General features: G+C 40.8%; 1 protein-coding gene, 1 long non-coding RNA gene and 1 pseudogene across 25 annotated transcripts; 2 read left to right on the top strand and 1 right to left on the bottom strand.

Annotated features, from left to right (window-relative positions):
- Positions 1–162937: 162937 nt before the first annotated feature.
- Positions 162938–802148, top strand: MAGI1 (membrane associated guanylate kinase, WW and PDZ domain containing 1). Of its 23 annotated transcripts, none has more exons than XM_027523589.1 (25): positions 162938–163865; positions 538611–538727; positions 670462–670581; positions 684502–684708; positions 692641–692842; positions 701682–701764; positions 705679–705714; positions 711243–711300; positions 713110–713219; positions 715948–716040; positions 721744–721926; positions 722454–723074; positions 754877–754908; positions 765379–765595; positions 769187–769270; positions 772084–772175; positions 774479–774671; positions 777612–777905; positions 780919–781122; positions 789821–789914; positions 790054–790114; positions 791091–791234; positions 794347–794485; positions 796543–796631; positions 798546–798744. In XM_027523589.1, the coding sequence occupies exons 1-25, from the start codon at positions 163553–163555 to the stop codon at positions 798600–798602; spliced, it is 3843 nt and encodes a 1280-aa protein (XP_027379390.1). In that variant the 5' UTR covers positions 162938–163552; the 3' UTR covers positions 798603–798744. The 23 variants fall into 23 exon arrangements, with proteins under 23 accessions (XP_027379390.1, XP_027379389.1, XP_027379388.1 ...); XM_027523588.1 differs by having other exon boundaries at positions 705676–705714; positions 780922–781122; XM_027523587.1 differs by having other exon boundaries at positions 705676–705714.
- Positions 802149–875921: 73773 nt separating this feature from the next.
- Positions 875922–906097, bottom strand: LOC113880880. Of its 2 annotated transcripts, none has more exons than XR_003507862.1 (3): positions 905786–906097; positions 894940–895062; positions 875922–876584 (listed from the first exon to the last, which is right to left on the bottom strand). It is a non-coding gene; the product is annotated as an uncharacterized LOC113880880 (long non-coding RNA). The 2 variants fall into 2 exon arrangements; XR_003507860.1 differs by lacking the exon at positions 875922–876584 and adding an exon at positions 892967–893430 and having other exon boundaries at positions 905786–906096.
- Positions 906098–911668: 5571 nt separating this feature from the next.
- Positions 911669–911803, top strand: LOC113881027 (annotated as a pseudogene).
- Positions 911804–996245: the final 84442 nt, after the last annotated feature.

The following is a 996245-nucleotide window of genomic DNA, read 5'->3' as shown; positions in this document are numbered from 1 at the left end:
GTATTTATAAAAATAAGGAAGACATCAAAAACAATATATCAGAAAACAAATTAGGGGACTTTCCTGGTTGTCCAGTGCTTAAGATTCCATGCTCCCAATGCAGGGGGCCCAGGTTCAATCCCTGGTCAAGGAAGTAGATTCCACATGCCACGACTAAGAGCGATGCAGCCAAGTAAAAAAAACTTATATCCACATTAGGGGAAATAAAGGACATAATCTTTAACCAGAACTAGACCCAAGTTCTAAGTTCCTGTTACTGATCTTTATTGAAAGATAAAATAATAGAATCATTTTCAATACAAATATTCACATATCTTAACCCATATGCAAAGAAAATACAAAATGTAAAAATTCTGTTTTAAACGACAGTCTTCTTTTTGAGTGAAGTAAGTCAGAAAGAGAAGGAGAAATCTCATATGACATCCCTTATATGTAGAATCTGAAAAGAAATGATAAAAATGAAATTATAAAACAGAAAGATACTCACAGGCTTAGAGAATGAACTTAAGGTTTCCCAGAGGAAGGATGCGGGGAAGGAATAGTTATGCGGTTTGGGATGGACATGTACACACTGCTAAATTTAAAATGGATAACCAACAGGGACCTACACCTCTTTAGCTCGTAGAACTCTGCTCAACGTTATGTGGCAGCCTGGATGGGAGGGGAGTTTTGGGGAGAATAGATCCATGTATATATATGGCTGAGTCCCTTCCATGTTCACCTAAAACTGTCACAACATTGTTGATTGGGGTATACCCCAATACAAAATTAAAAGTTTAAAGAAAAAAAAGGACAGTCTTCTTTTAAGTAATAACAACAAGGTTATGCTTTCCATGTGGGTTTGTGTTTTCATTTCATATGAGTAAGGAAAAAAAAAAAAAAACAAGGCTGTCCTTTCAATAAATGGCTTTGAGACAGTTCAGTTCAGTCGCTCAGTCGTGTCCGACTCTTTGCGACCCCATGAATCACAGCACGCCAGGCCTCCCTGTCCATCACCAACTCCCACAGTTCACCCATACTCACGTCCATCGAGTCAGTGATGCCATCCAGCCATCTCATCCTCTGTCACCTGCTTCTCCTCCTGCCCCCAATCCCTCCCAGCAGCAGAGTCTTTTCCAGTGAGTCAACTCTTCGCATCAGGTGGCCAAAATACTGGAGTTTCAGCTTTAGCATCATTCCTTCCAAAGAAATCCTGGGGCTGATCTCCTTCAGAATGGACTGGTTGGATCTCCTTGCAGTCCAAGGGACTCTCAAGAGTCTTCTCCAACATCACAGTTCAAAAGCAACAATTCTTCGGCGTTCAGCCTTCTTCACAGTCTAACTCTCACATCCATACATGACCACAGGAAAAACCATAGCCTTGACTAGACGAACCTTTGTTGGCAAAGAAATGTCTCTGCTTTTGAATATGCTATCTAGGTTGGTCATAACTTTCCTTCCAAGGAGTAAGCGTCTTTTAATTTCATGGCTGCAGTCACCATCTGCAGTGATTTTGGAGCCCAAAAATATAAAGTCTGACACTGTTTCCACTGTTTCCCCATCTATTTCCCATGAAGTGATGGGACCGGATGCCATGATCTTCGTTTTCTGAATGTTGAGCTTTAAGCCCACTTTTTCACTGTCCTCTTTCACTTTCATCAAGAAGCTTTTTAGTTCCTCTTCAATTTCTGCCATAAGGGTGGTGTCATCTGCATATCTGAGGTTATTGATATTTCTCCCGGCAATCTTGATTCCAGCTTGTGCTTCTTCCAGCCCAGCGTTTCTCATGATGTACTCTGCATAGAAGTTAAATAAGCAGGGTGACAATACACAGCCTTGATAAACTCCTTTTCCTATTTGGAACCAGTCTGTTGTTCCATGTCCAGTTCTAACTGTTGCTTCCTGACCTGCATACAAATTTCTCAAGAGGCAGGTCAGGTGGTCTGGTATTCCCATCTCTTTCAGAATTTTCCACAGTTTATTGTGATCCACACAGTCAAAGTCTTTGTCATAGTCAATAAAACAGAAATATATGTTTTTCTGGAACTCTCTTGCTTTTTCCATGATCCAGCGGATGCTGGCAATTTGAGACAGTTAGATGACCCTTTAGATGAAAATTATGTTTCATCCCTGTCTCATAATTTACCTCCAAAACCAGTTCCAAATGGGTTTAAAATTCTCACTTGACATAATTTGACTATTAAACTACTAGAAGGAAAAGGTAAATATTTTAATATTCTTAAGGTAAATAAACAGGTTTATGCATGAGTTTTTTTAACTAGGAAAAAATATTTGCAACACATATGACAAGAATGAATTCTTAATACTAAATAGCTCCTGTAAATTAAAAAGGGACTTCCCTGGTGGTCCAATGGCTAAGACCCCAAGCTCCCAATGCAGGGAGCCTGGGTTGGATCTCTGGTCAGGGAACTAGATCCCATATGCCACAACTAAGACCCAGAGCAGCCAAATAAATATACATTAAAAAAGAAAGAAAGAAAAACACCAATATCAATAGAAAGAAATGGAGAAAGTCACAAAGGAAGAAAAATAAGTAGCTAATGAACATGTGAAAATATTTTAAATTCCTTAATAACATTGAAATGAAAATTAAAACAATACATTTTTTAAACTTATCAAATAGGCAAAGACTTTTCTAGAGTGTGTGTTTGTTTAGTCGCTGAGTTGTGTCTGACTCTTTGCAACCCCATAGACTGTAGCCCACCAGGCTCCTCTGTTCATGGGATTCTCCAGGCAAGAATCCTGGAGTGGGTTGCCATTTCCTTCACCAGGGATATTCAAGACACAGGGATCAAACCCTCAGCTCCTGCCACATATCCTGCATTGCAGGAAGATCCTTTTACCACTGAGCCACCAGCGAACCCCAAGATTTTTCTAAGGGGAGCATCAAAGCAACTTTTCTGGTGAGTGATATGGCAAGATATCAAAACCCTAAAAAATGTTTTCTATTCCTCAATTTTTCTACTTATTCCATTGTACTCTAAGGAACTATTTTTTTTAATCCATAGAAATATGACTATAAGGATACTCATTTCACAGTTTTCCAGAGCAAAAGAAGAATTTTTCTACAACCAAAAATGTTCATCATTGCATGATTGAGATAATGTGGTTATAGTATCCATATGTATCTGTTTAAAGCCATGATGTAGAAGAATCTTTAATGATACAGAAGGATGGTAAACATAAAAACAGTTGCACAGGGACCTACCTGGTGGTCCAGTGGCTAAGATTCCGAGCTCCCTATGCAGGGGACTCAGGTTCGATCCCAGGGGATCAGGGAACTAACTAATTTCCACGTGCCTCAGCTAGGTGTTCATGTGCCACAGCTAAGACCTGACGTAGCCAAATAAATAAGTAAACAAATAAAAATATTTTTTTAGAAACGTTGCACAAGAGCACTTGCATATGTTGGTTTCTCTCTTTATGCCCCAGCAAATCCACTCTCTATTTTCTCTTCTCTAATTTTCTGTCCTAGAGAGCCGACCCTTAGGAATTGCTCCCTAGTTTCCAATATGGTTTGGCCAATGAAAGTCATGGACAGATGTGAAGATTGCTGGAGAAAGAGGTCAGGGTAATTCGTCTGTGCTCCCTCCCTGCGCCCACCCGGATCCCTCCCATGGAACAGCTTCCGCTCTCAGGCTCCCTTTCCCCTGCAGGTCTAGGGAGCATGATGGCTTCCCACTGTTGTAAGCACTGGCTCCCTCTTTGTACCTTATTGATTTTCCAACATTGCCCAAGTTTCTCTTCAAAATCCCAGTTGGGTGCCTTCTGTTTGCTGCTAGAACTCTGACTGACAGAAGACACTCTAATCCAGTTTTTTGAAACATTTACATAGTAATTATCTATTGCTACAATAACAAACTACCCTAATAACTTGGCAGCTTAGAAACATGTCCCACCTAAGAGTTTTTGTGGGTCTAAAATCCGGAAGTGGCATAGCTAGGCCAGGCTGCCTCAGAGTTTCCCATTACGCTGCAGTCAGCCAGGGCTGCAACCCCATCTGACGGCTCAAATGGAGACCTTCTTCCAAACTCACTCATATGGTTGTTGCCAAGATTCAGTCCTGCAAAGAATGTTGGAGTGAGTGGCTCAATTCCTCGACGTCTGTCAACTGGAGGCCTCCCTCAGTTTCTTGCCACGGGGGCTTTACATATGGGAGCTTTCAACATAGCCCCTGGCTTCCATCAGAGAGAGAGCACCCGAGACAGAAGCCACAATCTTTTATAATCTAATTACACTCAAAGGGAGGGGATTATACAAGGGTAGGCTATAAGGCAGCGACAATCAATGGGGACAATCTTCCAGGCAATATATCAATATAATTTACAAATGCACAGAAAAAATCTGTATGACGACTGGTTATCTTTGGGTACATTAAAAATGATTTCTATTTTCTTCCGGCGTGACTGGCCATTTCTAATGAATAAACATTACTGCTGCAAATTGTTACCATCATTGATTGTTTCTGACCCTCCAGCCAACAGCCACTCACATGATATTGCTTAATTTCTTTGCCTTTTGCATGGGCCAATTTATATAAACCTGCCTAGATTTCACCAAGCATGAATCAATTATCTCCCATTATTGGATTTTGTTTAGTATTTGACCCAAGAAGAAGCTCTAGCTATGTTTCTAAAACACACATTAAAATAATCAGGGTGAAATTTGCTCAGCTAATTTTTACATTTCTCTGACAAAGATCTCCACTTCGTTGGATGTGGGGAAAAAAAAGTTGTTCAGTCGTGTCCGACCCTTTGTGACCCTATGGACTATACAGTCCGTGGAATGCTCCAGGCCAGAATACTGGGAATGGGTAGCCTTTCCCTTCTCCGGGGGATCTTCCCAACCCAGGGATCAAACCCAGGTCTCCCGCATTGCAGGAGGATTCTTTACCAGCTGAGCCACAAATTATCCTAAAACCTTGTGCCTTGTGCATCTACTGCCCATCAATTTGGCAAGCCTGTCACACTGAAATACAACAAGGAAGTGCCTTTGCTGTAATTGCTCTCCTCTGTTCAAGTGGCAAGTGATAATTATGTCACCTGTGTGATCCCTGACACAGATGACAACAGCAGGTGATTTTTCTCAGCCACTCACTACTGAAATTCAAGGACAAATTGAGCTTTTTTTTTCTTTCTCTCTGCAGTAGAGGAAATAATGGGAATACAGAAATGAGGTCCATAATCTTCCCATTTTAGGAATTTAAAACAAAAATGTCCACCATTAAACCACAATCTTCTGGCTAATCACAAATAAGAACTTTATTAGTCTTCAAATTAATTCCATCAGCAAGTGCTAACCACATTGGTGTCCATAACAGACTTTCTTCTTTCTAAACATCTGATCTTCCCAACTTCATTTTTTATCATGGTGTTCCTTGATTCTTACAATCTGCTAGGCTAAGAAGCCTGCCTCTTGTCCAATTTCTTAATTATCCCTGATGCCTAAACCATTGCCTAATTCTTTAGAGGACTTCTTCCTCTCCTTTCTGCAAAACGACTTGGTTTAAGCCTTCATAAATCAAAACTTAATGACCGAAAAGATCATAAAGACCTTCTCCCAATTCCATATCCCCATTTCCAGTTCATCTGGACAACTATGCAAGAGTAAAGGAAAAAAAAAAAAAAGAACCATCTTATCCCAGGCCTTATGTAGATGACTGATTTCCCTATCAATTTTCTCAGTTAATTTATGCTGCCGACACCTGTGACTTAGGTATTAAAATCAAGTCTGGGCTCCTGGTTTTTGAAAGGAAAACAGTAAAACCCAAAAGGAAGTCATTGACACTTTGAAGGACAGTTTGGCAGTTTCTTACAAATCCAAATGTAGTCTTAACATATAATCTGCGAATTGTGTTCCATGGTATTTATTTCGTGTATTTCAAATCAGTCAAAAACTTATGTCCATTCAAAAATCTGCAGATGGATGTTTGTAGCAGCTTTATTCATAACTGCCAAAACTTGGAAGTAACCAAGATGCCATTCAGTAAGTAAATGGATAAATAAACTGTGGTCTACCCAGATAATAGAATGGTATTCAGTGTTGAAGAAAAATGAGCTATCAAGCTGTGAAAAGACATGCTGGAACCTTAAACACGTGCTACCGTTTGAGAGACGTCAATCTGAAAATGGATTGATATATATATCAATGATGATATATACTGGATGATTTCCAACATTCTGGAAAAAGGCAAATCGAGACTCTTCTATGTGATGCTATAATGGTGGATATATGTCATTATGACTTGTCAAAACTGATAGAATGTACACTACTGAGTGATTCACCTAATGTAAAGTATGGATTTGGATGATAATAAAGTTTCAATGTAGACTTATCAGCTGTAACAAACACACGCCTCTCACGAGGGATGTTGATAGTGGGGGCAGCCGTGGGGTGTGGGCGGACAGGAACCAGGGAGCATATGGGAACTCCCCAGTGAGTACTGCAGATGGAGCACTCTCTGCTCAGCTTTGCTGTAATCTAAAACCGCTCTAAAAGATAAATTATATAGTAATAATTTTGTAAAAGGTAGTCATTGTACTATACCCTGAGATTCCCACTGAAAACAAACTTCAGTCAAATTCTATCCTCCTTCTACAGGGGTTGCAGCTTCCCTGGTGGCTCAGAGGATAAAGCGGCTGCCTGCAATGCGGGAGACCAGGGTTCGATCCGTGGGTTGGGAAGATCCCTTGGAGAAGGAAATGGCAACCCAGTCCAGTATTCTTGCCTGGACAATCCCATGGACAGAGGAGCCTGGTGGCCTACAGTCCACCGGGTTGCAAAGAGTCAGACTCCACTCGACTTCACGTCCACTTTCACTTTCTACAGGGGTTGGGATTAGCAAGGAAGGAGAGAAGGGAGGGATGGGAGAGAGGGAGGAAAGGGGGAAGGAAGCAAAGAGAGTGCAAAGAAAAAAGGGGATATAAAACTATATATGAAAAGAAAAATATGTTGTCTCTGCTCCATGGGCTGGAGATGCTTTTTCTCCACCCCAAAAGTTCATTGACACATGAATAAACAAAATGTGGTGCATACATACAGTGAAACCGCGTATGTATGCTCATTCACTAAGTCTTGACCGACTCTTTCACAACCCCATGGCCTGTAGCCCACCAGGCAAGAATACTAAAGTGGGTTGCCATTTCCTTCTCCAGGGGATCTTCCCAACCCAGGGATCAAACTCACGTCTCCTTCATTGATAGGCAGATTCTTTACCACTGAGCCACCTGGGAAGCCCATTTGCTTATTACCTTAGGTCAAACAAACAGCAGTCCTCCATTCAAAAGGACATGACCTTTTACTCTGGGTTACCAGCATGAGTCCTAAATGAACACTTTAGGCTTCGTGCTACACACTGAATAATCGTCTCCTTCCATCCCCAGGTGAACCAATTAGAGCTCAAAAAATCACTTTTAAAAGGTGACTTAATAGCTTTGTCATGTCTCAGGTCTAATGTTACTGACATTGCAAAATGGCCTCTGTTCCCCCAAATAATCACAAGAGAGCGTTGTGTCACTTAGGTGCAAGTCCCATGTACTCTTAATTTTTAGTTCCTCTTGCAGGTTTTATTCCTCAACAGACATTCCTCAACAGCAGCTGAAGCTACTGCTTCAAGCTCGTGGCCTGCCAGGCACCTTTCTCTGCTCTTGATCCCCCGGGGAAGTTGATCTTCTCCACACCTTCTGCCTCAGGGCTTGTGCACAAACTCAACCCCTACTTCCACACCTTTCCTTCTTACTTGACCTTTACTGACGGCTCAGCTTACTGTGGTTTCCTGACGCGTTGTCTTCTGTCACATCGCCCTCATCGTACTATATTTCTCCTGTAGCTTTTCCCCCGCACTTATCATAATTTGTAATTCTATGTTTGTATGCTCATATGTCTCCACCATTAGATTATAGAAGACATGAGTGGGGACTTCTCTCTCAGTCCAGAGATTAAGAATCTGCCTTGCAGTGCAAGAGATGCGGGTTCCATCCCTGGTCAGGGAACTAAGATCTCACATGCCATGGAGCAACTAAGCCTGCGCAGGACAACTAAGACCCGATGCAGCGTAATATATAAATAAGAATAAAATCCGTGAAGACAAGGTCCACGTCTATCAAGTTCACCACTGTACTCAGCACCAGACACATAGGAGGAGTTCAGTTGTTGGAAGAATGAAGGACAGACAGGAGAGAGGAAAGGAGGAAGGGAATGAAGGAGACCATAAGAAACAGATGCATCTTCAGGCATGTCGCAAAGCTGATGTGCATTGGGAAGATTCATGGGGAAGCCAAGACTTCTGGAGACCAATTCTAGAGGGTCTGTAATGCTATGTGAATCTTCAGGTGTCCTTTGCTCCAGAAAACTATTCCTCCTCTATGTCTGAGGGTTGGAAAGCAAAGGATGTCAATTCAGAGCATGTGGTCCTGACAAAGGAGCATATGTAATCCATACAGCAATCCCTAGCCTAATTTCCCTGATCCCTTCCCCTCCCAGAGTTCACTGTCATTGGCCTGCCATGGTATTCATTCAAAAAATGAGCTCTCCGGACTTCCCTGGTGGTTCAGTGGCTAAGACTCCGAGCTCCCAGTGCAAGGGGCCTGGGTTTGATCCTGGTCAGGGAACTAGATCCCACATGCTGCAACTAAAAAAGATATTGCATGCCATAACTAAGACCCACTGCAGCCAAAATAAATAATTTTTTTTTACAAAAAGAAATGAAACAAGCTCTTTCAGTAGCACAAGTGAATCCAACCAGTGCCATGAGAAACCAGTTGTGCTGTGACCTGGTTGGAAATATAGAATGGCCATTTCACAAAAGCAGGTAATCATCTCTCTTTTTAAAAGTCATTGAGATGATCGATGAGATTGTGTTGCTTGCAGATATTAAACATGAAGACTAAAGAAGAATCTAGATTTTATCTTAGTAAATCCAGAGAAAAATATCATTAAAAATAATCTTCAAAAAAGCTAGAATACAGTTGGCAAATCCCTCAGAAACAAAGTGATTTTTCTGTAGTGTTTTAATTATAAAGTCTTTTCCCATGCAATATATGGTTTACTCTCGGCAAGTACTCAGCGAGTACTCAACCTACACAAGTACTCACAGTATGCTTACTTTATGCTTGCATATAATGAATTTTCTAAAAAGTTTTAATTGAATTTGTTACAATATTGATTCTGTTTTATGTTTTGGTTTTTTGGCTGTGAGGCATGCAGGATCTTAGCTCTCCGACCAGGGATTAAGCCTGCATCCCTTGCATTGGAAGGTGAAGTCTTAACCACTGGACCACCAGGGAAGTCCCTACAATGAATTTTTAAATCATGAAAAATAGGCAGAACTACTGTTGTGCTGATAAACTGTTTCAACAATTGATCAATAGTAATCAGTTCAGTTCAGTTCAGTCTCTCAGTCATGTCCGACTCTTTGCGACCCCATGAGCATGCCAGGCCTCCCTGTCCATCAGCAACTCCCGGAGTCCACCCAAATCCACGTCCACTGTGTCAGTGATGCCATCCAACCATCTCATCCTCTATTGTCCCCTTCTTCTCCTGCCCTCAATCTTTCCCAGCATCAGGGTCTTTTCAAATGAGTCAGCTCTCCACATCAGGTGGCCAAAGTATTGGAGTTTCAGCTTCAACATCAGTCTCTCCAATGAACACCCAGGACTGATTTCCTTTAGGATGGACTGGTTGGATCTCCTTGCAGTCCATAATAGTGAAGAAGAAAAGTTAAAATTTTTACATAACCTCCTGCCCTTTCTGCCTCTGTAACTCAGCTTGCTCTTTGCAAAGTCTAGATCATATAGGTCTCAGAAAGTGGGGACTCACAATACTAGGAACTGGAGCTTATCTCATTCACTCTTGTCCTACTCTTTGCAATCGCCCTAGCCCCTACAAACCCGCAAACCCGCTTAATCATGCCTGTCTGTGTATAAAAACTCTGTAACCCCTTTGCGGCTCAGAGGTTGGCATGTTAACTCCTCTGGGCCTGCCGGCATAATAAACCTGAGTTCTCCAATTCTCCAAGTGTGGTGCTTGGTTTCCCAAGTACTGGTTTCTGCAATAATAGTAGATGATTATATCATACTGTCTTTCTTCTCTACTTGTATTTCTTCTCAGCTTCTAAAATAGTCCTCTAAAAGAAAGCTTAGATGGACAAGAAAATTGGGACAGTACTTATGATCAAGATTTAAAATTATAGCAAGACATATATTTCTAAAATGTGTATTATGTGCCTATCTTCTTTTCTAAATATTTTACAATTAATGATGAGACTCATTTGTAATTTTTTTAAAGGTTGATTTTAACTATGTATTTCTTTTAAATGAAAGTTTATATTGTTGTTGTTTAGTGGCTCAGTCATATCTGACTGCGACTCTGTGCACAGGATTTCCCAGGCAAGAATACTGGAGTGAGTTGCCATTTCCTTCTCCAGGGGATCTTCCCAACCCAGGGATCGAAACTGTGGCTCCTGCCAGGTCTCCTTCATTGCAAGTGGATTCTTTTAACTGCTGGGTCACCGGTGAAGCCCAAAGCCCATGAAAGTTTGTAGCATTTGTCAATTGCTTTAGGTAGGAATTTGAAGATGAGGGCCAAGTTTCATATGCATTGTATTCTTATTCATCAAAGAATCATGCAAAATATTGCAAGTGAATCATGCACAATATTGCATCGGGCCCTGGGCTGAACCAAGATCTGCCTTTGAAACCACTTCAGAGTGTGTCTTCTTGTAGTTCTGTCTCATTGGAAATGACAAACTAAGATACACATGGAAGGTTTTATCTGCCTTGTTTGCTGTGAAACATCTAATTGTTGGGACAATACCGGACTAGAATGGTCTAAAGGATTGGTAGAAAACTGAGACTGCAAACTCTCGGAGCTAATGTAACACACCTATACCTTGTACGCATGGCAGCTATGCCTGTCCATGTAGGTGAGGAAGGCCAGAGGACTGGGAATTTGAATAGCAGCTGGGTCCCTCAGTGAGGTGCAGATGCTGTGTGTGTGGTCTATATCCATCTAAAAAGCTAAGAAAAGATGCTGTTAGGCAAAGGTTTCTGGATCTCCAGAGTCTGACAGCCATTTAGAATCTGTAACTACCACTGGGCTGATACAATCATATTAACTGAAGTCCCTTTTTTCCTGAAATGTCTTCTGTCTGATGCTTTACAAAAATTTATTCACTCTTGCAAAAATAATATCTACCCTTCAGACTTTTTTTAATATAAAAGAAACTGTGTGGGGACTTCCCTGATTTAGTGGCTGACTCCACACTCCCAAAGCAGAGGGCTCAAGTTCGATCCCTGGTCAGGGAACTAGAACCCACGTGCTGTAACTAAGAGTTCAGAAGCTGCAACTAAAAATCCTGCATGCCACAACAACGATCAGGTGGGGTGGTGCAACTGAAACCTGGTGCAGCTAAATAAATACATACATACATAAATAAAGAGAAACTGAGTGCACAGCTTTGCAGGTTGTGTGCCGCATGGCTCCAAGAGGAGACAATCACAGAGTAGTTCTCGTGAACGTTTCACACAGTGCTCATTCATTGCACAGCTCTGGGAGACAAACATTACATTTCATTCCGTGTAACTGGCAAGCCTCGGAGCGGTAGTGCACAGCCTACCCAGCCTTACATGGCAGCCCTCGATCTACCTCAGTTTGATGTTTGTTAGTTCTAAAACTGGACCTGCCTTGGAGTAGAGAAAGTGAGGATTTTGCACTAAATGATACTGCTGCTTGGCCCCATATCTCTTTGGTTCGCCAGCAGTTGTAAACAGTCCCTGGCACAGTGACAACATCTCAACTCAGCAATCAGTGTCTCTTGTCCTCTATCTGAATGCTCTCCTGCTCCAAGAGCTTGGCGGGCACCATCAAGAAGTGTAGGTAAATCAGTGCTCCACCCTTCACTCTAACAGGGACATTTTGTACATGTTCTACATCATTTCTCAGAGGTTCCCCAGGATAACTGAGCCCTAGTAGCCCCTAGCCCTAACCGGCTATTTTATGCACACTTTGTCACTTTTTCCCCTTTCCTGTCTCACTTTTTCCACTTCCTCGTTTGTGCTTCCAGGAAGTGTCTCCCCCCAGAAACTACCTGCATCCAAGTCTTTGTCTTAGGGTCTGTTGTAGAAGAAACTGAAATTGAGACAGATGTCCTTAGGAACAGATGACCTTAGTTGGTTCTGTAACCTGAGTGCTGGTCTGGGGCAAAATGCTTATTGGATGAATGAATGAATAATTCTCACACAGGGCAATGGACTGACTCTACTCATCAGGAAGGTGCAAAGTGACAACAAATTAAGCAATGAGTTTTCAGGCCTCAAACTGCATCTGTGACAACGTAACGGGAAACTCAGCTGCCCATCACAGAGCCAACAAAGCGTGCTGCATTCCAGATGAAAATGACTGCTCCTTGAGCAAGCACTGACATAGTTCACCTTGTAATTTTGAGTGGGGAGAAGTATAAGACCCTTTGTATTTATGCTATAGAGGATCTTTCTCCACCTCTCAGATTCTCTTCAAGCTCTTAGTAAAATAGCTGCAGACACCCCTAGTCTGATCTGGGACACAAAGCCTTGAGATAATCTAGCTTTGGAAAAATGACAAGTGCATCTGCTTTCTAACCAGAGAAAGATATAAGACTCTGGGGATGAGGAATTATAAATCCATTTCTTTGTTCTTTAAAATCACTGCTTTATCTTTGAGCCTCAACAATGCTTTTTTTCTCCCTCTCTAATTCAGGAAGGAATACATGTGCAAAGAGTGTGAAATTAACAGAATGCATGCACAATCTTAATAAATAAACATGAAAACCTTTTCGTTGCACATCACTAGCTTCATTCAATTAGTATCATGTTAAAACACTGTTGCATTGCACAACCTTTTGATTTGTGGAAAAACTAAATAAAACAAACAAAAAGCTAGTGAATTAAAAAAAAGCCTAAAACTCTTCTATTTCCACCAGAGTACTCAGCCAAACATGGAAGCAGCAAAATCTGTCTTCCAGAATTCTCATTTCCATCTCAGAACCCCTTTAGTCCTCCTGGTTAATACACTTCTCCCATCCAGTACCACAGTCTTCCTCTTTGCAGTCACCTAACTGTCCAGAATGTTAGCTGATACCTAAGGCAAGGAGAGTGGTTTAACACATTCATGGCAAACATATTACAAAAATCCTCACTTTGCCTCGTTTTGTACATGCAGACATTGCTAATCTATTGCTGAAACAACATCACTCAGCTCAACGAATTGCTGCCAGCAGACAGCAGCTATTAATAAGAATTGGTACCAGAAAGTCACTCCTTCAACTAATCTTTACAGAACTCCAACTACGTTCCAGTCACTATTCTTACTCAAGGAATGAAAATGAAAATGAAAGAGCAGTGTCCTTGATGACATGATAGAGTGGTGAACACAACAGACAGTATGTGCCTGTCTGTTGAGTATGAGGCATCAGCATTTTAACAAGTGCTTTTGAAAACAGAAAACTCTGAATATCCAAAAGAGTGAACCTACAGGAGTAAATGTTATGGGTGCTTTCGGCTGCATACACCATCCTGACACTTTCATTAAAGCTTCCAGCTATATGACAAGCAATTCTAGTACTGTATCATTAGGTCAATTATCTCATATTGATTACAAATTCAGACACAAAGGAAGGAGGTACATAAACTGAGTGGAGTATCCCTTTTTTTCAGTTCTTCCCAACACTCTGCATGAGCACTATTTGCAGAGATGGTGATTGACAGGGAGGCCTGGCGTGCTGCACTTCATGGGATCGCAAAGAGCCGGACACGACTGAGCGACTGAACTGAAGTGAACTGAACTGAAACTATGCATGAGGATACAAAGATGACTAAGTTCCATTCTCTGCCATTGTACTGCTCACAGTGTCACAGGGGTTATGAGGACATCTTTACATTGTTTCTGACCTCCCCACCCTTGTAGCTTACTTGACATTCAACCTGGCTCTGACTCTAACTATACCCAGATCTTGACTCTGATGCTCACCCTAACCATCATACTACCTTCACCCTGGACCTGACCCTCACCCTACCTTGACTCTGATAATGACCCTGACCCTGATTATATACACCTTCACACTTGTGTCACACTGATACTAAATCTGACTCTGATCCTCACCCTGACTCTCCCCTAAACAGTGACCTTGCATTCCCACCTTTTCCTTGATCTTAATCCTCACCTTGTTTCTGAAGCTGAACTCAACTTTACCCCAGATTTGACCCTTATGTGGCCTCCCTCTGTTCCTGATTCCCACAGTGAACCCAAGAGTAACCTTGATCTCCACCTGCCCTCAACATCCTGACACTGACCTAACAGCACACTCGCCCTCAACCTGATTCTGATTTCTACTTTCACTCTGACTATAAACCCTTCATTGGTCATGACTCTTAGGTTGACCTTAACACACATTTTGACCCTGATTCTGAGCCTGATCCTTTCTGTGACCCGAAGCTCACACTCACCGTGACAGTGACCCTGAACCTCACCGTCAAGCCTGTCTGTGATCCTCTTCTTGACACAAAACTTGGTCCTGACCCTCATTATTAACCTCACTGTGACCTGAAACCTACCCTCATCCTGAGCCTGACAGCCTCTGTCATCATGAACCACTTAAACAATACCTTGACCCTTTCCAGAGCCTGATACTGACCCTCATTCTTATTATGACCTGTGCTCTGATGTGAGCCTTGCCTTCATCAGGAGGAATTTAAATATAAAATCTTGTACAATTATACTCTGGTTTTATCAAGATTCCTTGTAACTCAAGATAAGAATGTATTTTTGAAAACTATGTATATACACTTTTGAAGTTTTGAATTCATACTGCATGCTTTCAAATATGCTGTTTTGATTTGTGTTAAGATAGTCTACTTCAAAGTAAGAAAGTGCAGTTGAGAAGAACGTGTGGTCCTCATTGATTTGCCTCAGAGAATAGGCTCAGTTTTGTTAATTCTAACAGTCATTAAGAATTTTCTTTAGATATGAAGGTTTTCTTTTCCTTCAGCTAAATAAAAGTAAGTTTTTCTTTTTTGGTAGCATCAAGACCATCATCTTTATTAGAGATGAAACTTTGATTCTGAGCTTGATTTCTTCTTTACACCTTGTCTGAACACATATATACAGTTTTCAACTATGTTTGCTTTAACTTACAAAAAGAAGTTATTGTTGGAAACAATTCATAAATACGAGCTCTTTCACATACACAACTTGAGTTCAGTTCAGTTCAGTTCAGTCGCTCAGTCGTGTCCGACTCTTTGCGACCCCATGAATCCCAGCATGCCAGGCCTCCCTGTCCATCACCAACTCCCGGAGTTCACCCAGACTCACGTCCATCGAGTCAGTGATGCCATCCAGCCATCTCATCCTCTGTCGTCCCCTTCTCCTCCTGCCCCCAATCCCTCCCAGCAGCAGAGTCTTTTCCAATGAGTCAACTCTTCGCATCAGGTGGCCAAAGTACCGGAGTTTCAGCTTTGGCATCATTCCTTCCAAAGAAATCCCAGGGCTGATCTCCTTCAGAATGGACTGGTTGGATCTCCCGCAGTCCAAGGAACTCTCAAGAGTCTTCTCCAACACAACAGTTGAAAAGCATCAATTCTTCAGCACTCAGCCTTCTTCACAGTCCAACTCTCACATCCATACATGACCACAGGAAAAACCATAGCCTTGACTAGACGGACCTTTGTTGGCAAAGTAATGTCTCTGCTTTTGAATATGCTGTCTAGGTTAGGCAAGCCTTAAGCTTGAAGCTTGTTCAAACTTATAGGAAGAAAAAGCAGTTGAGATGAAATGCATTTGAGTTTTTTTGTTTTTTCCTCACATAAATCTTGCATATGTCTCAGTTTAGGCAAACAAGAAACAGTATTGAGAACAATTCATATTGGTGCAAATCAGCTCAGCCTCACACAATCCTTTCATAAGAAAGTCCTTATTTCTCCTTAGAGTAAACCGAGATAAACGTAAGGACAGCAAAACAGATTCATTTCAAAGGTACACGCTTCCCTGAAGAAAAAAAATATATAAAACATTGTTTATAAACCATAATGACCCCATATTAACTGACTCCATATTTCTTAAATTATCAGTGAGTTAAAATATGCACAAACTTTTGGGTGATAATACATATATATTTGTATTTGTCTTACCAAAATGTTTAATTAATATGAGATAATGCTGACACCAAAAAATTACCGGGATGGCTTTTAACTTTCTGTCCTCTAGGTGTCACTTATGACTACAGAAAAAGAAAGAAAAGAATGATTACTTCAATTAAAAATAATAATTAATGTAGTTGATTGAGAGATTCTATTCGATTTTCTATGTGTTTATTTTAAAAAGTTGCTGCAGTTCATTCACATAATAAATGTAATATGATCTATATATTGCTTTATTTAGTAAACTGGCAATTACATTACATTTTAGGGCTGTAAGTATAAAGTTTAAATTACTACCTAATTATGAGTTTGTGTATCCACAAAAATACTGGATTATAGAACTGGCCCCGTTTTCTAGCAACAGCCAGTCTACAGCAAAGCCTTCACTTCCCTGGGCCTTCCCCAAATCACCCAATAAAAGACCAAATTCTGTAAGAGTTGTTTGTACCAGTCTTCTACTGAGACGCCCTGTGGCACACCAGAGCTGTGCATTCTCCCTCCATGCAACCAGTAATAAGCCCAGGTTATTCAACAGCTATGTTCCCAGGAGTCACTGATTCAAGGGCACTGACAAATCAAATGCACGCATGGGCTCAGGCCTTGTGGGTCAGCCTGCGTAGAGTTAGAATACCTTTTTTCTTGTTTTCCTTAACATTCAAAAATGTTAAAATAATAGAAAATAAAGACTATTTTCAGAAAAAAAGCTGGATGGTTTTAAACTTTCTACCCTCTGGGTATCTTTAATATTTAAAGAAGAAAATAGGAGTTGCTTACTTTAATTAAAGATACTAAATAATTAACAGTATTAACTAATTGATGCTAATTTATATAAATTTCAATAGAAACTATACGAGGTATAACGATTTCACAGACTTACAGACCTACATATAGGGTAATTAAAGCTATTGCCAGAAACTTGAAATTATCTCCTATTTATATGTTTGCATATATGTGTGTGCTTGAATTCATACAAATAAATGTATATCAATAGACCCTTTACTAAAATGCATTACATAAATAATGTTAAGAAATAAATTTGAATTTAAGATTTTCGTGTAAAATTACTTTAATTCGGGATAAACAGAGGTTCCTTTTGTCACCAAATTATTGTTAATTCTCAATGCTTTATGCACACTCTTCAACTATTCTGTTGAGATTCCCTTGCATAGCCCTGACCTAATTTGACTTGTTAATGGTAAAAAAAAAAAAAAATGCCATCGCAAACTTGAATCCTTGCCTAAAATATGGACCACAGACCTGCAGGTGGAGACACCCAGCGCGTGCCGTTGAAGCGAGCCCGCTGGCCTTCCCAGCGCAAGCGCACTTTCTCGAAAGAACAGGTAGTCACAATCTGATATTTATCTGAGCCTCGACCCTGCCTGCTGTGTCGTTCTTCCTTTTGAGGAAAGAGGAAGATGCAACAGATCTCCCTGTAAACCCTTATCCTTGCCGCTAACGGGCACTCCAGGGGCTGCGTAAGGGTTCCCTCGAGCTGGAATTTGCAAAGACCCAAGGGACAGAGGAACCTGGTGGGCTGCAGTGCATGGGGTCACAAAGAGTTGGACACGACTAAGTGACTCACACACACACACACACACACAAGGGTTTTTGAAACCTTAGTTAATTTCAGTTCTAAAATTCCTTTAGTCTTCTGGGTTGTTTGTGACTTGTAAGTGATAAGGACAGTGGAGTTTCTGTGTAAAAGCACTTAATCGCAGTGATAGTGAAATGAGTATCTCAGTCATTAAAGGAGTAAGTGGGAATTTCCCTGGTGGGAAAACAAAACCCACCCCCCGACCCCCGCTCCACCCCAAGTTTGGGCATAACTCTCCAGCAAGGAAAAGCTTAGATGCACTCTGACAGTAAATATACAATGTAAGCAACAAATTCCTAATTTACTTCAAAAAGTATTTGTATGAAGTCCATTCGGAAGTATTTAAAGGACCCTGGGGCTCTTGGTTCCTGTTCTGGATCCACCCACCTTGACAGTTTAAAGGTTGTATGATTGGCAAGTAAGACTTGTTTTGGAAACATCCCTGGTGTCTACTTGTAAAATTAGGCCACTGGTGTTGATCTGATACTGTTGCAGGTTTATCTTTGCTTCCTAGGCAACGTTATGAAGTACTGTTGTACAACTCCCTTCTGCAGTTGTTTATGGAGAAGGCAATGGCACCCCACTCCAGTACTCTTGCCTGGAAAATCCCATGGATGGAGGAGCCTGGAAGGCTGCAGTCCACGGGGTCGCTGAGGGTCGGACATGACAGCAACTTCACTTTCACTTGTCACTTTCATGCATTGGAGAAGGAAATAGCAACCCACTCCAGTGTTCTTGCCGGAGAATCCCAGGGACAGGGGAGCCTGGTGGGCTGCCGTCTATGGGGTCGCACAGAGTCGGACACGACTGAAGCGACTTAGCAGCAGCAGCAGCAGTAATTGTTTTGGCATAATCAGCCATCCAGAAATGTAATGAACATCTTAAGTTGAATTAGGGACGTGTTTCTGACATTTTTTGAATTTCTCAAAGATTTCTCTTGTCTGCATGATTATAAGAGTATTTATCTAGGTAAAAAAAAATTTTTTTAACATAGTAACGGTCTGCTGAAGCATTGCTATGAGATTATAAGTCTTATTCTTTGACCTTTTATTTTTCATTACAGCTATTTTCTTAGGTACTAACAAAGTACCTAAAAGTTCTTTAATGTGTTGTCCACTTTATTTAGATTTTCAAGGTTAGAAAAAACTTTTTTTTTTATATTTATTTAATTAATTTGTTTGGCTGCATTGGTTCTTAGCTTCAGCATGTGGAATGTTTGATCTTCACTGTGGAATCTTTTTGTTATGGCATGCAGGATCCTTTAGTCCCAACATGCAGAATCTTTGGTTGCAGAATGCAGTTATTTGTTCCCTGACCAGGGATTGAACCTGGGCCCCCTGCATTGGGACCAAGGAGTCCTAGCCACTGGACCACCAGGGAAATCCCAGAAACACCTTTGTTTCTAAGTAACTCTGAATTTGTGAGCTACCTCAAGAGCATATTTGTATAAATATTTGCACTTTTATTTTTTGAGAGCAGGCAATCACGAATGAGGACAATTATGCTAGTCACCTGAGCTCATTTATTTGTGGAAGCTGTCTGTCTAAAGGATGACTTAACTTTGTTAAAAAGGATGCTTTTTAACTTTCAACAAATTGGGTCAAGGCTATCCAAGGGGCTTGCCGAGAAAGTGGTTGAAGAGTATGCAAAAAACATAAGCGTTAATAATTAACCAACAGTTAACATTTGGTGACAAAAAGGAACTTCTGTTGATCTGGGCATAAAGTAATCATTTTACAGAAAAGTCTCAAATTTTAATATTATTCTTTGGGTACTTCACTTGTGTGACAAATTGTAGCAAAAGATCCATACCTATTCCGTATGCACCAAGACGTGTGCCTCTGTGTGCTCGGTCACTCGGTTGTGTCTGACTCTTTGCAACCCCTATGGACTGTAGCCTGCCAGGCTCCTCTGTCCATGACTTTTCTAGTCAAGAATATTGGAGTGAGTTGCCATTTCCTCCTTCAGGGGATCTTCCCAACCCAGGGATCAAACCCGCATCTCCGGGGTCTCCTGCTTTGGCAGGCAGATTCTTTACCCCTGAACCACCTGAGAAGCTCAAGAGATAAATAGATATAAAACATATGAGTAGATAATTTAAAGTTTTAAACTTTAAACTATAATTGTCAGTATACTAAATAAAATATCATCTTAAATTTATTATGTGAATGAAGTGCACAACTTTTAAAAATAAACAGAAAATCGCTTCTTATGCGTACACCTGTATCTCTGCAGTTCAGTAGCTGTCCACACCAAGTACTTTCTTTAAATAATCCTTCCTTTCTTTTCTCTCTAGACATAAGGGACACCTAAAGGACAGAAAGTTAAAAACCATGTAGGTAACTTTTTATAAGCATTTATGTCATATTAATTAAAGGCTCTGAGAAGGCATATACAAATAAAAATGTATTATTCATCAAAATATTTGCATATTTTTTAATCCATGGACATTTTAAGAATAAAGGATTAATTAAAAATTACTTAGTAAACAGTAAATTTTTATCTTTTTGTCTTTTTAATAAGAATGTGCCTTTTCAAGTGTTATGCTGTACTTATATTTATCTTGCTTTCCTCTGAAAAGCAATACAGAGTTATCTTTGAAAAGAATGTCTGAAACTGAGCTTGTTTATACAAATACGGACTCTTTTCCCTACTGCTGCTTAGACTCTTCCTCATTGGCTCTAAGGGTGTGCCTTTGAGACGAACATCCACACTTGTGTTCATCTTAGTTTACTCTGAGAAGCACCAAGGAGTTTATTTTTCGAGAAATACCTGAGACTGAGCTTTTTTTCCATTAATATGAATTTTTTTCCATTCTCCTTTCCGTTTGCCTACGCACAAACATATGTAAAATTTATATAAGCAAAAAACCCTCAGAAACTCACCCTCATCTTCACTGCATTTTCTTCCTGTGAGTTAGAACAAGATAAGAGGACTGTAACCCATATTTATGAAAATAAGTTCATATTTACACACTGTTCTCTATAGTAACTTCTTATTGTGAGTTAAGGCATGTATCACTGAAAATCACATTTGTGTGAAGAAACTAGCAGTACAGAAATCAGATGTTAATCTCTAAAGAAAATTCTTATTGAGAAATCAATGAGAACCACACATTCTCAAAAGTAGACCCTATTAACACGTCAAAGCAGGACATTTGAAAACATACAATACAAATGTAAGAAAGTTCAGAACTATACAAAGTTCTCAAAAGTATGTTCTTGTTGCTAGTTGTAAGAAATCTAGGTGAAATTAGTATGAGAGTATACAAGATTTCATGTTCAGACCCAACTTGGTGATGGTAGGTAATTGTTAGGGTCAGAACCATTCTGAAAAGCATTATGAGAGTCAGAGTCACATTGAGGGTCAGGCAGGGTGAGGTTAGGGGTCAAAGTCACAATGACAGTGAGCTTTAGGATCATGACGAAGGTCAGGATAGGTGTTAGGATCTGGGTCAGGGTATACATTGAGGTCAGGATCAGTGAGGGAGTTACTGTCAGGGTGACAGAAGAGAAGGTCTGGTACAAGTTCAGAGTGACGGTGGGTGTACATTTCAGAGTCAGTGTCAGGGTGAGGGTCAGGTTGAGGATCAGTGATCACCATCAAGGTCAGGCTAAGGGTCCTAATAAGTGTTAGGGTAAATATGTGAATGAATTTCAGGGTCAAGGTGGAAGTGATGATGAAACGCAGAGTAATTGTCCTTCTTCATACGAGGGACAGGATGAAGATTTGCTCAGGTGGAGATTCCAGTCAGGTTCACTGTCAGTGTGAGGAAAAAGTCAAGGTATGATCAGGATTAGGGTCATGTTGAGGATCAAAAAGGTGACAAAAAAAGTCAGGGTCAACTTCAGGGTGAGAGTAAGCAAGGGTCAAGGTCAGGGTGCTAATCAAGTTCAGAACGATGAACAGGGTCAAGATCACCCAAGAGTAATACTGGGGGCTTAAGGAAGTCAGATAGAGTCAGGGTGACGTCAAGGTCAGAGTCAGTTTGAGGTAAATAAGGTAAATATGGGCATTAGGGTCAGAGTGAGGATCAAGTTGATGAAGCAGAGGTTCTGTGTATTTAGGGTCAAGTTTATCGAAATGGTGAGAATAAGGATGAAGTTCAGGGAGAGGGTCAGGGTCAGAGAGTCAGAGAAAGGGTTAAGTTCAAGCCACATTCAGAGAGAGGTAGATGGTCAGAGTAAAGGTTCATTGATGGTTCTGGTCAGAGTCAGCATGAGGGATATGTTAAAAGTCAGCGTAAAGCGTAGAATCAGGTCAAATCCAGTTTCTGGGTCGGTGTGAGAGTAGAGCCTGCATCAAGATCAGGGAAAAGGTTTTCAAAACAGGGTGATGATGCGGGTCCAGTTAAAGGCAGGGACAAGTTGAGAATCAATTCACGTAAGGCTCCGGGGTGGGAAAGTCAGGGGCAATGTGAAGGCTGACCTTAGAGTCAATTCCACTGAGAATGAGGGTCACAGTGAGGGTCAGGTTGAAGGTCAGTGTCAGGTCAAATCTGGGGACAAGGTCACTGTGGGGCTTGGGACTAGGGTCATTATTTATGCACAGAAAGCCGATAGCTACTTCATGATCCTCCACATTTTTACTGTCCAGTCCACCATGTCGGGTCTTTGGAAAGACCTACCTGAAAATCCGTGGCCTCTTAGGGCACATCTAGAACGGCAAGAAGTATCCGCAACCTCCATTGCAAAAGCTTCCATCACGCCCCTTGAGCCAGTGCCCTGGATGAGTCCTAGCCTCCTCCAGGCGTATTTTAATTCTCTGTCAAAGAATTAGAGCACGGCTGCTTGGAGGTTCCCTAGCTTTTCACCCACACTCCCCTCCCTGCAAGCGCTGGTGAGGCCCCGAAACCACTGGCCCTCCAGCCAGAGACTTCTCTCTGGGTCTTAGTTGCCTCACCTGTAAAATAAGGAATTGGATGGTCTTTTCAGACTCCACGCGATCCTTTCAGGTGCCGACTCCTAACTTTCAGGCCCTGCTTCTCTTCTGAAGACTGGAGAATAATGTCTCCCAGCTTTTAAAACTCCCATCCCACGCAGCCCAAAATACAGGGTGATTGTCTCACCTCACAATTCAGAGCCTACCTCCTACACAGTTTCAGGGGTCAAGGAGATTCGGCCGAGCTGTGATTTCTATAGTTTGTGTTGTGAGAATAAGAGAGATTTTTGACGTTTCCCCAAACATGAACATCATAATGTGAGATCTGCTTTTACAAGCAACACCGCATCCCTCACTCCCTTAGAAGAGCCCAGCGAGCTCTCTCAGGCTGTCATTTTCAGCTCTCTTTTCAGCTCTCTTTTGGGAATCTCTGTTCTCAAATCACTGAAAGATATTGATTATCTGCTCTACCACTGCCGTGTTCTCCTTCTTTTTGTCCTGATTGCCACTGTTTGCTGTCAGTTTTCAGATAAGAAAAGAGAGTGCTGTTGAGGCTCTATTTATAATATGTCCTTGAAGACTGAGTGCCGACTTCTTTGAGCTAAAAACTGGCAGGTTAGCAGCAAAGACTCAAGGTGGAGGGTGGTCCTCAGGCAGGTGTGTGTGCACGCACACACACACAGCACACACTTAGCCTCCAGGTCAAAATGAATAAAGAGAAAAGAAATATAGATTCAGGGAAAGAGGGGAAATGCCAGAAGCATAATAGAAACTCCATACAAGTTTGGTGAAAAAAAGACCAGAAAAGAGAGAATGAGAGAGGAAGGGAAGAATTCAGAGAGATAGCAAATTTAGTTCAGAAAGCATGAAACTTGACATCAGGGGACTTACATTCGAAGCCTTTAGATTAGATTTGTTAGGCAATCGAGCTTGGGAAAGTTTCTTGGCTTCTCTGAACTTGGGTATCCTCTTCCCTCAAGTGGGTGTAATGTTTCCTTTCCAACGAATCTTAGATCAGATCAGATCAGATCAGATCAGTCGCTCAGTCGTGTCCAACTCTTTGCGACCCCATGAATCGCAGCACGCCAGGCCTCCCTGTCCATCACCAACTCCCACAGTTCACCCAGACTCACGTCCATCGAGTCAGTGATGCCATCCCACCATCTCATCCTCTGTCATCCCCTTCTCCTCCTGCCCCCAATCCCTCCCAGCATCAGAGTCTTTTCCAATGAGTCAACTCTTCACTTGAGGTGGCCAAAGTACTGGAGTTTCAGCTTTAGCATCATTCCTTCCAAAGAAATCCCAGGGCTGATCTCCTTCAGAATGGACTGGTTGGATCTCTTTGCAGTCCAAGGGACTCTCAAGAGTCTTCTCCAACACCACAGTTCAAAAGCATCAATTCTTCGGATGGCTATAAAAACCAAATGTAATCATAGTTATGGAAGCTCTTTGTAAACTCAAAATATTGGGGGGAAAAAAAAGCAAAAAACCTGAAAATACACAAGGCTCCCACCCTCCTTGACAGAGCTGCGATTTAGTAGAGCAAATTTAGTAGCAGCCTTTATGACTTGCTCTGCATACATTAAAGCATCTAACCTCACAACCATCTTGCAGGTATAAAGTACTACTATTCCTCTTCGGCAGATGAGGAGCCGCCAGCCATACAGAGAAACGGTCTTTTGGTGGAGGTCACGCCCTTAGGGAGCCATTAACTAGGATTTGAACAAGACCCTAGTGCAGCAGCCACTTCCCTTAACCACAGGGCTGCCTCTCAGACCCTAACATGCATCCTGAGCTGTTTAACATCCCCTTACGTGCGCTTAGTCACTCAGTCGTTCTCTGTGTGACCCATGGACTGTAGCCTACCAGGCTCCTCTGTCCCTGGGGATTCTCCAGGCAAGAATACCGGAGTGTGTGGGGTCATGCCCTCCTCCAGAGGATCTTCCCAACCCAGGGATCGAACTCAGGTCTCCTGCATTGCAGGTGGATTCTTTACCATCTGAGCCACCAGGGAAGCCCTTAACATCCCCATTGAGAAGAAATCCATCTTCCAGTGTTAATTGACATTGACACTGTGTGAATTAGGGAGGGCCGCCACAACAGAACACCACAGGCCAGGTGGCTTCCACAATAGCAGTGTATTCTCTCACGGTTCTGGGGCTGGAACTCCAAGAGTGAGGCGCCAATGCGGCTGGTTTCTGGTGGGAGCTGTCTTCCTGGCTTGCAGATGGCTGCCTTGTGTCTGGGTCTGCACGTGGCCTTTTCTCTGAGTTTGTGGAGAGACTGGGATCTGTGGTGTCTCTTCCTTTCTTCCAAGGACACCAGTCCCATAGGGTTAGGGACCCACCCTATGACCTCATTCAGTATCAGTTACCTTGCTGCTGCTACTGCTGCTAAGTCGCTTCAGTTGTGTCCGACTCTGTGCGACCCCATAGACGGCAGCGCACCAGGCTCCCCCATCCCTGGGATTCTCCAGACAAGAACACTGGATTGGGTTGCCATTTCCTTCTCCAGTGCATGAAAGTGAAAAGTGAAAGTGAAGTCGCTCAGTCATGTCTAACTCTTCACGATCCCATGGACTGCAGCCCACCAGGCTCCTCCATCCATGGGATTTTCCAGGCAAGAGTACTGGAGTGGGGTGCCATTGCCTTCTCAGTTACCTTACTAAAGGTCTTATCTCCAAATACTGTCACATTAATGGGAAAGGGTCAGGATTTCAACATACGAATTGGGGGAGGACGTAATTCAGTCCACACTAGACACATACTCCAAAAAATAAATAAATACTCTGTCAACTTTTTCTCCCCAAGGAGGAAATTTTTTAATCCCATCAGCTCAACAGCAGCCACTGCAGTATAATTCTTGAGCTCTGAGTCCTGCTCAGATAACTCCCATAATGACAAGCAGCTCTGCTGTCAAAGGAATGAAGCGGGTTTCGTGAAAAATACTTAAAACATTCCAGCTCGCTCCCTCCCTCCTCTCCAGAGCATTCCGCAGAAGTGAAAGGTCTGTCCCTTGTTCCCCTCTTGCCAGGAGTTCCTATTTATAGTTTCTGGCACTGACGCGTCAGAAGAAGTCAAGAGTTTTCACATCACTTCCAAGGCTTTACAGCATGCCGCCCCTTCCCTATCCCCCAGGCCATTATAAATTATTATTCCTTGTTCCCACAGGGTAGGAGCTGGGGGGAGAAGGGAAACAGAGAGGTTTGCAGTATGCAAAGCTACAAGTTCTTTTAAAAAGCAAAGCAAAACAAAACCTAGAGGAAAAGGCATTCTGCTTTGTATCTCTGTAGTGCTTTCTGTTGGCTGGCGGTGGTTTAGTCAAGTTGTGTCTGACTCTTGCTACCTCATGGACTATGAGTCCCATGGAGCCCTGCCAGGCTCCTCTGCCCATGGGATTTCCCAGGCAAGAATACTAGATTTCTATTTAGGTCTCTTCAGAACCAAGCCCTCCCCATCTGTTCCTTAAAACGTAGAGAAAAATTTCCTGTGGACTTCATCCTTGAATCCTACTTCAGAGAGATGCTGATGCATTCGAGGGGAGAGAGACAAAGGCCAGAAAGGTTTGTTGCCTGGAGGCCAGAAGCCATTAAAGCGTTTTACAACTCATCTCCCCACTTGTGCCTGCACTTGATAAATTACCAGTATCCATCTATCTAACAGGATCAGACTTCAGAATTTGTGAGCCATATGCTCACGTCATTGCTTTGTGCAAATAGAGACTCTAAATATGCAACAACCTGGCACATTTCATGCGTATTTGTCAAAATGTTCTCTTGTCTCCCAACACGTATTAATATATTAATAAAAAATAATACTGAATAATTCCAAGTGGCAGCTGTGCACATGATTCCAAACTGGAAGTTCAGTTTGCACATTTAATGAAAGTTATTTTTAATCATTTGAAGGGAAAAAAAATAGCCCAGCAACCAGAAGTCCTTATAGAAGATAGAATGAAGCTCATATGTTTACAGTTTTTATAGATGGCTGCAGTCCATGGGGTCGAAAAAAGCCAGACATGACTGAGCGACAGAACAGCAACAGAGGAAGGATAGAAATGTGGCTGAACTAGATTTATCCCCAGTAAAAATTCTGGATTGGGGGATCAGCTATGCGGGGCAATAGCAAACACTTTACTTTGGGAGCCTTATCCAGGTGACAGGGAAATCGATCACACCCCATCTTTACCCCCATAATGCTAATCTCACAAGATTCTGGAGAAGAAATTGATACATTTTTAAAAATTTGTCTGTTACCTATGCTTCCCCCTTGGTTACCATAGTCAACAACAGAAGCTTTGGGCTTCTAAAGAAAGCAAGAAAGTTGCATTTCAAGGCAACAAATAATAAGTTAGAAAAAAAAATCTGGAGGAAAATATATGGAATTGAGACTACAGGTTGTAGCTTTGAGCTGAATTTATGTAGGTCATTTTAAATCTTTTTTAAAGTTTGAATTCACTGACTTACTAGGAAACATGTAATACTGCTTTAACTTTCTAATCAGGGAACATTTTAAAGTACATATTATGAGAAAATATAATAAATGCCTGCATACTTTGCAACCAAAATGAACAAATGTTAATATTCTGTCCACTTCAAATCTTTTCTTTAAAATACATAACAAAAGTTACAGATTAAGTTGAAATCCTCTCTGGAGCCCTTGCAAGCTCCATTTTCCTGTTTACTTCCCCAGAGGTGGCCACCACTGTGAATTAAGAATGCATCCTTCAGCCATAAGCACAGGTAGCCCATCAATTACATATGATATTGTATGTCCTTTGACAATTGTATACACATCTTACTGTATCATTCTTCAACTTAATTTTGCGTTATTATACGCATACTTGGGCTTCTCTGGTGGCTAAGTGGTAAAGAATCCACCTGCAATGGAGGAGCCACAGGAGACTTGGGTACAGTCCCCGGATTGGGAAGATCCCCTGGAGCAGGGCATGGCAACCCACTCCAGTATTCTTGCATGGAAAATTCCATGGACAGAGGGGCCTGGCAGACTATAGTCCATAGGGTTGCAAAGAGTCGGACACGACTGTAGTGGCTTAGCAAGCAAGCACATGCATTCTTAGGGCTTCTCTGGTGGCTCAGACGGTAAAGAATCTGCCTGCAGTGCAGGAGACCCAGTATCAGTCTCTGGGTCAGGAAGATGCCCTGGAGAAGGGCATGGCAACCCACTCCAGTATTCTTGCCTGGAAAATTCCATGGACAGAGGAGCCTGGAGAGTTACAGTCCATGGGGTAGCAAAGAGTTGGACACAACTGAGCAACTAACACTTCCACTTTCATGCATTCTTGAAGGCATTCCTCCTAATGCTTGATGACATTTTTTTAAATGTTTAATAAAATTTTTTAACAATTTACATTTTTACTTTAATTTGCAGGAGGAGACATTTCATAAGCTCAATAAGTCTAAGTAATTGGGAGACACCTATATAGTTCCAGCACTTCACAGAATATTATCAGAGAACGGCACTCCCTCAATGATTTACTTTGGGAACCTCTAAGACAAAGATTTTGGGGCAATTAATCTCTTGAGAGTCCCTTAGACTGCAAGGAGATCCAACCAGTCCATTCTGAAGGAGATCAGCCCTGGGATTTCTTTGGAGGGAATGATGCTAAAGCTGAAACTCCAGTACTTTGGCCACCTGATGCGAAGAGTTAACTCATTGGAAAAGACTCTGATGCTGGGAGGGATTGGGGGCAGGAGAAGAAGGGGACGACAGAGGATGAGATGGCTGGATGGCATCACTGACTCCATGGACGTGAGTCTGGATGAACTCCGGGAGTTGGTGATGGACAGGGAGGCCTGGCGTGCTGCGATTCATGGGGTCGCAAAGAGTCGGACACAACTGAGCGACTGAACTGAACTGAACTGAATCTATTGAGAGAGTCCCAGGAAGCAAATGAATGAGAAAGTGTGGGATAAGAACATCAGTACCAATGAATATGACTGAAACTGCTTTGGGTGGGGCCACAGAACCTCAATACCACCAGGACCTCTTGTAAACACACGAAACACTGCCCAGGATTATCAGTCTAAAGGCGTGGCGGATGAGAAATTCAACCCTAAGTTCCTCTTCTCCACTGGTTGACGATGGGTTCCAGGGCATTAACTTCCCCCAAACTTCAGGGCTGCACCTTCCATGGATGGCGGGGGCATCAGGAAACACCCCAAAGGAGAATAAGACAGAAGCCCACCAGGATGCAGCCAGCCAAGGTGGAGCTGAGCTCACCCTGAATTGCTAGACCTTCTGAACCCCGACCTCCAGCCGCAAAAGCTAGAACACAGCTAGTGGCAGATCTTTTTGCCTTACAACTGAATCTGATTTCTCCACACAGAGTCGGCTTTGTCTGTCTTTAAACAATTAGAGAAGCATCTTACTGTGTCATTCTGCACCTTATTTTTGCATCCTCATTAGGCTTTCTTGAGGGCTTTCCTTCTATGTTACTTGCTCTGGCATTTTAAACATAGTTATTACATTTTAACAATTTACATATTTAAAATGTAATTAGCAGGAGAAGACAGTACATCACCTTAGTAAAGTCAAAGTAACTGAGAAACCCCCTCTATTACTTTGAAGTGAGCCTACTTGGAGAGAGTGGGCTGCTCCCGCAAATTCAACAAATATCAGGAAAATCAAATTTTTTAAGTCTAAAGAGCTGTCTCAAGTAGAAAATTCCACACAAGGGGTCACCATCTTTGAAGTCACCCATCTCCTATAGCCCAAAAGACAACCAAAGAAATAAATCAATTCTGTTTAGTTCACTCATTTTACCACTTTCTCTCCCAGAAGTAGAATAAGAGAGCAGCTGTCCAACAGTGTGAGAAAGCCAACAACATCTTCCTCTTAGGCCTGTACTTGACTAAAGTTAAAGGGAATGAGCCACAGCGGTTCATAAAACTCCAGCACAGGGACTATCCTGGTCGTCCAGTGGATAAGAATCTGCATGCCGATGCAGCGGACACGGGTTCAGTCCCTAGTCGGGGAAGATTCCAAATGCAGTGGAGCAACTAAGCCCCGCGTGCCACAACTGACCATGCGCACCTAGAGCCTGTGCTCTGCAACAGGAGAAGCCCCTGCAATGAGAAGCCCACAGACTGCAACGAAAACCCAGCCCAGCCAAAAGTAATAAATAAATGAGTGAACTAACTACTTAAAAAAAAAACCTTCCAGCACATAATAAATGCTCAGTAAACATACTGTGAACCGTTGACCCCACTTTGTACCTAAAATGCCAACTTTACTTAGCATGATTCTTGAAGGAAGGACAAGTCCATACCCTGAGGGTTTCATACACCATCTGGGTCACCCAGCGATCTCACTGATCCCCATCTCCTGGACAATCACAGGACGGACAGAAGATGGGTACCTCAGAGACATACAGGGGACCATTGCATCTGTTCTATGTGGGGGCAAAACGTAGCATGTGGATTCTATCTGAGGTGGAGGGGACAAGAGATGCTTGCCAGGAAGGGTAGGAGCTTGAAGTGTGTTAATCGCTCAGTTGTGTCCAACTCTTTGTGCCCCCATGGACTGTAGCCCTCCAGGTTCCTCTGTCCATGGGATTCTCCAAGCAAGAATACTGGGGTAGGTTGCCATGTCCTTCTCCAGGGGATCTTCCTGATCCAGAGACTGAAGCCAGATCTCCAGCATTGCAGGTGGATTCTTTACCATCTGAGCCACAAGGGAAGTCCTTGGTAGCTCAAAGCAGGAGAGCTGCTCACCAGGAAGTGTTGTGAATTTTTACTGAAAACAAGTTTCACTGGGGGTCCACTGTGATTCTCCTTTTGTCATTTATTCTAGTGGTTTTGGGAATAGTTGCTCTGTTCAGAGCCTCCTTGTTACTTATCATTATCACTAAGATTGCCGAAACCTAATCTACTGTGTTCAAGCCTGCTATGTCAGCACTTCCAAAATTCTGCAGGCTAGAGATCACATCATCTGATGTTCACTGTGGTACCCAGGGAACCGTCCATTCACTCAGTCAACAGGGCCCATCCTTCGATTAAACCTGCCAAGCTCCCAATGCCAAAGGGAAGCTGAGGATGACAGTAATTGACCGGATGACCCCCACCATCACCTCGCTTTTGCCAAAGTGTGATTCTTACATTAATTGCTTGATGACTGGAGAGAGACTTTATTCTTAGAATTATAAAATTATAAGACTAGAAAGAGATCTAAGAAGGTCATTTATCTCCAGGACAATGAGCTCAGTTATGTGGTACAAAAAGATGTAAAGAACAGACTGTTGGACTCTGTGGGAGAAGGCGAGGGTGGGATGATTTGAGAGAACAGCATTGAAACATGTATATTAACATATGTGAAATAGATTTCCAGTCCAGGTTCGATGCATGAGGCAGGGTGCTCAGGGCTGGTGCACTGGGATGACCCAGAGGGATGGGATGGAGAGGGTCAGGGTGGGGGACACACGTACACCCGTGGCTGATTCATGTGAATGTATGGCAAAACCACCTCAATATTGTAAAGTAATTAGCATCCAATTAAAACTTTAAAAAATAATAATAATTTTAAAAAAACAATAAAAAAATAAAAATTGAAAAAACCAGAAAGATATGAGACACCTCTTCCTTTCCACGCGTAGTGGATGGGGGTTGGGGAGGGGAGAGATTTGTTACCCTCCCTGCCCTCATCCTTCCCAGGTGGCGCAGTAGTAAAGAGCCAGGAGATTCAAGAGATGCAAGTTTGATCCCTAGGTTGGGAAGATCCCCTGGAGAAGGAAATGGTAACCCACTCCAGTATTCTTGCCTGGGAAATTTCATGGACAGAGGAGCCTGGCGGGCGATAGTCCGTGGCGTTGCAGAGTCCGACACAACTGAGCGCACGAGCATTGCTCTCGCTCTGTCTTACCAGCTTTCACGCCTTCCCCAACAAAAGCAACCAAAAATGAAGTCCTCAGCAGATCCTACAGATTCTGAAGTGTCCCTTAGGATCAAAGGATGATGCAGTTGAGGGGATGGGTGAAATGGGCGAGGGGGGGGTAGGAGGTACAAACTTAGAGCGATAAGTAAGTCACAGGGACGTGATGGACAACACAGGGAGCAAAGTTAAAAACGTTGCAGGAACTCTGGATGGTGATTGATGGCAACTAGACATAGTAATCATTTCATAATGTGTGAAGATATAAAAGCATTGTGGTATACACCTGAAACTAACATAATATTGTGTGTCAATTATAATTCAGTTAGAAAAAGGACAGGGACTTCCCCGATGGTTCAGGGGTTAAGACTGTGTGTTTCCACTATAGGAGGTGTAGGATCGATCCCTGGTCAGGGAACTAAAATCCCACAGGCTTCACGGCACAGACAGAAAAAAGAAAAAGGACAGTGTAAGCTGTCCTTTGACACCTGTCTTCAATGACCATTTATTTTGTTGGCTAGATATAAGGTGATGTTAGACTTGGAAATTGTGAATTTAAGTATACACAGACGCCTGAGAGCTTCTAAATTCCCACCCTCTGCTTTTGGCTGATATTTTTTCCTTAACAGTCTCAATTTTCCGGCAACATCCTGTAGCTGCAAATAGGTTTCAGAAGATTTGATTTCTTATTTAATCAATAAGGCTCAAATCTACTTTTGATTTACTGAGCTCCAAGGCATCCTCTGAATTTGTATTAGAGCAGCCTGCAACAGGCACAAGGACTGTCATTTGTAAACAATGCCACCATTCACCAGCTCTCTCTGTGTTTCCCTCTTCCGGCTGTAACAGCGTTCGTCATTTCCAATTTTGGGGGTTTTTATGGTTATAAACACCTCAGTCGGAGAAGGCAATGGCACCCCACTCCAGTACTCTTGCCTGGAAAATCCCATGGACAGAGGAGCCTGGCAGTCTGCAGTCCATGGGGTCTCGAAGAGTCGGACACAACTGGGCGACTTCACTTTCAGTTTTCACTTTCTTGCATTGGAGAAGGAAATGGCAACCCACTCCAGTGTTCTTGCCTGGAGAATCCCAGGGACGGGGGAGCCTGGTGGGCTGCCGTCTCTGGGATCGCACAGAGTCGGACACGACTGAAGCAACTTAGCAGCAGCAGCAACACATCAATACTTTTCTCAGGTTTGATGGAAGATGCCAGAATATTTGCTCCAGTTTTTCTCTCTTTCTTGAAGAACTCTATGTAAGCATAGACAGCTTTTCTAAACCATTAGGTGGAGGTGTAATACTCGTATACCACAAAGTAAAAACAGGATAAAACACTCCCTTTGACACGGCACCTCCTTAACGATGGGGAAAAAAAAAAATCCCGGTGTGGGTTTTCAAAGATTCCGTTTATCTAAACACCATATTCAAGCCAAAGATCAAGTGCACTTAGATATTCTAATGACTAAAGAAAATTTGCCTTTTTTTAACTTCATAGTGGTTGCCATTTTGCCAAGTGCTTTCCTTCGACACTGTGCCCTGTAATCTCACAGGTTAATTATTTAATCCTCAAAATGACCATAAGGGCCACATATATTTATTGCCATATTGTAGATGAAGAAACTGACGCTTAGAAGTCAGGTGTTCAGATAAACTGTATGCTCAGTGTACCAACTGTGTTTCATTCAACACAGAAACACAACTTACTTTCTGGATTAACTAAACCAATGCAACTTACTTTTGGAATTAACTAAAGTGGGAAGCCAGGTAAACTGAAATGGACCCTCTGAACCTGTAAAGCTTCGAGTGCTATGCTCTGCATAGCAATAGTTGGTGACTTTTCATAATGCATTTTCATATGTCTGACATCATTTCATTTTAGTTTTCATTTAGAAATAATGATGAATATTAATAAGTGCTCAAGGCACTGTCTTTTCTTATGAGAGCCTTATCACACGAGTGGGAGAGCGTCTAAAAGTTTGGTTCAAAATGGAAATGTGGATATAAACGCTGAAGTGCTGAGATGTGGGGATTCTGGGCTGCATAACTTAACTACAAGTCTGCAAACTGCTCCCTAGCCCTGATGAGTTTGGGGCGACTGTACTTTCCAGGGAGAGTCGTTTGTCGGCCATAACTTTATACAGAAGAGGAAAATAACTCAAATTTGGTTGAATACTGAACAATGGCATCCTATCTGTTTTCTGCTGCTTGTTATGTCAAAGACAAAGAAAGGCAGAAAACCACCTGGGCTGGGACAGCGGCAGCCTCAGGAGAAACCAAACCTGTTCAAACCTTGACCTTGGATTTCTACCCCCAAATCTGTGACAGTAAAGAACTTTGCTTTTGAACAAAAATGTCCACCAACAGATCAACGCACAAAGAAGTCGTGCTACACATATACAATGAACTATTACTCAGCCATAAAAAAGAAGAATGAAATAAAGTCATCGGCAGCAACATGTGGACACCGAGAATGATCATACACTAAATGAAGTAATTCAGGCAGAGAGGGACAAAGAGCCAATCACCTCACTTAAAAGTACAATGGGAAAAACAGATACAGCAGTTCATTTTGTAAAGAATAAATTTACAAAAAAGGAAACACACAAAGTTAAACCACCAACATAGGATTACACACTGGAAAGGTTAAGGAAAAAGAACACATTAGAAGGTCTGGATTCGCATGTACACAGAAATATAAAAGTAATAGGAATTCACGAGCAATTGACTTCAGACAAGAAAATCTACTCCACCTCCAGCTCTAACTGCTATGGGAAAATAATCAGAAAACTACTAGATGCACTGTGATATATGTATAAATGAAATTATTGGCCGTACATAGAAAAAGCACACCATTGAAAACCAATTATTTTCACGTCAAAACAAATATCAAGTTTCAAAAAAAAAATAATACAGGAATGGGAGGTATATTGGTTTCAGTCCTCGGGGACCTGGGCTGGAGACAGATCCCTGGACCCAGAGCAGCCTTGACTCCCAAGACTGGACTGGGCTGAATACAGGGTGCCAGGGGACAAGGGACTAGCAAAAGGAGCACAAATTTAAACAGAGAGCATTGAGGCCTGTGAACGGGACGTCAAACTACAGATCCTGGCAGTCTCTGCTGCTGCTGCCGCTGCTGCTAAGTCGCTTCAGTCGTGTCCGACTCTGTGCGACCCCATAGACGGCAGCCCACCAGGCTCCCCCGTCCCTGGGATTCTCCAGGCAAGAACACTGGAGTGGGTTGCCATTTCCTTCTCCAATGCAAGAAAGTGAAAACTGAAAGTGAAGACGCTCAGTCGTGTCCGACTCTTCACAACCCCATGGACTGCAGCCCACCAGGCTCCTCCATCCATGGGATTTTCCAGGCAAGAGTACTGGAGTGGGGTGCCCTTGCCTTCTCCTAGTGCACCCAAAAGACAGCGGGGCTTCTGGGCAGAGAGCTCCTTGAAAACTCCCCTGGCCTCCGAGACTCTCAGTCCCGGGCGTCCCCGCTGCAGCCTGTGTCTCCCGAGACTTCGGGCCCGTTCTGAAATTACCCTGAGCATCACTGTTTGGGCAGGACTTGGGAATCTTCCGGGGAGGTGGGGGGAAAGGTGCAGGGGAAGGAGAACAAATGTCAAAAGACACGAGCCTTGGCACAGGCTTCCCACTCGAACCCGGGAACGCAGCTCTCTGTAGAGATCCAGTTAGCCTAGGAGCCCCAGTAGCGTATGAGACAGTGCTGCCGCCTTGTGGACATTTCTGGTAACAGCAAGAGAAAAAACGGTGCTTTAGGGACACTTCCGGAGAAGGCAATGGCACCCCCACTCCAGTACTCTTGCCTGGAAAATCCCGTGGATGGAGGAGCCTGGTGGGTTGCAGTCCATGGGGTTGCGAAGAGTCGGACACGACTGAGCGTCTTCACTTTCACTTTTCACTTTCATGCATTGGAGAAGGAAATGGCAACCCACTCCAGTGTTCTTGCCTGGAGAATCCCAGAGTCAGGGGAGCCTGGTGGGCTGCCGTCAGTGGGGTCGCACAGAGTCGAACACGACTGAAGCGACTTAGCAGCAGCAGCAGCAGGGGCACTTCCGATGCACAAAGCCTGAAGAGCTGAAAAGGATACCTGACTTCAGGTAACTGTCCAGGGCAGATAGTTGAAACAAACTCAACAGAGCCCATCTTCAAGAATCCAATCTCAAGAGTTCAACTTAATAAAAGTTGTTTGTTTGTTTGTTTGTTTGTTTTTGAAAGCCCTTGTAAGGCTGATCCACGTCCCTAAATGTCAGAAAAATGAAAATGGAAATTGCAATGAGGCAACCCTCAGAACCACAGTCATCAAAAAATTAATAAGTTCTGTTTCAGGAAGAACGGATATATGGGAATGAACAACTGAGCCTCTGGCTCTTCACCTTATACTGTCACATTCACGCTAATCAGCTGCTCTCCACAGTAAAGTAAAAAGTTAAAAGAAAAAAAAAAAGGGCATTGGGGTACAAAGAGTAAATTCACAAGAGGGCATGGAGAACAGAACCGTACTACACTTCTTGGGAACCGTGTAATTGGCAACAGGACAGAGGACAGTATGGAGTTTCCTTAAAAAATGGAACATTGAGATGCCACGTGACTGGTCCTTTTCGTTCCAGGCCTCTTCCTAGAGAAAGCCGGGACGTGGGGATGACACAAGCACTCCAGCATTCACTGCAGCATTATTCACATTTAGCAAAAAGCGAAGCACCTACAAGTCCCAGGGAAGATGGATGGATCAAGAAGCTGTTTCGTATACCTAGAACAATATGCCTCAGCCATAGAAAATAGAGAGCTAAAGTCATTTCCAGAAGCATGGGCGGACGTGAGATGATTACACTGAGTGAAGACGGACTCCCGGAGGATGACAAGATTTCTGTGACACCCTGATGGGGGGAACATGAACAGCTATACAAATGAACTGGTTTTAAAAGGAAAAACCGACTCAGAGACTTGGAAATGAGATTTCTGGTTACCAAAGAAGAACGGTGGGGTTCAGGCAGGTTTCAATACAGAGCGTGGTTTGAACATCAACGCAGTAATAGAGGCAATATAAATTATCCACAAGAAGCTAAGGCTTAACTCAGTGAGCTCTACTCAACACTCTGTAATACCGCAGACGGAAAAAGAATCCAAAGAATACACGTTGACATCTCTATAACTGAATCAGGATACCGAACACCCAAGACAACACCACTTTGTTCATCAACTCTACCCCAGTAGGCAATGATATCTAAATAAAACAGAGAAGAAAAACTCAGAAACAAATGGTTTCCAAAGTTGGGATTTACTTCTGGGGTGAGGGGTTATGGTGAGGAAAGAACCCCTTGGGGTTTTTTTTTCCCCCTTTGGCTGCCTGGCAAATGGGATTCTAGTTCCCCCAAGAATTGATCCAGTTGCTGGATCAAATAGAAGCATGGAGTTTTCACCACTGGGCCACCAAGGAAGTCCCCTTGGGTACTTGTTCTAACACGTAACACTTGAATTTGCAACCCGGGAACGGAACTTTCCATAAAGCTCTTGTCTGAGTAACCAGAACTGGGTATGAAGAAATCCTGCCACCTTGTGGCCATTTCCCATAACAACAACCTTAAAACCGGGGCTTAGGGACACTTCGTGGTAACAAAGACCTTCCCTTGGTAGGCTCAGACGGTTAAGAATCTGCCTGCAATGCAGGAGACCCAGTTCGATTCCAGGGTCAGGAAGATCCCTTGGAGAAGGGTATGGCAATCTACTTCAGTATTCTTGCCTGGAGAATCCCATGGACAGAGGAGCCTGGCGGGCTACAGTCCATGGGGTTGCAAGAGAGTCGGACACAACTGAGCGACCAACACTTTCACTTCACAAGACCTGGGGGACTGTAAATGACCCCTGCCCTCAAGAAAGGTCCTGTGTGGTAGGGAATCAGAAAAGAATGTAAAACACACAGCCTGCGAAAAAGTCGATTTCAAGACGTAATTTTACTCACACTGTTTAAAAATAAAACACATGACATGATGCTCAACATTCGTAATTATTAGAGAGATGCAAATCAGAACTACAACGAGGTATCACCTTGCACCAGTCACAGTGGTCATTCTCAGAAATTCTACAAATAAAAGTAGCTGGAGAGGGTATGGAGAAAAGGGAGCCCTCCTAAGCTGCTGGTGGGAATGGAAACCGACAATCTCTGTAAAGAACAGTATGGCAGTTCCATAGAAAACTTGAAAGAACATTATCAGGTGATCTGACAGCTCCACCCCTGGGGTTTATCCAGAGAAAGCCAGTATTCAAAAAGACCCTCAACCCCAATGTCCATTGCAGCAGTTATTTACAAAAGACAAGACATGGAAGCAATGAAAATGTTCACAGACAGATGAACGGGTCAAGAACATGTGGTATATACGATGGAATACTACTCAGCCATTATAAAAGAATGAAATAATGCCATCTGCAGCAGCACGAATGGGCCCAGAGATTATCATACTAAGTGAAGTGAGTAGAAAGAGAAGGATGAATACTGTAAGATACCACTGATATGTGGGATCTAAAATATGACCCAAATAAACTTATCTATAAAACAGAAACAGACTCATAGGCATAGACAAGAGTTTTGTGGTTGCCTAGAGGGAGGGATGGATTGGGAATTTGGGGTTGGCAGATATAAACTATTAAATATCGAATGGAAAAACAGCAAGGTCCTACTGTATAGCACTATACAGGGAACTATATTCAATATCCTATAATAAACCATAACGGAAAAATACGAAAAGAATATACATACATATCTGAATCACTTTGTGGTATAGCAGAAATTAACACAATGTTGTAAATCAACTATACTTCAATAAAATAAATTAAATGGGTCTATATATATCTCTCTCTGTCTCTATACTTCTTGTTTAAAGCCATCCATCATGGAGGACTTTGTTAGGATAACCCTAACACATGCATACGGAGCCACTGACCAGTCTTGCCTGAACTTGATTTGCTAGAATTTTCAGTTTTCTGAGCCTGTGTGTGTGTGTGTATATATATATACACATATTTTTTACTTAATCCAATATGATTGAGTTTCTAACACTTGCTACTTAAGATTCCTCACACATACTCCACTGAACTCTTAGAGCATTGGTGGTGGGAGGCCTACAGAGAATAGGATGGTGTTGGACTAAAACTGTGTCAACTAGGCATGGTTGAAGAAGCTGGGGATATTTAATCAGCAGAATGACAGTGCAGGAAGGGAGTAAAGGAGGAGTGAGGCTATTTTACATGATCTCCAGGAGAGCAGGACCTTTTCCTGAGAGGCTCCGTGCTGTATCGCCAGTGCTTGCCACAAAGGAGTTGCTCTATAAATATGTGATGAACAAATGCCATGAAAATGGCAGAGGACTTAGTTGCAAGTAATAGCACATGTTTAACAACAATAAGGTGGGGCAGGGTTTATTAAAAGGCTACTGAATAAACCAAATAATTTCTGGGATGACTAGAGAATCTGATCAGAGGAAGCACACTGGGTCATAATCAAAATCATGCTACCAGGCACTTCCTGGTGGTCCAGTGGTTAAGAATCCACCTGCCACTGCAGGGGACACTGGTTGGATCCCTGGTCCAGGAAGACCCCACATGCCACGGAGCAACTATTGAGCCTGTGCCCCAGAGTCCATGAGCCACAACTACTGAACCCATGTACCGGGAGCCTGTGGCTCTGCAGTAAGAGAAGCCACTGCAATGAGAAGCCTGTGCTTTTTTGCATCCAGCTAATATTCTTTGAGTGTCTACCCTGCATCTGGCATAGTTTCTAGAAGCTGGTGATACAGATGTGAACAAGGCGAACAGGCCTGTGTCCTTGGGGAACTGAAATTCTAGGGGCAAGATTATAATAAATACAAAAAGCAAGATACAGAACGAGATGAGATACAGTAACCAAGAGTGACTAATAGGTGGCTGTTTTCATGGGTTGGGCAGGGTAGGTCCTTAGGAGTCTTTTGTGTTGATACCTAAATGGTAAGCCCAATGTTTAAAGAACTAAAAATTGTACTCCAAGGCAGAGGAAATACAAAGTGCAAAGGGTCTGTCTAGGTAATGTATGTTGTCTTAGAGGAATAGAGATGGGATCAGTGTAGGTGGCATATAGTAAATTAACACTGGATTTGAGGCCCCAGTAACTCAATAGTGCAATAAGCTTAGTTTCTGATCACTTCGTAACTATTTAATAGGCTTTTAGAAATAGACTCTGTGTGTACTAATGACAATTTAGGAAACCTAAAAGTCCTTGTAAAAATTCAAGAAAGGGCCAGCATTTTTAAAAATTATTAATTGCCATTTTAGGAAGACCTGTGGGCTATAGATCAATTTTTAGAAATTACTTGACCTACATGGGTTCTGAAGGGCTCCAAACCACCTCTATCAGTTGGAAGCTCTAATTCACCAAATTTTTAGATTCCACTGCAGCCCCTACTTTCACTTCAACCGTCGACTCTTCAACATCTCTAAATTATACTCCAAAATGTCCTACTTTTAGAGAAAAACACAAAGTCCCATGTTTCCAGCAGAGATATTTCAAGTTTGGAGGAAAAAATAAGACTAATTATGGTTCCGACTTGAAGTCAAGGCTCCAAAAGGACTCCCTAAAAATGCTTTAGAAATGCAAGCTTTTGTAAAGAGCTCCCCACTCCAAAAGAGAGAGAAGTTAATTTGAGAGAACATCTGCAAAAGTTTTTCCCTCCTTCAGAATTTCAGGAATGTCACTGTAATAGATTCATCTTAGTGCAGATAAAATCAAAGGCAGTGAATGTTGGAGTGTTCTATCATCCAAAATGGCAGCCATTTCACTGCAATTTAAGCAAAACATTAAGGGAGCAATGGTTTCCTTAAGGTTCTTGTTATGCAAAAAGCTGTTTGCACTTAACTCTGAGCAGCGAGGCATTTTTAACCCATACGGAAAGAAGACAGAGCTCTGTCAGGTTATTATGTAGTTCATTGAGAAATTCAATAAATGAAACACATTAGCCTAATATCAAAGGAGGGAAAATTGAACATTTTCTCCACCATCAGGGCAACACGACTGCAGGACTGTGTTGAAGGAATCACGTTTATTGTGCACTTAAGGACACCTGGAGAGATTAAAGGATCAGCTCCAGAGAACATTATGGCAGTTTTTACACTTTCTGCTGGACAAAAGGTTTTCAGATATTTTTCTTGTCCTCATAATAACTCTTAGAGTTTGCAGGCTAGTAAGGATTCTTTAGGTTGCAGATGAAAGACACATGTCTTAAGCATGCTTAAGCATAAGAGGGAATGTATTAGCATATATGTGTGTGTTAGTTGCTCAATCGTGTCTGACTCCTTGCAACCCCATAGACTATAGCCCGCAAAGCACCTCTGTCCATGGAATTCTCCAGGCAAGAATACTGAAATGGGTTCCATTCCCTTCTCCAGGGGATCTTCCTGACCCAGGGATTGAACCTGGGTCTCCTGCTTTGATTCAGATTCTGTACATCTGAGCTACCCGGAAGCCAATTGGCATATATAAAATGTATTATGTTCAGGTCTGGCTGGGTCCAGAGGTCAAACAACCTCTCTCCCTCCCTCTCTTTCATTCTCTCTTAACCCTTCCCTCATGTATCTTGGTTTCATTTTTCTTGAACACATTAGTGTGATCTTCTTCTGTTGCAGATGGCTTCCTACAAGCAGCTAAAGCTTATGTCATCCTTGTAGATCGTACCTCCACATGAAGCAGAAATCAGATCATGTGGGGAGATTCTAACGGGCCCTGCCTCAGTCATGTACCCATCCCTTGAGCCAACCTCTGTGAACACTGGAGCAGTTTGTCACCGTTAGCTGGGCTCACGTGTATGGTTACTATGGTGACCAGACAGTAAATGTGATTGACAGTCCAGCTACAGCCACATGGAATTAGGGCTGGGGGTACTATTTCTGCAATGGAAGGAGGCATGCTAAGCTGATAAAGGCTACAGATAGGCAGAGCCAATATCGTTAGTTCCATTTTGCCAATATACAAATTTTAACAGTGGACTTGCCCAAATTAAAACATGTCTGTTAATCATGACCTCGTTAACCTTCATTCCATAAGACAGATGAGGTTTAAAGTGTATGGTAACACAGATAAGTTAAACCAACATGGAAGAAAAAGTTCAAGATTCTGCTGAGAGTCAGTCTTATGTAGGAAGATGTATATAGTCTGTTTATGAAGGAGGAAGGAGGAAACACAGTAAAGAGAGTTATTTGAGTCCTTGTCACTTCCCCTCTAGACTGCAGACTTTTTTGAGGAAAGAGTCTGTGACTTCCCCCCTTTCCCCCATGTAGGTCTTGGCAAATAATCGCAAGCAGCAGTAAATGTGTGCCGAATAAACAGAAATAAATTAGCACCTTTCCTTGTCCTCTTTTCCTTGGTAAATTGATGTGAGTTCACTATATCAACCTCAGCACTATGTCCATCTGATAGACAAAGCTGACCTTCTACACTAGCAGGAACTGAAGGCGTTGACAGGGATCTAAGAGCAGTACAAAGAAGCTGGAAGCATGAATTTGCAGATTAGAGCTGAGTTTTAAATAGCCTATGATTCAATTCCTCCAATTTTACATATCAGAGAATGGATGCCAGAAAATGCATATCAAGCCCCAAGTTGCCTGTGGAGGGAAGTGGCAGAGGTGCACAGGCTACTGTCCTTGGTTCTGAACCATTGCTTTTCCTAATGGTGGACACTTGTATGCCAGTCCAACCTCTCCTGGTCCTATGGGTGCTTTTGTATTTCTATCTTTGAGATAAATGGGGAAAAAAGATAAGTTATTTACTGCCTCAGAGAAAATAACTGAGACTTGTATCACAATATATAGGTTATTCTACAAGCATTTGATAGTTCTCTCATTTTTTTTTCTGACAACTATACCCTCTTCTTCCAAGATGTGCTTATGTCATCCCAAGAAGTGAGTCAGTTTGCCTCAAAGTTCACAAATGAAGCAGAGATCCCAGGCTTCCTGAGTCCTAGTCTGTTGGGTTTCTACCCACCTCTCCCTATTACACCTTACTGTCTTACTAATATTTGAAAATTCCATTTCCAAAGTCTTAAGACTAAGGCTTGTGTAAACTAATCACCCCAAAACTAAGGGACTTAATCAATATGTATTGTCTTACGGTTCCTGTGGGTCAGGAATTCGGAAGCTGCTAGCTGAGTTCTGGCTCAGGATCTCTCATGAGGTTAAGATATGAATCAGAGCTGCAGGCAAGCCGAAGGGTGTCTGGGTCTGGAGGAGCTGCTTCCAGGGACATTCATCCACATGGCTGACAAGTTGGAGCTGGTCGTGGGTGGGAAGCCTCAGCTCCTCTCTTTGTGGGCCTCTCAACAGTTCCTTACATTGTTCTCACAACAAGGCAACTACTTTCCCCCAGAACGGGCACTTCAAGAGAATGAGGGAAAGGCAGCAGTGTCTTTTAGGACCTAGCCTCTAAAGACATATGCCGTCACTTCCATTAGTCAAAAAAACCAACCTAATACAAGCAGATAAATACTAGGAAGCAGGGATCATTGGGGCTCATCTAATGGCAAGAGCCTCTTTTATGCATTCTTATCACAGCACTTCTCCTGATGTGTTGTAATTACCTTTTATTTGCACACCCTTCTGTAGCATACACAGCTGTCTGCTTACCAAGAGTCTTTATTCCCATTCTCCTTGATAATAGAACGCTGCTTTTGTTCAGGTATTAGAAAGCAATTTTTCCAGGTATTAGCAAACTATGACCCATTGAGCTAAAGATAGTTTCAACAGTTATAAAAATTAAAAGAAGAATGAGCAACACAGACCGTATATTGCACTCAAAGCCTAGAATATTTTCTGTATGATCCTTTACAGAAAAAGTTTGCTAATTCCTGATGGTAATCTCATTCCCAACTTTCCCTGAAGGGTTTAAGGACAGGTAGGGGTCCCAATTCTAGTCTGAGGAATAAAGAGAAAGCCTACTGGGCTTGGGGAGCTTTTGGAAAGATTTTTTTCTTCTTCATAAGAAAGAAATGATATCACTAAAGGAGATCCCATATACTTTTCATCTATCCTGCTTTTGGGGTTGTTTTGCAGTCAGCAAAAACAAGACCGGTAGCTGACTGTGGCTCAGATCATGAACTCCTTATTGCCAAATTCAGACTTAAATTGAAGAAAGTGGGGAAAACCACTAGACCATTCAGGTATGACATAAATCAAATCCCTTATGTTTATACAGTGAAAGTGAGAAATAGATTCAAGGGACTAGATCTGATAGATAGAGTGCCTGATGAACTATGGACGGAGGTTCCTGACATTGTACAGGAGACGGAATCAAGACCATCCCCGAGAAAAAGAAATGCAAAAAACCAAAATGGCTGTCTGAGGAGGCCTTACAAATAGCTGTGAAAAGAAGAGAAGTGAAAAGCAAAGGAGAAAAGTAGAGATATAAGCATCTGAATGCAGACTTCCTAAGAATAGCAAGGAGAGATAAAGCCTTTCTCTGCGATCAATGCAAAGAAATAGAGAAAAACAATAGAATAAGAAAGACTAGAGATCTCTTCAAGAAAATCAGAGATACCGAGGGAACATTTCATGCAAAGATGGGCTCGATAAAGGACAGAAATGCTATGGACCTAACAGAAGCAGAAGATATTAAGAAGAGGTGGCAAGAATACACAGAAGAACTATACAAAAATGATCTTCATGACTCAGATAATCACGATGGAGTGATCACTCACCAGAGCCAGACATCCTGGAATGTGAAGTCAAGTGGGTCTTAGGAAGTATCACTACAAACAAAGCTACTGGAGGTGATGGAATTCCAGTTGAGCTATTTCAATTCCTAAAAGATGATGCTGTGAAAGTGCTGCACTCAGTATGTCAGGAAGTTTGGAAAACTCAGCAGTGGCCACAGGACTGGAAAAGGTCAGTTTTCATTCCAATCCCAAAGAAAGGCAATGCCAAAGAATGCTCAAACTACCGTGAAATGACACTCATCTCACAGGCTAGTAAAGTAATGCTCAAAATTCTCCAAGCCCGGCTTCAGCAATACATGAACCGTGAACTTCCAGATGTCCAAGCTGGTTTTAGAAAAGGCAGAGGAACCAGAGATCAGATTGCCAACATCCTCTGGATCATGGAAAAAGCAAGAGAGTTCCAGAAAAACATTTACTTCTGCTTTATTGACTATGCCAAAGCCTTTGACTGTGTGGATCGCAGTAAACTGTGGAAAATTCTGAAAGAGATGGGAATACCAGACCACCTGACCTGCCTCTTGAGAAACCTGTATGCAGGTCAGGAAGCAACAGTTAGAACTGGACATGGAACAACAGACTGGTTCCAAATAAGAAAAGGAGTACATCAACGCTGTATACTTTCACCCTGCTTATTTAACTTATATACAGAGTACATCATGAGAAATGCTGGGCTGGATGAAGCACAAGCTGGAATCAAGATTGCTGGGAGAAATATCAATAACCTCAGATATGCAGATGACACCACCCTTATGGCAGAAAGTGAAGAAGAACTAAAGAGCCTCTTGATGAAAGTGAAAGAAGAGAGTGAAAAAGTTGGCTTCAAGCTCAACATTCAGAAAATGAAGATCATGGCATCCAGTCCCATCACTTCATGGCAAATAGATGGGGAAACAGTGGAAACAGTGGCTGACTTTATTTTTTGGGGCTCCAAAATCACTGCAGATGGTGATTGTAGCCATGAAATTAAAAGACATGTACTCCTTGGAAGGAAAGTTATGACCAACCTAGACAGCATATTAAAAAGCAGAGACATTACTTTGTCAACAAAGTTCCGTCTAGTCAAGGCTATGGTTTTTCCAGTGGTCATGTATGGATGTGAGAGTTGGACTATAAAGAAAGCTGAGCACTGAAGAATTGATGCTTTTGAATTGTGGTGTTGGAGAAGACTCTTGAGAGTCCCTTGGACTGCAAGGAGATCCAACCAGTCCATCCTAAAGGAAATCAGTCCTGGTGTTCATTGGAAGGACAGATGCTGAAGCTGAAACTCCAGTATTTTGGCCACTTGATGTGAAGAGCTGACTCATTTGAAAAGACCCTGATGTTGGGAAAGATTGAAGGCAGGAGGAGAAGGGGACAACAGAGGATGAGATGGTTAGATGTCATCACCAACTCGATGGACATGAGTCTGAGTGAACTCTGGGAGTTGGTAATGGACAGGGAGGCCTGGCATGCTGAGGTTCATGGGGTCCCAAAGAGTTGGATACGACTGAGTGACTGAACTGAGTGACTGACTGTGAGAATGGTGCTGTGGCAGCCACTTTGTAAATATGAAAGGAAAGCCAAGAATATTCTGGAGAAGTTGACTCACACCTGACATTGTTGAGTTGCTTAGTTAACCAATCCTAAAACAACCTATTTCCATATTTTTGTTACATGAGAAAATTTAAACTATCTTTAAGCCAGTCCTTGGGATCGTGTTACTGGCGGCTTAAATCACACCAAATTATATATACCTTCCTCTAGACAGTGAATTTTTAGAGGGTAAAAATGCATGCTTATCACCGCCGCCGCCGCCACCAAGTCGCTTCAGTCGTGTCCGACTCTGTGCGACCCCACGGACTACAGCCTACCAGGCTTCTCCGTCCATGGGATTCTCCAGGCAAGAACACTGGAGTGGGTTGCCATTTCCTTCTCCAATGCATGAAAGTGAAGTCACTCAGTCGTGTTTGACTCTTAGGGACCCCATGGACTGCAGCCTACCAGGCTCCTGCGTCCATGGGATTTGCCAGACAAGAGTACTGGAGTGGGGTGCCATTGGCTTCTGCCATGCTTATCACAAAATCTTTTATTTCTACAATAAGGCCTGGCATAAAGTCTAAAGTATCAGTTGTATAAATCACGGTTTCTCCACCTCAGCATGACTGACTCTGGGGACAGATAATTCTTTGTTGCAGAGGCTGTCATGTGGATTGTAGGATGCCTAGCAGCATCCCTGGCCACCACCCCACTAGATTTTTACTTTTTTTTTTATTTTGACAGCACCACTCAATATACAGGATCTTAGTTCCCCTACCAGGGATTGAACCCAAGACCCTTGCAGTAGAAGCACAGGGTCTTAACCACTGGTCCACCAAGGAAGTCTCTCTACCTACTAAATCTTACAAACAGCCCTTCCCTTATATTGTGACCAAAAAAATGTTCCCAGACGTTTCCACATGCCCCCTGGGGAACAAAATCACTCCTGGTTGAGAATTACTGGTATTGTGGAATGATTCCTAGGATATTCGTTTCTAGTGTACGTGATGTATTATGCAAAACTTTAGATCAAGTGTGGGGTTCGGCAGAGAGGCCTTCAAGACAATGGGTACATTGAGAGAGGGTGATGGAACCATAAAAACAAAGGAAGAGGAGGGAGGTGGGCACAGTGGAAATCCTGGCTGTTCCTCAGGCTGGAGAGGGTACAGAGATAACCACTCCCATCTCCTCTTCTCATGCTTTTTTTTGTTGTTGTGTGGAAGTTATTGGGCATGATGACAAAGTTTCTTGGTCTGGGTCTTGGACAAAATGGTCCTGGGGACCACAAAATTTCTGATGATGAAGATGAAAAGAAAGAAATGTAATCTTGCTAACAGTACCCAGGCTTTAGGGAGGCCATGGCCCTTTGAGGCCAAGGTTTTGATAAAGGATGGGGTAGTGGGGTGGGGGGAGATTAAGTAGCACCCAGGACTTCCCTGGTGGTACACTGGATAATAATCCACCTGCCAATGCAAGGGAGATGGTTCGATCCCTGGTCCAGGAAGATTCCACATGCCTCTGAGCACCTAAAGGCTGTGCTCCACAACTACTGAGCCCAGGTGCTGCAAGTACTGAAGCTCGAGCACTCTATGGCCTGTGCTCCACACAAGAGAAGCCACTGCAGCGAGACGCCTATGCACGGCAACTGGAGAGTAGCCCACAGGCAGCAATGATGACCCAGTGCAACCAAAAATAAATAAATAAACCAATCAATTAAAAAATAAAGGAGGTAGCACCTAAAAGTGGTTGAGAAAACATAACTCAGCAATGAGAAAAATCATTGTATCAAGAGTGGTTCCCAGCAATATGCCTATCTCTTTTGAAAACACAACAGAAAAGCTTCCAACAAACTGTTTTCTGTCAAACGCTGGCCCCTGACAGATTGTGGCATATGGAGTGTGGTTTGTCTCTTAAGTCATTGGGGTTTTCTCATTCAACATCACCAAATGGCGGCTGTAATTATGGCAGTCAATGCTTCTCAAATGACAGCTTTCTTTCTCCCTTAAAAGGGTGAATGTTTTTAACAAGGCTGTGGAGTAGACCACAAAGAAATATGTGCTGCAGGGCTTTTTGGAAGGGCGGCTAGAGAATGCAGTTGATCACTCAGAAAGGAAGCTGGTTTCCTAGAAAGAGCCTTGGGTGAAGAGTGAGAGAGCAGAGTTCCAACCTGGATCGCGTCTCCGCCTCACAGGCCAGCTTGGTGACCTTGGCTGACAGGTCCCTCTGTCTCTCTGAGCCACGGTTTTCTCAGCTGTGACTTTGGAGGACTGAACAAAAACATCTTCATGAAAGAGCTTCTTTAACTGCACCTACATAAGCAAGGAGGATTATTCCTCTTATTACCTCCACAAATTGTATTCTACGAAAGGTGCGGGAGTTCTTCCCAGGTGGCACTTGTGGTAAAGAACCCAACGGCTGTGCAGGAGCCACAGGAGGCACAGGTTCAGTTCCTGGGTCAGGAAGATCCCTAGAGGAGGGTATGGCAATCCACTTTGGTATTCTTGCCTGGAGAATGCCATGGACAGAGGACCCTGGCCAGCTATGGGGCATGTGGTTGCAAAGAGTTGGACATGACTGAAGCAACTTGGCATGTGTGAAAGGTGAACAGCCTCCTGACTGCTTGTGCAAAGTCTTGCTACGTAAACATGCACTCTTGAGCAGCCTCTAGATACTACATTAATATAAATCTGGTGTTCAGCCTTTTGCTTAAAATCCTTCCCTGTACCTCATTGTCCCAATGTTACCTTGGATGGCTGGGCATAGTCTAGCCTTTCTTATGCTCCAGCCCCAAATCTTATTGCTTTCCATGTTACTTCTAGGCTCTAGCTACCCCAAAGGACATGCAGTTTCCTGCAGCTGCCATTTCCTCTAACTTGCCTTGATAAATAGATATATGCGTACCTTTGGCACAGAATGGTCTCCCTCTACCCAGTCCTTCACCTGACTGAATCCTACTTTTGGTTCAAGTCCCAGTTTAAAAGCCCCTTCTTCTGTGTTATGGGCTGAATTGTGTCAGCCCTCAAGTTCATGTGCTGAAGCCCTAACCCCCAGTATTCTGAATGTGAGTATGTAGAGATAGAGCCTTTTGGTGGTTCTGGGTGTTCATTGGAAGGACTGATGTTGAGGCTAAAACTCCAATACTTTGGCCACCTCATGCAAAGAGTTGACTCATTGGAAAAGACTCTGATGCTGGGAGGGATTGGGGGCAGGAGGAGAAGGGGACGACAGAGGATGAGATGGCCGGATGGCATCACCGACTCGATGGACGTGAGTTTGAGTGAACTCCGGGAGTTGGTGATGGACAGGGAGGCCTGGCGTGCTGCGATTCATGGGGTCGCAAAGAGTCAGACACGACTGAGTGACTGAACTGAACTGAACTGAAGGTGAAATGAGGTCTTATGGGTGTACCTGATCCAGTATGACTGGTGTTCTTATGAGAAGAGATTAGGACACAGATATACACAGAGGAAAGACCAGGTGAAGATGGCTGTCCAAAAGCCAGGGAGTGAGGCCTTGGGAGAAATCAGCCCTGCCCACATCCTGACTTTGGACTTCCAGCCTCTAGAACTGTGAGGAAATAAATTTCAGTTGTTTAAGCCACCTAGTCTAGGGTACTTCATTGTGCAGCCCAAGCAAACTAATATACCCTAGGAAGTCTTCCATGAATTCCAGAAGACCAGCTATGACCTTCTGTCGCCATCCTTTATTTTTCTTTTCCAAACACTTATCATATTGAAATGTTCTGTCTCCTTAGTGTCTGAGTGTGTGGGCGTTGATGGCCTTGAGTTGTGGGCCTTGAGGGGTGGATGACTGAAAGTCTTGAAATCGGGGATTATGTATCTTATGTATTATCAAGACCTCCCTGAATGCCTGCAGGCATATAGAAGGCATGCAATGCAGTATGTTTCCATAGATGAATGGATGGGTATGAATGGAAAACATCATGTCAGTTATCCAGTAATTTAGGTAAACAAAACCTCTCTCACTTAAGAAAAGACAGATTCGGAGCGGCATTTCCCAGTTCTTCTTCCCTTCCCTTCGCTCAGTCGTGTCCGACTTTTTGCGACCCCATGGACAGTAACCTACCAGGCTCCGCCATCCATGGGATTTTCCAGGCAAGAATACTGGAGTGGGCTGCCATTTCCTTCTCCAGGGGATCTTCCCAACCCAGGGATCAAACCCGGGTCTCCTGCATTGCAGACAGACGCTTTACCGTCTGAGCCAATAGTTTACCTAAATTCAGTAATTTCTAATCAAATTATCTATACCTCACTAGATCTATGAAGGTACACATTTCAAATGTTCCCCAAATTTGGCCTGAGAATCATGAATAGTCAAAGAAAATTTTCTGGTGGGTTTTCCATTATTTATCTATTTATCTAGGTTCTGTGTCTCACCATGTCTGTTTCACTCACATTCCCCATAAGAGTAAGAGTAAGTGACGATGGGAGGAGAAGATGAAAGAGAGAAGAGTTTCTTGGTGCATTTGCTGCTGCTGCTGCTGCTAAGTCACTTCAGTTGTGTCTGACTCTGTGCGACCCCATAGACGGCAGCCCACCAGGCTCCTCCATCCCTGGGATTCTCCAGGTAAGAACACTGGAGTGGGTTGCCATTTCCTTCTCCAATGCATGCATGCATGCTGTCGCTTCAGTCGTGTCCGATTCTGTGCGACCCATGGACAGCAGCCCACCAGGCTCCTCTGTCCACGGAATTCTCTAGGCAAGAGTACTGGAGTGGGTTGCCACTTCCTTCTCCACTTGGTGCATTTAGGGATCCACAATCTGGAAGCATCTTAATATCTCCTGTGTGCTCAGTCACTCAGTTGTGTCTGACTCTTTGTGATCCCATGGACTAGCCCACCAGGCTCCTCTGTCCATGGGATTTCCCAGGACAGAATACTGGAATGGGTAGTGATTTCCTTCTCCAGGGGATCTTCCTGACCCAGGGATGGAACCCACATCTGTTGCATCTCCTGAACTTGCAGGTGGATTCGTTACCCACTGAGCCACCTCAGCAGCCCTAATACCTCCTGCTGCACCTCAAATCCACGTATGCTGATTCCATAGGAAAGCAATTGGCCTCCACTTTCTATGTAACCACCAATCATAGCTCAAAATGATAAGAGTTTAAAGGAATAAATACAAGACTGGAGAAATTCTTTAGAAAATAAAATCCTATTTTGCACTTTCAGTAATTAAAATCACCCAATAATACCCAGACAAGATCCGCTTTCTTGATATTTGGATAATGAACAACTGAAAGCCAAGACAGCCAGAGGGAGCAATTAGGGAGAAAAAGAAAATTAAGAACTTGCCAATACATTCTATCTGTCAACTTCATCAGTGAAGTGTTCCCTTTAATTGCTATTGATTTTCATAATAGTTTATTAACCCAATATGTTAATTTAAGTTTGTCACAGGCTATACATGTAGAATAATGCATTTTTTTGGTCTTGTTGTGGGGGGAGGGGGGCTAGTGTAATGGGAATAAATTTATCCCCCTTACACTTTTGTGTCTGATTTTTAAAAATTGTTTTGCTTGGGCAGAACTTTATTTTATTTTGGGCAGAACTGACCCAAATGGATCAGTCATCCTGACAGTGTTTTGGTTTCCAGCATTAGCTTCTGAAGTACTCTATTTACTCGTTGGCTTTGGAGAGTGGTGGTGGTAGAGAAATGGGAGACAGACTGATTTGACAAATTAAGTCAATAAAACCATCTTATAACTTTCATTATTAATGTCTTATGAATGCAGCCTAGGACTTGTGTAGAACTGAGAGAATCCCTGTCAGAACTCATTTGTTTTGCCACTGAAGACACTTTGTAAACCTCATGAGTTAAAAAATGCGGCTTCATGAACTTCCTTGGTGGCAGAGTGGATTAGAATCTGCTGCCAGTGCAGGGGACATGGGTTTGATGCCTGGTCTGGGAAGATCCCACATGCTGCTGGAGCCGCTAAGCCCAGGCACCGCAACTACTGAGCCTGTGCTCCTAGAGCCCGCGCTCTGTAACAAGAGAAGCCACCACGATGAGAAGTCGTGCACTGCAGCAAAGAGTACCCCTGCTCACCCCAACTAGAGAGAGCCTAAGTGCAGCGAGAAAGACCCAGCACAACCAAAAATAAATTTAAAATAAATTTATTTTTAAAAAATGGGCCTTCACGATACCTGCTTCATCCTACCTTCTCAAGTGGGCACAGGGCCCACATCAGATCGTGGAAGGGCTTCTTAAAGGTAAGAACACAAAAAGAAAAGATGTTACAGGCTTCCTTGTTTACCGGAAAGTATCTTTAACCTCCAAACACTGAAGGACATAGCAGACTCTCAGAGCAAACGCCTGGAACCAGAAGCTTGCAAGATTTACCAATCTTGGCTAATAAAATAGAAATTAAACCCCGATTACTACAGAAGGGAAATCAGATTAATGGGGTGGTACCTTATCTGAATAATAATTATGAATTAGGAGATTCCATTACAAGGCCCAGGCAGGGCATGCTTTATTGGTTCATCAATAAGGCATGCATTCTAATGGACTGGCATAAAACATGCTCTGAGGATCTTCCCGCTCGATACCAGAAACTCAAAATAATTTACATGGTACAAAATCGCTTTTCTTCCAATCTGTAAAACACTCATGAGAAATACTGGGCTTTGTAGAAATATGAGGATTTAAAAGGTCACGGATGCTTCCATCTTTCCTTCCTTCAGTAGGATCACAGCTACTGTGCTTATACTTGTCAGGCCTAGAATTCCCTAAAAGGCAAAAAGCGACCGTGGATTTGCACAAGGGTCTTTGAGGTAGGGCCATGGGATGTGATCATGGTAGTTGTTAGCCTATGGGTTAAAGATTCATTCCCAGATCGGGCTGACACTTGCCCCCGAGCCCTTCCATGTGACAGTGCGTTCTCGCACCCAGGCCTCTTTGTGGAAGCCACTGCCCACCAGCTCATGTCCCTCAGCCACCTCCTTGTTGGCCCTCATTCCAGCATCAAAATGGGGACACAGTTCTCATCATATTGAACCCCATCCTTTGGGTCCCAAAGCATCCTGCTGGGGCACAGAGTATTATTACCAGGTGTTTCAGGAACTTCTTGAGCTCTTAACTATTTCCTCTCTTCCCTGAGACTCGAGATCAATTCATGAGACAAGGTTGTCTCTACCTTTCCCTTTTTCCCCTGCCTCTTCACATATAAAGAGATAACAAAAAACTACCTTATATAGTAATTGGTGAACAAAATACCTATAAGATACCAAAACACCCTATACCAACAAGAGAAACCTATAAAATACCTATAAAATACCAAAACACCCTATAACCAACAAGAGAAACAACAGCACTTAGGTTTGTACTTAAGGGAATTAAAAACAAGCATGCACAACACTTCTACGTACATGTTTCTTGGTGGCAATGTTATTCATAACAGCCAAAACGGAAAGCAACTCCAATGGCTATCAACTGATGAACAGACAAATAAAATGAATTACATCCACAAAATAGAACAGTATTAAGCTTTAAAAAGGAATGAAGTACAGATACGTGCTACAACACGGATGAACCTCAAACATATGTTAAGAGAAGGAAGCTGAACACAAAGACTGCATGCTGTCTGATTCCATTTATATGAAAAGTCCAGAACATGTAAAGTCAGAGAGACAGAAAGTCAGCAGGCAGTTGCCAGGAGCTAAGGGAAGAGGGGAATGGGGAGTGACTGTGGGTTGATTTCCTTAACTGTAAAATGGGGATTATAATTGTACCTCATAGTATAATTGTAGAAATTAATACATGTAGAGCTTTTAGAACATAGCTGTGAGACTTCATTTTAGAACAAGAAATATATGTTTGGTCTTCATCCCCATTTCTGGCACAGAGCTCCTAAAACCCTAAGTGATAAGTGTCAAAGGTGTCTTTTTTATGTTAACAAGGTGTGGGACTGAGTTCTTCACCTGTGGAACCTGGAGCTATCTCTCCTTAGAGACTGTCAGAATTGACTTGAACTGTAGGACACCCAGCTGACCGTGTAGAGTATCCTCTCTTACTCTGAAATTGTTGACCAGAATAGTTAATTGCTTCTTATAATTAAGTTTGCAGTAAATGTTATCTGTTGCTATTTCAAAGGATTCTGAGAGAATAGACTTGCCCATTGCTGCCTCCTTTCTGTGGAAGACTACTGGGAAAAGTCCAAGATGACTTGAAGTAAGATAAACAGATGAACGTCTCTCCCATGCACTCCCTCGGCTCCCCCGACCCTGCTGATGCCGGCACTAGGCAGGCCCCCAAAGAAAGCAAAGGTAGGTGGCTCTTCGAATATGGCTTGTCCTGAGCCATGGAGAGTTAGAGAAGGTGACTCCTGCACCTGGTTCTTCCTAAACCAGCCCAAACTCCATTCCTTGCCGCAGATTGTTCTTCATATCATGATAAGCACAGAGAGAATTGCAAGGAACATTCTGGACTCTACTCTTAAGTCCTTCTTCATAAATAGAACAACCAGATCCTGGCACTATTTTGGGCCATAATGACAGACTAAAACACTGTAAGTAGCCATTAAAAATAACCACCTCACTCCTTGCCCCATCGTCTTACATTATATTGCCAGTTCCTCCATGCACTTATCTGAAGTTATCCTGCTAGTGTTCACATTTGCTGTAATGTACAATTGTTGGTCTTGTAGAATGAGGGCTCCGGGAGGACAAAGTTCCTGACTGTCTTCCTTGTCGCTGCTGGATCCCAGCACCTGGAATAAAGACCAGAACATGGCAGGCATTTAGCGGCTATTTCTAAAATAATAAATGAATGGTCATTGCCCCAGCACTCAACACAGTGCCGACGTTCCAGACACAATAATCTCTCTCCAAAATCACCGTTCAGCCTCCATTCCCGCTCTGAGAGAACCAGTCAGCGTTTGCCCTCTGCACCTCTGCTTCTGGGGCCCCTCCATACTGGGGGTGGCTCAGAGGACCTCCCTCACCACACACACTGCCTCTGCCATCATGGCTGGTTAGACCTGGGCTAGATTCCTTCTCTAAGCTGAGACATTCCTAATTTTGTTCTGGAAAATTTGGGCTTGGCACTCAGAGATTCCGATGAATAAGAGTTGGTGCTTAAAATGTGAAGCTGGAGAGGTCTGGATCTCAAATATATTCAAAGCAGAAGGAGCTAGTATGAAGGTAAAGAGAATAAAACTCACTGGCACCCCACTCCAGTACTCTTGCCTGGAAAATCCCATGGACAGAGGAGCCTGGTGGGCTGCAGTCCATGGGGTTGCTGAGAGTTGGACCTGACTCAGTGACTTCACTTTCACTTTTCCCTTTCATGCATTGGAGAAGGAAATGGCAACCCACTCCAGTGTTCTGGACTGGAGAATCCCAGGGATGGGGGAGCCTGGTGGGCTGCCGTCTATGGGGTCGCACAGAATTGGCCACGACTGAAGTGACTTAGCAGCAGCAGCAGCAGCAGAGAGGAAGTGAAGAGATGGGAGAAGAGTGAGGAAGAGAGAGGGAGAGCTAGTCCGGGCAAGTGAACTCATTGACTGGAGCATGCTGGTTTCCAGTTTTTCATCTTGCGCCTCAAGACTCGGCTGTGCTTCTAGCCTTGGTTATTTCTTTCACTTTACATTAGTTTGACTGGGTTTCTGTTTCTTGCCCACAAAAAACTCCTGACCACTAAACCCTACATGTGGGAGGCATCCTCAAAACCTTTGTTGACTTGACTTCATTTTTCATATATTCGTTCATTTGTTCACTTACCCAACAAGTATTTATCAAGCTGGGCACTGACCTAGAAAATAGAGGAAAACAGATGTGCAGAAAGTTAGACACTGCCTCTGCCTTGGTGGAATTAGGGCAGGGAGACAGCATTCATCAAATAAAGACAAGAAGAGAAACAGTGAATGTTTGCATCGTATACTGTCTGGTATGTGCCAGGAATGTGTTGGGCTTAGGTCATCATCAGTATTAAGGGGACCAGCATCTGCTTACAATGGGGACCCACATACAGTTCTTTACCAACTAAAGAACCAAGCACTAATACACATTTTATCTGATTTGACCCTCAGACTGATCCCACATAATTGATTTTTAAAAGATGTCCATTTTATAGGCATGTTTATAAAACTGAGCCCCACCCACAAGGGTTAAGTGACTTATCCAAAGTCAGTGAGGCTGGTCAGAGGCAGAGCCTGGACTTAACTGCTGTCTTCTGTCTCCAAAGCCCAGTAGGGTTCTTTAGCAGCCATCCTGCAAAAAGCTGCCTCTACGAGGAGATGACAAGTGTGGCAGAACCATACACACTGCACAACCCTGAAGAAACATCGGGCAGAAGGTATCCAGGCAGGACTCTGCTCTGCTATTTTTAGGATAAATTCTGCTAAAACTATGCAAGCAGCAAAGGGAAGAGGCAGTTAGTTAGCTGTGGCTGCTGGAGCAGTGTGTCTATGCCCAGTGCTGGGTCTCTGACAGAGGCCCAGGATCCCCCACCTCAGGAGGCAGGATGGATGGCTGAAGTTCACGAGGCCTCCTATCTCTTCCCTAAATCTCCGGGCAGCCAGGGTCTGGTACCTGGGGGTTTCACATGCAGGCATCACAGTGAGATGATAAACACAGTCCTGGCCACAGAGCTTCTAGGAGGCTCAGACTAGGCTCACTGCAACTACATTAAAAGACTCAAATAAACTGGATGTTGCTGTGGTGGGGTTGGGGGTGGGGGTGGTATCTTGTTTTTCTTTCTGACTCATCTCTCAGCATTCTCAGAAAGGAGAGAATTTACCTCCTCAGAGCTATAAAAACGAATGTCAGTGAAACCTTCAGAACCTGCTTGATGCACTGGAACCCTGTCTTCAGGCAATCTTTCCTCCAAAGAAGACGAGAGCTGGGTTTTTATTTGATTTTACAAGGACAAGCAACATTCTGTTATTGTTTCTCAAGGTGTGCTCTGTGGAACACTGACATTCAAATCAACTTTATCAGAGTAAGTGTTCGGCTAACTGGACTCTCATTTCAGATTGGATGAATTAATTCTTCAGAGCATGGGACCCAGGACGTTTCATTTTAAACAAGTACTCTTCCTAATCCTTAAGTACAATAAAGCTTGAAAACAACCATTCTACACTATATGTTCCCCTACCAGGGTGGCAGAACACGCTGCAAACAAATGACTGGTTCTAACATCTTGGCCCTCTAGGTCAAATGTTCTCCACTTCCATACTATCAACACCTGGGCCAGGTAGTTATTTTTGCAGATGGGGGTTTATCCTCTACATTATAGAATGTTTAGCACCATCCTATTAGATACCTATAATGACTTCCCTCCAGTTGCGGCAACCAGAAACAGCTCCAAATGTCAATAGAATGTCAATGACCAATGACAAGTGTCCCCTGGGGACAGAACCCCCCCCTTTACACCCTACTGAGAAGCACTGTTGTAGATAAGTGGGTTCCAATCCTGGGTGAACATTGGAGTCACTCAAGGATCTTTGTCAAACTTGGATTATTGAACTTAACCCTAAGAAAGTCTTGTTTGTTTGAGTTGGGGTGGAAGCTAGGCACCATTAAGTTTTCCCAGATGATTCAATATGGCAGAGTTGAGAATCCCTGCTCTAGGGAGATGCTGGAGGCATGAGTCTACACGTATGTTTGTGACTTCATGGGAGCTATAAACACTCAAGTCACATTGATGGCATTATCTGAGCACCTGTGTATCATCAGGACCAGGCACCCAGATAGGATGACAAAAGCCACCTCTTTTGAAACTAACAAACACAGAGCTTCAGCCAAATACATTATAAATTCCTCCCATCTCACCCCACATATGACCTAAATCAGAATTTAAAACAGAACTTTTCTTGATGGCTAGGAAAACAGATACACTTTTTTCTACTGGACGGTAAAATATAGAGATATGACAGCTGAAAAAGCTGCAGTCATTTTGCTACTATCAAAGACGTGGACCAAATATGGAAAGGGTGCTCAGAGGAGGGCAGCACCAAAAGAATCACAGAGCAACAGAGCTATAGCCTTGATCCAATTGTACCTGAATTCCACCCTGCCAAGTTGTAATCAGTTACACGACAAGATAAACCATCTTTATTTTTTAAGTAAGCCAGCTTGAGTGGGTTTTCTGTTACCTGCAATCCAAAGCACTCTAATTGATATACCACTCCAGACCAGCATCCTCTTGCAATTATAGATGGTCCCCAAATTACAGTGGTTTGACTCACAATTTTCCAACTTTATGATGACGTGAAAGAAACACACATTCAGTACAAACTGTACCTTAATTTTGAATGTTGATCTTTTCCAGTCTAGCAATATGATATTGTCTTGAGATGCCAGACAGGGCAGCGAGTGTAGCTGCCAGTCAATCATCAATCACAAGGTAAACAACTGATACACTTAGAACCATTCTGTACTCTGAGAACCACTCTGTTTTTCACTCTCAGTATAGCATTCAATAAATTACATGAGATAGTCAAGCTGCTGCTGCTGCTAAGTTGCTTCAGTCGTGTCCAACTCTGTGCGACCCCACAGACGGCAGCCCACTGGGCTCCTCTGTCCCTGGGATTCTCCAGGCAAGAATACTGGAGTGGGGTGCCATTTCCTTCTCCAATGCATGAAAGTGAAAAGTGAAAGTGAAGTCACTTCAGTCGTGTCCGACTCTGTGCAACCCCATAGACAGCAGCCCACCAGGCTCCTCCGTCCATGGGATTTTCCAGGCAAGAGTACTGGAGTGGGTTGCCATTGCCTTCTCCGGAGATAGTCAAGACTTCATTATAAATTAGGGTTTGTGTTAGATGATCTTCCTCAACTTTAGGGTAATGTAGCTGGCACAGTGGTAAAGAATTTGCCTGCCAGCAAAAGGGATGCAAGAGATTCGGGTTTGAACCCTGGGTCAGAAAGATCCTCTGGAGTAGAAAACAGCAACCCATTCCAGTATTCTCACCTGGAAAATTCCATAGACAGGGGAGCTTGGTGGGCTACAGTCCAGGGAGTCACAAAGAGTCAAACATGACTGAGTGACTGAGCACACACACATACAGGGTAATGTAAGTGTTCTGAGCACTTTAAGGTAGGCTAGGCCATGGTAGAACCATGGTATTCAGCAAGTTAGATACATTAAATGCATTTCCAACGTATAATATTTTTCAGTTTTGATGGGCTTATCAGATATAAACTCATTATAAGTCAAGGAAGATCTATATAGTATATTGCTTAGAGCTAATGAAACGAAGTAATTTTTAAGGTAGGGCAAGAAAAGAACTTAACATAAAATTTTCTCTATCTTTTGAGCTCCTAACCCTCTCCCTTTAGTGTGCATTGTACCTTAACTAGATCCCCTAAGAAGACTCAGGAATGCCTACTAGTCAAAAAAAAAAAAGAAGAAGAAGAAGCAATTTCTTCCCCCAGCAAGGTAACACCCTTTAGGAGATGACATTCCTTTCTCAATTCTGTAAGGGGTTACAGTGACCCATTACTAGTTTTATTTTAATGTATAAAAATATACTAGTTTGTCTCAAAAACTTATATAAATGTGGTTTGACCTCTAATGGGTGGAACAGTCCTCAGAAGTTCCTGAACAACTGTCTCCTGGGTTATAATCCTCTGATTGGCCTGAATAAAATGTTCCATTTCTTTCTTAGATTGACTATCGATTAATTTTTTTTTAATCAACAAGCCTTGATGAAGAGTGGTCCTTGAACCAGCAGCCTCAACATCATCTAGGAACTTCTTAGAAATGCAGAATCACAGGCTCCTCTTCAGATCTAGTGAATCAGAAACTGTGCTGTAATAGAACCCTGAGGGACTCATATGAACATTAAAGTTTAAGAAACCTGGACTTAGGTAACTGGTCTCTTAAGCACTGAGCTAGATAATAGGGAGCCAAGGATAAGCAAAAAACAGACTTGGTTACTTGGTTCTATGACTTGGTTAAATGCCCTGTTTTATACTTGCCAACACTTCAACTCCATCAGTTCATCCATTCTTTCACTCATTCAACAAATATATATTTAGCACTACCTTTATGAGTTAAGGGCCTCCCTGGTGGCTCAGTCAGTAAAGAATCCACCCGCAATGCAGGAGTCTACCTGCAATGCAGGGACAAAAGTAGCAGAAACATTAAAAAGTGTGCTCAGAGAAGAGAGAAGAGGCATACTCTGCCCTTTAAGAAGCCCCTTGTGCATTTGAGAAAACAGATACCGAAATCACACAGATAAATGTTAACGTGCCAGTGGTACAAGTGCTACCCTGGAGAGGTCCTGTGGGGGTTCCTCCCATCCGGTTCCTCCGTGGGGGATATTTGATTTTATCTGAGTGGTCAGGCAAGACTGCCCTGAGGAGATCTGAAGGGCGAGTAGAGAAGAGTGGGACACATAAAGAGGAGAATATTTGAGGCACAAGGGAAGACAATGTGTAAGCTTTTCAAGCTGGAAAAAGCGAGTGAACACAACAGTTGCCAGGAGCAGGGAGCAGGGAGGGTCAGAACGAGATCAGGTAACCAAGGGTCAGCGTCTTTAACAATATAAAAACCACGTTAAGGATTCCTCCCTTAATCCTCATAAACTAACAGCCACTGATGCATTTTAATATTTATTTCACTTTGATAGGAATACTTAACATGAAATCTACCCTCTTACCACATTTTTACATGTACATTATTGTTGACTTTAGGCTGACAATGTTATACAGCATTTCTAGAGCTTATTTATCTTCCCTAACTGAAAGTTAATGCCTGTTGATGAGTATTTCCCTGTATCCCTCACTCCCAGCCCCTAGGAACCACCCTTCTTTGATTTTTAAATTTGACTATTTTACATATCTCAAATAAGCAGGGTCATGTAGTATTTGTCTTTCTGTAGCTGGCTTATTTCATTTAGCATAATATCCTTGAGGTTCATCCATGCTGTTGCATATTGCAGAGTTTTTTTTTTAATCAATAGTATTCCCCCATGTGTATATACCACATTGATTTTATTCATTCATCCGTCAATGGACTTTTAGGTTGCTTCCACACCTTGTCTATTGTGAATACTGCTGTTTTGAACATGGAAATGTTAATTTCTCTTTGAGATTCTGATTGCAGTTCTTTGGATCAGATACCCAGAGTTGGGATTGCCGGATCACATAGTAGCTCTCTCTATATATATTTTTTAACTTTTTTGAGGAATCTCTATATTGTTCTCCATAGTGGGTGCATCAGCTTACATTCTCACCAGCAGTGTGCAAGCCTTCCCACCCTGGCCACAACCTCCACCTCCTCGCCAACATTTGCTGGCTCTTTTGAAAACAGCCATCCTGGCAGGTGTGAGGTGAGACCTGATTATGGTTTTGATTTGCATTTCCCATGGCAACCCACTCCAGCGTTCTTGCCTGGAGAATCCCAGGGATGGCGGGGCCCGGTGGGCTGCCGTCTATGGGGTCGCACAGAGTCGGACACGACTGAAGTGACTTAGCAGCAGCAGCAGATAATTAGTGATGTTAAGCACTTGTTCATCTGCCTGTCAGTTGTCTGTCTGTCTTCTTTGCAGAAAAGTGTCTTCAAGTCCTTAGCCCATTTAATCAAGTTTTCAGTTATCTTGCTATTGAGTTGTAGGAGTTTCTAATACACTTGGACATCAGATTTGTGGTTTCCATGTATTTTATCCCATCCCATAGGATAGCATCACCATGCTGATTCCTTTGCTGAGCAGGAAGTCATTGACGTCTTTTAAATATAGTGCTTTCCCACGTAGCACAGTTTGTCAGCTGAGAGTGCACACAATCTGAGCCCTTGTCCCAACACCTTTCGTTTTTGTCTTCCCCCTCCTTGCCTTATCACCCAGCAGAGTAGACCAGCATGGCCCCTAGCGTGTTGACACCACACTTGTTATTTGGGGCTGACAGACAGAATGGAGCTGTGGATCAGGCTGACTTGAACCCAGTCTGCTTCTATATCTTCGTTGCTGTGAGGGCCACAATGACAGTGATTACAGGTGACAGCATCACAGCGTACTCAGCACTCCACCACACACCTGGGCACAAAGAAGGGCAGACTAGGGACTTCTCTGGCGGCCCACTGGTTAACATTCCGTGCATCCAAGGCAGGAGGTATGGGTTCCATCTCTGGTTGGGGAACTAATGTTTAATGGTGAAGCCAGAAAAAATAAGGACAGACTAAATAATCATTAGGTGAATGACGTAACCCAGGGAAGCTGCTGGGGGCTTCCTTAATCATCACCCCTAGTGACTGCTGGCATCAAGACTCCCTGGAGAGCTGGCTCTCTGTCTACTGAGGGAGGCGCCAGGTGGATGTACCAGTGGGGCACTCAGAAGGACCCCTGGCTTTGCAGAGGCAGCTCTGGAAGCCCAGGTCTATGGTCTAGGCCAGGAAGCCTTGAACTTGGGCCTGCTTGGTCAGGATGCATGTCCTGTCCCCAGGAGAACCTTCTTATGCAATGTTCTCCAGGTCTTCGCATGAGAGCCAGTCAGCCTGGTCCCCCACGGAGCGTGCCCGCACATGTGTGGTTTTGGAGCCCTGTGTAGAGCTGGTGTGCCGGGGATGTGTCTACTTCTGCAGCCAAGAGTGTCCTGAGCAGGATTGTCCTGAGTGTCCTGCTTTTGTAGACAGCTCTACGGTTTCAGAGGGCTCCCCAGGCGGCACTAGTGGTGAAGAGCCCCGTGCCAATGCAGAAGACATGAAAGATGTGGGTTTGATCTCTGGGTTGGGAAGATCCCCTGGAGAAGGGCATGGCAATCCACTCCAGTATTCTTGCCTGGAGAATCCCATGGACAGAGGAACCTGGCCAAGCTATAGTCCATGAGGTTACAAAGAGCCGGACATGACTGAAGTGACTTAACATAACATTGTTTAAAAAATGTGAAAATATAAAAAAGAAAAGAATCACACCTTATCTCACCCTTAGAGGTGATGATTACGTGCATTTTGGGATATACTCTTTCATAATTTATTTTTTGCAGGTAAATACATATGCACACAAGGCTGTGGTTCATGTGATTAGTTTGATTCAGTTCAGTTAAGCCGCTCAGTCATATCCGACTCTTTGCGACCCCATGGACTGCAGCACACCAGGCTTTCCTGTCCATCACCAACTCCCAGAGCTTGCTCAAACTCATGTCCATGGAGTCAGTGATGTCATCCAACCATCTCATCCTCTGTCGTCCCCTTCTCCTCCCGCCTTCATTCTTTCCCAGCATCAGGTTTTTTCCCATGAGTCAGTTCTTTGCATCACATGGCCAAAGTATTGGAGTTTCAGCTTCAGCATCAGTCCTTTCAATGAATATTCAGGACTGGTCTGCTTTTGGATGGACTGGTTGGACCTCCTTGCAGTCCAAGGGATTCTCAAGAGTCTTCTCCTTGCTTTTGGATCATCAAAAAAGCAAGAGAGTTCCAGAAAAACATCTACTTCTATTTTATTGACTATGCCTTTGACTGTGTGGATCACAACAAACTGTGGAAAATTCTTCAAGAGATGGGAATACCAGACCACCTGACCTGTCTCCTGAGAAATCTGTATGCAGGTCAAGAAGCAACAGTTAGAACTCGACATGGAACAACAGAATGGCTCCAAATTGGGGAAGGAGTACGTCAAGGCTGTATATTGTCACTGTGCTTATTTAACTTCTATGCAGAGTACATCATGAGAAACGCTGGGCTGGAAGAAGCTGGAATCAAGACTGCCGGGAGAAATAGCAATAACCTCAGATATGCAGATGACACCACCGTTATGGCAGAAAGTGAAGAGGAACTAAAGAGCCTCTTGATGAAGGTGAAAGAGGAGAGTGAAAAAGCTGGCCTAAAACTCAATATTCAAAAAACTAAGATCATGGCATCCAGTCCCATCACTTCATGGCAAATAGATGGGAAAACAATAGAAAGTGAGAGACTTTATTTTCTTGGGCTCCAAAATCACTGCAGAGACATTACTTTGCTGACAAAAGTCCATCTAGTCAAAGCTATGGTTTTTCCAGTGGTCATGTATAGATGTGAGAGTTGGACTATAAAGAAAGCTGAGCGCCAAAGAATTGATGCTTTTGAACTGTGGTGTTGGAGAAGACTCTTGAGAGTCCCTTGGACTGCAAGGAGATCCAACCAGTCCATCCTAAAGGAAATCAGTCCTGAATATTCATTGGAAGGACTGATGCTGAAGCTGAAACTCCAATACTTTGGCCACGTGACGCAAAGAACTGACTCATGGGAAAAAACCCTGATGTTGGGAAAGAATGAATGCAGGAGGAGAAGGGGACAACAGAGGATGAGATGGTTGGATGGCATCACCAACTCAATGGACATGAGTTTGAGCAAGCTCTAGGAGTTGGTGATGGACAGGAAAGCCTGGTGTGCTACAGTCCATGGGGTCAGAAAAGGTCGGAAATGACTGAGCGACTGAAGTGAATTGAACATATATACATATTTTTTAAAACAAAGGTGAAATTATTATTCAGTTTTTAAATTAAAAGTTCTCAGAAGTGAAAAGTACATAATAGTCTACCTTTCCTATTAAAACAAATCATAGGAAGTTAATGTTCTCAGATTAAATTTCAATCATACAAAAGATAACGTTATCTTTGCAGAACATTATTATTATTATTATTATTATTATTATTATTATTATTATAACGTCACCTTTTCCCAAAACAATTACAAAAAATATATTTTCAGAGTTCTGGTTTATAAAGAAGTGACTTAACTTTCAAATTTTACTCAGGCTGGGAAAAATAAACGTGGGGAATATTTTTTTACTTAGCTGGTTTTCAGTGAATTTCTTCTATGATCATAGAGGAGAAAGGGGAAAAAAAGAATTAAAATAAGATAGCACATTTTCTAGTTTCAATTTCCATCTGGAGAGGTTATATTTAGCTTAAAATGAGAATATAACATTTTCCCTAGGTACCTCACTTTCAAAGGAAAAAAAAAAAAACTGCCAAATGATGATGAGTATTAAAAAAAAAAAAGGTATGTGTTTCACGATCTGAATGGAATGCTGAGTCAGCAATGCCTGTCAAAAAGGCAAGGGAATTTGGAATTTTGTATATTACCAAGGACCATCTTATAACTGGATGCCCGGACATGGCTGAAACCACGCAGAACATTCTCACTGGTTGGTACTTCCACGGATGTACTGAATATGAAGTACACTTTGGAACCTGATATGGCCAGCAATGGGCTTCCCAAGCGGTTCAGTGGTAAAGAATCTGCCTGACAATGTAAGAGATGTAGGTGGCACAGGTTCAACCCTTGGGTTGGGAAGATCCCTGGAGGATGAAATGGCAACACACTCCAGTATCCTTGCCTGGAGAATCCCATGGACAGAGGAGCCTGATGGGCTACAGTCCATGGGGTTGTAACGAGTCAGATGTGACTCAGTATGTACCTAAGGACATGATCAGCAATGAGCTACATTATTTGTATACTTTACACCCCACCACCCAATTCATATGTTGAAATTCTATCCTTAGTGTGATACTATTAGTTGGGGGAGGAGGGACTTTGGGAAGGTAATTAGTTCCCAAAGATGGAGCCCTCATGAATGAGATTAGCGTCCCATTTATTAGATCCTTTATAAAAGGGACCTGAGACAGCTCTCTCATCATCTTTCCACCATGTGAGGATACAGTGAAAAATCCATCTTTCCACCTAGAAGAAGGATCTCACCAAACCCAACCATGCTGTCACCCTGTCCCTAGAATTCCAGCCTCCAGAACTATGAGAAATAAATATTTGTTGTTTAAGACATCCAGTCTGCGGTAGTTTGTTACAACCACTTCAAATGACTGAAGCAGTGTCCTTTAAAATGAATATGATCACATTTATCTGTCCAAGCATGATCTAAGATAACAAAGTGTTTATCTAACCAAAAAGAACTAGGAAATATTTATTCATGAAAATCCTGTGAAGTGTTTATAGGGCCACCTGATCGTTTCTGTGATCTGATATCTTCATTTTCTCCTCTTAGATGATACTCATTGCTGTTCTCTCTCAGTTTCTAGTACTAGCATGCTATGGGGAGACTTGGCGCATACAGGTTTCCCACCACGCCCCAGTCTCCAACTTTATTAGCTCAGTTTTTTAAACCACTGATTTTACAGTAATTCCTAAAATATTCCTTTTGGACTGCATCACCTCTCTGAGTCACCCATCCTGCCCTCATGGCTCCAGAAACTTCTTGGCTTGGGTGTAAACCCTACTTCTTGGGCCAGGGCTTCCCCAGTTGCAGAAAGAACTGCTAGGTCAGCCAGATGTCTGACTGTTTCACCTACTTAGCGCTTGTAAATGCTGTCTGGCATCATGTTCTCCACATTTTCCCAGTTTCCAGAACTTTATGAGTACTGAACTTTTGAAGGCATGCTGTGAGGGATGAAGGGACACAGAAGCCCTCAGCAATGATGGCAACGCAGCGTCCACTCCCGTGTCTGGGTGGTTCGTACGAGAGTGTGCACAGAAGTCACTCTGTGCTCTTGGCCTTAGTTCAGCCTCCTTCCCCCCACGACTCTGCACTTAGAGACTCCTCTTCTAGTCCATCCCAGGAGATGGTCTTTGACCCTGGTTGGCATTATGGTATGCTTCTTAACATTGACTTGCATCACATTCTCCACACACACCACATCCGGCCACCCCTCAGCTCAGCACTCCTACAGACAACCACAAATTCTCTGTGAAGCAGAGTACATTTTACACATGCAGTGAAATCTGACCCCCACCCCGGCCCCCGCCGAGAAGGACCTGGGGAGCAGCGGTGTGCCACGTTCTGTTCATTGAGAATGATGGGTCCAGAGTCTAAAGTTACCAAGCTTCACTGCCTTCACTCCAAAAACAGGTCCCAGTTTTTACTGAGTAGAATTGTAAAAACTCGGGGGCCCTCTTCCAGGAACGTATGATTAGAAATCATACTCCAACACATGCTGAAGTCACAGGCTCCAGCCACAGTGGCCTGAATCTGTTGTTTTGGTTCTTTAACTACACCAGGAGCATTTACGCCTTGGGGCCTTTGTTCAGTCTATTCCATCTGCTTGGCTGCTCTGCCCTTAGATGGAGATAAACTGTTTCCTTTTTATCATCCAGGTCTGAGCTTGAATATAACCTCAGAAAGGCCCTTCCCCACCACCTATACTAAGTAGCTCACACATTCCTGCTTGTTGCTGCTCATCAAGTATCCCCATTTCATGTACTTGTGGGTGCTTGGCAGCTGAAATGACCATACTTATGTTTTTGTTGTCAGGATCAGCTTCAGCATGAGTGACACGTAAGTTCTCTTGGAATCCCGTGTTTATTCGGGTTCTCCATGTGGTTTAATGCTCTGCTGTCACTGTCTTGGGATTCTAATTTTTTTTTTTTCCAAGAAGATCTTCATTTTCATTTTATACCACAAGTTATGCACCTCTCCAGCTTACTGTTTATTATCTCTTTGCTAGTAGGTACCCAGGAGAGCAGGGTATCTCCTAGGTTCAATATTGTGTTGTCAGTACTTAGGACATTACAGAGAATACTGTAGCTGCTCAATGAGTATTTGTTAAGTTAGATAGAGGATTATTATGTGACCCAGCAATTTCACTCCTAGGTATATACCCAAAAGAACTGAAAACAGATGTTCAAGCAAAAACTTGTATACCAATGTTATAGTGGCACTATAACTAAAAGGTGGAAACAACCCAAATTTCCATCAGCTGTTGAATGGATGAAGAAAATGTGCTATATCTGTAAAACAGAATATTATTTGACCAGGAAAAAGAGTGAAACACTGATATGTGCTCTGATATGGATGAATGTTTTCCATAGCAAAATATTATGCTGAATCAGTCAGTTCAGTCACTCAGTTGTGTCCCACTCTGCGACCCCATGAATCGAAGCACTCCAGGCCTCCCTGTCCATCACCAACTCCCGGAGTTCACTCAAACTCATGTCCATCAAGTCCGTGACGCCATCCAGCCATCTCATCCTCTGTCGTCCCCTTCTCCTCCTGCGCCAATGCTATGTCAAATCAAATACAAAAGATCACATATTTATAATTCTGTCTTGTGAAGTATCCAGAAACAGTTAATCTGTAGAAATAGGAAGTAGATTGATGGTTGCCAGAGGCTAGAGGAGGCAGGGGAGGAAGGAGAGATGGAGAATAACTGCTTGACGAGTATGGGGTTTTATTTTGGTATAACAAACATGGATGGAGTTGGATAGAAATGGTGGTTGTGAAGTGAAGCGAAGTGAAAGTTGCTCAGTCGTGTCTGACTCTTTGCGACCCCATGGACTATACAGTCCATGGAATTCTCCAGGCCAGAATACTGGAGTGGGTATCCTTTCCCTACTCCAGGGGATCTTCCCAACCCGGGGGTCGAAACCAGGTCTCCCGCATTGCAGGCAGATTCTTTACCAGCTGAGCCACAAGGGAAGCTGTTGTCGCACAAGCTTATTATGAATGTATATTACTAAATGCTGCACAATTGTTTCTTTTTAAAAGGTTAGTTTTGTTTTAACTGTGTATTGTTTTAATTTTACCTTGTTTTTTTTAAAAAAGAACACTGAAAAAAAAATAAGTATTTGTTGAAAGAATACATATTTATAGAACTTGTGACCAAACTCTTTCCAAAACCAAGTATAGCGTATTCTCAACTTAGCCTAGGGCTTCAGTAATTTCAGTCCGTGAAGATAAGGGCACATTCACACCTTTCTTTGAAAAAACATTTTACGTACTTGCTTCCGTCAAGTAACCTTGAGAGAAGGTTAAGGTTACGTCCAACATCAGACCTTGTTATCATTAAGATGCCAACTTTTTTCTACATTTTTTTTTTTTTGGTGGTTGTTTTGTTTGTTGGTCTTATGGTATCTTTATTTAAAAAAAAATTGTAAAAGAACTTTTTAGATAATTATAGATGCATATGCAGCTGTAAAAAATATTATACAGAGAGATCCTGTGTTCCTCCTCCCAATGGTAATATCTTTCAAAATTATAGAACAATATCACAACCAGGAAATTGATATTTATACAATCCATCCATCTCATTCAGATTCAGTGGTTTTATCTGTACTCATTTGTGTGTGTGTGTTCTGTCTCTAGACTGAAATGTAACAACAGTTCCTTTTAGTATTTCTATAGTCTGTCAACCAGTAAGACATTCCAGAGAGATTGTGGCACAACCAGAATAACCACAAGTAAATGACTCTGAGCACAAGTTAAAAGAAAGAAACATTTCCAAAGAAGTAACAGGGGCCTAGCAGTCTGGAACCTGTTAGGTCAGCCATGCCTTATTTACATTCAGTTGACCCTTTCAGCGCCAGGATTCTCAAAAGGGCTGGCACATATTTTGGTTAATTCAACAGACTGAGGGATGGGGTACTCTAAGATACTCTTCTTTCATTTGAGAAAATGGGAAATGTAAAAGCCAGCAAACATTGGTGGGAGCATAGAAAAGATGCCAGCAAGATTGTTTTTACCTGTTAAGAACACGTGTTATTTCGTCCTGGTAACAAACGTAACTTGGAACTCCGCAGGCAAATACATAGACTTGAGGACATTTCCCAGTGTTGATGTAGGCTCCATCCTGTGTATTAACTTAATTTATGTGAAGGTTCTAGTGAATGTTCCTTTCTACATTGCATTTGTTAAAGGGTCAGACATCTCTTTTGCCTTGTCAACATCCCTTCACCATCATCTGCTAATAGCATGTAGGTTTTCCCTTGAAGGGCCACTCACCTCCTCCCTGGTTTTGGTAGTGTTACGTACAAACACCTCACCTCTCTACTTGTTTTGGTAGTGCAACGTACAAACCCTGTTTTCTCCTGCTCTGCCCCTCTGTCACCTCCCCCACCCCTGCCCTGACACACACACACTCATGGCTCAGTGGAAGGACTCCATCAAAACATGTTTTTCTTCTGGACACAATGATTGGTTCAGAAAATGCACATATTCAAAACTGGTCAAAGAGATGTAATCCATGATCTTGCCCGATTATGGGCAATGATGAAGAATCTCTTTCCATTGGGTTTGAAGGTGTTAATACATGTGGAGACCGTCAGGGATGTCATGCTGGAAAGGAAGCCAACAGGGAAGGGAGCAGAACTGACAGCCTTATTGATGGTTCTAAGTGTCTAGAACCAGCTATATCTAAAGCTCTGAACTTCTTAGTTACATGAACTAATAAGATTGAAAAATTACATTTTGGGGTGTAGTTTAATTTTTGTTTTGGTTTGGTTTTTTGGTCACTTGCAACTCACTGAGTATGATCAAAGTACATAACATTCATTAGGCTAAGCTTGGAGCCATAAATCCTTAAGCTAATTTTAGTCTCTGTCCTCTCATCGTTCAACAATCCCCTTATCTTCTCATGTGTCTGCATTACTGCCTGCAATAATTTGCCTGACCCAGGCTTTGGTGCTTACTGCAAAAGAAGGAACTCAAGTAGCATGAATGAATGGCACTGGGAGTACATTAATTCTCCTGCCCCTACAATGCTGTCTTTTAAATAGGTTATGCATGCGTCATGCTGCAGCTGACCATCTGTACTGATTATTTAAGTTCTGTAATGAAATGGTCAGGTCTCTCATTGTTTATTTATGTGATGCAGACAGCCACTCTCTAAATCCTACTTCAATCTTCAGTCACTGTTTTGTAGGCTACGCGCTCTAATGACTGCAAAAGAAATGTTTGCTGCTTCAGATGGTGTTATTAAAAGAAAATTGTTCCCAAAGAAATTCTTATCTCCTGATGGGGGGAGCTAAATCACTATAAATTATGGAAAAGGAAATTGCAAATGTGTCTTGCTTTCTCTTTATTGGAGGCATTGTTTTATCACAACTGTCAAGGAGAGCGCACACCTATTTTGAAAGCTTTTTACAGCTTTGAATTAAGCCCAAATGGAGAAATAAGAGGCTGCACGATTAGAGCAGCTGACTGGAGTTGTGCTTTGCAAGGCAAAGGCAGGGTTTTACTTTCTTATTCACAAATGGCACCAGCGAGGGGGTGGGGCGGGGCAAGGCGGTGGAAAAGCCGAGAAAAGCAACAGCAAAATACAGTTAAGAAAAACAACCGAAGAGATCACCGGAGACCTGGCAGGAGGATAATAAGAATCTTGAAAAGGAAAGGGGAGACCTTTAGAATTGCATTACTCTGGGGAGGAGACGGGAGGGGGGTTGCGGATTCTCATTTGTTTCAATCGAATAAGCACAATCAGTCAATCCATCAGTGTTGCTGTAAACTTTGTCCTTATAAAAATTGCATAAAGGGTGGCTGTTCCTCGTCTGTCCATCACAGGCGATTTCAATGGACCCGGCTCAAAGCATTACGCAGCGAATGTGTTCGCGGAGGCCAGCAGAGGGAGCGCGAGATTAATGGGTGGGCTCCCAGCGTCACCAAGGCGACCGGCTCCTCGCTCAGGACTGCCCAATCCAGTTTGTGCAGGTGAAGCTGTCTCCATGGCTCCTTTCCTACCCACCACCCTGCATCTCCTCTTCCTGACCTGCCCCCGAAAACAGCCATGAGCTCCCTCCAAGCTGTCTGGGAACATTTCTACCCAAGGGTTCACAGGCTGACGTTCTCTCGGCAGATCCCACGATGAGCGCAAAAGCAAGGCCCTACTGCGGGGAAACATTAAAAATGGTGCTGAGGGAAAAGAATTCCGTAACACCAAGTAAAAGGCTGATGATCTAATGTTAAGTGAAGATAACTGGTTGCAAAACTGTGTATACAGTAGTAGCCTGGCGGGCTACAGTCCACAGAGTCGCAAAGAGCTGGACGAAACTGAGTGCACAGGAGCACTCACACATATACATTTTTTTTTTTTTTGAATTATAGAAACACTGAATTTTGACAAGTTAAGAATGATTGACTTTGATGCGTGATGTGTGTGTGTGTGTGTGTGTGTGTGTGTGTGTACAGGGAGGTGGAATTTGAGGGAGGCCTTTTTTATTTGCTTTATTGTCTTTTCGTATGTTTCAAATGTGTATTGTGGGCACAGCGTATACAATGTGTACACTGACCACATACAGCTTTGATAATTGTGGGGGAAATGAAAAACTGGAAATGCTTGTATGTATTTCATGTGTTCATATGGTATACTCTCTATAATAACACAGGGAATCATGTGACAACACCAAGTATCATCACAGAAAGAAAGAAGCAAACGAGGCTCTAATTAAGTCCTGTGTGCTAAGGACTGTGTGCGAAGCTGAAGGATTAAAAAGATAAGCTAGGTATACTCTGGGGAGCTTATAGTCACCTGTATCATCTTATTCCTTTGTCACAATGACTCTGGGAGGTAGATGGTAGTGTTCTCAGTTTGATGGCTAGGTTCCTAGAGGTGGTAATCGACCCAAGGCCACTTGCTTAATACACAGCTGACTGTTTTTCATCTGGATTTTCACCTCCAAAGACTCTTCTCCATCCTAAATTTGAGGCCTCGTAAAAGTCATTGGAAAAGACCCTGATGCTGAGAAAGATTGATGACAAAAGGAGAAGAGGGTGGCAGGGGATGAGACGGTTAGATAATTTCACCGATTCAATGGCCATGAATCTGAGCAATCTGGGAGATAACGAAGGACAGGAGAGCCTGGCATGCTGCAGTTCATGGGGTTGCAAAGAGATTCGATTTAGTGATTGAACAACAATAAGAGTCATGGTATTTGCCATCTCCTAGTTCATCACTTCATGGTAAATAGATGGGGAAACAATGGAAATAGTGGCTGACTTTATTTTTGGGGGTTCCAAAATCACTGCAGATGGTGACCACAGCTGTGAAATTAAAAGACACTTGCTCCTTGGAAGAAAAGCTATGACCAACCTAGACAGTATATTAAAAAGCAGAGACATTACTTTGCTGATAAAGGTCCACCTAATCAATGCTATGGTTTTTCCAGTGATCATGTATGGATGTGAGAGTTGGACTATAAAAAAAGTTGAGCACCAAAGAATTGATGCTTTTGAACTGTGGTGTTGGAGAAGACTCTTGAGAGTCCCTTGGACTGCAAGAAGATCAAACCAGTTAATCCTAAAGGAAATCAGTCCTGAATGTTCACTGGAAAGACTGATGCTGAAGCTGAAACTCCAATACTTTGGCCACCTGATGTGAAGAACTGACTCATTGGAAAAGACCCTGATGCTGGGAAAGACTGAAGGTAGGAGGCGAAGGGGACGACAGAGGATGAGATGGTTGGATGGCATTACTGACTCGATGGACATGAATTTGAGCAAGCTCTGGGAGTTGGTGACGGACAGGGAAGCCTGGTGTGCTGCAGTCCACGGGATCACAAAGAGTCAGACACAACTGAGCAACTGAACTGAACTGAGTTCATAACTGTTATTGCAACCTATTTTTGACAGCAATCTATTTTAAGAGAAGTTTTATACTACTAAGGCAAATTCAAAACAGAATAATTTTCCATAAATAAAAGATAACCATTAAATAAGCACGATAAAAACAAACAAAAATAATTAAGTACTGACCGTGCTGGGGAAGCTCTGAGGCTCTCTTTGTTGTAAGAGAGTAGCAAGAATGAGAGAGATGTGAAAGGCTCACAGCCACTACATTGAGGCTTTCTTCTCGAATAATCAGAAGACCTGAGCGAGAACTGAGAGGGAGTAGCCACGTATGCAATTTAATGCATACCTTAAATGAGACCAACCGAAGCTTTCAGAAATATGGTATCATTTGATGCAAAGCCAAGAAAAACATCCCCACCAAAGCAGAACAGAGAAACCTAGCAGTTAGAAAGACAAAGCTGAGGTGTGAGACTGTATAAATCAAATTTATTATGAATCTCAAGATTATGGGGTATCCTTTTTTTTTGATAACAAGTAATGACTTTGAATATCAGCATCAACTGGAACATAAAGCTAAAAGCAATCTTTTAATGCATAAAAATCTGTTTCTCAATAAGAAGGCAGTGCTAAGGGATAGAACAAAACAACAGTTTAGGAAGTGAGTGGACAGGATTCAAGTCCAGGTCGGCAGTTTATTGCCTGTATATAATACTCTGAGTTTCTGTGAGCCTAACTCTCTATCTATAAGCCTAGGGAGAATGATAAGAGGTTTTCTATGATTCAGTGGCCATTTGTATAATACCTTAGGTTAAAGGATAATTTTCACAAAAAGGTAAAGGCATGACTCTCCTATAATACGAAGGGTGAAGTGAAAATGGAAGTCACTCAGTAGTGTCTGACTCTTTGTGACCCCATGGACTATACAGTCCATGGAATTCTCCAGGCCAGAATACTGGAGTGGGTAGCCTTTCCCTTCTCCAGGGGATCTTCCCAACCCAGGGATTGAACCCAGGTCTCCTGCATTACAGGTGGATTCTTTACCAGCTGAGCCACAAGGAAAGGAATACCTTTTAAATATTTTATTTCTGTGACAACTCATTCAAAGAAGAAGTCAAAGAGAAGAGACATGTATAGATGGGAATGCTAAAATAAATTTACAAATGGATACAAAGCTGTCTTCTTCCACAACGAGAGGAAAATCAATAGACTGTTCACGGGACACTCTTTGCTTGTCTATGGACAAGAATTATCTGTATTACTAGAGTTTCCTCATCAAACTCTGAATTGTTCTGGTCAACTAAAATAGTTTTCAAGTTGAATTTTAGCTCAATGGACTTGTAAAATAGCTTAGTCACAGATAAAAATGTGTGTTCCTGTAGGGGTACAAGATCCCCAGAGGTATCAGTATTCTGCTGAAAGACTATCCAGTCATCTCTTTTTTAAAATTCCAAAGTCTTAAATATTTCCTTATGCTTATGTCAAGACCTGATGTGCAGAAGTTAACACCACTTTGAAAATAAATTTATAATACAAAATAGATGAAGTAGGGGGAAAAGTGTGCTCAGAAGCTCAGTGGTGTCTGACTTTTTGTGACCGCATAGACTGTAGCCCACCAGGCTCCTCAGTCCTGGAATTCTCCAGGCAAGAATACTAGAATAGGTTGCCATTTCCTTCTCCAGGGGATCTTCCTGACCCAGGGATGGAACCTAGATCTCCCGCATTGCAGGCAGATTCTCTAGTATCTGAGCCACCAGGGAGATGAGGTGGGAAACCTGGGGAGGGAATGGGAAGGGCTTCCCCGGGTGGCTCAGTGGTAAAGAATCTGCCTGCCAATGCAGTAGACAGAAGAGACGCAGGTTCGATCCCTGGGTCAGGAAGATCCCCTGGAGGAGGAAATGGCAGTATTCTTGCCTGGGAAATCCCATTTCAGAGGGGCCTGGTGGGCTATGGTCCATGGGGCTGCAAAGAGTTGGACACGACTAGGTGACTGAGCACATAGTAATCATCTAACTAATGGAAAAGATGGGACAGAAAAGGCCCTTTCCAATTCTCAAATTTTAGGGTCCCATCACCTAGCAGTTTATTTACATTTTACAAAAAGCTAAGTTTTAAAAAGGCTGGAAGTAAATTGAAAATCATCCTGACACAGCCACTGTGGAAAGAAATATGGAGGTTTATTCAAAAACTAAAAGTAGAACATTCCAGCAATTCCACTCCTAGAATATACCAAAACCCCCCAAAAACACTAATTTGAAAAGACACATGCAATATCATCAAATTCACTTAAAAAAATCAACTTGAAATAAAAATAATTGCTGAAATTAAAATGTAAGTCAAGAAAAAAGAACTGCTTATAGGAAAACAAAATTAAATAACTTTCAGTAAAAGGTGTTATATAATCCCAGACTTTTCCTTATTTAAGAAATACTGACAAAGAATGACACTATCAAAGATGAAAGGTGGCAGAAGCTCTAACTCAATGTTCTGATCAATACAGAAATATATGGTAAAACAATTTCCGAGACTTTCTTCAAAGTGACCAACATAATGATTTTAAACTCATTCTTTTGCAAAGTTCTCTAACACTGTTTCAATAACAAAGAGTATCATTTTTTAATACAGTCAAAAACGTAAACCAAGCTACATTTCCTAACCAAATTAATGTAGCTTGTGAGCATCCGAAAGTTGATTTCCTAATTTCACTAATTTCTTAATTTTACTGTGAACTCCAATTTCCCAGGAAGCTCTGTAAGTCTCTGAAATAGTTCACCCTGGCCCCTAAATGGACTGGTTCTTATGGTCAGTGCAGGGGCCGTTCCCAATGACAGATCCACAATCCAATAATTCTCTCTAAGCCTCTTAAACCACCCAAGCCTTCAAATAAATTTAGTGAACAAAGCAAAGGAGTTCAAGTGACATTTCCTTCTATTCACAAAAACTTCAACTTTTATGTTCAGTAATTAATGGCACTGTTTAACCAGGAACGACACTACAAAATGAGGGCAGTTGTTATTTACCATCACCGTGAAATAGAGTGTCAAAGGTTATCACAACAGGATATCTGTGTTTAAATGGAAAGAGATAAAGAGACAAAGTCAAGCTAGTTATGCCTGTTTTGTTTTCCAACTGGAGGGAAATCTGCTAAAATAGACTTCTGAATACCTACAGCTGCCATCTCAGCACCAATGGTAATTTTGATGTTCTAGCCCTTCTTTCCTTTCAATTGGGGGTGACCGAAATGAACATTAGAATACAGCAATTCTGAGTGCCTGCAATGTGAATTATTTTACTGGCATCTTCTCTTGATCCGGATGGAGTACGCATTTTCATTCTCATATTATAGAAGGAGGGTAGGTAGGTTCTAGAAGCAGTCTGGAAACACTGATAGTGAGCCTGTGCTGATGTTGGTTTGGGGAGTGCAGACATCCCCATGTCTTCACTTTAACCGTGAGAGATTGTGCTTTCTCACAGATTCCTCTGCCATCTTCTTATTAGGATTCATTAACAACTGTCATTTTGACCCTTCATCTTTATTTTTATTGAAAAAGGCACAGCTTTAGAGAAACACTCTTCCCTCTCCCTGAACTTATCCAGGAGAGATGTTGAAGCTTAGAGGTTTAGCTTGCATGTGCAGTCAGTAACCCACTGGATTCAAACCCACATCTGCTCAGTTCCTAAGCTGATGTTCTTTCTTCTTCATGCACTCTGTCCTCGTTGAATGTGTATTCATTTAAAAATTGCTTTTAGGAAATTCCCTGGTGGTCCAGTGGTTAGGATTCTGTGCTTCCAGCGCAGGGAGCATGGGTTCGATCCCTGGTTGAGGAACGAAGACCCCACAAGCTTCAGTTCGGCAAAAAAAAAAGAAAAAACATTGCCTTTACCTGTTCCGTGTAAAAAGAACTTAAACTTTGCAAGTAAAAGCAAAATAAGAAAGTAAAAATAACTCAAACTTCTATCCTACAATGTTTAATACATAAATATGGTGTTTTCCTGGTTTTTTAATGCATCTTAGGAAACTGGAATCATTCGGTAATTACATTATTTCATATCTTCCATATTTTTATTCAAGACATACTGCTGCTACTGCTGCTGCTGCTAAGTCGCTTCAGTTGTGTCCGACTCTGTGCCACCCCATAGATGGCAGCCCACCAGGCTTCCCCTGTCCCTGAGATTCTCCAGGCAAGAATACTGGAGTGGGTTGCCATTTCCTTCTCCAATGCATGAAAGTGAAAAGGGAAAGTGAAGTCGCTCAGTCATGTCTGACTCTGCGACCCCATGGACCGCAGCCTACCAGGCTCCTCCGCCCATGGGATTTTCCAGGCAAGAGTACTGGAGTGGGTGCCATCGCCTTCTCCTCAAGACATGCTAACATCATATTAATGTTTTTTAGAAAGTGGTTGCTAGTACTTGCAAGTAATTCCTTTGTATTCGTGGACCAGTTTCTTCAAACCATTCAAGAAACATTTAAAAATCATTTTGATTATCAAAATCTTTCATCATAAATCTTTATCCTATAAGTAGAATTATTACATCAACAAGCTATGGAATTCAGAAATTGAGAGCATAGGGTTTTGTTGTCAGCAGTTTCAAATACAACTGAATAAGCAGCAGGGACTTCCTCTAAATAGATTATTAGCAAAAAAAGTTGTAGGTGATAAAAACATGAAAAGGTCTGAATCATTATAACTCAGATTTTTCACAATTAAAAAGAAAAACCTTTCACTTAGGCAGCATTTACACAGTACCAAAACATCCAGATAAAGAATGAAAAACCATCTTGACGTGGCAGTTTTGTAGAAGTGCTGAATCATCTGGGCAATCTTGGTAACATCAGGGGTAAAAGAAAGCAACACACAGCACAACACTGCAACCAAAAAGTGAGATGCAAGGGAAAGCCTTTTAAACATCTGTATGCAAAGTATAGGACTTCCCAGCGGGCTCAGTGGTAAAAAATCTGTCTGCAATGCAGAAGACCCAGGTTCGATCCCTGGGTCAGGAAGATCCCCTGGAGAAGGGAATAGCTATCTATTCCAGTATTCTTGCCAGGAAAATCCCATAGACCGAGAAGCCTGGTAAGCTACTGTTCATGGGGTACAGAGTTGGACACGACTGTGCAACTGAGCACACACACACACACACACACAAAGCATAAAAAGTCACTGGTGAAGGTAACGGAAGGTAGTATATTATATCCATGTTACAGTCCCAGTGCTCACTGACATTGTTCCACCTTTCTCCTTAATGATTCTCTTGAAAGTGGACTTGGATGCACCTGAGGATTTGGGTCTAGGAAAGAGTTTTAGGAACCATACTTGTCAATTTGCACAAAGGTGCTATTATAGCATAAAAGGATTGGGAGAAAAAGAACTGGCAGCAGGAGACCATACATTAGCCCAGTCTCAAGAAAAAATAAATCCGATAGCATTTGAATTTGCAATTATGGTCAACAAACTTTCTAGATGCAAAAATAACATATCTGTTGCCATTTCCTTCTCCAGGGGATCTTCCCAACCCAGGGATTGAACCCAGGTCTCCTGCATTGCAGGCAGACACTTTACCCTCTGAGCCACCAGGGAAGCCCATCTTATAACACCTGAGCACCTGAGAACCTTTCTAAGGCTGTGTGTGAATCAGAACATAACACAGAGTTTCACCCAACACGGCAGCCTCTTGACGCTAAAACATCAAGCTCTCAAAATGCATCTTCTTTAATATTAACCTACATTCAAGAGGATATATGTACACATATAACTGATTCACTTTGCTGTATTGCAGAAACTAACACAACAGTGTAAAGTCACTATACCCCAATAAAATTTTTTTAAAAATTAGTACATTTACCAGATGGGCTCATGATTGAACAGAATGTCTCTAAAATTACTCCCTCTCTTATAAATTGCCTGCATCCAGTTTATTTTCTGGAAACATTTTTTTCTTGCATTTGCCTATACCAAGCTTTAAAAACAAAACAAAACAATGCCCTCTGACCCCTCCATCTCATGATCATTTACCATTATTTCCAGGAACAATATCACTTTTGCTCTGTGTGTCAGGGAGAAGAGAGGAGAGAATTTTAAAAAGCATCAAAAAGGAGAAAAGGACTCATCACAGCTTTGAAAGAATGTTTAGGAAAACTAAGGATGATTTATCCCACTTCTTGAAAGCTGGATTTTATAGAACTAGGCAGACATGGTTATACTGCTTCCTTGTCCTGGATTAAATTATAACCAACAAAGGATCAGTAAAATTGCAATTGATCTTGGCAAGATTGCTTGTTTCCTCCTTGAGAATTCAGCTGAAATGTCACCTCTTTGGACAGCTGCTTCCCTGACTTCTAGGTACAATGTAGCATCTGAGTCACTCTAATGTCTCCCCTTATTTTACTACTGCAGCTGTTTGGCATTGTTGGTTTCTGGCAAGTGGGTATGTATTTACCGATGGGTGTGTGTTTGCTTTCTGGTTTTCTGTTTGCCTTTACTACAGTGACAGGTCTGAGGGAGTATGGTTCTTAGAAGTCTCGGGGCAGCTGGCATTGCTAGCCGCTTACTCAAGGATGCCTTTAATTGTACTCTTTTCCCCAATTTTGTTTATGAAATAACACAGCTGACCAAAGAAAATGAAGTAAACAAAAAATGCTGTGTTTCTTAGTATTGCTGCTAGGTGGCCAAGAGATGGGTACGAAGAAGTAAGTGGAGATTGTGCGGGTAGAACTTTACAGGAAGAGACTGATCATAGGCTGAGGAGTCCTCTGGAACACACATTTTCCTTTGGCCGTTCCCCTGTTCCTGCCGGGAATGCAGACACTGACAGAGTTGAGGCAGCAAACTTGGGACCGCATGGAGAAGGCAGAAGCAGACAGGGTCCCTGGTGGCCCCTTGGAGCCACTGCACGAGCCCTGGACTGCCTTCGTCTAGACTTCTAATTATACGAGAAAAATAAAACCAACTCAGTTTAAGCCGTTGCTTCCGGTGTTTCTGCCTTCCAAAAGCCATTCCTAGCTACTATAAAGCGACGTTCCTAGTATTTAAACAGTGCCTGGTAGTTGACGGTCAACATTTTTGAGAGAGCATGAGGGCCGTTGAAGGCCATTCATAATCAGGTCCTAACGGGTATATGTTAGCATGTGTAGATGTCAATTAATCATATTTTTTCATCTCTTGGGGATTATAAGTCAACTGACATAGAGACACAGGACACTAATAGAGACTTTTTAAAATGACCTTTCATTCATTCATTTCATTCATAAATATTAAATCACTTTTCATTTTCGTTTAATATTTATTGAACATCTACTGTGTACCAGCCACCAGGCTAAGCATTGCAAGTAAAGCCACAAACACAACAGACCAAAATTCTGCCCTTGTGGTGCCTCTGTTAAATGGGGTGAGAAAGACAGTGAGCAAGATACATGTGTATGTTAGAAGTGGAGTGGCAATTTAAATACGGTGATCAGGTAAGGCCTCGCTGAAGAGTCATTTGAGCATAAACCTAAGAGGTTAAAACTCAGTCATCAAAGGGAAAAGCGTTCCAGGCAGAGCAAATGAGTGGGGCTGTCGTGGACATTTTCAGGGTCTTGCCCTTATGCCTCAGGCTTTATTAGTAGAGGGCCGGCCTGACGTCAAATTACCAGCATTTTTATCCTTTCTGCCTGTAGGCTTTCTCTGGGCGCTGGAGCCTTCTATGTTCACACAGGCAGATAGATGGACATACACGCACACGACTAGCTGGCAGTACTGCAATCAACAGCTGCCAGCGACAGGAGAGAGTTGGGGCATCACCTCCAGGCCCCGTGCCTCTCGGGAGGGCTGACCCTGCCGTGTCCGTTCCACACTGGCTCCCACACTTTGCCAGTGGAACTGAAATCAGTGGTCCACAGTGGCGGCTGCTTCAGTCACATTCCATATTAGGAGACTTTCCTTTCCAATCTCCCTTCCCAATGTCCTGTGGTATTTCCTTCACTTCCCCAGCTAAATAACTGACACTCAAATCCTTGTCTCTTGAGTCTGCTGCTGGGGGTGCGGGGGGACACAAACAGAAAGGCCCTGAGTGTGGGCACAGAAGGAGGCCTGGATTGTTGTATGGAAGGAGGCAGGGGAGTGACAGGAGAGAAACTCAGAGAACAAGACAAGATCACGCCACAAGGCCTGGAGGATGCTCAGATGTAGTAAAATGGGCTTCATGGGTGGCGCTAGTGGTTAAGAACCTGCCTGCCTATGCAGGAGACAGAAGAGATGCGAGTTCCATCACTGGGACATGAAGATCCCCTGGAGGAGGCCATGGCCACCAACTTTAGTATTCTTGCCTGGAGAATCCACACCCTGTAGGGTCACAGAGTCGGACACGACTGAAGTGACTTAGCACGCATAAGATGGGAAGCCATTGGAGTGTTTTATTTTTTGGCTGCACTTCACGACTTCTGGGATCTTAGTTCCCTGACCAGAGATAGAACTCACGCCCTCAGTAGTGAAAGTGTGAAGTCCTAACCCCTGGACTGCCAGGGAATTCCTGGGATGACAAGTTCTGACTGATACTTTAAATGTTTGCTCCAGCTGCTGTGTGGGGAACAAATTGTAGGAAGAGACCATATTAGAAACAGGGAGACTTAGCAGGAAATTATTACAACTAACACAGATAATAGATGATGAGAGTTTGGACCAGAGTGGAAGTTTTATCGTCATTAAAGTTGGAGGGAAGAATACTGCCAACACAGAGCCAAAATAATCTTCCTGTCTCTCCTCGTCTCGGATGAATTTATTCTCCGCGTAGAGCAGCTGGAAAACTGCAGACCTCCCAGCACCGGGCAGGTCAGCATTCAGTAAGCTCCACATCCCTGGGTTTGAGTCCTGGCTCCATCACTTGCTATCACTGCATACTGCACAAGTTACCCAATTTCTCCAGGGCTAAAGATATTACCTTCACAGCTGCTGTGAAGATCAAACTAAATGAGAGAATGTTTGAAAATTGCTGCAACTGCCTAGACCAATAAATTACAGTTTTAATATCATCATTCTAATTACCAGATTTCATCAAAATATAAGACACCATTATTGGTAAATGCATTGTTATTTATCTACCTCCAAGGAAAAGTAAGGATTTCCCAGGTGGTTTTAGTGATAAAGAACCTGCCTGGCAATGCAGGAGACATAAGAGATGCGGGTTCAATCCCTGGGTAGGGAAGATCCCCTGGAGAAGGGAATGGCAACCCACTCCAGTATTCTTGCCTGGAGATCCCATGGACAGAAGAGTCTGGAGGGCTACAGTCCATGGGGTCAACAGTCCAGGAGTCAGATATGACTGAAGTGACATAGCATGTAAGGAAAAGTAAAAATGCTGCCAAATGACAACACAAGGCTTTAATGACAATCCTGCATGATGCCTGAACAAGGTAACACCGGCTTCTCGATGCTTTAAAATTTCTTTCATCTATTTTGCGGAATTTGGCCATTTCTCCTTCCTTCAGCTCCATGACTTGACATGAGATGAGAAATACTTTTGCACATACCTGAGAAACAGCATGAACTCAAGTATGATTGGCAGTTTCGTCTCCTTGAGGGAATCTGTGTTCTTGGGTTTCTTCTACAAATATTTAGAAGAACTGAAGTAATCCTCCCTAGGTGAATGTTTGTATCAATCACATTATTTGTACCCTGCTACTCTGTTTCTGAATTCCCTTGGTGGCTCAGCAGTAAAGAATCCTCCTGCCAATGTAGAAGACGCAAGATCGATCCTTGGGTTGGGAAGATGCCCTGCAAAAGGAAACGGCAACCCACTCCAGTATTTTTGCCTGGAAAATCTCATGGATGGAAGAGCCTGGCGGGCTACAGTCCACGGGGCTGCAAAAAAATCAGATATGACTTAGTGACCACCACCAACAACTCTTGTTTCTGTATCCATGAAAACTGTGGATATAACTTTCCATTTTAATGCTGAATCATTATGTTCTCTTTTCTCAAGTTTATCAAACATCAGTTAAACCCAATGTGTGTAATTTTAACAATGTACAAAATGTCATCGATACAACAAAGATGAACAGACATGACCAAGTTAATTAACAGATCCACAGGTAAAAACACCTGCATCACGACCCAAAAGAAATGCATACACATGTGCACCAAAACTCATATACTAAAATATTCACAGTCACCCTCTTCCTAAGAGCCTCCAGATGGAAACTTCCCAAAGATCTATCAGTGGTGGAATGGATAACGTTCAGTGTGTGCATACTGCGAAATACACAGCAATCAATAAGAATGAATAACCACTGTCAGCAATGACAAATATCAATCTCACAGACATAAGGTGGGGAAAAAGAAGGCAGATACAAAATGTAATTTTATTTATATCAAGTTTAAGAATAAGCAAACCTCACCTATGAGGCTATCAGAAGACAAGAGAGTTACTTGTTGAGGGGAGTATGGGGACGGTGGATGGCTGGATTTAACCATGAGACGAGCATTCAGGGTGCTAGCAAAGCTCCGTTCCTGGAGCTAGGTGCTGACTTCCTGGGTATGAAGAGTTTATGAAAATGAAAACTCATTGAGCTCTACACTTAAGGAGTTGTGCGCTTTTCTGTGAGTATATTATAGACCAGAAAAGTTTAAAGTATTGAAGCTCTGGATCATTACATACACACACACATAGGTATGCGTATACAAAAGCAAAACTGATCTTTTTTGTATTAGGCTAAAAAAGTGGCACTTGAGTTAAGGATGACGTGTCTTGCCCTTTATCATAAAATTTTATGTGTGAAAACTTTATGCCAAGCAAAACAATAAACACTTAATTCATTCTTTGCCTCTTGCATGTCGTTGCCATCAGAAACAACATTTTATCGAGTAAGAAATCATTTCTTTTTATAATTTCTTTCAAGGTCAAGTCCCGCTAAGCCTGCTCTCACACCAAACACACATCCACATTAAGCACTGAAGTTTGCACCTCATTTGAAGTTTTGATCCAGTGCCAGGGACCTCTTGTGAGCATAAAATACTACAGGGACACAGCAGGACAAACAACCAGTTCTGCCTGGAGGAATCTGGAAAGCATTTCCCGAGAAGTATATGTAACAGGGCTTCTGCACAAGGATCCGTAGGTCACCAGGTCAAGGCTCAGTTATTAGATGAAATGAGAGTGATGAGCTGGAGGATGGGCCGTGCTCCGATGGGATTCTGGTTTCTTTGTATGTGAGTAAATTTGTCTCTTCTTATTTATGCTGCAATTTACCAAACGCCTGATCGCTCCTCCACCTTCTCTAACAGCCTTAGGGTCTGGGGAGGCTTCAGTCTTCTCTCCAAGACTGTCCATCCTGTCTTCCTGAAAAATACAGTGTCACTTATTTTTATCGGCTCTTACCTGCTCTGCTGTGAGAGTCAATTTACATCTCTCCTCAATGAATGTATTAGTTTATCCCCTAGCTAATACCATGGATAGACCTCCAGCTACCCCCACAAGGATCAGAAGAACTACTCAGCCCATATTCTGCACCCACAAAACCAGGAGATATAACAAAATGTTGGGTTTTAAAAAACTTTTTACTGGAGAATAGTTGATTTACAATGGTATGTTAGTTTCAGGTGTGCGGCAAAGTGAATCAGTTATATGTATATCTACTTGCCATTGTAGAGTATTGAGTAGAGTTCCCTGTGTTGTACAGTAGGTCTTTGTGAGTATTTGTTTATTTAATTTGGCAGCACCTGGTCTTAGTTTCAGCATGCGGCATCTTCAGTCTTCTTTGCAGCATGGGGGAACCTTTAATTGCGGCATGAGGGATCTAGTTCCATGACCAGGGATCGAACTCAGGCCCCTTGCTTTGGGGGCACACAGTCTTACCACTGGACCACCAGGGAAGTCCCAGTAGGTCTTTGTTGATTATCTATTTTATATATAGTAGTGTGCAATGTCAATGCCGATTTATCCCTCCCCCTCTTCCCCCCTGGTAATCACAAGAATGTTTTATGTATCTATAACTCTAAATGCTGGTGTTTTATGCCACTCTTTTGGTGAAGCTTGGTATACAGCAAGAGATGACTGGAGCAGTAATAACTGGATTCAGACGATGAATAATTTAAAGGAAATACACTGAATTTGGGGAAAGATTGAGAAACTTATTAGCCCAAATGAAGATAACAGAATAAGACAATAGAAATGAAACTTAGAGAACCACTGGGACAAACTTTCACGTTTTGGTGGTCTTGAAGCTCAGTCCTTGGCCTTCTGCTTTTCTCTAAATAAATACTCCCTGAATGATTTCTTTCAGTCCCATGACTCTAAACATCATCTATATGCCAATAACTCCCCAGTGATATCTCTGGCTCAGATCTTTCTCCTAAAGTCCAGACTCACTGTTTCAACTACCTACTCAGTTGCTTCTCTTGGATGTATATCTAATAGACATGTGGAAATTAACACAGCCAAACTCTACACTCAATCCTCCACTCCACCCCTGACTTGTTCCCTTTGCAGTCTTCCGTATCTCAGCAAATTTCCACTTCCTCTCTCCAGTCGCTCTGGCCAAAAACCTGGGATTCATCCTCGTCTGCAATCTTTGTCTCACTTTCTGTATCCTATCCACCAGGAAATCCTGTTGGCTCTACCATCAAAATGAATCTATGCTCTGTGCTCTTTTATGAGACAGTCAGGCATGGCCATAAGAACAGACACAGGAGTGGCTCAGGCAAACAAGTTTTAATATCCTTACAGACCCTGGAAACAGGAGGCAGAACAGGTCACCTAGGGCCATATGAGGGACACCAGGTTGGGTCAGGGAAAGGAAGACAGGAAGGAGGGGAAAATCTAGGTCAACCTTTACTGAAGTTTCTGCAGGAACTGCAAAGCAAGGCACAGCTGGGTGAATGGTTTAGGACTGGCTACTTGGAATAATTCTTTGGAACTTAAGCTCTCAGGGTGGTCTCTAGTTACCTGGTCCCTGGCTTCAGGATGATTAAGGCAGAGGAATGGGAAGCAGAGGTCAAGGAGAGGATGTCTATCTCTGAATTGGTTAGTCTGCAAACCAAAGGCATGCTGAGCCCCTTCCTATCTCTAAGAATAGCCTTGTGAGGGGCAGTCTTTTCCTAGCCAGAAAGGTGTGTGTTTTTTTTTAAGACGTCGAAACATCACAACATAAAGAAAATTTAAAAACATAAACAATGCAATCCAGAATCTGATCCCCTATAACACTTCTACAGACAATACCCTGGCCTAACTCATCATCTTCCCTCACCTGCATTAGTCCATGCTTGCAGCCGCTGGAGGACAGATAAAGGCGATCAGGCCAAGGCACCAGCAGTACCAATTGCAGGGACATCACACAGAGTTGCACTAATGACCCGTGTCATCTGGCTTTCCACGTTAGAGTGCTTCCAGCACAGACACATGCAGACACGTACTCATTCAATGAACGTATCATGAGCGCCTGCCCCATGCCATGCACTTTGCCAAGCACTGTGGACACAGTGGTGAGTAGGGCAGGCAAGTTTTGTAGAGCTCATAAATGCACCCCGTCTTGTTCCAGAGGAGGCAGTAACGAGCCTGAACTTGGCAGTGATCAGATTGATTCATTTGCTTTATTTAAGTATGACCAAGATTTAATTCAGATTCTTCCTTTATATATCCAATTGGTCTCCAATGGTGGGTCTTCCTACCTCAAAATATTTCAGGGACTCAGAGTGGATCTTAGCCTAGCCCACCATCTTTTCTTCTTCCTTCCTTTCTGATTACTTCTCCAGCTGATGTCACTCAGTGCCATGACTTTAAAATACACTTACTTATTTGTGGACCACCCTTGGTTAGAAAAAGAAAAAGAGGAAACACACTAAAGGAATTGCTTAATACTATGTTACTATGTACTGGCAGTAAAGGAGATTGCCAGCTCAGATTTCAGTCAGGACCACAATCTTAAAAGTACCCCTTGGTGAACTTAGAACAGAAATTATAAATTATAAAGCAAAGGCTCCACAAAGAACAAGAGGCCCAGAGTCTGAACCTGATTTCCTATCTTCTTCTATTACATATGGACATTTCCCATTGGAAGACTTTAAGAGTACAAATGTGCTCCCCACCCCACCATATTTAAAAACAGCATCTCCAGCCTAAGAAGCCTTTAGACTTCTGCATAGTAACAGAACCTCTAAACACCACTAAGGTGAGGGCCACTGTTCTCAGCCAAGGGCTATTTTGTTCCCAGGGGACATTTGGCAATATCTGGAGACATTTTTGGTTGCTGTGACAGCCAGAGGTTAGGTGCTAGAGGCATTTAGTAGGTAGAGGCCAAGCAGGCATCCTACAGGGCACAGGATAGTGCCTACAGCAAAGAATGATCCAGCTCCAAATCTCTAGAGTGCTGAGGCTAGTGATAAGTACCTTCCCTCCTTCCTCCTCACCCCGCCTCACTCCGTCCCTCTCTGCACCTCTCAGCCCTTCAACGATCAGCTAAATTCAATAGCTATGACTCTAGCAGCTTAGACCACCAGCCTTCACAGTCTGGGTCTCAGTTTCTGAGCAGTTAATACACACTGTCTCCAATAAAGCACACTTGCTGATGTGCATGCCCTTGGGTAATTCTCTACCCTTGAATCTAATTTAAATATATTGGCCATATGGGATGTGGGGATCTTAGTTCCCCAATCAGGAAATGAACCTGTGCCCCCTCCAGTGGAAGTGTGGAGTCTCAACCACCAGACCAGCAGGGAAGTCCCCTATCCGTGAATCTAAATGTCCCTGTGATTCACTGTCTCCAGTAGGTGCGTGCATACTCAGTCGCTTCAGCTGTGCCCGACTCTTTGCAACCCCATGGACCGTAGCCCACCTGGCTCCTCTGTCTGTGGGATTTTTCCAGGCAAATATACTGGAGTGAGTTGCCATGCCCTCCTCCCGGGTAACTTCCTAACACAATGATCGAACCTGTATCTACTGTGTCTCCTGCACTGTAGGCAGCTTCTTTGCACTGAGCCACTGGGGAAGCCCCATTGTCACCAGCAGAATGTGGCAAATGGGACACTATGCATGATATCAGCCTAAGCCTTGGGAAGGCCTGGGGGCATCTGCTTTTGTACTTGGGAATTCCTGAGGTGCCATGTAAGACATCCAGCTACCTGATTAGAGAGACCAAATGGACAGGCGACATGGAGATGGGGAGGGAGAGGCTCTGAGATGACATGTAAACAAAGAGCAGCCCAGTGTCCCAAGTGAGTCAAACTTACAGGCATTCCTGTCAAAAGAGACAAGCTCACTGAGCCCCCAGATAACTGTAGCCCCGGAGATGTCACTAGGAGCAGCAGAACTGCCTGGCTGAGCCCAGCCAGCTCACAGAATTGTAGGAGACAACAGAAAGGCCGTTGTGTGAAGCCTTTATGTTTGAAGGTACCCTGCTCTGCAATGATGCTGCTGCTAAGTCGTTTTAGTCATGTCCGACTCTGTGTGACCCCATAGACGGCAGCCCACCAGGCTCCCCCGTCCCTGGGATTCTCCAGGCAAGAACACTGGAGTGGGTTGCCATTTCCTCCTCAAATGCATGAAAATGAAAAGTGAAAGTGAAGTCGCTCAGTTGTGTCTGACTCTTAGCGACCCCATGGACTGCAGCCTACCAGGCTCCTCCGTCCACGGGATTTTCCAGGCAAGAGTACTGGAGTGGGTTGCCACTGCCTTCTCCACTCTGCAATGATAGACAGTTACAACTTTTTCCTTATCTTTAAGATGAGAAGAGGAGACAAGATCATGGTGTTTCAAATTCTTTTTAGTCTCAGATTCCTGATCTAAACAAAATCTTACCTGGAAGCACCATGTTTGTATATCTGTCAGGAACACCTTTTTGAATGCAAGTGAAACCCCTGGAGTAATAGGCACATTTGGCCTTGGAATACGGAATGAAGCAGGGCAAAGGCTAATAGAGTTTTGCCAAGAGAATGCACTGGTCATAGCAAACACCCTCTTCCAACAACACAAGAGAAGACTCTACACATGGACATCACCAGATGGTCAACACCGAAATCAGATTGATTATATACTTGTAGCCAAAGATGGAGAAGCTCTATACTGTCAGCAAAAATAAGACCGGGAGCTGACTGTGGCTCAGATCATGAATTCCTTATTGCCAAATTCAGACTTAAATTGAAGCAAGTGGGGAAAACCACTAGACCATTCAGGTATGACCTAAATCAAATCCCTTATGATTATACAGTGGAAGTGAGAAATAGATTTAAGGGACTAGATCTGATAGAGTGCCTGATGAACTATGGACGGAAGTTCGTGACACTGTACAGGAGACAGGGATCAAGACCATCCCCATGGAAAAGAAATGCAAAAAAGGAAAATGGCTGTCCGGGGAGGCCTTACAAATAGCTGTAAAAAGAAGAGAAGCAAAAAGCAAAGGAGAAAAGGAAAGATATAAGCATCTGAATACAGTTCCAAAGAATAGCAAGAGATAAGAAAGCCTTCCTCAGTGATCAATGCAAAGAAATAGAGGAAAACAGAAGAACGGGAAAGACTAGAGATCTCTTCAAGATAATTAGAGATACCAAGGGAACATTTCATGCAAAGATGGGCTCGATAAAGGATAGAAATGGTATGGACCTAACAGAAGCAGAAGATGTTAAGAAGAGGTGGCAAGAATACACAGAAGAACTGTACAAAAAAGATCTTCACGACCAAGATAATCATGATGGTGTGATCACTCACCTAGAGCCAGACATCCTGGAACGTGAAGTCAAGTGGGCCTTAGAAAGCATCACTATGAACAAAGCTAGTGGAGGTGATGGAATTCCAGTGGAGCTATTTCAAATCCTGAAAGATGATGATGTGAAAGTGCTGCACTCAATATGCCAGCAAATTTGGAAAACTCAGCAGTGGCCACAGGACTGGAAAAGGTCAGTTTTCATTCCAATCCCAAAGAAAGGCAATGCCAAAGAATGCTCAAACTACCACACAATTGCACTCATCTCACACGCTAGTAAAGTAATGCTCAAAATTTTCCAAACCAGGCTTCAGCAATACGTGAACTGTGAACTTCCAGATGTTCAAGCTGGTTTTAGAAAAGGCAGAGGAACCAGAGATCAAATTTCCAGCATCCGCTGGATCATGAAAAAGCAAGAGAGTTCCAGAAAAACATCTATTTCTGCTTTATTGACTATGCCAAAGCTTTTGACTGTGTGGATCACAATAAACTGTGGAAAATTCTTTAAGAGATGGGAATACCAGACCACCTGACCTATATGCAGACCTATATGCAGGTCAGGAAGCAGCAGTTAGAACTGGACATGGAACAACAGACTGGTTCCAAATAGGAAAAGGAGTATGTCAAGGCTATATATTATCACCCTGTTTATTTAACCTATATGCAGAGTACATCATGAGAAACGCTGGACTGGAAGAAGCACAAGCTGGAATCAAGATTGCAGGGAGAAATATCAATTACTTCAGATATGCAGATGACATCACCCTTATGGCAGAAAGTAAAGAGGAACTAAAAAGCCTCTTGATGAAAGTGAAAGAGGAAAGTGAAAAAGTTGGCTTAAAACTCAACATTCAGAAAACGAAGATCATGGCATCTGGTCCGATCACTTCACGGCAAATAGATGGGGAAACAGTGGAAACAGTGGCAGACTTTATTTTTCTGGGCTCCAAAATCACTGCAGATGGTGATTGCAGCCATGAAATTAAAAGACGCTTACTCCTTGGAAGGAAAGTTATGACCAACCTAGACAGCATATTCAAAAGCAGAGACATTACTTTGCCAACAAAGGTCCGTCTAGTCAAGGCTATGGTGTTTCCAGTAGTCATGTATCGATGTGAGAGTTGGACTGTGAAGAAAGCTGAGCCCCGAAGAATTGATGCTTTTGAACTGTGGTGTTGGAGAAGACTCTTGAGAGTCCCTTGGACTGCAAGGAGATCCAACCAGTCCTTTCTGAAGGAGATCAGTACTGGGTGTTCTTTGGAAGGAATGATGCTAAAGCTGAAATTCCAGTACCTTAGCCACCTCATTCGAAGAGTTGACTCATTGGAAAAGACTCATGCTGGGAGGGATTGGGGGCAGGAGGAAAGGGGGACGACAGAGGATGAGATGGCTGGATGGCATCACTGACTCGATGGACGTGAGTCTGAGTGAACTCCGGGAGTTGGTGAGGGACAGGGAGGCCTGGCATGCTGCGATTCATGGGGTCGCAAAGAGTCGGACACGACTGGGCAACTGAACTGAACTGAACTGAACGAAAGCCCAAATGAAGTAGCTTAGACAGTAAGGGGTTCCTTTCCTCACATGGCAAGAATTCTGGAGCCAGATGTTTGCTGGCATTGATTCAGTAACTCATTGATCAAATTCCATGTGTGCGATTCCAGGCTTTCCCATCATGCTTATGGACACATGGTGACAAGACTGCAAGTGGAGAAGCAGACACAATGCTGGCCATGAAGGGAGGCGGGGGAATAAAGGCAAGGTCAGAACCAGCCACACACGTCCCTACTACTAAGGAAATCAAAGTTTCCCCAAAGCTTCAGCATCACGGGCTTCTCATGTTTCCATGAGAAGCCATAGTTGGGTCACGTGTCAATCCATAGCTCCCAGCCAGACAGGGACTGAGGGACAGGATTGTTGTGAATGACTCTGATCAGACCCCACAGCTTGAAGTTGGGCCCACTGCCACTGCACAGAAAATCAGGGTGTAGGAAGGAAGTGGGGGAAGAGGACTGAGCAGTAAATAGCTAGCTTCTGAAACAGGGCAAAAAGCATAAAAATGGAGTTGATCCGTCTGGACTGGGGAGGAAGGGCATGAATTCCTGTCACTTCAGTCTCCCATCTATTACAATTTCCCCTTTACCACTGTGAGACTCCAAGGGGGCTTCCAAGAAGACCCCAGGACTCTAGAAATCTGACTGTAAAACTCACTTGATTATAACTTGTCGTTTATTTCAGCTTTAACTTTCTAGAATCTGTACAGTCAACTGATGTAACTTCTTAAGGTAGTAACTTCCATACTTTTTTTTTTTTTCTGAGTGGGATAAGCATCTTAAATTTTAATCATCTCAAGTGGTTAAGACTCTCCACTTTTCATAATATTTCATTCATCCATTCACTAACCAGGTCTTTTACAAAACCCTGGGATTTCTCCCATATGTGATGATAACAGGTTAAAAATATATTTTCAGGATCATTGTTTCAATGATCTTCACAGGTACTCTGTGAGGTAAGTATTATTATTTCTTTTTACAGGTGAGGGACAGAGATCCAGGAAGATGGGGAAATGAGTCAAAGTTGTTCATTGTTGGAAATGCCACCCTAATCATCTGACCCCTTGTCAAGTGCTCTTTGCACCTAGTAAGTACCATGATCTTTTCCAGAAGCTGGGGATGGAGTGGTGAACAGGGCAAGTGAAGGTCTTGCTCTCATACACCTTATGTGGAAGATGAGAAAGACATAAAATAAGCCAACTTGTAGGGCATTCCCTGGCCTTCTCTGGTGGCTCAGTGGTAAAAAATCTGCCTGCAAAGCACGAAACTCAGGATCCATCCCTGGGTTGGGAAGATCCCCTGGTGAAGGAAATGGCAATCTACTCCAGTATTTTTGCCTGGGAAATTCTATGGCCAGAGGAGCCTGGAGGGCTACAGTCCACGGGGTTGCAAAAGAGTCAGAGAGGACTTAGTGATTAAACAACAGCAACAAGGGAATTCCCTGGTAGTCCAGTGGTTAGGACTCTGCATTTCCATTGCAAAGAGCACGGGTTTGACCCTTAGTCAGGGAACTAAGATCCCATAAGCTGCACAGTGCAACCAAACAAAAAAGAAAAGTGAACTGGTAAGTGAATAAGCAGTTATTTCAGAGTCCAAAGGATTAAGGAAACAATAAAATGGGGTGAAGTGTTGAAAGAATATTGCTGGAATAAGCTGGATGGGCTTCTTTCAGTGCAGTGATGAGGAAAGCTACTCTGAAGAAGTGATCCTTGAGCTGAGAAAGTGCCAAGCATGAGAAAATCTGGGAGGAAGAGCTCCACGTCATTATGGAAAAGCTTACATATTTGAGGGGTTGTGAGGAGACCACTGTGGTTGGACTGGAGGGTGGAAGAGGCATTGAGTCAAGAGGAGTGGTCTGAGAGAAGCCAGCCCACTTATTGGTCCATGACTTCATAAAGTCTCGAAATTCATCGTCCCCATCATTCTCTTTACAAGACTCTGGTTTCACTTTTGTCTTCTTTGAGGGTCAAAAGCTAGAAAAGTCAGATCCATTGATGTTGATTCTGGAACCCAGTGGCTTTATAAGAGTAGGCTTAGAGGAGAAATGGTGAGAGAGAGCCTACAGGTGAATCTCCCTAATGCTGTTTCTTTTTTTTTTCTTTTCATTTGGAAGCTGGCATTCACCTGACCAGATGAATCATGGTCTTTGCAGCTAAGAACTGCTGAGTCAAGAAAAGACGATGCTTTGCTTTATGGAACGTATGCTGTATCTGTAATATATCTATTCTGAAGTGGAGGGGTGGGGTGCCACTGTGGTGGTATATACTCCAAAATATGAAGGGACAGCCCTAATGTCCTTAGTTCCCCAGCTGCAGAATTTATGGGATAAGCCCTTGGTATCTGTTAGAAACCAATCAACAGATTTTATAACTGCCAAATTACCCTAGACCAAGTGTAAACAAATTGATTAATGACATCCGCCGGCAATGAACAGTTTCACAGGATTATTGCCCTAACAAACTTTGTTCACATGAGATAGGAGTTTTTGTTTTTAAATAAGATAAAGAGTGGAATTTGAATGTTAGGTGAGGTCCTGTTGAGCCTGAGCATCAGGAAGCTTCAGTGGACAAGGAGAATCTTTCACTGCGCAGGGATGATTTGGCATCTTCACAGAGTTTCAACAATCCCCAAGTACTATTTATAAGGCTTCCTAACAAGACAATGGGAAATAAACTTGAGGTAACTACATTTGCCCTTTGACATGAGAGCTAAAGTGACTTTTAAAAGAAGCTTAACATAATGGTAATATAATCTGTAACCAATCAACAACTGACTGAGGCTGCAAGCACCACCCTTACGTGCTTCGTGATTTATGACAGTGGCCATTATCCCTTTAACAGAATGAAAGGCCACTAACAAAACCTCAAATATTAACAACAAGGATATGTCAGTGAATGGAATAAGAATGAATCATACCATAAAATAATGTCAATAATGACAACGATGATGACCATGATAAATTTTGCCATTTATTAAGAGCATATTATGTGCCAGGAACTTGGCATGTTTTATCTCAGTTCTTACAACATCCCTGTGAGGTAGGTACTAGTGTAATGACAGCTACTGTCATAATACTGCTGCTGCTGCTAAGTCACTTCAGTCGTGTCCGACTCTGTGTGACCCCATAGACAGCAGCCCACCAGGCTCCCCATCCCTGGGATTCTCCAGGCAAGAACACTGGAGTGGGTTGCCATTTCCTTCTCCAATGCATGAAAGTGAAAAGTGAAAGTGAAGTCGCTCAGTCGTGTCCGACTCTTAGCGACCCCATGGACTGCAGCCTACCAGGCTCCTCCATCCATGGGATTTTCCAGGCAAGAGTACTGGAATGGGTTGCCATTGCCTTCTCCTAGATGCTCATTAAACAGGAAATAAAACTAGTCTAAGAATTTGGTAACATGCACTGAGATACTTAATTCTAGGTGTTCTGATTCTACAGGAAGTGAACTTAACCACTAGGCATTCTGCCCCTTAAGCAGCGTTTGTGCCAATTAGATCAGATTTCTGTTTTTAAAGATCCTTTGAAAACAGGTGTTTCAAAACCCACTGAGCCTGTTTCTCCTCCGAGAGGGGGCTTTTAGTTATGTTTTGATTTGGCTGTATTTCTAAATTCACCGATTCACAGTAAACAAACATGTCGAGCTCAATCAAAGACAGCTTAAAATATATACTGGTTTGGTTGGCTAGCCATCCATGTTCTATGTCATTTGAAATGGTTGGTTTGCACACTTGCTTGTTTGCCAGGAAAAATTCCATGATGGAGTTGATTCCATGAAGGAGTTTAACCTTCTTAACACAACAAAGGTAGTCACACACAGATCTCCCTTTGGAAGGAAGGGAAGAGGAAAAAAAGGTGGAAGGACAGCCTCTCATCGCATCCTAATTGGTATCCATGAGGGGAGAAGAGCAAAGAGCAAATCATCCTTTAGGTTCCTGAGATGCCCAGCAAACACCATCCCTATGTCAGGAGAGTTACTGGCCGAAGATGAAGGGAGACTCCCCTCTCCCTACCAGCCTCTGATCAGTTAGTTTATTTTGTAAGGCAGCGAGCAACAGGTTCAGAACTCCAGGAGGCAGACTTCAGTTAGAATAGTTTTCCAAGAAGTTCCTTTTAGTGTCTACTCAAAATGACAGTAAATCATGTACTAAAACACACATTTCATAATTTTCTCAGATTTTAACTGCCCCCTTTTGTCTCCTGGTTAGTGCCTCATTCCTGTGTGGTCATTCTTCCACTTCATGGGCAGGGCACCTGCTTCCTGAGCAGTTGCCAGGGGTTGGGCGATACAATAGGAAGAGACGCAAATTAGTTCTCCATGAGGGTAGACTTTGACAGTTGGGAATGGGAAGAGGGAAGGAGAAGAATAGATAAGTCCCCTTCCTTTTCTCCTTCCATGAACTACTCCCAGGCACAATGCTTTCTTGCAACCCAGAGAAAAGCACAATGTGTAAAGCCTGAGGAGTGGTTCATGCATCTCTTCATGACTGACGGATAAAGCTAAGCATCACCCTGCTTCCCATCTTTCCTTGTCTGGCTACACTTTTTCCCTCACCATCACCTCCCTGGGTTTGAACATCCAAAATCAAAGTTTTAGTGCCGTACTCATGGCTTCACTGCGAGAGACCAAACTCTTGGATCTGGGTGTGGCTATTTGACTAAGTTCTTGCCAATGGGTTATGGGAAGTGGAATATACAAATTCTAGGTCTTGCCCTTAAAAACAATTTAGTAAACGCCTCCCTCCCGTCCTCTTTCTTTCTATCATCCCACTCGCCACTGGCAGGGAAGTAGCACTGATCTGAACAGTTTTGAGGCTACAAATCAGCGATAGCTGAGCTGCCTCGCCAGTTCTGGACCATTCATCACCGGGTCTGCACATGAGAGAGAGAAACTTTGGTCTTTAGAATGAAAATGCATTGGGTGCCTCTATCTTTCCTTGGGTTCTACTTTCTGAAGAACTCAAGCCAAGGCCAGTAATAATCAGGTATTATCTGTATTCCATTTGCCAGCTTTCTTCTGGTAAATATTTTCCCCTGAATTATACGAAACATCCGGGCTAAAACAAAGGTGCTACTCCCACTCAGGAGGTTAGATACATCTGAGAAGAAATGCTTCCATGCTCAAGCATCGCAGCTGTTAACTTGGACCCAGCTTTTCCCCTGTAGGGTGACCTTGTTTTATACCTGAAATGATTGACAGATGACATCCAAATGCAAGCATTGATCTCTGGACCACTGAAGAGTTGGTTTGCTTTATTCTCAAATATAAGTATGACAAAGATAGAAAGCACGCTCAAATTCTCATAATGTAGAGAAAGATAGAAAGACTCAAGAAGTTCCCAGGCTTCCATTCATGTCCCCAAGTAAAATCACTAAATTAATCCTTACAAATAAAATAGTCTGTGCCATAATCCTTAGTGCTCAACTCTGAACGTGAAGGAATGGTCACTGCAAGGCAAATAGCCGAGGTCTTGTCCTGCTGAGTCAGGGTCAACCAAGGGTCCTCTGACAAAATACCAAACCTAAGGACAATGTATCTGCAAGTAGACTAGAGGGATTTTGGAAATGAAACAGAAGGGAAAAAACGCCAAATATCTCTCCAAATATCAGCAATTCTACTTCTAGGAATTTACCTTAAGGAAATTACTCAGTATAGTAAGTGCTTTATGTTGTTGTTTAGTCACTAAGTCGTGTCTGACTCTTTGTGACCATATGGGCTGGGGCCTGCCATGGGATTCTCCAGGCAAGAATACTGGAGTGGGTTGCCATTCCCTACTCCAGAGGATCTTCCCCACCCAGGGATCAAACCCACATCTTTTATGTCTCCTGCATTACAGGTGGACTCTTTACTGCTGAGCCACTGGGGAGTGGCTACCAGATAGCCACTGGATAGTCAGGAATACCATAAAATGATATTTATGGCAGGATTGTGCATGTTAATATAATAATACAACCCCCTGCTGAATAGAAGTATATATTATTTTAGTATCTATCTATTAGTAGCATGGTTTTGCAAGTTCTGATATAGCTGCACAATATATTACTAGGTAGTCACTCAAAAAGATGATAAAGGTCTGTACTCACTGACATGAAAAAGAAGTTCATGAAAGATTTGAGTCTTAAAAGCATGTTGCTAAATACAGTAAGATGGTGGGCTTTCTTGGTGGCTGAGTGGTAACGAATCTGCCTGCCAATGCAGAGGATATAAGAGTTCGGTCATTGGTCATGGAAAATCCCACATAACTCGAAGCAAATAAGCCCGAGCATCACAACTATCGAGCCTGTGCTCTAGAGCCTGGGAGCCACAATTACGGCTGCAGCTACTGAAGCCCGCACACCCTAGAGCCCAGGCTCTGCAATAAGAGAGGCCACTGAGAAGCCTGAGCCCAGCAAGTAGAGAGAAGCCCCTGTTGGCCACAACTAGAGAAAAGCCCACAAAGCAATGAAGACCCACCACAGCCAAAAATAAATAAATAAATAAAATTTTTAAAAAGAAAATTAAAACAAATAGATACATGCAGTAAGACGGTGTCTAAATTCTAGAGCTGCTGCTGCTGCTGCTAAGTCGCTTCAGTTGTGTCCGACTCTGTGCGACCCCATAGATGGCAGCCCACCAGGCTCCCCTGTCCCTGGGATTCTCCAGGCAAGAACACTGGAGTGGGTTGCTATTTCCTTCTCCAATGCATGAAAGTGAAAAGGGAAAGTGAAGTCGCTCAGTCATGTCTGACTCTTAGCGACCCCATGGACCGCAGCCTACCAGGCTCCTCTGTCTATGGGATTTTCCAGGCAAGAGTACTGGAGTGGGGTGCCATTGCCTTCTCCGAATTCTAGAGCAGCAGTTCTTAAAGAGTGGTCCCAGGGCCAGCAGCATCAGCACCATTTGGGAAAATGCCCTATTTCAGACCTACTGACTCAGAAGCTCTTTAATGAATTAAGGCAAGCCTTTTTAATAGCTTTGTAGGTGATTCTAACACATGCTAAATATTGAAAATAATTAGCATCCCTTTGTTATTTTAATACAGCTTAATACCAGGGCTATTAGTTACAGTGTCCAGTAAAAAATACTCAGCCAAATGGTCTTAAACAATATGTAAATTTATTACTTCACATGAACTTGAATAGGGTAGGTTCTGAGACCTCTGTTTAAGGCTTCATCTCTGTTTCTTATGATTCTTTCACATACGTGCTTCATCTTCAGTCCTGGCAGTCAGGTGGCTGTCATAGTTCCATGTATCACACACCACATCCAGAGGCAAAATGGACAGTGTTTTCTGGAAGCTCCTTCTTAATAGTAAGGAAACTTTCCTAGGAGCTCCTGTTGCCCTCAGCAGACCTTTATTCCTTTCTCATTGACTAGACATGGTCACAAGCTTATTACTTAGTTAATTACTGGGGAAAGTAATAGGAAAACCAGGATTAACTTAGTAATGATTTGCCCCTGAGCTGGTCATCAGTTCACCTCTCCTGAAATATGGCCACTGAACAAAGTTGAGGTCCTGCTAGTAAGGAGGAAAAGGGGAAATGAATTTTGAGTTGAACAACAAACTGTATTCTACCCTAGGTCTGCATTAATAACTGCTTTTTCATATTTATTGGGCCAAATAGTTCATTCAGAAAAATCCAAATGAACTTGTGGGCCAGCACCATACTTTTCTACAAAACTAGAACGGGTTACCATTTACTTCTCCAGGGAATATTCCAGACTCAGGAGTTGAACCCCCGTCTTGTGCACTGCAGGCAGATTCCCTGCTGCTGAGCCACCAGGGAAGCCCCATCCACCACTCATGTGAGTTAACTTGTCAGGTGTGATGAAAAATGGGGTCTGCTGTGTGTTTTTATTTTTTATTTCTAGGATCTTCCTTGCTTTGGAAATGGCTCCTCAAGCTCCAAAAAAAGGATTTATATCATGCAAGGTTTTCCTTTTTTCTTTCTTTTCCTTTAAGACAACTTAAAAGACTAACAGTATCACAAGCTCTGTGGTTGTGGGGCAACTGGAAACCACATACATAGTTGGTAGGAGTATAAATTAGTACAAACACTTTGAAAAAAACAGTCTTATTCTTTGACCTAGCAACTTCATTCCTAGAAATCCCAAAGATATGTGTGTATAAACATGCATAAGAATATTCATAGAAGCTTTCAAACTGGAAACAACTTATATGTCTATCAACTAAGAAATGGATGAGACAATTGTGGTACAAGGCATACAATGCAATACTACATAGCAATGAAAATAAACAAGCTCCTGATACTAACAACTTCTGTGAATGCATCTCACAGATTTAAGATTTAATGAAAGAAATAAGACTCAAAGTAATACACACTGTATAGTTGTATACGAAGATTGAAAGCAGGCAAAATTAATCTAAGTGATGGAGTCAGAATAGTTTTTACTCATGCTAGAAAAGAAAAACTTCAAGTGTGGTCTTGGTCTATCAAATAAATAGCCTTTAAAATTAAAACAGTGTTGTATTTGCAAATGAAGACGCACTGACCTGTGCAATAGGAAGCCTCAAATTGACTCAAGGATATACAAGAATCTAGCATACGATAAAGGTGGCATCTCAAATCACACAAAGGACTATTCTTCAACCATAAAAAAGAAGGAAAAAACGCCATTTGTAGCAACATGGATAGACCCTAGAAATTATACTAAGTAAGTCAGAGAAAGACAAATATGTGATATTACTCATATGCGAAATCTAATTTTTAAAAAAATGATCAAATGAACTTACTTACAAAATAGACTCACAGATTTTGAAAACAAATTTATAGTTACGAGAGGGGAAATGTAGAGGAGGGGAGGGAGGGATAAACTAGGAGTTTGGGATTAACATAAACATGATACCTGTGTGCATGCTCAATGGTGTCTGACTCTGCAACCCCATGGACTGTAGCCCACCAGGCTCCTCTGTCCATACCATTTCCTACTCCAGGGGATCTTCCTGACCCAGGATTGAACCCAAGTCTCTTACGTCTCCTGGATTGGCAAGTGGATTCTTTATCACTGAGCCACCTGGAAAGCCCATAAACATTGTACTATATATAAAATAGACAACCAACAAGGACCTACTATATAGCACAGGGAACACTACTTAATATTCTGTGATAACCTATATGATCAAAAAGAATCTGAAAAAGAATGAATATGTGTATAACTGAATCACTTGGCTGTACACCCGAAACTGAGACAATGTAAATCAACTCTACTCCAATAAAATTTTTTAAAAAGCAGATAATAAAAGGTCATGTTTAAAGGACACAGGAGGCAACAAGAAGGGACTTCCAATGGCCTAAATCTACCCAATGGACAATCTGAGAAAGAAATACTGATAGTAATGAATTATAATGCATAGAATAAAAGAAATCTCCATGAGTACAGACTAATATTAATAAATAATTAAGTGAAGAAATAAATGTAGGAGAAGGGACAGTTCTTCCTTACAGGAGAGTTTCAATTCATAAGTAGGAAAGGAATGGTAAAAATAGAAAAACACCGGTTTGGCAAATAATGGATGCTAAAATTAGTCAGTAAATGCCTGATGAGTAATAAGGTATTTGCATGGTCTCAAAATATCTCCCAAGATAATTATTAATTAGAAAGGGGGGAAATATCTTTACATTTGAGAACTCTGGGAGCTATTACCTTCATCGTGTGATCAAAGCTAATGTCAACAATATCGAGATGTTATCATATGTCTCCAGTTAGAAAGCACTAAGCCACGCACATCATTTCTGAAGCATTCTTGCCAAAATCACATAACCTGAATGTAATCTGGGGAAACATCACACGGACTAAATTGAGGGACATTCTGCAAAATAGTGGAATGGTCTCTTAAAATGTCATGAAAGACAGGAAAGCCAGAGAAACTGTCCCAGATTGGGATAGACTAAAGGGAGAAGAAACCAGGATACAATGTGTGACCCTGGCTTGAATCCTGGATCAGAAAAAGAACTCTAGTGGAATAATTGAGATAAGGTCTGTAGAAGAGTTAGCAGTATTGTATCAATGTTACAATGTTCTCTGGGTTTTGAGGATTGTCAATGATTAAGAAATATGTCACCACTGGGGAAAAGTGGGTGATGGGTAGACAGAAATTCTTTGTCCTACTTTTGCAACTTTTTGTTTTTGGTAAAGATGAGATTATTTCATAATGCAATGTTACAAAAAAACAAAGGAATATTGTTCCCTTCCTGAGAAGTATCGACTAGGAGGGATATAAGGAAAGCTGGGGTATAGATATTCTCTGTCTTGATGCTGGTTGGGGGTACATGGGTGCATACATATTTAAATTTCCCTGTACATTATGCTCAAGATTTATGCATTTTGCTGTAGGCATGTTGTTCCTCAATTTTTAAAAAGTTTTTAAAAAAGGGATCAAATCAACTTAAAGTACAAAGTATGAGCAAGCTCAGCAATGCTCAACCCTGCATTAGGCTGGGCTCTTAATCTTTAAAGTATTAGTCGCTCAGTCATGTCTGACTCTTTGGCTTATAGCCTGCCAGGCTCCTCTGTTGATGGAATTCTCCAAGTAAGAATACTGGAGTGAGTAGCCATTCCCTTCTCCAGGGGATCTTCCCGACCCAGGGATCAAACCTGGGTCTCTCGCATTGCAGGCAGATTCTTTACCGTCTGAGCCACTATGAAAGTTCAGACATGTACTATTTATCGTCATGGTGCTCTCAATGACTATGGCAAATCCCAGAGAGACATCACATGTTAAATTCACAGCCCAATTCAGGTTTTCATAGGTGCTTGTAATTGGCAGAGATTATGTGACATGGTTTTTATTTCACCAATTTTTCACGACAAAACATTGAAGGAGATTTCAGGACCCACTTCCAGCCTTTTTAAAGATAAGGAAACCAGGTCTCAGAGAAACAAGAAGACATTGACCACTCAGGCAGAAACTGGCAAAGCCAGTCTTTAAAAGCCAGATCCATCTAAGTCTTAGGTGTTTCCTGTTATTCCATACTGCCTTAAACAGGAAGATTTTTTATTTGCATGTTAAATGGATGAATTCCAAGACATTTTATAGCTCTTAGCACCTGAATTATGGTCATGATTTTAGCTGCAGTCTAACCCCCACCTCCCCCACACACAGACAAAATAGCTAATTTAATAAGGGTTTGGACACTTGACACTTGATAAAGAAATGTGACTTCAAATGTTTAAGAAAGAAATTTTTCCAGTTTAGCTTTTTATCAGTTTGATTTATTTTCTCCTTTTGCTAACTTTCAGACTTCACTTCATTAACTTTCCCTTGAATTTAAGTTGAATGCCTATCACTATTTATAATAAAATGAAAGAACAAATTAAGACAGGCTCATCATCAAGTCAATGAACAAAGACTAAGTGCAGTAATGCCTTCTCACAGTGCTTCTTTGTATCTCTTTGCCACACATATTAAAGACAGGTCTGCTGCTGCTGCTGCTAAGTTGCTTCAGTCGTGTCCGACTCTGTGCGACCCCATAGATGGCAGCCCACCAGGCTCCCCCGTCCCTGGGATTCTCCAGGCAAGAATACTGGAGGGGGTTGCCATTTCCTTCTCCAAAGACAGGTCTGCTGCACCTCAAATACCTCTTATTCCCATGAGTCCAAGAAATCCTGAAATCATCTCTATCTAATCCACAGAATTCAGCAGGCCCCTCTGTGAGTAAAATAGGCATGCTAAGTTGCTTCAGTAGTGTCCAGTTCTTTGCGACCCTATGGACTGTAGCCCACCAGGCTCCTCTGTCCATGGGAGTCTCCAGGCAAGAATACTGGAGTGAGTTGCCATGCCCTCCTCCAGGAGATCTTCCCCACCCAGGGATCGAACCTGCGTCTCTTATGTCTCCTGCATTGGCAGACGGGTTCTTTACCACTAGTGCCATCTAGGAAGCCCTCTGTGGATAATACAACCAGTGTTTGAGACTGAAAGAAAGTGTTAGTCACTCAGTGGTGTCCGACTGCTTTTGACCCCATGAACTGTAGCCCACCAGGCTCCTCAGTCCATGGAATTCTCCAGGCAAGGATACTGGAGAGAATAGCCATTTCCATCTCCAGGGGATCTTCCAGACCCAGGGAATGAACCTGGGTCTCCGCATTGTAGGCAGACTCTTTACTGACTGAGCCACCAGGGAAGAGCCCTTCAAATCTGAGATACCTGGGTCAAGTCCTCACTGTTTTTTCAGTGATATGACCTTGGGAAAGTTATTGAACTTCCCTGAAGTCCAGTTTTCTGATCATTAAGATGAGATTGACTGCTACCAATACTACCACTCATAGTCCTTGAATTTGGAGTAGGTGGAGGAGGTCAAACATGTAAAACACTTTGCATATCCTTCAGGACAAAATCATTGTTAACTATTATTATTTTCTGGCACGAACGCAAGCTGACAGATATTCTGTTCACGGTTCAAGCGTTCACTCTTGTTATTTGCGTTGATTACTTACTATGCACAAATCACTCTGAAAGACACAAAGATGAATCCTTTCAGCATGTCAAAGCTGAAATAATTTAACTCTGGAATACATTCTAAAGACAAGGAATGGGCATCTACAACATGCCAGCCATTGTATTAGGTACGGGACAAACAGTGGCAAATAAAGTCCCCAAACTCCTAAAGCTTGTATTCTATTGGGAGGAAACAGGCAATAAACAAAAAGATGAAAGATGATTGTAGCTTGTGCTGAAAGTAAAGCAAGTTCATGTGACACGGTGTGTACCTCAGGGGGTCACCGGGTGACTGTGCAAAGCCTCTTCTAACCCTTCCAGCCCCGACCTGACCTTTCTGATTGCTTAAATGCCCACAGAGCCAGAGCATCCCATGTGGGGCTGGACAACAGTGCAGAGACAGGGGACCCAGACAGAAGGAGCCTCCATCCTGGGTGCCCGGCTGCCCCTGCTGCTCTTCTCTGAGCTCCTGGGAGTCTGTGTTTTTGTCACTCGCAGCCAAAACAATGACTTCCTCTTGGCTGAGGATGTTTCTGCTTCCCATTTTATCAAATACATAAATCTGGAAGAAACTCATAATTTGATTCACAAAAGTAGAGAGAAGGACAGACTATAAACCAGTGACAATTTAGACTTATTTTGTACAATTTTTGTTTTTTTTTTTTAGTATTTACTGAGTACTAAAGAGCTTGGTGGAGAAGGCAATGGCACCCCACTCCAGTACTCTTGCCTGGAAAATCCCATGGACAGAGGAGCCTGGTAGGCTACAGTCTATGGGGTCACAAAGAGTCAGACATGACTGAGCGACTTCACTTTTCAAAGAGCTTCCCAAGTGACTCAGTGAGTAAAGAATATGCCTGAAATGCAGGAGACACAGGTTTGATCTCTCGGTCAGGAAGATCCCCTGGAGAAGGGTATGGCAACCCACTCCAGTATTCTTGCCTGGAGAATCCCATGGACAGAGGAAGCCTGGCAGGCTACTCATAGGGTCGCAAAGATTTGGACATGACTGAGGCAACTGAGCATGCATGCACTGAGTACTAATTTGTGAAGCTTCATTCATATTCACGTGTGAACATCACAGTAACTTTACTGATTATCTACATCAATCCTTATTTGAAAGATCCAAGCAAACACAATCCCCATAGTCAAGCACTTACACAGGTGACTGAGGCAAGAGTTAAATCCAGGTGTGAACTAGAGTCAAGGCCAAAATTTGACCTCCTCCCTTTGCCCTCTCCAAGGTCAGCCAGGAAAGGAGAGAAAGTAAACTGAGAAGATAGAGGCACGTGACAGAAGGGGGAAAATGAAGAATTGGTTTTAGACTCATCTCCAGAGTCCTCTTGATGGTTCAGATCAGTTCAGTTCAGTTCAGTCGCTCAGTCGTGTCCAACTCTTTGCGACTCCATGACTCGCAGCACGCCAGGCCTCCCTGTCCATCACCAACTACCGGAGTTCACTCAGACTCATGTCCATCACGTCAGTGTTGCCATCCAGCCATTTCATCCTCTGTCATCCCCTTCTCCTCCTGCCCCCAATGCCTCCCAGCAGCAGAGTCTTTTCCAATGAGTCAACTCTTCTCATGAGGTGGCCAAAGTACTGGAGTTTCAGCTTTAGCATCATTCCCTCCAAAGAAATCCCAGAGCTGATCTCCTTCAGAATGGAAGGGTTGGATCTCCTTGCAGTCCAAGGGACTCTCAAGAGTCTTCTCCAACATCACAGTTCAAAAGTATCAATTGTTCGGCACTCAGCCTTCTTCACAGTCCACCTCTCACATCCATACATGACCACAGGAAAAACCATAGCCTTGACTAGACGAACCTTTGTTGGCAAAGTAATGTCTCTGCTTTTGAATATGCTATCTAGGTTGGTCATAACTTTCCTTCCGAGGAGTAAGCGTCTTTTAATTTCATGGCTGCAGTCACCATCTGCAGTGATTTTGGGGCCCCCCAAAATAAAGTCTGCCACTGTTTCCACTGTTTCCCCATTTTTTTGCCATGAAGTGATGGGACCAGAAGCCATGATCTTCGTTTTCTGAATGTTGAGTTTTAAGCCAACTTTTTCACTCTCCACTTTCACTTTCACCAAGAGGCTTTTTAGTTCCTCTTCACTTTCTACCATAAGGGTGGTGTCATCTGCATATCTGAGGTTATTGATATTTCTCCCGGCAGTCTTGATTCCAGCTTGTGTTTCTTCCAGTCCAGCGTTTCTCATGATGTACTCTGCATATAAGTTAAATAAGCAGGGTGACAATATACAGCCTTGACGTACTCCTTTTCCTATTTGGAACCAGTCTGTTGTTCCATGTCCAGTTCTAACTGTTGCTTCCTGACCTGCATACAAATTTCTCAAGAGGCAGGTCAGGTGCTCTGGTATTCCCATCTCTTAAAGAAGTTTCCACAGTTTATTGTGATCCACACAGTCAAAGGCTTTGGCATAGTTAATAAAGCAGAAATAGATGTTTTTCTGGAACTCTCTTGCTTTTTCCATGATCCAGTGGATGTTGGCAATTTGATCTCTGGTTCCTCTGCATTTTCTAAAACCAGCTTGAACATCAGGAAGTTCATGGTTCACATATTGCTGAAGCCTGGCTTGGAGAATTTTGAGCATTACTTTACTAGCGTGTGAGATGAGTGCAATTGTGCGGTAGTTTGAGCATTCTTTGGCATTGCCTTTCTTTGGGATTGGAATGAAAACTGACCTTTTCCAGTCCTGTGGCCACTGCTGAGCCTTCCAAATTTGCTGGCATATTGAGTGCAACACTTTCACATCAACATCTTTCAGGATTTGAAATAGCTCCACTGGAATTCCATCACCTCCACTAGCTTTGTTTGTAGTGATGCTTTCTAAGGCACACTTGACTTCACATTCCAGGATGTCTGGCTCTATATGAGTGATCACACCATCGTGATTATCTGGGTCGTGAAGATCTTTTTTGTACAGTTCTTCTGTGTATTTTTGCCACCTCTTCTTAATATGTTCTGCTTCTGTTAGGTCCATACAATTTCTGTCCTTTATCGAGACCATCTTTGCATGAAATGTTCCTTTGGTATCTCTAATTTTCTTGAAGAGATCTCTAGTCTTTCCCATTCTGTTGTTTTCCTCTATTTCTTTGCATTGATTGCTGAGGAAGGCTTTCTTAGCTCTTCTGCTATTCTTAGGAACTCTGCATTCAGATGTTTATATCTTTCCTTTTCTCCTTTGCTTTTCGCTTCGCTTCTTTTCACAGCTATTTGTAAGGCCTCCCCAGACACCCATTTTGCTTTTTTGAATTTCTTTTCCATGGGGATGGTCTTGATCCCTGTCTCCTGCACAATGTCATGAACCTCCATCCATAGTTCATCAGGCACTCTATCTATCAGATCTAGGCCCTTAAATCTATTTCTCACTTCCACTGTATAATCATAAGGGATTTGATTTAGGTCATACCTAAATGGTCTAGTGGTTTTCCCTACTTTCTTCAATTTAAGTCTGAATTTGGTAATAAGGAGTTCATGATCTGAGCCCCAGTCAGCTCCTGGTCTTGTTTTTGTTGACTGTATAGAGCTTCTCCATCTTTGGCTGCAAAGAATATAATCAATCTGATTTCAGTGTTGACCATCTGGTGATGTCCATGTATACAGTCTTCTCTTGTGTTGTTGGAAGAGGGTGTTTGCTATGATGGTATCCAGTACTAATTGCGGCAATCACGACTGAGGCCATCACACATTTACAAATTTTTATAACTTGAAGGTACTGCCCAGAGTAAGATTTCCCATGCAGGAGAAGAGAGTCCTCAGACTCTGCTTTTTGGCAAGCTTAGGTATGGCTCTCAGACCCAACCCTACTCATTGCCTGTTTTGTTTCGTTTTGTTTTTAATAAAGTTTTATTGATGTAGAGCCACTCTTGTTCATTCAGGTGTTGGTTTTGGCTGTGACTGCTTTCATACCTCAAGTGACAGAGGTGAGAGGTTGTAACAGAGCCATTAAAGCCTTAAATATCCTCTACTCAATACTCTATAATGACCTGTGTGGAAAAGAATTTAAAACAGAGTGGCTATATGCCTATGTATAACTGATTCTCTTTGCTATAGAACAGAAAGTAACACAACATTGTAAATTACCTATACACTCCAATAAAAATTAAGTTTTAAAAAGCCTTAATATTGACAATCTGTCTTTTGTAAAATAAAATAAATAAGCAAACAGAAGTGAAGTGAAAGTGAAGTCGCTCAATCATGTCCGACTCTTTGCAACCCCATGGACTGTAGCCTACCAGGCTCCTCCGTCCATGAGATTTTCCAGGCAAGAATACTGGAGTGGGGTGCCATTGCCTTCTCCACGGGACCTCCCCCACTCAGGGATTGAAACCGGGTCTCCCGCATTGTAGGCAGACGCTTTACTGTCTGAGCCACAGGGAAGTAAACCTCAGTTAAATAGAATCAGGAGACCAGAAGGGGGAGCCCTCATGCCCTAGGAAGAAAGACTTTTCTTTCCTGGCAAGGACTCAGCCAATGAACAGTCATGGAGCCTTTGTTTACTCTAGCCCTCCCAACTTCCTTTTCCCCTCTATAAAAGCAGTTTCCTTCCCTGGATGTGCAAGGCTTGCTGGAGTTGCAGATTCAAATTGCAATTCTCTACTTATCCCAAATAAATGACCCCCACCTTTTTTTTTTTTTTTTTTGCTGGAGAAATATCCAGCGGTCTACTTATTTCAGGTCAACACCCTTTACAGAAAAGTTTACCAACCTTTGCTCTCTGATGTGGCTACAGTTCAAAGATCTTCGTATTTATACCACACCAGTTCCGTTGTAACATCAAGCTGAAGCCTTGGGACCAAACACTAAAAATCTGTTTCCATGGATTTTTCCACTGCTGAACACATGCATTCAGGGATAATGCTGGACCTCTGTATCATAATGAAAACTTTAATTAAATGCTCAGCAATGCAAAACCCATTCAGACTCCCACTCTTTCGTGTGTGTGACCAGTCTGTACACCAGGAGACACCCCCGAACCTTGTTAACACATGCCCTTGTGCACGCCAGCTACCTCGACAAAAAAACGTGACAATAATCTTAATTAAGTTTAAATCCACTGGATTCATATTCTATCCAGTCACAATAAATGAATGTGAAAGAAAATGAAGAAAGTCGCCTTAGGGAAGATGACTTTTAGAACACGGTTGGGAAATAGAGGGAAAATGGGCATTCTGGCTGTCTTTTTGAACTGACAGAAAACTGTACTGATTACATTATTCAGCAAGTAATGAAATGTTCCTACACACTTATTCTCAGAGGGGAGAACCTGGGGTTTTAATCAGTTGGTAATGCACTTCCCTCAAATCTTGCAGATTTGTCAAATGCTGTAAATGAACCACAGTTTTCTCTCTTTTCGTCTCTGGGGCCCAGCTCTAGTTTTTCAATCAGCACAGGCAACTTTAAGCAGACAGGACAGCTGGGAAGGGAAACAACCCTTCCCAAGAAGGCTGAGCTCCACGTGCTGGCCCCAGCTGTGTGTGAAGGGCTGCTGACCCCACCGATCCCTCAGGTTTTTCTGAAGCCTCCTTTAAGGCGGCAGAGGCAGAAGGAGCTGCAATATTTAAAAATTTTCTGGTCTTCTAATGGGAAAGCACTCTTGGTAGGTAAAGCCTGGTTTCTATGCTCGGTTCACAGCGACCACACAACGTGCTTTGATGCCTGACTCGGCTTGATCCTTTTCCTGTCTAATTTCAGCCACTTGTCATTTCTGTTTCCTCTTGGCTTCAAATGCATCGTGGCAATCCTTTCCTGAGGGCGGGGGTGGGGGGCTGTACCATCAATCTTCCTGCGGATTATTCACTGGTTGGATTATAGGACGCATGTTTCTAATCCCAGCTGGGCTTCCACATGCCACCCAGCACGATCTCAGCCAAACCCTTCTCTGCCATCTTACATGCTGGGGAAAGGAGAGCCAGTTCGAATTAGTTAATTCTGGTCTCTGCCTAAGAGAAACAGTACTACCAGAGGATTAAGAGAAAAGGCTTTTGCAGGGAGATGAACTTGGATCTGAGCATCGGTTTTGCCTCTTCCTGGCTGTGTGGCCTGCGGTTAGTGTCTTAACTGTTCTGAATCTGTTTTCTCATTTTAAAATGGGGTGGCAATACCCAACTCCCAAGCTTGTTATGAGGATTAATTGAGTACATGTATAAAAAGGACTTAGATCCTTAAAATAAATGTTCACGAATAAGAGTAAATCCACCTAGAAACTGTGAAGGAGAAAAATATCAGCAAAGCAATAGAAATATGACTGGAACACTGACAGGTCACAGAAAAATAAATATAAATGGCTCTCACACATTTGAAAAGATGTTTGACCACCTCACTTATAATAGGAAAACTGCAAGTCAAAACTGCATAAGGATATCATTTTTCACCTATCAAGTTGGCAAAAATTCAATTCGAAAGTTTTACCCAGTACATTCTGTAATAAATAGTGGAATTGGGCATTTTCACACATTGCTGGCAAGAGTGAAAAATGGCCCACAACCCTTTGGGGAGCTTATTGGCAATCACTATTGAAGTTATGAATGCATTTACTTTTTAACTCAGCAATTTCACTCCTGGGATTTTTTTTTTTTTTTTTTAACAGCTCTACTTAAACCAACGTGAAGTAAAGTGACAGATAAACCTCATTATTGATTGTAAGATTGTGAGCATGTGTGAGCAAGTGGCTGCAAATACCCAAGTGTCCATCTAAAGAGGAGTGGATAAATAATCCATGGTACTTCCATACAGTATCACGTGGCTGAGCAAAGGATGATGCAATTCTCCATGCCCTGTGGAAATATCTCAGGGAAACTATTAAGTGAGAGAGGAAGGATGTAGAGTAGTATATATAGCATTTCTATGTAAACAGGGGACGAATAAGACTATGTTTATATTTGCTTATATCTGGAGAAATACAAACACCAGAAGGTTATACAAGAAATTAATGAGTGGGTACATATAGGAGGCTGAAGGTGGAAAATTAGGTAGGTGGAGTCAGGAGATAGAATAAGACTTCTTTTGACTGCAATATATTTTTAAGTTGTGTGAATATATGACCAACTCCAATAATACAATCAAAATAAAGAAAATAATTAACATCTTCTAAAATGAATACAGACTTCCCAACTCAGATCCATATTTGACTTCTCTGTCATTTTGAAAACCCTAATGGTCCTGTGCAAGGTTGTACGCAGCGCCCATAAAACAGGTAGCCAGGTATGTCTCTTACTCTCAATCAGAGAGTTTAAGGCATACTTTTTCCTGAACAAATGAATAAATGAATGAGCTTGCTGCTTTCAACTGCAGAGAGAATGATCATTAGCTGACTCTGTCAGAAACTGTCAAAGAACCAAGGAATGGCATGAAAACAATGAAGTTTTCATTTTTCAAATGGAAAGTAGAAAGCAGACCACTGAAGGAAGAGCTTAATGACCTTAGATAGAAAAAAGAAAACTATAAATGTATTCCTTCTCTGAACCTGATGGAAGGCTTTAGTCCAGCTTCCTTTTGGAGGATTTCCATTTGAAATTGAAACCCCAACGCGACAGCGGTGCTGTCTCTACAGGCCAGGAAAGCAGCACTCACCTACCCGGTCGTGTTAAACCTGGAGAGAGACTTGTTAGGTCAAAGAGGATGTTCCTCCACAGAACTTTCAACTTTTTCCTCATCATCAATCCTCCAGGAAAAATGGAGGGGAAGATCAGCTCAGACAGATGACCAGTAAAGTGACTTCTACGCCAAGAAGCCAGTAAAAATTTGTTCACCCATGATTTTCCTTCCTGGATCCACAATAATTTATACAAAAATGCCATCTCCTTACCGCAGGGTGCCTGATTTATAAGATGGGGCATCTGTTTCATATCAAGGGCCTCTGAATGGAACAACACTCCACGTTCTAACAAAACAGAGAACTCATTTCATAAATCACTTTCAACCTATCAGATATCTCACACTGAACTTCTTTTAAATCCAGGCACATTTTTCTTTGCCTCAGAGCTTGCCCTACATGTTGCTATTGAGAACACAAAAACACTTGAAGCTTTGAAAAGACTCCAGCAGAGCAATAGCAAACCTAGTTATCGGTCTATTTCTTTCGTTTGAGCTTAGAAGAAGAACCTGTTATAAATGTTTTCAGGAAGAAATATTTTTAAAAAGTTACTGTCCTCAGGGAGCCCAGAGAGTCCAGGAATTTGCAAACAAATGGAACTTATTTTGTCACTTCCTGTTCCTTTGCCCAGAGCAGACATTACTAATTGATCGACTACTTTCCACTGAGCTTGCTTGAAGTCCTGCTGTCCTTCTCAGGCCCCAAATGCCAGGAAACCTCTGTTAGGGAGCAGCAGTTAACATGCAGGGTGAAATAGTCCAATTCCATCACTTTAAACAAAAAAAACTTTTTAAATTTATTGTTGGCTGTGTGGGTCTTCGTTTCTGCACAGGCTTTTCTCTAGTTGTGGCAAGTGGGGGCTACACTCTAGCTGCAGTTCGAGGGCTTCTCCTTGCCGTGGCTTCTCTTGTTGTGGAGCACAGGCTCTAGGGCACTTGGACTTCAGTGGCTGCAGCACATGCGTTCAGTGGTGGTGGTTCCCAGGCCCTAAGAGCACAGGCTCAGTAGTTGTGGCGCTTGGGCTTAGTTGCTCCGAGGCAAGTAGGATCCTCCCAGATGGGAGCTCAACCCTTGTCTCATACATTTGCAGGCAGACTCTACCTCTGTGCCTCCAGCAAAGCTCCTGATCACTTTCAAGATAATAGAACTGAACCCCAGAAGAGGAAAGAAATTTTGCTACAGTCACATTGTGAATCAGTGATGCATCTGACACATAACCCTGAGTACTGAGCCCCAGAGATCGCCTTTATCTGCACCAGCACATGACTTAAATTCAGAAGATCAAGTAGAATTTTGGTGTATGTGCAATGGGGAAGCAGTGTGGGTTTTGTTTTTCAACAGAGCTTTCTTCAGAAGAAGTCCTTTTACACCAAACCGATCCCAATTAGCCATGCTTTTCAGATAAAGAGTTTACTAATCATTCTAATACAAATGATTCAGAAGCTCCTGGAAGCCTGCTGCTCTAAATATTATTTTGTTTTAGCAATAATCGTCTTTTACCATCAAATATGCTTCCTCCTCAATGCAGAAGAGATAATTGTTATTAAACAGGAAATTACTTTTCATTTGGGCTAACACAAAGGACATTCTTCATCACAGTTACGCAAAGACGTGGTGAATCTGCTATGCTAAGTCACTTCAGTCGTGTCCGACTCTGTGCAACCCCATAGACGGCAGCCCACCAGGCTCCCCCGTCCCTGGGATTCTCCAGGCAAGAACACTGGAGTGGGCTGCCATTTCCTTCTCCAATGCAGGAAAGTGAAAAGTGAAAGTGAAGTCTCTCAGTCGTGTCCGACTCTTAGAGACCTCATGGATTGCAGCCTACCAGGCTCCTCCATCCATGGGATTTTCCAAGCAAGAGTACTGGAGTGGGGTGCCATTGCCTTCTCCGGGTAAATCTGCAGTGGCTCTTTAATCAATTGATTACAGAGTTTATTAAATCTCAAGTGGGTTTTTTGTTTTGTTTTGTTTTGCTTCACTGAAATTTCTTAGAATTACAGAATGTCAGAGCCAGAGGGGACTTTACATTTCATCTGATGAGACAACTAGGAGAAAGCAGAAGGAGAGTCCTAGACATGACTTGCCCAGGGTAGCACAGTGAGGGCCCGGGTATCACAATTCCAAGCTCCCTTTAACCCAGCATCTCACAGGTCTGAGATCAAAACGAGCAATTCCCCATGTAGCAGACAATGCAAAACATACTGAATTCTCTGATCAAGCTTCTGAAATTGTAATGTGTGTATAAATCCCTTGGTGATCTTGTTAGAATTATAGATTCCTCCTATGTAGGTCTGGGATAAAGCCTGAAATTCTGTAGTTCTGACAGGTCCCAGGGGACACTGATGCTGCTGATCCCTGGACCAGTCCTCTGTTTAGTCAAAGATAGCCATCTCAATAGAGAAACTTGACTTAATTCCAAATTTATAAGTCACATATAACTATTGGGTCAATCAGATTATCTCAGGTTGTAAAAACTGAATTACAGTTTACATAGTAATGAAGGTTTATGTGAGAAACTGGTTAATTAAATGAATTGAACTTGATAAGAGTTCCTTGATAAGGAAACAAATCAATTTCCCCCATTGCCATCTTCAGATCTTCTCTACTGTGTTTGTCTCCTCTACCCCAGGTCAATATCTAGGCCAGATTCCATGGCTTGTTCGGGAACATCTGAGATTAACAATCTCATTTTCAGGTATTAGAATGTCCAATGTAATGTAAACTTCAGTTTCTCATCCATTCCAGCATTTTTTCCCAAGTAGCTCAGACCTGACCCTACATGGGAGAGCAAAATGCTTTGATGCTTCTCTCCTTGTTGTGCCTCCAATTTTAGCCACTTTTGGGTACTTCTGGATCACAAAGAGCTGAGGCTGGGAGAAAGGGAAGAGCTTATGGTCTTTACTGAACTTCAAATATGGTCCTGTCAATCCCTTCTTCGAACCTTTCCATTGTACTCCAGTAGGTGACATTTGCCTTTTTAAAAATACTCTTGACAACTATTATATGTATAATCTATGGACCTTAAATCCATAGAGGTGTATATTTGTGGACTAAAGCATGTTTCTGAATACAGATGGTTTTAAAGGTCTAATAAAATGGTGCTAATTCTACTAGCATAATGGTTGGCTAAAATGGCATTGAATATTTCTTCTACTTCCATTAATTATAGCAATTGAGCACCTACTAATTTCTAGGCACTCCTTGAAGACTTAAAATCCTAAAATTGCTATGAATTAATGATAAAAATACTATTAGAATTCTAGTAAGTGACATTTTTTTTCTCCCCATGAAAAATGAATCATACAGAACCTTAAGCTCCTGGTACATTCACACAGTAAAATATCTATCAATGTATTTCTATAGAAAGACATCTATGATAGATTTAGTGAAAAAAATGTTTATAGAAGAGACTATACATAGTATGTATGTGTAATTACAGTTTACAAGGGTATAAACCATCATGTTAACAAAAATGATGATTCAGTTTGTGGGAGAGCTTTTATTTTCTAATTTATTCTTTCCTGTACTAACTTTTTTCTTTTTTACTGTAATCCATTTACAAACAGAAAAAAACATTATTAAGAACTAAATCTCCAGTTTTTCCCTTTCCAGGTATCTTTTGTGAGACTCTGTAATACGTTAAATTAGCCTACCCAATGGAAATAAATATATACGAGCTACAGATAAAATTTTATTCTGTTGACTAAAAAAGATGTACAACTTGAGAGTTGTGAGTTAAGTTTTATTTGTGGCAAAGTGAGAACTGCAGCCCGGGAGGCTGCATCTCAGATAGCCCTGAGAGTGCTCTAAAGTGGCAGTGGGGGGAAAGTCAATGTATATAAGGTTTTGGTGAAGGAGAGGTTCATGAAGCACTCATTTTACAAAAGGTTTTTGTTAGTCATGAAGATCTGATGTTACCTTGAAGGGATTTAGTGCTTCTCTAGATATGAGGAGATGCAAGGATTGAGATAATAAAATCTGTCCCTAAAAACATCCAACTATCTAAAGACCTGTCCCACGAGATTCCCTGGAGCACAGAGTGCCTCTCTCCATCCTGAACTCCCTCAGGGGTTGTTGAAGGTCAACAGCTACATCAGCATGGGTTTCAATTCCCGTAGAGGCAGATGGCAAGAGCCTTTGTGTTCAGCCATGGGCAGTGCTCTTGGTAAGTGCCACTTTGTAGTTGACATAGTAATAAAATATTTTACTTAATCTACTATATCGAAAAGATTGTCATTTTAATATATAATCAATATAATGCCATTGATATATTCTTTTTTTTCCTAAGCCTTTGAAATTCTCTGTATTTTACATAGGACATCTCAGTATGGCTAGAGTCTTGCTGTATAGAACAGAGTGGTTTTAGATGGGCATATGCCCTAATTCTCCATAACAATAGGGTAGCCAGTTCTGTTATTGGTAACTTTCCGCTTTTTTTTTTTTAATTTAAACTGATCATTAAAAAAAAAACCAAAGCAAAATAAAACAAAGACCTGCTCAAGAGTTAATGGTGTTTATTTTTAGAAGGAGAGTCTTTAATTTACAGGTTGTTTATGTTAAAATTCTATTGTTAAAATATTATTATTACATATTATATCAGTAATATTCATTTATTTCAACTTCCCTGGTGGCTCAGACCATAAAGAATCCACCTGCAATGCAGGAGACCCGGGTTCAGTCCCTGGGTTGGGAAGATGCCCTGGAGGAGGGCATGGAAACCCACTCCAGTATTCTTGCTTGGAGAATCCCAGGGATGGAGGAGCCTGGTGGGCTACAGTCCATGGGTTCACAAAGAGTCAGACACGACTGAGCAACTAACACTTTCACTTTCAATATATATTTATTTAAATAGAAAGGAAAATATGGGGACTTGCGCTGCGGCCCAGTGGTTAAACCTCTATGTTTCCACTGCAGAGGGCCTGGGTTCAATCCCTAGCCGGATAATGAAGTTCTCACATGCTGCTGGGTGCAGCCAAAAAGAAAAAAAAATATAAGAAAGGAAAATATGTATAACAGGTTTTAAAATTTTTATTAGAGTATAGTTATGTATCAGTTTAAAAGAGAGTTGGTGCTGGGTTATTTGTTTGAAGAAACTGCTGCTGTCAGGAATGCCTTTCCCTGCACTAACACACCTTGGGTGAAACCTCTCATCCTTGTCTCTACTTTCATTCTCTATTGTTGACAGGCAGAGTCAAAGCCAAAATCTTCACGAGCTACAATTTTTGCTAAGCCCTGGAGGAAGGAAGGGCAGGGAGATAGCAAGAAAAGGCCACACTTAGCAGAGATCACTCAACTGCACCATGAGAGAAGGACTGAAACTATCTTCAAGCTTCTCTGAATAATCGAAGTGACATTGCAAAGGTCTGATTCCTTCTAAAGAGTAATCCTGTTCTCTTTTTTGCAGTAACACCAATCCCATGGGGATATTTTCATTGCCTGATCATGAACAAAAGAGAATGGCTACAGTGTATCCAGGTAGGCCTGGGTTTGTATGTCTCTGGGCTTCCTCAACTGTAGACATCATAATATATAACTTACTTCATAAGACTGTACCATAATTTGATGACTCTTTCATAACATTATCTTGCTATTCTGTAACAATATACAAAATACAGGGACTTCCTTGGCAGCCCAGTGGTTAAGAATTTGTCTTCCAATGCAGGGGATGTGGGTGCAAGTCCTGGTCAAGGAACTAGGATCCCACATGCTGCAGGGCAACTAAGTCCACCCACTGCAACAAAAGATGCCACGATGAAGATCCCACGTGCCACAACTAAGACCCAACAGAACCAAAATAAATAAATAAAATAAAATTTTAAAACACATATACAAAATACAAATAGAAAAGTGCATATATCCTAAGTATAAAGCACAATGAATCGTCACAACTTAACAATATACTGCTGTAGGAAATTCTCTGGAGATCCAGTGGTTAGGATTTGGTGCTTTCACTGCTGAGGCCCAGGTTCAATTCCTGGTTGGGGAACTAAGATCTTGCAAGCCTCAAAGCACAACCTACATATATATGAGTGAGTGAGTGAAAGTCGCTCAGTCATGTCCAACTCTTTGTGACCCCATGAACTATACAGTCCACGGAATTCTCCAGGCCAGCATATTTTTAGCCGTTCCCTTCTCCAGGGGATGTTCCCAACCCAGGGATCAAACCCAGGTCTCTTACACTGCAGGTAGCATCTTTACCAGCTGAGCCATCAGGGGAGCCCAAGAATACTGAAGTGGGTAGCCTGTCCCTTCTCCAGTGGATCTTCCTGATCCAGGAATCAAACCGGGGTCTCCTGCATTGGAGGCAGATTCTTTACCAACTGAGCTACCAGGGAAGCCTATATATACATACATACACACACACACACACATAGAAGTGTAACCATCACTTTGATCAGAAAACAGAATACTTTCAGTGGCCCAGTAGCTCTTTCCAGTCTCTATGATCTATGTTAATTTTCTTTTGCTATGTAAAAATCCAGTTTAGTGCCTTAAAACAAGATACATTGATTACCTCAGCTTCCACAGGGCAGGAGTCGGGGTGTGGCTTGGCTAGATCCTCTGCTCAGGTCAGAGGTGAGAATCAAGGTGTCACACAATGCTTGGGTCTTATTTGTGACCTGAGCTCATTCATGTTGTTGTTGGAACTCAGTTTCTTATGGCTCAATAACTGAGGTCCCCTCTTTCTTGCTAGTTGCTGGCAGGATACCAGTCTCAGCTCCTACAGGTTGCCCACAGTTCTTGCCATGTGGCTTTCATCCAGTTAACCCTGTTGCTTTCTTTCAGTCTAGCAGTAGCTGATCTCTCTAATTTCTATCTCTGACCTTTAAATGCTCTTTCAAGAGCTCACCTGGTTAGTTCAAGCTACCCAGGTCAATCTCCTGGGTGATTAAGATCTTAGTCACAGGAATTATATCCCATCAAATCACAGGTTCCACTGTATTAAAGTGGCAGAGGTTATGCTAGGGAGTAATACTACTGGTATGGATCATGTGGCTGCCTTGGAATTCTCCTACCACACCCTTCTCTAAGGGTAGCTGCTCCCTGACATATATATAACACAGGAGTTTTACCTATTTTTGATCTTTATAAAAATGGAATCATACAGTATGCCTCTTGTGTCTTGTTTCCTGGATTCAACATTACAGTTGTGAAATACACTCATCCTTCTATATGTAATTGTAGATGGTTCATTTGCATTGCTGCGAGTGTGAATATAACACAATTTACTTACTCATTTAAAAGTTGATGGGTATTTGGGTACTTCTTCTTTTGGGGCTATTACTAACATTGCTCCTATGCATATTCTAGAAGATATCTTTTGGTAAGCACTTGTACACATCTGTGTTGGATATATTTTTACTAAGGAGTGGAATTGCTGGGTCATAGGGTATGCATGTGTTCAGCTTGGGAGAGAGTGCTAGTTTTCTAACGTGGCTTTACCAAGCTGTATACCCACCAACAATGTTAGAATATTCCATAAGCCTGTTTTGAAGAATGTAAAATATGATCATGATAAAGAACACAGGACAGGATCTGGGATATATTAATAGTAATAACTAAATAATAGTATTCCCAGTGGAAATTAATTAATGCCAGGTGTTATCTTCTGTTACACTATTTTTTGAGATATGTGTGTCCTGCTTATTGATGTACCCCTAGTGCCAAGCCAAAATGTATTAAATAACCTAAGGAACATATCTGTGTAGAGTAGTTTCCTGATCAGAAACAACTTCTTTAGATTTGCATTTACTTTCCTTTTCCTTGGTCCCTGCATCAAGGCACACAATAAGAAGATACTGAATCTCCATTGGTCAGATCTGAAAGTTGTACAGGACTCACTGAGAAGGTAGTTTCTTCAAACTACAAGCCAGCCAGCAAAATAAAGGACCACGGTGATTTTGCATACAGCATCTATCTCTAGAACAAAACTACTCAGATTGTGTCTTGCAGGACAAGATTTAAAGAAAGATAGCTCAGTTGGTGGGATCACTAAACGAAAAGAAATGTTTTGCTTTAAAACCTAGCCTAGGGACTTCCCTGGTGGTCCAGTGGTTAAGAATCCGCCTAGCAACGCAGAGGACAGGGGTTCCATCCCCCATCTGAGAGCTAAGGTCCTACATGCCAAGAGGGCCCTAAGCCACAACTAGAGAAATCTTGTGGGCCTCAGTGAAGAGTCCATACCTGGAAATAAAGACTCAGGGCAGCCAAAAAACGAAAAACAGAGCTTAGGGAAAGATTTTATCTCCCTTTGCACGGGATTAAGGGCTTCCCTGGTGGCTCAGATGGTAAAGCATGTGCTTGTAATGCGGGAGACCCAGGTTCGATCCCTGGGTCGGGAAGATCCCTGGGAGAAGGAAATGGCAACCCACTCCAGTATTCTGGCCTGGAGAATTCCATGGATTGAGGAGCCTGGTAGGCTACAGTCCATGGGGTCGCAAAGAGTTGGACACGACTGAGTGACTTCATTTCACTTCGCTTTGCAGCTTTGCTTGCATGGGATTAAGACTTGAAAGAGGACACTTAGCAGTAAAGAAATGCTAATCTTCTGTACTGGGTTACCTTTTTATCCAAGGGCTCAAGCATACCAGCTCCTCCTAATTGTTTGTTTGTCCTTACTCTACTCCTAATAGTCTTCTAAGGCTGCAATTGCATGCCTTAGAAGGCCAAGTCAAGTTAAAGGGAGTAGTATCAGTAATAACCAGCTCTGGAACACCAGCCTTGAAATTAAAGTTCTTGCCTAGACCAAAAACTCTTCAGAAATTGGTCTGACTTTAATTAGTGGTCACTTCGCTCCTCTAAACTTCTAATTCCTCATTTGTAAAATAGGGCAAATAAAGGCAACAACTTTAAATCACTGATTCAAGAAAGATTTCATTTCCATTATATGCTAGATTCTGCTTCAGGCAATGAATACGTTTATCAAATGGTAATCATAAATCAGCTACTGTTTAATAATTAATAGTAATAATAATTAAATAATTATTTGCAAATCAACTATCAACTTGGTGAAAATGTATCTGAAAAATGTGGAGTCTTATGTGCTGTGTGCTTAGTTGCTTCAGTCATGTCCAGCTCTTTGTGACCCCATAGACTCTAGCCCACCGCCTCCTCTGCCCATGGGATTCTCCAGGCAAGAATATTGGAGTGGGTTACCATTCTCTTCTCCAGGAGATCTTCCTGACCCAGGGATCAAACCTGCATCTCCTGGGTCTCCTGCATTGGCAGAAGGGTTCTTTACCACCAGCGCCACTTGGGAAGCCCATGGAGTCTTGGGCTGGCTTAATTATTATCAACAATTATTTGCATACCAACTCTTCACTGGGTGGGAAAGTATCTGAAACATCTAGAGTCTGAGGCTGGCTTCCTAACCCACCTAACCCCAAACTTACACCCACCCACAAAAATAAATCATATGCCCACTGACGACCACAGTTAAATCCAACTCCTCAAGCCTGTATCCTCCAATTATTGTGAACCAGGAATGACAACTGGGTTTATTGTCAGCCTAAGAGCTTCATAATTAAAAAAGGGAAATTTGCCACGTTTTAAAATCATAGAAAAATTGGGGGATTATCTGCCCCACATTTCCCCTCCCATGGGCTAAGAAGATTAGGGGGCAGATCATGAGATGGGTCTGAAGGCAGACAGATTCTCATTCTCCTCTATTTTCTTACCTTCCCCACCTTCTGTCCCCTCCTGAGTGCCATCCCCACCTCCTAGAACAGTACAAGAAACTACCAGTGAGAAAACGTTTCCAGAGTGTCTTTTTCTTTCCTATTAGAGAAGAGTTCAAATTTGCTTATGGCCTTATTCATATGATTAAAGAGTAAATACTAAATTAACATTGAAAGAAGAACAAAACCACAGGAAGAGAATGGTACTAAACAGAATATTCATCTCTGGAGGGACTTCCCTGGTGGTCCAGTGGCTGGGACTCCCGGCGCTTCCACTGCAGGGGGCATGGGTTCTATCCTAGCTGGGGAACTAGGATCCCAAATGCAGTGGGAAGTGGCCAAAAAATAAAAATAGAAATTGAAGCAAAAAAAAATAAAATTCCATGATAAATAACAACAAAAAATAATCTCTGGAGCCAAAATTCTTAGGTTCAAATCCTGGCCACTTCATTTTAAGGCTGCCAGATAAAATACATGGCAGCCAGTTAAGTTTAATTCTTAGATAAACACCAAATGCCCATTTAGCAAAAATACAGAGATATTTGCATTTACACAGTGGCGCTAGTGGTAAAGAACTCACTTGCCAATACAGGAGATACAAGAGACGTGGGTTCAAATCTGGCCCAGGAAGATCCCCTGGAGGAGGGCACGGCAACCCACTCCGGTATTCTTGCCTGGAGCAATCTCATGGACAGAGGAGCCTGGAAGGCTACAGTCCATAGCGTTGAAAAGAGTCGGATGGGACTGGAGGTGACTTACACGCACACACACACTAAAAAATTATTTGTTGTTTGTCTGAAATTCAAATTGAACTAAGTGTCCTGTATTTTTATTTGCAAAACCTGGTCCTTCTACTCTGTTTACTGTTTTTGTGACCTGATGCAGGTTCCACAAATTCTCTATGCTTCAGCTTTCTCATCTGTAAAATGGATGAGAAATGGGTGTAGTAAAAGCACATTCTTCACAGAACAGTTGCAGAAGTTATTTTCCTTGTTCAATAAATATGTGTTTTTCTTCCTTCCAGAAACACGGGTAGGGCAGTACTTTCTTGCTCTCTTCAAATTAGGTGAGGCCTACAATCTGCTTTCAGTTCAGTTCAGTTCAGTTCAGTCGCTCAGTCCTGTCCGACTCTTTGCAACCCCATGAATCGCAGCACGCCAGGCCTCCCTGTCCATCACCAACTCCCGGAGTTCACTCAAACTCATGTCCATCGAGTCAGTGATGCCATCCAGCCATCTCATCCTCTGTTGTCCCCTTCTCCTCCTGCCCCCAATCCCTCCCAGCATCAGAGTCTTTTCCAATGAGTCAACTCTTCGCATGACGTGGCCAAAGTACTGGAGTTTCAGCTTTAGCATCATTCCCTCCAAAGAACACCCAGGGCTAATCTCCTTTAGAATGCACTGGTTGGATCTCCTTGCAGTCCAAGGGACTCTCAAGAGTCTTCTCCAACACCACAGTTCAAAAGCATCAGTTCTTCGGCGCTCAGCTTTCTTCACAGTCCAACTCTCACATCCATACATGACTACTGGAAAAACCACAGCCTTGACTAGATGGGCCTTTGTTGACAAAGTAATGTCTCTGCTTTTCAATATGCTATCTGCTAAGTCACTTCAGTCGTGTCCGACTCTGTGTGACCCCATAGACGGCAGCCCACCAGGCTCCCCCGTCCCTGGGATTCTCTGGGCAAGAACACTGGAGTGGGTTGCCATTTCCTTCTCCAATGTGTGAAAGTGAAAAGTGAAAATGAAGTCACTCAGTCGTGTCCGACTCTTAGCGACCCCATGGACTGCAGCCCACCAGGCTCCTCCGTGCGTGGGATTTCCCAGGCAAGAGTACTGGAGTGGGGTGCCATTGCTTCGGGTTACATGTGCTTTAATTTGCTTCCTGGGGGTCCCAGAGGCTGCTCTCCAGGCGGAGGCGCTAGGCTCGGCTCTCCTGCAGCGGGCCCCCCACGACAGCCCTGCAGACCCTCGGGAAGGGCCGTGTCCTCCTCCAGGCCGCCTGTGCCCTCCATGAACTCCTCGTAGGTGATATTCTCTGCAAACGGCCGCGGCCCGAGCAGCTCCACCATGTCGGCCCGCTCCAGCACCTCCTTCTCCAGCAGCCGCCTGCCCACCTTGTCCACCTGCTCGCGGCAGCGCGTGAGCAGGTCCAGGGTGCGCGCATGCGCGGAGCCGATGAGCCGCTGCACCTCCTTGTCTGTGAGCTGGGCCGTGGCTTCACTGAACGGCTTCTCCACCAGCGCCTCTCCTGGCCGCAGGAGATCGAAGGACACCTGGCCCAGTTTCTCGCTCATCCCGAACTGCACGATCTGGGCATAGGCACTCTGGGTGACCTTCCTCAGGTCGTCCTGGGCACCCGTGGTGACCCGCCCGAAGAACAGCTGCTCAGCCACGTGGCCGCCCAGCATGGCACACATGCGGTCAAAGAGCTGCTCCCGTGTGTACAGGTAGTGCTCCCTGGGCAGGCACTGGGCATGTTATCTAGGTTGGTCATAACTTTCCTTCCAAGGAGTAAGCGTCTTTTAATTTCATGGCTGCAGTCACCATCTGCAGTGATTTTGGAGACCCCCAAAATAAAGTCTGACACTGTTTCCACTGTTTCCCCATCTATTTCCCATGAAGTGGTTGCTGCTGCTGCTGCTGCTACTAAGTTGCTTCAGTCGTGTCCAACTCTGTGCAACCCCATAGACGGCAGCTCACCAGGCTCCCCCATCCCTGGGATTCTCCAGGCAAGAACACAATCTGCTTTAGCCAATGAGAAGTGAGCAGAAGGAAGGTATTACTTTGAGCAGAAGTCTTAAGTACTGCTGCACAATTTACCACCCTCTGTTTCCTAGTCAGAGGGGCCTGCAATTTTCCAGGTGCAGCCAAGGTAGACAGAGGATGATGTGGAGAGGAGCCTCCCACTTATACCCACAAGGACCCAGAAAAACTTAAGTGTGAAGGAGAAATGAACATATACAGTTTTTATTTTATGGAAGTATAGTTGGGAAAGGTCAGTTTTAATTCCAGGCCCAAAGAAGGACAATGCCAAAGAATGTTCAGACTACCACACAATTGCATTCATTTCACATGTTAGCAAGATAATGCTCAAAGTCCTTCAAGCTAGGTTTCAACAGTATGTGAACCGAAGACTTCCAGATGTACAAGCTGGATTTAGAAAAGGCAGAGAAACCAGAGATCAAATTGTCAACATCCGTTGGATCACAGAAAAACCAAGAGAACTCCAGAAAAAATTCTACTTCTGCTTCATTGACTACACTAAAGCTTTTACTGTGTGGATTACAACTAATTGTGGAAAATTCTTCAAGAGATGGGAATACCAGATCACCTTATCTGCCTTCTGAGAAATCTGTGTACAGGTCAAGAAGCAACCGTTAGAATCGGACATGGAACAATGGATTTTTTCCAAATTGGGAAAGGAGTACGTCAAGGTTGGATATCGTCAGCTTGCTTATTTAACTTATGTGCAGAGTACATCATGAGAAATGCCGGATTGGCTGGAGCACAAACTGGAATCAAGATTGCTGGGAGAAATATCAATAACCTCAGATAGGCAGATGATACCACCCTTATAACAGAAAGCAAAGAGGAACTAAAGAGCCTCTTGATGAAGTTGAAAGAGGAGAGTGAAAAATCTGGGTAAAACTCAACATTTAGAAAACTAAGATCATGGCATCTGGTCCCATTACTTCATGGCAAGTAGATGGGGAAAAAATGAAAGTAGTGACAGACTTCATTTTCTTGGGCTCCAAAATCACTGCAGACATTGACTGTAGCCATGAAATTAAAAGATCTTGCTCCATGAAAGAAAAGTTTTGACAAGCCTAAGGCAATGGCACCCCACTCCAGCACTCTTGCCTGGAAAATCCCATGGACGGAGGAGCCTGGTGGGCTGCAGTCCATGGGGTCACAAAGAGTCGGACACGACTGAGCGACTTCCCTTTCACTTTTCACTTTCCTGCATTGGAGAAGGAAATGGCAACCTACTCCAGTGTTCTTGCCTGGAGAATCCCAGGGACGATGAAGCCTGGTGGGCTGCCATCTATGGGGTCGCACAGAGTCAGACACGACTGAAGTGACTTAGCAGCAGTAGCAGTAGCAGTAGCAGACAGTGTATTAAAAAGCAGAGACATCACTTTGCCAACAAAAGTCCATCTAGTCAAAGCTACAGTTTTTCCAGTAGTCATGTACAGATGTGAGAGTTGGACCATAAAGAAGCCTGAGCACCAAACAATTGATGCTTTCAAACTGTGATTCTGGAGAAGACTCTTGAGAGTCCCTTGGACAGCAAAGAGATTAAACCAGTCAATCCTAAAGGAAATCGATTATTCATTGGAAGGACTGATGCTGAAGCTGAAGCTCCAATACTTAGGCCACTTGATGGGAAGATCAGATAATTGAAAGAGACCCTGATCCTGGGAAAGATTGAAGGCAGGAGGAGAAGGGGACAGAGCATGAGATGGTTAGATGACATCACCGACTCAATGGACAAGAGTTTGAGCAAACTCAAGGAGATAGTGAAGGACAGGGAGGGCTGGTGTGCTGCAGTCCATGGGGTCAAAAAGTGTCAGACAGGATAGTGACTGAACAACAACAATAGTTGATTTACAATGTTGTGTTAATTTCTACTGTACAGCAAAGTGATTCACATATATATATATATGTATACATATTCTTTTAAAAATTATTTTCTATTATGGTTTATTCCAAGATACTGAATACAGTTTCCTATTCTATATAGTAGGACCTTGTTGCTTCAGATTTGCATCTGATAACCCACACTTGCAATCCATCCCTCCTTTGCCTCCCCTCCCACTTGTCAATTGCAAGTCTGTTCTCTATGTCTGTGAATCTGTTTCTGTTTGGTAGATAGGTTCATTTGTGTCTGTGTTTAGATTCCACGTATTTGTGTCATATGTTTAAATTCCGCACATAAGTGACATCATATGGTATTTGTTTTTCTCTTTCTGACTATTTCACTCCACTATTATTTCTCTTTAGGTTCACCCATGTTGTTGCAAATGGCATTATTTCATTCTTTCTTAGAGCTGAGTAATATTCCATTGTATATGTAAACAACATCTTCTTCAACCATTTATCTGTTGATTGACATTTAGGTTGTTTTGAAGTCTTGACTACTGTGAACAGTGCTTATATGAACATTGGGGTGCATTTTTCTTTTTGATTTGTAGGAGTTTGAGTAAACTCCGAGAGTTGGTGATGGGCAGGGAGGCCTGGCGTGCTGCAGTCCATGGGGTCACAAAGAGTTGGACACAAGTGAGTGAACTGAACTATTCAGATTTACATCCAGGAGTGGAATCACTAGATCATATGGCAACTCTATTTTAATGTTCTGAGGAGCCTCCATACTATTCTCCACAATGGCTGTACCACTTTACATTCTCATCAACAGTAAAGGAGGGTTCTTTTTTTTTTCAAACTGTCTGGAACTTTTGTTATTTGTAAACATTTTAATCATGGTCATCCTGACAAGGGTGAGGTGGTACCTCACTGTAGTTTTGTAAACACCTGTAGTTTTAAACACTGAAATGTGAGAGCTGTTCCTTAGCATCTCTGAACCCACCCTGACAGAGTCCATAGGAAGACTGCATGACATAGCAGTTAGCACTGGGAACATGAATGATATATAGCAACACTATGTAGGTAATTTGACTGTGCGGATCACAATAAACTGTGGAAAATTCTGAAAGAGGTTGGAATACCAGAACACCTGACCTGCCTCTTGAGAAACCTGTATGCAGGTCAGGAAGCAACAGTTAGAACTGGACATGGAACAACAGACTGGTTCCAAATAGGAAAAGGAGTATGTTGAGGTTGTATATTGTCACTGTGCTTATTTAACTTATATGAAGAGTACATCATGAGAAACATTGGGCTGAAAGAAGCACAAGCTGGAATCAAGATTGCTGGGAGAAATTTCAGTAGCCTCAGATATGCAGATGACACCACCCTTATGGCAGAAAGTGAAGAAGAACTAAAGGGCCTCTTGATGAAAGTGAAAGAGGAGAGTGAAAAAGTTGGCTCAAAGCTCAACATTCAGAAAACTAAGATCATGGCATCCAGTCCCATCACTTCGTGGCAAATAGGTGGGGAAACAGGAAATAGTGGCTGACTTTATTTTTTGGGGCTTCAGAATCACTGCAGATGGTGACTGCAGCCATGAAATTAAAAGACGCTTACTCCTTGGAAGGAAAGTTATGACCAACCTAGACAGCATATTAAAAAGCAGAGACATTACTTTGTCAACAAAGGTCTGTCTAGTCAAGCCTATGGTTTTCCCAGTAGTCACGTATGGATGTTAGATTTGGACTATAAAGAAAGCTAAGCACCGAAGAATTGATGCTTTTAACTGTGGTGTTGGAGAAGACTCTTGAGAGTCCCTTGGGCTGCAAGGAGATCCAACTAGTCCATCCTAAAGGAGATCAGTCCTGGATGTTCATTGGAAGGACTGATGTTGAAGCTGAAACTCCAATATTTTGGCCACCTGATGCAAAGAGCTGACTCATTTGAAAAGATCCTAATGCTGGGAAAGATTGAGGGCAGGAGGAAAAGGGGACAACAGAGGATCAGATAGTTGGATGGCGTCACCAACTCAATGGACATGAGTTTGGGTAGACTCTGGGAATCGGTGATGGACTGGGATGCCTGGTGTGCTGTGGTTCCGACACGACTGAGTGACTGAAGTGAACTGAACTGATGTAAGTAATTATTAGTTTAAAAAAAAGTGTGCAACACTCTTTCAGTACTAAACAGGGGTTGAGATAGGCCTTGATTGCTGTCCCAGTTTTGGTAATAAACATGTATTGTCCAATTTTCTGTCTCCAGGCCAAAGAAATCTAATCTACCCCTTCCCCACAGTGTTTGGTAATAAGCTCTGTAAAGTCAGCAGCATTGAGCTCAGGAAGTTTCTTTAATCATTAGACAGAATTTTCATGTCGAAAGCACTCCTGATATAGGTCCACTCAAATTGCAGCATCGGTTCTAACTGAACGGCGGACTGGATCGCAGATGACCCGGGCTGAGCAATCTGCGGAAGCCAACCATGTGCACAGTAATTCAGAGAGGGCAGAGCCGCAGGATCCAGGGGAGAAATCATGGGCAGTTAATGAGAATCAGATGCAGTGTAACTCCGACCGCAGCGCTCGTCCTGATCTCTGGGCACAGAGAATTACATCCATAAACAGACCAGACTTGATTTTATACAGCACTTTCATCCCCCAAAGAATTCCAAAAGCGTTCCAAAAGAATGCTCTGGTTGCTGGTAGCTCAGTGATGGGGAAGACAAACAGGGAAATTGTTGTGTTCACAACCCAGGCTCTGAACCTTTGTTAGAATCTCTGCCCTCCAGAATAGGCTAGCTTGGGAGACCAGGAACCCTTTCCTGTTATGAAAAACATACTCCCCCTGTCCCTTTCAAATATAAACATGCTTATAAAAGAAAGCCAAGCGTGCATTCAAGAGGCTTTCAAACTCTAAGAACCATAGTAGAAGCACATAGTTCATATCAGATTCAATGATTCACTATATTGATTTCTATGTATACTTGGATATATACATATTTTTAAATATACAACTTAAACGGAACTTCACTAAATACTACTTACTCTTCTCTTCTAACATGTGGTGTATTCTGATGTTATCTATTCTATTTCATTTATAAAATGCTGACCACTCTCCATAAGTTAATACTGTTATTGTTTAGTCACTAAGTTCCATCCAACTCTTTGTAAACCCATGTAGTGTAGCCCTCCAGTCTTCTCTGTCCATGTGATTTCCCAGGCAAGAAAACTGGAGTGGGTTGCTATTTCCTTCTCTGGGGGATCTTTCTGACCCAGGGATCAAACCAGCGTGTCCTGAATTAGCAGATGGATTCTTTACCCACTAGCCTCCTGGGAAGCCCAAGTTGATGTTACAATCCACATATATGCAGGATCTTACATTTTGAAATTTGTTTCACTAAAAGATAGTGAAAGAGAGTGGAGGACTCTAACGTCACAGCCCTTTAGTTACACCACAACAGACAACCCTGGGACAGTTACTTCACCTTTTTAGGTCACAAACTTTCTGGGATTCTTTCTGGTTTAACTTGCAGAAATTTTTATGTATGGCACTTATGTAGAAAGTGAAAGTGAAAGTTGCTCAGTTGTGTCCGACTTTTTGCAACCCCATGGACTTACAGTCCATGGAATTCCCCAGGCCAGAATACTGGAGTGGGTGGCTTTTCCCTTCTCCAGGGGATTTTCCCAACCCAGAGATCAAACCCAGGTCTCCCACATTGCAGGCGGTATCTTTACCAGCTGAGTCACAAGAGAAGCTGAACCTAAATTCATATGCTGAGACTTTTCCCCAAATTCCTTTGTTGATTCAGAGTTGGGTTTAAGGTATGGAGAAAGTCCACTTTCTTTTAGTACTAAACACAGTTTGGGGCGGCCCCTGAATCAGAATGGTGAGCTTTTGTCGTCGTCGTTGTTGTTTTTCTACTGCAGGTAACAAAATCCTCCCTGTATCCAAACACACACAAAGGAAATTACTGGTTCAAATAGTAGACTAGTCTAGAAGCTATAGATTTTAGCACAGATGGACACTGTCTTCCCTCATCTCTGGGTTCTACTTCTCTCTCTCAGCTATTATTTTGTCCTGTTATAGATAGGATTGCTCCTTGAAACTAGTGAAGATATTTGTTTGTCAACACCTCTAGACTTAAATTCTTCCAGCCTAATAATCCAAAGGAAAGAGGGCACCTCTTTCCTGACTGTTTAAGCAAAGTTCTAGACTTCTCATCAGCCCAGCTTAGGAGGTCACATTCCCATTCTTGAACCCAATACTGTGGCCAGGTATATGCACTGTTCCAAATGGTCACGTCTGGACCGCGTGTCTACCCCCAGGGCACAGTGATGGTCTCAGAACAAGCAAAGTATGTGAACTTGAGAATCTCACACAGGAAAATGAATGGGCCATATCCAGAAGTCAGGGACACGAATTGTAAGTAGATGATGAAAAAGCAAAGGCCGTTACTGACCTCTGTGCAGATGTCCAGATATAACTCCAGTTTCTGCTTCCTATTCAGTCTTAAAGTACAGAGACAAAGCTGGCATTCTATCACTCCACTTGAAGAGTACTTTTCTCATCAAGAGAAATCCTGACATTTTCTCTCTCCAATCACTTTGAGAAGTTAGAAGCTGTGGCAAGGGATTCTCTTAGCTTTCAAATGGAAAACTTAATGTGCCATGAACTTCTGGTCATAAGCTAAGAAGTAAAAACTCTCTTTGGGCCTTTTAGAAATCAGCTCTCCAACTTTATGGCCATGGTTTGTAGTGTACTAATTACCTCCCTGGTTGTACAGCAGCTGCCTTCGCAAACAGAGTTGAAACCTGCAGGTCACCTTGGATTAACCAATGTATTGTGTGCACAACTGCCAGGGCCCAGAATATGTGCTCTGTCTTGAACAGAAAAGCACACGAAGAGGGAACACACACAGGCACACAAAACAACTTTGGCTAAATCTGACAAACAGGAAGAAAGCATATTGGAGAAAGATGGCTTGGGTATGATTATTTTCCTGCATTTTGCTAAACACCATTTATCTTCTGGGAAGAAGTACAAACAGAGCTGTGGCTTTCAGACTGTGCAAATATTATTGCTATGCATGCGAAGAGATTAACTCACTGAAACATAGAAAAACACAGACTCTAAGGAGTAGTACAGATTCTTTCTTTTGACTTGCGCCTTTCTCTTGTCAGATTATCATGGCCAGCATTTTGGTTTTTTGTTGGCTTGCCTTTTTAGGGTGTTTGTTCCTTGCTTTAGTTTGGGGTTTTTCTCTCTTTCTTCTTCTTTTTTAAATGATTTCTCACAGAGTAGTTCAAAACAAACTGAGAAAATGCAACCTTACTGTGATGTAGGCTCATTTATCACCTTCAAGAAATTGACAGTTTTTCTTCGATAACACTATTTTGCCTTGGGTTTAAGATGCAAAATACAATAGTTATTACTTTATAGGTATCCCATCAGGAATAAAGAAACTGGTGTTTTACCCACTGCCTAGAACACTGTCCCCTCCTTTTTCCTTGGCTGTTTCTTTTTTCATTTTCATATCTTTGCTTAAATGTCAGGACTTAGTTTCTTAAAAATTAAACATACTCAAAAGTAAACAAAATTACCACAACAACTGAGCAATTCTATTTTTAGGCATGTGCCCAAGAGAAATGAAAACATCTGCACAAAAACTTGTGCATGATTGTTCGTAGTGACATTATTCTTAAGAGCCCCAAACTGGGAAACATCCAAAGATTTGTCAACTGGCAAATGGATAAAATGGATAAACAAAAATGATATATCCACAGATCGAAATATTATTTAGCTGCAAAAAGTACTGATATATGCTACAACACTGATTAACCGAAAAACCTTTATGCTAAATAAAAGCAGTCAATACAAAAGATCACATATTGTGTGATTCCCCTTGTATGAAATCTCCAGAAAAAAGAAAATCTATAGGAAGTACTCAACAGATTGCTTGTGACTAGAGATAGAAACAGAAATTAACTGTACATGGGAATGAGGGAGCTTATAGGGGTGATGAGAATGTTATAAATATTGTATTTTGATGATAGTTATACAACTCAGTCAATTGAATGAAAATCACCAAATTATACAACAAAAAAATTTTAATAATAATAAAGCCAGGCCTTTTTTAGCCTGAGATTAAATAAAATGCCCTTGCTGTACCTTCCCTTGGCTCCTGCTTTAGATAGCCTCATTCCATGTGAAAGTACCTGGATTTGGTCTCAGATACACATGGATTCTATTCTCAACTGTGCTATTTACTGGTTTGATCTTGGACAAATCACTTCCCCTCCTTAAGATTTCAGGGTGCAGGTCTGTTTGTATTGAATTATTTGTCATAGCATCAGAATGTTTTTGTGTTTGTATCCTTTCTACCTAACTAGACCATGCACTTAGGGCCTGTTCTTCTGTCTCTCTTGTACTATGCCTGGTGACACAGCTGACATCTCTGGGCAGTGCAGTGTGGTGGGTAAAACCTCTGCAACCAGGGTGCTTGCATTTAATGACCCACTCCCTAGCTGTGTGACCGTGGCCAAGGTATTGAACCACACTGATTCACTATTCTTAAATGTTGGTTTTTTTGGTGTGTATATGTGTGTGAGTTATTAAAGTCTTCTGAAAATTAAATGAGATGATACAAATTACATGAGGTGAAGCATGCTGACACATATACAGTGATCAGAACAGTGCCTGGGGGCCCATTAGAAGTGCTACGTGCTAGGTATAATCTGTATACTCCATATCTGGACAGATACAAATAACACACATCTGCTTGGCTTTTCACTTCCCACAAGTGTTTGGATCCACTCTCGAAATGCATCACCACCAACCAGCCTTGGTAACACTCTTCAACAGAAAATGCTCACCTAGACCTCTGAACAGCCTGGGTGTTTATGGTTCTCCTTTAATCCTCCGCCTCAGTTCCTCATCAAAGTAGGTTGTCCTTTAGTAAAAACTTAACAAATGCTTTTGTACTTGGATTTTGTACTAGCAAATTCCATTAATTTGAAGAATTGTGCACTTAGCATAGTAATTGAATGCTCACTGAGTATTGGAATTCTAGGAGGTGGAGACTGAAATACTTGTCCTTGAGAAGTTTGAGATCAGCATCAGAGATTCCCAAACTCCCTGGGTATCAGTGACCTCGAGAAACAGTAGGTGATAAAGTGTGGCAGGAGGAAGGAAGGATTAAAAAATCACTCCTCTACCCCATCACCTCCAGAAAGTTACATCTAACTAAAACAATTTTTTAAGTAATGTAATATCTGCAGAAGACCATCTTTAGAAAACCTTGCTATTTTCATTGATCAGTAACATGCAATCAATGTAAACATAACATGTTTGCTATGCAAACACAGTCTCAGTTAAGTCCCCTATGAGATTGTTCCTCAAAACGAACTTCTGACTTACCCCTATGTTGAAATTTTGGAATTGTCATCCAAGTATAAAGTTTTGTTTGCTCATTTACTTATTTAAACCAGTATTCTGGTGGATTTAAAAAATACAGATCCACTGGACTTTCTGACTCAGAATCTCTAGAGGTAGAACCCAGGCATCTGTCCTGTTAACTGTCCCCCAGGGTTCAGTTAACAGATCTGTGTTGGGGAACCACTGCTCACAGGTGGCAGAAAGGGAGGATGGGTTATACTAAAGACAGGGAGACCAGTGAGGAGGTGAGAAGTGAGGAAAAGGTGAGCAAGGCAAGGATGTGGGGGGCTTAGCCCCTCAAGATGTCCATGTCCTCATCCCTCATCTGACATGGCAAAGGACTTTGCAGATGTGATTAGGGACCTTGAGAGAGGGAGGTTATCTGGATGAGTTCTTAGTGTTATCACAGTATCCTTGTAAGACGAAAGGAGAGGGAGATTCAGTTGTACAAGAGGAAGAAGTCTTTGGATGGGTGACCATAGATGCAGGGAGAGGAAAACTGTTGTTCTTGTTGGAAGCAGCCATTAGGCTTGATCAACACTGGTGTTAATCCACGTATAATTTACAGTTGGGCCTCCATGTCTATGCTTCTTCTGCAGCCATTGATTCAACCAACAGAGGACCATGTACTGCTATATTATTTACTATTGAGAAATATCCCCATATAAGTAGAAACATGCAGTTCAAACCTGTGTTGTTCAAGGGTCAACTGTACAGAAATATGTAGGAATGAAGCCACTAAGAGCTGGCAATTGTTAGATTATGCAAGGTTTAAAAACAGAGCGAGAAGGAAGAATCAAAAAAGAGTCAAGATTTCTAATTGTTGATGGATGAATTGATTCCTGACCCCCTCAAAAAAATAAACCCCCAAAACAAAAAAGGAGGTTATAAAAAAAAAAATAGTGTTTGGGCTTTTACTCAGGGAAGGTACAGGTGAAGATGGCCAACAGATAGCTGGATATACAGGTTTAAGATTTGGGTTCTATCATCTGCAAAAGGGAAAGCTGAAATATAATCAATGTCTGCTGGTTGCGAGGACTAAAGGAGACAATGTATGTGGAAGTCTGGTGTGTGAAGGTATTCAACACACCAGAGGAAATACCTCCACCACAGCAGAGTTCCATGATCTGGGGTCTGTTTCCAGGCAAAGGAGGCCATGAGACTTTGTCCCTTATCCCCACGGTCACCCCATTAGTCTATTTGGCAGAATGCAAAATGCTAACTGGAGTGGTCATTAAAATAGTCACTAACATCAGCTAAGGTTTAAATGCCTGGTGAAAGGTACCTCTGTTGACCCCAGAGGAAGACGCAGGCTAATGCAGCCAGTCAATATTTCTTAATTGAGTAAAGCTTCATTAATTGGGGCACAGAAAGGCTCAACTCTTAACAGAGTTTATGTTTTCCTTCTTTTTAAAGAAAAGGGAAGCAAATGAAGAGTTTAACAAGATTTCCAGAGGGAATATTTAAACACCTTACAAAAGCAAACTGCTTTTAATCACCTTCAAACACTTGAGAAGCACCATTGGCCGTCCAGCTGATTTCTGAATGGCAAATCATTTCTAATTCTTTATTAAGCAAGTACTCGAGGGAAGATGAAGGAATAATTTTATAACCTGGTTCTATTTCTTGGAAATAGTGAAACTGTTTCCTTTAAAATATGTCACCATTCTGACCTCCACTCATTCTAATTGGCTTTCCTCTAACAAGGAGTAGGGGCGTCCCTGGTGGCTCAAATGGTAAAGAATCTGCCTGCAGTGCAGGAGATGTGGGTTCAATCCCTGGGTTGGGAAGATTCCCTGGAGAAGATTTAGTGAAAGCTATGGTTTTTCCAGTAGTCATGTACAGATGTGAGAGTTGGCCCATAAAGAAGGCTGAGAGTGAAGAATTAATGCTTTTGAGTTTTGGTGTTGGAGAAGACTCTTGAGAGTCCTTTGGACTGCAAGGAGATCAAACCAATCAATCCTAAAGGAAATCAACCCTGAATATTCATTGGAAGGACTGATGCTGAAGAGGAAGCTCCAATACTTTGGCCACCTGATGGGAAGAGCTGACTCATTTGAAAAAACCCTGATGCTGGGAGAGATTGAAGGTGGGAGGAGAAGGGGATGACAGAGGATGAGATGGTTGGATGGCATCATTGATTCAGTGGACATGAGTTTGTGCATACTCCAGGAGATGTTGAAAGAAAGGGAGGCCTGGCATGCTGTAGTCCATGGGGTCACAAACAGTCGAACATGACTGAGTGACTGAACAACAAAAACAAGGAGTCAGATAAATGAGAGTTTCATAGATCTTCTCCAGAGCGCCTTCTCCACCACCTGTCTTAGCCATGTATTTTGAGGTTCCTGGACTCAATTCCAGTGTATGAGTGTGTGTATAGGGTTAGGGCTCCTTCCCATATCAACAAGCAATTCTCAGGACACCAGGTGGCGTCCTATGATTCAACTCAATTCTGACACTGCACACCCAGAGATAGCGTCAGGTTCCAGAGTCAGGGTTCAGTCCCACAGGAGTGCCCCATCTGCTCTCTGCTGTCCCACTTCAGTTATCTCCTGTGCTTGTGACCAGCTGGCTAGAGACTGGAGGTTCTGATGATTCTAATTCATGATGCCAAATGCAAGTCCAGGTTATCAGCTGTGCATCTGACCAACTAGCTATAGACTGAAGGTTCCCACAGCCTCCTCCCTTAATTTGCTGGAGCAGCTCGTAGAACTCAGAAACATTTATTTACTAGGTTACTGGTTTATTATAAATGGATTTAAAGTTAAAAGGATTTAACTCTAATAATAGCCAGATGGAAGTCAATAGCCCAAAATCAAAAAAATTCAATTAAAAAATAGGTTCAGTTCAGTTCAGTTGCTCAGTCATGTCTAACTCTTTGCGACCCCATAACTGCAGCACACCAGGCCTCCCTGTCCATCACCAACTCCTGGAGTTTACCCAGACTCATGTCCATTGAGTCGGTGATGCCATCCAGCCATCTCATCCTCTGTCGTCCCCTTCTCCTCCTGCCCTCAATCTTTCCCAGCATCAGGGTCTTTTCAAATGAGTCAGTTCTTCGCGTCAGGTGGCCAAAGTATTGGAGTTTCAGCTTCAACATCAGTCCTTCCAATGAACACCCAGGACTGATCTCCTTTAGGATGGACTGGTTGGATCTCCTTGCAGTCCAAGGGACTCTCAAGAGTCTTCTCCAACACCACAGTTCAAAAGCAGCAATTCTTCAGTGCTTAGCTTTCTTTATAGTCCAACTCTCATATCTGTACATGACCACTGGAAAAACCATAGCCTTGACTAGATGGACCTTTGTTGGCAAAGTAATGTCTCTGCTTTTCGATATGCTGTCTAGGTCATAACTTTCCTTCCAAGGAGTAAGCATCTTTCAATTTCAGATATGCTGAATAGATATTTTTCCAAAGAAGACTTACAAATAGCCAATAGGTGTACTCAAAGATACTCCATGTCACTAATCATAAGGGATATGCAAATCAAAACCACAATGAGATGTCCCCTCACACCTGTAAGTAGGCCTATTATCAAAAGACAAGAAATAGCAAGTGTTGGCAAGGATGTGGAGAAGTACTGGAGAGAATGTATATTAGTATAGCCACTATGGAAAACAGTGGGCTTTCCAGGTAGCCTAGCTGCTAAAGAATCCACTTGTAATTCAGGAGACCTCAGTTCGATTCCTGGATCAGGAAAATCCACTGGAGAAGGGATAGGCTACCCACTCGAGTATTCTTGGGCTTCCCTGGTAGCTCAGATGGTAAAGAATCAGCCTGCAATGCAGGAGACCTGGTTTCGATCCCTGAGCTGGGAAGATCCCCTGGAGAAGGGAATGGCTATCCACTCCAGTATTCTGGCCTGGAGCATTTAATGGACACAGGAGCCTGGCAGGCTACAGTCCATGGGATTGCAAAGAGTCAGACACAACTGAGTGACTTCCACACACATGGAAAACAACATGGGGGTTGCTCAAAAAATTAAAAATGCAGCCGTAATGTGATCCAGAAATTCTACTTCTGGATATTTATCTAAAGACCTCAAAAACACTAATTTGAAAAGAAAAATATGAGCCTCCATGTTTTGCACACACAGACACACACACATACAGTGGAACATTATTCCGCCATAAAAGAGAATTAAATCTGGCCATTTGCAACAACGTAAATGGACTTTGAGGGTATTACGCTAAGTGAATACTACATGATCTTACTTACATGGGGAATCTAAAAACAAAAAACCAAGATGATAGATATAGAGAAGAGCTGATTGGTGGTTGCCAGATGTGGCAGGTGAAGGATGGGAGGAACAGGTTAAAAGAAAGAAAAAATTAATTAAAAAAAGGTTTTTTTTTTTTTCGTCCCAGCTCCCATCATCTTCTACCTGGACTCCTGCAACAGTTCTTCCTCTAGCTTGTTGAATCTACTCAACAGTCTTCTAATTTCCCCAGTGACAAGTGCCAGTGAGATCTACCCAAAACAAAGTGTAGTCTCTGGAGTCAGACTGAATGGGATCATTAACCCTGGGACTTTTGCTCCTGCATAGTGTTTCCTAACCTCATTGTCTTCATCTGCAAAACTGATAGCAGTCACTGCCTCTGAGGTTTCAGGTGAGGATTAGGTGAAGGTGAAGGGCTTTCCTTGGCACCTACAAATAACAACTGCTAAGTAAATCTAGGTTCCATGACTGTGACCACTTGGCCTGTCCACCAGCCAACCAGTTTAGACAATCTCACCCCAGTTATTACAAACTAGCACGTGTTTATTCTGCAATAGTCATTTATCAGTTTATGAAGTAAAGTGCAAAAGGAGGTTTATGCCTTGTTTTTTTTTCCCCATAATTTTTGAGAAGCATAATTAGGAGAATATGCATATAACTTAAATGAAACCAATCATGCTTATGAACGGTCTAAGTCATGGATATAAAAGGAGCATTTAAAATATGAGTAGATGGATTGTTTCATTATTCTTTCTTTAAAGTGAATACAATTCCTTTCATATGCCTAACAGACTCTTCCCACAACTTATCTCCTGTAGCTCCCAGTAAAAAGATCAAAAACATCTTTAAAGAAATTAAAAAAACAACTCTGAGTGAGCCATTAAATATTCAGAAGGGCACTTAATCTATGAAGAAAGAATGCAATCCGTAGCTGACCGGAGATAAACAAAGAAAAATTAGAAAATAATGCTACTCTGAAATCTTCATTGTAATTCTCTCTAGACACAAATAATGTGTTTTCTATCAGGTGATTCCTTTTTTCTTAGGAGCTGTTCTAATTGCTTAAAATTTGCTCTGAGTTGGGTAATTCAAAGTGTCTCACCATCATATTTTGTGGAAAAGCTCATTATCTTAATGTGAAGGAAGCTTTCTCTAAAATGATGAAAAGAATATATTTAAATGAAATGCCATTTTATTCTTTTTAAAGGACTTAGGGCTGCAGTTTGTACTTTAAGAGGCTCTAAAGACCGAAGACATTACAATGGCTACTCTCCACACCCAACCTCGTATTTCAAAATAAAAACAACTCTAAAATAAGTGGGGGAAAAGGCCAAAGTTCTACTTTTCCCACAAGGACTACATTGTTGATTTCCTTCAAATAGCATATACTTAAATTCTTCAAATTTTTTCTTGGTGAAGTTACCTGATCGGCTTAATTTGCCTAGTACAGACTCAGCGTAGTACGGACCCACAGGACTCGAACTATTTGCTAATTAAATAATAGTATAGAGCTCTTTGCAATTAACCCATCACTTGTACATAAACAGTACCTCAGCAAAGCACTACTGATTTCCTTAAGTAAACTAAATGGGCACCCTTACACTGTTTATTTTTAAAACTTGTTTAGCATGTTCAGACAGCAGAGAATATTTCAAAAACTCCACAGGTTTCAGTTTATCAGAATTTGAGTTAATGAGTTTTTGGTAGGTAGCCTAACATGTGGAGAGAAGGAATGAACAAAGAAGAGAAGAAAATTATGTACAATGGCTGTTAAAGATAACAGAACACAATCTTTTCAGTGGATTTTAAGCATTTGGGGAGTAAACAAAATATTCTTTTGTAGGAATATGCTTGACACCTGCTGGGAAACCCATTTTCCCGGGAAGGTGAAGGCTTTCAATACCTGCTCAATTACTTTGTGCCTTGTCACTTGTTAGGCGACTGAAATTTTAAAGAAAAAGATGGTACTAGTTAACACCTCATTGCTGCAGGAGTCATTCATTCAGCAAGCAAACTTTTTATTGAGTCTATTCAGTATCAACCTATGATCTTAGATAATTAGGATGAAATTACCAACAAGACTCATATATAACCCTCGTCACACAGAACATACATGTTTGGAGAGGGGAAGAAAGCTACCCTTGAGGACATTTATTTCCTAGTAACCATGTGCCAGGCACTCCTTTAGCACATTACATGTGAATGCATTTTTATGAATTTCACTGATAGGACTGAATTAGAAGCTATGCAATTCCTGTCTCTCCTTGCAGTTACCATCAAAAGTTGTTCAGCAGGAATAAATTAATGGTTAGGATTAATACACACACATTACTTTACATACACATATATCTATTATCTGTGTATATATACATAATAGATAACCAAACAAGATCTACTGTATAGCACAGGGAACTATACTTAATATTTTGTGATAACCTATAAGGGAAAAGAATTTGAAAAAGTATATATATATGTAAAACGGAATCACATGTATTTATATATATAACAATCACAGTATGGTGTGTGTATATATATATATATATGCATGAATGTTAAGTTGCTTCAGTCATGTCCAACTCTTTGCAACCCTATGGATTGTAGCCTGCCACCCTCCTCTGTCCATGGAATTCTCCAGGCAGTAATACTGGAGTGGGTTGCCATTTCTGCCTCCAGGATATATATATATACACACATACACATATACGTTAGATATAAACATGTATGTATAGGTTATATATATAATGCATATATGTTATATATATAACCTATACATATATGTTATATGTGTGTATATATGTGTATGTATGTATATATAACACTGAATCACAGTGTCATACATATGAAACTAACACAGAATTGTAAATCAACTATACTTCAATTTTTAAAAATTTGTTAGCTGAAAAATTAAAACCACCATCATTAAACCTAAATTTCTCCAAAAATTTTTTCTATGTAATATATTTAAAAAGGGACCTATGTTCTTCAAAAATGTCACTGTTATGGAAAAAAAAAAAACGTGAAGAATTGATCAAAATTAAAGGAGACATAGTAACAGAATGTAATAAGCAATCTTGGTCTGAATCCTGTACTGTAGAAGAAAAATACAATAAAGATCCTTATTGGATCAGTCAGCAAAATTGGAATTTTGTTCCAAAAACAGTAGATTGAATAGAAATATTGATTAATGTTTAATTACCTGAAGTGGGTAACTATAGTGCGGTTATGTAAGAGAATGTTCTTATTCTTAGGAAGACACAGTAAAGAACTTAAGGTGGTATAATGAATGCAACATAACTGCAGATGGTTTGGGAAAAATATTCTATATATGACAAATGACAAAGTAAATAGGGCAAGACATTAACAATTGGTGAATCTAGGTGAAGGGCATTATGGAGTGTTTTTATACTATCTTGGTAATTTTTTTTTCTTGATGCTTGTAATTCCTTGCAAATAGAAGTTTAAAAATACTGTAAATCTAAAACGTAGGCTCCCTAATAACACAAAGGTAGGGATGAAAATTCCAAGTACATACTCTCTGCAGCTGGGGATCATTAAGAATGATGTCCTGTTGTGACCAGATATTAAAAGTCTGATCTACCATGGTGAATTTCTATGGATCTGGGCAATAAAATGGAACATTCTCCCAGCCTAGGATTTTATTATCATTCCTCTAAGGATGTATTCTTGGTTAGATATTCTTTATTTTGGCTCCAGATCACCTACAACTTCAGGATGTGTTTTGAAGTCAATTCATCTCCAAGGCCTTCCAAATATTGAAAATGTCATTAAAATATGAGGTAGAACTGAGCAGACTTTTGCGTTAAAATTCTCCCAACCTATTCCCATTTCCACTCATCACTGTGTGTGTGTGAGTGTGTGTGTGTGCGTGCGTGCACATCCACACGCACTCCATCATGTCCCACTCTTTGTGTTCCTTTGGACTGTAGCCTGCCAGGCTCCTCTGTCCGTGGAATTTTCCAGACAAGAATAAGAGAGTTGGTTGCCATTTCCTTCTCCAGGGGATCTTCCCAACCCAGGGATTGAACCTACGTCTCTTGTCTCCCGCACTGGCAGGTGGGTTCTTTACCAGCTGAGCCACTAGGGAAGCCCTGAGCCACCAGGGATGCCCACTGCGGAAGTTTTACTGAAATCTGAAATCCCTAAGTAGCTTAGTCTCTTGATAGCTCAAATATAACTTTTTGCCCTGATTTAAAGTTTTCTTTAACAATGTGATTTATGCGCTAACTTAGACATTTCTCAGGAGATGAGGGATTCAAAGAGCAGCCATGACTTGGGACCCAGGGAAGGAATAATTTTATGGAGGCTCAGTTATAATGGGGAAAATAATTCTTACCTCAGAGGGGATGATGTAAGAGATAATTGTCGTTTGCAAAATGCCTCAAGGTCTTGAGATAAAAGGGGTCATTTTGGTGTATCAGGCTGTCATTTTTATTATGTGCTTTCTTATTTTTCTTTTACAGATTATGGAGCAAAATCGTTTTAAATGAATTCAAAGCGGTTGCCTTACTTCACCGATTAAACCACCTACTTGCCCTTGGTCACGGGCAGAGTTCTTATCAATGGAATGAAGAATAAAGTAATTCCTAGCTTTGTTGCTTCTCCTTTTAATTTCACTGGCTTTCTAAATGAGCTACTTTATTTTCAATATATTATTCCACTTTAATTACTTCCATATTATTCTTCTAGTTTAAATTATACAAATGACGCTTGCCTTAGCACATTAATGGTAAGTGTACAGCCAGGGAAATTCAATTTCACCGTCTTAGTCTAATTGGGCTGCTCTAACAAAGCATCATAGACTGTGTGGCTTCTAAACAACAGAAATGTGTTTCTCACAGTCTTGGAGACTGGCAGTCTGAGACAAGGGTGCCAGTATGGTTGGGTTCTGACGAGCGTCCTCTTCCGGCTTGTAGATTGCCCTCTTCTCCTAGTGCCTTCACATGGAGGAAAGTGGACACAGGAGTACTCTAACCTCTTTTCATAAGGGCACTAATCGGTGGCTCAGACAGTAAAGGATCTGCCTGCAATGCAGGAGACCTGGGTTTGATCCTTGGGTTGGGAAGATCCCCTGGAGAAGACGACAACTACCGGTTCCAGTATTCTTGCCTGGAGAATTCCAGGGACAGAGGAGCCTAGCAGGCTATAGTCCATGGAGACACGAAGAGTCAGACAGGACTGAGCGACTTTCACTTTACTTCAATCCCATTTACCAAAGCTTCATCACATGACCTAATGACTTCCACCTCCAAATTCCATCACATTAGGAGTTAGAATTAGGGGTGGGGAACACAAACATTGAGTCCATAGCATCCACCAATATTTACTGAACACCTGTCATGTGTTAGGCACTGAGAGAAAACCGGTGGACCCACTTGCTGAGTTTATGAAGCTTGGAGTTTAGTGGTGCAGAAGCACAAGGAATAATCATAAAATAAATAGTCCATTTTAAGGTTTGACAAAAGACATAACCAGAGGCTTGATACTATTAGGATAGAGCCTGGTATAAACTTCTAATAGATCTTCCTAGTTCTGTTTGTAATAAATGTGATTGCAGATGTCCTCAGAGGTAAGACATTTTAATAACACACTAATTTGTCAGGAACAGTGTATCTAGGTCAAAGGAAGAGCTCAGTCTCAATTGTTAGTGATGATTTTGGTTTTCTCTGAGTTTTAATATTTTTGAGGATATGATGGAACATTGCAACTGTAGAAAAAAATTGCAGACACTGAGCCAAAACTGGTTCTTATATAATTGACTGTAAGCATCAAGAGGAAATTAAACATTTTTAAAAAGAAAAATACAAAATAAACAACACTGCAGTAATGAACTTAGGGACAAAATATTTATGAGTCATTGCAGTTCCCTAGTGGAACATCTAGTTATCATTTATTGAATGCTTTCTCTTTATACAGAGTAAGGACTCAAAAAATGATACCTATTACTGTGTTCTATTTTGGAGGCTCATATTGTGGTAAGGACTCACTCAGATTAGCTCAAATAATGTGGAGATGTCAAAAGGACCTGAAAATACAGGCAATCAGCAATTTCAGTTCTGTGGTAAATGATCTCACAGGGACCTAGAAAATGAAATGTTCTATCTAGTCTAAGAGTAAGAAGAGGACCCATCTTACTTTAAAGAGATTTGAATGCATGGAATATTTCTGTAGAGTGAAAGTGAAAGTGAAGTCGCTCAGTTGTGTCCGACTCTTTGCAACCCCGTGGATGTAGCCCAAACCAGGCTCCTCTGTCCATGGGATTCTCCAGGCAAGAATACTGGAGTGGGTTGCCATTTCCTTCTCCAGGGGATCTTCCCAACACAGGGATCAAACCTATGTCTCCCACATTGCAGGCAGACGCTTTAACCTCTGAGCCACCAGGGAAGCCCTTCTGTAGAGTAGTGGTTCTCAAAGTTTGGTCCTTGGATCCACAGTATCAGCATCAACTAGGAATTTGTTAGCAATGCAAATTCTTGGTGCCTGAGACCCACTGTATCAGGAATTCGGATTTGGAACTAGTATCTCTATTTTAATAGGCCCTCCAGGCAAGGAGAGAAGATTGTTTCTAGATTTCCATCACCTTTACCATCCGGGATAATTGGGACATCAATCACCAATTAAACAGAAGTCTCAATTTAAACAATAAATGGAATTATGGACTGACCTAATTTACAGATATAGAAGCTGGGACTCTCTGCCCAAGTTTGAGGAAAACTGCCCTAGACCAGACCTGCCCTGGTTAAGTCTGGCTAGTCACTGGGTATGAAAACCTTGGCTACAGGATTTCATGACTTGACTATATGACTCAGCCTCTTCTCTCTTTTGGGTTTTGCTTCCTTAGCTAACACTTGTTTTATTTTCTCAGTATCTCAATTTGAGAGGGTCTGATTAGTGCCATATTGTAACAAATACTCCTATTGGACAGAGCTCTGGAGCCAGGCCAGCCTATCAGTCATCAATCAGCTTATAAAGTGGCTGTCTTAGGGTCCCATGCTCACTCCTGGTCCAGTCAGCCAAGGCCAGAGAGCTGGGCCTATAGGGAAGCCCCTGTAGGTGGGGCTACTGATGCATAATGAATGGCTTGGAACTGTTTATAGAAGTATTCTATGGAAGGCTCTTCATCAAAAGGGACTATTGGTCCTTTACTTTTATCACCTAGAAATATTGAATGACCTAGCATAGACATGACTTCTGATACAGGTCCAAAAATGAATTGGCTTGTACTGAAATAACTGTGAAGCTGTTATAATAAAGTCCCTTAAATACTAATGTGTCTAAATAACTACAGATGACTGGACATTCATCGGACCTACCACGTTTTTCTTCAATGAAGGTCCTTGAGGTAAGGATCAGTACCCAAAATACTCCCTGGCACATAGTGAGTACTCAGTAACTATTTATTGAATAAATGAACGGATGGATGGGTGAGTGAGAAAAAGGAATTTATCTGGACCTACAGATTACCATACGAAGTGAAGTAACCAGAGAAAGACAAATATCATATGATATCACTTTTATATGAAATCTAAACAAATGATACAAAGTCATTTACAAAATGGGAATAGACTCACAGACATATAAAACAAACTTAAGATAACCAAAAAGGATGCGATGGGGGAATAAACTGGGAGTAAGGGATTAACAGATACACACTATACATAAAGTAAACATTAAGGATTTACTGTACAGCACAGGGAACTATATTCAATATCTTGTAATAGCTTATAATGGACAAGAATCAAATAAAAATATATGTAATATAATATAGTATAATATAATTTAAAACTGAATCACTTTGCAGTATACCTGAAAATATCCTAATATTGTAAATCAATTATGCTTCAATTTTAAACTCTTTGTCAAAGGGAAGGGTTAACACACACAAACAAAAAAGCCAACAAAAACAAATTTTTGAATTCTTGTATTCAGAGTCTCAAATTTAAAACTTTTGATTCAATAGCCTGTATTTATACAGGCTGTTGTTGAGAACATTTTACATAGCTTTCAAACATAGGAGCATACACAACAACATTTGCTGTAGCTTTATGTAAAATAGCTAAAGGTTATAGTCTAAATGATTCTCTAAAGGACCTTGGTTAAATAAATCACAGAACCAAAACAGAATAGTTTGGAGCTGTTTCATAATTTTAAATGAATTTCTTCAGAAATGTGCAACAGGTATTTGCCACAATTGCTTCATTTCACTGATTAAACAAACAAACTAATTTATTCACCCTTGTTTGCAGGTAGCAGTGAAATAAAGAATGAAAAATTCCTAGCCGTGTTGTCATATTTAAGAAGCAGTTTTCCCATCAAAAAAAAACAAAACAAAACACAAATATGGTTGTTGGTTGCCCATCAACCACATTTCAATTGAAATAAAAAAATAAGGAAGCAGCTTAAATATTTTCTGATATGGAACAACCTCTGAAAAATATTTGTAAGCAAAAAAAGCAAGATGCTGACAGCATATATTAAGTTTGCCAAAAGATTCATTTGTGTTTTTCCATAATGTCTTACAGAAAAACTCAAACGAACTTTTAGGCCAACCCAATAGCACCATTTGTGTCAACTGAAAGGAAGATCTTTGTGCAGAATATCTTTAGAAGTATACTAAGAAGCCTGTAAAGGAATTAAGTGTTGCCTTTGAGGAGGAGAACTGAGGAAAATGGGATGGAGACACCCTCCTCACTGTCTATCCTTTCATACTGTTGCCATTTTTAAGAAAACACATGTATTCAAAATGTTATTAACATATTTAAGGTGTTAACACTTGGAAGATTTCACTTAAAAAAACTAAGAGAAAATAGATCTTGCAGCAATTACAGCTGCATTCTGATTTCCTATCAGATCAGATCAGATCAGTCGCTCAGTCGTGTCCAACTCTTTGCGACCCCATGAATCGCAGAACGCCAGGCCTCCCTGTCCATCACCAACTCCCGGAGTTCACTCAGACTCACGTCCATCGAGTCAGTGATGCCATCCAGCCATCTCATCCTCTGTCGTCCCCTTCTCCTCCTGCCCCCAATCCCTCCCAGCATCAGAGTCTTTTCCAATGAGTCAACTCTTTGCATGAGGTGGCCAAAGTACTGGAGTTTCAGCTTTAGCATCATTCCTTCCAAAGAAATCCCAGGGCTGATCTCCTTCAGAATGGACTGGTTGGATCTCCTTGCAGTCCAAGGGACTCTCAAGAGTCTTCTCCAACACCACAGTTCAAAAGCATCAGTTCTTAGGCGCTCAGCCTTCTTCACAGTCCAACTCTCACATCCATACATGACCACAGGAAAAACCATAGCCTTGACTAGACGAAACTTTGTTGGCAAAGTAATGTCTCTGCTTTTGAATATGCTGTCTAGGTTGGTCCTAACTTTCCTTCCAAGGAGTAAGCGTCTTTTAATTTCATGGCTGCAGTCACCATCTGTAGTGATTTTGGAGCCCAGAAAAATAAAGTCTGACACTGATTCCCTATACATACTACTATATTTGGCCAGCAAATCCAGAAGTTTCAGTTTGAGTAACGGAACATATAGACTTTGTGGAAGAGTCCAGAAACAGGGCCAGATTCAGTTGCTATCTGATTCATGTTATGGGGGCTCCGCTGCTCTTTCCACTCAGTTCTCTCATCTCTGGCCTCTGAATTAGCCCTGGCCTCGGGCTGGCTTCCCCTATCAGTGGCAAAAAAAAGTCACTGCTGTTGCAGGGGTTGGCAGCACCACCACACAGCCCAGCATTAGGGGAGCCTCTATCCCAGCATTCCAAGTGCAGTGCCCGAGGTTCATGCCTGGAACCAGCCTAGCTCACAGGTGCAGAGCCTGGCATCCGTGATTGTGGCCAGGTGAACCAAATGGGCCACACCTGGGTTCCCTGCTCCTACCCCTGGGACGACAGAATTCACTTCCGTGGTACCATGATGTAATGGGATGCATGCATGCTCAGTCATGTCTGACTCTTTTCAGCCCCCCCTGGACTGTAGCCCTGCCAGGCTCCTCTGTCTATGGAATTTTCCAGGTAAGAATGCTGGAATGGGTTGCCAGTCCCTTCTCCAGGGGATCTTCACCACCCAGGGATCCAACCCTCATGCCACCTGCTTTGGCAGGTAGGTTTTTTACCACTGAGTCGCCAGGGAAGCCTCCCTGGTACCACAGGTGGCCTCAAATGCAAGATGAGAATTGTTGGGAAGCAGGAACTGAAGAGTGGAGGCTGATAAGAAATATCAGAAATTCTCCCCTGAAAGTTGATTTCAAGTTTGGAAAAGGAGGGGTTGGCTAACTCTTTGCACTTTGTCCCAGACTCATGCTATACCCTTTTGTTTGTGTGTTTGTTTCCTCGCAGATGAAATGCCTTGGCAATTCATCTACTGGATGGGCAGTGGTATCTTAGATAACACCACACATTCTTGAAATAAAAGAACAATATTGTCTTCTCATCTGACAGTTTGATTCTTTAAGACTATGCAGTAAGCACCCATCGTAGACTAGAAGTGCACTATGGCTAAGTCAAGATGAGAATGTCATCTTGGTATGACAAAGGGAGAAAAGTGCCGCATGGACTCTTTCTCAGTGCGAGGGGATCTTCAGGGTCACAGTCAGCTTTTATCTATGATTTTGAAACAGAAGTCACAGCTTTGAATACTACCGAATTTGCTGTGCTGTTCTGAACCCAGAATCTGGCATAGTCTACTCAAAAAACTCTAGTTGCCTGTTACCACTGAGGCTTTCAGCTGGTTGTAAGACTGCTGGAGCTGTTAGCCAGTCAGCCAGCCAGTCCACAGATAAAACCCCTGCCCTTGGGACTTCTCAGCTTGTCCAATGGTTAAGAATCTGCCTTCCAATGCAGGGGACATGGGGCTCCATCCCTGGTTGGGGAACTAAGAGCCCACATGCTGCAGGGCAATTGAGCCCTCACACCACAGCTACAGAGCCTACATATGCTCTGAAACCAGCATGTACCACAACGGGAGAGAAGCCCATGCGTGTGCAGCTACTGTGCCCTTGAACTCTGGAGCCTGCGCTCCACAACAGATCCCGCGAGACTGGGGCTGGCGCACTGCAATTGGGAGCCATCTGCAGCCCTCTTACCTCAACGGAAAGATCCCATTTGACACAGGGATGATGCTGAGGGCTGCCTCCTTTCCCCTCAGTTCACCCTACTATTCCTAAGGGAACCCTGTGTTCAGATTTGATCAGGTATCTTTTCTATTTTTCTTTTGCAGGGGTGTGGGAAGGGGACATAGCAAACAGGCAGGATCTTCGTTTCTTGGCTGTGGCACTTTATTACTTTCTTTAAATATATGTATATAATTGAATTTGTTTATGTTATTTGGGGCTGTGCTGGTTCTTCGTTGCAGCTAAGGCTTTCTCTAGTTGCAGTGAGCAGGGGCTACTTCCTAGTTGTGGTTCGTGGTTGTGGTTCACGGTCTTCTCACCTCCGTGGCTTCTCTTGTGCGGAGGGCGGGCTTCCGGAGTCCTGGTGCAGGGGCTTAGTTGCGCTGAGGCTGGTGGAATCTTCCCGAACCGGGGATTCAACCCTTGTTTTCTGCATTGGCAGGTGAATTCTTAACCACTGGACCAGGGAAGTCCATTTCTTAAGATAACAATGACTCTTCCTTTCACAAATGATTTCTCTTTAGCATGCAATTTGATAGCATTACCCATAGTAGGACTTCTTTCAAATTACAGTCAACCATTTCCAACTCTGCTGCTCCTTTATCAACTAAGCTTATGTCATATTCTAAATCCTTTGTTGTCATTTCAATAATCTTTACAGCGTCTCCTCCAGGAGATGAAGGAAATAATGATCTCAAGAAACCATTTTCTTTGGTCGTCCACAAGAAGCAACTCCTCATTTGTTCATGTTTTATTCTGAGATTGCAGCAATTTAGCCACATCTTCAGGCTCCACTTCTAATTCTAGTTCTCTTGCTATTTCTACCATAGCTGTGGTTACTTTATTCACTGAAGTCTTGAAAGTTATATAGTTATATGTATATATGTATATATGAAAGTTATATGGGAGGGTTAGAATCGACTTCTTCCAAACTCCCGTTAATATTGACATTTTGACCTCTTCCTATGAATCTTGAATATTCTTAACAGCATCTAAAATGGTGAATCCTTTCCAGAAGGTTTTCAATTTCTTTTGCCTAGATTCATCAGAGGAATCACTGTCTGTAGAAGCTATAGCCTTAGGAAATATATTTCATAATAATAAGACTTGAAAGTAAATATGACTCCTTGATCCACAAGCTGCAGAATGGATAATGTTGCTAGCAGGCATGAAAACATTATCTCATTGTACATCTCTGTCAGAGTGGTTGGACGACAAGATTCACTGTCACTGAGCAGCCGTAATATTTATTTTTAAAAATAATTTATTTATTAAGTTTTGGCTGTGCTGGGTCTTCATTGCTGTGTGGTCTTTTCTCTACTTGTGATGGGGGGGGCTACTCTGTAGTTGTGGTGCGCAGACTTCTCATTGCTGTGGTTTGTCTTATTGGGGAGCGCAGGCTCTAGGGTGTGCGGGCTTCAGTAGTTACAGCACGTGGTCTCAGGAGTTGAGGTTTCTGGGCTCTAGAGCACAGGCTCAGTAGTTGTGGCACATGAATTTAATTGCTTCATGGCATGTGGGATCTTCCTGGACCAGGAATCAAACTCATGTCTCCTGCATTGGTGGGAGGATTCTTTACCACTGAGCCCCCAGAAAAGCCCAGTGAACAGTAATATTTTACAAGGAGATTTTTTTTTTTTTCCCCCTGAGGAGTAGTTCTCAACAGTGGGCTTAAAATATCCAGTTAACCATGTTGTAAACAGATGTGCTGTCTGTCATCCAGGTTTTGTTGTTCCATTGACAACGCATAAGCAGAGTAGATTAAGCATAATTCTTAAGGGCCCTAAAATTCTCAGAATGGTAAACGAGCATTGGCTTCAACTGCAAATGACCAGCAGCAATAACCCCTCACAAGAGAATCAGCCAATCCTTTGAAGTTTTGAAGCTAGGCATCAACTTCTCCACTCTGGCTACCTCTCTAGCTATGAAAGTCCTAGAGGACATCTTCTTTCAAAAGAACATTGTTTTATGTATATTGAAAATCTCAGGATAGTCACCTTCATAAATTATCTTAGCTAAATATTTTGTATACCTTGCTGCATCTTCTACGTCAGCACTTGCTGCTTCTGTTTGCACTTTTCTGTTACAGATATGGTTTCTTTCCTTAAGCCTCATGAACCAACCTCTGATAGCTTTAAATTCGTGTTCTACAGCTTGCTTACCTCTCTCAGTCTTCATAGAATAGAAGAGAGTTAGGAACTGGCTCTGGATTAGGCTTTGGCTTAAGGGAATGTTCTGGCTGGTTTGATCTTCTATCCAGACCACTAATATGTTCTCCATATCAGCAGTAAGGCTGCTTCACTTTCTTATCATTTCTGGGTTCACTGGAGCAGCACTTGTAATTTTCTCCAAGAACTTTTTCCCTCTGCGTTCACATCTTGACTAACTGGTGCAAGAGGCCTGACTTTTGGCCTGTCTAGGCTTTTGACATTCCTGCCTCACTAAGCTTCATCATTTCTAGTTTTTACTTAAAATTAGAGACATGAGACTCTTCCTTTCACTTGAAAACTTAGAGGCCATTTTAGGTTTATTAATTGGCCTAATGTCAATATCATTGCATCTCAGGGAATAGGACAGCAGGAGGAGAGGGGCCAAGACGGGGCCGGGGGAACGAGCTGTTTGTGGTGCAGTTGGAACACACACAGCATTTATCAGATGAGTTAACTATGTCCTTATACAAGCACAGTTTGTGGTGCTGGAAAACAATTACAATAGTAACATCAAAGATCACTGATCACACATCACCATAACAGATACAATGTTAATGAAAAAAATTGAAATACTGTAAGCATTACCAAAATGTGACACAGAGACCAGGAGTGAGCAAATGTTGATGGAAAAATGGAACCAGTAGATTTGCTTGAGGTGGGATTGCCACAAACCTTCAATTTATAAAAATATTAATACAATATCTGCGAAATGCAGGAAACTGAGGTATGCGTCAGTTAGACTTTGTTACATTTGTTGGTTAAGACTAGAATGTTTAAACAGGCACAGAAACTGTTAAACCTTTCCCTCCCCAAATACCCGTCAGACCCAGCTCCCTGCTCTTCACATAGTCACTCAGTTGGCAGTTTTGTTGGCCTGTAGTTTCTTGCCACAGAGGAGGCAATGGCACCCCACTCCAGTGCTCTTGGACGGAGGAGCCTGGTGGGCTGCAGTTCAGGGGGTCGCGAAGATTCGGACACGACTGAGCGACTTCACTTTCACTTTTCAGTTTCATGCGTTGGAGAAGGAAATGGCAACCCACTCCAGTGTTCTTGCCTGGAGAATCCCAGGGACAGGGGAGCCTGGTGGGCTGCTGTCTCTGGGGTCGCACAGAGTCGGACACGACTGAAGCGACTTAGCAGCAGCAGCAGCAGTTTCCTGCCAAGAATGGAGATCGAAAATCTCCCATAGAGCAATTAGCGTCAGGGTTGACCAACTAGAAGCCAAACCCTGCAGCTATTTTTCTCCCCACATTCCTTAACTCCCAGGAGAGCCCAAGAGGATGAGGAACAGGGGTTAGAGGGCAGGGTTCTAGAAGTTTCTTTTTCTTACTTTAGAAAGGCTGACTTGTGTGGCTGGAAGAATTGTGTACGGTGTAGAGCAGAGAGTGCTGTGTCTGAATCTTTGGGAGATGAATTTCCTCTACCTCTTTAAATTTGGCCTTTCAGTTATTAATGACACTAAAGGAGCTACATGGTTTCTTCCTGAGCTGTGTCAGGATTTGCTCCATAAATTACCTGGGAAGATGCCATATGCAAATTCACAAAGAAATAGCACTCTTGATATTCATGGTGACAGCTTAGTTATCCTCAAGGGGAAGGGAAGGAAACGTAGGTATCTTTTTTTTTTTTCCTAATAAAGCCTTTCCTATCAACTCCGATTCCATGACGATTCTTTTGTAGTAACAGTTGGAAGCAGCCTAGAAATTTTAGTAATAGCAATTTAGCCTAAATTTCAATATAACCTCACAAAATAGTTTTAAAGATCTGTTCGCGGGATACTTTTCCTGGGATGTAAAAAGTCACATATGGTGATAAAACTATGATTGTTATCTCCCCAAACCCAGATCACTTTCCTTTTAATGAAATTATCATTAGGAAGACTAGTAACACTCAATTCACATATATACAAAGGTGAACAAAAAAAAAGCATATATTAATCATCATTATTTTTAGGCTAGGTGACAACTTATATAAAAAGTATTTCATTATAACCAATAGCAATGACACACGGTTGACGAATGAGGACTCTGAGTCTCAGACAGGTTATAAAACTTGCCTAAGGATAACTAGTCATTATGTGAGAGCACTGGGCTTTGATTCTAGAGCTGCCAGTTTTGAAAGTCCATGCTCTAAATTAAGATGCTGTACTGAACGCTGGTATTTCATGTAATATTTACTTTTTTTCCTTTTTAAGTTGTATTGTATCTCCAAGCATATTCTGTTTCAGTATACTACCTTTTAAAAATGGTATCCCAGTGAGCTTTTAAATTGAGGTAGAATTCACTGAACATAAAGTTTGCTATTTTAAGCTTATTATTATTATTATTGACACATGGCTTTTGGGACCAGGGATTGAACCTGGGCCACTGCAATGAAAGCACCAAGCCCAACTACTGGACTGCAGGGAATTCCCTATCTTATCCATTTTAAAGTGTACAAGTCAGTAGCATTTAGTACATTCAAAGTACTGTGCAGCTATCACCATTATTTAGTTCCAGAACATTTTCATCATCCCAAAAGAAAATCCCATGATCATTACCTAGCACTCCTCCTTCTGCCTCCCCACAATTCTGATAACCCCCAATTTATTTCTTATCTCTATGGATTTGCCTGTTCTGGACGTTTCGTATAAATGGAATCACACATTATACGGTCTTTTGTATATGACTTCTTTCACTTAATATCATGTTTTCAGGGTTTTTTGCTTTATAGCATACGTCAGTCCTTTGTTCCTTTTTTACAGCTGAATACTATTCTACTGTATGGAAAGCTACATTTTCTTTAACATAATTTTTTGATGGATTTTTGGGTTATTCCCATCTTTGGCTATTATGACAATTGCCGCTATTAACATCCACATACAAGTTTTTTTTTGTACATCTGTGTTCAATCCTTTTGCATATATAGATATATACCTAGGAATTAAATTGCTGGGTGATATAGGAATTCAACATTTAGCTTATTGAAGAGCCATCAAACTGTTTTACAGTGTATGCATTATTTTATAGTTCCAGCAAAAATGCATAAGTGTTCTAATTTCTTTGCATCTGCATCAACACTTGTTATTTTCCATTAAAAGAAAAATTGTACCCATCCTAGTGGAGGTATAGTAGTATCTCATTGGGGTTTTCGTTTGCATTTCTCTAATGACTAATGAAATTAAACATTTTTCCATGTGCTTCATTGTGTTCTTAAAAAATATTTTAGAATAATTTTAGATTTATAGAACATTTGCAAAAAATATAACACAACATTTTAATAACAATTTCCATATCAAATGTACTGGAAGGCATTTCTTTGCCTCCTCTACTTCTTCCACCTTGAGTTTTTAACTTTTTGGTAGAGAAATATGTCATTGGAAAATACAGTTATTAATGATCGTTCTGATACATTATCTATTTTGGTTACAAAATTATAGGGGTAGGTAGTATTACAGTGATATTAGAAATTAATAAATGGAGGTACATAGCATAGAATTAAGAAGATCATCTGTCTTAGTCACACCAGATAATGGTCGTATCATCTTAGGCAATGTACTTAACCTCTTTGGACCTCAGTCCTTCCTTTTGTAAAACAGGAGTAGCATCTACCTCATAGTGTCCTTATGAGGGTTAATTGAGTAAAGATATTGAAAGCAATTACATAAAGTAGTTGGTGGTGGTGGTGGTGGTGGTGGTTTAATCACTAAGTCATTTTAGACTCTTGTGACTGTAGCCCACCAGGCTCCTCTGTCCATGGGATTTTCCAGGCAAGAATATTGCAATAGATTACCATTTCCTTTTCCAGGTGATCTTTCTGACCCAGGAATTGAACCTGAGTTTCCTGTATCTCCTTCACTGCAGGTGCGTTTCTTTACTGCTGAGCCACCAGGAAAGCCCACATGAAGTATTTAGCACTTAATAAATGAAGGATTTACCTTGTTTATTTGTTTGGTTGGTTGCTTTTTAAAGCAACAAGCAATCACCTAATTTATCTGTATTCTCATAGTTGGTCAGGGTCTATGGGATACCATCAATCTATCTCTGGATCATTCATACATGTATTCACTCATTCTTCGAATATACATTGGGTCCATATTATGTATGAAGCTATGGTCAAGAAGGTGAAAACATCAATAGTATTAAGAACCAAAAGTTTGGAAGCAGAGAAACCTAGGATTAAATCCTAATTACCACTTCCTAGGTGTATAACCCTGTGCGAGTGATATAGCCTCTGTTTTGTCATCTATTAAGTGTGACTACTAATATCCCCTGCCTCATAGAGTGAAAGAGAAAATGTTGGTCATTTAGTCATGTCCGACTCTTTGTGACTCCATGAGCTTGCCAGGCTCTCTATCCATGGAATTTTCCAGGCAATAATATTGGAGTGGGTTGCCATGCCCTTCTCCAGCGGATGTTCCCAACCCAGGAATTGAACCCAGGTCCCCCTCATAGCAGGCAGATTCTTTACCATTTGAGCTACCTGGGAAGCATCATTGAAAGCACTTACCAAAGCATCCTGCACACTGAGCACTCCCTCAAAATGTGTTAACCACTAAAGATTTAACAAGTCAATAAATGCAAAGGCTCAGAAGAGCACATGACATATTGTAAATGTGTCTCATTATAACTTGTTTGCTTTTTAACCACTGAAAAACATAAAACCTTTCTTAGCTTGTAGGTAGTACAGGGAAAGGTTAAGAAATATGGCTGTGGGCCATAACCCAAGGCATAGTACATCATATGCAGAAAGGATAAATATGGTTTCTTGAAATTTTTGTTTCAATCATATATATATGTGTGTGTTTATATGTTTATGTGCTGTTTCTTATTCTGAACAGCAATCAAAGAATTTGAAAACATTAATCTAGAGAACAGTCTCAGCTCTCTGGAGAGCAGTGTCAAAATACCAGCTTGCCTTAGCAGGTGGGTCACACAGCTTTACTAGTTTTAGGCTTTAGTGGTATCAATTCAAAGTATAAAGTCATACCAAGAGGATAGATTTAAATAAAATTAATAACTGAAAGGGAAGTTGGGTCTAGTTTAAAACAAAGTAGCCTAAGATTTAAGCAAATAAATAAATAAAAGAAAAAGAGAATTGCTATCTGTCTAGTTTTGCTCCCATCACTCAGCTGTGAGTGTTCCCAGGACTCTCAGGATTTTAGAGGAAAGGTCACAAGATCAAGGTCAAACATTTTAAAAATGCAGTTGCTGTGAGTTTGGAAACAGAAACATTCCCAAGCATATGCCAACTTGTGCATTCACTAAAGCAGGGGGCTAACTTAATAATTAAAACTGCAATGTCTTCCAACACTTAGCTTAATTCAGCAGTTCTCTGCTGCATGTAAAATCCTTGGGGTACCCAAACTTAGGCAAGCTGAATTTCTCAGCCAGAATTGTCAGGAATGTTCAGAATACAGGCACTCCAAATTTGGGAACTGACTTCCTAGGGGATGTTGCTCATAACTGTTCCTGGCTTGGCTAAGCCCCCCCTCACCTGGGCAACAGTCCATAAAAATGAGTTTAAAATTCTAGGAATGTGCTAAATCTGGAAAGTGAGTACCGCATCTTTGGGGGTCCTCGTTCATCTGGCTACAAGATTTTATAGGGAACAATTTTCCAAAGATAGTACAGTTCAAGGAGCAAGGCTGCTCAGATTCCAGATTGCTGAGTCACTTTCCAAAACTCCACCTAGTGTTTGCTGGATCACTTTGTGGCAAGACAGAGTTGTCCTTTATGGAAGCACATATTCACACTATATTCAACTGTAACCATCTGGGAACTCAGTGAATGGTTCCATAAAACATATCTTCAAGTATCATAACGTGATCATAAAACGACATTCTCTTTCACTTATTAAAATACTATTAAAATAAATTATAGGTGAAGGAGGCAAGAAGTTCTTCTAAAAATGGCACCTTTAATTTCTGAAGCCATGTTTGCAAATTATAATTTTCCTAAAGAGATGTCTACCAAGATGACCCTAGCTCCTTGTCACTGAACTTACCCAACACAGTTGAACTTGTATTTTTTTTTTTTTGTCTATGTATCCAATTAGGAGGTAACCTTCCTAGGCCAAAAAAAAACAAAACAAAGCCTAGTGGGTCTTTTAGTTCTATATCATCAGTGCCTAGTGCAAACTGACAAAATAAATATTTAATCAGCATTTGTTGAAGGAACAAATGAATGAAAACAATCTAACAACCTACCAACTGTCACAGATCATCTTAAAATATTTAACTTTCTCTTTTTTAGTTTAGCTTCAGAAAAACTTAGGACTCATTTCAGAATATTTGAAATTGATGTTATGTAAATAATTTAACAAACCATCTGTATTAAATAAGTATAACACTTGACTGGCTTCCTTTGTAAAGGGTACAATCCTGCACTACTGCCAGCTTCAGAGTTTATTCATAATAGCTACCAATGTGTGGGCCAACCACTGCAGCTTTGATTGAAATCAAACTCCCACTGTATTTGTATTCTTGGAACTCTTGGTTAACTGCGTTAAGAGGCAACCACCATAGGAGCTTGTAGAGAAAAGTACCTTAATGACCTTTCCCTGAGTCTCAAGTCTATACACACACTGCCAGGCTTGATCAGGTAGCCAATCATGTTTGTGCCTCGCTTGTGTTTATTCTCAAAGCCGGTGAAAAGTACACCAACTCCATCTATACTCTCCACAATTGACACTGAAAGCTTTAATACAGAATGAAATTTCTCGCATTGCTTTTCCCATCTGTTAGTGAAAATCTTTCTTTTGGGATTACTAAACGTAGATGCACGTGGTTGTCTTTCCTGGATTTTGGAAGAAGGTCAATCCATATGTAGTATGAGAGGATGAGGGCAACTAAGGAAAAAAGAACCAAGAGATGAGGGATAAAGCTGACAGCATTGCTTGAGCCTCTTAATCTAGGCTTGCTGAAAACTAGTTTCATCTCTAGTCTTGCCAGTTATAATGGATTAATACATTTCCTTTTATTCCTAAGTTAGTTCAACTAAGTTTCTGTCCCTGGCAACCAAAACATCCTAATACAAATAATTACTGTAGTCTCATGCAGAATCCTAAATGATCATGAATAGGGCATTGTTTTAATAAATTTTGGAACATTTAAAGAATGGAATATTATTGAGCTGGTAAAAGTGATAGATATAGGTTTATATTTAACAAATAGAAAATTGAGGATATATTGGTGAGTAATAAATTGGTGGCACAGTGGTAAAGAATTCACCGGCCAATGCAGGAGATGCAGATTTAGTCCCTGGGTCGGGAAGATCCCCTGGAGGAGGACATGGCAACCCACGTCAGTATTCTTGCCTGGGAAATCCCATGGACAGAGGAGCCTGATAGGCTACAGTTCATGGGGTCTCAAAGAGTTGGACACAACTGAGCAACTGAGCACACAAACACACACACAAATAAAAGGTATAAAGGATTATTTTATTCCATAAACTATAAATCCTAAATGAGGAGAGAGACAGCTAAAGAAAGTAGATTGTGTCAACGTGTGTATATTTGTATTGGCCAAAGTCCAGGAGGAGATAAACCCAAGTATAAAAGTAGGTAATACAATCTTGAATGATTTAATTCTGCCTTTTTATTTATCTATTTTTAAAGTTGTTCAGCAATAATTTATACTATGCAGTATTTTTAAAAATGCCCGTATTGCATCCTTGATTTCAATGTGTAATCTCCTCTTCTTTCATTCAGTTCTGCTTTAGTGCAATAAAAATTGTTAAATATATAATAAGACATACACAGAATGAACACCTTCACTAATCAAATTATTATTTAAGCATCTACCATGTTCCAATTACTGTATTTTCATAGAGTTGGTGGGAGATAAAATAGATACAAATATCTATTATGAAGAAAATTGCAAATATCCTGTTCATAAGGAAATTTACTGTCACCACGTATATTTTCAGTGGAATTATGCAGGATGATATACTTCAGTATAGCTGAATATTTGGGAAATTTTAGGAGAGATTTCCATAATAAATTCTTGGGTTTCTCTTGGTTCTTCACAGCCAATATTGAAATTTCAAATCTTCCAGTTACCAGTATTAATTTTTTCCCATGGAAGTGAACCAGAACATTAGCCAGGATTAAACTCTCTTCCTGGAGTTCTTCCTCTAGGATATGAAAATAATAGTTCACATGCGATTGCTTGGAAGATCACGAGAATTAACATTTTATTTTTTCTTCCCTAGCTGAAAGGACTAGAGGGGTACTGTGGTCAGAAAAAACCTGTCTGCCTCCCTGTGAGGAAACGAACATGTTATCAAGTGAATCATAAAAGTGCCTCCAGGAGGTGACTCAGAAAGTGGTCCTCACTATCTGTTTCCCTCTATCTGAAATAAGGGTTTTAACTTCCTTTGTTGATCTGCTCTAAATTACCAGTTTGGAGTCAGTTACCTTACTGAATATGAAGCATTTACCTTGATATCTATAATATATGCTTCTTGATGACATTCTTCAGAAACTAAAAGATAACCAATTTTTATGTCCTCTTTTGCCTCACAGTCAACCAACTTATCTCCTGTCTTCACATTTTCAAAAAAAGGAGGTAAGTTACCACTTTCGACTGCAGTAATGCTTTCTTTACTCACAACTAGAAACCTTTGAAAAGAAATGTCTTTGGAAGAAAGAAATGCACAGTTTTACATTTGTGGATTTTCTTCTTCCTTTGAGTGGAACTACCTATAGGAAAATAAGACCATCGTTTTTGCAGTTTATTATGTCACAGTTTACTTCTTAATCATGTTTATTAAGATTTTGTTGTTGAACTGCTTCTGCAGTAACAGTATATTGGCATATCACCTGTACCAGAGCCCACAGATCTCTAGACACTTCAGAAATGTTTGCAAATTAATCTCTCTACATTCCAGTAAATTATTTGATCTTCAGAGCCCACTGAAGGAGGACTGCAGATTGGATTCCAGAGTGGAACACTGTATTCTTTCAGTTTATAAGGAAGAGATGGGAGAGTGTCTTAACTGTCTTAACTGGTATGCATACACTATGTGGTGGATACTGGAGCCAAAATATGCTGGTACCCAAATATGCTAGATGGTGGATGGCCACATCCTACCCCTCCCATAGGGCTGTAGTTCTGAATGTGGGCTTTGGTTCGGGCCCCTGCGTTCACATCCTAGCTCTATCATTTCCAGGCTCTTGAGCAAATTTCTTTACTTAACTAGCTTTACTTTCCTCTAAAATCAAAGTCACTCATACAAAATCAAGGCCATACCTACCTCACACAATTGTTATAATGATTAAATAAAATAATGTACATAACTATCCTGGCACACATGGTAAACCTCAAAGTTAGGTATTTTATGGCATTATTTCCCCCACTAGAATGTATTGTCAAAGTCATAATGTAAGTGAGGGAAGCCAGAACACAGGGTTCTTCTTTATATATATTCAAGAAAAATCTACTTCAAGATAACTATAAACTCTTAAGAAAACAGTCTATAAATATCAGTTTTAGCCACCAAATCTAAATGGGTTTCATGTTTTTTTTTTTTATTTTTTACTTACTTAATTTTTTGGCCATGCCACAGGGAACTCATGCCCCCTGCAACAGAAATGTGTAGTCCTAACTAACCACTGAAAGGCCAGGGAATCTAAATGGGTTTCATGCTAAAGGTCACATACTACATAGTTTAAGGTCACACTTCACCCATGCATTCACACATTCATTCATCAAGTGTGTAAGTGCACACTCACCTCAAGGCATGGGTTTAGGTGCTGAGGATTCAAAGTTTGGATAGAATAAATATGATTTCTGCCCTGAAGCTCCTTCCAATCTGGGACACAGAAACTGAACCAGGAGAAATAGAACAAACAGAAAGGTTCAGAGGAGAGGCAGAGAGTTTGGGAACATCATAAACTTAATGTCTGGAAATTGGCAGTCTCAGCTGTTTTGAAAGCTCAAACTACTCCTTTTTAAATTCCTGGATTTTAATATGTCTCTGTATACCTCTCTCTACCCTGGTGTCTGTGCCCTCACTTTTCCCTTCTTTTTTGGGGAGGTTATTCCACACCTAGAATCTGAAGTAGGCAAAATTCCAAGTCCTTTCCTCTTCTCTGCTTCAGGGTCATGTGGAACCCTGGAGAGGGAAGATGGTGCTGCTGCCAGTGGAAGGAACTGCCGACCACTTGATCTTGTTTGGACTCCTCTAGGTAGGTGACCGCTGATTAGAGGCAAGTGGGAGAATTCCTGGCAAGTGGGCACCCACAGTTATAAAATATGGAGTGTGGGAGGTGGGAAGTATAGAAGGGCAAGCTTACCAATGATCTGTAGGGAAATCTGTGATTTCACTCTTAAGGTGGTATGCAAAAATGTGCATTTTGGGAAGAGGATTCACTCACCAAATACTTGAACATTAACAAGGTACCAGATACTGTTCTAAGAACTGGGACTACATCAGTAAACCAAACTGCCAAAATCCACTACCTTCCTGGAGTATATGCTGTCCAAGAAGATGTGGACATAGATTCTTACCCTAAAAGTGTCTGTGAGCTCAGGAATCAAGATGATAGACTGTGGTCCTCGGTGTTGTGTACTAGCACCATGCATGTAAAGGCAAGCTTAAACATCCAGAGGATAGAACCTATCCTTAAGATTCTGACTGGCTGGATCTTTATTTGGTTTTGGGACTGAAGCTTTTTAATTTCTCATTCATTTTGATCCAGTCAAGCTGGAGACAAATGGATATCTTCTGAGAAAAGAGGCTGAAGATGGTTTCCCTTACCAAGAAGAGCCATGGAAAACTGGCCACTTCCTTCTTTTACAAATACTAGAAGGCAATAGGATTTTTCAGTTTTGGATATCTCAAGAGAGAAGTAGCAACGTTCTTCTCTTATATTTATTGGCTTAGAAAAGTGCCCTATAAGCAGTGCTTTAAAATATTTAAATGTATGCCTATATATTTTAAGTTTTAGAGAGAAAAGGAGGAATTATCATGTAACTTGAAACCCCGAATGATTCCTATTTTCAAACTACTACTAGTAAGCTTTTTATTATATATCACTTTACAAGTGTCCTCCCCGTAATACTCCCCAAAATCTTGTCAGGTATTGTTACACTTACTTAAGAAACTCAGGCTCTGAGGGGTCCCAGCGCTTGGTCAAGATCACACGGACACTGGACCGGTGAGAACCTAAACCTCAGAGCCCGCCTCTCAACCCTGACCTCTGCGGCACCCCGTCCTTTCGGAGTCCTTTACACTCACTTCCCTTATTTAGCACTTGAAATCTCTCTTGTGACCCAAGATGGATAAATAAGTTATAAATCACTGAGGAAAAGAAAATGTTTAGGAGACTATCGCCCAGGCCGATTGGGGAGTATTTGGGGAGGGAAGCCTTGCCGGTGCAGGATATTCTTTTTGTCCGCAGCCCCCGAGCACGTTCCGAAACCTAGCAGGGACATTATTAGCTGGCTCTGCCCCCGCCCTCGGGCACCGCCCGAGGCAGAAGCAACTCCCGGCTGTGAATTCCGAGAGGTGGCTGCCGCGCCCACGCCCCCGCGGGCGCCAGGACTCGGGTGCAGATCCCTGACCCAGGAGTGATCCTTATCTCCTGGCCCCGGGGCGGGTCCAAAGGCTGCTTAGCTCAGCCAGGAACTTGAGTCCAGGACAGACGCCTGGTTCCAGAGGTCTCTAGCCGCAAGGGAGTTTTAAAGAGCTAGACCCTTTTCGGTTGAAGACCCCAAGCCCCTCTTGCTTTTTGGCTTCTTTCCCTCGCCTTATACTTTATCTGCGTCCAGAAAAGTTGGCCCTAAAGTTTAAGGATGCAGATAAATGTGTGTATACGTGTGTGAGCGTGTGACGGATCCCATTTGGGGGACCACCACAGCACCCCCCCCCCCCCCCTCCAGGGTCGCAGAGGCTGGAGCACACCCTGCTCCAAGACCAGAACCCGCCTGCACAGTGCAGGTTGGGGGGAAGCCGGGCAGGCGCACTCCTCTGGGTTGGGTTCAGGGTATTAGAGGGAATTGCGGCGGGGGGTGGGCTGGGTGACCGACAGCGTGGCCAGCCACTGGCCGAGGGCGGTAAGGAAGCTTAGGCCGGCGTGTGTGCGTGCGTGTGTGCGTGAGTGTGAGCGCAAGGGAGTGTGAGTCTCCCCAACCCCCACCTGTTTGAAATGGTTTTAAAATGCCCAAGCAGATTGCCTATGTTTTCAAAAGTTGCAGACAGTTGGAGTAAAACACTTGCTCGTCTCCCAGACCCCCGAAGGGCTATGCAGAGTCGTGAGCACTGAAATAAAAGTAGGAACGAGAAGGGCGTGTGAAGGGGGAGAAAAGTGGCTGATCCTGGAAGGGTCGGACTTAGGACCCAACGGGAAGCATATTGGAATCTCTCACTTCGGGAAGGCGGGGTGGGGCGGGCCGGCCGGCAGGCGGTCGCGGGGCGCATGCGCGCGCGTCTCCTCTTGCCGGCCGCTGCGCTCCGCGGCGCGGAATAGAATGAACTGTAACAAAACAAGCCGAGCCTTTGTATCTGCTTAAAGGGGACGCAGGCACTTCCCTCCTGTCCCCCCCCGCCCCCGCTCAGCTACCGCGTCTCCAGGGCTCCCAGCAACTGCCTGGAAGGGCTTCCCTCACCCTCAGAAACTGCCCGCCCGCGAGGAAAGGCGAACCAGACGGGAGGCAAAGAGGAGACACCGCATTTCTAAGAGGCAAGAAAGAAAGAAAGAAAGGAAGGAAAAAAAATAATCCAAGCGGCGCAGAGTGGACTCTGATCCCAGAGAGCACGGTCGGGCGCCGGAACGTGGACCGAGAAGCACCGGAATGCAAACAAAGCTCGCGGGCGCCTGTGCAGGGCTCGCGGGGAAGCCCAGAAAGTTTGTTTTATGATGGCTTGAGTGAGCGAGTGTGTGCAAGGGAGCGAGGCTGCCAAGTTTCTCTCTCCCGCTGCGTTGTTTGGGGGGGAGATGTCTCTCCCATGAACCAGCAGGGGCTTGGGGGCTTGTGCTGTGGGGGGCACCTGTCTCTCATTTTATCATTATTTTTTTGGCGGAGGTAGGAGGGGTGTAACTCATCATGTCGAAGGTGATCCAGAAGAAGAACCACTGGACTAGCAGGGTTCACGAATGCACCGTAAAGCGGGGACCCCAGGGAGAGCTGGGGGTGACGGTGCTGGGGGGCGCGGAGAACGGAGAGTTTCCGTATGTTGGAGCAGTGACGGCTACCGAAGCGGCGGGGCTTCCCGGTGGCGGCGAGGGCCCTCGGCTGGGCGAGGGCGAGTTGCTTCTGGAGGTGCAGGGGATCCGGGTGTCCGGCTTGCCCCGCTATGACGTACTGGGAGTCATCGACAGCTGCAAGGAGGCCGTCACCTTCAAAGCCGTCAGACAAGGTAAGTCGGGACGCGCCTCCTGGAGGCGCCCCCAGAAAAGGGAACCCGGCTGAGAAGCCTCCTCCCGCCCCCCTTTCGATTTCCCGCTTTTCTCCTGCGAACGCGGTATAGGGGCGATGTTGAGGCCGTGTGCCCAGTGATGGTGAAATACACCAAGTTGTTGAGAGGCTGTGGATTGTTTGCCCACCTGCGTTGGGAAGAGGGGCTTGGGTTAGCTCGGGGAAGCGCAGAGATTTTTCCCTGGCCCGGTTTGCTAACCTGTTGTCTCTGCCACCAAGTGCAGCAGTGGCTTGCCTGCACCGGGAGGAGAGTTGGGGAACTGAGGCAGGGGCAAAGTGGACGCTCTCCTGGTTCCCTGGGCGAGTGTTGCAGCGGGCGTAGCTACGGCGTTCTTTGATCTCTTAGCTGTTTTCAGACCTGGAGAATGGGTATGAAGGAGGTGAGGGTCTTTGATTGTTGGACCTCCTTAATCAGAAAATCAGCATCACCCCGTGACCGGCCAGGTGGGCTAGGGCATCACCACCTTTCAGTCCCAAAGCCTGCAGCCTGAAGATCTTGCATTCACCCCACAACTGGATGACTCATGTGTCTCTACCGTGTGGCCTGGCCCCAGACTTGTGGTTGGCGGTGGGGGGAGAGAATAGAGAGGGTATTTCAGCGCCATTCAAGCCCAAGTTTATACTACCACCAACATCACCACCATCCCCATCACTGCAACCATCGTTATCATCCCTGTGAAGATGATTATAGCTGCTATTTCTTGTCGCTTATTATGTGTCAGGTTCTGTGTAAAATGCTTTCCTTGCACTCTTTTGTTCTGATGCACAACAATTCTGAGAGCGAGTTTTTCTTATAAACCCCATGTTACGGATGAAGAAGGTGGGACTGACGTTGTTTCATTTACTGATGTTGGTTCAGTTACTTGCCCAAGGTCACACAGATACCAAGAGTGAGGGTTTGAAAATCCTTGTTGCAGAGCCTTAACCATCAAGGAGGAAGAGGTGGGGGATGAGTGTGGGAGACCTGAGGGGTGCACTTAAGAGAAGGGAGTGGAAGCAAATTCACCTCTCAGAAGCTTGGAGAGGAGTGATGACCCTTCTGATGGCTGCTGGCTAGGGGGAGTCCCTTGCGTCTTAGTTTGGTATAGGCTCAGGGCTGTCCCTGAGTAGAGAAGTAGAGAAGGAATGGATTCCGTTAAAGGGGTCCCTTGTATGATCAAACACCGTGATCCAGGTTCTTCCCTGCAAAAGCACCAGGTTGAGCCTTGGTGAAAAGTTCATACATGTGCCTGTGTGCTTGAAAGGGCAAGCAGCAGAGGAAAGGAGGGCTGGGCTGAGCTAGTCCTCTTTTGGAAACAGGCCTGTTCCAGATGATGTGGAGGAGGGGGACAGGGAGAAGAGACCGGCCTTTTGGTAGCTTTGGGAGCTGAGGGACTGACAGTTATGGAAATCTCCTTACATTTGTGTCCTCAGTATCTGATTGCACACCTCCTCCAAGAAGCCCCCAGGCATCCTGCCAGGATGAAGAAATCAGCCTTCTTCTGGATTCCCCTAAATGTGTGTCTTGTCAGTTTTTTACTTATTCTGAACTATGCGTTAGATCCCTTCCCTTCTTTCCATACAAGGTGATAAGCTCATTGAAAGGAGAGAATATGCCTCATTTACTGCATATCACCTCAGCTTTGCTTAAGGTCCAACACCTTGTCTCACCTGGAAATATGTCTCCCGAATCTCTGAACTGGCTGTTTTGTATTACATAAACTTATAAAGGGTGCAGAATAGTGCCTGACACATAATAAGTGCTCAATAAAGACTAGCTATTGTTACGTTTCAAGTGAAATTGGGGCAGTTATTTATTTCTGTGTCTAGCTTTTAAGTTTAGCTTTAAAAAAAAATGTGTTAGCACTTTATTAGATATTAGGTATAGAATGATAATAACCCAGTGTATTACCATTACTCCATTAAAACAGGTTCCACTTACTCCATATATCACCAAACATTTTGAGACATTTATGTGCTATGTACTGAGCTGGCAATGTTAGAGATAAAATGAAGTTTACAAAACAGTCCTCAATCTCTAGGAGCATCCAGTCTCAGGGAAGAAAATAATGCCTATGTACAAACAGGATCTTAAAGTGCAATATAAATGATACTTAAAAAAATGAGCATTGGCATTTAGGAAACTAGGAACTAACTTCCAGTTGTATGATCAGAGAAGGTTTCCTAGAGGACTTCGTTGTTGTTCAGTCTCTAAGTCATGTCTGACTTGGGTTTTTTTAGTGTCAGGAATCTGAATTATGAGGTTAACACCATAATTCAGGTTCCTGCATTACTAGGACTTGATACAACTGTAGAGAAAATACTGTCATAGCATTTGATGGGGTCGGCTGCAGGTCATCATGCAGGGGCATCTTGGAGACATGGCTGGTAGAGGATGGGCACGAGTTCCTGACTATCCTGGAGATTATGGGCGCAGGGAGCGTTTTACTAGTGTCTAATTGATCGATGGGAGCTCATTCTCAGTGTGTGAGATACTATAGGTGGCTGAGCCTCCCTCCACCAGTTACCAAACATTGGGATGCTTTGTCCCAATGCTGCATCATCGTGAAACTTTGGAAAGGTCAATCAGGTAACCCAAGTGTGTTTGGAATCAGAGGCCTCTGGGTTTGAAGGAAGCTAGTGTCTTCCCATCTTATTTCCTTTCACCCGGAATTATTCTGTGTGCTATGCAAGAATGCTCATAGAAAGTGTGTGTGCATGTGTGTGTATGCAAACCTACTTGTTCTTCTTATAGTGGAATAAAGTTATGGATGGGGACATTTGAATGGCCTGAAATCCACCGCAATGTGAAAGCTACTATTTCCTGTCATGATTACACAGGCGCAGGCAGCTCTTCTAACATCTTCATTACAGAAAGAAGGCACTGGAAAGCATTTCACCAGCCTTCTCTCTCTCTTTTTTTGGTAGCTTGAAACTTTTTATTTTGTATTGGGATATAGCCGACTTAACAGTGTTGTGGTAGTTTTAGGTAAACAGGGAAGGGACTCAGTCATACATATATATGTGTATCCATTCTCCCCAAACTCCCCTCCCATCCAGGCTTCACCATCACCAGCCTTCTCTTTCATATTGAGAATATGATTTAAATTATAGGACAAAATTGTTCTTCTTGTGTTTTTATTACTGTGTTTTAATCATATTAAATAGGCTCCTACTTGGTAAAGGAAAATAATGCTTTTGAGTTGTCTGCGCCTTAAACTAGCTACTCCCAGGGCCACGGGTCACTCTGGGTGCTGTCTGTATGGAAATGTCATGGTCCTCTTGTGGGAGAGAATTCTGCTCTATTTCACGGCAGCTCTCTGGAAAGTTGCACAGACTAAACTAGTCTGTTGTAAATGGTATATGAAATAGGACTGGTCTGTGAAAGAATCAAGCTAAATGGATCTACTTGGTTGGAGTTGGTTTATTTTAAATGAAGGATGACAGTTTTTTGTCATAAAAGTGCCTTAAGAAATTTACATATATATGCTATATAAAATAAATCACTTCATATATATAATAAGATATATATATACATGTACTATATATACTATAGGTTTATATTTACCTGTAGTAAAATGCACAGATCTTAAGTATATAGTTTGATGGGCTTTGACAAATGTATATGCTCATGTCTGCTTCACCCAGATCAAGATACAGAGCGTTTCCATTACCTCAGAAATTTCCCTCCTATACTTCTCCAGTCAGCTCCCTCCACCTCTTCCAGAGGCATTGACTCTTTGATTTCTCTCACTTTGGGTTAGTCTTGTCTATCATTGAAATTCATATCAATGAAATAATGCACAAAAGACACTCTTTTGTGTCTGGGTTTTTGCCCTCAACAAAATATTTTGGAGATTTCGTACTGTGTGTATCATGATTGTTTTGAATTGGGGAGTAGTATCACATTGCATACATATACCAGATTGTTTATATTTTTGTTTCTCAATGGACATTTGGACTGTTTTTTTCTTTCACCTATTATGAATAAAGCTGCTATAAATGTTCCAGTTCTGCCATATCTTTTCCAATCTTTGATCTTATCTATCTTTTGAACTTTATTCTAGTGTATGTTGAAAAAGGAGAAAAGTGAAGTATTTTTGAATGGTATATTCCAAATTAGGCACAGTGAGAGATTAACAAAAACTTGAGAAAACCGAACAAATTATAACACTGTATACTGTAATAAAAGGTATGTGAATGTGGTCTCTCAAGATCCCTTACTGTACAAATTTAATGCCTTTTCTATCTTATCAATATCAAAGCATTTATCATGCACTGCAGCTGCAACTTTGCAATTTTAAGTATGAAAGCAAAACTAGCATGTATTTCTTTTTTCCTTCTTTATGATTTTACAGATAGAAATTCATTCTTACTGTAGATCTTAGTATCCACAGCTTATGATTTTTTTTTGATTGTGCCATGTGGCATATGGGATCTTAGTTCCCAGATCAGGGATCAAAACCTTGCCTTCTGGGGTAGAAGTGCAGTCTTAACCAGGGAAGTCCCCACAGCATATGATTTTATTAAGTTGAGAACTTGTACCTTTTCACTTCAAGGAAGTACTTTATGGTTTCTCTTTGGCAGATCTGGACTACCAGCATCTCTCCTCTTGTGCTTTCTGGCCATTATTGATCACAGTAAGGGTCACTTGAATACAAGAACTGCTATACCTGGACAGTTGATTTGATAACGGGACTTCTAAGTGACTAATAGGCAGGATACCCTGGACAAAGGGATGATTCATGTCCTGGGCAGGACAGAGTGGGAAGGTGGGAACTTTCATCATGTTACTTGGTGCACAATTTAAAACGTGTGAATTGTGTATTTGTGGGATTTTCTGTTTAATATTTTCAGACTGGGGTTGACTGTAGGTAACTGAAATCACAGAAAGTGAAATAGCAGATAACGGGGAGCCATGATGATTAAGGAAACATTTCTGTAGGCTGTAACTAGTATTTTTTGAGCACTTGCTTCTAAAAGGCCTTGCCCTTGGCTGAGCTAGTGCTTTATGGGCATTTCTTTATTCCTCCCAACTGGACTTATGTGTCAGAGACTGAAGTCCAGAGGGTTTGGGTGGCTTTTCCAAGGGTCATACAAGTGGCTGAAGTGGAGCTGGAACTCAGCTGTGTTAGGTGGCAAAACCCATGCTTCCAGTTCTTGGATCAGTGAATTTCAAGTAGGGTCCCCAGACCAGTGGCATTGACATCACCAGGGAACCCGTTATATGTGCAGATTCCTGGCCCTTACCCCAGCCCTACAGATACCTAAACTCAGGAGTGTGCAGCCTGTGGGTGTTTTAAACAAGTCATCACGTGATTCTGATGCATGCTCAATTTTGAGCACCGCTGTCCTAGGATATAGAGTGACATTGAAAATATTGCATTGAACTTCCCTGGCAGTCTAGATGTTAAGACTCTGTGCTTCCAATGCAGAGGGCATGTGTTTGATCCCTGGTTGAGGAACTAAAATACCATATGCTGCACAGTGGGGCTGAAAAAAAGAAGAAGAAGAAAACAAATATGGCATCAAATGAAACAGATAATCGTGAACAAGCTAGGTGACTAGTGCTGTTATCTCCAGTATGTTACCTATTTGGACCTTTCTTTATACCTAAAATAAGTGGTTATGCCTCTTCAGTTCCTTTGCATTCATAAAATGCTAAGATTCCCTGAATAACCCAGACTCCAAAAGTTTAAAAGGGTGTGATTGTAGTTTCCCAAACTGGTAATATTATAGGTCACGCTTACATATTTTTGTAAGTGAATTTTGTGGTTTTGCAAATTACCCAGGAACCAAAACTGTCCCTCCACTTTTTTTTTTTACAGACAGAATGGAGACAATAAATAAGACACAATTTAAAAACCACAACACCACCACCAGACCCTTCCCCTCGCTGTAATGAGGGACTTAGGACCATTACACAATTGAATATAGTTCTTTGTGCTTTTTTGAGTTCTGTTTTGACATTGCGTGTTTATTTTGACCAATTGGAATGTATTACAACATTTTAACAAAATAATTCTGTTCGTGTTTTAAAACACAGTGCTTTATCTTGCTTGGTTTCCTGTGAATTCTGCTTTTGGGGTCTCTGGGCTTGCTTCCTCCCCCACCCCCCGACCCCACCCAAGATGGTCACAAGATTGACTTGTCTATTTAGTGTCTCTTCAGAAAGACCTCCTCATCTGGTGGTGTGCTCCTAAAGGCTTAACAACTGGCTCTGGTGGCAGGGAGACACTGATTTGTTGCATCACTGGAGTTGGAAAGAGATGGATGTAATTGGTTCTCCAGAGCCAGTCTGAGCTGGCCCCTGTGTTCACACTGATCCCCATATAAGAGAGCTCCCTATATGACATGCCGTCTCCCCATTTTGGTTTGTGTTTTCATAGCCTTGATATAATTTCACATTATCTTCTTTTGTTGCTTCTTTATTGTCTGTCTCTCTTCCCATTGGAATGTAAGGCTCATGAAAATAAGAAATTTGTCTCATGTGTTCATGCCTCTGTTTCCCTAAAATAGTACCTGGCAAGTCATCAGTTTGGTACAGTCGCCCCGTCGTGTCTGTTTGCAACCCCATGGACTGCAGCATGCCAGGCTTCCCTATCCCCAGCTCCCAGAGCTTGCTCAAAGTCATGTCCATTGAGCTGGTGATGCCATCCAACCATCTCATCCTCTCTTGTCCCCTTCTCTTCCTGCCTTCAATCTTTCCCAGCATCAGGGTCTTTTCCAGTGAGTCAGTTCTTCTCATCAGGTGGCCAAAGTATTCGAGCTTCAGCTTCAGCATCAGTCCTTCCAGTAATTATTCAGGACTAATTTCCTTTAGAATGGACTGGTTGGATCTCCTTGCAGTCCAGGGTACTCTCAAGAGTCTTTTCCAACACCACAGTTCAAAAGCATCCATTCTTCAGTGCTGAGCTTTCTTTATAGTCCAACTCTCACATCCATACGTGACTCCTGGAAAAACCATAGCTTTGACTAGGCAGACCTTTGTGGGCAAAGTAATGTTTCTTTTTTTCAGTATGCTGTCTAGGTTTGTCATAGCTCTACTTCCAAGGACCAACCGTCTTTTAATTTCATGGCTGCAGTCGCCATGTGCAGTGATTTTGGAGCCCAAGAAGATAAAGTCTGTCACTGTTTCCACAGGTGCTCGCTAGAATTTGTTGGCTGCATGAATGAATTTTCTCTTCCTGCTTCTTATTAGGATGGTGAATGTAGATCAGGCCATCTACAACATGTTTCCTCCTTTCCTCTCTATTCCTCTTTGATTTCTTCTCAGTTTGGATCCTAATATGTTCATTTTCTCATCACTAGGCATTCTGATCAGCTGGTTCTCTAATAATTTATACTGAGCTATAAATAAATAAATAACTGACAAGGCTTCATGAATTGTACTTAAGTATTTCTGCCTGTGGACTCTAGGTGGGGTTTAAGAGGTGAAATTTCAGCTGTTCATTCAACAGGATGACAAGGAACTGTCCTGTTTTCTGTTTATGTGGGACCTGGTCTATGTCAGCATCCAGAAGAATGACACTTTACCTCTGTCTTCTTGTAGCCTTGTCCCTGGGTGCAGTTTTTCCAGCCAAGAGCGAATTGGATCTTTGCTGCAGAAAGCAGCCTGATTTTTGTCCTCTCTTGCTCTTAAACTGAGCTTTGTGTTTATGTCTTCTTTTTTTTAACTTAAACTTTCAAAAATCAATCTGTTTTTGTTCTTGGTGCCAAAAGACCACTCTCTGAAGGATATATTTAGGTTTTACTGTGGAACATTCTACAGCTTTTACAAAAAATAATGCAAGGACAGTGAACCCAACATGTCCACTGTTTCTGGTGGCTACTCTTTGCCAATGGCCGTGTTATTTAAAAATCGAATAACTTGACCTTATGATGCTGTGGCATACAGTGGGCTCACTGCATTTGTTGGCATTCATTACCCAGCTAGTTTCGGATGGCAGAATTGATGATATCCACCAAGGGGAATTAAGTGGTTTATAAGGGAAAACATTCTGACATCTCCTTACCACAAGGGTTTACATGAAGGATGTTGCTTTATAAACGATGATTATTTAATGCAAAACACCAGTCTGTGATGTCAGTGGTCCCTTCCTTAAGTTTGTATATACGTGTAACAGAATATACTGATTTTTGTATACACTGTGAATAAAGGCTGTCAAATTCGTTAAGGGCTGACATTCATATCCTAAAAAAAGGAGGTTACTGCCTTCCTGCCTGTCTTTATGGAGCTCATATGTGAGATCTATAACCTTGAAAAATCCTTGGTAAACACTGGAGCTTTGCTCTACTGCGCTCCTGTGGATGTCAACATCCATGTAGTATGTCTGGGGAATTTGTTTTGGTGTTTTTCGCAGCTGAACCTGCATGGATGTCAAGCACAAGCAAGTAATGCTGACTTTCGCTTTATGGTATAGCAGCCTGTGGAGGGTCCAGTGTGTTCTAGATGTTATCCTTTCTGAAAGCATGTAGCAACCCGAGAAGATGTAATTTGAACAATGTCTCTTATGATTAAATAGTAATCTCTTTTTATAGCTAAATAATTAAAGAATGGATAATCTATAACACAGTTGTTTCTCTAGTCCTTCTCTCTCTGAGTAAAAACTGAAATGCTCCTGGTGACTCACAAGACCCTCCACCCGCCAACGATCTGGCCTGTAACTTGTCCTCTGTCTCCCCGGCCGTGGCCTGGTGGTCCCCACCTGGTCACCTGGGAGGCTTACTCCCTCATGAACTTCAAATCTTTCCCACTTGTCTTTGTCATTCCCAATCCTGTCCTCTGCTTTATTTTACTTTATAATATGTGAAGTATTTCAGAATGACTAATTTCCTTACTTTGTCTCTCTCAAATATAAGCTCCAAGAGGGTAGGGTTGTTGTAGATCTGTTTCCTGCTGGATCCCCAATACCAAGAATGGTGCCTAATGCATAGTAATTGCTCAAGTATTTCTTGAATGTCCACTGTCAACTTTAGAGTTAGAAGAATTCTCTCTGAGCTTGGTTGCCTCTGAAAATTCTGATATTTGAAAGTCTCTGAAAATGTAGGTACTTTATGATAAACTGCATTAAACTTGATTTAACTTTTGCTGTCTATAACTTGGGCTAAATAGAGCTTCACTGATTGATTTCAGAGTAACCTTGAAGACAGTGAGCCTTGTAGGCTGGTCTCAAATGGTCTTTATTTTAGGGATTTAGACCAGCACCGTGCTGAGTGTGCCAGATAACTTTGCACACTCTCTCACCCTTCAGTGGATGATGGTGGAGATGTTCCAGGCACCGTCAGTTGTGTGTATCGACTTTTCCTGTTCCATCTGCAGTGTGGTGAGAATGAGTTACGTAAGAGAATTACATCCTCCCGGCTAAGGTGTCAGCCCTGTTCTTACTGCCAGCGGAGGCATTAGTGTGTGACTTTAATGGGATGCAGTTATGTTTTCCACAATAAGGCTAATCTTTCAGTCCATTGTGAGGAGAGACTCGAAGCTCTCTTTATGGACAGTGGCATGGTGGTGCAATTAAAAGGCCATTATGCCCTGATTTAAGCCATGTTTCACAGTTATTGCCATATACAGTGTTAACAGGACTGTATGCATTTATCAATGTGTTGTAGATTGGCAGGTTTTGGACTCAGGCTGGCCTGGGTTAGAAGTCAGGCTTTTCAGTATAATACCTGCGTGACTTAGGGCAAGATACTCTTCCTCACTGTGCCAGGATTTCCCCTTCTGAAAATGGGGATAATAATACCTACTACCTGAGGCTGATGGAAGGATCAAATTAGGAGACTGAGGTAAACCACATGGCCCAGGGCCTGGCACGTGGTGAGTGCTCACGAAATACCGGCTTCTGTTATTGTTTGAATGTTCCCTGTTGGAAAGCACGTGCGGGAGAAGAAAGGATCTCTTGAGAGATAGCAATTGTGGTACACAGTTCCCTAGAGAGCTTTTCAAGTCTAGAAAAAGCCCTCATTTTTCTGCCTGATTCAGATGCCACTATTTAAAAAGGCTGAGACTGGATTAGTGCAGACAAGGAAGAAGGAAACCTCTGGATCTCTGCCTGAATTTCTTCCGTGTTGTCACTGGTGAAGAATTAATTCTAATGAGTGTCCTCAGGACCCTGGTTCAGGAAGGTGTAGGGAGGATGATCCTCTCCCAGTTTCCTGGGGGTCCTGGGTAGGGCAGTACCAGCAAAAGTGATCCTTAAGAGCTTGACCCTGAGGTCCTCTGGCCTTCGTGGCACCATACCTAGACTCCTGAATCAAGAAAGGCTGGAGAGGCAGTGGGACTTGGTGGTACAAGCTTTTGAAGTCAGCCTGTTTGGGTCTGACTCCAGCTGAAGAGCCATAGGCATGTTAACCTCCCAGAACGTCAGTTGTTCCAGTTGAAAATGAGAATAATGCCTACCTCATGGGGGTGGTTGTGAGGATTAAATGAGAAAACATATGCAACACAGTTTATCCTGTGCTTGGTGTGTATGGTATGTAGTCCTTACCGCCATACCTACCTAATAGCAGCCATGATAATTTTCAGTTCAGAAATGAAGACCCATCAACAAAGACCCAACAATCCATCCTCTGCAGAAGTGGTTTTTCAACTGAAGAGGATTTTGATCCCCAAGGGACATTTGGCCATGTCTGGAGATGTTGTTGGTTGTCTCAACTCTGCTGCTGCTGCTGCTGCTAAGTCACGACAGTCGTGTCTGACTCTGTGTGACCCCATAGATGGCAGCCCACCAGGTTCCCCCGTCCCTGGGATTCTCCAGGCAAGAACACTGGAGTGGGTTGCCATTTCCTTCTCCAATGCATGAAAGTGAAAAGTGAAAGTGAAGTCGCTCAGTTGTGTCCGACTCTTCGCGACCCCATGGACTGCAGCCTATCAGGCTCCTCCATCCATGGGATTTTCCAGGCAAGAGTACTGGAGTGGGGTGCCATTGCCTTCTCCGTGTCTCAACTTAGGATGGGGCAATGCTAAGTGGCATTTAGAGAGCAGAGCCCAGAGATGTGACCAAACATCCTACAGTGCAGAATACGTCCACCTGATGCGAAGAGCTGTCTCGTTGGAAAAGACCCTGATGCTGGGAGAGATTGAGGGCAGGAGGAGAAGTGGGTGACAGAGGATGAGATGGTTACATAGGGTCACCAACTCAGTGGACATGAATTTGAGCAAACTCCAGGAGATAGTGGAGGGCAGAGGAACCTGGCGTGCTTAGTGACTGGACAGCAACAACCATCGCAGAGAGATATCCAGCCCTAGAGGGCCCTGAGACTGAGTCCAGAAGCTCTTCTCTCAGGTGTAGTTTCATGGTTGAGATTGGGAATCTGAATTAGAAGCAGTAAACTGATCATCATAATTACTATATATTCATCTTCTGCCATGTCTCTGAGACCCCGGTTAGGGTTTTGCCTGGGTGGATGATGTCATTCTCATTTTAGCTATGAGAAAAGTAGCTTGAGAGCTCAGGTAATTTATCCTGGTCCCCAGGTAGCTTACTTATACTAGGTAGATTCCAGCTCAGATCTGCCTGGTTCCAAAATTCTCGTCCTAGGTTTTTCCACACTAGAAGTGTGTTGACCTCTGTTAAGCTGTACCATTGCTGTCTGAGACAGCAAACCATGCCCGGTGACCTCACCTATCCCCAAAAAGAGTCCCAGAATTAATAATAATAATCATAAAATGGATTTGCAAAGTGTTTATTGGGCAGAACACAGGGTGCTGCTACAAAGTTTCAAACAATTCTGCTTATTTGCCTTCTCTTTTCCCAGATCTCCATCACCAACACTGTTGATTATTTCCTCCTCTGTGCTCTGTCTTCCCGCATGCACATCATGATTTCAAGAGTCACAATAGTGTCTTGAACGCAGATTTGCTTGTCTGTCTCCTGCACTGGGTTATGTGCTTCTCACAGTCTTGAAGGCAGCATCCCTGTTTTATGTCTCTTTGTAATCTCTGCCCTCTCTAGGTTCTCAAGCAATCACCTTTGAATCGAAATCTTTTGAGGTAACGAGTAGGCATAACTTTTAAATAAATAAAAATTCTTGCCTAAGATCTCGTTGGCTCAAAAATCTGTGGCTTATTTTTAAAGCATATTAAATATACTTAGCCATATGTCTGACTTTTCCGTGATGATTTAAGATGGTTGTCTGCCAGTTGTCGTAGCATTTTGAACTGTCAGGAAAATATTGAATTAATTGTGTTGAAGGTCTTAGAGGGCCTTTATTCTGACCAGATGTGTGCAGCAGTGGAGCCTATTGCTTATGTAATGTGGCCACGGAAGGCATCACTTTGGCTTGATTTAAATAGAGTCAGTATTTTACCACCTGGATTCTTGGCTAAGCGTTGGAATTTACATCAGATAGGGAGAGCCTGTTCATTTCCTCCTCCAACTATCAGCCTGTTTAAGTCTGTGTGACTTGGTTAAGAATTCAAAACTCAAGATCAAGTTATTAAAAAATGACTTTCTCTGGTGTTGGAGCATGTAGTTTTTTTTCTTTTCCTCTTCCCAGAAAGCACAGGCATGTAGATTTTTTTGGTTTCTAATTTTTTAAAAACTCAAAGTTGTGATCTTGGATGACTGTCGATCACTCTCCATTGTTGTTCTGTGCTTCCATAGCTTATGGTTTTTTCATGGTGAAATTCAATTTGTTCCCTCATTTAAACAATGTGTACTATACAGAAAGATGTGACTGTATGAAAGGAAAATGTACCCACATTGCACATAATCCCGTCTCAGAGAAATACATGTGTTACTCTATTTTTACCCAGACATTTATATGTATATATAAACATATATAAATACACATACTTTTTTTTTTTGGTAGACTTTTTTGGGAGGGTCTTTTTCTTCTGAAAATTGAATAGTACTGCACATGTAGTTTTAGTGTGATTTTTCTTTGTGCCTAACGACATATCATAGACTTTTTTCTTACACTTATGTGTAGATCAACTTTACCATTTTGATGGCTGTGGAATCGGTTTTTAGTAGTGCTATAATATGTTAAATCGTGTTTTCAGAGTGAACATTTAGGTTGTTTTTAGTTCTTGTTTTATACAACACATTGCTGAATATCCTTATATATACATTTCAGTGAACTTCTTCAGCTATTTTCTTTGGATAGATGTCTAGAACTTCTTGTCTCACTTGAATTTTATCTTTTTAAAACTAATGCCTTGAAAAAACCATTCAGGCTGCTTATCAACTTAACTCCCTGCCACCTGGATGTGACAGTCCTGTATATTTCTTAACTTAGCTCAGTTAGAACAGATCCTACCTAGCACTGGAATTGTTCCTTTGCAATAGTCATCACAAACGCAGATAATGAGTGGATATTTTAAAGGGCATCAGGGAATGGTGGGGACTGGGGTAAATTGGAAGGAGCTGTTTTGTTCAAAGGGAGCAGTTGCCACTCAGCTTCAGCTGGTTGTTGACTTGTCAGGGCACTGCCCATCGTTGCCAGATTTTTTTAAGCTTTAAAGAGAAGTGCAGAATCTTTGATTGTTAAAAAAAAATGAACTTTGCCAATTTGAAAGTGTTAGTTCAAAAATTGTCTAAAGCATGGATAAACCAAGCAACACATCTGGGAGCCATATTTGGTCCTCAAGCAACAAGCTGCAGCCTCTGGTTGACCTGTTTGTCTCTCTCACTTGATGTCTCTCATACTGTTTCTTCAAGAACATTTATCACATTTCTTACTCATCTGTGTTTTCAGGGCCCAGAATAGCCACTGGCTCCCAGAGAGGGCCCACAAACGTGTGTTGAGGAGAGTAAGAAGTTCCAGAAGTGGTCAGGTTTGTCTCTTTAGACCATGTTAGTTTATTGGTCACTTGGCTGGTGACAGCTCTCCCATTCGAGTCACAAGGAGATGGGGAGAGGCTATATTTTGACAGCTGATCTTGAGTCTTGGACTATTTTATTTCAGGGTCCTGGTCTGCTGAGTCTTAGAACTGGGTGCAAAATAACATCTTGATGACATTTATGTGAGTATGTACTGGGAACAGTATATATTCTCTGCCCTGAGGTTATTGTACTCTAAAATGTGTAGTCTTCCAAATTAAAGAATGAATGACTTTTATGTGTATTTCTTAGGGAACTTCTAAATATGGCAGGAAAATCCCTAATAACATGTCTCGTTTGGCTATTCTACAGGTAAATCAGGACCCTGACCTTTAGTCCAAGAGCAGATGCTTTCAGAGCACGATTCACCTCTGTTCTCCAGGCCAGCATTATCTGGTAGAATTCTAGTTTTTTGAAAACCAGTGCAGCCCTTCTTGCTTTCCTGCCTGCATCATAGATCGTTTTGTGTTGCAGGATTCATGGTGGGCACCAGGCTTGCTGACCTAGGATGGGGAAGGGGACTTGTGTAAATCAGATTTGAAATTTAGGGAGTGCAGTTTTTCTGTCATGGAGCCAACCAAGGACGGGCCTCTGTAAAATGAAAACTGTAGAGTTGGCAGTGAGAACCCGGCATAGAGCTCAGATTGTGCCAGGTGTGGATGGGGACTGTGTTTCTATTCTCTTCTGCTCCCATTGCCTTCTTTCTCTCCATATCTGTATCATAGTGAGAACATTCCAAGAGACTGTCTAGGAATTCAGATTTTAGATAAGATATACTATATGTAATTCAGGACTTTGAGTGTGAGACAAAACTAAGGAGTGTTTTCAAGTGGAGACTGCTGTATGCTCTGATCCGCCTCCTTCAGTATGATCACCACTTTTGGGGCACCCATGATTCCCCCAAGTTAGGATGAAATTTGGCTTCTGTCCTACTTTAAAATGCCCAAGGATAAGATGGAGCAGGAAAGGCTTATATTCTGCAGTGTTTTAACTGTTTTTATTTTTTTTTTTAATTTTAATTTATTTGCTGCCCTCTGCCACATGCAGGATCTTCCCAGACCAGGGAATGAGCCTGTGCCCTCTGCAGTGGAGTCTTAACTACTGGACCACCAGGGAAGTCCTCTGCAGTGTTTTAGGCTGGACAGACATTGGTGAGCTTCCCGAGCTTTGGTATTTGGCAGAGAGAAGAGTCCAGCCATGAGGAATCATGCCACAGTGCAAAGTCACCGTTTAGTACCTACACAGGGTCTAGGAAGACTCTTTAGAAAGCACAAAGTGTTGTCTCAATATTGATGTATTGTACACATATCATGATTTGAAAAAGGAATGTCAGAGAGTTAGGATGCCCAGCAGAGGAAAACTCAGTGCAGCTCTTGGCTATTTCTGTCTCTGTCTGTGGGAAAATACTGCCATAAGGAAGAAAGGCCTAGGCTTTCTAAAGCAATGTGAATCTGTTTCTGAGACATTTTAGCTAAAAATGTAAGCTGAAGCTATTCTGCGTGAATTATCTCTGAGGAAGGCGATTGTTAGAAGACGGCGTTACTGGGGAAGATGATAGCTGGTTGTCACTGCTGGAATCTGTTTTGGTGGAAGGAGCCCGTCCATGGGGTTTGATAAAACATGATGAGTCACCCTATTGCCTGGATTCCTGAGGGAAGAAAGACATTCTGGAAGGGCTGTGGGGGAAATTGGAAGCCCTGGGTACCTGTTACCAGGCACTTGTAGTCACCTGGTGGCTGCCAGCAGCTTGCAGGCAGAGCTGCTTGGAGAAAATAATCAACTTCAGAAACAGGGGCCCGCAAATTAGGTTTTGGGTAAATGGAAAGTACATCAGAATTACCTGGGAGAGTTTGTGAGCTCTGGACATCTGCGGGCGAGTCCGTTGGTGCCGCTGACTCATGTCTCCCTGCCCAGTGGAATCCTGATAACCCCAATTCCAAAGAGTGGTTCATAAAACGGTCACCGATTCAGAATCATCCAGTGTTTATGAAACTCGGGGGTTACTCGGCCCCATCTCAGACCTGTGGAATCTAGAATCCTAGAGGGTGGACCCTGTGAATCCACACGTTTGTTTAAAAAAAAATTTTGGCTTGTTGTTGTAAGTTTAAAGCTTGAGACTCCAGGCCTTGAGACATCCTAGCCTTTTCAAATCCAGTTCCCTAATAAATGATGGTAGCAGACCCCACTCTACATTTAAATGAACATTGATTGGGGAATGGAGTCAAGAATAGAAATACTAATTGAGTTATTTGAGCTGCTGGTTCTTTTAGGGTGCACATACTGGCTGTGTGCAGATGCGTATGTGGAAGGTCATCTTTTTGCTTCAGGATCCTAGCATTAGCCTAGTAATTTAAGAGACCTCTTCCTCATCACCGTGCTTGCCTTTTTGTAAAATAGAAAGTAAACTCTGGAGAAGGAAAGTATTAATACAACCCAGTAGAGTTTTTTTTGCAGTGATGGAGATGTTCTTCACCTGTGCTGTCTGCTGTTTTATACACTAGCATAAGGAGATTGTGTACTTGTCATGCGGTGGCGTGGCTACCTCTCACCAGCCATGCTATGAAAAAGGTTTTTTTTCCTTTTTATTTACATAGCATTCAATTAAATTTAGCCATAAGTAGCCACGCTGCTGGAGAAGGAAATGGCAACCCACTCCAGTGTTCTTGCCTGGAGAATCCCATGGAAGGAGAAGCCTGGTGGGCTGCAGTCCATGAGGTTGCACAGAGTCGGACACGACTGAAGCGACTTGGCAGCAGCAGCAGCAGCCACGCTGGAGAAGGCAATGGCACCCCACTCTAGTACTCTTGCCTGGAAAATCCCATGGATAGAGGAGCCTGGAAGGCTGCAGTCCATGGGGTCGCTAAGAGTTGGATACGACTGAGTGACTTCACTTTCTCTTTTCACTTTCATGCATTGGAGAAGGAAATGGCAACCCACTCCAGTGTTCTTGCCTGGAGAATCCCATGGAAGGAGAAGCCTGGTGGGCTGCAGTCCATGGGGTTGCACAGAGTCGGACACGACTGAAGCGACTTGGCAGCAGCAGCAGCAGCCACGCTGGAGAAGGCAATGGCACCCCACTCTAGTACTCTTGCCTGGAAGGCTGCAGTCCATGGGGTCGCTAAGAGTTGGATACGACTGAGTGACTTCACTTTCTCTTTTCACTTTCATGCATTGGAGAAGGAAATGGCAACCCACTCCAGTGTTCTTGCCTGGAGAATCCCAGGGACGGGGGAGCCTGGTGGGCTGCTGTCTATGGGGTCGCACAGAGTCGGACACGACTGAAGTGACTTAGCAGTAGCAGCAGCCACGCGTGGCTAGAGTCTACCAGATTGAACAGCATGGGAGACGTTGCTATTACAAATGGTGAGGGCAGTCATATTTCTTTAGTGACACATTTATCTGTTCCAAGAAAAAGAGGCTGAAGTGACCCTTTGTGTTGATGTTTGTTAAGTGTGAAAGCCTGGGACAGGTAGATTTTAAGTGTCCTTTTGACCGTTTTATCAATATATTTACTGGTGGCACTTTTCTTGAAGAAGCTCGGTATGGCAGTGTGCTGCTTGTCTCAAATGGAGTGGTTTACATAGAACAGATAAATTCCATGAAGCTAGGGATGATGTTTTTCCTGTGGACTGCTCAGTCTCCAGCACCTAATATAACAGATGGTTGAATAAATTACTTCAATTTGAGTATTTTATGCAGGGAGGGAAACTCTTAAGTTACCTGGGAGTCGCATAAGCCATTTTATCACTTGATGCTTTTGGTTGCAAATCAAAGGAAAAAACAACTCAAATGGCTTAAACAGCAAAGAGGATTAACTGATATATGTAACCAAGGATTTCAGAATAAGAAGGGAGCTTCAGGTAGGGTTTGATCAGGGCATGGGCCATGTTTTTCTGATTTGCTTCGGAGCTGCCACTAGCCCATATGATGTCTTTGTTCAGAGTAGAAATTATATCTCTGCTGGGCAAACACATCCCTGCGTGGCGTGGAGAGCAGAGAATGGATTGGATTTCAGCCTATACTTACCAGCTGTAGGGACACAGCCTAGATACTGTAAAGGGTAGCCTTGATTCTCTCAGTGCTGTCTTCACAATGCTGGCTTGACCTTAGGATGGCTTCTCTTGTTTGCAGACAGGTGACCGTGGCAAAAGGGGTGACAGGCCTGCTTATTTATAGCCAGGGGGAGAGAGATGGAGAAGAATGCCACATACTGTGTGGCATTGAGTCCTTGAGGCTTAAGCAGATCATTGGCCACTTGCAGTAGGACTGAGTTTAGTCATCTGGGTCCTTGGTATTGTACCAAGATTTAGAAATCCTGGTCTAGACTCGTGTTACCTTCTCATAGAACCTTCCCCTCCTCCAGTCACTCACCACTGCATCACTCTACTTTTGCTTTTGCCCTCATTGCCATCTGAAATTAATCCCTTTATTATCTGTCCCACCAGAATGTGATTACCTTAAGGGCAGGAACTTGAATCATATACTTTGCTATTCGTCTTTTGGCTGCGCAGTGCAGCTTTCAGGATCTTAGTTCCCCAACCAGGGATCCAACCCAGGCCATGGCAGTGAAAGCACTAAGTCCTAAGCACTGGACCACCAGGGAATTCCCTGCTTTCTTATTCTTGTGGCCAGGCAGTTTCTGGCACTTGATAGCTGAGCAGAACAAACCAATGAATTGGTCCATTCATTCCATGGACCAGTGAATGAATGAAGCTGAATGGCTGCCTTCTCATGGTGGGTAGGTGCTTTCAGATATATGCATGGCTTAGGGAAGAGATGAAAATTATCCAGGAATTTTGATTGAGCAGTGCAGGAGAACTATGGAGACACACCATGGATTCCTGAAGGGCAGAGTGAGAGATGAGCAGACAAATTTTCAGTCTGCTGGCAAAGCTTGACAAGCATGGACTTGAAGAGAGAAATGGAATTAAGTAAGCAGAACAAGCATTGTGTTGTGCTGAGTGAGGTAACAGCCTGAGCACTCAAAATGCAAGGGATGTGAAGAAGGTCACCAGCCTCATTGGCTGTAGCGGGTATCGCTGGAATACATACAGAATCAGGCTATAGGGAACCATGAACTCTGTGAATCAAAAGAGCTAGGTGGTTACAGTGGGCTGCCCTGATTTCAGTTCCAGTCTACTCTTTACCTGCTGTATGGCCTTGGGCATGTGACTTCACTTCTCCGTGTCTCAGTTCCCTGTCTGTAAAATCCAGTGATAATTCTAGTTCCTGGCTGCAGGCCACATAGCTAGCTTCTTGCTTAAGAGTTTTGGAAATGCAGATTGGGTTCAAATGCTGGCTCTGAATACCCTGGTAGATGGGTGTAGGAGGGGGATGCCATCTTTAGGGAAAGATAGTGTGGCCAAATTCTGTTACCCAAGCATACCGTCTTTGGAGGAAAATAGTCTTCTTTTACGGCTCCCAAGTAGTGGTAACAGAAAGTTGCAAATATGAGAAGATGCCTCGGTTGCTCCTGTGTGTATTGTGTGTATGAGAAGTACAGCCAGCAATAATTAGGGACCCCATCTCTGACCAAGATAAGAGGGGGAAAGTTAAATGAATCCCAGATAAGAAAGCAATTGGCAGATTTTTAACTCCCACAGAGGAGTAAGGATGCTTGCTTCTCCTTTATTAAGTTGGCTCCTGGCATTCTCACGGTTCAACTCTAATGCCTTTCTCCTGCTTTATTGTATGAGATCGTAAGTCCATCTTTCTTGTCAGAGTCGGGAAGCCTTCTGGCCCTCACCTCCTCATAGTTTGTCCTGTTGTCTGCCTTTTGGACTTCACGTATGGGAGTGAAAACCCAGCAGAGAAAGCTAGTACCAGTGATGCCCTCAAGAGCAGAACTAGGTTTAGTGCTGGGCAGGTCAGGCTTTGCTCTGAGGGCTGCACAAGCCTGATCTTTAATTCTCAGCACAAGCTGTGAAGTGTGTGTGGTGGTGGAGGTTGTGGTTTCATCGCTTAGTCATGTCTGACTCTTTGCGACCCCATGGACTGTAGCTCGCCAGGCTCCTCTGTCGGTGGAATTTCCCAGGCAAGAATACTGGAGTGGGTTGTCATTTCTTTCTCCAGGGGATCTTCCTGACCCAGGGATTAAACCTGGATCTCCTGCATTGCAGGCAGATTCTTTACCACCAGGTTCAGAACCACCAGGGAAGCCCATATATCCCCTCCTATCACCATCTGATTCAGCCTCAACACAGAAGTCACATCTGAACAGAAGACCGCTGCTGCTGCTAAGTCACTTCAGTCGTGTCCGACTCTGTGTGACCTCATAGACAACAGCCCACCAGGCTCCGCCGTCCCTGGGATTCTCCAGGCAAGAACACTGGAGTGGGTTGTCATTTCCTTCTCCAATGCATGAAAGTGAAAAAGTGAAAGTGAAGTCGCTCAGTCGTGTCCGACTCTTAGCGACCCCATGGACTGCAGCCCACCAGGCTCCTCCATCCATGGGATTTTCCAGGCAAGAGTACTGGAATGGGGTGCCATTGCCTTCTCCAGAACAGCAGACAGGCCCTGCCTAAAACTGAAGTGTGTATACCATCCTCCCATATTTAATTAATTAAATTAATTATTTTAAAAACTTTTAATTTTGTTTTGATTAACAATGTTGTGGTAGTTTCAGGTGAACAGTGAAGGGACTGAGCCATACATAGGCATGTATCCGTTTTCCCTCATACTCCCCTCCCATCTAGGCTGCCATATAACACTGAACAGAGTTCCCTGTGCTATATAGTAGGTCTTTGTTGGTTATCCATTTAAAATATAGTAGTGTGTACATGCCCCCCCAAACTCCCTAACTATCTTTCTAGTTTAGAGGTTGAAGCATTGAGGCTTGAGAGGTCATTACAATCCTAGGGTTCTCCTCAGATTAAGTGCCAGCGATGGCATTTCTGCAGGCTTCCACCAGGATGCTGCATTACTGCCTTGTGGGATCAGCTTCAGATGGCACCACACCACTGTGTGAATTCAGGGTATGGGGACTTCTGGAGTGTAGTCTGGAGAAGGCGGGGAAGGCCGGAAGCCAGGCACCCTTTCTTGTGTTCGGGGAGTCTACAGTCCTTGTTCCTCTCTGGGGAAGGAAATGTCAGTGCCTGGGAGGTAGTTTGCAGTGAGTTTGCTTGGACCATCGCAGCTCAGAGCTTCTGTTTATCTGTCTGTACCCGTGCCCTGCGTAGATCCCGACCCAAGTGCCTGCCTTTCCCAGCACTTAGCACGACTCTCTTCTTACGGTTCCAGGCAATGGGACTTGCTCTTTATGGCCATAGCAAGGTTGTATTTGACTTTTTGAAAAATGGTGGTAAAGTATGTGTAACATGAAATTAATTTAACCATTTAAAAAATGTACAGTTCAGTGGCTTTAAGTACATTCACATTGTTGCGCAATCATTAGTCATCTGACTCCAGAACTCATCCATCTTCCCAAACTCGGTGTCCATTAAGATCTCAGTCCCCATTCTCCCCTCCCCTAGTGCCTGGCAGCTACTATTCTAGTCTCTGTCTCTATAACTCAGACAACTCCAGGTACCTCATATGAGTGAATCATACAGAGTTTGACCTTTTGTGTCTTGCTTCTTTCACTTAGCATATTGTGCTCAAGGCTCATCCAGGTTGTAGCATGTGTCAGAATTTCCTTTTAATGGCTGAGTAATATTCCATTGTATGGGTATACCACCATCGTGTATCCATTCTGCTGCCAATGGGCATTTGGATTTTTACCTTTTTCTATCTGATTTTTCCCACTGCCATCAGAAGCAGGTGCAGTTAGATTTTCTTGAGATCTTGGCTGCATCTGTTCTGCTTTTTCTTCTTTCTCATAGCTTTGCCTGACCTTCCCAGGTGTGTCAGGAACACCATTTGCTTGATGTCTCTGGCTCAGAGGATGGGGAATTTGTTGTCTGGGTTTGCCAGCTTTGCCATCAATACTTCCTCATCATCTCTTTGGCACTTAGAGGGGTATGTATATTGGTCACCAGGTTTTTTTTTTTTTAAGCTGTCCCTGGTCAACTAGACTTGGAGGCGTCAATCTTACCATCAACTTTGATTTGGCCAACACTTCTTCCTGAGTTTGAGGCCATAAGCTTAGAAGTGATACTCACCAACTTTGCATTTCAGCTCTGTGTGTGCACTCAGTCTCTTTAGTTGTGTCTGACTCTTTGTGACACTATGGACTGTAGCCCGCCAGGCTCCTCTGTCCATGGAATTCTGCAGACAAGAATACTGGAGTGGGTTGCCATGCCTTCCTCTAGGGGATCTTTCTGACACAGGGATCAAACCTGGGTCTCCTGCATCTCCTGTATTGCACATGGATTCTTTACCCACTGGGTTCAAATCCAGTCCCACTGCTTGACTGCTGTGTGACCTTTGATGCATGGTTTTACTTCTGTGACCTTGTATGGTTGCTGCAAGGATTAAAAGAAATGTTGCAATGAAGCTCTTATTGTGGAACACAGAGCATTGAATGAATGATATTATTATATTACATTTGTCAGCTTCTCTCTTTTGAATCTGATTACTTTTGATTTTAGGTTTATGGAAGCACTGAATTTACTGCATAATTGACTTAAAACACTTCTGTTTAACACTCTGCATTTTTATATTCTTCCTTGGCACTAACACCTCGTCTTAGATTTTATGGAGCTGAATTTGTTGGACCAAATTATATGGAGCAGATTTGATAGAGACACATTCTAAGTATACTCTCTTTATGTCTTTATGTTATTTTTCTTAGATCTCTCTCTTGAGGTCTGAATTTAGTCACCACTCTGGAAGCTACAAATGATTACAGAGCAATTAAATGATTCCTGAGTCTTTAGAATTCTAGAATGATTGGTATAAAGATAGGCATTTTCCAATAAACTTGAGGCAAGAGCAGTTACCTAGTTCGGTCAGTTATTCTTGCAAATGTTTATTCCAGCTGTGAATGGGATCACGAGGGAACCACTAGACATTTATTGCTTATTAAATGTTTTGTATACTTTTCTCTCATTTAATGCTTCTTAAAAGTACTAGTTAGAGCCTGACTGTGTGCTATGCTTTGCTGTCAGTGCTCTATATTATTTTATTTACTCCTCAAACAATTCTGTGGAGTGTCGGTACTATAATCCTTCCCATTTTATGGAAGAAAAAAATTGAGGCTCAGAGGAGTTAAAAGTATTCTCTGCCATTGCTGTTAATCTCAGAACTGGAATACAAAGTGAGTCCAGGGATGATGGATGCCCTTCTGAGCACTGGGAGGTGGTTGGCATCTTTACTTGTTGATAAAGAAATGGACCTCTCTGAGGATCAGCAGAGCCCATAGAGGTCTTTTTTTTTTTTTCTTTTTAATTTAAGTATAGTTGATTTACAGTGATGTGCTATTTACAGCTGTACAGCAAAGTGACTCATATATATATATATATATATATATACACACACACACACACACACACACACATACACATACATTCATTTTCATAATTGTTTTTCATCGTGGTTTATCATAGGATATTAAATATAGTTTCACCCATCCAGGTCTTTGATGCTGTGTCTTGAGCTGATTTTGATTTATTATAGCAATCTCCATTATGTACATTACATCTTCCATTTTTCCAGGTCCAGAAAAACCACTGATATATGACAAGGGCAGTTTGGACAAACCCTGCGAATGATGTAACAGATCAGCAAGGTGGTTGAAGGGAAAAAACTCTGTACTTCCCAACTATTCCATTTTACTCCTACTTTCAAATGATCCAGGACTCTGCTACTTTGTACTGCCAATACCTCAGTTTCTTTGTCTGTAGAAAGAGTACTATGCTATATTTGTGGATGTCAAGACATATTTCTAGAATTCAGTGAGGTTATTGTTTGCGTGTCTGCCGAGGTTGAGTGTCTATCCTGAGCACATGGCTTCTTTGCCCCTTAAGTGCTAGCAGTGGCTTTGGCTGTGCACTCCTCCCCGGTGGAGCTCCAAGTTGCTCATATGGTGCAAGTCTCATTTTGGAATTGTTCCCCAAGCTTCTGCAGTGCCCAGTCGTGTTTGCTGTCTTGAGGCCGCAGGCTGCAGCAGGGCTATATGAATATGTCTTGGGCTTGCAGAGTGCAGCGTGGGGCAGCTCCGGGACTGGCGGGACTGAAAGAACCCTCGGCTGAGCCTGGGTTCAGAGACCTGGCATTCTCCATCCACAGAACTGTTTCATCTGTCCCTGCTTTATATTTAAAATAAATATTTGGTTTCATTGAAAGGGAGAGCTGGTGATGGATAGGTGATTCAAGGTCAGGAATACCTGAGTGGTGATTCCACTAAGTAGCAGGTTCCCCCCCCCCGCCTGAAAATCGAGGCCCCATGCATATAAAGATATTTTATAATCCAGGAAAGAATTCATATGTAACTAAGGCAAGGAGGTCTTGGGACTCTGTTGATTTCCCTCTCAAGTGGGATTTTAGGTGCAGCGTGGGGTACAACATAGGGACACAGGGCCACTGTGTTAGGTACAGACTCTGGGGTCAGGCAGTGGAGAGTCTCAACCCACTCCAGTGTTCTTGCCTGGAGAATCCCAGGGATGGGGGAGCCTGGTGGGCTGCAGTCCATGGGGTCGCACAGAGTCGGACACGACTGAAGCGACTTGGCAGCAGCAGGCAGTGGTGAGTCTGAATGTCTGATTCGCCTGTGGCTTTGGGTGAGATTTGTAACCTCTTCAAGTCTTAGTTTTCTTACATGTAAAGTACCTACCTTATAGAATTATATGTGAGGATTAAGTTATGATAATGGATGAGAAATATTCATCAGAATGCCTTGTACTTTGTAAGTGCTCAATTCATGTGAAATACCATTGTTATTAGTATAATTTGAATCCATTGAGCAATAACATTAAAGGCTCCATTCAACAAACACATATATTATATGATTTCTATGTGCAATTGAATGTGCTAGATTCCAAAGGACTCACAGTCGAATGAAACTTAGCCCTCAAGGGTGTTCTCTCATTAAATAGTAATAAATTAAATTGTTAGCATTTCTTTCTGTTATCTTATATGTTAAGTATTTTCTATACATTTGCTCATATAATTTTCAAAATAAACCTTAGGGTAGTTACTATATAACATCCCCATTTTATGGATGCAGAAGCTGAGGCCTGGAAATTGGGTTAGGGCAGGTCTTTTGCCTGTGTGTGCCCATTGACTCTTGTCTTTGAGTTCCTGTGATTTAGTGGTGATTGTGGACTCTAATTCAGGTTATGGGAAAGGGGTTACAGTGGGGGGAATTAGCATGGTGGGCTTTCGTAGGAGGAAAAGATGATGTGAAGACGGTTTGTAGTTAGTCTGGCTCAGGACAGGTCTTATGGAGGTTGTATTTATTGTTGGTAGCATATTTAAAGAGATGGGTAGAATGTTATTCTAAGTGGAGGGAGCAACAGAGTAGAGGCCTGGTGGCAGGAAAATTCCATATACACTCATGGCCCAGATTGTCTGGAATTGAGGGAACATATAAGGAAATCATGGAATGAGTTAACATCCTTTTTTGTTTGTTTGTTTTGTTTTCAATTTGGCACAGTTGATCAGGGTATGAGGATAGAAATACCTTTGACATCTCATCTTGGATCATTTGGTCAAGGCTTCTCGGGCATGGTCTCTGACCCCTACCAAAAGGTCACTTACTGCCTATTCTTTTTTTCTCTCTCTAATTTTGTATACATTTGCTTTAAAAAAAGATCAGAAGATTGTTTACATTCTGTAGTGCTTTACAGTTTTCAGAAGTATCCCACACATGATTTCACATAATTCCATAATAACCTTTTTCATCTCCCTTACCCCTATATTGTCCCTCTCACCACTGGCAACCTATTTCTCTATATCTCTGAGTCTTCTTCATTTTTGTTTTATTTGCTAGTTTTATTTATTTATTTTTAGATTCCCCATATAACTGATGTGGGGCTTCCCAGGTGGCTCAGGGGGTAAAGAATCCACCTGCAGGGCAGGAGATGCGGATTCAATCCCTGGGTCAGAAAGTTCCCTTGGAAGAGAGCATGGCAACCCATTCCGGTATTCCTGCCTGGAGAGTCCCATGGACAGAGGTGCCTGGTGGGCTACAGTTCACAGGGTCGCAGAGTTGGACACGACTTAAGAGTGAGCATGCACGCACATAAGTGATATCATACAGTATTTGCCTTTCTCTGACTTACTTCACTTAACAGAATGCTATCCAAGTCCATCCATGTTATAAACAGCAAAATGTCATTCTTTTTTATGCCTGAGCAATATTCTATTGCATATTTCTGGCCCATCTTCTTTATCCATTTGTCTGTTGACGGACACCTAGATTACTTCGATACTGTGGCAGTTGTAAATAATGCTGCTATGAACACTGGGGTACATTAGCATGCTTCCTTTATCAGCTTGGCAGAAACTCAAAAACTGTCAAGGAACTGTCTTGATATGACCCGGGAAAGCATTTGGGGAGATCCCTTCAAAAATTGTAGCCTTTGATTTAGCATTTTCACCACCAGAAGCCTATTCTCTGGAAATACTGCTGCTACTGCTGCTGCTAAGTTGCTTCAGTCGTGTCCGACTCTGTGCGACCCCATAGACGACTCTGCCGTCCCTGGGATTCTCCAGGCAAGAACACTGGAGCGGGTTGCCATTTCCTTCTCCATTGCGTGAAAGTGAAAAGTGAAAGTGAAGTCACTCAGTTGCATCCAACTCGTAGTGACCCCATGGACTGCAGCCCACCAGGCTCCTCCGTCCATGGGGTTTTCTAGGCAAGAGTACTGGAGTGGGGTGCCATTGCCTTCTCCGCTCCGGAAATACACAAGCCCATAAAAGATGTGTTTAAGGTTATGTTCCCTGTAGCACTACTTGTAATGATGAAAATATGAAGTTGCCTTACATGTGTTTGAAAAATTATGGTACCTTATACAGTAGTATATTCTGCATTAACAACAACCAAAAAAATGAGGTGATCTCTGTTTTCTGACATGTAGACACATCATATGTTAAATTAAAAAAAAAAAAAACACCCCACAGGAGACAGCAGAATTTATAGGCTCATCCCATTAGTGTGACTCATTCACAGTTGACCTCATGGGTGCCTGTGTGTGTCCCTTAAAATTGTGAATGACAGGTAACTATGAGCCATGGCTACCGCTGAGTGGGATGGCATCTGTCACACTTTGCTGCAGAAATGCCTGGTCCACACCTGTTAACTCAGTGTGATTATTCTCATGCTCCCTTTCAGCCTTAAGTGCCCTGGTTGGGATGATGAATTACATGGTTACTTTACCTTCCTCTGAGGATTAGAATTGGGGCAAGAGGAAAGGGAAAGTGGATGTCACACACAGGACTTGGTATAGTTTATAACAGGCAAGTATTATTTTTATAAGGTAAACTGAGGATATGCTCCTAAGATATTATGCAGTGGTGTTCTGCGTAGCCACAATGTGAGGCCATTACTAAAGGATAAGTTACCTTTTTTTGGTTTTGTCTGATATCTGAGCATCTACTTTGTTCTGCTTAAATAAGTCTTGGGTCCACTCATTGAAGATACTCCTTTGTCTGAGAAAAGTGCTTATAAGGCTTCCAACTAACAGCCTTTTTCATTGATCTAGTGGGGGTTTTTGCATTTCCTTCTTTCATTTGGCTCCTAGGCCATTAAATTGAAATTCTCTTTTGGAAAAACAACACACCTTAAAAAAAAAATGTAAAAATTGTGGGCTTCCTCATCCCTGGGTTTCTCAAACATAAAAGACACAATAGGAGTCAGAATTATTAAATGAGCTAGATGTAAACTCTTGACCTAGAGTGGGCTTCAAAGTTGGCTGGGTTCCTCTTTTCTTTGCTTCCCAGTAAAATCATAGAGGAAATAGAGATGGGTGGGAAGTAGCTGCAGTTAAAAAACAGCAGTGATTCAGACTGCCCAGACATCATGGGCACCTTTGATGTGCTGAGCCATTTTCTCACATGCCATCTCATGTGTTCCTTACCAAAACTCTTCAAGAGTGTTATAGGCCCTGTTTTAAGCCTTTGGAGACCAAGGCTCAGAAAAGCGAAGTTCCTGGCCCAGGTACGTGGGATTCTACTTGGGTTCCTTTGGGGATTCTAGAGCTCCCTCCACGCCACTAGGATTTCCCCTCCTCAGCACTATAAACATTTTGTGCTGGATAATTATTTGAGTGCCACTTTCTTGAGTAACTTGACCAAGAAGATACATCTGTAAAGTAGATGTGTTTGGATTTGAGTTCACACACAAAAATTACTTTTTATCTTTTGGCTGTGCCACTCATGTGAGATCATAGTTCCCCGACCAGGAGTGGAACCAGAGTCCCTTGTGTTGGAAGCTCAGCTTCTTAACCACTGGACCGCCAGGGAAGTCCCCTGAATTCACATTTGACTGGTCCCCAAACCTATACTGAGACAGCTTGCAATGAGAGTTGCCACAGAAAAGAATACCCATGGCAGTCTGTTTCATTTTCCATGTGGCTTTATATCTGCTGAGTGTGGGGACCCCCTTGAGGTCTCTGAATTGGCTTTCTCTGACACTTTTGTTACAGGGGGTGAAAGGAAAGGTAAAATCATTTGTCCTAAACGAATCATCAGTTGGAAAAAACAAGTCTGAACTCTATGCCTCTATTATGTTCCTCAGCCAGGGGTGACTTCAAACACATTGGTGTCCCTCCAGTTCCTCTGGGAAGCACTTGACTCACCAGGTCCTTTACCATTAAAATCCGGTGGGGAGCACTTGGCTTCCTTTCAGAAAGCTCTCAAGTCCTGGTGCTTGGCTTACAGCTGACTGGCATTCTGCTTGCCCCTGATCGCACTAGTACAGGACCAAAGATATAAAAGATTTCTTCTCCACTTTTGTCGATGCCTGGAAATCCTGATTGGTGGTGGCCATGGTGTGCAAAAAATTGGAAAATAAAGGTAGTTCAGTTTATGGTTGAATGAACCCAGAGTTGGAGCAATTCCTCTAAATACCCCAAACAGGAAATTCCGAGGAAAAAGTTACATTTTACCAAAATTCAGTCCTGAGGGATTTTCAGGTCACTGCCTGCTGAGGACATTGCAGTCCAGCCAAGACAGAGAGGTATAGTGAGGTGCTCCCGGTAAGTATACTTCTCTTCAGCCTTTCTTACTGTTTTCTTTTTACCTTTTCTTTTTTTGGCCTTGCCATATGGCATGTGGGATCTTAGTTCCCCAACCAGGGATGGATCCCATCCCCCTTGCATTGGAAGTGCGGGGTCTTAACCACTGGACCACCAGGGGAGTCCCCAACCTTTCTTACTCTTCACCTGACTCAGAGGGTCAGATTCTTTTAGCAGCAGCTTCCTTCATCCAAGCTTGTCACTCACCTGGAATTTGGGTGCATCAGGTCTCATTGGGAATTGGTGAATCTCATGCTGATTGCTTCAAGGAGTGGGAGAGCCCTTAGTGGGAACTGCCACCCTACCACTTGGTGTGTGCCCATAGGGAGCCCTCAGGATCCATGAGCCTGCTTAGAGCCTGGGCTCACACTTGGCACATGAGCCGGCAGCTTGTCCTCTTTGTGCTTTGTTGTGCAGTGGGCTTAATAAAAGTGTCCACTTTGTAGAGCTGTTGTGGTGACTTAATGAAATAATAAATGAGAGATGAGGGCTTTACATTGTGTCTAAGTATTTGCTTCTTGGTAATGAAGATGATTTTTTAATAGAGAAGAGTTAATGTGTTCATGGAGACAGGTTGAGAACCACAGTGATGTGTAAAGTAAGACATCTTTTGTTGAACACATACTACATGCTAAGGGCATTGCTTAGGGCTTGTAGACTCTGTTTCTGCTTTGTTCAAACCAGTCAGACCCCTGTGATGTAGGGATTATTATGGCCTTGAGTAAATGAAGGCTCAGAGATGTCCAGCAGTAGAACCAGGTCTGAATTCAGACATTCCTAGAGTCTCAAGTACTACTTAACATCCCTCCAACATTACAGGAAGCCATTTAGGCTCATTGACTAGCTTAACTGTGTGTTTCTCTCGCTTTAGCGTTGGGGCGCTTCTTGTATACTCTTCTGTAGGTAAGGGGCTCACTTTGTGTTGTGGGGTGGGTGGCAGGCAAGGTAGAGCCAAGGTGCAAAAGGAGGGAAGGTAAATGGTACAAAGAGGATTGTCTGAGATCTGAGTCTTGCTTCCAGAGTGAAATCTCTGCAATCTGTCCACTTGTCTTTTACTCTCTTTTTTTCTCACCTTGGGGAGCCTACCTAAAACCTGCCAGAGACTTCCCTCTGTTCTTAGGATCAAATCTTTCATGGATCTACAGGAGCCCGTGTGATCTGCCCTCTGCCTCTCTTGCCAGTCTCATTTTGTACGTATTGTGCCAATATAGTTCCTTTAATGTGTGGTGTTCCTTCAGGCCACAGGGCTTTTGCATGTCTTTCCTCTCTACCCGAATGCCATACCTTCTCCTTACCTAGTTAATGTCTAAGTCATCCTGCAGATCTCAGTTCTATCATCAGTTTCTCTACGGAGCCATCCTTGACAGGGTCTGATCTCCTTATTTTCTACTTTCGTAAGACCACACATTTTCCTTTGAAAGCATTCATCACACTTTTTATGTTGTACCTTTATATGTATTTGTGGTTGTATGAGTCTTATCTTCCCTCCACCGCTCCCCCTCCCCCCGCCCAGTGCTCAACTCAGCTGCATGAGGGCCAGTGACTTTCTGTTTATTTGTTTATTGCCTGCTCTGCATCTTCATTGCTGCGAGGGGACTTTCTCTAGTTGTGACAACTGGGGGCCACTCTCCAGTTGCATTATGGTGGCTTCTTTTGTTCTGGAGCACTGACTCTAGGGCACAGGCTTCAGTATTTGCAGAACATGGGCTTTGTTGCCCTGTGGCATGGTAAATCTTCCTGGACTAGGGATCAAACCCATGTCCCCTGCATTGGCAGGGGCATTCTTAACCGCTGGACCACCAAGAAAGTCCCAGCATGCTGTTTTTTATATCAGTTTTATATATCTACACGCCCTGCCAGAGATGGTGCCTGCATTCCATGGGTCTTCACATTTTGGAGACTAACTGAAGGAAGAGATGAAGAGAAGATGGGTGGTTCTTCTGGGTTCACCAGATGGTGTAGAGCCCAGCAGAGTAAACTTGAATATGTATATGAATCATATGGGGATGTCAATTCTGACTCAGTGGCCCAGGTTGGGCAGCTCTAACAAGCTGCCAGGTGATGCTGATGCGTTGAATAGTAAGAATCTGTGCGGCCAGGTAAGATCCAGAGAGCAGGTGTGGCTGGTGTGCACACCCCTCCCCCATTTGTACCTTTCATTCTCTGTTGCTCCCGAGGAAAGTAGAACAGATACACTGACATGGTTTCCTCTTCTCCGTGGCTTGTCACATTTAGTTGTTCTCTGTTTTCCTTCTTGTGTGCAGTGTATTTTGTCTTTTGTGTCAAGCTCATCCGTATCATGTTCCAACTCCTGTGATGAATGGTCCTGAAGTATTTCCTCTGAAACAACACTGCGGCAACAACAGACCTTACCGAAGGTGGCTGCTTGGGATGCAGTTAAGGGATTTCTCCTCCATGTAGCAATGTTCTTTTCCTTGTACATTTATGGAGCTGAGTTTCTTTGTCCGCTTTCCTCCTCCTCGTCAGGCTTGGTCTGTGCCTAAGACATGTGGTGCCAGAGGACTTGGAGGCAACTCCTGGTGTCTTAGGCACTGATTAGGTTCTGAGTGTGTGACCCAACTTTTCTGCTTCTTGTTTTTCTTATTCTCTTGTTTGCAGCTTGATTTTTGCCTGTTAATTAATTATATAGGAAAAGAGGCAGTGACTTATTGGGAAAATGGGAATGCCACCGTGACCAGGGGGCTTAGAAGAGATAATCAGATAGAGCTGATAATAACCTGAAGGTCTACCAGGATGGGACTGGGGACTCACCCTCCTCTCCTGACCCTCAAATCCGGCCTCTGCCCTGTGCTCTGAGCTTGGTAGAACTCAAATACATTTTATAGGAACTTTGTGCTTTAGATAAAACTGTTGAACTAAAAACAAACCAAACCAAAATTTAAAAATGTATAATCCCATTCTCCCTTAATATTTATGTGTCTGTTTAGATGTTTTTATATCATACTCTTTAAACAGTATAATATGTGACATCATTGGAAACTTCCTTAAGTCCTGATACCATAGGATGGTTAGCGTTAAGCAAATAAAAAAGCTTTATTTGGCATTTGCTGAAAGTAAATCACTTTAGTTTGACTTAGGCATACACACATACATACATACATATACCCAAATATATGCATGACTGTAGTTACATATAAACCCGTATACATACATGTGTGCACACATTTGTGTTGCAAGTTAAAAAAAATTACTTGATTGACATTATGAGAAGTTTCTAAGACTTTAAAACTGCAACTAAAATCCATGGCACTTTTCTCTTTTAGGTTGGAATTCCTTTTATTTTACATTTAACCACTGGCAGTAATTTCTCAGTCTCTAGTGAGTTAATTTTTCTTTGTTGATATTATTTGCATAGTAGCAACACAGATGCCTCCTTTCCTGGTTGCTTGTCCTGCCTGGTGAATAGTTCATGCTGAGGAACAATAGATGAATCTGTATGATTTCTATTTGCCTACTGTGTTGCTTGGTAAATCACGTTCTTAGGCAGAACTGAGTTGTCAGTTTTCCAATTAAGCCTCAACTTATTATGATTTTTTTTTGGCCCTGCTGTGCAGTTTGTGGGATCTTAGTTCCCTAACTAGGGATCAAACCTGGGCCCCCCTGCAGTAGAAGCGCTGAGCCCTAACCACGGGACAATCAGGGAATTCTCTCTAAGCCTCTCTAAGCCTTTTTATCAGCTGTGTGGACCCCATGAAAATCCATAGGTCCTGGTGCAGCTTCTCCTTCAAGGAAAGTCTAGGGCCAACCGTAGAAGTGATTCTCATCTTACATCTCTTGAAGAACGTTCAGAGGAACTCAGGCAACACTTGCATCCTCTTGACAGTTTGTCTTCAGTCCCATTCTTGGTACCTGGTAGATGCCTTGACGGTCTCCTCATTGTACATTCTTTATTCTCTAGCAAGTCTCTCCCTGACATCCTGTTGCCCTTCTTCTTGGTCTCTTCCTCCCTCTCTTTTTCTTTATCCTTCAGCTGCTATCTTCTAATCTCCCTTTGCATTTTACTCCTCCACCCACACACAGTGATTGCCTCAGTATGTTGAATAAGACACAAGGAGATTTAGGAATGGAGTAAGTGCTAAGTGGAAAAGGCCAAAGTTTTCTTAGGAGGTGAGGGGAGGCAAAGAGGCTGTGGATATTGATTACTGAACAAGTATCAGTAGGGCAGTTACTTACATAATAAGTATCCTAACCTAATATCAGATAGCGATGATGGTCCTGGTCGGTGATGGTACTAGAAATCTGAAAGATGAGTCTGTGTGTGTGTGTGTGTGTGTGTATGTGTGCACGCGCATATGCACTTTCAGTTGTGTCCCACTCTTTGTGACCCTGTGGACTGTGGCTTGCCAGGCTTCTCTCTCCATGGGATTTCCCAGGCAAGAATACTGGAGGGGGTTGCCATTTCCTCCTCCAGGGGATCTTCCCGACCCAGGATCTAACCTGGGTTTCTTGTGTCTCCTGCATTGGCAGGCAGATTCTTTACCACTGTACCACCCAGGAAGCCCAAAGATGTGTTTGTTACATGCTTAAAGAGGAAGAGGCATGAATAGGTATTTTAGGTTTAAAAAGGGGAAAGTTGCTGAAAAACCATGGGATAGTGTCGATCATCTCTGCTCTGCCTCTCCTTCTTGCCATCTTAGAGAGCAGACTTGCTTTGAATGCTACATTATCGAAGACTGAAGTCTCCCTTGCAGTACATCCAAAGATCTGTAGGTCACATCAGCTCTGAATTAAACCTCACCCATGGCTTTGCATGTGGGGCTGCTTTATAAACAGCTGCTCTCTGTGTTCCATTACAAATTGAAAAAAAAAATCTATTTAACATGGTGAATTCATGGTTTCATAGATTTCGTCTCAATGTCATCTGAACTTTGGAATTGTAATTCAGCAGATGTTGTATTACTCTCGGACGTTTACATCATATGTCAATGGAATACAGAAGGAACCAAACTAATAAAACAGGGGAGGTACATATTGTATGTTGAGGACGCTTTTAATTGTTACCAGGGCCAGTGTTTGTAATCATGGCTTCAAAGGAAACTCAGTGGGCTTCTGTGGCTAAAAAGCCGTTCCTCTGGCTTTGGGCTGTGATCTTTTGCCTATCAAAGTGTTGGCTTTAAATTGACAATTGTCAAGGATACCTGAGATCCAGACTTTTGTACTTACCTTGGTCATGGGTTTCTTCTGTCAGGGGTCTGTCTGCATGGCAGACTGCATTTCCAAAGGTGGAGGCAAAACTCTGTCCCAATCCACAGGCTTATCTTATAACATGACTGTGACTCTTCTTCCATAGAGTAAGGAGGGGCTGTTTATATCTTCTCCTCTGGAACCTGGGCAGACCTTTGTGACCCTCTTGACCTACAGAGTATGATAAAAGTCATACTGTAACTTTTGAGGCAAGACCATAAAAATGCCATGTGTTTCTGCCTTACTCTTGGAACCCAGCCACCATGCTGTGAGGAAGCTCAAACTAACCCGTGCAGAGAGACCACATGGAGAGGCCATGTGTAGGTGTTCCAGCTAATGGCCAGTGTGAGCCTCCAGACATGTAAGTGAAGATGCCTTCAGACGTTCCAGTGCTTAGCTGTCAAGTCACCCCCAGCCAAAGCCCCAGACACTGTGGAGTCCAACTGTCTCCATTTTGCTCCATCTGAATTTCTGAATTCTAGAACCAGTGAGCCTAATAAAATGGTTATTTCGTACCACAGAGTTTGAGGGTGATTTGTTTCAGAGCATTAGTAATCAGAGAGAGAGGGAGTGAAACAAAAAGTGTTCCATTCAAGTGAATTTTGAGTGTTCTTCCCCCCCCCACATATGTATATTTATAACATGAAATAATTCAAAACCTCTTGAATTATTTAGCTTGCCTCCCAGGTATAAAGGAAGTAGCATTGTTAGCTCAAGAAAGAGTACAGGTAGATGCTGTGATGTACTCACCTTTTCTTGGTACTGTTCTGTTACTAAAACAAACTAACAAAAAGGTGAGAATGTACTCCAGGCAGTTACCAGGTTAGCCTTAAATTACCAGGTTAAGCCTTAAAAGCAATTGAGGTTTCTCTTTAATGTGAAATGTTTGAAAACTTTTGGTGTCCAGACATCCCATAGGATCTGCAGTTTTCTTGGTTTTGAGTTAATATCTTCCTATATAGCTCCCTGTCCATGATAACTTTTCTAAACCACATTTGACAAATATTTGGTGAAAGGCACTTTCTGGTAACGTGTGTCAAGGCTACAATGACCTTGGCAGTCACATGTCTGTTATCTTTATCTTTTGTATTTTTTTGGCCATACTGCTGAGCTTGGACATTATTAGTTTCTTGAGCAGGGCTCAAACCCATTCCCTCTGCAGTGGAAACGCGGTGTCCTAACCACTGGACCCTCTCTGTTATCTTTATCTTACAGAAGCTGATACCGAGAGAGAGATGACTTGGCTGGGGTCACACAGCCAGGATGTGGTAGAGCTTAGACTGGGGTTCTGGCCTCCTGGCTCTCAGGCCAGCACTATTCTTGGGACATCATGCTGTTTTCAGACAGAAATTGCCTAAAGGAGATTTTTAGAAAGTGTTACGCACTCAGTGTTGTCTGACTCTTTGTGACCCCATGGACTGTAGCCCGTCAGGCTCCTCTGTCCATGGAATTCTCCAGGCAAGAATACTGGAGTGAATTGCCATTTCCTTCTCCAGAAGGTGATTTTAGTGTCAATAAAAGCTGTTTGTATTCACAGGAGATGTCCTGAGGACTATTATGTTCCTTTTTTCCTGGTACATAAATAGGTAAATACATTTAAAAAATTTATCTGTCCATGAGTGATAGAAACAAATAATATGACAGGACATTTCCCCCTTTTCTGTAGTGGAGTAGTTTTCTCTCATGCCTACCCTCTTTTAACCTGAGGAGTCAACAAGCCAATTTACTTGCCGTTACACTGTGGCCAGACTGCCAGTGCACAGGGCCAATGCCAAAGAAAGGGGAGGGGAGGAAGGGAAGGGACGAAGAGTTTGAATGAGAGTTTATGGCACCGCCTGTCTGTGCCTCATCACTACATTATTAGGTACCAAAGTTATCATGTCTTCTTTTGTATGTTCATGGCGAACAGGTCTAAGTAGTTCAAGCAGAAGTTTTGCCTAATATTAATGAATATAGATCTAATACTGCCTGGATGGTGTGTGTATGTGTTTGTGTATATGTGTGTTTATTGTTAATTCCACCCCTGCATTAATTCTCCTGTTGGGTCAGTCATTAATTTACCTGCATAAGCTAATGGTCCTTCTTACGCCCATTGTACCTGGAAATATTAGAGGCCGGCTCTGAAATGTAGTGAATCAGAAGCACTGCTTGGGACATGCAAGTGTTAAGTAGTCCTCATTCGTTTTGGAGAAAACACGGATCATCTTTTCCTCTCTGAAATGTCTTAAAAATAGTCTCCAATTCTTGCCTAAGACCTATGTCCTTTCACATAAAGTAGGGGCGGTAGCGTTGTCTGCTGTATGATTGCATAAAAAGGAAACAAAATGTCAAGTGGTTAAAGTGGATAGGTAGGGAATTTTTTTATTATAGAGATGTTTTAAAATAGTGAGATCTCACTTCTGCAGCCAGACTTATTTTTTTTCTTTTCTGCAAATTGACCCTTTGTTTTGAAAAGTGCTAATTTAAAATGCTTTATTTATAAGCATTGATTAGAAGTTGATTGTAAGCATGATTATAAGTATGGTTATGGAAGTTAGTGTTTTTGTCTGAGGAAAATGAATGCCAGGGCCTTTACTGGCAAGAGATTTCCGTGTTGACCAGTTGTTTTTGTTTATAAGGCTCACTCCATGGAATTGAAGCAGCAAGCGTGTCAGGTGACTTCAGAGGGTCTGAAGTCTAGAGGCAGGAAGTAGTTTGTCAAAACTGAGCTTTCTGTTGGGAGGGATCAAGTATAGAAGCCGGGGAAATATCTGGACCTTGACAGTCATCACAGAGGATAGCTTTTTTTTGGCCACACTTCCCAGCACATCAGATTTTTGATTCCCATTCAGGGATTGAACCCTCACTCCCTGAATTTGGAGTGCAGTCTTAACCACTGGACTGCCAGGGAAGGCCCCAGGGTAGCTTTTCGTTTTATATACAGGAGAGCTTTCAACGTCCATCTCTTTCTAAGGGCTTTCATAGCTTGGCCTGTGGGCAAGCAGTTATTTCATTGAATTTGGCATAAATGTCCAAGATTTTCCATTGTTTTTCAGATTATTTGTGTTTTGATTAGGCAGACATATTGTTATGAACTGCAGAGGAAGCAAAGTCTGAAGGGCAAGTAGGAACAGTTTTTAAGGCCTCAGTCATGTACATTTCTGTATTGTATTGGAATGGAGTCCAATCAGTTATTTTCCTTGTTACTCAAACCCTCATTGAGGCTCAATTTTCCCTTCTGTAATATAGGGCTCATTATAGGAACTTCTTTTAGTAGTCATGAGGATTTAAGAGAGATCCTGCCTGTTAGGCCTTTATGACAATGCCTGGCACATAATAATCACAATTATTTTTAGATATTGTGCATGTTTTTTGGAGTATTCAATGTTTATTTCAAGATTTTCCTTTTAAAACCCCATTGGGGTGAATTCTTTCTTTTTTTAAATGTATTTTTTGAATTTAAAATTTTATAATTGAAGTATAGTTGATTTACAGTGTTGTGTTGGTTTCAGGTGTAGAGCAAAGTGATTCAGCAGAGTCATTCAGTTATGTATACATGTGTGCTCAGTCACTTCAGTCATGTACAGCTCTTTGCAATCCCATGGACTGTAGCCCATCAGGCTTGTCTGTCTATGGGATTTTCTCAGCAAGAGTATTGGAGCAGGTTGCCATGCCCTCCTCCAGGGGATCTCCTTGACCCAGGGAGCAAACCTGTGTCTTAGGGGCCTCCTCTGAACCCTTGTATTTGCTTCTTATTGAAATATTCAGTTATTGTCTGAAAACTTTTATATTTCTTCTGTTTGATAAGCAGGTACCTTAAAAAAAATTACATTTCTCCATTTCACCACCTCCAGTACCAGGACAAGGTATCTTCCTATTGTCTTAGTACATGCTGACTGCGGCTCTTGGAGCCTCAGTTTCCTTATTGCTCACTAGATCACTGGGGTGGTTAAATGAAATAATGTGTGTGAAACACTTTAGACAGGGTTTAGCCTGGCGTGGATTGTCACTGAGGTTGGTGGACTGAGAGTAAATAATTCCCACCCTTTCATAAACTCTGATAGAGAAGATTGAACCCATGATCCAGGGGATTGCATTCCTTAAGTGCCCACTCTGGGCCCAGCCTTTGTGCTAAGTGCTGACCACCCCGACATCAGCCCCCAGCTCTCCTGTCCCCCCAGGAAGCATAGGGCCTAAGCCAAGTTCTTAGCCCACCTGCTTACTTTTTGAGATACTACAGATTGCAATACCTTTCATCTTGTGTGGTGCCATTGGATAGTCTTCATTTTTAATCCCTACCATTACTTGGTAAATAACCGGAGTTGAATCATCAAAGTATGTGTATATAGGAAGTAGTTTTTGCCTTAATTATATATATATACACACACACACACATATATATATATGTATATATATATATATACACATTTTTTGTAAGCCTGTTTTCTTCAGTAAGAAAATTTAATTGGGATAGGAAGAAAGAGAAGGGAAATTATAGATTAAAACCACATACTATCTCTCAACCTGGTTTCCTGTGTCACAGAGTTCTTAAAAAAAACCTTTGGGGAGGGGGAATCTCAAGTTTTTTTCCTTGTTAAATGAGAACAAAACCTACTGGACTAGAGTTTGTTTTCTAAAGATATGGTTACGTAGGTTAACTAAAATGTCAAGTTTCTTAAAAGTTGGAATTATCTCACCTCTGTTGGTTTCATTGGCTATCTTGGGAACAGATAAGTTTCTCATTAGTTCGTAAGTGCAGCTGGGGAGCTCAGGCTTCTCATGACTGGGCTGTATTTGCAAAGCATGATGCAGTTAGTTCTCTGGATGGCAAAAAGATAATGGACCACTGGTATATCCTACTGTGGCTCTGTTAGGTGCTTCTCCCCTATTTTTTCACACTTGGAAGGGACGAAGGCATCGATAGATTATACCCATCTGCACGTACAAAATTTTAGTATTTCATATGCTTGGCACATTCAAATTAAACATATCAGTACCATAGCTGGGAAACATATTGGTCTCAGATTTTATTGGTCCTTCCCCCTTTCTGTCTGTCTATCCTCCACCCCACTGAAATTGTATTTATGATTGTATTACAGAGGGGTTCTTTCATAGCTGTTGCATTGAGTAGTGAAGGGTCAAAATGAAAAGATACTTAGAGATTGTAATGTGGCTTTACTCCCATTTCAATGTGATTCTAGTCTCTGCTAAGAAATGAAGTAATTGTAAATACAGTATGTAAGTGAACTGTAAAACTACTTCCATTTAGTGTTCAAGTAATGGAAATAGATCAACAATAACCCTACAAAGCTATATGCCTTAAAAGTTTACAGCCTCAATTTTATGAGCTTCAAGGCTTTCTGCACTAGACGAAAGGGATAGTACCCCATTAAAGTTGGTATCTTATGAGCCTGAAGCCTTCACCAGCATTTTAGGAAAGGAGGAGGTTAAAAAAAAAATTCATGGTTTCAGAGTATAATCTATAAATGGAAGAAGTAGTTATTATCTTTTGGTTCTGGTTAAATAAGAAAGACCAAACTGTTGGTCTCTTTGGTCCCAGTTTCTGAATATGTATTCTTTATTACACAAAGGAAGCAAAACCAGGCTTAAAACTTGATGTGTTTAGAACTGTCACAAATAGTGGAGTTTTAGAAGGGCTAAGTGGAATGAAATTTTTTTCTTTAGTTACTTTAGCAAACGTACATGGGAAAAAGTGAAAAAAACATATCGAGAGGCTGCTGTATTAGTCATCTATCGGTACAAAAATGGTGTGTAACAAATCACTCCAAACTCCTTGGTATTCAACAGTAAGTTTTTATTCTCACACTTCCACGTCTGCAGGTTGGCCAAGGAGCTCTTTTCTGCAAGTCTCTTTCTGGGGACCAGGCTGGTGGGGGCATTGGTAATTTAGGGCAGGTTCTCCTTGTGGTGCAAGAACCCAAGCTCCTAGAAGGCAAGCAGGTATACATGTAGACAGATAAGTCTCGTCTTGGAAGTGACATGACACTGTCATTTAGACACATATCCAAGGCATGTTAATGAAGTTTTTCTCCCACCTTGGTTATAGGAGAAGGAGGGAGAGATATTTGCCAGGAAAAATTTGAATCCATACCCACTACTATTTGCTGTACCTTGTAAGTTCAGAGTTACAGTGATGAACAAGACTGATAAAGTCCTTGCACTCAAGGATCATTTATTCTTGTTTCAGGGGAGCAGGGGTGGAGGGAAAAGATCGTAAACACAACAGGAAATACTGGGACAAGATAGTTTAGGTAGTGGGTGAGATGATGAGGTAGGACATACTGCCTGAGATATCATATATGTGTATTTTACTTTGTCATTTGTTTAGAGTTCTTTAAGGCTGATAGTTTTTTCTTCCTAGTGTGATATCGCTATAGTTTTATAGGTCTTGGCAAATCTGAACAGTGGTCTGTGGTCAACGTGGTGGAGGTTTTCGTGGTTTGGCTCTTGTATGAAGTTTCGCACATGCTGGTCAGAGGAAGTGAGGAAGTTTGTTGCCAGACCACGTCCATCAAGGCCGAGGTGTGCACTCACACACATTTTTAAGTCGTCCCTGGAGCAGAAACTATTCTCTTGAGAGTGTCAAGGGCTGGAGGCAACAGAATCTGCGGGATGTAATCTAAAGAACCATCTATATCCCAATTAAATTTCTGCCTTCACTAAGCATATTTGGAGCCAGCAGGCTGTTTCCTTTTCAGGAGTGAGAAGTTGAAAGTTGAACACCCAGCAAGGTGTGTCCTGGTGATGATGTCATTTGATACTGCGTGTGGCCACACATGAGTTGCTTAAGCAGCAGGCATGTCCTTTGGTGATTAAATCTTTAACCCTGGCTGACTGGGGCCCTCTCTCAGATTAGGGTGCTTATACTATCAGAAACACCCCAGAAAGAATGGTAGAAAGCTTCCTGAGTTCCCAGCCCCTCCCCTGACTGTCCCAGCTGTCAACACAAACTGGAGTGTCTCTTGCTTTACCTGGCAGAGAGCTCCTGGCTCAGAACAGGAAATGTGGGAGTTCTCCACCCAACCTTGACAGACAGGAGTGGAAAGGAGCAAAGCTAGAGGAAGTCTAACTTCATTTTTGGTTTTCAGACCGGCAGACTGGGAGGGTGACTTGAAGTTGGGGATTTTTTTTTTTCTTAGTTTTTCATTTATAGTTATCACTAAATATATTCCAATGATGGAAAATTACGGCTTTTCACTTGCCATTTGGCAGCTGTGCCTGTATCTCTTTTTTAGTTTTTGGTGTATATTTGAAATTCAGTTAGACTTGAATGGGATGGAATTAGACTTAAAAAGAATGAAGTGTCTCACTGCTAATGTAGGGTTAGGTGTGGTATAAAAAGGCGAGTTATAATAGTAGCTAGCAATTATTGAGAGTTTATTGGGTGCTGTGTCCTGAGCAAAGCACTTGACGTATCATTTTTTTTCCCTAACTTCCTAACATCTTTATGAGGTGGGTGTTATAATTATTCTCTTATTATAGATGAGGAAACTGAGGCTTAGAGAAGTGCAGTAGTGGCCCAAGGTTACTGAGCTCATGACTGGTGGGTCCTAGATTCTGATCCACACTTGTATGTCTAGGACGCAAATTCATAGAACTCTGGTTATTATTAGGAAGCAGATAAAGAGCCTTTTGAATTGTTGTACAAACTCTCGTTACGAAGAACCTATTGCCAGGGTTCACACAGCATGGACTTGGTACTTGGATGTTGAGTACTATGGAAACCAGTGCGCTTGAATAATTACAGATGGGAATAGAAGGACCCAGTGGAGCAGTGCTCTCTCAGCTGGAAGAGATTATGGGAGGTTGTTAAGTTGGTGTTTTAGGAATGCGCTTGCTATTCCTTCATTTCCCCTGCTCCCCTGACTATAGCTGGAGTAGGATTTGAATTCGTTGTTTGGGGCCTGGAGACACACTTCGAATCTGACCCCTTTCTCAAAAAAAAAAAAAAAAGCCTGTAAGGAGCCATCATTCCCTAATTGCCTACAGGGAAAATGGGAGAAAAGATTGTGTCCTCTTGTTTCCATCAGCTGTATGGTTAAAAAAAATATTTTCAATTTCCAGTTAACTTGAGCTTTCAGGGGGACCAAACCTGTCTGCCTCTTATTATTTCTCGACTTCCCTGTGTTGGGTCAACTCAAGCCACTTACCTCCTAAAGACTCATTGTAGTAATTGGCCAAACCCTCTGGACAGGCACTGTCGAGTAGAAAATTCATCCTGAGACCAGATTGCTTGTGTTATTTATGCTGCTGCTTATCTCGGCGCCTTTATGGAAATGTGTTTCTTGTTGTCTGCACCAGGGAGATGCCAAAGCTGTGTGACTCATCAGAGGGTCATGGACGGTGCCTTCCGTGTTTGTCTGAGGCCTGCAGTGTGTGAGCCAGGGGCAGTCAGCGAGGAACAATACAGTGTTCTCCCCTCCGAATCTTGTATGTTGGTGGGGAGGCTTCTGGTCCAAGACTCTGTGCTCCTCACTTTTAGCACCTGATTTCTTAACGCTCTGTAAGCATTTCTAACCATTCAACCGTTCTTGTTGGGACCCCCAACTCGTGGGTGTACAAGGCGTCTCAGAGACCTCAGCTCTATTAGATAAGATACCACTTTGAAAATAATGAAATGGTTGTTGAATTTGTTCTAAGCCCCTAAGTTTTGGTTAATTTGGTTTTAAAAAGGTAATTGAAACATACGTTCAGGAGATAGTTCAGTCTCTCAGGTGTGTCCGACTCTGCAACCACATGGACTGCAGCACGCCGGGCTTCCCTGTCCATCACCAGCTCCCAGAGTTTGCTCAAACTCATGTCTACATAGTTGGTGATGTCGTCCAATCATCTCATCCTCTGTCATCCCCTTCTCCTCCTGCCTTCAATCTTTCCCAGCATCAGGGTCTTTTCAAACGAGTCAGTTCTTTGCATCAGGTGGCCAAAATATTGGAGCTTCAGCTTTAGCATCAGTCCTTCCAATGAATATTCAGGATTGATCTCCTGTAGAATGGACTGGTTGGATCTCTTTTGCAGTCCAAGGGACTCTCAAGAGTCTTCTCCAACACCACAGTTCAAAAGCATCAATTCTTCAGTGCTCAGCTTTCTTTATGGTCCAACTCTCACATCCATACATCACTACTGGAAAAACCATAGCCTTGAGTAGACGGACCTTTGTTGGCAAAGTAATGTCTCTGCTTTTTAATATGCTGTCTAGGCTTGTCATAGCTTTTCTTCCAAGGAGTAAGCGTCTTTTAATTTCATGGCTGCAGTCACCTTCTGCAGTGATTTTGCAGCCTAAGAAAATAAAGTCTGTCACTGTTTCCATTGTTTCTGCATCTATTTTCCTTGAAGTGATGGGACCAGATGCCATGATCTTTGTTTTTTGAATGTTGAGTTTTAAGCCATCTTTTTCACTCTCCTCTTTCACTTCATCAAGAGGCTCTTTAGTTCTTCTTCGCTTTCTGCCATCAGGGTGGTTTCATCTGCATATTTGAGGTTCTTGGTATTTCTCGTGGCAATCTTGATTCCAGCTTGTGCTTCATCCAGCCCAAGCATTAAAAATATCCAGGAGATATTTAGTCAGCACTAAGTGTGGGTGCCTCACTGGGCTGGTCTCTGTACCTCCTGGAGCTTAGTGTATGTGTGCGTGCTAAGTTGCTTTGTTTGTGTCTGACTCTTTGCCACCCTATGGACCATACATTGCATGTAAGGATCCTCTGTCCTTGAGATTTCCCAGGGAAGAATATTGGAGTGAGTTGCCATGCTCTTCTCCAGGGGATCTTCCCAACCCAGGGATTGAACCCATGTCTCTTATGTCTCCTGTATTGGCAGGTGGTTTCTTTACCACCGGTGCCAACTTGGAAGCCATATTGTATGGATGGGAAGAAATAGATTTGATATAGTTTCCCAAGTTAAAAGTATTTTGAAAAGGGCAATGAGTTGCTCATGGGATGCTGAGTTCTAGAGGATTTTGTGTTGGAAGTGTTCCCTTTGGCTTACCATTTACCATTTTCTGTGTTTGTTGAATTGCCTTCAGGCTGTGGGTTGTTCTCTATTTTTCGTGAGATGGTAAACTTCTTGAGGGCAGGCATGGAGTTGATTCTCCTCTGAGGAGGTAGAGCAGGCTCGAGATGGAGAGCATGGATCTTGGAGTCAGGCGGGATGTTGTTCCTTGGTATTTATTAGCTGTGTTGTGAGAAGTTTACTTAACCACCTGAGATGGGTATGTGTGTGTGTGATCTCTCTCTCTCTTTTTTTTTTGTCTATGCCATGTGGCATGTGGGATCTTAGTTCCCTAACCACGGATCAAACTGCTACCCCCTGCAGTGGTGGTGCAGAGTTTTAACCACTGGGTAGCCAGGGAATTCCCTGTGATCTCTTAACTACAGATAATGTTAACCTCCTGGAGTTCAAAAACTGTAAGATGATGTAGCAGGTAGTCTGATAAGATCTGATAAGATGGCGTTTGAACTGCTGAAGGCATAGGCTTGTTTTGATCAAATGTCATTCAATTTGATTAAAAAAAAAAAGAGAGAGAAGCTACCAAGGATTGTTAAGGGTACAGTTGTGAACAAATTTCTGAGTTCGGTCTGTGGAACCTAGAACAGGCTTGGCACACAGTGCCTCGCCAGCATTTGTTGAATGAATGACTAATGTGTGAAGTCTGTTTGGATGGAAGTTATTCTTGGTCAGTAGGTGTTCAGTAAGGGCTTGCTGGTTTTTGTAATTGACTCTCAATTTCTACAGCAACCCAGCCTCTAGCTACCTCGACATTTGTTCCACCAACGCAGGGCCACACCCTGTGGAATAATGGGCCAAAAAACTGTCAGTTTGAAGTGTCATTGGGGAATCTGACATCAGATGAGTTGCTGGTAAAATCATGCAAAGCAAGCAGATTAGCTTTGTGTCATTATAACCAGCACCTTAAGGCCTGATCCAATGATTCTCCATTAAGTGGGGGAATTGTTTTAGACATTTTCTGCTTGGAACATCTGAAGATAAAGCTGAATGACAGTCAGACTCTTGGAAAGAAAAGGAAATTTGTGAGAATCTGATAAGGTTCTTCCCTTGTGCTAAGTACTGGATCTGGAAGGTGATGATGTTGTCTGGGTTTTTGCTACCTAAAATGTAGTCTTTGGACTGACTGGCTGCTTCAGCATCTCCTGAGAGCTTATTAAGTATGGAATCTCAGTCCCCTTCCCAGTCCTATGAGATGAGAATCTGCATTTGAACAGGATCCTCAGGTGATGCCTTGGCCCATTGAACGGGTGATGGGAGGAGAATTGGAGAGTTTTGGTTAAATGGGCCTGGTATTGAAGGGAAGGCAAAACTAAAAGTGCTGTATAAAGGCAGACAGGATACACTGTTAATTGACAGTTAACTTTGGTCACAATTAACTTTGGTCTGTTTTTGGCTCAGTACAAACAGCATTCAATCCATGTATTTTTATTACAGAGAATGGAGAATATCACTCAGGGATCTGAGGAAGGAGAGCAAAATACTTGTCCTAAATTACTTATGGGCTGAATGTCTGTGTCAGGACATTGGTGAGGTCCTGATTCCTTAACTCTATAACTGGCTTTTTTTTTTTAAAAGAAAGGGAAAGCAGGCTGACATATGCCTATTATATGTCAGTTAGTACACGACCCACCTTTTGTGCGTTGTTTCAGTTCATCATCTTACAGCTTCGGGAAGATGTGGAGGTTTGAGGAGATTAATTTGATTGTGAAAGTTAAAGTGAAGTTGCTCAGTTGTGTCTGACCCTTTGTGACCCCATGGATTGTAGCCTACCAAGCTCCTCTGTCCATGGGATTTTCCAGGCAAGGGTACTGGAGTGGGTTGCCATTTCCTTCTTGAGAGGATCTTCCTGACCCAGAGATCCAAGCCGGGTCTCCTGCACTGCAGGCAGACGCTTTGCCACCTGAGCTACCAGGAATTTGATTGCCCATGATCAAACTCTGCATCTCTCTGGCACGTAAACACGTCTGTGCCATCATCCTGCACACTTTTTTTCTCGTGGCTTTGGGATTTATTTTTTTTTTAAACTAAAATCAACATGACACTGGAAGGGTGAGGGTTTGATCCCTGGTTGAGGACAAAAGAAAAAAAAAAAAAAATCAACATGAAATTTAGGGAGGAATCTAAGCAAGAAAACCACGTCTTTGGTCAGTTAAAGTCTTAGTGTAGTAGTGGTTGGTAAATGTTTGAATTTTATTGCATCAGAAGCAGGCCAGGAGACAGCTAGGATGAGCTCATGTGAGCTATTTTTTTCAGTTTTCTGGGAACGAGAAAAAGTGATGTCTAGTTCTGCATTTCCAACACCTATGTCTCATAAATATACTGAAGCTGTAGAGACACACATATAATGCCATTGAAAGAGAACACTAAAACACATATCTGAAACAGAAGTCCTCAAATATGAGTCATTTGGAAACCACCTTCACAATTTCCCCCCTGTTTTTCTGTAACTATTAACCTGTTTTTCTGTAACTGAGTCACTTTTAAAGAATTAGATGTGTTTTAGGAGCAAGCTTTATATCAGTTTTCCGTGGAAACCCGCACTGTTTGCCATGAATGTAACCCATCTTAAATACAAGCTTCTGGGCCTGAGTCCCGCTGTCCATTCTTTAAAGAGTGACCTGGAGGAGTGGGGTGGGGGAGGGGAGCGAGGCCCAAGAAGGAGCTGTTATATGTGTAATTAGGGCTGATTTGCGCTGTTGTATGACGGAACCAACACAACAGTGTAAAGCAGAAAATGCGATTAATCAGTGTTAGATGGGAAAAACCCCATCTAGTTCTAAGCTCTGGCCTTCTGAGATCCAAAATTTGAAGAATTGAGAGAGAATTAGACAGGAGTAATTTTCTCAAAATGTGATTCACTCATTTCTGTGTCTGTCTACCATCGGAATTCTCCTCCTGTCTATTGGCACATATGACTGAAGATGAGTAAGTTTTCATGGTTGGAATTCTCTTCCTTGAGCCATCCCTGACCAAGTGGTTTGTAGACTTTAGGAACATTGTATTATACTGAGTTCATGCTCATCATTTACCCTGTGTGAGGAGGCAGACTGCCTCAAAGGAATATAGTGCCATGGCAGGAACTGAATTTGAAGAATGAAACTTGAAGCATGCGTGTGCCTGAGAATGGCTTGATAGCTATGCTCGGATGGTTTTAGAAACTTCAGCTAAATAAGGAGAGTCTCTTTTGCTCCAGGGCCGTTCTGTGGCAGGCTGCCATAGTAGGTGGCACCTTCCTCAAGGGACTTGTGGATCTTTCTAAGGCAGCTGGCCTGGGCATTTGGTTTAGATGTTGGTCTTCCATCAGCAACCTCCTTAATCTGTAATAACTTTTCCTTTTTCTGCCTGTGGTGGAATGCTTACTGAAACCCTCCCAGGTATTTATAGTACTTGGAGCAAGATAGAGAACTGAGAACTTGACTTCATTCTCCTGTACTTTGTCATGGTCCACTCTTGTTAACTCCTTCTGCCTCTTCCCGGCCACTTGCTGGTTCCTCATCCTGTGTCTACTTTCTCCTGTCTGCTTTCTCTCCATTCCCCTCCCCACCTCCATCTTTTATCATCAAAGATCTAGACTTGAACCATTCTTGAACCACCTTCATAATTTTTTTCTCTGTCTGTCTACCACCCGTACTATTTTTTACTTATATTTTTCTGTTGGTCAGAAACTTTTTACAAGATAGTCTGTTAAAGTCTGTAAAATCCTTGGTTTTATAGGATCACTAATGTTTTCCAAATATTCATAAAAATGAACATACAACTGTTAACACACAATGTGCCTGGTATGACAAAGTCATTTCACATACCATCCTGGCCCATGTATTTTGGGTACTGAGCTCTGACCTGTAGCAGCGGTTTTTCAGCTGAAGTACATTAGATTCATGTGGGAAGATATTTAAAAAAAAAAAAAAAAAACACAACAACCCAGCAAACTCCATGTCCCAAGCTTTATCAGTTAAATCAGAATTTCTGAGAATGGGTTACAAGTAGAACGTGTTTTTCTAAAAAGCGTCTGTGGTGAGTCTGTTGTGCAGCTGGAATTGAAAACCACTGAGCCTAGAATAGGGTCAAATAGTCTTACTATCTTTAGTCTCTACCTGTTTTAACTCATGTTTTATTTTATGTCTATGTTAATCTTCTCAACGCTGTGATTATCAAGGCTCACTGGTTGTATAGAAATAATTATAGTGCTTTGAATAGTATCTGCAGAGGGAACATTTTAGGTATAGTTTGGTGATACTGGAGTGAAAATGAGCAAACTTGGGTTCTAGGCTCAGGTCTGCCATGTTTTAACTTGAGGACTGTAGGTAAATGGCTGTATCTTTCTGAATTTTAGTTAAGTCAGTAGTCACATAGAGAGACTAATCCATAACCTGCATATCTCCCAACTCAGTAATGTTCAAACGAGAAAATGCATTCTTAACATGTGCCATCAGGATATATAATATAATTATGATTGATTCACGTTGGTATGACAGAAACCAACACAGCATTGTAAAGAAATTTTCCTTCAGTTAAAAAAAAAAATACCAAAAAAATGGGCCATCAAAAGTATTAAGGCTATCATGTCATGCAAGTATGATTAATTAGCAAGTCTGGGGAAAAATAAGAAATAGCATAGGAAGAGTATGAGGAGAGAATATTTCACATTAGTGGTGGATGATTTAAAAAAATGACTACTTGCTAATTATAATTATAGAACCTACCCTATATTTTTGCTCTCGGACTGTTCATAGTCCCCAAAATGGAACAGCTGGGCTCATCGTAGTGCTTGAAATGAACAGTGGCTGTTAATTACAACTAAAATAAAATATATATTTGGGTCTGAATTTGGTGTCTTGAAGTTAGACTCCCTTTCCTTGTATCTCATTGTGTTTACTTTGTTTTTACTGCAGTGGGTTAGCTCTGGATTTGCCCTCATTTGTGGTAGAGTCTTGGAAGTTGCGTGTTTCCACACTGGTGATAGAAGTCTTGCTTTGTTCCAGATGACAGCTCAGATGCAGGAGTGTGGGTGAAGAGAAACATCTACCTTCCCCATCTCCCAGGGGGCTTATGGGCGCTGTATGAATTCCTCCTCTTCCTAGGGACAGTTTCTAACATTATCAGGAACTCAATTATGCCTGATTTAACCTTCAACTCGAAAATTGCTGGCCTTCCTGGCTTCTGGGAGCCATAGGCTAAAGAAAAATTGGATCTTACAAACAAAAACGTTAAGTTTCAGGACAAGTGGACATCTGAGTGACTTGGAGAGGCTTCTGAATATTTCCATTACTTACTGATGTAGGTTTCTTTTTTGATTGGAATGTCCTAAGTCCCTATTAATAAGCTCTGAAAAGTTGAGAAGATTTTTGTTTTTCAAACTTTAAAAAAAAAGTATTCAGATAATAACTTACACCTGTTTTATATTTTCAGTGCATTTGCAGATCCCTGTTCTCATTTTAGCCTTATAACACACTATGAGGTAATCAGGAAAGGCATCAGCTTCGTTTGATAGAAGTAAATGGTGCTGGCAGTTAAAATCCAGCTTTAAGTAAGCTGGAGTCAGAAAGTAAGTGTTTTGAATTCTGGCTCCTATCACTTACAAGCTGTGTGACACTGGGCAAATTAGTTAGTTTCTCTGAGCCATATTATCATGGGCTGTAAGAATGTAGTACGTGGCTGTATGAAGAGTTAAAGGATAACACGTGGGAATCCTTGTGATTTAGCACAGAATTGCTGCTGCTGTTCAGTCGCTAAGTCGTGTCCGACACTTTGTGACCCCATGAAAGGCAGCACGCCCGTCTCCCTTGTCCTTCACCATCCCAGAGTTTGCTCAGACTTGTGTGTATTGTGTTGGTGATGCCATCCAACCGTTTTGTCTTAGTTAATAGCTAAGTTTCACAGTGGTTAAATGATGGGTATAGGTCAGAGAACTAGCTTGTACACAGAACTCCTGATGTTTGATACTGTGGGAAAGAGCACTGGCCTGAGAGTTTGAAAGTTTACTTACTAGTGCCAACCAGGCCATGGATCATCCATGTGCTCAAGAGCTTACCCTGTCCTATGTTCGTATTATTTACATTTATATAATTACAATTAAATGAATAGAAATCAAATAAAATAATACATTTAATTCCTTAGTTATACTAGCCTCATTTCAAGAACTCAGTAGCCATGTGTGGCTGGTGGCTCCTGTAATTGGATAGCTTAGCTGGACAACAGTGGTCCCCAACCTTTTTGGCACCACTGACCCGGTGTGGAGGAATGGTTTCAGGATGATTCAAGTGTGTTACACTTGACAGGAGGTGGAGCTCAGGCAGTAGTGTGAGAGATGGGGAGTGGCTGTAAATACAGATGAAGCTTTGCTTCCTTGCCCACCTCCTGCTGTGCAGCCTGGTTCCATGGAGCTGCCTATATCCTCTGTCCATGAGATTCCTACTATGCCACCTTGAGCCTCCCCCGACCCCACTGCACATAATCCCTGTACAGACTTGTAAATATTCTATGAGAAGTTTTATACACTAAGACTCAAAAGATGGTGTATATGTATTTTGCATGTAGAGGCAATGGCACCCCACTCCAGTACTCTTGCCTGGAAAATCCTATGGATGGAGGAGCCTGGAAGGCTGCAGTCCCTGGGGTCGCTGAGGGTCGGACATGACTAAGCGACTTCATTTCACTTTTCACTTTCATGCATTGGAGAAGGAAATGGCAACCCATTCCAGTGTTCTTGCCTGGAGAATCCCTGGGATGGGGGCGCCTGGTGGGCTGCCATCTGTGGGGTTGCAAAGAGTCGGACACGACTGAAGTGACTTAGCAGTAGCAGCAGCACTTACCCCTACTGTTGTAAGTGGGGACCTCTGGCTGCCTTCAGAGTTCAGATTAAAACAGCACTGCAGTGCAGCACCTTCTGACCTTGTAGGAGTGGACATCTTAATTATGTAACTTAAAATAGCAAAGCGATATTTTCCCTGCAGTGCTGTTTTGGCTGCAACTGGGTTTTATCTGAAGACAAGCTCCTTCAGTCTCTTGGCCTAGGCCCCCTGGGCATCTGACCTTTTCCTAGTGGCTCTGAAAAGAACCTAGTGATTTAGGGAGGGGATTTCTGTGAGCACTTCAGCCTGAGATTGGCTTGGGATTCAGTTCCCACCCTCTCCTTATCTCTGGGGCTAAACTTGGGCAGGCTCCCTGCTCCTTGTGTTGTGCTGGATATTCCTACACAAGGTGCAGCTTCCAGAATGAAGGCAGATCCCTGTTCTCATTTCCTCACTGTTGACATACTTCAGTCCCAGTCCTGGACAGAGGTTGGGAGACACTTGGGTACTTTCCACCGTGCATTCATAAAGGGAATAAGTGCCAAACAGGCTATAAAAATGATGGTATATTTTAAATATTTATGCCTAATAAATTTGTGCTTTTAATGCATACCTAATATGCCATGTGGAGTTACTGCCATTATTATATGGTTATGGTTTCATAAAAAATATTAATTACTAGTGTCTTAGAGGATGTGCGGTCTGATAATGGGGCTCATGTGTAAAGTTGTATTGACAGTGATGTAATTTCATTCCTGTCAGTAGATTATAGTCACGTATATCTAAACTCACTATGAGACAATGTTGCAAGACTGAATTTGAAGCTCCCTGTGACTAAGAGACCCTGGAACTAAGAGCTTGCAAAAGCCTTCATGATAGTTTTGGGACGGCACAGTCTAGCCTATAAAAATTTTAAAAAAGAAAAAGTTTTTTAACAGCAAGGAGCATGGCTTTTTTAATGCATGGGGTTTCTTAGAGAAGAAGAAAAATCCAGGCTACCTCATAAAGGAGAACTTGTTTGCTTTCTGACATAAATATTTGCTTCCTTTTCTTTATTATGTAGACTTACTTTATTTTTCTCCTCTTGCTTTCTGCTTCAATAGCTCCTGATTTATAGACTATTGTTTACTCGTGTTCCCCTTTGAAGTTGTGAAAATTAAATGAAGTTCTTTCATCCCAGTAATGCAGAGTACAGCGTGGTTCTCTGAGGTCTCTGTGAAGTGACTTTAAAACAACTGGTGAGCATGGCAACTGTAGGCTTTTCTGTCTTTTAAAATTTACTTACAGAATTTGGATTAAAAGAATTGGAATGAATGGGACTTCCCTGGCAGTCCAGTGGTTAAGACTCCATGCTTCCAGTGCAGGGGGCGTTGGCTCAATGCCTGGTCAGGGAATTAAGACCCTGCATACCAGTGCTGCATAGCCAAAAAAAGAAAAAAGAAAGAATTGGCACTGACAACGAGATTTAGATAGCATGATTTCAAATTTGAATGCTTTTTTCTAAGTACATTTTCTTTTTAGATAAATATTGTGTTTAAAAAAAAATCAAATTAAAGGGTTTGGTGGCCAGTCCTTTAAATAAATCATTTATCCGCCCCTCCCATATTCTTCTCTTCCTCCCAATTATCCTCTCATTATTCCCTCATGCCCTCATCTTTCCATCACTCAGCATTCCTAGAGTGGACAGAAACATTAGTTGGGAGCAGCTACTTTCTTGGGTAACTTTGCCAGGTTACTTAACCTTTCTGTGTCTCAGTTTTCCAGATTTGTAAAATAGGAATGGTGATATTACAGCCTCAGATGATAACTACCATAAGTACAGTATATAAATTAGTGGGAGGTTTAAATGAGTTAATGCATATAATGTACCTGGCACCCAGGAAGTACTAAGTACATTGTCATTAATATTACTTTTCTGATGTTATTATTAGTCATCATTATCATCATCCTTCAATTCACCTGCTCTCTCATTCATCCACTATGAGCTGAATGCCTTCTTAGAAGGGAGTATGTTAGTGGTTAATGGAAAAATGTGGTCTTGCATTCATGGATGCTTGAACTTAATATTTATTAAAAAAAAAAAAATTCTGTTTATACCAGGGTGGGAATGCTTAATGGAATTGTCGTGGCCAATCTGTATGTTTATATCTTCCCCCTTTTAAAATATATAAATATAATAGACCATTATGTATTTTCAAAAGATAATGCCATTTTATTCTCAGATTGGGACTTCTCTGGTGGCTCAGATGGTAAAGAATCTGCCTGCAATGCCGGAGACCAGAGTTTGATCCCTGGGTCAGGAAGATCCCCTGGAGAAGGGAATGGCTTTCCTCTCCAGTATTCTTGCCTGGAGAATTCCATGGACAGAGGAGCCTGCTGGGCTACAGTCCATGGGATTGCAAAGAGTTGGACATGATTGAGCACCTAACACTTTTTTTTTCAGATTAATATTGTGGAGAGGAGGGGAGATTTTACTTTTGTTTTTCTTTGGAGTAATTTGAAGTTCTACCTTAGTCCAGTTCTTTGTAGCAGCCCTTGCAACCCACTTTTGGTACTGATGGCAAGCACATTTCCTCAGTTATTAACTATGTATTGTGAGCCTTTTGTAAGGCTGTTAGCCTCTCGAGTTCCATGATGAATTAGATAGCCATTCTCTTACTCTGAGCATGTAACTAGAAGTATGCTGAGTATTGGATGGAGTTCCCAGAGTTTCAGGAACATGTGAGAGAAGTTGTTCTTTACACCAACTGTATAGGGAGTGGCAAGTCAAGGACTTGGCAGAAGATAGCATTTAAGCTGAGACCTCGTTCTTGACTTGAGTCTTTTCTGAGAAGGGCCAAAATGATCACAGTGGCCTATTCGGTAGCCTGATTATTTTTGTCATATTCAAGGATATTGTCAATGGCTGATTGGATCTAGTTGATAAGTCAGTATTTAGGCTCTTCCTCATTGCAAATGTATGTGATAAACAATTGGGAAAAGTTTGAAATGTCTATCTATCTGTCTTGATCTCATTGAAAAGTCTTTACATATCACATTCTGAAAAGTTCAATAGGATTGAAGGTTATGGAAGGGAGTACAGGACTAATAAACTGTATAAAGCAATGAATCCCATGCCTTTTCCCCCTGGTACTTTGAGAGGCTAAAATAAACTTCATTTCCAGTATTTGATTGTTTATTTACTAACCACCTTTTTGGAGGAAATGTCATATTGTCTCAGAACAATGGGGGTATGATTTCAGACAGTGATTTGGGATAGACCCAATTTGGCTCAAGTGTTTTGCATCTGTGAGTTCAGGTGAAAAGGCTAGTGGCACTGCCGAAAATCCAAGAGAGCTGAAAATGGAAAACTAAAACAAAATAGTGTCCGTTTTGAGTCTACACCATGTCTCAATTTAGAACCATTAGTCAAGAGGGATGTGTTACATGCTGCAGACTTCTGCCCTAGTTGATAGATTGCTGTCTTTCACTGGCTTTTGGATGATCAACTCAAGGGCAAGGGTTTAGGATCAGAGTAGCAAATGGGTTAAGTCTATGTGGTCATTGTTTCCCCAAGCCCATGACAGACACAGCTGATCAATTTTGGCACCTTCTCCCACCAAACGCAGTTGTGGTTGCAGTTATTCTCAGGTTATTAGAATTGGCACATGAAATGAAACTGTGTGTTATTCATAATAATATGACATGATTTTTTTCTACTGATGTGTCCTAGATTTTACCCATATTAAATTAACTTAGAAAAAAAAGATCAAATTATCTTAGAAGCAGAGTTAATATTTGCAGAGATCCTTAGGTTCAGATGAAGACATAGGTTCTATAAATACATTTACAACCTATCCTAATTTTATCCATGGATGAGTTGGGGTGTGCATCTGAATCAGGGCCAACCTCTACGCTCTACTAGTATAAGTGTGTAATTAAGGTAAAGGGTTTGGAACACGCCAGCTAGTCCTAAAATTAGCTCTTGCTTTGATGTTCCCCAGGTGCAAATGCATACATCTCAGATTCTTTCACCCTTGATTTCATTGTCTAAGGCATGTGCGTGGCCTTACCAAGGTTGCAGCAATTTGGTTCTGGCTCAGATTAAGTAACTGAGGTTGTTTTTCTCTTATGGTACATAAGACATATTTGAAGTATCCATTGGACTTGCAGAAGCTTATATGCTTGTTTGTCTAAATATTCTTTTAAGGAAAAGTCTTACGTTGCTTGTATTTAGCTTGTGATAGTCCAGCACAAGCTATTTCAAGTTATTTTTGGTCTGATACATTGAGGGTTATGTTGTATTCCTTGGTATCTTTTAAGTGGAGGTAGGCAGTGCAATGCAGGAGGGGGTTTGAAGCTTACTTGTCAAGAGATACCAGTACAGCTACACATTCCCTCTGGCTCCTTTAGGAGGGAAGCCCTTGGACTCCCTGCAACCTTGGGCAAGTTATGTAACTTGTCTTGAGTAAAATGGGGATCATAACAGTACCTGCCTCATAGGGTTGTTATGAGGATTAAATCAAATGACATAACAGAGATGAGTAAATCCACTGACCTTGGTTGCAAAATTTCTGGGGTGCCAAAAGCTCAATAATCAAGGTGCTGCCGCTACTGCTGCTAAGTCGCTTCAGTCGTGTCCGACTCTGTGTGACCCCATAGACGGCAGCCCACCAGGCTCCCCTGTCCCTGGGATTCTCCAGGCAAGAACACTGGAGTGGGTTGCCATTTCCTTCCCCAAATAATCAAGGTAAATAATAACAAATGCAATACTTTTAAATTTATGCAAACATTTATGACAAATACTAAAATTGAAAATAAATTCAGGATCTGACCCTGCACACGGTGCCCCAGCCTCATTCTCCCCGTCTGCATCTGGCCCTGATGGTTGTTCAGATGTGCTCTCACCCAGGACCAAGGACTCAGCAGCTCTTTCAGGAATGGTGATCTGCTGTACTGACCCACTTTGCAGGTCAGTTCGTTTTGAGTCATTAGCACATACTTTCAAGATGGACTCTCTAAAGCCAAGAGTGCAGCCAAATCCTGAAATATTGCTGAGCTGTTTATCATGAGAGACTGACTTTGCATCCTTGGTCTCATAGCCTGGTGCTAGAAACGTCTGGGGCTTCCCTTGTAGCTCAGTTGGTAAAGAATCTGCCTGCAATTCAGGCAGATTCCTGGGTTCGATTCCGGGGTTGGGAAGATCCCCTGGAGAAGGAAATGGCAACCCACTCCAGTATTCTTGCTTGGGAAATCCCATGGACAGAGGAGCCTGGCAGGCTACAGTCCATGGGGTTGAAAGAGTTGGATATGACTTAACTAAACCAGCACCAGAAGCACCTGAATGATGGAGTCCCCAGACACTGGAGTAATCAGTATGTCCTATTATTGCATAAAATATTCACTCATAAAGATCTCTTTAGGACCCCGTATCTTCAAGTGTATCAACGCAGCTGTTCTTTAGAGAGTTGAAGTGTAAGTTCCAGTTCCTACTGCTGACCTGGTTTCTAAAAACAAAATGAGGAACAGGGAGAGACAAGATTCCGGAAGAGTCTTCAATTGTTGCTCATATGTCTCTGAATATTTTATGTAGTAAAACAGAGATTCTGCCATTCAGTTCCCTAAAGTAAAGAGAGCTAAGAGTTCTATAAGCACGTCCCCAAAGAAGCTAATCAGGGTTCCTTGGGGTTACTGGGCTACACTGCTTTGAGGAAAAATAGCACAGCCCTGCAGAGTACAAATAGCTGAAACCACACATCCCAGCCAAGTGCCCTTGAAGGAAACCGTAGTTAACTGCTGGGAAGGGTTTGTTGGATGGCATTTTGATTAAGCATCAGGCTACTTACTTCCCAGCCCTGGGAATGTGATCTCTTGAAGATAGAAATACTGTAGTCCACAAAGGAGTTAGAGGAGCAGCAAGGGCTTGTAGGCTGAGGTTGTGCATTGTGTGATAAATTACCGTAAAAGAAAATTGGACTGGATTTTTAATGTTCAATTCTTATTTATTCAGAGATCCTGAGATCTCTGTAAGTTGACTGCGGCAAAAACAATAAACAACAAAACATGAAAACCCCCAAACCTGGCTGTGCTCTCTAAAACTCTTTTTTTCTGGAATTAAAAAAAAAAATGAGTGAGTTGAGTAGCTATTTAGGCCCACTGGATGAAGAAAGAGATGCTCTCTGGGTACTTAAAATTGTTGCTCTGTGATTGAAGAAATTTATAGCTGAGTCACCCGTATTATATTATTTCAGATTGTACCTGGCAACAAAGAAGCTGAGTGCACTGGTGGAGGCTGGCAGTATTTGGGGGGATGGGGTAGGAGATGAATTAGCTCCCTTCTTCTAACCCTTTTCTTTCCAGCATCCGGCAGTGAGTAGAACAGAGAAGGTCTCTGCTCTGACGGGAGGGCAGCAGGATGTGATAGTTAAGAGTATGAATTCTGGACCCACACACTTCTGGATTTGAATCCTAGTTTTATCCCTGAGTAGCTGTGTGTCCTGGGCAAAGTATTTAACCTCAGTGTGTTTGGTGTTCCCATTTGTGAAATGAGGATGAAAGTATTGATTAGTTGCCTTATGTGGTTGTTGAGAGAACTAAGGTACTTGGAACTATGCCTGGCAACCTAATGCATTTTATATCCAACATCAGCCTTAGTTTTTTATCAACTGCTGTTATTACAGAGCTTGTTGCCTTATGTGTACCCACATGCCAGGCACTAGACATGTTAATGAGTAAATGCAGGTAAAAATAACAGCTAATGATAAGAGAGAATGGGATATGCAATATTAGTTTGGTTGCGGAGAGCTGTTCTGAGAAGTTGATACTTGAGGCAGGACCTGGATTCTAAGGAGTCTCCCTCGTGATCATCTGGGGGAAGAAGGAGCAGCACCACCAAAGGCCCTGAGACAGAAAAGAACCTAGTGAGCTTGAGGAAGAGCTGCAAGACCAGTGTGACTCAAAGATGAGGTAGTGGCCATTTCACGTAGAGCTTTGTAGACCTTGGAGGTGAACTTGAGTAAGGGTATTTGTAAGGTGGGTGTCCAAATGAGCAGGGTCTTGACTTGGTTTTGGAAAAGCTACTCTGGAACCTGTACCTGAGTGTGCTCTTAGAATGAAGTAAGTGAAGTTGCACACAGGTTGAAGGTGACCATGACACTGGCAGTGATGTTGACAACCTTTGAAGCATGTCATTGGATGGAGGAGAGGTCCTCAAGGGTTAGAGTCTATGATGACCTCTGGTCTCCTTTCCAAGGCTGAGATGCTTAAAGCACAAATTAAATGGAAGGAAAGCCATGCTCTTTTATAAATAAGTATTGAACATCACTAAAGAGGGCCAAGGTTAACTGTTTTAATTGACATTTAGGTTTCCTGAAATTAGAATTTGAATGATTGCTGGAGTGGTTTCCGTTTCTTATTAACTTAAAATATTCAAACGATTTCTGCTTGAAAATACCTGAAAGAGATACCACAGAGAATGAAGGTGTTTTTTTGAAATGCCTTCTGCCTTTGTTGCTTCTGAACAAAGCAGGTATGAAAGTGTGATCTGAATTAGGGCAGGTAATAAAGCTTCTACCAATTTAGTATTACAACTTCTAATGCCTTTTCGTGGTTTAACTGCCCTTTAAACTAAGTGTGTTTTGATTGACTCATGTATGTAATTGAGTTTGCTTCAAAAGACTGACAGAATCAAATTCAAGAGTAATTAACTCTAGAATATGGTACCATCAATAAACTTAGTTGTGAGAAATGTCTTTTATATATATATATATTTTTTTAAAGCATTGAAGTATATAGTTAGTTGATTTTTGTGTTAGTTTCAGGTGTACAGCAAAGTGATTCAGTCATACATACATGCAAATACATGTGTGTTTATATTTGTATGTATATATTTTCCAGATTCTTTTCCATTATCGGTTATTACAAGGCACTGAATTTCGTTCCCTTTGTTGTATAACAGCAGTAGGTCTTTGTGGTTTAGCTGTTTTGTATATAGTCATGTATATCTGTTAATCTGATACTTCTAATTTATCCCTTCACCACCTTTCCCCTTTGGTTACCATACTTTATTTTCTATATGTGTGAGTCTGTTTCTGTTTTGCAAATAAGTTCATTTGTAACATTCTTTTTCAATTCCACATTTAAATAATATCATATGTTATTTGTCTTTCTCTCTCTGAGAGACCTGAAGAAAATTTTATCATTGCCTTGTGCATGGCCTATGTTTTAACCCCCCTTCTCACTTTGAAGAGCAATCATGAACAATAATTTCCATCATTTGAAGGTGTTGCTGATAATTTGCCTTACTTATGAATATCCTACTACTCAGCAGCTTTTACAGAATCATCTAGGGTCATATATGGGCTGAACTGGGAGGGGCAGCAAGGGGTTACAACCCACAGAAGAAGGACGATTGAGGTTACCAAATGCTTCTGGCTTTTTTAGCATTTGCAATAGAACTTTGATGTATGTGTGTGTGTGCGCGCTCAGTTGCTCAGTTGCATCTGAATCTTTGCAGCCCATGGACTGTAGCCCACGGGCTCCTCCGTCCATGGAAATTTTCCTGGCAAGAATACTGGAGTGGGCTGCCATGTCCTCCTCCAGGGGATCTTCCTGACCCAGGGACTGGACCCGCGTCTCTTGCATCAGCAGGTCGATTCTTTACCACTGTGCCACCTGGGAACTCTAGAATACTGATGAAATATTTGCAAAGGGCAGTTTTGAACATACCAGAAGAGGAAGCAGCCATAAAGACTGTCCTTTGGGAGAGAGACCATCTCCATCATTCAGCAGTAAAACTGAGTTCAGCCTGGTGTTTGTTTCTTCTTAATTCCAGATCCAGAGGGGGGAAAAAGATTTAAAGTACTTTGTATTAATGTATGCTGGCCACTGCCACCATCCTCTGGAAGCATTTAAAAAGAGGAAGAATGTGCCACATAAGGGTATGCAGGAGCTTGATCCAGTCACGGAAGAAGAGCTCAAAAACAAGAGTCAACATTGGTCAGTTATAACTTTATTTTAGTTCAAGTCTGAGTGATGTCTGATTACAGACAAAGAAATAGAGGGAAACAGGTGCAAAGCTTTCGGTGATGTAAAAACCATCTTCCAATTCAGACTTGGGTAATAAGGCATTCTAAAAAAGTGTTTCCTTCTATTTTATGCCTTACTTAAAATGTAACTTATTTATACAAGGGCTCAAAATGACAGCTCGTTTTGTGGTCTAGATTGTTTCTTCATTTATATCTAACCTGTGCTCCAGAAAGAGCGAGATGTGATTTTAGAGATTTGCCTTTTTGGCATTGATGTGTTTGCTAAGTTAAGTTTTGAATTTTTAGAGTGTAAACCACTATTGCCATGAGTTGGGAGTTAGACAGCAGGAGCACTTTGGTCATTTTTGGATCAGGAAGAAAATTAAAGTTGACATTGCTCATAGATGGTTACTTTGCTTTTATAAAACCAAAAAGGTATTTCCCTTTTTGGTTTTATAACATAATATGAATGCTTTGTGTAAGCTTTTGCTACTGTACAAAAAGAAATCTGCCTCTGATGCTGTGTTACTTTGTCAGCATCTGAGCTTGGCTCAGAGATTTAGAAGAGTTGATGATTTCAAACTTTACAGCCTTTAGAGTGGTCCTCCATGATTCCAGGTATTCACACCCTTGTGCAGGACTGGCCTGTGTGACCCCTAGCAGACTTGATGGTGCATCTTTATAGAAGCCTGCCTTCTTTCCTCAGCACTTTTTCTCTTTCCCTCTCTCTTGGGATCCCTCACTCTGGGGAAAAATCCATGTTGTGAGCAGCCGTGTGGAGAGGAACATGCAAACAGACATATGCATGAGCTTGGAAGAGTATCTCCAGACCCAGTCAAGCTGTAGATGACTGCAGTCCTATTAATGTTTTGACTCCACGACTGTGAGAGATCCTAACCCAGGACCACCCAACTGAGCCATTTCTGGTTTCCTGACCTGCAGAAACTGCGAGATAATAAAATTTTATTGTTTGAAGCCAGTGCATTTGGGGTAATTTGTTATACACAAAAAGAAAATAAATACAGTCTAGTAATATAAGATTGGTTAATTTATCCACTCATGCATCTACCCTTCCATTCATCCATCCATCTACCCTCCCCACCCATTCCACCTACTTTATCCATACATTCATCCATCTATCCAACTCTCTGCTTTCAACAAATATTTGAGGAATTACTCTTTCCTATGAACTATACTCAATGATTAGAAAGCTGAAGTGAATGCCACAATCAGTGTTCTCAAGGACTAAAAATATCTACTTTTCCCCATTAAATCAGAGTGGAATACTACCTTTCCACTTTCCTAGGATTAATTTTTTTAAAGGTAGAATTAAATATGACTTTAATAACTGAATAAATATTTAAAGGAAATTCTTGTTTTGTTCTCTGTCTTTCCTTTTTTATATTCTTTATGCTACTCAAAACAGGTAACAATAAACATTGCATGCTAAGTCAGTTCAGTCTGTTCCTACTCTGTGTGACCCCATAGACTGTAGCCTTCCAGGCTCCTATATCCATGGGATTTCCTAGGCAAGAATACTGAATGGGTTGCTCTTTCCTCCTCCAGGAGATCTTTCTGACCCAGGGATTGAACCTGAGTCTTTATGTCTCCTGCTTGGCAGGTGGATTCTTTTAGCGCCACCTGGGAAGCCCATAATAAACATTACTTTAAATCTTACTTGGTTTACATGATAAAAATGAATTTTAGATGAAATTAATGCAAAATATATGGCATCAGTATTTATAAGTTGTATATAATGCTTTGATTGAATTCTTGATATTCATTGTTTATAATTTTCCCCTGATTATATGAATGATTCCAAAAATAAAAAGTTACTAAGGAATTTCAGGAAGAAAATGTGATTTGAGCCAGATTAATGCATGGGTACATGCTCTGTCATGTCTGACTCTTTGAGACCCCATAGACTGTAGCCCACCATGCTCTTCTATCTATGGAATTCTCTAGACAAGAATACTGAAGTGGGTTGTCATTTCTTCCTCCAGAGCATGCCAGACTCGGGGATCAAACCCACGTTTCCTATGTCTCCCGCATTGACAGGTGGATTCTTTACCACTGAGCCACCTGGAAAGCCCCAATTAATACTTAATTGTAAATACTATTAATAATATTTATTGGGGTGCTTTCTCTATGCCAGATTCTGTGCTAAGCAGTTTATTTACATATTTTCTTTTAGTCCTCAAAAGGTATTATAATTATTATCCCTATTTTGTGGATATGAAACTAAGATTTAGAACAATTAATCAGCACAGAGTCCAAAAATTAGTAAGGGTTGGAGGTGATTTTCAAGCTCGGGTCTCAAGATCTTCGCTACTCTGTTCCACGTCGATGTATGTGCTTGTATACCGATACGCAGTGCCATACAAGATGTTTCAGGAGTTTGTAGTTTTTGCAGGGTACTCTCAGTTGTCCTGTTTTTTATGTGTAAACAGAGCCCTTAAAGCATGAGTTGGCCAAATTTGTATCAGAATATCCTGGGGGCTGTAATAGTCAGAACTGTAAATAGAGGTTTTGTATTAAGTCCTGTGCAGCCTAAAGGAACTCTTCCTTCGTAAAGATGCTGAAATTGGGGGAAAAAGGGAAAGAAACATAGATTACAGTTCTTATGAAAACTTACTTTATCTCATTAAATTTTGATCACTGTTAAGAGAGGAGGCCGAGATGAGTTGACTTATGCCTCCTGGAGGAGAACAAGTCCCCTTTCCTTTGGTCTTTAGAAAGCCGTGTTTGTCACCCACCTCGAGGGCAGTGCACTTGGGAAGGTGTTCCGAGATCAGGACTGGAATTAATTGGCCCTGGCTTTAACCCAAGCACCACTATTTACCAAGGGTATGACTTAAGTCAGAGGCCTAAGCATTTTTTAGCATATTTCCATATATAGAATTAGAATAATATTAGCATACTATTATGTTGTTCTGAGGATTGAGTAAATGCATATATATGTGTGTTTAATAAACGTTGACTATTAATAGTTTAATATAGGGTCGCTCTTCTTTTCCCTTTCTTCCTCTCTTCATCATCATCATCCTCATCATTAGCAATGATTTTACCAGGAATACCTGAGATTTTAGGCTGGCTAGAAACTTCAAATAAAAATTAAGGAACAAAATGGTTCCAGCCAAGTGAAGGTCATATGGTGCTGACTACCCAGGAGGTTACATAATAAAAACTGAGTTAAGAGGAATACTTTTAGTTAATTTACAATTTAAATAAAAGAAGAAATGTGTATGCATATGGCATACACATAGGGGAGTGGAACATTACTGCATCAGGAAATATTCAAAATTGCCAGCAAACCTCCCTCCCACCCAACTAAAAACCAAAAAACTTCTAAAAATAAAAATAGAAAAATAAATTTGTCAGCGAAATTTCATCTTTTGGTAAACATCTTTCTAAAGTATTTCTATTCTGTCTTTTTTTTTTTTAGCACTAATGTTTTGGATTTAAAACAATATGCTTTGGGTCACAAATTCCTCTTGTAATAGTTTTCTCCTTTCCACTCTTTTCTCTGCTGCGAGTGTGTGTTTCTCTTCCCTGCTGTCTTGTATCCCTGGTGGTTTTCCAAATAAGAAATGGATGCTGCTTTGCCATGTGACGTGACCGAATTTGGAACCTGCTAGAGGCTGTGAGGATGGAGGGGGTGGGTGTGAGAAAACTTTGTCTTCATGCATTCTCTCTTGTGCCCCAGGTCAGTCTTCTCCTAGGTGCTGTTCCTCTTATTATCCCTGGATCGAATCTTTTTCCATTTGCCCTTGGATTCTTCTTCTGCTCCTTCTTGTATTGGTGCAGTATGATTATTGAATATGCCCCAAGGGTGAGCTTGGGGCATAGAAGCATTAGAAGTTTGCCTCTTGGAGAAAAAAATCCAAACCATTCTTCCTCCTTTAGGCACTTAGTGCAGAGGTGAAGGGAGGCTGGAGCTCTTGAAAGCCCAGGGAAGCACATCAGGCAAGAAACAGAAAAACTTCCTCCCAGCAAGATGCAGGAAGGCATCTCTGTGTTGTGGACATGATGGAGCATTGGAGTTGGCTTCACCGATCTTTGTGGATGTTGACAGGGCTCCTGTGAGCCTTCCGATGGTTCAAGGTTTGGTTTCTTTGACTTGGATCAAAACATGCACTTGACTTGATGTGAATTTTATTTCCTCCATGGGTGAAGGGTCTCGGATAGTATAGTCTGTTGGCTGCCAGCTTGGAGTGACTACCAGGGACTGCTGAAAGGAGAAATTTTGAAAGGAGAGTGCTAAATGAAGCTTGTGCTTCAGGGAGCAGTGCAAATTAGATCCTTTCTGAATCAGATGGTCTTCTCGGATGATAATGCATTATGAGAGGTGCCAGAATTTGTTTTCTTCAGATTTAACACCATTTAAGACTATAAGCCACCGGCCCTTAAGAAATGAAGCACACTTCTACATTGGACTTACCTTCTGCAAAACTCTGAGGCCTAGTGGGCCTCCTAAATAATTCATAAAAGTTTATAGTTCAGGGCATTACATTTAAAATAACCTATACACATATAATTCTAGAATGCAACTCCTAAGATACTTGTGGCAGGTACTCATTGATGATTCTCTTGGTGGTAAAACCATGACCACTAAAACTCTTTGTATCAGATAGCTTTTGGTATAAACATACTGTGTAACAAACTGCTCACATATCCCATAGCCTGTAATAATAACATGTCTTTCTCTCAGTCACAGGTTGGTGAAATGGCTTTAAGGCAGGCTGTGGGTTAATAGATCTTGGCTTCAGAGTATGGGGTTGGGTTTGGATCTGTTCTGTTTATTTCCTCTTTCTTTGACTAGCAGCTACTCTGGCATTTTCTTCTGATGGTGCATCAATCGAGTGTGAAAAGGCAAACCAGACTGCAGAGTACATGGAAACCTCTGTGTCTTGTCATCCTGCCCAAAGCAGATCATGTGGTTAGATCCAACATTAATGGTACAGGGAAATATACTGTATCCATATCAGAGAAAAGAAAACTATAAATTTACAGGGGAAAAGGGCATGGATGTATAATTTTTATGCAGAGATAGCATGAAGAATCATGAGGCATGGTTTAGTCTACCATACTGTGTTAGGTTTTATAGGTCCAACCATCCATTCATCCATCCATCTGCCCTCCCTCCTTCTCTTTCTTTCTTTCTTTTTCTTTTGTGGTAAAATATACATAAATCCGGGCTTCCTGGGTAGCTCAACTTGTAAGAAATCTGCCTGCAATGCAGGAGACCCCAGTTCTATTCCTGGGTTGAAAAGTTCCCTGGAGAAGGGATAGGCTACCCACTCCTGTATTCTTGGGCTTCCCTGGTGGCTCAGCTGGTAAAGAATCTGCCTGCCATGCGGGAGACCTGGGTTCCATCCCTGGGTTGAGGAAATCCCCTGGAGGAGGGCATGGCAACCCACTTCAGTATTCTTGCCTGGAGAATCAGCATGGATAGAGGAGCCTGGTGGACTACAGTCCATGGGGTCACAAAGAGTCGGACACGACTGAGCGGCTAAGCACAGCACAACACGTACATAAATCCATAGTTCTTTATGTGGCATTAACTACATTCATGTTTTTGTGAAGCCATCACTATCACCCAGAACTTTTCATCTTCCCCAAGTGAAAGTCTGTGCCCATTAAACACCAACACCCCATTTCTTCTTTCCCCCAGCCCCTATCAACTTCCCTTCTATATAATGTCTCTATGAATTTGATAATTCTAGGAACCTCATGTAAGTAAAATCACCTAATATTTGTTATTTTGTGACTGGCTTATTTTACTTGGCATAATGTCTTCAAGATTCATTCATGTGGTAGCATGTGTCAAATTTTCCTTTCTTTTTCGGGCTGAATAATATACATATACCATATTTTGTTTATCTAATCATCTTTCAGTGGATACTTGGATTAATTTCATTTTTCTGATTCTTTCTCACTGATTTTCCATTTTTCCCTATGGCTGGAGTCATCTGGCTTTGCCTAATAATCCTTTCCACTCCAGACCCTGTGTTCATTCTTGTTCATTCATTTATTCATTAATTCAACAAATATTGAGCGCCAGTATGTGCCAGCAGTTTTCCTCAAGCACCCTAAAATTTCTCAATAGACAGAGTTGTGCTCTCCTTTTTGGTAGCCAGTAGTTACATGTGGCTATTTAAATATAAATCAAAGTGAAACAAAATTTTAAAATGTGTTTCTTCACTTGCAGTAGCTGCCTTTCAAAGGATTAATAGCCACATGTGGTTAGTGACTACTGTATTGAATGATGCAGATATAAAACAGCTCTCTCCTTCTGGAAACTTTCTTCTTCTAAACCACAGACCTGTCAAAGTCACCTTTTGAGTGCAAGATGGCCATATTTTATTTGTCTAGATCTGAGCAACCAGCTAGCCAATCAGAGCCCTTCCTCAGCATTTAGGAAAGTAAACTGAGCAAATAATTTAGGTTTCTCTAGATCAGTGGTAATTTTACCCACAGGAGGCATTTGGCAATGTTGGGCAAGAGTTTTGGTTGTCACAGCTGCAGGGAGAGGGAGGTGCTACTGGCATCTCATCTGGAGGGTGGAGGCCAGGGATGCTGATAAACCTCTTACAATGCACAGGGCGGTCCCTGCACCACAAAAGTATATGGCCCCAAATGCTAATGATTCCAAACTAGAGATATGTTCCTGCTCCTGGTGAACTGTTTACAGATGATAACCGATATCTGAGAGACATGGTTTCTGGTATGTAGAAGAGGTGGAGACCCCTGACCAGGATCCAGTTTCCTTGTTTCTGAGACCAGCCTCTTTCCTTTGTTGGGGTTCTGTATAGGACCTCAGTGTTATAAAACTTTCTTCTTTCACCTGAATTCTTTTGAGTTGGGTTTTTAGCCTTTTGCTGCATGTTCCTAATAAGGCAAGTTATTTAGTAGTTCCTTATCTTAATTCCACCCTGTGTAAACTGGCTCAGAGGGTAAAGCATCTGTCTGCAGTTGTATGAGACCTGGGTTCCATCCCTGGGTTGGGAAAATCCCCTGGAGGAGGGCAGAGCAACAACCCACTCCAGTATTCTTGCCTGGAGAATCCCATGGACAAAAGGAGCCTGGTGGGTTATAGTCCATGCGGTCGGAAAGAGTCGGACATGACCGAGCGACTAATACTCTCTTACTCTTATGTCTACACAGAGTAGGGATTCACTGCAGTAATTTTATGGAGATGTTTTAACTACATTCCAAAGGGAATATCTCATTCCCTATGAATGAAGTATTATTTTACATAAGCAAATCGTGGGACCTCATCATACTTTACTAGTGGCCTTTGGGTTGGTGATAATCTTTAGCCCTACTTGTCAAATCAAAGGGCATCAGTAAAATGCTTATTTAAGATTTTATCAACTCAGCAGGCAGTGGTGGCACCTGAGGATTTTCTGTCTTACATCACCTGTATGGACCGAAAGACCTGTATGTACTTAGTGAAAGTGTTAGACGCTCAGTTGTGTCTGACTCTTTGAGACCCCATGGACTGCAGCCCACTAAGCTCCTCTGGCAATGGGATTTTTGAGGCAAGAAGACTGCTTTATTCTCTTCTCCAGGGGATCTTCCTGACCTAGGATTTTTGAGGCAAGAAGACTGCTGTATTCTCTTCTCCAAGGGATCTTCCTGACCCAGGATTGAACCTGGGTCTCCTTCATTGCAGGTGTATTCTTTACCATCTGAGCCACCAGAGAAGCCCATATGTACTTTAAGGGGGACCTATTTTTTATGGACATGCTGCAAGGCAAGTAGGATCTTAATTCCCTGACTAGGGGTTGAACTCATGCTCCTTGCATTTAAAGTGCAGAGTCTTAACCACTGGACCACCAGGGATGTCCCAGGACCTGTGATTTTTGAAGAAGACTTGAATTTTAATCACTTGGAAACTGTATGAATTAACATGATTTCCCCAAATTGATAGCCCCTGAGATACTTTGATTTTATCCCTGAAAAAAATCCATGGCAGAACGTCCATGGAAGTGACACATTTTTGACCTGGATATTTTAATCAACAGCAGTTAATTAGACACATGCATACTTTTTTCCCATTTATCACTTTGCTGTACAGCAGAAATTAACACATTATAAATCTTTAATAAGAATATATAGAAAAATATATAGAAAAGAAAATTTACATAAATACATATACATGCATAGACTCGATGTAATTTTTTATGTTCTGTTCCTTATTGTTTTCACTTAATATTTACAACTTTGTCTCAGAGCTGTTTTTCCATCAGTAGTGAAACTGGCTTCATTCTTTTCAGTGACTTGGAGTTCGCCCTCCTGTCAGTGTTCCATACATAATTTATTGAACCAGTCTCCTGCTAATGTGCATTACAGTCCTCTCCAGCCTTTGGGTTTTATAAATGCTGCAATGAACAATACACTCTTGTATCTTAGTCTTTATGCATATATAATTATATTTGTAAAATAAAATCCCAGTAGTGGACATTCTGGTTCAAAAGGTAGGTACATTTTATGTTTCTGTGACATATTGCCAGTTTGCCTTTTAAAAAGATGCACCGTTTTCTACCTTAACCTGTTTATGGACGTGCCTAAAATTTCGTCCTTGTACTTCGTTATAGTCTTTACCACCCTGTTTCCCTCTCCCACTCTGCTTCCTGCCCCCAGACCCAGTCTAGAAGTTGAGAAGCCTTCAGTGAAAGGGTTTATGTTATTGAAGTCTGTAGAACACAACCTGCAGGAGCTTTCATGAAGGACACAGACCTGTCCCCTGTATGAGCCCTGCCCCGATTTCCTTCCCGGCGGGGTAGGCAATGCCGCCGGCCAGCGGCCCCCTTCCCCTTCGTTTGCTGGCTCAGCCTCATCGGTGTGAATCCCTTTCCTCACTCTTCTCTCTTCATTCCTTTGGGAAGCTTTTAAGAGCTGGTATTCGTCGCTAGCACCCCGAAAGTCCAAATCTGCTCACTTGTCCTGGGCGCGTGCCAGCACTTAAAGATGGGCATGGTTGGACCACTGCATTCTTTGCCCTTTCGGACGAAGATGTGTCTTGTTTTATGTACAGTGTCAAGAAACGATTTCCAGATGACTGCTTCGGCCTGGCATCTCCATTAACGCTTTCAGTGGGGAGATGGTTTCTCTAGTGAAGCTGGCAGAAGACCAAGCTTTTCATCCCCCCAGCTCCTCTGTTTCCCAGCCCTCCATCCCATTTGGGGTTACCTGTAACTTGATTCTGTGGCTTCTGGAATTTAATGGGGACACTTAAAGAAAAGGGGATTAAAAAAGTCCTTTCAACATGACATCATTGGCAAATCCTTTTTTTCAGTGTTCTTCCATTTTTGAGCAAGAAAACAACATCCTGGGCTCATCCTCACTCTCCTTCCAGTATTTTATTATGAGAAATTCTAAACATCTAGCAAAGTTATAAAAATTTTATAGCGAACACTCATATGTCTGCTAATAGATTTTGTCCTAAACATTTTACTATACTTGTATTATTATATCGCTGTCTCCCCATTCATCATTTGAGGCTTTATTAGTGATACCTCTGACATTTCAGAGGCATCATGGCATGAGTGTGGTTTGGAGTGTGAGCTGTGGGTTTGAATCCTGGCTCCTCTGTTTAAAGCCTGTGACCTTAGGTAAGTTACCAAACCTCTCTGTCGCCTCGGTGTTCTCATCTGCAAAATGGAAATAATAATAGTGCCTACTTCAGGGGGTTTGTGAGATTAAATGCATCAGTACATGTCTAGCATGTAGAACAGGACATAACATATCAGTCACTTAGTACATGCCATAAAGTAAGTGCTAAGTTAAGTTTGATTTCCTGGATTAAAAAAAGAAGCAATAAATTTCCTGGATTTTAAGGAGAAGCAACTGTGTACCTGATATTGGGTCAGACATTGTATGTACATTGCCTCATTTGAGCCTCAAAATAACCTTCAACAGGTTATCCTATTTGTGGATGAGCTAACTGAGGCCAGAAAGTGGCAGGGATTTAGTCACAAGTACATCCTACTCCAATGGTCATTATCTCCATGCTTTGTTCTTTCTTTTTTAATCACAAGATGGAGACATTGCTGGATTGTATAAGGTGGCAGAGATTTCTATGGCTAAGGAAAAAACTTTTCTTTGAATGCCAGAAGCAGGCACCAGCACTCAGGTTTTACCACTTTGGTTTGACCTTGAGCTGCTGAAGGTCAGTCTTGCAGAAGAAAGAACTTGCTGTTTTTTTGTGTCTTGTTAAAATTCTTTGCCTTCCTATTCACACTTCCAGTTCTGGGTCCTCCTGCTGCCTGGTGTGCTGATTGACCTTGTGGGTAGGAACTACCTTGAGGGTGTTTTGGAGTACCATTGTATGTCACCTGTTTAACATCTCAAATGCTAGCTTGCCTGCTAAGTGGCTTCAGTTGTGTCCAACTCTTTGCAACCCTATGGACTGTAGGTTTTTTAATCCAGGAGATCCTGGTCCATCAGGCTCCTTTGTCCATGGGATTCTCCAGGCAAGAACACTGGAGTGTGTTGCTATGCCCTCCTTCAGGGGATCTTCCCTACCCCAGGGATCAAAGCACTTGGTGTTAGTGGCAGGATCTGCCTGCCAATGCAAGAGACAAAAGAGAGGCAGGTTCCATCCCTCTGTTGGGAAGATCCCCTGGAGGAGAGGAAGTCTGCAGTAAGCGGTGTTATGCACACACCTCAGGTAGTAAAGACCAGATTGAAATAAAGCCCCTAGGCATTTTTTGTCTTCTCCCTGGAGTTCCTGCCTCCATTCAGATTCAATCTTTTCCCCTGTTCCTCTTAATTCTAGTTGCTAATATGTCTTTAATACCCTTTAACATTTGCTAATCTCCCTTTCTGTTGCTTAGGTAGAGCAACGGTAAAGAATCTGCCTGCCAGTGTTGGGAGACATACGTTCAGTCCCTGGGTCTGGAAGATTCCCCTGGGGTAGGAAATGGCAACTCACTTAAGTATTCTTGTCTGGAGAATCCCTTGGACGGATGAGCCTGGTGGGCTACAGTCCATGCCAAGAGTCTGACACGATTGAGCGTGCACACGTGCACAAATCTCCCTTTCTAGTTGAGAGGCCCTAGTTTTTAATGACATCATTTTGCCTTGCTTGTATTTGCTTTTGGAATTACCTTATTTTTATGGCAACTGATTCTATATGTCTGCTTATAGAAGTGATAAAGTTTCCATATAAGATATGTTTATTTACATAAATATAAGCTGGGTTTTTTTTGGAAAGTGAAGATGGAATAATAAAATGGTACTCAATTGTGACCAGATTTGTCAGAATGAGTATACAGATGATGGTGTTTAAAGAAATACTGACCAGTCCTCAAGGTTTTTTGTCCTGTCTCTTGACAGTAAATGCTTTGGGCAGAGTGAACATTTATCAGGAAGTTGCTTCTGTTTTGAAGATACTCAGTGGAAAATGCTCACCCTACATCTGTCTCTTGGCTGAGAAGACATGTGCAGTAGGTTTTGGCCTTTCTGGAAGTTTTCAGAGCAAGGCTAATTAAAATTATGCCTTGGAGCTCTGGGCAAGCACACTTGTTTTTATAAGACAACCCTTGGTATCATTGGTACCTAGAGTGGTTGAGTTGGATGCTGATGTTTTTAACTTCTCCTTGAATTTCTTTGCATTTCTTATGTGTCCGGACACCCAGGAAATGGTTACTATATGTCTTGTTATTCTTGGGGCGACTTCATAAGGCCAAGGGACATCAAAAAGGGTGTTCTCAGAGAGTGCCTGAAAGGGAGTCCAGGATAAGCCTCAGGATTGGCATGGTTCTCAGTGATTCTGTTCAGGAGGATAAATGTGTACCCCTGCTCTCAGAATCTGTCTGAGCTGGGTTAGTGCTAAATTATTGGATCATCCTTTGGAAAGGAGGGAAGGTAAGGACAGGATCTAACCTCAGAAATAGAAGCAGATGCTCACTGATAAGAACTTGTTCCAATTCATGGACCCTTGAGAAAGGTGCAAATGAAAAAGAGAGAAACCGATTGATTGATTGGGAGAGACCGAGAGATTTCTAGGTATATAAAGGAGAACTCCTTTTCTTTGCATCACTTGGTAAAAGGGGAAACCATGACTCATGCCATTGTTCTGTGAAGAGTTTTCTTTCCCTTTGATTCACTTGCTGACACAGGGATTGGGGGCCCATTCAGATTGTCTGGGTGATTTCAGATGAGCTCCCTCTACCCTTTGCTTTCTCCTTCTTCTTGGTACTGATTTTGACATTAGTACAGAAGTGACTTTCTCCCACAGGGGCTATGGTATCCACAGGTCCATGGTTTGGCTTCTCCTGAGTTCTGGTGGTCTTCACTTCCCCACGTAGCTGTGCACGTGTGCTAGGTTGCTTCAGTTGTGTACGACTCTTTGTGACCCCATGGACTGTAGCCCGCCAGGCTCCTCTGTCCACAGGATTTCCCAGGCAAGAATACTGGAGTGGGTTGCCATTTCTTCCTCCAGGGAGCTTCTTGACCCAGGGATCTATCCCAGTCTCTTGTGTCTCCTGCATTGTCAGGTGGGTTTTTTTTTTTTTTTTAAACCACTGGGGCCACCTGGGAAGATCCTGTGGAGCTGTGGTGATGGTGGTTTAGTTGCTAAGTTGTGTCTGACTCTTGCAACTCTGTGGACTATAGCCCACAAGGATTCTTCTCCAGGCAAGAATACTGGAGTGGGTTGCCATTTCTTCCTCCAGGGAGCTTCTTGACCCAGGGATCTATCCCAGTCTCTTGTGTCTCCTGCATTGTCAGGTGGGTTTTTTTTTTTTTTTTTTTTTTAACCACTGGGGCCACCTGGGAAGATCCTGTGGAGCTGTGATGATGGTGGTTTAGTTGCTAAGTTGTGTCTGACTCTTGCAACTCTGTGGACTATAGCCCACAAGGATTCTTCTCCAGGCAAGAATACTGGAGTGGGTTGCCATTTCTTTCTCCATGGAGCTGTAACTCTAAAGTAATTCTTGGGAGTCAGGTTTCCCGAAAGAGACTGGAAGGAGAGTGAAATTCATGGGCAGGGCAGTTACTGGGTTAATGGATTAAAAATATGTTTGTTTCTCATTCTACAGGATAGTGTCTTGTAGCTGCCTTGCAGGGGTATGATGTGATCTTAAAAGTGCTAGAAGTCGATTCTCTTTGTCTGAATCTCTATTCCCGGACTTGTGGACACAAGGGAAGGGAAGGGGAGGTGTGACAAATTGAGATAGTAGCATTGTCCTATATACAGAATAAAATAGATAGCTAGTAGGAAGCTACTGTATAACACCGGGAGCTCAGCCTTGTGCTCTGTGATGACCTAGAGGGGTGGGATGGAGTGTGTGTGTGTGAGGGAGTTTCAGAGGAAGGGGATATATGTATACATATAGCTGATTCATGTTGTTGTACAGAGAAACTAACAATAGTGTAAAGCAATTATACTCCAGTTAAAAAAAATTTTTTTTAATGGCATTAAAAGGACCAGTCCTGCCAGGACTCAGGAATCCCACCACCTTTCATTGGGAGCCTGGCTCAGCCACTTCCTAGTCTTCTTCTGGTCTCCGACAAGGTGCTTGAGATTTTTGAGCTTCATTGTCTAACATATGACTTTAGTCAACAGATTTCATTATATACCTACTGTGCACCAGAGACCATGTCAGCTCTTAAGATAAATGAGTGAAAAAGCAGGCAAAGCTTTCTGCCCTCACAGAATTTTTTTTCCCCTTCTCACTTAAGATTATTGTGAAATTTAAATAAATTAGTGCCTGTAAAAGGGTATAAGGCTCTTGTTAAAATTAGAAAATAACTGTTATCGAGAAGTGATGAGCTGCCCATTCTACACTGGGGTGTCATTATTTAACAATAGAATTATTGAAAAATGACTTCATTATTCTACACACAGTATTTTTTTAAAATTTGTTTTCTTTTAATGTTCTTTTTTCTTTTTTTTTTTTTTTTGCCTGTATGAGAGAAACCAAATTTCTTTGTCCCTGTGTCTTGACTTTTTAATCACTATTTTGATGTAACAAAGTCCATCTTTTTTTTTACATTAATTTTTATGGGAGTATAGTTGATTTACAGTATTGTGAAAATGTATCTTCTTAAACAACTCAGTAGGAAAGTGCATTTATTTGGTGTGTGTATGCACACGTTTGTGCATGTGTATAACTCTTGGAAAAACTTGAATACATTTGAATAATACAGTTGAGTAGTGTCTGTGAGGAAAAAAAATAAAACTGGGTATGCTTCCTTCTTATCTTGAACCTACTGATTATGAGAAAGGTAGTAGAAGAAAAAGAACCTGCTGTTGAATATTATTCCAAGTGGGTCATTGAAAAGTGTCCCAATTGGAAATAACCTCTTCCGAAAGACCTTAACTGATTTGCTCAGGTGGCTCCTAAGTGTTTAGTTCAAACCAAGCAACTTGATGTGAGCTTCTTTCTTCTTGGCACAATGGAATATTCATGATGTTTATCAGGGAGAAACTTCATTAAGGGAAGCCTGACAAGAAGGTCATGGGAAAGAGGAATGAGTCTGTTGCTACTGGAAAGCTTGATTTTTGAAACATGTAGAATTACATAAACAGATGTACTTCTGTATGATCTTTTTGGCTCCTGACTGTATTGAAAATGAGGATACTTATTCTTCGTAAAGTGTTTTTTGAGGCACAGTCTAGGTGCTAGGTCTTCCTTACTTCATTGTTAACTCCAAAGGAGCTCCATTAATATTATTGCTTTGTGGTAAGTTGAGTTGTATATTGAGGGTCCACCATGTGCTGTATATGGCTCAGGTAGCCCATCATGTGGGCCCTGTGGTCTGAACCACAAGGGGAGGGAGGCAACTGTTCCATCCATGGTGGAAGGACTAGATGGCCCTCTTGCAGATGGAATTTTGCCTCTTTGAGAATGCAGTGTGAGGTTCCCAGCATCTATTGGTAATACAAGGATTTCATGTTTTTTTTAGTAATATGGTGGGCATATGTATGTGAGTTTTTAGAATTGGTACTAGGACGGTCTTCCCAGGTGGTGCAGTGGTAAAGAATCTGTCTGCCAAGGCAGGAGATGTAAGAGATGTGGGTTTGATCCCTGAGTCAGGAAGATCCCCTGGAGTAGGAAATGACAACTCATTTCAGTATTCTTACCTGGAAGATTCCATGGACAGAGGAACCTGGCGGGCTGCAGTCCATTGGGTCCCAAAGAGTTGGACACAACCGAGTGACCGAGCACCCATGGTAACAGCAGAGCACGTATACAAAGGTATTTCAGCTGCAAAAGACGACCATACAGTTCGCACGTTATTTTTCAATGTACTTTTTTAGTTTTATATTTTTTCTCAATTTACATAAGGAATCTTCAAGACCCTAGTAATTTATTCAGTGCTGACAGTATACAGTTCATTTGCACACGTTCAGGAGCTTAAGCAACTCTCTCTTAGGAAGGGATGGGCTGAGTCACTCAGTGAATTCAAAGAGGTAAGGGGAAATGAATGCTGGGCAAGTAGCACTAAGATCAAGGTGACTTTTGTTTCTACAGATCTGTATTGAATAAGTTTCTGATTTGATCAAGAGTAGTTTTCTATCGTTTTCCTTCTGATGTATCTTAACACATGGGGATAGCCTTATGCAGGTTGCAAACAGCAGTAATCTTACCCTTCTTCATTCACAGAAGTCTGGTGTCAGGGAAGTTCAAAAGGTTATTCTGGAATTTCGTGTATTTCAAAGCAGAAAAGGAGCCTAACTTATCCATCTAGCCTATCAGCCTTTGCATGCCTGCTATGCCGACATATAGGGTGTACTCTGTGCTGAGAGTATGGAAAAGATGGATCAGTCCCTGTCTATCAACAGCTTAGAGCTTAGAGTCAAGGTACAGAAAGTCAGCAAGGGTTACAGGTTATTAACAAACAAGGAAGGAATGCATGTATCTAGAGCATGAAACTCATTTCTTACAATTTTTTCCCTCATGGCCATATAGGAGGAAGGATAAGGAAATTGTATGTAAACTAAGGTGGGGACATTTTAGGGGAGAAGTGAGAGAATGGATATGGGTGAAGAGTACCCAAAACCCACTGCCCGGCACAGTTCTGCTCCCCGGCAGTCTTGTGTATTAACATATGTATATGGGCACTGAGATCCACAATTCTAGCTTGAAACCTGGGAGATTTTCCCCTGTGGTTTCAGCATAAAAGATTGTAATTAGCTCATGATTAAGCACATTTTCACTGTTTTGGAGCCACTCCATAGGACAGGCCTTCTTTTTTGTTCAGCAACCGCAGGGACCAGTGACATCCTAGCCTTTTAGAATTGTTTGTACTTACTGGTTTGTTGGAAACCACTCTAAAGACTGCAGTCTGTCCACCCATCCCCCAACTCTCTTCTCCAGAGATGTCAAAACCCTCTTGTGGAATCTGTGAAATGTGAACTATGACTTGGTTATATGAGGTTCAGTGAAATAGCTGGAGGTTTTCCCAGCAGAAGGCTAAGCGGAATCGTCTAGACATCGCCTTCTCCTTATCTCGGCAAGCCTTTCTGGGAGCTTTTCCACATGGGGAATCTAGGCAGAAAGGAAAATGAACTTGACTGTCTAAAAACCCCTCTGACTTTTAGATCTCTCCTGAAACTTACCAGGCTGCAGTTTGTTGTTTTGAATAGAACAGGAAGATATTTGCCTTTGTTGTTATTACGAGAGAGATTTTTCATTTATCCATTAAGACTTTATCAAGCACCCACTGTGCACAGATATTTTGCCGTAAGCAATCAAAGATGGACAGAAAAGTGATGTTCTTTGCAGCAAATGAAATTAAGTAGATAAGGATATATGACAGTTTGAGTAAAGGGCTGATTGGAAAAGAATAACATTCTAAGGGTCTAGAAGATGAAAGGACCCACAGGGGAAGGGGAGGTCAGAGGAAGCTTGGAAGCAGCAAGCTTGAGGCAGGTCTGAAAAATATCTGAGAGTTAACCAAATGAAGGGACCAGACAAACAAACCACTTCAGAGTCCCAGGATCTGTATCTCTTGGAGGTACCATACCTTCAGGGGCTCTTGGAGAGTTTGAAAATTTTTTTAAAAAATGTGGTTTTATTTTTATTTAGTTATTTAATGACTGCACTAAGTTTTTGTTGCTGTACGCAGACTTTTTCTAGTTGCAGCAAGTGGCCGGGGGGCAGAGGGTGCTCCTCTCTAGTTTTGCTGGATGGTTTCTCCTTGCGGTGGCTTCTGCTGTTGCCAAGCAAGGCTCTAGGGCATGAGTTTCAGTAGTTGCTACGCATGGTTCTAGTGTACAGGGTCAGTGGTTATGGCCCATGGGCTTACTTGTTCCACAGTGTGTGGAATCTCCCCGGACCAGGGATCGAACCTGTGTCTTCTGCGTTGGTAGACGGATTCTTAACTGCTGGACCACCAGGGAAGTTCAAGTTTGAAATCTTATTTGTCCTTTGGCAGGTTGAGAAGCAGTGCAATTCTTTCTATACTGGCCAAGGGGCATAGTGAGTATTTTTCCTCACTAGGAGCATCAAGATTTTTTTTTAAAATCTCAGATATACGGGCCATATCATACTTAGCCCTGTTGTCTTATAGGATTGCTGAAGTAAGTCTGCCATGGTAAAGATGACATTTAAGACCAGGCTGGTCCTTTGTTTTCTCTTGGTAGCTGATGTTGAGAATGCTCAGTTTTTCCCCTGGCATAGAGGATTTTGTACCAAAATACCAAATGACTTCATCATTGCAATAGGAGAGTTATACTTTCGAACCCCTGGCACTGTGTGTGTGTGCGCATGCGTGTGTGCCCCTTCCTGAGATGGATCACTATTGTGTCTCTTTGATGCCACAATAAGCAGGTCTTTATTGAATACAAACATGGTTTACAATACTGCTGAGAAGATTTCTCTGTAGAGCTTTTCCTGTGTGTTAAGATCATTGAACTTGATTTAGAATGTCTTATACAGTACCTACCCCTGCCCTCCCAGTACAGATCTTAAAAACCTGGTTTATTTTTCAAGGTTTTATAAATTTCCTTACTTTGTTTGTTTGTTTGTTTTGGAGGGAAGGGAGAGGAAGGTCATCTGAAAGAGAGTCACATAAGTCTTAAGCGGACAGCGGATAAGTTTACCCCGAAGGCTGGATCTGAAATTAGAACTTGGCAATAACCAAGAAGCTCCTTCTTAGGACTTGCTTCCTTCTCCCCGAAAGTAAGCGCTGTCCTGACTTTGCTCCCCACTGATGAGTTGTGCTTGTTTTGGAACTCTGTATAAATGGATTCATTCAGTGTTGTGTTCTTTTGCTTTCATTTCCTCACCATTATCCTGAGGTTTGTCTGTGTATAGCTGTGGTTCATTCATTTTCATTTTGGTATGGTATTACAATGTGGAGACAGCAACGTTTACAGGCATGCTTTACTTTTGGTGACATTTATGTTGCTTGCAATTTGGGACTCCTTTGAATAATATTACTGTCAACTGTGACCATCGATGACCATCCATGTCTTGGTGCACATGCAAAGTACTTGCATGTCTCAGGGGTGAACCCTGGGATGCAATTGCAGGATTGGGGCATAGGATATGCATTTATCTAATTCTACTAGATAAGTTTAAATAGTGTTCCAAGGTGGTGGTGCCAGTCCACATTCCCACCAGCAGTATATGAATTTCTGTTGTTTAACATTCTCACCTACACTTGGTATTGCCATTCTTTTCATTTTAGACATAGAACAAGTATGCCTACTTTAAATTTTAAAAATTGGTCATTGTAGAGTCTAGGTGTTTTTGGTGAAAAGAATGAGATTTGGAGCCCAGAAACCTTGAATGAATTTCGCTTAAACCCTTGTTGAGGGACACTGAGGTACTGTCTGAGCCAATTTTCTTAAAGTTTGACCTCCAGAATCTCACAGACCAGGGTCCAAAAGCCAATGGCAAACTTTGTGAACCTACACCGTGGCTTGACCTCCATGAGCCTCAGTCTTCTCGCCTACAAAATGGGAATAATTTCGAATTCATCACAGCGCTGGTATGAAGAGTCTGTGGGTCAGTCCACCAAAGAGCATGTCATTCCTGGCCCATGGTCATTACAAAAAAGAAGCTATGAGATCGTTGTGAGTCACAGGAAGAAGTGGCTGCTGACTACAATGCTTTGGAACACTCCTGTATTTGTTTTAGTTTACCTATTTTTAGGGGAAACAAAGTTATTTCACTCGGCGCGTTGGACGTCAAAACCCAATATATCCTTTCTGGAACATCCTCGCTTGTTTGATGTTGGGTGGCTCTGTGCGTTGTTTTGAAGGATGGCGTGTTTATAGCTCCGCGGGACTATAAACACTCCTTGAGCCCAGGGCAGCTCTGAATTTGTTTGCAGTTGACACCAGGGCAGCAGAGAAGGAAATCATCTTCAGCTTGTGTTTTGACACAGAGGAGTTTTTGTTTTTCCTTTGTCAAGTCTCAGCATCCTCCACCGAAAACTAACAAAACATTCCAGCCCTGGTAAATATTGTGACGAGCAGCCCTGTGTGGTTGTTTTTTTCCTTTCCTTGCCATCACGGGTGAGCGAGGGTGGCATTTTGAAAGATCAGTCATTGTCATGCTGATATTTGAAGGACAACCAACTGTAGCAATTCCAGAGATGAAAAAGTGATAATAAAGAAAAATAGGAACCTTAAGGTAAATATTTCTTTCGAGGGAAACTGGGAGACTTCTCAAGGAGGAAAAAGCAGAGGATAGTTATGTGGGTTGTTTGCATTCCCTTCCCTAAGCGCCTGGATTTATCATGCTGCCTCTCTTGAGCCTTAGGAGAGATTTTTCCAAGAAAGTTGAGCTGTGGTTAATTGAGTCTCTTCCCTGTGAGCATGGCCTTCCTCTGCTCTATTTGCCTGGCTGGGGAAGATCAACTACAATTGGGGTGCAAGCCAGGCCAAGAGGGCAGGAGAAGAGTAGCCCCTTATCTCTCAGCCTCCAAGAGTTTGACTTGGTGGAATTTCATGTCATAAAGATTATTTTTATTAATTAAAAAAGTTTAATATACCCTATTTTTTTTAAACTTCCCCTATCATTTTCTTTTTTTTAAGAGAGAAATAAGTCAGTAAAGAAAAGCCAGACAAGAGACCAAAGAGACCTGCTGGGTTGTGAGTTGACACCACTGGTGTGCATCCCTCCACATGGTCTCTTATTAACTCCATGATGTAGAGCAAATTCTGTAATTTCTCTAAGCCTCTGTGCTTTCATCTCTGCATGGAGAAAGTAGTCCTACCTTTTGTTAGAAAGGTTGTGGCAAATGGGACAAATGTTACCAAATAACATGTGAGAATTGCAGTTACCTTAAGTACTTGGTATATATACGTTCATTAATTCTTACCACAACCGTGTGGGTTGTGGGCTCTAATCTACAGAGGAGGAAACTGAGGCAGAGAGTGTCTAAGTAACTTGACCAAGCATCACTCAGGTAAGAAGTAGCCGAGCTGGGATTTGCACAGGAGACAGTTTGGTTCCAGAGTTTATGTCTTTGTTACAATATTGCCAGTTTTCCACCATCCCTCCAACCAGGGTATCCCCATCCTTCACTCTTATCTAGAGATAGGCATTTCACAGGTTGGCATAACTCCTCCTATGTAATTTGAAGCAAGAAAGCAGATCCAAGAAACCGGGTCCGTGTTGCTTGTTCCCTGACACACTGTCATAAACATTTTTCCAGGTCAGTACCTATAGCTCTACCTGGGTCAAAATTTAACCGCCTTGGCGAGAGCTGGCCATTTTAGCCCAGCCTTGGCGGGGGCTGGCTGGCTTTCAGAGAAACCCAGTTCTAGCTGGCTTGTTGCCTAGGAACTGGCTTTCTTTCCCACAAAGTAGCTTCTGAGAAAAACTGTGGGAAACAAATGACTTCAGAGGTTTTGAGAAACAAAAGTGCAAACTCTAACAAATTTCATCTGGCCCCAAAATGTTATTACCCCAAATCTTGAAAATATTTTCTTATAGGATTATTCCCCTAAGGTTGTTAATCTGAGAACGGGCCAGGCCTATTAGGCCTGACTTTTTGCCCCCTGATATTGAAATCCTGTGTATTTGAGTGCCGGAGTGCGGGGGTCGAGGTAAAAATATTTCTCTGGAGGAAATGAAGTCATTTTATTTAATATTATAGTTACCACTGGGCCTCCATCATTTCAGCAAGGGGATGGCGGTTAACATAGCCAAGAAGAAGCTTTTGTATTAGTCCAAGAAATCTTTTAAAAGAGAGCAGTGGGTTTTCAGAGCCACAAATATTGATCGATTGTATCTGCCCTAAAGATTCTTGATGTAGTTAAATTTTACCTAAGAAGCCTTGTCTATCTAGATGAATGTTATTGTAACATTATCAGACTCTTTCTTTTAGTGGATGGCATTCAAAGCTTTTTACTTTAGTGTTACAGAGTGGCAGCGTGCTAAAATGTTTCTGTGTTGAGATTACTGTGTGTATTTTTGTGGGGCTGTTATCTGGCTCTGGGAGCCTAGCACAGCCTGGAGACAATTCTGCGTTTGTTCACAGAAGGCAAGAATGTGGCCCTTGTACACCTGCCTCCCTGGATACACCTGTAGGGCTGGTTTCTCTGGTGGAAGCTTATGGCTGAGCGCCTGACACAGGCGGAGTTCGTGTGGTCCTGGCAACAGTGTCAATAGTGACTGGACACCTAGGAACTAAGGTTTCTGGGTCATTCTCCTGCTAGTTCAGTCCCATGAGCATATGTGTAATCTCTCTTGAGCTGGTGTGGTGAAGTCGAAACTTGGCTTATCACAGGCCTCAGTTCTCCTGGAATGTATTTCAGATAAGAGTTGGAAGAAATGGCAGGCCTAGCATTCTCTGTGCTGAGATACAGAGGAGCTTATTTTTCATCACAGACAAAGAAAGGCATTTGGTTTAATTTTGAAACCTGGTTGTGAATAGGCTGCAAGGTATAAAGGTGGCCTTTATTATATACAGGTGGCCTTTCTTACCTCATCTAGCTTTACTTTTTCAACGAGTGATTAAGAAGCAAGAATGAAGATGGTAAAACAAAACAAAACAAAACCCTTAGCTCACTTTTAATGAGCAGTCTTGAGGTTCCATTGTTTGGTGTTGACCTCACCTTGAAGAATACAATAGGCAGCTGGTTTCTCTTGGAAGCCCAGCTGTGTGACCTTGGGAAAGTTATTTAACATCTCTCTGAGCCTCAGTTTTCTCATTTTTATTAGGGGATAATACTGATAATACTTAAGTCATAGGATTGTGTTAAGGATTTAGGAGTTATTACTTGGAGTCCTTAGAACAGTACCTCACAGACAATAGGTATAGGAGAAGTGTTTGTAAATTAAAATAAACTGGGAGATACTTTGTGCAATTATATTTAGTTGCTTAGTTGTGTCCGACTCTTTGTGACCCCCATGGACTGCAGCATGCCAGACTTCTCTGTCCATCACCAGCTCCTGGAGCTTGCTCAAACTCATGTCCATCGCATTGGTGATGCCATCCAACCATCTCATCCTGTCGTCCCCTTCTCCTGCCTTCAGTCTTTCCCAGCATCAGGGTCTTTTCCATTGAGTCAGTTCTCTGCATCAGGTGGCCAAAATACTGGAGCTTCAGCTTCAGCATCAGTCCTTCCAATGAATATTCAGGACTGATTTCCTTTGGGGTGACTGGTTGGATCTCCTTGCAGTCCAAGGTACTCTCAAGAGTCTTCTCTAACACCACAGATCAAAAGCATCCATTCTTTGGTGCTCAACTTTCTTTATAGTCCAATTCTTAAGTTCATATATGGCCCCTGGGAAAACCATAGCTTTGACTAGATGAACCTTTGTCGGTAAAGTAATGTTTCTGTTTTTTAATATGCTGTCTAGGTTGGTCAAAGCTTTTCTTCCAAGGAACACGCATCTTAATTTCATGGCTGCAGTCACCATCTGCAATGATTCTGGAGCCAAAAAAAAGTCTCTCACAGTTTCTATTGTTTCCGTATCTATTTGCTATGAAGTGATGGGACTGGATGCCATGATCTTCATTTTTTTTGAATGTTGAGTTTTAAGCCAACTTTTTCACTTTCCTCTTTTACTTTCATCAAGAGGCTCTTTAGTTCCTCTTGCTTTCTGCCATAAGGGTGGTGTCATCTCATATCTGAGGTTATTGATATTTGGTCCGAAATGCAGTAATTGGGTGTAATCTCAAAAATGACAGAATGATTTCTGTTTATTTCCATTCAGTATCAAACCATTCAGTATCACAGTAATCCAAGTCTATGCTCCAACTTCTAATGCCGAAGAAGCTAAAGTTGAACAGTTCTATGATGACCTATAAGACCTCCTAGAACCAACACCAAAAAAAGATGTCCTTTTCATCACAGGGGACTGGAATGCAAAAGTAGGAAGTCAAGAGATACCAGGAGTAACAGCTAAATTTGACCTTGGAGTACAAAATGAAGCAGGGCATGGGCTAACAGAGTTTTGCCAAGAGAATGCACTGGTCAGAGGAAACACCCTCCTCCAACAACACAAGAGATGACTCTACACATGGACATCACCAGGTAGTCAGTTATATTAAGTGCCACTGAAATTTCTGTGGTTTTTGTGGTTGCTGAATATTCTGACACACAGAAATTAATCATTAGGTCAAAAGACTATTTTTTGATACTATGCACTTAAAAATTTTTTTCTTTCCTTTTAAATATACATTCTTCAACAAGGTTCTCCTGTATAGGATAGGAAATTATATGCAGTATCCTGTGATATATTATAATAGAAAAGAATATGAAAAATATATGTGTATAACTGAGTCATTTGGCTGTACAGCAGAAAATAACACATTGTAAGTCAACTATACTTCAATAAAATTAAAATATATACATTCTGAACTGCTCTTCCTGTTCCCTTTGGAGAGCAAAAGTATCGGAAAAACACAAGTGCAAGCGTTTCCTTATAATATTGGTTTGGTTGTGGTCAAAAACAGGAATTGTGAGTCATGACCTCCAAATGAACAGGAATGAGCCAAGGTAAAATGACATCCTAGGGATAGGGGTCATTTTTGACAAACAGATTCAGGAATTCACCAGGTATTAAAACAGTCCTTTTAACCTGGAGTCCATGGATCCCCACGGGGATCTATGAGTAAATATTAAGGGGTTTATACATTTGGGTGGAGTAAAAAGTAAGTACATCCACATTTCCCCCCCTCACCCTGAACTGCACTTGAGCATTTCCTTCAATTATAAATGTAGGCAACAAACCTCAGCAGCATAAACAATACCCATAACTTTGCCATCAATAGAAATCTTGGAAAATTTAATATGGCATGACAGATTCATTTATGCTTATCTCTAGTAAGAAATTTTACTAGTCATTAGACTCATCACTATTTATTTATGGTTTTTCAGTTCTTTAATTATGAAAAGTACAATTAAAAAAAGAAAAGCACAATTATAAAATTATTTTTGAAGTGTTTGGGCAACAGTATTTTAGTATAATTGGTTTCATTTGTGAAACCAATTTATTTTATTGTATTCATTTAATAAAATAAACCACTCATTTTATTTATTTATAAGCATCATTCTTAGAAGGGTCCATAGGTTTTATCTGACTGCCAAAGTCCAGACACAGAAAAGGTTAAGAGGGAGTTTTAAAGCTGAAAGTTTAGGCTGATTTAAATCTGAAGAGTGGTGCTGTGCAATTAAATATAATGTGAACCACAAGTAGTTAAAAATTTTTAATAGCTACTTTAAAAGAATAAAATGAGTATATATAATTACTGTTAATAATACAGTTTTATTATTGTATAAATAAAGTTAATTTCAATTGGTAAATTAATTATAATAAGTTAATTTTAATGATACTCATTTTGACTGAGTCTATTCAGAATATTATCATTTCAACAAGTAGTCAATATTAAGTTACTAATGAGATTTTTACCTTTGTTTTCATACCGGTCTTTGAAATCAAGTGTATCTTTTACGTTTAGAGTACATCTCGGTTTAGATGCTATGATTTCATTGGAAATACTTGCTGTGTGTGTGTGTCTCCATACTTGAGTATATACGTTTAAAAGAATTTAGTTGGAAAAGTAGATTCAGGTGGTTTAAAATAAAATGAAAAGTTTTCCATTAACTGCACTATCTTTTTAAATCAGTGAAGATGAAATTAAAAATAAAGTTTCTCTGCCACACTCGCTCGCCTTATAGGTATGTAAGCAGTCCTGTGCGTGGCCTGTATTCATTCTGTTAGCCCATCTTGGGAGCCAGACTAGATATGAAGGCCTGGGCAAGGAGAAGCAGGAATAGGACTCCAGGGAGACTTCCTTAAGATAACATGCGCTCTTTTGCTACTTTGTTTAGTGAACCAAGTGCTTGTTTTGTCCTCTCCTTGAAGTCTCCCCAGCACTCTGTCTTCCAATAGACGCTCATCCTTCCTGTTCCCCACTAGACCTATACAGAATGCAGAACTCTGCCTGGAGCTTTGTGTATTACAGGGTAGACATTTCCATTCAAGTGTTGGCTTTTGAAGATCAGTGCGAGCTGGCATTTTGTAATTTCCATTCCAACTGGTAGAAGAGGGATTTACAAATTCTTGGAGAGGAGAGATTCTAATTATTTTCCTTGAGCAATCCTTTGGCATAATAAGGGAATTAATTTACATATGAATTTATAGTAGTTATATCTGTGTTTTGCAGGACTCAGTTTCATCATTTAGTCTTTTACTTTAGTCCTTACTTTTTGGATTCAAAGCCTATCTTCTTTGACTATCATTCACGAGGTTGGGCAGGTGCAAGCCTAGTGTTTTGGTTTTGTGCCCGTGAGTGTGTGTGTGTGTGTGTGTGTGTGTGTACTGAGATATAGTTGGTGTATAATATTATATGTTTCAGGTGTCCAACATAGTGATTCACAGTTTTTAAAGATTGTACTCCATTTATAGTTATTGCAAAATAATGGATATATTCCCTATGCTGTACAGTATATACTTTTAGCTTATTTTATACATAGTACTTTGTATCTCTTAATCCTCTGTCTTTATCCTGCCCCTTCTCCCCTCTCTCTTCTCACTGGTAACCACTAGTTCTCTATATCTTTAAGTCTGTTTCTTTTTTTGTTGTATTCACTCATTTTAGTTTTTAGATTCACATATAACTAATAACACAGAGTATGTATCCTGACCTGCTTATTTCACTAAGCATGAAACCCTCCAGGTCCATCCATGCTGTTGCAAAAGGCAAAATTTCATGCTTTTTTATGACTGAGTGGTATCCGAGCCTAGTGTTTTTCAGTCTTAGCAGGGCTGAGAGGAGATGTAAATCCATGTGGAGTTCCTTTACCAGGAAGGTTAAGTGAGGCTCCACATTTTCCACAATTGACTGCAGTTGTTCATGTCTTTCCCTTCCAGGAATGGATCTCTGAATTAAGCTAGGTAATTTCAGCCAAGACTAAGCTCTCCACAAGACTAAGCTCTCCACTTGGGCGGTCTAGCTCTATTTTTATATCCTAACGTGTGTGTCTAATTTTTGATCCTGAATGTGGCCTTTTCATTTCTTCTGCTTAAAATTGACAAGCTGTGAAAACATTATGAACCAATAGAGTAGCTAGTCCCAATCCGGTTTATTGTTTCCTAGACATAAAAGTTTAAACATTTGAGGTTTAGATGGATATGGAAGGCAGTCAGATGCTGTTGGTAAATGAATTCTATACTCCTGGGTGTATTTGGCTCTTTGACAGAATGTTGAACTCTTTGGGACCTTAGAAACCTAGAAGCATGTCCCACCCTTCAGCTGAACTCTGGGCCTGCATGTTGATTGTCATGGTGTTTCTAGGGCTTCTGAAAGAGAACCAAAGGCACATTTCCTGCTCTTGGGGACTTGGAGTCGTTAGTCTTGGTAAAACTAAGCTGTGAATTTGGATAAGCCTGAATGATGATTGAGACAGAAGGTACAATTGTCAGTGGATTCTGTTTTGTTTATTTAATCGCACACCTAACAGAAACTTAGGAATTTCCAGCTAAGCAGCAGTAATAACATCAGAAACAACAGTGGGCATTTACTGGTTCATTCAACAAGTGTTTAGTGGGTGCTTCCTGTGTGTCAAGCACTGTTCTAAAATATAGCTACCCACACAATGGATGCAGAGTTCTCTTGGGTTTATTGTGCAGATGTTGGGGACGTATCAGATGTGACACAGGCACACTTGTACTTTAACGAGTTGGGTGACTAAAAATTTATAGCTGAATGTTCCACTGCTATGGAAGTGTGCTCAGGAAGTGACAAATGCTTGGAAGAATATGGAGCAGTTAGTCTGCTGAGTGCATTTGAAGGAGTGACATTTGCCTTCTTTTCTCTTCACTTCTTCACTCTGCTCTTGTCATCTTTTTAGGTTGGTTACTGGGCAGTTGAAGGAGGCTGGGTGAGTCAGTTCAGTCCTTTTGCTTTGGGACATAAAAATTCAGCTGCATGGTTCCCAGTGTATCTCTGCAGTAGCTTCTTCATGCATTGCAGCATTTGTTTCTTAATAAATCTCTTGTGAGATTTTATGATGCTAAAATGAAAACAGGTTTTAAATTGTTCAAACAATTTGAAGCAGTTTAAATTTTAGATAATTTAAATAGTTGCTTAGACATTATACATTGGTATGAATGAAGTTTGAAATGCTTGAGTTGAAGAGGAATGTCTTTGCTTGTGATATTAAGGGATTTGTTTTACAAATCTATTGAATAAGCTGAGCCAGTATGAATTATATTCTTATCGTTTAAAGGAAAGATGTCCAAAGTTCAAACATGGGTTTTGAGGTTTTGAGTTAGTCCGACTGAACTTTCCAAGAATTTTCAACCTCTTGGGTTTAACACAAACTGAAGTTTAATGAGGCTTGCCCAGGTGACTTCTAATCCTGTTTCAAAGTTTACCATAGCTCTGCTTGAACACTTTGAATTTTATTACAATGAAAGGGAAAATTACTGAGCATTTTATTCAGGCTGCTGCAGTAGGGAAAACTTTCATTAATGAGGAAAGTCTCAAAGTAGAGAGAGAAAACTCGACATTTTATAGAACAAGAGAATCCCTGAGAGAGGGCCAAGGGAGGTGGGTCTCATCTCAGAATATTCCAGGTCTTGTCCTTTTGCCCTTAAAGAGGGAATTATTGAACTGGTCTTCTTTTCTTGGGCTTAAAGTTCCACACTGTCTTAGCCACACTGGGCAAAGTAGTTTTAAAAAGGTACCACTGGTAAAAGCTTCAATAGTTAATCAAAGATGTGCAGTTTATAATTAGTGTTATTTGATCACAATAATTTCATGATAGCTTGTCTCAGTGTAGTCTTTTGGTGATTTTAAGATATAAATACAGAATTTTTTTATATGGGCTTCTCTGGTGGATCAGCTGGTAAAGAATCCACCTGCAATGCAGGAGACCTTGGTTTGATCCCTGGGTTGGGAAGATCCCCTGGAGAAGGGAGTAGATACCCATTCCAGTATTCTGGCCTAGAGAATCCCATGGACTGTATAGTCCATGGGGTTGCAAAGAGTTGGACACGACTGAGCGACATTCATTTTTCACTTTCACAGGATTTTAAAATGCTTGCATATTATCTTAAGCCTGAATTTAGAGAAATGTTGTTTATTCTCCCCCTTGTCCCATTTTAGGTTGAGCATACATTTTTCTAGGTACTTAAGCCTTTGTGGGGTATAGTTGCATCTTGCAGTTATGTTTGGGAGTTTTACAAATTTCAATCCCAGCCTTAGTATGGATACAGGTATAAATATAAAAGGACAGAGGCTGACTCTCTTAGCATTTTGCTGGTCTGCTTTCAGAAACTGTTTACTGTGGCTTATAGATCTAATTCTCTTGTAACACTGGAATTCTGTTTCCTTTAGGGACTGCAGGAAGTGCAAGCTGGGAAATTATTTTACATAACAGTCAGGAGAAAATGTTATTTATTTATAAGCTACTCAGGGCCTGAAGGCCTTAGGGCACCAAACATAATGCCCTGTAGAAAGCAAACCAGTTTTCCTTGACATTTAGCTGTAAATTGAAATTAATTCATATAAAATACCTGAGATGAAACACTTTAGTAGTGGAATTTTGGGTACTGCTTGGCTTTCCTGGTTTTGTCATTTAACTTCAGAAGTATGCTGTATCAACTTATTAGTTGGATAAAATTCTCCAGCTATCCGCATTTTATTCTGTACTTTCTCTGTAGCTGAAAAAAATCTTTGTGTATTGAAAAATTTTATGTGTTTTGTTGCATGTGGATTTTATCTTTTTTGTTTTTGTTCCCTTTTGTCTGGCCCTGCTTCTTTTGAAAGGCACTGGAAAGGTGGTATACCCTGGATATGTGTGTGTGTGTGTGTGTGTGTGTGTGTGTGTGTGTGTGTGTGGTCAGGATACCATTTTTGGGAAATGGATAACTGCAAAACAGTCAGGCCTGCCTACTTGTGGGTGAATGACATAACCAGCAGCTTACTGAATGCCTTGCCAAGACAAATAGGACTGAGTTGTCCTCTTTGGTGGCTGATCCTGCCCAGGGTGAATTTCATACCCCCATTGAGTCTGTCTTTCTCTAACCTGGAGATGCTTTTGCTGAAATTTGGAACCAAAGGGGATGGGTGGAGGACCAGAAATAGAACCTAGTGAAGCTTTAATAGTTTAAATCAGGAAGTAAATGATAAAATGCAGAAAAGGGAGGGAGCAAATTCTAACTGCACTGAGTTCAGAGGTCAGCATCAGTAACCAGAAGGAGGAAGAGGAGGACTTGGAGCTTTGAAAGTCCTTTAACTGGGGCTTGTTGGCAAGAGAGCGGACATATTTTTTTGCTTCCTCTCTATCAGCATCCTTTCTGTTCTCCAGTGATTCTCCCATGGTCCCAGGGAGAGGGCATACACAGGACTGGCAGGAAAGGCTGGAGCCTCCTTTGTAGACCCTCTCCAGGTGGCTGCTAGCCCTTGTGGTCAGCCTACTCCACTCCTTCCCAGTCTCTACATCTGAGACCGACCCTTGGGTCAGCCCCAGACGGCTGCCTAATGGCTTTTTCCTCTAATGTAATAAATAAATTACAGCAGGGAAATTCTGGTTCCTGAATTATTTTTTCGAATTTATTTGAGGAATACTATATTACTTTAAAATAATTTTTAAAAAGTTATTACCACCTGAATGCTTGTTTCTCATGTGTGCTTTTCTCACTGATTGGATTTTAGCACCTCAAACTGGAATCACCATGTATTAGGTACCCACTGAGGTTTCACTGAAAGAATGTGTGGTCTACAGACCACCGCCTCAGAAGCTGCTGCGTGGTTGTTAGAAATGCAGATTCTCAGGCACAGCACAGGCCTCAAGAATCAGAATGTCTGGAGAGTGGCCAGAATATCTGCATCTTAAGATTGATTTCTCCAGCAGACTCCTGTTGAGAACTGATGCCCTAATACACCAGCTATCTTCAGTTTTTCCTGTTGTAACGTGAGGATGTTAGTTCCTGTTCTCCAGTCCAGACTGCCTGCCTCTCCACAGCAATATCATATAAGGAATATCCCCTGTGTAACAGATGAGTGCTGATATTATATAATTCATATTTACCCAGTTACACATTTTGGTGTTATCCAGCGAACCGACAAGTCTCTATATTGCCTAAACAATTCCCTGTTTTTACCTTACCCCCCCCCCCCCGCCCCCGCATTTTTCATTGTTTCTTGTTTTGTTTTTTGCCTTGCTTTTTCACTTTTCCATTTTAATACTCTGGCAGACTAGAATTTAATAAACATTCGATGAGTGAATCAATGAATGAATGAATGGGTATGTGAATGGCACACATACATGTGTGTGTGCGTGCACGCATACCCTGTTGCTCAGTAGTGTCTGACTCTCTGTGACCCCATGGACTCTAGCCAGCCAGACTCTTCTGTGGAATTTTCCAGGCAAGAATACTGGAGCGGGTTGTTATTTCCTCCTCCAGTGGATCTTCCAGACACAGGAATTGAATTCAGTCTCTGGCATCTCCTGCATTGGCCGGGGTGTTCTTTACCACTGGCGCTTCCTGGGAAGCCCTCTGTTATTCTTTAATGCTACAAAGAATAATTTAGGCATCAGTTCAGTTCAGTTCAGTTCAGTTGCTCAGTGATGTCCGACTCTTTGCGACCCCATGAATCACAGCACGCCATGCCTCCCTGTCCATCACCAACTCCCGGAGTTCACTCAGACTCACGTCCATTGAGTCAGTGATGCCATCCAGACATCTCATCCTCTGTCGTCCCCTTCTCCTGCTGCCCCCAATCCCTCCCAGCATCAGAATCTTTTTCCAATGAGTCAACTCTTTGCATGAGGTGGCCAAAGTACTGGAGTTTCAGCTTTAGCATCATTCCTTCCAAAGAAATCCCAGGGCTGATCTCCTTTAGAATGGACTGGTTGGATCTCCTTACAGTCCAAGGGACTCTCAAGAGTCTTCTCCAACACCACAGTTCAAAAGCATCAATTCTTCAGCACTTAGCCTTCTTCACAGTTCAACTCTGGTGAGCTAGTGGTTCTTTCTAGAAGTATCTTGTAGAGAGGAGATAGACTATCCAAAGGATTTTCTTCATGGTCTTAAAATGTTTTATTTATTTAAAAGACTGTATTAAAAAATTGCTAACTCTGTAAAGTAATAGATGTTAACTAAACTTACTATGGTAATCATTCAGAATATATATATATATATCAAATTATTATTGTTGTATATTGTAATACAACATTATATGTCAATTATATCTCATTTAAACTAGGAAAAGAAATGCCAACTCCTTCACGCTAAAACATTTATGTCTATATATTATATAATTATTATATTAATAATATACAATTAATATAATTATATGCACACACATACACACATATATATAGGCACCTAGTGTAGTGCTTGTACATAAACATTTGCTGGGTAGAATACTGCATAGATGGATGAATGAGCACCTTCCCCCAAAAAAAGACTTTGAAAGCTTTTAGCATCTATATAGCAGTTTTAATCTCATTTAATCTTACTTATACAAAAAAGATCTTCATGACCTAGATAACCACGATGGTGTGATCACTTATCTAGAGCCAGACATCCTGGAATGTGAAGTCAAGTGGGCCATAGAAAGCATCACTATGAACAAAGCTAGTGGAGGTGATGGAATTCCAGATGAGCTATTTCAAATCCTAAATGATGATGCTGTGAAAGTGCTGCACTCAATGTACCAGCAAATCTGGAAAACTCAACAGTGGCCACAGGACTGAGAAAGGTCAGTTTTCATTCCAATCCCAAGGAAAGGCAATGCCAAAGAATGCTCAAACTACCGCACAATTGCCTCATCTTAGATGCTAGCAAAATAATGCTCAAAATTCTCCAATCCAGGCTTCAACAGTACGTGAACCATGAACTTCCAGATGGTCAAACTGGATTTAGAAAAGGGAGAGGAACCAGAGATCAAATTGGTAACATTGGCTGGATCATGGAAAAAGCAAGAGAGTTCCAGAAAAACATCTACTTTTGCTTTATTGACTATGCCAAAGCCTTGGACTGTGTGGATCACAACAAGCTGTGGAAAATTCTTAAAGAGATGGAAATACCAGACTACCTCACCTGCCTCCTGAGAAATCTGTATGCAGGTCAAGAAGCAACAGTTAGTACTGGACATGGAACAACAGACTGGTTCCAAATTGGGAAAGTAGTACATCAAGGCTGTATATTGTCACCCTGCTTATTTAACTTCTATGCAGAGTACATCATGAGAAACGCTGGGCTGGAAGAAGCACAAACTGGAATCAAGATTGCAGGGAGAAAGATCAATAACCTCAGATATGCAGATGACACCACCCTTATGGCAGAAAGTGAAGAAGAACTAAAGAGCCTCTTGATGAAAGTGAAAGAGCAGAGTGAAAAAGGTGACTTGAAACTCAACATTCAGAAAACTAAGATCATGTCATCTGGTCCCTTCACTTCATGGCAAATAGATGGGGAATCAGTGGAAACAGTGAGAGACTGTTTCTTGGACTTCAAAATCCCTGCAGATGGTGAATGCAGTCATAAAATTAAAAAATGCTTGCTCCTTGGAAGAAAACCTATGACCAACCTAGACTGCATATTAAAAAGCAGAGATATTACTTTACCAACAAAGGTCTGTCTAGTCAAATCTATGGTTTTTCCAGTGGTCATGTATGGATGTGAGAGTTGGATTATAAAGAAAGCTGAGCGCTGAAGAATTAATGGTTTTGAACTGTGGTGTTGGAGAAGACTCTTGAGAGTTCCTTGGACTGCAAGGAGATCCAACCAGTCCACCCTAAAGGAAATCAGTCCTGAATATTCATTGGGGAGACTGATCCTAAAGCTGAAACTCCAATACTTTGGCCACCTGATGAGAAGAACCGACTAATTGGAAAAGACCCTGATGCTGGGAAAAATTGAAGAAGGGAGGAGAACGGGATAACAGAGGATGAGATTGTTGGATGGCCACCTGATGTCTATCACTGACTTGATAGACATGAGTTTGAGAAATTTCCAGGAGTTGATGATGGACAGGGAAGCCTGTCGTGCTGCAGTCCATGGGGTTGCAGAGTCGGATACGGCTGAGTGACGGAACTGAAGTGAACTGAATTTTACTTACTCAATTAGGACATTCCTTTATAAGGGAAGAGGAATTCAGGATCAGTTCAGTTCAGTTCAGTTGCTCAGTTGTGTCCGACTCTTTGCCACCCCATGAACTGCAGCACGCCAGGCCTCTCTGCCCATCACCAATTCCCGAAGTCCACCCAGACCCATGTCCATTGAGTCAGTGATGCCATCCAACCATCTCATCCTCTGTCATCCCCTTCTCCTCCTGACCTCAATCTTTCCCAGCATCAGAGTATTTTCTAATGAGTCAGCTCTTTGCCTCAGGTGGCCAAAGTATTGGAGTTTCAGCTTCAACATCTGTCCTTCCAGTGAACACCCAGGACTGATCTCCTTTAGGATGGACTGGTTGGATCTCCTTGCAGTCCAAGGGACTCTCAAGAGTCTTCTCCAACACCACAGTTCAAAAGCATCAATTCTTCGGCGCTCAGCCTTCTTCACAGTCCAACTCTCACATCCATACATGACCACAGGAAAAACCATAGCCTTGACTAGAAGAACCTTTGTTGGCAAAGTAATGTCTCTGCTTTTGAATGTGCTATCTAGGTTGGTCATAACTTTCCTTCCAAGGAGTAAGCGTCTTTTAATTTCATGGCTGCAGTCACCATCTGTAGTGATTTTGGAGCCCAGAAAAATAAAGTCTGCCACTGTTTCCACTGTTTCCCCACATATTTGCCATGAAGTGATGGGACTGGATGCCATGATCTTAGTTTTCTGAATGTTGAGCTTTAAGCCAGCTTTTTCACTCTCCACTTTCACTTTCATCAAGAGGCTTTTGAGTTCCTCTTCACTTTCTGCCATAAGGGTGGTGTCATCTGCATATCTGAGGTTATTGCTATTTCTCCTGGCAATCTTGATTCCAGCTTGTGTTTCCTCCAGCCCAGCGTTTCTCATGATGTACTCTGCATAGAAGTTAAATAAGCAGGGTGACAATATACAGCCTTGACGTACTCCTTTTCCTATTTGGAACCAGTCTGTTGTTCCATGTCCAGTTCTAACTGTTGCTTCCTGACGTGCATACAGGTTTCTCAAGAGGCAGGTCAGCCTCTTTCATATCTTTCAGAATTTTCCACAATTTGTTGTGATCTACACAGTCAAAGGCTTTGGGATAGTCAATAAAGCAGAAATAGATGTTTTTCTGGAATTCTCTTGCTTTTTCGATGATCCAGCGGATGTTAGCAATTTGATCTCTGGTTCCTCTGCCTTTTCTAAAACCAACTTGAACATCTGGAAGTTCACGGTTTATGTATTGCTGCAGCCTGGCTTGGAGAATTTTAAGCATTACTTTACTAGCGTGTGAGATGAGTGCAATTGTGCAGTAGTTTGAGCATTCTGTGGCATTGCCTTTCTTTGGCATTCAGGATCACTTGTCATTAACTCATCTTTAGAGACTGCAAAATGCTTAACAGAATTGAGTGAGAATTCCTAAGCACCTCCCTTCAGTTAGTCACAGGTTCAAGGCATTTGTAGGCTGCGTCACGAAGAATGCCTCTCTGAGGCTTTGTTTTCCTTCCATTTAAGAAATATGAGAATTAGCTATGATTCCTCAAGCTTTGTAGTACTACATTTTTTTACCATGGAAGAAAAAATATTCCCAGTCCATAAATAAATTTGAGGTCTTTTGAGTTCTACAGAATGAATCCATTTCTTAATTTAGAATTTCTTGGCTTGCATTGTGTTTGAGGTATATGACATAAACTGTTTCCCAAACTTATTTGACTACAGAACCCCTTCTTTAATGCCTGCTGGTCTTACCTCTCTACAGGGCACCTCTGGCACATATGGTCCTGAAGTGGTGTTTTCAAATGGTAGGACAAGGTTCATAAATGATGGTAGGGAAATTTATGTAGTAGGTTGCAATCAATTTACATGTAGGAATATGTATGTACATAGGATTAGTACATCACATATAGTGGGGTGTTGTTTTCTAGGAAAAATAATATGACTTTTCCCCCAAGGTGTGAGTGTGTCCTAAAAGTCAGAGATAGAAAGGGACACTTCAAAACAGTGCTCCTACCAGAAGAAAAACAAAAGAACACAAAAATAACAGCCAATTTAACATGAAGAATGCCAGCATATAAACATTAAAATATCATGTTCAAATAACCAGGCCACATTAACTTTATTTAGCAATCACTTACGTTGATTCCTATGTTGCAACACTATTGTGAACCTTTTATAAATATTAATTAATTTGATCCTCATAACAACCCCGTGCTATCATTATTCCGTTTTATGGATGAGAAAAGTGAGGTGCTTGCTAGCATTCTGTGTGATACAATGAACTGTAAAGTCAGAAAGTGGCAGTAATCATTTCTCCAGTATGTATTACTTTGACCTCTTGTTTAATAGTGGTCATTAAAAGCCAAAAAGAGAAGTCAACCATATAATATTGGAGTGGGTATCATGCCAAGTATTCTTTCTGGCCCCATAGTAATGAAGTTGAGGGACATAGCAAGTTATGCTCAGCTGCTGGAATGATCAACTGTCTGCTTGATAGCTCTTAAAATATGACAGCTGTCCAAAACATCGATGAAACTTCTTCAGATACTGTTTGCCAGCCATCCTTAGTAAGAAATATTTTTGTTTGATAATAAAGTGTTTCACTAATGTCAGGATTACTCCTCTTGTTGGTTTTGTATCTGTCTTCTCTGAAAGCAGGATAAAGCTTTGATGAAAGGAACGGTTCTCACAAACTCCACTGTGTACATAGTGGCATGCTGAGTTGGCCACAGGTGAAGAAGAAAACAGTGTTCAGGACATACTACCCCGAAGTATGACCCTTGGCATGTTGGATATTCTTTTTATTGAAGTATAGGGGTTGGAAAGATCTCCTGGAGGAGGGAATGGCTACCCACTCCAGTATCCTTGCCTAGAGAATTCCATGGACAGAGGATCCTGGCTGGCCACAGTCCCTAGGATCGCAAAAAGTCCGACATGACTGAGCGACTACCACTACTACTACTACTATAGTTGATTTACGCGGCTTCTCAGTTGGCTCTGTGGTAAAGAAATCGCCTGCTAGTGCAGGAGATGCGAGTTTTGATCCCTGGGTCGGAAAGATCCCCTGGAGAAGTAAATGGCAACCCACTCCAGTATGCTTGCCTGAGAAATCCCACAGACAGAGGATCCTGGTGGGCTACAGACTCAACAACAACAGCTGATTTACAGTGTTGTGTTAATTTCTACTATACAGCAAAGTGACTCAGGTTTTCACGCATATATATTCTTTTTCATATTGTTCTCCATTCTGGTTGATCACAGGATATTGAGTGTTGTTCCATGTTCTATATAGTAGGACATTTGTTGTTGGCATTTGACTGTTTTGAACTGAAGGAGTTTGAGAAGTGGCATTGGCATGAAGGGCTCTCTGACCGCCCCCTGAAGCAGGCTCATGACCTTTGTGTGCCCTGGAGGAAAGGAGCATCCTTGCTTCTCCTAAGACACCACATGTGTGCTCATTTGCTCAGTCATCTCTGGCTCTCTGTCAGCCTTTGGACTGTGTAGCCTGCCAGGCTCCTCTTTCCATGAGATTTTTCAGGCAAGAATACTGGAGTGGGTTGCCTTTTTCCTCCTCTCAGGGATCTTCCCAGCCTAGGAATCAAACCTGCATCTCCTGTACCTCCTGCATTGTAGACGGGTATTTACCCACTGAGCTGTTAAGACACCAGGAGAAATCTGAATTAAGAGGTTTTGCCAGGCTTCCCCCAGTTCACTACCCTTGCCTCACGTCCTTCTGCCCTGTCAGCTTTTTCATGACTTTGTGCTCTTCATCAAACAGTATAAAAAAATGCTCAGATACTACTTTGGTCTTCATTTCCTTATGAAGGCTTCTGTGTCATGTAAAACTTATATTAAATAAATCTGTGCTTCTCTCTTGTTAATCTGTCTGTTGATATAGAGTCCTGGCTGAGAATTGAGCAGGACAAAGCAAAAAAGACGTTTTCCCCCCTCCTCAACAAAGGAAACTGGCATTCTCTAAGAAAGTTAATATTTTTTCCTCGACTGCCCCAGAGCTGTTGAGAACTACTTTTTTATTTCTAAAGCAGTTATTTGATTCACTTAGGAGAGAAGCTAAACTCATGAGCCTTGTGACTTTATACTAGAGTTGTGGTTCTCATTTCAGTGATGTTAACCTAGCAGTGGTTCTCCACAGGGTTCATGGTGTCTCCCAGGAGACATTTGGCAATATCTGGACACAGTTTTGATTGTCACACCTGGGAGGGTGCTGTTGGCACCTAGAGGGTAGAGGCCAGGGATGCTGCTTAAACGTGCTGCAATGCACAGTATAGTTCCTCAGAGGAAAGAATTTACTAGCTGTGAGAGCAAACATTGCTACAGTTGAGAAAGCCTGCTTTGGAGAAATTAGATGCAGTTTAGTATTAGTGAACCATCTTGGGTTTAACTAAGGACAGTAGAATTCAACTCCTTTGCACCTTGATTATATTAATTTCTTTTTTTCCCTTCGCTACAGTTTCATATGCAGTTGCAGATTTTAGTTGGCAGGGAATAGAATCCTGCAGTGGTGAGGAGAGGTGAAAAACAATGGCAGTTGCCTGGAAAATCATAGTATTTATAGAGTTTCTCTAATTGTTGAACTTTGGAATAACAGGAGGTTGTTTGGGGTTTGGAATTTGTATGTTGGTAGAGATCTTCTGCTGAAATACATGCTACAAACAAACTAAATCATGATTAAAAATTTCAGGTTGTCCCTGTGTTAGGTAGTGTGACAACTGCTTTGCATATATTATTTTGCTTACTCATGATAGTCAATAAAATTTAAAATCTTACTCACTTTAATGATGAAAAAAGAATCTCAGTAGTAAAATAACTGGATCCCCTAATTCTTTCTTTAAGCATGATGCAAGGTCTTTGGCATCACGGACTTGATGGACATGAATTTGGGCAAGCTCCGGGTATCGGTGATGGACAGGGAAGCCTGGCGTGCTGCAGTTCACGGGGTCGCAAGGAGCCGGACACGACTGAGCGACTGAACTGAACTGAAAGTCTTTGAGTGGGCATTCCTAAGAGTTGCTTTCCTTGTGAGCTTTGCTTTGTTTGGGATAAAGAGAAGTTAGATGTAGAGAACTTCGTGAGTGTGACTCTGGTACTGTGAAACCTTTCCTCCCTGATGATCTCCTAGCCTACCTCCGGGTACTTGATTACCAGTAATGTGAAAGTTCTCTTACTAAGGGGCAAAAGGGTAGAACTGACAACAGGCAAGTTACAGCTTGTACTGCACTGATATTTCAAAATTCTTCTTTTTTTTAATTTCACTAAAAATTTGTCTTTCTCATTTTTTCTTCCTTTATCTGAGAAACTATAAATTGATCCAGAAACTAGGTAATATTTTGAGTGGCCATTTATCAAGTGGCCACAGTGTGCGTACTAATGTTCAAAGAATATGAGGAATGTCAGTTTTGCTTCCAAATCCTCATTAGCCCTGAACTACTTGATATCGTGACTGCTTCAGTCTTTTTACTCCCCAAATCAATCACCCTTTCCTTTCTTGTAGGGTCTGGGATGTGGATGATACATTCTAGGGAAGATCAGAGGGGCTAGTCTGAGTGATGGAGAAGTAGGAGTTGGTGTTTTATATGGCCCTTGTTACTCCTACTTAATAATTTAAATGGGCTCATCTTTGAACATCCACCATTGAAACATTTTCTCAGAAACTAGAAAATGAACCATCTTTAAGACCCTTTGACAGTGTTTCATTGCTATACTTTCACATTACTTAGTCTGTGAGTAATTCAAGATCAGTTGTCTACATTTAGCTGTTTGTAATTTGTTTAGAATTAGCATTGGTGATCCGTCTGGTTATTGATCCCCGCCACCAACCCAGTGTTTAAATATGAAATACTGTGAAATACAGATAGTAAAATGTAGTTTGTATATATTTTTAATAGTAAAGATTACACAGTTTGCTGTATATAGGTCTTTGTGCTGATAGTCATAAAATGTGGAAGCCTGCAGGACTTGAAAAAGGAAATTTAAAAAAACAGAGGAAATAAAAAGACTTCATGTCCAACTAGGGGGCCACCGTAAGTTCAAAAGAGAATATTTCATGGATGATCTGAGTGTTCTAGTTTCTGCGTAAACAGTCTACTTATTTTAAATTAATCTACATTAATTTAAAATATAAGTAGATTGATTTATGTTTTTCTCTTTAGCTGTATAATCAATCACAAAGGAATTACTAATGCTAGTGTTCACTCTATAAGCATAGGGTCTCCTAAATTAATGAGTTAAACAGGACAGGATGTAATAGCCTGAGAGTGTTCTTGCTGTTTACCTCCAATGGCTGCATCCTCTGTTCGTTTTTTTTTTTTTTTTTTTTTTAATGCCCCTCCCCCTGCTACAAAGGCTGAGCTCTGGCAGCCTACCACAATAAAATGATTTCAGTGATGTGGTCTCATTTCAGGAAATGTTTAATGAGTCTCAGGAAAACTATAAATAAATCTTATGTCACTGTTACACCAAAGAACAAGGACATCTTGAGGCCTGAGATAATTAGGATGTCCTACCTACGTACATTACAAGCACTCTGCATTTAAGGGGTGTGTGTTTGACACTTGTTTTAATTTATTCCATTCTGGGCTTTAAATTGTTTTGTCTAAATGCTGAAAGGGGAAAAATAACAAGTCTCCATGAATAATGGCTAGTAGTGAGGTTTTCCTTTTGAACAATGTCAAAGGAACAACATCTTAAGAATGTTGTTCAACAACATCCTTAAGAATGTTGTTCAACAACATCTTAAGAATGAAGGAGACATTCAGAGATTGTCCCTCCTGTCCCAGCCTCTATGTAGTGCTTGAATCACCTGGAGCAGGTAAGTGAGAGCAGAGCCTTTGTGTTGTACAGTTTCCCCCAAGTAACACTTCAGTTAACTAAGCTAAATTGGAAGATAGTGCATCTTTCCATGGATCAAGTTCTTTATTTCTCATGGTAGCTCTATTTTTATTTGTACCATGGATAATTGAAAAAACATTGGCAGTAGCTTGTAGATTGTCTTCCTTGTATGTATTTGAAGTTGAGCGCAAGGATGATCATATTGATATTTAATGTGAAATATATTCTCTTAAGGTAAATAAAATATCTGATAAAGACTTAAAAAAATATTCTTTTGAGGTCACGTGTGTGTGTGCTCTGTCGTGTCTGACTTTTTGTGGCCCCGTGGATTGTAGCCTTCCAGGCTCCTCTGTCCATGGAATTTTCTAGGCAAGAATACTGGACTGGGTTGCCATTTCCTACTTCAGGAGATCTTCCTGACCCAGGGATCAAAGTCATGTCTTTCGCATCTTCTACATTAGCGGGTGGATTCTTTACCACTGCACCACTTGGGAAGCCCCCTTAAGGTCTCAGGTGTGTAGTTAAATAGTTCATCCTTAGAAAAATGTTATTTTGGCCATATTCCTTTGATTCTGGCAATTGCTGTTAAAAAAACTAAATACATAAATAAAATTAAATAAAAAGTAAAGAGCTGCCATATTCTTTTTTCATTGAATTGATTGGGAGGCTTACTTCCCCTGTTTAAAACTCTTTCGGGCTAAAGTAATCATCAAACTGAAGAATGTCCTTTAGGGAAAATTCTTATTTAATTTTGATGTAATTTCATTATCTCTCTCTGTACCCTTCTTGGATTGAGAGGTCACCCTTTGCAATAGCACTCCTATTTATCAGAAGTGAAGTTGGGGGAAAAAAAAAAAAAAACAACGAAAATTTATGACTTAAAAGTTCTATTAAGCAGGTGAGGGATAGTGAGTCCTGGGTGGTGCTTATTTGAAGCAGTCCATACAGCAGACACTCATGCAGACAGGTAATTCACACTGCAGAGGCTGCCTGAAGCCAGGTGGTTAGCCCAACATCCGCAAGTTGACCAGCCCGGGGAGACAGCTCCAGAGACAGTCTCCCTCTCTCCCTGTAGGCAGTCAGGCCACCTTCAGGAAAAAGCTGACTTCTAAACAATTTCCTGGTGAGCCAGCTGGGGAAGGAGGGGATTTCCTTAGCTGAACACTGTGCCCTGCCATTCAAAACAGACAAAGCTGGGGAGCCTGGGAAATAGGAGGGAAAGGGCAAAGGAGATGTGACAGGGAGGGGCAGACTGAGGTCCACAAACTGGTTGAAAGCATTTTCAAGGTATTTGGCTGCCATCCTTTTGACAGCTCTTGGTGATCTCCAGCGGTCATAACTTGCTGTTGGAATTTAGATTCCAGAAAATAGGCCTTCTTCTCTTTTGCTAGTTTACTTCCCTGATGAGATTCTCTGCCTGGTATAAGCACACGGGTATCAATTTGCTTTTGGTCATCTGTACAAACTGGCTCTTCATTGGGATGAAAGATACCATCTATAGAGAAAGTTAGGGAGAGAATTGTTTTTTTTAAGCAGTTTGACTCAAATTTTGCTAAATTTTTGACCTGCAAGATAGATAAAATTTCTTTGCTGTATTTATGAGTTGGCACCATGGTGTGGTAAGCCTTTTGGTGTCTCTGATCACTACTTTCACTTCTGAGACCTTCTCTTTGTTCCCATATTTGCCATTTAAAGACAAGGCTTTTTGGAAAGCTCTTCTTCTGTGGCTAGTCTAACAGGTTAAAATGAACCCATCTCCCAGATAAAAAATAATGTATGTAACTATCTAAGAATTAATTTGTAGTCATCCTGCTGCAGATTGTAGACAATCTAATGAAACATGAATGAGCTCAGATTCTGCCCCTTTTTTGTTTTTGTTTTATGTTCTTTTGCATTTCATAATCCATTCTGTCTCTCCTTTAACTTTACAAGATTTTTCAGCTCCTGGAAATCTTGTTGGCCTGGGCACTGTGTCTATGGTACTCATAGATTATGTTACTATATTCTAAAAACCCATCCATGTCTTGCCATTGATTTCAGGATGAATTTCAAAGTCTTGTACCTGGTCCTGTACAATTTGGCTTCTTTCTATTTGCTAACAAAATCCCCAAAGCATAGTAACTTAAAAAAAAATAAAAAAAATAAGAATTTTTTATTTCTTATGATTTTTTGAGTTGACCAGATGGTAGTTGGGCTAATTTCACCTGGGTTCATGAGTCAGTTGGAGGGGTAACTGAGCTCTAGAAGGTCCAAGCTCATCTCCATCATGTGTTTGGTCTTTGGTTCTGGTTGTCTGCTGGGGCACCTTGCTTCTCTTCCAGGTGGTCCCTTTGCCTCCATTAGCCTAGACTGGTTTCCTTACCTGGTGGTTTTGGGACAGCATTCCAAAGGAGTGAAAGAGGATATGGCAAGGTCTCTTGGGGCCCAAACTAATAGAGATCACACAGTGTTACCTTCACCACATTTATTGGTCAAAGCACATCCCAGGCTGGCCAGAATTTAAAGGGTGAGGAAATACACTTCTCTTCTTGCTGGAACTTGCTGCACAGAATTTACTCTGCTAAACCATTCCTTTCTCGTTTTCCACTTGCCCCCTTTCATTGCACCTTTTAGTCTCTTACTTCTTTCAGTTCCTTAAATTCATCTTGTTTTCTAGCTTTTGGCCTTCAAACATGTATGTCTCTCCACCTGGAATATACTTTCTTGCCTAACTCTCTCCGCCCCCCCTGCCCCCCTCCCCCATTAATGTATACACACAGTTTAGTTTTTAATTTCATTATCCTTACTAGAGTTTAAAAAAAAAAAAAAAAAGTTTTTTTTTTTTTTTTTTTTACCTTTCCTGGTAAACTGGAAACTATCAGAGATCAGGACTGGTGTCTATCTTGTTCTTACTTTGTGTCTAGTACCCAGCACAGTGACTGGCTTATAATAGCTACCGTTAGATAAATACTTATGGAATCCCAAGATCAAATTGGTGTAGATTCGTTATTGTTGTTTGCTCACAAGATGATTTTGAAGTTCCCCTTGGAATACTACCTCCTAGCCACTCTAAAAGTTTTTTTTTCCCCCCTTCTCAGCCCAGCAATCTAGCATCAAGATGATAGCCCAGTTGAAGAGGTACTTGGTTGTGGAGTAATTAAGGTGGAACCTTTTTCTTGGATTTAATGAGTCATTAGAGCTGTTAAATCACTTGCTAGCCTCAAATGAGTGTTTGGAAGAAGTCCTACCTGTAATCCCTAAAATAGGTGGTTAAAAATGTGAAGTTAAGCTAAGCTTTTGTTTGTAAAGAGTGGAGAATGGCTTTCCAGTAGCTCAGCCACCCTATTAGTTCTTCCTTTTCTGAGTCTGTATTATACTTAGAATCAGTACACTCTAATTGCTCTCTAATTATGCCATGTGCAAATCTAAACCTCTCACCTAGAATCAACTTTTTGAAGGAATAGAAGTGTATTTCATACCTCATTTATTTTCTTCGCAGGGCATACTATCATAAATAATTAATAGACTCTGGCTCAGCCAAAACATCCTCCTTCTTTCTTCTTTTGCTCCAAGCATTAGATTTACTGTTAAGAGTTTCAGCGAATATGTTTTCTAATCTAGTCATTTGTGGTAGCTAGTCTCTAAGACAGCCCTCCCCCCTCCCCCCGACCTCAGCAGTTCTTACCTCCTTGTATTTATGTCCATGTATAGTCTCTTCCGGAGAAGGCATATTTCTTTTCCAGGTGGAACTTTTCAAACAAAGCTCTAAAAACAATAAAACAATGACATCTGCCATTCATTGAGCTTTTGTTTCATGCTAGGCCATATACTCGGAGAAGGCAATGGCACCCCACTCCAGTACTCTTGCCTGGAAAGTCCCATGGACGGAGGGGCCTGGTAGGCTGCAGTCCATGAGGTCACTAAGAGTCGGACATGACTGAGCGACTTCACTTTGACTTTTCACTTTCATGCATTGGAGAAGGAAATGGCAACCCACTCCAGTGTTCTTGCCTGGAGAATCCCAGGGACGGTGGAGCCTGGTGGGCTGCCGTCTCTGGGGTCGCACAGAGTCGGACACGACTGAAGCGACTTAGCAGCAGCATAGTCTCTTCCCATACCAAATTATACCGACATTTGAGCCGGTCCAGTATGGTGGAATAAAAGACATTGTGGCTTCTGGTATGCTTTTTTTGATCATTTGCTGTGAGGTAAGCCAGATGCCACTTTAGGATATGCAAGCAGCCTTTGAGAATTGTCCATGTGGTCAATTGGACTATGATGTGAGGAACCCAGGTCTCTTGCCAACAACCATATGAGTTAGCATCTTAGAAGCAGATCCTCTAGCCTCCACATGACTGGTCAAAATCCTGACTGCACAAACATGAGGGACTGAGCCAGAGCCACGTAGCTATTTCCAAATCCTGACCAACAGAAATAGTAAATATAGAGATAATTCATGACTCTTGTTATTTTAGGCTTGTTACATGTTGAGTAGTATGTTACATGGAAATAGAGAAGTATATATTGGCCATTTTGCATTCTCTCTGGATTCTAAGAAATAAATGTGGCCTTTGTCTGTGACAAGATTGACTGAGCTTTGCCCTGGAAAAGATACATATTACATAATATATCTATTTATTGGGAGAAACATAACTATAACTTTTCCTGGATACCCAGATTTCAGTGGAACATTGGGTTAGATGCTACCTAGAGACAGATGAGAAAATTGTGTCATCTTTCATATCATTCATACCTTATATGATTAAAACTTTGAAAAGATAGAAATGTTAAGTAAGTTAAGTCTGGTACAGGGTAGTATAGCAGAGTGCTTTATTTAAACTTACAAATTGGCTTTGGTTTAAAGTAACAGCATGAGCAGAAAGGAGATTTATTATATAGAAAGAGAAATGTTTCATGGAGCCCCAGGTTAAGGATGGAGGCAGGTCTCATAAAGGATCTAGAACTGGAGTAGAAAATTATAAGGACTCTTACTTCATCTCTTCTTGCTCTAGATATCTTTTTCTCCAGCTGGACTTTCTCTGATTTTCCATTTACGAGGTGCAATTTGGAACTACAGCTCCCTTTATTATGTGAGAGTTTTAGTCACACAGAGACTCCATTCAAGTTTCCCCCAAAGAGAGAATTTGATTGGTAGAGTCTCAGCCAGATGCCCATTCCTGAGCCAATCAGCCATTGCCCTAGGGGAGGAGCTGGAGTTGGGGGGCGGGACTATGGGACTGCTTGTAGCGTTTTCCTGTTGATGGTATAGGTATGTTGGGTGGGAGTTGGGTGGGGAGAGTAAGGATACTGTAGGGGGCGTTAGGTTCTAAAGGAGCCTGTGGGACAGACAGAAATCTCAGAGGTATTTGCTCAGATAAGAGAACCAGTTTTAGAAAACATGATGTATTATCTAAACTTTTGTGCTGCTTTGAGGCAGCACATTCTCAGCCTGTCGTTCTTTAAAATGGCAGTTGATGATAAAACCCTAAATATCATTTCCCTTCTCTCCCTTATTCCCACTTAGATCCTGGGTTATAAATGTTACTACCAAGAACTTTAGTGAGAATGTAGTTTATTACCCATGTTAAAGGTCAAAATCAGAGACTGGTATCAATAATGTACTTTTATGACACCTATGAGGAAAGTCAGTGTTCTTGGCCATTCCAAATCATCACTTGGAAATATACATTTGAAAGAGTGGGAGGAGTGAAAACAAACACCCTTCTTCTAGTCCATGTACACTTAAGCTTTGTCTGGGAATTTGGGCAAAATACATGTGGCAGTTCTGATGTTCTTAATTTGCCACATACATCTTAGAGTCAGGATGTCTGAAATACTTCCTCCTTGAACAATATAATGAAATAATTGGGATATGGCACTAGTTTCCAACAGGGCTTTCTCTGTGTTGTTTTAAACAGAATGGAAGAGAAAAATGAACAAGAAACTGACGTACTAGTCAGATTAAAAAGAGCAAGTCTGACGCATTCCTCGCTGAAAAAAATAGTTCACTGAACTCTTCTGAAATGTTTCTAAGCATTTGTGTCTTCACAAGTTTACTTTACTGCATTTTTTTTTCTATTCAAAAATGCTTGCATTCATCAATCTCTTGATTTATCTGTGGAATATTTGGCATTTCCCAGTTTCAGTGAAGTATTTGGAATAACGTATGTGATGGTAGGGCTTTCCTGGTGGCTCTGATGGTAAAGAATCTGCCTGCAATGCAGGAGACGAGGTTTGATCCCTGGATCAGGAAGATCCCTTGGAGATGGGAATGGCTACCCATTCCAGTATTCTTGCCCGGAGAATTCCATGGACAGAGGAGCCTGGTGGGCTACAGTCCAGTTCACAAAAGAGTCAGATATGACTTAGGAACTATTGTAATATTCCAATGGGAAGGGGGTATTTTAAAACACGTGTTTTAGTTAGTGTCATAAGGCTTTTCTTTAAGTGTACATATCCGCATACGCTAGGTATAATACTATTACAGTAAGCGGGAGCCCTTCCCAGGGCTCTAGAGATCCTGTGTAACACTCAGAAATGCACGTGCTGATAAAGCAAGACTTCTGTTGGGAAGGGGCGCCTGTGCAGAGAACAGTAAGGCAAGGGAATCCAGGAGAACTCCTCTGCAATGTGGCTCGAAGTCTCAGGTTTTGTAGTAATGGGGTTACTTTCTGGATGGTCATCTTGCTTGGCTCATGTCTGTCTTCTTGGTGGCACATGTGTCTCTCAGCCAAGATGAATCAGTGAAAAGGACTCTGGAAGGTTGGTCATCTCCTTCTTTTGGCCTCTTCCAAATTCTCATGGCTAGTGTTCTTTATTGGGACCTCCTGTTGTGGGACAGCTCAGGCAAGTAGTTATCACTTGCTTGGCCAAGTTGTGTGGTTCCCTAACAGTACAATGAAAAGTCAGTTGCAAGAAAATATAGGTGGGGATTTTCCCTGTGCCATACATAAAATTGGGTTCAAATCCTTTTTTAATGGTAGTATTTTTTGTGCCCTTGGGAATAATGCATAACTTGTTTCTTATCCTATAATACTGGAGAAGGAAATGGCAACCCACTCCAGTGTTCTTACCTGGAAAATCACATGGACAGAGGAGCTTGGCGAGGTACACACCCCATGGGGTTGCAAAGAGTCGGACACGACTAAGTGACTAACACACACATCCTGTAATATAACTTGAAAAGAAGTTGAGCAAACACAAGAATGCACGTCATCTTTTCGATAAATACTTGGAGAAGCTGAAGGCCGAGACATAATCGGAAGAACCTAATGCTTATTTTAGATACAATATACATTTTTGTTATTCAGAATTTGCTTTTAAAGAGTTTACACTGACATACTTTTAAGGGATTTACCCTGTAGGAAAGGTGTGAGGTCCCCACAGAACTAACTTCATTTAATTGCTTGCCCAAAGCCATGAAGGTATTATTACATCAAAGAATGAACTAGAACCCTGGATTTCTGACTGAGTACACCTCCCATGCTACATCCCCTCAGCTTCTCATCCTAAATAATTCCCCTGACTTGGTTTCTGGACCAGGCCTCCTGGTTTGTGGTTTATGGTACCTTATTTGTAAGGATTTGTTTTCATTTTTTACTTTATAACTTTGACAGCATGAAAGGATCTCAGTTAAAGAACAGGTGAAATTGTCCAGTATCTTACACAGATTGCATTACATTCTTGCTTTAAATATTTTGATTCCATTTCTTTGTAATGGTGGAGTTTTTGTCACCATTTTGTTACCACCAAGGGTGGAGAGGGTACTTGTGTAAATGAGTTTTGAATCAGAATGAGGAGAAAGGATGAATGAAGTAGAGATAGCTTTCAGGACAGAGGCGCTACAAAACAGGTTCATTGTCACAGGCTTTTTTCATTGAATGCTCTGCGCACTCATTATCATTGCATCTCTGAAAACTGCTAATTGCATCATTTTCAGGGTGTGGGGGGGTGGTGGTGGTGGGAGATGTCCTTTTCATTGTTTTGCCTGTAGGCTAGAATGGTAACACTGCAAGCTATTCCTTGTGAAACAGCTCATTGTAACTTTCTTATTTGGAAGGTAGGTTTTAAAAGGTGAAACTGCACCTTTTATATTTAAAGGAAGGCATTGGCTGCTTTTCTGTTGACATCAGGACCATGGAAATCAGATCTAATGTAATTTGACATGTATTACAGAATTTTAGAATCTTGAGGGAGAAGGAAGCATACAGCCAACTTATGCAGCATGCTTGCTCCTGTGGCAGTGTTGGAGGTGCGGAGATGGGGACAGTGGAGATTCCCGTGCGCACAGAGCTGAGTCAGTGGGAAAACAATGCATTGATTGCATTTCATGTACTTCTGACAAATGATGTCCATTTTCTGTTTAAACATGCTCCTGGGGCCACTTTGGAAAACTCTGTCACTGAAAGTTTGTCCTTAAGTTGCTCTTGCCCTGAATTCTGTCCTCAAATGTAATTAGTGGTATGCTGGTTAATGGTTATCAACCTGCTCAGGGCAGGGAGTGCTGATTTGTAGTGTTTGCCAGTTTCCACTGTGTAAATACTCACACTTTGGCCAATGTTAAGTCACTAATGAAAAGACACTGAGCACAGGATTGGGAAGAGTTGCACACAATTGGCTCCTTGATGTTAATATGAGTGGTTTCTGCCACCACTGAGCTCTATACACAGTAAATTATCATGGCTGTTAATATAATAACTGTAAATGAGAATGGATAACAGTTTATTGGGAACAAGAGTTTTAAAAGCTCTTTTACACACACACACACACACACACACACACACACACATTACCTTATTTGAGCACCATGATAACTGGGAAATAAGTGTTATTACTCACCTCATTTTAATATAGTCTCTATTCCCAAATACTTGGATTCTCAACTTCTTTATAGTTATCTCTGTGAAACTTGAGGTTATCCAAATATTTAGAGTGTAATTGCTTGTAAGTGGCAGATTCAAACCCATGTCTTTCTGATACCAGAATCTTCACAGAGAATCACTGTAAAATACAAAATTAAAAGCTGATTGCATTTCATCTAAGCATTTCCTTTCTGGTTGTATGCACCCACAATTCTAATAAAATAGCTCTTTCATTGATTGAGTTTACTGAGCACCTGTGTGTGTTAGTCATTGTTCTGGGCACTCCTGGTGCATCTGTTAACAAAACAGTAAATATCCTCCCCTTTATGGAGGGAGATAGACAACAGACTCATGTAAAAGCAAGCAATTTGCATGTTAGGAGGTGAAAATGCTGTGAAACAAAATAGAAGAGAACGAAGAGGATTTATGTATATTGGAGAGACTTGGGTTGCTGTTTTAAATATGGGGATAATATTCCGCACATGCCTTAATTTTCAGACCTTTCACGATTGCTCATTGCCTTTTCTCAAAAGGACATGCTGTGTTAAGTTGTGTGTCCTGAGCCCCAGGTGTCATAGTGCAAACTGGTCCCTAATAGGTTAAGAATGCAGCCTGAGAGGCCCTTCTGTCTCCATGGACCCAAGTCCCATTCTTGGCTGCTGTTGTCTTGCGGTCAGTGCAAGCCACAGGTCCCTAACCACAGGAATGCCTGCCAGCCATATTAGCTTTCCCTCATCAGATCGTTTTACCATTGACTGATGGAACCTACAGGCAGTACTTTTTATTTCTGTGGTTTCTCATTATGCAAAATAACTACAGGGGCAGCTTAATTTATTGGCAGATGAATTTGCGTTTGTGACATCTCTAGGTCTTAATGCTCCTTGAGGCAATGTTTTCCAAAGTGGGGAATCACTCATGAAAAGTGAGGGGATTGGCACTGACTGACGTTGAGTCTTAAAGAGAGTTGCTCCCCTTGTAGTTCACTGTTAGTGAGTGTGATGCAGTTGAGGATACAGTCTCATTTTGGTGCCAGTGAGTCTTTAATATCTTGTATCAGTTGGAAAGAGTTGGACACAACTGAGCAACTGAACAAAAACAACAATCAGTTGCTGATGTACCTTTTCTCAAAAGAGAAAGGAGACAGGGAGAAGAGGGTGTGTAGGAACTTTAGAGTCTCCTCAGATGACTGGTTTAGCTAGAAATGAACATTCCTTTAGTTACAATATATTGTATTTATTTATCTTTAGGGTTGTCTTATAGTAGATGATATTGATTTTCTTTCAAATTGAAACTGCTGCTGCTGCTGCGTCTGCTGCTAAGTTGCTTTAGTCGTGTCCGACTCTGTGCGACCCCATAGACGGCAGCCCACCAGGCTCTCCCGTCCCTGGAATTCTCCAGGCAAGAATACTGGAGTGGGTTGCCATTTCCTTCTCCAGTGCATGAAAGTGAAAAGTTAAAGTGAAGTTGCTCAGTCGTGTCCAACTCTTCGCTACCCCATGGACTGCAGCCTACCAGGCTCCTCCATCCATGGGATTTTCCAGGCAAGAGTACTGGACTGGGGTGCCATTGCCTTCTCCGCAAATTGAAACTATTCATGTTAAAATGTGTTTAAAGAAATTTGAAATAAATAGCAGATGGTTTTTAAGTTTGACACATGATGAAGGTAAATCTTCAAGTTCTTAAGTTTGGTTAATGTTTGAACTGAATGTTTGTCTAAACAATGCTGCAAGATCAGAAGTGGATACAAAGCTCTTTAAGAGGTCAGATCATAAAATAAGCAACACTTTAGAATCTAAGAACATTTCCTCATAATCATGGGTGTGTATAGCAGTCAGGAGTGTGAACCATAAGTCTCTTGACTTGAATTCCTCTCTTACTAGTTGTGTGATCTTGGGTAAGGTTCTTAATGCTTGGTGCATCCTCAGTGTGCTCATCTGAAAAATGGGGATAAAAGCCCTTATGTCAAAGGGTAGTAGTGAGGATTAAATGAGTTAAATACGTTAAAGACAGTTATGGCTATGTAAGTGTGAACTATTATAATTATTTTAAGAGAGTGATGTTCTTCATGGGAATTCTTCATGTTTATCAGTCTAACCCATACGTTCTAGTTCTTAAAGGAGTGTTACGTAGGGTTCTAGGTTATGTAAACAGAAAAAAGAATGAGCCACATTGTGTTACTATTATGAACAAAAGTTCTTATTGTTTTCCTCCCAGCTCCACTTTGGGAAATTATGTTTTCACTGGCCCTGGGTTGTTTATAATTGTCCTTGTTGAGTCAAGGTGGGCGTTTTTACACTAAGTCTGGGCAAGATGCCCTTTATTGTCATTTCATGTGACCTCTCAGCCAATTTCTGATGTATAAATAACACATAAAAACACCACCTGGATTGAGGCCTTTTATTACTTTGGAATTAAATTTCAACGGAAATATCAAGGACGATGCAATAGATGAGGAACTGGAAATTTAAAGGTGGCCTAAATATGGGTCTGCTTTTTCTTCTGCCATCTCGTGACTTCTGTTATAAATAAAATTTCCTTCTGGATTCCTGAATGAGCAGCTGCGTGTCCCATGGTGAGCTCTGTAGGACTTGAGCTCCCCTAGTGATAGAAAGTGTTTAACAGGTAGAAAAAAGGATCTGCTGGCCAGACAAGTTTGGGAAAGACTGGGACATGTAAAGCTCAATGGATTTATCTGCTCTTATGTTTGTTCACACGGTTTTATGCATGGAAACCCATCATGATGCTTTAAAAATGAAAACAGCAGTAACAGTTAACTTTTATTTAGCACTTACTATGTGCCAAATGTGGTTCTGAGCACTTCACGTGTATTACCTTGTAAATCTTCAGAGTGGCTCTAGGAGGTAATAATTATTCTCATTTCATATGTGAGGAAACTGAATGCTAGATTGGAGGATGTAGGATTTCTTAAATGTTATCTGACCAGAGACAAGTTTTTTGACTCACCTTATGTAATGAGAGCCGTGGGAAGCTTGGTCTACCGCTCTAAACACACTAATTCACATGTAGATAATTTTGGATGTCGGATGACCTTTTTCTGACCTCACGTTTCTAGGCCTTCTGGTTTCTGTGGAGGAAATGATGGCTTCTCTTAAAATCCCCATGTTATATAGATTTGTTTCCCAAAGATTTTCTTGCTTGCTTTGATGCTTTAAGTTCTGAAAGTGCAGGACTCATACATCTTAAAGTGACAGATTTAATTTTCCAACCTGACAGTCTCCTGGATGGAGAGAATAGATCCCTTTTCTGCAGACTGAAAAGGGATCTTCTTCATTTGAGCATTTTAGTAGCATCTCTTGAAGGTGAGAACTTGCTGTGTGGAAATGGAAGATAGCTTTGCATAGGGCTTGTGATCTTACTGGAGTCAAATGAAAGTACATCTGATTAATAAAGGGTTTATATCCTCCTGAAGTTAAAAGAATGAAAAAAAGCTATATTTTTCATCCTAGTTTTAAATGCACATCAGCTGGTAAAATGCCAAAATGGCATTTTGACAAATGGTCTTCACTTCAATTATTTATACATTTCCCTGAATTATTTCAATATTACACAAGTGATGAAATCATCTTGAGTAAATTACTGCCTCTGCTCCCATAGACAGTTGAGTCTAGTATGTACAGAATTCTTCCATTATTTCCCATCACTCTTAATATACAATCCAAATTTATTATTGCTACCTACAAGACCTAACTCCTGTCCTCTGCAGCTTCAGGGCTGATGCTAGTTTGAATCGCCTCTTTGTGGTAATGAGGAAATAATGCTCTTCTGGTCAGGCTCTACATATGGATAGGGCTACACATGTTCCTTGGCCATGTGCCCTTGTGCAGTGCACAGCCCGTACAGCTGCACATAACTGACCATCTCATAATGTATTGCCCGTAACATCTTTTATGTTTCCTCGGTAATTCTTATCTCACTTAAAATGACTGATTGAATGTCTCTCATTTTTGCTAGAGGGTAAACTCTCTGTAAACTGTGTCTGTATTTGTCATTTTTACCACTGTATTGTTAAGAACAAGCAAAACGCCAGGTACCCAGTATGCTTTTTATGATGTTTATTGTTTATGATGTTTATTGAAGGCAGGCTTGACAATTGCATCCATGGCTGGGGCCATGGATGTCTATGGAATGAATAGAGCAAGCATAGGTCTTACATGGAAGGATTAGAAATCTTTTGACTGAGGTGTATGAACCTGGGATTTAGAATCAAACTTGCTGGTATAGAACAATCAAGTTTTATCTAGGTACTTTTCAGCCCTTAGGGAGGCTATATTTTGCACATATCTTCTGTTGTGAATCTCTTATATTTGACATAACCAGATGTTCCTGCTATCAAGAAGCAATGGTGTGTTTTCTCATTATGTGCTGTGTTAACAGAGCTCATCTTAGGTGTATGTAGTAGTAATAGAGTTGGGCAGTACACAGCCCTTAGCATGCGGCTGTTGCTCTATGCCATTACAGCACAACTTCTTACCAGGCAACGGTTACCGTGAAACCCCTAACAGGAGACCACTGATGTGAGATGGTTAGAGGTCCCTGCTCAGCCATTGGTTGGTGACACAGTGGGCTCCTCCCCCAAGTGAGCAACTGTCAATTGTCAAAGAGCGACTGTTAGTGATCCTGCTCAGACATTGGTTGGTGCTGCAGTGGGCCCCTCCCCCAGGTGAGCACCTGTCAAGAGTGGCCGTTGGTGGCCTGTTCAGCCAGCAGTCAGTGGAGTGTTGGAGAACGAGGTAAGAGGTGGATCCCAGCCTTATCCCATGGCTCCTCGGTTCACCTGGCCTCGGGCTGGCACGTGAATTGGGGGCCCAGGGAACAGGCTGGGGCCTTTGTCCTGCAGGGCTTCAGAGCCCACATCAAGGCTGCCCACTAGCCAAGCCCGGGCCTTGAGGCAGCGGTGAACCTCTCTTCCCTTTCCCTCTTCCTCGACCCGATGGCAGTGGCTGTCTGCTGTTCTTTATTTGACTTTGTGCGTGTCATGTCGTGTATTAGATGCTCAATTTCAGTCGAAGGGCACCAGTGATAGTACTTGTGTCTTAGGAAGTTTTCAGCATTAAATGTGATAATGCAGATAGTGTAATACACAGCCAGTACAGGGTAAAGCATTTAATACTCTCTTCTTGTTCTTTTCTTTCGTATTTAACCTGAACCTAAAATTACTTTCTAAAAAGAATTTTTTTTGTTAACTTTTTCCAAATCAGTCCTGATTTTCTTCTTTGTTTCTCTGACTTTTGTTAGTAGGTTGCATACAGTTATTCTTTTTAACTCATTCTTCTACGATTTCAGGACAAAATGATCATTCCTTGGGGATCAGGGAAATGGAGAGTGCAGAGTGTATTACAAGAGAGGTAATGGTGTCTGTGTTGATTGGAGATTATTCTGATCTGGAGGTAGAGTTTTTAAGAAAGTTGTTAAGTTGAGGCTAAAATACATACTTAAAAAAAATTGTCTTTTAAAGTCAGTTTTTTTATGATTGCACATTGGCTTGAGCAGATATGTGATAAGGTTCTTTCAACTTGGTGAAACCATGTTAAATAATTTCTGCAGTGGGTTGAAATGGTAATAAAAAGTCAAAATCGTACGTTTGCACTTTTAGTGCAATTATCACTTTTTACTGAACGTATTTTGGCAGTGGAGTAGATTATAAGTATAAAATTGCAACCTAATTCTATTTTGTGCTTAGTGAATGTAAATATAATATAAATTAAAATCCATGTATAAATAATCACAAGGGATAATTTAACATTAATTTTCGTCTGAAATGTGAAATTGAATAAATGTTGTTAAGAGTCTTTTTGAGAAGTGGCAGAATGGGCTAAACTTAATTATACTGTATTGTTTAAAAAATATGTAAGTTCCAGGAGAGAATGAAGTTTATAAATATGGAGTGCCTTGAGATGATTGAATCTAAGAGAAGTTAGGTTTTCTTCTGACTCATGTATTATGGCTTAAAATGAGATGGTTCAGGATTAGAAATTCATGTGGTGTTTGCATGTGCCTGTCAGAATTTGATTGAAGATCCAATATGTTTTGTTCCACACAGCTTAAAACTGGAAGGAAAGTAATTTTAGAACAACTTGTTCTTGAATATTACCGTCTTTAATGACTATTAAGAGAGGCCTTAGAGAAAATGAGGGCAGAACTCGAGGAAATAATACAACAGAAAGGAAGTGGAGACCAACACTTTGAATAAGTGAACAACTGATATTTGTAAATGAACTTCCGTTTGTTTTCTGTGATGTGAACAGGACCATGGCCGTAACTGGTGACGTGTGAAGTGCCCTAAAACAAGATGTGGCCGCCTTGAAAGGTGGCTCGTTCATTGGCATCTGAGCTCTCCAAACCCACCCTGGGTCATTCTAAGCAGAAGCTGTGAATGGACTCAGACATTAGATGAGAAGTTGGGCCAGGTGACCACTTAGATTCCTGTCATTCTTGCATTTCCAGAAATTTTAAACTGAGGACCATTGGATACAATTGAAAAATTTAAAGGAGGCAACATGATTGAAGGTCTAGAATGTGTGTGTGTGTGCCTTTCTGTTTAACTGCTCTTGATTCTCCTAAATCTGTTCCCTTACTCAGCTTAAATGTCCTCCCTTTGGAGAGGCCATGGCTAGCTAGAGATTTGTTATTGTTTAGTCGGTAAGTCATGTCTCATTCTTAGTGACCCCGTGGATTGTAGCCCTCCAGGCTCCTCTGTCCATGGAATTTCCCAGGCAAGAATACTGGAGTGGGTTGCCATGTCTTTCTCCAGGAGATCTTCCCGACCCAGGGATTGAACCTGCGCCTCTTGTGTCTCCCTCATTGGCAGGCGACACTGCCTGTTGCAGGCAACACTGCAACACCAGGAAGGTCCTTGAAGGTCTAGAATATTTAGTTGAGAAGTAGACTTTTGATACACAAATGAGTATCTGGCTATTAATGATACATTAGAGTATCATTAATACTCTAATGGCTAAGAGTATGTATGAGCAAAATTTTCCAACAGTATTTAGTGTTCATTGTCAGCAAGGCCTCAAATGATGGAAAATTGCCTTTTTCTCACTTGGCACAATGTGAGAGGTGTAGAGGATGGAGGGAGGAGAATAAATATGAATGAGAATATATCCAAATTCCCTCTTGGATGCCTTCTCTTGTGTAAGCATTTTGGGGATTAAGAAATAGCAAATCTGTATAAAAACATTGAATTCTTATGTTGTATACCTGAAACTAGTATAATGTTATATATCAATTTTAACTCAAAGAGAAAAGAAATGGAAAGCTGTGTTGTTTTTACATATATAGTTTCAGAATGAGAAGTCAGCATTTTATCTTCTGGGTGGGAAAAAAAGAACTCCAAAACCAGTTATATTAATTCACTCTTCTCCAAAATAAATGGTGATGAAATTCTCTTGAGTAGGGTCATGAAAACTGATCTTCTCAAATCAATGCTTAGCTTATTTCCTGGTTCCACGTACTCTGAATCCCCAGTAGACATGCTGTTGTTGTCTGCCAGAATAATATAGGACTCAGATTTTATGCCCTTTTGGCTGGTGTTCATTTTGTAGTGGTTGTTCTATTTATTTTTATTTTTTGGAAAATGAGGATTATCATCTTTCCTTCAGAAAATCAGGTCTCTCTGGGTTTAACTGTTCAGCACTTTTTATAAGCATTTTCCATATGAGACATTTGTTTATGGGGATGGGGAGTAATCTGAAGTAAAGAAAAATATTTGAAATATTTCAGGCATAAATACCTTGATTTTCAATTCACCTGCCTAGCCCCTAAGCAGTAGGATGAAAACAATTTATTTATTGTAAATAGATCAGTTGAAGAATGTTGTGGAGCTAGATATTTCTATAGATTCTCAAAAGAATACATTGTACAGGTAAAAATTTCCTACTCTAGATTTTTAATCAAGATAAGCTAAGTAAAGAATGCATAGGGGAAAAAAGAGGTTATTATATGAAATCATGTGTATCAAACTTTTGAAAATTGTAAAGAACTGTAGAATATAAATTCTTTCATTCAATAAAAAATAGAAATTCTTATATTAAATATCACACTGTGATTAAACTCAGAGTAATTACAAAATACATTGGAAGCCCAGTTGCTGCCAACAGTCAAATGATACATAAACTATTTGAGGGGGAGAAGCATCTTAATTTTAAGTACTTTTTAATTGTAAGTGCAGAAGATCTGTATGAAGAAATAGGAATATTCCTATACAGTAAGTTGAATCTGGAAGATAAAAAAAGAATGCAGAAAATTAACCTGATATAATTAAGTCCCTGTTTAAACTACAGTTGTCCTGAGCATTTAATAAAAATGCTTAAAGATAACAATTTATTTGTTAGGATTCTGACCCTACCTCAGTATGTAGCTATTCTCTTTATAAAATTAACTCAGTCTCATTCTGACATTTTTCTGTGTAGCTTAAAAAAAATAGATTTTGTTTTTTAGAGCAGTTTTAAGTTCATAGCAAAACTGAGAGTAAAGTACAGAGATTTGCCCTATACCCTCTGTCCCGACATGCGCACAACCTTGTGTGTTATCAACATGCTTCACCAGAGTGATAACGTTTGTTATAATTGATGAACCTACACTGACACATTGTTATCACCCAAAGTTCATAGTTTCCATTAGGGCTACCTCTTGATATAATGTAGTCTGTTCAGTTCAGTTCAGTCCCTCAGTCCTGTCCCAATCTTTGCGACCCCATGAATCGCAGCACGCCAGGCCTCCCTGTCCATCACCAACTCCTGGAGTCTACTCAAACTCATGTCCATCGAGTCGGTGATGCTATCCAGCCATCTCATCCTCTGTCGTCCCCTTCTCTTCCTGCCCCCAATCCCTCCCAGCATCAGGGTCTTTTCCAATGAGTCAATCTTCGCATGAGGTGGCCAAAGTACTGGAGTTTCAGCTTTAGCATCATTCCCTCCAAAGAAATCCCAGGGCTGATCTTCAGAATGGACTGTTTGGATCTCCTTGCAGTCCAAGGGACTCTCAAGAGTCTTCTCCAACACCACAGTTCAAAAGCATCAATTCTTCGGCACTTAACTTTCTTCACAGTCCAACTCTAACATCCATACGTGACCACTGGAAAAACCATAGCCTTGACTAGACGGACCTTTGTTGGCAAAGTAACGTCTCATATGCTATCTAGGTTGGGCATAACTTTCCTTTCAAGGAGTAAGCGTCTTTTAATTTTATGGCTGCAGTCACCATCTGCAGTGATTTTGGAGCCCCCAAAAATAAAGTCTGACACTGTTTCCACTGTTTCCCCATCTATTTCCCATGAAGTGATGGGACCAGATGCCATGATGTTCATTTTCTGAATGTTGAGTTTTAAGCCAACTTTTTCACTCTCCTCTTTCACTTTCATCAAGAGGCTCTTTAGTTCTTCTTCACTTTCTGCCATAAGGGTCGTGTCACCTGCACCTGAGGTTATTGATATTTCTCCTGGCAATCTTGGTTCCAGTTTGTGATTCCTCCAGCCCAGCGTTTCTCATGATGTACTCTGCATACAAGTTAAATAAGCAGGGTGACGATATACAGCCTTGATGTACTCCTTTTCCTATTTGGAACCAGTCTGTTGTTCCATGTCCAGTTCTAACTGTTGCTTCCTGACCTGCCTACAGGTTTCTCAAGAGGCAGGTCAGGTGGTCTGGTATTCCCATCTTTTCAGAATTGTCCACAGTTTATTGTGATCCACACAGTCAAAGGCTTTGGCATAGTCAATAAAGTAGAAACAGATGTTTTTCTGGAACACTATTGCTTTTTCGATGATCCAGCGGATGTTGGCAATTTGATCTCTGGTTCCTCTGCCTTTTCTAAAACCAGCTTGAACATCTGGAAGTTCACGATTCACATATTGCTGAAGCCTGGCTTGGAGAATTTTGAGCATTACTTTACTAGCGTGTGAGATGAGTGCAATTGTGCGGTAGTTTGAGCATTCTTTGGCATTGCCTTTCTTTGGGATTGGAATGAAAACTGACCTTTTCCAGTCCTGTGGCCACTGCTGAGTTTTCCAAATTTGCTGGCATGTTGAGTGCAGCACTTTTACAGCATCATCTTGTAGTCTGTGGGTATCAACAAATGTTTAAAGACTTATATTCTTGGTTATGGTATCATACAGAGTATTTTCTCTGCCCTAAAAATTATCTGTGTTCCTCTAGTCATCCTTCCTGCTGCTCTAACCTCTGGCAACCACTGATCTTTATACTCTTTGAGTAACTTTGCAGTTTCCAGAATGTTATATAGGTGAAGTTGTATAGTATAGTCTTTTAAGATTGGTTTTTCATTTAGTCATATGCATGTAACATTCCTCCATGCCCTTTCATGTCTTCATGGCTCATTTCTTTTTAGTGCTGAAAAATATGGTCCAGGTTTACCACAGGTTATTTATCCATTCTCTTACTGAAGGACATCTTGGTTACTTCCAGATTTTTACAATTGTGAATAAAGCTGCTCTAAACATCTGTGCATAGGTTTTTCTGTGAATGTAAGGTTTTTACCTCCTGTGGGTGAATACCAAGAAGCACGACTGTGTGGTAGCACTGTTTAGTTTTGTAAGAAACCACCAAAATGGCTTCCAAAGTGGCTGTACCATTCTTTGTTCCCACCAGAATGAATGAGAGTTTCTGCTGCTTCTATATCCTTGTCAGCATTTGGTCTTGTCAGTTCTGAATTGTGGCCGGCCGTTCTAATAGATGTGGAAGTGGTATCTCTTTGTTTACCCTCTGAATTCAGTTCATTTCAGTTGCTCAGTCGTGTCCAACTCTTTGCGACCCCATGAATCTCAGCACGCCAGGCCTCCCTGTCCATCACCAACTCCCGGAGTTCACTCAGACTCATGTCCATCAAGTCAGTGATGCCAACCATCTCATCCTCTGTTGTCTGCTTTTCCTCCTGCCTTAATTTTTCCTAGCATCAGGGTCTTTTCCAGTGAGTCAGTTCTTCACATCAAGTGGCTGAAGTATTGGAGTTTCAGCTTCAGCATCAGTCCTTCCAATGAATATTCAGGACTGATTTCCTTTAGGATTGACTGGTTTGATCGGCTTTTACTTTATTATTATTATTTTTAAATTTTAAAGGTGACACTGTTACAGAAGACTAGACAAAAAAGCGAACCTTCTAGTCACTTCTGCTTAGAGTTAGTGGTCTGATGTATGCCTTTCTAGATACTTTATTTATGTGTGAAAAAGAGAAATATCCATAGGTAAATTTTAGTTAAAAACAGATTAGTGTAAACTTCTTTTTTCATAGTTCTTTGATATGTAAGAAACACCTGGCAGTCCAGATGAAATTTTTAAAAGTCAAAGGTACATTTTAACTAAGAAAACTAACTAAGTCACTTCGGTCGTGTCTGACTCTGTGTGACCCCATAGACGGCAGCCCACCAGGCTCCCCCGACCCTGGGATTCTCCAGGCAAGAACACTGGAGTGGGTTGCCATTTCCTTCTCCAATGCAGGAAAGTGAAAAGTGAAAGTGAAGTCGCTCAGTCGTGTCCAACTCTTAGCGACCCATGGACTGCAGCCTACCAGGCTCCTCCGTCTATAGGATTTTCCAGGCAAGAGTACTGGAGTGGGGTGCCATTGCCTTCTCCAAGGTACATTTTGGGGGCTATTAATATATTCATCAGGTGTATAATTTCAGAAGGTAAGAGGGTGTACGATGAAACCCCTAATCAATGTGGTTCCCCTCAGCTCCCTTGGTGGGTTCTCTTGGGTTAATGACAAGGTATGCGTAGGTGTATATTGTGAAACACAAATGGTAACTTTATAGTCATTTTACATCTAGCTTTTTAATTTTTTTTTAACACTGACAGTACACTTTAATTTAAAATAAATTAAAGCTTGATTTACTAAGCGCTGAGCCTCTTGCTTCATGGTTTCTTAATTATTTTTAGAATTAAGGAAATACAAATGAACTGAGATGTCCATAGGGAGGAAAGCCAGGAAGCAGAAAATACCATTAGTTACCTGATAGTCATCATTTTACCAAAGCTAAGAGACGGCAGTTTTCAGGAAAGCATATGGAATATGGCTCTTGATGGAGCTACGTGCCACTTGAAGGATACGTGTGGATAATCCACAGGGATGATTCACTATGGTGCAGCTGTAAACTTCTTTTAATTAGGTAGGAAGCACCTGGGTGTTATTACTTCATCATTTTTCCTCTTCCCAGTCCATTTTCTTCAGGGATTAAAAAAAGAAAAAAGCTCAACAAGTTAGAATTTAAATTTTTTGTAGGGGAAAGTGTTCAGTGTCCTAAAAAGGGGAATTATACTGATCATCTGCTGGAAGACGAGGTGAGAACAGTAACATTAATCCGTGTGAATTATAGAGGGAAAATGACTGTGTATATTGCAAAGTGTTTGACAGGGAGCTGTGTATTAGCATCCTATGTGTATTTGGATTTGCACTTCTGATTTGTGTTTAAAAATATTTAATAGAATTAATGCTAAATGTGTACAAACTACTGTTCAAGTTTGAATGGCACTAGTATTTTTTAATCTTCTCTGGGTTCTGAGCATTTCCATGAGGTGGCACTGGCATCTTTCCATGACTTCTGGAAAGTGACTGATGTTGGTCACAAGATAAGTAGCTTCTCCCAAGGGATTGATCAAGGTTGTTTACCTATGAAATTTACTGTGTCCTCCAGTGAATCATTCTGTACATCATGAGTAGTAGTAACTAACATATCAGTTCAGTTCAGTCACTCAGTTGTGTCCGACTCTTTGCAACCCCATGAATCGCAGCATGCCAAGCCTCCCTGTCCATCGCCAACTCCCAGAGTTCACTCAGACTCACGTCCATGGAGTCGGTGATGCCATCCAGCCATCTCATCCTCTGTCGTCCCCTGCTCTTCCTGCCCCCAATCCCTCCCAACATCAGAGTCTTTTCCAGTGAGTCAACTCTTCGCATGAGGTGGCCAAAGTACTGGAGTTTCAGCTTTAGCATCATTCCCTCCAAAGAAATCCCGGGGCTGATCTCCTTCAGAATGGACTGGTTGGATCTCCTTTCAGTCCAAGGGACTCTCAAGAGTCTTCTCCAACACCACAGTTCAAAAGCATCAATTCTTTGGCGTTCAGCTTTCTTCACAGTCCAACTCTCACATCCATACATGACCACTGGAAAAACCATAGCCTTGACTAGTTGGACTTTTGTTGGCAAAGTAATGTCTCTGCTTTTGAATATGCTATCTAGGTTGGTCATAACTTTCCTTCCAAGGAGGAAGCGTCTTTTAATTTCATGGCTGCAGTCACCATCTGTAGTGATTTTGGAGCCCAGAAAAATAAAGTCTGCCACTGTTTCCACTGTTTCCCCATTTATTTCCCATGAAGTGATGGGACTGGATGCCATGATCTTCGTTTTCTGAATGTTGAGTTTTAAGCCAACTTTTTCACTCTCCTCTTTCACGTTCATCAAGAGGGTTTTCAGTTCCTCTTCACTTTCTGCCATAAGGGTGGTGTCATCTGCATATCTGAGGTTATTGATATTTCTCCCCGCAATCTTGATTCCAACTTGTGCTTCTTCCAGCCCTGCATTTCTCATGATGTACTCTGCATATAAGTTAAATAAGCATGGTGACAATATACAGCCTTGACATACTCCTTTTCCTATTTGGAAACAGTCTGTTGTTCCATGTCCAGTTCTAACTGTACTTCCTGACCTGCATACAAATTTCTCAAGAGGCAGGTCAGGTGGTCTGGTGTTCCCATCTCTTTCAGAATTTTCCACAGTTTATTGTGATCCACACAGTCAAAGGCTTTGGCATAGTCAATAAAGTAGAAATAGATGTTTTTCTGGAACTCTCTTGCTTTTTCCATGATTCAGCGGATGTTGGCAGTTTGGTCTCTGGTTTCTCTGCCTTTTCTAAAACCAGCTTGAACAACTGGAAATTCACGGTTCACGTATTGCTGAAGCCTGGCTTGGAGAATTTTGAGCATTACTTTACTAGCGTGTGAGATGAGTGCAATTGTGTGGTAGTTTGAGCATTCTTTGGCAATGCCTTTCTTTGGGATTGGAATGAAAACTGACCTTTTCCAGTCCTGTGGCCACTGCTGAGTTTTCCAAATTTGCTGGCATATTGAGTGCAGCACTTTCACAGCATTATCTTTCAGGATTTGAAATAGCTCAACTGGAATTCCATCACCTCTACTAGCTTTGTTCGTAGTGATGCTCTCTAAGGCCCACTTCACTTCACATTCCAGGATCTGGCTGTAGATGAGTGATCACACCATCGTGATTATCTGGGTCGTGAAGATCTTTTTTGTACAGTTTTTCTGTGTATTCTTGCCACCTCTTCTTAATATCTTCTGCTTCTGTTAGGTCCATACCATTTCTGTCCTTTATCGAGCCCGTGTTTGCATTAAATGTTCCCTTAGTATCTCTAAATTTCTTGAAGAGATCTCTAGTCTTTCCCATTCTGTTGTTTTCCTCTATTTCTTTGATTTGATTGCTGAGGAAGGCTTTCTTATCTCTCCTTGCTATTCTTTGGAACTCTGCATTCGGATGCTTATATCTTTCCTTTTCTCCTTTGCTTCTTGCTTCTCTTCTTTTCACAGCTATTTGTAAGGCCTCCCCAGACAGCCATTTTGCTTTTTTGCATTTCTTTTCCATGGGGATGGTCTGATCCCTGTGTCCTGTACAGTGTCTCGAACCTCAGTCCATAGTTCATCAGGCACTCTATCTATCAGATCTAGGTCCTTAAATCTATTTCTCACTTCCACTGTATAATCATAAGGGATTTGATTTAGGTCATACCTGAATGGTCTAGTGGTTTTCCCTACTTTCTTCAATTTAAGTCTGAATTTGGCAATAAGGAGTTCATGATCTGAGCCACAGTCTGCTCCTGGTCTTGTTTTTGTTGACTGTATAGAGCTTCTCCATCTTTGGCTGCAAAAATATAATCAATCTGATTTCAGTGTTGACCATCTGGTGATATCCATGTGTAGAGTCTTCTCTTGTGTTGTTGGAAGAGGGTGTTTGCTATGACCAGTGCATTTTCTTGGCAAAACTCTATTAGTCTTTGCCCTGCTTCATATACTTCATAATAAAAATTAACTATTGTTTAATTGTGTGTGTAGGTCTGCAGTAAATAGATTGCCAGAAACTTCTCCAGCAAAAATATTTGGGATCAGCAGAGAATCAAAGTTTGATAGTCTGCAACCTTGGCAAGTCACCTGCAAGTTCCTTCTTTGGCAAGGGAAGGAGACCACTTTAGCAGAGAGGAAAAGGAAATTGGAGGAGGGCTATAGTAAACAGAGACCCTGGCTTTTCATTGGCTGAGTCCTTGCCAGTTTCTTCCTCCCATTGGGTTCTTCTATCATAGCAGGTATTGACCCAGCTGTATTTAATTGAAATTTCTTTTTATTAATATTCTTAACAAATGCCTGCTATCTGCTAAAAGTGTTACAAATGTATTCTTGTGTAATCTGTACTGCAGTACAGAGGGCTTGATATTATCATCTTTATTTTATAAATGAGCAGACTCAGGCTCAGAGAGGTGACATATATTGCCTGAAGTCACTCAAGAGTTGATTGTAAGGCATTCAACTCACTTGTACAGTGTTGAAAATCTGGTATGTTTGTATGTACACCTTGCAAATAGTCATCCACCATAAGCAAATGTATTTGACACATCTGGGTTGACACTCTATTCTCAACTTGGCAATTTGTGAGTTTAATGTGCTCATCAGGCATTTGCAGAGGAGTTGGGTCAAATCCTCTGAAGAATGGTGGGTCTCCAGAGGTCTCAAGCCAGAAGCCTGTAGGCTGAATGTGGACTGCGCCTGTTATGTTTTGTTTTGGAGAGGGGAGGAAGGGAGAAGCCAGTACTGTGTTTTAATTGAATGGAGCATGAAGGCCTTGAGGCTTATATGTGCTCTCAAGCTCCGCCTTAGTCCCCATAACTCTTATTTCCTTAGGCCCTGCCTGCTTCACTCATTAAGGTTATCTACATGGGCCCTGATAGCATCCACATTTGCAATTGCAGAAACCATTAAATCAGGAAGTATGCTTGTTAGGATGTGTTCATTTGTGGGTTCAGATTTATTTACATTACTCTCTATAAAACAATGGGTCGACTTCATTACCAATTTACCGTTAACATGTTTCACAGAAGGCCTTTGGTAGGTAGAATTTCCTGCCTAACTTCTGTCTGCTGACCTGTGGTAGAGTCAAATGTTGCATCCCCTGAAGACTGATGTTTGGTTGATTAGAATAATATACCCTGAGGTGAATTTTTTCGTAAGTCTAAATCTCTTGACTGAAAAAAAGGTGAAAGCAAGTTTGTTCATCATCATTAGGAGAGAAAGAAGAGTCTGATTTTTTTGTTTTCCTTTCCTTCCCTTTCTTCTTTCATTCCTTCCTTCCTCCCATCCTTCCTAATTGACTCTCCAGTTTTAGATGACTTGCATTTTGGCCCCATATGAATGTTTTCTAAGTTATTAATAATGTTCAAGGAACCTTAGTACTCCTTGAATAGTATGAAGGGAACTTGGGATACTGAGTCAGCGGTAGAACTCCCCTCCCATGCTGCTATTTATGTGCATTGCTATGTTTTGAAAAGAGGTCTGTTTCATGTATTTCCATCTTTATATATTTTCTACCATATTTTCAATGTGTCTCACATTAAATACTTCCCTGTAGGATGCTCAATACAAATGTTTGGGAAATGTTTTTCATTCCAGCATTTACTCAGGAACTTAAAGTGCGTACTCTATTAGAGTATGTGGGCAGTACCATATTTAAGGAATATGCTTAGTTTACCAGAGAACTCCCCTGGAACCCATGCTTTCTATACATCACCTCCTTGTCCTCCAAAACTGCACATACCTATCAGCTTTCTACAGAACATACATTGAGATCGCCTCTTAATAGAAGTTACCTAAAAAACATGAACCATGGTTTTTGTTGGTTTCTTTGGCTTTGTTTGGGCAGGGGGAGGGGGAGGGTGAGAGCATGATCCCAATTCCATTTCATTGGATTTATTTTGTCAAATTCAAGTTTGTCAAGTCTGAATAATTTTTAATGAAGCATTGAACTTCATAGCTTCGTTGCATTTTAAATGATTAGACTAAATAAAGCCTATGTCATTCTTCATGATGTCTGTGGGTGGATTGCTTGATGACATGGGAACTGCATTTCTTTCTGTTTTGGTGACTGGCAACTACTCTTATCCTGCAGTTTGTAACACATTGGACAAATCTGACCAGATGTCGACTCAGGTGGACCTGCTTTGCTTCTCCTGGTCATGTTTGTTAATATCTTGTCTTGGTCGTAAATCTTTCCTGAACAAAATACTTTCCTTTGATTCTTAAAATAATCCTGTGAGATTACTCTAGGAAACATATTTCCCCATTTTATTAAGGAAGCTAGTTCTAGAAAATCAAGTCACTTGCCCAGGGTCTCATGGTGAGTTAATTCAGTGACTTAGTCTTTCTAGCTGGAGAAGGAAATGGCAACCCACTCCAGTGTTCTTGCCTGGAGAATCCCAGGGATGGAGAAGCCTGGTAGGCTGCAGTCCATGGGGTCGCACAGAGTCGGACACGACTGAAGCGACTTAGCAGCAGCAGCAGTCTTTCTAGCTGTATGTCTGCATTCCCAAAACTAACCCTGCTTTGCGTATGACTTGAAAAAAATACCTTTGTGTTAACTTGATTTTTTTTTTAAGCCCAAAATGAGAATTCCTTACATTTTGGCACTTGTTTATTAGACAAAACAGGGAGTCCAAATAAAACCAGATGTGAGCTGTTTTTAACTGTGCCTGAATCCTAATGATCCATATGTAAATTACCACTTGTAGCTAATTTTTAATCCACTGATGGATTCTTCCCAGCTTCTCTCTTGGCTGTTCTGTCACCCTGTCCCTGCCTTGGTTTTGTCAGAGCTGCTTATAAAGCAACTCTAAAGTCTGTGGACATTACTTTGCCAACAAAGGTCCATCTAGTCAAAGCTATGGTTTTTCTAGTAGTCATGTATGGATGTGAGAGTTGGACTATAAAGAAAACTGAAGAATTGATGCTTTTGAACTGTGGTGTTGGAGAAAACTCCTGAAAGTCCCTTGGACTGCAAGGAGATCCAACCCGTCCATCCTAAAGGAGATCAGTCCTGAATATTCATTGGAAGAATTGATGCTGAAACTGAAACTCCAATACTTTGGCCACCTGTTGCAGAGCTGACTCATTTGAAAAGACCCTGACACTGGGAAAGATTGAAGGCGGGAGGAGAAGGAGACAACAGAGGATGAGGTGGCTGGATGGCATCACCGACTTGATGGACATGAGTCTGAGTGAACTCTGGGAGTTGGTGATGGTAGGGAGGCCTGGCGTGCTGCAGTCCCTGGGGTCGCAAAGAGTCGGACACGACTGAGCGACTGAACTGAACTGAACTGAAAGTCTGTGGACATGGCATGTGTGATTTAGGATGCTGACATTTTTCTTAAGAGAACAGCACTTTTTTTTTTTTCTGTTTAGATGAAATAATGGATTGTTTCATTTAACTCTGAATAGTTTTCAAGACAGGGCTTGTGGACATTCAGATTGGCAGAGTTTTTAAATGAGACCCAAGGGAAGATATGGGTTGGTCATCTGCAACCAGTTAACAAAATAAAAATCGCCAAGGTACAATTAGTTTCATACCCATTTCCTCCATCCCAGTCAAATGTTATCATTGGTAGTTGGGAATTGAGGTTTTTGAGGGTATACTTGGATTTAAATCCTGGCTTGTTTTTTCCAGAGCAGTGTATGTATAGTCTTCGGCAAGATAATCTCTTTTCAGCCTAGTATACTTGTCTGTTAAAGGGGATTGCGTCACCTATCCTGTGTAGATTAGGTGAAATAAGGTATGATGAGAGTAAACACCTAGGGATGGGTAGATAAAATAACTTTATCACCTTGGTAGCAAATTCATTGCTGGAAAATTACAAGTTAGTGGGCTATAAAATTATGGTTTTGTATTTGTTTGAGAAAGCAGAGTACATAAAAAAGTAAGAGTACAGGATAGGAGTCATAAAAACTTTGAGGAAGGAGGTTCATGGTGTTGGGATGTAACATTGAGGGTCTTGAAAATTATCTGTGATTGGGTTTTGGTACCAAGCTGTCAGAATGATCTTGTCAAGCATGTGGGCTTTGTGTGTTTTGGGTGCAAGCAGCAGATTATCTGCCCTGCATACACTTTAAGCAGAAGATGCATTTATTAAAAACCAACAGTAGAGACATGGAGGAAGTAGCCTATGGAGTCTGAGGGTCACCTGAAAAATGGAATCAGAGTGGTTAGAAACTGGACACCTCCAGGGTTGCTGGGTGAAGGAACTGATGCAACCATCTCTGTCAAATACCCCCTGTAGATTGATTGCCCCCTGGCCTTTTTTAGCCTTTTTCTTCTGGAACAAATGGTCCAGTTTGGGAAAGTGTCCACACAAAGTGCTTTGACTCTCATTCAACCAGAGCCAGTGAAGAAAGGATTTTGTCTTTTGAAAAAATTGCGTTACTCCTACCAGATGCAGGGGAAATGCATGTTGGGTCGCAAAATTTTACCATGTACGGAAGAGACCTGAAGGTAGAAATCAATCAGTGATGTTGCATAGGTGATGAACAGAGATTTGATGAGACCAAGGCCTTTGCATCAGGAAGATATTGGGAAGGAAAGCTGGAGCCATTGTAATATTTTGGTGAAGGTTGAAAGTCATGTCTTGTTTTTACAGCAAAATATTATAAGTAAATAGTTCTTATTTACTTATAATAATTCTTTACAAACCATCACTGACTCTTTCCTTAGATTAATTTCTAATTTTTCCTGGCTACCTCATACCTCCATCATTATAGTTTTTGGCATGTGCTGACCCAGCAACCACTTTAACATATAAATAAGAAAAACACTGACTAATGGTGACATGCTTTTTTGGTTGTTTTCAACTGTCTTATTTTCTAGGATATTTGATTTTCCTCTGGAATGTGTTTTTGACAGATTTGTATATTGTCAACACAGGATTTATCATCATTTTCTATATATCTGCTTTGAACTAACTGGTATAGTTAGCTCTCTGTATCCATGGGTTTTGCATCCATGGATTGAACCAACCACAGATTAAAAATATTTGAAAAATTTTTCCATAAATTTCCAAAAAGCAAAACTTTAATTTGCAGCACATTGGCAACTATTTACATAGCACTTACAATATGTTTTACAACTATTTATGTGATATTTACTTTGTATTAGGTATTATACCTCATGTAGAGATGATTTAAAATATGTGGGAGGATATGCACAGCTTATAAGCAAATAATGTACAATTTTATATAAGGGACCTGAACACCTGTGGAATTTGATTTCCATGGGGAATCCTGGAACCAGTTTCCCTGGCAGATATTAGAGGGATCACTGTATATTCTTTTCATGGGGATAAAAAAATCTCATAAATTTGACATTCCTAGCTCATGACATATCTAGCTCATAACAAAGATGCTCTTTAAGTCTTTAAATTAATAGCCCAAGCTACTTAAACTACTTATTATTTTGTATTCAGTTATTCAGTATAATGTTTTCTAAACAGACATATGGTTATGAACTAACATTGTATTGATATTATTTGTGTTTGCTTATATTTGGAATCCCCAAACCTCTGAAATAAAGCTGGCAGTAGCTACTTTGGGAAGATGTGGGCTGTAGAACATAATATTGACACTCGCACTTCATTGATGGTGTCAGTGTAGGAAGAGGGATTTTATACTTGTGATTATAACTTGAGAGTCGCCTCCTGGAGCTGGGAGGCACTGTAAGCAGAAAGCACCCTCTAAAAAGAATTCAAATATTGTTCTTGGAAGTAGTTTCACTTTTGAGTCCCAGTTGTGTATAGGGTTGGCACTGCAAAATGAATTAATTCCTCATAGCTGGGCGGAAATATTTTAAAACCATAAATGTACCATTTTTATTACTAAATTGATCTTCATCAGCATAACATGCTAGGGAATGAAAAGTCTTCTGAGTAGCAGGCCCACTGTGTTACAGATGGAAATGAGGGGACTGTGAATAGCCCTTATAGCTAATGACCAAGAAAATCCTCTGATGAGGTACATGGGAAGGTTGCCCTGCATTGGACAAATGTTGGAAAGACTGATCAGTGTTTTTTGGAGGGGCAGGTGGCCAGAGAATCCTGATCTACTTTATTTTGGACAGGTTAGTTAGTTTTTTCTTAGCTGATTGTTGTATCCTAACCTATTTCTTGGCAACCCACTAGAGTATTCTTGCCTGGAGTATCCCATGGACAAAGGAACCTGGTGGGCTACAGTCCATAGGGTTGCAAAGAGTTGGGCATGATGTAATCCTAGTAGGCCTCTTGGAGGAAGTGATGTTTGAGTTGCAATATTGAGCCAAGCTAGGCACATGGATATTGGGGAAAGAGAGTTCCCTGCAGAGAGAATGGCAAGTGTCAAGGGCCTCAGGCAGGAACAAGTCTGAATAAACCATTGGATGTTTGAGGAAGGAAGTGAGATGGAGAAGGAATAGTTAGAAACAGGTTCCAATGACATGACAGTGAAGTTTCCCAGGAGGATTAATGGTGACTAAATGAGGATTCTGGGTCAGGCAACATGAAAAGCCAGGTCTACTGAAGGCTTCTACCTGAAAAATGTCAAGCCTTTGATTGGCCAGTTCTGGAGAGCAGAGTCTTCCAGATTTTAAAACAATTTGTCCTTTTGCTTTTAACCCGATTCTTTGCTTTCATAATTCCTTATGTTTCAGTAGTGGAAGCTTGACTGATTGAGCTGTTATAAGATCCAGGACAGAGGTGGGAGTGGAAGCATTTTGCAGGTGGTAACCTTCAAAGTGTTTGGAACCGGAGACCTGGGTCTGAGTCTTAACTCTGTCACTGACAATCTATAGGACGCTGGGCAAATAACTTCATCTCACTAGGCCTCAGTCTGTGAAAAGATAGTGATATTCACCCACTAGAGTTTTCTGAAGGATCAATGGGTATAACATATATAGAATGTTTATTATTATTAACACATATGACATCATATTTGAAACCAAAGAGAGGTAAGCAGTAAGATTCTTAGGATTTAAAAACTCTAATTAAAGGGCTTTTAAGGCAGTAGCATGACTAAAACTAATGTTACTGTTGTAACTGAGCTATTTCTTTTTGAAAATCCTTAACCTGCACCAAGATGAGCTTATTCCAGTGGTTATTGTTTTAAGTAAATAAGAAGCAAGATTTTTCTCACTGAATGTATGGATCCATGCTAGATCCAATGGGCTTCCCAGGTGGCTCAGTGCTAAAGAATATGCCTACTAATACAGGAGACATGAGGTTGATCCCTGGGTCAGAAAGATCCCCTTGGATGAGGAAATGGCAACCCACTCCAGTATTCTTGCCTGAAAAGCCTCATGGACAAAGGAGCCTGGTGGGCCACAGTCCATAAGATCACAAAGAGTTGGACATGACTGACCATGCACACTAGATCCAATAGGGAGATCTCATTTTTCTCACCCAACTCAGATGCAGAAGTACATTCTTAATTTCTTTTTAAAACTTCTTGGGAAGACCATGGACTTTGTTTTAGATTTAGACTTTTAATTGTCTTTCCCTTGAGAGTTTAATGAAGGCATTGACTTTCATGGATACTGACGACAAGAAAGGTCTGGGAGCCTGGGGGCTGTTTCCCTCTAGGAAAAGATGTATACTCACTGTACACCTCCTCTCCCCGCATGGCACAGCTCTTGTGCTGCAATTAGCTGCTTGTCTTGGCTGTTCTTCATACTGGGCTGAAATCCTTCCTTGCTTCTGTGTGCCTGCATAATCCTAACCCTCTACAAGTCCCACCCCCAGTCTTTGAGCCACCTTAATCTCTCCAATCCTTTTATTAGACCATGAGTCTCCCTTTACTCTCTTAGTCCTGATTCAAGTCCTCCATTCTCTTTATGGTTAACTGCTATCGTTGTGAACATGTGCTTTCATGATAGCAGCATATTTTCAGGCAGAAGAATGACACACCTCTCCATTATTAGGTAATGCAAAACACATGTTCCAGTACAGAGATGTTAAAATAAAAAGTGAACAAATGCAAAGTTATTTTTTAAAAAAAGGAATACTTTAATTGTATATAAACCACCCCAGAGATTCCATTCTTTTAGCATTCTGAAAACTCTGGAGAATGCTTCCTTGTACCCAGAAACAGCACACACACAAAAATCTATCAGAGGACAAGTCTGTCTTGATCTTTATGGCACTGCCCTCTGGTTTAGATATATTATTTTTCCCTGCTGTGTAGTATAAGTTGAATGGTGTACAGTCCTCAACTGAATTGTTAGACTATATTTTCTCCCATTTCTGTACTCTTTGGGTAAGTGCCACTCTGAACATGGGTATTATAGACTCATGTTGCCTCATGTTGGGTGCAAATGGTGTTTTAATTCCTGGTGCACAATTATTGATACAATTCAACTTTTAGAGATGTAACAAGGGCCTTGAGATTGGATGACTTTAATGCCTCTTCCAATCCTGAGAATCTGCTTTCAGTCAAGTAGGGGAAATAGAAAATGAATCGCGGTTGGTCAATGTAGGTAACTCTGGCCTTCACCAACTCTCCTCACCTCATAGATTGTAGATCTATCAGCCATGAATGTGATGGTGTTTCTGCACTGTCTAGAATTAGTTTGAAAGGTGAGTACTGAATCAAAAAGTTATTACACAATCTAGATGATTTCCCCAAAGATGACATATTCTGTGTTCCAACCTAATTTGCTAGGTTTGAGTGTTTTCAAGGAATTTAAAATTTTTTGTGCCTGATTTCCAGCACATTGTAAACTGGGCCATTTGTAAAAGGTACTTAGGAATTTTGATTAAAGTAAACCAATTGGCAAGGAATAAAAACAAAAACCTTTCAGGAAGTATCTTTTCTTTCTTTTCAAGAAACTGGTCTTGAAGGTATGAGTGTGTGGGTGTGTGTACATACTCCTCTGTTCATTACCCTTAATAATGACATTTCGTAAGTGCTTTTTGTGTGTTCAGAATTTAATTCTCACCGCACCCTATGAAGTTTAGGCACTGCTGTTATCGCTGTTCTGTAGATGTAGAAACTTTACCCCAGAGAGGAGCGACTTGTCCAAGGTGGACAAGTTCCAACTAGGAACTGGCGGAGTCAGGATATAAACCAGGGTTGCATAGCTGGAGCTTTTATCTTCTGCTCTCCCACTGCATGAAGACTAAGAACTTCTGGCTGAGTGTGGACAAATTCCATGGCTCCTTTTTAAAGGGTTGGCCGTGTGCCTAATTTCAGCCATTTGATTGACACTCATGATCTCTTTTGTTCTCTTCCTTTGATCTTTCATTTTTGATTCTGTTAAAGCTCCTTAGGGCAATTTTAGTTTCCTGAGACTAATAATAATGTTGGAAGGTCAGTGCTAGTGTCCTGGTCTTGCTCTGAAGCTCCAGATGAAGGTGGTATCCTTGCCCTGGCATCTTCCTTGGGAGGGAGCATGATCAGTTTCCTGCACGCAGGTGTGAGCAGTCATTCTAGCAGCCCCGCCCCTTTCTCGGAGTTGCTGGGAGAGCCCTGATAGCCTGTCCCAAATTGGAATAAGGGGGAGGGAGCCGCAGGCTGGTACAGGTAAGGGAGCCCGAGCTCGTTCTGTTGTTTTACAGCTAAAACTCAGCCCTTCTGCTTGTGACTCCAGCAGGGCCGTGGGTGCTTTCTGCAGGAACGAATGACTCCATATGGGGGTTTATTTTTACACTTTCAAGGGGCTGGGGCTATCCCTGCCTCTGAAATCAGTTTTGGTGGGTGGCTGTCTTCCTGCATTGCTGGAATTTCAGTGTGAAGGAGCCATCTTGGCTCTTTTTATTTTCATTACACTCTTGGAAGCTGGGCTTCATGTTGAGGGCTGCCAGTCTGTGACTTCCCTCCTGGAGGGAGAGGCAGTGTTCCTGGGACCAGCTGTTTGGGAAGACAGAGCTCAGAGATGTGGGAAGTCCTTTCTCCTTCCACTTTGCTTGTGTGCCTCCCTTTCATTTGTGTAATGCTAACATCCCAACCTGTACAATTGTTTAGGAAGCAGAAGCAAATCCAGCTGTCTATTCCTTATTCTTACTGTATTAGAAGATATCATTGGTTTATAGCAGAGAATGCTCACAGAGGTTTTATTGTTACATTTTTTGATGTTTAGTATCATGGGGAAAAATTAAGTTATGTTTGTTCTTTTGCAGAAAACAGTCCTGGAAGGTTTTTGTTTGTTTGTTTGTTTGGTATGGTGAAAGGGGTGTATTTTAATAATAATGATTTTTTTTGAACCTGGCAGGTGTCTTCTGAAGCAGAATGAGCATGTTCTAGTAAAAGTGAAGACTATTGGAACTCTGTGGGATAGCAGGCATTTGGGGGATTTTTTAGCCATTCTTGGCTATTTCAGCCCAAGTGTGTGGAAATGAGAACAGTAGAATTAGTCTCTACAAAATTTGCCTTTTTCCCAGAATCTGGGGATTGGACAGAATCTTCCTGTAGCTTAAGCAGAAGTTATTTTTGTTTGTAGATAAATGATTTTCATCCTTCTGAAGCTTAGGAAAAATAGTTTTCGATAGAAACCCCCTCTTGTCACTGCAGTTCTTTCTTTTCCACAGCGGTAGCAAGTGGTGAATGAGAGAATGTTTCTAACTGAAATCACAAAACTTCATCTCAGCCAGCTTTCAATTGCATCCCCTGTGTAGGATTTGCCAGAGTTTCAAACAAGACTGTACAAGAAAGGAAAAGAATGTGGTATTCACAGATACTAAAACATTGTAAAAACAGCGCTGATATCTGTAGCCAGTGGGATCACTGTCTTTCCCCAGCCCTTACTCAGTGGATGAACAGAACTGCAGTTCATCTGCCTGCTCTGAGCTCTCCGGGCTCGGTCTTGGTTCTGCGTGGTGGATTCTTTTTCTGTTCAAGTGCCACCTTGGATCATTTGCCCTTCCCTTTCTCGCCTTTCTTATCTGTTGATTATTTTTGTTAATCTTTCATGTAAGGCTGAGTTGCAAGTAGTATAATGCTTTTTAGCAAAAGCAAAATGAAGGTATGTATTTGTAGGAAATAAGGTGCCTAAGAGATAAGGTAAGGCATGTAGTCAAGGTAAGGCATGAAGTCAAGCCTTTAAAATACCCCAGGACTTGGGGCTTTGAACCTTATTTGGTTTTGCTATAAGTATCTGCCCTTTCCCCCTTAATATGCTGTTGCTTTAGTCTTCTGTTTCATAAAAATAGACTCATCTCCCTTCCATACCAGAACGTGATTCCCTGCAGTTCCCAGCATACATTTCTAAACTCTCACTGGCTCAGCCAGACTGAGGTTGGAATCATGTAGTCCCTGTTGAGAATTCCAGGGAGAGGAGCTCTGATTGAGAGAGTTGGGTCCATAAGAGCCTTGATCCATAAACGGTGCAATGGCGTTCTATGCAGCTGTGGTAGCTGGAAGTGTGTCTGCTGAAACCAGTAAATAGGAGTATAACAATGCCTAGATAATTGGTGGCAGAGTATTTCCCAGGCTTCCCGGTGGTATACACCACAGTTGGACTTTATGCTTGTCCACTGGACCTTGTAGGACCTCTTGCTAATTCCCTCTCCATCCTAACTTCGGCTTTATCAGAACTTAAACACTGGTATTTATATGTGTGGTGTTGGACAGACAGATATGGCAAAGTAATTATGTCTAGAATATTATTATTATTTAGTGAGCATTTGAGTGTCTACTGTGTTACGCTTTGTTTCAAGTCTGGTATTAGACATTAATTACATGACTCATTGTATTTTTGTCCATATCTTTACTACCTCTTCCCGATTTTAACTGTTTTTTTCTGTCTGCTTGTCACGCATCATGTTGATTATAGTGAACAGCAAGTTATTTTGAGAGTTAGGTTGTGATGTTTGATATGTATCTTTTATGTTCTGGTGGTGGTTGTGATTTTAAATAGTTAATGAATTCAAAGATGCCCGATAAAGGCAAGATAAAATCTGTAAGAAACTGCATATGTTTTTGAAGGAAGCTGCATGTATCTTTGAAGAAATATCCATGGCATGAAGATTGGATATCTGCTGCCCATCACTTGTCCCAAAGACACTCAAAGAATAATTTACCAGTAGGCAAGAAAGCTCATTATATTCTGGGTCTAGGTAATTGAGGCTAGATGTGCATTTCCATGGGCTTAAGGCCATTTTAGTACTCTCACTTTGGACTTGACCAAGACTTCTGTTTTCTCTGGAAAAGGAATGCATCAGGGAGAGTTTGTTTTAATTTGCATTCCTTAATCCAATTTTAACTTTAATCCCCCTTTGCACATCTAATTCAAAATGTAAGCAAGTTACCTGAAGTATATTAGAAATTATATTAAAAATCTCTAGGGGTTTTTGGTGCATGTATGGAAAATTAACATCGATGCCAAGGTCCTTGCTCTAAATTAATTTTCCAGCATAAAAGTGAAAACAACTCATAAGTGTTCTATTCCCTGTCCTCTTATTTTATTTCTCTGGTATTGTTGTCTACAAAGGATTTTAGTCCAGTCATGGCACAGGGGTTGGTAGTTTTTGGCATGGGTGATATTTCCATTATCTGTCAGCACCTCTGAAAGGTTCTCTCTCTCTCTTTTTTATGAAGTTGACATTCCTTCTCTGCCTTCCTGTGATCTGTTTTCATTTCATGATAAGCCTGGTTTTTTTCAGATGAATGATCATGAAGGTACATGTTGTTAGTAAGAGTTATAGAGAGAAAATAGACCTGAGTAAGTGGGAATTTCCTGCCTCTGGTGACTGTTTTCATGGACCTGAATCCTCTTGGTGTAGATTTCACAGTGTGAATGCATTTTTTTACAGTGTATTGCTTTGTCATTGATTTCTGTTGTTTTTATTTGTTGCTCTAAGTCAGTTTTTTGAAGGACTTTGTATAATAAGCATTTCAAAATGGTAATAGAAACTTTTGCTGAAATGAATCATAGGAATGAATGAGCCATCAACTAACTTCTATTGTTTGTACTTGCCAAAATTTGAATTTCAGATTATATTTTTTGTTTGATATGTGTATGTGTGGGTAACTATACACACATACACATATAGATCCATAATACAAACAAATATGTATATTCAATTTTTACAAACAAATGACTACATTATATGTTGTGGCCACACTAAATTCTGCTATGTCACTACTTTTTCTTAAGGTATTAAAAAATAATACTTTTTCCTGCACCCCTTACCCCCACCCCATTTGTATTTAAAGTTTTCAGTGGAGTATCATTTGGTAAGACTCAGAATTTGATTCTTTATAATTAATGTTGGACTTCTGGGTGAAAATACCTAGCAAAAATAGATAAATTGAAAAAAGTTATTTTGAGCACTGATTCTATTGAAAGAATTATTAAACTTGTGGCATATCAAATGTTCTGGCTGGCATATTAAATGTTATCTCAAGCATTTATCTTAAGAATTGTACAGAGAAAAAACAGCTAATTATGAAATTATCTTGAGTTAAATATTTGGATTTGGGCTACAAGTTAATTTTAGGGGCAAATATCTCTTTGAGAACAATATGCCTTTAAAAATGCTCCATTTAAAGGCATAGAATGTGGGAAACTGCTTATATGATTTCCATTAACTTTCTGATGCAAAAGAATGCTCTGTGTTTGTTAGAGTAACATTAGAATAGATTTAAAAAAACCTTCCACCAATGTTATCCTTTTGTGATATGTTACTCTAGTATATTTGTATATAAAATTAAGATTTATATTGAAGTGTGTACAGGTTGCTACTTGAATTTTCACTTTGCAATAAATTGTGAATATTTTGTTCTGCCAAAAACATCCCCATATGATTTTTACACTGTCACTTTAAGGTTTACTCAGTATGCACCGTGCGTGTGTGTGTGTGTGTGTGTGTGTGTGTGTGTGTGTGTTGTCGCTTCAGTCCTGCTCGACTTTTTGCGACCCTGTGGACTGTAGCCCGCTAGGCTCCTATGACCATGGGATTCTCTAGGCAAGAATATTAGAGTGAGTTGTCATTTCCTTCTCCAGGGGATCTTCCCAATCCAAGGATCAAACTTGCATCTCCTGCATTGACAGGCAGGTTCTTTATCACTAGCACCACCTAGGAAACCCACACTGTGTGTGTGTGTGTGTGTGTGTGTGTGTGTGTGTGTGGTTTCCTTATTGTCAGACATCTTGGTTGTGTCCCCTTTTTCACATTTTAAACAACTCTGTGATAAAACATCTTTATACTTAAATCTTTGCCTGACCAATGATGTTTTTCCTGGAAGGGCTTTCCAGATACAGAATAGCTGAGTCCAAGGTGTTTATTGTTTACTGTTTCTAGCCCTTTTCTTTTTGATTCACATATAATAACCAAGTTTTCCGCTATTGATCACCTTCGCATTGTTGTGACTACTGCTGCTATTGTTGTTGTGATGATAATGATGGTGATTTCACATCCTGGTGGTTTCTGTTTTAACTAGGACTTCAGTTTTCTTCCTTGCCCAAGTATGTCTACTCATGCCTGAATTTGAGGTTTTGTAACATTTTACTTTTGGCCTCAGCCTGTAAGAGGGAAAATAACCACAGCTGGTAGAGATGTGATCTGTCTTGGACTTTCTCAGCCAGGCTGTTGGATGTTATTGATAGGATCCTTTTTGAGCATCCTTCAGCAGTGTGGCCCAGACGCAGTAAGAGTGAATCTGTAGTCCTCTCCTTGCTGGAGGAATGCTAGGAAGTGTTTCCATTGCAGAGCAATCAGGGTACCTCTTGGTGTCTAGGCAGCTAAGGAATGTTGAATAATTAATTGGTTTCCAGAGAGATGTTAATTTCTGTCATTGAATATTATTTTGGGCTTAATGGCAATTATAGTTTGATTATTGGAGAATCCAGTTAGAAGAGAAAAGCATTTAGAGGTAAGTATGTTGATGACATAAATATGCACTGTTTTCCAACATTAATATGGAGGTTGACTTGGTATAATTTTGGATGAGGCTTCTCCATCGAGATGGTTTATTTTGATGTGAGCCATTAACTATGCAATTGGCACTTTGAACTACAGTTAAAATATGTGATTCCCTTTGATAAAGCTCCAGGATAGGTAGATAGTCATTAATCATTTCAAAATTTATGGTGGGGGTTTGGAAAGAAAAATTGTGATTATTGTTTGAAGGCAGAGGTAGTGTCTCTGCTGTGCCTTGCATTCTGGAATGACGGACAGTAATTTTGAGAATTCTGGCCTCTGACTCTGGAGCATTAGTTTGATTCTGAACTCTTAAAATGTCATTGATTAAACTCAGACCAGGAAATACTGTGTGTATTTCACATATTGTATTCTTGGGTGGAGAGAAGAGGGATTGAAAAAACAATAATTTTTAAAACCAGGCATTCTATGCTTCCGTGATGTCTCAGTGGTAAAGAATTCGCTGCCAGTGCAGAAGACACGGGATTGATTCCTGATCTGGGAAAATCTCACATGCCATGGAGCAACCAAGCCCATGTGCCACAACTATTGAGCCTGTGCTCTGGAGCATGGGAACTGCCATGACTGAAGCCTGCACTCACTAGAGTCCTTGCTCCCCAACGAGAGAAGTCACTGCAATGAGAAACTCACACATTGCAACTAGAGAAAAGCCCCCACTTGCCGCAACTAGAGAAAAGCCCATGCAGCAGTGAAGACACAACAGAGCCAAAAAAAAAAAGATATAGTGATTAAATAAAATAAGGCATTTTGCTTATTACACTTGATATGAACCCATCACGGAACAAGTGCTGACCCTGCCCACTTGAAAGATGCATTTGTCACATTCATGCCTGGCATTTCCTCAACCCAATGATCCAGTGGAGGATGGATGGATTTATTGTCAGGTTATGCAAGACCATGTGCAGATTTTTAAGTCTCCCGCAAACATCCCAGACCCCTATAAAAGAGAAATCTTGAATTGTTTTAATAGATAACATGAAGTGTCTTCATTTCTGATCCTTGTTGTATCGTTCAGTCCTCTTTGGAAGCGTCACAGTAATGGGTGTGTGTTATCTTTGCCTCATGTGAGGGTGCTATGACAACAGTAAACATTCACATTACAGTTTTCATAAGGCAGTGACTGGGGATGATGCAGGCAGCCTTGGCTTGTAATAAAGATGTGTTGTGAAATTTCCCATGCCAGAAGAGTCACTCATTGCTGGGCTTGGCACTTTCATGGCTGTGGATGGTGATGACTAAGGATTCCTTTCTTGACTTGACCTCAGGTGAAGATGGTAGCTCACTGGGTTCTCTGTGTTGCCTGGGTCTGTCCTATGTAGGCTTCTCTGGATGGTGGCATAGCTGCCCTAGGTGGCTCCTGTTCTTCTCAAGGACTGTCTTTACAGAATGCTCTTGGTACTCCATTTCTCTTAACACTAATCTTAACCCAATTAAAAACAAGCTCTAGTATTCAACATGCTTGACAAGGCTAAAAATATAATAGGATTTTTACTTGCCACCTTTCCAAAATCTGATAATTCTATATTTGGATCATCTTTTAGCATAATTTTTATGAGATGCTTAGCTTTTTAAAAAATTTTTTTCAAAAACACAGGTATGCTACCTTTTGCCAAAGAATAGCACAATTTCAGTGGTGGTTTTACAAGTAATGGTAAATTGTATAGGTTTTGGAATCACCATAGCCTGTTTTAGCATCTTAATATAGTTTATTAGTTATGTCAACTTAGGAAGGTCACAGAGCCTTTCTGAAACTTAGTTTTTCAGTCTAGTTAGGAATCATAATACTCGTCCCTTGGGGATTATGGCACCAATTGCCTGTTGTGATAGCTCCCATTCGACTGGACACTGTTTCCATGGGGAGGAAGCAGGCAGTGGAGTCTATGTTGCTTCTCTTTTGAGTCAAGAGGAATTTGTGGTGATGATGGGAGTGGTGCTGTGAGAATTCCAAGACAGTGTCCTGAAAACAGAGCTATTTGCTGAGTTGTCTTGGGACATTTGCCTTTGGAATCCAGCCAGCAGGCTGTGAGGAACCTCAGGCAACCACTTGGAGGTGCTCCCACTGGTGTTGTAGTGGACAGCCCCACTTGAGCTAGGGGGATACTGCATGAGTTACCCCTTGCTGTTGAGTCACCCTCAGTCTTACCAGCGGAAGCTCCAGGAGTCAAGAAGCAGAGACAAGACATTTCCACTGTGCTATGTGTAAAACTCTGATGCACCACAACTGTAAAAGGTAATACATGTCTGGTTGTTGTCTGAAGTCATGATATTTTGGGGTGATTTGCCATGTGGCAGTAAGTAACCAGAACAAGTTAATTGCGAGATTCAAATGAAGCAGTCCTTCTTCTAGATTTGAATCCTGTCTCCACTTTGTATTTGTTTCTTTAAGTATAAATGGGACTCCCTCTAGACTTATCATGATATTTAGTGTTTTAATACTTGTGAGATGTCAAATAAATGATAGTTGTTATTTCCTATGAAACTATATTGTTGGAGTTTGAGAATGTGTGGAGGGATTTATGTTGATTGTTGTGATTTTTAAAGGAGTTACGTAAATGTTGTTTAAGCACTTTTAGGTAAGAAACCAGGGGGGCTTTTGGATATCAAAGTTTGAATGTAATTTTTGTGAAATGAAAAAAATCTTTTACTAATATCTGTCAAAACATTTATTTTACACATCTTGCTAAGATTGTACATGTCCAAGAACCTTTGGTTTCAGTGGGTAGAAAGAGGAATACATATTCCATTATAGAAGATCAGATGAAGAAAAGGGCAGCAGAAGGAAATCTTACTTTACTCGTGTTACATACCAAAAACTGTGCTACAGGCTTTTATTTACTGTGGCTTTCGTAGGTACTTTGAGGCAAATAATTGTAGAAGAATCTTACTAAATCTTTGCTGTCACTGAAATTGAGTTTGTTACTGTCCTTCTTTGTTGTGTTTTGGGGAAAGAGGAATTTGTTTAAAGTCACTGATAGTATTCAACTAAGGGTAGTCAAGAATAGTCATTACTATGGCTCATTGTGTTGCAGAGTAGCTGAGAAGACAGAGAATATGACTCTGGATTGAAAATGTTGAGCTCATTGCTAAGCCCAGAAGAGAAGGATTTGTGCTGATTCAAAATCTGTGGAAGCAGTGGGACCTTTCCAAGGACTCCCAGAAACAGAAAGGAGTTCTTGGCTTTTTCAGCTGATAGATCTCAGGTTGGATGATTGGTCTTTTTGCTTAGTTACTTCAGCCATTTCAGTCTGACCCAGGTCTGATTTAGTAACTCTCCCTGGCTATCAGACAGTATATTACCCAGGTTAATTGAAAGATCACTCTGGCTAAGGATGTGGTTTCTATTTTTTTAGAGTCTGTATTAAAAAAAAAAATTAGACACTTACTTAATATTAGTTATACTTTTAGGATCTGGTAGTTTTGGAAAGCTACTATGAATCTGGTAGTGCCTATTTATTATACATTGCATCTCTGTATTACCATATCTGTTACATATGTGTGTAATGGAAAATATTTAGTTTATATTATTTATTATACAGATAATATAGAGTACCAAACCTCTTGGAATAACTGTTTTCCATCTATCAGATTTTGTCACCTGAAGTTCATAGCAGCATTGGATTGAAATGTCTTGAACATCTGGGCAATCTTTATGCTTTCTCTTTCTTTTAGAATGGGAGAATTAAAGGCTTTTAGTTTTTTATAATCAATATTTTGTTTTTGAGAGTTTTTTTTAATTGTAAAGAATACTGTTTTAGCATTTTAAAATTTAATATCTGTGTGTGTATGTAAGACTGTAGTGAATCAATTTTCCAGTTTCAGGTTCACAATCTGAATCGTTATTATAAATTTTATCCCATTTATTACTTGAATACTTTGATTTTCTTAACTTCTGCCAGTAATAACTTGCAATAAACACCAACTTTTTTTTTTTACTTCTCAGCTTAGCCTCATAAGAGTTCATTTGGACCTTGAGAGTTATAATGAGTCTCTTAAAACTTTGGCTGACTGTATTAGACAGTCAACATGATGTATGCTCAACAGTTTTCCTTGATTCTGGCCATGAGGATGAAAGACAGTCCTTTTCTCCAGCTCTCTTTGAATACCCTTGGGCTTTTGTAAAGTTGTTTAGGTGAATTCTAGATGCTTAATATTTAATTCTAGATACTCTAATATTTGCTAACATTCAGTGTGTGTGATGTTACTCTCTTTGGTGTGTTACTCTGTTTGGTAGTGTAGCTGTGCTCTTACGTGAGAATAAGTACTTGGCAATGGATAGTATACCAGTGCCCAGGTTGGGTAACAGCAGCCTACCACACTCTCACAAGGTCTTGATAGCCTTCAGACACTGATCCATGTTCAAAGGTGTACTGATTTAACATTCAGATTGAAAATACTGTGCCTTAGATCCAGGGATGCCCTTTGATTGTTAGTTTATTAATATCTTAACCAGATATAGAATGTGTGTATTTCTGTTCCTTTAATTTTATGTGTTTCTTTTTTTTCCTGTTTACTGTATTAGTCTGAGATAAATTGTTATGTCCATTAAAGGAAAGAAGGTTTAAAAAATAGGTTTAAGTTTTGTGGTGTGCTGTATTTATTTTAATGTACAGTAGAACTTATATGAATGTATGGATTTACTTGATTGACTTCAGAAAGCTGTGGTTTTATTTGTAGATAGAAATTTCATTGCCTCCTCTTGCCTCTGCATTTTCTTTTTTAATGGGTGTAACTTACAGAGTTCTAATATATGCTTTATTTTTGAAGTTTTTGTATATTATTAAAGTAGTACACATTTATTATAAAAATTCTAATAAAACATAGATTTTTTTAGGAAGAAAACTACATTTTTTTCCTGTTACCTACCTCCTTCTTTCTCCAACCCAAATGTCCAGATCTATAGAGGTAAACCAATTTCACTTTTATTTATTCTGCACATATAAAGTATGTAGATAATCTTTAGAATTTAAAAAATTTAGATGATTTTTAAATAAGCTGCTGCTTTGCTGCTAAATCACTTCAGTTGTGTCTGACTCTGTGCGACCCCATAGATGTCAGCCCACCAGGCTCCCCCATCCATGGGATTATCCAGGCAAGGACACTGGAGTGGGTTGTCATTTCCTTCTCCAATGCATGAAAGTGAAGTTGCTCAGTTGTGTACAACTCTTAGCGACCCCATGGACTACAGCCTACCAGGCTTCTCCAACCATGGGATTTTCCAGGCAAGAGTACTGGAGTGGGTGCCATTTTTCTTGTTCGTTTAAATAAGCAGATATACTTATTTAATTCTTGTTTGAAAATCTGGCTTTCAACTTAGACTATCCTTAATATTTTATTATAGCTATACTTAGTATTTCACATGTTGGCTCAGAAGTCTTGTGTCCAAGGCTACTGACTAGATTAGTACTCTAATCTATTAGAAATCTATTAGAAATTAGATACTCTGTTTTCTTAAATGATTAAGAAGTCACAAGCGTTATGTACAGCTTCTCAACTATTTTTTGAAGAAGAGATATGTAAGATCAAGTTCGAGAAATCAAACAGCCAGTTCACTGCTTCCACTGGATTCTAAGAACAGGTTTCAGTCAGTTCAGTTCAGTTACTAAGTCATGTCTAACCCTTCGTGACCCTATGAACTGCTGCACACCAGGCTTCCCTGTCCATCACCAACTCCCAGAGCTTGCTCAAATTCGTGTCCATCGAGTCGGTGATGCCATGCAATCATCTCATCCTCTGTCGTCCCCTTCTCCTCCCGCCTTCAATCTTTGCCAGCATCAGAGTATTTTCCAATGAGTCAGTTCTTCGCATCATCTGGCCAAAGTATTGGAGCTTCAACTTCAGCACCAGTCCTTCCAGATCCTTAAAGGATCAATTTCCTTTAAGATCGACTCGTTTGATCTCCTGGCAGTCCAGGGGACTCTCAATGGTCTCCCAACACCACAGCTCAAAAATATCAGTTCTTTGGTGTTCAACTTTCTTAATGGTCCAACTCTCACATCAATATATGACTACTGGAAAGACCATAGCTTTGACTAGATGGGCCTTTGCTGGCAAAGTAATGTCTCTGCTTTTTCATATGCTGTCTAGGTTGGTCATAGCTTTTCTTCCAAGGAGCAAGCATCTTTAATTATTTCATGGCTGCAGTCACCATCTGCAGTGATTTTGGAGCCCAAGAAAATAAAGTCTGTCACTGTTCCCATTGTTTCTGCATCTATTTGCCATGAAGTGATGGGACTGGATGCCATGATCTTCATTTTCTGAATGTTGAGTTTTAAGACACCCTTTTCACTCTCCTCTTTAAATTTCATTAAGAGGCTCTTTAGTTACTATTTGCTTTCTGCCATAAGGGTGGTGACATCTGCATATCTGAGGTTATTGATACTTCTCTCAGCAATCTTGATTCCAGCTTGTGGTTCATCAGTCTGCCATTTTGCATGATGTACACTGAATATAAGTTAAATAAGCAGGGTGGCAGTATACAGCCTTGATGTACCCCTTTCTTAATTTGGAACTAGTCTAATCTTCCACGTACAGTTTTAACTCCTTGACATACGGGTTTCTCTGTATACAGAGAAAAATAAAATCTGCATACAGATTTCTCAGGAGGCAGGTAAGGTGGTCTGGCATTCTCATCTCTATAAGAATTTTCCACAGTATGTTGTGATCCACACAGTCAAAGGCTTTAGCACAGTTAATAAAGCAGATGTTTTTCTGAAACTCTCTTGATTTTTCAGTGATCCAGCGGATGTTGGCAGTTTGGTCTCTGATTCTTCTGCCCTTCCTAAATCCGACTTGAACATCTGGAAGTTCACAGTTCATGTACTGTTGAAGTCTAGCTTGGAGAATTTTGAGCGTTACTCTGCTAGCACGAGAGTTGAGTACAATTGTGTGGTAGTTTGAACATTCTTTTCCATTATCTTTCTTTGGGATTGGGATGAAAACTGACCTTTTCCAGTCCTGTGGCCACTGCTGAGTTGTCCAAATTTTCTGGCATATTGAGTGTAGCACTTTAAAAATATCATCTTTTACAGTTTGAAATAGCTCAACTAGAATTCCATCACCTCCACTAGTTTTGTTTGTAGTAATGCTTCTTAAGGCCCACTTGACTTTGCATTCCAGGATATCTGGCTCTAGGTGAGTGATGACACCATCGTGGTTATCTTGGTCATGAAGATCTCTTTTTATAGAGTTCTTCTGTGTATTCTTGCCACCTCTTCTTAATATCTTCTGCTTCTGTTAGGTCCATACTATTTCCGTCCTTTATTGTGTCCATCTTTGCATGAAATATTTCCTTGGTATCTCTAATTTTCTTGACGAGATCCTTAGTCTGTTACATTTTATTGTTTTCCTCTATTTCTTTGTATTGATCACTGAGGAAGGCTTTCTTATCTCTCTTTGCTATTCTTTGAAACTCTGCATTCAGATGGATATATCTTTCCTTTTCTCCTTTGCCTTTCTCTTCTCTCCTTTTCCCAGCTATTTGTAAGGCCTTCTCAGACAACCATTTTGCCTTTTTGCATTTCTTTTTCTTGGGAATGATCTTGATCATGGCCTCCTGTACAGTATCATGAACCTCCGTCCATAGTTCTTCAGGCACTTTGTCTGTCAGATCTAATCCCTTCGATCAATTTGTCACTTCCACTGTACAATTGTAAGGGATTTGGTTTAGGTCATGCCTGAATGGTCTAGCGGTTTTCCCTACTTTCTTCAATTTACATCTGAATTTGGCAAGAAGGAGCTCATGATCTGAGCACAGTAAGCTCCTGGTCTTGGTTTTGCTGAGTGTATATAGAGCTTCTTCATCTTTGGCTGCAAAGAATATAATAGTCTGATTTTGGTATTGACCATCTGGTGATTTCTATGTGTAGAACCGTCTATTGTATTGTTGGAAAAGGGTTTTTCCTATGACTTCAGTATTCTTGCCTTGAGAACCCCATGAACAATATGAAGAGTATGAGAAGACTAGGTTTAGTTAGATTATTAGCTGCACTTAGTCACTCTTGTCTGACTCTTTATGACCCCATGGATGGTAGCCTGCCAGACTCCTCTGTCCATGGGATGTCCCAGGCAAGAATACTGGAATGGGTTGCCATTTTTTTCTCCAGGAGATCTTCCCAACCCAAGATCAAACCTACATCTCCTGTGTCTCCTCTTCTCTTGCATTGTAGGTGGATTCTTTACCCACTGAGCCATTGTAGTTTGCACATGCTCTCAAATGATAGTGGTTTTAGTATCACAGAAGTTCATTTCTGTCTCATCTAATGGTCAAACCCTATAACAGTTCAGGGTTAATGTGGTGCTTCTGTGGGGTTGTGAAGTTGGGTTCATTTCATTTATTACTCTGCTGTTTGCAACATTTTGTTCTCCATAGCATTCCTGCTAGTGGTCAGGGGACCATGGGAGTGCAGGGCTCTGCTTTTTGTAGACATGTCTTAGAAATTACACACTCCACTTCTGCTCACATCTCATTAGCCAGACCTCATCATATGGTCATAAGCAGATGCAGTAGAGCACTTTAATCAGAGCAGCCATATGCTCAGCTCAGAAATTTGGAGCATGTGGGGAACAGGTATTTTAGAAGGCATCTCACAGTCTTTGTGATGAGTATAACTTTATCATTTTGTTTAAAAGGAATCTTGAGACATAAACATTTTTTTGAGATTAAGTGAAAAATCCCCTTGATGGTACCAAATATAAGTTAACCAAATAGTTTTCTCTTTTAAGTATTTTCCTTGTTATTAATCATTTATGTAGTTTGACTGTCAAAAAGTATTACATATAATTTTGCTGATAATGAAACCTTTTTGTTGTTTTTTTTGGTAGTTGCTAAGTTGTTTCTGACATTTGTGACCCCATGCAGTATAACCTGCCAGGCTTCTGTGTCCTTGGGACTTTCCAGGCAAGAAAATTGGAGTTGGTTGTCATTTCCTCTTCAGGGGCATCTTCCTGACCCACGGATCGAACTCATTTTCTCCTGCATCTTCTGCATTGACAGGCAGATTCTTTACCTTTGAGCTACTTGGGAAGTTCAATGAAACTTTACATATGAATATTCTCTACAGAATAAGTATAAAGCTAAAATTAGGAAACTATGTAAAAAATAGGGAGTTTTGGAGTATAATAGTTCATTTCTCAGTCTAACGGAAAGTTGGCTCGTTACATACATATATGCCTAATCTTTAAGAAAGCATACCACCTTATTCTTGTAGAGTTACTTTTACTTGAATTTATCAAACTTGTTTGCTATACTCAGAAAATATAGACAAATAAAACTGTAATACCTCTTCTCAGAGATTACTGCTGTACAACATTTGATTTTTAAATAGTATTATATATATGTGAATATATCTGTATATAGAAATATATACACATAATACCCACAATTACATAAGCATTTGACTCAGAGATGTTAACTGCGTCATAGCCTGAATTTTTCCCACGTGATCTATATTTGATAATGTAGGATGTTCACGCTTCTATTGTGTTGTTGGAAGAGGGTGTTTGTTGTGACCAGTGTGTTCTCTTGGCAAAACTCTGTTAGCCTTTGACCTGCTTCGTTTTGTACTCCAAGGCCAGCCTGATTTGCCTGTTACTCCAGGTGTCTCCTGACTTCCTACTTTTGCATTCCAGTCCCCTTTAATGAAAAGGGCATCATTTTGGGATGTTAGTTCTATAAGGTCTTGTAGGTCTTCATAGAACCGTTCAACTTCAGCTTTTCTAGCACTACTGATCAGGACATAGATGTGGATTACTGTGATATTGAATGGTTTGCTTTGGAAACGAACAGAGATCATTCTGTTGTTTTAGAGATTGCGTCCAAATACTGCATTTTGGACTCTTTTGTTAACTCCATTTCTTCTAAGGGATTCCTGCCCACAGTAGTAGATATAATGGTCATCTGAGTTAAATTCACCCATTCCAGCCCATTTTAGTTTGCTGATTCCTAAAATGTCGACGTTCACTCTTGCCAGCTCCTGTTTGACCACTTCCGATTTGCCTTGATTCATGGACATAACATTCCAGGTTCCTATGCAATATTGCTCTTTACAGCATCAGACATTGCTTCCAAAACCAGTCACATCCACAACTGGGTGTTGTTTTTGCTTTGGCTCCGTCTCTTCATTCTTTCTCGAGTTATTTCTCCATTGATCTACAGTAGTGTATGGGCACCTACTGACCCAGGGAGCTCATCTTTCAGTGTCCTTTTTGCCTTGTCATACTGTTCATGGGGTTCTCAAGGCAAGAACTCTGAAGTGGTTTGCCATTCCCTTCTCCAGTGGACCACATTTTGTCACAACTCTCCACCATGACCCATCCATCTTGGGTGGCCCTACACGCATGGGTCAAAGTTTTATTGAGTTAAACAAGGCTGTGGTCCATGTGATCAGTGTGGTTAGTTTTCTGTGATTGTGATTTTCATTCTACCTGCCCTCTGATGGAGAAGGATAAGAGGCTTATGGAAGCTTCCTGATGGGAGAGACTGACTGAGGAGAAAACTGGGTCCTATTCTGATGAGTGAGGCCTTGTTCAGGAAATCTTTAATCCAATTTTCTGTTGATTGGCTGGGCTGTGTTTTCTCCCTGTTGTTTGACCTGAGGCCAAAGTATGGTGGAGCTAATGTGGACATCACCAGATGGTCAATACTGAAATCAGATTGATTATATTCTTTGCAGCCAAAGATGGAGAAGCTCTATACAGTCAGCAGAAACAAGACTGGGAGCTGACTGTGGCTCAGATCATGAACTCCTTATTGCCAAATTCAGACTTAAACTGAAGAAAGTAGGGAAAACCACTAGACCTTTCAGGTATGACCTAAATCAAATCCCTTACGATTATACAGTGGAAGTAACAATAGATCGAAGGGATTAGATCTGACAGACAGAGTGCCTGAAGAACTATGGTCGGAGGTTCGTGACATTGTACAGGACACAGGTATCAAGACCATCCCCAAGAAAAAGAAATGCAAAAAGGCAAAATGGTTGTCTGAGGAGGCCTTACAAATAGCTGAGAAAAGAAGAGAAGTGAAAGGCAAAGGAAAAAAGGAAAGATACATCCAACTGAATGCAGAGTTCCAAAGAATAACAAGGAGAGACAAGAAAGCCTTCCTCAGTGATCAGTGCAAAGAAATACAGAAAAACAGTAGAATGGGAAAGACTAGAGACTCTTCAAGAAAATTAGAGATACCAAGGGAATACTTCATGCAAAGATGGGCTCGATTAAGGAGAGAAATGGTATGGACCTAACAGAAGCAGAAGATACTAAGAAGAGGTGGCAAGAATACACAGAAGATCTATAGAGAAAAGATCTTCACCACCCAGATAATCATGATAGTGTGATTGCTCATCTAGAGCCAGACATCCTGGAATGCGAAGTCAGGTGGGCCTTATGAAGCATCACTATGAACAAATCTAGTAGAGGTGATGGAATTCCAGTTGAGCTATTTCAAATCCTAAAAGATGATGCTGTGAAAATGCAGCACTCAATATGCCACCAAATTTGGAAAACTCAACAGTGGCCACAGGGCTGGAAAAGTTTAGTTTTCATTTCAATCTCAAAAAAGGATAATTTGAAAGAATGTTTAAACTACCGCACAGTTGCACTCATCTCACACACTAGGAAAGTAATGCTCAAAATTCTCCAATCGAGGCTTCAACAGTACGTGAACTGTGAACTTCCGGATGTTCAAGCTGGATGTAGAAAAGGCAGAGGAATCAGAAATTGAATTGCCAACATCCGCTGGATCATCAAAAAAGGAAGAGAGCTCCAGAAAAACATCTATTTCTGCTTTATTGACTGTGCCAAAGCCTTTGACTCTGTGAGTCACAACAAACTGTGGAAAATTCTTAAAGAGATGGAAATACCAGTCCATCTGACCTGCCTCTTGAGAAATCTGTATACCCGTCAAGGAACAACAAACTGATTCCAAATCGAGAAAGAAGTACATCAAGGCTGATATTATCACTCTGCTTATTTAACTTATATGCAGAACACATCATGTGAAATGCCGGGCTGATGAAGCATAAGCTGAATCACGATTGCCAGACTAAATATCAGTAACCTCAGATATGCAGATGTTACCACCCTTATGTCAGAAATCGAATAATAACTAAAGAGCCTCTTGATGAAAACGAAAAGGAGAGTGAAAAAGATGGCTTAAAACTCAACATTTAGAAAACTGAATCATGGCATCCTGTCCCATCACTTTTTGGGAAATAGAGGCTGAAGAAATGGAAACAGTGAAAGACTTTATTTTTCGGGGCTCCAAAATCACTGCAGATGGTGACTGCAGCTGTGAAATTAAAAGATGCTTGCTCCTTGGAAGGATAGCTATGACCAATCTAGACAGCATATTAAAAAGCAGAGACATTACTTTGCCAACAAACGTCCGTCTAGTCAAAGCTTTGATTTTTCCAGTAGTCATGTATAGATGTGAGAATTGGACCGTAAAGATAACCGAGTGCCAAAGAATTGATACTTTTGAGCTGTGGTGTTGGAGAAGACTCTGGAGAGTCCCTTGGACTGCCAGGAGGTCAAATCAGTTAATCCTAAAGGACATCAGTCCTGAGTAATCATTGGAAGGACTGATGTTGAAGCTGCAACTCCAATACTTTGGCCACCTGATGCGAAGAACTGACTCACTGGAGAAGACCCTGATGCTGGTAAAGATTGAAGGCATGAGGAGAAGGGGATGACAGAGGATAAGATGGTTGGATGGCATCACTGACCCGATGGACATGACTTTGAGTAAGCTCTGGGCATTGGTGATGGACAGGGAAGCCTGGTGTGCTGCAGTTCTTTGGGTTGCAGAGAGTTAAACATGACTGAGCGACTAAAGTGAACTTAACTGTCATTCATGCTACATGTAAAAACCATTTTGTACCACTATTAAGGTACCTATTTTATGGATATTTTAGAATCGATATAATGAGTTCCAATTTTGAATATTTAGGCTATGTCTGCACTTCTGCTGTTCTAAACAATACCATGATGAATATTTTTGTGTACATAATGTTGTATATTTTTCTGAATATTTACTTGAGACAGGTATTACATGCAGAACTGTTTGGTGATGGGATTTATACTTTTTTAAGGTTTTTGATAAATATCATGTTAATACAAATTTCCTTGTATCCTACTGAACGCTCGAGTTTTATCTTTCACTTAAATCTGTGATAATCTGATAATAAATATAGTTAATTGTTTTAGTAATTGGGAAATTGATTCTAGTTATTAAAATTTTTTTTTCTCCTTTGATTTTATCCCTCACTTGGAAATAGTGTCTCTTTGTATTCGAGGGGATTATTTTTATTCATGGTTTGCTTATGTTGTGTGTTTGTAGATGGTGGTATAATTGAGTTCTCCCTTTATTCTTCCACTCCATGTGGTACAATTTATCCTTTCTTATTGGTAATGAGTCTGCACTTGGATACCTCATGTTCTGTGCTTTCTGTCAATAGCTCCCTGTTGTATCTAAGGATAGGCAGCAATTGGTTGGCCATAGGGAATGGAGATTGGTAAGCTTTGTGTGGGCCTGCAATTCTTTTTGTTAGATTGTGAGTTTGGGAATCACATTAGTGGACCATCACTTTAGATCGCTTTAATATATCCATCTGTTGGTGAATTACCTCTATTTATCTTCCTCTTTTCATTCTTGTTCTTTTCCATAACTTGTTTTTCAATTAGAATCTTTGTGTCTTTCTTTCTTTTTTTAACCTACTGGAGTATGATTCTGAAAGAATTCCTGTCTTCTTTCTTTTTGGTAAACTTGGGGAATTTAAGACTGAAAAGCTTTTTTTTTCCCCCTAATGAACAAGAAATATAGTAGCTCTGGTAGTTTATTTGGGAGAGTCACAGTTTATTGAATGCCCGTAGGCAATTCACATATACATAAAGCTCAAGATAAACCATTGTAATTTTTGCAGTTTCCTCTTTCTTTCTTTCTCAGGGTAAGAGACAGGGAAAATAAGACCCTAGAGTAGGTTAGAAGAGTGGCTGTCCTGAAATACATCATTTGTCTCACAACTGGATATTCTGATGCCAGTGTTTAGAGTAACAATTTCTGTCAAAGAATATCTTTTGAAAACTGTCAATATTAGTAATTCAGTAATTCACACATTCCATCTTAACTGGGTGGTCTTCCAGCAGTAGAATCTTAGTGCAAATTGCCATTTTCAGTGGAACTCCACAAATATGTCTTTACTGTAATTGTTGCAGAGTTATTTATCTTAACAAGTATGAAGTTCTTTGCTATGATCCATCCTGCTTATAAACAAGATACTGTTTTTCATTCTTGAGAATTACATTTCAGAATTTTTTCGACTATTTTTTTTAGGCAAGTTTCTAGTGCAACTTCTGCATGCTTATGCTTTTTTAAATTGACTTTTAATTGGAAAATGATTGCTTTACAATGTTGTTGTTGCTTTCTGCCATGCTTCTGCTAAGTCACTTCAGTCATGTCCGACTCCATAGACAGCAGCCCACCAACAACATAAATCAGCCGTAAGTATACGTATGTCCTCTCCCTCTTGAACCTCCCTCCAATGCATATGTTTTTGAAACACTATTTCCAGCTTGTTTGGTTAACACAAAATCCAGCTTCAAAAACGATTGTATGATGAGGTACATCATAAAAAATTATTTCTTATGATTTTCACTGACTTTGGGGCTCTTTTTAATATATATGTTTTACTTGTGCTCTTCTCATGAGAGTCCCTTGTTATATTCGTACCCAGTCTTCCACTTTTTTAGTGTAGCTAGGCCCATGAAAAGACTGGCATTTTAAAGAAATTGGAGAGATCGGCAGTTGTGTAAGCTGCTACTGTGGGCTTCCTAACTGCACTTGAGATGACTTTGGGCATTTTCTTCACGGAGGTGATTGGCCCACATTTTCTTTGATCATTTTTTCCTCGTTCTTTTGCTTCCTTTTTCTCCCCTCCCCCCTTTTTTGCCCATTGGGGAACATCTCATTTAGTTTTAATGGTTTGGACAGCCAAAGTTCTCTGACTTCTGCTGGGAGAATATGTGACTTAAGCTAAACCCATAAGACCCTTCCAAAAGTTAAATACAGAACTGAGTGATGTGAAAACTTATTCACCCAGAGGTGAGAAGAGACCGTGGCCCCTGCTTCCTAGATCTTTAGAGTTATTTTGTTACCTGTTCTTCCTAAGGCTGTTTCTTCAGCCTTTTATTTTTTGGTCACATAATAAATTGCTTTTTTTCTTTTACATTAGCCAGAGTTGGTTTCTGTTGCTAACCAAAGAAGCCTATTTGAAATGTACAATGTACAATTGTACAAATGTACAATGAACAATTTCACAGTGGCTCAAGGGCAGCTAGTGCAGCAGCCGGGGAGCCTCCAAGGAGGGTATTTACCTAGCTGCCAGGAGCAAATTCACATTAGTTCATTTCACAGAACACCTGAGTTAGAATGAACACATATGAATTTATAAAAAGAAAGGCTGCTGTCAACGTGCAAGCTTAATATGACATTTTAATGCTTGCCTATTGGCAAGCCATGTGGAATTCAGGAATTTCCCAGATAGAAGACTGCTTGATGAATAGGGTAAGATAGTTGTATGATCCAGGATAGAAACCTGATTTCCTCTTGATAATGCTTGAACGGACTCTGTCAACCCATAGCCCTTTTCTCTGCTAGATTTCCAGAGTGTCCCATGCCTTTTTAACCACTGTCTCCTGTGAGGAAGAGAACTTTGAATTTCCTCTCCTACCCAGGTCACCTGCAAGGAAAGTTACAACTAATTTAGAAAGATGTGAAGAGCTGAGGTGCTCCACCATAAAATTGAGAGCACTTTCTTCTTTAAATTTATACTTTCTTAAGGCTAAGTCGTATCATTTTATAAAGCTACTCCAAATGTTAAGATGAGCTTAATACAGCTGCATTATGTTCTCAAGTTCCTGGGACTTAAACCATGCTACCTGGATTGGACTCTAAATGCTTCTGAATTCTTCAGTGTATGTTAGAGAAAACCTCATGTTCATGCTCTAATGTGGCCATTCACAGTTGCTGGCCCAGAGGAACAGCTTTAGTCTCTACCTCCTTCTTATCCTATTTTCCTCTCAAGATCTTGGAGGAAACTTGACAATAACACCTCTAGATTAGCGGCTGAAAAAGGACCCAGCCTTCCCAGAAAGATAGCTAGACTTGATTTCCCCAGATGTTTTATGTGTCCAAGACTAGAACGTCTTAGGACTGTTGCTGCCCCTGATGTTTATTTTTCTTTTCTGTCACCTTCCCTTCCCTAAGGATTGTTATAATAAGTTTACCTGGTTTCCCTGACTTTAATCTCATCCTTTTACTTAATTTTGTTGATGTCATCAGAATAACTTTTCCAAGAAATTACTTTGATCCTTCTGGTTTCCGTATGCTTTCTGTCTGTAGAGGGGCTGTATAGCACACTGGTCTGGAGCACAGGTTCTTGAGTTTAAATGCTTGGGCTGACTGATTCTTCTCTTGGGTAAATTACTTCCCCTCACAGTGGCATGATTTCTTCATCTGTAGAGTGGGGGATAGTTATAGTACTTAGTGACTATTGAGAGGATTAAATATGTTTGATATTAAATATCAAAATGGCCTTTGTTCTACTTTTTAAGGCTAAAGTTGATTACCGTTTCTTAATCACTGGTATATGCCATGTACTGTGCTAAATTTTGTTAATATGTTGTGAAATAGCTATCCTCCAAGGTAGTCTTCAGCTCCGTTTTTCATGTAGGAAAATGAGACTTGGAAAGGTTAGGGCCTGAAGTCAGATTACTTAGCTGGTGAGGTGGTAGAAGAAAAATTCAGAGCACGAACTGCCCTATCCACACTGTTGCTCTTGGTTCCTCTTGGAAACTGCACTGTATGAAGTTCTGACACACCTGGCCGTGGTCATCCAGCCAGTAGTGTGCCTGCTTGTGACTTTCAGTGTTGCATGCTCAAGAATTGTGCCATATATTATTTTTCTAATCAATGGAAATGCTCTAGCACAGATTTTTAAACTACTTAGGAAAAAAAAAAAGACATAATTTCTTAGAATAGAATTCCTCCATATCAAAAGACCAAACAATGTTTAAATACTTTAAAATAATTTGTAAAGTTGACTCTCTTATTGAATCATTTTAAAGCAGATTCAGTGGTACATCTTGGCAGTTCTCATAAAATTTCAGTGTATTTAGAAAAGAGGGTCATTCTGGATAATGATTTTGTAGATAGAGAATTGAAGACAGAAGGTTGTTTATTGACTTGCCAAAGGCCACCTGGTAAATTAACAACAAAACTTGCTTTACAACCGTGTTTTCCAGCTCCTTCTGTGCAGTTTTCTACCCTGAGACCATCTTGTCCTTTACAGCAAGAGAGTAATTTAAAATTTATATGTGATGCTTCCTGGGAAACCAAATCTGTTTGAAATTTATTTGGGAGGAATTGACACATCTGCCAGGCAACATCCGTGTGTGGATTTCAGTGATGAAGGACGAAGACATATAGGTGCCTAGAAATTGGTTATTAATATTTTTTAAGTGTTGGGATGTCTATAGTGTGCCGGTTATTTGTAATCTTGACTTCAGGCTTGATATGAATCTGCTGTTCCTTCCACCTGGGAGAATCCACACCATTTCTGTTTCTCATCCTTCTCAACACACCTATTCTTGTCATAGTCCTAGTTTAGGTATCAGTGTCAAACTCTTTCTCAGAAAATCCAACCCTTATTCACTGCTCTGATTCTTCCTCATCTGACCTCACTTCTGTTCTTCAAATTTCCCCCAATTCCCATTTCAGTTTCTTCCTCCCTTTTAGGGGCCAATGTGTCAGAACTTGACTTTGAATCATGCCTATGGATTCTCCTGCCCAAAACATATTGTCCTTGGTGAAATCATGGTCATCAGAATCTTCAGATTCAGTACATTCTACTACTGGCTACAAAACATCCAGTGTTCCAAAATAATAAGCACCTTCATTCACATGGAGAACCTCTCACAAGAATCATTTTTTTTTAACTTGTTACTTATCCCAGCCATTCCTAATCATGTAAACATAGGACACTTTTCTCCTGATCAGTACTACCCATCTGTATTATATAATTAATTCTGTAATATGATTCTTCATTTTTAAGAGTGAAGACTGCATGGCGACAGGTTCAGTTCCTGTCTTGGTCATTGATACATCCGCAGGGAAGTGTGTAACACAAAGGAGAAGCTTAGTAAATATTTGTTGTATAAATGCACATTTTGATGAGTGTGTGCAAATGGGCAGTGGTTGAGAGATTAAGGGTGAATGGGAGGGTAGCATGATGAATCTGGGCATCAAGGAGCTTCCAGTCCAGAGGAAGAGAAAAATGATGAATGATAAAATTCATTTACAGGATCACTGAACTGAGGGTTAATTGGCAGATCAAGGAAAGGGATGACTTGATAAGAGAATGAGAAGTAATTGGTCCTAATTGGGCTGAGGAAAGATAAGGTAGAGCTCACAAAGTAGATGAAATTTAATTTGGCCTTGAAAGATAAACTGATTTAGGAGGGTGGGAAGGGTTCGAAAGCATGACAAATTGCTGTTGTATTTACGCATCCCTGGATCCCTCGTATGATTTCTCTCCTGTCAGGATAGGAGACAGATCCTACGGTTGGGAATCAGGGAACCTGAGTTTGTTGCTGTTTATCGTGGGACCTTGCTCACTGCTCTGTATTTCAGTTTATTTGTAACAGAAAGGTATTACACATGAGGTTGAAGGACTCTTTCTCCTCTAGAATTCTAGGATGCCACTTTGTCCTCTGACTCACCTGAGAAATGTGCCTTTCTATTGTGACCTTTCTTTTCTGCACGTCATGGAAAATGTCAGTGAGGAATTAGGGTTGTGTCATGGTCCTCTTTGTGGCTTGCTGAGTGCGGACCTATTCTAGTGTTTCTCTGGTTTTGTTTTAATAGATGAGGTGTGCAGTTAGAGCACAGAGTGGGTAGTGGGATTACAACCTCTTGGGTTCTCCTTGGATCGCCCCAGGTCTCCAGGTCAGGGTTTTGTCAGGCTGAGTTGGGTCCACTTGACTTAGTGGAATACTGATGGTGAGCAACCCCATTGATACAGACTTGGTCATTCTCACTTCCTACATGTGGATTTGGAAATGCACGGCCTTTTGACCCATAGCTGCTGAAATTCCTTCTTGCACATGAGTTCCTGGGAGAGGTGTCAAGTTATGAAACAAGTGGAAGCAGGGGTCTGAAGAAAGGAATAAGGCTGGAGTTGAGCCCAAACTGCAAATATTTACAGGGTATCTGTGGCCTTTGCAGATCTAAAATTATCTTATGTTAATTATACTATAGTTTGAGAACATCGAATGTCCTGAGTGTGATTTTGTTTTCATATGAAATTACTACATTTCTACTCTTCTTCCATGGTAAATTGAGAAGTTTGTTCATTAGATAATCTTTGATACTTCTTAAGTTATAACATGCTATGAATTTTTTAATGAAGGTAGGTGTAAGAGTGAATAGGTAACAGAAAAACTGGGATAGGGGAAGCATCTCCTGTTTGTTAAAACATCATTACCCTGGCACTTCCCTGGCAGTCCCGTGATTAAGACTCTGCAGTTCCAATGCAGGAGGCATGGGTTTGATCCCTGGATCAGGAAGAAAGTAGTAATCTTGCATTTCTCTCTTCTTCACTTTTTGCCCTCGAGAATTTTGCTTTCTGGTGCAAAGAGAGGAATCAACAAAGATGAGCTTCCAGGTTGTGAAAACAATAGTGCCATCTGGTTAATTACCTTTTTTGCTGTGTGGATTTCTTCTGTATTTTCTGGGAAGGAAGTGTTCAATATATACACAATAAATTGTAGGAGTTGTGTGTCTGTGTATCTATGATTCAGTTTGATTTAATCCCTCGTTTATGATGGCAGGGATCTGTTTGTGAAATGATGAATTGCAAATGTTCATCTTTTTTCTTCATTTCTGAGATATTAATGAACTTTGCATGTAAGGCTTGCAAACTGTGAGATCCAGAGAAATAGATTAATCCTTTTGTAGAGGAAAACAGAAAATATTAATAATCAGATACCATTAATTTAGTGAGTCCTTAGTGTTTGCCTGCTAAGAGATTTCGAGATATCATTTATGCATTCAGCAAATATTTAATATCTGCTTAGTTTGTGCCCAGGTACTGTTATAAGGTATTGGCTGTTTACTGGTGAACATGACTCAGTCCCTGTCCTTATAGACATTAGGGTGAAGAAGAATTAAAATCAGATCCAGAGATGTTTCATTGTTCAAGAAAATGATGAAAATGTGGAAGATGAAAGTGATGTGACATTGTTGAGATGTGTCCTGGACCAAGAGTACTTTCCTAATCGTTAGTTCAGGAGTTACAACGATTTCGCCAACTTGTCTTTGATTTTCTCTATTGAAGAAAAATTAAGGCCATTTCCTCCCTGCTTAACCTGCTGAGATGGTTTAGTATGGACACCTCCCTGTGATCTGTGACTGTCAGCTGTTCTTCAAGTTCTCACTTGTGAGGTGTGTAATGCTTACTTTTATGGCACAAGCATTTGATCCTCCCACCCCGTCTGTTATAAAGATCCTTGTTAGGGTACCATTCTCCAGTATTTCTTGTCCATAATTGTCCCGCCAAAGCATAGCTCCCTTTCTGTGATACGACTTCCAGATCCCTGATGTTTTAGCTCATATGTAACCCTTGGATTCTCTGCTGACAGAAAAGGTGAGATATTGTATATACACACTTTAGTCCGCAGTGGCACGCAGAGGGTCACTGAGGACTGCTATGATGGTGATAAGCACTGTCAACACCACCCCTGCCCCTATTGTTAGTACTGTATGGGCTTGCTAGGGAATTTTAATTTTTCTTCTAAGTTTTTTCTTTTTTTTTTTAATCATATGGACAGGCCAACAGCTGATCTCATGTATCTGTTGCGGTTGATAAGGGGAAGGGTATAGGGGAGAGGAGGGACTGTGATAAAATGTGAGATCTGGGGCCCATCAGACCCACTTCTGCAACTTATCAGGTGTGTAATGTTAAGACAAGTTTTGTATGCCTTCTAAGCTGGTTTCCTTATCTGTAAAATGGGAATAATAATAACCATGAAATGATGTTGATTACTTATTATGAATCAGACATTTTACTCAGATGGTCTACTTCGAACCTTTTAAATAACTCCTCTTTGGGTTGTAGGAATCGTTATTATTTCCAATTTACATATGATTCTTAGCATGGAGAGATTAAGAGCTTTGTGGACACACAGCCAGCGTGAACTGGGGCTGGGATCGGAACACAGGCAGTCTGGTTGCTCAGGTTGCTGTAATACATGAGACTTTGTACATCACTTCCCTTGGTACATTGTCATGTTGATTCAAAGTGTAGTATCACGACCACAGACTGGGCTTTCAGCATCAAATAAAGCTTCTTCTTCCCTCATGGAGGTGGCCTTGACCGCTCTCTCAGTTCAGTTCAGTTGTTCAGTTGTGTCTGACCTTTGCGACCCCACGGACTGCAGTACGCCAGGCTTCCCTGTCCATCACCAACTCCTGGAGCTTGCTCAAACTCATGTTCATCAAGTCGGTGATGCCATCCGGTCATCCTCTGTCGTCCCTTTCTCCTCCTGCCTTCAGTCTTTCCCAGGTAAACTGCTCCCTACCCAGAACCCTTATTCCCAACTTGGAGTTCTTTCTGCCGGCTGCAGGTGGAGGTGGGTCTGATGTTCCAAATTCCTTAACGCAAAGGAAGAATGATTACTTATCCAGTGTTTAACTGTTCATCCTGGGACTTCCTGGTGAACTTAGTCACTTCTTTTCACTCTCTGCTTCCACTTCAATTTCTGGTTTGGCATCAGCATGTTGAGAAATGTTAGAGGAGCTTTGCAGCTAGCCTCTGGTGCCTCGATGAGCTTTTGCACCCACAACTAGGTGTCAGACCTGCCAGGTGGGCATACTTTTTGTTTACTGAGAAGCATTTCTTTCTTTCTTTCTTTTTTTTTTTCTTAAGGTGGCTTGATGGCATGGAAGTTACTCCAAAGTAAGATCTGTATTGACTTTGATCACTTCACCCCCAGCTGGAGGAGTTCTGGCCCCAGGGGCAGCTGAAACCAGCTCCGGTGGGGTCAATGATGAGGATTTGGGGGAAGAAACTCTCTAGTGCAAAAGTCAGTTCCCACCTTAGCACCTCTGTTCATCCCCCAACCTGTTGCCTACATCAACTGGAGGTGGCTTCTGGTCTGAGCTGGTCACCAAATCAATCCAGGCAGCTTTCCTTTTGGGCTGTGACAAGGAGCTGGGTTCTGGACTATTTGTAAACAGGTTGACAGCATCGAAACAGTGTAATATTTAAACCAAAACACAGAACATGCAGTCATGGTGGCAAGCCTGTCCCATCTCTGGTGTGATTTGTCCTTTACTTTTATTTTTTCCTTCTCATCTTGTGGTAAAGATGTACTCATTTGAAGACTGGAGAGAATGATTATTTTGTCTTTATTTGGATAATTAAAGGATGGATATACACTCTCACATCTAAGATTTTGATTTGCAATGTGAACCCTATGACCTGAGTATTTCATCCAACGCCAGAGTGGTTTGGCTATGGACCGTGGTTTGTTTTTGTTCTGTTTTTTTTGTAGGTGATTAGATTCTTCTTTAAAAAACAAAAACAAAAACAGTTTATTTATTTAAAAAATATTTTGGCTGCGTGGTATAGCATGTAGATCTTAGTTCTCTGAGCAGGAATTGAACCCACATCCCTTTCAGTGGAAGCTTGGAGTCTTAACCACTGGACCGCTAGGGAAGTCTCTGATCGGGTTCTTTTCTGATGCTCAAAAAGCTTCAGCACATAAGTTAACTGAAAATTCAGGTTTGTATATTTGGTGGGAAACACTTTCTCTGTCTTTTTCTTACCATACTCATTCTGTTCCTGAGAGCTAAGACACTTTCTCCCTGGTTGAGGCCCTGTTCACTGCAGTTGGATGCAAGCTGAGATCATCTCTAGGGAACCAGCCCTCATGGGTGGAAGTGGAGAAAAACACATTAAAATATCTCTGGGCTTTTGAGAGCTCCTCATTTTTATAAGGAGGCTGCCGATGTTTATGGCCCTGACTAATTACTGGTGTTACTCATCTCAGTTAAGCGTTAGAAGACAAGGAGTTGAACTGTGGAGGGTTTCATCTCTTCTGTGGAATGAATAAACTCATATTGGTGGTTATGTCAAAATGTCTTAAAGATGTTTTCTAAGACATCTCCAAGATAATTTTTTTATAAATTTCAGAGGGAAAAAGGCCCCGTAGGTTGGGCCACAGAGTGTGTTGATCGCAGCATGAATTTTGAATTGAGACCTCCTTTTGAATCTCAGCTCAAACTTGAAGAGGGATTTTGGGTTTAACTTAATTTTTATTTTAAAAAATTAATAAAGCAGTACACATAGATAATTTTAAGAAGCTCGAAGATTTATAACAATAACTTTAGAGTCCCCAACATCACTCCTCCCTACCCTTCAATGGGATCCCCCAGAGGGTACCATTTTTAACTGTAAGTTTTTCTTTTGAAATTTCCCTTTATATTTAGAACTCATATGTTTGTGTCTGTTTTGTAAAGTTTCAAATGTAGGTATCTTGTCTTGTTATGTCTTATTATCCCTTGAAAGGACCTTGAGGTTTGTTTTCTCACTCCATCTAAAAACGCAAAATTCTTCCTCTGCCCTCCTAAAATCTGCATAGTAGTATCAGTGTATCAGCATTTTTGGATGAGCATTCACAGTGAAGTCTTATAGTGTACTATAATTACGTGTTTTTTTATGGCACAAGTGCTTTGCTTTTTCTGTTGCTTGTTTTTCTTTGTATCCTAATTCTTCTTCAAACTCTCTACCAGAACTGAAAAATCCTCCCAACATGGTCAAACCAATCAAATTCTTCAGTTCCTTTAAAAATTTTCTTTGGAGTCCTGTCTCATGTTGTTTACTGTCTTTCTGCCCTAATCGTAACTGGGTGTTTTCTGTGTCTGTCCCATAGTGTCATCTTGGAATTTCTCTTCCTAAAGTCTTTGAAAGGGAAAGTGTCTTAACCCTTCTCAGCCATGGTTCTTCCATCTGTGAAATGGGGATAATATTATCTATCACAGGGAGTTATTGTGAGAACTTAATAAGCTGAGAGAACTGGAAGGCAGTGGCATGAAATAAAAACTTAATCAGTGTTAGTTACTGTTATTCGTGTTAAAGAAAAACTTTCTCCTCTTCTTTATCATGTTAAATTATGCTCACTAATCTGCAATGCATCTTTAAGAATCAGGTGTATTTTTATAGCTGGAAAAGACCTGAGATATAACCTTTCATTTTGCAGGGAGACCCAGAGTAGATAATGTGTCTTTAACAAGGTCATGGGTCTAGTCAGTACAGAGAAGTGGAGCCGTAAGTAGATCCCTGTATCTCTAACATTAGTTATAGTCATGTGTTCTTTCCATTTTCTCATGTAGCCCAGTAGCTTGCAGGGTTTTTAATTTTGTTTTTATTGTGTTATGTCTTAGCCACTTCTTCTTCCTTTGCCTAATTTCTTAATTTAAAACAAATAAGTTGTAGCTTTATTGAAATACAGTTTGAATATCAATCACTCACTTAAAGTTTGTAATTCAATAGTTTTAGCATATTTACAGAATTGTATGCCATTGCCAAAATCTGACTTAACATTTTCACCATCTCAAAAAGAAATCTTGGAATTTTGCTATTACTCCCCTGACCCTTAACCCTCAGTTCAGTTCTGTCGCTCAGTCGTTTCCGACTCTTTGCAATCCCATGAATTGCAGCACACCAGCCTCCCTGTCCATCACCAACTCCCAGAGTTCACTCAAACTCATGTCCATCGAGTCAGTGATGCCATCCAACCATCTCATCCTCTGTCGTCCCCTTCTCCTCCTGCCCCCAATCCCTCCCAGCATCAGAGTCTTTTCCAATGAGTCAACTCTTCACACGAGGTGGCCAAAGTATTGGAGTTTCAGCTTCAGCATCAGTCCTTCCAGTGATAACCCAGGACTGATCTCCTTTAGCAGTATTAAACACAAGTACTTCATCCAGGATTTTCTGGAGTAGTTCAAGAAGGAACAATGATTGTATGGAGTGAAGGACAAAGGAGAGTTGGCGGATCTCTTTCCATAATATTTAGCCTCATCTTCATGGCAAGTTTTTGAGTTTCTTTTCCAGCATTCACTAGAAACTTTGCGTGAGGGTAATGATAATGGTCCAGATCACGCCTTCCTGCCACTTCTTTCTGAAGTCTCATCCCTCAGTCTGGTCCCAGGTAAAAGTGCCTTCTTATTGTATTTTCTTCTGGCTCTACCTGCCATGTTTTGTGCTCTGTCGGCCTTACACCATGTTTCTGTTGCTTTCTAAGATCCTGCATTTGCCTCCTGGGAAGCACCCAGGGTTCCACAGATATTTTTGTTCCTCTTCCCGTCCATAATTCCCCCATTGTCTTCTCTCGGTGCTGTGCTCTTAGCTGGATGGCTCTGCGGTATTTCCGTAACCCCAGTACTGGAGCAAGTCACGTATTACAGAGGTGCAGGAAAGAAATGTTAACCTCCCTCCTTCCCCCTCCAAACTCACCCTTCCGTCAGCCCCACTCCAGCCAGCCAATGATGCCAGATTGATTAGCTTTTTGTACTTGTAGGAACATATAAAAGCCTTAAGACCATAGTCTGTCTTCCTTTCTTTACTAAAATGGTAGGGCCTCACTGTGCACACAGTCCAGTTTTCTCCTTCTCTCTCCTTTCCTCTTTCTTGTGATTTTTCCTCCTTCCCTCTCTCGCTCTCTCCTTTCTGCCTGCTTCCCTGCAGATCCATGCTCTCTCCTTTTCTGGCTCCTTTCCCCTTCATTTCCCCCTCTCGCCTTCCTAATTTGAGTTGCTTGCTTCGTTCAGTCATCGTGTAGGGACCAGGGGGTTTAAAGATGCCCTGAGACAAGGCCATCACTTTCTAGGAGACCAAGATCTTTTGAGGAGATCAGAATATGAATAGTTTATTGTTATAAAAGCTTTCTGTCTTTTGGACAGTCCTCCTTACACACTCAGAATGCAATTGAAGAACCATTGGCGACCCAAACTCCCTTCTCCAGTATTGAATTGACCTTGGGTCCTGAGAATTAAAAAAAAAATCATATCCCAGTGCTCAGGCAGCCTATTAAATTAAGTCCATTCCTATCCTTCCCATGTTTGTTTACATTATAGATATTTGTCAACATTATAGGCTTCTGTCTACAGTAGAAATAAACTCTCAGCATCGTTGGTAGAATAAATAGGTCTTTCTAAGAGGAATTGCGTTTAATGAAGAATGGCTTTCCCAACCTCAGAAGTAACTTGATCCATTGTAAGGGTAGCAATCAGTGATTCAATCTGTACAGCCAGCTATTGGAATGCAATGCAGATTTCATTTTCTGGGTTGAAGAATAGGGGAGATATATTGACACTTTATTACTCTGTGCCCAGTCTTATACTGCATGGTCCACACCTCTCACCCTCTCATTCTCACTCTCAGACATGAAATAGCCGGCAGTGGAATTGTTTAATTGCAGACAAGAAATGTGAGGTGCTAAACAGTAAGCATCTCTATTTCAGTTTAGCTCACTTAGAAGTATTCATTGGGTGCCTATTGTGTGCCAGGCTCTGTTGTAAGACACTTGGAATACAGCATTAAAAAACAAAGAGGCTCGCCCTTAGGCAGTGTACATTCTAAAAAGGGTAGGTAGGTAGGGTAGGATGGATACAAAAGTATGAGCATAATCAATTATAAAATTATAGAATACAGTAGAAGTTGGTAAGAACTGTGGGGGAAAATAAAGTAGAGCAAGGTAAGGGAATTGAAAGTGGTCAGGGTTTAGCAGATTATTGTAGTAAATGAAATAGTCAGGGTAGACTTCATGGAGAAGCCAAGAATTGAGTAAAATATGCAAAATATTACCTATTATCTCATTAAGAGTTGGAAAACTCATCTGCCAAGTCTTTGTGGAGCTGGGCAATGCAGGAATGGTTCATCCTGTTACCCATGCCCCTTAATGGCTTATAGTTTCTCTAGGGAGATCCATTAGCCCCAGGAAGTGACTGGGTGGCGGAAGGAATAGAGCAGACAGTTTTTCAGTGGAGTTCAGAGGATGTGAGACTGTATGTCGGTAGCACCTCCTGCAGGTAAATACTTAGCACATGTTATGTGGAGACTTTGTGACGGACTTCCAGAGATTTTGAGCCATTTTTCCGGAAGACTAGGAACCTCTCTGGGATTTTAAGTGATGGAGCTCTGTGTTCAGAGTCATATTGCCTTTTGAATGTGAGTTTTACCATTTGACAATGATGATTGTGTTCCTTCACCTCTTTCAGCTTTGCTTTCTTCCTCTGTAAAGGAAAATTGATACTTAGCTCAAAAGTTGTTGTAAAGCTGATATAAGTGTTATTGACAGTGTTTAGTATGGGCTCTGACACATTGTCACAGTGGTGATTATTCTTATCCATTCTCATCTGTAGAAACATCTACGGTTTTGTTTCAAGAAAGGAATCGTTGGCAAGATGGTTTAGATAACAATTAGTCTTGCAAGGCCCCTTGTCTAGGCCAGGTGAGAAGCCCAGAGTAGGGAGGCCCTGGCACTTCTCACTTCTGCTTCCTAACACGGGGCCAACTTTTCAGAACAGCATATGGACCAAAAGAACTCACGGGGATTTTTCTCAGCAGGTAGACTCGTAAACAAATGACAGGACAGAGAGAAGTGACTTGTGGAGTCTTGATAGATCAGCAGTTACAAGGAGTCACCCCTGGGACCACCATCTGTTCCCAGTCCTCCCCTGGCTGAGGTTAGCTTTACGTGGTAGCTGTTTTCTGTGCAGCCCATTCACATCCTTTAAGATGAGGTGGGTTCTCGGTTAGTGATACAGAAAGGAATTCTGGACCTTAGCTCTTGGGGAAATATTCTAGGCCTGCTTCATGTATTCAGAAAGCATTGCTGCCATCAGTGTGTCAGACACTGCACTAGGGGTTGTGTAACCAAAACTAGTGGAGGCACAGGCCCTGCTCTCAGGGGGCTTCTGACATAGTGGTTCTTTGGGGTGACCATGGGAGCGTGGGTGGATGATGGTTGGATGATGATAAACACTGGGTGTTTATTTTGGGCCAGGTAAGGGCTGATTCACACAAAGCACTTCTAGGTCTAAAGTCATTTATATGTCACAAAAGCCTTGGGGGAGATACTGTTGTTATCTCCAATTTACAGATGAGAAAACTGTGCTGGAGAATGGACACTTAAAATATCAGATTTCCCAGATGTCCGTGTTTTCAGCTTCTCCTTAAAAAGACCTGCAGATGGATGGACGTGGATGGGCTTGCATCCTGCTCAGTGACGGCCGGCAGCAATTGTGTGGCTGCTCATCCTGTTGGCTGGCTTGTCCTCACTGCTCCATAATCTCTCACCCTCTTCCCTGTGCTGACTACCTGACCTCCTCCACACTTGCTGAGCAACCCTGAGTTATGCTGTTATTCAAGTTTATTTGATTAATATGGCAGCACCTCAGTTGTGGAAAATGGTCAGCCTTAGAAAGAAGTGAAGTTCAGATGCCTGGGGAAGGAGAAGGGAACGGGGACAGAGGAAAGGTGTAGGAGGCAGTGCCCACGGTGGAAACGCTATCTTGCCTCTATATGCATATAATTGAGACACTGCCTCTCTTTAGTTCTAGAGCACATATTACATAGGTTATTCTGTCATAACCTGGCCTTGATGCTGAAACCTGACTTCTGTGCACTGTTGCAGGATTGATTTTCAGGGACAGAGTGTTGGGTGAAGTAGAAAAGAATAGCTTTAGTGCTTTGCCAGTCAGACCGGGATATAGTGGGCTAATGCCCTCAAAACTGTGTGTCCCAACCCAGGAGGATTGGGTGAGGAGTTTTATAGCAGTGGTTCAAGGGGAGTTGCTGATAGGGATTAAGGTATGTGAAGGGCCTGCACTCCTTTAATCTGGTTTCAGGTGGTCTCCTGATCAGCCTCTGTGGTTTTTCACGTTATCAGACTGTGGCCTTCTTCTCTGGAATGAAGAATGCTTCATCAAGTAGTTAGCATCTTCCATTCGTTGGGGGTTCTAGTTCTGTAGAAGAATTCAAAGATACTGTTCTGTGTATCCCTTGAAGAGGAAGCAGGATCCTGGCTCAAGGTTTCCATGCCCAGGAAACCCCCAGGGTCCTGCTCGGTTTCATTCTTTCTCAACTGGCTTTTCTGAACCCTTGTTTAGGTAGTCTTCCTTTTTGCTTTAGAGTTTTCTTTGTTCCCACCTTTTAAAAAAACCTGCATATCTCATTTTTAAAGAAAATACGGGAGAAAAACATAAAGAGGGTCAATATCAACAATCCCTCCCAAGCATATCTATGCTATTCATGTGTAGTATAACTTCAGTTTATATATGACTCATATAGTTTTATATCCTATGTAATATTTATATTTTAATAGAATAATATAAATGTTTAGTTTATATATATGTTATGTGTTTATGTTAACAAAATTTGAATCAATATATGTAATATTTTGAAAACAATTACAGTATTTTGAAGTTTGTTTTTCATGTAATAATACATCATGAACATCATTCCCTGTCAGCAGATGTACCTGTGATTTTTAAAGTATGCAAAGTGATCCTTGTTTCGATGTACTAAAGTTACTGCTTTGGATATTTCCATATTTGCATTTTGGCACACATCCTAGATCATTTTTTGGCTGCACCACACAGCATTCAGGGATCTTAGTTCCCCGACCAGGGATTGAACCTTGGCCACTGCCTTGGAAGCATGAAATCTTAACTAGTGGACTAACAGGGAAGTTTCCCTAGATTATTTGTTTGACAAATTTCCAGAAACAAATTGTACCTTCAAAGCGTGAAGAATATCAGTCTATGCTGTCTTAGTTTCCCCTACTTCTGATTTTTTAATTAGAACATTATCATATGTATACCTTCCATATACATAGTATATGTATGTGAGTATGCGTGCATGTATTGTATGTATAGGCATGGATGAGCATGTAGATATGTGTGTGTGCATATGTACATGTGTGTGTGTGTAGCAGTACTGTAGATGTCCTTATCTAAAGTGTTGAAGGGCAGAGCTGCTTTTGTATATCCTTATGATAATGGTAGATATTTACATATATTCCTTTATCCCTGCCAGCTTTCCCTACAAAAATCTTCATTTCCCTTATTATGCAGCCTCATGAAATCTCCATGTTGTGACTGAGGCTTGAGACTGAAGAGCAGAACAGTGACTAGGCAGAACTTTCCTATTAGTTCAGTATATCCAGTGAATCACCTCGAAAAGCTACCTGGGTCTCCACCACAGCCTGGAGGCAGGTAGCGGGGAAAGGGCGCCAGTGCTTCCCTCCTTCTGTAACTCATCCAGTGTCCATAGTGAGCCTGCTCAACCTGGGAAACTGAAAATGCAAAGTGCTGTTTTTTCCAGTTTGATGTGCAGCTGGCAACACAGTAGCAGGCCCGGTGGTCTCACTGCTCAGCTTGTGCCCTGGGCCCTGTTGTGGTGCCGTGGCTGATGGATGGCCTGGACCATCCACACTTGCTCATCACAGCTGCTGTTTTCTCAGTTGGCGAGCAAAGCAGGGAAGCAAGCCACCTCTTCCACCTGCTCACAGAAGTGGTCCATTCCATCCATTGCTCAGGAGGAAACTCGATTGGACTGGACCAGGAAAAAGAAAGAGAAAGGGCCTGGAATCTTCTGATCAGGATTATAATGCCCTACAGACATTTCATCTTGGGTAGAAAAGCCCATTTTTGGCATTTTGGTTAAAGATCTTCCATAGGTTCCTTACTGTGTGTGTGTGTGTGTGTGTGGTCAGGCGGATGTAAAATTTTTCTTTTGCAAAACAGGACTATGTTGAATATGCTCTTCTGTAACCTAAATTTTAAAATTTAGAAGTATATTATTTTTTCATGTCAGTATTCTGTTGAATATTCATTTATGTATTTATTTATTCACTAACTTTTAAAAATTACACGAAAGAACATGCTTTCCACCATCATTCAATATCATTGGGAGAGACAGATAATAGTCAAATAATTGTAGCAATGAATGTGAAGGAACTCTGAAGGAAAGTTACTTGGTGGGCATTTAGCAGAGAGGACCCAATCCCCAAGGAACTGTCACTGCAGTTGCCATCTGAGGTCTGCATCTATTTTTATAGCTGTGTAATAATTCCATTTATGGATATGTCATAGATTATATCGGAGAAGGCAATGGCAACCCACTCCAGTACTCTTGCCTGGAAAATCCCATGGATGGAGGGGCCTGGTGGGCTGCAGTCCATGGGGTAGCTAGGAGTTGGATACGACTGAGCGACTTCACTTTCACTTTTCACTTTCATGCATTGGGGAAGGAAATGGCAACCCACTCCAGTGTTCTTGCCTGGAGAATCCCAGGGATGGGGGAGCCTGGTGGGCTGCCGTCTATGGGGTCGCACAGAGTTGGACACGACTGAAGCGACTTAGCAGCAGCAGCAGCATAGATTATATAACATTGTTGGGCTTTTTTTTTTTTTCCAGCTTTATTGATGTATGTGGTGGCATTTAGATTATTCTGATTTTTCATCCATTGTGTTCATTTTTTATGGATGGATTAGAGCTTTGAGCTCTTGGTCTGGCAGTGGAATGAATTTGCATGTATTTACCAACATCCTTATCTGGCTTCTGATACTCAGTGGTCCAAGTTTCCAAAGCTGAGACTGGACTGTAGACAAAGGTAATAGACCTGCCAAGGAACTGCACAACGAAGTGGCCTCATTTGGTAACTGGACTATGCCCCTTTTCCTTTGTGCCTCTATGAATCTACTTGTGTAACATTTACCAGGGCCCTGCTCCTGCCAAAGAGTATGTTAAGGGTTGAGAACATGAAGTTGGGAAGCTCTTAGCCTCTTCCTTCAAGTACACCCAGTATATGTGATGATTTAGAGGCTGTTCACTCTATAGTATTATAAGGCAGCTTCATGTAGTAAAGGATTGAACCTAGTCTGTTCCATCTGTTCTGGAAGCCCGAGGACATGGTCACCAGCTCCACATGGGTGGCTCAGTGGAGGTTGTATATGAACTAATCCTTGAAGGCTGATTGGAATTTTGTCAGGTATTGAGGGATTTGGGCTTCTGATAGAAGGAACCCTAAGAGGAACAATATCAAGGATTACAGAGGCCTGGCAATACCTGGTACTTAATGGAAAGTAGTAGGTGTATCACTGGCGTTTTGGTGGGAAATGGGCTTGTAGAATATTTGGGGCTGGATTGGCAGAGACCTTGAATGCTGTGCTAGGAAGGTTACATCTCATTCTGTAGGTAGTGAGGAGAGAATCGTTTCATCATGATTATGTTGGGGAATATTAGCTGATTTAGCAGATTAACTCCAGAGCCTCTGTGACTTCACACCATAGAAATTAATTTCTCCTTCACATAATGTCCAAAAGCAGTGTTTGTAATTGACATGCAGCTCTCTTTCAAGTGCTGATTCAGGACCCCAGTCTTTTCCATTTCGGGGACTCTGCATCTTCAGTCTGTGGCTTCCATGTCATATCTGCAACAAGCTGGTGGAAGAAGAAAAAGCACAGAGCAGCCTGAAGTTTTTGTATGCCAAGTTTATAAATGGTGTCATGTCATATTTGTGCACATTTCATTGGTTATAACTAAGTTCCAAGGCACCCTCAAGCTGGACATGGGCTTGGGAGTGGAGCCTAGGTGCAAACGTTGCTGCATCGCTGTTTTAGTTGTGGTGGATTGAGTGTGATCTAGAGGAGAAGGAGCCCAAAGACAGGGAGGGCAAAGGGCTCAGCATGAAGGCATGAATAATTAAGGCTAACATTTTTTTGTTAGTAAATGTGAACAGATGTCACTGTAAGACTGGAGCTAAGTTACTTCATAAGCACCAACCCTGTGAGGCAGTTTGGAGAAGAAAATGGCAACCCACTCCAGTATTCTTCCCTGGAGAATCCCATGGGCACAAGAGCCTAGTGGGCTGCAGTCCATGGGGTCACAGCAAGTCAGACACGACTGAGCGACTAGCATGAGGTGGTCACTGTTGTTGCCCCCATTTTACAGAAGAAAAATCTCAGCCTGGGGATGGCTTGTTGAGAACTGGAAGAACCAGGGTTCAGAACGAGGCAGATCTTAGTCTAGCATCTGAGTTTTTAGTCTAGACTGACTCTTGCTGGGCTGTGCTGCCTTCCTAGAATGTAGGAGGAAGGGGAAGGTGAGCATTTGGACCAGGTGTGCACAGAGGTGGCCAGTGCCTCATGAGATGTGAGGATAAGAAAGAAGTCCAAGCTGAACAAGATGTCAGGCTTGGGGGCCCAGGGCTGCCCATTAGAAACAGGGCATGCTCTGTGTGACTCTGTGTGAGAGACCTTACCGGTTGTTCCAGATCCATCTCACAATGCCTGACCCTGTTGTTCGCACATGGACTGTACATGCCTGTTCACATCTTGACAAGTTGCCTTGTAAGTAGTTTTATTGGTTTTTATTGGTTGCTCTGTAGTAAGGGAAAGTTTGATGCACTTTTAGATGGGACAGTGGAGGCACAGTCCCTGTGACTCAGCCCTTGAGTCATTCTGATCTTCATTCTCTCAGGCTGCCTCTCCCCTCTGCCACCTTCCAGTCATCTTCAAGACCAAGGTCAGATGGCCTCTCCTTGGGAAGCTTTCTCTAACTTCCATAGTCAGAGGCAATTTTCTCTCTTTTCTGTTCACGCTTTGACGTTATCTCTCTTTATGTTTATTTTTTGTAATAATCTATTCTGGACTCTCTCCTTTGTGAGGATATTAATTAACATCCCCAGTTTCTGGGGTTTATATACAAATGGGGTTGCAGGGGGCATACTTTTTGTGGACATGAGGTTTGTTCTTTTCCTCTTATGAATATATAAAATGGAGGTTGCAACAGAAAATGTTTAGGGGCCAGGGAGGTGACATAAGAGTGACCCTCACCTGTCTGGGACAGTCAGTTGGTGGGGTGGTAGCTCAATGAGAGAGTGCACACGTGGTCTGTAAAACTGCTAGCTAAACTTAAGAACAAAGCAAAATATCGTTTTGGCAAACAAAATAGTTACATGAGATATGATCAGCCCTTTGGTTTTTTATTTGTGATCTCTGATAAAGAATATAGCTCTTTGGAGAAATCATAGAAAACAGGGATTATTAACATCAAGAGCATATAGCCAAGCCTACCTAGCCCCCTGCCCATCCCCCAAAGCTGAAAACTAGTGTGAGGAGACCTTGTTTTCTGTCACTCTTAAATTTGGCCTTGTGGTCACAGGGTATGCCATCAGCTGACCCGCTGACATCCTTTGAAATACTGCTGAAATCAAGACCTTCACTGAGACACGAGCTGCTGCTGCTGCTAAGTCACTTCAGTCGTGTCTGACTCTGTGTGACCCCATTGATGGCAGCCCACCAGGCTTCCCCGTCCCTGGGATTCTCCAGGCAAGAACACTGGAGTGGGTTGCCATTTCCCTCTTATTTGAATTCCGCATGTTACTTTGGAAGTAATGAGAAAACAAGGGAAGGTAATGAATGTTGTTTGTTATTTTGAAATGGCTCAAAAGCGTAATTTGTCATGTCAAACCCAGTTGAAATCTATGAAGGGCAGTCTCTTCTCAAAGGAGATGGTGGAAATGGAAGAAGAGGGAAAATTACTCACGATGAGTTTACTGTACACACATCCTGCTTTTCTCTCCTGAGGACGCCTTTCAGAGGCACCAGCTGCCTTGGTGGAGGGCAGCTCAAATCACAATCCCAGAGGGATGTTCTCTGTAGCATCTGACTGAGGATGCCATCACCATGGCAGATCCCCACAGGTCCTGTTAGAGATGTACCCAGAGATCCCTGTGACCTCCCACAAGGACGTCTTTCTTTTTGGAACCGGAGGGAAGGGAGCAGGGCACAACCTTTGAAAGATGACATAGCCCAAGGAGGCAACATAAGCTGATTAGAATCAGATGGGTCTAAGATGGCAGTCAACTTTGACTAGAACTTGATCCTCAGTATATACTCATCGTAACACATTAGAAAGCTAAATGACACACTCAGAGGTGCCATGACAGTTCAATGACTGACCATCAAGGACCAAAAGTGGGAGGTGGCCCAATTCCTGGAAATCTCTACCCCTTCCCCAAAATAGTGGGAATAATCCTCTCACTGATGGAGAAGGATAAGAGGCTTATGGAAGCTTTACTGAGGGGGAAACTGGATCTTTCCCAAATTGGGAAAGGAGTACATCAAGGCTGTATATTGTCACCCTGTTTTTTTAACTTATATGCAGAGTACATCATTAGAAATGCTTGACTGGATGAAGCACAAGCTGGAATCAAGATTGCTTGGAGAAATATCAATAACTTCATATATGCAGATGATACCACTCTTATGGCAGAAAGCAAAGTAGAACTAAAGAGCCTCTTGATTAAAGTGAAAGAGCAGAGTGAAAAAGTTGGCTTAAAACTCAACATTCAAATAACGAAGATCCTGGCATTTGGTCCCATCACTTCATGGCAAATAGATGGGGAAACAGTGGAAACAGAGACTTTATTTTCTTGGGTTCCAAAATCACTGCAGATGTTGACTGAAGCCATGAAATTAAAAGACAATTTTCCCTTGGAAGAAAAGCTATGACCAACCTAGACAGCATATTAAAAAGCAGAGACATTACTTTGCCGACAAAGGTCCATCTAGTCAAAGCTATGGTTTTTCCAGTAGTCATGTATGGATGTGAGAATTGGACAATAAAGAAGGCTGAGCTCTGAAGAAGGGATGCTTTTGAACTATGGTGTTGGAGAAGACTCTTGAGAGTCCTTTGGACAGCAAGGAGATCAAACTAGTTCATCCTAAAAGAAATCAGTCCTGAATATTCATTGGAAAGACTGATGCTGAAGCTGAAACTCCAGTACTTTGGCCACCTGATGCGAAGAACTGACTGGAAAACACCGTGATGCTGGGAAGGATAGAAGGCGGGAGGAGAAGGGGTGACAGAGGATGAAATGGTTGGATGGCATCACTGACTTGATGGACATGAGTTTGAGTAAGCTCCGGGAATGGACAAGGAAGCCTGGTGTGCTGCAGTCCATGGGGTTGCAAAAGTTGGACATGACTGAGTGACTGGACTGGACTGAGGTCCTGAAACCAGGTGTTGTGATCTCAGTTGACAGATTGTGGGTTTTGGCTAGGTTTGAGTCCCAACCAGATGTGTTCAAGTCCCAGAGTGGGTTTTGGCTGGGTCCGAGTCCCAATCTGAGGTGAACTGTTTCATTTTGAGTAGTGTGGAGGGAGGGAGGGGAAGCACCAGCTCTCTCACTGCCCATCTGTGAAGCTCTGGTTCATCCTTGATCCACTGTTTGTGTCCATTTTTGACGATGGCTCTGTTAGTATGCTTGTTTACAATTCTGGTATAAGGAAAAAAGAAAATCATATATTTAAAGCACATGCCACAGTAGTGGTGCTGAAATCTCAGCTTCTCTGTACATCAGTGCTAAACCAAATCTTGGAGACAGGATTTTGGGTGAAGCATAAGAGTAGCTTTATTGTTTTGTCAGATAAAGGGGGCCACAGCTGGCTAATACCCTCAAAAGCATGTGTCCCAACTTGGGGGAGATAGTGAGCAGTTTTATAGCAGTTCTTCAAAGAGGGCGTGATCAGCTTGTGGACATTCTTTTCATGGATTGGTGGTGAGGTAGGTAGCAGTCAACATCATTAACCTTCAGGTCCAACTGGTCTGGGGTCTGCATTCTTGTGGGCAGCATACCATCATTAATTGTTCCCTTCTCCTCCTTTCCTGCCCATGGTAAGAATTTTCTTGCTCTTTAAGTTTGAAGATTCTGCTTGTATTTATAGTTGATACAGAGGAACTTGGTGTTAGCTCATTCAGGAGTGAAGATGAGTTAACTTTGAATTACTAATGAAATCAGTGATAAAATGCAATTTGTTTTATTGCTATTGCAATTACATGTAGTTGGAGAGTATGTATTTTTCTAAAATAATTCTTGAAAATTGCAGTGTTGTTTTACCTCATGTAATCACACAGGTGGAGTTTCTTGCAGAAATGAGAAATACAGGTCCTCGGTGGGTTTTTTTTTTTTTGAGTGAGTCATTAAACATTTATTTTCAACTTTCTCAGTGTTTTTACAAAGCAAACTTTTAGGGTCATAATGCTACCCATGACCCCTTACTTCTTCCCAAAAGAGGGAGAAAGTCAGAATTGTAGCACATGAAGAGGTAAGGAGTAGAATGGAGTTAAAAGAATTTTAAGTTCCTCCTGGGAAAAAGCAATGATTTAGTGATCTCTTATTAGAATTTTGAAATCCTGCTTCTCATCTTTTCAAATTTATAAATAGCATTTCCCATCCAAACAGAGTCACAAATCCACAAGGTTAAAAATTTGTAGAGTTCACGGACCCACTGATGTATTGTCTCCACAACAACTGGCTTGTGTTGTGAGTATTAGGCATGGAACTTTCTTTTTGCTAATCACGCTGTTTTAGAAACATCCCTTCATGTTATGTCAATGTGGAGCAGAGACTTCTGAAGTCATCTGGAAGCTTCATTTTGTCGTGAATTTTTGTTCAATGCAATGATAACGTTTAAGATTATACCATTATTAAGGTATTAAACTTATTATTATAATTTTGCAGTTAATACTGTTGAAAACACTAGGTTTTTATGAATCTTTACTTAATAGTGTAAATGTTATATCGCTTGGTCAATGCATTCCTTCCCTCTTCCCGGTCGTGTATCCTTTTAAATGCCTAAGGGATGTTTTCAGGGTTTCCCTCCAGAAAGGATGAAATACAGGTAAAGCAGGACCCACCTGTGACTGTCCCATATATAGTCTGACAGACTATAGCACCATCTAACCAGCTTCCTAGGGCATAGCACTTTTCAGGATTTCAAGAAAGGCAGCATCTCAGGTGTGCACATTTTTAGCTTTTTAGGGAAGGGAAAGTAATATTATCTTTACCCTGCTGGTTTTAGCTGAGACACAACCCCCACCACCCTCTTAGTAATAAATGAAAGATTCAAAGGAGGAAAACAAATAGAGATTTAATAACATCTTTACCTCTTGTATACAGGAAATATACCTAGGAAAACTGAATAAAATTCCCTGAAATAACCCAAACCATATCTTAAATGCCATCTCCAGTAAAAGACAAAAGAAGATGTTAGGGATGAAATAGGGGCTAGTCAGTTATGGGAGATCCCTAGAAAACCACAGTCAACCAGAGTATGGTTAATATGCAGCTTTAAATCCTTTATTCTCTGTTGATAAGAATTTCTTATTCATGTTCCTCTTCCTGGGACAGACAGGAAGATACCCTTACAAATGGAAATTTCTCTTATCAAGTAAATGTCTCTTAGAAAAGGTAACTCTTACTCACTTTTCAGAGCTTCACCCTGTCGGCTGTTTCTTAAAAATGATCAGCCCTAAAACAGTGTTTTTGTCTGAGAGACATGACATATTTTGGGGTGGCAAATTCTGCTTCCCTTCAGGTTCTTCCTTTAGGGGAATACTGGGCAGAAGAGCCAAAAAAATCACAGCCTTGCTGATCAGCTCCTTGTAGCATATCCCTGAGGGGAAGAAGATCAGAGATGCTGAACTCCGAACTGTGTGATCTGGCAGGAAACTCGACCTCCGTCAGTTGGGTTCCAAGATCTCTGCTCTGGCCCGAGTAATGTGAGGCTTAACCTGTGTAAATTTACAGAATAGCCATGAAAACACTAATTTTCAATGATTCCTGGGTGATAATTACACAGTTTTCATCAATTTTAATGTTGTTAAAATGTGAAAAGTAGGACATAGCTGAAATCATAGATGACTTGGCTTCATTTTTGTGTTTTGCTGGTTTGTAAAATCTACAACAGTCTCAGACTTTGGGCAGGCCTCGTATGTTTCCTCCCTCCAGAAAACCACTTGCCAGTCCTCATAAAGACCAGTTCTGTTTCCTGTTCTGAATACCTCTGACCATGACTCTAGCAGCTGCCCCTAGGAAAAAGGCCAGCTCCTATGGAGAAATAAGGTCTGCCTTTCTGCCAGGTGTGCTTGTGTGTGTGTGCGGTGGCCATGAATCCCGCTAAGCACCATTACCTCTGTTTGAGCTGGCTGATTCCTGTCAAGTGAATAGGGCAGTTAGGTTATATTGGCTTTCATACGGTTCCTGCATTTTGAGGAGACTGGTTGACAGTTTTTCATATGTCACTCAATTAAGAAAAAAGGAAGTCTGGTGCAGTTTGAGGTCCACTTCCATTTGGCATCCTATAAACTTGAGCATGTATCAAGCCTCCCAGAGAAGAGAAGATCCTGTTCCTTCGTGTGCTGACTGCAGTCAAAATCATGTTCCCTTGCCAAGTTGATGATTAACCTCTCTCTATTGAACTGTGGTGTTGGAGAAGACTCTTGAGAGTCCCTTGGACTGCAAGGAGATCCAACCAGTCCATTCTGAAGGAGATCAGCTCTGGGATTTCTTTGGCAGGAATGATGCTAAAGCTGAAACTCCAGTACTTTGGCTACCTCATGCAAAGAGTTGACTCATTGGAAAAGACTCTGGTGCTGGGAGGGATTGGGGACAGGAGGAGAAGGGGACGACAGAGGATGAGATGGCTGGATGGCATCACTGACTCGATGGACGTGAGTCTGAGTGAATTCCGGGAGTTGGTGATGGACAGGGAGGCCTGGCGTGCTGCGATTCATGGGGTTGCAAAGAGTTGGACATGACTGAGCGACTGATCTGATCTGATTGAAAACTGCAAGGCGTTCAAACCAGTCAATCCTAAAGGAAACAAACCTGAATATTCATTGGAAGGATGGATGCTGAAGCTGAAGCTCCAATATTTTGGCCATCTGATGCGAAGAGCCAACTCATTAGTAGAAAAGACCCTGATGCTGGGAAAGATTGAAGGCAGGAGGAGAAGGGGACGACAGAAGACAAGATGGTTGGATGGCACCACTGACTTGATGGACATGAGTTTGAGCAAGCTCCGGGAGTTGGTGAAGGACAGGGAAACCTGGTGTGCTGCAGTCCATAGGGTTGCAAAGAGTGGGACACAACTGAGCAAAACTATTCCCTTTCTTGTCCTTTTCTTATTCCCTTCAGGATTGAGAAGTATCACAGAAAAGGGGAAGTGAAACCCAGCAGCACTCTGGAGCCTCCCCTCTCTCCTAGGCCTTCCTAGAGTTCCAAGAAGCAGATTGAAGCAGTTACTAATTAGGGAAGTGAGGCAGAAACTAACAAAAGCAGTGAAGCTAACAAAATCCTGGTAACTTAAACAATAATTCAGCAATAAAACAAAACCCTAATTCCTCCTTGAGGGATATACATATGTGACAATCTGTTGCATATCTTTGAGTTGTTCTGCAGAAACTAAGACCCCTGCCCAGGTGGAGGGTGCTGACTACATGCTGATAACCCAGACTGGTTGGAACCAGAATATTGATGATTAAGATTCCTGAAACATCACCTCGTTACCTCACCATGAACCAATCAGAATAAAGTCCACAGACTTCAACCATCACCCCAAATAAGCTGATCACTTAAAAAACGATTGTTGACATGAAGGTTTAGCTCATGATATCCTCCCTTATTCATCCGAAATATGTCAGAATAAATAGGAGCAAAGCTTGGTGTGTTCTCTTAGACTCATTGTTTTCTGTAGTGCTGCAGCATTTCTATTACGTGATGTGAAGGTGATCTTATCATTCTGCATGTTGGGATGTGTGGAAAGAAAACAGCATCAGGCAGCGTGCAGTTTGGACTGAATTGGATTGGGCATCAGAGTTCATTCACTTAGTGCTCTTGTAGATACTTTATTGGATACGACTTTAAGTGTTTGTCACCACCTGCCATTTGATTTTAATTTCTGTCACCTGGGACATTCTGTCCCTCTGGAGTCTTCAATTTTCCTTGCTTTTCTTCTTTCCCATTGAGAATTGCTAGTCTCCAAGCAGCCAAGAAAAGTGTAGTGTTCGAAACTTTTGATAGTAAGGCATTTGAGGGCTGGAGTGTGTGTTAAAAATATTATTAGCACAGGGTATGCATAGAAAAATGAGCTAAGATCTTGCTGCTGCCAGGAACTCACTTATCTGTATCTTAAACATGCACTCATAGGACTGTTCATATCACACAAGTAAGGTAATGCTCACAGTTTCCCCTGAGCTGTTCACTACATCCATGTTGTGTTGGGCTAGCTAGAGATTGTCATCAATATTAAGACACTTCCTTTTGAATCTTGGGTTACAAATCAACAGAGGATCTGGTGGTGTGCCTCAGAGTAGAGACCACAAATATTTTCTCATAGTTTACCATTTATTTAAAATATGGGTGTAAGGCATGTCTTCTGTACCGCCCCCTTGTAATGGACATGTGTGTGAACACACCTGTAGTGTTGGTTTTTACTTATTAGGTATGAGCGCCACACTTCTACCCACCATCCTAAATGTGTTTGATCACTGTTCTCCTCTTACTTTTCTGGGCAGGCTCAAACCTGATGCTGACCAGGGGCGGGAATTCCATCCCTGTCAGCCTGCTGTTCCCCTGACTGGGTGCTGTGTCACCTCATGGAAGCCACCAGGAGAAATGCCTTGGTCGGGATCTCTTCCTTGTGCTGGGGTGAAAAAGAGGGCAGTTGTAGGTAGTGCTGACCCACGGACACTTGATACATAGGCCAGTCGTAATCCCAGCTGGTAGAAGAATCGACTACTTGGCTTGGGCCCTTGTGCTCTTGAGCCCCCAGGTCGATTTATTCTCTTTTAAAACCTTAGAAACCTTCTCTATAGGATCTCAGCGTTTGGCCTTCATCCACATTGCTCTCAAATTCTTCCCCTTTTCCTCTTTCTCTTGTAGATCAAAACTCTGCAGCTTCTTCTTTCTTTTGATGCTTATGTTTTCATACTTTTTCACTTAAACTTTGTTTTTTTTTTTTTTTTAATTACTGAGTATAAACACATGATTTCTGCCAGCATAATATATTTTAGAAAATATTCCCGAACATATGTGGCCATGTCAGTATAGATATATATATAACTTCGCCTAACAGATTTCCCCCAACTTAAGTTTACAAATATACACCCCATCACTACTACCCAACAAAATCCAAATCAAGCAATAACATAATATTTATAAATCACTGAAGTGGGAGAAAATAAGATAAAGAAATTTACAAAAATAAATGAGATCACTTTCATACAGCTATTACTAGTATGCTTCTGTAAATATGATCATCTTTGATAGTTTTGCAAGGGTGGTAGTTTTATCTCTGACTGGAGATTTAGCTACTCATTTAGTGAAACATTGCAGAGTGAGCCCTTCCTGTGTGCCAGGCCTAGTTCTAGATGCCAGGCACACAGGACATCATTAACAAAGCAAAGTCCCGGCCTTCTAGTGGGGGTTGTTTGAAAATAAAGGAAGTGTGGTTGTGCCTTTGCGGGGTTCAAGGCCTCGCCTAGGTTCATGTAGCAAGTTAGGGAGGGTGTGAACGTTGCATCCTAGATGTTTCTACGTCAGCAGTTTTTCTTCTGTAGTCTTGTTTATCAGTTCTTTCCACCTGTGCACCTCTGTAAAAACAGAGCATGAAAACCTCAACTACTTTGACTGCTTGAGTTTTGTTTTTTCCTGAAAGTTCATCCAGAGTTTATGTAGTATTCTATTTTATATCTTTGTTTTCATATGATGTAATGTCCCTCCTTTTATCTTTACATTCCAGGAAGATGTTTCTTGTTTACTTGATGCTTCAAGGATGTCTTTTCTTTACTGCGTGGCCCAGCTTCCTGGTTTGTCCTGGATTGAGGGGACTCTTGGGATGTGTGACTTTCTTAACATAGAGACAGCGCTGGACCATCCTCCTGGTTTGCCTGGGACTGAGTGGTTTCCTGGGTCTGTGGGACTTCCAGTGCTTAAACTGGGCAGGTGTCAGGCAAAACGGTACTTGTTGGTCATCCTTGATTGCATACCGGAAGTGGGAGGGGACTACATTTATCTCAGTTTGTAGCACATCACAGACACGCTGGTACATACTCTTAGAACGTTCTACAAATAGTTACATTTAAATTAGCATTATTATTATTTTTTTAAATAGAGAAGGAAGTTTGGCTGCTGATATTCTATCTTGCTTCTTGTTGTTGTTCAATTGCTAAGTTGTGTCCTGTTCTTTGTGATCCCGTGGACACAGCACACCAGGCTTCTCTGCCCTTCACCATCTCCCAAAGCTTGCTCAAACTCATGTCTATTGAGTCAGTGATGCCATCCAACCATCTCATCCTCTGTTGTCCCCTTCTCCTCCTGCCTTCAATCTTTCCCAGCATCAGGGTCTTTTCTAATGAGTCAGCTGTTTGCATCAGATGACCAGAGTATTGGGGCTTCAGTTTCAGCATCAGCCCTTCCAATGAATATTCAGGGTTGATTTCCTTTAGGATTGACTGGTTTGATCATTATTTTTTAAGCAGAGAAACCGGGTATCTAAATAAGTTTGGCTGGTGATATTTTGTCTCACTTCTAATGTTAGTTATTTTGGAGAAAAATATGATACGGCCTTTAAACTATGATAGTGCATAATTGATAAATTGATTTTAGGTATGTATACATGTTTTGTACCTTGCTAGCCAAGTATCTTATTTATCTGTACTGCAGAGAAAGGCTCTACAGTCTATGTGTGTTTGTATTTGTGTGTATTTTCCTTCTTGTGCTGAGAATTTTCAATGAAGGGAAGAAAATGAACTTAAATTTATAAAGAGATAAATACAGTTTGTAGTAGTGGGGGAAGAATAGCAGCTGTGTCATTTAGTGTCGAGGCTTGGGTTGCTGGACCCTGACAGTCCTGAGTTTTACCCCTGCCCATGTCAGCAAGATGCTCTTGGTTGAGTTGCTTAAACTCTCTTAGAAGCTGACTCTGGAGGAAAGAGTTTATTTCTTTGGGATTAAATTTCTGTAGGTTTCCAAACACCAACATCAAATCTTTAGTGGAACCTGGAAAGAAGGAAAAAAAAAATGTTTATTGGTTTATATTTTAGTTCTGTTAAATCTCTTCTGTGTTAGGTGTGAAGAAAAAAATATACCTCCAGTATACCCTCTGAGAAGGCAATGGCACCCCACTCCAGTACTCTTGCCTGGAAAATCCCATGGATGGAGGAGCCTGGTAGGCTGCAGTCCATGGGGTCGCAAAGAATCGGGCATGACTGAGCGACTTCACTTTCACTTTCACTTTCACGCATTGGAGAAGGAAATGGCAACCCACTCCAGTGTTCTTGCCTGGAGAATCCCAGAGACGGGGGAGCCTGGTGGGCTGCCGTCTATGGGGTCGAGGACACGACTGAAGTGATGCAGCAGCAGCAGCAGCAGCAATACACCCTGGGAACACCATTTAACCATTTGTACGAGTTTGGCAAAAATGTGTATTTCTTACCAAACAATCAAATGACAACAAACACAACAACAAAAAATCAGTTATTCATTGACTACTTAGGGACATCTTAACTTTACTCTTTATAATTAACTTATAAAAGTGGTCTATCAGTTGGTATTGTCCAAAGTAACAGATGCAACCAATCCCCCAAATACCAGTGCTACCAAAAAAAAAACAACAACAACAACAACAAACACAAAAAAGAAAGAAAAAAGACTTGCTTTTTTCTCAGCGTACTTATGCATCAGTTGAGTCAATGAGTGGGGAGTGGTCCTTCCCACTGTAGTCACTCAGAGCCATGGAGAACTCACCCTTCCTGGGTGGTTTTGAATCTGGGGTTCAGAGTTTGGAGTGGACACAGTACAGTTGATTTCTACATACATCTGATGGGCTAGAACCAAACATATGCTCTCCTACCCACCTCTCACTTATAAAAGAGGAGACCGGGTAGTTAACCCTTTCATGTCTTCACTGGCAAAGGGCAAAAAATGGTGAACTGCTCTGATGTCCACCACATGTGGAAATCTCTATTTGAAGATGAGGGACAAGAGACTAAGAAAATTTAAGTAACTTGATCTAGAGCATCCTGCTTGCAGGTGATAGGACTCAGTGCAGATTTTTTTTTGGGGGGGAGGGTTCTGTTTATTTGGCCATGAAACTTCCCTATTAGCTCAGACAGTAAAGAATCTGCCTGCAGTGCAGGAGATGTAGGTTTGATCCCTGGGTCCGGAAGATCCCCTGGGGAAGGGAATGTCTACCCACTTAGTGTTCTTGCCTTGAGAGTTCCATGGATAGAAGAGCCTGGCGACCTACAGTCCATGGGGTCACACAGTCAGACATGACTAAGCGACCAACACTTATGTTTTCATTTGCCAACACCATATGGTATGTGGGATCTTAGTTCTTCCCCAGGAATTGAACCCACACCTCCTGCAGTGGAAGTTCAGAGTCTTAACCACTGGACCACCAGGGAAGTCCCTGTCTCTGTATAAATTATCATTTTTTCCCTTTATTGAAAACTCTCAGAAGAGAAGGAACACACACACAAATACAACGTAAGTTGAGTAACTCTACCAAAAAAGTAATTTTCTTTGTACAAATTATGCCCCAAGTTATTTTCAATGTATTTTAATTAAAATTTGCCTGTCGGCTCTTTGTAAGTGTTACTGTAAGCTGAGCACTAGTAGGTCTGTGGGACCAGGGGTAAATGTATTTAAGTGCTGAAGTAGATTCTCAGTTCATAGGACTTCAATGTGAGCATCTTATTAAGGTTGTTCAAGCCTAGCATGGGATATGAAACATTCTAGGTCACTTGACTTTGCTTCATCCACCTCTTTAATTCTCCCATATATTTCCCATTTGGTTTTCTAATGCTCGAGACCATTCAGGATAACACACAGTTCTCATGGTCACCATACTTTCAGTTACTTAGAGAGACAGAGTTGGACAGAGTGGATTTCTTCAGACTTGTGTCTCCTTATTGATGCTTAGTTTAAGTTTACCAAACATCTTTCCTATCCTTTAGGTAATTCTTACCCTCTGGTTATCTCTTTTGTGCTTCTACTGGGCAAAGGTATTTAGGACTTTAGAGCTATCAAAGGTGTACTGAACTTTTAACTATTTAGCTAATGTTTGAGCACTTGTGTGTCCAGTATAATTACACCTATACTTAGTAGATTTCCAGCCAAGGACAATTTCAACTTGACTGCAGTTAGTTAATAGGATTTAAAGATAGAACTCTTAAAACAAAACTGGAACTTCTCCATTTTCATGCACATATATTTGGATGAATCATCATTGTGGTCATCATGACAAAGCAAATCATAGTATAGCAGTGAGGACCATTAAAGACAGGTAAAACAGTATTTAAATCCCTAGTTCTGGGAAAAGTTTTTAATTCAGGCTGAGCCTCATTTTTCTTACCTGTAAAATGATGACATGGACAGTACCCAGTGGAGTCACATTATCAGAAGCACATTTACCTTAGAGGAAACTGTCTCCCCATCCTCAGCATGAATGAATGTTGTGGGTGGTTCCCCATGCTATATGGTTTCAGAAGTGCTCCAGCTGAGCCGGGCGTGAGTCTTTTCAACTCATGTATTTTGATAGAAGTTCTATATTTAAGAGAATGCTCTGGAGGTGAGTGTTTCCATGTAGATAAAAACTAAATTCGTTCAACACTTTAGTTAGAATTATGTGAATGAAATATAAAGATTGCCTTCTTTCTTCCGTGGATAACCCTGACAGAATATCTTCCAGGTCTTAGTTTCCTGGTTCGGTGGAATTTAGGTTTTAGAGGAGGAAGAAAGCCACCAGGTGGTGCCAGCCATTTTCTTATGCAGAAAGAAGACAACTCAGCTAAGGAATTTCATCCGGGATAACCTTAATAGTTTGGGATCTCTTAAGGCACTCAGCCATCTGCCTCAGATTTAATGTTATTAAGTACTTTGAAATTCTTGCGCTTTAAATCCCTATGGAGAAGACTGTGTCTCTGGCTTGTGATCTGTCATGCTATACTCTTAGCTGATTGGAGTTTTGTATTTACAAAGGAAAAGTAGTTGCCTGTAGTGATCAGCTGTTGCTTTTTTGCATAGCCATTTCATTATGCAGCAATGTTTAAGTACCTATTCTCAGGGTAGTAAAAATTTGGTTCAGCAAATTATTGTGTTAAAATCAGTACAAACAAATAATGCTTGGTATTTAGTAAGATAATTCTATCTGTAATCTGTAGGGAGAACAAATCAATGTTTCCCTCTTTTATTTTGGAAGGGGAAAAAAAGGCCCTGGAGGATGAAAAGATCAGATGATTGTATTAATTAACCCATCCATCCTTTCACATATTAAATTCTTCCTTCCGGAAGCGATGTGGTCTGCTGGCTGTAACCTCAGATCCTGAAGGCAGATTGCCTGGGTTTGAATCCTTGCTCCAGCATTTCCTAGCTGCCTTGGATAGAAGTCCCTTGACCTCTCAGTCTACAGTTATCCCATCTGTTTTGAGGGTAAGAGGACCTAGTTTGGGGTTGTTGTGAGCTACAAATATGAAACATTTCTTTTTAACAGAATAAATGCTCGAAAGACATTGGTGACCATGAATATTGGTACTTTGATCCCAGTTGCTACCTAGGATTATTACAAGGACTTTCAGGGATCCAGAGACCCCATCCCACTTTCACTGCTCTACTGTGCCATTGGTGGCAGAGTGTCATCTAACAACCCAGAACATCCAGAGCGTGATCCCCATTTTGCAGATGAGGAAATGTTGCTCAGAGTGGTTAAGTGACTTACGAGACCAAGCTGCATCCAGCGACTCAGTGTTGCTGTAGGTGTACAGTGCTGCACAGTCTAGGGTGAAGTTTACCTTTTCATCTGTTGTTCACTTGAAACTGTATTGTATCAGGGCTTGTTGCATCCTAGAATGACACCAGTGTTCAGTCAGCCCCTAGTCAGCTTTGGAGCTTCCTGTGAGCGTCTTGAAAATAACACTTTTACATGAACACTGCCTTCTGTTCCTGTTAGGATGAGGCTAGCAGTTGCTGCATTTATAGCTGCCTGATCTCCTGTGCCCTCGTTCTCTGTGTATGCCCGCAGCCCAAGTCAGTTTCTATGGGTTCAGAACTGGCCAAGTGAAGGGCTTAAGATTAGTACTTCTGATTTGTAGCTTTGATTCCCAAATTTTTCATAAGGAAGATTTATGTTTGTTTGTTTGTTTGTTTTAATCACAGCCTTCTACTTACTTTTTATCTTTTAATTCAATAAGGAGGGCAAAAGGATTGGATAGGTTTTGCATGTAATCTGTCTCTAGGCCATAAGGTCAGTAACATATTGGGTGATATCATGAATGATCTTGAAAGTAAGATAGCAAAGCTTACTCTTTGTAAAACACGGTGAGCTCTGAAGCTTGCTAGAAGGAAGGAAGGGTGGAATTATGGAGAAGCGTTTTGCTGTAGTCCAAATATTTCTTTCAGCAGGAAAAAAATATTAGGTTAAAAGTACACATGTATAAAATTCAAGGGAAAGAGAATGAAAAAGAGGCGAAAACAGGTGTGAATTTGTTTACTTGATTAAATAACCTTTTATACTTCCTCTCTTAGAAGAGTATAAATTGTGATGTTACAAATGCTGATATTATTTATTTGTTATCTCTTAAGAAACCCAGGAGGGAAAAATCAATTGCTTCCTCCTCTCTGGGAAGCAGCTCCATAACTCAGGGCTGTGACATCTGTTTTGATGTTAGGGAAATGGTAATAAAAATTTGATTGAGGCAAGACATTTCTGTGGGTGGTGGGGAAGGTATGGGGCAAGATCTAGAAAGGTAGAAATAATAAAACATTCTGCTGCTGATGTTTAAATACAGAGTTGTTTAAATACTAATTACCAGGATTGGCTTCCTTTATGTCTATATTATCACCCTAGATAATGATCCTGTTTTTGAAATGAGCCCCCGATGTCACTCAGGCGTTTTGAGTTGGCTCCCTTCAAGCCAGTTGTAATATGGATCGTTTGTTTTCCATATGTGAAAACCCTCTTCACCTCTTCCCTCACTCACTCCTGGATAATGTCTGGACACATTTTTGATGAACTTGGTGGTGGTGGGAGATGCTCCTGACAGAGGCGAAGAATGCTGCTAAACATCCCACAGTGCACAGCAAAGCCACAGCAGTAGAGAATTATCCAACCCCAAACGTCAACGGTGTGAGGGTCGCAGAGTCGGATACAACTGAGTGACTGAGCACGCACACAGCGCATAAGGAAGTGTGAGATTTGGGGTTATGCCTTTAAGTAACCAGAGAGCAATATCAGATAGGAGCAACATAGCAAAGACCATCATAGATTAGCATGCGGACAAAAACCACTCATATCTCTAAAGGAGAAAACAGTATAGCAAAAGAGAAGGAAAATGACAACATGTTTTGAGTTATTTTGTGCTTTACAGTCACCTGTGGTCTTTAGGCCACAGGTAAATGCTCATTGTTGCCAAGCAGCAGGAGCTTGGCTGGAGCTTGGGTGAGCAGCTGGTTGCAGGAGCTGCAGATTTCATACAAGCAAAGGATGAAGACCCTGCTAGTGTGGTATTCCCTTGTGGTGAGCTGGAGGAATAGAGACAAGGGTGGTCTGACTTTGCAGGTGTGTGCGTGTTGGAGAATGGGGCTGGAAGAAATCCAGGGGCCCTGTCTCACCTATGGGAGGTTGTTGCATTTCCCACCTCTTTCCGCTTCAGTGTTGTGCTCTGTCTTCTCTCAGCAGGCACTGCAGCTCGTGTTGACCCGAGGCTTGTTCAGCCAGCTGCTGCAGAAACACCAGACAGGTCCTGGGATGGAGGAGGCAGGAACAGGGAGGCACACATCTGCCTTGGAAACTACATTTGCCTGGGATTATTCCTAGTAGGAAGTGGTTCCCATATCCCACCTGTGCTGCCTTGGAGCTGAGATATCATGGTTGTTTCACAAGGAAACTGGTCTGATTCCATTTTCCTGTGTGTGTGTTTTTAAAGATTTCATTTTGTTCATCATTTTTTTTTATCAAAGTATAGTTAGTATATTAGTGATCTTAATTTTTTCTTTGTTGACATCCTCAACCTCTGTTGCATTTTAGAGATCCTTTAAGGAACTAGAAAAACTGCAAGAGCACTGCGCTATGCCTGCAGAATTAGATTAGTCTCTTGGTTACTTAGGGCTAATCAAGGTAACTATCAGTACCTAAGGTTGTTTACTGTCCTGATTGTAATCTCTAATGCAGAGTTTTCAGATTTTCCAATGAAAAAGTTATCCTTCTTTGGCTTTGTGATGTTGTGTATTGCTCCTTTTACCTCTTACACGGGGCTGGATTCCCTCACTTCAATCCTGGATCCCACAGCCTGCTCTAGGCAACACTGAGCTGGTAAACCAAAGGAATATGTACCCGACACTGCGTGGGTGATGTGGCAGAAGCCACCCAACTAGAGTGTCCTGATACTGGGCCCTCAGGGTGAGCAGCCTGGTTGTATGCAATGATGTGGACTTCAGTTTGCCTTTCTTCTCTTCTTCATGATACCAATTTCGTTATTAAAGCAGAAATAAGCAAGAAGCCTAATACAGTCTACAAGGGAAGAAAAAGCATGGTTGAACAGAAGGGCTGCATTTTGGTTTCAGGCCAAGGTGGGAGAGCCTATGTATGGTGCAGTGGGTGCTGAAATTGTAAATATAAATCATTAAATCTGCCAAATAATGGTCTATAAATACCTAGTGTAAAAGATGATTCTCATTTACATTTAAATAGTGTAGATTTCTTAGGTTTTACTATAAAAATGTAATATTAATGCAAATATTATTTGGCAGTGAAAGTAAATATACTACACAGAGTTATTAATTTGTTATACACAGTCATCTATTTTTAAATATTGGCTTATCATGAATGGTCTTTATCATACTTATGAGCCCGATTTGTTAAAGTGGCAAGAACTAGAGACAGGAAATGGAGATTCACGGAATTAGAAAATGCATTAGGTTTGGATTGAAAGTGAATCTTTTTTGTATTTGTTTGATATAAACTAGCTTCCTGGTACATTTGTCATTGCTATTAAGAGGCCCATCTAACACTTTTCTCTTCCTGTCAAACATACTGAACTAGTGAATTTTAGAAAAGTTATGACCAACCTAGATAGCATATTGAAAAGCAGAGATATTACTTTGCCAACAAAGGTCCATCTAGTCAAGGCTATGGTTTTTCCTGTGATCATGTATGGATGTGAGAGTTGGACTGTGAAGAAAGCTGAGCGCCAAAGAATTGATGCTTTTGAACTGTGGTGTTGGAGAAGACTCTTGAGAGTCCCTCAAGGACTCCAACCAGTCCATCCTAAAGGAAATCAGTTGTGAATATTCATTGGAAGGGCTGATGTTGAAGCTGAAACTCCAATACTTTAGCCACCTGATGCAAAGAGCTGACTCATTAGAAAAGACCCTGATGCTGGGAAAGATTGAAGGCAGGAGGAGAAGGGGACGACAGAGGATGAGATGGTTGGATGGCATCACCGACTCATTGGACATGAGTTTGTGTAAGCTCCAGGAACTCACTTCAATTAATATGAAATAGGCAGGCTCAATGTAAAAGGATGGAAAAGTGTATCATGGAAACAGTAATCAAAAGAAAGCAAAGGTGGCTATATTAATATCAGATAAGGTAGGCTTCATAGCAAATAAAATAACTACAGATAGAGAGAGACAGTTTATAATAAAAGGATCGTTCACCAAGTTGATATAGGAATTCTACATGTCTGTGCACCAAACAACAAAGCAGCCAACTATGTGAAGCAAAAACTTATAGATGAAAGGAAAAATAGACAAATCCATAGTTATGGTAGGAGACTTCAACACCTCTGTTTGAGCAATCGTGAGAACAAGTGAGAAGATGAGCAAAGATATTGAAGAATACAGCAGCACCATCACCCATCAGGCTGGCATTTATAGATCACTCCACCCATCAAAAGTAGAACATGCATTCAAGTACCCACAGACCATATACCAAGATGGGCTGTATCTTAAGCCATAAAACAAGCCTCACCAAGTTTGAATGAATTGAGATTGTCCTTTGACCACGATGGAATCAAAAGTAGAAATCAGTAAGGGAATGAGAGCTCCAGCTATTTGGGCTTTCTGTTTTGTTTCTCTAACATATTAAACCCATCCACACCACTTGAGGTCTCTGTCTAGATGTCTTTCCTCAGGTTTTCTGCCGACTTATTCATCTAAACTCTAAATTCATCACCATCTCAGAAACTTTGGTAGTTACCTTATCTAAAGAAAATTTGGGTTTCCCTGGTGGGTCAGTCAGTAAAGAATCTGCCTGCAATGAGGAGACCTGGGTTCCATCCCTGGATTGAGAAGATCCCCTGGAGGAGTACATGGCAGCCCACTCTAGTATTCTCCCCTGGAGAATCCCCATGGAGAGTGGAGCCTGACAGGCTACAGTCCTTGCAGTTGCAAAGAGTCTTACCTGACTGAGTGACTAAGCACACAAAGAAATTTTGCACAACATCGTCTGGCTACTATCTTCTTGACTTCACCACCCTCCATCAACTTTTGTATTAGTCTGCATTTTCTTAGTACCAGGTGGCTTAGTGGTAAAGAATTTGCCTGAAAAATCCCATGGACAGAGGAGCCTGATGGACCACAGTTCATAGGGTTGCAAAGAATTGGACACGACTGAACATGCATGCATGCACTTATTAATATCTGAAATTACCTTTTCTGCTGTTTACTTATTTATGAGCCAGTATTATACACAAGAATATTAGCTTCAGGAGACTTCCCTGGCAATCCAGTGGTTAAAACTCCATGCTTCCACTGCAAGGGTGTGGGTTTGTTCCCTAGTTGGAGAACTAAGATCATGTATGCTGCATGATGCAGCCAAATAAATATATGTGTAAGTTTCAGAAAAGTAGGGATTACACTTGCTGTATCACCAGTCCCAGCCTCTGGGGCAGTAAGTGCTGAGTAAGAATTTGTTGAATGGATTGTAGATTTCAATCACCTAGGTAGCCACATATACTAGTTATCCAAAGATACTCTCTCTGTCACAGAAAGCCACTAGGGGTCTTGTGAAAGTTAATAAATAAACTCTTTACTGCATGCAAATGAGACAAAGAGAACTAGCCTCTCTCTGTTTAGCTAACCTTTGGTTCATATATTTGTTTTCCCAGCTAAGGAAACTCTTAGGGGAGCTTGGGTTGAAATAGGAGAAATGCTTATAAGCATTCAGAAGCCTGCAGAGTTAACTTGTGGAACAAGGCTGGTGGTTCCCTGAAGCTGATTGTAATAATGAAGTAAAAATGGAATTTAAAAATTAATATTCTCTATTTTATAGAGCATTGCCAAGACTTGAAAATAGGTAAATGATTACCAAACAGCGGTTACCCTATCAAATAGATAGTTGAACATACACATGCATATTAAGTGAAAAATCATTGTCAAGTTTTTGTTCCTTCTATTTTGGAGTTGGACATGTGCTGTTGGGTAAATTGAAGAGATCATAGTGCATAGGTTTGGGAGTTTGATAGATCTAGGGACCCAGTCCTTGGTTTGTCACTGGTTTTTCTGGGAGATACTTGGAAAGTCATTTTACTCTTTCAAGACTTAGTTACCTCAACCACAAGAAGGGGAATGGCAAAAGCACCACTGTAGAGTTGCTGTATGTACTTTAATAAGAAAAAAAGATAATGCATTTTTAATTTGTTCCCTTGACACTGTCATATACTGGGTGAAAGTAGTGAAGTAGTAAGTAGAGGTCAAGTTATCTCCCTCCCTCTGTCCCCAACCACATAAAAATAATCAGACTTGCAAACTCAACAGTATCCTTGATGGTGTGTCATTTCCGTCAAAGTGGATGGAGACCTAGATGGTTATATTTGAGGCACATCCTTTTCTTGATTGACAGTCATGGTAGTGAATGTCAAGTACCACTTGTATGTCTGGGGTGGGGCTAGGCTGTTGAGGTACAGAAATGAACAAAAAATTAGGTCTTGGGAGAGAGATGGTCAGAAAAAAAGGACCAGCTACAAGGCATATAGTAATTGCTGGAACTGACGCTGTGGGCTGGGCTCTTTTGTACCGGAGACAAAGGAACATGCACCTTCCCTCAGCATTCTCCAAGGCTGAGTGACTCTTCAGCCGACAAAGGTAGAGGAATCAGGCGGAGTTTACTTGCAGAGCAGAGAGGTATGGAAGAACACACATTCAGAGATTTGCTAGCAGTCTGGCTATGAAGAATTGCCATAAACTTTTTAGTTTTGTGATTTCCCAATCCCTAGGAATTTTATTTTCAATAGGTTTAGTTTTATTACATGTACTGAAAATACACTGAAAGTCTTTCCCCATTGTTTAAAAAAAAAAAAAAAATATCTGTTTGCTTCTCCCTTGGCATAATTTTTTGAAGGCTTAACCAAATTATAAGGCATGAGGACCCTACAGAACCAGCTGCATTTGCAGGCACTGATGTGAGAGACATCAGTTCTGCCAATTAAATGTGGCAGATAGTGGATCTGCAGCGTGATTTATGCTGATGGCTGTGTGGTTGTTCCTTTTCTGTACACGATTAAACATTCCTCTGGACAGACGAGAGAGGTGCTCTCGAAAAGAGAGATGGTTGAGAACAACAGAGACCAAAAGGCATTCGGGAGTGATGACAAGAAAGTGGTAGAGACTTCTTGATAAATAACGGTATGAAGTCTCTCAAGAGAGTATGGGCACTATTACTGAAAGCAAGGTCCCCACAATTATTAGTCACCATTCACTAAGTCCAGGAGGGGATAAATGACATAAATTAGAATTCTGAGGATGTTCTCCTCACTGTAACCTTGTGTCTCACATTGTGGTGGCAGGATTCAGATTTGCCTTTTTCAATTTCATATATGCAGTGAAGACTGATTACCTGCCACCTTTCTTCCCTCCCTCTCTTCCTTTCTTTAAAGTCCTTGCCGTTCAAGTGGGGCATTTAATCTAAAAGTCCCATTCTTGCAAGTAGGTTGTCTTTAGTAGGTACTTTTAAAATTCTCTCTTGCAAAAAATATTTGTGGAATTCTGTTTTGTTTCATTTTGCTTTCCTGCCCAAATCTTAAGACTAGGAGTCATTTAGCCTGATTTTTTTTTTTTTTTTTTTGGTTCAGAAACTTGGCATTCTTTATTGTGGTTGCATGCCAACTGTCAGGAGTTAGAGGCCAGTCTTCAAGTCTATTTTATGGATTAAGCATTCTATTTTGTGTGCTTTGGAAGAAGAATGGCCAAGTCCAACAGTTTGGTCCCAATGAGATGCTCTCCCTTTTTTATTTTTCCACTCCACACACTCCATTCTTAAAATTATAAAGGAAGTGGAACTCACTAGCTTGGAATTTAATCTGAGCATTGTTTAGTTTTTATAAACAGGGATGCTACTTTGATTGTATAGGAATTTCTCCCCAGGTAGCCCTATTCTCTTCACAGTTAGAAAAGGAAGCTTTTAGCAAAGGAGAAGCTGAGGCTTGCTGGGAAATCCACACTTGCTTGAGGTTGCTCATCAAATCAGGGTTCAGAGCAATGGGCTGACTGACTCCTAGCTCAGTCTTAGACGGAACATCCTCAGAACCTGACGACAATAGGAACACTGCTATTCCACTTTGCACTTGTGAATTTAGAGTGCAGAATCAAATGAGAACCAACCTCATCATTTTACACGAGGGGGAAAATCTTGAGGCCCGATTATTTGTCTAAAGATGTACATCAGATTATTGGCAGAGTCTAAATGCCAGCCTTGTTGTCACTTTAAAAATTTCATATAACCATCCTAAAACCATCAAATGCTGCCTTCTCTGTGGTTTTACGCACTTGTTTGGTTCAATTTAATATTATAAATCTCTTCATTGGTTATCACCAGATGTCACATTTGGGATTTGTGATAAACCATGGAATTATTTTCATCTATTTATATGTTACTTACCCATAGTATTGAAGTAAGATTATATTCTAACCTTGATAAACTTTGGGCAAGTGTTCTGGTATTTGATTACATGGGCATATCTAATTATTTTTAATGGATTGTGCAACAACATACTGTCACGTCGAGTGAACTCTGGGAGTTGGTGATGGACAGGGAGGCCTGGTGTGCTGTGATTCATGGGGTTGCAAAGAGTCGGGCACGACTGAGCGACTGAACTGAACTGAACTGAACTGATAAATTATATTGGAACTTGATTGTGTTTGTCAAGTCAGCCTTGTATTATTTGAGGTTGGTTGCTGGATCTCATATTGATATAAAGTCTGCCTTTGGGAGTCTTGTGGACATAATGTCTACTGCTGGAAAATGAGTATAGCAGCATATTCTCCAAGTATTGGTTTTGTGTGATTTAATATTTAGAAATATAATTGAATCATTTTTCTGTTTTAAAACATTTTCTGTTTGTCTTAAGAACTTAGTTGAACCAAGTTATGGGTTGGTGAAAAACGGAAAGTGCCAACATGCTGCCACATGTATTTTTGGGGAAGTGATTTTTGTTAGGGGAGAGGATAGTCATTCTGTTTATAGTATCTTTCCCAGGTGTGGTTTTACCAGTGTATAAAATAACTTCAGGTGGATTTGTGATTATTAAAAAATTCCTTAAAATGTTAAGAGAATTAAAAATTCTTAGATAGTAAAAATATCTTAAGACTTATCCATAAGATAGAATTTGGAAATCCTGCGATGCCTCTAACAGAGGTACCCTCTGACACATATGTGCCAAGACTAATGGTGGTATTTAGCCCATGATGCTGGTTTTCATTTTATGGGTCTGAGCAGTGCTGGTGGCCAGGACCCAGAAGAATCTTTGCCCCTCTCTGTGTACCAAGCTTTGTATAAATAATTTTCTCCTTTGTGTATGGGATGCAGTTTTTCACCTGTGTGTAGATTCTGTTGTGGTTAATAAGATGCAAAGTCATTTACAAGCATTAATGAATCCAAACTAGATTTGGGGGATTATGTCAATATATACTTTACTAAAAGCATAACTATTCATGTAGGAGCCCATGCCATTTATTGCTTCTATAATAGCTCCTTATACTTGAAAAAAACTTGGAATTTCTGGTCAAAGTTAATTATCTTTGCTTTTGAGGATAATCTGGGTTGATTTAATATTTTTGGTAATAATCTTTCAGAGACTTTGCTGAACACCAACAGCTGTCTTTGGTATTGCAAATGTGGTTCTACAGCCGCTCTCACTTACTGAAGAACATTTGTAAACAATGTACTATGTAATTTGTTCCTTGTGATTTTAAAGACTGAAATCCTAGAAGATATTCTGTCTCACAAGGCTTCGTTTTGCCTGAGCTCATGTATTAGTTTTCTCTTGCTGCTATAACAAATTGTCATGAACCTAGTATCTTATGACAACACAAATTTATTTTATATTTCTGACACAGAATTTACTAGGCTAGTATCAAGGTGTTGGCAGGGCTGCATTCTTTTCTGGAGGCTCTTGGGAGAGATCTGTTTCCTTGATTGTTTGGGTTGTTGGCAAAATTCATTTCGTTGTCATTGTAGTAATGAGATCTCCATTTTCTTGCTGGCTGAGAGCCATTCTTAGCTTCTAAGGACCCTCCATTTTCACTAGCTGGTTACTATATAATCTTCCATCTTTAAGCCAGCAACAGTGGTTGTGTTCCTTTTGCTTTTGAAATCTGTCCTCCTCCTCCTATCCTATCTCTCTGACCAGGACTTGTTCTCAGTTCTTAAGGACTCATATGATTTATATTGCACCTACTGGATAATCCAGGATAGCCTTCACATCTAAAGGACCGTGTGTGTGTGTGCATGTGCTCAGTTGCACAGTTGTGTCTGACTTTTTGCAACCCCATGGACTGTAGTCTGCCAGACTCCTCTGTCCATGGGATTTCCCAGGCAAGAATGCCAGGGTGGGTTGCCATTTGCTACTCCAGGGGATCTTCCTGACCCAGAGATTGAACCCATATCTTTTGAATCTCCTACATTTCAGGCAGATTCTTCACTGCTGATCAACCAGGAAAGCCCCTAGAGGACCATACCTTTTCTTTATCCTCCCTGCCAAGTCCTTTAATGTAACATAACATAATATCTGGGCATTAGGATGTGGACATCCAACGGAATACTATCCTGCCTACATAGCCTAACATGACTTTAAAATTTGAAACCATGTTAGTTTGCTTAGATTTCTGCCTTCAGGATTTGGTGATCAGAGTATTAATCATTAACCATAGGGTAACATTGTAGTTCTTGCTCCCTTTCCTCTAGGCCCCATATTAAAGAGTCATTCAGAGAAATCTGGCCATATATCTAAGATTAGACTACCTCAGAGAATAGCAACAATGCAGAAGCTAGATTTAACTGTAGAGAAGTGGAGAGAAGTTTTGGTGGTGGAAAATCTTATTGCTGTGGGATGACCCTTCTTTCTCCTATCAAAGTTCAGCCCCAGAGTTAGCCTGTGATGCTGATGTTTGATGTTCACTCACCTTGTGATGGAACTTGATAAAGAAATAGTCCTCCTCTGGCCTTGAGATATGTTAAGATGTGCTGAGTTAAGACAGTGAAAAGTAGACCTAGAGGAGAACTTTCGGTTTCAAGTACAGATAGAAACATCCGAGACTCAGATCTTCCTTAAACTGATTTAAAATCCATCTCCTCTACACTGCCAGGAAAGCAGATGGGGTCTTGTCATTGCAGAGTGAAGCAGTGTTAATTAATATATTATGAAACTGACTCCAGTTGAACATGCACTTTATATGAATGAGTGGTTACGGATTCCTCTGAAAGGAGGTGCTCAGGGAATTTTTTGGATGGATATTAAGTCTCAGCATCATCATGATTGATGTAAAGATGCTATTTATTTTTACACATAACTTTTTATTGTACTGCAGGCAGTTGAAAGGACTTGATGGGATATAACTTACATACTACATAAATATGAGAGCTGTATTTCTCAGTACTGAAGTGATATCAGAGAAAGCTTATCTTTCTCTGTGATAATTATCTCAGTAATGTTACACAACTTCCTCCATGCTAATGTGCATAGCTGGGGAACTAGAAATTTAGTGTGTGGTGGAGGGAATGTAGGTGCATAGGGCTTGAAGAAAAGATGCACCCGAAAATGCTGTGGTTTGCCCCCTTCACTCAGGCATCCTGGGTCAAAAACATAGTAAAATTTAGATCCTGGCTTGCTTGGAGGTAGAAGGTTATAGTGCTCAAGATAAAGAGTTTTGGACAAGGGTGATTTGACTTCATAGTTAACCAACTTTGCTGTGTGTGACTTTGGTATTGTCTTATTTTACTGAGTACGATCTGGATGTTAGTCTCCAGAAGGGATTTTTGATCATTGAGAGACTTTTTCTTTTTAAGTAATATGTTGGTACTGTGCTTGGCATGAGATGAAATGATCAATAAATGGAAATAGTTGCTTTCTTCTTCCCTTGCACCCCCACTTGCTGTCTGACATTCCAGTTCATCATTAACTTTCTCAAGTTCTGCAGATCTCTTATGCTTCTGGTCATGGGTATTCCTGTTTTGCTGCTGTATCAGGGAAACTAGTGGAATATAGAAAGGAAAGGAAAGAGTTACCCAGTGATTAGTGGTGAAGATAACAGGAATTCTCTCTCTCTCTGTGTATGTGTGTGTGCGTGTGAGTGACCAGTATCCCTCTGGGGCTATGCAGTGTGGTAGTTCTCAAGATGGCATACATTTGTAGACCAAATCTCAGATTCCTGGTACTATGGAACAACCACTGAAGCTGTGAAAATGTAACTGTAAGATAAACGAAATATTTCTATGTAACATAGCTGATGAGAAGATCCCAGATCTCAATTTCTCAAAAAATTGTGCAGGTTAAAAGTATAAATAGCAACAAAACAAATGATAACATTGAATTGTAGGCCAAAGAATAAAATGATTATTCATGAGCCCACAATGAGCCCTTCACTCTTAGAAGGGGGAGCTAAATTTACCTCCTATGAAGTGTGGTGTGAACTCAGTAACTTGCTTTCAAAGAATATAAGGTAGGGAATGGAAAATAGTGACTTTACCATGGAGAAACCTGGTAGACACAACTTTACTAAGTGAATATGGTCAACATCACCATTGATAAATCAGCCATGCTAACATCATGTGCCCCTAATATGGTATGATTAGAAGCGTACCTCACCTGTTCGTATTTTTCCCACAAGTTTATAACCCTAGTCTAATGAGAAATACATCAAAGAGAAATGGAAGGTTGTTCTATAAAATACCAAATCAGTATTCTTCAGAAGTGTCAAAGTCATGAAGAAAAGGCAAGTCTGAAAAACTTGAAGAAAAGAAGGAAGTCCTTATTTTAGGAGCCTTATAATCATCTGATTACTCTGGATTGTGGAAATTGAACTCCCACGGGAGATGCTGTATCTCCTGAGATCTCTTTCCTGGAGTAGGATACAGGCGCTGGTGGTACAAATTCATATTAGATTCGAATAACTCAAGTAATGTGAGAAGAACCTGGAGGATGTTGCTAAGCACAGTGCTAGTAGGATGGATTAATTTCCTCTTATTCGTTTTTAAAGACTTTCTCATTCCTCTCACTAATGTTATCGTTTGCATTATGTTTGATAAAATGTTTAAAGGCATTGGAAAATACTCACATTTGAAATAGGAAATGGGTCATGTTTCTGCCTTCAAAACCTACTGCAGACGGTTTTGGAGAATCTTAGATTACTAGAGCATCCGAATGGCGAAACTGTTGATTTCTCAATACAATGATGTCTTTGTGGTAATTAGAAAGTTTAAAAAAAAATACGTGCTGGTATATGTCATGTTGGCCTGGTCTTCTGAGTTGGGCACAAAATTTTCCAAGTGTTGAATGCTATGGACCAGTGTATGCAGTGATAGGAGAGGTTCACTAAGAAAAGAATTCTTAATTATATGCTAGTTTTTTTTCAAAGTTTCATCAGACTATCTATTCTTAATTAGTCTGGAAGCAGGTAAAGGTGCATTTAGGCCAAAACAACTTCTCAGAATTTACAGGGAACTCTGATACCTAATTCATTTCAATATTTTTTAAAAAATAAATAAAATGAAAAGGAGAGAATACTCCCCTCTACTTCTTACCCCAGTCATCTTCACATACAGGTGGTTCATGATTCTAGCATTGAAATTTGTATACTTGGGCCAGTATCATAACACTAATTTCTTTTCATTTAAGTTTTATTGTAGTCCCCTGCCCAGTTTGAAATTATAGCCATTTATTCCAAAAACTTTGGAAAATTCAGAAAAGTTAGATAAACTAGAATTTACTCATACTCTTACCAGCCATTGATAGATAGTGTGTTTTACATATTTTTCCAGATTTTTCTCCCTTTGTTTGTGTATGTATATGTATTTATACATATGTAAGTTACTAAAATGGGATCCCATGTGAAAATACATATATATATATATATGTAGTTTTAAAATTACCTCTAATATATAATTGTAACTTTAAAATACTGTGGACACCTTTCTTTCTCCATAAATATATAGTTCAGCATTACTTTTCAAGGTGTTTTGGAATTCTTTTGTATAGTTTTGCCCTAATTTATTAAATCTGTCAAAAAAATTTTTTTTTAATTTTTAAAGTTTTGGCTCTGCTGGGTCTTGGTTGCTGTACAAGCTTTTCTCTACTTGTGGTGAGCAGGGACTATTTTCTAATTGTGGTGCATGGTCTTCTCAGTGTGCTGGCTTCCCTTGTGCTACACGGGCTCTGGGGTGCACGGTCTCCAGTAGTTGCGACACACGGGTCAGGAATTGCAGCTCTCGGGCTCCTGAGCACAGGCTCAATAGTTGTAGCACACAGGCTTAGTTGCTTTGAGGCATGTGGGATCTCCCCCGACCGGGGATCAAACCCATATCTCCTGCATTGGCAGGCAAATTCTTTACCACTGAGCCACCAGGGAAGCCCAAACCAGTCCCTTTTGGATGGCTATTTTGCTCTGTTGGTGTGCTGGAAAAGAAAAGACTGCTGACTGATTTGTAGCACTTGGTGATTTCCAAGGTGTAAACATAGCCACCGTGACTGATTTCAGCCTATTAACATGAATGTCACTGAACCTGCAATTGAAAAGAGATACTGCAAGCCAGCTTCAGCTACCTAGTGCTAGGGTTCAAAGTTTTATACAATTGATGTTAAGAACAGTTTTTTAAATAAAAATACTGTTTAAAAGCAAGGCCCTCAGGTAGAGAAAAGACAGTACCATTGGCCAAAATGGTTAATTGGTGAGCTATAAAGTATGTTGCTTCTCTTAGATTTCCCAAAACTAACCTCAGGCTTATGTTTTCAAAAATAATACATTAAAATGTCTTAAACCAAGATGCTCTTTACAAATGGTTCATTCATTGTCTGCTCTACTTTTTGAAGATAATTCTTTCTCCACTTTGTACTTCAAGGATCTTTTCCCTTAAGCTGCTTGTGTGTGCATGTTTGATTGTTTGAGGTAGGCAGTGCAGATCATGCTTCTCACAGGGAGCATTTGTAAATATTTAGTATCCATGTAATCTTTAAATATTTTTGAATATTGCCACAGATTCATTGTTGTGTGGCAGCAGAAGAGTTTATGATGGAAAGTAACATGGTGCTTTTCAGCAAGCAGATGTTTCCTGTAATTTACTGAGAGGTTAAATAATTGATAGGAAGAGAAAATCCACGGCTTCGAGCAATACTGGCTGCTTTCCTGACTAAAAACCCAAACCCTAGATGCTGCTATAGATTCGAAAGGTATTTAGGTGGCCACTTTCAGGAGGAAGTGGAGGGCTATTGTGTCTTGTTTCTTTGTTGGTGAGTCCATTAATGATGGAAAGAGGTTGAGTCGGCTGAGAGCAGTGGATGGATTTATTTTTGAAGATGGTGAAACTCATGCAAAATCCTTTCAACAACTCATTTGGCTTGTACATGCTGCTTTCTAAGGGTCTCCCTCACCATTCCTGTATATTTTAACAGCTCAAAGCTAGGGAATTAACTTTGGGCCTTCAAGACCTGCTGACCCCCTCCCTTGTTTGCCTTCATCCATGCAGTGGAGTATGGCTCATTTGCCTCATGCAGCAAGTGTACAAATAATACTTAAAACTTTGGAACTTGTGAAGTTCCAAAAAATTGGAACTTGGCCACCAAGGAGTTGGAGAGAAGTCCAGATGTGATGAGCAGCCAAGTCCTGTTATCTGCATTTCTGCAGCTCTGGCACTTGTTAGGTCTTTCAATCTTAGACTCCCCAAGGGCTTAGGAAAAGAACGGGATGGGGATTCTCAAAATCATGTGCAATTCCAAGTTAGCAGGGGTAGTGAGTAGATGTGGGTAACTTGGCCAAACAGCCTTTAATCCTCTTTTAATTAAAACAAGTTAATCTTCAGACTTTTCCTGGGAATAAACCTGATATGACAACCAGTAGCCATAGTCATTATTTTAGCTAGGTATTGTGATAGCCATTTTGTGTTTAATTCCAACAACTCTAGGAAGTAGAATTTTAAATATTCTCTGTTTTACCAGTGAGGACACTGAGGCAAAGAGAGTTTAAAGGATTCATCTAGTGTCCCACCATCTGGTCAGGGGCAAAGCCAAGATTTATACACGTGCTTAAATTCTAGAGCCTTCCTGTGCATTGCTGCCTCCCATGGTGACATTGGGGAGGGGGTGTGCCGGGCATGTGTCCATGCTTCAAAATGAAAGCCCCGTGAAAGGCTTATCATCCTCAGGATCTAGATCAGTACAGGTGCAGTAAATACCATTTTTCAAAAGAAAAAAAAATTAGATTCCTTTGGGTTGGACTTTTCTCACTGTTATTGCATTCTAGTAATCATGGAAATGATGTGCCAAGCTGTGAGTACTGAAGGAGAAGCCCCCTGGAAGCACAACAGAAGTGGTAGACGGGAGGGGATGCTGTTGACAACAGCGGTGCATACAGCGTATGGAAATAACAGTAGAAGAAGGCTGGGAAAGGTTTTATTCAGATTTATGTAGGCCTCACCAGTTGCCACTAGCCTTCGGACTAGTGGAGTGAGTAATGTGAACCAAATGAATAATATGAACTAGTGGGGATACCTCTACATTCATTTCTTTTTTTTCTCTCTTTTTTTTTTTGGTTGAAATGTAATTGATGTACAATATTATGTTAGTTTCAGCTGTACTGCATAATGATTTGACATTTCACACATTATGAAAAGATTACAGTAAGTCTAGTAACCATCTGTCTCCATATAGTTATTAAAATAGTTTTGACCATATTCGGTATGCTGTATTTGACATCCTTGTGGATAATTTATTTTATTGATACAGTTGGAGGTTTGTACCTCTTAGGGCTTCCCAGGCGGTGGTAGTGGTAAAGAATCTGTCTGCCAGTGCAGGAGACACGGGAGACACGGGTTTGATCCCTGGGTCGGGAATGGCAACCCACTCCAGTGTATTCTTGCCTGGGAAATCCCATGGACAGAGGAACCTGGTGGGATACAGTCTGTGGGGTTCCCAAAGAGTCAAACATGACTGAGCATGCATGCACCTTGTACCTCTTAATTCTCTTCACCTATTTTGCCCTCCCACCCTCTGCCTTCCCCACTTCTGGCAGCTACTCTTGTTCTCTGTATCTGTAAGTCTGTTTTCATTTTTTTTTTAATTACACATATAACTGAGATCATATGGTATTTGTCTTTCCCTTACTTTCCAGCATAGTACCCTCTAGATTTACCCATGTTGTTGCAAATCACAATATTTCTTTTCTTTAAAAAATCACTAAGTTTTATTCTTCTGTATGGGGTGTGTGTGTGTGTGTGTGTGTGTGTACCACATGTTCTTCATCCATCCATCTATATTGATGAACGCTTAGGTTGCGTCATACCTTCGCTATTGTAAATAATGCTGCTGTGAATATTATTATGCATATGTCTTTTGAATTAGTATTTAACCCTCTCTTTCATTTAACAAATATTTATTATGCTTTTTCTTCTTTTTTAATTACTGCAGTAAGGTTATTAAACATCCAACATTTTATATATATATATATATGATGCATATATATATATGCATGTAACATTGCATATGTATATGGAATGTTAAATGAAACAAAGTTTTTTCCTTGTATGAGAACTCTCCTATGATACACTCTCTTAACAACTTTTATATGTAACATACAACAATGTTAAGTATATTTGTCATGCTGTACATTACATCCATAATACCTATTAGGCTAAAAGGTTAAGGACCCTTGGTGCAGCTGTGTTTAAATCAGAGTTGAAGGCATACTTCTTGACTTAAATGGAAGAGATTGCTACTCTGTCACTGGGTTTCCCAGTTGGCGCTAGTGATAAAGAACCTGTCTGCCAATGCAGGGGACAAAAGAGACACAGGTTTGGTCTCTGGGTTGGGAAGATCCTCTGGAGAAGGAAATGACAATCTCCTGCAGTATTCTTGCCTGGAAAATTCCATGGACAAGAGTCGGACAGGACTGAGCAATTCAGCACGTAAGCGTGCACTCTGTCACTACCATTCTACCCGCTGGCCCCTCGAAATGGAGGATGATGTCACTGATGTAACTGGAGATGGGCTGTAAATAGCAAGAAAACCATGGAGAAATCTCAAATGCTAAAGAGCAGACTTCTAAACCTGTTCGCATTTGTGGTAAGAGCACCAGAGACTCATCTCCAGGGATCTCCCAGAAAATGGTAATTTTATGCGGTGCAAGCTGAAAGGCAGAAAAAAATATATGCTACAATAAATAACACTATTCAAGTATGGTGATTTTTTTTTTTTTTTCCTCTCACTTTGAAATACTTGCTTCTGTAGCAGTAAAGACTTGTTTCTCTTTGGGTACTAATTTTTGGGTATTCTAGAAAGTCAGCTTAAAGGTCACTTAGCTAATTTATAAATTGCTGGGATAATGCCTAGTATGGTCCAGTGGGATGCTTCTTGAGTGCAAATGCAGCATATTTGCTTGATATACAGGTATATAATTCTGCTCAACAATTTCTGGATGGATACGTTTATCCTTCAACTTTGGTTTTTATTGGTTTAATGCTGGGTGGACTGTATTATATTGGTAGAATCAACACTGTGTAAAAAAGAAATTACTTCAGTTCAGGGGAGATCTATGTCTTAACTGTGACCTGCTGCTATGCAGGTGTATCCATTGATCACTAGAATGACTGATGTGAAGGTGGTGGGAAGAAGATAGAGTACCTAAAATTTGGGGGAAGCTAATTTAGTAATTATGAAACAGCTTAAACTCCATATCCTTACCACCTATGGATGGTAAGCACATACCTTGTTAGTAAAGAATGATAGAAATATGTATTTGGGGCGTGAATAGGTAAATAGATAGGTTTTCCAGCATGAATTAAGTTGAATCAATGCTGTCAATTGATCTTGCATTGAATCCTGTTAAAACTGCCTTCTGAGAGACAGTCATCAGGAGTCTTATGTACATTGGCCTCCTCCACACTCCAGTTTCTTTTCTCCAAGGCTACCAGGATAATTGTCCTATAAAACTCAAATCTGGCACCTCCAGGCTGTTAAGGATAGAAGCTGAGACTCCTTAATGTGATGTATAAATCCTTCACTGGTTACCTCTGCTCATTCTCGGGCCATGTCTTGAACCCACTTTTTTCTTGAGCTTAGTGAGCATTGCCTTCTCCTTCATTCAGTGCCCTGCTCTCCACTGAACTGTTGTACATGTTAATTCTTTGGATAGTGATGCTCTTAACATCCCATATTCTCTGCTCCTCCATTGGTTCTGTTTTCCAACTTAGATCACATCTTCTGGAAGGCGTTTTCTCACTTCCATATGTGGGCTGGATCCACCCTTCTCGATGTTCTGACAGCATCCTGATTGTGCTCCTATTAGAGCACTTATCAGCTCTTTTTTATCCATAAATTTATGTTGTTCCATCAGACCATTAAACTTACCATGTTCATTGTCAGATTGCCAGTGTCTGATATGGCACTTGGCATATGGAGCCTCAATAAGTATTTTTTGAATTAGATATTGAAGATAGATGTGCAAACAAAAATAGTACAGTGAATACTTTGATAGGAAAATGTATAAGATATCCCATGGAGGATCAGTTAACCAACTTTTTTTCAGGCCAGGGTAGTGTTTGAATTATATGGAATATTGTCTTTAAAGAAAAAAAGGACTATAAGCTTTAAAACAAATTCTTTTTAAAAAGATAAAGTGAGATATATTCATATATTTCACTCGTCCTTTGCTGCAGCTAATGTGTTATGTCTTTGACTTTCACTGTGTAATTGGAAAGGAGCAATTAGTAGATATCATGGTCTCTTCAGTCCTGGGTGTACATTGGAAGGACTGATGTTGAAGCTGAAACTCCAATATTTTGGCCACCTGATGTGAAGAGCTGACTCATTTGAAATGACCCTGATGTTGGGAAAGATTGAAGACAGGAGGAGAAGGGGACAACAGATGATGAGGTAGTTAAATGGCATCACTGACTCAATGGACATGAGTTTGGGTAAACTCCGGGAGTTGTGATGACAGGGAGGCCTGGGATGCTGTGGTTCATGGAGTTGCAAAGAGTCGGACATGACTGAGCAACTGAACTGAACTGATGGTCTCTTGCATTGGAAATGACTGTTTTAGGCCATTATTATAGTCCAAATTTCTTTTAAGATTTGCTCTTCCTTTTTATTGGACCATTGTGTCTTGTATTACATTTGTATGTCATTTTCTTGGAAACAAAGGCAATCTCTTTCTTTTCATTGCTGTCATAAAAGGGGGGTTACAAAGGCCAGAATAGTAGTTGTTACTTAGATGATATAGAGTAGAATAGGAATGGTCCAAAGGAACTGTACCCGGAAAGCAGCTGATGATCTTGGATCTTGGATACATTCAACACATTTTCAGTGTTACTAATCCCTCTTCCTCTCTCTTTTCTAGCAGCTCTTAGTCGTTAGCCTGTCTTGATTTTGGAAATTGGACATTCAAATATATTATCAAGTTAATAAGAAGTGTATCAGGAAGTTTTTGGTGTTTATCTCCAGACAGTTTAATTTACCAGATGAAGTTCCTGGTTTTGTTTAGATTGGTATTATGCTCAGGTTTTGCACGACTGCATTATAAAGGTAAATACAGAGCCATAGAGGATGTTTCTTTTTGAAAGTCCCATTCAGAATATAGTAAATAGTTTTAAATAATTGAGGTATTCATATATATAATTAGTTAAACGTTAAGTTTTAAATTCAGATATAAAATATTTTAACATTTGATATGCAAAGTGCAAATAATCTGAGCTTTTGAAAAACCCTCTCACTTGATGGCAAAATTTAGGGAAATACACACATCTCTAGAATGACTACTGACATTTAGTCTTGTAGCCCAAATTAAGGAAAGTTAACACACAGGCATGTTTCTTATCAGAGAATTTTTAGAATTCTTATTGAAGTAGAAGTGAGGCTTTTTGGTAGACTGTGGATATTTTTTTGACTTTTCAGGTGGTTCAGTGGTAAAGAATCCACCTGCCAATGCAGAAGATTTGAGTTCCATCTCTGGGTTGGGAAGATTACCTGGAGGAGGAAATAGCAACACAGTCCAGTATTCTTGTGTGGAAAATCCCACGGACAGATGAGCCCATGGGCTACAGTCTACAGGGTTGCAAAGAGTTGAACACGACTTAGCGACTGAGCACATATATTTTTAGACTGTAACTTGTGTCTAAGCTTTTATATTCCTCAAGTGTTATTAGCTACAATATTCACGATATTAGATAAATGTATTTATATTTTCTACACTATTACTAATCAATCCATGGAATATGTGTGTGTGTGTGTGTGTATATATATATGTATATATACTTTAGTAGATGCCAAAGATATGAAGATGCAGTTTCTTCACATCCTTAACTGTCTTCATTTCTTTGCATTATCTGTATGATATGGTGTATATAACAGCCATGGCTTGCAGGTGGTACTTGCTTTATACAGAGCAAATAAAGAATGATTCTGAAGACTTGTGTCCTCAAAGCATATTTGGCTGGACATACTTTCTATGGCATTGATTTTTTTTTTTTCCTGTAAGGTACTCAGAGCATCTGAATTGTTAACAAAGCTCCATTTTGGGAAATTGGTCCTGATGGATATGAACAGTAAGGCCTTATCTACCTTGCCTTGTGGCTTACAGTCCATATCCCTCTTTTTAGCTGTTGCAAACCAAGGATGCTGAGATGCATTGAGGGACCTCTGGAGCTATGTTATCCATTATAGTAGCATCTATTCTCGATTAAATGAAAAATAATTGAAATTAAATGTTAAATTGACTTCTTCAGTCACTCTAGCCACTGTAGCTAGTAGCTACCATACTAGACAAGGCAGATTATAGATTATTTCGAACATGGACAACACTGTGCTAGAGTATTCTAAAACTTCGTTTGGTCACTTAGCTCCTTTTTATTAACATTTAATTTCCACGCTGCATCATTCCAGATGGTAGTTTGACCTGTACTCTCTGTGTAAATCACCTGTGGAAGTATATAAAAATTCTGATGTAGAAACTAATTGGAATCAGAATAGGGATCAAGGCCTGGGGCCTGGGCACCAGCATTAAAAAAAAAAAAAAAAATTCCCTGAGCCAGTCCAGTCAGCTGCTGACATTAAGAGCCACCATCTAGACAAAAAACATTTTGTTTTTTAATGGGACAAATCAGTGTCCTTTGTACTTGCTACCTCTGTCTTTTGTTAACCAGCCTCCTTTGGAACGTGGCTGGAGAGAAATGTAGATATAATGTTAGAGTTCGCATTTAGAGTCAAATGACCCTGGGTTGTTCTGCTTCTTTACTTGTTGCTTGACTTTTGGCCAGTTACTAAACCTGGCCAGACTAAGGTTTCGTAACTAAAATATAGATAATAATAGAATTTGCCTTGAAGCATATGAGGATTAAGATAAGGTATACAAAACACTCCTATATAAACTGCATATAATCACAGTTCCTGGCACAAAATCCCTTTATAAATATTAATATATCTTATAATAGAATATATTTTACAACATAAAATGGATTTTATAATTTAAAAATATAATATAAAATTCATGCTAAGATAATACTACAGGATTTATCTTCATGGGTTTTGCCTTTTCTGACAGGGAAATTTTAAGTATTTCCTTACTATATCTCATGGTAACTCAAGGTAAGAATTTAGGCATGCCTGTCAAGTGAGTAGGGAGATATTTTGCAACAGGAAGGTTCCTTTCTTTCTTTTAATAACAGACATTTATTTCTCACAAATGTACATGTTTGGAATCTCAGATCAAGGTCCCAGCATTTTTGGCTTTTAATGAGAACTCTTTTCCTGGCTTTTCCATAGGAAGGTTTCTGTAGAGTCTGCTGTACCTACTAGAAGTTGCTTGCTCAGCTTTTCTGGTTCACAACATAAAATTGCTGAGCAGGCTTGAATTTGAGTGTTCTTAGCAGGTGTTCGGAGAAGGCAATGGCACCCCACTCCAGTACTCTTGCCTGGAAAATCCTATGGACGGAGGAGCCTGGTAGGCTGCAGTCCATGGGGTCGCTGAGGGTCGGACACGACTGAGCGACTTCACTTTGACTTTTCACTTTCATGCATTGGAGAAGGAAATGGCAACCCACTCCAGTATTCTTGCCTGGAGAATCCCAGGGTCGGGGGAGCCTGGTGGGCTGCCGTCTCTGGGGTTGCACAGAGTCGGACACGACTGAAGCGACTTAGCAGCAGCAGCAGCAGGTGTTCTCTCTTGAGACTTGACTGGATTTGGTATTGCCTCCATGCTTAGAGCAGTCAGGGCTTCACTGGTGGATCAGATGGTAAAGAATCTGCCTGCAATGCAGGAGACCTGGGTTCATTCTATCCTGGGTTGAGAAGATTCCCTGGAGATGGGAATGGCTACCTACTCCAGTGTTTTTGCATGGAGAATTCCAGGGACAGAGGAGCTTGACTGGCTACAGTCAGTGGAGTTGCAAAGAGTCAGACATAACTGAGCAACTAACAATTTTCACTTTTTAGAGCAGTCAACAACCAGTTGGCGGCCCTGGTTTGGATTAGGCTGGACCAATTTATTCCCAGACATCAGGCCCAGACATGTCAGATTTTGAGGAAAGAAACTCCCTTCTAGTTCTCTGAGTCCTTGAGCCTTTCATGAGGTTACATGTAGAAGTGGTGATGGAGGAGCACATGTCAGCTCTGCTGTTCGCTATCGGCTCCTGGAACCCTTTAGACAAGGGACGCTCATTGCAGCAGCTGGCTGGGAATGTACCAGGTAGGACTTAGCAGTATATCAGTGGATCTATAGATTGAGTTTCCCAATGGATGATCTTGCAGCTTTCCCAAGTCAAAACTAAAATGCAGTTTAGTTTTATGAGCTTCATCCATCCTTTTCCTCTCTGTAGACACTAGTAATTTCTTTCAATAGGTATGTTTTCATAAGCTGCCTATTAAAATGCCAAGACTCTTAGCAGCTGGTTATATAAATGAACCATTCTATGAGTGAATTTTAAAATGATCAAATCAAATTACTATAGAAGTGAAACCTGAATTATCGCCGTTTCTCAAAGACATAAAAACACAACAGCCATACTTTTCTAGATAAAAAACTTTTGTAATGTTCTGTGATGCTCTGAGTGTTCTTTGAATTGTCCTTTGGCTGTGGGGGAAGGCAACCTGTTGAGTTGTTAGTGAGGATATGCAGTTGTTTTAAGAAAATGAAATGCTTGCTTTGTTAGCTGCAAATGTCCCTGCCCCTGCCAACGCCTGTACAGTTCAGATTGGAGTCCTTAAGGTGAGATTTTTGACTATGTAAAAGACATGGCTTTGAACTATCTATAATGTGAAACATGCCATTTTAAAAAGCTTTGTTATCCTTTGTTGGGGAGGGGCTTTGAAAAAAATTGCTTCTGTATTTGCTTTTGTTACTTATAAATGTATTCTCCATTATTCCAGTTATCCATAAAGTTATTATATTTTAATAGAACAGCCAATAGAATCGAAACGTATGCATTCAGTTCAGTTCAGTTCAGTCTCTCAGTCCTGTCTGACTCTTTGCGACTTCATGGACTGCAGCATGCCAGGGCTCCCTGTCCATCACCAACTCCCGGAGTTTACTCATACTCATGTCCATTGAGTCGGTGATGCAATCCAACCATCTCATCCTCTGTCATCCCCTTCTCTTCCCGCGTTCAGTCTTTCCCAGCATCAGGGTCTTTTCACATGAGTCAGTTCTTCGCATCAGGTGGCCAAAAGTACTGGAATTTCAGCTTCAGCATCAGTCCTTCCAATGAATATTCAGGAATGATTTCCTTTAGGATGGACTGGTTGGATCTCTTTGCAGTCCAAGGAACTCTCAAGAGTCTTCTCCAATACCACAGTTCAAAAGCATCAGTTCTTTGGCGCTCAGCTTTCTTTATAGTCCAGCTCTCACATCCATACATGACTACTGGAAAAACCACAGCCTTGACTAGACGTACCTTTGTTGGCATAGTAATGTCTCTGCTTTTTAGTATGCTGTCTAGGTTGGTCATAACTTTTCTCCTGAGGAGTAAGTGTCTTTTAATTTCATGGGTGCAGTCACCATCTGCAGTGATTTTGGAGCCCCCCAAAATAAAGTCTCTCAGTGTTTCCACTGTTTCCCCACCTATTTGCCATGAAGTAATGGGACCAGATGCCATAATCTTAGTTTTCTGAATGTTGAGCTTTAAGCCAACTTTTTCACTCTCCTCTTTCACTTTCATCAAGAGGCTCTTTAGTTCTTATTTGCTTTCTGCATAAGTTTGGTGTCATCTGCATATCTGAGGTTATCTATATTTCTTTTGGCAGTCTTGATTCCAGCTTGTGCTTCATCCAGTCCAGCATTTCTCATGATGTACTCTACATACAAGTTAAATAAGCAGGGTGACAGTATGCAACCTTGACATACTCCTTTCCCTATTTGGAACCAGTGTATTGTTCCATGTCCAGTTCTAACCATTGCTTCCTGACCTGCATACGATTTCTCAAGAGGCAGGTCAGGTGTTCTGGTATTCCATCTCTTTAAGAATTTTCCACAGTTTATTGTGATCCACACAGTCAAGCCTTTGGTATAGTCAATAAAGTAGAAATAGATGTTTTTCTGGAGCTCTGTTGCTTTTTTTAGGATCCAAAAGATGTTGACAATTTGATCTCTGGTTGCTCTGCCTTTTCTAAATCCAGCTGAAACATCTGGAATTTCGCGGTTCATATATTGTTCAAGCCTGGCTTGGAGAATTTTGAGCATTACTTTACTAGCGTATGAGATGAATGCCATTGTGCGGTAGTATGAGCGTTCTTTGGCATTGCCTTTGGGATTGGAATGAAAACCGACTTTGTCCAGTCCTGTGGCCACTGCTGAGTTTTCCAAATTTGCTGGCATACTGAGTGCAGCACTTTCACAGCATCATCTTTCAGGATTTGAAATAGCTCAACTGGAATTCCATCACCTCCACTAGCTTTGTTCATAGTGATGCTTCCTAAGGCCCACTTGACTTCACATTCCAGGATGTCTGGCTCTAGGTGAGTGATCATACCATTGTGAATATCTTGGTCATGAAGATCTTTTTTGTATAGATCTTCTATGTATTCTTGCTACCTCTTCTTAATATCTTCTGCTTCTGTTAAGTCCATACAATTTCTGTGCTTTAGTGAGCCCATCTTTGCATGAAATGTTCCATTGGTATCTCTGATTTTCTTGAAGAAATCTCTAGTCTTTCCCATTTTATTGTTTTCCTCTGTTTCTTTGCACTGATCACTGAGGAAGGCTTTCTTACCTCTCCTGGTATTCGTTGGAAGTCTGCATTCAAATGGGTGTATCTTTCCTTTCTTCCTTTGCTTTTCACTTCTCTTCTTTTCTAAGCTATTTGTAAGACCTCCTCAGACAGCCGTTTTGCTTTTTTGCATTTCTTTTTCTTGGGGATGGTCTTGATCCCTCTCTCCTGTACAATGTCAGAAACCTGTGTCCATAGATCTTCAGACACTCTGTCTATCAGATCTAATCCTTTGAATCTATTTGTCACTTCTACTGTATAATCGTAAGGGTTTATATTCGTTAGGCATTTTTACTGAAGATAGTTTGCATTCTATTAAAATTTCACAGAAATAAAATATCTTTCATTACCAGGAAAAGAAAAGACTTGATTTTATGGGTGCCTTCTAGAAGGACTGAGCTGCTGATGATTTTAATTGCTACATTAATGGAAAGTGAAGGTTGAACACTGGCTAAAGTAAACTTCTAAGCTTTAGGCTGACGTGTAGGAAAAGGGCTTCCATTGTGGATTCTTGTGTACCAGACACTGAGGCAAAAACTTTTCTATCATCTTAATTAAATTTCCTCACCATCTTAAAGATGAATTTTATCTTAATTGCCTTATGCAGATAAAGTTAAAGAGCATGTTAGAAGTACATTTATGTATTTTCTTTTAAAAGATGTAAGCCAATTTTAACTAGTCATTTTGTGTCATTAATTTTAAGTCATCTAGAATTCCTTTAAAACATAGCATGCCAAGTGTCATTGCTAAATCTTTTAATTATCCTGTAATTTTATTCAATCCTTGCTAGGAAAAGATGTTTTTACAGTTCTGGACCACAGCAAAAATGTGCCCCCATCTCACACATCCTACTGGGGAGCACTGGGTCAGAAACAGATAATTAATAATAGCAACAATAACAGCTATTAACATTCCTAAAATACCCACTTTGTGGCAGCTTTTATGTTGTACCTACACTGAGTCAGAAATACCATGAGAGTCCAACTTGGTGGGGCATTCTTATATTCCCTCTCTACTTAAAGAAATTATCATTTGTCTAGGAAAATATGTTTCCTGAAAACTATTTACATGGCTTGTCTTTGAGCTTCATAAAGCAAAAAAAACAAACAAACAGTTTCGTGCTGAATTAATTTAGAGATGGTGTGATTCGGAGTTTTTGTGGGAGTTTGCAGTAAAAGAAAAAGTTTCATATTCATAGCCTGTTGTATGCCTGTTCCCATGCATATGTATATAAATACATAAAAGGTTTTCATTTTCTTGGGGTATGTAAATATACATATTGGATTGTATTCAGTTAATTAGCTAGCAACATAAGTAGCTCAAGTAAAAGAAGAAAAAGAGGGTGTCTCTTATACCAGGGTGTTACATGGTGTTCACCGTCACACGTGAGCTGGTACTTGGGAATGAATGGGCTGTCTTCTGGACCTGAAAAACTACTAGGACATTGTCTGGCTCTCTTGCCTCTGCTTTTTAGTTTTTGCTGCATTCTGCTGAGCAGCTTTCTTATTGAAGAAAACATGAATAACCCCTAGCCACTTCTACAATTCCAGCCACCCACGGAGACTGGCTGGCTGGCTCTCATTCACAGTTCCAATTTCCCTGGAAAGTTAGATTCTGCTTTGCCAAGCCTGGGTCATGTGACTGCTTTTGGCCAATGAGTGCAGCCTGGATTCACTGTCCAAACATGGCTGCCTGGGGCTCCCTTGGAGATCTGGCAAGAAGCTTCCCAAGAAGATGATTGGCTTCTGGGCTTGGCAGACAATCCAAAAGATGTCCAATATAATAAGAAAAAAGCTACCCAGGATTCAGCCACTAATCTCGTAGACTCTAACCAGGAAATGTTAGCAACTGTAGTCTTCATTGTTTGTTCATGTCAGTACTGTCTGAATTATAAGACCAAGGAAAGTTATCATAACACAAAGATGTTCTATTAACATTGAGGGGCCAAGATGCAAAGAGTTTTTTCTGTGAAACGACATGCAGATAAATAATGAAGTATGTATGCCAACTTTTTGCTTTCTTGTGTACTTGCTTTGGTATTATAGAATATTTTCTATTGTTAACTTGCAGAAGCTAAAAGTCTATGATGAATCAAGCAAAAAATCATTCTTTCCTTCTTCCATATGTGTTATGGACTGAATGTTTCCATCCCCTCCAAATTCATATGTGGCAGCCCTACTTGCTAATGTGATGATATTGGAGGTAGTGTCTTTGGGAAGTAATTAGATTTTGGTGAGGTCATGACCTTGTAGCCCCCTTGTTGGGAATAATGTCCTTATAAGAAGATAAACAGACCAGAGTGCTCCATTTTGTCACCATGTGAGAAGAGAGTGAGAACGTGGCCCATCTGGAAGCTAGGAAAGAGCTCTCCCCAGGAACCAAATCAGTTGGCGCCTGAATCTTCCACTTCCAAATTTTATTAACTCTGAGAACAAAATTTCTGATGTGTAAGCCACCCAGTATTTTGTTATATTTCTAGCTGATTGGGGCAGTATGTAGCAATTCATTAAATTATTCATCAGTCTTTTGTTTAAAACCAATGGATTAATTATGCCAAAAAATATGTATTAAGTGTTTATACTAGGTCAGGAACTTACAAGGTAATGAAGATACTGCCAGAAGCCTTCCTGAAACATGTGGTCTTGCATGGGAGAATGGGGAGAGAGACTGAACGCGTACATACATAACAAAACAAGTGCAATATCGAAAGTATGTAGGTGCTTTGAAGCACAGAAATAGGTTGCTGAAAATGAGAGTCTGTGGAACTGAGGATGAAACAGGGCTGTTTCCATACCATTAATTTTAAGTCATGAAAAAGATGCATAGGCTTGAGACTGGAGGAAAGGGAAGAACTGGGCAAAGACTCCTCCAGATAGAGGGAAAGACAGTCTTTCGGCTGGGTCATAATGAGCTAGGCAGATCCGGTGTGCCTGATCCTGGGTCATGAAGGCCTGGTAGATGGTGAGTTTTTATTTTTTAACAAGTCTGCATGGTTTGTAGTCCTTTTTTGGAATATATGACGGATATGACAACAAGCAAATACATCTGGAATGAGAGGTCCAGGGAACTGTGGGGCCACAGTAAATGCAGCATCTAGATTTCTCAGGAGTGAGGAAAGAAAGTAGGGAAAACTTCTGACCATCCCAGGCTGAGTGAGGTGTGTCAGTGTAAGGTCTAGAGGCTAGATATTTTTGTTTCATCTCAAGGATCTGGACACATGGGGTGTCTTATCCCTACATTCAGAGGTGTGAGTTGAGAAAGTCGCTGAACAGGGAATGCCATTGAAACTGGAAGACAGATCTCAAGGTTGCCATTAAAAAAAAAAGAAAATCTTTATCTGCTCTTCCCTAAAATACCTTTAGCAGATATTTAATGAAATTACTAAGAAGGCAAACCCATCCTTCTGGTAGTAACATTATTTGTGAGTCATTCTGCAGTTTGATTAACTGCATCATTATGTGTTTTTTTACATATGTATGTTGTGTAAGTAGCAGAGGAATGAGATTTGAACTTGTATCGCCTGTATTTTGTGTAAATGTAGAAACCTATTTGTTGCCATATGTTGACACTGGTCTGTGCCCCTTTGGCTGACTGAGGAACACAAGATATCCAACAGAAGCCTGCCATCATCTTCCCTGTGACTAACCTCTTAGCATCACTGACAGACAGGGAACCTTTGCTGGATTTTCAGAAATTAGAGAAGGAAAATACCCATCTGTTCATTCAGTTCTCTCCAGGGAGCCAAATTGGAACTCATTTTCCATTTGTTGTTGTGGTTACTATTTTCTTGTCTGGAGTAGTTTCTGCCTTGTGTTTGTAATCAACACTCTAATGGAATTACTCATGTTTCATTTAACAGTCTGTTTTGAAATAACCTTTTGGAAGTATTACTTTTCTGGGTGAAGACGTTACTAGCCATGCACATCCTTTTAGGTGGATGGAGCAGAAACTGGATAAAGAGAGAGGCCTCCTGTGGGCTATCTTTGTGGCTTGTCTATCTCTGTGGCATGATTTGAAACCCATTCGGAAGAAAGGTCTTCTTGGTCTCCCCAGAAGTGTCACAGTATAACTGGATACCACCTCCCACCCTTTTCTCCCTGGAGCTTCCAGGCTCCAGGGCTGGGCATGTCACTAGGTCAACAGGTGAGAGTGTCCCCGTCTTCAGCTTCAGTTGGGTTTTCTGTCGTAACTGAAAGGGTTTTGTTTTTTTAATTGTTTGGGATTTTTGCGTTGTGGTAGAACTGAGCCACCATAGTGTCAGAACTAAGTGAACAGCCCAGTGCAAGGTGTTCCTGAAAGACCCCTAATGTAAGTTGTCCTTTCCTGCTCCATAGTTGTCGCTTCTCCGCCACCTTTAACGCCTCCAGTTGTCTGGCTTGTGTAAGCTCTCCTTTGCCTATTGCAAAAGAACTTAAGATGGATGACATCTGAGAACTGAATTTCTGTGATCCTGAAAAATTATATAAAATTCTTTAACCTACTTATTTCACTTCCCTTTGGAAACAGTTGTTGCTATATTCTAATGGCCTTACATGTAAATTTATCTTCCACATGTGAGCTGCTGAAGTGTCCAGAAACAAGCGTAGGATCCCAGTGTGGTCAATTATCCCAGCTTTTAGATCATCTCATCACTGCCTGTGATGGGAGGGCTCTGTGAAACCTCAAACAATGCTTTTTAACTGGTGTGTGTAGGTAGAATAGTCTCTCAGTTAATAACAATCCCTGGGCCCTTTTAAACCATAATCATGGCCTCAATTCTCCTGTGTTATTCCCAATATCCAAATATTTCTCTCAGATTAAATATCTGTACTGTAGATTATTTCCTCCTTGAGTGTTGCTCTCGTTTTCCCACCATAAATCTCCCTTTGTGTCTTTCCTCCCCTTTTGGATTATCCGCCAGACACATTGTTCATGGACCTCACATGTCCCAGCTGACCTTCAACTGTGAAGTTAATATCCTGGTAAAGGGAAATTTCACTTAGAAAAAAAACCCAAAATATCTGGTTCTACTTAAAATTGAAAAAGCCAATACCTAAATGGAGCCTGAGGTGGTCCAGAGGGACAGGATACCGGAACAGTCCCCAGTTTGTGAGGTGGTTGGATCATGAGTGAGTTCTGTTGGTCTTCTCAAGATCTCACCACAAAGTGGGACCCAAGGGGATTTCACCTGCATCGGTTACTGCCCATGGTATGTGTGCTGTTTATATTATTATTCTTTCTCAACCCATAAAATCATTGTATCCCTAGCAGTTGAAGCTCAGTTGTCAGAACAATCTCATTTTAAGTCTTGGCTCTATTCTGAAAGTCAGTTATGTGACCTTGAATTATTTATTCAAGTCTCTCCGGATGTAGTTTTTTTGTTTTCTTTTTTTTTCTTTTTGTTTTTACCTGTAACATAGGAATGCTGGTGTCTATCTTGAGGGGTTGCTCTGAGGATGATCAAGATGGTATGTAAAGCATATGTTATTAACAGGAGCCTCCCAGGAGTTTCCTGGCCAGTGATGCCCTGCTTCACCTGCCTCTCCACAAAGTCTGTTGTATTCTTTGGGTACCACACTATACATTCACCTCTCTTTGCAATAGCCTATTAGTGTTGCATTAAAAAACACACTCATGATTCTCCTTGGGGAGATGGCAGTATGTAGCATGGTGGTTAAACTTACTGATTTAGAAATTGAACCCTTGTCACCCCCTTAATAATTAGACTTTGAATAAGGCACTTAACTTTTTAAAACTTCAGTTCCTATATCTATAATATGTGGAAAATTGTAGTAACTATCTCATAGGGTTGTTTTATAGGATAAAGTATAGATAAAGTCCCTAGTACAATATCTGATGTAGAATACTAAGTTGAAATTGTTTTGATCTGCTATTATTACTGCTTTTTTACTATCTTCATCATCATCATTATCATCATCTGTGTCATTGTTGTTTCTTAGTGTTTCTCACCCAAGGGCTGTTTCAGCCCCCAGGAGATATCGGGAATGTCTGGAGATTTTTTTTTTTCGGTTGTTGTGACTTGGGTGTTGGCATCTAGTGGGCAGAAACTTGGTATGTGATTAAGCATCCTGCAATGCACAGTCGCCTATAAAAAATAATTGTCTAGTCCCAAGTGCCAAGAGTGTTGGGGTAAGAAACTGATGTAAATAAATTGTCCATAGCAGTCAGTGATGTCATCTGGAAATCTTTCTTCTGTTTTGATATTCTGGAATTACTGTGTCTCTTTTGCTAAGCCATCTGAAAAATGCTCTGTTTTGAAGCATGATGAATTCTTTGGAACTTTCTGCCTTGCTTGTATTCTGCGCCAAGCAGAGTCTGTGCCAGGCTGTGTCAAGGAGCTAATGGTGTGATCCTTCTCTGGGTTTCTACATTGCTAAGACAAATGTTTGTTTTTCAAACTTCTTGAAGGTTACAAATGGGACTTGAATGTCCTTGGAGTTGTCCCAGGGAGAGATGGAGAGTGGATTTTAGAGATTCCTTAAACAGTTTGTGCTAGATTCATGTTATCATTATTATCTTAAAGATTTAAGTTGTTTTTATGGACCTTCTTTAAGAAAATTTTGAGGCCTTCATGTTATCATTCCTGTGTGAAAGAAGGTATGAGGTATTTTGTCCTTAGCAAAATTTATTTAACAAAATATTTTACCTTCGAACATTCAAGTGATGGGTGGAATAAGGTTTCCAAAGGGAACAATTTTAAGATGAGAAGTTTGAAGGGACACATTGTGTCACCTCTGAATATTTCCTTAGTGTATCTTTTAGTTTTAGTCAACAAGCATATGAATAGAAAATTATTTAAGCATTGACTATTGAGAATAAAAGTAATTTTCAAATAGAAATGTTTAATGCATTCTTATTTGCAGAATACCCTTTATAATATCACATATGTAGTTTAGATCCCAACAGTGTTAAATTTTCACCTCCTAACAGAATGCTGTTAGATTCCTCATACTATTTTTGGTCTATATCACTGCTAGATTAGAGATATTTTCTCTAATACAAAAGAAAAAAAAATCAACTTGTTTAATCATTGTCTTATTCAAAACCTGTTTCACTTTCCAAGTAGCAGAAAACAAACAAAAAGTGGAGGAAGATGTTACTAAAAACATAAAAGGAGGACCTACTGAGGGGGTCTGTTGGGATTGTTTACAATGTTGTCTCTGTCTTTATCTGCTTGATGGTTTCGTGGAATTAGCCATCAGCAGAAGACATCTACGTACAGGCCAAAATTTGCTCCTCACGGCAGCTAGGCTGTGCTCTGCTTAGTAGTGTCCCACTCTCTGCGACCCCACGAACTGGAGCCTGTCAGGCTCCTCTGTCCATGGCGATTCTCCAGGCAAGAGCAGTGGAGTGTTTTGCCATGCCCTCCTCCAGGGGATCTTCCCAACCCATGGATTGAATCCAGGTGTCCTGCATTGCAGGCTGATTCTTTACCATTTGAGCCACCAGGGAAGCCCAAGAATACTGGAGTGGGTAGCCTAGCTCTTCTCCAGGGGATCTTCCTGACCCAGAAATCAACCCGGGGTCTCTTGAATTGCAGGCAGATTCTTTACTATCTGAGCTACCAGAGAAACCCAGCGAGTAAGCTAGCTGTCAACAAAATACAGACACTTAGGAGTGATCCTTTGAGGGGAGTCTTGGATAGTGGGCTGAAGTCACCAAGGAAGGAAAAATGATCAGCATTCAGTCCTTAAGACATGACCCTGGAGTTTCTTCAGGCACTTATTCTTTCAGCAAGCCATTTGATAAGTACATAATTCAGTGTTGGTTGTATGCCAGTCACTGTGTACTTGATGGGCTTTACAGGGACCAACAAAAGAAAGAGGATTCTTGCTTGAGTGTTGCCAGTTTGCTAATTCTCATTGATGTGAACAACTGCGGAGAGCCACTGGTTTCTCATCTCAACATGCAGTGTAGAGTTGGCTAGTCTTGTATGCTGAGGATGGCAAGGGCGAGGAAGGCTTAAAGTAGTTGCAAAGGACTGTTTACTTTTTCTAGGTATCTCTTAGTGTTAGTGTTAGTAACTCAGTCATGCCCGACTCTTTGCGACCCCATGGACTGCAGTCCACCAGGCTCCTCTGTCCGTGAGATTTTCCAGGCAAGGATACTGGAGTGGGTTGCCATTTCCTTCTCCAGGGGATCTTCCCAACCCAGGGATCGAACCCGGGTCTCCTGCACTGCAGGCAGATTCTTTACCGACTGAGCTACAAGGGAAGCTATCTCTTACATAATTATTTTACCCCCTCCCATTATGTTTAGTTTCATGACTAATTCATGAATACATGCAGGTAGTCAAAAATTAAAACACCAAAGATAAAGGAAAAATTACCTCCATCTCTTTCTCTTCCCTCCTTCCCTCAACCAAATAAAATTCAGAATTCTTCTGTCAGAAGAAGCCATTTTGTTCAGACCTCTTTTGAGACAGAGAGGTCTAGGAAGGAGGGAGAGAAGGAATGAGAAGTTTTGAGGGGCAAAATTTGTGTCTCAAGTTCTGTGAACAGTGTCTAGCACATAATAGGGTGTCAAATATCAGTGGAATGACTTGTTTTTAAGTGAATGCAGATACTTTGGGGATTAATAAAATACAAACTCTCTTGGTTTTTAAATGTTTTTAAAAACATGTTTGTTGGGGGTATAGTTGATTTACAAAGTTGTGTAAGTTTCACTTGTACATCAAAGTGAAACTGCCATACATGTACATATATCAACTCTTATTTTGATTCTTTTCCTATATCGGCCATTACAGGGTATTAACTAGAGTTCCCTGTGCTATAACAGTAGGTCCTTTTTAGTTATCAATTTTATATATAGCAACGTGTATGTGTCAATCCCAATCTTCCAATTTATTCTTCCTCCCTTGGTGAATTTCTTAATGGTTTTTAAAATATGTATTTTCTTAAGCAACATATTAATAACTGAATACTTAGTCATTCCACTGAAGTTTAAAACCTGTCTACATTGTTGGAAAAGTTGGAGCCACTGAGTTGGAGTGCTGGACAAGCAGTGGGTGGGCAAGTTGCTGGAAAGTGAGACAGGCTTCCAGGATGATGGTTCCTCAGATTTTTAGAGATCTTCCTCAGACCTTGATAATGTGAAACTTTTTTCAGGCCAAGTTTGTCTAAGATGGTAACTTCAGTGAAGTTACTCAAGTGAAGAGTTTTTTTCTACAGAGTTTGCAGTCATCTTGATGGAATCTAAAATCTAAGGGGTCTGTCATTTTTCTATAATGTTATGACTTTGCGTCTGATCTCAAGACATTGGTACTTTTATCAGTTCAGAGCTTCCAATTGTTTTTTCTTTTTTTTAAACCCATCCTTTGAATGTATAGGATTAGATCTGGAAATCCTCAAGCTGTTGATATTGACTCCATCAGTGTTTTTGTATAACTGGAAGCTAAACACCTGCTGTTTAGGAAATCTGTATTCCCTCCCCCTCCTGACTGTGGTTGTCTCTTGCCATTTCTACAATGAATATTCTCCTGGAATTTTTAGCACCATGGTGTGAGTCTAAAGAATGTTACCCAGAGTTGTTCTTTATCTCTCATTTTCATAAACATCTAACATAGAAACCAGTGTTGCTTGGCAGTTTGCAAAGAAACATAAGGTGACTGAGAAGGAGAGTTAAGTAAGAACTTGCAGAGAAAATTGCTTGTACTCACTCATTTCATCCCACCCTCTTGTCTCCAAGAAAAACTTAAAAACTATGTAACAAATAGCCTCATTCTAAGGCAAAGAAAGTATATATGCTGTGGAATTTCTGGTAGAATATAAGAATACTGAAGTGCTTGAAAACCATAGCAATGGACACATTTTTATTTTTTCAGTTTTTATTTCTCTTTCCCAGAAGTGCCAATTCTGCCAGTTTCTTGTATGGCAATTTTTTCTTGCTTATTTAAAAATATGTCTCATGGTGGGTGTTACCTCTTTCAGTGAATACATTTCACACATTTGAAGCAGTTCCTGGTTTGCTCACAGAGCTCCTGTTTTCTGGGCTGTCTGGTGGATGATCAGGAGGCTGTGATAGTGTTGAGTTGGTCTCACTGACCCTCATGTCTGGCCTTCTCTAAAGATCCCTCTATTTCCTCCTGGGGATAAGAGAGAAGTTCAGAATTACTAAAGGCTGGTCTTCAATTTTAAATAAACTAAGTAATGGACGGTTGACTGTATTTAACAGTTAATGCGTGTGCCACGCCGCCCCCCCCCCCCCCCCCATTTTAATCTACTTGTACATTTAACTTTTATGGGACCTTTAAATGAGAGTACCAAAAATTGATGAAGAAAAAGATGATAATGGTGGTGATGATGATGATTAGCGCTTACTAAAGGCTTGCTATCTGCCAGGTATTTTCCTAAATACTTTACATGCATTGAGTCATCTTTCTTCCTTAGAGCCCAGTATGGGGGCAACATTATTAAGATCTCCATTTCCAAAACAGAAAACAGAGGTTTTGGGAGATGAAGTAACATCCTTAAAGGTGGTTCAACTAGTAAATGCTTGACCTGGAATTATGTAGCCTGAATATTCATTCATGGTATCAAAAAAAATCTGGAAACACATTATAAGATTATTTTTGACCATTATGTTAGCTGTTTGTTCAAATAATATGCTCACTTTTTTAACTACTAGGCAGGCATCTTTTCAACTGAAGAACATTGAAACGTTCTTTGGGTCCACTTACTCATCTGGAAAAGAATGTACAAAATGCTACAGCATTTCCAAATATTTTTTTTAAACACGAATCAAAAGAATATACTTTAAAAAATATTTAAATATGGGTTTTATTATGCTTAGTCCTTTCAGATGCTTTGTGACCCTATGAACTGTAGCCTACCAGGCTCCTCTGTCCACAGGATTCTCCAGGCAAGAATACTGTAGTGGGTTGCCATTTCCTCCTCTAAGGGATCTTCCCAATCCAGGGATCGAATCCATGCCTCCTGCATCTCCTGCATTGCAAGCAGATTCTTTATGCTGAGCCGCACATTAAAACTACAGTTGTCTGATTTGTGAATCAGTCTTTAATATAGTTGTAGCATTTCTGTAAGTGTTTTAATTAAAAGAAACCTCAGTTCACAATGAGGTTCTCAGTGAAGATTGCTTTAGATCTTGGAACTATTTATTTTGATTGCAATCTTCCTGAGTGTTGAGCTTAACGAAACTCAAGGCATTCTTCTGAAGCCACAGTAGAGACATAAAAGCCGTAGCAGCTCTACACTCATCTTGATGGGAGTCCTACCACTGATGTCTTTCTTTGAAACCTAAAGGTGACGTCTTTAATGTTCAGAATGATGTCAGCTCTCTGGGCTCTGATGACTCCGTTTCCTGTGAGGAAGAAGGACATGGAAGGGTGGGGAGGTCATTGTTCAAAGCACCTGTGGCTGTGTTTTTAAAAGGAAGAATTGAAGGTATGTTTTAGCAATTCAGGCAAGTTAAATCCCTGTCAAGAGTTGTACTGCCCATATACGAACATTCCAGGTTTATCTAATCCAGGGATGTACTTACTCATAGCACTGTAATCATAACATACCTTCTAATGTGCTGAATCAAATTTGTATCTTTTTTCCCATGTCTCTATTTTGGACTCTTCTAAGTTCCTGATTATTAATATTGGTTAAAATGCTAAATTTATAGAAAATAGGTTTTTGTTGTTTTTCTACTTCAAATCTATTTCATCAGAAGAAGAAATTGAATTCTTATATCGCAGTAATTAAAAAGCTTTTCCAGAATAATACAGTTAGTCCTAGACTCTCTCAAGGCATCATGACTCCATTAGATGACTCCTTAGAAGCTTCTTCCCTGTTGACTGTGCTACAGTGTTTATCTGGCTCCACTTATTCTTTTGAAAACTTGAAAGACCATTGAAGCTGGGTAATGGCTTGTATTGTCCATGCTAATTACACTTGCTTTCTGTCTCAGAGAATGAGGCTTTTAATCATTTTTCCTTACAGTTAAAAAACTGCCAGCGGATAGTAATAACTCAAGATTCAACGTACAACAAGTAATCATGACTCCTGAGGCATAGCCAAAGTTTTCTAGATGAATAGCAAGTGCTCTTAAAAAAAAGAGAAGTATGATTAGATTCACTTTAAGATCACACCCTGAAAAGTTGAAGGGGAGAATGAAAAATTCTTGAAAATCTGTTGGTAATAGCTAGGGCAAGGATCTTCAAACTGTGGCCCTCAGACCAAATCTGCCCTGTGATCTGTTTTATAAGTAATGTATGTCCCCCCCCCCCCCCCACCCCCCCACCATGTGGCATGCAGGATCTTAGTTCCCTGACCAGGAATTGAACCCATGCTCCCTGCAGTGTGTAACCCCTGGACCAGAAGGGAAGTCCCTATAAGTAAAATTTTGATGGAACACAATCATTCTTATTCGTTTCTGTGTAGTCTAAGGCTGCTCTTCCAATACAACAGCAGACTTGAGAGGTTAGGGTAGAGAATGTATATCCTGCAGTGCATAAAATACTTACCAGTCCTTTCTTATACATATTAAGGTGAAAAGTGAAATTAGTCACTCAGTGGTGTCCAGTTCTTTGTGACCCCATGGGCTATAGCCCATGAGGCTCCTCTGTTCATGGAATTCTCCAGACAAGAATCCTGGAATGGCCAGAAAAATAAACAATCCAATAAAAAAAATGGGCCAAAGAACTAAACAGACATTTCTCCAAAAGAAGATATACAGATGGCTAACAAACACATGAAAAGATGCTCAACATCACTCATTATCAGAGAAATGCAAATCAAAACCACAATGAGGTACCATCTCACACCCGTCAGAATGGCTGCTATCCAAAAGTCTACAAACAATAAATGCTGGAGAGGGTGTGGAGAAAAGGGAACCCTCTTACACTGTTGGTGGGAATGCAAACTAGTACAGCCACTATGGAGAACAGTGTGGAGATTCCTTAAAAAACTGGAAATAGAACTGCCTTATGACCCAGCAATCCCACTGCTGGGCATACACACCGAGGAAACCAGAAGGGAAAGAGACACGTGTACCCCAATGTTCATCGCAGCACTGTTTCTAATAGCCAGGACATGGAAGCAACCTAGATGCCCATCAGCAGATGAATGGATAAGAAAGCTGTGGTACATATACACAATGGATTATTATTCAGCCATTAAAAAGAATACATTTGAATCAGTTCTAATGAGGTGGATGAAACTGGAGCCTATTATACAGAGTGAATAAGTCAGAAAGAAAAACACCAATACAGTATATTAACGCATATATATGGAATTTAGGACGATGCATTGCAGGCGGATGTTTTTACCATCTGAGCCACCTGTGAAGCCCTTTCACATACATAAGATATGCCAACCCCTTAGTTAGAGCATCAGAATCAGTGTAACTATTATTCATTAGGTTTAAGCTTTAAGTATTCAAACTGAATGAATAAAAATACCTTAATTCTGTTTCATGGAAAAGCTGAACTTACTAACAGCTTGCTTGCCCCACTTAGATGTCACGGTGCTCAGAGCCAATTCCTGTGAGAGGCGAATGCCCCAGTCCCTCCATGTTCTGTTTAGTAGTTGAACACCGAAGAGACAAGTGCAGGATGAGGGCCAGGTTGATGCAGGCAAGCCTGGGGACAGAAACGGTGGGGAAACCATGAAGTGAAAGTCTCCCCAAGGTGGCCTTTGCTTCCCCAGTAGGACTGAGCACTGTAGCGGCAGCTGAGGAAAAGAAAGGGTTGAGTTTTGAGAGTTGCCTATATATTCTGGGTCCTAGTCCAGTATCAGATACATGATTTGCAAATATTTCCTCCCAGTCTGTAGCTTGTCCTTCCGATGAGCAAAAGTTTTACATTTTATATCTCATTCACGGTTTCCCTTTCCATGGATGGTGCTGTTAGCCCTTCCAGATCTTCTGTCCATGGCTTTCCTCTCATCTTTTTACTGTTACTGTACCTCCTAGTTTGAGGATGTGGTCCAAGAAGGGGAAAACCTGGGACCCAACATGTATTTTTTATCGTGGATGTGCAGTAAATTCAAGATACTGTGGTTTCTATGTCCCAGGAGAAAAGAAGGGGATGCGTTTGCAGGCTCGCTGGAGTGCATTGTGAGGAGGAGGTTGGATAACTTCTCAGCCACTGGGAGCTTTAAGTATCATCTGGGTCCACAAGGTGCCAGCATCACATAGTGGAAAATAGACTTGTTTCTGTTTGTGTGGTATGGATGCAAAAATATATCCGTGTAATAATGTATTTATCGTTTCCATAACTAGAGTCTCTGTTGAGTATGGAGAAGACAAAGCAAGGAGAAGAACCAGGGGCACAGTGCTCTTGAAAGGCAGTTCTTCTGGACCAAACAGCTCAGATATCTGCTTCAGTTATTCTCTCTGAAATCATAATCTCTTCTAGATACCACTCCAGATTCTTAGGCTAACCACCTTGAAGTTAACTCAGTGGTTATTTTGATTCTCTAACTTGTCCATGGTCTCTTTTTGGATAAATACTTTGATATGCATAGCCCATGCCTCAGGGTGGGTTTTTTTTTGATACTCCTTTTCTGATCTGCTTTGTGTAATTTCTCAGTTCCATCTCATATCTATCATTCTGTGATTCTGTGATTCACAGTGGGAAACAATTGGTTTCTTTATCTCAGGCTCTATTGGTGAGAACTCTTTTCATTAGTACCATTGTATATAATTAACCAACTTATGTATCAATCATTTTATCCTTTACCAGGGCCAGTAATTTTATTAAAGATGATTGCAAATAGATTCATCCCATGTACAATCTGTCACAACTAAACTGGCTTTTTCCCTTCAGCAGAGCCCAGAGAACCTAAATGGTCTGAATCCAGTTGAATATGACCAAGCCCTGCCAGTAATTGCCACCTTGGCTTCATGGCTCTGCCTTCCAGATTCCCTTCTTTCTGAGGTTGGCTCCCCCAGAGACAGCCTTCAAAGGGTTTCTCAGCAAGAAAAGAAACCTATTCAGCTTAGCTGGTTGCCTGAACAAATCATTTGGATCAGAATTTAGCCTTATAATAAACCAATTTTTAAAACTCAGAGACAGTATTTCTCCTACATTGATGTGCTTTAGAGTAAATCACTGAGAGAGACTTAAAGTACAAATTCTAGGACTGCCTCAGAAGTTCTGATTTAAAAGAATGGAGTGGAGGTAAGAACACTATTTTGAAAAGATACTCACAGGCAGTCGTGTTGCTTGTGGTTCCACAAGCCATACTATTATACTATTATAAAGGCCTTAAAGAAACATCAAAGGGTAGGTTTGTGTGTGTAGGTATATATGTATATACATATACATATGTTTTTCTTTTTTATAAATTATGGTCCAGTGGTCTTATAGTTGTTCCTAATTCTTTAATATTGTATCTTGATTTTTACATGTTGGGTTTGTTTAGTGAAATTCAGTTCAGTTCAGTTCAGTCGCTCAGTCGTGTCCGACTCTGCGACCCCAATGAATCGCAGCACACCAGGCCTCCCTGTCCATCACCAACTCCCGGAGTTCACTCAAACTCACTTCCGTCAAGTTGGTGTTGCCATCCAGCCATCTCATCCTCTGTCGTCCCCTTTAATTACTTTGTAAGGTTTTTGGTTTGACCTCAAAGAAATTTAGAAGAGTCTAGAAAATATGGAGGAAAGGAAAAGTGCAGCTTCCAGACATGCAGCCCATTGTAGCCATGGCTCCCGTAGGATCTAGCCTAAATAAATTTTTTTTTTTTTGTGATTGGCTCCTCTTTACCTCCTTCATCCTTGTCAGCCTCTGTTCCATAGTTGGTTTCAACTATATTAAACCCTGTTATTTCTTGAACTTGCTAAGCTATTCTGCTCCCAAGTTTTTGTACAGGCTTTTTGTTTTCCTGCCTGGGCTATTTTTCTATTTATGTCAGTGGTTAGATTCTTCTCTTAAACTTCAGCTATATTATCACATCCAGATATAGTTCTTAGTAACCACCCAAAGTTAAATTAGGTGTTCAACCTCTGTGTTCCCACACCACCTGCCTACCCTGACATTCCTGTCTCTTTGGTTAGCACCGCTTTATATCTGTTCATCAGCTCTACTAGGCTCTGTGCTTCCAGAGGGCCAAAAGGGAATGTGACCTTTTTGGCCCTTTTTGCTGTTATGTCTCCAAGCACCTAATATAGCCCCGAGTTACATGGAATAATTTTTAGGTATATAAATGAATGACGTGTGAGAGTTAGTTTCCTTGTCGCTCAAGTACAATGTGTTTTGGCGTTCTATTTAAAGTTTCTGGGCTGCCTAGAACTGGCTAAACATAACATCTTTGTTTTGACAATACACTCTTCACTAAAAAATGGCAGAGGAAGACTTTTCAAGTTGAGTTTATCGTTTGGTGATCCAGTTTCTTGCAAAGTGTGTTGCTATGAAAGTGTTTGAGTGCCTGATGAATTCAAGGTACCTTAAAGATGACCAGTGTCTGTGTCTGCAGCAGCTCATCCTCTACCCATTTGTTAATCCCAAATGAAAAAGCAATCTAAAAAATCATGCCTAATTTTTATTGTAGTTGAGCCTAGGGGGTAATAGAATTTTTGCAACTACACCTGGCTTCTGGGTAGGAAGTAGGGCCAGTATTATTATTGCTTTAGATGCTATTCTGATGTCAAACTGTTTGAAATATGAGAGGGATGGATAGGAATATGATTTCTGATGAAATGTTTTGTGCTTGTGGTTTATTGAGAGGTGCATTGATTGAGGAACTTTAAATAGGAAGACCAGAGACAATGCATTGAGAGAGAGACGTCAGTCAGTATTAAAGGATTCCTTGGACAAAGAAATTATATTTAACACCACAGAATGTCTCTGAGAACTTGTTTGGGAGATACTTATTCGATGAAATGACTGTAATGTTTTATTCATTTTTGGTATGAATCAAGGGAAATATTTTGATCTTGCTTCCAAGGCATAGGTAAAACTTTTTTTTTCTTATAAATTTAAGAACTGTGGATTTCACTCAGTCATTCGTTTCTCTGATTCATTTAATGAATATTTATTGAGTGCCACTTATACCAGGCATTGTTCCGACGGAAATAAATAACAAAGAACTGGAGACCAAGTATTTATAACATGTTTCATTTCTTTTTTTTTTTGTTGTTTCATTTCTTGTAAGGATTTTTTATTTTATGCTAAATAAATAACTTTATATAATGTTATATAATGTACAGCTAGAAGGGAAAAAAAGAATGAGACACAATGTCATCCATAGTTTCTCTGAAGGAGGTTAATGTTAAACGTTTACTTTTTATCTGTGTTTAAGTCATGATTTTCTAAACCTGTCACCATCTCTGCTCACACTATTGGCTTAAATGTACTGGATGAAATATACTCTAGCATTAACTCCAACAAAATTTGGAGAAGGAGATCAAACTGGTAAATATTATCCAGGTGATGTAAAATTGGTCTTCCCCTGGTGGCTCAGATGGTAGAGAATCTGGCCGCAATGCGGGAGCCCTGGGTTCAATCCCTGGGTCGGGAACATCCCCGGAGGAGGGTATGGCAATCCAATGCAGTATTCTTGCGTGGAGAATCCCCATGGACAGAGGCTGGCGGGCTACAGTCCTTGGGGTCGCAAAGAGTCTGACGCAACTGAGCTACTAATGCTAAGCACAGTGTAGAATCTCCTGAGTCTGAAGCTATGAAGAAAGCGCCCTCTTGTGGCTGCCTGTGGTTTTAAATTGTTTTTCAAATTGCTTCCTTATTTAAAACTATGGAGCAGTTCATAAATACATATGGAGAACAGAATAGTATATTAATTATGTCTCAGTAAAGCTGTTTACAATGTAATTTAACTTCTGTACCCCATATGGTTTTTTTCCTCTTGTGTATATACCTAGGAATGGAATTGCTAGGTTATAGGGTAATTCCGTGTTTAACTTCTGAAAACTACAGGACAGTTTTTCAAAGTGACTGACAGGTCTTAATTTCTCCACATCCTCACCAAAACTTGTTATTATGCCTTTTTAATTTAAGCCACTCCAGGGAATGTGAAGTGGTGTTTCATTGTAGCTTTGATTCACAAGTCCTTAGTGAGTAATAATGTTGAGCATCTTACATGCTTAGTGGCCACTATGTATCTTCTTTGAAGAAATGAGTATTTAAATTCTTAGTGAAAGTCTTCTCAGTCGTTGCCAACTCTTTGCAACCCCATGGACGATACAGTCCATGGAATTCTCCAGGCCAGAATACTGTAATGGGTAGCCTTTCCCTTCTCCAGGGGATCTTCCCAACCCAGGGATTGAAACCAGGTCTCCTGCATTGCAGGTGGATTCTTCACCAGCTGAGCCACCAGGGAAGCCCTTAAATTCTTAAGCCAGTTTTTTAATTGGACTGTTTTTTTACTGTTGAGCTTCAGGTTTTTTTTCCATCTTATAGAAGATAATGGACCCTAATCACTATATGGTTTCCAAATATTTTCCCCATTCTTCAGGTGTCTCTTCCCTTTCTTAATGGCATTGTTTACAGCCCCTAATTTTACTTTTAATGTAGTCCATTCTGTCTGCTTTTTTCTTTCTTTGCTTATGCTTTTGGTCACACCTAAAAAACATATTTTGGTTAAAGGTCATGGAATTTACTTCTGTTTTCTTTTAAGAGTTTTAAAGTTTTAGCCCTTAAATTTCGGCTTATGATCCCTTAAATCAGTTTTTGCCAGCGGCCCAACTGTATTTGCCTCATAGGTTGTGAGAACTTAATGAGGTTGTATTTGCCTCACAGGTGGTGAGAACTTATACCTAGAACATAGCCAACACTCAGCCAATATTAATGGTTGCTATTGAACTTGAAAACAGATCAATTTTACTAAAATAGAATCCTCCACCTATTAAGATCGTACACTAAAACTATAATAAAAGTGAACTTCAATTACTCTGGAAGGCAGATATCGTGAGGAAAATAATACTAATAATAAACAACTGTTCATCTAACTTGTGATTTTTTTTCTTTTGATAAAAATAATCCATGTAATTCTTTTAAAAAGAGTTTATATTATTCTTTGTTTAAAGAGGTCTAGACAAAAGTTCAGTAATTACTCCCTGTATTAATTTCCTTTTTACTACTGTTAAAAATTAAACAAATTTATGACTTATTATACTTTTTTAGGTTAGAAATCTGACAAGGGTCTCATGGGGATAAAATCAGGTTATCTGCAGGGTTGTGTTCCATTCAAATCTCTAGGATTCCTTGACTTCTCAGTTCATTTTGGTTCAGTCACAGTCGTGTCCAACTCTTTGTGACCCCATGGACTGCAGCACGCCAGGCTTCCCTTTCCATCACCAACTCCTGGAGCCTACTCAAACTCATGTCCATCAAGTTGGTGTGATTGCAGAGTATTTCCCTTTGATAGCCATGAGTTTCTAGACATGGTACCTGTGAGAAACTGACATGCAAGGCATCTCATTCCAAGCTGTGTGAGATAGTCTGCCCAGGAGGATGCTCTTCTCACGTGTCTCTGTTTTTACAGAACCATTTGCAATGAGGGGCTCTCCAGTCATATGGTTCAGCCTCCCCCTGACCCTGTGAGGAAAGCTACCTCAACTGTGTTTTTGTAGCCTCAGAGGGAGAGGCAGAGTGATAGAGATTAATCAGAATTGACTTCAAACTGTTACCAGTTTGACAGCCTCATGGAGGCTGTTTTCATTATGGTTATTGCCAGTATGGCCCCCAAAGCTGTTATGATCCTATAACAGCATCTCAGTCATGAGATGAAACTGAATTATCTATAATATGACTTTAATGTCAAGTCAATTTCATTATATCCTTCTTTTTAGAAAAGCTGTAACTGTATATAATTTGTATAATAATTATTTTAATGAAACCGTTTCTATGAAACAAACTGTTTACTTAAAAAAATAAGACTCCATTCCCTGATCAGGGTTGATGAGGAAGTTAGGACAAAGAGAAAACCAAATGCTAGTAGCATCGAGAGAAACCCTTAGCTTAGTGCCTGGCACATGGATGTGCTCAGTGGATACTATGAACTAGCTTATGGAAGTGAAAGTGAAAATTGCTCATTCATGTCTGACTCTTTGCGACCCCATGGACTATACAGTCCGTGAAATTCTCCAGACCAGAATACCAGAAGGGAAAGCAGCCTTTCCCTTCTCCAAGGGATCTTCCCAACTCAGGGATCAAACCCAGGTCTCCTGCATTGCAGGTGGTTTCTCTACTAGTTGAGCAACAAGGGAAGCCCAATAATGCCGGAGTGGGTAGACTATCCCTTCTGCAGCGAATCTTCCTGACCCAAGAATCGAACCAGAATCTCCTACATTGCAGGTGGATTCTTTACCAACTGAGCTGTCAGGGAAGCCCGAATGAATTATCTTATGACGATGCACACCAGTATTTGTTTTTGAGGATTCTATTTGCAGGCGTTGTTCTCTTTTCCTTCCAAATTTTAAAAATATAAATACAGAAGTATTACAACATAAAAACTTAAAAGCACTGAAAAAATAAAATTCATCCATAAACAGAGCCCTGAAAAGGTATAAGTGGTGCTAATACCTCCTTCTGCCCTCAGTGAGCTAGATTTTTTTCCTCTTCTCTCATCAGCCCCCCTCTGTGGACCACTGTTAATAATTTGATACCCATCCTTCCTTAATTTTTTTAAGTTTTACACACAAATCCACATTTGCCCTTAAAACACACAGTGGGTTATTCATCTAATTGATCAAAATGGTGATTTATTTTAATGTTAGGATCATGTTGTTTTAGAAAAAAAAGAGGAACTTTAGTTCAACTGTTAACACTTTCTGACCTTGTGTAATCTTGAATATGAATATAAAAACTATTTGAAAATTAGCCTTCCCAGATTCTTCTTCATTTTAAAATTTCATTTACTTATTTGTGACTGCACTGGGTCTGCACCGCTGCTCACGGGCTCTTTTCTAGTTGTGGTGAGCAGGGGCTACTCTCTGTATTTGCCCTGTGAGGGCTTTTCATTGCAGGGGCCTCTTTTGTTGTGGATCATGAGTTCAGGTTCTAGGGCTAAGTCCTCTGTATCTGAGGCGGGTGGACTTGGTTGCTTAGTTTCATGTGGTATCTTCCCAGACTGGGGATCAAACTTGAACTTGCATCCCCTGCATTGGCAGGCACATTTTTAACTACTGGACCACCAGGGAAGTCCAAATGGTTTCAGATCTGCTTGTTCATCCTTTGGGGAAAGGGAAGTCGCTCAGTCGTGTCTGACCCTCTTCGACCCCATGGACTGTAGCCTACCAGGGTCCTCTGTCCATGGGATTTTCCAGGCAAGACTACCGGAGTGGGTTGCCACCTCCTTCTCCAGGGGATCCTCCCAACCCAGGGATTGAACCCGGGTCTCCTGCGTTGAGGGCAGACGCTTTACCATCTGAGCCACCAAACTGGATGAGAACAAATCAAATTAAATTTGTGGCTTTCTTATTTTCTGGAATTAAAATACCTTGAAATTAAAAGCACCTATGTTTAAATCAGTGCAGTTATTACTAATTTAACATTAATCAAAGAAAATCAACCTGTATAATCATAAATGGATGGATAAAGTTAGAAAGAAACTGTGTTCAGTAAATAACTATTACGTACATCTGTTGAAACAGTGTCCCTTTCGGTCAGCTTCTCATTTTAAAAATTATCAAGGTCTTCTCTCTCTCTTTTTTGGTCACGCCTTGGCATTTGGGATCTTGATTTCCCAATCAGGGAAGAATCCAGTGCCCCCTGCGGTGGAAGCTGGAGTCCTAACCACTGGACTGGGACTTCCAGGGAATTCCCGGGTCTTCTCTTTCTAAATTACAAGTCCAGTTTAAAAATATGTCAGTTGGGTGTTAGTAATTTAGCATTAAGTGTTGATTTAAAGTACTCTGTGTAAGTTTGCTGCTGCTGCTTCTAAGTCACTTCAGTCGTGTCTGACTCTGTGCGACCCCATAGACGGAAGCCCACCAGGCTCCCCTGTCCCTGGGATTCTCCAGGCAAGAACACTGGAGTGGGTTGCCATTTCCTTCTCCAGTGCATGAAAGTGAAAAGTGAAAGTGAAAGTTGCTCAGTCGTGTCCGACTCCTAGCGACCCCATGAACTGCAGCCATCAGGCTCCTCCATCCATGGGATTTGCCAGACAAGCGTACTGGAGTGGGGTGCCATTGACTTCTTCGGTGTAAGTTTGCTAGGGAGAGTATTTTTGCCATCCTGCTTACATGTTAGATGGCCATGGCCTTGAGTAAATCTTTCCTTTTTCCTGCTTCTTATTGTGACACATTAAGTTGACAGCATCATCTCACAAGGCACCACCTCTTTTTCAGGTTGTCAGAAGTGCTACATCTGTCATCCCACCCCCTTCTTAAATGCTGTGATTTGCGTGACAATTCAGATACCCATCACAAGTGATCTGTAACAGATCTAGCCAGTAAGAAGGTGGTTAGAATTACTTGCTACTGTCGTGGCTTAACAACATACTTGTTACTTTCAAAAGATGGGTCTTGGAGACCTTAAGATATCAAGATCTTTTTCTTTATGATGTGAGAAAAGTTCATTAGACTGTGACTTTACAAAAAGGCTTGTGTTCCCACGGGAGAACTATCCATTCAACTAGACCCATAAATCTTAAGTTGAATTTTTCTGGGAAGGGGCAGAGGCTATCCAATTAAGGGATAAATCTATCAAGTGACTATGTGGTTCCTGCCATTAGAAAGCAGATTTAACTTTGCCCTTGCAAAGTTTAATTTAAAATTTTTCCACAATTTCTTAGGCTGGAAAACACAGGCAGAGGAGACCTTATCACTAGGGTGAGGATGTATTATATCTGGAAAAAATTTTAAGTGTGAAAATGAATGTCATCTGAAAAAGCCTGCCCCTGACCTTCCTTACTTTGGGCTGAGTCCTTCCAGAAGCTAATTGAGAACCTTCTGTATCAACTTGAATCCAACCTCGGTCCATTTGTTGCCATCTACATGGAGAAGAGGGCCATGAACACGAATGCTGGCCAAGCCCAGGATGTGATGGATGAGGTCATATTGCCAGTAAGCTGAAGCAGAAACTTAATAGTGAAGAAAAAATGAGTATATTAAGTGGTTATTTGGAGAAGGCAATGGCACCCCACTCCAGTACTCTTGCCTGGAGAATCCCATGGACGGAGGGGCCTGGAAGGCTGCAGTCCATGGGGTCGCTGAGGGTCAGACACGACTGAGCGACTTCACTTTCACTTTTCATTTTCATGCACTGGAGAAGGAAATGGCAACCCACTCCAGTGTTCTTGCCTGGAGAATCCCAGGGACGGGGGAGCCTGGTGGGCTGCCGTCTATGGGGTCGCACATAGTCGGATAGGACTGAAGTGACTTAGCAGCAAGTGGTTTATTCCTGTGGAATTGTGGAGCATGACCAAGCACAAGCACAGTACAACTGTTTGGAGAGTCAAAGATTTTTACTTAATTGATTAATACAGGATTTCTTAACCTCTGCTCTATTGATGTTTGGACTGGATAATCCCTTACTGTGTATAGAAGGGCTGTTTGGGCTATTTTATGTATTGTTGTATATTTATCCACGTTGTTGGCCTCTACCTGTAGGCACCAGTAGTACCTCAGTCATCGTGACAACCATTAATGTCACTGGACAGTGACAGGGTCCCTGGGAGCATCGTCACCCCTGTAGAGAGCTTTTGGAAATCATTGCCATCTTTGGAAATTTGTTAATAATAAGACCATGAGCTGAGATGAAGAGTTGTCTTTATAAAAGTTACTAAATATAAAGATAAATTCTGATTATTTGGCTTTATTCATCTCTGTTTATTTTTCTGTTTATGAAATTTAAAAAGAGAAGGGCATGAAGTTGGGTGGATCTGAGTTTGAGTTCTGGTCATTTCTGGTCCTGTGTGGTCTTGGCAAGTGGCTTAACTGCTGTGTTTCCTCACCTGTGCAGGTGAAATGATGGTATTAATCTTCTTGGTATGCAGTGAGGAAGAAATTAGATCATATATGTGAAGGGCTGTATAGAGGGCCTGGAACGTGCTGGATATTCAGCAAATGTATCTCTTGTTCTCACCTACATTCCCCCCAAGTTTGTTTTTTTTTTTTTTTTTTTCTTTTCTTTTTAATGCTTTGTCTTTAATGAAGTTAGTGCTGTAAACTCTCTCGTTTGGCTCTTGTGGGACTTTTCAGAATATGGATCTAAAATTTCTTTGTATGCTGTAAGTTCTCATAAGTATGAGTAAATGATACACAACATATAAATTATTGTACAAGATCTGTTTAATCGTGATGTTGAAAAAATGAAAGGGAAAGTCACTCAGTGATGTCTGACTCTTTCTGAGCTCCTGGACCATACAGTCCTTGGAATTCTCCAGGCCAGAATACTAGAGTGGGTAGCTTTTCCCTTCTCCAGGGGATCTTCCCAACCCATATTACTAGGTCCTCAAATAGCACTCTTGTAGTGTAGCTGAAATGTATTGCTTGTTAACTTTGTGCCAGGGATCTTGCTAAATTCCTTACAATACTATTAATTTAATCTTCACAAAAACCCTATGAGACGGGAACACAAAAACTTACCATCTCCATATAGAGATTGTTTACACAGACGCCCATAGATTATATTAATACAGCACCCTGACCAAATAGGCAGGATTCAAAGCCAGCTGTGTGTATATGATCCTCATTTTTTAAGGAGACTGAACATATTTTTCATATTCATTTGATATTATACTAAGGATGGCCCCTTGAGTTTTAATAAACTAGTGATAGTGAACTTGGTGTTTATTTGCTTCTAGTTACTTTTCCCCCTTGACTTCTATTCTGCAATCCTCATCCTGTTCCAGTTACAAGCAGTAGCTAATTTAACCCTTTCATGACAACCCCCTGAGACAGATACTATTACTCTTTGTTTTCCAGATGAGGAAACCAAGGCACAGAGGCTAAGGGATTTACCTGAGGTCACATAGCTATTGAGCACAGTATCTGTGTATCTGCTTCTGAACTTAGAATAAGGATCCTCAAAGACTTAAAAATAGAACTACCCTATGATCTAGCAAATCCACTTCTAGGTATGTAACCAAAGGAAACAAAAAGATTAACTTGAAAAGATATCTGCACCCCCATATTCATAGCAGTGTTATTTACAATAGCCTAGACATGACAGCATGCCAAATGTCTACTGAAGGATGGATGAATGAAGAAATTGATATATATACATACGATGGAGTGTTATCCATAAGAAATGAGGAAAACCTGCCGTTTGCAGCAACATGGATGAAGCTTGACTGCATTATGTTAAATGAAATGTCAAATGGGAAGAGACAAATATGATCTCACTTATATGTGGAATCTAAAATAACCATCTAAAATAACCAACCAACCCCCGCCCGCGCCCCCGCCAAACTCGTAGAAAAGGAGAGTACATTTGTAGTTGTCGGAGGTTGGGGTGGAAAGAGGGAGAATTTGAGGAAGGTGGTCAACAAGCTTCTGGCTATAAGGTAAATAAGTACTAGGAATTTAACATATAACATGATGACAGAAGGTAACACTGCTGTGTAAGATGTAGAAAAAAATGTTACAGGTGTAAATCCTAAGAGTTCTCATCACAAAGAGAAAAAATTATTTTTGCTCTTTCTTTTCTTTTTATTCTGTCTATATGAGATGATGGATGCTAACTAATTGTGATTATTTCACAATATATATAAGCCAGACCATTATGCTATGTACCTTAAGCTTAAACAGTGATATATAATAGTTATGTCTTGTCAACTGAAAAAGATGCACGTTGTGAGAACTGTAGCACTTTTATTCGGGGACCTGACTGTAGCCTGGGAGACAGCCTCTCAGATAGCTCTGAGGAATCACTTCAAAGAGACAGGAGGAGATGCCAGTCTTTATACCGTTCTGGTGAAGGAGTACATGCAACCCAGCATACATCTCAGTTACTGTCTTTCAGGAGAAACAGATGGCTCAGGGAGTTTAGTGCTTGTCAAACTATGGAAAGATGCAAGAATCCAGATTCATAAAAAATGTTTTCCCCTGAAGTATTACTAAGGACCTGTTTTGCTTGTTTTTCCAGAGCAGAGAGTGCCTCACCCTGTTTTTCATCGTGAATTCCTTTCAGGGTGGACTGTAAGTCAGCAACTGCAGTGGCTAATAACTTAATCCTTGTAGAACTGGATGGCAGGCAACACTGTTTTTTAATCTCAAGAAAACTAGAAAAAACTTTAAACAATAGGAAATTTTGTTTTTATAAATTTGTAAATGTTACAAAGTTTTAAAATTTTTATTTGTGAATAGTTTTAGAATCAGGAATGTGTTTTAGTGTTCAGTGCTTGCTTTTGGTACACATTCTTTATTTTAAAAAATTATTTTATTGACATATAGTTGATTTGCAGTGTTGTATTAATTCCTGCTTTAAATTTTAGTGACTGGTTATACATATATATACATTTTTTTAATTCTCTTTTCCATTATGGTTTATCACAGACTACTGAACATAGTTCTCCGGGGGATACAGTAGGTCCTTGGTAGAAAGCTTCGTATCTTTCTGTGTATAATGGTTTGTGTCTGCTGATGCCAAATCCCCAGTCCTTCCCTCCCCTACCTTCCTTCCCTTATTAACCATAGTCTTTCTTTACGTCTGTGAATCTGTTTCTGTTTTGTGTTCGGTTCATTTGCGTCATATTTTATACTCTACAATAAAGGGATTCATATGGTGTTTGTCATTCTCTTTCTGACTTACTTTACTTAGTATGATAATCTCTAATTGCACCCATGTTGCTGCTTATGGCATTATTTCATTCTTTTTAATGGCTGAGTAATCTTCTGTTAGGGCTTCCTTGGTGGCTCAGTGGTGAAGAATGTACCTGCCAATGCAGGAGACGCAGGTGTGATCCCTGGGTCAGGAGCATCCACTGGAGCGGGAAATGGCAACTCACTCCAGTATTCTTGTCTGGGAAATCTCATGGACAGAGGAGCCTGTTGGTCTGCAGTCCATGGGGACACAACTTAGTGACTAAACAACACCAGCAAATTTTCCATCGTGTATATGCGTACCACATCTTCTTTGTTCATTCATCTGTTGATGGACATATATGTTGTTTTCCATGTCTTGACTGTTGTAAATAGTTCTGCTCTGAATATAGTGATGCATGTATCTTTTTGAATTATACTCTTGTCTGGATATATGCCCAAGAGTGGAATTGCTGGATCATCTGGTAGTTCTGTTCTTAGTTTTTTGAGGAATCTCTACGCTGTTCTCCATACTGGCTATACACATTTACATTTGCACTAACAGTGAAGATGGATTCCCTTTCCTCCACGTTTTGGTGCACATTCTTGATCTGTGCGTTCATTTGCCACCCAGCCTGTCAATCCACGGCCTCTCATTGAGCATCTGCTGTGTTCTTGGCACTGTGCGAGCCCTTGAAGCCCCTCAGGGCTGGAGGCAGATGTAAAATGAGGAGAAAATAAAGGCCTTGTTGGAATCAGTGATAGAAGCCACAAGTGGTGTTCAACCCAGAGATAATCTGGGTATGAATGAAGCAGCCAGTGATGGGAGTCAACAAGAGTAGCTGAAATGCAGAAAAGGTCTGATGGAAGAGATCAAATCACTCTTTGTTCATGAATGACACAAATGTCTTTCAGCTGTTCTAGGCTAGAAGCCCTGTGGATTCATGTTTTACATTAAATCTGTGGTTATTGGGGCGGGGAGGGGGAGCGGGTGTACCGTTTTTTGTTGCTGTCAGGATTTTTTTTTTTCATTATGATGCCTGAAAGCTGGCATTAATTATTGTAGCGGTGAGTCTGCCCAGAGATTTCTTGCAACTGCCAAGAAAACCAAATATTCGCAAAGTCAAAATCACCCCAGATGTGTTCTATTATAATTTAGAAATCAGCCTTTACAAAACTGATGTCCAATTTATCGTTTAATGTGTTTGACAAGGAGATCTTTGTGTATGTTTTAAAAAGCATTACCGTTTAAAAAATTATGTTTTCTGGGACTCAGAAACCTTAAAAATTCTTGGGAAGTATATCTTTCCTTCATTCACTTCATCTCTTTGGAAGTATATCTTTCATTCTTTCACTTCATCACTTTTTTTTTTTTTTTGATATTAATGTTCGTGTGCTGTTTTAAAAAGAAAAATTGAAAGGAGGATTTAATTAATGGAAGGTAAAACATTCCAAAGCCATAAAAAAACCCCAGCTGTCTAATGCCAGTAGTGTTTCATGCAGAAGGTAGTAAAGAATGCTTCATTAATTTCATTTATTCTTTCTGTACCACCTATGGAGAAGACAGAGGAATGAGTATTTATACCTCAAGGAACTGGTAAAAATTGCCAACTGGGTAGCAAGGGTGACCAAAAAAATGCATTCATGTAATATATTCACCTGTACTTTGAACACTTTGTAAGCTGGTGGTTTTTGTTTTCTTTCTTTTATAGAAGCCCATTTTCATTTCTTTATTTCATAAGTAATATTTGTTCATTGAACAGCAGTAAGAAAATGCTGTTAGAAAGCCCTATGGTTTTACCATTTTTTATAACCTTGGCTGATACTCCTGTGTCGATTAGTACAGATATTTTCTGTGTATGTCCGTCAGCACACAGTCTTTGTTGTTTAGTTGCTCAGTCGTGTCCGACTCTTGCTACCCCATGGATTGTAGCTTGCCAGGCTCCCCTGTCCATGGGATTTCCCAGGCAAGAATACTGGGGTGTATTGCCAGTTCCATCTCCAGGGGATCTTCCTGACCCAGGGACTAAGCCTGTGTCGCCTGCATTGCAGACAGATTCTTCACCACTGAGGCACCAGGGAAGCTATGCTTTCTTTGAAGAATAGATACTTTCAAATTGTGGTGCTGGAGAAGGCTCCTGAAGGTCCCCTGGACATCAAGGATATCAAACCAACCAGTCAGTCCTAAAGGAAATCAACCCTGAATAGTCATTGGAAGGATTGTTGCCAAAATAGAAGCTCTGATACTTTGGCCACTTGATGTGAAGAGCCAACTCATTGAAAAAGATCCTGGTGCTCGGAAAGATAGAAGTCAGGAGAAGGGGACGACAGAGGATGAGATGGTTAGATGGCATCACCGATTCAGTGGACATGAGTTTGAGCAAACTCCAAGAGATAGTGGAGGATGGAGGAGCCTGGGGTGTGGCAGTCCATGGGGTCACAAAGAGTAAGACGTGACTCAGCAGCTGAACAACAATGACAGCAGCTTTTACAATGTCTGTCATTTTCCCCCAAAGTAAGCAGCAGTGTTTTTGCAGAGTGGTGGGGGGAAAGGTGAAACTTTTTTATATAACATGATTTCAGAAAATTTAGAAAAATACATTTGAGATTAATGTGTATCTATATTGTGTTAATGTGAGTCTCCTGTATTTAAGAATATAATGATGATAAAATTGTAGCCAATCTTACTGACCTCTCTTTCTCAGTACCAGGCACTATGAACTTAATGTATATTGTTCTATCATATTTTCACGACTACCTTGTCATGACGGTAAAATTTTATCCTACATTTGTAGACAGATGAGGAAACCGAAGCTTAGAAAGGCTAGATAATTGGCTCATGTAGCTAATCAACTGCAGAGGCAGCAATCAACCCAGTCCTACCTGGTGCCAAACACATGACCTCTTAATATGGTCTCCCACTGGCCAAGGCCAGGAACGCCTTGCTAGGCACAGAACACCTGCTCATCTCCGTTTGGCTCTTTGTTTCAATTTCTTGACTGTCTTACTGTGATTTTAAGTTCCACATAGTTGTTCTTCAGCAAATGGGAAAGTATTGTGAGTGTGCTGTTTCTCTTAGCAGAATAGTTGAATATCAAGATGAAGAATGAGTACACAGCGCAGTCGTACGCTGTATGAACAGTAGCTTGACTGACTCTTGAGCTTTAGAGGACACCTGCCAGTGACGTTCTAAGGAAAATATGTGAGCACTTACTCTAAGTCCTTTTCTACCAAAACCTGGGTATTCAAAATAAGAAGGAACCTTTTGCTCCAAGAAGATTTTAAATGGAGGGCAAATTTGGCCTTTGGAAACTAATTATTCTAGAAGTGTTTGCAGGACAGAAGTTGTGCTCATTTCAAATGTATTTACAGTAAGTTTGTTGGGTGGGAAGAAAATCACAGGGAGATTTTAGAGGCAACAATAATATTATCTTGGTAATATCACTGATAAATGCCTTCTGTGCCTTTGATGGCAGCAGCATAGGTGATAACCACCGTTTCGTCCTGCTCAGGACTTCTGTGCTTGTCAAAAACAGCATTTTACTTCAGCTGGAATTATATTAATGTCATAAACAGAAATTCATAATAATGAAAATTTTCATTCAGTATTAGGATAAAACGGAGAAGGCAACGGCACCCCACTCCAGTACTCTTGCCTGGAGAATCCCATGGATGGAGGAGCCTGGTGGGCTGTAGTCCATGGGGTCGTTGGGAGTCGGACATGACTGAGAGACTTCCCTTTCACTTTTCACTTTCATTCATTGGAGAGGGAAATGGCAACCCATTCCAGTGTTCTTGCCTGGAGAATCCCAAGGATGGGGGAGCCTGGTGGGCTTCCGTCTCTGCGGTCGCACAGAGTCAGACATGACTGAAGCGACTTAGCAGCAGCAGCATTAGGATAAAATGTTATACTCTTTTGGTTTTCAACTTTTTTTTATTAGCTAGAGAATCTGAGGCAATGAAAACAAATATCCTGTGCCACTTAATTATTGAGTTGGTTTCATTTGGGATTCCGTAGTGTGTAATTTTTACAACAGAGCTATGAACCCTTTGGAATTTTCTCTCTTCCTGTGAATTCTTCCTCTTTGTTCGTTGTTCAGAATTATTCTAATTTGTAACTTGTTCAGCAACCACAAGTAATTCATATTAAATTGAAAGTACAATGGGATATAAAAATTCTAATCTTTGTATCTAATTACAAAAAATGTCATTAAAATTAATGACTTAAGTATAATTAAAGCATAGCCAGCCTAGTCAAGGAGATCTGAGGCCTGAGAAAAGCAAATTAGAACAGTTATATTTTCCTTCTGAATTGACCGTACTCTCCAGAAGGCAGTCTTGTGCACTTCTTAATCATAGAGGAAATTCAAAGGTGATTGTAACTTAGAATTCCAAGTCCTGTCTACCAGCACCACAGCCTGTGTAACTTTCTAAGCCAGTGTTTGACTTTGTACATTCAGAATGGTGTTTTCAGACCTGGTGTCAGAATATTATGAGTTCATCTGCCAGCAATCCTTACCCAAACCCCATCCTGTTAGGTCATTAGTCTTCAGAAGGCGTTGACTCGTGTTTTAATGTGTCAGTCCTTGGTCATTGTGATTCAGGGTCAGTGAGAACATGAGAGTTCGTGTTTTTTCTTTAACTTTGCATTTTATGGTGGTTAAAGTAGTAATAGCTAATATTAATGGAGAGCCACCATATTTGAAGAAGTCTGGTTATATCTCATTTTAATAGCCAGTTTTTTTTAAATTGCAGTATGTAATATGATAATTGTGATTTTATATTATACAGTTATGAAATTTTCCTTGTGGTTTATGACACTATCTCTTCTCTGCCACCTGAAAACACTGAGAACCACATTTAAGATTTATTTTTCCCACTTTCACATATTACCTGTGCTGATATTTGCCTAATAATAGGGCGCTAGTGGACTGCAAGGAGATCCAACCAGTCAGTCCTACAGGAAATCAATCCTGAATATTCATTGGAAGAACTGATGCTGAAGCTGAAACTCCAATACTTTGACTACTTGATGCGAAGAACTGACTGTTGGAGAAGACTGATACTGGGAAAGTTTGAAGGCAGGAGGAGAAGGGGACGACAGAGGATGAGATGGTTGGATGGCATCACCGACTTGATGGACATGAGTTTGAACAAGCTCTGGGAGTTGGTGAAGGACAGGGAAGCCTCGTGTGCTGCAGTCCATGGGGTCGCAGAGAGTCAGACATGGCTGAACGACTGAACTGAACTGAATTGAGTGGTTAAGAACCCACCTGCAAATGCAGGAGACATAAAAGATGTGGTTCGATCCCTCGATTGGGAAGAGCCCCTGGAGGAGGGCATGGCAACTCACTCCAGTATTGCCTGGAGAATCCCATGGACAGAGAAGCCTGGTGGGCTATAGTCCCTAGGTCGCAAACAGTCAGACATGACCGAAGCAACATCGACTTCCTTAAAAATTGGGGAAAAAAAATTACTAATGAAAGAAAACTCACCTGTATACGAACCGCTCATTTTTTGAATGCTTATTACTTATTAAAAAGCATCTTTCATAACCCTTTCCCACCCCTCTGTGCAAAGTGCACCACACTTTGAAAAACACTTGAGTCGAATAAGTGTCTTTTACCCATTTGAGCTGAGGCACACAGAGTGACTTGCTTCTGGGAAGGGCTAGTGTGTATGGTCAGAACAAGAACTGACCAGTGGAGTTTTGCCCAGCTCTGGTTCTTTTCACATCTGGCAAGATGAATGGCAGATTAACTTTACTAAGTGATGTCCTGTGGTATTGAAAAGGGTAGAGAAAAATGCATGTTAGCATTTTAAACACTAGTAATGGTGCTTGGCCAATTTTGATATAAGGACAGGAATGACAGTTTTCTAGGAGGCATCCTCTTTAGAACGGGGCCCAGATAGAGAATCCCAGCGAACAGTTGAATGGCCTGAAAGCTTTTGTCCCAGTGGATGCATTTCTGTAGGCAGAAAATTCAAATAAGCCTGTGGAAAACAGAGAGCAGTTAGCATTATGGTATATTTTCCTCTCTATCCCTCACTTGCCCTGTATCCTCAGTAATAAGGTACATGAGAGCTATATCATGTCAGGGACCCAAGATAGCAGTCTTCCAGATGGCATATAGATCTGCCAGTTGAGACTTTCAGTGGTGAATTTTGGACACGAACATCTTTGCGCAAGAACCCTGTTGGGTGCATTGACTTTCATTAGAAGTTGTGACAGCAGAAGCCGTCTCATTCATTATGTTTAAGTGACTTTATTGGAGAAGTGATGCAAGCTGGGCAAACTGTTCCCAAATACCCTTCACCCCTCCCAAAACCTGAACTTTAAGGGTCTTTTAACATCTTTCTGCTTCACTTTCCTTTGTGTCAAACAAGTACATGAAATTTATTGCACCAAGATTAAATGAGATGGATAATGAGATTAGGTAGTTGCTTACAGTGGTTCTGAAATGGTTTTTAAATTGTGCTTTTGTTTTCACAACAGTTTAGAGGTAAATAAGACACATTATCATCATCTGTGGGTCCATTCTAGAAAAATCAGATCGTGCTATTTTTTTTAAGACATTGTTATATAGAGATGGTAGCAACACTTTTAAAACAAGGTGCATATTTATTTCCTTGGTGTCCCGGGGTATGTGTTATCAGTGTCTGGATCTGGATCTTCTCCCCACAGAAGAACAGAGAATAGTGCTTTAGAATCCCCTTACAGCCCAGGGCTTCTTCAACTTTCTTTTACATACGAATCCCCTTGAATATCCTTAAAATACAGCTAGGACCTGGGGTGGTGCCTGTCACTGTGTATTTTTAATAAGCTTCCTGTGATGCTAATGGCCTTTGAGCAGTAAAACCGAGGAAGGGCAAGTGCAATGTGAGCCCATGTTTGTAAAAAGATTGTTGCAAGAAGGGGACTCCTTCCAGGGCCCAAGAGTGTGTTCTTGTCTAACACTGGGAAATGAATTGTTCGAGACACATGTGCTGACAAAGCAAGGGACTTTATTGGGAAGGGGCGCCTGGGTGGAGAGCAGCAGGGTAAGGGAACCAAGGAGAACTGCTCTGCCACGTGGCTTGCAGTCTCAGTTTTTACGGTAATGGGGTTAGTTTCCCGGTTGTCTCTGACCTATATTCTGACTCAAGGTCCTCCCTGGTGGCACACGCATCACTCAGCCAGGATGGCTTCCAGGGAGGAGGTTTCCAGGAGGTTGGTAGGACATGTGGACTTGTGTTTCCTCTCTCCTTACAACATGTCCTGAATTATTCCAGTTGGTGGTGGTGTGAGTTCCACGTTCCTTCCTAGGACCTCCTGTTGTAAAATAACTCGTGCAGACGGTTGCTGTCAGGTCTGGCCAGCGCGGTCAATTTTGGTCAGTGGTTCTCCTGAGAAGATCATGAAACAACCTTTAAATACACACATTGATTAGAATTATATACATTAAAATAACCATTTTGCCTTGCTTACTTGGATTCCTTTGTCATTAAAAAAAAGATTGATGACTTTTGAAGAATATTTTCCTGATTCTTTTCTTTGATGATAAAGCAGACAATGAGTTCAGACTTTGCAAAAAAATATTTTAAGTCACTGCTTCTTATTAAGGAGATGTTGACTTTAAAACTGAAGTACTTCGATTGAAGTTACCAAGATCTATTTGCTAGTTTTACATTTCCTGAATTCTTGCCACTGAGTTTGGGATAGGAAGGCTTACTCAGAATCCCAGCGGGCTGCAGTAAGGTGGCACTGGAAAAATTTACCTTGTCCCTGGGGCTTAAAGGGGAAAATATTATTCTCTATGTGGTGCGGTTTTTATGTAAGTAATGCCACCATAGAGTTGTCTAAAGCAGAGATACTAAAAATTAAATTTTAGGAAGGTTCACACGCACAGTCATGTGTGCTTTACCTTAACTGGAAAAAATGGGCCTTGACTGCTGCATTTCATCTTTGTCATTTATTTAATAGACGTGAATAAAGTCATTCCACCCCACAGCTGGCTCTATTATGTAAACCCCGCAGGAGTGATTAGTTTTTCAGAAACCATTCTAACTTTCTGCTCTTAGATTTCAGTAGTTTTTGTAAGCATGCGTGTGCACTTTAGTCAAGCAAAAATGATTAAAAAAACTTAATTGAGGCAAGTGACCTTTGTTTTACCAGTTCTTGAATTTGATATGGTAGAACCAATATCCTTAAAAAAATGTTTTTTTTTTTTTTTCCCTGCAGTTTGTTTAGAGGATTTCCATTAGGAAAAGGATGCTTGCCTTATTCTGTTGTCAGAGCTTCATCCTGGGATGTTCTGTCCTTCACAGAAGAGGATGGCTTTGTGCTTAATTAATTTTTTCCTTTTCTTTTTTCCTTTTAGCTGCCCTTGGTCTTTGTTGCTGTGCACGGGCGTTCTCTAGTTGTGGCATCAGGTGCCACCCTCTCGTTGTGGTGTGAGGGCTTCTTACTGCAGTGGCTTCTGCGAGCCTGGGCTCCAGGGCGCACAGGCTCAGCACTTGTGGCTCCCAGGCTCTGGAGTGCTAGCTCAGTAGCTGTGGTGCCTGGACTTGGTTGCCCCAAGGCATGTGGAATCTTCCTGTATCAGGGATCAAACCCTTGTCCCCTGCATTGGTAGGTAGATTATTAACCATACGACCAGCAGGAAAGTCTAGCTTTTGCTTTTTAAGTGCTATAAAAATATTCTCCAATTTAGGATGGTGGGGATTTTGGAAATGCGTTGAGGAAAGTCTTCATTAACCAAACAAAATTATGAGTGACTCAGAAAGAGAAAGCATATATATTTTTGGATCATACAGGGGTTAGGAAGGAACGTTAAAAGTGTGAATAGGTGATTATTGATAAGATGGAGAGGCAACAGTGTGAGGATCTGAGGAATTCTTACTGACCAAATGGAACCTCTGTGCTGGTTGATTTTGCATGCCATAGTTCTACCATTTCTGCTAGATAATCGAGACCAAGCACATAGAAGATAAAAAGAAACTGCAAGTCAAAGAGAGGCATATGACTTGCTCAGGATAGTGGTCTGCTATCAACCGTTAGGACAAGAACCAGGCATTTTCCCCCCACGCTGGTGTATTTTGTATTGCTCCATCACACTAATGGCTGTGGTGAAGGTGTTCCTTTCACTTCAGCAGACCGTGTTTCCCACTCTCGCCATTTTATTGAACTTGCCAATTTGTCTTTACAGGTGTCTTGAAGCTCTTGTCAGTAGCTGATGTCTCAGCTTTTTTTTTTTTTTTTTTTTAAGGGGGAAAAAAGCCTTTAGCATCTCTTCCCTAAATGTGTCCCTAAATGCTAAGAATGTTAGTATTTTTTTTTTATCTCCAGTAGGAAGATATTATGGTATCGTATCATTTCCAACTGTTTTGACATACAACCCCCCCACCTTGTTTTTGTTTTTTAGTGTATCCTATTAAACTCTTGTTTTGAGCTAATATAAGGAACATTTTTTCTTAGGTATATACCTCCCGTAGAATCCTTTTCAACCTGGTTTCAAATCTCTCTTACTTACATTTCCTTTGGGCAGAGTTTGGTTTGTGTCCCTCTTAAGGTGTGGCACCCAGGCTGAATTACAGTAACTTGGGTGTTTTGTCAGTACCATTGATCTCCACTTATCCATGGTTTCACATTCTGTGGTTTCATTTATCCCAGGTCTACTGCGGTCTGAGAACATTAAGTGGAAACTTCCAGAAATAAACAGTTCATAGGTTTTAAATCATGTACCCCTCTGAGCAGCACGGTGGAATCTGCTGACCTGCCCTAGGAGAGCATCATCCCTCTGTACGTCATGTCCACCTGGTAGTCACAGGAGCAGATCAGATCTACTGTATTCACAGTCCTTGTGTTCTAGTGGCCTTTATTTTACTTAATGACCCCAAACGGCAGGAGTAGTAGTAACACTGGCAGTTTAGGTTTGCCAGCGAGAAGTCCCAGAGTGCTTCCTTGAAGGGAGTCCATGAGAGTTCTTGACTTAATGAGGAAAGAAAAAACTGTGTGCAGAGGTTGCTGAGATCTCTGGTAAGATTGAATCTTCTATCCGTGAAATTGTGAAAAAGGAAAAAGACATCCATGCTAGTTTTGTTGTTGCATCTCAAAGTGCAAAAGGTGTGGCCACAGTGAGTGATAGCTACTTAGTTAAGATGGAAAAGGCATTAAATTTGGTATTGAATATGGTATTTTAAAAGACAGATAATATTCACATAACTCTCATTACATTATATTGTTATAGTTGTTCCATTTTCTTATTAATTATTTTAGTCTCTTACTGTGCCTACTTTGTATATTAAACTTTACCATGGGTATGTACATCTAGGGAAAAACATAGTATACATAGGGCTGGGTATTATGTCCAGTTTTAGGTATCCACTGGAGGGGGAGTCGTAGCACATATCCCCTAGCAATAAGCGGGAACTGTTATATTGCCTGCTAGAGCAGGATGCCTCCTTTTTTAATTTTTTATTGAAGCATAGTTGATTTACAATGTTGTGTGAATTTCTGTTATACCGCAAAGAGACTCGGTTATACGTGTGTGTGTGATTCTTTTTCATATTCTTTCCCATTATGGTTTATCACAGGATATTTAATACAGTTTCCCGTTGTTTATCTATTCCACATATACTAAATTGCATCTGCTAATCCCATAGTCCCAGTCTACCACCTACCCTCAACCGCAACTGTTCTCTAGGTCTGTGAGGACACCTCCCTTCTTCTAGATCATGTGCTACATTGAATACCACCAAAACTCATTAAAATCTCTACTTCTGAGCTGAAGCAGATTCTTCACACTTATACCAATTTTCTGAGCATTAATTTGTTAACTTGTGCTGTGCCTTGTAGAAAGAGCTGTGCTAAATCTGTGAAGCTTAATTAGTACTAAATATGTTAGGAAGGCAAATGCAAATAGCCATAGTTGTTAATTAAATAAGCAGGGAAATGTTAGGTGTAGTTCATTCCTACCTCTTTATCTCAGGTTAATAAGTAGCAAGAATAAAGCCACAGGTGGGACTGGTGTTTGGGATGGTCAAGTAATCAAGTTATTATTTAGTTAAGGGCAGCAAGTATTTTGGTTATATTAAGCAGAGTTATGTTCATATTAACAGGTTAGGCAGATTTTGAAGAAATGAGAATATTGTCCAGGAAAAATCATTACCTTGCTTAGAAACAAGTTTAAGAAGGACAGGAAATCTGAAAATGTTAACCCATGTGAAGATTGTCCATTGACTTGCTTACAGAAACAAAGGAATTGATTCCATAGGGAAGGAACCACTGGCATTCACCAGCTAGTGATAAATTCTCTACAAAATTAATTCCAAAATGCTGTATAAGCTCTGGTTGAATACTTCTAAAGGCTAGTGTCACACTTTTTTTTTTTTTAGTGTCACACTTTTTAAGGCAAGGTAACGATGGAGGAAAGGCACTATAGGCTAGTGAATTTGGGGTTAGGCTATGCTGAGCTTGATTCCTGACTTGTCCAGATCTCTAGTTGAATGACGTGGGTTTATTACTTAAATCCTTTAAAATTCAATTTTCTTTATTATGTAAGATAGAGTTAATCAGACACACTTTCTAAGATTGTTAAGAGCACTAATGAGACTCTTGTGTTTTACAGTTCTCAAATATTAGTACCTTTATAGTTGTCATTGCCATGACCAGTTATTGAAGGAGAACCAAATACTTGGCACTAAATAAAAATCGAGCCCCATATTAGCTATCTTGTTGTAGTTGGGTGGCTTTTACCTTTAGTATTAGCCCATTCCTAACACCAGTACTGTAAATGGGATTCATTGTGTTTGCTAGAGATTTTCATTCTATAGGAGCTGACTGCATGTATTATACTTTTAAAATAGAACAGATCAGTCAGAGATAGTGTTAATCACATAACATTAGCTTTTGAGTTCTGTAGGACTGAGGACACTATGGCAAGAGCCATCCATTGACCTCTAAGATGGAAAGTATGCACTGCATCCCCAGGGACATAGCCCCTTAGGAAAGCCAACCTCACTGTTTGGTTGACTTAATTTATTTCCTATGATTTCTTTGATGATTGAGTGTTCACTTTTCTGCCATAATCTTGGTTTAGTGTTGAAACTGCAAGGAGATAGTACACAGTGTGCTGCCAGGGTACTTTGAGTCAAATGAAAAAGACATGAAAGTGGACAAAACAGGAGTTGCTGTTCTTAAATGTCTGGCAGAAATCAGGAAACCCCAGGCATGAACTGTATCTGTTGTGTAGGCGCCACTAGTTCATGTCAGAAGTGAATGAATTTCCGAAATTCCATTCAAAAAGTCATGTTAATTGATACTTTTTTTCCCCACATCTTGTGCTTTTTGTAAAAAAGAAAACGGTAGATATAAATATATATATATCTCGATAATTCAGTATCATACCATTTTTGACATCTCTTTTTTTTTTTTGGCAGAGGAGGGGTTGAGTTCTGGAAATTCTGCTAACTGTATGAAGTATTTTGTTATAAAATGAAAGAGAAAACTTTTAAAATACCCTATTATAATTTTTTTTTTGAACAATCGGGGTTTTTTCTTTATTAAAAAATGTGTGTATAAGTAATAAAATACGGAATATACATACATTCCCAAAAAGGAGATTGTGTTGTTTTGTAACGATTAATATAGGGTTCTGCTTAAGAACATACACTTTGGGCTGACAGCCTGGATTGGATCCCTAGCTTTTGAACTTAGCAGTCACGTGATTGGGTGCTTTGTCTGTCTGTGTCTCAGTTGTCTGAAGTGGTTGAGAGGATTAAATGAGCTAATAGGTGGAAAATATCTGACAGACAGTGAGTGCTATGTAAATGTTGCTGTCATCCTTTGCATATATTACATCGTATGACTTGATCACAATTTTGTGACCCAGCCCTACTTGGGGGATAGATGATATTTTCATTTTTTGGTTTTACTCTGTTGCAGTGAATATCCTTGTATGTACACCAATGCCTGCATTTAGTAGACCATGTCCTGAAGGTGATAGAATGATGTATACATTTAAACCATATAGAAAATGCTGCTCTATTTCTTTTTCTAAGTGCAGACCAGAGTTTAAATCCTATCTCAAGCCACTTACTAGCTATATGACTGGTAAGTTATTCAGCCTCTAAGGACCTGTTTCCTCTTTGATAAAATAAGAGGAACCAATAGTATCTACTTCAATGCTGTTTATAAGGATTATATGGAAAAAGCATGTAAAACACTTAGGGAAGTGGTTGGGCCATTATAAACGCATCAGACATGATGTAACCAAAGGAACAAATAGAAACAGGATCATTATTGTTAATGATAGCATTCTTGCTTCCCCAGAGTCCTGTTCACGATTCTCCAGTAAATGAATAAATGAAGAATGAGTGGTTCACTACTTTCATGGGATTATTATAAAGTAGAATAATGATGGTGTCTGTCTGAGAGCTTGTGCATTTTTGCTTTTTTTTCTTCCCCTTCCTACTCTTTGTTACCTCACTGTCTATCTGCTCTGCAATACTGAGATTCCTAAAAGAGGCTAGGTTTTAGAGAATGAATAGGTGCTTTGAAAGTACCTCTGCTGCAAAGATCTCTTTTCCATCATCAGAGAGGTCTATACAAAATTTCTGATTTGGAGAAGAGCGAAATGGATTTTTAAGGAGGTGCCAATGGAACCCCTTCCCAGGATACGTTTGTGGTTTTTGTTGGAAAGGAAAGTGAAACCAGATGAGCTGCGATTGTTTACGGCTTGCCTGCCTGAAAGGACCTGGGCATTTGAAGTGGTTTTTACCTGTTGAAATGCAATTGTTCTGGAGTATGTGAATGCTGGATACAGAAGACTGAGTTACAGAAACAAGAAAGGAAAGTGCTTGCCCTCACTGCCCTCTGGCCTCCTGAAACATTGTGGGTTTCTTTCACCATCTGCTCTTGAGAGGCTTGGATCTCCAAGGGTTAACAGTCCTCGCTTTGTGTCCATTGAGTCCTGTATACAAACAGGATGGAAAATGCAACTTCATCTTGTCAGGGCCATTTTTCATTTCTCTCAGCAGCTGACTTGTTTTCACAGACACCTGGAAGCCCAGCAATCCTCCCCTTGGAGGGGAAATAAAACCGATCGCATTCCCTACTATGTGGTCCTGAGAGGCAAGACCCGTCAGGTTTACCTGCAGTCGTCACTAGCCTCTCTTTGCTGTGACTGCCATGAAATTGTGCATTCCAGGCTCATTCTTGGCTGGTTAATGAGGAGCAGGCTGGCTGACAGAATAAAGACTTCTTTTGCGGCTTTGTGCATTCAGTTTGTGGCTTGTTTGAAACAAAATTGTTCTCTCCTCTTAACCTTTCTGCCTTTGCCACTGTAGACAAGAGACAGACATAAAAGCGTTTGGAGAGGTTAGGAATGAAACCTCATGTAATTACTGTAGGAAAAGGCTTAACAACGTTGGGATTTGGTATTCTGTTGTAGTTCTTTACAGTCCTTACTTGACAAGATTACGCCTAGGACTATTGGAAATGCTTTATTCTTCATAGAAATGTCTATAATGGTTTTCTTAAATTGACTCTATTTGCCTTCTCTGGCTGTGTTGGTATCTCCAGTTACAGTCTTGAGTTGAATAATTATTCCTCTGAATTTGGTTGGTGATCATATGGTGAAGTTGTATAGGTTTATGATGCCTGAAGGCTGTTTTCCTCCAAATATCCCATCTTTTGCCTTCTACATCTCAGGGACACTCTGGGAATTGGACTTGCTTGATGAGAGTCAAGATTGAGGGTTTAAAATAACATATGTTATTTTACTTCATCTGCCATGTGGAAAGGCTTCATTTTTTCCTTCTTCAATATCTGCCTTTTTCAGGGATCCTTGATCGTGCCTTTAGGTCATCTGTCCGTATACACTAAATATGTTTAATGACAAGCAAGCTCACTGCACTCAAATACAGTTTCCCACCTACCTCAATCCCTTATGTCAAAGGTGTGTTTCCAGAAGCTTCCCTCTACAGGCCAGCTCAGACATGTAGTTTCTCTTCATGGTCTTGAGGTGAAGCTCGTGTGTTGAAATTTTAGGTTCATGAGAAATTTCTCAGCCTCAGTTTCACTGTTCCTCTTTTTTTTTCCCCTCGCCATGCCTCATGCATCATGCGAGATCATAGTTCCCTTATCAGGGATTGAGCCCGCACCCCATGCAGTGGAAGCCCGGAGTCCTAACCACTGGATCTCCAGGAAAGTCCCCACTGTTACTTTATTTTAAAACAGGGTGTCAGGTGGGTAAGGACTTAGACTTTGAAGCCTGACAGCCTGGGCTCCAATTTCAGCTCTGTTGCTTCCCAGCTGTGTGACCCTGAGCAAGTTTCTTAACCTCTCTGATGGCCAATTTCTTCCCTTTTCAAAGGGGATGGTAATAGTAACTACCTCATAGTACAGTGTTTGGCATGTAGTACACCATCATGAAATGTTTGCAATTGTTAATCAGTAGACATTCAAAATTGTGAGCCTGCTGTGAGCCTGGTCTTCCGGATGATGATGGTGTTGATGACAGTCATTGTGATGATAACAGAAAGCAACATCAGTAATGATGGTTAGCATTTATTCTGCATGTACTGTATGTTAAGAGTTCAACATGTGCTTTTTCATTTCAATCTCAAAGTAGTTCTATGAGGGAGAGGTACTGTTGTCATGTCCAAATTTGACAAGAAAGCTGAATTGTTACCAGTATTATGTAACTTTCTACTGATCAGAGCTAGAAAGTCGTAGAGCCAGGATTTGAATCTGGGTTGTATGATTTGAGTTGGGCTTGATTTTAATTTCAGTGCCACATCAGTCATGTTAAAATGAGCTTCATTTTGAGTCTGTTTGACCTATCCCTTTCAATAGGGAGATTAGATTCAGATCAGTTTTACTGGACAAAGATATTTATGATAGGTGCTGCTTATGGTGGCTTTCCTCTCCTTCCATTGGGTTGCTGGCTTAAATATTATTCTGCTATAATTACACACTTGATCTGGAGTCCCACTTCATGCAAAGAACAATAGCAGCTGTTTGTTCTTCAGAGAGCTTGTTCTGTGCCAAGTTCAGATTTTTTTCCAAGTGTTTCACGAGTGCCTTTCTTGGGTACAAGCTCCACATGATTAAAAGAAAAAAAACAGTGAGACAGACTGTCCAATATGTGGAATGTTTTGAGTATAATAAAATCAGCTGCTAGATCTTTAAAGACAATGAATACCTTTCTTTCCCTCTCTCCTCTTGGTTTTGTCAGTTTTAGTCTGCCCCAGTCTTGACTTGGGAAGGTGATTAGTTTAACAATGTGTGTCTCTCGTTTTCCTTTTTTTGGTGTGTGTGTGTGTGTTCCTCTCTGTGCTTCTTTGAGACACTCAACTAGAAGTCAGAGATTTATCTCCTAGAGGGTCAGTCAGTACACTCTTGAAGTCAGCAAGTGTCCTTTTTTTGGGTTTGAACCACTTAATTAGGCTCTAGGATTTCAGGTGCCTTTAAGCTGTGTGTAACACACTGAGATATCACAGAAATGGGCCTCTCATGTTATCTCTTCCTTGGAGAAGTTCCTGGCAAGAGAAGAAATACTCCTAAATGTCTCCCTGGAGCAGAATGTCTTTCAGTATTTTTCAGAGGAAATTAGGTGCTTCATTTAGTTAAAATTTAAGTGTGTCTTACTTTCTATATCAAAAGATGGAAATCTTAACTTTAAACCAGGGAAAGCAGAAATGAGTATTTTTTTCTTTTTAATTTCTTTAAGAATCCATTTTAGAGTTCCAGTTTAATGAATCAGACTGTAAAGAAGCTGGCAGAGAAACCTCAAACTGAAGTTGTTATTTGTCCCTACATCTTCTGAGAAGATGGTTTAAGTAACTAAGTGGTTATGGTTTTATTTATAGAAATTTAATTTACACTATATTTTAAAAAAATCAACTGGTTATATAGCTACAGTAGAGTCCGTTTGTTTTCATGTTCAGAAAATCTCTTTTCTGTAAATGCCCTCCAAAATGGTTATAAGTCAATGGTTATAAGTCACTTAATGGTTATAAGTCGCTTATTTATAAAAAAGAGTCCATATAGATAGTCAAATATAGTTTTTCTCCAGGTTTCTGGTTAAAAAAAATTAGCTAATGGAAATCTACATAATTTGGGAAAGGCTTTTGAATGATTTTATGAATTTTGCATTCAAAACTGTAATAACCTAAGGCTATGATATATTACAAGATTCTGAAGTATATTTTAAGTGTCTGAAAGTGAATTATTTCTTCACGGTTTTAGAGTTATTTTCTTGAACTGAAAGCTTTCAAACTTCGCCATCTATGTAAAAGTTTAAATATAAGTTCCAAAGGAATTCTATTTTTTATCAAGGTTCAGTTCAGTTCAGAGTACTCTGCACTGATAATAAGAATGTCTGCCATTAACCTCACACAGAATGTGTCACTTGGGAATATTACCATAATTTTCCATACATGTAGTTTATAAGAAAAAGACTGCCACCATAATTCACATTTGAGCATGTCCAGTGGGCAAAGGGCATATTTCAGGATGTCCAGATACCATGAAAGGCTTGTTGTTGTGGACACCTCTGCAAATAGCAGGTCCTGGAGGCTGGCGTGCACACATCATGTTTATAACTCTGTACTCACCCTGTCCAGTCCCAGAGCTGTGTTGCATTTAAAGAAGCATAGTCCCATGTGAATTTTGATCTTCACTCATGTTTTTACAAAGAACCCAGGTGGTACCTGTAAAGAATTTGCCTGCCAATGCTGGAGAGGTAAGAGATGCAGGTTTGACTCTGGGTGGGGAAGATCCCCTTCATGGCAACCCACTCCAGTATTCTTGCCTGGAGAATCCCATGGATGGAGGATTCTGGTGGCTTACAATCTGTGGGGTCGCAGAGAGTCAGAAACAACTGACGCAACTTCACGTGTACGCATGTTTTTACGAGGTATTGAAGGTTGTCCAAAACCACTGACTATATGACAGCTCTTACTGAAATTTTCTCGCGGCTCTTTTCTCTAGCTACTCAGTGCTTGAGAACTTGGCTTTCACTTACACCATCATGTACCACCATTCAGTTCCTTAGCTGTGCTGCAGAGAAATGTGTACAGTTTCTTCCTAACAGACTTTGTTTCCCCAGCGGTAGGCAGCCTCCATTCTAACTCTGATGTGGAAACTCATCAGATTGTCCCTTTCCTTTTCATCCAGTGGGGGTCAGGGAGGAAACCCAGTTGGGAAAGAGAAGAAGAAATCCAGGAATTCTCCTGTATTAATGTTTTCATCACCTGCATATTGTGTCGTTGTTCCCAGATTCAGAATATTTTTGGATATTCAGAATATTTTTAGATTCTTTCATTGTGAAAGTTTAAAGTATTTTAAAAATTTAAAGTGAGAGCTTATTCATAAGTGGAGAAGTAAAAATAGTAATGCTGTATGAATGTAACATGTAAGAGATCAGAAAGGACAGATTTTGAATTATCCAGGTTCAAAGGTGATTCATTATTTGTATTATAACATAATAATGCAGAAAGTTGCCTCCGGCGTAACAGTTTCCTCGAATGGGCACTATTTTAAATAAGTTGGCGCAGGGTTAATGAGATTTTATTTTAATAATTATGGTAACTTTGAAGAATAGCTGTTGCCTTAATTTTTTTCTAGACTTGATTGTGGTAAGTTAATTTCATTATTCACATGAGAAAATATTAAAGCATTATACTAACTTTCCTGTAGGTCATCAATATATATAGTCATATCCTTGGGTCTCATTTACATTTTTTAGAAGATATTTATTTTGTATGCTTATATGCCTACCATCCTCATGCTGAATTCCATCACATACGGTGTGGAAGAAATTAATTCTGATATTGCCCACGCTCTTTCCCTGCCTCGTCTACAACTCTGCACAAAATACTGATTTTTATTTCAAATAAACTCCCCTGTGTTTGTGTAAATGTCCTGCTCTTAGAGACTGCAGGTATAGGGCACAAGAATATGGGCTGCATCTGGTCAGAAATGACCATGAACCCAGACAAGTCAATTAAGTTTTCTAAGCCCTTTCCTTAATTGTCAAAAGAAGGTAACTACCTTCTTGGGTGAATTGTTTAAGCATTCATTTGAGAGAATATGTAAGTTGGTATAGCTACTGTGGAAAATGTTACAGAGGTTCGTCAAAAAATTAGAAATAGAACTACCATAGAATCTAACAATTCAAATATATCTCAAGGAAATGAAATCACTGTGTCAAAGAGATATTTGCATCCCCCTCCCCACCATGTTCAGAGAAAAGTATTATTTATAATAGCCAAGACACAGAAGCAACCTGTGTTTCCATCAGCAGATGACTGGAAGAAAAAAATGTGGTGTATGCATACACAATGAAATGCTGTTCAGTCATAAAAAGGAAACTGTGATTTGTAACAACAGAGATAGGCCTCGATGCTACCAGGAAAGATAAATATTATATGATCTCACTTATGTATGAGAACTCATAGAAGCAAAGTAAAAATTGGTGTTTTCCAAAAGCCAGGAGCGGGGATGGGGTGGGGTGGGAAATGGGTGAAAAAATTGAAATATTCTAAATATACTGTGTTTTGGGGGATAGTAGGTGTTGAACTGGCCCTTCTTCTACCCTCCTTTAATTGGAAGGTACTCAAATCTTTTAAACATGGAAAATAGCAATCAACTGATATGGATTTAACCTCTAAGATATAGATTTAACCTCTAATATTCAAATCAGTTGACTAGGAGTTTGCCATGTGTTTATCTGTAACTTGCATATTTGGTTTCAAATAATGAGAAGATAGAACTTAAAACCTAATAGGGCTTTTCCAAAGTTTTACTTCTTTTAGCTTCCTGGAGCTAACACTGCCTTTGGGGGGTAAAACTGGTTTATATAAAGCTGTTTTCCTTAAGGTATTTCCTTTCACAGTAGCACTGCTAAAAAGGTAGACTCAGCAATAAAAAAATTACATCATAAAATACAGTTAATAAAATGCTTGTCTTGGAAACCTGTGAAATAACTTACTTATTACTCTTGAAAAAATGATGAGGGTAAAAACCTGGGGACTAGAACAAGTGAGTAAGCATCAAATTGGTTGAACATGTTTTTGAGTGCCCATAATGTTAATAAGTCTTTGATAGATATTTTAAATAGTTAACTGTTTCATTTTGTTATTACCAATTAGCTGTTTATTTTTTTTTCCTTCTTGCAACTGTCACTTGAATAGAGACAAATTAATTTTTAATATGCCATTGTTTTTACATCAGATACTGGCATATTTGCTTGATTTACTGTTTGTGGTAATCATCAAAATTCTGTCTCTCATCAGTAACTAGGACATAACAGTTTTGCTTTTATGCCTTAAAATAATTGGTAAAAAGTTAGTTTTTCCAGCAGGAGCCATCATGTGTTAGATTTCAAGTGACTAGGAAGGAGAAGTAAGGTTTTCTAGGATAAATTTTGGAAAAACAATGAGAAAGATTTTGTGTGATTATAGCTAACGTTGAGGCAAACTAACTTGCTTCTTCTGTAAGACTTTGTGTCTATCAAAAATTGCCTGCATCCACATGGTCCGCTAACAGGATTGCGGCTGAAGGCAAGTCAAAGTAATTAGGTATCAAGGAGGGGAGAGTTATTATGATTTGTTAAAATGGAGCTAGGCAGGCCAAAAGTGGGATGAGGAACAAGGCCAAGAAGAAAGCTTAGAGGAGCCCAGCTGAAGTTTGGTCTAAGAGAAAGTCTTTGTCAACACACAGGGATACAGGAAGGTCTGTCCCCTTAGTCGCTTGGCTCTTTCTGGATGCTTAAAAATCACACCTCTGAGATTGCACTTATATCTTTACAAAATCATTTCTAAAATTTTATGGAGAGAAACCATTTTAGATTAAATATGTGATTCATTTTGACTTTAAATTTTCTTTATGAGCTGGGTTGCCATTTGTAAAGCACTTTCCTATACATTATTTCATTTATGCCTCACAAGAAACCTAAGTAGGCATCTTAAAGACAAAAATTAAAGCTTAAAGAGATTAAGTGACTTGGCTGACATCATACTAAAGTAAACTTCAAAACCTGAGGTTTGAATCTCGATCTTAAAAATATCTTTAAGTATCTTTAGAAACAGCTTTAAAGGTAAATACCTTTAAAAATTTCTTCTGTAAGGAATTCTGTATTTGCAAAAGACTGAACAGAACAAAGAAGGAAATTAAGAAAATTAGTGATCAAGTCTTTCAATTATTCTGTTTTCTTTTAAGCTGTAAAAATGTTACATGAACTTAATTGTCGAATTCGTATATATTTCAGTGAAGGAGAAAAATATGTTTAATATATAGGTGCATATACAAATTCACATGAACACATATTCTTGCAATACCTACCGTCCACATTTGCCTCAGTGATACTTACAAAGAACATTCTTCAGTGACATTTGGAAATCACTTTTGTCATTGGTGTCTTTTTCCTAAGGCTACTATTAAATGACACAATTGTCGTCTTGTCCTCTTGGTAAGAAGTATTGCTAGCGTCTAGGAAGTGTTTTTTAGAAAGCAGCTTATCAGAACTGTGTAGAACAGTGCCCTTTTCTCTAAAGGTTAGTGCGACATCATAATCTGAGACTGAAAAGAGACATCAAAGTAGACAAGGAGAGACACTGTTTGCTCTTTGAAGCTGACCCTGCCACACAGTGAAACCACTCTGGCCTGACTGATGCTGCAGACGTCTCATTCTTTCTCTCTCTGTGTTAATAACCCGTTGCCCAGCAGGGGGCAGGACAGTTTCTTTCTTTGTGAGAAGAGGGCAGCCGAAGGCTCCTTGTACTTCAGGGAGTCTCAGGGCTAAGGGCAGAAATGTAATTGGCACTTCCCTCCTCTTTTAAATGCAGACCTAGCTATCTGATTTTAAGCAAATATTTTATCCAGATAATTATAGCTTGTAACCATTAGGCACTTGCTCTCTGCCAGGCGCTGTGCACATGATGAATGTATTAGCTGGGTAAGTTCTCTTAAGATTTATGACATTATTTTTAATACCCGTTTTAAAGATGAATAAAGTGAGGTTCTGAGAGGTTAAATAGCTTGCCCACTGCAGCTTTTTTTGGAGGAGGGTTCAGGATTGGGAACACGTGTACACCCGTGGCGGATTCATGTTGATGTATGGCAAAACCAATACAATATTGTAAAGTAATTAGCCTCTAATTAAAATAAATAAATTTAACAACAACAAAAAAAAAACAAAAAATAAAAATAAAATTAAATAAAAAAAAAGCTGGCATTGAGTCGTTTGTAAGTCATTAGTTGATTTACAATATTAAGTGTTTCAGTTGTGTAACTTAGTGATTTGCAATTTTTAAGTTATACTCCATTTATAGTTATTATAAAACATGGGCTATATTCCCGGTGCAATACAGTGTATCTTGGTAGCGTATTTATTTATTTTGCCCATAGCACTTTCTTAATCCTCTGCCCTGTCTTGTTCCTCCTCCGTTCCCTCTCCCTACTGGCAACCTCTAGTTTGTTCTCTGTATCCCTGAGTTTGTTTCTTTTTTGTTATGTTCACTCTTACGTTTTGACTGCATCTTATATAAAGGAAGGTTCAGAGATTTTTTTATAAGCTGCTGCTTCTTTGGTAATTCATTTCAGTATCCAAAGACACCTCCTGTTGTAAAACTCTTTGACTACAAAAACTCCAAGTAGTATTTTATTTCTTACGTTCATTGAGGACAGTTCACTGAGGACAGTTGCGTATGTAACAACCCGTCCTTCAAGGTCTACTTCCTTTCCTCTGGGGCTTTCAGATTTCACTGTTTGTAAAATTCTTCGGGGGAGCTTGTGAAAACTTCGTATTCCTGTGACCTGAAGATTCCAATGAAATGAATCTGACTTGAGTCCTAAAGTGTGCTTTTTTTGTTGTTGTTGTTTTTTTACAAATATCTCTAGTGAGAAAGCACTAGGTTTGGAAAATTCTAATCTAAATAGCAAATTTTGAACTTAAGTCTGATTCTCATAGTCACTACATGACATTAAATAGGTTGTCTAAATGTATATAAACCAGTATTTGTGAAATAAATCTCAATTTAGAGGACCTATGTTGTGAGATCTTTTATAAAATTTGTGAGTTCATCTTCTTCATTCATCTCGTTTGTTAATGCCAGATTTTGTCTTAGAGGGAGATGCATCTCTACATGAGAAGCAGCATTAAAGATTTCTTTCCTACCTCTCTGCTTATAAATCCCAGCTCCTCAGTCACTTTTTAAAAAGCCTGTTCTCCCAACCCCTCTGTGACATGTGTACCTCCCTTTTGAACTCTCAGGTTTCACATATTTTCATCCCTGTCTCCATTAGCACACTTGGCAGAATTACAGGATGCTTCCTCGATGGTCCCCGACCATCATTTTACTGATTACCCACTCGTCTTGTTCTCCTGTTTGCCTGAGGGCTTTGATTTTTCTGATTTTAATTTATGGCATGTATCTAAGCTTTAGCAGCAACTGGACCCCATCCTGTTTTGCCTGCCCTTAACCAGAGCTTTGCCCTCCAGGAAGTTGGATTTTCCTCATTTGTGCTGTAGTCTTTCTGACCTGTCTTCCATTGCATCATTATTTTGACTTTAAATCCCACCCTCAAGGTTATGGAGCCTGGTGGAAAGAGGATGCTCTGTCTGTATCACCTGGACTTTGCCGGAGGAGGCTCAAACAAAGTATGTATTTTAGAATAAAGATTCCAGAACATGGCTGGAGGCCTTCCCTTTGTTTGCTTGGCCACGATTTGATTCTGTAATATCAGCTCTTTCTGAATATAACTTTCAACTTCACTCACATAATAAATGATAAGCCTGCAGCACAGTGTAATAGCTGATTTTGGTCTATGTTTTATGTATAACAGAATCAAATTCATCTTTATTTGTCCTGATGCTCAGTTACAAGGAGAACTCCAGTAATAGCAGTAACAACAGTTATTATGAATCACATTTTTCAGACACTTCCAGGGCTTCCTTTCATTTCACGTTCCTTACAATCTTGGCTACAGTTTGCTGGCCACCACCAAATGCTTTCCACTCCTCTGTGACCAAGTCTTAGATGCCTGTCAGCTCTTCCACTAGAGAGAATTGGCTGTTTGTGCTGTTTTCCTCTCTTTAATTTTGTGCATCCTGTCATTTGCAGAGTCCTGGGCTTCCCTGGTGGCTCAGATGGTAAAGAATCTGCCTGCAATTCAGGAGACCTGAGTTTGATCCCTGGGTCAGGAAGATCCCCTGAGGAAGGGATTCGCAACCCTCTCCAGGATTCTTGCCTAGAGAATTCCATGGACAGAGGAGCCTAATAGGCTACAGTCCATGGGGTCACAAAGAGTTGGACACCACTAAGCAACTAACACTTTTACTTCATTTTCATCAATGGTATTCCAAAGTATCTCTGTATCCATCTCCTTCTATCACTGTTCCTAACTGGCCAAGCTGACGACGCCAATCACGCCCACTGTCATCACTCCTCTGTCTTCTCCAGCATTTAGTTTAATCCCCTTTCCCAGAGTTGCTTTGGGATCCTGTGTTGCTTCTGCCTTTTGTACGTGTGTTCCCCCCAAGTTTCAACATGGTTGGACCTTTCATTTCCTCACCTGGCCAAATACTACTTGTTAACCAGACTTCAATTTTGACAACGTCTCCTCCAGAAAGATATGTTCTTCTTATTGTCCTTCCTTTGGGTGCCTATAGTATCCTTTCTTTATCTTTTAACATATATCAGACTCTATAATTCTGGTCTTTTTTTAAAAAAAAAATCAGTTCATCAACTTGATCACCAGGTCCTGGATGTCAGGTCTGACACACAGTTGGTGTTTAATAGGGGTCAGTTGAAAGAATTAATGGACAGCTGAACCTAGCCTGTCCTGTACTGAGTAGCAGCACAAAGCAGTAGCTATAAATTTACATCATCCTGTGTCTGAAAATTGCATATCTTTAATTGCCTTTCCCTAGCATCCTGTACTCTCTGGGGGTTACTGCTCGGTTTTTAAAAACCCTAACCCAGAAGAGAGCTCAAAGATCTAAAGGCTCACATCCTTCCCCTAGCTTTACGTTAAGCATGTCCAGAAGATTTGAACTTGAGAAGTGGAATGTCTGTACAGTCTTTGCCTAAGTTTCCTTCTCTTTGCCACAGGAGAAAGTGACTTTAGTCACTTTAGTCTATGATGACATTTTCAAGTTACCTGGTATATATTAAAACAAGAAAATCTTAATTCTTCTAATCTTGATAAGAACGGACCTGAAAAGTCTTAATAGCTAAATTCTGCTACTATGGTGCCTACAGCCATTGGTTGTAGCTTGATTGTCTCTGAGACTTTTTGTGTTCATAGTCCCTCTTAGCTGTCATTAGAGAGAGGAGGTGTTCTGTTTCAGGCAATCATGCTGGGAAGCATTTATCTTATCCATAGCATTCTTCAGAGTCACACCTTAGTTCTAGTCACCATCGCCTCTCATCCTGGTTGCCAAGCACTCCGTTTACAGGTTTCTCTGCCCACCTCCTTCAGTAGCTTCAATTCTTCTTTTTTATAGGTCAGTGGTTCTCAAACCATTTGATCTCAGCATTCTTAATCCCCCCTCTTTCTTTTGTAAGGAATAATTGATTTACAGTATTATTTTCAGGGGTACAACATAGTGATTCAGAATGTTTATAGATTATACTTCATTTATAGTTATAAAATATTGGCTACATTCTCTCTGCTGTACAATATGTCTATGTTGCTTGTCTACTGTATATATAATTGTTTCTGCTTATTAATCCTCCACCTCTATCTTGCCCTTTTCCACCTTTCCTCTCCCCACTGGTAACCTCTAACTTGTTCTCTGTCTGAGTCTGTTTCTTTTTTCTTATATTCATTCAGTTCATTTCACTGACTCAGTCATGTCTGACTCTTTGTGACCCCATGGACTTCAGCACACCAGGTTTCCCTGTCCTTCACCAACTCCTGGAGCTTGCTCACACTCATGTCCTTCAAGTTGGTGATGCCATCCAACCATCTCATCCCCTGTCATCCCTTTCTCTTGCCTTTAGTCTTTCCCAGCATCAGGATCTTTTCCAGTGAGTCACTTCTTCGCATCAGGTGGCCAAAGTATTAGAGCTTCAGCTTCAGCATTAATCCTTCCAATGAATATTCAGGACTGATTTCCTTTAGGATGGACTGGTTTGATCTCCTTGCAGTCCAAGGGGCTCTCAGGAGTCTTCTCCAACACCACAGTTCAAAAGCATCAATTCTGCGGCACTCAGCTTTCTTCACGGTCCAACTCTCATATCCACACGTGACTACTGGAAAAGCCATAGCTTTGACTAGATGGACTTTTGTCAACAAAGTAACGTGTCTGCTTTTTAATATGCTGTCTAGTTTGATCATATATTCATATATATGCTGTCTAGGTTGGCTTACATTCATTACTTTTATTTTTAAGGTTCCAAATATACATGATAACCTATAGTAACTATCTTTCTCTGACTTACTTCACTAAGTATAATATACTCTGGTTCCATCCATGTTGTTGCAAATGGCAACATTTCATTTTGATGGCTGAGTCATATTCCATGGAATGTGTGTGTGTGTGTAATGTCCTTGTCTATTCATCTGTTGTTGGACACGTAGGTTGTTTCCATATCTTGGCTACCATAAATACTGCTGTTGTGGACATTAGGTGCATGTGTCTTTCTGAATTATTGTTTTTGTTTTCTTCAGATCTTTCATATGGTAATTCTATATTTAGTTTTATGAAGAATCTTCGTACTTTTTTCCACAGTGGTTTCACCAATTTATGTTCCCACCAACAGCGTTCAAGGGTTCCTTTTTTTTTCCACATCCTTGGCAATATTTGTTATTTGTGTTTCTCTTGATGATAGCCATTCTGACAGATCTGAACTGATATATTATTGTGGTTTTGATTTGCATTTCTCTGATGATTAATGATGTTGAACATCTCTTCATATGCCTGTTGATCATCTGTGTGTCTTCTTTGGAAAAGATAGCTGTTTAGGTCTTCTGTCCGTGTTTTTAGTCATGTGGTTTGTTATTTTGATGCTGAGTTGTATGAACTGTGTATACACTTTGATTATTTACTCCTTCTCAGTCACATCGTTTACACATATTTTCTCCCATTCAGTAGTTTGTCTTTTTGTTTTGCCGGTGACATCCTTTGCTGTGCCAAAGCTTTTAAGTTTAATTAGGTCCTGTTTGTTTCTGTTTTCTTTGCCTTAGGAGACAGATATTTTTAAAAAAAAATAGCTGCAATTTATGTCAAAGAGCATTTTACTTTTTTTTTTTCTTCTAGGAGTTTTACAATTTCTGGTATTACATTTAGCTCTTTTATCCATTTTGAGTTTATTTTTTCATATTGGATATGAATCTCTCTCTTTTTAATAGACTTTAGTTTTTAGAGGAGCTTTGGGTTTACTGAAAAATGGCACAGAAAATGTATAGAGTTCCCACATACCCTTTTCCCTTTACCTCATAGTTTCTCTTATTAATAACTTCTTGCGTTGCTGCTGAACAGTCACTAAGTCATGTCCAACTCTGTATTTTTATACAGTTTTTCTGTAAACCCAAAGCTGCTTTAAAAATCTCTTGTGTTAGTGTGTATTTTTGTTAGCATCGATGAACCAATGTCAATATATTATTTAATCAAAGTCCATAGTTTGATTCACTGAGTGAATGGATGGATATTCAACTAGTGAACAGGTGAATTCAGGGATTAGATGGGATTTTGAGTGAGAGTGGAGGACTTATTTCATTATGTAATTATTGTGTCCTGGAAATGACTAACTGCCCCATTAATAATATAATTGCTGTCAACTCTGAGTTAAGTTTGATGCAATGGTTTCATATATTTGTGTTAGGAGCGCTTATCAAATATACGTTCTAGATGGAAACGTTTCCATCAAAACAGTCTTGAGTTGGTGGGAACAATGCACTTTGAATTAAGACTTCAGTATTCCCTTACCTTTGCCAGTCTTCCGTGAGAAGAAGAAATAATTGATTAAACATGTAGCTTAAATGACTAAGAAAGACATAAAATTATGCCAGTTGAATTTTAATATGTGTTATGTGTTTATGTTTTTCAGGTAAGGAATTATATTTCGTTCTGCCTGGTTTCCTAAGGAGCCTGACAGGTGCTGTCTTCTCGTGTTCATTTGTACCCTGCCAAGTCATGCAAAATGTGCTTGCCTGCAAAATTAGAGCCTCAGTTGTAAGTAAGATGCTCTGTGCTTTTGTCAGTGGGGTGAACCCGGAGGTAAGAGCTCTGCAAGACACTCTGCGTTGCATTTGCTCTCTCTTAGGCTGATGTCAGCGTGCCAGTCAGATTCATAACCTCTGATCGTAAGCTCCTCTCCCTACACCAATGTGTAGACCATCTGTCCTCATACCGTTCCTGCTATATTCTTCCTTCTTGGGGCGGCTTCCTTTTTCCCTTCTGCTTCATTGTTTATCATTCATTATTAAAACGCAAAGCCTGATGATTTCCTATATATAACAGTTCCACTGTAGTACAAAATTCAAATATGAAAATACAAATTTTAAAAAATTATCGGTTGTAGAGGAACCTCGAAAGCATTGTGGTACTTGAAAGAAGCCAGAGACAAAGGCAGCAATATTATATGATGCCATTTATATGAATTCTTTAGACAACTTCATAGAAACGGGGAGTGGACTAGAGGTTACCAGGGATGGGAGGAGGGAGGCAGAGAGTATGAAGTTATTGCTTAATAATTACAGAACTTTTATTTGAGTTGATGACTAAGGTTTTTTTCCCTCCCTGTGTTATTGAAATATAACTGAAAAAGTTTTGTAAATAAATAGTGATGATGGTTGTATACCTGTGAATGTAAGTAATGCTGCCCAATTACTCATTTAAAAATGGCTAAAATGACTAATATAGTGTGTGTATATTTTTATATACACACACAAATCTATATGTAATCACAGTTTTTAAAATGTGGAAAAATAAATCAACGATAATCCTACCCCTCTGAGATATCACTCAGGCACGTTTTTCTTACCTTTTACATTTTTAACAATTTTCTTGATAATGTTTCTTATTACTGAAGTTAAACTCATGTAGTATAGTAAATTCTACATCACTTCAGTATTTTTTCCATACCTTTGGAGCCTTCGCATCTATACTGTCAACTACATAAGATTTCATCCTAATCAGGGACATTGATCCAAGACCAAGTGCTGTTCATCCCATTCCTGGTCACGCGATCTGTCCGTTTTGTTCGTTCAGCATGCAGCTCTTGAGCACTCACCGTGTGCCAGTCATTCTTCTGGGCCCTCTGAACCCAGAGGGTTCATCTGACCTATGCAAACTACTTGTGTGGGATATATTTCGAGTGACACTGGGCTGAATGTTCTAGGATTCTGTCCCCTTCCTGGGGTCTGAGATTCTCTGATATAGGGCATTTAATTTTGACACTTTAAGTGCAGGTAACCTGGCCATGAACAAGCAATTATGAGCATTTTCCAAAGTAAGCTCTATTGGACATTCCCTGGTGGTCCAGTGGTTAGGACTCTGCAGTCTCATTGCTGAGGGCCGCGGTTCAATCCCTGGTCAGGGAACTAAAATCCCACAAGCATATGCTCCAGCCAAAAACCAAACAAACAAAACAAAGTCAGCTAGCTCTTCTTTCTTATTCAGTGGATGCTCGACAGACATGCTTTAGGCCTTTCCTCAAAACTGATTTGTAATATAATAGCTCACTTTCCTAGAATGCTAATGAAGGAGGGTGTAGTCTCATATTTTAAGAAGGAGAAGGACAGAGCTCGCACACAATAGTGGAGTCTTGGTGAATACGTGTCTATCTTAACGTGTAAATGAATTCTCCTCAGGCTTTCTTTTCTTCTATTAAAATGTATCCCATTCAAGATTAGAGAATCAACACAGGAAAAATGAATATATTTTAAAAATACGACAGGGACAGGGGAAAAATACACATTTTCACAAAAGCCTTAATGAAGTGCATTGAAGTGTTTTTTAGCATTTTTAAATACTGGTGGTAACTAGGTTTGCTTCAGAAACATTTATCTTGGTTGATTTATAAGTGAGATGGTGGAGTAAGAATAATTGGAGAAACTGTTTGGGATCTTCTGGACTATCTTATCATTGTGTATAACGGTACCAGGCGTATAGTAGGAACTTGATATGCAGCTAGATGAATGAGGGGATTTTTGAAAGGACAGAACTTTTTAACATTAGACCATGAATGTTATCACCACAGGGTCAAAGATATATTTTAACACATGATCTCAGGGAGATTGGAGAGGTGATCGTGGGATGGTATGACTCCTGTTTGTATTGTTATGAGCATCTGGCAGTAAGAACTCTGTGCTGATGCCTTTCTAGATAGAAAGCAGATAGCATTGCTTTTCCTAGAGACTGATAAAATAGGGCTTGTTTTACCCTACCTCCTATTATCCCCTTCAGAAGCTAAGTATCCTGTCTGTTTTCAGGCTTGTACGTGGGCAGATGTTTCAGAGTCTGTTTACAAACATTTCCCAGACATATTGTCGATCAGCAGGTTTCCTCAATTAACATGCAGCTTCTTCAGTCTGTTTTCTGTGTTCTGATTGTATGACAAATGCTATAGGGTTTTGTAGATGCAGGGACAGAGAAGTTTACCAACTCAGCAGAGTCCAGGGAAGCCTGATAAGGAGTCTGAGGGCGAAGTGTACAGCATGGAATTCATTAAAATTGCACAGGAAGCAGTTTGGTTGCAGTCTTGACTTGAGTAAGAACACGGCCAGTTGCTGCGTGCCTATCCTGCCGGGTCCCGGGCAGTGCACACACACATTCACTCACATGTGGTGTCTTATGGCATCCTCTGAAGAGTTTGGAAGAGAGACTGGAACCTTTATTTCACAGATGAGGACAGAGTGGCTCAGAGGCCATAGAATTGACCGCAGTTTGGACAAATTCTCAGTGCCCCCCAAGTCATACTCTGTTGTGTCAGGCTCCAAAGCCCTACCTGCTCGTATAAACAAGGAATTATTGAATGAGAAGCGTGTTCTGGGGTGTGTTGGATTTTTGTGAAAGGAAAAAGATATGGATGCATTGTCTCAAAACACGAGCACAGAGATTCTGAGAGTCATCTCTTAAATATGAGAGACAATGTAAAATTTTGACATGGTCCCTGATACCCTGTAAGTCATGAGTTCTATTGCTGCTGTTTTTGTTATTGATACAGAATAGCGGAAGACTGTGTAGACAGCCTCTGTTCTTGTACTTAATATGGTGGGCATGGTTTTGAGAAACACGGGTTGGAGTCAGGCTCTCCAGGTTCAGATCTCAGGGTTGTAATTTCCTGGATTGGTAACCCGTGGCCAGCTCATTAACGTGCCTAAGCGCTGCTCTTTGTCTTTGCACATTGGGGATAGTAATTGCACTAACCTCCTAGGATCCATTCAAGGATTAAATGTTAAAGTCATGTGCGAACTGTACCTTGTACATCTGGCACTCAGAAAATGTGATTAATGTTATTATCAGTCATTAGTGTCATTGTCAGTTGATCATTATAAAACCCTAAAAGGCACCCCCATTGGAAGCTGATCCATGGTATTTCCTAGCAGAAATGTGAATCTAGGTTGCTGATTTGATATGTGAGTGGTGTGTGTGTGTGTGTATTGAGTATACATTCTTATCAGATGCTTCAGCTGAACTAGCACAAGAGAACCAATTATAAGTCTCCTTGGAGGCAGTGGGGAGGATGGGTGCTCGTTTCATTGTAAACCTATGATTGAAAACACTTTGGGACTGGAGTGAGAAGATGTGGCCTGAAGCCATTGGCACAAAGTGGAAAGAAAGCTGGGAGCTTTGGAAAGCACTCTTGCTTACAGTGAGCCTTTTTATGTTAGAAAATTGTAAGAGGATACAGAATCTAATTTTAGGAGACCTAATGAGGCTGGTTTCACAGGCTAATGCTATGTGTGGTTGGGTGTGTGTATTCAGTCAGTGGAGAAGTGGAACCTCAATCTTGCCTTGTCACCCACTTCTGACCCATTTGCCAGAGGTAGCTGGCTGGAGTGATGCTGATGAAGTGGAATCTGATGGCCTCAATTTTTGAAGCCTTTCATTGATTCTAATTTGACAGGACTTACTTGGCTTTTGGTGACCTGGCCCTGGCCACCTGCTCATCGAAAGTCTTTATTTCCTGCTTGCAGCAGAGTTGGAAGGGCTGATAGTAGGTGGTGGCGGTTGGTCGTCAGTGAGAAGTGGCTGAAGCCCTTAGACCAAGCTTTCAGGCCCCACAGCTTACTAATGGCACTTGCCTGACATCTGTAGACACTTGCCTGGTGCTACAGACATTTGTCACCTGTGGACAAAGATGACTGTGGTGTCTTTAGTATAGGAATTTATCTCCCCATTGCTATGTTCCCATAAAACTTTCTTCTGCTTACCCTCATTGAGACATTTACACAATTGGAGCATTCCAGTGTCTACCATGTTAGATTCTGACTCAGGGCACACTTGGTGAATGAATAAATTCGTTCCAAAGATTGACTAGGGGGCTTCCCTGGTGGCTCAGACAGTAAAGCGTCTGTCTGCAATGCAGGAGACCCGGGTTTGATCCCTGGGCTGGGAAGATTCCCTGGAGAAGGAAACGGCAGCCCACTCCAGGATTCTTGCCTGGAAAATCCCGTGGACGGTGGAGCCTGGTAGGCTACTGTCCATGGGATCACAAAGAGTCAGACACGACTGAGTGAAGGGAAGAAGAAGAAGAAGAAGAAAGATTGACTGGTCTCTTACCTGAGACCAGTAGAAATTGCTTTTATCATTAATTTTGGGGCAGATCTCTGTCAAGCTAGACATCCATCCATCCATCCATCCACCCACCCACCCACCCATCTATTCCTTTTACTTTTATTTCTTAAATTTTAACAATTTAGAAGTCCTTCCAATTCAGTTGGTTCATTTATTTATTTATTTTGGCTGTGCAGTACGGCATTTGGAATCTTAGTTTCCCAACTGGGGATTGAACCCATGCCCCCTGCAGTGGAAGCACAGAGTCCTAACTTCTGGACTGCCAGAGAATTTCCCTCATCCCTCGTTTTAAAAAACTTGAAGTAGATAGTATTAATGTTCAGTTTTGGCAGGTGAGGATACAGGGATTTGTCATATTTGATGAACGTTGTTGTCTTTGAAATTAATAGTATTCCCTTAAACAAGGCCCCTGGAGCATTATTCATCTAAAAATAACCACTGTCAAATCCTAAATAAGTCTGCTGCTGTGTCTGGGAACTTTTCGTATGTGTTCGCGATCCACAGATAGAATTGAAAGACCCTTTGCAGTGAGACACATATAAAGCTATAGGTGAGTTAAATGATGGAAATAGAGAATGAGGGGTGGGTAGCCAACCATTTCCTCTCTGAATTCATTTTAACAAATATCCGTGTTGTTTCTGAAAAGGCTATGTCTGGGAATTTTAGGTGTTAGAGCTTCTTAGGTAAGATAGATAGCTTTGGATCTGGGTTTGGGCTATAGCTTGTGTACTCACTGGTGGGATGACCCTGAGTGGGCCATCTCATCTCCATGGGTGTCGTGAACCCTGACTATAGAGATAAGAATGGCAAGTCTCACAAAGACACCTTCAGAATTCATTGACACAGTGCCTGTTAAGTGCTTGGCGTAGTACCTGGCATGGTCTATACATTTAATGGATGGTGGCAGTTATCATTGTTAAACTGTTCATATTGAAATGCCTGATTTCTTCAGTTGTAAATGAGAATTAGCAGAGGAAAAAATCTTTGCTTGTGGAGCTCTTTGGTTACCATGTGTTGCATTTTGTTTGGTCTTTAATAGGCTGTTGATAATAATCACTATCTATGCTGCTCTGGGACCTGGGGGTTGCATTTCTACACAGTTTCCGCTGACTTTGATCCACAGCAAGAGTTATGTATACTCAATTTCAGTGCTATCTGAGCATGAGTGGAGTCTTCAGATTGCCTTCTCCACTGGCCCTCCTTAGTTGGATGAAAATCCCTGCAGAATTTGGACTTTAGGCCCTAAGATTTGAGGAGGTAACCTACTATCAGTTCAGTTGCTCAGTTGTGTTCGACTCTTTGCGACCCCATGAATCACAGCATGCCAGGCCTCCCTGTCTATCACCAACTCCCGGAGTTCACCCAGACTTAATGTCCATCGAGTCGGTGATGCCATCCAGCCATCTCATCCTCTGTCGTCCCCTTCTCCTCCTGCCCCCAATCCCTCCCAGCATCAGACTCTTTTCCAATGAGTCAACTCTTCGCACGAGGTGGCCAAAGTACTGGTGTTTCAGCTTTAGCATCATTCCTTCCAAAGAACATCCAGGGCTGATCTCCTTTAGAATGGACTGGTTGGATCTCCTTGCAGTCCAAGGGACTCTCAAGAGTCTTCTCCAACACCACAGTTCAAAAGCATCAATTCTTCGGCGCTCAGCCTTCTTCACAGTCCAACTCTCACATCCATACATGACCACAGGAAAAACCATAGCCTTGACTAGACGAACCTTTGTTGGCAAAGTAATGTCTCTGCTTTTGAATATGCTATCTAGGTTGGTCATAACTTTCCTTCCAAGGAGTAAGCGTCTTTTAATTTCATGGCTGCAGTCACCATCTGCAGTGATTTTGGAGCCCCAAAAAATAAAGTCTGACACTGTTTCCACTGTTTCCCCATCTATTTCCCATGAAGTGGTGGAACCGGATGCCATGATCTTCGTTTTCTGAATGTTGAGCTTTAAGCCAACTTTTTCACTCTCCTCTTTCACTTACATCAAGTTCCTCTTCACTTTCTGCCGTAAGGGTGGTGTCATCTGCATATCTGAGGTTATTGATATTTCTCCCGGCAATCTTGATTCCAGCTTGTGCTTCTTCCAGTCCAGCGTTTCTCATGATGTATTCTGCATAGAAGTTAAACAATCGGGGTGACAATATACAGCCTTGACGTATTCCTTTTCCTATTTGGAACCAGTCTGTTGTTCCATGTCCAGTTCTAACTGTTGCTTCCTGACCTGCATACAAATTTCTCAAGAGGCAGGTCAGGTGGTCTGGTATTCCCATCTCTTTCAGAATTTTCCACAGTTTATTGTGATCCACACAGTCAAAGGCTTCCTGATGTTCAAGCTGATTTTAGAAAAGGCAGAGGAACCAGAGATCAAATTGCCAACATCCGCTGGATCATGGAAAAAGCAAGAGAGTTCCAGAAAAACCCTTATTCTTACATTACCTCAATTATCACATCAGCATTTGTTAAAAAAAACCAAGTGATAAAAAGCATTTGATAAAAAAAAAACTTAAAAATTTGATATCAAAAACATTTGATTAAAAAAACAAACTTAAAAAAATCAGCCTTATCCAGGGGAGAAGGGAGCAGAGGGTGAGATGTATGGAGAGAGTAACGTGGAAACTTACATTATCATATGCAAAATAGATAGCCAATGGGAATTTCCTGTATGTCTCAGGAAACTCAAACAGAATCTCTGTATCAATCTAGCAGGGTGGGGTGGGGAGGAAGAAGGGAGGGAGGTTCAAAAGGGAGTGAATATATGTATACCTATGGCTGATTCATGTTGAAGTTTGACAGAAAACAACAAAATTCTGTAAAGCGGTTATCCTTCAATTTAAAAATAAGTAAATTTAAAAAAATAAGGGAAAAAACCTCAACATTCAAACAACGAACAAAAAATCAACCTTACTCACTTTTAAAATGAGAGACCTAAAACAATGCATTCTGCTTTCATTTATTTGTCTATTATTAGAACACTTGCAGGGAGCAATCAATACAGTGAAATTGTAAACGAAGCAGTCTGCATGACTCTCGTACATTCATTTTCATGGGAAAAATTAAGTGCTACGAATATAATACAATTCCAGTAGGGATTTGAAGCAGTGTTTGGAAATGAAATGACATCCATTGGTCTTTAAATGTAACTTTGCATCTCCTTCAGGAATAATTTGCTTTTAAATGATCAATAAAGATTTGGCGAGCTTTTTGAGTAACTTAACTGTATGTACAGGTTCAAACATTGTTTAATATATAGAGAGAGACTCTCATGTGAATCACAGTGGTCAGTAGGATAATTTTAGGGTCTGTTCTCTTGCTCTCTATCTCTTTCTCACTTACTCACTCTGTCTCTTGTCCAGAGCTGTTAATCCAGATATGATACTGGATTTAGGCTCCCTGGGAACTCCTGGTAAATGCATAAATATATTGAGAGATTGAATCTTTTTATTAAATTTTAGCAACTCTGCTTCCTTCAGAAATCTTCAAAGGTTATGTATCTGAGTGGAGAACAGTCACTAAGGAGATTTCAGTGCTGCTTGCTGAAATAGAGATTTGACTAATGATAGTAAAGGTTATATAGATAAGATAGTGTATTTAACCCTCAAATGAAAATGAGTTGGCACGTTGCCAGCTCATCCTCATTTGCTAAATCTTTTCTCATATGCCTTGGTCTGTCAGCTCTGGAGAAAATGGACTGAGAGTTTGTACTCATTTTTGAAAAGGATAAATGGAAGTGAGGAAGGGCCATTATGCTGATAGGAAGGGTAGATTGGAATTTAAATCAGACCGAAGATGAGGAAAGGTAACAGTAGGAGTTAAGGCTAGAAATTTTGTTTTAGCAGCCCTGCATTGCCCTTCCACGGGGGACAGCAACTGACAGCAGGGGTGCCTCGGCTTCCTGCAAACATGAAGGCTGTCCCGTTGCCTCCACTTCCTCCTTGGGGGATGACCTTCTGACTACCTGTCCTCTGAGCTTTTGGACTAAGCAGGCAGGGAAGAAATAGCCCAAACTGGGAGTGATTTATTTTTGTTTTAATATGCCATATAAAGCTACTTTGTTTCAAAATTAAGTTGAAAAACCCAAGAAAGGGACTAGCTGAAGATTTAAGCAGTCTTCAAATTACCACATCTGCTACATCTGTCCCTATTAACCAGATGGTTTTTTGATAGGCTGAATCTCATTGCAGGAGAGATGGATGAGTTTTCCTTGTCTGGTTTGTCTCTTGGTTTGTAGTTGCCATTGACAGATGATGTTACAGCAGAGATATCTGCCCTGGTGGGCAAATCCAATTTATTGTTGTGATTTCTTTTACCCAGTATATAGTGTTTTGTGGTAATTTAAACATCAGAATCATGGACATTTTATATATATATTTGGGGACTTTTCTGTAGGAAAAAATCAAGTTTTTTTGCAACCCTGGGCCCAGGAACGAAGTAGATCCTCACCCCTAGAAGGGGCATGAGTTTTCCAGTTTGTCACAGTACTCACCATTCCTTAAGTTTTTATACCCAGCTTATTTCTGATTTGCATTTCTAATCAATGAATTCTAGAATCACTGAGTCACCATAAAAAAGAATAAAATAATGCCATTTGCAGCAACATGGATGGAACCTAGATGTTATATTAAGTGAAGTAAACCAGACAAAGACAAATATATGATACTGCTTATTTGTGGAATCTTTTTTAAAAAAGAGAAACTATACAAATGCACTTACTTATAAAACAAAAATAGACCCACTGCATAGAAAACAAATTTATGGTTATCAAAAGGGAAGGGGATGAGGGATAAATTAGTAGGAGTATGGGATTAACAGGTACATACTATACTGAATAACTTATGCTTAAATGTTGATGTACAGTCAATCTATGACAAGATTTTTGCATGATTTCCTCAGGTAGTCAAAATGGAAAAACCTAAGTCTCAGAAGAGTTTTGAATGTTATATTGAAGAAATCCTCATTTTAAATCAATTTCACATTCTTGTTTTTAAGTTATCAGAAATAAATGAATAAAAAGTATGTAGTGATGTGAAAACTTTAGCAGTCTGGTCTTTTTTTTCCTGCTGTAATATTCAGCTCCTTTAGAAGGCAGTATAGAGCAGTTTAATGTTAGAGTCTGGGGCAGGGTCACCAGTTTGGAATAATTCTGAAACCTTCTATCTTTCTTGCATGTAAATTCTGGGAGTACAAGGAGTTCTTGGAGATGTGAGAAAAGGGATGAAAGTTAGATTTTCTGCTAGGTATTGTTTAGTATCATCCCTAGGAATCAAATAAGAAATGTGTATGTACAAAGTATTGGCAAGTTTTTGTGTCTTTTATTTTTTTGTGTGTGTCTTTTAAATCATTCTGGCCAAATATTGTCTTCATGTCTGTTTTGTTAGACTACTAAGTGCCAAAGAACTGGTCTGTAATCCTAGCACAGAGACAATGAAAAGAAAGCCAGAAGCTCTTCCTCTCTAGTTTCTGTTGTCTCAGATTTCTGGCCTCTATCTTTAGACTAAGACTGAATTCATTTTATTCCTGAACAGGTTGGCAAGAGCTATTTTGCTTAATTGATTTACATGGTTATTTTCTACTAGGAAGCAAAGTAATTTAAAGGGGAAATTTTCCACAGGACTTAGAATTGTTTAATTTGACATTTTATTATCATCTTTATACCATATCTGAACCCCAGATAATCACTTTAACAATATTACATCTGGTGGTTTCTAAAATTTGCAGACCCTGTGCTTAAAACTTAGCAAGAATAGAGACTGCATCTTACTTTCCAATCTTGGCGACTACTAACATTTAATGTTTATCTTAGTCCTTGATTCCTGGGGATACATGTACACAGTTTGCTTATTGGCTGAGTTTTAGGAAATACTGTTGACTGTTTAAAACACTAAAAATTGCTAATTTATGTGTAATAATGTAAATTTCTTTATATGCTACTGGAATTCAGTTTTAGCCAGACTGCAACCAAATGTTAAGGTTGGCTGTGCAATAGTGTTTTTAGCTATAACATAGAAATTACTTGTATATGTGCCTGACTTGGCAGAGAAACATCCTCATGTTTCCTTTGGAGCTCTATATTCTGACAACAGATTGCCTCCAAGTTTCACCTTTTCTTTATATACTACTTGTTATATCACTGGAGTATGTGTTGTACATTTAAAATGGACATTTCAATCACCTTCCAGGGATAGTGGATGAAATAACCTGTTGTATTTTTGTTACCCTTGGAGTTATCCGATCACTGTATTTGGAGGGGTGGGAAGATATTTCCAGAGACGATTTGATCCTGCTTCTTTGCAGAGGATATGGTAAAACTTGGTATGGAGATGACCATCTCTCTTATTAAGAACAATCCTCAGAAAATCCGAGGAGGAGAGTTAGATAATAACTCACCTGCTTTTATAGTTCTGACCCATTTCAGTTTCCCACAATATTCAGGCTTAACAGGAGATGGAAGATATACTATTATATTTTTTTCTTTAATGGCCATGTGTTTATGTGGTTTTTCATAGATCCCTCCATTCTGTGAAACACTTGTGGCATAAACAACTATTTTTGCCTAACTAGCACCTATCCCCTCAGTTTTGTTTGTAGTCAGCTTGGTCTCAAGCAAAGCAGGTTGACTCCAGTAATCCTTGATGAATTGTGATTGGTCTAAGCCAGTCTAGTCAGTCCATTCTGCTTCAGCAGTGATTGGTATAAAGATGTGCATTTGACTCAGTCCTAACCAATGAGGCTTAAGGGGAAGTGGGAGAGATTCCCTTCCTGAATAAAAATGACTCCCATGAAGGTAAATCCTTTTGCCCTTGTCTCTCTTGCTTTCTGCTTTAATAGAGGATATGTTGCTTGGAAAGGTAGCAGCCAACTTGAAAAATGAGGAGACAGGCTTGAAGAAGAAAACTCACATGCTGAGGATGGTAGACTAGAAAGGGAGAGCTGTGTCTTCATCAGCATTGTGGAATAGCTGAATCACTCCCAGGGACCACCTCTCTCCAGATTTCTAGGCAAAAAATAAACTGCTAATTATTGAAGCCACTGTTATTTAAGGATTCTCTTATTTGCACTCAAAAGTATTCCTAATTGATATACCATGTAAAGGTAACATGCAGTGGAGAAGTTCAGCAACTCAACTAGATGAAAAGACAGCAGTATATTTTATCTCAATCTGCTATTCTGTAAATATTATTTTCTTTTGGCCTGGAATGAAAGACAGATGTTGAGAAATGTAGACTCCCGGTATTTGTGGCCAAGTTTTAATTTTTAATTGAACATGAGGTCCCAAAGTATTTGGCAACAGAAAGAAAATAATCTAGCATTTCTTTTTTAATTAAATCATCCTGTACTACTGTATAACTGAAGATCAGAGCTAGCAGGGTTGCATGTCACGGTGATTTTAGTGTTGCTGTCTTTTATTGCAAACTACTTGTTTTAAAATCTAGTCCAGTCTGCTGCTTAGGCTATAGTACTGTATTTACAGTAGACTGACCCAGAGTTTGCCTCCAGAGACTCTGAGTATGACTGTATTCCTGAAACAGCTGAAGAGGTCAGGAGGTGGAGTTTACTTTCATTAGTGATAGGAGCCTCCAGGATGGGTTCCCAGGGAGGGCAGGCACAGGTCTACTCAAGGAACCTGGGCTTGTTGGGGAGTTGCTGTAATATGTAGATAGAGCAAGATTAGTAGTGTCTCTTCTGATTCAGCTTCATTTCTAAACCTAAAGAGCTGTAGGTTACTGCACTTAGAAATTCAGGTAAAACCAAATCTACAAGGGACCAGACGGAATATGTCTGTTGTTTATTAAGTATTGTGCAAAATGTTATACCTGGAATATTAAAATGCACTGATTGTGTGTGATTCAAACCAACCTCAATGTTTAGCTAGAATTACTGAGAATTTTCATCTAGGAAATATTTTGAAATAAATACATTTGTTTGCTAATATATAGATGTAAGAAACGTCAAAGTAGCCTATAAATGTAATAGTAATCTTTAAGTGGCCTGCATGAATGAGTAATTGAACAGTTTGTAATCAGTGCTTGGTTCAGTATAAATATATTTCTGTATAGTTTGTTCTCTTCAGATTGAATACCCTCCTCCCTGTAATAATTTGTTAATCCCTAATTTGTAGAACAGAATTTGAAAAAATTGGATAAAGCAGAATACTGATTCAGATTATCCAGGTCCAGATTTTCACAGAATCCCATTTAATAGGACCAGAATTAATCAGATTTTGTCATATGCCAAGGTTTTCTCTTTTAAATCTCAAGAGTTATTAAACATGGTAAGTTATCATTTTGTGAGGCAATGTCATGTGGGTATTGATTAAAAATCAAGGTAAAGCCTTACTATTTTTAAAAAATAATTGGCTTCAGTACACACTTGGGCTCTACTAGAGGAATAATGCTTATGTAGGTAAAAAAAAGTTTTATCCTTGAGTTCTTTCTCTTTTTTTCCCTTTCATTTACAATTCAAAAGAAGGTTGTTAAGAATAAATGATGCTGTAGACAAGCTAACATGAAAGCAAATTTTTTTATTTCTTTGTGTCACTTCTTTGGCATGACTGTATCTCCTCTGACAATAGTGCAGTGCCCCCGTGTGACAGAATATCTTAACTGGTCCTTCTTGCTGCTGCTGCTGCTGCTGCTAAGTCACTTCAGTTGTGTCCGACTCTGTGCGACCCTGTAGACGGCAGCCCACCAGTCTCCCCCGTCCCTGGGATTCTCCAGGCAAGAACACTGGAGTGGGTTGCCATTTCCTTCTCCAATGCATGAAAGTGAAAAGTGAAAGTGAAGTCTCTCAGTCTTGTCTGACTCTTAGCAACCCCATGGACTGCAGCTCACCAGGCTCCTCCACCCATGGGATTTTCCAGGCAAGAGTACTGGAGTGGGGTGCCATTGCCTTCTCCACTGGCCCTCCTTAGTTGGATGAAAATCCCTGCAGAATTTGGACTTTAGGCCCTAAGATTTGAGGAGGTAACCTACTATCAGTTCAGTTGCTCAGTCGTGTCCGACTCTTTGCGACCCCATGAATCGCAGCGCGCCAGGCCTCCCTGTCCATCACCAACTCCCGGAGTTCACTCAAAGTCATGTCCATCGAGTCGGTGATGCCATCCAGCCATCTCATCCTCTGTTGTCCCCTTCTCCTCCTGCCCCCAATCCCTCCCAGCATCAGAGTCTTTTCCAATGAGTCAACTCTTCGCATGAGGTGGCCAAAGTACTGGAGTTTCAGCTTTAGCATCATTCCTTCCAAAGAACATCCAGGGCTGATCTCCTTCAGAATGGACTGGTTGGATCTCCTTGCAGTCCAAGGGACTCTCAAGAGTCTTCTCCAACACCACAGTTCAAAAGCATCAATTCTTCGGCGCTCAGCTTATAATTATTCTATTTCATTTCTTTAGTTTTTCCTATCACTGTTTCCCACACAACAGCACCCAACTTTATTTTAAAGAAAAATTTATTTATTTACTGATTTTTGGCTGTGCTGGGTCTTTGTTAAGGCTTCCCTGGTGGCTCAGATGATAAAGAATCTGCCTGCCAGTGCAGGAGACACGGGTTCGATTGCTAGGTCTGGAAGATCCCCTGGAGAAGGAAATGGCAACCCACTCCAGTAGTCTTGCCTGGGAAACACCATGGACAGAGGAGGCTGGAGGGCTACAGTCTATGGATTTGCAAAGCGCTGGACACGGCTTAGCAACTCGACAACAACAGGGTGTTTGTTGCTGCTCAGGCTTTTCTCCAGTTGGAGTGAGCTGGGGCTGCTCTTCAGTTGAGGTGCTTGGGCTTCGCGTTGCAGGGGCGGAGCACGGGCTCTAGGGTGAGGGGCTTCAGTAGTTGAGGCTTGTGGGCTCGGTAGCTGCGGCTCATGGCCCTAGAACACAGGCTCAGGAGTTGTGGCGCACAGACTTAGTTGCTCTGCAGCTTGTGGAATCTTCTCAGATTAGGGATCAAAAGTGTGTCTCCTGCATTTGCAAGTGGATTCTTTACCAGGAAGCCACCAGGGATGCCCTAACAGCACCCATTTTTAATGACAGAAATCATGTTAGGGCTTTTACTGTTAAAAAGTGCTGAGTTCCTTTCCTTAGATGTGCATCCGGATTCTTTACCCTGGGTTCTGTGGTCGCATGTGATCTGTTCCCTTCCTTGGTCTACAGGCTCATCTTTTGCCACCTTCTCCCTCATAGGAAGTTTTCTAACTGCACTTACTGTCTTTACCCCAAACTCACTTCTGTCTCTAAGCACTTGCATCTGTTGTTTGTCTAGTAAGGGAAATCTCTTTTCAGATCTTTGCTTGACTGACTTACTCTCCTGGTTACAGACTCCAGTCCTGTGTCACCCCAATCTTTCTTGCTATGTCACATCACCCAGGTTGATGAGTCACGCTTTCAAGTCTGAATTTATTTTGTATATCAGTATTTCTATTGTCCGTCTCCCTTTCTGTGGATGGAAGTTCCATGTGGCCCACTGTAAGTATTTCTAAGGACCATGGGATCGCCCAGTGCCTAAGGCACATAGTAGGCACTCATTGATGCTCCTCAAATGGAGCAAAAGGAAGCAAACAATGTAAAAAATATACCTGGAATATTTTAGAAGTAAAATGGCAGAATTAATTGAGGCCATCGGAGAAGGCAATGGCACCCCACTCCAGTACTCTTGCCTGGAAAATCCCATGGGTGGAGGAGCCTGGTAGGCTGCAGTCCATGGGGTCGCAAAGAGTTGGACACAACTGAACGACTTCGCTTTCACTTTTCACGTTGGAGAAGGAAATGGCAACCCACTCCAGTACTCTTGCCTGGAAAAGCTCATGGATGGAGGAGCCTGGTAGGCTGCAGTCCATGGGGTTGCAAAGAGTCGGACACAACTGAACGACTTCGCTTTCACTTTTCACGTTGGAGAAGGAAATGGCAACCCACTCCAGTGTTCTTGCCTGGAGAATCCCAGGGAGGGGGAGCCTGGTGGGCTGCTGTCTCTGGGGTCACACAGAGTTGGACACGACTGAATCGACTTAGCAGCAGCAGCAGCAGCAGCAGCATCCAAATATATTCTTACTCTCTCCTTCCAGATCACATTCTGTCCTTTGTATCATAAAATGTCTACGTCATCAGGAACTCCATTTGGAATAATACCTCCTTTCTTTTTTTATTTATTTTAAAAACAATTCAGATGTAACTCAAATGCTTATTGAAGCCCCTTCATCCAGTCACAAGCTAAATACTCAGAGCAGCAGTTCTCACACTGTGTTCTGTTCTTAATCCAGATGAAACACCATTAAAACGTGAGTGCTGTCAAATAAGTTGGTGAAATCCAGCAGTATCGTATTCCTTTAGCATATTCCAATAGCATATCAAGGGTTTTTCAAAGTCTGTAGTAGAGAAACCCCTTATTCCTTTGTGTTACTATTCACTTAGTTAGTTAGTTAGTTAAGTTAAGTTACTTAGTTAGTTAAGTTACTACTTACTTAGCCATGGAGTGCCCATCCCAGTATATTTTGCTTTCTTCCAAACTCCTGTTAAGATTGTATGGAACTATAGCCTGTCCTTCTGCCTACAACCTTTGGCATATCATGGCTGAAATAGCCAGTGGTATTATTAGCATGACATTTCAGAGAGAATTTAGAGCTCTAATAAAATGCATATAGGATGAGTTCATCCTGGGGCTCTCATCTCCCCAAATCCCCACTGAGGCCCCCAGGGCTGAGGGTATCAATTTTCCTAGGAACCCTAGTTGAGAAGCTATGCTTTCTAGCACATTTATGAATGGAGTCCTAGATAACGTAGACTATGGCCTTTCAAATCACTATGTGTAGAAGATCACTGGAGAGAATCACGTTCTCTCCAGCTATTTCCTAGATGTCATCTGTGAAGTAAAAATGGCATCATTCAGAGATTTTTGGACTTTCTGAATGCTGCAGAAGTTTGGTTCCCCAACAAGAAAGTATGGTAGTACATGCCTGTGGTATAGTTGTTAAAGATTGGTAGAGTTTTAAAATCTACTTCCCAATCATAAGAAAATATACATTGCAATAGTTCTCCAATGTCAGAGACTCAGTGTCTTTACCAGATTGAATGGTTTAGCATCACACATACTAAATTTTCTCTTCTCCTAGACTCCCATTTTGGCATAATTTAATTCAAAAGCAAGGTTTCTTATTGTGAAATATTAAGCCAAGGTGTTTTATATAAAAAGTGTTGAATTATTTTATTCTCCGGGTGGCAGAGTTTAAATAAGATGAAAGTGTAAATCTAATCAACTACAAGACCATGTCTATTTTATGCTGTATAGATTCTTGAAAAAAGACTGATTCATATGCAACAGTAATTCATTTAATCTCAACAAGTCTTTGCATAATTTTATATTTCTTCACTCTACAGAGTCTGCCAAGAATTTGTTCATATAAATCTCTTTTCCCCTGCTAAATTGGCTTCAGAAAATATTTGAAAAGCAACCAGACTATTAACCCTTTAAATCATAGTTTCTTTCCCCCTTTTCTTTCCTTTTTTTTTTTTTTGCTAGTTAGATTATCTGAAACCAGGTTTTCTGAGAGGTTGAGTTTCCACGTTTTTCTTATTATGCACAGAATTTTCTAATATTGGAGCAGCCAGCTTGGAGTGTCTCAGCTAACCTCTAGATTTTTTGGTCTATGATTGGTTGAGGCTGGCTCCTTCCACTTTTTTAGTTGGCTGGAATCAAATGTGTTGCCAGTCATTCTGCAGTTATGGTGGAGTGTAGATGGAGGAGATCATAGTTCTTTTCTTTCAACCCCTTGGTGTCAATGAAGTCCCTCACGTTCCTTCTTTTTTGTGCTGTGGATCAAAAAGCAAGCCCACATGTTTAGTTTCCAGTCTTAGTTTCTGAATAGCGGTTGGAAATTAAAAGCATCTATTCATTGTGATCTTCAGAGATTTGGTAGAGTTTCTAAGTCCACTTCCCAACTGTAGGAAAATGTCCACCAGTTTTTGCATAGTTGGGGCAGTGGAAGGCTGTCTCATGATTGTCCTTCTGCCTCCTGGTGGGGAGAGTTAAACATGTAGCCAGATATATAATATCTGCTGCTGTTGTAAGAACATGGGGATATTTTAGTCATTTTTTTATCTATAGTGTGTGCTGAATGGTAATAGCCAACATTTGATGCCTGTTTCTCACTGTCTTTCTCAGATGGAAACACTGAGGCACACGCAGATTAGCTGATCGCTTTAAAGTCACTTGGTGATAGAGTCAGAATTCAAACCCAGGCTTCTTGGTCCCAGAGTCCATCTACTTCACCATTGTACTCCTGTGTCTGTTGAATGAGTTCATTATAAATGGAAGAGATAAAGAATAAAGCTTAAGGAATCTTGTTTGGATTTCTTCTGATCAGATTGAAAAATTGAGTACTCTTGACTCCAAACCTGGGCCTTTTGATTTTACAAGACTGTGGAGTTTTACACTGTGGTTCTCCTTAGTGCTGTGTTTTTCATTATGATCTTTCATTTAACATATATTTATTGAGCACTTAGCATGTGCCAGGCATTATCTGAGTTAATGCTGTTTCAGCAAAAAGTAAAACGGTGGAGAAACTACTTTCATGTAGCAGACATGCTACTGGGCAGTGCTGCCTATTTTTTTGAGCCAGGTTTGCAGTAAAATTTCCTGTCCAGAGACTTTGTAGTTATGGCCACACTCAGGTAATTCAGAACAGAGTCCTGTGCCTAAGGGACTTTCTTCTGGATGGCTGAAAGATAACTTGAGCAAGTCATTCTGGTAGGAACCTGAGAGATGAGACAGAATCACTTAGATATCTTCAGTATGGTGGCGATTTTTGTTGCTATGGTAACCACTTCTCTTAGCATCCCTCTCCACTGCTACATCATAATTTTGACAGGACAGTGTGAGTGAGTTTATGAACACACAAATGTGCTTTTTACAGAACCTGGTTGGGACAGAGGAAATCTGTAATACCTGTGTTGTCTTTATAAAGATCTTCAATGTTCAGGGTAATTAAACCTGTCTGTGCAGGCTTCTAATTGCCCCTGCCTCGCCTGGAATATCAGATTGCTTTGTTTGTAATGATAGTCTGCCTACAAGCAATGGGCTTTTTAAAATGTATATGTTCACAGGTACACCTAGCAGATTCTCACTTTTTCTAATCCAGAAAACATGCTAATTTTCACACAAAGCTGTCTGAAGCTCATGCTACATCTCAGTGAAGATGAAATACTTGAGGCTCTAATGAGGCCCTCCTCTGTGATTCAGATTTCATTGCTCTCACTTTAGCATAAGTTCTCCACAAAACTGTGATTATGATGTGCATTTTACATGTCAGAATGACTGACTTTATCATCTTTTGTTGTTGTTGTTGCTGGTTTCCTGAGATTAATGAGGGAGCACTACTTAAAGAGGAGTTGTGTGTTCAAGAGGCATAGGTGCCAGCCTGTTTTGAATGGTGGCACAAGTTACATCTGAGGAATCTAGTCACCATCCTGGGGAACCCTGTGAGCAGGAGAAAGGCCTTGGCAGAATGATTTAGGAAAATATAAAGAAGTCCTGAGACCTTGAGTAGTTTCCACAACCAGAGATACCAAGATAAGACTCTCTGCTCTTGTCTCTGCCATCTGGAGGGTCTCTGTTTCCTTCTTGAGCTACCTTGGGGTTGCGGGGGTGTCAGATCAAGACATTCTGTGTGAAAACCCCAGTAGTGAACTTTTGATGAGGTAGCTTCTTTTTTCTCCCATACACCCACCCATTTTCCTCACTACAGTGTATCCACAGTGACAGAGGGATTTCACTGCTGGCCATACCCCGTCCCCCTCCTAGGGCCATCATTTTCTCATTCATGTATTGACAGTGATGTCATAGGGGAATATGAATTCCTATGAAGCAGTGTTCAAAGTATTTGTTACTGATAGTATTTGTTCATCTGGGAGAAACAAAGTTACAAAATAGCACATAATGTTCCATTGTTTATTAAAAGTTATTTGTATAGTCAATATAGGGCTTCCCAGATGACTCATGATAAAGAATCCGCCTGCCAGGGCAGGAGATGAGGGGTTGGGAAGATCCTCTGGAGGAGGAAATGGTAATCCACTCCAGTATTCTTGCCTGGGAAATCTCATGGACAGAAGACCGTGAAGGGCTACAGTTGTTGGGGTCACAAAAGAGTCGGACACGAATGAGCACACCCACAACAACAATGGATATAGTCAATGTAGTTTAATACAGAAATCTGTACAGTAAATATGGTATAATATCCACACAATAAATGTAGTGTATTATCTATGCTTTACAAAAATGAAGTTGTATATAGTAATACATGAGGACTGTATGTGTGCATGCATGCTAAGTCGCTTCAGTCATGTCCAATTCTGCGACGCTGTGGACCGTAGCCCACCAGGGTCCTCAGTTGATGGGATTCTCTAGGCAAGAATACTGGAGTGGGTCGCCATGCCCTCCCTCAGAGGATCTTGCCAACCCAGGTATCAAACCCAGGTCTCCTGCGTTGGCAGGCGAGTTCTTTACCACTAGTGCCACTGGGAAGGCCATATGTACCGTGTATGTATGTATACATTCTGTGTCGTTCATATGTGTTTGTATAAAGGCACACATTTATGTACAGTTTGAACAAATCTAAAGCAGTATGTTTATACTGATTATCTTTGTGTGGACAGACTGCTGCTTGTAGATTTCTTGGTATTTGTGTCTCCTGGTGTTTTGCAATGAATATGTAATTTTTTGGTTCAGGTGTTATTTTTTGAAAGGGCATTTACTCTGTGTCCTTTTGTTTGTAGGGCTGTGTGCTGCTGGTTGGAAATTCTGGAAGACAGCTCGTAGGATGGGGTGAGGAGCAGAGAGAGGGCAGGGTGGAGTTGGCAAGGACTCTTAGTGAGTTTTGAAAGGAAGGAATGATGGAAGGGAATAAGGAAGGAAAGGAAGAAAAGAGAAATGAAGAAGGGAAAAGTACTGTGCTCTAGTTTGAAAGGAAGGGACACATCTGTAAAGGATGCTTAGTGATGCTTGACTTGGGAAGCACGAGTCCAAACAGGACAAATACATTGTTCATGGGAGATTCATATGCAAAAAGAGGAGCTTATTCCTCTTACTCTTATGTTGCCCTCCTTAGTGTTTTATCAACTTCTAGGTTCACATTCTCATGTTTGTATGTGACTCTTATAATAAGTTGACTTCATTTATGCTCAGAAATCTATATCATCCTTGATCACAGGCTACTTATGACTTTTTATAAGAGAGTTATGAAAAGGTAAGAAAATTTTAAGGCAGGGCACGTGACCAGTGCTTAACTAAAGTGAACCACTTATGCTTTGCAGATAAAAGAAGTGTGAGAGAAGAGGTCCATTTGAAAAGATAAAGCAAATACTCAGCATTGCCACGTTTGGGCTGGGGCACGAAGGTCATCTCCCTTTCTCCTGGCTGTTGCTGTTACTGATCAAAAATTCGTTCGTCTTTGTCTTGGTCTAGAAATGTGTGCTGTGAAGAGAGTTGCATCAAGTTCTGAGACTAATCCTCTTTTCATCATCTTAGGCAGTTAGGTGTTAGATCCAGCCACAGTGCTTCTGGCAGTTTTGTAGAGTTTACTTCTACTGTGAGAGTGCCCGGTCATAGCTTTCTTAAAAAGAAAGTCTTCTTGACCAAATCGTGTCATGTTAACCTGAGACAACACAGCCTGCCGGTTGTGTGTCGTTTTGACCCTTCAGAAACACTTTGATGGAGAGCTAGGGAGACAATTCAGAGCCCCAAGGAGAGATGTGGAGCCAACAGATTCCTGTTCATGGAAGATGTTGTTAGTGGTTATAGAACCCTCCAGAATCACTGTTGATCCACTCGATGAGACAGACTCTGCCTCAGCAGCAGACATTTAAGATTCTTACGTTGTTTCCTTCTGACGGTCATCTTCTGCCACTGCATAATGGTTTATGTGGGGCTGGAGCAGACTCAGCCCTTCTGGGCCTAGGGGAGGGCATGTAACTCAGCTTGGCCCATCAGAATAGTACTTCATCCTCATAGCCGCTGAGATTAATTTACGTTGTTGTTCAGTCACTCAGTCACGTCCGACTTTGCAACCCTGTGGACTGCAGTATGCCAGGCTTCTCTCTCCTTCATTGTCTCTCGGAGCTTGCTCAAACTCATGTCCTTTGAGTCAATGATGCCATTCAACCATCTCACCCTCTGTCGTCCCCTTCTCCTCCTACCCTCAATCTTTCCCAGCATCAGGGTCTTTTCCAATGAGTCAGCTCTTTGCATCAGGTGGCCAAAGTATTGGAGCTTCAGTTTCAGCATCAGTCCTTCCAATGATTCAGGATTGATTTCCTTTAATCCTGGTTTGATCTCCTTGCTGTCTCTCAAGAGTTTAGGAGTCGGGATAAATCAAGATGGGCCAATCAGAATCACCCGCAGGACTTTGCCAGACCCATCAAAGAAGGGATTTTGGGGGTTGAAAGCAGTGGGCTTGAAGCTGTGTGCAGCCACTTTGCTACCATGTGGGGAGATCTTACCTAAGAATAAAACTAAACAAAGCCAAGACATACAGAGAAATGTGTCAGTATAATGTTAGGACAGAGCACTGTTGATGTTTTGGGCTGGGTGATCTTTGTTGATGGGGGCTGTTTTACACCTCATAGGATGTTTGACCTCTACCCAGAGATGCCAATTGCACAGTCCCTGAACTTTAGGTTTGGTAACTGGACATGTTTCCAGGTTTTTCCAGATGTCCTCTGAAGGACAAAATTGCCTCTAGGTGAAAACTACTGGTTGAAGCAACAGGGTCTAATTGGGTTTGAAGAGAACGCGTGAACTTTTTGGTTGTTTGTACTGTATCAGTTTTCTGTTGCTGTTGTCTATATGACCCTGTTTCTGTCTTCGTATCTGTGACTAAAGCCAGAAAGTATTCTTCTCTTTTAAGGAGTCATATGATTAGATTGGCCCATCCAGGTAATCCAGAATAGCCTCCCCATCTTGGTCCTTAATTTTCTCTGCTAAGTCATTTTGCCATGTAAGGAGACGTATTCATAAGTTCCGGGAGTTGGGGTGGACATTTTTCTGCCTCCTGCGTGCATTGATTAATTTCTTTTTTTTTTTTAATTTCTTTTTTGCTTGAACTAGATTGACGTCAGTGACTACAGCCAAAAATTAACAATAAAATGTTTGAGATCTAGTATTGGAAACCTCTTTTTAATCATGGTACAGTTTATAAACTCAGTTTTTTTAAACTGCCAGCACCTAACACAAAGCCTGTTACACAGTGGGCCCTCCCTGTGGACTCAGTAAATGTGAGTTTATTCTTTCCATTCGTCTTGGGTGCCATGAAGAAGAGTTATTAGAAACTTTACCATGTGAATTGTTAGACAGGACTCTGGGAGAGAAAATGAAGAGAAAGGAAGTAAACATTCCCTGCAAAGAGAAGCAATTAAGTGATTTTAAAGAGCTGGGATTTCAGAGTCAGGTAGCAAAGAACGAATTGCAGTTCCCCACTGTTCCTACCACTCTGTGAAATAAGATAGTCAGTCTTCATGGTAGCCTAATTGCTGCTCTTCCTTACCTTCATTTTTTGTGCCTTTAAATCAACCTGGGTGGATAAGAATTTATTACTTTTATTTTCCTTCTCAGAGCAGTTTCTCAAACTGCTCAGACTCAGAGCAGTTTCTCAAACATATATTTATGTTCTCAGCTGTGTGTCCTGGAGTCTGTGAATTTTCTAACAGGGAGATTACACAAATCCCTTTGGAATTACCATTTACCAGCCTGGAGCACATCCGGTGGCCCTTTCAATGCCTTGCATGTCCTCAGAGACTCTCCTGGCTTCTCAGGTTGGTCCTGCCTCTGATGTCCTTCCTCACTCCACAAGAGATGCTGTCTGGTGCATCAGCCCCCAAGGTGACGCCCAGGGATGCCTTTCATTTCAAGCGATCCAAGGGAGCCTGACTGCTTTAGTAGAGCACGTGCCCTCTTGGAGGCTAATTTTTTGTTTTCAAAGGCCTCAGGGAACAGAGAGACCTGAATCTCACATCCCTTGACTTATGACAGGGAACTGGGAACTTTTTGAAAACTCCATTCTCATGAACTGCTTCCAGCACCTCTGGTTGTTCAAAGGACAGCTGATATGGGAGTGTCCTGGCCTTACCGTGCTCAATTTGTGAATCCCAAACAGAATGAATTTTACAACCTAAACTCTTCCTGATTTTTTACTTCAGCAGAAAGCCTTGGTTATAAAATGCAATGTTTTCCTATAATGAGTGTGCATAAATATTTCATTAATGCAATTATCTTTGACGTGAAATAATTCTGCAGCTTGGCTAGTGCCTGGGAGAAATGATCAACCTACTTCCTTCCCCTGAGTGATTTCTTTTTTAAATAAACAAAATGTGCGTCTGAAACGGCGTTTCATGTGTGTGCGTGTCTCTCTGTACCTGCCATTTCCTTCCCTGGAATTTGCATGTGACTTCTAAGAGGAAGTTGTAATGAGATAGGAAAGCAGTGGGTTTTTTTTTTTTTTTTTCTTTTGTTTTTGGCAGTCACAGTGAAATAGTCAATGGCTGGTCCAGTTGCAGTTTCCACACTCCTAGCAGTATCCTTATTTGAAAATGCATTTCAGATTCTGAGCTTTTGCCATGTATAATAAGAGGTAGTGAATTCAACTTACACCTTTGCACTTAAAAATAAAATGGCTTGGAGAGAAGAAAGAAAATACAATAATAAGAGTCTGGGAAAAGCTTCTGACCCTTCAAAAATAATAACTGCTGCCTGTCCATTTTTTACTTTTACTTGAGATAGAGGAAATTGTTACATACCATTTTTACCATCTGATACAAGTGATATGCCCTTTTGCTGATTAAAACTTACTTGTCTAAGCTCATTTTTCTTCCTAGATAGGTCTCCATTTGAGAGCAAATCTGTGTGCTTTATCTCATTTGCAAATTTGCCACCTTCTTTGTTTTTATGATTCTTTGGCGTTCCCTCTTTCCCTGTCTTTTTTCATAACTTCATCACTGTACTATATGCTGATTCTAAAGTTGTGTCTCTATAGGGTCTCTGGTCTTTCTGACTTGCTAGAGGAAGAAAAAAAAGCCATCGTTCATACAATAGTTCTCTAGTGATGAGGAATAAAAGAAACTGCCCTGCTTAGTGGTGGTGGGAAAAGAACTTGGAGGTGATTTAGACTGGGGCTGTGTGATGTGTGTATATTTTGTGATGATGGTATCTGAAAACCATCATTAAGAGAGCCTGCTGTGTCAGGGAGGAAGTGACTGAGGACTTATCTATAGAAAACTAAGTTAAAGGTGACTGGTGATTTTGGAAGGATGCTATCAGGATTGGAGATTCTACCCTGCATATGAACTAGAATGGCCTATTATGGTATCATGCATGCTTCCAGAAAACATAAGGCTCCTGGGCCAGATAAAGAACTTAATCAGTCACAGCACAATAGGCACCAGGAGCATCACGTATATATCAGCTCCCCCACATCTCACGCAGGCGATGTGAAGGGGCCTCAGGGAATACTGTGTGCACTGGGTTTGCTGCAAAGCCAAGGAATTGGGAGCTTGGGGGATCCATCTCTTTTATGCAAACCTGCTTTTTGCTCTGGAAGCAGACAAGACTTTTCCCCTCAAGATTGCTCTCTGCAGACAAAGACCTGTTGGTGGCCTTGGCAAAGAGTGGTCAGGACTTAGCATTCTTTGCTGGGACTCTCAGGGCTCATGGCCTGTGGTGAAATGCTACTCCCAAGGTACTTTGATGTGTCATATTAATCATACAACTAGCTGCCATTTACCGAGCATCATCGTGCTCCAATCACAGCATATGTACTCAGTGTAGTTTAATTTGCATCCCTGTGACAACTCCAGTGCAGTGTGTGACTGTTTGCTGCTGCTGCTGCTGCTGCTAAGTTGCTTCAGTTGTGTCCGACTCTGTGCGACCCTATAGACAGCAGCCCTCCAGGTTCCACCATCCTTGGGGTTCTCCAGGCAAGAACACTGGAGTGGGTTGCCATTTCCTTCTCTAATGCATGAAAGTGAAAAGTGAAAGCGAAGTTGCTTGGACTTGTCCGACTCTCACGACCCCATGGACTGTAGCCCACAAGGCTCCTCCACCCATGGGATTTTCCAGGCAAGAGTACTGGAGTGGGGTGCCATTGCATGCAAACTCACATGTAAAGAGTTGAAACAGCATTACCTGCACTAAGGTGAAACTGTTATTTTGTTTTAGCTTCTTATATGTCTCTTTCCTGGCTCTTATCACAACATGTCCTTTTGTTTAAATGTTTTTCTCTGTCTTCACTGCTAGAATGAAAGCACCTTAATGTCAAGGATTTCATCTCATTCACCTTTGTTTTCCCTGCAGCTAGATTATGTGCCTAGTGGTGTGTTAGGCATGAGGTAGATCTTTCTGGAGTATGTCTGTTTTGTATCCCAAGGGTTTTCTCAAAGCTACTGTGACCTAGTAGATACCTCAAATATTTGTTGAATGAATATATAAATGAGCAAATGGACTTGCCCAGCTACTTAGTAATGGAGTCAGGACTGGAAATGAGGTCTTTCTGACTCGGAGTTAATTATTATTAGTCTCTGCCCTTCTCAATTAGTGGTGGAAGCAGCCTGATGCACAACCATCCTTGGAGCTTACGGTTCTGTATCACTTGTTTTAGTAGTTCTAACAAGGTAGACAGTAAGTATAATTTTGGAAGTCAGTTACAAATGAGTTTCATTTGTTTTTATTTTTGGAATCTCTCTTACAGCTTCATAGGGAGAAAACAATGGGAGAAAGCAATAGGTGCCTCTCAGAATTTGAAACAACCATTTTTACTGAAGTATGAGCTTCTCCTTCCAGAGCTTTCTGTGAGTGATAGCATAGACGGCTTGCCCAAGAATGTTGAGCTTCTTCCTGGGCTGGTTTCCATGGTAATGGTTGCAGCTTTGGGCTGGGGCGCAGAGAGAGGAAGCAGCAGACAAGGTGATACTGCATCGTGAGGAATCCCAGATCCTTATGACCACAAATAGTACGGTCTGCAGCCAGTGACAGTGGGCAGAAACTGGCTCGTAATGTTCGAGGAATGGGTTCTGAAAAGCTGTTTTTGTCTTTGGAAGAGAGGTTTGCCTGTATTCAGGGTCAAGACTTAACAATAGGATTACTTTTCTAACTAAGATTTGCCTCAATACATAGTAAGTTGGAGATTTTACCTGTGAGGGAATAAAGGTAGAATGGTGCTCTTGTGGTAAGGTTCCCAGAGGCATCCCAAAGCACTATGGGCAAGATTTATAGGAATAAGTCAGAAAGAATTTCATGGAGAACATATTTAAAGAGTGCTGTTTGAGTAATCTCTTGCTGCATAACCTTTCCAAAGCAACACAGTTTAGCATAACAACTTTATATTATCTGCCCTGGTTTGGGGGGTTGCTCTTGTTCTGGTCTCTTGTGTGGTTGCAGTTCAGGTGGGAACTGCAGCTGTATTCATCCTGGGGGTTCCTAATTCATGTTCTGGCTGATGCTGGCTCATAGTTGGGACCTCCCCTTGAACTGTCAGCCAGCACATGTGCTGGTGGTCTCTCTACCTGGCCTGGTTTCATCACCCTGTGCTGACTGGGGTGCAGGAGTGCGTGTCCAGGAGAAAGGAACTGGAAGTCTCTTAAGCCCTCAGCCTGAAAACCGGCACAACATTGCTTCTGCCATATTCTGCATGGTCATGTTGTCTAAAAGCTCACATTAAAGGGAGGAGACATAGACCCTACCTGCCAATGGAAAGAGTGTGAAAAATGTTTAGGTTGTCTTTTAAGCCATCACAAGTGGCAGCTCTGCCCTCTTGCTATCCTTCTGAAGTTCGTAGACAAAACAGTACTAAGTAGTCTTCCCAGGTGTAGCAGTAGTAGTAAAAATCCTTCCTACTGTATAGGATCATAAGAGACCAGAGTTTGATCCCTGGGTCAGGAAGATGCCCTTCAGGAAGCAATGGGTACCTGCTCCAGTATTCTTGACTGGAGAATCCCATGGACAAAGGAGCCTGGTGGGCTACAGTCCACGGAGTCACAAAGAGTCGGACTCATCTAAAGCGACTGAGTACATAAGCACTCTTGAAATTTAAGGGGAGACATGATACTCAAAATCAAGGGTCTTCTAAACTTGCCCATTTTAAGCCCGTGTTTGTCCATTATGGACTTCCCTGACCACTCAGATGGTAAAGAATCTGCCTGCAATGCAGGAGACCCAGGTTCAGTCCCTGCATCAGGAAGATCCCCTAGAGAAGGGATTGGCTACGCACTCCAGTATTCTTGCCTGGAGAACCCCATGGACAGAGGAGCCCGGCGAGCTACAGTCCACGGAGTCACAGAGAGTTGGACACAACTGAGTAACGAACATTTTCGCTTTTTCACTTATGCCTAAACTGTCTCCTTCCTGTAGTATTTTGCTTTTCTAAATCAACTCTAAAGGATTGTGAAGTCTTAGGGAATAACTTCTTCAGTTCAGTTCAGTCACTCAGTCATGTCCAACTCTTTGCGAGCACATGGACTGCAGCACACTAGGCTTCCATGTCCGTCGCCAACTCCCAGAGCTTGCTCAAACTCATGTCCATTGAGGCGGTGATGCCATCCAACCATCTCATCCTCTGTCATCCCCTTCTCCTCCCACCTTCAATCTTTCGCAGCATCAGGGTCTTTTCCAATGAGTCAGTTCTTTGCATCACGTGGCCAAAGTATTGGAGTTTCAGCTTCAGCATCAGTCCTTCCAATGAATATTAGGTGATCTCCAAAAGAGTACTTTCAAAAGCCAAAAACTTAGACTTCTGTGTTCTTCTATGTTCACTCTTTTCTCCTTGAGTAGGCTTTTTGGAGGACATATGGCCATAAGGTCACTGATTTTGGAGACAGTTATTCCCCATAACTTACAGCATACCAGACACTTCTACGCATATCAAGCATTGTCTGATTTACACCAGTTATAGTTTGCATTTCAATTAATATAGAGGCTGGTGTCATATGTATATTACAGCTACTCATTTTCTTTTCAAATTGCTTGACAAAAGCATGTCTTGAGTTTTTAACCTGTTACATATGACACATAAAGTGAGCACTTTTATGTACTGATGGAGGTGACAGAATTGGATGTCAGCTTGCTTAAACACAACTCTAATGGATAAGAAACAGAAAGGAAGGTATTAAATGTATCCTGTCTTGCTGGAAGCTCGTGTTAGCAAAAATGTGCTGATATCCTTGCTTTGTCTATAGTTCACATCTTCATTTTCCCAAGCCTCAACTATGATGTTTCTAAAAGAGATTTAAATATTTTGTCCTCCAATCTGTTTTTTTTTTCCAGTAGATCTTAAAAGTGAAGGGAAACCTCAGAAGTATTAACAGAGGTGGTTGAATTGACTCACTTTAAAAGGCAAAGTCTTGGCAAAAGACACAGCCTCAAAGATGAATTTTCTCAAAACTTTTGAGGACTCTGTAATCCAGTGTGCTAAGCATTGGACTGGAAACAAAGAGATAGAGGGTTTTCATTTCTGATGTGTCACTAACCACGTCTACCTTGGAAATTGGTTTAAGAAAGGTGTCAGGCTGCATATCTTTCTTTCCTCCTCAACTCTTTTTATACTTGTAAAAAACTGAGTGATACTGATGTGAATATAGAGCGCATTTCCGTCACACAAAAGGGAACAGAGATCTCATATATATAACATATATGTGCATCCATCCATCTTTATTGGAAAATGGCTGACTAGTTTTAAACTTACTTTCTACCCTGCAGAAGCTGGGATGTGGGGTCTGTCCCATTTTCTGAGGTCTAGTTAAATTAGAACAATTTGTTAACTCTTTTGAAACCTCAGATTTCCCTCTCTGAGCCACAGAGCCAGTGTAGAATTGGGAGAATATAATAGGGTGAGAGTGGGAAATTACTCCGCTTCTTGGCTGGATTTCTCCTTTTATCAGCTACCTTAGCAGTAAGGGGGGTAATAAGGGGAATGCTAATTGATATGAACGCAAGTTCTCTGTAAGCTGTCAGAAGACGTGGAGTGTTATCTTTTGTCTGTTCTTTCTCCTTTTTCCTTCCTCTTCTTTTTCTTTCTTTTTGTTGATCATACCGTATGGCATGTGGGATCATAGTTCCCCGACCAGGAATTGAACTCACTCCTCCTCTGGTGGAAATGGGACAGCTTAACCACTGGACTGCCAGGAAATGCCCCCTCCATCTCTTCTTTCTTCTTTAGCCTTCTTCCCCACCCCCATGCATCAACTCTTCTCTCCTCCTGTCTTGTTTTCTCAATTTCTGTTCAGTTCAGTCGCTCAGTCGTGTCTGACTCTTTGCGACCCCATGAATCGCAGTTGGTTACTTTGGTCAATAAGTTGTATGTAGAAGTACGTCCAACTTCATGCTCTTTGATGATGAAATGCCATTTTAGTATGTGTACATTAATGCTCTATCTAATGATGCATAGCTCTTTGTACCTATTCAGTTGTATATTCTTCACACAGTCACAGCCTCAGGTGGGACTGGCATGGTCATCACTTGGGTTTTGACACACCTTCTAATTGTCAGTATTTTATTGATCACTTTTCCTCTGGTTCGACTATTGATGAAGTTTAAAGGCTTTATGGAGAAAGAAACTTGAGAGGGAAGTTTTGATACCCTTGACTGGCAAAATATCTTTTATCTCTGTGGCTTAGTAACTCTCTCTTCTCCACAGGTGCCTTTTCCTTCTTGATTGCATATTTTGATTATTTACAAAGTGCTTCCATGTGGCATAACATCAAACCTGAAGCATATGAGTCATGAAATATTTAATTTGTAAGTGTGAAATGTCAGGTTTAGTTTGAAAGTTATACCTTAGGAGCCTTGCTAATCAGCCCTGAAGAATGTTTCCTACATCTAAGGTTTGGTCAGACTTTGGGGATAGAAGTTCCTATACTGTTTACAGTAACTATGGCATACACATTCATGTTTGATCAATGAGCTGTCACCTCTCTAAGTTCTTTGCCAAGGCTTTAGTTTATCCTGCTGCCTCCTGAAAGAGTGGCTCATTGGAGATGATGGATGAAACCCACAGGTGGTTTTGGTATGGAAATTTTTTATGCCTCCCAAAGATGGAATTATAGGGCTGGATTTAAAGCAAATTGAGCATCCTAAATAAATGTCTTCAGTGTCTTCCTGCTGAAATGAGAATAAGGTGCAGAAACTTATTACCATGGCCAACCAAGCCCTGTGGTGTCTGGCCCCTCCCTGCTTTTTCAGTTCCATCCCATGCTACCCAGCCCTGTTTTCATTTGTCTGAAATCAACAGAAATGCCATAGTGCTGTCATAATTACTTTGTTTTAGAATCTTTGCATTTCCCTATCTTCTTTCTGAATCTCTCCCTTCTCCTCCCATGCGTGCTAGGTTGCTTCAATTGTGTCTGACCCTTTGCAACACTATGGACTGTAGCCTGCGAGGCTCCTCTGTCCTTGGGATTCTGCAGGCAGGAATACTGGAGTGGGTTGCCATGCCCTCCTCCAGGGGATCTCCCCTACCCAGGGATTGAACCCTGCTCTCTTGTGTCTCCTGTGTTGGCAGGCAGGTTCTTTACCACTACTACCACCTGGGAAGTCCTCCTCATCTTTTACCCCAGTCAGGAGCATCCTGGGTTTCCTCCCAACATCCCAAGCTTCCCTATGCCCTTTTTATTTGGCAGATTCTATTGTAAGTAAGTATAAGTGTTAGTCGCTCAGTCGTGCCCAGCTCTTTGCGACCCCATGGAGTGCAGCTCACCAGACTCTTCTGTCCATGAGATTTTCCAGGCAAGGATACTGGAGTGGGTTGCCATTTCCTTCTCCAGGGGATCTTTCCAACCCAGGGATCAAACCCGGGCCTCCACTGCAGGCAGATTCCTTACCGACTGAGCTACAAGGGAAGCCAATAGAAAAGCCAATAGAAAAGATTCTATTGCAGTGTTGTCTGTTTCCCAGCTCATTGAAACAGGGGACCTTGGCTCATTTTTAACCGTTTTCCCATGTGTTGGCTTGTGGTTCGTACCTAGGATATGCTCAATCTATACTTGTTGAACCAGTGAATGGAGTTAGAGAGGATGGGGGAAGAATTTGTTAACTCATGGACTTAGACTAAGTTTATGCTAAAAATCCAGTTCCTCCACAGAAATATACAGCAGGTAAGGAAATGATCTTTCTACTATAAGAGTTTTCCTTCATTAATAAAATTATCAGTACTAACTTCTTGTTTGATTCTGTAATGTGAGGACAGATGCTCTGAAACCTGAAGAATCTTGGAACTTTTGTTCTGTGGCATTGAACTTAAAGGTCAATAGTTATTTAATTTTAAAATTAACTTTTTCATATGGAAGTAATCTTTGAAATGGGATGAGTGAAGGTCTCATCATTGAGGGGAGTGTGAAGATGTCCAGGATCAATTATAATTCAGAGACTTATAGCCATAGATTTCAAGAATTGGGTGTATAATTAGTCTTTCTTCTCTTAAGGGTCTAGTTGGAATTTTAGTAAATTCCTAGAGAACCTCATAGATGGCCTTGGTTTGCCACTGAATGGTAACCACTTTCTAAAACTTCACAGGGCAGAAAAAATACTCAGTTAAGCTGATGCTGCTATTGCTAAGTCGCTTCAGTCGTGTCCGACTCTGTGTGACCCCATAGACGGCAGCCCACCAGGCTCCACCGCCCCTGGGATTCTCCAAGCAAGAACACTGGAGTGGGTTGCCATTTCCTTCTCCAATGCATGAAAGTGAAAAGTGAAAGTGAAGTTGCTCAGTCATATCCGACTCCCAGCGACTCCATGGACCGTAGCCCACCAGGCTCCTCTGTCCATGGGATTTTCCAGGCAAGAGTACTGGAGTGGAAGCTAACACACTCAAAATTTTTTTAATTAGCTAGAATAGCACTTTATTATCCAAATGTAAGCTTACAAAATTTCTCTTACTTCAAATGAACCTTGATACGAGCATATCTTGACTTATCATATCTTGACTTAACACCATGAAAATGAGAGTTTTTATAAAATTTTCCAAAATTCTTGGCATCAGTGTCCTATCTAGTATTTGTATGAAAGTAATATGTGATGAATTGTGACTGATCCTTCACATCAGCAAAATTCTCCAAAGATTCAGCCAGGCAGAGCCATTTTTAATTGATGGGAGATTTGGGAAAGCCACTAAGGAGTTTGTGCAGCAGTAGAAAGCCATATTTTGAGTCTAGAAGGAAAGTAGGGATTAATTGAAAGAGTAGGTAAATATGAGACATACCTCACAGGGCACATCTATTGCAGAATGGAATGAGATGGGGTCTTGTGCATGACTACGACAGAGGAGAAATATTTAGCTCATTAGATAGGTGCATGTCTGCATAGGGTTAGTGTTGATGCTATGTGTCATTAGAAAAAAAAAGAATCTAAAAAAAGTCAATCTTTACAAGTCAAGGCATTCAGTTCTCAGGAATTGATGAAAATAAATGTTGAAAAAGAAACTGATCTACAATAACATCCCTAAACTTAAAAATCCACTTCAACTCCATTGATTCTGTTGTAAAATGTGCAAGTTCTTGGTGCCAACTCAGATGAGGGGGATTAAAAAAAAAGCCACACATTCAGTTAAAAATAATCTGTCTGGACATAGATAATCGGAAACAGAGAATATCAAGGGCAGGAGAAATCTGGCAAGGGGTAATGTCCAAAAACTCTCAAGGCAGCATGTGGAGAGTGGGTAGCACAGGCGGTCTGACCTGAGCATCTCCCTGGGCAGCATAGATGTTCGGCCCTGGGCACACTGGCTGAGGCGAACCTGAGGCAGGTGCACATTTGGTAACAACCGTGTCAAAGAAAATTGGAAAGAGTTGAAGCTTGGGAGCAAGCTGCAAATGAAACTGTGTCTTTTGAGAAGAACAGCACTCTGTTCAAGGATGTTGCTAACTAAGACTGTGTTGCTGAACAAAAACATAAAAGCAATGAGGCAGAACACTAGACTGGCTGGACTTGCATGGTGTTGCTCAAGAAACGGTATTTTCCTAAGAGGATTGTAAAAAGAGAACAGTGGATTGATGATCTCCATCCTCTTTCACTCCTTCTCATCTCCTGTCCTGGGAGATCCTTCATTAACTGAGACACCTTAAAAGCTAAGTAAGCAATAAAGGGCTATTAGGTTGTACCTGCTTCCCTGTAAACCTTCCCTGCACTTAATTCTAGGCAAGTGAATTTCTTACAGCAACTGTAAGGCCATCATTGTCTAAGAAATCCCCAGCTAACACTGTCGTTTACAATTGCCAGGTTAATGGGAGGTTGGGTAGCATTTTATTGACAGTGTTCACTGCCATTTGTGCTGTAGAATTCATTTCCCTGAGGTTCATTTACCCAAGCAAATCAGTTCAGTGGCATCCTCCCTACAGGCATCCCCATCCATGAGAGGGAAAGACTGTGTATAGTCTTTTGTGTCATCTGAACCTGAAATGAACCTGCCACTTTCTATCAGCATGACCTTAGGCAAGTTTTGCACGTTATGAATTTGAGATGCCTGCAAGATATCCAAGTAGCCATGTCCAAGAGGCAGTTGGCCATATGGGAGAAGCTCAAGAGAAAGGTCCAGCCTGGAAGACTCATTAGCATTGAGAGAGTAATTGAAGACTTGAGCTCAGATTGAATTGCCTAAGGGCAACATGTCTAATGGAATGGGAAAGGGCACCAGGAGTGTATTTAAATTTTCTTGAGCAAGTTTTTATTGGGTCTTTATACTAATGAGCCAGAAAAGTTGTCCAGGGCAGTCTTGCTAGCATTTGAATAGATAATTGATTCACCAGTCTCTGGTCCTCACTTACACCTCATTCCTGGGTTCAGTGTATGCGCTCCTGGTGTTCATTACTCTAGTTAAGTTCACTCAGCCATTGGGGCAGCTGTCAGATGTGCTCATCTTCTGGTTGAGTAGCCATAAAACACATATAGCAGCAAAGGCTGAAAAGCCAGCCACCCTCTGCCCAAACAGTAGGGAAAAGTACATCACGCCTTGAAGCCCAAGTGAGGCAGATTGGCAAGTGCTGCATGGATCTCCTGAACTTGGAGGGTGCCCTGACTCCCTAGGCCCCTACCTCAGTGTTTCTGCTCCAGATTCTACTTGAAAGTGTTCTATGAAGGCAAATACCTTCCATTATCGTTAGCAGGGGGATAGCCCTGGCTCTCTGATGTCTAAGGAAGAAAGTTCCTCAGTGCCATATGTGGAGCTTAAGCTTTTAGGAGTGGAAATTTTAAAAGCGAGCTGCATATTTATTTATTTACTTGGCAAGCATGCATTAAAAGCCTCTGCGTTTGAGATACCCTATTGTCAATACAAAGTCTCTGCTTTTAAGGAATTCACATTCTAGAAGAGAGATACATAGATAAAATAAATGAAATAATTATAAGTGATTAATATTCTGGTAGAAAATAATTGAGTAATCTTCTTAGCTTCCCCAGTGGGTCAGCAGTAAAAATGTCCCTCTACAGTGCAGGAGACAGAGGTTTGATCCTGGGTTGGGAGGATCCCCTGGAAGAGGTCATGGCAACCCACTCCAGTAGTCTTGCCTGGGAAATCCCATGGACAGAGGAGCCTGCAGTTTGGACTGGTAGGTTACAGTCCATGGGATTGCAAAAGAGTTGGACACAACTTAGTGACTTAGTGACTAAACAACAAGAAATGTTTAGCCTAGGGATGGCCTCTTCAAAGAGTGGACATTTAAGCCGAGTCCTGAAGGACGCAAAGGGGATAGATTTAGGACAATCAAGGGCAGTTAAATAGTTACAAAGGCCATGCTGGAGAGGCTTTGGTAATTCTAGGCAGTGGGAGGTGTATGCATGTGTGAGATGTCTCCCAGGCTGGTGACCCTATGACAGACGACAGCAGTGACTCAGAGAGTAGTGGTGGCATTGAGCTTTCCTGGGTTTCCATTTGATTTCTCATTTCAAAGGCATTGGGTTCAACTGTGAAAAACTTTCTGCCTAATGAGTCCATCAAAGAGGTGGTTTGTTGTGTGCGTGTGTGGATTTTTAAAGAAGCAGGGTGGCAAGAGTCTGCCTGTAACGAGGCTGAGACCTTTGAAATTGACAGTTAAAAAATGTGTGTATACAAATTCTTCTAGACGTTTGGATTTAGTGCTGCCATTGTAGGAGACCAGTGAACGTAGGTACAGAATACCGATCAGAAACTTCCCTCAGATTTGTCATCTCCACTGCAGCAAATATTCCATACAGAGCACTGAGCTAAGAGGACAGTCACAGTTCCATTGTTTTTACTTGGATTTCCTGAGGGCCGCGTCCAGGGGAGGGCAGAGCACAAAAAAAAAAAAAAAAAAAAGGCAGGGAGGGAGGGGGAGGGACAGAGAGAGAGAGAGAGAGAGAGAGAGAGAGAGAGGTGGGAATATGTGCAGGCATTGTGGAGGAGAAGGCAATGGCACCCCATTCCAGTACTCTTGCCTGGAAAATTCCATGGACAGGAGAGCCTGGTGGGCTGCAGTCCATGGGGTCACTAAGAGTCGGACAAGACTGAGCGACTTCACTTTCACTTTTCACTTTCATGCACTGGAGAAGGAAATGGCAACCCACTCCAGTGTGCTTGCCTGGAGAATCCCAGGGATAGGGGAGCCTGGTGGGCTGCCATCTATGGGGTCGCACAGAGTCGGACACGACTGAAGTGACTTAGCAGCAGCAGCAGGCATTGTGGGGGATTTGCATGGGATTTACATAGCACTTGATAAGCTGAAATCTGGTCTCCGAAAATGTTCAAATTAAAATTTTATAACGGCTACCAATGTAGCCATTTCTTACTATTTCCCTCTCTATTTCATTCTTTCCCTCACATTGACTGTCTGTGATGCATGTATCTTTTTGTTAGAAATGTACAGCTGTGATTCAGAGAATCTAAGAAGGAAAAACGGGGAAAATCTGAGTCTGCCAGAGACCATTTCTTGGCAAATGAAGTTTGCATTCAAGTGCTTCAAGTCTAGTCACATCTTCCTCTGTCCTTTAGTGGAAGTGCCTTTATTTGGGAAGCTCAAGGAAGCCATATGTGTGATAGGGAAAAAAGGAAGTCTTGTGTAGAAAGCTACTTGGATTCCAGTTCAGGCTTTGGTCTTTGTGTTGTACAATTTTAGATAAGTTACTTTGTCTGTTGGGACCTCAGTTCCTTTGTTTGTAACTGAGGATAAATACAAATGTCCGAGGGCCATTGTGAAAATGAAACACCATGTACTATGAATGTAGCACTTAGTGTAAGGCTAGCAATTCTTATCGCTAACTTGTTTATATAAACTGTCCTCAAGCCATATCATGGGCATGGTTTTTGTCTCTGAAATTTGATAACACTGTTGTGGTGGCTGCAGAATGTCAACTGCAGTGATTTGGGGACCCCAACACTCTGTGTTCTCTAGAGGGAGTGACTTAAGCACTTTGGTTTTCTGAAGAGCCGTGCGCAGCTTATAAATACTCACATTTGCACTTAATATTTAATTAACACATGCACTGACTTCATTAGAAGCAATTAGAGAAACAACTTCAGGTAAAGACAATTTGTGAAATTTCTGGACATGGGGCCAATAGACACTCATGTTCTCAGTCCTTCGAGGATTTCTTACAGGACGTTTTGCAGTCATTTTTTAATTTGCTGATGCCTCAGAGAAGGCAATGGCAACCCACTCCAGTACTCTTGTCTGGAAAATCCCGTGGACAGAAGAGCCTGGTGCGCCTCAGTCCATGGAGTTGCTAAGAGTCAGACACGACTGACCGACTTCACTTTCACTTTTCACTTGCATGCATTGGAGAAGGAAATGGCAACCCACTCCAGTGTTCTTGCCTGGAGAATCCCAGGGACGGTGGAGCCTGGTGGGCTGCCGTCTATGGGGTTGCACAGAGTCGGACACGACTGAAGCGACTTAGCAGCAGCAGCTAATTATCAGAACTTCTACCTGAAACAGTCACAACAGTGGCATAAGGTTAGATGTGCTTGTTCCATTTTATTTTTAAGTAGATCTGGGGCAGATATGGAATATGAAGCTTGATTCTTAAAAATGCTGAAAACATTGACTCTATTTTGTACAACTTTTTGTGAAAATTACAATCCCATTAAGGTGATAAGATCAAGTTTGCTATTATTTAAGAGCTATCTTATTCACCTTATAAGGAATCATGTTTTTAATTTACAAGACAAAAGAGTAAAGTTTTGCCTAGTTAAAGTTTGAAAAAGTTCACATCCATTTGGGGGCAGCAGTTATGAAACTGGAATGTACACCAGAATCGTTTAGAAGCCTTGTTAAAGGGCCCCTATTTCTGGGTCTTTACCTTTAGAGTTTTTGATTCAGGGTATGTAGAGTCAGGCCCAAGACTTTGCATTTTGAGCTTGGAAGGAGGGGGCCTGATGCTGAGCTTAGGGACTGCATTTTGAGAATCACTGCTTTAGGGAAAACCCATATTGGGTTATGCAGGGGCCTTTCCCCATCTTGTTTCCTTGTTACATGTGTGTCATGGTTGGGTGCATTGCTTTTTGCTGAGAATGTGTGTTTATGTTTGACTTCTGTCTAGAATTTTTTCAAATTGGGAAATTGGATTTATGGTATTTGGTAGCAAGATATGAAATCCATATATGTTGCAGGAAAGGGGACCCCTTCCAGGACCCAAGAGTGAGCTCTTGTCTGACACTCGGAAGTGAATTGTCCGAGGAGACAACACGAGCTGACAAAGCAAGAGACTTTATTGGAAAGGGGCGCCTGGGTGGAGAGCAGTAAGGCGAGGAAACCCAGGAGAACTGCTCTGCCACGTAGCTTGCAGTCACAGTAATGGGTTTAGTTTCCAGGTTGTCTCTGACCAATCGTCATGCTTGGCCTATGGTTGTTCTGACTCAGGTCCTTCCTGGTGGCACGAGCCTCTCTCACCCAAGGTGGATTCCAGGAGGTTGGTAGGATATATTGTGGGCTGGCGTCTCCTCCCTCCTTTTGGCCCCTCCCAATTTTTCCAGTTAGTTTTTAGCACCAGCACCATGTTCCTTTTTCAGACCTCCTGTTGCGAGACCACTCATGCAAGCAGTGACCATTGTGCCTGGCCAAGGTGGGCAGTTTCAGTCAACAGTTCCCTAACGTATAGACAGGCTTTCATGGGTGAATAAGCTATTCTTTCAATGAAAATAGGCTTTAATCATTTTAATTATCAGTGGGAATTTATTTATTTATTATTCATTCATTCAGCATATATGTTTGGGGGACTCTCCTTATGTACCCAGTATTATTCTCAGCGTTCTGGATACTTCTTGAATAAGGAAGACAAAATCACTTTTCTAATGGAGTTTAGGCATTTAGGTGGCACATGGGAAGGGATGGAGGGAGCAAACAGACAATAAATGATGTCAAGTAAGAAATATCCTAAAGAAGAATAAAGCTAATGGGATTACAAAAAGTGGTGGTGAGGGAGGGCAATTTTACAAAGGGGAAAAGCCATTGAATACCAGACCACCTGACTTGCCTCTTGAGAAATATGTATGCAAGTCAGGAAGTAACAGCACCAGACATGGAACAACAGACTAGTTCCAAATAGGAAAAGGAGTCAAGGCTGTATATTGTCACCCTGCTTATTTAACTTATATGCAGAGTACATCATGAGAAACGCTGTGCTGGAATCAAGATTGCTGGGAGAAATATACCAGAAATAACCTCAGATATGCAGATGACACCACCCTATGGCAGAAAGTGAAGAAAAACTAAAGAGCCTCTTGATGAAAGTGAAAGAGGAGAGTGAAAAAGTTGGCTTAAAGCTCAGCATTCAGAAAACGAAGATCATGGCATCTGGTCCCATCACTTCATGGCAAATAGATGGGGACACAGTGGGAACAGTGGCTGACTTTATTTTTGGGGGGCTCCAAAATCACTGCAGATGGTGACTGCAGCCATGAAATTAAAAAGACACTTACCTCTTGGAAGGAAAGTTATGACCAACCTAGGCATATTAAAAAACAGAGACATTACTTTGCTAACAAAGGTCTGTCTAGTCAAGGCTATGGTTTTTCCAGTAGAATGTATGTATGTATGTATGTATGTGATGTATGGATGTGAGAGTTGGACTATAAAGAAAGCTGAATGCCAAGAATTGATGCTTTTGAACTGTGGTGTTGGAGAAGACTCTTGAGAGTCCCTTGGACTGCAAGGAAATCCAACCAGTCCATCCTAAAGGAAACCCAACCAGTCCATCCTAAAGGAAACCAGTCATGAATATTCCTTGGAAGAACTGATGCTGAAGCTGAAACTCCAGTACTTTGGCCACCTGATGTGAAGAACTGACTCATGGGAAAAGACCATGATGCTGGGAAAGATTGAAGGTGGGAGGAAAAGGGGATGACAGAGGATGAGATGGTTGGATGGTATCACTGACTCAATGGACATGAGTTTGGGTAAATTCTGGGAGCTGGTGATGAACAGGGAGGCCTGGCATGCTGCAGTCCATGGGGTCCCAAAGAGTCAGACATGACTGAGTGACTAAACTGAATTGAACTGAAAAGCCATTGAGATGGCTTCCAACATAACATGCTCAGAACAGAACTCTTGGTGTCTGCACATGAAATGAAGTCTCTTTCTCTCTCTCCCAACAGTTCACATAGCAAATGACTTTCCAGTGCTGTATCTATCCTTCAAAGAGGTCTGGACACCTGCTTCAGTGACATTCATTCATTAACACTATATACTGAGTGTTGTGAGGCAGACAATAAGAAGCCTATAAGTAGATGGACTTGACAATTTCAGATCATAAGTGCTTCAAAGAAGAACTTGATTGAGTCCTGAAAAATGAGGCTATTTACATAATAGGGGATGCAGAAGAGCAGCAGGTACAGGGTTCCATGGCAAGATGGACTGAAGGAGAATGTGTCTTGGGCACAGATCCTGTTTTTTCTTAGTTCACATGTATCCTTCTGGTCCATGCATCCTGTGATGGGGGTGATGGATGCCTGAGTCCGTTCTGGGCTTTCCCTTTAATATCCCCCACCATCCCACTCTCTTGCTCTCATTTCCATTTTGTCTTCCTTTCTGAAATTCTTTTATTTCTTATCCTCTTTTTTTTTCATTTTTCCATTACTTATGTTGATGAGGATTGTGTGGGGGACTCTATTAGGTGGATTTCACATGGCATTTATGTATTAATAAGCTTATTAGTTTGGGGACTTCCTTTCTTCTTTGCCTCCATAATTATTTTTTGTAATAAGTGCCTGTTTCATTTTCTATATTTTCCCTTGAGCCCAGGAGACCTTATATACAAAAGGTATTTCTCATCCTGTACCTTGATATAGTGTTTGCTCAAATATACACACAGAAAAAAAGTCATTCAACAGGAAAAATAAAACAAAAGGAAACCAGTTGTTTCATCTGTTCAGAGAGGCAGCCAGCCAGAGTAGTGAGTAGTAATTACAGTATTTTGTCATGGAAGTTTTTGGTTGTAAATAATAGATGTCTGTTTTTTGGCTTACTTTTGTCTTATTGCCCATTGGAGGGCCTTGCTTTGAAAAGTGCAGCTGAGGGCTTGCTTAGTCACGCGAGCGTGAGTTAGCAAGAAGTATGGGGCAGCTGCTCTTTGCTGTGTAAGAGTTTCCAGGTGTGGTTGGTGCAGAACTGAGGCTCAGCCAGAACCGACCGTGTTGTCAGAGTGTGTCTTGATTAAGGGACTCTACAGTGAGCCCTTTTTGCTCTCCAACCTTGAAGATGGCTCACTATGCTTTGGTATACTCATCTGTAAAATGGAGTTAATTGGGCCCACCTTATTGGGTTTCTGTGGGGATTAACTCACAATGGTGATGAGAAGAGTTCACATTTTGAGTGCTTGAAATCCACCAGGCAGATGCCAGAGCACTTTCCCACGTTTCTGTTGATCCTTGCAGTAGCTGCTGAGATCAGCACTGCTGCCCTCATGCCCCTCTTGGGGAAAGGACGGCATGGAAGGTTAGGTGAACCGCTCAAGGGCACCCAGGTTAGTGCAGTGCCTGATACACATGGAGCGTTTCTGGAAAGGAAATAGCTGCTGCTGCTGTTCTTTAGATTTAACAAAAGAGAGACATAGTTTGAATATATTACAGAGTATAAGAGATCTGATACCTAATATGTGTTGTTTTCTGTTTATGTGGTTGTCTGACTCCATTTCATAACACTAATTTTCATCTTTGTTTTTCTACTGATAAAAAATCAGTTTAAATCTTTTGTTTTTACCAATTTTTTTTCCTCCTCTAAATGCTCTGAATATGGACATCCTATCAGAACACAATATCTTTTGGTCCTCTTGGATCAAGCCTTCTTTGTGTCATCTAGGAAGACTCTTCTTGACTCCCCTTTGGGGATAGGGGAATAGACATTTTGTATAAGTCAATGAAGATCCTCCAGGAAATTATGACTGTGGGCATTCCTTCTACTTCTTCTAATTTTTAGCATCTTCAGAATCTCATTTGGCTTACTTGGAAACAGAGCCAATTTGTACACTACTTTTTATGTTTCTGGTGGGTTGGACACAAGAGTGTGAGGGCAGGAAAGACGAGTCTATATCTGAGCTCTGTTTATAAAAGTTGCCTGATCTTAGGAAAGTCTCTCAGTGTTTCAGCATCTCAGCCCTCATAACCCCAAATGGGGCTGGTAGGGATGATGACATGATGATGATGCTAGTGAACTGTCCATCTTGTAGGGTTACCTTAGTTAAATACAACTTTGTAGGTTAAGGCTGCTGTAGGCTTTTATTCCTCCTCTCAAATTATATATTCCATTCTCTGTGTGTTCTACTTTTCCCTCATCTTCTGTTTGCTTTACAATGTTCCTTCCTGCCTTCCGTACCCTTTCTTCCATTCTTTCCATCCTTCCATCTGTCCAATAGTCTATCCACTCACCCACCCACCCATTCTTACTTCCATACACCCATCCATCCATGCATCTGTCTATCCATCCATCATCTATCCATCTGTCTATTCATCTGTCCATCCAGCCAGCCATTCAGCTATCCCCCACCCCCTCTTCAACTTTGAGTTTCAGTTTTACCAAATGCCCCTTTGCACCTTGGGCCTACATCAGTGAACAAATTGTTGCCAGTTACAGTGCCGTGGCCACATAGATGTTAATCTATACCATGATCTTTAGATAATATGCTTTTCTTATCTTATTGTGTTTATTTTCTGTTCTCCCCTCCACCCACTAGATTTTTTACTTAATGCTCTAAGTGTAGCTGTATCCCCAGTGTCTAGAACAGTTCCTGGCATGGAGTGAATTCTCAACAAATACTTTTGAATAAACAAATGGATCCCTACTGAAACTTAACATTCAGGCAAGTTGAGATATAGATGAGCTTGCTTTTTCTAAAGATTTTTTTAAATTTTTTTAAGAGGTTTTGGTAGTTTCAGAATTGTTGTAGCAGAAGAGAACTATGAACAGTTTGCAAATGATGGCCTTTGTAGATTTGGGAGTTTCTTTAAAGTGTGTTGAAATTGATTTTCTGGGAGAAGAGAGAAATGCTGAGCTGATGTGATTCTGGCTTCCCACACCCAGCTTTAGTCAGACTGGTTTTGCTTTTCTCTGATTTATGTATCTGGCTTCTACTTAAGATCTGATTTGAAGAATGGTTTCCCCTACTGAAAAGTTTTATTTTAGATTAGAAAATTCTTCAAATGCAACACTGCCCTGGAAGTCTCCTGTTTTGGACACTTTCTGACCTCCTTCAGGCATTTTCCACATCAGAGCCAAGATGGTATTCTGAAGTATAAACCTGACCACCATGTCACTCCCTCAAAACACTACAATGGATTCATGTTAATAATAAAAGCAATATCTGCTGTTTATTAAGGCTTACTAAGTCCATTCTGAGTGTTTTCTGTGTATTGACTCATTGGATCCTGTGTACTATAGAGAGAGTCTTCTAAATCCCCATTTTGCAGATGAGAGAACCAGGTTTCAGAGATGTTAGAACTTGCCCAAGTGACACAGCTGGCAATTAAAATTAGAAGAGAGACAAAATAAAGATATTAAAAGTTCCTAAACTTTTTTTTTTTTTTGTTCCTAAACTTTTTTTGCCTGGACCCTTTCTGGCACTCTGGTAAAACCTATGGAAACTGTCTCAGCATATTATTTTTTAACTGTATAAATTAGTATTACAAAGGAAACAATTGCATTTAAATATAATGTGCAAAACATTTTAAATAAACTTGGAGCTTATGGATCATAGAAGTAATATATGAACTTCTTCAAATGTATTAAGTTACGAGATCCAGAGCTAGGCACAGTAACTCCATAATTTGTAAGTAGTGATAAATGTATATGAATTTCATGGTGTCTGCAAAACCCTAACAAGATAGGAAAATGGATTCTAATTTCTATTGCTGAGAAAGTGGCAGCTATTGCTATAATAGCATCATGATTTGTTGCCTACGCTCATAATAGAAGGAAATGCTGAATTTTAGTCAAAAGAGAATAAAGATAGAAATGTAATTTTTACCCATCCAAGTTCTGAGACCCTTGGAATATAATCTTAACAGTAGGTCCTTCCCTGTCTTGTACCCTACGGCTTGGCCTCTGGTTACCTTGCCAGACATGTATCTCCTTCCACATTAGCTTCCTCTTTGCTCCCAGTCACACTGCCGACTCTTGGTCCCTCATATGCCTCTCCATGAGACCTTCGCACATACTGGATCTCCTGCCTGGAATGTACACCCTCTCCTTTCTCACTCTGTTCTTTCCTCCCCATGTTGGTACAGTGTCTCTTCCCCAAGGAAAATCTCCTTAGTCTCCTCTCCAGGTCACAGAACCTCTATTGGAATCTCCATGCTCCCACTCAGAACTCCAGGTTGGGGATTCTTTTTGTGATCATTTGAGCAAAGTCTGCCTCTATATAGAGTTTAAGCTTTCTGAGTGTATTTGTTTGCTAACATCACCAAATATTGACTAGGTGGCTTCAGCAACAGAAATTTATTCCCTCACAATTCTGGAGGCTAGAAGTTGGTTTCCAGCAGGATTGGCTTCTTCTGAAGTTTCATTCCTTGCCTTATAGATGGCCACCGTCCTTCTGTGTTTTCACATGGTCTTGCCTCTGTGCATGTCTGTGTCCTAATTTCTTCTTCATATAAAGATACCCTTTGTATTGGATTAGGACCACTCTTATGACCTCATTTTAACTTAATCACCTTTTTTAGGACCTTATCTCCAAATACAGTCACATTCTGAGAATGCTGGGAGTTAGAACTTAAATGAATTTGACCTGCATGGAGATGGAGCACAGTTCAGCCAATAACACGAGTGAAGGGAGAAAGTGTGTTTCATTCGCCACACTTTCCCATCATCTAGCATCTAGCACCTAACCCAGAGTTGACCGATAAATATCTCATGGGCTTCCTTGGTAGCTCAGCTGATAAAGAATCGGCCTGCAATGCAGGAGACCCTGGTTCAATTCCTGGGTTGGCGAAGATCCCCTGGAGAAGGGATAGGCTACCCACTCCAGTATTCTTGGGCTTCCCTGGTGGCTCGAATGGTAAAGAACCAGCTTGCAGTGCTGGAGACCTGGGTTTGATCCCTGGGTTGGGAAGATCTGCTGGAGCAGGAAATGGTAACTCACCCCAGTATTCTTGCCTGGAGAATCCCCAGGGACAGAGGGAAGACTGGTGGGCTCCATGGAGTCACAAAGAGTGGGACATGACTAAGTGACTAACACACACACAAATATCTATTAATAGAATGAATATGGATACAAGTATAAATGAATGAAATATACTTTGTTGACTACTGAAACATTAAAAACATGCCTTTTTATCTCATGTTCTAACATTGAGCTTATTCTTTGGATTCTATTTTTCACTGTTCTGAAGTGAGTCCATCTGATCTAGGAATGTCCAAATCACATTAAATGGAAAATCTCATGTGCCTATACTTGTCTACTTGATTCAGCTCAAGTAGCGTTACTCATGTAATTAAATCACAGACTCAGAATATTTAAATTTCAATTCTGGGCTGATTAGTTATAACCTGAATGTTACTCTGTTCTGACATGCAGCACGTTGACTTTGGTTGTTAAATCGAATCGCTATGTGGTTGTAGAAAGCAGGGTGTTAGCTTCTATGAGAAACTAATTAGATTGGAATTGGTTGAAGCAGCTATTTTCTGGGATGATTGCAGTCCCTGTACGTATGCCTTTTTCTTTTTGCTCCCATGTAAGTACAGGTGGCCACAGCAGTCTCACATACAAAATTGAAAAATGTAACACAGTGCTGAGAGTATAACTTCTAGAAGTACATTATCATGTGATAGGCTGTGATAGTGGGATTTAAATTCTGTTGGATTTCAAAAATCAAGGTTCTTAGCATTTTTATCAATGTAGCAGCAAACTGGGAAGAATGAGCTGAGGGATGTACTTAACATGGGACTGGTGGGTTCTTTATTTTTTTTTTTAAGGTTTTGCATGTGTAAGTCACTTCAGTTGTGCCCGACTCTTTGTGATCCCGTGGACTGTAGCCCTCCAGGCTCCTCTGTCCATGGACTTCTCCAGGCAAGAATACTGGAGTGGGTTGCCATTCCCTTCTCCATGTGTAACATAGGCAAAAATATTTAAGTCAATAAATTTTTAAGGAATTTCCTATATTTTGATTCTTTCCACTGCCAGTCACTTTAGTTCTACCAAAGTCATGATCTTCTAGATAAGATAGGCCTTTCAAAAAGTTTTGTTCAATCCACAGCTGTCATTTTAGTCAGCCCACAGTTCTTGTAGTTGGACCTCTTTGATCTCCAGTGGAATACGGACACACTTCAAAATTCCCCATCTGTACTCTTTGGGATCCAATTTCCTCAAGCAGTTTACTGTAGGACCATGTTTAGGGTCAGAAGATGGATCTGCCTGAATTTGACACCCTCTAAAAGTATTAAGTTCATATCATATTCACTCCTAAGTTGTCACACCCTAGATAGTACACATTGTTGGGATATGCCAAGACCTTTGTAAAATCCAGATACTGTGTTTTCAAGATAAAAGGCTAAAAAAAGAAGCCATCTTTGTTTCATGTCAACATTAAAATTAGAGTACTCAATCAATACAGCTGATGATTTAAATGTAGCTGATGGGATCTTGAGTGTAGTGTTTTCCCTAATGTTCCTGCTGCTGCTTCTAAGTCACTTCAGTCGTGTCTGACTCTGTGTGACCCCATAGACAGCAGCCCACCAGCCTCCCCCATCCCTGGAATTCTCCAGGCAAGAACACTGGAGTGGGTTGCCATTTCCTTCTCCAGTGCATGCAAGTGAAAAGTGAAAATGAAGTCGCCCAGTCATGTCTGACTCTTAGCGACCCCATGGACTGCAGCCTACCAGGCTCCTCCATCCATGGGATTCTCCAGGCTGGAGTACTGGAATGGGGTGCCATTGCCTTCTCCAATGTTCCTGAGTACTGCTAAAAATAAATTAAAAATAAATAAATAAAAACATAATAATAAATGAAAGTTTTTTTGGTCAAAGAGCACAACCACTCTTAAAATGCTGATATTCGTTGTGACTTTCCAGGTCAGAAATACAGTGTGTACACTTGCACACATTCCCCCCCCCCCCTCCCCCGACTCTTTTTTTCTTAAGGGACTGGTATCCTGAGAAACATACTTTGAGGGTGGTCTCTGTAGACAGTCTGAAATTAGTTCACACATTTTGTTGCTTTGGGGATATTTCTTAGAATTTCATCTTTTACCATTTAAGATATCAGAATTATATGTTGGTATTTCACAGGCATCATTCTAAATATGTTTTTAATGCAGACCATTACAGTGGTTAAAGTGTAAGTTTTAAAACTATATTTAGCAATTAAAAAAAAAAAACTCCTCAAAGTTTCCTTGTTTATTGTTGCAAGTGTCAGAAAATCAACTCCAACTGGCTTTAACAAAAAATTGTGTGAAAGTGTCTGGACAGGGATTTTTAACTGCTAAAGAGTATGTCATCAGGATTCAGCCCAGTTCTGTCTGCAGAATTTTCTCTCCCTCTGCAGTCACTTGATCGTTAAGGAAGATCTTTTCCTGTCTAAGGAGAATGACTCTTGTAGGTCTGCTCACTTAGTGTGTGCAGTGGCTGTTTCCTTTCTTCCAACAGAGTCCTAGATTTAATTCTCATTGGTCTGGTTTGAGTCCTGTGACTCCCTGCCTCCTACTTCCTCCTAGTCCTGTGTGGGCAAAACTGGATTGTGTACCCTGTCTTATGCTGAGGGGTGGGGGCTACCCCATTAAAAGTCCATGCACAGAGCAAGGAAGAGGACGTGGGGTATGGATCCCTAGGGGAAAATGGAAGTACAGTGGCCCAAAGAAGCAGAAATGTATGCCTGGCAGGTGAACTGCCTTCAGGCTTGTGAATACCTCTTTTCCTGTAAATCCAATGAAAAAGATTTCAGTTAATTAAGTTTCTAGTTAGTTAAACTGCAGCTGATTAAGTTTGTTAGCTAACTAGGTACTGATGAAGTAAACAAATAGAAGAAATGTCACAGAAATAAAATCAACATATCCTGACAATTGATTCTGTGTGGGAAGCAAGTGAGAGGGAGGATTCAAGGATGACTTTATTCCAGATGAGATGACTGTTGACTATGAGGATTTCTTGTCTGTGAGCTTGACCACCTGGGGTACCATGTTTGTCCCATCTTGGTGTCACTGTAGCCTGGCATATAGTTAATTGTCAGTGACTTTTTTCACTGTTACAGGATTAGAGGATTGGGATTATTTATTTATTTATTTATTCTTGGTGAGAAGTCATGAGCTGAAATAAGGGAGCGTAGGGGAAAAAGCAGATTAAGGAGAAAAGATGCTGAGTGTGAATTTGGAAGTGAGACTCACTTGACCTATTAGTGGAACAGTGGCAGTTGGGAGCATGGAATCAGGTCCATTTGGTTGTATCCTGGGAAAATTCAATTTTAGCTGTAACTTCAGTTTAAAGCAAATTTTCCCTGGTAAAAGGGTAGGCATATTTCCTCATGAGATGCAGGAGGTGGGGTGCTGTATTAAGGAAAAAGACTATTCAAGGGAAGTATTTATGGGGCATTTTCTCTTAACTGCACTGATATGTTTCCCAGTGTTTCCATTTGTGAGTGGCAAATTGTGTTCCTGCCACGTTTTAGTAACATTAACATCTCACTGCCTCAATGAAGACAGTTTGGGGTACAAAAATTATAGTCAAGGAAAAATTCACATTTGTTTCTACTGTAGTCAGCTGAACTTCAACTCTTTTCCTAGGGCTAGAAAAATAATACTACAAACAGAGCTGGAAATGGGTAAATAGTTTCTTCAGTAGTTCTCAATGCTGAGACTCCCTATTTTATATTTAATAATAAATGTTTTAGTATTCCCTTTAGTTTCCAAAAATAAAACTAGTAGATAATATATTTTTAAATATGCCTGATTCTTCTCTCTCTGTTTATTATTTTTTGTTGAAGTATCATTGATTTATAATGTTTTGTTTCAAGTATATAGCAAAGTGCTTCAGTTATTACATTTATAAGATAATTGCATATGGTTCCCTGTGCTATAAAGTAGGTGATTGCTGTTTATCGATTTTATATATAGCACTGTGTATCTGTGAACCCCAAATTCTTAATTTAACTTTAATTCATCTCATTCTTTAAAATCATGTACTTAAGTAACCCTAGAAAATAAAAATGGAAGTAATTTATAACAAATGATACATGTTGCAGTATGTGAGTGATGCTTCAGCACAGGTTTTCTAGAGCATCACTTCTCTTGAGAATTTTCTAAAATGCATATTCTGATTCTGCGGCTCTGGTGTGGGGCCTGAGATTATTCATTTCTAACAACCTACAAGGAAATGCTGGTACCAATGAGTTTGATCCCCATTTTGGACAAGAAGACTCTGAAGGACATAATAAGATATCAGATGCTTGCGCGTATACACAAATTCTTTATGAATGCTGCAGCTATGAAACCCGCTGCTACAGATGCATTGAATGGGCTACTGTTGCTGTGGGTGATGCCATTTTTGAAATGGTAAACAATCCTTAGTAAAGTTCCTAGCAAAGCGGAATAGCAGTTTCTTCTCATTTTACACAATTTTACATGCTGAGCATATTAAGACTATAAAGCAAAAACAGAAACAAAAAATTATTATTTGCATTTTTGTGAACTGAAGGAGGTTTCTCTGTTTGGAGGCTTGGCATTTTGTTTCCTACCCGCTAGGGGAGCCCTGTATATTGGGCTGTATATTGTCACCCTGCTTATTTAACTTATATGCACAGTACATCATGAGAAATGCTGGGCTGGAAGAAGCACAAGTTGGAATCAAGATTGCCAGGAGAAATATCAATAACCTCAGATATGCAGATGATACCACCCTTATGGCAGAAAATGAAGAACAACTAAAGAGCCTCTTGATGAAAATGAAAGTGGAGAGTGAAAAAGTTGGCTTAAAGCTCAACATTTAGAAAACTAAGATCATGGCATCTGGTCCCATCACTTCATGGGAAATAGATGGGGAAACAGTGGAAACAGTGTCAGACTTTATTTTTCTGGGCTCCAAAATCACTGCAGATGATGATTGCAGCCACCATCTTAAATGGAATTAAATTAAATTAAATTTATTTTAATTAAAAGCATCTTAATTAAAAGATGCTTGCTCCTTGGAAGGAAAGTTATGACCAACCTAGACAGCATATTCAAAAGCAGAGGCATTACTTTTGCCAACAAAGGTCCATTTAGTCAAGGCTATGGTTTTTCCAGTAGTCATGTATGGATGTGAAAGTTGGACTATAAAGAAAGCTGAGTGCTGAAGAATTGATGCTTTTGAACTGAGGTGTTGGAGAAGACTCTTGAGAGTCCCTTGGACTGAAAGGAGATCCAACCAGTCCATCCTAAAGGAAATCAGTCCTGAATATTCACTGAGAGTACTGATGTTGAAGCTGAAACTCTAATACTTTGGCCACCTGCTGCAAAGAACTGACTCATTAGAAAAGACTGTGATGCTGGGAAAGATTGAAGGCATGAGGAGAAGGGGACGACAGAGGATGAGATGGTTGGATGGCATCACCGACTCAACAGACATGAGTTTGAGTAAACTCCGGGAGTTGGTGATGGACAGGGAGGCCTGACGTGCTGCAGTCCATGAGGTCGCAAAGAGTCGGACATGACTGAACGACTGAACTGAACTGAACTGAGGGCAGTCCCGAGTTATACACAATCCTGGGAGACACTCTACCCATCAGATCCCACTCCTGCCTCTCAATTGCTCCCTTTCCCTCTGGATTCAGAAAACACCCCGTAGAGTTCTAAGATGCTCCCTGGGAGCAAGTACCATCTGTTGAGGACTGATGAACCCAAAGACCAATAGACGGGAACAGGCCACAGGGACAGTCACACGTGTGCTGTCACTCCCTATAGTTTATTTAGGCACATTGTCCCATAATCCAGGCCGGTGGTTAATAGAGAGATGGAAGTCCTTGCACAGCGCATGACAGCTGAAGGGCACATTCTTTTCGGAGGTGTTTTCCCTGCTGTTCACTTTGTTACCCTGGTAATTGGGGGAAGTTGCTATGGCCGTATTTGCCGCTGACAGATTTGTTTTGCAGTGCGTTGTGAGAGGGTGTTAAATGCAGGCCTGTGAAGAAACTGACGCAACTGGAGATAATTTGGGGGGTGGGGTGGAAATAAGCAATTGTGACTTCCTGGTAAGCACAGACTGAATTGTTTTTCCAGCTTAGTTTTTACCTCTCCCCATGGCCCTGTATTTCCAGTGTCAGAGACCATGGGTATCCTCCTGACACAGAAAAGGAAAGAGCAGTTATTCAGGGTGATGTAATCCTCTGAAGTCCTACCTTTGTACCATACAGTTCTGCTGAGTCTTATTCCTTGGTTTTAATAGTTGTATTGCAAGAAAGATTTATTTTCAAGGAACCACCACTTCTGGATTCAACGTTACTGCCTCAAATAGGTTCTTACCTTAAAAAATCTTAACACCTTAATCCTCAGACAAGTTGCCTTCTCTCTCATTGTGCTGGGTAAGAAATATATACAATGAGGATGATTTTTTTCCTCCTTTTGATATCAAGCATTTTTAATACCATTGGAGTATAAGAACCATTGGATTATATACATTTTAGAGTATTTGAAAAATAAATTACAAATTTGAGAGAAAAATTAAACAGCAAGTAACCGTGTGCCTCATCTCACCATCAGAAATGACAGCTGCAGACTTAATCCTCTTTTAATATAAAAATAGTGTAGGCACATGTTCACATTTTAACAGAATCAGAATAGTTCCACTCATTTTGTATGCTAGTATTTTTATTTAGTGTTATAAAGTATGAATCTTAATGATGCTTCATATTAGCACTAATTTTTTATTAATAGAAAACTTAGAGATACTCATAGGTTTGCAGGCAGTTTCATGAGATAGATACCTTTGACACTTGGCCCAGTTTCATCCAATGGTTACATTTTGCAAAACTCAAGTCTAGAAACAGAAACACTGAGAACAGACCTGTGGTTGCCAAGGGGGAGGGGGTGGGGAGGGGTGGAGTGGAGATGGGGTTTAGCAGATGGAAACCATTATGTATAGAATGGATAAACCGCAAGGTCGTGCTGTACCTAGCAAGGGGAAATGTATTCAATATCTTGTGATAAGACAAAATGGAAAAAGGATAAAAAACGGATGTATATATGTGTATGTACATTTATGTACACATTATATACATATATATGTATAACTGAATCAGTTTGCTGTACTGCACAAATCAACTCAACATTGTAAATCAACTATATTTCAATTAAAAAAAAAGGAAAGGCTCGAGTGATTAGAGGGTTGGCAATTTCATACTGTGCCACTGACTTTCAGGGAGAAAGAAGTAGCTGGAGATGAACTCTATGAAAACTTTTGAACCACAAGATTTGGGGAACTTCCCTGTTAGTGAAAACATCAGCACGACACACTACCAGCGGGCATGGAAGCCCCCCCCACACACCCTCTTCTCTTTGGCTGTTCCTTAGTTGCATCTCTTTGTATTTAACCAGTAGCAGTAAGTAAAAACAAAAAAAACACCTCTAGTGTAATAGCCCACCACAGATATTGACACGGATACAGTCTACCAGTTTTGTTACAGTTTCTCTTGTTGTGCTTGTACTCATTCGTGTGGATACATGTACTGGGTTTTGTAAAGTTCAGTCACCTGCGTACGTTTGTGTGTCCACCGCCACAGTCAAATATGAACAGTTTTGACATCACAGCTAGCCCTCCTGTTTCCCTTTTACAGCCACACTCATCTCCCTCCTGGCTCCACTTCTAACCCCCGATAACCACTCCTCTGGCTCAATTTCTAAAATTTTGTCTTTTCAAAAATTTTGTTACTGCAATATTACATATTAACATTTTGCGGTGCCCATCCTAATTCTCTGGAGATTAATCCACATTGTTAGTATCAATATTCTGTTGCTTTTCAATTGCTGAGTAGTATATCATGATACATACACACATACTATATATATATACAATATATATGTGTGTCCATCAATATATTATTACATATATATATATTTAGATGTATGTATGTATACGTGTATAATTCTATGTATTCCACAGTTTGCTTAATCACTCACCTTTTGAAAGACACTTTGGCTGGATCCAGCTTTTAGCTGTGAGAAAGCTGCCGTGAACATTCATGTACAGTTTTTTTGTTTGGTTTCTTGTTTTGAATAAAAATTTTCATGTTTTTCCCCCCTGGAATAAACACACATGAGTGCAATTGCTGATAAAATGTTTAGTTTTATAAGAAACTGACCAACCATTGTCCAGACTTGTTGTATCATCCTCCCCAGCAGTATATGAGTATAATCCAGTTTTGTCACATCCTCACTAGCACATGCTGTTGTCATTGTTTTAATTTTATCTATTCTGATAGGTGTGAAATGATCTCATTGTAGTTTAAATTGGCATTTCCCTAGTGCCTTTTTATTGGTTCTTTATTACTGCTTATAAGGGCTTCCCTGGTTGCATAGTGGTAAAGAATCCTCCTGCCAATGCAGGAGACGTGGGTTCGATCCCTGGGTTGGGAAGATCCCCCGGAGAGGAAATACTTTTGAGATGGCAACCCACTCCAGTATACTTGCCTCAGAAATCCCATGGACAGAGGAGCCTGGCAGGCTACAGTCCATGGGGTCACAAGTTGGACACAACTGATCAGCTACACAATAGCAATAATGCCTAATAATGTTGAACATCTCTTCATGTGCTTGCCGTCTGCAGATCTTCAGTCAGATATCTATTCAGGCCTTTTGCTCATTTTTTTAAATTGGACTTTTTGTTTCTGATGTTGATGTTTGAGAGTTCTTTATATGTTATAGATACTAGTCACATATGTGATATGAAATATTTTCTCCCAGTCTGTAGGTTGTCTTTTTCTTTTTCTTCACTTGGGTTTTCATAGAGCAAAAGTTTTAAATTGATTAGGTTCAAATCATCAATTTTTTTGTTTTATGAATCAATATTTTGGTATCAAGTCTAATAATTATAGTAGCAAATAGCACTTGCTCTAGATCTAAAGATTTTTGCATTTATTCCCCTCTAAAAGTGTAAAAGTTTTACATCTTACATTTTAATCCTTGTTCCGTCCTGAGTAAAGTTTTGTGTGTGGTGTGAGATTATGTCAGTAGTCTTTTTTTTTTTTGCCAGTGAATATCTACTTGTTCTAGTACCATTTGTTAAAAGGACTAATCCTCTGTTTGAATGCTTTTTGTACCTTTGTCAGTCAGTCAGGCATGTTTGTGTAGGTCTATGTCTGGGTTCTAGATTATGTCCCATTGATTTTTGTGTTTTTCCTTCTGTCCTCATTACTGTAGCTCTGTAACAAACCTTAAATATTAGATAGAGTGATTCCTTCCACCTATTCTTTGTCAGGATTGTTGCAGCTCTTCTAGGGCTGCTTGTTGTGGGTGGGTCCTCTTTTCTGCTTTTGCATACCTGTCCTTGATGTTCATTTTCAACCCTGGACTCAGTGTTCTAATTTTCTCTCCAGAGATTATTTTGTTTTACCGAGGGAACATTTCCTTTTCCCAGGAAATCCTGTCTTTTATTTTTCCTTACTCAGTTTTCCAATTAAAATTGTAGATGTCAACGATTTTATTTATGTGTACCTAAACCTGCTGGACTTTTCAAGGACATTGCCGTATACTCATTCTGGCCTTTTTTTTGTTTTGTTTACCATCATCTACTTAGATACTTGGGTATCTAACTTCTTTCGATTTTGTTCAAGTTTATCTACGTGATTGGGAATGGGGATGAAGAGTGGAAATTAGCCACTGACATTCTCACAGTATTATGTTCAAAAGCAAGAGGGTTTTGCACTGGAATCTCGGTGAACCTGAGCATAAATATAAGTGCTCAGGGTCTGCCAGTGTTTATTTAAACAGAAAGTTTTTTGGCGTTATCTTCTTTGGAAAATGTTTCCAAACAATATGACAGCAAAATGATAGTGTAAATTGTAATGTCTGTCTCAGTTAGATTTATAAACATAGGAAGAGTCTTTTTCTGAAAAATGTTTGAGTTGTTCATTTAGAGTGAAAATGATATAACTCATATTATAAAATAAGGGCAGGATGAAATAATGATTTTTATCTTTGAAAGTCATAGGTCCTTTGTTACTTGGAAGGGAGTTGAAGGGAACAGCTTGTTTGGGGCAGATGGTTTTAGACTGTGATCTGTGAGTAAATCCCAGGTGTTTGGAAGAGAGAAGGAATACATTCAGGGAGAGATGATTTAGAATTATTCTTAGTTCATAAATAATGGAATGGGTGCTCTCAAGTGTCTCTGATCATGCTGTAGCCAATAAACCATGGAGTACCTAAGCTCTCTTCTCAAAGTTCCTGAGACACTTGTGCACAGAAGATGAATCAGAGTGCAAGCACGTAGAAGGCTTTGTCCCCATGCCCCACTGCAGACCTTGGTTAAGCACGTCTGGACCTACGGACCTGTGGGGAACACCTTTCCTGAGCTCTGTCAGGCAAACCAGGAATCAGTTCTTCGGCGCTCAGCTTTCTTTATGGTCCAGCTCTGATACCCATACATGACTACTGGAAAAACCATAGCTTTGATTAGATGGACCTTTGTTGGCAAAGTAATGTCTCTGCTTTTTAATATACTGTCTAGGTTGGTCATAGCTTTCCTTCCAATGAGTAAGCGTCTTTTAATTTCATGGCTGCAGTCACCGTCTGCAGTGATTTTGGAGCCCAAGAAAATAAAGTCTCTCACTGTTTCCATTTTTTTCCCCATCTATTTGCCTGAAGTGATGGGACTGTGATCTTCATTTTTTGAATGTTAAGTTTTAAGCCAACTTTTTCACTCTCCTCTTTCACTTTCATCAAGAGGCCCTTTAGTTCCTTTTTGCTTTCTGCCTTAAGGGTAATGTCATCTGCATATCTGAGGTTATTGAGATTTCTCTCAGCAGTCTTGAGTCTAGCTTGTGCTTCATCCAGCTTGACATTTCTCATGATGCATATAAGTTAAATAAGCAGGGTGACAATAAACAGCCTTGATGTATTTATTTCTTTCCCGATTTGAAACCAGTCCATTGTTACATGTCTGGTTCTAACTGTTGCTTCTTGACCTGCATACAGATTTCTCAGGAGGCAGGTAAAGTGGTCTGGTACTCCCATCTGTTTAAGAATTTTCCACAGTATGTTGTGATCCACACAATCTCAGGCTTTGGCATAGTCAATAAAGCAGAAGTAGTTGTTTTTCTGGAACTCTCTTGCTTTTTCTGTGATCCAAGGGATGTTGGCAATTTGATCTCTGGTTCCTCTGGCTTTTCTAAATCCAGCTTGAACATCTGTAAGTTCTCACGGTTCACGTACTGTTGAAGCCTCACTTGGAGAATTTTGAGCATTACTTTGCTAGCGTGTAAGATCAGTGCAGTTGTGTGGTAGTTTGAACATTCTTTGGCATGTCACGTGCTTGTGACAATTCTAATATATATCCCTGGTTGTCCCAGTATAATTAACTATTTAAAGTACTCCCTTTCACTCTGAAGAGGGTCCGTGTCTGGATGATATTACAGGCCCCATAGGCTTAGCACACTTAAGTCCTAAACAAATCTAAAGGAAAGTATTGATGACAGCACGAGGTGACCTCCCTTAAAGCCTGGAGGAGGCTGCCCGAGGCTTCTGTCCACTAATGTGCCCCGACTGAGATGAGTTAGGTACAGCTCATGGGAATCTAATGGAAATACTTGCAGATCTGTTCTACTTTTTCTCATGAAGGAATAGGAAGCATACAAAGAAAAAAGTATGAAATGTCAGGGCTTTTCCTATGCATGCCTTTCCACCTTTTCTACCCATGTTTCAAAGGGGGGAATCTTTGAGGTCAAGGGAGAAAAAGGTTCTGTCTCCTTCATCCCCCTTCATCAAGAGAAGAGTCAATGCCAGAGTATCAGCAGCATCTTGCCATACTCTTTCCTAGAGCCTTAACCATGTTACTGCCCAAGAGCCATGGAAACTTGGAAGATGGGCAAGATTCTGCAGCCCCATGCAGTCAGACTTCTGACTGGCAGAAAGCAACCCCCACCCAGTCATTGAAAACACCAGAATGACCTTTGCCCTCTCCGACCATGGCAGTCCTCTTACTGGATGGTAGAATGAAGGTGGGAGATATGAGGGGTTTTCTTAAAGCCACATCTGTCTCCTGCTCTTCATGAATAGTCCCCAGTTCTTATCATTATTTTGCCTCTAAGGAATGGGGTGACATGATGCAACTTTTCCACAAGGTAAGGGTAGCATCGGTGCCTCCAGTCTTCTTAGGTATAGCATGCTTAACAGTATTTTTTAAACACATAAGTAGTGATACCAACAATTTATATATCTCAAAAAGTCTCATCTTAGCAGGAAATGAAACTGGTATCTTAAACATTTCATTAGAAAGTATTTGTTACTATTAATGGCACTATCAGTAAGGAATGCATACAATATTTGACATTTGAGCAGTAAAATTCACACATTTCTCACTGAACTAAAGAAGATAGAGTAGAATGCAGATATGGGAGGACTACCTTTTTTGTGACTGTGCCTCTAATTCATACTAGTTTATGTGAAAAAGAGAAGAAAATAATTAGCAAACCTGAAGGCTTGATTGTTAAGTTCCTTGTTTCATTCTTTCTACCCTTTTGGGAAGTATACTGGAGTGTTTGAGGACCTCTGAGCAAGAGTGGGGACATTAAACAGCTACAGGCCTTACGTCATCTGTCCAGGTAACATGTAGAACCCTCTGAAGGCAGCACCCTCTGTAAGGTCTTGTGGGTTTGATTTATTCTCCTTTCTTTTTTTTTAAAATTATTTATTCAATTTTGACTGCACTGGGTCTTCATTGCTACACATAGGATTTCTCACTGTGGTGGCTTCTCTTGTGGAGCACACGCTCTAGCACACGGGCTCCAGTTGTTGTAGCACAGAGGCTCAGTAGTTCTGCTCATGGGCTCTAGAATGCAGGCTCATTAGTTGTGCTCTCGGGCTTAGTTGCTCTGAGACCTGTGGGATCTTCCCAGACCGGGGGTTGAACCCACTGTCCCTTGCATTGGGAGGCGGATCCTTATCCACTGCATCACCAGGGAAGTCTTCTCCTTTCTTTTTGATGGATTTTCTGATTAGTCCAGGGGAGGCTTTCATTAGGCCGTGGGAATGCTGTTAAGGAAACAGTAAGACTTATCCAAAAAATCCCCAGGGAAACATTGATCACAGTTCTTATCACCATAGATACCTGTACAGGGATGGTCCTAAAATGAAGTAATCACTGGCTCACTGTGTGTAATTCATGTATCAAACACAATGCAATTGCAGAATACTTGAGATAGTTGAGTATTTACGACATTCAGGTTTTTGAGCTGAAGGAGGTAGGCAGGTAAATGGCAAGCTCTTCCTGCAGAAATGGCACATGCAAGGGGAAAATTGATTTATTAGTCCAAAGATATGCTTAGCTGACGAGTAATTAAACAACATGATTGAGGAGGAAAAGCTAAGTAGGTAGAACATGGAAATAACAAAGAATTTTGTCACCATCTAGGCCATTATTCATGTTTGGAGATTAGATAGCTCTTAATTATTCATTTGGGTCTCCATGAGGATAGAGAACATCTATCTTTGAAGAAAAAAAGGATACGTTGAAATGAACAAGAGATTCACAAGATAAGTATGTGTGGAATTTTGTAGCTGTTCAGAAATCTGTTGAGTTTCGGAATAGGAGAGCCATGCTCCACTGATCGGAGAAGGCAATGGCACCCCACTCCAGTACTCTTGCCTGGAAAATCCCATGGATGGAGGAGCCTGGTAGGCTGCAGTCCATGGGGTCGGGAAGAGTCAGACGCGACTGAGCGACTTCACTTTCACTTTTCACTTTCATGCATTGGAGAAGGAAATGGCAACCCACTCTTGCCTGGAGAATCCCAGGGATGGGGGAGCCTGGTGGGCTGCCGTCTATGGGGTCGCACAGAGTTGGACACGACTTAGCAGCAGCAGCAGCAGCAGCTCCACTGCTGGACAGTATTGTTTGAAGGGCATTAGCACAACAAGCTGACAACAAGCACAGCACTGATAAGCAAAGGAATGAAAAGATGACTCTGAGGTTTTTGCATGAAAAAGGCAAGCTGTGTGTTAGTATCAGTGCAACCAAATCCAACTACACTTCCTTGAATCTTCAGAAAGTCTAAAAAGACAGAGTGGACATGATATAGCCTGGATTATCCATTCCTTCCATTTTTAGGACCAGAAAGTCTTCTGTGCATTTCCCTTAATCCCATTGTGCTGTTACTTGATCTGGTAGTAGTGCTCACATTTATTTTGTTGGCAAAGGGATTTGATTTAATTTTTGGTCTGCATGGTAGATACATAAAGAAAACACAAAAATACTGCCACTTAGTAGATTTTTCTTTTTTTAGGGAATGGAAACACAGCCTACCAATGGTTAATAGTGTTGCATTTTTGTCCTCACCTGTGGCACATGCCCTGGTATCTGTTCTTTAGTGTATTTCTTTGTGTTTTTGCATTAGGCAGAGGTGGGTCGCTTGGTATATGAAGAGTTTTACCTTTTGTCATGGATACAAAAGATCAAGCAGGAGAAGTTGCCACTGAGCTTTCATGGCAACTACAGAAAGCTGCAAGCTGTAGAAAGTATGGAGGCAATGAAAGTGCTCCTTTTCCTAAAGGATAAATCTGGATCCAAATTTGACTTTTTAAACTGCTTTCCTGTTTCCACAAACTGATGTGAATTCTTTTTCATTTTGTTAAGTACTCTTCTCGAATTCAACATCTTTCTTCCTGCTTGTGTCAGTTATTGGAACAACCCCCCATTGCTGTTTATGACACTACCAGACCTTGCTCATTTGTCACCAAGCCAGGTCATATATTCTTTGATGGTCATTACCCTTAACTCAGCTGGCACTGCTGGATGGCTTATGGCTATGGAAGGCTCTTTCTTACTCTTTATGCCTTCAACTTGCTGTATGGCCTGACCAGAGCTTCAGTGTACTCTTTTCCGAAGCTTATCTGATCTTGCTGGCGAATAGTAAATACCAAAGCAAGACAAAACCAAAAACTTAAGAAGGAAAACAAAATAAAATAGTAAAAATTTAAAAAGTCCATTAAATAGTTTTCTGCTTACCCTATTTAGCCTAGTCTCAACTCTATAAAGATCTTGTTTATGCTATAATATTAATGATCATAATTAATGATGATGATGGAATGCAGTCTCCTAGTTCATCTTAAACTACTCTGAATTGTTTATCTTCTTTCCTATTAAGAAGTTTTAAATTTGTAAAGTTCCCTCCCCTGCTCGTAATAAAATATCAGTGCATGGGAGACACTGAATTAATATTTGTTGAATTAAGTTAAAAACATCTGGTGAAATCCCTTTGAATAGCTCATTAGTAATGAAGTCTGGTAAGTTCCTGTATGAGCAGCAAACTGGGGTATGTCATTCTGTATTGTCAAACATGATATTGTCCCTCCAGAAAAACATTGTTGGTTTTGTGTGATTTCATTGACAAATTCAAAGGATGGGGTGACCATCTGTTTTCTATAGCTCCTGAGGAAAGAACAAAAAGACTGGGCTCTGAGCTGAGAAGAAGAAGAAGAGGGTAGATAAAAGGAAGAATTTTTTTTTTTCACTGTTCATGTTATATAACCATTGACTGGATTATCTAGGAACTCTGCCATCTTCTTCCCTAGAGTCTTCATAAAAAGGAATGTCCTCTTTGATGGAGATGATGGGCACAGTTTTTCCAGATGACCTCTCTGGGCTGATTCCAATTCTGTGGTTTCTGGTTCAAGTGTTTCCCCCTCTTATTCTCCAGATTTTTTTTTTTTAATTATAAGGGAGATTTGTTTGTTTAAAAATATATGAGATTTCAGAAACATATAACATAAAAAAAAATGCAGCCTCTGCTCCACTTTCTTTCCCCAGAACTAACCACTATTATTAATGGTTTATGCTATGCTAAGTCGCTTCAGTCGTGTCCGACTCTGTGTGACTCCAGAGATGGCAGCCCACCAGGCTCCCCCATTCCTGGGATTTTCCAGGCAAGAACACTGGAGTGGGTTGCCATTTCCTTCTCCAGTGCATGAAAGTGAAAAGTGAAAGTGAAGTCGCCCAGTCGTGTCCGATCCTCAGCGACCCCATGGACTGCAGCCCAGCAGGCTCCTCCATCCATGGGATTTTCCAGGCAAGAGTACTGGAGTGGGGTGCCATTGCCTTCTCCGTATTAATGGTTTAGTGCCTGTCTTTTTCTGCTTTTTACTTTAAATATAAAAACATATATACATGCATATATGACAAAACATGTCGTGACTTTTATAAAAGACGATTATAGTTTTTATTCTTTCTAATTTGCATATTTTCTTTCATTACTGTGTATGCACATTTCCTTCTTTTTAATGATTTTGTAGGATTTCAATATATATTTGTCATAATTCTGTAACTGCTCTCAAATAGATACATGTTGGGGTTGTTTCCAGAATTAAATATTGAATCCAATGCTGCAAATATCCTTGTACTTTACCAAAGCGTAATTTTTTGCTCAATTTTATCAGAGGCTTTCTTTATATTATATGCGCAGGTAATCATATGGTTTTTTTTCTCTAAATTATTGAATGTCTAGGGTATTAATGTTGAAGGGTTTCACAGGTGGTTCAGTGTTAAAGAATCTGCCTGCCAGTGCCGGAGACATGGGTTCAGTCCCTGGATTGGGGAGATCACCTGGAGAAGGAAATGACAACCCACTCCAGTATTCTTGTATTCCAGTATTGAGGAAAACCCCAAAGACAGAGGAGCCTGGTGGGCTATAGTCCATGCAGTCATGAAAGAGTCAGACGTGACTTAGCAACTAAACAACAAAACAAATTAATGTTGAAAGTTAATAAACAAGGTGAAAATTGTACAGACATTCCCTGACTTATCATGGTTTGACTTATGATTTTTTGGCAAAAGTGTTCTGAATCCAGTAGACACCATGCCTTGAAGTTTTATCTTTTCCTTGATTAGTGGCACATAGGGTGATCCTCTCCTGTGATGCTGGGCAGTGGCCGCCACTGCAGCTCCGCGTCGGCCATGTGAGCGCAAGGGTAAACAACCTTTAGGATTGCAACCGTTCAGTACCCAGACAGCCATTCTGTTTTCACTTTGAATGCAGTGGACAACAAGTTACATGGGATATCAAGACTGCATTATAAAACCTTCTTTGTGCTAGATGGTTGTGTCCAACCACAGGCCAAGTATTCTGAGCATATTTAAGGTATGCCGACTAAGCCATGATGTTTGCTACCATTTGGACTTAATGGTTGGAGAAGGTGATGGCACCCCACTCCAGTACTCTTGCCTGGAAAATCCCATGGACGGAGGAGCCTGGTAGGCTGCAGTCCATGGGGTTGCGAAGAGTCGGATAGGACTGAGCGACTTCACTTTAACTTTTCACTTTCACGCACTGGAGAAGGAAATGGCAACCCACTCCAGTGTTCTTGCCTGGAGAATCCCAGGGACGGGGAAGCCTGGGAGGCTGCCATCTATGGGGTCGCAAAGAGTCGGACATGACTGAAGCGACTTAGCAGCAGCAGACTTAATGGTATTTTCCACTTATGATGGGTTTGTCAGGACATAATCACATTGTAAGTCAGGAAGTTTTGTACAATACTGTCATGATTTTTTTTGAAAATCTGTCAGACCATTCCCACTTCTGCTCTAGTATTTCTCAGTGAGAACAGCTCAGCTAATTTTTCCTCTGAGGTTGAAATAGATCATTGTTTCTTTGAATGAATCTCATGAACTGACTGGCTTGTGTTAAAGAACCATCTTTTATCAAAGACAGTTGTTCTTGGTTTTGTTGCTATTGTTTTGTTTTGAGCTAAGTAATACAGTTTAAATTCCTAAGTCAGATGTGGATATGAGACTCTACCATTGTAATGAACTCTGCAATAGATCTTTCTGTTGTTTTTCCCTTTAGTTTTGGGGTCAAGCCCCACTTGGTTCATGGTGGATTTGCTTTTGTTTTTAATACACTGTTGAATTCACTGTGCTCTATTTGTGTGTGAGTTTGTATGAGCTTATCTCTTTATGTTTTTCATAGGTTCCTTAATGGGTAACCTTTGTACATGTTCTATCATGTACTGTTAGTACACTTTTTCAAGTAGTATTTTTCTGGCACCTTTAAAAATTTTTCTTGTGTTTAAGTTGCCATTTATGCTTTGGCAGAGATTACTTTGAGACTGATGACTGCAGCTTTCCAAACTGATTTATTCAAAGCAAGCATCTTCCTTCCTCCTTGAAGTTTGGAGGCCATGGGGGTTCCATTTTTAAGGCTGATACGTTGCTGTTTTAAATTATACCGAAAACTCTAAACATATGGAGCTTTTCATCTACCCTTCCATCACACAAGTTAATGAATGTCATGATTTTATTTTTATTTGGCCTCATGAATCTCAGTGCCCACATGATGTGATTAAGAGTGATGATATGGTGGAAGTTTTGTTAGGAAGATTAGAGAGCATCAGGTCAGAATGTTTCTCCCCCTCTAATTTCTGAGTCTTTTATCTTGTGAGATACAGCAGAGTCGGCTGCTTGCATCCTTGGGTACTGCACCCTTAGAATATCAATGGCGCTCTCCCCTCTTCTCTGTTGGGAACCTGATACAAAAGCAAAATTGGGAATGCACTTTACAGTGTCTGCAGGAAGTTTGAAGTTTATTTATTAACACTAAATGCATCTGTTGGGCTGCGGTGATGAGTTTAATCCTCTATTTTAATATTTGGTTTGCAACTGATTAATAGCTTGAAGCCTTCACTGTCATACAAATGTAGACTACTGATGTGACTGGGAAGTGTACCAGATTTTTAATTAGACAGCAAGTTGTGTGGTGGGCAGCTCTCAAACCACAGAACACCTGGATCTAGGTTGGAGTGGAAATAGTGACAAGGTGAAGGGGTGCATTGGAATTTTTTTTTTTCACAGTGACTAGAGAATGAACCTTGTCTAAAAACATAAAATCTGGGAAATAGCTGCTGTAGGAATGAGGGAAAGCTGAACCGTGTCAGTAGAAGAGATGAACATGACTGAGTATCTCTTTGCAAGCCCATGGACTGTAGCTCCCCAGGCTCTTCTGTCCATGGGATTCTTCAGGCAAGAATACTGGAGTGGGTTGCCATTTCCTCTTCCATGGAATTTTCCCCACCCAGGGATCGAATTCCCATTTCCTGCATCTCCTGCATTGGCAGGCGGATTCTTTACCACTGAGCTCCCTGGGAAGCTCAAAAGAGAGGGAGGGTATTCTTTAACTTGTGCACTAGTGTTCTCCTTGGAAGGAAAGTTATGACCAACCTAGATAGCATATTCAAAAGCAGAGACATTACTTTGCCAACAAAGGTTCATCTAGTCAAGGCTATGGTTTTTCCAGTGGTCATGAAGAAAGCTGAGCGCCGAAGAATTGATGCTTTTGAACTGTGGTGTTGGAGAAGACTCTTGAGAGTCCCTTGGACTGCAAGGAGATCCAACCAGTCCATCCTAAAGGAGGTCAGTCCTGGTGGAAGGACTAATGTTGAAGCTGAAACTACAATACTTTGGTCACCTGATGTGAAGAGCTGACTCATTTGAAAAGACCCTGATGCTGGGAAAGATTGAGGGCAGGAGGAGAAGGGGACGACAGAGGATGGGATGGTTGTATGGCATCACTGACTCAATGGACATGAGTTTGGGTAAATTCTGGGAGTTGGTGATGGACAGGGAGGCCTGACGTGCTGCGGTTCATAGGGTTGCAAAGAGTCAGACACGACTGTGCGACTGAACTGAACTGAACTGAAATCAATTAGCATTTCAACCTGAATATTTGGCGATAAAATATAAGAAGTTGAAGTGTAAGTAACCTTAAATATTTTTATGTGGACCAGGAGTGGATTACTCTGGTGCTGAACATAAAATTCTTACGAAATTTTAATATGAATATATAAAACATCAGGATATTTGAGGCAACTTTACCTCCAGGTCACTACAGGGAATTCATTCAATGTCCACATACGTAAGGGGTGCAGATATTGGGCAAAATGTTTAAGGACTTCTGTACCACACCATTAAGGATAGTATAAAGTTGCTCCTCCACATGCAAAATTTCAATTAAGGAACCTTGAACCAAAGTGAATAAAGAAACTGTGAACCAGAGTAAAAGTGCAACTCTACCAACCACCAACAGATGGCGGTAGTGGTCATTTAGTTGACACCCCTCTAGGCTTGAGCACAAGTATTTTTTAGCACTCATCTCTGTATAACCTATTGTATACATCAGTTTAGAAGCTTGTATAGAAGAAAGCAATTTTTGATACTTGTTTATGGCCTGGTGGCATGACACTTATGTTCAGTTGATTGCCTTCTGTAATTCCATACTTGCCAAGAAAGTTGAAATAGTTTCTTTCACACTTTAATATTGATAAGACCTGCCTTGATAGAGTGGCCTTGGTAGTATATATTTAAAGGAATGGATTTGAAACTACAGTTACAAGTCTGTTTTCTGTGAGATCAGTTTCTCGTAAGTTGATTTAGTGATATATGATCTTTTCTTAAGTGATAGCGTGCAATTAATTTCTGGGCAGAAGACTGTATCCTGATGTTTTAATTCAAGAAGTCTCTCCTTTCCTCTTGACCCCCTGCATATTCCCTTCTATTCAACATTCTTGCAGGAATTCTTTTCTTCCCCGTCCTATTTGAAGAATGAAAGAACGGTTATTCTCTCTTTCACTTTGGCCACTCCAGACACTTTCAAGTATAACCCCTTTCACTTCATTTCTACACATGGGCATATAAAGTAAAAGTGAGCTAAACTGATGTAGCATGCCGATTATGTACAAATTTTTACAAGCAAACAAATGTGTCTTCTTTTAACTCTGTTTGTATAATCCCTCAGCAGTTGTTTCCTTACGCTCCTAAAAGTGAGCTAAACTGATGTAACATGCCGATTATATACGAATTTTTACAAGCAAACAAACGTGGCTTCTTTTAACTCTGTTTGTATAATCCCATAGCAGTTGTTTCCTTACGCTCCTAACTAGTACATACAGATAGAGCAATGACAGTTTGAGGCTCTAAAGTACTTTTTTTCAGTCATGGAATGAATTTTGTTGAGTTGGGATAAAAACTGGGACTTTCAGACTAAAGCCTTCATGTTTATAGTGTAGATAATGTCCACTCTTTTTTTGCATTCTTTTACGTAAGTGACATGGACATATTTCATGAATCCAAAAGTGTGAGCACATTTCCCAGTGTTTCTTCAAATCGGAGATTTCTGGTGAATATAGTTCATGGCAATGCTGGTTTGGGGATGGTTTTTTCCAGGGATGCAGTAGATACTTTGCTTAATGCCAAGCGGCGTTTCTAATTTGAGATTAAATTTCACTTTCCCTCAAATGTGAAGTGGAAATTAGCCTTTTTCCAGCAGTGATTCCTTACCAGTTTTGTGTCTGCAGTGAATAGATTGTGTTTCTATTAAGAAATCTGTCTTTGGCCAGATTGTCTCATAGCTCCATGATGGAGTTGTTCAAACTTTTCTGTTTGGGGAATTTGACCCACTTTGTGCAGCATGGCTTAGAAATCGGGCTGGAGTGGAACACTGGTTGTCGGACGGTTTCACCAAGTGGATGGTTAACTGTGGAGAGGTCTCCACATCGTCTAGCTGTGTCTACTCAACTTACCAATAAGGGATTTGAGACTCTGAGAAGGCAAGTAGTTCCTCCAGATGCAACTAATGGGGCCAGGGACAAATGTCTCCTCCTCCTCTTAAGTTTCTCCTGAGCCATTTTGCTGGATCCCTAGCAATTGGAAGCTCTGGTAGGGCTTGGTGCCTGCAATTCTAATCTTATTTTTAAAAGCATCTAATTCATAGTCAGGTTGAGGAATTCCTCTACTCTGTTTCTCTTAATTTGCAACACTGCTGCTCAATAAGGGCAGTTTTGACTCACAGAGGTCATTTGGCAAGCTCATTGGAATGAGTTTTGTTCTTACCAGAGCCACTTTTAATTGTCACAAATGGAAATGGCTCCTGGTATCCAGTCGGTGGTGGCTAGAGATGCTGCTAAACACCTGTGATGCACAGCACGGAAGTATTGAGTCCTGTGTCCAAATTGAGAAACCTGATTACAGTAATTAATAGCACAGGGTCTCAAGTCTGCCAGACTCCAGATTGAATCTCACTAGCTCTGTGACCCTAGGCAAGTTACTTAATTCCTTGAAGCTTAGTTTTCCCATCTGTAAAATGGGGATACTTCACAACAGGGCACACTTAACAAAAACTTAGAAGCATGCATGGCTGGTAGCAAATTCTCAATAAACATTTGGTGTTATGACTAAATTATCATTACAGTGCATGATTTTTAGTTTTGATATAATATCGTTAAGACATGGCTGAAAACAGTGAATGAATGACCTTCAAAGGTGAAAACTTACAAAAAGCACTTTGGCACATTCTGGGGGCTTGATGCATGCTTGTTGATTTTTATTAAGTTAAAAATCTGAATGAGAGTGAAAGAGTGTGAGTGTGTGTGTGTGTGTGTGTGTGTGTGTGTGTGTGTTTGTGTGTGTGTGTGTGTGTGTGTATGTACCATCACTGTTTTTCTGTACGTATCTAGTAGGAATGATGAGCCCCCAGTATGCATAGCCTCAGGCTATACTGATCCATATCAACTGTGGAGGGAGCTGAGGTTTCTGGAGGAAGGACGGAAGACAGATAATGGTACTTAAAAGGACCCAGGGAAGGCGATGATCACTGACTACTTGGGGCCAGATTCCTGCTTGCTCTTCCTTTAATCCTATGAGAGAAGAGATTGAGTTTTACTTCTGGCATTTTCTTTGCAAACACTTTTAGCTAGGTGGTAAACTCTTTGTGGGCAAAGACCTTTGTTATGCCTCTTCTGTAGCCCATAATGACTAGGCCTGTGCACATACACACGTGTGTGTGTGTGTGTGTGTGTGTGTGTACATATGTAGATATAGATATAGATATAGATATGATGTTCTGGGAAATGTTTAACACTGACTGCTTTTTCAGAGGATGACAGATGTCATTGAATATGGAGTTGGAAAAGAATTTTACTCTGAGCCAGTACAAGTGAACTCTAGTACACAGCTATTAATACTCCTTGTGTGTGCCAGGTACTGTGCTAAGTATTATAAGTATATTAATTCATTTACATACTTATGTATATAAGTATATAACTTCATGTCAGCCCTTTTGAGGTAGATGTACTAGTAACATCCCCATTTTGCAGGTGAGAAAACTGAGCACAGAAAGGTTAAACAAAGAACCTAAGGTCACAAAGCCGGTAAATGTCAGAGTTGGGGTGGGGACCCAGGCAGCCTAGTTTCAGAGTGTGTGTCCTGCACCTCAGCATTATATTGTTATCACTCAGAAAACTCTAACAGGTCCAGAATTACTTCTGAAAGACACCCCTTCCTCCTGGCTGTCTCCTTTTCGCTCACATGCAGCCCTCCCTTCCGTCACCAGTGCCAAGCATACATCACGCTTCTCATGTAGGCATGTCTCTGATGGCTTCAGAAAGCATAATTAAGTTTTACCTTCTGGCTGCTTTTCTCGTAGGAGCTAGCCACTGTGGAATTCTGAAGAACCAAACTCTATTCTGCATAACATTTGTTCATCCTGTTTAAACCACCCTTTCATGTTCTCAAAAGACTCCAGTACTTGTCCATTTGGAATTGTCCCTCAAGGCCTAGCCCATTGCTTACTTCTTTATGGACTCTCTCCTGATGCCACCGAATTATTTACATAAAGGCCTTTTGAAAATGAACATATCTTAATTTGAAGACTTTCTCCTCTGTTCTTATTCAAGACAGAAGGAAGGCCATTTTCACTCCATGTGGACAAACAGGAAACTGTCAGTTTTCTTCTTTAAGAGCATTCTTTTGTCATGCTCGTCTCTCCCAGTGGGTTAGTTGTAGCTATTTGTAAAAGACTTAACTTGGATTGTATTGTCTGGTTTGGGATGGATGTTGTCATGGAGAAAAAAGAAGTGAAGCCCAATCTTTGTCTCCCACTAAGGACCCTTAACTGTGGCATGCCACCATGAGGCAAATGGTGCAGCCCTGGAATTTCTGAAGGGATCCAAAACTGTATAGAGAGGGATCTGTGATGAGTCCTTACATTTAGGAAAGGAGAGTGAGGAGTCACAGAGGACCCGTGAGAGCAGTGAAGGGCCCATTGGTGGCAGATGGTTTTATCTTTCTCTGTGGCCTCTGCCAGTAATATAGTCAAACAATATTTCTCAGTGTTGTTCCCTGGAGTTTATAGGTGCTTAAAAGAAGTCCCTCATCATCTAAGTCTGAGAACTGCTTTTTGAAACATGTTTCAGACATGTTTCATTCCCTTTAGGGAGTCTCTGAGCTTTCATTATATTTTATGTGATGGAATGTCTGCAAGGTTTACCTAGCAATTTTCCTAGTCTCACCTGCCATAGAATTCTTTCTTCTCGAATAATTTTATGGGATTTGTGTTCAGTAGAAGATCTTCTGGGGAATTTTGTATTGAAGATAAAAATTGTTTGACATTTGAGGATGACCATGAGATCCACACTGAGCAGGAGTCAGTCATTGAACTCTTAAGAAAATACATTTCCAAGTCATTCATAATCCTGTTAATGTCTCTGATGATTACTTAACGTTTTAAAATAATTCTGTTTATTTATTTTTGGCTGTGCTGGGTCTTGGTCACTGTACGGGCTTTTCTCTAGCCACCGGGGCTGCTCTCTAATTGTGGTGCACAGGCTTCTCACCATGATGGCTTCTCTTGGTGTGGAGCATGGACTCTAGCGGGCACGGACTTCAGCAGTTGTGGCTCCTTGAGCTTCGTTGCTCCATGGCATGTGGTATCTTCCTGGATTAGGGATCAGACCCGTGTCTCCTGCATTAGCAGGTGGACTCTTTACCAATGAGCCACCAGGGAAGCCCACTGTGATGATTTTTTAATGCTATTTGTCTATTGCTCTGATTATTAATGTAATAGTTCATGGTAAACAAAGGCACAAATGTGAAGTTTTCAAGAGGTGGGGAATTTAAATTTGCTGAGAGTGACCAGGAGTCGATGATGAACTCCTATTATATACTGATTAACATGAGTGACAGAAGAGATGATTGCATGGCATTACCAAGTCAATGGGCATGAGTTTGAGCAAACTCTGGGAGATAGTCAAGGATAAGGAAGCCTGGCGTACTGCAGTCCACAAGGTTGCAAATGGTCAGGCATGATTTGGTGACTGAACACCCTCACCACCATGGGTTAGTGTAACTGTGGTTAGTATAGAAAGCCTTCTGCCTCAGTGAGTACACTTTTGGCTGGAATTTTAGGTGGGGTTACTTTTTAAATAACCCCATGAAGGTGTTGGATTTTTTTTTTTTCCCCTCTGGTGGTTTTAGGTAAATTGTTGACTGGAAGCAAAGATATAATCCAGATAGTTTCACGACATCAGCTTGTATTTCTGGCTCCACACATTTAATTCAGGGTTATGCCAGATTCTGGGATGAATAGTTAAATTTTGTTAGGGAGCATAGTATGCCCCAGATATTCATAGACACAGGTCTGTGGATAAAGAACATTCAGATTTATGGATGCTTGTGCTGAAATTTTAATTCAGAGCACCAAGGTAAGCTTAGAAACGTGTGATTTCTATGGGTAGTCTAAGAGGAGTTGGTGCTTGTTATTTGCTGTACTTATGTTCTGTAGGGCTGCCAGAATGCTGAGTTTGCAAATACTGAGCTATTACTCCTAGGGTAAATACAGAATTAGGTTCCTGCAAGCTTTTGGTCACATTTTCGTCCGTTACTCAGTGCGTGTCTTTGTTTTATTTCTGTTTCTGTTTACGGACATTTTATGTAACATGTACTTCTAAAAATCATACATTCAGAATTTCTTTATAATGAAACAGGAAATAAGAAAGATTTAATATTTTCCTGACCCTGCATAATGTGACCATAAATTTCTTTGACTTTCAGTCTCACAGTGCTGTCTACTATGCTGTTTTTTAAAAAATCAGTTGTCATCTCAAGAGCTCACAAATGTAGCCACTTTTCTATTTTTTTTCCTGTAGCTTCATCATGTGCTATAAATGTTACTTTTAGCACTTTCTGGAGCAGCCTCATGTACAGATGGGCAAATTTTCTATTCCTTTTTCTGGGTGTACCTACTATTGAACTCATGGCACTATATAGCCTCTTAATATCTGAGACTGACTGGTTCCAGGACCCCTGCCCCAGGGATACAAAAATCTAAGGATTTTTATATAAAGTGGTTTAGTATTTGCGTATAACCTAGGCTCATCCTATATGTGTATTGTGAATCATCTCTGGATGATTATAATACTGGATACAATGTAAATGCCATGTAAATAGTTGCTGGTGCATAGGGAAATCAAGTTTTGCTTCTTGGAACTTCCTGGAAATTTTTTTTTAATCTTTTTGATCTGAGATTGATTAAATATGCAGATGATGAAAGCCACCTGTAGTTCATGCCTAAATGAAACTTATCTAATGCGTATTTTTTCTGTAAGGCACATCACAACCTTCTTGCACTTTGGGACACTAACAGCATTTTAGCAGTTTATTTGAGGGTTACTTTCAATAGAGAAATCACAACAAAAAGCACAAAAGTGTGAAAACATGGCACTTAATAGATCATGAGAAAAATGCTTGTTTACACTGTGAAACCTACAAAAAGAAGATAGAGCCTCACCTTCTTTAATCTCCTGTAATGTGATGTTGGTCAATGAAAAATTTTCACTGATTGTCATGTGTCTGTGAATTATTGGGAAAGTGCCTCAAATGTTGATTTAGGGGTTACATATAGGTGAATTCAGAAATACCTACTCCGTGGATAATCAGTATGAGGAACCACCTCTGGAGAAGAATTCAAAATCCCTCTTCTGACAGTTTGTGTCAGAGTGCCGTAACTTCAGACTCATTATTTAGTTTCTCTTATCCTCAGGTTATTTTTTGGTACAAAATGTGACAGTATCAGATGCTCTCTCATAGGCCGTCATGACCATTACTTGAGATAATGGTCAGAACAAGTTTGTATATGTGCATACTCCATAAATGTGAAACGTTCTGTGTTGGTGGCCGTTATGATCTTAGACTTGGAGTAAACTGGCCTACTTCATGCTAAAGGTTTAATTTAAGTATATCTGTTTACTTTCCCTTGCAAGCAGACTATAATAATTACAGTTGACTGTGTACAATGCTGGGATTAGGGAGAGTAACCTTCTGTGCCATTGAAAATCCATTTATAACTTTATAGTATTTGTGGTTCCACATCCACAGATTCAACCAGATTATGCAGTAATGTAGTAAATTACTGTAGAAAAAAAAATTTGTGTGTGAGTGGATCCACCCTGTTCACCCTGTGTTGTTCAAGGTTCATCTGTGCTTAAGAGGGCTGCAGTGTGCACTTTATCGACATACCATTGGTGACAGAATTTGGTTAGCTCTGAAGGCCAACAGAACAGTTACAGTCTGATGAAGCAGTATGAATGCAGTCTACCATTTTCCCAGTAGTCATAAATATCACTTAGTCAGCATTTACAGTATTTTTTCCCCGAGGTTTTAACATTTGGGGGTAAAGCCCCTTTCTCACCACTTAGCATATTATAGTTCCCGTCAACTATGATTATCATTCTTTTGCTTTCCACCAGTGGTTCACAGTGGAAGTGATTTTGCTTATCAGGGGCATTTGGCAGTGTCTGAAGATCTTTGTGGGTTGTCATAACTGGAGGTGCCACTGGCATCTAGTGGGTAGACGCCAGGGTTGCTGCTAAGTTTCTTACAGACACAGGACACCTAGCTGCCCACAGCAAAGAACTCTCTGGTTCAAAATGGCCATTGGGCCAAGGGAGAAAAACCCTGAATGAAACTGAAAGCTTCCTGAGCTCAGGCACTGACTTACTCACCCTCCTGAACTCTGGCACAGGAGTGGATACTCAGTGGGCCCTCAAGGGATACTTGTAGATTGAAGGAATTTACAAATGCACAGACCTTTGGTTTGGCATGTCCGCAGGTGGGCTTCATGACCTCTAATCTTAAGAGTTAATCTTTGACTTTTCTCCTCCTTTTTCATTTTATTATTTATAAAATTTCAACTGTGCCATATTTCAAACATACGGAAAAAAAAAACAGAAAATAGTATAAACAGAGCTCACAGTGTGGTCTGTGGAGTGGTGCCAGTCTGCAAACTGTTATCAGTCCAGAAGGAGGCCAGTAGAGAATGTGGGAGTAAGAGTTTAGGCATTTTGAGAGCAATTGGCCAATCCTGTGATGTTTCTGTTGAATATACAGTATTATCGGACTGCAGCAGGTTGGAAATTTAAAAGCCTGATTCTTCACTTCTGCTAGTTTGAGAAGTATAGATAACCAATGCTCAGATTCTGACTTTCTGACAATGCTCAGATTTCACAAATGTTGACAGTTTGGTATCTTTTTCTTTTTTTAAGTTGGCCAAGCCGCTTGTCTTTCAGGATCTTAGGCCCTTGAGCAGGGATCAAATCCATGCCCCCTGCTGTGGAAATGGGGAGTCCTAACCCCTGGATCGCCAGGGAATTCCTGACACTGCTATCTCAAGCTTGTATTTGTTATCTCCCTTTCAGCCTCACTCTGTCGCCTTTTCTCTGTTTGTTAAAGAGGTACAACATTGCTGACACTGAGCACCCAGTCCGTGCTTGGGCGCAGGTAGGGTGCCATTCTCTGGAACAGGTGTTGCAGCGCTCTGCTCAGCATGCTGCCTCTCCACTCCGCTCAGAACCCTGTCTTCGCCCACCCCAGCCCCATCCAGAACCACAGCGAGTCGACAGAACCAGCTGCTGGAAAAACAGTAAGCACATACGTACCATACTGACTTCTCAAACTTCCATTTAGGTCAGAGATTGGCAAGCTACTCCCATTTCATAAAAGTTTTATTGGAACACAGCCATATCCATGCATTGTCTGTGGCTGCTTGCACACTAACAAGCTGAATTGAGTGGTTGCTACAGAGTCTGTATGGTCTGCAAACTGTAAGATAATCAGTGTGGTCTTTTATAGAAAATGTTTGGTGATTCCTAATTTAGACAAGCACTTTTTCATGTAAAACCAGGCTAGGTGCTCATTTGCATATCTGATCTAAACAATTTGATTTCTCTTTGAACTAAATAGGTCCCACTTGTTATGATGGGGGTGAGAGAAAGTGGTTCCAGTCAAATGATGATTTTTATTTTTATTTTTTTCTCCTTTAATGCACCTTTTGGTTTGTTTTGATAAAGCTTCTATCCTGAATTTGTTAGTGGAGTTCTTGGTAATTCCTGTTTTTTCAGTATGTCCATGGTCTGCTCTTTTGGTGGTCATAATAAAGAGATAAAGATGAAACTATGGTTTTCCAGTAGTCATGTATGGATGTGAGAGTTGGACCATAAAGAAGGCTGAGGGCTGAAGAACTGATGCTTTTGAATTGTGGTGCCAGAGAAAATGATTGAGAGTGCCCTGGATAGCAAGATAAAACTAGTCCATCCTAAAGGAAATCAAGCCTGCATATTCATTGAAAGGACTGCTGCTAAAGCTGAAACTCCAATATTTTGGCCACCTGTTGCAAAGAGCTGACTCATTGGAAAACACCCTGATGCTGGGAAAGATTGAGGGCGGAAGAGGGCGACAGAAGATGAGATGGTTGGATGGCATCACCCATTCAGTGGACATGGAATGGAATGGAATGAACTCAATGGACATGAGTTTGAACAAATTCTGGGAGATCATGAAGGACAGGGAAGCCTGGCATGCTGTAGTCCATGGGGTCGCAGAGTCTGACGTGACTTAGTGACTGAACAACAATAACATAAGAAATAACATAGAAATAACAGGTGATGATTACTAGTACACAGTACCAGGGTATGTACTTTGTATGCCTTACATCATAGCATATATGCCCCTATTTTCATATGGGGAACCCAAGGCCCAGATATGAGACACCCAAGGTCTTCTAGCTTACAAGGAGCAGGACAGGGTTTCCAACACAAATATCTTGACCTGAGTCTAGGCATAACCCTTATACATCAGAGGCTTTTGTTTATTGATGTGTTGCTGTGGTTTCTGTTTTCCCCATATGTTTTAGAATGTTAATTTTCCAGCTCTTTTTCTGAAAAACCAAGATGTCATTTTAAATGGCTGTTTTCCACTGAATTTGTCCTTGTTTAATTATGAAAATGACTTGTGCATTTAATAAGATGCCACTTCCAAAACAACCTACAGGATTCATTTTGTTGACAGGAAATCATTTATTCTGTAATTTACATAGGATAATGGGGGTATGCTTTGACATTTGCTTTTCTCCCCACTCATTCTAGATTGAGACTAGGGATCTGAAACGGCTAGTTCTGCCCCCTGGGGAGAACATATACCCACAATTAATCTAGTTGCAAACCATCTGCTGAGCAAATGTCTAGAAGATAGACATTTGGGCTTTTCAAGTTTGTTTGTTTGTTTTTTTCTAGAGCTCTCAACTAATGTTAGAAAAGATAATTCTGTGTCCTGAAGGGTGCCTGATTTGCTCGGAAAATGAGTATTGGTGCTGGAATCCTGGGGTGTAGTTTAGTGTTTTGTCTGATATGCCTTTGAGGTGCCAGTTTGATGAGTGTGTTTTTATTTGAACTTGATGCTTTTCTGCCTACCACTTTTATTCCCAGAATTAACTTCTAGTAATAACTGGTCCTCTGGCACCGTGTAGTTGACTTCAATGTGTTGTAATAGCTTGCCATGGAAGACTGGACCCTGTGGCCTCCCATGGAGATGATGTTCCTTGTTAGTCTTGTTTCATTATAGCAAAATTTGTCTAATCTGAAAGTGAAAAGAATAATTAGAAGACAGATGTCAGGAAACTTTTTGACACCCCTGCTTTCTGTGATTTTAAGCCTAGTTTGAAGTAATCATGTGATAAGAGCAGAAATCTGGCGCATTTTCCTCTAATGAGATCTGGAAACTTTCAAAAGACAATAATGTCCTTTGTTCCCCATGAATGTGTAGATTTCAGAGTTGTCAAGGGGCAATCACTTTGTATAGCTAGACCACTCCCTCAAAGGTGGCTAAATATTGGTGTTTGAGTATTTATCTTAACCTTGCTTGAGTTTTTTAGAATGTAATGTCTGTGGCCCTACACAAGACCACGTCTCCCCCAGCATTTTGTACTTGACTATTGTTCCACTCATCACAATTCTGATTATTTATATAATTTCACATTTAATGTGTATTTCTACTGCTTGACTATGAACTCAGGGTGAAACCGTTGTCTGACAACTCTGCAGAGTGGGTGACATGGGATAATCACAGAGTGAATATTTGTGAAATGAATGAGTCAAATCAATAAAAGTTTTACCTCACCAAATATACTGGGTTCCTTTGGAGGCTGAAACCATGCCTTCTCTTTCTTGTATGTACGTAACAACAAAGCAAGAGGAGTCATTTTCTAAATAGCTGTTAAATTGGACAGCTGAGTGATTTCTGTGTGGCTGATTTATAATCTGTGACTATTTAGTATTGTTCTCGGCAGGCTATAAAGCACAGACTCAGTCTATCACATGGAGAGACCCAACCAAACTCTGGGAACCTGTTCTCTTCACCATCCACTCATTCGGAAATTCTAGGGATGAGAAAGGTAGCACTTGAGGCCAACATCACTGTGACACAGGGAGTGATTTGGTGCTGAATTTTTCCGGAAGCAGAATTGGCAGTTCTGGGATAATTGTGCATCATGGCATAGTGTTTATGAGCATGGACTTGGTAGTCAGACACACTATACTTCCTGTCTGGCGACATTGGGCAAATTATTTAATCTGGCTGAGCCTCACTTTCCTCTTGTATAGAGTAGAGTAAATACAGGACCTACCTGGTAGTTCCTTTTCATAGTGTTCATGGAAATGCCAGACTGGATGAAGCACAAGCTGGAATCAAGATTGCAGGGAGAAATATCAATAACGTCAGATATGCAGATAACACCACCCTTATGACAGAAAGTGAAGAGGAACTAAAGAACCTCTTGATGAAAGTGAAAGAGGAGGGTGAAAAAGCTGGCTTGAAACTCAGCATTCAAAAAACTTAAGATTATGGCATCTGGTCCCATCACTTCATGGCAAATAGATCATGGCAAATGAAAACAGTGAGAGACTTTATTTTTGGGGGCTCCAAAATCATTGCAGATGGTGACTGCAGCCATGAAATTAAAAGACGCTTGCTCCTTGGAAGAAAAGCCATGACCAACCTAGACAGCATATTAAAAAGCAGAGACATTAGTTTGTCAATGATGGTCCATCTAGTCAAAGCTATGGTTTCCCCAGTAGTCATGTATGGATGTGAGAGCTGGTCTATAAAGAAAGCTGAACCCTGAAGAACTGATGCTTTTGAACTGTGGTGTTGGAGAAGACTCTTGAGAGTCCCTTGGACTGCCAGGAGATCCAACCAGTCCATCCTAAAGGAAATCAGTCCTGAATGTTCATTGGAAGGACTGATGCTGAAGCTGAAGCTCCAATACTTTGGCCACCTGATTCGAAGAGCTGACTCCTTGGAAAAGACCTTGATGCCGGGAAAGATTGACGGCAGGAGGAGAAGGGGACGACAGAGGATGAGATGGTTGGATGGCATCACCAACGTGATGGACATGAGTTTGAATAGGCTTCGGGAGTCGGTGATGGACAGGGAAGCCTGGTGTGCTGCAGTCCATGGGGTTGCAAAGAGTCAGACACGACTGAGGGACTGAACTGACTGACTGACCTGGTGGTTGCTGAGATGAGGTGACTGTAGAGGACTGGCATGAAACACGTGAGGAGGGAGGCACCATCACTGATCCTTAAAAGAAGGAATTGTGGATATGCTGCTGCTAAGTCACTTCAGTCTTGTCCGACTCTGTGTGACCCCAGAGACGGCAGCCACCAGGCTCCCCCATCCCTGGGATTCTCCAGGCAAGAACACTGGAGTGGGTTGCCATTTCCTTCTCCAGTGCATGAAAGTGAAAAGTGAAAGTGAAGTCGCTTAGTCGTGTCCGACTCTTCTTGACCCCATGGACTGCAGCCTACCAGGCTCCTCCATCCATGGGATTTTCCAGGCAAAGTACTGGAGTGGGGTGCCATTGCCTTCTCCAATTGTGGATATAAGTTCTGGTTAATTCCTAGTATTTACTATCTTCATCCTTGTGTAGTTATATTATGGCACTGGGAAAGAAAACCCTCAAATTTAGACCCACTGTACTTTTGTACTTTGTATATATTTTATTTGGTTTTGGCATTGGACAGAAACTTAGGGTAGGAGCACAGAATGTTGCTTATGAGCTGATAACTCTTTTTTTCAAAGCTGGACTTATGAGAGAGAGAGCATGCGTGCACATGTGCGTGATGGTTGCCTTGTGGCCCACAACCTTGCTACTCAAAGTGTGATCCGTGCACCAGCAGCACTGGCATCACCTGTGAGTTTGTTAGAAATGCAGAACTTCATGGCTCACGTCAGTCCGGAGGAACCAGATCAACATTGTAACCAAATTCCTAGATAATTGAAAAAAAGGCGCATTAACATCTGAGAAGATACATCTGCTAGAGTTCCTTCATTTGGTCACTAGCAAATGGGGATCTTGGTGCTTATAGATGGCATTGGAGGACAGAAAAGTTAAAAATCGTTTTTTAAATTAAATGTTTAATTTAATTTAATTGTTAAAATAGCAGCATTTTCCTTGACCACTGAATTTTGACTCAATAACTAACTGGAGCTTTCATTTCTTTACTGACATATTGATATTTGGTTTGTCACATCCTTACGGAAAGTCAACAGTGATATTTATAGAGATCTGTGTAGTTCTCTGGAGTCCAAAAGAAAGATTTTGTAAGTGATTTTGAGTCAGAAAGACTATAATAAATAAATGTTAAGAAACCCTCACCTCATTCCACCTTTGCAATACAGATTGTTCTTTTTGGCATTCAATCTCTTTCCCCAAGGAACATAACAGTTAAGTCACTGATTTTCCCTAGTGTGACTTCCACATCATTTGAAAGTCCTCACATACTCATTGACGTTAAATCCCAAATTGCTTTCTGTGTACACACTTAATGCTTCACTGATAAATATATCAGATGTGATGCAAACATTTCACATGCATTATCTCAATTGACAAAGACCCGCACGGGAAGATACTGCTCCACTAGTTTGATAGATGAGGAAATTTCACTCAGAATATTGGTGACCTTCCCAGTAGCAGGTGGTCATTCAGTGGCAGAATCAAGATTTAAACGAAGATCTTAGTACTATCGCCTCTATCGGAGGTTTTTTCCAAGTTCGTTTGATTTTTATTGGGCTTTGCTCCAGACATGGGAGCAAGTGTCATTGCTATCATGTTTTGGCTGCACAAAGCTCAGGCTAATTAGGATGCATGCAGATAGAGGTTTTTATAGAAAGCAAAGTTTAACCAGACTGACCGTTGAAGCAGGTAGGAGGTAGGCAGGGGTGTTCAATTCCCCAATTGCTTGGGGGATCCTGCTTTGTGTTCCCTTTGACAGGGGAATTCATTTAGGAAATAACTGCAACTTTCTCCCTCAATAACTAGCTACATATGTCTATTGTACATATTAAATAGAGAGACTTTCCCCTACCTCTCTTAATTCAAAGGCATCTTTTCTGTTTGTTTTACCTGGGAGGCATTGCCACTACAGGCCCTGGAGGTGGATCTCAGCCCCACATTTGCTGTGCGCCTTCGGCAATGTACTTAGCCTGTCTGTGTTTCTGTTTCCTTCTCTTTAAATCGGAACTAACAGTAGTATTTACTTTTTAGAGATGTTGTGGCTTTGAAAGGGGTGTGTGTGTGTGTGTGTGTGTGTGTGTGCCCTAAACATGTGTGTGCATGTTCAGTCATGTCTGACTCTTTACCAACCCCATTGTAGCCCATGGACTAGCTAGCCCACCAGGCTCCTCTGCCCATGGAACTTTCCAGGCAAAAATACTGGAATGAGTTGAGATTTCCTCCTCCAGGGGATCTTCCCCACCCAGGGATTGAACCCATGTTCCTGCATTAACTGGTGGATTCTTTACCACTGTGCCACCTGGGAAGTCCCGGGAGGCTTATCAGGTTCTTAGCCCAATATTTGGCAGGTATTAGGCATTCCATAATATTAACTATTGATATCATTATCCTTAGCCTCTTTATCATCATGTTTGCTATTGTCTCTCTTTTTTGATACCTCCAGATATAGCCTATGTTTGGTGTGGAACACCGTAGATATTCTTCCATTTATTCCCTTTTTTTTTTATTTCTTTTTTTGTTAGATAGCCCTTCTTCATTTCCCCCATGGAATAAGAAGTTTGTACCAAAAGATTCCTTTATATTTTTACCTATGATGATTATCTTAAGTCCATTAGCCTCTTTTATATTCCGTAATATTTTATATTATGGAATGCATAATATAAATGATGAAATGCATATAATAACATATTATGAAATGCATAAGATTTAGAATTGAAAATTACTTAAAAGATGCATGTTATTCTGTGTTTAAGGATGGTTTGCCATATAGAATTTGATCTTCTTTGGATGTGAGATCTAGTTTGAAAATTGATACCAGACTTCACCTCATTTCTAATATTAAGCCTTCTGGGAGGCCAACTGGAAAAGAGAAAGAGAGTTAACATCATAGCAGTGTTATATGTAGTTTGAGATACAGTAAAATGCATCAGAGGCAAAGGGGCTTTGAGACGGATGCAAGTTTTCTTTTGATCAAGAATGAATTTTCTCAATATATGGCCTGGAATTTTTGTGGTGATATTGAGGTAAACTTTTTTTAAATTTAGCACTTCTGAAACTTCATTTCTCTTTTCCTGATGCAGACTTGATGAGATTGGAGGATTATGTTTTTATACTGAAATCTGGAATGGTTAGCAAGAAGACCCATGCGTGCATGCTCGGACAGTTCCAGTGTCTTTGGCACTAGAGCTTTCCAGGTTGTCAGTGAACTCAAGGTACAGTCCACCTTTGAGAAGAAACTAAACGATAAAAACCAAACAAATCCCCCAAACTTAGAAAGATGATTTCTTGCTAAACAGCATGACTTTTCGCAAGAGTGTGAAAGAGCCCTGGGAATTGGCTCTTACTAAGCTGTTTGAACTTGGGCAGCTTTCTCAACTTGTCTGTGCTTCCGTTTTTGTTTCCGAAAACAGAGATAATGATAGTTCCCATTTCGAAATGTGGTGAGGATTGAATTTAATAATGTATGTAAGCACTTACCACAGTCCTGCAATAAATTGCAGTCAGCTTGGTGATGGATGAGGATGATTCAGAATTCTCCTCTACATGTCAAAGTGAGCAACATGGAAAAACTCTTTGAGTTAACACATCTATAGGCATTGTACCATCAGTGGAATGAAAACCAGAAAAGCTCTTCATTTTCTCATGTGTGTTTTGCTAGAGTTTGGGTTCTATTTCCAAAGTCACAGTTGACTGTATAATAATCTGTACCATAACTCTGTGTGGCTGGATGTAGATTTTTTTCCCCCCTTTTAATTAGTGCATTGCTTTATATTTTCTAAAGCCTTCATGGGTTTTCGGTGAAGAGTTTTCCAGTGCCATCTGGGATTACAGGTGGTGAGATGCTGATTTTTCCCCCTCTCTTCTCTCTGTGTCTGTATTCCCAGTCATCATACTGTTAGAATGCCAGGGAGTTGAATGAGACCCCCCCGCTGGCCTTCATACTGGTAGGAAAATGCATTGTGTGTAATAAAGAGAGCTTATAAAGGCTCCTGTAATGATTGCAACTGTGCTAAGGCAAGAGACAATTTTCACTTTTTGAAATTGATCTGAAAGAAATGCAAGAGGCATTTTCATGTTGAAATTTAGGTTTTTTGACAGTTACAAAATACGTAGTTCACTCCACATGTACTTTATGCTTACCGTTTTGCATTTCTCAAACTACTGGACAATGAAGTCAGTGTAGTTTGTATTCTTATAAGTTGGGACCCTCAACACTCAGAAACTTGGAAAAAGAAATGCAGTAGACAGAAGGAGTCAGTGTGGAACGTGGTCCCTACACAAAGGTGCGTTTCTTGCCCTGACCAAAGTTCACACTGTTGCTTTGGGGCAAGAAGAGATAAAAGCAGGTAAAGTTAGGCAGATTGGCATGTCATCTTGCCCAGAATGAAAAGAGACATTCTTCAGGGCAAAAAGTAGGCAGTCACTGCCCATGTCACTAGCACAGAGAACAAGACTCAGCAGTGTGTGTTGAATTAAGCTGTGAATTTGAAGCTTTTTACTCTGCATGAAAGCGGCGAGGAAACCTTTTCACTGATCATTATCAGGCACTCATACTTCAAAACCACGCTTTTCCTTTTGCTTATATTCCCGGTGGGTCAGCGTTCCACAGCTTTCTCTGTACCTTTAACTGGTGCACTAGTGTTCTCCTGCCACCGTTTAACAATGTTACAGCACATTTCCCTGCCCTCGATTTTGTGTATCTTACTGTGTGTTTGTCAAAAAGCTTAGGGCTGAAGGAATTGAGGGGATAACTCTGGACACACCAGACCACAACAGTTTCTATTCTGTGCCCCGTTATCTGGGCACAGAGATCTGCAGCTTAGCAGAATAAGGGCAAGTGATAAATCTTTACATTCCAGAATAATTTGATGCTACCTTTGCCATCTGTTCTGTATCTTAGCAGATATATAAAGGCATACTTTTTTTTATTAATTAATTTTTTACTGAAGGATAATTGCTTTATAGAATTTTGTTTCCTATCAAAGCTCAACATGAAGCAAAGGCTTACTTCAAGTTACCTTTTAGAGTTTTTGTTTACTTTTCCTATTCTGTTATTGATAGTGGAAACCACATGAAAGTATGGAAAATCAAATGAATCATCTCTAATCTCAGCATCCAGAGATATTCCTGTTAACATATGGCTGTATTTCTTTCTGGTTCATTTGCCTTGCTTAGAACTCTCTCTGTAACAGCTTCCTCTACCCCATGGAAATATACCACGTGTGTGTATGTATATTTTGAACATAGCTGGGGTTGTGTTTTGTATTCCAGAATCACATTCTAAATAATGTTTATCACCAATTTAACTTCCCCAAACCTTCACCCCTGCCACATTTAAACTAATCTTGGCCTAACCCCCTCACTGTCTCAGGGAAAAGGAAGGCACAACAGAAATTCAAAGAAAAACTAAGGTTGGTTCTTGGCCTTTGAGCTTCCAAAAGCCCAGGTTCTGGCAGCTTAGTGGGATTTTTAGATATAATTTAGATTACCAGTAATTCTGGCTTTTTAAACTTTTAGTACCAGACTCAGCTTAAGGTCTGATTCCATTGCATGTGATACTGATTTTTTAATATATATATCCCTCCCCTGCACCCACATTGATGGACCAGATAATGTAGAAGCATAAGGATGTTTGGATTTCATTTAAGAACAGTGGGACACCCGTGAAGAAATACAAGCTGGAGAAAGGCGATCAGATTTGTGTGTTTGAAAAATTGTTTTATGTCCCATGGGAGAGGCCAAGACTAGAAGCTCAGTATTTGGTTAGGAGGTGTCTGTAGTAATTCAGCAGTGAAATGTATGATGGAAAGAAGTGGGCCTATTCAAGAGAGACACAGAGGTGGAATTGGGAGAACTTGGCAACTATTGTGGTATGGGGGATGTGGGAAATAGAAAGAGTCAAAGATGCCTTTCAGGTATAAGAAGGTGCCTTTTCCTGTTCACCAGGTTGTGAGTTGAGTGGAGATTTTCATTGGGAAAGAAATGGAAAAATAACATACAGAGTTGCTTACCTCTTTGAATGTATTTGTTAAACACTAGTGACCTCTGTGGATGAGTTAGTTCACCTTGTGCCCTTCTCCTAACTATTCAGTGTTCCTGGACTCCAGCAATTTAGGCTAATAGGCGGTCATATTTTGATGATAACTTTGGCCAGGACCGCAGTCTACTTGCCCATAGTTTTGGGCATAGTGACTGTTTCAGGTATGCCTCACAATAATTCTAGTCACTGGCTTCAGCCTTCAAAATATACATATATTCAGTCTCTAGAAAATCAGTGAGCAGTTGACACCACCATTATTTCAATCCCAGTAAAGCTGAGGCCTCTTCATGCATGGACTTGCATTGTGTGCCCTCTGCTAATACTTGATGATTCCTCAAATGCAGTCATAGGAGGTTGAATGGTGGCAGTCATTCTGTTGTGTTGGCAAACCACTAAGCCACAGAGGCCAAGAGAGAGTTCAGTTACATTTAGGATTCACTAGGCTACTCTGTTGCTTAAGCAGTGGTGCTCAGTCGAGGACAGTTAATTCCCCAGGAGAAATTTGGCAATGTCTAGAGATGTGTTTGGTTTTCACAACTGGCCACAAATGAGTTTTGGCATCTCGTGGGTAGATACCAGGGATGCTGCTGAACATCCCACAATACACAGCACAGCCCCCACAACAAAGAATTATCTCACCCTGGATGTCAGTAGTGCTAAGGGTAAAAGTCCTGAATTAAAGTAAAACTTTTATTTGTTCTAGTTGTTATGGCTCTCTTACTGTCTTTGAGTGACTGTGAATCACCCTTCCTTTTTGAAATCTTTAAAAAATGACCAGTGACTTCATATTTAAAAGTAAAAACCAATTTTCTTACAAGAGTGTTTATTTATCTACCCTTTGATAATCAGAGTTTAAAAATACTTAAGTAATGATTTCATAGCATGAGTGTGACTAGTATAGAAACAGTAATAAAGCTCCTTTAGTTTTCATTTTGGATGGCATGTGTATAAATAATTGTTGAAGTTTGAAAGTAGATATTGTTTTGTTCAGCCAGTGTAGCATTATCCCTTTAATTACAGTGTTTTTTTTTTCCCCCTTCAGTGTAATAGTTAAGGAATATAGGGTTTTAGATGTTTACATATAAATATTCCCAGAACATGTTTGAACTGGGTCACTACATACAGAGTTTATCTGAAATGTAGTCATTTTGAGATGAGGTGGGGAAAGTTGGCTTGTAGTAAAAAATCATTTGAAGAATTAACTTTGGGGTTAAGTTAAGCATATAGTTTTTTTCAACTGTGGGACACGGATTATCTCTTGGATCCTTTGAAAATCTGGTGGTGTTTTCTTGGTGCCATTTACAAGGATGACATGCTTGGGATTCTGCCTGCAGTGAGGAAAAAAAGGAAACAAAGAATTTAAAAGTTGACTCACTGAGAGCAGTCAGTTGCTTTCTTTGTCTGGTGCTGATGCCATGTGTCTGGAGGAGTGGGTTTAATGTACAGTCTCAGAGACCGTAATGTCCAGGCATACAGCTAGCCACCATCACAGTCAGGACATTGTGTATTTCTGGTGAGTGTTGGGCTCTCGCTGCCATATCTGCATCCTGAAGCCAGTGTAGATCCAAAGACTTTGGACCTGCAGGGAGTGTTACTCTACCGACAAGTTGGACCTTATGTCTAGGGCATATTTGAGCTGCTTTGGGTGTGCCTTCAAATGAGAGTCCTTTGGACCACTCTTTGTTCTTTTTGCAGGTAGTTAAACTGGCTAAAACCAAGCCAGGGCCCTTGCAGATCTGGTTGTTCATGAGCCTGGGTAACCTCAAGTATGTGGGGTTTCATTCTACCAGGCCGTCATGATCTTAGGAAAGCAGCAAGCCAGAAAGTAAAAAGTGTTGATCCTCATACATTGGCCCTGGCATCTTGTCATGTAACATATTAGCAGGATTATAAGTGTTAAGAACAAAGTGGGGGACTTGGTGGGGAAAGAGTCATAACCCCTCTGCCCCCAAACCGCTCTTTTTATGTTGTGCTCATTTCCTGCCAGGCACACACAAATTTCACTGGCATTAAGGAATTTCAGATGTGTCCCCTGCTTATTTTGCTTATGGGGATATAATACATACATTCCATGTTGGTACAAAGTCATCACTATGGTGAATTAAGAATTGTGTAGTAGGGAATTCCCTGGTGGTTCAGTGGTCAGGACTCTGTGCTTTCACTGCTAAAGGCCTGGGTTGATCTCTGGATGAGGAACTAAGATCCCATAAGCTGTGTGGTCTCCATCTTCCCAATCATGTAATAGTTCATATCAGTGCCCCTCAAACTTTATTTGCATGTTCATCACTTGGCAACATTTATTTTTTTGAATGTTTATTTGTATTTATTTATTTGCCCGCACCAGGTCTTAATTACGGCACGTAAGATCTTTCATTGCAGCATACAGAATCTTTTAGTTGTGGCGTGTAACTTCTCGGTTGCAGCCTGTGAACTCTTAGTTGATTTATGTGAGATCTCGTTCCGTGACTAGGGATCAAACCCAGGCCCCACTGCCTTGAACCTATTACCTGGTTCTTTAGGTAGAGAGAACAGACTTTTGTTGGACTCTTGTCATCTGCACCTATTGACATTTACTTGTTGTCAGCGTCTTCTGCTGCGATGCTGGGTTATATGGGACATAAAGAAAGAGAACTCATCTGCATGCTGAGATCTTTCCTGAGAGTCCTAAGAGGTGTGCCTCTGTTCACATTTCAGAGCCTTCTTGTCAGTTTCATAGATGACATTGGAGGTCTGCTGTTGTGATCCGTGGGAGGATGAGGGAAATGCACATCTGCATTATCGTCCCAGAAGAGGAGGTGTTACTCCTTTACTGTTTATAGACAGCAGATGTGACATTGACTTGGCTCTGTAAGCCAGAACATTTATTAATGAGAGCTGTCGAGTTGGCATGAGATGTTTGATAAAGGCATGGTTTTAAAGGAGATAATAATTCCCCAGAAAACTGGTTATATGCATTTATCCAGTTCTTGTCTTTCCAACCCTTGTAAGGCACCCTCACCTGGAGAGGCTCTATTGTAAGGGCAGAGATGATGAGAAGCTGAGAAATGAATAACCTACCCCACCATCTGGCCTGTTGCAGTTCCAAAAGTCACATGGCATAGCCAAGTTAGTTCTTCTTCTCTGTGTTTATTTGAGGTGCCAAATGCTAGATTTAAGCCAAGAACCGATTTTGAAAATATTTTTCTACTTCTGTTTTGTCAAACGTGTTCCTTGGCATATTATGTTAGGGCTTGTTCTGCTAAAGCTTAGCAGAGCCTTCTGTTTCTTCAAGCTGATTTGGCTTGCACAATTTAAACATTAGACCCTGGTTTTGGAACAGAATTCTTCTCTAGAGATAGCACGAAGTGTTTTAATTTCCAATCAGGTAATGCCTATCAAATGAAGGATGGAGCTTTTATTCTTTAATTGTTATTCTTTTGTATATGGGGCTTCTATTTTAGCTATTTTCTGCTCAAGCCTGTTTGACTACATTTTCTCTTCTCTTTCCATAATCTTTCTAATTATGGGGGGAAACGCAAATGTTAAGCTAGAATTCTTTTAACAAGAAAAAGAAGTGAAAGTGTAACTGCTTTACTTTCATAATTTGATTTTGCTTGAACTTTTAAGATACCAGTGTGACTTTAATATAAAGAAATAAAGACTACACATGAGGGTTTTGGGGAGTATACATGTCTAGGTATGATAGTACAGAAATACCTCAAGGAAAATTTTAATATACAGATGAGGAAAAGGTTTTCTGCTGGGGTTAAATATATGTAGTTGCTGATGAAAAAGCTTTAAAGCCTTTTCACTTATTCCCTGGGCGTCTTTTGGAGAGAGGGATGATTGTAGTAGCTTCTATATCTCTGACTAGTGGCAGAATAATATTTCATTAAAGGAAATTGATTGTTTGTGAGCACTGAACAGCTTGATTGAGAGCTGAGGGTGGCTGAAAGCATCACTTGGTGTTGGTACTTGAAGAAATGAAGTAGCCCATGGTTCAGTGTCAGCTTAAGTGTAGAATCCATCAACAGAATAATTACCAATTCACAGCAGTTACATTTGTGCTGTGTTTAATTTAGGGGAGACTTCTGTTTGTTCTTCCATCGTCTCTGTTTCTTCCTAAGTGTGTCGGTGCTTTCTTCAGCTCCAGAAGTCAGCCTGTACCACTTTTCAGACATCAGCATTACTGTGTTCATGTGGGAAAGCCCTGCATTTGTACTCGCAGTACACCCTGTCCCACCTTGTTCTTTGTCATTGATTGTAGCCCCTTTCCCACCTTTTCACTTGATATGTGTTCTTCAAACTAAATATATGTAACTTATTACTTTTCTCAGGAATTGGTCAGAAAGCCAAAGGAATGGCTGAGCTGCAGTGAGAGACATCAAAGTCCAAGTCACCCAGCGTCCCCAGAGCCTTTGAAATGAATTTTCTACCTGGCTAATTTGAGTTTTCTTCCCTAGTCAGAGCAGGCAGAAACCCAATTTAATTTCCCAGGGCCATGGCTCTAAGAGGTGTTAGATTTTGTTTGTTTGTTTGTTTTAAGCTCTCTTTCCTCTTGGTGTTCTTCACTCCACCCATCCCACCCTGCTCCTGGTTCAGAGTCTGATTTCACCTTTGAAGCTCAGGGCACTTCATCTTAGGAGATCCTACAGGATTCTCTCTACACAGAAGGTTCTGCATAGATATTCTCACAATTAGTGACTTCACTAAGTATCCAGAATCAGAGAAGTAGGCTAGGCTTAGAATGCTGACTGCACACTGCAATCCCTAGGGAAGATGAAAAACCAAAACAACCCACCACTGTCCAGTCTCTACTCATAGATTCTTATTTAGTTGCTCAGAGATGGGAGATTGGACACTGGTATTATTTCAGCTGTGCCCTAGTGATTCTAATGTTCATCAAGGTTCATAACCCTCCCTTCCAGGTAATATCCAGTTACCTCTTCCATTCTGAGTGAGCCTGGCTGGTTGCTTGTCATTAGGACATTCCAGGCCCCAAGGAGAGACCAGTTCCCTGCTTTTGCTGTTAGAGACATGTGAGGGAAGCCAGATGGACTCCATTCCTTCAGGTTCTTACGGTGACCCTAAATCATTATCACCTAATTTTCTTATTTAATATGGCTTATTCTAAAGCAGGAATTCTCAAATGTGGCTTGACATCTCCCTGGGGTGTAGGCTGGTCTCAAAAGGCGTCGCAAAATTTATTTAAGATCCCTTTAATTTCTAAAGAAAATTTTCTGTCTCCTGTGAACTGGTCTGAAATCAAGCAATGGAAAAGAGGGTGTCAGAGGTTCCCAAAGGCTGAGGTGTTGACATACTTCTGTTTGTTCCTCTGACAAATGTTAGACCCCCTTCTATGTTTTGGTACCTCTGGAGTGTCACCTGTGACTTGCTTGCCTCATAACAACAATCAGTAATTAGATTTATTGCCTCATTTGGTGACTTTGTTGCAGTTTTTAAAATGTCAGTTTAGAAGTCTTGTGAGTATGTCTGTGTATCAGTAATTTTTTTATTTATTGGTTTTTGGTTTGTTTTAGCATACTGGGTTTTTTTAATTGAAACATAGTTGATTTACAATGCTGTTTTAGTTGCAAGTGCATAGCCATGATTCAGTTATACATATATATATGAATCAGTTATATATATATATATATATGATTCTATTTTAGATTAATTTAGATTAACATTCTTTTTTAGATTCTTTCCCATTGTAGGTTATTACAAGATCTTGAGTAGAGTTCCCTGTGCTATTAAGAATTCGGCTGCTGTAACCTCTATGATGTGTAAATACTCAAATAACTTTGAACTGTCTGAACTCCTTAGCTAGCACTCTGCTTCCTCAAAGTGGGGGCAAACAAGCCAGAACAGGTTTACATGTAGCAGGGCCTGTTAAGAGTGACTGCTGAGCTGATGAGCCAAGAGAATGGTTTGTCACTTTTTCTGAGAGGCATAGCTGGATTAATTTTGCGAGAGGACACCCGAGGGAGGAGCCCTTGCTGGAATAGAAAGGAGAGATCAAGATAAGTATCAGATTGAGAGAGAACTCGGGGATTGTCAAATCTAGCCTTACAGGTATGTGAACCAAGCTGATTTATTAGGGATTTCAGCAAGATTCATTAAGTGCCTGTTAGAATACTGCATGTTGTGTTGGAACTACAAGAGGCAGTTAATGTATTTGGGTTCTGCAGAGAAACAGAACCAATAGGAAGTCTTTTCTATTTATGGATATTTATGATAAGAAATTGGGCTTCCCTTGTGGCTCAGCTGGGAAAGAATATGCCTGCAATGCAGGAGACCTTGGTTTGATCCCTGGGTTGGGAAGATCCCTTGGAGAAGGGAACAGCTATCCACTCCAATATTCTTGTCTGGAGAATTCCGTGATCTGTATAGTCCATGGGATCGCAAAGACACATGACTGAGCGACTTTCTTTACTTACTTTACCGTAAGAAATTGGTTTATGCAGTTATGTAGACTGACAAGCCCCAAGGTCTATAGTTGGTAAGCTGGAGGCCCAGAAATACTGATGGTATGAGTCTAGAGGCTTGTTGGGAGAGCTGATGGTGTAAGTTCTAGTCTGAAGGCTGCAGGCTTGTGACAAGGAGAGCTGATGTTTTGGTTTAGTATGAAATCTGGAAAGCTGATGTCTTAGCTTCAAGGTTGAGGCAGGAGCGCTTATTCATGGGCAAGTCAGCTTGCCCTCAACTGATTGGGTGAGGCCCACTTATATTAGAGATGGTGATCTGCTTTACTCAGTATATTAGTTGAAACATGAAAGTCATACAGTAGGATTCTCATAAGAAGCACGCTAAATAATACTTGACTAGATACATAGATATCTAGACACCTTGTGGTCCAGTCAGGCTGATGCATAAAGTCAGCCCTTACCCATGACTTTTCCAAAACATATGGCACAGATGTAGGTCTCAAATCAACATCTCCTGACCCTTGCTCAGAGTTCTGTCTGCTTCATGTTCCTATTTTATGACTCATCTGTAACAAATGAACAATGAAGACAAAAGTAGCCGTAAAAATCAATAAATGAGGCTTCATCAACCATCAAAACGTCCACTCATCAAAAGATATCCCTAACAAAGTGAATAGACGAGTCACAGACTAGGAGAAGGGGTCTGCAAAATTTATTTCTGACAAAGGATTGATATGCAGGATGTATAAGGAACTCTTAAAGTCAATATTAAGAAGATAAACTAATAAAAAGAAGTTAAACAATTTGAATAGAAATTTCACAAATGAATAGAAGATACTTCATATCCTTATCCATCAGGGTAATACAAATTAAAGTAATGAAGAAGCAATATAACACATATATGAAGAACATTGAAATAAATAGTAAAGTGAAACATGAATGCCAGATTTCCTGATAACTGGTGCTGGACTGAAGGGTGTTTGATACTCTGCACTGTCATTCATATTCCATACAAACCTAAAAGTCCTGTCTCTGCTCGCACACCTTTGGCCATAGGGTGTGCCATGGATGCACTATTTGTAAGTGTCGGTGTGTGAAAGCAGTCCAGTGACCGCATCCAAGCTTTAGTTAGTTTTCAGCCTAGTAATATGGAAAGCTTGACTTGTTTAACTTGTTTTATACATTTTGTCATAAGCATTAATCATTAAAAAAACTCTCCTTGAGGACAAACAACTCCACAAAAGGTACGTTTTAGAATATGATACTGATACTTCCAAGTCAAGGGGAGGGTAGCTAGGGGAGGGTAAATGCATGTTTTCATTTAATAATCTTGACCACCCTGTTGTATGTACTGTCATTATCCACGTTTTCCTAATAAGGAAACAGAGACCCAGAGTGATTAAGGAACTTGCCTAAGAACACAGAGGTAGCAAATGGCAAAGTCAGGATGGGAATGTAGTTCTGCTTAGTCCTTCTTTAGTCACTAGTGTTATTTTAAGTAGTGTTTTCATCCTTCATCCACTCATTTAATCATCGCTAGGTCTATGCCAATTTCTCCTCTAAGCTGAGAGGGTCTCAGCTCTCGTGTGAAACTATCATGGTGGTGGAGGACACATAATAAACAAGGTAAAGAAATATATTGATAAACCACCTCAGATGGCTCAGTGGGTAAAAAAATCATCACTTTAAGTGGCTCAGTGGTTGAAAAATTCACCTGCAGTGCAGGAGATACAGGAGACAAGGGTTCTATTCCCAGGTCAGGAAGAGCCGCTAGAGGAGGGCATGGCAACCTACTGCAGTATTCTTGCCTGGAGAATCCCTTGGACAGAGGAGCCTGGTGGGCTACAGTCCATAGGGTCACAAAGAGTTGGACATAACTGAAGCAACTGAGCAGTCATGCAAAGCCTGTGAACACAATAAACCAGAACGATGGGCTAGACACTGGTGGAGGGGCTTTCGGTTGAGAGCCTTGCCCGAGACTATCTCTGCTGCATCATTGTTAAGACTAGCACAAACCTCTGGTCTCAGCATTAAGCTCTGATTCCTCTTTCCCAGCATCCCTGCACTAGAAGACAGATATGTTTATGTAAGTATGTGCAGAGGAGATCTTAGCTGTTTGAAATCATCCCCAGTATGAGGGTTTTTCCCCCAGTATTCTTCTAATATGCTCTTAGATCTAAATGGAGAAAAGAAAGAAAGCTCAACAGGAATAACTGTTCCTGATTGCTCTTCATTTATCCGTCTCCCAGGGTGGTACTGCCTCACTGGGCTTGTTGCAGTGACTGGGGATCACTTCAGGCATTTATTTGGAAGCTGCCAAGAACCGGGCTGCTGAGGTTCAGAGAGTAAACCCACAACAAAGAATTTTCTTGTCCAAGATGCCAGTGGCACTCCTGTAAGAAACCCTTGGTGAATCGTGCCATGGGCTTAAGCTTGTATCTCTTAAAGTCTTGTGTATCAAGGGGGTGAGATTTGACCAGCTAGGTCTGAGTTCTTTCATCCGTGGATTTCCTTTAGGTCTTTCCCATTCTGTGACAAAGGCCAGGATTCTGACCAGATCCAGTTGATGATGTTCTGTGCTTTTCCTCTGGTTATCTGGATCCATGAGATGGCAAGACAGAGAATGGTTTATTGAGTCTGTTTTTCTTTACTTGTATATAAAATTTTAAATGCTGTAGCACTTTGGCTTGAAAGTCAGTGCTCTAGTTAAGAAAAAGATGACTATTAAGAGCCATGTTTTCATCTACAATTGGAGAGTTCGTCAGAGAGAAACCAGCTTGGCAGATGTGCTGGGGTTTCCTTACATAAATCACCTCCCACTGTCGGGGTGGGCATATGGCCAGTGAGTGTCCTAATTATTGAATGGCTTTTATAGCCCCATTATTTATAATCACTTTTGAATAACAGCTGAAAGATGGTGATGGAATGAAAATAGTAGTGTGAAAATGATAATCACTTATGGAATTACAGGAATTAGAAATATCTTGTGACCACCTATGAATTAAGAACTCTTTCTCCCAAATAATTTTTAGCCACATATACTGTGTATCATACTCTCTATAAATGAGAACTGTGATCAGTCCCTGTAAGAATTCTTACCTACTGGTTTCACGAAAGTAAAACAGCCCGAGAACCCTGCACATAGGCACATTCACATAGGTGCATTATGTACATTTTTTTAGAAATAAATTCTGTTTTGGAATATTTTAGATGCAAAAAGCTGCAAAGATAGTACAGAGCATTCTGGAATCTCCTTTACCTAATTTTCCCCAGTGCCAACATCTTGCATAGTCATGATACATCTGACCTAAGTTGCTTTTACCAGTGTCTATTTTCTGTCTATGTTGTGTTTAGTTGTCATGTCTTAAACTCCTCTAGTCTGTACAAGGTTCTTAATCTTTTCTTGTTTTTCCATGACCTTGACAGTTGCGATAAATACCAGTATATGTTTTCAACAAAAAGTTTCACCCTCCACTGCTGGATAAACACCTGGTTTAGAATCACAGAGATGAAAGGGGGAAAGTGTAGAGGTTTGGAGTTAGGATATCTGAGTTCTAGTCCTACCTCCATCTGATCCCTTCAGTACCTGAGAGTCTCACTTTCTTCATCTGTTTTGAAGTGGGAACAATATTACCATTCTCCCTGGGTTTTATGAGGTTTAAATGAGATAAAGTTCATGAAAGAGATTTATGATAAAGCATCAAACATATGATCGTCAAAGGGAAATTCTTGTTTATAATGTCTGAGTTTTTCTATCCTGCAGATCTGTATAGAGTGGAGATTGACACCAGTAACATTCCATTCCAGGAAACATTTAGTACATTTCTCAGAAGGCTCTTTAAATGTGTAAAATTGTTCTGCTTTGTAGAGGCCATGAGAATGGGTTATGTTTAAGCCATTGAGTTTTTTTATGAAAGCCCCACCAGTGCAGATCTGTGGCTCACCCTCCTACTCTTTTTCTAAGGCAGTTGTTTGTACACCAGAGCTACCTGTATACACACAGATGCACAGTCATGTAAAGCCTGGCAAGCTTAGGCAAACATCACGTTTTTGAGAGAGAGACAATCCTTGGAATGGGGTGGTGGCAAACTACAGCTTGCGGGCCAAGTCCAGGCTACTGTCTGCTTTTGTAATAAAGTTTTATTAGAACATAGCCAGGCACAATTGTTTACATCTTGTTTAGAGTTGATTTACTGGTAAAACAGACCTGAAGAGTTGGAACACAGACCTTACAGCCTACGAAGCCTAAAATATTTACTATCTGACCTTGCAGAAAAGTTTTGCCTGCATCTGCTGTAGAATCTTACTGATGCAAGATGTCTTTCTTTCCATTCTCACCTGTCTGGGACCATATACTTGTGATTCTCTTATTTGTTCTCAGTTCTGAAACATTTTTAAAGAGGAGTACTGTGCAAAGCATAGACTTATTAGGATGCTTTGCTCAGGGAAAATGGTCTCACCTTTTTCAGACCCATCAAATAATGTGTAGATATTGTTGGTGGGCTCTGTTCTCACAATCCAGCAGAAATTGGATTGGCATGTGCTAATGTAATCCTTGTTGTTCAGTCACTCAGTAGTGTCTGACTCTTTGCAATCCCGTGGCCTGCAGCATAACAGGCTTCTCTGTCCTTCACTATCCCCTGGAGTTTGCTCAAACTCACGTCCATTGAGCTGATGATGCCTTCCAGCAATTTCATCCTCTGCCGCCTCCTCCTCCTCCTGCCTTCAGTCTTTCCCAGCACCGTTTGTATGGCTTGGTGGCTTCCCTGGTGACTCAGACGGTAAAGCATCTGCCCACAATGCAGACCTGGGTTCAGTCCCTGGGTCAGGAAGATCCCCTGGAGAAGGAAATGACAATCCATTCCAGTACTGTTGCCTGGAAAATCCCATGGACGGAGGAGCCTGGTAGGCTACAGTCCGTGGGGTCCCAAAGAGTTGGAACACGACTGAGTGAATTCACTTTAACTTTATGCTTCTATGATATTTCCTTGTGTAGGTCAGAGGACCTGGAACTCTAGTCCTAGTCTGCTGTTGCTTGAATGATATCAGACCATATTAGAATATAGTTTACCACCTGCATTATCTATTCTTATCTGAGAATAAATTGGAGTGAGATTGGGACGGTAGGGGAACAGCTGTGTTAATTACTATGGATGTTCAAACTATGGAATGCCAATGGCATCTCAGTTTGTATTTGCCTTCAGAGCCATGTCCATCCAGTGTTCACTGTTAGCACTTGAGTCCTACAGGTTGGTTGAGCACAGTTCTGTTAGATCCTAATGTCTTTTTAAGAATTTAGTGTCTTCTTGAAGGACGCACACACACTATCGTCAGATTCCACTCGTGGTTCTGATTGTAGAGACATTTGACTTCAACTTTACATGAGGTCATGCAGCTGTTTATTGATTAGGGTTGGGCAGAAGCTCATATCAGCTATATAGTGTTGCCAGCAGGGGACCATTGTCTTTTCTGCTCTCAGTAAACCTTTTATTTATTCATTTTTCTGAGCAGGTGTTATTCTACTACCCTGTTTAACTAGAACGAATATAAGAAGCACAAAAGGCTGGAAATAATGAGAAAAATAGAGATGATGGAATTTGAACCTTGTTTTCTTTTCCATGCTTAATTCAGGTTTCTTCTCACTGTGGGATGAAATTTATCAAAAGATTGACCAGGAGAAAAAGAACCGAAAAAACAGGCAGGATAATAATAATAAAGCAGCTATCCTGAAGTGCTAGCAAAATGTTTCATGCTTGTCCATGTGGGGAGTTAAATGTAGATAGTAATTTCTGGAGCTTCATCAGCATACAGAAATCTATCCTGCAGCCTCTGTTTCACATCACAGACTCACCATGTATTTTTCTTTTCTGTTTTTTAAGTTCTGCAGAAACAAGATTGTAAGGATAGCAGTCTTTGTACCACTGGGGGAAAGGATTCAATCTCTGCTGGTCTAATGAGATACCACCTGCCTGGAGTCATGTGTGCTGTGCCTCTTATTATAAAGTGTTATTACTGGCTCACTAGTGGAGTGGCAGCATCTCTTGAGGTTTGCAAGAGATGGGAGAAATAGGGAAAAGCTCATTCTTAGAACCTAGTTCCCCAAGTTTTATTAAGGAACTTTGCTGGACTTAGACCTTTAATTTGAAGACTTTAGCATGTATAAAATCACTTGAAGCCTTGTTAAACCATAGATTGGTGAACCTGACTTTCAGAGATTTTAGTTCAGTAGGTCCTGAGTACAATGTAGTAATCTGAATTTCAGTAAGTTTCTGAGTAGAGCCGCTTAGGCTAATGTTAGAGATGATGAATATCCTGTACCCCAAGTATTACACAAGAATTGCTCACCTGGAATGCAGAACCAACGTCTGGACCAAGAGTTAGCCAAATGTGGCCCCTGGGCCGAATCTGCTGCCTACGTTTGTAAATAAGTTCTATTGGAAAACAACTTTTTTTACATATAATCTATGGCTGTTTTCATACTACAAAGGCAGAGCTGACCAGTTGGACTGAGTCCATGCATGCCCCCAAAGCTGAAAAATATGTGCTGTCTGGCTGTTGGCCCTTTACAGAAAAATTTTGCTGACCCCTGACCTAGACCAGTGCTTCCATGCCATTTGGGGGAAGGCGGCTTGGAAGTAATTCTGTAACTGGCACACTGAGTGTTACCAATTTCTGTATTTTTTAGACACAAGGGTTCTTTTGTTTTTATTTTTATTTTTTTACTTAAATACATATGATAATGGAATTCATTTGTTATTTCTCAACAAGCCATTCTCCAAATCAGTTTTCTCATTGGAACCAACAGTTTCTCAGAATTAAAGGAAACATAGTTTTAGTAGCCATGCTTCCTCTCTTAATACAGAGCTTTGAATTAGAATTATTTGAATTATTGGTGGAAACTTTTTTTATAATTGCATAATTTAAAGGAGAAAAATCATTCTCATATGGACTCTGTAATTGTCAGATGTGTGTTAGTTGCTCAGTCATGTCTGACTCTTAGTGACCCCATGGACTGCCCACCAGGCTCCTCTGTCCATGGAATTCTTCAGGCAAGAATACTGGAGTGGGTAGCCATTCTCTTCTCCAGGGGATCTTCCTGACCCAGGGATTGAACTCAGGTCTCCTACATTACAGGCAGATTCTTTACCTTGTGAGCCACCAGGGAAGCCCCCAGTTGTCAGATCAGTGATACTATATTTCCTTCAAAAACTGCTGTATGGAAGGCAGTTTGTCAATATGTTATCAAAAATCTTTAATGTTCATACTCATTGCTCTATTCATTCTACTTCCAGGAAATTTCAGCAAAAATTCATATTTAATGTTTTCCATTACAGCACTATTTATATTATTTTTTTTTAAGAAAAAAAAAACATCTAATTGACTGTTAATGTGAAGCTAATAATATTAAGGTGAACCCACACTGCTATTTTGGGACCATTTAAAATCAAGCTGGAAGGAAATGCCCTGGCTGTTCAGTGGTTGAGACTCCGTGTTTGTACTGCAGGGGGCATAGATTTGATCTCTGGTTGGGGAACTAAGATCCCACATGCCTTGTGATGTGGTAAAAATAAATGAAATCAAGCTGGATGAAGTGATGCTGATACAATCTTTTTGGAGAGGATTTTCTGTCAAGAACCTTAAACGTTTTTATACCTTTTGTACCAACATTTTCACTTAAGAATCATGAGAAAGTAATAAGAAATACAGATAGATTTTGTATAAGGAAGATAAGCACAGTGGAAACAATTTGTATGCTTAATAATTGGTAATGATTACATAGGTTGTGATAAATTGATAAGCTAAAGTACTATGTAAATTAAAAGTATATTTTGAGCTCTAATAGTATATTGGAAATGCTTATGAATTATTAGAATATTTGGGTATGAATCATGTATATCACACGATCTTACGCATCCCATGTTAAATAGGTACTCATGGAACTCTTAGTTCCACTCAGACCTGTTCATCACAGCCTAACTGAAGCTCAGACACCAAAGTCATTTTTGAGTCCTCTCTTGTATTTGGTATTTTCCTCCATCACATAGGTGAACTCTATCAGTTTCAGCTTTAAATTGCACCTCCTCTGTCCCCTCTGCCCTTCTATTTGGTCATTTCCTTAATCCAGGTCATCTCAGGTCTCGTTGGGTCAGCTTCATCCCATTTCCTTCCTGTACCCTTCACCCACTGCATGGCTGCAAGAGTCATCTCAAAATTTAGACCAGACCTTCCCACCTCCCTGACTAAAATCCCTTGAGTGGATTCCTACTGAGCTTGGAATGAAGTGCAGACTCTTATGGTCTGCAAGGTACAAAATTATCTGGTCCCTGCTTATCTTTGGAACCTCAATATGAGCCTAGGCCTTGTCTGAGCTTTATGCTGTTTCTCTAAATTTTTAACCTCTTTTCCGCTTCTGGAACTTTTACACATGCTGTCCCTCTGCCTACAGTGCTTTACCCCACACCGAGCAAAACTAACCAGCTTCTCGTCTTCCTTTTCATCTTACTATTATCTCAGACCCGAGGCCTGCTTTTTGCTTCCGGAAACGGGTGTGTCAGTCCTGACTCAGGAACTCAGTGTTTTCATGCCCTCTCTTCTGGGCCCACAGGGTATCTGGCTGAAGGCACTTAAGAAAGATTTGTTGAGTGAATCAACGAATCTGCTCCAATATTTAAGCATATTATAAGTATATATGTATATGCATACTCAGGGCATATAGTACTAAATGTTAATGGTGATGCAAATTAAATAACAGTTTATTTTTAAACTTTTGGCAGAAAACAACAAAATTCTGTAAAGCAGTTATCTTTCAATTAAAAATAAATAAACTTTCTTTGGGAAGTTTTGTATATTTTTTAAATCTTGTAATTAATTTATATTGCTTCTTTATTGTGGTAAAATATACATAATATAAAATATATCATTTTAACCATTTTTAAGTATACAGGTCTGTGGCATTAAGTACATTCACTTTGTTGTACAGCCATCAACACCATACATTTCCAGAATTTTTTTCGTCCTTCCCAGGTGAAACTCTGTACCCATTAAATATTAAATTTCACCAGTAACTTATTTTCACAATAAGAAAAACATTAGGAAAAATATGTTATGACAAAACAGATAGCGAACATATTTTTCGGACAAAGCTCATTTAAACATATATCAGATTGTAAGTCTGAGTGACTACAAAGCTAGTACATTTGTTCTTCACCTTATAATTTTGTATTAGAAAAGCCTATCCTGTATATAGTTCATATATACAGATGTATATATATATATAAAGGTGTGTGTGTGTATATATATATATATATATACACATACATACATCTAAAGAATATATATATTCTTTTCAAATTCTTTTCTGTTATAGTTTACTATAAGATATTGAATATAATTATTTGCGCTATACAGTGAGTTCTTATTGTTTATTTAGAATAGTGTGTATCTGTTAATCCAAACCTCTAAATTTATTACCCCTCCCTTTTCCTTTGGTAACCATAAGTTTGTTTTCTATGTCTATGAGCCTATTTCTGTTTTGTAAATAAGTTCATTTGTATCATTCTTTAGATTCCACATATAAGTGGTATCATATAGCATTTGCCTTTCTCAGTCTGACTTCACTTAATATAATATTCTCTAGGTCCATCCATTTTGTTGCAAATGACAGTATTTTATTCTTTTTTATGGCTGAGTAATATTTCAGGTTTTTTTTTTTTTTTTGAGTGTGTGTGCACATGCCTGCGTGTATACACACACATACACTGTATCTTCTTTAGTCATTGATCTACCGCTGGACACTTAGGTTGCTTCCATGACTTGGCTATTGTTAATATTTCTGCTATGAGCATAGGAGTTCACATATCTTTTTGAATTAGAGTTTTCACCTTTTCCAAGTATATGCCCAGAAGTGGGGTTGGTGGATCATATGGTAGCTTTATTTTTTGTTTTTTTAAGGAACCTCTATACTATTCTCTGTAGTGCTTGCACAGATTTACTTTTTCCCATCAACAATGTAGGAGAGTTTTCTTTTCTCCACATGCTCTTCAGCATTTATTAATTGTAGACTTTTTGATGGTGGCAGTTCTGGTTGATATAAGGTGATATCTCATTGTAGTTTTGATTTGCATTTCTCTAATAATTAGCAATGTTGAGCATATTTTCATGTGTCTCTTGGCTGTCTGTGTATCTTCTTTGGAAAAATATCTACCTAGGTCTTCTGTCCATTTTTTGATTGAGTATTTTTGGGTTTTTTTGTTGTTGGGCTGCGTGAGCTGTTTCTATATTTTGGAAATAAATCCGAAATAGGTTGCATCGTTTGTACATACTGAATATTTTCTCCCATTCCGTAGGTACTTTTGTTTATGTGGAAAACTAATTTCTTGACCGTGCAGATTTCTACTGACTAGCATTCCTGCTTAGAATCTATATTCTAGGAGATAGAGATCAGAGCAGAGTTCCCTCATAATCCCTCATAGAGACCAGAGCAGAAAATGATGCTCTGGTTGAGTTGGTAGAAAACTATCTAGCATGGGAGAGCAATAGTTGGAGAATAGCACAACGCAGTTATTTTGGGAATTGTTTCATGTTTAAATAATAATAGGCAAGGTTTGTAACATAAATACTTGATGAAGGAATCATACCCAGAATATATAAATAGCATCTTATCAAGAATAACAAGACAACCTATTAGGAAAATACACAAAGACTATGAACAGGCAAGTTACAGGAGAAGAAATGTTAAAAAGAAAAAAAGAAGGTCCAATTTCATTAATACATGGTTTGTAAATAAATTAGTGTAATGTATCAAATAAATTGATAAAATATCAATTCATCTTTATTAGATCAGGAAGATTTTTTAAAAAGATGGGTGGTTTGTATATGCTCAGTTATGTGTGACTCTTTGCCCTCCCATGGACTGTGTAGCCCACCAGGCTCCTCTGTCCATGGAATTTTCTAGGCAAGAATACTGGAGTGGGTTGCCATTTCCTACTCCAGGGGATCATCCTGACCCAGGGATTGAATCCTTGTCTCTTGCATCTCCTGCATTGGCAGGTGGATTCTTTACCATTGCACCACCTGGGAAACACCATGGACAGTGCAGAAAAGAGTTGCTGGTTAGTTTGAATGCCAGCGTACCAAATTGGCTCTTGGCTTGGGTCTAGGAAATTGCATTTCCAGAGGGTTCTCTCCATTCCCAGAACTAATAGCGGCTTATTGTGCTTTAACTGTTGATGCAAAAGATACATTTTATCCTTTCCTTCTGAGAGTTTGGAACTTGATTTTATGCCAGGCAGAGGCTGCCTACATGATTAGTTCCTAATACAAATTCTGGGCCCTTATGTGTAATGAGCTGCCTTGAGTGTCTAAAGGGCACATTTCACATTGTTGCCCTGGGAGTTAGAGTGACTTCACCGGGGAGGGGGCTCTCAGAAGCTTGTACCTGATTTCCTTTGGACTTTACTGCCCCTGGAACCTTTTCCCTTTGCTGCACTTGAGTTGTACCCTTTTTTCATAATGAAATATAGCTTTGAGTACAAGTATATTCTGAGTCATGTGAATCTTCCTAGCAAATCTTCGAATCTGGGACTAGTCCCAGGACCCTACATACACAAATAATGGCAAATGTTGGCCTAAGTGTGGGGAAATGGGACTTCCCAGCCTTTTGGTAGAAAAGCAAGTTGGCCCCAATGATTTTGAGAATTTAGAGATACCTAGGTAAGTTAGAAGGTGACTACATCTATTTCCAGGTTTAGATATTTTAAGAGTAAAAAAATACACAGTTTTGCTTTTTTTTTTAAAGTATTTTAATGACACTGCAGCATTGTTGAATTGTCAGCAACATTGGAAATAGCCTAATTATCTCTGAAGGAGAAATAAAATTACTGTATTTTAAAAATGGAATATTATACAGCATTTAAATAATTCAAAAGTACACTGATTGACATGGTTAAATTTCTGTCAAGTAATGGTAATCAAAAGAGCAGAGCTATATTGTTGTACATTTAAAACCACAGAATTCCAGATATATACATATGAAAATATGAAATAGTGGCTAATCCAAGACAGGGTCTAAAGTCCCCCTTTTGCTATTTAAATAATAAAATTATCTTAAAATTAGCTCTGAAACCTTTTGTTGGAAAAAGTTCTGTATGTTGCTGACCTGTGTTCTCTTTTCCATTTGCAAAACAAATCTTGAATTTCACAGAGAGCGAAGATGCTATGACAAACCCTTCCTCTAACAATTATTATTTCATTGGCTCACTGCCCTTGACAATTAGGAGAAGATTTATAGACATGTTCCCCTGAATAATTGGCAATTAATTTGAGATTAGATGCCCAAAAAGTACAGTATTTCTAATGTAATGCGAAGGTTGAGGCTTTTGGCTTATAAATGTCATGGAACACAGAGTAAATGTTAACTGGCAGCGAAGTTAACCTTGCCCTTTTGCACATCCGCAGTAGGGAGGAGTTTTAGTTTGATGATCATAAACTTTAGCTAGCTTGGCTAGTTTGATTGTAAAGCTCAAGTGTCAACAAAGAGTGTCTATGAATTAAGAATGCTTCCAGTCTCAGTGCCCCAGGTTCATCTTGATAGGTATTGAATATGATTCATAAGGATCTATGTGGGATAAAGGAACACTCTATCCTGAGTCTTCTTTGGATTTTTGTTTTGGACTCGTAAGGACCTATATGAAATAAAGAGATACTGAATCCCGAGTCTTCGGAATTGCTTTTGACTTAGGCAGTGGTACATTTGGATCCCATAACATCTTTACAGCTTACAGATCAAATGTTAGCTGTCAGTGTGTTTTTATTGCACAGAACTCTGGTCTCCTAGGGGAATATAAATACTAGGTTCTAGGCAATGGGGATTTTGCTGATAAACTTTTCCTTGTGGTCAAATTCAAGAACGTTTAGACCTAGAAGTAGAGTTGACCAGCATGACTATCACATGTCAGTAATTTACTAGTTGATTTTATTTTCTGAACAATTCCAGTGCAGTGCCAGTTCAGTTCAGTCCAGTCGCTCAATCGTGTCCAGTTCTTTGCGACCCCATGGGCTATAGCACACCAGGCAGGGGTCCATCACCAACTCCTGGAGCTTGCTTAAGCTCATGTCTTTCAAGTTGGTGGCACAGTGCCAGGAGTATATTAAATCTGTGCTAAATGTTAACCAGTTTACACATGTCCAGAAAATTTTAGTGCAGTAGAGTTTTATTAGAGTGCTGAATATTCATTGGAAGGACTGATGCTGAAGCTGAAACTCCAATACTTTGGCCACCCAATGTGAAGAACTGATTCTCTGGAAAAGACCCTAATGCTGGGAAAGATTGAAGGCAGGAGGAGAAGGGGATGACAGAGGATGAGATGGTTGGATGGCATCACCAACGCGATGGACATGAGTTTGAGTAGGCTCCGTGAGCTGGTGATGGACAGGAAAGCCTAGTGTGCTGCAGTCCATGGGGTCTCTAAGAGTCAGACACAGCTGAGCGACTGAACTAAACTGAGAGTTTTATTCCCTTCTGGAAACTCTAGAAGTAGCCTTTATTCCAGATTTCCCTGTGCCTGTATTTTGTTTCTGGCCGTGTAAGTCAAAAGTTTTATGTGCATTTTTTAAAAGCTCGTTTTAATTATAATTTCTTATATATCTAATTCATAGTTAGTGTTTTGTGTGTGTGTGTGTGTTTGGCCACTCTGTGTGGCTTTTTAGGATCTTGATTCCTTAACCAGTGATTGAACTGAGGGAGGCCCTTGGCAGCGAGAGCTTGGTGTCCTAAGCATTGGACCACCAGGGAATTTCCTCTGTGTATTTTTAAAAGGAATAGCAGTCCGTTTTTGGACTGATCTCAGCTCTTTCTTCACTTGCTTCAATGGTGGCCCACTCTAGTGATGATCTCCATCTTTTATTAAGTGCTTTCTCTTCGCCAAGTACTGTTTGAATCTCCTTTAATCTTTACAAGTCTTGTATTAGAGCTACTGTTACGTCAGTGCTCTGTTTTCATAAATGAGAAAAGTGAGGTTCAGAGAGTAAGCAAGGCACTTGGGTTCACCAGCTAATAAAGAGTAGAACCAGGATTCACACACAAACCTGTCTGTCTCAACCACCAAGATTTACTCCACTCTTCTTTCAGTTTCTCTCTTTAATGAGAAATTGAAAACTAAGCATTTAGAACAGTGCCTACCATATAGTCTTTCGATAATTATGTACAGTTTAAATTTTTGAAATTGATTTTATGATAGTACAATTTCTATACTATAAAATGTCTCCATTTAGATATACTATTCTGTAAGGTTTGATAAATGTGTAAACCTGTGTTATCACTAATACAATTGAGATATACTGCATTGGAATCCCTGCCGCCCGCCCCCCCACCCCCCCCCCAAGTTTCCTTTTGATTTCCCTGTTTAAAAAAGTTTTTGTCTTGATATCAGTGTTGGCTCTCAGGAAGTCATAAAAAATAGTTCAGACTTCTTGCTTATCCTTCACCCTGCCTCTTCCAGTGGTAGCATTCTTATGTAGCTATATAGTACAGTTGCAAAACCAGGAAATTACAGGTATACTCTATAGATTTTGTTCCCTGTGTGTTAATCTCTGCCTGTTCTCACTCCAGGTAACTGCTGAACTGTTGCTGTCATTGTAGGTAGGCCTGCTGTGAAGCTTTATATATAAATGGAATCAGATAATATGTTGTCTTTTGTGTCTGGCTTCTTTTGCTCAGCATAATGTATTTGAGATTCATCAATATTCGTGGTTTGTATCTTTTAATTGTTGTGTAGCATCCTGTTGTTTGAATATAATACAGTTCCCTTATCCATTCAGTGTTGATAATCATTTGGATTGTTTCCAATTTGGAGCTAGTATATAATGAATGAAGTTGCTGTGATGATTCATCTATAAGTTTTGTGTTTATATGTGTGTACTTGTTTTCACTTCTCTTGCATAAACAACAGTGGAATTGGGTCATTTGGTTAGTGAAGATTAGTTTATAAAATACTGTCAAGTTGTTTTCCCATTTTAGACGCCCACTAGCAGTATATTGCCTGGAAAATCCCATGGACAGAGGAGCCTGGTAGGCTATAGTCCATGGGGTCACAAAGAGTCAGACACAACTGAGCGACTTCACTTTCACTTTCACTTAGCAGTATATAGGAGTTCCTGTTGCTTCACAGTCTTGCTAAAACCTAATATTGATTTTTTCCATTGTGGCAGGTATGTAGCAGGATCTCACTATGACTTTAATTTGCCTTTCTCTAATAATTAGCGGTATTGAATATCTTTTCATATGCTTAATGCACAATTGTATATATTTTATAAACTATATATTCAGACCATTGTGGGGAGGTGGGAAATGTGTGTGTGTGTGTGTGTGTGTGTGTGTCTTCTTAATAAATATTTGATGAATAATTGAATGACCTGAGATAGAGCTATGCATTTTTCTTTTGGCCACTTGAAATCTTAGGTGTACTACAACTCAAATAAAGTAGTTCAAATTGAGTTTCATTAGTCTATTCTAAAATGATCAGCTATAGTAGGAAATCTGGTTTAGAATATGATACTAAAATAAAGATCAGTAATTCCTCTCCTAGGAATCATAGCATCTTCTTAACCATCAAACTTTCATGCTCATAACTTGCTCTTTTTGACTATGGGAAAATTATCTTCTGAAGACGTGAATTCTGTGGTTCACACGGATACTGCATTGTTTCTCTAATGCTAAAAATGCTCTTACTTAATTTTTATCTTGTCTAAAAACAGAAGGACAATCTTAGCCTTGTTATTTTTAGCTGTCACTGAAGCAGTTTTCTCCATTAAGAATAAGTGTTAGCTATGTTGATCTATAACCCATCTGCTGATCATGTAGACTATAATTTGTGTTTATAATTTTTTTAAAAAGTTTGGTTACCTTCTTCTTTCTGTGATACATTTTGTAATAATATATTTTTTAAGCTTTTGTTTAGGTCTGTTAACTGTAGAGAATTAAAAAGAAATAAACACATAGACCAGCCCAGATAACTATTGCTTAAGCAACACCAATTAAAAAAAAAAAAATGTGTTCAGTGATTATAAATCAACACAGAATAGTAAGATCTATATATCTCTTTCTGTCTGTATAATGAAGAGTGACGTATCCTCTTTTATTTCCCAAACTCAAGTCCTTCTTCCTAAAGGAGACTGTTGTTAAAACTTTTTGGTGGTTCCTTCCATTAATACATGTCTCTCCTTTTCTTTATTCTTCTCACATAAAAGGTCAGATGGTAGTTACCATTCCACATATTTTCCTGCAGTTCCAACACATGAAGATCTAGCTTTTGTAGAGTAGTTATTATGCAGATGATAGTTTTACTTAGTTGATTCCTAATGGTTGTTTCCAGGGTTTTTTTGTGATTATTTTTATTTATTCACTGCTACAAAAATGTTTCAGTGAACAATACTGGAGATTTGGGCAGACTTTTGCAAGTATAGTCATAGAGTAAATTTATTCCAGTTGAATCCCTAGTCAAAGAGCATTTTATAATTTGTCAGCTATTGATAGATTGTCCTCTGTAAGATTTCAGCCATCCACTTTCCATCTAATAATGTTTGCAAGTGTCTACAATACATATTTTAAATGTAATAGCTTCTTTTGAATTCTTTGTTGTTTGATTCTCCTAGCATTATGTGAATTGGGATCCCCAAATTAATACTGTTTCAGTGCTGTTTTATGTTTATTACATTCCTGCTTGCTTTTTCCCCTGCATAGGAAAACCAAAACTTAAGTCTTCCTGATGACAGAGGGTAGCAGACTAGAATGGCTTCTTGTGGCTTTCCTATACATGGCTCTCAGGCTGCTCAGTCCCTAGGAAACCTGATGTTTGATGCCTTCTGTTTTATATATTTCCTGTAGGAGGAAAGCTGAACAAAGACCTGCGACATTTTCTCAATCAGAGGTTCCAGAAAGGGTCGCCTGATCATGAGCTCCAGCAGACCATAAGAGATAACCTTTACCGCCATGCTGTGCCTTGTAAGTAACCAGTTTGGGACATCTTACTGCTGGTGGGCGTGTGAAAAGTTGAGGGAAGACAAACAATAGCTGGTTCTGGAGTACTTGGCAGTTTGCTCATTTAGTGACTCCCTAAGTGCAGGGAGTCCAAATTGACAGTGTGGGACTAGCAATCCAGTGGTTAAGACCCTGCGCTTCCAATGTAGGGGGTGTGAGTAGGGGGTGTGAGTTCTATCCCTAGTTAGGACACTAAGACTCCACATACTGCAAGGGGAGGCCCCAAAATGGCGAAACAATTTAAAAACAAGCAAAACAACTGACAGACAGAGTACCTAACCAGGTGAATTACTTAGTTTTTCAAGTTCTGGCTTGAATATGCCAGGCAAATTATTTATCCTTTGTAAGGGCATGTTTTCAAAGTAGTGAAAAAGACATCTCACTCTTACTAACTTCACAGAACTGTTAGAAAGTCAGAGGAGTGACATTTGTCATGTGTTTGTATCGTATGGGCACGGTGTAAGCCTCATAAATGTTAACCATTTTTGTTATGAGTGGAGAGGACCAGGTCAGAGGCCTTCAAACTGACCTCTGAGGATTTCAGTAGGTCTCTGGTGGCCCTCAACAAAGGGAATGCCTCAGTGAACTCTCTCTTCCCACCTTAATGAGATTCATAAATCATGATTTCATGTATGATTTCCTTTGAAGAAAGCCTCTGTGATTCCACAGATTAAAAATCCCAAAGTTCCAAACCTATTCAGTTCAGTTCAGTTCAGTTCAGTCTCTCAGTCGTGTCCGACTCTTTGCGATACCATGAATTGCAGCACGCCAGGCCTCCCTGTCCATCGCCAACTCCTGGAGTTCACTCAAACTCACGTCCATTGAGTCGATGATGCCATCCAGCCATCTCATCCTCTGTCGTCCCCTTCTCCCCCTGCCCCAAGTCCCTCCCAGCATCAGACTCTTTTCCAATGAGTCAACTCTTCGCATGAGGTGGCCAAAGTACTGGAGTTTCAGCTTTAGCATCATTCCTTCCAAAGAACACCCAGGACTGATCTCCTTTAGAATGGACTGGTTGGATCTCCTTGCAGTCCAAGGGACCTATTAGATAAGACCAAATCTGAGAAAGCAAGATAATAGAACATAGGGACTATGACATTGGGAATTTTGTGGTTAAGGGAAAGAAGGAAGGGAGGAGGGAATCAGCCTACCAGATCATGAGGTTTAACCATGCTCTATCAGTCTACATTCTCATCCAGCTCATTATGAGATGAGAATCCTGGGAAGATGTGTGATTATTTACCTTCATTCAAAATAGGAAGAGAAAAAGAAGAAAATAAGAAGAAAGAATGATTTTTATTTTATTACTTGGGAGTTTTCTTTTTTCCTGTTATCCAGTCCTTCAAAATTTTATAATTAAAAAAAATTTTTTTAATCACCTAAAAAAAAGGAGGACAAATTTGAAGTTCAAGGTACTCTGCCTATTATTCCAATTCATTTGCTATGGATGGTTTTTTTTAAAAGAAGTAATATTTTTCCAGTGATGTGCTTGAGTGCTAGTGTTTCCTCATACTACTGAAAATGATGAACAGAATTGATTTCAGGCATGCCGTGGTTCTGCAGGGACTTAGACTGGAAGCGTAGCTGGGGACCTTTGGCGATCAGATTTTAGAACAGACCCTGCCTTCCATTTCACCTATTCATAAAGCCAAGAGTAAGAGACTGAGTTGACTGCAAGTGACTTGGGCCAGTGCCCCAAAGTTGCCTCTTTCTGCTGAGTGGAAGAGCCACATTTATTTATTTTCAGAGCTGCATTTGACAGAGAAAATATGATCATGCATTAATGTGAATCTCTGGCCCCCAGTTCTTTTAATTTTGTATTATTAGTATTGAAAGCCATAATCCTAATAGTATCCTAACTGTTCCTTACACTTGGATTAATAATAATAATGATGATAATACCTATGGTTACTCACATGAATGGGCAGGGATTGCCTTTCTATTTTTATAGAAATAAAGAAAGAAATCAAGACAGGAAGGTAAGCCAATTAAAGTAAGGCCAAAGGTGACTAGGGTTTCAAGCCATTGTCCTACCTCTGATATACTGTCCCATTTTACACTTAGAATAGCAGCCCTTTGAGGTTGAGGTTTCCAGTACCCATTTTCCAGATGAGGAAACACAGAGCAATCAAGTAACTGTTACATGGCAGATCCAGGGTTTTGGGACTTGTAAGCCATCCAGGGCTATTTCTGTAGCTCGACCGTTGCTGCCTCCGAAGTTCTAGTAAGCAGGTTGGATGCAATTTTGCATAATTCAGTAATTGCAGAATCATGATTGTTCTCTGTGTAATTTTTCCCCTACTCAGATTCCAATTTAAGAAATGGGGAATGAAGCAAATGAGCACACCATTTCTTGACGCATCTGTGGTGTTACTATGGTTACATTTTGGCAAGATTTTCCATTTATTTTTTCCAGTGATTTATTGGACCTGACTGTGAGCTAAATGGCTTGATTTTAAGCTTATCACTCTGTAGGAATTGGGGCAAAAATGACCTCAGCCTTTTAAAAAACAGTGGAAAATAATATTTTGTCTTTGCTTATATAGAGCCATTGGTATTGATGTTTCATGTCTATGAAACCAATAAATCAGAAATTGAGAATGTGGAGAGAGATTTTTTTTTCACTAAAGAGAAAACAGGTAACATTTCATTTTATATTTCCTGCATAAAACAGGAAGGAAACTTGGAAGAGGTCTGTTTCTGAATCTGGCGCCGTGTGTGTGCCTTGGAACAGGGGTCCCGTGGGATTTGGTTATGGGTTTAGATGACTGGGGCCACACGTGTGTTTATTTTGGTTCTTTGGCCCATGTGACTGATAGAGCAGAGCTCAGTACCAAGCTGTCGTGCTCATGGGTGAGGAAGCCCTGGACCGAGTCACGGATCTTCCCAGTGATGTTGTTGACTGTGCCACAGGGAAATGAACTCCTGCAATCTATATTTTCCAGAACTTCCTGCTGCCGGTATTTCAGTACCTTTGGTCTTTTGAGAAGGGATGATCTCATGAGCAGGTGCTTGCGAGCTGGGGTAGACTTCCCTTTCTGTACATTTTAGGAGGCTCACATGTCACAAGAAATGAACAGATAAGGCTGTTTGTTCTCAAGTTTGTTTTAGTGTCACCATAGTGTAGTAGAACCTTCTGGGCACCATGATGGGTTTTGCCATTCAGAATTCCATTTTATCCTAGTTTTTTGGCAAAGACAGTGGAAGTTTTGCATCCGTATTTTCGGGTAAAAAAATGAAGTAACAAATGTAGTTTCCTCAAAATCATACCAGTTCTAATGCCGCATTACTCACTTCTCATCCAGAATTTACCCAGTTAAATTGTTCATTTAGTGCTATTTTTGCTATAGTCATTATTATTTTCTACTCCTCTTTTGTTTTGATTCAAAAACATTTTATTCCATAGTATGAAAAGGGTCATCATAGATAAAATTTAATTATATTATCATTGAAAATTATTCATTTCAGTTCATTTGCTCAGTTGTGTTTGACTCTTTGTGACCCCACAGACTGCAGCACACCAGGCTTTCCTGTCCATCACCAACTTCTAGAGCTTTCTTAAACTCATGTCCATGGAGTCGATGATGCCATCCAACCATCTCATCCTCTGTCATCCCCCTTCTCCTCCTGCCTTCAATCTTTCCTAGCATCACAGTCTTTTCTAATGAGTCAGTTTTTGACATCAGGTGGCTAAAGTATTGGAGCTTCAGCTTCAGCATCAGTCCTTCCAATGAGTATTCATGAGGAGTTCATGATCTGAGCCACAGTCAGCTCCCAGTCTTGTTTTTACTGACTGTATAGAGCTTCTCTATCTTTGGCTGCAAAGAATATAATCAGTCTGATTTTGGTATTGACCATTTGGTGATGTCCATGTGTAGAGTTGTCTCTTGTATTGTTGGAAGAGGGTATTTGCTATGACCAGTGTGTTCTCTTGGCAAAACTCTATTTGCCGTTGCCATGCTTCATTCTGTCCTCCAAGACCAAACTTCCCTGTTACACCAGATATTTCTTGACTTCCTACTTTTGCATTCCAGTCCCCTATGAGGAAAGGACATCTTTTTTGGGTGTTAGTTCTAGAAGGTCTTATAGGTCATCATAGAACCGTTCAACTTCAGCTTTGTCAGCGTTAGTGGTTGGGGCGTAGACTTGAATTGCTGTTATACTGAATGGCTTGCCTTGGAAATGAACAGAGATCATTCTGTCATTTTTCAGATTGCTCCCAAGCACTGCATTTCAGACTCTTGTTGAGTATAAGGGCTACTCCATTTGTTCTAAGGGATTCTTGCCCACAATGGTAGATAGAATGGTCATCTGAATTAAATTCACCCATTCCGGTCCATTTTAGTTCGCTGATTCCTAAAATGTCAATGTTCACTCTTAAAATGTCCTGTTTGACCACTTTCAATTTACCTTGATTCATGGACCTAACATTCCAGGTTTCTATGCAATATTGTTCTTTACAGTATTGGACTTTATTTCCATCACTAATCACATCCACAACTGGGCATGGTTTTCGCTTTGGTTCTGTTTCTTCATTCTTTCTGGAGTTATTTTTCCACTCTTCTCCAGTAGCATATTGGGCACCTACCGACCTGGGGAGTTCATCTTTCAGTATCATATATTTTTTTTGCCTTTTCATACTGAAAATTACTACCACCTCCCCCCCCACCCCAAATTACTGTGGAAAAAGAGAGAACTAGATGCAGAATGAGTCAGAAGCCTTGGTGTAAAATATGAGGGCTGTTCTATAACTGGTCAGCTTGGTCAGATAGCCTCTCTGAGTCTCTCTCTCTCTCTCTTTTTTTTTTTTTCTTAAATCTCTAGTAAAATGGAACTAGAAATATCTATCTCCAACATTGTCTCACCAAACACTGACAACAGCCCCAAGAGATGGATCCATTGGAGGAGACAGAGGCTCAGAGAGATTGCTTCGAATCACACAGTTAGCAAGAGCATGGACAGGGTTTAACCAATTCTCTAACTCCTGTACTGGGTATAATTGACAGTAATGTGATTAGAGAAACCTGTTTGCAGTTCAAGAAGCAACCATTAGAACTGGACATGGAACAATAAACTGGTTCAAAATTAGGAAAGAGGAGAAGGAAATGGCAACCCACTCCAGTATTCTTGCCTAGAGAATCCCATGGACGGAGGAGCCTGGTTGAGGGACACAGGAGCCCTCTATGTTTCCCCCTTTGCCTGACAAAGCAATAAAGCTATTCTTAAAAAAAAAAAAAATTTGGAAAGAGTATGTATGTCAAGGCTGTGTATTGTTACCCTGCTTATTTAACTTATATGCAGAGTACATCATGTGAAATGCTGGGCTGAATGAAGCACAAACTGGAATCCAGATTGCAGGGAGAAATATACATAATCCCCAATATGCAGATGATACCACCCTTATGGCTGGAAAGTGAAGAGGAACTAACTAAAGAGCCTTTGATGAGGGTGAAAGAGGAGAGTGAAAAAGCTGGCTTAAAACTCAACAATCAAAAAAATAAGATCATGGCATCTGGTCCTACCACTTCATCACTTCATGGCAAATAGATGGGGAAACAATGACACTGTTATTTTCTTGGGCTCCAAAAGCACTGCAGATAGTGACTGCAGCCTTGAAATTAAAAAACACTTGCTCCTTGTAAGAAAAGCTATGGCAAGCCAGAACAGCATATTAAAAATCAGAGGCATTAATTTACCAACAAATGTTTGTCTAGTCAGCGCCATGGTTTTTTTAATAGTCATGTATGGATGTGAGAGTTGGACTATAAAGAAAGCTGAGCCCTGAAGCATTGGTGCTTTTGAACTGTGGTGTTGGAGAAGACTGTTGAGAGTCTGTTGGACTGCAAGGAGTTCAAACCAGTCAACCCTAAAGGAAATCAATCCTGAATATTCATTGTAAGGACTGATCTGAAGCTGCAACTCCAATACTTTGGCCACCTGATGCGAAAAGCTGACTCATTAGAAAAGACCCTGATGCTGGGAAAGATTGAGGCCGGAGGAGAAGAGAATGACAGAGGACCTAATGGTTGGATGGAATCTCTGATTCAATGGACATGAGTTTGAGCAAGCTCCTGGAGATGGCGGTGAACAGGAAAGCCTGGCATGCTGCAGTCTATGGGGTCGCAAAGAGTCAGACACGACTGAGAGACTAAACAACAACGATGTGATTAGAGCAGTATACCATGGACCACTGAGATTGAAAGAAGAAAGAAAGAAAAACCTCACTGTTGAATTATAAATGTTTAAAATCATAGAGTTTTATGTCTTGGGGGTGGGAAGCTAGATAAGTCATTGTATCTAAGAAATAAGCGTCTTCTCTCTGATTTTCATGTATTTCACTGATGTGTAGTATTGAATTTTAATAACTGCTTAATGATTATTCAGCTTTTAAAAAATCACTGTAGGAATCTCTTGAGATATATCAGTGGTCTACTCATGGAAAACCACCTTAAGATAAATGGATCTTTTAAAAAAGAATTTTTAAAATTTTCAGCTGTCTTGGGTCTTCCTTGCTGCATGAGCTTGTCTCTAGTTGCAGTGAATGGGGGCTATTCTGTAGTTGCAATGAGCAGGCTTCATTGGTTTTATCTCAGTAATTGTGGTTCCCGGGCTCTAGAGCACAGGCTTAATGGTTGTGGTGCACAGGCTTAGTTGCTCCTCAGCATGTGGGCTCTTCCTGAACCAGGAATCCAATCCGCAGGCAGATTCTTTACCACTGAGCTCCAGGGGGATCCCCAATAAGTGGATTTCAAATGCATGTAAACATCATCAGTGTTGCTGACTTCTGTCATTCCTCAGAATCATCTGGTTAATATTTCTGTCTCCTGCCCCTCAAATCCTGCTTACATTCCCAATCCCCTTCCCCTAAATTCTTTAGTCATACAAACTTTGTCCATTTCTCAAATATGCCTGGTATCTTCTTATAACTGGGTATAAATTATTGTCTCTTTTCTCTCCATCTTTCCATCTAACCAGTTCATAAGCTTCTTGTAAGCTTTAGTCTAGATGCTGCTACCTCCAGAAAGGCCTCCGTAGATTGTGCCCACCACCTTCCTCACTGCTCCCCCAGCCCCGCCACCCCATTTGACCACGTACCCTGCCTGCTGTATATCTATCTGTTCTTTTAGAATCCTACTCTTCTGAGGCCAGCGACTGGATCTACCTCAGTGATCAGCCCACACCTGGCTGGCTGAGTTTCTGGAACATGGGATAAATATCTACTGATTGAAAGAACTGATGAAGAGATGGATAGAGACCCACTTTGTTTTTCTTGTTTTATTATTTTTTTTCTTCATTACTTAACATTTTGGGGAATCAGAAGAGCTACTCTTGCCATAAAACTCTCAGAATAAAGGGCAGCTCAGCGGCTTGAGCTCCGACTTGGCTGATGAAGACTCCACTGATTACATGACTGAGAATCTAAACCCAGAAAGTCCAGGCTCCTGGTGAGCTTGGAGCTGGAGTGCCCATTCACAGCCCCTCCTAATTACAGTCTAGATATCACTGCACTTCCTGCAATGATAGCCATTCTGCTTTATGACTTCTTATCTTAGCTGATGTGACAACATCTGAGATTCTTGTTTTGGAACGGCTGCTTTGCCCGTGAAGATAAATGCGTTACCTGACAGGGCTTGTCATTTACTCTACTGCTGCTGTCAAAACGAGATACAACTCATCTAGGAGTCTCAGGGCTCTGGAATGCCGAAGTCCACCCCTCCTGTTCCTTCTCCCTTCTCTGGGCTCAATAGAGATTGAACACCTCTTTCTTTTCAAGCAGAGGTCATTTGAAAGAGGAAAGGATAAGTTAGTTTTTTCTGTAGCTTAACATGTTGATCAAGGCTCTCCCTGATACTGAGATCATTGCAACCTGTAAGAGGCATTGATCATTGACTTAAAGGAGTTTACAAAGGAATTAAACATCTTTGATCTCTAAGATTATTTAAATCTAATGTGGTAAACATAGGTGATCCTGCTTTTTATTTGTAGTGGTGGTAGATTTTAATGGGCATGTTAGCATCTGCTAACCAACAGTTGATGTGTTTATTATTTTGAATGTGACTGTGATGTCAGGACCATAAGTTACCTTTGGTGTTATTCAAATGTGTTAGTTTCTCTTAAGCATAGCTGTTTCCAGTACTTCTTGCCTGGAACTAACTCATTTTTCATTTACAGCTGATGATACTAACTAGACCAGTTTATCAGCAAGAGGCCAGGATAAAGAACTGGGTATAGGAACTTTGCTTCTTTCTTGGACTGTACATCTCTGTGTTTAGGTTGTGTTTGACACAAGTAGAAGGCTTCGGATTTTCATTCATGATGTAGACAGTTCTGTAAGCAACCCCAGAACTAATTAGATGAAAGTCACTAGAAATGTTCTCACTGTGACTATTTCCCTTTTCCTCTTACCAGTTAGTGATGGCTGATATTGAAGGATCACTTTAGTCTTTACCAAGCCCAGCCTTGTTGCAAAACTCTGACTAGTAACAGTTATAACAGCTCTCCAAGTGCTCTCTTTTGTGCTCATACTGTGTCCCACAAGCCTTGCCATAATGCTGATACATAGGCTGTCTCTCACTCTGGGCTCAAAAAAAAAAAAAAAACAGTCTACTGAGGACCTGAACTGAAGCTCACTGCACTGGTAGACCCTCCCCCTTTTCTATTCAGTTGCAAATGTTTGTTGCCCACAATCAGATCAGTGTATGTCCTCATCCCTTCTCCATCACTTCCCCACTTTTTCTCTCCTCTTCCGTTCTACCCATCAGTCCTGTTTTTTACCATGTGCTCCTAGCTGGTCTGAGGTCTGGAGACTCCCATTACCCACTGGCCCATCCCTTACTGCCTATGCCTGTCCTTTCTTTCTTTCTCCATCAGATCTTACTTGTTCTACATTGGTTTCCCATGGGGCTGTCCAATAAGAAGCCAAGAATTATAATAAAGAAGTGAATGGTTCATATGATGGTACAGAGTTCTCTCTTACATAATACTTATATCTTACCACATATAAGTTTAAACTGATGCTTCTGTAAACATTCTATAAAATGGGATATTCTGGCAACAAGGGATGTACATAGGTAGGGATGAATTCTTAGGGTTTTGATTTGTTTTTGTACTTTTTCTAGGTTTAACACAGTATGGTATACACAGAAGATATTTTAAACATAGGCTTGTCTATGTCAAGGGGATTTCCCCCACTGCTGGCTATTTCACTTCTCAGACGTATGAATTTTCCCATTTCATCAAGTACAAGCTGAGAAGGTAAAGCAATAGTAGGCAAGGAGTTTTGTGCCAAATTAAAAGCTGGCTTAAAGCTCAACATTCAGAAAACTAAGATCATGGCATCTGGTCCCATCACTTTGTGGCAAATAGATGGGGAAACAGTGGAAACAGTGGCTGACTTTATTTTTTGGGCTCCAAAATCACTGCAGATGGTGATTGCAGCCATGAAATTAATATACGCTTACTTCTTGGAAGGAAAGTTATGACCAACCTAGATAGCTTATTAAAAAGCAGAGACATTACTTTGCCAACAAAGGTCCGTCTAGTCAAGGCTATGGTTTTTCCAGTGGTCATGTATGGATGTGAGGGTTGGACTATAAAGAAAGCTGAGCACTGAAGAATTGCTGCTTTTGAACTGTAGTGTTGGAGAAGACTCTTGAGAGTCCCTTGGACTGCAAGAAGTTCCAACCAGTCCATCCTAAAGGAGATCAGTCTTGGGTGTTCATTGGAAGGACTGATGTTGAAGCTGAAACTCCAATACTTTGGCCACCTGATGTGAAGAGCTGACTCATTGGAAAAGACCCTGATGCTGGGAAAGATTGACGGCAGGAGGAGAAGGGGACGACAGAGGATGAGATGGTTGGATGGCATCACCAACTTGATGGATATGTGTTTAGGTGAACTCTGGGAGTTGGTGATGGACAGGGAAGCCTGGCGTGCTGCGGTTCATGGTGTCGCAAAGAGTCGGACACGACTGAATGACTGAACTGATTAGGGAAAAAACAAAAACAAAAAACTTGTTTCTTAGGTGTAATCTAGATTTAGAGTTATCCCATCAGTAAGTTCATGAGAAAAACTTGGACATTCCTGATCTGGATGTTCTCTCTTCTTCTTGGGGCTAGATCTTCACATGTGCTGGGCTTTCTGCTATGCCGGACCAGAGAGGCTGGCAGGACCCTAACCAGTGCTGTTGACTTGGGTTCTTTGAGACTCCGTTTCCTCATTACCTGTGTTGATGTTTCTGAGGTACCTAAGCCCCCCGCAGTGATCATGGCAGTTCATAGATCCTCTATTTAAGGGTCCTCTTTGTATAAGTTTTTTGTTTTGTTTTGGTTATACCGTGTGGCTTGCAAGATCTCAGTTTCCCCACCAGGGATGGAACCTGGGCCATGATAGTGAAAGACCAGAATTCTAACCCCTGGGCCACCAGGGAAGTACCAAAGGTCCTCTGTGTAAAGCAGTCTTCTTTCTTCCAGACCCTTTTCCCTTTCCTTTCTAACATGACTCTTCAAGTTCAGCTGTTTTCCCTTTTGTCATTAGACTTTGGGCTTTATGTATATGGTTCTCTGTTTTATGATTTTTATAATTTTTTTTGCAGGGTGGGGGTGGAGAACAAGCTAAGTTTAAAGAAAAAAGATTCTCCAATGTTTGTTGAGTAACAACCCAATATTCAGTGTTAGGTAAGAACATAGTGGAGATTAATGATTGGCTCATTTAGCCTATAATAGGCACACTTGAAATAGCACATTCTCTGCATATCCCCAGCATCAGCTAGTTCCCTAATGTTCTTTCTTCTTTGTATTTATTATTATATGTTGTTAACTGTAATTGCCATTGCATATTTGGTGAGTGGATGGAGTCATATTGGAAAAAAAAATGAAAAACTATGAACTTAAAGGCTCATTACACTGGATTTGATTTATATGTGTCTGTTAATAGACTCATATAAACATGATTTGGCTGGTGTTCTTTATTCTAAGGTTCTCAGGAGTGTAGAACAAGGAAAAGCCATAGGAGTTTAGATTTAAGTTATTTACAGTTGATGGAATTTCTGATCTTCTTGTGAAAACATGTTAGACCAACCTTATTGCTTAATAATAACATCTGTCATTAATCGAGTATTTACCATTACGTACCAGGTACTGGGCCCAGTGATTTACAAGTTTTGTCTCTTTTATCCTTCACCAGACTCTGAAAGGCATGATGTTACCATCCCTGTGTTAGGAGCATGGAATGAGGAGCTTATAAGTGACTCGTTCAAGATGAGCAGTTTAATAATGATGGAACCCAGATTCAAATCCAGTACTAACCTCCCTTGAGAGGCCATGCTCTTGGTTTATATCTCTGGGTTCAGTCACCTTAAAGACCAGTTTTTAAATTAATGTATTGAGTTTAAAAGAGTCTTAATAACATATAGATTAGTCCTTGGCTGGATGTAGGATGCTAGCATATCTGTTTGGCAGCCATGTTAATTTATTTAATTGCTTTATAATTTTAGCTGACATTTTTCATCAAGATTTGTTGAAATTATAAAGCAATTTCCATAGAAACTTATGTAGGGACAGGGAAGTTTCACAGTATCCTTACCACTTAGTTATTTTAAGAATAGATCTGATGAAATTTTAGTAATTTTAGATTTAGGAAGAATCATTTAAGAGAATGACATACAATATATGTTTAAAGAAATCTTGTATCAAAAGTGTTTTATAAAACTATGTACAAATAAAATTTCTAGCTTCTCTAATGGATAATGGGCACTTATGATGAGATCCAAGTAAGAACACTTCACCAGTTATGCTATGTTAAGGTTACCTAAAGTCTCTATGAAATGAGCTACCCATAGTTTAAACAATAAGAAAATGTCACTTTTGTTTCATTCATGATAAGAATAAGGTAGACTTATGACCTGCTTGACATATTGCCTATTGCATTTAAATTTTAACCAAATATACATCTCTATTTTGGGAAAATACACTGTAATGTTTTTAGGGATATAGGGCCATGGTGAATGCAGCTTACTTTCACATGGCTACAAAACATTAGAAATGGTTAAAATTTTGTATTATACTTATTCTTACAAATTTCTATAAATATGCAATTATTTCCAAATAAAAGTATTTTTAAAACAGTTCAGTTCAGTCACTCATTTGTGTCCGACTCTTTGTGACCCCATAGACTGCAGCACACCAGGCTTTCCTGTCCATCACCAAGTCCCAGGGCCTACTGAAACTCATGTCCATCACGTTGGTGACGCCATCAACCGTCTCATCCTTTGTCATCCCCTTCTCCTCCCACCTTCATCTTTCCCAGCATCAGGGTCTTTTCCAAAAGTCAGTTCTTTGCATCAGGTGGCCAAAGTATTGGAGCTTCAGGTTCAGCATCAGTCCTTCCAATGAATATTCAGAACCGATTTCCTTTAGGATGGATCTCCTTGCAATCCAAGGGACTCTCAAGAATCTTCTCCAACACCACAGTTCAAAAGCATCAGTTTTTCGGTACTCAGCTTTCTTTATGGTCCAACTCTCACATCCATACACGGCTACTGGAAAAACCATAGCTTTGACTAGATGGACCTTTGTTGGCAAAGTAATGTCTCTGTTTTTTAATATGCTGTCTAGGTTTGTCATAGCTTTTCTTCCAAGGAGCAAGTGTCATGGTTTCATGGTTGCAGTCACCATCTGCAGTGATTTTGGAGCCCCCCAAAATAAAGTCTCTGTTTCCAGTGTTTCCCCATCTATTTACCCATACCAAAAGTTTTTTTAAAAAAACAACGAACGTAGTTTTTGGAAAAGGGGATTATATATTAGTGTTATATTTTTGTTTTTCCAGATTATTAATGTTTTTAACATAACATTGAGATGTTATGTACTAACATTGTTAGTACTTTGATAGATCTTATTTATTAAACTATAGCGGGACTAGCCTGAGACATTGTGCATATATTAAAACAAAAACCCTACACTTACGGAATACCAAATACATGCTAGGTGTTGTAGTTTTAGTTTCTCATTTAACCTTTGCGGAAAAACTGTGGGTATAAAGTAATTGTTATTGTAAATAACAATTTACGTAAATGAGTTTCCTCATTTACGGATGAGGAAACTGAGACTTGGTAAGGTTAATACTTTGTCTTAAAATTGTGGAGTCGAACTGCAACCGAGGCACTCGCCACGGATGCTAATGCTGCCAGTAGTAGCCACCACATTTTCTTCACTCAGACTGTGTATAGATTCATATACACAGAGTCAATATATTTAGGAAATAAGCTAGGAAGAATTCTTTTAAATGGATCCTAAGTATCTGCTAATGGCATTCTAGATTACTATGAGTATAATTATCATCATTAGAATTCTTACCATATATTGAGTGCTTGCAAGGTGCTAGGTTTTATATTATATTTGTGTAATAGCTCATTTAATCCTCACAGTAGCCTTGTATGTATATGTTATTACTCTCCACATTTAGGGAAACTGAGGAACAAGGTGATTGGATACCTTGCTGAAGATGTCATGGTGAAGGTAGAATGGTGTTGTCTTGTTCTAAAAGTTTCCTTCTTAGCCCGTGGCTCATATTGCCTGCTATTTATAAAACCTGGAGAACATTAGGAAAAAAAAAAGGAAAATAATCAGTAATTCAACATACTCCTTCCTTTTTTGGAGAACAGAGGAACTATTTTTTCAGACTCTTTTTTTGGTGGGGGAATGGGGGTATTAGGTCCATGACCAGGAATTGATCTCACTCCACAACAGTGAAAGTGTGGAGTCCTAATCACTGAACTGACAGGAAACTCCCTGTTTTTCAAGAAAATATGTCTTAGTCTTAGATTCGATCAAAGCTACCACATTATACAATTCCAGGGGGCACTATTCAGTTTATAATCTATGTAAATGGTGCCCTGGGTTGTGGGCAGCACCCTGACTGCCTGGCTTTATGTCCTGGCTGAGTTCCAGTAGTAGATACTCAGCTAGCCTGAAAGAGAACCAGTTGCCGTTCATTTGGGATGCATGCGTCTCATTCATGGTAAAACGGTACCTTACTCCTATGAGGGTAATACCCACCAGATACTTGAACACCAGAAGCCTAATCCAGTCCAATTACAAGATCTCTTCATCCTTAATTCTGCTAATTAAAGGTTTGAGACAGTACTGGAATTGAATCTTTTAGGGTAGAAGCTGATATTTCTTTCATTTATCCTGCCTTCATTCATTTGCTCTAACTATTCACACAGCCATTCTCCATTTATTTCATGTATCTGTCTATTCAGCAAGCATGTATTGAATACTACTGTGAGCAGGTCACCATGATAGACGCTCAACATTTAGGGGGGAAACTGGTTACCTTTCCTGCTTTCAGGGAGTTTATAGCATAGTGGGCAACCACTGTAACAGAGAGACAGCTGTAAGAGAGTGAAGTAAATCCCATGGTAGAGTAAGCCCAGGACTACATGACATACAAGGACAGACACCAAGCTCAGTCTTGAGACCAATGAATCGGTGTGACCAGGACGTGAAATAAATCCCCAAACTGAAGACATAAGGAAAAGGAGTGGAATACCTTTCCTAGGAAGAATCAGGAAATATCGACTCATGTAACCACGGGCAAGTGACTAACATCTCCGGGCTTAATTCCTCTTTAAAAAGGAGTATGTTTATTAGGGGTATAATTGACTCGTTAAGCATCTTAATATCCCAGGCCCAGTCTCAAGATAATGTAGTCCTTTGTACAGTGCTCTCTCCTGAGGACTCTTCAAGAATAGACTGCTTAGAGTTTTGTTTCTTCTGAAATGTTTAAAAGTAACAACAACAAAACCCAGTGCCACAGTAAAAGATAGGACGTGGTTTTAATGCTTGCATTTACTTAATCCTTTTAGCATACACATAACAATGCAGTATGATAGGGCCGTTCACTAACTCCAAGATGCATAAAACATTAACTCAAGGTATATTAAAGGCAGGAGAGTCTAGTAAAAGACTCCAAGTCCAAATACATTTCTTTTAGTGTATCTTTGTCACTGTAGACATAACTTTATTTGATGATAACAAAAGTCTAATTTTAAGGCCCTTTGTGAATAGTAGATGTGGGTTAAAGACCTTGCCCCTTTGCCTCCTTGGCAATCCCAGTAGATATAGGATGCTATGAGATGAGATAGGGGCATCCCTGATAGCTCAGTTGGTAAAGAGACTAGTGGTGTTATCTCGCCTCTGCTTCCAAAGAGGCATCCCTCCCCTCCTTAGGGGCCCTCACCCTCCTTACAGAGAAAACTTTATTGAAAGCCATCTGGCTCTAAAGAGGTACATTTTTTCCCTCTATTGTCAAATGGTCAGTCCTTAGAAACTGCTGAACTACTTGTAAGGCAGAGAACGCCCACAGACTGTCAAAGGAGGGAGACAGTCCACTGCCTGCCTTCCCCTCACCCAGGTGTGACAGAGCCCTGTGTAAGCAGCCTCTGAAAATTCCTGAGTCAGTTGGGACAGGAGGAGATAAGGGGGTCTTGCAGTGCAAGAGACTATGGTTTGACTCTTGTGTCGGGAAGATCCGCTGGAGAAGGAGTAGACCACCCACTCCAGTATTCTTGGGCTTCCCTTGTGGTTCAGCGGGTAGAGAATCCACCTGCAATGCGGGAGACCTGGGTTTGATCCATGGGTTGGGAAGATCTCCCAGAGAAGGGAAAAGCTACCCACTCCAGTATTCTGGCCTGAAGAATTCCAAGGACCGCATAGTCCATGGAGTCACAAAGAGTGGGACACAACTGAGCGACTTTCTAAAACCAGTTTGAACATCTGGAAGTTCACGGTTCACGTATTGCTGAAGCCTGGCTTGGAGAATTTTGAGCATTACTTTACTAGCATGTGAGATGAGTGCAATTGTGCGGTAGTTTGAGCATTCTTTGGCATTGCCTTTCTTTGGGATTCGAATGAAAACTGACCTTTTCCAGTCCTGTGGCCACTGCTGAGTTTTCCAAATTTGCTGGCATATTGAGGGCAGCACTTTCACAGCATCATCTTTCAGGATTTGAAATAGCTCCACTGGAATTCCATCACCTCCACTAGCTTTGTTTGTAGTGAAGCTTTCTAAGGCCCACTTGACTTCACATTCCAGGATGTCTGGCTCTAGGTCAGTGATCACACCATCGTGATTATCTGGGTCGTGAAGATCTTTTTTGTACAGTTCTTCTGTGTATTCTTGCCACCTCTTAATATGTTCTGTTTCTGTTAGGTCCATACCATTTCTGTCCTTTATCGAGCCCATCTTTCCATGAAATGTCCCCAGGTATCTCTGATTTTCTTGAAGAGATCTCTAGTCTTCCCCATTCTGTTGTTTTCCTCTATTTCTTTGCACTGATCGCTGAGGAAGGCTTTCTTATCTCTCCTTGCTATTCTTTGAAACTCTGCATTCAGATGCTTATATCTTTCCTTTTCTCCTTTGCTTTTCGCTTCTCTTCTTTTCACAGCTATTTGTAAGGCCTCCCCAGCCATTTTGCTTTTTTGCATTTCTTTTCCATGGGGATGGTCTTGATCCCTGTCTCCTGTACAGTGTCAGGAACCTCTGTCCATAGTTCATCAGGCACTCTGTCTATCAGATCTAGTCCCTTAAATCTATTTCTCACTTCCACTGTATAATCATAAGGGATTTGATTTAGGTCATACCTGAATGGTCTAGTGGTTTTCCCCACTTTCTTCAATTTAAGTCTGAATTTGGCAATAAGGAGTTCATGATCTGAGCCACAGTCAGCTCCTGGTCTTGTTTTTGCTCCATCTTTGGCTCCAAAGAATATAACCAGTCTGATTTCAGAGGAACCAGAGATCAAATTGCCAACATCTGCTGGATCATGGAAAAAGCAAGAGAGTTCCAGAAAAACATCTATTTCTGCTTTATTGACTATGCCAAAGCCTTTGACTGTGTGGATCACAGTAAACTGTGGAAAATTCTGAAAGAGATGGGAATACCAGACCATCTGACCTGCCTCTTGAGAAACCTATATGCAGGTCAGGAAGCAACAGTTAGAACTGGACAGGAAACAACTGAGTGGTTCCAAATAGGAAAAGGAATACGTCAAGGCTGTATATTGTCACCCTGCTTATTTAAATTATATGCAGAGTACATCATGAGAAATGCTGGGCTTGAAGAAGCATCCTATAAAACCATCCTATAAAAGAAACATCCTATAAAACCATCAGATGCACTGAAATTTGGCCTAAAATCTGATGGTTTGGTGCATGACTGTAAATAAGTCTGAGGATCTACATGTTTTTGCCCTAGTGAATAGAAGTTTGTGACTAATAGAGGTTCTGTTGAATTTCAAGTTTGCTGCTTAATGGGGTCCTCCCATGCAGGCCACCTGCTAGAAGGTAGGCATTCAGCTTCCTCCATTACACTGGAATCAGACACCCCGTGCAAATCCACCATCATCTGGGATCCTTTGGAAGAATTTCGTACCTTCCGACTGTAGATGTGGATGATTTGCAGAAGCAAACTGTTCGGTTCAGTTCAGTTCAGTCGCTCAGTCGTGTCCGACTCTTTGCGACCCCATGAATCGCAGTACGCCAGGCCTCCCTGTCCATCACCAACTCCTGGAGTTCACTCAGACTCACGTCCATCGAGTCGTGATGCCATCCAGCCATCTCATCCTCTGTCGTCCCCTTCTCCTCCTGCCCCCAATCCCTCCCAGCATCAGAGTCTTTTCCAGTGAGTCAACTCTTCGCATGAGGTGGCCAAAGTACTGGAGTTTCAGCTTTAGCATCATTCCTTCCAAAGAAATCCCAGGGCTGATCTCCTTCAGAATGGACTGGTTGGATCTCCTTGCAGTCCAAGGGACTCTCAAGAGTCTTCTCCAACACCACAGTTCAAAAGCATCAATTCTTCGGTGCTCAGCTTTCTTCACAGTCCAACTCTCACATCCATACATGACCACAGGAAGAAACCATAGCCTTGACTAGACGGACATTTGTTGGCAAATAAATGTCTCTGCTTTTGAATATGCTATCTAGGTTAGTCATAACTTTCCTTCCAAGGAGTAAGCGTCTTTTAATTTCATGGCTGCAATCACCATCTGCAGTGATTTTGGAGCCCCAAAAAATAAAGTCAGCCACTGTTTCCACTGTTTCCCATCTACTTCTAATGAAGTGATGGGACCGGATATCATGATCTTTGTTTTCTGAATGTTGAGCTTTAAGCCAACTTTTTCACTCTCCTCTTTCACTTTCATCAAGAGGCTTTTTAGTTGCTCTTCACTTTCTGCCATAAGGGTGGTGCCATCTGCATATCTGAGGTTATTGATATTTCTCCTGGCAATCTTGATTCCAGCTTGTGCTTCTTCCAGCCCAGGGTTTCTCATGATGTACTCTGCATAGAAGTTAAATAAGCAGGGTGACAATATACAGCCTTGACATACTCCTTTTCCTGTTTGGAACCAGTCTGTTGTTCCATGTCCAGTTCTAACTGTTGCTTCCTGACCTGCATACAGATTTCTCAAGAGGCAGGTCAGGTGGTCTGGTATTCCCATCTCTTTCAGAATTTTCCACAGTTTATTGTGATCCACACAGTCAAAGTTGTCTGGGGAGGCCTTACAAATAGCTGTGAAAAGAAGAGAAGCCAAAAGCAAAGGAGAAAAGGAAAGATATAAGCATCTGAATGCAGAGTTCCAAAGAATAGCAAGAAGAGATAAGAAAGCAAGCTATTAGATACAACTAAAAAAATGATATCTTTAGAGAACATGGAGCAGTTAAAAAAAATAATTTGATATAATACTTGCTGTTGTGTTCTGAATTCATGTCGTATACTTCAGGGGCCTGGCCTGCCATGACCTGTCAGCCTTCTTTCTCCTTTCCTCTGTTCTTTCCTTCCTTCCATTGTCCTTCCCACCCTCCATTTCCTACCCCCTCTTTCTTTTCTTTCCTTCTACCACAAACTGTCTTATTTCTTCCCCTTGTTCCAATCTCTGGCAGTAGAGCAGTCCATAGCCATTATTGGAGCTATGTGTACATGGGTTCTAACAGAGACCCTAAAAAAAAAGTTAAGGTAGAAAACAAATAAAACATCTATAATAAATTATATAAATCCTAAATTCATAGCTCGCTGAATTTTTGTGCACATTCACGTTCATACCCCCACCCCCATGTCTATGCAACCATTATGCAGATCAACATGGAGAGCACTGAGCGTTCCAGCAGGTCCCTCATGTCTCCTCTGATGATTGTGACTTAAGTGCCCTGGATTGTTTGGTCTGTTGTTGACTTTCATAGAAACAGAATCATACAATGTGTATTATTTTGTTCTAACTCCTTTTTCTTCCTTATTGTTTGCTTTTAACAGCAGCAGTAGTTTGGGTTTTTGTTGTTTTTGTGCTGAGTCTTGCATTGTGTGACTATACCACCATCTTTATCCATTTTTCTGTTGATTTAAACTGTCTCCCAGTTTTAGCTTACTTACTGCTGGGAACACTCTTATGTAAGGGGATGTGTGTACTCATTTCACACCCAGAATTGTTGGCATATGTGTAGGCATATGCAGCCATAAGCAGTTCCCTGTAACAGAGATCGTCACACAGTTTCCAAAGTGATTGTTCCGATTTGCACCAGTACTTCCATGCATGAGAGCTCCAGTTGCTCCTCATCCTCGCTGACATTTCCTATTGTCAGTCTTTTAGATTTTTCATCCTCCTGGTAGATGTGCCATGGTATTTCATTATCATTTGAATTTTCATTTTTTTTAAAAATATATAATGATATTAAGCACATTTTCAAATGTTTATTGTCTACTTGGGGACCTTCTTTTGTGAAATACAATTGAAATCCTTTCCCATTTTTCTTTTTAATTGGGTAGTTTGTCTTTTTATTGCTGATTGGTAGAAGAAGCTGGGTTTTAAACCCTGACTCTGCTGCTTATTAGATGTGCTTGGAAAGGTTGCCTCACCTTTTTGAGTTTCATCTATAGGATCGGGCCAGTAACACCTATTTTATAGGTTGAGGTGAGAGTGACTTGAAGAATTGTATGTCAATTTCTAGTAATATACATTAGTATGCCTGTGTTTCCAAGCACAGAAAAGGCATGGGTGACTTATACCTAAACTGAAAAAAAGTCTGTTCTGCTATCAGGTGAACAGCCTATTGAGATATTTTAAATACCTTTCTTTTTCTTTCCCAATATTCTCTTCTGTTTTTTATACTTACATAACAAAAGGGAAGACAGTGCCCATGTGCATAATACACTATAGGCCAAAGTGACTTATCTCCTACAAAAGAACACTGGAAGTTGTATCTGTTCTCCTAAGAAGTCTGTGCTTGCAACTGGGACAAGTGAGAACCAAGAGAGTTTCTGAAAAGGAGAGAATAAGATAAAATGCAGATGTAGGACCCAATTAAAGAAATCTGCCTGCCCCGGGTAGTGGTGGGAAGCATGTCTTTTATTTCCTTTTTCTTCCTAGTCAGCCAGTTTCTTGAGACTTTGCTTTCTCATTTGCAAAATAGGAATAACAATACTTTTCTTAAAGGGTGATTCAGGTGGCCTGGAGCCATCTTGATCTCCTGTAAGCACTTCACATCTGGACAATGCGGGGATGGTTCATGGGCTTGGTGATTGTGCTGGCCATGATGGGGATAGTGGTGATGGTATTAAAGATACTGAAGGGACGACTTATGTTAGCAGACTTGTTTACAGCCCACGTGAAAGGCTGTTTTGGGGCAGACAATAGCAGTTTCAGGAAGTAGGTGGGAAGGCTAGAAAAGAGCAAAGAATCCTCTGTTCTGAGAGGAATTAGCATAGGTTGCCCATTTGTACACCAGATTTGTGTGTGTTGAAGATGACCTGGGCATCCCAAACCATATTACAGTGATAGATTATTTATTCCTAAAAATATCAAAATCAGAATATCCTAATGGTATAGGCAGTTATTGAAACTCGCCTTGAATACCTGTGTCAACATTGAGCAGACCTTATTTCAAGGGAACTTCCTGGAAAATCAGTCCTCTTCAGTTTTCAGGATGCTGAAGAGGCACAGGGTTGTGACTGCTTAGTCAACATGAGCTTCGGTTGTGGATGGAACTGGTTTGACTCACCACCCCTCCACTCTGTGGGTCTGTGATCTCAGATAAATTACTTGCCTGAGATTTCCTAGTTTATAAAATTGGGACAGTAGTATCATCCCAATAGAACTGTGGTGAGAGTTATGTGACATAAGACATAAGAAGCACCAAGAGAGGTCCTGGCAAGTAATAGTTGCTCAAACTGCAGAAATATATTCATGTATCTGATGAGTAGATGTGCATGCTTTATTTCTATGACAACTGTTTAGTGAGCAGAGTGGAGTGGTGCAGAGGAGGACGAAAGGGTCTTTTGATGTAACTACTCTGCTGTACAAGAGGACTTGCTAGACCTCATCTCTGGGTTGTGGACAAAAATGGGCTTTCTTTTTTTAAAAAAAAAAAAAAAAAAAAGGCTTTCTTGCAAGGTTTGGTCTCTATAATTCTTCCACTATAATGTTTGATGTTAGAGCAATTACCATTGAGAAAAGTCTACCGTATAACTCACCTACTATCGAGGAGGCCATGTTGGACAATTTATACATAAGGCCCACTGATAGGTACTTTCAAATGCTGCATAGTGTAAGCTTAATTTATTTTCTCCTCCTCATTAACTCTGATCTGCTGAAAGCCCTTCAGCAGACTCTAAAGGTAGGATAGGCACCCTGCAAAGGACTAGTTGGCCTCCAAGGGCTAGTTTTTCTTTTATTGCCAGCTCTTGGGCTCTCCATCTCTGAGTCATTGCATATCTGCAAGAAGATAAGCACTCCCTGCAGTGGTGCATGGTCCCCAAGAAGCACAGTTGTCTTCCACAACAGACTCTCTGCAAAGTATCGAATCTGTATTTCATGCCCCCTTTACTCATTCACTGTGACAGATTTATTCAGAAGCCTTTTTGGCTGGTATATGAATGTAGTGAAAGGTTCTAACATGCACATGGTGAATATACTCTTGGGAGTCCTAATTTGTATCCTGAAGGCAGCAGGAGTCAAAAGACACAAAGATGATACTGTAGGTTCAATGTAAGTTTCGCAGTTTAAAGGAGGGAGAGATGTGGTCTTGTAAAGCAGGTCATTTGTAGAGAAATCTGGTCATAAAAATGTAAAGAGTCAGTTTTGACACCATCCTTTGTGCAGTTAAAGTCTGAAGTTCCTGAAACTTTGATCTTTGATAGCACCATTGCAGGATCCTTCTCCTATTAATTATCTTAAATTGTGTATTTTCATTGCATGAGCCATTTTCTTGTGTAATAGCTGGAAGCCTGATTTTTTTTTTTTTTTTTTTTTTTTGCATTTTTTTGGAAAACCTGTAAAAAATCTCGTTTGAGTCCCATCCAAGAATATGATCATCTTTCACACCTTGAAGAGAAGTAATGCTAGAATTATGCCACTTTAATGTAAATGTTCAATGTCTATCCTATTTCCATTTCTTGTTGAAATTTACAGCCATAAGAATTCTATATATTTCCCCTTTGCTATTTGGCTCCTCCGTTGACTAACAAAAGCCAGAAAATTGTCAGTGGAGTTTTTGCTTCATAAAGGGTCTCTTCCTCACACTTCCGTGGAAATTTGAGTTAAATATCCAGCTGGAAAATACCATCTCAAGTTGATCTATATATTTTTTAATGCTGGAAATCCAAGTTTATTATAAGGAAAATACCCATTTCTTTGGGTACGTAAATACTCAAAGCTAAGTGATATGTCATTTGTCTTTGACATATGAAAGTTGTTATCTTTCATCCATAAGTCATGAAAAAACATGAACAATATAAACTCCAGTATCACTCTTATAAGTTGATCTTATATTCAGGCCCCTTGGTCACTTTAAAAAGCATCAGATATAATGAGATGCTTCTGATTTCCTTCCTAACCAATGCTGTTTTCCTTAATAACCAAAATATTTGTTATTTCTTATAATTAATGTCCATATCTGATTAAATATCATTTTCCAAACCGAACTTGGCTACAGAATCTAAACAACACAGATTAAATTATCATCATTTGAAGAATATTTTTCATTTTTATCAGCATCTCACTTGGTTAGGTAGCACCATTATTTCTTGATTCTCAGACAGTAAGAAATCAATATTTTTTTCTGTGATTGGCTGTTGTCGAACACAGATGTAGATGTTTATTGTGGTAGTTTTCTTTTTTTCTGGAAAGCTGTTAATTCAAAGATGTATTTTATAATTAATGATATCTTAGAACTAAGAAAATTTTGGTATTATAAAAATTACCAGGCTACTGCTTTAACGTTCTGGTCAGGCTTGCAAATCCAGCATTCAGAGACTATTTATTTAGTTCCTTAGGGATTTTTGCCTGCAATTAGAATACATTGCCATAAGGTGGCAATAATGGTACCCTCTTATCTACCCTCCATGTTCCAGTCAGAGAGACAGAAAATTTAGTCTCCAGTGAACACTTTAATTTTTTTTCACTTCAAATTCCTTTTCCTATTATGTAAGTGATGCATCTCAATTTTTTCATTAAAACAAAAGCATCACAATGACTGTCAGCATCCTCTGTGACCATCCCACCCTCATGCTGTTTTCTTTTGTTTTCCCCAAAGGCAACCACAGATCACCATTTAGAATTGTCCTCTGGGATAGTTTCCTAATCATTCATAAATATATATACAAATCCACAGAAAATGGATAATACATAGTTGTGTGTGTGTGTTGATTACCATAAAGGGTACCACATTCTTCTTTGAAAGTCTTTATAAAATCTGCCCATAAAGCATCCTGGCCTGGGACATGTTTTTTCCCTTATAAATGCTAGGAAAAGGGAACAAGGAGATAATTCTTTAACATCATTTCATTTTAGTTAAAGCCATTGTTCTACTTAGGATTCCTATTGCTTCTTGAGGTAGTTCCATTAATTTATTGCCCTGGAAAATGATCTGTTCCTACTAGATTTTGAAATTAAACTGGTATAAAGCTGTACATGGTATTCTCTTACACATGAAAATAAATCTCTTTTATCTATTTTTAATGCCACCTCTTTTGTGCTAAAGTTGATTTTTTTTTTTTTTTGAGTGTGTGTCATTTCTCCTCCCCACTCCATACCCATCCATGGTCATAATTGCCAAAGGCTTTTCAGTTTTATTAATCCTATAATAAAACAGCTTTTTTTTTTTTTTCCTCTTGATTTTTTTTCTTTGTTGCCTCCAGTTACCTATCTATATTTCCACCTTAATTTCATTATTCCTTCTTTCTACATTTTTAGAACAACTTTATGGAAATATAATTCACATACTATGTAGTTTACCCGCTTTTCAAAAATTCAGTGTTTTTTAGTATATTCACAAGGTTGTGAGGGTATCACCATAATCAAATTTTAGGGTGTTTTAATCTTCCCCACACGGAATCCTTGACTAATTAACAGTTATGCCCCATTTCCTCCCAAATCCCAAAGCTTTAGGTAACTATAATACTTGTCTATTCTCCGTCTATAAATTTGCCTGCTCTTGGACATTTCATATCAATGTCTTCCATAGTGCAGCATTTTGTGTCTAGTTTCTTTAACTTAGCACAATGTTTTCAAGGTTCATCCAAGTTGCAGCATCTATCAGTACTTAATTCCTTTTTATTGCTGAGTAATATCCCATTGTACGGATACACCACATTTATGAATTCATTTGTTAGTTGATGGACCTTTGGTTTATTTCCTCTTTGGGTTGTTATGAATAATGTTGCTAGCAACATTCAATTAAAAGTTTTATGTAGAAGTAGTTTTAATTTCTCTTGGCCATAGATCTAGGAATAGAGTTGCTGAGTTTTCAATGATAGCCACCCAAGTGAGTTTGAAGTGGTATCTCGTCTTGGTTTTGACTGACATTTCCCTAATGACTAATGATGTTGTACTTCTAACATGCTTATTGGCCACCTGTGTTTTGTCTTTGGAGAAATATCTAAGTACTTTCTCTTTTTTTAATTGGGCTATTTGTCTTTATTGTTAAGTTGGAGGGATTCTTTGTACAGTCTAGATGCAAGTCTCTTATCAGGTATATGATTCACAACTATCCTCTTCCATTTTGTGGATTGTCATTAAAAAAAAAAATGTTGGACTATAGTTGATTTATAATGTTGTGTTAGTTTCAGATATGCAGCAGAGTGAATCTGTTATACGTGTACATATATCCTCCATAGATTGTCATTTCACATTATTGGTAATATTGTTCTTAGCACAAAACTTAGATTTTGATGTAGTATAACCTACCTATTTTTTCTTTTGTGACTTGTGCTTTTGTTGTCATTATCTAATGCAAATTTACTCCTGTGTTTTCTTCTAAGAGCAGTATAGTTTTAGGTCTTACACTTAGGCCTGTGATTCATTTTGAGTTACTTTTCATGTACAGTATGAGGTGGGTTTCCAACTTGATTCATTTGTATGTGGATATTCAATTGTCTCAACTCAAATTTTCTTTGGCTTCTTTTAAAAATTCATTTCATTTTTATTTTATAGCTTCATGAGTATAAAGCATAAGACATTAATTTTCTGTCTCTCTTGTTCTCTAATAAATGCATTTAAAGCTATAATTTCCTTCTATTTAGGAATCTAGGTACATCCCACAGATTTTATTGTTATTATTGATAATTTTTCTTCTTTTTCTATTAATTTTTTTCTGTTTTTGTTGCATTTTACTCCACAAAGGTAGCCTGTATTATTAATGTCACATAAAAAAATCAATATAATTTTATCCAAAGTATATTTCTGTTAAAAAATAAAGTTTTTTTCAACTCTATCATGTACTACTTATTACATGCAAATGCTGTGTACTTGGTATGTGCTAATACATATTTATGGGAAGACATATGTAGAGCAACCTAAATGTTAGAAGTGATTGATGTCACAGTAATAACACTTACTAAGTACTTTTCTCTGCCCCAGCCACTCATATAAGTGCCTTGCCCAGTATGTACTCAGTCTTTGTAACAATCCTGTGAGGCAGGAATGCTTTATTCCCACTTTATAGGTGAGAAAGTGAAGGTGTAGCAAGGTGATGTCTCTTACCCAATGATTCATACCAAGAGAGAGCCAGAGGTGGGTTTTCAACCCAGCTAGTCTGGCCCCAAATGCCACTCTGATAATTACTACATTCTATCGCCTCCTAAGTGGTCACTTTCCCACATTTAATTGGTCTGATTTATAATTATTTCTGTAATTGCTTTGAACACAGTCAGTGGAGGAAATTCTTGGCCCTTTTCTTTCCGTTGTTAGTTAAATATTGTCATAAAGGCATATCTACATTTCGCTATAACTCTGAACTGTGCTGTGGAGACACTGCATAGCTCACCCTTAAGTTTCAGAAGTTAGACATCCAGGAAGAAAGGCTAGTTCAGGACCTACTGGTTTTCATTTGTGTGTGTGTGTGACAAAAAGAAACTCAGAAGAAATGCAGTGAAGCATCTCTCCTGGCTTATGCTGGAGACCACACAAGCTCAGAGAGCCAGTTTTTGAGATCAAGTGTGTACTCTGATAAAAACCAAGTAGATTTTCATGGAATCTTTTCCTTGTGCTTCATTAGACATAGAGAAACCTGGTTTTTGGAGCTCTGATTGAAAATAATTTGTTATTGTTAGGGACATTTCCAAACCAAATGAGGGCTATTTTTCTCCCCCTATTGAAGATTGGAAAGCTACATCCTTGAATACTTATTGAATAAAAGTTCCCTTCTTTCTTTCATAAGGAGAATGGCTTTTGTATTTTTGTTCCCATCAGTGCAGTCTCTAAGCAGATTCCTTGCAAAAGAGCAATTTAATTTGTACTGCACAATCATTTTCTTGTGGAAAACTAATAATACACAAATTCCATTTTTCAGCATTGGGTTGTAGCTAAAGGCTTTTAAAAGTTTTGTGTAGAATCTTCTTTCCTTTTTGTTTCTTCTTTTTTGATGATGATCAAGAGGGGAAATGATGTAAATGTTCACATGTTTTATGTACATGATTGATAAAGAAACCATCCCCTTAAGTTTTTATTGTTTCTTGCAAACCAAAAATGTAATCTAATACTCCTCATTCACCTCTCAAGGCCTTTCCAGCTTCCTCAAAGTAGATGTGAGTCAAGAATGAAGCAGATGAAACTGCTTTTTCTTCCAGGGTATCTGTTTCTGACCAGGTGACATCCAGGGTGCTGCTGTGTACCTTTTGCTAAGCCTGGGGAGCTGTCCCAGTTTGTAGGTGTCCACAGAAGCAGAGGATGGAGGTTTTCATGTTGTGAGGACTCTTTACATAGAGATAAAGTCATAATAATCGTAGGTGACATTTAGTGAGCACCGTTTTTTTGTGTGGTGAACTGTGCCAGGCACTTGGTATATATTATCCAACAAGTAGATAGTTTTAGTACCTTTTACATGTGGAGAAAAACAGATGCAGACCTAGCAAGTAAGTTACCCTCTGCCCCACAGCAGAAAGCTAGAGAGAATAGGGAGAACCCAATGAGTGTGACTCTAGAGTTGAGGGTTTTGACCATCATGAATGACTAGAAGGACAAGGAGCTTTAGCAGTGCTGTCCGTCCACATCCCGGTTAGTCAGGGAGAAGATAGCAAGATGGATGTGCACACAGACTGTTTACTGGGTAGCAAATATCGAAGGAACACATTTTGTTTTCTCATCTGGTGCGAAATGCAACTGACGCTGCCTTCAAGGGTGAATTCTTTATTACCCTGTGATTTGAATGTCTCTGCTGCCCTCTCACCTTTCCCTCCATCATCCTGCTTTACCATCACATGAAATCTGGTCTTCTGTCCATGTTGAATATAGGTTCTGCATTGTCCTTGTCCACCCTAACCCCCAGGAATAGACATGTCCCTTGCTTCCTCCCTCCCTTTTCTTATATTCTTGTCACTTGTCCCCCTGAAATATTTCTCCTGCCCCCTTATCTCCTCCTGTCCCAACTGACTCAGGAATTTTCAGAGGCTGCTTACACAGGGCTCTGTCACACCTGGGTGAGGGGAAGGCAGGCAGTGGACTGTCTCCCTCCTTTGACAGTCTGTGGGCGTTCTCTGCCTTACAAGTGGTTTCAGCAGTTTCTAAGGACTGACCATTTGACAATAGAGGGAAAAAATGTACCTCTTTAGAGCCAGATGGCTTTCAATAAAGTTTTCTCGGTAAGGAGGGTGAGGGCCCCTAAGGAGGGGAGGGATGCCTCTTTGGAAGCAGAGGCGAGATAACACCACTAGTCTCTTAGGTTTAAAGAGTGGATTTGAATGACACAGAGATAAGCCCTAAAGAAACAGCTTGATTCTGAGCCCACTTCTGCTCTGAGTTCTTGAAGTGGCTGTTCCTTGAAAGTAGATTTCACAAATTAATATGCTAAGCTTCTCCATCCACCTCTAACTCCAGGGAAAACTATTATTTCAAACATCAGAGTTATTATCTTTGAAGTTCCCTCCAGAGTTGGGGACAAGGCAGAAGGACAGAAATGAGTCCCACCTGAAAGTGCTTGGAAGCCGGCTGCCCCTTCCTCTTGGGAAGTCAGGGTTGCATCCTTAGCCAAGAGAATCACCACCTCCCCCCGTCTTTCCTTCCCCCAGCCTTCTGCGTCTTGCAAATGGAGCAGCCTTATATCCCGCCTTTCCTTGGCCAGGGTCTCCCCCAGGACCTCACGGCGACGGGGACCTGACACGCCTGGCGGGAGAGAGAGGCCGTGCCTGCTTCGCTTGGCTCTTGGCTTCCGCCCTCTCCGCAGGTGCGGCCCTAATCCCCCTGGCCTAGATATCCGGCAGCCTCTAGGAACCCGGGCTCTGTGATGTAATGCTCTTTTTTCACACTCCCGGCTTAAATACAGATGGAAATTGTTGTCATGTGTTAGAAATGTCGCCTGTAATATAAAAGGCGCAAGCTTGGGCATCTTCGTTTCCTTCTCGCACCGTCAGCTGCTCCTGCCGCCAGCGCCTGCTTCCCTCGCAAAACCTCTCCATGGTCAGGTGGCCGAGGCGCCCCCAGCTCGCCTAGGAAGGGGTTCGGATCCCACCCCACCCCCTCAACCCCCGCCTCTCTTTACAGCCGCTGCAGAGCCGAGGACCAGCGTGGTGGGAGGCTCTTTCTGGCTCACAAAGGGAAGGATTAATCTTGGCGATTGGGCTGGGGTTTGCAGGCAAGTACAAGAGGTCCACGATCGCCCGCTCTTCGCCCCCGCCGCCCCCTGCCCACCTCTGGATTCGAACGCTCCGCTGCGGGAGGAAGCCTGGGCACAGGCAGTCGTCGGCAGAGGCGCACCGTCGCCCGAGGTTTGCGCTTGGGTTGTGGGAACATCCATGGAGGTGAAGATGCCCTGTGTGGTGTGTGGACCAGGGAGGAGGGGCGGGGAGAAACCGGGCCAGCTTGGGAGGGCCAGATGGCTGCGGCTGCGTTCTAATTCACCGGACAGGCCCGTTTGGCCCGGCAGGGCGGGCGGGAGGGGGTGGGGGGAGAAAAAAAAAATCAGGGGTCAGTGGGTAGGGAGAGGCCGGGCTCTGGAGCAGATGCCTGGCGAACAATGGGGCTTTTGAAGGGGATGCTGGAGGAAGTGTGGCGCGCGCTTTGTATCGCCTCCTCCGCATTGCAGGTTGGAATCGGGCAGCTAAATTTTAATGAAGTGCATTCCAAAGTGTGCTCGTCAGCCTGGGCTTTCGAGAGAGGGGCTCGGCTGAATGGGAACCGGCGGTGGGAGGGGGAAGGGGGCGCCGAAATGAGTTCCTGATGGATGGTAAAGGAGGAGATGAAAGCCTGCTCAGTGTGGAGGGCAGGGGAAGGGACGGGGGAAAAATCAATAGGTCCCCGTGCATATTAATAGGCTCCAGCAGGTGTTGGGAAATGTATGTTACTGCATTGTTCCGGCGCCCAGGCTGGGGTAGGCGGGGAAGAGGGTGAGCTACTTCGCCCGGGCACTGGTGGGCAAATGTCTTTGCACTTTGGAGGGCTTTGCAAGCTCCCGGGGAAATGAAAGGAGGAAAGAGCTGCCATCCCTTCCTCCCGTTTTACCCATTTTTAAAAGTAAGAGAGTACCTGCAGGTGCAGGCGGCTTTTTAAGTTTCCTGGAAATTAACATGTGTGTATCAGAGCACTGTCTTATCTAGGTAAGATATGGATGTCTGTGGGCAACCAGAAAATAGCAATCAGAATCTAGAGTCTCTGGCTTGCTGAGTGCTTGGGAGCTGAAAGGCTCTTCTCGCTGTCTGGTTCTTCTAAGTGAGTGGGCCAAGCAAGGAAGGCTGGGAGGGTTTTAGAGAGGCATGAAGGCTGGCCCTTCCCCTTCCCAAGTCGTGAGTCTGTCTGACCTGAGTGCCAGGCAACAGTGGAGTGTGCATGGAAGCTGTCATGTCGTGGTGTTGAAACACAGACTTTTGCCTGGAACACAAAGGGAATGGATTTGTGCCTGAGCCAAATTATTTGAGGGTATGTGTAGCATATTTATAAGGATTAGGAGGTATGTAGTGTCCTTTTCTCTTTCCTAGAGTTTACCGAGCTCGTGCTTTGTCAGTTGAGAATCATTGAGGAGGCTACTTACTCATGAGCGTGTGCTGACCAAAAAAGCCTTGCTGGTTTTTGTTGTGGTCTGTTTGTTTGTTTTACTATTCATCTTGAATAATTCTTCAGTGCTTTCAAAACGTTCAGACATGTTTGTTGGGGGAGCCAGTAAAACTGGAAGCTTTTGCATGAGGTCATCGTGACTTTTTCATTTTAAAAATACTTGAGAGTGGGTATGTATACAACGCAGATGAATCCATGTATATGAACTCGGTAACCCCAATAATAACATACTGTCTTTCTGGTTCTGGGAAAATACATTTCTTTAGTTGAGAAAAAGCTTGTCTTGTATCACCTGTAAGGCTATTACCTTCTAAAAATTGGTGTTTTTGATAACTTTGCAAGCGCTCAAGTATTGATTGGATATGCCTGTGGGTTCTTTTCTTGATTTAACTTGCACTGGAACTTGTCAACAAGATGCAGCTCATCAGTTGCCCATGAATTTTAGTGCTGTTGAAAGCTTTAGCAGATTAATGGTATCAACAGGGTCTTGATTCCTCCATTTCTCAACTGAGCAAACAGAAGCAGTCTGCCCTGGCCTCCCAGTGTCTTTCCTTTTACGTTTTGGAGAAGGGGATGGGCCAGAGGGAAAAGCTCCCTGCTGAGGACACTGGTCTCTACTCCTGAAGCCCACCTCACTACTCCTGGACCTCACCAAATGAAATACTGAATGTATAGGTTTGCATCCCTATGTAGTTTTTTTCGTAGGCTATATTTCTGTGGCAGCATTATAAAAAAAACAAGTTTGGGTTTTGGTATTTGAATTTGCTGTGCATGTAATAAAGATATGTGGGATCAGTTTTTTGTTCTTTTCACTTACTATAGCTCCTGAATGGATCTGTATTTCCTTTAGACTTGAGTCTTACCTGCTGGTTTGTGCTGAGCAAAAACATGGAGAGTTGTGTTTATCTTGACACCTCCCACAGGGGAGTCCAGAGCCTCACTACCTTTTAAGTTAACTGTGGTCAGAGGAGCAGTTTGTGATGGAGCCTCTGGTGTGTTTCCTAGAGCTACCAATCATGGAACTTGGGTTCTCTGAAAACTTGCAGGTAACAATTTCATTAACAGAAAGGACCACCTCAAACCAGTATATTTTTTCCGACAGCAGGACTGTTTTTGTAGTCAACAGCTGTAGCTCTTTGACATGCATAAGTGTGAAAACAGAAACGGTGCCCGTACATTAAAGGCACCACAGAAGCCATGACAATAGCTGATGTTACTAAGACTCATGTAGCAGAGGCTTCTGATGAGACACTCCTTCTCTCCCCCTTGTTTCCATTCTCTCATAGCATCTGGATGTGGGTAGAGGAGAGGAAAAAGAGGAGAGAGAGAGAGAGAATGAGACTCCCATATTCACAGAGGAGCCAATCTCCATGATTACGTGATACCAGTGATAGAAAAATTAAACTGTAATTTCTGTTTGATCCTCTGTTGTGTCACTTAAAGCAGGTGATGTAATACCAACAGAGATTGCTGATTTACTGATCCCAAGAAGTACATAGATCCATGATGCTGGCTGATTATAGAGTTGCTGTAGGGAAAAGAATTTGGGAGACACCTATAACTAAAAGTAAAAGAATTTCTAAAAGGAGAAGTAAACACAGAGATGATAGTGTTAGAAAGAGGGAAATCACAGGAATCCCTCAGCTCCCTCAAATACACAGCAAGTGTTTTTTTTTCCCCGTGTAACTATAATTTCATGGCAAAATCCAGTTAGTTTGGTGATCACCATTTTCATATTATGTTTGCTTCTTCTTTTTAAAATTGTTTTTATGTTGATAATCAGACCCCAAATATTTGACTGTAAGCACATCCCTTGCAGTCATACTGACACCCTCTGGCACCAGAAAAACTGTCAGAAAAAATTTGAGAATTCTGGTGGGAAGAAGAGAGAGCAGTGCCAACCATTAATTCAGTAACTCTTCTGATGGCTGTGTCTGACAGCCGGTCGGCTCTGGGTGACTTTTAGAGCATTATAAACACTAAGTGCAGAGATCTTGCTGGCTTGTTGGGTCTTGATGACAATTTTCGGCCCCTGGGGATCTCTGGCACAACTGATCAATTTAGGATGCTCACAGCCAGGAAAATTATGCCCAAACAGTACCTCTGAAAGAGTGTGGTATGCCGTTTTCACTGATAAACCTACTTGATATGTGGTGCCATGGTGATAAAAATTGCCACACTGAACCCATTCACTTCCCCATAGTCTATTGAGTTGATGACTGAATGTGATCTAGATACCTGTTTTTGTTTTTTGTTGATGCAGTTCTGGAGCTGCTGTTAATGATTTTTATTCTTTGTTCCAATGAGGTTGACATCCGTTAAAGTTTGAATCGACTATCAGACTTAACAGAATGGTAGAAATATTGCCTAGTATTTACTAAGATGTTTGAGAAGATTGTAAGCATGAGAGTAGAAGAGGTCTTAGAAACGAATTAATAGGCTGAAAGTTCTTGAATGAAAAGATTTTGAATGTGTTGACATTTACGTTTACCTAACCTGAAAGGACAGCAAAAAAGCATAGTGCACATAACTCTGCTTTGTGAGGCTCAGCATTTTTGTCCCTGGAGGGTTTTGCTATTCCTTTTTCTGTGTATGAGTTCTAAGCCCAACACTTAACCTATCACATGTGTTCAACAAGCAGTTGAATGAGTGGTTGCATCGAGAACGTAGACCAGTCACTGTGAAAAAGTTTGAGTTATTTCCTGGAGTGGAATTACTCAGCAAAACAGCAAAAAGCACAATTTTATCAAATGTTGTTTTAAAAATAGAAAAAGGAAACAACACTTTTTATCAAATTTAAAAACATTATTCTTTCCCACAAGCCAGTTTTTCCTGTTGTTCTATTGGAAATTTAAAAATCGTTTAGGTTTCTACTAATTGGTTAATTGATCTTAAATGCTCAGCTATTCTCTTTATTAGAGAGTCTCCTTTTTCCATGACCTGTCCCACTGTAGTTGACCTTGGGTCTGAATTATTGCACTGGGTATTCTTCGTTGCCGCCATGAATATTAGATCAGTGGGAATCTACACATTTGACAATTACCATATGAAGTAACTTGCCTATGAGACAATAAATGCCATAATTTTCAAGTTGTGGAGCAGTGCCAAAGAGAGTTGCTCTAAAAATACACAATGATTGTGAGAGAGACCTGAAAGGGAGCAAAAATGTCTAAAACGTTTTAACTCCTTATTTGGAGGCTTAATACTCTAGTTTATGGAGGCCTTTGATATTTCTTTTTGAACTGTTTCATTCATTGCTTATATTTTTACCTGGAGGTGGTCTCATATTAGAACCAATTTACTTTATAAATATTTAAGAGCCTACTATGTGCCAGACACTTCCTGAGTATTAGCACAGTGACCAAATCAGACAGTTTCCCTGCCCTCCTCGAGCTTGTATTAGAATCTGTATTAATTTAGTCCTAATAAGATCAGGGAATAGGGAATAAGGTTGAAATGATTAGTTAAAATGAAATCTTTCAGCTGTGAGAAGCTTGTTCCTAAAAATGTCTGTGGTTGGTAAAACTGAGGTTTGCTTGATTCCTTGTACAATGAAACAATGCAGTATAAAATTACACAGGAGCCTTCTTTCTCTCCTCAACTTCACTCCTCAAAAATAACTTATTTTAAAATATGTCTTTCAAATATAAAAACTATAGAAATTTGGTTTCCCTCCTTTTTTGCTTTAATATTTATACACACAACTTCTTTTCTTTTTTTTTTTAATTTCAAAGTAAATGGTTCAGTTCAGTTCAGTTCAGTCGCTCAGTCGTGTCCGACTCTTTGCGACACCATGAACCGCAGCACGCCAGGCCTCCCTGTCCATCACCAACTCCCGGAGTTCACCCAGACTCATGTCCATCGAGTCAGTGATGCCGTCCAGCCATCTCATCCTCTGTCGTCCCCTTCTCCTCCTGCCCCCAATCCCTCCCAGCATCAGAGTCTTTTCCAATGAGTCAACTCTTCACATGAGATGGCCAAAGTAATGGAGTTTCAGCTTTAGCATCATTCCTTCCAAAGAAATCCCAGGGCTGATCTCCTTCAGAATGGACTGGTTGGATCTCCTTGCAGTCCAAGGGACTCTCAAGAGTCTTCTCCAACACCACAGTTCAAAAGCATCAATTCTTCGGTGCTCAGCTTTCTTCACAGTCCAACTCTCACATCCATACATGACCACTGGAAAAACCATAGCCTTGACTAGATGGACCTTTGTTGGCAAAGTCATGTCTCTGCTTCTGGATATGCTATCTAGGTTGGTCATAACTTTCCTTCCAAGGAGTAAGCGTCTTTTAATTTCATGGCTGCAGTCACCATCTGCAGTGATTTTGGAGCCCCCAAAAATAGTCTGACACTGTTTCCACTGTTTCCCCATCTATTTCCCATGAAGTGATGGGACCGGATGCCATGATCTTCATTTTCTGAATGTTGAGTTTTAAGCCAACTTTTTCACTCTCCTCTTTCACCTTCATCAAGAGGCTTTTTAGTTCCTCTTCACTTTCTGCCATAAGGGTGGTGTCATCTGCATATCTGAGGTTATTGATATTTCTCCCGGCAATCTTGATTCCAGCTTGTCTGTTTAGTCGATAACAACTTTTTTCCCGTAGCTGAAATTGATATCTTAATATGATAAAGTAAGTATTCATACATAGTTCTTGGTAACGACTGTGGTATCCAAAGCATGACTTGAGGATTGGCATAATCTATTTAAATATTACCTGGGTAAAGAGATTTTAGATTGTTTCTGTTTGTCTTTTTTTTTTTTTTTTCAGTATTGCTAATAGTGCTGTGATAACTATCTTTGCATACTAGTAACTTGGCTTTTATTATTGTCGTTATGACTGGCCAACCTTCCACATCAGTACCTGTATGCTTACTTCATTCTTTCTAATAACTGGAACCCATATTTATCAGATGACTATTTGCTAGGGCTGGTTCATTTTCTTCTCACAAAATCATTAAGATTTTCATTCAGCAAATACTTATTAAACAACCTTCATGTGCTAGAAACTGTTCTAGGTGCTTGGGATATTATTGATCAAAAGAGATAAAGATTCTTCTTGGGGGTTTATGTTCTAGTCAGGGAAACAGACAATAAACAGTTAATGTACTCAAATAAGTAAATTATTTTGTATATTAGAAGGTGGTATGCAGGAGGGGAAGCAATGCAGAGTAACATTGTCAAGACTGTGGAAATGGGGCATGTTGTAATTTTAAACAGGGTTATCAGGGTAGACCTCTCTGGGAAAGTAGCATTTAAGCAGAAATTTGAAAGAGTGAACTGAGGGGCCATGTGTATATCTGGCTGAAGTACAGATGTCCTTTGGTGGAGGTGCAAAGGCCCTGAGACAGAAGTAGTACCTGCGTTGTGACAAGAGTGGCTGGAATAAAGAGAGCAGAGGCTAGAAATGTGGAAAGAGAGGTCAAATTGTAAGGGACAGCAGACAGGTCATGCCAAGCATTGTGGATCCTTTTAATTACTTGACTCCGAGTGCAGCGGTAGTCATTGCAGGGTCTTGATTGGGATAATGACATGTCTCAATTAACATAGGAGAAGTCTCACTTTGGTTAATGCATTAAGGATTTATGGAAGGGTAGAAGCAGGGAGCACAGCTAGGAATCTGTTATCGAAATCCTAGTGCAAGATGGTAGTGGTTAGACCAGAGTAGCAGTAGGAGTAAAGGTGGTATAAGTGGTTGGGTGATTTTGAAAGCATCCCCAAAGCAATTGCCTGATGGCTTAGATGAGGGATGTGAGAATGACTACAAAATTTTGTTTGTTTGTTTGTTTGTTTAAATGGAGCACCTTAAAAGACGGAGTTGCTCTTTACTGGATGGGGAGAGCTAGGGCTGTGTCAGAAAGTGAAAAGTGAAAGTGTTAGTCTCTAAGTCATGTCTGACCCTTTGCGATCCCGTGGACTGTAGTCTGTCACGCTGCTCTGTCCATGGTATTTTCCAGGCAAGAATACTGGAGTGGGTTGCCATTCCCTTTTCCAGTTAGATCTTCCCAACCCAGAGATTGAACCTGGGTATCGTGCACTGCAGACGGATTCTTAACGGTCTGGGCCCCACCAGGGAGGCCATGTGGCTGGGTCATCTCTTGTTGTAAGATCTGGAGTTTCATTTTGGACTTACTGAATTTGAGATGTTCATTAGACACGGACGTGGGCTGTCAGGAACTCAATGGGTGAATTCATGGAGAACATGGCTGTACCATCATCCCGCAGTTGTGGAAAGGTAGAAACAGTGCTGAAAAAGAGCATCTTGCACATACACCTGGGCGCCCACCTGTGAATCCTAATGAAAGCTAAACTGAAGCTGGCCTCACTGAGTTTCAGAGTGTGTGCATTTTAGGATTTGAAAGTACTTCCAAATTACTCTACCAAAAGGATTGTATGATTTACATTCCCATCAGTGTGTACAAGAGTATTTATTTCGCTTCATCTTTGCTGAAACTTAACATAGTTTTTTAAAGTTTTGCAACTTCAATAGGTCAAAGACTTTTTATGGGCTTTTACTTTGAGCTCACATGTCCTCTGATCTCAAAAGCTCTGTCCAGCTCTGGAACACATAGGACTGTTCCCTGTTCTGTGAAGGTTTGCACAGGGGTAATGCAGGTCATACTTGGTAGCTTGAGGACTAATTGCTTGAGGATTTAGCTCTCTGGAAGAGGATGCAACCTATTCAGCATTGTTCAAGCAGCTAATTAAAGACTAATGGGGAGACAGCTAAGTAGCAGTTTTAAAGTACATCTCTTTTAAAAGGGGAAATGTTGAATTATATCCTCTTGAAAAAGAACAGTTCATACTGACATTTGGACAACTTTTAATAGCGAGTGTTGAATTCAAATCATTGACATCACCAAGATAGTTAGAACTTTGAGAGAATTGCAGTCTCTCTATTTAAAGTTAGGCCAAGTCAAATGAGCACCAAGTTAGAAGTTTTGTGACTTCCTTTTACTAGTTAAATAAATAGTTGCTATGACACAGCTAAGTTCTAGATACTATGTTAGATCTAGAGGATGCAAAGATATATGAAACACAGCCTTTATCCTCACAGAGGGTCCATTGGAGTTGGGGGGGGAAGACACGTATACAACCAGACGTTCCAGTGTGCCATGGGCTATAAAAGAATTATGTAAAAGTTCTTGGGGAATAAAGACATTGGCCTGAATTTTGTCCAGAATTCAGGTCAGGGAATTTTCATGAAAGAAACATTGGTTATGGGTTTGAAGGACAGATGTAATGTACTAGAGACGTGATGTATTAGAGGATGTGTGTAGCCAGTTATACTAGAGGAGACATTGCAGAAAGAGGACCCAAGCATGTGCAAATCATGGCGTGAGAGGTTGGTATTTCTGGGAAGCATCAAGTCATTGATTGCTGAATGTGCAGTCTTAAGAGCTGTGAGGGACTGGCGAGGGGAGAGACACAGAGGCCCTTGTATGTCCTGCCAAGGAGCCTGGAACTTCTCCTGAGGGCAGTGGGAGACTTAGAGTTTAGGGTGGGGAATAACATGGTCTTATTTGTATTTTGAAAGCCACTCTGGCAGACATCTAAGACAGGGTTCATCAAACTATGATCCTCAGGCCACTGCCTGTTTTTGTTAAAGATGTTTTAGTGGAACACAGTCCTGTGTTTATGTATTGTTTGTGGCTGCTTTTGTGCTACAGTGGCATTGTTGAGTAGTTGAATCAGAGACTGTACGGTCTCCAAAGCCTGAGCTATTCACTCTCTGGCCCTTTACAGAAAAAGTTTGTCAACCCTTAATTTATGGGATGAAATTAATGTGGGTGGTGAGGAGTAGAGTGGAAACAGAGAAGCTAAAGTGAAAACTTAAGGCAAAGGAGGCCAGGAGGAGGGGAGACTCAGGAGGTATTCAGGGGAGAGAATTTAGTGAGTCATGGGATGGGAGGTGTAGAAAGAGGGAGGAGGCCAAGATTGTGTGCAGGGTCCTGGGAAGAGTGACCAGGCTGACCAGAAGGTCATAAGGGACATCTGAATGGAAATGTCCAGCTGAATGAGGAATAAATGAGCCTAATGTGGTAGAAACGGGTGTTCAAAATGGTGAGTTTGAACCTGTGTTCAAAGTATCTTGTTATCATGTAAAAGTCCAGAACCATCTAATCCCACTGCCCCATCAAACATCATATTCTGGAAATGAGTCCATTCTTTGACATTTTTGATCTTTCTTGACCAGTCAATGCTTGTTGTCATGTGTGTGCCCTTCAGGAGGCCTTGTTTGCAGACTACAGGATGTCCGTGCTGACTCTCCCTTCTCTGATCCTTTTATGTGGATTCAGTGGAAACACTTTACTGCCTATGTGGTTCTTATATCAAATAATCATTTCTTGTTTCCCTATCTAGATCGTAAGTTCAAGGATACACTCTGTGTCTCATGCATGTTTGTGTGTGTGCTAGGTCTACCATGAAGTCTCAAATTAGGTGTATAAATGTTTGTTTCTAATTTACAGAACCCAATTGTCAAATGATGGGACAAAAGCATTCTTATCTTACCTCTAATATCATTCATTCAGTTGTTCAACAATTTATTGAGCACATTGTACATATATGCCACTCGGCTAGGTATCGGTTCAGTTCAGTCACTCATTCGTGTCCGACTCTTAGAGACCCCCATGGACCGCAGCACGCCAGGCCACCCTCTACATCACCAACTCCGGGAGTTTACTCAAACTCATGTCCATTGAGTTGGTGATGCCATCGAACCATCTCATCCTCTGTCATCCCCTTCTTCTCCCACCTTCAATCTTTTCCAGCATCAGGGTCTTTTCAGATGAGTCAGTTCTTTGCATCAGGTGGCCTAAGTATTGGAGTTGCAGCTTCAGCATCAGTCTTTCCAATGAATATTCAGGACTGATGTCCTTTAGGATGGACTCGTTGTATCTCCTTGCAGTCCAAGGGACTCTCAGGAATCTTCTCCAACACCACAGTTCAAAAGCATCAGTTCTTTACCACTCAGTTTTCTTTATAGTCCAACTCTCACATCCATACATGACTACTGGAAAAACCATAGCTTTGACTAGACGGACCTTTGTTGGCAAAGTAATGTCTCTGCTTTTTAATATGCTGTCTAGGTTGGTCATAATTTTTTTTCCAAGGAGGATGCGTCTTTTAATTTCATGGCCGCAATCACCATCTGCAGTGATTTTGGAGCCCAAAAAAATAAAGTCTGTCACTGTTTCCACTGTTTCCCCATCTGTTTGCCATGAAGTGGTGGGACCAGATGCCATGATCTTAGCTTTCTGAATGTTGAGTTTTAAGCCAACTTTTTCACTCTCCTCTTTTACTTTCATCAAGAGGCTCTTTAGTTCCTCTTTGCTTTCTGCCATAAGTGTGGTGTCATCTGCATATTTGAGGTTATTGATATTTCTCCCAGCAATCTTGATTCCAGCTTATGCTTCATCCAGTACTCCATTTCCTATAATGTACTCTGCATATAAGTTAAATAAGCAGGGTGACAATATACAACCTTGATACACTTCTTTCCTGGTTTGGAACCAGTCTGTTGTTCCATGTCCAGTTCTAACTGTTGCTTCATGACCTGCATACAGATTTCTCAGGAGGCAGGTCAGGTGGTCTGCTATTCCCATCTCTTTCAGAAATTTCCACAGTTTATTGTGATCCACACAGTCAAAGGCTTTGACGTAGTCAGTAAAGCAGAAGCAGACACTTTTCTGGAACTCTCTTGCTTTTTCTATGATCCAGTGGATGTTGGAAATTTGATCTCTGGTTCCTCTGCCTTTTCTAAATCCAGCTTGAACATCTGGAATTTCACGGTTCATGTACTGTTGAAGCCTGGCTTGGAGAATTTTGAGCATTACTTTCCTAGCATGTGAGATGAGTGTGCAATTGTGCGGTAGTATGAGCATTCTTTGGCATTGCCTTTCTTTGGGATTGGAATAAAAATTGACCTTTTTGAGTCCTGTGGCCACTGCTGAGGTTTTGAAATTTGCTGGTATACTGAGTGCAGCACTTTCACAACATCATCTTTTAGGATTTGAAATAGCTCAGCTGAAATTCCATCACCTCCATTAGCTTTGTTCATAGTGATGCTTCCTAAGGCCCACTCGACTTCACATTCCAGTATGTCTGGCTCTAGGTGAGTGATCACACCATTGTGATTATCTGGCTTGTGAAGATCTTTTTTGTACAGTTCTTCTGTGTATTCTTGCCACCTCTTCTTAATATGTTCTGCTTCTGTTAGGTCCATACCATTTCTGTCCTTTATTGTGCCCATCTTTGCATGAAATGTTCCCTTGGTATCTCTAATTTCTTGAAGAGAACTCTAGTCTTTCCCATTCTATTGTTTTTCTCTATTTCTTTGCATTGATCACTGAAGAAGGCTTTCTTGTCTCTCCTTGGTAATCTTTGGAACTCGGCATTGAAATGGGTGTATCTTTCCTTTTCTCCTTTGCCTTTTGCTTCTTTTCTTTTCATAGCTATTTGTAAGGCCTCCTTAGACAACCATTTTGCTTTTTGCCTTTATTTTTCATGGGGATGGTCTTGATCACTGCCTCCTGTACAATGTCAGGAACCTCCAACCATAGATCTTCAGGCACTCTATCAGATCTAATCCCTTGAATCTATTTCTCACTTCCACTGGATAATCATAAGGTATTTGATTTAGGTCATGCCTGAATGGTCTAGTGGTTTTCCCTACTTTTGTCAATTTAACTCTGAATTTGGCAATAAGGAGTTCATGATCTGAGCCACAGTCTGCTCCCAATCTTGTTTTTACTAACTGTATACAGCTTTTCCATCTTTGACTTCAAAGAATATAATCAATCTGATTTTGGTGTTAACCATATGGTGATGTCCATGTGTAGAGTCTTCTCTTGTGTTGTTGGAAGAGGGTGTTTGCTATGACCAGTGCATTCTCTTGGCAAAACTCTATTAGCCTTTGCCCTGCTTCATTCTGTCCTCCGTGGCCGAATTTGCCTGTTACTTGAGGTGTTTCTTGACTTCCTACTTTTGCATTCCAGTCCCCTATATTGAAAAGGACATCTTTTTGGGTGTTAGTTCTAGAAGGTCTTTTGGGTCTTCATAGAACCATTCAACTTCAACTTCTTGAGCATTACTGGTTGGGGCATAGACCTGGATTACTGTGATACTGAATGGTTTGCCTTGAAAATGACAAGAGATCCTTCTGTCATTTTTAAGATTGCATCCGAGTACTGCATTTTGTGCTCTTTCGTTGACTATGATGGCTACTCCATTTCTTCTAAGGGATTCTTGCCCACAGTAGTTGATATAATGGTCATCTGAGGTAAATTCACCCATTCCAGTTCATTTTAGTACGCTGATTCCTAGAATGTTGACGTTCACTCTTGCCATCTCCTGTTTGACCACTTCCAATTTGCCTTGATTCATGGACCTAACATTCCAGGTTCCTATGCAGTATTGCTCTTTACAGCACCTGACTTTCCTTCCATCACAAGTCACATCCACAGCTGGATGTTGTTTTTGCTTTGGTTCCATCTCTTCATTCTTTCTGGAGTTATTTTCCCACTGATCTCCAGTAGCATATTGGGCACCTACCTACTGACCTGGGGAGTTCATCTTTCAGTGTCTTATCTTTTTGTCTTTCCATACTGTTCAGGGGATTCTCAAGACAAGAATACTGAAGTGGTTTGCTAGGTATCAAGGATACAATGATTGCCCTGATGAAACTTAAATTTTAATAGAAGACAGAAAAGATGTTACCCTCTACGCTTTTCTTAAAAGTATAGAATATAATATTGCAAGAGAACACTGAGATTGCATTCTTGCTCAGTTGTCTTATTTTACATATGTTTAAATTGTGCATATGTAGAACTTGAACTGCCCATTTCAGAAGTAGAGTGACGAGGCTTTCATTCATGTTGTTCAGATTGAACAGTGTGATTTGATTTCCATTCAAGAACATTGCGATTCATTGTTTCAATGCACTTTTGTATACAGGGAGTTGCTTGTTATATTTACTCTGGTGAGTGTCCCTTCTGAAGTGTCAGGGTTTTATTTTTGTTTTTTTTCTGCTTTCAGACTTGTGTTTTCCTGCAAAATCTCTGCCATACTGGGGTCAAATGTAGGGAGGAATGCTTCACCCTGGTTCCCATTTTATTCTCATGTAACATGCGATATCTGTATTCTTGGAAACTGACATGGAAAATGAAGGAACACGGAGTCTCTGGCGGCTTCCCGTTTTCATCATTATAGGAGTTGAAAGCATCAATTTTCATTTCATGCTTTGAATTGCTTGTAATATAGGTTTTTAACAAGTCTTTGGTAGGCAGATGAGCCAGAGCTCGGGGGCTGTTCATGAAAGGATCCTCTAAGGAAAGCAAGAGAATAAGCTCTCGAGCCCCAGGGAGGGAACCATATGTGTGCTGGGGAATTGAGCCATGAGTGTTACTCTCCCAAAACTGCCAAGCGGAGCTGCTCTGGCTTGCCAGAGACTTCATTTATACTTACTGATTGAGAGCCTCTATTAGGTCTCTTTGTGTTTGATGAGTCTTGCAAAAAAGTGGGATGGAGAGTGTGGCTAATATTCTAGTGATAGTAAGAAAAACATCAGGGGAAGGAGAGACTTGGGGCCCAAAGATAACTTATTGGGGAATGGCACAAGATGTCAAAAGGAGATAACCGTGACTTTGACAGCAGAGCATTTACCCAGCAGTAGCTGAGGATGGAAACTCCTGGGACAGTTGACCAGGTTATTCTTATGGTGCATCTTCCCTAATGGGAAACCAGCAAGCCTTTGGGAAATTACAGCTTTGTGACAGTTTCTCTCTTGTAAAGACATACATTAGTTACAGCAGATTTTATGACATTACAGACTGAGGAGAAACCTGTCTCCCCTGTCCCAGGAGCTCCCCTGTACCACATTTTTGTATTTTCCAGCATTCAGAGTGAAGGTACTGGAGGGAACTGTTCTACTTGCCAACCAGAGGGAAGGTGTTAAGGAAAAAAAGTCTGTTACTTGCCAGTAGGAAAGTATGTGTGGTCCAACATTTTGTCTTTAAGAAAATTACTTGTAATTTGAGATGGCTATAATCAAGATGAGTTTCCAGCATCGTAATGCATCTATGAGAGGTGTTTAATTTGTCATGTTAAAAAAGCACAATTTTTTGAAGTGAGCTTTATTCACCTTTCAGAGTGTACTTGCAATAAAGTTTGCTCTTCTTGCTAAACTATTCTCTGAGTTTTGGTAAATGCATACAATCTTGTGACCATCATTTCATTCAAGATACAGAACAGTCTCACCCCTTCCGTCTGCAAAATTCTTTCCTCTTACTCTTTTGTTCTTAGTCTCTTCCCCATCACTTGGCAACCACAGCTGTTTTCTGTTCTTAATAATTTTGCCTTTTTCCGAATGTTGTATAAATGAAATCATATAGTATGAAGCTTTTGGGTTTAGCTTCTTTCACTTACTAAGAGGATTTCAGGTTCATTCATTTTGTTGCTTCTATCACATTTGTTCATTTTTCTCACTGCTTCATATTCCACTTTATGGACATACCAGAGTGTGTTTATTCTTTTGCTAGTTAAAGGACAGTTGAGTTGTTGCTGGTTTTAGGGGATTATGAGCTTCCAAAGGAATGAGCTTCCAAAGGAAGCAAGAGAATAGACTTAAGCCCTAGGGAAAGAATCAAAGATATAGTAGAGAGGTTTTGTGTAAATACACGTTCTCAGTTTGCTTGGGTAGATCCCTAGGAGTGAGATCACTGGTTATGGTGAATATGTACAACTTTATAAGAAACTGCCAGTCTTTTGCAAAAAGCTGAACCATTTTGCATTCTTTCTTAGCAATGTTTAAAAGTTCCAGTTGCTCTGCATCTTCACAGGCAGTTGGTGTTGTCAATTAAAAATAAGTTTCCCTCACCTCCAGACAAATACATAATATGGGGGTATTTCTTTGTGATTTTAACTTGCATTTTCCAAATGATTAAAATGTTGAATATGTTTTCATGTGTATATTTGACATCAATGTTTTTGGTGAAGTGTCTTTTATCCATTTTTTAAAGTGGAATTTTTTTCAATTACACAGTTTAAGAGAAAAACTATCACTCTATCACTCTATGTACAAACTATCACTCAATCCTGCTCATGTTTGGCTTGCCTGATTTTTTTCAATACAAAATAACACTTTCAAGCATTATTTATAAACATTTTATTTTTTAAAACTTAGAGTTGACTTACAATATTTATTAGTTTCAAGTGTACAGCAAAGTGGTTAAAGTATATATGTGCATATATATGGAAAAGGATCTATATATAAGGATGTATCCATACACATGTATTCTTTAGAATATATTTAGATTCTTTTCCATTATAAGTTATTATAAGATATTGAATAAAGTTTCCTGTGCTATACAGTATAAACACTTTATTTTCAAACATTAAGCTTATGACAGGAATCAGACAAATCTGGACATCTTGGCTCTGTCATTGACTATCTGATTGACCTTGGCAAGACATTTGACCTCTTCAGCATTCAGTTACATCGTCTGTAAAATGGTCTCAATGCCTACTTACTGATGGTTGTTAGGACTGAGTGCCTTGCATAGAACATAACACATAGTAGGTATTCACCAAATACCAGTTCTCATAAATATCAGCGTCACTGACTCAGGTGAACTTAGGTAGACAGGTCTGTGTCAACCATTGCCGTGTCAGTGTCTAGCATGGTGCCCAGTGAAGTGATTGAATGAAGATGTGAAGTGATTGAATGAAGAGATGAGTCAAGGAAAGCATATTTATGCTTAACTCACCGAGAATATCACGCATATGGTTTTGTGAGACAGTGTCGTGAATCTAGGAGTATTTGTTGAGTTGTAGCCCTGTTACATTTTACATTTATTTTAGTGTGTAGTTATTGATATCTTTTTACCCACACACTTCAGATTTATTTTTAGGGAGGCTGAGGGTGGAAGCATTTGGGATGCTGCATGATTTTCTTTTTCTTCTCTCTGCTTTTATATGCTTTCTCAAGGGCCAAAGAACCATGACCCATGACTCATTCTTAGGTGTCTCTCCCACTTGAATGGGATGCTAGCAAATAATTGCAGATAGATCAATGGCTTCCCAGCTTTGCTGAACACTGCTTATCACTCAGCTCTGCTAGAGGTTGCTGCCAGTTCGTTTTGGCTGTTTTCTGGCTAGTGGGTGTGTGTAGGCTGGTCTTTGCCTTTTCCAAGAAAGAAGGCCGGTAGATAGAGCATCTGAGTTCCTGTGTCCTGACCCCATTTTGAAGAAATCGCTGATTTTGGCAGGGTGATTTCAGAGCTTCACCAACTCCAGAAATGGTCTGGAAAACCGTTTTTTCAGCTGGTCGCTGCTGAGTCAGCCGTTAGAAGTGGGCCTGAATGTCTCATTCTGTAGGCAGAACAATACTGGAAACTAGCCTTCCACCCTCAAAGGAGGCAGTTAGCATTCAACCAGTATGTTCTGTTTTGCAGAAGTAACTTTTTTTTAGGTCGTGGTAGATGGAAATAAGGGTGGGGAATGTCTGAGTCTGGATGCTCGGTGATGTGTTAATTATTTTAGGTCCATTGTGCTACAGACTTCACACCACTGTCGCTGTGGAAAGTTCTGCAAATTGAACTGCCTCTCATATTCTGGTAATCCATTTCACCTTTGAGAGGCTAGTAGAAGCTCTAATCTCATCTTTGAGGAGAAAATGACAGAGCTCTTCTTGGTATAGATTTTCAAAGCAACTTTCTCACCTGGTAAATTCCCTCCTAACCTGAATATGTTTAAAGTTCTTCTTCATTAAAAAGGTGGTTAGAGCATTCCTTTGAGTTCTCAGAGTCCTGTCCTGTTCTTCTTAAGCCTCATCTTGGTTTTATCTATTGGATCACAAAGAGCTGACTTACAGGCATGCAATTACAATGAGAAGGTAAATGCCCTTGAACTTGGCCCTGTTTTAACTTCTTTTCTGTTGCTGTGCATTTGTTTGTTGTTGGGGATGTTGGCATGCTGTTTCAAGAAACCTTGCAGTCAGCACAGACTTGCCCTTGCTATCCATAAGGAACTCCACTATAAGAAACTTAAGGAACCCGATGAAATTAACTGAAATGGGTTCTAGTTAGAGGTCAGAGAAACACACATACTATTTTCAAATGAGAGACAGGTTATCTCTTACTCACCTGTCCTTTCATGCTGTGATATTGCTTCATTTAACTGCCTTGCAAGGAACATGTTTTTGAACCTGAGAATAATGAAAGTGATGTCATTATAGGTTAGGAGACATTTTAAAATCAGTTGTAAAATCTTGAAATGGTGCTAGTCTGAGAGTAACACTAACATCCTGAAAGAGAAAGAACTTAACATACAGACTTGGCTGCCCACTCTGGTAGCCTCTAGCCATTCGTGACTTGGAGCGTTTCTTATGTGACCAGGTTGCACTGAAGTAAGCTGTTCATGCAAAATATATACTAGATTTTGAAGAATTGGTATGAAAAAGACATTTTCATTAACATTTCGTTGTTGACTTCATGTTATAATTACAGTATTTTGGATATATCCGGTTAGGATAAAAATTTAAACAGTATTAAATTAATTTCACTTGTTTATTTTTACTTTTTTAAAAATAATTTTAAATTGAAGTATAATTATAATGCTGTGTTAGTTCAGGTATACAGCAAAGTGATTCAGCTTTATATGCACATACATACATTTTATATATATGTATATATTTCAGGTTCTTTTCCATTATTGGTTATTATAAGAATGTAGTTTCTTATGCTATACAATGGATCCTTAATGTCTGTTTTATATGTGTATATGTATATACATACACACACACACACATATATATATAGTGTATATGTTAATCGTAAACTTATTTTTAATGTTATGCATGTAATTTAACATTGCATGTGTGGTTCACATTATGTCTTTATTAGACAGTGCTGAAAGACTGAGTATGAAAATGGTACCCTTCATCCCAAAGGCTGGAGACATTGTAGTCCTGTCTCATAGCAGTGTTCATTTGCTTAAGAGGTCTATCCATCTTTGGAACATTCACATTCATGAAGTAGAGCCTGTGAGAATTGTGATAGATCAGACACAGGTGATGATCGAGGTTTCTTCCCTGGATAGTTGGGCTCATGGCAGGGAATATCACCTGAGTGGTGACATTCAAGATGAGAGAAGTGGTCACAAGGTGAGAATATGAAGGGCAACCCCAGCAATTTCCCTAGTGAAGCTTGCTTTCCACAAGAGTCTTACTTGACCTCGTTTTTGTGTTCAGCATCCTCACGTACGTCAGCACTGGTGAGGCTCTCTCTGCTGTGATGTAATAGGAATTCCGAAGGGCTGTCACCTGACGTGAAATGCTTCTGTGCCATGTTTACAATCATCCCTTTTGCTAATATTCCCAGGAATAATGAGAGAGGCCCCTGCGTGTAGTGCTGCCACCTGGTTTGTTTGTTTTTTTCTTTCATCTAGTCATTACCCAGAGCTGAGCCTCTGTGTCTGGTGTGACTTCTGTGTCTGGGTAGGATCAGACACTCAGAACCAAAAGAGCTGTATTTCATGTCCACAGGGAGCTTACAGCATGCCACATGTTTTCTGGGTTTGAGGATGCAGCAGTGAGAAAGCAGATTTAAGTTCCTACCTATAGGGAGCTTACATTCTGGTGGAGCCTGTGGTATAGTTTAAAACCTCAACTGGAATAAATTTGTGAGCTGGGGAAGAGGGTTGCCTTGGGGATTATGTAGCCCAACCCATTTATTTAACAGAATAACTGATATTTTACATGTTAAATGTATCATAGGGGTTAGTGCGATACCTCACACACGGCAGGCTCCAGTTGTGTATATTCATTTATTCCACAGGTATTTATTAAATGCCTGCTACATTCTAGGCACTTTTCTAAGCATTGGGAATATATTGGTAAGTAGAAGAAAGATTAGTGTTCTCAAGGAACTTTGATTCCATCTGAGTGTAGATAATGGGGTATCTGACAATGGCATAAGATAAAGTAAGTTATATGGCATGTCTGTAATTGATAAAAATGTATGAAAGGAAAAAGACAAGTATAGCAGGGTAGTAGTGGGTATTGGGAATGCTGGTGGGAGATGGGTTGCAACTTTCAATAGAGCCTAATTTGAGAGGTATCTGCTGTGCAAGAGTTGGTGTGGAGGATATTAAGGACTGGCAGGGATGAGGGGCTAGAGGGGTTGGGTTACATTCCAGGTAAAGGGAAGAAACTGGTACAAAGTTGCCAAGGCAGGAGCCTACCTAATCTGTTTGAGGAGTAGTCAGAGGGCTAGTGTGACTGGACCACAATGTGCCAGAGGAGAAAGAATATTAGAAGATGAAGTCAGGGAGGTGAATAGGCAATTGGATCAAAGGGTAATTTCACTTTTACAATCCAGGATTTTGAACAGAGAACTTCACTGGTCTGACTTAACATTTTTCATTAAAATTTTTTTTAAACATACCTTTTTTGGTGTACAGTTCTCTGAGCTTTGATAAATGCACACAGTCATATGACCGCAACCACAGTCAAAGCACACAGTCAGTCTTCCCATCACTTCAGAAACGTCCCTCGTTCTACCACTTTGCTAATAACTTAATACTTGAGAGGACAGTTTTGGATGCTCTGTGGATTGTAGACTATGGGAGAGCACCTGAGATGCAGGAAGACCAGTAGGGACACTTATGCAGTTATTAAGGTGAGTAGTGATGGAGGGTTGCCTGGAGCAAGTGAGGACTGGTCTTTTCTGAAGGTAGAGGTTTGGTAGGTGTAAAAGAAAGCGAGCAGAAAATCATGACATGATTTTTGCCCTGAGCCAAAAGGAAAACTGGTGTCATTTATTGAGATAGGACAAGTTGTAGGTTTGAAGGGGAAGAATATTGTGCAGCTTTGGACATTTTTGATTTCATTAGCTATCCAAGTAGAGATATCAGTCGGAAAGTCAGATGAATTGAAATGCACAAATAATTTTTAGAAACCAATTTTTTAATATCATGAAACAGTTGGGGAAAATGTGCAATTCTTAAAGGAAGCCACTTGTAAGTCTTTAGCATTCAAAAGTTCTTGAGTAATCTGATACCCAGGATTTTTGTGTGCACAACTTTATGGTCCTTCAATTCGTTCTCTTTCTTATTTTTTTCTATTTTTGCCTATGCCACACTGCATGTAGGAACTTAGTTTCTCAACCAGGGATCAAACCCACGCCCCCTGCAGTGGAAGTGGGGCATCTTGTCCCCTGGACCACCAGGGAAGTCCTTCAGTTCGTTTCTTTATCTGTTCTTTGGTAGACAGACCTACATCCTTTCTGTGCAGAGAATACCACAGAGTTCAATATGATGATAATGGTCCTGGTGTTTGCTTAACTTAATTGAAAACATGACCTGTGTTGGTAGTGAGGAAGAACTAGTTCAGAAGAACTCTTTTTATTCCACCAAAGATGTTTAACTCCAGAAAGAACTTCCAGTGTTTGACTTTAGGTCACCATGTATTGACTGACTCATTTCTGGTGCCTTTAGCTGCCAATGTACTTGAGTTGAAGAAGAGAGAACCGAAGGGAAGGCTAAAAATAAAAGCAAGATATGATGTTAGTTGGCAAAGAAAAGTAGAATGCAAAATTCTATATATGGTCTAATCTCAAACTAGATTGAAAGCTTGTATGTACATGTACAGAATACATTCTGAACAGAATATTCTGAAATAGAACAGCCACTATCTCTCTGTTGTGAAATGATGGGAGAGTTTTATTTCATTTAAAGTATTTTTTTGGGGGAATTTCAATAAGTAGATATATTTTTCTTTTTTAAAAAAGTATTCAGGAAATGTTTATTCAATATTAGATTCAGACACAGATGAAGGCAGATCGGTGAATAAGACAGGAAGAGGTTTTGCAGCTTCAGGGAGCTAATAGCCTTGTGAGATCATTGTAGTTTTATAATTAGAAGAAAGATACACTAATTAATGAAGAAAGAATGCAAGTGAACTTGTCTAGTTTCATTGGCTTTTTTATACACATGGACTGAGCGAGTTTTTTATGAATCACTCTCTGTCCACGTTCCTTCCTGTGATGGTCTCAAAGAAGTGAGCCTTGGCTCTGTGTGACTCTTGGCTGAATTTCTGAAGCCACTCGTATAATACAGCATATCTTGTAGTAGTGGGTTGAAGGGTCTATCTCGCCTTACCATGGTGAGGGGCTACATAATGCCTGGACATGTAACAGCCTTGGGCTTAAGTGATCCTGCCACAGGGCAGCTACAAAGATCATACTTCCTTGACGGAAGCTTTGGGGAAAAGTCAAACCTGCTGTTGCCTTCCCAGGGGGCTCAGTGGTAAAGAATCTGCCAATGCAGGAGATTCAGGAGACACAGGTTCGACCCCTGGGTTGGGAAGATAGCCTGGAGGGGGAAATGACAACCCACTCCAGTATTCTTGCCTGGGAAATCTATGGACAGATGAGCCTGGCGGGCTACAATCTATGGGGTCGCAAAGAGTCAGACGTGACTGAGCATGCACACATACATACCTGCTGTCAGTATGATCTAAAATGAGTTACCCAGCCTTGCTAAGCAAGCTTCTGCTACCTCATTTGAATAATATCTGGGACTAGTTGAATCTGATCCTCTGCGAGTCCAGAATTTACACAATGGTGGTGCTGGACAATGCCTGATTTGAATGTGAAGAACATTCACCTCATGGATATTTACATGAATATAATTATCCAGCCTCCCTTCTGTTAAGAGATGTCCTGTGCCAAATCCATGCTTTGTTTCAGTGACCCAAAAAATGGAGCTGATTGCGGAGAGCTCACAGAGAATACCCATTCTCACTGAGAGACTTAGATCAGGGAGGTTTCATTTTCCCCCATGACTGTCTTTCCATTTAGGCTCAAATACATTGAATAGAATTGGCATCCAGCTCTTAGATTAGTGACTGGCTAGATGCCACAAGGAGGAACAAAGAGAAATAGGAGGGGTTGTTTTGTACCTGAGGATTTGAAATCTGCAAGACACATTTGCTCTTATCTTCTCTGTACTGGATTTTGTAGCTGGTTGAGTTTTGCTTTCCTCCTTTTTTTCTCTCTTGTGTGAAAATGTTGATATGGTGACTTTCTTCTAATTTTATCAAATACAGTATGTCCAGAAACAAAACAGAACCATGTTTCCGTGTGTGATTCCTGGCAGAAATGGTGCGATTTCATCTCAGGATAAAACTGTGAATTTGTGAGAAGCAATATGGTACGGGTACTTAGGGAAAGCAAAAGGAATACAGAGCCTGGCTGCCAGTCGCCTTTGTCTTGGTGACTGGAGGAAAACACTCGTGATTTGTAGGAGCTGAGGCCCCTGAGGATAGAGTCAGTCAATGAGCAGGCAAGCCGGGTAAGGCCAAGGCTCAGGCAGTATTATGTTTCCAGTAGAGCCATATAATTTATGCATTCACATTGCACAAGTGTGTGTGTTTATGTGCATGTGAGAGAGAGAAAGAGAAAAAGACAGAAATGGAGAGAAAGAGGCACAGAGGGAAAGAAAGAACACAAATGAAAACACATATGGACAGAAGAGCATAACTGGGTCCAGCTGCCTTGGAGGCTGTGCCTGGAGTCGGGGTGACATGGAAGACAAGATTCTGTTGATCTCAGTTCCCAGGGACCTCACACAGCATCAGCACCTCGAGCTGAGTGTGACAGTGCTAAAGACACATTTCGTGTATGGTGAGGCTCTTTAAATATAAGCCAGCATCTTCACGCAGGGCTTATCTGGAGAAGCAGTAAGCTGTTCCAACACTGGCGACAAATGAACTGGGTTGAATGTGTGGAGAGGAGAATTTATTTCATAGACAGTCTAAGGGATTTTTCAAGGTCAATTTTGATAGTCAAGCAGAGCTGGGGTTAGGTGAAGCCAATGAGCCACTCACCTTCAGCACAAAATTAATGCAGGTGCTAAAAAAAAATTCATAATCATGAGAAATAATGTTTTTTAAAAGTCAAAAATTTTTTTAAATAAATGTAGAATCGGTATAACTATTTTTTTTCCTTTTGCCTCAGGCTTCAATACGACTCAGCATGACACTATTAACTGATTTCATCTTTATTTAAAACTGATGCTTGGCTCATCAGGGATTTGTTTGCATTAATTTTGATTTTAAAAAATGTTACATGAAAATAACTATTTCTCCCAGTTACTGAATTCTGGGGGCAGTTCAGTGAAATTTGCACTCAAGTGATGTGGCTTAGTTGTTTCACTATAGTCCAGCTCTGTTCATGACATTTGCATTAGTTTTTAACTTTAGAAGCCCTGAGTAAAAAATGATTCCAAGGGACAAATAAAGCACACAGGGTGACTATCTTCAAGAACCTCAGTATTTATAGAATATTATCTATGTATATGAATTGAAGTCTTTTTAATATGCCATGATATTGGAAAGGCTATTTACACATTCATTTATTTAGTAGCTCTTTATTCAGCACTTAGTATGTGCTTGGCACTATTTTAGGTGCTGGAGTTACAGTGATACACCAATTAGACAAAATGTCAGTATTTGTAGAGCTCACATCCCATTGGTAACCGTATATCATCTCTAGTTTTCACAACTCTGTAATATAGATATCAGTTTCACCATTTCGTAGGTGAGAAAAATGATGCTCAAGCATAACTCTAACTACAAATAACTATGGCATTGTCTAGTACAGAATCTAGTGTTGAAAGGATTCAGAGAAAGCCATAGTTACTGTGATACGGGCTTAGTCAATAGGAAACTTCTGGAATGAGTCTTAAATTGATTCTTAGAGGAGAACATTATGGAAACATATTTAAACACAAGACTTAATGTCAGCAATAATACCAAGCCCATTTCCCTTGATTTTAGTAAAGCAATAAATGGCACACTGAAAGCCAGGCAAGAAAATGAAGATAGAAAAGTGTTTACCTACCTTAATCAGCAGCACCCTCTAGACATCTGGAGTGGCATGAGGGTTAACCTTTTGTACCAGCTCCAAGCTGTTAGAACTGGAATCCTTTATCCAGGCTTAGAGAGGAAGAGTATAGTGATTGGTTAGTCATATCTCCATGGATCACCACTAGTTTTATTCTAGTATGTTACATACATTATGATATTGGTGCCACTATGTTGATTATCCTAGTGTCTCAAGGTAAATTTCCAGATTGTCAGTGTTGAGATACATCAAAATTATTGTTGAATGGGTTATTAATAAGTGTCACTGTATAGGAGAGTTTGTCTATTTCTACAAAAAGGCATGGTGGGATTTTGATTGTGATTACATTGACTATAGAGAGATCAATTTAGGGGAGAATTGACATTTTAAAAACATTTGATCATGAAAGGAATACATCTTTTAAAATATTTCACAGTACATTTTTAATAGTATTTATATAGGTCATTCAAATTTTTAGTCAGTTATCCCTGAGTATTTTTTATTTTTAATGCTATTATAAGTATGATTTTAAATATGCAATTTCTGATTACCAAGGACAACTATGCTGCAGCTGCTGCTAAGTCACTTCAGTCGTGTCCGACTCTGTGCGACCCCATAGACAGCAGCCCACCAGGCTCCCCCGTCCCTGGGATTCTCTAGGCAAGAACACTGGAGTGGGTTGCCATTTCCTTCTCCAACGCATGAAAGTGAAAAGTGAAAGTGAAGTTGCTCAGTCGCATCTGACCCTCAGTGACCCCGTGGACTGCAGCCCACCAGGCTCCTCCATCCATGGGATTTCAGGCAAGAGTACTGGAGTGGGGTGCCATTGCCTTCTCTGAAGGACAAGTATAGGTATACTTTATTGCAATAATGTGCCCCACACAAATTTTTTAGTTTCCCAATATGTATTTGCTTTTTCTTATTCTTTATGAATAAAATGTGTGAACCCAAAGTGAAATTCATAGTAACTCCTGGGAAATTCTTTGGGGAGTGTGTAAGTGGGAGAGAAATCATCTGGGTTTAGGTGAGAGATCCTTCCTAAAACTGTTGAACAAATCAGGTGTTTCTATGATCTGGTTGCTCTTTTGGGAAGAAAATATTATAGGTAGGCATGGGTTTTTGTAACTAGACGGATCTGACCTTGAATCTCTGTCCGGTTAACTGACGTGCCTGTGGGCTTTTACTTTTTCTGTTTTTAAAATGGGCATAATATCTACCAGGCAATATTGTTACAATGATACAGGGTACTATTAAAAAAAAAAAAAACTAACATAGAACATTTAAACTAAATGGTAATAAATGGTCATCTCTACTAAAACTGTTATTGCTGGTCCATTTATATGATCAAAGAAACACAAGGTCTCTCTCAAATCTACCTTTACACTCAGTGCCTACATTATCTTCATGTTTGACAGGTGATCTCCTGCTTCTGCTTAACTACTTTGAAGGATAGATGTTTATGACTTTATAGTCTTTTAATTCTTCTGCTGCAATGATCAGCAGTGTCTACCTGATTGGTTGTCCAGTCTCCCCTCATATTGTGCCACACATCATGGGCTAGCAGCACTGGCTTTCTTTCTGTCCCTCTAATATCTTTAGCTTGTCCTTAGCTTGAGGTGGTTACATTACCTGCTCTCTTAGCCTGGGATATAAATCCAGATTGCCTCACTGAAAGTAATGTGATCTTGGACCATCCTTTGAGTCTTAATTTAATTATCCATGAAAATGGGATAGTAAGGATACCCTCCTTGTTAGTGATATTGATGAAATATAACTTGTAAAATATTCAGAACTAACGACAGACTGGTTCCAAATAGGAAAAGGAGTACGTCAAGGCTGTGTATTGTCACCCTGCTTATTTAAGTTATATGCAGAGTACATCATGAGAAACGCTGGGCTGCAAGAAACACAAGCTGGAATCAAGATTGCTGGGAGAAATATCAATAACCTCAGATATGCAGATGACACCACCCTTATGGCAGAAAGTAAAGAGGAACTAAAAAGCCTCTTGATGAAGGTGAAAGTGGAGAGTGAAAAGGTTGGCTTAAAACTCAACATTCAGAAAACGAAGATCATGGCATCCGGTCCCATCACTTCATGGGAAATAGATGGGGAACAGTGGAAACAGTGTCAGACTTTATTTTTTGGGGCTCCAAAATCACTGCAGATGGTGACTGCAGCCATGAAATTAAAAGACGCTTACTCCTTGGAAGGAAAGCTATGACCAACCTAGATAGCATATTCAAAAGCAGAGACATTACTTTGCCAACAAAGGTCCGTCTAGTCAAGGCTATGGTTTCTCCTGTGGTCACGTATGGATGTGAGAGTTGGACTGTGAAGAAGGCTGAGCGCTGAAGAATGGATGCTTTTGAACTGTGGTGTTGGAGAAGACTCTTGAGAGTCCCTTGGACTGCAAGGAGATCCAACCAGTCCATTCTGAAGGAAATCAGCCTTGGGATTTCTTTGGAAGGAATGATGCTAAAGCTGAAACTCCAGTACTTTGGCCACCTCATGTGAAGAGTTGATTCATTGGAAAAGACTCTGATGCTGGGAGGGATTGGGAGCAAGAGAAGGGGACGACAGAGGATGAGATGGCTGGATGGCATCACTGACTCGATGGACGTGAGTCTGAGTGAACTCCGGGAGTTGGTGATGGACAGGGAGGCCTGGCGTGCTGGGATTCATGGGGTCACAAAGAGTCAGACGCGACTGAGCAACTGAACTGAACTGAACTGAACGGTGCTTGACACACACTAAGTGTTCAGTATTATCAACCAGTCTGATCTGCCTCACTCTCATTAATCACAAGGTAGTAGGATTAGTTCCTCCCATGTTTTTCACATGACTTCTCTGTTAAAGGATAAATTCTTCCTGTCCCTGTCTCCTAAATGCCCTACCCTCATTGTGATATATGTGATATATACATACAGAATGGGTAGCCTTTCCCTTCTCCAGGGGATTTTCCCAACCCAAGGATCAAATCTGGGTCTCCCACATTGCAGGCAGGTTATTTACCATCTGATCCACCAGGGAGGTCCCATATATATGAGCATAATACACCACTTGGGGGGGTGGGAAGGGACATTTAGGAAAGTATACAAATATATAAATATATTTGTCTGACTGACCAAGTGATTTTAAACCTTTTAAAATGCAGCAAATTATCAACATTATCTTGGAGCTATTTTTGATCAGCATGCCATTTGAGTTTTCATCATAGATAAGCACACATCACTGAATGGGACAGAGTCAAATATGGAATTTGTTTATATCTCTCAAAATTGAGCCATCAATGAAAACTCTTGTCCAGTTACTTTTGGCTCCTCTCTTGTCAAGGATGTCATAGGTAAACCGTCAGTTCAGCTCAGTTCAGTCACTCAGTTGTGTCCAACTCTTTGTGACCCCATGAATTCCAGCATGCCAGGCCTCCCTGTCCATCACCGACTCCCGGAGTTCACTCGGACTCACGTCCATCGAGTTGGTTATGCCATCCAGCCATCTCATCCTCTGTCATCCCCTTCTCCTCCTGCCCCCAATCCCTCCCAGCATCAGAGTCTTTTCCGATGAGTCAACTCTACCCATGAGATGGCCAAAGTACTGGAGTTTCAGCTTTAGCATCATTCCTTCCAAAGAACACCCAGGACTGATCTCCTTTAGAATGGACTGGTTGGATCTCCTTGCAATTCAAGGGACTCTCAAGAGTCTTCTCTAACACCAAAGTTCAAAAGCATCCATTCTTTGGCGCTTAGCCTTCTTCACAGTCCAACTCTCACATCCATACGTGACCACAGGAAAAACTATAGCCTTCACTAGAGAGACCTTTGTTGGCAAAGTAATGTCTCTGCTTTTCAATATGCTATCTAGGTTGGTCATAACTTTCCTTCCAAGGAATAAGCGTCTTTTAATTTCATGGCTGTAGTCACCACGTGCAGTGATTTTGGAGCCCCCAAAAATAAAGTCTGACACTGTTTCCACTGTTCCCCATCTATTTCCCATGAAGTGATGGGACCAGATGCCATAATCTTAGCTTTCTGAATGTTGAGCTTTATTTTTATTTTTATTTTTTTGGCTTATAAACAACACATATATTTCTCACAATTCTGGAATCTGGGGAATCTAAAATCAAGCCCTCACCAGATTTTGGGCCTGGTGAGAACCTGATTGTGAGTTTATAACTGACCATCTTTTTTATATTTTCTCAAAAGACTGAACAGTGGAGAGAGATCTCTGGAGTATCTGTTTTTCTTTTTTTTTCTTTTGGTGGGTATTTATCTGGGATTGAAGCTCAAAGCATCATACACAAGGAAATGTCTCTTGGATCTTTGGTGAATGCTTAATATCACATAGGGATTTCTTTCTAACTTTTTATTTTCTGTTGGGGCATAGCCGATTAAAAACGTTGTGATAGTTTCAGGTGAATAGCGAAGGGACTCAGCCATACATACACATGTATCCATTCCCCGCTAAGGGCTTCGCAGGTGGCTCAGTGGTAAAGAATCTGCCTGCTGATGCAGGAGACATGGGCTTGATCCCTGAGTAGGGAAGATCCCCTGGAGGAGGAACTGGCAATTCACCCCAGCGTTCTTATCTCTAAAATCCCATGGACAGAGGAGCCTGGGGGGCTTCCGTCCACAGGATCACAAAGAGTCAAGACCCAACCAAGCATGCATGCTTACATTCTCCCCCAAACTCCTGTCCCATTCAGGCTTCCATAGAACATTGGTTCTCTAAGTTGGAGCCTCTTTTATAAGAATACTAATCACATTCACAAGTGCTCTGCCCTTTTGACCTAGTTACCTCCAAGAGTCCCCACCTCCAAATACCATTAGAGTGGGATTAGGTTTCAGGACAGTTTTTTGGGAGGACCCTAACCATTCATTCTGCAGCAAATATTGTATCTAATTTAATCTGCAAAATATTTTCTATAGCTATGAAGAAATCAGTTGTTCTTTGTGTTTGTATTGTTGTGTATGCTAACAGGTATAGAAAATACTGAAAAACAAAATTCCAAAACACACCTGGCATTGTTTTGTACCTGGAGTTTCTACCAAAAATAAATTATCTTAAAGTCAAGAAGTTTCAGCCATATCATAGACACAGGAAATAGCAAGCAGAAATGTCTTTTTTTTTTTAATTATCATGTTTCCTAATTTTAAATGTAAATGCAAATAATTTTTAAATGTTACTGTTTTACTATAAATTAATCTTTTCTTGAGTGATGCCAAAAGAGAAGAATATGTGGTGAGCACTGAAATCAACAGCTAATGTTCAGCTTGCAAAAATATAGTTGAGATTATTAGGCCTAAACCAATGGAGAGGAAGAACATGCATGAACTGAGTTCTTTCTAAAGCTTTAAGCCAACTTTTTCACTCTCCTCTTTCACTTTCATCAAGAGGCTTTTTAGTTCCTCTTCACTTTCTGCCATAAGGGTGGTGTCATCTGCATATCTGAGGTTATTTATATTTTTCCCAGCAATCTTGATTCCAGCTTCTGCTTCTTGCAGCCCAGCGTTTCTCATGATGTACTCTGCATATAAGTTAAATAAGCAGGGTGACAATATACAGCCTTGACGTACTCCTTTTCCTATCTGGAACCAGTCTGTCGTTCTATTTCCAGTTCTGACTGCTGCTTCCTTACCAAATGGCTTTTGAAGTCCCGATGCACTTTGCTATATTCTTTGACCTATACTCTCTAATAACGAACCCTAAGAATTATTGAAAGAAGCTGATTGGTTATGATTTTCTCTTGCTGATCCCATGGTTATATCATTATGTACTTTTGAAGGGTGCATTTTTTTAAAAGCAGCCTTTACAAATTGCTTACTTATTTATGGCTGTGCTGGGTCTTCAGTGCTGTGCATGGGCTTTCCCCAGTTGCATTGTGTGGGCTTCTCATTGCAAGGGCTTCTCTCATTGTGGAGGACAGGCTGTAGTCTGCCCAGGCTTCGGTAGTTGTGGCTCCTGGGCTCTCGAGCACAGGTTCAGTAGTTGTGGCACACGGGCTTAGTTGCTCTGAGGCATGTAGAAACTTCCTAGACCAGGGAACTGGACCTACGTCCCCTGCACTGGCAAGCAGTTTCCCACTGTACCGCCAGGGAAATGCTTGGATACGTTTCACAAATTTATGAAATACAAAAGTCTGTTTAAGAAAGTCTTCTGAAAATTTCATTTAAGGATTCATTTGAAGATCATCTGGACACTTTTTAAGAATAACACTATACAACTTCCTTTTAGTGATAGGCCTTTATTACATGTGTTCATGATGTTTAAAATCATGTAAAGAACACTTGTTTTCTTTTGCATTTTCCATGGTACAAAATTTGAGAAATAGTTTCTTTTAGATATTTGTATTGCTCAATAGAAAAGTTCTACGATATAATTCACATGTAGTTGAGTGATGGGGGCAGTGCACCTTAGTTTCAACCACTGCAGTTTTTAAAATGGAATTTTCCAAGCATTTAAAGCCTAATGTGGGCAGGTGCATTTGGGTTTTTCATTTGCCGGAACATATTTCATGTTTAAAATTTTAATGAAAAACAATAAAAAGGAAACTGGTTTATAGGTTTCTGGAAAAAGAGATGAACTTTCTGTCTGCCCTCTTCAAGGTAAAAATATTAAAATAGTAAATATACCTGATTTTAAAAAACACTGAAGGCCATTTTCTTCAGATACAGTGGCAAAACTGAATATGTTATACTGTAATTGACAGTTTGCTTTGGTTTCCTTTTTATATATATATATATTTCTTTTGAATCATTAAATTAAAAAAAGACCCAAAACCACTTGACAGCTAAAGGTTGAGCAGTGCACTGGGGGAAAAAAAGTTATTTTATCTGTTTTCATTGCTTATTCTGTTTTCTATTTTTAACTTGATTTTCTCCCCAGAAATGAGATAGACTATTATAATAAATCTAGATATACCCAACACCTTGTTTTTATAGTTATCAACTCTTGGCAAATCTTGTCTTATCTATGCACTTATATCCTCTGACACTGGATTAATTTGAAGCAAATTTTTGACATTGAATAATTTCACTTGTTCAGTTCAGTTCAGTTGCTCAGTCATGTCGGACTCTTTGCGACCCCATGGACTGCAGCACGCCAGGCCTCCCTGTCCATCACCAACTTCCAGAGTTTACTCAGAATCATATCCATTGAGTCGGTGATGCCATACAACCATCTCATCCTCTGTCGTCCCCATCTCCTCCTGCCCTCAATCTTTCCCAGCATCAGGGTCTTTTCAAATGAGTTAGTTCTTCGCATCAGGTGGCCAAAGTATTGGAGTTTCAGCTTCAGCATCAGTCCTTCCAATGACCACCCAGGACTGATCCCCTTTAGGATGGACTGGTTGGATCTCCTTGCAGTCCAAGGGGCTCTCAAGAGTCTTCTCCAACACCACAGTTCAAAAGCATCAATTCTTCGGTGCTCAGCTTTCTTTATAGTCTAACTCTCGCATTCATACATGACTACTGGAAAAACCATAGCTTTGACTAGACAGACCTTTGTTGGCAAAGTAATGTCTCTGCTTTTGAATATGCTCTCTAGGTTGGTCATAACTTTTCTTCCAAGGAGGAAGCGTCTTTTAATTTCATGGCTACAGTCACCATCTGCAGTGATTTTGGAGCCCCGAAAAAGAAAGTCTGTCACTGCTTCCACTGTTTCCCCTTCTATTTGCCATAAAGTGATGGGACCAGATGCCATCATCTTAGCTTTCTGAATGTTGAGTTTTAAGCCAACTTTTTCACTCTCCTCTTTCACTTTCATCAAGAGGCTCTGTAGTTCTTTGCTTTCTGCCATAAGTGTGGTGTCATCTGCAAATCTGAGATTATGGATATTTCTCCCAGCAATCTTGATTCCAGCTTGTGCTCATCCAGCCCAGCATTTCTCATAATGTACTCTGCATATAAATTAAATAAGCAGGGTAACAATTTACAGCCTTGACATACTCATTTCCCTATTTGGAACCAGTGTGTTGTTCCATGTCCAGTTCTAACTGTTGCTTCATGATCTGTATACAGATTTCTCAGGAGGCAGGTCAGGTGGTCTGCTATTCCCATCTCTTTAAGAATTTCCCACAGTTTGTTGTGATCCACACAGTCAAAGGCTTTGACATAGTCAATAAAGCAGAAGTAGACATTTTTCTGGACCTTTCTTGCTTGCTTTCTCAATGATCCAACGGTTATTGGCAGTTTGTTTTCTGGTTCTTCTACCTTTTCTAAATCCAGCTTGAACATCTGGAATTTCACGGTTCACATACTGTTGAAGCCTGGCGTGGAGAATTTTGAGCATTACTTTGCTAGCATGTGAGATGAGTGCAATTGTGGAGTAGTTTGAGCATTCTTTGGCATTGCTTCTCTTTGGGATTGGAATAAAGACTGACCTTGTCTATTCCTGCTGTGGCCACTGCTGAGTTTTCCAAATTTGCTGGCATATTGAGTGCAGCACTTTCACAGCATCATCTTTTAGGATTTGAAATAGCTCAGCTAAAATTCCATCACCTCCATTAGCTTTGTTCGTAGTGATGCTTCCTAAGGCCCACTTGACTTCACATTCCAGGATGTCTGGCTCTAGGTGAGTGATCACACCATTGTGATTATCTGGCTCGTGAAGATCTTTTTTGTACAGTTCTTCTGTGTATACTTGCCACCTCTTCTTAATATCTTTCGTTTCTGTTAGGCCCATACTATTTCTGTCCTTTATTGTGCCCATCTTTTTATGAAATGTTCCCTTGGTATCTCTAATTTTCTTGAAGAAATCTCTAGTCTTTCCCATTCTATTGTTTTCCTCTATTTCTTTGCATTGATCACTGAGGAAGGCATTCTTATCTCTCCTTGGTATTCTTTGGAACTCTGCATTCAAATAGGTATATCTTTCGTTTTCTCCTTTGCCTTTCACTTCTCTTCTTTTCTCAGCTATTTGTAAGACCTCCTCAGACAACCATTTTGCCTTTTTGCATTTCTATTTCATGGGGATGGTCTTGATCACTGCCTCCTGTACAGTGTCACAAACCTCCAACCATAGTTCTTCAGGCACTCTCTCTATCAGGTCTAATCCCTTGGATTTATTTCTCACTTCCACTGGATAAATCTAAGGGATTTGATTTAGGTCATACCTGAACGGTCTAGTGGTTTTCCCTACTTTCTTCAATTTAAGTCTGAATTTGGCAATAAGGAGTTCATGATCTGAGCCAGAGTCAGCTCCCGGTCTTGTTTTTGCTAACTATATAGAGCTTCTCCATCTTTGGCTGCAAAGAATATAATAGGTCTGATATCGGTATTGATCATCTGGTGATGTCTATGTGTAGTATCTCCTCTTGTGTTGTTGCAAGAGAGTGTTTGCTATGACCAGTGTGTTCTCTTGGCAAAACTCTATTAGCCTTTGCCCTGCTTCATTCTGTCCTCCATGGCCAAATTTGCCTATTACTCCAGGTATTTCTTGATTTCCTACTTTTGCATTCCAGTCCCGTATAATGAAAAGGATGTCTTTTTGGGTGTTAGCTCTAGAAGATCTTGTGGGTCTTCATAGAATCGTTCACCTTCAGCTTCTTGAGCATTACTGGTTGGGGCATAGACCTGGATTACTGTGATATTGAATGGTTTGCCTTGAAAATGACCAGAGATCCTTCTGTCGTTTTTAAGATTGCATCCAAGTACTGCATTTTGTGCTCTTTTGTTGACTATGATGGCTACTCCATTTCTTCTAAGGGATTCTTGCCCACTGTAATACATATAGTGGTCTTCTGAGTTAAATTCACCCATTCCAGTCCATTTTAGTTTGCTGATTCCTAGAATGTCGACGTTCACTCTTGCCATCTCCTGTTTGACCACTTCCAATTTACCTTGATTCATTGACCTAACATTCCGGGTTCCTATGCAATATTGCTCTTTATTGCATCTGACTTTACTTCCATCACTAGTCACATCCACAACTGGGTATTGTTTTTGGTTTGGCTCCGTCTCTTCATTGTTTCTGAAGTTATTTTTCCACTGATCTCCAGTGGCGTTTTGAGCACCTACCGACCTGGGGAATTCCTCTTTCAGTGTCCTATCTTTTTGCCTTTCCATATTGTTCATGGGGTTCTCAAGGCAAGAAGTTTGAAGTGGTTTACAAATTTCGTTTGTAAATATTTCAGTACCTTTGATCTGATGATCATAGGTTTTACAGATAGTGGACTTTTCTTGATGTTTGGTATTCTTTTTTAGTACAGTATTAAATTTCTAATCAACTTATAATTTTTTTCTTTCATTGTTACATTTTAATGTGATCAGATTAAGCATATATTCTTTAAAATTTTGTAGAAATGAAGGAAGCTTACTTATATGTTGAGGGAAAGTGTTGCCTGTCACCTTCCTTCTCATTCTGCAAATTCCTCAATTGCTTCATCCCAACTGAGTATTTCAGTAAAAATAGTGTAAGTCTCAACAATCAGCAGTTAAGGTTCTCTTGAAAATTATTCATCTTAGATCATTAATAGAAAAAGTCCTGAGGTGGATTTATACCAAAATAGTGAGCATGGTTATTTCTGCATTGTGCAAGGAGTTATATTTTCGTATCAGCATTTTTGATTCTACAATGCACATATATTCATTTTTATACATGAGTATGGTTTTTTAATATTTAAAATTATAGCTAAATATACATAACAAAATTTAACATTTTGACTATTTTAAACTATGCGGTTCATTTCTGTGAAGTACATTTACACTGTTACACAACCACTACCGTCATCCGTCTCCAGATCTTTTTCATCCTCTCACACTGAAACTGTGTGGTCTCCAAAGTATAATTTCCTATCCCATCCTTTCCCCAGCAGATGGTAACCATGTTTCTTCTTTTTTTTGAAATTTAATTTTTTAAGATATCTCATATAAGTGAAATTATATAATATTTGTATCTGGCTTATTTCACTGCACGTGTCTTCAGAGTTTATCCTTTGATGTGTATCACATTTTAAAATTAAAAACTTTTTTTTACAGCCAGCCTTTAATTGTGCCCCTTGTTTTATAGCTGCAGAAACTGTTTGACACTCATTCAAACCTCCAGAAAACTGGAAGGTGAATGGGGGTCACAGGACTCTTTTTGCAGATGCAGAAACTGAGATTCTGAAAGCCTGTATAGGCTTGCAAGGAGTACATGGTGTTCATATCCTCAGACAGACCTTGGGACTCTGGGTGTACTTATTCTCTATTTGAATCACTTGGTGAAAGGCCTATTGATGGCAAGAAGTTAACATAAATCAACATTTCGTCTTATTTTAATGGCTTTATTGGCCCTGTGGGTGGCACAGTTCCATTGTGTGACGTTGTCTCAGGTATCAGAGACCATTTCACATCTCTGCCTCTGCACAGTGCCCATCCCTTAATGGGTGACAACCAAAATCACATCCATGCATTTTCTAAAAGTTTCCTGGTAAAGAGGGGTTGGTTATGGTGGTGGTAGGCATTACCCTCTGTCAGATGTATAGGGTCTGAGATATGCAAACCACTTTACATTCATTTCCCATGATTAAGCATAAAATAATATGGAAACTGCCCAGAAGTAAAAAATCAAGGATTACTATTGTTATATAATTCACAGTAATAGAGAATCTACCTGCAGTGCAAGAGATACACATTTGATCCCTGGGTCAAGAAGATCCCCTGTGAAAGGAAATGGCAACCCACTCCAGTATTCTTACCTCGAGCATCCCATGAATAGAGGAGCCTGGTGGGCTACAGTCCATGGAGTTGCAGAAGAGTTGAATATGACTTAGTGACTGAGCACACACAGCAAAATGTTGCCTAACATAAAATGAATCTACCCAAACAAAATCTTCCTAAGAATACACATCACACTGACGTTCCTTCAGGTGGGGTGGCCTGTCACAGGGCATTCAGTCTAAGTGGGTGTCTGCAGTGGGCCATTAGTCACTTTGGAGAAGGAGAAGGATCTTTGTGTTACCAGTGACCAAAGAGGACATCACTATGAGTTGAGTCTGATTTTTCGCTCTCAACAGAGAGAGAGATTGACAATCTCTGCTGAGAGGCTGAACCTCTCAGTAGTGGGAGAGTGAAGGGCTGCATTCATCCCTGCAGAGAGACTGAATGTCATTGAGCTATGGAAGCTCAGGGCTTTTCGTCTTTAGCGGATCCCAGTTTATTGGTCTTTGTTATAGCTCTTACACATGCTTTCTTACTTTTATCCACTTAATTTTAGGCTTTATACCGGACTGGATAAGATTCTCTGGATACACCCAGAATATTATGAATATAATATGTGGGTATCTTAAGGGTACTGTGGCTAGAACTGAAACTAAGCACCATCATTCATACACGCAAAGCACTCTGCATGCCCCATGTTGGGAACTCTTGCCGTAACTAAATGAAATGGGCTGTGCAGGTTGACGACAGGGAAGGTAGGGAATTTGAGAAGCTAGGGCACATAAAGGGTATATTCTCCTCTGCTCCAGCCTCCATGCCAGGCACAATGCAGGCCCCATGCTGTCACATGTTCTCCGTTTTTTCTAAGGCAAGCTAGAAATGTGGATTTTTTTTTTCTATGACTTCTCCCAGTTTGTAAATTTATTTTTAAACTTTTACTTGGATGATAATTACTTTACAATACTGTGATGGTTTCTACTATATATCAGCATGAATCAGCCATGGGTATGTATGGGGGACGTATGTCCCCCCCACTTAAACCTCCCTCCCACCTGCCTCCCCATCCCATTCCTCCAGGTTGTCACAGACCACTGGCTTTGGGTTCCCTGTGTCATACAGCAAATTCCCACTGGCTATCTACTTTACATACGGTAATGTGTATGTTTCAGTGCTACTCTCTTAAATCATTCCATCTTCTCTCTCCCCCGAGCTGTGTCCAAAAGTCTGTTCTCTATGTCTGCATCTTCATTGCTGCTCTATAGGTAGGTTCATCAGTACTATCTATTGGCAATATTTTAAATTGTGCTAAAATACATATAAAACTTACCATCTCACACAGTTTTAAGTGTATAGCTCAGTTGCACTACTTGCACACTGTCGTGCAGCCAGTCTCCAGAACTTTCTTTTCCTTGTGAAACTGAAACTGTACCCATTAAACAACTCCCCGTTGCCCCTCCCCCAGCTCTTGACGACCGTCCTTCTACTTTCCATCTCTGAGTTTGACTACTTTAGGGACCTCATATAAGTGTGTGTGTGTGTGTGTGTGTGTGTGTGTGGCTGTAGCACACAGAATGTAGTATCTTGTTCCCTGACCAAGGAACAAACTTGAACCCTCTGCATTGGAAGCGTGTCGTCTTAAGCACTGGACCTCCAGGGAAGTCCTCTCAAATAAGTGGAATCATAGACAATGCTGGGTTTTTTGTGATGGGCTTGTTTCACTTAGTATAATGTCTTCAAGGTTCCATCTATGTTGTAGCATGTGTCAGAACTTCCTTTTTAAGGCTGAATAATATTCCTTTGTATGTGTAGGCCACCTTTTATTTACCCATTCATCCGTTGATCAGTACTTGGGTTGCTCAGCAACTAATTTATCAAAGGAATTGGAAGCATAGTGTGACAAAAAAAATTTCAGGTGTCTGGATTTAGGACATGGGCTGCCATTTGCATCAGCTGCCCTACACAGATAATAAAATTACACATGGACGTTTTTATGCACTCATTGCTATCGGTCACGGAAACCTTGAAAGTGCAGAGGATAAAGTAACCCCGGAAATCACACTAATGGGTCAGGCCTCCATCTACTTAAAGGCTTGATTTGTTCTGTAAGTGAAATTTATGGAGCATTATCAGAGACTTTTCAGGACACCCTGCACTTATATTTAATACTGAATGTGGTTAAAGTCCTAAAGCAGACTTGGCAGCAGTTCTTTGGGAACCAGCACACAACACCTTGCATGGAGCTTAGCCCAACAGCAGGCACTAGTAAGTGCAGGATGAATGAATAAATTTCAGACCCAAGTTGCACTCAGTCCCTGTTATCTGGTACACTGCTAGAGAAATGAAATCTTTTGCCAAAGCAGCCAACCTGAGCACAGCCTGAGGGCTAATCAAGTGAAAGCTTCCTGCCCATGTGCAGTGGCTGCCTGACTCGGAGTTTCACAGAGATGTCTCCTTTCTGTGCCTTGATTTGCTTGTGGTTAAGGACTGATGACAGACCATGCAGCACATCACCTGGATTCCTTGAATGCATGTAACAAGGCCTCTCTACGCTCATGTGGACAACAAACAAAAGCCCCAAATACATGTTTCCCAGTCAGTTATTATTTTACTTTCATTGCCACAAAGCTTGGTTTATAAACCAGAGAAGATGAGGGAATGAGCTGCGGAAACAATTCCTGCTTCTCTCCCAATATGAACAGTGCCTATGATTTACTCAGAGATGTGAAGAATTTATGAACAGTCGGTCTTAAAGTAGTGGCTTGGCTCTTTAGCAGTCTTCCGTGTCACTCCCCCCTCTGGTTGGGTCCTTCCCCTGGTAAATATGTTCCCTTAGGACCGTGCTTTTTAAGGTTTCTGTGTTGGTGTTGACATAGATGCTGATAAAAGGATTTATGTTCTAAGATTCCTTTGAAGGAAACATTGAGTGACTAAGATTTACTAGAGACCTGTTCAGCCTCAATTAAGTGTGAATATCACCTGCCTGTGGGGTACGTGATAGCAGTATATGAGGAGTGCCTGCAGCTTCCCCTCCTCTTTTTTTTCCTTATTTCAATTTGATGAAATGGTAATGGACACAGTTATAGGGCTTTCCATCAAATACTTTGGACATTAATTTTTAAAAATTTAATTAATTAACTGATTTTTGGCTGCTCTGGGTTTTCGTTGCTGTGCACAGCCTTTGTGGATCATGGGCTTTAGTTACTCGGGCTTCAGCAGTTGCACTGTGTGGGCTCTAGAGCATGGGCTCAGTAATTATGGGACACAGGCTTAGTTGATCCATGGCATGTGGGATCTTCCCAGACTAGGGATCGAACCGCATCCTCTGTATTGGCAGGTGGATTCTTCACCACTGACCATGTTAATTTTTTTAAAAGTTACTTTTTCCACCAAATGCTTAGGACATTATTTTTTTTAAGTATTAGTAGCTCTCCTTCTTGGAGAAGGCAATGGCACCCCACTCCAGTACTCTTGCCTGGAAAATCCCATGGACGGAGGAGCCTGGTGGGCTGTAGTCCATGGGGTCACGAAGAGTCGGACACGACCAAGCGACTTCACTTTCACTTTTCACTTTCACGCATTGGAGAAGGAAATGGCACCCACTCCAGTGTTCTTGCCTGGAGAATCTCAGGGACGGGGGAGCCTGGTGGGCTGCCATCTATGGGGTTGCACAGAGTTGGGCACGACTGAAGCGACTTAGCAGCAGCAGCAGCAGCAGCTCTCCTTCTATAGAATCATTTGACGGGGGGCATTTCTTTTCATCCTTCACAGGGTTGGAATAGTTATCAAGGGAGGAAGAATGGCCCCAAATTTAGACTTTTGACATCATCTGCAAATGAAGGGTGACATAGATTCATATAGATACATTCACAAGATTTTAACTAGTATTGTTTCTAAACAACTAGTATTGTTGCTAAGTATTGTTGCTAAACAACTAGTATTGTTGCTAAGCAACTAAACTATGTTTAGTTGCTAAGTCACGGCCAACTCTTGTGACCCCATGGACTGAAGCCCACCAGGCTTCTCTGCCATGGGATTTCCCAGACAAGAATGCCAAAGTGGGTTGCCATTCCCTTCTCCAGATCTTCCCAACCCAGGGATCGAACCTATGTCTCCTGCATTGGCAGGCGGATTCTTCACCACTTAGCCACCAGGGAGGCTGTTAACTCTTCTATGTAAAGATAAATCATAATTTTTATAAGAATTTCTGTGTGTTTGTACAAAAGGCCTCAAAAAACCAGAAGCTTCCTGGGCTTCTTCTGACACGGAAGAGACCCTGTTGATTTTGCCTGCTTTTAGAGAAGTACTACTAATTAAAGCTGTATTGTACCTTGGATTGCTTTTTGCAAAATGCCTAAACTCTTGAGCAGAAGCATGTGCTTCTTATTGCAAAGCAAAACAAACCAAACCTCAGTAGTATTGACTTGGGAAAACTGACCTTTATGTTAACATGTCATGTTAACCAAAGCCTTAAGAAACTCTGAAAACAAATGTCCCCAGGTTATGAGTATGAAGTGTGTACTTCAGCTTTTTCTACCATTTGCAGTTCATGTAACTATCACAGATCATTTGTGTTAATTGTGGAAAGAAAAGACAGATAAACAAAAGGGGGAAACGAAAATCATCCAAATTTCCTTCCTATCTTTTTTCTGTGAGTATATACATGAAGTTTGTAGATGTGTAACACAACTGAGCGACTTCACTTTCACTTTTCACTTTCATGCATTGGAGAAGGAAATGGCACTCCACTGTTCTTGCCTGGAGAATCCCAGGGACGGGGGAGCCTGGTGGGCTGCCATCTATGGGGTCACACGGAGTCGGACTCGACTGAAGTGACTTAGCAGCAGCAGCAACATGTGTGCATATGTTAACTAGACTTGCTTTTTATCCTTTTTTCCTACTTCAAATGTTGTGCCATTTTTCTCTTCCAGTTCCTATACCTGGCACTTAAGTGGTAAAAGCTCTTTCTGAGTCATTGAGTGGTGGATTTTTCCTTAGCTGCTACTTGGTGCCCGCTTAGGGGCATGTAGATTGCTGCAGAAATATTTCTTAATAAGAGTAGTTTTACCCAAACTGAACCACGTTGTTTAGCTGAAGAGGGTTAGAATCTGAGATACTAAACCAACCAAAACACTTTGACTTAACAGTCATGAGTGCAGGTGGCCACTGCATGTTTTTATTTAAAACTTCTCCTACAGTTCTACTCTTACAGTCTTCTACAGTCTTATGAAATATTTGTTGTCCGTTACTGTGCCTGCATATTTTCTAATTAGTACAGACATGCTAGATTTGGCTACATACTGTGGGTTCACAGCAAGGAATATGATAGGCCATTGATAAGAATAATAGAGTTAGTCTGTATCTGATACAGGCAACAGCATTTAATAATGAGAAATAAAGAGAAAAGATGTCTTAAATCATGTACACTTCTTTCCTCTTGCTTTTGATCACTAGAACCGTGTTTAATCGTTTCATGAATTGCTTGTACATTCATGTTTATGTGTGTATGTGTGTGTGTGAGTCGCTCAGTCGTGTCCAACTCTTTGCGGCCCCATGGACTGTAGCCCACCAAGCTCCTCTGTCCATGGAGTTCTTCAGGCAAGAATCCTGGAGTGGGTTGCCATGCCCTTCTCCAGGGGATCTTTCTGACCCAGGGATCGAACCTGGGCATCCTGCATTGCTGGCAGATTCTTTACTGTCTGAGCCATGAGGGGAGCCCAGTATATATACCCCTATGTGTGCATGTGTGCATATGGGCTTGCGTTGGTGCCTGTTGGTGAGCATCTAGGTTTGGGCAGAAGTTACTGTTAGTATCCATAGTATCGTGGCAGTTCAGCTGGTCTCAATTGAAGTTTTACTGCATTTGTCTTCTCTGGGGTACCTGTAGGCTGAATATGTAGCCTGCTGGCTCATCTCTATTTTTAAGTGGTATCCCACTTGGTCTGAAGCCTTTGGAAACACACTGTATTTCTGCCATGGATGGATTGGTTGGCAGTGAGAGAGCAGTAAACTTATTCTCTCATAGGCATTTAATGACGTTCAAACATTGGTGATGCCATTTAAGAGCAGTTTTGACAATTAGTCTCTCTGCTAAAGACCCTGGCTGCAGGTTAGAATACTGTTAGACCATCAAAATGTTAAGCAAATAAATCTTGAGTTTGCTATTGAACATGAGATGAGGCTGTGCCTATTTTTAATTTCCTGGGGGATTCAGGAATAGCTATTACATGGCCCACTATTTTTTTTTTTTTTTTTGTCTACTTGTTGTTAGTATTGTAAATTAGATGACAACTCTTGTCCACAGTTATTTCAAGATTTCTGCAGGGAGTTATTTATAAGGGATTTTTAAAATAAAATCTCATTCATTCTTACGCCATCTAATCATCTCTTTGCCTTGGCTAGATCTAGTCAGTGAAAAAGAAAAATCAGAATTAGATGTGGAAGGAGGCCAGAAGCAGGGGCAGAACATGGCAGTGGAAATATCAAAATCAGGGCATTTGTGAAGCACATTGTGATTGTAAAGGGAAGGAAAGAATCTTTAAAATAGATCTGTTCTGACGTTCTATTTTTTATTTTTTCCTTAAAAGATTTGTTATCTATTTTTGTAGCCTTGTCTAAGGCAGGGTCCAGGATCCATGAGGTCACCTGCCAGCCCTGCACTCCATTCTGATCAGTTTTTCTGACCTAGTGAGGAAGCCCCTTTAATAGGAGAGAAGGAATGGAGAACAGTGAATCCAGGAGCTCAGGTGGTCCATTTGGCCTGAGGGGACCTGTGTCTTGTTTCCCTGGAGCCCAGCCTCTGAGTGCTGGAGTGCTTCCTTATCATATGTCCTTTTGCTGGAAGCTGCATCTTTGATGTATTTTCCAAGTGCCACACTCTAGTACCTACCTTAGTGAGAAAGTAAGGATGAAGAAGGCTTATGGATCACCATAAGAAGGCTTATGATCACCGTAATATGACTACACACATTAAGGCTTGGTTTGATGTAAGTTTGCATTCGGTTACCATTAGCTGTTGGCAGTATTTGTACTGAATTTATAACAACTCCTGATAACAACCCAGTGAATTCGCATGAATGTCAATCCCATTTTATTGATGAGAATATTGAGTCTTAGGAGAGTGGAGTACCTCACTTACCGAGCTATCAGTGGCTGCATCTGGGTTTGAATCCAGGTCGGAAAGATGACAAAACTTATTCTCATAAGCACTGATTATATTAGAGATCAGTATCATGTATGTAATGGGTGTTTGCTGTTGTCAGTTATTTTGTAGACATTCTTATGTAATCTTTATGAAACCCAGTGATGTTGGTCTGATCTGACTCACCCAAGATCACAGAGCTTACAAGAGGTAAGGTGAAGTTGTGAATTCTATCCTTGATTTTGTTTTCTGTGCTGTCAAACTGATTTCAGTCCTGGAGGCAAAGGAACTATAGGAATTATCTATGTTGTTACCAAAATTAGGCTCTTACTTTTGAGCTGGAGTTCAGCTCTTTCTGCAGCCTCTCTACCCTTCTTGTACGATGATGTTGGGGATAGTTAGAGGGAACCCACCACCATCCCAGAGAGTGAACATCTGGAATGCCCTGCTCTGACCATGCTAATGGAAGAAGGGACCAGGAGAGTCACATCTGTGCATTAGCTTCCCCATCTTAGTTTAGAGCAAGGGAAATGGGTACTCACTGTGTGATTTGGGGTAAATTCTTAATCCCCATGACTTGAAATGTTTCCTTATCTGTAAAATTTATAGGATAATTATAAGAAAGTATATTCAGGACACATGAGAACCATGGTATCTATTTCTGTTTTTGCCAGTCGGAGTCTCCTCTTGCCCTTCTCTGAATTTTGAGGTCTTAAAAGCCAGCTTCATCTAATACATGCTTCTATGTTAGCCTCTTTTGTATTTCATAAAACAGATTTATTTAGCTAAGGCTTGACCATGAGGATTTGAATAAGACATCAGTAGTTTCTGCTAATTGATTTTCTTTGCATATAAAGAGGGACTGGATTGGCTATACTGAAATGTAGGTATTTTCTAGATCACTTACTTCTGGGTTTTTTTCTGCCCCAGATTTTGTTTTTTATAAAAGAGATTTATATGTGGGCTTCAGAGACCTACTTTTTCAAGCTTGGCTATTCCAAGGACCGATGACTCCCCAATGTAGACCTTCAAAAAGTACAGTGCAGTGCAGGAGAAGAAAGCAGACAGAATTGAGGTTTTGGCCAGGAGCCACTTGCAGGTGTTAAGGATGGGTAGCAGGCAGTGGACACTGGTTTGACATCATGAAGGCACCAAGCAAGCACAGAGTGGATTGGATTTTCCCAGATCCTCTTTTTTTCCCCAACTTCCATTTGTTACAGGGCTCAGCCACCTTTACTCCAACCCTCTTGCTTACTGGTACCCTTGTTACCATCTCTTAATTTATTACTTATCTTTGATTCAGTACCATTCTGGGGAATTAGGAAAGAAGACTGCCATGTGGTAAGTCACTTCAATCATATCCGACTCTTTGTGACCCTATGGACTGTAGCCCACCAGGCTCCTCTGTTCATGGGATTCTCCAGACAAGCATACTGGAGTGGGTTGCCATTCCCTCCTCTAGGGGATCTTCCCGACCCAGGGATTGAACCCGCATCTCCTGCATTGGAAGGCGGATTCTTTACCCCCGAGCCACCAGGGAGGCCTGGAACGGAGACTAGAGCCTCACATATAAAAGGGGTATTTGGTAGCCTCCAGTAGTACAGAAGTGCTTCCCTGTGGCTCAGCTGGTAAACAATCCACCTGCAATGACGGAGACCTGGGTTCAATCCCTGGGTTGGGAAGATCCCCTGGAAAAGGGAAAGGCTACCCACTCCAGTATTCTGGCCTGGAAAATTCCATGGACTCTATAGTCCATGGGGTCACAAAGAGTCAGACACAGTTGAGCCGCTTTCACTTTCAGTAATATAGAAATTCAGAGAACTTGTAGGAAGCTTCACTTAATCAATTCACTCTTCATTCTGAAAGGTGCCCTCAGCCTGCTAACTGCCTACGTTGTTTAGAAGGCTGCTGTATTTGTTATTACTTTTATGTGACAAACTACCCACAGACTTTGTGACTTAAAACAATGGATGGCTTCATATAGTTCCTGTAGAAGGGGAAACTGGGAGTGCCTTAGCTGGGCTGTTCTGGGCCAATGTCATCTCAGTGGATATCAGCCTAGGTGGCTGAATCCTCCAAAGGCTTGGCTGGGGCTGGATGATCTATTTCCTAGCTGTCTCACTTGCATACCTGGTTACTGGGTGTTGGTTGTGGGCAGGTTGTTAAATTAGGTGTTGGAATAACTGCAAAATGTAAAGAGAAGTCATTAAAAGAAAATCTAAAACATTCACGTTGCTTTGCAAGTGTCTTTACATTATTACTCCATTTCAACTGAACCCAAATGGGAAATCATAGACTCTAAATTGTAAGTGTTTATATCAAGAAAGAGCCTATAGAATCCTAAACTGGTAACATATGTCCAAAAATAGTTCTCAATCTACTTTAAAAGATGGATGAAGGAATGAACACCCTGTGTGTTAAAATAAGATACTTGACGTATGTATGAATAATTTTGTATGATTTCTTCTCTTGTGATTAACTCAGTATGTGCTAGTCTCAAACATGGTGAAAAGAGGACTCAAGTTTCACAGGCTTTCTCTTACAGTTTAATTTTTACAAAAGGAAGTTTAATACATTCTGTTCCTCCAAGAGTCGTATAAATCAAGGCATTACTTTTTTTGCAATATTGCATTTCATCAAATCTGAGATGCAGAGTTTTAGAAATGCAAATACATTCAACCATCTTGTTATTTAACTGGCAGTATATTTCCTGCCTTATTGCTTCATAAATTACAATTGTTATCTTACATTTGGTGAAGCATGGTATGTCTTATGATTTTATTTTCTAGAAAACATGTTAAATACTTGTTAATGCTCATTGTAGTTGAGGTGGGCATATCTGCCCAGCTGTGGTTTGGCCAAGTCTGTCTAAATGTATTAATAAAGTTTTATAAAGCAATGGTTTCTTTTAAAAAGTGAAAAACTCATATTTTATCTTCTTTGAGTGAAAGTAATCATCACATCTGTGTGTCTCATTTTTCTCATGTGTCAAATAAGAGTGGCCATAAATTAGGTCTAAAAAGTCTCTGTCAGTTTGATTATCCTAAGATTCTGGATCTTTTCTAGAAGAAAGCAGAACTTAATTCTTCATCTGCGTGGTTGGGGGAGAGTCAGAAATTTTTTATAGTAGGATGAAATCCATCAATCCTCTCCAACAAATAGTGCTCATGAGAGCATAGTATCAGAGTTTGTGATTTCAGGAGGGTCATGAACTCTTGGGCTTCCCACATGGCTCTAGTTGGCTCTCTGCCAATGCAGGAGATACGGGTTCAATCCCTGGGTCAGGAAGATCCCCTGGAGAAGGGCATGGCAATCCACTGCAGTCTTCATGCCTAGAGAATTCCATGGACAGAGGAGTCTGGCGGGCTACAGTCCATCGGGTCGCAAAGAGTCAGCACTACTGAAGTGACTTAGCATGCACCACACATGGACCCCTGCCTCAGAGCCCTTTCCTAAACATCTCAGGGTTCTTTGACCTCCAGCTAAGCAGATACTAGGATTTTGCTTCTTGAGTTTAGACTTTTCTGTGTGGTGGTTTTTTCCTTTGTGAAAAACAGGTGAAATAGAACTTTTTTGAATTATTAGTTTATCTGTTGCTAATATCCTCCACTTTAATCTGGCTAGAATCCTTACTTTTCCTTTGCCCCAACCATAGATACTGTAAACGGGGCCCTGGTACTGAGGATAAAGGACTGAATACATGTATGGAGGGGGGAAAAAAGCTCTCAAAATACTTTTATGAAATGAGATCTTTATAACTCAAAGCTATGCCAAATAGGGAAGTGTTACTAAAAAAAAAAATCATTGTTATATGTTCTGAGTTTTATTAATCATGTTTGAAGATCTGTGAAATATTTTTCTATATAGAGGTACAAAGTCTTGATAAAACCCTAAGGTATAGAGCCTGTTACCGAAATAAGGAGAGCACCAGGTTTGACACTGAAGTGCCTCAAACAGGTTGTTTTTATTTCCTCTCCAGTCTTTATTGGGACTTTCCTGGTGGCTCAGTGGTAAAGAATTTGTTTGCAATGTAGGAAATGCGGGTCCTATCCTTGGGTTGGGAAAATGTAGAGAAGGAAATGGCAAGCCACTCCAGTATTATTGCCTGGGAAATCCCGTGGACAGAGGAGCCTGGGGGGCTACAGTCCATAGGGTCACAAGAGTCAGACACAACTTAGCAACTAAACCACCACTACATCCAATCTTTATTTCCTTCCTTCTGCTGACTTTAGGTTTTATTTGTTCTTCTTTTTCTCACTCTTTTAGGTGGTGGGTTAGGTTGTTTATCTGAGATTTTTCTTGCTTTTTGAGGAAGGCTTGTATCACTATGAACTTCCCTCTAAGAACTGCTTTTGCTACATCTCATAGATCAAACAACTTTTTCTCTTTCTCTGTATATCTGTCATACTGGTTGTGTTGTTGCACTAAGACTACTGATAGAAGGATGCTTTGCCTGTAACATTTTCAAAAAGTGGACTGCATCTGTACTGATGCAAAAATTTATTCCAATGGATCACCTTTTATGCCTTTTATGAGCTTTTATGCCTGGCAGTAGAGTCCATTTCTTCAGTTACTTATTAAAAAGGCTGATTCCAAGGCTCTTTCTCTGGAAATTCTGACTGAATGTATCGAGATGGGGTCAAAAATCCAGGTTTTTTTTTTTTTTTTTTAAAGCAAGCACCCCTGTTGAAAGTATGTATTCAAGAAAGGCTGCACAACCCTAGCTTCCACATGCAACCCACTAGAAGTGATGGCTAAAGCCCTGTGTTTCTTGGAAGTGAATCGTGGGCCTTGTGTTCCCCTTGTCTACCCATAAGACCTTAAGTGGGGAAGTAGCTGAAGGTGCATTGTGCAAGGAGAGAATAAAATATATCATCAGCTTTCAATTAACACTGGGTATTGATGGCCTGTCACATCTCTTTGGGGTACCGCTGGCTGTATTTTACTTCAAAGATGATTCCGTTTATGACCAGCAGTCTTAATGTTACAGAGGGGAGACCAACAGTGTAGTTTTCATCTTTGGTTGAATGAAAATCAACCAATTAAAAATAGAAACAAGTCAGGGCACTTAGTCCCCTGGTTGGGTATTGAGAACATTTACCTCTAGTTCTTAGGAAGACATTGTGTTTAACATGCAGTACTCTGATAATTATCCTTCAAGGGTGAGAAAGTCTATTAGTGCCCCGGACTTCCATAGATCTCCATGACAGTGACAGGAGGGAGAGTGCAATCTGGCCAGATCGGGATCAGATGCTATTTTATTGTTATGATTAGCCTCTTGGGTTTGACAGCCAGTGTTCCCTGTTGAAGTTATGCTGCAGAGTGACAGTAATGGTGGATGAGGCTGTGTTTGGATACTTGTTTACATGGATCTCTCATATTACTGACTACATCTAGGGCTCATGTTATGTATGAAAGTTAAAGTGAAGTTGCTCAGTCGTGTCCGACTCTTTTGCGACCCATTGGACTGTAGCCTACCAGGCTTCTCCGTCCATGGGATTCTCCAGGCAAGAATACTGGAGTGGGTTACCATTTCCTTCTCCAGGGGATCTTCCTGACCCAGGGATCAACCCCGGGTCTTCCACATTGGAGGCAGACGCTTTAACCTCTGAGCCACCAGGGAAGCCCCATGTTATGTATAGTGACTCCCTACCAAAAGCAAGTTTAGCAAGGTGATTACATTGATGAAGGAAAATCTTCCCGGTATATGACTCTGAAAATAGAATCACCTAATGTCAGAAAGTGAAGAGGAACTAAAAAGCCTCTAGTTGAAAGTGAAAGAAGAGAATGAAAAAGTTGGCTTAAAGCTCAACATTCAGAAAACGAAGATCATGGCATCTGGTCCCATCACTTCATGGTAAATAGATGGGGAAACAGTGGAAACAGTGTCAGACTTTATTTTTCTGGGCTCCAAAATCACTGCAGATGGTGACGGCAGCCATGAAATTAAAAGACACTTATTCCTTGGAAGGAAAGTTATGACCAACCTAGATAGCATATTCAAAAGCAGAGACATTACTTTGCCAACAAAGGTCCGTGTAGTCAAGGCTATTGTTTTTCCAGTGGTTATGTATGGATGTGACAGTTGGACTGTGAAGAAAGGCAGAGGAAAAGAGCCATATGCCTGTATGCAACTTACACTCCCAGCATGGGTCATGGCACGAGCACACGGATGGCACAGCAGTAGCAGCAAGATTTGGCCCATAGGTGTTGCCCCATAGCTATACTCAGAAAGGGTGAAATCCCTAAAATATAGAATAATATCCATGGCATTAGGAATTTTTGTTTTGCTTGGTTCATTGCTGATTACCAGCCTCTGGGCACACTTGTTGCAAGAACGAATGAACAAATCATCATCTTTCTTAAATTTACTATTTCAAAATCATTTAAATTTGGAGAAAAGTTGCAGAAATAGGATGAAGTTTTGCCATAACCAGCTTCCCCTAATGTTAGCCTCTTACGTAACCATGTATAATGATCAAAACTGAGAAATTAACATTGACACAATACTGTTAACTAAGGACTCTTTGGATTTCACTGTTTTTTTTCCCACTAAAGGCTTTTGCTGTTTCAGGGTCTGTCTAGGGTACCATATTGTACTTAGATGTCTTGTCCTCTCCAGTTTGGGGGATTTCCTCCTCAACCAATCCTAGTCTTTCATGACCTCAACATTTTTTTTAATAAACTGTAATAAGTTATTCTGTAAATTGTCCTTCAGCTTAGATTTATGTGATGACTGAAACCTGGAAAAGCCTTTGTACTGAAAAAGACATCATGAGGAATTGGTGCTTTGGGTGGACTTGATGGAGGAGTGAGACTTGGATGGACAGAAAAGTGGAAAGTGGAGTTTTCGGGCCAGAAAAAACTCTGTGCCCACATCTCTAACTGGGAGCACTTTGGTACTGTCTTGGTTCTTTTCTGCATGTGTAAGTGATGGGTAACCTGAGTTGACTGATTAAGAGTTGTAAGCACACCTTGTCTAGCTGCCCTGCTTCTTTGCATCTTGCCTTTTTCTCATCAGCAAGAAGATCTTCTGATTCCGGCTCAACTCTAGCTTCCAGATGCTGCTGGCTGTGATACTGGATTTGGGCTTTGGTTCCCTGGATAACAGAGCTGATGGGCTTTTTGCTATCTTTTTATCAGACTTCATGCTCTTCTGTAGTCTGGTGACACAGGGCCTTCTATTTATTTTTACTATGACTATTATATTGGTTAAGACTCAGCAAGCACTGTGCCAGGCTCTAAGCCAACTTTTCTCAATGGGGAGCAATATCACCCGTAAGGGGAAAAAACATTGGTTTTTTGGGAAGTGAAAAAAAAATTCTTCTTGTGTATAAGTACACAATACCAAAACAGCCATATGAGATATCTGTGGTATTAAAATTTCACTGAAGGAGGGGGTGTGTTGATTAGGGGAAAAGAAATCTTAAAAAACTTACTGATAGGATCAATGAGGGAGAAAAAAGGTTGAGATATGTTGATTTAGGCCAGATGACTTGGCTTATGTCATCTCATTTTAATTCTCAACATTATCTCAAGGGACATATTATTCCCATTAAAAAATACGAATGGGGAAATTGTGAATTAACGGAATTGAGTACCTTCCTCAAGGTCACAGAGCCAAGTGTAGATTGCTGCTGCTACTGCTGCTAAGTCGCTTCAGTCGTGTCCGACTCTGTGCGACCCCACAGACGGCAGCCCACCAGGCTCCCCGATCCCTGGGATTCTCCAGGCAAGAACACTGGAGTGGGTTGCCATTTCCTTCTTCAGTGCATGAAAATGAAAAGTGAAAGTGAAGTCGCTCAGTTGTGTGCAACTCGTAGTGACCTCATGGACTTCAGCCTACCAGGCTCCTCCGCCCATGGGATTTTCCAGGCAAGAGTACTGGAGTCGGGTGCCATATTAGGGATATCCATTCAGGACAGGTAGGCTCCAAGGTCAAGGTCTAAACAGTGATCATCCTTGTCAATTTGTAGCCTTATTCATGAAAACCAGTAAAAAAGAAAATCAATAGAATAAAACCATAACATATCCTAAGGAAAAGTTTTCTAGGCTTACTGAGTAATTAGAATTTCCTGTTATATTATTTCCCCATGATTAAGGTTAATAATTGTGGGTCAGTTCTGCATACATTTACAATGTTGATATTAGGAGTCCAGTCAGCTACAGGAATATAATTGCATGAAGGCAGGTTTTTTGTCTGTCCACTGTTGTATCTCCAATGCTGAGAACAATGCAACACATACTAAGTGCTCAAAAAATACGTGTTGAATAAATCAAAACAAAAGGTTATTGTATTTTAAGAAAAAAAAATTCAAAGCCGAACTCAATTACATCTGTTTGATGTTAATGCTGTGATGCTTCCTCTTAAAAAAATAAACAGCAACCACCAAAGTGTATGACAAGACGCATACCTACCACAGAGAAAATAAGTTCTGGGTGGCCATTTGAGTTTGATGTAGAAACTGCCTCCAGCTACTCAAACTCCAAACATATGACTTAATATTGTTATACCATGCAGAGCTAAGAGAGATTAAATCAGACTTAATTTTTCCATCCATTTTGAGGGGTTAAAAAAAAACAACAACCAATATTATTGTTTGAGACAGAATATTGATAATACAATTGGCTGAAATATACAGTGTCATCTTTTCTTTTTCAGTTGAATGTCAAGACCAGCTATTTCTGTTTTGGGGTAGGGACTAAACCTATCTGAGATGTATTATAGTCATGGACAGATGAACACAAACCCCAAGTTGTATGGGATGTAATTTCTTCCCCTTGAGAAACTTTACATTTACCATCTGTGAACAGGAAACATAAATTAGGTTATTACACACAATGCATCTCATAAACCTTACCAAGTGGAAGCACATGCATTTCCTTGAGATACTGCAAAGGTTCAGGAGTGACTAAGGAATTAAGTTGGATTTGCCAAACTATCCCTTCCAGACAAATGCAAATTTCAGTTTTTCACAGACCCTTCCTGAAATAAGTAATTCAGAGGATCAGGGCCCAAGAAAGGCTTGGTTGGCTCAGAAGAAGCCCATTTTCATATATATGAGTCGAGATAGACAAAAAGGTGGTGACTTCACCACCAATCCTCATTTTCTTATTCTCAGTGGCATATACCCGCAGCATTGAGAGGGCTTCTAAGAAGGTTTACCATGAGTGCAAATGAAATAAGAAGTCATGAAGGTCAGAATCTGAGAGTGGGGAGGAATTTTGCTGGCTGCTTCAAAGGCTAAGCCACTCTCCTGCCCCCATGTTAGATGAGCTGCTTTTGGATGTGGGTTCAAATATCTCTTTCTCTAACTCACATTTTTTTTTAGGGTCCTGTTAAGTGGCTTTTTTGTTTCCCTTTGTTTTTATTTCTTTTTTCCCACCACTGGAAACTTATAAACCTTGGTATTATATGCTAATTAGATGGGGATGCTGGGAAATGGAGACTGAGGACACACACTCTCTCACTCTCTCTCACTCTTACAAAGACACACTCACCCTCAAACCCTATTACCTGGGCAGGCTGCCCTCCAGTCTTCATGGAGAGGTGGGGACTTCAGGGCTTCTAATTACAGGCTTTCTGCCTTTGAGAACCCTCTCAGCAGGAACACCGTGTACTACAGACACTCCTTTCTACACACTGAAAGCCCTAGCATAATTGTTTGAAATGGAAAGTCACTTTCACTTCAACCTGCACCCACCTGCTTACCTTTCTGGAGTTATTAGCATAGACATTCCTTTACTGCATCTTTTCACAATCAGGCTTATCTAGTCTTGTAATGAGCTCCACTAGAGAAATTGTCGGAGAAGGCAATGGCACCCCACTCCAGTACTCTTGCCTGGAAAATCCCATAGGTGGAGGAGCCTGGTGAGCTGCAGGGAGGAGCCTGGTGAGCTGCAGTCCATAGGGTTGCTAAGAGTCAGACAAGACTGAGAGACTTCACTTTCACTTTTCACTTTCATGCATTGGAGAAGGAAATGGCAACCCACTCCAGTGTTCTTGCCTTGAGAATCCCAGGGACGGCGGAGCCTGGTGGGCTGCCATCTATGGGGTCGCACAGAGTCGGACACGAGTGAAGCAACTTAGCAGCAGCAGCAGAGAAATTGTGCTAGGTTCACTCTGGGAAACCCCTCATGTCAAATCCTTCTCCTGTGGCTGCTGGGGGGAAAAAAAGACACAGGAGTAAATGGGTTGTGGTGTTTGCTCTTTTGGCTAATATTTTTCCACACGTTGGAAGGGAGTCCCACTCAGACCGTCGATGTGGATTTTATTGTCCTCCGCTTCTATAACTCACATGGAAACTTCATTTTAACATTATGTAAAGTGTTTCAAATAACTGCATTAGGGCTTCTTCCTTGGGAGATGCTTTGGGGTCCCAGGCAGTGAGATGCATATGCTGGGGACCAACCCCAGTGTTGTCAAATTGATGACTTCCCGTGAATGCTCCACTCACTACCGCCACACTCCACCTGAAATTAGAACTAAAATTCTATATGAATCGAAAGGAAATGCTGAGGTGAGGTGATAGATTCAAAGGGAGCTCTCTGAGTGTTTTTTTTTTTTCCCCCTCTTAGCCCAGGGAACTCACCTTTTTCAGGTTTTTTTCACCAGAGAAAAGGTGAAGTATTTTCCAGAGTTCAAAAGGCATGCCTCTTGACCTTAAAAGTTCACAAAAGGCAGAAGCATAGGGAGACCAAGATTCAGGACTTTGAACTTGGACTGACCTGAGACATTGCTCCAAGCTCTTAGCTGAGTGACCTTTGACTGTTACTTAACCTCTTTGAGCTTCATCCTTTTCATCTTTCAGAGGCCAGACAAATAGTTCCCTCTTTCCAGGGCTGCATGATGATGAGATGGATTGGCTTTGCAATTAGAGAGTAGGGGTCTTTTTTAGGATTTTTTTTTTTTTTTTAAGGGACCTTGAATGCTAAGCTCACGTGTTTGGCTTTTCTTCTATGGATTGGGGCCAATCTAAGTTTCCTGAAGAGTGAAGAGACGATTTGTATTAACCAAAGGGTCACAGTGGTATACTGGAACACCAGCGCAGTACTTTCAGAATCGTCTGTACCAGGAGAGAATAAAAGGCTCCTCATAGTCATTAGTAAAAGGGCAGGTGCTATTTAAGAATTGTTATTTTAAATAAAATAATGATGAGGAAGGAAGGTTCAACTTTATTCCTGATATATTTTAAAGTATATCTGACTCTCCTGTTTGACCACCGTCTCCATATCCGTTTCCAAGGTTGCAACTCTTCGTGGGCCCATATTTCCTTGGTTACCCTGGACCAGGACCACGTGACCTCCCCTCCCACGCTGGGTACCGTGAAAGCCCTGCTTATCCACACCCCACCCCCTCCGCACCCCTACCCAGGCCCTGTGGATGGGGGTGGGCGGGAGGCCGCCGCTCACTACCGGGGACCCAGCAGCGGCCCCTGAGTGTGAATAGCGCACATTGACGACGCTGCCGCCCAAGAGGGCTGGGGACGCCAGGGCACTGCCTCTGCCTGCGGGCCCCATAAAAGGAGCAGCTGCCGCTGGGGCCGCTCAGATGCGCGGGGATGAGGCGGGCGGCGGCTGAGTGCGCGCCTGGACTCCGGCAGTGACCGAGGCAGACCTTGGGGCCACTCTAAGGGCCCGCAGGTAACCGCGGGCGGGCGGGTTTTGTCCCCGGGCTTGGGAGGGACAGCAGGAGGAGGGCAGGGACGAGGGTCAGGGTGGCAGGAAGGAGGCTGGGCAGGGATGAAGAAGGGAGGAAGCCAGGAAGACGGGAAGGAGGAGGAAAGGGAAGGAGGGAGAGGGAGGGAGGAAGGAAGGAGCCACGCCAAGGAGCAGCTGGCACGCGCTGCACTTGCCTCCAGCCCAAGCGTTCAAGTTCCCCACCTCCGACCTCTCCCAGCTGCGGGGCCGGGCGCCCGGCGCATCCCTCCCCAAAACGCTCCCGCGTCGCGCGCGCCTCGCGGATACTCAGCCATGTTTTCTGCGCGAGCATCTCTGGCGGCACAGCTGAGCGGCAAGGCCCCCACGCGGGGACAGCCTTGGCTGCGGCGTGGGGGCAGGTGGAAGGGGATGAGAGCGGTCGCTCTGCTCCAGGCTCGCGCTGCTTAGGGCAGAGGGCCCGCTGGATGATGCTTTACTTTGCTTCCAGTTGGGTAAAAGCCAGGGTTGCCCCCCGCCCCCCGCTGCCTCCCGTTCCTGCAAACCCCACTTCACTGGCCTGCTGCCACTCTCTGAACTGTTGGCTCCCCCACCCTGTTCTTCCTCAGCCATCCAGCAGCCTGTATTTTGAGCTTCTTTTAGAGCGTTGTTTGCATATAACTGGGCTCAGCTGGAGAAAAAGGAGAGGGACTGAAAAGGAGGAGGGCCTTTTGTGCTGAGCCCCATTGTAAAGCCCTCTTCCCCCTACCCCAACTCTGAGCCGCTGAAGGTTCCCAACAGAGAAGGATGGATGCTAAGGCACCCCAGAAGTCCTTGGCTTGCTGTCTGTCAACTGCCCTTCTCCTCTATTGGGCTTCTTCTTATGTGGGTAAAAGGTCGCTCTGAAGCTGTGAGGGCTCCATTTCACCTGGGATGCCCCCAGACATCCCGTGGCTCTAGTTGCCATGGCTTCGCTGCCCACTCACAGGAAATGCAACTCCTGGCAATCACGCCTGTCTGCCAAAGGCAGAGTTTCTTCCTCCAGCCCGAAGTAGATCCACGTTAGCAGGCTCTGCGAATTCTCAGCAGGGTTTGGTGGTTATTACAGATGCTTGCTTGAGGAGCTCTTGGATGGGAGTTCAGGAGTTCCTCAGTGACTCCTCAGTTGAATATTGTCCTTAATTTTATCCTAATAATGAATTTTCACAGTTGGCCTTTTCTACAACATATGATGTGTTTCAACCCCAGGCTGTGCTCCCTGAGGTAGTTTTGTGGTTGTTTGTATTTTGTTGTTTGGTTGCTCAGTTGTGTCAGACTCTTTGCGATCCATGGCTGCAGCACGCCAGGCTTCCCTGTCCCTCACCATCTGCCGGAGTTTGCTCAGACTCATGTCCATTGAGTTGGTGATGCCATCCAACCATCTCATCCTCTGTCATCTGTATGTAAGATAGGTGATTGTAGCTCTATTCTAGAATGAGGAATGGCAGTGTTGTCATAGTGGTGAGCTGTCTAGAGAGCCTAAGCATTGACTGGACACAGTTCTCAGCTATATTATCCTCTTTGATACATAGAGCTACCAAGAATCTCTAATAGATAAACGGAAACATGGAGAGATTAATTTATCCAGTGTCCACAGTAACCACTTGCTGGGATTTGAATCTAGGCAGTATTAGTCCAGAGCTGATGCCCTTAACTCTTCTTCTTTGAGGAAGGTGGGCAGTAAAATCTGTCCATGGCATCATCATTCTGAGGTTCCACCAGGTGGATTCAAGAAGACTCACTGTAGAGTCAGATAGACTGGGGTTGAATCTTGGATCCAACATATGTAGAATTGTGAGTTAACCTTTATCACTCCTCCATGGTTTGTCATTTTAAATGACTGGTACATAAGTGATAAACAATTGTTAAATGGATTTTGTAGTTGCAGGAGCACAGTGTCATAACCAGTTACAGATTTTAAAGCCAAGGCTGTCCATGTTTATGTTCAGTCCTATCACGTAGGGGCTGAATGAACTTGGCAAAATATCTAAACTTCTCTTAAGCCTCAGTTTTCACATATGTAGAGGGGTTCTCCTGCAACCAAATGAGAAGATGTACTTAAAATCCTTGACACAGGTCTGGCATACATGGTACTCAAGAAATGTCATTGTTGGAGTTTGTTGTTTGGTTTGGTTTGATTGTGTCTTTTTGTGAATCTGTGCAGGTTCCTGTATTGGGTTTGTTTTTATTTTGTCATTTCTGAATTTGTCTGGTTCAGCAATTACTCCTTGGGCTGCAGTGCATAATGTGCTTAGTCTTTCAGTTGTGTCTGACTCTTTGCGACCCCATGGACTGTAGCCCACCAGGCTCCTCTGTCCATGAGGATACTCCAGGCAAGAACACTGGAGTGGATGCATCATAGACCCTTTGCAAATGTTGTGGGACACACACACACATACACCCAGAACATGTACATTTGAATGATAAGTACTAAGTGAATTCTGTCTTGTTCAGTAAGAACTCTGTTTCTCTTGGCGAAGCAGTCACTCTGACTTTTAAGGGTTAGGGAAACTTCAAAGTTAATTTTAAAGCTGTCTGAAAACCAGCTGGAAGAATTAGCAACTGCACCTAACAGTTGTAAGGGGGGAGAAATGGATTGGCAATGACATTTGCTTTCTTCCTGGGTTCTGAAAAACTGTAACATATTCTGCTAAACTGTTACAAATAATCAACTGGAATTTTAACTTAGTTAAACAATTCTAGGAGAATATCTTCTCCCATGTGGTTTTATAGATACTGGTTAAATGAAAAGAACTTAATGAATAAAACATTTTCAAGATACAATGTTGATGTAAATTAACTGGTTTTAAATGGCTGTTTAGAATTTGGCCCAAATATTTGTTTATAAATGAAGAGAATGCTATAAGATCAACATTTATTAAAAAAAAAAAAATAAAGCATGCATTAACTGGAAAAGAACCTAAAAGCCCATCAGTAAGGGATTGGTTAAAGGCATAGTAGCATATACTTACAGTGGGTGAGTACAGCCCCTTGAGAGAATGAAGTATGGTTTCTATGCTAAGAGAAGGCAATGGCACCCCACTCCAGTACTCTTTCTTGCCTGGAAAATCCCATGGATGGAGGAGCCTGGTAGGCTGCAGTCCATGGGGTCTCGAAGAGTCGGACACTTTCACTTTTCACTTTCCTGCATTGGAGAAGGAAATGGCAACCCACTCCAGTGTTCTTGCCTGGAGAATCCCAGGGATGGGGGAGCCTGGTGGGCTGCTGTCTATGGGTTCGCACAGAGTCGGACACGACTGAAGCGACTTAGCAGCAGCATAGAATGTAATACTGCAGTATCAACTCCATGAGTTTAAGGATTTCATCCATTTTGATCAGCTCTCTAGCACCTGTACAATAGTGCTTGCTATGTAATAGATGCTTAGTAAACACTGACTGAATAAATGAATGTGTTCATTGAGGCAAAACAAGGTATTGAACAGAGTTTATAGTTCAATGCCATGTATGTTTTTAAATGAGTGAATATATGTAGGGCTGGGGGTGGGAGGCAATTTTTGTGTTTGCTGGTTGATTGATTGTTGTCTTGTTTTATTTTTTAAACCCTTCCCCATTTTGTACATGTACTAGTCAAAAACTGAAAAGTTAAGAGTACCTAATTTTCCCCAGTGTTCTATTTAACTAACCCTTTCTGTTATTCTTTGATTATATGCTGTTTAATTTCTTTGCCTTGTTTAAGTACTTGTAACCCTTTGATAGGACTTCCCAGGTGGAGCTAGTGGTAGAGAACTCACCTGCCAATGCAGGAGACATAAGAGACTCAAGTTTGATCCCTGGGTTGGGAAGATCCCCTGAAGGAGGAAATGGCAACCCACTCCAGTATTCTTGCCTGGAGAATCCCATGGACATGGGGGCCTGGCAGGCTATGGTCCATGGGGTTGTAAAGAGTTGGACATTACTGAAGTGACTTAGCAAGTCACACACACAACTCTTTGGATCTGATGATAGGACTGGATTTTTTTTTTTTTTTTTTGAGAGTTGTCTACTGGATGTAATTCCTACATTGATTCATTGTCCTGCCTTTGGAGTTGCTCATGAGGGAGACCCTTTTTTTGTCTATTAGAACAGGTTTCATGCACCTTCATGCCTTATACAAAGCATGGTCCCTCTCAGGAACCCCATAAATTATTTTGTAATGAATGGATAGCTAAAGTATGAGTCACATCAGTTCAGTTCAGTCACTCAGTCATGTCCGACTCTTTGCGACACCATGGACTACAGCATGCTAGGCTTCCCTGTCCATCACCATCTCCCAGAACTTGCTCAAACTCATGTCCATAGAGTCATTGATGCCGTCCAACCATCTCATCCTCTGTCATCCCCTTCTCCTCCTGTCTTCCATCTTTCCCAGCATCAGGGTCTTTTCCAATGAGTACGTTCTTCCCATCAGGCCAAAATACTGGGGCTTCAGGTTCAGCATCAGTCCTTCCAATGAATATTCAGGACTGATTTCCTTTAGGATGGACTGGTTTGATCTCCTCGCAGTCCAAGGGACTCTCAAGAGTCTTCTCCAACACCACAGTTCAAAAGCATCAATTCTTCGGCACTCAGCTTTGTTTACGGTCCAACTGTCACATCCATACATGACTACTGGAAAAACCAAAACTTTGACTATATGGAACTTGTCAGTAATGTCTCTGCTTTTTTAATATGCTGTCTAGAGGTTGGTCATAGCTTTTCTTCCAAGGAGCGAGTGTCTTTTAATTTCAAGGCTGCAGTCAGCATCTGTTGTGATTTTGGAGCCCAAAAAAATAAAGTCTGTCACTGCTTCCACTGTTTCCTCATCTATTTGCCATGAAGTGTTGGGACCAGATGCCATGATCTTAGTTTTCTGAATGTTGAGTTTTAAGCAAAAATTTTCACTCTCCTCTTTCACTTCCATCAAGAGACTCTTTAGTTCTTCTTCACTTTCTGCCATAATAAGAATTTTAGTTTCATAACAATAAGGGCTAGTCTCATTAAGCAGTTTTTGCTTCAGGACAAGTACTTCCTAATTTTTGAAAAACATCATATATGTACTTTCAGAATTCCGACCCTTATGTAGGTTCTAGAAGGAGGTAGTCTCCAAAATATGAGATGCCCCAGGAGAATGCAGGAAGAAACTCTCAAGAGTTCTGTATCTTTTTAATACTGTTTGCTGGCTCAGATGTTGATAGTGTGGGATACCTGCTTTCTCTCATTGCTTTGTTTTGTTTCTGACCAGACCATTGAAAGTTTGTTGCACACATCATACTCTCACCTTTGCTCCTCTTCCCCCTCAATCTTTCTTTTAGTTACTATATTTGGGGATAGGTATTACACTTCTTTCTTTCTTATGCATTTTTAAGGATACATGTTACAGTTAAGAAATAGATGTTTTAAAAGTTGTCTTAATATTTAGTATCTATCCTTTTTAAAGATCTGGGCCTTAATTTTTACCATCCTTAACCATCTTGGTAGAGTAATACCAATGTACAAGTTTCCATTGCTGACCTCTAAAAGAATACTGATTCTTATGTCTTAGAAGAGATTGTTACAGATACATGTTCTTGAACCAGCCACAAACCTCAAAGTGTGCACTCTCCCTGTTGCAATGAGGAATAAACCAACTCGTTCAACTATAAGTATTTTCCTGATTGTTTTGAAAGCGTTTGGTATTTAGTTGTGAATAAACCACATTTTGTCAGACCTCTCCACCATGACCCGCCCGTCTTGGGTGGCCCCACATGGCATGGCTTAGTTTCATTGAATTAGACAAGACTGTGGTCCGTGTGATTAGATAGTTTTCTGTGATTATGGTTTAGTGTTTCTGCCCTCTGATGCCCTCTCACAACACCTACCATCTTACTTGGGTTTCTCTTACCTTGGATGTGGGATATCTCATCACAGCTGCTCCAGCAAAGCGCAGCTGCTGCTCCTTACCTTGGACGAGGGGTATCTCCTCACCACTGCCCCTCCTGACCTTGAATGTGGAGTAGCTCCTCTCAGCCCTCCTGCACCCCTGCAGCCACTGCTCCTTGGATGTGGGGTTGCTCCTCTCGGCTGCCACCCCTGACCTTGGGCATGGGTTAGCTCCTCCTGGCCACCGCCCCTGGTTTTGAACTGTGGTGTTGGAGAAGACTCTTGAGAGTCCCTTGGACTGCAAGGATATCCAACCAGTCCATCCTAAAGGAGATCAGTCCTGGGTGTTCATTGGAAGGAGTGATGCTGAAGCTGAAACTCCAGTAATTTGGCCACCTCATGCGAAGAGTTGACTCATTGGAAAAGACTCTGATGCTGGGAGGGATTGGGGGCAGGAGGAGAAGGGGACGACAGAGGATGAGATGGCTGGATGGCATCACCGACTCGATGGACGTGACTTTGAGTGAATTCCGGAAGTTGGTGATGGATAGGGAGGCCTGGCGTGCTGCAATTCATGGGATCGCAAAGAGTTGGACACGACTGAGCGACAACTGAACTGAACTGTGAATAAACAGAATATTTCAGAAGTGCTTGAGTAATATTCTAAAGTAAAGTACAGCATTTTGTCTGAAAATTACGAAAAGAAACTGAGAAGTACAAAAAGATATCAAGAATAAATGGTTCTTAATTACATAAACTAGGAATCATCATTTTGAATACAGCTATATTTTCTTTACCTATATCCACTTCTATATCTTTCTTTCCATATGTATACATACTCTCTCTTCATGTGTGTCTGTATAAATAATGTGTATAAATATGTGTGTATATATATGTGTATATATGTATTTATATTATTTTGATCAGAAAATTCATTCAGGATTTCCTGTAACATCTAATGTACTTTTGTATCCTGCTTTTTACATTTAACATGAAATCATGAATATGACCTTATATAAATCTGATTTTGCTCAAGTACTTATTTTTTTATTATTAAATAGTATCTTGACATTAGATAGTTGCTCATTCATTATCCTCCATAAAATTATCAGCTTTTACTTTTGAACTGGCTGTGAGCCACATCTTCATGTTTTAATGTATGTTTAGATTTCTGTTTATTTCTTTAGCCTAGTTTTCCCTAGAAAGGTATATACTGTAAAGAAGTTCTTCTTATCTAGTGCCTAATTATTCCCCACCACCCCCGCCCCCTCAGAATTGTTGATTCTTGTACCACCCAGAGATTTGGTGCCAGTTGGAAACTGGGACTGGCAGCACTGTGGGGAGCCCTGAAGTCCTCTTTCAGCTCTGCTGCATCTCTGTACATCTGCTTCCTTCATCCTTCTCCCTGCACACTTGTTGTTACTTACATTTTACCCATGTGGCTGCCTTTGCTTTCATCACATAGGAGGATGGCGAAGGGCAGTTCTAGTGAAAGAAGAATTACTGTACATTGATGCACCCCAGGGCTTCCTCAATAGCTCCATTGGTAAAGAATCCTCTGGAATCCAGTGCAGGAAACCCCGGTTCAATTCCTGGGTCAGGAAGATCCGCTGGAAAAGGGATAGGCTTCCCACTCCAGTATTCTTAGGCTTCCTTTGTGGCTCAGCTGGTAACGACTCTGCCTGCACTGCGGGAGACCTGGGTTCAATCCATGGGTTGGGAAGACCCCCTCGAGAAGGGAAAAGCTACCCACTGCAGTATTCTGGCCTGGAGAATACCATAGTCTGTATAGTCCATGGGGTCGAATAGAGTTGGATACGACTGAGTGACTTTCACTTTCACTTTGATGCTCCCCAGTGTATAGAAACCAGATTATTCTAAAACTTCTTTAAGGTCAGGATCTGATTAATCATTAGCTCTTCGTCCATGCCTAGGAGGTAGCATTGTAAAATGTACTCTCCAATAAATATTTCTTGCCTAAGTAGAGGATAATCCTGTTTGACTTAAAATAACCTGCAATATTAAAAATACTTTTATCAAAGACAGCCTTCTCCCCAGAACAAATACATAAATTTATAACCCTTATACTTTTTGACTTCACTTCATTCTATCATCCTCCAGATTTTTATTGAGGGCCTCTTTTTATCCAGACACTGTTATGGGAACTGGGAGGTATAGCAGTGAGCTCAACTAACCTTACATTATGGAGTGTGGATACAGAAAATAAACCCCTAATAAATATATAATGCCAGGGAGTGGTACATGTTTTGATATGAAATAATAAAGCAGAATGAGAAGATATAGTTATTCACAGTTTCGTGTTCCTTGGTTTCAGTTACCTGAGATCAACCATGGTCCAGAAATGTCAAATGGAAAATTCTAGAAGTAAACAATGTACTAGTTTTAAATTGTGCACCATTCTGTGTTGCATGAAGAAGTCTCAGGCCATCCTGTTCTGTCCCACCTGGATGTGAATCATCCCTTTGTCCAGCGAGTTCTGTCCATTTGTCACTTAATAATAGTAGCCCTCTTGGTTATCAGGCTGGCTGTCCTGCTATCAAAGTGTTTGTGTTCGAATGATCCTTATTTTACTCAATAATTGCCTCAAAGCACAAGAGGAGTGATACTGGCAGTTCAAAAGTGCTAAAGAGAAGCCATGAAGTGTTTCCTTTAAGTGAAAAGAGTCAAGTCCTTGTCTTAATTAAAAAAAAAAAAAAAACATGCTGAGGTTGCTAAGATCTATAGGAAGAACAAATCTTCTATCCATGAAATTATGAAGAATGAAAAAGAATTCATATTTGTTTTGCTCTTACACCTCATACTGCAAAAGTTATGGTCATAGCTTATGATAAGCATTTTTTTAAGATGGAAAATGCATTAAATTTGTTCAGTAAGATATTTTGAGAGATCACATTCACATAACTCCTATTACATTATATTGTGATTGTTGTTCTACTTTTTGCTAGTTATTGTTGTTAGTCTGTTACTGAATCTAATTTATAGATTAAATTTTATCATAAATATATATGATGAGAAAAAATGTAGTGTGTGTGTGTGTGTGTGTGTGTGTGTGTATAGATTCTGTATTATCTGTAGTTTTAAATGTCCACGTCCACTGGCATTGTTGAAAGGTTTCCTCCTGGGATAAGGAGGGACTACTCTAAAGGGATTTAGAAAAGGCAGAACTAGAGATCAAATTGCCAACATCTGCTCCATCATCAAAAAAGCCAGAGTTCCAGAAAAGCATCTACTTCTCCTCTATTGACCATGCCAAAGCCTTTGACTGTGTGGATCACAACAAACTGTGGAAAATTCTTAAAGAGATGGGAATACCAGACCACCTGACCTGCCTCCTGAGAAATCTATATGCAGGTCAAGAAGCAACAGTTAGAACCAGACATGGAAGAAAAGACTGGCTCCAGATCGGGAAAGGAGCACGTCAAGGCTGTGTATTGTCACCCTGCTTATTTAACTTATATGCAGACTACATCATGAGAAACGCTGGGTTGGATGAAGCACAAGCTGGAATCAAGATTGCCGGGAGAAATATCAGTAACCTCAGATACGCAGATGACACCACCCTTATGGCAGAAAGTGAAGAGGTACTAAAAAGCTTCTTGATGAAAGTGAAAGAGGAGAGTGAAAAAGTTGGCTTAAAGCTCAACATTCAGAAAGCTAAGATCATGGCATCCAGTCCCATCACTTCATGGGAAATAGATGGGGAAACAGTGGAAGCAGTGACAGACTTTATTTTTTGGGGCTGCAAAATCACTGCAGATGGTGACTGCAGCCATGAAATTAAAAGACTCTTGCTCCTTGGAAGAAAAGTTATGACCAACCTAGACAGCATATTGAAGACCAGAGACATTACTTTGCCAACAAAGGTCCGTCTAATCAAAGCTATGGTTTTTCCAGTGGTCATGCATGTATGGATGTGAGAGTTGGATTATAAAGAAAGCTGAGCACCAAAGAATTGATCTTTTTGAATTGTGGTTTGGAGGAGATTCCTGAGAGTCCCTTGGAGTGCAAGGAGATCCAACCTACGATCCTTTAGGAGTCCATCCTAAAGGAAATCAGTCCTGAGTATTCATTGGAAGGACTGATACTGAAGCTGAAACTCCAATACTTTGGCCACCTGATGCGAAGAACTGACTCATGGGAAAAGACCCTGATTCTGGGAAAGACTGAAGACGGGAGGAGAAGGGGATGACAGAGGATGAGATGGTTGGATGGCATCACCGACTCAATGGACATGAGTTTGAGTAAACTCTGGGAGTTGGTGATGGACAGGGAGGCCTGGCATGCTGCATTCCATGGGGTCACAGGAATGGACACTACTCAGCAAATGAACTGAATTTCAAAGAGATCTGTATTTCTTCAGGGTAGAGTGGTCCAGGAAGTCAAATCTAAATTAAGAAGCCTCTTCTGTTGTCTGTGATAGTTGATCTAGAATAGTTATCATAACATAGCTGTTACTGAACGTCTAACTACCAGCTGTCACTGTGTGTGCTTTGTGAGTCTCCCTTAAGCACTTCATGGTGACAGGCACTTCCATCCATTATTTAACCTCATATTCTCACTGGTCTTATGAGAGAGCTATTATGCCTTTTCTAAGTATATGGCAAAGCAAGAGAAGTTAAGTTACTGACCCAAGTTCACACAGCTCCTAAGTAGCAGAGGTGATACTCAAATCCAGAATTGAAATCCCTTTAAAACCAAAGGCTATGAGTCTAGAGTTAGTCCTCTGGCTCCTGAGGCTCAGAAGGAAAAGGCCCTTGTGGTCAAAACCACTGGTGAAAGGTTAATTAGAAACTATTGGTATGTAAACTATTTGTATTGATGACAGGCTGCTTTTATTTCCAGAAAGTGGGTATGGGCACAGGGCCTCTCTTCATATGCTAACTAGTTGTACACAAGCTGCTGAAGTTCTGAGGACGCCAGCTCCCTTTGTGTCTTGCAATAGCATTGCAAGGTTTGCTCTGCTTTTGATCCCGAGTTGTGCTGTAGTGAGTTATTTAACATATGTTTCCTTACACCGCTATTATTGAGCACATATGCTTTGGCCCATGATCACAAATCCGGGTCCAGGTTAAAAGGACACAGGCATCTTTTTTTGGTTGTTGTTCGTATTCCTCAGAGAACGGGGATATCCATTTCAGATGGCCCCTTGGCAATAGCGGGAGAGAATTTGCTGTTTGATGGTAGTTGGTGCGTCTGTCTTATTTCACAAAAGAAAAATATTGAGGACCAAATGGAGAGAAAGTGGCTGCTCTGGGTCTGGCTGCTGCCTTTCACATCCATCTGGTTCTGACATGAATCTTGTTCAATGAGATTGAGATGATAGTGCAGTGTCTAGCAAATCTTACCAATTGAAGAGAATTACATTGAGGCTGTAATTAATTTTTCAGCTCAATTACATGCTTCTCTTGATAGCCTTAATGTTTTCTTTTCCTGATTTCAAAGAGCTTTGGTAATTTTACAGTTAAACCCAGCCTAACGTGCGGTGCATCTACCTGTAGGAGATTTCTGGATGTATGTATTTCTTTCCAACAATGCTTAACACAAGACAAATATTTTTGGATGAGAGAAGGAGAGAGATCAGTGTCACACTGTGCTAAAAGTGTGATGTGTACTTTTCTGTCTGGGCGACCAATTTCCCGTTGAGTCCACCCCTGTTAAAGGATTATTTGTAGCTGAGGCAGTTTGTTGCCTGTACTGAGAGTAGGTGGCCTTGAAGCCATTGCTTTCCTGAAATCCGTATTTCTGCCTTATGATTTCATTCTTATGCTCTAACCTGTACATTATGGAAAATGTGAGAGGCAGATCCACAGTTGTGATTACATTTAACTTCATTAAGTTTGTTCTCTGTCTCTTTAAACGTAGTTCTCAGAAGTTAGTGGGGAGAACATGGAATCCTAATTTGACTATAGCAGTGATTGTTTCTAGTGATTCTTCAGTGTAAGGAGGAAGACGGGAAGGTTATTTTGGAAATATTTGAATCGAATACTGATCTCCTGATTTTTGCTTTTATTACAAGTTGTTTTCAGGTCCTCGAGAATCTTGTTCAGAAAATATCCTTTTCCTCTACCTCTCATCCGTTTTTCCTTCATACAGTCATTTAGTCAACATTAAACTGTGAGGAAACAAAAGTGAGTAAGTTCACTTTCTTGAATATGGACTGTTGAACAGGAGGAGAGATAAAGGAACATTTAATAGTAGTCCAGTGTGGTAAATGCCATCACATGCCATATTGTAGGAGGAAATACAAAGGAGGCATAGAGAAGGGAGTTGTTGTTTCTGCTAATGAGTCTTGGGAGATGGTTATAGAAAAATGGGCTTTGTAGTATAAATAGTTTGCCAGGCAAAGAAAGGAGGAAGGATCTCGTGAAGAGAGCTAATATCACGAGCAAAGGCATGTTGGCATAAATGTGCCTGGTCTTTTCATGCACAGTTGATAATGGAGGGCATCTAATATTTAAATGCATGAAATGAATGGTAGATGATGGCAGGTGAGGTTAGAGAAAGTAGATTGGGATATATTGTGAAGAATCTGAGAGTTGCAAACCTGTGGTAATCCTCAGAAACACCCATATTTCACTTAGAACTCTTTTCCATTACCATAGTTAGAATCTGAAATTAGTCCTGACTTAATTAGAAAAGAATTTATTGGCTTATCTAATGGGAAAAAGTCTGAAGATACAGCTGCCTTCAGGAATGACTGGATCCAGGTACCCAGAATTTGTTACCATGAATCTGTACCTCAGCTCTGCTCTGTGCTGTGTTGGTTGAATTCACAGGCTAGTCTTTGATGGGAATGATATTGTTCCTCACAGCTGTAGACTCCCATCCTTGCAGCTTAGCAATCTCCCAGAAAAGTGAGTTTCTTTTTCTTAATGGTTGCAATCATAAGTAAGTCCTGAGATTGAATCCAGTCGGATTAACTTGGATCATATGACCACTGCTGAACACTTTGGCTAGAGAATGGACCACGCTGATAGCTAGATCAGGGTCACTCACCAGACTGTAGGAAAATAGGGAATGGAGAGTAGATAGAACAAAACAGTACGTTCTCAATGCAAATTCTACTCTGTAAATTAAAAGGATTGTCTTCTTTGAAAAGACTGTGAAATCCTTTCGGATGCCTTTTTACCTTCCTTACTGTTGGAAGGAGGCCAGCCAGAAGGCATAGTATCCTTTTTGGTGCGTTGGGACAACCCTGAGGGATGGGATGGGGAGAGAGGTTGGAGGGGGGTTCAGGATGGGGGACACATGTACACCCATGGCTGATTCATGTGAATGTATGGCAAAAACCACTACAATGTTGTAAAGTAATTAGCCTTCAATTAAAATAAATTAATTTACAAAAAAATAAATTAAAAAAATTTCTAGAAAAGATAAGATGTAGCAACATTTTCATACCTTCCATTTAAAAAAATCATATTTCACTAGCACATCATTTTTCCCCCATTACTATTATCCAGTATAAGGTTCCTGAAAACCTCCTGTGTGGAAAGTACTAGAAGCTAGGAACCTGAAGTGTCCTAGGAGTTATTACACAAAGATGAACTCCACCTTCACAGAAGTTACAGCTTGTTAGGGGAGAGAAGATTAGAACAAAAGAATAAAATAATAAGTAGTGAAATGTGAGTCTATGTAAAAAACTAAATCAAAATCAAAATTTATAAGGAAAAACATACATATAATACAGTCCATGTCAGCTGCCTTTCAATACTGTGGGTAAAATCTCCAGAGTGAGCAGAAATTGAGGCATGAATCTTTTTCATTTGTTCTCAGTTTTCATGTGCCCCTTATGGTGTGAGCATCTGACCAAGTAGGTATGAATCTAGTGCTTTTCTTTATTTTTTTTTAAACGTGGTCCTCAGAGGGAAGGGATGGGGAGGGAGGTGGGAGGGGGGGCTCAGGATGGGGAGCACACGTACACTCGTGGCTGATTCATGTCAAGTATGGCAAAACCACTACAGTATTGTAAAGTAATTAGCCTCCAATTTAAAAAAAATAAACACATAAACGTGGTCGTTGAATTCAAGCCAGCTTGCTCAGCTGCTGTTTAACCAAAGCAGCAGCCATGAAGGGTGATTTTGACTGTAAGCTGTCAAGAAAAAAATATTGAGGTGTCATAATTAAGAAAGAGATGACCTAACTGATCTCTGTTTTAAGAAATGTTAGTTTTCATTTTGTCAAGTACAGCCATTTGCCGTTTTTCTTTGAATCATCCCTCATAGTCAAAGGCATAAAATAGCTTTCAGTTGAATGAAATGTATGTGCATGTCATTGATAGTTTCATTCTATTAAAAGAGAAACGATATTTGCATTACTTTCTGGATTGAAAAGATCACCGTGTTCGTTTTTCTGGTGTGATACATACGTGTATACTCATAGAAATACACGTGAGCTCACATTCTTATGGATCCTATTTCAGTGTTCCCTGCCCTTTTCCTTTGAAGATGAACTTTACTCCCAGAGACTGGTGGGATCCGTCTCCACAGCTTCCTTCCTCCTCTCCCCTTTGCCATCTCTGGCACATGACCTCAGAAACTTATTTCAGAGCTACAAGAGATGAGCCATCTCATCTAGTTCACCTGCTTTTTTTTTTTTTAACAGAGGAGAGTGAGGTCGTTAAGCTTCCTCAAAGTTAACAATGATCTTCCCTTTGAAGAGTTATTGATGCACCAGGCTTATAGGAAAGGGGAAAATTGTTTTAATGGCCTGGCCTTAGAAATATCTGCTGTCATCAGTTTTCCTTTTCATCTTTCAGTTCCTTTTCAAATTCATCACAAATCAGTAAAATCTTTTGGGGAACAAGAACAGCCCCAAGAAGGAGCTGACCTGGGCCAACATCTCCTACCAGCCGTTTTGGATTTCGCCAGGGTTATTTTTGCTCTTGGCAGTCTAATTCCTCCCTAATTGCAGGGCCATATGGTGCCTTGTCCCCCATGTGGAGCATTGGCACTTCCCCTTCAGTCTCTGTCCTTCCTGCTGCACAGATTACCTGCCATGGTGAAGGGGTTGAACAGACTCATCCTGCAGAGATTTTGCCTCTTCTACACCTTAAGAACCAGAGCTGAATGCTTGTCTTGATGCTCTAGATTGGAGACCATAGTTGAAAAAAGTTGTACAACAGATAGTAAAATGAGATTGAGTTTCAGAGGCAATCAGACCTGGATTCCAATTCTGGCTCACTCTTGCTGTCATTATCGTCATACTCACTTATGTCATAGTGCTCGTTTATGCCAGGAGCTGTCATCTCATTTCCTGATCTCATTTATTTGTCACCTCAGGCCTTGTGGAACTGAGGCTTGAAGTAGTTACTGAGGCACTTGTCCACATCACATAGCTCAGGCCAATTTCAGACTCTGGTCTTTCTTTTTCCTAACCCCACACTCCTAACCAATAGTCCTTTTTAACTCTAAAATAGTATCTAATTTTGTGCTTTATACTGCCTTCTTTGTCATGATGTAATCTGGAAGTGGAACCATTAGTGGTCATTTTTTGAAAAACTATCCCAAGGTAACATTTACAAAAGTGATAAAAAGCTTTCACAAGCAATCTTAGATAGTAGTGGAAAATCTGAGACTGGATGGAGGTAGTGAGTGAGATGATTTTATAAGACTTTGTAGACTGAATTTTCAAGGCTTCTTCCTTGCATTGAATTAAATCAAGAAACCGTCTTAACCATGAGGATAATTCCTTACTCATATGCACAGAAAATGTTTTGAGATGGGTGGTCTGTTTGGAATTGCCTTTTTTTGAGAATATTTGGTCTCTTTAAAAGCACTTCGTAAAATCCTATTTGTTACTATTCTCAGGGGGGTAATCAAAGTCTTTGAATTCTGGAGAGTGATTTTGAAGAGAGGACGGAGCAATGACAGAACTTTTCAATAATTGAGTGTTTTGTGACATTTCTAAAGCTATCTTTTGGAAGATATCCATGTTTTGTTGATAGAACACTACACAAGTGATTCCAACGTTCTCCAAAATTAGATCCAAAGATGAAAATAATGGGTTATGTCTAAGCTCCTCTTTAAGTATACACTGAGCAAAAGTTACCATCAACTTACCATTTACTTCTTGAATATTTAATGGTGCTCTAAGGAATGAGGAAAACAGTATTGTCACACCATGAAGTCACTGGGGACAGTGACTGTGTCAGCTGTCTTTGTTTCGCCAGTGTTTCCACCCTGTGGGTGCTGAGTTACTGTTTATTTTACATTAAATCTACCAATACTGAGATTAGTTATTAACTAGCACCTGCCCTTTTAATCCTTCTAATAACTCTGTCCTATAGGTGCTATTTATTCTCATTTTACAGATGACAATACCGAAGTAAGGGAAGGTCAGGTCATTTGTCTAAGGTCATTTGGCTGGAAACTGGAGGAGCCAGGATGATGCCTGATTGCTTCCCTTCCATTAGGTGCACCGTGGTTCTTTTATTGAGATGGCTAGGGAATTTAGAGGTAGAGAGCAAACCTATACTCGTTCAGTTTGGGCCAGGTTAGTTTTAGTAATCATTAATGACTTAAAAATCATTAATGACTTTTACTCTGAAAATAGTGTGACTCACATAAAGTTGCAAATATAGTACAGAGAGTTTCTGTGTTTCCTTCCCCCAGCTTCTACCAATAATAATTTCTTAGGCATGCACTATATTAATTCTGAGATGCTTCAGTGATCTGAGTGAAGATTTCACATAGACTTTTGGATAATAGACAAATCTGCAGCTCACACTGCAGCTATAAATTTAAAATCCATCAGTATGTATATGTAGAACCATGGGTCTGGATTGAAACAGTTAGGGTTAATGTTCCCAGAGATTCTGGTGTGTCCTGGGAGACTTTAGGCTTCGCAGGTGGCTCTGGGGTGAAGAATCTGCCTGTTAGTGCAGAAGACTCAGGAAACGTGAGTTTGATCCCTGAGTCAGGGAAGATCCCCTAGAGGAAGAAATGACAACCCACTCCAGTATTCTTGCCTGGATAATCCCGTGGACACAGGAGCCTGACGGGCTACAGCCCATGGGGTTGCAAAGAGTTGGGCATGATTGAGTGACTGAGCACGCCCATGTGGGAGACTTTAGTGTAAGAGGAGAGTTTTGGCACAGACTTGGAATCTACTTAATTAATGGTTAGAGGTACACTTCATGTGAATTATGTCATTCACTTCTCTTAGCGACTCAAAGACATGTGAATTATTTTCCTTGTTTCTTAGACAGGCAAATGGAAGCTTACAGGAACTGTAGATAGCAACATGGCCGGTAGAGATTCCAGTAGTGATCTGTCTCCAAACCTATATTTTTAATTGTTATGCCCAACCATTTGGAGGAGTTTTGTGATAGACGAGAGAAATCAAGGTCAGCTTTAGCACTTGCCTAATTAAATAAAATGGGTGAATGGTAACAGGTATTCTGAAACTGAAAATCAGAGTAGTACTCTGAGCACTGAAGGCTGCTCTTTATTTTAACCTTGAATATTGATTATGGGGTCAATTTTCCTTCAGGTGCTCACTTTATCTTTGCTCTACACAAGGTACTACTTCATTCATTCAGTTCAGTTGCTCAGTTCTGTCCGACTCTTTGCGACCCCATGGACTGCAGCATGCCAGGCCTCCCTGTCCATCACCAACTCCAGGAGTTTACTCAAATTCATGTCCATTGAGTTGGTGATGCCATCCAACCGTCTCATCCTCTGTCGTCCCCTTCTCCTCCTGCCTTCAGTCTTTCCCAGCATCAGGATCTTATCAAATGAGTTAGTTCTTTGCATCTGGTGGCCAAAGTATTGGAGTTTCAGCTTCAGCATCAGTCCTTCCAGTGAATATTCAGGACTGATTTCCTTTAGCATCGACTGGTTGGATCTCCTTGCAATCCAAGGGACTCTCAAGAGTCTTCTTCAACACCGTAGTTCAAAAACATCAATTCTTCGGCACTCAGCTTTCTTTATAGTTCACCTCTCACATTCATACATAGCATCCATTCATTCAGCAGACATTAATGGAACAGCTAGTACATGCTAGGAACTCTGCTAGATATAAGGGTAATACATAAGCAGGGGGTATGGAAAGGACATAAAATTGTTTTAGGAGATTGCAATTTGAAAGTGAGAGTTGGTCAAAATCAGCTAGTGATGGAGCTGCTGCTGCCGCTGCTGCTAAGTCGCTTCAGTCGTGTCCGACTCTGTGCGACCCCATAGACGGCAGCCCACCAGGCTTCCCCGTCCCTGGGATTCTCCAGGCAAGAACACTGTAGTGGGTTGCCATTTCCTTCTCCAACGCATGAAAGTAAAAAGTGAAAGTAAAGGCGCTCAGTCGTGTCCGACTCTTAGCGACCCCATGGACTGCAGCCTACCAGGCTCCCCTGTCCATGGATTTTCCAGGCAAGAGTACTGGAGTGGGGTGCCATTGCCTTCTCCGCAATGATGGAGCAGGGAATAGGAAAGGTCTTAACTGAACAAGTATAACAGGATTATTACAGAAGGTGTGTGCTGTATGTATGTACATATTTAGTGTAACTACATATTAATTATATCTACGTATATGTAACAGATGTGTATATTTATATGTATTATTTTATGTATGTGTGTGTGTTTCATATATATGATATATTTAACATATTTAAAACCCATTCTACTCCTAGGTATATACTCAATATAGTTGCAAACAGATGCTCAAACAAAAACTTGTTCAGAAATGTTCATAGCAGCTTGCTGTTCACAAGAGCTAAAAGGTAGAAACAACTCAGACATCCCTCAACTGTAGATAAAGAAAATGCGGGGTGTGCACACAACAGAATATTATTCAGGAATGAAAAGAAATGAAGTGCTGACATATGCTACAATATAAGTGAACCTTGAACACTTTATGCTCAGTGCAGGAAGCCAGGCAGAAAAGGCCTCATTTTGTACAGTTGCGTTTATATGCGAAGAACCAACTCACTGTAAAAGACCCTGATGCTGGGAAAGATTAAAGGCAGGAGGAGAAGGGGACAACAGAGGATAAAATGGTTGGATGGCATCACTGACTCAGTGGACATGAGTTTGAGCAAACTTGGGGAAATAGTGAAGGAATAAAGAGTCTGACACGGCGTATCAACTGAACAACAATAAATTTATATGAAATGTCCATAACAGGCAAGCCCATAGCAGTTACTGGGAGTTGGGGTAGAGGGGAATAGGAGTAAATGCTTAATGGGTATGGAATTTCCATTTGGGGTAACAAATGTTTTGGAATCAGATTACGATGATGGTTGCACAGCATTGTGAATGTACTAAACACACTGAATTTATACAGTAAAATGATTTGAATGGTGAATTGTATATTTTTTCTATTTTACCTCTATAAAAATAAGTATTCAAAACCTTCCACTTTTAAAATGGAACAGAACTTCCAGGATTTCTTTTTTTATTTTTAGAGCAGAAAACATTCTCATTAGACATTAATTAATGGCAATATTTTGAATAGCTGCAAGTACTGTATTGGCACAGTGGTGAATTTTTACCTTGGAAAGAAGGAAAAGAAAGGTGTGTTGACATTTGCTGTGTGTGTGCTCTCTTTTTAGACCCTGTGCAAAATGTTTAACCAGGTTATCAAGTTTAAATAGCTCTTTGTTGAGGGTGGGGTGGATGTGTTTTCTCCGTGTTACAGATTCAGAAGTAGAGGTGTAGGTGTTCTGTAACCTGCCCAGCGTTGCGCAGAGAGGTGTAGTCTCTGTGAGTGCTGGGGTCCTTGGATGTTCCGCTACATGGGGCCAGGTACCGATCTCCGGCCCTGACTCCTGGCCCACCATGGCAAATGTATTCAGTCTGGTCAATGAATGGACATAGGTCTTTAGCTACATAAAGCAGCTCCATTTTTGATGACAAGTGGACCACTTTTGGGGGAGGGGGGGAATCATTCCTGAGAAAACAGATGAATTTTGCACCATTAGATGAATCTCTACTGATTGACATGGAATAAAAGTGAAGTGCAAACATGGTGTTTCTGATTGGTTTTAAAAGTCTTGAGTTTGAAGTCACGCTTTTCAAGGTGTTTGAATTCTTCCTGATGTAAATGATTGAAGTGGAACAAGAAGGACTTAATAAGTAATTTAGAATTACTTTATTGTCCTTTTAAAGTCTTGATATTCTTTTCAGTCAACCAAAAAAGGCAGTCTATAAAATTAACTTTAAGTAAAGCTCAGTATTCTACACTTCTTGTGAACTTGCCAGTTGGTACTTATAATCTCTCTGAAATGTAATTGACTTTGAAAACAGTATTGCAAATATGTATCTGTGAGATGATGCTGAGGGTCTTCATGGTAGCATCCCCAGCAGCCGTGTAAGTGCTGGTTCTGCTGGCTGCATCTTGGCCTCCTTGGATGTAGACTGCTGGAGTGACCAAGGGATGCTTACTTTTACTCTGCAGGTTTAGCCTAAAAGCAATGATTCAGAACGGCTATTTGAGAAATCAAGAAAATACCAGAGAAAGAGAAAATGTATGATTGTTAGCCTTCCTGAAATTTAATGGCCCTTGTCAATGGGTTAAGCCTGCATTCTTGCTTTTATGCATGGTTTCAAGCCTGGAAATAAGGACTGAATATTCTTTTTTCCTTTCTCACTCCTACCTTCTGATAGCCTTTACAATTTATAGGAAAACCTAAGGCTGAACACCTGTGAGTTTGATGGCTGTTTAATTTTTTAATCTTTAGAGGACTGTGGAATTACTTAATCACCCAGTTACCCATATTGTTAATTGAGGGAGCATTCCCATCACAGGATTGAAGAAGACAGGTCTGTGAAAGGTAGCCTGGAGATTTACCCCCCTTGGCTGTTGCACTTATTTAAAGCACTGTAGAGGTGGGTTAAATGCAGGGTCCCACGTGCTGGAAGGTGGTTAGTTAGGCCTTTGGTTGGTAAACTATTGTGGGTATATGCAGTGGGTTATTAGAGTAATTGAACTGTGCTTCCATAAAGAGGAGAGTTTCATTATCAGATTCTTGTTTGAATACTGTCATAATAGCAGCTGTGGCACATATGACCTAATTTGCATGCAGATAAGAATTCTAGACAGCTTGGTAGCATAATTACTACATAACATACGTTGCTAGTAAGAACTGGGGCTTTTACCGGAGGTGTGCTCCTGGGACGCATCTCCCTGACTTTGTTAAGTTTCTAATGATAGACAAGTAGGAAGTGGCCATTTCAGTGATGCCCTACTTGTTTTACAGCATCCTAATTTGAGCAGCCTTTTTGGTGTAATATGGTAGTGGTGTCAACACCACCTTCCCAATGAACCAAATCGCAGGAGGGCAGGGAAAATAAGAGTGGGTTGCCCTTTCCTACTCCATGGGATCTTCTGACCCAGGGATCAAACCTGCATCTCCTGAATTAGCAGGCAGATTCTTTACCACTGCACCACCAGGAAAGCCCGAAAGGCACAATAGATGTTACTAACTAGAAAGTCTGATGAATTGGGGCAATGTAAATTATGATGAAAATAGAGACTATAAGATTAATTCTTTGAAAATCTAACAATAAGTAACAGGTTTTTTGTTGTCTTTGCAAAGATCAGGAAGCCTTTTTTTCTGTGCACATTGTGTAAAAACTTTCATCTTCCTGTGGCTGTGATTCGGTGAAGTCACTGAGGTCCCCAGGGGAGTGAGCACCTGTTTGCATGCAAGCAAGAGACTGTTTGCATCCCTTACACTGGGCATGGTGATTATAGTATGTGCTCAGTAAATAATTATAGAATGAAGAATTAGATTTTTTTTATTATCATCAAAAAGTCTACATGTGGGACTTCGCTGATGGTCCAGTGGTTGAGACCTTGCCATCCAATACAGGAGATACAGGTTTTATCCCTGGTCCTGGAGCTAAGTTCCTACATGTCTCATAGCCAAAAACAAAAAGCATATCTTAAAGAAAAAACAATATTGTAACAAATTCAATAAAGACTTTAAAGATGGTCCTCATCAAAAAGAAAAAAGTCCACACATAGTGATTGTTGGAGAAGATAGAAGAAGAGGTTACCTTTGTACACTGTTAGTGGGAAATTAAATTGGTGCAACTGCTATGGAAAACAGAATGAAGCTTCCTTAAAAAATTCAACATAGAACCACCATATGATACAGCAATTCCACTCCTGGGTGTATATCTGGAAAAAAAAGAAAACACCAATTCACAGAGATACATGTATCCCAGTATTTAGAGCAGGATTATTTATAGTATGATATCACTTATATGTGGACTCTAAAAAATAAAACAAATGTATACACAAAAGAGAAACAGACTCATGGGTATAGAATACAAACTTGTGGTTACCAAAGGGAAGAAGGGAAGGGGACAGGGACACATTAGGGGTATGGGATTAGCAGATACCAACTACCATATATAGTAGTAGGTTCACAGTATTGTAAATCAACTATAGTTCAATTTTTCAAAGATACCATTTTATTTTACCTTTCTCAAGCTACTCTATTGGACTTGAAGACTCAATATCCTTAAACTTAATGTTTACATTTCTGATTACCACTGGTTCTTTAGTGAAAATCTTTGGGTATCATGAATTTATCTTAAATACTTGATTGTTAAAAGCATTCCAAACATTAGTTATTTCTCTGCAGATTGCCTCAGTATAGCAGATGATAACCAATAATATGCTTGGTTATAAAGAGTCTAAGGAGAAGAAAGCAAACAGAACGACTAAGTGTTGATGGGATTTGTGGGGCTCAGTTGAAGCTGTTGATTTGAGGAAGGTGTTCTGTTCAGTGCTTGCTGGAATTTTCCCAGGACGCTTGTCTAGAAATGAGGCAGCCTTGACATCAGGACAGAGGGATGGCTGCATCTGGGGAACATGCTGATTGATCATTGTGAGCTAAAAGGGGGGACCACAGACTCGTTCTAGGGAGATGAGAATGTTTACAATTTGAGTCTAGAAATGCAGCTAAGTAGGTATTAAAATTCTGGCTGAGGTAAGTGGAGCAGGAGGGAGTGGAGAATCTAGCGAACTACACAAATGAACCTCTGTTTTAAAGTAATTGTTTCTGGAAGACATATGTGAGGCTGCACCTCCAAGCTCTGTGGTCTTGAGTGCTTGATCTGAGGGGCACAGTTTGCCAATTATTAATGGGCTAGCCTGGGAGCTTTGCCAGTTTTCCTATTACATTTTTCTGGATCACAGCCAGAACCTTGTGGATGAGCTCCCACCTTCAGAGAGAGCCCCATGGAGCTGAGAGAGCTGGAATGTGAGTGGCCGCAAGGAATTCTGCCTGGCCCTACTGACCAGAGATCCCCCTGCTGTCATCCATCGTGTGCCTCATCCTGGTTCTGTGGTGAGGACTGCACACTTACTTGCTTACTGCTCGCTCGTCTGCACACTCCCCCAGCAGGCCGGAGGAGCAGGCTGTGTTCACACCCTGTAGGGTGTGCTGCGTTTGCTTCGTTTTTCTTTGTTTCCTGTGTTGCCCGACCCTACTCCATTCTAGCATGATCAGTCTGGAACTGAGTGATGCCCTGAAACACCTGAGCAGTTGCTCTGGAAATTGGTCAAAAAACAACTAAATGCCTCTGTCTTTTCTGTAAGCAAGAAGAGAACGAGAGAAGAGCTATGGGCTCACATTCATTAAATCCTGTGAAAGGCCAAGCCTTGTATATACAAGAGTTCTACCAGTTATCTCAGAACTTTCAGAATAGAGCAGTGAGCTGTGATGAGAAATGAGCACTACTGCTTTATTGGGGTCCTTTGTCTTCTTATGGAGTCTATCAGAGACTCCATTGTTTCTAGATAGAACATGTTGGAAGTTTTCCACTGGGTAGCATCCATTTTCATTGTATACCAAGGCTCGTGGTTTGAGAGTATCGGTTACTATTTTGGTTGTCCCACATTGCTGTGGAATTACAGAAATATCCTAAAGGCCAAAACCAACTTGCCTTGTTTCTTTCACTCCCTCTTTACTTTTCTTCCTCATTCTTTCTGTTGTTCCTCTTTTCCTTCCTTCCCTCCTCTTTGTCCTCCCTTCCTTTCTTCCCACCCTTTCTCAAAATTTTACTGAGCAAAATTTTACTGGAGTAACTTGAGGGCAGTGTTTTCTGAGATCTCTAAATTTGAGTTTCTGTTGCTGTCAGGAGCTTCATTGACTCTTCTGTAGTGAGATCTCCCAGGATGTGCACTCTGGAAATATTAATGTTTGTCCAAATGACACAAAATTAAGAAAAGGGTTTTTTTCAGCTTGGTGTCTAATTTGTGTCTTCTTCTCAGTTCTCACCACTATTTCTAATTCGTGCTGGCACTGAAAAGAGTCCTTTGTTAGAATGCTTAGGCAGTTGAGTTTTAACTTAGGATGAGTTCATTTTCAAGCACATGATGCAAATGAAACAGCTTTAAGGTCTAATTTTCCATTGAAATTTTCGTGTTTGGTGAAGTGTCTAACTTCACCGTGGGGCAAGATGCTTGCTTTGAGATGCACAGGAAGCAGAGACCACTGGGAGAGCAGCCTTTCATTTCCTGGTTACTCAAAGACAGAAGGTCATGTAAATGGAGTAACAAGAGCACTCTCCCTTGTTTTTCTGTCTTTTGTGTTTATTTTTTTTCCTCCTCCATCTCTCTCCTTTTTTCTGATGTCACTCATAAAGTTTGCTCACATCAGGTGACATTTATAATGATTGCCCTGTAATGCTCTCTTGGACTTTATAGTGTGTAGACTAGAACATCGTCTCATTCAGCATTCCTAGCATCTGAAGTAGAATTTTCTCCTCTTGAGATTAAATGGCAGGGATACAATGGTTCAAAAACCATTTGTTTAGTGATTCTTACGGGCTAGCACACCTCTGAGCAACTGCCTGTGCTTTATTGATTGATTGCGGTGTAAAAGACTCCTTAGTAGACATGACATGTGTGCCCAAACGCTACAGTTACTAACAGCACCCAGGGCATGGACGTTGCTGGTTGAGGAAACAGCCGAGTTCTTTGACTGCAGAGTGGTAAGTGGCTGTGGTGTGGCCGAGGACCGGGTACTGTGAGAATCCACAGTAATGATACCCAGCCCAGTCTCTGTGTGTCAGGCTAGGATTCCTGGAAGAGTTGGCATCTGCCCTGAGAATTACACTGGAGGAGCACATGGGGTGCAGTAGGGATTGGTAGTGTAAGTGTTGTGTGAGAGGGAAACAGCAAGCGTGGGGTTTCCACGTGTAGACAGTTACAGTAGGTGCCACATTCAGAAGTTAGCCAAGACTGCCCTGCCTTTGGAGCAATTGCTTGGCTGGGGGTTCCAGGGCACCGGAAGCAGCAAAACTGAGATCCTCAGCGCCGACGGATGTGACCGGAGGAGAAAGCTCGAGCCAGTCATGGGAAGCTTCCAGGAACGCTACAGAAACTGAGTTTTATGTTTGTAGACTTTGGCAAGCTTCAAACAGGTGAATGATGTAATTACATTTGAATTTGCTGTTCTTGTCTCCTGAGCCTAGAAGGTATAATCTGTATAATTAATTGTTGTCAGATTTTTATCCTAAACTTAGCTTTATGTGGTAGATGAGGCGTCATTTCTTCATACTGAGATCCTCTAAAACCATGAGTAAGCTTCATAGGAAGTTAAGGATAGTGGTACTCAAATTTTGCTTGCTTCTGTTAGTATTTCTCAACGTGTGTGTCAAGGAATACTAGTCCTGTGAAATGCCCACTGAAGAAAGAGTTGGGTAAACAGAAGTCTTGCAGTAAAGAATTCTGTTGAATTGGACTAAACCTGGTGCTTTCCAAAATCATTTGACTTAGATTTCTTTACGGCTGAAAAATCTGTTAACATTTGCAGGCTATGCTGTGGGAGAAAGCATTGTTCTTAATGAAGGATATTGAATGAAATATTCAGTATTCAGTGAGGAATGAAACTGGTTTTTCCTTTCTCTGTGATATGTTCTCTTGATTGCTACCTGTCTATAGCAGTTAAGGGAATCAGGAACCCATTGCTAACTTAAGCTAGTGTAGTTGTAAAGAAGAACATTAGAAATTGTAGAGAAACACATCTTCAGTAAATTGAATCTTGTTAAACTAAAGCATAAGGTTAATATCCATTGCAGGCTTTTTGTTTCTTTTTGCTTTGGGCCACATCCCACCATTTGTGAGATCTTAGTTCCCCAATCAGGGTTTGAACCTGGATTCTCTGCAGTGAAAGCACAGAGTCAAGTGGTTACACTTGACCACCAGAGAATTCCCCGAAAGTCTTTTTAAATAGCAGACCTTTGGTTTCTGCTTTAGCAGATACATGGTGACTTCTCTGTAAAAATGAAAAGTTTTAGAACTGTTAGTTTGTAATGACTTTCTAATGCATTTCACCATTTGGCAGTTTAAAATGATTACTTGAGTCTTCATAAAGCTCTTATGCCTTAAATTACTCTTTAACATATGGTAAGAGGTATAATGTTTATCATAATCTAACAACCACCAAATAGGAAACTAAATCACTCAGAAACTCAGGTATGCATATTTAGATTAAAACAGTGAATTTTCGTCATTCATGAATATTCATTGTGCTTTGTATTTACTCGGTAAGTAGTACAGGCCTCATGTCAATATTTTCTGAAGTCTGTATTTCACAAACTAATGGCGCATCAGCATGCATGTTTAAATATTTATTAAACTAGTTCTAAATGTCTGTCATACTTGCTCCTAAATCACGGACTGCTGATGTTTTTTAAGAAATATTCGTTTCTAATGTCCTTCCAGTGATGTATCTTGAAGGCTGATTATTTAATGTAGAGATATGTGACAATAGGTTTTTCTGTTTTGTTATAGTTGTTAGGTCAGAATTTTATTGCTCATGGCTAAATGCCATGGAAAGACTTCTACTGTTAAAAGCAACTCTCTGTTCAGTGTAATCTCTGTGATAAAGTGGAAATGGAATGTGAGTCTCAAACAGTGATCTGTTATCAAACCCAGGTTAATAAAGTGGTCAAGCGATGCTTCTGTTTAAGTCTCTCCCACTGTTTGTGGTGAATGTTACAGTGTATGTCTTGGGTTTTATGATGAAGTTTGCACTAATTATCAGCAGCAAGATTCTGGATAGAATGATAGAATCATTCTTTCTTTTATGAACTTACAGAACCTCATAAGTTGGTGTCATGATGGTTTGCCCTCCCCTGGGTTGGCTAAAACTTAAATAGATTTGGTGGTCTTAAATTTTGGTAAGGGTTATTATGCCGAGGTATTTAGTTAGCTTCGTTACCGCCATGCTTCTTCAGTCACAAGAGGCTTCTGAAAGGAAGTTTGACAGATCATAATAAGACAAATAAGACATCTTAATAAACACTGTTCACGCTTAGAAGATGGGTAGTCAACTGTGGTTGCTCATTCCCCTGGGGCTAATTCCTTTTGTAGTTCAGCTCTTAATGTAATGGAAATCAGGGAGTCATGCCACACAAGTTTCCATTTTGAAAATGTTCCGTGATAATGCCATTTTTTAAAAAGGTGAAAACCAATTCTTTTGCTAGCATACTTTTTTTGGGGCGGGGGTGGGGAGGGTCGGGAAGAGCACTCATCATGGGTCAGGCACTTGCTGAGTATTTTATGAACATTATCTCAATGTAACCTCACAATATTTTTAGAAACTAGGCCCTATTATTAATCTCATTTACAGACAGGGAAGCTGAAGTTCAGAAAAATCAATGAATTTGCCTTGGGTCACCTGTTAAGCAGCTTACCTGAGTTTAAATACAAATCTTTCTGACTCCAAAACTCAAGTTCTTAACTGTATTAATGTAATATCTCCCACATAAGTGCTTCGGAACTTTTTTTTCCCCTTTTGGCTGATCCAATCCCCAGTGAATTGTTTGTTAGCCACCTCTGTGTCACAGATCACTCCATCACTCCAAAATTCAGCGGCTTAAAAACAATAGCAAGCATTTATCTTGTTCGTGAATCTGCAGTTAGGCTTAGTCTCAGTGGGGTGTCTTCACTAAGGGTAGGCTGGGTGGTTCAAGTGAAGTTCGAGGGTTTACTTCTTGTAGCTGCAGAGTTGTGTGGACTGTTGATTGGGAGCCCAACCGGGACTGTTGGAGGGAACTTTGGTTCCTCTCTGTTGTCTGTCCAGCTCCCTCCTAGCATGGCTGCTGTGTTACAAAAGCCTATTAGCAAGTATAAGAGGCCACATCACAAGCTACAAGAGTTCTTTTGACTGGGCTCAGTAATAGCATAGCATCACTTTCTCTATATTCTCTTGGCCAAGCAAGTTATTGGTGATGGTTTAGTCGCTCAGTCATGTCTGACTCTTTGTGACCCCATGGACTGTAGCCCGTCAGGCTCCTCTGTCCATGGGACTTCCCCAGCAAGAATACTGGAGTGGGTTGCCATTTCCTTCGCCAGGGGATCTTCCTGACACAGGGATCAAAGCTGGGTCCCCTGCATTGCAGGCAGATTTCTTTACCAGCTGAGCCACCACGGAAGCCCAAGCAAGTTAATAAGCAGATTCAAATTCAAGAGGAGTAGAGTTGGGCACCGTGTTTTAATGGGCAGGATTAGTAGCTCTTTTCCATTCTCACAATCTATTACTTCAGTTGCTATAATATCCTCTTAACTATTGTTCCTCTTCCTTTTCTAGTCCAGCATGGAGTTTGTTCTCAACCCAGTAGACAGAGTGACCTACTTAAAATCAGTCTGTAAAACCTCTTGACCCTGCTCTGGTGAAAACCCTCTAACTGCTTCCCTTCTTATTTGAAGTAATAAACAAAGTCCTCATGGGGGCCTGCATCTCTTTGTGTTATCAGATCTTTGTCCTCTCTGCTCTAATGTTTGTCTGTCTCTGTTCCATGTTCTCATTCAAACACCAAGTATGTTCCTGCCTCAGGGCAGTTGTATTTGGTGTTGCATGCTGTGTATGCCTAGAATACTCTCTCGGATTTTTTATGTCACTCCCACCTTCCTTTCCTCTAGACCTCTGTGCGTTTTATCTCCTCAGTGAAGCATCCGCTGACCAGAGAAGATTGAATGCCGCTTCACCATCCACAATTTGCTTTCACTCTTATTCCACTTTTTCTCCCTTGCACTGAGTGTCACGTGACATTTTTATTAACTTATTTATTGTGTTATCTCCACACATTAGAATATAATCTCCATGAGGACAGAGACTGGTTTATTTTGTTGCTGGATCCCAGTAACTTGCACAATGCAATACCTGGCATGTAGTAGGTGTTCGGTGAATATTTGTCAGATGCACAGAGGAACTTGATTTCAACACAGATTTAAATTTTTCATGGCATTAATGTTTATGAAGTATTTTAATTTATGAGTATAACTTTGTGTCTCATAATGCTGTGGGATTAAGTCTGGTTTAACAACAGCCATTTGGAATTTCAGGTCTTATCGAGGAGATCCACAATGAAATCTCTGCTTATTCCAATCTCCTCCTCCTTTTTCTTTTTGTAAACATTCATGGAGATTATCATCTTGTGAAGTTTTCTAAGCCCCAATGTACCTTTCTTTCAATAAATACTTGTACAACTGCTGCATGCCCAGTCTGTGCTAGTCACTGAGGATATAGTAGGACAGGCACAGCCCTGTCCTTACAATGTTAACCTCATGATGAAAGAGAAAGACAGTAAATAATTGTACATATATACCAAGTCATTACAGAGTCTTTAAAAAGCACTCTGAAAGCTATGCAGCGGTCTGTGAAGGGGAGTTAGGCAGGATTTGCTTTAGATATAGACAGGGAGAAACTGGGTACAAGGAGGTCTTTAGGCTGAAATGTAGACAGTGGTTTTTGGTTAGTTTTAAGCTACCAACCAGAGGGATATGTTTATTCAACTAATGTGAATTTAGCACCTACCATGTGCCAGATGTTTTTCCACACAGTAGGGATTCTGCTTTAACAGGACAGAAAAACCCTCTATTTTCATGGATTTTACATTCCACTATGAGAAGATACTAAAAAAATTTTTTTATAATCTAACATTAAAATTACTGTAATACTTTACAGTATATTCAGCAGGGTCAAGTCAGGAAGACAGAAGCAATACTAGGTATTTCAGCAGAGAGAATCTAGTAATGTAGGGTCTGAAAGAGCTAAAGGAGAGCTCAGTGTTACTCAAAGAGAAAACAATAAGGTCATGAAGCGGCTCACACTGTTAGGGAGGGAGAGTCCAATGAAAGGGGGGAATGTTAGGAGAGGGACTTCATGGCTGAGAGCTCAAGAGACCTCTAAGGAGGCAGCACTGGCCTGGGGTATAGGTACCTCTCGGATGGCTTGGGGAAAGTGCAAAGGCCCTGAGGCAGGAACCTGCCTGGAGTGTTGTGGGAACAAGGAGACCAACGTGGCTGACACAGAGGGAGACATCAAGATATCTGGTATCAGACTTAATGCTCCAGTGTCAGGAAACCCCAAATTTTAATACCAGTTCAGCTCCCTCTTTAACTGACCATCAAAAGCAAGTAATACATGCTTTCCAATGCTCAGTTTGCCCATTTGGGAAACGGGGATACAAACACTATGTCCTATGGTTATGATGACGTTTCAAGCGGAAAAATGTACTTTACACAGTGGCTGACACATAGTAAGTGCTTCATAAATGCTTGGTTGTGGTGGTGATAATAGTAGACCTATATTACTATTTTATACAGCTCTACTACTACAGAGAATTCCAGAAAAACACCTACTTCTGCTTCATTGACTGTGCTAAAGCCTTTGACTATATATGATAAGAAAAAAATGTAGTGTGTATATATATACATATATATATATATACACATACACACACACACACACACACACACACATACACATATATATATGGATTCTGTATTATCTGTAGCTTTAAGCATCCACCGGGGTTGTTGAAAGGTATCCTCCTAGGCTAAGGAGGGACTACTTTAAAGGGATTTAGAAAAGGCAGAGGAACCAGAGATCAAATTGCCAACATCCAATGGATCATCAAAAAAGCGAGAGAGTTCCAGAAAAACATTTACTTCTGCCTTATTGATTATGCCAAAGCCTTTAAATATGTGGATCACAACAAACTGTGGAAAATTCTGAAAGAGATGGGAATACCAGACCACCTGACCTGCCTCCTGAGAAATCTGTATGCAGGTCAAGAAGCAACAGTTAGAACTGGACATGGAACAACAGACTGGTTCCAAATTGGGAAAGGGGTATGTCAAGGCTGTATATTGTCACCTTGCTTATTTAACTTAAATAAATTAGTTATTTATTTAACTATAAAAATTCAGTTATATAACTAACTTATTTAACTTATATCGTGTGAAAGCCAAGCTGGTTGAAGCACAAGATGGAATTAAAATTGTTGGGAAAAATATCAATAACCTCAGCTATGCAGATGACACCACCCTTATGGCAGAAAGCGAAGTGAAACTAAAGAACCTCTTGATGAAAGTGAAAGAGGAAAGTGAAAAAGTTGGCTTAAAACTCAACATTCCAAAAACAAACGTCATGGCATCCGGTCCCATCACTTCATGGCAAATAGATGAGAAGCAATGAAAACAGTGAGAGACTTTATTTTCTTGGGCTCCAAAATCACTGCAGCCATGAAATTAAAAGACACTTACTCTTTGGAAGAAAAGCTATCGTCAACCTAGATAGCATACTAAAAAAGTAGAGAAAGTACAGACAAGTTCCATCTAGTCAAAGCTTTGATTTTTGCAGTAGTCATGTATGGATGTGAGAGTTGGACCGTAAACAAAGCTGAGGGCCAAAGGATTGATGCTTCTCCAACACTGTGGTGTTGGAGAAGACTCTTGAGAGTCCCTTGGACTGCAAGGAAATCAAACCAGTGAATCCTAAAGGTTGGAAGGACAGATGCTGAACCTGAAGCTCCAGTAATTTGGCCACCTGATGTGAAGAAGTGACTCATAGGAAAAGACCCTGATGCTGGGAAAGATTGAAGGCAGAAGGAGAAGGGGACGACCGAGGATGAGATGGTTGGATAGTACCACTGACTCGATGGCCATGAGTTTGAGCAAACTCCCAGCAATAGTGAAGGACAGGGAAGACTGGTGTGCTACTGTCCATGGGGTCCCAAAGAGTTGGACAGGACGGAGCAACTGACCTGATCTGATTATTATGTTAACACCTGCTGTCAGAAATGCTGCTGCTTCTCTTCCTTTTCTTCTTGATCCTGACTGCTACTGCTGTGAAACTTCTTTCATGACCCGGAGCCTGGAGCCCAGGACAAGACATTGCGTTTAATCAATTTCGAAATGTTTAGAACAGGTTTCTGAGTTGTGCATCAGTCAGTACTGCTTCCTACAGTAAACTTTGTGATGTGTCCTCCCTCTCAGTTTTAGAATTTGTGTAATTGAAGCATTACAGCGGTAGGTGTGCTGGTGTGTTTAGAAAAACAAAAAACAGTTGTTTCCCTCTGTCCAATATTGGCCACGGTTATTACGCTGATTGTAGTGGAGGCTGCAGTAGTTAGGGATGATTCTGACGACTGAGAGTTTACCTCACAATGCCAGGACTCAGTGGTGACTGGGGACTTAAGGTCCTTGAATATTGATACATTGACATGTTCCTTTCCGGATGGTGGAGAGGCTTGTTTTCTTTATGCTTTTTATGGGTTTGACATATTCTAGAGCATGTACTTTTTATCTCTGAAAAGATGAAAAATCTTATCTCTGAAGAGAGAAATAAGAGAGTAAAAGTTATTGATTTTTAAGCTAGCCACTTCTTCCTCAATTTTGATCAGGCCCTATTTTATGAATGTCCTATAGCACTTTTATTTTGTTGTAAATGTCATTCACTGACCTTAGTTGCTCATTTAAAGGTTTAGGAAAGCACTCTTCCCTTTTAAATGTCTCATTTCCTGTTTTACATATGTACAACAAAAATCTTCTGTACAGATTGGTAAAAAGTCCCTAACTTTAAAAATTAATCGCTTTAGTCTCTTACTACTCTTTTCAGATGTAACATGTATGGCATGTTGAGAGTAAAATAAGCTTTCTGGATTTCCCAGCTGGCTCAATCAAATACCTATACCATTTTTTGTTTATTTATTTTGTTGTGTGAAACCAAATCTGTGGATGGCCATGGTGGTAGCTTTTGGATAAAACTCAGTTTTTATGCTTTTTGGATTTATTGAAGATGTTGACTCTTTGCTCCCTCCGGGCAAAAATGTGGGTTTCCTAGAAAATGAAAGTGTAAGTGCTGGGTAAATAGGTTAAGAGGTAGGTATCTGGTGAAAACTCCTTGTAAGAGCTTCGGGATCATCTATCACGTCCTCAGGTCTTCACCTGCTGACAGGAAGCTAATGGCAGTGGTACCCATGCTGCCAGATCAAGGAAATAAAGATTGCCTCTCCCTGCTCCTTGCCCTTGATCAGCAGGCGCTGTCAATAGGGCTGATGAATGAGAGAAACTCAAGAGTGAGGACCAGGAAGCATTGTGCAATATGACATTTAATTACTAGGTGTGAAATAAACCAGAAACAAATGAAACCACTCGATTTTTTTCTAAAGATAGATTGTTCATATGTCAGAGCTAAGATGTCATTGCCTTTTAATGAATTGGTTTATAAAATGCTGTCCTTAATAGTCATTGATTTGATCCTTGACCTGATTTTATCTGGACACATATTAGGTCTAGTTTGTGTTAAGGACACGGGCATAATTTGCTTTCTTGAGGTAAGGAGAAGCCTGTGGACTGAAAATGATGTGGCTGTTTTTGAAGGCAGCTCTTTCACTCACCTGACATCTCTGAAATAAGGTTTCTTTGAAAAGGGCCAATTTCTATTAGAAAGCATAGAATAATTTAGAGTTTTATGTAGTAATTATTATAAGTAACTCACAATAACATTTCTACTTGATTTTACTTATTCAAAACTGGCCACTCACTTCCTAATAATACCTTTGCTATCTCATACACTATTCTAATGAAATCATTTCTTTCAAAGTCAGTGTAGGTGATATCATATGAACTCAGGCTTCCGTTCATTACTGTCTGCATTTTTCCTAGCAGATGTTTAGAAGCATTAATAATTTGTGTTTAATTTCAACTCTGAAAGATACTTCATTTGGCTTACCAGGCAGAGTGAAAAATAATAATTTATATGAGTCATCTATCTAGGAAGTGTAGTCTATAACATAAAATGACCCAGAGCTGTGACAAGAGAAGTACTGCATAATGTGAGACTATAATTGCTCATTGAGAAATGAATTAAGCAAAAGAAGGGCAATAACAGTTCATCAGCTGGATCTCTACATCATTTTGCAGTTGTTCCCAGTCCATATTTTTTTGGAATGTGACTTAGAGTTGGAGAGGTAGTTGGCAAGAATTAGATACGGTAATGTATGGTCCCAGGGTGGGGGAAGTCAAGGCTGTAATTCAGTTTTCTGGGAATCTGCTGATGTCATCATTTATGGGGAAAAGCATAAGTAGCTTATGAACAATAGCAGAGTCCCAGGAGTGAATTCAGCTGCCTGGGATCCCATCCTTATGTGATGTTCACATGTTCATATTTCTCAGACTTGGCTCATAAGACACTTTTTGAATGTTAGAGTTTTGAGTGCCAATATAGTCTTCTCAAGGTGAAGGGTGGTATTAAGGGAAATTTAAAAGGCAGAGAAGGACATGCTAAAAAATAGAAATACTCAGTTTTTATGCTTTTTGCTCAGTTTTAACACTTTTGAAACATAATCCTAGAAATTTTACTGTTCACATCATGTTTTCCTTTATTATAAAGGCCATACTCTGGTGTTTAAGTAAGGAAACACATAAACAGTGCCATAACATGTATGTCTTTGGTATATGCTTAATGTTGTTCAGTTCAGTTCAGTTCAGTTGCTCAGTCGTATCTGACTCTTTGTGACCCCATGAATCGCAGCACACCAGGCCTCCCTGTCTATCACCAACTCCTGGAGTTCACTCAGACTCACGTCCATGGAGTCAGTGATGCCATCTAGCCATCTCATCCTCTGTCGTCCCCTTCTCCTCTTGCCCCCAATCCCTCCCAGCGTCAGAGTCTTTTCCAATCAGTCAACTCTTCGCATGAGGTGGCCAAAGTACTGGAGTTTCAGCTTTAGCATCTTTCCTTCCAAAGAAATCCCAGGGCTGATCTCCTTCAGAATGGACTGGTTGGATCTCCTTGCAGTCCAAGGGACTCTCAAGAGTCTTCTCCAACACCACAGTTCAAAAGCATCAATTCTTCGGCGCTCAGCCTTCTTCACAGTCCGACTCTCACATCCATACATGACCACGGGAAAAACCATAGCCTTGACTAGACGAACCTTTATTGGCAAAGTCATGTCTCTGCTTCTGAATATGCTATCTAGGTTGGTCATAACTTTCCTTCCAAGGAGTAAGCGTCTTTTAATTTCATGGCTGTAGTCACCATCTGCAGTGATTTTGGAGCCCCCCAAAAATAAAGTCTGACACAGTTTCTACTGTCCCCATCTATTTCCCATGAAGTGATGGGACCGGATGCCATGATCTTCGTTTTCTGAATGTTGAGCTTTAAGCCAACTTTTTCACTCTCCTCTTTCACTTTCATCAAGAGGCTTTTTAGTACCTCTTCACTTTCTGCCGTAAGGGTGGTGTCATCTACATATCTGAGGTTATTGATATTTCTCCCAGCAATCTTGATCCCAGCTTGTGTTTCTTGCAGCCCAGCATTTCTCATGATGTACTCTGCATAGAAGTTAAATAAGCAGGGCGACTATATACAACCTTGATGTACTCCGTTTCCTATTTGGAACCAGTCTGTGGTTCCATGTCCAGTTCTAACTGTTGCTTCCTGACCTGCATACAGATTTCTCAAGAGGCAGGTCAGGTGGTCTGGTATTCCCATCTCTTTCAGAATTTCCCACAGTTTATTGTGATCCACACAGTCAAAGGCTTTGGCATAGTCAATAAAGCAGAAATAGATGTTTTTCTGGAACTCTCTTGCTTTTCCCAAACTGCTTTATTCTTTTAGCATCTCATATTGTGTGTCACACAGTATTTCCTTCTGTTTTCTTTGACAGAGCAGTTATACACTTGACAAGAGCCAAAGTAAAATTTACATGGTGATGAGTGTTAGTCTGAATACTTGAGAAGACTTTAAGAATTGTCATGCCTAGGTCAACAGAGAACCAGTGTATTAATTAAATCAATGCAAACTCTTTTTTTCTTATGTCCATCTCGACTTGCTCTTGTAACTGTTCTCTCTTGGTGTTAGATATAAATTGTTTTCTCTCTTTATATCCAGGTTTATGGTATTTCTTTAGTAAGTCTATATTTACCCTTTCCATGAGAAGGAGTTAATTGTATGAAGAATAGCATGATAACATGAAATTATGGGACTTGAGGGCCTCACATTCAGACATACTGTATTCCAGCAAATAGGCATCTATCTATCCTTATAGATACATGCTAGTGCTTAATGACAATGATCATTTAAAATTATGGTATTTACAGAACAAGTTGACTTTATGATTTCTTAGCAAAATACAGTCCACAAAGTTGTGGCTGGGAGTTGTTTGCTTTTGTATGAGAGGTTTTGACAAATAATAATTAAAAATAGAAAATTTTGTGTGATGTGAAACTTGTGGGAAAAGAATGCCACTCTTGGGATAATTAAATTAGGCGTTATGTACAGAAAACCTGTGTTCCACAATAGCAGTGTAATGAAGGGGCAGTAGTTACTTTCTTTTCTTTTAAAGGGAAATGGTTGGAGAGAGAGAAGAGGGCGTTGTGGTGGTGATGGTGATGATGCTTTTGTTGTTACAGTCAGTGTTCATTGAATGCAGATTATGACCAGACCTAGCAGGTTATATGTATTGTCTTAATCCTTACACAAGTTTATGAGGCAGGTATTATTGTTCCCATTTTGGAGATGAAGAAGTCATGGCCCAAAATGTTTAACTTGGCTATGGTTACACAGTCAGTATCAGAGCTGGAGTTTGAAACTCACCAAGTCTGATTTTAGATCTTGTAACAATTTCTGTCTATATGGCTGTTCTGGGAGAATTTCAGACCCCTGCAGTTTTTAGGAAGATATAACATAACATGGTCAATAATTTCTGATCTCACGCTTACACTTGATTCATATATTAGAAGAACTAATGAAAGCAGGTTACTGTTGAAGAAGAAATTTATGCCATGCACGTATTATTCACAGAAATGTTAACAACTCCTCTACTGAATAGTCATATCCTTGGAGACAGAGACTACCTTCTGTTTATCTCTGCATATCTATAGTTTAGTATTATTTTTAACAGTGTTATTGATAGTGTAAACTCCATAAAAGTCAGCATTTTTATTATATTCCTTAAACTGTGAAACCAGCTATCTAATTTCAGGACATTCTTTTTACCCCTGAAAGAAACCATCTACCCATTGGCAGTCAGTCTTATTTTTTTTTTAAACTAAAGAAATAAAGCTGCCAGAGATTAGCAGCATTTAGCATTGGCTTGCAGTCACCTAATTTATGAAAACTTGACATTCTCCATTAATTATAGCTTTTCACCGAAATAACCATTTTCTTTCACATGCTTTTGAAATTACCTGGTTGAAATCATTGGCATTAGTTCATTCCATTTTATACAAACAATTGCTGTCATTAATTCAGAGAAAGTAAAATGTATAAACTGTCATAATACTGAAAGTCTATCTGATCTAATCCCTTCTTATCATAGACAGCCTTTAGTACTAAACTATGGCATTACTGATTTTCAGAATTCCTTTCTGAGCAAAAAAATGCCTCAAGATAATCCCCCCAAAGTTGATTTTTGATAAGCGTGTATGGAGTGTTGGAAATTCTTTTTGTTCATTGCCTGAATGCTGAATGTTTGCAATGAATCTGTGACAGCTTGAAAATTTTCCCTTTCCTGTTTTTAATGAACGCAGGATTTCCATGACTATATTTGCCTCTCCCCCGCATCAAAGAGGAAGAATGGTTAATATGCATGTTCAAGTTATTGCTTGACTTGCCTATTCAGTGATTCTGGCCTGAATTACCTCATTATTCTGATTAAGAGGTAGTAAAACATATTTCCTGGGAGCTCAGGGTTTGGATTAAGGAAGTCATAGAGGGTGAGGCTGAGCATTCTCCCCCAGGCTTAACTCCATCAGCACCCCTTCGTTTTGTTTGATGAGGACAGAGATGAAGAGCTATGAAAACTAAGCTGTCTCCCTCCTCCCACTAGTTTGTTCCTGTACCCAGTGCTTTCTTCATATACAGGGGTATTTGCTGCCCTGTGGAAATAAAGTCTTGAGTTCAAATCCTGGCTCTGCCACTTAGCAACTGTGTAATTTTTGGCAAGTCACTTCATCTCTATGTGCCTATTCTGTCACCTGTGAAGTGGGGACAATAATAATAACTATAGGGTTGTTTTTGTTTGACTATTTATTGGATTTAAAAGGACACAAGCAGGGCACTTGTTTTAAATATTTTGTTCTTTTCCTGATTATTAAAAATTGAGGTATAGTTGATTTACGATGTTTAGGTATACAGCAAAGCGATTTTGTTATACATATATATATCTGTAAGTATGTATATGTATGTATGCATTCTTTCTCAGATTCTTCTCCGTTATAGGTTATTGTGAGACATTGAATATAGTTATAGTTCCCTGTGCTATACAGTAGGTCCTTGTTGTTTATCTGCTTTATATATAGTATTTATATATATAAATACTTTATATATAGTATATATACTGTAAATGTTAATCTCAGATTCCTAATTTATTTCCCTCCACCAACCCCAATTCTCCTTTGGTAACCATAAGTTTGTTTTCTATGCCTCTGAATTAATTTCTGCTTTATAAATAAATTTATTTGTATAATTTTTTTAGGTCCCACATGTGAGAGAGATCATGTGATATTTGTCTTTCTCTGTCTGATTTACTCCACTGGAGAATGTCTAGGTCCATCCTTCTTAGTGCAAATGGCATTATTTCATTCCTTTTTATGACTGAGTAGTATTCCATTTTATGTATATATACCACATTTTCTTTAGCCATTCATCTGTTGATGGACTGACTTTAAACATGAACACATTCTCTTAGGAGAAAAGGTCTATTGGTCTTCTGTCCTCAGTTCTCTATTCCTGCCTCCTGTTCACTGGCAGCCCTGGTAATACAAAAGTTTCAGTAAAAGCAAGTGCTTTTTATCCAGGAGGAAACACCCACTAGCTATTCAAGGGGCTCCACATTTGGGTGCCTAAAGCCATGATTAAGGTGCCATAGAAAAGTCACTAGTGTTTTGAGTCTATTAGACATGCAAGGCTTTGTGGTCAGTATTAGTAGATACATTGTTTCTAAATCTCTGGGGAGGAAGGGGATTTACACCCTTGTGGTTGGTCAGGCTCCCTAGAAAAGGGCATGTACTCATAGAAAAATGTTTGTTATGGTACATGCTACAAGATTTGTATTTCTGAGATGGTGACAAGAGGACACGAGCATTCATGAATTGGAGCCAAAGAGTTAGGACTTATCCCTACAGGGTAAAAACATAATGATCGCTTAGTTGTAGGACATACCTTCCTTCCATTTTTAAAAAACATAAAGATCGCTTAGTTGTAGGACATTTTCCTTTCCTTTCCTAACTGTAGGATAGTTCCTTTCATTTTTATGTTGAAATGAAATAGATGGGGTTGACATGGTAAATAGGCAGATGATCTTCTAGCCGGGGTAAAGAAGGTTGCATTAACTGAGGGCCAGAAATGATGCAGGTTTGACTGTGAGAATATCTAGTAGGAAAACAAAATAATATGTAATGTATTTAAATCATATGCAGAGAGGTTTTTCTCCTTGAACATATCTCCAAGAGTGTTGATGAAACTCACCTCCGAGTTTCCAAGCTAGCCAAATCCAAGTCAGCTGCTCATCACCTACTTGTTTGTTTCGGGTACTCTGTCCCCGCTGGACACCATGATGGGAGTGGCACATACCTTATCTCCCTTTGTACCTGCACAAAGCCCAGAGGTATAGGTGTTTTTAGTACTTAAAATTATTGTCTTAAATTTTGATGGTTTTATTTTTTTCCACCCTCAATGTAGGTGAGGAAGCTGAGACTTAGATGGATCAACCTAAATTCTTTAGAGAGTAAGGTGATGGAGTAGGACTCTGAAACTGCTGTTTTCCACCTTAAAAACTAGAGGCTCTAATGTCTGTCCTGGGTTTTCCTGGTTGGTAGAGAACTAGTCCTAGTGGTTCCCAGCATGACTTCCGTGATGAAGTGAGATGATTTTAAGCAGTGTTCTTGATGCTACTTAAAGATCTAATCTAATACTGAGCATATGACTCTCTGTAATTAAAAATAAAATGCTTGTAATTGTGTTAAGGAGAAAGTCTCAGTTTGGAGCTAATAAATCTCTAATGTTTGTTAATCTCCCTTTGTAATGAGAGAATGTGGACTTCAGGCTCAGAGCCTAAGACTCTAGATAAAATGAACCAATTTTATTTTTGTTGTATTTATTTTTAGTTGTTTATGACAGGCTGGAACTGATTGTTCATTGTAGGTAATGCTAAGTGTTTCCTTTTTGAAGTTTTATAACAGTAAAATCTGCTCTTTGTCGTGTACAGTTCTATAGGTTTTGAGAAGTACATTGTCCTTCACCTTCCACCGCAATCAGGATACAGAACTTTTCTGCCTCCTCAAACCCTCTCCACTCCTCCCATTCCCTGGTGCTGCCCCCTTGCAGTCAACGTCAACCATACACTTGGCAACAGCTGGTTTATTCTCCATCTCTATTGTAGTTTTGCCTTTTATAGACTATCACTGAAATGGAATATGCAGTATCTAACCTTTTGAGTCTGGCTTTTTTTTTTTTTACACTTATTAAAATGTATTTGGGATTAATCCACATTGTTGTGTACATTTAAACTGTTGTTGAGTTCATTGTAAGGACTTTACACTGTGTATCCAATTGTCAATTGAAGCACATTCAGGTTGTCTGTCTGTTTTGGGCTGATTATGTGTAGAGCTGCTTAAACATTTGTATATAGGTTTTTGTATAAACGTGAGTTTTCATTTATTGAGGATAAATATTTAGGAGTATGATTTGGGGGTCCTATGTAGATTTGTGTTTAACTTTTTAACAAGCTGCCAAACTCTTTTTCAAGTGGCTGTACCATTTTGCATCCTTACCAACAATGTATTAAAAAGTTCCAGTTGCTCCATGTTTTCACTAGCATCTGGTACTGTAAGTTTTTTTTTAAAAGCCCATTCTAATAGGTATATAGCAGTTAAGCATTTCTTTTGATCTCAAGATATGGCACAAACCGTGTGCGTGCATGCCAAGTCACTTCAGTCGTTTTCAACTCTTAGTGACCCCAGGGACTGTAGCCTGCAAGGTTCCTCTGTCCATGGGACTCTCCAGGCAAGAATACTGGAGTGAGTAGCCATGCCCTCCCTGAGGGGATCTTTCCGACCTAGGGATCGAACCTGTGGCTCCTGCATTGCAGGCAGATTTTTTACACTGAGCCACTGGGGAAAAATTGTGTGAGTGGTAGGTAACTTAGTGAATTTGGGGAAAAAACATGTTCTACTCTACTGTATCTCTGGCAATTAAAGAATAAAGACTATGAGGTTATCTTGGATATCTAATGAATTTCAAGCAACGTAAACACTTGTTTTCTTAACCTGTAAGCAGATGGAGTGACTATGATTTTTGAAAGTCTGGTTACATTTAGATAAGCAAAACCCAGATGAAGTTAACATCAGATGATCCCATTGAGTATTAACAGTTTACTCTTAGTAATGATCCCTCTACTAGCAGTCTGGCCTTGAGGCCAGTTGGAGTGATGACTTGCCTTGAAACTTAATGGTATTGGGAACACTTAGCAGTAGGAAATAGCATATTAGTGTTTCATTTCTAAAATTTTTTTTCTGGCTTGAACTGGATATTTCAAAAGAAATTCTAGAAATAAGGTGAGAATGCAGATGAGCTCCAAATCTGGTTTTGTTTCTGTAGCCATTTGTTGTTCAGTCACTGTTGTGTGAGATTCTGCCCCCCCATGGACTGCAGCACACCAGGCTTCCCTGTCCTTCACTGTCTCTCAGTTTGCTTAAACTCGAATCCATGGATTCGGTAATGCTATCCAACCATCTCGTTCTCTGTAGCCGTAGTTTGTGGAGCTTGATGATAAGGAAGGTAGTTTTTTGATTTCCTCATCAAGATTCCCTCGTGCCAGGCACACTGAAAGTTTATGAACCATACAATGTGCCCAAGAAGCAAGCAGCCACTCAAGCTTTGGAGGCAAACTTTTTTGGGTACTGCTAATTCATACTGAGACAGTCAGCAGGGCAGAGCTCAAATTCATTTATCTGGTGCAGAAAAGGCTGATAGTATTCACTTCTCTGGTGCACATTTTGTTAAATTTTAACACTTAAAAAAGACTCTGTGTAAGTGATGAATGATTTGAAATTTAAAAACCAAAATCAGGCAGAAAAATATTGCCACCTTCTCCTAACTTTAGGTCGCAAAGTGTCGGATACGACTGAGCGACTGAACAACCACAACCTATTCATAGCTAAAGGCAAGTAGTGAGGACCTTGATGCTAGCTTTCTATAGTTGGAAACCTTGGGACGTATTATGTGTTGATTCAGTTGGAGCCTCTATTCTTTGGCATGTTCTTGCAAGGATTAAGCTAATATCGAAGTTGTTTGAGTAGGATGCCTAACAATCAGGACTTTCAGGATTATTTTATTATTTTATTCGATTTATAAAATACCAAAACAGCTAACTACAAGCACAGTGGTACAATTCAGAGGGATGTAAAGAAACAATTTTTTTTTCTCCTCCCATTTCTGCACCCACCCTCTTCTGGTTACCGCTGTTAAGGATTTATTCCATCCATTTGCTGCTGCTACGTCACTTCAGTCATGTCCAACTCTGTGCGACCCCATAGACGGCAGCCCACCAGGCTCCCCCGTCCCCGGGATTCTCCAGGCAAGAACACTGGAGTGGGTTGCCATTTCCTCCTCCAATGCATGAAAGTGAAAAGTGAAAGGGAAGTCGCTCAGTCATGTCCGACCCTTAGCGACTACATGGACTGCAGCCCACCAGGCTCCTCCGTCCATGGGATTCTCCAGGCAAGAGTACTGGAGTGGGGTGCCATTGCCTTCTCCGTCCATTTAACTATTTATTAACTCAGAAAACATGTAGCACCCATAGGGCTTTCTTTTCTCTTTTTCAGTAAAATGCAGTGATTATTTTTATACTTTATGTTACTTAACTGTATATTATAGATATTCTTTCTCATAACTGCTTGGGCATCTAACTAGTACTTCTTTACAGAGGAAAAAAAAATTTCCTAAGGGCAGATCTACCATATTTCATTTACTCATTCCTATGTTCACAGGAACTCACTTTGTGTGTGTGTATGTATTTTGGAGGACTGCTTTTGTTTTGATCTTGTTGCTTTTGGTTTTTGTTTTGGCTGCCAAAAGTGATGGCACAAATATCTAGGAAGACTTTTTTCCCAAGATACCATATCCAAAAGAAACATAAAGCTTGACTGTCATTTTTCAAAGCAGATAAGAGGCTTTTAAAGGATGAGTTTCCTGTGTGAGGACAAGATTCTGCCGTTTGACTGTTGTTGTTAAGTCGGTAAGTCATGTCTGACTCTCTGTGACCCTGTGGACTGTTGTTTGCCAGGCTCCTGTGTCCATGGCATTTCCCAGACAAGAATACTGGAGTGGGTTGCCATTTCCTTCTCAAGCAATTTGATATGGTTCTTATTTTTATTTCAAAAGCTGAACGTGCTTTGCGGGCATGGTAGTGAACATAGGACTGGAAACGCCCTCCTGGTTTAGAAATGCACTGGCCAATCCAGTTGCCGCTAGCCACGTGTGCCTCTTTAAATCTAAAGTAATTAACATTAGATAAAATTTCCGTTCAGTTCCTCTGTCACGTTAGCCACATATCAATAGCTACATGTGTACACGTGTTGAACTTTAATGCTGTGCACCTGAAATGTATTTAATAAAAATAATAATAATAACCAGATGTGGCTCGTGGCTACCATCTTAGACTCACGTCTATGAAACATTTCCCATACGGCAGAACGTTCTTTTGGACAACAATGATTTCAAATGACTAAAGTCAGATTGCCTAACTTTCAAATCATAGCTTTCCCCAGCTGAATTATATGTGACCTTGGGAAGGTTACTTTGCTTCTCTAGGTGTCAGCTTCCTCATCTTTAAAAAAGTGAGTATAATAGCAATCCTTCTGTGTTTCTGAGAAAGATTAGCTATAGCACTGTTGATTAACTGTTGAACACTTTACCTAAGATATAGGTAAGCATCAAATAAGTGGAAGCTGTTCTTTTTTCCTAGTGTTCGATTATCTCTTCTTTCTTTTGGAAGGCCAGGGGTGAGCTCTGTTTGTTTGTTCAGACATGGTAGCTGCAAGATATTGTTGCCCTGGTTTCTAGCTGGACCAACGAAAGACGGTATAGTAAGCCGGAAGCAACCTCCATTTGTCAGCCTGGTGGTTTTTTTTAAATACGTTGTCCCTGAGAAACATGGTAGAATTTGTTTTACTTCTCTTCTGCCAGGAAGTAACCCTTCTGGCTTTGTTAGAAGTGTGGTTTGTAATAATTGTACCCACCCCAGATGGCTCCTGAAAAACCTTTGAAATGCCATCTGCCAGGCGTGTGTCCAGCAGGCAGCCTGTCATTCTGCTGAAAGAAAAGAGAGGGCGGGGTCCCCTCCCAGGCCCTTTCTCCCTAGCATCTCTGAATGGGAGCCTGATCATGTGGACCAGGCCCAGGGCCGGTTGCTCAGAGGATAACTCCAGTAAGCTCCTGCTGGCCTGCAGAGAGGAAAGGTTTTGTCTGGGTAGTAAACCCTGAAGGTTTTGTGGGTGGAGATGAATCCTCCCCCACCCCCTTCCCCTGCTGTTTAAAGGCCATTCTAAGCGTATTTATTTCCAAGGGAAAATGGTGTCTGCATGTTTTCATTTTTCCTCTACAATGTACCATTTTCCCCCAAGTTCTTGATTATTTTCAATCCTTTCAGGAAATTAAGTCCCAGAGGTTAATGTTGTCTCAACAGTTACTCTGACAGATTGTTTCAGAAAACATGACTGGAAGAAATGTCAACGATAAGATGATTATAGGAAGGGGAGAAAAAACCAAAATATTGTCTGGTGTGGAAGACTTTAAAAAAACAAACAAACAGATCTTCTGTTTGGTCTTCCTCATTTACCCGCATTTGGGGAGCTGGGAATGGAGGGATGGATTTAGTTAATAGAATTTTGGTATGGAGACTTGAGTGTGAGAGTTGCCATATAGAACATATTTAAGACAGATTCTTTCACAGCAAGTTTCAAAGAGATTCTGTTCTTGCCCTAGACGGGAATTTCCCAGTATGATGCATGCAGACTTCGTGTTTTCCAAATAGCTGGCTGAACAGCTTCTGCACTTGGCTCTGAGACATCACACCCTCCTCCTCTGCTCCTGCTTTGTTGACAGCTGCCTCTTCATCTCCTCTGAGGATCTTTTCCTCTTCTTAGTTTCCAAAAATTGTAAAGTTTTTGTGTTTAAGTCAGACTTCTTGACTGCTTTTTCTATACTGTCTCTCCCCTAGATTCTCTCTCTTGCCTTCAAATGCCAGTGGTTTAGTGATAACTCTCAAATTTAGGGCCCAGCCACCCATCTGTTTTTTGGTTTACATATTCAGCTGTCCAGAGCTCTCTACACCCAAGGTGTCTGATAGGCATCTCAAGCTTTCACATATTCAGAAGTGAACTCTTAATTTTTTTTCCCTTATACACCATTTCCCCATCTTCTTGATGTCTGTAAGTAGCACATCCCGTTTGCCCAGGGATGTGCTACTTATTCTTCTGTTTTTCTTACACACTCCATCAGAGGTTTCTGTCTTTAAAATCTAAACCTAGCCTGGCCTGATGAGTTGATGTACTTTGAACACATCTATCCTGTATACTCTATTACAGCTGTTTAAAGTGTTCACCATTCATAATAGAAATCTCATGGCTTCTTATCACCTCCGTCCTATTGTTCTTGTCTATGCCTTGATTTTTTTTCTCAACTGGACAATGAAAAGAGTGAAAGTGTTAGTCTCTCAGTCATGTCTGACTCTTTGCCACCCCATGGACTATAGCTCGCCAAGCTTCTCGTTCATGGCAAGTTTCTAGGCAAGAGTACTGGAGTGTATTGCCATTCCCTTCTTCAGGGGATCTTTCCCAACCAGGGATCAAAGCAGGGTCTTCTGCATTGCATGCAGATTCTATACCATCTGAGCCACCAGGGAAGCTCAATTATGTATATAATTTGAACTATAATACCAACTCATTTCATTCTATAATAACATAAACTGTGTATCTGTTAGCAGGTACTGAGCTAGGCCTTTTAAAAGCCTTGTCTTATTCAATACACACAACAAACTTATAGGTAGTTTATTGTCCTTATTTCACAGATTAGGAAACGGAGAAACAGCAGAAGCTCAGGAACCAGACAGACCATGAATTCATCATTCCCTTTCTATGTGTACCTCCTCCACAGCAGTATACGGTACTCTTTATGCTTCTGGAGTACCCACTGTATGCCTGACACCCGAGATGTAAATTTAAACATTGTAAAGTACCTCAAGGGTGTCATAGTCTGCCAGGGAAGCAAGAAATGGAAACAACTTAGGAAACAGTTTAAGAATAGACTTTTGGACACTACACAAGCAGGCTTCTATACCAGAAAGTCCTGGTGTGCTGAGCATGACAAGCAAACATTTGTAACATAACTGGTACTATGGGCAATTTGCAGCTTTTTGTAACACTCAGACTTCAGATATTAGAAAAATTGGACTTGTTTAAAAATGTTTTGCTTGAGTAAAATATGTAAGAAGTGTTGACTTCTTGACGTAAGAGAATTCTGGATATCCATTGTAGATGCATGGGAATTCACATGGGCAGGTAACCAGAGACTGTGTTCTGCCATGAACACTGGAGACAACATAAGTTGGTTATGTAATTGCTTTTTAGGGAGAATTAGAACTAGGAGTAAGGGGAAAAATTCCTACTTATTATATTTTTAAAAATGACTTAAAAGCACTATGGGTAAGTGTGCCTTGCAGAGTGAACCCATGTTGGTTGTATGCCTTACCTAACTTAAATGTTGGAGCAGAAATCATGAATTTTGCTTTTTTTTTTTTTAATCTCCCCTACCATTTAATGTAGATTTCTAGTATGTACTCCGAAATTGCTTATGGTTTCTTTTCTTTTTTTGGTTTGAGTGTAAACCACACTCCTTCACTTTTGATCGAGGTTGAGTGGGCTAAAATGACAGGTCTTTCGCCCAGCACCTCAGCTGGGTGACTTAAATATTCTAGAGGGTCTGTGTTATTTCATAAGAAGAATTGTTATATTTATGAGTCTTTGAATGCATGATGAGATTAATTCAGGGGGAGAATTTTCTACCAAAAGCAGTGTCCTTTTTCTCCTGTCAGAACTTACGGGTGGCCTCTTTTTGCCAAACATATTAATTACATGGAGACACAGCAACATTTTGATCCCTGGGAGGTATCCAGCCACAGATCTTGGGCAATTGAATTTCTCTAGTGATGTGTTTATGCAGCGGGTGTCATTTTCTTCAAAGGGCTTATTACATTGGAAGTTGCCGGATATATTGAGGAACACAAGAATTTCAAGGCCTGTGATAAAAATATAAACCCCTTAGGCTGAGCTTAAGGTGGATAATGTTTTTAGAATTTACTGGAGCCCTAAAAGCTGCTGATTGTGAATGTTGTCTGTATAAAATACAGTTCACCCTTTTCATTCAGTGCATTCATCATTTTTTTCAGTGATAAAAATCTCCCTGGGCTGCCTTGCTGTGTTTGGTTTTCTCTTTCTGGTATTTGAGGGGCCCAGGCTCGAGAGGATGAAAGTCAGGATGCTTTTCTGCTAGAAAGACATTACCTTTGCCAGCTCCCTGTCTCAGTAGGTGGGTCTGTCAGCTTAGGTACTTACTGAACTGGTTATTTTAATTACACCTGGATGGGGCGCTTCCTCTTTCAGTGGACTGATGTTTTCTTGTGCCTTTTGTCTTGTCTGCCACAGGCACAACCCGGTCTCCCAGAGAAGGAGAGGTGCCTGGCGTGGACTATAACTTTCTGACTGTGAAGGAGTTCTTGGACCTCGAGCAGAGCGGGACTCTTCTAGAAGTTGGCACCTATGAAGGTGAGCTGATCTGTATGGCAGCAATGAGTGTGCCTCTCTGCTGGGCACCGCAGAGGATCCTGGGCCATTGAGGCAGAGATGTTCTGTGGACTAGTGAAGTCTAAACATCTGTAGGAGATGGCAGTTCACCTTAATGGGATTAATAATAACAAAATATATGGAATAAGGCTTTGTGGAACTCTTTAAAAATACTTTTGATTTTTTTTTTCCTCCAGGATTTTTCTCCTTTAATTTGTTGATTTAAATGCGGGCACGTGTGAGTGTGGGCGTGTGTGTGTGTGTTTAATATGGGTATGTATGGTATTAGAAAGAAGAGGAAGAAGACTCATAGCATAAAATGTGACGTTATAGGTGGTGGTGTTTTAGTCTCAAAAGGACTGGAATGTCATTTGTACCACCAATTGATGTTTAATATATTTTGGAATAGATGATACATTTTCATGGAATATTTCAAAGCAGAATATTTCAGAAGTATTCAGTAAGTAAGCTCTTTCCTAGATCTATCTTCCACCTGCCTAATTTCCATTTCTCTTTTCCCCAGATACTAAAACCGGTGTTATTCATTTCTGATTACTCTTCTGAAGTTTTTTTTTTTTTTTTTTTTTAATGTAAATACAAACACATATATGCAAGTGTCCACATACATGTATTTGTTTCATACATGTGTTCTCATATCTTCCCTTATAGAAGGTATATATGCTAGTTGGCATCTTACTCTTTTATATCATGAAAGTATGTCTTCTGAGTCTTTGAGGTTCAGTACTAGAGTGCTTTTTGTTTTCTTTTTTAAGTGAGTAAGTAATCTCCTGAATACGTGGACCATAATTTATTTAACTAGGTCTTTTTGAATAAACATTTTTTAATATTTCAAAACATGACTGTGTTGAATAACATGAGTATAAATCATTTCACATAGGTGAAAGTAAATCTGTAGGATGGGATCAAAGCCTAATGTGGGGAGAAAATTAAACTTACATCTTCTGAAGACAGTGTTATAGCTTGATTGTTTTGTTGAGTGTCATTATTTGAGACAGAAGGATATACTATGATACTGTTAATAACTGGATCAAGTTATTAAGTTTTGTGTACTTTTTAGAAACTCTCAAAATCTGGATTTATGGGACGAACACAGTGGCATTTTGCAGATGAGATTTAAAAACAAAGGATGAATACAAAATAGACTAATTTTCTTAGGGGCATTATAACTCTGACGTGATAATTGCTCTGTTTCAGGGGCACTTTTTGCAGTGGGGACAGGGAAGAATGTTAACTTTGTGCCTACTGTTCATGTCCAAATTTTGAATATACATTTAACATTAGGTAGATATTAATGAGATTCCTGATTGTGAATACAAGAAGATTTGCTTTGAGTATTGCTGGTTATCCATTGTTGTGAAAGTCGCTCAGTCATGTCCAGCCCTTTGCAACTCCATGGACTGTAGCCTGTCAGGCTCCTCTGTCCATGGAATTCTCCAGATCAGAATACTGGAGTGAGTAGCCATTCCCTTCTCCAGGGGGTCTTCCCACCCCAGGGAGCGAACCCAGGTCTCCTGCATTGCAGGCAGATTCTTTATCGTCTGAGCCATCGTTATCCATTGTTGTAGTTTCCTTGAAGTATTGGGATTTGACTGGGGGTTGGTGGGCTGGGAGATCTGAGAGTGCCCCAAGGAAGAATGATTTGTTCAGACTGGTTCATATATACAATGGAATATTACTCAGCAATAAAAAGAAATGCATTTGAGTCCGTTCTAATGAAATGGATGAAGAGTGAAGTAATGACATGGATGAAGAGTGAAGTAAGTCAGAAAGAGTGAGACTAATATCGTATATTAATGCACATATATGGAATCTAGACAGATAATACCTCTGATCCTATTTGCAGGGTAGCAAAGGAGACGCAGACATAAAGGACAGACTTTTGGAAAAACTGAGGGAAGGAGAGGGTGGGATGATTTGAGAAAGTAGCATTGAAACATATACATTATCATATGGAAAATAGATAGCCAGTGGTATGACACAGGGAACCCAAAGCTGGTGCTCTGTGACAACCTAGAGGGCTGGGATGGGAAGGGAGATGGAAAGGCGGTTTAAGAGGAAGGGGACCTATGTATACCTATGGCTGATTCATGTTGATGAATGGCAGAAGCCATCACAATATTGTAAAGTATTTATCCTCCAATAAAAAGAATTGACCTAGTTGTGAGGTTAGAAAAGGGATGGGGGCTCAGTGGATATACCAAGAGCTTCTTCAGTGTGTTCTTTTGTAAATGTGAATATGGTTAAAAATTCACGTGGCTAAGAAGAGAGCAAGTGTTGGATCCTCTTTGCTGTAAGAAAGTGAGTTGTCCTGTCTGAAATCACTTATTATGACCATCAGAGGAGCTTTAATCCAGAATATAAAAAATATTCATTTGCATGTTTGGAGAGGTTAAGGGTCGGAGTGGCTGTGCAAAGCCAAAGAGTACTTTGTTGAAAAAGAAAAGCATGTGATTAGGTAACAGCATATCAGGGACAAAAAAGAAAATCAACTCATTTTATTGAGGTGTTTATGTTACAAGTGGTACGTAGGTGGAGTCACTTTTTTCCCCATTAGTTTTATCGCTTTGACAGAGGTAGCTATTATCCCCAGCTTTTTCGATGAGGATGCTTAGACCAGATAGCACTTTGGGACTTTGTTAAGGTTGTGCAGCTGGTTCCAGAAGGCGAGAGCCAGGAAACAGACCCGGCTGTTGGATTTTTAGATCCCATGCTCTTTCCTGGAAATGCCAAGATGATACTGATGTAACTAAAAAGTTGTGATAATAGACCCTTAGTACTTTCACCCGACTTCTTGCTGGGCAACAACAGGAAAAAGTTTTTCAGAAAATGTCTAGTCATCCGTCTTTCTGTGAATGTCATTCAGTTATTTTAGAGTTGAAATTCTCATGCTGCATATGGGTCCAGTGTCTTTTAGCCTTTTACCTGTGTTCTTCAGCATTTTGACCTTTTGGCTGTATGATTTCCCTGCTGTACAAGACGGCTCCTAATTTTTTGGTAGCAATTGGAATGTATTGTATTGACTTTCATAAGGTGAAAGCAAAATGGAATTTTTATGATATGCCAGATAGTGTTACAGGAATAGGGCTGGAGAGATCTTTGTGAGCCCCTCTGGGCCCCCTTAATGGGGATTCTGTCAATTGGACACTAACAAGCCTGCAGGCTGGGCTGTGGCCTTGCCAGAGTTTAAGTGTCAGCCCCTTTGCTGCTGAGCTGTGTGCCCTCTGGCAAGTTACTTAATGCTCCATGTCTCCTTTTTCCCTTCGGTAAAATGAGGATAATAATAGTGCTTTCTCATAGGTAGGATTAAATGAGACAATAATTGGAAAGGGCTGAGCACAGCGTCTGACACACGTAAGCTCTCCGTCAGCGTTAGCTCTTATATTTACACACACGACTGGCCCCAAATTGCCACCCTGTTGGATGGATTCTCTTCTCCTTCTCCTAGTCAGTAAACTAGTGGATTTACCAGTAAAATATCTTTATTTACTTCCCTAGGTACTCACTGTCTATATCCCTTGCTCACATTTTTTCCCTCTTGTCCTGACCTGGCTCCAAAGAGGAAAACACCGCAACGCAAATCACTCTTCAAAGCAAGACTTTTAAACAGCTTGAAGTAAAAGTAATGAATATACACTATGAAATTCTTTCTAGAGTAAAGAACTTAAACATCTTTAAGTCTGAGTTGATTCTCCTCCTTCTCACAGGAAACCTCTGTTAAGGGTCTGGTGCAAAGATTCAGAAAACGTAGACATAAATGGCATAAACCTAAGTATTGTTGTCCGTCGACTTAACACATCCTGGAGATCTTTCCAGTTACCCCACGCAGTTCCACCTCATTCTTTATAAATGCTGCAAAATATCCCATTGTATGAATTTATATAGTTGATTTAACTAGCCCCCTGCAGGTGGACATTTAATATGCCTCCTTCCCCCACCTTTTAATGTTTTGTAAACAATACTGCTGCGAACACCTCTGTACAAATGTCTCACTGTACTGTTTTGAATGGATTTATAGAGGAAATTCCTGGCAGTGCAGTTTTAAAGGCAGCCCTTCTGTGCCTACATGGTTCATTTCAACATTTTCCATGGCATAGGGTGTGATGTATGGGGCAGAAGATCAAAGTAGCTCTGCCTTTGAAGGTGCTTATGCTTCATAGTGATTTATTTCTGACAGTGTTTGTTCAGTATATACATGATGAGTGCTTTTCAAAGTGCATTATGTATAACAACTCACTTAATTATCCAGTAATCCTATGAGCTGAGGACAGTTTGTCCCCATTTTACAGAAGAAGGGTATGAGGCCCAGAGATGCCCACTGTCTTTTTTAACTCCACATGGTGAGCCCAAGATAGAGCTGGCATTCAAACCCAGGCTTATCTGGCTCTAGGGTCTCTACAGCTCCTCAGTCTTGGGAGGCAAAATAATTTAAACAGCTTCTAGAGAAGTGATGAGTGCTCAGAGAAGAGAACTACAAGAGTGCTCCATTGACGCTAACATTAGGGTCAGTCCCCTTGAAGAAATGGACTTTGATCTGAAGCTTGTCAGAGTATCTCATGAGTTCAGGTGTGTTAGCACCGACCCTAAAGCCTGAATCTCGAGAAAGCAAATGCAGTGTGAACCAAGAAAAGGTCAGAACGTGTGTGCTAGAGATGGAAGATCAGGGAATCATTTCTTGCTTCCTGTACAACCAATGCCATCCAACAGGACTTTCTTCAGTGATGAAAATGTTCAATATTCCGAGCTGTCCAACACAGTAGTCACGGACCACATGTGATTTTTGTGACTGAGAAGCTGCATTTTAAAATTAATTTAGTTTAAACTAATTTAGCCTTAAATAGTCCCATGTGTCTGATGACTGCCATATTTTCTAGGGCAGTTCTAGAATGAAAGCTTCTGCAAGGATGGTTGAGGACCTACTCAAGAAGATCTTTCTCTTCTCCGTCATCTGACTTCAGAGAGCTAAGGTCATCTTTAAGAGCTAATCTCCTTTTGGAAAACATAGTTTTAAATCCTCCCAAAGAGGATGTCACTACAGAGGAGAGGTGATCTTCTTTATGTACATTCTGTGACATATATAGGGCAGACAAGTAGAGTGAACCAATAAAGCCTCAAGGCCTGATAACCTTCTGAATATTCTTTCAGGTCCAGTATTTGTTTGGGGTTTAGAATTTCAGGGTTGTAAAAGTTTAAACTGAAAGGCAGTAGAGCTCATCTCTTCAGAAAACAAAACCGAGGTCCAGAAAGAGAATGTCTAAGACACTAAAGGGAATTGGGGACCAAATCTGGCCAAATGCCTTTCACTAAGGTCATGTCCCAGGCAGGACTGAAATGCTCATCTTGCCTGAGTCTGCTGCTTGGAAATGGATACTCTTCCTGTAGACTCTCTTACTAGTTTGTGCATGCATCCATTTAACCATTAATGATAAAATGTTTAGCAAAACCAGACATGATTGTTGTCCTTAGAGGGCTAACAGTAGTCTGTAGCTCCTAGTAGACTGTAGCCTGCCAGGCACCTCTGTCCATGGGATTCTTCAGGCAAGAATACTGGAGTGGGTTGCCATTCCCTTCTCCAGGGGATCTTCCCAACCCAGGGATCGAACCTAGATCTCCCACAGGCAGATTCTTTACCATCTGAGCCACCATTTTTAAGGCAGTGTCGCATTATTATATCAACGGTATGAAAAGTTTATGTGGACTTGCTAATGTATTAGTTATTAGAAGAAGAGATAAAAGATTCAGGTGATGATATTCCACCTAGGATGACTCCTGCTTCTGTTGGAAAGATGTTGGTACTGTTTGCTTAGATTAGAAACACTGGGAAAAGCCAGGATTGGTGTGGGGTGTCAGGGGCTCCATGATGGAATTTTCCACCCCCATCAGCTGTAATGCTGGCATATTATGTGTATCCTCCAACAGAGTAGATGCCCTTTGTGACTGTTTAAGAAACCTAAGTATTACCCCTCACAAAGGCATACGAGTTATGAGTAGAGTTCATAATTGGTCTCAGCTCTGCAGTTTGAGCCAACTCCTCATTCTGTCACTGGCTGCAGTCAACATCAAGGCAAGACACAGAAGACAAGACTAAACGTGTCTTTCCTCCTTGGCCCAGCTTAATTGCGACACTGAGCTCATTTATTGGATGGCATTCTTGAAATAAATCAGAAGCACCATCTCCTTTTTTCCTTGCTTTTTTTTTTTTTCTCCTGTTGACATTTTTGCTCAATACGACAGGTCACTGCCTCAGCCAGCCCTTGGGACTTCTCTGGGAGAGAGTTTGTAAGGGCGGAATGTTCAATGAGGGTGGTTCCAAACATGCCTGTTTTACAAATGCCTCTGGGTAGAAGAGGCTGATTGATTATACACTCTGAGCTTGCAAAGCTTTTCCCTCAGCATGGAAGTGCAGTCCCAATGTGACATTTCCAGTTGTAGTTATGTGTTGCATATCTCTTCATGCTAATTAGGAAGGGAGTATGTCTGTCAGCCTTCAATAATGGTACTGTTCTGCTTCTTAGAAGGTCTGCAAAAAGGCAGTTGCCAAGGGTCTGCTTTGGGGGGACATAGTAATAAAGGTGGGGTGAAGAGAGTTCTTGTTTGTCATTGAAGAAGACGAGACCGTCTGGAGTCCTGTTCTTTGGCAGGCCTCAGCAGCCGTCTGTTGTGATAAGCTCTGTTGGCAAACTCCACTGTGGAGTGTTCTCTGTTGATAATGAAAGAACCAAAGGAAATCTGTATGACAATTGTATGTTCCTCTGCCTTTCAAGACAAGGAAGCCAAGCCCAGGGACGTTTTGGTTAACTTTCTGCTCAGAGATCCCCAACCATTCCTGGAGTCGAGAGCATAGACAGTGAAGACAGATCCATGTTTAAATGCCAGCTGTCATTAAGCAGTGTGTGAATGTCAGTTTCTTCGTCTGAAAATGGGAATTTTTTTTTTTTTTCTGTAGAATTGTTAATGATTAGAATAAGTGAGGGAGAAGGCAATGGCACCCCACTCCAGTACTCTTGCCTGGAAAATCCCATGGATGGTGGAGCCTGGTAGGCTGTAGTCCATGGGGTCGCTAAGAGTCAGACACGACTGAGCAATTTCACTTTCACTTTTCATTTTCATGCGTTGGAGAAGGAAATGGCAACCCACTCCAGTATTCTTGCCTGGAGAATCCCAGGGACGGGGGAGCCTGGTGGGCTGCCATCTACGGGGTCGCACAGAGTCGGACACGACTTAAGTGACTTAGCAGCAGCAGCAGAATAAGTGAATGTGTAGGTAGCAACATATGGTAGATGCACAATAAAGGTAACTTTTTGTTAACGTTCTTTAAATATGTGCTTTGATAACAATACCCAATTTTACATCTTAGAGCTGCTTAGAGTATCAGGAACAACTGATGCTGGGGTTTATTACATGCTCATATTGTGCCAAGCACAGTACTGAGTGCTTTATATATGTGATCCAGTTTAATCTGGCAAAAACTCTGTTTCACGAGTACTGGTCTTTCTACATGAGAACCGAGGCTGGAAAGAAAGCGGTCCCTTACCTTGCTCAGGATCACAACACTGTTAACTTACTTTGCCCTTTCTGGTCTTAAATTCAAAGCCAAATGGCACTAGTAAGAACAAACCTCTACTTACAGAGCATGGGCTTCTTATCCTTCTGTGCATGCAGATCATAGATTTGTAGAGTGGAGCAGGTCAGTCAAGAAAGAATAAATAGAAAGTGATGGGCGTTTTATGAATGATACCATCATGTGTTGAGTAAGCAAGTGGCAAAGTGAAGTGATGTGGATCTGAGATAATTCAGATAGAATTGATGGCCTGAAAAGAAACTGCCATGAGTCATGCTCTTAAAAACCAGATCCGCAGTATAGGTATTGAGCATCCTGGGCTGGGCTTTGTGTGTGCTGTCTCCACTTGATTCAGTTACTCATTCTGCAGAGAATCACCGAGTGGCACCGTGTGCCCGGCACCATGTTTGTTTTGGGAATGCCGTAGTGCACAAAACACATGTGGATCCTGCCTTCATGGAGCTTACAGTTTAGAGGTAAAGACAGATATCATTTCATTAAATAGCCTGATAAACTGAGCAAAGGGACTTGGGAAGGAAGAGATACAAGCTTCCCTAAAAACATATACTGGAGACTTTGATCTAGTTGGTGGGGACAGAGGATCAGCAGGTGGTATTGGGATGAGAAGCAGAGGAAAGAAAGTTAAACAGAGAGAAGAATGAGTGCAAGAGCTGTGAGGTGAGTGGGGGCACAGATTGCATATGAGGCCTGAAAGAAAACCAGTGAGATTTGAGCAGAGACAGCAAGGGGTTCAACTGTGAAGCTTGCCTGCAGAGCCTGCAAGGGTCAAACATGCATGACCTTGAGACCAAGACAAAATCAGATATGCTGGATCTATGTCCTTAAGTACTGTATACATATTTGTGCTTTACAAAGAGCAAGAGTAAGGTTTTTGGACCCCACACATCTTACCCTGGGCTTCCCAGGTGGCTCAGTGGTAATGAATCTTCCTGTCAATGCAGGAGACGCAGGAGACTCGAGTTCGATCCCTGGGTTGGAAAGATCCTCTTGAAGAAGAAATGGTAACCCACTCCAGTATTCTTGCCTGAAAACGTCCACGGACAAAGGAGCCTGATGAGCTATAGTCCATGGTGTCACAAAGAGTTGGACACAACTGAGCACACACTCAACTTTTGCCCCTTGGGTATAGTATTGCCCCTTTGATAATAATATGCTCTAGATTTCCAGCCATTCGTGGTCACTGTCATCCTGTCCTGCTGTTTATTTTCAAAGCTTGTTCTGTTTGGAAAAAGACAAGCAAGCCATCTCTCCCTTCATCTCCCCCACCCCTGCCACCTCCCAGTTCTAAAGAAACATAGGACTACAGGACAAAGGACCTAAATGTGAATTCTTTTCTCTGATTTCTTCACCTTTGCTGCACAGAAGGTGGTCCATGGACCAGTATTATCAGCATCACCTGAGTCCTTGTTAGAAATTCAAAATTTCAAGCCCCACCTTGACCTTTTAAAAGAGAATCTTCATTTGATGTAACTATTATTTGTACAGAGTTTTAAAAAGTGATGTATACCATGCAGAGCATTTGTGAAAATCATGTTCTAGTTCCATTTCTGCCTTTCCAGCATAGTGCCTAGCATAACAAGAGGTTCTCTGTAAGGAAATGAATGAATGAATATTAAATTTATACAAAGTGAAAGGCTTTAAAGATTTGATTCATTCTGGCTTAAAACTCAGGGTTGCAGTCCTCCTTCAATATTTTATCAAGCTCTAAAAATTTATTTGCAGTCCCCATTAATTTTTAACTGTGTGTCAGAAAATATTTTCTTTGGCTTGGTCATGGCCAAAGAATGTGCCTGTTAATTATGGCCATTGGTGGCTTCCTCTTGCGTCTTCCCTGCCCTCCTCTCCCTCCCCAGCCGTCATCCCTGCTGAGTTGTGTTGTGGAGCCAGTTCTGAAAATAGCAGCTGGGACATGCACAATTGTCACTTGGGAGGGAGCCCAGTCACCTCAGGAAGTGTGTGTTGGCTAACATGGGGACTGTGGGATGGTCAGGCTCCTGTCTTTTAGAAACTGTGCAGCCTGCCAAGTGATAACCTAAATTAATCTTTTATTCATGTATAATTCTTCAAGTGATTTTTACTTAGTACCATTAAGTGATCCATATAGTCTTCACAGAAAGTCTCTTGTGCATATTCTATGTAAGGTTCGTGTTTCTGGATAGGCTTGACTTGATGCTGACCAGAGTGGAAATGATTGATGAGGTGGAGAGTTTCCTGGAAGGGCAAGGTTTTGAATTTAAATGCCTGGAGGTCAAAATGAGTGGAGTGAGTGTTCCTTTATGTCAGTAAAGTTGTGGTACTCTGTTACCGTGTGGCAAGCACTTCAGACACATTGTCTCATTCATCCTACTAAGGTGTAAAGAGCTTCCTTTTAAAGATTCGAAACATACACTGTTAACATTAAGTATTATAGCATGTATCAAGCCTTGTAATGAAGTCTTTTGCAAGTGCTAAAAGCATTAAATGGACTGTCTCATTGTATCCTCTTAATAGGATGAGTCGGCTCTTCACATCAGGTAGCCAAAGTATTGGAGCTTCAGCTTCAGCATCAGTCCTTCCAGTGAATATTCACTGTTGATTTCCTTTAGGATTGACTATTTTGCTCTCCATGCAGACCAAGGAACTCATGAGTTTTCTCCAGTACCACAATTCGAAAGCATTATTTCTTTAGCACTCAGCCTTCTTTATGGTCCAACTGTCACATTCATATATGACTACTGGAAAACGGAGCTTTGACTACATGGACCTTTGTCAGCAAAGTAATATCTGCTTTTTAATATGTTATCTAGGTTTGTCATAGCTTTCCTTCCAAGGAGCAGGCATCTTTTAATTTTATGGCTACAGTCACCATCCATAATGACTTTGGAGACCAATAAAATAAAATCTGTCACTACTTCCACTTTTACCCCTTCTATTTGTCATAAAGTGATGGGACCAGATGCCGTGATCTTAGTTTTTTTAATGTTGAGTTTTAAGCCAGCTTTTTCAACCTCATCAAGAGGATCTTTAGTTCCTTTTCACTTCCTACCATTATAGTGGTATCATCTGCATATCTGAGGTTGTTGATATTCCTCCCTGCAATCCTGATTCTAACTTGTGATCCAGCCTGGTATTTTTGCACAATGTACTCTCCATATAAGTAAATAAACAGGGTGACAGTATGCAGCCTTGTCATATTCCTTTCCCGATTTTGGACAAATCATTCTATGTAAGGTTCTCACTGTGGCTTTCTGACTCACATACTGGTTTCTCAGGAGACAGGTCAGGTGGTCTGGTACTCTCATCTCTTTAAGAATTTTCCACAGTTTGTTGTGATCCACATGATCAAAGGCTTTAACATAGTCAGTGAAGCAGAAGTAGATGTTTTTCTGGAACTCTCTTGCTTTTTCTGTGATCCAGTGATTGTTGAGCATACATTAATCTGTACTTTGCTGCTGCTAAGTCACTTCAGTCATGTCTGACTCTGTTGACCCCATAGATGGCAGCCCACCAGGCTCCCCCATCCCTGGGATTCTCTAGGCAAGAACACTGGAGTGGGTTGCCATTTCCTTCTCCAATGCACGAAAGTGAAAAGTGAAAGTGAAGTCGCTCAGTCGTGTCCGACTCTTAGCGACCCCATGGACTTCAGCCCACCAGGCTCCTCCATCCATGGGATTTTCCAGGCAAGAGTACTGGAGTGGGGTGCCATCGCCTTCTCCGTGTCTATACTTTAGATTAACCCAAATGAAATTTCTGATATTTGACAGTTTGCCTTCTACATCAACAGTTGCATATGGTTCAGTCTAATAATATGTACTTTATCTGTCTCTAATCAATCTTATACTGATTTCCAGAAGCAGGAAACAACTATGAATAAGTGGGTTGTTTGGGGGGAATTTGTAATTGTGTTGAGAAACGTGCTAATCATTTACTAACTTAAGAAAGACCCTGACCTCCCTTGAAAACTGAGGAAAATCCACATAAATTTGTCAAATTTAGGTAGAACATTTCTTTTCCAGACATTTATTTCTGTCATAAACAAGGATGTCTAAGTTTTAATTGATTTTTAAATGACAATAGCTTCATGTATGTTATAAAATTGTAATTATAAAACTATGAATCAAGAGTTTTTTAAATCACATCCTTTAGTGGAAGATTCTTATTTGTAGACATTGGCCTTACTTTAATCTCTAACTCAAAAATGTACACTATGTTTTGGTATGATAAAGATCATAAAGAATTCGGTAGAGCTTTGTCTTTATTTCTTGTTCACCATGAAAATTACTTTTTAAATAGTCAACTGTTTTATTTATCTAAACCCCACTTAGAATCTTCAGTTAGTGAAAATAGTCAATGCTGCGGCCTTCAACTTAAGAAAGATCCTTAAGACCCTCGTCAACTGCGAGTTTCAACTTCATCAAATGGGCAGCCTTTGGTGTAACCTGTTGAGAAACACACGCTGAGTCTTGGCTTATGCGTGTGTGCATTTTCCCTGCACTTGTGTTAGTCCCTAGAAACACACACGGATGCCGTTTCTTCACGCTGGTTCCACTCTGTCTCTGTACCTTTGAGTCAGAAAGCTGAATGAAGGTTTTGAAGAGGTCCAGATAGCACCTTGTGTGAGAGAAGTGATTGAATTGAGTGTAAGCCACCAGAATGTGCTCATCGGCTTCTGTGTGGTTTCCTTTAAGTTCAAACATGGTGCCCTTTAGTCTGCTGCTCTTTTTAATATGTGTGTCCAAGATTTCCCTGCTGACACATGCTGTTTACACCACTCTCAAAGAAAGTGGATGCATATGTTCATAAATTCGATGATTCAAAAAATAGTTTAAAGAAATAATGTTCATAAAGAAAATTTAATATAAAGATAAAGCAATGTGTATAAATTCTGTAATATCTGTGTGTCTCATACAGAGAATCATACTCCTTCTTCTCTGCTTCTGTGCTTGTATCATTAAAATGTGTATTTTATATGATTTAATTATGTGGTGAGGTTCGACAATGGGATATGATTCTTGGGAAGAAACAGCGTGTATAGGATTTGTTATTATTTACAAATTTTACTTTAGCAAGCACAAAACTAGAGACATTACATAGGATTTTTTGTAGGGCTTAATAAGATCTGTCTATCTGGCGTTACTCTAAAAGATGTGAGATGGTAAGTGGACGGTTGGCAATCTGATGTTGATGCTTTTGGTCATATGGTCACTGGATATTATTGATTTTAAGCTGTCGTTTTCAAATGTTGCCCATTCGTGAATTACCTTCAAGATTTTGTCTGTATCTTGTTACAGTGTCCATTATTTTCTTGACACTTTCTTTAAAATAACTTAATTGTTAACTTGTGTTCAAAAGGAACATCATTGCTACCATTGTTATTATGTACTCAATTAATTTCTTATTAAATATATATGCTTTTTTTAAACTTGAAGTTTAATCTTTACATTTTAAAAAGTCAATTTTATAAAGTATTGCTTTATCACTTAACTTTTTAAAGTAAATATTTTATTTTACTAGTTAGATTTCTGTACTGCACACTAAAAATATACACATTTTAAATTAAAAAAAAAAAAAATTAAGACATAAAAGCCTATCCTGGTCCTGCCCAGAGTCACTTTGCATATGAGAGTCAGAGCTGAGCCAAACTCTAGAGGGAAGTGGCTAAAAATGAAAATGGGCACTGACCAAACAAGTGACCCGTGAAGGGTGCCACTCTGCCACTGCTGACCCAGAGTTTCCTGTGAAAGCTAGGCAAGGGTTTGTTCCAGCCACACATGGCTGTGCCAGTCAGACCTGCCATTCAGTTAAAGAGGTGCCACGTGGTGTTCACGCTCTTTTTTTAAAAAAAGTACTGCTTGGGTTCCCTCTTGAGGAGTTTCCTTATTAAGGGAGGGTGACCTCCACTGTGTCAGCTTGTAAGGGTGCTGGCGGTAATGAATTTGTTATTTTGTGTGCCACTCACTCCAAATTGGATTCTGCATTATGCTAGTGCATATATGTGAAACGGTGACCAATTGAAATTCAAATGTAATGAGGATGAAGCTTTTCCATTCTGCACAGCCGCTTTTGTTTTCATCCCTAGTAGGTTCTTTCCCCACCACAATGCAGCTTTCCTCCTGGCTTCTGAAATCTCCATGTCTAACTGGGTAGGACCAACATGTTTTCTTACCCATTCCAGAAATGAAATACAGTTTGTTCTGGTTTTCTAATCTAAAAAAAAAAAAAAAAATTTTTTTTTTGAATGGGCTAAGAGATTTGGATTTGCAGACTTGAGAAAAACAAAGTATTCTTTCTAAAACATGCAAATGTGTCTCTCCATCACCTAGGAAACTATTATGGGACACCCAAACCTCCTAGCCAGCCAGTCAGTGGGAAAGTGATCACGACGGATGCCTTGCAAAACCTTCACTCTGGCTCCAAGCAGTCGACCCCAAAGCGAACCAAGTCCTACAATGATATGCAAAATGCTGGCATAGTCCACGCGGAGAATGAGGAAGAGGATGATGTTCCTGAAATGAACAGTAGCTTTACAGGTAAAGACCAGATGATGCTCCCCCTCAGTGGACTTGGGAAAGGAGGGCGGGGGGAAGATTTACAAGGAGTTCTGAGGAGGTTTCTGTTCTCAGCAAGAATTTGGAAGGATCACCAAAATTCAAACTCTGACCACACAGTGCTTATGGAAGAGATGGTCTTTTTATCTTTTTCCTGTGCCCAGAAATTTTTTTTTCTTTTTTAAATTTTATTAATTTTTTAATTGAAGGATCATTGCTTTACAGAATTTTGTTGTTTTCTGTCAAACATCAACATGAATCAGCCATAGGTATACATATGTCCCCTTCCTTTTGAACCTCCCTCCCATCTCCCTTTTTTTTAAAATTTTTATTTTTAATTGAAGGGTAATTGCTTTACAATACGGTTTTGGTTACTGCCATACATTAATGTGAATCGGCCATAGGTATACATATGTCCCCTCCCTTTTGAACCTCCCTCCCACTAGGTTGTCAGAATACTGGCTTGAGCTCCCTGGGTCATACAGCAAATTCCCACAGGCTGTCTGTTTCACATGTGTTCGCGGGTATGTCTCCATGCTACGCTCTCCGTTCGTCCCACCCTCCCTTCCACCACTGTGTCCGCAAGTCTGCTCTGTATGTCTGAGTCTTCCACTGTTGCCCTGTGATGGTTCATCAGTACCGTCTTTCTAGATTCCACATATATGCGTTAATATACATTTGTGTTTCTCTTTCTGACTTACTTCGCTCTGTATAATAGCTGATCTTTTCCCTGGTTTTTTTTTCATGCTTCTTGTCAAGAATCTTTTAACTTCACCCAGCTATCTTAAAGGGACAGGAGGGAAGTGTTTGTAGAAGGAAATAAAAAATAATCGGCATCCTTTCTCTCTCTTCAAAATGATACCTATAAGAATCACTATTTTGTTCATTTATTACTTGGCCTTGACACTGCTCCATAATTATGGCTGATTGTTTATAAAGAAAAGTAGGAGAATTTGTTTAATATCACTTTGATGCTATATGGAATGCATCCTTTTATCTCATACCTTTGTAGATAGAGATACAGTGGAAGTAAATCATGTTTTCAGTTAATTAATGCAAAGTTTACTACATTCCATAAGAAATAAAAAATGGAAAAATAATAAATATTCTAAGATTATATTTTGTATATGTATTTTATATTGCATAGCATATATTAGTCATTGCAGTATAATTTTTAATATACAGTCAGAGCTATCTATGCTCAAGCTTAGTAGGCTGTATTTTATGAAAGGCTCTTCAAGGACAAACCCTCTGCATAAAGCTATGCAGATTAGGAAGTGCACATTCCTGGGAGGCACTGTTCACTGAGGCCATGATATATGCTCTGTAGGTTAGCACAGTGACCCAGAATGGGTCAATAATATTTTTGGCTTTGTGGGGGTTTAATACACAGAGTAACTCAAAATTTAACAAATGCGTAAGACATGAGTTACTCCAGTCTATAAGGTTGTGACTTTGAAGACCATCTTGTTTCTTCTGTTTTTCCTGTACTTGTTTTCTTTGATATTTTAGAATATTTTCCTCCTTGTGCTGTCAAGTCTAACAGTCTTTCAGAAAAACAGCTTCTATTAGTTGAGTGCTTTCTACTGCCTGTATGGACCTCTCTGAAGCTTTCTCATTCATTGAACACAGAAGTCTAAAATTTTTCAAGTTAACAATTAAAAAAAAAATGTTTTTGGTGGCTTATCATCATAACAGTAGCCCAGCCATTCTGCAAGAAGCACTAGAGAAAGGAGGAGACCCGGTTTGCTACCCTAGCTTTGTTCTTGGTAGCTGTCTTGTTATGAACTTAGTATCTAACTTCTCTAATTACTGATTAGGGTTCAATCACATCAGGTTCCCCCTTCCAGCTTTAAGGATTCAAGTTCATGAAAATTTCCATTTTCTTCATTAGGCCGGTCACTGACCTATTGTTAACAGTATCTAGGAGAAATTTACCTGTTTTTACTTAGGCATTTATTGAAATCAGCTAATTTCACCTACTTCAAAATATTTTATCCATATATAGTAGCTGTCACCAAAATGAAAGCACATTATGGATAAAAAAAAGGGTCTTGATTTTTCAGCAAGTAAGATTAGCAAATCATGATATAACCCCAAAATATAGACGTGTACCTTTGTATGTCCTCCATTGACTAAGTAGATTTGTTGGTACAAAGCATGAACAGAGCAGGGATAGCTGATTGTAGGTCTGGGTGTTTCCTAATTTCTAACTGCTAAAAATCTCTGTTGTAGAAGCCAAGCCTCAGAAAATCTGACCTTGTAACACCCCTATTTGAAATCCTGGTGTCAAAAAAAACCAAAAATCTGGCCCCAGGTCATCATTGCTAAAAGCAGTCTAAACATTCATCTATGCACAAAGAAAGAAAGCTGATTGTCACCTGATCAGATGTACAGGGAGAGAATTGATCTTGAGATAGACAAGCAATCGGGCATCTTCAGTATGCAAGGGATATGTTGAATATGGCTTCTTATTTACCAGACTGCAAGTATGACAGCTGAGAAGCTGTCATACTCTCACCCGTGTGAATTCTTCGAAATAATTGACACTGCCCAGTCTGTGAGATGTGTACCATGCCAGCTGTGTCAAAGCATATTGCATTCTGAACCACTGATAAGTAGCAATCCACCAGCCGCTTCGAGGTCTTGGCTCCTGGTTGGGCCAGTTGTGATGAAGGGTACCGGATTCAAATGTAGAAACACAATACCGCTATTTAAAATGATATTTAACTAGGATGTTTTTAAATAATGGGCTGTTGGTACGATTTCAGCTGACATCTGCTTGGGTCTTTTGAAAGGAACACAGGATATCTAAATAACACGCCTAAATAATATTGGCGCTGTCTGCTGCCAGAAGAACAGGCTACTGAAGGCCTGGAGCATCCTGGGGAGGTTGTGCCTTCCTTTCTGAAAGCGAAGATGGAGGCAGGAGCTGAGTAATGAGCAGTCATCCCAGGTTCATTACCACAGAACTTACTGTCGAACACAAGGCAGAAGGAGAATCGTCCTCAAATAATGCCCAAATTATAGATTTAAAGGAGGCCCTAGAGAGAGAATACTGTATGTGCTTCACGAAGATAGATGTAAGCTTAAATTGTTGGGCAAAACACACAGTTATTTACATAATAAATTAAAACTTTTTTTTAAAAGATTTTGTTCACTAATGAAAAACTTGGAAAATATATAACAAACCACTACAACTAAAAAGTAGTTGATGCATCCATCAACCGTATCTAAGTGACACCAAAAGTGTTATTTAATTGTCTTCCAAAGCTTGTTTCCTCAACGGCTTCCCTATTGTTCAACATTAGGCTGCCGATGCTTCTTTTCATTAGTGATTAATGATAAAATACTGCTTTGGAATGTCAAGAGATAACGATATTACCAAAAGAGCTAATGTTTCCCAGTGCTCTGTGGCAGGCATTTTGGTAAGCTCTCATGCATATTACTGGGGAGTCCTAACCACTTGTCCAGTATTACTCAGCCAGTGAGGGTCAAAGCTGTCATTTCAACCCAAAAACCTTGACTCCAGAATCTATATGGCTTTGTGTTTTAAGTTAAGTTTGTTAGCCCTTTGCAGCATCAAAGGTTTTGACTGGTTATGTACACAGTGAGTGTACACATAAATCTAAATGCATGTGTAATTTAAAATAAGCTCCAGAATGTGTGTTTGACATGAGCTTATGTTCTCAAAGTCATCTTCAAAATCTCCCGAGTGTGTGTGTGTGTGTGTGATGTAAATACTGGGAAGTGTCTGCAAATGAAAATGTTTTCTGTGTTTGTTTATGGTTTATGAGTCTTTTTCACATGTATATTATAAACCTTTTGGAAATTTTGAGAAATAAGCAGTCTAACTATTATCTTCCCCATTTTGTAGACAGAAACCCTGAGAAATAGTGTTATCAATCCCACTGGGCAGTTGGAGCATGTAGCTTCTTATTTACTTGCCAGTCTCAGTATTCCAGTAATCCATTCTACCTGTCCTCTTTGGATACATTGGCAATCTTTAGTAATAATTTAGTAATCTAATCGTTAGAGCATGATAGCAGTGCTCTTAAATGTTTGTAAATTAAATGAAAGAGTTTTTGAAGTCAGAGCATGTGTCAGGGTCAAAGCTGTGATAAGGAGTATGAATTTTTAAAATCTGCCCCACTCTCTCATTTTTGAACTTCTCATTTTCTTTCAGAGAATGAGAATGTTTAAGGTTCTATTGAAAAAAGAAACAGAAAACTAAACATATCAAGCTGTATGTGTTTAATATCTATCTTTTTTTTTTCCCCAAAAAAATTAACTAGATGGAAGGAATCCTTGGGTAACACATGTCAAATTGTCATGATGTACATTTTAAATATCTTACAGTTTTGTCAGTTATACCTCAAAGCTGAGAAATTAATATCTGTAACTTTTCGTATGTCAGTTATATGTAAATAAAGTGGTTTTAAAACAGGAAGACACTGAGACCCTATAAAATAAATAATTGGATAATTTAAAATAAGGATTCATTGCTAGAGGAATTTCTTTTTTCTCTAGGAAGTTACAATTTACATATATGTATTTCCAGTGAGCTAATATTCCCTTCATGTAGTCGAGATTTTGGAATGCTGGCAGGACTTTCTTCCTCTCCCTCCTCTCTCTTCTTCTCAGCATAAATTGTATACATTAGGTATTAAATCACATTATTTCTCTTTTCATCTGTAGTGAGCTACCTATGGCTACCATCCTTTTCCTGATACACCTAGTTTCTATTAAAATGGGTTAATTAAGATTTTTCAGTCAAATTATTCAGTGTCTACTATTGTCCCAGCATTTCTCTGACTCTTAAATGTCATATTAAGAGATAACCACTGACTTTGGCCCTGGGTATTTCTGGTAGCCAGTCCTGGTCCTGAGCTCTCTGGAGCACTCTGAGCGCCAGGTGCTTTGGCAGCTGCTTTGCGTGTATTGAAAACGTTCCATTCTTATAGTGCATGTGTTATGCCCATTTTACAGATGAGAAAACAGATGCCCAGAAAGGTAAAGTCTCTTTCAAAGATACACAGCTAGAAACAGGCACACTGTGATTTGATCTGTGGTTTGATGTCTAATCCATCCTTTTCTGCCTATTTGTTATGAATCTGCAGCCTATGGGCCAGCTCTGGCCAGGAAGAAAAGATTAATAATAACGACTTTAATGAGAAAGATGAGGTTTATTGTATATTAAAAACTGTTCTGAGTGCTTTACATAAACTAATCCTCCCTACAATCTTATAAGGTAGGTACTGTTACTATTCTGACTGTAAAGATAAGGAAACTCAAGCACGTAAAGGTTGAGTAAACCCAGTAAACATAAAGCCAAGATTCAGACTCAAGTAGACTGGCCTCACAGTCAGTGCTTATAGTCACTACCTTTCTTTTTTTTTTTGCTTGAGCCAGACACACTGCTTTATTTTGTTAAGGAATTATGATTGGTAGATTGGTAATTTTTGCATCGAAATATAAATTTCCACCTTCTCGTAAAGAGTCAGAGATCTGGAAACCCTGAGTCCACTTTTTTCAGGATGTTAATTGCCTGGCACAGAGTTCTCTACTTCCTTCTGATAGGATGTAGTGTTCTGGATATCCATTATTTGTACCATGTGGCTGCACCGTACTCTGGCACATTGCCAGCTGACTAAACCTATCTGAGAAACTAAAGATTCCAGTGAATTTTTCTTTCTTTTTTTTTTTTTTTTTAGTACTTTTTGTATCTCAGTCTTCAAAATGTAATGCTTGTACTTGAATCTCAATCACCTGGGTGCTCTCAAAGTATGTATTTTGAACCTAATTCCAAATCTATTCTCTGAAGTAGGGAGCCATGCCTGAAGGAGGGAATGGCATCCCACTGCAGTATTCTTGCCTGAAGAATCCCATAAACAGATGAGCCTAGAGGGCTACAGTCCATGTGGTCACAAAGAGTCAGACATGACTGAGGAGACTTAGCACACATGCATGCTTTTAATTCTTGCCAACTTTTGAATTTTTGTTATTCATTACCAATTTCAAGGGCTTTTCTGGTGGCTCAGCTGTGAAGTGTCTGCCTACAGTGCAGGAGACAGAGGAGACACAGGTTCAGTACCTGGTTAGGGAAGATCCCCTGGAGTAGGGCATGGCAACCCACTCCAGTATCCTTGCATGGAGAATCTCATGGACAGAAGAGCCTGGTGGGCTACAGTCCTAGGGTTGCAAAGAGTCGATCACGACTGAAGCAACTGAACACATACGCTCACACCAGTTTCAAACTGTTTCTCCCATGGTGGCCTAATTTCCTCTTTTTTTCTTCTAACTTAAAATTTTACTAATCGCCACTCATGGGTGCAAATTGTAAAAGCAGTTCAGATTGGTTTAAGCAGGAGAGGGAGTTGAGGGGATCAAGCAATCGGAGAAGCCAGGAGTACATGTAATCAGAGAGGCTTCATCAGGGGTTTTGGGTGACTTTCTCATATTTCATCTTTTCTCCATGAGGGTTTAGTTCTCAGATAAGCCTTGCCAAGGTTCATCAAGATGGCCATCAGCACCATCAGCATTCTCATCTCACAACATGAGACTCTACCAGCTTATTAATTTTAGCATCAAGAGGCTACCTCTTGCCTGATAGTTCAGCAAGCACTTGTATGCTGAACCATCAGTAGTTTGCTAGGGATCATGTGCCTGATCCAACCGTAAAGGCAAGAGTGAAATGGGTGTGACTTGAGCCTCCTGCGTGAGCTTGGAGTGGGCATGGGTCAGTGTCCACCCGGACCACACAAACCTCCGATGAAGGAGAAGATTTCCAAATGCAGATCCGAGTGGTTGGTGCCAGAGGAAGAGGTTATAGATGCAGGGCATTGAAAGACCCCAGGCTTCCTTCTCCGAGGCAGTGGGTATTTGGTGGAGGTAGTTGTTTAATAGGCTTGACGCATCCTCCATCCAGCTTTTGGATTGCCTTTATTCTCATGTGTGTCATTGGGAGCTACTCATCAGAGAAAGATTTGAAAGCAACCTTTTATTATTCCTCAGCTGGCTTTGAGTAAATCAGAAATGTCTGTAGGAGAACTATTGTGGGAGACAGAAAATGACTACATCCCCCGATTAATGTTTTAAAGTCCCATAGAGATTGACATTTAATATCATCAGCCTCTATAAAAATTCAACCAGAATGTCAACAATGCCGTTTGTGGAAACTCTGATGACATCCCCTCTGGATATTTCTAGTTAACAAGAAGGCAAAGAGATTCAGAAACTTAGAGCCTTCAAGACCCAAGTCAAATCAGTCCACCCACAGGATACTTTTTGGGGGTAACTGTCTTGGTTTTCACAGGAACATTCTACTCACTTTTCCAAAAGAGGCTAGACTGACTCATTGGTGGAGCTGTCTCTATATTCTAAACCTTTGTAGACTTGTTAGTTTGATTTGTCATTCTTTGATATTCACCACCATCTACCAAAAATATTTTAGATAAATTTTTACAAATGGATGATAATGTCACTATCTCTGTGTTTTCAGCATGGACTTTTTCCTTGCCCCAGAAGTCCTTTTGAGTCATGAAGCCAAATGATACCTAAGTAATGAGAGTTCAGCTCAGTCTGTGACTTGATGGCCTTCTTAAAGTTAGAGGGACTTGAGGGTTTGAGTCATGAATATGTTTCTTCTTTGACATTTCCGGGATTGTGAGTAATGCATTATTTGAGCGTATTTTCTCCTTTTCTTCTTTTTCAGTAAAATAAATTTGGTTCATCATGTCAGTGTTTTCTATTAAAAGAACTTTCATCTAAGTAAGACAGAATATAGTTGATGTCCTGCAGTTAGGAAAGGATTTTAAGAACATAAGTGTGCACAATAATGATCACCCTGGTTTGGAGTATGATTGATGAATTTTTTTGTTTTCCTCTCTCTTTCTCTCTCTGGTGAATAAATAGCCGATTCTGGTGACCAAGAAGAGCACAGTCTCCAAGAAGCAGCACACCCACCTGTGAATAGTAGCATCATCGCTGCTCCCATCACGGACCCTTCTCAGAAGTTCCCTCAATACCTACCTCTTTCTGCAGAGGATAATTTAGGTCCTCTACCTGAAAACTGGGAGATGGCCTATACCGAAAATGGAGAAGTCTATTTTATAGAGTAAAGTACCATTATTTCTACTTGAATCTCTCCCTTTTTCCCCCCTATTTCCTTTCTCTTTCTCTAGCAGCTACAGATGTAAATTAACTCTAAAAGGATTGATCACATGCTGTTGGTCTTCTCTCCTACAATTTAACAAGCCTTGTACAAAAAAAGCAATTAGCATAACATCCTAACCATTGCATCTGAAGAGCTGGAGGAAGCATAAGAATAATTATTTCCCTAAAGAGTCAAACAACTAAATTATGGTGCATATATAAATTATGATATTATATATTAATATGAAGAATATATCTAGCTCCTTAGAAGAGGTAAATCCTTTGCTTTTTTTTTTTTCTTAATTGGGTTACAGTTTCCTTTGAGTGTTAAAGAGTTCTTCACATATTTTTGATTCAGTTTCTTAATTACATTTGTGATTTGCAAACATTTTGTCCAAATTTGATTTTTCATTCTTAACTGCATCTTTTAAAGAGCCAGAAGTTCTTAATTTTTATGAACTCTAATCACTTTCTTTTTTCCTTTGTGAATTGTGCTTTTATTGTGGAACCTAAGAAATCGTTACCTGACTTGAAGTCAAAATTCAGTCATTTTCTGCTATATTTGTTTTAGAAGTTTTACAGCTTACATTTTACATTTTGGTATATGATATATTTTTAGTTAATTTTTTTACATGGTGCAAGGCAAATGGGTTAAAGTTTGAGAATATAAAGATGTGAAAAGTCTTTTAAAATTAAAAACTTAAATATTATATAGTTAAACATTAGCAACCAATACTGGAAAGGAACAAAAAAATTTATAAAATTGAAACCTTTCTAGAAAATCTGAGCTAATATAATTTCTTAACCATGACAGTCAATTTTTAAAATTTTTTGTCCCTCCTTTTGAGATTTCCTGTTAACATTCACCATAGTATTATGAACCTGTAAAAAATAAAAATAAAAAGACCAATTAAACTTTGAAACAATTCAAAACGTAGGTAAATCTGTTCTACTCAGATGGATTAATGTTACAGGTCTGCTGTTCATGGAACAATAACAACAGAGGACATTTCTGAACAACATGAAGTATCTTATTTTGTAAAATACATGGGTATATACACTTATGTACTGTGCTGTGTGTATATTTGTTTTCTGTGAAAATGTAGATACAATTCTATGTGAAGAAAATTCCAGAAATATCTATTAACACTTGAGTTTAAGTAAGGAATTTAAGGAATTTATTTTCTTAACTACATTATACATTTCTGTGGGGTTTGAATACATATTCCCACTTAGAAAGATATTCCAGCATACATTCTGTAATCAGAAAAATCAGCAAGGATAAGAAAGTACAATTTTCTTAAAGATTTGGGAATAAGGGAGAAGGCTTGGGTCTCAAAACATCCTTTCTCAGAACTAACCTAGGAAATCAGAGATGAGTGAGCTATTGCTCCTGGGTTATTTTCCAGCCTGAAGGAGATGCCAGTCCACATTTGTGTCTTCATGTTAATAACAAATGCTTGTTGAAGACATGGGTGGACAGTGAAGTCTTTGCCTTGGATTTAGGAAAGTACAGTGGTTAAGAACTCCCCAAAGTTCATTATCTGTGTGACCTTGAGTTTGCCTCTCCGCATCTCAGTTTTCCCTATCTGTAGAAGGACATGAGTGTTATTGATCACGCCTACCCTGTCAGATTTTCGTGAGAGTTAGATGAGAGAAGGGATATAAAACTTGGGCTTGTGCCAATTAGTGAGTATTATTGTTACTGTTACCATGTTTATCTTCATCATGTGGTTATTACAGAGAAACATAAATGTTATGAAAACGGATGTCAGCTATAAGCTTAGAATTTTGTACTTAGCTTTTGTGAGAAGTTGTCCTTTAAATTATGTCTGTTAGTAAGGAAGAATTGTATGGAGCAAAGGAAAATAACAACAGAGGAATTCCTAATACAGTAATATGTGAAACTCAAACTTTTGGAAAAGAATGTGTTAATAGTTTTGCTCAAGACTGACTTGATAAATTTGAAAAAAAAATTGGTTATTTTGAGGGTTAGTGAGGACTGTGGTTAGTAAAAATAGTTAATGAAGATCCAAGACTTTGAGTTCTTTAGAGGAGAGTATGCTGATTTGCTTACTTTTTATAACCTAGTTTAGCTTTTAATCAGTGCTAGAGTTGGAGTGTGAAGAAAGCTGAGTGCTGAAGAATTGATGCTTTTGAATTGTGGTGTTGGAGAAGACTCTTGAGAGTCCCTTGGACTGCAAGGAGATCCAACCAGTCCATTCTAAAGGAGATCAGCCCTGGGATTTCTTTGGAAGGAATGATGCTAAAGCTGAAACTCCTGTACTTTGGCCACCTCATGCGAATTGACTCATTGGAAAAGACCCTGACGCTGGGAGGGATTGGGGGCAGGGGGAGAAGGGGACGACAGAGGATGAGATGGCTGGATGGCATCACCAACTCGATGGACATGAGCTTGAGTGAAATCCAGGAGATGGTGATGGACAGGGAGGCCTGGCGTGCTGCGATTCATGGGGTCGCAAAGAACCAGACACGACTGAGCAACTGAACTGAACTGAGGCCAATCTTTTGTCTGTTGTTTAATAGAAAATTTATGCAAAAGTATAGCTTATGATGACAACTCTGTGATTTGGTCTGCAGCAGCCCAATTCCATACACATTAAATTATTAGATGCACACATTTGGGCTTCCCTCATGGCTCAGTGTTACAGACTCCACCTGCCAATGAAGGATATGTAGGTTCAACCCCTAGGTTGGGAAAATCCCCTGTAAATGGAAATAGCGACCCACTCCAGTATTCTTGCCTGGGAAATTCCATGGACAGAGGAGCCTGGCAGGCTACAATCCATGGGGTCACTAAAGAGTCAGATACAACTGAGCAACTAAACAACAGCAGTGTATCCTGTTTGATGAGTTTTCCAGTGTCCCGCGTCCTGAAAACTTCATCTTAGACTGTCTTACATCGAATAGCAAGTTAAATTTCTATAGACTCAGATCTACCTTGTTTTACTTATACACATGTAAGTCTATGTTAGCTCTACAGTTTTATGGGAAATCGAAGAAATACTGGAACATTAAAAATTAAGCATAAACTTGCAGACCCTGGATATTGTATAGGAAATGAACATAAGAGGACTTGAAAAGGAAATAAAAATAATGCAGATTGGCTAGGGAACTTGGGATCACAGAAATGACAAGTCATAAATTCCCTGAATTTTCTTTTTACCTCATATATCCCAGATTTAGAGCTGTAGAAGCCAGTAATCCAGAAACACCAACAAACGGACACCAAAAAACAAAACCCTCATGAAAGGAAATAAAAGGTATATAGACTGGTTGTCTAACTGGAAAATCACCAGAAATATATAAGAAGTTCTAGAATAAATGAGTTCAGCAAGATAGAAGCTAATCATACAAATATCCATGGTATATCTATATACTAACAATGAACAAGCAGATAACAAAATTCAAAATAAAATATAATTTACATTTACTTTAAAAAATCAATTAGGTATAAATATAATGAAATATGTACAGTATTTGTATTCTGTAAACTACAAAATGCTGATGAAAGAAATAAATGAAAGTTTAAGTAAATTGAGAGACCTACTCTATTCATGGATTGAAAGACTCAGAATTGGTATAGTAAAGATGTCAGTTATCCCCAAATGTGTGTACAGGTTTAATATAAATCCTGTCAAAAATCTCAGTGAGGCATTTTGTTAGTATTGACAAGTTTATTCTAAAATTTATTATCGAAAGGAAAAGGAACTAGACTAGTTAAAACAGTTTTGAAAAGGAGAATAAAGTCATAGTAATCGGTCTACCCAATATCAGGCTTATTATAAATCTACTGTCATAAAGGTTGAATGCTACTGATGAAGAAAAAGACCCATAGATCAAAGGAACGCACAAACAGACCCACAAATGTGTCCAACTTTCAGTAGAGAATGCAAAAGCAGTTCAATGCACGGAAGGTAACCTTTTCAATAAAATGGTACTCTAAGCAGCTCTACAGCCAAAGGCAAATAAATTAACCTGAAACTAGACCTCTTGCCTTATTTAAAAAAAAAAAAAAAACAAACTCAAATCATCATAAAGTATAAAATGTAAAGTAATAGAATTTTTAAGGGGAAGAAAAATAGAAATTCTTTGAGACCTAGTAATAGGTAAAGGGTTCTCAGATGTGACATCAAAAGCATAATCCTAAAAGGAATAATTGGTCAACACAGCTTTATCAAAATGAAAAAATTTCACTTTGCAAAGACTGGTCAGTAAATGAAAGGACAATCTATACACAGGGAAAACATATTTATAAAGCTTGTATCTCAAAATGGACTGGTATCTAGAATATGTAAAAGTGAAGTCACTCAGTTGTGTCCGACTCTTTGTAACCCCATGGATTGTAGCCTACTAGGCTTCTCTGTCCATGGGATTTTCCAGGCAAGAGTACTCAAGTGGGTCGGCATTTCCTTCTCCAGGGGATCTTCCTGACCCAGGGATCGAACTCAGGTCTCCCACATTGTAGGCAGACGCTTTTACCATCTGAACCACTCTCAAAACTCAACAGTAAAAAGAAAAAAAAATCCAATTAGAGAATGAACTAAAAAACACTAAATGATGGTAAAGATGCAGAGAAGCTGTATCACTAACACATTGCTGGTGGGTATGTAAAATTCTGTGGTATTCCAAAAAGCAGTTTGGCACTTTTTTAAACTAAACATTTCAATTAGCATAGAACCCAGCCATTGCACATTTGTCCAGAGAAGAGAATACTTTGTTGTGGTTGTTTAATCACCAAGTTGTGTTGGACTCTTTTGCAACCCCATGAACTGTAGCCTGCCAGGCTCCTCTGTCCGTGGGATTTTCCAGGCACGAATACTGGAGTGGGTTGGCATTTCCTTCTCCAGGGGATTTTTCCAACCTAAAAATCATACTTGTGTCTCCTGCATTGACAGGCAGATTCTTTACCTCTGAGCCATCTAGGAAGCCCAAGTGAACACTTACATTCACATAAAAGCTTGTGCATAGATGTTTATAGTAGTCCGTTCAGTCACTCCGTTATGTCCGACTCTTTGCAACCCCGTGAACTGCATGTAACACACCAGGCTTCCCTGTCCATCACCACCTCCTAGTGCTTGCTCAAACTTGTGTCCATCGAGTCAGTGATGCCATCCAACCGTCTTATCCTCTGTCGTCCCTTCTCCTCCTGCCTTTAGTCTTTCCCAGCAACAGGGTCTTTTCCAGTGAGTCAGTTCTTCACATCAGGTGGCCAAAGTATTGGAGCTTCAGTATTAGTCCTTCCAATGAATACTCAGGATTGATTTCCTTTAGAATTGACTGGTTTGATCTCTTTGCAATTCAAGGGACTCTTAAGAGTCTTCTCCAACACCACAGTTCAAAAGCATCAATTCTTTGGTGCTCAGCTTTCTTTATGGTCCAACTCACACATCCATACATGATTACTGGAAAAACAATAGCTTTGACTAGATGAACCTTTGTTGGTAAAGCAATGTCTCTGCTTTTTAATATGCTGTTTAGGTTAGTCATAGCTTTTCTTTCAAAGAGCAAGTGTCTTTTAATTTCATGGCTGCAGTCACTCTCTTCTGTGATTTTGGAGCCCAAGAAAATAAAGTCTCTCACTGTTTCCATTGTTTCTGCATCTATTTGCCATGAAGTGATGGGACCGGATGCCATGATCTTTGTTTTTTGGCTTGTTGAGTTTTAAGCCAGCTTTTTCACTCTCCTATTTCACCTTCATCAAGAGGCTCTTTAGTTCCTCATTGCTTTCTGCCATAAGGGTGGCGTCATTTGCATGTCTGAGGTTATTGATATTTCTCGCAGCAATCTTGATTCCAGCTTGTGCTTCATCCAGCCCGGCATTTCACATAATGTTCTCTGCATATAAGTTAAATAAGCAGGGTGACACTATATATCCTTGACTTACTCCTTTCCCAATTTGAAACCAGTCCATTGTTCCATGTCCAGTTCTAATTGTTGCTTCTTGACCTGTATACAGATTTTACAGGAGGCAGGTTAGGTGGTCTGGTATTCCCATCTCTTTAAGAATTTTCCGCAGTTTGTTGTGATCCACACAGTCAAAGGCTTTAGCATAGTCAGTGAAGCAGAAGTAGATGTTTTTTCTGGAATTCTCTTGCTTTTTCTATGATCCAGTGGATGTCTTTCCCTTCTCCAGGGGATCTTCCCAACCAGGGGTCGAACCCAGGTCCCCCACATTGCAGGTGGATTCTTTATCAGCTGAGCCACCAGGAAAGCCTGTTTATAATAGGTTTTCTTCTAAATAACCCAAAGCTAGAAGCCACTCAGGTGTCCTTCAGTGGTTAAACTGTAGTACATTCATGCCATGAAACACTGCTGACAATAAAAACAGTTACTGATGTATGCAACAATCTTGAGGAGAGTTATGCTGAATGAAAAATGCAAATCCCCAAAGATTCTATACCCTATGATTTCATTTATATAACAATTTTGATATGACAAAAGTACGGAAATGGAGAACAGATTAGAGGTCGCCATGGAGAAGAAAATGGCAACCCACTCCAGTGTTCTTGCCTGGAGAATCCCAGGAACGGAGGAGCCTGGTTGGCTGCCTTCTGTGGGGTCGCACAGAATCGGACACGACTGAAGTGACTTAGCAGCAGCAGGGATTAACAGTGGGTTTTTTGTAGGTAAGGGTTGGAAGGGAACCGAGTGTGGCTATCAAAGGGCGACATGAGGGATCCTGTGATGATGGAAGCCTTCCATATATTGACTGGCTGTTAGTATCCCAGTTGTGACTTTGTACTATAGTTCTGCAAGATGTTACCTTTGGTGGTATCTTGGTAAGGTGAATGTAGGCTCTCTCTTTGTTCATTCTTACAACTGCATGTGAATCTACAATTATCTTGAGATACTAGTGTTTTTTTAAAATATCACACCTAATATTCCCTCCCGTCATTCTCCATTTTTGCTCTCTTATTTGTAAGATTAGCACAGACCATGGTTTCTAGTGTGGGACTCCTTGGATTTGATTCCGTGTGTCAGCAGGATGTCCTTTGCAGGTTTCTTCACATCTCTGTCCTCAGTTTTCTCATGTGTAAAATAGGGAGTCATCATTTTAATACTAATGATACTCCTCTCACAGGGCTAAGGATTAAGTAAATTGTAATTTATATGTAAATGACAAAGCAGGTTAAGATAGTTTTAATTGGGCTTTTGGTTATTCTAGAGGTCCTGCTTCATGATAAAGATAATGGTTCCCCAGCTCCCTCTCTCTTCCCCTTCAGCTTTCTTTGCTTATTGGACCCCGTCTCCCAAGAGCTCTGTCTCTGCCCAGACTTTCCTGCAGGCATCTCAGCCAGGCCCTGGGTTATACCCTGTTCTCTGAGCCAGTTATTTCTCTTCCTTCATCTCCAGGTCCAAACTGTTCTGAGCACTAGTCTTGTATATTCTCCACATACCCTTCCCAAATATACCCTCCAGTTTCTTCTCCACTCCCCACCTTCCACCCCCCACCTACACTGGTGCTTAAAACCTTCAGAAAGTTCTCCTTGTTCTGAGGATAAAACCCCCAAATTCTTAACATGCCTGCAAAAGTATGCATGATTGGCAAAATTAGGACAGATTAGATTCGGATAGTTCTACATAGACAAGTAAGTATTGTTGGTTGAGATACTTGTAACTGTATTACCTTTCATTTGTTTTATTTTATTTGAACACATTTTAGACAATGTTTGTAGGCTTTTGCATATTCTGTTTTTCACTTAAGCCTTAAGTTTTTCCCATCAATTAATAAGATTTGAATTAGAATTAAAAACTGTGACAGTTTTTTCAACATTACTCCTTGGAAGGAAAGTTATGTCCAACCTAGATAGCATATTGAAAAGCAGAGACATTACTTTGTCAACAAAGGTCCGTCTAGTCAAGGCTATGGTTTTTCCTGTGGTCATATATGGATGTGAGAGTTAGACTGTGAAGAAGGCTGAGCGCCGAAGAACTGATGCTTTTGAGCTGTGGTGCTGGAGAAGACTCTTGAGAACCCCTTGGACTGCAAGGAGATCCAACCAGTCCATTCTGAAGGAGATCAGCCCTGGGATTTCTTTGGAAGGAATGATGCTAAAGCTGAAAGTCCAGTACTTTGGCCACCTCATGCGAAGAGTTGACTCATTGGAAATGACTCTGATGCTGGGAGGGATTGGGGGCAGGAGGAGAAGGGGACGACAGAGGATGAGGTGGCTGGATGGCATCACTGACTCGATGGACATGAGTCTGAGTGAACTCCGGGAGTTGGTGATGGACAGGGAGGCCTAGCATGCTGCGATTCATGGGGTCGCAAAGAGTCGGACACGACTGAGCAACTGAACTGAACTAAGCTGAACTGAAACTTAAGACTTCACTACCTACACTTGCGGAAAAAAATTTTTTTTCTTTGTTTCATTTTTGGTTTGCAGCTTGAACTGTTGGACTTGTAGCTCTTTGATCCTCTTGTTTAGTTTGCATAGAATGGACTGGTTGCTCAAGCAGAATTTTGTCCCAAATCTACTTCAGGTCAATCAGCCCAGTCATTTGCCTATCATCTGTCTCTTGATCGAAGGAAAACGGTGTCTATTGAAACACTTCTCTGGTTGGGCTCGACCCTCCTGAAGGAAGTAGGGTTTCATGTCCAGCCTCTCCAAGCTTCTTATTCCAGGGCTCTCTTTTGCCCTCAGTTGACTGTTGACAGTATCTTTGCTTTAGTGAAGAGTAAATATTCAAGACTGTTTAAATCTTTTGTCATTGAGTTTTTACATTCCACCCCCCACCCCACCCTTTCAAACGTATTTCTTGTTTCTGAATTTCAGCCACAACACAAAAACAACATCTTGGTTAGACCCTCGGTGCCTGAACAAGCAGCAGAAGCCTCTGGAGGAGTGTGAAGATGATGGTAAGGGGCTAAGAAAGTCTGGGTTTAAGTGGGGTTGTTCACACATGCAAATTTTATTTTATTTTTTATCCTTTTCCTGTACTGTATGGCATGTGGGATCTTAGTTCACCAACCAGATTGAACCTGTGCCCCTTGCAGTGGAAGTGCAGAGTTGTAGCAAGGTCAGCCAGGTTTCTAACAAAGAGTTTTTGAAAGGTAATCCAGTTTCTAGTAAGTGCATTATGGTTTTCAAAAGCAGGAGAGAAATCTCTACAATTGTTTTAGAAGAACAGTTTGTTTAAACATAAAGACGTACTCAGCTCTCTCTTAGAGACAGAGCTGCAGCACAGCCAGGAAGGATTCAGATGTGGATGCAACCGAAGCCCTTCAGGAACTTGGAGAAAACTCTAGAAAGTCTCTACAAATTTAGAACCCAAAAATGCTTTGGTCACTTACCTACTGAACTGTAATCATATATTGTGACAGTATTAGAGAAAAAAATATTAGAAACTTTTCTTGAAGTGTTCATGCTTCATAATTTGAGTGTTTCTCCAGGTTTAGCATTAAGAAAGCAGATCTTATTATGTTTGGGAATCTCTGTGTGGCTTAGAGTGTATCTTAAATACGAGAAAGTACATTCTTCCACAAAAGAGGCTGAGGTGTTACCCTTAGCCCCACTCTTCCTGTTAATTTAAAGAAAAAAGGTTCAGCTGTCAATAAAGTCTAATTCAAGGCTTTGGAATTTCTAGTTACTTTCGCAAAAGTGAAGAAGAAATTAAGGTTGAACAAGTGTGTTCCCTTTTGATTTGTCCTGTTTTACCAAAATTGCTCTTTGACACGGACAAATTAAAAGGGAAATGGAGTGATTTACTACTCATTATTCATTCCTGGCATTTGAATTAGTAGTATAATTATTGAATATACATTTTACTGTAAGTTAGTGAAACTTTATTATTCTATGGGGCAGAATTATTGCCTGTATAAACTTTATATTTGTTTGAAAATATAAGCCAGTAAAGTATGATTATGATCCTGTGAAAGCTTTAAACTACAGGATATATGTGGATTGTAAGATTGCATGAAATGAACATAGAATTGTGTGTTCATGTTTATCTGAGTAACTTCAAGTGGAAATACAAATCCTTCTGACTGAGGAGGCATAACTGAGAGACCCGTTTTATTCTGATTGCTTAGTCGTAAAGAAGAAAAGAAATAGGCATGGGCAAATGCATTATTTTGCATGCTTAAGGATAATGGGCTATCATGATCGTTCACACATTCTCTTAAACATGTGATACAGAAGTGACCAGTTTTCAAAGATAAGAACATAAAATACATCCAACCATAAAACTTCTTGGAACAGAATGTAATCTTCATTTGATGCCTGAGATTTTGAAACTGTTTTAGGCCCTCTTATTACCATCAGATCTTCAGTTTCACTATCCATTATAATTATACTGGGAATGTATGAACATGCCTGTTAGTATAATTTGATAGATAATAGAAGACTCCAATAGCTTTTACTGAGAAAAATGATACAATTTTGATACAATTACTGAATTTTCTTTTTAGCCATTCTAATAATTTTTAATTCTTAGAGTTCATGTCACTGGTGTGAACATTATTCCCTTTGGAGCAAGTATGTATTCATATCCAGTGCAGTTCACTTAGTGATGGTCGCTTCACCGTTAGAATTCATATGTTCTTTTTCTGGTAGAAACTATATGTATGTCCGTGTGCCTGTAAAACCGCAAATGGTTTTAGTATATACAGGCAGATTCTACCACAGTGGCAAGTATCCATTCCCACATCTGCCTTTTCTCCTGCCAATTACCACAAAACCGGCTTGTGTTGTTTATATCAGGTCACAAGAATCACATTGTTCTTTTGCAGTACTGTTGCTGTGTTTCTTTCTGCTCTCTAGAGGTCATATGCATGTTGAATGTAACAGTATAACATTATATAAAAAACATTCTGTTATCTTTTTCCTGTCTCAAAAAAGCATAAACTAATTTGGGATTTTGATATTCAGTGTATAACCCTTGTTGTGATTTCTGTGTTTTACTAGTTCCATTCGATTTCTCCCTTGCTTGTGAGCTCCGGGCCAGTATTGTAATATTTAATAATGCTTTTTGTCCTAAAGAGAGTTTACATTCATTTTGATTAAAACCCAACTAATGATTCCCATCAACCCAAATGTGGTCTTCTAAAAGTATTCCCTGTCAGTACTACCAGCTGAGTTCACCTTGCCTCCCTGGCGTCTCTGGAATTCATTCTCCATTTTCCTCACCCTGTATACCATCCTAGTCAAGGTCATGCCGATCTTCGACCCACACTCTTGCCCACTCTCCTTCTTGCACTGTATTCAGAGCAGTCTGTTAAAATGTGTTTGCTTTATCACCACTGCCTCAAGCCCTGTTTAATGCTGTAGCTCTCCAGTCTGTTCAGTGAATGCCAGGTTCAAAGCTTGTCTTTCCAAGTTCTCTGTGGTTCAGCCTCTAAGCTTGTCTGACTCTAGTTCCATCGCACATTCTGTCCATCACCCCCAGTCCTTACTGAGTTCCCGCTCTGTGATAGTTAGATGTGCAGTTCTCCCTTCTTAGAATGCTCTTACATTCCACGAATAATTGTTGAATGCTTTTTGTATGTCACGTGCATTCTGGGAATGTCAGTTGTATCGTTGAACACAATAAACGAGAAGCCCCACTCTAGCCGAGCTTGAATTCTAGCCATTTTTCACTCTAAGTCTTTTCCTTAAATTTTACATAACGTTCAGATGACGGCTCAGGGACTTGCACATAGTAAATCTCGTTAAAGAATTTTTAAGGGAATGAATGAGTGCCCCAAAAGATATTTTAAATAATATCCTAATGAGGATTTTCATGAAAGATTTTATGTAACTAAGATTCCCTTCTTAGGGAACAGTGCCAGCGACCACCTTATTACCTTATTGTTGGCAGTTGGTGACTAAAGTCAATAATCGATTCATTTGTTTGTTTGTTTATTCATCCATTTGAGAAATATTTGGTGCCTGTTATATATCCAGGGCTCCAGTGGGCACTGAGCGCTGCAGTAGTGAAAGCTGCCTTGATCCCATGCTTGTTTAGCTCATGGTGGAGGGGACAACCATAACTGTGTATGAAGTGACTTGTTGTATGGTATCCTATGTTCTCTTTGCAGTTATCACAAAATGTTTTACTGACAGCAAGAGATGGTCAGGAGTGAAAAGGATCTTGACTTGTTTTGCTTATTGAAATTACAGAGAACATTTTCATTCTAATATTTCTGAGCTGCTTGACTTAGAAATCTTACACAAAGTAAACTCTGCTTCCCAATCGTCCTTTCAGGGCAGCCTTCAAGCCTCACCCCCCGATGTATATCATCCTGACATAGTTCATTTTTCTAACTGCTTTTGAAAGATAAAAGTATAGCTTATCTTAGAATCTTTGTTCTCAGTTTGACCTCACCTTCCGTTTTTCAGGCAGTAGTATTACTTATAGGTTAAGTAATTTTTTAATTGTGAGTATAATTGCCTCGCAGATTAGAGGATCATAGAAGGATTAAAAGGACTAATATTGAAAGGTCTAGCAGCTTTGTTTGCTCGAAATAAGGTCTGTAATAAGTGACTTCCCACGTAAGAACACCAAAAACCGCAAAGGTGTTTGTCATCTTTTACAACCAATCAAACCTTATTTTGACTTGCAAGGAAATGAGCCATGTAATTATGTTGCCAGTATCAGCTCTTCCCGTTTTGTGATTTACACTGAGGTCTCGAGTTGAGTAGCCAAGCCAATGAAATAGCCACAATGCAGGTAAGGACAAAATAAAGTGATGTGTTTGCTGTTTTTCTTGAAGGGAGTTTCTTTCCTTGGTGCTGGTGTCTGAATTTTTCTTTCTCTCTTTTCTGTCTCATTCCTGCTATTCCTTTGGAGAAGAAGGGATCCATACGGAGGAGCTGGACAGTGAACTAGGTAAACCCTCCCAGCCTGCATGACTTGCTCTGGTGCTTTGGTTTCCAGTGACTTGCTTAATCCCTCTGTTTCTTTAGTTTGAACTTCTTCAATTACGATTTTCATTCCGGCTTAGCCACGAAAGGTCAGTCGTATACAACTCATGTGTCTGACTGCAGACATCATACAGAGTTGTAATAAATTGTGTCTACAAAGAAAATGTCTGAGGGAATTGGGGCTAGAATGAGAGTTAGCAGATCAGTACTCTCGTAAATTAAGGATTAAGAAAAAACCGAGGGATAGATGCTTGCCATGTCCCCTGAACTCTCCTATAGTCTATCTCAGTCTCAATTATTTATTTGGTATGAGTGGTTTTCTCCGTGGGGAATATAGAAAAGCAAAACAAACAAAAATCTACCAGACGAATTAAAAGATCGTAGGGAGAGTAACAGCAGTACAACAGTTGCACTGATAAACTGAATGGTTGCTAAGTCCTAGTGTAATATTGTTAGTCACAGGCTACTTGTTGAGTTTGTAACTGTAGTGAATGGCTTGAAAACCAGATGCTGGTTTCTGTGTTACTGTCCTTCGAATGTGTATGTCAGTAGAAATCAAGTCTGACTGCTCGGAGTTCTTGCAGTTTGGGAATAATTTACATTAGTTGATCATCCCAAACTCTTATCTTTGCTGTTGGAACATATTGAATTATGTTCCCTGGTAAGTTAAACGTTTAATGTTCATCTTTGAACGGTATAAAACTTAGTTTGCTTTCCATCTGATGCATGTATGAAACGATAGATGGGAAAGCACAAGTTTTGGCTAAATTGCACTTGAAAGCCTTGGCTGATGGAAAATTGACAATAATATATTTTTAAAACAAGATTATTTAACATCAGTATGAATAGAACTGTCCTGAGATTATTCAATCAGGCTAGCATTTTTAAGTTTGCCTTAAAAACCGATAATATAAATATTTAATACAGATTATTGGGTTTTGTTCAGTTTGATGTTTTATTATCTAAATAAAGATGATTTATCATGGTTGGCTCAGGATATAATAGAATTTTGCTCTATCTTTGTTAATGTTTGGAACGTATCCTGTTGTTTTTGGTGGATATGTCAACAGTGGTCAATAACTGTTGAAAGATATATTTTTAAAGACATACAGTAAGTTGTCATTGTGGTAGGAATGATTTGAGATTCAGCCTGTGTAATAGAACAATTTGAAACTCATTTCGTAAGTTAAAAAATATATTAATCTAGTGATATTAATTATTGTTGAAAAAGACAGAACTAGGTTTTCCAGATGAAAAATGAGCGCCTCAGTCCTTCGTGGAACCAGTTTAAACTACTCTGTGTGTGTGCTCAGTCGTGTCTGACTCTCTGCAACTCCATGGACTGTAGCCCCTGGCTGCCTGACTGATGTGTGTGAGCGCCCACCACCATGTGTAGCTGGCTGGTGAGATAATTCCACTGTGCACAGGGGTGCAGCCTATTTGCTTCTTGGAAGCTTGAATGTTGACATTTTTAGGGAAAAATCAATTGTCCTCTTTTTTGGTATACCTGTAACATTGTGGAAACATTCCTGTGCTGTTAAAGACTGCAAAGTAAGTGTTACTGGCTGCATAGTATCCCTTTTCATGTTCAGAGCCACAGTTCTGGGAGATGGTTTGGTAAAGCAGAAGCTGTCTCAGGGGTCAAGGCACATTGCCTGGCTTCATTTCTGGGCTCTCCCACCTACTGACTCTGTCACCTTGGGGAAGTCATTCACCTTCTCTTAGCTTCCTATTCCTAACCTGTAAAGACGAGCTCCTATGGGGCTTAAGAGAAAACTTAATGATATTGTATCTTACTATGTATTTGTCCCTGTGATCACATATTGTTTTTGCCAATTTTCTGATTTATTAACCAGTTCTTCCCTGTTGGACATTTTTCTTCTTCCTTGTGATACTTTTTGTGTCTAATATGGGACAGGAGAGCAACATGTATACTACAGAGTTGGCCCAAATGTGTCCTTGTGGGTAGAGATAGGACTCCCTGGTTTTTGTCTGTATGTGTCCTCTGTATAACACACACACACTTTTTCCTTGCATTCACTTCAGGTTCTTTTGACAAGCTCACTGCCCATTTTCTTAATAAGAGGATCCTAATTTCAGACAATAGCAACTGTCAAGGTTTTCATTGGAAAATATGATTCTAGATGTGACAAGGACACCCTCTCTATAATCTGCGTCTGAGAAGTAGGGGTTGTGGGCTTGAGTATTGGACCCAGATCATTTGCTTACAGAGTTGTCATTTCTGAGCTCTGTTGTTTGTGCTGAATCGGTAGCTCCATTATGCACTTTGGGTTTGTAGAATTTATCACATCTTCTGTAGTAAACTCCCCAGAATCAAAAAGCACTTGGACAGGCTTCTTTTTGAATTACAGAGTATTCATGTGCTGCAGCCAATTAGGAGGCAGAGACAGAGAAGTGAGGTCCCCTCTCAGCCAACACTGAATCACAGTTTAGAAATTTATCTCTGTTTGTGAACATGACTTTTAATCTGTGTGTTGACAAAACTCTGGGAACATTAGTCTGCTCCATATTCGCTTCCATGGTGATGATTAGTACAGCGTGAATTTTTTAGTGGTAGGAACAGCAAGCTAACAGGCCACGTGGATCTGTCCTGCTCCTTTTGGCCTTTCTTACAATTGCCATTAGCTAAGCTTAGGTGCCAGGTGCTATGTAAAAGGTTTTCAAACCTTATTTAATCTACATTTGACCTTCGAGGTAAATCTAGGGGAAAGGTGTGGTTTCAAGATGTTAGTAAGTAGCTGAACATGAGGCAGATAGAAAAGAGAATGGCTAAGGTTCATACCTTAGATCTGGACAACCCCAAAAGGATCTTCGCCACCTTCAGTCTCAGTGATATCTTGTCCAGACTGGTCTGAGGTCTGACAGTTGTTAGACACGAGGGCGTGGCTCTCTTAAGTAACTTTAGAGTAAGAAAAAAATTTTAATGTCATCATTTTTTAGGCTTCAGTATTTTCTCCCATTTTCAACTTTTTAGACCCAAATGGCACACTGCAAGACAAGCATCCTGTTTTAAATCGATGACCAATTTCTATTTTAAGCTTTCAGAAATGAATTCCTATTATTAAGTTAATCACCACATTGGAAGTGAGAGATCTATCTTTTCAGTGTTAAATGAGCTTTATCTTGAAAAGCTGGACCATTTTTGGAGTTTGTTCATCTGTCCCAGAAGAGCAAATGTCCAAGTACCAGTTGGCCAACGTCGTGTCTCAACCCTAGTATGTAAGTTGTCGAGTAGGTGACACGGCTAAGTCAAGGGTGGCTTCTCTTCTTGAAGCCCTCTTGGACCTCCATTAGAGCACTCCCTGTGCCATATTTGAATTGTCTGCCCAAACGGTGCCCTTGTAATTATCTCTGTGTCCTTGGTGTCTAGCACACCCTCAGGCACTCAACAAATGTTTGAGTAGGCACTCAGCAAATGTTTGACAAGTAATGGAATGGATCGAATTCTTAATTTTTTCCCTATGTTAGCCAAAGATGATCAGGCCATATATATCTTTTTAAGTTTTTTTTTTTTTCTTTCCCCAAATGTGGACCATTTTTTAAAAAAGAGTCTTTGTTGAATTTGTTACAATGTTGCTTCTCTTTTTTATGTTTTGGTTTTTTGGCTCAGAGTCTTATGGGATCTTAGCTCCCCAACCACCAGGGATAGAACTCGGACCCTCTGCACTGGGAGACAAAGTCTTAACCACTGGACTGCCAGCGAAGTCCCTAGGTCATACATTAAGGCTGCCGAATTTGAAAAGAAGTTTGATTCATTAAACAAGGTGCAGTCAGTCCCCTAATACCCACTCACTCTTCTGCCCTGTGCCAGCACAAACATATGCCTGGGCACCAATTTGCATTTTTCTAATCTTCAGATTTCCCAGCTCTTTGGAAATATTTTTCCTGGTTCGTTTTCATTTAAATGGTAATTTCCAGCATTGTAAGGGGAAACCACTTCCCAGGCATTTGATTCGCATCACTTCACAAGACACTGCGTATAAAAAAGCCAAGTTGTGTCAACATCTGCACATTGGACCTGCCTTGCATTTTAGTAGCTGTGTCTCCCAGTATTCAGACTTCTTTAGAACCTGCTAAGTGTTCCCCACGCCTGTGAAGAAAGGGGGAGGGGAAAACATGTCTCTGTTTGCAAACAAATAACATGTGGAGCAAAACCCATAAAATTAATGTCTCTTGATGTGCAGCCAAATCTGAGCAAAATGTAAACTTTGAGTAATTAGCCTGTGTGTGTGTGTGTGTGTGTGTGTGTGTGTGTGTCTGTGTATCTGTGTCTGCACATGTGTGTGTGTGCATGCACGACTCCATTTTAGTGTAGAACTGTTTGTGTCTTATGGAAAACCTAAGCCCTGATGAAATGGTCACTATTTTCAAATGGTGACCACAAAATCATGGATTGTTTTTTTAAAGTCTTGTTTTTCAATCAAGTGTAATGTTCAGTTCAAGTCAGTCCTAACGTGTCCTTCTAGGAATAAAGGTTCGCTTTGGAGTACAGTGTTCTATACCACCTTGCCTCAACTACACACAGAGCAGAGTGGCTTTGAAATTAAGTTGAGAATTGCAGCTCTGCCTGAAAAATTGTTCAGTGACACAAAATACCACGTAGCTGCTCTTTCACAGGGTCATCTGGTGCAGTGGGCTTTTGGAAATAAGCTCTTGTTATGACAGAACCCTCTGTTACCTCGTTAACGGAGTTGCAACTTTCGATATGAAACTTTATGAAGTGAAGTTCAGTGGAGCACAGAGGAGTTTTCCGAAAGGCATGCATATTCCCCAGCACCATTTTACCACTAGCATTTAAAGGAATGAAGTATACCCAGTTATGTGGAGAGTTTTGGGAGAGCAGGACCGATGTTTCTGCTTTCATAGGCACAGCCTGGTGAAGATTTGGGCCTGTCCAGATGTAGCCAGTTGAGTGATAGGTGTGTACAACTCAAGAACTCAACTCCAGGTGGGCATTTTTATTTACTTAGTAGCATTTTAATTAGGAACAAGGAGAAAATTAGATGCAAGTTTTAATGTATTCTAGGGAGAGCAAAAATGGGACTTGCATTGAAAATGAAAAGGAACATTTATTTTCATCCATTTTTGCTTGTGTGGTAAGGCAGTCTAGCAATAGAATGAGAACACTGCAGATATTTAGGATGGGAACCAGGCATTCAAGGCAAAATTTAAATATATTTTCATTAAAATCTAGTTTAATAGTTGATTTAGAATGAAGGCACTTAAGACTGCATTATATTAAGTTTCCTTTGCTTATACAAAATATCAGTAAAGAATTGTTCTTTGTGTGGAAAAACACTGATAATATAATGCTCACTTTTTAATTGAACTTTAGACAGTATTTTTATTTGGACTTAAGACAGTATTTTTATGACTCTTTTTTTTTTTTTTTTTGACTAAGTTGGTTGTTGAAAATCTCTAGGCTCTTCAGGAATATCTTCTTCTTGCTCTGAATGTTCTTTTATTTTTCAGAACTGCCTGCTGGTTGGGAAAAGATTGAAGACCCTGTCTATGGTATCTACTATGTAGAGTAAGTGCCTATTAAGACACATTTTAGTTTGCATTCTTCTGTAATTATATACATTTATGCTGAATAGAATTTGCCATTGTGATAAGGTAAAAACAAGTACTAATAGTAGCATTATATTAATCTTATAATGAAAAAAATAATGAATAAGAAAATATTCAGCAAATCTGATGATGATATAGAATAAAATCCCTGAGGGCAACATGTCTTCTGTTTACTACGGTATTGCCAGAGCCAAACATAGTCCTGGTCTATGGCAGGTACTTAATAATAGGTATTATTTGAATGAATGCGAAAAGCAACTACTCAATAGACCATATGAGTATGAGTTGTTTATCTTCAGGAAGAGCATCAGCTTTGCCTATTGTTTTGCCCTGTTTTGCTCAGGTCTGAGATTCTCAGTGATTACTTATTCATTTAAACTTTCTAAATTCTCCAGTACCAGAAGGTAGCCGTTTCCTTCTCCAGGGGATCTTCCCAACCCAGGGATCGAACCCAGGTCTCCCGCATTGCAGGTGGATTCTTTAGCAGCTGAGCTTCCAGGGAAACTGTTAAAAAATAAAGCCTGGCTTGAAAACAGTATTTTGAGTTCTAAATAATCACAGAGTAGGAATATTTCTAAACTTCTTATGAAATATGATTTTGATGAGGTAAAAAATATGTGTAGGCCTGTATATATATGTGTTGATGTAATATGTGTATATATACATATATCGTAATCGTTGCTTAGTTTCTCAGTTGTGTCTGACTCTTTTGTGTCCGCATGGACTGTAACCTGCCAGGCTCCTCTGTCCATGGGATTTCCCAGGCAAGAATAGTGGTGTCGGTTGCCATGTCCTTCTCCAGGGGATCTTTTTGACCCAGGGATCAAGCCCAGGTCTCCTGCATTGGCAGACGAATTCTTTACTGCTGAGCCAACAGGGGAGCCTACATATATATACACTGAATAAGAATGGCAAAAAAAAAAGTGCTTTGGATTCATATATATATTTGTAATGTATGTGTGTGTATTTTTATGTTTCCTTGCCCTTATTCATTTTGGAGCCATCTGAAGTATCTGGGTCTTTGTCACTTTGAACACATCACATTTGCTTAGGTTAGCTGCATTTGGATGAAATCTTTTTGCCTAGGGCTTATACTTTGAATCCTGACTCCATGCCTATTGATCAAAATAGTTGACAGATGTTGGTATAGTCCTTCTTTTAACTTGATCTTTGGGGGGCAGGGTGCTTATGGTTCCATGAACTGTATTGTAGAAAGTTACACGCAGTTTCTGGCACTACATGTTACAGACAACACCACATATCCACTTTCAGCTCCATTTTAAAATAATTCTGTAACTGACTTCTTGTTGAATTAAAGAAATGTCCTTTGTCACGTGATTCTTTGGACATTTGGGAGAGTCGGTGTTTACAGTCCTGGGACTTGAGAGCTGACCATGCTGAGCTTGAAGCCTCCTTAGTGCTGACTAGCTCTGTTTTGTTAGGTCAACTGTTACTTAACTGCTCAGAAACTTATTTTCCTTATCCACAAAATAACAATAAAAATAGGACCTTCATCTTGGCATTTACTGGAGATTTTTAAAATAAATCACATGTAAAACTGGTTGTACAATACTTGGTACAGATAAGCAGTCAATGTGTGGAAACCATTCATTTTTATTTTTATTGTATCTTCCTAACTGTGCTTTTTGACACAAAATGCTCAACCACCTGCTTTGCTCAGGTCCAATCAAGGGAACTTGGCCTGATTGGCATTTTGCTTGTGGGACAAAATGTTTCCTAACTGAGTGCAATATGCCTTCTGTTCCAGCCACATCAACAGGAAGACACAATATGAGAACCCAGTTCTAGAAGCCAAACGGAAGAAGCAGCTGGAGCAGCAGCAACAACAACAACAGCAACAGCAACAGCAGCCAGAAGGTTGGCTTTCCCTCTATCTGTGGGCCAGAAGCTCCAGGCAAAGCCTGGGCACTGACACCCCCGTGTGGTCAGAAGAGGCCACGAGGATCATGTCCTGTGTGGTGCTAGGAACTCAATGTCCTGGAAGCGTGGGGAGTGATGCAGAACCTCTGCTAGAGTCCACACCCTGAACCCAGACAGCTAAAGTGGGGGGCCCAGTTTAAAAGCACCCAATCTCCACTCGGATTTAGAAAGGGGCTGTTGTTAGATTGGAGAACATTTCTGATGGTGACAAAATTCCCTTGTCCCCGGGAGCTTTTGCACAGCTGCTGCTGCTAAGTCACTTCAGTCGTGTCCGACTCTGTGCGACCCCATAGACGGCAGCCCACCAGGCCCCACCATCCCTGGTATTCTCCAGGCAAGAATGCTGGAGTGGGTTGCCATTTCCTCCTCCAGTGCATGAAAGTGAAAAGTGAAAGTGAAGTCGCTCAGTCGTGTCCTGTATCTAAATCCAAACCACTGCTAGCACTTTAAGAAGATGTGCAGGGTATGGAACTAACTTTTAATTGTAGGCATGTAGGCATCAGGGACGGAGAAGGCAATGGCACCCCACTCCAGTACTCTTGCCTGGAAAATCCCATGGACAGAGGAGCCTGGTAGGCTGCAGGCCATGGGGTCACTAGGAGTCAGACACGACCGAGCGACTTCACTTTGACTTTTCACTTTCATGCATTGGAGAAGGAAATGGCAACCCACTCCAGTGTTCTTGCCTGGAGAATCCCGGGGACAGGGGAGCCTGGTGGGCTGCCGTCTCTGGGGTCGCACAGAGTTGGACACTACTGGAGCGACTTAGCAGCAGCAGCAGCAGGCATCAGACAAAGCTGGTAATTTTCGGGGCTCTCAAAAAAGTAAAAGTTACTTCGTGCTCTTCACAAAAACATGAACAGTTCAGAAGTGGAGAACATTTGCATCTCCCTGCTGGCTCCCATTCTATTCTCAGCAATAAGCAATGTGCAGAAATTTTCTGGGGATATACAAATATGCAGATTTTAACAAACACCAGGTCATAATTTATGTATATGAATACATTCTGTATTTACATACATATTAGTTTTCTGGCCTATTTTTCTCAGTTAAATATATCTCTTGCACCTTTTCAAGGATGCTTAATATAGATTTACCTTGGGATTTTTAATGACTGCATAATATTCCTTTTATGAATCTCTTTACTTCATTTAGCCATCTGTGTATTAGCAGATGCTTAGATTGTTCTTCATTTTTCATTGCAGTCTTTAAAAATATTAGGTTTACTGCTCCTTTTATATGAATATAAAATTCAGTACTTCTCTTATTATCATATTGAACTTAATAAATATAGACCATAGCATGGAAGTTGGCAAACTTTTTTGTAAATGACCAGATAATAAACACTTTAGGCTTTTCTATTCTTACAGCATCTATTACAGCTACTCATCTCTGCCCTTATGGTATGAAATATGTTATAGACTGTAAACGAATGTATGTGGCTGAAACACTGAACCCTGAAATTTGAGTGTCATGTAATTTATGTGTCAACAAAATATTCTTCTGAATCATTTAGAAAGCCGTTCTTGACTTGCAAGCTTGATAGAAATAGGCATGGGGGCCAATTTGGCCTGTAAGCCATAGTTTGCCAACCACGGCCATAGGCTGTATTTTAGAGAGTGTGTGTGTGTGTGTGTGTGTGTGTGTGTGTGTGTGCATACGCGCGCGCGCGCGCGCGCGCGCCCTCAGCTATTGAGAAGTTCTCCTTTCTACCTTAATCTCTTTTCTATTTAAAAATTTTAAGAAATATTTTTATGAATTTGGGGAATGAGAATGTACAATTGAAAAATGAGTATAAAATTGACTATATGTACACAGTTGACTGTGTACATAAACTCACAAATGAATCTTAATGATTCTTAAGATTCATTCACAGTGAGTTATTTCTTGGTCTTCAAAGTGAACGAGACTACCCTTAGTTCGTAAACTTAGACTAGTTAGGACTCGGGGGTTTTTGTAATGGGTCCCCCTCGGGTTTTAGATATGATAGGGGACAGCACCTTACCAAACTCCTGAAACCTACCTTTACTGCCCCAGCCAAGCAGACTTCAGCTGCCCAGCCAAGTCTCAGATGAATTATAGAAGTTTCTGCCTTATTGGGCCTGCTTTAGTTTACTGTATATCTTTTCTGATATTTTTTTACTTGATCTCACTTTGAACTCTGCAGCCAGAGAGAACTGGAGATATTATTGGTTGTATTTTTATTGGTTTTAGTTCTGTCCTCAGAGGTCTTAGGAGAAAGAGACAAAAACGCACACACACACAGGGAGGGACCTTAACACAGAGTAGGTGTGCTAAGTGGTGTCCTACTCTGTGCAGCCATATGGGCTGTAGCCCGCCAGGCTCCTCTGTCCATGGGATTCTCCACACAAGAACGCTGGAGCAGGTTGCCAGTGCCCTTCTCTAGGGGATCTTCCTGATCCAGGGATCGAACCCACATCTATCTCTTATGTCTCCTGCATTGGCAGGGGGGTTCTTTACCACTAGCGCCACCTGGGAAGCCCTACATAGAATAGCATCAGATACCAATTTCTTTTCAAGTGAAGCTCTCTGCTTCTGGTTTTATTGGTTTGGGTAGTTTTATAATGAAGAAGGTGGTGAATCCTGAGTAAGGTGACCAGTGATTGGAAGGAAAACAGTAAACTGTTTCTTGTTTTCATTGTAGAATGGACAGAAGATCATTCATCGCTTGTGCCTCCTGCTATTCCAAACCACCCCCCAAGTAATCCGGAGCCAGCCAGAGAAGCTCCACTTCAGGGTAAAGTGTTTTTATAATTGCATCCTAGTTTGACTCAAAAGTTTAATTTTTTTCAAGAAACTTTAAAAAATGAAATCTGATAATTCCCAGATCTTTCCAAAGGGTTGTTCCAAGATAGTTCTTTGTTGTGGGGCTGACCTGTATATATGGTAGGGAATGAGCAATGTTCCCAGCCTCTCTACCCACTCAGTGCCAGGAGAAACCCTCCCCCAATGTGACAAACAAAGCTGTCTCCAGATATTGCCAAATGCTGCTGGGAGTGGGGGGATGGTGGTATGCAAAATCATGTTGAGTTGTGAACCCTAAATTTAGAAGACACACACATTTAATACTGTGTTAAATAAGATACATTGAAAATTCAGCACTGCATGTTTTAAGATTCTAGTCAATGTATTTGCTTTTGAGTAAGATTTTCTTGTAAATGTAAAATGGTTTGATATTACTGTGTTTTACACTCTAACCTCTGTTCTTGTTGCAGTTTGGGCATTTATGCATGTATTCCAACGTTTCATTGGCTCTCACTTATTTACATTCACAAACAGTATGCATCCCTACTGAGCTTCATTACAGAAAATTGGAAGCTCAGAATCTTGCTACTTTCAGGCCTCATTACTTTTAAAGGATAGAAAAGATTTGGGGATTTTTTTTCTTTAGCTTTTTTCTTTTAGATAAAAAAATAGAATAAACATCATATTTAATAGTGTTGGGGAGTATGTTACAGAACCAATAAAAAGCTGTAAAATTTGTCTTTTCTTCTCTCTACATTTTTAAAGATATAAATGTGTTAGATATTAAAAGATAGGGAAGATACCCCTTTTCCCTAATTTTCATTCCTCCATTTTTTTATAAGAAAAATTATTTCCCTTTTAGCTGATATTATCATGAGATTAGTGTTAATATCAACTTGTATAAAATAGTTTGATACCATTTAATGGTGGTAATGTTTTTAATACAGACAAAACATAGAAGATAATGATATATAAATTAATATCAACAGGATTGTGGTCTCCTCTGTATTTTTAAAGTATAAAATTCCTTCTTCAACTTCATGTTGTCTTCTTTCTTTCTCTCATGGTAAGTTAACTACACCAACTTTTCAGTTCCTTGAGCCTCTTGTTAATTCCTTGAATCCTTGAAACTGTGGACCACATTAGGGTCTTTGCATATGCTGTTCTCTGTTTGCAGCTGTCTTTTCCTCCCACTCTTTGCTTTGCCAACTTCTGCTCATCTAAGGTTTTTGTTGGATTCTGTCCTATTCACTCTTCCCATGTCAAACTTCTCATTTATAGAATTTAACAGTTGGTAATTAGTGTTCATTTGAGTTCAGTTATTTAGCAAGTTTCCTCTTCAGACTTTAAATCCCATGGAGGTATGAGACTGTGTTTTGTTTTGTTTTGTTTTTCCACTGTAGGATATCCTGAACTAGATCTCATCCTCTCTGCTAAATTTATTATTGTGTGAAATAACGTATGTACACCCATGATAAACAGCCTGGCTTCCTTAAAGGATTGTCTTAGAGATTAAATAAATTAGAGCTTTAAAGTTTCAGATTCTGAGTGTCAAATGCTTTGTGCACCAACTGAGTTAAGAGTCCAGACAGTATTGATCTGTATGAGGAACTTTATTTCAGATTCTTCTCTTTCTTTCCCCCCCTCCCCTTTCTTCTTTAATCTTCTTGGGTTCCCTAGTGGTTGAAGTTTGGGAGAGGCTCACTGAACTCCCTGTGGGAAATAGTCTATTCTTAAAACTTTCTACTCTATAGTCTCTGTATTGATTGTTGTCTTTCAAGCATAATCGTAATCTTCAAAGTATAACCAATACCATAGAAGCCAGTTTAAATCCATACTCTCTGACTCCAAGCTACAGTTGTAAGAAACATTAAGTTGGGCTTTATCACCATAGGTTACAACTCTGAGTTCCCTGTGTACCTGTTAAGCATCCTGGTCTGTGTTCCTGACAGTACTCTCAGGAAGAAGCTGTGTAGCTAATAGGGTTAGATTTGTTTGGTATTAATTTTGCCGAGTTCATTGCTCAACTGAACTTTCCTCTGATCAAGAGAGTATCCTTCTCAAACTCAGAAAATGTTAACTTTAAAGAGATTTGCTCTTGGGAAGTCTCTCCAGCTTCCAGCTTTATGCTCAGAGATTTTGCAGCTACCCCTTCACCCTACCCATTTCACCACCACCATCAACAAAATAATAACCTACATTGATAACCTCTTTTTATGCATCAGGGCACCTCCTTGAGCACTTCAGCTATGTTACCTGTCACCGTTCCTTCTTACAACTATCGTGTAAATAGTGAGGTTAGTACCCTCATTATCTCCACTTATACACCCGACACTCAGGCAGAGAGAGGTTTAGTAATTCACACACAGCCAGGAAGTAGTAGAGCACAGATTTGAACCCTGGGTGTCCTTAGGAACAGTTTAACTTCTGACTTAAACCTTTTTGTTGTGTTTTTTTTTTTTTTTTATTTTGTGGGATACCTCATCGTCTTAATGTATGCCATTCAGTTTGGATGCTACTGGGTACATGTTACCTTTTAAATACAAGTTAATTCCAGTTTTAAAAAATAAAAAAGTTAGTTTCTTGTTTCCACTGGCCACATTTCAAGGGGTCAGGAAAGCCTCGTTTTTGACTAGCGGCTGCTGTATTGGATAGTATAGATACCGAGCATTTCCTGTGTCACAGGAAGTACTCTGGGGCAACACTGTTCTATGGTATTCACACACTAGTTCAAAGAATAGTGCCAACTTGGCGGAGAAGCAGGCAGCTACAGGTTGTTCATGAGTAGATGTTTTTGGGCCGAGACCCAGAAGTTCCAGATTCAGTGAATCCAGGGCAGGCCCTAGAAATGAATACATAAAAAAAAAGCTACCCAGGTGATCCTTCCACCTCACCAGATCTTACAACTGGTGACTAGTCAGCAGATTAGCCTGTCTTAGAAAATTACATGTGCCACCAGGCTGCAGCAGAGAGCTCCTCATTCCACTGCTTGTATATAGAAAAGCACTTCTCCAAAGCTACAGTAACTGATGACCTACCTGTAAATAAAACGTAATAAAATGTGCATAAATGTGGAACCCTCTGATCTTCCCTCCCTAGTTAAATGTTGAAACAGAAAGTCAGTGTGTAATTTCAAAGTCCTCTTCATGTCTCTTTTAAGCTGAAAGCATTCTCAACTCAAAATATGCTAATGGCTTTTTAAAATATTCATTTAGATAAACTGCCAGATTTTTACATTTTCTAACTTTGCTATAATCAGGGTGAAAAACTTACACACCCAGCCACCTCTTGCAGCCTTCTCAAAGACACGTTAAATTCCATTTCTTTGTGTTCTTATTCGTTCATTCAACACACATTTTTGGAGCACACGCAATGAAACAGGCCATGTTTTATTTACACTCTGGACGTGCAATCAGGAATCCTTGTGGAGTTGGTTCTAGTGTTGTACGTGTGAGCATGTGCTGTGCCTCTCCTGCAGTGGGGTATGGGGGAGAGGGAGAAAAAACTCCCAATCAGTGAGTAAGCTGTATCCCATGTAGGATGGTGATAAATGCTGAGATCAATAATAAAGCAGGTAGGGGGGATTGTGAATGCTGGAGGAGATATTGCAGTATTTAATAAGGGGTCAGAGAGTGTCTCACTGAAAAGTTGATGGTTATTGATGTCTTTGCCTAAGTGAAATATGTGTTTTCCTTAAAGCTTTCCCTAGTAGCCTCTGCTTCAAGAATAGCTGTTATTCGCATATCCCATAAAGGGAAATTCGGGGGTTATCTGAATGGTTCTCAATTTTCCATCTAGTCATTGCCATGGCAACTCTTTCAGTACAATCCCTGACTGAGCTTGACATCCCTTCCCTGGTGCTTTGGCAGATGCCTTCACATGGTGAATCCAGCTCGGTCTTGCCATGGTGACAAGACTGTAGTTTGTCGTGCTTCCAGCCAGCCTTGGGACTACAGTAGAGGGGAGGAGGTTAGTGAGCAGACCTGTGACTCCAGGCAATTTAAAAAAGCCTTCTTAAGAGCCAGAGACTTTTGAAATGTGCAATTAAAAATTGTATGTGTTCCCAGAGACCTTTTTAAAAAGACCTTTTAGATGTAGCTAACCAAAAATAACTTGCCTTCCTGTGTGCCAGCCTCCTAGTGCAGGGGTATATGGAGACATGGAGATTCTTTTCTCCTTTTTTTAGATAGCATTTTTGGTAGTAAAGTAATAGGGCATATGGGGAAGCTGTGTCAAGGGCAGGAGACAGGAAGTATAATAGGAGAGCTGAAAGAGTCTGAGCCCAGAATGATGTTCACTACTTTGGAATAATCAGGAAAATTCAATTGAGCTTCTCAATTACAGAGAAAGGCCCAAACTCAAAATAAAATATTGGGTTTGTGTATAAAATGTTGTTTGTGAATGTTATCAAGAGAATTCACTAAATGTTTAGAAGCTATTTAGCTGTATATGTGTTAATTTATTTTTAATGAGACAACTGATTTTGGACATACCTAGGCTATTTCACAAATTGTTAAATGATGCAAATGGACAGGAAAAATCAGTTGAATTTAGAATTCAATTCAAAATAGTGACTCCTTTTAATTTTTAAAATAGCGATGCTCTGTTTATTTATTTATTTATTTTTGGTTGTGCTGGATCTTCATTGATGTGCATGGGCTTTCTCGCGTTGCATCGAGCGGGGGCCTGCTCTCTAGTTGCGATTTGTGGGCTCCTTATTGTGGTGGTGTCTCCTGTCCTGGAGCACGGGCTCTAGGTTGTTCAGGCTTCAGTGATTTGTTGCATGGTCTCAGCCGTTGTGGTGCACAGGCTTAGTTGTGCTGGGGCGTGTACAATCTTCTCAGACACCCGGGCATGCGGGATGAACCCAGGCCCCTGCACTGGAAGGTGAAGTCTTAGAGAGTGTGTATTAGTCACTCAGTTGTTTCTGGCTCTTGGTGACCCTGTGGACTGTAGTCCACCAGGCTCCTCCATCCATGGGATTCCCCATGACAAGAATACTGGAGTGGGTTGTCATTTCCTTCTCCAGGGGATCTTCCCGACCCAGGGATTGAACCCGGGTCTCCTGCATTGCAGGCAGACTCTTTACCAACTGAGCCACAGGGAAGACCTCCTAACCAGTGGACAAACAGGGAAGTCCCATGATTCTCCATTTTTTATTTATATGAGTTATTCTTTGTGACCATACTATGTCTCCTGGTATCATCTGTTTATTTTCAGAATGAGTTTTCTCTTTGAAAAGTTATTGTGTAATTGACTCTACAAATGGGAGCCAAACTCAAAACAATACACTGGAAGCCATAGTAGAAAATATAATCTGTAACAAAACAAAAGACACAAAGCAAAGACCCACTCCATTTTTTTTTTTGAAGGGCCTCATAGCAGATCAGTTGCTATCAAACTACATGAAACAAGACCAAGGATCTGTGTCAGACAGTGGACACCAATGTCATCCTTCTGTTATATTTTCTTTTGATCTTTGTGCTGACACACAGTGAACCCTAGCCCCCTCCTTACACTAAAGGGTCTGGGAATTCCCTTATAACTGAAATCAAGAAGGGCTTTATTGAAACACCTCTGTGCCCCCATGCCCCAGCACAGGAGTTTGGAGAGAGATCTCTAACTTGTATCATTTCTTATTTACTTCATCTTTTCACTCATGGTGACCTTCCTTCCACATCTTGTTTTGATGCAGGCAAACCCTTTTTTACACGAAACCCTTCAGAGTTGAAAGGCAAATTCATTCACACAAAGCTGCGGAAAAGCAGTCGTGGCTTTGGCTTCACAGTTGTTGGAGGGGATGAACCTGACGAGTTTCTACAAATCAAGAGCTTGGTCCTAGATGGTCCTGCCGCCCTGGATGGCAAGATGGAAACAGGTATGAGACACCACATGGTCCTCTGTGGTCAGGACCAGACAACACCATGATTTCTTGAGCTTGTCATTGTCCTTTAAAAACTTGGCGAATGAGCAAGCTTACTGTACTACGTAAATGTGTTCCCTGGTATAGATGAAAACCTTTGAAGCTGCTTTAACATTTTCCCTTTTGGGTAACTGTTAGGGTGCTGATGAGTATAGTAAAGGAGTAATTTACTAAAAATGCAGATCCATTTGAATGAATGAATTCTCAACTTGGTATTCTGCAGTGATTTTTTTTTTTTTTTTTTTTTAACGAAAAAGCTCAAATGTTCTTTCAATGATCATTATACTCCCATTAGCAGGGAAGCCGGTAAATGCTACAAGAATGCCTTATTAGCATAAACAAAGTAGTAGCAGCTGTCTTTTCGTGCCTTGCAGTATCACCCCCTAATCCAATTTCAGTTCAACTTCTTATTGGTAGGATTTTATAGTATAAAATCGATAGACTTTCCTGGGCAGTGTTCTTAATCCCCAACTCTTTTGCAGGAGACGTAATTGTGAGCGTGAATGACACCTGTGTTTTGGGACACACGCATGCACAAGTTGTGAAAATCTTCCAGTCCATTCCCATCGGTGCCAGCGTGGACCTTGAACTCTGCCGAGGTTATCCACTACCCTTTGACCCAGATGACCCCAACACGAGTTTAGTGACTTCGGTGGCCATTCTGGATAAAGAACCAATTATTGTGAATGGGCAAGAGACCTATGACTCGCCAGCTAGTCACAGTAGTAAAACAGGCAAAGTCAGCAGTATGAAGGATGCCAGGCCAAGCAGCCCTGCGGATGTGGCTTCAAATGGTTCCCATGGTTACCCCACTGACACTGTCTCTTTGGCTTCCTCCATAGCCACTCAGCCAGAACTCATAACTGTTCATATAGTGAAAGGGCCAATGGGTTTTGGTTTTACTATCGCGGACAGTCCTGGGGGTGGCGGCCAAAGAGTGAAACAGATTGTTGACAGTCCAAGGTGCCGAGGCCTGAAAGAAGGGGATCTTATAGTGGAAGTTAATAAGAAGAATGTGCAGGCCCTAACTCACAACCAAGTCGTGGACATGCTCATCGAATGTCCAAAGGGAAGTGAGGTCACATTATTGGTGCAACGAGGAGGTATGTAGATTTATTTTGTTTCATTTTTTTAAAACCTTACATCCATTGTTATATATACTGCTTATCAGGTGGCTCTTTGGGGCTTTCTAAATGTCTACTCCTTTAAGATCATTTTTATTTAAATACTGGGAAATGCATTCAAAATGCCTTCTGATTTCTCCAAATGCTAGCCTCTTTAGACTAAAGGTTATGTTTATACATTATGTGTTTATACAAAGGGCATGCACATGGGGTAATACTGTTGCTGAGAGTGGGATCCAGCTGCTCGAGACTCAAAAGCCAATAAAAATGCAAGGCTGGTGGAAAGGAAAATTTGCTTTGTTTTGGAGGCGGGCAAGCTGAGGGAGGGTGGACTCAAGTCCAGAGGCCGAGTCCCACCTGCCCCTCCCCCACTGACATTCAGTGGGCCAGAACTTTTATAGCAGGAGGAGGAGGTGTATAGGCAGAGAGAAGAGGCTACATGTGGAAATAGCACTGTCGTCTTAAAATTGGTCATGCAGCGGTCTGATCAGTGTCATCTTGATTGTTTCAAAGGCAGTTAGTTTTCAGTTCCAGGGTCAGTTTATTCCCGTTTTTTTGAGGCCGGTTCTCAGAATTGTGGCAGCCTATGTCATGGCTACATTCTGATCATCAGGTAGTTAGCTTATTCCATCTGATGAGGGTTTCAGTGTTTATAAAACAGCTCAAAGGATATGGCTCCAAATGCTATTTGTAGCCATTGAGGAAGACCTCAAGGTCCCTGATTTTGCTTAGTGACTAAACTAATATTTTTGGTTCTGTTTGATTGTTTTCATTTGCTTCTGCATTTTCTCACTTCTCCAATTAAACTTAATCTTTGACTAAAGTTTTTCTATGGACAAAAGACAGGTGGAAGACCTGGAGGGAAAGAACCATAGTATCCTGCTCTGTTTCAATTTCCTTTAAACGTAAATCAAACTGTGCCTTTTAAAACCCGTTAAGATTTGAAAACCTTTATCCTGTAAGTCTCCTGAACCTGGTCTGCACAGCGTGCATGTGAAATGTAGCTCTTGTCCACTCTTCCAGCCTCATCTCACACTCCTCTCCCTTCCTCAGTGTGCTTGGCCACCTGGCTTCTCTGTGATGCCTTCAGTTCTCTAAGCCCTTCTGTGTCAGGGCCTTTGCACTTTCTGTTTCCATTGCTTGGAAAACTTTTCCCCAACTCTTCACTTGGCTGGCTCAGTCTCACTCAAGTCTCCTCCTGAGAGAGGGATTCTCTGATTATTTCTCTAAAGTAGCCCCCAGCAATCCTGTGTAATCCCTGTTGCATCACTCCATTTCTTGTTAGCTTTTATCATAGTCATTATTATCGCAAGCCGTTGTTTTGTACATTTTCTTATTTTTCTTTGTTGCTTTCCCTTTTTCATTAGAATCTAATATCCTTAAAGCCAGGGCCCATGTCTGCATGTTGACAGTTGTCCCTGGCATTTAACATAGTACCTGACTCCTGCTAGGTGTTCATGCATGAACAGATAATAAATGAATGGACACGTGATTATTATTTCCCTTGGTGGGAGCAACAGTTCCATGAATCATATTAAAAACATCTCAGCATACCCACATTTTGATGAAGTGGTTAAGAATCTCAGAGAAGTGAGGTATTCGAAATAAATCTTGAGACAGTTGACTTTCTTCTTTTTCCCCTGTCAGCACCCCCATCCCCCCACCCCTGTCCCACCAGAACTTCCAGGACCTCACACTGAGAAATATTTCCTGGGTCAGTGTTTGTGGCCAATCTTGACTGATTACCCCCCACAATGGGCAGGAGATTGGTAGTTCCCCTGACTCTTGCCAACATGATGTGTTTATGCACAGAGTATTCTGACCCTCTGAAAAAAGATCAGGACCAGACTTCTACTTTCTCTCTGTTTCACTGAGATGGAAAAGCTTGTGTATGTTGCAACAGCGATGATCTTGGGCTCTCATGAAACTGTGTGTTCTGTGATCAAAATGATTGGGGTTGTTGGAAGGGAATCCAGAATTCAGAACTGTCTTTGTGAATCACAGTGCTCAGTTCACCATTCTTAAACAGGTATAAAAGCCATTTGCACATTTTTTCAAAGAGTTATTTCTACCAATAATATTTTGAAGTGTCTTCTTGTACCCAGATCACTTGATTTCACAGATGTGTTTTAAACAGTGACCAAAATGTAACAGGAAGTGACCTGAGGTTAAGGATGAGGAGGGGGAGAGGGTGGAGGATGGTAGTACCTGGCACTCAAAAGCAGGAGAGCAGTTTACAAAGTGCTTTTCAAACCTACATGCGCCTCTCAGGCCATGTTTACCATGTCCCTGAAAAGGTAGGCAGGTACCAACCAAGAGCAGGATTGAGAAGTTCACCTGGATTCTTGGGTTTCCAGTCCAGTATTCTGCTTTACTTAACTCTGAATACCACTGATTTTTGCATATTTGCTGGTTTTAGTGGCCAGCAAGTTGGAAACTTGTAAATAGTTTTTGGTACATTAGGGCATCTCTGATTCAGCCACTGCTCATTTGACATTACAAATCACACTGTTCTCCTTCTTCATTTATTTGCCCCTCCATTTCTTTTGTCATTTCGTTCAGTTTTTCTTTTCCATTCAATTTAATTTTGAAGGGACGAAAAACAAAGTATCATTGTAATCTACTAAACCACGATGGTTAATGGAACCATTTTGTAATGAATCTGCCCAAGCCAGCAAACAACTCATTATAAAAACATATCCCTAGCTGATTCACTTTGTTGTACAGCAGAAACTAACACAACATTGTAAAGCAATTATACTCCAATAATAAAATTAAAAAGTTTTTTTAAAGAGTGTACAGGGAAGCATATTAAAGAATCTTAACCACAGCGAAATACAATGGAAATGATCAGACTATTCATCAATAAAGTATGGGTTAAAAATAAAATACCCTTGATTTCAAATATGTTTATTTTCTCACTTAATTCCTCAGACCGTCTTTCAGTTAATGCCATTACCTTATAACATTAAATTAACAAGAGAAGCTCCAGAATACATTACCACATTAGTCAAGATCTGCATAGTTTATTCCAGAACCTGAGTAATTTAAAATCACTGTAACATCAGCAGTCTTTAAAATATGCTATATGCTTTGCGTTTGATTTATGTATCGGATAGAACGTTTGTACATCCTCCCGTGGCAAGCCAGCACCAGCTACTATTAATCTTTCTAGAAAGCATAGAAATATATTTGTTTCTGCCATATATCAGTTATTTGAATCAGGGCTGGCATTTTAATCATTCTTCTTGTATGATGGGAGTGTAAATGAGAAGGTTTGATGATCAATAAGGATAGCAGCTAGGTTAAATGAGAAAGCAAATGGCCACTTCACTGATTCTTTCTAATGAATCTCATTTGTGTCTTAATTCCTGGTAAGCAGATTGATAAACTCATTAAGTCCACACTTGGCTTGATTCTCAGGATTTTATATCTCAAGGATGGTACTTTCTGTGCTTTAAAGAAGTTGTCTTTCTACTTTGGGGCAAAACTTAGCTACATTTGCATTTTGGTTTTCACTCTTAGTCTCCTAAACTCATTTTTTATTTTTGTTCTGGTTGAGATCAGGTGTGTTTTGTTTTTCTTTCCATCTCCCTCCTGCCAACCTGAAAATAAGCAGAGGTTGAAATATTGTTTGTAAATTTCTGGAGACAGTTCTCTGGGTCAGGCTTGGGCTTGCTGGGGGTGTCCATCCATAGCTTGTCAGTTGGGATCGTTACTGATTTGTTTATAGGTGTCTTCTCCGTAAACAAGGCCGTGTCTGTGGCCAGCAGTCAAGCTCTATAAAGGGCAGCCCCTTCTTCCTTAGCCTGGCTTCCCATCGTCCCATGGCCAGTCCATTCCTCCTTCTCCCTCTGCTGTCCAGTCAGGAGAATGCCTTTTATTTTTCTTAATTTTTCACAGAGCATTTGCATTCAGAAGACCCATCACCTGACACCAGTGTGAGTCTAGAGTCTTTTTTATGTTTGGAAAATGGTGCTACAAGGTTATTACTATTGTTTTGAATAATTTTTTTTAATTTACAAAAGATGAAGAATTTGTTTCATAAAGGTTTTTTACTTTTAAAAAGGGATTATACTATATGTAGCATAACTACCTGTGCCCCCTGTGTATTTTGTGTATTTGGCTAATTTCTACCTAGTAGGAAGTGCGATGCTTTTGAAGATACCATTGGGGGTGGAGTCAGAATACTCTTGTTTCAAGAGACAACTTGGAATATTTTTTGAAAGAGAAGAATGTGTGTTTTACTTGGACAGAATATGTGTATTGAAAAAGCTGAACTGAGGACTTCCCTGGTGGTCCAGTGGTTAAGACTCTGAGTTCCCAATGAAGAGGCCTGACTTCATTCCCTGGTCAGGGAACTAGATCCCACATGCCACAACTAAGATTCAGCGTGGCCAAATTAAAAAAAAAAGAAAGTACATACCATTTTGTGTTTGTTGTTGTTCGGTCACTAGGTCATGTCCGACTCTTTGCAACCCCATGGACTGTAGCGTGCCAGGCCTCTCTGTCCTGTACTATCTGCTGGAGTTGGCTCAAACCCCTGGCCATTGAGTTCTTGATGCCATCCAACCATCTCACCCTCTGTCGCCCTCTTCTCCTCCTGCCCTCAGACCTTCACAGCATCAGGGCCTTTTCAACGAGTCAGCTCTTTGCATCAAGTGGCCAAAGTATTGGAACTTCAGCTTTGGCATCAGTGCTTCCTATGAATATTCAGAGTTAATGTCCTTTAAAATTGACTGGTTTGACCTCCTTGCAATCCAAGGGACTCTCAGGAATCTTCTCTAGCACCACAGTTAGAAAACATCAGTTCTTTGGTGCTCAGCCTTCTTTATGGTCCAACTCTCACATCTATCCATGACTACTGAAAAAACCATAGCTTTGACTGTAATGGACCTTTGTTGACTAAGTGACATCTTTGATTTTTATGCACTAAGTTTGCTACAGCTTCTCTTCCAAGGAGTAAGCGTGTTTTAATCATCTTGTTTTAAGTGTTATTTAAAAGAAAAAGCTAAACTAGGGTTCCAGGAGTCTGCCTCTAGTTCAACCTCTGCCTGTAACTCCTCTATAACTCTGACTGGGTTACAACTCCTGCCCTGAGACTCATTTCTTTATCTTAAAAAAAAAAAGGAAAGAAAAGAATATTTTGAACTAGATCATCTTTAGGATAACCGCTCTAATTTTATGCCAGTACTTTCATTGACGTGTAGAGGAAAGAAAGATTTGAGAGTCGGATGATGCAAGTTTAAATTCCAACTCCTGCCTTTATTCCCTTTGTGACTTTAGGCAAGTCATCTGAAAAAAGTAGCACTTGCGCCAGTTCCGGACCTAGAAGCAGTCACGTGATGAGTAGTGTGTTACTGATCTTATCTAGTATCAGAAGCCCCTGAGTGTGGTAGCTTACTTTTTCTCTTTTTAAAAAGAGTTTTATCCTTTATCTGCAGAATCTTAATCTGAGTACACGATGTGCAGGCACCTGTGTTTTTTTTTTAGAAGCTCTACCAGCAATTCTGATATAAAATCAGAATTGGAATCAGTCTTAGGCTCCTGCCCTCCTGATTCCTTCTCATTTAGATTCTGTGACATATAAATGGAAGTTAAATAAGTTTATAAAGTTTAACAGTTGTTTTCATTTCTAAGTAATATTCTTCTTCTAAAGTCTACTTTCTAAGCAACAGATTTCTCCATCTTTGCTAAGGTGCATTGCAGCTCCCAAATTTGATATTTTTCTACTTTAGAGGAGGTTAGAAAGGAGGACTTGGTCTCAGAGATGCTTCTTTTGAGCTTATCCCCCGAGTGGCTTTAGCTGATCAAAACGGAATTAGAAGTGATGCTTTGTTTACTGAGTGCTCTTGTCAGGACACTGAGTAATTTTAGGATCTGAATGTAAAGTAATGAAATGCTAGGATTCCTGGAGGGCAAGACTCTATCCAACTTGTACTTTTGTATCTCTGGACATCATGGGGAACCTTGTATGTAGTAAGGTCTCAGTTAAATACCAACTGGATAAATTTAACTTCCTCTGCAAGTCACATTAGAAAATTAATTTCTTAGCTTCACAGTCACTCTTCATAACTTCTGAAACATAAGAGAGAGATGTTAAAAGACAATAAATTAGATATAAAAATGGTGGTAGTGATAGTAATGATCGTGTTAAAAACATTATTGGTTATACTATGTACCAGAATTGTTACCGTGGTACAAGCGATACATACACACTTAAATAAACCTCTTAGCATCCCGTTGTCACGACCATAGTGGAAGCATCCATTTGGAGTGTGATTCTGAACAGGGCTCTGTGGGAAATGAAGGCAGTGATTGGTAGGGGGAAAAAAAGGAATTGCTTTTGCTGTAGGTGTTGCGACTCCACAGTTAAAATTGCTTAGTATATAAAGCAAAAGGGAAATTTCTGGTTTAGTTGGTATGTATAAGACACTCCCTTGCTTAAAGCTTCTGTAATAAAAACACTAAACGCTTCCACAGTGTGCCAGGCTGACTTGGTTCTAAACATTTTACATGTCTAGCCCTCTGAAGTGATTAAAACCTGGTTGTTGTTTAGTCGCTAAGTAGTGTCTAACTCTTGTGACCACATGGACTGTAGCGCATCAGGCTCCTCTGCCCATGGGATTTTCCAGGTAAGAATACTGGAGTGGGTTGCCATTTCCTTCTCCAGAGGATCTTCCTGACTCAGGGATCGAACATGCATCTCCTGCATTGGCAGGCGGATTCTTGACTGCTGAGCCACCAGGGGAGCCTGATTAAAACCTTATCTCCCCTTTAACGATTTTTTAAATAGGAAATCATTTACATTTTTATTTGTTTATCTTTGAGGTCTTTATTGAATTTGTTGCAATATTGCTTCTGTTTTATGTTTTGTTTTTTTGGCCCCAAGGCATGTGGAATCTTAGTTCCCTGACCAGGGATCAAACCTACACCCCAAGAATTGGAAGGCAGAGTCTTAACCACTGGAGCAGCAGGGAAGTCTCTACCTCCACTTAAGAGGAGAGGATCCTGAGGCCCAGAGAAGCTCACTGATTTACCCGGAATCACACAGCTGAATTTGAACCCAGCGATTCTACTTCCAAAGACAAATGTCTTACCCACTATGTTAAGCAGCCTCCTGGCTTTTAGATGAGAAGCTCCAATACCGTAACTGTTGAGCAGTACGCCTTATACATAAAGGAATGAATGAGGTCTGAAGTCCGTGGCAAATTAATGCAACTTAATTTTCATACAAATTAATGATGATATTTAGTTGATTAAATCGTCATCGATCCACATAGGGAAAGCAATATCTAATCTCATCATCCAAGCACATGATTAGCATTAGCTCTTCTTTGTGTGTGTTTTTCCTCTGTCTGAAACGATGTAGAACCATCATAATTAGAACTGCAGTGAGCTGTGCCCTGCCTCAGAGTTAAACCCCAGTTATCTGGCGCCTCTGTTCTCTTTGCCCTCTGGTCACGGACTGGAGAATGAATTGCAAATTGCACCACTTAAGGTTTGACTGCCAGAATCTCTTCAGTTGAGCTGCTGGGCCTCGGAAAGGAAAATTCAGGTTGCTGGCTGAGTGATACCCTAATAGAGGTGGAGAGTCCTGTGTATTCACATCAGCACAACCCATCCCGTCCCCCTCCTCTGTCCTGTCATCCTCCCCTGTCTTCCCCGGCCTCTGCTATCCATCATGTGGCACCTGGCCTTGCCGTGGCCTTGCAACAGGTCTCGAAGCTTCCTGTAGTCCATTCTCCAGCTAGAGTGATTTAAAGTCAATTGGCTCCAGTCACTGCTAGTGTCAGGATGACGTCCCATCATTCAGAGGAAACTCCAAAGTCCTGTGTCACAGCCGAGAGCTGCTGTTTTTTCTGTTTGTGTATTTCTTCTTGCAGAGAGCCACGGGGCTCTCTCCCTGCTGTCCTTCAGGCTTCTGCTCTGATTGCTACATAGCAAACAGTGTCCACCGCCATCATGCTCTGCCCTTTCCTCCGTGAGAGCAAAGACTGGGTCTCAATCACGATTGGATCCTCACCACCTAAAATTGTGCCTGGCACATTGTAGGTCTTCAGAAAATTCTCTATACTGAAAGAAAAATAGAAATTAATGTCAGGCCATTTGTTTTCATAAGTCCTCATCATCTTGGACAGAACTTTCTGGGATGAGCGCTTATCATTAGAGCTGGGAAGATGGGCAGCAGGAGATGGACCACCTCAGAAATCACAGAGCATGAAGGTGACCTAGCCTGACTTCCAACCCAGGCTTCTTGGCCTACAAAACCCATCCCTCTATCATGGGCTGTTCTAAATGGCAAGGGAAACATGGTAGAAATGAACTTATATACAAGATAGAAATAGACCCACAGACAGTAGATAACAAACTGATGGTTACCAAAGGGAAGGGATAAATTAGGAGTTTGGCATTAATAGATACACACTGCTATGTATATAATAGATAAACGACAAAGACCCACGGTATAGCATAGGAAATGTTTTATAATAACCTATAAGAGAAAAGAGTCTGAAAAATATTACACACACACATACACACACACACGTGTGTGTGTATGTGTGTGCTTAGTCACTCAGCCATGCCTGACTCTTATGTGACCCCATGGACTGTAGCCTGCTAGGCTCCTCTGTGGGATTTTCCAGGCAGGAATACTGGAGCAGGGTGCCATTTCCTACTCGAGGGGATCTTCCCGACCCAGGAATCGAACCCATATTTCTTGAGTCTCCTGCATTGGCAGGTGGATTCTTTACCACTGCGCTACCTGGGAAGCCTGTGTGTGTGTGTGTGTGTGTGTGTGTGTGTATGTAACTGAATCACTGTGCTATGTACCTAGAACTAACACAACATTGTAAATCAACTCTACTTCATGTAAATAAATAAATGACAAAGAAATACATTACATGACAGTGAATCATGGTCCAATTAAGCCTGTTCTCCAGGTCCAGTGCAGTTGTTACTATCCACATGTGGCTATTTAATTAAAGTTAAATACAATGGAAAATGTAGTCTGATGGACCACATTTCAAGAACTGAAGAGCCATATGTGGCCCATGGCTACCATATTGGACAGTGCAGTTTTAGAATCTTTGCATCCTCGTAGAAAATGCTGTTGGACAGTGTTGCTTTAGAGATTTTGATTATTTTGCCCTCAAAAGTGCTATGTTGATTATCCTTCATTTTACCTTTTCTCTTGTTTTTAATGCCTTTTAAAGCAGAAAAATATGAAATTGAAGGCAACTTCATGGTTAATGTACTTCTTTTATACAGATGATAATAATAATAGGTCCTATTTATTAAATTCTTTCCATGTGTAGGTACTGCTCTCAGCTGTCTACATGTGTTAACTGGATGTTAGGGGGTCACAAGGAATTGAGACTCAGAGAACATGAAACACTTGAAACATATTAGTGCTTGGGCGATCTGCTGTGTTCCAGTCCTGAGATAGCTTATCAGCTTTTAACCTGGCCACGAAGCATCTCATGTGTTATACTGGACTGCTGTTAAGGAGTTTAATTTACATTATTATATTATGTAAAGTATCTTTACCCCAAAAAGGGAAGAAACTTTAACACAAAAATTCACCTTAAATTCTTATATATAAAATAGTATATAATCTGCTGCATGAACTATCAGCAATTTACAGTTTGTCAGACCTCTACTTAAAAAAGGAAGGTGTAGATGTCATCTTGGTGTGTTTATCTGGTTTGGTATCTCAAACTAATTGACCTCCCCGCTTACCTGTGATGCTTGGTTTTTCTAGTAATTTTGAAAGTCAAGTCCTCTTATTAAATCCAGTGTGCTACCTAATAATTTCTTAGTGATTAAATGTAAACTTAATGCACCAAGTTATTTGCTTTTGTGCATTATTTATTATAAATGTATATGTGATTTATAATCTTCATTAAGGAGTGGTGACGTTGTCTCCCCTTTCTGGAAGAGTGTAGGAATTTCAAGTTAGAATTATTGCATTGGTCTGTGGGCTGTAGAGAAGGCAATGGCACCCCACTCCAGTACTCTTGCCTGGAAAATCGCATGGACAGAGGAGCCTGGAAGGCTGCAGTCCATGGGGTTGCTAAGATTTGGGCATGACAGAGTGACTTCACATTCACTTTTCACTTTCATGCATTGGAGAAGGAAATGGCAACCCACTCCAGTGTTCTTGCCTGGAGAATCCCAGGGACGGGGGAGCCTGGTGGGCTGCCGTCTATGGGGTCGCACAGAGTCGGACACGACTGAAGTGACTTAGCAGCAGCAGCAGCAGTGGGCTGTAGAATACTCATTCTACCTACAGGTCTGCATTTAAATGTAAAGAGGTTCTTTTGTTTTCCCTTTTGGGGGGGACAAATTCCTAAACATTGTGGGCCAGGCATTGTCTAGGTGCTGGGAATGAAACAGATCATCCACAAACCAAACAAGTTTACTGCAGATTTCATGACCCTTTTATTCTACAGGAAGGAGAAAAAGGGCAGAAATATTCAGATGAGCAAGAAAATATCATCCAGAGAGAAGTGCTGTGAGGAAACTGGATGAAGTGGTGTGGGAGTGACAGAGGAGTAGGGCTGCTTTCAATTAGGTGACAAGATTTGAGTGACCACAAGGAAGGAAACAGCATTCCAGGAACAAGGGACAGTTAATGCCAAGGCCCCAAGAAGGAACTAGAATGGGGGACAGTGTGGCTGAAGAAAGGTGAGCAAGGGGAGTGGTGATGAGCTTCAGAGACCAGCAACCAGGGTCTAGAATTTGGATTTTATTTTTTGTGTGATGTCTGGTTTTAAGAAATGCAAGGATGAGATCTCGTTAACATTTTAAACAATCCCTCTGGCATATTTGTTGAGAATATATTTTAGAGGAATTGATGTGGAAGGGGAGACCCAGTAGGGCCATTGTGGTGGTTGGAGAAGGGTGTTTGCAGTGTAAACTCTTGTGATGGCCATGGAGACAGAAGGAAGTTGGGGGTCGGGGGTGGTGTTTAAGGAGTGTTAAGGAGTGCTCAGGAGAGTTGACAGCACTGGGTAGGTTGACTCAAGATAAGGCTTGGCCAACTCTTGTCTCTGAAGGACCAGATGGTCTGTATTTTCACTTTGTGGGCCACATTCTCTGTTACCACTACTCTCCTCTGCCATTGTAGCAGATGACGTGAACACAAATGGATTGGTTGTGTTCCAAGAAAACATTATTTGGTCCTGGGGCTACAGTTTGCTGAGCCCTGCTGAAGAAGGAAAGGAAAGGAGAGGAACCAGGAATGACCCCCAAGTTTCTTGCTGGGGCAGGTAGATAGACAGAGGGACCATTTGTTGAGATGTGTGTACTGAGGTAGGAGTGGATGGGCCTTGAACTCAGGCATCAAGGGTGCCTTCTCAGACATGGTAACTGTGAAATGCCCATCTGACATCCAAGTGGAGCAGAAACACAGGCAGTTGTCTGGGACCTGGAGTTCATTACTGGCAAGTTAGGACAGGCGAGATAAACACTTAGGAGCCATTATCTTAGTAAGTTTGCTGCATACCACAAGCCATGGCCTGTTACTAGGTCCTGAAACTACTGTACTGGGCTATGACCAGTGTTTTTCTCAAAAGCAAAATAAAATAGAAACAGTAATAATATGTCTTCCTCAGTAAAGATAAGCACATGTTCATGAAACTTTGACTTATATGTGTGCATACACATATACACTCACATATGAACACATGTATGTATGTGTGTGTCAATCTGTTACCAAGTGCATTTCTCACTGTGGACTATGTTCACTACCATTTGTCAAACACACATGTAGATAGTATATAGAGCCATGAGGGTGAATGAAATTAGGAAAAGAGTAGAAAGGAAAGAAAGAGCCAGGACAGAGGCCTGGGGCACATCATCTTGCAGGGATCAAGCTGAGGAAGAGGGACTGGTAACGGAGATCATGGGGCACCCAGTGCAAACAGGAAGTGTGGTGTTACGAGTCCCAGAGAAAAAAGTATCTCAAGTGTATTCCTTCCACATCAGGAAGTGGAGGCATGTGAGGGTGGAAACATTGTGTGTGGCGTTGGTCATCTCTGAGAGCGGAGTTCATGATGTGTCTATAAGCAGCAGCCTGGAGTGGGGCATAGAAGGCAGGAGTGGGGTGGGGATTTGATCAAGTGGTCCAAGAATTCTCCCTGTGAAATGGAGCAGAGAAAAGAGCTACTGGCTAGAGAGGTCGAGAGGGCTGTGCAGTTGAGAGAATTTGCCTTGGTTTTTTACATGGGAGACCGTGCAACATGTATGTCGATAGAAACAACCCAGAGGATAGAGAAACTGGATATGCAGAGGAGAAAGGGGCATCATTGTAGGAGTGAGGGCTTTAAGAAGGGAAGGAAGTAGGACCCAGCGTCAGAGAGGAGGGGTTGGCCTTTCGAACAGTATTTGTAAGTTGCAGAAAACAGAACTAGATTTGGTGACTCCCTTTTCTCCTAAAATTAAGCTAGTGAAATTTCTGTGTATTTGAGGTTTTCTGTTTGTAGAATCAGTTGAGCTTATATATTGTAGCTGTTCTTCCTCTCTCTTTCGCATCCTTGTTCTAAACTGGTGACAAGCCTTTTTCCAGTTGACCCATCGTGTAATCGAGGTCTGAGTGCATTCCATGTGCACAGCCCTAGGATAAGGGGAGAGGAACCAAGGTACCCGCAACCCAGATACAGAAACAAGACTAACCTGTGAATGTAACCAGCAGTAATCTGTAGTCTGAATCTGTGCCTACAGATTGGGGTAAGAGGTGCATCAAGGAGGAAAGGGGTGACAAATGGCACCTTTTAAATGACATGAGGCCACAGCGGAGTGTCTCAGCCTCAGTACTATTGACATTTAGGGTCAGATTTTTTTTTTTTTAATTGGAGTTTAGTTGATTTACCGTGTTGTGTTACTTTCAGGTGTGTAGCAAAGTGACTTGGTTATACAAGCGTCTATTCTTTTTCAAATTCTTTTCCCATAGAAACCATTATAGAGTACTGAGTAGAGTTCCCTATGGTATACAGTAGGTCTTTATTAGTTATCTGTTTTGTATATAATAGTGTGTATATGTCAATTCCAGTCTCATAATCCCCGCCTTCCGCCCCCACACTTAGGGCCAGATAATTGTTGCAAGGGTTCATCCTGTGCGTTGCCAGATGTTGAGCAACTTCCCTGGTCTCTGCCCAGTGTGTGCCTGCCTCCACATTCCCTCCCCGAATGTCTTCAGACATGACAGATGACCAATGGGAATGGGACACAATTACCATTTGCTGAGAACTGCTAGTTCTACTAGTAGTTCTACTAGAACTACTACTGAAGTACCTGAAGAATTGAGAGTTGTGAGTGGGTGGTCCATGAGTAGTATTTGGCATGACCCACTCATGTATTTTTTAGTAGTCTCTTTAAAAAGTATTTTTAAATTTACATGCCTTTGGTTGGTGCCAACAATTCCAATTTGCCACAGCCTGCCATTTCCTTTTTTATCCCATCTGGCCTCACACACTCCTGTGCTTTTCCTGCCCACTGCTCATACACAGTGGACTTTGAGACCCCAAAACAGCATGTGTGCAGGCACTGTGAGGAGGACCTGTTTCCTAGGAATTTCTTTTTACCATCCTTATCTCAAAATTTCAGGAACTGGCTGCTTTTCTTTTCTTTTGGATTTAATTTATACTTTTTTTTTGGTGACGAAAGATGACATCCTCAGACTTTTTTTTTTTCTTGACATTGAAGTTTATTTTCTTCCTTTACTTTGGTTCTATATGAAAATTAGTTAGTGATCACCTCTTTGGAATGGGGGCTGTGGTGTGAGAGGCATCTGATACAAGGAACATTATGTTGTTTTTTTTAATTACTATTCTCCCTTATTTGATACTAGTTTTGTGACTTCACTTCATTAAGCTTCTCTTTATTGGAAGAGGTATCTTCCTAGCCTTTCCTCTAAGCATTTTGCAGTTCTGAACATTTTCAAAACAGTTATTGAGGCAGAGAGTTTACTCAGGGTAATATTTTTCCACCTTCCTTCATTTTCCTTAAATTAAATCACACATTCTTTACCACCATCTGGAGTTAAGTGTCTGCTATGGTTTTTATTGAGTCTGTCTTTGCATTGCACCTGCAAATTTTAAAACATTCCCCAACTTGTATCCTGCCTGGTATTTCACATGTTTGTATTCCTGCTCAAAGATTAGTCATGTCCTTCATTTATGAACATAATCCTTTTTGGTTCCAAAATCATGTTGGTAGAATTTTAACATCTTTGAAAATAGCACTGGGTCGTTAGAAGTGTTGTTTCCACTGGCAGCGTGGAACCTGCCTTTTTGTATGCCAAGTTGCTGCCTGGGTTTATGTGACAATCCTGTTTAGTGTGTGTGTGTTTCTAATGTTCTTTATGTGTTTCATTTCTCACCACACGCAACAAATGCTGTTCAGCCTTTCTTTTATGCAGTGGGCTTTCAGCACTGTGATAATCTCTCATTATAGATGAATGACATGTGAGTAAACATCTAAAATACAGTGTGGTTAATCATATCCTCTCCATTTCCTTATGCTCAGTTCCTTTTCTAGAAATTCCATTTAGCATATCACCTTTGCCATGAAAACTTCTCATATCCTAGTTTTGTAATTTTAACACTTGAGGCAGAGTTATTCAAAAGATCCTTTTGCACTGTATCTTTTTTTTTTTCAAAAGTTTTAAATTTTATTTTATTTTTAAACTTTACAATATTGTATTAGTTTGCCAAATATCGAAATGAATCCGCCACAGGTATACCTATGTTCCCCATCCTGAACCCTCCTCCCTCCTCCCTCCCCATACCCTCCCTCTGGGTCGTCCCAGTGCACCAGCCCCAAGCATCCAGTATCGTGCATCGAACCTGGACTGGCGACTCGTTTCATACATGATATTATCTTAGGATAGCAGTCAAAATAGCTAGGAAACTGCAGCGTGGAGCAATTTTAAGATCCTGTAATAGAGGGAATTCCTTTCCTCTCAGGTGTTGGGTATCAGCATGCCTTATTCAGCCACCTGTTTTGTTTTGTCTTTTGATATGGTTTGTTTATTTATTTGGCTGTCCACGTCTTAGCTGTGGCCTGTCTAATCTAGTTCTCTGACCAGGGATCAGACCCAGGGCCCCTGCATTGGGAGCACAGAGTCTTAGCCACTGGACCACCAGGGAAGTGCCTTCTGTTTTTATGAGACATTTATTTTAACAGTTGGTGTGTTCAGGGTCCATGGCATGAGGAATCCATCAAAAAAAAACCCTATATTTTAAAAATCTTTCTTATGGTTGCATAATACAAAGCAGTTTATTTTAATCATTTGGAGACAGTTGGAATTAGATCTATGCTTCCTGAGATATTTATATTGTTTCTAAACTGAAGAATGTTCTCTGTGATTACTTTTGCCATAGATACCAATGACCAAAGTGGGAAATGTTTGTGTCGGAAAAATAATAACAGTGCACATGAATTCATGGAGTCTTTGTTTTTGTAGTTTGCCCCTGCAAAATAACTGTCACTTTGACTTTGGTGATGAAACAGGAAGGTGCAGTTGTTTTTTTATCCCAAAGTTTCTCAAACCGGGCCCTATTGATATCATGGACCAGGCAGTTCTTTGTTAGGGGGGCTGCCCTGTGCATCATGGGATGTGTCACAGCGTCCTTTGCCTCTGTCCTCTAGATGCCAGCAGCACTCTCCTCCTCCTCCCCAGCAATGATACCCGACAGTGTATTCAGACATGGCCGATGTCCACTGAAGGGCAGTAGCAACCTGGAATGAGACTCCTTAGACACCCTTTATTTTTACTTCTTGGAAATGGTGTCTTATTTTTTTTTTAAGATGTAAATGGAATTAGTTTATGGACTTTTGTGTGTTGAATTTGGATGGAAGAGAGTTCATGGGAGAAGTCCCCGTTCGTTCTCAATCGTTGCTTCTATATTGATGCAATCAGCTGCATCGATCAGCTCACTGATGGAAGTGACCCATTGGCCCACATCATGTTCTCCGTTCAGTCCTCCTCTCTGCCACTTGCCAGCAGTTCTGCCTGGGCCAGCCATGGGCAATGTCCCTGAGCCTCGCACTGTCATCCGAAATACGAGGGGATCTGTACCTTCCTCAGTATTTCAGTGAGGATGGAACGAGACGAGGACTCGTCTTACTCACCCTGCGGCCTGGTTCTGATGGAGGGTTGACTGCTCTGTATGATTGGATGGGGCTTCAAGCCATCCAGGAGAAAGAGGGTGGATGAAATATTCAGGTGGTCCTCCCGTTTTCAATACTTCAGGAGAAGTTTTCTGGGGGAGAGACAAGAGAAGGCAAAAAAGAGTCACCTCAAGAAAAAATGTGGCCGGAGATGTTTCTTATTCTACTCTGTGATGACAGTGATTTTCTGTAAACAGTGAAATGAGAATAAAGCAGGATAGAGAAGTAGGTTATTCGTGAAGTTTTATAAGCTCTCAAAGACTCTCTTTGGGAGATTATATCCCTCTATCTTTTTTTTTTTTCTTTTGAAGTATCCTTTTACTTATGGAATAGTAGTTGGTTGTTACCTTTCCACCCCCTTTTTAATGTTTCTAGTTTGCAAAATAAGGAATTGGCACTTTGTGGTCAGTTGCTCAAATCCATTTAGTGAAAAATTGCTGGTTCCTAAAATCTGAAATGCAGGAATCACTGCTGTAGAAAAGGAGGCTGTCAGGATGTTAGAGAGAGCAGAGGAAAGGAGGTGGGATTCTTGGAAGTAATGTATGAGTGGGGAGTCTAGAATCCAAGCCACAGGAAGAGCAGTGGGAACCTCCTTGGTCTTAACCAGGGCTTCCACAGTCTCTTAATTTAGGGAGAAAGTGAGTGAGAAGTTCAAGGCCAGGGGTGGATTCATCTGTCTGCCCTGTGTTGCCCTTACAAAATACTACCTTTATTGGTTAGACTCTTTCAGAAATTCTTTCGTCATGTATAAGTTATTAAGGTAACTCAGAGAATGTTAAATCCAAAAGCTAGAGAAAAATTGGATGAACTATACACATTCATGATGCATGAGGCATGCCAAAATATCTGTGGCTAATTCCACGTATATAAAAAAGTGTCAAAAACTTAATGATAGCTTTTTTAAAAAAATCCATTTTCAGTGGGTCCGTTTGCATTAAGTTCTCCCTCTGCATTAACTCTAAACCTGATTAGAGCTTTATTTACTAAGAAAAAAAAAAAACTGCCAAAATCAGATAGGGGAGGGAGCAAAAGGATTCTGGCATTTGATCTCCACCATGAGAAATGTGTTGAGTGCCTTCTTCAGTGTAAATGCTTACTGGGGATCATCTGTGTCATTTCCAATATGAATTTATGCTACTTACTCTTCCTTGCCATAAATGCAATGTACTTCTTGAAGGCAAATGCCCTGTTGTACATCTTGTTCCCAGCTGAAATATTTCATTAAAAGGACTTGCAGTCCTTGAATTTCCCTGCATCTTAAATGTACTTGACCTATAAAAGTTCTTTCTAATTGAGATTCATCCTGAGTGGGGCATTATGTGTGTTGGGGTGTGTGTGGGTGAAACCGATTCCCATATTCTGCCTTTAAGCAAATCCAATTCGCAAAATGAGTATTGACTCACTGAAACCTGCAATCTAATAGTTGAACAAAGCATGAGCTTCTACTGCTTCCCATGGCCGTATGAAGCAGCTGTCATTAGAAATTGACAAAGTCAAGGTAACAGCTTTTTTCCCTCTGCAGTTCACATAATCACTTAGACCAGGGCAGATATTGTTTCAGCAAGAGGATTTTGAAGACATTTAATATCTCCATGGGAGAAGAATGGGGCTGCTCATCATATGTCCTTTGCCCGTTGGAAAAACATGACCCGTTAGTAAATGGCTCTTTGGGTCTGACTGCCAGACACTTTGAATAATGCAGTGCTATTGGACTCATAAGTTGGATCTCCTTGCCTTTGTTAACATGACCCATGCTTTCCAAAAGCTAATATGATTTTCTAAATTTAAGAGATTGGAGTCAGGTTTGATACAGTGCCAGGGGTGGCTTCCGTCGCAATTAAGCAGTTTGGTAATGAAGTTAATTGAAATGGCTGAATAATAGGTGCCCTTACAGAGCAGACGGGAAAATTGCCCTCCTATTTGGCAAAAGTACACTGTGACAGAAAAGTGATTGTCACACCCAATCAAGGCTGTTAAAACTGCTCAAGAGATTCATGGATTTGACGAAGAAAAGAACGTGAAATAGTTTTCTTCCTCCCGTGTTTGCCTTTTGTCAGGAAGGGTGAAGCATTTGGAGCTTTTTAACTCAGTGTTGTCATAAGAAGTTGCTTTTCTAAGGAAAGGGATGAAGCTGTCCTTAACTGAAAATGTGTTTAGATTCTCCAGGAGTCCCTGAGAACACACTCCTCTGATGAGACCAATAACTGTCAGGCTTGGGGTTGCTTTGTGAGCCTCCCGTTAATCCTGGGACTTGAGCGATTCCCATTCGTTGTGATAAGGAATTTAGAACACCAGGTGGCACAGTGGAACCTTGCTCTCCGCGCAGAGGGAGGCAGCGGTGAGTCAAGCTGAGCCTGGCAGCTCACCAATAAATCAAGGAGCAGCCCAAGGATCAAGAGCTGTTAAGCAGTCACAGCAGAGATGATGGTGATCAAAAGAAAGGCCAAGTCGCCCTCCCCTTTGCCTCATCAGCTCTTCTTGCAACCCTCAAGACATTTACTCACTTTCTGAGTTCCCAGCAATCATGCATTCATTCCAAAGATACTTGTTGAACTGGGACCAGATACCCTCAAGAGCTGGGGGACTAACTTTAGTATAACATGCAAAGTCCCTGAAACAGAGACAATAAACAAGTAAATGGTAATAAACAATATAAACAGTAAACAAATAAATATATAAGTCACAGGGTCTATGAAAACAAACTGAGCTATGTGAATATAGTGGGACAAGAAGGATCTTTTCTTCTGCTGGCCAGGGTTCCTAAATAGCTTCTCTGAGGAAGTGACATTTAAGGAGAGCCCTGAGTAATGGGAAAAAGCTGCCCCATGTAGATCTGCAGGAACAGTGTTCCAGACAGAGGGAACAGCCAGTGAAAGTGCCCAGAGGAATGAAAGGAAAAGAGCCCAGAAGCCGAGAGAGTACACCTCTGGCTGTGGTGCATGGTCAAGGGGAAGAGTGGTGGGATTTAAAGAAGCAAGCAGGCTCACAGCAAGGAGGGCTTTGTGGGACACAGAGTTTGTGTTTTGTTGAAACTGTGTTGGGAAGCCATAGGGATGTGTAGTCAGGAGTCCATGTAATCTGATTTATGCTGTAGAAAGATGTCTCTGGCCTCTTTGTGGACAATGAATTAAAGTGGATGAAGAATAAAACAGGGAGACCAGGTTTTTGGCCCTTGTGGTCACACAAGCAAGAAAAGGTGGTGGCAGTGGAGATGGACAGATGTTTCAGAAAACATTTAGGAGATGGACATGGTAAGAAAGATAAATAAGCCTCAAGAAGGGCCTCAAATTTTAGAGGTTTGAGGTCTAGTAAGGTTAAGAATGGCACCCCACTCCAGTACTCTTGCCTGGAAAATCCCATGGACAGAGGAGCCTGGTGTGCTGCAGTCCATGGGGTCGCTAAGAGTTGGACACGACTGAGCGACTTCACTTTCACTTTTCACTTTCACGCATTGGAAAAGAAAATGGCAACCCACTCCAGTGTTCTTGCCTGGAGAATCCCAGGGACAGGGAGCCTGGTGGCTGCCATCTATGGGGTCACACAGTCGGACATGACTGAAGCGACTTAGCAGCAGCAGCAGCAGCAAGGTTAAGACTGGGGATACCCTCATAGATATCATACCTGGTCCTGTGTCCAACTTACATTGCTAAAAATAGGCAGGCAGGATAAGAATCATCCTCAAGGTCAATAATCCTAAAGAAAAAGATTCTGGCATGTATTTTTTTTTTTTTAACCTAGAAACATCTCAGCACCAATTACAGTACTATTTGTGATAGGTTTCCCTTTGGGCCAGTGACCTTAATTTAAAATAAGGACTCACACAGCATCCTGTTTTTCACCCCAGGAAAGGAATTCTTATCAGTTTTTTCTTTCAGTGAGCTGTTTTGGGCTATTGTTTCATGATCCCCCCATATACTTTATGCAGCTGAAAGTCAAACTTAACTTTGGAGGCACTGCCCTGGAGACAAGTTTTCTCTCCTATCCCTTGGAGACCTTGATGAACTATTGGTAAGGAGAATGGGTGTAACAGGGCCAACCCTTAAGCGTTTGCTCAACAAGTATTTCAGATTTGAAATATAGGTGGTAGGAAAGCCAGCTGGGTAGTCCTCCTTGGAGGCAGAAGCATTTGTAAACTAAGGTAAGATCTTATGCCCAAATACCCATATTAGAGACATTTCCAGTCCACATTGAGAGGTTTCCTGGAACCACTTGAAAAACTGGGTTAATTCCATTGTTTTAAGTAGATCTTGGTAGGAATATTCCCTAGAGAAGAAAGATTGGTCCCCATAGTACACCATGAGCAATTAGTGGACTTTTTAAGTTGACTGTTTAGTTACTTTTCTTTTCCTACCTGGAGAGATGGTGCCACAACCCACTCTCCTTCTGACTCTCTCCATCTTTTTTCCCTGTTGTTTTCCCAATAGCAATAACAACAAAAATCTGTTACCAAGTAGTGTCAGAATGCATTTTCAAGCTAGAAAAAAGCAGAAACTTTTAAAAGTATATCACAGGACTTGGTGTCCAGGCAACCTATTAGTTATATAGCTTAAAAGACTGGCTTCATTGCCTTCAAATCAGAGACCCAGATTATTAGCATGTGTAGCTTTAGATGGCCAATGATTTCCATACTGTGACCTGGAGTAAAATATCACAGACATCTTAGGGATTTGATTGACCATACATGGACTCTCATGCTGTTTGTACAAAGGAAGCTCTCTTTCTAGATTCACATTACAATTATGGGTCCAAGATACCTCTACCCATTGACCTATAGGTTGATATTCATATATTCCATGAAGCTATGTGCCACATTTGCTATGAATACATTTTGATGCACAAACACTGTCATTCTAATCACTTCATGATGGGCTATGGTCCAAATAGATGAAGCACCTTTAAATGAGACTGTACAGTTCAATGTTTAAATGCATAAACCTGACATTAGACCAGATCTTCAGACCACTGCTCACCTAACTGTGTGACCTTGGCCATGTTATTTACCCATCACTGTCTCAATATTCTCATCTGTAATCACAGAGATGCTATTAGTACTTGGATAACAGTTATGAAGAATAAGTGTATGTCAGAGGCAAGCTCTCAGTTCTTGTTATTTTTGCATTTAGCTCTTACTTTTAAAGACCCCCTTTGTGTTTATTTCTTAACAAATAGGAAGCTGAGTCAGAGACCCTTCAAAGTGTTTTTTATATTTTCAAAAGTCAACAGTAGGACTATCCATGTTACTTCAGTGACACTCTATCTGAAGTGACCATTTATCTTTCAAGAATTGCACGAGGACAATCCATCCATCTTACCCAGATTTTGGAGCAGCTCAGAGTATTATTGACTCTGGGTCTTTCCTCACCTGTGCCAGTTCAAGGCTTATGACTTTGAGGTGAAAGGCCCTGTAAACCATTAGCAATCACCAGCCTTGCAAGCCATTTATTTCTCTTCAGGACATATTTATTAGGCTATATGTACTGTGTAATTGAAGCAGACTTCTCCATGGCTGTAAAGCTGTACAACTGTATTCTTAATCTTCCTAACAAAATGCCACCTGACGTAGCATTGGGAGCTCACTTAGTCCAAACGTCAGAAGTCTAAGCATCTCTTTAAATTATGGTGGCTGTACTATTTAATAATGACCATTATGAGGTCCCCAAAGGAAAGAATGTCTTCATCTTTTTAGAGACATTGAGTCTGATGCTCCTGTTCTTGGCAGCTGGTATCATATTTGCTTTCAAAAATTATGCTGCAGGGTTGATGATGGTATTTGGCTAGAAGAAGGAGATAAAAATCAAACATAGCTAAATTAGTACCATTTTTCATTTTGCTTTATGGATTCAGTTTTGTGATACATTGTGTTTATAAGGTCCTTCAGTGGAAATGTACTCTAGTTTTAACTTGGCATTGAGTTTATGCTGGCACACTAACTTTGTTTGAAGGGACGGTAACTTTTTTAAAAAAGGTCATCATTATTATTCAATCAGGAATCAGTTATTGCATGTTGCTTCCAACGTCTTGACCTCATGTTTAGATGCTTCAGTGGTCATTGTCCCCTCTGCTCCCTTCTTCACATTGGATTTGCTTTTTTCTCTCATACTTCCAAGAGCAGTGGAGCTCCCTCTTATCACAGCACTTAGTACTGATCACATTGCATCATAACTGTTATTTTGCATCTTTCTCTCTTTAAAAAAAAGAAAATTATTGTTTTGGCTGTACTAAGTCTCATTTGTGGCATGTGGGGTCTAGTTCCCTGACCAGTGATTGAACCCAGGCCCTGTCTTAAAAGAGAAAGAGGTGGGACTTCCCTCATGGTCCCCTGCATTGGGAGCTCAGAGACTTAGCCATGGGACCTCCAGGGAAGTCTCACCTCTTTCTCTTTTAAGACAGACTATAAACTTGTCCAGGTCAGGGCCATGTCTGATTTACCTTTCATGCTTCAATAGGCACTTGGCAGAGCTCAATAAATCTTGAATGGATGAATAGGTACATGGACAGTCTCATCTCATGATTCAGGTCTTATTTTAAATACTCTGTTTAAGAAAGAGATGCTTGGCCACTGAGTATAAAGTAGCCATGCATGCCAGGCACTGCATGTTCCATCATCCTGCTTCAGTTCAGTTCACTCGCTCAGTCGTGTCCGACTCTGCGAGCCCATGAATTGCAGCACACCAGGCCTCCCTGTCCATCACCAACTCCCGGAGTCCACCCAAACTCATGTACATCAAGTCGGTGATGCCATCCAGCCATCTCATCCTCTGTCATCCTCTTCTCCTCCTGCCCCCAATCCCTCCCAGCATCAGAGTCTTTTCCAGTGATTTCAACTCTTTGCATGAGGTGGCCAAAGTATTGGAGTTTCAGCTTCAGCATCAGTCCTTCCAATGAACACCCAGGACTGGTCTCCTTTAGGATGGACTGGTTGGATCTCCTTGCAGTCCAAGGGACTCTCAAGAGTCTTCTCCAACACCACAGTTCAAAAGCATCAATTCTTTGGTGCTCAGCTTTCTTCACAGTCCAACTCTCACATCCATACATGACCACTGGAAAAACCATAGCCTTGACTAGACGGACCTTAGTTGGCAAAGTAATATCTCTGCTTTTTAATATGCTGTCTAGGTTGGTCATAACTTTCTTTCCAAGGAGTAAGCGTCTTTTAATTTCATGGCTGCAGTCACCATCTGCAGTGATTTTGGAGCCCCAAAAAATAAAGCCTGCCAGTGTTTCCACTGTTTCCCCATCTATTTGCCATGAAGTGATGGGACCAGATGCCATGATCTTAGTTTTCTGAATGTTGAGCTTTAAGCCAACTGTTTCACTCTCCTCTTTCACTTTCAACAAGAGGCTTTTTAGCTCCTCTTCCCTTTCTGCCATAAGGGTGGTGTCATCTGCATATCTGAGGTTATTGATATTTCTCCCGGCAATCTTGATTCTAGCTTGTGCTTCTTCCAGCCCAGCGTTTCTCATGATGTACTCTGCATATAAGTTAAATAAGCAGGGTGACAATACACAGCCTTGACGTACTCCTTTTCCTATTTGGAACCAGTCTGTTGTTCCATGTCCAGTTCTAACTGTTGCTTTCTGACCTGCATATAGGTTTGTCAAGAGGCAGGTCATGTGGTCTGGTATTCCCATCTGTTTCAGAATTTTCCACAGCTTATTGTGATCCACACAGTCAAAGGCTTTGGCATAGTCAATAAAGCAGAAACATGTTTTTCTGGAACTCTCTTGCTTTTTCCATGATCCAGCGGATGTTGGCAATGTGATCTCTGGTTCCTCTGCCTTTTCTAAAACTAGCTTGAACATCTGGAAGTTCACGGTTCACGTATTACTGAAGCCTGGCTTGGAGAATTTTGAGCATTACTTTACTAGTGTGTGAGATGAGTGCAATTGTGCGGTAGTTTGTGCATTCTTTGGCATTGCCTTTCTTTGGGATTGGAATGAAAACTGACCTTTTCCAGTCCTGTGGCCACTGCTGAGTTTTCCAAATTTGCTGGCATATTGAGTGCAGCACTTTCAGAACATCATCTTTCAGGATTTGAAATCTCAAAAACGAAAGAATGATCTCCGTTCGTTTCCAAGGCAAACCATTCAATATCACGATGATCCAAGCCTGTGCCCCAACCAGTAACGCTGAAGAAGCTGAAGTTGAACGGTTCTATGAAGACATACAAGACCTTTTAGAACTAACACCCAAAAAAGATGTCCTTTTCATTATAGGGGACTGGAATGCAAAAGGAGGAAGTCAAGAAACACCTGGAGTAACAGGCAAATTTGGCCTTGGGGTATGAAATGAAGCAGGACAAAGGCTAATAGAGTTTTGCCAAGAGAACGCACTGGTCATGGCAAACACCCTCTTCCAACAACACAAGAGAAGACACTACACATGGACATCACCAGATGGTCAACAGTAAAATCAGATTGATTATATTATTCTTTGCAGCCAAAGATGGAGAAGCTCTATACAGTCAGCAAAAACAAGACCTGGAGCTGAATGTGGCTCAGATAATGAACTCCTTTTTATTCTGCTTAATTTCCTTTAAAAAAAAAAAAAAAAAGTTAAGTGATTTATTTGTTTATTGGCTGCACTGGGTCTTCACTGCTGCACACCCGCTCTCTCTAGTTCTGGCAAGTGGGGGCTACTGTGTTGCAGTGTTTAGGGTTCTCACTGTGATAGTTTCTCCTTGTGGGCCATGTGCTGTAGAGCGCAGGCTCAGTAGTTGTGGCATATGGGCTTAGCTGCCCTGAGGCATGTGGAATCTTCCCAGACCAGGGATCAAACCGTGTTCCCTGCATTGGCAGGAAGATTCTTATGCACTGACCACAAGGGGAGTCCTATCCTGCTTCATTTTCTTCACCAAAATTATCACTCTGAAATTATTTGTGGATTTTGTTTCTCTATTTCCCCACAGAATGTGAACACTGCAAAAACAGGTTCAGTTAAATGCTGTATCTCATGCCAGCTCTTGGCACCTAGCAGGCCCTTAGCCCACTTTGCTTAAATGAGTGAGTGCATTTTCCCTAATTTCCTTCCTGCCTTTAGTGAAAAAAGTTAGGGCCAACTGTACCTACCTTTTTCAGTTTTCTGGACTGTCCTTATTAGCATTTCACTGGTAAGGTGAGGGCAAATTAAATTTGTTTTGTGGTTTATATATTATGTATTGAACAAAACAAATGAAATACTAATTGATAGAGAATGGTGCAGATGGCTTTTTTCCAGAAAGGTTACTGGCCATTAATGTTAATTGTTCAGAGCCATTGGTTTGCAATCGAATGATCATCACATCTGCATTACCAGGAACATCACAGATTTTCTCACTCCCTTGCCCTGTACCTCTTCCCATCTGGATCTTAATGATCTCTTGGTATTTGGCTCCCTCAGCATACTACTCTATCCTCCACCAGTAAAAGCATTACCTGCTAGTTTCATAATTTTTTCATGCAGCAGCATTTTTGCACATAAGTATTAGTGTTCTGGTGTGTTCTTTAATGCAGTATCGCTCCTCAAATTTTTTTCTTAGCTGTGCCCTTTAGATCTTCCCAAGAAAGAAGGAGAGGAAAGCAGTGAAACCCTCCCCTTTCTGCTTGATTCTTCTCATTGTCCCCTCTATTTGCAGATGAAGTGTTTTGCATACCCTGTTCTTAGAGACACAAACTCAGCAGAAATGAACTTCATTCTAGGAATTGCTTCTAACACCATACTCATGTGCTTGAACAAGATGATTTAACCTGCAGATCATATACCCCAACAGAAGGGGCTTCTCAGGCTCCCTGGTCAAGGTTTCAGACGCTCCTTGAATTTGTATGCAAAACTGTGTGCTTCTCTGCAGCTTTGCTTCAGAAAGGCTCAACAGCTTTGTATCCCATTTTCAATCGAGGCCATGGCCCATAATTTAGCAGTACAGACACTTGAGTAGAAATGGCATCATTGAATCAAGAGAGAGCTAAAACAAACTCCAGTTATTTTTTAATCTAGCAGTGCACTAAAGCCAGTAGGTATATCCCACTGTCCAAGTGCATTCAGTGTGGCTAAATGTTCAATAAAAATTAACTCTTTATGATTCTAGTTGTAGTGTATATAAATTATTGGAAAACACCAAAAATAAGATGAATCACCTATTCATCCTAGCAGTCTGGAAGGATATTTTAATACATCTTTCTGTAGTCTTTGGGTGTGTGATGTATGTGTATGATATAACATTTTTTAAAAACGAATTTATATTGTCTGGCAGGTTTTAATCTGCTTTTCATGTCTTGTCCCATGTTGCTTGATAGTCTTCACTTTTACAATCCATTCGTTTTTAATCAATTCATAATTTTCCATCTTGTTGATATAACAATATGCTTGCTCATTCCTCGGTTCTTGGAAGTTCAATTTGTTTCCATTTCTGCCTTCTTTAAATAACACTGTGTGGAACATCTTTTCTATGTATATCTGTGTGAGACTCTTTGTGTTCCCTTAATACAAATCCTAATGATAAGTTTACTGAGTTAAAGTCAGTTGTAATCTTTGAATCCTGCATTTAGCGTTATGCATTGTTAAGTCTTAGAATAAGAAAGAAAACTTGTAGGGTCTGAAATGAAAATGTGCTCAAAAGTAGTCTTATTCTCTTTGAATTCTATCTAAGACTAGCCTCTGACCAAGTTCTTAGTCTTCTTTCTGTGGCTTTTCTGTGAGCTACCTCTGTCTTTCTGAATATATATAAGTTCCTTGCTCCTTACACATGGCATTACCATGTTCAGCAGTGGTAAATGCATCATTTTGCTCTGCACACTTCTAAGGAATCCCTTGTGTTTGATGATGTAAATTAGTGACATAGCATATGTTAGAATACTGAGGCGGAAACCAAATGTTTCCATTAAAATTCTCAAATCTAGAGACTAGGTGAAAAGGGGAATGACTATCACAATGAAAAAAAAAAGGAAATTGATGACCCAGTACATTTTTCTTATTTGAAGATCCACTTTGCTTTTGACAATGACTTTAGCATTCCCCCCTTTCAGACCCTTTGTGCAATTTTTCTTGGTTCTTTCAGAGAGTAAGGTTGGTAGACATTCTCACTTCCTTTCAGCCTAGAGGAAATTAGGTCCAGCGAAGTCCAATCTCTTTCCCAGCATCTCAGGTTTTATTTATCTTGGTGACAAAATGGGAAAGAGATTGACTTCTGTTTGGCTTGCCTGATACCCAGCTGAGCTATCCAGTGTCTTCCCTATTTCCATCTAGTCAGTAGGACAAACACAAGTCTTAATCTCAACAGGATGTTTAAAGAAACTCAACGTGTATGTATTCATTTGGGGAAAAAGTAAGCAACTCTTGGAGAAGTCAGTAGTGGCTCTAGAGATTTAAAAATGTAATAAAATGTTCTGAAATTTGCTGCATTTATCTTACTTAAAGAGGCAGTATAGACCTTATTGTGGGATCTGTGAGTATGTATATGTTCATAAGTAAATAAAGCTTTTCTTGTTGTGGAAGATTCTAAAATAGGTAATAAAGCCATCCATGATATCATTGGCCCAAGAACACACGGTTTTAACGTATAAATTTCTGTGCTTTATTCCCAAATGCTTTGTATTCTGTTATATTTTTACTTTTTTCATATAAACTTTCATGTACAACCATTTTAAAAATTCACCAAGAATAACACTTGCCATTTAGTTGTATGAGAACACGTTCAGTAGCATAGTTTATGGCCTTGATAGCTAAAGGAAAGAGATTCCTCCTCCTCCTCATGTTAATTGGTCATTTATCAGTCACTAGCAGATCATTTGCCATTTGTTTTCTCCAGAGGCACACCTTGTTCATTGGAAACTTTAGAAATTCAGGCCCCCAGGTTTTCTCACTTCTGTAGATCACACCCAGAGTGACACTTTGAAGGTACACTTTCCTGTGAAATTTCCTGGGATCCCTTTGAAGTTCCAGGCTCTAAGAGCAGATGGTGCTGTCCATGGATTTTTTCTTCTGCCTCTTCTCAAAATCCCCCTTCCTTTCCCTGAAGGGAGCAGATGAGCCCATTAAAACAGGTGCTCTTTCTGCCCATATGCCTCCTATGTAGTATGTGACATGATTTCTACAAGACGGGCTTCCTGCTTCCCCTGGGAACACAAAGTTTACCTTTGTCCTAAGGAAAACCACTGACATGCTGTTGGTATGGGATGGTTCTGCTTTCTGTGGCCCATCCAAGGTAGGATGGCCTGCAGTCACCTCCAGCTAAAGCAGAGCCACCTAGCAGGATTTCTCAGTCTTGGAAAATTCTGCCGAAAAGGGATCTCTTTTAGTGCTTTCCATTAGGTCTTCACAGCTATTTTCAGCCCATCTGAATAGCTTTGGTTGAAATAAATTATAAATTGTCATCAGGAGCTTGGTTCCAACATTCATATTCATTAGATTTTAAGGTTTAATGATGATGTGGACCTAAAACAAATCTTTGATTTCTTCTTTTTTTAGCAGTCAAATGGAGTCTCTTGATTTTTGACTTTTTAAATACTGTTTTGTGGGCACATTTGGCTCCTGTCAATGGTGTGGCTTTTTTAAAAAGAAGAGTTTTGGCAACTAGCCAGCACAGAAGAGCAAATCCCTCTTTATTTGTAAAACAACTTGCTGGGTCACTTGAGCCTGGGATTTTTTAGAAGAGTCCATGGACTGCTTCTTCAGAGCAAACAGACTAACTGGTTACCACAATATGCTTTAGACTGGTTGATTTTGCACAGTTAATGGAAGGGCCATTAATTAATGTTTAGTTTATTGCCTCAACAAGATGTGAATATGTTGTTGTGGAAAGAATTCTAGATTAAGTCTGAAGCCTGCTTAAAATAGTCCATCCACTCCCTGCCCCTTATTTCCCCACTGGAAATACTTCACTTGCCAATATTTGTGTGTGACAGTCAAGAGCACGGAGGTGTCTGAATCTGTATAATACCCATCTCTTATGCCTTCCCTTCAGCTTCATGCTGTTCTCATTCAGCATTATAGTTTGGAGACCATTCATGCTGTCACTAATAGAGATAGCTTGTACCTTTTAACCTCTGCTTCATAGGTTGGCTGTCCCTGAGTTTATCTAGAACTTCCAGTCGTTTCCAGATTCTTTTTGTACTAGTCACGCTGCAGTGAGCAGCATGTACCTGTAAAACTTTGAATGTGGGTGTGAATATTTCACTATGATAGAGGATCCAAAGTACCCTTTATTTTATATATGAAAATCGTAAGAGATTGAGGATTTGAGATGGTCAGAGTTTCAGAACTGATAAGCAGAGTGTAAATTGAAGTCGTTTTCCCTGACTCCTCCAAACTAGTTGTAGATTCTTTACAAAGTTTTGTAGAGGGTTGTTGGAATCCTGGGCGATGACAAGTCTAGCAAAAGCTCACTCCTGTGAAGTATTGTTTATTCCAATGCACTAAGATCAGTCTGAATTAGAGAAAAATCTATATTTAAAGATGTAATATTAGACCATTTTAATGTGTACACAGTGACTCAAAACTAATATCACTTGATAAAATTCCTTAAGGGAATCTCATTAATGAACAAATCAAAGCACCTAATGATTATTTTTAAGAAAAAATGACACATCTAAATTGCTCAAGACAGTTATTCTCATCCATAGGCAAAATATTTCCCCTAGCATGTTAAAATGCAATATATATATATTGCATTTTATATATATAAATTGTTACAAATAATAAATATTAATATAGTCTATAAATATAAAGAAATATATATTTTTATATATTGCATTTTAACATGCGAGGCAAATGCTTTCTCCTAATTAGATAGAGTAAGATAACCATAACCATTTATTTTTCCTCCTGAATGGTGTAAATTAGCAAAGAAGGGTAAAAGGGTTGACATTTGAGGTCCCACCTGCTCTATGCCAGGTTTGAGGCTTTTAAACATTTTGTCTATTAAATTACCCCAAATGGGCACAAAGAGTCTTTAGTCTCTCCATTTCCTAAACTGAGGAATGAAGGACGGTAAAGCAACTGACTGAAATTAGCCTACGCAGATTTGCCAGAATTGAGAGAGTGGTAATCCTTGTCCTACAGTGGCATAGTTCCCTTAAAAGAGTCCTCAGACCTTCTGTGTCAAAATCTCCTGGGATATATTTTCATTCTGCAGGTTCCTGGGCCCCTGACGGTGGGCCCTGGGATTCTGCTCTGGTAAGAAGTTGCCAGGTCCTCCATGTGTGCTCTGAAGTCCCAGAGCCACTGTGCCAGACCGTGCTGACCTCCTTTCAGTGAGATGACAGTCCATCCCAGAAGAGTGGCCCCGCTGCCCATGGGGCTGAGCAGCCCCGCCACGCCCTCTTGCAGGCCCCATTAGCAGTGCTCCTCTGCACTTCCGCCTACTCACCCACTTCCGCCGCCTCCCCCTACTTGCATTGGACTTAGCACGCCTCGTGGTTTGACAAGTCACTTCTAAGTAGAGGTGAAATCATCACTACCTACAGATCGTGTTCCAAAAAAGGTTGACATTTCCGGTGCAAAGTCATCAGATCCCAATACATCAGGACCTGTATTGTGCCTAACACAGGTGGAATCTGCGTTTTGCAATCTAACCTTGGCTCAAACCAAAAATTAAAAAAAGAAAAAAAGAGAGAGGACAGCTTGCAGAAATGATTACTTTTTAAACACCGATAAACGCTGTGCTTTTCCTTTCCAGCCCTCCTTGGCCACACTCTTCTTGGTGACAGTTTTCCCATAAGTCTGCCCCTAATGGCTGCTGAGTTTCCCAGAAGTGAGAGCAACGGTCCCTTTCAGCTCTCCCTCTCCCAGTAAAGACAGTGGGGGGGTTTGGAAGAGCCTGCTAGGATCTGTGAGCACCTTTTCTCCTCTGCCTTTCTCTTTCTACATTATTATCTTTTTCTCTCAGCACCATGAAATTTCTCTTTTTACTTCCTAACCATCTGCTTTCGAGGGGCTGGTCCTGGGAAACTGAATAGGAGTGTACTTGCACGAGTGACGTGTGGAGAGGTGTGCCATGATCCAGAGGGGTTCCTAGACTGGCTTAGGTTTGTGATCTGTATGTGCTGGCAAAAGAGGATCTGTCTTTGTTTTGGTATTCAGCTCATCCAAATAAAGAAGGCATTTCCTCTCCTAAAAGGCAGGGGGGAAAAAAAGACTGAGAAAAAAATTTCTTTTTTAATTTTAACCATGGACTCCTCTGAAACTAAATATACACCCCCTTCCTCTGTCCTGATTGGTCCTCATCAACTGACAAGTGGATCGTGTGGAAAGGAAATATCTTGGACTTAATTGTAAGTTAAGTCTCTCTTAATCCAGAAGAGCATTTGAGATTCTGTCCAAGTGTTCAATTTCCCAGGCCGCTGAGGTCTGTGAATTTCTTTTCCCAGCCTCCAGGCTGCTGCAGTACAAGTCAGCATAGCTAATGCAGATAGATCTCCTGCCTCTCGCTCTCCTCCTCCCTCTGCTTTGATTCGATATGAACAGCCTGGTAACTCCGATGCTGGGGAGAAATCTGACATAACTCTGCAGATGGCTAGGTTGCCATGAAACACCTGGGGATTGTTCTTTAAGGAAAAGGTAACATTTATATGCTAATGATCTCTTCCCCCCCTCCCCCCAACCCCTTCCCTCCTTGTTGCATTTTTTCCAGGACTGCCAGTTCCCAAGAAGAGCCCAAAGTCGGTAAGGACTTGTCAGTTACTTGGTACTGGTTTTTTGGGGGGTGGAGGGTGGGAGGCTGGTGGTGGGAGGAGATGCTATCTGGCTGGACTTCACTAAATGTGTTTTAGAGTGGGTGGAGGAGACAAGAACCAAGGCTCATTTTATTAAGTTCTGGAGCTCCATTTGGTATAGAAGGTATTATCTGGGTTTGTCTTTAACTGTCCAGTGATTTGTAGGCAGGGTGCAGAAGCCTGGATAAAGAATGCACGTTTGTAATCTTCTCTGTATAAATGCTTCACAACTCTCATTCCAATGCATGAGTCTCTTAGATGTTTTAACTTGATATAAATGCTATTGTTTCTTTTGGGAGGAGGGAAAAAAAACCCTCCACCTGCTTCCTGAATAGCATTGCTCTCAACTGGTGTTTCCAGCCATTCACATGGGTGGATTCCCTCCCTAAGCTTTCTTATGCACTGGATGATAAATTATTTAAAAATTGTAAAGCCTGTAGGTTTACGGAGGAATAACTCTGTCCTGTGTATATGCCCATGCTCACATGGAAAATGCCCCAGAACTGAGAATAAGACATTTTCCCCTCTGTGGAAATGTCCTTTGTTGTTTTTCCGGCTTTAGCGGCATTATGCTGCAGGTATAGGATTCTTTAAAAAAAAAAAAATCAATGTTATGCTGTCCTTTCTAATCTGGTTTCCCTGAAGATGCATTACCTAGTTGACATGTTAGCTAATAGCTTAGAGGCTCTAGTGTTTTGCTTGGTGGTGGTGAGCTTCTACTCCCAGGGCACTGACAACAAATTAAAATGCTACTTAAAAACTCAAAATCTGGAACTCCGGTGCCTGTGCAATTGATCCAGGTGAAAGAACTTTTCCCAAATCTTTAACACCAAGATACAGAGAGAGGGGTGTGCTTCCTTGTGGCTTAGAATATTAGGGGGCGGGGGAGGGAAAATTGACAACCTTCTGCCATCCGGGAGCGGAGAACCCTTAAAAACTTTGCAGCTTATGTGCTGCAGCTGAATTTTTCCACCTGTCTCCAAGACTGGCAGCGAGAGGCAGAAGTTTATTCATGAGATGAGAGAGGGGGCTTCCTGCATTCATAAGCCCTGCTCCTAAGTTCTCCAAAGAGAAAAACCTGCAATAATTGATGTGATTCCAGTGGCATGATGCTATGGTGATGGGAACATGTGACTTTGTCTGCCTCCCTTGTCATTTTGTGTTAATGTCCAAGCTGAGAAGGGCTGGTCGGTGTCCGTGTTGGAACTATGGAGATTCCAAAGCCTCTGTGCGTGTGTGCATGTGCACACGTGTGTGCGTGTATGTGCATGCATATGTGTCTCCCCATCCCTGGGTCATAGTCCAGAAACCTTTTCAGCCTTCAGAAAAAAATAGAAGCACAACTGAGAGAGGTGTCACATGAGCTTGAGTTATCAGGAGTCATCCTTTTTTCTCCCCCGCCCCCTGGCATGCTGCGTGATGCATGGACTTACTTTATGCACTCCACATGAAATGGAGTCTTGACATGGAGCGTACTGGGGGAGAGAGCAGTTTGGCACAGGCAGGATGACATCAGTAGCAAGGTGTTCTGTGTTGTTTTGCATTCCATTTAAACTTGCTGTGCAAAAGGATCTTTGTAGATTCATTTGCATCTTTTTTTCCCCCAACACATTGTGGAATTTCCTGCTGAACTTAAAGGATATCAAACAGGTATAGGGGCCCGCATTCACCAAGTCAGTTAAGAATTCCCCATGACCGTTTATTTTTATGGAAGCCGTGTCATTAGCAAGCAGCAAACCAATTACTCAGGCTACATTCCTAGGGAAAAAGCCTCTCTTAACTGCTTTGCCCACAGTCTGCTGGCTCTTAATTACCACAAGCTAAGAGACTGGTGTGTTGCTGGGTTAGAAAAGAGCCAGCCCCCAGCCTGGGGCTTGTCCTTCCCTGGTTTCTCTGCCAGGACAGGGATGGTGGTTTTCACAGCATTGCTGGCACCCTCTGGCAGCTGCTGCACAAAACTGGGGGGGCTATCAGCCAAGGTCTGCTGTTGCCAGTTAGAGCCTTGCTAACATCTGTGATCAGTAGGAGTTCTGTACAGGTGGGTTGAAAGCTGTTCCCCTTTCCCAGTATGAATTTTGATGAAGTCCTGCCAGAGAGACAGATGACGATGAGATTTTTTTGGGTAGGATGGGAGGAAATCTGTGGGGAAGTTGAATGTCCTGGTTCCAGAACGCCATTCCCATAGTGACAGACAGACAGGCTGCAGAATGAAATGTACACTGTCTGTGCCTGGGTTATGATACGCTGAGAGTTACTGTTAGTTCTGAGATACACTGTCTGAACTGAGGATGGTGTCTGTTCTTTATTCATAGAGGCTCCTGATATTGTTGACTTGCTCATGTGACTGACAGCTTCCTTTGCCCTCATATCTTTTTTCCCCTAAAATTTCAATAATTAAGTAGTTGGGGTTTTTTTAGAACGGAAGGACTTCTCTTGTTTATCTCATTTCCCCTCCTGGATAGTCTCTGTAACTTACTCTCAATCAGCAATTTCACCTACTAGGTTTAGTGTAAATGTTAAATTTATGGTTTATATACTCATGGGGGACAATGGTGGTGTCTTAATAAAATCTTTCTAATTTAATACCTGGACATCCATATAGCATCAGGGATTTTTCTGCCAAATGGCAGAGACAAAAATAAGACATATTTGCTGTCAGGTTTTAGTCCTCACTGGGAAACATTTGGTGGCCCAATTTAATCATCTTGACTGGAAACTTGTTTAACAGAGACTCTGTCAAAATCGCACACAAGGATTTTGTGTGTGAGAATTGAAAACTCTCAGTATCACACTAAACCCTGAATTTGAAGTCAGTGTTCACCTAGGTTTGTTCGATAGTTCATTTCCCAACCGTTGCTTTCTTTTCTCTCTTCTTTCATCTGCCCATCTAGCCATACATTTCTCTTTTATCTACTCATCCTTTCATCCATCCATTCAGCAAGCTGGTGTTGAAAAACTACCAAGTGTCAGGGTTGGTGTGAGCCACTGGAAATGATGTAATAAATAAGATGGTGCCTTCTTGGAGCCTACAAATGATTTATTGATTGCTCCTTTCAAAAAAAGGATGCCCTGTCACAGATCAGTAAAAACTTTCATGCATTTGTTCCATCAATGGGTATTTATTGGGTATCTCCTATGAGCCAGACCCAGACCCAGGAACTAAAACAGAAAACATTCAAGCCCTCATACAACTGGAGAGAGAGAAAAAGACAAATCTATACTCACCGTCTTCATGAGGCCTAAAGTCTGATGAGCATGTATTTTTAAAAGGTAGCCAAGCAGATATACAACATTGAACAAGTATACACGTAATAAAAGTCATTGAGCGCTTAATGATGATAACCTTAGTGAAGTAGTCATCCAAAGCCATAAAAAGCCATTTGAAAAATTGAGTTAGATGCTGTGATGGGGCTATGAAACTCTTCTGAGTTCCCCAGCAGCCTATGCAATGTAGGTAACCACATTATTTACTTATCTTTTATTTTCAAATTAAAAAAAAAAGCATAATGTGTTCACTAAAGAGACAGTATGTTTCTAGTTTTGAAAAAAAGTTCTCGCACAAAGTTTTCCTGCTACTGCTGTTGCTAAGTTGCTTCAGTCGTGTCCGACTCTGTGCGACTCCATAGACGGCAGCCCACCAGGCTCCCCCGTCCCTGGGATTCTCCAGGCAAGAACACTGGAGTGGGTTGCCATTTCCTTCTCCAATGCATGAAAGTGAAAAGTGAAAGTGAAGTCGTGCAGTTGTATCCAACTCTTCGCAACCCCATGGACTGCAGCCTACCAGGCTCCTCTGTCCATGGGATTTTCCAGGCAAGAGTACTGGAGTGGGGTGCCATTGCCTTCTCCAAAGTTTTCCTAAAGGACGCCAAATGATGGGCAAAGAAGTATCTTCAGTGAACACAATGGATGAAAGTAGCAACAACAACAGGTTTCTGTTCCACTGTTCTCTGTCCCTTACTCCTGGAAGGACTGCCAAAGACATAGTTGACAGCTAGTCATTAAAAAATACAAGAGAGAGATGTTAGGCAATGTACACAGTTAAGTAACCCAGCCTGAATCCGCCTGAATGCCGCCTCTTTCTCACATTCTCCGTTGCCTTAGTGCCCCGAATGCCACCTGACCCAGAACCAGGACAGTGGTACAGCCCACCTAAGTCCAAGCTGCAAGGAAAAGCAGTGGGAGAAGCAGATGGTAGAAGGCCTAGGGTTGCTTACGTAAGTCTTCTTGCCTCTCATTGCTCACAGTAGCTCAGACCCTCAGCCCTTTGGAGCCCTACAAAATAGACTTTGCTGTTGTATTTGACTCCATTAAAACATGCGTAATTCATTTTCATATTAATCAATACTTCCCTTTTCTTCTCCATTAACTCCTTCCTCTTTCTTGCTTTTTGGAAAAAAATCATTTGACTTAGACCCATAAATGATAAAAGAAAGAGAAAAAAGGACCGTCCTCTGCTTTGGCTTGTATTTGAGACTGATTTTGGAGCAACCTTTAATGACATTGGCCTAATACCTCATCAGCACTTGGAGTTTTTCCTGTTGTCCATGTAAATCACTGCAGTGGCCTTCAGTCTTGGCAGATACATGAACTGTAAATAATTTTGCTTTAAAAATGGATCAATTTGTCATTTTTAAGCCACATGAATTCTTTTCATCATTTAAGCACCTAAGTGCTGTCTGTATTAGTTTGCTCTTCTGAGCAAATATTTTCAGCTCACTTTATAAGTACCTCGACTTTGAAATCATTCTGTGAAATACTAATGAGCTGACTTTTTCCCCCGTTCCCATTTGTAAAATCCATTGCATCTTTCCAATTTCCCTGGCCTGTCAGTAATAAGGAAATCATTTGTTTTAGGGGGATTGGATCAGTGTTATTTTCAAAGGTCTTATGACACAAGTTCAAGGCTAGTGTGTGGCCAAGGACTTCCAAGGAGTTTTCAAAATTGAACCCGTTTCTTTCTTCCTAGTTGGCCCTGATGTGATACTCAGAAATAAAAAGTCTTGCTCCAAAAGTGTCCACCTAGTGATAACAGCTTGTGTTGGAGATATTCAGCTCAATATGTGGTACTCCTTTCCAATCGTTTATTTAAGCTGGAGACCTAAAGGTAGATATCCATGTCTCTAGGATCTCCTTTTCCTCTGCCTAACCATTCCTCCTCCCCTCTGCTCCTCCTCCTCCTCTTCTCCTCCTTTCAAGCTTTCAGCAATGCCTGTCAATCTGGCACCAAAGCGTCTTTTGACTTTACCTGTCCCTCCCCTTTGTCGCTGCTTTTCCCCTGGGGTAAACCACCCTCGGTCCTTCACCTGTTCTGTACAGTAGCCTCCTGACTGGTGTTATGCTTTTACTCCCATCCCCGCCCACATATTCTCCAGGTAGAAGCCAGACCAAACTTTCTGGAAATAAGTTGGCTCTTGGCACATCCCTGCTTTAATTTGTTAATGGAGTCTTCCTCCCCAGAACTGAGAGTGAACCCAGACTCCTTAGAGTAGCCCACAAGGCCCTTGCATTATTTGGTCTCCAAGTTCATCTCAGGCCACCTCTGCACCCCGCCTGCCCCCCAACCCCAGTGTGCCTCCATAGCCGTCTCTCAGTTCTTCTAACAGTTTAGGCTCCGTTTTGCTTTGCAGACTTAGCACATGCTGCTTTTAGCAATGGAATATTCTTCCAGAAGCCACCCCTTACTATTTTCCTAAAGGATGTTGCAGTATGTTGTCATCAGTCTGTGTTGATTATTTGATTACTGTCCATCTACATGCACATGTACACACGCACACACACGTACCTCCCCTAATAACTTCTCAGATAATATCTCTTTCTTACTTATACATTATATCTTTCAGAATCTGGCTCACAGCAGGCGATCAGTATATATTTATTGGATGAGGGAATAAATGTATGGCAGGTATTTACTCAAGAGGGGCTGTTCTGGGTGTTCTGTCATTGATGTTCTGGGTGTTTGCACCATCCATGTTCTTAGCATGCACAGAACTACTTCAGCATGTATGCATGTGTGGGTGCCAAGTAGCTTCAATCGTGTCCAATTCTTTGCAACCACGTGGACTGTAGCCCACCAGACTCTTCTGTCCATGGGATTCTCCTGGCAAGAATAATGGGGAGGATTACCATGCCCTTCTACAGGGGATCTTCCAGACCCAGGGAATCCAACCCATGTCTCTTATGTTTTCTGCAATGACAGGCAGGTTCTTTACCACTGATGCTACCTGGGAAGCCCTTGAAAGTATATCTTTAACTATTAATGCTTATTTGGGGGCCAGTTTCTCACCTAGAAAAATGAGGTGAAAGATAGTCATACTATCTTTGCATTTTTCTGATGCAAGTCAGATCCTGTGTTATAACAAGTTCAGAAGTAAATCTGTTCTTATGCCCCAAGTCTTCTGGGAGGTAATGCAGACTGTTGAAAGGCATACAAGATGACTTTAATTTGAGAGCTATATAAACATTGGTTTTCTCCTGGACAGTTCTGGACCTTAACCAAATAAAAGACAATGTCACAGCTAATTAACATGTTCTCAGAAAATAAAAAGGTGTATTTTGAACTTCTCTACACCCACCGAACATAGCTTCAGAAAGTTTAGGTGCCAAGATATTAAATACAGAATGCATCTTCCAATTAAGTCATTTTTATAATTGAACTTGAGAAGAAACATAAAGCAAGGTTAAATCTTATCAGGGAAAAGTCCAAAAAGCTTCCAGATGCTCATATGTTTAGCCCCTGAGGGTAGGTTAGAATTATTCCAATTAGTGATAGGTTAGTGGTGGCATAGTTTTTAAAGCATATTCTCAGGATGCTGCTTTGCTTTGATTTTCCACATTTAGGAACAAAGTTTAGATGGGATTCAAAGGGGATGCAGAGGTGCAGTTTGATGGAGAGGCAGGTTTGCAAACTCAGTCTGGATCATATCTGTCATTTTGTGATAAATTGGACCTAAATGTGTCCTTTATGGGAAAGTTGAGAAAAGGTGATAAAAATTTTTAAATGGCCTAAGCCATTTCCAGTAAACTTCATTTACACTCTTTGGTTATGGTGAGGCTGTCTCTTTAGTTAAACACAAGATTTCCAGGTCCTCCATGTCAGATCTGTTACACTGGGATAGCCATCAGAGTGTCTTGGAAACCCCTGAGGTGACAGACAGAATCTCTGTGCATGCCTTTGTGGGCATGTGTGTGAGAGCACATGTGTTCTCTGTTGGAGAAATGTCCAAACTCTTTCAGTGGGACAGGGCTGTCGGAAGAAGGGTGTGAGGTTTCCCTCAGGTAATCCTGTAGTGGCCCTCACAGGGTCCCAGAGGCTTCATGAAGAGGAGCCTCTGTACAAAGGATGTGAGAGCTTCCAGAGTCTGAGTCCGACTTTAACCGTAAACTGAACTTAGTGATAATGGTCGGAACCCACATCTGTCATTTGCTACTCGTTTGAAAAGCTGGGAAAGGGAGGGCATTTGAAGAGAAGGATGCAACTCTCATGGTAAACCCAGAGGTTCTTCATCTATTGAATTGTTTGCTTTCACTTTTATTTATTTATTTTAAGTTTTTCACTTTTTTATTAATTCAGCTATTTATTTTATTTTTTAAAATTTTAAAAAATTAAGTTTATTTTAAATAATTTTAAATTATTTTAATTGGACACTACTTTACGGTATTGTAGTGGTTTTTGCCATACATTGACATGAATCAGCCATGGGTGTATATGTGCCCCCCATTCTAAACGCCCCTCCTGCCTCGCTCCCCATCCCATCCCTCAGGGCTGTTCCCGTGCACTGGCTTTGAGTGCCCTGTTTCATGCATGGAACTTGGACTGGTCGTCTTTTTCACATATGGTAATATACATGTTGCTTTCACTTTTAAAATATCATTTTCCTCCTCGTCCACGTGGTAGTCACTTAGTTCTGTCCAGTTCTTTGCAACACTATGGACTATAGTCCACCAGGTTCCTCTGACCACGGGGATTCTCCAGGCAAGAATACTGGAGTGGGTTGCCATGCCCTTCTCCAAGGGATCTTCCCAACGTAGGGATCAAACCCCATCTCCTGAATTACAGGCAGATCTTTACCATTTGAGCCACCAGGGAAGCCCCCTCCCCCACTCCTTTCTAGGCGGGCGGAAACAAAACGCTTCCAAATTGTAAAAAGTAGAAAGTTACAGCCCCATTAATTCTCCTTACTAAGGTTCATTTCTAAATGAAAACAGGTTTACATTTGGTCTGGATTATAAAAACATTCTCTGTGCATTATGCAAGTAAGAAGTAGGCAGTACAGGAAAATACAAGAGGGGGAAAATTCCCCCCTAACCCAATATATTTTCTGTTTGTGCTGGGATGTTTACACACCCAAAATGGGCTGACACTGCACATATTTGTTTATAACGGAGACCCTTGTAAAGACTGCAGTGAAGAGAAAAACAAATTCCCATATATGTGTATAAGGGGGTAGGAGTGTATCCGTCATTAACATTTTTCTGACTCTGAACATCTTCAGCATGTCTCTAGGGGAAGCAAGAAGGCAGTATTGACCTTCTTAGGAAATAGAAAGGGGATACCTGGCCCTGAGAGCTGAATTCACCTTGGTGGGGGGCATTGTTGGAAGTTGGCAGAACCAGGTTCTGTCCCAAGTCTTGGAATGCTGATCCATCCAGGTCTGAACTGAGCCCCTGGTCCTCCAAAGGGAACGTGGTGATGTGGGGTAATGGTGATGGTTGTCCTTGCCGGTGTGTTTTCCTGACCTCTTCGTCAGCTTTTCCCTTGCGTCTGAGTGCGTTAAGCCTCTCATACCATTGATTACCAAGACTTCTTTGCTAGTTTAGAGTACGTTCCTCAAGTTTCTCCCACAGGCCACACCGAGTATAATTTTAAAGCATGTATTTTACCTTCATGAAACGCGTGCCCCATTTTCCTCAACTTTGAATCCTTGCTAAAACCTATATTCAGATCTGTAATCTGGAACAGTCAAGGGAAAATTAAGTTTTTGTCCTCCTTGACCTTACTTTGATGTTTATTTCAAAGCAAGGACTGGAAAGGGAAGGAGTAGAGGGACCTAAGAAGTAAATGAGAGGGACCTTGGAAATTTCCGTTGAGGTGGGAATAAAAGTTGGAGGCTACCTGGGGAGAGAGCAAGGAAGAATGATGTGATAGGACTGATCGTGAGGCCAAGGGCAAGAGTTTGATACTATAAAGAACATTAGGGAACTGGAATGTCTAGGTCAGAGATCTTATAAGCTACTTGATAGGCTACACAGAATCTATAACACAAGCTGGAGATGCCCTTTTACTATAACTGTAGGGATAGTGTGCTGTAAGAGACAGGACTCCAGGATTTTTCTTTTGAATGAGGAGAACACACACCTGGGCTTACCACATCTTTCGCTGGAGAAAATAAGAGCAGAAATTATTTTATTTCCCATCCAGTATTTTTCCTCCCACTAGATTTTGCTCTCCCTTCAGTGGTCCTTTCTACAAAGAGCATCTCATAAAATGGGAAGGGTCTTTTGCTGAGCATATTTTAAGGAACAGGAATTTGCTTATTCTAACTGAAATTCTAGTGAAACTCTGTGCCTTTGACTACTGCTTGGAGTTTGAACAAGTCAGTGCACATCTAAGAAGGCTTAGCCCTGGAGGTCAACCCATATATAAAGTTGGATCTTGGTTTTCAACCAACAGTAGTTATCAGGAGATCAGAGGTGAAATGTGATGCCTGCAAAACTGATTCACTAAGAATTATGAGAGCTCTTCAGATAGTAGTTATTTATATAGTTGTAAGTACAAGCGCACACATAATGCTAGGCATGGGTTGTTTTTTTTAAAGATCTGATCCTTATTTCTTACAGACTAGAAAGACTGATAGTAAACCCTTAACTAGAGGTTGGGTATTTTATTATTGAAAGATGGAAAATGCAGGATCTGAAGGAACCTTGTTAACCCTGATTTACTTTCTTGGATATTTTAGCCTTCTGTTTAAACCATGCATGATATTTTCTGTTAGATATTTGATTTTAAAATGACAATGTTTATGCAAGTATTAAGATGGAAGGATTTAACTCCTGAATAAAATTCTTTGTAATTAGAAAAAAAGAAGATGTTAAAACAGATACATCTCATAATAAACAAGCCTGGTGTCTTAGCTGAGAACCTGTGATGAAAATTGGATTTGTTTTCTGCTCCAGCCCTGAAAGCAGTATGTTTTGTGATGATGTCCTTCTATCTGGCCCACCCCTCTATCTGTCTGTCAATCACCTGGAGATTTATCTGCATTCAACATGAGCCCGACGAAGGTGGAAGCCAAAATGTTGTTGATAAATTTATGTATGTGTGCACAGAAGTGATGAACAAAAAGTGAGCTGATGGAAAACACCCACTCAGGGAACCAATAATAATCTTCTCTTCTTGCCCCTCTCACTTGCTTCCTTTCAGCAACCACTGGAAAGAAAAGACAGCCAGAATAGTTCCCAGCATAGTGTCGCCAGCCACCGAAGCCTGCACACTGCCTCCCCCAGCCACAGCACACAGGTGCTGCCCGAGCTCCCACCCGCCGAGGCCCCGGCTCCAGATCAGACCGACAATTCTGGGCAGAAAAAACCAGATCCTTTTAAAATCTGGGCCCAGTCCAGGAGCATGTATGAAAATCGACGTAAGTAGCACCCTGGCTCCTGTCTTGCCTGGACCCCATCTTGGTGCTCCAACTCTGTCTTGAGGGTTGTTGAGAATAGATTGTCAGTGTGTGAACAGGAGAGAGGTGAATCCGGGTGAAAGGTGACAGCATCTCAGAGCAGTGATAGAATCTGCTGGACATTCATGGAGGCTCTGTTCTGTCATCTCTTTGGGCGGGGTGGGGTAGTCATGGATGGTCATCAGATGAAGGGCCTGGGGGAAAAATGGCTTTATTTTTCCTTTCTGTTAGAAGAAGTGGCAGATAAGAACTACTGCCTCATTAATGCTTCCCTGCGTGGAGACGGTGGCCTCCTTCGAGCTCCTGTCTAGTGAAAGGGCTCTCATATACAATAGAACATAAATACGATTGGTGTGGATTACAAGAGTAATAAGAAGAAATTCAGTGCTTTTTTAGTGGTCTCTTGGTTTTTAAGAATACTTATAATGTTTTAAACTGTTATTAATCTTTCTAAACATTCCTTTCAAAAAGGAAAAAAACAAGCAGTGGGTATTTGTGCTTTAATTGTTCATGCTGTAGTTTTGTGTATTCCTTCAGCTTCACCTTTTTGATAAATATGAACTACTGTTGTCTTATTGGCTCTGATAAACTGAATAGTCCCTGGACTTTTTTTTTTTGCTTTTTATTATGAGATGATTTCCAAAGACTGTTCACCACAAATAATATTCATTTATCTTACTAAATCCATGTTCCTAAAAATGCTTTAATCTTAGGGCGTGCAAATAGACACCCCTTCTCCTTTTTTTTTAGCTGTTGATTTTACTGACGTTTTTTCGTACGTGTGGTCAGGACAAAGTAACTATAAAGTACATGCACTTTAGATTGTCATGGGATAGGAGAGCATGTTTAATGAGGGTCTGCTAAAGGGTCTGATTAAAATTGGGATAGAGAAAGGAATCACTCTGTCCATCCTCATGGCCCCCACTCCCCTCAGCATAAGTGTCCTTTGGAGTCACAGCTGGGGTTCTCTCCGTACAGCCCTCTGGAGAGGCGAGACGCAGAGGTGATGGGGGCTGTGGGAAGTGCTACAGCCTGCTGCCCACCCACTTGGACTTGGCCAGGAGGCAGTCCCTGGCTGGCTGAAGCAGCTCCTCTGTGACCCAAACCGGACAGGAGAGTGAACCCAGCAACCTGTCTGAAAGCAGGCCACACTGCTGGGTGAAAGTCAGCACTTAGGGGACACAAGGCCTGTCTGCAGTCTTGGTGATGGTCAAGTGTTAGAAGTTACCCAGAGGTTTGTCTGTCTCCTTTTCCTCTCCAAGGGAGAGACATCATTACCTTCTCACTACAGTAGTATGTGGAATTAAGTACAGTCTTTTGGCTAAGGTTTCACTATGCTGGCAAAAGCCCGATAATTTGTGAAGGATTTATTTAGTCTCTGGACTAGAAAGACCCCTGGAGTATGCCTGACTTCAGGCCAGAAGAAATGAAGTTCCATTTGGAGCATCCCTTGTAAGCAGTTTTGCTAAACATGAACCTGGCGTCTGTTTTCACTGGGACTTCTCATTGATTGTAATTATTTCATTGAAGAAAAGTTTTTCAAAGAGTATGTTCACATTCCCTTCACATTTCCAAGCACACGGCTCCTCCAATCAATGACCCAACTTCAGCTGATGTGAAGATACTGCTTTATTGACCATGTCCCTGCTCTTCTCAGTTAGTACATATTTATGACTGAGTTTCCCATGTATGAATCTTTTTGCAGTAAAACAAATTGTGTTCTGAAGTGCTGGTGAGGGCTACATGGATTGACAGACAATTCTAACACACCCGAGGAACACAAGGCTGTAGCTCAGATGCCATTTTTACCTTGATGGAAATGGTATTTCTGTTATATCAAGCGGTATTTCTATTATATCAAGACTTTGGTATTTACTTTTTTAAAAGTTTTCACCAGGAAAAAAAAAAAAAACTAATTCTGCCATAGCCAGCTGCTCTAAACCTAGAATGAGAAGCAGACCGAAACATTTGGAATGGTGCCTCTTTAGGCCTTGACTTTCTAGGACATCTAAGGAACAGGATCTAGCAGCACAAATGAGAAGCAATTTTTTTGTGTGTGTGTGATTAGAGGCTCCATAATTGAGTGATCGTAGAACCTAATTGATGTTAAAATTCACACGGATTTCTTCCTCACAACTAAATGAGGATAATGATAAGATTTCTCTCTCCATGTTATTCAGTATCTATCACAGATTTTTTTTTTCTTCACAATATCTATTGAATGAACCTACATTAGTCTTGTCTTTTAATCAGTATTTTGCTTTATTCCAGATCAGTTTCTGCCATTCCCACAGGCTGTTTCTTAATCTGCTTTTTTGAAAAAAAGAAAAATTGCAACATGTAGCCGCATTAAGTGTGATTCCCTGCCCCTCCCTGCAAGGCAAAGTACTCCAGGAAAAACAGGAAAATTAAAGTCAACGGGAGCACCTTCATTGTACCCTTAATTTATCCCCCTTTTGAGGGGGAAATATATTTTCCTTATATTTCATTTTATTGTGAAGGGCGGTGTGAAGATTCTTAACCAAGTCTCTGATCCAGTTCCTTCACATGGTATGAATGCCATGAATACCGCATTCTTTATATGGCCATCTGTCAAAACAGCAGTGTCCAGATGAATCAATCTGAATTACAGATGTGTTAATAAATCCCTTTGATAAACTTAAATGTTCAGTTAAAAACAAGCATGGAAGTCCCTTAAAAGTCACATTGACTGTTTTGTATTTTTTCTAGATTACATGGCAGTTGTGCATATCTTTAAAAAATGACATTGATGAAGTCAGTTATTTGTAAATGTTCAGGAAGAGCAGCTGGTATCCACTAGTGTTTACTACAAAAGAAAATCTAAAGCTTTCACTTGAAACTTTACCTGTTCGCAAGAGAGTTGGGAAAGAAAAAATGACAAAGCTGTCATATTAACCGGCTTACACCTGTCCCTTGAGAGACATGCTTACTGATCTCGAATTGGTGTACAGCTCCTTTATCATGGTTTAAGAAGCTTGGAAGCTCTAGATTCTAAGAGCTATTGTGACAGTTCTTACTTGTGTATTTGTTCAACTCTTGGCCAGATGTGATGACTTGTGTCACTAAATAACATAGTATTTTGGTTGAACTGCCAAGAATACATCTGAACAGGTATTAGTCAAAGAATTAATCGCATCAGAAACTTGATACTATTTTAAATGACAAAAGCATGCTTACATTTTTCTCAAAAGGAAATAAGTGGTTTAGATAAATCTCAGGTTCATGACATGATTCAAACAAGGTCGTATGAGAATGGGTACTTTAGAGTATAATTAAATAGGAAGAGTCTTAAGATGGTAATGCTGGTTCAATGAAATTCTCAATGGTACTGTTGTAAATTCTAGCTTTTTGACGAGAAAAGTACCATGAAAAAGAAAAGACTCAAACTATAGTCTTTTAAAATCCACAGCAGCCTTGACCTTTACTGTGAAAGCTTAACTGCACATTCCTTATCAATCAAAACTAAATTAAAATGAAGTAAGAGAAAGCACATACATTAAGCTTTGCAAAATTGTGACATTAATATTCCAGCTATGTCACCTTCGCCTGCATCGGGATTGAGCAAGGGTGAAAGAGAGAGAGAAATCAATTCCACGAATTTTGGAGAATGTCAGAGTAAGGATCCGCTGAAAACTTTCATTTCTGTATTATTACTCATCCTGTTTGATGTTCCCATTGGTCTGGGGGTGGGAAGAAACTCAGAAAAAGGAGGGAAGAAAGAGGGATGCCAGGAACAGAAGTGTTTGGGACTTTCTTGTTGACCAAGCCTAGATCAAAGACAAGGTGAAGTAAAAAAGTGATAGGCATGTTGTAACCAAGTCTGCAAATATGTTGTGTGTCTGTAGTAATGGAGACACCAGGAGGGTTCTCTGCAAACCTGGTGATCCCATTGTCTCTAACGATCAAAGGAAGTCTTTTGACTGCTCTGTCGGGTTGTTGATGGCATTACAAAGGAAACGAGCTACTCTTCCTGTCCCCTGTACCAGTGCTTAGAATAAAGAGAGCTGGATGAGATTTTCTTAGCTCTTCTTGATTTAGACTGGGAAAAATAAAAAGGCGATAGTAATATCAGAAAGTTGGTTCTACCCTGCTACCTCCTAAAAACTTAATTCTAATAAAATCTTCCTGAAATGAAGAAGAGAACAAAAACAAACATTTGGGGGGAGTAGTTTAGAAACTGTAATGCCATTGGGAATAAGTGGCAGCAGAGGACAGAGAAGATAAAATAATTCTGTAATGTGTTTCGGTACTGATTGATCACCAAAGTTCTATATTTGGTACATGGTATTTGGTTGGTGGAAGAATATAATTGTCAAAATACTCAAGTTCAAGGGCCAAAAGACTTTCTTTGTAACTTATCTGTGTTTGTGTGTGTTTTCCTGAAGGTTCATTGTTTGCATCTTCTGCACCCTTGGGGTCTGTCACTGGGCATCTTCATTTTCAATCGGAAGCTCTTTAAGTAAATTTGCCGTTTGCTTATTTCTGAGAAGAATTTTTTTTCCCCAATGGGCTAAGCTGTTTGATAAGCCTAAGTCTGTTGCTACATTTGGTGTCACTATAGAATGGACAAGTGTTCTGGTGTTACATGATGCTGTGATAAAAATAAAAATTGGTCTGGGCTGGAGGTCTCTGCAGAGGTCTTTGCTTGTTCACAGAAAAGTTCAGCTATTTTCAGGCAGACTCTGCCAAGAACCTTGTGTTGGCTGGAAAGCACCCATGGTCTATTTTGGTAATAATTCTCCTGCTTGAGTGAACCTAAGACGGAGACTCAAGTTGATTTAATTTGTTGTTTCAATGAGGCTATTACAGCAAATACCCTTTAGCCAGCTACTCAAACAGAAAGAAAATATTGTTACCTTAGCACGCTCAAGAAAATACCATTCTCAAATTGTGTTTCTGGGAGTACTGTGATGTAGCTTAACTCCATGTACCATGGCGTCTGACAGCTTAGCCCAGGCAATTATAATGAAATGTGTTGGATAAGAAGATTCATTGAAAGCACAGCATTAAGATAGCTCAAGCACAAATATTGGATTCAGGCTCCTCTGACTTGGATTTACCTGTTCATTTAGTTTCTTTTCTCTTGACATATTCATTCACTGTCATTTTAAGCTTATGGGTGAGTCCCCAAAGTGGGACATCTGTCACCTGCTTGAAATCTGAAAAGCCACCTTCTTCTTCCCATTGCCATTGTACAAAATCAGAGAAGGTGGAAACTAAATTCTTAGTATCTACACACTCCTTTAGCCCCAAAGCCAAGGAATTAAAGAAACCAGAAATTCTGCAGAGCAGTATTTGAAAATCTCTTTTAGGATTCACAGCCACTAAATTATTTTTTTTCTCTTTAAATAAAAGATTGGTCATCTTATAGACTATAAAACACACTACAAATACACTAAAATATTAAGTAAGAATTAAATAGGAATAACCCTTTTTTATTACCTTAGTTAAGTCATAATGGTGTATAGGACAGTCTCATGTACAGTAAGCATGGTCTTACGGAAATTTCTTTAAACAAAAAATGAGATTTCCATTTCAAAACCCTGAACTGTTACTGCATTTTGAAAGTAAAATATCAAGTTATTGGCTAATAAATTAGTACTTACAATGTTGAAATATAGGCAAATCATGGAGTAAAAAACTCATTTAGTGATGAAATATGGTTCATTTTCATAGAACAATTTGTTGTTGCAAATTGTAAATTGTTCATTTACATAGAACAATTGATCTTAAGGATATAGAAGGCTGGCTACTTTTTGGTAATAGTAGTGAAATCATAGTAAATGTTCTAAATTGGGAAATATTAGGATGTTTGAGAGTAACTAGTTTGGCAAAAATGACCTAACAGATCATATTATCAGTGTGCTAGTCTTGGTTACTTTAAGGAAAAACAGAAGCGGTGTTGTTTTTTTAATAGTTTTTGCCATAAGCTGTTTTTTTTCATCTTGTAGTTTATAACATCGGCACTTAACAGGTCTCCTGACTCCTCGTCCCCAGCCTCCGCATCAGAGGTCAGTCTGACTTAGCATGAACTCCTTCCTCAGATATGGGCACCCACTTTGTGGTGCAGAGCATGATAATTTTAATTTACTAAATTCCTCTTGCAACAATACCCAGGAGAGTGGCGAGCACTGACTGCAGCCTTCATCAGGGATAATTTCTTGATGAGGAACTATCAAACAGTGATTAGTCCTTTGGAAAAAAGAAACAAAAAACAACACTTCAGGCTCAATGACTGTCCCCACCATTTATTTTCGCTCACCGTCCTCTTTTATTTCACCTGTCCAGATTATTTTGTTTGCTTGTCTGTGTTTGAAAACTGTCATCCATTCAAGCACGGTCAGTATTGGTCCTGTGACTATGTTCGCCTTAGGGCTCTGATTCCTTTTATCACAGAAATAATCTCTCTTCCTCTCTCTTCTCTGCAGTTCCAGATTATCAAGAACAGGACATCTTCCTCTGGAGAAAAGAGACCGGATTTGGATTTAGGATTCTGGGTGGCAATGAACCAGGGGAACCTGTGAGTCTCTTGTCTCCCTGCCCCATCCTGTCCCTCACAGTACTAATTTCTAAGAATTCAAACCCAATTGGCAGCAGTGACAGATCACCAAGATTCGAGTTCCACTAGGTGCACCCAAAACTCTTTCCATCTTTTGAAAAAAAAAGTTTGATTTACAATGTTGGTGTTAATTTCTGCTATTCAGCAAAGTGACTCAGTTATATATATATGTATCTTCTCTGGCTCTTTCATCTTAACCAGTGGGAGTTATTCTTTGGGTTTTGTGGAGCTCTTTCTGTCTTGAGGAAGAAGAGACTAGATCCTTTCTAAAGAGTGTGTATTCATGTTTGTGGAGGGCGGCAGCTGCAGCATCTGTAGCTCCCTATCAAAGAAACAGAAACCAAAAAAAGCAAAACAGGAATAGACATCAACTGAGAACACAATGGCCTGATCCTTCTGGGCAATTCTGTTAAATCTGCCAGCAGGTCGTTGGCTTTGTATATTGAGTAGCTAGGACATAGAAGGCACTTCACAAGGCATTATGAGAGATTAGAGAAAGTAGGAGCACTCTCTTTACAAAATTAGAGAAAGAACCCTGAACAAGGATCAGGAGACATTTAATCTCTCCGGGCCTCATCTTTAGAGTACATTGAGGAGACCACCGTGAGATTCTTTTGAAAGGGGAAAAAAGAACTAAAGATAAGTATTGTTCAAATTTTCCTCATCACAGTAAAAATAGTTATCATTTCTTGTCTGCTTACTATGTGCCAGTTGCTATGCCAAAGGCTTTTAACGTACATCCTTCTCATGTATGCATCAAATCTATGAATTTACCCCCATTTTCAAATCATGAAATAAAGACACAGAAAGATTAATGTGATCTTGCCTGGGATCACAGAGTTAGTAAATGGAGGGCCTGGAAAGGCTGTGATTCCAGAGTCCGTATTCTTAACCGCTCTTCTACCAAAGTTCTTTGTAAAAGATACATGTCATGTAAAGACCGTTGTGCATTATTACCTAGTGAGAAGGCAAGGAAAACAGATGTTTTAGCTAAAGTTTGTAATGTGCTCAGTCACTCAGTTGTGTCTGACTCTTAGCAACTCCACAGACTGTAGCCTGCCAGCCTCCTCTGTCCGTGGTATTTTCCAGGCAAGAATACTGGAGTGGGTTGTCATTTCTTTATCTTGGGGATCTTCCCGACCCAGGGATCGAACCTGTGTCTCTTGTATCTCCTGCATTGCAGGCAGATTCTTTACCACTGTGCCACCTGTGAAGTTTAGTGACCGGTTAATATAACAATACCAAGACACTAAAAATAAAGACCTGTTCTGCATGCCAATGCTATAGACTATGGAAATAGGGATGCCCAACCAGACTTTGCTTGATTCACCCTTTCATTTAACAGTATTTATCATGCATTCCCTATTGCTAGGCACATGCTGACCTTTAAAGAAAAGTTGTATTACTGTTATACTTAGCAGAATTTTCTGAATAGAAGGCTTATAGAAAAGGAGAAAAGGTTTTGCCCATGAAGGGAGTAAAATGATTGATTTCTGCAAAGGGGAAAAAAGAATGAGTCATCAGCAAACCACAGATAAATGTCAAGGAAGCAAACAACAAAAGGTTATTTTTTTGCACCACTTAAGAATTATTGTACCACCTAGCACAGCAGCTAGAACCCAGTGAAGGGCACGGATACAGACACAAATGAATGGGCTGAATTTTGCTCAGAGATGTGAAGGCCATCATTACACAGACAAGCCTTGTTTTATTAAGCTTTGCAAAAATTACATTTTTTTGCAAGTTGGAGTTTGGTGCCAACTTTCCATTGTCAGATGATGGTTAGCATTTTTTACCACTTAAGTTTTTTTTTTTTTTTTTTAAATTAAGGTATGTAATACCTTAATTTTTAGACATACTATTGCACACTTACTAAACTACAGTATCTGTGTTTGTTTGAGCAGTTAGTCGTGTCCAACTCTTTGTGACCCCATTGTCTGTAGCCCACCAGGCTCCCATGACCATGGAATTTCCCAGGCAAGAATACTGGAGCAGGTTGCCATTTTTATCTCTAGGGGGTCTGTCTGACCCAGGGATTGAATCCGTCTCTCTTGGGTCTCCTGAATTGGCAGGCAGATTCTTTACCACCAGCGCCGGGTAAACATAACTTGTATGCATTGGGGAGAAAAATCATGTGACTCACTTTGTGGTGATACTTGCTTTATTGCGGTGATCCAGAACTGAACCCACAATGTCACCAAGGTGTGCCTGTAATAGTCAACCAAAAAGGTTAGTGTTTCATCTATCATCTAATTACTCAACAGATTTATATTGGTCACATCGTACCACTGGGTGCTGCTGATACAGACGGCCGTCTGAGGTCTGGGGATGAATTAATCTGTGTGGATGGGACACCAGTCATTGGAAAATCACACCAGCTTGTGGTCCAGCTTATGCAACAAGCCGCCAAGCAAGGCCACGTCAATCTAACGGTGCGGCGTAAAGTGGTGTTTGCGGGTATGTTTTTCATTCATTCCTTTAGACATTGCCTTGTCACTTTATGCACAGAAGAGGCCCCCTTCCTGTGTCTGCCTCCTCAAGCATCTATTTTAGCAAATATTTGCAAATGTGATTAAGCACAGAATTTCCAGATGGTTTGCTTCTCTCAAACCCTGCAAAACCACTGTCACTCAAAAGTACTGTAATGTGCCAGCCGTGCATATCCAACAAAGGCTTTTAGAGCAAAGCTAGTTGAATATATGGTTACGTCCCTCCATCCCCTTGCCAACCAGAACTTAGTCGTTGTCTTCATTTGATGAGGATTCTCAACAAAAGAGGTCACTGTGACAGGTGAATTGTAGCACCCAAATAAGAGAGCAAAAATCAGTCTCATGCTGCCAAATAAGCTTATAAAAAGTTACTCTATTGTTGACAGTCATATGTATTAAACTATTTTAATTTTTTACTTTTTCTCTATAAGAAAGCCGTATGGCTAGCCAGTTTTAGGTACTCTTTGATTTCTTCCTCTACACCCAGAAGTCCTATACGTTCTTAACTCAAATATAACCTGTTTTGTAAAACCCTTGGCAATTCTCTACTCCCTCCAACTGCCTGCTGATTTTAGCCTTCCTTTCTTGCCATACTTGGCAATCATGGTTTACTTCTGTGTTAGAATCTGCCATTTTGAGACAGTCCATGGAGTGTCTTCCTTTCGCATTCATTCATCACCTTTGTTGGCAGCCCCTACCTCCAGGTATTCAAGACAACCCAGAATGCTGAAGAAAGAAATTCCATGTTATATCAGTGGAATTACTGAAAAAGTATGACATGAAATTTTATGAATTCTCCATAGCTATGGTACTAGTGAAACAGCTACTTACCAAATAAAATCAACTGGCTCCTTGTTTAGGAAAAATTAGTAGAACTCACTTCAATGGTATATAATTAATTTCAAAAAAATTAAGACATCAGGGTCCAGTGTGAAAGCCCTGCTACCTGTTGCCGCCATGGAAAGCAGTGTTAATCATTTATGTCCTGAGAGCTCGTTTATGGTGTCAGGATAACATGGTGTCCCGTGTAGCCAGAAGCAATCAGAAATGATTTTAGAGATGAGTTGAAAACTTTTTATTTCACTGGTCCAGATAAAAATAATAGAACAATGAGATGTTTGTTTCAGATTTATTTTTTTAAATTTTAAATATTGGGGTTTTTAAGCTCTTGGGTAAAAAGGCATATTAAATCTTTGAAGAGACATAAGGCTCAGTGAAATAAGCCAGTCACAAAAGGACAAAAATGGTATGCTTATACCTCTATGAGGTGCCTAGAGTAGTCAATGTATAGACAGAAAGAATGGTGGCTGCCAGGGGTTGGTGATTAGTGATTAGTTGCCAGGGAAAGTGATTAGTGTTTAAAAGATAACAAAACTTCAGTTTCAGAAGATGAAAATTTCTGGAGATAGCTGGTGGGGATGGTTGGACAACAGTGTTTCTGTACTTCGTGCCACTGAAGGATACATCTAAATGGTTACAATAATAAGTTTTAGGTTCTGTATATTCTACTACTATAAAATGAAATCTATGAAAGGAGATGCTTTAGGGAATAAATTTAGTAGTCCTATCCAAAATCTGAACCCATATTTTGCTTTTGGCATGAAAAATGAGTGGTCCCACCTACTTTTGTGGCTATCTAGGAGTGGTTTACCCTGCCACTTGATAAAGCAATAAAACTGGAATTTGATAAAATGAATTCTGAGGGAGGTTAATGTATCCAATTCTGTGATCAGAGTGGATCACTGACATCTGGAATCTGGGAAGAAAAGTGAAGTATACCTCTGACAGGTGTTGTCAGGAATCCTGCAGTAGGGAGGTCATAATGGTGCTGTCAACTTACAGTCTCTCTGATGGAAAAAGCAGAAGCAGAGCTGAGCAGAAATGTGACTTGAGGGTAATGACAACTTGAATGCAGATATGTCTCTGAGGCAAAGATGGTGGGCCACATCTTATGCTTCCTTCAATGGGTCGTTTCTGTTTGTTTCATTGAAGTCTTACTGCTGTACAATATCACATATGTTACAAGTGTATAATACAGTGATTCACAATTTTTAAAGGTTATACTCTGTTTGTGAAATGAAGTGAAAAATCGCTTAGTCATGTCCAACTCTTTGCAACCTCATGGACTGTAGCCTGCCAGGCTCCTCTGTCATGGAATTCTCCAGGCAAGAATACCAGAGTGGGTAGCCATTCCCTTCTCCAGGGGATCTTCCCAACCCAGAGATCAAACTCAAGTCTTCTGCATTGCAGGCAGATTCTTTTCCATCTGAACCACCAGGGAAGCCCATTTATAGTTATTATAAAATACTGGCTATATTGCAACATTGTAGAATATATCTTTATAGCTCATTTTATACCTAATAGTTTGTACCTCTTACTCCCCTACCCCTATCCTGCCCCTCCGCCCATCTTCTGCCCTCCGATAACTGCTAGTTTGTTCTCTGTACGTTTGTCTGCTTCTTTTTTGTTAATCCACTAGTTGGGTGTATTTTTTAGATTCTACACATAAGTGATGCCATGCAATATTTGTTTTCTCTGTCTGACTTATTTCACTTAGCATAATGCCAAGGGGTCATTTTTCGATCTGTGAGGCAGGAAATATTTCAGAATGGGCCAGTCTTGCTGCAGATTTGAGTCCAAATACAGATGCTGAGACACAGTATGCCCTAAATGTAACAGACTCTGGGTGTCCCCTTTGTTCTCCCATGGTATCGATGTCTGCAGATCCTGAATGTAAATACTAATGAGAGTGGTTTTCAGTTCCTGTGTCTCAGTTATGTGAGGCCAGGTGCTGTCATAGCTGTCACTCTCTTGGTTTGATTGTGGAGTGGATGGGGGAAGGAGGAAGGGGTTGACAGGGCACATTTCTTGCAAAGGCGGGTAACCAAGAGGTACGTCTCTTGCACAGCCCCCAAAACCGAGAACGAGGTACCCTCGCCAGCCTCATCCCATCACAGTAGCAACCAGCCGGCCTCGCTGACGGAGGAGAAGCGGACCCCGCAGGGCAGCCAGAACTCCCTGAACACGGTGAGCTCAGGCAGTGGCAGCACCAGTGGCATCGGCAGTGGCGGCGGTGGCGGCAGCGGTGTGGTGAGCACCGTGGTCCAGCCCTATGACGTGGAGATCCGGCGCGGCGAGAACGAGGGCTTCGGCTTTGTCATCGTGTCATCGGTGAGCAGGCCCGAGGCCGGCACGACGTTCGGTGAGTGTGGTCACTTCTGCTCCCCAGCGTTTCCTGGGGTGACTGTTCTCTGGAGAGGGAAAGACGAGCCAGAATCTCATTAACAGAAATGCTTGTCATGCTTTCCGCTTCAGGTAATGAAAGTCTTAATTGGGGACGGACTTTATTGGGTAGCTTTTCCCCTCCTGAAGGTTGGGATTTTTTTTTTAACTCTTCAGCTTCCATTCTGGTGGCACGTTCACAGGCAGACAACGTCATGCATAGGTGAAATTTGCAAAGAAGCCCCTTGACAGGATAAACTGTGAGAAATTCTTGCCAGAGAGAGACCTTTGCAAGGTCCTGAGCAGGGTATCAATCATAGCAGTTGTCTCAGAAGGTCTCCGCATTTTTAAAAGAAGCATATGGTTTTAGAAATAAATGCCTGGGGGGAAAAATAGAGGTGTGAGGAGTAAAAAATATACATGCAATGCCCTTTCCATCTTATCTGTGTCCTTCCTCTACTCTACCTATCTCCATCTGAAATTTTAAAATTTTAATTTAAAATAATATGTTTACTGTTGCCTGGTGGAGAATCTAATTAAAATCTGAGTGCAGAGCTGTTTGTCTTCACTGCCCTTGAATTCTAGCAGGGGTGGTTGTCCTGTCTCATCCAGATGTTGGGGGTTTCAGCAGAGAGTGGAGAAGCGCAACTGTCACCCTCTCACAAGGTCAGCTCTCTGCAGGGTGCATGGGCTGAGACAATAGGAAGCCAGGTGATTCTAGGAACTAGGAATCACGAGTCTTCCTACTAGAATGGATCATAAGTATGTACTCCAGAACTGATCCACCTTCTTCATTAAATAAAATGTCATTTGTTGTTTTCCCCAAGCACATTTGTTAGTTAATATGGAATATGATGGGAGATGGGAAGGGCTGTGAAACATGCTTCAGCTCTGTCTCCAAATGGCCTACCCACAAGGAGTCTGAGGACCAGTGGTCCAGGTCGCTTGCTGGCTAACATCAGCTAGGTGCTCCATCCTGTTGGATTTCTGCTCTGGTACAACTCTGTTTGTCTCCATTTAGTCTTGGTACTTTGCTTCCTGCTAAAGTCATGTCCCTTTAAGGTGCAAACTTCAGGGGACAGTGCGTCAAGCCAGGTCTGTGCATGTGTGGCTGCAATAACAAACACGCATTACTAACAGTGCCTCTCTGAGCTCTGTTAATAGCATTATCACAGCATGTTGTGGGTATTGGGTGACTTGACCTCAAGGCAGGGTGGTTTTCTGGCTTGTTTCTCCATTAGTTTTGAAGACTTTTCAGTCCAATTTGAAAAGAAAAGAAAAGCAGAGGGGACAAAGACATCTCAAGTTATTTTCTTCAGATCTGCAATTTGTCCCTATGCACCCGGTGATATTCTCAGAATTTGAGTTCTCAGTTTCTCCTTCTAGAATGAAACAACAGATATGTCTGGTGGGAGGTTTTGTGTTGTTAACAAATATCGAATGTCTTCACTCACAGTTTGGTGTCTGATTGTTTTCCTCCAACTTCTACAATGAGCAAATTAAACTGTCCCTAATACCTTGCATGTGAGCTCTCTCCTGAGCTATGCAGACTTTCCTCCCACCTGCTGTATGATACCTTTCCCATGGACTTGTCCTTGGGGATGGGCTAAACTTAATCAAGACCTTGAATTTGAGTATGGAGGCTTTCCACCACACCTGCTTGTTGCTTTCCAGAAGACTGTTTAACTCTCTTTTGAAAAATTCTTTAACTTTAACCTTAACATCCAGTGATACAGACTCAGGCAAATATGCTGAAATTCAAAGCAATTGCAGCTCATTTCCCATACATTTTATCCTTACGCTCTGAATTAGGATGGAAGAGCCTTCTCTTTCAGGGTTTCCCATGTTAGTTTTGTCACCCTTTCCCAAAGATGGCTCAACTACCTAACTATCTTTACAGAAAGACAAACTCTCAAAATCAGTGGACGTGCCCAAGGAAGTTTACAACTCAGTATGCAAGTATCTGGAAACACTAGATCAGGCCTCAAAGCCTATTTTCCACCTCTCTTCTAAAAGTTACCAGTCACTCTTGGTTGTGACATGAAGTGCCTCAGAGCACACAGTAAACTTTCTTCTTCAAATGCACTTTTCCTGATTTTTCCCGTCAGAGCTGTGTAGTAACTGAGGAGGACAAAGGAAATGATTAAAGAAAAAGGGTTGAGGAATGATTTGAACCTAGCTTCAGATCACTGTCCTCCATCTGAGTATGTACTAGATTTTCTTATGGCTTTGAGGGGATTTCTTTGAGGAAGAAGGAGGATTTCAGAGCTAATGAGCCATTTGGGCCCTTCTCTGAAAGCCCGCGAGAGCAGCTGATTGAGCAAAGGTCATAAAAGGAAAAACGCGTGTCAAGGTTGGGTGCTTTCTTGGCTCGTCTCGTAATTACGCCCCTTTGCTAAAGCTTTCCTCATGCTGGATAGCAGGCAGAAAGTCTACGTGTTCGCCTCTGCGGTGTTTTCAGATTGGATTTTTGGCACTGTTGGACTCTCTGACCTCACTAGACACCCAGGGGTTGTGTTTTCTAAATGGAGGAAGAACAAAACATTGGCAGAAGCGTAAGCAACAGCTGGCAAAAAGGAAGTGACATGAACACAGAATGTGCGAAAGCTTCCACCCCAGCTCTGGGTTTCATGTTTGAAGTCCCCACATAAGCCCACAGCAAGTTACTTTGGGGGCTCTTGAGAATCTTTGGAAATGGCTAAAGATCCCAAATTTTGCCACTGATAGAGGAAAGCTGGGGTGTCCCCCTCATTTTTAATCGGGAAAGGACTGCAGCGATGAACTATCATTTAGGGTTGTAACTCTTTACACAAACGCCTGAAACTTTGCCAATGTTTTGACCCTCGGCACAGAGTTCTCCTTTAATAACATTTGCTTAATGCTTTAATTAATTAACACTTAACCTTCTCTTTCCCTTTTCAACCCTTTTTCTCCTCCCTTCACTCTATTCCCATGTAACGTTAAAAAAAAAAAATTAAAACTGACTATCAAAGCAGGCAATGCATGTGTGGCCATGCCTCACAAAATAGGTCGGATTATTGAGGGGAGCCCTGCTGACCGATGCGGCAAGCTGAAAGTGGGAGACCGGATCTTGGCAGTAAATGGATGTTCCATCACCAACAAATCCCACTCTGACATTGTCAACCTCATCAAGGAAGCGGGCAACACAGTCACCCTCCGCATCATCCCTGGGGATGGTAAAGTATACCTCTCGCGTGTGTCTCTGTCTCTCTCTCTCTCTTCGTTCTTATTCTGTCTTTGGTGTTCATGTAATTGAATAGTGTTGACTTAGAGACAGTCCTCTCCGACCCTCTCTGAGTATACCCATCAAGCACTCATGAGCCACTGTTACTAAATCTTACCTCACCGTCTTGACTTTATCCTCTTGCCCAGGGACCCTGTCTTGCTACAGAGATAAACATATCAGAAAATTTTTAACTCTCTCCAATTTATTTTGGCTGTGGTGCCCTTGTCTTTAAAACAACAGAATAGTTTGGGTATAGGTGGTAAAACTTGCCTGATATTCTACCTGGAAATTATAGACTTTTTTAAAAAAACAGGAATGTAAAATCTGAGTGTACAGTATGATGATATCATAAAACCTATGTAAGGACAGTGGAGAGCCAATGCTGGTGTTTTTTTGTTTTTGTTTTGTTTTCGATCAGACTAAGTGAATGTATCCATGTTTTTTATTTAATAGGAGGTTATTAGAATTTGTGCTATATGATTTGTCTCTACTTTTTGCATGTGGATGAAGAAAGAATAAAATCTCAGTATTTTCAGTATTTTGACAGGCTTCCATTAAACTAGGCCTGTTCATATTTATTTGGTTTATATGGTTCAATTCAGATCTTTGATTCTTTTATAACAGTGGTGATTCTGCCCCTTGAGGGACATTTGACATTGTCTGGAGTAGGTACTAAATGATAATCTAGCGGGTAGAGACCAAGGACACTTCTAAACATCCTGCAGTACACAGGACAGCCCCCACTACCAAACGTTTTCCAGCAAAAAATATCAGTACTTACTTTATTATTCTTGCTGCTAAGTCACTTCAGTCGTGTCCGACTCTTTGTGACCCCATAGACAGCAGCCCACAAGGCTCCCCCGTCCTTGGGATTCTCCAGGCAAGAACACTGGAGTGGGTTGCCATTTCCTTCTCCAAGGCAGGAAAGTGAAAAGTGAGAGTGAAGTCGCTCAGTCATGTCTAACTCTTAGCAACCCCCTGGACTGCAGCCTACCAGGCTCCTCCATCCATGAGATTTTCTAGGCAAGAGTACTGGAGTGGGGTGCCATTGCCTTCTCCAAATTACTCTTACATACTATATTATTATAGTATATAATACTTATTATATTATAGTTACTTATTTTATTATTATTTAATAAAAATGGAGTTGATACACTAATGTCTCTAAGAACCTTCAGAGAATTAAGTCCTGTATACTGACTTCCTTCTAAGCAGATTTTGCCCTTGGGAAAAAAGTGATATTTTTCCCAGAATGTTTCAGTGCCTTTTTTTTTTTTTTCATTCTTACTATATATTTATAAAATAAAATATATTCCAAAGTCAGTGGTTATTTCTCGAGAGACAACTGTGGTTTATGGTTATAGTGTGATAAAATTCTATGCCACTGATCTGTAAAATAAGAAAATCAGAAGTTTTATCTGAAAGTAATTCACCAGATCAACATTTTTATCTACTAATTGCTAGAAAGTGAGCCATGTTAGTTTAAAATTTGAGTACTATAGCCTGTGCATTTCAGAAGATGTAAGTCTAAAACCAAACAATAAATATTTGAAAATTGTTCATTCTAAGAACAGGGATATTTCACTGTACCAGAAATACCCGCTGCCAAATGTGGAGGGAAAAAATAGCTCCTTGAATGATGGTCTATTTCAGCCTGCCTCAAATGCATGGTTAGTAATTTACCATCTGGTCTAGAGTCCATTCTACCAAATCACCACTCTGGAAAGCTATTAGAATTTAGGAAAGTGGTCACAAGATGATATAACCTAGGTTCCTAATGGAAAAGATGAAGGAAGCTAGGAAAATTTGGTGACAAATGGTGGAGAGAGCCTAATGTAGTATATAAATTTAGATACATTTATCTCCATACTGTGGTGAGATTTCAGAAAATTAATTCAAAAGAAATGAACACAGGATATAACGTGCTGAGTCTATGTTGGTTAGTCTGTGGGAATGAAAATTTCCAAAAAGGAAGGAAGGAGAGAAAGAGCTCCTTGAGGGAAGAGCTTAGAAAAGAATTCACAATCAGGAAAGATAAATATGCAGAAGCAACTTATACTCCTGTGCACGTACTTGTTGACTTAAATTAATATTGGGCAAGGGAAAGTATTTTTTGAGAACCTGAACACCAACAACTGGAGAGCAAGATAGATTATCCAATAACATTTGTCAATAAAAAGATGTTTTTTAAAACCACAGTCCTTCAAAAGTGTAAAATTTGAACAGAGCTATCACAGGCTGTCTTGGTGAGAAGAAAGTAGATGTTAAAGTTGATACAGTGTAGTTAAGGATTGATGTGCTGCTGAGGATGTGATTTCATCACAAGATATTTCAGGAATTCACCACCATGATAATAAAACTCTTCACCAATTATTTTGTCATTTTCAAAGTGCAGGTAAAGGGAATCAAGTCTGACAGAAAGTGGATTTCTAATACTCATCTTTGTGCAGGTAAAGGGAATCAAGTCTGGCAGAGGGTGGATTTCTAATACTCATCTTTAAAGTGGGGCCAAAAATTGCCATCTTGGAAGTTAGAATGAAGGCAGTAGGGTTAGATTTCTGGAGAGATGCTGAAGCAATCCATGAGGATTTTACAAGAACCTATAGAACAGAGAGTGACCTTTGCAATCTGATGAAGAGAAAATCATGCTGGATCCACTTCCTCTCCATAAAAGTGTGCTGGACATGGTAGATTGTAAGGTAAAAGGAAGGCATTCTCTCCATGTCAGAAAGTTCTGGTCTCCTTCAGTCTCTTACTCTAGTGTTTAATGGACTAGCCCAGAGACATTTTGTTGAGTGATCTTCATAAAAAAACTGAAGTCCTTCATCGGAGTGGCTCAGGAGCTCTTAGAAATCCATCTTGTTCAGGGTACTGTTCTCAGAAACACAAGGAGCCACTTCAGGAAGAGGCACTCTTATGAGCCAGACAGAAAGAGATAAGCTGACCAAACTTGGAGGAGATGAGGCTAAACACTTTATATTAGTTTCTGGGCTAGTTACTTGTTCATTATGGAGTTGAAGACTAACTCATCCTTTCTTTGCACAGCTCCTCAAAGGGGAACTTAAAAAGCAAAGTAGTCTTGAAATAATATCACAACGTGGTTGAGCAATTTTAACAGTTCTTAGCGGTTATTTTTATCAGACAAGGATTGAACTGCAGTCATCATTTTCACACTGTCATTGAATACTTGTGTTTTCTGATTTTATCCTGTCATGTCAGTCATATTTCAATTCAGGATAAATGTTTGCAAAATGTATATTCAAAGATGCCTCTAATAGATAACCCATTTACTATTAATGGAGTCATGAATTAAGGAGAGATCACATATACTTAATGACTGAGAATGGCCCTAAATGAAATTCACAACCAAAATATTAATATATGGTTTAAAGGAATAAACCATACCTGGCATTAGTCCCCAAGTGACTTTTATATACATATTTTTCCCTTCTATTTTACATAAGGCATCATAACCATTTAAAAAATTTTCTTACTACAAACTGTTTTAGTTTTCTCACTAAAAAATGATCAAATTAAAAAAAAGAGGACGATGCACCCTTGATTGGGCCATGCTGGGAACTTACTCCGTATCCATTGGCTGTGCCTTGTGGCAATTCTTCCCCAACCAGGAACCATACCCATGCCTCCTGCAATGGAAGCATGGGATCAAGATCGACTGTTTTCCAGGGAAGCAGCATGCTCATGTTCGTTCCTCTTGTCATCAGTCACCTGATTTCTCCAGCTTCACTTCTCTCCTCACTCTCTTTCTCCCATTCCCCTCTCACCGTTCTGTCTCTGCTAGCCCCCTCCAACAAAAGCTTTGAAACATGACCCCCCTTGATTTGGGCACTATTGTGTCATTCACAGTTCTCAGACAGGCATGTTCAGGGGGGTTCTCACCATCCTAGGCTTTTACGACCTTTGGGAAGAGGCTGGGAGGTGGAGTGAGGGCAGAGCCTCTTCCCCTGTGAGAGGTGGACAGCTGGATAGGAAATTTATCATGGCAACACAGAAAGGCCCACAGACTGGCTTACGTACTGAATTTGAACTTGAATTCTGGCAAGTCAGAGCACACATGCCTCCTACTACTGGAGTGTATAGAGATACCCTGTGAAGTCTGTGAGTGAGACTAATCAGACAGAGCAGATCCTGACTGAGCCAGGCTCTCATGGAATCATCAGATTGAGTCAAGTTCAAACTAATGAAAATATTTATGAAATTAAAAATACATTATTTAGGGACTTACTTGGAGGTCCAGTGGTTAAGTATCCATGCTTCCGCTGCATGGGGCGTGGGTTTGATCCCTGGTTGGGGAACTAAGGTCCTGCTTGCCCCGTGGTGCACCCTAAATAAATAAATGATAAAAATAAAAGACATTATTTAAATATAGTCTCTTTTCCCTGAAGTCTTTTTAGTTTTTAATTTTTTCTTTTTATTGACGTATAGTTAGTTAACAACGCTGTGTTAGTTTCTGGTGCACAACAAAGTGACTCAGTTATACGTGTTTATGTATCTGTTTCTGTACTTCACATCTCTCTGACTTAAAGTATTTACTTGTATAGGAAGTAAGGCTTGGTGACACAGGTAATGCCATTTCTTTGGCAAAGGTAGATATGATAGCTAACATATACTCAGGCAAGAAGAACAGAGTTTCTATCATACACATTTTAAAAGCCTCCCCAAACTTTTCAAATATTTATGGGATTTAAATTTTCAAATGCTTCCTTCAGGTGTTTATTACATATGTGTTTATGCATTAAAATATTTATGAATAGAATGATTGTATCCATTGTCTATTTGCTTGGCCTTGTAATGTGGTTCTGTAAGGGCAGCTAAGGTTATTAACATGGGAGCAAGGTTAGAATGGTAATCACTTGTCACGGAGATAAGTTGAAACCCAAGATAGAAGCTCCTTTCAGAAGTTAGTGCCCTGGTTTAGCACAGCACCGTGACGGTGCCTTGAGAGGTAGGATATGCTCCTCTCGATACGTGATTGCTGTGGAAACGGTAGTAATATCCATTTTCATTCTCCCAGGAGAGTTAAAGCAGGTATAAACACTGTTTAAGAAAGCACATAGGGCACTTGCTGGAATTTATCATGAAAACAGTCAACCTGTCCACCTGCCTTAAGAGTTCCACAAGTCAAATACATTGACAGTCCTTTTTAAAACTGTTGCTAGGGTGTATATTATATCAGACCCGTCTTTTGTGTTTATTCTTTTATATGGGGGACATTTTACTTTGGACTAGAGATAGAAATTTGTGAGGATGGGCTTCAACTCCGTAGTTTTAAAAGCTGGAGAGAATTTCAGCACACACTGTCTTGGTTTGATTCTAAATGAAGACTTAAAAGCTCATTTAAATATATATATATAACATTATAGATCTTTTAAAAAGCATCCTGGAAATTGAGGATATGCTAAAAGTTAATAGTGCTTGAAAATGACCCAGGAAATCTAGAAGTCAAAACCAGAGTGTTTTGTATTTTAATTCATCTGTGATACAACTTAGTGAAGTTGGTATTTATACAGGAAGGTAAAAGTACTTGCTTGTTAAGAAGGAAATGTACCAATCACATCAAATTTCCTTGATCCCTGAATAATTCCCTTGTAAACAGAGTGAAACTAAAAGTTAACTATCAGGCAGGCCCTGGGTTTAATTGCCAGTGCCTCCACTTGCTCTCTGGATGACCTTGGACATATTGCCTACTTTTTGTAAGCCTCAGCGTCTTCAGCTTTAAAATGGGCATAATTAATCGCACCTATTTCTTTGAGTTATGAGGATGAAATGAAACAGTGCATGTGGGAAGGAACCGTACACGGTGTGTGGCACATTGGAAATTATTGAAATATGGTGGTTGTTCATAGATTAAGAAAAACAAAGGAGAAAAATTCAGTGGGCTCGCTCAAATAGGCACTTGCATACCAAATGTTAATTTCCGAAATGCTTAACGTTAAGCTTCAACTCAGAACAGATTTGCATATAAATATTTGAAAATAGCAAAGGAATGATGGGAGGAAAATAAATAAAAGAATTCTACTTATACGTATGTTGAGTGGTTATCTGTTACATCTCATCAAACCTTGAAAATGGCAGAAGTACTAAAAAGGCTTGAGAATAGGATCTGATCTGCCTAGAAAACTCTGGCTACCAAAAACACCCAAGAACTCTAAAGGGGAACCTCTGCACAATTCAGTAATTATAATCACTCTAATTACAAGGAAACTTTCTTTTTGGTATCCTGATGGTGATTTCCCCATGGCCCAAGCAATCTTGTGATTTCCCAGAGAGTCTCCATAAAATTAATTACAGTACATAATATGAAGTTTTTTTAAAGGACCAATACATGTTTATGAAACTTCTGGCAAGTCACATTGACAGGCTTTGCAGTCTACTAGTCCTAGGTAGGGGCACAGCAGGTAGACTTTATGAAATACCACTTCAGTTTATCACCTTGGTTGTGCCGGTTAACTGCGGTCATAAAAACAGACTAATATTATGCTCTTAATATTGTGATAACGGTAATAAATACATGCCACCCATAAAAAAGATGGTCTTCAATTTTTGAGCAGTTTTTATGTGCCGGGCACGAGCCCAAACACTTTTCCTCCCAGGTGGTCTTTGCATCAGTGTTCTTAGATACTTCTGTTATTCTGTATGTGTAGATGAGGAAACTCAAGCATAGAAGGTCTAAGTAACTTTCCTTCAAATCCCAGCTAGTAAATTGCAAAGTTTGGGTTGCAAAGCCAGGTAGTCTGAGTCTAGTCTCTGACCTTGTAACCAGAACACCCAACGAGCTTGAGAAGCACCACGTCCCCCTCTTGGAGGGTCCCAAGGTATACTGGCACCATTAAGGGTCCATAGGGAACACAAAACACAGACATGCAAAAACACTTCTGTCTCATCCACTGGTTTTCACCCCTGCTTGACCACAGATTACTGTTCCCTCAGATTCTGGTGCAGCAGTTGGTAGAACAGGTTCTGTGGGAGACATCGTTCTGAAGCATGAACTGGATTCACAGTTTTTGTTCACCTGATTGCGTTACATTTTCTTACTAATCTTGCACCACCACTATCCAGATCATAAGCTTTAGGGCTGGAATAGAAACTGTTAAAGTAATATTTCAACTGTCTCATTTTGCAGAGAGTTTAAAAAACTTAAACCCATTTCCACAGTAATAAATACAGAATAGAAACAGTAGCAAGGGCACTGGCTGCAGTCAGTGTATGTTGAGTGCTTACTATATGTCAGATACAGTGCTACGCGTTTCATATACTTTACTCCAAGGAAAGGGATGATGATTGTCATCATCCCTTTCAAGGAAAAGAAGACATACAGATAGTGAGTCAAGGACAAAGAGGTTTGAACCCGGGTCTGATCTCCAGCCCTTTGCCTTTAACAGCTATTTGTAATGAAAATAGAATAACGGAAAGTCAGATCTAAGCTGAGTAGCATTTTTAGCAAAGTACAATGGAAGATAGAGCACAAATAAGTGGGATTAGTGAGATATCCATAGAAACTCCGTTATACGTGGTGGGTAGATACATGTATTCCACAAACTATGGAGTGCCTACTGCAAACCTCAGAACTCCTAGAAACTTCTAGACTTCATGGTACACTGTGAAGTAAAGGGGTAGTTTACAGGCTAATCTAAGAACTTCACCCCCACATTTAGCATTTTCTTGATTAGAAAATGTGTGGCAGGTTCCAAAGTGTCAATCTAAAAATAAATTCAAATAGTGCAGCTTACTCATCATTGTTTATTATCTGCCTTGATCTTAATGGAGAAATAATTAGTAAAAGAACATAAGACTGATACTATGTAAATTATTTTAATATATTTTTATATATGCACGTCGGTTAGCAGTCTGTAGGCATGTTCATGAATGTTTTCAAATCCTAGGTTTCCAAGCTCCCAGAGATTAATGAAGATGTTTATGAATGTGTTTAGTGAAGAAGAAAGTCAATTTACATAAGAATACAATCATATTTGTTACATTAGGGTGGCTTCCTGATTCGTACAACTTAGATTTACATACTGGCTCTGACTAATCCAAGTTTTAAAAATAACTCTTCATGAGTGATACTAGGCAAGATCTCACAAGAATTCCACATTTTTAGTTGTGTTTCATTAAAAGCTTTGGGGAAGAAAGTAGATGTTCTCTGTATGTATATTTATTAGTAGCAAGAAGTTAGAACACTGACTATTCACATGAGAAAATCAAGCAGACTCACTAAAGATCACCGATAAATTGCAGGGACATTAGCAGAGACATTTATTATTAGCCTGTAAAAGTCTGGGAAATAATTTTGCAGTGATTTGATGGGACTGCCCTTTTCAAGTGATGGGGGAAGAGTGAAAGGCACCTACATTGGCTATGATTTTTAAAGTACCATTTTCTTGGCAAACTCTTTATTTCATTTGTGGAGATACCTAGTTGGAGGAGTGTCATGGGGGTGTACATGGCTCACATCATAGAAGATCTTAGAACGGTTCTTTACACTCTTGTTTAGAAATTCAAGTCAGAACATTTTGAAATGGTGACAGAGAATTCAGATGTCATTCAGGTGTGGGGCTTCTGCACACCTGATTTGATGATGTCTTCTCCAGGGCCTTCATTTCATGATGTTCTCTCTTACCCTGCAGAGTCTTCAAATGCCACTCTGCTGACCAATGCGGAGAAGATAGCCACCATCACCACCACACACACCCCTTCGCAGCAAGGAGCCCAGGAGACCAGGTCAGACATGACTTTGGCTTCTTTTGTTACTTTCAGGGGAAAAAAGTAACTCTTGGTGGTGTGATGATACTGCTCTTTGATTCTTTCTCAGGCTCTCCACGGCTTGCTCTTATATATATTTTTTCTCTTGCTTTGGCAGGAATACCACCAAACCAAAGCCAGAATCTCAGTTTGAATTCAAAGCACCCCAGGCAACACAGGTGAGGACTGTTTCTCTTTTTGCCTTATTGGCTTTGTGCATTTCCTTCCAATTTCCTGAAGCTCTTTTTACCAGGTATCTTATAAGGTACTTGCAATTAACATAAATAACCTTTTATGTACTAAATATATACTAAACATAAACTCACATTGGGTTATCAAGTAAATAACATTACTTTACTACCTTTGAAAAATATCCCTAGACATCCTTTTTCTGGAGGCAGGGGACAAGGAGGACCAAACAAAATAAAATGCTACCAATTATCTCAATAATAGGTGATCAGAGAAAGCAAAACAGGAGATAGCTGGTCTTGGTATTCGTAAAGGCGTTTATGTCAAGAAAATGTCTTTTGGTTAAGCTGTTTCTCAGACTTGTGAATTTCAGGTGAGGCTCCTAAAGCTACCTACCTGTCCCACAAGGTGGTAATGGAGGGTGCACACGTGATAATAAGTGAAGCAGATTTGGGAAACATTGGGTGATACAGAGTTAAGTAGGTTTTTTTTTGTTCTTCCTCCCCCTCACTGGCCTTCTCAAAGCCTTTCCTAATCTTTTCCCAATTCTCCTAACCAGCATAGGAACCACTGTCAGGATGTGTGGGGCTTGCCGTTGCTATCCAAATGATGAGATATTTTAGGGCCTTGGGCAGGGAGGCTAAAACACCAGCGATGTGCAGGATGGTATTATTTAATGAAGGATTTTTCTTGCCACAAATGCAAGTCACAGCCTCACTGATTAAATTTTAATATATGCATGTTGGTATGCAATCTGTATGCACACTCATGAATGTTTTCACATTCTGGATCTCCAAACTCCTAAGGTTAATTGATATTAATAAACAATTAGAAACCACCAAGAAGGGGATACAAATTGTGCCTTTGGGTCAAATGAGCCATAATGGAGAGTGTTTGGGGAAAGAGAGAGAAATGTGTGTCAATTTAAGTCCTCCCAGAATAACTGCGTTTAATTTCTTTGAATAGGAGCAAGATTTTTACACTGTGGAGCTGGAAAGAGGAGCCAAGGGATTTGGTTTCAGTCTTCGAGGAGGTCGAGAGTATAACATGGACCTCTACGTTCTGCGCTTAGCAGAGGATGGTCCTGCCGAAAGGTGTGGGAAGATGAAGGTAAGTAAGGGAGAGGCATCTGGGATGGACGTGAATAAGTCATCTGCAGTGACTTCTTGACATCTTATGATTAGGGCCTGCACGCTCGTGAGCATTACATGTTTCTACAGCTTTTCATCTCTCCCTCAAGCTTAGATGTATCTACCAGAATTAGGTGAGCTCTTTCAACTCTGGCATTGAATAAAGGATTAAAATCACCCATGAACTTAATAAAGTGGATATTGTCTGAATCCCATTTCCAAATCCCAATCCCATTTTCCATCTCTTATACTTAATCTCATATTCAGTTCAGTTCAGTTCAGTCTCTCAGTCGTGTCCGACTCTTTCCGACCCCATGAATTGCAGCACCAACTCCTGGAGTTCACTCAAACTCATGTCCATGGAGTCGGTGATGCCATCCAGCCATCTCATCCTCTGTCGTCCCCTTCTCCTCCTGCCCCCAATCCCTCCTAGCATCAGAGTGTTTTCCAATGAGTTAACTCTTCCCATGAGGTGGCCAAAGTATTGGCGTTTCAGCCTCAGCATCATTCCTTCCAGAGAACACCCAGGACTGATCCCCTTTAGAATGGACTGGTTGGATCTCCTTGCAGTCCAAGGGACTCTCAAGAGTCTTCTCCAACACCACAGTTCAAAAGCATCAATTCTTTGGCGCTCAGCCTTCTTCACAGTCCAACTCTCACATCCATACATGACCACGGGAAAAACCATAGCCTTGACTAGACGGACCTTTGTTGGCAAAGTAATGTCTCTGCTTTTGAATATGCTATCTAGGTTGGTCATAACTTTCCTTCCAAGGAATAAGCATCTTTTAATTTCATGGCTGCAATCACCATCTGCAGTGATTCTGGAGCCCCAAAAAATAAAGTCAGCCACTGTTTCCCGATCTATTTCTTATGCAGTGATGGGACCAGATGCCATGATCTTAGTTTTCTGAATGTTGAGCTTTAAGCCACCTTTTCGACTCTCCTCTTTCACTTTCATCAAGAGGCTTTTTAGTTCCTCTTCACTTTCTGCCATAAGGGTGGTGTCATCTGCATATCTGAGGTTATGATATTTCTCCCAGCAATCTTGATTCCAGCTTGTGCTTCTTCCAGCCTTACTTCCCTGGAATTCCTGGATATCCCAGCATGCTTTGAGAGCAGGAAGCCATGTGGTTCTGTAGGTTCTGGGTGGTGAGCTCCGTTCAGTCTCTCACTACTCACTGCCACATTTCCCTGGCCTCAGGAATGAGTTAACTGTCTTTCTTAACAGTGGACCAAGGACACCATAGCATGAATATTCAAGATCATTTGGTATTACTCAGTAATGCAAATTTTAAATGCACACATGCCAAAAAAACCACTGAGTTCTATTTCGATATCTAATATCTCCTACCACGTATGAATATGTTGCTCTTCTGGGCAGATCAAATGATTTTTAAAAAATCATTTGTTCATTATATCTAGGGGGCATAGATTGAGACATACATAGGGAGCAGTTTGGAAGGAATTAAAAGAAATCAAGAGTCAGATCAGGAAAGGAAAAAAGTGAATAAAATTAGTCCTGAGCAGAAAGGGCGGAAAGTGACCAAAGATAAGGAATTTAATACTTGTAACTTAAGACAGAATCTTGAAGTTTATATTTCTGAAGACTGAATTTTTTAATAAGATTTTTTTAATTGAGAAAGTAGACCAGGAATGTGATTTTTTAGAATTAGATAAAAAAATGATGCATAGTAAGAATATAATTTCCAAGGTCAAATTATGTACCAGTTTCTTATATATCCTTCCTCTATATATACACATGCATAATTTGTGCATATATAGTGGTATATAGTCCTTTTGTTCATATTTCAAACACATGGATTTTGCTTTTAGCACCCCACTCCAGTATTCTTGCCTAGAAAATCCCATGGACAGAGGGGCCTGGTGGGCTGCAGTCCATGGGGTCGCTAGGAGTCGGACACGACTGAGCGACCTCACTTTATTTTTTCGCTTTCATGCATTGGAGAAGGAAATGGCAACCCACTCCAGTGTTCTTGCCTGGAGAATCCCAGGGACGGGGGAACCTGGTGGGCTGCCATCTATGGGGTCGCACAGAGTCGGACATGACTGAAGCAACTTAGCAGCAGTTACTCATTTAAAAAAGTTTCTGATTGAAAGAAATACCATTATTATATTTTGTATCATGTTATCTAGTTCACATGACATACTGTAACATTTAATTGGACCTCAACATGAAAGGCATGAGTTGTTATCCTCCCCTTACTCAGATAGGAAATGAACTGCAAAAAAGTAGAGAACTTAGCCAAGATCACTTAGCTAACAAGTGATAGGACTCAAATTCAGTGCCTTAAACTCCAGCACCAGTCTTTTTCTCTTCTGCCTTCTAGAATATGTGCTTCTTGAGAGGAAGTATCTGGCCTGTCTTGTTCACTCCTTTACCTCCAGCGTATTAGCAGTCAGTGTATCAGCCCGGAGTGTGGTCTCATCTGAAGGCTCCTCTAGGGAAGGATTTGCCTCTAAAGCTTCATGGTTGTTGTCAGGATCAGTGCAGCTTGGGCTGTTGGCCCAAGCCCTCTCTCGTTTCAGTACCATAGGCTCTGTCACAACATGCATCAGAATAGACAAGTGAGACGACAAATGAGGGCCAGTAAGGCAAAAGCCAAAGTTGTTTTGTAACCTTATCTTTGACCTCTCATCACATTTACCATGTTCTGTTCATGAAAAGCAAGTCATTCATTCCAGCCCACATCCAAAGGAAAGGAGTTTACACAGGGTTTGAATTCAAGTAGGCAAGGATCACTGGGGGCCATTCTAGAAGCTGTCAACCACATCCTCTTCCTTCAGCAACTTATATTTCCCTCTGCTTTATTTTTTTACCTTAGCGCTTACACGATCTAGCATACCATGTATTTTTTTAAGTTGCCTGTTGTATTATATTTCCCATATTAGAATGTCATCTCCTTGAGGACAGAGAGTTTGGGGGTGTTTTTTTTTTTTTTTTTTTTTTCATTTCTGTCTCCTAAGTAATAGAAGATTTTTCTGGAACATGTCCAATGAAATCATAAAGCATCTCCATAGCTGATGAAACCCTTTGGTGATCTTCTCACTTGGCTCTCTCTTTCTGGCAGGTTGGTGATGAAATTTTAGAGATCAATGGTGAGACCACCAAAAACATGAAGCATTCTCGGGCTATAGAACTGATTAAGAATGGTGGCCGCAGAGTGCGTCTGTTTCTGAAGCGGGGAGACGGCTCGGTCCCAGAATATGGTGGGTCAAACTATGAAAACATTCCTTCCTTCCCTGGCATGACTCCATGAATTTGTCTCCAGAACTGCAGCAGGAAAGTCTTTGTTTCCCCTATTCACCAGTGTCTTACCAGCCTCTCGCACCATGTGATTATTTGCCTCGCTTGTTCTGAAATCTCTACACATTTCATCCTTTTGCTTGCTCACGTGGACTGGGGCATGGTCTAAGACGAGATCTTTATATAGCCCCCTTTCTGATAATCAGAGAGAACATTTTGTCTAGTCCGACCAAGAGCGAAGGAATGTTTGTTTGAACTGTGCCAAACCGTTTCTCAGATCCAATTGTTAGCACAAAATGACTCTACTCCTTTTAAGAAGCAGGAAAGCAGGTTTCCTGAGTGATAATGTTGAGGCACAATTTTTTTTCTCCTCTCTTGTTTTTGATTACTTGATATCTTTATTTAAGAGGCATGAATTTTGGAGATGATTTGGGGGCCTTGCTCAGCATCAAGGAGGTGGATACAGTTCTTCTGCATCCCCTCCCACTGGTCCCTACCCCAAATCAGACCACCTGAGCCCACAACTCAAACAAACAAACAAACAAAACTGTTGAAACTTTAGCCATATGTTTTTAGATGATAAAGGATGAAATCAATTCCCAGTGCCCATCATGAGGGAAACATGTTACTATACCTTTCCTGTGAGGAAAGCCAGCTTATGCATAGAGTTCCTTTGTCATATCTGTAGACATGATTTGACCAAACAGCAATGATCTTTACATAGCTTAGTGTTCTGATGGCGAAATATTGTATATTATAATAATTGTGTCCTATTTGAGATTCTTGTTTAAAATTTAAAGGAAAAAAAAAAAAAGCTATGCCCTAGATGTAGGGCTCTTCTTCCCAACCAAAGGTCTACAAAAGTTTCTATAGAAACTGTGATTGAATGGTCCCCATATACATTGGTCCCCTTTATTAGGGATTTATCTGTTATTACCCTCTTTTCTGAAAGTCATTTGGCACAATTCCCAGTTGCGTTTTGGACTTGATGAGATCCTTAATTCAGGTGCAGGTCAAGGAGAACGAGAACTCCTTTGAAGGACTGTCTTCCCAGGTGTTGGACATCCATACAGGTGCAAAATATGAGGGGCCCGTGGTGGGGGAGGGGTGGGTATCTGATGAGGCCCCTTTAGACATGCCCAACCACAGGGGAAGTATTTTGACAACATTACGATGCCACAACTGTGCGCTGTACTAAACCTTGACTGTAGGTGTACTGATGCCACTGAAACTGTGTAACACTGTCTCCCTTTTCTGTCTTCCCTATGCTTCTGTTGGATGTGATCTTTCATTTGCGAGTCATCATCAGTAACCTGTGTACCTTCTCAAAACCTATGTCTGTTGCACTGAGGATGAAAATCCAACACTAACCAATGTTCTTTGGGCTAAAAATAAAGATCATTTCAATACACCGTTTTTTTTTTTTTTCCAAAAAGGGTTGAATGTGCCAGGGTTGTGCTACTGTAACGTCTCCATGTGTCATTGGGACTAAATTTCTCTAATTCTATTGATTAGAGTCACAAATGGGTTATAATATGTTAAGTTCCAATATTTTTCTGACTTGATTGGAACCTGCTTCTCTGTGAGGCTATTTTTGTAATGAGTTTTTTGTACTTAATTTAACTGCCGCGGTCTTGGGGGCGGGGAGGGGGAGGGAGGGAACTTTGTTTTTCTGTTGTTTATTGTTAATGCTCTCCTATGCCAGCCTGTCATTGTTCCAGTTGTTTGAAAAAGAAAGAAAGTAAAAGAAAAAAAAAGGATGCATCCATTGTCTGGGTTCTCTCACCTTATCTGGCTGTCTGAAAACGTCACTGTTCTGATTTTGGTCTCTGCAGCCTTATTTGAGTGTTGCCTTAGACTGTCTGACTGGACAAATAAACTCTCTTTACCCTATGTTAACAAATGCAGATTTTTTTTTCTTTCCTCTTTGTTATAGGGAATCTAAATGTTCAACTTTTTCTCTTTCTCTCTTTCTCTCTCTTCTCTGACTGTTCTTGGTGCTGGGCCCTCCCTTCTACAGCGATGATACCTCCTAATATCGCTGCATGTATGAGAAATGAAAAGCTCGGGGAGGCTTGCTTCTACCTTATGGGCCATAATCAAACTACGGTTTGTAGCTCAATCAATACTAGGTGTTTCTGTGCTGTGGCCTAATTTCCTCATTGCTTCTGCTTTAGCTCTGTTTTGATATGTTTGGCAATTCATTCTGAGCACCCTGCGTTCTTTGAATTGTAAGTACACCACTGACTCTGTGGAAGCCTTACTCTCCCTTCTCTTAAATATAGGTGTAGGAAACCCCAAGGTTAGATTTAGGATGGTCACTGAAGCCCCTTCCCTCACCTAGATCTTAAAATGACTTCATAAGCTTCTGTGTGTGTTATTTCTAGACACCTCCCCAGCCATTCCAAAACAACAAATCTCAGATCGCAAAGCTCTCACCTCAAGAGATAAGACTCTGCTAAAACAGGAAGATGAGATTTCCTACTTAGTTATCTCTTGTCGAATGACAGTCCAGGGGCCAAATCTATCCACAGCCTGTTTTTGAATTGATAAGTAAAGTTTTATTGGCACATAACCATGGCCATTTCTTGAATGTGTTGTCTATGGCTGCGTTTGCCATATACTGGCAGATGAACAGTTGTGACAAAGTATGTGGCATGCAAAAACCATAAATATTTTACTCTTTGGCCCTTTACAGAAAAAAGTTTACTGATTCCTGCTTTAGGCTATGTTCCTGTTTTTGTTAAAACTCACCCTAGGTTTTGGGAGATCATTCATGAAAGATTAATTGCCTAATGTTGACCTTGTTGACTCATTAAAGATCCTTAAAGAGCACCAATGATTTCTTAGTCTCTGTGACTGTGGCCCTGGTTTGTCCTCTATGATACAGCACATCATGTCTGGTGCTGAGCCTGGAATGGGATAGTATGTATGACTTACTGGGTTTAGGTATGACAAAGCTTTGAAAAGAACTCTCCTAAATCCAGGATGCTATTTAATGTTTTTGCAGTGTCATTTCATATAGTTTAACAATAAAAACAGGAGCCTTTATAGGGCTCCCCTGCTTTTTAATCTACAGATGTCTTAAGGTTATAAAAAGTCACCCAGTGAATCCACACCTTAGATGTAATTCTGGCTGCTTTTATAGCATCAAGAAGAGTGCCTCTGTGCAAACGCCATGTAATGTCAAATATGCACTTGACAACCTCTCTTCCACTTCCTTTTATCTGTCCAATGACTCCACAGTTTAAAAACAGCTCCTTAAACATATGCAAAAATAAAGAAAATAGTTGCACAGCACTCACACAGGTAGAGAGATGTTTAATGGACCCTCCCATAATGTCACGTTTGCCTGTCGTCAACATCTGGCTGTGTTGCCTCTGTCATCACCAGCCTGGATGTTTTTTTTTTTTTTTTTTTAATGAAAGTATACTTTGCTTACAGTAACATTCATAAAGCCTGAGGGTCCAGAGCAGTGAATTTCTACCTCTCTATGAACCCATTTAATCCCTACTCAGATCAAAACATAGATTCTTTCCATTCCCTTACAAAGTTCCCTCATGCCCCTCTAGTTCAACAGCCCAGATTTTTGTAAGCAAATTAAAACAATCTTTAAACAAAGGAATATTATCTGTCATGGAGTAGGGGGAGATGTCAGGGAGGAAGGGTGATGGCTGGGGAAAAAAGAAAGGGAGATACTAAGGGGGAGGGCCATTTTGATACTTCTAGACAGATTACTTGGGTTATACCTTTAAAGACTAAACTCATGACTGATGTTACAAGTTGAATGATCTATATGAGTATAAAGATAGTAGGCTAGATACCAAAAGCCACAAGTACCAGTTTTTAACCATGGCTAGTTGCAATTATACTTAAATTAACTCAGAGTCAGTTTGGCTTTGATTCTGACTGCTTTTAACAGTTGTTTGTTTGTTGTGACTAATGGGGTCTCAAGAGGGCGGGTGGGGACAGGAGCCAAGGTCCTTGATACCAAACTGTTGCTCTCGTTTCTCTTCCTGGCAGACCCCGGCAGCGACGGGAACGGCCCCCCCACCGGTCCACAAGGTGTTCCGGAAATGAGGGCTGGGCCCCCGGACCGCCGACAGCATCCATCATTGGAGTCCAGCTACCCACCCGATCTTCACAAATCATCACCACATGGGGAAAAGCGGGCACACGTGAGAGATCCCAAAGGCAGCAGAGAGTATAGCAGACAACCCAATGAACATCACACGTGGAACGGAACTTCTAGAAAACCCGACAGTGGGGCTTGCCGACCCAAGGACCGGGCACCCGAGGGACGAAGAGATGCCCAACCCGAGCGGATGGTGACCAATGGCCCCAAGAGGAGGTCTCCGGAGAAGCGGAGGGAAGGCACGCGCAGTGCTGACAACACTTTGGAGAGAAGGGAGAAGCAGGAGAAGAGGAAGGAGGTTTCCCCGGAGAGGAGGCGAGAGCGGTCCCCGACCCGCCGGAGGGATGGCTCTCCAGGCCGGCGGCGGCGGTCTCTGGAGAGACTCTTGGATCAGAGAAGATCGCCCGAGCGCAAGAGAGGAAGCTCGCCCGAAAGGAGAGCCAAATCCACCGACCGGAGGCGGACCAAGTCCCCCGAGCGGAGGAGAGAGCGGTCCCTGGAGAAAAGGAACAAAGAGGACAGAGGCAGCCACCGGGAGAGGGACGAGACGAGTCTAAGACAGGACACCGGCCGGAGTTCCAGACATCCCCCGGAGCAGCGGAGAAGACCTTACAAAGAATGCAGCACCGACCTCAGTATCTGAGAGCCTGCGTCACATTTCCAGCCTTTACCATGTCAAAGGTTCGAAGAGGAAGCTCACAAACCTGAAATCATTTAGTTTCTTACCTAATGAAGCATCTGACGTCAGCTTGATGATCCTCTGACTAGCGACATTTGATGCATTTGAAATCTTATAAGAAAAAAATATATATATGAAAAGTGTTGTGCCTGATGTATCGTATTAAAGAAAGTATTTTTAAATGCATACTTTTTTGGGAAATTATTTGCTAAATGCTTCCCCAAAGGGATATAAATTTTGTTTCTACATAAACTGTAGAATTGTTAAGAATTGTTCCCTTTGGGGGTGGGGGTGATCTTTTTCTCTCCTGGTTAATTGCGGCTATTGATCATTTTCTCTAAGTAAGGAAAATTATTGATCAAATTTAATTAATTTGATGGAGACTGTTATGTACTGATGTAGTGCTGTAGTGTAGTTAGGAGTTTGGTTGTTGTTGTTGTTGTTTTTTGATAAAAGCAAAAAGGCAAAAGTTATATTTGTAAAAGCTGAGGACTCTGGAATAAATGAGGATTACTGATGATCCTAAAGTTAAGCAAACTGTATGAAGAGACTACTGTTGCAAATGAAGGATATTTATAGCTAAAGGACACAGCACAAAGCACAAAGAAATGTTATGTTCTCAAGTTATTCTCCATTCAGAAAACAGTTTGTACTCTCCCCGGCTATAGAAAGGTGCAGAGAGGAGAAGGTTGGTCGCCATTACCTAAACGCAGCCCAAGCACAGATGGTCAGGTTCGTTAGCATCACCAACACTGAATGAGAATCTCATTAAGGCAGTGCCATGAAAGTTTTGCTCACCTACTAGAAGGAACGCACAGCAAACACCTTTGGTGTTGTCTTGCCTGATTTGAGACTGAATAGTAAATGGCATGGGAGACAATGTGCTGGTGTGAGGAGCCCGAAGAATCACTAGTACAGAAAGTTAAGTTTCCCCTTTTTATCATGAGCCTGTGGTTGCCCTTTGCCAAACTGGGGAGGAGGGAGTAAGCCTTGGTAGAAGGAACTTCTCTGTTGATATTTAAAGACATGAGGGTTGGGCATGCTCATTCTTAGAAATGCCAGTTTTCTTTGGAACCATAATAAAAATCTCCAAAATGGTTGAAAGAGAAGGATTCAATCTCATTGGTTCTAGATCTGGTTGACAAACATCTGCACTTATGACCCTGTCCTTCTAATCTTTGGACAGAACAAAGTATAGAAATTTTTCTTTAATAGAAGACATTCTTCTGCCATCTCACAGGAGGTTGGTTGGGTCGGCTGTAGCCCCGGGTTGTGGTTGAAATGAATTACTGCCTAGCTGAGCCAAAACCTTAGCTCGTACCTGTTGGATCACTACAACAAATCGCTGCTTATGATGCATTGCGTATTTCCGTAGTACTGTTTTGCATTTTCCATACAGACACAAAACTTTGCAAGTCAATCACTGTTGTTCTCATGGTACTGTTTAAAAAAAAAAAAAGGATAAAGAAAAAAAATGGAGAAAACCAGCCAATTATCTTGTGTACAGAGTTAAAAATTGTAATTAATAGAGCCTGTTTTAAAAACAAACAACTGTTGCCTTTTTTTCTTGTATAAAAGAGAATTTATGACAAAAAAATTAGCTGTGAGGAATGTGACATGTGTTTATATTTCTGAATATGGAACAAATTGATTCATTGGGATATATTTTACTGTAAACTAAATCAGGTATGTAAAGCTGTTTTAAAAATGGGAGACTATATAAGTAATTCTCTAAAGCTTTAGTTGGTTTGAATATCATCATTTCCTCCATGGTGAGCCTGCTTGTGAATTATTAAGCACTTGTTTGCATTTCTGTTCTTCATTCATTTCTTGCGGTGTGCTGTGGACTTAATGCTCTTTCTGTATTGATGAAAAGCAGTATGTGGGCCAATCTTTTTATAAAACACTATGCATATATAAATATAACATTGTTCATAGCTTTATTTGACTTATGGGTTTATACAACATTACAATGAGTAGCTGTCCTTCTGTGGATATGCACAAACCAAGTTCATTTCCTGGAACAGACACAATGTACATTCTATAGCTAAAAAAGAGGAAAAAGTCTGAGACTGCTATTTTTATCTTCAGAGTTTTCCATACAGAGCATACATTGAGCTACAGTAGTATGGTGAGGGAGAACGCAACTGAATAATGATGTTCTTTTTTCATCAATTGCCTAAGAGCCAACTGGGGATTTTATTCCTAAGGCTCCACTACTAGGAATTCTCTCACTCATTCTAGCCAAATCCATGATATTAAATGATCGATGCTCTCGATTGTGGTCCAGAGTTTTAAATAAATGAAATCAAGAGGTGGTTTTTGGAGTGGATCGTGACGTTAACATCTCAGTGTCTCTCTTGTTGTCAGAGATGTTTGACATGTTAAAATCTATGTGCTGCCCACCTGGGCTTGGCTTTATCCGTGAAGACTTAGTGTGGCAGTGTCATCTGAGTTTCATAGTTTGAAAATACCGTACTTTACAGGGACTGTACATTAAGCAGAAAGATACGAGTTTTTCTCTGAACTACTGTAACCTTAAATTGGAGACTGATTCTTTTGAGCCTACTTTCCCTAGTTCCCCACTTCATGTAAATGTCTTGATGAGAGATGATATGAATGAGTATTTTGTATGATTAAATCAAACCCTTTAGGAACTCCCCTCCCACCCATGAGACAGTTGATGCTGGAAAGAATGTTGTGGGGAGGACTTAACACCCTACTTGTATTTTTTAAGTTTCTTTTGTGAAAGATTTTTTAATGCATTTTTACTGTAAAAATACATGGAAATGTATGCATTCCATAACCACGATTGCTTCTGGATTGATATCTTTCTTGTCTCTGTGTTGTCTCAAATATATCAGGGTCACGTAACCAAGTAAGAGTGTCTGGCTCCTAATGCAATGAACTATCATACCATTCTGTTGAAAGGGAAGAGATGATGGTCTTTCAGTAGTATAGTTAGTGCCTTGCTACTCAAAATCCAGTCTGTAGACCAACTGCCATCTCGTCACTGGAGAGCATATTAGAAATGCAAAGTTTCAAACCCCACTCTTGACCTACTGAGTCAGAATGTGCCTTTAGCAAGATCCCCATCTAATATGAATGCACATGAAAGTCTGAGCTGCGTGGTATTGCACAGAACCCTGGTGATAAAGCACAACCTGCTAAGCCAAGAACTTCATTGCCTCCTGACTGAGTAATATTGGGCCAGTTCCTTAACCTCTTTTAAAGAATCAGTTTCCTCATCTTTGAAGGGGCAGATGTCATAGAGTTGGTGAAAGGAAATGCAAAGTGGTTAGCACACCTCTGACAATCAGAAAAATCCTCAATAAATAACACTAAACCTTTTTTTTTTTAAGGAGGATTTTCTGCATTCCAGTCAGTATTCTACTCCTTTGTATTGTCCTGGTTTATTTTCCAATCAAAACGAAGAAGTATTTTCTCAATTAAAATGGGGAAGAAGGCCTTCTATTTTAATTGTAAAGTTAGCAAATAATGTGGTTCATACTACTTCACAAGTATAAAAATTACAGTGACCAGTGTTTTAAAATAGGAATCCAAAATGCCATGCTGTGAAAGTTAAGATGAAAATAGCCTCAAAACTTATGTTTTGGTGATAGAGATGTATGTGAAGTTACACATACTTGAAACTTGATGAAAAGGCTAACCAGTCAGTGAGTGACTCTGCATGTATTCTGGCTGATCATGTAGTTTGTAATCCTTTCCAATTTCCTTACAGTTTTTGGATTGTTCTTTCAGATGACTTAGTAGTTAGGATTTTCCTACAGAACCTGAGTTCCTAGGCACTCAAAAAGTATCGTGTGTGATAGTATATTGCTTTATTTTGTCACCAACATGGTGATTGTAGACACTGCTCACTTCCCAAAACTCTTTTGCTAAAGATGCTATCTAGATTGGTCCTTGGCTTAACTGACAATGGAAACTGTTTGTGAAACCCTTACATTGCACAAGTTCTTTGCCTGTCATAAATGGTCACACCACAAAGAAGGAAGGTGCTGAGGGTCAATTAGAGCTCTCAGGATTTTTCCTGCTGGGGGGCCAGTGTGAGACCACCTCAGGTGGTCTGCATCAATTGGGAAAGGTCCTTCCGAGTTCTTGCAGGAGACTTTTCTTACCATCCCTCAGCATCATCAGCATGAGGTATTTAGCACAGTAAGATGCAGTGCTCTTGCACTATGTGTAATTACAAACTTTTAAGAAAAATAACGAAGCTGGCCCCTTCCAGTACGGTTATTTGTTTTTGTTTTTGCAGGAGTGGACCTTCTGTGAAAATGTTTTGACAGTTTCCTCTAGTGATGTCTTTAATCATTGTGCTCATTGTCAGGGGCAGGAGTGGTGTGGTTTTACTTCTCCACACCACACAAGACATCAGGTGTTCCCTCAAGCCAAAGGGCAAGGCCTTTTTGAAAGCACATAGATCTCAGCAAGGTGGTGGAACTGCACAACTCAGATTGGAACTTGAACCCACTGTCTTTGAATTGAGATCACATACCGGGCCTCAGAACTTTATAAAACTCAGATTCTTTGTGTCTCGTCGCAGAAAGAATTCAGTGGGAGACAAAGTGATAGGTAAGAAGTGGACTTCTTTAGAGCCATACACATTCCATAGACAGAATGCAGTCTATCTCAGAAGACAAGAGAGACCCTAAGGCATGGTCATCTCAGAAAGTGAGAGCAGCCAAGGCCGAAACACACACTACAGTGTGGAGTGTGGGCAGGCTCCATAGGTGAGAGACCCTGAAATACGGGGTGGTGAGTTTTTATGCCCTGGATAATTTTTTTTTTTTTTTTGGCCATGTCCGTGCGCTTCCCAAGTTGCACTCGCGCTACCTGTCAGTGCAGGAGACGTGCAGTGTAAGAGATGCATGTTCAATCCGTGGGTCCGGAAGATCCCCTGGAGAGGGGCGTGGCAACCCACTCCAGTGTTCTTGCCTGAAGAATTCCAAGGACAGTGGAACCTGGCAGACTGCAGTCCATAGGGTCACACAGAGTCAGACAGGAGTGAAGCGACTTAGCACGCACACACTCACAGGCACAGGCCATAGCATGCACACACTCACAGTCACAGGCCACGGCAGTGGAAGTGCAGCGTCCTAACCACTAGACTGCCAGAAAATTCCCTGGGGTGGGTAAGTTCATATGCTAATGAGCAGGAGGATTATTCCAACTATTTGAGGGGGTTGGTGCTGGGAAGGGCTGGAATTTCTAGGAACTGTCATGGTGCTGGCGGGCAGGTCATTTAGCTAATTATTATAATGAGTGAGTAAGGAGGCGCAAGGTACACTGGAGGTTGAGGCTTCCGCCATCTTGGACCTAGGCAGTTCTAACCAGTTCAGCAGTGTCCTCTGGCTTCAGTTGTCCCCTGGCCGCTTCCCTCCACTTTCTGTGGTATTAACAGTAAATACTGGAGTTTTGCATGTGACTGCTGCCTTTCCACCTAACTGCTAAGTGTGCTTTGTCATGTTGAGGAAATAATAACTTGGTCTGCACAGCAGGGCCCTCTAAATGCCACACCATACTGGTAAGCATTGACTTTCTAAGTATATTTATCTGTCAGGGAAGAAATTCCCTTTGATTGCCTAGGATCCTACAGGTGAAGGGAAAAGAGCTCAAAAAGGCTGCTAATTCCTACATGTGTCATAGTCAAGGCTGTGACACATTCATTCTTTCAACACATTGAGGACCACTGTGGGCCAGGTACAGCCTGCGACTAGAAACACCCGCTCCCGGTCTTGAACACGTGTAGCTTAGTGGGGGAAAGTGAATGGTCAAATACTTATAAACTCCATTTCAAGCAGAAGCACAGGGTATTGTGAGAGAAAGTAATTGGGGTTTTACGCAGACTGAGGAAGGTTATGTTTCCATAAGGAAGAGGGGTTAACTGGTCAAAGGGAGAGAACATGGTTCAAAATGGAAAAGAGAGCGCTTTGAAGGGCCGTGGGGCCGGGAGGGTGGTTATTTTGAATTTTAGACTTTGTTGTAATAAGTGACCACAGGAGAGTGTAATGGACCCCCTCACCCCACCCACCCAACCCGGCTCCGCAAGCTGTATGTGTGCTGGGGAGGGGCTGGTGACCAGCTCAGGTTTGAACTTAACAAAGATGGCCTTGGATCTGCACAGAGAGCAGATGAGAGGAGGGTGGAGGTGTATCTTCAGAGAGCATCGCTTATCGTAAAACAGCATCCTGGTCAAGACAGGAGTTCTCTTAGGCGCGTTTATCATCCTCTTGTGAGGAGGATTCGTTTCCTTTCCAACCTAATCCTGCTGCCCCACCCCACCCCCACCCCTACTGCCTTCACTAGACGTTTGTTAAGACATGCAGAACACTCTGTACCTGGTTTCTTTCTTTTTTTTAATAGATGATTTTGTATTTTATGTATGTATTTATTTTTGGATGTGCTGAGTCCTTGTTGCTGCGCAAGGGCTTTCTTTGGTTGCCATGAGTGGGGGCCGCTCTCTTGTGGAGCACCCGCTCTAGAGCATGGGCTCCATGGTGTGGCACACAGGCTTAGCTGCTCCATGGCACATGGAATCTCACCAGACCAGGGATCAAAACCAGATCCCTTCATTGGCAGGCGGATTGTTAACCACTGACCAACAGTAAAATCCTACATCCTGTTTCTTGCGTTAAAGTCAGTCATTCACTATTCTACCCGGTTTTCTTCAGGTTTCTTCCCACCTCACTACCTTTTTTTTTTTTTTCAGCTTTTGGTTTAAAACCTTGTAATCCTGTTTTCTTTTTGAGATCATCTGTAATACATCTTTCTTAAACTATAGAAGCTCAGTTGAGTATTACCCCATCTTTGTTAAACATCCCCATATTTGTATTCAGAAAGGAACTGCTCCTAGAATATCGCACTTGGAAAAGTAGTGTGTTTGGGGGTTTATTTTTTTGGCTGTGTCACATGGCATATGGGACCTGAGAACCTGAACCCCATGCAGTGGAAGCACGGAGTCCTAACTGCTAAACTTCCAGGCAATTCCCAGCAGTGGAATTTTTTTTTAAATTTTACAAAACTAACTTATTCTTAAAATATTCATGTGTCGGAAGAGTATAAAATAAAATATGACATTGTTCCTTACTATCTGTCATTCCCAATCCCGAGAAATTATTATTAACAGCATAGTTTATGACATTTACAATCTTTTTCTACGTAAGTATGTGTGTATACATACATATATATACATATATATGTATGTATATATATATATATACACCACACACACACACTTGGGAGTTTGATTTTATACAACAAAAATGGGCCATTGGGACTTTCCAGGTGGTCCAATGGTTAAGAATCCATCTTACAATGCACGGAACGTGGGTTCAGTCCCTGGTTGGGGAACTAAGATCTCACATGCCCCAGGGGGGTGGAAGGCACCTCAGCACAACTGATATATGTATCAGTTCAGTTCAGTCGCTCAGTCCTGTCCAACTCTGTGATCTCATGGACTGCAGCACACCAGGCTTCCCTGTCCATCACCAACTCCCGGAGCTTACTCAAACTCACGTCCATTGAGTCCAAGATGCCATCCAACCATCTCATCCTCTGTCATCCCCTTCTCTTCCCACCTTCAATCTTTCCCAGAATCAGGATCTTTCCTAGTGAGTCAGTTCTTCACATCAGATGGCCAAAGTATTGGAGTTTCAGCTTCAGCATCAGTCCTTCCAATGAATATTCAGGACTGATTTCCTTCAGGATGGACTGGTTGGACCTCCTTGCAGTCCAAGGGACTCTCAAGAGTCTTCTCCAACACCACAGTTCAAAAGCATCAATTCTTTGGCGCTCAGCTTTCTTTATAGTCCAACTCTCACATCCGTACATGACCACTGGAAAAACCATTGCTTTGACTAGACAGACCTTTGTTGGCAAAGTAATGTCTCTGCTTTTAAATATGCTGTCTAGGTTGGTCATAGCTTTTCTTCCAAAGAGTAAGTGTCTTTTAATTTCATGGCTGCAGTCACCATCTGCAGTGATTTTGGCGCCAAAAAAATAAAAGTCTCTCACGTTTTCCATTGTTTCCTCATCTATTTGCAATGAAGTGATGGGACCAGATGCCATGATCTTAGTTTTCTGAATGTTGAGTTTTAAGCCACCTTTTTCACTCTCCTCTTTCACTTTCATCAAGAGGCTCTTTGGTTCTTCTTTGCTTTCTGCCATAAGAGTGTTGTCATCTGCCTATTCGAGGTTGTTGGTATTTCTCCCAGCAATCTTGATTCCAGTTTGTGCTTCATCCAGCCTGGCATTTCGCATGATGTACTCTGCGTATAAGTTAAATAAACAGGGTGACAATATACAGCCTTGACGTATTCCTTTCCCGATTTGGAACCAGTCTGTCATTCCATGTCCAGTTCTAATTGTTGCTTCTTGACTATGTGTGTGTGTGTATATATACACACACACACATATATATATGTACATATATATATATATACACATACACAGAATTAGAGTGTGTATGTATATATATATGTATATATATATGTATATAAAATACACGTATCTGTCCTTCATCCCGAGTTACTTCAATAGCTTTCTTCTTGTTTTTCTTGCCCACCTACAGACTGTCTCCACACAGCAAACCTTTCAAAATCCCAAGTGAAGGGCCAGAGTCCTTACAGCAGACTCTAAAGCGCTGTGTGACCCAGCCTTTCCTTCTCTCCTGATGGTACCTCTCCAGTTCTGCTCCATCCACACTCCAGGCATGCTCCTAGCCTCACTTACTACCTTTGCTCTAGCTAGACCTTCATCTGGAAAGCTCTTTCCCCAAGGATTCACAATGGACTCCCTCATTTCATTCATTCTGCTCAAATCTCCCCCTTCCAACGGGGCTTATCCTGGCCACTTCCGTTTACAACTTGATTCCCTTTCTTAGTTCTCTTTTCCCCTCCATGGCACTTAGCAGCTTCTAACATGTTGTACACTGTATGTACTTATTATCTTTATTATGTATCACCTGTCTCCCTCCTTTAGAAACTAGGTTGACTTTATGTATGTGCAGTCCTGCACATCCGTGGATCCCATACTTGATTTAATGCTCTGCCATCACCATCTTAAAATTTAGTAATTCTTGAGCAAGGAGCAGCACATTTGCGGTTTGCACTGAGCCCTGCAAATGATGTAGCTTGCCTTGTACAGAATACAAGATTCACAAGATCTTGGTGCTGAACGCTGATGTATTTCAAGTTCCCGTGATAGGATCATATTTATAGTAGATGCACATAATATTTGCTCAGTAAGTAGAAGTATTATATCTCTTAGTTTTTTAGTTTTCTGAAGTTGAACATTTACTTAACTAGTTGAGTCACAAAAACACGCTGCTGCGAACAACCTAATACGAAAACTCAGTACTCTTGAGTAGTTTGAACACTTTTAAAGGGATACATTGTGAGTGCTAGTTCTTTTTATTTTTGGTAATACTAGTATTGTTGAGACTTTGCCTGCTTTCATTGGAAATAGCTGTCTTGAGAAAAGTGCTTGCAGACTGGAGACCTATATCTTATCAGGGAGAGTTACCAAACACAGTGTAGCCACTAAACCACCAGTTCAAGGAAATCACCCAGAAGCTTTCAAAATGCCTGGACCCACCCTCAGAGATCCTGGCATAATTAGTTTGGGTTGCGACCTGGCTTTTCTTAAGTTCCCAGAGGATTCCAATTGGCTGCAGTTGCATTCTTCATTTACTTTAACCTCATAGACTGTGTGGGATTTTCTTTCTGCTTTATCGTATCTACTATTGTCATTTTTAGTTTGCAATATAGCAACAGCTCAAAGGAAAGATGGTTAGAGAATATTTTCCCAAAGTAAACTAATGGCCTATACAGTCCATGTAATTCTCTAAGCCAGAATACTGGAGTGGGTAGCCTTTACTTCTCCAGGGGATCTGCCCAACCCAGGGATCAAACCCAGGTCTCCCACATTGCAGACAGATTCTTTACCAGTTGAACCACCAAGGAAGCCCAAAGTAAACTAAAATGCCTTTCAATTCCAAGAAGCTAGTAGTCAAATAAAAAGATAATAAGTGTATATATTTCCATTGTGAGTTCTGTTTAATATTCCTGCCACTGCTAAACTTATTCATTAGTAAGGATAATGGAGAGACGGCTACATCCTGAACAAGAGATCTGAACACTATCATTTAAACCAAAATTTAGCTGGTGTACTTCCACTTAAATTAGTTTGAGAAATACTTTAATGATCTTACAAAATGGAGCAATACAATGCAATGCTAAGTCGCTTCAGTCATGTCCAACTCTGTGCTACCCTCTGGACTGTAGCCCATCAGGCTTCTCTGTCCATGGGATTCTCCAGGCAAGAATACTGGAGTGGGTTGCCATTCCCTTCTCCAGGGGATTTCCCAACCCAGGGGTCGAACCAGCTTCTCTTACACCTAACCCGTGCTGGCAGGTGGGTTGTTTACCTCTAGCGCCACCTGGGAAGCCCATGAAATGGGACATGTGGTATGTTAAATAAAACCTAATGAAATAACGAGAATACTGAATAATTAGCAATTAGCAATCATGATGATGAACCATTGTTTTCTAACAAGTTCTTCCAAAGTATTTATCATTCTTCTTCCCTCAACCCCCTACACAGCTATTGTACTTTTAGCAGATAACTTTGGGGCTGAAAAGTAATTATTCCGTGGCTGAATAAGGGGAATGTGACATTCCTATGACCAAAACAACATCCATACTTTAAAATCCAAGGGGTATAAAATTCTTGGGAAAACAGTGCTGGGAATAAGTGCCATTTACATAGATTAACATAAAAGACTCTAACATTTATCTAGGCCACTGGTGTGGGATCCACCATTGAGATGACCAGCCCTAACTCTGAACCAAAGGGAAATATATTTGAAATAGTCATAGTGTCTAGACGGAGGCAGGATACATCTTTCATTGACTGATGAATGTGGCAAGACCAGTGAAAATTTCATCTGTCTATCCAACACATCAACTTGGTAGCCCTCCCTGTAGTCACCCTTTATGTAAGGAATTTTATCAGGCAAATTCTCCATATATCCTTGGAATAATAACTTAGTTGACTTTAACTCCTCCGTTGTCTCCTGAAAATAGAGCTTTGTTCAAAGCAGTTTGTTAGCAAGTATGTAGTGACTACTGTTTTCCAGGCACAGTGCTCATTGTCAAAGGCAACAAAAACCCCAACCTTCCTGAAGTTTAGAGTCTGACAGGGTGGATGGACATTCAGTGATGAACTTAAATTGTGGTAAGAGCTATAGATGTGGCTGCAGTGCTCATAACTGTCTGTAAGAAGGCAACTTACTCTGGACAGTGCAAAGAAAGGCAAAGAGGAAGAAGGGCTTGCCAAAGAGAAAGGAGAGCTGGGCAGAGGCCTCATGGCAGAGGGAGTGCAGCTTGTTCCAGGAGTGAATCCAGAGACCCATGGGACTAGAAATCTAGGCCAACAAGAGAGGAAGAGGGAGGAGCAAGACTTGGAATGTGTCTGTAAGCCATAGGGAGAGAGCCTTACTGGGTGAGAAAAGAGAGCCCAAAGGAGCAATTAACAAGGGATCAAGTGATTCCCCCATCACTAAAATGTCACACACACACACAAAAGCTGTGAGAATGGAGGACATTTGACATCTCTATAATCCTGAAATCTGCTAGAGTAACCACAAATATTTGAAAGAAAAATCATGTATTAATCTCCTTTTTACAAAGAAGCAAATATTGTGTGTATTCTTGCTGTAAAAGCCAACCTTTAGGTTATAGAAAATGCACTGAGGTTGGGTGTACCTCTGCCCTTGGTCACTTTTTTTGTTTATTTTAAACCAAGTAGGTCTTACTGGAAATGTGTAATAGGAAACATTTCCTGCAGATAGATGGGAAAAATTATTGAGCAAGGTTACAAACCCTGTGAAATCACCCAGTCTGATTTATGATGTCTTTTCCCCTCGGCCTGTTTTGGTTTTATTTTAGAAATGTATTTCATGGGGGGTTATTTTTATTACTTGGATGTATTATGTTTGGATGGCTCTTGTTTTGGTCTTTCTTACTAAAAATTTGTTTTCTTTCTCTCTCTGACTTCAACTGATATGAACTGAATAAGAAATTCCAAAGGTGCGTGCCTGGAGAATGAAAATGTTTTAATTGTACCCCATATTAGTGAACTTTAATTTGGATTTGAGAAAGAGTTAGTGCCTCTGTGTGCCCCGCCCCCCCATGATGGCATGAACAGTGACATTCAAAGATTGGCAAGAGATCTGCTCCATTCATAGGATTTAGACCAAAAAGGATTCCCTATTCTCTTACTGTTTTTAATACTGTTAGAAAGAGCCAGGTGTGAGCATCACTGAGAGTATGACTCAGGCTTTGAAAATACCCCAAGGACAGGTGTGACAAAAACCTTAACTTTTTATTTGTTTTGTGACACAAATAATAGATACTACATTAGCTTTGTTTAAAAATAATCTAAATAGCGTAAAATAAAAGACCCTGTTGATGACACCCCCACCCCCAATTCCAGTCATACCCCACAGCTAGCCACTGTTATCACATCAGGTCTGTCCATTGAGACACATCACTGTACATACGTAAATGTGTGTGTGTGTGTGTATATATACACACATATATACAGAATAGAGAATATAGAATAGAATAGGCAATAGAGATGGGGAGTTTTTGTGGAATTCTAAAATAAGTGCATGATAATATACATATTGCTTGGCAGTGTTATTTGTTTTTTCTCACATAATATATTTTGTAGATCTTACCAGTTTAGCTAGTGTTCTCACACTTTTTTTCTTGTTTTTAAACTGCTGAATAGTATTCTGTAGTCTACTAGTCTGCTCATGCTGCTGTAACAGAACACCATAGATTCAGTGATTTAGAGAACAGCAGTTTATTTTCTCATCTTTTTCTAGGCTAGAAGTCCAGAATTAAACTCCTTGGATTGGTTCCTGGTGACTACCCTTCCTGGCTTACAGATGGTTGTCTTCTCTTTCTGTTCTCATATAGTCTTTTCTCTGGGCATAAGCCCTGCTGCTGTCTCTCCCTCCTCTTGTAAGGACACTAATCCTTCCTGATTAGGGCCCACCCTTATAACCTCATTTAAGCGTAGTTATATCCTTAAAGACTATCTCCGCAGTCACACAGGGATTAGAGCTTCAACATAAGAATTTCAAGGAAATGTAATTCTGCCCATAGCATTTATATGGATGTATTATACTTTCTTTAATCTCTTTAACTGTATCTGCCATGTAGAAATTCCTTTACATTTTTTTGAAGTTTCACTACAGCACGATTTTGTCCTCTTAATCTAAGAGACTGAGATTTCCTTCGCCTCTGGGGGTATGGAAGTCGAGTGAGAGGGAATAGAGATAGGGAGGGATAGGAAGTAAGAGATTGATTTCTAAAAGGCTGATTCCCCAATTACTCATTATCACTTTGCCCAAGAAGTTTTCAGCTGCTTCTCTCCCTGCAAAGAAAGTGGGAGAATATGGCATTTGAGGATGCAAAGTTGGAGGAGGCTGGCAAGGCCAGAAATGTCCTCTGTGGGCTGCACACCTTCCGTAAAAATGAGCATTGCCAGTGGGAAACCTTGGAGGACCAGAAAAAGCTCCAGGCCACAGGCAGACACCCCCAGCTTAGTTCCCAGCCACTATTCAGACAGGTTGCCCAGGGGGATTTGCATCCAGTTACCAAAGGCTGCATTCACTATTCTGTGCATCTTTAGGAACCCTCTGCATGCATCCACACCCAAGTCCCTGATGCATGGGAAAGTCTGGAATTCCCTGTTCATTTAGATGAAAGAGTAATAACCCAGGGAAGATAAAAACTGTTTTTTTCTGGTAAATCTACCAAGGCCCTCTGGAGGTGAGCACTACTGGAGAGAAACACTTTGACCTCTTGCTTAAGACAACGATTCTCAGTTTTGCCCCCAGGGCACAGTTATCAGCATCTGGAGACACTTGCTGTGTCATAACTAGGGGAGGGGGAAGGGTGCTGGCTACTACATTTAGAGGGTAGAGGCCAGGGATGCTGCTGAACATTCTCCAAAGTACACGACAGGAACAACGAACTATCTAGCCTCCAGTGTCAGCAGTGCCAAGGTTGAGAAAAACTGGTTTAACCCAAATGATAGAAATTTTCTGGGGACTTGCAGCTGGGGACTTGTATCTTTTTTTATTGAAGTATAGTTGACTTAAAATGTTGTGTCAGTTTCAGGTATACAGCAAAGTGATTCTGTTTTATATATATAAATATATATGTATATTATTTTTTTATTACCTTATACTGCATAGGTTATTGCAAGATACTGACTATACTTCCCTGTGCTATGCAGTGGGTCCTTGCTGTTTATCTCTTTTATATATAGTATTATGTATCTGTTAATCCCAAACTCCTAATTTATCCCTTCTGCCCCTTTCTCCTTTGGAGACCTTAAGTTTGTTTTCTGTCTGTGAGTCTGTTTCTATTTTGTAAATAAATTCATTTGCACTAACTTTTAGATTCCACGTATAAGTGATATCATATAATATTTGTCTTTGACTTACGTCACTTAGTATGATAATCTCTGGCTCCATCCATGTTGCTGCAAATGACATTATTTCATTGCTTTTTAATGGCTGAGTAATATTCCATTGTGTGTATATATGAAAGTGAAGTCGCTCAGTCATGTCCGACTCTTTGTGACCCCATGGACTGTAGCCTATCAGGCTCCTCCATCCATGGGATTTTCCTGGCAAGAGTGCTGGAGTGGATTGCCATTTCCTTCTCCAGGGGATCTTCCCGACCCAGGAATCGAACCCGGGTCTCTCACATTGCAGGCAGACGCTTTTACCATCTGAGCCACCAGTGTATATATATATATATATATGTATATGTATATATACCATATCATCTTTATTCATTCATCTGTTGATGGACACTTAGGTTGCTTCCATTTCTTGGCTTTTTTGAATAGTGTTGCTGTGAACATTGGGATACATGTATCTTTTTGAATTACAGTTTGCATTTTCTCTGGATATATGCCCAAGAGGGAGACGACAGGATCATACAGTAATTCCATTTTTAGGTTTTAAGGCACCTCCATGATATTTTTCATAATGCTTGCACTAATATACATTCCCAACAGTGTAGGAGGGTTCCCTTTTCTCCACACTCTCTCCAGATTGATTATTTGTAGAATTTTTTATGATGGCCAGTCTGATCCAGTGTGAGATGATACCTCATTGTGCTTTTGATTTATATTTCTCTAGTGTTGAGTACTTTTTTATGTGCCTGTTGGCCATCTCTCTGTCTTCTTTGGAGAAATATGTTGGGGTCTTCTGCCACTTTTTGAATAGGTTGTTGGGGTTTTTTTTTATATTGAGCTGAATGAGCTGTTATGTATTTTGGAAATTAAATCTTTGTCAGTTATATTGTTTGAAAATATTTTCTCCAGTTTGTCTTTTTGTTTTGTTTATGGTATCCTCTACTGTGCAAAGTCTTATGTGTGATTGGGTCTCATTTGTTTAGTTTTGCTTTTATTTCTATTGTTTTGGGAGACTGACCTAAGAGGATGTATTTATATTTAAAGAATGTATTGCTTATGTTCTCTTGTAGGATTTTTATGGTATCATGTCTTGTATTTAAGTCTTTAAGCCATTTTGAGTTTATGTTTGTATATGTCAGCAATTTATATGTGGAGTGTTTTAACGTTAGCAATTTATATGTGGCTGACCAGATTTCCCAAAACCACTTGCTGAAGAGATTCACTTTCCTCCATTGTGTATTCTTGCCTCCTTTGTTGAAGATTAATCGACCATCTGTGTGGGGTGTTACTTCTGTCCTCTCTTTTCTGTTCCTCTGATCTATGTCTGCTTTTGCAGCAATACCACACTCTTGTGGTTACTGTAGTTTGTAGTATTGCCTGAAATCAGAAAAGGTTATGCCTTCAGCTTTGTTCTTTTTCCTCAGGATTGCTTTGGCAATTCTGGGTCTTTTGTGGTTCAATATATATTTTAGGATTATTTGTTCCAGTTCTATGAACAATGTCATGAGTAATTTGATAGAGATCTCATTAAATCTGTAGACTGCTTTGAGTTTTATTGCCATTTTAGCTCTATTAATTATTCCAATCCAAGAGCATGGGATATCTTTCCATTTCTTTGAATCATCTTCAGTTTCCTTCATCAGTGTTTTATAGCTCTTAGCATATAAGTCACCTCCTCCTTGGTCAGGTTACTTCCAAGGTTTGGGGTTTTTTTTAATTTATTTTAATGCAATTTTAAATGGGATTTTAAAAAACTGTCAGTGTAAAGAAATACATCAGATTTCTGCATATTAATCTTGTATCCTGCTACCATGCTGAATTCATTCATCAGTTCTAATAGTTTTTATGTGAAGTCTGTAGGGTTTTCTACAGAGTATCATTTCATTTGCTTACGATGTCAATTTAACCACTTCCAGGGATTCCCTGGTGGCTCAGACTGTAAAGACCCAGGTTTGATCCCTGGGTTGGGAAAGTCCCAAGGAGAAGGGAAGATCCCCTAGAGGAGGGCATGGCAGTCTAGTTTTCTTTCCTGGAGAATTCCATGGGCAGAGGAGCCTGGCAGGTTATAGTCCATGGGGTTGCAAAAAAGTCAGACACAACTGAGCAACTTCACTTTTACTTTTCCAATTTGGATACCTTTTATTTCTTTTTCTTTTGTGATTGGACTTCCAATACAATGTTGCATAGAAATGGTTGGAGTGAGCATCCTTGTCCTGTTAGCAAGAATGCTTTCAGCTTTTTGTCATAACTGGCTTTTATTTTGTTGAGATATGTTTCCTCTGTATTCACTTTGGTGAGAGTTTTATGGATGTTGAATTTTATCCAATGCTTTTCCTGTACCTATTGAGGTGTTCATGTGGTTTTTGTCTTTTCTTGATGTGTTATATCACACTGATTGATGTGTATATGCCAAACTATCTTTGTGACCTAGAACAACTCCAACTTGATCATAATATGATCCTTTTTATGTGTTTGCTAATTTTGTTGAAGGTTTTTGCATCTATATTCATAAAGACATTGACCTATATCTTTCTTTTTTGATATCGTCTTTGTCTGATTTTGGTATCAAGGTGATGGTGGCTTCATAGAATGACTGAGAGTATTCCCTCTTCTTTGATCTTTTGGAAGAGTTCAAAAAGGATAGTTATAAATTCTTCTTTGTAGTTTTGGTAGAACTTAGGGAAATAGTTTTAAAGAATATTGACATCTTAATTTTGCAGAAGATACAATTTTTAGACGAGCCTCCAAAATTGGTAATTTGAATGTTTCCTTGAAATGGTAGACATCTCAGTGAACAGTTTCCTTTTATTTATTTATTTTCAGATAGCTACTGAAGCAGTCTGTTAAATTTCTTAGTTGTAACATACAGGTTTCTTAGGAGGGCTGACATCTACAGCCCTCCTAAGTTTGGTTACATATTCAGTTGCATTATTTCTCACTATCAAGTGGCCTTGATCTGAATTTCAACCACCAACTGAGGCTTCACCTTGAATTAAATAGTAATGCATGCATCAGAAGGTGTTATGGGAATTAATTAGTTAACTTTTGTAAGGTTCTTTAAAGATAAAAAATCCTGCTTTTGAGTTCTCCGTTTTATAAATAGGCAGGTTAGGCATTTTTTAGCCATTAGGAGTAGCTTTGATTCTGTCTGGTTCTTCCTTGCCCAAGCAGTTAGTTTGCTGTGAGGAAGGATATTGGAATAAGCAGTAGTGACCCACGGTGGAAAAACGCTAACCTCGTTTGTGATGGCTATTTTCAGATTCTCTTTTAGTGGCAAGATGAGGAGAAAAAACATCCCCAAGGGAAATTAACATCCCTTAGTAGTGATGGGAGACTTCAAGGCAGTACTTCTGAAACACCGATAAGTAAATTCGAGAAATGGTGTGTGTTCTCTTATGTACTTTATCCATTCCCCCTGTGTCCCCTACTCCCTGTCCCTTATAAAATGGAAAATATGACTGAGTCTGCTAAAATCTTTCAAGTAAACCACAGCCTATATTAGGGAATCTTTATTTCCTATGCAGACTCTTATCTTTTAACCCCTCTGGTGTTTGTCTCTTTCTTCCCTTATAATGATCAGCTTTGTCATTTTCGTCATTAACTTTTATTTGTACAACCTTTCATAGTTTGGAAAAAAAGTTGTAGTCAGAATGTGCCAAGCTCTGTCCTTGCCTGCTGCACACCCCATCTAATCGTCACAACACCTACTGAGGTGGGTACCACTGTCCCCAGTTCACAGATGCCATAACTGAGGCTCACAGAGGTGCTCTCATGACCCTGGACACATCTGGGAAGCGGTGATGCTGAGACTGATTGTTTCAGTGTTGTATTCTTTCCAGCACCTCATGCAAAAGAATTTTCATTGCACCTTTTCTTTTCCACTCTGGCTTTTGACTCCCTGTGAGTCTAGTAGGAAAGGTGGTATTTTCTCTGTTCTTCAGATTAAAGAGACAGGAAATAAAGGATTTGCCTACAAATGCCAACAAATGTTGTTGAGTTCATTTGCTCACCTCACAGGTACTCTGCAGCCCCTGCAGTTCAGACTGTGTATTGACTCCTGGTGACCCAAGCCCATAAAGGCTAATAGACAAGTCTTAAGAGACAAGTTCAATGCCCGTTTCCTGCTTTCCCTCTCTTCCCTTTCTGCAGCACTGCGCACACAGCTGACCGCCCTCTCCTTGGCTCTCCACCTGGGCTGTTCCCTTCCTTTCCTCTGACCTATACTGTCCACCCATCTTCATTGTCTCCTTGCCCCTGTGTCCTTTTAGATGCTAATAGCTTCCCATGGGACCATCCTGGGTATTCTTCTCTACTTTGGTGTTTCCACCTATGTTCATAATCAGTGTGTCCTAAAATTTGCTGCCATTTTAGAATCACCTAAGGATGCATTTAAACATCCCAGTGCCCAGACTGCACCGTAGATCAATTAAAACAGAGTTTCTAATCACTGGTGTTTTTAAAAATCTCTCTAGATGATTCCCAAGCGCAGCCAAGTACAAGAAGCAGAAGTGCGAATCATTTCCCAAAAGTGATTCTCAGGTATCTACTTCTAGCCTCAACCTCTCCTCTCAATATGAGACCTAGGTCTCCATCTGCTCTCCATGTCCCACTGACACCTCAAACTCAGCACATCCAAAACCTAGGGTTACCAAACTTAGCAAGAAAAGTACAGAAGGCTTCATTACATGTATATTTCAGATAAACAATGAATAACTTTTTAGGTTAAGTATGTTCTAAGTTTTGCATGGGATATGCTTATCCTAAAAACGTATCCATTGTTTTTCTTGTATTCATATGTAACTGGGCCTCCTGTATTTTATCTGGCAATCCACCCTAGAGAAAAACTATCTCTGCTGTTGAATTCCCTTAGCTTGGGAGAGAGCTTGCCCGTGTTCCCTGTTGACCTAAAGTCAAAGTCAGAGCTTTCTTTCTTTGACCCAGTTCTTCCAACTTCACGTCCTAGCTCCAGCTCTCCTGAGCAGTCCTGAAATGCTCCCCAAGTGTCTTCTCACTTCTTTGCCAGTGTGTCTCCCTCAGCCTGTCTCAAGTTGCCTCAAGACTTCTTCTTATCCTTTCAGGAGTATGTCAGTTTTGTAGCTGGACCCCTTTGCATCTATACTCTTCCCTCAAGTAATGCGATTCCCTTGATTTGCCAAAAGAACTTTATAAAACACAGATCTCATTATGTCACTCTTCCCTATAAAAGCCTACTTACCAGGGTCACTCACTGCTGAAGACAAGGCAGTGCTCCTCCAAATTAGACCCCAACCTAACTTTCTAACAGCTCCCCTTCCTCCATCCTAGACCCCCAAGCATACAGTCTTAGAAAACATTGTAGTCTGGCACTTGCCTACACTTCAGTTACTGCTTGGCCTTGGATGCCTTCCCCTTCCTAACAAAATTATAACAAACAAAAAATGTACTTTGAGGCCACTCTTGTGACTTTCTAATCTATCAGTAATTCATGTAGACTTGACCTTCTAACTCTTACCAGCCGTCAGCCACTTCTCCCCAGCCTCACCATTCATGCTCTTTCAAGATACTAGCATCTGAAGCCTGGACTAATGTAGAACTTACTTATTGGTCTCATTTGCCCCCTTCTAAGTGTGAACCTTTTTAGAAGTAGGTCAGATGCTGCCTGGGTGCCCCCTCCCTGCTTCATCACACCCTCTCCCCTGGTTGGTTAGGTCAGTGCACATCAGCTGGACTTCCAATGGCTAGAATCTGAATTTTGAAGCCTATGAGCGATCTCTGGCCATTGGAACCATTCTTACTATGTAAGCAGCAGACTGGCAGGACCAGGGATTAAATAATCCAGTCCTAACAGCCCTCAACCAGTGCTTGACAAGTCTTATGTGTGTGACCAACACTGCTTCTTAAGAGTTTCCCAGCAGGATTAAGTGTTAATTGCTCACCATGATAATTTGCTTGTTAATTCACCATTAATTTGTTCCTTCTGGTCTCTGGTTTTCCTCACTCCTGTGTTGACTTTTCCTGGGATTACCTCCCAAATAAGCTGAAAAGTGAAAGTGAAATTGTTCTGTCGTGTCTGACTCTTTGCAATTCCATGGATTGCCTGCCAGCCATGTTGCTCTGTCCATGGGATTCTCCAGGCAAGAATATTGGAGTGGGTTGCCATTTCCTTCTCCAGGGATCTTCCCGTCTCAGGGATTGAACCCGGGTCTCCCACACTGCAGGCAGACTCTTTATTGTCTGAGCCACTTAGGAAGCTCCCAAAGAAGCTAATTGCCCTTAAATCTTTGACTCAGAGTCTGTTGCTAGGGATCCCTCAAACTCAAACTAAAACTAAAATACTTCTCTTAAGCATGGTTAGATACAGGAAAATAAGCAATGCCATTTTTCAGCTATTCTAAAAATTTAATATATCAGAACACAGATTTTCAAAGAACCAAAATGAATAAATGAATTTCTATGATATCACAAGATTGACTTCTTTCCCTCCTTATTGAAACCCCTTCCTAAAGCTGGGGAGAATTATTGTCATCAACACTTTAGAGGTATGCCTATGCAACCTCTTAAGTGCCTCCCTCACCCATGAAACAAGGGGCCCTGGGAACCATTTTTACAGTCTCTAACCCTGGTCATATATGGTTGGACAAGTGTGGCCCTCTGACCCAAGCTGGACCAATAAAATCTACCTTATCAGGAATATGAAGTTAGGACTTAGACTTTCTGGATCAGTTTGAGCTGAGAAAAATAAACCATAGGAAAAACAGGACAGCCATTTTCCACCCTGTATTCTCTACCATGTGGGTTAAGGAACAGAAAAAACTAGTTTGCAGAGAGAGGAAAATAAAGTCAGCAGAGATGAGAGAAAGACTGTCTTGTTTCCTGGCTGCTTTTCAGCCTCTTCTGGAAACTGCTGCATCTTTGTCCATCAATTCTGAGAAACAACCTCTATCCTCTTAAGTCTCTCTCTCTCTTTTTTTTTTTTCAATGCCTTAGCCAATTCAAGTTGGTTTCTGTTACTTGCAACCAAAAGATTCAAATGAATACAGTTTCCATGGAGCTTGCAACAAAAGAAGGAAAACATCTTTGATGTGTTTTCTTGGTGGAAGATTTTTGTTCAGATCACTCAGGCGGCTAAACAGAAAGCACCCTGTGCCCACAGGAGAACAGTCTGGATGAAGGTAGGGAGCACAGTGCTCTGTGTTTTTGTTTCCTGACAGGCTTTTTTTGTTTGTTTTAGTTTGCCTCTCTAACCAGAGTATTTTGATGCTATTTTACTTCTTAAGACTTCTTGTCTCTGTTAAGTCTTAACTTTGGGGGAAAGTATATTTGAAAATAATCACCACTGAAATTATAAAAGACTTCTTTTCAGCATGGTTAAGTAGAGAAAAGAAGCAGTACTGTCTTTCAGCTATTCTAAAATTTTGAAACGTAGATTTTCAGAGAATCAGAATCAGTTGATTTCTCCCACTCTTTCCCCTGGTTGAGTGATAGCATGATGTGTTCCAATCCCAGAGAATGCGTGGCTGTATGGAGCTGATATTGGGGTGGCCACAGGGATGGGCCAGCTGCACTGATGACCTCAAATCATTGTCTGTCTGGATTTATTCCTTTTGCCCTGAAACTTTATAGTTTCCATTTCAGTATGATTCTTGGCCAGCTTTGTGATTTGCATTAGCCAAGAGAATGTGTTGGAAATGATGACACAACGGTTTGGGGCCTAGGTCTCAAGAGGGCTCACATGTTCCACCTGTTCTCTTGCATAATTGGTCTCGCTCATGTTTGGACTCCAGCCATGGCATGAGAACCAGCCCTGGCTAGTGTTCTAGACGACGAAGACCTTAGGGAGAAGAGCTAAGTCATCCTAGTCAAGGCCATCCAAGGCCACCCAGCCCCAGCCGACCCACTGGCTGACTGCAGACATATGCAAATCCAGCCAAGATCAGCAAATCAGGCCCAGTGTAGCAGAACCATCCAGGGGATCACTAGATGTTGGAGAAATGACAGATCGGTGTTGTATTCAGTTACTGAATTTGGGGATGATTTGTTTAATAGCCTCACTGTAGTAATAGATACAGCATATAGACCACCTGATTTTTCTTCTATTGGAATTAAAATGCTTAAATCCCTGACACTTGAAAGAGAAAGATATTATAAGTCTGTTCATTTGTGTTATTATTTGCTTTTCAACAGATTAGGAGGCTATACTCTGTATGATTGTCTTAATATGGGCCCCACTGTGTACATGAAAAGTCACTTGAGGGTTGACTGGGATGTCATCTGCAAGAGATTAATCCTACAGAGCAGCGCTCTGTAACCCATGGACCAAATCCCACCTGTGGCCAGTTTTTGTCAAGTTTTATTGGGACACACTCATACTCACTTGTTCACATGTTATCTGTGGTTGCTTTTGGGCTACTTGATAGAGCTGTATACTTTTGACAGACACTATATGGTCTGCAAAGCCTAGAATATATATTTTCTGGCCTTTATAGGAAAAAATTTGCTGATCCTTACTCCAGAGAATCTAAAACTAAGGTTCCATGTCCTAATGATTGGAAGAGAGGTGCCATATGGGTTAAGACTACAAGGGCAGAGAAATCAGCAGTGACAAATCACAAGCTAAAAACCTGAAGTCTCAGAGATAGAAGCTGCAAATGGCAACCACCCACTGGTGCTTTTCACGGGAACACACGCATGCACACGCTCCATGGAGAGACACAGCAGGGGTTTGTTTAATTAATGACCAGTAGCAGTTTCTCGACTCAACCCCAGAAGGCCCAGCTTGTTCTAAATATAACCGTCACCCTTAAACTCCTTAAAAATCACTTTTGTCTGTAGTCAACATCTGAGTCTGTAATCCTTCTCTCTGGAGTGCAACTTATTTTTTTTTTTTTTTTTCAGTGTAAGAAACCATAGAGAAAAATATTGTAAAGAGATTGGTCCCAAAGAACCCTGCCACTGATTTACCATCTAACAAATAAATGAAGGGAGAGTCAGGAAAATTAACCCAACTTCTCATGGATGATGGATCCCAGTTACTCAAATCATTCCTCCTATCAACTATCAACTATCCTATTTCAGCAAGAAAAACTATTCTATTTTAGCAAATGGGAATGAAAGGTATGGGTAAGTGACATGGATACAATTTTCTTCACAAATTTGTCTTAACTGAAATGTCTGCAGGAAACACATAATTTAAATAGCAGTTCAGAGGCTTTCATAAAGAATTCTAGGCTATGATTATTCAGCTGTGTCTGCTTTCCCCCTCTCTTTTTCTCGCCCCATTGATAGAGCTCTCGCTATGTGCCAGGCGTTGTGCAGACCCTCTCCCCACCCCCTACCTTCATGCCAGAGGAGAACCATGTCAAAGGCAGCAAGTCCAAGTTGACACTATTGATTCCTCCATCCGAACTCACTCCTGCTGTCTTGCCCAGCCACGTGAAATTTCAGCAGCCCCACCCGGATGTTCACACCCCAAGTTAAGCATTTCTTTGGCTTCTGTTCCCTTTGTTTCTCCCTTCTGATATATCTCCTGATTCTAACAGTTCTTCCATCAACATATAACATTTTTTGACAACTGCTCCATGTGCGCATTGCTATCATCACAGTCTCCACACCAGCATCTCTCCTTGGGTGCCTGAGTGAGCCTCTGTAAGTGGACCCATTTCTTCTATTCTACCCTTGAGGGTCAGTTCTCCCCATGGTAGCCAGTGATCTCTTCAAGAGGAAAACAAAGTCAAATTCTTTTCAAAACTTCTCTCAGCTTCTCTTGCCACTCACATTCCAAATCTCTTACTACCATCTCTGAGGACCTGCATGATCTAGTTCCTCACTGATCCCGACTCAACGTCTTCTTCCTTTTGACATCAGCGTTTTAGACATCTACACTCCTTCCTGTTTATAGGAAGGTGCATTTATACTTGCGCTTCCTTCTCCCTGTAAGACTCTGCCCTTGAACAGCCACATCCCTCTCCCCCTTACTGTTCTCTTAGTGCTTCTCACCTGGGGCAGTTGCACCCAACAGAGGACATCTGACAGCTGCCTGGAAACATATTTGATTGTCACAACTGAGGAAGATGCTAGTACATCTAATGGGTAGAATCCAGGGGTGCTGCTAGGCTTCCTACATACACAGGACAGCCCCAGTGTTGGGAGTTACCTGGCCCCAGACGTCAGTAATGCTGCCAAGGATGAGAATCCCTGCCCTCCTCAGTCCTTTGCCCCATTATTTTCTCCTTGAGAAAAGAGAAAACTTTGATGCTCACTCCCTGAAACAGTGTTTCCCCTCTTCTGATTCCAATTCAGTTCAGTCACTCAGTCGTGTCCGACTCTTTGCAACCCCGTGGACTGCAGCACGCCAGGCTTCCCTGTCCATCACCAACTCCCGGAGCTTACTCAAACTCCAGCCATCTCATCCTCTGTCATCACCTTCTCCTCCCGCCCTCAATCTTTCCCAGCATCAGGATCTTTCGCAATGAGTCAGTTCTTAATATCAGGTGGCCAAAGTATTGGAGTTTCAGCTTCAGCATCAGTACTTCCAATGAATATTCAGGACTTCCTTTAGGATGGACTGGCTGGATCTCCTTGCTGACCAAGGAGCTCTCAAGAGTCTTCTCCAACACCACAGTTCAAAAGCATCAATTCTTTACCGCTAGCTTTCTTTACGTTCCAATTCTCACATCCGTACAGGACTACTGGAAAAAACCATAGCTTTGACTAGACAGACCTTTGTCAGCAAAGTAATGTCTCTACTTTTTAATATGCTGTCTAGGTTGGTCATAGCTTTTCTTCCAAGGAGCAGTTCAGTTTAGTTCAGTTGCTCAGTCGTGTCCGACTCTTTGCGACCCCATGGACTGCAGCATGCCAGGCCTCCCTGTCCATCACCAACTCCCAGAGTTTACTCAAGCTCATGTCCATTGAGTTGTTGATGCCATCCAACCATCTCATCCTCTGTTGTCCCCTTCTCCTCCTGCTTTCAATCTTTCCCAGCATCAGCAAGTGTCTTTTAATTTCATGGCTGCAGTCACCATCTGCAGTGATTTTGGAGCCCCCCAAAATAGTCTCACTTTTTCCACTGTTTCCCCATCTATTTTCCATGAAGTGATGGGACCAGATGCCATGATCTTAGTTTTCTGAATGTTGCATTTTAAGCCAACTTTTTCACTCTCTTCTTTCACTTTCATTAAGAGGCTCTTTAGTTCTTTGCTTTTTGCCGTAAGTGTGGTGTCATCTGCATATCTGAGGTTATTGATATTTCTCCCAGCAATCTTGATTCCAGCTTGTGCCTCATCGAGCCTGGCATTTCACATGATGTACTCTGCATATAAGTTAAATAAGCAGGGTGACAATAAGCAGCCTTGATGTACTCCTTTCCCGATTTGGAACCAGTCTGTTGTTCCATGTCCATTTCTAACTGTTGCTCCTTGACCTGCATACAGATTTCTCAGGAGGCAGGTCAGGTGGTCTGGTATTCTCATCTCTAAGAATTTTCCATAGTTTGTTGTGATCGACACAGTCAAAGGCTTTGGCATAGTCAATAAAGCAGAAGTAGATTTTTATCTGGAACTCTCTTGGTTTTTTGATGATCCAGTGGATGCTGGCAATTTGATCTCTGGTTCCTCTGCCTTTCTAAATCCAGCTTGAACATCTGGAAGTCCATGGTTCACGTATTGTTGAAGCCTGGCTTGGAGAATTTTGAGCACTACTTTGCTAGCATGTGAGATGAGTGCAGTTGTGCAGTAGTTTGAACATTCTTTGGCATTGCCTTTCTTTGGGATTGGAATGAAAACTGACCTTTTCCAGTCATGTGGCCACTGCTGAGTTTTCCAAATTTGCTGGTATATTGAGTGCAGCACTTTCACAGCATCATCTTTTAGGATTTGAAATAGCTCAACTGGAATTCCATCACCTCCACTAGCTTTGTTTGTAGTGATGCTTCCTAAGACCCATTTGACTTCACATTCCAGGATGTCTGGCTCTCGGTGAGTGATCACACCATCATGGTTATCTTGGTCGTGAAGATCTATTTTGTACAGTTCTTCTGTGTATTCTTGCCACCTCTTCGTAATATCTTCTGCTTCTGTTAGGTCCATACCATTTCTGTCTTTTATTGTGTCCATCTTTGCATGAGAAGTTCCCTTGGTATCTCTAATTTTCTTGAAGAGATCTAGTCTTTCCCAATCTATTGTTTTCCTCTATTTCTTTGCATTGATCACCGAGGAAGTCTTTCTTATCTCTCCTTGCTATTCTTTGGAACTCTGCATTCAAATGGGTATATCTTTCCTTTTCTCCTTTACTTTTTGCTTCTCTTCTTTTCTCAGCTATTTGTAAGGCCTCCTCAGACAACCATTTTGCCTTTTTGCAATTCTTTTTCTTGGGAATGGTCTTGATCACTGCCTCCTGTAGAATGTCACAAACCTTCACGAATCTTCTGATTTCACTCACTCCTTATTCTCTTATTCAGCTTAACAACCACCTGGAATCAGAGTTCCATTTAGGTTTTGTGTCTTTCATCCCTTAAATTTCAGTTTCCTGAGGGCAGGAGCTCGTCTGCTTTACCACTGGTTCTTAAGTGTCCGTGGCCAATGCCTGGCACACAGTAAGCCTTCAGTACATGTTGATGGATCTGTGAGGTTTGGAAAGGTTAGTAATTTGCCAAAGATCACATGTGGCTAGGAAGAAGCAAAGTCACCCATGTGTCTATCACTCCCTTAAAGGCCCCGCACAGACACATACAATCCAAGGGAACAGCTTTATGCTGGTTATGTAAATGTAGCTTTAAGACAGTCTTCTCAGCTTTCCCTTTTCAATTTCCCATAGTCTTCCCATGCCCTATTGCAAGTTGCTCCTATGTAGAAATTCTCAATTCATTAAAACCCAGATCCTCTGACAAACAGTTCTTGAACCTTCTCTTCCTAATCCAAAAAATGGCTAATGAAAGTGAGATGGAAATGCCAGGCAGCTGGGAGCCAGGTAAGTCTATCAGCAAGTCCCACTGTCAATATTGCATTAATTGCTTGTTTAACCTTGAGATCTCTGTAGCTTTTCGCTCCCAGACAAAAATTGCCAGTCCCCTTTAGTACCAACTTGGCAGCGACAGAGGAAGATTTGAAACGATTATCCCCATTTAAAGATACCATGAATTTCTGGCTCTTTTTTTAAGTGAACATATTATAGTGTCTTTTGTTCTTGCAAAAGTGAAGAGCTTAGAAAAAGTCATTTATTGTCCCTTCTTGACTTTTCTGTAGTCAAGAAGGGACAATAAATGTCTTCATATTTTATTCCTCAAAGACTTGGCATTTCTGTAGTTTAACATTGAACATTGTCATTTTAGGCTTGGCCCATTTCCCTAGATTTTCTTCCATCCTGCCTATGTTCTCCCAGTCTCTTCTGCCCCCCAACACATCATTTCTAATGATGAATAAATAGCCATTCTAACCATGGAAAGAGTTGACTCATTGGAAAAGACTCTGATGCTGGGAGGGATTGGGGGCAGGAGGAGAAGGGACGACAGAGGATGAGATGGCTGGATGACATCACTGACTCGATGGACGTGAGTCTGGGTGAACTCTGGGAGTTGGTGATGGACAGAGAGGCCTGGCGTGCTGCGATTCATGGGGTCGCAAAGAGTCGGACACGACTGAGCAGTCGACTGATCTGATCTGATCTGAACCATGGAAATGATCTTGAGCTGGAGAGCCAGTTGTTTAAGGGAGCCCCCAGCTGGACACCACCAAGGTTGCAAAATGGATTGAGCCATTTCCTTATTTACAAGGAGGTTCCCAGGCCTTTGGCTGTGTGCTTGCCTTTCTGTCTTATCAAAAGCTGTGTGCTTTCCATGGCACTGGAGCCTGTTTCTTTAGTGAATCAATTTCTTGGCAGCCTTCTTGGTGTACAGCTGAGCACTTCATTTTCTCATTTGGGATTTCCTGTCAACCTTGACCTTGGCTGGCTCTGGCTGGGAAAGTAGCCTGCAGACTGGCTTCGCTTAGACTGAATTACCGCTTTTTTAGGAGACAAGTTGCATGTGTTCCCCCTCCATAATCCCTCTGAGGTCTTCAACTTGAGAGGACCCTGAAGCTCTTTGAATTACATTCAAACAGCTGTTGTGTTGGCTGCAAAATTTAAATTAGCCAAGCTCAGGAGAAAGCTACTAAGACAATTCATGTTTCAAGGAGGTAGTATATATTGAACATGCGGCAGGATGTCACAGAGCGCCTAGAACTCAGGCTTTGGGGAATGAACTGGTTCGCATTTTATTCCAGTGTGTACATGTTGTGTGACCCAGGCTAAATCACTGAACCTCTCTGGGCTTTAATTGCCCCACAAAATGGGATTTCCTATATATATTTAATATCATTTTAGAGTTTGGGGGAAGATTGAAAATAGCATATGTATAGTGACTAATAAAGTGACTGACATGTAGTGGGTCTATTTGTATCTTTACTGAAAAATAAATAGCTATGGAATTTTTATTTTCTGTGAAAAGCTCAGTGCCTTTTGTTTCTGTTGAGAGACAGTCTGAATGATGACCCTCTGCACTCGTGTGTTGGGGAGGGCAGATGAAAGACTGAGTTTTCTGAGGTTGGGAATTTCCGTTTGAAGAATACATGGGGAGAGGGAGGTTTTTAAGGGAGAAGAAAAGCAGTGTGCTCTATCTGCTGGCAGAGTTATGGGTATGAGATTCTGGTTGTGCTGTGGGACCATCCATAGAAGGGGTCTGGTGACTTTGCCATTGCCTGACAGTCTGACCCGGAGATATGCCAGGCAACTGGAACTTAAGGTTCTCTAGTCTGTGTAACTTCCAATGACCAGTTTGTACTTTCTGATTCAACTCTCCGTAATGCCCAGATTGTATTTAAATGCTCTGCAAGCAGTGTGTTTTGTTTTATACTGATTTTTTCCTGTTATATTATCCTTCCTTTTCCCCTCCTTTTCAAACAAGTGTTTGATATGTGAGTGTCTTAGGTTGTGCTCCTCTAGAAGCAAACCGCAAGGGAAACCATTGAATGCAAATTGTTGCTTTGGAAGGTGATTCTAGGATGCACTGGGAAGGTGACGGGGGAAGTGAGACAGGAAAAGAAGGAAGCCCACCCAAGGTAGCTTGGTTGTTGGATACCTCCGGGGGCTGCTGGGGCTCAGTCCCACAAGCAGTTCCCTGGGAGACAGTGGGCAGCATCCTCAGGGATGTTCCACCAGAAGCTAGGACATAAGCCAAGCAGCAAATGCTGAGAGGTGGTGGCTGGGGCATTGGTAGCAACCGAGAAGTGGGATAAGGTAAAGACAACAGCACCTGAAAATGAGGAGGAGACCAGTTTGATGTTGTTAAAGGAACCCTAGACCAGGAAATGAGGAGAACCAGTTTTGAATCCTCTGACTCTACCCAGGTGGGTAAGCTTGGGCAAGTGACTTCCCCTCTCTGGGTCTCAGATTTTCTCATCTGTGGAGAAAGGACCATGGGCTAAATGATCCTGGAGGCATCTGGCAGCTTAGAAAGTCACTGGTCCTTTGAATCAGAGTACCATGATGGACTCAAAGGAACATGTTGATGTTCCCCACGAGCTTGTTTGAGTGCTCAATCGTATCTGACTCTTTGCAGCCCCATGGAATACAGCCCACCAGGCTCCTCTGTCCATGGAATTTTTCAGGCAGGAACACTGGAGTGGGTTGCCATTTCCTCCTCCAGGGGATCTTCCCAATCCAGGGGTTGAACTCTGTCTCCTGCATTGGCAGGTGGGTTCTTTACCACCAGCGCCACCTGGGAGGCACTTGTCCTTGCTGCATAGATATTAAGTGATAGAGGTGAGCTTTGAGATCATGCCCGTCTGACTTGTAACCGCTATTTTCTACTGCCTCCCACTTTTGTGGTGATGGCCCAGAACATCCGTGCTATAGAATCCTCTCACATGTGGACCCATCTGTGCACATTCAGTGAGACCCCCCCTTCCTCTGTCATATCTTAGGACCTCTAGATTATGAACACAACCTAGATCTGTCCATAATATAAGCTTTTAGAATGGAATGGAATCTCTACTTACAATACACTTTTCTCAACATCATCGTCGTTGTCATCATAGATCAATCACTTCTTGGTGAGTGACTACTTTCCTGGTACTTTTGGCGCTTTATGTTTGTCAACTTTCTCAATCTGTACAAGGCTGTGAAATTGGTGCAATTATTATTCCTGTTTTAGATACAGGAAAACTGAAGCCCAGAGATGTTCAGTAACTTGACTGGGTCTCTTGGTCACATATGATCGGATAAGGGCAAAGCTAGGGGTCTGGCTGAGAGCCTACACTCATTTTTCTACCACTAGTTGGTCTTTGCAGTCTCTCATACTTACCACCTTGGCATTTGCATTTGCAGGGTGTCCCGCCAAGTTGGAGCTCAGACTGCATTTCCCTGTGCCACCTAGAAATCAACAGAGGAGTGACTGAGAGCCATCTCAGCCAAGATGATCCAGGTGCCAGTATGTGACTTGAAACCCTTTCGTGTTGTCTTTGTTCCCTGGTACGTTCTACTTACTATAAATGCTGTTACCCTGAAAGAAGTGGGTTAAGTCCAAAGAGACTTTTTCTTCTTGAACCCATTTAGGAACACGGCATCTGCCTGGGTCCTTATTACTGTTTGAAAACCATGTTGCCTCCCAGTGTTCTCACAGTATCTGTCCTTCATCTGTCCCCAGTTGCTCCTGAGCTAGCGTAAGCACGGTTATTCTGCACAACAGCCAAGTTCCACTGGTGAAAGTGCTTCTGGTTGCAGGCTCCAGAGCATTCTGCAAGTGAAGACGCACAGGCAAGACTGGCCGTGCCACAGGCACCTGTGGTGGCTTTTGTTTTTTCTTTGACTGAATGAAAGATTCTTTAATTTCTAAACAGGATTGGATATAATCCCTAATAAACTCCCCCCTCATACTGTGCCTTCCCTGTCCCCACTGGTAACTGCTTGCTTGTTCTCTGTATCTGTGAGTCTGCTTCTCTTTTGTTCTATTCACGAGTTTGTTGTGAAAGTGAAGGTCGCTCAGTCGTGTCCAAATCTTTGCAACCCCTTGGACTGTACAGTTCATGGAATTCTCCAGGCTAGAATACTGAAGTGGGTAGCCTTTCCCTTCTCCAGGGGATCTTTCCAGCTCCAGAGGATCAAACCCAGGTCTCCCACAGATTCTTTACCCAGCTGAGCCACAAGGGAAGCCCAAGAATACTGGAGTGAATAGCCTATCCCTTCTCCAGCAGATCTTCCTGATCCAGGAATCAAACCGGGGTCTCCTGCACTGCAGGCAGATTCTTTACCAACTGAGATATAGGGGATAGTTTTTAAAATTTCACATAGGAGTGATATCATACAGTATTTGTCTTTCTCTGTCTGAATTATTTCATTTAGCAGAATGCCCTCCATTATATATATGCACTGCTGCTTCTAAGTCACTTCAGTCGTGTCTGACTCTGTGCGACCCCATAGACGGCAGCCCATCAGGCTCCCCTATCCCTGGGATTCTCCAGGCAAGAATACTGGAGTGGGTTGCCATTTCCTTCTCCAATGCATGAAAGGGAAAAGGGAAAGTGACGACTCTTAGCGACCCCATGGACTTCAGCCTACCAGGCTCCTCCATCCATAGGATTTTCCAGGCAAGAGTACTGGAGTGGGGTGCCATTGCCTTCTCCAATACACACACACACACATACACACACACACACACATATATGCCACACACATCTTCTTTTTCCATTCTTCTGTTGATGACACTTAGGCTGCTTCCATACCTTGGTAATTGTAGACAATGTTGCTATGAACATTGGGGTGCATGTTTCTTTCTGAATTAGTGTTTTTGCTTTTTTTTCGGGTACCTACCCAGGAGTGGAATTGCTATGTCATATGGTCTTTTGATTTTTAGTTTTTAAAGAGACCTCCATATTGTTTTCCACAGTGGCTGCACCAATTTACATTTGTACCCACAGTACACGAGGGCTCCCTTTTCTCCACATCTTCTGCGACATTGGTTATTTGTGGTCTTTTTGATGATAACCGTTCTGACAGGTATGAGGCGATTATCTCACTGTGATTTTGATCCACATTCCCCTGATGATTAGTGTTGGTGATAATGCGATGACTTCTTTACCTCCTTGCTCTGCATTCATTCATTTGTACATTCGTTCAAGAATCCCACACCAATTCATGATCAGATTCTCTACGAGGTACCATGAGGAACACAACAGGTGAATAAGACTTATTCAGAATCCTCAGAGGTCTACTGGTCAGCTTTCTAAAATACAGAGTGGAGGTATAGATAAGGAAAGAACCAGTTATTCATGGAATGAAATTAGGACACTATCATGAAAAAAACATTAACTAGTGAAAAGTCACCACCTTAAATATTTGAAAATACATACTTCCTTCAGAAAATGATAGGAACATTTTGGCTGGGAAATAACAAGCATTCCTCTAGTTAGAAAAAGCAAGGGGATAAGACATGGCATATTTTCAAAATAAATTAATTTTAATTGCAAATTTTAAAATGTCAAGCTCTTTTTAAAAGCTTGCTTAATTTTTTTTTTTTTTCCGTTAGTTATTTAGCAATGTTAAAAGTAGATCAGATTGTGCTGGTAGCTCATTTGAACTTAACCTCTGATCTTAGCTCTGAGGGATCTCGAGGCTTGCTGTCCACCAGGGGTAGGTACAGTTCCTTAGATGGATATGAAAGCAGTTTGTAATTAGACAGGAAGATGGAGAGAGACTGCAGTTGTTCCCGAAGGTGGTGGTTACAGGTGCTGAAGTGTGGACTTTCTTTAGCAGTGACAGATCCATTTGTCCTCAGGAGAGGAGAGAGCTGAAGGCAGGAGGAGAAAAACACTTCATTTTGAAGGATAGTTGCCCATCGTAATCTCTGCAGGGGGCTTGCTGGATTATTTAGAGAGCACGGGTAAGATGTCCATGGGAGGTATCAGTGAGGATGCAGAATGTGGATCCCATGGTCTCCTGAAACAAAAACTGGTGATGGGCACTTCTTCCTGGGTAATCAAAATCCTTAAGCTGTAAATAACTAGTGTAAACCATGCTGTTCTCCTCTAAAGAGACTCGTTGGCTATTGTGAAGTAACCAAAGCATTGTAGGATAAGGCCTATAGTGTAGGGACAAAGAGGCTCCTAAAATACCAACAGTTGCTGAGCTTCATTGAATTTTGTCCCCAGTCATGCATTTGCCTATACTCTTCACTAGATAAATATTTATTAAGCAGCTACCATGTACTTGCAATGTTCTAGGTGCTGGGACTTAATAGTGAATGGACAGAAGAAATCTTTGTCTTTATGCAGTGTATATTTTAGTGGAGTGATATATCCACTGCCTCTTGAGAAACCAGTATGCAGGTCAGGAAGCAACAGTTAGAACTGGACATGGAACAACAGACTGGTTCCAAATAGGAAAAGGAGTATGTCAAGGCTGTATATTGTCACCCTGCTTATTTAACTTCTATGCAGAGTACATCATGAGAAATGCTGGGCTGGAAGAAGCACAAGCTGGGATCAAGATTGCCAGGAGAAATACCAGTAACCTCAGATATGCAGATGACACCACCCTTATGGCAGAAAGTGAAGAGGAACTAAAAAGCCTCTTGATGAAAGTGAAAGTGGAGAGTGAAAAAGTTGGTTTAAAGCTCAACATTCAGAAAACTAAGATCATGGCATCCAGTCCCATCACTTCATGGCAAATAGATGGAGAAACAGTGGACACAGTGGCTGACTTTATTTTTTGGGGCTCCAAAATCACTGCAGATGGTGATTGCAGCCATGAAATTAAAAGATGCTTACTCCTTGGAAGGAAAATTATGACCAACCTAGACAGCATCATGTATGGCAAAACCACTACAATATTGTAAAGTAATTAGCCTCCAATAAAGATAAATAAATAAATAAAAAGCAGAGACATTACTTTGTTAACAAAGGTCCGTCTAGTGAAGGCTATGGTTCTTCCAGTACTCATGTATGGATGTGAGAGTTGGACTATAAACAAGGCTGAGCCAAAGAATTGATGCTTTGAACTGTGGTGTTGGAGAAGACTCTTGAGAGTCCCTTGGACTGCAAGGAGATCCAACCAGTCCATCCTAAAGGAGATCAGTCCTGGGTGTTCATTGGAAGGATTGATGTTGAAGCTGAAACTCCAATTCTTTGGCCACCTGATGCAAAGAGCTGACTATTTGAAAAGACCCGGATGCTGGAAAAGATTGAGGGCAGGAGGAGAAGGGGACGACAGAGGATGAGATGATTAGACGGCATCACCGACTCAGTGGACATGAGTTTGGGTAAATTTCGGGAGTTGGTGCTAGACAGGGAGGCCTGGCGTGCTGCAGTTCATGGGGTTGCAAAGAGTCAGACATGACTGAGCGACTGAACTGAACTGATATATCCACTAAATAAGTAAGTAATAAAATTATGCAGGATGTCAACTGATGATGAATGATATGTACAAGTGAGGGACAAGGGTTGGAAAGAGGGGATGTGGGAGCTGCAATTATAGATTGTTTATTTTTAGCCATTGTTGTTGTTTAGTTGCTAAGTTGTGTCTGACTCTTTGTGACCCCATGGACTAGACCACCAGGCTTCTCTCTCCATGGGATTTCCCAGGCAAGAAAACTAGAGTGGGTTACCATTTGCTTCTCCAGGGGATCTTCCCCAACCAGGGATTGAACTCACATCTCCTGCATTGGCAGGCAGATTCTTTACCACTGAGCCACCTGGAAAGCCTACAGTTATAAACAGGAAGGTGTATAAGGTCTCACTGAGAAGGTGAAGGAGGCGGGTCAAGCTGTGCTTATCTGGTGACAGAGCAGAGGTCAAAGCTGGGGAGAACTAGAAACTCAAAAGTCCTGAGTTGGGTGGGTTCCTGTCCAGTTCAAGGAGTAAGAGTGAGATTGCTATGGTGCAAAGGAGAGTAGTAGGAGATATAAAGAGATGGAAGCAGTGGAGGTGAATACACTTTGCTAGTAGAGCCACTGGTATTTACTGACAAATTAGATGTGGCCTGGAGGAGTGAACTGGGAGTCCAGAATGATTCCAAGGATGTTGGTCCAAGCAAATCAGATGATGGAGTTGCCATTTACTGACGTGGTGGACCATATTTACAATATAATGTTGACTTACAGTAAGAGGTTAAGTGAGAGATGGTCAGTCACCATTTCTTCATGCTGGATCCATGGGAGACATTAAGTATGGGTTTGAATGTGGTCTCAGAACAATTTTTAACATAGTTCTCCTGGAAGCCAATATGTGTCAAAGTTGGCATTCAGGATGAAACCACTGCTGTGTTGCCTATGACTCAGGTACAGGGGTGAGAAAATATGTGACCTACTTCAGGAAGAGTTCTAGCCAAGAATGATTTAATTTCTATAAAATATAGTTTATTAATATGCTTCATAATATAGTTGATTAATACTCTTCAATTCCTTACCCTGGAAGTCCATACAAGGAAAAGATTGGCAGAAGCGTGCAGAATTATCCTCAGAAGCTCTGCCATCCTGACTATAACATCTTTCATTGTAGAGTGGAATTTCATATGGCATGGAGCTGATTGATGCCACTATAGCGTGACTCTTTGAAGGACAGGAGCCATGTTCCATTCATTTCCATCTGTTTAGTACTTGGATCACTACAAATGATCAATAAATTTGATTACCTTGAACATTTTTGGATTAGCACGGGGCCTGATTTTAAAGTGACCTTACCACATTATGTAAAACTATCAAGCATTTATTCAGTACCTGCCTTGTACTGATTATATGAGGTCTAGTGGAGCCAGTCAAGAGAAGGACAGTGTGGGCTGTCTAAGCCAATATGTATGGAGAACTTACTGCATGTCACACACTGGGCTTGATTCCATCTGGCCCTCAGGTAGCCCTGAGTTTCACAAGGATGCTCTCAATCTATTTTAATGGCTTCATTAAGGATCACAAATTCACATAAGCATAGAACTTGCACAGAGATGTCAGAGAATCATGTCATCCAACTTCCTATCCTTAAGGCACGTAGAATAACGTTATCCACACTGTTGGTGTGAACAACAAAAGGCCAGAGAAGCCTGGCCAAGGGCATACACCCGAACCTTTCTGGAAACTGTTCTCAACTGGGGCATTTTGTCCTCTAAAGGACATTTGGCAATGTCTGTATTGCCAATTTTAAAAAACAGAAAGGTTCTATTGGCATCTAGTGAGTAGAGGCTGGGGATGCTATTACTCATCCGCTAGCATACAGAATAGCCCCATAGCAAGGAGTTTTACGGGTCAGAATGTCAAGAGTGCCAAGGCTGAGAAACCATTATGCCTATGCTGGAGAGCATCAGAGCTTTGGGTCTGCTTACCATAATCTGAAGGAGAGGATGAAACAAGAAGTATAGTTTTAGAAATATATAATATATGGCACAGAGTCTCTTTAAACTGCAAGGCCCCCTGTGTGCGCTGGACAGTGTAGGAGTGTTTGCTTACACAGATACTCAGCTTTGTCTTCATCTGATGGGGCTCTGGACTTCATTTTGACTAGTGTTTGTGTGTTCTCAGTCAAATTGGGTGGTGTTTGGAGAAAAGTCAAGAGGTTTGCTTAGAAAAAAAAAATATTTTTGTTGTTCTGTTGGCAATTTGCTGTTGATTTTTCCAGTGCAGCCAAGGAGAGAACAGGGGCAAAAGCTCTGATGTATGGCGATGAGGTTGATGATGGTGAACCGTGGTGTGTGGGTATATCATATGCTGATGATTTGTAAACTCTCCCCACTTTGAAACAGGTGAAAGAAAAACTGTCAAAGTCAGGATGATATTAAGGGTCAGAAAGTAGCCTAAAAATACTTCGTTCTCTTACTGTATGACATGGACTTGAAAAGTAAAATTTAACCCTCCACTGGCTTCTTGACACTTTTCAAGCAAAGCACCAAAATTCTTACCCTGATCTACAAGGCCTTGCCTATGTCTCTGACCATCTCTCTTGGTTGTTCACTTCCCTGGCTTCCTTTCCGTGCCTTAAGCACACAAGGCATGGTCCTACCTCAGGGCCTTTGCATTCCCTGTTCCTTCTTCTTGGAACTTTCTTCTGCATTTCCCCCACTCCTTCATGTCTCCATTCAGAGTGGCTGTCTTCGAACATTACCTCCCTCAATGTCTCTCTTTATTCAAGAGAATACCATGTTAATATCTGATATAAGTTTTTAATTGAAGTAGAGTTGATTTGTAATGTATTAGCTGCAGGTGTACAGCAAAGTGATCCAGTTATACACACACACACACACACACACACACACTTTCTTTTTCAGATTCTTTTCCCTCGTAGGTAATTATAAAATATTGAGTACAGGTCCCTGTGCTATACAATAGCTCCTTGTTGTTTATATATTTTATGTAGAGTGGTCCCAAACTCCTAATATATCCCTCCCCCTCTTTCCCCTTTGGTAACCATAAGTTTGTTTTCTACGACTATAGGTCTATGTGTGTTTTGTAAATAATTTCATTTGTATCATTTTTTTTAGATTCCACATGTAAGTGATATCATATGATATTTGTCTTTGGCTTACTTCAGTTAGTTTGATAATCTTTAGGTCCATCTGTGCTGCTGGAAATGGCGTTATTTCACTTTTCATGTCTTAATATTCCATTGTGTATGTATACTCTACCTTCTTTATCCATTCATCTACTGATAGACATTTAGGCTGTTTACATGTCTTGGCTGTTGTAAATAATGGTGCAATGAACACTGGGGTGTGTGTATCTTTTCGTGTTAGAGTTTTCTCTGGATATATGTCCAAGAGTGGGATTGCTGGATCAAATGGTAGCTCTTTCTTTCATTTTTTAGGGAACCTCCATACTGTTCTCCATAGTGGCAGCACCAATTTACATTCCCACTAATAGTGTCAGAGGGTTCCTTTTTCTCCTCTCCAGCACTTCTCATCTCACATAGCATATCATTTGGTATAGCTTTTCAGTTTGCTTGTCCATTCCCTGCCATCCTTCAACACCTGCCCCACCCCTCTTTAAACCTGCAACTGCTCATCTCTCCTCCATTTCTATTATTTTATGATTCCAAGAATGTTACATAAATGGCATGTCACAGTGTGTAATCTTTTGTGATCGACTCTTTTCAGTCAGTGTAATTCTCTGGAGGTTTGTTCACATTTTCACATGTATTCAGAGTTCCTTTTTTTGCTGAATCATATTCCATAGTATGGATGTACCACACATGTAATTTTTCACCCATGGAAGGTCAACTTGGCTGTTTCCATTTGGGGACCATTAAGAATGTTGTAAACCTTTGTGTTCAAGTTGGATTTTGGCTTCTTTGGCTTCATTTGGGGATATACAAGGCAAACAGAAAATCCAAGATATTTAGCACCGTTTCATTCCTTTGATCTCAGATCCCTAGCTGAACTGCCTTCTTCATTCCTTTTAGAGTTTCCTTATGCTTGGCACCCCACTCCAGTACTCTTGCCTGGAAAATCCCATGGACGGAGGAGCCTGGTGGGCTGCAGTCCATGGGGTCGCTAAGAGTCGGACACGACTGAGCGACTTCACTTTCACTTTTCACTTTCATGCATTGGAGAAGGAGATGGCAACCCATTCCAGTGTTCTTGCCTGGAGAATCCCGGGACGGGGAAGCCTGGTGGGCTGCCATCTATGGGGTCGCACAGAGTCGGACACAACTGAAGTGACTTAGCAGCAGCAGCAGCAGCTTGTTTCATATACAACACCCAGGGTTTTAGTTATACTTAGCAGAAAGACTACTGAAAAGTACATTCTCTTCTCCCAGAAGCAGCAGCCCTGGCATTCTTTTTCATTGGTGAGTGCCACCCTGTAGTACGAGTGCATGGGTATATCATAGTACAGGTCATCCAACGTAACATTTTCCCACATTTTTATTCAAAAAACCATGCTCCCCAGAATGGCCTAGTGCACGTCTATTTGTGCTCCTATGAAGATGCTTTTCTGTGATATTAACCAGAGTGCAATTTCTTGATCAAAGGGTATAAACCCTTTTGTTATTATGTAAGTTTCAGGTGTACAGCATTGTCATCTGACACATATAAAAGGGTATAAACTCATATTTTGATAGATACTTCAAATTCTTTTACAAAAACGCCTTCCTATTATACGTCCCCAGCCACTCTAATAGTCACTGGGTAATGTCTGATGGACGTGGAAGGCTGACTCTGTCCTCACTCGATGTGTAATAGGTGCAGGTGAGGTAAAGTGGGGCAGATCCATTGTGACCTGGAAGTGGGCTCAAACATGGGATCATCTGTTCCTGCATCTGAGTGTTGAGTGCTTATTTATTTTTTACATAACAACTTAAAAGATTTATTGTTGGAGGATAATTGCTATAAATTGTTATGTTAGTCTCTGTACAACATAGTGAATCAGCTATGTGTACATAGATCCCCTCCCTCTAGAGCCTCCCCGCCCATCCCATCCCTCTAGGTGATCACTGAGCACTGAGCTGAGCTCCCTGTGCTATAGCAGCTTCCTCCTAGTTACCCATTTTACACGTGGTAGTATATATATGTCAGTGCTTGAGTGTTGAGAATTTAAAAAGCCGGTCAGATGACTGATAAGAAGCTGGTCCCACAGCTCTTAGTTCCAGTGTATCAGTGGTGAGGGCCTCATTGAACTGATCAGAGAGCTGTGTTTTACAATGGGATGATTCCTCACTGAGCCCTTCTCAAGCTCGTGAGAGAGTTTGGTTGGCTGGAGAAATCAGCCTGGGCTCAGAGTCAAGAAGGAACCAACTTACAGCTCTAAAGGTAGGTGTGTGTGTGTGTGTGTGTGTGTCACTAAAGTTCAGGAAGATGCTAGGGGTTGTCTTTGTTGTAGGGAGAGGAAGAGAGCCAAGTGGTGAGAAAAGGAAAAGTGATGGAGCCAGGAAAGCAGGACTACAGAACCACGAAGGTCTTACCAGGTGGAGGGAATCGACTGAGTTGGATATATCTGAAGTTATGGTGATCTGTGTGGACATAGGCAGAGAAATCCCTGTAAGAAGATAGGCCCAGAGTCACCCCTGTGGGAAAGGGATATTGAGAAGAGGCTAAGAACCAAACTACTAGGGAAGCCCTGGGACACACGTGAGGAGATAGCAGAGGAGAAATTTTGGATATGATTCTTTACAAAAGAACAGGATTTCAAAGACAAGGGAGAGCATTCTCGAAAGACAGCACAGTACTTACTATATTAGTTTTCCCTGCTGTGTAACAAACTTAGCAGCTTAAAATAACACACAATTATTATCTCACCATTTTTGTGGGTCAGGCATTTGGGCAAAGCTTGGCTGAGTTCTATATGCAAAATCTCACAAGGCTTCAATGAAGGTGTTAACTACGGTTGGTTCTCATCAGAGGCTCAACTGGGGTAGGGTCCACTTCTAAGTTTCATTAAATTGGTGGCAGAATTAATTTCCTCGACATTGTAGAGTTCAGGGCAGCTTGCTTCATTAAAATGAGCAATGGAGAGAGAGAGAGATAGAGATTCTAGAATGAATATGCTAGCAATAGAGAATGTTATCTAACATGATCAGGGGGTTTCATCCCATCCTTTTGGTCATATTCTGTTGATCGAAAGCAGACACTCAAGGGGATTGGATGACACAAAGATGTGAATGCACCAGGCATGTTGGGGATGGTGGTTGCCCATTTGTATTTGGTCTGTCACAGTAGCAAAACACTGGAGGTTATTAGAATATTGGTTTCAACTATTGGACACAAAGCTAGATCTGAAGTTTCCTGCTACATTTTATTTTTTTATTATTATTATTTTTTAAATTTTATTTTATTTTTAAACTTTATATAATTGTATTAGTTTTGCCAAATATCAAAATGAATCCGCCACAGGTATACATATGTTCCCCATCCTGAGCCCTCCTCCCTCCTCCCTCCCCATACCATCCCTCTGGGTCATCCCAGTGCACCAGCCCCAAGCATCCAGTATCGTGCATCAAACCTGGACTGGCGACTCGTTTCATACATGATATTATACATGTTTCAATGCCATTCTCCCAAATCTTCCCACCCTCTCCCTCTCCCACAGAGTCCATAAGACTGTTCTATACATCAGTGTCTCTTTTGCTGTCTCGTACACAGGGTTATTGTTAGCATCTTTCTAAATTCTATATATATGCGTAGGTATACTGTATTGGTGTTTTTCTTTCTGGCTTACTTCACTCTATATAATAGGCTCCAGTTTCATCCACCTCATCAGAACTGATTCAAATGTATTCTTTTTGATGGCTGAGTAATACTCCATTGTGTATATGTACCCCAGCTTTCTTATCCATTCATCTGCTGATGGACATCTAGGTTGCTTCAAACACTCTCTGACATACATCACAGCAGGATCCTGCTACATTTTAAAAATTACTTTATTTTAATTGGAGAATAATTGCAATACTGTGAAGGTTTTTGCCATACATCAACATGAATCAGCCACAGGTATACATGTGTTCCCCACCTTCCTGAACCCCCCTCACTTCCCTCCATTACACTACATTTTCAGGATCCTTGAAAGACAGTTTGAGAGATTTGCCCTTTGGGCATTATGGAATTCTTAAAGGACCTTTCCATCCTTGGCCTCATGGTGCTTCCTGAAGCCAGCATCCTTGCTAAACAACCCATTTTTAAAATTTCAGTTCTGTGCTTTGATACTCATTTCCCAAGCAATCATTTCTTTTTAGAAGTGTTGTAGAAATGAAATGACAATTGCATTTCAAGTGCAGTATCTACATTAAAATTAACCTTGACCATTTTCTGTGGTTTCATTATTTATATAGTTGTTGAAGCCAAATACACAAACTCATCCTGCATTGAGAAGGAAAACAATAGGTAACCTTTTCTACCTTTTCTCTACCTTGACTACTCTGTGGGACTAATTGTGGAGAATAGAATGTGCTACCCACTCAATGCTTCATATCTTTATTCTCTCCTGTGAGTGTCTGTTTAAGGAGATTTGTGAGAAAAGAAAAGATTCTTCGGAAGTGTTCAGGAAGGTAAAAATTTATGGAGATGTAGCTCGTTTGGACTATGTCATAAATAGTTCTCAAATATCATAGAAAAGATTGAAATATAACAGTAGCACCAAATAAAAATGTTCCCTGTAGGCGGAATTTATAAGCCTCTAAAATAGTGTTTTGCACTGTTTTAATTATCAAAATGTTTTGTGAACTTCATATGATGTATATTTGACCAAAAGTAAAATCTTTATAATGTACTTATACCTTATTGAAAATGACAATCTCATTGGTGATTAATTTTTTGCTTGTGTATGACGAGGATTAAAAAAAAATCTTGTTGAAAAGTGTGGACTTTTTTCCTGAAAGATGCTTATAGGCAGAACATGAGTGCTTGTAGTGTTCATGGACACCCCCATCCCCAAACCACCTGTTGTGGACATCCGTGGTCTCTACATTAAGAAACTCTGAGTTGCATATATTTGGGAAAAATCAGATCAGATCAGTCGCTCAGTCGTGTCCGACTCTTTGCGACCCCATGAATCGCAGCACGCCAGGCCTCCCTGTCTATCACCAACTCCCGGAGTTCACTCAGACTCACGTCCATTGAGTCAGTGATGCCATCCAGACATCTCATCCTCTGTCGTCCCCTTCTCCTGCTGCCCCCAATCCCTCCCAGCATTAGAGTCTTTTCCAATGAGTCAACTCTTTGCATGAGGTGGCCAAAGTACTGGAGTTTCAGCTTTAGCATCATTCCTTCCAAAGAAATCCCAGGGCTGATCTCCTTCAGAATGGACTGGTTGGATCTCCTTGCAGTCCAAGGGACTCTCAAGAGTCTTCTCCAACACCACAGTTCAAAAGCATCAATTCTTTGGCGCTCAGCCTTCTTCACAGTCCAACTCTCACATCCGTACATGACCACAGGAAAAACCATAGCCTTGACTAGACGAACCTTTGTCTCTGCTTTTGAATATGCTATCTAGGTTGGTCATAACTTTCCTTCCAAGGAGTAAGCGTCTTTTAATTTCATGGCTGCAGTCAGCATCTGTAGTGATTTTGGAGCCCAGAAAAATAAAGTCTGACACTGTTTCCACTGTTTCCCCATCTATTTCCCATGAAGTGATGGGACCGGATGCCATGACCTTCGTTTTCTGAATGTTGAGCTTTAAGCCAACTTTTTCACTCTCTACTTTCACCTTCATCAAGAGTCTTTTTAGTTCCTCTTCTCTTTCTGCCATAAGGGTGGTGTCATCTGCATATCTGAGCTTATTGATATTTCTCCCGGCAATCTTGATTCCACCTTGTGCTTCCTCCAGTCCAGCGTTTCTCATGATGTACTCTGCATAGAAGTTAAATAAGCAGGGTAACAATATACAGCCTTAACGTACTCTTTTTCCTATTTGGAACCAAAAATAGTAAATTCAAATATAAAATATATAACATATTTAGTCTATACCTGGTGATTTTTGTTGTTGTTCAGTTGCTCAGTCGTGTCTGACTCTGTGCAACCCCATGAACTGCAGTATACTAGGCTTCCCTGTCCTTCATCATCTCCCAGAGTTTGCTCAAACTCATGTCCATTGAGTTGGTGATGCCATCCAACCATCTCATCCTCTGTCATCCCCTTCTCCTCCTGCCTTCAATCTTTCCCAGCATCAGGAAAAGATTTGGCTTTTCTAATGATTTGGCTCTTTGTATCAGTTGGTCAAAGTATTGGAGCTTCTGTTTCAGCATCAGTCCTTCCAATGAATAGTCTGGGTTGATTTCCTTTAGGACTGACTGGTTTGATCTCCTTACTGTCAAGGGAGTCTCAAAAGTCTTCTCCAGCACCCCAGTTCACAAGCATCAATTCTTTGGCACTCAGCCTAGGTACCTATAGACTTGAGGATATCTCTGGACATATTTTGGACTACTGATCTAAGTGACAAGAAGGAGCCTTCACTAAATGTTTGGGTCCTCGTGGGAAATCCTGGATGCTGAGGATAATGAAGACCCTGCCCTGTGTTTGTATTGAGACTTTGTTTTAGTAATGAATGACAGTTCTCTGCAGGGAAACATTGTTTTCCATTGTGCTAGTGTGGGAGACATGTAACAGTTTATTGGGGTTAATAGTGAGGAGAAAACAGGAATGCCATTGGTTGTTTGTGTATGCATGAACAGGTATGAGAGAGTGAGAGACAGAGAAAGAGAGAGGGGAGAAAGGCACACACATACACACACATACAGAAACAGAGACACACACACAGAGACACACTGCTGCTTTCTCTCTATAGAGAGCCAGAGGGGGAGAGATGAAGGAGCAAGGAAAAGAGAGAGACTGAGACAAATAGAAAGACACAGAGAAATACACATAGAGAGGAACATAAAGAGAGAGACGGACAAACAGAGAGGCATGTGGAGACAGAAATTAAGTTAGGGAGGGAGAAAGAATAAGAGGTAGAGACAGAGCCAGGGACAGAGTCTGTCAGATTGCTGTGAAGACTAACAGACAAGCATGACACGGGCAGAATGAGAGGCAGAGAATTTCTTAGCCTGTGAACTCCCAGGGGTGCTCTTACCTGCTGACCAGCAGCTGGGTACCAGCGATGTGCTTTATCTCCACGGCTGTACTGTGAAGGGGCTGCTGGATGATTGAACAGAGGCAAGGCCCTTCTGGGTGAGTTACTTCCTGGGTAAAATTAGGCGATTGAGAAAGGACATCAATATGGACCTTGCTCTACCACTTGTTAAGCCCTTGGCTGGGACTGTGCTGCTGGGCTGGAAGGAATTGATCAATACTTCTTAGCTTTCCAGGAGATTTTTGTTGAATTTCTGAAAAAGTTTAGCTGAACTTCTGGAAATGTGTTTATCTCATCTCTCCATGACTGCGAGAACGTCTAAAACAAAACATGCTTTCAACTCTTCCCAGAAATTTGCTAAGTTTTTTTCCCCCTGAATGCCTGGTCCGTGAATGTTACATAAGGCAAAAAAAAGTTATTTACAAAGACATTATACTAGTCTTTCATGGGGGATCAGTCAGGGCAAGCATTAACGTCCACAGAGAGATGGAAAATTTGCTGGCAGCATCTTTTGATGTGCAGAGAATTGCCCACTGGTTCCCCACACAGTAAATGGCTGTAATTCATGCAGTGACTGTTCAGTGCCTTTAATGTCTTGTAACATGAAAGACTTGGATTTTAAAAATCTTGCTTGGAAAAATGATAGGTCATGTCTTCGTGCATATGTCCCTGATAAACATATGCTTTGAGCAGGTATTCAATCTCTCCTACCTGCTGAGTTGATGAAAACTCTAGAGAATTTACCAGAAAAACCTCCTTTTCATATGTCATCATCACATTGCATTAGGACCTCATTTGTGTCAGAGGAATGACTTATTGTTCAATCACACCTTGACACGAGCACTTTTCCAACCACCAAAATTAAGCATCAATATTTCTGTCCATCCTGGGACCCACTAACTTGAAAAAGTGTGGGTGAGAGAATAGAAGTGGAAATCAAAATCACCCTGATGAATTGTAGCCTATAAATAAAGATGGGAGTTTAGTGGATACTTATATCATAGACCATCTTTAAAGGATGACATTTTACAATGAGTGGCCAGGAAAGTGCATGGTGTGAAAGAAAGACATTTTAGAACAGCAGCCTTGACTAAAATAGCTGGGATTAGGAACTGTGTCTATCTTGGTGATTTTGTGTTACATTCAGAACAGTGTCTAGCTCTTTAGGAGATGCCCAAATAATATTTTTAATGAATTAAGTGAACAAATGAATAAAAATAGTGTTGTTAGAAATATGCATATGTTAGAAAGGAGGACCTAGAAAATCATGCTTAGTAATACAGAACTGTTCATTTTAAAGAGAAGATGGAGACAGGAATTTCAGAAGACCGTTGATTGATAATGCAAAGCAGATGTAGCTGATTCTACAACTGGCAAAAGCATTTAAAGTGTTGTTTTTAGTCACTCAGTTGTGGCCTACTCTTTGCGACCGCATAAACTGTAGTCTGCCAGGCTCCTCTGTCCGTGGAATTCTCCAGGCAAGAATACTGGAACGAGTTGCCATTTTCTTCTCCAGGGAATCTTCCTGCCCCAGGTATCGAACCTTGGCCTCCTGCATGGCAGGCAGATTCTTTACCACTGAATCAATGTAGTTTCTTCTCATACTTTCCACCCCCATATTCTTTTCTTCAATAAGACGTTTTGCTTTGGTGAGAACTGAGTCATTAGGGACAGATCAGGGACCCTGGCTCTTTGGTGGAAAAAAGGTAAGTCTGTGAAATTGCCACATAACATAGTATGTAAAGCCTTTACCTTCCTAGTGATATTAATATTGTTTAGGTGATTGTCATATTGTAGGAGCAGCTATTAAAAGTACTTTCTATTTAAGCTGTGCTGGACATTGTGCTATATATTTTATATGCTGTTATTTAATCATCAGAGAATCTGCAATGTTAGATGTTATTAGCTTTGTTTACTCATGAGGAGAATGAGGCTCACAGAGGCTATGCAATTGGCCCAAGTTTGCTCAACTAGATTGGGAATAGAAGTTTATGCAAAAACATTTTCATTACACATCCAGTTACTCTTAGTTGCAAACATTAACTTCAATGCTAAGCTCTTTGTCTGTGACACAAATACTTCACTGTCTGGGAATGTCCCAGATTAATTCTTTTATTCTGTTGCCATAAGGTCTGTGTCTGTCTATCAGTGTGAGTATTAGATTATTTATTAACTCTTAGAGCACAGAGTTGGCTTCTTAAATCTCTACACAAAGTACCTGGCTTTGTGTCCCCAGAGTCGGCCACTTAGAAAGCACTCAGTAATTTATCCAACAAGTCACCAAATGAGTGAGCAAGTGTCACATGTGAATTAGGACCTTTCCTTTGGGCTCACTTTTAATGTATAAATAAGTTTGTGCTTTACATGCTCATTATACACAAATTCTAAAGTATCAGGGAAAATGATCAAACAGAATGTTGAATTTTACATCAGGAAAGCTTTTGTGATGCTGATGAGGTATGTGGTCCTGTTCTCTCTCCTGGGGCTAGAGGTGGGACTGGTGGCTCATGTCTCATTTTCTAGGTTGAGAGCACTGGTGATTTCAAAGTTCCTTTGTGGGCAGTTATGAGGAACTCCATGTGGAAGGGGCTGGCGCATTTTCTCTCCATATCCCTTAGACTTCTACTGCTGCTGCTGCTGCTGCTGCTAAGTCGCTTCAGTCATGTCCGACTCTGTGCGACCCCATAGACGGCAGCCCACCAGGCTCCCCCATCCCTGGGATTCTCCAGGCAAGACTTCTGGAGTGGGTTGCCATTTCCTTCTGCAATGCATGAAAGTGAAAAGTGAAAGTGAAGTCACTCAGTCGTGTCCAACTCTTAGCGACCCCATGGACTGCAGCCCACCAGGCTCCTCCATCCATGGGAGGATGGAGTACTGGGATTTTCCAGGCAAGAGTACTGGAGTGGGGTGCCATTGCCTTCTCTGAGACTTCTAGTATAGGTATTCTTTCAGGGCTAGTTAATACTAAGCCACAATTACCAGTTTTCCTCACTATCCTTAACTCCCTTAATATTCGTGTTTGTGTTCTACTACCCTTCCTGTGGATTTTCTATTTTTAAACAATTTATTTATGTATTAAAAAAATTATTTATGTATGTATTTGACTGTACTGAGTCTTAGTTATGCTATGTGGCATTTGATTCCTTGACCAGGGATCAAATCTGGGCCCCCTACTTTGGGAGAGTGGAGTCTTAGCCACTGGATCTCCCTGTGGATTTTCTAAATGTCAAATTCTGGAGGGTAGAGACACCTCATAAAAAACTTACTCATAAAGGAAGCCTTGGGTTTTCTTTTATAGTTGCCCAAGAGCTGGTCCTGACTCATGTTTCAGGATTGTATCTGACTGCTGTGTGCTGGTTCAACTTGGGTGTCCACTTGACTGGGTCACAGGGTGCCCAGATATTTGGTAAAATGTTCTTTTGGGTGTGTCTTTGAGTGTGCTTTTGGATAAGGTTAATATTTGAATGGTAGACTGAGAAAAGCAGATTGCTCTACCTAATGTGGATGGCCCTCAGCCAATCCACTGAAGGCCTCAATAGAACATAAAAGCTGACTTTCCCATGATGAAGGGATAAACTCCTCCTGCCAGACTGCGGAGCTGGGACGTCGCTTTTTTCCTGGCTTTAAACTTGAAACATTGGCTGTTCTTAAGTCTCGAGCCTGCTGGCTTTTGGACTGGGGTTTATTCCATCGGTTCTCCTGTTTCTCAGGCCTTTGGATTTAGCCTGGACTTAGATCATTGGTTCTGTTGAGTCTCCAGCTTGCTGACTGCAGCTCTTATGACTTCTCAGTCTCCCAAATCACATAAGTCAATTCCTTACAAATAAGAATCTCTTTATATCTTCATTTATCCTGTTGGTTCTGTTTCTCTGGAGAACCCCAAGTAATACAGCTTGTTATGATAAAGCCTGTAAAACTTGTATGAAAAAGAGGTCTAATTGTCTCAGAGAAGAAGGAAAGGTCTGGCAGTAGGCAGTACTGGGTCAACACGTAGCCCGCTGATCAAGTATCCAGGCTCGCTCTCTCCTCTTTCTTTGCCTTTCTGTGTGACTTTTTCTCATACTCATAAGGTGGTTGCTACACATCTAAGGGTTCTTCTTACCTTCCAGGCAGGAAGGAAGTCCAGGGACAAAAGCTAAAGGGCTCGTGGGAATGCTCATGTGGTAGCTAATACCTCATTGGCCAGACTTACAGGTGTCACATGGACACTCTTCTTCCAAGGAGTTGGGAGATAAAGCCTTAGGTCATTATGTTACTGCTACAAATAAATTTTGGGTTCTGTTAGGAAGAAGTGAAAGTGAAAGTGTTAGCTGCTCAGTCATGTCCAACTCTGCGACTCCATGGACTGTGGCCCTCCAGTCTCCTCTGTCCATGGAATTCTCCAGGTAAGAATACTGAAGTTGGTTGGCATCCCTCTCTCAAAGGGGTCTTCCCAACCCAGGGATTGAACCCAGGTCTCCTGTATTACAGGCAGATTGTTTACTGTCTGAGCCACCAGGGAAGCCCATTAGAAAGAAAAGGGGATGGATATATATATATATATATATATATTTTTTTTTTTTTTTGCTAGGTCACTAAGTCACTAGCAATATTCTCCACAAATTGTTGGGTAACTATGCCATAAGCATATCGTTAGGTAACTGTGACAATCAAAAAGAGATTTCAGTATTTCTTTGGCTTTGGAGATTATGTGAATTCACAATTCATTTGAAATTAAATATTATATATAAGTTTCTCCAAATTCAGTGCATGATTAAATGTTTCTAGTTAATGAGAGAAGATAGTTACATTTACTGAGCAGATACTATATACCATGAGCAAAGCCATTGCTTTCTATAATACCTTTTTGTTTCTATTGTCCCTATCTTAAAAATAGAGTAAACGAGCCTCAGGAAGATTTTACCTAAGTCGTCTAAAACTGCAAAGCAAGGAAGTAGAAAAGTCAGGTTAGAACTCATAAAACTCTTGTTCTTATAAGAAAGAACATATAAATTACATGTAGCAACATAGGTATTTTTAATTCTGCTCAGCACAGTGTTTTGCATTTAGTAAGCTCTCAGTAAATGTCTGTTGATCATATCAATTTTTTTTTCAGTTGCAGCCACTGACATTGATACTTCTTTTACAAGATCCTTTCTAAGTCCCAATCTAGAAGAGCCAGCTCACATCTGAAGCCAGAAAATAATCTCATCAGTAAAATTAGAGTGCCGTTGGTTTTCAGAGCATCCAGCAACCATTTGTTGAATACCTGTTCTAAGCCAGTCCCCTCTAAAGCCTCTCTTATTTTTCTAGCTGTTTGTTTTGTGTGCTGCATTCTGGATAAGTGCCTTCTCTCTTCTGTTCCACTTATTCTCTTGTTATGTGATCTCCTGCTCAATTTATTGTTTCAACTTTCAGTTGTTGTATTTTTAATTTATGCAAGTTTAATTTGGTTCTTTTTTCAATCTGCTGGAACACTTTTAGAGTTTCCTATACCCTTCGTTTTCAAATTTATCTCATTTCCTTAAGCAAAGAAGCATAGCTTTTTAAAAATGCTCCATGTCTTATAATTGCAGTATCTGAAGTATTTAAGTGTCTGTTATATCTGCTGTTTCTCACTCATGGTATATTATTTCCTTAGGTAATTTTTGTCACCTTTGTGGCTCACTGACCTTAAGCAACTGTGTGTGTGTGTGTGTGTGTGTGTGTGTGTGTGTGTGTGTGGAGGGGCACTTCCTGATGACCAGAGAACTATTTTAAGCTAAAACCATCGTGTATAGTTTTTTGATTGCTTAGGTGCTGCAAAATTGAGACAGTAAGCCCTAGAGAGCTTATCCATGGTTTACACCCTCTCAAGGACAATTCTCTTTACTTTTCCTTTCCTTTCTTTACTCCTGCTCTGCTCAGCAACAAGGTACATTTCCCCAAAAACTACCGGGATGGAGGGAGTGGGGTGGAAAAACTGTCGGTTGATCCTTTCTCTGTTGCTGTAACCCTTTGAGATCTCAGCTTAGTGCATACCCTGTGAGGTGGTTTACCAGACACACAACAATGAACGGGCCCCATACTTTTGTAGCCTTCGTCTCACTAGGCCATCAAAACACAATTTCGTTTCTTCCAGATTGGCAAATGCCTTCAGAGCTAAAGCAACTCATAAGTTTTCCATTTACCTTTCTTATTTTAGTATTGTACTTATTCGGTATTTCCTCTCTATTTTGTCAGCTCTTTGATGCTGCTAAAAGGATTACAAATGTTTAATGCAGCAGTTTCAGCTGTTTTCAGTAGGAGAGCTAGTCCAAATAACTTGGTCTGTCATTGTCACCTCATCAGCCTTTTAAAGAATCATCCTTAATAACCTTTCTCCTTTTATAATTAGGGGAAAAAAACGAAGAAATTCAGCGATTTTTCTTTCCTTTTGTTGGACTTATGTTCTATTCTTTTCCTTTCTTCTTTTAAATTTTGAGATTATTTCTAACTTTCTGGGATTTATTATTTTTTTCCAATTGTACCATCAGCTTCAGAGTGCTGAGGGGAAATGGAGTGAGCATATGGTAACTACAGCAATGAAATTTGGTTCTTTACTCATGTCTCTATAGGATGTGGTATTAGGCACAGAATCACCATTTCTTTATAAAATTGACCAAATTGGCTAATTTCCTTAATGTATTTAACATATTTCCATAATGAACGTGATCTGAGCTGAATTATCCTGGTAGAAAAATGAGTTATGCATGAAGACATAAATTGGGAGGGGGAAGTATGAACCATTTCATTCACTTCTTTAACATGAATGCAACTTCAGATTACATGGATTTTACAGATCTGGCCACTAACTTCATTCACTTGCACTTTTCATTAACCTTTAGCTGGTTTATTTCTTTTTTCTTTCATGCTTCATGAAGTGCACTTAAGAACTCTGTTTTGTTCTTATGGGAATGTGACATAAGATGTATCATCCCCTGTTGAATGAGTTTTTTCAGATTATGAATTCCTCTCTCCCTCCTTATTATAAATGTCTTTTTTTCTTTCTTTTGAAAAAACATTCTCTATAGTTCTATGTAGACTTTTTATGTTTATTACTCACTTAACTTTTCTAAATGGAGATAGTTCCACTTTTGTATTCTCATTGTTTGAGTAATACATCTCTGTAAAAATGCAGAAAATCAAAACCTTTGGGGGATGCTGCAATGGCACCCCACTCCAGTACTCTTGCCTGGAAAATCCTATGGATGGAGGAGCCTGGTAGGCTGCAGTCCATGGGGTCGCTAAGAGTCAGACACAACTGAGCGACTTCACTTTGACTTTTCACTTTCATGCATTGGAGGAGGAAATGGCAGCCCACTCCAGTGTTCTTGCCTGGAGAATCCCATGGACAGAGGAGCCTGGTGGGCTGCCGTCTATGGGGTCGCACAGAGTCGGACACGACCAGCAGCAGCAGCAGCAAAAGCTTTATTATTTTCACATCCTGGGAAAGGAATCCAAGGCTGTTAAAAAGCTGCCTAGTGGCTGCAGAAAGGAGCTTCAAGAAGAAGCTCTGACACCAAAGAGGCTCCTCAAAGTCCACTCGGCTTCCGAGGCTGCTAGTCAAGCTTGAGGGTGAGCCTTTCAATGAGATGCTGGCCCAGCCTCACCTGCGGACCAGTCATCCTGCGGAGGTTAGTCACATGGTCATACATTGTCTCGATGCGTTTCACCTGCTCCTGTGAGAAGCTGCTTTCTGTAAGTCACAGAGGTGTGGGTTTGCCTGGGCAAAACCAGGGTGTGCAGGCCCACCAGCTCGTAGTTCAGGTTCTTCTCCATAAGAATGACTGCTTCCACAGCACTCTGGTTTTGCCCCACCTGTCTTGGGACGGCTACTGGATGTTCTGGAAGAGAGGGGCTGCTGCCACAGTGGTTTTGCGTTTTCAAGAGGTGCTGGGTGCCCTCTTATTTCTCCCTGGCCGATTGCTGGAAAAAGCCGGCACACACCTTCTGGAGACATTGTGGAGGTGGAAATAGAAGCCAGAGAGAGGCAGGTATAGGAGGCCCACAGATGCATGGTGGTTGATGACAGCTTCCATGTTAGTAAAATAACTCTGACAAACCTGGGAGCTTGTGGTTGATCCCTAATAAGGAGTAAAGCTCAAAAAATGGTATTGGCTGGCCCCAGTGACTGAGGATAGTTGAGAGGCTGGTTCCAAAGGTTGTGACTGGAAACCTCTGAGACACTGTCCAAAGCTCTTCTTTTTTTTGAAGATAGTATATTCTTTGCTATTATATTATTGGTGGTGGTTTAGTTGCTAAGACGTGTCTGATTCTTGCGACCCCATGGACTGTGGCCCACGAGGCTTGTCTATCCATGGGATTTTCCAGGCAAGAATACTGCAGTGGGATGCCATTTCCTTCTCCAGGGGATATTCCTGACCCAGGGGTTGAATCTGGGTCTCCTGCACTGCAGGCAGATTCTTTACTCACTGAGCTACCTAGGAATTCCCCATTATTATTATTGCTTGGGTTATTGTTTTAATCTTTTTCATTTTTTAACTGGAGGATAATTGCTTTGCAATATTGTGTTGGCTTCTGACATACATCAACATGAATCAGCCATAGGTATATGTATGTCCCCCTGCACCCGGAACCTCCCTCCCACCTCCCACCCCATCCCACCCCTCTAGGTTGCCACAGAGCACTGACTTTCCAGAATTAATTTCTCTGATGGTTGATTAAGAGTTTTGGTAAATATAATTCCAAATTTCTCTTTCTCTATCTGCTACTGCTGCTAAGTCACTTCAGTCATGTTTGACTCTGTGTGACCCCATAGACGGCAGCCCACCAGGCTCCCTCATCCCTGAGATTCTCCAGGTAAGAACACTGGAGTGGGTTGCCATTTCCTTCTCCAATGCATGAAAGTGAAAAGTGAAAGTGAAGTTGCTCAGTCGTGTCTGACTCTTAGCGACCCCATGGATTGCAGCCTACCAGGCTCCTCCATCCATGGGATTTTCCAGGCAAGAATATTGGAGTGGGGTGCCATTTCCTCTCCAACATGTCTAAATTTGTGTGTATAGTATATACATGTATGCATGTATATGAAGTGTATGTGTATATGTGCATACACACATACGTATTTATAAAAATGTGACCACACCATACAGCTATAAGAAGGTGTGAAGAAAATAAAACTGTTCTTCTAATGACACAGGTACATCCACATCTGTCTCTTTAAGGGGTGGCAGCATTTCTTTCTGCATCAGATAACTTTTTGCTTAGCAAAAATACATGAATAGGCTATTTATCCACAAAACGATGGTCTCTGTAGATGTCTTAAAAGTAGAAAATTGAAACAAAGGAATTAAATTCCTCTCATAAAAAAAGAATGTGGGCGCTCTCCAGGAACCACCATGGAAAGGGGCAGAGGGGCTCTGGAGGAAAGACAGCTAGCTAGCAAATTAGCTAGAGACAAACTAAAAGCCAGTGGCAGTTAGAGAGGGATTTGAAAGAAATGATGGCCAAGATCCAATCCTTAGTCAATTGCTATAAAAGTGTTGAGACTCCCCCCTTCCCTGCCTCTGGCCCGTAACTGTTTTCTAAACCATCTATAGGTGGTTTAGAAATCTCTTTTGTCTGGGGCACTTTCTGGAGTGAAGGCACTGGGATAGTGTTCAACATGGCCTGATATTGTGCCGAAACACACAAGAAGGGAGAGATTCAGAGTGGTGATGGAGAATTCAGTATGAGATAGAAACTGGATCCAGAGCTGATGAGACGCTATTAAGCTGGGACTACACCCTGGATCCCTGTTCTTAACCACTGGAGTCCTGAGCATGGTAGCCTCCATCCTTCCCACGCGCTAGCCTTTACTGTCCTCAGGTATAGACCAGTATCATTTTTATTTCTCAACTAGTATTACATCCCTAGTCATTTTAGGATTTCTTAACTCCATTTATTACTCTATCCTCACCCCATACCTGTTCTCGAATTCTCCAATACAGCTTCAATAGACAGTTAGCAAATGCCATCTTTTCCTTTTCAACATGTATAAGTTAGAACCTTTTAGAGTCATTCTTATCATGATTAAAAAAGCAATATTTGAGGAGATGATTTGGTTGAAAAAGTGAAAGTTAGTCACAGTCATGTCTGGCTCTTTGTGACCCCATGGACTGTAGCCCACCAGTCTTCTCTGTGCATGGAATTCTCCAGGCAAGAACACTGGAATGGGTTGCCATTTCCTTCTACAGGGGATCTTCCTGGCCCAGAGATCAAACCCAGGTCTCTCGCCTTGCGGGCAGACTCTATACTGACCGAGCCACCAGGGAAGCCCCTGATTTGGTTGATGGCAGCCTCAAATGTTAGAAATAGACCTTTTTAAAATTTGATAGTGTCTGGTACATACTGTCCCTAACATTAGTGACTTTTTTCTCTCACTTGTATTCAAAAAAGCTATAACTAAGGGCAGGGTAATGAATATGGCTAAAGAAACAGATGGGTTAGAAAAGAAAATAATATGGAGCTCTTAATGCCAAGATTCCCCATTCCACTCTTTTCAGCCAGTAGACTACCCTTCCCTGTGCACTCCTAACAAGAGACAGGATATTTATTTTCTGGGGAGATGACTCTTTCATGCTTGCAAAGACTTATAATGTATTCATAGTATCCTGCCCTACGAAGATTCTGGAGGTTGTACTCCTATAAACAATTGGGTAGAAAACAGCAAAAAAGCAAACGTAGAATTCAGGAATGGGCGCTCTAATACAGGAGACTTGCAAAGGAAAAGACCTAGAATGACCATTGAGTAGCAGGCCTAGAAATGAAGGTCCAGAATGGAGCAAAAGTGGGTGGAGATCTTTGGTGAAGAAAGAAAATAGAACTGATGTGTGTGGGTAAGTGGAAAATATTATTCACAGGTGTGTAGTAGAGATGTTGAAGCATTTGAAATATTTAACAAATTGTACTCAGAAAAGCAGGCTAAAACAAGAAAATAAACCCAAGGCAGTGATTGACTCCAAAAACTATGAAGGACTGTCCAAAGAAGGCATGGTCAGAAAATACAGACTGGCTCAGAAGTATCATAAAATGTGTAGATAATATCTAAAATGGGTGAGTTAGGAAAGAATAGTACAGCCCTATTATTTATAAATATGGAAATAAATATTAATTTAAGGAAAGCAATAGAAGAGTTTGCATGTTTGTTGCCTGTGGGGAGTTGGTCTGAAGGATGCAGAAGAATCTGGATATGTCATTAAAATAAGTGCGCTGTTGGCAACCCACTCCAGTATTCTTGCCTGGAGAATTCCATAGACAAAGGAGCCCGGAAGGCTACATTCCATGGGGTCACAGAGTCAGACACAACTGAGCGATTCGTTGGTTGGTTGGCAGGCATTTAAAACCATGCACCTGTAATTTTTTGATAAACATTAACTTTAAAAGTCAGACTTTATTTATTTATACAACAGGGCCCATAAACACAACCCAAAGACTTCATTTGGTGTTCAACTGAGAATTTGTCAACACTGGGAGAAAAATGGTCTGTTTGGAATCACTGAGAGATAGTACACTGATACAAAATCAAGTAGATTAAGACTGTGGCGGATTCATTTTGATATTTGGCAAAACTAATACAATTATGTAAAGTTTAAAAATAAAATCAATCAATGCAAAAATAAATAAATAAAATTAAAAAAAAAAAAAACACTCTATGTACTATTCAGAAACGTGCCCTTAATTGTTTAATTTGTGGTATTGTAGTTGCATGAATGTTTCCCCTGTGGTAACTTGGGAGGCTTATGGTTTGTTTGTCATTCTTCCAGCGGTTGCCTTTATGCCATTGTTGAATATGCATAAATACTGTTATTGCTTTAGCTACTATAGATGGTCTCTACTAACTCCCTGCTGGGAAAATGGAAAAATTATTAAACTATGTCTTTTCTTTTAAAAAAAAAAAAAAAACAAAGACTTGGAGTGATTTAAATCATTTTTCTTGATATTTTTAAAGCCAGGCAATTTTTGCTTAATCACCATGTGAGTTGGGACCCTACATGAACAGAGACTAAGGTGCCAGACTTAGCAAAAACGAGCAAGCAAGCAAACAAGCAAAAGAAAAATATATCAAACCAAACTAAAGTGATTAGTTACATTTGAATTTCAGATAAACGATACCTTTTTAAGTACAAGTATATTTCAAATACTGTATGGGATATCCTTACACTAAAAATCTCTGAAACTTAAATTGAATTGGGTGTCATGAATTTTATGTGGAGACCCTATATGATGCCCAAAAGATAATTGTTGGGTCTCTCTTTTCTTCATGACCCGTTATTATCTGACATCTAAGAATTATGAAAACCTGCTTGTAATCTATCTCTATTTTCAAGCTCTATCAGCTTTGGGGATTAATGAGTTCCATAAGGTCACTAACCCACCTATAAGTTTAGAAGAATGAGTCTATCTGTACCTCTCTGTCATAAATTTGTCTGTAACTTTACAATGGCCAAACTAATGACTTGGATGCAAAACCTTAAGAACAAATCCAGGTACAAGTCATGTTAAGCAAATCTGATAGCAGTTTTTAAAACTTTGGTGGTTAAAGAAAGGATGTATGACATGGAATGACATATCTGAATAAGCTGACTTATACTTGATAGAAGGTGGTGACCTTGTTTTAAGACTGTCAGACATAAAGTTGATCTTGTCCTCTCTTTGAACTCAAGCCCAACATGTTAATAGTCATGGCTGTTACCAATCAAGCTTTTATCCCAAGTCAGTCCATTTTTCTGGTTAGAATTTTTCTCTGAGACCTCTTTCACTTTTAATATAATTGCAGAGTAATTCATTTTTCTTCATTGGCAATTAGCTGGTCAGAGTTCCAGCGCCCGGTTTTCAAATCCTTTCCAGAATTCAACTCTTCAAACAGCTTGGAGAAATCAAAGAAGCCATAAAGTGGTCTATTGCATGCCTCTGCTTTTCAATTATTTCCAGCATGGTAAAGATTCTATCTGTAATGGACTTAGGAGTATTAAGTCCCTAACTTTATAATGTGGCATTTTCTGGTTATCAAAGAAATTTTCTGAAACTAAATGTATCTTACTATAATTACTTCCCTAGCTTGTACTGCTCTTTTTTCCCTGTCCTTCTTCTCATTTATAAAAGGCAGAATAATTTTCTCCTCATAATTCCCATCTCTTTGATTTTCCGTATCTAGCCAAAATGTCAATAAGCCTCTTTGTTTGAAGATTATTGGCTTCTATAAGTGTGGTTGCTTCAGCAATTTTATTCCTTTCATTTTTTCAACTTAATCTGTATCAGTCATTTTATTCATCGTCTGATAATTCACCCCAAACTGCAAGATCTAAAATGGATTGTGTTATCTGTGTGTATGCTCACATATGTGTTTGTTTCAAAAAAAGCAGATATGTCTAGGGAAGATGGGATACTAGAGTAAGTTGTTGAGCTTCATCTGAAGATTCTAAAATATTATCTTGGGCAGACCTGACGGACAGTGAGATGTTTTGGAAAATAGACAAGACTAGAGAATACGACTACAACAATCACAGTCACTGAATGTATGTATGTGTGTGTTTGTGGGCAAGAGAGAGAGACTCTAAATAAAAAAAAACATAATAATAATCCTGTAATGGATGGAGCCATACAGATCCACAATTGAATCCAAGCCCTATGATTTTCTGTCTGTGTCATAAGACTAAGTCACTATAGTTCCTCCTATCCCCAATTTTATCACCTCTAAAGCAGTAACAGCATCTACCATGTAGATTGGGCTCCAATGGGATGAGAGTAAAGTTTGCATGGGCTCTGCCACAAACTTGTCTCATAATAAAATGTAGCTATTCAGAAAGCATTTTCACACAAAATGCCATTTTTGGGGAGTCAACCCCAGATCCACCCCCTCAACCTGTGTGTTTTGCAGAAAATATCTCAGTGTCAGCATAAATGAATTGCTTCGTGCCTCAGGGCTTCTAGCTAGACGAACAGGGCTTAGAATGTAGGAATTCTGATGCTCTCTGTTCTGTCAAACACACCACACTGCCTCATGGTTTCAGTGGTACGGAGATTCTTTAGAAGCATCTGCTTTCCCTGAGTTAATTTTAAAAGTTCTCTGCATCGTGGTTTCATTAGATTATTTGAGGACGAATCATTGTTTTTCAAGGCTGTCTTGTACTTTTATGAGCTTTTGGAAAATTTTCATTGTAGACTCTGCCTCCGGGGGCTCTCTGGCCCCACAAAGAATGGAGAATGGTGACAAAAATCATCAAATACAAAAAATAATGAAAAAGGAGATTTGTTCTATGTGATGTGTATAATGTCTGTGATTCGGAGTTGTGAGAACATTTGTTGCTACCTACCAGGAGCAGGAGTAGTATCCTGAAGTATCTCAGAAGGGAGCACAGGGCTGTGCAGACACTGGCAAGGACAGTAAGGGCAGACGGTATTTAGCAGTGACAACCTCGTTTGGCTCAGTTGCCGAGGGGTTATATTGTTTGCTGTCCTTTAAGAGCCTTTGCTAAGTTGAAGTCAGCTTTGTCTCACCTGCCACTGAGAGATGCTGTAAACAGAACTAGATGTTTCCAAGGAGCCATTTGCCCAGTGGCTTTTCTTCAGTTTTTTTTTTTTTAATTTATTATTTCTTTGCTTTTGGCTGTGCTGGGTCTTCATTGCTTCACACGGGCTTCCTCTAGTTGAGGTGAGTAGGGAGCTGGTCTTCACTGTGGTGTGAGGGCTTCTCATTATAGTGCCTTCTCATGTCGCAGAGCATGGACTCTAGGCGTGAAGGCTTCAGTGGTTGTGGTGCATGGGCTTAGTTGCTCCATGGCGTGTGGTATCTTCCCAGACCAGGGATCGAACCCATGTCCCCTGGATTGGCAGGTGGATTCTTAACCAGTGGACCACCAGGGAAGTCCTCTTCTGCAGTTTTTTATCTCTGACATAGAAGCTACAAAATTATGATAACTCTTCTCAGTTATTATGAAAGGATTTGCATAGATTTCACCTGAAAAGTGTGGAACACATGATCGTGCTTGGTGGGTGCTTTTCTCTTGGGGAATCCACTTGAGTATGGAGGAATTTGTCACTTGTCTGCAGGAGACACAGCCATTTCTTTTTTTCCAAGAACAGAACACAGATTTTTCTTGGACAGTAATGTGTCTAGGTCTGCAGGTGAGTCATGATTGGTCGAAGTCTAGCGTTTGCCACCTACCCCTGTACTAGGGAGCTGCTGATACAGCTCTTGCTGATTAGGTGTAAATAAAAGTCAGCTGAGGCATCTTGGAAAGCAGAGGTTGTGCGTACCACCCCTCTCTCTTCCTGAATTGTCAATGTGATGCCAGAAGCTACAAGAGTCATCTTGTAACTATGAAACAAGAAACATGAAGACAAAAGGCCAAAAGGTAACCATCAGAATGAAAGCTAGTGATTATTGACCTTCATACTCCTTGTGGAAGCCACAGAGAGTTGGGTTTTCTATTGCTTTAAGCCAAAAAGCACTCCTAATAGCTTATTGCTGGTTATTGCTGGTGGAGTAGGTTTTGAGTCTTTTTGCCTTTCTTTCCTCATATAACTTTAATTTTCTTATTCTTGCGTTGGAATAATCGTCAGATCTTTATCTATCCTTTCCAAGGTATCTATGAGGTGTGTGTTAGTCTCTCAGTCATGTCCGTTAGTCGTTAGTCTCTTTGCAACCCCATGGACTGTAGCCCACCAGGCTCCTTTGTCCATGGGATTCTCCAGGCAAGGATACTGGAGTGGGTTGCCATTTCCATCTCCAAACCTATGAGGTAGTAAAGTAAAGAAAGAAGCTATTGAATTCAGCAAGTTTGAATATGATTATCATTTGTTTCAGGGACATGACCATCAAGGAGGATTTAAATATTTTTCTTGGACAAAGATTTTATTTTATTTTATTATTTATTTTTTCTTATTTTTTTTTAATTTAATTTTATTTTTTAATTTTATAATATTGTATTGGTTTTGCCATATATCAACATGAATCTGCCACAGGACAACTATTTCATTGATTTTTATCAGAGTATAGTTGCTTTAGAGGATTTAAATCTTGAAGGCTCAGTTTTCTCATCTGTAAAATGAGGATGATGATAACCACATCAACAGTAATGATAATAGCTGACTGACATGTGATGCTCGTTTATGAAATGCCAGGCTCTGAGCCAAAGAAATTTGTTGATATTATCAAAGACTTCTCAACATGGTGACAATGTAGATATTTTAAACATTTCTAGTGTATTGAGAAAACGAAATTTATAAAAATTAAGTTATTCATCTGAAGGTTTATGTCTTTGAACTCATCTCTTTCAGGTATTTATTCAATCTCAGTGTTAGCCAGCCTCCAAGGAAGCCCCCAGGGGTCCTGGCATCCTAATAGCCACACACTGGTAGTCTCCCACAGTGTCCCAGGTTTCATATGTGTGAACATGGGAATACAGCAGAAGGATTGGTCTGTCACTTCTGGGATGAGATTATAAAAGCCTGTGGCTTGCATGAGTTCTCTCTCTCATCACTTGCTCTGGGGGATGGAGTAGCTAACTGCCAGGTTGCAAATACTTTCAGAAGCACACAGAGACATTCACACAGAAATGAACTGAGGTTTGCCAAACTGTGGATTCCTCAGCCCCAGGCCACTCTCAGATGCCTGCAGCCCCAGCTGACATCATCTTTATGAGAGACCTTGAGTCAGAACCACCCAACTTAGCTGCTCTTGAATTCCTGACCCATAGAAATTATGGGATAATAAATGTTTGTTGTTTTAAGATGCAAAGTTAAGGAATATTTTTCTACTGGAGCAACAGATAATGAATACAGTCACCTTCTCAGGGCGTCTTTCCCTGATTCTCCTATTTAAAACTGACTCCCTCCCTTGCTATCCCAGAACTCCCCAACCTCCTTACACTTTTTCTTCTTAGCTCTTATTACCACCTGAAGCCTCTAAAGACAGGGGTTTCTTGTCCATTTCATTTAACACTATATCCTTAGCAAGTAGAGTGGCTCACGGCGCATAGTAAGGGCAATCACTAGGAAATGAACAAATACTCAGCTCCACAGTCTCCACTCTTAAATATGTTTCCTGTCTCATTTGCAAAATAATGCATGAAAATGCCTCCTGGAATGTCTGGTGTTTGTTTTCAAATTTGAATGACCTTTTGCAGTAGGAGGCTATCAATCTTAAGCCATATTTCTGTTAGGACTTATCCCTACTGTAAGTCTTCTCAGTCTGTGAATCAATACATAGAAGGAATTTTAAGTAAGATGTCTATTAGAACAAGTAGACCCCAATTCTAATTCCATCTCTACCTCTCATTTGTTTGTAACCATGAAGAATGAACTTCCTTCCAACTTCTTTTTTCTCATCTTTGCAGTTTCCTTTTTATTCAAACACGTTGTCTTATTCATCTTCGTTATCTTAGAAAAAAGCACACTATTTTAATAATTTGCTAATAATTGTGCCTATTTCATCTTCATTTATATTAAAAGTTTTGCCTAGCAACTTTTTGATGATGATCTTAGGGAAAATAAAGGCCAGAAGGCTTGTACTTGCTTGGTCTTGTCATCAGAGCCCAGAGTTAAAGAAGCTTAGATAACATACTTGGAAATTTACAAAGCTGTGTTCAAGGACTTGCACTGACCACCACAGTGGAATATTTGAAGAGTTAAGGCCAGGGGCATCTACCCAAGTCTTTGATCTACAATAGTTGCTAACTTAATGAGGCTTTTAGGTTTAAGGCATCATCTCACCTACCAAAGTCTTTTCTATGGAAGAGGGTGGAGTAAAGAGTGATTTCACAGTAGAGTTTAATACCCACTACCTAGTTTGGGAAAGAATTATTTAGAACATACTTGTTGACTGCTCAGTACCAGCTCTTCTTTGTCATGTATCCTTTGTTCTGAGTTTTGGTAGTATTTGGGTCATCTGCTCTTGTTGATATTCAACACTTCCATTTTCATTTATATCCTCCCTGTTTCTGAAGGTAACTTTGGTCAAGGTTTTGTGTTAATGATAATTTCTCATCTTTCAGTATTTACCTTGGCCTTTCTTCCCATCTCTTTCTCTGTCCCTGTCTCATTCTGTATCTTAGGATGTTTTGATTGAAAATAAGAACATTTCAGTTCAAGCTCTTTTGGAAAATATGGACAATCTACAGAGGTGACATAAATGAAAACTGTGAAGATAGAGCTTCAGATGTGGTTTGATCCAGAATTTTATGATGTTACTAGATATCTAGATACTTTTTTCTGGGATTTGCTTGATTCCACTTGGCAGCTTCATCCTATTACTGGTTTCCTTATGGTTTCAAAAATTGGTACTGTCAGGGAGCTCCCACTTCAGCAAACCATACATCCAGAAAAAGAATATGCACCTGTTTTCTTGGGTTCCAGGCTAAAACATGAGGACCTGCAAGAGTTCAATTCACAGGCCAGGAAGAGGCTACTGGTTGACCCCTAATATCTATTCTTCTTTCCTAGTAACGTAATTGTAGCCAGGCACATATATGCCTAGGAAAAAAAAAAAAAACACAAAACTGTTTTCCATCTTCCTTTGCTGTTAGTGTGACTGTGTGACTGAGTTCTAGCCAATGAGAAGTAAGTGAAACTATTGTGTACAGTTTTGCTGTTTTTTCCCTGGAGTAAAAAGAGGAAATGAGTGCTTTTTCATTGCAAGCACTCTTGGAAATATGCAGATAAGAGCAGAACTTGAGGAAGAGAAGAGTAACAAGACAGAAAGAGCTTGGGCCCCTGCTGCTGGCACAGAGCAGAATTATTATACCAGCTTGAGTTGTATCTGATAGAGAAATAAACTTTGATCTTGTTTAAGTCACTGCTGGGGCTTCCCCCATAGCTCAGTCGGTAAAGAATCTGCCTGCAATGCAGGTGACCCAGGTTCAATTCCTGGGTTGGGAAGATCCCCCGGAGAAGGAAATGGCAACCCACTCCAGTATTCTTGCCTGGAGACTCCCCTGGGCAGAGGAGCCTGGTAGACTACAGTCCATGGGGTTGCAAGAGTCAGACACAATTTAGCAACTACACCACCACCACCACTCCCCCAAGTCACTGCTCATTTGGAGTCTCTGTCCCATTCACAGCTGCATCCTTTTAAAAACACCTGCCTAATACTGACACAATCATTGACCTAAGGGGTGAAATGCAAGGTTTCTCTACCTCTATTTATTCTGGTTTTAGCTTTCATAACTAGTTTGCTTACAACTCAGAGATTGCTGTTGGCTTTAAGCAGCCCAAACAGATAAATAAACAACAAAACCAGGAGGTTGTCACGACATCTTAGAAAATGGTGGTACTCAAACCAGGGTCTGGTGACCGCCGTGAAGGGCATGCTGCCCCTTTGCAAAGATGACAGAAGATTGAGATGCACGTCTTCCTTTGATTTTCATTTTTTGTCAGGAAAGGCTGTGTCTTTATCATGAAGAATATGCTCAGTACTTGTTTGTCACTTGAATGTGTTTAATCACCGCAGCACAGAGAATTAAACAGGCTCTCCAAAGAGAATCCTGAATGTGCCATTAACCAAGAAAAATGGGGGTAAGAAATAGATTGTAAAAATACGGAAATAGCTCTAAAGGAAAATACATTTCCCCAGTGGCACCAAAGAATAAGTTTTAGGATATATGAATAACGGCACAGTGATATGTACCACAATTATGGAGAGGAATCAGAAATAGGGAGAGAAAAATCTTAGAGTAGACGTTTGCCAAGTTCACCTGCTTTCATTTAATTTCATGGTTTGCTTGTTCATCTGGTAATTCATGGATGGGGATTCAGAACTTAGCATGCTGAGAATTTGTTTTCACTGTGTATACGTGGGAGGAAGTTAAGGGTTGGGTGAGCTGGAAAGCAATTCACTGTTCTGCTTGTCCAGATTTACCTGGAAGACCCATTTCACAGATTGAAGTCAACTGCCAGCAAGTAGTATTGTTTACCCTTATAATTTCTCTTGTGTAAAAAATAAAGTCTTTTTGGATTTCAAAAGACATTGCCCCAGACTTTTTGAACAGAGTTAATCAATTTATCTTTAATAAAGTAGAAATCAATTTATCTTTAATAGAGTTAAAAATCTGTATTAAAAATGCATGAAAGTCAGTGGAAGAAGTCCCCACAGTACTCTGGCAAGGAGGATAGAGCAAACACAAGAGTGCAGAAAAACCACCAGCAGATAATGAGGAAATTGCTGTGAAGGTTCTTGTGCTTGCATTTGCATAAGAGCTCCAGCTATGTGCATTGTTTCACCTAAATATTTTATATTATGTCACCTTAGGCTGTATCACACATCAGTCAAAGCTCGGAGCTTTTGCTCAGTCTCTCTCTTTCCATTGTTGTGTGAACAATGTGCTTCAAACACTTGTCTAAACAAGGTCTATTGCTGCTGTAGGCGGCAGCAGTGACTGCTGGGATATCGAACGAGAAGAGTGGGAGAGGAGTTGAGCTGTTGGTTGGTTCCACCGCGTGCAAATGCCTGGCCTGGATTAAACCCAGACTTGGTGCCCATTGATTCTGGCTGTTATTGGATATATTTGCCTGGGTTATTGTACTGTAGCCTGCCAGGTTCCTCTATCCATGGGATTCTCCAGGCAAGAACACTGGAGTGGGTTGCCATTTTCTTCTCCAGGAGATCTTCTGAACCCAGGAATCTCACCCAGGTCTCTAGCATTGCAGTCAGATTCTTTACCGACTGAGCTATGAGGGAAGCTCATGGGTATGGGCACCACATGTCTTTAAAGACTCTCCAGGATAGTATGGTGAAAGTGATTGCTTTGTTTGGGCCGAATGGACAGTCACATGTATACAGCCCTCAGTTCTGGTGTTTTTTATAGACTTAAAGGAACAACTTCCCATCCTAGTTAAGTGGCCTGTGGAGAGTATCATTCATTCTCAATGTTTCCGGAAAATCAGATAGAGCTTTTCCTTGTTTGCTGAGTCTGTGCCAAGAATGTACCAAGACCACTTAAGCATCTGACTCCTCTGCTCCAGGCTTGCACACAAGCTCATGGTGGGACCTTGTGGCTCAGAATTAGATGGAGAATGTTCGATATCTCTTGGCAATGACTGAGGGGATGGTTCCTGTCCGTGATCTGGGGGACCAGGATGGCCATTAATGGACAGCATAACATTCTGGGAGAGAGTGGGATAAATAGAGGGAGAGTGGAACACAGAATTAGTCAGTCTAGGGAGCTCAAAATGTTTTCAAGAACAGTGGGCATGGGCCACAACTTGTGATTTATAATGGAACTGAAATTGATATTTGAGTGACTCTTAAGTCTGAGCAAAGAAAGCTCTTGATTTTGATGTAGGGAGTTGACACCTGGAATGAGTCCCTGCCTGCTGAGCTATACTGGTCCCAACTGAGTTAAGCTCTGCAGGAAAACACTTCTGTCATTTTGGCGCATGATGCTACATTGTCTATTGTAGAGACCATGGTGCTGGAGGCAGGGGACCGCTAAAGTTAACTCCCTGCCAGGGTCATCAGTGTCCTGGTCCTCTAAAGCCAGAGTTTCTAAAGTCCTTTGAATCCCCCGGAGAGCTTTAAGCATTCTGATTTTAGGTCTACCTTGACTTACTGATTGGGACCCTTTGGTATGAGTCCTGAGATGAAGTCTTTGGAAAAAAAAGTCTCTGCAGGAGGTTTTGAGGATTGCCTAGAATTAAGAATTGCCTTGAGCAGCACTGCATCATGGTGAAGTGTGGATACTTAGAATCAGACTGTACAGGGTTAACCCCTGTGTTGCTACTTCTGAGCTCTGAGCCTAGACTAGCAACTTCTCTGTATTTCAGTGCTGTCACCTGTAGACAAGGGGAATGATAGTACTTCCCCACTATGCATGAGTGAGGAATAATGTGTGAAGAACTTAGCATAATGTCTGGCATGCAGTCAATACTCTCTATAAATTAACTGCTGCTATTAGCTATTAGGACATGTTAGTCTTTAAGAGCCAGATCTAGTCATAGCTTCTCCATGCATCAAAGACCAGAACAATGATAATAGCAAAGCGTTATGCAGTGAGGAGGCAATGGTGACCCACTCCAGTATTCTTGCCTGGAAAATCCCATGGATGGAGGAGCTTGGTGGGCTGCAGTTCATGGGGTCGTTAAGAGTCGGACATGACTGAGTGACTTCACTTTTACTTTTCACTTTCATGCATTGGAGAAGGAAATGGCAGCCCACTCCAGTGTTCTTGCCTGGAGAATCCCAGGGACAGGGGAGTCTGGTGGGCTGCCGTCTATGGGGTAGCACAGAGTTGGACACAACCGAAGTGCCTTAGCAGCAGCAGCAGCAGCATGCAATATTTGTTTTGTGTCAGAAAGCACAAGGTTTTTCCCAACAATTATACCATCTCGTCATCACAAGTTCTCCCTAAAGTAGGCTGTGTTAGTATCTCTGTTATTTAAAGGAGGTATCTGATATTCAGAAAAGTGAGGTCCTATAACCAGAGTCCCATTCCTTACAGCTAGTGAGTGGCAGTGCTGGGGTTTGAACTCGGGTCTAACTGACCCCAAAGCCCTCGTACCTAATAACGGCTATCTTCTTCTGCTGTTGTACCTACCATAAACCTCTCCTTTATCTGAAAAAATTATAGAACTGAAAAAAAAAACCCATGTTCACTCAATACTCCTCCCTGTCTTCTGTGTGTCTGTACCAGCCACAAACTTATTTAATAAAGCCTTATGTTTTTACGGTGTTGAATGTTTTCTCAAATATCTAACACCTTCTTCCTCTCTGCTGAGAATGACTGTCCTTGAACATGGTTTAATCTGCTTCACACAACTATGATCTTGGATAAGCCAGCTTATTGTTTCCTGTATGAACACTGTGAGCATTTTAAGGACAACGAGAGTATTTATTGTCCTTCTTTTACCATCCTCAGGGCCCAGCCCAGTGCAGATGAAATAAGATATCATGGGCAGATGCTCAAAGAGCCTTTGCTGAAAGCAGACTGACCAAGTTTGGGTTCATATACGATTTTTCTTTCTGAAATCTCTCCATTGGAAGTTGAGACTATATTCCCTGCTCTGGAACACTTAAAATTTCTTATTCTCAATTCCATATCCACAGTCTATCTTGGGGAGCCTTAAAAAGATCCAAAAGAATCGAAATTAAGCTTTTGGAGAGATATCTGTACTCCCATATTCATTGGAGCTTTATGCATAAAGGCCAAAAGTAGACATAGTGTAAATGCCTGTCACAGATGAACAGATGATGAAAATGTGGTGTATACATACAAGGGATTATGACTCAGCCTTCAGAAAGAAGGCAGTCCTGCTATTTCCAGGTCCTTCAGGACATTGTGGACATTGTGTCAAGTGAAATAAGTCAGTCACAGGAGGGCAAATACTGCATGATTCCACTTTCATGAGGGGTATGAGCCCGTGAAATGCACAGAAGCAGAGAGTAGAATGGTGGTTGCCAGGGGTTGGGGAAGGCGAACTGAGGAGTTACTGTTCACCAGGTATAAAATTACAGCTTTTCTAGATGACTAAGTTCTTGAGATCTGCTGTATAATATTGCACCTATAGTTACCAACACTGTACTGTGTACTTAAACAGTTGAGTAGATCTCATCTTAAGTATTATTTCCATAATTAAAAAAAAACACAGGGTTACTCACATGAAGTGGGAGTGAAACTGCCTTTCCTGTCAGGTTAGATCTGTCTCTCATTTGCCTTTGTCTCTCCTGCCTCTTTACTGCTCCCTGACACCAGCATCCTCTCTACTTGTGGACATTTCATGGTCTCTTTTGTGTTCAGGGAGTAGTCGGATAGACCTTCATTATAGCTTTGAAGGGCTCTGTATTTTCCTTCTTAGCATGTTTTCCTAGCATATTGTCCTTTCAAAGACTTTTTTTCTTTTTTAAAAGATGCTTACTTAAATTTATGTTTTCATTTTTTGGCCACGTTGCATGGGATCTTAGTTCTCCGACCAGGGATCGAGCCTGTGTCCCCTGCAATGGAAGTATGCAGTCTTAACCACTGGAAAACCAGGGAAGTCCCTCAAAGCCTGTTTATCTGTGCCTTTACTTGACTTATGTCTCCACTCTCAGAATGAAGTGCCTATTTTACACACAATATTTTCCCTTATCAGAGTACCTGGTCCTCACAGAATATTTTATGAATGAGTGGATGGATTTATTATTCTTATATTTGTGAAAAATAAGCATGGAGAGTAATACAAGTCAAATGGTCTCAGTCACAAAAAGGGAATAATTGACTCACATAACACGTCAGGTTTCGATTCAGGAATGGAGGCAAAAGGAGGCAGATGCTTAAACAGTGAGCATCAAAATCTGCTTTTCTACATGTCTCAGCTTCACTTATATTACCTTCATGATTAGGAAGTCTATTATCTCATGGTGAATAGGCTGCCACCAGCTACAGGCAAGTATACTCACAATTTCATCATCTCACTGAAAAAAAAGCTGTTTTCTTCTCCATTCTTCCATCAGAAGTCCTGGACTTGAATGTCACTAGCCCAACTTGAATAACATACTCATGTCCTGAACCAATCACTGTTGCCTGGAGGGAGGATCATGTGAATGGTCCAGGCTTTGATCATGCCCATGCCAGGATCTGGGGAGGGTGCGCTCAGTCCCACTAGCAAAGTGTATTCTGAGAGTTGGGGAGGTATTTTCCCCTTGCTAGGTCCTACATGTTATCCCCGGAAGGAAGAAGATGGGGTCCTAGAGAGACAAAACTCACAATTATTCACTGTGGTTCAAACTACATCTAAGTCTGATGAGTGTCCCTGAAATTAAGAAGTAGAAAAGCTCTTAGAAAGAAAAAGCTCATTGACTAAAAGAACTCTCTAGATGACTAAATGAGGCCCTCAACGGCAAATTTCAAAGTAAAGGCAAAAATTATCTGTACCAGCGTACTCTTCACTTCTTTGCTAGTAAGAACCTTCACTGTGATTTATTATGGTGAAGAGGTGAACCCTGAGCCAGGCGGAGCACACTGTGGATGAAAGACAGCGCAGGATGTAGCAGGGCTTAACCAACGCAATGATCTGTACACGTGTGCTTCCTTGAGTGGAAATTACAGAGCCTCCTTCCACCCATATCTCACCAAGTCAGCCAGGCTTTCTAGGCTTCTGTATGTCCTACTAGCTTCTGTTTTCACTACGTTATTCCAGGGACCCCAAGAATGGTCCAAATGATGGGAAATGGTCTAGCTGTCTATAGTAAGGCTTTAACTTCCTAGTGAAATTCTCTTGGATAATATATTTATCTCTAACCTGAGGTAGCAAGTGCTTGACTTTCATTTGGGGCTCAGCAATCATTCATCTTCTTAATGCCATCAGTTTTTTTTTCCCCCTGGAGAACTAGCCCTCCTGCAGTGAATGTGGGCTTGCATGTACCACTCTCCTGCTACAGAAACTGAAAGGTGAGGAGAGGAGAGCAGACTCCTCCTCTGCCAGTTCTTTGAAAGAGCCAGGGGCTGGATGTGTGGCTTGAGTTCAGCCAGTCAGATGCTCTCTCTTGTGACTTAATTCTTGAAACAGTGATACAAGCCTAAAAATTTGGAGGAATTTCCATGGCTGTTGGTGGCAATGGTAGTGACAAGAGTGTTATCACCTGTAATATTCTTGACTAGACTATTTCCGAAGAGAGTTACTATGCGTCCTGTTTCTATCAAAATCACCCCTGCAGAGCCCTGGCTGTCCCCACACCCTACTTCCCAGCTGCTTATTGGAACTGAGCCATTTAAATCGTTCCAATGAATCCTTCTTGCTAAAGGTCATCCCAGTTTGTTTATCTTCCTTGAAGCCAGGAATCCTAACTGATGCCTTTTTTTTTTAATTGCTTAAACTGTATTTTATAGGTAAGTAATTCTAATTCCAAATTCATCCACCTTCTGGAAAAGCTTGCACCTTAGGGTGAAGCCACTGGGCTGGGACTCAGAAGCACTAAATTTAACCCTCAGTGCTGTAGCCATTTAGGTGTAGGATTTCAGTAAGTTATTTAATGTCCATCTCAGTTTCTTCATGAAATGGGAATAGAAAGACTTTCTGAGCATAAGGATATTGTGAGTGCCAGAAAGAATGTGTAGCAGAGTCCTGCAAAGATAAGAGGCCATGTAAACTATCAATGTGAGATAGAATTATGTGGATCATCCATGAGTGGATGAATTTAATCGAATTCTTCAGGGTTGCAACTTTATTCTACCTCCACTCAGCACATGCTAATTACTGACATTGGGATTCATGTATTCATTCCAGAGACTTTTATTAAGTGCCCACTATGTGCCAGTCACCAGTTTCTAATTAGCATTTTTATAAGGAATTTATCATTTGCTACGTGTCTGTCATCTTCTTCCACTTCTACAGAATACATGAGTCAGATCTCCATGCCTGCAGGAGGAAATCACTGACTAGTTTCCAGATGTCCTGCCTCCATTGCTGAGTATCTTTTTCCTCCTAAGAAAGCCTTGATGAAACAAGGGCAGCCAGGAAGCAGCCTTTCTTTCCTGCAATGCTTTTACTTTCCCCAACCAAAAAAAAATTTTTTTTCAACTGTGTAAGTCTTGGTGCTATATCCCCCACCTCTACATACACCTGCCCCAGCATTTCTCAAGTTGTCCCTGCTGGCAAGGGGAGAAGACCCTGATTAGCAAGCATTAAGACTTTGATATCAGTAAGTTCTGGCAGAACAAGCAAGGAGGCAGGTGATAATGTTCCCAACTAAAGAAATATTATTTTCTGACAAGAATCAAAAAGTAAAGAAAAAAGGTGAGATCTTCAGTTCAGTAACTGAGTGCAGTGCACAAGTCTTGAAATGAAATGTATGTGATATGCACTGAAAGCTACATTGTGTGATCAGCAGGGCAAAATTTCAGAAAATGGTCGCAGGTAATAGTGATGACTTGGAAACCTTGACAAATGGAGTTTACCTGAAATGAGCTAAGGGTTTGCTTATTCTTGTAGGAACCTAAGTAGACCCTTCTTTCCTGCAAAGTATTATAGAATCAGTTTTTCTTGGAGATTTATTTGTCTACTGTAATAGAGCTACAAAATGATGCTAGCCGCAATTACTATCTAGCTAATTCCAATGATGTAGGGGGTGAGACCTGAGGTGAAGTTGACATTTTTAATGTCAACTATTCATAATTCTTAAAGGAACGCAAAGAAGAAAAAATTTGGCTGCCACCTATTTATTCATGGTGATTCAATATTTCTGGAGCGCCAGCTCTACCAAGGGCACATGAGAGTGAGCACAAGAGCACATTTCGAGAGGGGCCCTTTGCTTTTGTTCCTCAAAGCTGCTTGTTTTACTGAGGCGGACAGGCCTCCCTCTGCTGGGACTGGCTTCTGTTTACCACTTAAAAGCAAGCCTTTGCAAGAGGTGACCCATAGGAATGTGGATTCTCAAAATGTGGGACCTTAAAGGGACCTTGGAAATCATCACATTCAACCTCCCCTCCCTGCTCCTGCCACATTTCCCCCCCAGAAACTCAAGCTGTAGGACCTAAGGGAGTTGTAAGATGGTGACACATGTCATACTGGAATAGAAAACTAAGAACTTTGAAATCCTTCCACCAGCTATATTGTCTCTCCATTTTTGAAAAACAGAACCAATTTGAAGATATAGCACAGTTTATATACCAGGTTATAAATGGCTCTATCAATCTATGAGATAGGGTCTTTGCATCCCCTTTCTTAGGGATTATTTTGTTCATTTTAAATAGATTGTTTTCTAAACTCTTGTGGAGTGGAGGAAGGGAGAGGCAGATGTCAATTTCCAGAAAACATCTTCTGTGAGAGCAAACAGAGAAGACTGGAGAGTGTGAGAAATTCAGCTTCCAGAGAGAGGCTCAGTGGGCTTGATGACCTTGATGTTCATGCTATAGTTGTTATGGCAACAGGAAAGTGAAATGATGGTTGCTAAGGGACACCGAACTGAAGCAATCTCCATTACTTACTGGTCACTCCACTTTGAAACTCAGAAATCCACCCCAAGCTGGAATGAGTCAGCAAAACAAATTTTTAAAGATGGAGTTAAAATCGGGTTACATTTAGTACTTTTTGTTCTTGAAGAAGGTCCCAAGATTTGGTCATGGTTGGAGCAATTGTTTTAAAGGCCTCAGATGACTTAAATGCGGTAAAATCTTCCAAATGGGAGGCATTCTCATGTGGCCACGTCTGCAAACCTTTGCAGGCACCATGCCACCGTTTCATTTACAAACAGATGAGTTTTGAAACAGGTAATATATTCACAGTGTCAATCTTTGCCTCAAGAAAGGTCAATATAATTAGTGAAGAGAAAGCTCAGGCTGTACCTGAAAATGACTAATGAGTCATTGAGTGGAATGTTGCCCTGTGCCATCTTGGGGGAACTGTCAGTGACATCAAAGTTCATTTTCCCGAGCGATGACTCTCACCCTCCCTCAAAAATTTCCCGGTGTACGGAGGATACTTTGTTGATCAAGTAATGCTGGGAAACAGTTACCACAGTGGAATTAAATGCCCTGTGTTGTGATGCTCAGGTCGGAGACCACATGCATGAGTCATGTGGAGATGTCCTCTCTCCATCTGGTACACAGTAGGCACTCAATATATATTTGATAAGTTGTGTGTGTGACAAGAAGGGACAGACGACTGTATGCATGCAGCCTGTGGATGAACATTTTTGGACATGTGCAGAGATACATGAAAAATGGTTCCTGTCCTTTAACCCTTCTTCTTTCATTCTTTCCCTCCTGCCTGAGCATCTTTCTTTCTTTATGCGTACATTTCCTGAACATTTCCTATCTGCCAGGTGCTGGAGATACAGTGATAAGTAAGGGTATGCACTTAGCCTTCAAGAGGCATGTTCACAGTAGGATCGTGGACTTGTAAACAACTGTGACAGGCTGCAAAGTGTGATCATGGAGGTATGAGTGATGCAATGGGAATAGAGAAGAGCCAGCACTGTCTGGGGGTGTCAGGTGGGCGCTGAGAGAGGCATCCTCGTGCAGCATCCTTAACCATGGGTGTGCGTGCTCATGCATGTCCTCTCTCGCATGGGTGTGTGCGAGAACTTGTTTGTGGGTGGTGTTGGTGATTTGTGCCAGGGAGGTTCCTTGGGAAGCAGATACCAAGTTAGAGGTAGGCATGGAAGAGGGTTAATACCAGTGGAGGATGAGAGGAAGGGAGGAAGAGTGGGCAGGGAAAGCCTTCAGACCATGAAGTAGGGCTGGCACCTAGGACCGGTAAGGTGAAAGGAAGGCCTAGGAGCCTCACATTGTAGGATAGACCTGAGAGAGTCTCGGCTCGTCCAAAGGGAGCCCTGGTGTGAAGGTTACCTGCAGAGGCATTTCAGTACATGTCAGGCCTGTACCATGCTGTGCTTCAGTCTTGGCTGGAGTGTACCTGGGACTGGGGGGCCTCCGCTAAAAATTGAAGCAGATTCTGAAACAACCATGGTGGAGACTGAGAGCTAACTGCACTCTCTGTTTCTGTCTCTCTCATTTTTCTTTCTCCTTCCCTCCACCCACCCACTATTGTGGTAAAAAAACACACAACATAAAATTTACCATGTTAGCCATTTTCAAGTGTACAGTCATGTTAAGAATATGCACATTGTTGTATAACAGTCTCTGGAACTGTTTCATCTTGTACAACAGAAATTTGATATCTCCCAAACAACTTTCCTTTCTCCCCTCTCACAGTCCTCCAGTGACCACCATTCTATTTGCTGTTGCTAAGAGTTTGATTCTATTCTGCTTTCTGTGACTGGCTTATTTCACTAAGCATACTGTCCTTAAGGTTCATCCCTGTTGTAGCATGTGTCAGAATTTCATTCTTTTCTCAGGCTGAGTAGTGTTCCCTTGTAGGTATGGATCACACTTTTTTATTCATTCATCTGTTGATGGACACTTAGGTTGATTCTACCTGTTGCGTATTGTGACTACTCAAGATGAACATAGCTGTGAAGATATTCCGTCAAGATGCCATTGTCTTTTGAAGGAGATGTGAGTGGTATACCCCCATGACTTTGGCACTGTTAGAGGTCACATCTCTTTTTGGATGGATTGCCACAATGCATAAATGGAGATGCCCATCATCCAGATGTTTGGGAGTAGCCGGATGATTGATACCAGGCTACTGTTTTAATATCCATGTTTATTCTGATAGTTTCTTTTGGGCAACTCCTTCTCTGAGAAATTGTCCCTCTTTGCACACAAAGACATGCCACCTTGCAATCATGATTATTTTATGTAACTATACTTCTAAATGACTTCAGCAGTTTGGATGAAAATAGACTCCTGAGTAAAGTGAGTCTTTTCATTGGTTGGGCTCAGCTATGAGATGTTCTGACCTGGGAATTTGGAATTGGGACACAGGGATGAGAGGGAGCTGGTTGGTGGCACTGGATCTGGGAAGCAGTATGAGGAAGCATTGAGGTAGCTGTGTTTCACTAGCTGTTAAGAAGAAGCAGAGAAATCTGGGCTTGAGAAGAATGTGCACATGAGGAGTGAATAACTGAAAAGAGCAAGACAGAAAATAGCTTTGCCCCAGCTCTTCCAGTTTCAGTTTCTCAACAGCCTTAAAATTCCATGAGATATTCCTGACCCTTAGAAAAATTTCTCCTCTTAAGGCAGTCTGGGTGGGTTTCATTTTTGGTAACCAAATAATTCTGAACCTTTGTTAAAATGAAACTAACATTAATCTCTTCTGATATACCAGCCAGAGTTTTCACCCTGTGGCTGAGAGCAAGCTAACCTGATAAGAAATAACCCTGCTAATCTGTGAACTAGAGAAGAGATGTTAGTCCTGGACTCAATTTTAGCTCCCATCCTGCTACTTTTTGACGGTGTGACCTTGGACAATTGCTTACTCTTTGGGCTGAAATTACTGCATTTGTAAAATGAGAATTGCTCCTGGCTTATAAAATACTGTGTTTTGGGAGTGTGTGTGATGTGATGGTCTGTGACAAGTACCCATGGCTGCCATGTTTTGGCTGCACAGTTGGTGGAAAGGCAGAGGGATTAGTTGGTGTTTTGTAAAAGATAATGAGACTAAAATATATATTTGGACTTGCATGTTGTGCACATTAAATATGTTGTTACTGTTTAGTAACTTATCAGGAGAATGATACCTGATGCTGTGAATCAAGTTTGGTGCACAAACTATCATCACTACAGTAGCTCATTGAAGGGCTACAGTGGGATGGAAGATTCTCAAAGGCCATGATGGGAGAATGGATCTGGATGAGTTATCTCATACTTCCAAGACAGGCCTCCCCATGGGGAAAATGGAAATAACAGTGCTCTGCTTTATTCATGGTGATTTTGTGAAATCAAGTCAGGTAAAGTGTATTAAAGCGCTGTGAATTCTCCGAGTGCTTTTCAAATGTGAGGACTTGGTTATACTTATTTATAAAATTTATTCACTTGTAATTTATTTTGAGTTTTGCTATCATAAATAAAATTCTTTTCTTATACAGTTGATTTATTTTTAACTTTTTTGTTTTATATGATAATATAGTTGATTAACAATGTTGTGTTAGTTTTAGGGGTACAGCAAGGTGATTTAATTATATATTCATGATTCTATTCTTTTCCAAGTTCTTTTCCCATTTAGGTTGTTATATAATATTGAACAGAGTTCCCTGTGCTGTATGGTAGGTACTCGTTGGTTATCTATTTTAAATATAATGCATACATGTTAATCCCAAACTCCCTGACTAAGGGATTGGTGTTATGAATAAGAATAGGTAGGATTTACACTAGCAGAGAAAGACAAGGAAAAGGAATTCCAGGAAGGGAGAAGATCATGAGGACAGATAGAAGTAAAATTGTATGTGATCTCTTGCTCTCTCTCTCATCTCTGTATCTCTCTCTATTACTACCCCTCTCTCTCCATGTCCATTCCTGTCATCTCCAGAGATAGAGATAGCTGTGTAGAAAGATACAGAAATATACAGAGATAAGGACAGGAATGAGGAAGGAGTTGATGGAGGAGGGTGGGGGAACAAAGCTCACCTGACCTCAAAGGAATTTCCTAGGATTTGAAGAATAGAACTATACATTGAGAACTATTTGCTAATGGAAGCATTTAATCTAACATGGAAAAGTATTGGGACATATTCCATGAATATTGGGACATATTCCATTTTCTTTGGTTACCCAGTATCCAAGCCCTGTTATACTTACAGCAAAACTCTCCTATCAAGGGTAGTTCTTTCTGGGAAACTGAGGGGGCCAACGTAGGTTGAAGATGACCCTGAGACAGACGTTTGTCTGTATGTGGTTCACTGGGATGCGCTCTTCGGAGAAATGCCTGTAAGGGAGACAGGAAAACAGGATGATGTTGAACTGTGTTGTAGTTTGTCAACCCACAGGAGCTCTGAGTCTGGGATGGTCCTTTGCTGCTGCTGCTGCTAAGTTGCTTCAGTCATGTCCGACTCTGTGTGACCCCAAAGACCGCAGCCCACCAGGCTCCCATCTCTGGGATTCTCCAGGCAAGAACACTGGAGTGGGTTGCCATTTCCTTTTCCAATGCATGAAACTGAAAAGTGAAAGTGAAGTCGCTCAGTCGCGTCCGACTCTTAGCGACCTCATGGACTGCAGCCCACCAGGCTCCTCTGTCCATGGGATTTTCCAGGCAAAAGTACTGGAGTGGGGTGCCATCACCTTCTCCGCTGGGATGGTCCTTTAATGATGTCCAAATTGAGGCATGGGGGCCAGACTTTAGTGTCCCTGTATCCATTGGCATTGATTATGGGCTGCCCCTAAAAGAGAATGTACCCCAGGGTGAGGCGACCCCTCCCACTGGAGGATGATTCCTTGGGAAGGGCATCAGTAGGTGACATCCCAAGGGGTGGGAGGAGCTGGCCGTGGATGACAGCATCCCCTCCTTGGGCCACTTTCCCTGTCTCTATGCTGCCTGGCTGCTCTGGCGTGTGCACTTGTGTGAGAGCAGCCCATCCTGGTCTCTCACTACAGAATTTAAATCTTGAGCAAAGGAAACAGAGAAGAAGGACCCATTAGTATTCACTTGGGGCCATGACAGCAGCTGCAGGCATGCTTGTCTTTTGAGGTTTGTGGAAGCAGTAACTAGCCCAAATATGTCTGATACCCGGCTTTCCAGTGTCTCATGGTTCCTTAGCATTTCCACGTCCTGGCTCTTGAATCTCTGATTGATACTGTCTTTCTAATATCCTTCCAGTAAATTTCTTTTTATCAGTTAACACTGAGAGTTCATTTTGGTTTCTTGGACTTAGGAATTCATGACTAGTTTATTTATTTATCTAGGGCTTCACTGGGTCTGTGTTGCGGCGTGTGGGCTTCTCGTGGTGGTGGCTTCTCTTGTGTGGAGTCCAGGCTCTAGGCAGCACAGGCTTCAGCAGTTGCAGCACAAGGACTCGGTAGTTGCAGCTCATGGGCGTAGCTGGCTCTGTGGCATGTGGAATCTTCCCAGACCAAGGATCGAACCTGTGTCCCCTGCATTGGCAGGTAGATTCTTATCCACTGTACTACTAAGGAAGTTTGGACTTAGGAATTCTGATTACTAAAAGCAATGAATGCCAAAAGAGAAAGAGGAAAGAAGGAAAACTAAATTCTGGAATAATGCTGATTATCTATACTAGTATTAAAGGAAGAAACTATCTTTTTAATAAGATATGACAATGGTAATAATAAGTTGACTATTATTTCCCCATCCCCTCAGACTTCACATCTTTAACCCCAGAGAAGGATAAAAAAGAGATATAATTTTGTTTCAAAAAATACATTTAAAAATAACTTTACAAAATGAGCAATTTGATGGGCTGTGTCAGAGGTGACGTACATTTGGTGACACAAGTTCAATCCTTGATCCGGGAAGATTCCACATGCCACAGAGCAACTAAGCCTGTGAACTGTAACTACTGAGTCCTTGCTGCCACTAATGAATCCCATGCCCCCTAGAGCCTGTACTCTGCAGCAAAGGTGGCATACACCTCCTCTGCATCACATTATCAAGCATATTTGCAAAAACAAGTGGATTTTCAGAAGATGGATCTGATTAAGTGGGTTAAGCTAATCAGTTGAGAAAAATGGGAAACTGCCACTTGACATATTAACATCTTCAGGGGCAGGACAGGCAAAGTCATATTAAGAAGTATAGAAGCTGGTTAAGACTTTGGTGGCAGTTCTGTGAAGGCCTCTCTGGCTAAATCAGAATTAAAGGTTGAAGGGTGTACATAGAACATGAGGTGAGTTGGGGATACCATTGGCTCTTGGGGCACATACTCAAGGTAGCAGCCCCTAGTAGACTTTCCAAGAAGTGGAAAAGAAAGGTGAGGGATAGGGTAGCTTAAGTATTAATGACAGCATGTTTGGGGTGTTGAAGTCTTTGACTAATGGCTTAATAAATCATGGATTAATAGAGAGGTCTCTGGTGGGGAAATCAAAGTTCTCAACCAATCAACTGATATGTAGATAGAATGCTCCCTGGGTTAGGTTATTAAAACTCTGTTAGAATGTACTTATCAAAGCAAGTGGTACTAAATGGGAGACTAAATTGCCTTTCCTTGTTGACTGGATTGAAAGCAAATCAGCTCAAGTGGGTCCCCCGCCATCTGCATGTTATCCCTTTTGGAGCGTGCCTGCTGATAGAGGAAATGGATCCCAGCAGGAACAGATCTTGAAGTGTTTAATCTCTTACTGATGCTGCTGCCTCGTTGACCGGCTTGAAAGAGCCTGGCTAAAAATTGGAATTTCTGTTTCTTAGACTCTTGAGAATGGGGATAATATGAAAACCCTAGCAGAAGGTATCAAACTTCCTTTCTGGGAAAATTGTGTTGCAAGGTGTTGGGCTTGGAAGAATAAAGAATACTCTTTGGGCAGGTTGGTCAGAAACCTCCTCAGTGAGGAGGTGATATTTCGGGCGAGACCAGTAAGATCAGAAGGAGCCAGCCATGCAAAAAGGTTGGGGATGAGGCTGGGTGTGGTAGGGAAGAATGTTTTAGGCAGAGGAAATTGCGCCAAGAGGAAAGAATTTGGTTTGGTGGGCAGTGTGGCTGAAATTAGTAAGTAGGGGAGGATAGTGGAAGGGGAGGGGGCAATTGGGTACTAGTCATTGTTAGAGAGGCAGGAAGGGCAACAGTGTACTTGGCCAAGTAGACTACGATACATAGTTTGGATTTTTGTGGCATCTAAGAAACTAAAACAAACTACTGATTATAATAAAAAAGAAACAGACTTATAGGTACAGAGAACAACCAATAGTTACCAGCGGAGGAGAGGGAAGGGGGAGGGGCAAGATAAGGGTAGAGGATGAAGAAGTACTAACTACTGTGTATAAAGTAAATAAGCTATAAGGATATATTGACAACACAGGGATTATAGTCAATCAGTTCAGTTCAGTCGCTCAGTCGTGTCCGACTCTTTGCAACCCCATGAATGGCAGCACATCAGGCCTCCCTGTCCATCACCAACTCCCGGAGTTCACTTAAACTCATGTCCATCGAGTCGGTGATGCCATCCAGCCATCTCATCCTCTGTCGTCCCTTTCTCCTCCTGCCCCCAGTCCCTCCTAGCATCAGAGTCTTTTCCAATGAGTCAACTCTTCTCATCAGGTGCCAAAGTTTGGAGTTTCAGCTTTAGCATCAGTCCTTCCAATGAACACCCAGGATTGATCTCCTTTAGAATGGACTGGTTGGATCTTCTTGGAGTCCAAGGGACTCTCAAGAGTCTTCTCCAACACCACAGTTCAAAAGCATCAATTCTTCGGCACTCAGCTTTCTTCACAGTCCAACTCTCACATCCATACATGACTACTGGGGAAAAACCATAGCCTTGACTAGACGGACCTTTGTTGGAAAGTAATGTCTCTGCTTTTCAATATACTATCTAGGTTGGTCATAACTTTTCTTCCAAGGAGTAAGCATCTTTTAATTTCATGGCTGCATTCACCATCTGCGGTGGTTTTGGAGCCCAGAAAAATAAAGTCTGACACTGTTTCCACTGTTTCCCCATGTATTTCCCATGAAGTGATGGGACCAGATGCCATGATCTTCGTTTTCTGAATGTTGAGCTTTAAACCAACTTTTTCACTCTCCTCTTTCACTTTCATCAAGAGGCTTTTTAGTTCCTCTTCACTTTCTGCCATAAGGGTGGTATCATCTGCATATCTGAGGTTATTGATATTTCTCCCGGCAATCTTGATTCCAGGTTGTGCTTCTTCCAGCACAGCGTTCTCATGATGTATGCTGCGTATAAGTTAAATAAGCAGGGTGACAATATGCAGCCTTGACGTATTCCTTTTCCTATTTGGAACCAGTCTGTTGTTCCATGTCCAGTTCTAACTGTTGCTTCCTGACCTGCATACAAATTTCTCAAGAGTCAGGTCAGGTGGTCTGGTATTCCCATCTCTTTCAGAATTTTCCACAGTTTATTGTGATCCACACAGTCAAAGCTTTGGCATAGTAAATAAAGCAGAAATAGATGTTTTTCTGGAACTCTCTTGCTTTTTCACAATATTTAATAATAATTATAAATAGAATATAACCTTTAAAATTGTGCATCACTGTTGTACACCTGAAGATTATTCAACATTGTACAACAACTATACCTCAATAAAAATGTTTGGATTTTACCCTAAGTTTAATGGTTTTTAAGGTATAATGTGATCAGATTTCTATTTATAAAAATCACTATGACTTCCACAAGGAGAATGGAGTAGGGGGAAAGGAGTGGAACCAGGCAATTACAGTACAGGAGACATGATAATGGCTTGGTCTAGGGTAGTGATGCCAGTGGAGGTCGAGAGAGACTGATGAATTAAGGGTATAATTATGTGGCAAAAAATGAGGATCGACTGATGGTTTGGCTGGTGGAGAGGGATCGTTAGAATGGGAGGCAGACAGTATAATACCCAGGTTTCTGTGTTGAGTTTATTGATGGTATGTGGTCTGTTGGGCAGTGTTATATTCTTACATTTTATTCTGTTGAGCTTTTGCTAAGTCAGGGTCTCAGTTGTTCCTTCTCCCCCATCATGCCTGTCCAGTGTCCAGAGACTGAAAAAAAAAAAAAAGAAGAAGAAAACCCAGCTTCTCTCCTATGCAAGCTATGCCTCTTGCCAATAGAAATGAAAAATGGAGCTCCTTTTGGGTTATCAGCACTGCATGACTCACCTTGTTCGCATGCAGTGCTAGATTCCTGAATGATTTAGAATCAGCTCTTCCTGCTCAGCCCTAATATGAATGCATTGCCTGTTGATTATTTCAGACACAACTTATTACCCTGAATTTAAGACTCCTTCAGCGTTGTTTCAATTAATGTGGCGATGAGTGTGCGCATTAGAATGGCCAAGCAATAGCTAGGATTTAATTGATTTAATTTGCATATCTCATTCTGAAAGAATTATATGTTATAAATTCACCCACTGGCAGGACCTGACCACTGCTGCCTCCTTTGTGAATGCAAAATTAGCTTCCCTGAAGGTTTTCCCAACCCTGGTTGCCTTTCGATCACTTAAATTCGTGGTGTTTGTTCCATCTTTTAAGAGGAGAGTACTGAACCCTCTTGGTAAATGAATGTGAGTTCAGGGGAAGCCTGTGAGTAAGGCTAGATTGCTTATGAGAGGACCAGTTGACAATGAGACTAGTCTCACTTTGGAGCCATCTCCAAGGGATCTTTCAGGAACTGTTTCTTTGGGAGCTGAAGTCAAAGCAGATGCTTCTTTGATGGAAAGAATAATGGGAAAGAGAGTTAATGTATCTTTCTGGGCAAAAGTATCTTTCTCAGATATCTGGATACTTGTGTGCATATCATTGGAAGTTAGAAAAGAGAATGTGTAAAATGCAAACTGTTGGAAATCTTATTTTTCATATGTATACCTGTATATAAATTATATTACACATATAAATACACACAAACACATATACAGCTGGTTAATCACCAAGAGTGCACCAGTATATTTATATTGGGCTTCCCTGGTGGCTCAACAATAAAGAATCTGCCTGTTAATGTAGGAGACATGAATTCAATCCCTAGATTGGGAAGATCCCCTGGAGAATGAATGGCAACCTACTTCAGTATTCCTGCCTGGGAAATCCCATGGACAGAGGAGCCTGGTGGTGGTGGTGGTATAGTCGCTAAGTTGTGTCCAACTCTTGAGACCCCATGGACTATAGCCTGCCAGGCTCCTCTGTCCATGGGATTCTCCAGGCAAGAATACTTCAGTGGGTTACCATTTCCTTCTCTACTAAATGGGGCTTAATGACATCCACCTTACTGGACCGTGAAGGGGCTCAAGAGAGACAAAGACTCCTAAAGTTCTCTCCACAAGGCTTGGTACCCAAGAAGTCTTCCATACACGGTAAGTTTGTTGTAAGCAGTGATCAGGAACACTCCCGGGGGCCTGCAGCATTCCCTGAGGGAAAGGAGTGGGGCACCCACCTCCCCAGTCTGATAGCACCAGGAAACACTGGCGCATGGCCCTCCTTGCGGAAGCAGCCTGACGGGTTGTAATCTATGGGGTCACAGAAGAGTTGGACTTGACTTAGTGACTAAACAACAACAAAGTTGTATTAGCTGATGAAGTACTGAAATACTTCCACAGCACTTGGTAAGTAGCTGCTGACTTCACATGCTTCTCTTGCCACCCCCGAAAACGCTGGTCTCCCCATGATAGAGCAGCTAAAGTGGCAAAACTTGGCCCTTGGAGGGTGCCTCCATGCCCCTGTCCCAGTCTTACGGCCAGCATCTGTTCTAAATGATCCATGAATTTACAGGTTGCTGACTATTTTGTATATTATCTGTGTGGAATGGGCATGTAATCAAGGTCTGGCTAAATGTGTCTCCTTTCCCCTTGATTGGTTCAGTGATGAACATAGGACCTCGGTTCAGTCCAGTAAGTTTCAGTCCCAAGATACATGGTGGACATGTTAGAAAAAGGAGGTTTCTCTCATTCTGCTGGTGTTGCTAAGCAGATCAGCATCTGGTTGTCAACTTGCTACTGTCAGGAGAGCTAGACCGTCTTGGAAAGCAGAGTCGAGCTATGAAAAGAAACCCAGATTCCTAATGGATACCATCTAGGCATTTGGATTCTGGCACGCTGATGCCTATAGAGAGAGACCTTGGCTCTTTTAGTTTTGTTGGCAGTAATACCCCTTTCAGCTTAACTCAGTCATGGTAAGGTCCTGCCATGTGTAAGTGAAGAGACCTGACTGGTACCTCTTACCCAGTAGAGTAACCCACTGGGACTCTTGGGAACAACACCAATTAAGAGGCAAGTGGATTTAGAGGACTTTGCCAAGGATGTAAAAATGGAAGTGTCAGAAAATGGGAGGAGAACCCACACAGTTGCTTGTACAAAGAGCTGTCGGTCAAGGTGAATATATTTTATTTTCTTAAGTAAGTCTGGGACCAGAAGTCACCTTTGCATACTGACCATGCATGCAGCCTCCTTTTTCTGTTGAACTTGCTCATATGCAATCCATATAATCTACTTTCCATCATTTTATTTGTTTTAAAACCACTTCTTAAAAATCAGCAGTTCAAAGGGAAATGCCAATAAGGCATTTTCCTTAACAGCACTGGATCTGAAGAAGTGAATTTTAATTTAAAGATGTTTTATCATAATGCCCTCAAGCACTGTATTCTTTTCCTCCTGGGCTTATATCAGTTTATTTGAAGACCACTTCATTTTGTCACTTGTACTTTTTGATTTCATAGTAAACTAACTTAATAATAATGTTGTAGCATCAATAATAATATTGATCACTTACTCCATGCTGAAGACTCCTTTAAGCTCTTTGTATGCAGCTAGCCTGTGAGGATGGCAACCATTGTTAACCCCATTTTAGAGATGAGTAAGCTAAGGTGTTGAAAGACTGAAATGTGCCCAAACTCATACAGCTAGTAAGTGACAAAGTCAGGTCATTGAGCTCACTTTTATAGGATTCTTTTTTTCTATTTTGTACACACATATGGAAAAAACTAACCTTCAAAGGCCTAGGTTTTATGCTCTCTGACATTCATTTTATGTGACTTTTAATTTCTTAGTCCTTCAATGATGTCTTACTTCTCTGTATATCACCTCTAAGTCAATAATTTACAAGACCTCTCATTAGCAACAGGTAATAACTCTTTTTTTCTGGGCAACTCTGATGACCAGTCTCTCTAGCCATCTCCCCTCCCTGTTAAAAGTGATTGCCTTCCATGCATCATTTTGTGTGATTTCTGAAACATCACAGCCAATATTTATCCTCGGTTGCTTAATAAATACAGTGAGCACAGCAGCCCTAAGTATTTTGTGAGAACCACTCCTTGATTTCTCAGCAGTAATGAATCTGTCGACCAGAGGAGCAGCCTGGAGGGATGCTATTTTTTGTAGAATGGGATGAAAAATTTTGCCCATAAAACAAAACCAGAAAATCTGGGGTTTCCCTCAGTGCTGTTGCCTGATTTTTCTCCACTCCGATGGCTTTAATCTCTATGATGGTTATCTCTCTGCACCATGACAGATGCAAATAATTTCTCAAGTGACTGTTAAGAGATCCAGGCTTAGACCAGTTCGGATTTTTGATAAGCATTAAAGTAGGCATACATTCCTTTACAGAAGTGTTTCTTACAAATGCCAAAGCAAGACATACAATAGATGATAAAGTCTCATATCTTTCAAATTTAAATTCTTTGTAAAACATGTGCAAGTCAAGCTCCCTCCTACTCACTGAGAGGAAATTGTTTTTACCCACAACACATCTTTTCTGAACTGCCAACTGAAAAATAAATATGACAAAAAAAAAAAAAAAAAAAACTTCATGGGAAAACTATCCTAGAACCTCTTAGCTTATTAGTAGTGAGGAGAAAGCAGAGCAGTTCTTGGTAATGAAGTCATTCTAGCAGTTGCTTCCTGTGTAAGACCTGCCTTTCTTAGCATATAACGAGTGTTCCTTGACAGAAGAGTTTTCAGTCACTGTCTGATTTTTTGGAGTGAAGACAGAAGTTTCTTGGCTGTTAATTTTCTCAAAATGATTGTTTCAACCCTTCAGTCCTGTCTGACTCTTTTGCAACCCCATGGACTGTAGCCCACCAGGCTCCTCTGACAATGGGATTTTCCAGGCAAATCCTGGAGTGGGTTGCCATTTCCTCCTCCAGGGGATCTTCCCAACTCAGGGCTTGAACCCATGTCTCCTGCATTGCAGGCGGATTCTTTACTGCTGAGCCACTGGGGAAGCCCCCTTTAAGTGGAGGCAGTCTGATTTTCTACCACTTAGGATAAAAGAGCTGGAATATTTTCCACCTAATTTTTGGTAGAGTCTCTCCATAATCTAACCTGAACTGACCAATTAAATGAACCTGTTTACCTAGACACCTGACTCAGAGGTTAAAGCGTCTGCCTGCTATGCGGGAGACCTGGGTTCGATCCCTGGGTTGGGAAGATCCCCTGGAGAAGGAAATGGCAACCCACTCCAGAATTCTTGCCTGGAGAATCCTATGGATGGAGGAGCCTGGTGGGCTACAGTCTGGGGTCGCAAAGAGTCGGATACGACTGAGCTTCTTCACTCACCTAGACACCATGATGGGTTTAGAGATGTGCTCTTGATCCATTTTAGTTCTGTTCCATAAAAGTCTTCCTTTCTCACCTCCCAAGGTTCCTCTTCTTTCCCCTCCCCAAGCTATGAAAAAAGGCTTAGTTTTACTACCAAGACTCCTAAACATGTAGGATATGAGTGGGGGCAGAAGATGACAATAATAAACATCTACATCTTAGGGAAATCAGTGAACTAAAGTAGATGGGAATGGGAAAATTTAATTCAGATGACCACTATATCTACTACTGTGGCAAGAATCTAATAGAAGAAATGGAGTAGCCCTCATAGTCAACAAAAGAGTCCAAAATGCAGTACTTGGGTGCAACCTCAAAAACAATAGAATGATCTCAGTTTGTTTTCCAGGCAAACCATTCAACATCACAGTAATCTAAGTCTATGCCCCAACCACTAATGCCAAAAAAGCTGAAGTTGATAATTTCCATGAAGACCTACAAGACCTCCTAGAACTAACACCAAAAAACATGTCCTATTCATCACAGGGGATTGGAGTGCAAACGTAAGAAGTCAAGAGATACCTGGAGTAACCAGCAAGTTTGGCCTTGAGGTACAAAATGAAGCAGGCTAACAAAATTCTGCCAAGAGAATGTAAACAGTTTTGTTCAACAACATAAGAGATGACCTAACACACAGACATAACCAAATGTTCAATACCAAAATCAGATTGATTACATTCTTTGTAGCTGGAGATGGAGAAGAGATGGAGAAGAGAAGCTGTATACAGGAACCAAAGACAAGACCAGGAGCTGACTGTGACTCAGAATCATCAGCTCCTTATAGCAAAATTCGGGCTTAAACTAATGAAAGTGGGGAAAACCACTAAGCTAGTCAGGTACAACTTAAATCAAATCCCCTATGAATATACAGTGGAGGTGACGAATAGATTCAAGGGATTAGATCTCCTAAACAGAGTGCCTGAAGAACTGTGGTTCATAATATTGTATAGGAGGCAGCAAACAAAACCATCCCAAAGAAAAAGAAATGCAAGAAGGCGAAGTGGTTGTCTGAGGAGGCTTTATAATACTGAGGAAAGAAGAGAAGTGAAAAGCAAGGGAGAAAAGGAAAGTTATACTCAACTAAATGCAGTTTCACAGAATAGCAAGGAGAAACAAAAAGGCTTTCTTCCATGAACAATGCAGAGAAATAGAGGAAAACAGTTGAAGGGGAAAGACTAGAGATCTCTTCAAGAAAGTTAGAAATATAAAAGGAACACTTCATCCAAAGATGGGCACAATAAAGGACAAAAATGGTAGAGAACTAACAGAAGCAGAAGAGATCAAAGAGAGATGGCAAGCACACACAGAAGAACTGTACAAAAAAGATCATAATGACCCGGATAAACACGATGGTGTGGTCACCCACCCAGAGCCAGACATGGTGGAGTGTGAAGTCAAGTGGGCCTTAGGAAGCATTGCTGCCAATAAAGCTAGTGGAGGTGATGGAATTCCAGCAGAGCTATTTAAAAATCCTAAAAGATGATGCTCTTAAAGTGCTGCATTCAGTGCATCAGCAAATTTGGAAAACTCAGCAGTGGCCACAGGACTGGAAAAGGTCAATCTTCATCCCAGTTCCCAAGAAGGGCAGTATTAAAGAATGTTCAAACTACCAGAAAACTGCACTCATCTTCCATGCTAATAAAGTTATGCTCAAAATCGTTCAAGTTAGACTTTAGCAGTGTATGAACTGAGAACTCCCAGATGGTCAAGCTGGATTTAGAAAAGGCAGAGATGATAGAGAAAGCAAGAGAATTCCAGAAAAAAAATCTACCTCTGGTTCATTGTCTCTGCTAAATTCTTTGACTGTGTGGATCATAACAAACTGTGGAAAACTCTTAAAGAGATGGGAATACCAGACCATCTAACCTGTCCTGAGAAACCTGTATACAGGTCAAGAAGCAACAGTTAGATCCTTATATGGAACGATGGACTGGTTCAAAATTGAGAAAGGAGTATGATGAGGCTGTTTCTTGTCACCCTTTTTATTTAACTTATACACTGATCACATCATGTGAAATGCTGGGCTGGTTGAGTTATAAGCTAGACTCAAGATTGCCGGGGGAAATATCAACAACCTCAGATATGCAGATGATATCATTTTGAAGGTAGAAAGTGAAAAGGAATTTAAGAGCCTCTTGATGAGTCTGAAATAGGAAAGGGAAAAAGTAAAACTCAATATTAAAAAAAAAAAAAACTAATATCATGGCATCTGGTCCCATCACTTCATGGCAAATAAAAGGGGAAAAGGTGGAAGCAGTGACAGACTTTCCCAGCCTATTATACAGAGTGAAGTAAGCAAGAAGGACAAACACCAATACAGTATACTAATGCATATATATGGAATTTAGAAAGATGGTAACGATAACCCTGTATACGAGACAGCAAAAGAGACACTGATGTATAGAACAGGCTTATGGACTCTGTGGGAGAGGGAGAGGGTGGGAAGATTTGGGAGAATGGCATTGATTTTCTTTATTTTTTAAAAATTATTTAAAAATTATAAAAAAAATAAAATAAAATTGCATGTAATTTGAAAAAACAAACAAACAAAAAAATAATACACAAAACATACAGAGACAGAGGCAATACTGAAACGTATATTTCTAAGTGCAAACAAACACATCTGAGAAATGGATTGGAAGTGGAAACATACGTATCTTGTAGAAGTTTCAGTCTAGAGGTTCTGTTGATACCAATTCCCTCTGTATTACAGCCCTGGCTGAAGGTAGAATTTAAAAAAAAATAAAAATAAAAATAAAACCACTGAGTATGGTAACTGCAGCCATGAAATTAGATGATTGCTTCTTTGCAGGAAAACTATTACAAACCTAGACAGTGTGTTAAAAAGTGAAGACATCACTTTGATGAGTCAAGGCTGTGGTCTTTCCAGTAGTCTCATATGGATGTGAGCTGCTGCTGCTGCTGCTAAGTCGCTTCAATCCTGTCTGACTCTGTGTGACCCCATAGACGGCAGCCCACTAGGCTCCTCTGTCCCTGGGATTCTCCAGGCAAGAGTAGAGTTGGACCATAAAGAAGGCTGAGTGCCAAAGAACTGATGTTTTCAAACTGTGGTGCTGGAGAGGACTCTTGAGAGTCTCTTGGACAGCAAGGAGATCAAACCAGTCAATCCTAAAGGAAATCTACCCTTATTACTCATTGAAAGGACTGATGCTGAAGCTGAAGCTCCAATCCTTTGGCCACCTGATGCAAAGAGCTGACTCATTGGAAAAGACCTGGGGAGGATCAAAGGCAGGAGGAGAAGAGGACGACAGAGGATGAGATGGTTGGATGGCATCACTGACTCAATGGACATGAATTTGGACAAGCTCTGGAAGATGGTGAGGGACAGGGAAGCCTGGCATGCTGCAGTCCATGGGGTTGCAAAGAGTTGGACAGAACTTGGCAACTGAACAACAGGGCGGCTTGTGGTGGTTTGCAACCTTGAAGAGAGGACCTATCTAAAAAAAAAAAAAAAAAAAGCCAAAGGGATTCAGGAAGATACAAGAAATAAAGGGAGACACAGATTTCCTTTGACTTTACTTGGACCTCTGGGTCAAACTATACCTAAGTCTGTTATCCTTTTGATTCCTCAATTATATGATCTTATAGCTTCCCTTTTGCTTATACCAGTTGGGTTTCTGTCGCTTGTGATACAGAATTCTGACTCATAATTGTGTAATTTAACCTGATTTAAGTTTCCCCTTCTGAATTTATGCTTAGAAAACGTCTCTTTTTGTAAAACTGAGCATGCAGATTGTAGCATTGTGCTTGTCACAGAAACCCACATTTCATTGGTAAAAGAAAAACACATTTCATGGTGGGAGGGCTTCCCAGAGGCTCATTTTGGGCATACGTTGGAGCTCCTTGTGGTGGGAGTGTGGGCAGTTCAGCCCTTTGCGATAGTAGAATGGACACTGGATGAATGAGGTTGTGTCATTTAAAACTGATGTGATCATATCAACAATGAATGCTAGTTCATACAATATTTTGTACTTTTTAATAGTTACATTTTCAGGTGTAAGACTCATTTATCCATTCAACATTTTGAAATCTCAACTCCATGGATGAGAGTAGTTAACTTTAAACAAAGGAGTGGCTATACCTCTCAACTGTTTACAAAGTGTATTGGCTCCCTGTTGCCTAGAAAAAGAAAAGTCACATTTTGGTCCGTCTCAGTCAAAGCTTAACCTGCCTTTGAAGCCATAGTTCCTGCCATACTTTCTCAGAGAGTTTGTGTGACAGTCATGCTGTGTTATTGATCTCTTACCAAGCCTGGGCACCGCTACTCCCTGCAGCCGCCATTGCCTCTGCTCACCTGAATTCCTTGGATTGGATGCACTTCTTTGGGTACTCATTTTTCAAGATATGGATGAAGTGAAACTTAATCCATGACCTGCTGTTCACATTAAGATCAAACCCTCCTTTAAACCCTGAATGTATTTTTTTTTTCACATTCCTCTTACTAGACTTCTCAGATCATAAAAAAGTTGATTCGTATTTTCCCCTTTATTATGCTGTGAGGTGTATCTCTTTTATCTTCAGTGCCCCAGAGAAACTAACTAGGTCCATTCCTCTAGCATATTCTGTTGTGGCATCACTTATTTCTCTACAATATTTGTCACGATTGGAGTTTTATAGTTGTTTGTGTGACTTTTGGATTAATTTGTTTCTTCTTTACTACATCAAAAGCCTAAAAGGGTCAGGATCAAGATGAATTTTGTTTGCCAGTGTAACCCTCTGGCCTAACATAGTTCCTGACACGTGACGGGTGCTAAAAAATAATCATCGAATAGACGGGTAAAATTTTGTCAAATGAATGAATGAATATGTATTCTCCTTCAGGAATATTAGTAGTTAAAAAAGATAAACCAAAAGAAGATAATACTTTCATCTAGTGGAGACAGCTAGTAATGTCAATAATAGTGGAATTTTAGGATGAAGGGCTACTTAAAAAGAATGTTTGAATTTCTTCTTACAGAAAAATTGAAGAAACTACACAAAGAACTTTTTCCCCACCTGAATCACTGGAGAGTAAGTTGTAAACATAGAGGCCATTCATTCCCCAGAACTTTGGAGTATACTTGACCTAAATGAGGACATACTCCTATATAACTAGAATATAACCATCAGCATCACGAAGTTAACATTTATAAATGACTATCATTTAATTCATAGATCACATTCAAGTTTTGTTCATTGTTCCATTAATGTCATTTATAGTGAATGGATCTAATCTTGGATCACACGTTGCATTCGATTGTCCTATCTCCTTTTATTTATCTAAATACATTTAGTTAGCTTGACTTATAAAACAGATTACTGTAGTATGTAGATCTTCATTTGAACTCTTGCCCTAGGCTCTGCATATGTTACTGGTGGGATTTTCTCAGATTTCCCTATCTACACCACTCCTTATGTAAGTCCCCAAATTTATCATTATCTTGAACTCTAGAGACAGCTCAGAGATAATTTTCAAATTCTATGCATTGGAGAGGATTGGATGTGTTTGTCCATTTAGTAACCATTGCCATCTGCTTCATAATCACACAGCCTTGTGGATTGTCAGGGGACTCCTGTGTGCAGTGTCTTCTTTTGGTTCAGGTCTGATGGCAGTTGACAGTTAAAGCTTGGCTTTAAGCATGTTGCCTTTTCCTACTCCAGGGAATCTTCCCAACCCAGGGATTGAACCCATATCTCTTGCATCTACTGTACTGGCAGGCAGATTTTTTACTGGAGCCACCTGGGAAACCCCAAATAACAAAGTTAATACGGTTAAAAAATGAGTCTGATCATTTAGAGTTGCCCAGGTTATTGTTTAATTATCTGTTCACAAGTTGGTGTTGGTCTGCAGTATACAATGGTGTTTTGTGCCACTTCTTGCCTGGAGAATCCCAGGGACGGGGGAGCCTGGTGGGCTGCCGTCTATGGGGTCTCATAGAGTCGGACACGACTGAAGCGACTTAGCAGCAGCAGCAGCAGCTGCAGCAGCAGCCCTTCTAATGAGTTCTTGTGGAATCTCAATTTAGACAGTGTAGCATGTAAGTGTTTCCAGAATGGAAACTCTTCCCATTCCAGTAAGGAGCTAGCTGATGTTAAAGCACTGTCTCCACTCTACTCTCCTCCTGCTGTCCCTTTGATCATACAGTTTTTTTTTTCTTATCATAAAACCGATACATGTTTATAGAAGGAAAGAAAAAGATAAGCGAAGAAAAGAAAATAACAGCTCCAGAAATTCTACCAGGCAGACAGTCACTGATTACATATCAGTATATCTTTAGAATCACTTGGGGAGCTTTTAAGGAATAACAATGGCTATGTTTCCCTTCAAGAGATTCTGATTCCAGTGGTCAAGAGTGCACTTGGGCAGGGGTCATTGTATGGGTCTAATGTTCAGGCAAAAACAATAGATCTGGGCATTTAGTATGTATATAAAATGTATATTTTACCAAAATGGGCATTCTATAATGCAGTTTTATAACCTGATTTTATCATTCAACAGTTTATTACCAACATCTTGCCATAGAAGGATGAGTTATCTAAGCAGGATGTTTTCACCCAGGCCAAGGGACAGAGCGGGAGTGGGGATTGAGGATAGGGGAGGAAGCAGAAAATGCTTCAGAAAGCTCACTGGCGCCGAGAAAACAGAACCACACTTGGTTTGGATTATGACAAATGAAACAAAGACCGGAATTCTCTGGCTATAAAGCTGTGATTTTCAGTGGAACTGTCTCTAAATAATTGCTTATTAGCCATAGACATAACTGGAAATTCTTCCAATTATTTCTCATTCATTCCTTCTTTCAGTCAACATATACAGAACACTACTTAGGGTATACTACTAGAGATATAAAGATGGATAAGATTTTGTTCTTCAATTCAAGGAGTTTATAATCTCAGAAGAGCTGAGACATGTACAAACACTTTCATGTGTATTTATTGAACACTTATTCTGTTCCACCTCATGCGAAGAGTTCTGGGAGGGATTGGGGGCAGGAGGAAAAGGGGACGACAGAGGATGAGATGGCTGGATGGCATCACCGACTCGATGGATATGAGTTTGAGTGAACTCTGGGAGTTGGTGATGGACAGGGAGGCCTGGTGTGCTGCGATTCATGGGGTCGCAAAGAGTCGGACATGACTGAGTGACTGAACTGAACTGATTCTGTTCCACATACTCTTCTAGGCACACTAAATAAATTTCCTCAATAAATGTTCCTCACTACCTGATTAAATCAGTAGTATTATTACCCTTTTCTAACCACGAGGAGACTGAGGCCTGAGAGGTTACATTGTCTGGCTCCAGAGTTCAAGCTCTTAACCTGTATACTCTGCTACATCAAAGAATATGCCAAAGGACCATATGTACCATAGTAAGGTTCATAAAGGAGGAAATGATGAATTCTGATGTGAGGAATGAGGAAGAGCTTCAGGAAAGACTGTGGAGTCAGACAGATTATTTTATTTTATAAGGGAAAATATCATAAGTAGGGAAGATATGTAAATACTTGCCATATATAGCCATAGTGCTGTTTGTTGGGAATATTTTGTTTCTTCTCTATGTCTCCTATGTCTTCATAGCCCACAGAAGCTGCAGGAAGACCAACTGAGTTAGTCTGGTAGCCACTAGAGTGTGGATCCATTCATGCTTCAGTACCAGGTGGGGCAATGGAGCCCCCATGGATGCATTGGAACTCCTGCATGGGAGAAAAGTCACACTGGCGCCTTTTGATTAGGGGCAGATAAAAGTGTGCACAAAAGGAGGGTATCATCACCTCAAGGTCCTTCTCCTAAAGGAAGACCACTGAACCAAGAACTGAGAAGATGGTACTCAGGTGAAAATCCAATTTGTTGTGAGATCTGAGGAAACTGCTCGAGGAGTTCTGATCAATACACTTACTGAGAGAGAGATTCCAGAATGCCTGCTGCTACAACCCACATTGGTATAGGTGCCCTGGCTGTCTGGAAGAGGATACTGGTTAGAATTTACTGGACTGTCAAGCAGAAATAAGCACAGAAATATATCTTGCCAATAGAGGGGCAGAAAATCACATGGTGAGGATTAGAAAGTAGACTACTCCTGAAGAGTGTTCAAAGAGTTTTTACATACACTGATAATCTTCTTTAACAGGGTGAATCCTGGCCTTGGTTCTGTGAACATATAGATGGGTTTGTTTATGCATGTATAAAAGTAAGAACTGTAAAGATATGAGTTTCGCTGTTAAAATGCTTTGTATCAAAGGAAAAGCAAGATCTTGCCCCAAATAGGTTTAAAAATTAAAGAAAGCTTGGCTCATAAGAGTTCAAAGTCTAATATTAGAAAGACTTCAGGCTTGGTTGATTCAGTACCCAAGGAATTTGGTTATATTAATTAGTGTAGGAAATGCCGTGTGCCATGTCTTTGTCATTTGTGCCACTGTAACAGAATGTCATAAGCGGAATGACTTAAAATCAACAGAAATCTGGAGATTGCAAGTCCAAGATGAGGATTCCAGCATGGCTAGGTTCTGTTGAGGGGTCTTTTTTGGGGTTGCAGACTGCCAACTTCTTATACTTTCACAGTGTTGAAAGACAATGAGCTCTCTGGCCTCTTCTTATGAGGACACTAATCCTGTTCATGAGGGCTTCACCCTCATGACTTAATTACCTTGCAAAGACGTCACCTTGAGTACCATTACACTGGAAGTTAGATTTCAGCATATGAATTTGGGAAAGACACAAACATTCAGTCTATAATAGGCTACAACAAACTAGTTGTGAGATCTCAAGGGCATCATACAATACAGCAGTACTATTCTATGCAAGTGGAGGCTTCTACTACATCCATGGACCTTGCCTCCTTTTATGCTATAGTCCTGCCATCTTGAACATGGCTTCACACTCATCCTGGCACAATCTATTCTACAGTGGAGAAGCAGAAGGTTGTGAAGGATCAAGCAGGACATTTTCCAGCCCAGTCCCAGAAGCTGTAAACATCATTTCCATCCATAACCCACTAGTCAGGACTCAATTGTGTGGCACTGCCTAACTTCAGGAGAGGCTATCAACTATGGTTTCCTTGGTGCCTAGGAAGAAAATCAAATGAATTTGGTGAGTTTACCATCTCGATCTCATGAGTTCTTTCCATTTTTCTGCTTTGACATTCTCAAAGTCTTCTGGTAGCTACCTTCTCTGATAGCAACATGGCTGCAGCAGTTCCAGGTGTCACATCCTGTCGCCATGGCTGAGGAAAGAAAGGAAATTGTCTCTGTTTTCGGCTGTCTCCTTTGAATGAGTACACCTCTTCCAGAAACCTCCCAGCAAACCTTGCCTCACTTCTCATTGACCATCAGTTGCCCCTACCTGCATATATCACTCAGAGAAGGCAATGGCACCCCACTCCAGTACTCTTCCCTGGAAAATCCCATGGACGGAGGAGCCTGGTAGGCTGCAGTCCATGGGGTTGCTAGGAGTCGGACACGACTGAGCGACTTCACTTTCACTTTTCACTTTCATGCATTGCAGAAGGAAATGGCAGCCCACTCCAGTGTTCTTGCCTGGAGAATCCCAGGGACGGGGGAGCCTGGTGGGCTGCCATCTCTGGGGTCGCACAGAGTCAGACACGACTGAAGCTACTTAGCAGCAGCAGCAGCAGTATATATCACTGGAAGGTGAATGAGATTCCTCTTTGACAAATCAAGTCTGTTGTTGGAGCTGGTGAGAGGGGACGTGTCCTCTGAAGCATGGAGTTGCCTGTACAGTTGGATTGCTAAAAATTTCAGGGTTCTATTAGAATGCAAAAGAGGGAAATGTTGCTGATTACATGAACATCAGTGTCTGGTGTATTTATTCTGCATATTCGAGAGGGACTAGATAGGTTTCTCTGGGAAATGACTGAGAAGGGCAGTAAGGAGAAAGGTTAGTGATATGGAGTTCTGATGGGACTGTTCTCCTTGTCCCCTGCCCTCTAATAAATTCTTCCTTGCTTCCAGCATTGCTTTTGCAGAAACTGGCAAAGGACTGAATTTCTCATCTGGATTAACAAAGGGTAACAGAACACACATGGAAGCTGAGGCTATAGGAGAGATGGGAACGTGGCAGAAGACATTGGGAGGGCAATGTAATTGTGAGTTAAAGCTGAGGTTGTCTAAATCTCAGATGAAGACAAGTCTCATCAGCAGCCATGCAGGCAACAAGAGGACAGCTGTGGACTTTAGGGGTTTTTTTTTTTTTTTTTTTTTTGGGCTGTGACTGGTCTTAATTGTGGCCCATGGGATCTTCAGTCTTTGTTGTGGCATATGAGATCTTTAGTTGTGGCACGTGGAATCTTCAGTCTTCATTGGGGCATGCAAACTCTTAATTGCATCAGGTAAGATCTAGTTCCATGCCCAGGGATTGAACATGCGTTGGGAGCATGGAGTCTTAGCCACTTGACTTGATCCACTTCCCTGGATCACCGGGGAAATTCCAGAAATTGAAAGTAACACTAAGGAAAACACCTTAGTGTTTTTAAGGAGGAGGCTTAGGATTTGTGGAAATCTTTGGGTAGTTTTAATGTGCCATTTACTAACTACAAGATACATGTTGATTCTCCACCACTACTTTAATAAAATAAGACACAAAAGTGAAGAAATTTAAGGTTGTCCAGGAGGGTGAATTTCCAAAGGTCTGGATGGGAGCTGTGGCTAAGTTGAGTGTAATTTACCCCCTAGGAACTAATGCAGTGATGTTCTTCTGTCAAGGAAATTTCAATGCTGAACACTTCCAATGGTCATCCAGTGAAGTGGTGACAAACCCAGAGTTCTCTCCAGACAAATGTCCCAAAGGCTTTGATGTGCCTGTGAGTGACCAAAGCATGTTCCTTGGGAGGTTCTGTGATGTAGAGGTTAAAAGTATGGTTTCTGAGGTCAGAGAGTCCCGGGTTCCAAGTTCCACTCTACTTCCAGCTCTTTGACCTTGGGTGGCTAACACAACCTCTTTAATCTCATCATGTATCCTCTAGTAGGGTCATTATACAGTTTCTAAGAGGTATTTAAAGTAAAAGCACTACAGCGTTCCTGGATGGTAAAAAGTGCTTAATAAATTCCAGCTGCTCTTGTTACTATAATTTAGTTTATAATACAGTAGCTACAGTGGTAGAAACAGAGATGCATTTTGTGGATTACATAAGGGTGAATAAAGTCACACATACAGCACAGTGGAAGAAGACACCCTCAAACAACTTTTTAAGAAGACTATATTGTCAGCTGTCTAGCATGGTTGGAAGCCAAAATAGAGGACATAGTGCCCTTCTTGGGAAGAGGAGCTCTGCTTTTAGAGATACTTGACATTTTTTGGTGTGGGATTTTAATGAGCACACATGGTGATTTTTGTCGCTATGCATTTAGCTAAATGTATTTTAAACAATTCCTAAGAATTTATTCAAGTAAAACTTCTATATGTGTCTAGATGAAAAGGTTGATCTACCCCTCATTCATTCATTCATTCATTCATTCTCTGTCTACCTGTCTATCTCTGTCCATCCATAAATTCATCCATCCTTTTATCTATCTCTGGCACTGAGTAATGTCCATGGTTTATAAATGAGAAAGAATTTCCTGACCTCACATTCCTTGCAAACTATGAGGGAGAAATGCAAGGATACTGAACATTAGGGTTAAAGTATTCATGGAGTGCTTGAAAGCAGCATAGGAGGGTATTCATTCCAGATTTGCCGTGGGCCTAGAGGCTTGGCATGCTCCTCAGAGAAAGCTGCAGTTCATTGCTCTTCAGAGTGTGGTCCTTGAAGTCAGCACCTCATCATCACCTGGGAGCTTGGAAGAAATGCAACATCTTAGACCCCACTCCTGATCTTCTGAATCAGAATCTGCATTTTGACAAGACCCTCAAGCAATGTGATGCCCATTAAAGTTTGTAAAAGATTTCTATGAGTTATTCATCAGGGTGCATGCATGCTCAGTCATATCCACCTTTTTGCGACCCCATGGACTATAGTCTGCCAGCCTCCTCTTGGCCATGGAATTTTTCAGGCAAGAATACTGGAGTGGGTTACCATTTTCTTCTTCCGGGGGATCTTTCCAACCCAGAGATTGAATCACATTTCTTCCATCCCCTGCATTGGCAGGTAAAAAAGCATTTTTTTAACCACTAGTGCCACCTGGGGAGCCCTATAGTACCTTGGTCAGGGGCAACCCTGTAAGTGGTCTTGTCAGTAATGGTCAGATCCTTAATCTAATAGGGTATGGCATGCCATGAAAAGATGTTCATTAGGGAGGTGGTGTGGTCACATTTGTTCTTTGTTTTATTTTCAGTATTTGTATGTTAGTATTTAATATATTTCTTTTCTAGTTGAAGTATGGTTGACATACATTAGTCTCAAGTGTACAACAAAGTCACAACTGGACAGCAATCTTGATTTCAGCTTGTGTTTCCAAATCGGGAAAGGAGTACATCAAGGCTATATATTGTCACCCTGCTTATTTAACTTATATACAGAGTACATCATGTGAATTGCTGGGCTGGATGAAGCACAAGCTGAAATCAAGATTGCTGGGAGAAATACCAATAACCTCAGATATGCAGGTGACACCACCCTTCTGGAAGAAAGTGAAGAACTAAAGAGCCTCTTAATGAAAGTGAAAGAGGAGAGTGAAAAAGGTGGCTTAAAACTCAACATTCAAAAAACTAAGATCATGGCATCCTGTCCCATCACTTCTTGGCAAATAGATGGGGAAACAATGGAAACAGTGAGAGACTTTATTTTTGGGGCTCCAAAGTCAATGCAGATGGTGACTGCAACCATGAAATTAAAAGATGCTTGCTCCTTGGAACAAAAGCTATGACAGCATATTAAAAAGCAGGGTCATTACTTTGCTGACAAAGGTCCGTCTAGTCAAAGCCATGGTTTTTCCAGTAGTCATGTATGAATGTGAGTTGGTCTAAGCCCCAAAGAATTGTTGCTTTTGAACTGTGATGTTGGAAAAGACTCTTGAGAGTCCCTTGGACAGCAAGGAGATCCAACCATTCCATCCTAAAGGAAATCATTCCTGACTATTCATTGGAAGGACCGATGCTGAGGCTGAAACTCCAATACTTTGGCCACCTGATGTGAAGAACTGATTCATTGGAAAAGACCCTGATGCTGGGAAAGATTGAAGGTGGGAGAAGGGGATGACAGAGGATGAGATAGTTGGATGGCATCACCGATTCAATGGACATGAGTTTGAGCAAGCTCCAGGAGTTGGTGATGGACAGGGAACCCAGGCATGCTGCAGTCCATGGGGTTGCAAGAGTCGGACATGATTGAGAGACTGAACTGAACTGATACATTACAAACAGATCACCGCAATAAGTCTAGTAGCCGTTTGTCACCACATAAAGTTATTACAGTGTTATTGACTTTATTTCCTATCTGCACATTACGTGGTTGTGACCCATTTGCTTTAAATATGAAGTTTTACTCTAGGCCCATTCATGTTATCAAAAATGGCGAAATTTCATTCTTTTAAATGACTGAAGAATATTCCATTGTATATATACTGCATCTTTCTTATCCATTCACTTATCAGTGGATATTTAGAGTGCTTCCACTTCTTGGCAGTTGTAAATAGTGCTGCAGTGAACATAGGGGGGCCTCTCTCTCTTCTAGTTAGTGTGTCTATTTTCTTCAGATAGATACCCAGAAGTGAAATTGCTATATAATACGGTAAAGTTCTATGTTTAGTTTTTCAAGAAATCTCCACACTGTTCTCCCTAGTGGCTACATATATTTACATTCTTAGCAAAAGTGCACAAAGATGCCCTGTTTTACATATACTTGCTAACACTTATATGTTGTCTTCTTAAAAATTATGTTGTCATTTTACTGATAGCCATTCTGATTTTCCTGATGATTAGTGATCCTGATAATCCTTTCAGGTCTCTCTTGATCATCTTTGTGTCTTCCTTTGAAAAATGTCTATTCAGATCCTCTGCCTCCTTTTTAATAGGATTTTTTGATATTGATTTATATGAGTTATTTGTGTATTTTCAATATTAACTGCTTCTTGAATGTATCATTTACAAGTATCTTCCATTCAGGAGGTTGCCTTTTTGTTTTGTTGATAGCCTCTTTCCCTGTGCAGAACTTTTTCCGTTTAATTTGATCCTACTTGTTAAGTTTTGTTTTTGTTGCCCTTGCCTGAGAAGGCGTATCAAAAATATTGCTGAGATCTGTGTCAAAGAACATGTTGCCTGTATTTTCTTCTAGGATTTTGAAGGTTTCATTTTATATTTAAGTCTTTGATCCATTTTGAGTTTATTTTTTATATATAATGCCAGAAAGTGGTCCAGTTTCAGTCTTTTGCATCTGTCCAGCTTTCTCTACACCATATATTAAAGAGACTCTTCCCTCACTGTATAGTTTTAGCACCTTCTCATAAATTAATTGACCATATAAATGTGGGTTTATTTCTGGGCTTTCTATTCTGTTCCAATGATCTGTGTCTGTTTTGGTGCCAATACTACAGTTTTATTATTATATCTTTGTCATATAGCTTGAAATCAGGCAGCATACTTCTAGCTTTGTTCTTCTAAAGATTTCTATGATTATTAAGGGTATTTTATGGTTCCATACAAATTTTAGAATTATTTGTTCCAGTTGTATTAAAAAATACAATTGGCATTTTGATAGGGATTGCCTTGAATCTGTAGATTGCTATGTGTAGTATAGACATTTTAAACATGAGTTTGAATAAACTTTGGGAGTTGGTGATGGACAGGGAGGCCTGGCATGCTGCAGTCCATGGGGTCACAAAGAGCTGGACATGACTGAACGACTGAGCTGAATTGAACTGAATTGATTTCTAGTATCCTCATTTTTTAACATTATTTTTTTCTTTTCTGCTACTACAGTTGTGTGATTTTAACTACCCCATCTTCCACATTGCTCATTGGTTTTTCTGCATCCTCTAATATACTGTTGGTTCCTTATAGAGTATCTTTCGTTTCGCTTATTGCATTCTTTAGATCAGATTAAAAAATATTTTTTAATCTCTTTGTTGATTTTCTCACTGAGTTTAGCGAACATCTTTGTGACTATGTGAATTCTTTGTTTCATAAATTGGTTATCTCCATTTTATTTAGTTCTTTTTCTGAGGTCTTTGTCTTATCCTTTCATTTGCAAGGTTTTCCTTTGTCTTCTCACTTTGCCTAACTCTCTATGTTTCTACGTATTAGGTATATTACCTACAATTTCCTAGTCTTGAAAGAGTGGCCTAAAATAGAGTGTGTCCTGTGGGGCCCGTTGGCATAATACCTCTTGGTCACCAGAGCCAGGCGCTCCAGGGGTGGCCCTTGTGTTTGCCTCTCCAGTGTGGTTTAGCCACAATTGCTGTGGGGACACTGGTGGGTGGGGTTGGTTCCCAGGCAAGGTGGCTGCAAACTCAGCCTTGACTGATACAGGTTTATGAAGTGTATCTTGCTTTGCTTCATGAGGTAGTAAGTCTGGTCTTTAGGTGTGCTGAGTTGGCGCTCTGCACACGACTCTGAGGTGAACAAAAGGCATATCCCCTTTCCAGCCCACTTGTACCTCAGATGCCACCACATCTGTTCTTTCTGCCTAAAGTTCTGTGCATAATTGAAATGCAAATAATGGCTAAGATTATTTTGCTGTGATGCGTTAGGTACTCTGCTAAGCAGTGTAACATCTTGGAAATCCTCACAAAAGCCTTGCCGGAAAGGTACTATATTAATACTTACATTTTACAGATGAGGAAACTGAAAGCCAGAGTGAAATACTGGATTTGACCTCGGGCCATCAACAGATGCCATGGCTTTTGTAGTCTATGAGACTTCGACTTGCTAGTCACTTCTCCATGCGACCGAGTTTTATCAGCTGTGTGACTGAGATGTAGTTTTGATAGGTAGAGGGAATTACTGGGTACAGAGCTCTGTGTGCTCTGAAAAGCAGAGGTACTTAAGATCAAGAAAGAGGAATGTGATAGTATAGTGATGATGAATTCTTATTCTTTCCTGAAAAATGGAGCAAAAAGAACCTTCCCATGCCTCAATTTGTGACATTGTTTATCTTCTGCTTATTTGATGATGTTAACTCTGTTTTAAAATTCTCTCAACACATCAAGCTTCCCTATTTATTATTTATTATGATTTTAACCTGTGCTGTACCTCTCTTTGGAAATGATCCTTCTTTTCTCTTCCTTTTCCTTACCCAGTCAGGGTATCTTTTCTCAGGGAGAGTAAAAGTCCTCAGGGAAGATTGTTCCCACCTGCTAACCTAGGTAACATGACCCTGTAATCACCTTTAAAAATACTTTTGCTTCTCTGTCATGCAACACTGATGGTGGTTCTGTGTGAAGGAGACCGGCAGGGGGCGTAATACTTAAAAACAAAAAAGTGGTAATACAAGATAAAGGGAAAGGGGGCGTCTTGGTCATTCAGGACATCAGGAATGTATCAACCCTTGGGCAAAACTGAAAATTCTGGACTAGATAAAAAGAGTTCATCAGAAAGCACAGGATAAGTAAGGCAGTGGAAAAGAAACACAAACTGGATTTTTTAGGCTTCCCTGCTGTGATGCAATCCTCAGACATCTGTCCTGGCCAAAGCGTTCATCTTCTTCATCCAGAGATGGATGCTGGAGTTAGAAAACCAGATGGAAATAGATCAATTCTTAGGAGCTCTGTCCCTGGAAGAGTGAAGAGCACACCTCCAGAGGTGTCTCTGCAGCCCCTTTCTGTTTCACCTTTTCTTAGAGGGCAGCTTGGTTGCATCCTTTTTGTTTCTGTGACTTAGAGAGAGTATCTGTGGCTTTCTGGATCATTTTCCTACCCATCATTATTTGCTCAGAGTGCTGACTGATCAAGAGAAAAATACTAAAACCCAATTTTTGTGCTAGGAATATGACTCAAAAATGGCAGTTTGTGTGTTATTTGATATTAGGTTCTGCCCTTACGTTACATATTCCTTACAAATAACCTTTTGTAAACTGGAACCACTGACTGTCAATTTTATGAGATACACTGCTCAGAAGTCTTTTGAGCATGCCACCATTTAAAAAAATTTTCTGATCTGTCTTACTGAGTTTAGTTTTAGGTTGTGATTGAAACTCTTAATTAATCTCTGCAAACATGGAGATGTGGAAAGGAACTCAGCAGAAAAGCAATTAAAGGACTCTCTCTGATTGTTTTTCCCATTAACCAAGTCTATTGAAATCACTAAGCCAGCTGTGGAGAGTCTATTTAATAACTTTCTTTTCATTTCCTGATTTCTTACTCAGTTTCTCCTGCACTCCTCATTCCTGGGCAGCCTGGCTTCATTGTTTGCTATTTCCGCCCATATGCTACTTTAAAATAATCACATGTGGATTTATGTTAAAGTCTGCCTTTAGAATTGATTTCCTTGGCCAGCAGTTATCATTGATGGAAACCAGTATAACAGAAGACTGGGATAAATGATGAAGGGAGATAAGAAATACATCTTCCCCTCTCCAGCATACAGTTCAATAAGGTACTGAAATTATAAATTTTATTATATATATATATATATATTTTTTTTTTTTTTAATTAAAGATAATCTTTGCCCAAAAAGGGCCCTCGCATGGTGAGGCACAAGAGGGCAGTGTTACGTTAAATTACATTAAATTAAACTTCATGAAGATGTGATTAGTTGTGGAAACATGAGGGTATTAGATGAATCATGATGCTGGAAATGAGACTTTGGTGCTAATGGCAGTGAGAACTTGAATAATGCAAGAGGAGAGATCGGAATCCATCTCCCAGTGCTCAGGTCCACTGGCCATGCTCCATGGTATCAGCTAGTAGATTAATCTGAGAGGAGATGGGAAACTGGTCCTCTGCAACTTAGCCATAGCAGGGACTTTGCAGGCCATGCTAACTCTTGAATCTATTTTTAATTACCCTTGGGTTTTTAAAAGTCATGCTTATCTTTTTAATTTGATATTGCCTTAGAGAGCTCTGGAGAGAGCGTACAGCCAAGAAAAAGCTGGGGGGTGGGGAAGATTGACATGACAAGAAACTTTATTATTGCAAAGGTTTGTATCCCAGTATTCTGGAGTCAGTGGACTTCAGGCCTTCTTGTAACCTTATGGGCTGCTGAATATTTGACCTAAATATTTGACTCCAAAGCCAAGAAGTGTTTGTGTTTCAACTTCTATAAGGTGGTAGCCAAGGGATATGATTGTCCTTCAACGAAGCAGACTTCCTTGTCTTTGCTCTGTGCTCAGTTGCCAGCCTCTTTTTCTTTTAATAACTTCTGCATCTCCTCTGGATATCATGACTGTGTCTTCCTCCCACAGCATTGTTCCTCCCACCCCTGGTTGATTCCTCCACAAGCCGTTGCTCTGTGTCTTGCGCCTCATTTCCACATGTATAGAAACTGGTTAAAAATAAAACTGTAAAACTTACATGTGAAATAAAATCAGCAAATGACCATAATGACAAGTGAACTTGCTTTTTAATAAATGGTAAATAAATGCTTGTCACTATGATTCTACCAATCTATGACATGAATGATACTGAAAATGAGTCCAACTTCTCAGAATGTTAAGGTATCTTCAACATCAAAATACCCTTAGGCTTCTATTTTTTTCAAATTTTAGAGAGATTTACTAAAATTAGGTCGACTCCACACCTGAAACTAACACAACATTGTAAATCAACTATCAGGAATCAGTTCAGTCGCTCAGTCGTATCCAACTCTTTGCAACCCCATAGACTGCAGCATGCCAGGAAATCAACTATACTCCAATAAAAATTTAAAAACAAATTAGATTAACTGTATAAATGCATTTAGCATTCAAGCTCAGATACCTTTGCAAGTGAAAGGTAATGCTATTAATAACTACATCAGGACAACAGGAATAAAGCTGGACTATCATAACCAAATCAGGATGTATGGTCATGCTAATAAAATGTACATGCTTTGTTGAAGCAATAAATTCAGATTTGAAATGCAAGGAGACTGTCAAGTGAAGCTTTATGACATGAGCATGCAGTGAGAAATGATTGCAGAAGTTGTGAAGAGGAAAATAAAACAATTGGATTTCCCCAATTATATTAGAATAGAAGCTCTATTTTTATGCTTTTTGTTATCACTGTCTCCAGTACACAAACAAGAAAACCATGCCCATCTCAAGACCTCAGTTCCAATACCTTAGAATTTACTAATGTCTTCTGGAGCTCTTTCGTTCAGGCCAGTTTTCATAGCACTGAAATCTGGGTGGGGAGTTTTCCTTTAGTTTCTTAATACCTGTTGAGTGATGTTTGCAGGTCCTGTTTGGGATGTAGCTGGGCCTGGGAAGAGGGTAACCTTCAAATATCCCCTGTTCAGGGTAAGACCACCGGAACCCTCTTTCCTGGTGCCACAGCCTTTTTTCTGCACTACATTCTGATTGCATTGTCCTTTTGGAACAAAGAAATCTGTCTCATTCATCATTGTCAACAATCTGTAAGGACAGTGGCTGGCACATAATGCAATGCCCTTGAATTAAAGAGGGAAATAAAACAAAGGCTTCAACCCCTTAAAAAGTTAAAAAGGAAAGGGCTACGCAACACAGGTAGATGTTCCTACCAAGTTCCCACCAAGGAATACAGAAACATTTATTGAGCTCTGACTCTGTGCCAGGCCTTGCTAAGCTCTTTATATTTTGATTCCATTTAATCTTTACAACAGTCTTAGTCCTAATTTATAGATGGAGAAATTGAGGCTCAGAGATTTTAGATAACTAGCCAGAGATCATATGACCTCTAAGTCAACTTAGACAAAGGCAAAGGTTTCAGACACAGTTGCTGAAAGAATTGCTGAGTATTCCTCATATACATGAGGTGTGGACTCTCAAAGGTGAGTGAGGGCCATTGCTATGCTGTGCATGACAGGGAGCCATCATTAACCAGAAACTCTGTGATCCTTTCCTTCTAATAAAGACCTAAAAAATCCATCATGCCACTTACCTCGTCTTCCTCTGCTCTCAGAGAATCTTTGTTCCAGTCAGTATGGATTCCAGGTGACTTCTCCACTTTTAAACGATTTCTCCTTGGAGAGGTCACTTGAGCTACTTAAAAAAAAATCCAATACTGACCTTTCAAGTACCACTTGCCGCAACAAGTAATGCTTGTGGAGTTGGTGCAATGGGTTTTGAGTGGTTAAGAAAGATTTCCTCTAAGTGGTAGAAAGAAGCAGTTTACTTCTCTAGTTGGTACTGCTGGTGAATTCCAGTTGCCTGTGACAACCTCTCCATGGAAACTTCCTCAAGGCCAGGTACATTTGCCCCATTTCTTTGTCTCACTGTTAGATTTAATAGGCAGTGATCTGCCTTCCAAAGTGCTGGTTGCTCACACCCCCCTGCTGAGTCACAAGCAGCCAGCTAATAGGGCAGATTCTAGTTTTTTTGCAAAGGTTCTTGCCAGCTCCTTAGACACCATTCTGCAATATATTTTTGGCAGATAACAATGAAGGAAATACAGGAGTTGGAATGGTTTCTTCAATATGATATTTAACAGCACAGATATCTTAAAAGAATGAGCACAATGTGTTTGGTATTGGGCCACAACGAAATCGATTCTTTGAAACAATAACATCAGTATTTTTAGCCTGCTCTGAGTGTGTGTTTTTGAAACCCCCTATTTAGGAGGGGTCTATGCCACCTCAAGCGAAGAGCTGACTCATTGGAAAAGACCCTGATGCTGAGAGGGATTGGGAGCAGGACGAGAAGGGGACGACAGAGGATGAGATGGCTGGATGGCATCACCGACCCGATGCACATGAGTTTGGGTGAACTCTGGGAGTTGGTGATGGACAGGGAGGCCTGGCGTGCTGCAATTCATGGGGTCTCAAAGAGTCAGACATGACTGAGCGACTGAACTGAACTGAACTGAACTGAGGAGTTAAGATTTTATGGTTAAAGCTTCCTGTTATTTAGAGGATGAAGTGTTGATTTTCCTGTACAACATACATTCTCTTCCCCCTCAGGATGAGCTAGCTGCTGTAACAAACAGCCCCTCAGTCCTATTAAATGCTTACCTGCATGTCCACTGTGCTTTGACTGGGGCTTGTTCTCAAACAGTCTCTCAGAGACCCAAGATGAGGGAGGTTTCATCTTAACATATGCTTCCTTGATCACTGCAATAGTCAGGTGGGAACAAGCAGAATCACAAATAGGCCCCCACAGGTTCTTCCAGAAGCAACACTAGGTTACATTTCTAGGCCAAAGCAAGTCATTTGTCCACATCTAAATTCAAAGAGGATGGGAGGTACAAACTCATCCAATTCCCTGAAGTCAGAAAGCTAAAAATACTTGATGAATCGCACCCCATGCCTTCTTTTTTCAACAAACTTTTTATTATGAAAATGTCTACAGGAAGAAGTTGGCTTGGATCAGCTGCCCTTTTTGGATCAACTGATATTGCAGGGAAATCTGGAAATACTTTCTTTCATATGACCAGGGAAGGTAGTGGACACCATGGTTGACCACTCACAGAATAGGTGGTCATGGTTGTGGATCCCAATTCCAGAATTGAGGACACTAGGCAAAGGAAAGCACCTGGGTCCTCTCCATCCACCTACATAGTAAAAAAAAAAAAAGGTAGATGAATGAATGCCGGGCTGGATGAATCACAAGTCGGAATCAAGATTGCCCAGAGAAATGTCAACAACCTCGGATATGCCGATGATACCACTCTAATGGCATGAAGAGGAGCTAAAGTGCCTCTTGATGAGGGTGAAAGAGGAGGGGGAAAAAGCTGGCTTGAAACTCAACATGAAAAAACAAAGATCATGGCATCCAGTCCAATCACTTCATGGCAAATAGATGAGAAAAAAATGGAAGCAGTGACAGATTTCATTTTTTTTGGGGGGGGGACTCCAAAATCACTGTGGATGGTGACTGCAGCCGTGAAATTAAAAGACGCTTGCTCCTTGAAAGGAAAGTTATGACAAACCTAGACAATGTATTAAAAAGCAGAGACATCACTTTGCTGACAAAGGTCTGTATAGTCAAAGCTATGGTTTTTCCAGCTTTTTCTCACAGATGTGAGAGTTGGACCATAAAGAAGGGTGAGCACTGAAGAATTGATGCTTTTGAATTGTGGTGCTTGAGAAGACTCTTGAGAATCCTTTGGACTGCAAGGAGATCAAACCAGTCAATCCTAAAGGAAATCAATCCTGCATAGTCATTGGACAGACTGGTGCTAAAGCTCCAATACTTTGGCCACCTGATGTGAAGAGCTGACTCATTGGGGAAGACTCTGATGCTGGGGGAGATTGAAGGCAGGAGGAGATAAGAACAGAGGATGAGATGGTTGGATGGCATCACTGACTCAATGGACATGAATTTGAGCAAACTCCGGGAAATAGTGGAGGACACAGGAGCCTGGATCCTGCAGTCCATGAGGTTGCAGAGTTGGACATGACTTCATGATTGAACAACAGCAAGAAATTTTAAGTGTCCTAATGCCTGTATGAGACCCTGAGACCCTGAGGGATTGTTCAGCTCACTCAGGATAGGGCAAGGTCAGAAGTGCTAAGTAGGGTAAGAGAGAGAGAGTTGAAGGGTGTTACTTTTCAGATGAAGGAACTATTCCCTACAGCCAGGGAAAATTAGCAATGACTTTTCAGAGGTACTATTAACTTGATAATGAAATGCGCACAATACTGGCACTTAAAAGACTAGAGTTTGATTCTTGGCTGCTCTAGTTATCAGCTGTGTAACACTGGCACTGTCTAAACTCACTGTCTCCAAAATGGGAGTATGATAGTTTGTGCCTCCTCAGGACATGGCCTGGAAAAGAGGCACATTTTTAGTATAAGGCCCGCTGCTGCTGCTGCTAAGTTGCTTCAGTCGTGTCCGACTCTGTGCGACCCCAGAGACGGCAACCCACCAGGCTCCCCCGTCCCTTGGATTCTCCGGGCAAGAACACTGGAGTGTGTTGCCATTTCCTTCTCCAATACATGAAAGTGAAAAGTGAAAGTGAAGTCGCTCAGTCGTGTCCGACTCTTCGTGACCCCATGGACTGCAGCCTACCAGGCTCCTCCATCCATGGGATTTTCCAGGCAAGAGTACTGGAGTGGGGTGCCATTGCCTTCTCCGAGTATATGGCCTAGCATGAAACAAAAGCTCAATGAATGGCAGATGTCATTGTTTTATTGTTTTTAGAGCTTTGTTTGAAAAGTTCCACCTGGAAAAGAAATGTGACATCCTTAATGACATTTGTGAATGTGCTAAGGATACAGAAAGATGGTGTGACTATAAAGACACCAGTGTTAGTTCTGTGGAAATGGTGGAGGAAGGGGGGTCTCTGTTTTTGTGTGATGGGCAGTAGCCTCATGGTGGGTGGCAGCTGCATTGTGTCATAGCCAGTTGTGTGCCCAGAACTTTGTGTTTCCTATTGAAGAGGATAAAGAGACAACTAAGGAAAAATAGACATGAATTATAGGGGAAACGGCACTGAGTCTGTTTTGGATTAGTGGCAATGAAATGGGTGGAAAACATTTGGTTGTTTGATCATAAGAAGAGCTATTTAAGAAGTCCCAGGTTTATATGTTCTCCAGAATGCTGCTTCTAGTAATAATGCCAGGGGAGTCATGTAATGTAGGAAAGAAGTTGTAGGTTGGACTCAAAAGAATTAGTTTTAGTCTTAAGCTATCAGGTTCTGGTATGGGAACCTGGCCAGGCTCACCTCGAATTGTCAGCCTCTATTTCCTCATCTGCAAGTTAGGGTGATGCTCTGTCTTCCTTGCAAGGTTATTAGGGGGAAAATCAAGTAACACAACAAATTACGAGTCGTTAGCACTGCAGGGCAGTGTAAGTGTTGGCCTCAGGGTTCAAGAGACGTGTCTGGTTACGTCAACACAGCTTAGGATTCCCTATCACAATGTGGAACTTTTATAACTAGGGTGACTGCCCAAGCCTGGAATCCATAGCCCTGTCTTTAGGGAATGACTTGTTTTCTTCTTTTTTAAATCATTTAAAAAAATGTTTTTTAAATTGAAGTACAGTTGATTTATAATGTTGTGTTAATTACTGTTATACAGCAAAGTGATTCAATTATACATATGTACATTCTTTTTTCTTTAAATTATTTTCCATTACAGTTTATCATAGGATATTGAATATAATTCCTCATGCTATACAGGAGGACCTTGTTGTTTATCCATTCTATATATAAAAGCTTATATCTATTAACCCCCACTCCCTCTCCTTTGGCAATCACTGCTGCTGCTGCTACTGCTGCTAAGTTGCTTCAGTCGTGTCCGACTCTGTGTGACCCCACAGATGGCAGCCTACCAAGCTCCGCCGTCCCTAGGATTCTCCAGGCAAGAATACTGGAGTGGGTTGCCATTTCCTTCTCCAATGCATGAAAAGGAAAAGTGAAAGTGAAGTCGCTCAGTCATGCCGACTCTCAGCGACCCCGTGGACTGCAGCCCACCAGGCTCCTCCATCCATAGGAATCACAGTCTGTTCTTTATGTCCATGATTCTGTTTCTGTTTCATAGTTAAGTTCATTTGTTTTAGATTCCACCTGTTAGTGGTATCATATGGTATTTGTCTTTCCCTTTCTGACTTACTTCACTTAATATGATAATCTCTAGGTTCATCCAGGTTGCTGCAGATGGCATTATTTCATTCTTTTTTATAGTTCAGTAGTAGAGAATGTGGAGAAGGCAACGGCACCCCACTCCAGTACTCTTGCCTGGAAAATCCCATGGACAGAGGAGCCTGGTAGGCTGCAGTCTGTGGGGTCGTGAAGAGTCGGACACGACTGAGTGACTTCACTTTAACTTTTCACTTTCCTGCATTGGAGAAGGAAATGGCAACCCACTCCAGTGTTCTTGCCTGGAGAATTCCAGGGATGGCAGAGCCTGGTGGGCTGCCATCTATGGGGTCACACAGAGTTGGACACGACTGAAGCGACTTAGCAGCAGCAGCAGCAGCAGCAGTAGCAGTAGAGAATGAGTTGTTGTCTATAAGGGTATTTCAGTGTTGTGTTTTTTTGTTTGTTTGTTTTGATGAAAATCTAACAAAAGCAATACATGCGTCTTCTGGATCATCTGTTTCTCCTTATAACCAAGTATTGCCACTCAATACCAAGGCCTACATTTGCATTGGTGTTTATGACTCTTTTGGAGCCAAGAAGAACTACTTCATCTCAGGCTAAAGAGTAAAGGCAGAACTTCCACAAAAATTCTTAATACATGCCAAGGGAGGGCCACATAATATCATGGCACACTGTATGAACAGTTCAAGTAAATTTGCAAGTGGTGATTTAGGGTCAGCAAGCAGCAGTATCTCTCTGACCATTGTTCATATTCTGTTTCATAGATGAGTTCATTTGTGCCGAATTTTGCTTAGATTTAGTCTTTAATTTTTATAGTCACATAAAATTAATAAGTAAAAGAAGTGTTTGCCTGATTTTATATTGGCACTTTATTAATATCGTAATAAAAATAGGAATTTCCCTGGCTGTCCAGTGGTTAGGACTCTGCGCTCCCAGTGCAGGGGGCACGGCTTTGATCCCGGGTCAGGGAACTAAGATCCCATAGGTCATATGGTGTGGCCAAAAACCACATATATAGGCACACACATAACAGTATAAAACTTATTTAAGTAAAGTTTAGGGATTGGTGTGATTTTATTTTTTTCATTTAAAAAGAATCACATTGTCTTGTTTGGGAAACAGTGATGTTGAATATAAAAGCTTGCATTTTAAAATAAGCACATGAAAAGATGTTCAACATCATTACTCACTGGGAAAATTCAAGTTAAAACCACATCAAGACTCCGCAGCTGCCACCACGGACTTGACTCACTCACAGCTTGCTTGGCTCCCTCTGCAGCCATGTCTTACAAGCCCGATACGGCTGAGATTGAGAAATTCGGTAAGTCGACGTTGAAGAAAGCAGAAATGCAAGAGAAAAATCCACTGCCTTCAAAAGAAATGATTGAAGAGGAGAGGCAAACAGGCGAGTCGTGATGAAGTGTGCGCTGCCAGTATGCACTATATATTCCACAAGCATCGCCTTATTTTACTTCTTTTAGCTGTTCAGCTTTGTAATATGCAAAGAGATTGGATCAAGTTTAAATGACTGTGCTACCCTTTTCAGATCAAAGAATGGAGAAATACTGACAACGTAGGCCGCGCCTGCCTCTCCCACCTGTCTGCTTGCCTGGCAGGGAAGGAAAAGAACTTGCTTGGTGGTGAAGGAGAAAGCTGGATGGAATGAGAGTGAAATCTGGAGTAAAAAGCAAGCTGGTCCAGGCTGACTTGTGGGCTGTAAAATGCACTTTAATCAGAGTGCCATTTTTTTGTTGTTCAGATGATTTTAATTATTGGAATGTACAGGTTTTTAATATGCAAATAAAAAGTTGTAAAACCTGAAAAAAACCCACAACAAGGTATCACCACGTATCCATTACAATTGTTAAAATTAAAAAGACTAGCCTATACTAAGTGTGGATGAGAACATGTAGTCACCAGAACCCTGTAACACTGCTGGTAAGAATGTAAAGTGGTGCAGTCACCTTGGAAGGAAATCTGGCCATTCCTCAAAAAGTTAAATGCAGCTAATATATGACCTGGTCATCCCACTCCTGCATATTTATCCAAGAGATATGAAAGCATATATTCCCACAAAGATATTACATGATTGCTCTTTGCAGTGTATTTGTAGTTGTCTCAAACTGGAAACAATCCAGTGTTCATTAACAGGTGAATGGATGAACAAATTGTGGAATATTCATAAAATGGAATATCACTTAGGAAAAAAATAAGAGGGAACTATTGACACCCCCGATAATGTGGATGAATCTCAAAATTTATATGCTGAGTAAAAGTAGGCAGCTGAGAAGGTACATAGTCTATAATTCCATTTAAATATAACTCTCAAAAACCAAAGTATAGTGACAAAAAAACCACTGGTCGTGTAGGGTTAGGGTAGCGATCAGGAGAGAGGGATGATACAAGAGCATGAGAAAGCTTTTAGGGGAGGTGGAATCACTTTTTTGGATCATGATGATGATTTTTTAGATGTAGACATATTTCAAAACTCATCAAATCATCCCCTTTATACGCAGTTAATTGTATGCCAGTTAGACCTCAATACAGCTGTTAAAGAAATAAAAAAGATGCACTGCTAAACCTTGCCTTCAGACTGTCTTGGTTTTGATCCCACCTTTGACTCTAGGATGTACCTGATGGCTCAGATGGTAAAGAATCCACCTGCAATGTGGGAGACCTGGGTTCAATCCCTGGGTTGGGAAGATTTTCTTGGAGGAGGGCATGGCAACCCACTCCAGTATTCTTGCCTGGGGAATCCTCATGCACAGAGGAGCCTGTGCATGCTCCTGGGCTGCAATCAATGGGGTCATAAAGAGTTGGACATGGGTGTCTGACTCTTTGTGACCCCATGGACTGCATCATGCCAGGCCTCCCTCTCCATCACCAACTCCCGGAGCTTACTCAAACTCATGTCCATTGAGTTGGTGATGCCATCCAACTATCTCATCCTCTGTCATCCCCTTCTTCTCCCGCCTTCAATCTTTCCCAGCATCAGGGTATTTTCCAATGAATCAGCTCTTTGCATCAAGTGGCCAAATTATTGGAGTTTTAGCTTCAGCATCAGTCCTTCCAATGAATATTCAGGACTGATCTCCTTTAGGATGGACTGGTTGGATCTCCTTGCAGTCCAAGGGACTCTCAAGAGTCTTCTCAAACACCACAGTTCAAAAGCATCAATTCTTCAGCACTCAGCTTTCTTTACAGTTCGACTTTCACATCCATACATCACTACTGGGAAAACCATAGCTTTGACTAGATGGACCTTTGTTGGCAAAGTAATGTCTCTGCTTATTAATATGCTGTTGGTTGGTCATAGCTTTTCTTCCAAGGAGCAAGTGTGTTTTAATTTCATGGCAGCAGTCACCATCTGCAGTGATTTTAGAGCCCCCCAAAATAAAGTCTGTCACTGTTTGCATTGTTTCCCCATCTATTCACCATTAAGTGAAGCTGTCTTAGCTGCAAGCTGTTTGACTCTTGGACAATTGGTTAATTTTTGAGTGTCACGTGAAATGGGTATGATAATACCTACCCTAGTAGGTTATCTTAGATCAAGTGAAATATATGTGCCTTCTAACAAAGGACTTGCTTCTTAGTAAATACCCAGTAAGTAGCAATCATACTTCAGTGGTATTCTACCTGAGAGAAAGCAATCTAGGCCATATGTCTACATAAATATTTTCTTTTTCCTGGAGATCATAGTATATTCTCTCCATTTATGACCTATGACAACTTCTATATAAATGTGCTACCATTTCCTTGTATGTAGCGGTACTAACAACAAAAATGCCCATTGCCTAGGGTACATCCTACATCTGCAAAATTAGAATCTATATGGGTGAAAACCCGGCAGCAGTATTTTAACAGCTTTGAAGTGAATCAGATATATGGGGAAGTTAAAGAAAGAGGACTCTGAGGCTGTGCTCCTCTCAGTGTGATCCCCAGACCAGCAGCGCCACATCACATGGGAGCATCTTAGAAATATAGCAGCTCAGGCCCAAACCCAGATCTGCTAAATCAGAAGCTGTGTTTGATTTATTCCAAACCTCAGGTTGATTTGTGTGCACCTTAAAGATGGAGGAGCAACAGGAGTCGTCGTCTCAGAGGGTCCTTCCTTCTTTCAAATGCTGTGCCAAATTTTTTGAGTATGATGTAACATAATATCTCATTTTAAATCTTGTTGGGAGGAATCACAGAGACCAGAAGATAATACCTCTGAGAGAAAGGCAGTTCAGAGAAATGTTTGCTAGAGGAGGTGCTTACTTCCCAGAACAGAAGGCGCTCCATCAGACCTGTATAAAATGATAATATGGGATGACTGGGGACAAATTGACCTCGATAGAAACTCAGCATTTATATACTTAGCAAATGGCTCTATTTATATGGTTCATTTTCAGACACTTTCCAAATGTTGCAGTTAACACAAAAAAATTTTATTTCAGGAATCTGGTTTGATGGGCCACTATTTCAGTTCAATTACAATCAATTGAACTAAAATTGTATGCTGGGTTTTGCTGAACTGTCTTATTTAATTTAACCCTCATGTTAACCCTATGAAACACTTACCATTGGTTAACCCATTTTTATAATGGAAGGAAACATGGTTTTGAGTTCTTGGTGATTTGCCCTAGATCCCATCCAGCTAGAAGCTGGCAGCATGGGGATTTGAACCCATGTCTGTAAAGATCAGAACTTGTTTGTGTGCCAAGGCTAGTTGGGCAAAGAGGAGAAGTGCTTGATTCTGGAGTTGGCCTGCTGGGGTTCGTGCCTGACTCACTGTTGAATGGAAGAATACATGAGTGGTTTTGCTGTATAACGTGACTGTGGGGTGGGGAAGAAGGTCCAGAACAGGAGGGAAGCATGTGGCAGTCAGCCTCTAACTCAGAAGGTTGGTGGTGGGGGACCGGCGACATAGAGTTGATAGGAAGGATGGAGTTGCGGGAGGATGGAGGTGTTGATCATGAAATGTACCTGTATCACGTCTTTGGCCAAATTAAGTGATACATGTAAGGTTTATATCTGGCGCATGGCCTGACATCTATTAGCACTTAAATGGTAACTATCTCTAGGCTCAAGGACAAATCTATTGTTACTGTTTTCTGTCAAACAAGAGTCTGTGCAGGAACCAGCTGCCTCATCTATTATTTCATTATCCTCCTTTCCTAAAGGTGATTACTGCAAACTGGAAATCCCACACAGCTCCATCCTAAAGGTCTATTTCAAAGATTACAAAATAATTCTTTGCAATTTCTCTCCTATATTATCTTCTTTAGTAATCTAACTTGATTTTTAATATTACTTAATTTAAAATATCTTAAATAAGAAATTGATTTTTTGTGAAAAAACAGAAAGCACATTTAAGCAAAAATATAAAACATATAACTCTAATCTTTTGTTCTTTAATATTTAGGTAATTGGCAATATCTTACCATTATAAAGAGGCTTCCATGGTGGCTCAGACAGTAGAGAATCTGCCTGAGACCCAGGTTCAAATCCGTGGGTTGGGAGGATCCCCTAGAGAAGGAAATGGCAACCCACTCCAGTATCTTTGCCTGGAGAATTCCATGGACAGAGAAGCCTGGCAGGTTGCAAAGAGCTGGACACAACTGAGCAACTAACATTTTCACACTTTCACTTTTTCCATTATAAATAATGCTGATATGACCATCCTTGTTTGCAAATCTTTGTGCATATCCTTTATTATTTCATTAAGATATATTTCGCAAGAAGAACCAACAAAGGTATTTGTCACCAGTGCTGGTTGTGATTTCCAGCCCTAGATTCAGGGTATAAGCCCCTAGAAACTTAGGTCTGTCACTAAGAAGAGAGACTTGCTAAGTGGAGAAAATTTGCCCTTCCTAATTTACATGTAGCTTCCCCTGAGATTGAGCCTGCTCTGGTGTGTTTCAGAGGTAACATTTCAAAATAATTAGGTGGGGAACTCACCTAATAAAAATCCCTGAGGACAGCATTTTCAATTCTGCAGATCTTTCCCCCAGGGTTTTCCTCTATCAGTTCACTTCAGTTCAGTCCCTCGGTCATGTCCGACTCTTTGCGATCCCATGAATCGCAGCTCGCCAGGCCTCCCTGTCCATCACCAACTCCCGGAGTTCACTCAGACTCATGTCTATCGAGTCAGTGATGCCATCCAGCCATCTCATCCTCTGTCGTCCCCTTCTCCTTCTGCCCCCAATCCCTCCCAGCATCAGGGTCTTTTCCAATGAGTCAACTCTTCGCATGAGGTGGCCAAAATACTGGAGTTTCAGCTTTAGCATCATTCCTTCCAAAGAAATCCCAGGGCTGATCTCCTTCAGAATGGACTGGTTGGATCTCCTTGCAGTCCAAGGGACTCTCAAGAGTCTTCTCCAACACCATAGTTCAAAAGCATCAATTCTTCGGCGCACAGCCTTCTTCACAGTCCAACTCTCCCATCCATACATGATGTGAGAAAAACCATAGCCTTGACTAGACGAACCTTTGTTGGCAAAGTAATGTCTCTGCTTTTCAATATGTTATCTAGGTTGGTCATAACTGTCCTTCCAAGGAGTAAGCGTCTTTTAATTTCATGGCTGCAGTCACTATCTGTAGTGATTTTGGAGCCCAAAACAATAAAGTCTGACACTGTTTCCACTGTTTCTCCATCTATTTCCCATGAAGTGATGGGACCAGATGCCATGATCTTTGTTTTCTGAATGTTGAGTTTTAAGCCAACTTTTTCACTCTCCACTTTCACTTTCATCAAGAGGCTTTTTAGTTCCTCTTCACTTTCTGCCATAAGAGTGGTGTCATCTGCATATCTAAGGTTATTGATATTTCTCCCAGCAATCTTGATTCCAGCTTGTGTTTCTTCCAGTCCAGCGTTTCTTATGACGTACTCAGCATATAAGTTAAATAAGCAGGGTGACAATATATAGCCTTGACGTACTCCTTTTCCTATTTGGAACCAGTCTAACCCAAGGTCTGAAATGCCAATAGGAATGGTAATCTCTCTGTTTAGTATAACACTTTCTTCACTCCTCAGGAGAACTCAAAGTACTATTTTAGGTATTTTTAGCACAGTCTGAATTCTGGAAAATTGCATCACTTTACCATCAACAAAGCCAAAATAGTTCAAATTGGTCATTCCAATGAACAGAGCATCGGTATGAACAGAAACCATATCTAAAGTAACCAATCATACTTATTGGAACAAAATATTTTCCCTGAAAGCAAAGTAAAAATTAGAAAGAAAAGCAATTCTTTTTACTAGGACAAGGAAGGATATAGAAGAACACTGCAGGGATTCACGGGGGGACAAAAAAACCTCATCTCCATGTATCAAAATAATCACTGATGGATGAGTTTCCTATGAGCTGAGAAAAGGAACCCTGAATCATTTGTGCTGCCTTCCCATTACTTATGAAAAGAGAGAGGGGCAAAGATGTGGCTGCTGAAATGGAAATGAAGGATTTAAAATGTTCTCCAACTGACTTCCAGGGGAATTCCACAGCCTGTTCGCCTCCACATATCCAGTTTTATGGCCCCAAATGGACCTCGAGCCTCAAGACTCAGCTCCCATATCTTTTTTCAAGACTTTCCTCTGTCCAACAAAAAAGGGAGGTGATCTAACCACATAGCAAGACAAAAATTTCTGTTCTTCTCAGACTCTTGTTTATAGTACTTGGCTTGCTGAAATGTTTATCATGTGATCTTTGTAAAATATTTACATGGAAAACCTTAAGCTAAAAATGTGTTCAAGTTGGCAACCAATTTTTTTTTTGTTAAATGGGAAGACTTATATAGGCACTTGACCAAAGAGAACAATCAATATTTGAAAATATTTGAAAGGTGCCCAACATTTTAATTACAACAGTAACACAAATGAAAACCACCATGAAATTGCCACTAAAAATCGATGAAAATAGCAAAAATTGTATATCAGAAATCTGAAAGTGTGTATGGATATCTAATGCCTTCATAATTCAACACTAACATGTTAACTATCCCAAAGGAAACGTTCGTATCTACACTGAGAGGCAGATAGGAAAATGTTCATAGAACGTTATTCCAATGTTGTGGCCACTAAACCCTAAATCAACAATACAGTTGATAATTAAATTATTATATTTACACAGAAATCCCAAACTACAAACTACCGTCTATGCAACAACATGGATAAATCTCAGAGATGTTGGCAAAACAAGCTGACATGGAATAAATACCGTGTGATTCCATTATATAATATTCAAAACAGGCCAAACTGATCGAAGATGTAGGTCAGGATGGTGGCTACCTCTCATGGAGGAGGAGTAGTGATTGGTGGAGAGACAGGGGAGAGGCTTCTAGAATGCTTATCAAGTTCTAGTTCTTTCTTGATTCCATGGGTATGAACAGTTCGAAAAATTCACCAAGCCACACAGCACGCAGGAAACGTTTCTACATGTAGGTTATACTTCAACGAACTAGTTTACTTTAAAACAAGATCAGAAGGGAGATGCCTAATAAATATGCAGCTCAGCTCTTTTTATGGGGTGAAGATAAGAACTGTAGTTGATTCCAGGACAACAGTTTTTATAATTGTATCTTATTCTGCTCACCAAGTGTGGGCTAAAAACTTGTGGGTAAACAAGTTATGCTAAATTGAATCTAGTTCTTTAAGGCAATCTTGTGCCAAATAATTTTGAGAAGGTCCTTGCTCTCTAATTCATCTTGTCTGTGAATTAAGAAATTTATTCATTAAGCATGTATGTCTCCAGAGAGGTACACCTATAATGCTTCAAATATGGGTCATTTGTAGTTGTTTTATTTAAGCTATAAGCTGTATTCTCAAACAGCATCTACATTCCCTGGTGGCCCTGATCTGCCTGCAGTGCAGGAGATGCAGATTTGATCCCTGGATCGGGAAGATCCCCTGGAGAAGGAAATGGTTACTCACTTCAGTATTCTTGCCTGGGAAATGCCCTGGACAGGGGAGCCTGGCAGGCTACGAATCCATGGGGTCATGAAGAGTCAGCTATGACTGAGCAACTAACACTTTTTCTCACTACTATATTTGATTCCTAGGGCTGCCATTACAAAGTACTACAAACTGGATAGCTTAAAACAACAGAAATGTGTTCTCTCACAGTTTTGGAGATCAGAAGTCTGGAATGGCTGTGTCAGTAGGGCTACATGCCTGACAAGGCTTTAGAGGGGAATCCTGGTCTCATCTAGGTTCTGGCGGCTACTGGCATTCCTTGGCTTATGGCATCATAACTCCAGGTTTCGCCCCTGCATCTGCACAGGGCCTTGCTCTCTGGGTTACTCTGTGTTCTCTCTTCTTCTTTAAAAGAGAAAGGGCCACCCTAAATTCTAGATGATTTTTATCTTTATTTTAGATTCTTAACTAGTGACATCAGCAGAAGATCCTATTTCCAGGTAGGTCACATGCTGAGGTTCTGGGTGCATATGAATTTGGGAGAACCGAGACCAATTTTAATGGACTCAGCCTACCCACAATCCTGTACTCCATGCTCTTGGCTTCATGGCCTGGAAGCTGTCAGGAGCTCCATCTCCCCGAACACTGATTTCCCTTTCAGTAATTCAACAAATATTTTTGAGCTACATGCCTGACATTACCCCAGACGTAGATGATCAAGAACATGGCAAGTAATGTTAAGAAGTGACTAGGTGCCAAGATTTTTATCATTTAATCCTCTGCACAATTCTATCATTTTATAGATGTTGCAACTGTGGTGACACAAATTGTTTAAGTAACTTTCTCAAGCTTAAACAATTATCATGTGATTAAGCTCAGGTCTGTCTGCTCCTAAGGGCATATACCTGTTCTTCTTCTTCTTTAAATTGGCTGCCTTGGGTCTCAGTTGTGGCATGTGGGCCCTTTCATTGTAGCACACAGATTCAGTTGTGGTGCACAGGCTTAGTTGCCTGTGGGCTATTTTGAAATAGCTTAGTTCCCTGCTGCTACTGCTGCTAAGTCACTTCAGTCGTGTCTGACTCTGTGCGACCCCATAGACGGCAGCCCACCAGGCTCCCCCATCCCTGGGATTCTCCAGGCAAGAACACTGGAGTGGGTTGCCATTTCCTTTCCAGGGATCAAAACCACACATCCTGCAAGGTAGATTCTTAACCACTGGACCACCGGGGAAGTTCCTACCTGTTTTCAGACACCTGTTTTATACTACATGGCACTGAACATTAATTGCATACTCAATTTGGGTCAAGGCCCTGAATTAGACAGTGGGCCATGGAAACAAATGAAACACATGCCCTGCCTCTGGGAAGCTCATGACCTAAATTCATACTTAAACCAAGAGTATGAATGGCAAACCGTTCATTCAACAAATATGGAATGAAAGCTTTGCATGTGTTGAGCATGGTTTTAGACGATGAATCACTAGCAAATGTGATACATAGAATCCTCTTTCTCTTGGAGCTTATAGTCTATTGGGGAGAACAGAATGATAATAAATAAGCCAAGAGGAAATAAATATGTCCACGTTGTGGTAGATATTATGAAGTGAACCAGGAAATCAGTAATGGTGTGGTGCCATCCCTTCTGGAGAAATAATAATTTAGCAGTGGCCTTGGAGAACAGACCCAAGTGTAAATACTTCAGGTGATCTAGCCTACACTTAGGGTATAAGGCTCTACATAAAACCTGGTAGAGCTACTCATGACATGGGTGACTCCATGGAAGTTACTAAAAACCCTCATCTGTATATTAGGGATAACAATAGTTTCCACTTCAGAGGGTTGTTTTATAAAGTGAATACACACATAAAGAACTTGGCATAGTGCTTGGCACATAGCAAAAGGCTCAGTAACAATTAGGACCCATAGTTTAGTGCAGGAGGGTGGAAAGGTTACTAGTTGCTAAACCTTTCCTGCCTCCCTCTTCCTCTGATACCTCTATGCACTGACTCATCTCCCCTGCACAGGGGGCTGGGACTGCCAGTAAGATCGCATTCGGTTTAGGGAGATAGTGGCTGACCATGGGGGAAGATGGATGCAGTGTGAAGATTCTCCCTCGTAGAATCCTGCTTTTATTCCTCCTGACAGTTTATAGCCTTCGAACCACGCCCACCTCTCGTTTTCCCTGCACTGAGCCTGTTTCCTCCTACATCAAAGTGGCTCTGTCCTGTGGAGCCTCACGTCCCTATTGGTCAGTGCTGTGCGCATGTGCAGATATTGCTGGTTGCATCTTATTAAGCGTCCAGGGGAAATTTGAATATTGACAGCTGTGACTGGTCGCTGGACGCAGCCCACAACTGCAGAGCTGATTTCTCTCTCTCCTCTTCCAGTGATATGATAGATTTCATTCCCGGAGAGCTTTATGGACAAGATTTACGTCTGTTTTTCCCTGCTGTGAGCCTGGAATAAAGTCTTTGCAGATTGCCGAAGCAGGTTTAGTGAATCACTCCCGCTTATTTACTCCTGCTCCTCATTCCTCCGCATGGAGGATACAACCTGATTTAATAAATGTCACTCTCCTCTTCTATCCATCACTAGCCTCAGACACACTGCCAGGCAGTGGCACTCAGTTGCAATGGTTCCTATCAGGGCATTACAGAAGAGCCTTTTCCCAATGCAATCTTTCAAATAGAAGATTGCCCTTCTGCAAGACCCAGAATGGCAACATGCCAGGGCCACTCTGTGGCCTAAGAAGCCAGTAATCCCTGGGACCAAATACAGAAACATCAGCTTTGGAAAAACCCTGTGTCAAAGCCGATGATAGCTTCTGTCAAGATGTAGAATTTTTTGTTGTTGGAGAGGCGGGCTGTCTGGATTGTTTGGACAAAATGTTTGCAGAAGATAAAACTGCTGGCTTAGGAATGATGAATGATGTGGCTCATGTTCGAATATACTAGTTACTATTTTGTAGCTGTGGGCAAGTTTTTGAACTTCTCTGATCCTCAGTTTGATTGTCTGTAGAACAGTACTTAATGTGGGGTTTTGTGATAGGGTATAATGTGTGAGAGTGTGGTACCTGATGCCTAGTAAATGTGAGATAGATACTATCTTCAGCTCCAGGTGACTCCAAACCCTTAGGTTTAACTACTGTCTGGTCAAATGAATTCATGTTTTTAAAGATGAAAAATCTTCTCAAACTCATTTTTTAAAGAAGACTTCTTCAATATCTTTTGGTGTCCTGAATCCTTTACATGGCATTTAAAGGCCTTTGAGGGCTAACCTAGGCCATGCTCCCATCCTCACGTCCTAGTGTTTCTGGGGGTCTATGCCTTCTCACTGTACCCATCATTTTCTTGCTATTTCCCAGAACTTGCCGTTCACATCGGCCTCTGAGCCTTTGGTGTCTGTTCCCTCTGACTATGATGTCCTTCTCCTGTCTGCTTGTTTACCTGAAAAAATTGTGGCTTTCTTTAGGCTCGGGATTGTTGACCTTCTCTATGATGCGTGATTCTGACCTCTCAGAGCCTGTTACCTTGTCCTTTGTGTTTTCAGGGCACCTGGCTCATGACACACGGCACGTTGTCACATCCTTCCAGGATTATCTATGAATCTGTCATTATCTCTGTTCAAAATGCTGGTTGGTATCACTAGCACCATTCACAGTACCTGGCATAAACTGTGTTTAATACATGCTTGTGGAATGGGTGAGTGGAATGTGCCTTGTAGGGGTTCTATCCCCTTTGCCTTATTGGTCTTCCCCTACTTGACAGGTGATGGGGAGGAGGCATTTCAGCTCAGTCATATGTTGAGCACTGCAGTATAGGCTAGGACAGGAGGTCATGCTGTTTAAAAAGGTTGGTTTGCCTTAGAGTTACTCTTCTCTTGTGCTAACACCTTGGGCAAATGGTTGTGGACTGGGCTGGGGCCAGGAAAACTTGGTGTTATGTGTATCACAAGAATATTCTTGATCACCAAATTCCATGTCTAGAAATTCATCCTGAAAATTTAATCACTGGTGAAAATATTTTATTGTTGTTCATGATTGTAATTATTTAATAGCAAACAATTTGAAAAAATTGAAATGTCTGCCAGTGTGTAATTGATTGACTATATTTTTGTATATCTGTATAATAGAATTCAAGTTATTGATTAAAAATAACATTGTAGATGAATATTTTTGATACAGGAAAATATGTTCACAGGTAGAGTAAGAAGAGCAGCTTACAAAACGGATGTATGGCATACTGCCTTATTTATAAAATTATCTTATATGTAATTTTATAATATTTCTCTAAAATATTTTTCATATGTATAATTCAAATCTGTGTGTGTGTGTGTGTACGTGTGACAGAGAGAGAGAGATAGAGACAGAGATACATTTAGGAAAAGGTTTGGAATGTTATATACCAAAATGTTAACAGTGTTTCTTTCTGGTTGGTAGAATTACAAGCATAAAAGTTATTTTTCTTGTAACAAAGATATTCTGAAGTTATGTTTAAAGTATATTTATATCCAAAGCCATGTTAAGTAGGGTTTGTTTTCTAAATGCTAGTATTTCCTTTATATTAAGACAAAAATTCTTTTACAGTAGTGTAGTAAAATGAAGCTAGCTACAAGTGATCAAAGTTTCCTTTTTATTATATATGACAAACTTTCTGAAAGTGATGGGTTTTTGGCAATTTACAATCCAATTGCTGGGGTGAAAAATTATTTTACCCCAGACAGAAGGAGAGGGTGAAGTATAATTGCTTCTTTAAATTTACTTTATGTTGGGAGGATTACCTGATTGCTTTATGGTAAAAACCAGGCTTTCAAGAAAGCTCCCCAGATATATCAGCTGACAAAAACAGTTAACCCATCCAGGCTCCAGGGATGGTAATATAATGAGACATTTAAAATAAAGATCATGAGACACTACTCAGTTGCAGGCAAGCTGCCATCTGCAAGGCTAATGTAATTATAGAGACCAAATCTTGTATAGTTTTTTTCTTCACTAAATTCCTTTGGCACTCAGGATCTTTTCTTCACAATGTAGCTCTTGATTACACAGTGTCTTTTATTCTTCCCTTGCTATTCGAAATAAATTCTGTTCTCCTTATCACTCTGTGAGTATCCTAAAATATATACTTTCCTAGCAAACTGAAGCAATGAGTATGAGTAACAAAGCAATGATGAATGAGTAGGGAGTAGTAGATGAGAAGCCTTGGGTGTTTCTAGTATTTCAAAATGCCAACCAGACAAGGTATATTTCCCCACCCTAAAGCCATTTAGGCCAACTAAAATGTTAGTTGTCCTTGCTCTTTGCTGGAATTATATAAACAAGGCAATAATCCTAGGTTTTTTTTTTTTTTTTTTTTTGCTCGATGTGCAAATTGGCTCTTGAGGATGTTATAGAAATTTTGGGGGTGTTTATGGGGGACTAGTTATCAGAGTCCTATGGTTTGATTATGGAAGAATGGCAAACCATTGGTTGAGGACACAGATGAGCACAATATTTATGCTTAGTATGTATTAGTTGGCTTGATTGAGGGAACATTTATTTCATCAAGATAATTATTCAATTTATTCAATTTATTTGACACTGAATCAAGCAGACAAAATAACAAGTTCTTGACTGAAATTTTGCTTGTTTGTGGCTGTGGTTCCCCACTGGTTGCATCAGCATCATGTAGAGAACTTGTGACACTACAGATTCTCCCATTTCCCTATTCTAAATTCTAGGATTCTAATTTAGCAGGTTTGGGCTGAATCAGGGGAATGTGAATTTTTGACAAACCTCTAGATGGTTACTATGCACATTTAAGTTTAAGAACGTCCAATGTAGATTAACATTAAATAACTTACAAAAGCTAAATAGGCGTAAAGTTTCAACAAACTTTGCATAAATGTATACAACAATAAGGATGCCTACGAATGACCTACCTAGGATGATTGCTAGAATGTTCTAGCTCTTGCTGACTCTTCTTTCTGCCGGCTGTAATCCCTAGGACAGCTTCTGTAGAATGTTCCCTGAATGAAATGCAGACTGTGTTACTTGCCATGAGGTTAATGAGATTCTCTGCTGATAAGATGATTCTTTCCCCTCTGGCTGGAAGGATGTGCAGACTCTATAAATAATTAAGGGAAGAAAACATATAACCAGATATAATTAGTGTAAACTCTTAATTCAGTAAGAAAACAAAAAAGACAGAGTGTGCTTCCAGATTATATTCCAATAGATACACATAACTTAACTATTATTCTCCTCTCCTTATAAGATCATTAGTGTTTCTAACACTGAATAAACAAGGTGGACTCGTAGCTTGGCTGGGTTTGAATCCAGAATATTTTCCACTTTGGAAGAAGAACCCCTGAGAATACTTTATTTACTATAATGATGCAGTAAGAAGCTCCACTGCTGTTAAGAAAATTCTATCTAAATTATCAAAACCAATATCATTTAATAGAAATAAATGCTCAATTAAATTGAAAATCAACCCATGGGAATCCATGTAAAGAATATTATTGAGAGTAAACACATTTTGGGGAAAGAATAATGACTTATAAAAATTATTTATTTTTAAGTGAAAGATAATTACTTTAAAATATTGTATTTTTTTTTGCCACACAGCAACATGAATCCACCATAGGTATACATATGTCCCCTGCCTCTTGCTCCTCCCTCCCAGAATGATGACTTTTAAAATGTTTAGGATATAGTGTTAAGTGATACAAACATTTAAAAAGATATATACTGGCATAGACCAACTTTGGGTAATCCAAATAGAAAAATAAATTGTTTAGTAAGGGACACCCCAAAAATATCATCAGTGGTTATCTTTGGTTGACATAATTAAAGTCATTTTTCTTTATTTTATTATAATTACTGTCATTTTCCCTTCATTTTATATATTTGCTACACAAAGTACATGATAACATTCTGATAGGAAAACAAATAAATTTATTTTAAAGCAATTGCCTGCATATATATTGGGTAGCGATCTAACTTTTATTGATCTATACCCATACAATAAAAGTTAGATCGCTACCCAATATAATCATGGCATCTGGTCCCATCACTTCACAGGAAATAGATGGGAAAACAGTGAAAACAGTGTCAGACTTTATTTTTTTGGGCTCTGAAATCACTGCAGATGGTGATTGCAGCCAGGAAATTAAAAGACGCTTGCTCCTTGGAAGAAAAGCTATGACAAACCTAGACAGCATATTCAAAAGCAGAGACGTTACTTTGCCAAAAAAGGTCTGTCTAGTCAAGGCTGTGGTTTTTGCAGTGATCATGTATGGATGTGAGAGTTGGACTGTGAAGAAAGCTGAGCACCAGAGAATTGATGCTTTTGAACTGTGGTGTTGGAGAAGACTCTTGAGAGTCCCTTGGACTGCAAGGAGATCCAACCAGTTCATCCTAAAGGAGATCAGTCCTGGGTGTTCATTGGAAGGACTCATGCTGAAGCTGAAACTCCAATACTTTGGCCACCTCATGTGAAGAGTTGACTCATTGGAAAAGCCTCTGATGCTGGGAGGGATTGGGGGCAGAAGGAGAAGGGGACGACAGAGGATGAGATGGCTGGATGGCATCACTGACTCGATGGACATGAGTTTGAGTGAACTCCGGGAGTTGATGAGGGACAGGGGGGCCTGGCATGCTGCGATTCATGGAGTCGCAGAGAGTCAGACACGACTGAGCGACTGAACTGAACTGAACCGATACCCATACAAAGATTAGAATCCTGGATAAAGAAAATAGATTGGTGTTTCATGAAAAACATGAAGCTCTTGTGTCAAATGAGAGGGGAGCTGGGGACTGGGTTGATGGGGGGACAAGGCAGATTAACTTGAGGTCACCCACTCCTGCCCTGTGAGACCCATGGCAGGCATGACCAATGACTTCAGCCTTCTTTCCCATAGAGCCCTGACATTAAACTTCCCAACATCCTACCAGTTCGTAGTACTTGATTGGAAATGGCACAAAGGGAGCTGGTCTTCACTGGCTTATGAAAGAGTCCATGTCCTCAAGTCATGGTATCTAACTGGGAGACAAAGCAAACATAAGACATGTTAAGTATAAAGATTTAATTCCTGGTTCAAAATAACCGAGAAAGAAGCATCACAAGGCAGTCCATGATTAATTACCAAATGAATCAGACAAGGAGGATGTTTTCTTTGAGGATGGTGAGAATATCAAATGTTCTCCAGTATGTTCGGGTTTTGTCCTTGTGACGTCAAAGTATGTGGAAGAAAATGTCTCTGCCTTCCACTTGGCAGGTCAGAATCCTTTCCACTCCTAGGTGATCAGAGTTGAGACATATCTAGTCAAACGATGAAACTGAACATGCTGATTTCACCCTATGGGTCTTAATTTTCTTTTTCTTTACAGTGAGCTAGAGTGACTTCACTTTCACTTTTCACTTTCATGCATTGGAGAAGGAAATGGCAACCCACTCCAGTGTTCTTGCCTGGAGAATCCCAGGGACGGGTGAGCCTGGTGGGCTGCCATCTATGGTGTCACACAGAGTTGGACACGACTGAAGTGACTTAGCAGCAGCAGCAGCAGGAGGCTTTGTCATCAGAGGTTGTGGCAAATGTGATAATATGTCAGTATTTTGAAACTGTAGCAGAAAAACATGAAGTTACTTAAGTATAGTAAAAGTTCCTTTCAGGATTTTATTTTCACAGACCCATATTATCCCATGTATCAAGCAATGACCTCCCTATGTTTCGTGTGATAAGGTACATTTTACACTTTACTCGGGAGCGTTTGAAAAACTGATTGGTTGTGATAATTAAACTTAACCTCCTTTTAGAATGTATGTATTACTTTTCATTTAATTACTGGTAGAGTCATAGAACAGGTTAAGGCACATAGGGGTTGGTGGCTACAAGATAGTTATGGAAAGAAGGAATGCAATTTTATTGCTTCCCTAAAATGGATGATGGCTGCTTCATTTTAACTTGTGAAAACAGCATTTTGTCATGAGTTTTCACACAGCAGAATGTTTCATATTTTTTTTTTTTTACACTTCTTAGCAGATAGAGGAAGAGTGCAAAAGCAGAGATAAATAGACCGTATTCCAGTGTGTGGAATGGTGTTTTCCAGTGCTGTGCTGGGGGTCAGAAGACCTGGGAGTTAGTCCCAACTTGGTCACTTACTGGTTTTCCCTGGTGCGTCAAATGGTAAAGAATCTGCCTGCAATATGAGAGACCTGGGTTCCATCCCTGGATTGGGAAGATCCCCTGGCAAAGAGAATGGCTACCCACTCCAGTATTCTTCCCTGGAGAATTCCATGGACAGAGAAGCCTGGTGGCCCACAATCCATGGGGTTGCAGAGTCTGACATGACTGAGTGACTAACACTTTCACTTCACTTTTTCACTGTGGTCATTTACTAGTTATATGTTCTTAGGTATTAAAGCCTGTTTTTTTTGGTGTGTGTTTTTTTTTTTTTTAATTTCCCCTGCCAAACTCCCACTTTACCCTTTTCAGAGCAGTGGTGCCTCAATTTTCCTTTGAATAACTGTCCTTTCTCCATTCAGTGCCAACCTGTGAATGAGGTATGCAGTGTAAACAAGCCTGGCTGATAAGGACAGCAGTGATCGCTTGAGAGATGGGCATGTGACCCAAACTGGACCAGTTAAAGTGAATCCTGAAATTTGCCAGAATTTCTGGGAAAGGAGAATTCTCTTTTACTTGGGAGACTGCTAACCCTCCACTCCCGCATCTTCTCACTGTTGGAATTACCTGCCTGAGAATGAAAGATAATTTCTACTACTTCTATTAGTAGTAGAAGAAATGAAGATATAAAAAGGAGAAAAATATTCAGACAAATATTTTGATCATCTAAATTCAGCTGTTACTGAAACTGGAGGCCTCAAAATCCTGTGAATCAGTAAGTTAGCTGATTTGCTGAAATTTTGAGTCAGATTTTTGCCACTTGTAGCCAGAGTTCTTGCCAGTTGGGCAATACCCCTTGAGGGTTTTAGTTTTCTTCTCTTTAGAAGGTGAGATACTTTAAAATTTTTAATTTTGCTTTAGAAAGCAATACATTTTTCTTATTGTAAAACTGTAACATTGTAGGAAGGGATTATCAGGTTGTATTCACTTAACCATTATGTGTTAGTCACTCAGTTATGTCCAACTCTTCAGGATCGCATAGACTGTAGGCTGCCAGGCTCCTTCTTCCAAGCAAGAATACTGGAGTAGGTATCCATTCCCATCTCCAGGGGATCTTCCCCACCCAGGGATTGACCCCGGGTCTCCTGTATTGCAGGCAGATTCCTTACCATCTGAACAACCAGGATGTCAGTTAACTATTACTATATAACAAATCTCACCTGAATCCAGTGGCTTGAAATAGTAAGTGTTTATATTGCTCATGACTTTAAATATTTGTTGGGTGGTTCTGCTGATCTGGTCCAAGCTTAGTAGATCATACCTGAACTGGCTTATCTGTCTGTGGTTAGCAAGTATGTTGGCTAGAGTAACTGGTTTAGGATAGCCTCATTTGCAAATCTGGTGGAGCTGGCTGTCAGTTGGGGCAATGGAGGTGTCTGGGTTGTGTGTTTTTTATCACCAGCAGGCTGGTCTCATGATGGCTGAGCAGGGCCCTACAAGAGCAAGTGGAAGCTTTTTGAGGCCTGGGTTTGTACTGGCATTCCCTTTTTCCTGCTTCTTCTATTGGCCAAAGCAGACTCATGGCCAGCCAAGATTCAAGTAGAGGAGAAATTTACTCCATATTTTGGTTGCAAAGTCACATTTTAAGCAGCATATATACAGAAAGGGGAAATAATGTGAGCTCTTATTGTAGTCACTGTATAACTTTATTCCCTCAAAAATAATCACTATTTGTATTTTAAAATTCTTCTGGATTTATCCAGAATATTTCTATCTATTTTTATTTTTCAGAACATATTTTTTTTCCAGAAAAGGTATATATATTTTTTTGCTCCTTATATTTATAAGGGCTTCTCTGGTGGTTCAGTGGTAAAGAATCTGCCTGCCAATGCAGGAGATGTGGGTTCAATCCCTGGGTTGGGAAGATGCCCTGGAAAAGAAAATGGCAACCCACTCCAGTGTTCTTGCTTGGGAAATCTTATGGGCAGAGGAGCCTCTTGGGCTATAGTCCATGGGGTCACAAAAGAGTCAGATATGACTTAGCAACTAAACAACGTCAGCAAATTTATAAAAATTGATATTATATATATATATTGTTTTGCAGTTTATTGTTTTCATTGACAGTATATTTTGAACATTTTCATGCTTATACATATCAATGTCTTATAAAGAAATTGAATATAGATGCTTTTCTTGGTTTTGACCTTTTGAGACTCTGGAATTCTATGACTCATTATGAACCAAATTTTCCAAATCCTCAAGCTCATTTCCTGAAAGTGGTAAGAAAACTGTTAGATTCCCAAGCAGCTAAGAAGTTGATCCTATAATTCTAACTGAGATTATGTGTCAATTTCAGTGTTGAGTGATTTCACCCTAGCTGGTTAGAAAATTACCTATATTATTATTATTAATTATAATGATAATTAAAAGACTATTTCTGTTGAAATTCCAGCAATTGTTCTCATTAGCCCACGGAACTATATGTTGATTATTCTGGATATACTGCTTGTCTTCTGGTCTGTACTGATTTAATAAATATGCTAAATATGGAAGAAGAACCTGCTACTAAGAATAGGTAACCGAGTTAAGTGCTCACCATGTGGTTTCCACAGTGTCAAGTTAAAAAAGAATGATGGACCGAGGTTTATTGGGCTCTGGCTTCTTTCTGGCCATTTGGTTTTGAGAACTCATGACGTCTTACGAGCTGTTTGTATTTCTTGTCCTCCTAGTTCTTAAGCAACTTCAGCCTGAGGACAGCTGACACTGTAGTAACTGGAAGAAATTCTTTCTGTATTATGATTAAGAACTTTGGGGAAATTTGAGCTAACAAATGTTAGCTAAAGACTGACAAAAGTGTTACTGATTCTATAAGTGACTCATCCCTGAAATAGTTGCTTCTAATCTTTTTTCTTTAATATGCTATCTAGCTTGGTCATAACTTTCCTTCCAAGGAGTAAGCGTCTTTTAATTTCATGGCTGCAATCACCATCTGCAGTGATTTTGGAGAATCACCCAAAAAATAAAGTCTGCCAGTGTGTCCACTGTTTCCCCATCTATTTCCCATGAAGTGATGGGACCAGTGATGGACTAAGATGCCATGATCTTCGTTTTCTGAATGTTGAGCTTTAAGCCAACTTTTTCACTCTCCTCTTTCACTTTCATCACGAGGCTTTTTAGTTCCTCTTCATTTTCTGCCATAAAGGTGGTGTCATCTGCATATCTGAGGTTATTGATATTTCTCCCAGCAATCTTCATTCCAGCTTGTGCTTCTTCCAGCCCAGCGTTTTTCATGATGTACTCTGCATATAAATAAGCAGGGTGACAATATATAGCCTTGACGTACTCCTTTTCCTATTTGGAACCAGTCTGTTTTTCCATGTCCAGTTCTAACTGTTGCTTCCTGACCTGCATATAGGTTTCTCAAGAGGCAGATCAGGTGGTCTGGTATTCCCAACTCTTTCAGAATTTTCCACAGTTTATTGTGATCCACACAGTCAAAGGCTTTGGCATAGTCAATAAAGCAGAAATAGATGTTTTTCTGGGACTCTCTTGCTTTTTCGATGATCCAGCAGATGTTGGCAATTTGATCTCTGGTTCCTCTGCCTTTTCTAAAACCAGCTTGAACATCTGGAAGTTCACAGTTCACGTATTGCTGAAGCCTGGCTTGGAGAATTTTGAGCATTATTTTACTAGCATGTGAGATGAGTGCAATTGTGTGGTAGTTTGAGCATTCCTTGGCATCGCCTTTCTTTGGGATTGGAATGAAAACTGACCTTTTCCAGTCCTGTGGCCACTGCTGAGTTTTCCAAATTTGCTGGCATATTGAGTGCAGCACTTTCACAGCATCATCTTTCAGGATTGGAAATAGTTCAACTGGAATTCCATCACTTCCACTAGCTTTGTTTGTAGTGATGCTCTCTAAGGCCCACTTGACTTCACATTCCAGGATGTCTGGCTCTAGGTCAGTGATCACACCACCGTGATTATCTTGGTCATGAAGATCTTTTTTGTACAGTTCTTCTGTGTATTCTTGCCACCTCTTCTTAATATCTTCTGCTTCTGTTAGATCCATACCATTTCTGTCCTTTATCGAGCCCATCTTTGCATGAAATGTTCCCTTGGTATCTCTAATTTTCTTGAAGAGATCTCTAGTCTTTCCCATTCTGTTGTTTTCCTCTATTTCTTTGCAGTGATGGCTGAGGAAGGCTTTCTTATCTCTCCTAGCTATTCTTTGGAACTCTGCATTCAGATGCTTATATCTCTCCTTTTCTCTTTTGCTTTTCACTTCTCTTCTTTTCACAGCTATTTGTAAGGCCTCCTCAGACAGCCATTTTGTTTTTTTACATTTCTTTTCCATGGGGATGGTCTTGATCCCTGTCTCCTCTGCAACGTCACGAACCTCCGTCTATAGTTCATCAGGCACTCTGTCTATCAAATGTAGTCCCTTAAGTCTATTTCTCACTTCCACTGTATAATCATAAGGGATTTGATTTAGGTCATACCTGTATGGCCTAGTGGTTTTCCCTACTTTCTTCAATTTAAGTCTGAATTTGGCAATAAGGTGTTCATGATCTGAGCCACAGTCAGCTCCCAGTCTTGTTTTTGCTGACTGTATAGAGCTTCTTCATCTTTGGAGATGGAGAAGCTCTATACAGCTCTATATAATCAATCTGATTTCGGTGTTGACCATCTGGTGATGTCCATGTGTAGAGTCTTCTCTTGTGTTGTTGGAAGAGGGTGTTTGCTATGACCAGTGTGTTCTCTTGGCAAAACTGTATTAGCCTTTGCCCTGCTTCATTCTGTATTCCAAGGCCAAATTTGCCTGTTACTCCAGGTTTTTCTTGACTTCCTACTTTTGCGTTCCAGTCCCCTATAATATTAAAAAGCAGAGACATTACTTTGCCAACAAAGGTCTGTTTAGTCAAGGCTATGGTTATTCCAGTGGTCATGTATGGATATGAGAGTTGGACTGTGAAGAAAGCTGAGCACCGAAGAATTGATGCTTTTGAACTGTGGTGTTGGAGAAGATTCTTGAGAGTTCCTTGGACTGCAAGGAGATCCAACCAGTCCATCCTAAAGGAGATCAGTCCTGGGTGTTCATTGGAAGGACTCATGCTGAAGCTGAAACTCCAATACTTTTGCCACCTCATGCGAAGAGTTGACTCATTGGAAAAGACTCTGATGCTGGGAGGGGCTGGGGGCAGGAGGAGAAGGGGATGACAGAGGATGAGATGGCTGGATGGCATCACCAACTCGATGGACATGAGTTTGAGTGAACTCCGGGAGTCAGTGATGGACAGGGAGGCCTGGCGTGCTGGGAATCATGGGGTCGCAAAGAGTCAGATATGACTGAGCGACTGAACTGAACTGAATCTCTTTTAGCATAACCTCAGGTTAGCCATCAGTTCCACTGACAGAACTGATCAGACTAATGTGACATGAGCTAAGAACAAGTTGATTTTTTGGATGCTTTGGGGCAGAATTTTTTCATCCATCCATTCATTTATTCATTAAAATATTTATTGATCATCTGTAATTTGTTAAGAAAATGTAAAGATTACTGCAAACAGTTTTTGTCCTTAAAGTCTTACATTTTAGTTAAGGAAGAGTCATACCTATAATGTGATTTACAGTGTTCCGTGAGTAGAAATTGATGTCATAGTTAAAAGGAAAATTGAGATGTCGTACAAAGATACAAAGCCCAAAGCCTTGACTGTGTAGATCACAACAAACTGTGGAAAATTCTTAAAAAGATGGGAATATCAGACCACCTGACCTGCCTCCTGAGAAATCTGTATGCAGGTCAAGAAGCAACAGTTAGAACCAGACATGGAACAACAGACTGATTCCAAATTGGGAAAGGAGTATGTCAAGGCTGTATATTGTCACCCTGCTTATTTAACTTCTATGCAGAGTACATCATGGGAAATGCTGGACTGGATGAAGAACAAGCTAGAATCAAGATTGCTGGGAGAAATATCAATAACCTCAGATATGCAGATGATACCACACTTATGGCAGAAAGTGAAGAGGAACTAAAGTGCCTCTTGATGAAAGTGAAAGAGGAGAGTGAAAAGCTGGCTTAAAGCTCAACATTCAGAAAACTAAGATCATGGCATCTGGTCCCATTACTTCATGGCAAATAAATGGGGAAATAGTGGAAACAATGAGAGACTTAATATTCTTGGGCTCCAAAATCACTCAGATGGTGACTGCGGCCATGAAATTAAAAGACGCTTGCTCCTTGGAAGAAAAGCTATGACAAACCTAGACAGCATATTCAAAAGCAGAGACGTTACTTTGCCAACAAAGGTCTGTCTAGTTAAAGATATAGTTTTCCCAGTAGTTATGTATGAATGTGAGAGTTGGGCTATAAAGAAAGCTGAGCGCCAAAGAACTGTGGTGTTGGAGAAGACTCTTGAGAGTCCCTTGGACTGCAAGGAGATCCAACCAGTCCATCCTAAAGGAAATCAGTCCTGAATATTCACTAGGAGGACTGATGCTGAAGCTGAAACTCCAGTACTCTGGTCACCTGATGCGAGGAACTGACTCACTGGAAAAGACCCTGATGCCAGGAAAGATAGAAGGCAGGAGGAGAAGGGGACGACAGAGGATGAGATGGTTGAATGGCATCACCGCCTCAATGGACATGAGCTTGAGCAAGCTCCAGGAGTTGGTGATGGACAGGGAAGGCTGGTGTGTTGCAGTCTGTGGGTTCCCAAAAAGTCAGACATGTCTGAGCAACTGAACGAAACTGAACAAATGAAGTACATTGTAATAATATATGGTAATAGAGTATGCTTGTGTAGTGTTCCTATCAGTCAGAGTTCTCCAGTGAAACAGAACCCATAGGAGTTCGACAAATAATCAATAAATGTTTTATCGTATTGGTAAGAGGGAGAGGGAGAAGGAGTGGGAGAGAAAAGGATGATGGTCAAAAGAAGACCGTTAGTGCACCTGCTCAGCTATTGGTTGGTGCTGCGGTGGGCCCCTCCCCCAAGTGAGCAACTGTCAAATGAGGACCGTTAGTGCACCTGCTCAGCTATTGGTTGGTGCTGCGGTGGGCCCCTCCCCCAAGTGAGCAACTGTCAAATGAGGACCGTTAGTGCACCTGCTCAGCTATTGGTTGGTGCTGCGGTGGGCCCCTCCCCCAAGTGAGCAACTGTCAAATGAGGACCGTTAGTGGACCTTCTCAGCTATTGGTTGGTGCTGCGGTGGGCCCCTCCCCCAAGTGAGCAACTGTCAAATGAGGACCGTTAGTGCACCTGCTCAGCTATTGGTTGGTGCTGCGGTGGGCCCCTCCCCCAAGTGAGCAACTGTCAAATGAGGACCGTTAGTGGACCTTCTCAGCTATTGGTTGGTGCTGCGGTGGGCCCCTCCCCCAAGTGAGCAACTGTCAAGCGAGGACCGTTAGTGGACCTTCTCAGCTATTGGTTGGTGCTGCAGTGTGCCCCTCTCCCAAGTGACCAGCTGTCAAAGGGCGACCCTTATTGGCTATTCCGCCAACAGTCAGTGGAATGGTGGTCCTCAGGCGGAGAGCGAGGTAAGAGTTGGATCCTGCCTTTCTCCTTAGGGCTCTTCTGGTCACTCGACCTGTGCCACTAGGTGAGCTGGGGGTCCCCAGGGAACAGGCTGGAACCTGCAGGGCTCCAGAGCCCTCGTCATGGCTGCTCACTGGCCAGTTCCAGGTCTTGAAGTGGCAGTGAACCTCTCCCCCGTCCCCACCTTGGCAACCTAATGACAGCAGCTGTCCAGGTATAATGCAGTCTGAGGGACCTGCCCCACTGTGTGGGCGGCCTGAGGAACCTGGGGGCCAGCTGTCTCTTGGCCACCTGGCTCCCTCAGCAATGACAGCTGGGTGGAAGTGACCCTGAGGAGCTGCCAACTGAGACCTGCCTCCTCTCAGTCAGGGTGAAAACTGTGCCTGGGGACCTTGCACTTTCTTCTCACAACAGAGAGTAACAATCTGTTTGGTGGAGATTTATAGGAACATCGTTACCTGACCATGATCTGACCTCAAGAACAAGACCTCTGACAAAGCTTACGAGGAGTTTGGGGTTTTAAAGACATGAAACACCCATTTCCTTCCACGGCCCTCAATAAAGCTTTCTCTCTTCCAGACTCTAATGTTTTGGTATAGTTTGGCCTCACTGTCCATTGGGCACACGGACTTCTGTTTCCATAACAGTTAAGTGAATAAGAGAGGGCAGAGAAAGATATTTGCTTAATACACACAGATTCACATTTGTAACAAAATGAGAAAACACTGATGACAACAACCTGTTTCTGAAACTGATCTCATGATCTTCGCTGGTGTTTATAACTACTTTCCTCTACTACCTGTTCTATGTCCTCACCTCAGGACAAAGAACAGGTACTTCTCTGTCCTCACCTTTACCTGGTGATGTGACCCAAACCTTCATTCCTGAAGACTCTTGGCCCTAAGTAGCCTTGCTTCAATTGAGTTTTTGTGATTTTCTATTGATTTTAACCACAAAGCAAAGAGTACATAACAAGAGACACCCTAAGAGCCCTTCTGTATTCCATGTACTCTTCTTTACCTCCAGTGGGAGCAGTCATCTAATTTCCCCTTGATAATCAGAATCAGTCACGCTAGCCAGTGTGGTAACTCTCTTCTTTGCCTACTAATTCAGAATCATGAGGAGCGCAAAGTGGCTGGGTGGCAGTCTTAACTTTCTGTTCAATGGAATCATTGTCATGGCTTCTGGTAAAGGATTGCTTTGGAACTAAGACCTGTAGATTTTCAGAAAAAAGTTTCCAGGAGTAAGAAGCAAAATTTGTTAGTGGATCATTAGAGTTATTTTCTAGTGAATCCCCTTTTGACTCCTGGATCCATCAGTTTCTTGACTGTGGGAGAAATGTTGGCTGTAGGGCGCTGAATCAGAGCATATATAGCTTCTTGGAGAATCTTGCTCCTGCCCTGCAAGGCATTGCCACTTAAATGACACTGTGACTGAGACATCAGATCATTCCACCAATCTATCAAGCCACCCACTTCAGGATGGTGGGGAACATGGCAGGACAAGTAAATTGCACAAATGTGGACTCATAGCCAGTTCATTCGCTGTGAAGCAAGTTCCTTGGTCAGAAGCAATGCTGTGTGGAATGGCATGAATGTGGATGAGGCATTCTGTAAACCTACAAATGGTGGTTTTGGCAGAATTTTTGACTGCTGGGAAGGCGAATCCATATTTAGATTAAGTGTCTGTTCCAGTAAGAGCAAAATGCTGCCCCTTCCATGATGGAAGTGGTCCAGTGTAATCAACATGTGCCCAGGGAATGGTGCCATATTGGGAACTCAGTGTTGGTCTCTGCTGCTGGGAGAAGTCAAGGTCACAAAGCTAGAAAGGGAATGTGGCCCCAGAGTCTGTGTCATAACTCTGCTCTCTATCTAGCCTGTCATAGTGAGAAACATCCCCAGAGTGTGCACAGGATGAAGTAGTTTTCAGGAAAACCCTGGTGTTGAGCATGACATACTAAAGTAAGCCTCTGGAGACCTGACTCTGATTACAAGTCAGCTAGTAACTTGACACGAGTAACCCCCTTTCTTCTGTGTGTTGTCTATAAAATCACAGTGTTAAATTACAGATCTTCAAATGGTGTTAATGATGTTTGGTCACTCAAAGTTTTGGCAGTGAGAGATCTCTGAGAGGCAGAGATGCTGAAGAGGTGGGTTTCTGGGTATCTTCCCACTACCAGCTCTGCTTCAAGTAGAGAAGCTCAGCTTTCATCTAGTTTCATCTATGGGAGGTTGAAACCCCCAGGACCAGAAGATTAGGTGTCTTCTGTCTTCAACATTATAGAGGAATAAGATTGAGCTTCAGTCAAAATGTGCTATATACTAAGTTTCTCTACTTAGGAGCTCTAAACCCCAAAACTGTTTTCAGCTATCACTTAGTGGCTTAACGTAACCCTGTGTTTTTTCTTACAACTCTGTCAGTGGGCTGCATGGTTCTTTTGCTCCAAGTGGTGTTGGCTGGGAGACCTCATGAAGTTTCATTCAGCTGGTGGCTGGGCTGGGCTGTAAGACTTCACCATCTTGTCTCACATGTCGGGGGTTTCAGTGCTGGCTAACGTTGGGAAGCCCATGCTCTCCACCTTGTGCCCTCTCTTCCTCCAGGACTTTCCTTGAGGCCTCTGTCACAGCAGGCTAGGCCAGACCTGTGCAGCAAGATATCCTCTTTAATGACCATTTCTGCTACATTTGTTTGGTCAGTGCAAGTTACAAGACATTCCCAATTAAGAGAGAAGAGAAATAGACCCCCATCTCTTGATGGGACGAATGGCGTGTGTGTACAGGGAAGGAGGCTTTGTTATTGACTTGTCTTTTGATTCACTGATTTTCTTTACTTTCTAACCCTTTATACTTCTATATGTTACAGGCCTAGGAATACAATTATGTGTGCATTTTTGGTACAGTTGCCTTTTAAATTAGTTAAGAAAAGAAAGTAAAAGAAACAAGAATTTGTACCATCTTTTATAATTACATAATTACCTTAACTGGTGTGTACTTTATTTTTTGGTTGGATTTGAATTACCACCTGGGAATGCTTTCTTTAAGCCTAATGAACTTCCTTTAGTATTTCTTGTAAGACGGATTAGTGACCATCTTAGATGATCTGCCATAAATCATAGAATTTAAGAAAGCCATACACTAGACCAAGTGCATATCATCACTACCCACCACCAACAGATGGCATTAGAGGTTGAAGCAATGGCATTATAAACACACTGATGATCACCTTGGTTGGAGCTTTAATTGTAAGTAGAGGACATTTCAATGATGCTGGGCAGTGTGCTAAACAAACCTTCTGGGGAGGGGCTCAGGAAGGTGGAGGATGCTCCTAGGCTTGGGTCAGGGCCTCAAAGTTGTCAAATAGTCTGCCTTGGTTGGTCTGACCCACAAAGCAGAAGAGAGGAAGCTTCCAACTCTGGCTCCTTCCCAAGGCAAAGAAAATATTCCCAATTATGCTGTGGCAGCTTAAAAATAGGTCACATCTACAGCCTCAGCTATTTTGTGGTGACTCTGTAATCTAAACCAGCTTCTTGTTCTCTATTTAATTTGGAAAATCATTAAAACAAAACAAAACAAGAGTCCAATTAGGAAAGACCTGCTGCATAACAGATAATCACTGGCTTTTCAGAAAATGAGTATCTTTGGGTATACCTGGATTTGGAGAGGCAGTGCCAAATGCCATGGACTGGACACTCTACTGGGCATTGTCAATAATTTCTCTCTAATGCGTCATGAAAAAACCCCGTGAGTCAGATGTTTCTATCTCCTGTTTATAAAAGCAGAATCTGGAGCCATGAGAGTTTAAGTAACTGGGTCCAGTCACATAGCTTGTAAGTGGAAGAGAGTCGAAATGTATGTCACTGTGTCTCAAGTCTTGTGACAGTTTTAAGGGTCAAAATGATAAATTCAGAGAGGTGAGAGCACCTTTAGTTCTCCTGGTCTAGCTTGAAGCAGTTTTGTTCATCATCATCTTCCTCGATCTGTCTGTACCAAGTTTGTGTTTCGTGCTGTGCTCTATTTTATGTATAGATTGATGCTCTAATGTAAGTACATTCTATTTGATGATTCAATGGTTTGATAATTTTAGCATTATGATATTTGCTTTCTGTTCTTCTCCCTGTTGGAAAGGAATTTGTGGGGCCATCAGTTCAGTTCGGTTCAATCGCTCAGTCATGTCCGACTCTTTGCGACACCATGAATCGCAGCACGCCAGGCCTCCCTGTCCATCACCAACTCCCGGAGTTCACCCAGACTTATGTCCATCAAGTCAGTGATGCCATCCAGCCATCTCATCCTCTGTCATCCCCTTCTCCTCCCGCCCGCAATCCCTCCCAACATCAGAGTCTTTTCCAATGAGTCAACTCTTTGCATGAGGTGGCCAAAGTACTGGAGTTTCAGCTTTAGCGTCATTCCTTCCAAGGAAATCCCAGGGCTAATCTCCCTCAGAATGGACTGGTTGGATCTCCTTGCAGGCCAAGGGACTGTCAAGAGTCTTCTCCAACACCACAGTTCAAAAGCATCAATTCTTTGGCGTTCAGCCTTCTTCACAGTCCAACTCTTACATCCGTACATGACCACAGGAAAAACCATAGCCTTGACTAGACGAACCTTTGTTGGCAAAGTAATGTCTCTGTTTTTGAATATGCTATCTAGATTGGTCATAACTTTCCTTCCAAGGAGTAAGCGTCTTTTAATTTCATGGCTGCAGTCACCATCTGCAGTGATTTTGGAGCCCCCCAAAATAAAGTCTGCCACTATTTCCACTGTTTCCCCATCTATTTCTCATGAAGTGATGGGACTGGATGCCATACTGACCTCTAATAAAAACTTAAACAGAAGTTTGTGTGTAAGGTTGACCTGCAGGTCATGACACTTTGAATACATTCATGATAGCATCATAATAAGAGCCAGTTATAAAAATCAATTTTAAAAAGACATCAGAATAAATAAAATAGAGCTAATTAGATTCCTCTGGTTGATGGGTAAAAAATACTGGTGTTGGCTGTCATGAGATCTTAATGTATCACTACTTCTACCACAAACAAATTGCATGATTTTGGGCAAGTCATTTTATCTTGCTGGACCTCCATTTTTTCCATCTGTGAAATTAGAGGGTTGCACTTGATACTTCCAAATTTCTATGATTTTTGACTTAAGACTTCGTTATGGCCTCATCAGATGATTAGAGGTTGGGAGAGTAATTAGAAATGTGCATAAGCTTGTGTTTTCCATGTCCCACTATCATTCCAGCCACAGCAGCGCATACAAGCCAATTGCCCAGCTACTGGCGTGTTCACTCTCTCTCTTTCCCACTCGACTTGGAAGCCTGTGGATTGTTACTGTCTTGGTTTTCTGGTTTGAGAATGCAAAGACTCACTCTTTTCATAACCTTTGTCCCACCAGTACAGTGTTGGCGCTTGCTGCCTTCAGTTGAGTCCTGCTGTACTCCAATTCCCTGCCATTGTTTGAGCATCCACTATTTGTAGATTATCTCATTTAATCCTCACAACATGCCTGTAAAGTGGACACTATTATTATACCCAGTGAGATAGGATTTAGGGAAAAAAAAAGCCCAGAGAGAGTAAGTGGCAGAACTAGGATTAGAACTCAGACTCTCCAACACCTGAACCTGTGTGCTTAGCCACGAGGAAAAGTGAAAGACTGGGAAACCTCAGCACAACTCACCGGGAGTGTGGGTCCTAGATGTGAGGTCCACCTTCCCAAACTATGTGTCTTTTTTCCAGTGGGGAATGCATAGAATGAATATTTGGAGGTAACGACGATGTCTATTCTGGGGTTTTAGATAAACTTGCTAAATATAACTTACATTCAGATAGGAAGTTATCAGTAGTTCATAACTAAGTATCACCTGTCAAATAAGGGGGTTAAGATTACAGAAAAGACAAATGTGTTTTTCCCATGGGCAGATGGAAAGGACAGGACTCTCTCATCCAAGATGGAGGATCTGAGAATGAAGACCAATAAAACAAGTTTTTGGCTATCATGTCCACTGTTACATTTGCATCCAATGGAGTTATATATGTCAAGAAACCACTTCAAAATAGCTTCAAGGACCATTTCCACCTTGGAGTTCCTAGAAGTATATACCTATTATGTCCCTCCTCTAGCCACAAGTCCTGAGACTTCTAACCCAGCCATGTGAGATGCTTTTCATGGATAACACTGAATGAGACCACAAAGTGGAGATGCTTGTCCTTTCCAACCTCGTTTCTAGTCTTTGAGTTGAAAGGCATAGGAAGAGAGAGGAGCATTCAAGCCACTTCTCACAGAAAACTTTGAGTCTTAAACTTTGTGCTGTGATTGTTCATAACTGGTTTGGGAAGAAATGTTAAGAAGGGTTGATGACAATTTTGAAAGTCAGAACCAACTATAAAGTATCAATTATTATAATGATATTTTGGTGATGGGAAGTAGCTTTGTAGCAGAGCTCTCTACTGATGAGCAACATTTCTCTGTAGATCACGTATCTTGGTTTAAAAATTAGATGGCAGGTTATTTTTCGTTTCCTTGAATGAAATTGACCCATGCAAAACTTGAATCAAGATGAACAAATTTTCTGTTGTGGCTTTACTCTCAGTCTCACCCTAGTCTTCCCATATGGGAGCACAAGAAAGATCTTCAGCCTACCGGTTAGTGCCTGTGATTCTCTGGGGGCAATTTAACACTGTCTTCTACACAGCTGGGAAAAGGAAGATGCTTTTTCAAGAATAAGTAGGAAATATGCAAAATCTAGAAGTGCCAGTCTATGTGGAGAAAAAAGTAAGTAAAAAACTGCAAATAATTCCTTCTATACATACTTCTCTAGAAAGCAGTGAAACAGTTTTTAAAATAAAGCTCTCTGGAGTCTAAAACTTCTTTTAAAATGTATATTCAATAACTTTTGCCAATGATTTCATCCTTTTTTTTGGGTGCCAAATCTGAATAATGATAGTTCTTTTTCTAAAGCTTAACAGAGAGCTGTTTAATGGTGTCAGTTTGGTTTTACGGATTCATTTTGCTAGAGGAACATGTTAACAAAAGCAAATAGGATTTTATGGAGTAATTAGTGGTTAGAAAGGAGGAGCGAACATTTTTTTTTTAATGGAGGATGCCCAAGTGCTACTGATAACAGATAGCTTATGATGTACTTCCTATTCCACCAAAGTAATTTACTCTGAACTCTAGCTACATTCCTACAGACCCAGGTACACCTGTGTCCCTAAGCAGCTGAGAGTGACCTCAGTGGCTTGGATGGGAAAGCCTTGGTCCAAGGCCAGTCTTCCTTTAGACCAAGAAAGCTGTGGCTTTTGTGTTAATGATTTTTAAATATATCGTGATGGCACACCTGAGATTTGGAGAAGGTCTAGTACTGTATTTTGCATCTGTTAGTCTCACTCCTCAACCACTCACTGAGAAGCTAAAAGAAGAAAAATCTAGTTTCTACCTTCTAACAAGACTGTTGACCATAGTCCCCTAATATATAGTCATAGTAATTCTGAAATAGCCTTGGTTTTAGGGAACCCCACCCTTCAATTTCCTAAAAGGATTTTTTTTTTTGTTCATCACTAATTTCTGTACCAAGAACCCCATCATAACACACTTGTGACTTTAAGTTTGGCCTTAGAAGATACAGAAGACTTCAGTGAAGGAAGAACGTCCATGGAGAAATACTTAGTATCTAAAATGCTGCCCATTGACCCTCCCTTGCAGTCTTTGTATAAGAGTGGGCTGGACCTAGTACTTGCTTTTGTTGTTCTTCGGTTGCTAAAAGGAAAAAAAAATCTGAGCAGGTAAAAAATGAGCGATCATTCCAACTTGGTGGCATGAAATAATAATAATCACTCATTATTATCTTTCACAGTCCTGTTGGCTAGCAAGCTTTATGGTTTCTACTTGGGGTCGTTAAGGCAGTTGCAGTCAGATGGTGGCAAACCTAGAGTCATGTTAAGGGCATCATCACTCATACATTTGACACCTGGGCTGGGAAGATTTGAACAGCTAGAATTCCTGGCTCATCTCTCTCTCTTTGTTGTTTTGCCAGTATGGTGGCTCAGGGTTCCAGAGGTCTATGTCCCAAGACGCAAGAGAGCCAGGTGTCTTTTATGGGTCTAGCCCCAGAAGCCACACAGAAATCCATTGCTTCCTCTTCCTCAAAAGGGAGCTATATTCTAGGGAAATGGAATAAGAGTTCACTCTTGATGAGAAGAGCATAAGAGAATATATTTTAAATATCACTGGTGGATTAAAAAAGTTTTTTTTTCCCTTTCTGAATCAGCACTTACTTGTGAATTATTCCCAGATGAGACCAAGATTTGACTGAATCCTATGTGTATTTGACCAAGGATATCATCACTGAATCCAAGGACTGAGGTTTTTAATTTCCGGACTAGAAAAAAATTACATATATTTTCTTAATCAGAGCTCCAAATCTGAAAGAAATGTGGGATTTAATACTAAGAATTTATACACACACCGATATGTGTTTGCATTTTTATTTATTGACTTGAGCAATCCTCCTAGTGAAGGGAGGGTGTGTACCTGCTCAGCTATAAGCCATTGTATTTCCTGTGCATGCAGAGGGTCCTTGTTATCCTCAGGGTTTGCTTTCTTATGCACAGCATCATTTTTTTATTGAGGAAAGAGATTCTGAGTGGTAGAATTGCTTTTTGCTCTCTAAAAGTTGGTTAATCTCCTTCATGTCATTATTTGTTGTGTATTTCCCAAGGATTTCTAAATGTACAGTTGTGTTTGTGTGTGTGTGAATAAATGGTTTAAAATGTTTTATTAGTCAAACCAAAGTGAAGTAGCCATCCTTTTGAGAAAAATTTGAATGCCTGGCCTTACAAACTCTTTTTGCCACAGACTTGAATTGTATCTCTGGGCAAGTTGTTTCATCTTTCTGTGCCTCAGTTTCTTTGTTAGGCTACATTGGGCATGGAGTGTAATGCACTCAGAAGCTCATATCTAAAATTCATACACCTTTAAGCCTGGGGTTCTGGGCCTCACATACATAAAAAAAAGCCCTCCTGTATATGTATCTTAACAGATTCCTTCTAGATGTGCTTAAGCCCCATGAACCATAAAATGGACAAGTTCTTCCTCTCAGTAATTCTTCAGTGCCTCTCTGTCACTGCCACAAGCTTCTACCCTTCTCTTGATGATAAGATACAAGAAGAGATGGGATGCACAAAGTAGATTTTATGATTTCTCTATTCCTCTACTGGCATGGCTCAGGAAGAGGAGAAAAAGCAAGATGGATTTCATGAGATTATTTGGGATTTGGGGGTCACTTGCTATGGGAGCAGGAGACAATAAAATATGCATTTTTGACAAGCTTGTGGTGCTCCGTCCAGACTCCCTGTTAGTGTATCTCCAGGGGGAGGTGGGGATGGTTGGCGGGAACTCAACCAAAAAGGAGATGTACAAGTGAGCTCAGGCAGGATGTATCCGTGAATTGTGGTGGTGGGAGTCTTGGAGGTCAGAGACCCCTCTGAGAATCTCTGAGCACAGTTACCGCTCCTGACATTTTAGTAAAAGAATGTAATTTTCTCAGATTAGGAGATTCTTGTGATTCATTTCTTGGATAGTGAAACCAGTGAAGCCTTCTCTCAGTTCCTGAGTTGACCTTTGGAGTTTGTGGCCATAGCATAGGGAGAATCTTGAGGCAGGCTGACTCTTGGGAAGGAAATCCTCTTAACCCTTTTATCCATAAACACAGGGTCCAAGGTGTGGTCACGTTTGAGGCCTTTCCCAGCTTTTAGAATCTTATTCATCTTCTTCCTAGTACAGCGCCTAGCAGGCAATGGGAACTCATTGAATACTAAGTGAATGAATGGATTTATCTGAGCAGCATGAAGTAGTAGGAAAATATGGCTGTTGGATGCACACAGACTTGAATTTCAGCCCCAGCTCACCTTTTTTTTAACTGTGACCTTGGACATGTAAGGTATGGTCTCTGGTTCAGTTAGGAACCAACCAGAAAAAGACAACACTCTATTTGTTTAAAATCCTGCATTGACAGGCGGATTTTTTACTGCCTGTGGCACTTTACCACTAGTGCCACCTGGGAAGCCCGTGTTTAAATCAAGCGGATATAATGCAGAGAATCAGTTACATGGATCATCAAAGATGGGCTGAGTGGCCAGTGGGAATTGACAACCAGTCAGCCACTAAAGTAAGCATGTAGCATGCCAACAGGTCAGGGACAAAGAGGAAAGGTAGGATTATTGAAGCTTAAGGTCTAGAGTCAGATGTTGTAAGGCCACTAGCTAAGTAGTCTTTGGTTCAACTTTAGTTTATATAGTTTATAGCATGAAAATAATAAGAGTTATTACACACAGTTTTTTTCAAACCACTTGTATGCACTTCCCTCCCCCTCTCCCTAACCTAATTCTTATAGCCTCATTCTATTAAAAGCCACTGAAATAAGACAAGTTTAATCAGGGATCAGAAAGCCTTATTCATAGCAGATGGTTAATAAGTTTTTCAGCAAAATGAAATTGTAATGCAAACATCTGGGGGAGGTACCAGATTATGACACCTTCACCTTGGGATGAGGTAGATCATAAGATTTTTTTCCTGTTTACTGGGTGATGCATAGATGGGCCTGATATCCCTTGTGGCTCAAATTCAGAGGCACATAAACAGGTCAAGGGCTCCCTGATATCTCAGTTGGTAAAGAATTCACCTGCAATGCAGGAGACCCTGGTTCAATTCCTGAGTCAGAAAGATCTACTGGAGAAGGGATAGGCTACCCACTCCAGTATTCTTGAGCTTCCCTGGTGGCTCAGCTTGTAAAGAATCCACCTGCAATGTGGGAGACCTGGGTTTGATCCCTGGGTTCAGAAGATTCCCTGGAGAAGGGAAAGGCTACCCACTCCAGTATTCTGGCCTAGAGAATTCCATGGGCTGTATAGTCCATTGGGTCACAAAGAGTCAGACACAACTGAGCGACTTTCACTTTCACTTTCAAAGAGGTCAAAGTGTCTTAAAAAAATGACCAACTCAGAACTCAGATCTTTTGGCATAATGAAATTACAAATGTTTGCCCTAAATTCTTCAACCTACTCCAATGATATTATCTGGCAGGTAATTGTTTGCTCTAAACTAAGCTTTGGTATGTATGTCTTATATACATTTTAATGATTCACAGCATCTGAAATACTATTTCTTCCTAAAAAAAGAAAATATATCCATTATAACCATGAATTAGCCCTTAGCCTTTGGGAAGAAAGACCACTGGGCTGTCTTTTTAAACTCTTTTAGAAAATCAGGCTTTTGCCTGTTTGCTCTGTAAACCAGTCTTTTTCGGTATCAGTCAAGAAGCTCCAAAACTTTGGCCATCTGATTTGAAGAGCCAACTCATTGGAAAAGACCCTGATATTAGGAAAGATGGAGGGCATGATGAGGAAGGGGTGGCAGAAGATGAAATGGTTAGACAGCATCACCAACTCAATTAGTTCAGTTCAGTTCAGTCACTCAGTTGTGTCTGACTCTTTGAGACCCCATGGACTGCAGCATGCCTGGCTTCCCTGTCCATCACCAACTCCTGGAGCTTGCTCAAACTCATGTCCATTGAGTTGGTGATGCCATCTCATCCTCTCTTATCCCCTTCTCTTCCTGCCTTCGATCTTTCCCTCAGGGTCTTTTTCCAATGAGTCCGTTCTTCACAGAAGATAGTATGGCCAATGTATTGGAGTTTCAGCTTCAGCATCAGTCCTTCCAATGAATATTCAGGACTGATTTCCTTTAGAATGGACTGGTTTGATCTCCTTGCAGTCCAAGGGACTCTCAAGAGTCTTCTCCAACACCACAGTTCAAAAGCATCAATTCTTCAGCACTCAGCTTTCTTTACAGTCCAACTCTCACATCCATACATGACTACTAGAAAAACCATAGCTTTGACTAGATGGAACTTCGTTGGCAAAGTAATGTCTCTGCTTTAGAATATGCTCCCTAGGTTGGTCACAGCTTTTCTTCCAAGGAGCAAGCATCTTTTAATTTCATGGCTGGAGCCCAGGAATATAAAGTCTCTCACTGTTTCTGTTATTTCCTCATCTATTTGCCATAAAGTGATGGGACCAGATACCATGATCTTAGTTTTCTGAAGATTGAGTTTTAAGCCAGCTTTTTCACTCTCCTCTTTCACTTTCATCAAGAGTCTCTTTAGTTCTTTTTTGTTTTTTGCCATAAGGATGGTGTCATCTGTGTATGTGAGGTTATTGATATTTCTCCCAGCAATCTTGATTCTAGCTTGTGCTTCATCCAGCCTGGCATTTTGCCTGATGTACTCTGCATATAGGTTAAATAAGCAGGGTGACAATATACACCCTTGACATATTCCTTTCCCAATTTGGAACCAGTCTGTTGTTCCATGTCTGGTTCTAACTGTTGCTTCTTGACCTGCATACAGATTTCTCAGGAGGCAGGTCAGGTGGCCTGGTATTCCCATCTCTTTAAGATTTTTCCACAGTTTGTTGTGGTCCACACAGTCAAAGGCTTTGGCATAGTCAATAAAGCAGAAGTAGATGCTTTTCTGGAACTCTCTTTATTTATCAGTGATCCAATGGATGTTGGTCATTTGATCTCTGGTTCCTCTGCCTTTTCTAAATCCAGGTTGAACATCTGGAAGTTCATGATTAACATACTGTTGAGGCCTGGCTTGGAGAGTTTTGAGCATTACTTTGCTAGCATATGAGATGAGTACAACTGTGCAATAGTTTGAACATTTTTTGGCATTGCCTTTCTTTGGGATTGGAATGAAAACTGAACTTTTCCAGTCCTGTGGCCACTGCTGAGTTTTCCAAATTTGCTGGCATATTGAGTGCAGCACTTTCTCAGCATCATCTTTTAGGATTTGAAATGGCTCAACTGGAATTCCATCACCTCCACTAGCTTTGTTTGTAGTGATGCTTCCTAAGGCTCATTTGACTTCACATTCCAGGATGTCTGGCTCGAGGTGAGTGATCACATCATCATGGTTATCTGGGTCATAAAGATCTTTTCTGTATAGTTCTTCTGTGTATTCTTGCTACCTCTTCTTAATATCTTCTACTTCTGTTAGGTCCATACCATTTCTGTCCTTTATTGAGCCCATCATTGCATGAAATATTCCCTTGGTATCTCTAATTTTCTTGAAGAGATCTCTAGTCTAGACTCTAGTCAAGAGTCTTGAGTCTAGTTAACTCAATGTACATGAACAAACTCTGGGAGATACTGAAGGTCAGGTGAATCTGGTGTTTTATAGTCCATGTGTTACAAAGAGTTGGACATGACTTAGTGACTGAACAACAAACATTGTTTGCTTAATCCCTATTTTCTAAAAAGGTCAGAAATAAGCTCGTTAAAAGCATTTAAAAAGTCCAGATAAGAATCTCCATGGGGGCTAGTAGTGGGTTAGATTAGCAGTCCAACTTCTTTCCCCCCCGCAAGGTTCACCATGTTGCACAAAACACTAATTGGCCCCTCATTGTTGTTCAGCCACTCAGTTGTGTCTGACTCTTTGCAACCCCATGGACTGCAGCACATCAGGCTTCCCTGTCCTTCACCATCTCCTGGAGTTTGCTCAAATTCATGTCCGTAGAGTCTGTGATGCCATCCAACCATCTTGTCCTCTGTCGTCCCCTTCTCCTCCTGCCTTCAATCTTCACAGCATCAGAGTCTTTCCTAATGAGTCATCTTTTTGCATCAGGTGGCCAAAGTATTGGAGTTTCAGCTTCAACATCAGTCCTTCCAATGAATATTCAGGATTGATTTCCTTTAGGATGGACTGGTTTGACCTTTTTGCAGTCCAAGGGACTTGCAAGAGTCTTCAATACCACAGTTCAAAAGTATCAATTCTTTTCCCTCAATCTTCTTTATGGTTCAACTCTCCCATCCCCTCATATCTTACTTCAGAAAATGGTCATTCTCAGAGAAGAGAATTTGTAAATATATAAGAACACAAAGTCTTCATCTACTTCTATCAAATATAACAAATACCTTTGAAAAGGAAGTTTGTTTTTTCCAAAAAGAAAAGATGCCAACATTAAAAAATTACCATAAAATAATGGCAAAGCTGTTTTCCTTGTTTCTCAGCATGGCGAAGCTCCGTCTGGTCTCAGATTTGTTATGTTTGTGGCCTGACCAGTGCTGTCTTCACCCATCTTGATCCCTTATTTCATTCAGGGATCCCTGAGGTCTCTGCTTAAGTGTCATCTCTTCAGAGACGTCTTCCTTGATCATGCTGGTGACAGTGTCTCTGCTCTGATAGAGGGGGATGTCACATAAGCCAATTAATGCTTAATGTGACACAAAACCAGGGTAAAGGGCATTAGAGAATAAGCTGGTGGGAGGAGGGGATTTTATTGATCAGTCAGCAAAGGCCTTCCTGAAGAGTGGACATTTGTGCCCAGTAATGACAGGAGCTTGCTCTATATGTTCAAAGAAAAGAAAGCAAGCCAAAAGCCTGGATTGTTGTCCCTGAAAGTCACAGATAGGAAGTGAGATCCAACAGGTAGCAGATCACAGAGGCTGGAATAAACTTTGGACTTCATGGTTCTAAGTGGAGGGGTAACATGGCCAAATTTCCTTTGGTCATTCCAGTTACTTTATGGAAAATACACTGTTGTAGCTTAAGGGAGAACATAGAGAGACTAGGTAAGGGTTCCTTTTTGGCTTTTCTTTGGATGACTGAGTAAAGAGATCACGTGTGTGAATTCTCTTTTGGTTTTTGGACTGTGTTCCATTGACTGCCATTCTCTAAACTGTCACAAAAGTGGCTGTATTGGTCTGTGGGATTTATCTCCTTTACATGTACATGAAGTATTCCCAACATACCAGCCTCAGTGCCAAGCACCAGGGTAAGAACTTGCCAACCCACAGTTTTAGTTACTGCTGAAACCAAAGGATGACATGATCCTAAGCAGGGAACAAATTTTAGATGTGGATCTTTCAGCCGTTTTGGGGGGCTTATTTGACAGAAGAGTTGGGTAGGATAGGAGAATATAACATAGCTGCTATGTTTTCCCTTTTTTTACTCTCTGACTTGTAAAAATGTTTGTGAGACACGCACATGGCCTGAACTTCAGAAGGAAGATTAGTGGGAAGGAAGAAAAAAATCAGACTCATTGTTTGAGTCATCTGGCAGGGGCAGAGAGGTTTTGTGCTCAAAGGAGGCCCTCCTGCATGAAATAACTCATTCTGTCAGCTCAGTTTAGAGGCAGGAAGAGTATTCAAGGCCAAACTTGGGCCCAGGCTCCAATTCACTTGAGGGAAATCCCCAAAATTATTTCTATCAGGGATACAATGCTATAGGTTCAATTTGAGACCCCCAAATGCCAAGACAGAAGTGCCCATGTGGTGTGAATATCATTTCCAGGTCCCAGTGGCTGACAGCCAAACTAGTAATATCCTCTTGCCATGACAGTGAAAGTATCATACCTCCAATGACATCTGAGGTGGCAGGAGGCAACAGGACCCTGAGAAGACCAAGTATAAAACTTTTCAATGTTGTGTGTAACTCTGCAGAGCCTGCTGTCTTGAGTGTGAAACAAAATTTGCAGGTGTACTTGTATGGAGGAGTTCTGGAATCTTAGAACATTCTTGGGGCTCTTAGAACATTCCTTTCTCCCTCCCTCTTTACTTGTTATCAGCTGTTGATGACATGGCTCACATTTGTCCTACATATCGCCTTGAACTCACGCTGAAAGCATTCATAATTCTACCAGGGCCAACACTTGGGAGGATAAAAAGATCAGTGTGCCAAGACCAACACATGAATTAATGCAGTGTCACAGCTACTCTGTTTGCTAACACAACCTGATGCTCAGGTTAAAATTTCTTACGTGGAGCCTCTTAAGCTCTTTATTCTAACATAAGCCTCAACATTCCAATATTGAAAGAACTTTTGATTAAGAACTATTTTCCTTGGGGTAGAGGTGTCAGTGATTTGTGTTACAATGGGTTGAAAGACCTTGTGTTATATGATAGAAAGACATTTGGTAGAACAGGAATAATCTTTATCCTGTGAAAGAAACCAGACTAGTAACAAGACTTTACATCAACATCGAACTCAAGAGTTTATCTTTGTCATCTCCATGACTGCCTCTGTTTTCTGCTCTCCTTTTGAGAGATGGGAAATGGAGACCCTAGGATATAGCAGACAATAGATCTGATAGGGTGTGATGTAAACCAGACACTGCAAGGTGGTATCATTCGGGTGTTGGGTGGTTCTAGAAAAAATATGAACACGGCTCTCCATAAAGAGTGATTCGCTGGCTTTCACTGTGGTGTGGACTCCAGTGCAGTCAGGCCAGTGGGCAAATAAATGCTTTAGGGGCATCTCAAACCCCTCTGTTCTCATGGCAGCCATTCCTCTTTGATATGACTTATTTTGTTAGATCCCTGTTTTTATTCAAAGCCTTTTAGTAATGGATGGTTGGAGCAGGGCTGATGCCCTGCTGTCTTTCACGGGCTCCCCATTCTCATGTCACTGGTTTTCAGTTGGGGATGATTGTGCCCCCAGAGACATTTTCCAGTGTCTGGAGTCATTTGTGGTCATCACTACTGGGAAGGGGGTGCTTCTGACATGTAGTGTGTAGAGGAGGGATGCTAAACATCTTACAATGCACTGTACAGACCCCTTCAACAAGGAATGATCTGGCCCAAAATGTCTACAGTGAGAGGTGGAGAAACCCTTTGGTGTTATTTTTCAGATCAGTTCAGTTCAGTTCGGTCGCTCAGTCATGTCCGACTCTTTGCGACCCCATGAATCGCAGCACGCCAGGCCTCCCTGTCCATCACCAACTCCCGGAGTTCACTCAGACTCACATCCATCGAGTCTGTGATGCCATCCAGCCATCTCATCCTCTGTCATCCCCTTCTCTTCCTGCCCCCAATTCCTCCCAGCATCAGAGACTTTTCCAGTGAATCAACTCTTTGCATGAGGTGACCAAAGTCCTGGAGTTTCAACTTTAGCATCATTCCTCCCAAAGAAATCCCAGGGCTGATCTCCTTCAGAATGGACTGTTTGGATCTCCTTGCAGTCCCAGGGATTCTCAAGAGTCTTCTCCAACACCACATTTTAAAAGCATCAATTCTTTGTCGCTCAGCTTTCTTCACAGTCCAACTCTCATATCCATACATGACCACTGGAAAAACCATAGCCTTGACTAGACGGACCTTTGTTGGCAAAGTAATGTCTCTGATTTTCAATATGCTATCTAGGTTGGTCATAACTTTTCTTCCAAGGAGTAAGTGTCTTTTAATTTCATGGCTGCAGTCACCATCTGTAGTGATTTTGAAGTCTGACACTGTTTCCACTGTTTCTCCATCTATTTCCCATGAAGTGATGGGACCAGATGCCATGATCTTCGTTTTCGGAATGCTGAGCTTTAAAGCCAACTTTTTCACTCTCTACTTTCACTTTCATGAAGAGGCTTTTTAGTTCCTCTTCACTTTCTGCCATAAGGGTGGTGTCATCTGCATATCTGAGGTTATTGATATTTCTCCCGGCAATCTTGATTCCAGCTTGTGTTTCTTCCAGTCCAGCGTTTCTCATGATGTACTCTGAATATAAGTTAAATAAGCAGGGTGATAATATACAGGTTTGACGTACTCCTTTTCCTACTTGGAACCAGTCTGTTGTTCCATGTCTGTTGCTTCTTGACCTGCATACAGATTTCTCAAGAGGCAGATCAGGTAATCTGGTATTCCCATCTCTTTCAGAATTTTCCACAGTTTATCGTGATCCACACAGTCAAAGGCTTTGGCATAGTCAATAAAGCAGAAACAGATGTTTTTCTGGAACTCTCTTGCTTTTTCAATGATCCAGCAGATGTTGGCAATTTGGTCTCTGGTTCCTCTGCCTTTTCTAAAACCAGCTTGAACAACTGGAAGTTCACGGTTCACGTATTACTGAAGCCTGGCTTGGAGAATTTTGAGCATTACTTTACTAGCGTGTGAGATGAGTGCAATTGTGCAGTAGTTTGAGCATTCTTTGGCATTGCCTTTCTTTGGGATTGGAATGAAAACTGACCTCTTCCAGTCCTGTGGCCACTGCTGAGTTTTCCAAATTTGCTGGCATATTGAGTGCAGCACTTTCACAGCATCATCTTTCAGGATTTGAAATAGCTCAACTGGAATTCCATCACATCCACTAGCTTTGTTCATAATGATGCTCTCTAAGGCCCACTTGACTTCACATTCCAGAATGTCTGGCTCTAGGTCAGTGATCACACCACCGTGATTATCTTGGTCATGAAGATCTTTTTTGTACAGTTCTTCTGTGTATTCTTGCCACCTCTTCTTAATATCTTCTGCTTCTGTTAGGTCCATACCATTTCTGTCCTTTATCGAGCCCATCTTTGCATGAAATGTTCCCTTGGTATCTCTAATTTTCTTGAAGAGATCTCTAGTCTTTCCCATTCTGTTGTTTTCCTCTATTTCTTTGCACTGATCGCTGAGGAAGGCTTTCTTATCTCTCCTTGCTATTCTTTGGAACTCTGCATTCAAATGGGTATATCTTTCCCTTTCTCCTTTGCTTTTCACTTCTTTTCACAGCTATTTGTAAGGCCTCCCCAGACAACCATTTTGCTTTTTTGCATTTCTTTTCCATGGGGATGGTCTTGATCCCTGTCTCTTGTACAATGTCACGAACCTCCATCCATAGTTCATCAGGTACTCTATCTATGAGATCTAGGCCCTTAAATCTATTTCTCACTTCCACTGTATAATCATAAGGGATTTGATTTAGGTCATACCTGAATGGTCTAGTGGTTTTCCCTACTTTCTTCAATTTAATTCTGAATTTGGCAATAAGGAGTTCATGATCTGAGCCACAGTCAGCTCACGGTCTTGTACACCCAAAAAAGATGTCCTTTTCATTATAGGGGACTGGAATGCAAGTGTAGGAAGTCAAGAAACACCTGGAGTAACAGGCAAATTTGGCTTTGGAATACAGAATGAAGCAGGGCAAAGACTAATAGAGTTTTGCCAAGAAAATGCACTGGTCATAGCAAACACCCTCTTCTAACAACACAAGAGAAAACTCTACACATGGATATCACCAGATGGTCAACACCGAAATCAGATTGATTATATTCTTTGCAGCCAAAGGTGGAGAAGCTCTATACAGTCAGCAAAAACAAGACCAGGAGCTGACTGTGGCTCAGATCATGAACTCCTTATTGCCAAATTCAGGTGTTATTTTTACTCTTTTTTAAAAATTTTATTGGAGTATAATTGATTTACAATGTTGTGTTAATATCTGACATACAGCAAAGTGATTTAGTTATGCATATATGTATATATTCTTTTAAAACATTCTTTTAAATTATAGTTTATCACAGGATATTGAATATAGTTCCCTGTGCTGTACAGTAGAACCTTGTTGTTCATCCACTTTATATATAGTAGTTTGCATCTTGTTGTCCAGTCGTCCCGTTGTGTGTGACTCTGCGACCCCATAGACTGCAGCATTGCAGCACAGGTTGCAGCTGCTAAACTCCCACTTCATCCCCCCACCACTACCGTACACTGTTGGCAACCACAAGTGTACTCTCTATGTCTGTTAGTCTGTGAGAAATCCTGCTCTAAATGAATGATCTGATCCCCGGCCTCCCCACCCTCTACCCCATCTCATGTCTTTCAGCATGGTCCGTAGGAAGATTCCGAACAGAAGATAGGCCTGCATGTGTTTTGTGTTCAGATTTTGTTTAAAAGTCATGTGCTGTGCTGTGCTTAGTTGCTCAGTTGTGTCCGACTTTTTGCAGCCCCATGGACTGTAGCCCACCAGGCTCCTCTGTCCATGGGGATAAAAATCTATATTAAATAGTATTTTGTATTAATACTCTAAATGTTAATAATATAAATACTATCTGATAATCTCTATTATATTTAATAGCCTATATTCCACAATACAAATGCAAAGTTGCTGTTAAGAGCTCATAGACTTTGGAGTGAGAAAAACTGGGATTCCCTTTGGGTCTGCTACATGCAATCTGTGCTTAACTACTTGGAGCTCAGTTTTTTCATTTGTAAAGTGAAAGGACTATCTGTGGTGAGAATTTAGTGAAATTTAGGACATAGCAGTTCTATGAAGAAGACACAAGACTCCATGAGCTGAACTTGTAACGTGCTGCCTAAGCCTCTGTGCTAAGCTGACTGAATGATTGCTGCATTGATCGTTTTTATTATCTGTAGTTAGGAAAATATATATGGCAGTTTCTGTGTCAAATAAAGATTTCCTGACCACATCCCCTTTTCAGAAAAATGCTGCTTTTATGTACAGTGTAATCTTTGGTATGGAGGCCTCAGAATCAAAATAGAAAATACAACTACAAACAAAAGTAACTGAGGATAGAAGAAACATTGAACCCATACAGAATTAAACAATGAGTTGGATTTTGTGGTGATATCATTCTGAAAGAACTCTAATTGGGAAAAAAAATGCTATTTTTAGGAAAACGTTTCTCTATTCTTGAGTTATTTAGCTGAATGATTCTTGCCTGTACCTCCCACCCTAACTGTGACTCCCCAGAAATGTTTCTGAGTTACCAGAATTTCCAAGTGAGTGTCTCTGTGTTCACATGAGGAGGGCTTCTAATAGGATTCTGAGAATGCCTTCAACATGGCTTATGATGGATGTCTGTGATGGAAGGCCCCCGCGGTTTTCATTTTGGACTTGACTTAATCAAAAACAATCATGCTAACAAAAGAGGGTGGGAGGGAGTCTGCTTCTCCCAGTTTTTCTATTGTGTGGCCAATTTAATGTCGGACTTCTCAAAGGGCTTTAAAATATAAGATGGCAGGAAAAACAATTTAATATAGAAATGCCAGCATGGACTAAACTTAAGTAGAGTAAATCAAGCATGAAGTAGAGTGTCTTAAGGATATAGATTTTGCTTTTTTTTTTTTAATTTCAATGCTCAACTGCTCAGGGCCATGGAGTTTGCCTTTCCATGCATTAATATAACCATCAAGAGAAGACTTTAATCAGACACACCCCAGTCGGTATCAGAGCCCCTCTCATAGAGTCTTGAGCCAGTCTAATTTCCCTGTTGGTTAAGAAAGATGAGAATTTCAGACACAATGCTGGAAGATGGAAGAAGAAACTGATTCTATCAAGTGATACCCAAACAAAACCAAAATATTTCCTTTCCTCAGCTAGAGTTCTTGAAATTCCTCGTTGGCGTTAAAATCTTATAGACCCTTGATTACAGATATTCTATCTGGAACAGCAACCCAGTAGTTATCAAGCTCAGCTGCAATCAATTGGAGAGTCTTTAAGAATTACTGATGCTATTCAATATCTATAAGAAAATAACTTAACTGACATAGGGTAGAACTGGCCATCAGTATTTAAAAAAAAAAAAAAGCTCTTTCACATAATTTCCAACCTGCAGCCAGTCTTGAAAACCATTGCAATAACAATTGAAGCTCTGGTCCTTGGATTTTTTTTTTTTTTTTTCTGAATCAAAATACCTAAAGATGAATACACATCTTCATTGATCACATTGACTCCCTTTGTCACTGATTCATGAGATAGAGTTTTGAATTTGGGTAAGGAGCAGAGAAACTGGAGGGAAGAGAAGGCATGACATACATACATACACACATATATATATGTATGTATAGACATGTTGCATGTGCAGGGTGGTGGTGGTGGTGTTAAAGTCTTTAACAGTGTGTCACAGGCCCTGAGCTGTTAGCACAGATGCTCCTTAATACCAGGTCTGTGCATTGACGTCCCTCTATTTTTGAGAATCTGGGTATTAGGACACTGGCAGCTCCTGACTCTTTCACATTGTGAATTCATCCTATCATTTTTGCAATCTTCTAGCAAAAATCCAAGTCAGGGGAGTGGAGAAGAAGTTGAATATTGGGGGACCACAGGTGCAGGGTGTCTGACTGCCTATTTAGTCAGGGAGAGGAGGATTTAATAATAGAGCAGCAATGGACAGAAGGCTGATAGTGTTGAGATGCAGAAACAGATATTACCTACTTCCCAGGGTTGCCTTGGTTCCGCCATGTTCTTGGGTGTTGAGATGTTTTATGAATATGATGCCCCTTATAAGAATTCTGGAGATGGGAACTATTAAAAACTTGGAACTTAAAAACATGTCTTCTAATTAGAATTAATGGTTCTCAATAAACCCCCTCAGGTCACATAACAATCAAACTATAAAACATAGAGCCTGAGACCTAAGTGAGGGGTCACCATGACATTGTGTACATCATTAAGTTAGTGACCCTTACTTGCCTGTTGGTGGCTGAGGACCTCTCTCCTGCAGCCTCAATCATCTGTGTTCTTTGTGAGTCCAAGAAATTCCTGGGAAAAGACCAGTCCTGGTTTCAACTGTACCTCCAACCCCAGTTTGGCTTACATCAGCACTTTTCCCCCTTAAACCATCCCTTTGGCAGTCCTGTTCTGTTGATAAAAGGGAAAAACTGGAAATTTAAGTTGGTATAGAATTGAAAATTCATAGTTTGGAAAAGGAAATGGCAACCCATTCCAGTATTCTTGCCTGGGAAATCCTGTGGACAAAGGAGCCTGGCAGACAATAGTCTGTGGGATCACAAAAGAGTTGAACACGACTTAGTGATTAAACAACATCTTGTGATTAAAAAAAAAGAAAGTTCATAGTTAAAACTCCAGTGTGTAATTATCCTGTGACTTGGGAAATATGCCTTGTTCCACATTTGTCAGAGATGCTCTTTGACTTTAGTCCACCTTTAACTCAATTCACATTGATTTGAAAAATGATGTGCATTGAAGTAGATCTGTTTTTGCAGATATCAAGCATGTTCAAACCGTTAAGATCAGAAATCTAAAAATCAATTTATGCCATGCACCTTTCAGACACATTTCCAAGCTGTGGTGATTTATTAAAACATTTGCCAGATACTGTCTTTTTCTTCATTCTCTACAAATGCTAAACTGCTCGTGGTCAAGATTTTTCTTGACAACAATGAAGCATTGCATTGCTGAGCTGTTATTTATGTGATTTTTGAGGTCAAGAGGATATTTGATCTTTCTATCACTACCACCTTCAAAGAAAAGATGAGTTAGTCTTATTTCCTAGCATCTCCTGGTAAGTGAAAAATATCCTGGTGGCAAAGATAAACTGTTATTTACAGGTCATTTCAGCTGCACTGTATAACAACCTTTATTTCTGGTTCAGAATCCATACAGATGATTAGTTATAGGTCTTCATATGCAGCTTAGAGGCTGTCTTCTCAGCCTGAGACCTCCCAATCTTTCTGAAACTGCAGTCATAAAAGTGTTTTATTTATTTATTTAAAATTTTATAGACAACCTATGGAATGGGGAAGAAAATATTTGCAAATGATGTGACCCAGCAAGGAGCCAGAGTGCAAAATATACAGACAACTCATATAACTCAATATCAAAATAACAAACAACCCAATCAAAGGCGACGTACAGTTGACTAAAAGGCATCTGAAAAGATGTTCAAGAAAGTTAATTATTAGAGAAATGCAAATCAAAACCACAATGAGGTATCACTTCATACCTGTCAGAATGGTGCGGCCAAAAAGAACACAAATAACAGATATTGGCAAGCATGTGGAGGAAAGGGAACCCTCCTACAGCCCTTCATGGGGATGTAAATTGGTGCAGCTACTGTGGAAAACTGTGGATGTTTCTCAAGAAACTAAAAACAAAACTACCATATGACCCAGCAATTCCACTCATGGGTATATATCCAAAAAACAAAACAAAAAGACTAATTCAGAAAGATACGTGCACCCCAATGTTCATAGCAGTGCTATTTATAATAGCCAAAGCATGAAAGCAACCCAAGTGCCCATCAACAGACTGTTGGCTTAAGAAGATGTGCTAGATATACACAATGGAATACTATTCAGCCATAAACAGAATGAAATAACAGCATTTGTAGCATCATGGAAGGACTAGAGAATATTATGGTTAGTGAAATAAGTCAAAGAAAGACAAACACTATATGATATCACTTATATGTGGAATCTAGAAAATAATACAAATGAATGTATATCTAAAACGGAAACAGAGTCATAGACATAGAAGACAAACTTGTGGTTAGCAAAGGGGAGAAGGAAGGGGGAGGGACAAATTAGGAGTATAGGATTAACCAATACAACTACTATACATAAAATAGGTAATCAATAAGAATTTACTGTGCAGCACAGGGAATTATACCCATTATCTTGTAATAGCCTAAAATGGAATATAAACTGCAAAAGTACCGAATCATTATCTTGCACACTTGAAGCTAACACATTATAAATGAACTACACTTTAAAAAAGGAAAAACAATTATTTGTTTGTGGTTGTTTTGGACCTCCAGGATAAAGCCTTTAGTTGGTTGTACATACCAGTTGCTGCCACGTTACCATCATTGTTCTGTGGAAGATCTCTTTTTGTTCCATTTATCATTCACCCCATTTCATTTGCACATCCCCCACTCCCATTTATGCCAATGGTACTCTTTATTATTTTATAGACATTTTTATATTAACTACCTTTTTTTCATTAAGCATTGTGTATTTCAGATTTGCAGTGACCAATAGGACGTCAATTGTAGGATCCAGCATCTCTTCCCATCAACTATAAATGAGCTGGCTGGTATTAGGATCTTCTTTCCTCTCTCCAGTAGGGATGGACTGTAGCCAGTCTCAGTTTCCCTAAAGTTCTGCAGATGCATTCAGCATTGCAACTACCCTGAAGCCAGTAGGTACAGCTTGGTTTCCCCGGTGGCTCAGACTTAAAGAGTCTGCCAGTCATGGGCAGATGACCCGGGTTTGATCCCTGGGTCCGAAAGGTCCCCTAGAAAGGAATGGCTACCCACTCCAGTATTCTTGCCTGGAGAATTTCATGGAGAGAGAAGCCTGGTGGGCTACAGCTATCACAAAGGGTCGGATACAACTGGGCAACTAACACTTGCACTTTTCTTTTCTCCAGCCTGGTTTGGCCCTGTGTTGCTGCATGCAAGGCAGCTCTCACAAACCTTATGAAAAGGAGTGGGTCTCCCTCCTTGTGCACAACCCACCATCCATCTGGCTACACTCTGACCTAAGAACTTCTCTCCAGGGGATGCCATGGTAAAGGACAACTATGTGTCCTACCTTGTGCTGTAGCTCTTCTCCCTGGGATTCCTGATCTGTCTCTAAGTAGCTTACACCATGAGTGACAAAGCCCCACACTCAACAAACATCTTCTATGTGCCACTGTGTAGTCCTTTGCTTCTATTTGCTGCATAATACTCTGCCATGTGCATCCACTGAATTTTACCTCACTTCCTCTTGCTGTGATAGACACACAACTTCTTGCCAATACAGTGTGCAAAGAATATCCTTATTCATGTCCCTTTATGAACCTGTGTAAATTTTCCTTGGAGTGGAGCTTCTAGGTCACAGGAAATGCATATACAGCATTTGCCTGAGTGGTTCTTCTACTAGGAGATTGTTCTTGTATGAGAACTTTCTCCTCTGTTGAAACCTGATTGGAGGTTGGATTTCATGTGGAAATTCAGAGTCAGGAAAAGTAGTCTGTCTAATCATTCAAATTCATTTCCGTTCAGTCGCTCAGTCATGTCCAACTCTTTGAGACCCCATGAACTGTAGCACTCCAGGCCTCCCTGTCCATCCCAGAGCTTACTCAAACTCATGTCCATTGAGTCAGAGAGGCCATCCAACCATCTCATTCTCTGTCGTCCCCGTCTCCTCCCGCCTTCAATCTTTCCCAGCATCAGGGTCTTTTCAGATGAGTCAGTTCTTTGCATCAGGTGGCCAAAGTATTGGAGTTTCAGCTTCAGCATCAGTCCTTCCAATGAATATTCAGGACTGATTTCCTTTAGGATGGACTGGTTGGATCTCCTTGCAGACCAAGGGACTCTCAAGAGTCTTCTCCAACACCACAGTTCAAAAACATAAATTCTTCAGTGCTCAGCTTTCCTTATAGTCCAACTCTCATATCTGTACATGACTGCTGGAAAAACCATAGCTTTGACTAGATGGACCTTTGTTGGCAAAGTAATGTCTCTGCCTTTTAATAACGCTGTCTAGGTTGATCATAGCTTTTCTTCCAAGGAGCATCTTTTAATTTCATGGCTGCAGTCACCATCTGCAGTGATTTTGGAGCCCAAGAAAAGAAAGTATGTCACTGTTTCTGCTGTTTCCCATCTATTTGCCATGAAGTGATGGGACCAGATGCCATGATCTTCGTTTTCGGAATGTTGAGCTTTAAGCCAACTTTTTCACTCTCCCCTGTCACTTTCATCAAGAGGCTCTTTAGTTCTTTTTTGCTTTCTGCCATAAGGGTGGTGTCATCTGCATATCTGAGGTTATTGATATTTCTCCCAGCAACCTTGATTCCAGTTTGTGCTTCATCCAGTCCAGCATTTCTCATGATGTACTCTGCATATAAGTTAAATAAGCAGGGTGACACTATATAGCCTTGATGTACTCCTTTCCCAATTTGGAACCAGTCTGTTGTTCCATGTCTGGTTCTAACTGTTGTTTCTTTGCCCGCATACAGATTTCTCAGGAAGCAGGTCAGGTGGCCTGGTATTCCCATCACTTGAAGAATTTTCCACAGTTTGTGTGATCCAAACAGTCAAAGCCTTTGGCATAGTCAATAAAATTATTCAAATTGGGGATCTGCAAAATTGTGAGTTGCAGGAATGGCCAGTTTCTGTCATGCATGACTGCAGTGGCAGAGGAAGCTATTTTACACAGAGAAGACTGAAATCGACTCCACAGATATGCAGAAATGACAGAATATCATGCAGGTAGATCAGGATTCAGAGACTGGCTGTCTAGATCTTGGTTCATGTCCAAGAACTATTCCCTGCCCTTGAGTTCTACAGTATATTCTGTTCATCTCCTATCCCAAAGCAAGATTCAAAGAATTTCTGTTACTGTGACCAAATGAGCTTTTAACACAAAAGGAATTCATCCTTCTAAAAATTGACAATAGCAACAACAAACATTCAGAAATTTTTTTTTAAGTTTGCTGAGAGTCATATTCTAGAGATTTTTGGAAATAAAGTTTTAGGTTGAAAATTAAGTTTTATCAGTGCCTTTTCTCATGAGAAGAGAAGGCAATGGCACCCCACTCCAGTACTCCTGCCTGGAAAATCCCATGGACGGAGGAGCCTGTTAGGCTGCAATCCATGGGGTCGCTAAGAGTAGGACACGACTGAGCGACTTCCCTTTCACTTTTCACTTTGATGCATTGGAGAAGGAAATGGCAACCCACTCCAGTATTCTTGCCTAGAGAATCCCAGGGATGGGGGAGCCTGGTTGGCTGCTGTCTATGGGGTCACACAGAGTCGGACACGACTGAAACGACTTAGCAGCAGCAGCAGTTACTCATGAGAAAGGTGGTTCTTCTATCAGATAAAGACTGTTCTTGAATTTCTACTGAGAGAATAAAAGAAGTAAGACCGTGGTATACATCAGAAAAGTTTTGCAGGACTAGGACCCTATAAAAATTAGATAGCAAGTCCCTAATGTGAAGATAGTTGTTTTCATGTATGATCTGTTTTTTGGTATCAGGTAGGCATAGTGTATGTGTTTAAGTATATATATATGTGTAGATTTATTTTCTATTTAAACATTTTGTGTCATGGTATAAATTGCTCTTCTGCCATTAATCTTGAATTTTAGCATAACTTTTAAGATTGCAGACACTTGTTCAATCAGTTGACTGTATTCTCACCTGTCTTGGAATGTTTGGATGGGCTAGATTTCAGTGGACCTTGATTTCCATAACATCTTTTTTCAAGGCTGGTTAAAGATGTCTGGTGAGTTTTGTTTCAGGAAGAATGCAATTTTCAGTCAGGAATATGGGAGTTGGAGGATTTAACATCACTGAACATGGTTGCTCTGTTTTATGACCACTAAGTATGCAGAGAGCAATGGAAACAAATCCTTTATGTCAGGATATTAAAATATGATGGATATAATGCCAAAGTATCTTCTCTCTTTCCAGGCTGCAATAACGCTTAAGGTGAATGCAGCTGTTTCTTCCGTTAAAAAAAAAATGTTTTTCTTCATTTAAAGGTAGTTATCAAATCTTTTGTTTTGTTAAGACTACCTCTTGCATCCTTGTTTTATCCTTTCTGAGAGCTGTTCTATCTTCTCTGTAGTTTTTGCCCAGTAATTTTATCTTTCCTTTCTTCCCATTTTATTTTTGTTGATTCATAGCCCATCTGTTGTGAATCTCAGATAAAATGTAGTAAAAATTCAGATTTATGGCAAGGGAAAATCAGAATCAGGTGGTTTTCAGTTAAAGAAAAACAGATTTGTAATGACAAAAATCGAGTAAAATCACATGTAAACCCAGAATATATTGAGTTCCCTTCACAGAAAAGTGTAAGAAAGATAAGTGAAAATGACCTTGATTTTTCATTTGAACATTTCTACATGATCAAGGCATAGATCATTTGAGGTCATGGGGAAGCAATACCCAGGGTCCTGTGAATTTACCAAAAGGAAACTTATTTTTTTCAGCTTGTAAACTTTTGCTTTTCCCATGAAGATAAAAAGCAGAATTTCAAAGCCACAAGTCTCCTTTTGCTCCTAGGAAATGTTTTTGTACTTATACTATTGTTACAAAGTTTAACATTTTTTTTCTTTTTAATTGAACAAATGAATTTCTGGGGTTATACCACATATTTGAATTTCAAACTTCTTTTAGTCATTTAAACTTTATGAAATGAGTCAGAATTAAGTAGATGTGAGAATTCTGGTCTCTGGCTTTCAAGTTATGGGATAGACTTCTTCACTGGGCTTGAATTAGTGTGGATACCCTTTGCTCCATGTGAACAGAACTTGCCTTCTGAAAGCAGAGGTCTTAGTGTGATGGTTGTTTGTGACCTCCAAAATTCTCTTTCTGTCTGAGAAGTGGTACTTCAAGTCTTCCAGTAGTTTCTTTCAGTGCTTTCTCTACTACTCCGTTTACTAATTCCCAGCACAATTCACACATTTATGCTATATGCTTGGTTCCTCAGGGGATTTTTGTAATGCTTGGCTTAGTTGATAAATAAATGGTACCTAAGACAGTTCACCCAACCATCTACCCATTCATCTATCCATGGAAGTTTATTTAGTGCCTCTATGGGCTAGGTCCTGTTACATGTTGAGAATGTAATGGCAAACATTAAAATACCAAGTCTCTGCTCTTCAGGAATTTAGAGTCTGGTAAAAAAGACAAATATTGCTCAAGTAGTCCAACTGGATGAATGCATAATTAGAAACATTTAGAGACATATCTAAATCCTGTAAAGGGGAGAAAAAAATCTGGCTTTAGACTAGGGTAGGAACTGTGTCCACAAAAGGCTCTCTGAAGCAGGACTGCTGAGCAGGAATCTGACAAATGAGCAGGGTTAATGGGGGAAAGAGCACTGCGGGCTGAGGGAGCCTTTGCTCAAGACCCTGTGAAACCAAGGGCCTGGTGTGGCCACAGGTCTGAAGATGGCCAGAATGGCTGAACATGTGGGGAACTGGCTCTAGTTGAGGTGAGTGAGGGGCACAGTGGTCATCTCTGTGAGGGCCTCGTAGACCAATTAAGGCTTTCATTTCCAGGCCCAAGAACAGTGGGAAGTCACTGAAAGCAGTGGTGTGGTGTGGCAGGTATTTCACCAGGACATTCTGCCTGCTAAGTGGAGAATAGAGGGGAGCAGGGGGAAAGGGAAGCAGTGGGACCAGATAGAAGAAGGCTGTTGCTAGAAGAGAATTGAAGAAGGGTTGGCAAGGGTGATAAAATCGATTGTCTTAAGTGACAGTGAGGGAGAGTTATGTCATTTTATGTCAGTGTGTGTATTCTCAGTCGTGTCCAATTCTGCATTGCCAAGGACTGTAGCCCACCAGAGTCCTCTGTACACATCCAGGCAAGAAAACTGGAATGGGTTGCCATTTCCTCCTCCAGGGGATCTTCTCTATCCAGGGATTGAACCCAAGTCTCTTGCATCCCCTGAATTCGCAGGCAGGCTTTTTACCACTGAGACAGGCTATTACAGAGGAGCGGCAACATTGCTGCATCTTGGTCCCTGATGTCTAACAGCCTCCCTCTGATCAACTGAGTTTCATTTCCAAGTCATTGTACACTGAGATACAACTTGGGAAAGAGGGTGCAGTGAGGTGGGGCGGAGTTTGAAAAGTGATAGCAAAAGGAGCAACAGATTTTTACTGAGCACTTACTATGTGCCAAGCAATGAGTTAATTGCTGGGATGCTAGGAGTAAGGAAAGTAGAATCATGTTCTTGCCTCCTTGGAATATCTACTCTAATAGGAGAGACAAAATGTATATAATTACTTCATTAATTATTTTTGCTTTTGTGATCAATATGATAAAGCAAATTAAACTAATCAGCTCTGGTTGGAGGTAGGGTGGGGAACAAGGTCAAGACAGGTGCTCAAAGGATGAGAAGACACAACCCAGGATTCCCACTGCTGGACATACACACTGAGGAAACCAGAATTGAAAGAGACACATGTACCCTATTGTTTATTGCATCACTGTTTACAATAGCTAGGACATGGAAGCAACCTATATGCCCATCAGCAGATGAATGGATAAGGAAGTTGTGGTACATGTACACAATGGAATACTACTCAGCTATAAAAAACAACGCATTTGAGTCAGTTCTCATGAGGTCGATGAAACTGGAGCCTATGATACAGAGTGAAGTAAGTCAGAGAAACACCAATACGGTATATTAATGTATATATGTGGAATTTAGAAAGATGGTAATGACAACCCTATATGTAAGACAGCAAAAGGGACAGATATACAGAACAGATGTTTGGACAATGTGGGAGAAGGTGAGGGTGGGATGATTTGAGAGAACAGCATTGAAACATGTATATTACCATATGTAAAATAGATGACGAGGGCAAGTTCAAAGCATGAAGCAGAACACTCAAAGCTGGTGCTCTGGTACAACCCAGAGGGATGGGATGGGGAGGGAGGTGGGAGGGGGTTTAGGATGGGGGGCCACTTGTGCACCCATGGCTGATTCATGTTGATGTATGGCAAAACCACCACATTATTGTAAGGTAATTAGCTTCCAATTAAAATAAATTAATTTTTACAAAAGAAGGCTGAGAAGAAAAAGAAACCAGTCCAGACAAGGGAATAAACATTTTTGAAGTTTCCAAGGAATCTATAGTATGGTGTGTTTAAAGAACCGAGAGAGAGGGACGTCCTTCTAGCTGGTGAAGGTGGAGGGTGCACTGTGACAATCCTGTGGACAGAAATGCAGTGCAGACATGATCCTGGCAAGTCACTGTGTCACTGCTTTCATTGACCCAGACATCTGAAAGCTGTTGTTTCTTTTCTTTTTTTGAAATAACTTCCCATCCTGAGAACTCAAGAGAGAAAAGAAAACTTTCGGTTGGGAGGTGTATGGTTCTTACGAAGTAGAACTTGGAGAAAGAAGGGGAAGGACTACATAGCAAGATAGGCAAAGAGACTGGGCTAGAGGAAGAATTTTGAATCTTTGTGTATTTCAGACTCAAGCTTAAATTCGTCCCCCCCCCCGCCTTTGTTTTGCACTTCATTTCTTGGTCTGGGATGATTTTATTTTATTACCTTTTAGATCCCATTAGTTCCTGAGCTTACATCTTGATCATAGTTATGGAATATGTACCATCTGGTAACCAGTCTCTTCAAGGGACTCACAGAGGTGTTTTCCCTTTGGTACTTACCCAACAGCCTTCTCCAGAGAGTGTGGGTGCTGTTTTTATTCTGGATGAGAGGGGAGATTTAGAAGATTCATAAGGAAATAAGATGCGCAGTGAGACAGTCTTGTAGAACAATGTCCCCTGTCTGCTTTCTATTCTAATGTGTATTTTGGTATACATGTGTGCTTGCATGCTAATTCAGTTCAGTCGTGCCTGACTCTTCGTGCCCCCATGGACAGTAGCCAGCTAAGCTGCTCTGTCCATAGGATTCTCCAGATCAGAATACTAGAGTGGGCTGCCATGCCCTCCTCCAGGGGATCTTCCTGACCCAGGGATTGAACCAGCCTCTCTTACGTCTCCTGTCTGGGCAGGGGGATTCTTTACCACTAGCACCACCTGGGAAATCATTTGGGTATGAAGATACCTTATGATTCTCTCCTTATTTTTTCTGAAATTTTCTCTAGTCTCCTTTCTCAGTTTTAGTCTACTTTACCCTGTCTTTTATCATGTTGTAGTTCCTTCTGTGAGCTACCAGAAATATAGGCCTCACAAGGAGATCTGTCTCATTTAAGAACTTGCTTGAAAAAAAGAAAAGCATCATGGAACATTTTAATCTTTCCCATTTTCTAGATACACTCAGCTGAACATTAATTTGAGGCACTTCCTTTGAAAGGAGATCATGGCTTTCTTATCTCCATGGCTTTTCCTGATAATCTGAGTTGTGTGCATGTTCTGAGGTTGGGAGTTTCTTCTTGGGCAGCATTGGGGACAGCATGATTGGTTCTGTCTTGGGAATGAAATAATCTCTTGTACACTTCTGTTATCACGGATTTTTCAAGCAATAGTTTCTCTCTGACTCAAGACAGAATAATATAAATAGCTTTAAGATTTGTTTTGAAACAGATTAGACACCCTAGATTTCACTTGAATTGGTGTATGTGTGCGTGTGCCTGCATGGATATGAGTGTGTGTGTTTGTGTGGTGGAGAGAAGAGGAAACAATGCAATGGAAAGAACATAAGATAAGGAATTTGGAATTTCAAATCAGAATATTGGTTCTGTCTGTCCCCAGACTAAATTGTACAACCCCAGGTGAATCATTCTACTCCCTGACCACCATTTTTGAAATCCGAAAATGGAAATAATAATAATAATTTCCACCTCTCCTCAGCAAAATGCTGATTTGAGGACATGAACAAAGGCTTTATACATATGAGAACATTATTATTAGAATTGGTGCTTCTTCTCCTATGATTCTTCATTCATTCATTTGTTCATTCATTCAAAAATGATGGGGTGTGATGAGATGTGACTTGCTCGGTGAAGGGTGAGCTGAAGGGGAGCATGAGTAGAGGTGGGAGAACAGTAGGGTGACTGCAGTCCTCCAGGAAGGAATGGCCCAGACCTGGCGGTGGCTGGAGAAGTGGAAAGATGTGGATGGTTCATCATGATAGAGTGCACTGATTAGAATCTTTCTGCAGGAAATGAAACTTAAGCTTAGGTAACTGAAGAACAAGACGAGTACTTAGGAACAAATGTGTAGCAAAGTGTGTCCCAAGAAGGAAGAGGTCAATGAGGAATAGGTGGGAATATTCCGTTTTGTTTTTCTTTTAATTCTCAAAGTCATATATTCAGAAAGGAAAAGGAAAAAAAAAAAGTTGCTTTCCATGTAAAAGATCACAATCCATCAGATTGATGGTATGTCATTTTAAGTTCATATGGTGTGAATGATTTCTGTCTTTATTAACTTCCAATTACTTTAATTTCTCAGGGTGTGGCAATAGCAACCTCAAAACCCCAAAGAAACAAACTTTGTAGCATGGTTCAGAATGCCTTTTATGTTCTATTGAACAAGGCTGGCTTGTGGGAGAATCACAGCATCTGTGGAATGTGTCAAGACACAGAATCATGAGAGAGCCGCCGACACTTTAATTTGCTGTTACACAGTCATTGTTCACTGAATCAGAATCCACACATCCGTGCTAGTCTGTGCAATACAGTCTGCATTACACATCAGCATCATCAGCTGTTGCCTGACTCATTAATTCTTTTTTAGCATCACTGAGTAACAAATGTACAGCACGTGGATATAAGTTTTGTTGGTTGAAAATACCACAGTAGCAGACAACACTCTTTAGAGACTGTGATTGAATTAATTACGGTAGGTGTCAGTATGCCTATGTTCAATACATTCTCCATTTCTAGTTTGACCAGTGCGTGTGTCTTATGGAAATACACCATTATTATTCTATCTAAATAAATGAAGGACAGGAATGTGCATCATTTTTCACTCATGTAGCACTATGTATTATCTAGCTATATTTGGGGAGGATCATTTTTTTAACCTTTAAATTATTCATGCATTTGGTGAGCGTGTGTTTTACCATATGCTAGGAGAAGGCAATGGCACCCCACTCCAGTACTTTTGCATGGAAAATCCCATGGATGGAGGAGCCTAGTGGGCTGCAGTCCATGGGGTCGCTAAGAGTCGGACACAACTGAGCGACTTCGCTTTCACTTTTCACTTTCTTGCATTGGAGAAGGAAATGGCAACCCACTCCAGTGTTCTTGCCTGGAGAATCCCAGGGATGGGGGAGCCTGGTGGGCTGCAGTCCATGGGGTCGCTAAGAGTCGGACACAACTGAGCGACTTCACTTTCACTTTTCACTTTCATGCATTGGAGAAGGAAATGGCAACCCACTCCAGTGTTCTTGCCTGGAGAATCCCAGGGACAGGGGAGCCTGGTGGGCTGCCGTCTATGGGGTTGCACAGAGTCGGACACGACTGAAGTGACTTAGCATAGCATAGCATAGGCGTTGTTTTAGACATGGGGATACAGAGGACGGGCAGACATTATTCCTGCTCTTCTGAATGGGAAAGTCTGACACATACCCTGAAATGAAGAATTAAACATTGAATAATATTGAATATATTATAATGAAAATTACAAAATAAATATATGATAAATGTTGGATAATGATAATGTATTGTTCATTATTTTAGTAAATTAAAGTCAGTAAAATAATTTCAAATTAGTAATTTCAAGTTATAGTACTATGCACGGCCCAGTATGCTGTGGGAGGGATTTGGATTTTAGTCTAAGTGTAATGGGGTAACCTTGTAAAATTTTAGGCAAAGAAGTATTGAGACCTGGTGTAGGTTACAGACTATAATTTTGCTTCTGTGTGAAGAGTAGATTGAGCAGAAATAGAATAGCCAATATGTACAATAATAGATGCTCAACATAATTAGTTGTTAGGGTAAGGTAGATCAAACTATAATGAGGTACTATAATGAGATATCACTTCATATCCACTATGAAGACTATAATCAAAATGACAGATATAGTAAGAGTTGGTAAGGATGTAGAGGAACTGGCACCTCAAATATTGTTGGTGATAATGTAAAATAGTACAGCTACTTTGGAAAATAGGCCATTTCTCAAAAAATTAAAGGTCGAGTGAACCATATGACCCAACAATTCTACTCCTGTGTATACTGTTTTTGTTGCTCAGTCATTCAGTCATATCTGATTCTTTGCAACCCCAAGGACACCAGGCTCCCCTGTCCTTCACCATCTTCCGGAGTTTGCTCAAACTCATGTCCATTGAGTTGGTGATGCCATCCAACCATCTCATCTTCTATTGTCCCCTTCTCTTCCTGTCTTCAATCTTTCCCAGCATCAGGGTCTTTTCCAATGAATTGGTTTTTTGCATCAGGTGGCCAAAGTATTGGAGCTTCAGCTTCAGCATCAGTCCTTCCAATGAATATTCCTAGGTATATACCCAGGACAAATAAAAATATATACTCATGGAAGTACTTGTATATGAATATTGAGAGCAGCATCATTCATAATGGCCAAAAGGTGGAAATAATTCAAAGGTCCATAAGCTGATGAGTTGAGGAATGGATATATAAAATGTACTGTATCCATGCAATGCAATATTATTGAGCCATGAAAAGGAGTGAAGTACTGATACATGCTACAACAAAGTTGACTCTAGAAAACATTGTGCTAAGTAAGATAAGTCAGAGAAGACTAGATATTGTAGAATTCCTTTTATATGAAATCTCCAGAACTGGCAAATATGTAGAGACTGAAGTAGATTAATGTTTGCCTATGGGTGGAGTGTGGGGATGAGGGCTGATTTAGTGGGTATGAGGCTTCTTTTTGGGGGTGATGAAAATGTTCTGGAATTAGTGGTGATCGTTGTACAACTCAGTGACTATACTAAATCTATTGACTTGTACACTTAACACAGGTGAATTGGATAATATGTGTATTATATATTTGTAAAGATGTCAAAGAAAAGAAAAAAAAGAGAAAAACAAGAGAGGAATCTAGTAGGAACATGGGCTTTGTGGCTGGCCTTCTTGCTATGGTTCACAACTGGCATACTTGGGGAATGAATGTGCCAGATACATTCATACTAGCTGTCAGAATGACTTCTGACCGCCCTCCGTATTCATACACCAGCCCTGCAAAATGACCTTCATTTCTCTGAACCAGCCCTGCACTTTTGTTTCTGCTTACCTTTGATTATTGACTATGCCAAAGCCTTTGACTGTGTGGATCACAATAAGCTGTGGAAAATTCTGAAAGAGATGGGAATACCAGACCACCTGATCTGCCTCTTGAGAAATTTGTATGCAGGTCAGGAAGCAACAGTTAGAACTGGACATGGAACAACAGACTGGTTCCAAATGGGAAAAGGAGTTCATCAAGGCTATATATTGTCACCCTGTGTATTTAACTTCTATGCAGAGTACATCATGAGAAACGCTGGACTGGAAGAAACACAAGCTGGAATCAAGATTGCCGGGAGAAATATCAATAATCTCAGATATGCAGATGACACCACCCTTATGGCAGAAAGTGAAGAGGAACTAAAAAGCCTGTTGATGAAAGTGCAAGTGGAGAGTGAAAAAGTTGACTTAAAGCTCAACATTCAGAAAAGTAAGATCATGGCATCTGGTCCCATCACTTCATGGGAAATAGATGGGGAAACAGTGGAAACAGTGTCAGACTTTATTTTTCTGGGCTCCAAAATCACTGCAGATGGTGACTGCAGCCATGAAATTAAAAGACGCTTACTCCTTGGAAGGAAAGTTATGACCAACCTAGATAGCAATATTCAAAAGCAGAGACATTACTTTGCCAACAAAGGCTCGTCTAGTCAAAGCTATGGTTTTTCCTGTGGTCATGTATGGATGTGAGAGTTGGACTGTGAAGAAGGCTGAGTGCCGAAGAATTGATGCTTTTGAATTGTGGTGTTGGAGAAGACTCTCGAGAGTCCCTTGGACTGCAAGGAGATCCAACCAGTCCACTCTGAAGGAGATCAGCCCTGGGATTTCTTTGGGAGGAATGATGCTAAAGCTGAAACTCCAGTACTTTGGCCACATCATGCGAAGAGTTGACTGATTGGAAAAGACTCTGATGCTGGGAGGGATTGGGGGCAAGAGAAGAAGGGGACAACAGAGGATGAGATGGCTGGATGGCATCACTGACTCGATGGACGTGAGTCTGAGTGAACTCCGGGAGTTGGTGATGGTAGGGAGGCCTGGTGTGCTGTGATTCATGAGGTCGCAAAGAGTCGGACACGACTGAGCGACTGATCTGATCTGATGTTTTTCTTTTCCTTCTCTTTCTGTTAGGAAAAAAAAAAACGTTACTAAATCTACAAGTTTAATTCAAATTCCTCCTTGAAACTCACCTTGATTTCCCAGTAATATATTGTTCTTGTTTTTTGTGGGTGCATTTAATGTGGTTTGTGCCTCTGTAAGATCTTAACCACGTAGCATTTCAAGATCCATTTTGAATTCACTTTTTTTCTTCCTCTCTCTCTTATCTCTTTCCTTTCCTTCCTTTCATCTGCTCCAGCTTGTGTTCTCTCTCTCCTTACATTCCTTTTTGACAATCAGAAGGAAGTTTCCCTGATATTTTAAAGTCTCCAAATCTATCTTCTCGCATTTGATATCTGTAGATTTGCTTGGGCTTCCCTGATGGCTCAGTGGTAAGGAATCTGCCTGCCAATGCAGGAGACGCAGGTTCAATCCTTGGGTAGGGAAGATCCCTTGGAGAAGGATATGGCAACACACTCCAGTATTCTTGCCTAAAAAATTCCATGGACAGAGAAGCCTGCAAACTACATGCATAGGCTGGCAGTTTCAAACAGTATATAATAAGCAATTCTGAAAATAATCAATTCAATAAATGCTTATTAAACACCTCCTATGTGCCAGGCATCAGTTCCTAGGAATACAGCAGAGAACAACAGGTATCTTCTTTGAGATTATTTAAGATCAGAAAATGACAGCTGTACTGCAGAGACATACTGAGTAATAGGAGAAGGAATAAAGACATCTTAAGATATTCCCTGGCCATTTAATCTTAAGATGTCTTTATTCCTTCCCCTATTACTCAGTATAAGTCTTTGCAGTACAGCTGTCATTTTCTGATCTGAATGACAGAAAGGAGCAGAATATCCTCCCGGCAGAGGGAAAAGTTCATGTGTAGGCCCTAGGGTCAGGAGGTGCTTGGACCAAAAGAATGTTTCCTGTGATGAGAGTTTGGTGGGCAAAGGAATGAGAGAGGCAGCAACGCAGTTGGAGAACTCGCCAGGAGCTGGGTCTTCTGTTTCGCATTTCCGTGGAAGGAGTTTTGTTCTAATTTCAAAGAGAAACCGCTAAAGGAAATGTGTGTGCGTGTGTACCAGTTTCCAAATTTGTTGAAGTTGGGGATTTCATGTTTAAAACTTTCTATGGTCTATGGAAAAGTAACATTCCAGTCCAAAAAGTGTAAAAGAGAAGTGAAGAGATGGTCAGGAGAATGGAACTCACATAGCTAAGGCTCAAACTGGAAAAGAATGGAACTTACAAAATACTGGACTTCAAGTGATAAAGGACAACATTTAGAGATGCTGTTACCAGAGGTTGCACAACATGTATTGTGGGCTTTTTATTTTTGCATAATCCAATTCCAGCTTAAATGACAGAGGAAAGAATTATTTTCTATCAGAAAACTTTAAAAGCCTTTCTTACTGTCACACAGAAGAGTGTGTGTGTCCTGTAATGAAACTGAAAATAAGATGTGATTGGTTACCGAGACAAAGAAGTGTAGCATCACATTCTTAGCCAGAATTGTAAAGAACATTTTGAAAGGAAAAATGTATTCAAATAGAAATCCATTGAATATACCAGAAGGTTTCATAATGTTTATTCATTTTAGACATTGGAAACTTTACTTCTAGGAATTTATCTTAAGGAAGAGACCTTAAATCTGTGTAAACATTTACCAGCAAGTATGTTCAACAGTTTTGTAAAACTAATAAAAATTTGGAAACCTTCTAAATATCCAGTAATGGGACAATGGTTAAATAAATACTCTAAGCAATGCAATGCTAAGATTTTTTTTTCCATAAAGTATGGTTAAGTGAAAAATATGACATTTTCCAATTAGTGATGGTTATAAGCAAACAAATTAGGTAAAAAAATAACATCTGTACTTTATTTCTAGTTCTGAGATTGTATATTAAAAACTCAGGAAGGAAACTTTTCCAAAATGTTAACAGTGGTTATTTCTAAGAGACTACTACTACTACTAAGTTGCTTCAGTCATGTCTGACTCTGTGCTGGATAACAGAAAATTTTAAATCTTCTTCTTTTTATTTTTCTCCTTTTTAATTTATTTTCTGAAATTTCTAAAGCAAATATAAGTAAAAATTAATAGAAATTTATTAATCAAAAATTAATTAATAAAAATAGCTGAAGATTTATCTACTGCTTACCATGCTCTAAATGCTTTATCATAAGTTAAGTTGATTTAATGCTTACAATCATTTTTTGAAACAGGTAATCCCATTTAGTGTTGACAAAATTGAAGCACAGAGATGTTAGTAATATACCCAAATCACACATCTAGCAAACATTGATGCTGGATTTAGAATCCCAGGCATTTGGATACTATGCTTCTTGCAAATAGCTAAACATAAAGTAAAAAGTTTGTCTGTTACCAGACACAGAATGAGAACTGTTTCTTCAACTTTATTGTTGAGAGTTTGTCACCAGCTCCTTAGTGAGGAGTGGCTCAAGATTACATGTCATCTATTACCAATTTTATAGAACGTGAATTTTCTTATGGAATACAAATTCTAACATTTTCTATGAGCCTCTCAGATTTTTTAATTAAACACATCTCATTTGTAGGTACTTAGACAAGAGGCCACCTGACCTGCCTCTTGAGAAACCTATATGCAGGTCAGGAAGCAACAGTTAGAACTGGACATGGAACAACAGACTGGTTCCAAAGAGGAAAAGAAGTATGTCAAGGATGTATATTGTCACCCTACTTATTTAACTTATACGCAGAGTACAAGATGAGAAATGTTGGGCTGGAAGAAGCACAAGCTGGTATCAAGATTGCCGGGAGAAACATCAATAACCTCAGATATGCAGATCACACCACCCTTATGGCTGAAAGTGAAGAGGAACTAAAGAGCCTCTTGATGAAAGTGAAAGAGGAGAGTGAAAAAGTTGGCTTCAAGCTCAGCATTCAGAAAACAAAGATCATGGCATCTGGTCCCATCACTTCGTGGGAAATAGATGGGGAAACAGTGGAAACAGTGTCAGACTTTATTTTTTGGGCTCCAAAATCACTGCAGATGGTGATTGCAGCCGTGAAATTAAAAGACGCTTACTCCTTAGAAAGAAAGTTATGACCAACCTACATAGCATATTAAAAAGCACAGATATTAGTTTCCAACAAAGGTCCGTCTAGTCAAGGCTATGGTTTTTCCAGTGGTCATGTATGGATGTGAGAGTTGGACTATGAAGAAAGCTGAGCGCCGAAGAATTGATGCTTTTGAACTGTGGTGTTGGAGAAGACTCTCGAGAGTTCCTTGGACTGCAAGGAGATCCAACCAGTTCATCCTAAGGGAGATCAGTCCTGGATATTCATTGGAAGGACTGATGTTGAAGCTGAAACTCCAATACTTTGGCCACCTCATGCAAAGAGTTGACTCACTGGAAAAGACCCTGATGCTGGGAGGGATTGAGGGCAGGAGGAGAAGGGGATGACAGAGGATGAGATGGCTGGATGGCATCTCCGACTCGATGGACATGAGTTTGAGTGAACTCTGGGAGTTGGTGATGGACAGGGAGGCCTGGCGTGCTGCGATTCATGGGGTCACAAAGAGTCGGACACGAATGAGCGACTGCAGTGAACTGAGACAAGAGGCTTATATCAGACTTCATGAGTCAAGATTCTGATGTCTCTCCAATGAGAAAAACCAGGTAAGCTTATTTTGCATAATGTCTTTGGACTCTAATTTCACTGGATTTGCAATGGACTATCCCCCTTCCACTTATTGTGGCCTTGTGTCAGATGGCTTGGACTGGCCCTTGTCATGTACACCTTTTATACGGTTAGACTATATTTTAGCAAAAAGAGGACACAATAAGAAACATGAAAAAGTAGACTTTACACTAGGAATGAAACTGGAATAAGATGTCAAATGAGACTGTGATGAGAACTGCCCGTAACTATGACACTAGCATGTATCACATAATAGATATAATTATTATTATTAATTGAAGTATGCTGATTTATAATATTGTATTAGTTTCAAGTTTATAGCAAAGTGATTCAGTTATATATATTAATATATGTATGCTGCTGCTACTGCTTAGTCGCTTCAGTCGTGTCCGACTCTGTGCAACCCCATAGACGGCAGCCCACCAGGCTCCCCCGTCCCTGGGATTCTCCAGGCAAGAACACTGGAGTGGGTTGCCATTTCCTTCTCCAACACATGAAAGTAAAAAGTGAAAGTAAAGTCGCTCAGTTGTGTCCGACTCTTAGCAACCCCATGGACTGCAGCCCACCAGGCTCCTCCGTCCATGGATTTTCCAGGCAAGAGTACTGGAGTGGGGTGCCATTGCCTTCTCCAAATATATGTATAGATAGAAGGACCTACTATATAGCACAGGGAACTATATTCAATATGTTGTAATAAGCTATAATGGAAAAGAATCTTAGATATTAATAGATATTCTTTTTCAGATTCTTTTCCATTATAGCTTATTACAACATATTGAATATAGTTCCCTGTGCTATATTGAAGGTCCTTGTTTTTTATCTATTTTATATGTACTGGTGTTTATCTGTTCACTCCATACTCCTAATTTATTACCTGTGCCTTTCCCCCCTAATAACTTTAGGTTTATTTTCTTTGTCTGTGAGTCTGTTTCATAAGATAGATTTTATTAATAAGTGCTTGCTAAGTGCATATAACGTCTGTGAGTCTTTCATACAGCAGCAGCACCAAGTGCATACAATACATGTAATCCCCCCTACTCAAAGCCGTCTGTGAGATGGGTGTCGTCTTTCTCCCGCTCACGCAGAGAGAGGTAAATTGCCCGAGGCCACGCAGCCTGCCCTAGTGCTCTCATCACAAGTCTACTTTTGCTTCCGCAAAAGCAAAGGTCATCTTTCACAGCCAGCACGCTATCTTTCTGTTCCTTCTTCAAATAGAAATCCTTAAAGTACTATTTTCATTATTGTTTTACTTCTACTAAGTGATAAAGAAATGAAAGATTTTCTTTTGGTGGGCTTTCGATGTTCTTTGTGAGAGATCTTTTCTCTCCTATTATTAAAACTCTTTGCTGAAATGTTATGTGTTCCTTCAGCTGCCCCTGGGGATTCATGATCCTGAGTTGTGCTGGCAGAGAATGTGATGGTTCACTGTACGGGGCTCTGGGAATAGGCCCATCATCATGAAATGATTTCAGTAGGCACTGAGTCAGGATGGCTAGAAGCCTTTGGAATCTAACAAATTCACACCCTTCTTTATTCACCTGTCACTGTGCTTTACTCTGGGTGTTCCTGGGCAAAAGGGCTGACAGCCCTGTTACTCTGGTGTCTGAACATGACTGAGTAACAGGGCTGTCAGGCCTTTTGCTCAGGAACACCCAGAGTAAAGCACAGTGATAGGTAAATAAAGAAGGGTGTGGTTTTCTTGCTTTTGCATCTGTGTCTAGCCTGTCTGCTGTACAGCATCTTAGGCTGCCTCTGGAAGAGCCTGCCATTGTCAGAGGACTGGGCTCACTCTTGGCCAGCTGGGAGATCAGAGCCATGTTTCGGTCACAGCCCTTCTGTCTCTGCCAGCTGCTTGCCAGAAATCCTTAACTGGTTGTCAGCAGTTATGCTCTGGCCCTTCAGATTGGACACTCCCATTTGGACGCATCATCACTTCAGTTTGGATCATTTTTCAACTAGTTTTAAACATGGCACCTTTTTCCCATTGGCATTCGATACTGACTTCCATTCTCCTGTCTTGAAAAAGACACTCCCTTTCACCTTGCTGTTTAGCACACACTCTATGTGTTACAGTGTTTATAACCTCACTTTCAGTGTTGCCTTTCTCTTCTATTCCATTCTTCAATGAATTATAATGCATCTTTAAAGGATATTCACTTTTTCCCTTAAAACAACAACAAATGAAAATTATGTGCAATTAAGGTGCCCAGAGATTATTGCTATTGTCATTATGCAAGTGTCTTCCCTTTGTATTGGTGCCTGTGCCCTATACTTTACAGGCAGAGGTATGCTTACAGCTGAACAGCAATGAAAATTGTCTTCAAAATTTGCCTGCTGGTGAAAGAAGGTGGACATGTTTGTTTGAGATAATTGTTGTTTTGTTTAGGCTAATGCTGATTTTTCCCCTTTAAAGAAGTTATAACATGCATCCATTATAGTACACAAATATTCAGTGCATAATTTGTCTTGCATATGTGTATACCTGTGTAATAAGCCCCCAAGATTAAGACAGAATGTCTTCAGCACCCTTCACCTAAGAAGATCCCCTCATGGCCCATCCCAGTCAATAACCCCTCTTCCCTAAGAGGACTGTTCTGATCCTTATCACCTTAAATTAGTTTTGTCACTTCTTGAACTTTATATAAATGGAGTCATCCAGTCATTCCTTTGGTGTCTGATTTCTTTTGCTTAATATTATGTCTGTAAAAGTCATCCATGTTGTTGCATTAACAGTAGTTTGCTCTTTAGAAAAAACTAGCTGCATAGTATTCCTTGTCTGAATACACTGCAGTTGATTTTGTTGATGAACATTCTGGATTGTTTCCACTTTTAGGCTTCGATGAATAGAGATGCTATTTTGATTAAAGGTGAGAACTTTGTAGTGATTGCATTGGTAGTGATTGCATTGTTGCCCAACTTCTCCCTCTGCCCAGTCCAGCTCTCTTTCCTCCCAATCCCATTACCAATTTTGAAGGACTCCTTAATAATCTTCTCTGCTGCTGCTGCTAAGTCACTTCAGTCGTGTCCGACTCTGTGTGACTCCATAGACGGCAGCCCACCAGGCTCCCTTGTCCCTGGGATTCTCCAGGCAAAAACACTGGAGTGGGTTGCCATTTCCTTCTCCAATGCATGAAACTGAAAAGTGAAAGTGAAATCGCTCAGTCGTGTCCGACTCTTAGCGACCCCATGGACTGCAGCCTACCAGGCTCCTCTGTCCATGGGGTTTTCCATGCAAGAGTACTGGAGTGGGGTGCCATTGCCTTCTCCAAATAATCTTCTCTAATGGTGTTAATTCCATTTCACAGTTCACTTTCTGAAAACCTGACCCTCAACAGCAGCTTTGATGAATGTGTTATGTTATGTCATGTTGTTGGTGCTGGGTTTTTTTTTCCTCTAAGACTTGAAAATGCTGAACCTTAGAAGTCAAGTTTTCATAAGGTCCTGGTCATAAAAGGGACATAACTTGACATACCAGGTGCACTGTCAGATTGAATGTCATTGTCATGGTGAAAAGTAATTTCCCAAGCACAGATGAGAGTTCTTTAGATTTTTAGGCAAAAGCTTCATGTAAAATGAGAAAAGTGGTGTTGTAGGAGGTGTCATCTGGCTTTGACGTACAAAATGAATTGAGAAGAAATCTTTTCTGGACAATTACAAAAGTTCTGACATAAGGAAGCAATAATCATGGAGGGAGGAATGGATGGAAGGACCTTTGTGAAGGAAAGAGATCCAGCTTGAGGCATTGAGACTCTGTGTAGACTTGTCAGTGCAGAGGATGGGGAAGTTAATGATGACACCAGTGCTCTGGATTCAAATGGCTGGGATTACATTTCTCATTCCATTCATCTGGGCTTTGGGAAAGAGGAAAGAAGAGGGTAAAGGAGCATGCTTTTGAAAAAAAGAAAAAGCATGTATGTGGATAAGAAGATGCAGGGTTTAGCACATGCAGTTGGAACCATTTTATTCCATCAAAGGATAAAGATATGGGCCTTTTATGTACATGGGGATTCAAAACAGAGGGATAAAGATCTGGAGGTCATACCATATTCAGTTAACTATTGCTGCGTAACAGGTTACCCCAAGACTTATCAGCTGGTAAAAGACAAGATTTTTCTTATTTCACAGATCCTGTGGATCAGGAATCCAACTTAACTGGGTTTCTCATGGGGCGACTGTCATCTCAAGGCTTAACTGGGAAGGGTTTGCTTCCAAGATCACTCACATGTCTGTTGGCAAGATTCATTTCCATGTGGGTTGTTGGGCTAAGTTTCAGTTCCTTGTGAGCTCTTGACCACCATCAGTTGGTTTCCAGCTGGCCCTCTCCACAGGGCAACAGACAGCAATGCTAACAGGGGATCGAGAAGCTCAGAGAGAGTGCCAGCAGAAGAGAGAAAAAGTGAGAAAGATGCGAGTCTGACTTCTTTGTAACTTGATCATGGAAATGACATCCCATCACCTTTGTTATATTCTGCTTGTTACGAGTGAGTCCCTAGGTTCTGCAGGTACTCATGGAAAGTGGGGATCACAGAAAAGAGTGGGTCCAAGGAGGCAAAGATCATTGGGAACCCTGCCAAATGCTGCCTACCACATCTAGATAAAGTAATATTGGAGGACATGGTGCTGATACACTATGAAGAGACTCTCCAAGCATTGTTGACTTCTTATAACTTTGTAATTAGGAACTTCCAGAAGAACATTAGAAACATTTTCCTTCGATAGAAGGTCATATGTCAGTGGAGGTGTTCTGGACGTTTATTAGTGCACTAAGTAACCTGATTTGAAAAGTGAACTGTGCGATACTATAAAATATCAAACACTTTTCTAGCAAAAGCATATTACCTTTAATTACACTGATTTAAAGCTGTTAATATTTTTGTCAGAAATAATTTTTAAATGGATGTGTCAAGGTAAAAACAGCAGTTGTCAAGTGAAGAAAGAAGTAATTTGTGCCTATGCTGTCTGTTTTATGAGCAATTGAGTCTTTAAATACTGAGCATTTGTGCTTACCATTTCTTTTCTAGAAAGCCTTCTGACAGTGAGGGATTCTAACTGCTGGAATGCTATTGTTTGTGGTAAATATTTGTCCTATGACTAGGGAATTAAATTTGGTTTCTACCCTGTAATATAGACAAAAGCATCACTAAGAAGTGAAAGCATTTAAGCAATTCACCAATTGGTCAAACACATAGCATAAGCAAAGCGCTCTGGGTGATTACAGAGTGGAATAATAATAACAGTAATGATGACTACTCTTTGATGAGAGCAAATCAGGTGACTTAGAGCACTTGAAAAGGCTTGAATTCTATTTGCAGTCTTTTTAAGCTATTAATTTCTTTAGCAAGTCTTTGTTATTGGGCAGTGAAAAGGAGGGCTTTTGCTTGACCTCTATGGCAGGGTTTCATAGTAGTGGCTTTATTGACATTTTGAGTCATGTAATTCTTTGTTGTAGGGGGTGGCGGGGCTGTCCAGTGCACTGTAAGATGCTGAGCAGCATTCCTGGCTTCTATCCACTGGATGCCAATAGCTTTGCTCCTCCCACCCAAGTTGTGACAATGAAATATATTTCCAGACATTGCCACGTGTACCTGGGGGTGGAAGGAGAAAGGCAAAATCATCATATTATGGAAATTAACACAACTTTGCAATTAACATTCTGAACTAACAAGAGGTACTGTTATTTTACTTTTACCTGTTGCACTTATGAACAGGTTGTCTTTTCTCTTGATCCTCAAAAGCAAAATTCTATATGCTATATACAAGATAATTCATTCTTTTATTCATTGAGCCAATAAACATCCATTAGACACATCCATTGAGTGCCTATTGCATGCAATTAACTTTAGGCATTGTAAAGAATAAAGAAAAAAAAATACTAGATACAGATTTTTTTCCTCCAGAAGCTTGAGATCTTAGAGGAGGTGGAGTAGATATTTAGGCCATGAATGTGTATAGCTTTGGTGCAAGTAGGAAGCATTAAATTTGAAAAAAGAAAGAGATAAAATTTATGAAATGTTTTAAAGGAGGGGAACTCTTATTTTTCTTTTGCAGATCAGTGGTCGATGAGAAGCTCATTCCTGGGCTGGGATTCTGTGGTCTGAGTTTAATAGGGTGAGGTTGACCTACAGTTTGGAATATAAGAGTAGATTGGAGTTAGAACTAGACCTCAGGAATAAAACATCAAATCCAGAGAGAGAGACAGAGATGGAAACTCCCTCTGAAGCTTAATGTGGGTTCTCAGCCAGAAATGGCAAGATGGAGGAAGCATGCATGCATGCTAGGTCACTTCAGTCGTGTCCAACTCTTTGTGACGCTATGGACTGTAGCCCACCAGGCTCCTCTGTCCATGGGTTTCTCCAGGCAAGAATACTGATGATGCCATGCCCTCCTCCAGGGAATCTTCCCGACCCAGGGACTGGACCTGCATCTCTTTTGTCTCCTGCACTGGCAGGTGGGTCTTTACCACTAGTGCCTCCCGGGAAGCCTGAAAGAAGCACATGTGTGTTTGTTAGTTGCTCAGTTGTGTCTGACTCTTCTCAGCCCCATGGACTGTAGCCCACCAGCCTGCCAATGCAGGAGACCCAGGTCTGATCCCTGATCCCAGAAGATCCCACATGCCTTGGAGCAACTAAGCCCATGTGCCACAACTACTGAGCCTGTGCTCTAGAACTTGGGAAGGCAACTACTGAGCTCACATGCCTAGAGTCTGTGTGCCTAGAGTCCATGGAATTCTCCAGGCAAGAATACTGGAGTGGATTGCCATTTCCGTCTCCATGGGATCTTCCCAACCCAGGGACTGAACCCGGGTCTCCTGCATTGCAGGCAGATTCTTTACTTCTGAGCCAGCATATTTAAGACCAAAAATGTGAGGAACCAGGAGAACTTTTCCTACAATACTGTTAAACAACATTTAGTCCCCTTTGTACAAATCTGTTAATGGCCAATGTACAGAGGGAGCTGTAAGTGTACTAAACAGATTTGATGAGAGGGAGACCTCCCAGTGGGACCAAATTTATTTTTCTATTACTCATGGTATCCAATTACTCAGGACTGGTATATGGAGAGCAGTTCAAGTTGAATCCAGGAGTAGAAGTGTAGCCATTAGAAGGTACCAATCACCTTCCACTGACCAGCCATGTGCCCTCCATCTCCTTCATTAGAGGTGCATTGTTTGGATGAGCCTTCAAAGAAAAATTCTCCAGAGAGGATGTTATTAACCACAAATCTCATGGTGTTAAAATTCTTCAAGTCTATTCCAAGACTGTTAATAGGTATTACCTTAAAGAGTTTAATCCACAGATTTGTTTTTGAAATGCCACGTAAAGCAAATTAAACACATTTGTTTACTGCACAACTTGTCAGAGCCATTCAGATACATCATACATCTCAAATGGAGGGATATAAATAATATGAAACATTTCCAAATTATTTGATTGCTAACCTGTTTTGTCCTGTAGCATCTCATGAGAACAGGTCTAGGCTACACGCTTTGTAGAGCCCTGCCTGCTTATGAATGAGTTTGTGAAATGAGAGGCTGTTGAGGGTACAGTAGGGAAAATTCATCCGCATGTGAATATTCACGTGTCCCTCTCTTCTCCACTTGCTCAACAAGGATCTGGCTCTGCCAACATGGTTCCATCACTTCCATTCTACCAAACAGGTTTCTGTCTTGATCACTAGCTTCTTGATCTTTATAAAACATCACTGGACATAGTGAGGACGTCACTGGACATGGTGAGGTCTGGAGATACTAGTTAATTACTCTGAAAAGGTCAAAGAGCAAACGGTAGGAGAAAAATAATAGTGAGGGGAAAATGAAAAGTGGGACCAGTTTGAAAAGCAGGTGTTGGTGTTAGCTTTCATGCATCTTAGGGTTTGAGAAAGAGGGAATATTTGGCAAGAGACTTTTTCTGGATGTTACAAGATTAATTTTTGAAAGAGTTTTATCTATTTGTTTTTGGCTGTGCTGGGTCTTGGTTTCTGTGTGGGCTTTTCTCTAGTTGTAGCAAGTAGGGGCTACTCTAGTTGTGGTGCCTGGGCTTCTCACTGTGTTGGCTTCTCTCGTGAAGCATGGGCTCTCGGCACACAGACTCTAGGCCTGTGGGCTCAGTTGTTGCCTTCCCCAGTTCTAGAGCGCAGGCTCAGTAGTTGTGGGACCTGAGCTTAGTTGCTCTGAGTCATGTGGGATCTTCTGGGATCAGGGATCAGACCTGGGTCTCCCACATTGATATGCAGATTCTTTACTACTGAGCTGCCAGGGAAGTCTACAAAAGTAATTCTTAAGTTGACTTTTTTTCTTATCAAGCGGTAATAAGCATTTAAATTGCTTTTTATTTACTGGTTACTAGGATAAATTTCTTTAAATATAAAAATGAGTTGAAACGAAGCTTTTAAGATGGATCCAAAAAGCTTTTATAACCATTAAAATGTTATTACAGGGAGTATTTAATTGGAATCAGAGCTTGTGGGTTAAGGTGAAAGAGTGTCACAGTATATGGATATCCTGGAAATAAAGGCTTAATGGAATGAATTGATGAATATCTCTTATTTTTATTTTCCCACCCATGTTCTCAGAACAGCAAATATGCCCCATTTTCTAGGAACTGTTCCTCTTCTACTCCATGTGGTTCTGAGGAGCTGCTGATCCCAGGTCATAGCCTTGTGGCCACAGGAATGGACACATGAAAGAGTCCTGGCCAATCACCATCACCCATTCCCATAGCTGCAGGTATGAGCATGTGACTCAATCCAGGCCAATCAGAATCTTTCCCTGCAATTTTATATAGAGAGATGGTGAACTAAAGAAATGGTGATGGGATTAAGCAGGGGTGATGGAAACCTGGCATTGTCTGCATCCGCATTTCTGTTACCACTCCATCCCTCATGCTGGCCACCAGGAAAAAGCCAGTCTATAGACATGAAGGGAGGCACCAGCAGAATCTGAGTTGGGAAACAGGAGAAGATTATAAAACATCATTGCATTGTCTAAGTTACTGGGTTCCCTGTGACCAGTTACCTCTGGACTCTCTTGTTATCTGGACCAGTCATTCCAGTCTAGTTTAATTAATGTTAGTTTCTGTCCCTGGTAAACAAAGGCATCCTGGGGAATTATCCAGACATGTTCAGAGTGTTATGAGGACAGAAATGTATACATGACAGTGATAAAGTAGAAGGGTCTTGAAGATGGAGAGAGAAGAGATTGCTGTCAACTTTCTCATGAGCTCTGTTTGCTCAGAGCAGAGGCTGATAGGAGACTGAGGATATGAGGAGGGAGTGGCAATCATGAAGTGATCAAAAACTGAGAAACTAATTTCATCTCCTCCTTGAGTTTGCTGCCTAACTGAAGTGATAAGGCGAGATGAGCTGGATGCCCTGGATGGTGATTTGATTTTGAATTACCTAAGTTTACAATCTAAAGATTGATCTATCTTTTCTCTGATCTGTTTATCACTATAGTCACGGTATATTACCATAAAATACTTTTAGGGTGTATTATCATAACAAATAAATGGTATATTATCATAATATAATACAGACCCACACTTTTTATCATTTGCTTGTTTTAAGCGCATCTTTATGGTTTGAAGAGGCTGTAGGTACAAAGAAAATATGATACTTCTCCAGATTCATCTGGTGCAGTATTCAGGCTGTGGATGTGAGCAGAATGAAACTGTGGTAAAATCTACCCACATCTGGCTGGGCAGGGTTATTCACTCATCAATGCCAGGTGGCACCCACAGATCCTTCTCATATCCATTCCGTGTATATTTCTTTAGAAAATTCAGTTCTTCCTGTACAAATTCACATCTCACTTTGTGTCTTTGTGAAAGGCAGTAACTAAGCAGACGATATGCTTTGAAGTGGGAAGCATTTGAATTCTTGAAAGAAAACACAGAGACCATATTGATTTTTCACTGTGAACCCGAAACATAAATGAGAGCACCACATCAGGGTTTTTTTTTTTTTTTTTCCCACCCACCTCGGCATTTACTTTATTTTATTCCTCTATCCGTCTATTAAAAAATAAAGTTCTTATGATGCTACCTCTGATCTTAGCGTGTCATTTTCCTTCTCTTCTATTGCCTGTGTACCTAGGATTGATACCTAGGATAAACTCAAATTGAATCAGAAATACATTTCCAAAGGCAACTAAACTGGGAAATTAATTCACCCTTTGGTCTGTGTGCATGCGCATGAGGTGTGGGCTTGGCTTAGTGGGAGGAGGTGGACAATAGGCCTGTGGTCCCGGTCAGCAAACACCTCATAAACTTGGCAGCAGGGCTAGGGAACCTCTAAACATAATGTAGGACCTTTTCTCCTCAGATAAAAAGGTCTTGGGATCTATGTCCTATGATGGCTCAATAAATGTTAGCTGACTTTTTTTAGCTAGTTAATACAATTATGCATTGCTTAAAGACACTTGGGGTGTGTAGCCAAGTGAATGGAAGGGATGTGGGGAAATGGATGATGATAATGCTGGAGACTAGTGTTTATTAAACCCACTCTGTGTAAAGGCACTACTGGAAGCGCTCTGTGCATGTTTTCATTTAATTGCTACAATGACCTTATGAGGTTGTCCATCTCTCACATGAGGAGACAGAAGATCTGAGACAGAGCTCATGTAGCTAGTGTGTAGTGGACCCAGATCTCTGTGACTCCAGAGGCTAAGTTATAAAAGAGCTAATTGTGAGTCAACTAGTGAATGGTAATTTGATGTCTAGCAAGGGAATGGCTGTCTTGTTGTAGCTGTTCCTAGAGATGCCCAATCCTAGGCTGAGGTTTATGGTCAAGGCTGTGGTAGAGAGGCATTCCATCCACTGTATAAAGAGGACAGGGTGAAAACTCAGAGGAGAAAGACAGCTTGTGGGGCAGTGACCTCAGAATCTGGACAGATGAGCCAGGGTCATATATTATTTATAAGGGTTTGATATCTTCATCCTAAAAGCCTTACAAAGGATTGGAGAGGCTTAATGCCAGAGTGGGCATTTTTATAAGATTTACACTTGTTTCACTACAAAATGGATCCAAGTGTCCAGATGGGGTCAGCAGGGACTTTTAGGAGGTCATTCCATTGATACCATTGGTATGGGAGAGCTAATCAAGGCTTGAATTAAGCTACTTGATTAAAATAAATCCAACTTGGGCAATATCATCCCAGATGTTTAGTCTGTCACATTCATACATTCCTCTTGCTTTGTAATTTGGTTACCACTTTCAGCTGAACAAGGAAACTTGGGGGATTTTGTGAAGAAGTTACTCATCAAATCTGGGTAGCGAAGGGGAGAAGTATAAATAAGTGACTAAATCTTGTTTCTGGGTAGAGGTGTTTGGATGAAGGAGGAATGTGGATCTGAAGGACAGGGTTTGCTGTTAGTGAGAGGTGGAAGAATTGAAGTTACTATTTGTTCCAAAGACAGGCAACTCAGGCAAGTACAAAAACCTGTGAACTGAGGATCAGGAGACTGCTACTTTTTATTCATTAAAAAAAAATTATTTCATTGAAATGTAGTTGATTTATAATGTTGTATTAATTTCTATTGTACCAGCAAAGTGATCCAGTTATACATATGTATACATTCTTTTTCTTATTGTTTTCCATCATGGTTTATAACAGAATATTGAATGTAAGCCCCTATGGTGGGACCTTGTTGTTTATCCATCCTATATGTAATAATTTGCATCTGCTAATTTAATCTGCTAATCCCAAATCACTCAATTGTGTCTGACATGGTAGCTATTACTATTTCAATGTGTTTTCAATTTTACAGGGCACTTTTCAGCTGCATTTTCTCATTTAATCATCCTTAACATTACTGATAAGGTGGTGGTGGTGGGGATGCATGATTATTATGCATCTTACACCATTTATCCACTTACAAAGGTTTTGCATGGATATGTGAATGATCTTCCCTGCCCTCCTTTCCCCATATTCCCTGGGAAATTCTCTAAGAGAGAGAATCAGTGGGAGAGGTTGGAGACAGCTTGTTAGAAGGGATAATGATGACAGCAAATGACATTAAGACTCAAGACATTCCCATGCCCCTGGGCACCTATAACACTGTATAGAGGTTCAGATCAGCCTTTGCATCATCAGTGACCTGCCTTCCCATCGACCCATGGGGGATCACGGTGGTGGTACACCCTGAGGTGATGCTGACGCATGGCCCCGCAATGTTCCAAACAGTTCTGGGGTGGTAGTGGGCACCCAGCCGAGCTGGAACTCATGATGTCACAGAGGAATCTTAGCACTTGGAAGGCTGACAGAGCCTGCCTTTGCCAGCTACACACTGCAAATCAGAAGGGAATTGGACCGCCACAAAGCACACTCTCACTCCAGCCTGGAGCCAGTCAAAATCAGAACAAGACTCTTCATGGTTATAGATTGATTTAGTTGAAAGTGAGGAGTAGCACCCACTAATCCTCTCTAAGATGACTGATTAAAAATTATTCCCATCCTTACAGGGCAAACACCTAGCTCCGCCTTCCTGCATCAGACCTGAATGTTCTCAACCTCCTTCCCTAAAGCCGAGGACCTGCAAGGAGCAAAGCTGTAGGGGGAGCTGTTTTGTTTTGAATGTGGAGTATAATCTTGCCTTTTTGAAAGATAGTCAAATTTTCTGAGTTTCTCCTGGAGAAAAAATTGTACTTTCTGAGACATTACAAAAATGTCATAGAAAGAAGTCTTCATCATTGTATAGGAAACCTCACTTGATATAGTTCAAGGCTGAGTCTGAATTAGGAAATGAGGCACATGCTCTTTGCAACAATACCAAATGAAATACGGACATTTTGGAGATAAGGAAAAAACACAGGCTTTGAAGTTGAAGAGACCTGGGTTCAGGTCCTAGCTCAACTGCTTACTAGCTAAGTGACCTAGGACATGTTGCCTCCTAACCCTGTGAAAAGGAAATAGAAGAGCATCAATCACCTACCCATGTTATTATTTGGATTTAATTTGACAAATGCATTTAAAGCTTGACCTGCAGAACAAGTGCTCAACGAATGATTTTTCTACGCTTCTCATTTCTTAAGAGTTTCAGACATGATACCCATACATCCCATCTATGAATTTTACCTCTCTAATTGGTATTTGGCTTTTCATATGAAAGATGTGATTAGGTTCACAAAACAGGGCACAGACTCAAAATTAGTGGTGCTATTAAGCTAGGCATCCTCCTTCCAGGATAGCTGGAGGATTGAGCCTCAGCAGAAGAGTGTTTGGTGCTGTGGGGAAATGTATTTGTGCTCAGGTCAGAGAGAAAATAATGACAGAATGGCATTTGCTTCTGTGGAAATGCCTGGGAAGTGACTTGAAAATGATTCTTGAACAAAAGCATATTTTCTAGCATGCTATGGATATCTGACTGTTGCAGCCTAGGGACTGCTTGGCTCCTCAGACGTAATATTCTGCTCAGGTTAAGCCTCCTTCAGAACCCAAAAGCCTAGAGGTCCAGCAAGCCAATTGCTCTGCCTGCAACAAAACAAAGATTGCTTTGGAATCCATCTTACAAATCACAAAGGGGCTTACTACCTGACCAAGAAAACTATGAGTAGTTAAGTAATAACTGGAATCAGGATGGCGGGGCGGGGAACAGTCCCACAAAAGACCAGCAACAGATTACAAGGGAAAGTGTTCTGCGTGTTCTCTTGTTCTGCCATGTTCGGACACAAGCATCTTAATGAGAAGCTCTGTTCTCTCAGGATATTACCTCAGAGAGTCTCTCAGAAGCCTTGCTAAGAGGTTGCTTTCTTAGATTTTTGTTCCTCCTGTCTCATGTATACAAGAGAATTCCATATTTGACAGTGTCCTGGTACTTCCTTTATTGAACAAAGGCATCTTAATTTTTCCATGACGGTAGCATTTAAGTTACCTCAGGTCCAGTCTTAAAATAGCTGTTACACTTAAGGGGTATTATTAGAATAAAGGTGGAAGGAAACATGGAGACAATTACTCCAATTCCCTCATTTTGTAGGTGACAATTTGGGTGCCCAAGTTTAGTGCCTTTTTAAAGCAACACAATGACTAAGGTCAGGGCTTAGTCAAGAACTCATTTGCATTTCTACACTGAAGCTCCTTTGACATATCGTCCTTTGGGTGATTAATTTAGAACGTTAAAAGGGATGCAAGTCTAAAAGGATAACACTACACAGGACCACTGTAGAAAATGGTAACACACAGAATGAAGGCACCACAGAGATCATGCGGTTTATGTTTTATACAGAAAATGTAGCAAAGATAAGGCAACAGGGCTAATGACCTATGGAGCCAAAATTTGAACTCATTGTGTCTGGTGCATCTGGTATCAGTTATAAATTAAGCTGGAGCTAGCCAAGGGTTTTACTGGACTAATCTGTGTTTGGAATATTCTGAAAGATTTGCTGATCCAACTTCAGTGGTGTGTGAAGAAGTTTGCACTTTGGAAGCACACAGAGGCTAGAAATGGGAATTCCCACTGAGCCTGAATGGAGAGAGTTTTCCAGTTGCATCTCCAGTCCTATACCACACAAGAGAGTAGGTTTGCTTCATAAGAAGAGCAGAAGTGACTTTGAAATGTGTGTGTGTGTATTCCCGGGGTGAGGGAGTCGGGGAGAGGCTGTGTTCTGCTTGAATACAATCTGTCATTTCCTTTTTTGCCTTTCAGCTCGTTTAGGGACTTTTACAGCCAGAAGAGCTTTCATGGTTTCACTGATTTGACAAGGTGTAGACACAGATGGCCCCTATGAAAGCCCCTCTCCAGGGTGCTTAAATTTGGGCATAGTGATTGAATTAGTCACCTTTGGAGAGATGAAAGTCATATAGACTTATGATTTGATGCCACAAGGGATGCCATGATCAGATATGTTTTTGAAAACAGAAAACAGCTAAGTGGAGAGACAAAGATAACCAGATGAATGAATGAACAAACAAATGAATGAATTGCATGTGCTGTATCATCTAGCTCTAAGGGGTACTTGACCTATGATTTTTCATTATGACCATTAAGGGTCTGACCATAAAGTCAACACAGTGGAAGGCAGAGTGGTGACAGGGAATAAAAATAGGTCAAGATAATATCATTTGGATCTGGAATCTAGTTGAGCCAAAGCCAACCTCTATTATGGACATTTCTGAAAAACAGGCCAATAGCTTCTCTCTTTTAACTTAATTCTGTTCAAGTCGAGTTTTCAGCTCCATGCAAAAGACAGTTGTAACTGACACATGAACTTCAATTGCCAGTAAATTGCTTTGTTTTGCAGGATGCCCAGCCAAGCTTTAAGAAAAAAGAAAAGAAGTGCTAGGTTGGCAGCTTACTTATTGCAGTTGCTTTATTTATTTTTTTCTTTTTATTATTTTTGTAAAGAACATGTTAAGAAACACTCCAACTGAATTCCACATGGTGCCTAGATCCTGATCCTTCTGAAGCAAAAAAATTTTTTTCCATTCTCTGGATGGTTCCTGGATACTGAGGTTCTAAAAGAATAAGAAACAAAAGAGTTGGTCAGAGTACAATTTTTTTTAAGAAGTCAGAGAACTGAAGGGGTGTAGAAATGATCAAAACAAAGGAAAACAAACAAAAAGGAGTGAAATATCCAAGTTTGAGCTTGATTTCATTTGCTAAATGTTCCTAGTAAATTGAGAAATTGGCCAAAAGCATCATAAAGGAAAAGCTTGTTTGGAAAGTTATGTATTAATCAAGTAACTCCCATAGAAACAGTAAGTATTTTTTTCCAAAGTAGTCTCCAGACATTGAAACTCATTGGCCTTAACCAGCCTAGATTGAGTTCCTTTGTTCATCCCTGAACTAATCGCTATGGTCCCAGGGATGAGATGCTGTGATCGGTTAGGCTCATATCTAGCTGGAGCTATGGAGTTGATGGATGCCACTCTATTGAGATGGTGGAAAGGCAGTACAAGGAAAATCAGGATGTGAAAGGTAAGTGAAGAGAGATTAGGCAGGTAACAGCCTAGAACATTCATACTAGAATTGTCTCTAAAGTGGCCACTGGGTCGAATCAAAACTCCTTTAATGGCATATTTCTAAGGAAACATTAGTGTCCAAGGTAAGTATTTCTGTGAGATTTATAATAAACATACCTGTTTCTGTATGTTGGCATTTTCACATTTACAGGAATAGTCCTCAAACACAGAGAAACTGCTAGGAACCTATAGAATACTTGGGGTTTATATAACAGTGAGAAAGTTGAGAACTGAACATTTGAAAATCATAAAGACTTCACTTTCAGTTACTTGTTATATCATCTTATTATAGACTCAAGATTTCCTTCAGAGCATATTAATATAAATAATTTCAGAGTCATAAAACTGTAATTTTTGTGAAACTATCAGCCTTGCGCTCTTTTATTGTAACACATTCAGAGCTTTCTCACTGATGCAGATGTACAGAAAGAATCCATTTGTTTGGGGTGACTAATTGGGGTGGCTAACCAAAATGATTTCTTGGAATTATTTGGCCCTCTTGTAAGAAGTTTCCTATGAAACAAAATCTATATATTGTGTCTTTTCATAGGGTTGGGTTTGGTGACTTTCTTATTGCACTTTTCATATTCCTTTCCCTCAGAATATTTGGTACATAAATAATTCACTAATTTAAAAACCTTCCCTCATACCTAGGAAATGTGTCTTATTCTGAGGGGAAGATGGATGCTTACAATAAAAATAAAGCAAGGGAAAGATGAATGGGCAGTGTTGGATAAATGCTGGAAGAAAATAAGATGGTGGTCATGTCATTCTGGCCTGAGTTTCCTCTGTTTGACTTGCTAGTCCACCTTCAGAAACAGGTGACTGTGCCATCCATCATATTCTCCATTTCCTTTGTAGTAGATTTCACTGGTTTTAATTACCATATGTCACTGACTGCATGTAACATGCAGTATTTGAGTTGAAAGGGGGCATGGACAACTAAAATGACATCTCATTTTTAAAGGAACCTCTGTTCTTAAATACAGGAAGTTGTAAAATCTCCAGTAGCAAATTTCATTAGTTCTTAGGCAGTACTATAAGTGATGGTATTCTATCGAGTCAATATCTTGAACATGAATCAGGAGTTTAACTTTTGTAACAAACTGTCAGTCTTCACTCTTAAATTATGGTGAGTAGTATTTTTTGTTTGTTTTAACTTTGAAGTTCAATTATTCTTTTTCCTCAGTTCTGTCAATCAGAAAGGAGATTTTTCTTCTCATTTGCGTTCTGCATGGTTTTCTGTAGATAATTAACATCTCTTCCCCCTCCTCCACTATGCCATTACTTTGTTATTATTCTCATTCATCAAGTTCTAAGTATTTCTTTAAAATTCTGAGGAGCTTGACAGGTAAAACTATATCCCATTATTTATGATATTAAAAAACACCTTCCGAAAACCCCTTTTCAGGCTTTCTGTCACATTTTTAGTAAAATGTCATTATATTTGTATCTTTATTTCTTTAAGAGAGAGACACACACAGAGAGAGGTCATTTCAGAACCATTTGCCAAAGCTCTCTGCAATATGATACTATCTGTGTCAACAGACCTATGAGCTTGACTGTTTACATATTGTGTCCAAAAGACTTTATTTCTGCCTTATTTTATTAGCTAAAAAACAAGAGTAAAAAAATGATCTAAATTTCCAAGTAGGTGAAACATCAAAAAAAACCATGTCACAACATAATGTTAGATAATATCAATAAAGGATAAAGTAGATTTACTTGGACTCACTTGAAATGAAGTTTATGGAGTATTATTAGAAATAAAACAATGAAACTAGAACACTTTCTAACACCATACACAAAAATAAACTCAAAATGGATTAAAGATCTCAACGTAAGACCAGAAACTATAAAACTCCTAGAGGAGAACATAGGCAAAACACTCTCCGACATACATCACAGCAGGATCCTCTGTGACCCACCTCCCAGAATATTGGAAATAAAAGCAAAAATAAACAAATGGGACCTAATTAAACTTAAAAGCTTCTGCACAACAAAGGAAACTATTAGCAAGGTGAAAAGGCAGCCTTCAGAATGGGAGAAAATAATAGCAAATGAAGCAACTGACAAACAACTAATCTCAAAAATATACAAGCAACTCCTACAGCTCAACTCCAGAAAAACAAATGACCCAATCAAAAAATGGGCCAAAAAACTAAATAGACATTTCTCCAAAGAAGACATACAGATGGCTAACAAACACATGAAAAGATGCTCAACATCACTCATTATCAGAGAAATGCAAATCAAAACCACTATGAGGTACCATTTCACACCAGTCAGAATGGCTGCGATCCAAAAGTCTACAAGCAATAAATGCTGGAGAGGGTGTGGAGAAAAGGGAACCCTCTTACACTGTTGGTGGGAATGCAAACTAGTACAGCCACTATGGAGAACAGTGTGGAGATTCCTTAAAAAACTGGAAATAGAACTGCCTTATGACCCAACAATCCCACTGCTGGGCATACACACTGAGGAAACCAGAGTTGAAAGAGACACGTGTACCCCAATGTTCATCGCAACACTGTTTATAATAGCCAGGACATGGAAGCAACCTAGATGTCCATCAGCAGATGAATGGATAAGAAAGCTGTGGTACATATACACAATGGAGTATTACTCAGCCATTAAAAAGAATACATTTGAATCAGTTCTAATGAGGTGGATGAAACTGGAACCTATTATACAGAGTGAAGTAAGCCAGAAAGAAAAACACCAATACAGTATACTAACACATATATATGGAATTTAGAAAGATGGTAACAATAATCCTGTGTATGAGACAGCAAAAGAGACACTGATGTATAGATCAGTCTTACGGACTCTGTGGGAGAGGGATAGGGAGAGGGTGGGGAGATTTGGGAGAATGGCATTGAAACATGTATACTATCATGTATGAAATGAGTCACCAGTCCAGGTTTGATGCACGATACTGGATGCTTGGGGCTGGTGCACTGGGACGACCCAGAGGGAGGGTATGGGGAGGGAGGAGGGAGGAGGGTTCAGGATGGGGAGCACGGGTATACCTGTGGCGGATTCATCTTGATGTTTGGCAAAACTAATACAATATTGTAAAGTTTAAAAATAAAATAAAATTAAAAAAAGAAAAAAAAAGTGAAAGTGAAAGTTAAAAAAAAAGAAATAAAAAAGCAATTGCATGATAGTCCATAGAGTAGAGTAATTTTTAAAATAAATATTTTTATCTCATGTATCTATGAATACATAGAAACTATCTTCTGTGGTTATCTTTGAGCAGTGAGAATTATGGCTAATCAATTGGAGAGGAGTGTTCCTGTTATGTTGACATACCCCTGCATTTTTTTGTATAAGAAAGTATAAAGATTCTAGAATGCACATAGATGGAAGAAAATACATTATCACAC

The sequence above is a fragment of the Bos indicus x Bos taurus genome, chromosome 22 (assembly GCF_003369695.1).
Source record: "Bos indicus x Bos taurus breed Angus x Brahman F1 hybrid chromosome 22, Bos_hybrid_MaternalHap_v2.0, whole genome shotgun sequence".
NCBI classification, from domain to species: Eukaryota; Metazoa; Chordata; class Mammalia; order Artiodactyla; family Bovidae; genus Bos; species Bos indicus x Bos taurus.
Note: the sequence above shows the minus strand (reverse complement) of the source record. Positions and strands in the feature narration are given on the sequence as shown.

Bases quoted from the DNA above. Each gene is read 5' to 3' on its own strand.
- MAGI1 (XM_027523575.1), top strand. From the start codon at position 163,553: ATGTCGAAGGTGATCCAGAAGAAGAACCACTGGACTAGCAGGGTTCAC. The intron at 538,728-670,461 runs GTAAGTAACCAG...TGTCTGCCACAG, and splicing joins TTACCGCCATGCTGTGCCTT to GCACAACCCGGTCTCCCAGA. The intron at 721,927-722,453 runs GTATGAGACACC...ACTCTTTTGCAG, and splicing joins GGATGGCAAGATGGAAACAG to GAGACGTAATTGTGAGCGTG.